The sequence below is a fragment of the Coccidioides immitis genome (assembly GCF_000149335.2).
Source record: "Coccidioides immitis RS genomic scaffold supercont3.1, whole genome shotgun sequence".
NCBI lineage: Eukaryota > Fungi > Ascomycota > Eurotiomycetes > Onygenales > Onygenaceae > Coccidioides > Coccidioides immitis.
In genome coordinates, this window is record NW_004504310.1 from 6,169,841 (window position 1) to 7,178,742 (window position 1,008,902).

Genomic DNA, 1,008,902 nt, shown 5'->3' on the forward strand with positions numbered 1-1,008,902 from the left:
GACAGTCTGTCAGCAGCTGTATGTTTTGTCCCAGGAACATGTTTAACAGTAAAGTTAAAGAGATGTATTCAAGCTATTCAATTAGTAATCAAAGCTTCTGGAACATCTGTAGCAGTCCTATTAAGTTGGGTGACAAGAGTTTTTGCATTGATTTTCAAGATAAAGAGTACTTTATAGATATGGTGTCAGAATTTCTTGAAGACTTTTAAAACAGCTCTGCATTCTCATTTGCCAGCATCATATATTTTCTCTGAATTATTCCATACTCTGAATTTGTATTGTGTAGAATGTTGAGCCTCTTATTGCTTCTAAATAATGCATTCTTCCCATTCTAATCTACTGGCATCAACAGCTACAGTGATAAGCAAAGGATCTTGTCCATAATTGATTGGAAGAACAATAGAGAATAAATATAACTTTTTCTTTAAAAGCATAAAGATGTCATTTTGCTCTTCAGTTCATGACCATATAATATTTTATTGAAGCAGATAATGTAAAGGTTTAGTTATCCAACTGTAATGCTTTATGAGTATTCAGAAATATCCAGCAAGCTCTAGAAATTCTCATAATTCTGTAATACTTGTAGAAGTAGGCTAATTTGCAATTTTAGCTATTTTAGTTTCCTCAGATCATCATCCATCATAATTACAGATCCATCCAATGACATTGACTCCAGACATGCAGAATTGAGATTTGGTGCTGGAGATTCTAGCTCCAGAGATTTTGACAAGCTATAGAATATAGTTCAGGTTCTGCAGATGATCATAAACAAATCTTCTTATTTCTGAAAGAACTTCAGTTTTATCTTTAACATATGATTTCTTTACTTCAAGATTATTCATAAAGGCTTGAGCAATCTCTGGAAAAACTTCTCATATAATTTTCATTATCCTGTGTTGGGCTTGAGCTGGTGAATTTGTTGCCTCTTGAACTAAAATTGTATGATAAAAGAGCTCAATAGAGGTTGCAATGGCTGTCATATTTCTGCTCTCTTCAGCTAATGAAAAATTATTGTATTCAGAGAACAAGTTGCATAGACTAGCCATAACAAGTTCACTAAAGTCTTCAGCATATTTGTTAATATTAGAAGAAATAAAAGCATCTTGAATAGTAACTTTGTTATACATATGTGCTGTATTGACTAAATGATATTTGCCTTTCTGTTTCTTTACAACTAGAAAATAGAGGTTAGTATATAAATTATGGCAAGACTCCAATATTTTAGCTTCTAACCTGTTCTGAATGATTTTAATTAACTTATCATGTAGAGCATGAGAAATTCAGTAAGTCTTAGTCTGCCAAGCTTCATGAGGCTCTGTCTTAATAACCTGCAGAGGCAAGCATTCAGGATGAATGCTATATAGATCTTTGAATGATCATGCCAATGCTTCTTCATATTTATAAAGAACTGATATGAAAAATTTCTTCTTTCAACTTGTTAGTTCAAATCCAATTTTGAGCTTCTTAATTCTCTTATTTGTTAGCTGTTCTCTAACAGGAAAAGGCACAATTCTAGATCTAATGTGGTTATCAAATTTACAATTAAATACAACATATTTCTTCTCAGAATAATACTTATCCAAACAAATATTCATTCAATTATCTAGATTTTTCAGTTTGCTTCCATCAAATTTTCCAGGTGCTAATAGTCTTATCTTATCAGCTTTCCACTTATAAGCAGTACACACTCTCCAGACTTCTGAAGAAGACAGCCTGATGTTCCAGCCACTATTAAAAATGTCAACTTGACACAATTTCTTTATAACAAAATTGTGATTTTTGTTCAGAGATGTGTAAATTAATTGAGCACTTCATGGAATAGGTTTTTAAATTAAGCTGGAATTAATATCTTATGTATAATGTTTACAGTGAGCCATAACACTGTCTGGATTAGGAAGTGGAGGACAGAAAATCCAAACTTCTAATGTAAAATTATTCTTGTTCTCTGATTGGTTCATTTAATTCACCAGCATGCTGGTTAATTTAATTAGGCTTAGCATGCTTTTGGATTCACCATCACTGGAACTATATTTCTTCTTATCACTATAGTTACCAATACTGATACTGCTGCCAACACTTCTGACTTCTCTATTCTTTTCAATCTCCTGACCTTCAACCTTCTCATTATTAATTCTTATATCTATTGTCTTCATCACATTTTCTTCATTCTCATCAGGCCTTGTATCCACAGGCACCTGCCTGATTAAATACCTGTTGAATTGTTTAAATAATTACTGTTTAATTTATCAGTTGTATATCTCATGTTGCTCAAGCTTGGCTTAAAGCCTTCAAAAACTAGACAACACATTCATTTTTCATTATAAATTTCACAGTTCACTTCTCTGTCATCTGAGGTGTTGCATCTCCAACAGACAGCAAATTGCCAAGATCTTTCAAGAATAAGTTACTGATTCTCTCTCTCAAATATAAGAAAAGGGGTATGAGTAATAATATCTTCAATCTGAACAGACACTTCATCACAAAATGTATAAAAAGAAGTGACTTCTCCTATTTGAATAATCATGGTCACTTGCAGCTTATTTTCTATCAGCAGATTCAACATTTCAGTATACTTTCAAGACAAGAAATTAATTTCTGAACCAGTATTAATCAACACCATTAATTCTTGTTGATTTATAGTGACTGGCACATATAATAAACACATTCCATATGCTGTTTTGGATTTTGGTACCATGAGCTTTAATGTAAGTCAACCAGAATTGATCTTTAGCTCAGACTGAACCAGTTCAGAGACTCCAATCTTTATATGGCTTTTGCTAGTACTGTTATTCCAATCTGATCCAAAGAACACTCAATAAAGCTTCAGCAATACACTTATAAGCTTCTTGACTGACACTTTGATCTTCTCATTGAGAATTCAACCCATTAATTCATTGGCATCTGTTGAATTGTGGATCTGAGAGAATAAACAATCTGTTGCAGAATATCTTGATCTTTGTTTCTTTATAGTCTTGTTCTGAATTTCAGGCTTCTTCTGATTAATCAGTTCAATGTCTTTCATGATATTATTATTGACACTAGCTTGATTATCCTGGTAGATAATAAATTATCCAGTATACTGAGTATGAGGTGTTGCAATCTTAGCTTTTTAACTGTTCTTAGCTTCTCCAACAGTTTCAACATTAACTGATGTTCTTTCTTCCAGTAGTTCATATTTCTTATCTGAATCAGATTCTTCATCAGATATTAGATATGCAAGTTGTTCTGCTTGAACCTTCACACTGGTTAAATTTGCTGAAGATATCTCTTCTTGCTGATTGGTCTTCTTTTTAGGGCTTGTCAACTCCAGAATTGCTCATTCATCCTCTTCTATAGATCATATAATATACATGTTTGGTATTCCAGGTTTAGGAGTGACAACTTGATAGTTTTGATCAGAAGAATCTATGTGCAAGTTCTCTTCATCATTAATATAACAGAATCCATTATTCACATCAGATTGGTATTTATAATACTGAGATTGACAGTGTTCAGATTTTCTACAGTAAAAGCATGAGGGACATGTTGAAATTTCTCCAATTCAAGCTTCTCCTCAGCCACTAGAACAATAGCTTGTCATCAGCAAATCATTTTGAGTTACATAAGGATTGACTAATTGTGGTTGGGTGTTCTCTTGTACTATTACAGAATTAGTAGTCACATTTGTTGTATAATTTAATATAGGTTTCAGAGGCCCTTCTCTCTGCAGTATATAGTACTGATCAGAATTCTCTTGTATCTGATTTGACTGTACTCTCATGACCAATGTTAAATTTATAAACTCATTAGTCATCTTTTCAATTGTAGCTTTAATATTGGTGCTCTCAGAGCTCTTGGCTTTAAATTTCAATTCAGATTCTTCAGTCTTCACAGAACTAGCTGTTTTCTTCAGAGCCTCAACTGTAGAGAGTTTGTTAGCTAATTAATATCACTCATCAAGCTTCTTTATTTTCTTCTGCTTTATTTTATCTTCTTCAAAGACCTTCTTATTTCCTTTATACTGGTTAATTAAATCCATGGTCACTTAAACAATCTTCCTAAAATCAATAGGTGATATATCATCTGAAAGATTGAGCTTTGCCTTGTCAATAATCTTATTCTGGAGCTTTTTAGACAGTCTTTGAAGGAACCAAGACATCTTAGTGAATTTATCAAGTCTTCCATTGACTTGTACTGTACTGATAATAGTAGTGTATTCTCAAATATAGATACAAATGTTGCTATCCCAAGCATGCAGTTTTTTTGTAATTGCTTAAAGATAATTCCAACAGTGAATCTTGTAAGTAATATTCTGATCATAAAATTCATGAATAATCTCTTTAGAGAATACTTTCTAATTATCTTTCTTGTAGTCTTCTAAGGTCTTCATCCATTCTCTAATTCATGTAACACAGTATCTAGCCAACCATTCAATAATGTTCTTAGAGTTAATTACCTCATGATTCTTGCACATTTGATAAAATCTTTCAATAAACAAGATAGCATCTCTGCCATCAAATCAAGATGCATTTGCCATGCCAGAGGAAGGTATAGAAATGTGAGAGTGAACCACAATTCTCCTGTTCTCATCTTGTGATATAGTTGTGTACAATCCTGTAGTACCTTCAATTATAGTTGATTCTGATCCTGACTTCTTGATTTCTTGATCTTTGGTCATGTCATACAGTATGTTCTGTTGTTCTTTAATGATTTAATATCTTTCCAAAAAATCTATTTATTGGGCAAGCTTTAGATAAGAGCCATTCAAATCTAAGCTCTCTAATCTTATTTCTAAACAAAAACCTGATTAGTACTGTATTTCTAGTTCATAAGATCTTATCTTGAAATAGTGTATTGCTTCATGTGTCTCAGAATTTGTTTTTCTTTCTTGGCAGCCACCAAATCACTGCATTATCATCTTCAGGTCTCAGCTTGGTCACCAAATGAAGTAGGGTACAATGGGATGCCTTGTCAAAATAGGTGAGTTGGTTGAGATGGTGAGAGTGCAAGAAGAATGAAAAATCACAACATAGTAAGGATGGTAATGGCTGAGTAGTAAGAACAGAGAAGCATGCCTTAACAGACACCTAAGCTCATAAGGAATAATAGTACTAAAGAGCCTGTACTAATACAGGCAGCTCTAATGAGAAACAGTGGCAAGCTTTATGAACAAGAGATCTTCATATTCTCTAACTAATAACCAAACTAGTAATAAAGAATGAGTGTGTAGAAAAGTACAAAGGTGCATGAAGGTATTGAGCAAGATGCAGAGGCTATGGGTGGTTTATATAGCTCAGAGATAGTAGCTGGAGGGGTTTTGTGCCTTGGACTGGAACAACCTTTGTTCTAATATGGTACCAGAATCCCCACTACAATATTCTCAGAAATGTGCAGCAAGTTGAGAGAAGGCATTGGTTGTATTAGTAACAAGACAAATTTATTGTCAAGCAAAGATTAGTAAATCAACTCAAGTATATCAAGACTGTTATCAAATTTTGTTATCTTTCTAAGAGTATTTGCAAATGTATCTGTTGATGCTAGATTATCAGTAATTGAGCTCTCATTAAAGATAGTGGGTAGAGCATTATTGTCTGGCTGAATCTTGAGATTGCAAACCAGCTCTTGAACCACAAGTTAAATTATATGAGCAAGACAGAATATTGTTCTACTCTCTGCATCTCAATCAGTTATCTTGTTTAACTGCTGCAATGCTGGCCTTAACTGATATATAAGATGTGCTTGCATGGTACTATTGTTTAACATATTGTTACTTGTAATTGCAAAAAGATTGCTCTCAAGTCTTCATACTGCTAGTGATTGTTGGAGAATCTCTATTATATTCTTGCCAGTATAAGCACTCTCTAAACTTTTAAAATCCAGTAAATGCTCACAGTACTCCCAATTCTTTGTAATATAATAACTATTAATTGCCATAAAGGCAAGATTATTGGGACTTGTCCAATTATTCACTGCCAGAGATATCTTGATTATTGGGTCATGGTTAAAGAGAAGATTTTGGAATAGCTAATTATATATATCATTCATGATCTGATATAATATTTCTCATGTGGATATCTGTAAAGCCATTGCAGAATTAAGCATGATTATTAATGTGTGGAATGCTGGATTCTCAATAGCATGAAATAAGAGATTCAAGAATATTAATGTTTGCACAAGCTGCCAGAGAAAATTATCTTAATTACATTCAGAAACAGGCAGATCTGAATCTGTTCAAGAATGCTTCAGAAACTGTTGCTAAGACATCAGAATTATTACTAAAATTTGTTACATTTGGAAAATTAGAATTCATGATCTATTATCATGTTAACCAGAGTATTACTCTGTCTGTCACCAGTTTTTGTACAATCTTTACTCATTAAATGCTTCTTCAGACCACTTGTACTGTTTTGAAAAAAGCTTGAATAACTAAGAAAGATTTGACAATGCTTGCAAATTATTTCTGAAGTACTCTTAGAATACTCTGCCATCTGATCAAATTTTGACTAAAAATCAGAATGATATTGCTTTGCCTTTCAGTTGAGATTATCATGCTTCTTATTATTAATCAACTGAGCAGCTTCAGTAGTCAACCATCAAGTAACAAATAACTTATAATGCAGCTTCTTCCACAATACAAATTGTTTTTTTCCATGTTAAACTATGATTAATTCTGAAGAAATCTCTGTAGATTTTGCTTGTTTGCTGGCTTCAGTTATTAGATTTTTCTTTTTTTTTTTTTTTTTTTTTACAATCAAATTGATTTTTCTCTAAGTTCTGCCTTAATCAAAAAAGTAACAAAATGTGGTCAGAGCTCACACAAAATTTGATAATCTTTAGATAATTAGTCTCATTTTATTCTGTAAGTACCAGCAATCAACTACAAAATCTTCTTCTTCTACAAAATGGAACATTCTTCTTCAGGAAAATAAAACATTTTGCTAATTTAATGGCACCCCATTCTCAAATTAATATGAAAAAAGAACTAAAAACCTAACTTTCTTCTCTAGATATTAATAATTTAATTATTCTCCATCTCATTGTCCTTCTCATCATTCTCATCAGAGAACACCACAATCTCAAAATCATCTTTCTTCATCTTCTCTGGAGCAGATGAGCTGTTGTTATCTTTATTCAGACTTTGTAATTAATTCAGAAATCCCTTCATCTTCTTCTCAATTCTCTCTCTTGATACACTGACTGCAGCAAGATAATTATAACTATAGATTATGATCTTGGCCTCAAGTCTGGCTATTATTTGGCAGAATCAGGCCTCCCTACATACAGTAATAGGATGCTGTGTCTGGCTTGTTTTGATCTAAATATGTCAGAACCATTATCAAATTTCATTACTTTTAGATTCTATCTTCTTTTTCTGTCAAGCTTCATTTTCAGTCTCTGTAGTCTCTTCTCAGTAATGCTTCTTCTCTTTCTCTCTCTTCTTTTACTGAGAGATCATAAGCTGATGCTTATGGTACTTCTTTAACTTGCTCTTGGCAAATCACTTGATTATTAACTCTTCAATAACTTTATCTTTAATTGTCTTGCAATCCTTCTCACTGCTATTCTGTCTGCAATGAATGTTAATATGATTTAATGCAAACTACTGAGAGTGCATACTACCCATGTTTTGCTTGAATTCTCTTTAGCATATTATAGTGTGCCTTGCAATCCATCTCTCCTGTCTTGAATATGTCTTTTTAATGATCTTTCAAGGTCTGGCAGTGCTTCTGTGCTGCATGGATCTTCTCTCTTATTGAATATTGTTTTGGCCCCATCTTCACAATTGTATGTGATGAGTTGAATTGCTAGCTACAGGATAATAGAATTATAGAGTGTATTAATCAAGTACTGTAGAATGGTTACTATACACATTGTTTACATTCTACAGGCATGTTGCTATAGGCAAGATCAATGTGTTGTTGCTATGCTGGCTACAGGATAATAACATCAGATCAGTCTCTCTTCTCTTCTCTTTCTCTTCCTCTTCTTCTTCTTTCTCTTCAGAGCTAATGTTGATGATTCCCCCTCTCTCCCCTTCCTCCCCCTCTCTACCATCTTTTTATTTACTGCACTTCAACATCTGTGTGTACAACAAACATATACTGTGACAAAATGGGTTGCATTAAGAGATGAGTGCTTGCAGAATACTGCTCTGGCACATATTATTTACTGATAAGATGTTAGTTTTCTCTGTGCATGTTCATTTTACACAGCTGGAGAGGAGCAGCACAAGACCACATTGAAAGAATGGGCCCTGAAGAAGAGCAATTAGTATAAAGCTAATAAAGATGTTGATCTGGCCAACTTTAACCAGAAGAATTTCTGCCTCTGTCCCCCTGTTCAAAATTGGAAGGCTGGCACTTGTATGTTAAAAAGTAACAATTTTTGGTAACAGTCTTGATGCTAATTGATGAAAATAGGTGCTATCAAGAAAATCCATCACTTTCAGAGCTCTACTGAACTAATCTTGCCAGTGGCCCTGTTCCAGCAATTGATTTGAGAAATTACTTTGTCCTGTCATCAAGAATATAAATATTGCTGGTAATGTACTGTCATTAAGTTACTTTAGAAGACAGTTAAAGCAATCTTGTGTGCTCTGTTTGAGTATAAGTTACTCTTAGCAATAGCATCAATAATTATACTAAGTAATATAGGCTCTATTATGACAATGGTGCACTATAAGTGTATTACAGTTAACACCAATAATATGAAGCTTGTTCTTAGCATCAGTGCCAAAATCAGATTGAACTATTTCAGCCTAATTGATGCACCTGATCATCCTACCCCTGCCATCACTACCCACTGCCTGCATGCTGCTCCCATCCTGTCAACTACTGCTGCTGCTGCTTCACCACCACCACCACTGTCCACCACCACCTCTCTGCCTCCCCCTGGCACCATCAGGGTCTTTGCCTGTCAAATAGCAGGTATTAGAGCCCCTGTCTGGTTCACAAAGCTGGTTCTGGAGGAGCAGGAGGAGGAGGAGAAGGAGAAGAAGAAGAAGAAGTAGAAGAAGGAGAAGAAGAAGGAGAAGAAGAATGATGATAATGATGAAGATGATGACAATAATGATGATGAAGATGATGACAATAATAATAATGAAGATGATGACAATAATGATTAACTTGCCATTTAGGCAGTTTCTGTTTGTTTACTGGCTTCAGCTATTAGTTAGTTTTAATACTTTATTTCTTTTAAGAATCAAATTGATTTTTCTATGGGTTCTGCCTTCATCAAAAAAGTAACAAAATTTGGTAACAGTCCACATAAAATTTGATCAGTTTGACTCTTCCCTATGAATTTGACACAATAGGACCAGGAATCCTGATCCCATTCCAGTCCTACTATGGATCCAGCCAGAATGAGAAATGGGAGTCTACCATCTCTGCTGAGATGGAATGTGGGACATAATTTTCTATTTGAGGATGGGACCAGGAAATAATTTCTGGAATAGGGATGGGAACAGAATCTCAAGCTCTTGAGTGGGATGAGACATGGAACTGAGATTTCATATTTGGGATTCCAGCTGTTTCTAAATTCAGGACCAGAACCAGGTTCAATGGAAAATGGAATTCTGTTCCAGTCCTGAATACCAGTCTAGTTAAGATTTATTCTGAGTTTCTTTTATAATATCTTGGTGCTGTAATAATTGCCTGTATTTCTCTGGACTGTAGTTATAATTCTGCCTCTGAAACTGTTACTGATTGGTAAATTATAGTCAGAAGATTAACTCTTTCTATATCTGTAACTTCTGACAGTATAATTTCAGATTCTTATTAATAAAGTTTTTGTTCAGAGAGCATGCTATCTGTAGCTGTAGTTCAATACTATCATAAATGTATTGAATAATGTGATCTTTGTCAGTTATACCAGCTTCATTCAGGAGGTTTATCTTTCATGTCAGAAATTTAATTATAGGAAGTTCATCTCTTATTAAAAAGTGTATCTTAGATAATTTGCTTTCTGAGTGACTGTTATTTTTAAAATATAATACTGTTGCTGTAACTGAAGTTTTCATTTATATATAGATATGTTCATTCTCTGTCTTGTCTATAAGATGAGAGCAGTATATTACTTAAGAGCATCTTCTTTCAAATATTATAGCAATACATGGAGAACAGCTTTCTTTAATTCAATAGCTACTATTTGTTCTATATAATAAATAAAAAATTGCACTCTAGTTTCTTTAGAATTGAAGAGCATGACTTTATTGAGTTTCAAGTAAGTTGTAGTTTCTTATTTGTTACAGCATGTGCTATAGTGCCACCATCTTGTATCACCCCTTCTATAAGAAGGTGAGTGAGATGGTCTAAGATGATACCAGTAATATGAATGATCATAGTCACTGTCTGATAAGTCTGATTTACTTGATAAAGATGGTTTCCCATTTTTATCTTATAACATATGTTCATGATTATAAGCTGATGATTGTGAATGAGATGAAGTTTGGTGATTATAAGTGAAGAAAGATCTTCTATTATTATTTCTGATTATCAAGAAAATGTTTCTGGTCTGTCTAGATTCAACTGTTTCATCACTATAAAAGAATGCATCTTGATGAGCTTCATGATATTGTTGAGAGAGATTCTCTTCACTCTCTTGAAAACAATCATGTAACTTTCTATTACTTGCTGACATGTTTGCTGATAAGTTAATCTGTAGAGCTCCTCTACTAACTTCAAGAGAGTTAAGATCTCATATGTTCAGAACAGAATAATGAAAACTCTCAAGAAAACTTATTATAGCTGTTAATTTATTCAAGTTAATATTATCAAGTAATAAAGTGTTGCACTTTTTGCAAATGTAACAGAAGTTAGTTTGCATTTCAACAGAATTCTTCTCAGAAGAAAGAGATATTTATTTTAAAAATATGATGTATCTCTCATTCTGTTGTTGTGGACCCTGTTGGAACTATTCAATCTATTGTTTGAAGAATCTAACTTCAGTATATAACTTTCTATCTGAGTTTGTGAAATCTTTTACTGCATTCAATAAAATCTTTCTCTATTAAGCACTTTCCAGTATATATACTACTTCTGCTCTACTGTAATTCTGTTCTGATAGAATATACTGCAAATATTGTAGATCATCTTCAGAAAAGATATTATAATATAATAGCACAAGAAATGTGTCTGTTGTAGTATGGATTCCGGTACCATATTAGGACAAAAGTTGTTCTGGTCTGAGGCACAAAACCCCTCCAGCTACTATCTCTGAGCTATATAAACCATCTATAGCCCCTGCATCTTGCTCAATATCTTCATGCACCTTTGTACTTTTCTACACACTCATTCTTTATTGCTAGTTTGGTTATTAGTTAGAGAATATGAAGATCTCTTGTTTATGAAGCTTACTACTATTTCTTATTAGAGCTGCCTGTATTAGTACAGGCTCTTTAGTACTATTATTTCTTATAAGCTTAGATGTCTGTTAAGGCATGCTTCTCTGTTCTTACTACTTGGCCATTACCATTCTTACTATATTGTGATTTTTCATCCTTCTTGCACTCTCACCATCTCAACTAACTTGTCTACTTTGATGAGGCATTCCATCATACTCCACTTCATTTGGTAACCAAGCTGAGACCTGAAGATGATGATGTGGTGATTTGGTGGCTGTCAAGAAAGAAAAATAAATTCTGAGACACATGAAGCAATACACTATTTCAAGGTAAGATCTTATGGACTAGAAATACAGTACTAATCAGGTTTTTGTTTAGAAATAAGATTAGGGAGCTTAGATTTGAATGGCTCTTATCTAAAGCTTGCCTGATAAATAGATTTTTTGGAAAGATATTAAATCATTAAGAAACAACAGAATATACTGTATGATATGACTAAAGATCAAGAAATCAAGAAATCAGAATCAGAATCAACTATAGTTGAAGGTACTACAGAATTGTATGTGACTATGTTACAAGATGAGGACAGAAGAATTGTGGTTCACTCTTACATTTCTATGCCTTCCTCTGGTATGGCAAATGCATCTTGGTTTGATGGCAGAGATGCTATCTTGTTTATTGAAAGATTTTATCAAATGTGCAAGAATCATGGGGTAATTGACTCTAAGAACATTATTGAATGGTTGACTAGATACTGTATTATATGGATTGGAGAATGAATGAAGACCTTAGAAGACTACAAGAAAGATAATTGAGAAGTATTCTCTAAAGAGATTATTTATAAATTTTGTAATCAGAACATTACTTATAAGATTTACTGTCAGAATTATCTTTAAGTAATTATAAAGAAACTGCATGCTTAGAATAGCAACATTCACATCTATATTTGAGAATACACTACTATTGCCAGTACAGTACAAGCCAATGAAAGACTTGATGAATTCACTAAGATGTCTTGGTTTCTTCAGAGGCTGCCTGAGAAGCTCTGAAATAAGATTATTGACAAGACAAAGCTCAATCTTTCAGATGATATGTCATCTATTGATTTTAGAAAGGTTGTTTGAGTGATCATGGATTTGATTGACCAGTATGAAGAGAATAAGAAGATCTTTGAAGAAGATAAAATGAAGCAGAAGAAAATGAAGAAGCTTGATAAGTGATATTAATTAGCTAATAAACTCTCTACAGTTGAGGCTTTGAAGAAAACAGCTAGTTCTGTAAAGACTGAAGAATCTGAATTGAAATTTAAAGTCAAGAGCTCTGAGAGCATCAATATTAAAGCTATAATTGAAAAGATGACCAATAAGTTTACAAATTTGATATTGGCCATGAGAGTACAGTCAAATCAGATATAAGAGAATTCTGATCAGTACTATATGCTGCAGAGAGAAGGGCCTCTGAAACCCATATCAAATTATACAACAAATGTGACTACTAATTCTGTAATAATACAAGAGAACACCCAACCACAATTAGTTAATTCTTATGTGACTTGAAATGGTTTGCTGATGACAAGCTATTGTTCTAGTAACTGAGGAGAAGCTTGAACTGGAGGAATTTCAACATGTCTCTCATACTTTTACTGTGGAAAATCTAGACACTATCAATCTCAGTATTATAAATACTAATCTGATGCAAATAACAGGTTCTGTCATATTAATAATAAAGAGAACTTGTGCATGGGTTTCTCTGATTAAAACTATTGAGTTGTCACTTCTAAACCTGGAATACTGAACATGTATATTGTATAATCTATAGAAGAGGATGAATAAGTGATTCTGAAGTTGACAAGCTCTAAAAAGAAGACTAATCAGCAAGAAGAGATATCTCCAGCAAATTCAACTAGTGTGAAGGTTCAAGCAGGATAACTTGCATATCTAATATCTGATGAAGAATCTGATTCAGATAAGAAATATAAATCACTGGAAGAAAGAATATCAGTCAATGTTAAAACTATTGAAGAAGCTAAGAACAGTCAAAAAGCTAAGATTGCAACATCTCATACTCAGTATACTGGACAATTTATTACCTACTGGAATAATCAAGCTAGTGTTGATAATAATATCATGGAAAATGTTGAACTGATTAATCAGAAGAAGTCTGAAATTCAAAACAAGACTGTAGAGAAATAAAGATCAAGATATTCTGCAACAGATTGTTTATTCTCTCAGATCTGTAATTCAACAGATGCCAATGAATTAATAGGTTGAATTCTCAATGAGAAGATTGAAGTGTCAGTCAAGAAGCTTATAGATGTATTGCTGAAGCTTTATTAAGTATTCTTTAAATCAGGTTGGAATAACAGTACTAGCAAAAGCCATGCAAAGATTGAAGTCTCTGAACTGGTTCAGCCTGAGCTAAAGATTAATTCTGGTTGACTTATATTGAAGTCCATGGTACCAAAATTCAAAACAGTATATGGAATGCATTTGTTATATGCATCAGTCACTATAAATTAACAAGAATTAATGATATTAATTGATACTGGTTCAGAAATTAATTTGTTGTCTCAGAAGTATGCTGAAATATTGAATCTGCTAATGAAAAATAAGCTGTAAGTGACTATAGTTGTTCAAATAGGAGAAGTTGCTTCTTTTTATATGTTTTGTGATGAAGTGTCTGTTCAGATTAAAGATATTATTATTTATACTTCTTTTCTTATATTTGAGGGAGGGGATCAGCAACTTATTCTTGAAAGATCTTGACAATTTGCTGTCTGTTGAAAATGCAACATCTCAGATGATGGAGAAGTGAACTGTAAAATTTATAATAAGAAATGAATGTGTTGTCTAGTTTTTGAAGGCTTTAAGCCAAGCTTGAGCAATATAAGATATGTAACTAATAAATTGAACAGTAATCATTTAAATGATTCAATAAGTATTTAATCAGGCAGGTGCCTGTAAATACAAGGCCTGATGAGAATGAAGAAAATGTGATGAAGATGATAGATATAAGAATTAATAATAAGAAGATTAAAGGTCAGAAGGTTGAAAAGAATAGAGAAGTCAGAAGTGTTGGCAGCAGTACTGGTGTTAGTAACTACAGTAATAAGGAGAAACATAGTTCCAGTAATGGTGAATTCAAAAGTGTGCTAAGTCTAATTAGATTGACCAGCATGCTGGTGAATCAAATGGACCAATCAGAGAACAAGAATAATTTTGCATTAGAAGTTCAGATTTTCTGTTCTCTGCTTTCTGATCTGGATAGTATTATGGCTCACTGCAAACATTACACATGTGATATTAATTCCAGCTTAATTTGAAAACCTATTCTATAAAGTACTTAATCAATTTATGTATCTCTGAACAAAAATCATGATTTTGTCATGAAGAAATTGTGTCAAGTTGACATTTTTAATAGTGGCTGGAACATTAGACTGTCTTCTTCAGAAGTCTGGAGAGTGTGCACTGCTTATAAGTAAAAAGCTGATAAGATAAGATTATTAGCACCTGGAAAATCTGATGGAAGCAAACTGGAAGATCTAGATAATTGAGTGAATGTTTGTTTGAATAAGTATTATTCTGAGAAGAAATGTGTTATGTTTAATTGTAAATTTGATGATCACATTAGATCTAGAATTACATCTTTTCCTGTTGGAGAATGGCTAACAAATAAGAGAATTGAGAAGCTTAAAATTGGATTTGAACTAACAAGTCAGAAGAAGAAATTTTTCATATCAGTTCTTTATAAATGTGAAGAGGTGTTGGTGTAGTTATTCAAAGATCTATATAGCATTCATTCTGAATGCTTGCCTCTGCAGGTTATTAAGACAGAGTCTCATGAAGCTTGGCAGACTAAGACTTACCAAATTTCTTGTGCTCTACATGATAAGCTAATTAAAATCATTCAGAACAGATTAGAAGCTAAAATATTGAAGTCTTGCCATGATTCATATACTAATTTCTATTTTCTGGTTGCAAAGAAACAGAAAGGTGAATATTGTTTAGTTGATGCAGTACATATGTATAACAAAGTTACTATTTGAGATGCTTTTATTCCTTCTAATGTTGATGAATATGCTGAAGACTTTGGTGAACTTGTTATAGTTAGCTTATGTGACTTGTTCTCTGAATATGATAATTTTCCATTAGCTGAAGAGAGCAGAAATATAACAGTCATTGCAATCTCTATTAAGCTCTTTTGCCATACAACTTTAGTTCAAGAGGCAATGAATTCACCAGCTCAAGCTCAATGTAAAATAATGAAGATTATATGAGAAGTTTTTCCAGAGATTGCTTGAGCCTTTATGAATGATCTTGAAGTAAAGAGATCATATATCAAAAATGAAACTGAAGTTCTTCCAGAAATAAGAAGATTTATTTATAATCATCTGCAGAACCTGAACTATATTCTATAGCTTGTTGAAATCTCTAAAGCTAGAATCTCTGGCACCAAATCTTAATTCTGCATGTCTGGAGTCAATATTGTTGGATGAATCTGTAATTATAATGGATAATAATCTGAGAAAACTAAGATAGCTAAAATTGCAAATTGGCCTACTTCTATAAGTGTTACAGAATTACAAGAATTTCTAGAGCTTGCTGGATATTTCTGAATATTTATAGAGCATTACAGTTGAATAACTGAATCTTTATATTATCTGCTTTAATAAAATGTTATATGGTCATGGACTGAAGAGCAAAATAATATCTTTATACTTTTGAAGAAAAAGTTATATTTATTCTCTATTATTCTTCCAATCAATTATGGACAAGATTCTTTGCTTATTACTGTGGCTGTTGATGCCAGTAAATTAGAATGAGGAGAATGCATTATTCAGAAGCAATAAGAGGCTTGACATTCTGCATGATATGAATCTGAAGTATGAAATAATTCAGAGAAAACATATAATGCTGGCAAATGAGAATGCAGAGCTGTTTTGAAAGTCTTCAAGAAATTCTGACATTATATCTATGGAGTATTCTTTATCTTGAAAATCAATGCAAAAACTCTTGTCATCTAACTTAATAGAACTGCTACAGATGTTCCAGAAGCTTTGATTACTAATTAAATAGCTTGAATATACCTCTTTGACTTTACTATTAAACATGTTCCTGAGATAAAACACACAGCTGCTGATAAATTATCTTGCTGAGAACTAGATACTGGAGAACAATCTGAATCTGAAGAAGATGAAGATCTGTTTGCCTTTATAAATTCTATAAGAGTTTTAGCTGGCTGAGCTCTTAATAGTGAAGACCTTAGAATACTGGACTCTACATATTCAGAAGAATCAGAGAAAATTGCATGATATCTAACCATTTTATCAAAACCATTGAATATGGAAGAAAAGAAGTACACAAGATTCTGAAAGAAAGCAATTAAATATGTGGTGGAGGCTGATCAACTATTTAGATGAGTGGAATCTGGTGTATCTTTAAGATGTGTTGTGGACAATAAAGAACAATATAAACAAATTTTACACATGATGCATGACAAATTTAGCTATAAAGAGCAAGAGGGAACATACTCTATCTTATAAGCTTGATACTGGTGGTCAGGAATGTATAAAGATGTATCTGCTTATGTGAAGTACTGTTCTTAATATCAACAAAGAGATTCACAAAGATTAAGTGAAGAGCTTTATCCTATCTGAGCTTCTATTTATTAGAAGAAAGTTAGAGTGAATATCAAACACATGTCTTTCTGTTGAGGATGAAATTATTTGATTGTTGCAAGATATAACTTTACTAGATAAGTAGAAGCTAGAGCATTGAAGAAGGCAACAGCTGAAGCTGTAGCCAAATTTCTTTATAAGAATATCATCTGTTGATGGGGCCTGCCTGCCAAATTTGTTATGAATGGAGAACCAGAGAATAAGAATGTTATGAAGACCTTACTGAAGAAATTCAACATCAAATACATTGTTATTTTGTTCTATAATTCTTCTGTAAATAGTATGGTGGAAGTTGGTCATAAGTCTTTGACTGATGGATTAGCTAAAGCTATCAATAATACTGGAAGAAATTAAATTAAACATCTTTCTGTAATTCTGATGGCAGATTGAATGATGACTAAGACTAGTACTGATATCTTTTCTTATAGATTGCTAATAAACCAGGAGACAGTTCTTTCAGTTGAACTTGAGATTTCTACTTGACAAACAATTTCATGATGAAATATCTGAATGACTGAAGATCTTCTTCTGATGTGTGTACACCAAATTAAATGATGAGATGAGAATATTCTGAAAGCAGCACATCATCAGCTCTGAATGTACACTAAAAATAAGAAATACTTTGATGATATCTATAATATTTGAACCAACTCTCTTCAATCTGGAGATCTTGTCTTGCTTCACAATATCAAAAAAGAACAGAATATATCTAGAAACAACACTCTGTACTTTTAATAACTAGAACTCTATAGAATTAAGTCTGCCAATCAAGAACTAGATTCCTATCATCTTGAAGAGTTAGATGACACTGAAATTAAAGAATCTATTGCAGGAAGCAGATTAAAGAAGTATCTTATAAGATCTGAAATAAAGCAGCTCAGTAATAGTTCAGCAGATTCAGATAAAGAGATGAAGAATGTTTCTCAAAGATATGCTACAAGAAGTCAGTCTAATATTTTCTCTAGCAGTTTCTTGAATGTTAGCTTCTTGAATAGAGGGAATGATCAAGATCAGAGTGAGAGCAAAAATAAAAATAATCAAGAAGAAATGAAGTAAATATAATTATTAACTGTTATATCAGATGACTGGAGCTTTGCTATTGTTATATCTCTACAAGATGTATAATTTGTTGTGTTTTATTTGCAAAAGTGAAGTTTTTGCTTGCTCTTTTGAAAGATTTCTTTTATTTGTCTGCAAAGTAAAGTTTTTGCTTGCTTATTTGGGAAGTTTCTCTTTCTTTATTATTTGCAGAAGTCTTTACTTTTTCTGAATTTTTTAAAAGATATTTAAAGACTGATTTTTCTTTTCTGAAGCTTCTACTGTCTTTTACACTCAAGCTTGATTCTTTTTACAGATTTAATATTTTTAACACTTCTTCTTGCCTTCTATTTTGTTATTCTGACATTTACAATTCTTTTTGGATCACTAATATTCTTCAAAATAGCTGGATAAAGTAACTTGCCTCCTCTAGCCTCTGCATCTGAAAATCAAGACCTGGTTGTTATCAGAGACAGTGGAGTCAATCTGGATGGCTATTTCTTCAATAACCTAACAGCAGCTATGAAATACATTGATAATCAAGCTCTGCACTATTGCTATAGCCTACAGATCAAGCTAATGAACATACTGATGCAAGTGACTGATGTAGTTACTGACTTAGTAGCTCATTTCTATTGATATATTGAAAGATCTAGAGCTTGGCAACATGTTACACATGCTAATTTTGAAGCTGATTTCCATAATGCTCAAAAGATTACCCTGAATGTTAAATGATGTTGCATTAATATGCAAAAGATCAAGAATAGACTTGTTGCTACATGAGATATTGACAGGATTAATATTATATGATTAAAAGTGAAGAGCCTGTAGGCAGCACAAAAGCTTTGCTATACTCTAAATATCTACAAGAATTGGAATAAGTTTACCAATAATATTAACAGTGCAGTGCTCTGAAGACTAGATACTACAGAAGCTGAATATTGCTGGAGCTTAGCTATATTGCCAGATGATTATACTATAGCTAACAAAGAAGTTGACTGTATATGTGAACTTTCTTCAAGAGATGCTCTATACTGATGGGGCCTTATCATTGGTAACTATAGTCTTCTACAGCTGTTGGCTCTTCTACAGTTATCTAGCTCCCAATGTTCAATTCAGAATATTACTAGAAGTCCTCCCACTGCAAGCAGTCTCTGAGATCTACTGGAAGAACTGTAGTCTTCAAGATTATCAAGAGATGTTTTAATGAGTGGAATGTCTATGCCACATAGCCACAATGTGTTGGGAGCCTCTATACATAGCACAATATTAATTAGATTGTGTGGATTTGAAACTGGCCAATTACAGCTGTCATTTGAATTTATCAGCATACTGACTAATTTATTCAGTCAATCAGAAGCTCTGAAGCACTGCAGTAAAAGAATTGTAGTCATGTTAGCACATCAAACTCTTCAAGACTTAGATAACAATGACAAGTCTGTTATTTCTTCTGAAAGTGATGAAGAGATATCTTGACATGAGTATAAAGAATCTGTTATAACAGTATGCTCTGATACTTGCTGTTGCTGTAAATTTGAACAGCAACTCCTGTAAAAGATAAAGAGTATTAAAATATGTTTAGAATTGGAGCTTATTTGCATTCTGGAGCAATTAGAAAAGGCATTTAGTGATAAGAAAGCTGATATCTATCTATACTATAATCATGCAAAACTAATAGCTTTAAAACTCAGGTTGCAGACTCACACACTTAATAGAGAGAAGCTTCTTAACTGTTTGACTCACATTTATAGAAATTATTGCAACATTAACTTAGTTAAGACTAATGACAGCATCTACTTCTGGTTCTGTTTGACAAATAGACTAGCTAGAGCTGAAGATGCTTTAAACATTTATAAATTCAAACATCAGTTAATTATTTCTCTGATTGCAAACATGAGAATGTTTGACTTTAACTGATATGTGTGGATTACTGGAGTTAACAAGTTCACCACCAGCAATCTTCAGAAGAAATGAAAGACCACTGAGTCTGTTATTATTCTTCAGCTAATATACTGATGGAATGATAAGTTACAAGATGCTACTACCACAGTACTCACTTGAGTTAATAATGAATACAATATATACTACTATTGTTAGTGAATGATGAGAGGTTGCAATAATTATGAATGATTGAGAATAATATATTACAGTATTGACCAACAACTCATGCATCAGAACTCTGTATACTATCTATAGTATATGCTGACAAGACCTGATCATGCTTGGAAATTAATCTTCTATTCATATTATGCCAAGTATGCTAAGCCAGGAAATAAAACTGGATTTTGCTATATTGATGTTAATGTTCCAGATGCTATTACTACTGGAAGGGATGTTAACATGATACAAGAATTCTTGATCTTAACAGCAGAAGAGTCCAGTGACTGCACAGAAATCTTGTCAGAAATGCATAATCATCTAGAGAATTAGTGAAGACTAGTTAAAGAATGAGACTTATTCACTAATGACTATATTTACTGCATTAAGAATACAATATATATCAAAGATGATGAAAGAAAATTTAATATTAGATGGACTGACATTATTTGCAAACCTGATAATATCTGAATTACAAGCTCTCTGCTGTCTCATAGAGCTCATGGTTCATGCAAAAAGGTCTGGTGTACTATGCTACCCTGATATGTGGCAATCCAGGAGAACCATGAACATCTTGAAGTTAATAAAGCTGGTATCTGGTTACAGCTCTCTGCTGTATATAAAGATCTAGTTTCAGAATCATTATCACCTTCTGGCTATTCAAACTGTTATGCATCAGTTTCATATTAATTCTCTACTGCTATTCAATTGCAAGGCTTAGAAGCTATATTAGATGCCTTGATAGGCTAAATTAGATGGGACAACTCTATAGTGATTGAGAAGCTTGATACTCTCTTTGAACTAGAAGAGAAGAAGGCTCAGAACTTCATTAATAACTAATATCTAAAGATCACATGAATTGCTTTGGATGCCATTGTCAAGATATATCAAATTGAAAAGAAAGCTTTTAGTAACAAATTCTATTAGCATTGTGTGCATAATAACATTAATCCAGCATTAGTTCAGTCTTCTTCTTCTTCTGAGAACTTGATGAAAGAAGAGAATTATAGTGATTACTATTAGAAATTACTGCTGTCACTTTCTTTATTCTTATTTTCTATCTCTTTTCTTATCAGATTGTTACTAATTCTTAGTCTCTTATTTTCTTTACTAAATTGTCTTTGTTTTGTTTCATATATTGCCTGTTGTCAGGGAATGCTAATATTGAAAGCCAGAAGAAAATGTAATGAGAATTCTGATACTATATTAGAACAAAGATTGTTCTGGTCTGAGGCATAAAACTTCTCCAGCTACTATCTCTGAGCTATATAAATCATCTATAGCATCTGCATCTTGCTTAATATCTTTATACATCTTTGTACTTTTCTATACACTCATTCTTTATTGCTAGTTTGATTATTAGTTAGAGAATATGAAGATCTCTTATTTATAAAGCTTGCTACTGTTTCTTATTAGAGCTGTCTGTATTAGTACAGGCTCTTTAGTATTATTATTTCTTATAAGCTTAGGTGTCTGTTAAGGCATGCTTCTCTGTTCTTACTACTCAGCCATTACCATTCTTACTATGTTGTGATTTTTCATCCTTCTTGTGCTCTCACCATCTCAACCAACTTGCCTACTTTGACAAGGCATCCCATCATACCCCACTTCACTGTCTTTTATAAGATCTTGATGTATCTGAACTTGATATTCTTCTTTAATGTCTCTGGTGTTTCTTCAGAAGAGTTTTCTGTCAAGAGTTTTTCAGCAGAAGATTCTGTCAGAGTATCCATATTTTAGAGTTATAAAGAAGAGTTTTGAATGGAAGAAATAAAAGATTATCAAGATTGAATGATCCAGATCAAAGTACTGCAGAATCAGGTTCTTGAAGAGAATACTCTTTAAGAAGGCCTTTTAAAGTTATCTCAGAAATTTTTTGAGAAATAAGTGTCAAGATGAGAAGAGGATGGTGAGTCAACTGAGATGGGATAACTTTATTTGCTGGTGTAATGTAAGATATAGAATGTTGTTCAAATTTCCTGATTTAGAAGAGGGCTTGTTCTATCCTCAATTATCTGTAGTAGTATTTGCCAGCAATGCTGTTGAAACCTAGCTGTGGTGTGATTTCAAACAGGTGATAGGCTGTGGTATTGTTACCACAACAGAACAGTTCTTCTTTGAATGAAACCAAAGGACATGCTACCAAATGTTATGCTTCTTGAAGATCATGATATTCAGATGAGATCTTGGATCTCAGCTAAGCTATAGCTACAACTGGCTGACTAATACAAATACTTCAGACGGAAGGCGTAGCGTAACAGTACCGGTTGTTGCTGTTCATGGACGTACTGGCAAGCGTCTAATGAAACAGAGTTTGGAGAGAGCTGTGCGACACTGCTGGTAGTACTGGCCATGGAGGAGGGCGATGGGCAGCAAGCCTGTCGATAGTTGCAATGAGTTGACCGACTCGAAGCGAAGTCACTGTGATGTATGGTCAGCTACTTACCGGATCGGGTGGAATAGGGATTAAAACACACATCAGGCGGCCAAGAATAGGTGCGGCTTTCTCACACAGGCTGCTCCTCGACGAAAGTATTTAAAGACTTGCAAAGAATCTAACAACGTATTCCTGATCTCCTCGTTTTCAGCATTATTTTCCGAGCCCGTCCAGATGACTTAGCACAATGGCAGCGTGGAATGCATGGAAGCTGGCCAGGCCAGCTGTGTACCACTTATATGGTGCAAAAGCAGGAGACTCGGATAGAGTCTTCTGGATTGCTGAGAGACCTTTGGCAGAATCAAGCAGCGGTTACGCGACACACGTGTTGCACTGTTGGTTTCTCCTGATAGATACCGGTTCAGTGCCGGAGGATGAAGCAGTAGGAAGAGTTGATTAGAATAGCCGAAAAGAATATTCATATGCGCTACATGGTGATTTGGAAGTGGTTGGACATTCGAATGGGAAAAATTTCTCATTCTCCACGCGTCTTGCTGCACCTCGATTTCCTGGTCAAGTTTCGCTATAACGCTCAGAGAAAGGTTGTTGAAGTCCGAATATTTCACTGCATATCCTACAGGCGATATCATACGAGACGAAATTTAAAGAGGAGACACGTCATCTGCGTAGATCCTGAAGGAAATGGCACAGGCCTATCGTCGACAAGATCACTATCGTTGGCCTCTACCGGTAGACGAACGTCCTGGCTGAATTTCTGCTGATCAAGGTTCCCGGACGACATTTTTTCTGTCATGTATAGTATCACTAACGCACCCGAACAGCGACGGCGTTTTTCAGCTTCAACAGTACAAGCCTAAAATGATCGGATCTAGATGGCATCCTATGGCAATAGCAACGTGATGGCTTACTCCAAGAAGCACCCAGCATCGCTGACTGTTGTGTGTTAGTGCATATATTAAGAGCACCAGAGCTTGGAGACTATGTAAAGTGCCGTCACATCACTTCGTCTGCCGCTAGACATTGCACCGCGGCCGTTCTATAGCGAGCTGACACTACTCTGATGTTGGCAGCAGCAGTGGCTTCCCTGCTGATATCGAGAAGTAGAGGATCATTTTCGTCAAGACCATTTACTGCAATCGATAAAACCACAAATAGAAGTGCCAGCCAGGATAACAATGCTGAGCTAGCATCTTCCTGGAAACAAAAGTACTCTGTTTCAAATGAAGGATCATGAAGAACATGGAAAAGCTACATCATGGTAAGTAAAGATAAAGGTATCCTGCCGTCAAAGAATGGAACTTACAGGGGAGAAAACTTGAAAATATGTGTTTTTTAAAAGATCACAATACTTCCGAGGAGGTAGGTGTGCTATAAGCTCGCTGAGAGTTGCAGATATCTTCCAGTTGAATGGAAATCCACAACGCTTCTCTTGAGTGGTCATACTCAAATCTTCAAAATATGCTTTCACTGATCCTTGGGCCACAGGATGAGTCGGCTGCTCTACCGTGCCTAAGCTATCACATCCCGATCAACCGAATTCTTTTTGCGTGCCCAGTATAACTTTTTCTAATAGCAAACACATCTCGCTCGCCGGATCGAGGAAGAACTCCCACGTCATGTAATGGTGCAGGCTGCCCATAAGCTATAAATGGCGTCGCCAGCCTCGACCACTCTGTCCATTGCTGCGTTGGAAGAGAATGATAAGATTCGGATTGTTGAAGTCGTAAAATCCAATTGTCCCCCCATGTGAACCACTAGTACTCCGTATAGGCAAAATTTGTCGGAGGGCGTTCCATGTTGACCAAGTTGAAAAGTTGTGCTTTTGTCCATAAACCCCTGTCAAGTGGGAGAGGTGAAATTTTGAAAGTGGCCATCGCAATACACTTATACGCATTTGGAGAGAGTGAACATGGTGTTTGGCAATACTACTTGTTAGCCTTGTCACGGATTTTACATCTCTCTCTGCGCGAGCTGGCGGGAGACGGCCTTCCGTACTAACTTAGGGCGGAAATTGTGTGGATACGGTGCGAGAGTTTGTGGCTATGATTCTTGCGACTATCGCACCTGAGAATAACAGGCGAAAATAATGCTTCTTGTCCGGAAAAGCTGCCCGGTCAGAGTCCTCTGACTTGGTTAACATTCTTGTGATAAAGATCACAGAGTTAACTTTGGTCAGGTTCTCTGCCATCTCCGTTCCCTGAGATCCCGGTACTGTTTGGCGGTTGATGAAATACAGAACCTCGCACAAGTTAATGAATGTCAAGCATTTAGAACAGCAATATTTTTAATGTATAATCATAGAGAGCAGTGTACTGGTTAGGTTGCAACAATTTGCAATCAGGCTCTCTACCAACTACTAGTGTGTTAGCCAGGAACTGGAGAGACTTGATAGAGAAGACAACTTTAAATCATTCAAAGTGATCTAACAGGGCAGATAACTGACAAACTCTGTCGCTGCACGAAGGTGAAGTCATCTACTATTAGTAAAACTAACGCTAACCTGAAGCCTAACACATGTGGTGTCGCCATTGAAATAACTGAGTTATTGGAAGGGGGGTTTTGGGTGGTGAAAACCTGATTGAGGACATCGGTATTCTGCAGGATCATGACAAGTTCGATGTGACCTTCATAAACGGACGAGTACTCCATACACAAAGCTGGGATAAAAGAGCACGGCGAGGTCGCTTTTTCAGTGCTAAAGTGGGGCAATTTTCGAAAGTCAAGATGAGTATGAAGAAAAATTACAGAGAGCCAGTGCCGAAATTTCTTCGCTTACTCTGCTTTTGGGCCTCAAGTAGATATTCTGCAAGACAGAAATCCTGAGGATAAACTACTCCGTAGCGGAGAGATGGAGGGATTGGGGTACTCTCTGCATTCATGTAGATAATGACCTTTCCGCGCACTCAAGCAATATCATCTCACACAAAGCGTATCAGGGGTAGGATGCCGGGTTTCCGTATTTTGTCCATCGGAACAGGTCATAGCGCCCATCGCTGTACCCTGTGTAGTGGTCCCCAAGATCAATACACACAAGAAGGGCCCCGATGTGTTTCAAATGATGCTCATGACTTCCATTCCTATAACCAGTCATTTGCCCTAATTACAGAGCTTCCGCCGCCATGCCTTGAAAACAAGAAATAAAACGGAAATGAAAAGCGACATGACATGACCATGATAATTTCGATTTATCAAGAAGGAAAGGCTTAGAAGACGAGAGCAGCACCCTTTGTTTTCTTATCACCACTGTTGAGTTGAAGACGATAAATTAGCAATCTCTCTGCCAAAAGGGGCCGGGGTATTCCACGATAACTTGGCCAATAGCCAGGGATACGTACCCCAATTCGAAGTGCTTGCATCGCTTCAAAGCGAGCTGTGCCTTCGTCTTGCACACGGTGCACTCCAATCGCAAAACGACTTTCTTGGTGGTCTTCGCCTTCTTTCTGAACACAGGCTTGGTCTGACCACCATAACCGCTCTGCTTGCGGTCGTAACGACGCTTACCCTGAGCGAACAGGGAGGCCTAGAAATATTGAAAAGGGGGTTTTAGTAACCGTCTCGTCATATCCTAGTAGAGTTTCTTTCCACACGAATCACGTCTCCGTAGAATGCGACATCCTCACCTTTCCAGCCTTGTATTGGGTGACTCTGTGCTGGGTGTGTTTCTTGCATTGCTTGGACTTGCAGTATGTCCGGCGGGTTTTTGGAATGTTGACCTAAATCGAATGCGCCAAAAAGTCAGCCACCATGCCTATCACCCATGTATAAACCCTTATGTTTCTCATTTTGATCGATCCGGAATGTCCAGTAAAATATCAAATCGGAATGTTGTGAACGGGGCTGTAATATCGTATACCCAGATGGGCAAGGCGATGGGACGCATCGAATCGTGAATTTAGTGTGCTGCCCGCAAAATTTCGTGAATAGCTCCGGATCATCCTCTGCAATCGCAAATAATCATTGTTGTATCGAAATTTTGGCAATCGGAGGAAAAAATCTGGCCATATCGGCTCCGTTCACACGCTTCCCACTTCCCTAATCTTCCCAAACTCCAAATGCGCGCCCGCTTGAAGGTGGTTCGATGTCGATGGAGCTTCAGTCGATGTCCGCATCTCCCCGCGGCACGCCGGACTCCGTCTCTTCAAAAAAAGATTTCGAACTCCAAGTAGCAAAGAAAAGGCTATCTTACCATTTTGACTGATTTGGCCGGATCACAAGCTTGGTGTCGTCGTTGTCGTCTCGGTCGTTGAATCACGCAGTGCGGAGGTTGAAGTGTGCGTTCCCTTCGCTTATGGAATTTCCACACCGCACTAACCGCATTCGGCAATCACCACTGCGCCAATCCTCCACTTCAACTTTCACTCTGATAATTTTCCCCAACGACCACACTCATGCCTGCGTGGTTGAATGCTTCTGAATTTGTCATTGCAAGAATAAATTTATAGTCTCTACTCAAGGCTATAGGACTCAGCCAATTCGAGTTCATCTCGATGGTTAAATATTTACTCCCTTCAATTCTCACATCCTTATCCGCAATCTCTTCCAACTCATCAATATGGAGTCCTCGTCACAACCTTTCAAAAGGCGGAGACCCTAGAGGCTATATGCTTATCGTGGAGACACAGTATCATCGCATTGCAGATTGAAACCGGGGCATAATGAAGATTTTACCGTGTGAATTAGGTGATTCAGCTACCACATGTCGAGCACTGGCAACTTGGCACCAACCATTACGGAGTACAGCCGTGAAGATTTGGTGCCGTTGTGTCAATCTATTACAGCTATGCGGCCTCAGAGCAGACCGGATAGAGCCTTCCCAACCCAAAGTCTGTAGTTGATTTCTTGCCGTTCTCTGAAGCTCGATGGGCCAACTTTCGTCGACATATCCTACACAGAGAGCCAACAGCAGGTGATACGCTCCTGATTTGTGTCTTTGGGTATTTTGCCAGAGATTTGCGAAAAGGGAGAAGATAGAACTTCAGGCAATGGAACCTTTCATCATCGCACGAAAAATGTCAATCTTGAGCGATTATTTAAGGTACTAGGAATATGTATCATACTCTGGTTATCTTTTCTCAAGTTGTATTGTCGCAGCTAGAGTCAGATTTTCACCTCAGTGTACAGAGTAGATATTTTACAAAATGTGACACCGTCGCGATTTTGTTGATGTGCTCTGTACCCTGTAATTTCCTCGCGTTATCTACAAAGTATAGCTAGAAAATGACAAAAATTGTTCTGAATGCTGTGTATTTGGCATTTGCCTTCTTCAAGAGAATACTCTTTAAGTAATATTTTTATTCCTATTTACCATTTGCATGGATAATGACACGCTCGGTTTTCGTCCCAGGTTTTTGTCTTCCTACCAAGTAGTGCTTAATAACACCCCACCTACTGCGCAATGTGCGTGCTGTGCCGCAAGGTTGAGTTGGGACCCCGCCAAGTTGAACCCCGTCGACACCACCACATTGCGTCAGAAGACAGCATATTCATTTTCTGTCCTTTGTTTTCTTCCGGTCCTCTCTAAGCCAGTATCTGCATCTTGCAGCATTATTCTGTTTCATCGCTCTTCCAGAATTAAAGCAACCAATAAAAAAAACCCCCAAGCGCCGCAAAGATGCTCATCAAGTAAGGGCTTCGGTTCCCGCATTCCGACCAAGGGAGATGAAAACATGGAGAACTGATTTCACTTCTTTCACTCCGACAGGGTCCGAACACTCACAGGCAAAGAGATTGAGCTCGACATTGAGCCGGACTACAAGGTATGTAGTCTGCCTCTTTAATCCTTCCCGGCCTTCCTGCCTTGCCCTGCCCTGCAAGGCTACAGCCGACGCGCTTCCTTTCCACCGGTGGAAAGGCAATGAGACTATTCCTTGATAACCGACAAATTCCTCACATACACACAGGTCTCCCGTATCAAGGAGCGCGTGGAAGAGAAAGAAGGAATTCCACCAGTCCAGCAGCGCTTGATCTTTGGTGGAAAACAGATGTACGTGGACCATTCCGATCCTACCTCCTGGGCATTTTCTCGCTTCCACTCTTCTCTCCTCCTCCTCCCTTCCCCCTCCCTTTTTCCTTTTTTTTTTTTTTTTTTTTTTTTTTTGCCGCAGGGGACGCTTTCACAGAACTATCTTTTTGAGAAGACCATATCGTTCTAACTTCTATACTCTCTCTCCAACAGGGCAGACGATAAGACTGCGCAGGATTATAACCTTGAAGGCGGAGCGACACTTCATCTCGTCCTCGCACTCCGCGGAGGAAAATAAATATCGGAGATCCGCCAACAGGCAGAGAAAAGGATGCATGCAGGTAAACGCTTTGGCCGACCGCATCGGTCGAAAGGGAGCATTTGATAGTCGGGCTTTTGTCCGCATGCATAACCCGGGTCGGAGACGTTCTCGTGTCCGGGGCAGCCCGGCTGGGAGAAGACGACCACAAGCCGCGCAGTTTCTTTTCTTTCCTTTTTTTTTTTCTTTTTTTTTTTTTTTTTTTTTTTTTTTTTTTTTCCCCATGATGTTAACTTTGGGCGACATGCATCTGCCGGAAGGCCGATTCCCACCGTGATTTTGGAGCGTAGGCGTACTCGGACATATGTTAAAACATTCTTGACCCTTCGTCTTTTGCCCGCTTCTCTTTTGTTCATTATAGCTGGCGAATTGTTGGGAGAGCTCTAATATTGCCTTTTGTATTGGAGTACATTGATTACAGGTCTTTCGCCGCTTATTTGTCTTTAGATATACAGGTGATGCATGGGAGTTACTAGCAGCTCTCGTCGCCCTTCAGCAAATACACTGTCTGAATCGAAGCGTTAAGTAGGTATAGAGAAGTTGGACATCATATCAGCTTTGCTTTTCATTCACCACCGGATAAAATAATAATATGCAAGAAGGCAATATTGTACACCAAAACCAAGCAAAACAGCTGAAACCTCAAAAACTTTTCCATCGTGTTGCTAAAACAACTCATTCGAAACGACTCATAAGCGCTTTAAAAGCTTAGGTTCACGTCGAAGAACTCCCTATTGGACCGTAGAATTCTCTGTCCATCAAAAGGGGAAAGGAGCAACGGGATAAGTGTTCCGAAAGTTCTAGTGCTTTAGAACGAATCCGGAGGTAAACCTCGTCAAACGCCAGCCAGCCAGTTGAAACCGTCATTCCCAACTACTTCGAAAGTAAAGAAAACGCCGTCCGTAAATGCAGTAAAAAGGACAATGCCGCCATGATTGTCATAATCGCATGAAGCGTGTCCTGGGTATCGCGACTGTCGAAAGGAGAGCAACCGCAAACGCCGAAGCCTGTACGCCCAAATCCTTTAATAATATTGACAAACGAAGATAATGGAACGAGATCCGCCCTATATCTTAAGGAGGTGCGGGCTGTCCAGCCGCCTATGAGATGCGCTGCTTCTTCACCCTGCTTCTCTCTGGCACAGCATCCGATCCGGCCAAACCGGAATCGAGAAGACGCTTCGAAGAGGCCGACTGGCGAGCTGGGCCCGTCAGCATCTGTGCTGGCAGAGGGCCTGCCCGTCTTTTCGGAATGAGAAGAGGATTAGGTGGTGGTCGCCGTCTAGGTGGTCCGACAGCCTTGGGAGGGGTCAGTGGCTTTGCATCTGGCTGAGGAGTCGCGGTCGAAGAGCTGGCATTTTGCTTCGGCGTTTCAAGACGGGGCGGCTTCGCCGTAGCGGGTCTGGGCTGTGGTACTCCGGAAAGGGTCAATTTTGGCTCGGTAAGGGGCAACCCTGGAGGCTTGGCTGTGATGGTCTGCGGGCGCCCCAAACCGGAAGAATTTGGCCGCGTTAGGGAACTCGCTGGCCGTTGCGAGCTGGTGCTCGATTCCTTTATCCGCTTCGGAGGAGATGCGCGTGCCGCCGGCACCTTTCGATCAGTGTTTCGTTGAGCAAGTCGTTGCTCATACTTGTAATCTTCGACGAACGAGATCGGAGCCTTCTTGATCGCCGACGCCCGTTTGTTTAACTGGTGCGTCGGGATGCAAAGTCGCTTGTTTCGCTTGGCAACGGGCAACGTCGACTTTTTAGGCTTGGTTGTCGTGGGCAGCTTTGGCTTCTCGAACGTCCACCGCGAGGTCTGGGAATACGGCGTAAGACCCTTGTCGTTCTGTGTACGAGCCCGGACGAACACCGGCTGCAGGCCGCCCATCTGGCGATCGTAGTTGGCATACTTCTGCAAGCTGGTTGGTTTTTCTTGCGGAAGGCCCAGCTTCCGGGCGTTGACCACTTTGGGCGAATGCTTGGCCTTCTCGGAACGAAGACCATTCATGGCCTGCTTGATCCGTTCAGCTTGCAGCTCGAGCTCCCTCAAGGCCTGCTGCCGCAGAGAGCGGTAGAAGTTGAACCAGCTTTCCGGGTTTTCGGGAAGCTTGACATCCCTCCAGAACGGGATGTCGCGCTTGATAAACTCGATCCAAATCTCGCCTGTATATTCCTTGAGCTGAGGCGAGTTTGTCTCGAGGGCATGCTGTGATTATTAGAATTAGTCCAGCTGTCATTTGAGGAGGATTTAGAAAGACCATAAAAAGGAAAGGTAAGTGAGACTAAGAGTAACGTACCAACTGCCTTGGGTTCTCGACCTTCAGAAGGATAGGTCGAACGAGCCCATATGGCGCATCGCCAACGTCGTCGATGGCTTTTATAAAAGGCTGTTAGACCAAGTCTCTTTTTTAAAAAAAAAAATAAAAATAAAAATAAAAAAAAAACGATATAAGACTCAGGGGAACCAAACTCACCTTTGGCCTGCTTCACACAGGCTCTGCGAGCCATGTGGAGGAGCGACGGAACAACCATCTTAGCAGAAACCGGCTTCCTTTAAAAAGTGGCTACTAAAACAGGAGTGAATGATACTCAGCGGGGTCGAGGCTTCGGGATCAGTCAGGCAAAGTGAGTTTGACAGCGGAAGATGGAGGCATATGATGGCAGAGTGAGAGTGGCAAGTGAAAGAAGAAAAGGGGAGAAAGAAAAAGAGAGAGAAAGAAGGGGAGAGAAGATATACACTTGTGAATGCATGAGCCCAGATGCCATCAGGGCACATTGACTCCATTCACCGTGAATATCAGTATTACTATTGAGATGTCGAGACGCAGGCAGAACCCGCCCTTGACGGAGCTCGCCAGCCTGCCGTCGCTCACCGCCCGCCGAGTTCTCGACACTCATTGGCTGCAGCTAACCAGCAACCGCTCCCGTCACGTGAAGCTCATGCTGACTCACCCCCCTACGGAGTACTCCGTGCGCCGAATGTGCCGCAAAGGTTACGCGGGAGAACAAAGAAGGCTACGCGACCGCACTGAAAATCCTCTCGGGGAAAAGTGAAGGACTCCAAGATCGAGGAAGGTAGTGAAATTTATACTATGGATTCTTCCGCGCAGTGGGGTGGCCAGCCAAATGTCAGGCTGTCAAGCTTTATGCAACCCCCACATTCTATGTACCACCCTTTGAAGCTGGCGAAGCTCTTCGGAGTTGCCAAGACTGCTCCGGAAAATCCAAACTCGACCTCATGTCTCGAAGCATGCACCGAGCAATTTTTCCAGACTCCGTGCTCCGAGCAGGAGACGAAAAGCCTAGTTATCCCACAAACCAGTGGCTGCTGGTGAACCTCACTGTCAGAACCACAGTTTTACCTAGTTAGCTAATATTGGTTTAAGCTCCCTCCTCGCGAACCCCGCTCTATGTCGCACAGTCGAGCAAAATCACACCCTGCTGTCCCTATGCTGAGAGCCTGCGTACAGAATTAACAGGGGCAGATCAGTCGTTCTAACCCACCTCCTCCTCGATATTTATCCTGGGTCTCTCACAATCGTAGATCTCTGCAGTTAGCTTTGATTTAGCTGTCTGTTGATATCCAAGTTGATCATTGCACAGCCTGTGGTAACTAGGCCATACTGACGGCGAATTTTGCTCCTGGCACGTGTTGTCCAGTCTGTCATATCGGTTATTTAGCTAGTTACTGGGGAATCTGGATGTCCCTGTTCTGAGTTAGCGCAAGAGGCTCGTCGTTCTGTCCTCATCCTCACCTCTCCTTATTGTCTTTCGCCCCCTACCTCACCAATCCCAATCATCCTGTCTTCCCACCAGTTGCCTGCCTTCCCAAAACATAATCAATTCAGTCAAGTTTACATGATGGCTCAATTCGTTCTGTCTTGACTGGGTGTATGTGACCTGATGCTGAAATTCTTTTGGGGAGGTGGGGGCGGCGCCTCCCTCCATTGCACTCTTTTCAGTTTCTTTGTCTTTCCTCAACCCCTTCGCAGTGCAGACATAGAACATAATAAGAATGCTCATCCCACCAAAGGTTCCTTGGTTGCTTGGCTTGAGTGCCCAGGGCGAAGCGAGAAGCACAGTTAATTAGAACACAGTCAATGTGTTAAACCAGCCACCAAGTCGTAAACTCATTATAGGCCCCAAGTTTGTGGAGCCATCTGCCTTCACATCAACCTCCTCCAAGTCTCGAAGAATGTTCTCTATATATTCACCTGCGCCGCTAAGGTTCATAATGATTGCGATAGCATGATGGACACCAAGGAGCCGAGCAGACGGCGGATCGATGGTCCGGCTGGGACTGAGGGTCAGTTCGCGAATGACTGGAAACAACGGATCACGCAGAAAGGGACTTTGTTCTGTTGAATTAACTCTATATATTGATATGATCCACCCACTGGTTCGAAATATATCCGGAATTCACCAAACAACTGATGGTAGCCATGTGTCAAAGTGAGAGCATTCAAAGGGCTATCAATCTTCGTGCCATCAATGAGATGAACAATGCCAGGGTCGAACAGATCCAGAATCTGGAGTGTGTTCTTCTTGGAGTCGCTCTACAGAGCTGTGTCAGAACAGGAGAGGGAAGAGGTATATTCCAGATCAGACATACCAAGTCAATATCTCCCGAACCAAGCGATGTCAAAGAATGCGGCAGAATGTGAGCAACTTCCAGATATTGAAAATAGTCGCTCGATTCAATTTTCAATGGAATTCCGTCATCATCCTTGCAATGTCTGGCTCTGACTGCAACAATTGAGTTAATAATTGTTTCCAACAATAAAAAAAAGTTAAATCATCAACATACGTGGAGGAAGAAAGTCTCAACAATATACTCTGCGAATTTCTCAATAGCGCCCTTGATGCTGTTCTTCCGATTCGGATCCCAGGAAGCAAAATCGTCAAAGAAGGATAAGGCGATCATAATGTCCGAGTCAATCAAGTTTTCCGCTCCCGAGCATAAGTTTTCATAGAGGTACAAGAAAAAGAACAGTAGAAACGCATCTTTGGATGCAACATGTTCAAACGTTGCCTGGATAAGTTGCTGCAGGCTTGTAGCCTTTCTGTCTTGTTAGTTCGCGGCCATAATGTTGGATCAGGACATCAATGAGAGTCGTCGCTGTTTCACGTTGTTGGGCTGTTAATGAAAAAGGTTGCGAGAAATCCAATACCCCTTCTAAGGATGCTTGATGCTTACGCTTACGCTTATGCTCGGGCATTATCAATAATATTGATATAAGACAGTAAAGACAAGTGTGATGGAGAAAGGAAGGCCACCACAGTTTGCATTAATACACATGTCAACTTATGGTGGACGTGCCTGGTTTATTAATTGACTCCCAACTGTATGCCATAACATACTATGTATCCACTCCATACGCTAGTTTATCTTGGCATACGGAGTGCAGGTCGAAACAAAAATAAGTCAGAATTGTCAATCTAATTTTGTAAGCTCCTCAAACCTAGAATTACTTTGGTCTCGGAACGAGCTTGCATGCAGTCTTTGAACAAACATTCAGGTTAAGACCTGAGGAAGTACATACTTTTTCAGGTAAAAGACAGCCCGATTCTGCTCATTTTGTGCTGAGGCTGCTGGGAGATTATGTAAACCAACATGGAGCATTAACTAATCGTTTTTCAACTGCAAATGAAGATTTGAGAACGTCATGACCAGGTTCTAGCTTCCAGTAAGACAGAATAATTGTTGAACCAGCAATTGACTGCCCCTTTTTCTCTTTTCTTTCTCTTTCTCCTTATTTTTCTGGTCAACCCCTTGCTGGTTGACTGTGCTTATCTCGTTTGGCGGGTACATCGTGTATTCCGTCCGCTCAAACTGGGATACAAAGCCGTCGAGGGGCTATCATATACTTGCTTGTCATCATTTTGATAATCGTACCGCGCTTCAAGCGGGGTAATATAGTATTTTTTGCGCTACTTGCTGCTTATGTATGATACGGAAACTACGGCGCTGCTCCCTACGCACTCCCAGTCCTACAAGCACCCTTCTGTAGAACGCAGCGGCAGAGTATGCGAAATGGGGAAAGCAGACCACGATGTCGAGGGCCGCAGGGTCACCGCCGAAATTGGCGGGGAGGCACAAATTGCTACGGTTGCAGAGACGAGCATGGACTTTAGAACCGCTATCAAGCTTTACCCGAAAGCAGCTGCATGGTCGTTGTTCTTTTCCCTGGGAGTGATAATGACTGGCTTCGATCCCCAGATCATGGGTAACTTATATGGAGTCCCAAAATTTCAGGAGGACTTTGGGTATATTTTCAAAGGAAAATGGATAATCTCTGCCGCCTGGCAATCTGGTCTTAGGTTCGTGACTGGTGGAATCGGCCCTAGTTCAAATACAATCATTGATGGTCGTCTAGCATGGGAAGCCCGGTTGGTCAAGTCGTGGGTGCTTAAGCGGCAAGTTATCCAATGGAGTGGTTTGGGCGGAAGTCGACGTTCTTGGTTCGTTGGAGTGGTTATTCAAATGCCGCGGCTGTCACTCGCTAATCACATTGGGAATATACCTAGACTTGCGTGATCCTCACTGCGGGATGCGTCTTTATCCAGTTTTATGCTCGTTCTCTCCCTGTGTTGCTGGTGGGCGAGCTGCTCGGTGGTCTCATCCTCGGCTGTTATGCGGTCATTGCTCCAGCATACGCTTCTGAAGTTTGCCCGGTCGCTTTACGAGGTGTGTTGACCGCGTACATAAACTTATGTTTTGTCATCGGCCAGTTTATCGCGAATGGCATAGCTGCCGCCACCCATGGACTAGATTCGCATTGGGCCTATAGTATTCCGTTCTCCATGCAGTGGATTTGGCCAGCGATTATCCTTTCGGCTATTTTCTTCGCTCCTGAAAGTCCCTGGTGGCTGGTGAGGAAAGGAAGACTTGACAACGCTGAGATGTCACTTCGGCGGCTAGCATCCCCAAGGGTGGACGTCAAGGCGACCTTGGTAAGCAAAATATGATGCAATGATGCCCCTAGCTGGCATACTGTTAACGGCTCCTGATAGGCAATGATCATTGAAACTGATCGGCTGGAGCAGGAGATGGAGGCAGGCACTACATACCGGGATTGCTTTAGGAAGATCAATCTTAGGCGGACTGAAATTGCTATCGGCGTTTATACTATCCAAGTCTTTAGCGGAATATATCTCATCGGTTTCTCGACTTATTTCTTCACTTGTAAGTCTTCGCTTTCGTCTAGAAACGACCTCGGAGACGTTTGCCTAACATGCCACAGTGGCTGGCCTGTCAACAGATAATGCATTTAACATGGGCGTAAGGACATTATTCTTGTTTAACCGGGGAGAAATATTGCTAATCGCAGATTTAGATCGGGTTCCTTGGTGTTGGATTCGTAGGGACATGTCTATCGTGGGTGCTGCTCTCATATGTTGGTCGAAGAACAATCTACCGCAACGGCTTGGGGGTAATGGCTATTATTCTGTTTATCATTGGCATTCTGGACTGTACCCCCAACTACCTTGATCGACCTGGCGTGATTTGGGCGCAATCGTCGATGATGCTGGTCTGGAATTTCACTTACAATCTATCCGTCGGGCCCATCTGCTTCGTGATCCTATGTGAATGCTCGGCGACGAAGGTTCGTTCCAAAACCATTGCCATCGCTACGGCTATCCAGGCGATTTTTGGAATTGTCATGACTGTTGCCATTCCACATATGATCAATCTGGACGCGGGAAATATGCGAGGGAAGTTGGGATTTTTCTTTGGAGTAAGACTACTACCCTGTGATTTTCGCCGCTGCATATAGCCCAGTGCTAACTCATGCACAAGGGTTTATCTATAATTTGCCTCCTGTGGACATGGTTTAGGGTACCAGAAACGAAAGGTAGAACATACGAAGAGCTTGACATTATGTTTGAGCGCAACGTACCAACTCACCAATTTAAGGATTATAAAGTCATATAATCTATTAAGAATATTCAGTGGTTTGACTCAGGCCTCTTTGATGCACGTCTTGCAATCCAGGCCACCCTTTCAGATGTTTTATCATCCACATTAGTTTAATTGTGGGGGAAGCATTGTGTTTCCCACCATACGTACAGCACTCTAGTAGTTATGCAAAACTTCCCAGTCCATCTAACGTACTCTGCTCATCTCCCGTACCTACATCGGCATCCTCCTCATCTCCTCCAAACTCCAATACTTGCTCATCTCCTCCGCCCCCAACTCCCTCACCTCCTCGTCCAAATGCCTCCACAACACATCCCCAAACCCATCCATAACCGCCTTCAGCTCCTCTAACCTCAATTCCCTCTCCCTACCCTTACACTCCTCTAAGTACACATTCAACTTCTCCAAACCCGCATGAATCTGCCTATGCTGGTCGATAAGCCCCACGCCCTTCCGGAACGCGGGCATGCGCTGTGCAAGGTGGGGAAATATGGACTGCTCTTCTATAGCGTGGTGAACCTCGAGATGGGCGCAGAGATCTAGGCCGATAGTGAGGAATTTGTGGATGGAGAGATGTTTGGGGCGACGTTTTGAGGTACAGGCGTTGTAGAGGATGGTCCAGGATTGGCGGAAGTTATTGTGCTGTTGGGATTCAGGTGGCACGTTTTAGGGTGAATACGAATATATATAGTACGGAGTAGCTGGCTAGGAAAGAAATGCGTACGTACGAACAAATCCATGCGCTCCGCGAGGCGGTTGTAAATACGAAAATCCGCCGGGGATAATTTGGAAGAAGATTGAACGCCCTCCGGGGTGGGCGTCGAATTGGACATTGTAATTCAAGTTTCCGTTGTACTCTTCTGGTCCACTCAAAATCATATTATTACTTATAATAATATACATTCTCCATTGCAGCAGTACTTCATATATATTCCAGAAAACTTCATCACCATCCTTCAGCTTCTCCCTGCAGCCCCAAGCGATTCAAGCACTACCCCACTTGGTGGGTTAACGAACTTAATTGGAAAAAAGGCCGAAATCCGAGATTTGTAAGCTTCGGACTTATCGAGTTATTAACTAGTTATTAAGTATTGATTGCATATCGCGCACAACCTTCATGGTGGAATACATGCAGAACAAAGGAATGATTAATTACATATTGGCTGGCAGAAAAAGACAATTAGTCCAAACCTCTCCCGGAGGAAAAGGAGAGATTCAAATGATAATAATAACAAAGGAGAATATTCGTCCACAAGCAGGAGAGTAAAATAAAGCACAGGGTATCTGAAGACTGTAATCATATCGGACAAAGTCGATCAAAACATAAACATCGAAGGAAAAATGATAAAGATAGACGGTTAATGAGTGTTAACTTGGACTACTGTGCCGGTTTGGTTTTGACATTGCTGGCTTGTTGTCCATTTGGCATCTGGACCATCCAACTTGGCGGGGAGATACCAGTTTGGTCATGAATGGTAGAGAATAATGGAGGCAAGCTTTGCATAAGGTTGCGGATTGGAGCGGTGGAGTCTTGCGAGCCTTCGCCAGAGCCTAAATGGACGCGGTTAGAAGCAATGCACGAGGCGTTTGAGGAACACGGCATACCGGTATTCCAGACAGTGATCTTTGGTTCCATGCCATGAACTGCCTTTGCATTGGCGTTTGCAAGCTTCTCGTACGTATTGTTCTGGATCATCATGTACTGGAGGAGGCCTTGTGGTCCGCCGAAGGCGTTAGCCATTGCACTGTAGGCCTTGGCCATCTCCATCAGACCCTCTGCCTCCTTTTTCTTTGTGATAAAGGCTGCTTCTGCTGCCTTTGTCTCCCGATAGTCTGTGCACACATTAGCAGCTTACTTTTCGTGATAGAAATGACCGAACTTACATCGTGCATCAGCCTCCATGTTACACTTGTACAACTGTGCGTCTGCATCCTTTGTCTGCGTATAGAAGCTGGCGTCGGCATTTTGCTGTGCAGATTCTCTAGCGACCTTGCTCTTCGTGACCTCCGTGGCTCTCAGCCTCTCCAGCTCCGTCTCCGCACGTTTCGTCTCAACTTGTTTCTGCAGCTCGGCATCCTTCACCTCAGACTGACGCTGCGCGGCAATCTTCTTAAGCCGAATGTCCATATCAAGCTCCGTCTGGCGGTTGGTGAGCTGTGCATCTGCCTGTGCCTTTTCGCTTCGACGCTTGGTCTCCAAAACTGCCGTCTCTGCGTCGATCTTGGAAATTTCCTGTTTGGTTTTGCCCCTCTTCTCAGCTTCTCCGATTTCACCCCTCATCCGGGCTTCTGCGACATCGATCTTTGCTTGGTTGAGTGCACCTTCATGAGCTTTCCTACTGAGGTATGTGAAGTATTCGCTTCCGGGAGCGTCCTGGAGCTCTTTGACGTTGGCATTGTAGCTGTACGCTCTTGTTTAGTGCTATGACACGCAAGAAAGGAAGAAACGGAAACCAGCTTACATCCGCAGACCAAACTGATCCAATTCGTTCTGAACATTGTCAATGACGTGCTGTTTGAAGACCTGTCTCTCCTTGAAGATCTCCTCCATGGTCATACTGGAAACGATGACACGGGTCTCGCCCTCAATGATGCCTTTGACAATGTCCTGCACATGATTGCCTTCGGTTCGCGTAACTCTGCTCGGAACGTCTGCATCTCCGGAGAGGAGAAGAGCATACTTCTTGAGGGCTTCAGTGTTGTTATCAGGTCCAATGGTGAAGACTGCTGGCAGAGAGAACTGGAGCTTCTCGATCGTCATTGCTTGCAGATTGAGGGAGAAGTCAAAGGGAGAGATTGAAATCCGTCGGCACTGGGAACTATTTAGCATTACAAGCATGGCCCAAAAGACAAGCTACCGCACCTTCTGCCATGGCAGCACGAAGGCTGTCTTCTTGATGAGTACATCCTTCACCCCACCCCCGGTGATAACCAGGTATTCATGGGGCTCCGAAACGTTGTAGCTATTGCTGTGTCAGTAAATCACGGTCATGGCCGAGGATTGCATGGAAGACTGACAGCATTGTTGCGATATGATCTTAGGAGATTGAGTGAGTTCAGGGTTAAAAAGCGACTGTAGTTTGCAAGATGCTGAAGGCGAACCAGAAGCAACTTCAAGTGATGTCAACCAGCAGGAACGAAAGGGCTATCGCTGCTGCTTTATACCCGACGCGCAGCACGATCTCGACGAAAAATCACCGGAGGTGTTCCAATCTATTGAGCAATTTCTTGCATTTGACAAGGCACACCAAAACGGTCTACAGGGGTTGAAATAACAGCAAGGCGCCGGGGGTGGGGTCCTCCGCGTTGGTCGAACTGTCATGGGACAACGATTGATCCACTATGGTGCCTAGGCTGTCTTTGCATGGAACTAGAAGTTAATTAACTTGATAACTGACTCCAACTCAACCCCAGACTTCTGGGAGGCGACGAGACGCCCAATTGGCCGTGTCCACGGAGCATTCTACCGCCAATCGACCCGACACGAAGAGAAGATAGGTGCCTTCGTGGCCAACGTCGTCCTCGCTTTACGGAGCTTGGGGTCGGTCTCGGCTATTTTAGCCGTGACGTGCATTCACTATCTGCACCTGGCACGCTGGAGGAAGCTCAGTCGTTGCCGGATGCCCTCATCATTGCAAGTAACCTTCGTGACGGAATGACCTTTCCACCATTCCCAACTTGCATCATGGAGTCTATGGATAGGGCGAAGGATCGCAGCACTCGGCTAATCAGCGGCCGGCTATCTCCGAGGGCGACTTTGAGAGCAAGACTGGCATCATGCTGGGACCTCTCCGCTCCTCCATCGATTTATTCCGCGTCTTCCACACGGGAGAGTCCGGCATCGCGCGCGCTTCAGAGTTCAAGGGGCTGAGCGGCGCCAAGCCTGCAAGCGGGCAGTGACTTGGTTGAGCCGCAGTGGCCGGCCCAAAGGGGACTAGCGTGCAACAGCCGCTGCAACACTGCCCTTCGTGTCCGTCCGGCGGGCGTCGTGATAGGTCTGTCAGCCTTGCAGCGCGCCGTCTCCTCGATGCCGACTTCCGTGACTTCACGAGACCCGTGGTCACCAGCCCCGCGATCCAAGGACTGGGACGATGCCACTTGATCCTTTCCCTTTCACGATCCTCCAAACGGAGTAAACAACCCTTGTGCATTTGCATGTCCTGCCCCGAGAACAGGGCGGCACTTGAGGCATTTTTGACAGTGCCCTCCCTTCAGGCTTAACGATTTAATATCTCCTCTGAAGGACACAGTCGCAGAATCAACACGTCTATTTTTGCCGAATCGGCAGATTCAGGCAATAGTTTCAGCCTTTCCTCTCGCATATTTTGTGAGATCTTCCGTCATGGGTCATATACCAGACGATCCAGCTCCGTCATACGAAGAGTCAGTGTCCTCCAGGCCGTTCAGCGGGACCGACAGCAAACATGCGCCGGACTTTCAACCTGCAATGCCTCTTGCTGCTCAACTTGCCAACACTCGGACTCGGCGCATCAACGCGATCCTTGAGACATACGTTGATCCGCTGCTCATATCACAAGGCGTGGCAGGGCTCTACAAGACAATATTCATCCTTGTACCGTCTACGGTCTCCAGTCTCCAAGATGCCGTCAGTAACGCCTACACTCAACCACCAGAGCCCCAGGTCGTCGGCTTCCCCGCCAACGAAGTGGTCAAACTCATTCGATTGAAAGGTGAAGAATATGCTATGGAGTTTTGGCGACAGCCAGCGGTCGTCGCAGAGCTGGAATCCTCGATGAAGGCAAGACTTGTGTCTTCGGGGCACAGACTGTTCGAGCCGAGCGACGTTCCGGCGGTGAACCCGGAGCCCTCTCCCAAGGTTCAGGAAACAAGGAAGGTGGGGTTTTGGGGGAAAATAAGGGGAAGGGGGGTTAATGACGACGAGATAGAGGACCGAAAGCTTGGTTGGCGGGCCGAGGAGCCACAGGCTGAAGGCTCTCCGGGAAGGATTCCTACCGGCCTGGTCAAGGTTTCTGTGCAATGGAAAGAGATTGCATTGCGGATTGCAAATGACATGGGCCTCTATGAGAGTAAGCGGGGTCCTGCTTTGTGTATCGTCGTTGAAGTAGGGACGTAGTACGAGCGATGACCTCAATTGAGGTGTCCCATCCCATGGGTCCGTGTGTAGCCCTTTCCATGGAGCAATGAAAGAGACTTCCCAGCACCTTCACGGTCCGATTTGTCTTTTTGGCTTTCATTCCAAGCATTTCAACGTTCCGGCTCCTGGCCCCATTGGACCCCAGGTCACGTGAAATTCTAACTTTCTTCGAAGGTTTTCTATGGTGGGATGTTTGGAAGCGTTTCGACCGAGGGGTAACAGCCGCGAGAGTGTTGACATTAGCGAGAGTGCCTTGGGTGTTTTACATTGTATATTAAGGTAAGCTTTAATATATTGAGTTATTGAAACGTTTTCAAGTGTCCTTCTGTTGGTTACACCGGTTTTGCGCCTTGGAAGATGGGGCGATGCAGCTGAGTCTCATAATTCGAAGCCATATAAATGTTGTTTCTATTTCATACCCTTGGAGCTATGGCTCTTGTACGATGCGGATGACAGAATGGCTGTTAAGTGCATTTTCCCCCCTTCATCGAAGCGGGGCCGTTCCCAAGGATTGTCTGCTGTGCATCCCATTCTTCAACGCAGGTCTCTTCTTCACCTAGACATGTATCTGACCACGTTGAACTCCAGCGCACAGTGGCAAATAATTCCCTAATATATCCTATACTCTATTCAAGTTCAACTGCAATAGCCTGGGTCTAGAGGAATTATACACACGAAAATAAAAAGCGAAAATGCCTGCAGCCCCCGGCGGTACACAGACATCACGCCTCCATCCTATATTGAAAGCAGTCTCGTCGCTCAATCGACTTGTGGCAGACGAGGCCTCGTACCACGCTGAGCTGCAAGAGCGCCATGAACAGATCTTGAAAAGAGAGAAGCTTCTTGAAACGCTTAAGGAGGACCCCGAAGAAGAAGGGAATTCACTGTGGATGCTGAAGCAGGAGGTAACTTTTCCTTCTTTCCGTTGACTTTCTGGACGATCATTAAATGTAGCTTCTACCCTGAGAGATAGACTTTGCTGACTTTGATTTATTCAATTAGCGTATGGCATATGATGAAACTAAGAGAATGTTACCTAAGATGGAGCAGCTGGTCCGAGAGGCCGTGGAGCGACTTGAGGGGCTGATGGTGAGTTCTTCTTTTTCAAGCATACATCGACGAAGGCTCGATATACCTTGGCATTAATCACGTTATTTTCCAATACACAGCAAGAAGAAAGGGGAAAGGAGAATGATGCCAATGAGACAGCTCTCCATGAAGCAGCCGAAGCAATCCAAAAAGCGAAACAAGCAGTTCCAGCCCTGGCTGGGCCGAGAAGTGAGGCATGAAATCAAACATATTTCGAGTTTAATATGTACATGTTTGGATGCGATGGAGTTATGTCCCATCCAAGGTCCATCCTCTATGGCGAGGTTACGAATAAATGCATAAGATCTTTTAAATGGAAAGGAAGTGTGTTCTATTCTGAGATGATGCTAAGATATAGCTATCACTTCCATATTACTTGGATCTAACCCAAGGCCCGTGGATTCCACAATAGCAGGGGCATAGATGATGCGCCCACGAGATCTGAGACACATGCGTTATCTCTATTGCAAGCAGCACCCCCTCCGCTCTTACTTATAACCCTAGCCTTCATATTTCCAAGAACGAGGTCGTCGTAGTTCCATGGGCGCCGTGCTCGAGCCTTTACCACTCAAGTTTTTTGTATCTGAGGACGGGACTTTCCAATGAGCCCGAGTCAAGAAGCGTATCATAGATCCTTTTAGAATTAGCTGGCATGTTTTAATCAAAACATGGCTCCAGCTGTTTCTTTTGTCTGTCGTCTGTATTCTGTGAAACCTTGCGCCAAACTACGTGGTGTCCATTTTGTCTTCAAGTTTATCATCCGAAATTTCTTCTCCTTCCTCCAAATCATCCGCTGTCTTTGATGGAGATCGACCTTCAATTGCGGAGCTTTCTCCACGATTCCCGGATTCATCACCTGAAACTTCACCCTCGTCCTCCATATTCTCGTCCTCAGATTCTTTCCTATCATCAGTTCCAGAGATAGTAATTCCCTGACGGAGTGGAGTAATTCCAGGTGTCGCAGAGCTTTTCAATTTTTCGGGGTGAGGCTTTCCAGAGGCCGTAACAACATCCTCCATGGATTGGGATGGGGTTATGGTGTCCTGATCGGGACGTGGAGTACCGACCATGCTGACTCTTCCCTTAGATGCCACGTCCCCCTCGTCCCCTTCTTCTCCTTCTTCCATTCCTTCACGTCTTTCTACCTCTTCCTTCTCATCTCTAATCAAACGACGTAGATTCATTCCCTCCTCAACAATTCTCCCGAATTGCTCTCTGCGCTCCGCCCAGGTCTGAGCATATTCCCCACTTTCCTTTTCCAACTTCGCGATTTCGGCATTAAGCTTTTCCAAATTGGCTTGTTGATCCTCGCGGGGCCGTAGTAGCCTGTTTGATGTAATCTTCTCCGCAAGCTCGTCGTAAGTCTTTCGAAGTGCAAGCGTCTTTTGCGCTTCTTCCAACTGTTTTCTCAGCTCAGCCGTATTTTCCTTCACTTCCTGGGCAGTGGCTAAAATTCTAAGTTTTTCGGCGGCGTATCTTTCTCGCTCTTTTGCGTTGCTCGATAACAAAAACTGGATTCTCGCTATGCTGCCCTCGAAGGCAGCAAAGTCTAGTGTTACGTCCTCCTGGAATTGCCTCCAATCTTCCAAGAGCTTCTGTCTTTCTGCTTCATATCGTGCTAATGCGTCGTCGTCCGGGGATGTGGAATCTGGCGGTGGCGTGGGTAGGAATGCGGTCGGTGAGGAGATGAGATTGTTCGGGGTGAGAAGGCGTTTCGTAATTCTTTTAAAAGGCTTTTCTTCAACGTTTAATAGACGGGATTTGTGAAGAGAATCTAAAAGAACCTATACATTAGAGCATCCTTCGTGGGTAGTTTCTTTTGGGGCTGGGCAAGGTGTACCTTCATCAGCCTGATCGAGGAGGGCGTAAGAGTCCATGGTCGGGCTCTTTTACTATATTCTGCAAGATTGGTTAATTAAAAAGCCTGATGAAACCGGTATGGGTTGCTCAAGCACGCGAACAACTGTATGCTACTATTCCGATTGTCCTTGAAGCCGTATGATGTCTGCGCATCGGGAAACATCATCAATCATGCGTGAGAGCTGCAGATCGAGGTCTGCGCTAAAGCTAGATTTGGCTTAGTTAGCATCGGAAGCTCACTGCTTAGTAAGATAACTAACCGAAAATTGTTGTTCCAAACGACATGTTTAGGCGAACATCACCTGGTGCACCTCGCGACGCGCCGGATATCTTACTTGGAGAATTCTCGAATCTTTATCAACCTCCTCTTAAGACGCTCAGCTTTTCCCTCCCTACTATGAAAGGAACCTGTTTGCCTGGAGATCCCAATTCTCCCATGGTAACGTTGCCGGACATTCCGGCAATGGACAATACCCATGCAAGGAGTTTTCTTGTGCCGTGAAGCCATTGCTGGACTTGAAGGAAGCATAGCTTGAAGCCAACCGTGCTTGGCATTTTACTATGAGAAGCCCTGAGCTTCCTGGGTCTACCCAGCTACCATTCCGTGGAACAACTTCTACAACAGAGATATGGATACCTTCCTCCTGGTGGTTACTCTCCTACCCACTGTAAGGTAGAAGCTCTCTAGAATGGCGGTCGATCTACGCTGCTCACAATAATTAGTATGTCCAGTGGCCAGCTTGGACTTCAGAACCTAGCAAATTGCACTTGCACCTGAAGCCCAGCATAGTGAGTGGACCAATTTTCATGGTCGTTTCTTTTTCTGGGAAATGACCACAAGGAAAGACCAAAAAAAGGGAGAAAAAAAGGGAAAGTGTCTGCTCTGTTGTTCACCTGCGCGAGTTGCAGTGGATATCCATCACTTTTTCAAACAGACTATGCTGGAGTATTCACATGCGGTACATAGCGTAGTGCCTATGACACCCTCACATCTGTATATTAATTACTTCTCTTCCCATAATGAATCATACATTGACAAAGAAAGGAGAGTTTGATTTAACTTCATTTCAGGCTGCTACGACGTCAATACATTGAGGGCTCCTCAGCCGGAAGCCTATAGCTCACATTACTTGATTACATTCTAAATAACGGGGCGTCCGTCTCATTTCTCTCGTCCCATTTTCCTTTCATCCCAACTATCGTATATCTATGCCACTACTTCTTCGTCAGATTATAAATATTCCGTGCAGCCCCTGATGTCGGTGAGATATCCTGATACCGAAGGGTAAGTGACTTTTTCCTATCCAGCAAAAGAACGATATAATTGACGCGTCAGAAAGGATTCAGAAATCCGAGGTCGAAGCGCCCGCGATCAACCCTGCACATGAATCCAGCATGAATGAACCAAAAGGCGCTTCGGTTGATCCTGCTATTGGCTTAGATGAAAGCGGGTCTGAGGAAGCAGATATAGATACACCTACTCAAGGCGACTTGGATACTCTGAGAAGAGTTGCAGGTCCGTTGCCATGGTCTGCCTTCCTCGTTGCTGCCGTCGAATTGTGTGAGAGATTTGCATATTACGGAATCGCTGGGCCTTTTCAAGTAAAACCACCAAGGCTCCCTTGACTGAATTAATCACGCATCTGATGCCATCTTCTAGAACTACATTGAAAACCCGTACAGACCTGGCAGTCAAACTCCGGGTGCACTAGGTGAATCATATTCTCAGAAAGGCGTGCTTATTTTCTAACCAACGATTACAAGGGCTTGGCCAATCGGCGGCAACTGGATTGACGAGTTTCTTCCAGGTATGTCTACCAATCCTTTCTAGAATCTCAGTAATAACCGTGGCTTTAAATAGTTCTGGTGCTACGTTACTCCAACCCTTGGTGGCATAGTTGCGGACCAGTACCTGGGGAAATACAATACCATCGTTATCTCTGCAATTATTTACATAGTTGGATTGGCTATTTTAGTCTGCACTTCCTTGCCTGTGGCGATCACCCACAATGCAGCACTCGGTGGGCTCATCACAGCTATGATTGTCATCGGCCTTGGGACCGGAGGAATTAAATCGAATATTTCTCCTTTAATTGCAGAGCAAATCAAGGTTAACAAGCTCTCAGTTAAAACATTAAAATCGGGGGAACGGGTTATTGAAGACCCTGCACGGACTATTGAGCGCGTTTGTAAGTCCCCCGCTGCACCTCTTGACGAGCTGATCTTGACTATGTCATGCTAGATATGATTTTCTATTTGTGCATCAATATTGGTTCTCTTTCCCCTATCGCAACCACCGAATTGGAAAAGCATGTCGACTTCTGGGCTGCATACTTGCTGCCAGCGTGCGTATTCCTTATATCCTTTACAGTGGCCGTCATTGGAAGAAAGTATTATGTCGTCCGTCCACCAAAAGGTTCAGTCATTCCGCAAGCATTCAAAGTTATTTGGATCGGCCTAAGGAATAAAGGGAATCTGGACGCAGCAAAGCCCTCATATCAAGCTGCCTACGGACATGGACCCCATGGTATCCATTGGGATGACCGTTTCGTGGAGGAAATGAAACGTACCTTGGTTGGATGTAAAGTCTTCTTGTACGGAAACGCCTCTGGCTTGGTCATTTCCGTGATACTAACCAAAGATCAGGTATTATCCGATATACTGGGTTTGCTATCAACAGATGTTAAACAATTTCATCTCCCAAGCAGGCACCATGGAGCTTCATGGAATTCCGAATGATCTGATGCAAAACATCGATCCCTTGACTATCATTATTTTCATTCCCATTTGTGACCGGCTTCTATATCCATTCTTGCGCAAAATGGGTATCAATTCCCCAATGCCTCTGAAGACATTGAATCTTACTCTAACATAGACTAGGGGTTCCTTTTAAACCAGTAACTCGTATTACAACAGGCTTCATGCTGGCCTCCGCTTCTATGGTGTATGCTGCCATTGTCCAACATTTGATCTACAACCGGCCGCCTTGCTACAAATTTCCGAAAAATTGTCCAGCGAGCAACGACGGCGAGCTTGGCAATCGCATCCATGTTGCGATACAAACACCGGCTTACCTCTTTATCGGGTTGTCCGAGATTTTCGCAAGCATTACCGGGATCGAGTACGCTTTTACAAAAGCACCACTTTCAATGAAATCATTTGTTACGGCAGTATTCTTGTTGACCAGTGCGTTCGGCGCTGCGCTTGGCATGGCACTCTCTCCAACTGCTAAGCACCCAAACCTTGTTGTATGCTGTGGCTCATGCCTTCTAACAAGTGCTTTCTTGACTCTCAGCTAACGTATCTCTCCTAGTGGATGTATACCGGTTTAGCTGTCGCGTCTGCCACTGCAGGCGTCATCTTCTGGCTCCTCTACAGCCGATACAATGAGAAAGAGGAGGAATTGAATGCTCTTGAGGTGCCACAGGCGGAGGATGAGAAACCTGTTGCGGCAAACCAAATATCAATAACTGGCCGTGGGGGAACAAGGTCCTAAAATGATTAAGAAAATGAGGACCATTTCCTGTGATCTTAGGCATTTTAATTCATGTAAAGGATGGATTAACAACCTGGTATGCTGTGAGAGGTTTAGGGTTGATTTTCTCTTTTTCTTTTGTCAGATACTTATGATCCATCGGTTATTCACTGTGCGCAGAGTGTATTATACATCTCCACAAGGACGAACGAAGACTACTCACTTTTGTTCTTTTTGAAATCGCACACAGATTGCATTTGCTTTGGCTCACCCTCTGTTCACATTCCCCAGCAAACGATCCCTTGGCTGATGAATTCAATACATTTTTGTGTCAAAAGGCGAGGCGCTGTGGCAGCTGAGAGAAGAGTGCAGTTATTTTATGCCAAGAACACTAAAATATTGGAAAGTCCAAGTGAAGAGACAACATGTGTCTCAATTAAGCTGAATTTATTATTCTAGGAACTTTATGTCTGCTCTTTCAGTTTCGACTGAATGGGTGCTAGTTCAGCTGAGATCTCCAGATTTTGACAGAAGTCTAGGTTACCGAAGAGAAAGATAACGGCCAGCAAAACGGACTTGTTTCCGGCCTTGCGATGGCGTAAAAAAGTAAATGATTTCCGGTCATCGAGTGGACAAACGGGGTCACATATCTTCTCCCTTCCTAGTCGGGCTGCCGACTGATCCATGGCGCTATCGTGATCTCGGCGGTTCGTCACATTGGAGTTAACTGGCTATTATTAACGCCCCCGGTCCCTCAAGCAGTGAGCGAGTTGGGTGTGGTAGATCCACGTCGAACGTGTTCTTTAAGCGAATCATCCATGAGAAATGCCCAAGGTTTCGCAGACATTTTCCCTGGATACGGCTCCTTGTGTATCCAGGGCGCCTAAAAGTCCTCCCGCCAGAAATAACATTTGGATTGATCAGTCAAGAGATCTATCCTTTGTTAAAGAAGAAACCGACCACTTTTTTGGTCAAGGATGAACCCTTTTCCCTTAGTTCATGATCGTCCTCTCCTGAAGAGTAATAATCCATTCGTCTACCCTCGTCAAGGTCGACACGCCGCAGATCAACGCCAAACTTCCAATTTCTCTTGTAGATTTTCCAGCCAAGCATTGCCACCAGAGCAAGTGGTGCAGCCATGCATGTTTGAAAAAAGAATTCCACTCTGGATGTTGCGTGGATAGGCTGGTAGAATCAAATAAGGAAGTTCACGTGGTCAACCAAGGCTTCGAATGGGATTTAGAAGGGAGGTTGGACTTACAAATATTCCAAGATAAAGCGTAGCTACAATAGCGATTGTTGACAGGCCCATACCAATAATACTCCCAACGACCCCAAAAGGTGAACGATATGGAATATCCTCCTCATTCTTCCCTTGGAGCTTCCACGCTCGCCTGAATCTGATGTGGGTGAAACAGATACTTGTCGTCAAGAATAGACCGGACAATCCGCTCAGTGCCATCATCCACGTGAAGACAACTTCGCTAGATGCTGCTTCACTTATAAATGTTAGCATACCGAATGCAATCTGCAGTAGAATGCACCACACCGGCCGTCCTTTGCTGTCAATATATGCGAAAAACTTCGGCGCGTTTCCTGTGGCAGCCAAAGCTTGTAATGTACGTGTCGAGCCATACGAGCAAAGATTTGCAGCGCCAATGATAGAGAGCATAATCACAGCGTTGATAATGGACGGCAGCACTTTGATACCCGCAAGCTCGGCAGCAATGACAAACGGACTTGCTTTGATATTTCCTCCCTTCGCGCCAAGGAGCGCGGGACTGTCACTGGGAATATTTAAACTGACGAACAAGATATTAATAACGTAAAAGAAAACGATGCACCATAGCATCTGTTTGGTCGCCTTTGGTATAGATTTTCGGGGATTTACTGTCTCGGCAGCAGCTAATCCAATCATTTCGGTGCCTGTGTACGCGAATGCTGCAGTCACCAGTACCGATATAAAGCCTTTAGCACCATCGCGAAAAGCTCCTGGATCATGCCAATACCTTCCGCCGATGTACCCTCGATTATCAGTAGGCACACCGCCAACGTTGATGATGAGACCGACTATAATCAAACCAACACACGTTATGACCTTGACAAGAGCGAGGATATACTCGGCTGTGCGGATGTTAGTTAACAAACCCTCCCGGATCTAATATAAAACCCAGTTCTAAAACAGTAACAGACGGTGTTCTTACTCTCTCCATAGCCCTTGATGCCAAAGAATTGAACCACAGTCACCATTACTAGGAAAATAGCGGACCAGACTCCAACATTGATGTCCGATGTCCAAAAGGTGATCATCAGTCCCGCAGAAGTAAGTTCGATTGGAAGCATGATTAGCCAGGAAACCGCGTACTGCCACCCCATAGCAAATCCCCTCATCGGACGAAATGTTAGCATATAATATCCATCTATCGGAGAAAATATGACCTAGAACTAATCACTTACCACGCTGGATCAATAAAGCGGAATGCATATGTGTAAAACGCTCCATTTACGGGATATATCACCGCCAATTCCGCCAAGGCCTGTAAATTGCATAGCACCATAGCACCGGTGATTGCAAATCCCAGAAACTACATATGAGTGGTAGAATTATTAACGAGGAACTTGAACTGCTGATGGAACCCCTTTCTTGTTCGGATTGAAAAAACAATTGTACAAGGACCGTACCGTGCTCGCAGGCCCGCCGTTGCTCAATGCCTGTCCAGATCCAATAAACAAACCAGCGCCAATAGAGCCACCTAGGACACCTCCGTTTCAGCAAAAGGAAACTCTCGAGGACTCCTCCTACTTACCAATTCCGATCATCTGCAAATGCCTCTCGCGCAGTGCCCGAACCAATGAACCATTTCCCTTCTCGACATCTTCATCATGAGATGCTGATAGGTCCTCAGCGGAACTGTCAATTCTGGAATCGTCATTACTGGGACGAACAGCATGCTCTTCTAATCCCATCTTCTTCCTTTTAACGACAAAAATAAGGTTCTCACCAAAGAGAAAGTTCCAGAGTAGGCTTTGTCCTGCGATCCTGAAGCAACCAGATTAAACCGTATTCAGTGCTTTGGGTAATATATAGGCCAAACATTATCCACCACCATGGGGACATCAGCCCCAACACAGTGAAATAAAAAGTGCTGCTGAAAGTGAGAGGCCCCCCCCCCCCCCTTTTTCCCTTGCCGGGGGAGGATCCACATCCGTAACAAGGTGCGTCGTAGAGCTGGGCAGTGTACGGAGTACTCCGTACTGAAAATGAAAAGCAACGAGCATCGGATGGTGCCAATGAACCCCTAATATCACTCGTGATATGCCTAGGGCGGCATAGCTCTGTGCGGGATGGGTCCGACACATTCATAGCATGTTGAGTGACCAGTCCGCTCTATTATACCACAGACGCAGGACGTATCTCTTCTAGCATGGGGAGCTGGAACTCTGCCCGTGCTAGAATTTATATCAACCAAAAATCAACATTGCAGCAAACGATCCAGCAATATTGCAATCTCCTTTCAGGCAAGAACCTTTTCCCAAGCCTGTAAGATTGACATGGCACGCAGCAATAAAATACATAGTCTCGGTCGAAACCGATCAGCGATTTATGCCCAACTGAATCGATGGTGAAGCTAAGAGCTGCCAGTAGTGCCTAACTAACATTTTCACAACGCTCTTCATAAGTTGGCATCAAATGTTGGCGCTGGGATTTAGGGCTGACACGGATGGCTTAGCCTGTTTGGTCCAATTTTAGAACACGTAGCCAGCTCGTTTCTTGACCAGAAGGATTCGTGGCTTCAAGTAGCGCAGCTCTATAGAGTTGTTAAATGTTAGTTACATAATTGTTAGTTATGGCTTTGACACTTGTCTCCCGGCTCAACGGTTGGTCTCTTCGCTCAGCTGGAGGCTGACCGGAAGTAAACAGACAACTGTGCACGTTGGTGTCGGGTTTCAGAACTCACTAGTTAGTTAGTTATGCCCACTTCATTTGTCAACATTCCCTACACACACCAAAAAAAAAAAAAAGGAAAGAAAAAAAAAAGGAGAAGAGCTTCCTGTTCGGAGTAAAATGTTGTGATGACAAGTGATGACAAGTCCCCACCGACCGCGCCAGAGCCTACATAGTGTCCGTCCATATGTACTCGGTTTGGCACCCGTGCCTATTCTGAGTTTAGTTAACTAGTTAACTAGTTAGTTAGTTAGGGCTTTCAGATTGCGTATCGCGTGGTCCTCTTGATGTTGTTGCTGTCCCGCGGCTTCTCCGTCTGCAACCATATGAGAGCCTTCTTGCTCTCCCATTGTGCACGCACTTTTATTTGTCCCTTTCACACTCTTCGTGCTAATATCTATGGCTTATCCTAGTATCTTCTGTGGTCCTAGGGTGATGGAGACTATTCATACTCCCCGAGGATGTTTAGAGGTGAGCGGATCCACAGGAAGTGATCGAGTGCGTGCATGTTACTTGATCCAGGCGTGGCGGGAAAACCTGGCAAGTCGAGGGCGAAAAGCCGCACGTCAAGTCACCACTTCCGGCCTTGGACTTGCCGTCTGATCGATTTTAATACTAAATTCGCCGATTGATGTCCTGTGACTCCTGTTGGGCGCCAGCTGCTTGACTTATCTCATCCTTGTTCGCTCCTGTTTGCGCCGTTTGCCTGGGAGTTGTTCTGTCGTGACATATGATTGGCCTATTTCGCCGTGACATTTCCTGAGTGTGAGTTCGAGGCTTTGTGCAACTGAGATTGACTCACCTGAATGAAACATGGTGGATGCCATTGGAGAGCCGTTCGATTCCTATGCAAAGAGCGTCGGCATTGTTGGGGTCACCGAGCCCCGGAGGACCCAAACGTCCATCAATGTGTGGTCTCGGGAAAGGGGCTCAAGGGGCCAGAGCATCGAGCAGAGCAGCTGCTTGGATGATGGTAGGACGCCCAGTTGATGCATCTGTGGATGCAGATTAGTAGTTGTCTGTCTCCTGTTGCAAACCCAAGCACAATGCTAAAAGCTAGGAATAAGCCACTGAGGGGCAGGGAGGGTGACTTCGAGCTGCACCGCTGCCGTCCGGCCTGTGTCTTAAGATAGAAATGCAAATCTGGTCATCCCCAGCCATAACAGGATGAGGGGGATATTTCTCAGGCTGTACGGAGTATTCTCAGGTCGCCTTGCTTGTCTTGTTCCCGTGCCGAGGGGTGACTGCGAAGTACTGGGGTCGTGTACTCCGTACCCCAACGCAAAGTTGATTGTGATCACAGGTCGCTGGCATTCACGGAGGACATACGCAGGGGATACATCCCCTCATCAAAGTAATCTGTTGTCATATTGTAGCCTAGAGGTTCTAAGCTATCTTAATCGTACCTAAATGCATGTGCACATTCTTCTCGCAGACGCCTTGTAGAGCATCGTGGAGCAAATTTACCCCGCATTTTGAGCAGGATGGCAGCGAGATCGAGAGCAAGGTACTTTATGCGGGGGGAAATCTGTTCGACGATACCTCTGGGATACCCTGCTGCTTGGAGGAAGGGGGTATCGATGGGCGTAGGAGAAGGCAATCTGAGTCATGGTTTGATGATGAGGGGAAGCTGGGGGAGATCGTTGGCACTTCCCAAACCTCCAACGCTTCCCCCGCGTCCTCGCCCACAAAACAAGACGCACATCTCCGCCAGTCGAGCAAACAAGGACTGCGCGGATAGAAGTGGAGCATGCGGAGATCGACAGACAAAGACCAGACCCAGGGCGATGGGAAGTCTGGAGAAACAAAAAAGGTCGACCGTGCGCCGACATGCCAGGGCGAGCTTATTTAGGCTTCACGGAAGTACTCCGAGCATCGGGTGGAGATCTGCCCCTGTCCTGCTGGGGGAGAGCTTCTCTCCAGACTCTTCACTACCACGTGGCGCGAGGGAGCCTTGCTCCACAGCGCCGGGCAGCTGGGTAGGATGGATGTAGGTACGGAGGAGCTCGGCCATGGGTATGTAGGCGGAGCTACGAGGCAGCGCAGGGGCGGGTTCGACGATACAAAACCCAAATATGTAATTCATCATTTCCTGGCTACATGTTAACTACCAACTACCCCAAAATTTATTCAAGATAGTTAGGAATAGTCAACAGAAAAGAGCAGCAAAGTCGACAAAATCACACCTTTAAACCAGGCTACAAATGCATCATGTAACTAAACATAGTCGGGGGCAGGAGGCGCATCCATGCACCTCTACAATGTATACCAAAATCAGGATATCACGAACTTCCAAGGCGGGCAGGGTTTCAATACACCAAGGCATCAGAACATAATAGGCAAACACTCATGACATGACTTTTTGATCCCGGACCCTGCCCCTTCATCCCTGCGTGAAACCGGGCCATGACCTCAGAATGAAAATGCTAGTTAGTTGGGGAAACATATTATGAAAAATGGACATCAAAGAAAAAAATAAAAAATAAAAAAAAAGGCGTGAGAGAAAACAAATGGGCTGGGACCAAGAAACCAAGCAATGCCAAAAGAAAAAAAAAAAAAAAAAAAATTAAAGTTTCGAATCTCCATTCACTTCGTGCGCAGCAGAGCCTTCCTCTCTGTTTACATTCAGGCGGCCAATGGAAGAAAGGAGGAGGCCGACTTCCCTCTCCAGCGACTGGACTTCTCCATGGGGATTATACATCCGGGACTTGATCCAGGCATCCAGGTCGGAATCGGAGAACGTTCGGATACCAGTCTCGCGATCTACCTTGGCTTCTTGGGCTGCACGGATTACTCCTCGGGCAACCAAAACGCTAACCTCCCTGATCCTGGTAATGTCCGGATAAAGGAGTCCTTGTTCAATTTCTTCAGATGTCAGGGCCGTGGAAAGAGCCTGGGCGGAGGCGTATATCATGGTGTCGGTGATCTCTACGGCCTTTGAAAGGATGGTTCCCAGTCCGATGCCCGGGAAGACATACATGTTGTTACCTTGGCCAGGGTAGTGTGTCTTTGTCTCACCAGCGTGGTTTGTGTAGGAGAAAGGTTGGAATGGAGATCCGGACGCAAAGAGACAACGACCGTCGGTGTTGACAACGGCGGACTCGAAATTACATTCCGAGTTAGCAGAAGGGTTTGATAGAGGGAAGATGATTGGCTTCTTATTCCAATCGCTCATCTTCTTGAGGATCTGAGGTGTGAAGACTCCGCCAAGGGTGGACAATCCCATGAGCATGGTCGGCCTGACATAGTCGACGACTTCCTCCAAAGTCTTGTACTGTCTGCCGCCATTATCTGTTCTCGCAAAGTAAACTTTGTGTGCGGCAAGCTTGTCACCACGGTCAGCAGTCACAAGGCCCTTAGTATCGACAAGGTAGAAGCAGGCCCGAGCTTCATCCTCGGTCATTCCTTCGCGGACAAAGAAGTCAACGATCTGTTTGGCAACACCAACACCGGCGCTCCCCGCCCCCAAGAACACGGCTTTGTGATTCTGGGGAGGAATTCCAGACTTCTTCACTGCGTTCATCACACCGGCCAGAATGACTGCACCAGTACCCTGGATATCATCGTTGAAGCAGGTATAATTATGGCGATACCGCGCCAGGGCTGGGAATGGATTCTTGAAATCCTCAAACTGGATAACAATGCTAAAAGGCGGTTAGTTCTCGGTGCCCATGGACGGTCGGCGGACAAGTACTGACCCTGGCCATCTTTCCGTCAGAGCAGTCATCAACTCATCCAGGAACTCAAGTTCTTGTTCTGGAGTGACCTTCTCCCTCCGGCTCCCCATGTATAGAGGGTCTTCCCTCAGAGATTTATTGCTTGTGCCCAAGTCCAATGTGAGAGGAAGAGTGACCTCTGGCCGAATGCCGGCGCAGGCAGTATACAGAGCAAGCTTCCCAATTGGAATGCCCATGCCATTGATACCGAGGTCACCCAACCCCAGGATTCTTGAGCCATCGGTTATGCATGTGATCTCTACATTGGGCTGAGGCCAGTTCTGGATGACCCCAGCGATGTTGCCCCGATCCTCGTAGCTGATATACATGCCTGTCGGTGGGTGATTAGCATGTGATTTCCCCACAAATTGACGAAGTAAATGATGAAAGGCGTGTGTTACCTTCGGGCTGTTGATAAATCTCCGACCATTTCAGACAAGCTTCTCCAACCACGGGAGTGTAAATCAACGGTGTCAGCGCCTGGATCAAGTTAGCTGGTTAGTCCCGTTCGGTGCAGGAAGGATTGCTGGTTAACTTGCCTTCAAGTGGTCTACAACCAAACGGTAGAACAAGTGCACATTATTCTTTCTAATGGCGCTGAGATAGAGGAATTTATCTATTGCGGTTGACTTGAGTGCCAATTGTGTGAGACCTAGCCGATTGGACAGCACGATCAGCACAGAGTCCACCATCGGTTACTTTCTCTACCTTACGCACATCTCGTTTTCTGAACCTCGTAGCTATCAACGTGTGGAGGAGTGAGGCCGTATGTGCGAAGGTACTTGCGGATGTAGCCAGGGTTGGCTGTATCATAGTTCATCTCTCTGCAGCCCAAGGGAACGGTCAGCCTGATGTGTCAGACGAAACAGTGCGAGGGAGCGGGATACTCACGCAGGGCCAGTGGGGGGGTGGACAGCATGACGCTGCTGAAAGCGAGAGGGTGATTGACTCATAATGGCAAGTGTCGATGCCAACGGAATGAAGGATTGACGAGGGAGAGGACGTGCTAAAGGACTGGAATTCAACGCTGACAGATAGGCAGGAGAGCAAGGAGAGGGTCTTTTAAGAGGAGTAAAGGACAAGCGCATTGGGCTCCAAGGGAAAAGCTAGGGCAACCCTGAGGATCCACGCCCTTACATATGTGAAGCGAATTCGAAGGTGAAGGGAGGGGCGGCTACGGGTGGAAATGCTGGCTAGCCCCCGAAGAAGGGGATTCGAGGAAATTGCGCCGTCAGCCTGTGAGAGCTTCTGGCGGGCTGCAAATGGGTAAGACAGCTCCGATCGGGCGATATCGGGTTGGTCCAGCAAGGAGGGATGGGCGAAGTCACCAATTAACAGGCAGCATGTCTGGGGAAGTTTCTCGTGTGAGTTTTCGTGGGAAAAGGTTTTGGGATTCTGGTCTCCATGCGGAGAACCCGAAAGTCTGACGCACGAAAAAGAACTTGACTCATCGCTCCGCACAATTGCACCTTGAACCCGATGAATCCTATAAAGTCAGAGCCTGTCTCCCTGCCTCCTCCCAGCCCAGTTTCAGCCATGCCTCAGAAACCTCGGTTGAAGGCGTGCGCTGTATCTTTATTCTCGGCCCAAACTTTTCATACCCTGTTCATCTACGACATCCATTTACCCAAAGCAATTTCATTTCATCATCATTCACTCATACATCCGGGCGAAGCAATCCCCTAGTATTACCGCTCCTGGTGATCCTTTTGTTCCTGTTTTAGCTCGATTTCCATACATAATCCCCATTGATCTTCAACGATAATAACAGCAGGCATTATTATGGAAGTAAAAAAAGGACATCCAACGCAACAAGGCTCTTTCAGACCCAACCTCTGATGTCGAGCTTCCCTGCGACCTCTCCCCTGCACGAACTAGGTCCCCATCCAGTTAGCTCTCCGTCTTGCTACCCCAGCGGCCAAGCCGCGATGGGATACCACACCAATGAGCGGGTACTAATGCATCAGAAAGGAGCCTAAGAACTTTACTTTTTCTGCCCAGTGGCTGGCATCTCGTGTGGACGTCAGGGTACAGGGGGGCCAAGGACGCCGCCCTCTGCCGGTCGTCGAGTTTGAGCATCGCCGACGAATGATATGGGTGATGTCCAGAGTGTCGGGAAATGGTTGGGCCCCCAACAAGACGTGTCATTCTGTGGGAAATTCCTTGATATGTTTCTCCCAGCAATTCTATGTGTTCTGCACCCGTCATCTGCACGGATTCCGGAGTCGTTTAGCTACTCGCAACGGAGTGTCGCCATGCTGCGCGTTAGACGGAGTTTATATTGCTCCGAATGCAAAGGCGAGTCTTATGCATGCATCAAAACAATGGTTACTCCCGTCGGAGTGCAGAGTACGACATCGTTATCGACAGAGAGTGATTTTTCGCGACAACGCTGGTTGAAAAGATGAAACAAATGCCACCTGTCCTTTCTTCTCGTCTATCACTTTTTATTTTTATTTTTATTTTTATTTTTTTTTTTCTCTCTCTCCCTTCCCCTGCCAATTATTAATCCCGCGTTACAATTTCCCCCAGCTAGAGGTTCTCGGATGCGAGGGATCGTCGGGCTAAGAGCAGATCTGACACGCGGTCCAGGCACTGCAAGTCTTTATGCACTGGGGTTCCTATGCGCTTCGCTGACTTCCAACCCGGATTTCGGGCAAAATTGACCCCCAACAAGGCAAGTTTCCAAGTATGCTACCAGTTCGGAGGCCTTAACCAACTTATATATTTTTGAGCCGGGCCACTCCCTCTCACAGTAACAGATAGAAGGACTTTGTGCATTCACCAATATGGATGGACATGCTCGGAATCGCTGCCCGGGTTCGGTCTCTCGATCCTTGTCCTTGTTACATTGTCACAAATAACTTCTACGACTCCGTACTCCGGACACAGGATCTGAGGCTTGTGGACAACGGTTGAACGCTGCCGGGGTTATCCAGTTGAGACTGCTGGATGCCCGGGAAAAAATTTATCCCGTTGATAAGGACAGTCCTCGTAGTCTATACTCCGTATGGACCCTCACCTTTTTCTCCATACGAAAACCCATCTCTGTGTTAGGGTATAAATAAAGTCTCCATTCGCATATTTGCTATGTAATATTTTTCGTGCTCGTGAAATATGTTAGAATAACGTCCTAGACCTGTCGAAGCACGCCATTTCGACACACAAGCGGCGATAATATGGAGTTAACCAACTAGGGCAGTCGGGCCGATCCTGAACTCTGATCTCATACTACGGTTTCATTGTCGCCGAACCGCAATTTCCTGGGTAAGGCCGAGGACCGTCATAATTATTTTCTCTCTTTTTGAAACCACACAACATTCGTACTGAGAATCATATCTTTGTCCGCACCACCACATCCAGCACCCAATATAGGTAGCATGAAATTTCTACTACAGCTGGAAGAGGTGTCTTGTAAAATTCCATCCTGCTGAGCCTAGAGACTAGCCAAGCCTGGGGAATATTAGCAACATGTAACCTAAACTGACCACTTCTTTAGCTCTGCTGTGACCATCTCTCTAACAGTAGGCACAAGATCTGTATGGCAATGAAATATCTATGTAATGCAAGATAAGTGAATGGTCTGAGGGAATTAAAGAAGCAATGAGGGACAGGGGACTGAGGGAACTGGAGGTGGATGAACTTTGTACTGAAGCCCTAAGCCTGGGAAGAGAGTTAGCCGCATTAGGTAGCACCCGTTCTGGAGCACCAGAATTGGATGCAGACACCAACTTAATGAGCAAATCAATCAATCAATCTCTTTTTGAAACCGCACTCTGTCCTGTCCATAATAGCACCTAAAAATTTCCCTCAGGCCCTCCGTCTCCAAACACCCCACTGGCAGTTTTAAAGAGTCACGCATCGCGAGAGTGGCGTGGCTTGTTGCTTGTGGCTGGGAAGTTCCAGAACCGTTCTGCCGGTCTTGGCATCGCGTTCCCTGTTTTTCCTGTTTGGGACTGGGCGCGTCATTCTCCGCACGAGGTTTGCTGTATAACGCCATTGTAAGCCTTCATCCAGCAATGTTGCTTCTCGTCATATGATTGAGGGTGAGGATCGTTGGGCCAACTCCTTGATGGTTTCGAGCTCAGACCTTCAATGCAGAAGAGGTCTAGCCCGGCTCTTGACACCAATTGCTCTAGCATAAGTTGAGAAAGTTTGTCATTCAATTGATTAAAGGATACTGGAAACTTATATTACATTGGTATTTGCTGATTTTTGACAATGATAGAGCCAGCTCACATTGCACACCATGCTCTCGTGTTGTAAACCCCGTAGACCTCGCCATGGCGAGACGGAGCCCCTTCTTCCACAGCATGAAAGCAATACCAGCCTGCAGCGGGACCTGCAGGAGAAATTGCACGGATACGAAATGCTTCGAGCAGTGTATTCCGGGTTCATGCCATCCTCTGCTCAGATCGTTTCACATCTTCGAGCCTTGCTTGTCTCGGATTTATTGAACCCGGATAACCCAACACTGAGCAGTTCAGGTCGACAGCTCGCCCAAGACTGCAGGGCATGGTTACGGGTCTTTATCCAGGTTTTACGTGACAAAAATGGGGATGATCAACTTCAAGAAGTTATTTGGAACCTCTCAAGGTCAAAAGTGTCCGTAGACACTGCTCGCCTTGCTGGGACTGCGTCGTCGGCCAAGGCGCAGGCAGATACTGCAGCCGGTATTTGATCTCACCCAGGCGGCGAGGTCTTCCGTTATCTTTGAACTATCATACTGACTATCGAACAGCATATGAAAGTCTGCGCACCATTACAAGTCTTTTGATGACAAATGCTGACTTCCGCCTCCTTGTTGGTGACCTGACGACGGTCTCTCGCCAGATATTTGCAGACACAGCCTCCTCTGTGTCCACTACCGCTGCTCATGTCTCTGAAGAAGTTGAGCCTTCAGAGCGACAAAAGAATGTAATCGGAGCAGATGGGTCTCAAGAGGAGCAACGGCCTACGGGTGACGATGTTGCTCAAGAAGCCGGACGAATTGCTGATACTGCCAAAAATGCAGTCAAACAAACTGGCCGGGACGCCGTTGACAGTATGAAGAGGAACTTAGCTGAAAAACAAAAAGAGTCTCTTTTGCATCGTATTAAACAAACAGTGGATAGTTTACGCAAAAGGGAAGATTATTCCAACTCCGCGGACACAATATCCCGAATAATCCAACATTATTCCATGATATATTACCGCGCCACAGGGTCGATGGCTATCGATATTGAAGAGAATATAGAAACTAACCCCGAATTCGCCAAAACGATGAGAAAACTCTGGTCATTTCTATCTTCTTTCGGTTGTCAGGAGGACTGGAGCCTCCTGGAACAAAAGTTTCAAAAGCTGATGGAAAATTATCAAGACGATGAAAGGTTTAAGGAAACTTTTGAAAATATCGGTTTCACCCTCTTTAGCCTACTAACTAACCCAGGATTTTACGATTCTGCTGACACCTCCATCGGCTCTCTTCGGGAAAAGCTCAAGGACGCGAGTACTGACTCTGATCAAAGCCTAGTCGATTTCTACGATCAGCTAAAACAGGCTTTCTATTCTGCTTCTCAAGATGAAAGCATTGCAAGACTTGTCGCCGCCACCAAAAAGGTAGCGGGCCATTTGGTGGCTGCTTTTCGTGAGGAGGGGTCCCGTCTGCCCGCTGATGCCCTGCATATTTTCTTGCCCCTTTTGATACGAGCCGTGCAACATATCCCAATTCCAAGACTAGAGATGTCTGTGCCAGAAATGGACCTCCTTCTCGAAAATGTTATTCTGGAGCCTGGCCACACTCTTCATTCTTCGTCTTTCCTTCCATATCGCATTCTTTTGACAACCACGAACAGTCTAGAACTACGAAAGACACACTCCAAGGAGACAACTTCGGACATGACCAACATCGTGAATGTAACGATGAATGGACTGAATATCAGCGCGCAAGAGTTTGGATATTGGGTCCGTGTTCACTCCCCTCCTTACATACCGTACTTTGGCGACGAGGGCATAGCTAGTTTTGCCCTTGACAAGCGCGGGATTGATATCTCCCTAGAGTTCGCAGTTGGCAGACAGCGGTTAGAGCAAGTTTTTGCTCTGCGTTCCGTCCGAGTTCATATCCATAAACTCGAATACACGATCCAGAAAAGCTCGTGGGCTTTTCTCTGGTGGATGATGAAACCGTTTGTCAAGCACATGGTTCGTCGCACAATAGAGAAGAAGATCGCCGAGCAAATTGTAGCCACCGCGCGGGCTGTCAATCGTGAGCTTGTTTTCATGCGCGAACGGCTGCGCGCAGCAAGAATCTCGGATCCAGATAACTTTGCGAACTTTGTAAGAGCTGTTTTGACAAGGATGACTCCTCAGTCTGATCCAGATGTATACACTAGGGTGGGAATTGATGCGCATCGCAAGGGTATCTTCAAGGATGTGTATACGCCAGCCAGTTTGATGAAGATCTGGCATGAAGAAGGGGAAAGAGCCGGGGAGATTGTCGACGCTGGAGATGAAAGCGGCGGTATTGGTCTGACGTGGAGGAATCGGATCTTCGACTATTCACCATCAAGACGTCATTCTCGCCAACCGAGCCAAACCTTTTAGCTTAATGTTTATTTCCTTCTGATTTCTTTATTCTTTGGTTAACGATTTCGGTTTCTCTCAAATTTAACTGAAAATGATGGGCACGAATTAATGAATTGGCTTTTTCTTCTATTGCGAATGATTTACCCCGTACATTAGTTAAATAATAAACCAGTTCAAATGACTGCTATCCACCTCCATGCCATGCATCAGAAAATCGAATGCCATCGGCTTTATCCACAGTGTCGGGATCCATCATGGTCGCAGGTGGGCTGATTGCCTCGGATCAAATATGATCCTCTCCGAATGTTCGGAGAGGAATAATATTAATCCATGATAGCGAGCTGGCCCCAGCTTATCGCAAAAGCTGCCACCTAGCAGTAATAAGGAATCATCATCGAGATCCGAATTGGAGAAGTGGCCAATTGTCCACTCCCTTATTTTTACACGCTATCTTCAGATTGGTCTTATAAAGCTCTTACATCATATTTGACCGTTACCTCTGTCACTCCCCTTAGGCTGCGAAATGTCCCTTACGTTGCGCTACCAGTAACGGGAAGCAACCGGTGATCCCACCAGAGAAACCTCGTCGCGAAGCGTGGTGTCTTGGAAGCTGAGATATCAAAGCGCCCCTTGACTTGATTCGGCGCTTTCCTCCCATTCACATATTACTTCATGATGCTCCCCTTACCACTTCTCCTAGGGCTATCACTTCTCTTCTTACTTCCGTTCACACTTTGCGCTGAAGACTACTACAAGGTTTTGGGAATAGATAAGTCAGCTTCAGAGCGAGATATAAAAAGAGCATATAGGACTCTAAGCAAGAAATACCACCCTGATAAGAATCCGTAAGTCTATAGCTCCAGTCCATTTGTCCTAGTCAAACCGCTTGATTTATCTTGAGGATAAGAAATAATTATATGGACGGTGCTTACCGTTTTTGTCTGTCAAATATATAGTGGGGATGAATCTGCCCATCAGAAATTTATGGACATAGCCGAAGCTTACGATGTACTGTCAACCGCTTCCACGCGAAAGATCTACGACAAGTATGGCCATGAGGGTCTGAAACAGCACAAAGAAGGCGGCGGTGCCCCCACTCATGACCCTTTTGATTTGTTCTCACGTTTCTTCGGCGGCGGAGGTCACTATGGACATTCGGGTCAGCGACGTGGCCCGGATATGGAAGTCCGGATGCATGTACCCCTGCAAACATTTTACAGTGGCAAAGAGGCCGAATTTCAAGTCGAAAAGCAACAAATTTGCGACACGTGTGAAGGTTCAGGGTCTGCAGATGGAAAAGTAGACACCTGCAGCAAGTGTGGCGGGCATGGAGTTGTGCTTCAGAAGCACATGTTAGCACCCGGCATATTTCAGCAGGTCCAGATGCACTGTGATAAGTGTGGTGGGAAGGGACAATCAATACGTAACCCGTGTCCTGTTTGCCAGGGCAAACGAGTAGTACGAAAACCAGTGACGCTAACGGCGACCATTGAACGCGGAATGGGCAAAGGATCGAAAATAGTTTTTGAGAACGAAGCGGATGAGAGTCCGGATTGGGTTGCCGGAGATTTAATACTCGTGTTGATGGAGAGTGAACCACAGCTTGGAGATGACGATGCGGAGAGGACAGATGGGACATTTTTCCGCCGGAAAGGCAAGGATTTGTTCTGGAAAGAGGTTCTCAGTCTCCGAGAGGCCTGGATGGGAGATTGGACTCGGAATTTAACCCATCTCGATGGGCATATTGTTCAACTTGGCCGAAAGCGAGGACAAGTAGTCCAGCCACTTTCTGTTGAGACAGTAAAGGGCGAAGGGATGCCAGTTTGGCACGAAGGCCATTTGCATGAGCATCATGGCGAAGATTTCGGAAACCTTTATGTGGAGTACACCGTCGTACTTCCAGATCAGATGGAGAAAGGGATGGAGAAAGATTTCTTTTCCCTATTCGAGAAGTGGAGAAAGAAACACGGAGTGGATTTGCAAAAGGATTCTGGCCGGCCTATTCCTCAAAGAGATGAATTGTAATAGTACATATTCCCGTTTCCTTGATCTTTCTTTTCTTCGCCTTCTACCGCGAACCGGCGTATTCTATATATCGGTGATACCTTACTGCTTCGTCCCGGTGCATCGCTTCCATACCTCCGAACCGTATACGATAGATTTCATTGTGACAGGCAGGGTACAATAGAGATGTTTCCAATACAAAGCGCATTCTGGATTTATACTAACCTGATGCTTAATTTTTCTTTCTTTTTGTCTCTTTCTCTTTTTTTTTCAAATCCACGCTTTTAATAGCCACTGTCAGTCATGAGGAGAATTATATTCAACAGAAATTGCATATGTGGACCTGTATAATACTTTGCTCACTCTACCTAATGGAAACGGCCATGAGGTACCACTCCCGTGCGCCAATCCTACGATTCCATTGCTAGAACCTTACACGCTTCCAAGAATTTGAATGATGCAGACGTTCATATGTTCTCCTATTCCCATCACGATAATATCCTTCTTTCTTGCACGTAGGAAAGGCAGGTTTAAGGGTGTCTCGGAATAGCACATGGTATGACACCAGGAAGAGCCACGATACTACACCAACAACTTCCAACATTGTATGTCCAGAATGCGTTCCAGATAGACTACCTCTGCGGTCGCTTCCAACCCACGAATATCGATTAGGCCAGGTACCTCAGTGCCGCTTTGCTCAGGGAGAAACTTTTGCCATTCAGAGGCTTGGTAACTACATACCCGCAAACCCCGACAGATGTGCAGAGAATTTTGCGGCGCCGGCTCACGGCTCTGTGGGTTCAGCGTGTCATATGTGGTTCGGAATTATGTTGATGTTATGTGCCATACTTTTGACGAGGTTGCCAGCGAGGTAGGCATTGACGGGAAGCAGGCGAAAAAAAATATAATATGCTTGAGACCTGCGGTTATTTAGCCCTGCCCAAGTTCGTGAATTGCGCCAATTGCATGAAATTTGGATACTCAGGTTGCAGTTGATTTTGATTATCCTGGTTGGAGGTACTCTGTAGATGATTTGGCTATTGAATGGCCTGCGTTTCATTGTGCGCTATTTTCCCTTCCCTTCTCGTTATTCGATCTCACTTTCTGTCTCTTCTTCCGCCCCCCTTTTCTTCGGTATTCTCGTTTAACTACTCCGTACCTCGAGTGTTTTATTCAGCATATAACCAAGTATGTCTACTCCACATTCGGCATCAAAAACGGCTTGGATAACTTTTATAATTCCTTCATCCGTTGATCATTCCTTAGTTCGGAGGAATCTAAGTTTCCACGGGAAGATGCAGCAAGCATCCAAGTCCGCTATCAGTACTCCGTATAGATAAATCCTATTAGCAACCTCTCAGCTCATACGGCCCTTTCATACCGTCGTGTCTTGTGATTCATCTTTCTGCATTGAAGCAGTAGACTACTTCATCGTGACATCCTCGGCGGTTTCTCAAGCCGGGGCCACCAAGGCAGAAAAGGAGGGAGATAAATATGATGGTAACCCCACTCCATTATAAGATATGAGCTCAATAACAATGAACCGGAGAAAGCAGGGCGCTCATTCGACGAACTTTTTTTGCAACTTGAGTTTTCGTGGCCGCGGGATCCAATCTTATCTTATCGGTTGCCTGCAGCGCCGTGGATCACGCTGTGGGGCGAACATTTCCAGAAAACTTTCCAAACATCCTGGCTAGCCCGTGGAGGTTGTCATCTTCCAACCTATTCCGCGCCTGACCGAATCATTGGCGAAAGGAGTGAACTACATACTCCGCGCTTGATGTCAACAAGATTCTAAACTTGTACTGTACCATGCCGGATACCGCAGGCTCGGGATAGGGGCCCAAGCTTTGTTGATAATAATTTAAAGCATAAGATGCAGCTTCCAAACACCACGCTGGTCAATATAATATACGGATAGAGTTTTTGCATATTCAGTCTTGAGGTTGATTAGAAAATATTCCAACAAAACTGCAGGGTGCCCCAACACAAGGCAATCCTGGGCGGGTGGAAAGGACAAAAGTGCTTGAACGGAGTACCTACAGCAAAGAGTCGAGGAACTGAAGAATTAAATGCTGTTCTAATATGTTTTTTATCGGCTTATTTGCCCTAGATATAGTTTTAATAATAAGCAAAGAGTATACGCTATATACAGCACACTGGTTGATCATCTGTTGCACAGACGCAGTGCTGAAACATGTTCTCGGTCCTCGACCAACCCTGGGAGATTGAATAAGCTGCCGTTCGCGGTAGTCGTCTGACCGCAGAAATGGACAGCCAAGGAAACATCAAACACCATTCCAAACCTCAAGAGAATATAATCCAACACTGAAAAGAAAAATTGCCACTATGCAAGGTAATGTATCGCTCAATAGACGTCCAAACGAGGCGAAATCTCGAATTAAAAAAAGTAGGAAGTCGGTAAAAGAGAAAAGAAAAATTTGGTCGGAAAATCGAATGCTAGCCACCCGTATAGGCCTCCCAAAACACCGAAGCAGCTCCGTTTTTCATCGCTGATAGGAGACTTGCAAGAGAAGAAGGATAGGGTAAATAGTAGCTTTTATTGTTCGCACCGCATGATGCGGCTTTTGCGTCGAGCTTTAAGTCGGTGCTCCGTGTCCATCAGTCGATTCTGCACCCATCTCCGCACCTCTTGGTCTGACTTGATATCGGAGCAGTTCAGTAGATCTGTCAGGGCCAGCTTGAGCTGGTAGTCGCTATCGTTTGATTTATTGATATCTTGCTCGAGCATTGAGGAGATTCTCGAGTCAATTGAGTCGGAGAAAAGGGATGAGGCTGGAGGGGTTGAGGCATATCGAGAGTTTGGATGAGGTCGAGAGTTGATGGCCGGCTGAGAGGGAGAGCTGCATCGTGTCGAGGGTTGTGTGAGCGAATGGCCCGTGCTTGTAAGTGGCCAGCGACTTTTTGAAGAGAGCATCGGGAGCATTGGATTATGATTTTGTTGGCTTCAGGTGACAGCTTCCGGGGATCTGAGAAGCATGTGGCTGGTCGTTCACTCAGGGGTAGTGCAAAAGTCGTCCCGGAGGTGTTTCGGACGTTGTGCAATTGAAGAGGATTTAAGAAGGGTATTGTGTTACTCGATGGGGAAAAAAAGGTAGCAATTGTGTGGGAGAGAAAGCAGCGATAAAAAAAGCAGCAAAGATGATGGGAAAGAAGGGGGATGATATTGAATTGAGGGCAGCTGGCCTGCGAATGATTTCCAGGAATCGCCCCCCTAATAGCGAGATAAGACGATCGGTTTGGCTTTCCAAGACACGATTAAGGTTGCGCAAGTCGAAGAAGGGCCCAGGCGCCGCTGGTGGAACCTTCATGACGTAAGAGAAAGCTGATCCTGTCCACCGCCGCCTCGACAGTCCTGTGCTCTGCTCTGGTTTCGACCATTTTCATCGCGTCGAAGCGTTTTTGCTTCTCGACCACGAACACGAGAGAGAATGAGGGGTAGCTAGGCCAACGTGGCATATTTCTTCCCCTCCACAGCATCCAAATACTCCGTATGCGACCGATAATCGCTTGCAGATGAGGTTTCTTCGAAACGTACGGAATCCTCCGTCATATCGACCACGGGCCCATTTCTGGGATCAAATCAAGTTCTCAGCGGCAGGTTTTCGTGATTCAACCTTGGCAGCAATTATTAGAGTCTCGATGGCAACCAAAAAGTGCTTATCAGTGAAATCGCCTCCATCCCGCCAATCCCAATAGTTTAAATCAGTCCACCCCTAGTTAAAGAGGCCCTAGTGCACTCAGTCCCACGGACTGGAAAAAAAATCCACCCCAGTGATGCTTGGGACAAGTGATGGGTGCGATGATGTCCGAATTCTGGAGGCCACTGGGAAAGGCGTGAGGGAAGCCTTTAACCGAAGTCAATGGATCACCCCATGGTTGTAACCTTTCCGATCCCGACGGTGGCGCTTCGTAGAAGACGTTGTGGCAAAAGGTGATTGCACGCAAAGATTCTAGACCTCGTTGGGTTCTGAAAGAGGCCGTTACCTCGAGAATTGCTCTTCTCACGACGCATCAAGGATTGTCTCCAATATCAGGGTTCTTTGCACTGCCGACCAGTCATGTCGTAGAAGTGTTCCCGGCCTTAATTTACGGCGGGATTTTGGCCACGAAATCGCTCGCAATTCAAGCCGCCAGCGGGTAGGACATGCCTGTAGAGGACACTTTTTATTCGATTTTGATAAAAGGGAACGGATGCTCTGACGTTTTGCGGGCTTTCGGACGTACAGCAATAAGTTATCCACCCCGCAATTTTGCCCCGTCAAGCGTCTTGACGCCGTTGCGGCGTTTGATCAGCATGACCCGCAATGTGGCCAGAATATACATGAACTCTTGTATTCGACTCGAACCGGTCTAGGATACAAGATTATTACCTGGGATGAGACGCTTCTGTACAGAGGAGTCCTCGTCATCTTCTGAATTCGGAATGCAAATTCCTTACCATCCTGCCCCGAAGCTTTGCCCCAGAATGACGTTAGTCCCTATTTACATGTTTGCAGAACCATTGCGGACAGAGGGATGTGGGCCGACTGTGCAACCGGATTTTTGAAAGCTATGAGTTCATGTCAATGGTTGGGGAATTGGTTGCAGCAAGTAACCCGAACAATGCTTACCCCGCCCTCCCTGCGTTGTGGAAAACAGGGCTTGCAGGGGAGGAAGGTCCTGAAGGCTTGCGCTTCATGAAAGACTAATAAAAATAAACAGCTCCACAATTTTTCGTGTCTCTGCATCGAGTTCCCTTGGCCGTTGTAGAAAAAGCAGAAAGCAATTGAAGACAAATGAGATTTGCTGCGGCTCCAAATTTAAAAGTTTATGATTTGGGGGGTAATTTGGGTGCCAAGAAAGACTAAACTAGCACCCAGTCGGTCCACTCACCGCCTTTGAACCTGGTGGCCGGCAGTATGCAAAAAATAACCATCGCCAGCCGTTCGTGTCGCACCACCAGCTCGACGGCCATCCCCTCCACGCCCGGCATATAGGAGTTTTTGAATACCTTTTCCAAAATGGTTCGTAAACTAAAGCATCACGAAAAGAAGTAAGTCACCTTTTCCAACACCCACACAGCACTCCAGAACAACTAACCCTTTTCGCAGACTCCTTCGCAAAGTCGATCTCTACACCTACAAATCCGATAACAACCACCGCGAAACCGCCGTTCGCCAACGCTATCACCTCCAAGGTCCCTTAGATTATAAGAAATACAATGCCCTCTGTGGCTCCCTGCGCCAACTGGCTCATAAACTCTCCGCCATAGACCCGGAGTCTTCCTTTCGCAAGGATATCGAGGCGCAGGTCCTAGAAAAGCTCTGGACGATGGGAATCCTAAAGCAAAATCGAGAGCAGGGGGCAGGGCTGAGTAAGGTTGAGAGAGAAGTTACTGTGAGCTCGTTCGCGAGAAGGAGGTTAGGTGTTGTTATGGCGAGGACGGGGATGGTGGAGAACGTGTCCACGGTGGGTGACCTTCATTCTTCCCCCTCTAGGACTCATCTATGAGAATGAATAGGACGAGACGCTAACTATTTCGTTCTTTTCTTTAATTAGGCCGTCAAATTCATTGAGCAGGGGCATGTGCGCGTTGGCACGGAAGTCGTCACCGATCCTGCATTCTTGGTCACGAGGAACATGGAGGACTATGTGACTTGGGTCGACTCGAGCAAGATAAAACGGAATATCATGAGCTATCGGGAGAAACTGGACGACTTTGATCTGTTATGATGACTTACGGTCTGCATTGTTACGAGTGTAATTTCTACGACCTAGCTGTGTTGATAGGCTTCCATCTGAAGCTTTCTTCCCTGGATATCGCCATACAGGGACAGTGGGACGGATTAGACCCGGTACACGGAATTATTGTTTATTTTTGGGATAGATAAATCTGAGCCTCGCTCGGTGGGCGTTTTGGGCGAAGCATTGAGCTGGTTTGGGATATACCATTTTATGCAGATTAATGTCATTTATTTGAACAGCGGTCATTCATATTGTCATTTGCTGTTATTTTATTTTATTTTTTTATCACTATATGATTTATATTCATTCATGGTGCCAATTCTGGCAACCAAATATGTGATTTCATATACGCTCACTTTCTCTGTCTTCTGAAAAGAGCCAAGGGAGAAACAGTGTGCGAACTCCAAAATATGCATCTCGTGCCAATATGGCTGTAAACATGCAACAAAACATTCCCCGGGCAGGGGTGGGTATGTAATGCAGTAATGAAAGATGCAGGAATACTGAATGGTAGATGGTCGGTTCCTGCGATAGTGCAACATAGAGGATAACATTGACATTTCCCAAACAAAAAGCCAGAAGACAACAACCGCTCTATGATAGTACTCAGCTTGGGGTATCTCATGGATATGAAAGACACACAAATCAAAAATGATTAAAACGATTAGAAAAGGGGCTATGCTTTTGAACTTCGTCGGAATCCGAAACAGTGCCGAGTTGCGGAATCGTCAGAATCATCGTCGCTCGTCAAAATTCTTGTTTTCGTGAAACCAGATTTGGCCTTCAATTCACTCTCAATCACCTGTGGACCCTGCCCTTCGTCGACGTCTTCATCGGGAATATCTATCCTGAACCGTCGCACACTGCCTTCGTACAGCTGCTTCCCACCTTTGGTTTCATCGAAAAATGGGATGCGCTGGCTCTTGCTTTGACACCACTTTGGAGCGAATCGTCGCCACATCCCACGTATCCCGCGACAGGAACGGTCAATCTTCTCGTATTCACGCCTGCGAGTCGATGAAGAGGTCCAATGCATCACAGTGGGAGGTATCACTTTGTAAGCCGGGACGATACCTGATGGCTGTGTGTCATCGGGCAGCTGGGGCGGAGGGACTGGGTCCCAGTGATGTAACTTCTCCATGTTTGGCGAAAGATCTTCCGACGATGCCGGTGATAATGGTGGTTGGTTGGAATGCAAAAGTGGAACGGAAGACGGCGATTCTGCTGAATTTCTCCTTGGAAGCCGCTGTCTTATCGTGGCATGGCCACGCTGCGTAGGTTCTGTAGAGGTACGAGTAGGCCGAGGTATCACGCTGTCCAGGAGATCGTTTGGCGGTTGGGATGTTGATTTTTGTGTGACACCGAAAGACTCAAACAACCGACAACTTTCGCGATGAAGCGCTACCAAGTCCCGTTCCTCTCTGTGGAGCTTGAAGCGGCGGTTTGATGAATGTGTTTTCGACGAATGGGGGTGGCGATGGCAGGCAGATTGGTTGCGACGTGACGCGGATCTCGAACCAGATACAGAAGACGATCTGGATGTGGTTGGTGTTTGGGTTCTCGGGCGATATTCTTTTGAAGAATCTGCGAGTTTTCGGCGAGACTTATGGTCGTTTTTTGGATCCTGCCCTGAAGGGGCCGGTAATTCATCGCCCGCAGAGGGGTTCTGGCTGGGTGGTTCAACCGGGCTCTGCATATCGTCCTGGTCGTGAACACACTCTCTAGAAAAGGCAAGCAGCGGACTAGGCATCTGAGAATCAGGAAAGGTCGGTGATCGAGGAGAGATGTTGGTCACCTCGAAGGCAGTATAAAAGGTCTTTGTGTCGGAGGCGAAGCTCAAGGGCGATGGGAGGGCGCCAGCTAGGAGGAGAGGCGAGACCGCGATATCCAGTTTGTGGTCTGTGGAAACATTGTACTGAAAGGCAGTTGGTAGGTATAGAGCTTTGGATTCAACTGGAGGGTCTCTTCTTGTTGAAGCAGAGCCATGATTAAGTTTGTCGTCCTCAGGGCATGTGAGCGCTGCCATGTCGTTTCATTGCGTGGTGAAGCGGCGAGTGCCTCTGGGAAACTGAAGGAAGTCACCAAACAACAAGTAGCCTGTGAAGGTGTCAGCAGGAGAGACATGTGATATTCTTCACTCTCAGAAGCAGGATAGACATACATCAAACTTAAAAGGCTATAGTTGACCTCAGGCACCCCTTTAAGAGAGAGACAGACCTGAGCTTGGAGGAGGGGGAGTTTTAGCATGTGAAGCGCGCAGAGGTCAGCCCAGCTTCACTCCAACCAACGTCACTGGCCCAGGAGCTAAACTGTCAAGCAGAGGGGGATCAAATGAATGGACAGTGCAAACAAAGCAGTCAATCAGGCTTTGCTTTTCTCCATGAAGATGCATGAACGCAGACTCCCAGTTGAAACGGAGGTTTGAGCACCCTTTGGCGCCTTGCTCCAGGGCAAATCGCGCAGTCCAGACAGAAAAAGAGATGAAGGACCCGGCGGCATGTTTGTTTTAAAAATAAAATCGAAAAAGCAGCGCCAGGAGCGGTGACCGCATTTTCGACAGGACAATGCTTCATGTTCGAGAGCGGGGTACTCCATCTGCCTGCGATGATTTGATGGGCTTCACCGGTTGGTCTGCTTGTTGTCAGCGAAAATCGCCCACGTTCTCGCCGGGACGAACAGAAACTCTTAGAGCCACATGACTCGCTGGCCAATCCTGGGCCTGCTGACAGCCACTGCATCGTGGGCCAGCACGGCCTGCGACGAATCACCCGGCGCGGAGCTGGTCCCGGCAGCGGATCTCTGGCATGGACGAGGGCGTGCGGAAATAGATCGCCCATTGCCGCCCAACGACGGGGCCCGAGCTGGCGCTAATCAACCTCTCCTTACGTGGACGGCAATGCAGGGGCAAAAAAAGAAAAATGCCCGGGCCGGGAGGGGTTGGCAGCCCGCATGTTCTTCCCGCTGTTGTTTGGGGCATCTCGACAAGTTAACTATGAGAACCCGACTGTGAATAATGTTCGTTTGGTCATCTCCAGGATGAGAATCAGTCAGCACCAGGACAGCAGTGCTCCTCATCAGCCAGGAGTGCCCGCACAGAAAACCAGTCTACAACTCATGTTCCGGAAGCCCATTCTCAGATCGCAAACACAAAATTCTATTATGCATTAGTGTCAAAGTTTGCTGCTTTGAAAGGTCTTTTTTTTTTTTTTTTTTTTGGACGGTTTGCAGTGACAAGCTCACACTCGAACCACGATCTTCTCGGGTCAACTTATTTTTGAGCTGAAGATATGAAGTCTGGTTCACAAAAATTGGGCTTCGACACTTTGCTGGATTCCATATTGAGTAGCACAACGCTGCTGCTGCGACAATATCTGGTGCCGCACTGCCGAAGGGTGATGATCCATGTACGGAAGAGAGTCCGACCCATCTTTGTTTTGCAAGCTTCAGGGCGCTTCCAGGCTGAGTATTTGGATCCCTCATGGACTTTGCTGAGCCCACCAAAGAGAAAGTCCCTGTGATTTTGAAGCATGGCAACTAGCTTTGGATTGTCTTTGGCGTCATCTGGATGCACTTGAATGTTGGAATCTCTATTCAGAGGGAACTCGGCAAATGAATTTATCGTAAGGGGCGAGTATGCAGTCGGTACTCCCATCATCGCAGATTCAACAATAGCAATTACAGATACGGCTGGGGGGGTCAGTTGCATCTCATTTACCCTGTACTGTGTCTCCATCAAATTTGAATGGCCCTGTCAGGCTTACAAGTATTGGCTCATACACTCGAGCTCCTGGCAAGACTTTACTATCCTTGTTGAAAGTCCAGACATGACAACAACTTAGCCAAATGAAGTGCTGTCGACAGACGCTGTTGTGCAAAAGAATCCAACCACTTATGCTCTTCAGAGGACATTCATCCATATCTTCTCTTCCAGTCAACTCTGAGGTGTGAAAACCCTAATTTGGAGTCCCACACTGCGTTCGTTGCTAGCATGAAAACAACTCCTGTTCAATTTAACAACGCACTGGTATTTCAGGATTAGCTGAACGGATTGAGACATCAAAAACCCTGATCCGTTTACACTCCCCAGATATGAAATATATTCTATTTGAACAATATAAACAACAGAGGACTGAGAGTGACTTTTTGTATTTGATGTTTATCCTCCACTATGTCTTGCTTACGGTAATTAATAATACAACTGTCTCTTCTGCTCGGTTACAGGGACATTGTAGTTGCACACATTCCCGTCTAGACCGCCACAAAGCGTCGTTCTGTGGAACTAAATACCCCCACGGCTCAAGGCCCACCGAGGGCGAGACTGTGAGCAACAGAGCGTGGACACAGACGTGATCTCGCAGCATACCATGGCTATTTGGCGAGCGGTCTCGGCGAGCCAGTCGGGCCTGGCTTTGGGACGAGCGAAGCCTTCCCGCAATCCCGGTCCCAGCTGCTGACACGATACCGCGCTGAAAAGCACTTTCCAACCCTTTCACGATGAACGATGGTTCGACTTGCTCAGAAAAAAGAGCGGCGCACGAACACAATGCATTCGCGTCATTTTGTTCGCATCAAGTTACTCTCTTCTTCGGATGCAGATCCGCTCCCGACGTATTACCCGAGCTCTTCTTGACCTCAGCGAGTCAGGCCCGGGACCTTACACAGAAGCAGCTATTTTATGATATCACGTTAATTGCTTCGTTGCTTCGCTGCCCAGATTGAGCGAAGAGAATTGGCTGAATTCGGCATCTTCGTCGAACACTATGCTTAAAGGAATGCATCATACCGTTGAGCACCATGATGCTCAGGTAGAGCGGGCCCTGTAACGTTTAGGCGCGTCTCCGTCTCCCAATCTAATCCAGAGGTCACCTTATCTTGCCTCACGCACTGTTTTCCGCGGGCTACCCGTCAATATTCTCTACCTATCGATTTATCACCTGGCTTACTTTATGGCGCGTTCTCAGTTTGAACTTATACCCTTGGAAGTTCTTTACAATGTTTGTGATTTTCTCGCTTCTGAATGCATACAAAGCTTGTTTAATTTGGCTCTTGCAAGCAGAGAATGTTGTTCTATAGCGGATCTGCGACGGTTCCGGAATATTCGCCTTGTTTTGTTGACCGGCGAGCGGCTGAGGGCGGACTTACAACGCTTGGACGACACTCTTAAGGAGAGAGGCAGCTTTCGCCATGTACGTCAACTTAAGCTCGAGCACGCTGCCTTCCGGACGCCACAGGCTGTTTTACCACTGGGTTTGGCGCCACCTGCACCAGAAAATCCCAACGACGTCGATGATAAGTTTTTTGATTTAGCATATCGTACCCCTGTTCCATCCTGACAACATGCCTGAAGGAGAAATTTAAGCAGAGGATGAAGCATGGGAGCCTCTCGCCGACTTTATTCGTCGGCTCCCTGGCCTTAAAAACTTAATATATGACTCCCCAAATAGGGTCCCAGCTGTTACACGTGTTGCACGAAACTTTACATGGGTGTAGGCTCCATATCCGCTCCTTTCGGCTCTTAGACTGTCATCGTACCGAGGAGGGCCAGCAGAATGTTATAGATCAATATGAGTTGACACTTGCTACCTCTCAATTCCTACAGCATTCTAGTGCGACCCTTTGTCCGTGCCCGCAACCACATGTGGATATATAACGAGCAAGTGCTGATGAAAATCATTGAGATGGCTCCAAAGTTGAAAACAGTAGGAATTCTACACTCCGCTGGGCAGCCTCTTAATAAGCCAGTGATCATAAGACCACCATGTTGTAACCGTTCTTTGGAGCATACGGACGTCCCTGGGCAGCCTGGGCATCTTCAAGTGTTAAGTTTCGACGGCAATATCGAGACCTCCCACTTGGACCTTGAATCTTGAATCTTGGAGCAAGGTTACCGCGTTCTCTGAGCTGCGCATCCTCAAAGTAGCGACAATTATTGACATAAGGTTGCTCGGATGGGCAAGACGTTGCGACTTTAGGTCTCTCAAATCGCTGCATCTACGTTTAGAGGCCGGCATTTGGGGTGATAATTGTCTCATGGATGAGAAAGCCAGCTTTCTCCTCCGGGCGCTCCCTTCACTGGATAGTATAAAATTGATGCGCTACTGTGGAGATATGTCGTTCCAAGAAATCTTGGAGCACGGGACCCTGCGTCGGCTTTGCATCCTGCCAGGCGCTGAAAGAGCGGTCAGGCCATTTGTCATGACCAGAGAGAAAATTGATAGCATTTTAGCATATTGTCCACGCATTGAAGACTTAACTGTGTCTATTCCGCGCACCAATGGGGATTTCCGGGAAGTGGAGATCCACCGAGCCCTTGCCCAGATGCCGCGGCTCAAAAAGCTCGAAATATTCTTTGACTGCTCAGGTTTCTATGACTGGCGCAAAGGGGGATCCTCTCTACAGCCAACTTCTCCGTTAGGCTACGCAGATATTCAAGATATTCTGATTAACGCTTCTATCTATGAACCTTTAATCTATTCTATATTTCGAACTATTATCGAAGCGAGCCCACGAGAGTTTCCTCCTCTCCAACGTTTGAAGGCAGTAATATTCGACTTCGGCAATTTGGGGGTAGAGTACACAGCCGACCTGGATGCTATCGTTCAATTCTTATTTCGCAAGTGGCAGTGTATCCAGGTCCAAGAGATGGTCATGACAACATTATCGTGAGAGAGCTTGGGGCGGTGGACAGGGTGTGGAGAGACAGGTTTCAACCGTTCCAACACCCTTTCTACGAGCAGGTATATCGAAGGATCTGGCCAGGTAGCACGATAAACTGGAAGGACGATTGGCATAGCGTTCCTCTTGAGTTATAGGAGGCTTCAATCATGCTATCAGAGATGTTATGTCATGATATTCTTATTGGTTTACAGATATGCACATATTAGTTCCTATAAGGTGATAAAGGTCTCGAGAGGCCCCTATCACAGCAATGGTATTCCCTCAGACTTGTTTTTCCTCCGCTCGTCCACCAGGTTGAAGGATGTCGTTTATATACTTGCTGCGAGAGATGTATGCGAGGAAAAGCTTCCGAAGCTGAAAGTTGTAATTAATTTATGTGCAACAGATATCACCAGAATCTCCTAAAATTATGTCCCTGGGGAAGCAATGCCTACAGCCCATTTTCACAGGACTCACAACACGTATATCAGTTCAGCGTTTTCTCTATCGGTGAGATCTAGCCATCTGTATTTTGTTGTTAAAAAAAGAAAAGGGAAAGGTCAGCTTTCGCGCTCTCCCCGTTTAATGACAATGTGATATCTCTAGGGAGTTACGTACTCTTGGTTCCGAAGTTTGACGTATCCTGGCTGAGCTCTGATCTGAGCTTTCTTTGCATTTTCCCGCCGATACCACCACAGGATAAAATACAAATCGAAGATACACAGGATCCAGCAGGTCAATATGGTGATTTTTGCCGGGACGTAGTCTGGTGCATGCTCTGGACGGAAGGTTTGGGGTCCTAGACGTGGGACCTCAATTAATATTTCGAAATCGTTTGGCTTTGTTTCCTTTCCTTTTGGGATTGACTAACCGATGATGTTTCCAGCACAATATCCCATAAGGAACAAGGCAGCAACAGTGGTCTTTTTGGTATAACCTGCCACATTGGACGAGATAATCGCTAGCATGCATACAAATGCGGTAGTGACAGACAGAGTGAGACTGTATCCAACCAGGCGTCCTGTGTTATTTGACTCAGGTAGAGCTATCATTAATATTACGCCGAGAATTCCTAAGTATAACCCTCCTGTTGCAACAATAAGTCGCTGCTTGAAATAGTGCGCTGCGACGGCGTTGATCATAAGCGTCAAGACTTGCACAGCTCCTCCGGGGGCACCGTAGAGCAGACTTTGCTCAGGTGTATAGCCAAAGCTCACAATCTAGAAAGATGTGAGACAAATTTTAAATAGTTGAGAATCATCTTTCTTCGGTAATACTCACCAGTTGGTTGAAAAAATTAGTGATTCCCCCTGTTCACAATCAGCGATCTTTTTTTTTAAGAAAAAGGAATTCTTGAACGGTATCAAAACCGCGTACCATTGGGAATCGAGGTGACAATCCCATAAAACACAATCGCCCAAGTTACCGGGTCTGTGAAGGCCTCTATGAGCTGATACATTTTGAATTGCTTGTTTCCAATCCCCTGCTGATTGACCCGGACTCGTTCAACGGCTAGTGTACGGTCCTCCTTGTCAAGCCATCTCGCATTCAGCTGGTTGTCAGGAACAAACCACCAAAATAATAATCCCATTGATACGGTCAAAAGTCCAGTGGAGATGAAAAGAGTTTTCCAAGGCGCGATGGTGCTTCCATGGATGCGTGATCCGACAGCGATACCATATGCGAGAACGGCCCCAAAGATCTGCGCCCAACCGTTGAAGGAGAACCAGAGATTCACTCTGATTGCCTGCTCAGGCTTGGTATACCACTATTGTTATATCAATAAATGCTTGATAGCAGGTAAAATGCCCTATCTACGCCGATGGTAGCCGTGTCACGCACCTGGGATGTGAGGAGCGCAAAACCGGGAGTCACTGCAGCTTCAAATACTCCAAGGAAAAACCGGAGAGCAACAGCGCCAGAAAAGTTTTCCACGGCAGCAAAGCATGTGAGCACCAAACCCCAGGCCACCATGCAAAAAGCTGAGTATTTTGCCAATGGCAGTCGTTGCAACAGTCGAGTGGTGGGCCATTCCCATGCCAAATAACCTTACCCCCCAGGTCTTGTCAAACAAAGTATCTTTGCGTATATTCCAGGATTCATATCATGATGAAAATTTGCATACCGAAGTAGAACATGCTCCCAAGCCATTGATAGTTGTCGCCAACAAGATGGATATCCTCTTTTAGCCCCATGACGCTCGCGTATGAGAGAGTTGTCTCTGTGATACGAAGTCAAAGAACCATCAGCGTTCGCAATGGCCATATGAAGAGGCATCCTAAATTCACCACCACATCACGTACTATCGAGGTAGTTCAGGCCATATATAACACACATCAGCGGCATAAGATGCCAATCGATGATCCTCAGCAGTCTCTTGTTCGTTTCTTCTGTCAAAACGAGTGGCTCGCCATCAGTGTCGGTAAAAGCTTTCATCGCCTCGTCCGCATCTCGCGCCGGCTTTACAACCGCAGCATCTGAGCATTCCTCGTTATTCTTCTCGATATCGTGTTTCTCGACATCACGATTCACTGCTGCCTCAACGGATACGGCTGCACCCGGCTTTTTGCTGTCGGTCGCCATCATGTATTGATTTCTTTCTCTTTTTTTTTTTTTTTTTTTTTTTTTTTTCCCTTTTCTTGGGCGTTAATTCCAATTGCGATCAACGCCGATTCTAAAGGGAAATGCGGGGTATATATAGTATGGAAAGGAGGACAGGGTGGTATCGTCTCACGGGTAGGATCGCTACTCCGCTTTGTTTACTGGCATAGCTAATCATCTTATTGGGCCACCTCTGTGCTCCTTGTGATGCACCTGAAGAATAGCTCTCTGTGTTTCTGGGGTATCTGCATCTCAATGAGTGCTTGACGCTGGGATTGTTAGGGGATCCCTGCTCTCAAGTGGAGATGTCAACTGGAACAGCTGCCATCCCCTCAACGAACTTGTTGAGGGAGCAGCCGTTGAAACGTGGAGAAAAAAGAACTTGGCGAATCGTGGCTCTTAGATTTCGCCGATCCAGGCAAATGTGCTAGGCCCGAGGTATTGATGCCATGCTGATAGAGCAACGCCATCCAGAACAGTCTGTCCCGTCTTCGTAGTGCTCGCACGGGATAGCTAGTCAAATTCCCGTTAGCAACCGAAAATTTCGCCTAAACAACCCTTCCAATCACGACAACAGCATTTCGGGAACAAAGGCCTAGTGATGTACAGAGAATATGGATGTTGGTTAGTTTTTGATATATGGCGTTGTGGGCTTTGTCTAGCCCCAATAACGGACAAGAGAGATAGTTCGGTAGATATTACCATTGCCCTTTGAGAATTAACTATGCCAGCGGTACCAACTTAGGGTAGAGTTGAATATTATACGAATAGTTAAGGGCATATCGAACACATAGATGAGGCTTGTATCAACATCAAGATGCTGATGGTGCCCCTATTCCGGCTCGTTCTGAAGCTGCGCGCCACATCCTGAGCAGGAAGCAAAAATCCTCTCTATTTTATCTGCCCACTCTTTTCAAATAAGCATCCCAGCCCGCTTTTTGATACCGCCTAGCGGCATCAACCGGGTCAGGAGCCGCATAGATCCCGCGTCCACTGATAATAAAGTCCGCACCGCCTCCAATGGCTGATTCAGGGGTCTGATACTGCTGTCCCAATGCATCACCCTTGGAAGCAAGGTTAACACCTGTCGTGAAGAGGACAAAATCCTCATCATCCGCCTTTCCAGCCGTTTCAACTCCTTCCAAGGACCTGCTGGCCACGAAGCCTAGGACAAAGCCCTTATACTTCCGCGCCAGCTCAACCGACAACTCAGTATACTGACCAGTAGCAAGACTACCCTTTGATGTCATCGTCGCCAAGATCAGGAGCCCTCTGTCTGAAGCATGGGGGAAGTCTGGTGCAGAAGCAACTTGCGCCAGGGCATCTATGATACCTGGGCCCGGAAGCACGGTTGCATTAACGATATGAGCCCATTCCGAAATGTGGAGTGCGCCCCCATGGTATTGTTTTTGCACTGTGTTGCCAATATCAACGAATTTCCGGTCCTCAAAGATCAGGAAGTTGTGCTTCTGGGAAAGGGATTGGAGTCCGGTTATGGTTTCGGCGGAGAAGTCGGCGAGGATATCGATGTGAGTTTTTAGAACGACCATGTAGGGGCCGAGTCCTGTCCAGTGAGTCCTACTTATCAGCATGCAGAGTTACGCACATTGATGAGGTGGGGGCGGGGCAAGTTGTCGAACGGGTTTGAAAACTGAGAAAGTGAGGGAGGATCAATAAGAATCATACTGTCAGCCAGGTCAAGGAGCTCCTTTGTAGTTGTGACATCGGCCGAGACCGCGACATTTGACTGTTTCTCGGTCGCAATCTGAAATAATCGTCGTGCAAGTGGATTGGGATGGTCGCGCGCACGGTCTTCGTACGGGACTTGTGATTTGGAGGCCATGTTGGCTGCAGACTGGATGAATAGAAATCAGCTGAGATTGATTTAACCCGGCGAGATGAATTGGCCTGCACGGAGTAGTCTAGCTGTTGTTCGTTTTGCTGTGCTTCAGTAGAGCGATATAACACCGACTTTTTCAGTGGTGGTTTGTTTTGCGTTGAGGTGCGAGGGTTGCGGGGAAGACTTCCAAAGGCCAGTCAATCGGCGACTTGCGAGCCTCTCTCCCGAGTTTGAACAAAGATCCCATCTTATTTCGAGTTGAACACTCTGCTATTATACCGTGCGGATAAAATACATTAATCGTTTGTGTTATGTAAATATATGACATCCTCAATTTGTCGGCAGGGGACAACCCTCCAACAATTCGGGCCCCTATTTCCTCAAAATCAAGTCATATCCTGGAAATCCCATCCCGAGAAAACTAATACCCCAGAGTGCGCCTTGGACAAACCAGAAGGGTATACCGATAATGCGTCCATTGCCCTTCTCTTTCCCTGAATATACATATCCGGCAAGGAACAGTACTCTGAGAGCGACCCACGTTGTTCCGAGGAGCGTTGCGAGACGCGGATGCTTAATACCGGCGACAAGAATGGATACCATGGTCTGGGACATGTTTTCGAGGTAATTGGCGTGTGCCCGTTGAGCACAATTGAATTTGTAGGCTGCAGGCTGTAGAAAGAGAATAGGGTTAGGTTTTGCTCTTGGTGTGAAGGGGATAAGAAATGTGATGGAGGCCGAGAGAAGGGATAATTACATTTTTTGCACATTGCTCTGCGGTTGCGTAGGCGTTAGGGTACTCGACGCCAGCAGGTCGACGAAGGCCTGTCGTGATAAAGCCGTGCACAAAGCCTAGGAAGGGAATTGCGCCGAGGGCGACAGCAGCCACGTTGCTGTGAACATTGGTTAGCAAATATTTAGATTCGCATGTTAGATTCGAGGCATTGCATATTTATTGGGCCATCTTAAAATGCGTGGATTCATAGGAAATACGTCTCGGTCATAAAGGGGCAACAACGAAATTTGAGGCATTAGAACTTGGAGGAGCAAAATACATACCCATAGTCGCTCGGGAGGGTGAATGTCAATGCCATTGTCAGTGTTTGGTTACTGAACAGTTCTCAGAGCTGGGGTTATGCGGGCTTTTAAAGCTGTTGGGGATGAAGAGAGATCTTCCTGGAGCTTGGGATCGGTCACCAACTTCAAAGAATGAGTTGTTCACGAATCATTAATGATGGAGGAGCTAGCGTAGTGAGTTACATTAAAGCTTCTTGGAGAGTGAGATGAGACGCTTTGAAATCAACACCTGTCCATTTCAGCTTATTCCCCTGCAATCCACCAGGCTGAGGCAACTACTATGTCATCTTATAGCTGCCTGGGCGCCTTCACTGCGCCTCGGGGATAAGATTCCATGGGTTATCTGTCTTGAAGTTTCCACTGTGCGGAGTCTGAAGTCAAGGGTGCTGGTTCAGCAAATGGAAAGCTTCGTAATCGTCTAGACGGGCTTTTGTGTTGTTCCGTTCGGCACAATTAACACAAGCTAACGCGCCCCGGAGCCGGTGAAGGCCGACGCGCGCGCAGGATTACCGATCTTCACATGGACTCAGCACCAGTGAGTATACAGGGTACTCCAGGATCTCTCTTCATGGAATAACTAATACAGCCGACATGCGACCAGCTCATTCGGTAATCTAATCTGCTTGAACTCATCTGCGACCTTTGCTTCATAGCATATCCAAGCCCACACAGAGTATAACTATCAGGGAGTACCCTCCGTAGTCACGGGGTTACGAATTATCATTATAAACCACCAAGTGAATTCCACCGTAAAAAGCAATGCACCAATTATTTAGCCGCTCTGCTAATACTGCCATACTTGGCTTGCCAGGCAAAGAAATACAGCAGCGCTGCCAGCGGCTGACCGACAAGACAGAAACTCAACCAAAAGAGAGCGTTGCCTAAAATCTTCCCCGTTTGACTGTTCATCTTTTCCAGCGGCAGAGTCACCGCTATAAGGGGAAGTTGAAACATCATACCCCCAAACGCGACACCTGTTGGTACGTCAGAGACGGTGGTAAGAAAACAAAATGAGAATGGGACGAAAGCAAGTGGTGACCTTACCAATTATGTTATGCGTGGGAATTCCCACTGCCAATTCGTGGAGTACTGCCGAAACGGTGAACACCATTACGCTGGCCGTAAAGGGACTCCAGCCTCGTCCGACAAGCGGTGAAAAAATGTGTCGCTTCATAAATTGATAGACAGGAATATTCCATGTTCGCCAGTACCTACCAACGCTAGGACTGTTCCACCAATCCGTATAGAACTCGCGATCACCAAATCTCATAACTTCCGCCAGCGCATTGAGGAATGATTGGAAGAGCGCATAGAATCCAGCAAGCCAGATCACAAGGGAAATTGTTGACAGCTTCATAACTCGTTCTGCAATGGACGCCCATTCTCGTAACGCGATCTTTTCGAGTGCATTCAATAGCGTCGGCGAGGCATACTGTGCAGATATGATCCACATAAACACGGAGAGTCCACAAAACTCGGCAACCCGTTTTGCAACGAAGTTCCATCGAATATAACTTGTTGTGGGATATACCGGCTGGTAGACAAGGGTGGGCGCCAGCCAGAAGTACGTCAGGTTTTTGATCGTAATGTTTTGTGGGTACGGGCAGCTATTATATATTTTTGGGAGATTGTTCTCCGGGGATGGATGCAGAAGAGCGTGGCGAAGGTCGCGATTTGTGAAGGCATACGAGCAATTCTTCAACATGACGACGATGGCATGGACCTCGCACAAAGTTCCAATGCCAGGGTGGTTGATGTAAAAATAGACAGCATAAGATGTCAGCGAGAGACACAGAGTGGCATTCACCGTGTGCGCGATAGCGATATATGACCATGCAAGTTGAGCGGCTGGTTGCTGCCGTGCCTCGCGGCCGTCAATCTTTTTCCTGAGACCAATTACTTCTTTCACTCGCTGCGCAGCGGCCAGCTCTATCAAATACGCAATGAAGAGATGACAGGGGACCAGCGAGAAGAGAAGGACTCCAAGTATGAGATCTTGTCTTCGATAATCGTGACAGCGCAGACAGATCAAAACTCCGTACTAGTGCTATCGTTAGTAAAGGCTTCGAGCAAGCTGGGGTCAAAACATCAAGCGGACCTTCATGAAATTTTCAATAACCAACCGTAGATTCATAACAACTACATGGGAGTCTGATCAGTGTCTTTCACGTGCATCGGGGAGCGGGGAGGGGGGGGATTTGAGGCTCACTCAGCACGATCACCATCAGATTCCGGAAACCAAAGAAGCTTGGTGAGGCATTTGACTCGCGGCTTAGGCATGATGGTCGTATTTCTGAGTGATAGGCAGCGACATGGCGATACTTGCTTCTTCGATTCGACCCGTGCGTCACTCTCTGTAGCCTTTTAGGGGATTCTTCTTCCGAGGTTGTTGGAGGCGTGGATAACGTGCTGCTCGTGCATGAAAGAGCTGAGGGAGTAGAAAGGGCTGAGAGGCCAGCCATATTCAATGTGAGCGGTGAATAATCAGAGAAAAACGAAAGAGACAGTGCAATGCGATGAGAAGATTTTCATTTCGCTCGGCTTCCAAGCATGTGGGCAAATAGAGCTGCAGCAGCTTGCAACCATCGCTGATAAGAGAGCGATCTTCAAGCAGAGTAACTAGATGTTGAAGATAAGTTGTGTTATGTGGTCATTATACGCCGACAGCTCGAATTCATTCCTAGCTCGAAATCAGGTCATCATGACTGTTTACCGGGAGGCGGAGCGACAGTTCCACGGGTGGAATTTGGGGTTTTGGAGGGGGAGTCCGAGCCAGCAAGGGGAGGTATTAATTTATGCTTTCTTGGTTCCATGCTGGATACGCTCGCGCTAACAAGAGTGGCGATCATTTTCGGCGTCAAGGTCGAGCTGATCAATCGATGTCCTTTGCATCTGAATTGAAACAGCGGGAAGTTTGACGTATATGGCGTCCAATCATCCAATGAAAGCGGGATAGTATTGTTAAATATTGCTCTGCCTTTGTCAATCGTTGAATTTCTTCACGTCCAATTTTTCTCATGAGAAGCATCATCAAACCGGACTCGCTTCTTCACCACCGCACATCTTCGCGATTTCGCACGGAGAACTGCACCCGGAATCAGAGATGGCATTTTACGATGAAGGCGCAACAGAAAGCTCGTTCATTCCCCGGCCGCTCGGACCGCGAAGACCAAGTCAGCACCCCAGCCGACCGTTAGGATTCTGAATCCCATGTACTAATCAACACCAGGACCTGTGACGGACTACGGCTCGTCGCTAGTACAATGGATGCGTGTGCGCCAACCGAAATACAAAGGAGGCCATCGGTTAGAATGGGAGCGACCGAGCGCGAGTTATACAGTGGATGTAAGCAGCTGTCCACGTTCCGAAGAGAGCTGGTTCAACTCTCAAGACGCTGACAGATACCTATTATTATAGATGCTCCCTCCTTTTGCCGCTATTCATTCTCCTGCAGACACAATTCCTGTACGGCACCTACATCAGTCGATCGGGAAGTCGAAGAAGCCAATTACGGTCGTGAGATGGACACCTGAGGGTCGACGATTATTGACTGGTGGACATACCGGAGAATTCATGCTATGGAACGGTACAGCTTTCAATTTTGAAACAGTGATGGACGTAAGATCCCTTGATTGAAAAGTGTCTGCGGCCGTGACACGTTCGGCTGATAGATTACAACCCACAGGCCCATTACGATCAATACCAAGCGGGAGTCACGTCGGCGGAATGGTCACATAGTCATGAATGGCTGATATCTGGTGGTCAAAAGGGCGACGTTAAATATTGGCGACCAAATTTTAACAACGTTGAGACCGTAGATGATGCCCACCACGATGCCGTCCGGGACTTGGCATGGTGTCCTAACGATACGAGGTTTCTTTCCGCCTCTGACGACACGACATTGAAGATCTTCGACTTTAACGCAAGAGCCTGCGAACTGGTATTAGCAGGTCATGGGTGGGATGTCAAATCCTGCGATTGGCATCCCACTAAAGGACTTCTCGTCTCGGGCTCGAAAGACCACCAGGTCAAGTTCTGGGACCCCAGGACAGGAAGATGTCTCACTACTCTCCATAGTCACAAAAATACAGTGACAACTACGAAATTTTCTCGAGTAAACAATAATCTCCTCGCCACGTCTTCGCGAGATCAGACCGGACGCATTTTTGATCTGCGAATGATGCGAGATATCTGCATTCTCCGAGGCCACGAGAAACCCATTTCTTCCCTGACCTGGCACCCTATCCACAGTACCCTTGTATCAACGGGAAGTGAGGACGGATCTTTATATCACTACCTATTGGATGAGCCCAATTTGCCAGCCGGACAGGTTCCCACCGTTGCACCATACGATACTACCGATCCCAGCAACACTCCTGCCCAAGTGATATTCCCGGCCCATCGCATACAGTTTGCCCACAGTTCTACCATCTGGTCACTCGATTGGCATCCTCTAGGCCACATCTTGGCATCTGGGTCCAAGGATAACTTTACCCGGTTTTGGTCTAGGACTCGGCCTGGCGAGACTACCTATCTGAAAGACAGATTTCACATTGGCGAAGAAGCGGCCGAAGCTCAAGGGACATGGAATCGTGGATTCGGTCGTCGGCAGATGCGAGAAGAAGAGGAGCAAGAAATTCAGGATGAGGCTGAGGGTTTGGTGGATCAAAAACGACCTGAATCGCTGTTACCCGGTATTCAGGGTATGCCGCCTCCAGATGGTCCCGGTCTACCGGGCTTGATTCCTGGAATTGGTGCTGTACATCCACCACCACCGCCGCTTCCCGTCGATATACCTTCATCCATGCCTCATATCGACCCCGGTCGCCTTGCTGCTCTGCTGTCTTCCGGCGCAATACCCCATCCTCCGCCACCTCAGCACCTCCTTCCTCAAAACCCGGGCCAGATGCCCTTCCCCATTCCGGGTATATCTGGACCATTCCCGCCTAATCCTAACTTTCCACCGTTCCCGAACCAAAAGTTTCCGCCACAGCCTGCGCATCAACAACCAAAATAGCACCATCATTTTGGTCGCGAATTGATCGGCCCAAGTGTGAGACTGCATAGACTGCATAGACTGCATAGACCTGAAATACAATGCATGGGATCCTAAAGATCAATCCCATTTATGCGGATATATTTTGAAAATCGCACGTCGGGGCTATGTGGAGGCGTTCAAGTGATACGGTGCTGCATTCGTGTAAAATATGCGGAGTTGGTTTCTGAGAAGGCCGGGTTTGGGGCTGGCGCATGTATGTTACGATACCAAAATGTGTTGAGCATTCATAATCACATCTTTGTAAAACCGATCTTTGCATTTGTAGCGGGTTTATGGCGCTAAAGTCCACCTTGTATGGAGAAACCGGATAAGATTAGAACTAAGGTGTTGATGCAGCCCCATATGAACGGTAGCCAGGTGATCATTTTGAGGTTCCCAGCCTCATAGACGGCTCCGATGCTGTAGGATCACGTTTCCGTTAGCCATTATAAATCCCGCTACCGTAAAATTTACGGCACGAGGATCAATCTATTCCTTACAGTAGCCCCACAACACTCCCTGCTAACAAACCCTCCAGACCAGCAATCAGAATATAAAAGACAGGTACCGCCCATATAACCTTCCAACTATGCCATTGTGTTATCACGACACATGCGGCTGCGGCGATATGAACACCGGAGTAGAGTATCAGTGTCCAGAAGAGCGTAAACCGCCACATATCGCCAGTAAACACCAGGTATTTGGCTTCATCGCGGGAGGGGCCGAGGGGAGTATAGAGAGAAGGAAACGGCGGAACGCTATAATCGCCCGGTACAAACATCGTCGCCAGGAGCTGCTGGGCTCTCCGTCCGCCGAGAAACGCGAACGTCGCTCAGGAGAACGGTCCAGAATTGGCAGGGAGAATAGGTTGGTTACGTCAAAAGATGATCACGTGATGCATCGTTCTGGACCTCGGCAGCTTTTGGCATCAACCTCCTGGCCGCCGATGTGCATGTCTGCGCTTTCGTCAGTTCAATGATCCCGCGAGCTGCCATAAGGATTACCGCTCTCCAGTTTCGATGGGACAGAAAGCTTGAAACAAAATTGCACGATGGGTACTGAGAGATCTCTCGCAACGCTCCTGCGATCCCTGCAGACTGCTTCCGTGCCTGAAGATGCGTACAGGTAATTTAAGCTCCCTCATCTTGTCTCATCACCCCGATACTGACATGAGCACACCAGATTATTACCGTCAGCAACCGGCCTCTTGTCCCTTCTTAAGAATCCCCTGAACGTATCGCTGTTGTCGTCGCAACTACTCTGCTGTCCGGCTTTGTGGGAAGGGCAGGTCGATCTCCAGACCTGTCGCAGACTGATTGGAGTCTTCAATAGCGCAGCGTTTACAATCGTACAACATGAATCGTCCAGTAACCCAAAACCACCATATCTCCAGCGGCGCGGGCTTGAGCGAGAAGAATGGTTGAAGGCCGTGGTCAACGGCGCAGATGACAAGTCCCCACGTTGGAGACACCTCCTGCTCATTGGCGGAGTGTTGCTGGGCTTCGAAGGCCAGAATCGCCAGAGTTTGTCGTTGCACTGGAGAAAGAAACTTGAATCGGCACTGATCAAGGGGCTACAACTTTCGTTGGCAGAGCTGGAAGAAAATCCGAAGGTAGCGGCACACGCCAGTGTCCTAGTCTTAAACTATACATTTGAGTTGCTGTCCGATTGGGAGCGAAGCCAGATCGATTACGATATCCTTCTTCCTATCCTATTTGACTCCGCCTTTTTCTCCGAAGAAGGTCTTAGCTCAGGATATTTTCTAGGCGCCATCGACCAGGACGTTCGCGAGATCGGTAATAAGAAGTTTGCCTGGGTCGAAAGTTCACCGACTTTCCGTCAGGTTAATACCATCCTATCGAGGCCGCTTATTACCTCTCTTGGTCCACTCTCCCGTTTGATAGCGCATTCTGTCGATAATGCCCGTAATCAGGCTCTAATCGCAGAATTGGTGGACCTTTTACTTGAATATTCTCGCACCGCTCTTGTCCAATGGCGTCAGAACAAGTTATCGGAGGTTGACATGTCAGAAGAGGCCGAATTCTTGGATGAAATCACCCTGAAATCAACACTGCCTACGCTATGGCGGCTCTTGAAAACCTCTTTGTTTTCTATGGTCATTGTGCTCCGAGCTGCCATGGGCAGAGTGCTAAACGACCCGGTGTTAGCCGCTGATAGATGTAAGACGTCTGCAATACTTCGTCTGTGCGGTGGCTAACAGATATAGATGCGCCTTACCTCGCCTCCAAAACTCTCCAAATTCTCCGAAATCTCTCTTTCATAACGGGCCGATTAGGGCATAACTCGTCTTCCCATCTCGTTTTTGTTAACCTCACCTCCCTTGACATCCTGTCACAATATCCCGCACTCGCACAAGAATTCTTAGAAAATATTCGACCCTCAGACAATGGTCAAATTCCGGCTCATCCAGTGGATAGGTGTCTGGATTTATTTTTCTTGAATACTGCCGAACATTTCACGCTGATCCTCACTCCGGATGTCAATGAACGTTTATTAGTATCTGCAGCGCTGCCTTATCTCGCAGCTGGCGGCAATAACAACCTCCTAGAGATCTTCGAAGCTGCTCACAGCGTCGTTCTAGCCGTCCTTGCGGCGCCAAAAAGCGCCGATATGGCAGCTAAACATCTTCCATACTATGTTGATACCCTGTTTAATGTGCGTACTGATTCTTTACAATTTATGTTCATTTTTGATAACCAATTTGAACAGGTTTTCCCTCAGAACCTCTCTGTGAGACAATTCAGACTTGCATTTAAAACAATCCTTCAGATCACCGCCCCTCCTTCACCATTAGCAAATAGCCAACCCTTACTCCCGTCAATCCTTCTGCAGCTTCTCTACGACAGGGCATTAACTGCCCCAACGACTCCTCTCCCTCACCCAACTTCCGCAGTTGATTCCACACCCACCGAGGAACCCCTTCTCTCCGAACAAGCGGTTCTTACACTAACTATAATTGACTGCTTATGCTACCTTCGGGTTGACACACTAGAAGAATGGCTTAATCTCGCTGCCCATTTGATAAGCCAAATTGAAGACCGTACCATGCGAAGCACGTGTCAAGAAAGGCTTTGGGACGCGCTGAGCAGTGGGGAGATGGATGTTGAGAGGGCCTACTTTTGCGTTACGTGGTGGAGTACGAGAGGAGGGAGAGAGAAGGTACTTTTTGGAGCAGAGGAAGATGTCCAAGTTCCATATATGAGCGGAGCCCTAGGCACTGGGGAGCCTGAACCAAGGGAAAGCAAGCTGTGAGATCGAAATAATCTAATGTGGATCGATTATTTGTATTTATTATGCCCAAGATACCAAGAAAGGGATATGACCAAACTTTTGCTCCTTGCTAAGTAGCTTTCACTTCCTTGATAAAGCCATTTGTCGATGATCTTTAGATAACTTTTCGGCCATCGGTTTGGCTGCATATCTGGGAAACTCCAGCCATATGGCCTGTCTCCTCAGGTTGAACCAAAGCGCACTTTCGCTCGCCTAGCCTCGATAAAGCCACAGACGAAAGGCCGGATAGGAGCCATGGTATGGGGATAAATCATGCTGCCATTCCTCGACGTCCGCTTTATTTCCAAGGTATTCTCGCAGCGGATGTAGTATGTCTATTTTCTCGTTTAGGGATCCAGCAATCCCCAAAGATTCCGAACTCCCGAACATTTCCTCTTCTCGCTGGCGCGATCGTCTGGCAGAGACTCATTGTCTTGTCGCCGTCCCGATTTTCGGAGTCCTGAACGTTGCCATTTGCCTGACGTTTCCGAAGTGTGCTTAGAGTCAATGCTCGGATTGTCATTTTCTTTTGGTTTACATCGTTCTGCGGATTCCCCTGAACTTTCGTTGGCGAAACCATGTCGACCATCTGTCGGCGGTGGGCCTAGAACGAGCGCTGGGTATTCTTCTAGAAGGTGTTGATGCTTGGAGCATGGATATGGATCCACGATGTCTGGATACATGTCGAGATTGGGGCAGCGCGATAGAATGTCGACGACGAAAATGGAGTTTCGAACTTGAACAAATCGGGAGTCTGCAGCTGGATATGAAGGACATGGTGGGACTTGGAAGGTGCTGCAGAGGTAAATGTAGTCTGTTTGGCATCTGCAGATTTTGTGGAGGTGCTTGCGAATGTGGCACATTGGTGGTTAAGTAGAGAATAGGGCGAATGCGTAAGAAGATAGCTGAATCAGGCAGGCCAAAAGATAGAGATGCAGGGAATTGATATGCTTAATGGCTGATAAGAATAATCATCAAAGAAAGTTGCTGTGGGGGTAGAAGAGGAGACTATCCATGAGAAGGAAGTTATATCATGGAGAGCCATAGTGTTTCCTGATATAAAAAGGTGCTGGAGTCATATGGTTGGGCAATTGATGATTACGTCGTCAAGAACACTGAAGAGGTAATGTAGTCACGAAGCGCTTAGGAAACTAGGGGAACAAAGGCTGATATAGATGGATGAATCCATGATTGCGTTGATTTGCAGCCATGTACACCCCATCACCCCCCAGTGAGAAAACAAGCTTGGAGAGGAGCGAAACATATATGATAAACAGAGTCAACAGGGAAGGAATATCTCTGATATGGAATCACCTCCTTTCTAGACTCTGTGGGTTTAGTTGGTTCCAAAAATATGAACATAGAACTTAATTTGTTCTTGCCAGACGAACATGACCGTAAACAGAGTCAATATGAGAATCAGTACGAAGATGAAATAAGTCAGCGTATGCCTGGAATTCCAACCCAGGTTTTGCTTCGATACTCAACGTATTCTTTACCAAAGAACTCGATTAATAGCATCTCCTCCTCTACATCGGGCAAGTAGTCAGCATTCTTTCCTCTGGCCATAATCATGGATGAAAGCGTACTTCGAATCCGAGAAGAAAAGAACTCCCAGAGCACAGCGGCATAACCTAGAAAGCATACCGCATTTCCCAACACCAATTGCGTCCCCAAACCCCACCAGAAGAATCCGAAGTAGCTTGGATGGCGGAAAATGCTGTAAATCCCTTCCTTCACCAAGCTATGCTCCTCCCTGCGATGATGCTGAATAGTATGAGTGAAACTAACGCCTGCCTGTGCCATCGCCAATGACCGAACAATTTGGCCAACTACCATCAACACCAGTCCCACCAACACCTGATATTTTATGCCACCAAATATCGCAGCGGTCCATTCAAAATAACCGTCGGGGAGGAATAGATGAGCAAGCAGGCACTCTGCAACTGCAGACCCATGGGCGATATTATAGGCGGCTCCGTTTTGAGTCAAGAGAAAAGCGGTGACCGTTGCGAACAAGTTGTTATAACGGGCAGTGATATAGTATTCAAGAAAGTGGAATAGGGCCAACGATGTGACGAAGAAAGGAACGCGCCATAATGGATTGGAAAATGTGTAAAGTAACACGGTGAGGACGACACAGGTGCCTGCAGCCTGGCCAAGGAGAAACGAACGAATGGAGATACCGGAGAGGGACTTTTCTCCGCCTGGAAGATATGCGGGGTCGATAACTCGAGACTTAGTTGAACCATTCGCGGTCGGGCGGTATGGTCGGTAATCCGGACGGGGTTGCCCGTCAAGCCCTGGTGTGGGAAACTCATCCAATGGAGAAAATCTAGAAGGAAAAGACGCTACTGAGTCCATTGTGAATCGTTGTTGTATGTTCAATTGGCCCTGTTGGCTGATAAGTTGAAAACACTCCAGAAGCAAGAGTGAACGAACAGCAGTGAGGCTGTCAGCAAACCAGATATAAACATGTAGTCTACATTCAGACAAAGAAAGGGGGCAAATGCTCCCCACTGGCAAATATTTCAGAGAATTTTGGCATGATAGCTTGACACAAAGAAAGGATAAATTAGAGAACAATATGCTATTGTTGTCTCCTGGCAACAAAATGAAGCTGTCTGAACGCAGTGCCGCGACGAGCAAATTTAAGGTTTGGCGGCCGAATTTGGCTTAGCGGGATGAACCCCACATGGACGGGAAATTAGTCAGCCGGATTGATGATGTGAGGCTGAGCGGCATCGCAAGCAGCCGCAATCTCTCGCCAGGTCGCAACCAGTGCGAGGAAGTCCAGAAGAGGCGGGTCGATTCGTCATGGCTGAGAAACAGGGCTTATCTGAAAAGGACAAGATGCTCCGGGGTGAGCTGTACCATGCTTTCACCCCGGATCTAGAGGCGGAGAGGGCGCGATGTAAAAGCGCTTGTGATAGATTCAACAATGCCGGCGATGTATCTCGACGACGACGGGTGCAGCTTTGGAGAGAGTGAGTAGTTTTACAGCCAAAGGCTATTAATATGTTCTTTGCAGTATCCTACCATTCTGTATGCGATAAGAGCCTATTATCTCAATCTCTCTCTTTTTTCCCTTCGTTTTCCATCATGGTTTACGTTATCCCCGAGTCTCGATCTGACTGGTATCAGAAATACTGACTAGTGTAGCATCGTCCAAGATGAACGCCCCATGCCACCTCCGGCGGAAGATCCTGTAGCTGACGATCGGCTCTTCGAAGATGATCCTTGGGTCGAGGCTCCCATTCGGACGGATTATGGGTACAACGTGAAGCTTGGAAAGGGTGTCTTTGTCAACTTCAATTGCGTGATCATCGACACCTGCCCGATAACAATTGGGGCTAGAACGCTGTTAGGGCCCTGCGTAAACCTCTATAGTGGAACTCACCCCCTGGACCCGGCACTCAGGAATGGAACGAAAGGGCCAGAGCTAGGAAGTGAAATCCATATCGGGGAAGATTGCTGGATCGGAGGTAATGTGGTCATTTTGCCCGGAGTCACCATTGGAAAAGGGGTGACAATTGGGGCTGGCAGTGTTGTTACTAAGGTATGTCCTGTTTTTAGCATCGCCGTCCGGATATGCTGCTCCGATACTCATAACTATAGGACATCCCGCCATTTCACGTTGCAGCTGGAAATCCTGCAAGAATTCTCCGCCGTATAGAAACCGCGATGGCGGACGCCCAAGAATAGTGCTGTCGTATCTTGAGGATGGGCATCATATATCAAGAACCAACCTTGTACATGTGTTAGAAAATTTTGATGTTCTTCAGCAGTGGAGTAGATATCGCATACCATGCCGGAAAAATCCACTGCGGGTACATTTTGCCGAACATACTCTACTAGAATTGAGGCAGAAGAGCATTGAGCGACACCAACAATGCATACTCTGGGAACACCCACAGCTGCGGACAACTGTGTCTCTGAGCCTTTCGGTAGGCACACCAGCCTAATTTTCTGCTCAGGGGGTAGCGTCTGGGATGCGGATGCAACGAGAGAAGACAAAGGGGCAAGGAGGCTGACAGGTAAAATGGAACGGCAGACAAACACAGCAACAAGCTTGCTTGGTTTTCCGGCTTGCTTGCGGTCTATTTTCTCAGTTGCCATTTCAGAAAGAGATTCGTTTATAGCAGCAGATGGGACTTTGCACATTGTTTCAAGGGCTCGAGCTGTAGAATTGAAGCCCACCGTAAGGTGCTTTGATATGTCCGGTGGGATGGGCGTCACAGAAGCCCTGGTCTGGATTCCCAGGGACGAGCTCCTCTTGCGCTTCCGCTTCTTCCAGCGGCGACCCCGTGAGGGGTTAATTTCATGCCGATGTTCACCCACAGGGGTAAGCAACCTGAGACAAGTCAGCCCCTGATGTTCGCACCTTGCTGTGTCCAGAACAGCACGTTTTCATTTGGCGGAGTGATTCAATGCAAGTCTTTTCTGGGTGTATGATGTGGATGATAGGGAATGGGCACGCATCATCCCGGTTCCATACCGACAAAGCAGGTCTAAGATAACTGCTTGGTGCTTTTGGGGTATATCTGGTCTGTAAGATATTAGCTGGATAGAGCAAAGATGGGATACATTTAAAGTGGGCTAGCTACTCCGTACATAGAGGTTGAAACCATTTTCGCTAATTGCTAGTTGAAAAGCTGTTTGGTGTTGGCTGAGAGGGAAGAGTTTCGCAGCACGGATTTGGCAGCTCAGAAAGCAAATTAATATCTCCGGGCGATGATTGGCCGACAGTTAACCCCACAAAAATACTCACGCGTGTACGACGGCCGCCCACGGCAGTGAAATGGGAGTAAAAACAAATCCCTCAAAATGTCAGAAATCGTCTATCTGTGTTCAGTCTGGCCATAATGGAACATCAGTCAGCTGTGATTTTAAACACCCAAGACTTGTGCATGTTCCCGCAAACAGTCCCTTGAAACCTGGAATGCATACTGTGTATATTGACCTCCAAGCACCATTAGCTTCGTCTAACTACTCGTCTTTGTCCATGTGAAGTAAATATTTCCTGGCACTCATACAACTATCAGCTACTCAACAAGATCCTTGGGGTCTTGAGCAAACATTTGCCCACATCTGGAAATGCCAAGAGCAGGTTTTGCATGAAGAAAGGCAGAGTCGGAGGATTGCCCGTCCAGCTCTTTCAGCAAGGGTCGGAAAACCGTGCCCAGGGTCCTGGACCCAGGATCCAAGACGGCTCCATAATACAGCAGAGACAACAGAGTTGGCTGGGCCTTATATGAACTGAAAATACAAAGATACATACACTGCTGTTCTATGGGGTGCTGGCACAATACAGGAGAAATGCCCTCTTCTCACATCAAAGGGCAGGTGCACTTTGTACTCTGTACAGAGTACTGTGGGGCAGCCAGTCCAGTTTGGCTCCGTGTTGCGGAAGCATTGTACGGAGTACACACAGGTAGTTATGTAGGGACGATGGCGTGGATAGAGCGTTTACTATTTACCTCTGCCTGGGCGCGCTGCTCAGCAATGCTGCATGGGCTGAGCATGATTTGTTTTCAGCCAGTCATATCGGGAGTGTTCTGGCCCCATGGAGGAGTTAAAAGCAATGTCTCTATGTCTCCATCTGCATCTTGATAATTACAGCTCTGAGCCAGCGTCAAAAAGAAAGGCTGCAATCACCGTAATTACAGTACAGTAACGGGCCGAAATATTACAGCTGACTGGCTGCCCGCCGACCAACCAGGCAGCAGAGCAGCAGGAAGCTCCCACGAGGTTCAGCCAATCAGCGTGCTTCCTCCGATAAACGGATAGCAGCCTGTTCGTCGGTCAACCGTCCAACAACCACCGCTGCTGCTCGCTGCCGTTCCTCTCAAGTGACAAGGCTCGGCACAGCATCAAGACATGCCAGTCCCAGACACCGTCAAGCTGCATTCATGTTCACATTAGCTTGAAGATCTCTCCCCCCTGCTGTCTGTCCCTTTTCCGGTCTGGTTTTCTCTTCTGTGCGTGCTGAGTTCGTGATCAGCATTTGGATTCCCGTGGGAACCCAAGTGCCTTCAATCCAACTCTGGTCCTTGTTGACTTCTTTCACCCCCACCATTCCAATAACCTCACTTGTTTTCCGGATGCCTGGATGACGCGTTAGGCTGCTCATTCGGCACGACTTCCCTCCTTCAGATATTTGCTGCGACGGACGGTTCTTCTGACGGCCGATTCCACTCGTGCCCCCAAGCCCCGTGTCCCTTGGCCTCGGAACATTTCGTTTTCTGGATACGCTGGATAACGACCGTGGGTGGAAGATGCCATGGTAGCTTGCCCGCTAGATGTATCTAGCTGCTCACAGCTTGCTGCCTCCAAAGAAGTCGACCCTCCGTTGTCTCCAAACGAACTCATGGAAGATTCAGACCCGCGCTCTACCCGGAAACGACCTCGTCTTGACAGTGGGAACGATTCACTTGAATCCATGGCGATGTCCACCCACAGTCCCGTTGGCGGGGATGACGATCGGCCCAGTCAATCCAACTCGAACCCTTCTGCTCCTCTTCCTCCCACCTCGCGCCCTTCCACGCCAGAGTTCCCGTCTCCTCACCGCCCGGCCAGCAGGGTGACAATTAACATGAAATCTCCTGTCCTGTCTAACCCACAAGGCACGGTGTCTGACGAGCTCTCAATAATCCCGAGCGCCGAAGCACAAGGTCACGATCCTTCGTCTCCACAACGCCATCCCTCTCCTGACGTACCAACCCAGAATAACAAGGCGATCTCAATAACTTCGTCCCCTTCACCGACTCAAAGCGTGAAAATCGAAGTGGCCGAACTGGAGGATATAGATCAGTCCCCAAGCACGTCGAACTGGAGATCACTCGGGGACGCTCTCCAGGCGCCTTCTATGGTAGAAGAGGTGGTGCAAATTCAGGAACAATTTTCTCCTATCGAATCATTTCCTCGTGTTCGACAGAGTTTTGACAATCGAGAAGTAATAGATGACATCCGGAACGTCATTGAAAAGGGTAAGTGGTTCGCTTCTGATCAGCCACCCAGTTTATGAACCCCTTACTAACCGAATTCGGTGCCCCATTCATAGGCCATCTGCGCGCTACACCCTTTTTCGTAGCCGTCAAGCAGTGGTTCGATCAATGCGTCAACAACCTAGATCAGATAACTTACGAGACGTTTGTCGAAGATCGTGATTTCTGGGAGGAAATTCCAGCCGTAGTGGAAGGTCTAGTGCGACGGGAGTAAGACTACCTCCAGAAATTAAGTATTTGCCTTGGGTTAACACCTTGGTAGGGCGGAACTTCTCCCTGATGAAGGGGACGGCCCATGGCAGTGTTTGCATGGGTTCTGCGTCTCCTATGCAGAACTCGCCCTCCACATCGTACAGTTGGACAACATACTCCTGCGAAGCTATACACCGGAGCCCAACCGTCGCTTGGACTTGCTTTCGAGGACATACTGGAACCCTCTAGGTTGGATTCTTCAAGCCAAGCACATTCCATTTTACAAGACAATGGAGAATGAGTACGGTCTAGAGGTTGCAACCCTCCTGGCTCAAATAAATGAGTCTATCTGTCGGCCAGAGATGAACACACTTCAGGTCATCGCCGAGTTTGCCAAGTTAATATTGGAAGTGCTTCCCCATCAGCCAATACAGGCACCCAATTTTGCCAATGCTCTATCCGTCATCCACAACATTGTTGAATCCGGATGTGAAGCCAAAAAATTTGTGGCGGATGAAGCATTGTTCAAGCCATCGACATTCGTGGAGATCATTAGCCAGGCTTACGAATTCTTTCGTTCTATTGATGTCACGTACCAGGCACTTATCTCCAAGAAAGCAGCATGGGTTGCCGGTGACATCAGTGACACCATCCTTCGTGCAATCAGCTGTACCTACTCTAACATCTGTGCGTTTGACCACCAATTAGGTATTCAGATCGCCCAGGATCTTGAAATTATATACCCCGAGGGCACCACACCTAGAGATTTCGCCCAGATTATCCATTTTGGCTGGAAGTTCAAGGTCCTCAAAAAGTACATCACAGATGGAAGGATGGAGTTACGTGTCCTGGGGGTAGATACAATGCAACAAGATCTTGTCAACGTCTGGAAAACCAATATCAATGGCAATCCAGCGGGAGTTGATTATCCAATTACAAGGTATCTTGTGAATTTTATCAAGGACAATAAAATAGTCGACTACATTGTCGGGGTTGATTCACATCCTCAGCTGATTTCTCGAAGCGGGAATATTGTGGGATTTCTTCTTGTTACCGGCACGTACACGGACCAAGACACCGACATCATTTGGAAAACAGTAACCGAGAGCCATGATCCACGCACTGTTTCCGAGGTTCTGTCGATGTTAACTCGTACATTTAGCATGCATTCCCAGGGCTCTTCCTCTCTCCTTTATTTATGCACGAAACTGATCGAATTACCCTTGAACCGATTTGACGCAAGAATGATAGATTATTGCGAGCAACTCTTGAGCACCTTTAGAATGAGGTATGGGGATAGGGGAAGGAACACTCCCGACTACACGCCTGTAGATGTTGTGCCCCTGCGACTGTGCGTCCGTTTGATTCGAGAGATTACTTCTGTTCAGGAAATTTCCCCGGAACAAAAGTCTCACCTTCAGAGATTCGCCAGTCGGCATCTCTTTCTTCTGATCGAACACGGAATTAACGATCGTGACAAGATGGAGCTATTTGAACAGTGCATTCAGGATATTTCTGAGATGAATGAATTCACTGTCGGAAGCATAAACGCTCTAGTTGCTTTGATTTCGCCATTTGATACCCAGGACATTCGTCGGCTAGCATTAGAATTTGATTTTACCAGCTTGATTATTGAAGAGCTTGCCCATGCTCTTAATTCTGATCCTTCGGGTTTCAGTGAACCGGAATTGAGCCCTGATTTGACCCCTCGAATTCAACTCCTTCAGCGAATTGTGGAGAAAGTGCCAGAAACCGTCAGTGCAGATTTAGCTGATAAGTTGTGGGATAGCCTTTTCTCTTCAAAAAAAATCGGCGATCAAAATCGAAGCTTCGCCTGGGACATATTATCGAGGTGTGCATCCCGCTGTGGGAAAAAGAATCCGTTCCTGGAACGATGCATGAATGAATATCTTCCCCGCATTTTGCCAGACGACTTCACCGCGGATATTCTCTCCTTTGCAGAACAAGCCGTCAGTTACGACATTCGATTTCACGAGGGCCCAGTCCTTGAAGAGCACGAAGTCATAGCTGTGCCTGGGATGGATCGTATTTGGCATATCATTCTCACCGCACCATCGGTTGATATTGGAATTAGAGCTATCAATTTTGCTATCGAGATTTACCTCGACCATCCGCTAATACGCAAAGCCCCAAGATCGGCAGCGGAGGTGACACACGTGTCCCTGGTTGATCGCTGTGTTGATCAGCTTAGAGAAGCTGCTAACAAGCTCAAGACTTTCACCGACGGACCTGCTAGTGGAGAAGATGAAGCTATGGTGATTGTTCCGTCCTCAGATGAGTCGCGGATGGAGGAGCTGAAGTTCAGTCGTTCTCTACTCTTCTTAAAGCAGCTGCTCCACGGCTTACGGACCAGGCCCCAGTATACTCCCCCCCAAAGCAGTCCACCAATATTACCGCTCAGGAATGAGGAGATGAAAGGAGAAATAATTCAAATTTCATATCAGGCATTCAATGGAAACTCGCAAACGCAGATCCGTACTCTTCGCACCGGAGATCTTGCAACCTTGTCCGAATTATCGCAGCGCATCGCTCGTCTAACTGGATTCTCGAAGTTTACTTTGATTACTGGCGGACGATTCCTTGATCTAGTAGGAAACGGTAATCGCACTTTGCGTGACCTGAAACTTCCATCGACGGGACTGCTTATTGTTAGGAAAAATTTCGATGCACTTGAAGGCTCGTTTGGCGGCAGGAGGCAATCTTTGACTCTAGTTGACTCAGAAGTGCTGAAACATTTCAACGATCTCTATGAGTTCTTGAACCTGGATGAAAGATTATCGAAAGAAGTACGACCTGAACACTTACTTTTCAAGTGGATGGCTGGCTAACAACAATACTAGATATTTGACTTTTTGATTCTTTTCCCGCCGCAGCAACGAGTTCGAGAGTTCGTGCGGTCCGCGGACACTCCGGAATCTGAGATGTTTCCTCTAGACAGGCCGTATAAGCTTCTCTACTCTATCAGCTCCCTGATGGTATGCGTCAGGGAAGAAGCATTGGAAGTAAGATATATCTCCTTCCTGACAAACACAAGCAAATATAGTAACACACGAACCAGGCCAATCCTGACCAAGAATTCATTAGCCGCACTATCAAAAATTTGGCTACCTTTTTGCTCCACCCTGAGATGTCCGAATCTTTGGGTAGCAGCCTAGTGAAGCTGACATTCGCTTGTAATTTTGTTGACTGCTTATTAGCAGCACTGACAGGTATTCCTACGACATCTGTTTCGTAGATGATCATTACTGCTGACACAGTTCCCCTTAGCAAAATCAACCGCCGACAACTCCGAACCCTTTTTTGATGACCCTTCGGGACTGGTTACCTGCCTTCTGAAATTTGTGTTTCTCGGAAAAACCACTTCTCAGCTCCCACTCGCCGAATTTCCACTTCAAAAATTGATATCAAATTCATTTGCTGCCCTATTAGAAGCTTCAATGCATGATAAAAGGGTTTGGGAAATATTCAAACAGAATACCGACATGGATGATATCGTGTTGACTCTCCTGCTACGTGATCCCAGACCTGCTGTTCGCCAAGACATTGCAGGGATCATTTTTGCCCTATGCGGCATGTCACCTTCGCAAAAGCAGTCATCAAAGGCTTCTCCGAAGGAACTAGGACTCTCTGAAAAGCTAGAAACAACCACCGGGATTGATATTGTGGGGACTCTGTGGAAATCTCTCACTTCGTTGATTCCCCGGAGTATCGAATTTCCTCGGACTGGTCAGCAATTCTTTGAGGTCGCTTTGGTTGTTTTTCAGACGGTAGGAAGCTTGTCACCCGAGGACTTAGTTTTCGGTGATTATCTGAAGCAGTGGGGAAATGTTCTTCTTTGCCATCGAAGTCATGAGGTGAGTTGACCTTCAATGCCCCCCTTTTTGGCTCACGATTAATATGTTCTAGTTTGTCGGGCGGGAACCTATGGACTGCATTGTTTTAGGATTTGCACACCTCTTGAAAAAGTGCATGGAGCTTTCGCAGCCAAAGAGCATCATAGCAGACACCAGGTAGCCTTGTGTTAGGCCTATCCCAATCTATTATTCCCTACTAACTATGAACTAGAGATCTCATGGACCAGCTCTTCGCGACCTATTTATTTCCTGATTTGTCAGAGCAAATCGATACCGAGGTCATTGAGCCAGCTATACCAGTGATGCACACGGAAACTCGCCAGGAGATTTACAATGTATTACTTTTGCTTTGCGAAGACGAAACGAACTGTGAGCAGATGCTCGAGATTTTGGAAGATGTAATCCCACGAGGTTAGCTACATATACATTCGAACACCGGTACTATGGCTGTGCTTACTTTGGCAGTAGATTATACCTATGATCCGAGTTGGGTCTTCGATCGTTACAAAACAATCCGATCGCCCGAAGGATATGCCGGGTTGAGGAATTTATCCAACACTTGTTACCTCAACTCCCTATTTACCCAACTGTTCATGAATATCGACTTCCGCAAATTCATGCTGCAGGTTCCAGCGGAGGAGACAGATCCAAACCAGAGACTTTTAGTAGAAACGAAAAGGCTTTTCGCGTACATGCAAAACACATGGCAGAAAAGTGTAGACACGCTTCCTACGGTAGAAGCTATTCGGACGTTCGAAAATGAAATGATCGATATAACTATTCAAATGGACGTCGACGAGTTCTATAACCTTTTATTTGACAGATGGGAAGGCCAGATCCAGTCAACGGAAGACAAGAAAGCATTTCGCTCTTTCTATGGTGGTCAACTAGTCCAGCAGATCAAATCAAAGGAATGTGAACACATCTCGGAACGGGTGGAGCCGTTTTCTGCAATTCAGTGCGACATCAAGGGTAAAAGTGGCTTGGAAGATAGTCTGCGGGCTTACGTGGAAGGAGAGATGATGCAAGGAGGTAAATCTTGTTTCCTCAGTATTGAAGCTTGTTTCAACCAGCTGACTCGACGTGGCCAGATAACAAGTACTCATGCACATCATGTAACCGACACGTTGATGCTGTTAAAAGGTACAGTTTTTTGCGCTCAAGGGGCGAATCAAGCTAACGGTTGATAGGGCGTGTTTGAAAGATATTCCGGACAATCTAATCTTTCACCTGAAGAGGTTTGATTTCGATGTCAGCTCTATGATGAGAAGCAAAATCAATGACGAGTTTCATTTCCCGGAACGCATTGATATGGCCCCGTTCAAGGTTGAACATCTTAGCAATGCGGATGCACCTGTGGAAGCCGATATTTTCGAGCTCGTTGGTGTTTTAGTTCATAGTGGTACAGCAGAGTCTGGCCACTATTATTCCTACATCAAGGAACGCCCAAGCCGCAATTTTGGCTCGTGGGTGGAGTTCAATGATGCCGACGTCAGCAGATTTGATCCTTCCAAAATCCCAGACCTGTGCTTTGGAGGCATAAATGATCCCTATCACGGACCGAACTTAGGCCCAGTTCGCTTCAATAAAGTTTGGAACGCGTACATGCTTTTCTACCAACGCGTATCCAGCATGGAGGTTGCCCAGTCCGAGTACAAGCTGTCTTTGACTGACACCCCAGTTACTATACCTCTCCCTCTGGAGCTTGGCAATCATATCGCCATGGAGAACGAATTATTCCTTCGGGCCTACTGTCTTCTAGATCCTAATCATACTCGCTTCATACTTGGCCTTGTCCAGCTGTGCAGAAAGGCTGTCCTTTCAGGGGGCGCGAAAAATTCGAAACTCCAAAAGGCGGCAGTCTACGTTGCTCTAGACGCATTGGATCAGCTTGTGTCGAGAACAAAGGAGGCACCAGCCTTGGAACAGCTGTTCGCCGAACTCGACCTAGCCACCGAGGAAAATCCCTATGCCGCGTTCTGGGTTCTTGAATGGACGGCGAATCGCCGGTTTGGAATTCGAAACCTCCTTCTAAAGTGCCCAAATACCGTCATTCGTGCCGGATTTTCCGCGTTGCTAATATCCTCCCTGGCTCGTCTGAAGGATCGGTTAGCTGACCCAACTCTGGAACCAGTCAGGGCGACGCGCTACTCTCAGGAATACACAATCTTACTCGAAAATATTCTAACAAACCTTCATCATCTGTGGAGTGGAATCCACCTGTATTACCGAGCGTGGGATGACTACTTTGAACTCATCTTGAGCATTGCCAAGTTTGGTGAATTTGAGGTTGAAGTAATTCTGGACCATGGATTCATGCTAAAGTGCCTGGAGATAATCTGGCTGGACAAAGAGGATAGTAAGAAACTGAAATGCCACTATTCAAACTACTTTCGGCTGATCGAAAAAGGGCGAAAATTTTCACTGTTCAAGCTCATGGAGTTGCTCTATCTCCTTTTCAATTATATTGACTGGAGCCTTCCTCCATCAGCTGAGATGCAACAACGGACAAACCAAAACGGAAAATTTTCTATGTCAGTAGACGAAGCTGACTTGATCTGTCCTCTTGGGCGGCACAAAGAATTGGCTATTGTGAGGAAAATTATTGAGCAGCAGGCGAACCCAGCCGTGACCAGGCAGATTCTCAGGCTTCTTGTCGAGTTGCCTTCTCCCAATGTGCTCCTGGACAGCGTCTACAAGGCTATAGAGGAAGGACTAGCGTCTGAACCTTCAGCGCTCATCGTGCCATTCCTTGAAGCAACACTGGTGTTCTGTGAATTTGCGCCAGATGCCGAAAGAATTCTAGGGCTTGTGGATTTCGCTATTAAAAGCGTCGAGACTCTTGATGATGCTGGTGCGGAATTTATCGGGTTCTTACGAGGACTTCTAGAAATACAAAATAATAAGATCGGACAGGATGACGCCTGGTTCTGGTGTCTTGTGCTTGAACGCACTCCAGAATGGGGTCCTTGCCTTCTCCTATTTGAGGATCAGGCGGTTCGAACTGGTGCATACGAGTTCCTGCAACAACTCATATTTTCAAAGGAAGACGAAGAGTTGCCAGAACCGCATCGTCAGTATTACCAGAAAATTGGTAGAGGACTTGCACAAGCTTGTCTTGAGAAGTTACAGGCTTTGTATCTTGGAGGAGTATCGTCTCCACTGACTATCAATGCTCGATTGCTCGAAGCTATCACTCTTGTGGTCAATCATTGCACGGAAACGTACTTCGATGAGAACGAGAACGAGGAAGACTTGGAATTTCTTCAGCAGGCATCGAGTAAGATCTTTCTCCGTTTGAAAACACTGAAGTCGTTTAGCTAAACAAACCTGACATAGGCATCCTCGCATCAGTTGGACAGATGACAGTGGATGTACCCGAAGAGTTTATATCTGGTACGTATTGATATTTTTTTTTTTTTTTAAGTGATTTCTCTGCCCAGTGGTTAACGCGCGTTGTTCCCTTCTCTGTCAGGATCTGACTTCCCTTCAGATGCGTGGGAGGATAATTCAATGATGGGAAGCGACTCTGACATTGGATTTGCCGGCTCACCATGAACACAAATTGGCATTGGCATTCCTTTTCTCTCTTCGATTCATTACAGCGCAAGAACGTGGGATTCCCTGACAAAACGGACACCGGCGTTTATATTGAAAGGATTCGCTCATAGACATTTTACTGGAGCAGAATAGAAAGCTTCAAAGGAGAACCGGGTTTTATATGGACAAAAAGTTGGCAATGGATTTATTACAGGATGATGATTATTCTTTGATGCGGGAGTCCATTTTCGTCTACCGATCCTACGATGACACGAAGGGAGCGCAATGAAAGCATTTGCACGGCGTTTTTTTGTTTCCTATTCTCCGAAGAAAGATATTTCAATTGAAGATTTGCCGCCTCGGAATTTTCTGGACCTTGGGGCGCCTTTTACTTACAGAAATAGCGTTCTCTCCATCAATATGGTTTTACAGGTGTGGGAAATCAATTGAAAACGACTGTGCACTTGACATTTCAGAATTCTTTCATGACTATTAGCTATCAATTTCTTCACCTTTGCTTTCTTCTTTGCCCTTGAGTTTGGGAGGGTGAGGCCTGGTCATTTAACTTTTTCCTCCACCTCTGTGGTGTTTTTCCTGTTGGAGAGATCAACATGCTGTGTCCATTTGTTTGTGGTTGGGACAGCACTTTTTCATAGTCACTTTGTAGGCAGGTGTATGTGGGCGTCGAAATCGACTCTCCCAGCAATCAATCAGCCACGCAAAGATTCATTATGTTCCCCTTTTGTTCACCCTTTTCCTTTCATTTTTCGGTCAGGACGTTAGGCGGAGAGTTGCGACATGTTATCATACATGTTGATGTTAATATGGTGTGCATGTATGTACAAAAGTACAGTTCTTGATAGAATGTATAGTACTCTTTGTACAGTACAAGGAATGCTGGGTTTCCCCGATACATATCAATACGTACATGGCATTGAGATTGGGGCATAAGGCCGCCGGCATTCAGGGAGTTTGAGATGTCATCTAGTATCATTGTCGAGCAGTCTGCTCTGCTAGATCTTTTCTTTTCTTTTCTTACCCCTAAGGATATTAGGTGAGTGGAAACTATTTAAAGATTGGAATGCATTCATCTATTGTCATTGCTTGCGTTGGTGCTTCAACTTAACATGGCGTCCCGAACATATTCGCTGCAGATTACCGACTAAAATGGTTTTAGTCTTCCCTTACCCCAGAACGCCCATAATATGATCACGAAGTATGAAATAACAGCATCCTTTCCAAGGTCTAAAAGCTTTGTCATACATTATTCGATTCTTTTCTTTCTTTTGCATCAAATATCCTCCCAGAGAAAAAGGGGGGTCGTTAAAAAGTCGACTGTAGTTGACATTGGAGCGTCAGGTGTGGTTATCGAGAGTAAAAGCCCAGGCGTATTTTTGTTATTAATTGGTATGTCGACGGCTTAAATTATGGCTCATAGCTTCAATCCTCGCGTCTTCCTCGACGATGCGTTTCTCGCCAGGCAGGATAATCTATGAATTAATTAGATTTAAATTTTGACGCCCAAGCTCCCGCAGAAAGCCGAAAAAACTTACAGCACGATCCACTTCATATGGCAGGCCACGATGCTTCCCACGAATCATCATGGCGCATATTACCAATTTGCCAACGATGCCAAATTTTCCTGTCAACCCAGTATTTACGTCTGGGTGACCAAGACTGAGGCCGACGTTTCCGCTGGGGTGAGTTGTTAGATATTGCTAGGGTTCATGAGGCCGGAAGGGAATGAACACATACTAGGCAGAAATTACTTCGAAGAAGATGGAAAACATATTGAATCCCTTTCAACAAAAAGGGTTTGTTAGTCCTCTTGAGCTTCCAGAGTTGAGTTATGAGGGAAATTTTCACTCACAGGATTATTCGGATCGGCTATTTTACTGCCCTCGGCGATGGCGAGCACAAAAACACCTAAGAAGACATACCACAAGTCGAAGGCCAGCTGCATTTTGATATGGACACCCAGATAAGACGTCCGCTTCATCTCCACTAGTTCTTCTGTAGAATCGAATATGCCGAGGGATGATTCTTCGTATGTATTGGTTCTAAGGGTTAGTTATTAGTTAGTCGATATTACTGTAAACCAGAGGCAGTGAGATTATGCTTACCCTCTGACACTGAGAGCAATTGGAAATACGGAAATGTACATCATTACTGAGATAAACTAGTTAGAACCTGCATTCGAAATAATACGTGATGGGGCCGCTTACCCATCAAGCTGAACTGAGCAGCAGGATGAACATTTGCAACGGCGAAGCTAGAGGTTCCTGTAGTGCGTGCAGACGCAGTTTGAAACAGTGCAGCACAGAATCGATGCCATCCGGATTGAATTGCGGTGACCTCCGGGTAATGGAGATCCAGGATTAAGAACAAGATGACGTCGAAGCCATTGATCAAAACCAAGCTGCCAAATAGCAACCAAGTCACCTTGCTTGGGAAGAGGACGGTGTAGCAACGTCTAGGATGGTCCAGCAAAAAGTTCAGCGGTTCTTTAATCGAAGAACCTTCGGGAGTAAGTTTGAAGGCTATCCAGATGATCAACCGCAGCATGCATGGGTACGCAGTATTCCCAACATAGATCAAAAAGGTCATCCACAGCATTGGGAAAGTAGAGTCCCGAAAGCTGATCATGGAGTCTGGAGTGAGAGTGAATCCGAGGTTATTGAATGTTGTCATGGACGAATAAAACGCCCTTGAAGTTTTGATTAGAGACCATTGGTGGTGAGAAGGTAGAACGCAATTTCTTACCACCAGGTAGGATTGACTGCACACTCCCCACGGACGTAATCCCGGTATTTTGGATTGGAGTTCCATATCCATGCAATGAGGCCTATGGCCCCAATGATGTGCCCAATGACATAGTAACCTGGGATAGAATATTTAGCATGGTGACACGGATGGAGGATTTGCCAGCGCATGCGGCAAGGGCCGTGGTACTCACCGCCGGCAATTTTCAGCAGCAATCTCAAGCTGCGATATTCAATGCCGCCAAGCTCCTCCTTTTGATCCTCAGTCAACCCCAAAAATTTGGAATTTCTTCCTACCGTGGGGTTATAAGAGAGATACGGCAATGCTTGAGTGGCGGCACCTCTGGACGAAACCCTGTTCATTGGGCCTCTGGACCTGGACCTCGATCTACTTCTGGAGGAACCTCCAATGATGAAAGCGGATGAGGCAGCATGTTCAAAGGAAGCAGCATGAGAAAGCAGTCTTTCCATGGCAGGGAGCTTTCGATAGGCGTCAGAAGGGCCGGCACCAAATGGATCATCGATGCTCTTTGTCATATCAGCTAATGGGATCAGGTCAGCGTTTAATAATTTTTCGCCTCAGGTTGTGAGGAGGAACATGATAAAACCCACCATCGTCCTCATCATCAACCTCCTGCACCTTGTAGCCTGGTTAAAGCGGGTTAGTTTGAAATTGCGTTACTTGAAAGGATATTGCAGTAGCTACCCTTCTCAAACTCCCGTGGGCCAGGGATCCTGAGTGCCTTCCCACGGTTCGGCTTATCGAAGGTGTCAGAGGAGAAGGTGATGTGGCCAGGCTGTACGGGCGGTCTTTCAGCGTTGTTGTTCTCGGACGACGGACTCTGATCCTCTGCCGTTGGAGAGTCCGATGACTCGTCCCTCTTGGCAGCTGGCCTCTGCCGTAGATTGACCATATCGGCCTCCTCATGAGCAGGGTCGGGACGCAGGACTCTGATGTTGTGCGGGTAGGCTGTGTCGTCGCTGCTCTGAGCTTTTGGGCTCACCGAGAGCAGTTGAGCACGAGAACGCTCTGAGGACGGCAGCCGTGACAATTGTACTATCTTTCAATCAGTATCTATAGATATGCATATATGTAGTATGCATGAAAGGCCAGGCAAGGACAAGGAATTGGGACAAGTTGGGGAGGAGTACCGATGTCCTTGAACTTCTTCTCGAACCAGTGCAGACGGACGTAGACGACGACGACGTTGACGAAGCACATGTTGCCCAGCATCGGGAGGAACCAGACAGTGATCTGCTGGTAGAGCCTCATCTCCTTGAGGTCGACGCTGCCACACATGATGATGTCAGGCCACGAGCCACACATGCGCAAAAACCAGCCACAGCAGCGGGAGCCGCAATATCAAAATATCATCAAAACGCATCAAAACGAAGACGAAGAAGAAGAAACGCACGTGTTAAGGCCCGTGACGGTGGAGCCACTGACGGCCTGGAAGAAGGCATCAATCCCCCTCATATTCTTGATCGGATAGAGGATGATGGTGCCGACGATGCTGAGCGCGAGTATATAGACATCTGGCTTTTGCGATTCCCAATCAGGACCCTGTCTCCGGAGGCAGCCGGGTGAAACGGGGGGCTTTCATGTAGCGCACTCACAGTGTATCCGGATGAAGTTGAGATGAGGCATACGCAATGTTGGGTACCACATCTTGACGACCGCACCCACAATACAGCCTCTTCAGACCGGAGAGATCTGGACCCGAGTTGAGGTTTTAATATGGTGAGTGAGGGCTAAAGAAAGATGAAAGAAACCTCGACGATCAACTTTCCAGTGGAAATAAATGTCAGAGATCCAAGCCGGACATAGTGAAGATGGCGAGGGAAGAAATGAATTCCAAAGCAAAGCAGTGCGGCCTGGAAAAGAGAGGGAGGCAAGGGGGGAAAAAAAAGTATATAAAATATTAATAAAATGGAACGAGGAGGGGCGAGGTATTTAGCAGGACGGCAAGGCCGTGAAATACGGGATTAAAATAAAGAGGAAGAGACGAATAATTCAAAAAATAATAAAAATAAAAAATAAAAAATAATCATATGCTTCAGCTCTGTGAGCCATTCCAAGGTCTTGCCATTCAAATACGATCGGTTACAGAGGCTGTATGTCCCTGTTCGCGGTGCTATCCTGACCAGCTGCGTTGGTGACAAGCGTCCGTCCACTCTCCTTGGCCGCTCTCCCCCTGTCCCCTGCGCACGAAACCCGTGGTTTTGTTTTTAGTCTTTTTTCTTTTTTCTTTTCTTTTTTTTTTGTTTTCCCGCCAAGACGCGAAAAATACCGGGCGTCGCTACAAGTGCTCGAAGGTTTGCTGGGAAAGTTTCGAGCGGTTCACGACGACCTCACCCTGGCTAGCTTTGAAGCTGCAGGCTAGGGCTGTTACAGCCACACCTTGCAAGCGGACGATGGCGTGGATGCCCACCCTCCCCAAGGTATGATACTCTACCGTACATCCAGCACATCCCTACATACATATGTACTCCGTCCACCGTACGGAGTACAGACCCTGACGATCTGGTTCCGCTCTGTAGATGAGCCCATCTGCCGGCGCTTCTGGCTGTATCTGCAGTCTCCCAGCGCCGCCAATGGCAGCTCTGTCGAGTACCACATGGTGGTACGGAGTCCCTTGTCTGCATCAAAGGAATCCAGGACGACAAGCAGCGTTCGGGGGTTCGGAAACTCCCACTTTTTTCGTTGGCGGCTGTTCCTTTTGGTTTTCTGTCCCCGAAAAGCTTGACTCGCGATTCACGCCATGCATTGGCGCATCAGCAATTAACCTTGTCACATCCGTTGGTGGTTGACTTCACTAGCGCCATGGTTCCTCTCTTCCCCATCAACAAAATCCCTCACCGCGGCAAGAAGAGGGAGAAAAAAAAAAAAAAAAAAAGGCAGAGAGCTCCCACTTGTGGCCTCCCAACCCTCCACTCCCGTCGCAGACCAATCTTCCGCCGGCCCTATTTTGGTCTTTCCCACGTTATGCCGACGCTCAGACCAAGACACCGTGGCATCCATCCCCGCCCCTTGTTCCACAGACAGCATCCATCTCGGGTGACGGCCTGTGGCTGTTGGACAGCCTGGATCCCGGCCCCCGCCGTGATTTAATACTGATTTTCTTTTTCCTTCTTTCTTTCACTTCTTTCTTCCTTTTGTAATTTTTTTTTTTTTTTTTTTTTTTTTTTTTTTATATTCCAGGGATGATGGAGCCCAGCAGGTGACTAGGCTGGTGATGTTCCAATCTCAACGGAGTGTTTCTGCGCCGCCTCGCAGGTTAATAGTCACTCCAACAGAGATCCCAACCGTAGCGGAGCCATCTCCGCTTTCGCTAGATATGGGACGTAACTACGGGTCGCAACTAGGTATCCAACCTCCTAGCGAATCACTCCAACTTGAGGCCCGGCTGCGGGCTCCATCACTTGGAATTTCAGCCTTCCATAACATGATTCGACACAAAATATCATCCCATTTGAAAACGCCATCTCTAAGCAGCGGCCAGCTGCTGGTATGTGCGTTGCGGATGTACGGTACACGCAGTGCCTTTTAGCTGGCCATTTGCCGCCTTATATTCAGGGTGCCACATATGGGATACACGTCGTGCAAGAGTCTCTAGGATCATTGGAAGCTTCTGATGACGCTGACCCGGGCCGCTACGAGCTCTTTTCCTTCAAGCCATCATTTTCGTGACCCGCCAGCGAGGGCAAACGTTAAGAAAATCCTTGTTGGCACGAGGCTCTTGCATCAAAAGCAATTATTTAAGGTTACTCTTCCGCCTTCCCTTTGGAGTTTGGGCCCGATTTATGATGATCTCTATCACGGAGCATGAACCACCATCTCTGACCAGTGCCCTGCCTTCAAGGAATTATGGATATGAGTGGGAGCGTTCTCCGCAACAAAAACTAAGCAGTGGACAGCTAACGTCCATACTTCAGCACATGTCGGTGCTGCTAACAATCCTCTAGGCTTCTTGAGTCGCGCATCTAACACACGTCAAGGAACGCTCCAAGAGAATAGGAGTGACTACAGTGTATGACCGGTTTCCATGGACTAGGGTGTTCTTCCTGGCGACCTTGCCCACCCGCGGAATCATCTCCTAGGAGGCCATGCCCTCCTTTGTCTAGTCCAATTCAAAAGTATCGAGATACTTCGCGCTGTTGGGAGTAACTCAAGCCCACCTCCCAACCACGATGGATCGGGCAGGGATTATCCAAGAAGAGCTCACCCTGTGCCTTGGGTCATTCAGGGCACTCCAATCCCAAAATGGGGAAAAACAAAAAAGCAAAAGAAACCAGCCTGTCCGTACCCGGTAATTCTGATTCCATTTGCATCAATTACGTGTCTGCGCTGCTCCCCTAGGGTTCCAATCGGTCGTAGAGACGTTTAGCTGCGATAAGGAACTAAATAATTTCCGGCACGATGGCACCAATCATGCCGTGCTGTATGTATGGGCGACGGCGTGCAGATGTGCAGATATTCCAAATCCGCCCACCATGTTCAATTCCCCGGAGAACCTTACTATCCATGTGATAATTCAGGCTTTATCGGTTTCCCACTCACCTGAAACAAGCCTCGTAACAATAGCACTCATTCGGGAATGGCACCCCAAGAGCTCATTTTGGTCGCTTGACCGTCTTATCAACGGGAACCCCGCAAGGCTCGAGACATAGGTCAGGGACGGTACTCGCTCCTCGATATACATATGTAGACGGACAACCGTGCAAAAAGCGTCATAAATTCCGCTTTGTCCAAGGATCTACATTTGCCACTGGCCAGCTGTCGACATTGCCAACCAACCATCGGTAACCCGCAGCTCATCGGCTCGAAATGCCCATGACGTGTGAAGTGAGCGGGGAACGAAACTGAAACGCCAAAGCATGATTTTCCCACTTAACCAACTCCTCCGTAGCCTGGAGAGAAAATACTTTTCGTCTTCGCTCCTTTTGAATGCTCGCGAACCCGATCGATCGACCCGAGGAGGCTGTGCATCTCCACCTCGCTGGGATCCAGTCCCATGATGTTAGTATTGTATTTTATTTTATTTTATTTTTTTTTTCTCACGCGTATCTCGCAAGACGCGAAACTAGCTTGGGGATAAGAAAGGAAAGGGAAGGAAAGAAAGCTGATTCGAGGGAAGGGAGGAGAATCTTCAGGCAGATTTGGCTCCATGTGCTGGGCGGAGAATATGTATGTCACTACGGAGTAGAGAACTCGGCCAATAGCTTGGATGACGCGATCCAACCGGCTGTCAGGTGCGTCATTTTGGGAGTAGGGAGACGTGATGGCCGAAAGAGAACAGCTCCCTTTTTTCCTTTTTTTTTTTTTTTTTTTTTTTTTTCTTTCTTTTTTGTTTGGCTGGGTTTGACAGTCGTTGGGTAGCTGAGCGAAGTTGTTCCGGGCTGACTCCCTAATAATAAACAATAATAATAATTCTTCCTCTGAGTCGGGAGTAGTTGCACGGCATAATTCCACGGACGTTGCATGGAAGTCTCGGGAAGTCCGATGGTTGCGCGAACAAAAAAAAAGGCGGAGGGCAAAAAATAGTACTATCTCTAGCGAGTAATCTGGAAACAGTACAACAACAAGGCAAGATGGCCGAGCGGTTAAGGCGTTGCACTCAAGCTGCCAAGCTTAGCCACCTCAGGTGGTTAGCATTGCAATGGGGAAACCCGCGGGAGTTCGAATCTCCCTCTTGTCAACATCAAAAAATTATCTTTTTTACGTTTGTCAATTTCTTTCTTTTTTCTCCGCCCAATCACCACCTGATCACTTCTGCATTGGATAAATGGTCTTTGAAACATACACACCACGTAATTTCGAAGACCAGAGCGGTGTGGGAGATCTGTCTTTGTGGCGAAAAACTTACACCGTCCGATCCTCATGGTACAACACCATGCGCATCCGTGACTCATCTGGTGGAAAAGCAAAAAAGCTGATACGAAACCTTAGGATGGTGGGTGACATTGGAGGCGTCATGGGGAGAAATGAGAAGAAAAGCGGACGGTTCACTCCGTGGCCATACCCTTCTTCTTGCACACGTCAAATTTATCCCGATAATCTGGTCTAGATAATTTACAAATACCAATCCTACCAGTCCAGAAGAGGTGTCTCAATGCATCTATGTAGCCATCCATAAACCAGCCCAAATCCACAAACTCTCGAAAACGAAAACTAGGGAAATGAAAACCGATGGAAGATGAATTCAATCAACATACCTAAAAGCTCCCCTCCATACCATTAAGCCCCCGTTGCTGCTCATCGCGATGCAAGAAAACTCCGAAATTTGACTTTTCGACCAATTCAGCACGCTGACCTACAATAGAGTAGAAGCCAGCCAGGCTTTCCCCCTAACTAAGGCGGGAATAATCTCGGGAATAAAAGCAAAACACCCATATTGCCGTGCCAGGAATGGAAATTTTATTTGTCGCACAGGATTACAAAAGCCGAGTCACCTCTAAACATCCTCGAATTCGTCCTCTTCTTCGTCGGATTCCTCCTTTTTAACCTCTGGTTCAAGCTTGATTTTTTTGGCCGCTGGCCCTTCGTCGCCCGGCGTGATAGGCGTGGGCGCGTTGGTCTGAGGCGCACTGCTTCCAGAGTCTGACTCTAACTCTCTCTTCAAGGAGCCATTGACGGATGGCGCTTTGGTCGCATCGGCCTGGTTTGCAGGCGTACCGACAGCGCTCGGTGTGATCTCCACATCTTCAAATTCGTCTTCTTCCTCATCGGATTCCTCTTCGCTCACATCCTCCTGGGCTTCTCTCTCCTTCTCGCGTGCCATCTCCGCATAATATGCGGCAACGCTGTCGTCTAGACTGTCGATATCTGGTTTCTGCTCCTCCTTAACTTCGGGCTTGATGTCCACCTCAGGCTTGATGCTCACACCATTAGGCTCTGTTTTAACCTGGGGAAGTCGGACAACCGTGCTGACAGTGGACTGCGTATGCCAAATAGGAAGAGCGTTCTGTTTTTCAAGTGCTGCTTTCCTAGCTGCTTCTCTGGCCTGCTCTTCTGCACTTTTTTCGGCAGTCGAGGTAAGCGAAACCTCAAGAGTCGATGCGTCGGTCTTGGAAACCCCTCTCACTGCAGATTGCTTCGATACAACCACGCCAGGCCTGGATGGATTTGTATATTGATTTCGAATCACATCAACCTTGTGATCCCAGGCCGTATCGAAATCATTTGGGGGCACCTCGACAGAGTCAATCTGTTTCAGGAGTTTCAGCATGGGATCCAGTTGTGCCATAAGCTTGCTGTTCTTTTCATGTCCGGTGCGATCAGCCGCGCCGCCACCCTCGACTTCATCCGCTCGCGAAAGCAAGTACCCACATCGTTGACATTCAAATCCGTCCAGGCCAACGTGGCTGAGAACCTCGAGCTGGGTCCATTCCGCTTGACACCGCAGACAGATGTACTCCTTCCTCTCTGCGCTCGGTGTGTATTGAGTTTTTATTGTCGAAGTAAGGCGGGATACGCGGTATTTGATGGCATCAATGACGGGATGAAGAGGGATATAATAGTATTCGCGGTTCACGGGGCGCGTTTGGCCCTCGCGGAGCTCAGGGCGTGAGTGGCTAGTCAAGACGGATATTAGGTCAGCTCTCGTAGCATAGTAGCCAAATGCAAACAGCTGCGCTCATACACTGCGATAAGGCGGTCCTCGCGTAAACGGCCACAGAGCTTCCGAAGATCCTTCTGCTGCATCCCTAGGAGGAGCGCTAGATCCTCCGCATGGAGGCTATGAGGCACATTAGCTGGGGAACCAAGTGAAGCATTTTGCAAGAATGCATTGGCCCATACACTGAGTGTATGAAAAGAGCATCGATCACCAGGATGTGACGGGTCTCGTAGAACGCGCGAGCTACGATCCGAATGAGACTCCTTGCAAGATCCATTATCACGGTGAGCTGTGGCTATAGCAGGCAGGGTGAGGATGGCGCGAAGTCGGCAAAGCACGTAGTCATACGTTCGAAGAAGCTGTTCGCATGGCGGGAACGGTGGCGCTCCCTCCTAGCAGCGGTAAGCTGATAGTGAGGGGGAGAAGACGTTAAAGTGACCGTTTCGCCGGTTTCTAGGGCCCAGTCAGTGATGATGCAACGAACTGGCAGCCACCCTTCGCGGACGTTGACGGAAGAATCGAAACTTGCGTGAACGGCGAATCGGTTGAGGCTCTTCCACAACCGCCGATATCGCTGACTAAGCAGTATGCCGCAGCCAAAATTTCGGTGGATGACTTTTGACTGGGAGTTCAGACCACCAAGACGACGGTGACAATCGAGAAGTCAAGGTCTGCAAATGAACGTCTGCGCAGTCCCAGCTTCACCATGGATGCGCCTACTTCAGTTCCCGCTGTGCCGGCTTCCCAGGACCAGTCAACGCAGGGCTCTCCGTCCACCCTTCCCACCACTGCTCCAGACACTCCGTCTCCCTCGATATCAGACAACCCTAAGCCCCAATCTGACTCAACAACGACTGGAGAAGATCGCAGGAATAAACGAAAGGATCTGGGAAGGAAGGCTTGGAGGTACCGCTCTCACGCGAACAGTCTCCAGAGTCTCTGCAGCTAACTAATCCAGCCGCCAACCTTTAGATAGGAGACGGCGAAACGAAGAGCAAGCCGCCAAGCGCCGAAAGGCTGAAGATGGAGAGGATATACCGATATACGCGACCCAGTTTTCGAAAGAAGACATTGAGGCGGATAAGCGACGACCAAAGCGGAAGGTTGCCGTGCTGCTTGGATACTCGGGTACTGGCTATCATGGAATGCAAATGTAATGTCATCGGCTGGTTAAGGATTGATTGGATAATGTCCTCTAACGAGGTTGCTTGGTAGGAGCGCAAAAGAAAAGACGATCGAAGGCGAAATATTTCCAGCTTTGGTTGCTGCCGGCGCGATCTCCAAGGCCAACGCGATGGACCCGAAGAAGTCATCTTTCGTCCGATGTGCAAGAACGGATAAAGGCGTGCATGCTGCAGGCAATGTGATTTCTTTAAAGCTGATAATCGAAGACCCCGACCTGGTAAATAAGGTCAACAACATTCTCAGCCCGCAAATTCGGATATGGGGTATCGAGCCGACCAACAAGGGGTTCAGCTGTTACCAATTCTGCGACTCAAGGATATACGAATATCTAATACCGACCCATTGCTTTTTACCCCCTCACCCGAGTACCTTTCTAGCAAAGAAATTGCTAGAAGCGGCAGAGAAAGAAGGAGACATTGGAGACTACAAAAAGCGACAAGAAGAAGTGCTCTCTTACTGGGAAGATGTCGATCACGAATATATCAGGCCGATTCTGAGTACCCTCCCGGAATCTACACGATTAAAGGTTCAGGAATCCCTCTGTATTAAGGATCGCAGCCAGAGTATTCAGAATGCCGAAGGAAAAGAGGAATTGGACTGTTCATCAGACATCAATGCTGTCAAAGACGAAAAGGAAGGGGGAAATTTGACTCCTGGAAACAGTGACTCTGAGGATCAGAAGATCAATGAAGTCATCAAAACCGTTCGGGCGGCCTACTTCAAAGCGAAAAAAGCCTATCGGATTCATCCTGCTCGCCTAGCTCGCGTCCAAGAAGTGCTCGACTTGTACATTGGCACGCGAAATTTCCACAACTACACTATCCAAAAAACATTTCGGGATGCCTCCGCCAGAAGGGTCATCAAATCGTTTAATATATCGAAAGATCCCATCATCATAGATGGCACAGAATGGCTCAGTCTCAAGGTGCACGGCCAGAGTTTCATGATGCATCAAATTAGAAAAATGGTTGCGATGGCGGCGCTGGTCGTGCGGTGCGGCACCGATCCGCAGCGAATAACACAGAGCTATGGACCACAGAAGATACCCATTCCCAAGGCGCCTGGGCTTGGTCTCCTTCTCGAGCGGCCTATCTTTGATACGTACAACAAGAAAGCGACCAACGAACTAGACAAAAACCCGATCGAATTCGGCAAATACGAAAAAGAAATAGAGGAGTTCAAGAATAGAGAGATATACCAACGGATTTTTCGCGAGGAGGAGGAAACCAATGCGTGAGTTTGTCTCCTTTCTTGGCTGGCCCAAGCCCATGCTCCTTTCTATCACCAATCTAATCAATTTGTATGCAGGTTTGGAAACTTTTTCAATCATATCGACACCTTCCGCGAAGACTCTTTTCTGTATGTGACATCTTCCGGAATACCAGCGGCGCCAGAGGGTGCGACGCCTTCCACCACGGAAACTGGCAAAGACAAGGAGGCTTTGGCTGAAGTTGAATCCGAATCTGAGGATGAGGTCGTAAATGGCGGCGAAGAAGGAGGATGAAGGGTATGACACTTTCTCGTCGTCTCCTTTCCTCTCATGATCATTAAATGTATATAATTAAAATGCTTGCAATCGATCTTAAGCCCAGAATAGCATGTTTGTTGCAAATCTCTTCTCATTCCATCTCCTGACCTATGGTGCCGAAACTCTACCTCAAGCACCAACATACCCTACCAGTCCCAGCGAAGTTATTGGTTCGGCTTGCAGATACACACATCCAAATACGATAATATTGCGCGCTGGTGGAAAAATTCCAATTTTCTTTATTTCTTTATTCAGAAGGAAAACAAGCCAACTACAAACAAAAGGGATAGATCAATTGATAGGTTCACTGCATTAATGAGGAATTCAAAAAAAACAAAAAAGCTCCGGGGAGCGTTGGGTGAGATTTAGATCCGAACCATAAAAAACACTGCTAGCTTAAGTCAAAGTTCAGTCAGTTAATCTTCTTAATCTCGTCTCAAATTCATCTCGACATTCGAAAGTCCGATTTTCATCCAGGCTGGCGAGCACAAAACATGCTTTGGCTAAGGGACGGAAAGATTCGAGTAACAAATTGTCAAAACTAACAACTTCGCAGAACAGAGGGGAATACCATAGGGAAAAAAAGAAAAAGAATGCAAAGGAAAAAAAAAAAAAAGGAACAGACATGTACGGGGTAATCGGGGTCAAGTCATTAGGTGCATGGCGCACAGCGCAAAGCAAAATTCGAAAAAACAATCACAAAGAGAGCCAGGGTAACATGGATATGACTGGAAAGAAAAAAGAAGGCCAGGTTTCATACAGCGAGAGAAGACGAAGAGTCACGAAATTGATACGTGGAACAAATGCGCGGGAAGATTAGAAAATAAGCGACCGGGCCTTCTGCCTTCTCGCATCATCCCAACTAATGTTAGGCTGGGATTGGTGATGCTTATGTCGAGGCTTCGGCGGAGGTGCCATGGGAGGTCGCGACGAGTGCGGGTGAGCGGTATCCTTGGCAGGAGTTGGCGGAGCCGGGGGCATTGGATTGCGAGCACTCATCGGCCGCTCGCTTGAAGGCATATCCCGCTGGGGCTGCTTGGGCTTCACGCTTCGTTCTCGTCGCAACACGAGTTCCGTCCACGCCTTGACTTGGCCATTTCCTGCGGAATATCCTTTGCCGACTGTCTCTCCAAGGACCCCCATCCAACCTTCCTTTTCAACTCGACTATCGGCATAGAAGTCAATAACCTCACCATTCCCGAAGCGAATGCGGAATCCCTCCTCGACAAACATATAACCTTCTTCCTCTTCGGCAAAGGCAGACTTGCGTCGCCCGCCACCTTTAGCGGAGGTCTCCCTTTGAGTCAAGATTGAGCGATCGTCAATCAATTTGGACGCTTTTGCGAGGTTGATTGTAGCCCGTGGCTGCCGAGTGGTCTCATGATACGCAGTCAACTTGGAGCCTTGGAGTTTGAAGTAGCGCCGACGCCAGTACTATGAAGGGGAATCATGTCAGAAAAGTCAGAATACGCTGCAGGGCGTTGCGAGATGGAATACAAACCGGACAATCTCCGCCCTGTTGCGACAGGAATCCCTCCCAACTCCTCATCGCCGAGTTATCAGCGTCTCTCATCTCACGGATACAAGCATTCATGCTCTTTGGCATGTCATCGTCTGTCGCGCCTTTAGGTTTTGGCACATATAGGAGTTGAAGTTCCAGATTTCCAACCATGTATGGGGGCCGCCGTTGGACCCCTGGGGCCATTGTATTTCGTTTGCTTTTAGAATTACTGGTGGTAACCGGGACCTCATCGACGGCCCATTCATTGAAACATGCAACGTCCACTGTTAATGGCCGCCCAAAAGCATGTTGTTCATAATCGCCCAGACACACATATGCGCGGGCAAAGCTACCATCGCTGGCAACCAAGTTTCGAACCTTAGCCCAGGGATCAGGTGCGGAGTGGATCTCCTCTTCGGCCTTCTGCTTGAGCTGCTGGGCTTCCATCTGCTGGCGCAGCTCCATTTCCCTACGCTTCTTGGGGGTTGCAAAGACGCGACTGAATGCGGAGGTTTTCTGGGGCTTTTGTGCTTTTGGTGGTGAAGGTGGAACAACTTTTGGCTTGGGCTTAAGTAGTTCTGGTTTGATCTGAAGGGTCAACTGGAACTCCAGCTCATTCATCACGACCAGTTCGAACTCTTGGCCAATGGGCGCGGATTTTCCCAATTCGAGCCACGAAGTCGTCACACAGTGAAGTCCATTGTCGAGTGTCAATGAGAAAAATGATCGTTCCCCTGCTATGGGTGTTAAATGCGGCTCATTAGTCGTCAAAACCAACGAAATCTACTTACCTCTAGGAAGAGGAAGATCTAGATCTTTAACCCCGACGACTTTCACGAAAAGACGACCTCTGTCTTTTCCATCTTCCATATCGTCTGCTTGTCCGTTGACATCGGTTTCATCAACCGAGCCTAATCCATCTTTCACAACACTCTCTTGACCTGGCAAAGGTGGAACTGATTCCGTTTTCTTCTTAGTGGCGCCCGCAAGTTTAATGCTCTGGCGCCGCGCCTTTGGATTCCAGGGCTCTGTTGTCCATGTCTGCTGGCTTGCCTTTCGTGGTGTACTACCTACGTGCGGTGCACCTGCTGTGGATTTGGCGTTCGCTTCATCGCCATGGCTGGTCGCAACGATCACTTTCGTGTTTTGTCTCATGAGATAACCTCTCTGTTTCGTTATTTTTCTGTCAGCTTTATTGTCCACTTGTGTCTCAAGGGTGGAAGAGCCATGTCCTTCCGCAGCGCCTGCACGCGGCATGGGTTGACCGGAGTTTTGGAAGTCCTTATAGAGAGGGATCTGAGAGAGGGAGAGTTCAAACGCAACCTTTTGAGCTTCAATGACACGATCAAATTCTTCGTCAAGTCCGAATCCCAAACCTTCATCGCTATCGCCGACAGGAATATCGAGTTTCACGAGCGAGGGCTGTCGTTTCCCGGCTCCTGGGATGCCATTAAATGCCGGAAGGTCAGATTTTACGGAACCAAGCGTCAGTTCTGATGCCGTGCTGGGTCGATTGCCGGTCGCATTCTCCGAGATCGACGGTATTCTTGGTCCCTGTCCGCTCACTTTTCGCCGAACTGCTGCCATAGATTCCGCGTCTGCTGGAGTCAGTGAAGGTCTGGTCTTAAGGCCAGCGCCAGGTGCTTTAACTGTGGCAAGAGGACCCGGAATGACTGCAGCAGGCTCTTCTGGCGCATCTTCCGAAACACGGTGCCTGATGACGGATTCCGGGGTGCCAGGACAATCTTTGTCTCCGTCATTCTCTTCGGCTGATTGTTCAGTGTTTTGGTCCGGTGTCTCCGGCCTGTGAAGAGAGTCGCGAATAGCTGCCATGTCAAGAGGAGGTGGGGCATCATCGGAGTTTTCAATCGGAGGAGTGGACCTATCTACGTAAGAAAGCAGGTCCAACTCAAACTGGTGTTCATCGTCAGGAGTTTGTGACCTAGATGGTGAGCACTGTTGGCTGTCATCAGCAGGGGTTTCCTGTGTAATATGCATTGGAACAGGAGTGGATTGCCGTTCAGCGTCTTCAAATTGCTCGATACGCGAATCGTCCTCTTTTGAAGTCCGCGAGTAGTGACTCTCATCATCATAATCACCATGCGTGCCCTGGTCATGCCCATCATGTGTGCTATCATCACCGTCTTGCTCCGGGTCATATTCCGGAATATCGTAAAGATCAATTTCGTCCTGTTCTTCCTCCTTGACTGAAGCGTGATCTTCAACCACATCATCGCTTTCAAGAGATGGAATAGGCACATCAGGATCCAGGGGGAGTGGACGATGTGGGCTGGAATCGCCGATTGAAGAGATTCCGCTAACATCGTCACTGAAATTCTCTTCTCTCTTCAGATTGCGGAGGATAGATTCTCTGGAAATTCGCGGAGTTGGGCATGGCTCGGAAGACATGCTAAGCTCGCTGACGATGCTATCATCCGGCTTTCCATCGGTTCTTTCGGGGGTTTTGTCCTTGTTCAGTGCACGCCGCATTCGTCTCTCACGCTGGGTTTCGGCTTCGGAAGCTTGATGGTCGTGTTCCTGGGTCATCATCAAACGAAGCCTATCTTCCAGTGACAGGGAGCCTGTACCCAGACCGCTAAGGTCATCTTTGCTGCAGGAAGCTGGGCGGAGAGGTGCTGGCCGAGAGACACTGCTCGCTCTTTCCAACGTCGCAGTGAGCCGTCTATGGTGATCCGGGCTCCTTTGTAGATTGGCCAAAGGAAGAGGCGGAAGTGGACGACATTCTCCGTTAGAATCCATAGACTCAATTTGAGACCGGAAAGAACTGGAAGCGCTAGAAGACGGCGGACGAGCCTCGGGGTCTGGAGTGTCAAAGTCTGGGCTGAATGGATCATACTCATTTTGAGACATCTCGTCGTTAGTATCATCCGGGCTGTCATAGCGCCATTGATCAGGCAGCATCACGGGAGTCTTGTCGGTATCTTCGAGACTCGCATCGAAGCTATCGTCGTGGAGAGAAAAACTAGCATCGAAACTTTCCTCGTTCTCTGTTGATTCATAGCTCCCTTCGCGTGAACTCGATGCGATTGACGAAGGAACGGGAGTAGTCATCTCATATTCATTAATCTGGGGAGGCGCCGCGTCGAAGGTGACACTCTTGGTCTGACGATGAAAGCTACGGCCCTCTCCAAACGACTTGTCAATGGCGGTTGATTCATCGTCAGACCATATTTCGCTGTGAGGATCAAACGACCTGCCGCTATAGCGTCCATTTTTATTCAGAGAAGATTTTGGAGGAGACGGAGGCTGTGGCCTTGAAGGTGACCCTTGGCTTGTAGACGGGTTATTACTTTGCTGCGCTGGGCGCGGAGTTGCAGCTTCTTGGGAAGCGTTCGTCTCCGCCTCGTGAGTAGTGGTGGTGAGGGTGGTGGTCTTGCATGCAGCGCTCTGAGAAGGCAGTTGGCGCCTTGCATCGGTTGGAGCGGTATTGGTGGCAATGTTGTGGTTACGCTGCTGGCTCAAGGGCCGCCCACTGGCCAAAGGACGCTCGAGTACTTTAACATGAGCGGGATCATACTCCCCCTTCTGCTCGCGAGCGAACATGCTACTGTTTTTCACGCGTGAAGCTTTTTTCAGATTTTCAATTGACGACCTTTTGGCCGACGACGCTGGAGACGACCCATCATATGGGCTTCTGTTTTCAAAATTGACGCGATATGGGGATGCGGGATCCCGACCCTGCCAGAACAGTCGCGGAGAAGTGGACGTGTTCATGGGAGAAGAGTCAAATGGTGATGAGTCCCCGCTCGCGAATCCCTTTGGACGCGTGAGCTTACAGAAGATTTTCCAAGTCCAACTGATCAATTGAGCATACCTTGGTTCCAGGAGAGTTTCGCCGCGGTGCGACGGGACTAATCTCAGAGAGCGGGCGCTGACCGCTGGCCATGGTGTGAACCAGCTGAAAGAAGTCAGACAATGGCAATGTTCAGGCTAAGACATGTTAGCTGGTTCCAATACGATAGAACTCCTGCTCCGGGGAGGGGGGTTGTTGTTGTTGGAGGGGCAAACAGGGCATCGTCACCAACGTACTTTGAAACCAATATGAGATTTTACTGATCAATTGCATGCACAAATCACCAGAACGATGATTGGATTGGGCAGTGATCGTTGCGCGACCTGAACGCTTCGAGGATTGGGCTGAAAGAAAGACCAAGACAGAGCAACGAAGAAGAAGAAGAAGAAGAAGCAAGAAAGTGGACACGGGCAGGGGGAGTGAATGAAAGGAGTGGAAACAATGACAACAAATGGAAGAGATGACTGACGTAGCGTCACACTGAATGCAGCGATAGGAGACGAGGGGAAGAAAAAAAAGAAATTGGAAGAAAGCGGATAACGAGAAGGACGAGAAGAGAGAAGTGAGGCGACGAGGAGGAGGAGGAGGAGGAGGAGGAAGAGGAGCGGAGAGAAGAGGGATGGATCGGGGGGAGAGGAGAGCGACGCGGTGGTGGTGCTGGTTGTTTTCCTTCTTATTCCTCGTGTTATTGTCTTATTATTATTGTTGTTGTTGTTGTTCGAGCCGGGAGTCGAGGTCTGATAAACACAGAGTCTCGCGGGAATGTCTCAGCTCTTCCAGCGCCGCCCGCCACCATCATCGCCCGTCAATGTTGACATTGGCATCCTTGCAGTGTGGGTGCTGCTCGTTGGCACGGCAACTCCGCCAACTTTCGAGCTGCCCCGGAGCCTTGGCGTGAAAATCTTCAAGGCATCGTCGCCGTCATCCACCCAACCGCAAAGCTTCCCCAGCACACGCCCGTTTCCAGACCGCGTGCTGCCAGCCTACCATGACCTCATTCTCCCACCTCTCCCGGCTGCGCATGTCCGCCTTTCTTCCCCATGTCTGTCTCCAGTGCCGGCTGAAGACTGTATCCTCGCTGCCTGCACAGTCTTCGGCGTCTTCGCTGTTGCAGGCAGTCAGACACGCATCCTCCGCCCGACCGCGACGTCGCACACCCTCTCGCATGACCCTCTCGCCCAATGTCGCCCAGTCCACTGTGAAATACGGCGAAAAGCGAAAGTCGGTCCGGCATCAGAACGGTCCCTTCGGCGGGATGAACCAGCGCCGTGCGAACCTGCGAGACCGCCAGCGACCGCGATCCCAGGCCGAGCTCAAGAGAACGTCGTTCAAAAAGGACAAGGATGGCTCTGAGAAGAAGCAGCCGGAGCTCTTCAAAGCGCTGAAGATGCAGACAGCCCTTTCGTCCGTGTCGTACGGTCGTAGAACCTCCATCAAGTCCAAGATCTCGAACATCACCAGCTTCGACCAATTCGATCTGCTGCCTTCCGTCCGCCAGTCCGTCTACGACAGCGCCCTGCCCGGTCTGGAATATGTCACGCCAACGCCCATTCAACGATTGGCCATACCCGCGATTCTCAGACAGGGCTCTGCTACCCCCAAACCCGAGGAAGGCCAGGAGGACATGCCGCGATTCGACCAGTATCTCCTGGCTGCCGAGACTGGCTCGGGGAAGACTTTGGCTTACCTGCTTCCGGTCGTGGATGCCATAAAACGTACGGAGGCTAAGGATAAGGAGGAAGAAGAACGAATGGCAAAGGAAGAACTGGAGAAGGAACAAGAACAAGCGAAGGAGAAAAACCAAAACCTGTTTGAGTTGGAATCGCCTGGAGAAGAAGAAGAGCCCATAAATGCTCCGAAGAGTGTGGTCAAACCGAAAGCCATAATCCTCGTCCCCACGTCCGAGCTCGTTGAGCAGATTGGCCGGATCGTAAAGCAGCTTGCCCACACCGTAAAATATCGATCCGCGCTCCTCGCTTCCAATTACACTCCACGGAAAATCAGAAAGACCCTCTTCAATCCCAACGGCCTCGACATCCTCGTTACCACCCCTTATCTCGTGGCCTCGATTGCTGAAGCCAATCCCTACATCTTCAGCCGCGTCACCCATCTCGTCGTGGACGAGGCCGACTCCCTTTTCGATAAATCCTTCTCTCCAAAGACCAACACCATCATTGACAGGACAGCTCCGACTCTTAAGCAGCTCATCCTCTGCTCCGCTACCATTCCACGTTCCCTCGATAATCGCCTTCGTGAACGATTTCCACAGATCCGAAGACTCGTAACCCCTAACCTTCACGCGATCCCCCGAAGGGTCCAGCTTGGTGTAGTGGATATTGACAAGGAACCGTATCGCGGTAGGAGACATTTGGCCTGCGCAGACGCCATCTGGTCCATTGGAAGGTCGGGGAACCCTTACGACGCCGACGTTGGTTACCAAGTCACCGGCCAAAAGGAGCCAAAATCCATAATTGTCTTTGTCAACGAACGAGAAACCGCAGCCGAAGTCGCCGAGTTCTTGGTAACTAAGGGCATCAACGCTGTCTCCCTTACCCGGGACACTTCGGAGAAGCGCCAGGCCCAAATCCTAGCCGAATTTACAACTGAAAAAAATCCGCCGCAACCAGAAGATTACAAAATGTTGAAAGGGAATCGATCTGACGATGATTCAGTTCCCTTTGTCAACGTCAGGCCAGGCAATGAGAGGTCCAATCGCCTGTCCAACACGAAGGTCCTCGTTGTGACCGATCTTGGTTCTCGCGGTATTGACACCGTTGCTGTTAAGACGGTCATCCTCTACGATGTCCCTCATTCGACTATCGACTTCATTCACCGCCTCGGCCGCCTTGGCCGAATGGGTAGGCGAGGTCGCGGTATTGTTTTGGTCGGCAAGAAAGACCGAAAGGACGTGGTCAGAGAAGTCAGGGAGGCCATGTACCGGGGCCAGGCCTTGATATAAGCTGGCGAATCACCACCGATCTACGATGCATATATATCACTAACATTCTGTTATTCCCTTCGTCCTGTATTACTATTTACTATAGATGGATGTAAAACTGCATGCCTGGTGTTTGGAGCACTGGTATTGACTGTATTTATAGATCTTGGATATCTAGCGGCTACAAATTGGGTTTACTGGTGGGAAGAAGTTGGAACGGAGTCAAGCGGTTTAAAAGAACATGACAATTTGATATACATAATACTTATATTTCCTAACCCACATTTTTAAGGCTAAGCGGAAGAAAATGCATGCTTTCACTTTGGATACTCTGGGGCGGAGATCAAGTGTCTATTCCAAAGAGGAAAAAAAAGCAAGGTTTTTGTTTGCCCTAGATCTAGGATTCCAGGTGTGACAAGCTTTCTCACTTAAGTGCATGATTTGATTTTTCAATAATTTGCTTGCAGCCTTTTGCTACCATTCTCGCCTGATGGCATTCGTTTCGTTTGGGCAACAGGGGCAATCCTTCCGCCGAGCAAACACGTCATTGAGCAAGCAGCGTAACTCGACTGCCCACGCCTCATCCGACTTATGAAGATGGACAATGCAATCATCTACAAGATTGTTAAAAGCCCGTCGGTGCCTTCTATCTGACACGGTCTCAGCGTGCATCTTGGGCCAGAGAAAAATTGGCGATATCCACTCCCTGCGCCGTTAGAATATGGGAAATATAATCTCTTGCATAGCGGAACTATCACAGGATGATGATCGCGGGTCTACAAGGAGCCACTGTAGCTGCTACAGCTGCAGACATCGGTCAAGACACCGGCGTCGCCGCAGATTGAGGGAGAACGGAAGCTGGAGACGGCGTCGTGACGACAGTCTCCTTGATAGCCTGGTGACTTCCGTGGCTGACTTCTTCAAGGCAGAGACAGAGCATACTAAAGCGCGAACCGAGCAAAGGAAAGCCAGAAGGAAAGAAAAGGAGCCAGAGCCAGCACAACCCTCTGTTGTTCCTCGTCATCTTCAAGCCCAGCAAGCGCCTCAGCTTCCACAACAATTTCCGCCTGCTCCTGCAGCGGCGGCGGCCGCGGCAGCACCGGCACAAATGATACAAGAAATGTATCAGCCTGCTGTTGCTGCAGGGGCACTGAGGGACAATATAGCATATCCAAACGCTTTTGCCATGGGTATTGGCAGCGGCGGGGCTGGTCTGATGGGCGGTAATGGTAAGTGTTACACCAAATTTGCACGCCGGTCGACGGTCGAGATACTAATCGAAACGCAAGGCAATCCGAATCGATTCGTCCCTGCAGCCCAGACGGCTTTCTCCCATCCGTGCATTGATGATCAAAATGAGGATACTTCCCCCTTGCGTCGCCATGGGCGTTACCTCAATCCTGACAGCTTTCATACCGCAAGGGAATTTTATCATATAGCACATTCACCAGGGCCTTCAGGGCGCAGGCGGAAGGGGAAAAGAGTAAAACGGTGAGTCTATCGTGTAGCATCGGTATGCTCCCTGCTTACTTTGGTTGCTCGTTTAGAAATGAAGCGCCGCCCGAGAGTGAAGAAAGTGAGTGGCCGCCTGGAGAGAAGGGATGGAGACTCCGAGCCAGGCAACCGATGAGGAGACCGGACGTGGGAGAGAATCTGTCAAGGTCTCCTGGAGTCGACCATCCTCCTCCACAGATACCTCCGCTCCACGGGGCTGCACGTAGAGAGCCAATGTAGCACACAAGATGCATGAAGGCTTTTAGGGAGAAATGATCAGTGAAAGGTGGGATGGGTGGCATATACTTCGGTCACATTCTGTGCCCGGGTAAGCTGTTGCTGTTATTTGTTTTTTTCTTTTCTTTCTTTCTTCCTTTTTTTTTTTTTTTTTCGGCTTTTTGTTTTTTTTTGGGGGGATACTCTTTGTCAAAGCAAGGCCCGCAAACAATTCAGGCACTGTAAAAGTTCATATTAAGTGTTATACACAAGTAGACAGCCGCAGCGCGTCAATTGTAGAGGCAAACAATCATCAAACCACTTACAAGTAGATATAGTTCCTAGAGCCAACAGTTTGACTGAAGTACAAAAATCCTGCTTGGACAAATCAGCAAGTAAATACCTGATTCCTTCTTCATCAAGCCCAGAAAAAATCACAACGTGTTCACACATACAAATCTTCCTTGCCAATACTGCGCTTTCTCGCTAAGGCCTGTTGGACCGTCCCACGACCGAAAACAATGCCATTCCTCACTGATGGTCCAAGTTCCGGGACGATCTCCACTTCCCCCGTGAGACCACACGCGAAACCCCTCAAGCGCATCGGCCGCACACCTCCAGAATTCTGGTCCAACAGAGATTGGGTGGAATCGCGCCGCCAGCGCTTCCTGCGTGAGCAGGCTCTCCAAAGAGCGAGCAAACAAGGACTCTCCGAAGCCAGCGTCAGGATAGAATTTCCAGAGGGCAGATACTGGCCTTACACCCCAAAATTTGATCAGGGGTTTGTGGACCATGTGTTGGATAATAGGTGGCGGAGATATGTTGACCAGTCTGCATGTGAGCAGCTTCAGGCCGCTGGGTATGAAGTGGGAATCGATGAGTATGGTAGGATAGTATATTGGCTGCCTCCGCCTCATGTGGTTTTTTGGGAGTAAGAAGGCAAGGAAGGACAGGAACTCTCAGCACCTTGGAAACAAAGGCTGATTCTATATTGCCATCGACGAATATGACCTAAGCCCAAAGTCGCACAAAGCATTCAATTCCGAATAAAGGTCCCATATATTCATACAAAATAGGCCGATTCACCATGTTCCCCCAAAGGATTTTTGCAGTTGCAAAAATCTAAATGCACAAAAAGATGCAAAATATTGGGTAATTCAATGGTCAAGAACCAGGTTATGTAGAAGTCTAGCAGCGGATTTTACTGCAATCATATTGCTAGACGTAAAGAACTCCTCGCACGCCTCAGTGACCTTGTAAGTCGTCTTTCGTCGCCGAACTCGCTTGCATCCGTTTCTGTCTTGTTCTCAGAAACGTCCGGCGTCGGACTGGTTGCATGGCTGACACCACGGCCTCGGCGCTGAACACGCGCTTCATCTTCCGTCCTCAAGAACCGGTGGATAGTGCGATGATCCATCACACGCTCCTCAGTATCATTCCGACCTTCCCTGTCGGTTTTAGGCCAACGATAGCCATATAGCTTGGAATGTCGTTCGCATCGTGGACATTCTTTCCGAGTGAGATAGGCGTCTCCTTGGACAAACCAAGCATTACACGTCTGGCAATCCACCCAGCGGTCATACCGCTGTGCAAGGAGCTTTGGAGTTTTCGTATAATCGCCCGGCGTTCGCGCTTTTGGGGCTTCATGTTCAATAGTGGGGATAATGCTACTTTTTCGTTTCCTCTTCTTCTTCTTAACAGGCTCTCGCTTGACAGCTGTCATTTCACGGTCATTGATTTCCCACGATGCAGAGAGGTCTGATAAGTCCGATTCATCATTATCTCGGATAATGTCTTGAACGTGTAAACCATGATCTCCCGAAATGGTCTTGGGGGCGGTTTCAGATGAGGCCCTGGGTTGCTGCTCCACTGTAGGTTCAGTTTTTACCTGCACATTTGAATCGCTGATCGATGTGGCTGATGTTGACCTCGTGGAAGTAGGTGCCTCGTCATCCGGACATAAACTGCAGGAAGTTTGGTCGCTCGAAGACGAGGCTGAGATGAAATTCGAATGGGGTTTCTGAAAGTGTCGTAGGTCAGATTTACCGGCCAACGAAGCGAAGTGACTTCTCAACGCACGTAAGCCGCCGTTAACCGTGATCAAAGGCTCAGCAATAGGGTCAGGGCTGCTTGGAGGGGAAATTTCTAGTCGTAGATTTAATATGTTTTCGAACTTAGGCCTTTTTGAAGGCATATCTTCTGACGGGTGTGAAGGAGATTCGGGAGGGCTTTTTCTCTTCTCGGAGCCTGAGGAACTTTTCTCCTGGTGTTCAGTTGTTTCTGGTGTGGAGGCACGACTATCGTGTTCCGGCGGGCCACCTGGGGACCATCCATTGCTCAGGGAAAGTTCGCAAGTATGGCAGAGGCATTCGCAATTATCTACCCCGAAGTAATTTTCCCCGTATGATACAGTAATCTCTTCGCCGATGGATATGTCCCTAATGGCCACGATTTCCATGCCTTCTGAGCCCTTTGTAACCAGCCGAGCGTTGGGATTGCAGTCATGATTCGAGAATCTCGCTGGTCCAAGGAAAAGCGATGGTGTCTTTTTCCTACTTGACATGACAATACTGAAATCTCGCCTTGTCAGGTCGAGGGTCTTTTCCTCCTCAGGGGTAATTGCGACGAGGGTCCCCGAAAGATGCTTAATAGTGTCACCAGTGCGTATAAATTTCCTGGCTGACAGCGCAGCCTCATGGGTAGTGATGGTGTAGCGGTTCGTAGTCGTGACTTCGAAAGGGCAGTCGGGGAGGTAAATTGCAATATATTTTCGAAGGTGGCGACGGAACCATTCCTTCTCCTTGTCAGATTTGAGCGTCTCAACATATTTTCTGAGGCCCGAGAGATTCAGCAATGACTTTTCCGCCTTTATCACGTCTTTGGCGACGATAACGTCGTGCAGCAATATCGAGGTGACATCGTCCTCCACAACCCCCCGAACGGCAAAGTATTTGGGTCGGTTCTTACGAATCTTGGTCCAGAAAAACGCCTACATAATCAGCTGTCAGAGCGAATTACTGTGTTACGGGGCAAGAGTCTCACGCGATCGACCAACGCGTCGGTGACAATGTCATCGTAAGCCGCAAGCTGAGCAAGGGTCAACTTTCCTTTCTGCTTTGGCGGTGGAGTAGGTGCCATTAGGGTAAAAGGAATGCAAAGAGTGCCAATGAATATCTATCCATGAATTGAGCATGTAAATGGCAACTATAGTTCTATAGAGGCTCGAAAAAACATATGGAAAGGAGGTCTGGGAAGGCAAGCTAAAGCGGGAAGAAACACCATGCGCCGAACACAAATAGAGGATGTTACAGATCAAGGAAGACGATTAAGCTCCAGAAGAGCTCAATCATTGTAGAGGGCGCACGCATGCGAACAAGCAGCGGTGTTGTCCTCATCCAATAACCCAAGAATGGTGCGCTCTGCTCCTGTACCTCGACGGGCGCGAAAAAGGGCGCTGCTCGACACGGAGACGGGAAGCGCTTTTGAGTTCGGCGTAACATTATGTCAGCAGCCAGCCACGGAACACGGCGAATGTAATTGTCCGTTGTTCGATCCTCCAATTGACGCTCTTCGCAAAGCTCCGAATTTGACGACGGCGAGCTGCAAACACGAGGTTTATCCGCAGTGCATGATGCTATCAAGATGAGTATACAGATCAAGGCAAGTAACGTGTGCTTCCAATGCTATGTTCCGGTGGGTCCCATACTCACATGCCCTTTACAGACGCTATTAAACTGTATCGACAATTCCGGTGCCGCCGTTGTCGAGTGCGCCGCCGTCCTGAAGAAGAAAGGAGCAGCGACAATCGGTTAGTCCTACATCTGATCGACTGGAATACCCACCGGATACCTAACCTCTTCCTTGCGATAGGTGACCGGATCATCGTCGTAGTGCAAAAGCAGCGTAACTTTGGATCGGAGGCCAGCGGTGCCAGCACGGCCATCGCAAACAAAGTCCGTCGCGGAGATGTCAGACACGCCGTTGTTGTGAGAGCAAGGCAAAATATACAAAGACCGGATGGTAGTTGCATCAAGTTTGATGACAATGCATGCGTCCTTATCAACAAGTCTGGGGACCCGATCGGGACGAGATTGAACGGTGAGCTGGTCTCTTCCACATGCCGATTACACTTCACAACGCTGCTAATACCATGACATAGGAGTTGTTGGAGCGGAACTACGGAACAAAAAATGGTCGAAAATATTATCTTTGGCACCAATGCATGTGTAAAATACCGCGGCGCACATTTATGGGATATTAGAATTCTTTTCAATGTATTTTTAGTCCGGGGAATGTAGCATCGTCATGACCATTTATATACCCATCCATTTCAAAACCAAAACTCCTATCCAAAACGCCAATATATGTCGATCGAAAAAGAAAAGTCCGTCTTGTCGCTTTGAGCGTCATCGATAAAATCATCATGTGAACACCTTTCCGCATGCACAGCAAACGTAGTACAATTTCTATGGACCAAGAGATCGTATTAGATGACCTGACACGTAGACCATAACTGTTTGGGGCTATCAAAGGTATCTCACCATTCCTGTCTCCGCTGACCGTTGTTGTGACTGAAAGAACACCGCCTCGTTCTCTCCGCAGCTTGGGCAAAGTCTATTTGACCTCGGCAGCTATCGAAAAGGCGTAATCATTAGCAACAGTGCCCTTTTATAGTGATAGGGGCATGTTTGAAGTGGGATCATCATCATCATCATCATCATCATTATTATTCTTCTTCTTCTTCTCCGTCCTCTTCTTGGTCAAAAAGCAGGAAAGTCTGGTTGAGGAGGCTTATGTGATAGGTGGAGCTGGCAGATTGTTCGGGCTGCTTATGGGCAATCTGCTCTCCGCAGATGAGTGCAGAAAGGGATACCAACCGTAGGATCAGATCCAACATCCTGAGTCACACCGGCTGTGTCGCCTACTTGGCTGTTGAGTTTGTTCTGGTAAACGCAGTGAGAGGTGGCGGGTTCGCCGACATGGCAAGTGCGGCAGGAAAACATCAATGTATTCGTGGCACGATCTTCTTTGGGGTAAAGAAGGTTGGAGCTAAGAGGATAAAAAGGTCAGTGGATGGCGCGCGACCATATAGCGAGGGACGAATTTCTTACCATTCGCGACAGAAGCGGAAATGAATCTGGTCGACGCCTTGAGACTGGTCTCCACCAGTGGTAGACGAGGGAGAAGCGGACATTGTGGCTGGTGGGGTTCCGATGCGAAGATGCAGTGGAGGGGGCTATAGGAAGCTAGAGGATGTCAAAAGAGAAATCAAACTGTGCTCTGTATTAGTAGGACTCTGACGCGATCCTGGAGACTGAAGGAGTGAGAGACTAGAAGCGTGATGGATTGCTTGGGGGGGGGGGGGAAGCCGCTTGGCTGGATGCGGACAAGCGCGGTGCACGGTCCCCTCAGCCCTACCTACTCACCTTTGGAGCAGCCAACGTTCACTGACGGTCACCTGTCCATCCTCAGGAGCACAAGCACCCTCCCGTTCGCCCTAGAGAAGAGATAGAGATAGCAGTGAATGAGATAGGGAGCACAGCAGAGATACCCCATTCACGCAGCTGAGGATAATAGAAGCCGGTCACTACATAAATAGTTGCTGAACATTCCCTTCTCTCAATTGCTGGCCAACAATTGCCTACCGTTTGTTGACAGTAGAAACCATGGTGAGTTCCTGATGATTTACCTGCGGGAGTCCGCTCCCTAGGTCGATCAAAAGGACTGTATTGGTGACTGTTCATAGGCAGAGTCGGGGCTTCCTCCAGGATGGGAAGTTCGTCATTCCAATTCGAAGAAGTTGCCCTACTACTTCAACCCACATACTAAGGAATCGCGCTGGGAGCCTCCTGCTGATACCGACACGGAGAAGCTGAAGGTGTACATGGCCACGTATCACAGTGGCCCGCCAGATCGCTACACAGGCTCCAGCCAAAAAGAGGGCCAAATCAGGGCAAGCCATCTGCTCATTAAGCACCGAGACAGCCGCAGGCCGACCAGCTGGAGAGAGGCGAACATCACGCGTTCCAAGGAGGAGGCGATTGAAATTCTCAATGGCCATTTGCAGCGCATTATGTCTGGAGAGGCGACCCTCGGGAACATTGCGATGACTGAATCGGATTGCAGCAGCGCACGGAAGAAGGGAGACCTGTCAGTGACGCATTGTCCTTCTGCCGTAATATATGCTTACCATGACACAGTGGATTCTTTGGCCGTGGAGTTATGCAAAAGGAATTCGAAGATGCATCATTTGCTCTCAAACCGGGGCAGATCAGTGGAATTGTGGAAACACAGTCTGGAGTCCATCTTATTGAAAGGTATGTATATCAAGGATTTGTTGCTGCACAATAGAGTCCACTGACCTGGAACAATAAGGATTGAATGAATCAATGAGTCTACTTCACATGTATCTAGGATGCTATACCAATTCAGAACATTGTTTGGTCCTCATATGCCCCTAGTGTCCGATGTCTTTCGGCCTATTCCAAATCCAGTGTTTTCAAAACGTTATGCTAGCATCAAAATCGTCGCAGAAACCAACCCCCTCTATTCATTGTGTTTTCCCTCCTGTTTCATGCTGTTGCTTTATCTCTATATCCCACAAACAAAAATTGAAATATCTGTTGTTAGGCATAATCCTGGTTTACTCTTCAATCTGTGGTCTTAATATCCCCCCTTAGGACACCATAGACCTACTCTGAAGAGGGGTTTGACCATGGCTGAAGAAGAGAACCACAGCCTCCCTGTAAGTTATTCCTCTCTCCCTCCGTCGTGCCATGTTTATGGTCTTCGGCTCAATTTTCTTCAGATGGCTGGAGTCGCGAACAGCCCAAGCGGCAACCAGATGCAACCAGGAAATAGTGGAGAGCTCTCTGCGCCTCTTGTTTCGGGTGGAAATGGGATGTCTCCGGGGCCTCAGATCGGTGATAATATGCAACGGGATGACTTACCCATTCCAGATCTCGGCACTGAAACTTTTTTGAATATGAGCGACCAAGAGTTTCTCGCTATGTTCGAGAGCTTCAATAATACCGGGTACCAAGCAAATCCGAACCCCATTGCGGAGCTTCCAGCTGCCAATATCGATCCCCCCTCCCAGCCAAATATTGGGTTTATACCTCAAGCCCCCACTCCCGCCCAGGGCAATCCGAATGAAATGCCGGGCCAACATACAAGCGTTCCACTTACTGGGAACTTTATCCGAGCAAACGCCCCATTGGGCCCGGCACAGACAGGTATTCCACCACACACAAGCATCCAAGCCATTGATGCGCAAGCCAAAGCTATGGTCAACACCATGGCGTACATTCGGGTCCACAGTTTGACTGGATGGGACTTTCTACGCCAGCAGCACAACCGATCACTGCGGTTCTATGCGGGATGCCTCAAGAAACCTGCTCAAGAAGGGAAAAGAGACTGGGAACGCTACCTGGAGGAGATGCGGCTGACGTATAACATGTTGAGAGACTACCAGATGCAAGCGTATAAATCGATCTGTGGATCGTTGAAAATCTGGCTCCGTTATTACTCTACCATCCTCCAGACTGACACCCTTGAAGGTTGCACCAAAGAGTTTCGCGATTATGCAGAGCTCCAACAGCAAATTGTCGAATATCGCTTCCCTGAATGGCATGATCATCCGGCGCTGGACTTCTTGCGCAGAGACGCTCAGAGACATGCCGCGTAGTCTTTGATTCGTGAGAAGTTGGCGGTAAGTTCCTCGCGTGTTGCTACTTCCCGTGATTCTTTCGAATGCTAAGTTAATGGTACGGTAGGATCCTAAGCATACTATTGAAAACGCAAGGATCCCGCTGAGTGAGCTGGTATCGGATACAGCCTGGATTTCCTTTCTTGGGAGTATGAACGGGCGGAAGGTATTCTGCGGTCTTTTTCATAATAAAAGTTCTCTTTTAGTTTTAGTTCTTGAATCCAATGTCGACTCATATTCCTTTAGCTCCTTTGTGATTCCATGGGATGTTGCCGCGAACTAGCATGCTGCAGGTGTTTTCCTGCAGAATGGTTTCTGCTCTGTCCCTTCTCGAGGTTATTAGCACATCACTTTCTAGTGAGCTACAAAGCAAGGCTAGGCCCTGTTACCAAAGCGGGTTTTCCTCGTGATTCTCGAAGTGCTATCATTGTTTACCTCTACTTGTTTGTGTTTGTATTGAAACACGTTCTACATTTCAGGACGCAGTAAATCCTGACGATTGTCGCACGTCGACAACGTGCTCCTTTGGCTCTTGCTTTCCTCCTGTAAAGCAAAAGCGAGAGAAAGGGCAGACATTCCCTCAAACCTTTCTCCTTCCCTTGCATACATCCTCATTTCCAAGCGTCAACAAAAATGCATCACAATCAAGTATACACTGCGCCCTTGGGTTCGACCTCAGCACCTGTCGTCAGCGGATCCTCCCTCCCCCAGCACCTTTCGTTCGTCATACCCCTCGAGATCCGCTGTGCTTTCAGTCAAGCTTATCACGCTGCGGAAAAGGCCCACGACCAGTTCAGAAAACTCCACAAAAACATCAAGAACCGTTTATATCTGCTCTGTCCTACGGATAACGCCATCCGCTTTCAAGAACACTGTTCCGCAATCAACCGTTTACAGGCCTGGGGGAGAGATGGCATCGAGTACTCACGCAGGTTTGAGATCGGACAAACGCTCGCTCCCGCAGCTAAGATTCCTTCTTTTACCTTGAAGTTCCACGTCGAAGAGAGCGCCTACAAGGCGTATCAGGAGCGTCACCAGACCACAAGAGACGCTTTCTTCAGGGGTGCGTTGGCGTATTGGAAGGAGTGCAAACGTCACTGCGAGCTGCTGCTGCATCGTTCCACGATATCTGTAATGGATAAAGAGATGTGCTGGGACTGGTGGCGGAAGTTCCTCGCAGAAGTCACGAAGTGGGAGGCGAGGGTGGATGATTTGGTCGTGCCCGACTGGCCTATCGTGCTGGAGGAGTTGACGTCGTTGGTGGAGGAACGGGCCGATTTGGAGGACGAATTTCTCTGAGCGGACAAAAATCTGAACGCCTCAAAGGTCGTCTAGAAAAGGAGAAAATGGCTGGAGTTGGGCGCGTGCAACCCCTGGTCTTTGGCTTTTTGCGGTAATTTTGGAGTTTATTACAACATTGGGATCTTGAAAACAATACTTGGAAGAAAAGCCGTTAGAAATAGGCTGGAATCTGGCAACAGTGGACTATTCCAGGTGACAGAATAATGAAATTAGGAGAGGAATAATGGAAGGCATTCAAAGTTTGTCCATGGTGATGTTGGATTAAAAATAAGTGGTGGAATACCAGGCCAAAGCAAAATTTTTCCTATGTTCAATTGATACAGATACAGTAGTGTTTTCAGTAAGAACAGATGCTGAGTGTCATCACAGAACATATAGGCAGGGAATCTCAGCCCTGTTCACTTAAAGCTGGCCCATGGTGTCTTGACATTATACTTGCCGTGAAGGCGGCCATTCTGTAATCCATGACACCAACGCACTCAATCAGAGGGTATACGGATGCGGGACAGGCTCTGTGCAAGGTCCAAATGGCACGCATATGCAACTGACCAATCAAAGGGATAAGTAGGTGGTTATGTCGGTAAGGAGGACAAACTTGAAATTCTAGGGCACAGAAGACTCAGAGCTCGGGCATGCTGGTGCTCAACCGTTCCAGTCGTGATGTTATAGCGTCAATGACAGCAGCTCTAGATTGTATCACCCTATTAGTCACAATAAATGACAGGAGGAGCTGGGGCAACATACTCTCTTTCAACCATATTCATCGCATCTGCAACTTTCGCCTTCTGTAGTCGTGGCGGAACATGCAATGGACTTGAACGCGCGTCGATACGGGTGGGGGTAGCTTCATTGGAATTATCGGAAGACCGTTTCGATTCAGATACAAGTTCCTTAGCCAAAGATTTCGCCTATAACCAACACTATCAGTAAAAGGGCCGGAATAATATCATCAACATAGCGGCTTCATACGGTTTTGAGTCTTTCAAGCAATTCGGTTCTTTCATCGCCATCAGCTCCTCCGAGTGATTCTGTTAGTGTATCGACCTCTCGAATCCAACCCTTTTCTTTATCACTTATTGGCCGACCGCCAGCCCTCAATAGTTTGCTCCGAAGAGAGTTATATCGCAAGATTAACTCTTTTTGCTTGGACTGAACGGCGGCCATCCTCGAATCAAGAGCTTCTTCGCGGCCAGCTATGTCAGGTCGTTGGACTCGCCGAACAGTTCCCCGAGAGACATCATTTATTCTTTCTGCAATATCCACCAGCTGGCACAATTGATCGCGCATCTCTCCTTGCAATCGCTCGCATCTTCGGAAAAGATCTGAAGCGGCTTTTTCGAGAGCGTGAGTATATGCACTGAGGATCCTATGAGCACTGGTTATGACATCGAGAGTTGATGGCGACAAGCGAATGGGATCTTTCAAGGCATGTCTGCGACCATGGGGTACATGATCGTTGATAAACGTCTCTAACGGGGTGATAGAGTAAAGAACCGAAGGGACTTGGTACGGCGCACGTTGAGGGATACCCATGTAAGCCTGATGAATGTTGATATCCGGTTCAACGGGGATGAGATCTTGGGCGCTTTCCAAATCTCCGGTTGCTGCCGATTCCAGAACCAAAGCAGAAACCTGAGACGGGGCATAGGTGAGTAGCATATAACCTAAATCGAAATCGTACATCACCGAGCTGTTCGTGAGGTGCTCATGACTGTCATCTCTAGACTCTGGAAGTTGAATAAGCTGTTCTCGTTCAGCAATGACACCGTCACAGATAATATTGATGCGGAAGGATGATCCGGTTGTATCTTCGGATTGTAACTCTGGCTCAATTCGCTGCGCCCAAGAGGACAGGGAGATAAACGTAACACTGTTAGCAGTAGTCACAAAGAAATTATACCTTGATACGGCATCTCCTGCGAATGTAGGCCAAGAGTTGGCCTGATAATACTTTTCTCTTACAGTCTCTAAGGACTCAAGCAGCAAGAGCTCTGAAGCTTCCGACACGGGCATGGTGAAGGTTCCCTGGCCCTTTCTCGGGAGCCATTGCCCCTCAATTCCATCCATTTCAAGAGCTATATGAACCATGCCCTTTTCGGTCGCGAGGCAAATAATGGTCCCTGATATTCCCTCTTGTTTATTCTCACCAAGGAGATCTCCATCATCTTCACCTGCTAAGAGGTCTTCGGTTTCCGACTTAGCAGCGATCACAAAGATATCCGTTATATCAAGATCATCCGGCTCCTCCTCGATGCTGAACTGAAATGGGCCTTGAAGCCTTGGTATAGGGCTGGGTTTTGTTGGCCGAGATCGGATTTCCGAAAATCCGGACTCATCTGCTAGTGATATCGGGTCTTGACTGTCGATATCTTGGAGCCATGTATACTGCTGTTCAACAGCTTTCCGTTCATCATCATCCTTAGACATATCCTCTTGTGCAGCTGCCAATTTATGGACTATTGATGCAGTTAAGCATGGAATAGCCAGCGACGGAGAGCGCCACTTCGACGGTAGAAGAGGGCAAAGCGCATAGACATCTCCCTGTCTCATTGATATCCACAGTGTCATTGGTGCCCACGCATTTTCGTCATCGTACCCGTGACCACCAAAACATGCTGATGCGGCTTCCATGTCAAATATGTCGGCAGAAAATCCTTTGTTCTGACCAAACCCTGAGGGTGCGAAATCTTCTTCGGAAGACGTCCCATCAACTAGCTTTTTCAAATCGATAGCAAGAGCAGGGCGATCAAAGGACCAGTGGTCTCTCCGGTCAACCTCCCAAACGCGGACGGCGGAGTCTGCAGTGACTGTAATGATACATCCTCCATAGCTATCATACACTCCCAAAGGGTGCCAAAGTGCGCAAATGACTGGGGATTCAGGGATGACATGCGTGGCAGGGCCAAGCTGGTATGTCCTCAGCCGTAGAGGGGAGAAATCCGGGCCTGACAGGTGAGACGAGTCTGGTAAAATGGCAACATGGATGGTATGGGCCGTAAGGATGGCGAGGAAAGCTCCATTCGGTGAAATGACGAGTTGTCGTATTTGTCCATATATCGGCGCAGTAAGAACCTAGGGAAGTTAGGGACAATTATTAACACTCCAGAACAAGCCTAACACACCCTGTAGTGCGACGAGCTGTCTGCGAAACTCGTCCCGTCATCGCCCGTGTCTGTCACAGCTCCCTTTCCATTTAAGCCGCCATTTTTAGGTATTCTTATAGAACCAGAGAACGAACTTCCTCCATCCGTAGATCCAAAGCCTGTCTCTTTTCTCTTTTGCCTCACTCTTTCCTGCCACTGGTCTTTTAGCAGGGAAAGATTTGCCCATCGAATCTGATTATCCACCACGGCGAATACTTCAGTGCCCCTCCGCGCTAAGATTTTGATCGGTCCAAAGTACGACTCGGTATCTCTCTCGGCATACTTGTTCGAATTCGAGCTCGAGAAGAATGTAGCGCCTGGGGAGGGCCTGGACAGCCAGGCAGGCGCGTAGTCTACTACTCGCGGCATCGTGGGCCGGCTTAGAAAATTGCGAAAGGATTGTCAGTGTCGGTATTTCGTCCAAAGCGAAAAGAATTGTAGTTAATTCAGGTTCGCTGATATCAAGATCATGACAATAAGAAAATATGGCTCTGCCGTTTCATGTTGTTAATCCCCCGTTCGGAGCTTGAAGTTGGTTGCTTTTTCTGCGGAGCACGTCGTAACTGCTCAAGCTTGGGTTGAGGCCACACGCGCCAAGCCAAGAGCTCTCACGAACGAAAACACCAGCTTTGACTTACGCAGAGACAAACATCCAAATGTTGCCCCCTCAATCGTCATTGTCGATGGAGCAAAGAAAGATGAGGACGACTGTCGAGAGGCTGGATAAACCCAGCACGTATTATTTGGGAAAGGCAAGTATTCAATGCGACCCTATACGTTCTCGCGCCAACTGCTAACTTGCCGCCGGATAGAATAAGAGACGAAAACTGGGTCAAGGTCGGGAGGAGCCTGACGAGAAGATTGAAGCCGAGGACCCTTTAAAGGATGCCACTACTCTTTACGTTGGGAATTTGTGCGTATACATGATAAGCGTTTACACTGAAAGGAGAAGCCTGACCTCCTATTCTTGTAGATCCTTTTACACGACTGAAGAACAAATTCACGAACTTTTCGCCAAGTAAGATCAGACCTGCGACTTCAAAAGTGATGAAAGAGGTACTGATGCCTGGTGAGCAGATGCGGCGAGATCAAGCGACTAGTGATGGGCCTTGACCGATTCGCAAAAACTCCATGCGGCTTCTGCTTTGTTGAATATTACACGCATCAGGATGCCCTCGACTGCATGAAATACATTGGAGGCACAAAGTTGGATGAAAGAATAATCAGAACTGATTTGGACCCTGGATTTCAGGAAGGAAGACAATATGGGTATGCCCTTTCGACCAGAGACCTGGAAGATCATTGCGCTTACAGTTTCAAACAGTCGGGGTAAGTCTGGCGGCCAAGTGAGAGACGAATACAGAGACGAATACGACCCTGGCCGCGGGGGATACGGTCGTGCAATCGCAGAAGAGAGACGCCGGGAGGAAGAACAATATGGAAGAGGCAGGTAGGCTGTGTGGGTTTCCAGGGTTACTGGCGCAAAAACGGCGTAAGACACAAACAAATACGGGTTACAATTCATAATTCAACCAAATTCTATCTGATGTCCAAACACAGTGTACAGGAAAAAAAAAAAAAAATTCTATATCCGTTTAAAGATTCTATCGACAAACCAGTGTTAGGTTTGAGCCTCCATAATGCGAGTCTGTTCCACAGCATTCTTCACTTGCCGAAGCCACCACATATGGATTCGCGGATCTTCTGTCAACTCGGGGTGAAAACTTGTACCAAACACGTTTCCCTGCCTAACAGCCACGATATCGCCAGCGTCCGAGTCAGTCGTGACATCCACACCGCGGTCCGCCAATCTGGCCGCTCTTCCAGGGAGTTTTGCAAGCACATCCACATGGTCGCTCATAGCTCCCTGCGCTACAACACTCTCTGGATGGCGCGACGGCGCAATTACTGTCCCGTCCTTTCTCTGCTTTTCAGCTTGTATAGAGTCGCCGCAGGTAAGGATCTTCTCCACCACTGGTGCTCGAATAAATACGCCCTGGAACGGTTGCGGCAGCTCGATATCATCCAGAGAAGAGAGGAAGGGCAAATCAAGGCTAGCCTGGAAACTCTCCGTTTGACGACCGAAATGGTTTCTGTTCACACGTACATCGAGTCCTCCGATAAGTTCCTGGCCACCTTGCTTCGTTCTATTTGCCGACTCAGCCAAAAGGATCAACCCAGCACAGGTTCCCCACGTTGGCTTTCGGCGAATTCTGCCAACGGCCTATTAGTTTCAATTGAAGAGGCTGGATGTTACGATTTGTTCTTCCCACGTACTTAACAAATTCCCGCAGCGGTTCTAGCAGGTTTGACCGCGCAGCTACCAGTGCAATGGCAGTGCTCTCGCCACCAGGGATAATCAGGGCATCACAGCTCTCGAGCTGCGACGGAGTTCGAACTTCAACGAAATTCCATGATTGAGGTACACTTGCTGCCAATCTCTTCGCGGCTTCCTGGAGCAACTTCAGATGTTCAATGAAAGCGCCTTGAAGGGCGAGAACCCCAACTGTAATAGTCATTGCATGATCCCCTTGGTGTGTGAGTCGACGGTGTGCTCGGCGCTTTCTCGACGCGGGACTTAGAAGATGCTGCGCCAATAACCGCTGTCGGATTTATGTCGGGCCGTAACATTAGATTTCTATCACGTGGTAGCTAGTTAGTTCCAAAGGCGGGGCTTAAATTTAAGGTTATCTATCAACTGATAAGATGCTGTCAAACCACCGACCGGTGATAGCGGATGCGTTTTCGTTTCGCAGTCGAGGGCGCGTGGCCGCGAGAACAGGAATGGCATCCTCTGCGGAGGAAACCAAAGAGCCATGCTTGTCCCGTGGACTGACACGATGGTACATGGACATGCGAGGTCTCTCAGCCAGCACCTCGTCTCTTCCACTACTCTTCACTCTCCAGCCGGATGACCAGGAGGCGGTGAAGAGGTTCTATCATCTGGCGGATAGGCACATGTCCCTTGCATCATGCTTGCTTAAATATCTCTTCATTCATCGCACATGTCACGTCCCGTGGAGTAGGATAGTTATCAGTCGAACTCCTGCACCCCACAAAAGACCATGCTATATCCCATTACCCTCCGCGGATGGCGGTGAGAACAAGCTACCTATTCTCAATGTGGAATTCAATGTCAGCCATCAGGCTTCGCTTGTAGCATTGGCCGGCTATATTATCCCCGGAGGCTCTCCAACCAGTGCTGCCTCCGCTACGAATACACAATCCATACCATCGCCCACTGAAACGCCTGCCACACCACAAGTCGGCATCGATATAACGTGTACAGACGAACGCGCCAGGCGCGGCAAAAGTTCAATCCCAACAACTGAAGTAGATCTATGCTCCTTCATAGACATCTACGCTGAAGTCTTCTCCCCCCGAGAAATAGAGATCATGAAATCTAACCCGACTTCGCAACATTCACAAGCTGCTGTGCCTCTTAGCCTTGAGGGATCGATTCAATACCGTCTGCGCCGCTTCTACACTTACTGGGCGCTGAAAGAAGCATACATAAAAATGACTGGCGAAGCACTGCTCGCACCATGGCTGCGGCAATTAGAGTTCGTCAACGTCAATCCGCCGGAGCCGGCGATGGACGGGGAACGGCCGGCATGGGGCTCACCTCGGACGGATGTGCAAGTGTGGATGTATGGGCAAAAAGTGGAAAATGTGAGGATCGAGACCGTTTCTTTTGGGAAAGAGTATGTGGTTGCGACGGCGACCAGAGGGCCGGGACTTGGCACTGGTCTCGCCACATGGGGTGATTTTAGGTCTATTGATATTGACGCCGACGTTGCTCCGTGTGCTTTGGGTAAATGCCAATGCCCCAAATGAAGGGGTTTTCGGGTTATATTGGATGGGTGGATTGTATGAAGTTTTGAGATTGATATCACTCAATCTACATCTATCTGTGAAGTACATACAAATACATATTACCCGGCATCTGCATGTTATCTCCAAATTATGTAGCTATGCGTATGCATGCAACCTTCAAGCCGAGATTAAGAACGGGTCATCCACGTCCTGATAAACTTTGGACTGACGTTCACGAGATAGGTGGTGCTCTAAATTTAGAACCATAAAGGGGATATGAAAACATATAATGGTATTAAACACAGGTGTTGGGAAGGGGAGAAGAGAGAGCAAAAAAAAAAAAAAAAAAAAAAAAACCAAAGCGCCGATGCCATGCGAAAGTCGTCTATTATATTCACGTCACTTGTCTTCAGCTCTCCATTTTGGTATCAAGCGAGTCATCGAGTCGTCCACGTCGTGTCCTTTCTATAGTGTAGAAGCAGGGGGTCGAGGTAACTGGCCGTGGCGCGTTGCCCCGTGCGAGTCGGATAGAACACCGCCGTGTTCGATTAAAAGGTAAACTTCTATAGCAGATATCGAATATTTATATTTCGACGGCGCTGGACTGGCCGGCGTGCGGCTGGGCGGGTTTGAATGCTGTTCCGTTCGCTAGTGCCTCCCTTGACTTGTGCATTTCCATAAGAGTCTCGAGCATAGATTCTCTAGTTTTCACTGCGAGGTCGTCGACATCAGCGGTAGTCAGGCTTTTAGTGCTAATGGGCGGGAGCACTAGTTCGATCATGTTAGTTCGGCAAATCTAGTGCAGTCTTGGAGACGAATGCACCAACCTTTGATCTTGATGTCACCAGCATCAAACCTCAGCTTCTTGATATTCAACACATGCGAGTAATTCTCCACTACAATCGGCACGATATCGACGCCTGCCTGCACCGCCAGATGGAAAGCTCCCTTTTTAAACGGCAACAAGCACGGTTCCGACGAATAACTCCTCGTTCCCTCCGGAAAGATGAACACGCTCTGCCTCTGCTTCCGCATCTGCTCCGCCGCACCGTCAAACGCCTTCAGCGCCGTCTGCCGATTCGCACGATCGATAAACACCGTTCCGGAGAGCGCCATGAACCATCCTAAGAAGGGCACGTTCCTCAGGGACTTCTTCGCCGTCACGCTGCAGTAAGGAGGAAACACGGCGCCGAGCATCAACACATCCAACTCCGTCTGGTGGTTCCCGATAAACACAGCAGGCCGCGTGGACAGATGCTGCTTTCCTTCCACAATGTCAAAGTACGTCCCTGTGGTCAACCACATCACCCATTTGAAACTGCGGGCCACGGCCCACTGCGAAACCTGGCCATAGCCGGCTACCCTGAGGACTATCGATGCGAAGACTCCGTATGTTGCGCAGACGAGTAAGGAGGCGTACGCGGCGAGGCAGCGAGCGAAGAAGCCGGCCCGTGGGGCCTTGATGGAGAGGCCGAAGAGGCCGACGGTGAGAGCGACGTAGGACGTCAGTCCGGAGACGACATATGAAAGAATGGACATCCTTTTTTCTTTTTCTTTTTTTTTTTTAAAAAAAATTTTTTTTTAGCTGCGATCGGAGTGAACCAATCGCCAGGAGAGAGACTCGAGGCTGGGAAAGGGGAAAACTACTCCGTTGAGTGGCCGGAGCGAGGTTTGGGGGTTCCCGAAAAAAAAATTTTGGGGTGAATTTTCCTCCCCAAGCCGTGGCGTGCCAAATGTTGAGAGACGACGTCGGAACGGCTCATGAAGCGATTAAGGAAAAATATGATTCTGTCCCCTTCCTACATTCTCTCACGGCATGGTACCTTTGTTGGCGAATATAATTCTACGCCCGTCCAACTTCGAGGATAATATATTTGTTAATTGTAGCCTGCTTGCAATCTCGGCCTGCAGCCCATCTGACCTCTCCAGAACTCATGATCAGTCCAAAGACGACCACCTCGGCACATGGGCATTTTCCCCGAAGCTTGCAAAACAGGATCTAAACCATCACCGTGTATTTCTTGCAGACCACCTGCATGGTGACTTTGAGATTTACCCCGGCTCAATTAATGATAAGTGGGTATAGTCAAGTGATAGATACAGCACATTCTTTTAGGATCCAGGACACCCAAAGCCCCAGCGCCTCCGGAGCAAAGGTCGAGGAAGCACCGGGTCAAAATGATGAAATAAAATACTATAGAAGGGTCACGACGCTCATGAAAAGAGAAAACGCTGCAGAAACTAGCTCTCACCAGAAGCTGTCGAAAAAAAGTTTCAACGCCTGTCCCCAAGGGCTCCAACCACATGCTCATGCTCAATGTCACCTTATTTCCAACGCCAATGCATAGACAAAAAATGGCTGTTTGCACAATCGAGCCCCGTGATAGCCGTCGGCCGCGATCCGCCATCGGAAGCAAGTCGCCGGATTTGTGTAAAGGAAAGAAACGGAGGGGATGGGGCAACGACGGTATCGAACGGACTAGATTGGGTTGTAGGAATGAGTCCTAGCTCATATCATCATCGAAATCATCGGGGCTATCCAACGACTCCATGGCATCTTTGATAAACTGGGCGGCCTAAAGCCAACGGTTAGTTTCAAAGTCTTCTTCATAGACACTTCAACGCTTCTGGATACCTTTGGATCCAAGTTCAAGGCAGTTGTGAAATGCTTAATCGCATTGCTTTTATCATGCATCATTTTGTAGAACTTGCCGAGAAGATAATGGACATTAGGCTCATCGGGTGCAATATCCTTCAAGATTTTTAATTCTGCGTGAGCGTGTTTGACTTCATGAAGTTTCAACAGAGTCCGAGCCTTGCGCAACCGTGGAACAACCGCCTGTGGTGACAGAGTGCAGCCTCGAGCATACTGCAGCAACGCGCCCTTCTGGTTTCCCATCCGTTCCAACACTAGGCCAATACAGCAGATTAGCACGACATTAGTTGGATTGATGTTCGACGCCGTTCGATAATGCTGCTCTGCAAACTTGAATTTGCCCATCTTTTCATAGACCTTGCCCAATCCATACCAGGCATTATAATGCCTGTTGTCAGCGCCAATCGCATGCCGATAAGCATCCATCGCTTTGTCGTGCTCTTCATTGGAAAGATACTCATGTCCTTGCAAAGTAAAGGCGTACGCAAACCGTGGGTCAACCTGCGTGGCACGCTGAAAACACTTCAGGGCTTGGTCGTGGTCACCTTCCAGAGAAAACGAATTTCCTATCGCGCACCATGCCTGTGGCGATAGCCGATCAACTTCCATGAGCTCATGCGCGAGGTATGCTAGTTCAACGGCATTTTTGAGATGCCAGAGGACCGTTGAATAGACCTCCATATCCTCCAAACTGTGTGGTGCAATGGTCCGAACTCGAATGAAGTATTTCTCCGCTTCGCCGTATTGCGCTTGCTCATAATATGCACGTCCAAGTTGTGACAGGACCCACGGCGTTTCTCTCTGGCTTTGAGGTAAGGAACTAAAAATTTGGATAGCTTCCTGGCATCGATAATTCGACAACATGTTGAAACCAGTAGCAAGCTTCGAGAATAGTTCTAGAATCCAGCCTATAGCCTCAATCTCTTTTGATTTGTCGGGAGGCGAAGCCTTACTCTGATTACCATGGGCGCTTTCCTTCCTGTCGATATCCATAGGCTCTGTGACCGCTTTACGGCTACCGCTAGCAACTCTCGTCGTAGTTGAACCGGAAGCACTTCGAGTTTTTACACCGGTGGACTTGACCTTTTTAATATCGCGGCCTTCCTTTGTTCCGAGACCACTCGCCGAAGCAGAAATCTTACTTGCACTTGGGCGAATTTGGTTGAATAATCGGACACTCCTTCGCTGCGGGGCCCCGGGCTCGGTTAATTGCGTAGATGAACTCGGTGCGATGTGTCCAGATACTGTTCTCTTACGCTCGGAAACGAGGGGTACCGGGGCTTCTCGAGTAGAAACCCCTTCTTCGGCTTCAGCACGAGAGCGAGTTTTCATTCTCGAGACAGTGGATTTCATCTTGGGAGGTGGATCAAGGTCGAGGCCCAGGACCTGCATGGACCGCTGCTTCCGTGCCGGCGCAAGTGGCGGTTCCCCAAAAGATTCAGATCCCATTCCCCCACCCCCATTGGTTCGGAAGTCGTCAGAATCGCTTTGAGCAATAGGCGTTTCCATGCCTTCGCTGCCTGAGATGACATTCATGGAGTTTCCGTTCAACTTTTCCCACAGCGCAGAGCTTCCGGTTGTTTCCGCCCGAGGATTGAGAGAAATAAACGGATCAACGTTGTTATTCGAATGCGGCTGTACCTGCAGCGGACCAGTTGCTGGTAAATCTTTATCAAAAGACGCAAGATTCTCAGCTGATGGAGAAGCCGTTAAAACGGCTATCATCTCCGGCGTCATTTTATAAATATTGGGAATTCGAACGCTTGCTCCTGCCGGAAAGAATCAAATTAACACGATCCTTAAACGATATGGTCAGGGAGCCATCTCACCTGCTTCGCAGAGGCCAAGAAAAGCGTCCCAAAGAAAAGGATTTAATTTCAGGGCTTCGACGTAGCAATCTACAGCCTTATGTATATCTTTGTGAGCTTTCCACAGCCGTCCCTGGAGACACTGAACCGCGGCGGCGTCGGGTAGATGCTGGCGACGACTTTCACTGTGTTTATCTAGTTGCGATGATAGTCAGCATTGGCTATACAAATACAAAGGAAAGAGTTCTTCCACGAAATTCTTTCTAAAAAGGAAACGACTTTATGTGCGACCCACTCCAATTATTCCTTGAAATCCAGTGTGGCCTGCTGCGCTCCAAAGCTGTGATTCCTTCGATATACTTTCCAAGGTCAAGGCATGCTTGGGCGTATATGTATGAGCATCCAAGATGTGTACCTCTGGAGCCAGAATTCCTGCTGACTTCCCACGCTGCTTTTGACTGGCCGGCTAGAAGGTGACAAAGGGATAGTAAGTAGGCCGCTTCCGAAGATCTCGGTTCGAATGCATGTAGGCGGCCAGCGACAAAAAGGGCGTTTCGAATAAGGTTGTTGTCAAGGTGATAGTAGACCAATTGCCGTAGCTGGTTGGAGATATGGGGTGCTGAAGGGGGCATGGTTGCAAGTTGGAGGAGACGGCGGTGTCTAGGAGGCACGGCGATATCTAGGTAAATGGAAGGTCTGCAGGAGAGAGTAGATAGCCGTAAGAAGGTGCTAGGGATGATAGCGAGGAGACGTGAGAGGCGAGGAGGGCGCCGGATGCTTCAGCGTTAAAGCGCAGTCCACAGTTGAGGGGTTGTTGAATGGAACCGTGCACGGGACGGGCTGCTCATGGAAAAAAAAAGGGAAGTCCCAGAACACTGCAGATCAGATCGAAAACGAAACTGATAACTAGATCTTGAAGGTTGTGGGTACCTGTCAGATCTGTCACGGAAGTTATCGCGCGGTTCGTCACCTGGCAGCTGACCAGACTCGGGGGTGGCAGGACATGACGAGGAAAATAATTGGTTGAACAATGAGCAATGACCGCAGCTGCTCAAGCGGAAGTGAATGGAACTGATGAAAGGTATCTCAGTGAGATCTGAATACTGTGGATAATGCTTGGGTCAAGAGAGCGGACAAGGCAGCCTTGAGCGAGATGGCGAGAGAGAGAGAGAGAGAGCGCAGGCAAGCAGAATGTTTTGGTTTGGTGGTTGTGGTGTGGCTGGTGCCTTTGGGGCTTGGTCGTGGAGGGCAACTAAGTCCTTGACCAGCAAGCAACTCGAGTCTGTCCTCTCTCTATATCCATCTCCCCTTTTGCGTGCGTGTCTCTATGTTTATCTCTCTCTGTGCATGTCTTGTCTCTCTGTCTGTGTGCCTATCTATGTGTCTGTTTCTGTCTTCCCCCGGGAGTGCTGAAAGCTTACTACACCTAAACTAGGTACGCTCCACAGAGCATTTCGCTCATACGTCCTGGTCCTTTGGGGACTTCTTATGGGAATGCTTTCAAGAGGGATACACAGCGAAGCCTGATGGTTAATCGCCGCTGAATGAATGCCAGCCCTTTACGGCTGAGAAGAAAGCCATCTGTGCTTTCGTCTTTTGGCATTTGGCCCTTTGTCCGTCACCATTTCCACAGCATACATACATAAAGACACGAATGGATTCAGACGGATGCGGGCATTCTCTTTGAATGCGCCAATAACATGGCTGCCATCCTCAGAACAACATGCCTGGTGCGGGGCCTCCGGAATGGCTGCTCGCTGCCAGTTGGCCGCGCCACGGTTCGTCTTCCCTCAAGCTTTCGCAGTACCAGCTCCTACATGCATTTTTGCCAGTGGAGCTTCAGTATACGTACAGTATAACGGTTGCTACGAGCATGATACACCTACTTGGTTTTCAAGAAACTCAACAGGCCGACCAGTCCAGCTATTGCTAATGAGCTCGTCCCGGTAATCCGGTTATGACCCGTGACGAAGATGTTTGCGGACGACTGCAAAAAACTTAATTAGGAAGTTAACTAGGCGAGTCATCAATCCCGGAGGTGAGGTTATGAGCTTCCGGACTCCCGGGAATTGTTCCCCGTACGTGGTTTCCATTGAGTTTGCCCACTTCTGAAGATCTTCCGCGCATTCTCCGGCATCCTACGCGATTTCTGTCAAGCTTCGAGGATTATACATTCCTATGAACCGGACATACTTTTCAACCAGGCTCCCTTGATTCTCGACGACAATGGAAGTATCCTACCACGAATCCAACATCTATATCATTCGCTGCATACAGGAGTCCACCCCAGTCCCAGTGAATCCATAATTGTTAGTACTTGCTAAAGCAAACCTCAGCATACCTGCCATATACAACTTGTCCCTGTCAGCGTTGCTAGCAGCCCGAAACGTGTTGATGACTTCCTCCAGGCTTTAGGTTACGCACAGCACTAAAATAAGCTTAAGTTGTTTTAGAGTTTGCTCTCAGTGGTACTACTGTCTACATAATATCTCCCAACTCCACTCGCGAATCTCCGTCTCTTCTTTCTTTCTTGCAGTTTCTGGTTACGTGGATAGAGTTGTCTCTCTCATAGCCTCTATACGCTGCGATACGATACAGAATAACCCCTATGAAACTAACGATCTCACCATGGATGACTGTATTCTTTGCGGTGATTACTTCAATGACTTCAGACGACACCTCGACAAAACATGGTTGGATGAATTTCGTGCAGGTCAGTGAACCGAAGATGCTTTCCCTTGCCATGAAACCAGCCAACTCCCTACAGTCTACTGTGTCGACGAAGAGTGTCGAATTTCCGGAATTGGCCGTGACCACGGCTATCTTCAAGGCACAGTGCTCGTCCCTTTGGACGAAACCACAAGATGGACTGACCGCGGCGTGCTCTTCATCCGCGTCTCTATGATGAGGCGGCCCTGTCGAAATGTGGATCGTGCCCGGGGCTTTATTTTTCATGATTCCTGCTGGCGGCTCCTTAAAGAAGTTTACAATCAGGACCCGATCCCACTGAGGCGACTTCTGGAAGTTTGTAAGTCAGTGCCCGTTGATGACCACAATCGTTTACTGTGGTCCCATGAATACGGCAGAAGGGAGTATAATTACCAAATATGGGATCAAGTGCCTTATGATCCATACAACGTACCAGACGTTCAGCACATACTCAGCAAACCTCTACACCTCCCTCGGTTTCAACCTAGCAGGAAAGCGAAATGTGCCAGGAAAGAACATGGAAGAAAAGCAAATAATCCTACGAGTACAATGCCAGACCTGTCAAATGACTCACATGAGAAAAATTACTTCAAGAAACTCCCGTTTGAGATACTAGAAGAAATAGCCTCTTACCTGGAGGTAGCGGACTTTCTTCGTCTCCGTTCTGTTTCCAAACCTTTCTGCCCGATATTCTCCAGTCGCAGGTTTTGGAAGATCAGATTTTGGAACGAGCGTGGATTCATATTTGAGGCCCTTGACAGTACTATCAAACGTCGCCTTAACTGGCAAAGCTTATATTGGCATACCAACGGCCCAAAGCTCTCGCTAGCCCTATCCAACAGGAAAAGGGTTTGGACGCTAAACCAGATGCTGCAAGAGAAATTGGATTTGAGATGGATCGAGGACCCAAAGTTGTGCCACGATGATCCAGGTGATGTGAACTGGGAGTGGAGAGAAGTGCATGGGGAGATGATCGAGGAGAGCTTTCGAGAATTCTCCAACGGTTGTCGCCGCTTTCACAGGCGATGGGCTACTCTGCCTCCCAATGTTACAAAAATCGGTGTCTCAACTATTCATGATGGGAGGGAAAGCTACGTTACGGGCATGCAAGTTATATCAGAGGGAAGCCAACCTCTTCAAATCGGTTACATGAACCCCATATCAGCAAGGCAGGTCTTTGCAGAGATCACCTCTCTCGAAGGCTTTACTGTAGCTGTCGGACCTGGGGGAATCCAAGCAGTACAAATGATCATGGGTAACGACTGCCAATCTGGTTGGTTAGGGAGGCCTGATGAAGAGGCAGCAGTCACTCGCCGGCTGGCAGCCGGTGAGCCAATATCTGCTCTTGCTATGGGATTCGACGTAAGGAAATTGCTACTATTTGGTGCTCGCAAGTCTCATTACTTACTTTCGTCCTAGGGATACAAAATGGTTAGCCTAGCAGTTGGTAAAAATACACTAATGCCAAACACGCGGCCCTTTAGCGACGACTTACGGGAAACTGCGTTGTGGCACCGCAGGATTCCTGGCCCAAATCATCATCTGAGCTATGAGTCGTTTGTGGGGCGAGATCCAACTTTTGGTTATTCTCCCCTACACGTCGCTTTGTTTGGTGGGCCTGGGGGTTGTTATCTTCGCTCGTTGTTTGGGATTTCGGTGTCTTACGCCGACCACGGTATAATGGGTATCGACTTTTTACATCGTGATGGACATGTTCCTTACGAATGTTGGCGACTTGGCTATCACACCTTCGGATTGCAAAGGGGCTTTTATATTGATGGACGGAATGGGGAGCTTATTGAGAGCGTGGACATCGACACATTCCATTATCCTGACGAGGTAGTACACGGCATCTCCAGGCATGGAGTGGTGAAATCTCTTAGAGCAAGTTTCTTTTCTTCTTCGAAACCCCACCCCCCCTCGCCCTTTTTTTTTTAACCTTCCTGGGTTTACCTCTAAAATCTTTTGCAGATCTACACAAACCGTGGTAGGTCGTATAACTTTTCCCGTTGGCCGCGTTTTGGTCCTGGTACGAAAAAGCCGCGGGCGATATCTCGTGTGCAGAAGGTAAGAGCAGCACCAGGAGCCGTAATTACGGGATTTTACGCCGCCCATGTAAGATCATGAACCAAATAAGCCCTCCTCACCTTCTCCATATAACTATTTAGGCTAAGGATATGACAGGGTCTACCGGGATTCTCTGGGGACGCAGTCCTACATAACCTGGGGGTTATATCAGAGAGAATCTCAGGAAGATGATACATTTTCTTAAGGCATCAATGGAAATATCTGATGATAGTTAAGGTGCCAGGATGTGTTAGATACTGATGTCTCTAACTGCCCTGATAGTAAACAATGATGCATAGATGTACTACCTCTCTATCTCTGCTATCCCCATTTGGAAAAATCTAAGTTTCTGCCCGATGTGTTATAGTCTTTTTTTTTTTTTTTTTTCCAGATATTACTTCATTTGTTAATAATTACGATATATTTACTCCCAGTTAATGTCTAATACGAATGATCCTCAGATCTTTATTCACATATGTTTGCCCATTGCGGGGTGGGGACTGGTCAGGTCCCTGGGGAGGTGATGTACCGGAGCACGGCCATCAAGAGTCTTCACATTTGGGTGGTCGATTAATGCTTTGCGATTACGGCACAATGCCTTAAGCTGGGGAGGACGACTTCATATTCTCCGTTACCTAGATCCGCCCACGGTCAGTTCAGCCGTGTTCCGAAGACTGTAATCGATAGATGTACGCTCGGGTGTAAGCCTCGTGGCTCATGCTTCGAACCGATATATTGCTGAGCCAAACTCGGTTAACTAATGTCGTGCGAATCCCGCAGGAAAGTCACACTACTTGTTCAAGAGCCAGCTCGGCTTCTTCAGGTACCTTTTATTATCAAAGCACGCAAGCAAAAATAGCCACTATCAGCTAGTTTCTATAGAAGCAAGCATTCAGATGGAGGATGGTGGCACAGAACGAACTCGAAGTTATTCCCGGTGAATTACATTGTACTCACCTTGTCGGCATCAACGAGCTAGTTGGAGATGAGATCGTCATGGTTGTCAGTGACAGTCCCAAAATCGCGCTCGCCGATACAACTTTCGGGGTGCTATCCCTACAGGCATCATCTAGAGCTCCAAGCCAGGGGTTTTAAAGTGCGGGTTGAATCCAGAGATCGAGTATTCTGAACAATTCGAGGTTTTAATCAAATCGTAGATCTCCTCCAATTTTTACGTTTGTAATAAAACCTACATATATCTGCCCGTAGACAACCTGTGAGCGTATGCTCCTTGCAATTTCTCTTTCAAGGTCATTTTGACGTGCTGGTGAGGATGGATGAATGTTGCCTTCTGCGCGATGTGAAATTATATAAGCCTTCAGAGCTACTCCAACCTGACCCAACTCCCCAACCCCCGAAAAAGAATGGGCATCGACTTTAGCCGAGAGTCCAAAACCATTCATTGACAATGGCCCAGGTCCGGAAACTCCCAGAAAACCCCCTCATAGAAAGATTTTCTGACAAGCTCCCAGAAAGCTGCCAAAACCCTCGCTGCGAGGAACATCTCTCTCCTCCGCAAAACCCACCTAACCACCCTCTGTCTCCACGTCGTATTCCTCCTCCTGCACTTCCTCTTCAACCGGCCGCGTTCCCTCGTTCCCTATGCTATCTTTACACTCCCTACTCTCCTTATAGAATTCTACTTTGAACGCCTCGGCCGTCCGCGATACAGCCCTGGTGACAACTCGCTCCGATCTCCTGGCGAAGACCTCGATGCTTCCGGCCTAACTGAGTATCTTTGGGACGTTCTCTACTGGACGTGGGGATGTATGGGCGCTGTGTGCGTTTTCAGTGACAGGGCATGGTGGCTGTGGATCGTAGTCCCATTGTATTCTATGTGGTTGGCATATACGACCTTTATCGGTGTAAGGAAAGGATTTGCTGGCATGGGAATGGATGGCAATGAATCGGTCCCAGTGGCAGAGAGTAAAAGGCAGAAAAAGTTGGAAAAGAGGGGGCAACGCGTAAAGTACCGCTAGAAAACCTCTCACGAGCTCTGGCGGTGTGCAACCGTATCGGAGATCTGAGGTTGATCATATAGTTACAGTATCTACTCCGCACTATAGACATGTATTCTTGAAGACAAGTTTGATCCCGTTTTGACAATTAAGTGGTTTGCACTCAGCATCTGGATATTGTGTATGTACGTAAACGCATACCATCACAATGCAAACAATATTTTAGCCTTCCAATCCGAAATAAATCTTGAAGACACAAAAAGAAAAAAGAAAACACCGCTAAATCGAACTCTGATAGATAAAGACCGCCAGCTGGACCTTTCATCCAAAAGTGTATATAACTAAATGATCCACTGGATGTGGAAATTTCGCTTTCGTTTTGGTGGCTGTACGAATTTTGGAAGGCAGGCCTCCATTTTGGTCTCAGCCGGGTTTCTCAACCTTGATGAGCAAACTCCATCGATGATTCGGGCGTAGAGGCCACGAGGACTCCACATGCCGGACTGAAAAGCTCTTTCCGCCTTTTCGCTCATCGTTGGCAGTCGATTGGGCAAGCTTGTTAAGGTAGGATGAGGGTATATCAACCTGTATAACTTGAAGAGCTAGGTGTTGTGGATGACTCATTGACAATATCATGAAAGATTTCTTCCATAGGTTGATTTTGAGGTGGCGGTACCGATGAGCTAGGTATTTGGTCACTTGGAGGGTTTACCCCATGCCTTGTATTTTCCGTGGAAGTCTTCTCACTGCTGATTTCTGGGAGTGAGTCCGCGTCGACGACCGATGCTTCCATTGGTTGTTGATCCGCGACATCGATGATTACTGATGGATTGCCCGTTCCTTGCACCGATCTAGATGGCACGGTAATGGAAAGAGAGGCACCATCATCTTCAAAAACCACATCGTCATCGACAGGGTACTGATCCGCTGGTGTATCACGTTCATCCCTGCCGACGACTGCCGATTCGGGTTGCGCGGCTTCTTCGACGATGTTTGCGGTCGGCTGTGGTTTCAGAGAGGTAGTCATTGATGTAGCATCCAACCCTTCTGCCACCAGAGACTCGAGTGATGCCGTTGCATCTTGTGCTGATTTTGAGTATGCTTTGTTCACTTGTTCGTGTATAGCCTCGGGGTTGTTGGGGGAATTAGACGAGGCTACAACCTCGGCGGAATCACTGATATTTTCGACCTGGTCAAGAACACTAGATAATAGAGAGCTGGCTTCAGAGAGTAGGGTAGAATCTAGGTTTTGCGTCTCGATACGCTTGGCCTGCGAAATCTGGCTTAGAGATTCCGTTGCTCTGGATGACTCTTCACCGGTAACGTCGCTTACGGTTGAAGTTGCTAGAGAAGAAGTCTCAGTGGCTGTCGTAGACCTTGTCATGGCGCGGATTTTGGCGAGATCTATAATATCGGTCTGAAAATTGTCGCTGCTGTCCCCAGATTGAATCTTCCAGACTCCAACCTCTTTAATGGTGAGAAGCTCCTGAGCAGCCGATTTTGCAATAGCCATCCCTCGAGATAGGATGTCATCGCCAGTGGCTCTGGCTTCCAAGAAAGCTTCATGGTTCATGCCAACATCACTCACTTCACTCTGCCAATCTGTGAATTGCTTTTTGAGGGCGTGGAATTTGGCCCAATCCTTATAGGTTACTCCATCCATCCAAGCCCATCTCATCCCGATTTCCTGAAGACCTAGGTCACGAATGTTATCAAGAATTTCGAGAGCAGACCCAACAAGTGCTGTCACATGTTGAACGAGTCCGTTATCGTATTCGTCGAACCACATTCTTAATGAGTGGGCTTTTTCCCTGATAGCAAGTCCCGACGCCCTAACCACCTGTAACATGGTCTCCTGAGCTTCTTCCTCCTCTTTAGAGGTCGCATCTTCGGGTAAAGCGCGAACAATATGATTGATCTCAGTTTTGAGTTTTTCCACTTGCTGTTGTGATAAGGCTTCCAGCTCGGAGACAAGCCTTTCACCTGCATCCACAGCACCACTTTTCCCCATATTATCTACAATTTCTAGGACCTCTTTTTCCAACTCGTCGCAGCCCTTATCAGCAGCGAGCGCAAACTTCTCCTGCCATGCTCTTAAATCGCTGGTAATCTGCTCCTGAGCCTTTGCTCGTGTTGGGGATAGAGATGTCGTAGATGAAACTGCTGCCTCAGTCGTAGTGCTTGTTGTTTCCCAAATAGTGGATGCCTCGGCGGTTTTGCTCGATGAGAGAGCGCTCGCGGTGGAACTCAAGGTTTCAGCTAAGCTGTTAAAGAACGTGTGAGACCTCAATCCAAACAATTCTGAAAAGTGAATATATAGCAGGCAACAACACGAACCTTTCTTCTTCCTGCAGACGCTTCAACTTCCCACCTTCACGGTAGCTTGCGAGTTTTGCTGCGATCCTGAGCAACTGAGGTTCGACGTTTTCGAAATACAAGCTAGCCAACCGTGGTCGTAGCGTGCCATTAAGCAAAACAACGAGGCTAGACCAGACTCTGCGACTATAGGGAATCGCGGTGTCAATTAAGATTTTATGGACCGAAGTGGAAAGCCTGTCAATGATAGGTTTAGCTCGAACATATGTTGGCACTAGGTAGCCGTCCCGAAACTTGATCAGCTGTCTTGATATATTTCCGTATTGAGGCGCGATGATTTGTTTGATATGTCCAACCTGTGGCCCCACCGCGGAACTGTAAAGCTCAGCGACGGATGATTTGAAGGATCGTAGTTGCGGGGAAACAAGTATATCCCATTTCTCTTCAACAAACTGCAAGCCTTGCTCTACACGAGGAGAACCGTATGTGTAGTATGCGCTTGACGACACGCTCGCGACCGGGGCGTATATGTGGTCATGAAAAGTGTGCGCATAAGGCCGCACAACCTCAACGTATGGTTCCCCATAAATTTTGTAGTACGGAGCTACGTGGGGCTCCAACTGCGAGCGTACAATCAAGTATGGCTTGCATATTCGTGGAGAATGCTCGTCCAGTTCCTCCGGGTTCGTCGGACAACTGAAAAATGCAGTAAAGAACGAGTACCATATCGCTAACCTGATTCGTGACATAGTGTTAGCGTGCTCAACCAGCTGCTCGCTTGAAAGGCTAGAAGAGATTACCGAAGGATAATACTCAATGCTCTTCTTACAAATCCAACCCGCCTTTTTGACTGACGGGAAGGGCTCGGTCGACTCGTGCTGCTTGGCTGCTCTCCCTTGGTCACAATACCATTTTCTGAATCTGCCATCTTTTCAAGACAGCACCTGGAGCGTGCCAGACACTCCACAAACGACACGGCAAATTATACCAGTGGAAAAGACGATATATAATTAAACACGTGCAGACTGTGAAGTTTCCAAGTAAGCCTGGGATATGGGGAGGACTAAGGGGAAGGCCTGAAGAAAGCGTTCGCTTACCGGTGGTATCGAAAAATCTACAAAGAACAAATTGGCCTCAGAATAAGATGAGGCCAGCCAGTCACCCGCGCCATTCACAAAACAAACCAGTACTGCAAGGTGAGAATGCGATGGTTCTGTTGCATGCCGGGTTTCATCGCCTTGAGTTTTCGGTTGGAGCTTGAGCCCACAACGCACGCGGTGAGGTCATTTTGCTTGTGATCACGCGTCTCGTGCCTTGATTCGGCTAAATGGCTTCTCCGCATTCCGAGGGCTTGGCAACTTTTCAAGAACAATCCATTTACTACGGAGTACACGGCGTACTGTGATGCGGTTGCTTTATTTCGCCAATTATGAACCCGACTCTGGTAGAATAGCAACTCTCCAACCATTCGCCGTGTCAAAACTGACACAATTTGTACTTTCTCAGCCAATAGATGGCCGCCCTTGTCCCGTTCACTGAGTTCTTCCCATTGTCGTCCATGAACGCTGGCATTGAGGAATGTTTACTTACGATGGGCAACGTGTTCATGAGGTTTGGCCGTACAATACTGGATGTCGGGAGTCTAAGAAGGCAAGTAGAGTATATGGGCCGCTGCATTTACTCGCTCTTCAGCCTAGCCACCGGCATTGCTATCTTGTGAGTAAAGCAGAATCGAGGACAGGGCAGTTCCGGACCATTGAACCTAGGCCTTTATCTCCATATCGTTGTTTTGAGATAGCATTGCCACTTTATGAGCATAATAACGAAATGGCGCTCCACACAGCTTTCGAGAGTCAAGACGTGGTCAGTGGCACGTATTCTGAACCACTCGGGATGCGCCCTGGCCTCCACCAAGGCCATCGGTATGGGCTGTGGGTTGAACGGGGCATGACGCAGTCTTTGCACATAGCTCCTGAGCAGTTTAGCCACTAGAGCTGGAGTGTGGAGGAATTGTGTCGAGGATCTGGAGAAAATAGCCAGCAGCAGGGATGCTCTGGAGTCATCGTAGGAGCTTGCTCAGCTGCACTAGTCTAAATATAGTTAAGTGTAACAGCGGATCATCAATGCCCCGTCTCCGTGAGCACGATTACTAACCAATCACTATCCCCAGATGAGGCTTGGCGCGCGCCACCCAAAACGGGCCAACAGAATCCCCGCTGGCACTGCATCATGTGGCAAGAACCGGCTCCAGAGTCATTAAGCAGTTTTCAACTTCATCTTTTCCTTCCCTCCCTTCGTCAACCAGATCTGTAATTCCAGGCGCCGGTCAATGATTGAACTCTCATATTCTTGAACCTTTGGGTCGAATTCCAGTCTGAATCATACTTCACGACCGGAGATCATCAGAACGATGTTTGCCGCAAATCCTGGTAAGAAAGGGAGAGGTCCAGATGAAGCAGATACTTGTCGAATATGTCGAGGGGAGGGCTCGGAGGAAGAGGAGCTGTTCTATCCCTGCAAATGCAGCGGCAGCATCAAGTTTGTCCACCAGAGCTGCCTGATGGAGTGGCTCTCCCATTCCCAAAAGAAATACTGCGAGCTTTGCAAGACCCCGTTCCGCTTCACCAAGCTTTACGATCCAAATATGCCCCAGGATTTGCCCGCTCCAGTTTTCCTGAAGGAATTGATGGTGCATAGTCTCCGTTCGCTGCTCACCTGGTTGCGCTTTTTGCTCGTGGCCTTTGTCTGGCTTGGCTGGCTGCCTTGGTCTATGAGGGCGGTCTGGCGGGGACTCTTCTGGCTTGCCGATGGACGCTGGCCAACTTCTGAGAGCCTTCCTTCTACGACCTCTGCTGCGGCCAGTGAGACTTTAAGTAGCCTCGCTACCCAGGGCACGTCACCCGTTACAAATGTTTTCAGCACGACTTCTCCGGCGACCGCCCACAGTCTTCAATCAACCATTCCACAGTTCTTTTTCCCCGTGTCATCGGTATTGAACTTCACTGCAGGGGAACCTTTGATATATTCCATCGCCAAACGGCTCCTGGCCAATGCTGTCGTTCTTACTACTTCCGCCTCGACCTCTATGGATCCCGGAAACGTAACTACATCGGCAACGAGGCGTTTGCGACAGCCGTCATGGCTGTCTGATGTTGATTTCTTGAATAGCTTAACTCCATATCCAACCATAAACAATATATTAATCGATACTTTGGAAGGCCAATTGATCACCTTGCTCGTGGTGATCCTATTTATACACGTATTTCTAATACGGGAATGGGTCATACAACAGCAACCCGCCATAAATCTCGCTGAAGGCGAGCGGGAAGCCGCTGATCAGCTGCTTCGAGACAATAGGATTAACCCTGTTGTGGAACCGGAACCCGAGCAGAGAAACGAGGAAGAACTGGCACCCATTGAGATGCCAGTTATTGAACCAATTCAAGCTGGCCGCTTTGACGTTGAAGCGGATGATAGAGTCTCTACGACCGATATCCCATTTGATGCTGAAGAAAGTCTGCCAGTGGGAGGAAGTGCTTCCCCCAGACCCTTTATCGCCAATACGAGCACATCTTCGTTCCTCACATCAGAACCTGGCTCTTCTAGCGAACAAACAGGCAGAGAAGCTTCTATGACTGGTCCGGGCCTGGATTTCAATCGTTATGCTAACCATTCATGGAGCTTTGGGGTTGAAGGTTTGAATGAAACTCTATCGCCAGGCGAGCAAAGCTCAAATACTAGAGACAACGGGCGCAATTTCAGCCTGGGAGGGCCTGTGATTGATACTTTAGGTCAGATTCAACGCGAAGAACCTCATTTCCCTACCTTCCCAGCTACCACGTCGCACACAGGGAACGAGCTGAGGCCGTTCGAGGATGACGCCGGGTCCGCCAATCAACCCATTGAACGCTCTACGGGCATATCTCTAGGCGACTATGCCACTGCTCAGAACGAAAATTTATTTCCAGTACAATCCGCAGAACCCGAGGCTGTTGGCGGAGAAACTACGGGGCTACCGTTGATTCCTTCCCCAATTTTTGGAAATAATGATATCAATTTACCCGCAAATCGTTTCGATTTTCGACCAAACGTTGAGTTTCCCGAAATCCAGGCGAGTATTGACGAGTATTCCCGTTCTCTTCGTCTTCTAGAAACGGATGACGCGGAAGTCCGCGGGGCGTCGACTGCGGATCCCACTACCCCGATGCAAGCACCAGACACTAGTTCAGTACAGGCAACGGAATTGCAGAGGCAAGAGAGGCCAGCTGTTCCAGTCCATGCTCCGAGGAATCTGAAAGAGCGTGTGGTGGAATGGTTTTGGGGTGGTATCCCTGTTCAGCCAAGGCGACAGGATGAAGGGGGCGACGACGAGCGTATTGTTGAGGACCCAGCTCAAGAACAGCCGTTTGTTCCTGTCCGCCATGGCCAGCATATGCTGGATGCCAATGCAGCCCCTGACAATGAAGTCCCTAACCGTGCGGCGGCTCCGGCGAATGGAGGATTTGATAATGATGCCGATGCAGTGGATGATGCCGACGATCTGGAAGGTGTTATGGAGCTCATTGGAATGCATGGTGCAATTTTCGGCCTTCTTCAAAACGGGGTTTTCAGCGCTCTCCTTATTTCGTTTACCGTCACCGTGGGCATCTGGCTTCCGTACCTATGGGGTAAAATCGCTCTAGTCCTACTAACCAACCCTATACGGTTGTTCATCGGAATTCCTCTTGCAATCCTATCAATAATCGCCGATATTGCTGTCGACACCGTCATTGGAAGTTTTGCCTATCTGGTATACGTTGGAAATGTCTTAATAAGGGCTCTCTTGGGACAAATTGGGAAAGCTATCCCTCTCCTCGCGAAATTCTCAGCAAGTAATGCTGTTACTCACGCCTCGCTAAGTTTAATTGATGGAAGTGGCCAGCGTCTGAGGCGGATAATGACGACTTTCTTCACCTTCCGCGATTCCGATGTTCCGATGTTTTCCGTCCTTGCCCATCAAGCTTTGCGAATACATCAGGCTCGGCTTACTGCTGTCTATAAGTTCCTCTTCCACATTGTTAAAACGGTGACTTACGATGCTCCTCTGCATATCCTTCGGCAAGACAGCAGTGAATCGCTGCTTCAACGGCTTTCTCATGTGAATTCCATGAAAACTCTAACTTTCGTTACAAGCACGTTGAAGGATTTTGTACGGGTGGTCTATTCCATCTTGAAGTATGGAGATTTGTCGAGCTTGAATACTTCCGTGAATTATGCCCTGCCCGCAAATATGGACTCTGATCTAGCCTACTGGGATACCAAGGATAGGATCATTGCCATTTTCGTCGGCTATTGTTTCGCATCGCTTGTTGGCTTATCCTATCTTCGCCTCTCGGCGTATTTCTCTGGAGAACAACGCGGCCCAAGAGTAAATGGTGCCGTGGCTGAAGTCCTTCACCAGGCTGGCGGAGTCATGAAGGTCATTCTGATTATTGGGATTGAAATGATCGTGTTTCCACTTTACTGTGGTATCCTGCTTGACATCGCCCTCATGCCACTCTTTGAAAATGCCACATTTGGGACAAGATTCGCATTTGCTACAGAGTCTCCGCTTACTTCACTGTTCGTACATTGGTTCATCGGCACTTGCTACATGTTTCACTTTGCGCTCTTCGTGTCTATGTGCAGAAAGATCATGCGCAATGGTGTTCTCTGTAAGTTCACCTATCCCCTGTTAACTCCCTTTTCGTAGCCTTGCCTAACACGAACTTTCAGACTTCATTCGGGATCCTGATGACCCGACATTCCACCCTGTACGCGATGTCCTCGAGCGCAACGTGTCAACACAGCTCCGAAAGATCGGGTTTAGCGCCCTAGTGTATGGGGCGCTTGTGATCATTTGCATGGGTGGCGTAGTATGGGGGTTGTCTTCGGCTCTCAATGGAGTACTGCCATTACATTGGTCATCTAATGAACCAGTGCTCGAATTCCCAGTGGATTTGCTTTTATATAACCTCGTTATGCCACTTGCCATTCGGTCCATCAAACCGTCGGATATCCTGCATAATATGTACGAATGGTGGTTCCAAAAATGCGCACGTCTTCTAAGATTAACAGACTTCCTTTTTGGGCAGAGACAACTGGATGAGGAAGGGTATTATATTAGCAAGACATGGAAGCAAAAGTTATTGGAAGGGAGAGCGTATTTTTCACAGCCAACCGACAACGAGGAGCCGACGGCAAAGCAAGTGCAAGATGAAAGGAATTTTGTGCGTGATGGCAAGTTTGTCCGCGCTCCAGCATCCGACCAGGTTCGAATACCCAAAGGAACGCAAGTATTCCTCGAAGTTAATGAGAACAACGAACGGATCGATGGTAAACCCGACCACGATGATGGCTTGCATGGCAAGACCAACGAAATGTTTACGAGAGTTTATGTGCCTCCTAGATTCAGGACTAGAATTACTGCCTTCATTTTCTTGATATGGGTGTTCGCCGCTACAACGGGTGTGTGTGTCACGATTATACCGTTAGTTATTGGGCGGAGAATGGTCTCGATCCTGTTTCCAGAAAATGTTCCGATCAATGATCTCTATGCCTTTTCAGCTGGGCTATATTGTGTTGGTGGAATTGTCTACGGCCTATATCATTGCCGTCATTGGGCTATCCCTCTACGCAACCAGGCCATTCAGCTGTTTTATTCACCGAAGAATTTCCTCAGCAAAGCGTTCAAAACGATGTCATATGTCTTCCACCTAGGATACGTTTTCGGAGCGTTCCTCTTCCTGATCCCGTCCTTGTTTGCGATTATTACGGAACTTTATTTCCTCGTTCCACTCCATACATATCTCAATCGCGAGGGAACTCATATCATCCATTTTGTTCAGGATTGGACTCTTGGTGTTTTGTATATGCGGATGATGGCACGCCTGATTCTGCGTAACGAAACATCACGGCCTGCCATGGCTCTTAAGGCGGTTATCCGAAACGGCTGGCTCCATCCTGACATCAAATTTGCCACCAGGGCATTTATAATACCCGCAGCTCTGGTCACTTTCGTGGCAGTACTGACTCCTCTTTTGATTGGGTTCATATTGAATGGGACGGTCTTTAGAGCAGATTCCGCATTGGTACACTCTCAAGTCTACCGATATTCATACCCAGGATTTCTCTCCTTCGTTCTTCTATGCTGGGGATCGCATCTTCTCCGTCGCCAGATTAATGTCTGGCGCATGAGCATTAGAGACGATGTTTATTTGATTGGCGAGCGATTGCATAATTTCGGGGAAAAGAGAGCGAGGGATGTTGGTGCTGCCAGGCGCATGATCAACCCTGCATGATACGTAGACGCTTCTTTCTTACTTTATTTCAGAGATCATAGCATGTATATACCAGAAGACTTTAGCATTCAAATTTTTTTCTTTTCTCCCTTCTTTCGCGCCGACACTGGTGATGAGCAAGAGTTGAGTTGATGCTCTTCGTTGTTTGCTCTGTTTGCTTCATGTGGCTTCTCATGTGGCTCAGCGGCGATCCTGTGGCTGGTGCTAGTGACACGTGCTGAAATTAGGCTAAACCTCAATTGGGTTGCCCCACCTTCTAGGCTGACGGATATCTGTGGTCTCTGATTGGCCGGCACCCTGGCAGCCGCAGTGGCTTGTTGGTGGGATCGCGATCTCCGGTGGCACAGGGTCCAGGCAGCCTTGATTCTTCGTTTCTTCTTCAAGGGCAGGAAACGACCAGATTCTTTTCGCGCCTTTCATCTGTCATTTGTAGGATAGTATTTCGGTTCGATGAGCTGATCTCACGATGTCGGTTCTTCGGGGTGGTTCGTTCTTCCAAAGACGGCTTACAAAGCTGTATACTGATACCAAATCATCGTGCGAAAGCGTCTCTACTGCCGCAAGGCCAAATGACGACCCGGAACTGATATCCCTTAATCGAAGTTTCCGGACGCAAAAGGACCGATTGTTGGCCTGGGGTCTTGATTGGAGCGATGCCAGCGCTGCGCAGCCCAACGACATTGATGAGGCGCTGGCCGAAGCTGGCTTCAGCGATGTTGTCGCCAGCATCATGTCATCCATTCAGGGACTTTTGAATGAGGCTGAGAGGCTGCAGCAACCTGATATTCCGAAATCCTCTCCGGATGGGCTGACGACTGGCGTGGTCAAGACAACGTGGACAGATAATGAAATATCGAGATCAAAAGCGCTGTTGGACGAGCTGACTTCGCACATTGATACCCTCTATGACTTATCCCGATCACGGAGGAATATGACCATGAGCATCTCATCGAATACACAGTCGCAGATGCAGAGCCCTCATTCTCCATATTCGCTTCGGCCCGAGAAGTCAACGTCAAAAAGGCCACTGTTGTATCCAGTCTCTCTTGGTTCTAAGATATATCCCGAGAAGCACAGCCATCTAGCAAAAAGAGACATCAAAGGTGGCTCTCACTTTTCTAGCAGCACAGAGCGATTTGCTATGAGCTCTTTGAATCTTCATGTCGACACCTCGGCTCATGACCACACCTTCCTCGCTGATGAAGCACTTCTACCTTTCTTATCCTCCACAAAAGAATATTACATTAATCGCAAAGCCCTGTACCTTTCCAGTGATGGAGCCACCCACGCTCCCAATCCGCCACCTTATGAACCTGTTGCAGCTTCAGCAAATTCTCGAGTAACAGGGCAGTTGCACACGTCCGCTATACCAGCTCCATTGGCCGAAGGCGTGAATGCCCTTTCGGTTCCGATCTTAGTCGAATTTTCGCCGATACTAATGGAAATGCAGAACTCTCCAGTTCTACCGAAAAAGCAAAGATTGGACCACCTCAGTCAAACCCTGAAACGACTGGTCGAAAATGCCAGGGTCTCTCACCTCGGATTGCTCAAGTTCCTGGGTTACTTCGTCGACATGGCACATTCTCGCTATGCATTTGTCTATCAGATGCCAACAGACATTCCTTCCCTACCAAGGCAGCCGTCTTATCCAATACAACCCAAGCCTCTTGTCGCACTCTTACTCTCCGGTATCGACCCCCAGGATACTCTTGTTCCAAATCTTGAAATACGATTCCGATTAGCATATAGCCTCGTTTTAGCCGTTCTACATATGCGAAGTCAGAATCTCATCCATGGAAATCTCAACAGCAACAATATCTTGATATTTCCTGGTGTGGAAGTGTCTAACACAGGCGCTGTGGACAGCTTCCCCGCAGACTTCCGTCATCCTTACTTAACATCTCCAGCTTTATTTGACAGTGAAGACAAGAATTCTCCTCCCGAACCTCTTTCGTCGAGCATGTATCGGCACCCAGACGATCGACGAATAATTACCGACCAATCCGCATGGGCGTACGACCTTTACAGCCTCGGACTGGTCCTACTTGAGATTGGTCTATGGACTCCCATTAGCAGACTATGGAAGATGAAGTACACAAACGCAATGTTTAAGTCAAGGATCGAAAATGTGTACATAAAGAAGCTCGGGGCTAAATGCGGAGGAGCGTACCTGCAAACGGTCCAACTCTGTCTCGATGCACCCAATTTCCATCTCTCGACATCTCCTATGGAGGACCTAAGTCTCCGAATTCCTCAGACGTATCATTACCCATGGAACGAGCCGAGCAAGGCCAATGAGTGGGATACTTTCTCGAAGAATTTTCTTTATACGGTCGGGAAAGTAACCTTCCGATGTTGTAGCCTTGATATCGTTGCACCACCTCCTGACACCGATCTCGAGGAGTCTCTTCCGCCGCCATTGAGCCTTGATCTTGACGCTTCATCATTCCAAGAAGTTAAGCCACAGGATTTGGGCATTCCCACCGTTGAACCTGTTGTTCCAATTAACATTGGGGATGATACTGCACCTTTAACGGATCGATTTGGCTCACACATAAATTCCGACAATACTGAAAGAAGGGTTCGAAAGCGAACCCTTAAAAAATGGTCAAACCTTGAGATACCCGATGATAATCTCCAGGCCTGGAACAAGATACTCATGCCAAAGCTGAGCAAGTTACTCCAGAAAATCCTAAAAGATTCGAATGAACCCTGCAGTGTTAGCTTGATGATCGCTGGCGAATCCGCAGAAACAGCCAAAACAACTATCTGCGTCACCTGCACGAGCGTTCGCAGAGTTAAGGCCGCACTCAAGAAGTATTTTGAGTATGATCGCGAAAACTGGGACTTGATTGTCATCAGGGGGGATATAAACCGATCAAAAGTACCTAGAAGACGTCGCAAGAAAGCTAAAAGCTCAAAGACAGCAGAAAAGGCTCCTATGGATTTGAATCCGCATTACCAACAAAGACCTATATGCGGTGCCTCGATAGGGGCATTCCGTTCGGACGAACATTTGCCACCGGTTTCGTATGGCGGCGCGATTCTCGTGGATGGTCTGCCTTACGGGATGACCGTCCACCATATGCTTGATAGCCCTTGCGACGACGATGAAGAGTACGAAGATAATGGCTGTCCTCCCCGGTCTTCTGGCAATTATACGCCGCATACGGAGATGCAAGATCAAGACTTTGCTTACTCTTGGTGTGATGATGTCCCACCGCAAGCGCTCTACCCCTTCGAAATTTCCGACAGCGAGGGCGCTGATGACCAATCTATTGCCCATAGTATCGATGAAACATATGATGACTATTGGCTGTCTGATGGTTATTCAAGCGACGAAGCAGAAGACGTCGGGGATTTCGATATTGATGACGATACAGCATCGATCGGAGACACTGAAGGGGTCGACCCTCAAGATGAGCCTCGGATTATAGTCACGCAACCAGCCCTTGATGACGTGGAAGACGGCTTCTTTCCTAATCCTGAGGATCGAGACGACGAGCACCTTGCATCACACTCACTGGGTTATGTCCATGCCTCCTCTGGACTTCGGAGGACAACACGGGATGGAATCAAGCATGAAGTCGATTGGGCGCTTATTAAAATCGATTCTGACCGTTTGGACGCTACCAATGTAGTCCCCTTTACGCCTAGTGCGTCGTCTTCGTCACATCCACATTCAGCAAATATTGGACCTTCCAACAGCGCCGATCAACCTCCACAGCATCAGTTCCAAAACCTCACAAAAGTAGCCAGACTCGATGAGTTGGGTGGCTTGTATGTACAGTGCTGTGGAAGGACGAGTGGCTTTCAGAGCGGGCGTATTTCCAAGGCAATGACACTTGTCAGATTGCCTGGCCGTCAATCATTTTCTTTGAGCTTTTGCGTTGACGGCAATTTTGGAGGTAAACAAACCTCGCTATCCTTCTTTTCCTAAAAAAAAAATTTCCTTTAATCACTTGCTAATGGTATCGCATTCCCTCCAGTTCCCGGCGATTCTGGTGCATGGGTATTCAACCAAAACGGCCAAGTATGCGGACACGTGCTCGCATGGTCCGAAAAGAGTCGAACGGCATACATCGCACCTATGGAAATCCTCCTCGACGATATCGCACGCACGCTCGGTGCAAACAGCGTGGCACTTCCGGGTAGCGAAGAAGAATTAGCCTGGCACGGCGCCATGGCCGCTGCGACTTCTCCTTATGTCAATGTCGCCGCTGCAACGACGAAACATAGCCTGAGTGTGGTTAAAGACCAGCTACCTCTAGATCTTCGGAGGCTGAATCTTGATCATCTCGACGAGCCCTCACTCGCTCGACAGACCTCCGGACAACCCACTGCTCCCGGCGGTAGGAACGCGGCAAGTTCTACTGCTACTTCTGCCATGAAAGATGTTCCCGTGTCTGGTGCAACCACGTATAGAGGTATCAATGCTTTGATATCCCATCCACGAACTATGGAACACCAACTTGCTTGATTTATGATAATGCCTGTGACGATGCTATTGAAACTTTGTTTCCTGCTGTTTATACTTATTTTTGGAAGCACTAGCTGAATGATATGTATGATTGCACTGTTTTTATAAACGAAATAGTGAATTACCATGCTGTTAACTTCCACTATCTAGAATTTTCCAACCGCTGACATTCTACTTTGATGTGGAGTATATAGGAGTCATTTGTAATTCATGTGCCTTCTCTCTCCCTCATTTATCAACATTCAAACATTTAATTAATACAGGAAAAAGAACAAGTCTATATTCAAACATACTAGACATAAGAAGTGAGAATTTAAAGACCTTGCGGAAAAAAAAGAAATAGACAAGATGGAAGCAAACAATCCGAACCGCCAAACCACGTGTTAAACAAGGTGAAAGCAATCAAAAATAAAAAATAAAAAATAAAAATACCGAGCAACCATGAATGCTCAGCAGATCCCGGAACCCCATTCCCAAAAAAATAAAAACAAAAGCGACATTAATGATTAAGAGCTGCTCAAGTATTTCAAAACGGATTCTTTCTCCTCGAGTGGCAGCATGCTCAACACCTGCTGCACTCCCTTCAGACCACCCTCCTTGTCGCCCATCAATAACTGTGCAACCTGCATTGCAACACTATTGGTCTTCATGGATTCAACCTTCTCGTATAAGACCTTCTTGTTCTCCTCGTACCAAAGAGCAACCTTGCGGTCCTCATCCTCGAATTCCTTGTCTAGTAAGCCAGTCCAAGACCTGAGCATGAGAAGATTCTTCTCACGCAGAGTTGGCTTCGCTGGCCCGGGTGAGGAGGTAGGAGACGGGCTTCTCGACGATTCTGGGCTTCCAACTTGGGATTCAGCACTGACAGATGCCATACGCTTGAGAATGAGTTCCTCGCTGAGACGGCGACGGAGACGCCAATAGAAAAATCGTCGCGCGTTCTTCCACTGAAGCGGTTTGCGGATGGTTCCCTTCGCCTCCATGCGACCGGCACGATCGTGTAGATCGGCAAACTGGAGAGCAATTTGAAGATAAACCGGAAGGAGTTGGTTTTCACGCTCAGTCATCTTGTTCTTGATTTCGGATAATTGTTCGGCACTCAGTGACGCGTCCTGAAACGACCGCCTAAGTTCTCCATAAATCGGGTCGAGACGAGCCATGGTTTCTAGCTGTTTCTCGCGACGATACTTGATGCCGACGATACCCTCAGGTTCGAGGACACCACCACGCGATTCTTCATCGGCGTACATCTCCATTTGATCAGGGTTGATGGTAGGATCGATAACGACCTGAATAAACCAGTTAACACATTGTCCCAAGCATAAAAGGCGATCGCACTTACCCATGAGCCACCACGAAGTTCGCCAAATGGTGGGATATAAACGAAGATAGGCTGCTCATACTTTACAAGAGCATCGACAATGTAGGAACCGTATTTCAAGACCTCGTTGTACATGTCGCGCTGGCCACCAGAGAAACCACGCCAGTTGGCCAGGATCATGACTGGAAGTTGTTCACCGAAGTTAAAGTCCTTCAAAGCTTGAGCAGTCTTGAAAGCGGAGTTGGGGTACCACACGCCGCCAGCTTCAGTTGTGACCATTTCCATAGAATCCGGATTAGCAGGATCCGCCGGAGTAATATTATCCACGGAACGAGTTTCGACAGCAATGACACCCATTGGAATTCCACCAAGTCTCGCACGGCCGACCACCACTGTCCTAGCCCAGCCTCCGAGAGTTTCTTGGAACGTGCCCTTGTCGAAGAGACCGGAGAGATAGCCTTCTTCGTCCTCCTTACCACCAATGAGCCATCGCACATCATACGTTTGTTTAGGTGGGTAGTAGGTAATGTCACGATCCCATGGATCCGAGCTTGGTCGAATTGGAATTGGCGAGCCCTTGCGATCAGGAATGAAGGACATCCACTGGACAATCTTCTGGACACCTTCAAAATCGTCGTTGGCGGTCATATGAGAAACGCCATTCTTGTACATAATTTGCGTCCCACCAAGTTGCAGATTGGACGTATAGACTTCTCGACCAAGAAGTTTATTGATGGCAGGAGCACCTGTTAGAATAATGGGTTGTCCTTCAACCTGGATAGCACGGTTACCGAGACGAACGAGATAAGCACCGATACCAACGGAGCGGCAAGTCACGAGAGTGATCGTGAAAATATCTTCGTAGGCTCTCGATGTAGCTCCGGCGATAAGACCAGAACCTCTCAGGCACTCGACACCCAACCCATCCTTGGCGCCGATGATAGTTGTAATCTTGTATCTATCTTCACCGTCTTCATGGACAAGTTCGGTGATGACATCTTTCGACTTTCGCTCATCCAGCTTCTTCTTAACTTCTGGAGTCAGGTAGAGATACTTGAAGCCAGCCTCCGGCTTCTTGGGATCGTTCCAAGCAACAGAGAAGAGTGGCATCAATTCTTCCGCCATGCCGATACGAGCACCCGAGTTGGCAGACAGGTAAATTCGCGGAACACCTAATTTCCTAGCGAGTTCAGTACATTTGTGGAAGAATTTATCTTCCAATGGTCCGAACGAGCCAATTTGATAGGTGATATCGTTGGCAACAACGATGAAGCGCCTGCCATGAGGATATTCCGGAGTTCTGGCTGTGACGATCCACCCAACCATACCATGGGTATTGGTTCCGGGCTCTCGTGACACTTCAACCAAGTTATCAGAATCGTCGAGGACAAGCTCACTGTAATCAATACAACCACCCTGGGGAGGTCGTTTTTCAGCAAGGCTGGGCTGGCTGGCTATAGCGTCGATCCAGGCATTCTGGAAAGCTTGTCTGAACAGTTCTGGGAAATCATAGACGTATTGCGTTCCCATCAGATGAGCTTTGTAACGTTTAGGCTGAAGCCACTCTTTTGTGGGGTATGGCGTCGTGACCGGCCGAAGGTGCATAGATCCAACCTTGGTGGTACCACCAATGCTGTGAAACACCCACTCTCCCTTCTCCGATTTTCTTTCCACGTACATCTCAACTTGGATGATATAGCCGGATGTATTCGTAATCACTACACGGAGAGGATATGCCATGCCAGTGGTAGGGTCAGTACAGAGAATTCGAATTTCTGCTCCGGTTACGCGCAGGCGCCAAAGTCGCCGGCCGAAGCGCTCCAAGAAACCTGCAAGAGCTTGTTCCACATCCGATGGCTGCAGTTGGAAGACAGGGGTGAAGTTAATGAAAATGTGGTTCAAGTCGGAGTTATTGTTCCCAATGATCTCCAGGGCATCCAAAATGTCGTTCATGAGGTTATCGGCTTCGGAGATCAGGTATTCAGCAGTGGGGATATCATCGCGTAAACGGCCTGGTCGTACGACAGCACGGGTGAAGTAACGCTTGTCAGCGGTGGCCTCTTTGGCAGGTCCTTTACCGATTGCTTCATAAACATGGATATTCCTGTTTTCGGTAAACACAGGACTGATGTTGAATTTGGACAGTCGGCCGAGTTCTAGCTGGAAAGCCAATGCAGGTTCGCTGTGGCGAATGCTTTCATCTTCGTCGTATGCAGGGCCCCTGAAGGTGAAGTATCCGGGGTAGGTCCCGTCGCCATGCCCACAGACGAATGTTATTCTGCGGACGCAACGAGACTGCAGATCATCCTTGAAGTCAGACACAATCTTGCTGAGACGGGCAGCAACTTCCTTGTCGTCTAGTCCTTCCATGTCGCGAATAGCGATGTTACAAACTCCAACCAGTTCGTCATTTTCGGGGCGTGGCTGAGGTTTTCTCTTGGCAGCTAGCTCGAGGGCGTTGTTGGAGCCCGGCCTCTGGACACGGTCGGCACGAGGGAATACCTCTAGAGCTCGAGAGAGTACCTCTTCGATCTCATCGAAGTACTGGGCAGGAATGAGCACACCTTTTCGCACCGGCTCATTTGCACCCTTATTGACCAAATACGACATATCGCTTATGGAACTGATTTTCTTAAACGGATTGTTTTCTGTCGTTGGGGTGCTCGGAACAGAGGGGTTTGAAAGTGCGGTATTCATCCCGAACTCTGCCTGAGGTACCTTTCGCAGAACGAAATCCCAAGAAATGAAGAATGGAATCTCCTGGTCATTATGATATTGAACGCCTTGGAGGTCGTAAGCTCGGTAAGCCCGACGAACGTAGACCTCCAAAGCAGCCAACGATACCCACTGGTCCTGGTGGCCAAAGAACAGAGGAAGGACATCAAAAACGGTATACTTTGAGTCGACAACTTCCTTAAGGACATCGAGATCTGGTTCCCTGTGGTCCCATCCTGTTTCTCCGTACTTCGACTGAACGACGGAAGATCGTAGGATGTGCTCCATCTGAGCCATACGCTCTTCCAACGACGGTAGAGCACATTGAATGAGAAGTTCGCGTGCTTTGAGTGCAACCTTGGAACAAGGCCTTGATTCAAGTTCCGCCAATTTTTTCAATATCGGTTTCAAATATTTCCCAACATTTGGCGTAGTCGGTTTGTTTGGCCGGTATGTCTCAAGAATTGCCAATACCAAGTTATTCTTTCCGCCAACTTTGGTGTGGGAGATAACGGTTTGAATTACATTCATAATGTCATCCTTGTGTTCATCTCGAAGCTTCAGGATCGCGTCTTCATCACGGATGTTTCTCTGGGCGAAGAGGTGTTCCACATTCCAATATTGCTCCAACAGGGCAGCGATCACATTGTACTCATGAGCTCTCAAGCCTTCAGTGTAGTCCTGGATTACTTGAACCAGAGGAGCAAGCGTAGCCTTGAGGATCTCAACATCGGCAGGAGCCACGTTTTCATCCAAGAAGCGAGTGAAGGTCTTCATCAACTGGGCAGCAGGGAAGTCGGCCTTTCGGGCCTTGGACTTTTCGATAACCTGAGTAAGCTGCGCGTCAAGTTTTTGCGGCATCCGGGAATGAAGAGCGGAAACATGCGCGTTCCATTCACCATATGGCAAATCCGGGTCTCTCAGCACCTCGACCAACTCTGCAAGCGTACCAGACATGATCACCTGGTTATCGAAGCCGAGAAGGATGTCTTGCAAGATATTGTGAAGAAGCCGGAATCTCTGCGGAGGTTTGCTGCCTACGACTTGAGGAAGACCCATATCTGGCATCTGCCCGAGGAATGGCTGTGCATGTTTCACCTTGGATGGATCATCCAATGTGAGGATTCCGAGAATATCACCAGCCTGCAAGGTAGCACCAGGCTGTTTGATGAATTGGACAACGCCATCTTCTTGCGCAACCAAGGGCATGTACAACTTCATAACCTCGATTCCAGCAAAGACTTCACCGGATTTGACATGCGCCCCATTTTCTACCGTATAATGCACCAGCTTACCTGGGCTGGGGGTTCTAAGCTGTGTGGGATCATTTTCTTGTTCCAGGAGACAAGTTTTGCCATCGACACTTAAGCGTGTAGCAGCAGCTTCGTCTTTCCAGTACACGTTGTGACTTCGCCCATTCAACAAAACAAGCAAACCCCCGTCGGCAAGAGCACGGACGCCAACCAAGCATTTTGATCCGTTGATAAATAGATGATAGCTGTCTAAGCTTGCTCTAGTTGCGGTAAACTTGTATCGGACGTCTTCGTAGATAAAATCGATCGTGAATACAGTCTTTAGGACATCTTTCGAAGGAACTTGACCCTTTTCGAGACCCTTTTTGTACTCTGCAATGCAGGCTTCACTCGCGACATGGGCTTTGGTCACAGCTCCACAAATAACAGCAATCACGGAGTCCGGGCGCTCAGCTGTTAGCTTCTTAGTGATAAGTTCATCAAGCCAGCCAGTAGTAATTGTGTTATCTTCAAAGGCAGGCGTTTCCAGGAGTTTGATTAAATACTCGACGGTCGTTCTAAAGTCACCACGAATGCTCAGTTCCTTCAAGGCCATAACCATATGTTTCCTTGACGCGGATCGATTTTCTCCATAGGCAAAAATGTGGCCGAATTGGGAATCAGAGAAGTTATGAATTCCACCAGAAGTTCCAACGGAAAAATAACCCCATACGTTAGAGCTGCTTCGGAAGTTGAGCTCGTGCATCGTACCACTGGACGGCTTAAAGCCTTCGCCAGGATCCTCAGAAGTAATACGACAGGCCGTTGTGTGTCCCTTTGGCTGAGGACGCCGCTGAGCCTTGAGACTTTCCTCATTCGAGAAATCAAAATCGATCTCGGAACTGGTATTGACATCGACACCATAGAGAAGGCGAATATCTCTGATACGGTGTAAGGGAATACCCATGGCAATTTGAAGCTGAGCAGCTGGCAAATTAACACCAGTGACCATCTCAGTGGTTGGATGTTCGACTTGGAGACGAGGGTTTAGCTCTAGGAAGTAGAACTTGTCATCGGCATGGGAATACAAGTATTCCACAGTACCAGTCGAGACATATCCGACGAGTTTGCCGAGTCTCACGGCGGCGCGTTCCATCGCCTGGAAAGTAGAAGATTTCGCAATCGTGACAGGTGCCTCTTCGATGATCTTTTGGTGACGGCGCTGGACGGAGCAGTCTCTTCCGAAAAGGGAAATATTATTTCCATACTGATCGGCCAGCAATTGGACCTCTAGATGCCTGGCATTCCCAGCAAGTTTCATGATAAAAATGGGCGAACCGGGAATTTCACTGGCAGCGGCGTTGTAGAGATTGACGAAATCCTCCTCCCTTTCCACTTTGCGAATACCTTTTCCGCCGCCACCTTCGGACGCTTTAACCATCACTGGAAAGCCGATAGCTCTGGCTTTTTCTAAGCCTTCCTGAGGAGAATGTGTGCATCCTCGATCGTAGATGTCATCTTCGACGGTAACAATGCCATTGTCGTCAATCGTAACCTCGTCAACTCCCGAACCGGACCATGGAATGCACGGGACTCCGGCATGTTGTGCAACGATGGTAGAAGAGATCTTGTCACCAAGGGATCTCATGGCTGATCCTGGCGGGCCAATGAAGATAATCTTCTTAGGAGAGGCGGCTAACGATTCTGGCAGTTTTGGATTTTCCGAAGCATGTCCCCTGCAAGAAAAAAAAAAGAAAAGAAAAAAAGAAGGCTATTAGGAATCTAGAGCTGCGTGCTTTGGTGATCGGTCAAGCTTACCAGCCGGCCCAGACTGCATGAACTCCTGTTCTCTCCGCAACATCGACAATGAGCTCGACATTAGCAAAGTTGTTGTTATTGGTACCTCCGGGAACCTATTTCACTACCGTTAACCTTCCAAGTTCATGGCTCATCATTTCGTGTGTGTAGATTCAAGTGTCCGCATACTTCCACATATCTATCGGCCATGCGGATATAGTCCGCATTCGCCTGAAGGTCCTCCGGGGTTGCCATCACTGTGAATTGAATTGCGCGTTCATCACCGAATGTGTCATAGGCCCATTTCCGGACCGATCTGATCTCCTTGACGGCAGCAATGCCGTTGTTTGCAATCAAGACCTAGAAAAGCACAGAGGGCAGTTAGAGAGAAGGGTCCATGGCACTCAAAAGTGTAAATATGTATTTTTGCCAGAGAGTGCCAATCGCATCAATCCAAGAAAAGGCCAGAGTTTGCTTCAACAAGTGCAACTTACTGAGGTAATGACGGAGTGACCATCGTGCTGAGCAACAAAGTCCTTGACAGCCCCCGGTGGCGCTACCTCTAAGCTGTTACCGCCGATGAAATGTGATGGGATATTATGCTTTGCAGCATATGAGCTGCCATGACCGTTCGTGATCTCAGGCATGGTGATTAATATATCGCGGACGCAGGTTGGGAAATCGTGATCGTGTTAAAAGGAGAATAAAAGAGACACCGCCAGTATGCCCCGAAACCCGACAGCGCAATCAGCAGCGTATCAAAGCGTCCCAAAGTTCGAATCGAAGAATGAATTTTTGTTTCTAAACGGCTGCCGGATCGAAAGAAAATTATCCACCAAATCAGCACCACAATTCCCGGCCGGTCGTGGTGGTCATGAAGGAGACACGGATTATGAGATTGGCGAGTTTGAGAGGAGTGAAGAGATGGGCCAAAGTTTCCTCCCGCAAAAGAACGGGTGACAAGCAGAAGAGGAGAAGGGGGATGATGAGGATGATGCTTAGAGGAGGAGGGCGATTGATGCGAAGAAGCAAAAAAGAGAAAAAAAAAAAGAAGAGAGAGATAGGATGGGAAGAGGAACAGAGCGGAGAGAGGAGAGAGTTGGTGATCGGTAGTCGAGGGCAGCAAGCGAAGCTTCTTTGGGGGAAGGTTCAGCGCAGGAGAAAATGTACCCCGTACCTGGCAAGGCCTGTAATTAACACCCAGACGTCGGCGGAATGACCGAAGCCAATACCTTGCAAAACGAACCCGTAAGCAAATGGGCCCGTCTCGTTGGCTCGCTGTACAGTTTACGTCATTCGTCTCCCGGCGAGCTCTCAGCGGTACTGTAACGGTGATACGGCATTACAAGCTCCGGTCACAACGGTTCAACAAAATGTTAATGTTGGCGCAGCTTGGGGACAAGCAAGGACTTCGGAGTAACTCAAACTCCTTGCTGTTGGAAATCAGCGACTCTCCGGGGATATATTATTAACGAACAGGCTCTGCAGGGTCTGCGGAGAGAGCATTAATTGGAAGGCAGCTCTGCTCTTCCTGTCTTCACTCCACTCCTCTGGCCGTCCTTCTACAGCGAGATCAGGCCTCACCACAAGCCCCAGCAGGTAACATCTATGTAACTACTCTGCACGGTGTGTATGTACTCTGTAGGAATCTTGCCGAGTCAATCACTCCGGAGGACGTCGTACCGGCATCATCATCATCGTCGCTGATCAACGCATCCCACTACCAACATCGAGACATGACTGGCAGAGCCATTTTTGTCTTGTCAAAGCCCCTCGCCAAAGCCTTCCAACCCAACCCTTTTTCACCAAAAATTTCCAGCCCTATCCAACCTTGTTGGGGTAGGATCCCCCCTAAGAAAAAAAAATTACGGAGTCCGTCCATGCCCATAAACCACACGAATTTCGCAAGCCGTCCTCCCGTCCGGAGCACTCCCGCCTCATTATCATAATAATCTTTTTTTTTTTTTGGTGGTTATTTTACTTTAATTTTCTGATTCGCTTTCTTTCCGCCCCAGCAAGTCGCTCAGCGGATCCACCGGACGCCAAGCCAGCGCGGGTGGGGGCGCCTTCCCCCCCAACAAAACCCCTCGCTGCGGAAGTTTCGCGTTTTGAGTGAATTTCAGCCTTAACCCGATGCGGCCTAGCGCCAGGTTCGGACGTGCCTGCCGAAAATCTACCAAGCCTCGAAGTCGGCGCCACGGTTTTAGTCATTCACCGCCACAGATCAGAATTAGTTAATAAAAAAAAAAAAAAGAAGGGAAGCTCGCGGGAGCGGCCGGCTTTGTTGGCGTACTCCGTAATGTCCATAGTATTAAAATATGCTAAGGGACAGGGGGACAAGGGTGCTTGGTTCTCCCGGGCCGCAGGGCGGTCAGGTGGTTCTCGAACTGTTCGGAGTTTTGCTGGATTCGACTCTCGGGGAGCGAAAGGCCACTCGACTTAAGCTTAACTTAGCTACGGAACACTCATGTACGTGTTATATATATATATATATATATAGGTTCAAGGTTGCTGGAGGCGGCACACTTTTATTTTTAATTAATTAATTAATTAATTAATTTTTTTGTTTTCTTTTTTTTCCCTCCTTCTTCATTAAGATCACACACCATCTTTGAGTTACTATCAAACCTAAGATACATTTATTCATTCTCGCGAGCTTGAAATGGGAACCCGGGAGGCTAGATCCCTGAGAACCTTCCAGACCGTTTGAGGCGCCAGAAAGGGTTCCTCCCGGCGTGGACATTGCCGCCTCATCTTCGGCACCATTCTTCTTTCACTCTAGATCCATCATTTTGAATTCCCATCAAGACTGCTCGGAGGTATGTATGTAGTATTACTTCACGGCGAGGAGGTAATAAAACGAAAAAAAAGTATTAACTAATGCAAAATGAAAATATTGTGTAAACGAGCGAATAAGAAGCAAACAACAGCGATGTACACACTGGCAAGGGTTCAAGCTTTGGTACAAATGAAAGAAGCGAAGGAATAGAAACCTGCAACACAGGCAAAGAAGGTAATGTATGTTAGGTGGTTGCCAGGATTCGTCCGGGTGGTTTGAGCGAGATTATCAAAAGCAGAATGAGGGAGGGAGGGAAAAAAAAAAAAAAAAAAAAAAGGAAGCAAACAAAAACAAAGGCCCTCCCGATCTCCAGTGCGAACAAGGACTCCGTTGTTAAAACTCCCAGTAAAGCAGTCTGCAATAATCCAGAAGATCACGGCCTAGATAATGGGCAGGGATTGGTGGTCTTCATATCAACATATTACGGAGGTGCATTTAGTGGCCCCTGGGGGCAGGGGGGGGGGGAAAAGGGGGGGGAAGAGGATAATCAGGATATATGCCAGCCGTAAAATATCATAGCGCCGTGAGCAATGGTCCAGAATCAAAAAAAAGAAGAAAAAACAGAAAAAAAAAAGATATAAAGCACACTGTAGAGCGAACGTGAACGTTACAAAGCAAAAAAAACAACCCTAAAAGCTAGTATGTCTCTCCTAATGCACTGGCTTCATTTCTCCGCTCCGGTGGTAGCATTTCACCTTCTCGGCGGTCTAAACTCGAGCTGATACGCCGTCCATGAGATATACCGGACACACTTGATCCCCCGCTCTGCCTCTTTCTATGGCTGGCCGGCGTAGGGATGCTTGTTGGTGGGAACTCTCGTCCGTTGACCCCGCTAGGTCGGGGAGTGGGGGTCGTGATGTTCGCATCGTCCTCGTCTATGTATGACATGTTGGTTGAAGGGTTGTAGTTGCTCAGCGACGACCTCGGCCGTCTACCGTCTGATTCTGTGGGGGGAGTCTGCGAAGTTATCGGCGGTCTGGTGAAGCTTTGGCGGCTTTCGGACCGACGAAAGGGGATAGGGCCAGAGCCCTGGCTGGCTGAATAGCGGCTAGACGCGCTAGTGCGACTGCTCGGCCGGCTATCAGCATTACGGGATCGAGATGGCGTTGGTTGTGGCAGGCCAAATGAGCCCCGACTGGCGCGAGATGGTGTAGCATCGCTGTTCCGGGAGCCAGCAAGGCCGCTGCTCACACGCTTCCTTGCATTTCTCATTGTGACAGTGGAAGGAAGATATGTTTGACCCAGTATTGTGCTCGTCCTCGGAGATACCTTTGGGGGTGTACCAGTGGGTGCGGGCAGCCTTGACCTGGCTGAATGGACCCTTTCCTCTAGTTTTTGCATCTTGCCGATGAGACCACGTATCTGGTACAGCGAGCCAGACTTAGGCATCGCATTATTAGATGAGGGAGGGTTTGTGCTCGACCGCCGATAATATAAAGTCGGCGTGTTCTGTTTATTTGTCAGAGGCACTGGGGGCCCGCGGGAGTGTCGCGGGGGTCGTGACTGTGGAGAAGGTTTCTGAAACGACTTCAGCTCCGAAATGGACGTCCTTGGTCGAGAGAGCGTTGGAGTAGCCGGCACCTTGCGCACGTCGTTGGACCTTTCGGAGCAAGGCGGCGAAGGCGGGGTGACGGCGTCGGAATTTACAGAGGACACGGACTTTGCCGGTGGGGTTGCAATAGAAGGAGAGGACGTGGAGGTCGCGGTCGGTGAGCGCTCTGCATCTTCGAGAGGATGTAGAATGGAGATGCTTGAGGAGATTGAAAAATCCCTGCCCCTCCTCTTGAAGCCCTCCGCCTTGCGAAGCTTCTCCTGAACGATGTGAGTTTCGACTTTCAGATCGGACAGTTCATCACGAAGGCGTTGGTTCTCAATGCGCAACGATTCACGTTCCTGCTCTCCATTCTTAATCTCTTCTTCCAAAAGCACTCCTCGTTCTATCGCCACGTTGTACTTTGATTCAAGGTCCTCGAGGGAAGATGTGGTATGACGAGCCTGGCGTTCGAAGTCATCATTTGCAACCTCGATATCACGCAGTTTCAGTTGAAGTGATCGATTCGATTCGCGGAGGGTGGTTATCTCTTTCTGGAGCGTGTTTTGCGCCGAGTTTGCCTCCGACTTGGCCTGCTTGTACTTTGTCTGTCGTAGTCAAAGCGTCAGTAGACTGGTGGAAGGCGATGTGGCCCGGCCACTTCACGCAAAATACAGTATGCTGTCGGTTTGAGATCGGTGGATCTAACCTTCCATTCCTCCACTTCGTATCCTAAGCTTTCCACCTTCTCCTTTAACTTCCTTTCCCGTTTCTCGGACGCTTCGATATCTTTCTCAAGCTCGGTCTCCAGTTCTCGACTGGAAGCTTGGAATTCGGTCAACTCCAGTTCTAACTGTTCATACTGAGCTTTGTAGTAGGCAATGGCTTCGTCGGAAGACGTGAAATTGTTTGGTGGTGAGGAGGGCGTTGCGTTAGGCATCGCGATCGCTGGGATGCCGCTTTGCCAGAAGTGAGCTGAAGAGAGCAACGAATGCTCAGCGATGACGAGTGAAGAATGAACGTTAAAACGATGGGCTGACCCGGTTGTCGGGTGCTTTGGGCGGCTAACTCCGATATCTCGCTACTTGCCGGTTGCGATAGGAACCCCAAGTTGTGATAAATAGGAGATGAAACAGCTGATGAGAGGAGGAGGAGGATGCGCCCCGTAATTACCCTGATGGCATCGAGCACGCTGCGATTCCTCTCGAAATCTAGCTTGGCCCTCCTGCCACGGGTAACAAGGCGCTGTGAAGCTGACTTACCTATCCTGCTGGGCTATTGCGGGACCATCGTTTGTTTGTTGTCGGGCAGTTCGAGGTCGAGCGTCATCATGGGTCGGTCAGGCATGATGTTTGGGGTCCTCCGCCGGCACCCAATCACATGTGATTATGTAACAACACATCCATGACATCGAGGCTAGCCCGGATGCGGCTAGCGCAGTTGCTGTTGCCGGGTCACCTGATGCCCATCTACGTTGAGCGCGGAAAAGTGACGTGCACATTACGAGCAGCCTATCGTCGTGACAGCAGTCCATCCGCATCCGACCATCAAACCCCTACCAAGCCAGCTGAACCCGCTCTGGTAAGCCTTCTATTTCCACGCTTTGGATACCCGCAGTGCGTTGCCGCAGCTTCACTCCACACTTGGAGCCTCTAGGGTCCCCGTTTGCTCTGCATGATGTCCCCCCTTCCCCTTTGTCTGAACACGGCTCTCCTATGGCCACGCACGACTCCATCTTAGTGCCATCCAACCCTGAATCACCGCCTCAAGCACTCTTGTTTGGAATTTATTCACATCATGCTAACAAGGCTCAGTGGAAGCCTCCAGTTGATCCCGGCATGGCCGGCAGCAGCGCCATGGCAGATACAACCGACTTGAGCTTGGATGCTCCTAGCGACCTCCAGGACATCCCCGACATCTCAATGGACTTACTTCCGCCACCGGAAGGTACATATCCCGACCGGGCTACTTTGTTAGCGTCTGTTCAAGCTCATGGAAAGGCGCACGGATACAACGTAGTGGTCAAGTCCTCGAGCACTCCAACGGAGAAGAAGCCAGGCCGCACGGCAAAGGTGTGGCTGCGATGTGATCGTGGTGGTCAATACAGACCCCGGAATGGCCTCACTGAGGAGACCCGAAAACGGAAAAGAACGTCTCGCCTTATGGACTGTCCATTCATGATGGTTGCTGCAGGAAATCCGGGAATATGGACGCTCACGGTTTTGAACCCAACCCACAACCACGGCCCGGTGACCGAGAAACCCCGACCAGCTCCTCAGACCAGGGTCAAGAAAGGTCAAGTCAGCTCGGTTCCTTATGATTGGCCACACGATGCGACCTTTACTCCATTCACAACGGCCCTGGTTCTCATTGATATGCAGCGAGATTGTAGGTCTAAATCAGCCCACATCATCCAGAACTGTACTGATATCTCCGCCTCTCTACCCATTGTTAGTTTGTTCGCCTGGAGGTTATATGGAATTCCAGGGTTATGATGTCAGTGGAGCCCAGATTCTTGTTCCCAAATTACAACGGCTTTTGCATGCATTCCGAAATGCTGGATTTCCGGTTTATCATACACGTGAAGGTATACTTCTCCAAGCCCCCCATTTATCGTTGATCCATGTTACTAAGTATATACAGGTCATCGAAGTGATCTCTCCACCCTCTCAACCCGAGAGAGCTTCCGGTCTCGTAACAATCCCTCAGGTCTTGGAATAGGTGCAGATGGCCCTCTTGGTAGGTTTTTGATTCGCGGGGAACCAGGGCATGATATCATTCCAGAGCTGTACCCTATTCTAGGCGAACCAGTGATAGATAAACCTGGCCGTGGGGCTTTTTCACATACCGATTTTGAACTACTTTTACGAAACAAAGGCATAAGGAATCTTATTCTTACTGGCCTAATGACGGACGTGGCCGTCTCAACCACAATGAGAGAGGCTAGTGATCGTGGGTTTGACTGTCTTCTTTTGGAGGATGGAACTATGGCACACGACCCAGGCTCCCATGTAGCTGTGTGCGAATCGATCAAGAAAGAGGGTGGTGTCTTTGGCGCCACTGGCAAGCTGGACGATATCGTTCGCGCTGTGGAAAACTTCAGAACCACTACTGTCAAAAGGCTTGCTCCACAAATGACCGCGGTAGCGTGAAATTCTCGCTCCTCGTGCCGCCATTACACAGAGAGCATCCATCCAACCTCTTTGGAATGGGATAATTCTTTGATACGAGATTACGAAGGCATTCAATGGTTCAAAGCAGCCAGTTATATTTTGCTGTTTCTTTTGGGTTGGATGAGGGCTTTCTGCTTTGTAAATTATGCATCACTTGTTTCCGCTGGTATTATTTTACAACGATTTAGGACTGTCTAGGTGTACTCCGTACATTATGGCCGTATCAGATGCAATTGCTCTGGCAATTCAATTCTTTCTCGATGTGGGGAACTGGGGTATCACGATCTGCAAAGTATCGATGGGACACAAAAAGATTCTTTCCGGTCCATGCTGTAAAAAGCCCAGGAAACCAAATCAACAGACCTGTATCTCAGAAATAAAAGCAACATCCCAGCCGTCTTAACTCCTCTACCGTACCAACGGAGTTCAGGATGAGAAATAACCACCAGAAGACTCCTTACACCAAAGCTCTATACGAGAAACACGCTGAATGGACAGAAATCTATAACCACTTCTTCCCCGCCGCGAGCACCTTACTTCGAAATACGGGGCTCTTGATTTCCATTCCCCTTCGATAAAACGGATTCATAATTGTCTTCACCCAGTTTTCATACACTTCATTCATAAACTGTCGTACCGCTTCCTCCGTCTGCGGGGACGTGGGATTGTTTGCTATAGACGAGGATGACGCACGTGTGCTTGCGACGAGCGTTGAAGAAGGCGAAGGTTGGAGAGGCTGATGGAGAAGGAGGAATCGCACTCCGGTGCCAGTCATAAAAGCGGAAACGTAGGCTGATGCCGGTGGGTAGGTATCGATATGCTTTAGGTACCTATCTGAGATTAAGCGCCGTGGTCGGGTCGGTTTGGGAAGCAAGCGGGAACATACATGGCTCCATTAGTCCACTGGACTTCTTCCACAATGTCCAGACTAGCGTGCACGATGAATTGGTTCATATATCTTGAGGTATCAGGGAATCGGAACCTGGGGACTCCATCTCCGCCACCCTTGGAGGTGCCGAAAGCTTGACTGAAAAGCGGCGAGTCGCTTGGTGATAAAATAGTGAAATAATAAGACATGCTGGCTTGAATCCCGTAGCGCAGGCTCAAATGCTTCCCAGCTCTCCGCGTTTTCTAGCAGCACTTCTCGTCATCATTAGATCGCATTTCGTCGCGTTCATCAAGGCGGCGGCCCGCACAGGGTTGGGTCACGTGATATTACCGCAAGCTCGCGACTCGCCGATCCATCCATCCTACGAAGGGCGCACGTCTGCCCATTTAGCAGTCACTGCCTTGAGGTTCCCGAGGACTCAAGTCGACTAGCAAGAAATAGATGAAGCCTATCACACCATAATTTGAGCCATCCCCTGGAGATAATGGCACCGCCAACCCTTTCATATGGCCTTAATTTGGCCTCCAAGAAGTCGCAGCCCGCCACCTCCGCAGGCTCGTCCACATCCAAGAAACGCAAAAAGACCATCTTTGATTCGGATTCCGATAGCGATACGGGACCTACAGAAGACACAAATGGTGAAGAAATTACTACTCTAGGTGGCCTTACTTCTGCGGATCCAGAGCCGCCATCCAAAAAGCAACAGAACGCACCCCCGAGGAAAGCCTTTTCTGGAAACGCAGATGGCAAGCAGAAGGACTATACAAATCTCTCAGCCCTGCATAGCAGCAATAAGCACTCCCAAACGGCCGCCTCTATTGATCCTAGCATTTACGACTATGACGACATTTACGACTCCATCCATTCCAATCGTAAGAAAATCTCAGCCTCCGCGACTACATCTTCCGGACCTAAGTACATGACGTCTTTGCTACGTAGTGCCGAAGTGCGCAAGCGCGACCAGCTTCGCGCTCGAGATAAGCTGTTAACTCGCGAGCGCGACGCCGAGGGTGATGAATATGCGGATAAAGAGAAGTTTGTGACGGCAGCATACAAAGCGCAGCAGGAAGAAGTGAGACGGATTGAAGCCGAGGAGGCCGCCAGAGAGAAAGAAGAGGAGGAAAGGAGGAAAAAGGGCCTGGGAATGATGGGGTTCTATAAAGACATGCTAGAAAGGGATGGAAGAAGACACGAGGAGGCGGTTAAAGCTGCTGAGGAAGCAGCTAGCAAAAAGCAAGCAAGGAGAGAAGATGAAAATGAAGAGCAGCAGGAAGAAAAGTCTGCTGCCCAGATTGCCGCGGAGTTGAATGCTCGTGGCGCACACATCGTGGTTAATGACGAAGGAGAAGTCGTTGATAAACGTCAGCTTCTCTCCGCTGGGTTGAACGTTGCTCCGAAAGCGAAGGCAAAGACAACTCCAGCTTCATTTGCAGTGGAGTCGCGTGCAAGAGATATTCGATCTGATCGTTTTAGTGCTGCTGCATCTGCCCGCTCACAGCAGCGCGAACGCCAGACAGAAATGATTGCCGCACAATTAGAAGAGAGAATGCGTAAGGAGAAGCAGGAAGAAGAGGCTCGACTGAAGGAACTGGCCGAGAAGAATAAGAGCAAGAAGACGGCGAGCGATGTAATGAGTGCGAAGGAACGGTATCTCGCCCGAAAGAGGGAAAGAGAAAAAGAGAAGGAGCAAGAAAAAGGAAAATAGGCAAATGCAGGAATTGTCGGGTCCGCCTGTTGTAGTCTATTTCAGTTGGCTTTTGAGCGGGGGTTGGAGTTAGGGGCAACTTGCGATTTGGATCTATTTCATTTCATAATGATATCAGAGTCTAAAACCACTTATCCTTGTCAAGGAAATAAACGCTTTTTAAAGGCCATATATAGATATATGTCGCTCGTCATCATAATCATCATAATAATATCGTGAGGGGAAAAGTGTAGAGAACAAAACCGAAACGGATATGCAAAATTGGGATCAGATGAGCAAGGTTCGCAATGAATCGCCCAGGCACCGCGTATTTCATGAAACCAGTGACCAGCACCAGACGATAAAGGCCACCGGTGGCGTACATCATCGGCAAGGATTTCAAGCCGTCAATGCAAAACTAAGGCCGAGAATTCCCATTCCAGCAATCGCAAACCCAATGCACAAATTTGGATTGTGTGATAGTACCAACCCCTCGGAAAATAATTGCAGAGAAACGTTCGTCATTACACCGGCAGTCGCGGCAAACATACCCCCATAGACTGCCCAAGATGCACCATTCGGGTCTTCTATGTCTCCTGGCACGGGTCCGTTTGCTCTCCGTGCGCCCCAAACCCACAGCGCAGCTAGTCCAGCGCCAGCCGGCTGGCTTACGCCACCTAAGAGGCTAGACCAAACCACGGCCTTTAATCTTGATTTTAGGGCGAGATAGAGTGGCAATGCCATCGCAAATCCTTCAGTAATGTTGTGAATAAAAAGCGCGATAAAAACTGACCAGCCGAGTGTAGGGTTTGTGTGGTTGGTTGCATAGGTGATAAAACCTTCAGGAAGTTTGTGTAATGCTATGGCAAGTGAGGTCTGCAGCCCAATGGATAAAAAGGCATTTTGGGGAACATGGTGATGATGTTCTTTTGAAGGAGGGGGCAAAGGCGAATATGCTGTCGTGGAGTCGAAAGCCGGGGTTCCTTGGTCAGTTCGAAGAACATCGTCATGGCCGGGAGAATGTTGAAGCGGTTCGCCGCTCATCATATCGGTTGTATGAGATGAGTGAATACTACGTGCTTCGTCGACTACGCCTTTGTCAACATCTGGCTGCATAGCGACTGATTCGGCAACTATTTCCGGCATTCGAGAGTTCTCCGGGGGTAGGGGCCCAGAGGAACTGCGATAGCGGAGAGCGTCAGGCCGGCCAGGAACCCCAGCAGCCTCTTGATCCCTGTGTTGCGTGATTGTCATACACTCTTGGCCACAAGCTTGAGAAAAACCGTAGCACGGACCAGTATTGTCGCATGCAGCTTTCCGAACACCAACTAAGCCACTAATTGGGCCCGACAAGATAGACCTGATAAAAGATGCATGGGGCTTTGTAGGTTCAGCATGTGGCACTGGCTGATGAGCAGGGGTAGTCGCCGAACTTGTGTTCTCGGATGCTGTTATCAGCGGCGTACGCTCTGTGGCAGGTTGGTCAGGGATGACAGAGGTTCCATTTGCTGGTCTAGGGACGTTGTCAATCTTTCCATCTTCTTCATGAGTGTGGGCACAGGCAACCACATGAGAAGGTATATGGCTGTGAATCCAGCCAGACACGATTTTGATCACAATAACCCCGAGGAGAAACAGCCCTATTAACATGAATGCAGCCATGCCGGAGGAATAGCCTGCGCGGATAAGGTACTCTTTTGACGTCGGTAACATGCTGAAGAGCGAAGTGAATAACTATGCGTCTCATTAGTCTCATGCTGCAAGCATTACCCATGTTTGACACATGCGCACCAGAACACCTGCACTCAAGCTCATAGATGATGAGAGAAATACATCGCTATCCGAGATCTGAAAATTCCTCTTCCCAAACCAATTTCGAGCAACGATGTCCACGCATATGATGGTTGACCCCAGTACGCAGGCTAAAGTTGCATTTTATTAGCGAATGCAGGAAGAAAAAACAGAGGCGGCGATCAAACATACCGACACCACTAACACAGCTCATAACCCATCCCCGGGTGTCATTATCGAGCCCCATCCTGCTGGAGGGACGGCTTCAAGTGTCGTTAACGGTCAACGGTGTAGACGACGTGAACTCAGAAAGGACGAAAGGTAGATTTTTCAGGTTGTGTGGGCTTTCAAAGCCTGGTAATTGAGACCAAATTATTCCCTAAGGGGTCTCACTCGAATGATAGGCAGAAACAAAACCGTTCTGCTGAGCGAGGAGCTGACAGCCGTGAGAAGACGGCTAACGTCGCATCGCAAGCTTCAGGTTCTGCAGACTCGCCTGCTTTTTGCTGCTGACCAACGGAGCCCGAAGGATTACATCACCCGGCGCGCGGTAACTAATGGTCACGTGGTTCACATGGTGACACAGCTCCCGATGAGGACTAGCGTGCCCTCAAGGTACCCACAGCGATAAGCCGCAATCTTATCTCCGGATGTGCTTACTTAATCGACCATGATTGGTCAGAGCTCTGGTCCCAATTTCCGGCATCTGATTGGCTGAAAATGCACCGCCGCCGTCGAACGCGCAGGAAAAACAAATCATCTTTCGTCGTCTCGCTGCATGGGGGGGATTGCGTGCTGGTGTTGAGAGACAGGGAGGTCAGCTCAGCAACCAGAGACAGTAAGCCATTTCCAGGATCTTGACTGTGCTTCACGGCCCGTGGTTCAATCCGGGATTCATTGTTTGGATTACTAGCCGGGGCGCTCGACTCAAACCATGTCCAAAGCAACATTCGCAATCATCGCCGCAGCGGGTGCTGCCACCGGTGCTGGCGTCACTGCACTTGTCTACTCAGCCAAGGCTTCCCGTCAGCAGCCGCCGGTATCGCCTGCTCTACCGTCACCAGCCAAACCTCCGGTACCCTCACCGAAACCTGCGGTTATCCCACATCCATCCACTCCGCAGATACCGACCCGATTCCCAGCGCCCGTTGATCCAACCGGCCTCCTCCAGTACGGATTCCCCGGTCCAATTGCCGACACCATAAACAGTGCCCCCCTGGCAAGCGCATATGACCGCCGCACACGCAACCCATCATGGGTGGCCGAGCACATCACGCCCGAGTCTCTCAAGCTCAACAACGCCGACCGCAAACACAGCGTCTTCTACGAAGACCAAAGCATCCCCGCCGCATTTCGCGCCAAGTTGAGCGATTACTTCCGCTCCGGGTACGATCGTGGACACCAGGTTCCCGCCGCAGATGCAAAATGGAGCCAGGATGCCATGGACGCGACATTTGCTCTGACGAATATGTGCCCGCAGGTTGGGGAGGGCTTCAACCGCGACTACTGGGCGCATTTCGAGGAATTTTGCCGAGGATTGACGAAGAAATACCCTTCTGTGCGTATCGTCACTGGCCCGTTGTATCTACCGAAGAAGGATCCAACCGATGGAAAGTGGAAAGTCACCTACGAAGTTATCGGAAATCCACCAAATGTTGCCGTTCCAACACACTTTTATAAAGTTATATTCGCGGAAGATGGAAAAGAAGGAGGGAAGGTTAGCCTGGGTGCCTTTGTGATGCCAAACGCGCGCATCCCAAATGAGAAGAACCTGTCCGATTTCGAAGTTCCCTTGGAGGCTGTAGAGCGTGCCAGCGGCTTGGAGTTCACATCAAAGCTTGCTGCAGACCGGAAGAAGAGGTTATGTCAGGAAGTGAAGTGTGAGATCATGGTGAGAGAGTTCGCGAAGGCAACTAACAGAAAGGCATTGCCATCGCCTTGACATATCTTATGAACGAGTTTTTTCCGCACCGTTCTGGGGAATCTTTTTTTTTATTATTAAGAGGTTGGACTTAGATTATTTGTGTATGATACAGCATGTTCATGGGTATATAGGCAGCATGATGTGATTGTCTTTTGATCAAATGACGTACAGAGTATGATCATTAACATTGAAAAGCTGTCCCGGCCTTTTTCGCAAGATTCGCTCCTCCGCCCGCAAAGCCGGTACCCTCGCTACATATTGCGACCAACCCGGGTCGTATCTTCTCCTTATCTTTGTCCTTCTTACCATCTTTTTTAGACTTTCTCTCAGTGATATCTGTCTCACAGACATAGCAAAGCATCCGTCCATGACGCTCAGTTTCTTCAGGGTCCTGCGCGTGAGGATCTGGATCTTTATGGGGCGTCATAAATTTTTCTACACAGGGTTTGCAGATTACATGCCCACACGGTTTCGTTACTGGACTTGTGAGCAGTGTTGTTCATCGTATTCTTTCTGCTGCGGGTGGGAACTTACACATCGCTTTGACACCGTTTTTCAAAGCCCGTTTACAAGACGGGCAAACCCTTATCATTTCTCCTGACTGGTCATCTTTTACTTCTGAGAAGTTTACCGAGACTAGATATTTCAAGGAATAACCATGTTTGTTTGTAGGCGTAGAAGCGGGACAAATGGGGCTCAATTTCGCAGGTTTGGCATCATTCGCACCGTTCTCAGTAGATGGCGTCAACGACGGGATCCAGAAAGAAGGCATCTGCGGCTTCGCAGACTCGCTCTAAAGAAAACATTGCCGTTAGCCCGAATTGAACGTAGAAGATAGATGGGACGGCGAAAAGGTGTCATGCCCTCTCCCGTTGAATCTCCTTCCGTATTCTTTCCCTCTCCTCCCTGGCAATCCTCTTCATCTCCATCTCATCCAGCTCAAACCCCTTTCTCTTCTTCCTCGCCAGCTCTTCACCGCTATTCGGACTTCCCTCGCCCTCACGTGTACGGTCTTGGTCCTGTTCTCGGTTTGAAAACTTCCTCTTCCGATCCTCCAACCCCATGCTTATCATTTCAAACTCCTTTAACTCTCTCTCCCTCGCTTCCTGCGCCAGTCTCTCATCATTTTCCTCTTTTTCTTGCTGCTCCAGCTCCCGCTCCTTCTCTAGTCGCTTAATTTCTTTTCTTTGCGCTAAAAGGTCGTTCACAGCGCATTCCCGACAGAATATATCGCCGTTAGTGGCACATGCAACGACCGGAGAGCGGGCGGGGAGAAGACATAGTCTACAGGAGGAAAAGGGCAGGAAGGATTCACGCGATAGTCTTGTACTCTGGGATCCCCAAGTGGAACGGAGGAGAGACCTTTCATACGAGGTGAAATGGGGAAGAGATGTGTTGCGTTTAGAGTGTGCCATTGCAAGGATGTTAGTGATCAAAAATGCCGCCAGGGGAGGGCCGGATGTGAGGATAACAATGTTCCGCACAGATAACTAATAATATTCAAGATGAGACGCGCGCGGAGTCTCGCTAACATGATGTGTTGAGATCGCCCCGGCCGTCGCTGGGATGCGCAAAACCAGAGTGGCTGACTAAACAAAAGGGTGCCCCAAGCTAGTTAACTAAATGCCAATCACGACGCGTCCTGGCCAACTTATCACCACCACCATCCATCGTCAATCCCAATCATTCCATCAATGCGTCGCTCTCCGGGTGTCCGGCTCACCATATTCTGCCACATGTCCCTGAAATTCGACCACCAGAACTTGAAGTACCAGTTCACGTTGATGTATTTTCACCTTTTGCCTCCCTTGGATCTTCTGCCCTTCTTCCCTCTGCCATTGCCATTGCCTTTCCCCTTCCCATTGTCCTGATGAAGCCGAGTTTCATCGTGTTCTTTCTTCTCCACAGCTAGGGCCTGTAAAAGCTCTTGAAAGCCGTCCGTTTCGTTTGCCTTCTTTGTGTTCTTTTTTTGTTTTAATAGCCCCGGCGACTCTGGATCTTTAGCGTTCTTCTTTGGTCTCTCGATATCGCACAGCCGAAGGTATTCGTCATCGCCAGCTCCCAACATGAATGCAATCTTATTCCCGTCCATGTTCTGTGTAATGATGAGCTTCTCTGCTTCATCTTTTGTTGATAAACCCCTTTTTGAATCACTGCTGTCCGCAAATTCTGCCACGTTTGCCTCAACTTGCGCCAATTTCCACAGATCTGGCCCGTCACATCCTTGGATCATATAGAAACCCGTGCGCGCTGCATTCAAGAACATTGCAGCGCGCCCTGCATCTGAATGATACGCACATATTCTTGCGCAATGTGCCAAGACCTCACAATACCGTCGATCAAACAACTTGTGGCCAGAGAGCTTCTGCAGAAGCTGAGACGCAGCTCTGAGTGCTCTTGCTGGCTGGGCCTTAGCCACAGCCGGGGAAAACACGACAGGAGCCAGTTCATTCACAAGGAGAAAGTCTGCGTCAAGTTCTCGGTCTTGAGACTCGCAGTATTCGCAAGCACATTCAAACCCGAAATGCTCTTTCATGTGTTGCTTTCTTTCAGTGGTGTCCAAATGGATCTCGTCGTATGCCACAGTAATTTCCTCACCCCGGCTTATTTCTCTGCATGCACGTATATTCAAAAACGTCGATTTTACCCCTTCGGTGTTCGCCTCAATAAGCGTTTGTTGGGCATTCGGGACACAAGAATGATTAATTTTTGAGGACCAATGACCGAGGACTCGGACCTTTTGACCGGAAGGAAGAGTGCATGGAATGCAATTTTTCTCGAAATATGCGCCGAACTTCCCCCATTTCTCTTCCGAATCTTTCTTGAGCGTGAAGAAAAAGTGGGTGAAGTTAGGACAATTGACTTCCTTTATTTTCTCCGCCAGCATCTTGTTATAGTCTTTGATTGAACCACCCATGGACTCTAGGGTGTCTTGCACAACCATGACTGGTTCATGAGTAATGATCTGGCAACGGGGCATCTCCATCATTGCGGCTAGTCCTGTTCCTTGCTTTTTGAATTCTGCAGCTGTCCACCCTATGCCCGGACTGGCAAGCAGACGGATAAGAGGAGTGGCATTCTCGCGGAGAAAAGGCGAAGGAGTACTCCCCTGCGCATAGGCATCAGCATCTTATCCCAGGATCCTCTTTTCTGCATAAAGCCTGGCTTTAGTGTCTCATAGAATATTGCACTACTCACAACTTTAATTACGCATTTCAGGAAAGTGTTGAAATCGGGCAGTCCGTCATCTTCTGGGGTCTGATGTTTGACTTTGCCGCTTCTAGCATTGCAAGGGGCAATCCCTAATGAATCCTGGTCCGCTGATTCCGGAATCATCTCTGAAGAAAAGTCTGCGGCGTCGTCCCCGGGGGAGTTCTTTAAGGTCGCTTTCTCTTGCGAGCACCGATGCTGTGCCAACTCCTGCGAATCAGCTGCCACGGCCTCATGAGCGGGTGGCGTAGAGTCTAGGGATTCCGGCGTAGCAGTATTTAGAGAGGAGTTTTCCTCAGGAGGGCCCATGTTGCAGATGCTGACGCCGGGTATGAAGCTATATGTATTTATCAAGAGGTCCCCTGTTGTCAGCCATTTCTTATGTCACGGCTTTTTATCTTGTCGGATCTCTGGATTCATACCAGGCAGCGGCTTTATGATATGCTTACCTACAAAAACCAGCAATTCGAACTGGCAGAGCAGGGTGGGCAGCCGGGATTCAGCTGTAGGAAGAATAGAGAAAAGAGTGGCAGAAGACTAAAGCGACGCGAAAGCGAAATATTCACTCGCGCTTTCTGTTGTTTTGATTCAGCTCTTGCTCACGTGAATCTAGCGTATTGCCCTTTTGGGTATCAGGAAGGTTCGCTTAGCTGCTGTGAATGGAAAACGCCGTATCAAGACACTGTGCACACTTCACATTGGGCCCCAACAGCTATGTCTTCTTCTTTTTTTTTACTTTTCTTTTCGCCTTGCAGATAAGATACTAAAGAGACTTTATGGGTTTTCATGGCTATTACAATTGTTTACAATGTGATGAAAAAACAACCTGCAAGACCTATTTTTGGTTTCAACAAGCTGATCGGGGAAATATTGGGGTGTGCAGCAATTCAAGGTTGACAACACACACAATGACAGGAAAATTGGAGGGCCATAGCAAAAGCAGTCCAGGGACAGGGCTCAATGATAAAGTAATATGCGGGCCAGTGTAGGTTTAACCCAGGCTTTTCATAGGCAAAAACTGAATATGAGTACAGAATGGTGGTAGAAGACTTGTACAAAGGTTTGGGTGCAGTCGGAGAGAGGGGTCAACGCAATTCAAGGCAGCGAATAACAGCAAAAGCAGTGGGTGGGAATCAGGCAGTCATAATCATCGTGAGAAAGGTTGGAAGAGGAAAGGGATAAGGAGAAATAATGAAAGCAATACTATGCTTCAATGGTCTATTCCGAGGCAATGCGATCCGACAGGAGAGAAGAATCGTCAATATTCGGTTCAGGCTCTGTGGGAGTCAAATCCTTCTTTCCTGGTGGTTGATCTATCGAGGTTTGCTCTTTAGCGGTCAGGGACCGAAGCACTCCGTCAACCGACTCATGGGGAGGCTCTTCTTCTTCTTCGATAATAACAGCAGAATCTGCGTCAATTGTCACAGAATTTTCATTGTTGAGATGGGGACTGGTCTCTGGGAGAGACTCCCCGGGAGAACCGAGCCCGGTAGCTTTCTCTTGAGCCCTGTCCAGCTGCCGCAAACTCTTGGCCGTAGTCGTGCTGACAGATCTTAGAGAGTAAGCCTGTCTGCCGCTCATACTTTCAGAGCTGACAAGATCAAGCCCCAGCATTTCGGAAGCGCGAGAGTCTTCAGTATGGGTTGGTCTGCGTTGCTTGAGGCGTTGTTCAGGGGACATGTTTTCCCATTCTGAACCAAAAGTAACAACTGAGGCCTTTTTCCCGTGAACAGTGAAGCTTCCAGCACCACGCGCTAAGGTTTCTGTTTCAGCAGCATCATTCCCGTCGTCCGCTGCAGAAACGGTTGTACCGGAATCTTTACCCTTTTTGCTTCGCTGATGATGGGGAATAAAATGGCCATCACGAAGCGTGCGATGTAGGCTCCTTCGAATCTTACTTCGACCTTCACCAAGCGCTGGTTCTACCCGACCATCGTTATTTGCGGTGTTGGGTTCATCTGTTGCGTCAGCGGATGCAGACATTTGCAAAAATAGCTCATTGGATAGAATACCGGCTTCCCGAAGGAGACGCTCTTCTTCCGTGTCAATTACACTCGATGTTGGGGTTTTCTGCGCCAACGACTGTTTTGCAGATCCGTTCGACTCCAATTTGTTGATAGAGCTTGTCGTTGAGGCCTGAGGTGGTAGGAGAGTTTCCCCAAATGATTTTATTGAATCAAGAGCGGCATCATCTTTACTCCCATCAATTAACGGCCTTCCTAGCGATGCCGTTGTTTCTGGCGAAGAAAGAGAATTTGGCAATCCTGGTCTCTTAACGGTGGTTGATATGCTCTCTATCAATTGATCGGGTAGGTTGAATTCCTTCGACGGCGTTGGGGAACGAGAACGAGCTCGCTTGGAAGATCGGTTGCTTTTTGGAGACGTAGGGGCAAGGCTTGGTGCTGATTCTGACAATATTTGATGTTCCCGGCTTGAAAAGGAGCATATCTCGTTTCTGCCCGGGGAGCTGCTGGGAACTTTCTTTACAGATGGTAAATGCTTCTCCTCTTCCGCTAAGTCAAGCGCCAGCACATCTCTGTGACATCTTGCCCGCCAAATGTCTAACCGAACCCATTTGATATTAGCTGCAATTCGCCCAGCCGCCAAAACAACGTTGTCTCTGGCACGTGGGTGAATAGGCGTCAGAATTTGGAGGTGTCGAGCATTTTGCAAAAGATCGTCCAGTTGTTTCTGAGTTACAGCGAGTTTCTCGTCCGCTTCTTGCACCTTTCTAGAAACGAGTTCGCGACGCGCAGCAAAGATCTCTTCTGCAAGGCAGGGGTCCATTCTTCTGGTATTGGCGGCAGCTGAGTCTAAGATGGTGGGAGTCTCCGATGTGTCTGACGTTACTGAGTCTGCCCTAGTGGATTTGTGAGGCAAATGGCCTTCATAATTCGCTCCAATCATTCCCCTCATACGAACAGCCGTTGTTCTGAAAGCAGCCGCATAATTGATGGTCGCTATCCAATCATTCAAGTCGGTATCGCTATTAGCTAAAAGGACCTCCTCAAATCCTCCGTGTTGAACAAATAAAAACGCATGCTTATGCCGTTTATAGCTGGCGTCCAGCAGTGCCACAGCATTCGCAGTAGACACGATCGAATCTGGTTTAAAATCGCTGACGGGAGGTTTGAAAGTCACAGGGTGGCGGCGCCCACCAGTTTGCCTCGATTCATATTGAGAGATCAATGACTTGACCCACTGAACGTCCTTGAAAAAATAGAGCTGCGAACCAGTGAGAACAGCCCCCCATTCCTGCCACGGAGATCTGGTTTTCTTCTTTTTCTGATCTTTCCTCCACAAAAGTCCAACCTTGGCTACCCGAATATCTACAAGGCCAGGTTGTGATTCGGCGGGATTCGCGATGGAGGATTGTGTCAGAAAAGCATCCGGACGGGATCTTTCCGAGACTATCTGCAGGACACATGGCTTATAAAAGGCCCGGTGAAGGTCGTTCATATTTGGCGAGGGGCCAGCTCCTGAAACACTGTACACATCTTCCAAATCCATTACATCCTTGAGATTCGGTCTAAGACTGCCAAGTTTGCCTTCGAGGATCAAAGCATAGGGATCGACGGGGTCTCTGGACGATCTTGATAGATGGTCAGTGCTCGCGGTCTTGAATAATGGGCTTCGTGCCTTGGGCGCCAGCCGTCGTACACCCAGATTAACTTCATCCTCCACGTGGATAAAAGGGGTGTAGCAGATATTGTCATAGAAGCATTGAAGGATCTCTTCCGCTAAGCCTTCGCCTCTTGTGTTACGAACGTAATCCTGCTTCTGCATTTTCCTTTTGTTGTTTTTGTTGAAGACGTCGGTATGAAGGATCAGCAACGAGAACGCGATGAAATAAGCTTGATCTAAAATGACACGCATTAGTCGGGAGCTCGAATCCGGAAAAGGGACAAATATTGACTTACCAGGAGATGCAAAAATTCCAGGGTTGCATTCGTGATATCGCTCGGCAAAGCTTTGGAGTACGCGGTCGATCTGCTGGGTTTCCTTCGGCAGTTCAGCCTCCATAAGCAATTTTCGAATTGACATGTCCATCGCATCGCCAAAGAATGCAAAACCGCGAATATATTTCCTCAATGTTGCCTTATAGAAATCGTCTCCTGATTGTGAGAGAATCGTGGCAATAGCTGCACGGTGAACCGCACCTTCGAGTCGCGTAAGGTAGGTTGCGGGCGTGTCATCTGGTTCTCGGGGTGGACAGCTAGCTACTTCTCTTGCGAGTGAGAAAGAATTTGGCTTAGATGGCATTGATTGAGGGGTTCCTGGAACTTCACCAGCCGCATATCCCTCTATATTGTGTCGAGATCTTGAAGGGTTAAACAAGTCACTAAAGCTCTTTCGCGGGCCGGTAAACGTTGATGTGCCACTAGATGGAACAAGTTCGGAAGACAACTGACGAGTATCATCCTGGATATCGGCAAGAGAGCCTATTGTGGATGATCTTCCCCTAAAATTGGGTCTGTTTGAGACTGAAGATCTCCTTGAATGGGCGGATGTCGTGGAGTTATTGCAAAAGGTATTCGGCTCAACAGGCCCACGTCCGACAGATGAGCGGGAAGGGGAAGGAAGGGGCGAAAGATGTTCCCGATCTTGATCCGCGGAAGATATTGCGCGCGGCTGCTGATCGTGCATGAAGGTTTGCCCAGGGAGATTTTTCATAAGAGAAGGAAATAATAGGCTGTGTCGATTCTTCCTAAGAAGGCGGAGGAACGAGGATGTGCTCGAAGAGGCGTCGGTTCTAGATGCGGAATTGTAAACGCCATGGTCTCCCGAACTAGCCTCAGACCTTGACGATTCTGAGAACCTTGCTGCAGGAAACAAGCTTTGATGCGACCCATCTTGCCAGCGAGGAGGGCCACTACGTAAAGAAGTCGTTGAAAGCCTTCCTTGAGGTTCTTCAAAGCTAATATGGGAGGCCCTGACACTTGCCGGAGCAGTGGCAGATACCGGTATTTGAGGGTTGGAATTTTTGGGCAGGATGGCGGAATTGACATCTACTGACTTGATCTTTTCATGAGGCGCCTTTGGATGGGACATTTTGAAGATGCTTTTGCGTTTGGCGGCTTGATCTAGGTCATCCGTTGTCGGGGACGTGGTGATTATTTTCGGCGCTGGTCACAAGCCATTAGCCATGAAACTCACCGATACATTTCGGGGACCAAATCAACTCACGCTGGGCACTTTCAGGAATCGGTGGAATGGGCGGGGCCTCTGCTTCTTGGTAGGATGCCGACAGCTGGGGGTCAGAAGCATGCCGGAATCTTAGCAGGCTGAATCTGTTTCGTTTGGTATTCTGGGCTCGAAGGAGACGATCCGCCAGTCGTGTGGAATCTCGCCCTCCATTATCGAATGATGTGGAAGGCACTTTCTGGGCAAACGTTAACGATTCAGATCCCCGTGAACCGATCTTGTCTCGAGAATGAGCCGTGCGGGAAGCATGATCCAGTCGGCCTGGATCTGTTCTCTGTGGCTTTTGGGAACCATCTTTCTGCCCAACGCCACTCATCTTCAATCCTTTCCACGGCATTATGTAGCAAACCTCTCGCAGGTGACGATGCTCATTGTCATTTGCTCAGATTCGATGGTTCATAATCTGGCCACTTATCGCTGCAGCAAACTCGTTATGTGCCAATTCGACGTTTTGGAAGGTATTCGAATCCGCAGGGAGGGTAACAAAACGCGTACGATCAGTAGTGACAGTGTCCCAAGATCAAAATGAAGGACCAGTCGGCGGCGGAATAGCTGTATTGCATTCTAGAAATGTGAAGAAGCGCAGTCAGCAAACACTCCACTTTAAAGGAGCAGAGAGGTATCCACCATCTCCAGAGAGACTAACAATAGCAGCCAATGCTCAGAACAACAGTTGAATGCACAGATGTTGATAGACAAAGGATTTGGGAAGCTGAAGGAGTGGAAAAGGTGGAGGTGATGTGAACTCACCGTGGGATTCCAACAAACAATCCCACCGTGAAACTTGACGACTAAGCAGCTCTCTTCCAGGCGCGACAGCAGAGATTCGCAGATTGGTCCCTTTTGTCAAGAAGTTCACAACAAGCGACTGTGATTGTTGCCGGGCGGCCTTCCAGTCTCACACTGTCAAGTCCGCAATGGGTCTGATTGGCCTCCTTTCTCTCGAGATGGGCTGGACTTGGGAGACCCGCTAGAAGTCGCCAGTCGAAAGTCAAAAGGTCGGGCTGCAGGGCTGAGAATTGTGCTTGCTGGCATCAACGTTCTATAATCCGAAACCCAGTCGATTTACAGACACAGGTGCATAAACCTGGGATGCAGCCCGAATGTCAAAAGACCAAACACACCGTCCTCATGTCAAGCAGCGGCGGAACGGCGCAACGGGTGGCTATGGAATCGGTGCGGGTTCCAGGGGACATCCCAACTCTGAATTCCGAGCCCAAAAAACAAACATATGTTTAACTGTATCTAGCAGTTCTTCATCCAAGATCCATCCAAAAAGCTATTTTTTTTCTTTTTCCTTTTTCTTTTTTTTTTTCAAGTTACAATCAAATACGAATGGGAGACGCAAACTCTGAACAGTGGTTAGGGAATGGTGCAGTGTCGATCAGTCCAAGCAAGCGCCTCAGGAAGATAGTTATGAGTTAATTTGCCTGGTGGAGTGCACGGGTTGGATCCCAGGGTCGAGGCATGATGATTTGATGGCCAACAGACTCAAAAGGAATAATAAAGGCTTCATGAATGTGCAGGAGTCTCACGTCCCAACTCTGGAGTATTCTGTAACTACACCCTGCCAATCAAGATGGGATACTCATTCAAGCCTCGCCTAACTTAACGGTCAAGCAGGCCAAGTCGGCGCTGAATCACCGCCACCTCTTTGCTCTTGAGTTGGTTACTCCATATTAAACGACTTGCTTTTGTCGCATGTTCCCCAAGGCACCCACTTTTGGTCTGGCCACTGCACTGCAATTCACTGCATGTCATAATTAACTTTGTTTTGCTTTGATGATGAGGAATATCTAGAGAAGCTTGAAGAATGCATATACTGCAAGTGATCACAGGTGCTACACTAGTGTCTGTCCTCTTTGTCTCCGCCATCCCGTCCTCCACCAGCGAATTCCTCCCTTCCACGGCTGAGCAGAACTCCGCAGTTCTTCATTCTCAAGGCCGGTCTCCGCCCAGGTTATGGACCAGGCTGCGTGATTCAATCATAGAGTCTATTTGGCGAGTACCAAGCCGGCAGCACAATCCCTCCAGGATCCCATCATCGCTTTCGATCCCACGGGCGCCATCTTCAATCCGCGCGCGCTATGGCGACGATGTCGTACTCCGATTCACTATCCGATCCCAAAACGATGTCCAGGCTCTCATAGAGGCGTCGAATATCCTATTCCTCGACATATGGGCATCGACAAACGAGTGGGTGGATATTAGACTGGCAAAGGATGTGGTGAGTTACCTCCCGATTCTCCACGGAAAGCCTATCGTTTTCCTAACCAACAATATGACCTGTTCAGGTTTCATCCCTCTTAGGATTACTTCCCAGCTCCCTAAGAACAGCTCATGTCCCTATCATCCATGATCTGGCCCAAGCGGTCTACGAGTCTTATCCTCAGCCTGTCTCTTCCGTCCCAAACCCACACCACGCTTTTTCGCCTTCAGTCCAACAATCTTCTGAGACTCAGAATATATTCTTTCAAGACTACCAGCCGCTTTCCGTTATCATACCTTGGATGCGTCTGCTGGCGTCTATGTTCTCCACCCATGTTCGACTGGTAAATCTGGGCACCTCGTTTGAAGGCCGCGAAATTGTTGGCTTTTGTATTGGTGTCCGCCCTGCAAATGCAGATCTTCCCACTGAACGCCGCAAGACTATCGTGATCACTGGTGGCTCACATGCCAGAGAGTGGATTGGCGTTTCTACTGTAAACTATGTCGCCTATTCTCTCATCACAGGCTACGGCAAGTCTCGGGCTATCACCAAACTAGTCGAAGAGTTCGACTGGGTGCTAATACCGACGATGAATCCCGACGGCTATGTCTATACCTGGGAAACGGACCGGCTCTGGCGGAAAAATCGACAAGAAAACAATCTGCAGTTTTGCCCGGGGGTCGATCTCGACCGTACCTGGGGCTATGAATGGGACGGTAGCGACAGCAGAAGCAACCCCTGCTCCGAGGATTTTGCAGGAGATGGTCCATTTGGTGGCAGAGAGTCAAATGTGATCGCACAGTGGGCGCTGAACGAAACCAATCACCACAATGTTACGTTTGTGGGCTTCCTTGATCTACACTCATACTCTCAGCAAATACTCTATCCCTATTCTTACTCATGCACCAACATTCCCCCAACGCTGGAGAACCTCGAAGAATTGGCCATTGGTATCGCAAAGGCCATTCGACTTACCGACCATGAACATTACGACGTGAGTTCCGCCTGCGAAAGCTCCGTTAGTTCTCACAAAAAACGCAGGGGTGCCGCCCTGAGGAGCATGCAAAGTGCTGGAGGAAGCGCCCTAGACTGGTTTTACCATGATCTTCATGTCCGATATGCCTATCAGCTTAAGCTTCGGGACAAGGGAGGCTATGGCTTCTTGTTGCCCAAAAAAAACATTGTTCCCACCGGAAAAGAAGTTTATAATGCTGTTCTAGTTTTTGGGCAGTTTCTACTCGGGAGAGGTGCCCAAGATGTGGACTGGGAAGGGGATTTTCAGTTCCCTGCCCAGTCTCGCCCTAACGTTCCCGAAAAGGAATATCGAGGCCCGGACGAAGAGTACGACATTTCCAATCAGTTAGAAGACGATGATAATGAGAACGATACTTTGTTGGCGTTTCGTACACAGAAAGTTTGATTTACCCCCTTTTTATTGATCCCGAAACTTCCCACCTACCCATCTGCGCAGCGAAATACCCAGAAATACGACGTTTTAAGAACTTTTAATTTGTTCTGTACATGATGCCCCTCTGCTTCTTTACGACCTGTTGTATATTTTATGCCCCATTTTCCATTTATCCACGTTGGTTCCTTATAATTATGGACGGGATTCAGCGTATTCATTCTTTAGGGAACAAATTTACGACAAGCCCTGGATACCAGGCGAGATGATGACCTTAGGTTTGAGCGAAAGAAAATGCTAGTAATGCCTTGTAATGCGAGATAGATCCTTTATACTAGTGCCCACGGCCTCCAGTCTACTTCGTGAGTGATATTACCGAACCTGATTACACAACATGCTGCCATGAGGCTCTTATCATCCTTGAGTCTGATATCAAGATAAGCTTAATTAGACTAATCCTACGACGTCATCCAAGGCCCTTAATCTCTCCGCCAAGCATAATTCCAACACAAAATACTCGCCGCAGTCCCTTAGCTTTCATGGCGCCCTGGACGGATTATTGTGAGATTGCACACGAGCCGACGATTTTTTATCGCCGGGGGAGACGTCTCGACGCCGAATATCGCGGAGCACCCCCGCCTCGTCGAGCAACAGTTTTTATGGAACGTGGTCCTCTCTCCGCTCATACTCGTTCGCTGGAGCCCCTCAGTGGCCAACCAGCCCAATCGACCCAATTCGTTGTTCCAGGATGCAGGAATGAAGCAATCGCTTATTTATATTTGCCTGCTCTTACTCAGTGCCCGTGCCCCGCCAACCTTGGCACCAGTAACCCGATCAGACTCGTTAGAGAAATTCCGTCACAATATACCCCGCTCATTCATCTGGTTCAAGCGGAATTGAGCATGGGCCGTACCCAGCTCGAGCAATATGATTTGTGAGACATATCTTTTTCCGCTCCTCTTTGCTCCACGGCCACCGAATCCAGAGCAAAAGCAAATATCTTTTATGACTTGGTTGCCAAAAGCCCGTTCTCCGTGTGTTACCAGGGACTCAAAGATCGATAGGCCGCGTGGGAGAGAGATGAGGGGTTCCAATCGCAACGAAAGGAGAAAATAAATATCAATATTTTCAAATTAACTAGCCCATTCCACTCAAATAATAGTTTGTGGAAAGTTGGAATAGCCCTCTTGCGGGATGGATTGGTGCAGGGACCGAGCGCCGCGTCCTTCCGCCGAGCCCCACCATTCGCTATTGGTCGACTTGGTCGTTCTGCTTACCGAAAGCTTCGGAATGTTCTGCGCAGACTGGCGGCGAAATCGAGCATCCCTGGCTAGTTCGAGGCGATTGAGGAATCTAAAGGAAGATCCTTGTGATCACGCGAGAGGTGCTACTTACTACTAATCGAGGACTTGAGCCTGTCGCAAAATAGATGTCACTATTAGTTGAAAATCTATAGACATGGTACAACGACCACCCTTGATAGGCCGATCGTTATAGTATGGTATCTGCGGAGCACAACAAAAGTAATTTATCCCTTCCTGAGCAGTTCGGAGTAGAAAATTTGGTCACGAAACCAGCGTTATTCAGACGTTGAACTTATATAAATTGCGAGAGTACAACTAAACCTAGATATTTATCCAGTTGTCCAGCCGAGTTAGATGAAGGCCCGATTGGTTGATTTGGGCGTCATTGACCGGAGTCTGGGATCATGGTTCCCGAGAAACATCGAATGAACTCAAAAGCTGCATATGCGTGGGTAGTGGGGTTCCATCGCGGCAGGTATATAGAGTTGGGTTCCGCCCAGTTGTGTGAATGCCCTTAAGAGAGTTGGAATAGTTTCTCGCAAGCTGTAAGGGGGATAGCACTGGAAGGAGCTAACAACCCAGGTCGGTCACATAGTTTAAATCAGACAGTTACATGCGGTTCAATCACTATGGCAGATCTCTCTGTACCTCTCAATCCACACAACGAGATGCATTCGCCTCAAGCTTTCAGCAGCTTCCTCAAAAAGATGGGTAAATCACACAGTCGGGTCCCGGTGCTGAGGAGAATCCCACTGCCAGCCATTGGGATCATTCTTTTGATTGCGGTTGTGAATATCCTGGTTTGGATCGCAGCAGGTGTTGTTTTAGTACGTTCTCACTTCCTTTCCTCCACTTTTGAATGGCATTGGTAACTAGGGATTCTGGCGTCAATCGGTTATATGCGTGTATGTATTTACATACATACAAACAAATGCATAAGGAGGAGGTATGTTGATCTGGTAGGTGGGGGTTTGACTCCTTCCACCAGCTAGATATAACCTCTGCTTCATCTTAGATTATAGTACGTGCACATATAGGACGCCGCGATTCCATAGTCTGCCTGCCTTTCGGGTTAAGTGATGATTTGACTTGTCATGGTCAAAATGTCTAAATCTTCCAACATTAGCTGAAAGATCATTTTGCTAACAGACCAAATTAGCATTTCAATCCGTAAGTATTTCACAGACGATTAGCATATCACAAAATGAAGGCTTCAACACACACCCTATTTCAGCACCTGGCTTGGCTGATAAGAGGATCCCGTGAATCGACCACTAGATCTTTGGTATCAACAGCAGTATTGTCGTACACCCTGGGTCTAAGACATGCTCTTGACGCGGATCATATATCAGTACGTGCATAGGCGTCCGGTAACCATCCCCTGAAACTATTTCGGGGGACAACTGCGCTGAAACTATCATACCAATCCAGGCCATTGATCTCATGACCCGCCGGCTCTTAGCTACAGGCCAACGGGCAGTAACTGTGGGAACCTTTTTCTCTCTCGGCCATTCAACGTAAGCAAAACTGGCCCCTTTCCCGATCAAGCTGATCGCAAGTCCATCGATTGTCCCATCAGTGGCTAAGATATGGTATAGGATCGTTATAATAACTTCTATTGTCGTAGCTGCCACCGCAGCAGCCGTGTCCTCTAAATTTGATGCGTATGGCAAGGTTGGAGGGATCATTGGAAGCTCAGTCAGCTCCGCATTCCTCATACTTCTAGGAATCATGAATGCCTATATTCTGTATAAATTAATCCAGCAGATAAAAAAGGCCCTAAAAAACAAGCAAGGAGCGGAAGAGATTTGGAAAATTGAGGGAGGCGGGGTCTTGTTCAGAGTTTTGAAGGCGATGTTCAAGTTAATTAACCGGTATATCGAATCATTCCTCTTTGCCGAGACGAATTGCTAACAAAATGGATATCAGCCCATGGAAGATGTATCCTTTGGGAGTTCTTTTCGGTCTTGGTTTCGACACCTCTTCCGAAATTGCGTTGCTTGGTATATCTTCAGTCCAGGCAGCTAAAGGAACGAGCATCTGGGTCATTTTGATATTTCCTATCTTGTTCACAGGTGAGCCTGCCCCTGCACCCAAAAAGGAGTTTGCTAGCTGGGGATCACACTTAACTGAGTTTTTTAGCTGGGATGTGTCTCATTGACACCATCGATGGTGCCCTAATGCTGTCTTTATACATTCAACCAGCAACGCACTTCCTTCCCTCCTCTTCTCCGTCCTCCCCATCCTCAGCTCCCGTTCCAGGAACCACTGCGGGGCCACAAGCGATTTCCCGCAGTCCCCGGGATCCGATCGCGTTCCTTTACTACTCCATCGTATTGACGTGTTTGACTGTCGTTGTCGCCGTAGTAATCGGAGTCCTCCAGCTTTTAACACTCATTCTCAATGCTGCAGAACCAGAGGGGAGATTCTGGGACGGCGTGGAAACTGCCGGGGAGTATTATGATGTTATAGGTGGTGCAATTTGTGGATGCTTTATCATTATTGGTGGTATTAGTGTGTTGGTGTATCCAAATTGGCGGCAGTGGGCGGCTAGGAAATACGCGACCCACGATGGCCCTGATGAGATTATCGACGATGTTGAACGCGGAGGTGGGTCTACCCCGCCATCCCAAACCCGTTCTGATATCACCAAGGATGGCACCGTCATATAATACAAAGAGTCACGAGCCAAATAATAAGTGAGGATCCGTGGCCGTGCTATGGATATACTTCCGAGATATCGCGTGGACTCAGGTGAAATGACTCGTTGAACACTTCATTTTGCCTGCTTGACAACGGACAATTCTCAAGACTCGAACAAGAAATACCTGGATCAATTCGTTGCTTAAATGATGAGTAGCATCATCTGAATACTGGAGCACTTTATTGGATTTTCCAGTCAGATCTAGCCAGGGATGATTAACAGACGAGGGATGGTTCTATAGAAGAGGATAAATACAAGTTGGAGAATGAACCTCCTGAACATATCATCGAAAAGAACACGAAGGTGAACTCAATTGGTATTGACTAGTTGAATGATCTGATAAGAATACACATGAAACTTTTTATATCCTGTCAAATGATTAACTTTGTATTCTCTAAACATGTGTTACCGTCCCCTTGGCCAGTTTTCCAATTTACTTGGATGTGGAACATTATGCCTGGTCGGTGGAAAGCACACTTTCTTCTCTGTGTTCTTTAAGTTGAGTCACAAAATCCTTGGCCCAAGGCAATACCCGCCCCATGCTTTCAAAAAAACGCAGGATGAGTCTCTATTAATGTTTCATCTGCCGTATCCACAGCAGCAATTGCACTATCAATTGCTTCAAAAACGCCCTTGACTTGTTCATATAAGGATGATGCCGTCCTTTGGGCAAACGCTTCCAGTGATCTTTGAACTTCCTGATCGATAGAGTCGAATATGCCTGTATTCTTAACCTGATTATGGATACGGCATTGCGAGCGAACGTGTACACCAGATCCTAAAACAGGAAAATAGAGTCAAGATTTTGCTCAGACGTGGAGGATTGATAGGAAAAATACCTCTATCTCGTGCACAAATCCGGTAAGCAGGAGTCATGTTTTTAGTAATAAGCGATATGGCATGGCCACCAGTAGCATCCCGTTTCAGGGACCTAAGTGTTGTCAAGGGATTTTGTTAGAAGTCCGAGTGCTCATGAAATTAAACCACGAGTTATGATACCTTAGCGAGTTCATATACGCGAGTTGAGCCTCTTGTATGATCCGCTCGATGTCATATTTCCAATATATAAAGCTGGATAATAGGGACCGCGGTAGCCTTAGCAGCTATAGAATTACGACAATAGTCAGTACTGACATGATCTATTGTTGAATTTATCGAAGCCAACAAACCTCGAGCATTTTCCTTAAGGCCGTCAAGGGCAGAGCTTAGCACGTCAAACCACTTGTCAAAACTATTATTTGCCCTTTCATCCAAAGTTTCCCATGCAACCGCGGTATTACTTGTCATACCGGAAATGAGTTCTGTATTCCAGCACCTATCCTTTTGTGTTCTAGTAGAATTGGTGCCATAATGCTTACACCACGAAATGTAGGAACCTGCGCTTTCCATCAGTTTGAACTACAAGGAATGTTGCTGGGAGACCTGAATACCGTGATGCCACTAAGTGTGAAGTTAGCAAGGATTCCGCGCCAGACGGGCAAGGGATAGCCCATTACTTACACTGTCCCATTCCTCGCAAGCAGCGTTGGCTGCAGCCTGTATTGCTTCTCTATTTCGTCCTTCACAAGTCAGTGGCATATTATGTATCTTCTTGAGATTCGCAAGGTGGACTCACTGTAAGAGGTCCTTAGGGAGGCTTGACCCAAATGATGCTGCTCATCCGTCCAGTTCTGCTTTAGTGAGTCGAGTTTCTATGCTCAATTAGTCAAATCAACTTGGCCCCTGGGGCTCCAAATAACAAACCTCAAATAAATCCCTTATTGAAACTCGATTCAACAAAGGTTCAAGTTGGCTTCTCGCATGGGTACCAGAATCATACCACACTTCTAGAGAGTTAACAAGAGATGGCAGTGAAATGTTCAGAAAATTGCAACCGGTCGCGTATAACGATGCTGCCGGAATAGAATGGCAGAATCGTCTCAATGTCGGTATACCGCTCAGTTTAACTTGCTTTTCATTGAAAGGCCTTTGATAATGACCCATGTCAACGCAAAAGACCTCAAACTCCACGTCAGGGAACCGTTCCCTGAGTCTAACTGCAACGGAAGAATTTCTCGCATTAACAAACAGTGCTAAGTGACTACGGAATCATTAGAACTGCAGTAACAAAGTCGTGGGTACTTTGGCAGAATAGTACTCAATATCGTTTCCGGTCAAACATTATTAAGACCTTCATTCACAATGCCTGACTCGCGAAGAAGCTCTGCAATAATTTGAGCAACCTCAGTTCCATTTCTCAACTTGGTTTGAAATTCCGCGTTGAAGTACGACTGATTCTCTTGAAGAGTCTCCTGTTCGATAGGGTATCGATAGTCGGTTTGTGGCCGGTGAAAATCGTCCCCGTGTGGGCTTCCGCGAGGCAAAGTAGGGTGTGTCGTCCGGTTCGAGGATGAATTATATCCTCCATTGATATTCATTTGCGCAATGCCATCGACTACGGATATGTGGCTAATAGAACTTCGGATAGAGGGCGCGGAACCAGATGCCGCATTGCGAGGTGCAGGATTGAATAATTCGGAAATTGTGATGCCGCCAGAGACGGACGTCGGGCTGCTGGTTCGTGCTGAAGCCGATGAAGATGATTGTCTCATTGAGTTGGGATGAATTTCATTTAACGCTCTAAAGGGGGCTGCTGCTGATCTGGATAGTTCCGATGGTGTCCTGCTAGACACACTCGCCGGAAGAGCGACATTACGAGGGGCCGCTGTTGATCTGGATAGTTCAGACGGTGTCCTGCTAGACACACTCGGTGGAAGGGGAACATTACGAGGGGACAAGGCAAATGTGAAGTCAGTATGTTCGAACCGGGATGGCTCCCACGATGTGGCATTTTGAGAACTTGTTCCTGAGGTTTGCGACCTAGGGTCTAACCTAAACATGCTCTGTGCCAGTGTAGTGGTCTGACTCGCATCGTTTTGGCGAGCAGGACTAAGGCTAACGTTTGATGATTCATTAGAGCGCCTCGAGGAAGGCCGTGTGGATTCCCGATCCGAAGAGTTCTGGTGAAACAGGCCTGATAGGGTGGACTTTGGGCGACGTTCTGATGACCGCGACGGCGTTGCAGGGTCAAAGATGAAAACACCGCTGTTGGAGCTTGTCGAAGATGATCCGAATGGTGGGGTGTCCATTCCAAGAGTTTCGCTGATATGGGCGGGATGGTAAAGGAATAGCAAAGGGGTCGACCAAAGATTCAATATTTATACATCCAATACGGAGTAAACATGACTGGCAAAAAACTATGGATCTGGGTATTGTTGGATCAAGCGAGCCACAAGGAAGTTAAATGCGGAACCTGCCCAAGGTTTATATAAAACCCTCCTGGGAATTGAGGGGTGCAAGCGCCAAAATAAGCCAGTTGAGCGTTTCTATTCTTCCCTGCAAGCCGCCGCATGCCCTAAAAAGGCCTTTGCTAGCTTCATATTTTTGGTGGCTGGATTCGCAGTAGTAGGTTCATAGGGCATAGTATCATCGTCCCAATATGAATATTACCCAATCTCAAATATACCCATTCAGTTCGGTGTTTCAACACTGTTAAGATAAGGACGTATGGGTTCTGATCATTGACCAGTTTGTGAACTGACTTCGTGTCGAATTTTGCTAAGCGCTGCCTACAAAATACGCTCTGATATCCTGCTGCTGCTGATTTTCAAGCCTCCGAACCCCTAATCTTCTCTCATAACGATTTAACTGTTGAATTAGCTCTGTATCTCCCTTATCCTGCTGCTCTTCATACAAGCGAAGCCTTTTCACCATGTCAAGGGCCTCGGTGGTGCTGATTTGCGGATCAGCTTCCATATTTATAGTCTCTTCCTCATCCTCAGGCTCCTCTGGCTCCAGCTGCTCAATTATCTGGCGCTCGAGGTCTTCAGAAGAGTCCTCCACTACTTCCTCCGCGGGATTGAGGAAGTTTTCAATTTTCATTGGGTTTTGAATACCAGAGACCATGCAGAGCCGTTGGAAATCATTGGAGATCTGTATACTTGAAAGATCTTTGGGCAGAACAGCTGTCTTCTTGAACAAGGCTCTCTGGAAGCAGTGTTGAATAGTGGCAGGCGCCATATCGATATCCCAAGCCTGTATTCCCCAGCGTAGGGCCTTCAACACGTTCATTGTAGTAAGAGGATCACGGTTCGACTTGTATTCTTCAAGCATATAGGTAATCCACTGCCGTTTCCAGTGGCACTTCCAAGAATATATAATCCCTTGATCTAGTGGCTGATATTTGCTCGTTGCATTTCGTGGAAGCCAAATAATCAGTGTATTCTGTAGGGGATAAAGGCTCTTATTGATATTTTCAACTGCCAGTCCATGAGCAGAGAAATTATCCATTAAAAGCACTACTTGACGGCCAGTCATTTTGGAATCAAACCATCTTAGCCATTCCTCCATGAGAATGCCCGTCATCCAGGCCCTCTTGTTGTGCCTCCATTTGAGATTGAGATTCTCAATATTGATGCCTGCGGCACGGAAAGCATGCGGTTGTTGAGCCTTTCCAATAAACCATATAGGTAATCTCTCAGATCCATCAGAATTGCAGCATAAATGGGCAGTAATCCGTGCCTTTTCCTTCTTTCGGCCAGGAAGAGAGCGAGTAGAGAGTCCTCGACCAGGAACCATCTTCCAAAGGAGTCCAGTCTCATCACAGTTGAATATATCCCTGGCATTGTAATGCTGAAGAACCATTCCTATATTCTTCATCTCTTGCTCTGCATCAATAGCACTTCCTGCCTCTCCATGGTATATATGATTCTTAATCGATCGTCGGTTTTGAAATCCATTAAGCCAGCCATTGCTGAATGCAGGCATCTCGCGGTCCTTATATACTGACAGAATCTTCCAAAAGAGAGTGTAATCGATGTCTCTGCCTGTTGAATCCACATATATAATGCTGTTTCAAGCTCTGGCCAGTGTTCACGACGGTAGCGCTTCTGGTTTGATGTACGGTTGACAGGCCAGTCAAGGTGTCCGTATTGTTTAGAAGGGATCTCGGAGACTGAAGATAAAAATCTTTTGCATATATAAGGGCCTCAACCCACTGCTTCAAGGCCTTGTTGGGGAGGGAAGGAATCGAAGTATCTTAAGTTAACGGGTTACCAACAAGGTCATGTGACCAAAGCTGCTGTCCATACCGGAAAAATGAGCTTTTCGGGCAACCGTCGGAAAACGTTTATCCGACGCGACCCGTTGAACCACGGGTCGCAAGCTTGAAACCGTAGATCAACCATATATTTACAATGCACGTATAAAGGGTCCGAAACGTATAGAATTCGGAACGTATATATTTTTAAACTTGAGGGTTTTGAACCCGATTCGGAAGCTTTTCAATTACTAGGAACTAACTAAGTATTACAAACCACCCGCACAACCCGAATCGTAATGAATTTTTTTTTTTTTTTTTTTTTTAAATTTGAGCCTCCCCGGTTGGAGTCTCTGGTTCGGGGACAGGGCGTAAAACCAGCGCAGAAGAATCGTCAGGGCGAGCCCATTCGGGCCGCTTGATCGTACTTTCGAGCAAATCGGCTCCACTGCCTCCAGTTGGAGACAGGCCCGACGCAGAGATATTCGGCTGCGACTGAACGAAGGGAGAAGGCGTGATCGGAGTGGGGGAGGGGGGGGGAGGAGCGGACGCAGCAGAGGGCAGGGCAGCAGCAAATCGGCCTATCTTGGCTGCTGATTCATAGACGGTTTCTTCTGCCTTTCGCTTTTTCTGTCATCAAATATCAAAGTCAGTTCAATTCATCCCGACATTGCATCAAGTATACTGACCGCAGAAGGTAAACAATTGGACTTTAAGTCCTGGCGGATGTCGGCCAAGGTCCTTTCAATATTCTATATATATAACTACATTAGCATGAGTTGAATGTATGATATCCAATCAGTTCAACCTACCTTGACAGAGCGGAATGTATGCTCCGCAAGCTCTTTTTGTTCGGCTTGGATGGACACGAGCTTTTCCAACGCTGCCAAAGTGGCAGCACCAACTTCAGCGTTGAAGGGGGGGGGAGGGGGGGATTCGTCAGTTCGGACCGACGGGGGTGCCATTTTGGCAAGCAATTCACTGAGACCAGCGGCCTGTTCCGCCATACTGGCTTTCAATTCCTCTCGGAGCGTCGCGTTCTTAAGCCTGAGGAAATCGTCATGGTCAGACAGCAATGCTGCCACTTCCTTCTGCAGCTCTGAAGGGACAGGAGCACAGGCTTTTTTATCTCCTGCACAATTGGTGCAGGCCTTCGCGGTTCCTTGCTTGCGGGAACAAGGCTTTTCGATGTGCGCCGTATACACAAACGTCAAACAGCGGCCACAGAGTGTATCGCCCATCATAGCGGGCTCTTCTTTGACAGCCGAGGGCTTTCGCCCTGGCTTCTTCTTTGTGGACATCGGGGAGTGCTCGTCCTGAGCTGCTGCCAATTTACGCGTTTGCGGAGCCATTTTTTGCTATTTCTGCATATATTGTCCTTCAGTTTGCTGCAGTTCCTTATTTCATTCTGAAATCCACCACTTACCTCGATATTGGAATAGGGGGAGAGGGGCGACGAGAAATATAATGAGCTCAAGAGGAGGAAAGAAAGAAAAGAAGAGAAGAAGAGAGAGATTTTGTGTGGGAAGAGATTATTATATCTAGCGTGTCCGCTTGATTGTTTTGGATTTCCTAATCGGGACGTGTCTATTTATACATTACTAAGTGCTAACTCATTTTGCTTAGAGCTCCTACGGCCGATTACGGTGAACGATAAAGAGATATATATTGAATATAGCGAAATTCGGCTCTTGCAAGCATTGATATAACAGAGCATTGCATTGAAGTCTAGATATCAAACCCCGAAATCTATTTTGAAGCACAAACTAACAGCCAATTTTGACCCGAGAAGGCACCTTTTCATGTATTCAACTAGAATCTGCGTCTCTTTCGGGGCATGCGACCAGTTGCGGCTGGCGCGGGTCTCTTTGAACAGGCAGGCCGATTTGTCGCAGTCTCAAAATAATCCTCCGTGATGTCCTGCAAAGGATTCCGATTCTCCTTGTCTGAATCGTCATTCTCTGGCTCCCGCGGAGCTTGCACTGCCTGAGCCGGACGTGAATCGGGTTCCCTGGGCGGCATACTAGATGTCAACTGGACCGCATCCAGAATTCCTGGCAAAGTCTCAACATGGACAGCCTTTGGCTTCCTTGGTCGGACCTTCCGTCGGGCGAAGTCGTCCGAATTGACATCTCTCAGTCCTGGTTTCTGTGTCAAGCAGTCCCAGAGCTTGAGTACAGAATCCCAGGTGTAGGTCAACGGGGTGGATGCGTCCCGTTTCGGACTGTTGTCATCAAGATACAGCTTCACGTATGCTGCTAAATTTGCATACACCTCTATTGCCATAACTGTCAGAGCAGAAATCATGGCAATTAAGATTTACCATTGACTTACGTTCAAAATACCATTTCCCTTGTGGAGCTGACTTCTCAAAATCGACACACGGCTTGACCCAGTAAAAGACTTCACAGAATTGGTCCCACTTGAACAATCGGGCAAAATAGCTGATCAGCTTTTGTCGATCGGTTATTTCATGGAGTCCGAAATCGGGATTCTCAGTCAAGCTGAGTTCAATACATTCCCTGACATGATCCTGCAAATGAGGTCAGTTTATACCATAACTAGGAGTTTAGGGACGTTGTTCCGACCTTCAAGCTACTCAAGGTCTTACATTTCCAACCTTTACAGAGGTCCGACATGCGCCTGGAAAGTTCACAAAAATATGAGTCGTTCCCGGCTTCCCAGTCCTCAAGGCTCAGCACCTCCTGGATGGTATCGGGAATCGGGTCAGTATTTAATGTCGATATATAGGCCCATCGCACCCGATTTCGTATCTCGTGCTCCACCACTCGAACCCGCTTTTCAATCTCTGTATGATCAGAGAACGCTTCAGTTCGGGTACTTGTATTCGAACTGAATGATGCCCCTTGAGCCTTTGGCATGTTGTGCGATTGGGCCCATGGGAAGGTGCGAGCTGTCCTTTTTGGCGCTGGCGTGCTCTGTGTCTCCGACATTTTGGCTATCGGATTGCCGTTGAGAATGAATGAGAGTGAATGCTTGAATTTCGGAGGGGTTCGCTATCTATTATATAGTTGACTTGGAGCGCATTCGACTGCCCAAGTTGCTATTCAGATCTGTATCCATATTCCCCTACATTCTAAAATTCAACGCCGCTAAGTGATTGATTTCTTTGAAATAGGCCGATCACCCAGGAGGATGCAGATCATCGCTGACCTTGCATCCCTTAGGGCCAATTACAGGTCTAGGTGATCGGGATATTACAGTTGGTCTGCGGCACAGTTGGCACATTTTGCGGCTGCTCTAACATTCAACTTTGCTATAATACGTCCGATTCCCCAATCGAACAGCAATTTTCTTTCTAATTCCTACATACTTTGTCCCAAAGCAATTCCGCAGCAACCCTCACTGTTCCTGCAACTTGAAACTCAACCACTGCGGAAACCGGCGTATAAACCTCAAGCAAACATGCGAGGTCCGAGGTACTTGAGGCGCATAGAGGATTATATGTTTTGGAGAAGGCGACTTCATTTGCCATTCCCAGCCTCACAGTTTCGAAGGCGCAGACAGCCTGCCCATTTGTTGCGGGAATCGCAAGATTGCAATCGCGTTTTACCTTCAGTGGAACCCGACATTCAGCCGAACAATCAAACTGAGGAGTCAGGGTTGAGTGTAAGACCTTGGATCCTCTGTCAGCCTGCATCATTCTAATCACTGTGTACAGGATGCAGCAAGTCTTTCAGATGCCTCTGATGCTCCGCCCGACGCTCTATCCGACACTCATTCTGAACCAGAAGACATCAGGGTGCAGGAGATTATACAAGAAGCAGTGGCAGCTCTACCCATGGGATCAGTTGATAACAATGAATCACAACAGTATGAAGAGCCCGAATCCGAACCCTGGTTACAGACTATGTTACATCCAGTGCACCCGGTTGGCAATGGAGATTCCGATTTTCATTCACAACTAGAGGATTCATTGGGCGACCAGCCAGCTGAGACCTACATCCCGACTACAATGAATGACCCGTCGGAGGTCCTAGTCCATGCGCGTGCGGAGCCTGATGAAATGCTGGACCACTTCACGCTCGCTTTAGGATTATGGTGCGAAAAATCGGGAATATCTCGCCGACACTACGAGGCACTGCGGGAAGTCTTACAGATTCCCGAAGACATCGGTGCACTGAGATCTCTACCATTGGGGCTGAGCACGTTGAAGAAGAAATGCAGAGCTCAATTCCCTATGCTTCCCATCCGACGGGCATCCATACCGGCTGTTCCATTGAAAATGCCAACTCTTTCGCCTGCCGAGAAGCGACTAATACAGACATCTCTTACATCTAATTTATTCTTTCAGGATCCTGTGGCTCTTTTGTCATTACTGGCAAGGTCTCCTGTATTTCGCAAGAAGATACATATTGGTATGGCCGACCTAGTTGACAACCCGACCGAATTGTGGCAATCATGGAGCTGGGGGAGCTCCATTAGATGTTCGTCGGGTGACTTTGCATGGTATCCTGACGGGACACCAGTCTTTCCTTCCGATTTTGTTCGTTTCAGGTGCAACAATGCTGCATGTAAGTGCACTTGGAATGAACAAGAAATCCATATCGGAAGGATTCAATTTGTGGGTCGGGACCGGAGACTGGCCTGCACAAAACCCGGTGAAATTGTTCTTATTGTCCAGTACACTATTACTGCCAGCAGCTTTGATAAAAGAATCCATTCGCTGAGACCTCCGCTTTGCCCGAACGAGCTGCTCTTACTGGAAGACCAGGAAACTCACATCATACATGAAGACAACATTCTAGCCCGACTGGATGTCCATCTTGACTACACCTTTGACGGATCGGGTAGCTACAAACCCTCAGAAACAAATGGGTTCTTTGTACGGCGAGTGATGAATACAATTCGCCACACATCATCTGTACAAGAGCTCCGACTTAGCACTCCGCTCCGGGGTGAACTGGAAATCGCGGCATACGGGAGGGATATGCTGATCAAGATGCTCTGCCCAGGCGACCCTATCAAGAGGACTATATCCATTCCCTTCCTGCTGTTCATTGACGGATTCGGTCTATATCGGAACATGTACCGAAATATAACTGGCTTCTATATGATCCCTGCAGGACTTAATGATTCCGAAAGAAGACGACGAAACAATGTATATACAATTGCTCTCGGGCCTCATGCTACAAATTTTCCCGATGTTGTGGAGGCGTTGGCTCCCGGTTTACAAGCAGTTGAAAGAGGATTTGACATTGTGGTAACTGGTGAAGGAACTGTCAGGGTCATTGCTCCTTGTATTGCTTACCTTGGTGACATGCCGCAGCAAAATGACAATGCTGGAATCAAACGCCCTACTGCAACAGTCTCCTGTCGGAGCTGTACTGTCTCCGATGCGGAGAGGTTCAATATGAATTTCGACTTGGTGAAACACGGCCGATACCATTACCAGCTACTCAATTTGCGGGCCGAAATTGAGGCGAAGCGGACTGTTCGCGAGCGAGAAGCACTGTGGAAGACCCATGGATTGGCCAAGGAAAGTCCCCCAGTTTTGAAGATCTGCCCGGCACTGAATCTGGTGACATTTTTCCCCTCTGACCCCTGTCATAGTGAATTTTCGGGCCTGTCCAAAATTGCGCATACATTATTGATATCACATATATTGACACCTGAGGGGCAGAAGGAATACTGCCAAACCCTACAGAGGTTTCCATTTCGGAGACGCTGGGCCCGACTGCAGTCCCCAATTACCCATCTGGAGTCCTACCAAATCCAGGAACACGCCCGAGCTTCAATTGTGATCCCAATTATACTCCGCTTTGCCCTAAAGCCTGACTGGATTCAGACTGTTGTTCAGCAGGCTCTCTATAACTCCTTTGGTGAACAGTCAATTGATCCCGACATTCCGTGTTTGTTGCTTGCTAAAACCTTTGGTGCTATTGCAAGAAGCAATTCACTATTGACTTCTCAGACATCTGTCGGGTACAATGAACTTAAAAGTGTGGTTGCCAACGCCCGAACTATGCTTCAGAAAGTGATAGATGCTACTGTCATGGCTGCCGAGGCACCACGGTCGGCTAGCCGGGCAGTATGGATGCTGAGATCACGGCAGAATTCACCAGTGTTCAATCGGATTGTGACACCCCCGACGGAGGACATTTCGATCAACACTGTCAGTATTGCCCCGAAAGCAGGTAAGATGTTACATGCTTTGAAACACCGACCAAACATGCATATCGGGGTGCACTATGCCGACCAGGCAAAGGAGTATGCTGTGCCAAATAACTGCAATGTACTGATCGGGGAGGATAAACACCGTGAATACAAAGCATTTGTGCAGCGAACCAACAAGCGTGATGTTGAAAAGGTTTTACTGATTCATGAGAGCTTCAAACGCACTATATCCTTGGTTCTTGATGGGGCTCTTATGGAATCGGAACCCTATATCAGCAGCCAGATGAAGCAACTTCATCGCGAATGTCCGATTCTCATGCAAGACCTCGTGCGATCGGAACACAATGAGCAACAAGATGATGATGAGAATGCCGACGAAGCCGATGATTCATATGCTACCACCCCCTTCCATACCTTAATCAATGCCTACTGCCGACTACCAGCTAGCCGCAAAGTCATGGAATTGCTTGGTTTACAAAGCGCGCGGCTTTCCGAACTACCAATTACGCATTCCTTTTTGCAAAAGCTCCGACTTTCATACAGCAGTGATTGGGCATATCAACATATGCTTGGCGGAGGTTCGACCCCAATCCGATTGTTTCAAAAGCTGACCTTTACATTCAATGGAGATGCGCATCGCACTACATTGAAACTCGATGATCTGGTTGAGTATACTCGTGCGTCGGGCACCAAGATCGGGCAAATAAGGTGCATATTCACCCACAACCAGGGCAGCTGCTGGAGGGTTTTTTTTGCCATGTTCTCTGCTCATGAAATTCGGCGCGAGAGGGTACTGGATTTGCCGATTTTGCAGGTGAATCGGGATGAGATTCATATAATCGGCCTACCTGCAATCCGCAAACCAAGCCTTTACACAATACCTGTCAGCAAAGATTCCGAAAGGCTCGAACTGGATTCTGCTCTGCCGACTACCTTTCTCAACTGCACTTGGAGCGTTTCCTTTTTATAGGTGGATCGGGCGGTTTGATGTATGTAGTATTGCGCATTAGTTGAAATCTCTCCAGTGTCTGCTGGGGTAACTATACTATAATGGTTTCTATACTATAATGGTTTCTATACTATAATGGTTTCTATACTATAATGGTTTCTATACTATAATGGTTTCTATACTATAATGGTTTCTATACTATAAACATTTATAAACCCGAAAAGGTATCCCGAACGTTCCTAGATATATTCGTTGATCAGGGGTTTGAACGTTTCCCGATTTCTACGTTGAGGATCGGAAGCTACGTTTCCGAATTCGGAACGTATATATTTTTAAACTTCCAAACAACCGTGGATTCGGATAAACGTATATTCCGACGTAAACGTATCGGGACTAGTGGATCTACGGTTTACAAATCCTCCCCATTTCTGCTATGGGTTTTTATTTATCCGCGCCGAGTCTTATCTCTTATCTGATTACTGATCATCGTCATCAGGCCCTGGCGGCGATGATGTTGGAGGTATGGAGAGGCCTGGTCTCCTTTGCTTGCTCTCTTTCTTCCCCTTTCCCTTTTTTCTTATCGACCTTCAACTTGTATATAGCTTTCGGGTTGTCTTAATTCATTTTACTTTCGGTTTTTCTTCTGTCCTTCATCGATAAGCCGCCTCATTCGAGTCGCGACTGAGAGTAACCTACTCCCTATGATCTCCAAATTCGAGACGCCGGGATTATCTCGTGCGACTGGACACCCACACGTCATGCAATGAGGGTGATCATAATACACCTTAACTCTCAAAATGAAAAGTCCAAATCGTGATATCCCTAGGCTCTCTTCTCTGGAGGCGGTCACAATTGATCTCAAACCGTGTCCATCGATATTTGTCTTGCCGACGCATCTCACCCTTGAAGAATTACATGGAGTGGAGGAGACCCTGACAGCCTGTGGTGCTCTTGTGACCTATGACATTAGGGAGGCAGGCTTGGTGCTTGGGAAGCTCTCTCAAAAAAAGCGCGCTGCCCTAGAACTTCGTGCAAGGGGTCTATGGACCGAGGAGATCTCTCATCCGGCTGAAACTCCCTGTACCCCCCCGGTGAAAAGGCGTCGCCTTAATAGCCCTGCAGGCACGGTTTCACCAGTGAAAGAACCTCAAACTATTGATCTAGATTCAGTGTCTGAGTTCGAAGGGTCCGATAGACTGGATACTCCGAAGAAAAGTCATAAAAAGGTATTAAAGCCACCGGCAACTCCAGCTGCTTTGGCTCCAGCATCAATTGATCCTCCGCTATCTCCACCTCACGACAACGATATACGGGTGTTGAGGCTGGAATGGCTACGTGAATCACTGGCAGCGAGGCACTCCTTGCCCATGAAACCATATACCGTTTATTATGCAAGCAAGCAACCGCGGCCCGATACCACTAGCTATACCACATCCCCTTTGGGACTGGGTTTGGAATGTGACACCGTCCATTCCACGCCTCAAACTCCTTCTCGAAAAAGTGATGGAGATTCCCTAGGGATCCTCGAACGAGCGAGGGCAGATGCAGCGACAGTCCCCCGGCCTCTCCAAGTTCCGTCCGTGAAATCTCAACGGGCAAGGTTAAACCATGGAAGCAGGCCAAGCCAGAAGCTACGCCCGAAGCTATACCGAAAATCAACGTCCGAACATGAAGGAGCTACTCCTCTCCCTCCCGCTCCAGATTGGGTTCGTGACAATGTGCTGTATGCATGCCTTCGGTCTGCCCCTCTCCACCCACCCAACGAAGGATTCATCAATCAGCTTCTCAAGATCAAGAGAATCCGAGAGCTCACTTTGGATGAGATTGGGGTGCGAGCCTACAGTACATCTATAGCGGCGATTGCTGCGTATCCTTACCCTCTTCAAACACCCGAAGAAGTCCTGACTATCCCCGGATGTGAGACAAGGATAGCAAATTGGTTTGCAGAATGGAAGCAGAGTCCTGATGGAATACTGGAAGCAGCGAACCAGCTTGATACCGATCCTGTGTATTCCACCTTGAACATGTTTTACAACATATGGGGAGTCGGTACAAAGTCAGCCCGGGATTTCTACTACCACAGAAATTGGCGCGACCTTGATGATGTCGTTGAACATGGCTGGGATAGTTTGTCTCGGGTTCAACAGATCGGAGTTAAATATTACGATGAATTTATGGAGGGTATCCCACGAGCAGAAGTCGAATCCATCTCGCGTGTTGTGCTTGAGCATGCTCGCAGAGCGAGACCAGGTTCTGATTTTGACGAGAAAGGCATCGAATGCATTATTGTCGGTGGTTACCGAAGAGGCAAAGAACGGAGTGGAGATGTAGATATCATTCTCAGCCATCGCGACGAAGGTGTCACGCACAACCTTGTTTACGATGTGGTATCTAGTCTCGAGGAAGACGGTTGGATCACCCATACCCTCGCATTACATCTTACCAACACCCAGCGCGATCAGCAACCGTTACCGTACCGCGGTGAAACTGCAAGAGGGAAGCACCATTTCGACACGCTTGATAAAGCCCTGGTTGTATGGCAGGATCCACACTTCGATTCATCAGCAGCTTCCGAGTCGATGTCAGAAGAGCATGAGACAATAGCCCAACCCAGCTCCGACGAACAGGACGATAAAATCGACCTCAGCGATAAAAGCACTTCTGAAACTCCGTCACAAGAGCCGGCTATTACCAGAAAAAGGAACCCAAACCTCCATCGACGCGTTGACATTATCATCTCGCCGTGGCGGAGTGTTGGGTGCGCAGTGCTCGGCTGGTCCGGTGACACAACATTCGAAAGAGATTTGCGTCGATATGCCAAGAAAGCCTATAATTGGAAATTTGATTCAAGCGGCATTCGAGCACGGGAGGGTAGTGGAGGACGTGTGATCGACTTGGAGAGTAAGGGGGAAACCTGGGAGGAGAGGGAGCGATTGGTTATGGAAGGATTGGGGGTAGGATGGAGGCCCCCGGAAGAAAGGTGTACACGATGATTATGGTTATTGAATTTCAGGAACGAGGTAACGAATATCCATCTATCGGAGGAAGAACTGGTTTCTTTCCTCCCATATTTCAAAATCTGCGATGCAAGAGCTCTTTTTATGACAACTCATGAGACTTGAAAAGTGAAATAGTTTATTATGATAACGATTCCTTCCCCAAAGATAGGGGATCTTACATATGTTTCTTAAGAAAATTACTCCTGATATCAAATAACATCCATCTACAATTAAACGTCCCGAGGGTCAGTGCAAACGTAACCAGAGTCGGCGTTGTCCATCGGTATAAGCTGACTCATTGTTGGTTAAAGTATGGATTCGGCCATAAAGAAATAAGTCCATATATCTTACAGTCGGTCAAGATAGAAAAAGTACACCAAATCATATAAACAACCAAAAGGAGCATTTACTGGAGCACAACCATGCCTTAAGGGACTCCTTGGGCAAGATGCTCGCCTAGAGAAGAGAAGGAAATGCCATCCTAATCAATATAGAACGATGACAATAATAAATCAAAAGGTATAAATACAAAGCACAAGAAGCTTAGGCAGTAAAGGTTTAGAAAAATAATCATCAGATCAAGAACGCCTGCTACAACCGTGACACAAACCATATATATTCCCAAAGTATTAAGCCAGGAACAAGACACAAAGCACATGAACCTAAATCATTGGTCTTGAACTCGCCATCTCACCATATTGTCCTCGACCTCTCGTCGTATCATACGCATTAACAACTCTCATCTGCCCGCCTTCATCGGCCTGGCTGAAAGCATATCCACGCTGCTTGCGCATTCGCTGGACCTGCCTGACCTTGCGGATCGCTTTCTGGAATTGTTCCATGCGTGGCCGGTAGTCTTGGACGTTGTACTTCTGGATCTCTTGTACATGATGATAGCTTTGCGGGTAGTACATCCGTTTTGCATATTTCCAGGCGAAGTCACGAAGAAGGCAGATCGCAGGCAGAACGATTGCCATGAGCCAGAACGTAGGCAAGGGAAACAGATGAGGAATTATACCTCGGTACTCGGTGGAGAATCCGGCGCCGATATTTGGTGCAGCGTAAGCGTATGCAGGTATGAATCCCATCCAGATGAGGAAAGATCCGGGGATGGCGAGCACCGTATATTTGGTCCAGATGTTGGTAACGAGGGCAGCTTTCCCGAGAACAGTGGCAAGAACAGCGGTATACAAAGCTGTACCCCAAACCCAATGCCCCGCAACCGTTCCATCTTTGGTTGGCAGGTCGTAAAGGAAGATTGCTTGCGAAAGGAAATAGGCGATCAGAGAGTGGTAGAAACCATTTCCAACCCAAGAAAAGAAACTGTGCATCTTGAAGAAAACGCCCTTCTGTCCGAGATGGTAGAGTTGTGGATATCGGTCAAGCAGCCTTGCGGAAATGAACTGGTCGAAAATGCCCATCGCGAAAGGTGGCAGGACGGTGAAAAAGACATTATAAAAGGAAAGAGTCCATGATTCGTATATGACTTGGCCAGAAAAAGAGTTTTGGAACGAATACTGGAAGAAGTTAGAAGGATGTATGGAACGAGAAAGATGCTCTTGATACATACCCAAAACTGTGTCATGTATAGCGCAATATTTTTATAGAACGAGTAGAGAATCACTTTGCTAATCCGTTGATAACTCCATGCACCGTGAACCAATAGTAATTTCCGAAGGAAGCGAAATTGAGCGATTGAAACGTCAGCACTTCGCGCTGCTTGAAGGCCTTCAACACCACTTATTCCAACACCGACGTGGGCGGCTTGGATCATAGAGACATCGTTCGCGCCATCCCCAATTGCAAGGAGGAGTGATTTGAGGTGTCGCTTGACAAGCTTAACAACCAGTGCCTTCTGCAAAGGTGACACTCGACTATACGAGTATTAACATATGAAAGTGCTTGATCAATCAGTGAAAACAGAACATACCAACAAATAACTGCCTTGCACTGAACAGCAAGGTCCAAGAAAAGCTTCTCCATATCCCTTTCCAAAGCAAATGTCAACGACTTCCCATCAATAACAAGTGCAAGAGTTTCTATGTCTGAGCCAGTTTGACTTTGTACTGCCTGCAGTTTCTTTGACAGACTCTCGCGCGTCCCTTCTGCATTCTCTTCATTAATGATCAATAAAGTCATATCTTCTGAAATTAGCTTGCAGCTCATGCCAATGTTAATAGCTGTTTCCTGTCGATCCCCAGTCAACACCCAGATCTTGATCCCTGCCTGCTGAAGTGTGTGGATCGTGTCCGGAACACCGTCCTGCAGCCGATCCTCAATGGCGGTGGCACCAAGAAGATAAAAGTCCTTCTCGATGAGTTCAGCTGCTTTGTCAAGTTCTTCCGCTCTGTTCCCACTGACGGTCGTGGCAGCTTTATCGAAGATCTGCCACCACTGTTGGAACTCTTCCTCAGGAATTTCTCTCATGGCAAGACACAATGTTCGCAGCCCTTCCGATGCGTATTCTTCCAAGTGCTGAAGAGTGACATCCACAATTGGGTTGTTTGAGTGAAGCCGCTCGAGAATCACTGTGTCGGCACCTTTGCAGTATATTCTAATTTTTCCGTCGGGGCATCTGAAAATCGTTGACATACGCTTTCTTGTTGAGTTAAACTCACAAACGGCGAGCAATTCGTACTCTTCTTCCTCTCCATTGGCGGAGATTATCACGGACCGAGGTTTTCTATTCGTAAATTGATAACCGAGCAGAACTGCCCCTTCAACCAACGCTCCTTCATCGGGAGACGCGGCCTGGTACTTGATTTCGCCTGGTTTTTCATCTTTGCGTTCAGGAATAACTGTGTGGCACGTAGAAAGTAGAGTTAAAAATTGTTTGATAGCATCTCGAGTTTGGTGCGATTCCAGATTCTGTCTCAATCTCTTGAAATCGTACATAGCCGTATCAGAATCATCGTCATCGGTTGCTCTCCGGTCTTCGGGAACCACTTCTGCGTATTGAATGCCACTAATAGAACACTGTTTGAACTCCATCATATTGCAGGTTAGAGTGCCAGTTTTATCTGAGAAAATATACTCAATTTGTCCCAACTCTTCCACGAGAGAAGAGGTCCGGCAGGTAGCAGGAGTGTCCGTTTTGTCGTAGTAGATATCGAGGTCGGAGTTGATCAAGAAGGCGTGACAGTATTTCACGATTTCTATCGTGACGAAGAGGGAGATAGGTACCAAGTTGGAGTAGAGAACCCAGTAGGTAAAGATATCCGAGAAGAATTGGGCGGCAGCATTGACGTTTCCATAGTCCAGGTAAGAGAGGTTTTTTGAAGCCGTAATTCGAACAATCAAATCTCCAATGGAACTAATTAGACTGAGAGCGATGAGGATGGCAACAAGCATCAAAATCTGCAAATTTACCATACGCTCTACAGCGGTTCTTTTGATCGGGGTTGCAGTTGCATTGCGCATGAGCTTTGTTTCATGACCCGTGAACACTACCACGCCGTGGATCCAAGGAGTATTGCGTAGCGTTGCTCCACGAAGAAGCAACTGATCGGGAGCAAGTGGAAGTTCTTTCTCTCCACCACCAGAATGCATGGTTAATGTGGCCTCGTAGGTATATAAGCTGCTATTGGGTTGTTCGGATTTCACTCGACCAGCCAGTCTACTAAGTTGACCTGGGCTGACAAGGTCAGAGGTTTCAGGTATTGCTTGCTTGACTTTCAGGTTTGTTTCTCCATCTAGATTAGCCGTCTCGATGTAACACAGGCCTTCCGGTTCCGAACTTGCGAGAAGTACAAGATCTGCGGGGAACGGCTCCTCCGATTCAACTCTGAGGATGTCGCCCACGGAAACATCAATCCATCTGGTTTCTTCAAAGCCGGCCCCACGAAGGACTCTTGTTTTCGAATAATTAAGAGATTTATCAGAATTTTTGCGTTTAAAGTCTTCTATCAGTTCTTTAATAGCTGAAACAAGAAGGACAATTATGAGAGGGCCAATTGTGGTGTAGCGATTGGTCGGCGAAATGTTGGGTATCTGCTGGAGGGCAGCGGTGAACAAGAAGAAAAGGTTGGCGTATTTCGAAAATTGTTCGAAGAGGAATTTCGGAAGAAATGTAAAGACATTGTATTTGGCGGTCGAGATGTGATTGTCTACGTACTTGTTGGCTTGGTTTGCAGGGGAGTTGTTGAGGTAGATGACACGGGGTCCGAGCGTCGCAGGATCTGGCTTTCTTCGTCCGAAACCGAATTTGAAATCGCCAGCGCTGCGTCTCTTTGATTTTGGTCTTGGTTCACCTTCTGTTCCGACCGTATCTGCCCTTGCTCGCGCCCCGGCTTCAGTCAAAGGCAGGTCCATTTCAGAATATTTAGGCGCCATCCCAAGCATAGTTTTCGCTCTCCCCACAAGCCCTCCTCCCAAGGTAAGGATACTATTGCGATCTCTTGCCCGTGCATCTCGGATCGGGAGGTGGTCTCCATCCAGGTCGGCCTCGGGGTAATACCCTCTCTCATCGTCAAAGTCGTCTATATCGGAATATCGTTGATAGTTGTGCAGGTCCGATGTCTGGGAGTAGGTACGAGTAGCTGGGCCCCCGCCATAGAATTGGCTACTCGCCGATGGTGGCTGTAGGCCATCTTGATGGGGGACATTGGACGACGCACCGGCCCTTGTGGACGGATGCCTGCCGCCAACAAATTCATCGTAAGAGACTGACGCGCGTGGAGACGGAAGATCAGAATCGTCGATGTCATAACGTTCAAGGAGATGGTCATCATTCACGGGAGCGCGCTGTCCGGAACCGTATACCGGAGTGTCATCGAGCTGGAGAAGATCATTGTTGCCGGCAGCGGATGGATGGCCTCCGGGTGGCCTACCGCTGGTCATATCTCCGTGGGTTGCAACGGGATTACCGCGATACCGTTATGGTTGAAATATGTCGCAGCATGGAAGGCAGGAGTAAAAAGGGAAGAGAAGGGGATCGATGCGAGTAGGGCCCTGCTATCCGTGAAATTAGACAGTCACTGTCCTTCTCGGCGGCGTGCGTTGTGCGGCTTCGTTGGGGTCTGGGCAGGTTATCGGGGGGAAAACTGCGCACGAAAACGGTTGCCGGAGTAAAATCCTCAAGTGTGGGTATCGTTACGAATATTTCTGCCTCCGATGTTATAAAGAAATTCAGCGGCCTGTTTGAAGAGATGTGTTCTGCAGATGAATGCGGTTCCATACAGCCACAGCTCGGAAGATGGTTGATGCTCACGCCCTTGAAACGCTGGCTGAATCCAACCACGCTGACTGGCTCCAAGCTCGCAGCCCACCCCTTTCGGTTCAGTCTGTCAGCGGCGACGATGGCATCGCCCGCTCCGTGCTTCAACGAACATCTCAAAGGTGAATATCGTAAATAATCTTGATGCGAGAATCGGATTACAGTTCTCCTGTATGCTCTACTCTATACGTAATACAAAAATTTACACACAGACAGGCCTTATTTGGCGGGTTTCATATTTTTTTTTTTTTGTTGGACCTTTTTTGGTTTTCTTTTTCTTCTTTTTTTCCCCCCCCCTAGAGATGAGTTACACGTAAGACTGCAAATCCACCGCTGCTCAGCCACCCTGTCGCTCTCATCTTCATCTCTCTCAGGCTGAGCCCGTCCTCCCGCAAACATTTAAGTGCGGAAGTGGATGGCATTCCGGCCTTGGCGACCCTCTGTGGCCTATGGGGCATAGTAGAAGCAAACTGTCGACTCGGCAAGCCTTCCCCTTCGGAGAGCAACCCTTTATCCAGCCCCTGCTCCTATTTTCAGCTGCATCAAAGCTTCTATCGATGCTCCCTGCGGGGGGCGATTCTGCATTGCAAGTCGCCCAAGCTTTACGCGCTCTGTGAATATGGTATCCCGATCTTAGTTGGATGATCCGGCAAGCCGGTCATCTCTCATTCGCTGCGCTCGACTCAGCACGCAGTCCTTTTTGATCCCGCTTCTTCGAATCCTCCCCTAACCTCTTTTGAACAAGGGCGTTCAGATCTCTGACCTTCGCCAAAGCGGCCGTGGAGCAAGCAACCATGTTTAGGGGGTCTGCAGGTGTTCCTTCAGCTTTCGTGTAGAGGGCTATTTCGCCCGTTTTGTCCAAGGCGATAATGACAGCACCCTCGCTAACAGCCTCCTCGCTTGAAGTTGCATCCATGAGCGTGATTTTGCCTTCATCATACAGGTTGAAGGTTATGGATAATGGCACCTTCGTGAGATTAAGAGGCACCGGCACTTTCTCTTCGGGAGAATAAACAGTTACCTTCCCATCACTAACGGTCGACTCAGGGATGCGGAAATGGAGAAGACCAGCCATGATGGCAAGGCAGCAAATGTCGACCAAGCCGCCATCGGCGTCAACGATGTGAACATCCGCTCGGACGTTCCAGCAGCTTAGACCCTTCGCTATGCACAATGATTCTGTGTCCAGAGCATTCGATCGACGCACAATTTTGTCTAGCGTACGGGAGAGTTGCGTCTCCAAGTCCGATTGTCTAAAAAGAGAAAAAAAGCTACCGTTAGAATACGCTGCCAGAGCAAACGAAATCCAATCGAAAGTTGGAATAAAACCCTCGGGTATTTATACCGCCCTGTCTCGAATCCCGGGAGAGCCATATCATTCAGTTCAATAGACACAGTAAAAATGCCATCGCTGTCTCGCTCGGGGCGGGGTGCTGTCACTTCGGCGGATATGCGAACAATTACACTATACAAAACCTAGGGATCAGCAATGCAAGCTATATTGAAAGACGTCGGCATCCAACAGGCAAATTAATTGAGATAGTAATCACTCACGTCGTCCTCCCGAGCTGGACCTTCACGTGCCCATACTCGTCGCCAAAGGTAAGGTTGAGGGGACGAAATTGATCCAAGGCTCGACCGTCAAGGCGCACATTGTTATGCAAGGCCTCAAGAATAAATGAGCGTTCGTTTGCCGAGAGCTCTGTATCCCTGGCCATCGTTCAGTTAAAGCTCACTCGCCCGCATTTGCGACTGGAGAGCGGGAGACACGCAGATCACCATCAAGTACTACCTACTAGGGCCGTCACGAGAAACAACGGGAAAACGTTATTGCGGTGATCATAATTTTTCCAATACCCGTTTTTCATTCTGCTCCGGGACCTGTTCTGTAATGAGCTAGACTACAAAGAGACTAGTGTACAGAACAAAGGGCTCGGGCGCCAATTTTTCCGACATGCTCCTGAGGTCATGATGGAGGATATATATATATATATACTCTGTATACTCCGTACTCTGTATATATGAGGACTCGTATGCTTGTCATATGCTAAGCTACCTAAAGGGCAATTTCGTCTACCTAGGAGGTAATCTATACGAATCACGTGAGCGATTAGTTCCAGTACGGAGTATATTTATTCCGAAACTCGGCGCAGCTGTGACCTCAAGCCGCGTCAAAAGAAAGCAAACCAAACTGCACTTCTCTACGTATTGAACAGGATAGCGACATTGTCTTAATCTAATGCAGTGTCAGTTCTCGACTCAGCCAGGAACTCACAATGACAACAGGTGTGTATTTCTACTTAATCCTTGATAGCCTTGGCACGAATCTCGCTAACACTTTGGCAGCACATCGACCAACATTTGACCCTGTAAGCCAGATATGCGGCACTGCTCTTGCGATTCAAGGCACTTACATTATGGCAGGCCCGGGGAAAAGAAGCACTACGAGGACCCGCCTATCATCAACGACTCCTTCCGGCACATACTCACCTGAAAGTTCGGTGAGTGACCGTGAATAAGGGTTTGGAAGCTATTCCTACTGACGCTGATCACAGGAAACCAGGACAAGGCGGCGATGCGGATACCGAAGTTCGCGATCTTAGAGCAGAGCTTTTGAAGGCGGAAGCGGCCCATTTTGCGAAAAAGGCTGGTATCCCAGAAAACAAGGCCCCAGCTCCGTCGATAGACGCACAGACCCCAAAACACCTTCTAGAAAATGGCTCGGATAGTGGAGATCCTATAGCAGCCGAAGATTTTGAAGCAAAACGCCGTAGGATATTAGAGGAGACTCGGGATATTGATGCGGACTCGGATGCCGATGAGAGCGAGAGCAGTGAAGAGGATAGGTTCGTCATTCCCGGAAGCCGTTCAGGGTCGTCTATCCTGACAGTTTGACAGTGATGATGAAGAGGATGAAACAGCAGAGTTAATGAGGGAGTTGGAGAAGATCAAGCGAGAAAGGGCTGAGCAAAAGGAGAAAGAGGTTTGCCCCGCTAAGCCCTGAATGCTTTTGGAATGTTTCTCCTAACCTGGTACAGGAACAGGAAAAGGCGGCAAAAGAACAGGAGCAGCGCGAATACGATATTGCAAGGGGAAATCCCTTGCTAAACCCCCAAGATTTCAATGTGAAAAGGCGCTGGGATGATGATGTCGTTTTCAAGAATCAGGCGCGAGGCACAGAAAACAAAGGACAAAAGGAGTTTGTTAACGTATGTACCGGCCCGTCACCTCTAGAACTAACAAAGCTAATATGAAGCTCTAGGATTTACTACGATCCGACTTCCATAAACGGTTTATGGTGTGTTCTGATACCGCTCTTCATTCTCGATTTCCGTGCGTGCTGACTCGTCTAAAACTAGTCTAAATATGTTAGATAAAATCGCCACACCCAAAGTACTTCCAACTCCCTGAATACCTCCATGGACCTGCGACACTCGCAACTCCAAGCAAGCATGTTGTATTTCTAGTGTATAGGTTGTCTTGGGGCAAATAGTGGACGAATTCATGTGGCGTCGCACAGCCACCAATGCAGCCATCCCCTGAATGAATGTGGCGAATATCCCCAAACTAGTGGCTTTCGGGTGGAACCAGCCACATGTATCCGCCGGGATCACTCCAGCAAAATCGTTGCATTTTCGACGAAGTGGGCCAAAAAATGACCCCGGCCTTTCTAGTTTAGCGAGGAGCTTTACGGAGTACGTTTCATGCATTTCGATCTGGATCTGGATGTTCAGCGGGGCAATCTTTGGTTGACTGCGGGGTTACGACGGAAGAATCAACGTCATCCATTGGCTGCCGACGCAGAACAACCTTTGGCACTGTGATGTGCAGTGAATCAAGACATACATAGAGGGCGATGGGCCACATAGTCCCAGTATTTGCCTAGTTATATTTGGAATTGGGTTTCGTTCTTGCCCAGATGGGGGGTTGATGCTCAGCTGCGCCATAATATTCCATAGATCGGTCATACAGGGGGCATGCGTGTGGTGTCGGGAGCAGAGGGGATTGGCGCCCACTATTTCATCAGGTCTCAACAGCTTCGTCACGATGCTGAACGGGACATAAAAGCGGGTGCTTTCCCTTCTGTTCCCTCATTCTCTTTCCCTAGTGATCCGTCATACTATCTCGATTGCATTTCTCAATTGGAACCCATTTTTTAAATTAAATTCCCGGCTACCGCTTAACCCAGCTTGATTTCTTGCTGTTTTGTAAATCATGTCTTACAACGATAAGGGCAACTATGTATCCAATCCCCTATACACGTGCTCCGATTTTCGCATTTTAACCTCAATATTCTAGGGTCGGAGCACCAGCGGCTATGGAGGCAATGACAGTTCATATGCCGTGAGACCCCTTCATATTCGCTTACGATTCCTCAAGCCCCGTGCAATTGAGTATTTTTGAACAGGCTTTATGATCCCTACTAATGATATATGGATAGTCTTCCCGTCGTGATGACGACTACGGTGTAAGTCGGCTAAGCTTCCCCAAAGCAATATTTCATCTATATCTCTAATACGATATCTCTGCGTCCAGTCTTCCGGCCGCGGAAGCTCCCACGGGGTAAGTTTTAGAGTGCTGGCGAGTTCCCAACGGGTCTGACCTGGCTAGGGCTCTCGTGGAGATGGTACCTATGGGTCCAGCAGGAGAGACGACGACGACAATTCATATTCAAACTCCGGCCGTGCTGGAATGAGCGGAAGCTACGGATCTAGCAACAAACGTGATGATGATTCCTACGACTCATCACGGCGTGATGACAATGATACGTACGGATCCTCTGGCCGTACCAGCGGGAACAATTCCTATGGTTCTAAAACGAGAAATGATGACACCTACGGATCGTCTGGCCGAACTGGTGGCTCTGATTCCTATGGATCCGGTCGACGTGACAATAATAAGTCCTATGGATCATCTGGATATTCTGGAAGCGACAATTACGGCTCTAACAAGAAGCACGACAATGATACATATGGATCTTCAGGCCGCACTGGTGGCGATAATACGTACTCCTCGAACCGTCATGATAACGGCTCCTACGGGTCTAATAATCGCGACAAGGACACGTCCTACGTCTCGTCTGGCTATGGGTCTAGCAAGAAAGATAGTGATGATTCATATGGTTCTAGCAAACGTGACAAGGACTCCTATGGTTCATCTGGCTATGGGTCTAGCAAGAAAGATAGTGATGATACACATGGTTCCAGCAAACGTGACAATGACAAGGACTCCTATGGTTCATCCGGCTATGGGTCTAGTAAACGCGGCAATGATACACACGGATCGTCCGGATATTCGGGAAGCACTTCCTACAGCTCTAGCAAGAGAGATGACAACGATTCCTACGGCAGACGCGATAATGATTCTTCATACGGGTCATCTGGGTACGGCTCCGGCAAGAAGGATGATAATCCTTACGGATCTAGCAAACGCGATAATGATACGTATGGGTCATCCGGATATTCAGGAAGTACCAGCTATGGTTCCGGCAAAAAAGATGATAACAACACCTATGGCTCCTCGGGCTATTCCGGGAATACTAGCTATGGATCTAGCAAGAGAGATGATTCATACGGGTCTAACACCCGTGACAATAAGTACAGCTCGTCAGGCTATGGGAGCGGGCACCGTGACGATGACAGGAACGGTATGTTCCCCTTAAGCAGTTAAACTAAACATTGGCTAATCGACATGTGGAAAGTGTAGAGTCCATGACAAGCAAGATCCTGCACAAAGTGGGTGATGTGATTGTAGACAAGATCAGTGACAGGATTGAAGGAAAGGGGAAATGAGCTTTTATGGTCGACAAGCTGTATTCTGGATATAATATTTTAGTATCCCAAAGACAATGAATTCCGCGTCATACCAGCTTCATGTCATACTTGCATTAGAATAACCCCTTGACCTCTATAAGGGGCTATGCCAGTCCGGATGTGGTCCTGATTAGTAACGGTCATAGCGATCAAACAATGCAAACACGTGGGTGTATTGGGCGTGCATCAAATGAAGTACATCATCCCGAACAATGGAAAAACGGCTCAGAGTCCTGAATACTCTAGCCCTTCAATTGGCCTCAAAATGGATCCGCAGCAGCCGACATCCAAAGCATTCCAAAGTGTGTTTTACAATGGAATACCGCGCATACGATGTGCTAATTAACACCAACCTAACAGACCGTATAAACGCGGACATCGCCCAACTTCTCCAGCGATTCGAAAATATCATGGCTGCTGCCACGGTACGGTCCAGGGGCTTTCTTTCGCGTACAGTCCTTCCCAGTGGAGCTAACTTGTCTCTAGGTGAATAATCCCAGCCATACAGCCTCGGCCATAGAAACATATCAGCTTGACGTGGAATCAACTTCTCTTGTCCGTACCCTCGAGCCCGTCCTGCCTTGCTTTACCTTATAGCCTTCCTTCGATTGTGAGCTAAATCGTTTCTTTCAATTCTAGGTCCGCGCTGTGGAGGACATCTTGGCCTTGACCAGAACCATGAAAGAACTATGGCTTTTCGGAAAATTGGATATGTTGGGCGAAGATGAGAGGGATGTAAGGAGGAGGGAGCAGCTAGACAAGGATGTGGAAATGGTGAAGAAAGCCATTGATGAACGGCTGCTGAAGTTTCTTTCACAGTGACTTTCAAGCATTTAGCCAAGCATGGAGGGATTGGTATTACTCGGCGTTTTTTGGGAAGTTTCGGGACTGGCTTGTTTTGTGAAACGGCTCCAAATGGCGGCATATTTATTCGGAGTTGGTGGAGACAGCTTTCTCGAGATACCCAGGTTTTCAGGCGATGTAAAATACCAGAATTTCTATTCTATAACTAATTTGATATTCAAAAGGCATCATGGAGTCGTGTTACAAGAGACAATGTTCAGCTCAAGCATCGTAGCTGGGTTTGGGTCGCGAGACGCGTCTTCCCACCACACACTTCAAACTCAAAGCGTACAACTCGGTGCTTACAGGTAAATCTGCCCCCTGAATTCTTAGTACACGATTTGATTAAGCAGTAGACGGACGAGTAGCGTTTTCCTTTCATCAAGGCCATCATCGCGGGCTTTACCATGTCTCCCCATTGCCCCTCAGCATTCGCGAACTCCGCAAAACTACCGCCGCTTACGCTTGTCGTCGCAACAACACCAGTCACCTCCCATACAAACCCCAGTATTTCTCGCCTTGGAATCGGGAATTGTGGAACACTTCCATGGCCTCGCATAAAGTCTGACATGAGCTTTTTTGCACGCATAACGACGCGCCCGCCTGCCGCAGCCCAACCCCAGCTCCATACCCCTAACGCCCTAAATGCGGTGATAATGGGAAGGAAAACATATGATTCCCTCCCTAGCAGATTTCGACCACTTCCGAAACGGTTGAATGTTATTATAACGCGCGACGAGTCGGGAATGGTATGCGAGCGGGCGGCAGCAGAGTGGAAGGCTGCGAGAAAAAGAGAGTGGGAAAAAGCGCAGGAGAAGAAAGATGAATTTAGGACAGAGTCCAAGAGCTGTTCGTCTATGGAGAAAAATGATTCAATCGAGGAATTGGAGAAGGAGACCCCTGATGTCCTTGTGTCTAATGGTATCGGATCTGCTCTTCTCGCCCTACGAGATAGCTTCAACCCGTTTTCCCAGAATGGTCGACGAAGAAGTCTCGGGAACGTCCTTGTGATTGGCGGCGCCGAGATATACGCATCCTCTTTAAATCTAGATCCCACTGGCCTAGGTTGCAAAATGAGGATCGTCATGACAGATGTCCGTCGGCCTACTTCGGAAGCCGAGAAAAACGATCCGTCACGATCCAGCAATGGCTTTGAATGCGATACTTTCTTTCCGATTGATAACCTAGATGGAAACGATGAGTGGAGACGGGCTTCTGCGGCCGAAGTATCAGAGTGGGTTGGCGAAGCGGTTCCAGAAGGCTGGGTATGGGATCAAGACATTGCTCTTCGCTTCCTCGGGTATGAGCGAAGGTGAGAGTAGGTAGTGGCAAATACACGCGTGCTTGATCTACTTCTCACATATCTCTAACATTTATTGCTGGGATGGAGTGAACTACCGCAGCACGCACTTTACCATGAGCTTTTGGGCAGAGCATCAGTGAGTTACAGTTAACACCGGGCGGAAAACTGAGTCACTTGGCGCCAAACAATATTTCCTTCCCTCATTAGGGGCAATATAGTCTCCTTACAAGCCAGCTCTTATGACTTAGCTAGCGCTTATATATATCCTTGCCTATTCTTGCTTTATTTTACTTACTTCTCTCATACCATGTTCATCTGATAGAGAAAATGAACCAGGCATCGATCGGTTTGTGCACTTACCAATATGAACAGTTTTGAGGCTGACTGAAGACTGAAACACAGCCTCTCTCTCGTCAGGAACTCCCTTGGGAAAGGGTATGGTTTGCAATGCAGAGTATATTACTGATATTTTCACCGTCAAGGTGTATATTTTATGATCCCTAGCAATGCGCACACTACTATATATATAAGTTCAAGGAAACACAGAGTATGTTATCAGGTCACATGTGGGATAAACGGGCTTCCAGTTTATCTCTTCTGATACCCTCTTTTCCTTTTCACAAAGTAGGCATGTACTTATTTCTACATCTATTAAAGAATGTATTTTCTATTAAAAAGGAATGGTCAATGACTCAATGAGCAATGTATCACCTATAAGAGCCATTCCGCACAACCAGCATGCTCAAGGGATAGCTCCGCAGCCTGCTTTATTCCAGCCTCACAATTACAAAGCTATCCTAAATATGACCACAGGGTTCTGTCCCCTGATGGTGAGGGGAGGCGCCTCCAATGCATCAATCATTTGGGGGAGCCTTTTTTTCCAAGCATTTTAAACAAATTTCCACTGCGGGACACTAGGATCAGGAGATGTTCTCTTTCTTTCTTTCTTTCTTTTTTTTTCTCCCATCCCTTTTTCCTCGCGGTGCTGCCTGTAAATGAGATGCTAACTCAGCGACCCTGTTTTGTGAATTTTTATTTCTCACAATGTCAAGTGAAATATCAACACTCAGCATAGATGGAGCTAACATATAATGTTATGACTCCTAGTAGATTTTATCTACTTCACAAGACCGATAAAGTCTCAGACCAAGTCGTAAAGGTATCTATAAGGCCACTATCTTGCCATGCTCGCCCTGTATCTGTATGTAAACCAAGAAAAAAAAAAAAGGAATGAACAGAGAAGCTATAACAGTAATCTCTAGGTGCCCATAAGGATATCAGACAAAGGCGCCAGCTATCCAGCTTAGCATTCTAGAAAAGAACCACACCAAAAGGGAAAACAAGGACTTCTGGTGCGGACCAAAACATATCAACAGGAAATATTATTGACAAAAGAACATCCAAAGCCAGGTACTTGCACTCGCTCGCTCTCTTTCTGCGAACACGCGTTTTACCTCTGACAGGGCTACCAAGCAGCTCATGCTTCTTCGGACTTGTGGGTTTCTTTCATAAATTTCACGAACCATTTTTTGTGAACCAGGCCAGCATATTTTCCGTCACGGAGTACACACATGTATCGTAGGCCTAGTTTCACAAAGCATTGATGAACAAGGTTGATCGGGGAATGAACATCCAGTGCCACAGGGGACTAAAATGAGATTAGCTGTTGTACCAAGAGAAATCGAGTTCATCGACATAGGAGAAAATAGTGGGGCATACCGGGTCAATGTAAGGCGTAAAATCCGTCGGTTCGAGTCCCTCCTGCTCTTCGACACTGCTCCAGCCAGCCCATGTTGAGTGCATTGACATCAAGCACATCGCATCTTCTGTTTCTAGTTTATCAAGCGCGAATTCAAGCTCGGGGGCAGGGATAAACCCGACAAGAATGCTATCACGTAGGATAGGAAGACCACTATCCAACTCCCCACCACGGAGGAGGATATCAAGTTTTGTACGAAGCTCCGAGGCAGGAACGAGAGGAGACTCGGTAATATCAATAATACGGGATTTTCGAACAGAAGGCACGATTTCACCGAGTTCGGCGTCGGTAATCGGATTTAGGTTGTTATCGAGGTAGGGATAAGAGTTCATGTCCGTTAGGAGGTCCTAAACTTGCGGTTAGGGAATCTGGGAAGCCATTGTTTAATCGTTGGACTTACGTAGATACTCAGAGGCTCCATTGCGTTCGCCGTCCATTTCGCACATAAAATCGCAAGAGAGAACGGAAGTACGTGATCAAGGCTACCGGTTAATTCAAACAAAATCACAACTAGGGTCACAGACAGTCTAGTCACGCCGCACATCGTGGAACCCGCTGCAATAAGGGCATATACTCCAGGGTTAACGCACGCTAGAGGGCCTCGAGAGCTTGGGCAGCTTCCAAAAAGGAAGAAATTCGGATAGTGAACAACAAAATATTGGGCAATGTGGCCCACGATCCTGCCCATCATCCCTCCGACAACCATTGACGGTACATAGATACCAGCTGGTACCTTAATGCCAAACGTCACAATCGTAAGGAAGGCCTTGATAACAAAGGCGATAATAAGGTAGCGAATTACTTGTGGGATTTCTTCCTTCGTCGGACATAACCCTGTATTGCTTGCCTGGGCGTAATCGCAGGGACTTGCGAGTTCGAAAAGGAGCTCAGATACTGCCAATTTCGTATATCGGTTCCACCAACTCATAATACCGGTTAATAACGCGACTAGAATTACTTCCAGCATTGGCCATCGCTTGATAGCTGGAATCTTTCGAAATGACTGAGCCCAAATTTTTGATGCTTTGATAAAGAGCGCTCCGGCAGCTCCACCAAGCGCACCAAGAATCATAAACAATGCAACTTCAAATATTTCCCAGTCTGAGACGTAGTGTACTTGAAACAATACAATCTTTCCGGTACCGTATGGGTTTAAAAATTTTAGGGAGAGGGCGGCAACCTGCAGCATGTAAGCGTTAAGGACCATGATGTGTGTCTGGAGCTTGGTTTAAATTGAACCTACAATACAGCAGAAAAAAGTTCGAAAAAGGGTCTTAGGAGGGAAATAATAGCTAGAAGTAGAACAAGTTAGCACACTCGAACATGTTCATGCTTTTGAAGATCACATACCTAACTTCCTCCAAACTGAATAGAACGCCTCCAATTGGAGCTCCAAAAGCAACACCAACACCGCTGGCGGCACTCGCGCTCAAAACTTCACGCCGTTTGCCGTCATTATGCTGATACTTTGAAAATATGCGACAACAAATATTGCCAATAGCAGTGGCAATATGCACATAAGGACCTTCCTTGCCAACACTCAAACCAGATGCAACGCTAAGAACCAGGGCTAGAGTCTTTATGATTAATGTTTTCATTCCAAGATAACCATGAATAACAAAGCCACTAAGAATGACTTTGACCTCTGCAACTCCACTGCCTGCCGCGGAATAGTAGACCATTGGCGGTGCAGATTCTTCAAAATCGGTTACGCTAGCATCTGAGCCAGCTTTGCCGTCATTTCGGCTGAAAACATACTCTGAAGAACCAGCTCCTCCTGCAGCCAAATCTTCGTCAAGTGTGGAGAGCGAAATTGAAGATGGAACAACTGTCTTGGTGAGAAGAGTAAGAAGGCAGGATGCAGTAGCCAGAATAACAGCCCAGGCGACGAAGGCAAGAAAGTCTACCCAAGCCTTGTCTGCTTTTGGAAGCCGGAATATATCGGCCCACGTACTCCAAGATGAGCAGTCATCTTCGCCAAGACAGCAGTGATGCTTACTGGAGAACCAGTTGTCTGTGCAAAAGCCTTCCTTCAGGTCATATAGAGCCCTTTCGGTCACATCCACGAAGTATGCAAAACAAGCGGTCACGATACCAATGACAGCGACAAGAATCCATCCTTGGGCACCGTCCAGCCAAGCCAAAAATCGACCACGGATATCCCTTCGGCTTCTCAGCTCGCGGAGACGTATTCCGTCGGCGATGGTATCATGGACCCAGTCAGTGGACGTAAACTGATCGTACCAAACCCGATTGTCTGAAAATCGGGTCTCCTCCTGTGAAAGAGGGCTGTTGGACCATTCAACCGCACCATTAGGGCCAAATTTTGTAGCTTGAGAGTTTGCACGGCTATGATTTTTGGACATCCGAACACTTCCAGCCGCACTGTTATGCCTGAAGAAAGCATCCGGCCGCGTCGAAGACGGTATCGTGGTATAGGAGCGTTGTGTATGATCGCCACCTAGGAGGCTCGATCTCTCGCCCATGTCCTGTGAGCGTCTCGAGGGTCGACCTAATCCGGTGAACTGAATGCCGTGGCCACGTCGAAGGGTCGATGGCGACGGAGGGGAAGTTACGGGTAGGAGGGCTGAGGATTCGTCGTCCACATCGTCGTTTATCCGACGTTCGGCCAGCGACCGCGAAGGTGAAGAAGTTGAACGCGCCATTTCAAAACTCAGAGCCTAAACATGATCCTCTTCAGGTGCACGCCACCTATGTCAATATTAGTTAGCACTCTAGGGAAAGCTGCGACGCGCTGAAGCTTATATCAGATGAGAAGCGACTGTGACTAACGGGGGCTGGACAGAAGACCCATTAAGGCGTGTCTCGTGCCCAGCTAAGATTGCCGGGAAAATGACGATCACAAGGTGCAATAAAGAGGGTCAGCTTTGAGGTTTCAAAGTTAGCTGCAGGCATATCCTGCAAATGGACAGCTGTTGGCAGGTTTGGGAATATAATGTGCTATTAAGAGGGTGTGGACGGTAAGAGACATACTCACTCTGATTGACATCTAACCGTCCAACGCCAACAGTCGAGTATGCTGGAGAATCAGCTCACGGAGAAGCTGCAGTGAGGAGGCGAACAGGGGTTGGCGACGGTGAATATATCATCTGATGCCTCAACGCCAGTGCCTTGCTTCCGAGACCCTCGACTTTGCTTGGCGTGGAGACAATTCGCAGAACCGACAGGCCCAACCCCTACCACCACCACCACCACCACCGCCGCCACAAGAACAATGACGGCCAGCCACCACCGGTGATGTCCTTGGGTCCCGATTATTGGTATCGGCTGCCACCTCAGCTTGACTATGATCTATATAATTCAATAGGAATGCCATGCCTATCTCCGTTGACTGATTCTTTTTCCTCGGAGGTCTTTGCTTTGTTTACTTTCCAGCCAGGCAGCAGGCTTGCACAAAGTGCTTAATTATGCAGTTCAAATTTCAAGCTTGAAGAAGAACAAACACCGATACTCCAGTCGCACAGCAGGTGAACCTGTTCAAACAGCAGATTCATGTTGGGTGGAGGATGAATTAAATGGTCACTTCTAACAAACTAAATGTTGAGGCAAATAAACAACAACAAACACCATCCAATGGTGCCTTTGCGAAACTTAGCTGCAACCATATCAAGTGCCACCCATAACCCCCGTCAATGGACCCCCTCCCGAAAAAACAAAAAAAAAAAAAAAGGAAAGGAAAAAGGAAAAAGAAAAAGGATAACCAAGATTCTGGATCAAAGATTTAAAGGTACGCACTCTGTGAAGGGTTCATGTTTCGAGCCATCCAAGCAGTCTAGGCACTGCCAACCATGATAGAGGATATATTTCGGCGCCGAAGGGTGTTATATCTCCTTCAGCTCTTCGGCCCGGACGGAGCACGGAGGTGTTGAACTCTTAACTGTATTTTACTCCTCTTGGCGCACTTTGGTTTCCGGAGAGCATAAGCTCCTCGTTCCAAAATTTTGCCAAGGAGCATTTCTCGTGCTTCATGGCGCCGGTGTAGGTCTTTTTTTCCTATGACCGCGAGCCTTCTGAGGGCTGTTTACTCCTCACACACTTTGGAAAAGTCATCGATTGCATCTCCCTGCTCTCACTCCAGCTATCAGCCATCAGATTGTGATCTGGTCCAGGGCCGTCGTGCCACAGCAGCGCGCCCCGGCGCCGCGACGTGCTTTTCAACATGGCCCTGGAGGTGATGATGTCATGAGGGATGCCCGACTAGCCTGTTCCGTGTTAAGCGGTAATCTTCGGTGCTGATTTCCGTATTCTTGGCACGGGATCGCCCCGACAAACATCATCCTTTTCTTTCCACGGATGGCAAACAGCATCATCCTGTTTGCTGGTCCTTTTGGAAGCACTATCATGCTCAGTATTGATTCGAGTGCTGGGCAGCAGAGGTCTGGATTTTTGCTTGAATGGCATATAGATCGTCATAAAGGACCGTAAAGCCTCGGGCGGAGCGAACATAAATGTTTGGCTCTCCACCCCACAATTTCTTCGAGTCGAAACTCGCACCATATTCAAGTTAATTTCCCGGTTAGGAACAATGTCCACGGACCGCTCTCTGGTCGGCGCTGCTGCTCCGTGTCCAATGTCCATCACTTTCGATCAGTTCATTATTTTCGGGGATTCCATCACTCAGGGAGCCTCGTCTCAGGAGAAAGGCTTTACGTTTCAGCCGGCTCTTCAAGATGGTATGCCGCCCCTCACGGATCGCTACGAAGACAATACCCTTTTGAACCAAGCAATGCCTTTGAAGATGGAGAACTCAAATGCTCTCTTGAAATGCAGTGTATATAAGGCGCCTCGATGTCATCAACCGTGGATTTAGGTACCCATAATCCACCTGGAAACCTCAAAAGCGTCTTTTCCCACTCTGACAAAACCAGCGGATACACATCCCCGCAGGGCTTGACTGCCTTAGGCCAGTTTTTCCCGCCAGTTGAGAAAGACAAAGTCCGGCTTATGGTATCTGCATGCCCTCTTATGGTTGCATTTCTCCGGCGCCAGAGCATATCTGACCTTACCGCGTAGAGTATCTTCTTCGGCGCAAACGACGCAGTTTTGCCCCCCTATGACCAACATGTTCCACTGGAAAAGTACCAGCAATGCTTGAGGGGTATTATCACTCATAAAGCGGTGAATGCGCAGAAAACCAAGCTCCTTTTGCTTACGCCGCCACCAGTAAACGAATATCAACTTGAATCCTATGGTCGTGAAAGTGGTTATTCAACCCTCACGAGAAAGGCGCAAGTCACCAAACTGTACGCGGATGCCTGTCGTGAAGTAGGAAAATCGTTGGATACCCCCGTGGTAGATATCTGGTCTGCCTTTATGAAAGAGGCTGGTTGGACCGAAGGCGAACCATTGGCCGGGTCGAAGGATGCGCCGCCCAACAAGAAACTTGCCGAGTTGTTGTGTGATGGTAAGCAAAGCCCTACCCTGTGTTTACGCCAAATGACCTACAGCCTGGCCCCATCCCCTAACCCGGACACCCGCTAAAATGCTCGGTAGGGCTTCATTTCACCTCGGAAGGCTACAAAGTCATGTATGCTGAAACCATGAAAGTAATACGGGAAGAGTATCCAGAAGAAGCGCCAGAGAAGCTACCGATCCTCTTCCCACCGCGGCTCGAAGCCCCCTGGAGTTGATAGTTAGCGAACGGTTTTTACCTGAACTTTCTCCCATGACCTCTTAGTGGCATACTATTGCATGAATTAAGGACCCCGTAGTTATGATGCTACTTGATATAAAGGGCTTGTAATAGTTATATAGCTCAAGGAGCCGCTCCGGGGGTTAATTGTTGATGCCGCGTAATAATAGCTAGGCAATCTGTCACGCCTTTCATGTCGCGCAGCAGCGAAGATAAACGCCCGTTTTCATCCAAAGTGACCCCAAGCTGCCATAGAGAGGCAGTGATAATTGAGCCAAAACCGTGTCCTTGCATAGATAAGCTAGATCCAAGCCCGCTGCCTCTCCGGTAGCCCACGCTCTGTCACTGGCTTCGGTCAGGACGGGCCAGGAAGCGCCCTAGGGAGGAAAAAAGAATTTCTCCGAGAGGTTGCACGACATCGAGCGGGTTGTTCTGGAAGCCAAGCCCACAAAGCCAAAACCCACGCATGCGCTAAGCCCAACCAGGCTCAATTCTCCATCTTCCGATCGATCTCAAGGTTGGATTTGTGCCATCTTTATTTAGCCAATCTGGAGGGAGAGAGGTTGCCAGAAAATAACATCATCATCATCATCTTCATCATCATCATCATTCCCATCAACAAATTCTCAAGAGGCAGAAACACCTCCAGGCTACTAAGTTCCTCCTTCAACTTCCGCCGCCGACTTCCCTTCTTTCATCACCTTTTCAAGCTCTCTCAGTAACTAAATCCGCCACCACACCACATCCACAGTCTGCTTTCACGCCAGAGTTGGATGAAACACTCTGTGTTAAAGTTCTCACCCTTAACAAGCTCTTTATCATCTCTCTGGATCAACCTGGTGAAATTTTAGCGACCCAGCCCATCTCCACGCTTTCAACCTATCCCTTTCAAGCCATCCTGTCAAAGAAAGCTACCCTCAACCACACGGCCATTTTCTTCGTCACAAAAGAACAGCATCATCCTTCCTGACAGCTCAGCCTGCTCTTAAAATAAGGCTTATTCTGCTCCCAGGCTACCTCCATACTGAGACAAGTTTCACCCCTCCTCTTTCGGTCCTATATCTACAGTCTACCTCAGCCTTTTTTCCATCACTTCATCCGTCTCGGCAAACCAGAACACGACTAACAAAGTCACTCGGTCGCTATCATCCTGTCTCTGGCTAGAAGAGGATTTATCTTTATTTCGATCTAAATTAGCCCCCTTCCCCGACGTTACAAGCCTGAATTTACATGGTACATCTGATCTTGCGAGGTGGGGAGCAACGGGTTGTTTATAAATCCAGATTCAGCCTGGGTGGGCGGGGGCCTTCAGGCCATCTCGCGAAACTCGGTGCGAAGCTGTGAGACTGGCAAGGAGTGGAAAAGACGTCTAGTACCTGGTTATTACCAGGTCTACGGATACAGCTACTAGCTCTTCTGGTCTTTTCGCAGCTGTCGCGTTTGAGGGGGGGCATCCCGGATGCTTGAGGCAGTGCAATCTTTCTCATAGATAAGCCTCTTGTCCTCGAAAGTCCTTCTTGGTGTGCCAACAAGCTGGTTATGGATGCGCAGTATCCTTTCGCGTCGAGAGAAGATATCTGGCGCGTCCACGAGGAAATCAAGGATCTCTACGCCACCCAGCTAGAGCACGGAGAACGGATCGCAAAATTAGAGCGCCGCAGGGACGATGATGCCCGCATGAAAAGTCTTTGGGGCCCATTTTCTCCTTTTCCTTCTACTGTTAGCAATCCCCCGGTTCAAGGTAAGTTGGCCCTAGCCACGGTCAACATAAAAACCTTTCTAACTGCGGATGCTTCTCTGGCAGAATCCACATATAACTCACCATCCGAGCCGTTCAAAGGATTCGACCAAGGGCATCAGCATAACCCGGCGAACAATCTGATCCTAGAAAACGAGGAGGACACGAGGCGAGGTGCTTCAAGAGCGAATAGTGTGCGGTTCGACGAAAGCTCCATGCACGGGTATTATAACCACGCCAACCGATCCGCTTCCGAACTTGCTCCCATGAGAACCGGAAGTGGATTGGGAGGTCACCCACTTACCGAGCGCTCGCTTTCCCATCGGTCAGACGGCAATAAGAGTTCCTCTGGACAGTCGCATCGCACATTCAGCCTAGGCTATGATAATGCTCGAGCGGATGGGTCCACAACAGGAACAACCATGACCCCGCCTCCTGGACTTTTCATATTGGGCCCCGTTCCTTGCATTATCCGATGCTGGCTTACGACCCACTTCTCGAACGACTCCTTGCTATATGCTGCGATTTGTAGTGGATCGCACTCTTCTGCAATCAGTCAGCGTATGATCCAGAAACTGGCGCTCGAAGGGGACATCGCAGATAAAGATGGTGCGCGGTGTATCAAGCTGCCTGTATATTTCCCAGAGGCGAGTATTTGCCAGTCGTCCTCCCGCGCTGGAAGCCCTGCTCCACACCTCCCGGCCATTACAGTCCAGTTCATGGTTCGTGAGGCACGCCCAGACGATGACAAGACTATCCAAATTTTCATCGGCAGCGATGTTTTGCGCCTCCATAATGCGGACATCTTGTTCTCTCGAGACAAACTGCTTATTGTAGACGATGAACGAAATAGGATTTCTGTGCCGCTCGTCCGTCCTGAAAGCCAGGAGGTGTTTAAAACTTTATCAACCGTCCCGCAATCGCATCTTTCACCTGTTTGCGAAACTAATGGTGATGGAGGTGGCAACCACGCCGTCGGCTACGAAAATGGTGATACAGGGATGACAAGCAAGCCGAGCCAGTTCAATCTGCCGCTTCGAACATCGACTGACTCCATTATTTCCCAATCAAGGCGCTCTGCTCATTTTGCGGATAATCAGGACGACCATGGTCCCGATGAAGTGCACACGAAATCTACCGCGGATGAGAAAGCTCCGGAAAAGTCTTCAAAGGCTGAAGGCACCGGCGTCTGGGGACCTTGGAGACGTGATCAGCCGGTCAACAAAAGCGAGCCAAGTCCCTATTTGGCTACCTATCAGCGGAATGTCCGAACACGGAATATGAAGGTGCTGAAACCATCTAAACCACTTTCATCATCACGCCAAGTTTCTGGTGGCACTGGGTCGTCCGGTGGAGAACCATCGTCCAGCGGTTCTCTAGATGGCGGTAGCAAGGCTGCGAATGGCGATTTAAGGCCTGAAAACCCGTGGAATAGAGCTCGCAGTTCGAATCCCGTTGGTGGTGCCTCTGCGTTTGGCTGGCTCAATTCCGGCCAGGGAAAGCCGGCTGCCAGTGGTTCTGACTGATCAATTGGTGGCATCGTCATCATCACAACATCGCAAGAGCAACCAGAGCAGAGAAAGGTTTAAATGACCGCCCTTGCTCTGAGCTCAGAGCCACATTGTCCCTGCCCTGATTGAACTTGAATGCGCCTGAGATGGCTGTTCATTTGGAAGTATTCTGCGATTGCTCATGAATTTTGATGCTTTTTTGTGGCTGAAGGACGTGTTTGTTTGCTGGCGTATGAATGCTTCACCTCTCGCTGAAAGATGCCAGAGAGTGCACGGTATCATGTGATGGAACCATTATGCTGTAGCTAGTTTTCATACTGTCAAGCCTGATGAACAAGAACCAACAAGGCCTAATGAATTGATAACTAAATGAAATAGAAATATGCAAGATTTTCCCGGCACAGGATTTTTTTTTTTTTTTTTTTTTTTTTTTTTTTTTTTCCTTTGCTGTTTTCCAGCGTGTCATGTTTGATCATGATGGCGTGGGCAACCGTTGCAAACAGAGCAAACAACCCCTTTCCGCTTCCCCACACCACGCTCTGCCGTTTCCCCGCTTTCTCCAAGTCTCTTCATGCCTAGGCTGTTTGGCTCGGAGGTTGCACACCGGATATAAAGCACAACTTCGCCGTCGGCGTTTGCATCCTATCCAGACAACACTTAAATCTTGCTTTGTTATTATTTTGGCTGTAATATGCTACTTGGAAGAATACCTTTGGCTCCAGCATCCTCGTTGTTCTCTACCACCAGCAGAAGCCAAGTTCAGATTAGGCGATTGAATTCAATTGCACATAAAGCAATGGCAACTTCAAAGAATACCCGGATCAGTCAGTGCTTCCTTTCTCTCATTTAGTGCTGTCAATCGAAGAAAAACACATCCCTTTGCCATGAAGATGTTTCAAAAACTGGTGCTAACCTGGGTTTTGCAGAGAATCCGGCTCTGTTGTATGTATTATCCACCTAGTGCCAACTGCGCTATTCGATATATCCCGAGGGATCCGTACGCCCGCTTAGATGACCATCTGACGAAAAATGTTAAATTACAGTGTCTGCGATATCCAGGAACGTTTCAGGCCAATTATCTATGAGTTCCCGAAGATGTGGGTGCCCATTTGTTCCCCCTTCATGTCCAACCCTGCCGCCGTACCAAGCCAAATCCAACCAAGACGGAATCCAAACCTAATCAGCTCACCGCAACTCCAGGGTATCTACCTCCCTCAAAATCCTCCGAGCCTGCAAACCACTTGGCATCCCCATCTACGTAACCACCCAGAACCGCGCCCGTCTGGGCAACACAGTGTCCGAATTCGCACCCTACCTCGACCCTTCCAACCCCAATCTCCGCGCCGATTTCGACAAGACCTTATTTTCGATGGTGATTCCGGAGATCAAGGCTCTGCTGCCCAATACCGCTGCCACAGGAGGTAACCAGGAGCCTCTCGATGTCATCCTGATTGGAATCGAGTCGCACGTTTGCGTCACGCAGACAGCCTTGGATCTATTGGCGCTAGGCCATAGGGTGTATTTGGTTTGGGATGCTGTGAGCAGCTGCAATGCTGAGGAGAGGAATGTGGCGATGGCGCGACTGAGAGATGCTGGGGCAATTGTGACGACGAGTGAGAGTATTTTGTTTGAGGTTATGGCGGATGCGAAGGTCCAAGGATTCAAGGAGGTCAGTGGGCTGGTAAAAGAGACTGGTGAGGACACGAAAAAGGCACTGGGGGCCTTTTGCGCAAAGATTTAAAGAATTTTCGGCTACAGTGGACTTCGACGGCTATTCGGATGCTAGGAGGCAGAATTATTACGTATTTTATATAAGCTGATAACATCTATCCTTTCTGGACGTTTTGGGCAAGTCATTGACGCTCGTCTAGGGACCATGTTATAGATTTGCTATTTTTAAAATTTCTATTTTCTTTTTCTTTTTTCTTTTCTTTTCTTTTTTTTTTTTAAGTGTGTTCTGATTCATATCAACTTCTAGCCTTACAGCCAGACCACATGAATCCACAGGGCCAAAAACGGCAAGGCTTGATGCCACTGTGCTTCGTTCAAGTTGAAGACGCAGCGCCATCGGATTCAGCAGTAAACATTGTGATCTGTGCGCGCTGTTTAATCCAGTTATTTTCTGGACTAGCCTTCGTATCTTCACGGAGAGCATATAATTCATCGAGAAATGCGGGCATAAAGGTACCAGGGCCGCGAACGTATTCCTTCAGAGCAGCATTTTCTGCCGCTATTTCGAACATGAGGACACCAGCGAGAACCGCGAGCAACTTGTCAGTGCGCTCTACGGCAAGGAAGGCCGCTGCAACCAGACCAATGACACAGCCCGTCTAGAATATGTTAGATTGCGTAGAGTTTTGAGGGGAAAGGGGATATGGGTGGGCGCTTACGCCGGTGATTTGGCCGAGATAACGGTGGCCATTCTTAATTGCAACTGTGCGTATGCCGTCGCTTAGGAAGTCAACAGGCCCCGTCATGAGAACGATGTTTCCTGTGAATTATTCATTAGCACCATCTGGGACCGGCCCATGGCCCTTTACCAGGGATCATTCAAGGAGGAGTAAGCACGAAGGTGTGGAACGTAGGATCGAGCGTAGAGCGACCAATACATGGTCTAGAACAAGCCTGGGATTATACAGCGGAGTAAGGGGAATTCGCGACTTACTCTCTCTGGTAGCAAGGTCCCTGACCATTGTGACTTTCTCTTGTAAACTAAGGGTACTTGGCCCACTATCAACGCCGATCTGTCGGGCAGAAGACTGCCCGTATATCACCTTGATCTCGCTTTCGTTACCCTTGATGAGATCGAAATATCCTCCCGCCATGAGCGTCCTAATCGCGTTTTGTCGGACCTCGGTGGCACCGCCTCCAACTGGGTCAAAGACTACGGGACTGCCACGTTGGTTGTACGCCTGCACTGCCTGGATATAGTTGTTGAGACTATCGGCATTGAGGGTGCCCATATTGATTAGCAAGGAGCCGCCAGCTTTCGACAGATCGGTGGCCTCGGGCCCGTAGGGTGACATAATTGGAGAAGCACCACTAAGGATGTTAGAACACCTAGTATTCGAGGAGAGGCTAGGGACGTGTGGAAAAAGCTATCATATCTTACATCTGCAATGACACGTTAGCCGCAAAGTTTGCGACTACATAGTTGATCATGCTATGGACCAAAGGCATGCGGACTGCAACTTTGTGCGCCACGCTGATGGCGTTGTTTAGTAGATAGGAAAATTCGTCTTCGCGAGGGTCTGGCGGGATAGTTGCGAAGGAAGGGCTTTTGGTGATGGCCCGTGCAAGAAGAGCAGCGGCTTTGTAAGGATCTTCAGCTGCCACGATGGCACTGACAATGGCGACGCCATCCAAGCCCTTCGTGGCTGCTGCAGATTGATAAATGACCCTCTGCGTATTGCTTAGGTTGATGCCACCGATGGCAACAGTACCGACTTTCTGCGGAAGAGTCGCAAGAAAGTCTAAAATCTGCCTAACACCAGCAGTCCCAATGATTGATTTGGTGTTGGTTTTACTAGAATGATCAGCGTTGATGCGACATAAGACACCAATATCAAGAGACGCACGTCGGGGTTGCAAATACGGTCCCAATGCCAAGATAGTTGGCCCGTTTTTCGACAGCAATCCTTGCCTCCTCAACAGAGGATACAGTCGCACCTATGAAGCAATTCTTTGGGAGCAGCTTACGCGCTGTTTCAATATCTGCGAAATGCATAAGTATCGTATAATGTTGTGAGGCGTTGGGGGCCATACCCATGTCATCCTGCCCGAGATGGACTCCCTCGGCACCCACAGCCAGCGCCACATCAACTCGATCATTGATTACCAGAGGGACACCGTGGGCTTTAGTTATGGTGTGTAGCCTCGAGGCAGTCTCAATGAGCACACCTGTATCAGCATGTTTGTCTCTATATTGCACAATTGTTACACCTATCTCCAAAGGTGAAACGTGAGTGCTCTCCCTTGAGAAGCAAAACCTTGTTCATTGCATTTCTTACCGCCTTGGATTGCCTGCTCCACAACAGTGCATAGATCCCTATCACCCAAAATATTTGGGGTAGAATCAGTGACAAGATACAAGGAGAGATCGATGGGCATCCTTTCTGGTGTTAATGAGCTCCAGTAAGGAAGGTCTTAGAGATATGAAAGTGGCCTAGTTTGGTGGAAAGGGGGGGAAGAAGTAAAAGTAACACCAGTCAAGTAACACCAGCTAAGAAAAATTCTGAAAGACCACTAGATAGAAAATAGAGCTGACGAGTCAGCAAATCTCACGACATCAACCAACCAGGTGCACATGCTCATGGGGAAAAAAAACGCGCCTTGACCATAGAGCATACAGGGAAGAGGTTCCACAGCTATCAAACCAGGCTAGCAATTGCACATACCTGGATAAGTGTTTAGATATATTATATACACGACAACTGAAGACTATTTTATACAAGCTACCCTTTGTAGTGGGCACTCAAAGCGTTTCGGCAGCAAAGCCGAGAGCCACTGTTAATGCAACTCTCAGGAAGAGTCAGAAAAGGTACAATTCAATTCCGCCAGAAAAGATAAAATTGAACATATAGGATCCAACTTCTCCCTGCTGCAAGGCAATAAATAGGTTTAAGGAAACATCACTGGACGCACGAACCTGAGAAGAAACACGCAGTTTCCGAGGAACTAAGACCTCTGATGAAGCTGTGTGTATAAAAGAATATGGGAAGATAAGGAGAAAATTAGCAGAGATGGGCGCAGAGAGTCCATCCAATTGCACAGGGTCAGACCAAGTACGGAGCGTGTATCCAAGCAGAATCTCAGCGACACACCTCAACGTCGTCAAAGTCGCCCCTCCCGCACTGTCGAGTTCTCGGCTTTTCGGGCCGGCTTGGCCTGATTAGATAAGACCTGATCTCATCTCCGAAGTATCTCCGACATAGTAGCCACGTGTCATCCACGTGAGAATTTTTTGACTTCGGATTTAATTTCTTCCGAAGATTGAAAATTTCTTCCATTCGTTTCGATACCGTTAGCCCTGGTCACGCCCGCCGTATTAAAAATAGTTTACACGACGAGTTCGACGACATTCGCTATTTTCTCTTTTTCCCTCCTCCCATCAAACCGCTCTTGGTCCCCAATTCCATCGAAATCCCCATCGAACAAGGCCCTTGTTTCGATTGAATTTATCCCGCAAAGCGACCGCATTTAATTGATTTTGGTCTCCCGTCCGGAAGCCATCACCTTTTTGCCATTCCGGGTTCAGTTCCAGCCCACCAAACCCTCGCAGCGAAACCGTCTGGCTTCCTTCAACTCCCAGAGCCGCCGAGCATATTCGAGCGACTGTCTATGTATTCGCCCTACGTCAACGCTTTTGAACACCACCTGCCGCTCAAGCTGCAACCTTTTCGCCCTGTGCGAAAACCTTGTAGTTACCATTCCAGATCCTGTGGTTGAGATCTGCTTTCCACGTCGCCCGTGAACCCTCTTCTCATCAGAAAGGGAAATTATATCGTCTCCCACATCTCAGACCATCTGCAAGCTTCACTACGCATGTCTTGTAGTAGCAACCGCAGCTTTCATTCTCTCCGCGTTCCTTGCTCCTTGCGTCCGCAGCCAATAGCTTTTTAAGACTTATCTATCCCCCACTCATTCACCATGGCTACCGTCAATATCCGTCGGGTAAGGCCCCTTGTGTCCTTGCCCCTTTCGATCTCGATACCTTTACTGACAACGTAATTGTCGTGCAGGATGTTTCCGATCCCTTCTATCGTTATAAAATGGAGCGCCTCCAGGCTAAAATCGAAGGCAAAGGAAACGGTATCAAGACCGTCGTTGTCAATCTCAATTCCGTTGCCCAGGCGCTTGGCCGTCCTCCTGCATGTAGGTCACCCCTTCGACATGTGATATTGGAATACTATTGTAGCAATTCTAACACTCACTAGATTTGATCAAGTACTTCGGTTTCGAACTTGGTGCACAGGCTAATCCAAAACCAACTGATGATCGTTGGATCATTAACGGCGCTCACGATGCCGGCAAACTTCAAGATTACCTAGACGGATTCATTTCCAAGTTTGTCCTGTGCAAGAAATGCAAGAACCCTGAAACCAATGTTGTAATCAAGGACCCACGTATCCTCTTGGATTGCAAAGCCTGTGGTGAACGCTCCGAGGTCGATAGCCGCCTCAAACTCAGTTCATTCGTTCTGAAGAACCAGCCAAGAAAGGGAAAGAAAGACAAGTCAACGAAGAAAACCCGACGCGAAAGGAACAAGGAAAAAGCTGACAACGGAGAGAATGGAGAAAATGGAGAGACAAACGGCAGTCCGGGAGACAGCCCTTCTGAAGGGGACGAAAATGGTGACGTGGCGGCGGAAGCCCATAGTGATGACGAGTTTACCCGTCGAATCAATGCTGAAGCCAAGGAAATTGAACAAGACAACGAGATCGATGACGATGAGTGGGCTGTTGATGTCTCTGAGGAAGCTGTCAAGGCACGTGCAAAAGAGCTTCCGGACGATCTTAAGCGCTCGCTCGTTTTTGACGATGAGGATGAAGGCGAGGGCGAAAATGGCGCTGCCAGTGCTTATGATCAGCTCGGCAGCTGGATTGTCAGCGAGGCCGAACAATCCGAGAAAGGAGTTTCTGGTGTCAGCGATGTCGACATCTACATGAAGGCCAAGGAACTCGGCATTGAGTCAAAGCACAAAACCCTCGCAGTCCTGGCTCAGACAATCTTTGACGAAAAAATTGTCAAGCAGATCCCGTCTCGAGCTGGAATGCTCAAGAAGGTATACCTCCAACCCACCCAACCTTATGCCCACTCATTGTTACTAATTCAAACCCTAGATGATCACATCCGAGCGCCACATGAAAGCTTTCCTTGGTGGCACTGAACGTTTCGTTGGAAAAGAGCGCCCCGAGCTCATTCCACAAATCTCAGCCATCCTCCTTGGTTACTACCAGGAAGATCTTGTATCCGAGGACATTCTCAAGAACTGGGGATCCAAAGCCAGCAAGAAATATGTCGACCTGCCTACCAGCAAGAAGGTCCGTAAGGCCGCAGAGAAGTTCCTGGAATGGCTTGAGACTGCTGAAAGCGAGGATGAAAGCGACGAAGAGTAAGCGTGATGTAGCATGTACCGGATGTCTCCTTTCCCACGACCTTGCTACCGCCGCTTGACCGACCGCTCTGCGCTTCTTTTTGTTGATCATGCCTGTTACTTCGGGGTAGTTGTTGGTTCTTTTTGCATTAATATGCCAACGTGTTATTGTTCACTCATTAGTGGTTACATATGCTTTGTTGGATTCAAGAATATCTTTACATAGGACTAAATTGAAATATCTCCGCTTCTATGAAAACCACTGGTCTCCTTACGAGTTTTCCTTTATTTGCTTGTATCAACTACTTCATTCCAGAACCTACTTTAAGCCTGATTGTTGACATGAAGGCCAAGGTCTTGTTAATTCCTTTGTGCCAGGAATCAAGAGATACTCGCTTTCTTTGATACCCCAACACATAGAATGGTGGATCATTATCAAACAAATTCCCATTAACTGATGCCTTAAAACGCCACCTCAGCGAATCGCAGCTGGCTAACCTCTCTGCTCCCGCGAGGTGAAGAGTCGAGTATCTTCACCAATTTAGCCTCCATCTTCCTCCTCGCCACATCAAAATCCGCTTCCTTGCCACCATTCACATTCTTAGCCCGCCCACGTACAAATATGAACCAAGCCAGGTCTGCGTTCCAGGTATCCATCGCTCGAATAGTCGCGTCGATGTCGACTTCGCTCGACGAGCTATCCGTCACTTGCGTCTTGTCCGCAGGAGAGGGTCGACTCAGGTCCTGCCAGGAATGCGTGAAGTAGTAGTTAGGGTAAAAGAAGGAGATCCATGTACCCAGGCACTGGCAGATTTCATCGCCAATGTCTAGTGGTAAACGGGTGTGCGAGAGAATGGTGGTGAAGAGGGAGGATAGAGCGCTCCAGATGTTGTGGTGCGGGGTGAAAGATTTGCTGGTGAAATGCGGGAGTGGTGGAGGAGGGAGTGATTGTGCGGAACCGGTTGTAGGTTTAGGTGCTGAAAGGGATGTTGACTGGTTGGAAGAATGTGTTTCCGTTATGCTTAGATGCCCCATTTGGGAGATTGTTTTCGTGGCATCGAGCTCCGGTGCCTGAGACTGGTTTAGGAGCCGCTGACGTTGCTGGTATCTTTCAAAGGCCAGCTCGGCGTCGTGCTTAACCCGCTCCCAACACCTGAGATATATTTGTTTCCATTTTGGAAATTCGTGTTCTATTCGGGATGACATAAAATCTCCCGCCCCCTCACACATCGCAGCGACAGTCTTGCAAGAGGCGACAATGACATAAGTTTGTTCTTGGAGGTTCATTTCATTAGTGCCGCCTGAGGTCCGTGGATTCGGAGTTGCCAAAGATGTAGAAGTATCGGAGGCCAGGATAGGCGGTAAACTGATCCGGACACAGACGGAGGGCCAGATATCGTTTATCAGGGGTAGAAAGCTATTCTCATCAGGCGCAAGGACAGCCATAGCACGAGACAGAATACTTAAAAGGGAACGTCGCAAGTGCGGAGATGGCGACGAAAGATGTGGCGGGATGGATTTTAAAATACTCAGGAGGAGGTTATGAGGTTTGCTAAGAGTCTTACTGTCATCCTCGGGCTTAGGCGGCTGGTCATCGACAGCTTCGTTTTCTTCACCTGCATGTTCGCTGTAGCGGCTTCTTTTCCAGGGACGCGTGGGATGAGATTCAATAGCCTCGAGCTCCTGAGCTTCATGGGAGTCGTGTTCAGCACGTCTTTCTCGGAGTCTCTTAATTTCAGATGCCACATCGGAAACTGTCCGGATTTTGTGCGGGTGTTTCCCATGTGTTCTCAGTTCCGTTTGTGTGCTACTCGTAATACGAAGACTATCCGGCGATTTGGCACTTTCATCGACAATTGTCCCCAGCACTTCAAAAAGAAGCTCGACCAGCTTAGGGTAGCCGTGAAAAGCGTCAAGAATAGAGAATATTGAGCCAATCAAATCATCCAAATAAGGTATCAAGCGTGCACCGCAAAGCCTGATCATCATAAGTAAAACTTGCGGTGCCTGGTGTGAAATGTCGAAAGTATTAAACTTCATTCCAACTGAGTTGATCAGATAATCGACATTGTCGACAAGCATCGTGCTTGTGTCGGAGTATTCGCATGCATCTGCCATTATGTTAAGACATGTCATGGCATGATTTTGTAGGCTAGGATTGCTTGAGCCCATTAATTGAAGTACCGGGTATAATATATCAATTAGCTCAGGTCGAAAAGACTCGCCGAGTTGCTGCGCCTGGAGAGCCACAGCTTCTAATGCAAGCGCCGGAATGCGCCATTCTTCTGGGTTGGCAGTGGGAAGCTCGACAAGAATCGGTAAAGAGATGGAGTAAAGCTCCTCAATTAGGCCTGCCTGCGAACTTGATAAAGTTGGAGCATCCAGGTTTAGCATATCACTCAAAGACACGGTATTTGCTGCTCTATTTCTCAAAAGCGACAATGTGAGCCAGAATGGCGCCACTGCTGAGACGTCAGACGAACTGTAAAGTCTATCCATCATTGATCTCGTCAAGGAGAGCGACGTGTCCATATGGCTGAGTCTTTTTATCATACAATTTAGCTCCGAAAGCGTGCCTTTCTGGCTTCTATGGTCAACGAGAACGGGTGGAAATAATTGAGACTTGGCGGCAGCTCCTAAGGCAAGTTCAAGACTCGGATTTGAAGTAGAAGGTAATTGTTGCGGGCTTTTCGAAGATGACTGAATAGCCGCAGCAACACTCTCGCATAAAGTAGTTGCCATCGTTTCATCTAGGATTTCCGAATTTGTGTCGGTTTCTGTCGCCGCCTGGAACGCGACGGAGATATGTCTGATAGCCCGTTGTTTAACAAGGTCATCGTTTGACTGCATGACCCTGGGTAGTGCAATGATCCACGTATGCAAGCTTGATTTCAGGTTGTTTGTAACGGATTCGGAAGAAAGCACCAGCTGCTTTAGAGAATTATACGCGTCACCTCCGTCTTCGGGTTCGGCGAGCGCTATAACGGTTTCGACCATCATCGGAAGCGCATCTGAGAGAGAAGTTGGACATCTTTCAATAACCATAAGGCACAGCTCCAGTAGAGACCGACGAACAGGCAATTTCTCATGAGTTCTGAGGGGTATTATATTGGCCAGTGCCAATTTGACCTGTGAAGCTGTAGCTTTGAGCCATGAATCATCGAGAGCCATCCCGTTAGACTCACTCTGCTTCGCAGGCTTCTTCCCTGAAGTCTGGGCAGATGAAATAGCCCCATCATTTAGAACAGAATCCAAAATGACAATTAAGATATTCAAACAGCAGCTAAGCAACTTGAAGGACCGACGAGTCTGGGTCGTGGGTCGCAAAGCCTTGGTCAGTGTCGAGACTGTTCTAGGTAAGAGACTGGCGAGGACAACTCGATCTGTGATGCGAGACTGAAGCAATTGTAGCGCATTTGCAGCAGACATTTGCACGGCATCCGAGGGACCTTCCAGAATTCCTTCGAGCAAGACATAAATAGCCTGATCGACTATCGTGGCCGTGCCGACCTCGTTGAATATCGTGGACGTGGCAGCTCCTCCCTGAAGCACGCCGCAGAGGGCCCCTATACAGTCATATGCCGCCACAGTCAATTCTTCGGACTGGGGCCTAGTTGATGATTGAGCTTGATTCTGGGCCGGTACCCCTCCAGCCAAGATAGTCATTAGGATCATCAACTGCTTTCCCATCGGAGCTGACAGCTTTTGGCGCCATCCTTTCTCGATTAGAAGCTGCAGAGACTTTACAGCCAATTCAACACATCTAACAGAGAGCCGTTGAGTCTGATTAAAGATTTGAGAGAGTGGAAAAAATGCATATTCGGCAAGCTTTTCGTCTAGCCAGTCTTTGTTGGCCGCTTGTGTTAAGACTCTGTGGACCTCTTCTAAAGCCTTGAGAACATCTCCGGGACGTGCAAGGTTGCCCCTAAACCTTAGAGAAACAGAACTGAGCTCAACACAGGGGGGACGAAGCTTCAGAGGCAGTTAGTAAATTTTCGCAAACCCAGAGGAGATATGTTCCATGAGCACACAACCTTTTGGAAAGCTTCGTGTCGCGCACTATCCATCTTGGGGGCCAATCAATAGACAAGATATAACCTCAGGAGGTCTTCCATACAACCAGGCTGAGGGACCTAGCAATTTCATTGCTTGTTCATTATCTGTTTTCTTCTTCTGCTAAATATTACATATCATCACCGGCTGATATCGTCACGCATTGCTTGGCTTGGGTGGCTCTCAGCGCTCAAGCCACACTTGAGCCGCATTCGGACGCTAGACCGCCTTTGGTTAGCTACCACGGGATGAGTGGCTGAGCACGCTCGTCGACGAAAGCAGTCAATCCGAGCGCCTGATTGGTTGCCCACCTCGACATCACTTCAACTGGTCTCCTCCAGCAGTTGACACAGCGAAATTCACTCCTGAGCTGTTCAAGAGAAGCAAGCAGGAACTTGGCTCAGCTTATGTCTTGTTTCCAGTTCCCGCCAGCGTGAGATAGTTAATATCAGTCGGATGCTGCCCTTTATCCATTTGAGACCAACACTGTGATACCCAAGTTATTTGTGTGGCCCTCCTTTGGTTCCGAGTCTGAGACGGGTGCTTTCGGCTCTTGAAAAGGAGCCCTAGAAGACATGGTTCTTATGTCCTGTCTTTCTTTATCAACACCTTGGGCCCTGTCTCCAAGATGTATCTCTCTCAAGATGAAGATCCCAATCTTATCTACCAGATGAGCCATGCTCGATAGGCCGCCGACTGCCTTGGACATTTCGTATGCATGAGCGAGGCGTAAACCCCACCTTCTGTCGGTATTCTTTTGTAGGCATACTAGGAATATTCCCGCTATCTCTATGACTCGCCTCCGAATGGAATTGGAACTGTGCCAGGTCTGAGTAAGCCGTGTGTATCTCAATTTCTCCACGCAGCCTATAACAGGGATTTCACTGTCTCTCGAGATGCCCTACGTTAAGCGCGTCCTTTTCGGGATTACACACCCACCAACTTCCCAGAGGAGAATATAAGGATGCTATCTGGAAAGAGCAGTCCCCCCGCTATGTCCTGCTCTGTATGGCTTCTTCCCACTTTTGGTCAAAAATCCAGCTGTGATTTCCAGTTCTGGCGGGAAGATCAACAAGGGACAGCGTTATCTCGCTACTTTGGGAAGCATCAGGCTGCTTGCTGGCTCACCCTCCTTTCCTATTGCAGCAAGCGAAAAGCTCATCAAGTGATGTTTGGGAGTTCCTGAAAAGGAAACCACTGTTGTTCACGTGCTGCACGGCGGGAGGCCCCATATAAAACCATTCCCGTTGCCTCTCTCTCTCGCCTCCTTTTCTTCTTCTCTTCTACCCTTCATTGTTTTTCCCTTGTGCGCGACCTCCTCTTAACAGCTCCTCACTTCACATAGTGCTGTCAGTCTGACTACCACACTCATTCGGTTCTCTGAATAGCCCACTTGCTCCACTCAGCAATCAACAATCACTAGGTTTAGATTCACTTCCTTCAAACATGAAGCTTTCTGCTGTGGTCTCGGCAACATTCTTCACTGCCACTATGCTGGCCCAGGATATTGAGCCCATTCTCAATCTTCCAGCATGCCCTGTAAGTTTTGTGTTGTTTTATCAATGCTCCAGATCGCTATCTCAAATCTGTACCAAATACTGACAAATTTCCCTTCTAGAGAAGCTGCATTTGGTCTGCCTTAAGCAGAGCAGGAGAGTTTGGCTGTGGCCCTACTGATGCCAAGTGCCTCTGTCGCAGCACTGCGTACCAAAACGAAATCGAAAGCTGCGCTACCTCCAAATGCAGTGCTGGCGAAACCGACCTTATGCGCAAAGTGGGTAGAGAGTACTGTGAGCAGGCTGGTATGTCGGCAATATTTTGTCAACTCTTGGCTGTTACATAGAAACTGAAATCTTACCTTAGGTGCCCCGTTGCCCCCTGCGTCCGAGATCTCACTCCTGTCGTCTACTGGCCATCAGTTCCCTCGTTCCATTTCCACCAGTGACATCGATAACCCTTGTCCAAGTGGCACTCGTCCCAATTATCCAAAGTGTCCGTTTCCTACCGACAGCTCGTTTACTGTTATCGGTCCAACTGTTACCTTTGCTCCCCGCCAAAACTATTCCGCTCCAAACAGAGCCACTACCGAATCGTCGCAACCACCAACAGGCAAAGAAATTCCCGTTGGTTGTATTCCGCCCACAATTGGCATCGAACCGCCGAAAAACACATCCTCTGCCGGAACTGGATCTGCTGCACCAATTGCAACACCTACGTCAATCATTCCCATCAACACCCCTACTTCAAGCATTGTTCTGCCTACCGTGATTAAAGGTTCAATTCCCAGCGGACCAAACTCAGCTTCATCTACTACTTCCAATGTTGAATCTGGCGAGCCCACCTTTACTCTTCCCGTCGAGACGTCCCCGGTCTTAGCTTCTTCGAACGCTGAACCAGAAAAACCTACTTCTACAATTAAAGTATACCAACCACCAGCCTCCGGCGTGACCGGGATAGACCAAAATGAGCCTACTTACCCCACCGGCGGACAAACCATTGCACCTCCCTTCGCTGGCAATGCTATCAATGCCCGTGCACACGTGTATGCTGTTGTCGCTCCTCTCTTCGCCGCCTTGCTCTAGTTGAACACTGCCATATCGCCAGTTGTGTGGGCCGCATATGCCAAAGTCTTTCTAGATTCCATATCCAACCGAGGAAAACAGGTTGTCTTTTACTGAAACATTCAATACGGGTCAGGTTTAAGAGAGAATATGCAGTAATTTCAGATAGTCCATCACTTTCTTTTTATTTATGTTTTCTTATTATTAAGGAAAATTTAAAAAAATAAATAAATAAATAAATAGGTAAAATAAAATAAAATTTAAAATAAAAATCAGAGGAGAAAATACAATTAACTATTCCAGCAGGACATATTAAATTAGATGCAAAATACAAGTAGATCTCGCAAGACAAATCCTTTTAGCAACCCTTACTCGTTCAAAAAAATGCAATCACCCAGTAAGGATATGTCCCTGGAATATTCACCCAGGAAACTTTTGGAATATGGACACCCAACATGCTCATGGAACACGGAACTCTAGTCGAGGAGCCTAGGTGAAGTAACCCCCTAATTATACATTCTATTCCCCTCAAATCCAAGTGAATAGCAAGCACAGTGGACAAGGCCTGTGGTGTACAGTTTAAAAAGATATACTGCCTACTCCGTCAACAGTGTCGCGAACGGTCCTAATCGTTCTTGAATGATAAGATGGAAGTGTCGAGACCAAAGGCGGCCTCGCCCATACAGCATACCAGCCATCCAGTGATTGCAAACATGCATAGGCGTGTGGGATCAATAAATCAGCGGATATTTTTGTCCAGCCTTCAGTGTCGTTCTTGCCTCCTTCATAGTCGCAAACCTCCGTTCTTTGGATCCACGACGGAGCATGGATCATATTTACATACGCAGTGTGCCAAAGATCCGGCTCCGGTGGACGCGGGGCCAGGTTAACCACGCTGTTGAGACTTTCTGCACCCACGTGCACGCAACACAGATATCTGGGCGTGATTCCCAGCATGCTTCCTGGCTGCATCTCAGGTTCGCCTGCATGCATCAGTTGCTCGTGTTTGGCCTCTTCACTCTCAACCCAGTTCAAAAACATGTCTCCCACTGTGCCAACATTGGCGCCATCTAGTTTCTCTTTGTCCTCAATAACGGTCCATTCCAATTTATCTTCCAAATCAAGGGAATCTTCCCTCTTCAGGTGGCCATGAGTACGTTCCTTCAGAATTGATAGCAAGGTTTCCCACGCCGCATCATCCTCGTAGGTGCAGCGGTATATGACAAATCCCCACTTAGTATGCTTCTTCCGATCGAGAAGATGACGGATCTGTTTCGAAGATGAGTTGAGAATATGCCGCTCCCCGCTCAGCACTATTCCTCGGCGCTGAATGTATGTATACGGCTTAAATCTAGTCACTCGGGGGACCCTGTATGGCTTGACCAAAGCAGCAATGCGACACGTGAAGTGAGTGGAGCGAACGCCATAGGGAATGAATTTTTGGATGATCATGAAAAGATGAACAAGCTGCTTATCAAAGAAAGAGAAGAATAATGGTCAGGATTGAATCAAAGTGATTGCAACCAGGAAACAAGAATGATCTCGAAAGCACTCCGCTGTCTATCGCCGTCAATTGACGACCTTATTTGGGCTCTTGACTTGATATTCAGTCCATGTTAGAGTTCATTAAAGGGTTAAAGTTCCACCGAACTCCGAAAATTCGTACTGCCACGTGACGTAATTGGCCGGAACGCGACGAAGAGCCGCAGAGACGCGGGTTCCGACGACGGCGCGTGGCTGCTGCCTTCAACCCCGGCTGCCTGTCGCAATCTTCAGGGCCTGCAGAATCCCTTGGACGCCAGTATAAATTGATTGATCGCAATTGAGCTGAGCGAACAACTGGAGATTCCTTGTGTCGACACCGGCCGGCGACTCAGTTTACTGTCTGTGATTATTGATCTCAACGCGCCATCCTTGATTTTTCGAGTCGGTCCCGAGAAATCCTCCAATCTGCGCAACACAGAACAATGCACAACGTCGCATAATTTTATTTTCGACTCTTTTTCATAGAGTATCTCCCCACAAACCAATGCGGTTGTCGCGTTTTTGTCTGACGCGGAGCAAGACAACCTTAGCGCCCTTAATTTACAGACAACCCACGTCGATCCGGTTCTCTTGCTCAGTATCCTCATACTTTGTTATCCAACGCAGGGGATATAGCTTGATCACAACAAATATGGCGCAGAAGAGCGGGAGAAAGCAGACTACTTTAGGGTATTTTATTTTATTTTATTTTCTTCTATTTTTTTTTTTTGGAGTTGATGGTCAAGTCCAATTTTCCGTGGAGACGCATTTGATATTGGATCTATACCTTATGGAACGATTTTTATTGATTACCTATACTAATGTAATACTATGTTTGTGTTATAGGAAGTTCTTTGGCGGAAACGCAGCCTCGCTCCCCGAAGCAAAAACCCAGTCTACACTCTCTTTTTCATCTGAAGCTGGAAGCGCGAAATCTGAGACAAAACCGGCCAAAGATCTCCAAGATAATGAAGACGATGATGTTGATATGGAAGATTCAAGTCGCGATATTCCTACTAAGACTGGTCCCGTAACGCCAACGAAAAACGGAACCGTTTGTTCAAGGCCAGCTTCTCCTGGGGCTCCCAGAGTAGATTCAGATGAAGAAATTAAATCCGAGAGTGCGAGGAGTGAAAGCGCGTCGCCAAGCGCAAGAAAGCTTAAGCGACAGAAGGATTCAGTGGTTGAAGAGAGTGATGGAAATGAGAGCGAACCTGTCACCAAAAGGCGAAGAGGGCCAACGAAACCGAAAACAGAGAGCTCTACATCGAAGCCTGCCGCTGGAAGAAAAAACACAAAGGCCTCGCCAAGGGGTAAAACCAATGATAAAGGCGCTACCAGCACACCCAACAAGCAACTGGAGAATAATGAATCAGCAGTCGGAAATGCAGAGTCCTCAGAATCTGACCAGGACGATCTATTGTCAGAAAGTAGCTCAGAGGAGCTGGATATCAAACCTGAAAAAGAGGAAAAGAAGAAAAACACCGCATCAAAACAAAGACAGAAGGTTCAGGCAACCTTGAAAAGCAGCGCAAATGATCCATATCCAGATTGGAAAGCTGGTGACCCTGTTCCCTATGCCGCCTTGTGCACTACATTTTCCCTCGTTGAAATGACCACCAAAAGATTGGCTATTCTAGCCCATTGCTCTCTATTTCTTCGTCAAGTCTTACGATTGACTCCTGAGGATTTACTTCCAACAGTCCAGCTTATGATCAATAAGCTAGCTGCGGATTACGCCGGTATCGAGCTCGGAATCGGCGAGTCCTTGATCATGAAAGCCATCGGCGAATCCACCGGGCGTAGTCTTGCCGTCATCAAAGCTGACCAGCATGAGATCGGGGATCTGGGCCTTGTCGCGGCCAAGAGTCGATCAAATCAGCCCACTATGTTCAAACCAAAACCATTGACCGTGCGAGGAGTCCATGAGAGTCTCTTGGCAATTGCTAAGATGCAAGGACACGGATCCCAGGAGAAGAAAGTTGGAGGTATTAAAAAGCTCCTTTCTTCAGCTGATTCCGCTACGGCTGGAAAGGGCTCAAAAGGGATTGACATCACAAAAAATAAAGGCGGTCCGAGTGAGGCCAAGTATATTGTCCGATTTTTAGAGGGCAAGCTGCGGCTAGGTCTTGCTGATAAAACCGTCCTCGTGGCTCTAGCTCATGCCATGGTAGCGCATGAAACTTTGTCAAAGGGCAACAAGACACCCAGCGCTGAACAGCTAGCAAAAGGAGAAGCTATTCTTAAGCAAGTATATAGGTAAGCAGCATTGCTTCCGAAAGCCGTTTACATTCTCTGACATGGATTGTTTTCAGCGAATTACCATCTTATGAAGTGATTATCCCCGCCATGCTAGAGCATGGAATATTTAACCTTCAGGAGAATTGCAAGCTGCAGCCGGGGGTTCCATTAAAGCCCATGTTAGCAAAACCCACAAAATCCATTTCTGAAGTCCTCGACCGCTTTGAAGGAAAAGACTTTACCTGCGAATACAAATACGACGGTGAAAGAGCTCAGATTCACTACGTGTCACAAGATGCAATCAAGGATTATACTGCCACAGCTGGAACCTTACAAAAGGATGGCAAAGGTCTTTGTGCTATATTTTCCCGTAACTCCGAGGATCTATCTAAGAAGTATCCAGATGTTCTTGATAAGCTGGAATCGTGGGTCCAGCCAGGAACCAAGAGCTTTGTCCTGGACTGCGAGACTGTCGCATGGGATCTCGAGAACAAGAAGGTCTTGCCATTCCAGCAACTCATGACACGCAAGAGAAAGGACGTGAAAGCCGAAGACATAAAAGTCCGCGTTTGCATATTCGCGTTCGATATCCTGTTCTTGAATGGAGCTGTAAGCGATTCCTTACTACCCCGTAGTGTGTGCTGATATGAGTGTTAATGTATGCTTCTTTTAGCCTACTGTGAAAATGACATTCCGGGAACGGCGTGCTCTTTTGCATGAAACATTTGTCCCAACCGAAGGGGAGTTTGCTTTCGCACAATATGGAAACACGAGTAATGTGGAAGAGATCCAAACTCTCTTAGACGAGAGTGTGAAGTCTTCTTGCGAAGGTTTGATGGTAAAGATGCTAGATACCGAAGAAAGTGGCTATGAACCTAGTAAGCGGAGTCGCAATTGGCTCAAGGTAAATTCGTCTTCATAAGGTAGCAAGGAATATTTGTCGACTAACCGTATGGTAGGTCAAAAAGGACTATCTTGCTGGTATTGGCGACTCGCTCGACCTTGTTGTCATCGGCGCCTACTTTGGCAAGGGTAAACGTACTTCGGTCTACGGAGCTTTTCTCCTCGCTGCGTACAACCCTAGCACTGAAAATTACGAGACAATATGCAATATCGGTACAGGCTTCTCTGATGCCCTATTGGACGAACTTCACAAATCTCTCAGTCCCCTCGCCATATCCCAACCAAAACCGTTCTACTCGCATTCTTCCGTCCCCAAGGACCAGCCAGATGTCTGGTTCGAACCTCGCCTAGTATGGGAGGTCAAGGCGGCGGACTTAACCATCAGTCCCCGATATAGGTGTGCGAGTGACGAAGTGATGGGGATGGCGGGTGCGGATGGAAAGGGGGTCTCGCTACGGTTTCCAAGGTATATCAAAGCAAGAGATGATAAAAAGCCAGACCAGGCGAGCACGACTAGGATGGTAGCGGAGATGTATCGAAAGCAAGAGAGTGTGACAAAAGAGGACAAGGGCAAGGGAGTGGACGATGACTGGGAGTACTAGGTTGCGCTCGTTCTCCCTGACAATCTTCTGTTTTAAATGTTGGATATCCTCGCCGGGGCTATTGTATGATTGGATGGAATGTTGGGTTCACACATTATTCCAGGAATACAGATGAATATGGTTTGCGGCGATGATGAATGTGGCTACACGTGTATATTTTGGGAGTTGGTTAGACACTCCGCTCCCGTCTCTGAAGAAGTATGTGGAAACCATCCCCTATAACGCCAGTTAAAATAGAACAGCAGCACAAAATATTCATCATGGGTAAAACTATTCCCTCTCCATCAAGTACCAGAGGCAAAAAGGGGAAAAGGGCCTCTTAGGACAACTACCCACTGAAACTACCCTCCATGCAGAGCTAGTAAAGCTAAAAGTGTCCTGATATATGAACAAAAAACAACACCAGAGGAAGCCGAAATAGAATGCTCAATAGCGCACATACACCAAGGCAAGTTCAGCAATAATGTACACGGTGAAGGTCAAAAGGCATAGAAAAGGTTAGAGAAAAAGTGGGACATGAGAAGGCAAGGACTCGAGCGAGTTCTGGGAAGTGATGCCAATGAGACCTAACCACTGGTTAATATTATGATTTTCTTGTGTGGAGCCTAGGCGATACAGAGAAAAGGTCATGCAAAAACTAAGGCATGATGATTTATTCCTCATACTTCCTCTTCACTCCATTGACACTTGGATGAGGAACGCCGTTTGGTTTCCTCCTGGCCGCCTCTTCATCGGCCTGTCGCTTTTTCCACGCAGTTTTGATTGCCGGCGCCACTCGAATCAAATCTTCCTCCGTCACCCGGTCCTCGATACTCTCAAGGACCTTCTCCACAGTAGAGATATGATTCGCATCAGTTTTATCTTCGCGGAATCGGAGGAAACGCCAGCGGCCATGCTCGTCACGGTAGCACTCGACAATCGTATCGTCGAGAGGTTTCTGTAGAGCTTTGAGTTCGTCCCATTCGGACTCTTCAAGGTGCATGAGGCCGAAATGACGGTAATCGTTTTGTCTGTAGAAGACGAAGAGATGACATATCGGGATAGCATCGTAATCCGGATATGCTTCCGTTACCCCTGCGGATTCATCTTCAGAGTCCGGTTCTACCATCGGAAATTCCAGTCGCATGCGAAAATCAATGCTGTTTTCCTCCGGAGGCTTCCACTTTAAAATATGCTCGTCCGTTCCAATCTTATATGGAGTGCCTCGACACGTAAATATCAGCCCATCGTTTCCGTGAATCTTCTTGACTTTTGGTATAATGTCCCGGAACATCATCTCAATGCCATAGCTGAACTGTGTCGACTTGTCCTCAACGGCAAACGCCCGGTGCTGCCTTTCCTCCGGAAACTTCTTATACATTGCATTGTACGGCTTCAATACCTTCTCCTTAAAATATGCCAGTCTCTTATCCAGCGTGCGATGCATCAAACTCGTGCCATCCAGCACCAAACAATCAAAGACGTAGAACTTCAGCTGCTCCGTCCCGTCCTCGTATATATCATTCACCAACTCCCCATCCACAATTGTATCCACATGAAAGCTCTGAAACGACTCATCGTCCGGCATAGGAAAGTGTAAGCCCGGAACGTAACGATAGTCGTTCTTCCGATCGATCAAGTAGTGTATTTCGGGCGTGTCTGAATCCGGGTCTCCTCGCGCAAAGTACATAAGACACCGTATGCCGTCCGTCTTCTCGCAGACATAGTAGTCTTGTTTTTGTAGCTCTAGGAGGTGCCGCGACGAGAAACTGACGGGTTGTGCGCCGGGGAAATTAAGAGAGGAACGGCCGAGGAGGTGTGCGACTTCACGACGGAATTGGTCTGCAAGCTCGGGTTCTGCCTTTATGCCCACCGAGTCGAGGTCGGGGACCGTGTTGGCCATGGTGGCTTTTCGCAGGACCCCGCAAAATTTCTCTCGAGTTGATTGCACAGATGCAAACTCGCCGTGCTTCTTATTAGATTCGCGAGGGTCGAGCGCAGGAGAATAGCGACCGCTCAGGTCTCCGGTTCCGGCCAGAAAAGGTTCGACACAATGGGTTACGAAGCGTGTAGCGAAGCCAGAGAGTAGTCGAAGTGAAATGGAATAAAGGAATCCGCAAGCTATTAACTTTGATCGAGAACTCGTTGCTGTGGAATTAGGGTGGCTTTCGATTCCAAGTCAAGGAGAGGTGATAAACGTGGTCCTGGATTGTGTATTTTAGTGCCTCAGGCCGCAATTCTTAAGCACATGGCGCCGCTCGCTTTTATCAATCTTCAAGCAAATGAAGCACTGTCATGCTGCACACGATGAATTTTAACTTGTAAGATATCGCAATTTACAGTCATCAGATTAAATTAAAGGGTATCTCGTTATATCGTACAGGAACATTCACCCTACCCCGTCCAAACGCCTTATCCACCAAAGAAACCTCCCAAATGTTGCCAATTCCCACGCGAGAATGGAAGAAAAACAAAATTGATGCATGAAGACTACAGTTCAAACGCCGCTCACGATGTACCGGTGGCCATGACCTTTTTCGAGGCCACAGTTGCTTGGCTCATTCGGTTCTGAGAAGGTTGCTGGGGAAGTGAAGGTTTCTTTGAAGAGTCTGACGGCTGCGCAGGCCCATCCACAGCATTGCCAAAGGTAGGAGAAGTAAGAGATGTTAGCTCGGGCTGAAAGAGACCTCTGCCCTGAAAGCTACTCTCGACTGGGGAGAAGAGACTGCCACTTCCCAGCACCTGGGAAAGCATCTCCTTCATCCGGACAAGATGATACTTCTTCCTTGTCGGAATGAGCGGATGTGTCACCAACGGCTGAGGCCGTGATCGTGCAAGCCCAGCCATCACGGCATCCTTCTCTTCATCCGAATCGATGGGTCCATTTCCATCCAGGTCATCGTGGACCGGAGCATTCGCATCGATGGCAGCCTCTATTATAGAGTAAACATCACGTATTATTTCGAGCCCGACAAAGACAATGAATTGCAACTTACTTTGCTGCCGTGCTTGATTTTTTTTCTGGTACGCTTGTAGTAACATATCGTATGGTAGAGAGCGGCCTGGGACAGCTCTCTTTGCACCCATAGAATGGCTTTTGCAAGTTAATGATCGTGCACATTGGCCTCCATTCGGCAATACGACGCCGCATTGTTTCTCTACGTCAACCGGGCCTTTTGGCTTAGGCACCTTTGGCTTTGGCTCATCTTTCTTCTTTTTCTTCTTAGGCTCCTTATCGTCATCGTCAACCTTTCGCTTCTTTCCTTTCTTCGGGCCATCGTCTCCAGCGCTTTTCTTGGCGCTCTTTTGTCCCTTCATGGCACCCTCGCCGTCGTCTTCGTTTCCTTCTTTATCGGCCTTCTCTTTGGCCCGGTTCGCATCCCTTGCCTCCTTCTTCTTCCGTGCCTTTTCCTGCTTTGCTCGCAAACAACCGCGGATGTGTTCGGCAGCAGTCTGCTTCAAAACTGGTCTTTTGCAATGCTTGCATATGACTGTCTCCAGCTGCGTTTCTCGCGGCTTACCCGTCGGAAACGACGCCATTGTCTTCTCATCCATGACAGGGAGAATAGGGGAGGAACCCCCGGACTCTGCGTTGGAAGGTTCGGGATCCCTAGTTCCTATAAGGTTAAAACCCGCCCAATGGTCAGTTCTCCTAGTTGAAACAGGCACTGGAAATGCGTCATGATCCTGGGTAATCATGGGCATTTCAGGAGGGGAAAACACACCTTTCACAGCTTTAGCAACAGCCTTTTTAAATTTGATCTTCGTAGGCCTTTGATCATTTTCGCTGAATTTGTATCCGGAGGCATCAACGAAACTGGCTCCTGAGCTCGATGCCACCGATGAGGCTGTCGACCCGAGGAACAGTGGGGCATGGTGTTAGCCTTTTGCTCGCTCGGCGAACATGGAATGGAAGAGGCCAGGCCGAGCGGAAGCAGAAACCGCACGGTCGGGCGATATGGGTGATGAGAAACAACTCACCTCTCACTGTGCCGCCATTTGACGCCATCTTGATGAGAATCCCGGAGCCAGAGCCTGATACTGGCAGACATCTCGTGTTCAAAGATTTGACGAGATGACCACAGCGGTTCTTGGCGCGTGCCGCAACAAGGATGACTAAGCATAAATGCTTCTCCGGCTTTACCACTATTCCGTATGCTGCGCGAAGTATGTACGGAGTACTGGACATACTGGCGAGACTGTTTTGCTTAGTCATTGAGCTTAGTCAGTCATCCAAGGCGATCGGCGATGTTTACGTCCTCTGGAAGAGCAGACAGAGTATGCTGTCCCATGCCACAGATCATGACACTTTTTATACGATCTTCCACTGCGAGTTCACTATGCCAGATTTCCCAATTCAGTAAGCCCCAGCTTATCCTTGCTGATAAATTCATCACCAGGATCTACAAAACCTCAATTTGGCTCTCGAATCACAAGCGAAAAAGCGAATCTAGCAGCGACGCTCGACTGAGCTCGACTCCTTTCACTACAAACCTCAATTGCTAGCCTAGGACATGCTCCCAGGTTACACGAGCACTATCAGAAGACCACTCTCGTCGTCTATATTCTTCTTCCATTCCTTTCTCTCATCGAGCGAGGCATATGCCTACGAGAATGTATCATGTATCACATATTATAGTTACATACACACATATCACCAAAGATAAGGTTACTGAGAAATTTTCACCGGTGAACAGCCTATTCTAACCACCGAATCCTGCCAATTCCCTACTTTGCGTCCGTACTGAACCGGTAGCCACTACGCTCGGCGTTTAGACTGGCGCATCAAATAAGCATGCATCATGGTGACAGCATCGAAGGAGCATATCAACGAGGAACACCACTGATTAACCATGGCCTGTCAGTACTTCTAAAAGGATATAAGCCCAAAGAAGAAGTCGTCAATAGATAAAAGAGACGGTATCAAAGGTGTACCGCGCAGTACCCAACCGTTAATTCAATGAGGTCTTCGGTACTAGTGGTGACTCGGGTTCATTTTTGTTTGACAGATTTGGACAATTTGGGGGCCTCTACTTTGGTGGTTCGACTTATGGGACTGGTTTTTTCACTGGCATTGAGAAAATAATCAATGCTAACAAGAAGCTCACAAATGCGCCTGAGGTTGAATTTATGCTCTAGTCATTACAGTTGCAGTATTTGCTGGTGGACCAGCTCTCAAGGTATAGTTGTCCGACTAAGGCAGTCTCATACATGAATATTTACAGAATCACTCCTATCGGGCCTACTCTGTAACTATCTGAACAGGAACACTAATCCACGAGTTACAACATCGATTTTGAACTACATTTTTCGAGATCGAATAGGATTAAAACTTGCGAGAGTGATGAACAACATGCTCGGCAGATCGGGTATATTGTCTTGGGTCGCGTAAAATCTTCCATTATATTTTGGCGTCATGATTGCGTAAAAATGCTAAATATCATAATCTAAGGGCGTTATTTTGTTTGCATTTGCTCAAAGTACTTTTCCCATCCTATTTCCCGCATCTTAACTCCTTTTACGTCCAGATTCTCATCTTTTGCGGCTTTTGCGTATTCTGCCACCTTCTGTCGTAAGGTTTCATCGTAACATCCTAGTATGCGAACAGCCAGCAAGGCCGCATTCACACTGTTGTTGATTCCCACAGTTGCAACCGGGACACCTATATTTAAGAAGAAACATGTAAGTAAAGGGGTTCCCTCTATGCGAACAATTGGGGTTTACGAACCTCGAGGCATTTGCACAATACTATATAGACTATCAACCCCATCAAGGGCGCTTCCTTTCACTGGCACGCCAATAACTGGAAGCGACGTATGTGCCGCCGCCATTCCAGGCAGATGTGCAGCTCCACCGGCAGCAGCGATTATGACCTTGATACCGCGCGATGCCGCTGTAGAAGCGTACTCGGCCATATAATCAGGAGTCCGGTGGGCAGAAGTTATATCTACCTCTGGCTTGACGCCAAAATATTCTTCCAGGAGTCTCAGACCAGGAACCAGGGTCTTTAAATCGCTATCTGAACCCATTACAACTCCGATTGTTGGCCGAGGATTGCTTGCAACCTTGGCCTCAACTCCCATGCCACCTGTCCGATCAATAAGAGGCTGCATCAACTCCTCGGCTTCACGCATTGTAGGAGCGGTAACTGTGACATGCCCCATCTTGCGTCCCAGCCTGCCTGGGCCCTTTCCATACAGGTGGACGCTTGCATTTGGGATAGACAATGCGTACTCAGCATCCTCAAGGTGAGCATCCGGCGTAGATCCGCCTAAGATATTCAACATAATTGCAGGTTGACGCAGTTGGAGACTTTTAGGGGGGATCGGAAGATCTAAAATGGCGCGCAAATGGGTATCAAATTGTGACAGTGGGCATGCTTCGATAGTGTAATGTCCAGAATTGTGGATGCGGCTGGCAAGCTCGCAGAGCAGGATAGAGTTATCTTCTAGGAGAAACATTTCGACTCCAAAGACTCCCTTGCCATCAAAGGCAGCGACTGCATCTCTGGCCAGCTTCTGTGCCTTTTTGTTGATCTCGTCTGAAACATTTCTTGCAGGAGCATAGACTAGTTTGCATATCGAGTTCTCTTGGACCGTCTCAACAGTAGGATAGGACAAGACGCTGTCCTTGGTTTTGACTACCATAACTGCCAATTCCTATTTGTCGGAAATAAGAATCGAACTGCACCCAGCTGGGAGAACATTACATACCATTACGAATTTCGCCCATTTCTCTGCATAAAGAGGTCGGCCCTTTAGCGCTTCCAGCGCCGCCGGTATATCTTCTTCGGTCTTTACCGCATAATTGCCTAAAATACATCTTCAGATTGAATTCCCAATAGATAACAAAGAGATACAATAGCATCGCATCCTCACCTCTACCATCGTACGCCCCAGTCTTCGACTTCAACATCAAAGGAAACCCAAGCTCCTGTCCAATCGCACTCAGTTCCTCAGCTGTACCGTCCTTCAGCTCACGATACTCCGCCTGCGGAATTCCAAACTTCGCCAAGTGCTGCTTCTGCGCAAATTTATCCTGAATAATTCTGATGCTCTTCCAGCTGGGCTGCACATCAACCAAAGACTCAACCTCCTCCAGAGCATGCGTATCAACATGCTCGATTTCGGCTGTCAAGACATCGCTATTCGCCGCGAGTCTGCGTACAGATTCGCGGTTCATAAAAGAGCCAGTTATGTGATCATCATGAGCACTGATTTGCTTCGCGGGGGCTTTGTCCGCGTCTAAAATATTCATTTGGATGTTGAGTCGATTGGCCGACTCCATCAACATTCTCCCCAGCTGGCCACCCCCAAGAACGCCCACTCGTTTTGAGCACGCCATTTTTCTTATATAACAAAAAAAAGAAAAGGCCAATAATTGATTTAAGCCTGAGAGTTCAAGTCGAAAGCGCTCGTTCGCCGAGAGGAACTTTTGGAGATTGAAAATCCACGCCCGGACTTTAATATCACGTGATAAATTTTTTTTTCCTTTTTTTTTTTTAAACTACGGGCTACGACAGGGACCAATTTGGTCGCGAGAATCGTGCAACTACTGGCGATATCTCGCGAAGCATAGACTACTATTCGTCCCTCCAAACCCAAAACTGTTTGTCAGGACGACATCCACTTCTCTACCCTGTGCCACATTCGGCACGTAATTGCAGTCAAACTCCTCTGTTGTGTTTTCAAGGTTGATGGTTGGTGGAAGTATTCCCTATGACCTTTTTGAGCAACGACATCTCGGAGTTTAGGGTCATAGGATAGTGATGCCTTACCTCGTAGATTGTTAGGACGGAGAAGACTGCTTCTATAGCACCAGCTCCTCCCAGCAAATGTCCTATGGCACCCTTTGTGCTACTGATGTTGATATCCGAAGGCCTTTCTTTTCCTTCAGAGCCAAGAAGGAGCGTCTTAATAGCGGCGTTTTCCGCAGCATCTCCGATGACAGTGGAAGTACCATGCGCGTTAATGTAGTCAACCTTGCTCGGCGGTAATGCGGCATTTTTCAATGCACGTTGCATGGCCAGTAAAGCACCTTTACCGTTCTCCTTGGGCGCTGTCATGTGGTATGCGTCCGCCGAGCAGCCGTAACCCTTTAATTCCGCATAAATACGTGCTCCACGGGATGTGGCGTGTTCTAATTCCTATATAAAGTCCGAGATATGCGTTAGTAAAAGCAGGCCTCTTGCTCACTGCGAAAATCGGTCGATGGTACCTCCAGGATCACGACAGCGGCACCTTCACCGACAACAAATCCTTGGCGATCTCTATCAAACGGACGAGAGGATTTTTTAGGCTGATCGTTAAAATCCGTAGCAAGACTCCGGCACCGTGCGAATCCTCCGATTGCAAGTGGGTGGATGCAGGATTCGGCTCCACCCGCAACCATTACATCGGCATCACCATGTGCAATGAAACGAGCAGCATCTCCGATGGAATGGGCACCGGTAGTACATGCGGTCGTTGCTGCATGATTCGGTCCCTATCCTTAGAGATTTAGAATCCATTTCTAAAATAAAAGAGTATAGTCAATACCATGAAGCCATATTTCATTGAAATATGTCCAGCGCCCAAGTTAATTAGTAACTTGGGAACAAACAACGGCGAGATCTTTCTGTATCCCTATAATCCATGATATGAGAAAAGCTCTACCTCCACCGGCTCAAAGATTGCGAGTGGACGAGGTACCTTTTTATCACGTAGCCCGTTATCATAGGCAACGGATGAGTTATAAATTTCTTCGAAATTCCCTATTCCAGATCCCAAGCATACACCCTATCCCATATATCAGCAATCTATAGCGTAAATTGAGGATTTCGAAATGAAGGTATGGTGGACCTACCGTCATTTCCATTGCTTCCTGGGTCCCGGGTTTCCACCCTGCATCATTGAGCGCTTCCTCTGTTGCTGCTAATGCGTATTGTGCAAACAGAGCGGTTTTTCTTTCTTCCTACCATCAATCTCTGTCAATATCAGATCTTCTTAGCATCAACGGCGCCAAGCAACAATGCTTACAGCTCCTCAGACACAGAGAAACCTACATCGCGAGTCACCCATTCAGATGCTCTCCAGCCGCCAAGCTCCTTGGGGCCCTGCGGCACAACGGCCGCAATCTGACATGGTACTTCTGTAAATCCGGGATGTCTATGTTTCACAGATACAATACCACAGTGGCCCTCCACGAGACGCCCCCATGTGTGACGGATACCTAATGTTTTTATAAGTTAATCAACACGCGCCATGACGATGAATTGCAATACTCCCATACCAGTTCCCAAGGGAGTGACGGCGCCCAGCCCCGTAACTACCACTCGGCGCATTACTCAACCTTGGCCCATGGGGACAGTGAGAAGCTCGGGCAATTCAGTATGGTAACACCCGGCGATGTCTCAAAAAATGAATCCTAATTGCCCCAGTGCTGTTAAAAACTGCTGGACGTCGAGATCCTGTCGTCATTTTACAAGACAGCTCTATGCGCTACCTAAGGTTCTCAGTCGTTCTCGGAAATTTGGATTGTCCGTTTTCGCATCGGCTCAATGCAATCTCCAGCTCAATACTGTGATCACCGCTCGGTCGCCCCAAACGCGTTCACGAGGAGCGAAAATGCTGATCCGTGACTCATGTTCGGAGGGTTTTGTCTTCCCTCGGGAAAAATAGTCACTGGGCAAATTTGAAATTAACCGCGATGGGTGCGACTTCAAAAGCTTGAGTTCCGCTCTTTCAAAAGGCCTCCTCGCCCCAGCCTCTACGCTTTTCTATTTTGGCTCAGCTTGATGAATAAAAAGAGGTTGAGAAGGAGGCAACCGACGAGGATGATGCGTTTTTCATACTGGCAGGGACTCCTCCTGGGGCTATTAATCTGTTGGAAGCCCGTCGCTGGCCATCAGGACCACCAGCATGGCGAGCAGGCGCCAATTAATGAAAAGGACCTGCTCAAGAAATGGGGGCAGGAAGTAAGCTATCCCTCATGGCTTGTTTCCATGGACTTCTCGCATATAGCCTGCGTTCATAACTTATATGCCTTGGAAAAATTTATTTTGCTGCAGTGAGCCGCGATGCATTGACAGATATAAACTTACAGTGGGCGTTCTCGGGCATTTCCACCTTTGCGCACCTCAAACATGTTAAATGCCTTCTGGAGCCAGACGAACTCTATGACATTGCAATCATCGGAGCGCCATTTGACACAGCGGTCACATACAGACCCGGTGCGCGATTTGGCCCTCGGGCCATTCGCGCTGCCAGCAGTCGCCAAGTGCCGGGATTGGCATACAACACCCGCGCAGGGATAAACCCCTATCTCAGCTGGGCCCGAATCCTGGACTGTGGTGACATCCCCGTCGTTCCATTCGACAACGCTATTGCCGAATCGCAAATGTACGAAGCCTTCCTCGAGCTTGGTAGCCGACCAACGCCAAAGAATGGCAAACCCAAACTCATCACCTTAGGAGGTGATCACAGCATCGCGCTTCCAGCGCTTCGCGCCTTGTACAAGATTTATAACAAGCCGATTACGGTGGTGCATTTCGACGCCCACCTCGACACATGGAATACACTCCGGTACTCGGAGGTGTGGACTTCTGAGCAATCCCGCTTCACTCACGGCAGTTTTTTTTACACTGCTAGTCTTGAAGGGCTTATTTCCAATACTAGTTCCGTGCACGCGGGACTCCGAACTCGTCTGACGGGTACTGACGATGGCGACTACACCAATCAGGGTCCGGAACAAGGCTTCATGCGAATTCACGCTGACGACATTGATGATATCGGCGTAAAGGGGGTGATTGACGCAATCATCTCTCGTGTCGGTCTCTTGCCCGACGAGCCTGTATATTTGAGCCTCGATATTGACGTCCTCGACCCCAGCATCGCGCCAGGGACAGGGACGCCCGAACCGGGGGGTTGGACGACGCGAGAATTGATTAGAATCCTCCGCGGGATTGAGAAGCTGAACCTTGTTGGAGCAGACATCGTGGAAGTATCACCCACTTACGACGGACATGGAGAAGGAACAGCTCTCGCAGCGGCTCAAATGGTCTATGAGTTACTGGCCAGCATGGTAAAGTTGGAACTTAAAGAAGAAGCCGGTGGGTGGTATGGCAAGAAGAGTCAGAAATCTCGCGACGAGCTGTGATATAAGTTTTGGAAGTGGAATTGTTGTAGCTTTAGCCATATCAGCATAATTGATTTCAAATAAGAATCTACATGTATCAATTGTTAACATTAAATTATAGTTACCCAAACTCGACAAAAAATAGCCAATAAATATCTTTATGGGAAGCACTTCCCGAGATGACTGTGCTAACATTTAGACAGAGGTAATGGCTGACTAGAAGTCCAAACAACTGTCAGAGATAAAGAGCAGCACTTTATGTTTCCACAGCAGCAGAGTGATGAAGGGCTTGAAATTATAGCGTAACTTTAACAGACAGGCATAGGAACCAAGATAAATATGGAGTTTAAATAAAACTATACAAGGGAGAAGGAATGTATTTGCAATGTGTCTTCTGGATTTCCCCCATGTACATAAGTCTCCTCAACCATCAAATCCAAGCATTAGGTTAAGACGCAAGAAACAAGGTGGGAATCAATTAAAATAAAATAGGATTCATCAATCTGTCTTAAAGACCTGTGATCTGCCTGATTCAGCACAACACTCAAAGTAAAACAGACATGTGGACACAGGAGTACAGAGATGACTATGACAAGGGTAAAAAACAAAGACACAATTCCATCCCTTCAATGATTCGCCATTTCACACGCCTTCCTGAAACCCCTCATAATGCCATCATCATATTGTCATCTTGTTTGCAGACATAACAAAACGCGTTTGTCCAGTTCAATCCAGATTAAGAGGGCATGCTCGACGGCGCAATAAACAGCGGATAAGCTAATCTAGAAGTATCTGGAAGGATAATTGGGAGGACGACTAGACTTTGCCTCAACGCCGTTGAAAAAAAATGTAAAAAGAGCTTTACAGAATCTTGCAAACGCGAGACTTCTTGCGGGTGCTTGGGGGCTCAAGGGCAGCAACGATGGCCTAGTTGAAAACTGATCAGTACACAACATCTGACGCGCGAATAGCATGTAGCTCACCTCATCGAAGACGTCCTTGAGCTTGTACTGAGTGAGTGCAGAGCATTCGACGTATTTGACCGCTCCAAGTTCCCTTGCCATGCGCTCTCCGTCTTCTTTGCGAACGGGAGCCATCTTCTGTTTTGAGAGTTTCTCACGAACAGCAGGGTCATCGCGTAAGTCGGTTTGGGTACCAACAATCAAGCAAGGGACCCCGGGACAGTGATGACGGACTTCCGGAAACCATTTCTCGCGGACGTTCTCGAATGACGCAGGAGAAGTCACGGAGAAACAAACGAGGAAGACATCGGTTTGGGGATAGGAGAGCGGACGAAGACGATCATAATCCTCCTGGCCCGCAGTATCGAAAAGGCCGAGAGTATACGGTTCGTCTCCAATCCTGTAGCAGTAGGTTGGCGCTGTGTCAGCTAGCTTTTTTAAAAACTCTTGCATGATCTCCAGAAGAGGTAGAGGGACAAGAATCTGGCTTCAAAAACACAAAGGACCTTTGGAGTCTAAGGAGAAAGGATATGTATAAACAAAAGACGCGCAACTCACATCACAGTCACTGCATAATTATCGAAAACAGTGGGAACATATTCAGAAGGAAACTTGTTTGTAGTATATGAGATCAACAGACACGTCTTTCCGACAGCTCCGTCCCCAACGACAACACATCTATTATGTTCCCGAAGCATGGTTAGTTCGGTGCACCTGAACACAGATTTATCTTATGACATCGGGGTAGCACGATGTATTCATCTTGCCGAGCAAAGCACACTTACTTGATAGTAGCAACAACCATTTTCGAAGCTTGCTAACACAACAGTTGAAAAACTGCGGTTACTTATGTGCTGAGGCACAGATGTTTCAGGGGTAGGGAGTATGTCAGGATGCAGTAATGAATCGAGAGGATGTTGGAGCTCAAGAGGCGAAGACGAACGGGTGAAGAGAGGAGAGGAAGGGAGCAGGCGAGGAGAGGAGGGCAAGAAATAGCGGGGAGTTTGTGAGGGAAAGTTCCGTCAGGGCAAACCTCAGTTGCTAACGGTGACACAGCGAAAAAGTGAGGGTGAATTGAGTGAGTAAGGCAGAACCGGAGGAGGATAAAAGTGAGAGTGAGAGAGACCTAGAACGCTGAGCTACAACTGTTAACCAATAGCCCACACAACAGGCCGTGCTGCTTCTCTGATTCCTGAGCTCCAAGGCCAAGCTGAAGAGAGAAGTTGGGATCGAAAAGAAACAAAACAAGATTGACCCTGGGTGGTGTGCAGACTCACTTGGATGGTGGAGGTGAAGGAGAGGACGGAAGGGCGACGACGAGACGGATTGCGCTGCAGAACGCGCCCACAAGGACTTGGGAAGACCCTTGCGAGGCTTGTCTGCTGAAAGAGAAGCAGGTATTGGACAAAACCGATTGGACAAGGCGACGCTCACAGTGGTGGCTGGAGAAGTGATTGATGACGGGGTTGGAGGATTGACGTTTCAAAGAATGGAGGTGGTTGTTGAGCAAATGGGCAGCGATGCCAAAAGGGGGGGAAGTCGACACCTCAAATCGCCCCGGATGCCACCAAGCAAAGATCTTGAGAGCAAGCAGCGATGAAATACGGGCGGCAATGGAGATGTTCTACTTTGCTCTGCACACAATGATACGAGAATTGCCAGTGCCTTTTCTATCCGCTGTGACGTCCCTTGCGCCCTTCTCGCTGCCGTATTTCACCCGCGCAGTTTCTGATCTGTCTGAAGAAGACTGGCCTGCAGAAATCTTTATCTAACTTCGGCTCTAGTCTAGTCCACGGACGCTGGAGATGTAACGGTTTTTAGCCATTCGCTTGGTTCGACGACCCTGAAGCTACAAGCACCAAAAGCTCGGCCAGCGCCTTGCAGAAGGTATTGCGAGGTATCACCCCGATCACGATGATCGGCAACCATGCCTCTATCCCAAATGTATTCTAGGCTGAAACGAAGACCAGCGAACAGCTTCACCTTCTTTTCGACTAGTTAAGAGTGGATCATGATCCCTTTTCTCTTCAAACAGTGACAGTCGCCGGATCCCCAAAAAGAAAAGGAAAAAAAAGAAAAATCCGAGGCTAGTTACTGTCTTGCTTGCTTCCCTTCTGAGCCGAGCTCAATCCACGAACGACAGCCTCACTGCTGCCAACAAACCCGCCAGCAACGTGTTGTCTCATGAGCAGAAGAGCAGCGTAAGCCGAGCTTATAACACAGCCAAGTAACTCCGCAGGATCTCCTCCACCCCCTAATTCATTGGGGTTCAGAGGTTAGACAAGGAGATCCATGCTTAGCACCAGTGTCTACGGAGTATCCTCCGTCCAAAGTCCCAAAACCGACTATTGAACTCCCTAAATAGCCGCTGCTGACTAGTTATATGGGACGGGTTAACTCCTCCATTTCCAGGATAGACGTCCCCTTTCAGCAAAGAGGAAGATACCAAATAACAAGCGACCGTTCTGAGCCAGACCCATTTCCCCGCGCACACACAGGAATTCTGTGCTGCAACCTGTACATGATGTATGTAAGCACGCATACATATACTTAGTTAATGCTATTCAATCACTCCGTACACCTCTCAGCTTGGGCGGAAGGCTTATGTGCCTTCTGGAAGAAAGAATGCCATTGAGAAACTAACGCACGGGATTCAACAACCCATCTCAGCTGCGGAGTTGCGATGCATTGTGTGACGTCGCATCCTGCCATCGACACAATACGAGAAGCGACTATCAACTATCATAACCCATATATATTCTCAAAAACATTCCAGCATCGCTAGCGCAGTTGATTTAATGCGAGAAGCAAAGCTAACTCTGGCATCCTTCTCAGAATCCAGTTCACCCAAGAAGCTCTTCAAAAACCCCCTTCAATATTTGACTACATGAATATTTCAAGCTCCTCCTCTGCGTCCAAGAAAACAAATACCAACCCAGCTGTTTGGATCCCGAATTTAATTGCGCAACACACCAACGGGCCATTGTGTCGCTTTGAAAACAATACCAAACTGCGCACGACTTGGCCAATGCCCAGCGAAGAACTGAGCACAGAACCATCCGGTTCTTCGATGTTGCGGCCCAATTGTCACACACAGTATGAGCCACGCATCGTTGCAGGATAGCATACGGCAGAAGGGTATACATGCTATTCCTACATCGACAAATATCAAAACCTGGGTCTATTTCATCCTGTGATTGAATTCCCGGCATGCGACCAGAGACAGTTGTAAGGAGGAGAAGATAACTTCATTGGTGGCGAAGGTGGATGATTTACTAGCAAAAGAATGACTTCACCAAGCCTCGCTCGTAAGGCTCTAGGCAGAAGGAATATTAAGCTGAGTTGGATCATCAGGCTCGTCGCGATATTCCGGGAAGGCTGGGCTTAAAACATGAGTGGTATCGTGGCATATCTCACGTTTTGTTCGAGACTTTAGAATTCCTGTAAAATCTACAGTGAAATTTATCGCTAAGGTAAAGAAAAGACGCTAATATGCCACTGAGTATCAACCTACACAGCCAACACGGCTGGCTTATGAGCCGCTCCTCAGAAACAGGGCCTAAACGTCAAAAACGGTCTCTGCAACCTCTTCCAACACTTCGTCCCACTCTTTATCGGACCTTCGGGTATACTCAATTGTTGCCAGACCCGTAACAATAACCATATCCAAATTTGCGATCACATTGGCGTCCTGAACCAGCAATATAAACTGATCCATCTGACGCGAAAGTAGGGAGGACCGCTTCTCATATCGAGCGATCACGCGTTTGTGCTGATCTACTAGCTTCTGGCTGCTCGTGAAGATACTATCGCCTCCTTTCCATTGCATCCTTCCCAGCGGTGAGTCAAATTTGCGTCCACCAGCAAGCAGATCAGAGCGCTTCATTGTCATTTCCATTGGCTGGGGACCGGAGTATAAGGAAATGCCAATCTTGGAGGAAAGACCGTGGAACGAAACAGTACTAACAACTGTGCCGCTGTTGGATCCGCCGAAAGGGACTTGAACTGGCGGATGTGCGCAGGGTGGAGATGGAGATGGGTAGTGACATGCTGGAGCAGCCATCTGTTGGTACGGACAACGGTGTCGAATAAGTGTCATATGTGGCTTCGCTTTTTGTGACGTTTCTACCGTATAAAGACGTGTGGTTGAGTCGGAGTCGAGAATGGTATATACCACACCCGATGCCGGCTGCGATTTCGTTATATAGAAGACTCGCCCTGGATCCATGGTGGATAAGCAAAGAGAAAAACTAGGGAAACTAGAGAGAAATTTGGAGCAGCGTATTCAGCAATGAGACCGATAATTCAAGGGAGATATTTGATCTCGCTGCAAGTCCATCGTGGCCAGAAAGGAGTCATTTCAGGGCGAAGCGGCCCTGTTATGAAGGTTGGCATCTTCTGGCCTTGTACACGGGGTCCTCCATGTATTACCCGCTTCAGGTATTAAGATCGCAGGTAGCTGAACGTGTCTCGTAGATAGGTGACGTGCTGGACACAGCCTGGCTATCACTGTGGTCCAAGGTTCACTGCCTGGAGATGGGGATGGAAGTGGATGACTCCAGAAAAGGTTTCTCCAGAAAATACCCCGATGCGGTTAGTTCCCGCGGACCAGGCTAAATGCCGTTTGCAGCCAAGCCGTGCTTCGTGTTCCGTCAGAAACAATTGAAAGCCACACGAGCTGAGATCGAAGGAGAGTTTGGGTGAGATGATGATGGGAGCAGAAGGAAGTGGCATGGCCATCTTGTTAAATAACCAATTCGAGCCATTTCTTCAGAAAAAGGTTTGGAGACGTTTTGGAACGACCTCCCAGCGAAGTACATACGGACTTGAAGACTTTCAATATGAGAAAGCTATTCTATCGTGGGAGAGGAGAAGCGAGGCTCGGCCATGCCACCTGCATCAACAGCAGACTTGAATCGCTCGCTATTCGTTGGTGTCCACGGATCCCTGGTTGCTGACTTTCTACTGGATGAAGTTCCCAAATCCTTGCAGCTCTGGGGCAAGCATTTGGCACCCACACGGGCCGGCCTGTCCATGAGACGTTCGCGGCCGTTGAAGCTTGAGGAGAAAGCTTCAGTCCTTCGACGCTTAAAATCTACTCCGTAGATGAGGTGTTCTCGCACTTCGCTTTTCGTGTTGAATCTACGACCCGTGGAGACTCCTATACCCGCCCTTCAGTATGGCATTTGTGACGCTGTTCACAGCCCTTTCCCTCCCCAAATGGCAGCTTCTTGCGCTCGGCCTTGGTATCTGGGTTGCTCTTGATATATGTCGGGGTATTTTTCGCGTGGTGACTTCTCCATTTCCTGGGCCCAGAATCGCCAAGTTCACTCGATGGTGGATGCGGTGGAAGCAGTGGAAAGGTAACCAGAAATGAGGACCTTTATGCACTCGGGTTAATAAATTGGACGCAGGAAATGACAAGCACGAAATTCTCTTATTGCATCGAAAATATGGCCCAACCGTGCAGCTGGGCCCTCGTGAAGTTTCCTTCTGTCATGCTGATGCCCTGCCGCAGATCTACTCGGGTCCACGAGGACTTGACGCTGGTGAATCTTTGCTCGCTTTTCAAAATTATGCTTCAGAAAACGTCGTAACAACGCTGGATGCGGATCTCCATGCCGTCCGCAGAAAGATGGTCGTTGGTTTGTATACTGGACCTGCGGTTGCCGCTCCGGCTTTTCAAGCTGGGTTTAAGATATATATAGAACAATTTATGCGGATAATAGAGGAGAGGGCTGTTGCCGCGCCCTGCAGGACCGTTGATGTTTCTTCCTGGCTGAGGTGGTTGGTGGCCGATATCATCATTCACCACATCTACGGGGAAAAGGACCATCCTAATATGTTGACAAACGAGGAATCGAGGAAGATTTATAAAGGACTGCTGATTACCACTGCGGATATATTATGCCAACCGTTTGTAACGTTTCTGGGGTGGTTTCCACGTTAGCACATTCTTTCCTGCTTGAAACCATAAGTGACCATATTAACGATTTGACAGGCATTTCCACGCTATTTCAAAGGCTTTTTGGACCAGATGAAATAGGAACTTTTGGGATGAAACGGGTCGAAGCAGTTCTCTCCGCCAATTCAGAGACAAAGGAACCCTCGATCACTCACCTTCAGCATCTCACGTCCACCCTCAAAAAGAACGGCCCATCACGTGTCCTTCCAGGTAAAAACTTCATCGCAAGTGACTGTCTTGACCATTTCATTGCTGGTAAGTGATGGGCCATGGCTAGTCCCAGTGTTAATTCCCAGGAATTGATTTTTCAACAAGGATACTTCGCTCCTGGCGATTTGCTCGCCGCATTGATGTGGGAACTCTCCGCTCCTGAAAACAGGATATACCAAGATAAACTCCGGCATGAGCTCCATGATGCTGGAATCTTACCAGGGAAATATCCTGATCCTTCGCTCGTCCAAAGACTGCCATACCTGGATTGTGTACTACGTGAAGTGCTTCGACTCCATCTTCCTCTTCCATTTGGCTTGCCTCGAACAGTGAAGCAAGGTCAGAACGTTGTGGTTTTGGGAACAAAAATCCCAGCTGGGGTATGTGGAAATTTTCGTCAAACAAGTCCATACTCCACCCGATCTAATAGCATATCAAACAGACAACGATACACTCCCAAGGTTATTGTCTTCATCGCGACCCAGGCGCTTTTCAGGAACCAGAAAGATGGAATCCAGAACGTTGGAACATTCCAATCACGTCTCCAAAATATCGAGAGATGCAGCGGATGTTCTGGCCGTTCGGCTCCGGAGCGAGAATGTGTTCGGGGAAAAAGTAAGTTTTCGATATCATCCAACTCAGAAAATTATATCCAAATCGAATCGAGATTGAGATTGGAAATGCCCTGAATTCTTTATTTATCTAACTCCTTTCTTCCTCGAATAGCGTTGCATGGGCGGAGCTGCGCCTGATTACAGCTAGAGTGTATAGCACGTACCAGACGGCGTTGGATGAGGTCTTTGTTGATAAGGATGGGGCTCTGCTTCCAGAAGAGAAGAGAAAGGCCTATTTCCCGTTCAGAATAACATTGCCCATTCGGTTTCTCAAGATTTAGATAGTCCTGTCGCGATTTTCTGGTCCTCGAATCAATCATTAACTTCTGTGGTGCTGTATAACAATGTGTTAGGTCAACGTGTAGCGGACGATAGGCATCTTCACTCCAATTGGCTAGGTCAAATATAATTGTTCATTTTTCCAAAGCATCCCCTTCAATTGAGACCCAAGGGGGCATGTTGCCCAAAGCCTGTTAAATGTTGTGTATGTACAGATACATATGATCTACAAAAGGGTCAAAAGGCGAGGGAAAGGCAGGGAATAACACTGGGATCCCGAAGTAAGACATTTGTCTATTTCCCAGAAAAATCTTATAGCGGAAATGAGAAACTTCAGCCATATCCTATGCTGGTGGTGGTAAAACGGAAAGATCGAAATATGCATGAAGGGTATCTCGCCATCATATGCAGAAAACGAGGGACATAAAAAAGCTGTCGGTATATGCTAAAACAAAGTTCGTTTCTATATGAATCTCGGAAGGAAAATGTTTGCTCCTTTGAAAGATCCAGGTCCATGGCTTGTGCAATACGTTCGTTTGCACCTGTTGGGGCCTTGCGGAGAACGATGCTGAGGGGTCGAATGAGAAAAGAGAGGGTAGTTTATATCTCTAAGGTCGAGAGTTCGACCTGGATGATCGAGAACTGGTTCTGGCTATAAAATCATCTTCCACATCACCGTGGCCGATGACTTTCCCTTTGACTTTTTGAGCCATCTATCACGTCTAGGTTAGCACAAGTGAGAAATAAACATACATCAGCTTGGTATACACGACAATACGTACTGTGTCTAGGTGGTAATCCTTCATCAACAAGCTCAATGGTATCAGCGGAATGGTTACACAAACCGCAATCGTCAGCAGCGTCCCCATTGTTTCTTCATATGCCCTATTAATAGCGATCCGTGTTGGGGATCCTAAGGGATACGAGAGTGCCTCGGTCAACTTTCCAAAGATCTCATCCGCCTGCTCCCGGCTTTCTGGAGGTAGGTAGTTCCGTAACCGTTTCGGGACAGAGCTTGTCCACACCGCGCCTGAAATCGCCGAGCCGACAGCACCCCCCATCTCAAGTGCTGTTAGGAACATTGCTGTGGCAGCTGCAACTTCCTGATGACTTGCTGATGCCTGAACACCCAGCTGTACAGGAACATTCACTAGTCCACCTCCGAGGCCAACAATGGTCTGGATAACAAGTGTTTTGAGGACACTGCTACCTTCTTTGTGGGACAGGAGCATTAAGATCAGCCCCCCAATGTAGACGAAACAGCCACCCGTGACAAAGGAGCGGTATCTCCCAGTATATTTAATGAAGAATGAGACTACCACGGCAGCAATGGTGGATGTGAATGAAAAGGTCTGTGTCACGCGGCCAGCGGTGACGACAGATTGGCCTTGTACGACTTGGAGATAGGAATAAAGATACGGTTGGATGGATAAGTAGAACGCCACTTATCGAATGTCAGTAAAAGGGGGGCATCCTGGATGAGAAGGGGTGGGTTATCGTCCTTACTAAAGTAGAAGAATGCGAATGCGCAGCCTGCCAGGGCCGTTCTCTGCTTGAGAAGTTTTAGGGAGAGCAGCGGGTGCGGTGCTAGCCTTTTCGACGTCTCCCAGAAAGGAAGAGCAACTAGGCAAATGCACCCTACCACAATCATCGCGATGATACTTCCGTTTTGCCACGTATCTTTTGCATTCGACGCCAGCGTCAATGGTACCAGAATGAGGATGAGCGCAGCTGACAGCAATATCAAGCCAAACAGATCCAACTCGTACCAAGTACTCCGGAGCAAACTCCTTAGACCTTTGCCTTTCCAAGGCTTGGGCTGCAGTAGCTGCAGCTTCTGTGCTTTTCTCTGATTGAGCCACAAGGTCAAGGCCAAAGGCAGGAAGGCCAAGGGCAAAATAACCACCCACATTCCATAGCCCCAGCGCCAGGTCAAATTCTGGAGTATAGCTGAAGCTACCATTGGCCCGACCCACACAGTAATGAGGAAAGGTAAATCGGGAAGGTTGGCAAATAGTGCTCGGTTGAGTAGATCGCTGCTATCGGCGATAAACACCTGTTGCAGTATTTGCAAGCCTGTTGAACCAGCAGAGTAAAATATCTGCGCCGAGGCATAGGTCTGCACATTCTTCGAGGCGGCCATTTGGATGTAACCGAGGACATAAATAAAAACACCGATACAAAACGCTTCAAACCGACCAAATACATCCGCGATCTTCGCCATGGGCGGCTTTATGACAGCTATTGAAAAAGTGTTAGGGACAGGTACTCAAAGGAAAGTGGAAAGAAACTCGTCCGGCTTACCATTAGTTACATTTTGAACAACCAAGACCGTAGATATTAAAGAATGTTTGCTAAAGGAACTTGTTGCATAAGGTGATAAAGACATCACCGTCTGCCCCTCGAGCGAGGTAGAGAATGCCATCAAAAAAATTCTAAAACCCATTAGCCCATGACACACACCCACAAAACCACCATGGACAGGCCGTAGAAAAATCCTCGAAAAAAAGAAAGTCTCACCCAAGATATGCTATTATCAATGATTTCTGCGTCCACGTTCTGCTAATAGCCTCGATTTTCCGGACACCATCCTGGACGTCCGTACTGATGGACGTCGACGAGCTAATAATCTCTTCAAATATAGGATCATTCTCACCAAGTTCCCTCGGTTCCACAAAAAGCAGGCCTTCACTTTCGTTATTTCCCTCAGTTCTCTCGTCGGACTCGAATGCCCCATATGTTGGAGGGCTCGAAGGCCCCCTGGGACGACTCATGACTCCCAGCAACCCAAGACCCCTTATTTGGTGTGACTATCAATCGTCAAAGGCCACGTTATAGCCGGGATAGGGCGACAGAGGTTCATCAACAATATAGAATATTCCGTTTCCCAGCAGGACGTTCGATCGGTAGCAGCCGGGCTTTGGAAAACACTGAGAATCACGCCGCACACGAGCAAGGCAGAGTATGTCTGGAACTGTAAACGCCTCCGATTGTGCGCCAAAAAGTACAGCCAGCCAACGGGCCGCTGAAGGTCTGCGAGACGGCTGGTGGCTGCCGGTCCACAAAGTTTTGCCGATCCGCAGGAATCGGATGAGAGAGAGAGACGCCCGTTGGGTTAAAAATGCTTCGTGACACGTACTCTGTCGAACGCAAGACAAGGAAAATAAATAAGAAGAACTAAAATATAGCCCCGCTAGTGCCTTAAGTGCCCCTTAAAAAAAAAAAAAAAAAAGCAAATCCCAAAAAAAGTCGTGAATGTCCGTTGATTGATCGTGTTCATGGAAAAAGTTAGCCAATGGGATATCCGCGGGTGAAGGGAGCTGGACTCAAAGGGTCGAAAGGAGAAATAAGGCGATCCAAACCCTGCCAACCCTCGCTGGCATTAAATTGGTTTAATAAAAGCCCAGCTTATCGTAGATGCGGAGAACAGACCACCAGGACGACCGCAGGCAGAGCCAGCAGACGCAGTCATGAATCGAACGGGTGATGGAGGGGGCGGAAACGGCCGGGTGGAGGCCACGGCTGCTTGGCGAGATGATCTGATATGATAAGATTAAACTGACTGGTTAGGCCACCCAAACGCTCGCCAACCCAGCGTGGGCTCGCAGCTACAGTATGATTGGGTGAAACGAGGCCCGCTAGGCTACTTACGGTATGGCATCTCGCGCGTTTCCCCGTGACCAGCTCTAAACCTCCCTGGGCGAAACTTCGGCCAAGCTCGGATCTGATAATGCCTGGTGATCCGATCAGCTGCGGCGTCCGACGGCGAGTCGCCGCTGCGAGTCACCCGAACCCTGCACGGAGTACTCCGTACATATTTGCTTAATCAGTTGCCTCGTATCGTTTCAACATGGCGCAGAAAGGTCGCCCTCAACCCGAAAACCTACGTACATTTAAACATTTAACTAGCATAGTACTCCGTAGCTCGCGCGGGATTTACTAACTTAGTTAACTAAACTGTGTGTACGGCTTGCGAGATGTGGTCACTTTGGTTATGTACATTCAAGCTCAAAGTCCCGAAATACCACGTCTAACTCCCCGCCTTCTTTCGCTGGTCGGCACGCATACACTCCAGCCAAAGCCTTGACATCCTCTTCCTCAGCGAAAGCCCATGTAATCTCTCTCACCGGTACCATGATCTCCTCCCCTTCCCTCTTCTCAACCACGTAAACCCACAACGCACCCTTCTGCCTCACCATTTCAATCGTCACCCCGCCTCCGCCATCCGATATCGGCGCAAGGCTCCAGTCAGCCCAGTTATCCTTCGCTACCGTACTCACGTACGGCCTCCCACTGACGAACTCAATCCCCGTCTTGATCCATTTTCGGGCCTTGTGCTCCATCATCAAGACCAGTCCGCCCTGGTCGTAGAGCGTGGACCAGTCAGCACTGACGTGAACACGGGCTCTCTGGAAGCGGCTCAATGCTATCGCCCTGGTGATCGTGGGTGCATTTGACCGGACTGTCGAGGGTGGTTTGGACCAGAGGTCAGTGCCTGGGGCGGCTTTCAGGGTGAAGCCGTTCTTGAGATCGGCTTCGGTGGGGGGTTGCTGGGAGGTGTTTTCACTCCGGAGATTGAGACTGGACATGGCGCTGTGACGATGAGCCACAAAACTATGATAACTGGTATATTGCAGTGTCTTTAAATGATTGATGAGTTGTTTGATAAACGCATTGATTCAGGTTGGCGTGGAATAATCAATAGAACAAGTGTGGAGTGATGACCAAGTTCAGCCGGCAACTTTCTAGACACGTACATGCGGACAGCAACCAGCAACTAGCAAGGTTGTATTCCCGAGAGTCCGAGTTCCCGAAGAACTCGAAATCCGACTCTTTCAGCTATTGGTTCTCTCAAGTTGAACCGAACTTCGTTGCCACAAAACGATGCTCAAGTGTAACCCCAACGCACGCGATAATGGAAACCCAGCTCCAATGGTAAGAGATACCCCTTTGAACGTTATAAGCGGGCGGCGTTATCCCATCTTCGTAAATCGGAGTGTATATCCGGTGACAACTTGGCATTGGGACGGGAATGTAAACCCTGGCGAGCCGGCGGTATCTTCTAACTGCTTCTGCATTGTCCTTAAGGTCAAACTTGCTGGCCCATGGTCGGAAGATAGTGCCCATATGTCAAATTTTGCCCTGCCATTCCTCAGGGATCGATTGATAAGATGAATTTTATCTCCGGAACTCTCTGAATAGGAACCCTTTTAGCCGTGACAAAATATAGGATATCAGTTTGGTGAACTTAAAACTACCTGGAAGACGATGCATCGGGGACAACGTAGAGGAAGAGAGAGTGGAGTTTCGAATACCAAGAGCATTACGTCCAAATTATTGTATTAATACAGATTAAGAAAGCACACTATTATTTATATAAACTGCGGACTCCCGCAACTTTTCAGCTGTCCTCGTTGGAACTCATGCATCCCTGTCAAGACTCTGAGCTTGACACATCTCGTAATACCGCCCCTTTTGCCGCAAGAGTTCTTGATGAGTTCCTCGTTCCACAATTCTACCGGCGTCCAGCACAAATATCGCGTCACAGTCTTGTACAGTGCTAAGACGATGAGCAACGGCAATAGTCGTCCTTCCCTTTTTTGCAGTTTCCAATGCAGCTTGGACGACCCGTTCGCTCTCAGTGTCCAACGCACTGGTAGCCTCGTCCAAGAACAAGAAGTCAGGATTTCGCAGAAGCGCCCGTGCAACAGCAAGGCGCTGTCTTTGACCTCCGCTGAAAGTGAGACCACGCGAGCCTGATTCCGTGTTATAGCCTTCAGGCAGAGATTGGATGAAGTCATGAATGTTCGCATCCTTACAGGCCTTGACAATGTCGTCGTCTGAGACTGTTGTCGAGTGGATTCCAAGTGTGACGTTTTCTCGGATAGAACCCTGGTAGAGCGTCGTCTCCTGAGAGACCAAGCTCGCGCTCTCTCGATATTCGTTGACGTCGATTGCAGAAATCGATTTTCCGTTTATGAGAATTTCACCGGAGGAGATATCGTAGAATCGTTCCAGCAACGCGATGATGGTGGTTTTACCGCATCCCGAAGCGCCCACGAGACCGACGTTTTGCCCACGATAGATCTTGAAGTTGATCTTTCGGAGTACCGGATGATCTGGTCGGCTTGGGTAATGGAATGAGACGTTTTTAAATTCAATCGCAACGTCTTTCTCACCGCCCGGGAGAGGTTCTCCCTTCGAGCCGTTAATCGGAGCAACTTGTTGTCGGAGGTGCAAAATATGATTTGCAGCTGAGTGCGCCTTTGTCGTATCTAATAGCACGTGTTAGCGAAGAGAATTCCCCCTGAGCCCAGCAGCACAGGGAATAACCTACTCAAGGTGAACCCAAACAGAAAACCCGCTGCTTGCCCACCAAAAATCACGGCTACAAACACGACGAAGAACGTCTCGGCATCGTACTCGTTGAATGTCAGGAGCCGCCCACCATACCAAAAAGCGAGCGCCATCGCTGCCAAGTCAATACTTTCGGAAAGACCGAAAAATATCATACTAATCATAGTATGCTTGTAGGATCTCGAAACAGGGCCCTTCAAACGCTCCGCATAGCTGTCATAGACCTTCGATTCTAGCGTCAAGGATGAAACGGTGCGGATGGCCCCAACCGCTTCGGACGCAAACCGCGCACTCTCGAGATACAGTTTTGCGTTCTTATCCTGACTCTTCATTTCCATACGCATACGGGTAAACCCAGCCATAAAAAGCGCCGGGAGACATCCGAAGAGAGCAACAAGGGCCAATTTCCATTGAGTGACGAGGGCAAGAATTGTGCAAGAGACGAGATTCACAATGACAATCAAGATCAATCCGATATTTGAGGAAATCAAGTCCTGCAGAGCCTGCGGGTCCGTCGACAATCTTGCAGTCAGGCTTCCGGATGAATTATCCGGATTATCGAAGAAAGCGATATCCTGCGATAACATGGCACCAAAGTATTCACTGCGATAGAACCGCGATACGCGGAAGGCCGCAACAGTCAAGAAGAAACCAACGGAGCCGTACGAAAACAACACCCCCAGCGCAAGGACGAAAAACATCAGAGCCCAAAAGCTCACCCGGTCAGCGAGCTCGTCCTCTGGCAGCTGGAAAATTGTCACGATTTTTGAAAAGAGAACAGCTTGTGCCGGGAAAGCACCGCCTCCGCAGACAGACGCAACTCCGCCGAACAGAAAATAGACCCAGTGACGGCGCTGCTCGTAGAAGATTTTGGCCAAGCATCGGAAAAGGGACATTTTACGAGAGACATCGACTTCTTCTGGTACTTCCTCGGTGGGGAGATTGCTGCGAACCGATTTTGTCGTCGCGACCTTTTCTAGCTCGCCTGGTTGTACATCTTGCGAGTCGTTTTCAGTCTCCGAGGAACTTTCGTCGGCCACTGTGGAAAGGCTTTGAGCATTGACGAGGTTCCAATATGCGCCATGCGCTTCCAGAAGCTCATCATGAGTCCCTTGCTCGACAACCTGACCTTTATTCAGAACGACAATGTTGTCTGCTTTTTTAACCGTTGAGAGCTTATGTGCTATCAACACGGTGGTACGCGTCCGTGAGACTCTATCCAGCGCGGCCTGAACGACGGCTTCGGCTCGGGGATCGAGCGCAGAGGTGGCTTCGTCAAGGAGAAGGATTTGAGGATTGGAAATGATACTGCGAGCAATGGCAACTCTTTGCCTCTGACCTCCACTCAAAAGGCTCCCCCGCTCACCAACCACGGTGTCGTAGCCCTTGGGAAAGGTCTGGATAAATTCGTCTGCATTTGCCTCAATGCACGCTTCCCGGACCAGTTCCCTTTTCCTCTCTTCATCATAACCGTCCATTTCTGTCCCATGAAGACCGTGCACGATATTGTTATAGATGGTGTCGTTGAAAAGAATCGGTTCCTAGCACGCGTTAGCTAGCAGGTATATGATTTGAAGTGGTTTTCGTTAAATTGCGCCTTTTACCTGCTGGACCAACCCAATCTGGCTCCTCAACCATCTCACGTTCAAATCCTTTATCTCCTGTCCATCAAGCTGAACTGAGCCCTCAGCAGGATCATACCAACGTTCCAAGAGCCCGACGATCGTGCTTTTCCCACTACCGCTAGCCCCGACCAGTGCTGTGACTTTCCGGGCAGGGATATTGAGGGTGACCTTGTTCAAAACTTGAATGGTGGGTCTTGCAGGATAAAAAAAAGACACTCCTGACAGTTGAATTTCCCCCTTGACTTCTTCCGGTTTTAACCCTTCAGTGCTCATGGAATCGATACCAGGGGTTCTGGCGATCATATCGAGAACATCATTGGCGGCTGCTCCAGCTTTCGTGAAATCGCCTATGGTAGGAGAAATCATAGTGAGAGCGGAGGTGCCAAGGGCGACGGCAAAGATAACGCTATTCAAGAAGTTAGAGATGAAGAGCGCTCCTTGTGCGTGGGGGTCGGACATACGTGAGAATTTCTCCGCCCGATCCGATCTGCCCCTTCGTGACGAGTTTAACACCATACCAAAAGGCAAGTGAATAGGCGCAGTACATGATGAAGAATTCAGAGCTGTATTGGACACCCAATATGGGGCCCTTTTTCACCCCAAACTTCTTCGCTGAGTCCAGATGCTCGTCATATTTCTTCCGCAGTTTACCTCCAGCACCAAAGGCGACGACGACCCGGATACTGCTCAGAGTCTCTTCGACGAGGCCACCTGCCTTTGAATAAATATCCAAGACTTTTGCTTCTATTTTCGTGTCTAGCACAACCGTGATTCCAACGAGGGTAACGGCAGTAGGAATGGAGGTAGCAACCGGCAACGTAAGTCTCCAGCTTCTGGTGAACGCTACGACGAACGCGGCGATGAGCATGGCGAAACCTTGAACTGCGGTTCCCACTTTTTCCGATAGACCATTCTGAATGAGATTCGCATTGTTGGATATGCGAGTGGCGACGGACCCTGGGGTGTACGTGTCGAAGTACGCCATATCCTGCCTGAGGATCGCTTTGATATACTCCAAGCGGAGACGGCGCACACCACGAACGGCGGTGATTGTGAAGCAAGTGGTGTGGATGTACACCGTCTAGAACCGTTTTATTAAAGACAAACTCAGCCTGAAGACAAAACGACGTGGGGAGTAAACATACGGCAAGCTTTCCAATGAAAAGATAGACAAGATACAAGCTGGCAGCAACGTTAGCCAGAAAGATCATTAAAAAGGGTTGAGACGGCGAGGGGTTACAAACGCATTTTTTGCGATTGCTTTCCTGAGTTGCTCGGGGGTTGAAACCCCTCTCCCGTAATCATTGAATTCATCGACGAATGCGCCAAAAACAATGGTCATTAAGGGAAGAGCCTAGATTCCGCCAGGTCAGAGGGTTTATGAAGCTCTTCTTCGCATTGCGCCTGGGAAGCTTTGACATACGGTTCCCGACGCGATCGCGGCGAAAAACCCACAGATCCGAAGAACAACATCGACTGGAGCACACCATTTCCAGAGTTTCTACAGCACTTTATCTTTAGCTAGATACATTGAAAGGTCGTGCATTGCATGAAAATTTACCAAGTAAGCACCGAACCCGCCCGAGGTTTCGTCTTTGTCCTTCTCCTCTCCGGTCTTTTCCACGTCGATTACCGCATCGTCCTTTGCATCGACGGTCTTTGGGGCGACTTCGGTCATTTGCTTCTCTCCATGGTCTGAAATTTTCTCCACATCCACAGATGCTGGATGTGCTGGCTCGACGGAGCTCATCACCAGAAGGCGACAGTTGAAGGGAAACTTTCGAGATTCGGGAGGTAGGCCTATATTGGGTCTAGAAAAGGACAATACAAAGACACCCGAATAAAATAATTAAAAAAAAAATAAACAAATAAAATAAAATAAAATAAATAAATAAATAAACAAGAACTGCACACAGCCCCTTTCAGGTGAAAGGCGGATGATCTAAACTACACCCAAGAAACTAACTACATAAAAAAAAAAAAGTCGATTGAAGATTGAATGAAGAAGAATCATTCTTATACATGCCAGGAGGAGGCAAGCCCCGGGGGGTATCTCTAAGGAAACTGGGGGTTAGGCAGAAACTTTTGATCATCGTCACGGCCTTTTCGTGCGTAGTCCCGACCAGCAGGCCTTGGGGCCATGGATGGATGGCGATGGATGCGGGTTTGACCGTTTGCAAGATCGCTACCGGCTCGGTTGCGGACTTGGATAATAGCAGCAACCTCGAGCCGCTTGGCATCGCCAAGACAAGTCGGATTCCGCGAAGGAGCAGTCCACACGCCGCTTTTAGTTTGTCTCTCCTCTAAGCGGCGACTTGGCGCGCGCTCCAGGTGAATTGTACATACTGTAGGTCGCATATACGTTGTTCCGGCCGTGGTGATCTAAAGCGGCATCGGAAGGCAAAACGGTTAGCGTTGCTGAACACGGAAAGCGCTCGTGACGCCGCTTGGCTGGCCAATCACAGCGCCGGGCCCGCAATCATGTTTACTCATCGTTGCTCACCGTTTCAGCCACCGGCGGAACCCGCGGGCACCGGGCGAAGGAGTCCTCAGCGGCCGGCGAAGGATAGCGACCAGACAAGTCTTGTACAGACCGCCAGGGGTAAGGGAACTCTGAAGAACGAGGGAGATACCGAAAGGTCACGGCGACATACGGGGTGACTCTTTTCGCGTGGTCACGCTGCAGGGTTTCCCGTTGTGACGAAAAGCTCAGGCAGAGCCCCCCGCCAATCGTAGGCGACCCCGGCCGGGCGTCTCCGCGCCTCCGAGAAGCCCTTGGAAGACGAACCGCCCCCCAACAAAGCTTGTTGTCAACGCGTCAGAGAAACGACACCCTCCAGAAAATTCCTCCACACACACACAACAGGGCTGCTGCTCAGGAAGATGCTCAGCGTCCCCTTTCCTCCAGGCTTGGCAGAGGATCCCGGAACTCCCTCCGCGCTGTGATGCCTCCGAGACTACTTCATCCAGATGAGTACGAGCTGGTCTCTCGCTCGTCCTTCGATTCGCGGGACAGCTTCGACCTCGACGAGGCGGACCCCGAATCCCGCGCCCTAGCCAGCCCGAGCTATCCCAAACAGAGTCTGTCTCTCCTCCAGCGCCTCTGGGCATCTCTTCCTCCCGCCATCCGTCCCCCTCGCCGCTTTCTCCTCCGGAATCGCTCAAGTCGACCTGCCTGGAAGGGCTCCACAAGGCCGTCTTGCTCGTATCGCCCCAGCGCGTGTCGTCGCCTGTTCTTCGTCGCCTATATTCTCAGCGGCATCGTAGCTGTTCTCGTCCTGCTCACCGCGATCATCAGTCCTTCCTACACACACAGACCGGCCCATTACGATGCTCTTCGGCAGGCAATTCGAGACTCGAACGAGCCCGGCAGGGGCAATCCACGCAACGAAAAGGTTTTCATAGCGGCGAGCATATATGATCGGGATGGTAGCCTTGCTCGCGGACAATGGGGCAGGAACGTCCTTGATCTGATCGAGCTTCTGGGGCCGGATAACACCTACTTGAGTGTTTTTGAAAATGATTCTGGTGATGTATCAGCGGCCGCCCTCCAGGATCTTGAGCAGAAGGTTCCGTGCAACCGATCGATGGTGTACGAACCGCACCTGGACCTCAAGAATATACCGCGTGTAACGCTGCCAGGCGGCTCGGAACGCCTAAAGCGGATCGCCTTTCTCTCCGAAGTGCGCAACCGTGCCCTTCAACCCCTCGACGACCCCGATCGAGAGAGATTCGACAAGCTGTTATACATCAATGATGTCTTTTTCGACCCCATAGATGCCGTTCAACTACTTTTCGCGACTAACGTAGACAAGGACGGGAAGTCGCAGTATCGCGCTGCGTGCGCTGTGGACTTTATCAACGCCTTTAAGTTTTATGACACATTTGCCGCCCGAGATCTCGAAGGATACTCGACCGGCATTCCCTTCTATCCTTGGTTCTCAGACGCTGGAGAAGGCCAGAGTCGGCACGACGTTCTACACCAGCGCGATGCTGTCCGAGTCAGAAGCTGTTGGGGTGGTATAGTTGCCTTTGACGCCTCTCTTTTCCAGGCCTCGGCATCGCTAGAGACCTCACACGGCGATAGGCGGCACCACCAGTCGCTTACGCCACGAGCATTTCACCCCGCTCGCTTCAGAGCGGAGCCAGACCAATACTGGGATGCGTCGGAATGCTGTCTGATCAATGCTGATATTCAGATTCCACCTCACAAATCCAAAGAACCTATTGACACGGGAATTTATATGAACCCTTACATTCGAGTGGCTTATGATACATCCACACTCTCCTGGCTTGGTCTCACGAGGAGATTCGAACGGCTTTATTCGCTGCCTCATAACATCCTGAACCACCTCGTTGGCATGCCGTGGTACAACCCGCGACGAGAAGAGCGAGCAGGCCAACGAGTTGAACAGACCGTTTGGTCCCCTGAGAAGGGATCTTACGAGACAGTGACTCGAGTTGCAGGCACTGGCGGATTCTGTGGACGCCGTGCTTTGCAGGTGATGATACCCAACCCAAAAAAGGGCCACAAGAACTGGGAGATGCTCCCAGTTCCACCCGAGTAAAATGATTCTTACGATTTTTCTGTTTTAATAACACCGGGATTCTCTGGCTAGAAGTTTTGGCGTCCTGGGTTTCTATGGAGTCTGGCTGTCTACGTACGGTGATACCATCACAGCACCTTTTGACGTTTCCTTGAGGGCTCCTACCTCTGCGGAAGAGGTGGGGCCAGTGACTGGAGCTTGTTCAGGGGCATATTCTTTTGATATATGGCCAATTTTTTTTGTCTTCTTGATATATATATATTTCAATGTCTGCTATTTGAAAGTGATATAGACTGCGCCGGGTGTGTGTGATACACATACTTGAGGTTATACAATACACTTGCTGTTCAGATCCTACATTCCAGATGCTTCCGGCATACATTCACAACATTCACAATTGTAAACTTGTGTCATCTCCTCTTCATGATAGCCAGTACAGCCTATCGAACAAAAACGGCGTGAATTCATTGTTTCACGCCCAGCCACCATCTGGTGTTGACTGCACGGATATCTCCATGATAAGTGAGTCTTTTCTACTCTTGGTGCCTATTTGAACAAAAAAAAATTTTTTTTCTCTCTTGGTTCCAGTCACTCTAGAACCCATTTCAGCTGCTCGCTTTTTGTAAGGCTAGTCACAGCTGTTGCAAGGATACTTAAATCTCTTCTTCCTTTCGCTCACATCTCCTTTCCTTTCTCATTCTCCTCATCCACATATTTTGATTTATGACTCACCTTGTTCTTCAGTTCCCTTGAACCAAATCCATTATCACTTTTCCATTATCGCTGTTCACCTTGAGTGCATTCTTGTTGGCGCACCAGTTTGATCGTCCGTAAACAATTAAGGCTCAGTTACCCCCCCATTTCATCATGGCGCAGGCAAAGAAAACCCCTTCCCCCTCGTGTGCTACCTCTCCTTCTCCATCTCGTTCACAGAATGGAGACCAGCCACGGACTCCTCCCAATAAGAAGGGGAAGGCAGTCGTGAACTCTTCTCCTGAGAGCCAGGGGTCCTCCAAATCCCCTCAGCGGCAGAGGGCATCTCCCAAAAAGAAAAAGAAGAAGGTTGGTTCTATGCTTGTCGTCTGAGTCTCATGTTTATCCTGCTGTTCCGAAAGACCACCAATGCTAATAACAATCTTCAGACCGCACGGTCCGCGCCGCAAGAGATTGAGACTGAACCAACGAAAGGGATTGAAGCGGTCGTTGGACCGAAGAAGTCCGTTAGCCCGGCTTCGCGGAAGCATGGAGAGGCCTCCCAGGCCAAAAGGGCAAAGGGTGCAGCAAGCCCCGGAAGAGCCCCAGGGGCCCAAGTGCCGACCACTTCGCCTGCATCTGCCACACCGCAGAGCAGCAAGTCTTCCTCTTCCTTGACAGAGGAAGAGCTTGACAAGATCTACCCTGGCGCGAAGAAGGACAGGGAATCTGAGGCGTCCAAGGTCGGGCGTATCCTCTTCGAAGCCTTCGACGAGGTTGGGAAGACTGGAGGATCACGAGGCCTGGAAGCGAGTCGTTGGGCTCCCGGTGCATCGGAGTCCTCTTCTCCCTCCGCAGACGAAAAAGATCGAACCAAAAACAGGCAACGCAAGAAGAGTCGCTCGCGTGGCAGAAGCAAGAAGAAAGTTTTTTCCAAGAGCTCTCCTTCTCCATCAAACGATACCCCCTCCCATGCGAACAACAAACTGCCCGCTAAGAGCGCGAAGATCATGGCTCCAGCACACACAGTTGCTCCGATTCTGGACACCCCGGAGTCAAAGGCAACAGAGAAGGACGCGGCACATGTGGCTCAGGTTCTTTTTGACGCATTCGACGAACTTAGCAAAGACTCCCCGCGCCCCGGCCTTGAGGCCAGCCGATGGGCCATCATCCCTACAGGGAAAACTCCCGTTCGAAAGGAAAGCAAGCCTGTGAACAAAACCCCAGCCGTCAGTAAGGATGAACAGACTGTGAAGAAAGTGGTGTCTACGAATGTTACCAATCTCAACAACACATCGGCCTTCATGGCTGCAGTTCGAGGTCGCTCCACCCAAGCTGCCAAAGGCGCATCTGAATCCGTTGGAAATAGTAAGTGTCTTCCCGACTATGTCTCTTCGATGGCATGTCCTGACGGGTTTTCAGTGGTTTCTGCAAGTAAACCAGAAGCTCCTTTGGAGGTTCAGCTTCAAAAGTCTCCAGAGCATAAATCTGATGTTGCAAGCCAAAGCCCAACTTCAGTTAAAAAAACGCTCCTCACCTCAACTAACTCCCCAGCCCCCGTTACGTCTTCGAAAGGTCCGACGACAGGTAAAGAAGACCGTGAACACCTTAGCTTCTCCAGCAGTGGGGCAACTCCGTCACCAAGATCAAGACCACGTAAGAATCTACGTTTCAAAAAGGCTATCAATCAATAGTTACTGTTCTAATATGACTTGTTCACCTAGGTGTTGAGCTTCGACGCGTTATCCTGTCTCCAATCCCAGAATCCTTCGCATCCCCAAGCAAGGTCTTTTCACTCATTCATGGCGGTCGTATCGAATCCGTAAGATATTTCCCGCAGTCAAAGTCTGCACATGTTCTTTTCTGTGATCCTGCAGCTTGCCAGAGGTACTACGACAAGTATCCGAATGGAATCGAGGTCAACGTGAGTGGCCGCAAGGCTATAATTTTTGTGGACTGGCATAAGGAGGTGGACATTGTTAGCTCCCGCCTTAGAGAATCCTTGCGCCTGGGGGCTACGCGTGTCGTACGTGCTGTCGGTGCCGATTTGGCTCTGAACATGAAGGAGCTGGCGGATCTCCCCGAGAGACTGAATTTCAAATTGGAAAAGGTCATTGATGTGTTTGATGCTTCAAGCGTGAGTTATATTTGGTTGTTTTCTAGTGGTTTTACCCTCATTCGTCTTGATATCCAGCCCTTGGTGCGTCTCTTCAAAGGCACTTGCTAATGGGACATGTAGAGAGTTCGAGCCGTCACATTCCGTCTCTCCTCTATTGAAAATGCTGTCCGCCTGCGCTCCTATCTAATCCGCCAGGATGACTGGCAGCAAGCAAATGTGCAGTTTGGTGTTGACCCGTGAGTCCCTCACCAAGGTTTCCTTCCTGACGATACATCCTGTTATCTTCTCGCTTTCCTAGGCTAACTTCTCGACGCCGTTTGAAAAATTTTAGTTGCGAACTCGCAAGAGGAATCCACTGGGACTAAGGCTGTTCTCTCGACTTGCTTGAGAGCTGGGCTCTTGAGGGCTCGCTCGGCAATGGACGATCGATGATAAGTCTCAATTATGAAGGACGGTTGTCATGTTTTCAACGATTTCATCTCCCTTTCAGTATTCATAAGGTTATCTAAATTGTCGATCTGGGACCAGGAAAACAAATTGCTATTTTGAGGATGATTTGCTTTGTGGACAGGCGATAAAGAGACAATGGTGTTTGAACTGGCTGGCATCTGGAATTGGCAAATTGGTTGGAGGAAATATCATAGAATTTGCAAGCTTTGATTTTTCTGTTTTCTCCTTAAAACATTTGCTGGCTGTTGTTATTAGCTTCACATGAATTAATTATTATTATCTCTGTTCTTTAAGATCTGAATTTCTCCAGATGACCTTTGCCTCCCGCCGCAATAGTAGGGGATGAGGGGTGCATGAGGGGGGCAACCAACACTTTGCCCGGGCGTCGCCCAATATCAAATCACGCATCCCTTTTCCACACAACGCCCCCTTCGTTTTTCCATCTTTCCACTTATCGGGCGTTACAGCTGATCGACTAGTCTCTTCCCAACATTAACAACCAAGGGTCAGTAGTATGTTTCTTCTAGCCGTTTAGTATGTACGTACATACGTATCATCATTCTGCCATAAACCAACGCGACTTGCTCGAAGCGCCCGTCGCCGAGTTCGACTGGGATGTACAAATTGTCGGGAGAGATGGTCGCCTTGAACTTCCTAACCTCTCACTGGCTCTAACTGCACCTGTGCGTTGTCTCTGATTTTTCTACCTGGTCATGCTGCCCCTCCGCACGTACATAGAGCACATATACTGTACATACATATGGGGGCCATCCCAGCAGGAGGGTAACGTTTCAGCAGCCCGAGCAAGGAGTGCCACCAGGTAATATTCCGACGGCGATGGCGTCGATTCCTGATAAACCCGGTCATCGTTCTTCGCAAGATTCGCCCAGCCACGAAACGCCTCGGCTCTAAACTCTTTACCACCTGCTCCGTACTTTGGTTGGATACCTCTGGAGACCTTCGAGCTTGGTTTATCCTTGCCCTGCAGGTTTTCCAACTTTCCCGGGCCCAGTCTCATCACGCAGTTAGGTATGTTCAACTCGCCATCATTGCTTTATTATAGCCCCCTTGACCATTTGGAAGACCTACTAACTACGGGGTCACATTTTGAGCTCAGGTTTCAACCGAATTTGCCTTGGTAATAATTTGGTAATCAGACGCCCTGGTTCCGTTGAGAGCGCGGCTGGACATGGAGCCCGATATTTCAGCAAGTTGATGCCGTTGGTCAGGTTCTTTGACATATCAATTTAACCCACTCGGTCGGAATCCAACTTCAAGGGGGGGAAAAAGCCACATAGAAAGCGGGAAGGACACTCCGTATGATATTCCATTAAAAACACACCACTCATTTCCTCCGGAAATCAGCCGGGATTTCTTTTTCTAATGTATATAATTAAGTACCATACTAGGTAAGGATCGAGAGAGGAATAGCACGAGTGAGATAGCTTGTCGACACTCCAACCTGATGGATGCGCGCTCGGTTGATCCAATGGGAATAGATTTGACGGCTCGGCCACTTACTAACTCCTCGTTGTGCAACTCAGAACGCCCGAGGTGGGACAGGATACATCGTTGCACGTCGACTAGTCGAGATACCAGTCATAATCCCTGGATGAACGGTGGTCAGATCATTGGGGGCGAACCTATACCGAGAAATAGATTTCACAGAGGAGGCGAAGAGCTCATAAGATCCTGGAAGGTGAACACTCGTTTTCGAACGACACGGAGTCCAACATCAACGGTGGAGCAATTTAGTCCTTGAGGCTCTTGCATAAATCTGAAGAGACCCGCATGTTCAGGAGAGGCATGAGATCCGGACGAATCCTAAGAGCTCGCCAAGTTTTGACCTTGAAAAGGATGACTTGAGTGGAATGAGTTGCCGAAACGATTTACGATCTCTCCGAAAATAGGGAACAATGGGGGGGAGGAGGAGGTACGGAGTATATGGTAAGGCCTCCTTGCAGGAGCACAGGGACTGGTGCGTCTGGCATGGAAGACTGTGATCCAGTGGATTTGATGGAGTGAGGACACATGACACAGACAAGTGAGGAATGCGTCGCCGCTCGATAACCATGGACTTTTCGATTCCATGCACGATACGGAGGAAATGGTAGATCGACTAGCGAGCGAGGAAAAAGGAATATTCCTTGTCTGTTCACAAGGAAACAGGAGCATAGGAAAGTCTGCGGAATTTGCGGCGCGATGAGGGAGAAAAGAAGCGGCAAACAGGATCAGGGAAAATTCTTGGACAAGGAAAAGAGATGGAAGAAATCGGCCAATAAAGAAAGTCTACGTTATATCAGCGAGTTCGAACGGTCCGGGTATCCCCATGAGACTTCCGTAGTCCGAGCGGGACCTAACGGGGCGAACTGGAGAAGAAAGATTAGCATTTTGGATGGATCGCTTCCTTCACGGGAGACGTGAATCGCAAATTTTTGATCCACTCCATCAGGGTCCAGAACCAGCGAGTAGATGACTAGTTTTTCCACGGAAGCTGCATGAAGCACATATATAAGTGCATGTATTTGACAAATCCTTGATCTGCATGCGGAGCTAAGATACGAGACGCATCTCGACCGCCAGTCCTGACGAACGAGTCAGAGTGGAGAGATGCGTTCTGGAAAAGGAAGAGCGCTTGCTGGGGCTGAGATAGCGGGGATTGGACGACAGGCGCGTTGACATTCTTCACTCACGACGGCAAACAGACTTGGCAGGGCAAAAGGCAGGGGCTGTATGGCGCTGTGGATGTGCCATCTAAATTCGATTTGCATGGACTCCCCGGTGCGGCATCCACCCTTGAATTGCTTGGCCCTTGTCGATAAACGGCCACGTATTGAGAGGCACTGAAAGGGTGGGTGGGAGTCAAACGGAGAGGAGAAGCGTGACGGAATGCACACCCTTGGCCTATTGGGTTAGGTTTCGGGGACAGCCGCAGACTAGGTGTCTTGGTGTGTCAGCTCCGGAGGAGATGATTGATGCTCGAGGCGAAGAGTGCATGGAGGAGACTCGGAGACCGGATGATCGCTGGTCAGTGCTCAGACGGCGAGTGCAGCGTGCTCAGCAGAAGGAGTGCCTCTCTCACTTGTTTTCCTTCTCGCGGCATCTTCCTCTTCCGCGAGTCATGAAATGCAAGACAAGACATATTTGCGGCGCAGCATCAATGGCAGGATGATACGTGACCCTCAGCCGTCGCTTGTTTCAGCCGCGGATGAGATGATCACAACGGCGGTGATGACAATAGTACTCCGTATGTCATTACCACATTTCTTACAGAGGCTGCACGCGTTTGTTTTTGGGACATGGTGTCTGTAACTTACAGACAGACCCTGCCAAGCCAGAAATACGCCGTACAGATGCACTGCACCGAATTCGTCGGCGGCCTTGCCGTTCGACGACCAGCAACAGGAAGAAGGCAACCTAGCTTATGCAGGTAAACAAAGAGAGAAATCTGAATGGGGCAACAGCCGCCCAGGGAGCGTTGATCTGCCAATGAAAGGCCCCGGGAAAAGTCACATGACCATTCTGCGCTGCGGGCTCCCCAGGATTTTGCACATTGTGTCACAAGCCAGAATTCTCGCCAGGTAACGTTCATGACTGAGGGCGGTAACCGTATGTATGTACGGAGTACAGGACATCTTAGCTATACAATACGGCATGGGTATGCTTTCTGTAAAGTTACCTGCGTACGTGCGCCGCACGACGACGCGCACCAGTCAGAGTGCCCAGGAGCACTCCCGGTCTCGACAGCCGTTGACAGGCATCTCGAGCAGGTCATATGGCAGCGATCGAAGGTGAAGCGATATTTCCACGGTGCATCGCAACGATCGACCGCAAGCCATCTGGAAACTTTAGATAGCGAATATCACTTTCTTCTAGCGGACTTCGATTCCGTCTCTGATTTCTCCGGCCATCTCGCTTCACGAGCCACAGGAGCAGCCCCCCCCCCCCCCCCCCCCCACCACCACCAACGAGAAAGCTCAAGGGTTTCTTCAGGCTACTAGTCGCGCGGCAGACGGGCCCTCAACCTAAGTTGCTCCCCTAGCGTCGTTGCTCTCTCTCCTCAAGCCCCCCGGCGCGCCTTTGAAACAGCGCAACGTAACCTTCGCCGTGTATCCACTTGGGGTTGGCGTAGCGGCCATCTTGACTGGCCCGACGGTCCCGGCACCACGGTTCGCCCCAGCAAGCGGCACGAGCTATCTGCAGGGAATATCCGGCCTATCACAGCCCGTCTTTGCACCTCCCCTCACGTTGGCTCTTCGACGTGTCTTCTCCAGCGGCTCAACGTAGCGAGGGGGCGAGGCGCTTCCTCTGCCTCGCGGGCGGTTTTCATATGGATATCGGAGCACAGATGCTGAAACCGGGTTGCACTGCGTGAAAGAGATCATTGCTGGCAGTGTTTCTGCCTCCAGTCCCACCATCCCTGGCCATTCCTCTTTTTCGTCCGACGAGCCCAGCCCGCAAATCCTCTCGGCTGCCTTTTTTTTTTTTTTTTTAAGTTAATTCGCGTTCATTAAACTATCCCCTCTTCCCTGCTGACACTTGTTTAACTAGTTCAATTTCCGTCCACAGCGCAATCTTCTCGCGGCCACGGGTAGGCCTGGCCCGCGCATTTCCTTACCAGCCCCTTCTTCCAGATCGCCGATATTTCCGATGCATTCAGCAGCATTTAGAAGTTAACTCACCTTGCATCTTCCCTGTAATTTCTTGCAGCCTGCAAACCCGTGCCTTTCCAACACATAACTTTTGATCTGATTTGAAGCTCGCGGTTCTTCAAGGAAATCCAACTGGTTTCAGGTAATCGTCTCGACAGGGATCCTTCGCTTTTGCCACAATGTACTCCGTATCGCTTTAAGTGGTCCACATCCATGAAGACTTTCTTCTTTTTCTTTTCTTTGCTCTCCTGCGGTAAGTGTGACGTGATGGAAAAGCCAAACTTTTTTCTTTTTTTCTTTTTTTTTTTTTTTTTAACGTGCTAAATATGTCTCTGCAGGCTCTTCCATGGTCGTACATTCTGATTGTATGACAAAAGGTCACCCTCCCGGTGACATCATTCCCTTGCGCAAAGTGGCCATGGCAATTCGGGTCTTCGCATATCAGGGTTGGGCAAAGAGGTAAGGGAATCCTTCATCGCTCCTGACCCCGGCAGTCCTAGGTTGTATCAAATAGTTCGATTAGCAATGAGCCCGTTCTTCTCTCCGTTCTGAATGCTACCTTGTTCCCAAACTGTTGGGTCTCTCTTCTATCTACCCGTCGTAATTGCATTCTCGAAGCACTGCGATTGAATTTTCATTCTGTTGGCTGATAGGCAGCAAACGACAGCCGACTCCCAGTCGCGCTTCTCGAACTTATCTGGTCAGCATTTCCAGTTCCAGATTACCAATCCGTGGTTAGCTCCTCCAGGAGACATAACTAGTTATATTTAATTATTAATCGAGGTAAGGCGTAACTAGTAACATACGTTTCGTAGTTTGCTCGCTTGACATAACGATACCTGGAACAAAGGAACTTTCAACAAGCCTCAGGGGCCCTTAAAGGGCTGACGCGATCTGTCCGCATGCAGAGGAGCCCATGAAACTGACAAGATCTACCCCATACGCAGTGCACACGATATGTATGGAATGAAGTCCAACACCCTACTCTGTACGCACGTATATACATCGCTTGTGACCAAGGCCCACCATCATTGTCGCCGTGGGGGCCACCATCTCCTAAGTCACCGCAACAGACTACCTGAAAAAGACCCAACGGTCGCCTATCCTCGCACCACATACCGAGTACTCCGTGCCTATCAAAAAACCGCTTAGCCCAATGATTCCTTGCAACTTTCATTTTTACATAATAATACTCCATTCGGCCTAACCCTTCTGTTGCAGTCGAAAATAATCGGTGGTGAGGGCAAGTAAATATGTACTAACTGGGCAACAGACCTACAAAGCGCGATGCTCTCAGCGTTGAGGGGCTCTGGCCTAGGCAAATTTACGCATTTGAACTCCCTTATCTGGTCTCCACAAGCCGCATCGGGCTGTGGGGTCGGAACAAACCCACAGTCTGAAGCCTGCAAGGGTTACGCGGACAAGAGGATGGATCGGTGATATGCAACTTGATCAGAGAGCATGGAAAGCGATATTCCTGAGGTGGAGGTCGCATAACAATGGACGCCTCCGGAGTTCAAGACAGGAAGTCCTAAAATTAAGACTAAACATGGGTGAAAGGGAAGGCCTGCGTGCAAGTCTACATGGGGGCTCCCCCTATATCTGACCAGTTACCGGAGTACCCCGTAGAGACATTCGAGATATGAGAATTCTCGATTCCGATGGCATATGTACACTCATAATGCAAATTGTGGGTTGCATCAGGCCACCAGGGCCGGCCACATTCCGCGTCTACTCCTACTACTACTACTACTCCAGAGGCGTCCGACCCAAAGGTACGGGTCCTCGTTGCGATTTCCTGGCGGCACAGCCCTCATCAACCAGTTTTTCGAGACGGATAACCCACTCATTTTTGCAGTCCTGGATAGAAAAGCCTTGACTTGCGCTGAGCTTGAGCTGAAGGAAGCCATTTTTGCATGAGTCCATTCATATATTTATGAGGTGCTCTTACATTATGTACTCCTTCTCCATCCGGTTTCAACTCTTCACGGACTGTAGATGCAATGTTCGACTCTTTCCGGCTTTTGAAGAGTGAGTGCTCGTCATTCCTCAGGGATAGGGATCCTTTTCCAACCCAGAACTCGCCGCACAAATCACAAAGCATGAAATTCGGTGAGTAATTGCCAAACTAGCCAATCGCCAGCTAGCGATGTTCAGACTTGGCACCATTTTACAAATGCGACGCAAAATTAAAAATAGCCCATTGAGACCTCCGTTCCGCTTGTATGTACTCGGTATGTCCACTCTTTACGGAGTACGGAGACACTGTATGAATATGTATGTACTCCGTATACATATGTACTCCGTATGGAGGCACATGCATACAGAAATGTAATTACATACGGTATGGACTACTCCGTACATCTCTTAGAACACATGTGTCCAAGAGGTCGTACTCACGTTGAGATGCTGTGCCTCGACTTGGCGGAAACCCTGACGCTTTAATCATATGACGTTTGCAATGGGGCTTTGATATTGAGTTGCCATCAACTCCATACCTGCGTTGCCAAATCTACCTTCGAGGGTGAGGTTTGAGTTAACTGGCCATTGGAATCCCTGTGAGGCACGCGTCAGGAGACTCTCTACCGATGGAGAACCCCGTACGGTGCGCAGGGCATGTGTACACACAGTAACAAATACATCGAGGCCCGGCGCGGCAATAGGGAACGGAGATTTGCCCAACCCGGCTGTTACGCGGTCTTTAGGGGAGGGGGGCCCGCTCACACTTTTCATCTTCAGAGATCACATCCCAGCCGCCCGCTTGTCCGCTCTTTGTGCACTGACCTTTGGCCACGAACCGGTTCTTATCCGCACTCGCACCAGCCGTTCCCATGCATGACTAAGCAAAGCTATTTAACCCTAATCGAACGCCATTCCAAATTTCCCCTCCAATCCCTACGAACAGCGATTTCTTCAAGTTCCACTTCTTAGCAAACAACCCTTGACGGAACTTCATCCTCGTGCTCCATCCACAGTCAGCAGCAATCAGGTTGGCCCAACAGGTAAAGCGGCTGCGGCGCGATTTCTGATTTGCCCGGAGAACAAACACCAGTTTATCCAGCAATAGCCTGGCTAAATCCACACGCACCATCTCGCCGTCAAAAAATAATACACCAGTTAGTTACTTCATTCTCTGTTGTGTTTACTGCATACGGAGTCATCACAATAAACCTCTCCTCTGCCTGATTATTTTTCTACCGCCCCATGGTTTTACGTGTATTAGTACGATTTCGGATCAGGCCGAAAGAAGGCGAGCCTACGCCCAAACCTCAAGTCTCAACCACAGGCAACACTCGACCACTCAAGAGGATCTGGTAGTTAATGAACCCAATTAAGTTTCTCAAACGCGTCCTCCCAAGGATGATGATGCGGGTCACCATCACTTGTTGAAGGAACTTGTTTTTTGTTTTTTCTTTCTGTTTCCAGTGTAAAATCGCTCATTCTCGATGAAAGAATAATGGCCAGGTTGGGTTGGAATGTTACCCCTGTTTCTGGGTCTTTTTGTCACTCACTAACCGATTAGCTCCAACCAGTGAAAAGGAATTTGGGAAGCATAATCATGCCTTTTTTAGGCCCGCGGCTTTTTTAGCCAACAGGATCCATTTGTCAGAATTTGGGGCTGGACCACTGGGTCTCTTCTCTGGCTTGTTACTTGTCAGATCCCCAGAAACGCTGCAGAACATGTATGCAGCTGTGAGAAAAGCGCTGCCCCGAGGATAAGAGGGGAGAATGAACGGCGTGGGAAGAATGCGCTGATGCGCCCCAAAAAAAAGCCTCATGCGACACCTGTCGATATATATGATGATTTTATATATATCCTCCTGCAGAAACCGTTCCTTCGACGGAGCATCCGCGGAGAATTTTAGTTCCTTTTGCTTTTTTAATTGTGATTTGTCTTTTACATTTGCTCCCACAATGCCATGCACATTTTTGGTTTCTTTCTACTTCCTTTTCCAGCCGTCCCTGAGTTTGCTCCTTTGAACTTGTCGGTACCAGATTACCGGGCGATGGTTACGAAACTTCGCTTGCCGTGCCATCTCGGATATATATGATTCGATGCATATGCGGCTGGGGTTCGGCGTCTGCTATGCGTGGGAAGAAAGGTAACTCTATCTTACCGGAACATCATAATCCTTATCCGATTTCCCTTGTCTCGCTCATCCGCTCTCCGGTTTCCTGCTCTTCATCGATATCTGACGCCTGCCCTATGCGACATCTTCTTTTTCAATTCCCCCTGTCCTGGTCCTGGTTGGCCCCTACTTTGCTTATCCCTACTAAATCAATAACTACTGGGGGCATCCTATCCAGAATCGACTTTCGGTAATACTAGCTCCCTTGATCCCCTGTCCCCTTCCCCGGCAAAAGATGTAGCCCCAATTTGGCTGCGTGGTTTTCTTTACGGAGAGCCTCTGTGTATTCATGGATACTTATTGTACCCTTCTGGTTTCCTGCAGTGCTATTATTCTGATTTTCCAGACAGCTGGGACGCTGTCCTAACTCCATATATGTGCATATAATGCAAATGATACAAGAACAGCCTATGCGCGCACCTCGTTGATTTTTTTTTATTTTTATTTTTATTTTTTTAATTTTTTCTTGCTTTTGCATTTCCTAGCCCATACAGTTGTTCGCTCGAAGTTGGAGATATATTTGACTGACTCTAAATATTCTTAAGGCAACGATTTCGCCCTATAAAGCCTACAGAGCTCTGTCTTACGATTGTGTCCAGCTAGAATCCGTGGTTGAGTTGCAAAAGCTTGATCAAATCATCCCTCCTACCTTAGATTTCACAGCATCCAGTGGATCCCGGTTGGATGGGTCGTCCTGACGAACGTGAATCTCTGTGCTCCCGATAACCGTCTTTTTATACTCAGAGTCGGACTCGGTTCTGCGACTTTGCGATCCGTTTTTGCTGCCCAATCGCTCTTAATGCTGGGTAGATTGCTTCGAATTGGAGCCTCGTTCAACTTGACAGATTGATGTTTTGAATTTTGTTTTTGTTATCGCAGTCTCCGATAGATTTCGTCGAAATTTTGATACTATCACGAGAGTGATTCTTTGGCAAAGCCTTAGAAAACTTTTTCTTCCGCGATCCGTCATTCTTGAACCCGCGACAGTCACGCAAAACCTCTATTCAACATCGTCAGTTCGTGAAGGATTCCAAGTGCATTGTGCTGTGAAAGTTGTGTGTTTAGGCTTCACTTGACGCCTCAGGAAATATGCCGTCCAGCAGACACGATGTGCCCGCTCTTCAGACACCGGGGGAGTTTGGTTCGTCGAGGATTAAAATCGACAACCTGTTGAACCCGAACACCGATGGCGAACCCTTTCCGAGACATTTGTCCGGGTCATGGCAGGGAACATATCACCATTACCATCATCATCACCACCACCACCATCCCGATCGCTATCCACAAACTACTAGCAGTCCTCCACCACTTCAGCTCCCTCCGTTTAAATCAATACCATACCCCAAAAGTAACCTGTCTCCCATAGACACCCGCCCCGACAGATCGGTCCAACGCTCTGGATCTGCCAGTTCTTCACCATCACCGTACCGAAGGGACCGATTTCCTTCTGTGTCAAGTGGCTCCTCTACAATCGTCGAGCGGCGTCGTCCACCGCGGCCAAAATACGAAGAAGAAGAGATGTATTTTATCTGGTATCACCGTGTCGATTTGAATCAGGAATGGAAACAAGTCCGGGAAAGCTTTAATGCCCAGTTTCCTAACCGGCAAAGGAACGGATTTCAGGGAATTCAGTGCAAATACTATCGGTTTATCAAGGAGAAGAAATGCCCTACGCTACGAGAGCAGCGAAGAATAAGAAATGGAGACGGTGGCGGTACTAAGCATGGACCCAATGATGACTCCCCCGCGTATGGGGTTATTCGATGGTGCCGTGTTTGGTTTCCTTGGATGAAAGAACCCCCTCCCCCAGGGCACGAATGAACGGGCCCTTTGAGTAAGGAAGGCGGTCTATTTTCTTCTGTTCTATAGCGTTTATCGAGCTTGTCGATAATTATGAGGTTACGAATGAACGGCCTGCTGCAGCATCCCTATTGTTGGTAAGTCACTTGAGAATTGCGTTGAATGACGGTATTGTTCCCCTTTTACAAATCGCTGGCCCATTATCGACCCAACTTTCCTTTGAGCGCAACCGAAAAGGCAAAGAAACAAAGAAACCAACTTGCTAACATTTGCTTCTGACGCAGTTTATGTTCCTGCATGGATTTCATGCAAATATTAACTTTGACGACTTCAAATTTTCGCACCCGAATAATCGGCCCCATCTGTCTGAATTTTGCAGCGCTCTATCCCATGGGTTTTCGTTTCTTTCGATCTTCTGTCCACTTCTTTCGGGCGTGGGTGCTGGCCTACCCACAGGAATCTCGACTCCTTCTCCCTTTCTTACATTGAATGTGTTAGAACCTTCGTCCAGGGTATCTGGAAGCCCTTGCAAATTTATACCAATGATGCAATCAAAGGTCTCTGTGGATATCGGGACAGTGAGTGGGATATGTTATTAAAGGGCGGCTATCTACTACTTTGGCGTTTTTTTGGGACTATAGCTGGGAGGCTGGCTGCTATTTATCGCCGTTCGCTTTTCGGCGTGGTGTTTTACTCTTGTCTGGTTTGGCATTCCCCTATCAGTGATCATAATGCTAGTGCCGCGAGGCTTTGCTTTCTTATTATCTGCCCACCTTGTCCTGGATGAAATATCTCTTCTGATATAGATTTTACCCCTTTAATCGCGGAGTCTTTCTGGGCAGAAAGTTCCCCTTTTTTTTAAAAAAAAAAGACGGGCAAGTACACTCCCCACATGAATTTTGCTATTAGAATGGCGCTGCGCGTGGTCTCCTGCCTTAACTACATACTCAGTTTCAGACCCTACAAGTTGCCTAGCTCAGGGGGGTTTGAAGCATGTTGCTTCCGATGAAGACGATAGCCTGGCTCCTCGACATACAAGCCACTTCCAAAGGAGTTTCCAAGCATGTGACGATATAGTTCACAGTATGGAAAGCCCCTGTTGAAGAATGCTGTTCACGAACAAGGCTATCTGGGCATATGCCTATTCCTAACTTACCCCTCGGCTTGCAACTTTCTTTTGGTGAAAATACCTTTTCGCTCATTGGGAATCCCCAAACCATACATTGGCTGTTTCAACTGGATATTCCACGGCCTACTACGGTAGTCTCCGCTAAGTACCGGCGAGGATGCTGAGGATCTCAAATGGTAACTGCGGTTGTGAATGATGTCACACATCACAGTCGTGGAGGGTACACGACTGGCAGCCTAGTATCGATCCACGGAAACTCATGCCTCAGAGTGATATTGGATTCCCCATCATTTGAACCCATCTGCCTCTTTATATGTGTTGGATATCCGCGGGAAGATTCTCCATCTATATGAATTAAGCGAAGCTTTGCGTTGGACCGCTAGACTGTGATTGAACGTTCACAGGGGGTTCTAGAGACATAGCGCACAAGGACAGGGGTCCGCATGTGCGTGTATGAAGCAGGATCCAAGGATTTAGAAGCGAGTCCTGCGTTGGGAGCCGTGCTTGGGAAACGAGAGAGTATATTCTCGGATCTGGCAGTTAACGCCAAGGAGCTTTCGATGAAGGCGCTTCTTACAATGTGGCTATGGACACTCAGGGGATAAAAGCTCGGCCCCAACCAGCCGCACCTGCAACGTGTCTCTATGACATCAATCATGAGACCATCCTGAATTAGATTGTTGGAGATCCAACAGGTAGATGCAGCGACAGCCAGCCCTGAGGCAATGTACTGTGACATATGGAGAGATCTGCCTCGATGATCGGATGGGACCATGCCGAGTGTAACGATGATGGCCGGGTAGACCGTTGTTCTCTACATCATGTATCGATTACTCCCACGGATTCGTGCAGCGGTATCTGCGGCTGAACATGGAGAGCAGGGCAATGACGATGAGGGTGGTGAGACAACAGTCTACGTCCACTCCCAGACTGTTGAACGGAATCTGTCTGGATATCCCAACAGCTATCGCAAAAGGCCATTTGGGGCGTACCGCCTTTAGATAACGTGGTCAGTGGGAAAAGTTATTCTCTTCCGTGGCTCATGCAGGTGAACATTTGGTGGTCCACTGAATGCAACATTCGGCAGCCGATGACGGTCGTCTGCTTCACTTGCTCCTGGCTCTTGAGGGAACACGGGTCAGCTTGGCCTCAAGCCGCGTACGAGAGCGAGTGCATCTCCATCAAAACAATCATTCCATCGGTGGGCTGAGCTGAAAACAAAAACAATGGCGCGCCTGGACGAAGTTGACACTGTGTCATTATCATATCAGGCACCATCTTTCGTCTCCGCGGGGAAGAAGTGCAATTAGTCACAGAGCCTCGCGCTCGGCTCATTGCTAAGCCGCATCCCGGAACTCTAAGTGTTTTAAATTCCCGCTCAGCTTGTTACTCGCCAACAGGAACTGACGATGGTATGAGTGCGGACCACTATTCGGACCATTCGCTTGGCGCTGGGCTCCCTATGGCGGAGCGGAGTAGGGGTTGGGAAGTGTTGAAGAAGCCATTGAATTTCTAAGCCAACATTGCTTAGAAATGCGTTACAAAGTCCTCCAAATCACTTTCCGGGATCGAGATGTGAACGCGAATCCCGCGGGTTCCGATCTGTCGTCTCTCGAGTCAATGCCGTATCCTCTTCCTTCTCAGAGCCGCATGGCAACTTGCCAGGGATGAAAACTGGCATCATTGAGAACCAGCATTGAAGTTATAAGAGTCGCCGCTGGTCCTGCCGGATCTTGCAATAACTCATCAATCACTACACAAACATTGTTCAATCAATCGTTCGGCTTTCCCACTTCAAATCACAAGTACTCAGCCCAAAAGTTGGCACAAACCAAATAGCTCACAAGAAATATGTCGCTCAAACCATTCAAAATTTATGGCACTCTCCTGGGCCCCAACCCTTTCAAAGTTGCCACCGTTCTCTCGGAACTCTCTCTCCCTTACGAAGTCGTCCAAGTGGCCCGTGAAGATATCAAAGGCGAGGCCTTCACTGCTTTGAACCCCAATGGTCGTCTCCCAGCCCTTGTGGACCCCAACAAGGATGATTTTACCATTTGGGAATCTGGCGCCATCGTCAACTACCTCATCACCGAATACGACACCGAACACAAACTGAGTTTCCCTGTCGGCACCAAAGAGTACCACCTAACCCAGCAATGGCTCCATTTCCAAATGTCCGGCCAGGGTCCCTACTACGGACAGTGGTTCTGGTTCAAGAATTACCATTCTGAGCAATTGCCGAGCGCGGTCGAACGCTATGCGAACGAGGTGAGACGAGTGACCGTCGTGTTGGACAAGTGGCTTGAAAACAAGCAGTTTTTGGTTGGCGACAAATACACCTTCGCAGACCTTGCCTTTTTTCCCTGGCAGATGTTGGTACCATCTCTGACAGGGGTGGATATTGAAAAAGAGGCTCCGAACGTGCATCGGTGGATGGAAAATATGAAAAATAGACCGGCTGTCGCGAAGGTAATCGAAGAACAAAAGGCTTCCAAGTGGAATTAGTGCTTTAATTCTCGGAAAAAGAGAAATGGATATATGGTAAATTGATGTGGTAGGAAAGAATTGAGGCATTATGCTTTAACCTACTCCGTGTACGGAGTATCCTGCATGTATTTAGGCTGCTACAAAATATGCCAGCCTTCGAACACTCTATCGTTTCGCATCCATAGGTCTCTATATTGAATCACGTGATGAGCGGGGAGGAATTCCGCTCCGCTCTAGTTTACCGCCGAAGTACTCCGTACCCCGTAAATTTGTAACTACTTGCCAGCTAATAACCATAACGGGCTCCGGAAGCAACGAGCAGTCTCAATTCCACCATGGCACCTTAAAACGCACCTTGAAAATACAAAGGAATATGAGTCTCTTAAAAGTTCCGACTTCTTGTTGACATTATCATTTGTTTTTCGGTTAAGGCAGCAACCGTGATCCCCATGTAGAATAATGCTCCACCCATAACGCTAAGCCTGTTGCTTGGTAAAAAATATTAGAGCTCAAAGCCAAGATATATAAAACCTCAAAGCCCCTATAACCAGATCCACCGACACTAAACCGTACTTTTTGCCACCGACTTCCATACAAATTCTCACTCTCTCCATGCAAGTCTCTCCTCATCGTCCGACGAAGCCTCCCCGGAACTAGTATATGACGTCGGTTTGAACCCATATTCATTAACCTCATCATTTATGTCGAATTGCTCATAATCGGATCCATAATTGCGATATTTGTTATACGCTGCGTTCACATCGTCGAATTCATCTTCAAGGTCGAGGTCTTCGTCGGGATATTCGTTCGCGGGGTTATCTTCGGCTGTAGATTGAGAGGAAAATCAGTACTTGACAACAAGTTATAGCCTAAGTAATATTACGAAGCTCACCATTCGAATCTTCATCCTCCGTATTCCAATCTTTATCTTCTTCATCGTCTTCAGCAACCGCGTCCCAGTAATGCACATCTTTGTCTGAAATAACGACGACACCAATGTCTGCCGGCACGTTTTCATATCCTACATACCAATCGCCGTTTTGGAATTGGGCAAATTTTGGGTCATCAGCGAGCTCTTGAAGAGAGCGTCGAATGAAAATGTCATATACATAATCAGACTCATCATCTTTCTCGTTTTTGGCTCGAATCACATGTTCTTCGAGGGCGTTTTTCATGGAGGATATATCCTCTAGTCCGATTCCGAAGGTAGAAGGTTCATTAATGGTCAAGGAGGTTTCGCCAGACTCGTCTACTCCATCAAATTGACCTAATCCATGTCCACGACCATCGCGCTTGTTTTGCTGTTGCTTAGGGACACGTGGTCGATACTTGAGAACGGGCTTGGTTGCGGGCAGATAAAGCTTAGATTGTTCGGGAGTCGCAGCGGGTTTGATAGGCTCTCCAAAGGCCAGCTCCAGAGTGGCGTGTTCCAGCTCCTCTGCAAGCTGAGCAGAGTCATAATCCCAGGTAGCTGGGTCGTCTTTAATCGAAGTGCCAGTTTTCCCTTTCCGATCATAAGTCTCACGATCAGTATAACGATGTGCATTGGCTTTCTCTTTCCACCTCCTTTCAGCCTCATTAACGACGCGACGTTTTCTTGGACTAATCGTAGGTGATTGGGCGTCTACCATTTCAACTTCTCTTTTTACGTCTTCTGCCTTGATATCGGTAGTAGATCCGATGTCGCCGATCTGTGCTGCGAGTTCGCTTAGCCCCCTAACAATATCGCCTTTTTGTTCCACGACCACAGCATGTCTTGGCCCTTTCTTTTTCTGCACTCCCCCTCCAACCTTATGAAGCACAAGGTCATCTGCCACCGGCGCTGCTATGTGAAACTTGCGCACCGTAGAATTCACTGAAGATTTTGTCACCGTCGACGGCAATGGCCGTGGCGGAAGCTTCATCGAAGTTGACCGTGCATGTGGCTTTACGGGAACAGCCATCCCTCTCGTGCTAGCTTTCTGTTTCGCAGCCTCAGCCACCTTGCGCAACTCCTCCCCGGTCCTAACGACCGGCACACTCGGGCCATTGATAGCAGCTCTCATGCTATCAGAATCCGCAGTGCTTTTAATTGCCTCTTGGGCGCCAGCATGGCCTGACATGTCACGGACATAAACTCCATCTTGATTTAGGACAACGCGTTGAAACACAAAGTCCGTAAAACGTCTCTTTGTCTCGCGTGTCTGAGATTGAATATCTGTAAACAAGGACGGGGGCCATCACAGATGAAACGATTAGTCCTTAACCATACCCAGAAAATACGAACTCTTCAGTAGAGCTGGCAATAGGAAGCAAGAGGAGGAATGAAAAAAAAAAAAAAAAAAAAAAAAAAAAAAAAAAAAAAATTGAAGGGTACTCCTGTAAAGCTATGCATAATTTCCATGGTCAACAATGCATGTGTTATACCTCCTATACACAATTCCAACGAAAGAAAACAAGGGCGAACCCAGGAACAAACAAGAACCCGTTCCCATCGGACACACACATCAGGAAATACTGGTATAGAACTCGGGGGCGCAGAATATAAACGAAAGCAAGGGATATTCACACATACACAGAGTCTCCACAGGCTCTTCTTCCCTGCGGCGCTTGATGCGAATCTGCTCCGGGGGCAACGCCATCAGGTCAGACAAAAGCGAATGACTTTGCGTCTTTAAGAGTGACTACGGTAACCCTCGACGTCTGCAGGTGTGTGAAGAATGGTTTAACACCAAAGGAGTCTCGCTGACTGTCCTAGTCTCGAGAGGTGCTGTTGCCGCCACAACGGTTTGCTTTGGATTATCTTCGGCTGGCGGCTTTACGAGCTAGGTGACCACGTGACTATATCGACCAGCTGGAGCCAAAAGACGGAACTATATACTCTGTACGGAGTATATATATCATATATCGTGTTCTACGAGAGTCTGAAAATGGTCTGGAATGGCAAAAAATAGTGATACTGTAGCGAGAATAGGGTTTGTTATATTAATATGGGTATTTGCGTCTATGTAACCAGGCTCCCTTTCTCCTCGACCACCCGAGTCACTCACAAACCCTCCTCCCAATATGCACCATTGTCATCGGACCATATTGTTTCTTTTCCAAAAGACTATTGCGCAATGAAAACACGGCTTTAGAAAGAGATTTTGGCAAGCAGATTATTAAAATAGTGTCAAAAATGGCATCACATAAAAAAAAAAAAAAGGGAATTGTCAATAAGATGAGAACACTAAATCAAGAAGCGATAATAATAATTTAAAAAAAAAAAAAAATGAAATGAAAAGAAATGAAAATCAAGCCAAAAGCGGTGTAGATAGAAGATCAAAAAAAAAAAAAAAAAAAAGGATGAACGGCGGCAAGAAATGCGGAAGGACATATTGCCATATAATCCAGGATATTTGCATCTTTGTGTTCTATCTTCATGTCAGATAACGACCGGTCCAGAACGATTGCACCCGCCGAGGACTAAATGGGTTAGCAAGACAAATTAAAAAATATATATAATATGTTCCCAGATAGTGCGAATTAAATGGCAAAGATGAGAAAAAAGGGGGGAAAGGCAAGTTTCCAAAACACGTACGATGATTATAACTAATACAAAAAGGGGAACGGGGGGGAAACGGGACAACAGGGGGAAGCACATATAAAAGTGGTGCAAAGGGGTAGAAAGCCGGAGAAGTAAAATGAGAAAGAAAATCAAAGCCGCTAAATAATACAATACGTCATAAATTATTTTGCTCTAATTTCTTCTTCGGCCCATCCTGGAAGCGAATTCTCATTAGAAATGGAGAGTCCGAATCCGTTATGATTTAGACCGCCTAACCCGCCAAAACCAGAGAAGCTGCCCTGTGGTTGATGGGCCATTCCGGAGCGACTCGATAGGTTGTGACTTTGTCCAAACGGCTCTTGTGAGAAAGATGGAAGGCTGACGGCCCGTGAGTGTTGGGCACGTGGAACGCTCAACGTGGCACCGCTGGAAGCATGATGCCCAGAGCTGGTCGCACCCGAACCGTTCAATAGCCCGTGGTTGGACGGCTTTTGTTGATGAAGGGAACTCTCCACGGAACTACTATTGTCACTGGCCCCGGTGCCATTGTATAAACCGGCTTGCTGGTGGGCGAAGCCTTGCTGTTGATGTGACGGCTGTTGCTGCTGCTGTTGGAGGGAGCCAAAGCCCATTGAACCGTTCAATCGGTTCTCCTGCTCCTGAGCTTGCTGCTGAGACACATGGTTAAGGTACATCGTCAGCGGGTTATTGGCGCCGGTGTTTAGGATGGAAGACGGGGTTGGAATTGCCTGCAATGGATGTCGGGTTTGCTGCCCATTTGCTCCTTGTGAGCCAGTCGAACCGGGAGCAGGAGATAGTGCAGGTCCGGTGGGGCTCGATTGTTGTCCACCTTGATTAAGAGAACTCTGAAGGCCTCCATTAAGAAGCGAGTTGTTTCCATCTGTCCGTGCTGGTTGGCCATTGTTGAGTTGGCGAGGAGGGTTGCCACATCGATCCTTGCCGAAATTGATCTTGAACCGCTTGTATTCCTCACGGCCGCGCATGCCTTCAATCGCCTTGATGGCATTCGCAATGTTGGTGAAGTTGACAAATGCACAACTCTTCTCTCTGAGAGCATTCACAAGTTCAATCTCCCCATAAGCCGAGAAGTCCTGCCGCAAGCGATCTTCAGTCCAAGATTCATCCAGGTTTCCAATGTAAACATTTCGAGAAGCGCCTCCGCTGACAGCGAGTGCAATCGCCGGCGGCAAAGCACCAGAATGCTTTCCCCACCCAATCTTGAGGCGTCTGTTATGGATCATCAGACCCTGCAAGTTGCTCAGCGCATAAAACGAAGCGGCAGATGTTGGATCAATAAACGTCACGAAGCAAATGTGCTTGTCGGGAATATATCTGATATGATGCAGCAAGCCTCCACGAACAACATTACAAATCTCTTCGATTGTTGTCTCAGGGTGGATATTCCCGAGATACACGGTTCGGTTTCCGAGATTGTTCACTCCACCTGCAGCAGTTGCAACTGCTGCTGCTGCAACTGATTGCTGAGCGAGAGCATTCGAAATCAGGTCTCTATCTGCAGAGTTCAACATATGTGCATAACCAGGGGCAATTCCTAGGTACTGAGCGGCATTCTGTTGCTGGGTCTTCGAAACATAGGCACATCGATCCTTGCCGTAGTAAACGCGCTTTGGAGGCTGCCAGTTCGGCTCCTGAGGTAGCTGGTTCACAGCCTTAATAGCATTGCTGATAGAAAGGAAATGAACGAAGCCGATCGATTTCTCACGAACAATCTTCACGGTATCAATGGGACCGAATTTGCCAAGTTCCTCACGGAGCTCTTCTTCGGTGACATCCTCAGAGAGATTCCCCAGATAAACGTTTCTCGACGCTCCTGATTGCTGAACTGCAAGTGCCACGGAGGTAGGGACTTGGGAAGGTTTGCCCCATCCAATTTTGATATCATTGCCCTTAATCGAGAGCTTTTTCAAGATCGCGTCCGAGTGGAAATGAGTCGCCGAGCTGCTATCCAAGAAAGAAATGAACGCGCAGTTCTTATCTGGCAAGAGTCGAACTGACTCAATTTGGCCACTTCGAACATGGCCCAGAATCTCCTCTGCGGTTGTCTCCGCTGGAAGGTTTCCAAGGTAGACAGTACGGCTTGTACCGGACAGAATGCCAGGCTGAAGCGACGGATTCGCGGTCCCGAAGGCATTTGCGAACCCAGGGAAGCCCCCGACAGGTGATTGCGGTCCTCCTAGCAATGGAGAGGGTCCCATTCCATCAGGCGAAACTAGATTTTGGTACAACTGCGGAGACAGAGGGTTATGCTGGGCCTGAGTAGGGCTATTGAGTTGATTCTGAGAGGTCTGTCCATGGGAGTTGCCGTTGGCCTGGGGGTATCCTTGGAAAGTCTGGAACTGGGGAGATGCAAAAGACGGGGTGCCTGTCTGGAAAGGGCTCCCCAGAAGCAGCTGTGATGGAAGTAACGGGGCAAAATTCATATCGAAGGCGTTGTTGGCACTGGTGATATCACCCGAGGTTTGCCCGGTCGTGCTTGTATTGATGGCGGGAATGTTGGCCCGACGGGAGTTCCGGTCGGCGAACGACAAATTACCGGCGTACGCACCGTGGGAAAAACCGGTAGAATCTGGGCCTGGGTTGGGTAGTTTGGAAACTGGCTGCATTAAGCGATTTCCCACGATAGAATTGGGCGCGTGTGCGACGTCCGACGTTTGCATTGCGAGCCAATGCCGGGAAAGGACAGGACTGCCCTGAATCGGGGAGAGAACCGCCGTCTTGAACGTCAACTTGAGCCCGGTAGCTGAGACCGGACCAGTTCAACGGAGGGCGGGTTTCAACACGGGTTCTGTGCCAAAAAGCAGACTGATGGGACTACGGAAGCCAAAAAGGTGTTAGAAACGGGTACATGGAACAGGAAACGAGACAGACAGTGTACTTCATGGTACACCAGAAACAGCTGTGATTCTTGGGCCTTCAGTCATTCTCAGAGAGGGGATTTTTCCGGTGCTGACCTAGGCTGACAGTCACGGGTGTGGTAATTCCGATAAGGAGAAGAGCAATTGCGCAAGGAATCACTTATTTCTGCGGGATTATATACCTGCTTCCTATAAATGTGCACGAGAGCTGTTTTCTAGCAGGCTTCTAGACAAGGCGCGCCCTGGAGCTATTCTTTGATAGGCGACAGGCGACGAGAGGACGGGTCCGAGCACAAAAGAGTGTCGTTGAAACGTCTTATGCAACGCGGCGGGGCAGGACAAACGGGTGTCGAGGTGATTCCAGTCAGGGGGGACGACGGATGAGGGCGAGAGAGGAGAACTGAGGGCAGCAAGGTGTGATATGGTATTACAGGGCGGAGAGGAGGGCAGGAATTGAATTAAATGAGTGGATTAGGAAAAGGAGGGAAGAAGGAGAAAGAAAGAAAAGTAAATAGATTGAAACGAGGGTGGAAAAGGAGAAAGGCGAAGGGATGCCGCAAGCAACAACTAATACTAATAATTAATTAACAACAGCCTGGAGGAAGTAATAATGGGAGAGAGTGAAAGAAAGAGAGAGAGAGAGAGAGAGAGAGAGAGAAAGCGAGAGAGGAAGAAGGAAAAAAAGAGCAGAGGAGGACGATCGAAAAGGGAGTTAAAGGGAGCAAAAAACCCAAGAGGTATGGAGAAGTAATTAATTACCGGGCCTGCTGTGCATGTACGGAGTGTGGGCGTATGTAACTTCAGACCCTGTAACCACAATACATGCATACATACGCCCCCTCGACGCACCGCAGCTGCGGAAGCCAAAACAACACAGCCGCATTCCCGAGCGCCTTTGACATTCGCCTCCTACAAACATGTTTGACTACCTGCTCAGCGGCCCTCATCCCACCCTCAGAAGGCCTTCTTCCTCCGTAGCGCCTCATTGTGTGCTGTCCGCCTGGGAGCTGCGTGGACGGTGACATAAAATACAGACCCCAGGTAACGTTTCTCACCCGCACAAATGGGTCAGGAGTCAGAGAAAAAAAGGCTGGCTTACGCTCCCATTGGCCGGCCTCGGCGGTCTCTTGGTTAATTTTGGGTAATTTCGATAGCTGCTAGTCCGTATCAGGTAAAGTAAGGGGTCGAATCCAGCACGCTAGGCTGTTCCGCGCTTAGCCTCTAAACCTTAAATGGATGGTTGCTCCAAGAAAACCTGCAAGAAACCTGTTCGGTACGAGACCGTTTTGATCACGCATCTAGAGCCATGTACCGCCGGTGTCGATCGTCGTTAATAGTTATGTAAGACCTCCAGGCGAAAATCCTCAGAATTTCCCAATCGAGAGAACGAAGATGAAGCGGATGAGACCTGGAAATGAGCGAACATCCGCTCGCCCAGGCGTCGAGGGGAACATGCCTGTGGACCTGCAGTCGGCCTCTCTGCAGTGATACCCTTCAGTCCATGATCAGCAGGTACCCGGATGCGGTTCCCGCCTTTCATCGACGAACGATGCGCAAAAGAGCCCCGAGAGCGATCCTTGTCTGCCCCAAGAAAGCCGGACACATGACCTCTGTGTAAGAACTATTTTCACTTAACTAGTCTCGCGTGGGGAACTCCTGCAGAAAACACACACATCCACTATTTCAGCCTGGTCGTCCAAATTTACCAACATTATCTGTAACTTACTGCGCCGTACTACGTTGACAGGGAAGAGCTTTTTACACTGGCGACTTGGCGCATTTCATTAGCTAGCCAGTTGTGAGTCGTCTTCCACACATGGCGGCCAGCACATCCGAAGAAGAATCTCGAGAACCCAATACGGAGTATTCCGTCGTAAACCATCTGTTTCGAGGCTGCACGCTCTGGGGTTTCAATCTGAGTCTTGCTTCTGCAGTCACCGTTTCATCTGATCTCTGCGCAACGTCGAAGACCCAGCGAAAGCCACCCGGCACGTGGCGTGTGGCGGTGCGTGTTCACTAGCCACACATGCCTCTCGTGCCAAGCAAGCAACGCCAGAGGTTGCAGTTACGGCGCTCCCTTTCAGCCATCACGATTTCACCACGGCGCCGTCTGCAAGTCGAATCCCCCAACCAACAGGATTCGGAAAATGAGCTGCTACCTTTTTTATATGGACTTCTCCTGAGCTGCGCTTTGTTGCGCCCCTTAGTTTTAACCACCCCTCACGCTCTCTCACACACACACACACACACACGTAATTGAGATTGCACTGATTCCTTCAGACAAGCACTCCATGGCTGACTCTCCGGAAACGAACGACGCCACAAGCTCCGATGGCGAGCCTATCGAGTATCTTGCTACTGCACGAGCAAGGCGGAGCACGGCGGGACAGCATATGAGCAGTTTGCTCGATGCAGAGGCCGACGATGACCTAGCACTACTTTTTGCGGAGGACGAGGAGGATGAAGAATTCACGTTCGGCGAGCAGGAAGAAGAAGGCGAAGATGACGGAGTGGTCGCGGACTATGCGGAAGATATGGATCTGGATTCCTCTTCCGATGAAGAGGACCAGGGCCCCGATGCAAAGGAAGATGAACTCGAAGGAGAAAGGGAGCTCGAGAAGCAAGCCAAAGCGGAACGATTGGCCAAGAAGCGAAAGGCGCAGGAATCGCTGCGGCTAACGGCATTACGCAAGAAGGTTAAAATAGACCCCAACCTGCCCTCTCGTTCGCTCACGACTCCTGCCCCGCGACAGAGGAAGAAATCCGAGAGAATATCTTGGCTGCCCACGCCGGAAGATGGGCCGACTCGGTCCTCCTCGCGTATGCAAACCGTACGAAATAAAGAGCTCACCCACGCTCGGTTGAAGGATAGCGAGCAAAGGCGCATACGACTAATAGCTACTATGGAAGAAGCTGCCAGGCGCAAGGAGAGCAAGAAGGCCAAACAGATGACGCAGGAAGAAAGACTAGCGGAGGCCGAAAAGACCGAACGTATAAACAGCAAGAGCTTGAATCGATGGGAGGAAATGGAGAAGAAGCGGAGCGAGGAACAACGGGCAAGGCTGGAGGCCCTGCAGAATCGTCGTCTGGAGGGTCCGGTGGTAACATGGTGGAGTGGAATAGCAAAGTGGATAGACGATAAGCTAGCTCAAGTGGGCGTCAGATCGTATACCCAAGCTGCTGAGAAGGAAGCGGGTCGAAAAAGGAAAAGCAACGATGTAACGCATCAAGGACCACCCAAGGCTGGCCAATCCAAGCCATCGAGGCAACAAGAACCCGACCTCAAAACAGAAAAAGCTCAATCTGAAATAGCAAACTCAGCAAAAACGGTCCATCCACCAGCGAATGAAGATGCGCCGAAAGACCCTAAGGACGAGCCGAAAGAACCTCCAGGTGAGGGTTCGGTGCTTTTGGATGGCATCCACCTCTACGCATCTATGACTGATGAGACACTTTCTGTGCCGGCTGATCAATCGTCAACCGCGCAATCAGCAAAGGTAGTAGCGGACGAGGGAGATCCAACACAGTCCACTCCAGGCCCTACGACCACCGCACGGTTATCCGAGGGAGCAGCACCGGCTCCAGAGCCTAAAGAGCAAGATACCCCGACGAAAGGTGCCATAAACCATCAGGCTTCTTCTGAGCAGCCAACTCCGTCAGTAATTCCAACAGGGGCCGCAAAACCACCATCAACCCAGGATGCGGCGTCGCTAGAACAACCTTCAGGACCCGTGCAACCACTTCCACCACCATTATCACCACCTTCAAATGTTTCTACCGAGAATCACGGCACCGATTCAACATCCACTGTACAGGCTGGCGTGAATGAAACACCACCCACTCAAGTAGCGCCCAAAATCGAAATTTCGTCGCGTAATTGCATTATTCTAGAAGACTTCGATGCCACCACACCCCAGGCACGAAGTCAATACAGTATCCTTTTCAACCCACGAAAGCCACAGAAACTACAAAGTTAGTCACCCTCCTTGCAACCTTTTGTCTTCCTGTTTTTATCAGAACCCAACCTTCCCCCCCCCCAAAAAAAAAAAAAAAAAAAAAAAAAGGAAAAAGAAAAAGAAAAAGAAGAAAAAGAAGAGAGAATCTTACTAACGAAAAAAACGCAGAACCTGCGCAAGAATATTGTCCCGTGACAGGCCGGCCGGCCCGGTACCGCGATCCTCAAACGGGCATAGGCTACGCGAACACCCAGGCGTACCGAGAAATCCGTCAGGTCCTTGGGGGTCGATACGCCTGGAGTGGCTTCCTGGGATGCTTTGTGGGCGAACTTGGAGGGGGCGCACGGGGCGTGCCAGAGCGTTTCTTGGCTCCAAACGTGCCGCCGCCACAGGAGATTCTGGGGCCGCCGCCACCCGTCAGCGGAGAGGGTATCACCGTCAAGTCATCCCCTACCGCTACTACGGCTGCTGCTACTCCTACTGAGTCCCAAGCAGGTTCGGGCGCGAGTGGTTGATGGTTCCTGTTTGCCAAATATTCTGCATATATAGGATGCGCCTTAATAATGGTTACAAGATTCCCATTTCAGACAATGTATGAATAATGATTTAATGAAAAATGCCCATGACACAAAGTATAACCCAAAACCAAAATATTTTGGAGGGAAGGGGGGGTTTGGATAGCAATACAGACCGCGGCGCAGGAACTGTTTGACCACCAACACCAACATGAGCCTTCACCTTCATATGAAGTTACATAACACGGCCGTGCACTGTTCTTTATCCCCCAGGGATGAGGGCTGCTGCTTGCTCGTTTGCTTGTTTTGAATTGGCTTCATGCTAGTGGCCCTTGTTTCAGGCTGTTTGTTACCATCCGGCCCAAACCCAGGTGAAACCCTTCCCAGGCGACGAGAACTCCAGCAAGCTGTGACGTGAGCGGGTGGACTCTCTTCACTTGGCATATCGAGTCGAGTCTGGCGGTCAAACAGCGTTGAACCTGAGGATGTTGATGCTGAGAGGTAGAGGTAGAGGTGGAGGTGGGGGAGTGTAAAAAGTTCTACTAGCACGCACTCCCGGATTCCGCCGTCAATAGAGGCTCACCTTTGCATGCAGCTTGCTGGGAATACCTGGGGGTAGTATGAAGCAGCAACAGGTTGCTCTCCATGATGCTTGTTCCATGGCTGCGTAGCTCTTCTTTTTTTTTTTTTTTTTTTTTTTTTTTTTTGGTCTAGGTGAAACTTCGGGCCAATCGGTTGTCAAAGAAACTTCGAGGCCGCTACATGCCTTCTTGCACACCGTCTCGAGGTGGTTAGTCCTTACTCAGATGACAGGCGGCCGAAGTGCATGTACATACAGACTTTCCGGAGTACATCCATGGGATATACAGGCATACTCCTGTTTACCAGTAGGCATGTGTCTCGTTGCGGAAGCCCGTCGTGCGGCACCCGTTCCAGTGCCTCGCCGCCTCGGAGTAACTCGATGGAGCTGCAAACGCGGAGTCTGTGGGGCGAAGATTGGCCGTTCGTGGTTGGTCCTGCTGCTCTTGCGGCTAACGACGGAAAGTTCAAACTAAACACGAGGCGGGCGAGCGAGCAAGTCGCCTGCAAAGTTGGACATCCTGGGAGCAGGCATAAAGATTGACATACGCACTCATCTGCATAAGGTTGAAAAAGACGGTCAACGCAGAGGATCGCAGCTAACGGGTCATAAAAATGGCGATAACATCGTCCTCGGCAGACCGATAGGGTTGGCTGGATTTTTTTCTCTTTTTTCTTTAATGTTCGAGTCACAGTTTAAGCTATCATTCCGATGGGGAACAGATAGGAAAGAGATTGCTCCTGAATTCGCCCGCAAATTCTCTATCTTTCGATTTCTTCGCCCTTTTTTCACGCCTATCGGGAGGGCTCCAGCCGAGGACTATCAGATTGATCGCTATCCTCTCTTTCCTCGTCCTTGTCGCCGAACGTGATGACACAGATTTCCCTCTCGGAGCATCATTGCGTCAAGGAAAAAAGAGTCGTTCGAGGATACATACCCCATATTTTATTTATATATATTTATATATATATAAATATATAATACTCTAGGCTATTATACTTGTTATTGCGGTTCCATCTTCGGAATATCTCCATGCAGGAATAATCTTATCATTACCCAAAACTCGCTGTCGATCCAGAAGCCAACCATGCCTTGTTCACCCCGTCTATAGTTGACCGAGCCTTTTTTTTCATATTTTTTTTATATAAATATATATATTTATTTTCTCTCTCTTTAATTAAAAAGGCAAACGACAGTTATCCGTTCGACAGATATTCACTGACGTTTCCTGGGGTCTCGAATGGTCGCGTGCCCATCCCACGTATTCCTCACAGCACCTGATAATAACTTCGCCGGGGTTACCTTGAGAAGAGCTCGATGCCACCGCCGCATAGTTTGATTCTTTCTCGCTGTTGACTCCATTTCTACTACTGTCGTTGCTGCTTTTCTGTTAGTTTTTTTGCCCCTTTTCCTTTTTCTTTTTCTTTTTCTTGCTTTTTTCTTTCTTTTCTTTTCCTTTTTTTTTTTCCTTTCCCGGTTGACCGCGATGTTGCTATGATTCCCCTTCGGGCTATTTGTTGCGGGGAGCGGATATTGCCGAGTGTATACCTGCTGGCCGGAGTCTGAGAGCAGCCAGAAGAGCAAGAGCCACTGTAAAAAAGTTACCTTGTGAGGGTACCTACCTACCTGGGTAGCCGGGAGGGAAGGAGAAGGAGAGAGCCGAAGAACCTGGGAGGAAATGGCAGCCAGCTTTATCCAGTTTTGGTATGTACAGCCTGTGTACAGCCCCTTCGCAGTTGCCTCCCAAAAAAAAAAAGGCAATTCGCCCCTTCCACAACTTTATATGTTTATTTACTACGGAGTACCTGCCCTACTTTTTAAATCTGCACGCCCTTTCCTGTTTCAGTTCCTTGCAACGCTGCAGAGTGTTTTGTTTATACCTGCCAGAGGGCTGACAAACATGATTTTCTCTCTCTCCTGTTAGCGCCACGTGCGAGCATCAGATCACCGTTCCAAACAATTCAATCCTCTACTGCAGCACCAGGTATGTATGCTGTCCCGGGCTATTTTTATACCATGTCTCTAGGCCACACACCCAACTTACCCAGCTGCCCGGAAACCATGGCTTACAGTACATCCTCTGTAGGTGCCGGAATACAGACTCTCTGAAGCCAATTTCACTTTCACTCCAAACTCTGTCGTCATTTACATACCCCAAATTAACCCCTCCTCGCCGGAGATCATCCTCCGCAGCAGCAACGATAACAACAACCGCAAAGACACCACCAACACCACCAACACCACCAACACCACCACCACCACCGCAAGCAATGAGAGCGATGGCCCAGACGCGAGAGCCTTTCTCCTTTCCATACTTTGAGACGCCGAAGCTCATCGTGGGCGACAAGCCAGTAACATACCTGGACGAAAAACCAAAGCTCGAAAAGCCCACCTTCCTCCCGCCCCGTCCCAGACGCACCATCGAGTCAACCGCCGCATACCGCTTCCTCCTCCAGTTCCGGCGTAGCCCGGCGCCGCAACCACACCCCGAGTCCGCCGGCCACAGCGGCATCAACCCGGTCGAAGAGAACAAAGAAAGAATCGTTTCGTCCCCCGACATCGTCATCAACGCCGGCCCCTCCCCGACCCTTACGGCTGTGAACAGCGAGTTTGGCGACGACGGCGACGAGAAGCAGTCCTCCAAAGAGTATGCTTCGTCTCCACCGTCTCTGAGCACTTCCACCGCGACGGAGACGGTCAGTGGATCGCTGGAGTTGAAGTGCTCGATGTCCGCGATGCGGAGGGGCATGGAAAATGGGGTGCAGTCCGGTATCTACCATGGCAAGTCCGCTTGATGCCTTGATCTTGGGCCTGGAATTCGGAGTGCCCAAGGTGCGGGACGGATTGTTCATTTCTTTCTGGGAAACCCCCCGGGTGTGAGAGAGAGAGAGAGAGAGAGAGAGAGAGAGAGAGAGAGAGAAGGAGAAACACAAAACAAAACAAAAAAAAAAAAAAAAAAAAAAAAAAAATCTAAATGAAGTGAAAAAAGGGATAATAGATATTATCGGGAGATAGGCATCTACTTGCTGCCCCTCCCCATCAGTGATACCTTGTTGGGAATTGTAACATTCCTCTAACCAATAGACTTAAAAGACATTCAACAATCTACCAGAAGGAATATTTGGCGAAGTGAGTTTGGTATTTTTGAAGCCATGTAAGTTCAGATTGTATTCTTTCTTTCTGATTCTAAAGGACGGAGAATATTTAATAAAGGGATTTCGATGTTCATGGGGTGCATCTTCCGGTGAAACGGGGGTAGAGGCAGCATTCTCTGACGGTGTATCGTCCGCACATCCAGGCCAGGAACCGTTCCACTCCAAGTCCGTATCCACCATGTGGAGATGTGCCATACCTAGAAGCAAAGGTAAAAAAAAAGAGAAGAGAATTAGTATACAGGACAGAACGATATCGTCGAAAGGGGAAGAAGAGAGCAGATAATGGAGGGAACTTACTTCCTCTGATCCGTGTACCAGTAATACGGGGTTGGATCCATCCCTCGGCTAGCATACGCCCCCATCAACTCATCCCAGTCCTCCATTCTCATACTTCCTCCTACAATCTCTCCCACGCCCGGCATCAGCACATCCACACTCTCCGTCACGCGTAGGTCCTCCGGGTCCTTCCTCATGTAGAACGCTTTGATTTCCACGGGGAAATGGGTCAGGAAGATCGTCTGGTTCATGGTGTCGGTCATCTTGCGCTCGGCCGCTTCGGCGATGTCGTCGCCAAACGTGTGTGGGTTGCCTTCTTCGTTAGGGATGTTGTGCTCGCGCAACCAGTCGATGGCCTCGGCGTACTTCATGCGTTTGAAGGGCCGGCTGGGCGGCTTGAAGTCTGGGTTGAGACTCTTGATGTACCCGGCGATCTGTGGGTCGGCGAGCACGAGGTCGAGGACCCGGCAGATGATGACTTCGAGGTGGTCGAGGAGGTCGTCGAAGGTGATGAAGTCCAGCTCGGCTTCAATGTGGGTGTATTCAGAGAGATGGCGGCGGGTGAGGGACTTTTCGGCACGGAAGGAAGGGCAGATGCAGAATACGTCGCCGAGGGAGGGGAGGCAGGTTTCGAGGTAGAGCTGCGAGGATTGGGTCAGATAGGCGGGTTCGCCGTAGTAGTCGAACGAGAAGAGCGTGGAGCCGCCTTCGACCTGGGTTTGGACCATGGCCGGCGGTGTCACTTCGAGCATGCGCTGCTCTTCGAAGGCTGAGCGGAAGGCACGAATAACGGCGGCACGGACTTTCATGACGGAGGAGGCGATCTCGCCACGGAGGACCAGGTGTCTGTTGTCGTAGAGGGTCTGGGGGTCGGCGTCGGGAGCCACACGGGTCGTGATGGCCTCCTTATCGCCAGCGGCACGACCGATGACCGTGAAGAAATCCGCATGGAGTTCCCGATTATCGGGAGCGTGCTGCTTTGGCGGAACAGCACACATCTCTCCGTGGACGGCAATGGAGGTTTCGAGGGTAAGGGTCATCGCATCGTATGTCTTGACGAGATCGCCGGTAAAGACACATTGTAAGAAGCCATATCCATCAGACAGCGTCACGAATATAACATCCTTCTGCGATCGCAGACGATGAACTCTCCCCAGCACACGAACCCTTGTGCCCGGCGTGTCACCGTCCCGCAGCTTCACCTTCGCGGGGTCTTTCTCATAGAGTCTAATCCTCACGGGCTTCGGCAGGGAAGCATCCTCTTTTATGACCACCTTCTTCGCAGCTTCGAGCACCAGCTGCCTCTTTTCCGCCTCCTCCTTCTGTCGAAGAGCCAATTCGTGCTCCTTGGCGGCTTTCTTCTTCCTTGCCTCGAACAGGTTGGTGGCTTTCTTCAGCGCGGACTTGGTGGCTGGCTTCCACTCAAGGCGGACGGACGGGTCGCCATCTTCGCCGACGGGGCCCGTCTCGGATTTCCGGGTGAGATACTGGATGTCCTCGGTGGATGGCGGGTGCTGGAGAAAGGCGTAGACGAGGGTCTTGTAAGGGGAGAGGTCGGTGCCGGCGGCGGATTCATCGTCCCTGCCTACGTCCTCGTCGATGTAGATAGTGTTGGGCGCTGACGGCGCCATATCGTTGAGATATTCTTGTCTTTTGCTCTGAACGGCTCAATTGAGACTTTCCACGATTCGCCAGGCACGGGTTGGAGGAAGTGCTTGTGTGATCGTTGATCGTGTCAATGAACTTTTTTTTTATTTTTTATGTTTTTTATTTTTTTTTGGTATTTTGAATTTTGGGTTCAACCCCGCCATTCACCCCCTATGACTGGACTGGGCGATAAGCAAGGGCCGCCTCTTATCGCTAGGGTCTGAGTCACAACGGGAAAACGGGCCAACTCGCGGCCGCTGTGCGCGATGATGTGAGTGCTACGATCTACTCCGTACCGGGCTGGTTTGACTACTACGTGATCGCCCTGCTTGGGCCTGTTTGTCCTAGGCAGTCGATCATCCGTCGCATGAAGAGATCCGAGGTGGACATTAACAGGTTAACTATGATAGCGAGGCCAGAGTTCCCTCCCGCATAGACAAAAGCGATTTTTGAAACGGGTCTCTCACCGCCCTTCGACAGCAAAGCAGATGAGCAAGGCGTCCGACTCTTTCAGACTGAAGATGCATCGTCTGGTATGCCAATTTCACCCAGGCATCCAACCACTGCAGTGCGCCGGTATCCTACCTGTGGAGAATGAAACGCCATCGAAGTCGAAAGAAAAGAGGCCCTGTCAGACCATTGACTTGGAGTCCTGGGCTAGTGTATCAGCATTGCGCAATCTCGGCATTCCAGCGCCGCCCAGCCCTTCTCTTTTTCTTTTTTTTTTCTTTTTTGGCTTTCTGTGGATGGCTTTCGAGCTCCTCTGGCGGTGCTGATTACCGCTCACTCTTTCATGCTCAGGATTCGAGACGGCTTGTCGGGAAAGAAAAGGGCGCTCTCGAGTCGAGAAGCCGAAGCCAAGTTTGCTGGAATCAAACTAGTTTCGTTCTTGTCAGTGTGAAAAAAATCTCGGGCGGGTCGAGGGCCGAAATTCAGTGGACAGGGGAGGAGGGGGGGAGGAAGAACATGCAGCGTGTTTTCCCTTTGGGTTAACCGGATATGCTGTTTTGACAGATCGCAGTCCAGGGCAAATACGAGGAGAGTCCAGAGCGGCAAAGCAGATCGTTGTTCTTTTTCTAGAAGAAAGGGAACCTTGAGATGGAAATGTGTAGTGCTTATTTTTGGAATTTGTTAGTCCAGGAACCTTCAGCTCTGGCCGCCCGTCGTGATTCGGTCAGGGCAGACAGAGCCGACCCCCTGATGGCAGGGAGACTAATAGTTCGCTGGGTTAGTGAGCGGATTGGCAGTTAACTAGCGCGGAGAGAGCGTCCCTTTTATCAAAGGATGAGGTCTGGTGGTGGATGTTTCAGGACGCAGAAAAGCGACTCTGCAACTGGGGGCTTGAATCCCGGCCTTTTAATAAACTAGCTTGCTGATAATAAGAAAGTTTCAAAAAAAGGACTCTTGTGCCCCAGAACCAGCAGAGACTCGAATGGTAATAATAATAACTAATCGTGTTAAGAGATCTGGGGAGACAGTGTGCGAGAGTAGAGAGACAGGACACGAGAAGAGCCAGTGAGTTGGTGAACTCAATCCGTGTTTCTTTGAACTTCATCGCCAGACCGTCTCGTCCCAATTTTCCCTCTCTCCTCTCTCCTCTCCTCTCCTCCTCCACCTCCGACGGACTGTCCTGAACTCGCAAACAGAACCAAGAGAAAAGGACTCCTCCACTAATCTGTTCCTCTCTTCATCTTCTCTTCTGCTTCTCTCTCTCTCTCTCTCTCTCTCTCTTTTTTTTTTTTTTTTTTTTTTTCTTTTCTCTTTTTATTCTTCCTTTTTTTTATTCTTCATCTTATCCTTCTATTCTCTCTCCCGCACAGTGAGTTTTTATTCGTCCCATATTTTCCCACCTCAAAAACCACACGCTGCTCTCCGAGTTTGAGCCGCCAGACCCCGATTGCCTTTAACCTCACGCATCTCCGTCTCTCGATGACACGCTGGTAATCGTCTCTTCATTTCTTCGCCTGGACCTGCGTGCCTTACTCGGCGACTCTCCTTACGATAGATCTTTTTAATTCTCGGATTCTCTTCTTCTGAAAGGGGCTCCGACCGTTTTCTCCTGTAAGCTTCAGACCAGCCACACCCCGTCCTGCCGCCCCCACGAACGCCCACCCGTGCCATCGCATTCTTCTTCTTCTTCTTCTTCTTCTTCCTCCTTTTGCCCCCCTTTTGTTGGCTGCATGGCTATTTTCCCTGTCTTCTCATCCTGTTGCGTGCCGTAGTGCATTTAGTGACGGTCTCGCTCACCCATTGCTCGCCGGGCTAGGCTGTCCGACCGTTGTTCTCTGGTTGCGACAAACTTTGGTCCCACGGATCCCCCGAAGCTAGTCACGGCGTCTGAAGCTCAAGCCTTGTCCCAACGGCCCAAATCCGCCTTCCAACTCGATCCTACGGCCAACATCGACACCGGTAATCATCTTTCAACCCTCTTTCAACGTGCGATCTCTCCATTCAAAGCCACGATCTGAGCCCTTCGTCTAATCTCTATACACTGCAGGAGGGCCCGGAAAGCTTTTTATTGACCTAATGGTGTTGTCAGTTACCTTTGGGCGCATCCGTCTTCGTCATCTTTCCCGTCTCTGAACCCATTTCTTTCTTCTCAGAGAGAAGCCATAGATTTAACGGACGAACGAAAATAAAGGAAAAAAAAAGGAAAGAATATCTTTTAATCTATAATGGCACCCTCCTCAAGACCGGACAGCCATCTTAATCTTAGCTACCTCCCGACGGGCCAGCCACGTTCGGGAACATCGACCGGAAGCTCGTCTCCCAGCGAACTACAGGCGCCAGGCTCGATGAAATCCGCATTTGGAGGATCAAATGGCCTAGTCAGCGCAGGTGGATCAATCGGAAGTGCGAGAAGGACGGCTGGCTCCCCTTCCCACGAACTCAGCGCTCGCATCTACTCCAAGCGGTAAGCATTTTTTTTTTTTTTTCTGTTTTTTCTTTTTTTTCTTTTTTTTCCCCCCTTTGATTACCGCCAAAAGTATAATTCTCGTCGCTGACGTATGTGCCTCGCTTCTTTTCTGCCTTTTCTGGTTCAGGGCAAGAGAGATCCAAGCTCAAGAAGGGGTGACTCCGAATATCTGGGGTCCTCCAACCAGCGGAAACTCAACACCTTTGCGAGAAAACATCCCCGAGTCCCCCGGTCAGGATGAATTTCCAGATTTAATCCCACTGCCAGAGACGAACATCCAGAGCCCAGCGCGACGCACACGGGCTGACACGGTTCCCTCTCGATTCTCTCCAGTCGGGCCTCTCAACGGCGTCAACGTCCAGTCGTCCATAAATTCCAAAACCTCTAGACCTACCCCATCGACCAGTCCCTTTCGTCCTCCTGGCCTAGAAACCCCAAGAACTTCGGCTCCGGGAAGCGGAGTCCTTCTATCTCGACTTCGAGCAGGGTCTATGCCACAGCGCACGACCGTCCTTGGAAACAGTAACCCCTTTGGCCCGTCTCTCTTCTCGACCAACTGGGCTTCGGGCCGTGACCGCGCTACTACTCTGACCAGCATCCGCTCCTCGGAAGGACCCACGTCTCCATCGCAGTCTTCCTTTTCGCGAGACGGCTTAGCCGACGCTGACGTGAAAACTTTAGATTATCTTGGCCTCGCAGAAACTCCACAACAGACAAGGGCGACCCTGGCGCGTCCTGCTGATATCATGATGCAGCAACAACAGCAGCACCAGCAGCAACAGCAGCACCAGCAACAACAACAACACCAAGCCCCCTCTTTGCCTCCGCTGCTTGCTGAGCTAACGATGCTGAACAGGGGTACGAACAGGTTCCGCTCATACTCGGTCAATGCAAAGGAAAAGTATGCCGAAGATGAAGAAGAGTTTGGGGCTCACTATTCGGGTATACCATCTGGAACCTTGACCCCTTCAGCTGCAGCCACAGCAGCTCAGTTGGCTGCAACTCAGGCTCAGATTCATCAGCATAACCTCGCTGTTCAAGCATTTGCAAACCAGGCGTCGGCAAGCCGGCCACGCGCTCGTACCGCCGGTGTGCTAGACACCCCACCTCAGCGATCGGCGATCCGTAACTACCTTGCGACTCCTTCCAGACTAGACAACAGTATTAGCGCCGCGGATTTACGAATTGCTGAAGCAGGGGAATATGACGAGTTGCAGGAAGCCGTCCAGATGATGCAACTAGGAGGCCTTGGGACAATGCGACCCGGCCAGGAAGTGGCCGAAGAAAACAATCTGGAAGGACCAACCCGGGCGCTTTGGATTGGGAGCATACCCGTCTCGACAACTGTTACATCTTTAGATGCTATTTTCAGCATGTATGGCAAAATTGAGTCGACTAGAGTGCTGACCCACAAAAATTGTGGATTCGTCAACTTCGAGCGCGTAGAGAGCGCGATCCAAGCCAAGTCGCTTTTGAATGGCAAGGAAATCTTTCCCGGTGCCGGCCCTGTCCGTATTGGTTATGCAAAGGTCCCGGTGACACCAGCTTCTGAGACTCCTGGTCACAGCGATTCTCAGTCGTCTCCAACACCAGATCCAAATGCTTCCGGCCAGCAAGGTGACGGTGCAGCAGGCTCTGGCAAGGAAGAAGGCCGTGTCGATTCTCCGAAGATCCCCGAGCTATCCAAATTGCTTCCAGAGATGGCCCAAATTGTAACAGAATTCGGTGCGTCAGAGAACGAATGCATGCATATCAGCCAGAATATCCAGAGAGCAATCAGCTATCAGTCTTTCAATGACGAGATTGCTCCAATCCCCGAGCCGAGCCAAACTCGAACTTTCGATGCTCCCAAACTCAGAGACATCCGAAAACGCATCGACAATGGAGCATGCAGTGTCCAAGAGATTGAGGAGACCGCTAAAGCCATGCTTCCTGAAATCGCAGAACTATCCTCAGATTACTTGGGTAATACTGTGGTGCAGAAGCTGTTTGAGTTCTGTTCTGAAGCCACCAAGGAAGAGATGCTCGTTCCGATCGCCCCTCATCTTGCAGAAATCGGCGTACATAAGAACGGCACCTGGGCTGCACAGAAGATTATAGATGTAGCGAAGACTCACACCCAAAAACAAATGATCGTCGAAAGCCTACGACCATACACTGTTCCACTATTCCTTGACCAGTACGGAAATTATGTCCTGCAATGCTGTCTTCGCTTCGGGCCGCCCTACAATGACTTCATTTTTGAGACGATGCTTAGTCGGATGTGGGAAATTGCACAGGGAAGATTCGGCGCAAGAGCGATGAGAGCGTGTCTAGAAAGCCACCATGCCACGAAGGACCAGCAACGAATGCTTGCGTCTGCCATCGCTCTTCATAGCGTCCAGTTGGCAACTAATGCCAATGGGGCTCTGCTGTTGACATGGTTCCTGGATACTTGCAATTTCCCTCATCGCCGCACTGTGCTCGCTCCTCGACTCGTTCCACACTTGGTGCACCTCTGTACGCACAAGGTAGCCTATCTGACTGTATTGAAAATTGTGAACCAAAGGAATGAGCCAGAAGCGAGAGAGATTATCCTGAAAGCATTATTCTTCAGCTCAGGAGATGAAACTCTAGAGAACATCCTCAAGGACCAGGTATCCGGTGCGACATTGATATTTAAGGTTCTCACCACACCTTTCTTCGAAGAGAGCATGCGTGCTGAAGTGGTAAAAACCGTGGCGAAAGTCCTCACGAAGCTAAAAACTTCGCCAAGCCAAGGATATAAGCGCCTGATGGACGAAGTTGGACTTTCTTCACGAAATGGACCATCGCGGGATACTCATCACGGTAGGGATCACGGAAATGGCCAAGAAAAGAACCAAGGAAGACAGCCTCCCAGGCAGCCCGCCGCAAATGTTCCACCTCAGCCCGAAAGGCAATACAGCGGACAGTTCCCGCCCAATATACCTCCTCAATCTTTCAACTCTCCATCCAACATGGCCCGATCCGTTTCATCAGACCACAACCTTCTTCCCTTCGATCCCTACTCGCTCGGTGGAATAAACACTCAGGTTCCACTTGGTAACTTCAATGCCATGAATGCCCCCGGTTTTAGTGCCGACCCTGTCAACTCTCTTAACCCACAAGTGCAATACCAAAATTTCCTGGCTGCTCAATCCCGTGGAATGTCTCCACAGGGAGCATTCTACTCGGGAATGCCAACGAACGGTTTTGGTGGTTATCCAACAAACGCTCCTTCGATAGATGCATTCCGTACCATGCAAACCCACAGTTCTCCGATTCCCGGACCACCGGCGCAGCTTAGCACCAATCCGATGATGCAGCAGCCTGCATTTGCTGCACCTTCGCAATTCAGCCCTATCACAACTCCGGTTATGGGTGCTGGCCAGCTGTATGGCTACCCACAACCTTTCTATCAGCAGCCCCAGCCTTCGCAGGGGTCTGCTCCCGGTGGCCGCCGAGGACGGGTAAGTTTATCTTTTGTCTTGTAATCGGCTGAGATCATTGACTAATTGACATATAGAGATAAAGCATAGTCCTCTATTTGGAATATTCGACCGGTGTCTATTTGTCTGAGATCTGCTTCCTATTTTCCCCCCTTCTTAAGGTGGTCACAATTCCTTTGCCTTTTTTTTATCACTGAAAGGGAGGAAGGGAATGAAAGCGAAGGGCTCTAAACAGAACAAAAAGTATCTAAACCAGCCATATTCTTTTTCTTCTTCACCTTGTTTTATGAACTTGTTTACTTCCTCCTGATGCTTCCTTTATCCTACAGGGGATTCTTGACACCACCTGGAGTTTTGAAAGCGTGGGATATTGCATACAAGCCATATGTGCTAGCACATGGTCGTGCATAACTTGCAGGTCATCCAGCAAGTAAACAAACCCAGGACCATTAGAACACACATGTCATGCAGCACATACCTGGACTTTTCTTTAATTCAGTTTTACTTCTGCCACCGGCGGGCACGGAACCATCCTTAACGCTACCTTGCTTTTTTGGACCTCATTCTCTTCACTTGTTTGACCTGGTGTGTTTCTACTTTTGGTCAAAAAGCAATCAGGCCTCTCTAAACTATTTGAAGATTTCAAATTTGTGTGAATCTCATATCTGCTTCCCTCCACTTTCCTTTCATTTCTGCTTCTGTTTTATTCATCTTTTGTTCTTGTCAAATGTATGTATGTATGCATGTGTATGTGTTTGCTTTGTGATCCCTCTTACCTATGCTATTTTCCTTTTTTTACCCCCTCCCTCAAATCAGTCCATCAAGGGCAGTTTGCATTTAAAGAAAAAACCGGATAAATTATATTATTGTCTATTTGATTGCATACTTTTCGCTTATGGCGTCGTACTACTTAGGGTATGGTAGGGACTTTGTTGTTTCATGTCATATGCTGATTATGGTTTGTTTTATATTCAAGGGTTGATAGTGCGCAGTTACTTTGTATCTTTTTGAAACTGAATGAAAGGCTGGGAGTATCAATACCAAGTTCATCTGAATTCAATAAGGGGGGAGATAATTATGGGTTATATGCAACTGAGTAGTCTCGATTTGGCTATGTTTGCACCTATTTGCACCAACTAGTTGTTTGTATTGTTTGCATCACACATCTAGCTCCATGATGTCGGATGTAAGAATATGATGTGAGAACAAAATCATCGTTATCGGCTCTACGCTTTAGTGGATATAGCAATATCGATATGAATGAAAGCTTGAGTTTGATCAATTCCAATCTTCCTACATTGCCATCTGGTGAAAATGGCATGCTCTTTACCTGCAAAGGGCGGGAGCCCTTCAGCCATCCTCTATTGTAACGAGGATCACACTGTATATCTAATAGACATTCCGGCTTCTATTAGTCTGGCCCAGCAAGAATCCAGGTACACTGGAGATGATTCAAAGGAGATAGGCACGCCGTCAATTTTCTCTTGTCCACCATTGGAACATCCTTATTCGAGCCCTTCAACTGAACCAAAGGGCACGAAAGCAATGCTCAGAGTGATGGAGCGCATTCCGGCTGTTGAACTGGAATATCGTAACAAATTGGCGGACCTCGTTAATGACGCGTTACGGGAACTACGTGCTAATCATGACACTCAAGGATGGTGCCTCCCGCGAGCGATGCGGCCTGGCTACCTGCAGGACATTTCTGGGAAGAAACAGGACCAAGATCGTCAAGTTGGAGAGCCAAACTTGGGCAAATTGTATGCGTTAAAGGGGTTTAGTTTGAGTGATGGACGTCAGAGCACCCGGGAAGATGCCTCATTCTCTGAGGATGTACCCCCGTTAATATTATCGCCTGGCTTGAATATAATTCCCACCTTGAACTCTATTCGGAGCATGACCGTGAAGAATACATCTTCTGCTCCTGCGCTTTTACGCATTCGAAATGCACAGCAGACATCCAGCGCCACCAACCTGCGGGGCCAGGGGAAGTCGACTGTCGAACCGGCAGGTTTGATAACGTTCACAATCCCACCAAAGGCAGCTTTTTGTCTTACACACATGTCAACTCAACCAGTCTCCTTTCCCAGCCTTCTTTCATTCCTTCCATCGGACAGAAAATTTGACTTCGTCATCATGGACCCTCCTTGGCCCAACCGCTCTGTTAGCCGTTCGGCTCACTACGAGACAATACCAACATTCTCTGTTCTTCAAAGGCTGATAAACCGGATTTTAAAAGCCCAACTCGACCCCTCGGGAGGGATTGCCGCGATCTGGACGACAAATAACCATAAATCTCGCTCTGCTGCTCGTCAAGCGCTCAAGGCAGCCCAGCTGCAACCCTTTGAGGAATGGGTTTGGATCAAGACGACGACCAGTGGTTACCCAGTTTCGCCTGTTCGTGCGCTGTGGAGACTGCCGTACGAGGTGTTGGTTCTAGGGAGGCAACGCCTGCCCAGTAGTGATGGGAAACTGAATCATATACTGAGACGGAGAGTCATCGCCGCTGTGCCAGATGTTCACTCTCGGAAACCGAATCTCAAGGAAATGGTAGAGCAACTTTTCTTCACTTCGCGGGATGCGGATGGTGAGCAAAGATATATGAAAGAGTACAATGCTCTCGAGGTCTTTGCTAGAAATCTTACGGCGGGTTGGTGGTCCTGTGGTGATGAGGTGCTGCGATTCAATTGGGATGGGTGGTGGACGAATGCCGGAGCCACTGAGCCTGTTTAGAATGGAACAATGTTTTCGGCGTTGGTGGTGTGGATGATAGGATGCTAGATACCCATAGGTTTCCTGAAACATCGTTTCAATCGAGAAAATCCCCGTAATAGTACGTGGTATAACTAATCCTTTTGATAATACATAGCTATCCGCATCATTTCCATAGCCAAATAGGACCAGGGTGGTTAATCAAAACCATAGTATTTGCAAAGCACACAATTAGTCAAATGCCGGTCCCAGACTGACAAGACTGAACCTCAAATCACCCGCACCACCAGCCGCCTCCGACTCCAAAAACTTTCTCACCCCAGCTTTCAAGGCCTTCTCACTCAACATGTCCTCTCCCTCCTGTAACATTCCCCTATCCAACGGACCTTTTCTCCGCCCATCCAACTCCCACAATCGACCATCATCACCTTTTACAAAACACACAAAGTGTAAATCCACATTCGCATCCGCCTGGGGGGCCTCCGTATCCCCCCTCTTCGCAGCATCCGCATGCGCACTCTCCAACGCAGAGCTCTCATACAACAAATCTGCCCTCTTGATCGGATCCAACGGCTCTGCATCGCGCAGGAGCGTTTCAAGATCAGATCCCTGAGTGACGTTTTTTCGCGGTTCGCCGTTGGAGACTGCGTGCAGGAGGCCGATGAGACCGCATGCGTTGCGGATAGTTTGTTTGAACCACGTCACGGGTTCGTTGGGGCCCGAGCCAGTATATTCGGATTTGGAGGAGTCTTCGGCTATGCGCGCGGATTCATAGGCGGGAGAGATGGGGAAGACGAGGAGTAGCGCGTGGGAGGGACGGGGGACGAAAGCGATAAGCTCTGGGTCGTCGATGCTAAAAACGTCGGCGAAACCGAGAGCGGGGGAGAGACCGAGTTGGTGGACGAGGTGGGACATCACCTCCGGGTTGTTTTCTGGTGTTATTTTTTTAAGGATTAGCAAGGTGTTTCCGTCGGATTTGGTCTTGTTCCTCCTGAAGGGCAGATGTGATATGGGCGCGGGACGAGTTGTGGAGGACTTTACCGAGGGGTACGAATGCTTTGGTAGAGTCTGGATTGTCTGCCATTTTTGTAGGAATAACAATCAAAGATTCTATAGATTATCTGCCACGCTAGACCTTTCTCTAGGGTTTCTTCGGCTTGTTGTTGATGTTCTGACAGCTCCCGGAGGCAGCACTTTGATGAGAATTTATTTATCGCGGGGAGCATGCGTCATAGTGCAAACTCAGCACACTCGTCCCCGCATCCAAGGCCGCTCCAGGCATACTCGCCCACTAACGTCGAGTGCAATTGTTTCTCATTCTATGAAATGGTATCTCTATAAAACAAAGAGTTCACTTGAATCACTTAAAGACTGGTGGTATTAGAGGCGATGCGGTGTCAATGCCCAGAACTCGGCGTTTCGCCTCGCTTCAAAGGCCCAAAGATGCTCGTCCATAGCTCGCTCGATTCTCCAAGGAAAAAAGAGACGGGCACGTCTGCCATGCTTGCGTCTGCATCTCCTGCCATTGCATCTAATTGAGAAATCAGGTTTTCTAACCCAAAAGCCTTCCCTGTCGACTGGGTGGTTCCGGCTTCAAGCATGACATTCACAACATGAATGTGTAAGTGATAGTAAGTCGGGTGGTCTATACGAGGCTCGCAAGGTTAGATTAAGAATCTAAGGAGAAGTAGCCTTCGGCCAGTAAGCTGAAGAGGATAGGCATCGCGCCACTTACAATGAATGTAAAGCTTGAGCTGATCGGTGTCAAGCTCAGGGTACACTTTAACAACTGCCTCGAGAAGCTTCTGGCGCATTTGCTTCAACCAAACGACATGAGATTTTCTCAAGTCTCTCATGCTCCAGATATCTCTCCTCTCTACTAGAGCCAGCAAGCGTAATGTGCCAATAGTCTTCCTGTCCCAGTTAAGATCGGGTAAAAGTAGGAATCCCTCTTCAGGATCGGATTCCCGGTGAAGCACATCTTCCTGCTCCTTGCGTCCTTCAATGATGTTGAAGACCCAGTTCAGGCGACCGTTGCCCCGTTTCTCCTGCATATAGGGCCTAACATATTTTTGATATATTTCCGGGGTCTCCGTGACCATCCGAACGTTCTGGGCAGAGTATTTTAGAACGTGTTGCTCGGTACAAGGCCATATCAGGTTAAGCTTGAGGTCTGGTGGATTGACGTGGTTTTGGCCTGAAGAGGCCATATACCAGCGGTAAATGTCGTTCGCGCCCAGGTTTGTGACATTGCCCAATGCCGCATGGAACGCCTTGAGGGAGCCGATATCTGCAACGAAAGCTGCTCTCTCGATGATCAGGACGCCAGGCTGGTCATCAATAGAGCCTAAAATTGAAATCCGGCGGTCATTTTGGTCTGTTGGATATCAGATTCATGGTCAGCGTGCCATTTTATCATGTAGCTACGGGAGGAGACGTCGCGGGGCCTTCTGCTGGTAGTTTGGTGCACCATCCCGCGTCTCTAAAAGACATTGCACAGACGTGCAGCGCCTCTTTTTGCTAACCTTGATTGAGGAGTCTTTCGATCCTGAACCTTGGAACCAAGCTTTCAGCCTCAGATTTGCCTGACATTTTTCCTTCTGTCCCTAAACGGTCTTCTTGACCTGCTACCCAGCGTCTCGAAGTGACGGAAAGCCTTGGCTGGGGTGCTGACTAACTAACTAGTTAGTTAGTTACCTATGGGCAACCAGCGGATATCTATCATCTGCTGCAGGGTGAAACTACACAAAGCGTTTTCCCTGGCTGCTTGCAATTACAAATACGTTCAACGCAGAAGAATCGCTTGGATATGTTTGATGAAAGTCAACATGATTACATGTCCAATGGTGGAGCTCCGTGTCGCTGAGTAAGAAAAAAAAAAAAAAAAAAAGGAAAAAAAAAAAAAAAGAGAGACGAAGAGAAAGTAGTGCTTCCGCGCCTTCGATGCTTTTGAATTTATGGCTCTCCTTAGGGTCAATCGCGTTCACATTGATGAATTTGCTTCTCCGCAGGTTTAATTTCAACCGAAACCTCCGAACTACCATTCATCCATGGCAAATATGCCCTCTGAGGCAGAAGTCCTCCGTGGTTCCCCGGGGGGCGAATTTTTTTAATGGCCGGCCGTGGATACATGCTCTGATAACCCAAGCCGATTCATCGAAGAGCACGGCGCCGCCAAGGAGAGTGGGGAAGCCTAAAATGGAGGTCGAGTTCGGCCCGCCCACAGAGGAGTTCCTTAACCAACAGAAAGGAAAAAAGTGAGCCCTCGAATAAGGTTCTTCGTCGACCAGAAGCCACCAGCACGTGTCTCTCTGCGTGTCGGCTACTGGGCATGGTGGCATTGCAATTCTCGCCGGCCATTTCCAGGGATGGCTGTGTACCAGGAATCACCCCACGCCGCATTTCCATTCCTTGCAGACGATTTCGCCAAATGGAAAATTATCCAGGGGGTGATCTCCTTTCCACACGCCTATGTATATACACACATCCTTACGGATTACAAGGGGTGACGTCCGGTTTTGGGTGAGTGTAGTCCGTACCAGGTACAGAATAAGCTTATTCGAGCTATCCGGATCAACACCGGCCATGTGAAACTATGAATTGTGATTGGTCAGTTAACAAAAAAAAGTCCAGGTACCGCACTAAATCTGATCAGCGCGAGCTGAGTAATGGGGTAGTCAACCAATAATACCAGCTCGTTTCATGTGATTTGTGCCCAGCCAAAGTATTTTGAGTTCTCCCAATTCAAATACAAATACAATTCGAATACAGCTCGGTAATTGACACAAAGCTGGTCACTGGTGCATCCTTGTGCAATGGAGAGAACCAACGGGCACATGAACACGCCCCAATCTGTCGGTTTCCAGAGCCCGGCAGGAAACTCTTGAGAGAGATCCGACGGCAGAACCGCTTCTGTCGCCGGCTGGCCATCTGCTCACCAAGCTGGGGCTGCCTGCTGCCAATCTTCCACGTGCCGTTGGAGCATGGCCTTCGCAAGGGCGATCATTGGCCATTTTGGGCTCTGGAGAACAATGTGGAGGGAATCTTCTTTTTTGGCTCGCGGCCTTTCGTATGTACACAATCACCTGTATGGCGTCTGCGCGAACGGTCCCGCCTGGACACGATCTCGGTCAGGATCCATGGATACCCGGCATTGGTTGCACTCCCGCGAATAGTCAGATACGAAACAGTTTTAAAGAGAGCTGAATTCCTGCCACCTGAGTCTATCCTCGTCTTCATATTTCAAAAGAGGCATCCCGTCTCCTTGACTCGCGAGCAGGTCGGCTCTGCTGCTGTCGTCGTAACCATGAAGCTTTCGTTGGTTGCGGGTATTGCCCTTTTCTCCGCATCCGGCCTAACTCAGACATTCCAACGTCTGGGTGGCTGTCCTGGCCTGGGTTGCATCTTCCCACCGGACCAGTACGAATGTCCACCGCCTGTCTCCTCTAAAAGAGCTGCTGATGTCTGATGGATTTGTGATAGGGCCGAATTCCTCCCCGGGCAGTATTTCGATATTCGACTGGAGGTCCACTCCCCTGTCAACGGCTCCGAGGCGCGTGCTGGGGAACCTGACCCGAACTTCACCTTCACCGTCGCCCGCAAACGTCGCGGAAGCAAACCCAAAAAGGCTACAGATTTTTTCAAGGTCAAGGAACCAGAGCTAGAGACCTGGAACTTCTCCTGGTACGAAGGTAAGTCATTTTGAAGGTCAATTTGCTGTGACTTTTCTGTGGACGAACCCCCTGCTCACATTGTGCCCCGTAGATCTTTTCGCCAAAGATGCAAAGAAGCCCTCGCTAGTTCGCGTTGCCTCGAAAGTGTATCGTAGAGTTGCCTTGTACCAACCTGGAGAATACGAAGCTACTTTAACCTACTACAATGGCATGAAGACCACTGCTACTTGGACAGTGAAAGATCTGTCCATATTCAGGAGGGCCAAGAATGTGGTCCTGTTCATTGGCGATGGAATGACCACGAACATGATCACCGCTGCACGCCTGATTGCCCACCGCTCCGTGAATGGAAAGTATCAGACAACAATGCAGATGGATAAATTCCCAGTGCTGGGCCACCAGATGACTCACTCCATGGACTCCTTCATCACGGACTCCGCCAATTCTGCCACAGCTCTGTACACCGGCCATAAGACCACGGTGAATGCGCTGGGTGTCTATGTTGATTCGTCGAAAGATCCGTTTGATGATCCAAAGGTCGAGACTATTGCGGAAATCTTCCATAGAATATATCCTGACGCTGGTGTCGGTATCGTGTCCACTGCACATTTATGTAAGTCATATCTTTTCCCGGATAGTGAAGGTATTTTGCTAAGCTTGGCTCTTTAGCCGATGCTACACCTGCGGCACTGGCTGCTCATACTCGCGATCGAGGCCAATACGAACATGTGATTGACTCTTACTACCAAGGGTTAACCAATTACTCTTGGACAGAATGGGATGGGCCTGATGTTCTCTTTGGTGGTGGTGCCGAAAATTTCCTGTCTGGAAAGAGTTCATACAAAGGCCAGGATTACTACAAGCTCTTTAAAGAGCGTGGATACAGCGTCAGCTGGAACGCTACTTCCCTTGCCCAAGCTCCTAACAACACTAAGGCTCTAGGTGTGTTCTCGGTTGGTGTCATGGCGAAATGGCTCGATCGGAATGTGTACAGGAACAATCTGCTCAATCAACATAATCATCCTGATGGCTCTGACAAGGATGCCACTGACCAGCCCGGATTGAAGGAAATGACTCTTAAGGCAATCGATATCCTGCATAACCGCTCACGCAAAGGCAAGAAGGGCTGGTTCCTCATGTCCGAAGCCGCCAGTATTGATAAACAGATGCATGCTCTGGACTACGATCGCGCCCTTGGAGAACTCCTCGAACTCGACGACACCATCAAGGCGACTGTCAATAAACTCCGTGCCCTCGGCGAACTTGACGACACTCTTATCATCGTCACTGCTGACCATGGGCATGGCTTTGATGTCATGGGTTCTGTTGACACCAAATACCTGAATGAGAAGGAAACCGATCGCGAGAAACGCAACGCCGTTGGAACATACTTCAACTCTGGATTGTCGCAGTATACTGAGCAGAGCGATGCGTCTCTCCACTACACCGAGGGCGTACATTTCCCCGCCCAGTGGGATCCGCGATACACCCTCTATCAAGGCGTCACTGCCAATCCAGACCGTCGGGAAAACTTCCAGGTCCATAAGGATGGTCCAAGAGTACCTGCCATTGAGCTCCCGAAGGGTTCGGATGATTATTATGTGAACTATAAAGATGCTGTTTCTGGTTTCGTTACCAATGGAACTTTGCCTGTGGCCGATGGTCAGGGCGTTCATTCCTTGACTGACGTGCCAGTCTTCGCGATGGGACCGTGCCAGGAGAAATTTGGAGGTATATTGTCCATTCTGCCCCCTGGAGTATTGTGTTTATTTTCCTCCAAGATTTGCTGACCGGTACCTATGAAAACAGGCGTCTATAATTCCGTTGATATCTTCTTCCGCATGGCTGAATGTCTTGGTCTAGGGCGACCAAGACGCTATGGCCAATGAATTGACCCGCTCTTTCCGTCAGGATTAATATATATATCCTAAACTTAAATTATAATGTCGTTGTATTTATATAGACACTGGAGTTGATTATTATCCTAGATTGAAATAGGGTATCATTCCTAGTCCACGGGTTATACGCTCATCTCGTGTTTTAGGATGTTTTCTCCGAATCTATTGGATTCATATCCGAATGCATCTACAAATCGTAAAGGAAGCGGAGTGATTAATCGTTAGGCATAAGATCATTGGAAAGGATCACTTGAGATTGAGTAAAACGACGTACCGCTTCAGCAAACCGTATCCACTCGCCTATCCCCTTCACGAAAACATCATCCGTAGAGGGTACTTTGTCATGATCCCAGACAATAAGATTCGAAAATGTTCCCTGGGCTTCAAGAATTGTTGGAGAAGGTTGAACATCATCATCATCTTCGTCAACATCGTTACCATCGTTATCGCTGTCATTATTGGTGTTTCTGTTGCATTCGGGGTTGTCAGGTCTCGACGAGCCGCGCGAGGTATCTTTCTTAGGTTGCTTTAGAGTCATTTCTGTTGGAGAGGCGACGACTCCTGGATTTCTAGTGTTAATACTTGATGGGGCCATGCCCGTCTGTGCTTCCAAAGCAAGCCCGGAGCTATCGACATACCATGATACCCTTCTGGAAGTGCAATTCGCCGGCCGCGAAGTTTCCGACCACGAAAATATGTAGTTGCTAGTTCTGGGAGAATAGTGATTTAGCCGACATCATTCGCCCAGGCTTGTTTTTATCGTCAGGGGCGCAGACTTTTGTCCTATAGAGCCCGTCTTCCAAAGTATTATATGCCCGACTTATATGGTCATAGACACGTATTCACAAGGACAAGGGCCACACAAAGGCCTCTCAGAGAATAATAGAAAGTGCCTACCTGGATTGTCTGCATCCGTTATTGGGCTCCAATGCCTTTGAGAGACCTCCGTAGGACCGTCGTGATGGATTTTGCAGGGGAGGATATTTGGCTGGGCGGCAGGGAGAGGAGTTTTGGATTCGCCTGATGGTCTTAGGACAAACATCCTTTTGGTCTGATACTCGCAAGGGCTTATTGTCCGCTTCTTTAACGGTCCTGATGCTGGTTTTGTTTAGAGAAACTAGGGTTACTCGCTTGGATATTTCTCGCGTGGTGCGTTTTTTTGCAGGGAGGTTTAGAAGCTAAGAGACGAGTTTTTACAAAAGACATATCATGAGCATCAGTGTCCTTCTATTTGATGAATGTACGGAGCACTCTCGGATGGTATTAGTTTAAATGAGATCTATTAACTGGAAATTGTCTGTCTGATTTATGTTCGTCGGTTCGCGACGCGTTGGACGCGTGCGCTGGCTAAAGTGAATTTATTATGTAATCGGTCTAGCCTACGGGCGCGATGTGCAATCGGACTGTATCGCGTTTTCTCGCTCGATACTCCGTAGATGCACTTGCAAAGAGGAGGGTTTGAGATTTGTAAATGCCGATCACCGTTTCTTTCGCTTCTTCTTTGGTTTCTTCTTCGTTTTCGGGCTACCAGCCCCATCCTTATCAGCATCCTTCCGCACACGGACAGGCCATCTCTTCGCGTTCTCCCTCTCAAACGATTCCTTATCCCTCTGAAACAGCAGCATTGTTGCCCTAGCATCTTCAACACTTGAGTGAGCTGCCCCTTGTATTTGAAGCCCCAACAATTCAGCCGCCAATATCTTCAGTCGCGGTTTAGCACCCCCGGCGATTTTTCGGTACGGAGGATGTAAACTTGTATCACGGATATCATGTTTTGGGTGGCTCAGAAGCAGGGCGTTTAGGTCATTTTTCACGGCGTGGCCTATCAAAATACGACCATCCAGTAAACTCGCGACATCTTTCTGTACTTCTTCAAAACTTCTAGCGTGCTCCATGCTCTCCGGTGTGATTCCGCTAACTTTCGAGCGCCAATCTGTTACCTCCTCTTTGGTTCGGACGAAGGAATCATAGACTTGATCTCCAGCGAAATTGACTATGCTCACACGTGCAAGCGCGGATTCGCGGTCTGGATCTGGCCCGACCCCCACCATTTCGCAGTCGATGGCTATGTATTTTCCTGCTTCAGCACTGCTGATGGTTAGCATCACGGATGTCGAAGTCAGGCTGCTGTGATAAAGGGACTGAGGGGCTTACGTAGCTGACAGCCCTTCATTAATACGCTCACGGCCAATGTCGTTCCCTGTCAACTGTATTGTAGGTTCCTTGGTCTTCGCATCTCCGTCGACTGCAAGCTTCTCCACGGCATCAGCGACTTCCGCAGTAACACTGGACATCTTTCGCTTCTTAAACACCCGCTCCCGCTTTTCTATACTGGTATTTGTGTGTGTATGTCGGGAAGATGACTGCCTTCTCCGCTTCACTCCATTCTGCCGGACTTGTTCGCTGGCGCTGCGTTTCGAGACCGTTGAGGTGCTGCTTTTCTTCAGGGTCGACTGGAGCTTCTTCCAGTTGCTAGATAGATCTTTTAGATCCATTTTCGCATATCTGTCACAATTCCATGGTCGGTCTGCTCCTGCAGCACTTCCAGCGGGTGTGTCATATTCCTCTTCTGCGGAGGGAGGTTTGCGAAATGCGTTTTCCGCAGATGCAAACGGTGCAAACCTTGTCTTCGACGGAATTTTGTAAGTCCGAAAAATTGAGGAGGTGATGGAGGACTCCTAGGCTAGTCGCGTTGAACGTCAGATGGATTTCTACATCGATATCGGCAAGTTACGGGCTACCTTAGACTCCAACAGAGAATAAACAAATTGGGAATTCATTGACTAAATTATTTAGCGACCTAGAGATCATTGCACTCAAGCTTCCGTAGCGCCCAGCACTAGATTTTGAAGTCTTTGTGAGACCATTTTTCGGTGTACGTTCTCTTTGCCTTTTTGGGCTGGGAGACCGGTTTCCGGGTTTCGAGTTTTCCTTGTACAAGCAAATTCCGAAAGCGATCACCTAGCAGATTTCCTTCTGGCTTCAGAAGCCGAAGAGAATCCTGTAGTTCATCGGGAAGCACTATTTCAAGGGGTTTTTCAGGAACTCTGCGAGTGCGATTAGCATGATACGAAGGACATAAAACTGGCCTAGAGCAACTTACAGATGTTTACCGCCAAATGACCTCTTCCGCAAAACCCGGTCATCCCCTTCTTCTGAGGACTCAGCTTCCTTCTCTTTCAACTTCCGGGCTTCCTCATTCTCTTTCACAGCGTTCAAAATAGCTTTGATTTGAGACGCTTGCTCTTCTCTCTTCTTCATCTTCGCTTCCCACTTTGCCTTTCTTTCTGCCTCTTTCCTCCGTTTTATCTTATTTCTTTGGGCCTTCGTTTTCCTCTCAGGTCGCTTTTTCTTCAACCCCTCAGGGGCCTCATACTCGCTTTCGAATCCCTCCCACGCACTCTCATCGTCAGATTTAGCCTCGTCGTTTTCGTTTTTGGCTGCTTCAATTCGCGTCTGTCTCTCTTGCTCCGCTTTTTCTTCTTGTAAGCGTTGCTTTTCCGCTTCTACCTCCTTGTTCCCTTCTTCTGTCAAGAGCTTGTCCCAATCTTCGAAGGTGGGGTTGTAGCTTATTCCGGCATCGGGTGTTTTCACAGAAGGTATTGGTTTGCCGTTAGCTGCGAGTGAGATCGGTGGGCGCTTTAGTGTTGCAGGCGCAACTTTCGGCTTTGTTTTTGGGATGAAATCGAGATTGTCCTCGGGTGTAGGTGCGCTTGGGTTGTCTTCCCACGGGTCGTAGGAAGCACCTTGTTGGACATCTTGATTTAGCACGTTTGCCTCTGCGGCGACCTTTTTGAGTCGTAGCCATTCTTCCTTGGTCACCCAGTCCCTTCTCGTTCGCTTGCTTTTAGGTTCGACTATTCCATCCGTGACTTTGGGATTTGGGCGTTTCCGGCTATCGACAGCATTGATAGCAGAGCGTAGGCCTAGAATCTCATCGGCTTTTAGCGGTCTTGATGCTTTCGGAGGCCTTTTTGCTATCTCGTTTGACCCGAGCTTATCGATTGTGAATAGGTCCCCTGAAGGCTTTTCTGCGAGAACACCGCTATAAAAAGGCTTAGGATCAGCTGCAATCCATAGACAACTTCCAGCGACGCTCAGAGCGACCTACCCTTGAATTTCTTCCTCCCGAAGCAGTCGAAGCCCCTCCTGGACCTCCGACACGTCCACATTCTTCCTCCAAGCCTTTTTACCCTTTCTCGAGGGTTGATTGTATTGGTGTGGCGCTTCAATATTGGTCGCCATGTTTGTTATTTAATCCACCGTCTTGCTGCCCTGCTCAGTTGTGCTGCAGCTCCTTTTCTTTTTCCTTTCTTTCTTTCTTTTCTTTCTTTTTTTTTTTTTCAGTTCGGTATTCTGTACGGAGTACTCCGTATCATCACCCGCAATTTTTTGTTCACTAGTTGACTTGGGCGAAGGCTGTGAGTGGTGCGTGGCGATTGCTGCCAAGACACCCAGAAGATAAAACACACGCCAGCTTCCCATCTCCCTTCACGCGATGCCCAAATCGACCTCATCAAGCCATACAGCTCTCCCCGACATACGTCGAAAGCCATCAAGATGCCTGTCGTCAAGGGAGGCGTTTGGTATGTGTGCTCGTCCCTTGCTGTTGACTGCTGCGTGGCCTGTACGGTTTACTGACATTCCTTGGTGCCATAGGACTAACATCGAGGATGAGATCGTCAAAGTCGCGGTCTCCAAGTATGGATTGAACCAGTGGGCTCGAGTATCGTCACTTCTTGCGCGCAAGACGCCGAAGCAGTGCAAAGCTCGTTGGTCGGAATGGCTGGACCCCGCTATTCGCAAAGTCGAGTGGTCGAAGGAGGAAGATGAGAAATTACTTCATCTGGCAAAATTGATGCCCACCCAATGGAGAACGATAGCGCCCATTGTCGGAAGAACTGCTACGCAATGTCTGGAGAGATATCAGAAACTCTTGGACGAAGCGGAGGCTAGAGAATCTGATGAGCTAGGTTTGGGTGGCCCTGCTGGCGGCGAAACTGCAGCTCCCAGCGCCGATGATGTTAGAAGACTACGGTACGTTGCAATCCAATCATTTCCCCGTATTACGCCCTGCCAATGGCGCTGACTGGATATGTAGACCAGGAGAACTAGATCCTGATCCGGAATCCAAGCCGGCTCGACCCGACACCATCGACCTTGATGAAGATGAAAAGGAAATGCTTAGCGAGGCTCGTGCCCGCCTTGCCAACACTCAAGGCAAGAAAGCGAAACGCAAAGCTAGAGAGCGACAGTTGGAAGAATCACGACGTTTGGCCGTTCTACAGAAGCGACGAGAACTTAAAAATGCCGGAATCAATATCAAGGTTGTTACGACGAAAAAGGGGCAGATGGATTATAACGCAGACATTCCGTTCGAGAAAAAGCCCGCACCTGGTTTTTACAATACCACTGAGGAGCAGGCACGAAATGAACGACAAAGGGAGATGTTCGACCCAAGAAAACAGCAGCTAGCGAATAAGAGAAAAGGAGACCAAGACGAAGAACAAGACAAAAAACGGCAGAAGAACGACAAAACTGGATCGTCTGCTGCTTTTGCAGCGGCTGCAAAAGCCGGTCAGATGCAGCGTATCCGGGAAGCAGAACAAAGCAGCAAGCGCCGGGCGCTAGTCCTCCCTTCACCTCAGGTTAGCGAGGGCGAGCTAGAGGAGATTGTGAAAATGGGTATGGCCGGGGAGAGGGCCAGTCGAATGGCCGGAGATGATGATAATGAAGGGACACGAGGTCTTATCGCCAATTATTCGAGTATTATTGGTGGTACCCCGATTCGAACACCAAGGGCTCCTCCCGAGGAAGATCGAATAGCAAATGAGATCCGAAACATTAAGGCTCTGACTGAGACACAGTCATCTCTCCTCGGTGGAGAGAACGCACCTCTTCTTGAAGGCGGCGGTTCCACTGGATTTGAAGGCATTGCACCACGAAAGCACCAGATGGTCACGCCAAATCCCATGGCAACTCCTTTCCGTCAGGGTGGCGCTGGTACTATCGGAGGTACTCCTCTGCAGGCAGGTCCGGGGGCCACTCCCTTACGCACGCCCCGGGATAATTTCATGATTAATAAAGACACTGGTCTCCCTGTGGCGAGTACTCCAAAAGAGATGAAGATCCAGGAAAACTTTATACGGAGGCAACTCCGCCAGCAACTTGGTTCACTTCCTAAACCGAAGGAGACGGAATGGGAACTTGAAGAATTGCCGTCAGAGCAACCAGAACCGATCATGACGGATACTCTTAGTGAAGAGGATGCCGCTGAGCGGGACAAGAGGAATAAAGCCGCCGCTGAAGAAGCGGCGAAGGAGAAATTCAAGCGCCAGACGCAAGTTTATCAACGTGGCCTTCCTCGACCACGGACACTAGACATCGCAGCCTTGATGAAACAAGTTGAAGAAGTTGAAGATCCAGTAAAGCAAATGGTTGCACGGGAGATGGCGATCATTATTGCGCACGATGCACACAAGTTCCCATTGCAGGGTATGCATATTGAGGGCAAAGCACCTAAGCGTCAGCTCTTTAGTAACGACCTTTTGGCCAAAGCTAGAGAGGACATTGCTGCCGAGGTATCATCGGAAGTGTTGCAGCAGTGGCAGAATAACTTTGACAGTTCGTGGGCGTCTCTACACGAGTGCCCATCCGCGCTTCCGGGACTTTCAATCTACACGGATGAGGACGACTTTGCGAAACAGGAAAAGGATATGACTGCGGCATTTGACAGGGTGCAGAATGCCTTGATAGAAACTGCTGAACAGGGTAATAAATTAGAGAAAAAAGTTGCGCTGCACTACGGTGGATATCAGGCCAGGGCGAAGACATTGAGAAATAAGATCTTGGAAGCAAATGAGGCGCTGCAGAAGGCTAAGTTTGATCTAGATTCATTCAGGACGCTGCAGATTGCAGAGGAGTCCGCTGTTCGGGGGCGGGTGGAGAGCCTTCGTGAGGAAGTCACTTTTGTTTCCAGACGGGAGCGCGAAGCTCAAGAGGTATACAGGCAGCGCAAGGAGGAGTTGGATTCTCTTGAAGCTGGCAGTATTAATGGGTGGCATTAACTATAGGCGTGTATAACAACAGAGTATTCGGGATGCAACCATGATTATACATATGCAATTGGGCGTGCTTACTCTCAGCAGGTAGCAAAATGTATTCTAGGAGTGACTATAATCAGAAATACTATTGTTTGGTACCTAACGAGCCTTTTTTTGTGATTCCGCGCGGCAAGTGGTGAAGCAATGGTACAATCCAGCGGATGATGCCGTCTCAGTTGGTGAGTGGCAATGAGAAGTCAAAAACCCAACCGCCAACCAGCAGCACGCAAAGGAAAATCAAAAAAGTCCTCACGAAGTTCCATCCACAGAAGAGCCAAAAAAAATCCATCACAAAATCCACTTTAACAGCATCTTCCATCTCAGATTTTGTTGGTTTTACGTAGAAATCAGCCTGACAAATATCATGGGCGTCAGAGATCCCTCGCAAGAGGCACCCAGCACGCCAGATCCTGTTGAAAGGAGCCTCGCCACCTTGAATACGCTAAGGTAACTTCTCTCCCCCCTCCTCAAATAGGGACTTGCTGGTTACCTGGAATTATCATCGTCCTTTACTGATTCTCTTGGCCCAGGATCGGTGTTAAGGCGTTTGTCGAAAAGGTGAGGAGAATCTTTTCGCTGCGGTTGACCGTCAGCCCAGCACCGCTTCACGTGACATCTACTGGGCTCGCTGGCGCTAACTGGTTGGTTTTGCCAGGATGGCGACTATCGGAAAGCAGAGATCCTGTCCATGAGACAGCGGAAAGATGGGCCCGCCTTCTAGTATGTACTCCGCTGCCCTGTTGATCTTCTGCGAGATACTGACCATGACGACAGCGTACATTATGTCGACTTCAACAAGCGTCTTGACGGTTCGTATAGAATACATATATCTCGAAGCTGGCTGCTTGTGCAATCTTTATCACTGACTATGAGTTGCAGAATGGATCCCTGCATCGCGGATTGACTTAACGAAAGAAGTAGAATGGCCTCTGCCCGAGAAACCAGAGAAGAAGAAAGTTAGCGGCGCCGCCGCAACAAAAGCTCAGCCCAAGAATTCACTGAAGCGGGCAAGACAAGCAAGTCGAGATGTATCTTCAACTCCAGATCTTTTAGCAGGAAAGAACCTCAATATCAGTAAACAATCCAAGCTGTCCAAGGCCAGTAGTGGCAAGGAAAACGGTGAAGATGGTACTCCGATAAGTATTCCCCAGCTGCCCAGCGAAGGCGTCTCTGCTGGAGGTACTCCTCAACTGGAGGTGGACTCTGAAGATGTGGAGATGGTTGATGTTGCCGAAGCTGAAGCGAAGGCAGCAATCAGGGAAGAGGCAGAAAAAGCCGCCGAGGAAGCTGTTCGGCAAGAGGAAATCGAGAAGCTGAGGACGGGTGGGAGCATGACACAGAACCCCACGGAAATCCATCGTGTGCGAAACCTGAATCGAATCCAGATGGGAAAATATGAAATAGAGCCGTGGTACTTTTCACCGTATCCGACTTCCTTCAGCGACGCGGACATGGTCTACATCGATGAATTCTGTCTCAGTTATTTCGATGATCAACGTGCTTTTGAAAGACACCGATCTAAATGTACTCTCGTCCATCCACCAGGCAACGAGATTTATCGGGATGATTATGTATCTTTTTTTGAAGTGGATGGCCGTCGACAGCGAACATGGTGTCGAAACTTGTGCTTGCTGAGCAAGTTATTCCTGGACCACAAGACCCTCTACTATGATGTTGATCCTTTTCTTTTCTACTGCATGACTACACGCGATGCCCAGGGCTGCCACCTCGTCGGATATTTCTCCAAGGAGAAAGAATCAGCCGAGGGCTACAATGTGGCATGTATCCTTACGCTTCCACAGTATCAGCGTCGTGGATACGGTCGACTGCTCATTGCATTTAGTTACGAGCTTAGCAAACGGGAAGGCAAATTAGGCTCTCCTGAGAAACCACTGAGTGACCTGGGCCTACTCGGCTACCGGCAATACTGGAGAGAAACGCTGGTTGAACTTCTCCTGGAACCCGGTCGGGATGCCATTAGCGAGAGTGAATTGGCAAGTTTAAGTGGCATGACAGAGAAGGATGTTCATGAGACCTTGGTGGTACTAAACCTCCTCAAATACAATGTAAGTGCTACCATACATTCGCAAACCGATCTCTCACAACCCAGATCTTATGCTGATACTCTACGCAGAAAGGAAACTGGATAATTGTCCTCACCGATGCAATCATCGAGCAACGTAACAAGCGTTTAGCAAAAGAACAGGCCAAGGGATCCCGAAAAATCGATTCCTCGCGTCTTCAGTGGAAACCACCAGTTTTCACTGCCTCAAGCCGGACGTGGAATTGGTAGAATTCCCCGACTTTGATGAATCTACGATATTCGTTACGAGTTTTCTTCTCTATGATCCTGTTTTTTACTCTGCGTCATTTTCTTATAGCGATGGATGTCGATGGATGTCCTTTGAAATATGCATTGCGCTGGCGCTAAGCTCCTTTAATACCCAACATCATACCTTTTGGTCTTTTTGGATTCTTCTTCTCAAGCGCTGTAACATATTAGTCTTTCAAATTATGGACCTCCAATAATAGTTATTCCAAAATTGCGACATTTTCCAATCACTGTCGAAGCCCATCAATTGGCAAGGAATATGCAGTAATTATAAATGATTTCAACTATCAAGCAGCTAATACACTGGAGCAATTGCATTCATTTCTTCATGACAGCAAAATAAAACCAAGGGCCTTCTGATATCAATCAATCCATCAATCCCATTGGAGTCCCAAAAGGTGACTGGCATTACAAGACATCCACGTAGAACGCAATTGTGCAACTGATAGCAGGAAGTTGTTGATAATATCACAGACCCCAGCGTCAGCTTTGTCGTCAGGAAGCCGCCCAGCTGGCGGTGAGCACAATAACGCCCACACAATGCAGAATAACTTGGAACGGATAATGATTACAGTTGGTAATAGGAGGTTTGATATGGAAAGCATGGAGTAATCACCAGCTGTAAAACTCGTAGAAACTTAACACAATTGTGCCGAGTTCAAGAGTGAATACATAGCGACTGTTGGAAGGATTGCATGTTCGGAGACAATTGGTAAGACATAAGGATACAGGGCGCGAGGGGAAAAGAAAGAAGGTATACGAGAATCAGTTAAAGCGCCAAACCATGAGACCGTGGCCAACGATTTCCCGCGAAAGACTTGCTGCTCTTCATTAGATATGGAGAAGACATTAACCAAGTCAGTGTGATAAACTTAGATTTAGGATCGAATAATTCCAGCTGGGGGATACGCTCTTCAAACTGCAGTACCAGCCACTCGGGATGCCCAATTTCCATGCCCAGAATGCGATCGCGAGGGTCCAGAGGTGGGAGATGACATCTTTTTTGGAGGTTGAGATGTATGGTACGGCCCAGAACTTGGCCCAGAACCTTCTCGCGATTTCGCACCTCTGCGATGTTTGAAATTATGTGAACGATGGCGTGTCTGATTGTTTCCGCCGCTGACACCACCCTTGCCGGGCATTGTGAGAGTCTTTAAGATTTCAGTCCCTGGCAAGTGAATAATGATAGTGACACCACCAGGGTTGTTCCGGTCGGGTGAACTAAAAATGTAAGGCTCAATACTCTGAACTTGGACAGGTCTTTGGAACCGTGAACGGAGGCGTTGATGGGAAGGAGGCAATGCTGGCTGCCAAGCTGCTTTGGGTGCCATATGTGGGACTTTTACAACCGGCAGAGATCCGGCCTCGCGATCCTCAAAGATAGCCTCCTCGTCTTCTACTTCCTTTGATGCTACTTTACCCGCGTCCCGAGTTGATTCAACATCGTCAAATTGAGGCAGCGATACAGACGCCGATAAGGTGTCCGGCAGAACTTCAAGCGGCTCTTTCGTTGCCGATGCAACAGCGAGAACAGTCCTTTTCGCATGCGGAGGCTGTGAGGTCTTTTTGCCAAATAATCCATTGAAACGATCTTGCCAAGTTGCAGTGCTAGCGATCGGTTGAGAACCACGAGGAGGAGGTGGACCAGAGGCAACCATGGAGGCAAATGTTGCAGGAGGAGCAGCTGGAGGAGGTGAACTGCGCGGTGGAAGCCTCACTCGTGGTTTCGGAGCCGGTAAATGCACCAGTGGTCGTGGAGAGTCAGTAGTAAATGCGGGATGGCTTGATACCTCCTCAGGAGGCGGTGGAGAGGGGCTACGAGGCTCAACATTATCTCGATCCGAAGGTCGTTTGGTTTGGTCGGATCCATGGGGAAAGAAACGGGAACCCCGGGCGGTTGTCCCAACCTTGGCGTTCGGATCTGAGAAGGGTAGGCCATCAATGGGTTCGAGACCGGGTAGAGGGGAAAGAGGTGCTGACTTTTCGGTTGTCTTATTGACTGAGACGACGTTACGCTGACCAGCCTCATCGGTTTTTACTTGTCGCCAAGTTTCATCGAATGTGACCTGTAATGCCGGCTTGACTCCGGATCTGGCTTCTTCCTCGCGCCGAGCCTGGAGCTCCCGGTGGAATCGCTCGTTTTCTTCTAGCTCGGCTTTTCTCGCGGCTAGATGGAAATTATTCCAAGGAGCAGTTTCTTCGGAACGTCGAGGAAATTGGTTTTGTTGCCATCTTTGGCCCTGGGAATATGTATTAGGAGGCGCAATAGGCCCAGGGCGAGAAATCGGTTTCAGGCTGTCAGCACCAGCTAAACGGCCGGGGCGCTGTTCTGGGGAGGGCAAAGGAGACAATGAAGAACCATTATCAGCTATGCTCTTCGGAACTCCATGTAAATGTTGATTAGTACGTTCGGAAGCATTGATTCTTTCCGCACTGTGCTGCGGCGGGCCGATGGGAGGTTGATCGGACAGCATAAGGGGACCATGAGACGAGATGTCCCTTGAGGGGAATCCAGCGAGGTTTTTATCAAAGGTGCCGTTGCCCAACGCTTTATCGTTATTTGGCGGTCCCCACAGGCTCCCAACAGAGGGGTGAGCACCAATTTTCGTACCAGACCATGACGAATAAGAACTAGTTGCTGGCATCGGCCCTTTCCATGTTAAATTTCGGTCACCGGATGCGTCTTGCTGGGACTCTGGCATCTGAACCGCCGACATTTCAGTCGACGAATGAACACCATTGATGGAAGGGGGCATGGAGGTTCTAGCTGCTTCAAACTTGGATTCTCGGGGAGATGATATCTGGTGGCTTTGAGGACCGGTAATGCCTGTCTTGACATCAGGCCTCTCACCTGATGGAACCAATTTCTTCACTGGCTCAGGAGGATGAACCTTCATCATTCCATACTGTTTGGGCTCCCCGCTCGGCTCGGGAAGTGGAGGTTTTGGTGGCGATGGAGCTACAGTGGTTTGTTTGGCAGATTCTAACGCAGACGTAGAGTCTTTCTTTTCCGATGGAGGTGGGCCCATAGCTTCAAGCTTCAATCTGATCCGCTCTTGTTTTGCGGCCTCTTCTTTGGCTTCCTCTTCTAGTCTGCGCTGCCTTGCCATCTCTCGCTTCTCACGCATGATGCGCTGTTGCATTGCGATAGGATCTTCCATAGGAGGCATCTGCGAAAGGGGAGAATCTGTCGCAAGTGGATGGACAATGCCACCATGAGAGGCCGGCGGAGTATAATGAGATGAGGAAGCATGATTTGGCATGCCCTGGACTGGTGGACGCGACGGAGAAGCCCCCCTTGCAATATACGAACCCTTCTGATATTGCCTGCGAGGAGATGTAGATCGCTCATTTTGTTGTGACCCTCGGCGTGGTTGAGGAAGATCGTGGGGTTTATGACTGAGGTCTGGCTTGCTCATGGACAATCGTCGGCCCATAACTCCACTTCCTCCGCTAACGTTAGATGATGCACGACGGCGACTCCACGAAGTATTCTCTTGCGAGGTACTAGATCGGTTTGTCTGGAAAGCAGGTGAAGGCTCTGCGGGTCCAGACTGCTCATTATGATTTGGCCTCTGAAGCAAAGATGAGGGACGGAAGTGAGCTTCGTTCCTGTACTGCCCTCGGCGCATTTCTGATACAGGTTCATATCGTCCAGACTGAGAGTTATAGAGTTCCCGAGGCGCGGCTGATTGGGTATCTCTCCAAGACCGGTTGAAATCATCGGCTGCAATCTCCTTAGCTGCGACCGGCAGAGGTGGTGTGGGCTCTACACCACTGCGTTCGCCATGGAAGAAACGGGAATGCCGGTGTGGTTGGGTTGGGGGGTTGACGGTAACGGGGACTTTGTCAATGGGAGGCAAGGGAGCCCAAGGAGACTTAGCCGGAGGCACTAGACCTTTGGGGATAGCGCTATCTTTGTCATTGGTTCCCTTGGTTGAATCGCTGCCCGATCTGGCTTGTTGCTTGTCTGCGTTCGCTCCAAGTTTAAGTATCGTCGCGTTCGGACCAAGAGAGTTAGGTGGTTTCGAAGCTAGAACTTTGGCATCCCCACGTCCTATGAGTTTCTTGTCTGGTAGTGTTGTCTGTTGGGTTGTGTCTTGGGTTTCGCCTTTCGTCTGAGTTGGGGTAGGGTTGGTTTCGGTTTGGGTCAAATTAATCTTAGTGCCATCATTCCATTCTATCGTTTCTGGAGCCCAGTCGTCCTCGTCATCATCAATATCGGCCCACTTGGCTTCCTTGCCATCGCCATCGGCCTGAATGCGGGAAGTCATATGAATGCCATACTGCTGCTTTAGCTCTTCGTCCGTAAGGTGCTTCGTAGGGGGCGGCTGGACGGCTAGATTGTCTCTAATTAATCCCATTATTGCAGTATAACAAAGGTGTTTGACATCTTACGTCGGTTTTTATTCCACACCTGGTTGGGATCGGGTGCGCCGGATCCACTCCTCCCACTGCCAGCTAGAGCCCGCGGCGTTGAGTCGCGCATGCTACTTGTTGACTTGGCAACTAGACGGGGTCTTGATGTCTGCTGGGCAGGCGCAGACGAAGTATTTGAGGCGGAAAAGGGAGCTGCGGATGTTTTAGCCAGATAGCTTCGAATTTCGGAAGCAGCTAGAAGGGCCAGGAAGGGCTTACCTTGCTCAGCAGTATATTTAGATGCCGCGGCCATATTTGGTGATTTCGATATAGAGAATTTTGCAAAGGATACCGGCTTGAAAGATGCGGGTCGTTTAACAGAGCTTGTACGGGAGTGTTGGGTACTATCTTTCGATGATGATCGTATGTCACTTCGACTGGCGTCTGTATCGGAACCTCCGCTTCCATCCCCAAGGTGATTGAGAGATGTCCCGTAATCCCCTATGGGAGACTCGATGCCATTCGCTTCTAATTTTTTCGTACTTGTCGCTAAGTCATCTTGTGTGGTTATGCCTATCGAGAGCGTGTTCTGGGGCCGTAGTCAGTGACATCATCGCGATTATCCACACAAGAGTTCGAAAGGACTCACAGTATCATATGCTGGTGGAATGCGCTCGTCGGGGTGGTGAGTACTCTGCATACTTTTCCCATCCGGCTTGTCCTGCGATGCCGTAGTTATATCTTGCCGTCTCTGATGCTTGCTATCAAGAGTTTGAACATCCACCCCATCCCCTCCGGTCGTGAATTTGTCGGGTTTGCTCGCAGGAACGTCGGAAGGCGATAGGTCGCCGCCCGACCGGGTTTGGTTTACCACATCGTGGCTACTCTGCTCTGCCATAACAATGTTCTATGGCTGGAAAGATGAGCTGGTTAGTCTGAGAAAGGTGTGCCCAAACTATCGAACATGTAGATTCGAAGAAAGACTCAAGATTACGATCGGGAGCACGATAACATGTGAGACTGGGACGTACTTCTGATTAGCAACTGAATCCCGCCACGATGGAGCACCTAGATGAGTCCAATCGGCCTTAAACTGAGGCCGTTGCGAGTGCAGGAGCTGGAAGTTAGAGTGGCCAGACAACTAAGGTCAGCAATAAAGGAGCTGCCAAAGTATATAACGGAGGTAAAACTGTTCTCAACAGCCCGGTAAGTCTGTCCGGTGTGTTAAAGAGAGTCGCAGAGAAGAGAAAGATGAGAGAGTTAAGGTTGGTTGAAGGAGCAGACGTGTGGCCAAGCTATCATGTCTCGATTCGGCTAGCGGCAAATCCATCACCACTTGTTGCCAGGCTCACCTGATATTGTAGCCAGTCACAGGCGCTTGCTCAGCCCAAACAATCAAGTTGAATTCTGAGTTAACGGATGTTCCCTGACAGTGAGCAACTAACTGAATTTTACTTTCTTATCTTTTATTTTAGTTTTTTCCTTTCTCTTGGTTTCATTTTGGAGATCATAAGTCAGGTCTGACTACACCAGAGCCTAGACTTCCGGTCCTGGTATGTACTTGTTACTGCGCAATGACACCTCAAAACTGATTCATTTCTATAATATATGTACACATTTCCACCATTCATCTAGAATGCTCGGCGTGCCAAGCTTAGTGGGCATTGTTTTTGTGGTGACCTAGAAAACTGCTTAGCAAGAATGCGAGCGACCGGTAGAAGAAGGGAGAACATACGAAGATGTGTAATGTATTGAATGCTGTAGCCCAAAAGTGTCATTCCCACAATGATGTGTATAAGGGCTATTGGAATGATTAGTTAGCCTCATATTCATATCCAGGACGGGAAAGATAGCACTCAGATTATGGCCAGAGGTGTTTAACGTACGTTTTGCGGTGGGCTTCTTGCCAAAATGCTTAGCCTGGTAGCGCTCAAAGAAACCAGACGGTTTCACTGCAGGAGCCGGTCCTCGAGGAAGTTTTGCGTAGAAATTGCCTACACGCTCCATACGGGCGGCATCTTTTGCAGCACCGATTGCCTTCGATGAACGTTAGTGAGAAAAGGCAAGATGGTGCGGCCTCCACGCCAGTATTAAGTTACACGACGGTCGGCAAAGGGAACTGAGTGCGGGGACGTACGGAGGGAGATGCAATCTACTTGACAATTAGCAATCCTGGGTTTTCGGCTTGCAATGAGTGGCTCTCTTTACCTTGGGGGGGATGAGGGTGGAAATCCCTCGGCGAACGATGTAACTCATTGTGAAAAACCTAACAAAATTTCAAGCTGTTAACATCGGACAAAGATTGTGTCAAACTGGGATGTGGCATACCTGGCAACGCTGCGACAATTGAACCAAAATGATGTCTTCTTCAGAGGTCGGTCGACTGGCATTCAGTGTTGAACTGGGCGTTTATCGGAACAAAGATGCGTGGAGGCATTTTCGCGCTAACCACATTTGGATCGTCATCTCCAGAGCGTTCCGGAACATCACAATTGGATGTGCCATCTGCTTGAATACTCTTCTCTTGTTCTTCGCATTGACACAATTGTCAAAAATGTCCTTGTTACGGCCGGGGAGAATAAATATCAATGCGGGCTGCGCGCGGGCTGCGAGGCTGGCATATCCGGTCAATGCCCGCTTTGTCAGTTCTTCCGCACCTCGCCAGCTTGATGAGAAGGCCCCCAAGACCAGCCCTGAGGACGCCCCGACGGACGTGTCCAGAGGTGGCTCCATGATCCGGAGGGAGTCTCCTTCAGAAGCTATGGCCCGTCACCAACCTGATTATAACGCAACCGTTGACCAAGCTACCTCGTAAGAAACCCCCCGAGACTGAGCTCTACCTCTGACAGCTAAGCCGACAAATTAGTTTATTTTCCCCCGTTCCCAAACGTGTGATGGATGGCAGTGAGCCCGGTGATATTGTTGCCGCTGCTGTGCTATCAGGTGCTCCTACGGACCTTCAGGCTCGAACTGTTAGGTATGGAAACTCTTACCTTCCCTTCTGCGCACGTTCTAACACAAAGTAGGATCTATCGGCCCGCCAAACCCGCTACGCAATCTGGCACCTGGCATGATCATCACTGGAGAATGGACTGGGATGTCCTGTCAAAGGGTCATCGGTGGGAGAATCCATTGATGGGGTGGCAATCATCTGCAGACGCGATGCAGGGAACCCACATAAACTTCAAATCGAAGGAAGACGCAATTCGTTTCGCCGAAAAACAAGGGTATGAATATTATGTCCAAGAACCGAATGAGCGAGCTTTCCACCCTAAGGCATATGCGAATAACTTTTTGCATGTGCCTAAGAAGCTCAAGCACATCAGAACCAAATAAGATGTTAGATAGCAATTGCGCGCCATGTCTATGTACAATTTTACCGTTTCCACACGTTTTCCCCCTGAATCGCCGTTATCGCCCTCTACAGTGGCATTACTCTGGCTTATCTCGCTTTTTTATCTACAAATCTAACACGCCTCGTTTGCGTCCCTTCAGATTCTCAAAACGGGGTATCCTCGTGATGCCGAGGCAAATATTTTATGTCAAGTTCCTACCTCAATCAGTATATTCATTCTATTCGTAAAGAATATATTCTTTTCCTTCGACTAACTTATCCAATGTTACTTTTGCCCAGCGGATCAGCGTGCTCCGCCGTTCCGCCACTCCCATACCAAATGCCAAGACATAACTAAAGTCATCGTGTCTTATCAGATCCGCTCCTCTTTTTTTTTATCGCCAAAAAATGCCCCTCTTGATCCTGCGAACTCCGGGGCGCAATCTTTTTCCAACACACCGAGACATTCATTACTTTTCTTTCACTCGGATCAAATATGGCATCAACTATTGCTGACAATGCCGATAATAATGGCAACTCTAAAGATTCTGTTCAATATTTGCGAAAAGTGCTCACTTCCGAGTCATCCCCACTAGCACAACGCTTCCGCGCCCTATTTTCACTGAAACATCTCGCTTCATCGAAACCTCCCACGGAGGAGACTCTTCCAGCTATCGAAGCAATCGCTGCTGCGTTTTCCTCGCCATCGGCGTTGCTCAAGCATGAGCTTGCATACTGCCTTGGACAAACTAGAAACCTGGACACCGTCCCACATCTCCGCAAGGTTCTAGAGGATACACAGGAAGATGCAATGTGCCGGCATGAAGCAGCAGAAGCTCTGGGCGCGCTAGGGGATGCTGGGAGCTTGGCTATTCTCCAGCGCCTCAGAGATGATGAATCGGAGGAGGAAGTAGTCCGAGAAACGTGTGATATCGCAGTCGATAGAATACTATGGGAAACGTCCAAAGACAGTAAATCCGAAAAATTAAAGCAAAGGTAAATGGGACCTTGAAGAATTTAATTTCATCTTCTAACTCCACTCCAGTGATTTTACATCCATCGACCCTGCACCTCCTCTTCCACTCTCCTCTGCCGAACAATCCATTCCCGAACTTAAACAGATTCTCCTCGACGCAAGTCTCCCACTTTTTAAAAGATATCGGGCTATGTTTGCCTTGCGGGACATGTGCTCCCCCCCGGATCTGCCCACAGCAGTTCCGGCGATCGAAGCACTGGCCGAAGGTTTCAAGGATCGTTCCGCGCTCTTCAGACACGAAATCGCGTTTGTGTTCGGCCAACTTTCTCACCCCGCCAGTATCCCCAGTCTTGTAGCTACGTTGAGCGATAAGAATGAAGTCGGCATGGTCCGCCATGAGGCTGCTGAGGCGCTTGGGAGTCTGGGTGCTGAGGATGGAGTGGAAGAAACGTTAAAACGCTTCGTCAATGATCCGGAGACAGTGGTGAGGGACAGTATTATTGTTGCGCTCGATATGGCGGAATATGAGAAAAGTGGAGAGCAAGAGTACATCTTGGAGCAACCGGTTGCGGCATAGATCAGTCAAAGTTTGCACTGCTAGGCTGTCGTTCCAATCCTATTACCTAGTATCGCCTGACATTGTGTATATAGAGCTGAGATTTCAATTGTTTGTACTGAATCTGTAATGGAAATAACTGTTAGCACCTTGAAGGATTTCTTTTGTGAATATAGGATAAGCATGCCAAATGAAACTTACTTATACCCGCACTCGCATGAGTAAAAGACAGTAGTTCCCTCATCAGCACTACGAAGTTGCAATGTGTAAAATGTCATTTCTGGACGCCCACACTGGTCACAGGTATGTGCGATGACAGCATCTTTTTTCTTGTCTTCCGCAGTCAATGTTCGGACGGCAGATCTTTTGGACCTAAGTGCAGAAGGGAATGCCTCTGGTTTAGATTCTGAAATGATAGTTTTGGAGGCAATGTCTAATGAATATCCAAGAGATCAGTTGGTGATTGAACAAAGTCGGGATCATACCAGCTATCAAAGGCACAAGTGAGAGGAAAGTGAGGCCCTACCTCGATTTTTCGTTCCACATATGTCGCAAACAAGAATTGTATTTTCATCTCCAGTGGATTCATTGAGGAGATTGCCACAATCAACACAGAAAATCAATGACCCAATTGCAGACATATTGATAAAAAGAAATGGTTAGTGGTGAGAATGTCAGAGCAGAAAAGACTCCCCTATCTAAGCTTCAAAAAAACTGTTCATGCAAAACTAGGCGGTGAAATCAATGTGGTGGATCGACTGCGCCAAAATGCGGCAAAAAAAAGGTGTCAAGGTAGATCACGTAAAACCATCAGACTAGTGAGCGTGCCTGGCCGAGCTACCTGCGGACATCCATACTTGACATGAAATAACCGCCAACCATGAAGCTGGCAACCATCAAACCACAATTATGAGAGCGGCATGCATCTCTTTGATATCCAGAGAGTCATGCCTACGATAATATTGTCCGCCTTTCCTTTTTCACTCCTTGATAGTACACGGCGCCTGTGAATTCTGCCGTCATGCAGCAACAACGCCAGCCGGGGCTGGCAGTGGTCATCCAGGGCAATGGCACAAGCTCTCGTGCATCCCAGCGGCTTCCCCGCCCGCTCTCTGTGGATGAAGCATTACAATACTCTCCTATGACCAGCGCCCCGGTGTTTGGACTTGGTATGAGAATCTCGTGGATGCTCTTTTTCCTACGCTGGTGAAGCTTTTACTTACTTGCTCAGACTCAATAATGCGCCCGGATGTTGGCCAACCTTCTCTTTCAGGATGGCCCCGCCCTTACGATAGTCAGGTCGCTGGAAGGATCACTGATAGTCTAGACAACGAGACACAAGCCAGCTCTGGATTGGGAGAGTCGACTCGTCTTGAAACTGCTCGCGAGTACCTACAACAGCTCTTGAGGCAGGACAACCTAACAGATTTGTGCGTCGCACATCTTGTCATTTTGTTAATTATTCTGTTAACAATTGGTCTAGCAACTTCAAGGTTCCTCCCTCCCTTCGTTCCGACTCTTCTCCTCAGAAGAATGGTGAATCTTTGAGCCGCAGTCAATTAGGTCCCTTTGCAAAGTTGATATTGGATTCCACGGATGCAACTTTTCACTGTGAGTTATCACAAATTTTTTTGCACTTTGAAGGCATATTTCTCATCTTTGAATTTTATAGATTCAACTCCGACTACTACAAACTCCGAAAAACATCACCAATCCTCAAACACGCTTCCCACTCCTCTCTCGTCGTCGAAACCGCCATATTCTGCCAATAAAGAAGACCAAATGCGCCAGCAGTTGGAGAAACTGATGAAACCCATGGTTATAATCCCTGGTTTAGCTCCATCGTCTAACATAGAGGACTTTAAATATGTCTCGGGTGAGGGATCGGCTAAGCGCAGGAAACTGGACTCTAATAATGAGGAGAAACAGGACCCTTTGCCCCTCAGAGACCAAAAGGAACTATCAGATACCGCCTTGGTTAAACTCCAAAGTCTCCTGCATGAAATATTCGAGGCAGAAGAGCAGCTGCTTCCAGATGCACCTCTAGACGCCCAGGCGGGCGGCAAGTTCTTTAAATTCCCAAATACCATTGGGGATCTTGGTCCAATAATGTCATCCGAAACTCACGAAGTACTCTCCAAAGCGCTTCAAAAGGTGTCAGATTATCGGCGTCTCGGCGATATTCCGACTGAATACATAAAACACATTCAAAGGCTTTGCGAAGCACCTATTATGGCAGTTCAGTCCGCAGATTTCAAGTTAGAAAGTCCACCATCAGATACTGATATAGAAAGGTGGATTACACAGTTGGAAGATGTGCAGAACGCACTGCTAGCAATAATAACACTACTTCAGACGATGCCAGGAAATCAAAGTACGAAGGATCTATGCCCTGAAGACTTAATTCACGCTATTCCGACAGCGCTGGGCCAGGTTTTTGATCATTGTATCATTCCTGTTGTTGAATGCAGATCCAGTGGCAAGGATTCCACGCATTTCCATGTCTTTTCTGCACAGAAGCAAGTCATATCGAACGTAATACACCAAACGAAGAGAGTATTATCGCGACTTGCCGTGTTTCTTTCAAATGTCGACCTCGCAGAAGGGCCTATTACTGCGATAGAATTTCTTGCCGCAAGGCTCATATTCGTGGAAAATGCCCCCAACGATAAAGAGTCCGCCATAGGAGTTCAGAAGTACGAGGCTTCAAGGCGTGCTGCTATGGATGTACTCGCAAAAATCTTTGCAAAGTATCCCGAGCAACGTCCTTTTATACTCGATGAGATTTTGGTGTCCCTAGAAAAACTGCCGTCAAACAGGCAAAGCGCGAGGCAATTCAAACTCATTGATGGAAAAAGTATTCAGCTCCTTTCTGCATTGGTGATCCAGCTTGTCCAGACGACTGCCCTTCAACAAACTTCGTCGCGGTTAACAGTGGCGAAAGGCTCTTTGCAAAAGGCAACAAACTCGCTCGATGAATCAGATGAGGAGGATGAAGAGGACTCTAATAATGGAAGTGAGAGGAAGACATCACCAATAAAACAGCTCTCTAACCAGGTTGAGCTACTGTATGACAACGCTATCCATAGTGCACAATACGTGACGAAATTCATCGTTCAGCGGGCGATGACATCCACAAAGTCAGGAGATCAGCCTTATCGAAATCTCTTAGATATTTTCACCGAAGACCTGATAAGTGTGCTAGGCTCCACTGACTGGCCTGGCGCGGAGTTAATCCTAAGGGTTCTCGCATCGCAGATGATTACCATCGCGGACCACGACAAAAGTTCAGCGAATGCAAAAAATATGTCCCTTGAGTTACTTGGATGGATGGGTTCTGCAATCTCTGACCTGACCTCCACAGCACAGCACTTGAGCAATACCCTTGAAGATGGACACACTGACCTAACAGATCATCTCCGCAATTTATTCCATGATTATTCGAATCGCGCTCTCCACATCCAGGACATAGTATCTTTAGATGGGCCTTATCGAATGACTCTTGAATATCTGGAGGAGGGGGACCTTGGTAGCTGGCAACTTTCTAGTGCCCGAGGTTACCTCATAGCGCAGTGGGCAAAACTGGTTTGCAGCGGGTATGAGGATTCAGCTCAGGGCGGTTCAACGAAAAATCCGCAAGGGGCTGGTAAACTAGCCAAAGCCTTGAGTCATATACTTTCCAACCCAAAATGGCTCGAATCTAATAGGTATGTAAGGGCCCTTGCGAGACATATTTCACTTTCTGACTTGCCCTGTGTTAGCGCGTTTGACCGTATCTCGACTCAGCAAGCTCGGTTTGCCTATCTTATCATAGTCCTGAGTAGTGGTTTCTGCAAAGGATTCGACACAATTGTCAAAGTGCTTCTCAATTCAATAACGAGCGATCAGGCTAAAGTGAGAAGTAGAAGTTTAAAGAGCGTCATCCACATGCTTGAACGAGATCCTAGCCTGCTTGACCGGGACGGATCGGTGATATCCTTGATTCTCAGATGTGCAACCGACTCATCGCCTATGGTTCGCGACTCCGCTCTAAGTCTAATTGCGAAATGCATGTTCCTGAAACCAGGCCTTGAGGAGAATTGTTGCCGTGCAATTTTAGCTTGTTCATCTGACCCAACTGTTGGCGTTAGAAAGCGTGCTATTGGGTTGATGAAAGATGTCTATATTCAGACGTCTAATCAAGAACTAAAGCTCACCATCATCGAGCAGTTACTGCTAAGAGTAACCGATTACGAAAGCAGCGTGGCTGTTCAAGCGAGTCAAGCTCTAGAGGAGATTTGGTTTTCGCCATTGCATTCGTCTTTCACCGAATCAACGCAAGGCACTCCACAATCGAAAGTTTCGTTGAAAAACCTGATGAATCTTATTGTTGGGTCGGTGCGAAGGAACGAGGGTGTCATAGCAACGTTCGAAGCTTTTGTGAAGGATGAACTTTCCGCTGAAGCAAAATCCGCCTCGTTGAATTTTAATGTCTGCAAGGCTGTGGTTGCTGCCATGTTCGATCGTATCATACACGATTCGGACAAGACAGACAAACGAACGCTACAGTCACTGCTACAATCCATTACTGTCTTCGCGAGGGCGAATGCCAAGCTGTTCACCCCTGATCAGCTCGAAACTCTTCACCCCTATATTGGCCATCTCTCAAATGCTGACGATCTCATGTTATTCCGATCTGTCGTTGTCATTTACCGATGCGTCTTACCATATTTATCGACGTCTCATAACACTTTACTTAAAGACATCCAGAATGACCTTTTCAAGAGCGTGTCGAAGTTGGCGAGGACAGAGCTTAATGAAGTAATGGCATGTCTTTGGACGATCAACGGTGTTCTACAAAACACTGAACGCTTGGTGAAACTTACGATTTCTGTTCTAAAGGGTATCAACCAAGCCGTAAGTGCCAAAGTAGATCCCTCTACCAGCGCCGATGTACTCGGACGAGTCAGGAGCTATATACGGATTGCCGGCTGTGTCGGAAAACATTGTGATTTGGAGTCATTCCTGGCCTTTTTCTCACAGTCGTTTCCTCACATGAAGGCAACGTCGGTGTCTGGTTTAATGGTCGACTTTATATCGCCGTTCGCGTCGTCTAAATATCCTCACGAATTAAGGGTCATGGCGCTCGAGAGTTTGGGAGCCATTTGTGAAACATGGCCGGCCCAGTATAGCCGGGAACCAGCGAAGATTGCATTCACCTCTGTGTTCGAAGAAGACAGCCCAGATTTGCAAAACATTGTCTTGAAAGGGTTTTTGGCATTTTTCTCTATTCACGAGGGAAAATCGGAGAAGTTAATCCAAACTAAAGATACCAACGGTGAGAGCGAGGGTTCTACGCGTCTTGGCGGTTCTTTGAAGGCTAGCGAAAACGACGGCGCAGCAGCATTGATTGCTCAACACTTCTTACAGCAAATGCTTCATGCGGCTCTATCAAAAGAAGATTCCCATGCCTTAACTGCAATCGAATTGATCGCTAGTATAAATCGGCAGGGTCTCATCCATCCGAAGGAGTGTGCTGGGGTTCTTGTTGCTTTAGAAACCTCCACCAATGCCAGCATTGCCAACGTCGCTTTTGAAACGCATAAGATGCTTCACCAGCAACATGAGTCAATGTTCGACCGAGAGTATATGCGGGCCGTTCAAGATGCTTTCTACTACCAGCGAGATGTGGTCGGCGACCCGACCGGAGCTTCGACGCGCCCATTCTCAGCTAAACTGGCAGCCCTATTCGAGATCATTAAGATAAGTAACAGCAAATATCAAAAGAAGTTTTTGACGAATCTCTGTTCGAAGGTTGATTTTCAGCCCCGCGCACTTGACGTAGCCGGGAGTCCACCGGAACATATGTTGCTAGCAAGGTTTGTATGCCAAAATCTGGCCTACTTCGAGTACGCACAGATAGGAGAGCTCCTTGCCACTGTTGCATGCATGGAACGCATCGTTGCGTCAACTGGCACCACTGTGGCTCATGCTATCGAAACAGATATATTTCCCGTGAAAATTGATTGCCCAAACGAACAAATGCAAGTAGACGGGGCTGCGGCAGATCAAGCACCACATTCAGTGGACCCCAACTCATTGAAGCAGCTAGCCACCGCAGCAGCAACCTTATCGATGCTCTGGGAGACTCGGACATACCTTCGCCGTCTTTATGGCGTTGGCTTCCATTCAATGCCGAAAGAAAGTAAAGCAAGTGCAAAAGATCTAAATAAGAGCCTAACGAAAGTGCAAGGCATCGGGGGTGATCGATTGTGGGATGCGATATCGAAGACGATGGCTTCTCTGGAAAATACCGAGGGAATGACAAGGGTCTGTCGAGAGTTTGCGACTTTGATGTCGATTGACGACGAATTGAGAGTTGCCGCTGATGATGACCGGGATGGCAATGACTCTGCAGCAGACTTTGGCAACATGAGCGCAATGTTGGGTGCTACCAATGGTTCCAGACCAAGCAAGCGCAGAAGTTCAGTTTCAAGCGGCAATGCGCCGAAGCGGCCGAGACAAAAGGGTCGACCCAAAAACACGAAAAAGAGAGGCAGCACTGATTCAGAACAAGATGGTGACTTTGACTAGTAACGAAGCATACATGGCGTTGAACATAAACCGGCAATATGGAGATTGGGACAATTAATTATATTTCTTGCGAATATGGATGGCCTGATGGCGTGAGGATATGGCAGTCTACTTTAGGAGGACGGATGGGCTTTCGATCCTTGACATGAAACATTTGAAATGGCTCTTATGCTCTCGTATGTGTTTTGGGGCAATCTTTTGGCATATTTTATAGCAAGCATATTTATGTGGCAACAATATAGATCTGTATCATACTTCTATACCTTTGGGCAACGTATTGCTCTATCCAACAACCCGGTGACACGCTTCCCCTGAAGTGACCGCGGATCTGCCGAGAGATGCCAAGCCGATCGTCGATGTGACTTGGCAGAGCTTGTGCTGGGACGCCACCAACGGGGCAGCCACCACCCCTGAATCCACGTGACATCTTGCTCCATTATGACATCGTCGGGCATTTACGGCGACGAGGCGGTCGAGAGGTTGGGAATGACCTCACGGAGTCGCGCGGCAGGGAGCTCCAGCTCTCTTCATCTCATCAGGTCAATGGGTTAGCTGAAGGAGTCAATCTTTTCGTCTTGTCTTGCTCTCCCTCTTTTGGCAATCCATGTTTCCTGCTCGAGTATCATGCTCGCTCCGCCGCTGAGAGGCCGACTTGGCCGACCTCAAATAACAAGCGTGACAAGAGCTTGTCATTCTACTCGAGTCAATGGCGTGTCACCACTGTCCAATCCTTTGATCGGTACTTCAAATCTTTCGTTATATATTCCCCGTCCATCTAATCTTGTTCCGCGGCCCCGCGGGGTGCGATGTTCCCCAGCAAGCCTTACCCCTTTCGCGCCAGCACGCCATGCGTCAACCGGACCTTCGTCGACAAAAGGAGATATAAAGCCGCGTGGTAGAGCTAGGAAAATTATATTCAGTGTTTTCGCATTTAGTGGCATGTTCGCGCTATTCAGCGCCGGTCTTGTTGTTGCATTTTTCATCTATGATGCCTCTACGTACGCCAACGAACCAGTCGTTGAGGATATTCCGGTTTCGGAAATGGCATTGAACCCGAGACGGGGCGGGCCGAAGAGTCTGCCTATTGCGGATGTTTTGATTGATGACAGTGATTCAGATGATAAAGAAGCTCAAAAGGATAAACCCAAGCTTGTTATTTTGGGGACTGGGTGGGGCAGTGTTGCTCTATTGAAGTCGTTGAATCCTGGAGATTACCATGTCACGGTGGTATCTCCGACTAACTACTTTCTTTTCACTCCGATGTTGCCATCGGCTACTGTCGGTACACTGGGGCTTCGATCTTTGGTTGAACCTATTCGTTTAATTGTACAGCGTGTTCGAGGTCATTTTCTGCGGGCAGAAGCAGTTGACTTGGATTTTGGGGAGAAGCTTGTGGAAGTGTCGCAAGTGGACTGCAATGGCGTAAGGCAAAATTTCTATCTTCCCTATGACAAACTGGTTATAGGAGTTGGTAAGAGCCCGATTTTCTCTCTCTCTCTCTCTCTTTTTTCTCCGTGGTCTGATGCTTTCATCAAGGTTCCACTACAAATCCGCACGGAGTGAAAGGACTTGAACATTGCAACTTTTTGAAATCGATAGACGATGCGCGGCAAATAAAAAACAAGATTCTCCACAATCTGGAATTGGCCTGCTTGCCGACTACCAGTGATGCGGAAAGGAAACGACTTCTGTCTTTTGTGATTTGCGGCGGCGGTCCAACCGGTGTTGAATTTGCCGCAGAGTTGTTTGATATGCTGAACGAAGATTTGTTCCGGTCGTTTCCCAAAATATTGAGAAACGAGATCTCCGTGCATCTAATCCAGAGCAGGAGCCATATCCTAAACACCTATGATGAAACTGTTTCACTCTATGCAGAGGTATGAGAATGTGACTTGTCTAGGTGCCGTTTCTGTGAAAAAATTCGACTAACACCAACCTCAGCGACGATTTGCCCATGACCAAGTGGAGGTTCTGACAAATTCAAGAGTGAAAGAGGTGCGGCCCGATAGGATCCTTTTTACCCAAATGGAAAACGGCAAACCAGTCACAAAAGAGATCCCCATGGGATTCTGTTTATGGTCAACCGGAGTTTGTAAGAGTCTCTTCTTCATGCTTTATCTAGCCTTTTTCGCTGATCTTCCTTTCAAGCCCAAACCGAATTTTGTCAGAAGATTTCCAAGAAGCTCAAAGGCCAGAATAACCGTCACGCTCTCGAAACTGACACTCACCTCCGACTCCTTGGTGCTCCCGCAGGTGATGTGTATGCCATCGGAGACTGCTCAACCGTCCAGAACAAAGTAGCAGATCACCTAGTAAGCTTCTTGCGCACCGTTGCCTGGGAGAAAGGCAGGGACCCGGAGAAAGTCCACCTTACCTTCAAAGAATGGCGTGATGTAGCCTCACGTGTGAAGAAGCGGTTCCCACAGGCTTCCAATCACCTCAGAAGACTGGACCGATTATTCGAGCAGTACGACAAGGACCGAAGTGGCACCCTCGACTTCGACGAACTTCACGAACTCCTCTCACAAATAGACACGAAGCTCACTTCCCTTCCCGCTACAGCCCAGCGAGCAAATCAGCAGGGTCAGTACCTGGGTCGAAAATTCAATAAGATGGCTTCTGTTTCACCAGACCTCAAGGCCAATGAGACTGATTATGCGACCCTGGATGAATCCGTGTACCGGGCGTTTGAATACAAGCATCTTGGGAGTCTGGCGTACATCGGCAATGCGGCTGTGTTTGATATTAACGGGTTGAGTTGGGGAGGTGGACTGCTGGCGGTGTATTTATGGCGCAGTATTTATTTTGCTCAAAGCGTGAGTTTGAGGACGAGAGTGATGTTGTCAATGGATTGGGCAAAGAGGGCGATGTTTGGAAGAGATATGATGAATTTCTAAATATACCCTGATTTGAATCTTTTGTTTGTTGCCTACTTTTGACTGTTTCGCTCTTTTCCAGTCTCAGGCCTGAGGTTTCTACACAATGTGACTTCAATAATATTTTAGGTCAAAATTCAGATTGAAGTAGCTACATAATTCAGTAATATAAATAAGTGTGAGTCAGCAAATCCAGAGCTCAAGGCAATTTGAAGACATCCCAACTCAGGTTAAGCCAATGCTTCCCATCCGGTACCGGGAAAAGACAAGCTCCCAAACACCTCGCTAATAAGACAACCAAGTACCCTAATGATCATTAAAAAGATCAACAGCAGTGCAATGCACCCTTTACAATGCGAATGAATGGGGTATCATATGTTCAATCATGAAATCATAGGGTCCACATCCGCCTGTTCTTGCATGACGACATCATCTCCATTATGCTGAGAAGCATCTGAAGCATTATTGGCTTTCCGGGTATCTCCGTCGAGTCCGATATCAAGTTTATCGGGAACATCCTTTTTCATTTGGCGGGCCTTTTGTTCTGCCCAGGCTCGTAGTTTCACCAAGTTTCGAAGCCTAGCTTCACGTTTGGCACCTTGATTGTGCAAGATAGCTTCATTAACACGATTTGCAATTGTTTTTCGTAGCTCTGGATCCAGCAATGCAGCCAATGATGGAGAGAGACTTTCAGCTGGGAAAATTAGTAGGGACAATGTCTTCTCTAGGTCCTCAAGAAATTGAGGATTGGTCGGGGCCCGCGGGGCTAGTTGCGATGTTGCGAAGTCAAGTGCGAGGGAGATGTCACCATTAGGAGTCGATGTACAAGTCCGTATCAGCTCGATCAGTTGCAACTGAAGGAGTGCGAAGTGAAGCGAAGAATTACAGTCTAAAATCTAACCGAAGGGTTAATACAGGCATACGGGAATCGAAGAATTCAAAATCACGTGGATCAAAAGTAGTGCAAGTCATACTGAGGACTGAAGATGAGTTTTTTTCATCAACACCATGAAGGTATATGAGTGGTGCATGAAACTGATTTAATCATTGCAATAAAGGATGGGCAAATGTAAGCGAATGTGACATACCTGAGGGTTAAGTTCATTGATCTTCTCGATTGCCGACTGTATGTCCCCGGAATAGATAGCATTCCGAATATCTACTCGCTCCTGCATAGATTCTATGTCTGCTTGAGGTTGGATATTGGCCTCGACCGCAAATTTCTTTGCCGCTAAGGGATATCCATTTGTAACGAGATAGTCCATAATCAGGAAATTGATATCACTGCCACGAACCATCAGTAAAGGTCGTTCAAAACGAACTAAGTGAAAGCTATAAACTTGAGAATAGAGTTCAGAAAATACGAGATATTAAAGGTTCTCCTCAATGATTTGTTCAGAGAGATTCCCATTTGATTGAATTGCATACATCATGTGTGGCAAGAAAAGAATGGATTAGGAGGGAAGCACACTCACCTTTTGGATGACTTCACCTCCTCCACCTTCCTTTCGAACCGGTGCCAGGTAGGCGTGGTGGTGGAAGGTGTTGGAGACATCTGCGGGATGACCGATTAGCAACCTGTAAGAGTCATTGGCCGGCACGCAGGCGCGGACACGTACAATGTTAGTAGAAGCCATTCTTAAAAGTCTAAGGGGAATGAAAAGAAAGGCCGTGTTGTAAGATATATCCTGTTGGCAGCGGTGGGTGGGATGCCATAAGGACAAGAAGCAGGATTTGTCGAAGAGAAAAAAGAGGAGAAAGAGAGGAAGAAGAGAAGTCGGGTGGAAGTTGAAATTCACGCTTTCGGCTAGCGCCGTTTGCCTGGGGCTTGGTCACATCATGTGATCCGGGGCACACTCACATGACCGCCGCCCAGGCCTAAACTGGGTGGCTGGTTTGCTGTCCCGCAAGCTCTGGTCGTTCACTCTACTCCGCATGTTTGAGAAGTATCGATGCTCGTCTGAGCATATCGTATATATAGTTCCGTCCTTTCCCCTCAAGCACACGGTAACTATGAAGCTGGCCTAGCGAACTTATCATCTTGGACTATTCCGGCCGTGCCAAACTCACGGATGTATGGTACTCCTTAGTCACATACATCTCGTAGGTACCCGGCGGATAGTTCTTCTTGGATACTGTATTCAAGGATGGCAGAGACAAAATCGCGGTGCTCTCGACCATGGGAGGACATGAGCATCATAGGCATTGCCGGGAGCTCAGGATCTGGAAAGTCGTCCGTCGCTGCGGAAATCATCAAGTCCCTGAATCTTCCCGGAGCGGTCATACTGGTCATGGTAGATGATCTCTTGCCCTAAACCGTCGTCCCTTTCTCCATGAGATTCCCTGACGAGAAAGGACGGCAAAAGGACCACTTCTACAAAAGCCTTACCCCCGAGCAGAACGCTATCGCCCACCAGGATGAATACGATTTCGACTCTCCCGATGCCATCGATTTTGACGTCTTGGTACAGACTCTTCAAAATTTGAAGCAAGGGTATTGATATAACCGGCTCCTCGTCTAGCCAAGTCGAGCTGCTACTGACAGCGACAAAAGTCTCAAAGTCGAAATCCCCATTTACTCTTTCACAAAGCACCAGCGAGAGGAAGCAACAGTCTCCCTTTACCCACCCCGGGTGCTTATTTTGGAAGGAATTCTAGCCTTTACAGACCCAAGAATAGTGGATATGTTGGATATTAAGGCACGTGGCGCCCTTTGCCACGCTTTAATAGCAGATTCTGACCTTTTTGGTTGCGCGCCAGATCTTTGTGGAAGCGGATATGGATGTCTGCCTTGGGAGAAGGAGTGAGCAGCCAGACAGGTCACCTTCATGGCCGAACATGGTAACTGATTGATACGCAATTTAATAGTTGCGCGAGACGTTCGAGAAAGGGGCCGGACACTTGAAAGCGTACTTAAACAGTGGTTCAAGTTTGTTAAACCGTCGTACAACCGGTTTGTGGAGCCCCAGAGGCAGATTTCAGGTACCAGACGAGCCAGATGCCGTGATTAGAGCCTTAACTGATGTCAACGAAGACATAATTGTCCCCCGAGGAATAGAGAACAAAACAGCTATTGGTATGAGGAGTCCCCGCATTGTGCTACTATAACGGAGTTAATAGCTCTAGATATGGTTGTCAAACATATCCATCGCATTATAACCGGAGCCGCGCAGCGCCACAACCCCGAAACGAGGCCGAATTACCAACGTCGGCTGTCCCACTAAATGGTTAAGTCTTGCTTTTTGTTGCAAAATCTGGGTTAGATAACGGATTTCCAATACCCTGTTCTGGCTCAAAACGTGTAACCGTTTTAAGACGGCAGTCTTTTGCTGGGACGACTCCGTATTTGGCTGTTCCGCTCTCATTTCACAAGAAGGACCACGATAGTGCCGCTTTATGGCCGGTTCTGCCAAATTGACTGCCAGTCGTCTTGAGTCCTATGTTACTTGTTGAGCGTGGCGAGAGAGGAGTAGGAGGAACTAGACTTAGAGCAAGGTGGACACGCCCACGATTTGGCAGACTGGTTTCGACATTCCGTACGGTCAACTGTGTTTTACTAAATAGAGGAAGCCATATTCACCTTTTAGAGAATCATTTCTTTTTTCGCATTGCCGTAGCTACATACATACCGCGCATAATGTGCATTAACGTCCTTATCCTCCTTGTCCTCCTCGCCCAGACTTATCTGATGGTGGGTGGAGATAAGCACGGCGATAAGCGCACGGACCATCTGTATGTCCAGCAGAATTTGTACAGAGCGGCTTCGAGAAAGAAAACCGCAGGCGTAGATGCCAACATTCGATCGAATATCCAGTTCACTCGAAGGGCGTTTTTTACATAGCTACATACTTTTATGAACATCAAATTATTATTTCCAAAGTTTGATAATTTTGAACTAAATCCCTAAGCGACTCCCACAATGCCGGAGTCCAGTGCAATGAAAAAGTCGCCCAAGAGGCGCAAAACGAGTTCTAACGATAAAGCTGATAAAGATGTCATCAGTACGTTGTTCCACATACCTGCGGGTTAATATTCTATAGGGATTTACTAACAACGGTCCGCTGATTTTAGCCGATCCTCGTTTCGCCAATATCCAGTCGGATCCTCGATATCGACTTCCGAGCAAGAAACATACACGTGTAAAAATCGACAAGCGCTTCGCGCATATGTTCCATGATAAAGACTTTTCAAGAAATGCAGCAGTTGATCGTTATGGGAGGAAATTACGCCGGGATGATACGAAGAAGCAGTTGGAAAAATTCTACAGATTGGATAAGGACGACGTCGAAGGACAGATTAGTGCGGATGATGACGAGGAAGTTCAGAAGGAGCTGCTTCGAGTTGAAAAGGAGGACTATGACCCTGCCAGAGATGGAGGGTTTTCGGAATCGTCGTCTTCAGAAGAGAGCTCGAGCGATGAGGAGAGTGAGGCGGAGTTGCAAGACGAGGCGGCGGAGTCGGGACAACTTGATAGCCAAACAGGGGATATTCCATTGGGAGAGATCACGGACAGGATTGCGGTGGTGAATTTGGATTGGGATCATATCCGTGCGGAAGATCTGATGGCAGTGTTCTCGAGTTTCCTCCCCACTGGCGGGAAGATTCTGAATGTGGCCGTTTATCCGAGTGAATTTGGGAAAGAGAGGATGGAAAGAGAGGAGATGGAAGGCCCACCGAAGGAGGTATTCGCGAAAAGGGATGCCGAGGTGGATAGCGATGTGGAAGCAGGCGACGATGAAGAGGAGGAAGAGAAAATCAAACAGGCCATTTTGAAAGAAGACGAAGGGCAAGATTTTGATTCTACACAACTGCGGAAGTATCAGCTGGAAAGACTTCGGTACTTTTACGCCGTCCTAACATGCTCGTCGAAGGATGCTGCGAAGCATATTTACGACACAGTCGACGGCACAGAGTATATGAGCAGCGCGAATTTTTTTGACCTAAGATTTGTGCCCGAATCCACAGATTTTGCCGAAGATGTTCCAAGGGATGAATGCAACAGAATACCAGACGGTTACAAGCCCAACGAATTTGTAACAGACGCCCTACAGCACAGCAAAGTAAAGCTTACGTGGGACACAGATGACAAAGCGAGAAAAGACGCACAAGCGAGAGCATTTAAAGGAGGCAAAAAGGAAATTGATGAAAATGACTTGAAGGCTTATTTGGGTAGCGACAGCTCTGATAGTGAGGAGGAACACGTTGAAGTAGTCGATAGCACCGAGGCCGCTGGTGCCAGCACGAAACTAAGTAAAAAGGAGGCCGAACGGGCCAGAATCCGGGCCTTACTCGGACTGAGTAATGATGCGCCAAGCAAGGCAAAGGAAAAGGGGCCTGTTGGCGATATGGAAGTCACGTTTGCTGCTGGATTAACGGCGGCTCCAGCTCGAGACTCTGTCTTTGAAAATGAGCCTGAAAAGGAAGAGACTACGAGAGAGAAATACATCAGGAAAGAAAGGGAGAGAAAACAGCGACGAAAGGCCAAGCTAAAAGCTGCTAAGTCGGGGACAGTTCCTGAGATTGACGCTGACAAGCCTACAGCGGAATCCAAGGAGGAAGAAGATCTCGGGTTTGACGACCCATTCTTCACTGCCCCTGAGTTAGATTCGGCCAAAGTGGCTGCAAAGAGGAAGGAAGAGAAACGGAAACAACGGCAGCAGCGTGAAGCTGATGGAGCTGCTTCAGCCGCTCAACGTGCGGAGCTAGAACTTTTGATGATGGACGACAAAACCTCCACAATAAAGCATTTCGACATGAATGAAATTGAGAAAGCTCAAAAACGCGCGAAGAAAGCAGGCAAGCATAGGAAAGGAAAGAAAGACGAAGCCACGATGCCAGTTGACGATTTCAAGGTTGACGTTAAAGATCCAAGGTTCCAGCGTATTTACGAGAGTCATGAATACGCTATTGATCCTACCAACCCTCGTTTCAGGCAGACTGATGGCATGAAGGCATTGTTGGAAGAAGGCCGGAAACGCCGACGGCATCTGGCCCATGATGAGCCTGACGGAGATGCTGTAGAGCCAATAAAGAAGAAGAAAAGGGGCAAGACTGCGGGCCCGGACAGGATGCCTGAAACAGAAGATCTGAGCAAACTTGTTGAACAAGTCAAAGCAAAAGCTAAAATGGTCTGAATTTCAGTGATAATATTTATGATACCTACTGTGCTAATACTCCGAATGGAATATCTGTTGACTATCAGTTACTGTTAACTTGGAGCTCTGTAGTTATAAAACTCCCAGTACTAACTGTGCTACCTTCTGTAGCTCAGAAAGTCATGCACGCAAAATAAATCCATGATGCATTTAGTATTTTTGCGAAACCAGATGAACAGGTAATACATATCCAATTTTGTGATCGGATAGAACAAAGGTTCCAACCCAGCCAAATTTGAATAAGAATCAAAATCATCAAGAATCTGTGTCTCGGGTCCCTGTTGGATTTGACTTCAAATGGACTGTGATGCGTCGAAGGCAAAGCGCTCAACCAATCAGATCGCGCATCCAATTTTTGCCTCGAACTCCCATGCTCAAAGCATCAAAAATTCCGCCGAAATTGCAAAATCAATCGTTCGCGGGGAAAATGGCCGATTCACATGAGATCGAGCCTCAAGCGAAAAGGAGAAAAATTTTCAATGAATCTTCCAGTGGAATCACGCAGCCCGTCGCGATAGCTTCGTCCCATCAACTTCGAAGTCTTCTTGTATTCCAACAGAGCGTCTCGCAAGAAGTGAAGCAAGGTGCGTAGCTACCGCTCAACAGAAATTTCGCACCCCATTAATCAAAAGCTAATACGGGTATAGGTATCCGGACTTTTAAGGACTTTCTTACTTCAATTGGCAGTGAAGAAGATGAAAAAGCCAAAGCAAAAAAGCTGCAGATCCTCAAAAGTTATTGCGACTCGCAAGTTGTAAAGGATGCCGAGGGCAAGCCAGCGGCCTGCTTTCTTGACCTTTTACAAACATGGGCCTTTGCAGAGAGTAATAACGAGGAGTCTCTCCTGTCTTTGATACCCTCCGTACTTGCCCTTTTCTTGAAAACCGTCTCTGGACAGCTCAGTTTTAGGGATTTTGGGCTGGCGCTGTGCAAGTTTTTATTGCAAAAAGACCAACTAAAATTGTTCAATCGAGGGCTTACCGCGAGTAAATCCAAGGAGCATTTGATCTCGCCGTGTTTACGACTACTTACGGAGGTCGTGAGCTTTGATGGAGGCGCTATCGCCAGGGTTGTCTATGCAAGCCGATATATCACGTTTAAACGCCTCGATATATTTCTCAGTGGCCGTAAATCGAATATTGAGGAGGAGCCAGAAGACCATCGGAAACCCTCTCTTCGACGCATAGCGCAACGTTACCTCCTGGCAAACTTCAAGTTTCAAGGCGCAAGCGCCAAGGAGGAGCTCGTCAGCCAGGGAAAACTTATCAAAGCCTTCCTGGAAGAGATTCGCAAAGATGCACGCGACATTGTTATTGATATTATTAAGACTATCGACAAGCATATTGTAAGCGATGCTGAACTTCCACGCAATTCCAAGAGCCGTTTCCTCAATCGCAGCAATTTGGAAAGGTTGGTCACACTATATGGATACGAAAAAGACTCCACTGAACCCACCATCAAGAACGAATCTGTCTCCGATGAAATTCACAAGTTTATGTTGTCCATTTGTACGTCCCAGGAAAAGGGAGTCTTGCTGCCAGAAACCGGATGGTATCCGTTCGGGAGTACTCCAAATGTGCTCCCGCCGGAAGATACTGGATGTATTTCTCTTGGCCTTGATTCGCCAGTTTATTTCGACAAATATAAAGAGTCAGTACCCGTTCGGAACGGAAATCTCTCTTCTTTGGTCCAATTTCTTCGACCAGAATCCGACACTTTACAGATGGAACTGCTTTTGAAGATATTCAGAGCAGCACCCGAACTCGTCTATGAGTTTTTCTCCAAACGAACCATGTTCACATCGGACCCCAAACCCACCCCCAGCTGGCTTGGAGAGTCCGCATTCCTGTTTTCGTCCGTCCAGCTACCGGTACCAGCGCAATGCGGGTGGAAAGGGGTGTCACCGCCGGTGATACCGCCTCCCATCTCTATTGTCATCGAAAGTATAATACCTCGACCGCTTACGCAAAAAATATTGACGCGGTGTATAAATCAGAACGCCGACGTGGTTACCTTATTTGCCATTAGAATCACAACGCTTGCATTGCGAAAGCTTCAGGCGGTGTTGAAGTTGTTTGAATGCTCAAGGGATGTTGGCCAGGATCTATGGAGTGATGCAGCTGCCAAACTAGTGGCGGAGTTTTGTAGAAGATGTCCTGCAATGAAAGACGCGATTGCTGCGTTTCGACAGACCCCAAAAGACAATATACAGCAACAGGATGCAGTGCTAGAGCTGCTGTCAATGTTTTATCAAGTCATCCCGGCGATCGCCTTGAAGGAAAAGTTCGACGTATCTCTAACGTTGGTCGATGTCCTGAAGCAGTTGGACAACTCTGAGCTCTCTGGTTATGATAAGCAACTGCTGTTTAGTCAATTACAGAGCCTTTTAATCATTGCCCAAGAATCCCCGACGATGCGTTGGTGGCAGAAGCCCGGTATGTCTCCACAACATACTCTTTTTCCAAGGTAACTTCATACTAACTTCGTCCTAGGGTCCTTGGAATTTTCCGCATTTACATCCGTTTTGAAAGTAGTTGCAAGTGCACCGGACAACTCTCCCCTTGAAGAAATTAAGCCTCTTCTTCAAGATATATTGGTTCACAATTCGGTCTTAGCAGATAGAGAGTCTTTTAGCGCCTTAACTCAAGGGCTAACGGTCTCGGCTCCAGAGGATTTCAAGGCCCAACTTGATTTCATTGATAATTGTGTTACGAGACTTGTCAAAAAGCCAGTACTTTATCTGGACCAGGGACAGTCTCTATTGGGAAGCGGTTCGCAGAAACTTAGTTTACTTGCTACTACGGTTAATGAACAGTGGTCGTTCGTGGTCAAAGCTGGGAATAGGGATAGTGAAGTGGCAGTTGCAGGCTGGATTGCCCAGCTTCTTGGGTCACTGAAGAACGCAGGCGAAGAGGAGAATGCATTGGCCAGACTCCGGGATGCCATGATGGAAGCAACTGAGACAAAGAAAAGCCGATCGCTGCTGAAAAAGGCTCTCAAAAGTCGAGAGAAAATGTCTTCAGATAAGCATGAGAAAAGAACGACTAGGAGTATTACGCCGCAAGTTTCAACCAGTGAAAAGATCCAAGTATCACTTCCGGATATATTTGGCAAATGTCCTGTCGAAGACGAATCACACCCCGGACTTCATCGCTGGGAGAAAGATGATCTAGAATTGGCACTGGATCAAGGCTATGTTGGGGAGTTGATATTATGCCTCTGTTCGGAGCATGAGGAGATTCGACGACAGGCCATTATTGCTATTTCGCGGTTTATGGCCAGGCTTCAAGTGAGTATAAAACGAGAGCCTGCTATAATGATATTAATATTCGTTCTAGGAATCTACTTATTCGGAACGTCAGACGATGTACGTTCTAATGGGAGAGTTGCTGGAGACTGCTAAAGAGAACGGAGTCGAAAACACGTTGCCCTATATTGCTGGCGAGCTTGGTGCCCGATTACTGGAAGCACTAATGGACCCGTTGCACAAGCTTTATGGCAAGGCAAATACGTTCTTAAACAAGGGACCTCTCTGGGAAATTGCAAAAGTCCCGTCTTACTGGATTGATAAGATCCTTTTGCACGAATCGGAATACGACGACAGTCATTACGAGGAAGTTAGTTGGCTGTTGGACCTGTTTGTTAACGGTCTTAGATCAAAGAAGGTGAGTAGTAATAGAACCCTGTAAGGAATCGAGGATGTTGATAGTGGCCATAGGACTTGGATATCTACCGCCGTGCTAGTGTTTTCGAACGTCTGCTTTCCCTATACAGTTCACCGAACCTCTCGGAAAGCTTACGGAAGAAGATACTACATTTGGTCTTTCGCGCCTGCGAGGTTGGCGGTAATACCACTCTGTTAACTCGCGCTGCGGCGATCAGCTGGATCCAAAGTCAAACTCCGGCAAGTGTCTCCCAAAGACAGATCTTGCAGGCGCTTGCAAGAGAGCTCTACGATGGCTGTGATCATGAGTGGATTGATCGCTGGAGTGGCTTAGCTTTGCCAAAGACAATAGCTCAGATATCGGGATAGAAGCTTCATGTTTTATACTAGTTAGAGCCGACACATCTTTTCTGGAGAAAAATGTAAAAATGTAGTGTATCCAAAGCAGTATCATGAGCATCCATTCGAACCACAGGATGACATATCTTACTCACAACTCAATAACTATGTCTCGCACATTGTTGCGGGCTTCCTCCATTGTCTTCCCTCTGCCTGGCCCTGTCACTGTGGCTGTTTCTCTGGTAGTGTGCGTAGCCAAAATGCGGTTGTTGCGGCGATCTCCTGGTGGTGGATGGCGGGTTTTGGTGGCCCAGAAAAATTCTAAAATCGCCTCCATCAGTTTCCCTTCACATCCCCCCAATGCTCCCTTGCCCAATGACACCTTATCGCCTCCCCGGTTAACAAACAGTTAGAAAGCAAAAGATACCTCAATTTTCCCTCACTTTGAACTCTGTGCTCCAACTCTAACTATCGAAGCTCGAATACACCCGCTCTTGCTGCCCAGGAATAGTGCTGCCGCCGCCGCTGGCCATCCTTGCTCCCGCAACTCCTCCCAACCGCCCATCTTCCCAACCTCATTCTTGCACTCCACTTCTACCAAAGCAAATCCTCTACTCTCATCGAATCCTAGTTGAATATCCGAAGCCTACTGTCGCGTGATTACATTCCCTTTCAGCTTGATTGTGCCATGAGGCCCAATTAGACAGTACCCACGTACCACACGAGCCCATGGCTATCATTCGATACCAGCCCGAGGAGCTTTTACGCCTTCGCGAATCCCCTTTAGTGATCAAGCCGGATAATTTACCACCTATAGAAGAATGGATGGGGTAGGTTCACGATTTTTGGGTCTTTTCTATTGTAGGTCTAATCGCTAACTGGAGATATTGTTGCTCCAATAGCCCTATCCCAGACCCCACCGCTCAGAAGAAAAACCCCCGAGATCCAACAAATCAATTGGAGTCGGCCAATAATCAGCGGCGCCCGAGTTTTTTTGAGTCGCGCCATATCTCACGCACCTCTAATTCAGGTGATACTCCATATAGTTTTCTGAGACAACCAGGCTTGTTGTGTACTGACTGATTTCCTTCAGAAGATCTCGTCCTTGGTCCCCCCAAAACTTCATTTGCCTCTGCCACCAGGGGCTTTGGAAAATCAATTGATGCTACCGACAGATCTTTCAAGAACAACGACCACGATGATACGAAACAAGACCGTTTTGGAGGTTTCCGTGACAAATTCTTCAAGGACAGAGAATATGGAGACAGGGATAAAGATCCGGATAGAAGAGATAACCGAACCAACCTTACTAATGGCCGTCGGATGAACCGAGATGATCGAGAAGATTGGAATAGTAGACCACGACGAAATTTTGGACTGGAAGAAGATCGTGACAGAAGACCTAGACGAAGTGGCGATGGAGATCGCTGGGATGGTAGAGACTCAAAAGAGCATCGCGACCAGCAAGACGGAGGCGAACGTGTGAATCGGGATAGGGACCAGGGAAGATTCCCTGGTCGTCGTGATACGCCTGCTAGACAGAGACATGATCAATTCTGGCACCGTGATGGTGAGTCACAGGATACAGGCGAGCCGGAGGAAGATAAAACACCGATTCGGAACCGCGAATGGCGCCGAGGTTTACATGGCCCAGACCGCGATTGGAATCGGCCCGTTAAGCAAGAACAGGACCCTGAATGGATGGATTCCACCGCTCGTTCTGACACCAAAGAGGCACACACTCAGGAGGATTTCCAGCGATGGAAAGAGAGGATGAAGGCCGGCGCTGCTCAGGTTTCTGGTGATACGAAGAAAGAGGTTGAGCCCGAACCTCCTAAGCAAGAGCCAAAGACAGTCGAAACCAAGCGAGTCGATGGCGAGATGTTTAGCAGCCTTGACCCATCCTTTCAAACTGACGCTGGCCTGGACAACTTTTTCGGACTTTTTGGAGGGCACAAAGCCACGCAGGATTCTCCACTTGAGAATTTAGCACCCGAAAGCAAGAAAGAAACTCCTAAGCCGGTAAAATCTTCGAGATTCGCTGGATTTTTTAACACTCAGAATGAAGCCAAAGAGGCTGAACCCCCGCAGTCAGGTACACCACGACCAGCTTCTACGGATGCAGACCAGGAAGGGTTTCAACGTATTCTTCAAATGCTTGGGGGTAATAAATCGAGAAATGCCACCCCTCAAGTTGAGGAACCAAACCAACCCCGTCCACCGCTCATGCAAATTCCTCAGTCTGACTTTGCAAAGGCACCGCCACCGGCCACATATCCTCTACGAGAGACGTTCAATCGCCAGGAATATATGAATTTCCAAGATCAGGCCCCACGAGACAAGGCACCGCCAGGATTGGAGAATCTACTTGCGCAGAAAGCTCCTAAGGAGAATAACGCTCATGGCCGCGATACCGAATTCTTGCTGCGTCTTATGCAACAGTCAAAGCTATCCACACAAACACCAACCGGCCAAAATCCCCCTTCTTCGCAAGGCCCTGCAGGACGGGGTTTAATCGACTTGCTGGCTGGAAACCAGGGTGTGCAAGTCCAGAAAAATCCGGTCTACATAGACGATCCAGCAATTGCAAATTTCCGCCAGTCTAACGCAAATGATCCACGGAATCAGCTTCGTCGGCGACCTACTGGCGGACCAACTGGATATTTTGACGAAATGCCCTATCCTGGGGCTACAAGCGGAAATCACACTCCCAGCAACCCGCCTGGGCTCCGCCCTCAAGGCCCACCGCAGCAACCCATGAATATCCAGCGACCTCCTGGCCTTGAGCACGTTAATCCCAATAACTGGCCAAACCAGCAGATTCCACAGCAATCAAACCAAATGATGCTGCCTCCGGGCCTTCCCGCTCCACAAACGCGGAATATAAATGCAAACTTCTCTCCTGCACATCCAATGCCTTTACCAGCAGGGATGACGCCATCGGCGGAACGCCCACAATTTCAGCGGGGAGCTAGTGCAAACGGCCCGACTGGTTTCGCCCCGCCGCCTGGGATAATGCCTCCTCCAGGTTATTTGAACATGAACGCTCCTCCACCATCAGGCTTTCCACTCATGCCACATTCCGTAGAGGCGATGATGAACTTATCCCATGGACACCCTGGCCATTATGGAGCAGGTCCACAGCAAGGTCCTCATCAGCCATCGTCGCGCCAGTTGCTTGAGATGTTTACGCAGCATGGTGGCAACCCAGGAGACGGAAATGTTGGCGCCCGTAGTGGCGCAGGAATGATGGGTCCAGCAGGTCCTTACCGCTAGGAAACATAACACCAGATACGTAGTCATAGACCAAGATGGTGTGCCCAATCTTGCTCTTTGACCAACGTATCTCATCACATTCGGAAACTGCCAGCTTGGTTGACTCAATATACCCTATTTGTCTATCTGCAATAAGCCTATGTTTGTACCAACCGGAGTTCATCTTTTTTGTTATTTTTTACTGTTTTGGGACGGGGCGTCTGGAAGGTTATTGGAATTGGCCCGTGATCTGATATTTCTGTTTCTGTTACGACTTGAATATCCTTTTAGCTTCTCAGCTATGTTGTTGTATAGCATGTCCTTTGCTTTACACCTGCTACTCCCTCCATGCTTTCTTGCTCGCCTCTCATACTTGGCGATTGATGCCCCTTGGGATGATGGTTTCAGGTTTGTTCCGTGTCTTGTATTCTGCAACGGGTGGGATAAGATGCATTTTTTATATTCTTTCTTCTATTTCTCTGCTTTCTGTACTGTTTGTTGTTTTGTCAATGTTTTTTGGTACATGATGATATCTCGCCTTACGTACATGAGCTATGTAATGTACATAGGTTATTGCAGACTAGACACTTCGGGGTATATTCACTGAGAAATGCAGTTGAACCATTGTTGATGATTCTGGGATCGATTAAAGCATATTCTTGCCAGTTGGGACTGAGAGTGATGGTAAACTATGGATTACACGGTTGATAGAAAACTGATATATGTGAAGTAGGTAGTGCGACTCCATATATCATACAAAATAAGCTCAAATTGAACCCGTGTGTAGAATACTTCCAAAAACTCCGCTCTATGCATCAAGGGCAACCAGGGTTGCCAGCCAGGTCATGTAACGTGAAGCATGGTTAACCCCAAGTGCCACCACCACCACCTCTTCCCTGTCGTCTTTGAGCAGATAATCGCCAGTCATCCTCGCCAGCAAAACGGTTATGGAGTGGCTGGATACGTTCTGCCTTCTTCCGTTTAGATAGGCGGTCAGTTGGAGCGACTTTGAAGAACGTCGGTGCTGCTTCGACGAGCCACTGCGAATAAAAATGTTAGTAACATCCGCTTTTAGAGTGAAATAGGAAATCTGTGCCTACCTTCGGCTCAATCGCAGTTGTACAATGCATGTATTCTTTCGTTGTCAGCACCAGTGTATGGAAAATAACGTGTTCCGCTGCCTTCCCAAACAACGACGAGCTGGGATGCATGTATACCGGCGTTCCTTCGATCAGAGTCTTGTAGCCCTCTTGCGGATCCTTGCGCGCGGAATTCCTGAAGAATCCCGAACATAACGCTTTGCGAACTTTGATCGTGTTCCTTCCGCACGATACAATCTTATGATGGTATCTCTCCATGATACTAACTAGTTGCTGGCGAACGTCCTGTGCACGCCGCATTTGCCGAGCTTGAATGAAGTTTTCAAAGCACCAAGGGTTACTGTACCGGGAATTTTTCCAGGCGTTATAGACATTGAGAAGAGTAAGGTGATCGCCATGCGGATCGTGGAATTTGGACTTTTTTTGGTCGGCCTGTTGCTGCTTTTCTTTGGGACGATAGAAAACATTCTGGACGGAAAGCATAGCTACGATACTTAGAACCTCGTCGGAGCAACCCATATCGACTGATGCGATGAGAACTTTTGCGAGAGCTGGTTCCATGGGGAAGTCTGCCATTTTCCTGCCAAGTCGGGTCAAAAGGCCTTCGTCATCAAGGGCCGAAAGGGCGTATAGTTCTTCAAGAGCTGTAAGCATAGTATTTGTTGGCGGCGGGTCCATGAAGTCGAAGTGAAGTAAATCATTAATTCCCATAGCTTTTAGCATCAGGATAGTATGAGATAGGTTTTGGCGTTGAATTTCGGGGATGGAAGTTGGTAACATTTCGGACTGGAATGCAGCCTCCGTGTATAGACGAAAACATTTACCAGGGCCAGTTCTTCCAGCACGACCTGCTCGTTGCTTGGCCTGTGCCTGAGAGATTGGAGTCACGACAAGTGAGTCCATGCCTAATTTTGGATCATAAGCGTTCTGCTTCACAAAACCAGGGTCAATAACATAGTAAATGTGGTCTATAGTAATGGATGTTTCGGCGATATTCGTCGCAATAACCACTTTCCTGCTTCCTGGAGGTGCTGGATCGAAGATCCTACTCTGCATCTCGCTGGGAAGAGCAGAATAGACGGGAAGAATAATTAATTCCGGGACATTTGGGCCAAGAGATTTCATTCTCTCGTACAAAATTTCGCAGCTCGTGTCAATTTCTTCCTGACCAGTTAGAAAGAGTAAAATGTCGCCTTCTGGCTCCGTGAGGTGAATTTGCATCACTGTGACAAGTGCAGCATCCAGATAATCTGTTTCCGGTTCGCGAGAATACATGATCTCAACAGGAAACGTCCGGCCTGGTATTGTAAAAATGGGGCACCCGTTGAAATATTCAGAGAACTTCTCAGCATCGAGGGTTGCGGATGTAACGATTAGCTTTAAATCCGGTCTTCGTTTAATAGTCTTTTTCAGAAGCCCAAAAAGAACATCTGTAGCAATTGTTCTCTCGTGTGCTTCGTCAAGCATGATAACGGAGTACTTTTTCAAGTCCGGATCCAAAAGAATCTCTCTCTGAAGGATGCCGTCTGTCATATATTTGATCTTAGTATCTGGGCTCGAGCAATCCTCAAAGCGAATAGTGTATCCAACTTCCTGGCCCAGTCGGCAACCAACCTCTTCCGCAACACGTTTCGCAACAGAAACGGCAGCGACTCGACGAGGCTGCGTACATCCGATCATACCATCATTTGCAAACCCAGCTTCGGCAAGATATTGGGTGACTTGAGTAGTTTTTCCTGAGCCAGTATCACCGACCACAATCAAGAGCTGATTCTTGTGGACGGCCTCTAGCAGTTGTTTGCGGAACTTGAAAACTGGAAGACTCTCTCTTTGCTGTTTGATTGTCAAGTTCGTTCTCTTTCCGTAAGAAACGTCTTTACTTTGGGTAACTCGTTTCCATTCGGGAATTGCATCCGTTTTCTGTGCGGTCCGCAACTCGGAGGCAAATTTTCTTTGGTCCGGCGCAATCATGGGGTCTTGCCATTGTGCATTTAAATCAACGTGGGAGGCTTGTTCTGCAGCCTTATCCTGTGCCTCCTGTTGGCGAAGTTCCCGTCTTTCTTTTGCAAGGTTTGTCCCAGCCATTGCAGCTCGGTTCAGCGAGCCATCAGGTGCCCTGACAACACGGATAGGTGATAACTCCAGCGATTGCTTGGTTTGTCCAGCTAAAAATGGCGGTTCTTCATCCTTAACTTCAATGTCCACATCCTCCTCTTCTTCAAAATCACCTTCTCCCCTAAGTGTGGCGTGATATTCTTCGTCAATATCGGGATAATCTGCAGCCGAAACGGCACCAGAAGCAATGAGTTGCTTAATCTCCCATCTTTCAGGCGAGTTTAAGCGCTTTTTATTCCTCAGCGGCTTCCCGTCGTCATCATCCTCTATTACATGTACGTTAGAGCTTAAATTACCATAGCGATCATCAGCTCCAGTTCCATCGAGTCTTTCCATATTTGCACCGGAGGCGATACGTCTCTGAGGAACAAGATCTCTCCCTGTCACTTGATCGACTTCTTTCATAGACAAGCCGATACGGGGCCCTTGTATAGACACGACTTTGACTTTGACGGGCTGTGCTCGCGACACCAGATCAGACGGATGATTGACCCTAGCACCATCTTGCATTGCAGAAACATGAACAAGTCCATCGACCTTCCCTCTAACACCCTGTAGATTGACAAAGGCCCCAAAATCCTTTATACCGGTAACTCGTCCATCGTACACCTTGTAAAGGATCGGCCGTTCGTCAAGTTCGGGTGTAGGAGGTCTGCGGAAATAGTCATCATCATCACGGCCTCTCCGGCCTCTTCGATCCTTATAGTCGTCTCTGTATCTGTCATTCCTTCCTCCATACTTTGTCCCTGACCGTTCGTGGGCCAAATCTTCGTCTCTCCTGTAGCGCCGTTCACCGCTGCGTGATCTAGATCTGGAACGGTACTTTTCTCGGCGCCGCGTTCCTCGATCATAGTCATCACTACTTGGGCTCCTGCTCCGCTTCCTACTCTTAGCTCCATCCCCTTTGCCCCTGGCTTTCGCGGCCAGACCTTCAAGCATCGCAAAGGTATCGTCTAGGACGTCTGCACCGGCATCGTTTCTCAAAATTTCTCCTGGCTTCGTATAATCATCATCTTCCCATTGGGGTGCCTTATCCGGCATCGCCAACCCTTTAAACACCTTTGCCTTCATCTCAATATCATTTATCTTCGCACCGTTGCCGTTTTCCCGCTCGGAGGAGTGTTTGTCCGTCGCATTCTGCTTCGGCTTGTACTTCGGGTGCATGGCCAGCACCAAGCGATCGATACTCTCCATCAAGCTCTGCGGGAATTCCGCCCCCATGCCCTCGAGTGAGCCCTTGAACTCCTTGAATGATCCGCCACATTTTAGATGCTGGTCGATTACGAACTCGGCGAGGGTCTTGTCGTTGATTCCTAAATGGTTTTGGAGCTCGGTTGTCACTCTGGAAACCAGAGACAGAAGCTCCAGCGACTGAAGGTCGTCCATTGTCGCTCCACGAGTTAACCAAGCGAGCTGTAGGAGGCCGTCGCCGGTCTTGTCGGGTCCTCTCGCCTCGCGGCTCTCTCAAGGCGAACGGAACATTGTTGTGGCGGATTCCGGAATGCTTACCTAAGCTTAGTTACGTAACTTAACTAACGTAATTCCCAAGCGAGCCGATCACCCAAGCGAACCGATCACCATTTCAAAATTCCACTCAATTAAAGAACTCTTCCACTTCAATGCACAATTATGCCACCAATTTGCAATAAAAATTCTTCGAATTCAATTGAGAGAGAGGGAAGACTTGAACTTGTGATAAAATCTATTAAAAATCAAGAAATTACCTCTATTTGTGAAGCTGCTAGGGTCTATAATATTCTCTACACTACACTCTATGACTGGCTAAAAGGATGAGCTCCACGGGTGAATTTATGTGCAAATTCACACAAATTATCTCCTGCTGAAGAAGATAGGCTAGTTGAATGGGTGCTGGACCAAGCTAAATGAGGAATTCTCCTCTGGCCTGCATTGGTTGAAGATACAGCTAATTATCTTCTTACTATATGGGATTCCACTACCTCCACCAACCCCTCCCTATATGTTGGCAAGAACTGGGTGTCAAATCTAGTGGCATGCCATCTGGAGCTCCAAAGCTGCTATTCCAGATGCTATAATCATGACTGTGCTAAGTGTGAAGATCAGCAGGTTATAAAGGATTGGTTTAAGATCTTGGGGGATACAATTGCTGAGCATGGGATTCTGCCAGAGAATATATACAACTTTGATGAGACTGGCTTTGCTATGGGACTCTGCACCACTACTAAGATTATTACTAGTAGTGAGTGCTATGGCAGAGCAAAGCTTCTACAGCCTGACAATTGTGAGTGGGTGACTGTGATTGAAGCAGTGAATGCTTCAGGATGAACTCTATCCTCCTACATCATTTTCAAAGATCAGAACTTGTTGGAAGGGTGGTTTGAAGGCCTTCCAGAAGGCTGGAGGCTAGATACTAGTTCAAATGGCTGGACTACTGATGAAATAGGTCTTAAATGGCTTCAACAGGTCTTTATTCCTGTGGCAAATCTATACAGAGTTGGTAGTTCTATTCTTCTTATCTTGGACAGGCACAGCAGTTATCTTACCCTGGAATTTGATTAAATTTGCAAGAATAATGCTATAATATGTCTTTGTATGCCATCTCATTCCTTTCATCTTCTGCAGCCACTAGATGTGAGTGTTTTCTTAGTTTTAAAGCAAGCATATGGAGATCTAGTTCAGTAGTGAATGTAGCTTGGATTTAATGTCATTCAGAAGACAGATTTTCTAGATGCTTACCCTACAGCATGCACTGCAGTCTTCAAACCTCAGACTATTCAAAATGGCTTCAAGGCAGCTGGAATAGTGCTCTTTCAATCTGACTATGTCCTCCAGCAGCTAGATATTCAACTACAGACTTCTATCCCCCCATGCAGCTCTAGCAATTCAACCATGTTCTGGGTGCTTCAAACATCTAGTAATTCTTGGCAATTACACTGGCAGGTGAATAAGATCAAGGGCTTAGTGGAGGGTCAGCCTCAAGGCTTTGTGGAAGGTTTTGACCAAATTATCAAGGCCTGTGAATACAGAATGATCAGTGCCACAATTATGAAGAAGTAATACCAGGATATATTCAACACAAATGAGATAGAGAAGCAAAAATACAAGAGATCTAGATGCTGAATTCAACAAGAAGTAGAAGGTTTAACTAGAGAAGAGGTTGAAAGTCTTCTAGATTCATCTACAGTATCTACAGAGCCTGCAGCACCTGTTGAACCAGCAGTTATTCAATTCTGCAATTCTCCACCATCTGAGCCTGCTCCATGCTGACAAGCTCCACAATGCTGTAGCAATTGTGGCACTCTTGGGCATACAAGATTAAGATGTTCTCAATCAAGTGTAATTTAATTGAATTTAATTGAGTGTTGTTGTGTTGAGATAATTTGAATTCAAAACTAACTAGTTGGGATTAGGCTGGTATTTGGGACCAGGACAGGATCCCATTTCCCATTGAATCTGGTTCCTGTCCCAAATTTAGAAACAGCTGGGATCCCAAATATGAAATCTCAGTCCCATGTCCCATTCCACTCAAGAGCTTGAGGTCCTGTTCCCATCCCTATTCCAGAAATTATTTCCCAGTCCCATTCTCAAATAGAAAATTATGTCCCACATTCCATTCCAGCAGAGATGGTAGACTCCCATTTCCTATCCTGGCTGGGTCTATAGTGGGACCAGAATGGGACCAGGATTCCTGGTCCCATCATGTCAAATTTATAGAGAAGAGTCAAACTGATCAAATTTTGTGTGGACCATTACCAAATTTTGTTACTTTTTTGATGAAGGTGGAACCCATAGAAAAATCAATTTGATTGTCAAAAGAAACAAAGTATTAAAACTAACTAATAACTGAAGCCAGCAAACAAACAGAAACTGTCTAAATGACAAGTTAATCATTATCATTATTATCTTTATCATCATCATCATTTTTCTTCTCTCTCTTCTTCTTCTCCTTCTTCTTCTCCTTCTGCTTCTTCAGAACTGGCTTTGTGAACCAGACAGAGGCTCTAATATTTATTATTTGACAGGCAGAGACTCTGACAGCACCAGAGGGAGGCAGAAAGATGGCAGTAGTAGTTAGCAGAACAGAAACAGCATACAAATGGCAGATGATAGCAGCAGGAGCAGGATAATCAGATGCATCAATTAGACTGAAATAGTTCAATCTGATTTTAGTACTGATGCCAAGAACAAGCTTTATATCATTAGTATTAACTGTAACACACTTACAGTGCACCATTGCCATAACAGAGCCTATATTACTCAGTATAATTATTGGTGCTATTACTAAGAGTAACTTATACTCAAACAGAGCATATAAAATTGCTTCAGCTGCCTTCTGAAGTAACTTAATAGCAGTATGTTGCTAGTAATATTTATGTTCTTGGTGACAGAACAAAGTAATTTCCTGAATCAATTACTGAAATGGGGCCACCAGCAAGATTAGCTTGATAGAGCTCTGAAAGTGGCAGATTTTCTTGATGATATCTATTTTCACCAATTAGCATCAAGATCATTACCAAAAATCATTACTTTTTGACATATAAGTGCTGGCCTTTCAATTTTGAACAGGGGAGTGGAGGTGGAAATTCTCCTGGTTAAAGTTGGCCAGATCAACATCTTTATTAGCTTTATGCTAATTACTCTTCTTCAGAGCTCATTCTTTCAATACAGTCTTGTGCCACTTCTCTCCAGCTGTATGAAATGAACATGCACAGAGAAAACTAACATCTTGTCAGTAAACAATGTGTGCCAGAGCAGTATTCTGCAAGCACTCATCTCTTAACACAACCCATTTTGTTACAGTATATGTTTGTTGTATGTGTGGATGTCAAAGTACAGTAAATAAAAAGATGGTGGAGGAGAAAGAAGAGAGAAGGGAAAGAATCATTAATATTAGTTCTGAAGAAAAAGAAGAAAAAGAGAAAGAGAAAGAGAAGAGAAGAGAGACTGATCTGATATTATTATTCTGTAGCCAGCATAGTAACAACATGTTGATCTTGCCCATAGCAATATGTCTGTAGAATGTAAACAATATATATAGTAACCATTCTACAGTACTTGATTAATACACTCTATAATTCCATTATTCTGTAGTCAGCATAGCAATAATATGTTGAGCTTGCCCATAGCAATGTGCCTGTAGAATGTAAACAATATATATAGTAATTATTCTATGCAAGTACTTGATTAATATACTCTATAATCTCATTATTCTGTAGCCAGCAATTCAACTCATCACATACAATTATGAAGATGAAGCCAAAACAATATTCAATAAAAGAGAAGACCTGTGTGGCATGGAAGCACTGCCAGATCTTGAAAGATTATCAAAAAGATATATTCAAGACAGAAGAGATGGATTGCAAGGCATATCATAACATGCTAAAGAGAATCTGAGCAAAACATGAGTGATATGCACTCTTAGTAGTTTATGTTAAATCATATTGACATCCATTGCAGGCAGAATAGCAGTGAGAAGAATTGCAAGATAATTGAAGATAAAGCCATTAAAGAGTTGATGATCAAGTGATTTGCCAAGAGCAAGTCAAAGAAGTATCATAAGCACCAGCTTATGGTCTCTCAGCAAAAGAAGAGGGAGAAAGAGAAGAAGCATTGTCAAGAAGAGACTACAGAGACTGAGAATGAAGCTCAGTAGAAAAAGAAGATAGAATCTAAAAGTAATGAAATTTGGTAACAGTTCTAATATATTTAGATTAAAACAAGCCAGGTGCAGCATTCTATTGCTGCATGTAGGGAGACCTGATTCTGCTAAATAATAGCCAGGCTTGAGATCAAGATTATGGCTCATGATTATGATTGTCTTGCTGCAGTCAGTATATCAAGAGAGAGAGTTGAGAAGAAGATAAGAAGATTCCTGGGCCAATTACAGGGTCTGAGTGAAGACAACAACAGCTCATCTGCTTCAGAGAAGATGAAGAAAGATGATTTTGAGATTGTGATATTCTCTGATAAGAATGATGAGGAGAATAATAAGATGGAGGATGATTGAATTATTAATATCTAGGAGAGAAAGTTAGGTTTTTAGTTCTTTTTTCATATTAATTTGAGAATGGGGTGCCATTAAATTGGCAAAATGTTTTATTTTCCTGAAGAAGAATGTTCCATTTTGTAGAAGAAGAAGATTTTATAGTTAGTTACTGTACTTACAAAGTAAAATGAGGCTAACTATCTAGAGATTATCAAATTTTATGTGAGCTCTGACTATATTTTGTTACTTTTTTGACTAAGACAGAACTTAGAGAAAAATCAATTTGATTGTGAAAAAAAAAAAAAAAAAAAGAAAAATCTAATGACTGAAGTCAGCAAACAAGCAAAATCTACAGAGGTTTCTTCAGAATTAACTATAGTTTAACATGGAAAAAAACAATTTATATTGTGGAAGAAGCTGCATTATAAGTTGTTTGTTACTTGATGGTTGACTACTGAAGCTGCTCAGTTAATTAATAATAAGAAGTGTGGTGATCTTAACTAGAAGGCAAAGCAATATCATTCTGATTTTTGGTCAAAATTTGATCAGATGGCAGAGCATTCTAAGAGTACTCCAGAAGTAATTTGCAAGCATTGCCAAATCTTTCTCAGCTATTCAAGCTTTTCTCAAAACAGTACAAGTAATCTGAAGAAGCATTTAATAAGCAAAGATTGTACAAAAACTAATAATGGACAGAATAACACTCTGATTAACATGATGATAGATTATGGATTCTAATTTCTCAAATGTAATGAATTTTAGTAACAGTTCTAGTGTCTTAGCAACAGTTTCTAAAGTGTTCTTGAACAGATTCAGATCTGCCTGTTTCTGAATGTAATCAAGACAATTTTCTTCAGCAGCTTGTGCAAACATTAATATTCTTGAATCTCTCATTTTGTACTATTGAGAATCCAGCATTCTGCATATTAATAATCATGCTTAACTCTGTAATGGCTTTACAGATATTCACATGAGAAATATTATATCAGATCATGAATAATATGTACAATCAGCTATTCTGAAATCTTCTCTTTAATCATAATCCAACAACCAAGATATCTCTGGCAGTAAATAATTGAACAAGTCCCAATAATCTTGTCTTTATGGCAATTAATGGTTATTATATTACAAAGAATTAAAAGTATCATGAGCATTTACTGAATTTTGAAAGTTTAGAGAGTGCTTATACTGACAAGAATATGACAGAGATTCTCTAACAATCACTAGCAGCATAAAGACTTGAGAGTAATCTTCTTGCAATTACAAGTAACAATACATCAAATAATAGTACCATGTGAGCACATCTTATACATCAGTTGAGGCCAGCATTGCAGCAGTTGAACAAGACAACTAATTGAGATGCAGAAAGTGAAACAATACTCTATCTTGCTTATATAATTTAACTTGTGGTTCAAGAGCTGGTTTGCAATCTCAAGATTCAGCCAGACAATAATACTCTATTCACTATCTTTAATAAGAGCTCAATTACTAATGATCTAGCATCAACAGACACATTTGTAAATACTCTTAGAAAGATAATGAAATTTAATAATAGTCTTGATATACTTGAGTTGATTTACTAATCTTTGCTTGACAATAGATTCATCTTGTTGCCAATGCAACCAATATCTTCTCTTAACTTACTGCACATTTCTGAGAATATTAACAAGAGAACCAGTGCAAGATGATTCAAGATGTTTGCACAAGATGGAATTCTATCTATAAGATGTGTATTTGTATCTTGTTGCTTCAACAAGCTGTGAACTCATGAATCCAGAACTTATCATCAAAATACCAAAGACTTCACTTATTAGATCATAACTGGAAGCAGCTAGAGTATATGATTGGACTGTTACAGTCATTCAGTCAATTTACCAAGATACTGTTCAAAACAACAGACCCAATAATTTATCTGGTATGGGCAACATACAATCATCTTTTCCAGCATTTAGAAAGAGAGAAGAACAAGATCCAATAGTTAACAACAAGAGAGAACATTCAAGAAGCTATCAAAGCTGTCAACTTGAAATTCCAGAAATACTATAGTGATACTGAGTATTTAAAGAGTGAGCTGCTAGCTGTAGCTGCTGCCCTTCATCCATTATGCTGCATGAGAGTATATGATTCAGAGAATTGGACCAGTGATGAGTGTAAAACATACCAACAATATATTTTGAGGTTTTACAAAAAGTATTATGAGAAATATGAACAGTCAAGAGAAGTAATACTTGATGTGAATGATGTATATTTGTTATAAGTATTATTCTGATTTCTTCTCTGCTAACTTCTCTAGAATATTAAGTAAATGATTTTTAAGAGACCCCATTAAAGACAAGCAAATTTCCAAAATGAAATGGAGTAATATTTAAATAATGAGAATTTGATATCATCTTGAGCTCTAATTCTGGAACAGTAGAGAATGCTAGAGCCTGATTTTCCAACTGTTGCTCAGATGACAAGAAACATTCTGGCTATATCTTTAACAGAAATTGAAGTAGAACAGGTTTTTAATGTTGCTTGAAATACATATTATTATTGATGATTGCAGCTTCATGCATCTACAATCAAGAAGATTATACTGCTTAAACATGAAGATAAGATGCATATGCTGAATAAAGCACTTATATTGCATGAGAAGTTAACCAAGAAAGTCATTCAAGACAATCAAGATAATCAAGATACCTCAGAGATTGTACAGAAAGAGATTGCAAGCCTGCTAAATTCACTACTTAATTCAGATGAGGAACAGAAAATATGTTAATGTTATCAATAGATAGACTCAAGTAGCTAATAACTTGCAATATAATTCAATTATACAAAGAGCATTATCAAATTTCAGTACTTTTCCAAAGTTGAATAAATTAATAAAATTATGTTAGAACTGTTACCAAATTTCATTACTTTTTGATAATACAAATGGGACTGGAGTTTCTGATCCCATTCTACACTTTACTGGTTCTGTCCCATATACAATATTGAAATTCCAGTCCTATTTCATTTTGTCATGTCAGGTTCTGGGCCTGTTCTACTAGCTAGATTTTGATTCCAGTCCCAATCCCATTCCAATTCCAGTTCCCACAGAACTGTCCCAATATGCTGTTAAACAACCTGATCTCATCCCATTAAGCTGAGCTTCAACCTGATCCCATTCTCAGGATGGGAATTGGGATGGGAATCTGGAACTAGGACAGGAAATCCTGGAACCAGATACCACTCTAGTTGGGATACAGTGGTTTTGGTGATTGGTTTACTTGGGTAATCAGCTTGCTTGGAAATTATGTTAACTAGTGGTTAGATGGGGGGGGTTTAGTGTGGGTGATCATCCAGGTTGCTGCCTGGTTACTGCCAAGCCGCCAAATAACCTGTTTGGACCAGGGAGGGTGGAAGGTATATTATATAATCAGTACAGCATGATCAAGATCACCAATTCAGCTTCATCTCAATCCATTCTGTATTGTACAGGAGCTTCTGCTTCTGATGAATCTACATTAATTGATATACTCTCTGCAACATTAGACAGTATGGCTACTCCAACTCTGAACAGCCAGTCTGTTCTGATGGTGGAGATGGAGGCATGTGTATGGCATGCACTTGATAGTGCCCTGGATGCCCAGCCAAAGAAGACCTGGATGCAGTATGAGTTACATCAGGAGAAGTGAAGGGTAGATATCTGTATTATATGCATTCTCTTGTTGATTCTTGCTCTCTTCTGTCCTGTTCTCATACCATACAAGGCATCTGCATTGGTCTGGCTGACACTCTCTGGCTTCTACTTGCTAGCATTTCTGCTGGACAAAGGGCTTTCAGGATTAGAGTGGTATCCAGTTCTGGGATTTCCTGTCCTGGTCCCAGATTCCTGTCCCAATTCCTGTTCCAAGGATGGGATCAGATTGAAGCTCAGCTTAATGGAATGGGACCAGGTTGTTTAACAGCATATTGGGACAGTTCCATAGGAACTGAAATTGGGATGGAATTGAGACCAGGATCAAAATCTAGCTAGTAGAATGGGCCCGGGACCTGACATGACAAAATAAGATAGAACCAGGATTTCAATATTATATATAGAATGGAACCAGTAAAGTGTAGAATGGGATCAGAAACTCCAGTTCCATTTATGTTGTCAAAAAGTAACAAAATTTGATAACAGTCCTAACATAATTTTATTAATTTATTCAACTTTGGAAAAGTACTGAAATTTGGTAATGCTCTTTGCATAATTGAATTATATCACAAGCTATTAGCTACTTGAGTCTATCTATTGATAACATTGATATATTTCCTGTTTCTCATCTGAATTAAGTAGTGGATTTAGCAGGCTTGCAATCTCTTCCTGTATAATCTCTGGAGTATCTTGATCATCTTGATTATCTTGAATGACTTTCTTGACTAACTTCTCATGTAATATGAGTGCTTTATCCAGCATATACATCTTATCTTCATGTTTAAGCAGCATGATCTTCTTGATTGTAGATGCATGGAGCTGCAATCATCAATAATAACATGTATTCTGAGCAATATTGAAAATCTGTTCTACCCCAACCTCTGTTAAAGATATAGCCAGAATATCTCTTGCCATCTGAGCAACAGTTGAAAAATCAGGCTCTAGCATTCTCCACTGTTCCAGAATTGAAGCTTGAGGTGATATCAAATTCTTGTTATTTAAATATTGCTTCATTTCATTTTGGAAATTTGCTTGTCTTTAATAAAGTCTCTCAAAAATCATTTGCTTAATATTCTAGAGAAGTTAGCAGAGAAGAAATCAGAATAATACTTATAACAAACATACATCATTCACATCAAGTATTACTTCTCTTGGCTGTTCATATTTCTCATAATACTTTTTGTAAAATCTCAAAATATATTGTTGGTATATTTCATGCTCATTACTGGTCTAATCCTCTGAATCATATGCTCTCATGTGGCATGATAGATGGAGAACAGCAGCTACAGCTAGCAGCTCACTCTTTAGATGCTCAGTATCACTATAGTATTTCTGAAATTTTAAGTTAGCAGCTTTGATAGCTTTTTGAATGTTCTCTCTTGTTATCAACTGTTGGATCTTGTCCTTCTCTCTTTCTAAATACTGGAAAAGATGATTGTATGTTGTCTATATCAGATGAATTGTTGGGCCTGTTGTTTTGGACAGTATCTTGGTAAATCAACTGAATGGCTGCAACAGTTCAATTATATACTCTAGCTGCTTCCAGTCATGATCCAATAAGTAAAGTCTTTGGTATTTTGGTGATGAGTTCTGGATTCATAAGTTCACAGCTTGTCAAAGCAACAAGACATGAATACACATCTTATAGATGGAATTCCATCTTGTGTGAACATCTTGGATCATCTTGTGCTGATTCTTTTGTTGATATTCTTGGAAATGTGCAGTAAGTTGGGGGAAGATATTAGTTGCATTGACAACAAGACAAATCTATTGTCAAGCAAAAATTAGTAAATCAACTCAAGTATATCAAGACCATTACCAAATTTCATTATCTTTCTAAGAGTATTTGTAAATGTGTCTGTTGATGCTAGATCATCAGTAATTGAGCTCTTATTAAAGATAGTGGATAGAGCATTATTGTCTGGCTGAATCTTGAGATTGCAAACCAGCTCTTGAACCACAAGTTAAATCACATAAGCAAGACAGAATATTGTTTCACTCTCTGTATTTCAATCAGTTGTCTTGTTCAACTGCTGCAATGCTGGCCTTAACTGATGTGTAAGATGTGCTTGTATGGTACTATTATTTGATACATTATTACTTGTAATTGCAAGAAGATTGCTCTCAAGTCTTCATGCTGCTAGTGATTATTGAAGAATCTCTGTCATATTCTTGCCAGTATAAGCACTCTCTAAACTTTCAAAATCCAGTAAATGCTTACAGTACTTCCAATCCTTTGTAATGTAATAATCATTAATTACTATAAAGGCAAGGTTATTGAGACTTGTTCAATTATTTACTGCCAGAGATATCTTGATTGTTGGATCATGATTAAAGAGAAGATTTTAAAATAGCTGATTGTACATATCATTTATAATCTGATATAATATTTCTCATGTGGGTATCTGTAAAGCCATTGCAGGGTTAAGCATGATTATTAATATGTGGAATGCTGGATTCTCAATAGTATGAAATGAGAGATTCAAGAATATTAATATTTGCACAAGCTGCTGGAGAAAATTATCTTGATTGCATTCAGGAACAGGCAGATCTGAATCTGTTTGAGAATGCTTTGGAAACTATTGCTAAGACACCAGAACCATTACTAAAATTTATTACATTTGGAAAATTAGAATTCATAATCTATTATCATGTTAACCAGAGTGTTATCCTGTCTGTCACCAGTTTTTATATAATCTTTGCTTGTTAAATGCTTCTTCAGACCACTTGTACTGTTTTGAGAAAAGCTTGAATGACTGAGAAAGATTTGGCAATGCTTGCAAATCACTTCTGAAGTGCTCTTAGAATGCTCTGCCACCTGATCAAATTTTAACCAAAAATCAGAATGGTGTTGCTTTGCCTTCCAGTTGGGGTCACCATGCTTCTTATTATTAATCAACTAAGCAGCTTCAGTAGTCAATTATCAAGTAACAAACAACTTATAATACAGCTTCTTTCACAATACAAATTATTTTTTTCCATATTAAACTATAATCAATTCTGAAGAAATCTCTGTAGATTTTGCTTGTTTACTGGCTTCAGCTATTAGATTTTTCTTTTTTTTTTTTTTTTTTTCACAATTAAATTGATTTTTCTCTAAGTTCTGTCTTAGTCAAAAAAGTAATAAAATGTGGTCAGAGCCCACACAAAATTTGATAATCTCTAGATAGTTAGTCTCATTTTATTCTGTAAGTACAGCAATCAACTATAAAATCTTCTTCTTCTACAAAATAGAACATTCTTCTTCAGGAAAATAAAACATTTTGCCAATTTAATAGCACCCCATTCTCAAATTAATATGAAAAAAGAACTAAAAATCTAACTTTCTTCTCTAGATATTAATAATCCAATCATCCTCTGTCTCATTGTTCTTCTCATCATTCTCATCAGAGAATACTACAACCTCAAAATCATCTTTCTTTATCTTCTCTGAGGCAGGTGAACTGTTGTTGTCTTCACTCAGATTCTGTAATTAGTTCAGAAATCCTCTTATCTTCTTCTCAACCCTCTCTCTTAATACACTAACTGCAGCAAGATAATCATGACCATGGGCCATGATCTTGGCCTCAAGCCTGACTATCATTTGGCAGAATCAGGCCTCTCTACATACAGCAATAGGATGCTGCACCTGGCTTGTTTTGATCTAAATATGTCAGAACTGTTACCAAATTTTATTACTTTTAAATTCTATCTTCTTTTTCTGCCAAGCTTTATTCTCAGTCTCTGTGGCCTCTTCTTAGTGATGCTTCTTCTCTTCCTCTCTCTTCTTTTGCTGAGAGACCATGAGCTGATGCTTATAATACTTCTTTAACTTGCTCTTGACAAATCACTTGACCATCAACTCTTTAATAGCTTTATCTTCAATTGTCTTGCAATTCTTCTTACTGCTATTCTGTCTGTAATGGATGTCAATATAATTCAACACAAACTACTGAGAATGCATACCACTTATATTTTGCTTGAATCTTCTTTAGTATATTATGGTGTATCTTGCAATCCACCTCTTCTGCCTTGAATATATCTTTTTGATGATCTTTCAAGATCTGATGGTGCTTCTGTGCCATACAGATCTTCTCTCTTATTGAATATTGTTTTGGCCCCATCTTCATGATTGTATGTGATGAGTTGAATTGCTGGCTACAGAATAATAAGATTATAGAGTATATTAATCAAGTACTTGTATAGAATAATTACTATACACATTGTTTATATTCTACAGGCATGTTGCTATAGGCAAGCTTAACATGTTGTTGCTATACTGGCTACAGAATAATGAGATTATAGAGTGTATTAACCAAGTACTGTAGAATGGTTACTATACACATTGTTTACATTCTACAGGCATGTTACTATAGACAAGATCAACACATTGTTGCTATACTAGCTACAGAATAATAACATCAGGTCAGTCTCTTTTCTCTTCTCTTTCTCTTCCTCTTCTTCTTTTTTCTCTTCAGAGCTAATATTGACAATTTCTTCTTTCTCTCTTTCTTTTCCCCATCATCTTTTTATTTACTGCACTTCAACATTCATATATACAACAAACATATACTGCAACAAAATGGATCACATTAAGAGATGAGTGCTTGCAGAATACTGCTCTGGTGTACATTATTTACTGACAAGATGTTAGTTTTCCCTGTGCATGTTCATTTCACACAGCTGGAAAGAAGCAGCACAAGACTGTATTAAAAGAATGGGCTCTGAAGAAGAGCAATTGACATAAAGTCAATAAAGATGTTAATCTGGCTAACTTTGACCAGAAGAATCTCTGCTCCTATCTCTCCATTCAAAATTGGAAGGCTGGCACTCATATATCAAAAAGTAACAATTTTTGGTAACAGTCTTGATGCTAATTGATAAAAATAGATGCCATCAAGAAAATCTGCCACTTTCAGAGCTCTACTGAGCTAATCTTGCCAGTAACCCTGTTCCAGTAATTAGTTCAGGAAATTACTTTGTTCTGTCATCAAGAACATGAATATTGCTGGTAATATACTATTATTGAGTCACTTCAGAAGACAGCTGAAGTAATCTTGTGTGCTCTGTTTGAGTATAAGTTACTCTTAGTAATGGCATTAACAATTATACTAAGTAATATAGGCTCTGTTATGGTAATGGCATACTGTAAGCACATTACAGTCAATACTGATGATATAAAGCTCATTCTTGACATCAGTGCTAAAATCAGATTGAACTATTTCAGTCCAATTGATGTATCTGATTGCTCTGCCTCTGCTGCCACCACCTGCCACCTGCATGCTGTCTCCACCTCATCAACTACCACTGCCATCTTTCTGCCTTCCCCTGGCACCATCAGGGTCTCTGTCTGTCAAATAACAGATATTAGAGCCCCTGTCTGGTTCACAAAGCCAGTTCTGGAGAAGCAAAAGGAGAAGAAGAAGGAGAAGAAGAAGAAGAAGAAGAAAAACAATGATAATGATGAAGATAATAATAATAATGATTAACTTGTCATTTAGACAGTTTCTGTTTGTTTGCTAGCTTCAGCTATTAGTTAGTTTTAATACTTTGTTTCTTTTGATAATCAAATTGATTTTTCTATGGGTTCCACCTTCATTAAAAAAGTAACAAAATTTGATAACAGTCCACACAAAATTTGATTAGTTTGACTCTTCCCTATAAATTTGACACAATGGGACCAGGAATCCTGGTCCCATTCCAGTCCCACTATGAATCTGGCTGGAATGGGAAATGGAAGTCTACCATTTCTGCTGGAATGGAATATGGGACATAATTTTCTATTTGAGGATGGGACCAGGAAATAATTTCTGGAATAGGGATGGGAACAGAATCTCAAGCTCTTGAGTGGAATGGGACATGGGACTGAGATTTCATATTTGAGATCCCAGCTGTTTCTAAATTCAGGATGGGGACCAGGTTCAATGGGAAATGGGATCCTGTCCCAGTCCCAAATACCAGCCTATTCAGAATGAAGAGCTGGTGACAGAGCAGAAGCTGCTCTGGTTCCTGTCTGAATGTATGGTTGATTGTTCAGCCAAAAGATTCTGCCATTCCTGTGACTGTACAAATGAGAATGTGTAAGGATTTGCCCGCGAACCTCTTACATGGATGAACAACACCTGTGAGGGCCCAGGGCCTAGGCTTGTGAGCTGTTGGGAGTACATGTGTTCTTGTGAGGCACTAAGTCATGTGCTCGCAAGCACACATAAAAGGCTGCCACTGCATGAACCTCTTGTTGAGAGCCAGTGGCAATCTTGTCTAGAAGTCATATATAGCTGTCAATACCAGATCTTTTATCTTGTGTACTCTTTTCTACATACAATTCCTCCTATAGATTCATTATCATGCTGATCCACATGTATGATTCTCACATTTTGCCACTCTTCTTTGGTGACATCTGACAATAGTATTAACATGAAGAAGCCAACCTCCTGAAGCTTGCAAACCTGGAACACCAGCAGAAAACCTACCTGAAGAACAAACCCAAGTTTGCAAGGAGATGACAAACCTTGAAACCACCTCAGCTCTCTTAATCATGAATGAAACCAAAACTAGCATTGTGACTTCAGAGAGAGAGTCTATCTTAGCATCAAGAGATGAAATTCAACAACTTCACAAGAAAACCAAACTACTAAAGAGAATGGCAAAATGGCAAGAAAAGTTGAATACTCTTCAGGCCACTCAAAAGCACTCACAAAGTGAATCTCTTGATATGGCCATCTTCAACCCAACACCTGCAAAGTGTCTGTCAGTCTTGAGATCACCACAACACACAAAGCTCTATCAGACTGGCTCCTATACAAAATATTAGTGGTTCATCTCCAGCATTGAATCCACTTGCGACACAAGCAAATTGAATGATGAGAAAACCCTCATGTATGCTCTCACAGAACTTGATTACATTGAAAAAGATCTCTGGAAGATTTATCACAAAAACAATCTATTGAAGAATAACTGGAATAGTCTCAAGAAATTTCTACACACAAGACTAGAAGATCCAGCAAACTACATGTGAAACTCTTGATGAGCAATCTTCAATCTTCACAAGAGTTTGAATGAAACTGATCAAGTCTATCATTAATGATTTCTAGAGCTTGCAACAGAAATTGGTGAAGAATTTGAAAGCTTTGAAAAAATGAAGAAGAACCTATATATAGGGAACTTGAATGAGCCCATGCAAGCTAAACTGAATGAACAGCTGGAAATACCAGATGATATTAATGAGATAGTAGCACTGACTATCCAACTTCAACCAAGTGTGACAGCAGCTCTTGAAAAGAATGCCTTGCACACAAAGTCTACTAATTCAGTTAGAAGTGCTTGCAGAGATATAAAGACTGATGACTCAAGGCCACAAACAGATAAGAGAAATCAATTCCAGAGACCTGCTCAGAAGATGGAGAAAGATCTTACCAAGAATCACAAAGCTTTAAGAAAAGAAGAGAAGTGCTTTGAGTGTAGTCAAAAGAGGCACCTCACAAAAGACTGTCTCAAGAAGAAGAGTAGCAAATAGAAAATTGGGGAGCTGCAAGTAAATAGAATTAATATAATGAAGTTGTCCAAGAAAAGTCTTCTTGCTCTCTCCCCCATTGTTCTAGGTGTGTGAAGCCCAACTGACAGAAGTATCACCTGGTCAGCACTAATAGACTCTGGTTATCAATCTCTAGTGATTAGCTGGCAATTGGCCACAAAGCTAGTGCTAGAGGTGCACAAGATGCCTATAGAGATTGAAACTGCTATAGATTATGAGAATGTCATTCTTGTGGAAGGGATTGTGAATATATTCTTTGAAGCCTGTGACTCTCAGGAAAACTGGCAGTTGTTCCATGAACAAGTGATGGTCACAAACATAAAAGATGAGATGCTAGTGAAGCAGGGTATAATGGAATGCCTTGTCAAAGTAGGCAAGTTGGTTGAGATGGTGAGAGCACAAGAAGAATGAAAAATCACAACATAGTAAGGATGGTAATGGCCAAGTAGTAAGAACAGAGAAGCATGCCTTAACAGATGCCTAAGCTCATAAGGAATAATAGTACTAAAGAGCCTGTACTAATACAGGCAGCTCTAATAAGGAACAGTGGCAAGCTTCATGAACAAGAGATCTTCATATTCTCTAACTAATAACCAAACTAGCAATAAAGAATGAGTGTGTGGAAAAGTACAAAGATGTGTGAAGATATTGAGTGAGATGCAGAGGCTATGGGTGGTTTATATAGCTTAGAGATAGTAGCTGGGGAGGTTTTGTGCCTTGGACTGGAACAATCTTTGTTCTAATATGGTACTGGAATCCCCACTACATTTCCTTCTGGCTTTTACTGTTAGCATCCTCTGACAACAGGCAACATATGAAACAAAACAAAGACAATTTAGTAAAGAAAATAAGAGGCTAAGAATTAGTAACAATCTGGTAAGAAAAGAGATAGAAAATAAGAATAAAGAGAGTGACAGCAGCAATCTCTAATAGTGATTACCATGATTCTCTTCTTCCACCAAGTTCTCAGGAGGAGGGGAAGGCTGAACTGATGCTGGATCAATGTTGTTGTGCACACAATGCCAATAGGATTTGTTACTAAAAGCTTTCTTTTCAATTTGGTATGTCTTGACAATAGCATCCAAAGCAATTCATGTGGCCTTTAGATGCCAGTTATTAATGAAGTTCTGAGCCTTCTTCTCTTCTGGTCCAAAGAGGATATCAAGCTTCTCAATCACCATAGAGTTGTCCCACCTAATTTGGCCTATCAAGGCATCTGATATAGCTCCTAAGCCTTGCAATTAAATAGCAGTAGAGAATCAATATGGAACTAATGTGTAACAGTTTGAATAGCTGAAAGATGATGATGGCCCTGAAACTAGATCTCTATGTGCAGTGGAGAGCTGTAACCAGGTACCAGCTTCATTGACTTCAAGATGTTCATGGTCCTTCTGAATTGCCACATACCAGGGTAGCATAGTATGCTGGACCTTTTTGCATGGACTGTAAGCTCCATGGGGCAGCAGAGGGCTTGTAATTTGGACATCACCAGATTTGCAAATGATGTTGATCCATCTAATACCAAATTTTCTTTTGTTGTCTTTGATATACATTGTATTCTTAATATGGTGAACATAGCTATTGGTGGATAAGCCTCATTCTTCAACTAGTCTCCACCAATTCTCTAGATAGTTATACATTCCTGACAAGATTTCTGTGCAGTTGCTGGGCTCTTCTGCTGTTAAGATCAAGAATCCTTGTATCATGTTAACACCCCTTCCAGTAGTAATAGCATCTGGAATGTTGATATTAATATGGTGAAATCCAGTTTTATCCCCTGGCTTAGCATACTTGGTGTAATATGGATAGAAGATTAATTTTCAAGCATGGTTGGATCTTGTCAGCATGTACCATAGATAGTATACAGGGTCCTGGCACATGAGTTGTTGGCTGATACTGTAGTACATTGTTCTCAACCATCTGTAATTGTTGTGACCTCCCATCATTTGCTGATGATGGTAGTACATATTGTATTCACCATTGACTCAAGTGAGTACTGTAGTGATGGTGTCTTGTAACCTATTGTTCCACCAGTGCATTAGCTGAAAAATAATGACAGATTCAGTAGTCTCCCATTTCTTCTGAAGATTGCTGGTGGTGAACTTGTTAACTCCAGTAATCTGTGTGTATTGGTTAAAGTTGAATGTTCTCATGTTTGCAACCAGAGAGATAATTGGCTGATGTTTGAATTTGTAAATGTCTAAAGCATCTTCAGCTCTAGCTGGTCTATTTGCCAAATGGAACCAGAGGTAGATGCTGTCATTAATCTTGACTGAGCCAATATTGTGATGATTTCTATGAATGTGAGCCAAATGATTGAGAAGCTCCTCCCTATTAAGTGTGCAAGTCTGCAACCTGAGTTTTGAAGCTATTAGTTTTGCATGGTTATAGTATAGGTAGATATCAGCTTTCTTATTGCTAAATGCCTTTTCTAATTGCTCCAGAATGTGAATAAGCTCTAATTCTGAACACATTTTAATACTCTTTATCTTTTGCAGAAGTTGCTGTTCAAATCCATGGCAACAGCAAGTACCAGAGTGTACTGTCATGACAGATTCTTTATGCTTGTGTTGAGGTATCTCTTCATCACTTTTAGGAGAAATAATGGACTCATTATTATTGCCTAAGCCTTGGAGGGTTTGGTGTGCTGATATGGCTGCAATTCTTTCACTGCAGCACTTTGGAGCTTCTGATTAGCTGGATGGATTGGCCAGTGTGCTGGTGAATCCAAATGGCAGCTGTGATTGGCCAGTTTCAAATCCACACAATCTAATTGACATTGTGCTATGTATAGAGGCTCCCAACATGTTGTGGTTATGTGGCATAGACATTCCACTCATTGGAATATCTCTTGGTGATCTTGAAGACTGCAGTCCTTCCAGTAGACCTCAGGGGCTGCTTGCAGTGGGAGGGCTCCTAGTGATATTTTGAATTGAATGTTGGGAGCTAGATGACTGTGGAAGAGCCAATGGCTGTAGAAGACTGTAGTTGCCAATGGTAAGGTCCTGTTAGCATAGAGCATCTCTTGAAGAAAGTTTGCATACACAGTCAACTTCTTTGTTGACTGTAGTATAATTGCCTGGCAATATAGCTAAGCTCTGGTAATGTCCAGCCTCTGTAGTATCTAGTCTTTGGAGCACTATGCTGTTAATATTATTGGTGAACTTATCCCAATTCTTGTAGACATTTAGATTATGGTGAAGCTTTTGTGCTGTCTACAGGCTCTCCACTTTTAACCATATGGCATCAATTCTGTCAATACCCCATGTAGCAACAAGTCTATCCTTGATCTTTTGCATATCAATGTGATGTTGTTCAACATTCAGGATAATCTTTTGAGCATCATGGAAATTGGCTTTGAAATTAGCATGTGTAATGTGTTGCCAAGCTCTGGATCTTTCAACATATTAATAGAAATGGGCCACTAAGTTAGTAACCATGTCAGTCACTCACATCAGTGTGTTCATTAGCTTGATCTGTAGGCTGTAGTGATGGTGCAGAGCTTGGTTATTGATGTATTCCATAGCTGCTGTTAGATTATTAAAGAAATGGCCATTCAGGTTGACTCCACTGTCTCTGGTAATGACCAGGCCTTGATTTTCAGGTGCAGGGGCTAGAGGAGGCAAGTTGCTTTGTCCAGCCATTTTGAAGGATATCAGTAATCCAAAAAGAATTGCAAATGTCAGAATAACAAAATAGAAGACAAGAAGAAGTGTTAAAAATGTTGAATCTGTGAAAAGAATCAAGCTTGAATATAAAAAACAGTAGAAGCTTCAGAAAAGAAAAATCAGTCTTTAAATATCTTCTGAAAAATTCAGAAAAAGTGAAGGCTTCTGCAAATAACAAAGAAAGAGAAACTTCTCAAATCAGCAAGCAAAAACTTCACTTTGCAGGCAAATAAAAGAAACCTCCCAAAAGAGCAAGCAAAAACTTCACTTTGCAGGCAAATAAAAGAAATCTTCCAAAAGAGCAAGCAAAAACTTCACTTTTGCAAACAAAACACAACAAATTAAACATCTTGTGGAGATATAACAACAGCAAAGCTCCAGTCATCTGGTATAATAGTTGATAATTGTGTTTGCTCCATTTCTTCTTGGTCATTTTCATTTTTGCTCTCACTCTGACCTTGATCATCCCCCCTATCCAAGGAGCTAACATCTGAGAAACTGCTAGAGAGAATATTAGACTGGCTTCTTGTGGCATATTTTTGAGAAACATTCTCCATCTCTTTATCTGAATCTGCTAGACTATCACTAAGCTGCTCCATTCCAGATCTCATAAGGTACTTCTTTAATCTGCTTCCTGCAATAGATTCTTTGATTTCAGTGCTGTCTAACTCTTCAAGATGATAGAAACCTAGTTCTTGATTGGCAGACTTAACTCTATAGGGTTCTAGTCATCAAAAGTGCAGAGTGTTGTTCCTAGACATATTTTGTTCTTCTTTAATATTGTGAAGCAAGACAAGGTCTCCAGATTGAAGAGGATTGGTCCAAATATTATGGATATCATCAAAGTATTTCTTATTCTTAGTGTGCATTTGGAGCTGATGATGTGCTGCTTTCAGAATATTCTCATCTCATTGTTCAATTTGGCATGCACACATCAGAAGAAGGTCTTCAGTTGTTTGGACATTTTATTATAGAATTGTTTGCCAAGTGGGAATCTCAAGTTCAACTGGAAGAACTGCCTCCTGGCCCATTAGCAATCTATAAGAGAAGATACCAGTACTAGCCTTAGTTGTCATTCAATCTGTCATCAGAATTGCAGGAAGATGTTTAATCTAATCTCTTCCAGTACCATTGGTGGCTTTAGCTAATCCATCAGCCAAAGACTTATGACCAACTTCCACCATACCATTTGCAGGAGGATTATAGAGTGAAATAACAATGTGTTTGATGTTGAATTTCTTCAGTAAGGTCTCCACAACATTCTTATTCTCTGGTCCTCCATCCATAACAAATTTGGCAGGCAGGCCCCATCAACAGATGATATTCTCATAAAGAAATTTGGCTACAGCTTCAGCTGTTGCCTTCTTCAATGCTCTAGCTTCCACTCATCCAGTGAAGTCACATCTTGCAACAACCAAATAATTTTGTCCTCAACAGGAAGGCATGTGTTTGATATCTACCCCAACTTTTTCCCAACAGATAGAAGCCCAGGTAGAATGAAGCTCTTCACTTAATCTTTGCAAATCTTTTTGTTGACATTGAGAACAGTGCTTCACATAAGCAGACACATCTTTATACATCTCTGACCACCAGTATCAAGCTTGTAAGATAGAGTATGTTCCCTCTCACTCTTTATGGCCAAATTTGTCATGCATCATGTGTAAAATTTGTTTGCATTGTTCTTTGTTGTCCATGACATGTCTTAGAGGTACACCAGATTCTGCTTGTCTAAATAGTTGATTGGCCTCCACCACATATTTAATTGCTTTCTTTTGGAATCTTGTGTACTCTTTTCCTTCCATGCCCAATGGTTTTGATAGGGTGGTTAGGTATTGTGCAATTTTCTCTGATTCTTCTGAATATGTGGAGTCCAGTATTCTAAGGTCTTCATTATTGAGAGCTTGGCCAGCTAAAACTCTTATAGGGTTCATAAAGGCAAACAGATCTTCATCTTCTTCAGATTCAGATTGTTCTCCAGTATCTAGTTCTTGGTGAGACAGTCTGTCAGCAGCTGTGTGTTTTGTCCCAGGAACATGTTTAACAGTAAAGTCAAAGAGGTGTATTCAAGCTATTCAATTAGTAACCAAAGCTTCTGGAACATCTGTAGCAGTCCTATTAAGTTGGGTGACAAGAGTTTTTGCATTGATTTCCAAGGTAAAGGGTACTTTATAGATATGGTGTTGGAATTTCTTGAAGACTTTCAAAACAGCTCTGCATTCTTGTTTGCCAGCATCATATGTTTTCTCTGAATCATTTCATACTCTGGATTTGTATTGTGTGGGATGTCAAGCCCCTTGTTGCTCCTGAATAATGCATTCTCCCCATTCTAATTCACTGGCATCAACAGCCACAGTGATAAGCAAAGGATCTTGTCCATAATTGATTGGAAGAATGATAGGGAATGAACATAACTTTTCCTTTAAAAGCATAAAGACATCATTTTGCTCTTCAGTCCATGACCATATAACATTTTGTTGAAGCAGATAATGTAAAGGTTTAGTTATTCAACTGTAATGCTCTATGAGTATTCAGAAATATCCAGCAAGCTCTAGAAATCCTCATAATTCTGTAATGCTTGTAGGAGTAGGCCAATTTGCAATTTTAGCCATCTTAGTTTTCTCAGATTGTTGTCTGTCATAGTTGCAGATCCATCCAACAATGTTAACTCCAGACATGCAGAATTGAGATTTGACATCAGAGATTCTAGCTTCAGAGATTTTGACAAGCCATAGAACATAGTCCAGATTCTGCAGATGGTCATAAACAAATCTTCTTATTCCTGGAAGAACTTCAGTTTCATCTTTGATACACAATCTCTTTACCCCAAGATCATCTATAAAGGCTCAAGCAATCTCTGGAAAAACTTCTCATATAATCTTCATTATCCCACATTGGGCTTGAGCTGGCAAATTTGTTGCCCCTTGGACTAAAGTTATATGGTGAAAGAGCCCAATAGGGGTTGCAATGGCTGTCATATCCCTGCTCTCTTCAGCTAATGGAAAATTATCATATTCAGAGAACAAGTCATATAGACTAGCCATAACAAGTCTGCTGAAGTCTTCAGTATATTTGTTAACATTAGAAGAAATAAAAGCATCTCAAATAGTAACTTTATTGTACATATGTGCTGTGTTGACTAAATGATATTTGCCTTTCTGTTTCTTTGCAACCAGAAAATAGGGGTTGGTATATGAACCATGGCAAGACTCCAATGTTTTAGCTTCTAACCTGTCCTGAATGATTTTAATTAGCTTATCATGTAGAGCACAAGAAATTCAGTAAGTCTTAGTCTGCCAAGCTTTATGAGACTCTGTCTTAATAACCTGTGGAGGCAAGCATTCAGAATAAACACCATATAGGTCTTTGAATGACCACACCAACACCTCTTCATGTTTATAAAGAACTGATATGAAAAATTCCTTCTCCTGACTTGTTAGTTCAAATCCAATTTTGAGCTTCTCAATTCTCTCATTTGTTAGCTGTTCTCCAACAGGAAAAGATGTAATTCTAGGCCTAATGTGGTCATCAAATTTATAATTAAACACAACACATTTCTTCTCAGGGTAATACTTATTGAAACAAACATCCACTCAATTATCTAGACCTTCTGGTTTGCTTCCATCAGATTTTCCAGGTGCTAATGATCTTATCTTATCAGCTTTCTGCTTATAAGCAGTGCACACTCTCCAGACTTCTGAAGAAGGCAGCCTGATGTTCCAGCCACTATTGAAAATGTCAACTTGATGTGATTTCTTCATGACAAAATCATGATTTTTATTCAGAGATGCATAAATTGATTGAGCACTTCATGGAATAGGTTTTTGAATTAAGCTGGAATTAATATCATGTGTGTAATGTTCACAGTGAGCTGTAACACTGTCTGGATTGGGAAGCAGAGGACAGAAAATCTGAACTTCTGATGCAAAATTATTCTTGTCCTCTGATTGATTCATTTGATTCACCAGCATGCTGGTTAATCCAATTAGGCTTAGTGTGCTTTTGGATTCACCATTGCTGGAACTATGTTTCTTCTTATTGCTGTAGCCATCAACACTGGTACTGCTGTCAATGCTTCTGACTTCTCTATTCTTTTCAACCTCCTGATCTTCAATCTTCTTATCATTAATTCTTATACCCATTGTCTTTGTTGCATTTTCTTTATTCTCATCAGGCCTTGTATCCACAGGCACCTGCCTGATTAAATATCCATTGAATCATTTAAATGATTGCTGTTTGATTTATCAGTTGCATACCTCATGTTGCTCAAGCTTGGCTTAAAGTCTTCAAAAACTAGACAACATGTTCATTTCTCATTATAAATTTTACAGTTCACTTCTCTATCATCTGAGGTGTTGCATTCCCAACAGACAGTAAATTGTCAAGGTCTTTCAAGAATAAGTTGCTGATCCCCTCCCTCAAATATAAGAAAAGGGGTATAGGTAATAATGTCTCCAATCTGAACAGGCACTTCATCACAAAACACATAAAAAGAAGCAACTTCTCCTGTTTGAACAACCATAGTTACTCACAGCTTATTTTCCATCAGCAGATTTAACATTTCAGTGTACTTCTGAGACAACAAATTGATTTCTGAACCAGTATCAATCAACACCATTAATTCTTGTTAGTTTATAGTGACTGGTGCATATAATAAATACATTCCATATGCTCTTTTGGATTTTGGTACCATGGGCTTTAATGTAAGTCAACTGGAATTGATCTTTAGCTCAGGCTGAACCAGTTTGGAGACTCCAACCTTTGCATGACTTTTGCTAGTACTGTTATTCCAACCTGATCCAAAGAACACTTGATGAAGCTTTGGTGATACATCTATAAGCTTCTTGACTGACACTTCAACCTTCCCATTGAGAATTCAACTCATTAATTTATTGGCATCTGTTGAATTGTGGATCTGAGAGAATAAATGATCTGTTGCAGAATATCTTGATCTTTATTTCTCCACAGTCTTGTTCTGAATTTCAGGCTTCTTCTGATTGATTGGTTCAATGTCTTCCATGATATTATCATTAACACTAGCTTGATTATCCTGGTAGGTAATAAATTGTCCAGTATGCTGAGTATGGGGTGTTGCAATCTTAGCTTTTTGACTGTTCTTAGCTTCTCCAACAGTTCCAATATTAACTGATGTTCTTTCTTCCAGTGGTTCATATTCCTTATCTGAATCAGATTCTCCATCAGACATTAGATATGCAAGTTGTTCTGCTTGGACCTTCATACTGGTTGAATTTGCTGGAGGTGTCTCTTCTTGCTGATTGGTTTTCTTTTTAGAGCTTGTTAACTCTGGAATTGCCCATTCATCCTCTCTTATAGACTGTACAATATACATGTTTGGTATTCCAGGTTTAGGAGTGACAACTTGATAGTTTTGACCAGGGGAACTCATGCACAAGTTCCCTTCATCATCAATATAACAGAACCTGTTATTCACATTGGATTGGTATTCATAACACTGAGATTGACAGTATCCAGGTTTTCCACAGTAAAAGCATGAGAAACATGTCAAAATTTCTCCAGTTTGAGCTCCTCCTCAGCCACTAGAACAATAGCTTGTCATTAGTGAACCATTTCAAGCCACATAAGGATTAACTAATTGTGGTTGGGTGTTCTCTTGTACTGTTGCAGAATTAGTAGTCACATTTGTTGTATAATTTGGTATGGGTTTCAGAGGCCCTTCCCTCTGCAGCATATAGTACTGATTGGAATTCTCTTGTATCTGATTTGACTGTACTCTCATGGCTAATGCCAAATTTGTAAACTTATTGATCATCTTTTCAATTGCAGCTTCAATATTGGTGCTCTCAGAGCTCTTGGCTTTGAATTTCAATTCAGATTCTTCAGTCTTCACAGAACTAGCTGTTTTCTTTGGAGTCTTAACTATAGGGGGTTTGTTAGCTAATTAATATCACTCACCAAGCTTTTCCATTTCCTTCTGCTTCATTTCATCTTCTTCAAAGATCTTCTTATTCCCTTCATACTGGTTGATTAAATCCATGGTTACTTGAACAACCTTCCTAAAATCAATAGATGACATATTGTCTGAAAGATTGAGCTTTGCCTTGTCAATAATCTTATTCCAGAGCTTCTCAGACAGCCTCTGAAAAAACCAAGACATCTTAGTGAATTCATCAAGCCTTCCATTGGCTTGTACTGTACTGGTGATAGTAGTGTATTCTTGAACATAGGCACAAATATTACTATCCCAAGCACATGGTTTCTTTGTAATTGCTTGAAGATAATTCTGATGGTGAATCTTGTAAGTAATGTCCTGATCACAAAATTCATGAATAATCTCTTTAGAGAATACTTCCCAATTATCTTTCTTGTAGCCTTCTAAGGTCTTCATCCATTCTCCAATCCATGTAACACAGTACCTAGCTAACTGTTTGATAATGTTCTTAGAGTCAATTACCCCATGATCCTTGCACATTTGATAAAACCTTTCAATAAACAAGGTAGCATCTCTGCCATCAAATCAAGGTGCATTTGCCATGCCAGAGGAAGGTATAGAAATGTGGGAGTGAACCACAATTCTCCTGTTCTCACCTTGTGACATAGTCATGTATGATCCTGTAGTACCTTCAACCATAGTTGATTCTGATCCTGATTTCTTGATTTCTTGATCTTTAGTCATGTCACACAGTATGTTCTGTTGTTTCTCAATGATTCAATATCTTTCCAAAAAAAACCTATTTATCAGGCAAGCTTTAGATAAGAGCCATTCAAATCTAAGCTCCCTAACCTTGTTCCTAAACAAAAACCTGATTAGTACTGTATTCCTAGTCCATAAGATCTTACCTTGAAATAGTGTATTGCTTCATGTGTCTCAGAATTTGTTTTTCTTTCTTGGCAGCCACCAAATCACTACATCATCATCTTCAGGTCTCAGCTTGGTCACCAAATGAAGCAGGATATGATGGAATGCCTCATCAAAGTAGGTGAGTTGGTTAAGATGGTGAGAGCACAAGAAGGATGAAAAATCACAACATAGTAAGGATGGTAATGGCTGAGTAGTAAGAACAGAGAAGCATGCCTTAACAGACACCTAAGCTCATAAGAAATAATAGTACTAAAGAGCCTGTACTAACACAGGCAGCTCTAATAAGAAACAGTAGCAAGCTTTATGAACAAGAGATCTTCATATTCTCTAACTAATAACCAAACTAGCAATAAAGAATGAGTGTGTGGAAAAGTACAAAGGTGCGCAAAGGTATTGAGCAAGATGCAGGGGCTATGGGTGGTTTATATAGCTCAGAGATAGTAGCTGGGGGGGTTTTGCGCCTCGGACCAGAACAACCTTTGTCCTAATATGGTACTGGAATCCCCACTACACTAGTGGATTTGAGCTGGCTGCAGCAATACAATCTCAAGATGTATTTCAGAGAACTAAGGCTAGAGTTCCAAACTGTGTGTTGTGATCTGCTTGTGAAGGTTAAACCAGTTAACCTCTTGAAGCTAGTGGAGAGAGAGAAGCCCATCTACATGATGACTCTCCACAAATCAGAACAGGTGATGACAGTGGATCTAGATCTCCAGATACCAGAAGCCTACCACAAACTTGTGGAAGTGTTTAGCAACAAGAGGGCTTGGGAGCTGCCACTACACCACAAAGATGATTTGGCTATAGATCTTAAGCCAGGGAAGCAGTCAGGATTTGGAAGAACATACAGACTTTTGCAAGCTGAACAAGAGGCTCTTTGTGAATATCTGAGCAGTATGTTAACTCATGGGTTCATCCACTCTTCTAGATTATCTACAGGAGCACTCATTCTGTTCATATTCAAGAAGAACAGCAGACTAAGAATGTGTGTGAACTATCATAATCTGAATTCAAAAACAGTCAAGAATAGATATTCTCTACCACTGATTGAAGATGTGTTGTATAAGCTCACAGAAGCTGCAATATTCACTCAGTTGAATGTCAAGAATGTCTACCATAGATTGAGGATTTGTGAAGAGGATGAGTGGAAGACTGCATTTCAGACTCCATAGAAGCTATTTAAGTACTTGATAGTGTCTTTTGGACTTACAAATGCACCAGCAGTCTTCCAATCATATATTATGAAGGCACTTAGCAAATATCTGGATGTGTTTGCAGTGGCCTATCTTGATGATGTGGTCATGTACTTGACTCACAAGAAAGACCATGAGGAGCATGTGAAATTGATACTTAAGGCACTCAAGAATGCAGGTTTTTATTGCAAGCTGGTGAAGTGCAAGTTCAATACTTGTGAGATTGACTACCTTGGGTATGTCATAACACCAGAGAGTGTTCTTATGGAGAAGAGCTGTATGGACACTATTCTTGACTGGCCAGAGCCAACCAGTAAGAAAGAGATCCAGGTCTTTTTAGAATTCACAAACTTTTACAGATACTTCATCCCAAGATTCTCTAAGATAGCCTGCAGTCTGACTGCTCTCCTAAAGAGAGAAGAAGCAAAGCTAAGCAGACACATGTGAAGAGAGATGAGAAGAGAGGCTAACACTTTCATAACTGAGAAAGGTTGTGAAGCCTTTATAGATCTAAAAAGAGCATTCATGGAAGCTGTTATGCTTCACTATTTTGATATGGAACAGAAGACCAGACTGAAAACAGATGCATCTGGCTTCATGATATATAATATTCTATTACAGCTGGCAAAGGATGGCATTTGGGTTTCAGTTGGGTTTTATTTACAGAAGATGCAACCTGCAGAGATGAACTATGATATTCATGATCAAGAACTGCTTGTGATTGTGAAGTTATTTAGATATTAATGCTGCTGGTTGAAAGACTTGCAAACATCAGTTCAAGTTCTCACAGATCATGATAGCTTGCATTATTTCCAGACTGCTCAAGACCTCTTGCAAAGACAGGTCTGCTGGACACAAAGACTGACAGTCTTTTGGTTTACAGTTGACTATATGAAAGGAATCAAGAATCCAGCAGATGGACTCTCACAAAGATCTGATTATGCCAAGAAGACTGGTCTAGATGATACAGAGAGTTGTGAGACTGCAAATCAACTGAAAGTGATGCTCACAAAGGAGCAAGAGATTACAGAAAAGTTGGAACTGACAGTCTAAGTTTCTCTCAATCAGAGAGAAGAGAGAGAAGATGAGAATGTGTAACTCATCTCTGTAAAGCTTCAGATTGCAACCAAGAAACTACTCACAAAGATTGTCTTGAAAGGCATGTGCAAAGTGAAGAAGATTACAATACAGATTCAGAAGGCCAAAGATCTGATTTATGAGAATAATTCTTATGAGAAGGGCAGCTTCAATCTGTTGACATCATTGCCAAATCTACTGCAAAGTGATAACTATACAGTCAAGGTCCATAAAGGCATTAAGATGGGCATGAAGAAATTTACAACATGAAAAGAGGAGAAGGACATTCTCTATAGAAATGATCACATATATATTTCTCAGAATGAGGCCTTGTAAATAGAGCTGATCAGGCATCATCATGATCTACCTCTTGCAGAATATTTTGCTACAGCAAGAATATACAAGCTTATAGCTCACAAATACTTTTGGCCAAGAATAAGAGAACTGGTGAAGAAGTATTGCAAAGTCTGTAAGATCTGCCAGAACTCAAGAAGGGTTTACAGGAAATCTTAAGAAGAACTATCACTCTTACCTATTTTAAATTGCTCTTGGAGATCTATTAGCATGAATGTTATTACAGATCTTTCTGTGAGCCTGAATTTTGAGAAGGTGCAGTTTGACTGTATTCTGGTTGTAGTGAACTGACTTACAAAGATGACTCACTTTATCTCTACAACAAAGAAGCTGATATTAGAGAAATTAGCTCATCTTTTTGTTTGCAAGATAGTGAGATTACATGAATTACCTGTAAGTATAGTAACAGATCAAGAATCTCTGTTCACAAGTGAATTTTGAGGTGATTTGACTTACATCTTGAAGATCACAAGAGCAATAAGTACAGCATTCTACTCACAAACTGACAGTCAAACTAAGAGACTGAATAGTGTGCTAGAGCAGTATCTGTAAAGCTATGTCAGTTATAATCAAGATGACTGAATGATGTGATTGCCAATGACAGAGTTCACATACAATAACTTACAGCAGGCCTTCATACAGAAATTATCTTTTCAGCTGATATATAAGTTGAATCTGTAAACAGATCTGTTGAATCTTGAGAAGTATAGCTATGTGTGCAAGAATTTAAAGAATCAGGCAGAGACAATGAGATTGCTCTGCAAGAAGACTAAGAAATTGCTTGTGAAGGCACAAGTCTATCAGAAGAAGTATTATGACCAGAAGCACATCATGAAGACTTTTCAGATGGGAGACAAGATGTGGCTTGATCTTCACAATATCAAGACTGTGCAGCCTAACAAAAAATTAGATTTGTTGAGACATGGGTCTTGTAGAATTATGAAGAAGATAGGCTCACAAGTCTACAGACTGGAGCTGCCTCCAGGTCTGCAAACTCATGACATTTTTCATGTATTTCTGCTCTGTAAGCACAAGACCCATGAAGAAATTAATAGCTCATCTTATTACAAAGTTTGTGAGGCAGACAAGAATGAAAAGAAGTATCAGGTCTGCAAGATAATTAACTCAAAAAGAGAGAGTCACAAGCTGTAGTACAGAGTACATTGGAAAGATTATGATGACAAGAAGAACAAGACATGAGTGCCTGCAAGCAATGTCTGTTCACTGAGAAAGCTACTCCAATAATTTTATAGTAGAAACCTGGACAAGCCTGGTTTATGAAAGAGATGGATGAAGGTAGTAGAGCTAGAAAATGAGTTAGAGAGAGAAAAGATATAATCTGAACTGAATCAAATTGACCTCAAAAGAAGAAAAAACTAAGCTAAGAACTATATAAGAGCCTCTAGCTTTCTTCTGTAAAGATCTGTAACAACTATCTATAATTTTACTGCTGGAAAGAGCAAGCAAGATGCCCACAGTATAGGCAGTTATTATATTTTTGACTCAAGCCTGCAGAGATGCACTCTGCAAAGACTATATTACTATAGTCTTGCTAAGCTCTCTTGCAGGCAGAGCACTCTTGTTCTGATGGTGGCTGGACTCCAGCTCAAATCACAAGAATACTTTTACAGAGCTGGATATAGATAGCCAACTAGTTTAAATTATTCAAACCAGCAATAAGTACAGGCCTTTGAATAGGCTCACAACATCATGCTCTTTCACAGACAGACAAAGCTTGTGCCCCAGTATGGGGTAGAAGACCTGGAAGAATCACCAGATTAATCCACAAAGCATCAGTAAAAGTAGTGGCTGGCAGCATTTGGGTGAAGATGATCTGGAACCACCATTGTCAGTCTTACAGAGAGAGTGCTGAACAATTCCAGGCACTCTATAGAACTACAGCATCCACAAATTCTGCTGGAGCAGGAAGAACAGCAACAACAATCTAGAGAGAGTTAGCCACAAACTGAAATGTAATAGAGAATACTCACATTTTCAGCCAGGGCCAGCACAATAATTACAGAGAGGGAAGGCAGAGCAGCAGAACTCTAACTCCATCAGCATGTAAATCAAATGTCAGCTTGTGAGAAGCACTTACAGCTTGAGCTGACAGAGAGAGAGCAGTAACAACTGATGAAGAAGAGAGAGAGAGAGAAGTAACAACACTCTAGAATTATCAGTTACAAACTCTTTTCAAGTTCTCAAGACTACTCATTAAAGATCCAACTTCTTCTATAAAGGGGAGGGTGGAGGTCCTTCTGAGAGAGAAGAGTAGCAATAACTTGTGAGAGAGAGAGAAAGAAGACTGTAAATCTGCAGAAACTTTTAGCAAGCATTAACTTCTCTGCAAACTAAACTTCATGTGAAGACAAAACTTCATAACCATGTAAAGTAAAGACACAATCAAGAGTGAACTCACTAACTTATAGCTGTAAGGTTAAGCACACAGAACATCTGGATAAAGCCATTTTTGATTCTTCTGATTATTAGAGATCTCCCACAAGCCTGCCTCCCATGTGAAGCAGTGCTTGAAGGGTTCACTTATCTTGATAATGATAATATAGACTAGAGAAAGAAGAGAAGAAAAGAAGAGAAAGAGAAAGCAAGAGAAAGCTCTCTCTTAAGCTAGTGCTTATTATCTAATAGTAACATGAAGCTAGTGAGAACAATAGAGACTCTCTACATATTATTGTGTTATTGAGCTCTGTTGTGTTGTTATGTTGTGTTGTGTTATTAGAGTTGTGTTGATATTATATCTCTAGTGAGGCTGTACTCTTTTTCTTATGAGGAAATTTTTATTTTTCTCAAGAGGTTTTATTTTTCTACTCATGAAGATTTTTAATGAGACAGCTGCCTTGAGAGACCAAGACTTACAAGAGAAGAAAATCTGTAAGAATTTGCTTATGAATCTCTTACATGAACAAACAACACCTGCAAGAGCTCAGAACCTGGGCTTGCAAGCTGTTGAGAGTACATGTGTTCTTGTGAGACACTAAGTCATGTGCTCATAAGCACACATAAAAGACCACCACTGCACAAATCTCTTGTTGGAAGCCAGTGGTAATCTTGTCTAGAAGTTGTACATAGCTGTCAATACCAGATCTTTTACCTCATGTACTCTTTTCTACATACAATTTCTCCTATAGATTCATTGTCACGCTGATCCACATGTATGATCCTCACAGAATGGAGAGTCTGTTGTGTAAATTCTGGGCCAATCATTCATCAAGGCCTACAAGACTGTAATTGTCAATCTCTGAAGCTATTAATGGAGCTGTTGTACAAATCCTCACCTCCATCCAGTTGGCTAGGCTGTCTGGGCCCTGCTTGAAACCCATTCAAGATAGGAGCATGAACACAAGAAGACAGAGTTTGTAAATTGTGGTGCAGGAACCCTGCTGAATGAATATCATAAGAAGAATATTATATAGCTGATTGAGTACTGCTGGCAGAGCTGGTCAGAGTTCAAAAAAGACCAGTCAGTAGAGCCACATCTTTATACTGCAGTGAACTTTCTAATAAGCTACAGCATGCTTCTCTACAGTAAATCTCACTGTATGGCACAGCTGGCTGATCTCTTCACTCTGGAGCTGACAAATAAAGACTCAACCTCTTGCTTCCCCATAATTTTAATCATAGAAAATGGCAAGACTAACCAGATGGACCAGATTGAGTATGCTACAGTGATGTGCTATTGCAATCTCTTGCTCTGCATCATGGCACAGACAGTCTTTTATCTCTTCTACTAATGAAATATTGTACAAGAGCTATCACTCCAGTTTCACAACTGCCAGGACTGGTACCAGCTGCACCTGATCAAGAGAGATGATGTGAGAAAGCCTCTGTTGTATGAGATTCAGCTGGACTAGATTTGATACATCTACAGTGGAACAGGACTTTCTAGCCTGAAGAAGACCCATGCTGGATAAGCTGCTGGAGCCAGACATGCAAAGCAGATTGAAGTCAGTAAGAGTCAGATCTGCCATGCTAGAAGATGAAACAGTAATGCTTTCAGCCAGTACTATCTGACTAATATTTTCAGAAAGTTTATACAGACTATAACTGACTTTAACTCCTGCACATCTGGGAACTTCTATCTGCTGTGGGTCAGAATGCCTGTGCTTGAGTTACTGGAGCATGCTGTCTGGCCCTGAATTAATAACTGGATGCAGTAATTTAAGTTATATAATATTCAGAACTTCAACTCCTGTCTCCAGAAGCCAGAGCTGAGAAGATTTTCAGATCAGAGTAATTCTTGAGATCAGCTCAGAGGATCTTCTGCTATACAACTGAATAGAAATGATCTAGCTGCTCAAGAGTTTCTATATCTGCTTTATCATCTCTATACAGTTCTTCTGCAGGACTCTGTCATTCTTCAGTCTCTCTTTTTCAGCTATTCTCTGTGGACCAGCTCTGTATTCATGAGAGAGAACTATTATCAGTTTGCAGAGGCAGTCTGAGTAGCCAACATTTATAAAGAGAAGCTGTATAAAATGCAGCTGCAGCAGACAGTACTTATAATGACAGATCAGCTGCACATTATACAGCAGAATCTAGATATGGCCTGTAGTTATTTATATACTGCTCTGGAAACAGAACTGCAAAAAATTAATAATCAGTTAGAAGTACTGATCAGTGGACAGGTTTCTTTTCTTATATAAGTATTTCCTGCTGATTAAAGAATGATGACAGCAGCTGCTGTCTTTGAAGATAAAGATAAAGAGAGAGATAGTGATTCTATAGCATTCAGAGAAGCACAAGCTTCAGTCTATTTATTAGAGATAGCTTCAGCCTCTGCTAGTGTTTCTGTTCCAGTCACATACCAGCTTTCTTGTACAATTATTATAGTTTCAGATTTATGGCAGGAATGAACAGTTGATCTGAAGAGTGGCTCTTCAGTACAGAATCTAGATGTCTTGTATAAAGTAAAATAGCAGCCAGGTGGCATAGAGAGAATGTTCTACAGCAGAAGAAAGATGATTATTAATTATATTAACAGACAGAGACAGAGAAGTGCCAGTAGCAGTGCTGCTGTAGAGAAACTAGAGCTTGTATGATAGTATGAGAAGCTCAGTTTGAACAGACTATCCAGAATACTGTAAGTAAAAAAGAAACTGCTCTGATTCTTATTATGGCAAACCCTGTCCATCATATCCAGCACAGCCTGTTGTATAATAGGAAGATAAAGAAGAAGAGATGCTGAATACATAATAATAGTTTGCTTAGCTTTACTTCTTAGAGCTACTGGTTCTGAATACTGTATAGAAGTGCAAATCATGTTCAGATGCTGTATACAGGGCCTGTATAACTAGGCAAGAGCAGTTGAGAAAAATTTCAAAGAAAAGAAAGAAAGCAGATAAGTCAGAAAAGAAAGTTCATGCATATCTAGTTTAAGATAATAGAATTGCTCTGAGAGTCATTCTCTGGCTTCTCAGACTTCTTAATCTTATACAGAAAGACTGATGGTGAATCTCCAGAGTGAAATAGAAGAGAATTAGTTTCAACATGAATGGAATTATTTGCTGTTCCACTCTCAAGAAGAAGAATTGAGTGGACAGAAGACAGTTTCAGACTAGTTCTGCTATCTAATGTATGTGAGTGGCCAGCAGCTCTGTATGAACTTGGTCCTCTGTTATTATATCTTACTGCAGATTCTGGCCTGCCATGCAGAGAGCAGTAAGATATATAGTCTGACCATTTGCAGTTCCTGCATGCATCTCTAAAGTGACTGTATACATGATAGCATAATAAGAATAGAGCTATGGGCTCCATCTCTGTGCATCTGTTGCAGATACTGCTCTAGTGCAAAGTTCTCTCACATGACTGGATCAGAATTGCATTAACATATGACTGATGGTGCATGTTAATCTGGTAGAAGAAGATTTGTCTGAGAACAAACTTCACATTTCTTTCTGATTGAGCAAGCAGTTACTGTAACTGAAAGAAGTAAATATACAGAACCAGCTGATTCTGTTTAATAAAGAGACAGAGTGGTTGATTATTAGTTTGGGCCTGGGCAGCAGCTTCAGCAAGATTCTGCTCCATCTGGTCAGAATAAAAGGAGGTCCATTGAACAAGCACTCTATATCAACAAGTCAATGTCTTCTTCTCATATTCCACCAATATACAGAGCTGTACAGACATTTTCTTTCTCAGATTTGTGGGGAGAAGAGAGGAAAGAGGCAAGCAGAGATCTTAGCAGTGGAGAATATTATAGTAACATGAAATTATGAAATTATTCTGTAAGTCAGTCAGCTTACTATTATATGATTGATGAATGATAGCTGATGCATAATCTACAGAAAGACTCATGAGAGAAGCAAAGCAATAATGATAATAAAGACTCTGATGAACAGACTTAGAGTAAAAAAAAGAGAGAAGAGGAGAGAAGAGAAGAGAAGAGAAGAAAGAAAGAAAAAGAAAATCTGTTGTCAAGATGATGCTTAATCTACTATTTACTGATTCTGATACTATCTGTCATACAGTGTATCAGTATAATGTATATAAACAAACTGAGCATCAGGACAGCATTACAGCTGCATCAGATGCTGGTGCTGAGCAGCACTGCTATACACACACTCTGTCCTGTATAGAATAGAGAATAGTATAATTATACTATGTAGGCATCTAGCTATCTACAGAACCTATATTTGCCTGCTCTACAGGATCTTCTCTGAGATCCCCAGCTGCTGACCTGAGCTATCACAGATGGTTGATTGGTTGTCTGGTGGGTGCATCCTGATACTGCTGTTCCAGCTGTACAGTGCTGTCTGAAAGACCTCTGTAATAAAGAACTCTCACTGGTTTAAATGGCTGACTCAGCACCACCCTCTGTACCAGCTAGTATGCAACTGCCAAGATAACTGTACAATGCCAACCCCTCAGAAAACCTGGTTATTTTTGCGGTCTTGCTGACTAACCCCCTGTCTAACCAGGTTACATGGGGCGCCTGGGTAGTAACCCGCCGCAACCTGCCACCCAGCTAACTAGTTAACTAGTTAACTACGGAGTAGTTACAGCACTCTGCTGGCCGCTCAGAAGTTTACGTATGTGGGAGACTAGAATGGACGGAAAATACAAGGGCGATTGTGATAACGACAGAGCAAGGAATGCGGAGGACAGAGTCACAAAATTATACAAAACTTGAGTTTGGAAAGGAGGTGCATTTGTGTCTATAAATACATATATAAAAGAAAATCTATATGCTTCTCTCCGCACAGGACGCGATTATCTGCGACGACGGAAGTGTACATACCAGCCCACTACCCACTCTGGGGATCGCTTTCGGGTCATGGTATTGCTGGGTGGTGCCCATGTATGTTTCGTGATCAACTTCGATACTTTTGAGCTCTAAGCGAGCCTAGAGGGACCACATGCGCGAGAAGCCGGTCCGATCGGACCAGCCAGTTTCCCATTAAGGGGACGCTCAAGATCAGGTATATAAAATTTCTAACCCTCCAGAAATAATGAAGCTTGCTGCGTCCTTCACTGGCGTCATCCGGCGATACCAGCCGGGGGAATGTGACCGGCCGGTTTCAATTAATTTGCGTTACTAGAATCCCGAGGTCTGATCCATTTGGGCCAAAGGTTCAAACCGCGTAAGCCACCATAGCTTACAGAACAGCCCGGAGATGGCGTTCAAGCAGCCACTCCTACTTTTTGGGGTTGAATTTCAACATCGTGGGAAGGATCAAAATCAACTTCCTGTATTTCTTCCGCTTCTTCGAGCAGGCCCTTCTTTAATAATGCGGCCTGTTTCCTAAGTATAGCGGACTTGGTTAACTTGGAATTGGCGGAGAATTCGGTCAAAGCCCTGTCCATCTTCATTTCCACAAGCTCCTTGACATGGGTAGCAAGAGTCCTATCAGTGAATATGCCACCTATTCTGAAGCTTAACCAAAGGTAGAGGACAAGCGAACGGTGAAGTGATTCCAAGGATCGTAAGTAATTCTTATTGCCAGATACAGGGACATCCAGGATCTCAAGGTGCAATTCCGGAATGTCGAGGAGCGCTCCGCTCTTGTGTTGTGCAACACAGGTTGCGAATGCCTTGAGGGTTAAGGCACTTGTCGGATCTGCCGTCGAAGTGGGAGCGGATAGAAAGACGAGTTTATCCGTAACACTGAGTCCGGGAACGTCATCCAGGATTTCTTGTACGTCAGAACTGTGTAAATCACACATAAAGAAGCGTGGATGCGTCTGAGAAACATTCCACAATCGCTGCAAGAGGTATCTAAACGGCGTATCTGAAGGGAAATGATCCGTAAAGGCAGTTATCATAGAATCTTGAGGAAGAATACCCGCTGCGTTGATTGGCTCTGCCTCCGCGCGCAGGCACTTCTGGATATGCGGAAGATCGACATCCTCAAGGCATGTCACAAATCCGACATTTTGATCTTCCTCAGAGCGCTTTGACGGTTTGCTTTTGTCCATGGCATCGGCTACACTTCGATAACGACCGGCCCTGCCACCAATCTGTTTGACCTGAGATACTGATAATCGTTCCAGACCAACTGGACTTCTCTTGATGACCGATTCAAAAATGATTCGCTTACAGCTTCTATCGATACCAGTTTAGCAATGAAAGCCCAAAGATGGAAGGTTAAAAGAGCAACTTACAGATTAAGGCCCATACCGATCGCATCACTAGCGACCAGGAAATCATAGTCATTATCAGGGTTATTGAACAAGTCCGCCTGCTGCGACCGAATTTCCGCAGGTAAACCCCCATAAACTATGGCGGCTCTTCGCCCAGTTGCCTTTTCAATTTCTTGCTTGAGGGCATGGATACCCAAGCGAGAAAATGCCACAACACAGTCTCCTTTCTGAAGCTTTTGAAGATTCCCTTTTAGGCTCTTCGTCATCGGGATCAATGGGTTCAAGCGCTTATAATTATGGATTTCCAGCTTATCTCCCGTCAAAGCAGCAAGTTCTCGGATCAAAGGCACTACTCGTTCTTCCCCACAGAGATGGATTTCCTTCGCTGGAGCGCCCAACAGCGCTCTGGTCCACGCCCAACCTCGTTGACGATCACCAATCATTTGAATTTCGTCAATAACAGCGACATCGACCTCTAGTCCCAACGGGGCCATTTCAACTGTGTTACTATAGAGGGTTGGAGGAGTGCCTTCGGGAACTTTTACTTCGTCGCCCGTTATAAGACCGCAAGAGATGCCCTTTGCATTAAACCGAGAATAGACTTCATGAGCGAGAAGTCGCAATGGTCCAGCATAAAACCCGCTTTTTGCTTCTTCTAGTCTTTTCAAGGCGTGATATGTCTTTCCCGAGTTTGTAGGCCCAACATGAAGATGTATCGTGCGCTGGAGAGCCCGGGCCGCTGGGTACCATTCCGCCGGGAACCTGTAGTCGGCCAGAGCCTTCTGTTCTTTAATGCGTGAAGAGAACTTGATATCGTATTCATAATTCCGATACTCTTCTTCCAAAACCGAGGCCAGCTTGGCTTCTCCAACCCTTATAAAGGCCTCGTGTAATCTTTGACTCAAAGCAAGATTGGGCGATTGGTTCCCTGACTGCGTGCAGGCGGCCGTCACCACGTCTTGAAACTCCTTCCAAGTACTTTTGCCCTCGTTAGACTTCACTTTTCGTTCTAAATCCTGTAATATCCTCTCTAGCACGACTGCGAACTGATCTCTTCGAACAGCATTATTTCTGGCATTTCTCTTCTTCTGCTCTGGGGGAAGCCGAAGACTCTGGAGCAAATAGTTAGAACCACAAAATGTATAAGCGGCAAAGTTTATAAATTATTCCTACCGTCTGTTTCCAAGCAAGTTTAGACTTGCTAGACTTGGGTTTTCCCCTTTCCAAGGGCCTGCTGGTACTAAGGGAGCGGGTGAACTGTCGCGGGACGACACACTGTCGAAAGAGACAAATCAGGCACGGTGTCTGTGACCCTCTCCACGGTTGCATGAGCATGGTGTGGGTGGATTCGGCGCTGATTCAAGATTGAGATGGAAGGCGGACGGTCTCGTCGCATTGAGTGCTCTCAGTTTGAGCGCAGAAGGAATTGGAATGTTTTCAATGAGAACATGTATACCACGAACGCCTCGCAAGCACAATATACAGTAAAAGAAGCCCAAGAGAGAAATTTCCAGTCTTCACATAGAAGATGTTGGACGAAGCTCCGAGTTGGAATTCTCAAAAGGCGACTCAGGTCGAATATAGTATTGCGGATCAACGATAACCCTGTCCGGTGGCGGAAGAAAAGTTGTTCCCGCTACCTGCTGATATAATCGCACCAGCCGCCGGGGCTAGTCCCCTCCGAGCCTAGCGCGGGCCGGCTGGCTGGCGGGCGGGAGGTTGCGTTATGTCACAGAGCGAGACCGTAATCTCGCGGGCTGTGCCGACGGCGCGAGGTGAAGCGATTCAGGGCACCGTCGCCGGCGTCACTTCTGTCACGGGTGCAAACTGCTGTTCTATATATCGCTCTACCTGCCTTCAACCAAAAGCAGCCCGCTCCATCCCTTACCGATCCTGTCGAGCCTCCAGCGCCTCGTAACTGCGGTTCTCATTCTCATGACCGATTCCCTGCCAAGATGGACTCCTCCTTGATTGAGGTCCAGCGGAAAAGTATCGTGTACCCCTTTTCTAAGAATGCACTGGATATAGCTAATTCGACGCCTAGTTATCCTGGACACTGTTCGATATACCGCTGAGCGAGAAGTTAGCTCTCGTGCCTCCCCGCCCTACATTTGAACAGCTGCTGATTGGTTTCAAGTGGAAAGTGCTCGTCGTTGATGCATTGAGCAAAAAGTTAATAGATAATGCCGTTAAAGAAGATGACATCCTCAACGCCAACGTTACAAGTAAGTCACATTGGTTGACGAGTGTTGTTGTTCGGTGGAGATCGGAGCTGACACCATCTCAAGATATTGAGCAGATCGAGCACCGGCGCCCTATGAACCAAGAGACGGATGCGGTTTATTTTCTCTCACCATTGCCGCACATCGTAGACTGTCTTATAGCGGACTTGCAACGTCGGCGATATAGGAGAGCCTTTCTAGTCTGGACTGCTAGTGAGTCCTCCGTGGTCAAACCCCCTGAAACATTCTCCTGACATACTCGACAGGGCTTGATCCCCAATTACGAAGCAGAATCAACGGCTTGAGCATGGCACGCGACCTGATCGCTGATTTCCGTATCGTCAACATTAACTACTTTCCTAGAGAATCGCATCTTGTAATTTTCCGCGATCCTTGGAGCTTTCCCACCCTCTTCCATCCGGCATGCAACAATCTCGTCCGAGGTCACCTTGAGGATCTCGCCCAAAGGGTGCGTTTACAAATGGACACATTCCTTAGATTTTCACTAATAAAGATAGATCGTTTCCGTATGCGTATCACTTGGCGAATATCCCGTAATTCGATACTACCGGCCCAAGGCGCCGACACACGAAGCTAGTGTTCTATGCTCCCACCTAGCACGTTTTGTCCAGGATGAGCTGGATGCTTACGCCAAATCGCGCGAAGACTTTCCAACAGCGTCGAGACAACGGGGTCTGCTTTATATAGTTGACCGAACCTTGGATCTTGTCGCTCCGCTAGTCCACGAATTCACGTATCAGGCCATGGCTCATGATCTCCTTCCAATCAAAGAAGGAGAAAAGGTTACTTATGAAACAACCATTAATGCCGGAGAGCCAAATCAGGAAACCAAGGAATTGGAGATCTCAGAAAATGATAGTATCTGGGTAGAGAGTCGGCATTTGCACATGAAAGACCTCCTCGGGAAGCTAGTGGATGATTTCAACCAATTCAGAGCGAAAAACCCTCAGTTTGCTGACAAGTATGTCATGCTCTTCGCTCTATTTCTGTACTGGTCGTTGCTAATTACAGTTCAATAGTGATTCGTCTGCAAATGTGAACACCATCAGAGACATGTTGGCCGGACTGTCAAAGTTTCAAGAAGGGAAGAATTCATATACGCTGCACCTTAACATGGCCGAAGAGTGCATGCAACTATTTCAGGACCGCAACCTACCGGAGCTTGCGTCTGTTGAACAGGTATGATCGCCGGCGCCAATTTACTTCGCGACTCCACCTAACATGCTACAGTCACTTGGTACTGGGTTAGACGAAGATTACCGAAAGCCTAAAAATCTTGCCGACCAACTTGTTCGCCTTCTGGATGACGAGCGTGTTCGGCCTCCCGATCGGTTACGACTAATAGTCCTTTACCTCTTATATCGAGGCGGCCTTCTCGGCGGTGATATCAAAAAGCTACTCGCTCACTCACAGCTGCCACCCCAGGATGGGGAAGTCATCTACAATTTTGATTTATTAGGGGCACGGGTTGAAAAACCACTCAGCGATACTAAGCCACCCAATCAGCCACTATTTGCCCGAAAGCCGCCTGCTCAGATTAACGAAGATGACACGAGCTTATCAAGATTCGAACCTAACTTGAAGTTGATGTTACAAGAACAAATACGGGGCACTTTGGATACTTCAGTGTTTCCATCAACCCGCCCTCACGCGGATGGGGACGATGTCATAAGTCAAGATAACGTTTCTCAAGCTTCTCTTAGGAGCGCAAAACCTACCTGGGCTCGAATCCGTCCTTCAGCGGCGGAACCTCGTCAAAAAATCATTGTTTTCATGGCTGGTGGAGCCACGTACTCCGAAGCTCGCTCCTGCTACGAACTATCCCAGAATCACAACAAAGATATATACCTCGTCACATCACACATGCTTACTCCTGGCCTCTTCCTACGCCAAGTTGGCGATCTAAGTGTTGACAAGCGACGGCTTAACCTCCCCGCCGACCAACCGAAACCTCAGGCCCCTCGACATCTATTTGAGAGAGAGCCGTCGCCCAAACCACAGGTGCAGCCGCAGCCGCAGCCACTGACAGCGTCGAAGTCTCTAGCACCTCCCACTTCTGGCCTTGCTGCTATGACAATGAGTTCCCAGGACGACCCGCGAAGAGTAAAATCCCTAGGTGAATCTGCTCCGCCCCGACCACAACCCATGTTGTCAAAAAGCGAACAGAAGCTTAGCAAAAAGGACAAGGACAAGAAGGATAAAGAGAAGAAGAAACGTTTCTTCAAATAGAGCTTTGATTATTATGACCTATGATGTTAGGCATATGTTACACTACCCCCTTTTAGCAGCCTTGAAAGTCTGTATGGCGTTTATTTTGTCACTTTATGGCTCTTTTACTTCTGATGCATTTTGAAAGCAGTCATTTCCTTCTTTTTTTTTTTTTTTTTTTTTTTTTTTTTTTTGCAACAGAGTAGTATGGCGCACTGGGATGGGTTTTCTCTTGCCAGCCTATTATCAGGGGTTAGACCAAATTTCCTAAGTTGCATTGCATTTATATGATAGAGACAGCGAATTCCAGTACCCATCTGGAATTGATTATCAATTCTTGGGGTTGCTATGCTCAACAGCATGCCACCTTTTTGCTCAAAGTAGACTGGTCAAGTTAACCTATGCATCTCCAAATAAACCAAATGGGGTATCATAAACGACAAAGAAGCAAGATGACAAAGGCTCGTCAACCTCTACCTAAGTACTTCTCCAGGTCCTCTGATCCATAGAACATCTCTCTTAGTCTCTCTGCTTTCTTCTTCCCTTCCTCTTCTCTGTTCCGGACCTGCTTCGCATTCAATTTCGCAGCCGCTCTCTGCCTCTCCCTCTCCTTCTTCTCCGCATCGCTCATTCTCTTGACGTCCAAACCCAGGCCCGCCGTATCATGCTTCACCTGTGGGAGAATTGGCACCCGGATACCGCCACCTGTTGGGCCCAGACCAGTTCGAGAGTCCGGGTTCCAGCCGTAGGAAGCGAGGTATTTGTATCCACGGCGCGTACGGTCAACAGCGGAGGGTGGATGGGAGTGTGGAAGGCTGGCCTGATGGACGAGGGAGGATTCATGTGGATGAGGCGGGTATTGCGCATCTGAGGAGCTGGGAGGCGGTTGTGATAGAGGCAGGTTGCAAATGTCGCATGTTACAAGTGCAGTGTCTTCTTGGAGTCTCTCTTCGGGCGAAGAATCTGCTTGCTTGGCGGCGTCGATGGTGGTCGCGGAGGTTGAGGCGGGGGACGGGGAGGGGTTTGCGGACTTAGATAGGACTATGGAGAGGTACTTATCACCTATTGAAGGTGGTGTTGGCTCTGAGACAGCGGCTTCGGGGCCTGGCGTGGAAGATGTAGTTGCGGGTGCGGAGAGTGGATGGCCATCTGTCGTGGCGAGGCGCGTTTCGCTGGATGGGACGAATGGCACTCGCTTTCTTTTGATTCCAGCACCGAAGACGCGCTGATCCTCCAAGGGGAGGAAATAATCTTCATCGTCATAGGGCATTGTGCAATGTTGTCTCCTTGAGCACTATAGTGATAAATGGAGCGTGAAGCATGGAGCTCTTTTTCGGAGTGGCGAGCGGACGCCAGCTCATTTCCCGCGACGTCATGCTGGGGCTCCTTGAAGTTCCTGAACCACGAAGCACTGCAGGTCGACTCCATCCACTCCCTGGCGAACGACGAAAGATACGAGGATAACTATAGGAGCTTCTTGAAAGAGCTTGGCAGATTGGTGCTCCGGATTTGGGGAAATACGTACCATGCCTCTCCCGATCATCTCACACACCTTCAGCAATGGCCTCTCGTCCATCCCCTACGCATATCCCATTGCCAAAACGGCATCAGGGATTGCCGCCATTGCGCTGCTCAAACGATACTTTGGCGGTGCTATAAACCAGTCCGAGCGTACTATGCATTCTAAAGTAATTATGATTACGGTACGTGCCTATTTTCGCGCGCTCTTCTGCAGTCGGCCCACTCGTTGACACTTCTCCCCAGGGCGGCACTTCAGGCGTGGGAGCATCGATTGTTCATGAACTTGCTTCTCGCGGTGCCCAAATAATTATCCTTACGCAACATTCGCCCAGTGACCCTTTCGTTGTGGACTATATCGAGGACGTCCGCAACAGCACCAACAACTCGCTCGTATACGCCGAACAAGTTGATCTTTCCTCCCTTCATTCCGTCCGGCGCTTCGCTACGAAGTGGATAGATAATACACCCCCACGACGGCTAGATATGGTTATTCTATGCGGAAACACCTTAACTCCACCGTGCTCTCCGGAGTTGCAAAATACGTCCGATAGACTAAACAGAGAGTGGCAGGTGAACTACCTAGCCAATTTTCATTTACTAAGTATATTAAGCCCTGCACTGCGCGCTCAGCCGCCAGATCGGGATGTAAGAGTCATATTTGCGACCTGTTCGAGTTACATCAGGGCGGAGTTGGACTTTGAAACGCTGGAAGCCAGAACATCGGAAGCAACGCAGGGTTCAAGCACATCCAAAGCAAAGTCAAGCGTCAAAGGAACAATAAGGAGCGGGTCTAAATCCAGCAGCAGCATGTATGCTACATCTAAACTCGCCCTCTTGATATTCGCGCGGTCATACCAAGCTCATCTGGCCAACTACGACAACTCCAATCGGACCAAAAAGCAAGCGGCCCGTCCTACCAATTCGCGCGTGCTCGTGGTGGACCCGGGATTTTCGAGAACGCCGGGAACGAGGCGCTGGCTCACCGGCGGATCTCTCCTGGGGCTATTATTCTACCTTCTTACATGGCCAATATGGTGGCTTATTCTCAAATCACCCCAACAGGGAGCACAAAGCTTTCTTCTAGCAGCGATGGAAGCTGGGCTGAGCGCGGTGGGCGAGACGGACGAAGACAGACAAAGGCGAATAGTGGGTATTCAAGGAGGCAGGTTGATAAAGGAATGTAAGCAGCGGGAAGTTCTGAGAAAAGAGGTGATGGATGATAAAATTGCCGAGAAGTTATGGAAGTTTAGTCAAGAGCAGATTGAAAAAACTGAGAAAGCGAGTGCCCTTCGGAGAGCGATCGAGAAGGGGGAAAAGCAAGAGGAGGCGAAGAAGAAACAGAAGCCTGTCAGAGGTAAAAAGGAGGGATGAAAAATCTGGCAATGGGGTGATTTTATTATTTACGTGTTTCGTGCTGCCGATATCCATTCACTAGCCTTGATGGCGTCGGAATCGGGGACTTTCTTGAGTCAGCAAGATAACCTAGACGGTAAGGAGGAAAGAAAATAATTGCATCTTAATCCACAAGACAGAATAGAAGACCTATTCTATTTTGTCGGTACAAACATACATATCGATTGCACTATCTCCCTACAAACACGGCAATCTATAATCAATCAATATAGAACGAGAACATCACCGGACGAACTATACTTCCGGAGAGAACAAAAGAGCATTATTTCCCCCCAGTACCAACCCAAATCGATTGCTTTTGCTTATTATTCGCCGTTATATTTACCCTTCCCTTGAAACTGTATATCACAATAAATTCAAATGCCGGCCCCTTAATTTTGTTTTAGCTTGGCGAGAAATTCCTCTGGTGGTGACTGTCGATATCCCTGGGGATTGTTCTTTGTCCACCGCCAAAGGTCTTCGCAGGCTTGCTCGAGAGTTCGTGTGGCCTTCCATCCCAATTCACGATTCGCACGAGACGGGTTCCCGGTTAGATCCAGAACATCACCATCGCGACGGGCAACGACCTCATATGGCAAGTCGCGGCCAACAGCTTTGCTAAAAGCCTTGATAATGTCGAAGACGGTGCTGCCTTTGCCGGTGCCCAGGTTCCAAGCGCGGACGCCGGGACGGTTGTCGCGGAGATAGTTGAGGGCTTCCAGGTGGCCATTTGCAAGATCAAGGATATGAATGTAGTCACGGATAGCGGTGCCGTCATGAGAAGCGTAATCTGGTATTTTCGTCGTCAGAATCGCTGGCTGTATACTCCCACGTTACAATTGCTTCTGGCGACTTACCATCTCCAAACACAAGGAGCTTTTCTCGTTTCCCCGTAGCTACTTGTGCAAGCAGTGGAAGCAGGTTGTACGGCACGCCCTGTGGATCCTCGCCCATGATTGCGCTCGGGTGAGCACCTGCAGGGTTAAAATAGCGCAGCAGAGCCGCGTTCCACTTTTCAGCATCTTCTGCATTTCCAGCCTTAATCGCATTGGTGCGCTGCGAGCTGATAACATCTGTAATCGCAGTCTCAGCGATAACCTTTGTATTTCCATAAGGATTAGTTGGACCCAAGGGGCACTCTTCAGGTATGGGAATCATATTCTCGAAACGTGTCGCGTCACCGTAGACGGTTGCAGAACTCGAGAAGACGATATTCGTCACATTATGACGGACCATTGAGCGTAATAGGCACAGTGTTCCGTAGACATTAGTATTGTAGTAATCTAAAGGCCTCTCGACGGATTCTCCCACTGCCTGTACTCAAGTTAGGACCGGGGAAGATCAACGTCATAGAATACATCTATAATCACCTTTAGAGCAGCAAAATGAATCACGCTGTCAATGCTAGGATTCTCATCAAATAGCCTGTCAAAAGCAGCTTCGTCGGTGACGTCTAACTTGAAGAAACCGGGGCGTTTGCCACAGATCAGTTCAATACGATTGAGCACCTCGTCTGAAGAATTATATAGACTGTCGGCAATTACGACACTATATCCTGCCTCAAGAAGCGCGAGAGACGTGAAGGACCCTATATAGCCCATCCCACTAATAATAATGCGAACAGGAAAGCAAAGTGACGTTAGCGGCTTACTACCCCGCAATTGCACGGGCTGGCGCAACGGACGACAGTGGGAGCAGCGCCAGAGCCAGCTTGGACGTACCCGGTAACAAGAACATTGCCCTTCGCCATGATTGCGACCTTGACTGGTCCTGCAGCTGAGAACGGCCTCGGATACGCTGTACGCTGGGGCTTGCTGGTTCAGCTTCGTGCCAATAAGGTGGGGCAGAGACTGGAGAAATGGAGTTTGGGGTAAAAGTGTAAGACCGTCCGCTAAACCAGCGCTGCGATCTGGAGATCTGCGAAAATACTAAACAAGGAGGATAACGAACGCGCGTGAAGATTTTAAGGATACGGTGGAAGAAGAGAGAGTCGGGGTTGTGGGAATTTGGTCTCGGGTCACCAGTTATGACAACGCGTCATTGTGCGGATAAAGATCGACATGGTACTTGGTTGGGAGCCAGCTAGTTTGACTTCATCGCTGCAAAATTTAACTATTAACTTCCCGTCCCTCCGTACAGCTATGGGAACCAACAATCCGATGCTTTCACCAGAGCGGCCCAAGGTTACAGGCACATCAAGCATCGCTCGGATGCATCTCTTCCGAGATCCCAGGCGGCCTTCTTTGCATAGGGCTGATTTAGCTTACCACCTTTTAACTAGGTTGGCTAGCCTACCCCCGCAAAAGCTCCGCACTTCCAGGAGAAATTGCACCGGGCTGGCTTTCTCGAGAACTTCACTCGGGTGGACGTGCATTCGTGTAGCTAAATCTGGGGGGTTGTGATAAACTAATACATAGAAGTCACCTTCGGGGTGTGTACAGGGCCGGCATCTCGCTCACCCACATGGGTTGATGTCTTTCGGCTTCCTGTACCATCCAGTTCGCCCAATCTCTTCTCTGGAGAAAGACATTCCACTTTCCATCTCCCACCCAGCCCGCCTCTGCCATCCCGCCATCTTCCGAAGAACTCCCCAGCACTGGCACTCTGTACAGTGTCCAGTCCAACCCCTGACCTTCCTCCTTGAAGACTTTTTCGATCCCAAAGATTTCCAGCTGTGCCCTTCGTGCCACCACGAAAATCACGCTATACGCAAGGAGCCGAGACAATGCAAAGGAATCGCGCTCATCGTAGCAGCTGATTGTGCCCATGGCAAGAATACGGCGCACATTGTGCCTCCTCATCAATTTGAGAATCAGGCGGTAACCGTTTGCTAGTTCATTCCTAGGACAAAATGGCCCATTCGGACCAAGCGATGACAAAATTGCATCTTGGTCTTCGATTGCTTCGGAAAGGGTCTCTTCATTGGACAGACTGCCTTCAATGATCTTCATCATTGCTATTAGCACGCGAGAGCGCTATATATAGTAACCCAAGGAGTGCGGTTTATAGTGTGGGATACCTTCACTTTGTGAGAGTTTCTAATATCTTCGGGAACACGGTGTTGATCTCTAACATGTAGCGTCACATCGTGGCCGTGCTCAATGGCCTTTCGAGCTGTCCACGCTCCCACTTTCCCAGTGGCTCCAAGTATGAGCAACTTCATATGCGAAAGCAGGTAGTAAAGAACAGAAAAAGTATTAGACAATAATAGAATCCAGCATTCACTTGAATACGTCGAATTAAGAGGAAAGCAACAGGCGCATGAACTGTTCATTCACCAATTGCTCTTTGCATCGAGGAATCCGGATTCAGTATCCGGCCACCAGGGATGTTAAACTGTGATCAAGTATATACTGGAAGTGGTAGAAAGAGTAACGCAATCGCTGGGTGATTGCGATCAGCACAGAAATGAAAATACCATAGCGGGAGAGAAGGAGAAAGGAAGTCAGCTGCTAGTAAGTGTTGCGAAGTTGCAAGATGCAAAGACTCAATGCCCTATTCAACTAAAACCCAACAACCGAAGCCGTGCAATCGATCGCGAGGATGTGAAGTGCTGCTCCGGTTGTGTTTTGAAGTTTGGCTCCTGACGTCCACCTGAAGTTGCCACTGGGACGTTGCTTTTCCGCTTCCGAACCGAACCGTCGGGCACAACCGAGAAAACTGGGAAGTTTGGCGAAGACTTAAAAAAGGGGATAATAATAAAGGGAGAATAAGGAGCAGGTTGAGGGTGCACATGAGATTATCCAAGGCAATGCAATTTACACTTATTGCACTGGAAGGTATGTAGTTATCTTCTTCCCAGGTTAGATAAAAATCTGCAAATCCGACTCGTATGATACCAACTTGCCCCCCTGGCCCCCTGAAAATATGATAACTAGCAACATTTTGTGAGAAAATGAAAACACAATAAAACAGGGTACGCTTGAACACGCTATGCAGGGCAGGAAAAAAAAAAAATTAAGATATTAAGAAACACAAAGCAAATCAATTCCCTAGTTTCAATTCCATAAACATGTATTTTGATCATCGTCACGTTGGCTGCATTTTATATATCAGATCACCAATGCAATGAGGAAATAATAGATTGCAACATTTCAACACTTCACAGTATACATAGTGGAGATAAAGTGATGGAAAAGTCTCATCCTAGAAGTTCCACATCAAGTCCAAGAGCGCGCATGAACAAGTTAACATTACCAAGTCGTTGACTGGCCATGTCCGCTGGTAGTGTTTTGCTCTGAGCGACTGTCTCCATAACTCGGTCCCTGACAAGAGGGGGATGTTAGATCCGCATTCCTTCTCCAAAGCATATTTGTGGGTATAATGGAGAAAGAAAACTTACTTGACCGCAATAACCAACCGTTGCTGTTGCTCTGGGCTTGCTCCAATGCCAACAGCGGCGAGAAACTGCCACACATACATATCATCTCCGCTATTAATAGTTCCTGGGAAAATGCTGCCGAGAATCGGTTCTAGCCGGTCAAACAGCTGATTATAAAGATCTGTCCATTGTTTCCATTCCTCATCGTCCACTGCGCCAGCTTCCTTTACCAACTCCGCACGACTTAACAGCATAGTCAAGATGCCGAGGCCTATCCGTGTCTTAGATACCGCCTGGACGTTCGTCCGGAAGATGACGAGACCGACAAGCCCAATGATGAATTTGAGAGGAGCTTCGGTGACGTAACCCAATAGACTCGGCATAACGGCTTGCGAAAACAAATCAATCTCCTCGCGGACAGGTCCAGGGGGCTGGGTTTCCCCGGGCTGTAACTGTGCTCGCTGGACGACGTCTAGCGAATCTAAATGAACGATTATCATAGTGAGAATGGTGACTCGTTGCTCCTGGTCTATATGGCGGAATATTCGAGGGATCGCCTTTTTGCCCTTAGGATAAGACAGGAACGCAATAAAAGGATGGGTCGTTGTAGAACCGGGGAATATAGGTTCGTGGACTTTCATATCAGTCCATAACTTTCGATTGAGAGCATCCATCTTCTGTCTCCATTCAAGATGCTTCTGCACAGCTTCTGCATCTTCAGCGTCGGGTGGTGGAGGCATTTTTCGTTCGTGATCCTCCATTCTCATCAATGTATCGTATGCATTTTCGATGTTATTTAAGATAGACTTGCGGTCACTCGGACTAAGCCCGGTTTGAGCTCCTTTCTTGACATTGGCTGGCTTATGACCATCCGCGCTATCGGGGCGTTTGATATTGAGGAGTGTCCTTGGGGTTTTGGCATTGCTGAATGAAATTTTCCCTAAACTACCTTCAATTATCAGTTGCTTGTTTTTTGGGCGCAGTTTCGCAGCTTCAACAGCACGCTGAACTTGCTGCTGCATGCGTTGCATGTGATTGTCAGCGTTCTGATACTGCCTTCGGCCCATATGGCCCCCCGAGCGGCTACCGGTTTGGAAAAGATAGGTCTGGGCAAAATGACCGAGAGGCTGTCTTGGGTGCTGTCGGGGTGCACCGCGAATTTGGCTATACACTTGATAATAAAAGTCTTCTGACAGTAGGGAATCGGTATCTGTCTCTCCCGTATTTCCTGTTGCCGACACTAGCTGCTGTAGCTGTATCCGGGTAATAAAGTTTTTATCTTGCGGGGTCATCAAGCCATTTCCTTTCGAGAGAAGGTGAATTTTATGATTTCGCTTGGCACGTTTCGCATCCTCTGCCAAAAGTGCCCTGCGATGTTCTTCGGAAAGCTGCGCGAACTGTGGGTGCATTGCGGCGATTGAAGGTAGCTGCGGCCCTGTAGTTGCCGATGGCGCGGCGTGTGGATAATGACCTTGAATTTGTAGCCCAGAGTGTCTCTGAGGAATGCTTGGCATACGATTCTGATGCTGTAGGGCTTGGATTGACATATTCTGCCTTGGTTTCTGTTCAGGGAAAGGCCGTGGAGGCTGGCGCTGAAAACCTTGCGGCGGTGGGTACTGCTGGTGTTGGTTTAACGGAGGAAAATCTTTTTGTTGAAGTTGAGGGAATGTGTCGGGCTGGGGGAAGGGCTGTTCGGGGAATCTTAGATTAGAAAGTGCTCCTTGCGGGATGGTCGCGGGGAACTGCTGAGACGGCGGAGGAGCAGTAGCTTCGGTTGCATGCTGCGGTCGTTGTGATTGCGCGCGCATCTGTGCTTCAACTTCTTCCAAGCTCATCATCTTTTTGGATGGAGCAGCCGGTTTTGGCTGTTCTGTCTTTACTTTTTGTGTAATTCCTGTTCCCCAGACACTGGATTTCGCTTGGATCTCAGGGATATACCCGGGGTCCTGGTATGGCTCATAGCCTGTCCTTTTCGGTTTCGGGGCTGCATCGGGCGAAACGGAGGGTTGGGGTTGTTCGTTTTGGTGCTTCAGGTTGTAAAGCACTTGCTCTTCACCCAAAATGTTGGTCATCTGAGCCGTTTGGCCGAAGAAGTCAAAGTCTTTCCCCACAGGTTTATCCTCATTCCCCGCCGCCTCTCCGAAAGTGTCTTCGTTAAAGGCATCTTGGGCATCGTCGAGCCGGTCTCCCAACCCGTCGTAGGTGTCCTCAAAGTCAATTCTAAAATAAGGTCAGCATTCAAATGTATAGCGTTTAAACACTAAAAAAAAGAAACAGAAACCGCACGCGTCATCGCCATCGGTGAATCCATGCGCTGTGGCACGAGCAACTTCGGAGAAAGGATCAGGGGCCTCAAAAATACCCCTCGACTCCCGTGCGGGAGGACGATCGTTAGGAAGCGTGGTATCAAAGCCAAAGAACGACATGACAGCTGCGGTGTGCGAACCGAGGGTGAGAAAGGAGTGCGGAGGGGGGAGATGAAGGTGAATGCGATGCTGCAAGTTCGAATGTATAATGATAATAACCGGCTGCATAACAAACTCTTTCCTAAAGAAGACTGCCTGCCAAGCCCACTCCCCAGCTGCTTATATAATCTGACGATTATGCGAGTGGGATACGGTGGGAAATAAAGACCTGAAGTGCTGTTACAGCCGCCGTACGACTCGATACACCTTTCCTGTCCATCTGGCGGCGAAAATTACGCAGTATCGCGTACAAAGGAGGTAACTCAGTGCCTTAGTTCTTGGCCCCTTTGTCAAGCCGGTGGGCGATGTTGCTTACATGCAATTCGACCATTTGGCATCGAAGTTTCATCACAAGTGTTCTTCGGATGTTTTAGCTAGCCAGCAACCTCTTCCGGCGTGCTTTCGTTTTGCTCTCGGGTCCGGGGGCCTCAAGGTGATATGAAATACATCGCATTTATGTGATCTCGTTGACATTACCCCCATATGCCACATTGCTTTGTCGTTCATTCACCCGTTTACCAACCGCCTCCAACACTGACGCATTAATAAAGACTCCCTTAAGCGGAGAGATTTTTTGTTTATTCCACTGGCTGCCTTTGCATATTTTGTGCTTGATATCAGTTTTCTTATCTTTCATTTGTGCTGGCGAAGTAATCATGATGTCCGGGAAGTACATACGCTACATACTCTTTGCAGTGCTGGTGAGCAATTATTCTATCAAAACTAACGTATTCCCGACAACACATTGCTAATTGCTTTACAGGGCATTGCAATCCTCCACTTCATTGCCTCATCTTCCCTACCTAGGCCTAGTATTCCTGCTGCTCTCACTAAAACGAATCCGAAACAAAATGAGAGCCCCCCAACACAGCCTGGAAACGTCGGCCCGCAAGCCACCACTGCTGGTGGCGTTACAAAAATGCAAACGGTTTCGTTGTCCCAACCGACAGAAGCAGCACTCCCTCCCACTGGAAACACTACTTCTGGCCCCAAGTCTGACAGAGAATCTGGAAAATCAGACCGTGTCAGCGCAACTTTCGTGTCTTTGGTGAGAGACTCGGATCTTTGGGAAATGGTGAAATCTATTCGACAAGTCGAAGATCGCTTTAACAGGAACTACCACTACGACTGGGTTTTCTTGAATGATGGGGACTTTAGCGAAAACTTCAAGACCGTCACCTCCGCTTTGGTATCTGGGAAAGCTTACTATGGCAAAATTCCAGAGGAGCATTGGTCTTTCCCAGAGTGGATTGATCAAAACAAAGCTGCTGAAGCTCGTAAAGAGATGGAGGAGAAGAAAGTTATTTACGGTGGCTCCATCAGCTACAGACACATGTGCCGTTACGAATCGGGCTTCTTTTTCAGACATGAACTCATGCTCAATTACGATTACTACTGGCGTGTTGAGCCCAGTGTCAAATACTTCTGCGACATTGATTTCGATGCATTCAAATTCATGAAGGATAACAAAAAGAAGTACAGTTTCGTTTTGAGTCTCCACGAATACAGAGAAACGGTTGCAACTCTTTGGGACAGTGTTAAAAAGTTTATGGAGAAACACCCTGAACATATCGTTCAGGGTAATAACCTGGAATTCGTGTCCGAGGATGGAGGTAAAACATACAACATGTGCCATTTCGTATGTGCTAATTCTTCGTCCTAAAGATCGAGTGTATGAATTGGCTGACAACTTCCAGTGGTCGAATTTCGAGATCGGTGATTTGAACTGGCTACGCTCGAAGGCATATCTGGATTATTTCGATGTCCTTGACAAGGATGGGGGTTTTTTCTACGAAAGATGGGGCGATGCACCAGTACATTCCATTGCAGCATCTATTCTGCTCAAAAAGGAAGAAGTTCATTTCTTCGATCAAATCGGCTATTATCACGTCCCCTTCACACACTGTCCGACTGGCGAGCAGAGAAGAACGGAGTGGAAGTGTGCTTGCAACCCTGGGGATAATTTTGACTGGAAAGGTCACTCATGTATGTCTAACTCTAAAATTTCAATCTCTCACACGGTCTGAATGCTAATTGTGTTGTTACAGGCACTACTCGGTTTTTCGACCTCCTCAAGTTGCAAAAACCCGAAGGTTATGAGAATGAGACCTGACTAGCAACCCCAATCTGGCCTAAAATTGTCGTCGGTGTTCTCATCTTCATCGCTTTCGTGTTGGGTATCATCTCCCGATTTCCACTACTCCGAACTGGCCCTCTATCTGTCTTGCACAGGCTAGGAGTCTGTAAGTTCTGAATACTGGTTTGTACCAATTGGATAGCCCCTCCTGTTTTCTTGACCCATTTACAGCGCGTTTGGATTCGTTCTTGTTTTCGTTCTGGTGTGTCTTTGTTTTTCTCTTCTTTTTAGCTTGTGCCATTTCCTATAAATATCCTGTACAGATAACGAACTTGGGACGAGGGAATTTCTCGGCATGTATGATGCATACTTGAATCTGGAGGATCCTTGTGGGGTTCTAGGAGTTAGGTGAATACGTATCTGCTGATAATACATGTTATAAAAGAAATAAATGGAACACTCTAGCCCCTAGGGATTGGTGTGTGTTGCGCAAAATTGGAATGACTGATGTATATAAATCCTAAAATTCGAAACCCGCCAACTAGCCAGACTTCGGCTTCTTCGTTCCATATTTTGATCTGCTGGTTATGCGGCCACCAACACCGCTCTATTTCAAATGGTCAGTAATTGGACACTTGGAGGTCAGTAGAGGCGAGGGAAATTTCACATACAAGATCTAAAGCTCCACGGACAACATGATATCTCACACCAGGGCAATCTTGTGCTCTCCCCCCCCGAACTAAAACCACGCTATGCTGTTGGATATTATGTCCTAAACGTCGAAGGAAATTGCAGTGTTAGCGCCGGCTTTCTCTCTCACCTATGAAAGGGAACATGTAAAGGATTCAGGGAAAAGGTACCTTCGCCGGGAATATATGCAGTCACCACTCTACCACTGCTCAATCTAATTCTTGCAATCTTTCGTTCTCCGGAATTGGGCTTCTTGGGTTTCGTGATACCCGTTTTGAGACACACGCCTTTCATTTCCGGGCGGTTGACAAGGGCCGGGGAGCGCGGCTTGCGCGCTTGTTGCTCCTTGCGACATCCGCGTCGGACTTGATTGTATGTTGCCTGTGGGCGGGATGTGCTGGAGAAGTGTGCGATCTGGGTTTTTTGGTGGAGCAGCGTGGCCAGTGGAGAGCTACTCTTGCAGGCGCGGAGTTGGAGAGCAGGGTGGACGGGTTTTGAGGCAATGGAGGGGAATTGGCGGTGGACGAGGTGCCGCAGGAGGCGGATCGTAAATGTGGAAGGAGTAGTGGGCATGATGACGGTTGTTGGCGGAAGAGGAGAGGAGGAGAGCTGCTGATTGCGAAGTTATCGCGCGCAGCTCATCGGCGACGATATGCAAATGCTTCAAATCGCTGGAAATTCTATACCACGTGATTTCCGAAAACCAAATTGCGTAGTTGGTTGGTTTGGTCGGCCGAAGGAGCTTGACGTGTGGCTGATTGCCTTGAAGCTCGACCACGACGACGGCGAGTGCAGGGCGTTCATTCTTACGGTTCTCTGGTGAAGATACCAACATAATTGATTGTTTGCTGGGCAGAAAATTTCCCCTCTATACTCGAATAGTTCGCTCACTTCCTTTCCACCCAATCCACTTATCACCCTTAACCACGACCCTGCAACGATGGTATGTCTCACCTGGGGATCCTTCTGTCACCAGCTCGCCTTATTGATTCCTATAAGAAGACTAACCCATTCACAGTCTCTCCGAATCGTGCCTCCCGCTAAACACGCCACTCAAACATCCAACACCACAAAGCACGGCGCCACTCCTCACCTGCACAACGGTGCTCCATCAGCTCCCGGTGTCCCAGACACACTTCGCGCGTCCCTCACCGCCCCAGTTCCTACATCTGGCCTCCAAGCCCCTTCCTCAACACATCCACTCGAGGCGCGGTTACTCCAGTGGCGCCAGACGCAAAATGCGCTAAAGATGGAGTCTCTTCGACGGATATACGGCATTGCCGAGCCGGTGCGACGGGGTATGGAGATGAAGATTGTGCAAGAGGGACAGTGGAAACCTGCAGCCTTGGGCAGAAGCAATGAAAGTAGTATACATGAGGATATCCTGGCTCTCGGAGGAAGGGAGACAGAGGTTACGTGGGAAGATGTATTCCATGGTATGTTGAGTGGCTCTACTGTCAGGGCAGTGGTCCTGCGTGTCTCTAGTTTATATGCTATCGAAAGGAACTCTCTTGGGGAAACTTTGCTGATTTCTTCTCCTTTTTTGGCAGCCGATGATCTCCGCGAACCCCCCAACTTTCATGATGAGATGGAACAACGACTAAAGATGAAATGGTGATAATGACTGCTAGTTGTCTCTTGTTTTACTGTCCTCGGACCTGGGTTTCTTGCTATGCAGCGTCTTCGATGCGTTTTAGATGAAGGATTCATGTAGCGTTATGTATAATTAGAAATACATAACTAAATACGTTGAGATTCTTGAACCCGTCTCCTTAATTCTCGAGGATTCAACCTACAGTGAAGAATGCTTTGCCGTACCCAAGATTCACTAGTATCTATTGTCCAGCTCTCGAATTGTGTCCAACCGTTCGGCGTTGCATTCAGACGCTGAACCCTGGTCATGCGAATTCTGCTTTTAACTGATAATATTTACAGAATTATCTAGTGCTCTAAACACAAATTGCATTGCTACATTCCTTATTTATTCCATACCTATTTCCCTATGCTATGAATCCATTCTAAACAATCAGCCGCCTCCATAATCCACTACAGTACAGTTTCTGGGGGAGCATATAATGCTGTTTTTTATCAACCTTAAAGAACACTCTTTTTCTCACGCGCAGGATGCCATGCAACTGCCTCTTCATGCCGTAACAGTATGTTAAGTTCAGCTTGCCCAATTTTGGGAGAGTGCAACTACAGCCGTTCCGGCTTACATATTTAGTCCGATTGCGGGAACCACAGTTGTATGGTATCTTCATGTCATAAATTCGCCTCTATAGTTAACAAGAATGGGGTCATGCAAGAGGAAACATTGGCGAAAAAGGAGAAAATGCAATGGATCCTAACATGCTCATGTGCAATGGCAACGGGCTGACGGGTGGGGATGATATAAAATAAGAAACTGGAAAAAAATAAAAATAAAAGTAAAAATAAAAGTAAAAATAAAAAAAAAGGGAGTAATGCTGTGGCAAACAAAATAATTTGCCATCAAAGGGCAGCTTAACAATGCTGAACCAGAAGGATCGTTAAGGTATCGTGGATGTAAGGCCCTGTACTCCGTTGGGAACCATACCAACCAGAGCCTCGAAACGCAGAAAAGCGGGGAAAACACCATGAGATTTGAACCAATGAGCACCAGCAGACCCGTTGCCAGTAAAAATGGCCAGACTTCCGTTCTGTACAGATATTGTTGGTCGGGGAGGCGAGTGAGAAAGACTCGCTATGCATTAGGGAAACGCGGACAATCGAAGACAGGTATAGGAGATTACGATGATGTGAGTGAAAATGGCTTGTGTGTGTAAGGATAAAAAAGTGAATGGCACCTGGCGTAGTCTCGCATCCGTGCAGACCATTTGTGGAGTACGGAAACATATGCAATCCAGGATGAATTGGTAAAAGGGCAAGCCAGACGCGGAGCCGCCATGAAGACACCATCTCCGCGCACTTCCATAGGCCTTTTCAGTAGGCTCGGCTTCACAAAATGATGCAGCGACACGAAGGGCTTCGGTCGCCATCCTCGCGGTCACGGTGATAATGGCCCTTGGGAGCTTTGGCATCTTCCTCGTCGACGATATCCTGGGGCTTCACGGTCATATGGACAACATTGGGAGCATCTCGATTGAATTTAGAATCTATCACGTAATTCAAGTATTAGCAAAAATGCGAAATGGAGAGAACGCTGCCATGAGAGCATGAGAGGAGTCACTCACCCGATAAGGGCGCCTTGTCGTCAAGGAGTTTGCCAAAGGATATTAGGCGAATTAAACTTGGAGAAGATGGTCGAGGCTCCCATTCTGCAGAACAAGCGATGTCAATCACTGTAATCTCGTGGTGAAGCCATAAAGCGAGTCCTTACCTGATCTCCACTCCCTCCATATCAATTCCTTCAGGGTATAAACACTCATGGCGAACGGGTCATTATCGGGAACGTTGACTTCACGTTTGCGCAAATATCTCCCATCAATTTTAAACGGATGTCTGGCGCCAGTCGTCAGGAGCAGAGTGATCACCAATGGAATGCCAGCATCTTCGGATTCTTTAGGGGATGGGCTGGGGAGATCTGACGAAGGGCCTATCGCAGGGCTCAGCGGCTTTGGTTCTGAAGACTCGGAGTTCAGCTGGGCCTCTGGCGAGAAGGTCTGCGGTTGTTGAGGAGTATCTGAAGTCTGTTGGGGCTGCTCCGAGGGCGAGGTCGAGGTCGGAGACATGGTGACGATGGCTAGGCTCTCCGAGTTGGAGGCGGACAAGGGAGGCGGGATGCCGGAGTGCTCTGCTGGCGGAGGAGTCGAGGATGGTGGTGTTAATGGCTCTGTCTCGCTTCGTACATCCAGTTGATTTGTTGAGGGGACAGTCTGGGCTTCATCTATAGGCGAAGAAGACACCAGTGGTTGTGAAGAAGCTGTATTTCCAGATTCTGGCTGTGTGGTTGGGCAATTTGATTCATGGCTGGAACCAAGGTCTGGCTCCTCAGCGGTGTTTGGTGCCATTGTTCCAAGTTCCTAGCCGGTTTCATAAAATATAATAGGTGCCCGTTTGGCCTGTGAGACCGCAACAGAGTTAAATGTTTACTAACAGATAAAGAACAGCAGCCACAAAAAGAACAGGCAAAGAGGTGTTGGACATGAGATAGCTGGCTGCTACTCCTGTACAGTGGAACTTCCGAGTGGTCGTGACGATGGCGGAGGAGCGGTTCACCCTTGCAGCGAGCCGGTTTCCCCTTGGAGTTGGCTGTCTGGGGTAGGGACGCGCGCCGAGCGGCCATCGCTGGGCTCTCAGCCACGCCCAAGCCTCCACCTCTGTCGAGCGCACCACGACTCGCCTGCCTGCTGCCATCGTCGCCGCTTCACGTTCTCTGGCAGCCCAACTCCACCGATTGACTACAGTCCCCAGAGCCTTCAAGCCATCGAAGACAGGAGTGTATGTACGATACCCATCTACCCCTCATTCATTAACCCCTGGTCTGATCCGAAGGCCTCTCCTGGGCGACACAGACAGTTACACCAAGAACGCCAAGCACCCATGAATGCAGGAGCTGCTGGGCGCCAAAAGCCGCCATCGATCCGCAAAAGGTTTGAAGGCCAACTCATCCGAATCCGAGTCCCAGTGAGGAGCTACAGGGAGTTTCTAAAGGGATCTGGCTGCATTTCATCATTGCATCACCTCTCATCTTCATGGTACGGGCCTGCATTTTGTCCAACCCATGATGCTACCTTCTTGTCATCATGCTTCAAACGGATGTTCCCCTCTCCTATCCGTGTGAAGTAGCTGTCGTCATTCTTTCAGGCTTCGCATTTAATTTCTGAGCAGCACTCTCCATTTGCAAAGAGAGTGACAATCTCCATGACAGTTTTCTGGAGCTTGTTCTGCTCCATTTGATAATTATCCATAGGGAATATCATATTATCAGGCAGGCGTGGATATGTCCATCCTCAATCTCGCCTGCTGACAGAACTACCTTGTCAACTTAGCAGCCACCCTTAACTGCATCCTTCCTTAAACCCTTTGATTACTCTGCACACTCCTGTTGAATGCAGCATTGCAGATCCCTACTGAGCAATGCATTCTTTGTCAGACAAAGAAAACCTTCTGGTAACTAACACACCATGTGGCTACATCCTGACTTTAGCATGGCTTAAACTGATCAGATTGTCAGTTTTAACAGTTTCCTTCTCATGTTCTTTAGCATGAGCCATTATGTCTGGATGGCCACTTTAGGCTTTAGTTCAGACCATATCTAACCAAGATCCAGGTCATTTAATCTGAGACTGACTTTACCTCTGCTATTCTGTTTGCTCTAAATCTATCTAAATCCTTTTGTTCGGACCGCCTGTGTCCTATTCGGGTGAAGGTTATTTTTCATTCAATATCCGATTTGGACCTGTCGACTTTGGCCAGTCTGGGAGAGAACAGCCCAGGCTGTGGCTTTATTACATGCAGAGCTCAATAGAAATGATCCTGACAGACTCACAGGAATTCTACCCAATTCCAGTTGAAAGCCATAACAATATCAACTGGGCAAGGTACCCAAGCGGACCGCGAGAGGTGATGATGGCGGGATCTGCTTTATTGCAAACGCCATTTCTCATATGTTACTCACCCCCCAAACCATGCTTGTGGTTGACAATGAAGCATGTGTAAGGTGGTTGTCCTTAGAACAAGAGACTGATCACAATCTTGACTGGAGTTCAACAGTAAATACTGAGCAACCAAGGGGTCAGAAGCAGTCTCATCCGCTCGGCAACTTGTGGAGCCAGCTTATGTACCCAGTGGAGTGCTTGGCATGGACCGTGCACGAGCTTAACCTCAACCCTTCTCCGAGTCTGCATCGTACAGTATGCTCCCAAAGTCGATGCCACTAGCTGGCTCAAGGCCCCGTTGGTGAAGCTTTCAGCTAAATCTATAGCATCAATCACCTAAATACACTCTACTCTGTATGTCCGGCTGTGATCTACTGGCCCTAGGGCTGTGTTTTGACAACATATCATGCAGCTTAAAATAATTGCTAAATGCTCAGTTCTTTGAGGACACCCAAATCAAGGGCAAACCGCTGGTCTAATGGGAGACACAAGCCGAAATGAGCAGATTGTGGTAATACAGGGGCCTATAGCTTGACAGTCGAAGCATTGATGTCAAAGTAATCATCTTATACTAGACACATGTCCGTGCCTTTAACATTGATAGATATACTAGCTTTCAACATCTGATTTGTTTATCTTTCTGGATGCTCCGCAATGGGACAACAGGACGAATAAATCTCTCGCAAAAGTAGAAGCTTGGGGTATCTCGCTGGACTATGTGAATTCACTACTCTACAGGCAGCATTTAGTGTTACGTTTTTCTCCCAAACAGTGGATGCAACAACCTTGCACACTCCTCACATCATATCCAACCACTATAACGCACCGCCAGCTCATTTTTCAAACCCTCAGATCCGTAGCCAACACCGAGCAATCGTACTTTGCCAATTTTCCCACCAAAATCATCTTGCACTGAGCTTTTCCAGCCATCTGCCAGGTCGTGGATTGCATCCATGACGGCAGGATCATCCTTTACCAGAAGCATGAGTGCATCATATCCGCCCGCGCCGGGAACAACGCCACCAATGACCCCGTCAATTTTCGAAAAGGCATTCAATAATTCTGTCTGCACCTCAGGTTCAATGGGAACCCCGCATTCCTTCGTCATGGACTTGATCCACATCCTAGTGCGAGTGATCAAGTTGCTGAGCTCATCATAATTCTGGACTACATTGCGGTTTTGTGCCAATCGCTTGAGCTCGAGGCGAAGCTTTTCATTGTTCCGCTGTAGCCCCGTCCAGAGCAGCTCTGCGTCCCCGCGGTTCTGTTCCCGCCACTCCAGCACCTTTTTAACCATGCCGGGGGTCTGCGAACCGCAGTCGACGTCGCAAAGGATCATTTGGAGCCCCCTTGGCAGTTTAAATCCAAAGTCTACACACTCTGTGTCCCAAGGCTTTTCGGTATTGAGGTCTTCAACAACTGTAAATAGGCGCTGTTCAAACTGCGGGGAGCCAACCTCGCCCAGGTCGCTGAGAACAGATGGTGAGAAACGACGGTAAAGACAAGATCCGTACACGGCTGCCGCAATGTCAAATCCAGAGCCTACTTTACCTTGGGCGGCACAGTGAGCAGCTTGAGCCAGGTTATGTAGTTTATCCCGGACTGAGGGGAGTTCTTCGGGTTGCACGGTACGGTGGATAACAATAGCAGACACCAGAGCCGTGACAAGAGCAGCCGAGGAGCCTAGACCCGTTTTGTGTGCTTCCTGCAGTTTCACTCCAAAATTCACGAAGCGACCTCCCCTGTTTGGTATGGAAGATGTTGCAGTTTCCGAATAGTAATCGTTATCCGCAAGGATGGTAACGGATAGGGAACCGAAATGTTTCGACGCAGCGACATAGCTCACATATGTCAAAGCGTAATTCAAAGAGGTCTCGACGAAGGGGTTTTGGGGACTACACACATCAATAATTGCGCTAAACCGGTGAGCCGTCTCGGTAATAACGCAAATGCTTACCCGTCATTGACTTGCTGAACTTTGACTCCTCCGCCGCTCTCGACTCTCTGGATCCGATATTCCCATACTGCATCAATGAACTGCGGCGACTTCACAATAATCATTTCTTCCGACTGCTCCTCATGTTCTTTCCCTTTGGCTACGTCCCCTTCCATGCCATCTATGGGTGTATCGCCATCGGCGTGGACATTTAACCCTCCCTTTGGCGATTCACCTGCGCTGGCAGATGTTCTTCTTCCCCCTTTCCCCATCGGCAACTGTTGTACAATAACATGGATCCTTGCATTCAGAGCTAATACAGTGCCGGTATAGTTGCGATCCAGCACCAAGTATCCCCCTGTCAGAAGCACCTTTCCAGGCGCCGAGACGGCCGTTTCTACGGGTGGTTCATGCGGCATCGCGTCAAATTTCTGCTCTTGTATCCCACCTAACTTGTCTTATTGACATTCGAGTGTGTTAGAAGCCGTTTACGAAGAGGTGCCAGCGGGAGGGCGTAGCGGTGCCGGGGGAATTTGTGCGATGCGTCTATGCTCGAAACAGGATACTGGACGCCGTGAGTTTCAGTTTGCAATGGTATTGCAATTATCTGAATGGCTGTTGGAAAGGGATACTTACACGTGGGAATGAGGCGATATATTGTTGGTATGTTGACGCTATTCTTGGTCTGCGCTTGAATTAAGGGGAAAAGAGGGGCAGGGGAGAGGAAGAGGTGAGAGATCAGCGGACCGGATCACAGTTTTCAAAGAGACGCTGAATCCATAGCTTCTCTTGCAGCTCGAGCTCAAGAAGCTGAAATGATATTAGTTAGACCGTTTTAGACGTCCGAATCGGCAAACACCGTGTGGCTTCGAGGCTGAATGTTTGACAGTCTACTCCGTACATAACTTCTGGCGCCCGCGTCGCAAACCTAAAATTTACGTATTTTATCGCCGCTACTCCGTACTTCGTATCACTGAATTTTGGCATTTGTGAATCCATGAAGGTCAAACCTTTAGCAGGTCAACAAACAGTAATAGCAGACAGTCGGTTTTGAAATTTTCAAGCTTTCAGCACTTAAATTGAGCTGAGCGAATGCATGACTTGCTAACAAGTTCATGTATGGTTTTGAGGAATCCTTCTACGGATCCCCTGTTGTAATATGGTTGTTTGAATTCCAGTCCTGTTTCGCGCTGCGCTTTTCAAGCCGTTCCTTTGAGATGACTAATATGATTAAGGATGCGGTCAAAAGGCTCGCGCAGCCTTTCCTATCCTGTGTACGGAGTACAAATGCACAATACTTGAATGGCAATCTTATCTTAATGTTCAGTTGGCCAGATTGGGAGGGCGTCTGATCTAGCTTGGGTATGGCGGGCGCTGTACCCCGTAGTACTTGTACATACATACAAGCAAATCGGCCAAGTGCGGTAAGACATAGATGGTGAGTAATGGATTTGATGCAACCCGGGTCAACTGTGTTGCGACCTTGCATCAAGCGATCCGAGGGTTAAAGAAGGTTGTTTCTTCGTCGCGAAAGTTAAAAAGCAAAAAGTAGAATTAACCACGTGATAAAACCACTTTACGCGTCGGGCTCGGCATATTAATGTTCCGAGGGTACGCGTCGCGTCTCTTATCCTCACGTGAAGTTTTCGGGTTATCAGCTTCTCTCTGGGCAACACACGACGGCGTCGGGATGGGATTGAATCTTTCCTTGCTAAGCGTGTTTGTCGTTCCTTTCTGAATCGTGCCTTGATCCTTGTCATTATCCATCTGTGCTCCCACCGTCGCCATGTCGAGTCTCCTTGATACCATTCTGCAGTCAGAATCTGGCCCTCCCCAAGGCGCAAGAAGGGGAATCGTACCGCAATCAGATGCTCCTCCGAGTTCACGCCCCAATCTCCCATCAGAAAGCAATGCACAGATGAGTGAAGCTCCTGAGTTTGCAGACGATCAAGTTGTTGGCCCGGGGGGTTCCATTCCCCGCCGACCCCGACATCCCATGTATGGTAGGGGCCCGCCCACATTCCGCGATGTTGCCGGAGAGAAGGTTCAACAGGCTTTCGAGGAGCTGTTGGAGACACATATGGAGGATCCTATGTCTTCTGGTGCTCCTCCCTCGTCTGAAATGCTAAGTGATAAATACTACGTTTCTCAGATACATGGAATGGCGAAGCTTCAGCTGTCCACTCTCTATGTCGATTTCACCCATTTGACGTCTTTACCGAACCAAGTCCTGGCTGACGCCATCGCTAATCAATATTACCGATTCCATCCTTATTTGACGAAAGCTTTGCACAACTTAATCGCGAAATATGAACCTCAATATTTTAGAGAACATCGACAACTTGGGAGCCACTCATCACAAGCGAGCACATCCGCCATGGCTGTAGACAGCAGCGAACCTGACCCCCTCTCGGAGAAAACTAGATATCAGCAAACAGACAAGGTCTTTTCTTTGGCCTTTTATAACCTTCCTCTTGTCTCAAGGTTACGTCAACTGCGGACTGCACAGATTGGAAAGTTGCTTTCAATATCCGGCACAGTCACAAGAACGTCGGAAGTTCGGCCAGAGCTTGCGATGGGGACATTTATTTGTGAAAGTTGCAATACACCATGTCCAGATATTGAACAAAGCTTCAAATATACGGAACCTGCACTTTGCCCGAACCCCACATGTGGTAATCGCGTTGGCTGGCGCCTAGATATTCGCCGAAGCACATTTATTGATTGGCAAAAGGTCAAATTGCAAGAGTCTTCCCACGAGATTCCTACTGGAAGTATGCCGCGTACTATGGATGTGATTTTACGCGGAGAAATGGTGGATCGAGCAAAGGCAGGAGAAAGATGCATTTTCACTGGTACACTCATTGTTATTCCTGATGTCAATCAACTGGGATTGCCTGGAATTCGCCCAGAAGCATCAAGGGACTATGGCAATACGCGTGGTGGTGATGTTGGCGGAAGTGGAGTTACGGGTCTTAAATCACTTGGAGTTCGAGACCTTACATACCGGCTGGCATTTCTAGCGTGCATGGTGACTCCTGACTTGACTACTCCAGGTCAGCCCACAAGTCAAAGTCTTACTGGGCACTCTCAAAATATCCTTGCTTCGTTAAATCAGGTCGACCTGCCCGAAGAAGTTGAAGATATGGCCCAAGAACGACTGCTCCAAACATTTACCCCTAAGGAGGTCGAGGAGCTGAAAGAGCTCGTTCATACGAAATACATATATTCGAAACTAGTGGATTCCATTGCACCTATGATTTATGGTCACCGATCAATTAAGAAAGGTTTACTCTTACAATTGGTTGGCGGTGTTACGAAGAAAACAGTTGAAGAAGGTATGCAGCTTCGTGGTGATATAAATATTTGTATCGTGGGCGACCCGTCGACAAGTAAGAGTCAGTTCTTAAAGTGAGTACAAGGCCACTGAATTGGGTTTCTAAGTCCCGTTTGCTAAATGTTTGGCTTAGATATATATGTTCTCTGCATCCTCGAGCGGTCTACACCAGCGGAAAGGCGTCTTCTGCTGCTGGTTTAACTGCTTCCGTGGTAAAAGACCCGGAAACCGGTGAATTCACTATCGAAGCAGGTGCCTTGATGCTTGCGGTATGTGTTCAATCCTTTAATCCTAAAACTTCTGGTGACGTACTAATAACTATATCTAGAATGGTGGAGGCATCTGTGCCATTGATGAGTTCGATAAGATGGATATTAGCGACCAAGTCGCAATCCACGAAGCCATGGAACAACAGACGATTTCCATTGCAAAAGCGGGTATTCATACCACTCTCAATGCCCGAGCAAGTATTCTTGCTGCCGCGAATCCAGTCGGTGGCAGATATAACCCCAAAGCCACCCTCCGTGCCAACCTCAACTTCAGCGCTCCTATTATGAGTCGATTCGATCTCTTTTTCGTTATTCGTGATGACCCTAATGAAGCCGTGGATAGAAACTTGGCTGAACACATCGTTAACGTTCATATGAACCGTGACGAAGCAGTGGAACCTGAGATCCCAACTGAAATGTTGCAACGATACATTAGGTTCGCCCGTACGTTCAGACCGGTGTTCACACCCGAAGCTAAAGAATTAGTGGTGGAGAAGTATATGGAGCTTCGCAATGACGATGCGCAAGGAGGCATTGGAAGAAGCAGCTACCGTATTACTGTGCGTCAACTGGAAAGTTTGATCCGATTGTCGGAAGCGGTGGCCAAAGCAAACTGTGTCGAAGAAGTAGTGCCTCATTTCGTCCTAGAGGCTTACAATCTTCTTCGACAGAGCATAGTTACTGTTGAGAAAGATGATATTGAAGTCGACGGTGAAGTGACAACTGGAAATCAAGACCATGAGATGTTTGATGGCGATAATGAACAGCGTGATCATGAAGGAGATACCGCAATGGGCACTACAGAAGATGTAATGAATGCCGATTCCGCTGCGCAACAGCAACAATCCCAGAAAACTAAAATTACGTACGATAAGTACATGAAGATTCTCAACCTCTTGGTCCGACGGATAAACGAAGATGAAGCAAATATAGGCGAAGGTGTGGAGGAAGAGGATCTGAAACTCTGGTATTTGGAGCAAATTGAATCGGAATTGAATAGTGAAGACGATGTTGAGAGAGAGAGATCATTGGCGACGAAGGTGCTCAAACGGATGGTGAAGGTATGCGAAACCCCAAATGTTCTTAACGATTTGCATTGGTGAACATGTCTAACTTGCGTCTCTGTATTTAGGATAATATCCTCATGCAAATTCGGGGAGAAGGCCTTGTGGATGCAAGCAATAGCATGCAGGACAACACCCAAGATCGAGTTGTCTATGTTTTGCATCCCAACTGCGCCGTGGAGGAGATGTGATATAATTTTGGCCAGGAGCTTTTAATGACTCTCACACTTCCATTGCATTATTTTCTTGCTAAGCTCCATTAAACTCCATCCAAGCCAATTCAAACGCCAGGCAACAAAACAAACGCTCTAAGAATCCATAGCAACCAGCCCAATCATAGGGAATTATGACGGGGTATATCAAAGGGGCATGAAGGGTATGAAAGCGGCATAACGTCAAAGGGAAGTTAAGGGTGCTTTGTGCCCATACACATGCAGACCAAATAGCCTCTATCATCAGGCTTCGTCGTCCGATATAAAAGCGAATCCATCCTCCGCATCATCATCCTCGACCACTCCAAAGATTTTCAAAATATCTTCAAGTGAGTCCCTGGAAGACTACCTGTCAGCAAAGCAGCTCTAGGCACAGGGATTTTGTGCACGACTAGATCCCACCTAAATGCGAGCGCGTCCAGGCCCATCGTCTTCTCAATATTGCTCGATTTTGCATTTTGGATGAGCTGGATTCGGTCATCAATACTGTTTTTGACTGTGATCCGAACTATTTCCACTTCCTTCTTCTGTCCATATCTAAATAGGCGGCAAAAAGCCTTGTAGGAAGAATGTAATTAGTAGGCGGGATTACAAGCTAATGTAGGGCTGTCTTAGTAACTTCGTACCTGCTGCTCCATCGCTTCGTTCCACCACAAATCAATCAGTATGCATTTCTCTGCCATTGTCAGGCTCAAGCCTGTTCCTCCCGCTTTGAGAGAAGATATCAGTACACGGATTGAGGGATCAGTGCGGAACTCCTCAATTTCCCTGTGTCTCTCTGAAGGCGGCACATTTCCAGTAAGCTTGCGGGTGGTTGTCAGCCCAGCACTCATAAAATTTTGGAAGGGGATATATGAGATTTATACCGTTGTATGCCCCCAGCCTTCAACGACACACATGGAGCTGAGAATTTCCACCATTCCAAGGAACTGGGTGAAAATAGTGACCTTTGTCTCAGGATCATTTGCGAGCCAGGCAGCGACACAAGATCGAACAGATGTCAATTTGGCGCTAGGCATCAGATGTCCAGCAAGGCTAGTCCAGTTCTTGCTGCCCATTTCCTCGGGTTTCTCTTTGCTTCCAGCCCTGTTAGTAGAAGACTGATCGTCGCATGGATCTTCGCCTTCCATAATGCTGTGATAGAGGGCCGGAATTGCATCACAGAATGTGAACTCATGAACTTCTAAACTGCATGAGCACTTGACTCTGTTTCTATCTCTCGAGACGATGGTAATACAAGCATGGCAATAAATATGCATGCAAGATGCGATGTAGGCAATGTACGGTGATGACTTGCATCGTGCACATTTCTTCACGTCAGCGCTACAATCTGCACTATTCAGCAGAGTTCTATATCTGTCGAGGATATCCTCCTGCGATAAAGTCCTCGGGTTTGCTACCGCATTTTTAGCTCCCAACACGTCATCAAGAGTTGGTAGAGGCTGTTTCGAGAGAAGATTATCAAAGAGATGGATAATCTTGAGATCATCGGCCTGGGCATCGTCTCCAACATACGAGCGTAGCTCTTTCATCACGTTGTCTGTTAATATATCTTGCAGCACTTTCTGAGACAGGAGCAAATGGCTTGTGAACATGCGAAGCTTGAGAAGCAGCGGCCATTTTCCATTGTGGGTTTGAGACAAACAAAACTGATCATCATCACCGACTAAGGTAATTAGGGTTCGAAATTGCATATAGCTGTTGTGGTTACATATACTTACGGATGTAGGAGCTCATCATAAACTTGATGATTTCCCGGTACAGAAATTTCTCCACGCGGCTGAATTGTACGGTGATCGTACTTTCATCTATATCGGGAAGCTTCAGAACGGGAAGGCCGAAAAGAGTCTGTTCGTGGGTTCGACGCAACATATAACCTCGCAAGAGATTGGAAAGCCGGGCGTGATTAACTTGGCCATTCTTGGAACTTCATGGTTAGCTAGATAAAAGCGCTGGGAGATATTGTCGTTACCGGGCAATAATTTTTGCAAAACCTTTCAAAATTCCCAGTCTGGGGAATTTTGAGAAACTCGAAGTAGGGAAAAAATTCTAGAACATTGCTGTGCATTTATTAGCGCTTAAAAGCCACAACGCATCTGTATTTAGAGTAGATAAGAAAAATAGCCTCCAGGAGTAATTACTTGTGGACAGGGGTCCCGGTAATAATCCATCGGAATCGCCCTGAGAGCATGCGCACAGCCAAACTTGTTTTCGATGCATGATTCTTAATTTCGTGTGCCTCTATGTTGCGCCTTAAGTGAGTATAACTAAGAGGCAGACTTGGAAACCGAACTCTCACCGTCCAAAATTATTCGATGGAAGTTAGTTCGGTGGAGCACACCGCAAGTTTCATAAAATAATTTACGCCATGTAGCTTGATTTCCACTTTCTTTGGCTTTATTCCGGGGAAACTCAAGCTCGGGATACGACTTGCGGACTTCAGAGTACGTGGTGACACTATAGTTGTCAGCTTGGCGAGATATCAAAAAGAAATCATAGATACTTGCATAACACCAATCTTATCAAGGCAATAAGTGAAGACATCATCAGGAAGCTTTGTTGTCGCGTGATGTTGGACAACACCGCCCAAAACGTTAGGCTTGCAATGCTCGTGTAGTTGACTCATCCTGCCAGAGTTAATTTGCAGGTTATTTAAGCTGACTATGTAGATTGAGAAGGTTACCAGTGGTTTACTAAATGTGGCGGAACAACAATCAATGTGGTTTTTGCGTTATCGTCTGGGCCTGGTCTGCCATCCACCATATTGGCTTGTGCAGGTTAGTGGTTAGTCTCACACAGCAAAAGTGTGTTCGTACCAATTGCTTGTATTGTTTTCCCAAACCCCATCTCATCACACAGGAAACCACCAAAAGGAGCCACTGGGGAATTCTCACGATCTCGCTGCATGCATATTAGCTTTGTTCAGCCCTCAAGATTTGATAGGGAAATGAGAGAATTACCATGAAGGCTACTCCCAAAAGCTTAAAACGGATTAGCATTCTGAACACATGAAACCACACACAGATTCACTCACCTGGTAATGAAATAAACTTGTCTTCATATCTGAATGAAGCCAGCTGCCATTTCCGTCTGCCTTGGGTTTCCTTGTAAATTTGATAATAGCAGACATAATAGCATTTCTATCAGTGCTAACGACTTTTGGATCCGCTTGTGGGATATTGGCAATAAGCTCCTTCATTGCTTTATCCTTTGCCTTCGCAGAAAATGAGGGAATCCCTGGTTTAGCCGCATTTGCCTTTGCAGCTTTGACAATACCTGATGAAAACAAACCATGCAAATTCATGTCGACGACCTCCCCCTTTCGGTTTTGTCTCGATTTCTTAGGTTGCTGTTTGCCGTGCTTATTTTGACGGGACGATTTCCCTTTATGGACGCCTTTGCCGCTAGTTTTCTAAAAACGGTCAATAATACTGCTATCCGCAGCGGATTATCAGCAATATGAAGAAAGACACACCCTTTTAACAAGACTCTGTCGAAAGGCTTCAAACCCGGAAGCCGCAGTTTGTCTCTTAACCTTGGCGTCGATCTTGTTTCCGGCCGTTATCTGCTTTCCTTTGCCCCGTTGCTTTGCCTCGCTTTTTGCGCGTCCCGCAGTGGACTTAGTTGCGGTTCCTTTATCATCATCTGAGCAAAAGAGCTGATACTTGGTGTTGCCTAAGCTTAGTTCGCTAGCGGAAAAGGAACCCAACGGAGGGCCAGCATCTGAGGGCGCATAACCCGGTTCTTCTTCACGCTTTTCTTTCTGGCTCTTGAGCCTCTTCAGCCGTTTAAGCTCCTCATTCTGGGCCTTCTGAAATTGCACCTTCTCCAGTAGGCTAGGGTTTTTTTTAGCTTCAAACTCTGATTTTATTTTCTCAAATCTGTTGACGTGTCAGAGGATAATTGCCACACATGAAGGTATCACGTACGCTTCATTTCTCTCTGAGAGATCATCGTAGTATTCATCGTCAAAAGTAAAATTGAGGGAGTCATGCTCAGTCGTGGAAATCAGCTGCTCCGTCCCAGCCGCAGCGTCCCCAGTCGCCTCAACCGTAGATGAAGCCTTGCCCATAGCACTCATCCTCTCCTGAGGCTGTGAATGAGTTTGTGCAATAGTCTCCTGTATTCCATGGTTATCGTAAATAGCAGTGTTAGCTTCAGCATCATTGTTCAGCTGCAAAGCGAGGCCTTGCTCCGTATTCCCAACTTCTGGGAGCATAAGAGCTTCTTCCAAAGTAGATGCCTCGGTTTCAGGTTCCAATTCTATATGTGAGGGATCCGGTTGCTGTTCCATCATGGAGGTCGAATTTTTGCCCATAAACGCAAATGGATCGGACTTCTGCAACACAAAAAAGGAACTTGAAATTGATGAGGTGAATGGGTGAAGAGGAAATTGGAATGCCCCTGGATATCAAAATTGAAAGAGCAAGCTGTTTATAAATAGAGAAAATCTGACGCTAGGCGACAATGACGAAGCAAAAGTTGAGCAAAGATAACACGACTAGGGAAGAAGGGTGCTATCAATCTGATCGCTGTCAAGCAAGCAACCAGCTGAGCAGAAGATCTCTATAGGATATTAAAGGAATCAGCAAAAGGCAACCTTGATCACAGGTATAGAATGAGCAGATATCAACTGTGATCAAGGTGCAAAGTGAAATGGAAAAAGAAACAAAATCGATGTTTGCAAGGTAGAAAGGAAGTGAGGGCTTGAAGAAAGAAAAGGAGCTCCAAGCTTTAAAATTGTCTTGAAAGCAATATATGCCTTCAATTTGGAGAGGAAAAACCAGCACACTTTGCGAAGCGCTGACTTGCAGAACTACAATCAATGGTTAACAGGTTGTGCAGAAAAGACAACAGCTGCGCCTGAAATTCAGCGGCTGTATTAGAGCAGTGAGGGTGCCTCTGATAATCCCTGGGAGTAAAGCATCAATGGAAGTGATGGCTAGGTGAGACAGGCCTCTGGAAAGCGTTGTCACTTTCTGCTGAGAAGTACGGAGTAGAGGATGCCATGGTTAACTAAACAAAGGGATGAAGTTAGTTATTAAGAATAGGGCTGAGAATAGCATGTGATCCAGGCAAAACTCTATTTAGGCCAAGACCCGTCCACTCAGGATCAAACTCACGTGATTATGAGCCGAGGTTAAGGTGCATTACATAATGATGAGGCTTGCGCCTGCTGCTCACCGCCTCTTGGCCGAGAAACATGCCGGGCACGATCATCCTCAACCATCCCTCCGCTCCACCACTGCACTGCATCTCTCCAATTCAAGTGTCCTCTGGATATTTGTCGCTGGAGGTTGCGATTATCCTCTATCCTCGTCTTTAAGCATTTCTCACCTCTTTCTAACCCCCATCTACTATTATTGTGATTAACATGGTGATACTGTCACGAGGCGATGTGTGTTTGTATGCGATTGCTGTGACGCCATATTAACATTCTTGCACACAGACGGGCTCCTTGAGTGAAGCTGAATGATGCATCCTTCCATGTCCATAGACAATGGGTTTGCTCTGTTTATCCATTATTAGGAACCCCTGTCTTTATACCATTCAGCTCTACTAGCACTGTTACTGCTGTTCCTGCAGAGCTAGTAAAATGCTGGGCAGGCTCTTAAACACGGCAGCTTCGGCTTTCAACTCTAATCCTCATTCTCCGCGTAATCCTACCCAGCTTGAATCTGTTACAGAAGAAGAGCACACTTCCGGTCTCCTGTTCCCCGATGTCAGTGTCCTCCAACGCTCGCGAACTCATACATACCCACTCCAGATCAGCGCCCTCTCTCCAAATGCCGCTGCTGCCAGCAGTTTTGATGATAAAGGTGGTTTGGACCTAGATGAGACGAAGGATTTTCGGATCATTATTGCTCAAAATGCAATGGGAGATCGTGACGAACCCTGCGTTCTGCTTGATACTTTGAACCTTTTAGGAGCAGAAACACCGTCCCGATCTTCTCAGGGATCGCCGCTCGCAGAAACGCCTCGTGGGAGACATTCTCGGACTTCGAGCTCATCGCAAAACGGACGAAGACATGCGGTACATGGTTCACAGTCGTCCATTCCAGATCTAATCCCAAACCCACCCTTCACTGACTCGAGAACCCGTGATGTTGGTAATATGAGCGTGTTTCTGCGTGCCCGGAACCGAAGATCTACTTTCTCCACCACAACCGGCGAGGATTACCACCAGAACCGCCTTTCTGGTGATAGCGGTGACTCCGGCCTCTTGAACTGTATATTTGGAAGCAGCGCCTTTAGTTATCGTGCGTCATCTACCAAAATGCACATAGTCCCTGCTGGTGGAGAATCTCCATACGAAATCGGAAACCGTTCAGTTCAGCGCCGACCACATCACCAACGAGCGGAGACCTTTAGTTCCCCATCGAAGCCCAAAGGCCTATCTCGTGAGCTTAGCGTCGCAGACCAGGGTTCTTCATCCGCAACAAAGATAACTGTACTGGTCACCCGGATGTTTAGCGTCAATCTTCCCGAGGCGCAGGGCCTGACTGCCGAACCTCCCGAGCCTCAACTTTCGTCGTTTGCTAAGCTATTCTCTTATAATGATTCGGCTCATTACAAGAAACGAAAGATAAAAGAGAAGAAAACCCCAATGTATGCCGTTGCCATCGCCGTGCAACTTCCAGTGGCTATTCGAAACCATGGACGGCAATACAGCCCCTGTGGGCAAGATACCCTGAAGCCTCCAGGGTTGATATCAACGTCTCTAGATTCTGACAAACGATGGCATTTTGCTTCTGAAGATGGTTCAACATACTTATCTGCGGCTTCAAATCTAGATGAAAGAATTGATACGCTTGTTGACTATTGGGACATCATCACTCGCATGCTTTCACATCTTGAGAAGGTGGCGAGCAAAGAGATCCTTTCGCTTCTCAAAGAGGCCGACCTACTCACAATTCAGCGGCCCAAGCCCATTAAACAGCCACCAAATATGCAGCGGACGAATCAAACTATGATCCACTTGCCTCCCAATAGCCTTGCGGGTAACGTAGCTCTCCAGCAGGAAACTTTACGCGCGATTCACCGAGTCTCTTTAGCTCTCAAAATCCCACGTGTTGTGACAGGGCAAAGTCGATGGGGTGTTTGGAGGGATGAAGCCCGATGGATCGCTAAATTTCTAAGTGAGAAAGAGCATAATTTTTTCTTCCTAGTCTTAATTACAGCATTCCTCGGGAACCATACCGATTGGCTTGGTTCACTTGGACCTGAATGGCACAAACGACGCCATATCTTGCACCAAAGAGCGCAGCAAGATAGCGAACTCAGCATTCCAAATAGAACCGTTATCATATCGCCTTGTAAAATGACGGCAAGGCGATTGATATTCGTTCTTTCTGCATTTTTGCCAGCTCAACAACGGCCAGATACTTTATCGTCACCTCTACGCCCAAGCACTTCTGCTTCCCTGCGCCAAACTTCTCAGAGCCCCCCCAATCCCCAGTTTTTCCGACGAGAATCGCTTCGTCGAACACTTAATAGGCGAGCTAGAACTCGTAATTTTGTCGACGAACAGGAGAATTTTAAGAGATCCGCAAGTGTTTCATCGAATGAAACAACCAATGCCCTCGCCGACGACCTCGAATTTATGAGTATCTCAGCTCGTCAAATTCGCCGAGACTCTGATGTTCGGTCTGTTAAAACCGCTAGCCTTCCGATTCCTGCTAATAGCATGAGTATGCGGAAAAGCAGCACGGCCATTGCTGCTCCTGCTGTACCTGGTACAGCTACACCCGTACCGCACTTTGCCTCTCAACGTGGGCCCCGACAAAGGGGTACCACTGCCGGGCAGTCTGAGAACGTCAGCGCAGCATCCGCTAATTTAATGCAAACTCTCCGACGGAGCGAAAGCTCAAATGCTGGTTCTACCGGCAGTGATTATCCCACCCCTAGTAGATGGGGAAGTTTGCTCTCCAATTTTTGGAGTTCTCGGGAAACGTCATCAACGGCTAAAACTGATGCTCCTCCATCTCTTCGGCGAGACGAGACGGATTCCTCGATCTCACCTTCTCAAACCGCCAATTCCCCCGTTTCAACTCTGGTAAAGATGGCGGGAGAAACTGACAATGACTCTTCTGGAAATATCGGATCAGGCGATAATTCAGATTTGCCTGGAACGTCTATTCCCCACACGGATTCAACAGAAGTCACCACGGAACTGTCTCCGGAAGAGCAAGATATTTGCGATGAGACGCCTGCATCTCCAGTGAAGCTGTGCGTAGAGGCAAGTGATGGCGTTGTGGATGTTGAGGTACCTTTACCTGGTTTTCTATCTCTTTCTTCCTCAAATGATTCGACTATGGCCTCCCCGCGTAAAACTCGCACCTCAATCACCAGTATTGATGGCGGGGCCTCGTTTCAGACCGACAATTATCCTTGCCCAACTACTCAAAGGGATTATGAAAGGCTTAATCTCAACGTTGCGGGTTGGCTTAGTCGTTATCACGAGGACTTTGTTCTTCAAGCAGTACGACCGTATCCGACATTAGAAGCCGATGTCAGACGTTCCATGTCTGCAGAACCAACACCAACTCACCTTCTTGCTACAATGACTACAGTCCTTAATGCTTCGGGCTGTTCCGAAAAGTGGGTAGATATCTGTTCAACGTTAATTGCAGACACCACTTCATCAACTGTGAAGCGGCTTAGATTACGTCGAAAGATATCTAGCACAAAGTCTGGCTCGGGCCCCCTTAGTCCTACGATCACGTCGTCTGGACGCAAGACCTCGTTTTCTGCACCCTCTTCTGCATCAGATCCGGGCATGTCAAGCCCTATTGAAACGCGTTTTATCGAAGAAGAGTTCATTGAAGAGCCTGTGATGGACCTTGACGGCACCCTTGTCGACGCTGTCGAGCGTGTGTTGGCACAATCCGGTCCCCCTTCTGCCAATCATTCTAGAACTGCGTCTCCTAATCGTGGCCGCAGAGGAAGACCCGGTCCAAGTCAGCTGGGTGACAGACAGACTCACGACGCGAGCAATACAAGCGAGGTTCCCACTTTCGAGGTTCCCCGGAATGAATGTCGTAGAATGGTTCTTGGCGCCCTAGAGGAAGTCGTACGGAGTGTGGCTGCCGAGTATCGCCGAGAAGAGTCGAGCACAAAGCTTGATAACGCGGATATTAAAGGCTCTTCTCGAACGGCTAGAAAGGGGATCGGCACCATTGCTGATAACACTTTGAGAGAGGGCATCCGTAGATGGTTGATGGATATTGAAGAAACGTGTTGATATCGACCTCTCGTCCCCACTCCGGCAATCTGATCTTCCTCGTCGCTACTCCAGCTTTCCTTCGGCAACACCTACGTTCCCTCTTTCACACCTAGCAGACTCTGGACATTTTTCCCTTTATTTTTTTTGAGGTTTTACCATTTGATACCCGGTTATAACTTGGTCGTTTTTCTTTCCCCTTTCCCAGATCATGTTCACCACGCCTTTACTTAATTATTCACATATGCCCTGCTGGGAGCCCTCTTGCGATCCATTTCAAGTCGACCAATTTTACTTTAAATTTTTTAATTATCAATGTTGATAAGTGAGCATGCCTTCTCCTGTCAGTAGCATTCTCGCCCGCGTGCAACGTTATTGCCTCGTCGGTCATTATTCGGCGTTTCCGCAATCTAGCTGAATCGTCACTGGAAAGCTTTTACTTTGAAATCTATGTGACAGATCTGGCGGCCTTTTAGCTTTCTTTTTTCTCATATCGTCGGTTTCTACATACGATTCGCCCGTCACTGTGAATATTTTTAAACGTTAATTTTCGGGACGTTTCGCTCTGCAGCGCATTCTCCCACGCTTGTTTCTAGCCTGGGTGTTTAGTTTGGGTCCCCGTTTCTCCATATTCCTGCTTAGCAGGGTTGGTATAGTTTTAGTGCGTTGGCGAGGACATATCGATCATAGCGTGGCATATCATACATGGCATTAGGTGGGCCTGGATGGTTGCATGAATGTGGACTATTTAAATGTTATTCCACGAAATTTCATTTTACTTAAGGCAGTGCCGTAAATTTCTCTTCGAAAACCATAATCCCGTCCATATATCCTAGTATAACGCCAGCAAATTCCCCTGAGCGTATCAAGAAAACTCCATTCCCCCAAGTTATCTTAGCTGCCAGAACAAACGGATAGCATGACGTGTGGGAATGACAACATCCACAAATCCAAAGTTCTCTCGCTACACGCCATCATTTTACTATTGCACACAACATTTTAAATCATCAATCTCTCAACCTTCTGCTTGATATTCCGAATCTGCGCCGACAGATCGCTAGCTTCGTTGCTGGTGATGCTGGCGGCGATAACGGCACGGCTTACACCGCATGCTCGGCCCAAAGCGACTAAAATCACAAGTAAAGTCAGAGAAACCGGGCTCGTCCAAGGGAGCAGAGCATATCGTACCTTTGCTAGGGACATAGACATAGGGGGTATTCTTATCTTCGCAAAGTAGGGGAAGATGGAGGAGGATAGCAAGCGGGGAGGTATCAGCAGCCAGAATGATCAACTCCGATGTTCCGCGGTTGAGAGTCTTGGTGGCTATTTTTATATCCGTTAGCTTGCTTCCAAAAATTAATGTATTTCTGAGTCGGTTGCAACCGGCCGGGGGGAAATAATTAAAGAGTCTGAAAGGCATACCTTCGTTAGCTCCCTTCTTCAACTGACGATAGTGAGATGCTTGCTGGACAAGATCGAGGAGTTCAGTGGACAGAGCTTCATCGGCGATAGGCCAAGCTGTGTACTTGCAAATATGCGGAATCGCATCGCAGACGTTAGTCAAAATTGCTATCGAGAGCTATCAAGAAGTCCCTGATAGAGTTCGGGCGAGGAACGGCTTGGGAAAAAGGAAAAGGGCCATACCTGCTGATTGTTCATTCGCCATGTTGAGATAATCCTTGAAGGATGCGTCGCAATGAGCAGAGCTATGGCCGGGTTGGAGAGCGGATGGAAAGATTCGAGATGCTTGAAGCTGTGTCTTGCTGGATGTGCTGCAGAGGAAATTTTGCTCGCCAAGGTTAAATCACGTGATAGGTTTGGTATTTCTTACATCAGCATTTCGGGTGCCTGACGTCTTTCAACTTGTAAGTCTGGTCAACATCACCAGCGCGGAGACGATATCTCTCCGGTCGATGTCACTGTGAGGGGTCTCGAGAATTTTTCTTCATGGCAAGTGTGCCGATGACCTGCTTGTTGAGGTGTGTCAAGTCATCGATGGTCTTTTTCGGAATCCTTCAGCATCTGCCCTCCGCGAATACACGGACAACGCCCGACTTGTCCGTTGAGTAGTTGACTACAGGCCAATTGGCGTGAATCGCAATTGAACTTTAATTCTTTTGCTCCTTCAGACAGTTAAGGTTGTTCTAGTATCTGATTTCAAAGTGTCTGGACTCGATGTTCCCCTGAACAGTGGAGTGAAATCGACGATGATACCCAAGCCATGGTAGCGCAAGGAGTACAGTGTACTCCGTACTGGCTCATATTCGTCGGTGAAAGCATATCATTTTCTTCAATGGCAATATGCATTGCTGATCATTTCGATTTCACCTGCAACACCATGATCTACAAATCCAGAAGCTTGAAGAAACCCTCCTAGCAATGACCAGAACATTAGACTCTGGCTCTGTGCTTTTTTGTTTCATAGACGCTATTAAGAGGGCAGCATTCAAAATAGGCCCAGTACTCCGTATGGGCTTCCTGGTTTTAGAATTGCCCAAGTCAGTGACGTGCAGCCTCGGGCGATCCGAGCGTACTTCCCTTCCCCCGCCCCTTTCCCCAGTGTTTATCGCAAGTGCCTTTCACTTCCCAGGAGCCGTCAGGTCCCCGCCGACAGTTTCCTTTCCGTAGTTGGGAATTGATACCAGGTAAAAGCCAACCGGATTCTAACAGGTGGCAACCGTCTAATTTTCGTCGAGCTGCAGGATGTGAATGGGGTTCCAATAGACAGTATCAGGCTGGCACATGATGCGAAATGATATTCGTGGATAAGCCCTGGGGTGTCACTGGAATTCGGCTGCCAACGTTCACTTTCGGCCCAAATCAAGTCATTGCAATGCTTTGGACAAATTCTCAACTTGAGAATTAATGCTTTACCTCCTATCCACGTCTATTATTCCCTAATTTGGGGCTGTGGAGGTCTTTTAGGATTACCTGAATATGGTTTCAATGTCGCATCTGCGTTCCACTCTCCCAAATCAATCCAACACGCTGGATTGAGACCAGAGCAGTGCCCAAAGGAAAGGAACACCTTAGACGTATAACCGCGTCTCGCAATAAGTTACTTAGGAAAGGGAAAATGTAAGTCCATCGAGCGCCACCTGTCCTCCCGACCTTTCTCCCGCCCCAGTCCCTTGCTGCGCTCCTTGTTAACGAGGAATAAGATATCAGTTATGCGTTGCACTCTAGATCGTGAGTCTTCCCACACCATGAGCACGGAACGTCTGGCGACTTTCGAGAACAAGGCTTGCTGTGAGGCCGGCCCGTTCCAATACCCCGTAGCTACAGGGACAAATGCATGCAGGTGCATGTAATGTTTTATATTTCATGTTACTTTGAGCAATTACGCATGCACCTAGTCAAAGATCTTTTCTCTCGGGCTCTGCCGCATGGGTGGAAGCACTTTAACGGGAAACAGCAACTGCCTTGATAACCTGGTCAGATCTTCAATATGCGCACTCGCCCCTCTGTTTCATACCCGAGTTCTTCGTTCTAGTGGACCCCGGCGCAGCCCTTTCAATGGCTTATTATGCGGTTTCCACTTCAGCCACAAACACCCCTCCAACGAAGTTAATGGGGTCTTCGATCAATCCGAAAGACGAATATCCAGAACGCCAGCCAACCTGGTCGTAATTACCCGGCATAGAAGAATGCCCCTGTTCACTTGCAGCCCTCATAACAGATAACCTTGCAACGGGATTGGACAATAAACCCCGGCCTAGGGCCGGGGTTCAGAAGCAGGGAACACGCGGAGGATATGACACCCTTGCCCTTTGGACCAAACTAAACGACTTGGCTGTCAACGCTTGGCTTCTTGAGTAACACTTCTCTTCTTTGTTCGGACCGGAATTGTCGTTTAGACCCGGTCGGTGCCTGGCCGGTATCCGTCGACAAGAGGAGAAAATTGAAAGAAAGGGGAGTAATGCAGTGCGCCACGGCAAACCGTGGAGTCTTTGCCGATGCCTTAGCCGGGAAGACTGGTCAATGATTGTATGGGGTATCCAGACAGGTTTCTGATGCGAAGCTGGTAGTTCGAGCAGGGGCGGGACAATTAACGGCCCCGAGAACGGAGTATCTATTTTTCCCAGCCGCTGTTCAGCTTGGCTGAATCCACGGATTTAACCCCAAACCTGGAGGCAGGGTACTGGCAAAAAAGCACGAAGCGACCAGGATGGGCGGCGAAGTTTCATACTCGCGGGAGCTCTTGCGGTTCTCCCATACACACGGTTCACACACAACGCTGAGCTCCGTACGCGCATCGTAGGGTCGGGAGCTGGGTAGGATTGGCATTTGCGTTGTGGAATTTGACGCGGCTACGTACACATATACGCCTACCTTGTAACCTTCACTTTGCAGTGCATCCCGAAATTTCACCGCGCTTGCATCGGGAATCGGTTCTAATCATGCATGCATCACCGTCGTGATTGATCTCTTGAGAACTGCAGTTGATTTCCAAGCGAGATGGAGTCGAGGAGACCCTCATACCTAGCCCTTAGTGACTTTCCTCGTGTATTCCCAACTTCTCTGGGCTATAGAGTGGTGACGTGGTTACATACATATGGAGCTAATTGGCTGACTAGTTTGGGAGACGAGATCGATCGTGACGGATCAATGATCAACTTCGCCGCACGGCGCCACGCCAACGGCCAACAGAAAAAGCAAAACGATGCGAGAGTGTGTCGTTACATTCTTACGCAGACGGGTGTGTAGATATGCTTGTTCCAAAAAAAAAAAAAAAAACCGAATTTGTCTCCGAGTTCTCGTGTCCCATCATGTCGTCCTGGCCGACTACCGGTTTTTTTGTGCCTATGTAGCATCCGTTCATGATAGCGCAAGAAAATCCGTCATCTTCAATTCCACTCCCCCCCGGGGGGGCGGAAACCCAACAACCGGAAGGGAGGGTCGAGGGACAATCCAAGTCGTAAAAGAAACCCCGACCAACTCTTAAGTCAACCTCTCGCTGTTGGATCTGAAAAACAATATTAATATACGTAGTGCTTAGTCCAATAAGACACTGAACATCCCCGATCATTTGGAGCTAAGAAGCAAGGGAAATGCAACAAGCGTTTCGTTGATCTTGCGGTGTACGCCTAACTAGGGACAAACATTCTGGGGTTAAGGCTTGTCTGGCTTTGCCCATCGAGTTGGAACGGGTGATTTGTCATGATAAAGAAGGTGGTTAAAGTAATAAAGGTACCGGATACTAACACACATAGGAATATACATGGGATATTCCATACGTCGGTATCCTTAGCTAAGTATGGTCAAGCTTGGAAAAAGTAGGGAAGAGGACCAAGATCCCGCGCAGTAGTTTGTTGTTGGTTATGGCGTGTTATGTTTGGGTGATAGCATTACTGATGGTGATGGTTCCCTTGGATTCGACACACCGGTTCAGCTGCGAGGTTACATGTCCTTTTCCCGCGTAGCGCCCGTCGAGAATGAAATTTTCCTTTTTTTGTTTTTTTTTTTTTTAAATCGTGTTTCTCTTTCTCTCGCGTCCCGACGCAATCAATCTCTCTCGTCGTATCGCCATAACAAAAAAGAGGGAGGACGGCGGCCATGTGTGGGATTTTATACCTTGCTATGAACAGGGAAGAGAAATGTAGGGCATGGAACTACGCCGTAGTCAGTTAGTTCGTTAACCTCTTCATCTCGGCTCGCTTCTGGCGAAATCGGGCCGGCTGTTTAGACTTGAAAAAGACGACAGCGAAGCTGGTTATCAAGCCGAGAATCGAACGTCGCATCGTATTGCAAAAATATATTTTAGTATGTGCTTGAGCTGGTTTTGGCGGCCCCGAAACCCGGTGCATCATCCCCGCGGTCAAGACTGGTTGGATAAGTAAATAAAATGCTATTTATAATTTATACATGGGAGTTCTGCGGTCTGGGCGCCGGTTCGCTCTCTTTCTTTCTTTCTTTCTTTCTTTCGTCTTCGCTAGACAACGCGTGTTCACCAATGTATAGGATACACAGATGCTTGGAAGAAGCGGACCGCGAAGGCGAAGAGCGAAGCGGACCCGAGAATCAGTAACAGCAGTTAACTTTCCCAGGTCTCTCGCATCCAACTATCGCGTGGTTCGCAAGGATCAGAAGGTCATGACCCATGTAGGAGTCGCAGGTGATGGGAGGGGGGGAGTTTAGCAGGAAAAGAATACCAAGAAAGCAAAAGTTTGCCCAGCCATGGCCATGCATGAATACGCAGGAAAGAAAAATAAATAAATAAATAAAATAAAAAAAAAAAAAAAGCATAAAATGAAAGAAAAAAAAGAGCAGTCTGGTTGCCATCAAACCATGGGTCGCTGGCCAAACGAAAGTATTGCTAGCAATCCTGACGAATAGACGGGAACAGGCCATTGAGCCCCGTATGCCAGTTGAGATCAAAACGCGATAAACGACAAGACAAGCCCATATCTCTCGTGAACGGAGGGGGGAGAGACGGCCTCGAGACAGGCAATAAAACCAATTTATCAAGGTCTCCCAGACCAACCAGACAAACGGGGCGTTGCGAAGAGATCCGAAGTCCCCGATTTAGGCGAAAAAGCAAAAAAAAAAACAAAAAAAAAAAAAAAGAAAAGAAAAGGCCTTCTTGGTTCGTATGTCAAGAAGCAAGGTAGCAATTTTTAAGCAACAAGTCCTCAGAAAACCCTGTTCTTAGCACACACTGAGCCAACATGACAAGGGGGAGAAGGCCAGAAAGCATTTGTCTTCTGAGCTCTTGAATTGTTCTTCTGTTTTTTTTTTTTTTTGGCTTCTCGCATTCAATTCTTATTCGTTCTATCGACTGGCAGGCCGCCTTCTTTTCAATCCTGGACCCCAAGGAGCAGTGAGAAACCTCATGCACTCGGCCCCAAGTAACCTTGGCAGCAGAGTCGAAGCGAAGCTTGGAAAAGAGAGAGAGAGAGACAGGAAGATAGAGCTCCAAAACACACACACATCCCCCCCTGCACTTCTTATTTTCCAATCTGTCCTTAGATTCATTCTCTCTGCAGCGGGAAGCTTTGGCGTGCGATAGAAAGAAAAGCCGTTGAACCATATCGGCCCGGCCCAGCACAGGCTCGTTAAAGCATAAAAATAATCATAAAACGAGAAAAAAAAAATGGGAAATTAACTCAAAAAGATCCAGGAAATCCTCCTCGGTGCACTCCTTAGACGCCGACGGTCGGATAAGCAAATCAGAGGAAAATCGCAGGAAACGAAAACGTGCAAGCTCTCTCTCTCTCTCTTTTTTTTCTTCCCCCCCTTCCGGCCCCTCTTGGGTTTATTTTGGGTTTTTTTCGGTTAGTTGGTACCAGGTTTTTTTGCGGCGGTCCCATTCAACCGCTAGCCGGGGGCCTCCGATCGGAAATGCTTCCCACAAGCAGTTCCGATCGGTTGTGAACCTTGAGTCTCTTTACAGCTCACGAACTCAAGACACAACACGTACGTTTTAGTAGTTACGTTTATCGGTGCTCCGTGGTTAGCGAGGGTGGACCGACGGGGGGGAACCCTGCACCATAACGAAGGGGACGATAAGGAAAAGGGTCCCCACCGACGGCGTTCTTTAAAGCCGGGGATAAAAAGGAGAGAAAGTGAGTGAGAATAGGACCTGCATGGAGCAAATGTCGGAGCTGAGACGACATTATACCGGAGTGGGAAGAATGGCCGGCATGAGCTTGTTCCGTTTCTTTGACGATCCAGGTGCTTTGCAGCTCGATATATTTAACAACAATTGAATTACGAATCTGCTCCTTCGGCTACTCGCGTTCAAACCCGACCCGAGAAAGCAGAGACGTTCGAAGCGGCAAAGCACGGTGGTGATCAGATCCGTCTTGTCCTGAGAACCGGAGCTGGGTCTATGTACTAACAGTGAAACACCATTCATATAACAATGCCAGCATTTAAATAATGGGAATATTGGTCGTTGTCGTCATCGTCGTCAATCTTTTTTTTTTATTCTATTTTATTTATTTTACTGTTTAATTTCCACCCTCACAAAGAGCAGGCCGGACTGGAATGACTATCATTCTCCCGTTTTCTACTACGTAATGGTTTAGCTGGGGAGCGTTCTGGGTGTTCGTAATCCTTCTGGGCAGAATCCCTGAAGACAACTGAAAGCAAACCTGATAGTATTACGGCGGCGGGCGGGGGGTGGGCTTTGTTTGGTTAGAGGGCGGAGGTGATGTGCTGCAAATCAGCCAGCTCCCAAGATCGTCCAACCCGGTTGCGAAACTGGCCAGCCGATCGGGAGGGCGGGGGAGAGAGAGAGAGCGCCACGACAAGATGATTGCGGTCCCGAGAGAGGGTAGAGTATGTATGTACGGAGTAGTTAACGGAGTACATAACAACATGATAAGGACTGGGATTGTGCTACATACTCTCGTCGCCTGGCATAGTATTTTACCGAGAGCTTAAAAAGAAAGAAGGCCAGTTATATCGTTGGACGGACCAGGCAGGCTGGCTGGCTTGGAGTGGTTTAATGTCCGAAGCGCGGTCAGGCCGGGTAACAAGTACTCCGTAGTTGGGCCTTTTTTTTTTTTTTATATTTTTTTTTAAAAAAAAAGGACACTCGACAAAAGGTGCTGACAAGGGGTTCCGGCTTGGCGACGGAGCGCTACGGGAATATTTCGCGGCGAAGAGGAGGAGGAGGAGAGCGAATGGACGACGGACTCGCCACGGAAGACGACGCTCAGCGCGATGCCATGATTCAGGAGACGGCGCGGCGACTCCTCGACGAGTCGTACGATCACCCATCACCAGATTCATGCCGATTTATCAAAATACTAATTCTAAAATTATAAAATTAAATTACAAGAAGAAGAAGGCTCCGGAGAATTAATTTCTTCAGTGCGACGACAAGAGAAGTGAAAGGAGATACATTGTAGCAGCGACATGAAGCCTGGCCTGCATGGGATGCGAGGATGTCTTCGCCATCGGCAACTGTGCGACTTTGCAGCCAGGCAGATCGACGGTTGGACTATTGGAAGATCGCCTCTCGTTTCTTTTTCCCCGCGTCGGTCTGCTCGGGTTCGACGCTGCTTGGTTCACGGTAAATCAGAAGCGCTATCTCGGCAGTGCGCTGGGTTTTGGCTTTTTTCTTTTTTTCTTTTTCTTTGGACCTGTTAGTTAGCGCACCCTTTTTTTCCTTTTGCCTTTCTGTGCTATGTAGGCTCGCCCTCCCGGAACGGCTGGGGAGAATGGCGAAGGAAGTGATTTTCAGGACAAATTCGTCATCGCTGGATTGCATTTATTTCAATGCGTTCCGATTTGATCTTCCTGCACACTCGACTCGATCATTGGCTTGCTCTTTTTTCTTTTCTTTTCTTTTCTTTTCTTTTTCTTTTTTGTGATGCTGGTCCTGTTCTTCATTTTACATTAGTAACTACACATGTTATTTCTTTTTATTTTTATTTTTATTTAAATTGTATTTGCTTTTCCTGAATAACCTTGGGAGCATCCATCGCAGCTCAAGCAACGGTGGCAGCGCCGCACGGAAGCCCGATCGAGATCAAGAGACACGGGATCGAGTGCTCTCTTCACCGATTCCTCCGAGCATCCATAGACTTTTTTTCTTTTTTTTCTTTTTTTTTTCTTTTTTTTTTCTTTAGATTATTTTCTTTTTATTTGCTTTTTCACTCCGTCTGTGTGAAGAGAACCCTGTGGTCGTGTTTGATCTGCTCATTAGCGGGCTGAATTGCTTCTCTCGGCAAATCCTCCGTACAGTAGCTGGTTTTAATCAATGCCAGACCAAAAAGAAAAAAAAAAGAAAGAAAAGGCAAAAAAAAACTAACTGCTGACTCCTACGTATACGTACATCCATACATACTCCATACTCCATACTCCGTACATGCGCGGCCCATTATCCCCTGAGCGAGGGACCACAGGACAGGGCCCATTGATTATCCTCAACAGAGGGTTTGGTTCTCCGCCCCGGCATGCGAATTGGCCGGAGAGCAGACAGCGCCATTTGGTCTCTCTTCGGGTTCGGTTTTCTTTTTTTTTTTTTTTTTCGCCCCACAGCCGGCCGCTCCATGTCCCCGACCTGTCCCCGACCAGATGCAAGCTCTGCTCTCCCTCTCTTGTCTGTCTCTTTCTTCTCCCCCTCTCTCTCTCTCTGTGTCTGTGTGTGTGTGTGTGTGTGTGTGTGTGTGTGTGTGTATGTGTGTATGTCTCGCGGTCATCAATCACCAATAAGACGGGTAGACGGCCCATCCGTACAAGCACAGGCGAAACAAATCATGATGGGAAGACCCGTCGGTACCCCAAGGCCGACAGAACCGCTCCTTTGTCCCTCGGTTCTCCGTAGTTTTTTAGTTGAGATAGTGAACCCAAGAAAATAGAAAAATCTTAAAAAATAATCGTAAGAGAGAGAGAGAGGGAGAGAGAGAGAGGTCCAGCCAATCGAGCCAGTTTGCACAAGCCGCTTCCGCCGAAACCCTCTTTTCCCGTGCGCCGTTCTCGTCCTGCTTCTCGGCCTGGGTGGGAAAGGAAAAAAAAACGCCCCAACGAGTCTTGCTGCGGGCTGCTTTCTCCCCACCCTGGCCTGACGCGGGTACCGAACTCCAGGCCATAATTACCCGTCCGGAGTTGGGCTGGGGTTCGCGAGCTTGTGTCTATCCACTCACTCTCCCTCTCTCGCTGGCTGGCCGGCCGGTTCCCTCTGATCCTTTTTTATTTCAAACCGTGTGCAGGCATTCTCCGGTCTCTCTCTTCCCCCCCTCCCTTCCCCCCATACGTCCGTTGTACATACATACATCCATACATGCCAGACGAAGCAAGAGACAAGAGAGAGAGAGACAGAGAGAGAAATAATAATAAATTCGATAGTTCCAAATACGACCCTGCAAATCCTCCGAACCCGGTCAGCTCCTTGTCGTCAAGGGGGGTCTTCATTGGGTCATCGTCCTGGAGAGAAAAGAAAGAATACATAAGGAAAATAAAATAAATAAAATAAAATAAAAGAAAGAGAGAATCAATCACACGAATAAAAGAAGAGATAAAAAAAAAAAAAAGAAAAACATAAAACCGGCGAACATCCTCGATCTCGACGATAATAGCGCCCGCCCGCAACCAAGCTCGATCCCAACCGGCTTGCTTTAGTTTTCGCCCGCCAGTTGATCCCGAGGCCCCCGAACACGCCATGTGCACGGCTGGTCAGCAAGGCCCAGCGACTCCGGAGCATTAGTTGGTTAGGGGAACAGCCCATATCTATCCAGTCGAGACTCACGCGCAGACGGGAACCTCCCCCTGTGTGCGCACACTTCTCTCTCGCATCTTCCCGGCCTTTCTGTCCCTCGCTGGCCTCTCCCGCCTTTGTTGTGCTCATCTTCTTCATCTTCTCACCCTTCTGCTGCCCTTATTCTTTTCCCCCAACCCTCCTCCCATCTCCTCTCTTTCTCACAACTTCCATACATACTTCACCTGTTCTGGTGAGATCCTGCATACGCGGAGCAAGAGTGAGAAAGACAAGAAAAGAACAAAAGCAAACATACAAAAGCAAACAGCAAAGAAAGAAAAGAAAAAAGAAAAAAAAAAAAGGAAAAAAGGAATAACACCCGGCGTGGAATGGGCCTCCCTTTGTTGCAGCATCTCCGGATCCCTTGTTGAAGCTCTAAACAGCACTGCTTCGGCAATTCCTCACGGCCTGCGCGACTTTTTCTACTGTCCGTCCGCGCGCATCCTGCTGATCTTGCCATAATTAACCATCCTTTTTTTTTTTTTTTGTCTTTGCTTTTCTTGTCTTTTCTTTTTTTTGGTTTGTCTCTCTCCGCCCCGAGTCTCCCGCTTTTTCCTTGCCGAATACCTACTCTCCCCTTTATAATACATCTTTCGCCCTGCCACCTCCCGTTACAACGCTACGGTCCCGAGAAAGAAGAAAGATCTCATCTTATTCCCCGCGCCTGTTTTGTTTTTGTTTTGTTTTTTTTTTTTTTTTTTCCCTTCTTTTCCCTTTTCCTCTCTTTGTTACACAGGCAGAGTCGTGAAGTGAGCTCGAACAAGAGAAGACAAAAAGGAAACGAAAAAAAAAAAAAAAAAAAAAAAAAAAGGGGAACGACAAGCAAACGGCGTCTCGGAGTCGACCGAACGAAAACCGTTCAACGACCAGCTATTACCAGAGAGAGGGCGATCTCGACGGAGAGTACCACCCGGACCCGAAAGAAAGGAAAAAAAAGCCCTATTCCTTCGCAATAAAAGCGAAAAAGAAATGCCTGCCGTGGCGTAACCTGGAGGAATTTCATACTTAATCCGAAGCAGAGGCGGAAAGTCGAAGAAGAAGCAGAAGACGAGGAGGATCAGGAGCAAGACGCGCTGATATAGATCCTATTCCTGGCCTCTTAATTCGACCTTCTTTTCCCTTTCTCTCCTCCTTTTCTTTTCTTCTCCTTTTTGATTGTTAGAACCCCATCCTGACCCGGAAAAGGTCTGTTAAATCCATCACCGTGGAGAAGAAAAAGGATCAGCCCGCATTGAAGATGCGCTCGAGCATTGCTTGCTCCCGCTGCAGGCGGAGCAAGATCAAATGCGTCAATGCGGGTATCGACACCACCTGCCGCGCCTGCGAGTCCTCGGGCAGAGAGTGCGTCTATCCCACACCTGCAATCGGCACCGCCAGCGCCGCTGCTGCCAAGCGAGACCTTGCCGCAATGGCTGATGGAGAGGAGCGGAACGGCGACTGGGAGAGCCCAAAGCGGCAGCGCCCGAGAAAGACGGCACATTCGGCAGCCTCCGGTGCAAGAGACGCTCACAGGGGGACGAACAGCCACCAGGCCGTCCTCGACCCTACCCTTCTCACTGTCAAAGTCTGGGAGAGCCTGTTCGATCTGTTCCAGCTTCATTTCTCTGCGACCCTGCCGTTCTTACACCCCACTACGTTCCTCTCTCAGATTCGGCAGTTTTCCACCAATCCCGCGCAAACTGATACGGCCAGCCGACAGTCGCAGAGTCCAGCACCTCGAGCGGAGCTGTCGCCTTTGGTCCTTCTGGGAGTGTTGACTCTGACTGCCCGTTTTCATCCGCAGTTGATTCAACACCATTCACCCTCATCTACCGCCCACCCATCAAACCCTCTCGTAGCTTCCGAATCCTACGCCAACGCCCTACGCGCCCGCTTGGTCGCAGGCGACGGAGGCGACCTCGCATCCGCAGACATCCATCGCGTCCAGGCCTTCCTGATGCTAGGTCTGCACGAATGGGGCATGTGCCGCGGCACAAACGCATGGATCTACGTCGGGATGGCGATCCGACTAGCCCAGGCAATGGGACTCTCCTTCGAAACCGAAAACGACCGCTTCTCGCGTCGCAGCTCCCTCCACTCGAACCTCGACCAGAAGGATCAGAATTCAGACGACATCATCGAGCAGGAGACCAGGCGACGCACGTTCTGGAGCTGCTTTGTCATGGACCGGTGTCTCAGCGGTGGCAAGTTTCGCCCGAGGATGGTCAAGGTGCGAGATGTCGGCATCCAGCTCCCGAGCGACAATGCGTTTGCGTTCGGTGAGCGCGTGCGAACGTCGCGCCTGGGTGAGAATGCTGGTAATCGCCGATCGCAGAGCTTCGAGCCCCGAGTGATGCCGGGCCTGCGTCAGAACGTGGGATTATCCGACGATCTGAAGCTCCGAGCTAACGGATCGATCCTGAGCGACCCGAAGCAGTGGTCGAACGCCAGTCATCGCAGCGACGGAGTTGAGAATGGAATTGATCGCTGGGAAGTCGGCGCTGAAGAATGTGTTCTGAGCAGACTAATACGCATCATTCGTGTTTGGGGAAGTATTGCGAAATGGTCGTGTGCCGGTGGACGAAGGTCAGTTAGCACACTGTTGCCCCCTTCTTCCCCCTCCTTTTTTTTTTTTTTAATTTTTTTTAATTTTTTTTTATTTTTCACTTTTTATTTTTATTTTTATTTTTATTTTTATTTTAATATTCTTTTCCGTTTCTGTGTAACCAGCTAAAAGGCGTTATTTTCCACAGAATTGACCAGTACCCTCCGTGGCATCCCGATTCGCAGTTTAATCGGCTGAAAGAACTCCTGATCGAGTTCCAAGAGGGCCTGCCGCGAAACCTGCAGTACAGCGCACGAAACACCGATACCCACATCATGTACAAGAACACGCTGGCGCCGTATTCGCTTATGCATATCATTTACTTTCTGTCGGTCATTGTGCTACATCGGTCCTATGTACCGTTTTTGCCTCTGCGCGGCATGGATCCGCAGGGACCGATGGACGAGCCTTCGTTCCCCGCCGAGGGCTTCCGGAGAGACATCACTCGGGAGGTCTTTCGAGCCTCTCGACATATGATCGAGCTTGTCAAGACCTGTTATGAGCGCGGCGTTTTGATGGAGACTCCCCTGGTTGGATTTGCCGTCTACAATGCTGCTTCCATGGGCGTTTACGCGGCTCACTTTAACCATATGGACCAGGAAGGTTACATCTGCTCGAAACCTAGCTCGACCGATGTCATGCCTGGTCTGGGCGGCCAGGGACAAGCGGAGATCCGCAGGGCCGTTGAGATCCTTGGGAGTATGAGGTCGCGACTTCCAATGGCCGTTGGCTGGTTCCGCACTATCAACAGGCTGCATACGTTCTTTGTCAAAGCCAGGCGAGACTACAAGCGTACGGTGCGGAGCCGGGAAAGTTTGACACCGAGTGGAGAGCTGCCCTTTGGTGGTAATCCTGATGAATTGAAGCTCTTGGAGAAGATCTTCACAGATATGGGCGTTGCAGAGGATCAGACTCCCGACTCGAATGGCCTCAGCGACGAGCCGGTCGCGCCTCATGTCAATGGGACCGACCATACTAATGGCAGTGATGCTGGAAGCAATCATGTCAGGAGCGAATCTGGTGATGCAGCAGAGGCCAACGGCGACAGCACCACGCGACGAGAGACCTGGGTTCCTGTCAACAGTGCCGCTCACGAGTCAAACCGAGAGACAGAAAGACTCGATTCCACCATCCTTCGCCCGATCGAAAGCGATCGATGGGCAAATCTCCCAGGACCCCCTGCACCACCTTCATACAGTCTCCCATCTATCCATCAGCATAACCTAGCACCGCCACCCTCCAGCACTCCACAATCGCTCTCCTCTTCGACAGTATACTCCTCTTCACCATCTTATCTTCCGTCTGCAAATAACCGTCTCCAACCACTCCAGCCCTGGCCCACCGCCCGTCAACCTCCGCCTCCTCCATACTCGCAATCCCTTCCTGCTCTGAATGCGGCCGCACAGCAAAACTTCCCCATGCCTCCCCTCGCCACCACACAACCACCGCCGCCTCCTCCTCATCTTCCCTTGCAGCTCCACCAGCATCACCCACGTCTTACTCCACCACGCCTCCTTGACGGTGCAGCGTCGCGCATAATGTCTCCAGTACCTCCCGACCCCGGAACGAGCACCGTGTGGACGAGCAGCCTAGGCGGAGACGACGTGATTGCATTTGTGGAAGGTGAAGGCTTAGAGAAGTGGGCAACAAGCAGTGCTACGCCGCACGTTGGAGTGCAGGGCGGATGGTTGGCGACGATCTGGGATGGGTACGGGCATTAAAAGGCTCTCACACACACCCTCCTCGTTCTTCCTGTGCGTATCTGCCGAGCTCTTGCTCATCTGTTTTTAATTCCTGCATGTGTGCTATTGAGGTCGTGGCTGGGTTACCTTTATGTATTTGTACTTTTCTTTTCTTTTTTGGTATCTGGTGTTCTGCGGGAATCTGTTTCATTATGCTATGGGTTCTACATCAAGGTGGGATGGGGGCTAAGGGATGTGTGGGCGTACGTTTTACCCCGACGACGAAAAAGGTCGCATCATGTTACATTGTTCTATGCTACATACACATACGCATCTGGGAGCTGGGATATAAGATTTTCTGTTTGGTCCCTTGTGTTGCTTCCCGCTCTGTTTTGTTTTGAGGATGGACGGGGTTAATGGGATGGGAATTGGCTGGGAGGGAATGGAAAGGAACGGTAACGGGACATGGGAAACGGGCATTACGCTTATCATCATCATCATCATCATTATTATTATTAGTATTTGCTTGTTTGATGTATTCCAGATCGAATTGTTTTCGAGTTTTCTTGAGAGCCCTTTTTCCCACTTCCTTTTTCTCTTCTATGCCTGCGGCTTTAATTATCCGAGGATTCGTGTATGCTTATAATACTTCTTTCAGTTCGTGTCTTTTTTTTTCTGCGAGTGTTTTAATCAACCAATTGATGGAAGGTTTTAATTTTTATCCTAGAAATGGATGCGTCCTATCTCCGATGCCTTCGTTCTAACTTCTCCCGTTTTCTCAGATTCCTAGGCATCGTCATCGTCAGCTCGCAAACGGAGATATCAACAAACAAACATCGACATTCACGGGTCGTCGAACTCTCAACTCCGGCCTCACGTTTTCATATGAAAGCTTCAGAGCCTAGCGTCTCCACCTCGGGGCAAAAAAGAAATGAAAATCAAATACATAAATCAAAAAGACATGCGCACACGCAAACCCCCTTGGCCCTTTGAAAAATCACACACGCGAGCTTGCTGAGGTCCGCGGCATGAGCCACTTTTCTGCACGGGAGTGGTGGCTGTGATACCGAGTGCTGCGTTAAGCCGATGCAGCTTAATTAGTGCTCACCCCCTCCGTCGGACATGACTAGGTGAGAGTTACATTTGGGGGCGCATCGAGTTTGAAACAAACATCGCCCGTGGTGGTGTTTTCTCCCGTCAAACATGCTATGTCGAGACAACAAAACAAAAAACAGGGAACGCAGGTCGATTCTCCATAAAAAGACCTGTTTGCTTGAGAGCTAGAGAAGGGTTATATATCATGGCTCTCATGTGCAGTTCTTGTTGACTTGGAGCTTGGAAGGAGTACCTTCAGCATGGAACCTTCGCTGATCGACAGCTAGCTAGTTCACCCGCTCTCCACTTCCCAGCGCACAATGTATCATGTGGCAAGTTAGCCTGTGAGTTACATTACACAGTTAGTTACGCAGGTGGCTTCTCAAGTTGCTGGACAGCATCCTGGTCCTATCAGTCTCATGAGCCTCCCCAGATGCCCTCCCTGCCTTTGGAGAGGCACCAGGCCACATGAGCCCATATCAAAATCGGCGCTCCAAACGCACATCTCTACTTTCAGGTCGATATACACCCCACAAGCGGGTATAGCACCCATCGCGATTATACTGGTTGGGACATAAGAGCTTCTATCTTGCAGCCAGCGGCCCTCTCAACTCTACTTTGCATCGGTGGTGTGATTGAGATCGAAGTCCTCCTCGCTCGATGCAACCGTAAGATTCATGCGATCCACTTAGGTTGTTGTGGCCTCGCTCCAGGATGTTCACTGCTTCGGACTGCGCAAACTGACAGTCCCGCCCACATAGTCCCCAGTCAATGCTCTGGGCAAAGCACGATATAACGCGTCCTGGAGAAAGGATCATTGGACATGACGGGCGTTCACCCCTGCCTTTGGGCCTCGCAGGCTCGTACAGATCGCGAAATCGAAAGCAATTCAAGGCAGACAGCATCAACCCGAAACAATATTCCAGAAAATGTGCGGCTCAACCGGGGTACGCCGAGAATTTGATCAGTAAACATGCAAAGAATTTGAGTACTGTGATTGGCCTCCCAAGAAAAGAGAACCGCAGATCTTGTACTTAAAATTGCGTAACATTCAAGAAATTCCCGAGCCACCACATTGGCTGAAGACATGGCAGCTCTGCAGCAGGCATCTACCAAATATCGAAGCACAGACGAATGGTCTAGGCTTCTGGATCCGCCCCGACGATGAAAGAAACTGTGGCAGTGAAGGAGAAGTCACATCAGGCTGGTGGATTGAGGAGTTTGGACCACAAAGCCTGACTCATGACCGGATGCGAGAAAGGTACAGGAGAACAAGGACATCCTGGATGGAAAAACGGAGAGAATATGGACAAAGAGAGGCCGATACTGGTGCCAATGCGCAGCGACAAGGGCTGTGGCCAATGCGTAAGAATTGTTTTTATACCCAATCATCAGCTGAGATTGAACAGAATCGGGATGCATATCCCCTCCAGGATACGGTCAATTTCAGCTGAGCTTGCAAAGCGCTAAACAGGACTCTGATCAGATTGGCAAGGTCGCTATTCAATATGGAGTAATGATGACCAGGTTTCTACTTCGTATACTCGTGTCTGACACCAATGAATTTGTTGAGCTTCAGCGCGGAGAGGAAGACAGAGAATTCCAAATCCAAATTTGGAATTCCGGACCACTTCTCTAAACCGCAAAGCAGGGTATAAATACAGCGAAGAATCCTTCATGATATCTCTCTGTTCAAACTCAACATCGCTATCGATACCATCAAGACATTCTCACAAGGTCACTTTCAAAGAGCCCCTTATCCATATTTTTTTTTTTCCTTCTAAATCTGAAAACCAGCCATCATGAAGCTCCTTGCAATCGTTTCTCTCCTGGCGACCGTCGTTCCTTTGCAAGTTCTGGCCGAGACCACCTGCTGGCATAACTCGGACTGTAATGAGAGATGGGTCGGATACACCTGCTCCTGTGCCAATGCACGCGTCAAATTCATCAATGCCATGAAGAGTCAGGGTATCAACTGCTGGACCGGCCCTGGTTTTGGCGTCGGCTGTGACAATGACTGTGGTGGCAAGTGTGACTGCGGCCGCAACCACCACTGGGAGGGTAGCTGCTAAATGTCAAGTGAGTCCCGTCCTGTTTCTGTTTGGATCTTTTGACTCATATAACTGACGTGTATAAACCGTAGCGGCTGCGATAATCAGTCCGGTCGTGGTCATGGATGCCCCCGACACGAAGCAAATGTGGGTATAAGGGCGTCCGATTTATTTTGCTGGGGTTCAATGTAATTGGTGCTAATCCCCATCATAGGTTAACACGAAATTTTTTGTCGCCCTTTCAACGTTGACTTTTCCGCAGAGACAGCTAGGGATAGATGGAATCTCGAATGACCAACCCACTGTCGAGCTCGGTTTCCATTCATGGCGCATGGTCCGCGAGTATTGGAAAGGCTCTTATCTGAGATATGACCTTAGAAAAAGCCCTTCGCTCACTGATAAGATGAAATGTTTTACCCCAGATCTGATGCTATGAAGGAGGGCAGTGGCCAGTCCCATCATTCCTGGTTGTATGGCCTGTTAGTAGTTGAGTTCAGATCTTCAGTCTATAGTGAATTTCAATCTTTGGTGCAGAGTAGTTTCTCAACAATAACATGTGCTTCAAACAAGTGAGGTCTTTGTGGAGTAACCGTGTTGAAAGATGCTTCACAGACTGGCGTTTCAAAAGACTAGCTAGCCTATTAGTTAACTAGTTACTTAACTAAGTATGCGCGGAAGCTTGAACAAGAACTTATACCATTCAAGTGCTCTCTCTCAGTTGCTTGATTGTAAGAAGTCCCAAACCAAGCTGAGAGCAAAAACCTCTGCATTGGATCAAAGAAGATCTGAGCTGAAGACTAACTTCATGTAGACTAGCATCTCAACATCATCTTCTAGGCAGAAATCTCTATGTAAATACAAAAATCCAACAAATTCTTGAAGATTGAAGCTGGTTCAACAAGCAAGGTTAGAAGATAAACTAGCAGCAAGATAGCCAGCCGGAAAAGAACAAGAACAGTAATCATGAAGGTTCCATCAGTTGACAGGACTTAGAGAACTTCTTGTTACGATCGGCATTTTCTCCAACTTAGCCCCCTTTCTTTTGCTCTGCTAGTTAACTAAGCAATGTAACTAGTCAGGCTCCCCAGATTTCACACAAATATCTGACCCTCTTCATCTTATGTTTTTTACATACCTATATCTTCCACAAAGAGCTCACTCATTTGCCAATATCAATTTTTTCATTTGAATATCCAAGTATCGCTAGTCTTCCTGATTATAACGGAGAAGGAATCAAAACTCAGAGATTGGAAGACTTGAAGGGTGACTTCTGGTCTGAGGAACAGAATGGCAGCAGCTTGGCATAGTGGCAGAGTATGTTGAAAAAAGCATTGAGATCCCGGAGAAGACTAGGGCCAATTGCTGGCAGTAACGGTGCAATCAGATCTACAAGGAATTTTGACGTGCACATGATCTTGATCATGCTATCAGGAGGGATAGAAGGACGGAAAGAGAGATCCGCTTCAGTGCAGAGACATTCAGCCAACAGAAATAGGTGTAGTCGGAGGAGTCCTGGTCAACAGCGAGGATGGGAACCCCAAGCTGTCCTCCTGAACCGCATTGCTCTCATCTGGTGTTCATACCTAAATATTCTACTGCCCTTAGCCTGACTGGCTCGAGCAGTCACAATTCCCGACTGAAGTTACTGGCATGTGAAGCGATTGCTCTTTGCTGAATGAAGGTGCTAGCTACCTGTTATGTGCCCTAATGTTTTTCGAATTTTGATACACTGAAATTATCTCATACGCATCTCGATCCTCTCCATAATCTTTTGCCGGAAACGTGTGTTTGAGGTTGCGGAAATGACATAGTCAGCGCCCTCTTTTGGAGCCATTGATTTGATCCATACGGATGCGACACTTGAGATGCTGCCAGTTCAAGAATGAAAATGCATGATATACACAGACACTGTTATAAAGGCGGGTATCTTCACATGAAAGGTAGATATTTATACATCTACAGAGTTAAAAAAATGCTGAAACTGTCATAACTAGATCAAGGAGATTCGACAAATGAACATAAAGAAAATCAGGAAGCACCGGATCCGGTTCGTTCGGACTTTGCAGGGTAAAACCTATGAAGAACTCAGTTTGGTTTGATCGAAAGGTTGGCGCTAGGAGAACAGCTTACCATGCAGCCACAGAAATAATAAGATATAATGTCATTAGTAGCATTCCTTCCAACCAGTGAGACTTGCCATCTTGAATGAGGTAGTTTACCTGTTGAAACATCTGATCAGCTTATTGATGGCGAAACCGAGAAAAGGTAGATCATCATACCAGAAGGACAGCGACGAACAGGACGGCAATCTGGAATCCATCGAAATACAATGACTAAACACGTTGGTTAGTTTGCTAAAACTATGTCGCCCGTAATATGAAGAAGTCACCATATCATCCTTGCCTGCAGAGCAGAATTAGCTTTTGAAAATGAGATATATAAGGCGAAAAACGTACCTGCAATCCATCCGATCACAACAATCAGTGGAAGAACCAACAGCGCAATCTGCATACTCGATCCGACGGCAACACCAATAGACAAGTCCATTTTATCCTTCATGGCAACGGTAATAGCAGTGGCATGTTCTGCGGCGTTGCCCACGATAGGTAGGAGAATCAGTCCAACAAATGTTTCGGAGATATGCCCGCGAGTCGTTATTACATCTATGGAAGAGACCTGTTTCACAAAAAAAGTAAATACTTTGTCTTCTTCTGTAGTACAAAATATTCGTACGTACCAACGCTTCAGCGCAGACTCCTACCAACGCTGTGGACGCAGCGAGCGTAAATAGGGCGACGAAGAAATGGAGTTCTGGTTCTTCTTGGTCTTCATCATCTGGAACTTGAATCGGTACGCTCTGCGCATTGTGCCCGCCCATACTCGCTGAAATGCCAGCTCCTATCTGGGCGATTCCCTTGATGGCATCTCCACTCTCAACTTTCCCTCTCCGTTTCTCAACCTTTTCGCTGGGCTTGTTGTACATCTCCGTGTGGGATTTTAGCTGAAAGAAAAGGTAGCAGCCGTACACAAATAGCAGGATGATGCTTGTTCCTAGATCATTTTAGCTGGGTCTTCAATAAAGCTTCTCTGTGATAACGGATGGTCCTACCTCTCGACAAGGGTGCGATTCCAGTTTCACCAGCTGTAAATAGCTTATTAGCAAACAAACTCGTATTAGCAACCATCAAGGCTCATACCTTCGGACCATGTATGAAATGCAGTTGGAATGATCAGACTCCCAACCGCGAGAGCAAGCAAACTGGCAGCAGTTTGGGCGACCGTCATATTGAAATTCTGCTCAATGCGATTGATTCCTCCGAGAAAGAATGACATACCCATCACCAAGAGTAGATTGGATAACATACTCCCAATGAGAGAGGTTTTCACGATAACGATCTCATTTTTGAACAGCGCCAGGATTGACACAATTAACTCCACGGCGTTTCTGCAGGCGATTAGAAAGAACCGTAATAGACTGAGCATTTCTGCTTCTACTTACCCGAAGGTGGCATTGAGAAGGCCGCCGACGGTCTCGCCAGTCCTTTGACAGAATTAGCATTAGTTTATGTTTGCGACAGCCCAAAAAAAAAAAAAAAAAATTATACCTCATGGCGATTTCCTCTGTTCCATAACCTAACAGTGCGGCAAGTGGTCTAAATTGCTGTTAGCAATGGGAGCGTCCTTGGCCCGGATATTCGAATCATACATGATTGCAACAAAATTGACCACAAATACTGCGATTGGGTCAACGTGGATATAATGTAGGATGACTATTCTGGGTTAACCCATGCTTCCAAACATCTTGCTGATTGTTGAGCAAGCCATACTTCCCACCGGCACAGCCAGTAACAAGACATTAATCCAAGAGTTGAACAAAGTGGCTCTCAGTTGACCAACAAATGTGTACTTCTGTTTGTCTTCCTTACCACCAAGCGCCTCCGGGTCCTCAATTATCGCGTCGTCGAGATTGGCATTCTCCGCGTGCTTCGGAGTGGTTCTCCGTCTGATAGACTGATCGCTCAAGGAAGCGGCGTCTATTTCCGGCCGCCTTAGGGGAACGAGGCTATTAACCGATTCTCCGACAGGGGGCAACCCAAAGGCTCCATCTGTCCCAACAGATGAAGGCAAGGGCATAGAATCTGTGCCCTCAGCTCGTTGGATGCCACCGGCCATAGCCTCTCCCTTGCGATGTTCTTCCATTGATATAGCATCGAATTCCGGTCTCGCCGCCACGGTGGTCGTTCTACGTGTATGTGACCGGGTTCTGAATTTCTTGAAGGGATTTCGAGTAGGCGGTTCACCATCTTCGTCGTACCAGGCGAGATTCCTGGCTCGTCGGCGGTATATATCTGGGGCATACTTTAGCCAATAACCGAGAATTCGTCACTGTGGGCGAACACTCACGCATCTTCTTGTCAGCTTTTCTTCTGCCGAAATTGAACCTGGAGGGAAAACCAAGACAATGAGGATCTCTGATCTCTAATTGTTAACAGTAGGCTAAATGAAGAAAGAGTAAAACAAAAAGTGATCAGATAATGGACTGGTTATGATCATTATCCGAGAGAGTGAAAACAAGCACACAATATAGTCGTTCAGGCAATGGATGCGAGAGCCTGTTTTGAAATTCTGAATCAAAAGCTCCAGGGTGCTGGTGTGGCTTCGGGCTGTGATGACATCGGGAAAATACGACTGGTTTAATTAGCTTGTTTGAAGCCAGGGCTGTGTCGCGGCCACTGATAGTTCACCTCCCCCAGGTAGATTCATCAAAAGCTGCTCCTTGTTTGAGCAAAGGACAGGGGTATCTGTATATCTGTCCCTTCGTCGTTGATTTACGCTAACCGGAACCCCACCGCATTGGTTGTTCTGCGGTCATGGGTCCCACCCCTTTTGTGTAGGGTGGGAATAGTGTGACAGCACATTGCCCTCACGCATTAGGATTGGCCTGTTGAAGTAGCGAAAGAAGCGGTCGAATCGGTGCCCAGCAGATACATGTCAAGCACAGACACGTCGGACAGTTGGAGACATCAAAGTTTCACAAGCAGACTCAAGCATCAAGCTTCTCTTGGTGAAGGCTTGACCAGCTCGTGTGGCATCTTGGCGCCAGGGCTTCAGCCACCAGAAATGTACTTGGCAGCCGCTCAGCCATTTACCGTTTGCGTTTGATGAAGGAAGAAATACCTTAGCCCAGTGTTCTATTTGCAGCACTGGGCATAGTTATTCTCCAAATCAAAAAGAAGATGAGTTGCCAGTCAATTTACGAACAATTAATTCTGTAGAAGATGGATCATCTGCTGGAATGCTCTCGATCTCGACTCCTCATGACATGGCAAGCCACTAATCGGAGCCGCCACAAGCCACAATTGGCCGGGGGGCTGTGGCTGTGGCTTGAACACTCTTAACACAAGCCACAACTGCACTGTGCTTATATAACAAGGTTCACAAATTCATTTGTCTTGTTTGTAACATCACGTGATATTGCCTGAGCTCCCCTTTCGTCGCATGCTGAGCATCATAAACTCACTTCAACCACCTTGACGGCCAGCTTGCTCACCATCTTACTCTCCAGGAGAGCTATTTTTCGCAGCAATGTGAGGTTGATGAGGAACATGTTTCAGTGACACCTGTTGGATATGTTGCATCTTTGAACATCTACCTCGGCAATGCTTCAGTCTGGAGGCATCAAAGGCCCGCAGCGCAAGCAGTTCCAACCGGCTAGCGCTGAAGCACGCTCCATGCGGGCAACCATTGCTAGTTTGCAGGATTCGAAAGTTGATTCTGCTAGACCTGATTCCCCTCAATATTCACCCAAGAGCCCGAGCAAACGGTCATGCACGCTATGGGTCCATGATGAAACCTTCTCCCGGGAAGAAGTCCTCTGCAACCTTCAGGCGCTACCTGATTTTGGGTTGAACGTGGGGTATTTGGTAGAAGTCTCGGTCGCGCAAGGAGATCACCTAGGATCGCAGCTGAAGCCTGAAGCCGGCAGCAGGTATCTTCAAGATGAAGGCAGCTTCACATCGCCTCGGTGGCCCATTGGGGCCGGAGGTAGTGCCTCGAGATCTACATTCGGCGGTGATGCCAAGCTTCGGAGCCGGAAAACACCTGGAAAGTTCCTGTTTATCGTCAAGCCGTTTCCCCCGGAGGTTAGAGCCAAGCATCCCAATCTCCAAGTATCAGTTGCAAATCACGTCGCGAATGCCTTTGGCTTCAAGAATCGATCTCAAATCCACCTCACTGTTAGGAAGCGAGCGCAGTGTTCAGCGTCCCATGTGGAACTCATATTTCGTGACCAGTTCCTGCTTCGCTCCGATATGTGGAGATTGACAATGTCGGAACTTGTTGACCGTCCAATATATAAAGGTCAGAAGATCCTCTTCATGGGAAGCATTAAGGCCACAGTGAAATCGGTTTATATCAGTGGCAACAAGACCCTATCCGCTTACTTCTCGCCTAATACTATCCCCATATTTCGAAGCGAATCAGCTCGGTTCGTTCTCTTCATCCAAATGTCCAAGGAGATGTGGGACTTCGACTCGGAGGGCACTGGTGATATTTTGTTCAGTCGTGTCATCAACAGCCTGATGCCCGAGCTTTTTAAGCGATGGGCAAATATTGATGCTCATCATTTGGTGACGATCGTGCTCTTTACCAGAGTACAGTATGACTTTGCAACTCCGACGTCGGGACCCGCCACCCTCAATAGCAGCTTTTTAAACCGCGGTCCAGATGGTTCGGCGCCGAAAACCCAGGATTTCTATCGTGTCGTCGTCAACGATATGCCGAGTGGACAGTGGACTACTATATTAGACTCTCTCAAGAAGGAATTTCGCACATTCCTACGAGATGTCTCAATCCCACCACCCTATTTTCCTGATACTCCAATAGCAGCGGAAGATATCCCGAGATTCACAGAATCACATCCTCCTAAGATTGCTGGGCGGCCAACCTCAGCTCTACGGGGTAACATCCTGGAGGCAATTCACGTTGCTTCGTCTTACCTTGCTTTCGAGCATATCGGCCGTGACCTGGTAAGAACAGGAACCTCAATCGTCATTATAACACCTGGAACGGGCGTGTTTGAGGTCCCTTTCAAAATCCTATCCCTGACCTCCGATGTCCTTACCAGTCGGGCCATCGGCATAGATCTCATTTGTCTCAGCCCTATGCCACTCCATTCCGTACCTCTTTTCAAATACAAACTACCTCGTGATACCTCTTGTCGACCGGGGAGCTCCATTTCGTCGCGCCTTGCTCCTTATGAACATCGTCGAATGTCAGCGACCTTCTCGACAGCTCACATGTCCCCTCTTGATAGACCAGGCACCGCATTATCTGACCAGGCGCTGCAGGGTATCGGCAGTTCTCCCCAAGAAGAGGAATGGGGATATGGTATTCCACATTGGGTCGATATCTCGTACTGGGATCCTAAACTAGACCGTGCTAGCCGGGCAGCCGCTAAGAAAAAAACTACAATGTCCCCTGTGATAGCGACCATTGCGAAAAATTCGCAGCTGTTCGTGCCAAAAGTGCGGATGTACGAAATACAAATGATGGGGGTAATGGAGAGCGAGCAGTCAAACATATCCATCCCTCATATGTCTTCGACCTCATCCCGCACTCAAAAACGCCCCGGTACCTTGGCTTCCCTCGCTGCATCCATTGGGAATAGCCCATCACCAGATTCATCATACAGGTCCCAAGCAGGTGACGGCTTTCGGCCAAAATCCTTTATGTATAATATAAAGGACTCAAAGAAGAGTATGCTGCCGCCTGATGCAAAAGAACGGACCAACTTGGTGGAATGGATGGACTCTTACGATCAGTCGATTTTCCATCTGCATCCCAAACAAAAGCGACCTCGTAGGCGCTCCAAGGCAAAGCAAGCTGCCGAGACCGAAACCAGCAGGCCTTCCCAGCACGAAACGCCAAAACTAAGATCAAGTATGGATCTAGGGCAGCCTGATAATCGCCACCTATCTCCTTTTGGTCAACCTCACTTACAATTAAGATACGAAAGAATAGAGGAGGAGTCACTCGTTACACCCCGACGGATCACTCAACCGCCCACCCAAACAAATATGAAATCAATCATGAAGCCGAAACCGAAGCTGCCTATTCCACGAATCTCTCGGTCTATCAGCTTTGCCCTGCGGGGACTTGGTTCTGCTCCTCCTAGGGCGCACGCAAGCACTGAAGTCAAAACTGAACATGCCCAGGCTCTCCCAACCTCGGGTGGAAGGACACCGGAAGACCCTGCATCAGAAGCATCAAATACAGTCACTCCCAGGCAGAATTCTCCTCTTAATTCGGGCGCAGCTACTCCTAAGCCCGAACGGTCTGAAGCTGACGCACCAAGTAACGTCGAAGCAATGACGCCATCCAAACCGATTTTGATCAGAGCCATCCGAAGGACTGGGGAGGATGGTAGCGTAGAGCCCCTGCCTCTAGAAGGGTCCTTCTCCACCCAAGGGACGGAGCCCCGTCATGATCTATTGCAGCATCACGACAGCCAGGGAGCTTTTCCTGTAAAGAGAACGGGGCGAAGGCTGGATCTACTGAGCAGTGGTGATCCCACCTCCCCTCCTACTGTCTCGGCGACGGATGCACTCTCTCCGTGGGTAAGCCCCATCAACCCCTGGAACCCACCGAAGCTGGCGCCCTCACGCTCAAGTTGGTACGGACGCTGGCAGCATGTATATCCGAGAATTCCAAAAACGACTTCTGTGAAGTGGAAGAGCCTGAAGTCGCCTGCATCGTTGCCAATAACGGCTGAAGAGCTACCCACAGAATCCGAATTAACATCAAACTTTCTCCAAACTCCCTATCGAGTTTATCAAAACGACGAGGCTGACGCTGAGGTGCCGAAGACGAGAGAAATGCTCTTGCGTGATATGATTTCTTTGAGGTTGTCGCACGGGTTTCAGATAGTAGTAGGTAAGAAGGTCGAGGAGCAATCGACGGGCTATTCGAATATTTTTGACACCAACGCACTGTCTAAGGATGGCACAACGGTTTTTATGGCGAGAGGAAATGTGATCCACAGACTTGTGTGCGTTGAAGGGGAGATTGAAGTTACAAAGTTTACTCGCAGACCGTTGAATGGTTTCCCAACTGACGAGCTGAATGATGCTTCAATAAGCTACAGCCCTGCTGTTAAAACCATTTTGAGTGCTCAGTACTGCAAGAACACCATATCCTTGGGGGCTCCACCGGAAGAGTACAACTGGAACTCTGCGGACGCGTTTCTCGCTGGCCATAGAGACCATATCACCAACTCCATCAGGCAGCTCCGGTTTTGGCGAACAAGATTTGTTTTGATACCGGTTCAGGTACCCTTAGCTGCAAGACGGCATATCTCTTCATTCCACGAAGATAATGAAGAGGAAATCCACCTACTTGGAATTTATAAATTGACTCAGATGTGGCAACGCCACAGGTATATACCCCCAGAGGAAAGACAATTTCAGAGTGCCGCACGTAAAAGCAAAGATCAGAACCCACTCAACATCATTTATCAAACGAGTGATCCCTCGGTGGTGGTTGCTGCCGAGCTTGACAGGCTATTGCTGGAAGACCCTGGACTGGACAATGCTCCTGCCCAGCTGCTACCTGATTCGGAGTTGCTCCAGAGATACAACATCACCCTCGCCTTCTTGGCACAAAAGATACAGGGTGAAAAGGGAGTAAGGATGATGGACAGGAGATGGCATTGGCGCCTTCACTACAACTGCTTCGTTGGCATGGAATTCACAACATGGCTACTGCAAAATTTCCGTGATATCGATACTCGAGAGGAAGCTGTTGAGTTTGGAAATGACCTGATGACGCATGGATTGTTCCATCACGTTCAGCGGAGGCACAATTTTAGGGATGGCAATTACTTCTACCAGATCGCGGACGAATACAGAGTGGTTCGCCCAGAGTCGAGAGGCGGGTGGTTTCAGCCACGCAAGGTGGACAAATCAAACCCAAATACGCCGATGGGTGAGGCCATGAAAGACTCAGCGTCAAGCATCCGCGCCAGAGCAGAAAAAAGTATCGATGAGACAGGGAGCAAACTTGACATCCCAGGATCTTCGAAACCCAGTCGGCCCAAGCCTTCCATTTCTCTGGCAAAATCCTTGAAATACGATGTCGATCCGCGCAAACGGTCGGATAGGCCTGAAGTGATTGATCTCCACTATGATAGGATTCATAATCCGGAGAATTGTTTTCACATTGAACTGAGCTGGATGAATGCCACGCCCAAGCTTGTGGAGGACGCCATCATGTCCTGGGTTGGAACCGCGGAGAAGTATGGACTGAAGCTGGTCGAGCTGCCGATATCTGAAGCATCTTCCATCGTGGAAAGACAAGTGTTCAGGCGACCGTATCCTATCAAGTTGAAGGTCGACCCACCGCCGACGCCTGTATCGACGTATCTCACCGCAACGTCTTTTACTTCTCAAGCTGTGCCGGATCACCATTTTTACCAGAAGGCCATCCTGAAGAAGTTTGATTTCGTGCTGGACTTTGAGGCCAAGAGTGCGTTCCCGGCGAACGTAGACGTGTGCTATAGCTGGGGGAAGCCCGACTATCAATTCCCTCAGTACGTGCACCGCACCGGAGCGGTGCTGGCCCAGATCACGGACGAAGGGCATTTCCTCCTCCTCGCAAACCGATTTCACAACAGTCACAACCCCGTCAGCCTCAAGGACTCGAACAAGTTCGACCGTTCCTCGGAATATTTCCCGCGCCCACGTGCAGCGACATTCGACCCGCTCGACCGCCGCTCGCCCCTCCTGTCACCTGTGGCTCGCCCCACCCCCGGCACAGACAGCAGCATCCCCTCCGCCTCCCCACCGTACATCTCGGCAAGCGACGCCTCCCAGAACTCGTACCGCGTAACGGACCAGATCAAAGACAGCATGCGCGCCTTCTGCTCCGACGCAGAGCAGCTCGAGGCGTTCTTTGCGGAGATGGCCATGGCCAAGGGCAAGACTGCTACTACTGCCGGCCCGGCATCCCTGTCGTCGGTGAAGCTCAGTCCGACCACGCCGGCGACGGTGGATTCGTCGATCCCGTCGCTAGAGCTGCCGGCGAGCGTGGTCGCGAGGAATCTACATCTGCCTCAGCCGGTGGCTTTGGCAGCAGCGCAGGCTTCGGCGGAAACACCGCAGGTTGCGGGGTCCATTGATGCTGTGATGAGGAGTACGAGTGTGTCCAGCCCGCGGAACGGTGCTTTTAGGCATTGAAGGTTGGAGGAAACTTTTTTAATTTGGAGAGATTTGGATGTTTTCATATAGGATGATGCAATTAGGTGAATTGCTTGGTATTAGATTGATAAAAAAAGGAAAAAAAAGAAAAGAAAAGAAAAACAAGGCTGTGACGACGTTTCACAGTCTTATTTCATTTTATTTTTATTTTTTTATGTCGATCCAAAAGGTGAATGCTGGTTGGTCTACGGAGTCCTCCATAAAAGTTTGGAAAAAACGGGAGAGAAGGGATCTCACTGATACAGGGGACCATGATTTTTTTTGTCCATCTCCTTGGATTTTACTTTTTTTTTAAGCAGCTTGAGAGGGCAGTCCAATGGTATTTTGGCGAATGTAATAATAGCACAGAATCAGCAGAAGAAGAATGTGAAAAGCCCTACGGAGTACTCGGCTGTTGCTGAATCCTACACGTTCTGTTCTGGTCTGGATTACTACTTTGAAGTCGGCGATTCGATGGGGCTTCCAGAAGAAGCTCCACCACGGCGGAGTCGGCGACCAGCTGTCGGAGCACGATGACGTCTTGCTCCCATTTCCGGGGTAACTTCTGGGCGAGTGACCTCACAGCCATTATGTACGGAGCATCAGTGTAGTGTGGTCCATTCAGTGTGAGGTTAAAAAAAAAAAGAAAAGGAAAAGAAAAAAAGGATCTCGATGTTGACATGTGAAGCCAGTCAAGTCTCCCTGTTTTCTGACGCTTGCCCGGGTTCGAAGCAGTTCTCCTGGGCAGTCTGGATCGCTGTGTGTGTGGCCTGATACTCCTCAGTCGACGCGTCAACGCTCGGGAGATTTTCACACGCGATTCTTTCCGCTCTGGATGCTACGACGACGAAATTCGACAAAAGCTCTTACTAAATCATGACGCTGATGAACGGGGTTGTGTAATTGCAGGAATGGAGTAGAAAACCTTGGTGGCTCGTATTGGGGCTGTTTCTGCGCCGGGAGAGCGTTCCGGGGCCGATAATTTCTCGGAATCGGCAGTGAGTCACGCCCCCGGGATTGGGCCAAGCCGCCTCCTCAACCCGCCGATGGAGCCCGAGCTTCCCCCGGAACTGGCCCATCACCACGCAGCAGCAAGGGCCCTCCCCTGAAACCCCCCTTTCCCCCTGGGACAGCGAGAGTGCAGGAGAGCTACATGTGTACGATGTACTGTGTACTGCATACAGACAATGCTTTATTTCGATTGGCATCGAGGAGCATAACGAGCGTGCAGGAAGGGGTGGTGGTGCTGGTGGTGGTTGGGGGTCCTGCAGAGCGACAAAGAGAACTGCACCTGGAGCCAGCAGCAGATCGTACGATCGCGAAAAAAAAGCAATAAAACGAAAAAGTACGGAGTATTAAAAAAAAAAATAACGAGCAGAAAAAAAAGTGAAAAGCTGAACGGCGGGCGGCGGAAAGGCACAGCCAGTCACGAGGCTGCGTTTCAATACGGGAGGCCCCCGGTGGCTTGGGTGCAGCGGGCCAATCAGCGGGCTGCTATTCCCCGAATGCGGTATGGCGGCCGTAACGGGTTTCGCGCGGGCTGGAAATTTTCGCTCGAAGTCGATTCGGAGCGCCGCAGCTCGACGGCCGATTTTCATTGTTGCAGCTATTAATTGATTTCATATTTTTTTTATAATTTTTATCTCTTGACTTCTTCTTCTTCTTCTTCTTTTTCCTTCTTTCTCTCCACTAGACCAAGACGACTTTCTTTGAAGTGACATCTCGCTCCTCAAACACAGAACTCTCCTCTCTTGATTTTCTTCAGGGAGAATTTAAAAAGGAGAGTTGTTCGAGAGGTTGTGCCTCTCTCCCTCTTTCGCAGTGTTACTCGGATCAATCACGAAACAGATCAAAAACTATCCAACCGTCCACCACTCGACCGCCAGACAGAGCCAGCGCTGTCTCAAGCCCTCTTTTTTCCCCTTAATCCCACCCCCTACAAACCTTTCTTAGCCATTGTGTGCGCGTTCATTGACGGCTAAGGGTCGTCAGATGAACCTGCGATTTCAGAACTCCCCGAGTGCAGATGTGAGAAAACCCCCCCCCCCAAACCCAAAGCACATTTTCTCTTGCTACCACAGTCCAGTACCATGAGCTGACCGCCGCCCGCGTATGTGTGTGCATTGTAGAATCTCCTCTTCAATCTGGAGAGGAATCCAATTAGATAAATGGTTTTTAAGCCATTTACCCACCTCGCGCGTCAAACCTTCTCCAAGACCTTCGCCCATGGCTACGCTCAATCCGTAGTTGCGGCCTCTCAGTCCTCCTATGCATCCTCCGCCACCTCCTTAAACCAGATCACCTCCGTTCCCGGAAAGTTCACTCGCACTGCCCAGCTCCAGAGTGCTTTCCAGAATGCCTCCGGCTCCTCCTCGAGCGCCGGCGCAAAGGCCGGCCATGCAGCCTCCAACTACGCCTCCGCTGATTCCGGCCTAGCGGCCTACTTTGCAGCATGGCAGCTGGCGCAGCAGACCGGCGAAGACGGGGACTGGAAACAGTACCAGTTTACCCGGAGAATCGGCTGGAAGGCTGGTGCCAAGGAATCCAAGGAAGAGGAGAGCAAGCCCGAGAGGGAGTCGGCGGACGAACAGGATAGCGCTTCCTTGTCCCACTCCAGTCTGAATGACGGTCGAAGCGTGAGAAGCGTCGAAAGCGCCCCCGTCGACAAGGACGTCAGCGCCAGGGTCGACGAGGCCGTTGCTCGCGAGATCCAACAGATCCAGGAAGCAGCGGAATTGACCGACTCGGCTTCCGTGGTTGATTCTGCTGAGCTCCTCGAATCCAAGGAGGCTACCAGCGCCGAGATCACCCCCGTAACTTCGGTCGAGGATGTTGCCCCTTCGCCCAAGGCTCCAAGAACCCCAAGGACCCCGGTCCGAGCCTTGAGATCCACACAGGCCACGAACGAGGAGTCTAACCGAATCGTCGAACTCGCCGCTGCCAGATCCTTCTCCCAAGTCCCCATCGCTTTCGAGAAGCTGCTGAAAGATGGCGTGGTCCCGAGTATCGGGGCATATAACGCTCTCCTGCAGGCAGCCATTCACCTGCATTCCGACGTCTACCACGCCGTTCCCAAGGCCCTCGACATCTACTCCGACATGATCCGTCGGAATGTGATGCCAAACGAACAGACGTACCAGACACTGGTCCGTCTTCTATCTACCCGTGCCCTGGACTGCCAGCACATGGTCCAAAATCTCGAACAAGCGCGAATTCGCTACGGAGGCATGGACGAACCTGGAAAGTCCCTCTTCCGATCAAGCGAGGTGGAGCATGAACTCTTGACTGAGGATCATTCTCTCTCCATCGCTCTGAAACTGTTTACGCTGGCCACTTCGCGCCACCACGGCATCGTCTTTTCGCTCGACATCTACCGCAGTCTCCTGACCGCGTGTGCGATGAAGGGCGAGGTTGACAAGATGATACAGATTTTCGCCCACATGGAGAAAAACAAGGTTGCTCCACATGCTGCTATGTTTCCCCCGATGATCGACGCCTTTGCTGCAGGCGGCGATCTGAAGAGCGCCGTTGAATGTTACAACGAATACAGGACCTTGGCCATCGCGGATGACAGCGGAGTCTTCGGTGTTGTCGACAGAAAAGACGGCGAAGTTTATGCCGCTGTGGTCAAAGCTTACATGAACTGCGGTAAAACCGATGGCGCTCTTCGATTTTTCGACAAGATCAGAACCTCCTTTGACGGAGTCGAGAACCGGGAGCAGAGACTCAAGGTTGTAGAAGATGTGGTCGTGAAGGACGGCATGGTTCAGCACTCCATCAAGGCCGGCAATTTCGTTGAGGCCCTCAAGACTGCTCAGAACCGTCTTGGTGGAGAATCTCTACGATCCGCCGTTTTGAAAATCTGCGAGAGCGCAGCGGATGCGGGGGAGTCTGCCGTTGCTTCCGAAGCGTACGATCTTTTGTCTGCTGAGAAACCCGGCAGCGGCAGCAGCAGCGAAACCCCTGTCGTTGCCATGATGGCCATGCATATCCGACAGGGAGATCTTGTCTCGGCCAAATCCCAGTGGGCTATATTAGCTTCCAATGATCACGTCAACGCGGATCTCATTCAGCCGACGGCCATGTATGCCGTTGCACTTCTTCGGAGTGGTCAAACTGATGAAGGCCTCTCCCAAGCCCGCAACATGTTCGCCAAGATTAGGAATGCCTCTCCCAATAAACAAGGCCAACTCCGTGAAGAAATCGATGAGGCCATTGACCTCTTCGGTCGCGTCCTCATGCAATCGTCGCCTGTTCTTTCAGCTCATGCCGCCATGACTCTGATCTGGGCTATGGTCGAGAATGGTGGGCTGGTATCGCCGGTTGCAGAGCACGCCATCGCCAGCCTCGGCCCCATGGAGATCTCCCAGCTCAGCGTCCATGATCTCAACCTCGCTCTTCAGGTCCAGGCAGGCATGCTCATCAATGGATCCCCGCTTTTTGACGCGGCGCATCCTGCCCGTTTCGCCCACATGCTTGAGCTGGCCATGTCCACTGGGCTGCCGTTCAATCACCACACGAAGCAGCTCTTAGACCAAGGCGTCTCGAAGGTCAGCGTTGGTCGTCCAGAGCTGTTGCGCAAATGGCAGCATTTCACACAGGGCTCCGCTAAACCGACATTTGTGTCGCCGCGGTATTCACCCACCCAAAAGGTCTCCCCTGCCGTGAAGCCCACTCACCCTGAGGATTCATTTGATCCCTATGCTCATTCAACTGATTTCCGTGGTTCTTCCATGATTGCCGAAGAGCTTGAGAACACCCGTGGACGACCGGAAGATCATCTCAACACTGCAATGATCAAGTTCAGAAATATGCGTCGTATTGGCAGACATCCTCGATATATCACCTATGCCAAGCTCATCACCGCTGCTGCCAAGTGCGGACGTATGAATCTTGTCCACGAGATTTTGGGAATGGCTAGACATGATGTTCCTCTAATTCCACAGTACGGTGCGGTCAAGTACGGCTGGACCTCCATCCTCGATGCGATGGTCGCAGCCAGCCTAACTGCTGGAGAACGCGGTCTTGCTGCCAAATACCACCAAGAACTATTGAACATGGGCGCCGCACCTTCGGCGAACACTTTTGGTCTCTACATCACCACCTTGAAGGAGTCGACGAAAACATTCGACGAGGCAACGGAAGCCGTAAAAATCTTCCACCGGGCCATGTCTGAGGGAGTTGAACCCACGTCGTTTTTGTACAACGCGTTGATCGGGAAACTCGGTAAGGCTCGTCGCATCGATGACTGCCTTCTCTACTTTGCGGAGATGCGCGCCAATGGTGTCCGTCCGACAAGTGTCACGTATGGCACGATAGTCAACGCACTCTGCAGGGTCAGCGATGAACGTTTTGCTGAGGAGATGTTCGACGAGATGGAGTCGATGCCGAACTACAAGCCGCGACCGGCGCCTTATAATTCGCTCATCCAATACTTCCTCAATACAAAGCGTGATCGATCGAAGGTCCTGGCTTACTACGAACGGATGAAGTCAAAGAACATCGAACCAACGATGCATACGTACAAACTTCTCATCGATGCCTATGCTTCATTGGAGCCTGTTAATATGGAGGCTGCAGAGGGTGTCCTTGAGACCATCCGGTCCACTGGCCAGCAACCCGAAGGTGTGCACTTCGCGTCTTTGGTTCACGCCAAGGGATGCGTATTGCATGACATGGAAGGTGCCCGCAAAGTTTTCGACTCCGCGCTATCCAGCCGTGCCGTCAGGCCACAGGCATGTCTCTACCAGGCCCTCTTCGAAGCCATGGTCGCCAACCACAAGGTCACCGATACCCCCGCCCTTCTCGAGAGTATGACGAAGGCGGGTGTTGAAATGACACCGTACATCGCCAACACTCTGATTCACGGCTGGGCCACCGAGGGTAACGTCAACAACGCCAAGTCCGTGTACGAGAGTATCGGTATACAGAAGCGCGAACCCAGCACCTACGAAGCGATGACTCGGGCATTCTTAGCTGCCGAAGACCGCCAGAGTGCGTCTGCTGTTGTTCAGGAGATGCTCTCCCGCGGATATCCATCTGCTGTCGCCAGTAAAGTGGTCGAGCTCGTCAGCGGCGGCAACCCACCTACACCCGTCGGTGCATGATTGGAACTGGCTCTACTGGTGTTTTTTCGGTCTCTACTGGAATGCGTCACTGTGGTTTGATTCGATATACCCTCCAGATTTCGCATAGACACTTTCAAATCGTGTTTTTGACCTACCTTTTTTTTTAAGAAAAAAAGAAAGGAAGGATAAAGATTTTATATATTTTTTTTCTTTCGAAAAAGATATCCGGGTTCATTTTTGATTCAACCCACAGCTTCTTTTCATTTCCTTTCCAGTGAGAGATATACGTGCATTTTTCTTCTTTTCTTTTTCTTTGTCTAAAAAAAATTTTAAGATTGTTTTTTGCAGCATTCGGTACATAATCCATAGCGGATGGCGTTAACTTGGATGAAGATATCTTACTTTTTTTGGTTTTATTATTTTCTCCTATGTTATTCGGCGGACTGGGTTCAAATTTCCAACATGGCTTGAGGACTTTGGCTTTTTCTTTTTTTTGCTATTCTATAGACACATCTCTACTCTCTTCTGGATCGAGGTACGAATGGGCTCATGATGTATTACCTTTTTTTGTTATGACGTTCATGTATCCTGGATCTTGGAAGGCTATATAATTGTGGCAAGGCGGCGATAGATATGCTGTCCTTGCTACGCTGGATATAGGAAGAAGAAGAAAATATGACATGGAAATATGTGTGAATCATGGGGTCCCCTGTAGGCAATTGTCAATTCTGTTTGTTGATAAAAATGTAATAGTACTCCGTTCCATGGGCTGATTTTCGGAACCGCTGAAAAAAGACTTCGTGGAAGGCCGGAAAACAAAACCAACGCAGGTATCAGGCCATTTTGCCTTTGTGTCATCTCCACGCCCATAACACTCTCTTTGGAGGCGTCTCGAAATTCTATGGTATTTTGCCTGCCGAGGATCGCCGAAGCGACGGTGGTTCCCGCGTACCATCGGCCGTTTGGGTTGCGCTTCGGCACCTTCGAATATCTGAGCCACCCGCCTCCATCGGCGTTACGACGACACGCTCGACCTGCTTTTCTTTCAGTGAAATTTGACAGATCATTGTTCTTCATGGTGCCATAGAATTAGTGAATGATATCTCCTCCATCTTCCATTCGCAAAAGGACTTGGCGCCTGGTCTCTCAATTGTCTCTTCTTCTACGAAAAAGCACCAAAGCTATGACTCGCGATAGCCCTCCGTCCGCGGGGGAGCATGCCGGCCATGACCACCACGAAACACACCCGCACCACCACCCAAAGAGGTTGATCTGTATGTCATTTTTTCAACTCTTGCCTAATATCCTCCTATAAATAAATCGCTGCTTCAAAGCCCCAATTGACCAACCCATCCCTAGTTGCACCCGGCGACATCCAAGCGCCCCTCTCCTCCCCCGCGGCCCCCACCATCACCACCGCAACACCACGCAGCACAATCGACCCCCAAACCGCAAAATATCATTCTGCCTCTCCCTTACCGCCTCACCTACCGGTCATCGACGATCCCACCCGCTCCGGAGCCTCAACTCCATCCACCAATGCCGCCGTCGTCTCCCGCGCCGCCCGCGCCCATCAATTCCTCACCAACCCACCCCTGACTTTCTCCCAGATCCATCCTACCAATCCGCTACATCAGTTCCACACCTGGTTCCGGGATGCTAGATTAGCGCCATCCTCCGCACCGGAGACGTGCACGCTGGCTACTGCGAGTATGCCTTCGGGCCGTGTGAGTGCTAGGATTGTATACCTGAAAGAGCTTGATGAGCGGGGGTGGGTTGTGTATAGTAACTGGGGCAGTCGGGCGGGAAAGGGAGGGCAGGTGTTTGGTACGGAGACGGGGATCGATGTTAATGGTAGGGAAGAAGAAGAAGAAGTAGGGGAGGAAGGGAGTGTGATTCCTGACGATGGGCAGGGAAAGCTGGAGGGCAATCGATGGGCGGCGTTGACGTTTAATTGGCCCAGTGTGGAGAGGCAGGTTAGGGTTGAAGGGCTGATTGAAATGTTGAGCCGCGAGGAGAGCGAGACGTATTGGCGGGTTAGGGAGAGAGGGAGCCAGATTGGGGCGTGGGCGAGTCAGCAGAGTAAAGTGTTGTGGTCGACGGAGCCGAGGGATATGGAGGGTGTGGATGCTGTTCCTGGGGCTGCTAGCCGCCTTAAGGATATTAATTCTCAATCGGGAGAAGAGGATGATGGACGCTCTGTGCTGGAGAATCGGGTGAAAGAGATGGAGAAGAGGTTTGCGGATACCGAAGAGATTCCTCTCCCGCCGTTCTGGGGAGGGGTCAGGCTTGTGCCTGAGTCAGTGGAGTTCTGGCAGGGGAGGAAAAGTCGACTGCATGACCGCTTTCGGTACGTGAGGGTGCACGGGGAGAACGAGCATCTGGGAGAAGGTGACGAAAAGACGTTTAGATGGCGAATTCAGAGACTGTCGCCGTAGTGATGGCGGTCATGACGACGATGAGGATGAAGATGATAGACTTGGCTACGCGACATCTGCTCCTTCGGAGTACGACATCGAAAAAGTACGATTTTAGACGACCTCTCATATATATATATTATAGCTTCAACGTTGTTTCTCGAAATAATTCCAGTCGCATATCGCGTTGCTCCGGCGGTGTTTTTTTTTTTTTTGACGTTGACCCGGAAGTTGCGCTGAGCCCCGAACTCGCTCGCTGGCGACTTAAAAGTCTTGGCGTGCGGAACTCCGGGTGCCAAGACCGGGTCGGGCTGACGGCGGCGCTGAGCGAGCCAAGTCCAGTCGTTGTGACGCACGCATAATCTGTCGCGCAGACGGACAATGAAACCAGCATGGTGCGGCAACGTCAAAGGCACACGTTGAATTGTGAGCAGCAAGCAGCTCAGGAGAAAACCGGTTCAGGGTGCGGAACTGGTATGTTGTTTTAAGCAATGCTCAATTCATCCATCTCCATGTGCCCTGGGCTATGAGATACCTTCTCTTACTACCAAAAACGCGTCGTGAGGCAGTGACAAAATCACCAAACAGGGATACACTGCTAACTGTAGTTTTCCCGTGTGTGACCGTCCCTCGGAAGCACAGGCCAGAAGAATTATCCTCCAACGAGGGAAAAGGAGTCCCAGCCGGCGAAATCAGATGAGAAAAGCATGGCCGCCATGTCGCAAAAGTGGCTAGTGCTCGCCCTTTCCAGCGGAACTTTTGCTGCTCTAAATGGGGTCTTCGCAAAGTTGTAAGTGTAATCTATTATCCATACACCAAAAATCAGACATTCGTAAATAGAGAACTAGGAATGTCAGATATCCTCTCACCTGAAGTTTTCAATGCCGCTAACGCTGCGACAAGGACAACTACCCAGCTCACAACCGACATATCACAGGGAATATCACGCTTTCTGTCTTTCTCAGCATCAATGGATATTGCTGTAGAGTATATTGTCCGAGCTGTATGCAATATCCCATCTGCCTTTCGTCGACATATACCTGGAATTCCCAGAGCCATCTCTGCTTGATATTCCTATTGGATGACCTCTCTAACACCTATGCTTCAGTTCTTCTTCGCCCTGAATATTCTTTCAAATATAACAATGTGGGCTCTCTTCACTCGCGCCTTGACTGCCGCCAGCTCCTCAACACAGGTCACCATCACAAATACCACAGCTAACTTCCTCGTCACCGCCATTCTGGGTATGGTAGTTTTCCGGGAACGAGTGGCGCCGTTGTGGTGGCTTGGTGCAACCATCATGGCGACGGGATGTATCATTGTCGGACTGAGGGATGAAAAGGGAACGCCAAAAGATGGCAATGCGGTTGAGGACGAATTGGGAGGACGTAGGGGTGGCAGTTCGGATGATTTGATCGAGTTCCGAGACGAGGACTCCTCGCGACGAGAGTGAGATTCAATCCCGTATGAAATCTTATCTATTCGAACCAAAGAGCAAAGAAATGTACAGTAGATACATGACATACCCTGTAAGACAAGGTGTCTTGATAGACTTATTGGATCTATTCTCTATCAACATCAAAATTATCGTCACATCCTTCTCCAAAACTACTTTCTTCACCTTCCATCCTCCTATTCCTCCAATTCAACAATCCCATCGAATGTATCGACATCTTCCGTTCCATCGATAATATCGAATGAATTGTCTCTCGGTCTCCTACTCCCATCCTCAAACCTTTCTGAACGTCCACCACGTCTCCTCCAAGACGCAACCTTCCCAACGACCCATTGGATAATTTCCCACACCTTTTGCTCCACGAGCCCCTCCTCCTTCCCCCCATTTGCGGCAAGTCGATCGCTACTTGTCGCATTTGCATCCGCAAGCTCCTGATGTTCCACTTTAAACTGGTACTTCAAACAATCCTTCACCGTGACGAGTCCGGATAATCGACCACGATGTTCAACGAGGATCATACGCGGACCCATCTTTTTAAATATTTCCATCACGGTTTCGAGGGCAAGACGCGGATGCACGGTTATTGGCGCAACGTCAACGTATGAACTGAAATCGATCGAGCGGACTCCGGAGGGTGTAGCTATGTCGTCAAACGTTTGAGGTGGTAGATGCTCCTCAACAGGCCGAGAGGAGGAAGGTGTGGCTATGGAAGAATCAAAGTATCGACCCGAAGATTGCGACAGGTTAGATGTCGATAAAGACGTGGAGGACGTGGTTTGAAATGAGCTGGGTTGAGGGACGAATCGACATTTCGCCTCTGGCGAGAAGAGACGATCTTCTCTTTTAGCTCGATTGATGGCGTACTGAAATTCTGTGCGACCGATAAATCCCACCAACGTACGCGATGTCAGGTCTTCCACGATGGGGAAGCCTTGGAACTTGTTGTTTTCGAGTAGCCTCTCTGCTTTTCTGACGGGGAAATCAGTTGCAGGTAGGACAACGGGTTTATTGGTCATGGCATGAGAAACTGGAACATTAAAGATGTGTTCCTCTTTGCTGTCGAGGAAAGGAAACCCGTTAAACCAAATCATACGATCTGCAATGCCACCTCTCCCAAAACGATCGCTGACGGCCTTCGTCACTCCAACAACAATCTAGTCATGTGTTTTAGTACGGATCGTACATTATTGTGTTCAACGGCAAGCTTACCATGGTAGGAAGAATATAAGTCAAGGCGCCCGTCAATTCAAACATGATGACCGTAACAGAAATTGTTAAGTGCATAATACCACTCAACGCTGCGCCGGCACCCAGGAACGCATACGTTCCCGGGGTTATGCACGGGACATCTGGCTCGCACGCGGCGAAGAATTTTGAGTGTGGGAACGATTCTTGTAGGGCTTGGACGAGTATTCCGACCATTCGCCCAAATGACGCCCCGATTGCCATCGATGGTACGAAAATGCCCGCTGGAACCTTGCATCCATATGATATGATCACAAAAAGAACCCGTAATACCGTTGCCATAAAGAGTGAGAACACCATCGACCACCGACGGGTAGCCCTAAGAATGTCAGTCTTAGAAATAATATCGGAATATCTTGAGTAAAGAGCGTCCTCACTGGCAGATCCCATTATAATCATGTTTTCCTTCACATTCACGGAATAGTATTTCCATCATTTCAGTCATCGTGATTCTCATGAACATGTTAGGATAGCAAACAAGAGCCGTCAGACCAGCCAGCACTGTGGCCTCGATAATTGGATGGCGCGAGAGATGCTTCTTCCTGAACGCCTGCGCCCGTAGATTCCACTTCATAACAAATGCACCGTACAATCCTCCAAAAACGCCGAGTATCACAAAGAAAATAAGTTCAAAGAAGTGCCAAGTCCTCTCATATTTAACTTGGAACATAACCAATTGACCTGTTCTGAACGGGTTCATGGCCTGGAAGTAAGTTAGCATCAAAGATATCCGCGTTGGAAGGCTGGCTCGGCGATGGTACGTACCGCCAGAACACCGGTTGCCACTAAGGCGCAAAAATAACTCCTCCACAGCGTCTTCAGGGGAAAATGAGATGCCATTTCCTATGATCATAAGAATGACTTCTCCACACCACAGGAAGGCGCGCATCATACCTCCAATGAAAATAGAACGCCGCCTATGGGGCTTCCAAAGGCGACTGCTACACCGGCTGCAGACGTAGCCGTTAGGATTTCCCGGGTCTTAGCCGCATGCCTCTTATACTTGCTGAACCACCGAGAAATCACGTTTCCTGTGCATACGGCGATGTGGACGCTAGGTCCTTCTTTTCCAACTGAAAGGCCAGCGGCGATAGCCAAAGGCAGACCAATGGATTTGATCAACAATGTTCTCACCCCAAGAAATCCTTTCATGATAAATCCTGCAATGATAACCTTGATTTCTGATATTCCGGAACCGGCGGCGTAAGGGGCAATCGCGTCGACCAAAACTGCGCCGGAGGAGGCAAACAAGACCTAAGAGCACATAAGGATGACAGCCATGCAAAGAGTCAAAGAGACCTTACAGCAAAGACGAAGTAAACAACGTAATTTATAGGCGGTAGCGTGCTCCATCTTTTCCATTCCGGACACTCTGCAAATAGTCTCAGTTAGATGGAGTCGCGGCAAAAGGTCCACTTAATCACACATACTTCCATTCTCTGCCTCCCAGCAGCAGAATGCTTCATTCAAATAGAATGCCGTAGTGCAGTATCCCAGCTTGACATCCGCCAACCATTCCGTCACAATATTCAGGAATCCGGCATTCAAGCCAATGGCCGCTCCGACAATAGTCACAACCAGCCAGGCCTGACCGGCATCATAAGCTTCGCTAACTTTCCGCCTCCAGCCAAACGCACCCTCTTTGTCCCAAAATCGAGCTCCTTGTTTCCTCCGCGCGCGCCGTCGGGCCTGTTCATGTACCGCATCCTGCACCCAATCGATTGTCGTAAAGTCCTCATATCTCTTGATCTCGCTGATTTCTTCGGTTATCGTAGGATTCTGCGAATGAGGTTCTCCCGCCACAGGCGTGACAGGCGTGATAGGTGTATTGGGTTCATGCTCGACCGTTGAGAGGAAAGAAAGGCCTGAGTGACGCTTGGCGGGGATTGAATGGGAGGAGGGGCGGCGGCGTGGAGCGGAATGGGAGGATATGTTGGGGTTCATCACACCGACGGAATGTGCATTCACTTTACCATCCTGCGGCGGCAGCTCACATTATTTGGTTCTTGGATATCGATTGTCACCGTGTCAAGCTCGCGTCGGTGATATTTGGGGTCGCCCTGCCCAGCCGCTTCTGGTGGAGGAACGCCGTCGGGGTGGTTGGGTAATGCGCAACCGTTGGTATTTAGCGCGGCTTGACGGCTGCAGACGATAAATTGTTATAGAAGTACCGTAATCGAGGCCTGCGCCGGGTCAAAGTCGTAAGAAGCTGTCAAAGATATACCGGTTGCCTGCGGAGTAAGCCATGCTGTCCATCGGCGAAGACGGAGAGGTTCGCGGCCAATCATCGAGATGTCGAAACTTAACCTTCTCAGCTCTCCAGATTTCCCAGTTACTTTTTGCCAGCCTTCGCAACGCCGTCCAATATCCTAGCTAGATTGCCACTTACAAGTTCGCTTCATTTACAACTAGAAAACTGAGCTCACGCCGTCCATGGGCTAAGTCCATAACGAAACGCGTCCTAAATGCCTTACAACACCGCCGCGATCCCTCCACGCAAGGAGGCGAGTGGGCGAACTGCCCTGCCCTGTATGCTTGCTTGCTTGCTTGATTCCATCACAGTTCGCTTGGGTATGGAATTTTTAAGGCTGACAACCTGTGCGACAATAAATAGTGACCAGGATCAAGAAGATCATCCACCTTGATGAAGATATTGCACAATGTTCTAACAATGCAGCCTTTCTAATCGCGGTCGCTACGGTATATCCAAGCTGCCTTTTTGTTGAGCGAGATGGAGCCTTGAGTTGGGTTTGCTGATTGGGACACTCCGCTTACAGGAGATGTTTATCCGTTACCTTGCAGAACAGAGCTATAACGTCGTGAAGTCCGAACGAAAGCCACGGAAAACTATACAGTATAAGGACCTTGGTATGGCTTTCCTTACCCCTGGGGGTCGACACCGTGTTGGAATTCCAAACAGAGCTCTTTATGCTAATCTACTATGCTTTTTTTTCCCTCCCCTCGCAGCAACTGCCGTTTCTCGAATCGATAATCTGGAGTTCCTCTCCGACGTCATCCCGAAAACTACGACGTACAAACAATTCAAGGAAAAGAGAGCGCGGGAGGCAGCTAAAGAGTCCGAGAGACCCAAAGGTCAGCGTACATTGAATAGGAAAGGATTGGCTGCGAGTGGCGAATCGGTGACGTCTCGCGAGGAGTCGATGGTGAACCTGGACGCGAACGGAGCACAGTCTTCGCCTCGCCCGCCAATGGTCATACACTCTTCACGGACACGCAGCGCACTTGTAAATGAGGAGCCTGCGGATGAGGAACCCGTCGATAAGGATGTCAACATGAGCGGTTGAGGATTTCATCACGGCTGGGTTTGCTTGTACCCGGAATTCGCTAAGGGCCGGGCCGTTTCCGCGGCAGCGACACCTCTGCCATTCCAAAATCGAGGCAGCATTCTGGCGGATAACGATAGGTTTAACGCGCATAATAGATGGGCGATTGTTTGCAGGTTCGGAGATGAGGAGTTTGGAGCATGCTATCATACCTACATTGCAGTTTTTAAGGCTGGGTTCTACACAAAAACAGTCAGGTGAATCGATTGATGTGTGTGGTTCGAAGCCACTGACAGTCTTGCCCAACCGTAGACCCCCCAGAGACGTCCCCCTGTAGGCCCGTCATCAGCCCTGACAGAGTTCGAAGTGCATCTCGCAGCATCTCGCACCGTCTCTTAGGATTCCGTAGTTCTCTGCTCTCTTCGAAGCGCGTGAAGCCGGCTGTTTCTTGGTGGAGAAGGCGGCCAGCCAATCAGCGTGCCCGGGATTCCGGACTTTCACGAATTCGCAACATCAACATTTCAACCTCGCAATTCTCTCTCGCTCAGACACCGTCAGTCCACCCCCACACGCCGTTTGGGTTCCTGCTCAATTGTGTTCCTCTTCTCCCCTCTTCCTTTGGCCATCGTTTCATCCGCCATGCCTCCTCTCGCCGCTTCCTCTGCCTCGTCGCTCGTCCGGGCCTGCGCCCGGCAAAACCTTGCTCTCCCACGCACACTTTCCGTGACGGCCTCCTCCCAGCAGCTCCGAGCCAAATCTACAGCGGAAGCCGCGCCGACCTCGTCCTTCGACAGTCCCTTTGGTCGCAGCAAGGAGAGTGCTTCGTCCCTGAAGATCCCCAGCTTCAAGAAATACGCCAGCCCTCGCAATGCCACAACGAACAAAGTCTTCTCGTATTTCGTCGCTGGAAGTATGGGTTTAGTCAGTGCCGTCGGAGCAAAGGCTACTGTGCAGGGTACGTTTATCCCGGATGTTTGACGTCGATTTTGGGCCTCTTTATCGCCTCTTTTATATGGATCTTGGCGTCGTTGTTTTTCAGGGAATCAACGGATAGTCGGGAAACAGGGCGCATTCCATTCCAGATACTGATCAATTGCGCTCTTTCAGACTTCCTCGTTAATATGTCCGCCTCTGCCGACGTTCTCGCTCAAGCTAAGGTCGAAATCTCTCTCGCGTCCATTCCCGAGGGCAAAAACGTACGTCTTTCCCTTCCGATTATGATTCATATCAAATTGGGCGATTCTGACCGATGTCGCTGTCATTTGGTTGGTTTAACAGGTTATCATCAAATGGCGAGGAAAGCCAGTTTTCATCCGTCACCGAACCGCCAGCGAAATCGCTGAAGCTGAGAGCACAAACTGGGAAAGCCTTCGAGACCCTCAGCCAGATTCGGATCGTGTGAAGAAACCGGAGTGGCTCGTTATGTTGGGTATGTGAAATCTGTCCCTGCCCTGCCCACTTGATTCCAACTTCTTCGCAAATGAATCCACGCTCAATTGTTTTTGTATAGGTGTCTGCACCCATCTTGGTTGTGTGCCCATCGGTGAAGCCGGTGAATTCGGCGGTTGGTTCTGCCCATGCCACGGTTCCCACTACGATATCTCCGGCCGTATCAGAAAAGGTCCCGCGCCACTTAACCTCGAGGTTCCTCAATACGACTTCCCATCGGAAGACACCCTTGTCATCGGTTAAGCCTCTTGAACATCAAGTGAGAGGAGCGACGGCTACGGGAGCGGAGAGTGCGGGATACGCAGGGAGGGGCTTATTCGTCTTATACCTGTAGAACTAATTCCGCGGTCGGTTAAAGGGAGTTGATAGTGGAAAGAAGGAATTATCATCTTTGGATTTCGTATAGAGAAAAAGCGGGAGACTTTGACATCGCCTCCCACAAGATTACCTTGGGTTTTTTCCTTTTTTAGAGAAACCTGACTCTGTTCATATATGTATTTTGTTCCCCTCGCGCTCTACAGGTCTTGATATTATTTCCTTTTGTACCACCAGAAAATATACACAACTCCCTCTTTCCTTTCTTTCTGGTAAAATGCGATAATAGACGCTAAGACTCATAGGTGATCAAGAAGAAAAGAGAACTCTTCCCACGACTCCTGCTGAAGTCTCCGCGTTCACAAACTTCTTTTGGATAACCTTTTAAGTACTCCGTATAATGGGGAGTAATTCGAACGTAGAGGAACCTATGAAAAATGCACATCTACTCTGTACTCCGTAGCTAGAATACAATCCAGTGCAAACGCCGCTCAATATCAAGTAATTACATCGTCAGTAACCAAGGAAAAAAACATGTCTATATACAAATCTAATCACACGCTATTTTTTTCTATACAAAACTTACATATCGATGGATATATCTCTCCTCTTTCCCTCCCATTTGCCCGTCAACCAGCTCTGTTTTCAGCATCATGTACATATTGATACATATAGTAGATTTCTTTTCTTTATTTTACCGCGGCCTAAAAATGGCAATCAGCACACCCATGACAGCCGCGCCGGCGGCTGCGCTTTCTAGGGCAACTGTCGTCAGGTCTCGTTGGGAAAGAGTTACGCGTCGCTCGCTGAATAGATCCCGGAATGTTTGTTGCCAGGAATCGGGGGATAAAGAGGCCTCTGGTGGTAGGATCGTGGTAAGAGGAGGTTCGACGATCGGTTCGGGTTCAGGTTCAGGTTCAGGTTCAGGCTCGATCTCAGGTTGTATGGGTAATCCGGGCTGCATTTCTTGGGAAGACAAATCGGACGGTGCTGCGGATGTGAAAGTGGGTATATTTTCGCCCTGATCCTCGGACGCTAGCTCTTCGGTGAGCCGCTGGGTTTGAACGGCTGGGGGAGTGACCTCGACGGCCGGTTTGCCCTCCAATTCCGCGTGCTCCTTTTGAGCTCCGTTCTCTTTCTCTATGGCCTCCATAACTTTCTCTTCGAAACCCTTGACCAGCCTCTTTCTCCTCCACGGCTCGACAGCGACTTGAAAGATCAAAAACAGCAACACATTGACTCCCATAAGGCCCCAAGTTCCCCATGTGCTCATCCGTCGAATCTTATCAGACCAAATCTGCTCTTCGTGGTACCGGGAAAGTATGCTCTTGCTCAACAGGCCAGCTGCTTCTTCTGCTTCACGCTCAGCAGCCATGAGAGCATCCTGGGCTTCTGTTTCAGCCCTCTCGTTGGCGTGGTCAGAGCGATATAGTGATGTGAATCGTTCGAGGTCAGTTGGGGTCCAAGCGTGTTTGCGTTGGAGAAGTTCGTTTACTTCACGTTGAGAAGCAGAGCGACGGTTTATTGCGGCTGAGTATGCATCCTTGGCTTCTCGAACTCGGGTGCGCGTTTGTCGGACATGTTCCTCTGTCAGATAATTGGTTGTCAGTGTTATTCAGCTGTAGTTAGAGGCGAAAGAAAGAAAAGAAAACGTTGAGGAGCAATGAAACCAAACGAACAACGTACCTTGTGCTACTATATTCTTCTTTAAAGCCTCAATTGCAGAATAGCCAGTCAAGTCGTTCAAGTGTCTATTAGCAATGAAAATATTTGACTGTAGATTGTCCATCAATTGGGAGAATTGTTTCGAGAGATGCGACCGACGACTTTCCCAATGAGAGGGCAGACTTCCTCCTGTTTCGGCTTCGCTGTCTTCTTTTCTTGATTCTGGGCCATCTTTAGACTCCTCTGCTTGGCTTTTATCCGACGATTTCAACGCAGAGCTGCTATCCGGAGAGGAAGTTTGGTCCCGCTTCGCGTCGGTCGAACTCGTCGGGTTTCCGCCCTCTAGACTGCCACCCTCTTTATTCTCCTTTCCAGAGCCTCCTCCATCCCCTTGCACAGAGTAAAATCTCGTTTGAGCACGGAATTGGCAACGTAGGCATATCGAAGCATCAACGTATCCGAGCCGTGACCGCTGCCGAGGAGGAGCAAGCTTTACCACAAACGATGTGGTCGAAACATGATTGGGCGATGTTGATTTCGCGAAACCGGCTCCTGTCCGGAGAGAGTGTCTGAATAGGAGCGGGAGAGTATGCATGACTGGATTTGGGCAGAGGTGGCCGTCATGAAGACAGCTTCATGTGTGGGTGTTGGGGTTGTGTGTTGTTGATGTGCGGGCGTCTTTTGTTACGGGAATACTTTTTGCAACGGCCAGCTTGCTCCGTCCACCGCCCAACAGGTGCTCCGCACAAATGGAGTTGAGGCTCCACCGCAATGAACTTTTCAGTCCGTGGGATAAGCTCAATATCTTGCTCGTCTTTTTACCGGGTATGTTTGACTTTATATTTTACGTCGATAAATCGCGTTTGCTATGCCGTGGCGCGGCGGGCCCAGAGCCATCTTCCTTGCTTGGGACGAATCTCCATTCGCAGTCTAACTGCGTGCAGAGATCAAATCCTTGATGCGAGAAGAACTCAATTGCAGATAGGTATACATATACGCTCGCAGTATCACTTTAATTCCAAGGAATAACCAGCCAAACCCCACCATAAGAACAGCGGAAATGACAGTAATTATTACACAGTCTTGAGGCCTAACACAAGGCAGAAGAATAAAGCCAGGGATTGCGCCAAGATAAACACCATGACAGAATCGCTAACTATAGCTTTACTAAGGCAAGAGAGAAACGCTGAAAGCTAGATCGTGCAGGACGATTATGACTGCTTTAGCACCATCAGAGTGGGCCGGGGAACGCCACAAACCGCTTTATGGATATCGATGCAATCCATGAGCACCATTCAGTTTCGCTGTCTGAACAGTATCAAAGATGATAAAAAAAAAGCAGCTCAAGATTGGATCTTGTAATCCCCCTTCACAGCTTCAGCATAGGTTGGAGGGGGCCTTGATTCATCATGTGGTCTGGAACTGCTGCCTTGCCCAGAGCTTTCTCCGCGGGCAGGTTCATTTTGCTGAGAAGGATGTTGTGGAGGCACTGGTGGCGCTGGTTTGGTAGATGGAGGTGGTACTCCGGGCGCGCTCTCTTGAGTTGCTCCGTAAGACCGTTGGGGTGAGATGTGGTTGTGAGGGGAACGGTTGTTGTCCAGGTGCTGATGGGCGACATAGTAATATGTAACGCTCCCATTCTCAGGGTCGTGATGCGTGCCAGATCCAACGATGGGCTGATAGCCGTCTGGATACTCGTCATAGGGCTCTGGGTATTTGAGAATTATGTACCATGCATGCAGGAGACCTGGCACGTATCCTAGGCAGCACAGAGCGATATTGATGATAGAATCGGCGGAGCATATTCCGACTTTAATCCATACTATTATAGGCGTTAGATGCTGTATTTGAAGGAACATATGGATAAAACGCCTTGGATGTTGCGAGAAGTCAAAACAGCGCGGTGTCTCACCTGCAACTGGGGGAAACAAGACAGCAAGGAGCCCGAGGAACAGGTCGGGGGAGCACATGGTGATGCAATGAAGAATCTTAATTTGTGAAAATTGTCAGGCCAATATATATGCGGTACTCAATGCTGGTGGTATCGGGACATGATGCTGTTGTCTCTGCTCGTCGATTCGATTCACGGTAGCCTTAGGGCTGAGCGAGGAACATTTGGCCGGATCGATCATGACGTTGGCTTGGTGCGACGCGGGTTGGCGGGGAACAGTGGCTTCGTCAGCATCACGTGGGATACGCTCCCCGCTAACCCCATCCGGACAAGTTAGCGGTTCTCCATCCTTGGATATGACAGACTTGAAAGCTGCTTTGCGTTGACGGCGAGCAGTTGATGGCTTTGGGTTCGCCATCGCCAAGAGGCTTATAGCGCGAGGATATCATGTCGAAAGCGCAGCGCAGCTCTGCCCCGCGCACGGCTCTTCCTCCGATCAGGAAATTCGTTAACAACATACCGATTTCAATCTTCAACCGAAGCAAGCAACAGGGGCCGTTAGATTGAGATTTTCTTTTCCCTTTTTTTAAAGGCCCATAAGCAACTCATTGATGGGAGTTTCTTTTAAGGCCATTAAACACATCGGCAAGGTCACAGTGATGCGGGACTTGTACTCTGATTCATGAAAGGTCCCAATGCACACACATATGCTCTCTCAAATGAATGCTTGCGAAGAACATGTGGAATGCTAGCTTGTTGGTCTGCTAAGTTAGTCACAGCCCTTGTTATACACATGTCAGGGAAAGAGGAACAGAAGAGAGTTGATGTAACAGTGATAGTGAAATCTGTTTTCCCAGGTGTCTATCACTCAGGACAGTCTGTGAATCATCTAAGGTGTAACCGACAACCTGTTAACAATTTTAGTTGACTGGGTAAGTTTCTCCTTTGGGGGGGATGATGGGCATTGCTCAGTGGAACACTATGGATGGAACGGAAACACCAAAGCATTGGGTGTCGACTCTTCCTCTTTTTTGCCTCGTAGTTTTGGGCAACCCATTGCGGAATGGATGTACCGGATGCCCGAGATCTGATGCGATGGAGAAGCTTGCAAACCACATCGAAATCGGGGTTGTCGATGTGATTTGCACCCGTTTTGCGCCAAGCACGCAACGTCGTGGCCAGTGACAGGCGCCCACTAACTAATTTCAGGGGACCTCGGCGTGTCACCTGCGTCTGCAGCATCCGTGGTTCAACGCTGGGTGATAATCTTAGCGGTTCCATACTCAGAAAAGTATGGAGAATGTAAACATGGAGAGACCAGATGAAACGTCAAGGCGTCCGGAGAAAGTCTTGCAGCAGAAAGATCCCTTTTTTTTTCTTTTCTTTTTCCTTTTTTTTTTTTAACCTCTCTCCCGAGGATTCGTCCAAAAGCCACTGCCAGGCTAGCAGTGGTGGTTAGTATCGTAGGGCGGAAAAGGACAATCCCCACACGGAATGGCAGGTTACGGCACGATACAGGGTAAATTCCTACGGTAATCTATTTTGATGAATCACCGCCTCCCTCCTGCTGTTGCTCGCCCGTCGCACGCCTCTCGTCTCCTCCTCTCTCTCTCCCCTGCTCGACTTGCGGTTTCTTCGTCTCCCCGACACCTTCTCCTCGTCGCCCTTGTCCAGCCTGTTCTCGTCAGGCATCCACTCGTTCGGATTGACTCCTCTTACTTTTCTTCTTAATCCTGGTGTGTCTTCGCCTTATTTTGCATTCCCATCACTTTTGTCTCTCGTTTTCTTTATTCGACCAACTTCGGTTTCGCGATCTGTCAGGGGCACAGAACCTTACAGTCACAACAAAGCAAACAACACCCAATAATAAAGGATAATGGTAAACTGAAGGATCCGCCATCCAACTTCTAATGAAGACCTGCGTCACAATTTAACTCAGCTTGTCACCTACCCGACTACGTTTCGAGAAAGGGAAAGGCTTCGCACCGTCTTCTTTTTCTTTTTTTTCTTCACGCCCTTGAGGGCCTTCTGCACCTCGAGCTCGGACCATGGCAGAGAACTGCATTTCGCTCAAAGACTCAACAACATGCCCTGCATTCGCCAGTGCCTCCGTCTCTACCAGACAGGACATTGTGGATCAATTGTACGCCTTGCGCCTCTCTCTCTCTCTCTCTCTCTCTCTCTCTCTCTCTCTCGCTCGCTCCCTCTGAACGACGCGCAGTCGTAGCTAACGTGCTGAAAATTTTCACAGTCCCTTCCTCGAATTCGTTTCCTCTGTCAAAGACTTCGACAAAGAGCTGCAGAATTACGTGCATCATGACTATGTCAAGCGAAAGTATGTTCTTGAAGACTTGGCGAAACTCTTTTTTTCGAAGACTGACTCTGTGACTCCTCTGCACAGATATCAAGACCTTCTGGGCTGTTCCAACGTCAAGCTTACAAACACGAGTTCTCTCTATGCCCGATATACCACTAGTGTCATTTGCAACGGAATAGTTCAAAGCTCAAGGGAGATTTGCAATGTTTCACCGGACGATTCGCGACCGCTTTGTGCTGACACATGTGTTCGTCCTTCGCATGCTCAATTTGGGATAAACACTGGCTAATCTATGGCAGGCATTATCGGCTACGAGCGAAGAACTAGTTGCGGTCAACCCAGATTTATGTGGCACCCCAAAGTCGAACTTTATGGACCAAATCCGCTCTGATTTTACCATATGCGCAAATCCCGCAGACTCTCTGACCGGAAAATGTATCTCTGGGAGCGAAAACGAACCGGCTGAATGTGGCTACGGCCCCAATTTGCTTGGACTTTGCGGGTTCTGTGCGGAAAGCTCACCGAATGCAACCGATTCATGTTGTGTTGCTGCAGACGCTACAAATCGATGCCGTGGCCTAGAACTGCCGACAGTGCCCTCTTTACCTCCACTCTTCCCGTCGTCCACTTCAAGTTCTAACCCGTCAGCTAGCGCGGGTGCTGGCACCGGACTCTCTGGTGGAACAATTGCAGGTATTGTCGTTGGATCTGTAGCCGGTATTGCCTTGTTGGGTGCATTGGCGGTATTTTTGTTCATATTCCTCCGCCGGAGACGTGACCGGAACAGCAGTATATTCAACCAACCATCACCTCCACGAAAGGGGACGAGTTCGATGCAATATGCCCCTGGAAACATGGCTCAGGGCCATGGCTTTGACGTTCTACCAGGAGGGCGCGTTGCCCGAATGTCTGCTTTACAAAACAACGACGATTCTCCACGTGGCACCGCTGCCATGAAATACGATTCATCGGATTCCGAAGCTTTTGCTAGCCCCGCCAGTGGCACCAGAAGACGACCTCCGGTTACTGGTAGAAGAAACGGTTCATTATCCAGCGCATCTGCTCTCGCTGGTGACGGTGATACAACGTCTCCAAAATCTGGGAGCGGCGCACAATTCTCATCTCCAGAGGGCGTCGCTAGCGGCCAATCGGAACAGCTTCCTTATTTCAGAGACTATTACTCGCAAGATGACATTCACCCCAACGACAAGGTAGCCGTGCTGTGGGCTTATCAACCTCGTGCAGCTGATGAATTCGAGCTCGAACGAGGCGATATGCTTAAAGTCGTCGGCATCTGGGACGATGGATGGGCTACCGGTATTCGTCTTAATGAAACTGTCGAAGACTATGATGGCAAACACAAAGCACAGCGCGACAGTGGTGTTTCTAACGGTACTGATAGACGGGGGTCATCCCCGGCTCCCACTGGTGAAATTAAGGCCTTTCCGGTAAGCTAACTTCGAAAAATTATCTAAGTACACCTTTACTAACGCCGTTTCTAGCTTGTCTGCGTTTGTCTACCCGAACACTGGAGAAAGACGATCGAAGGAGATCCCCAGACGAGATCGAGCATGGACAGCCAGTAATGTGATGTCCTCCTATCTCTTTCTCTTGGTTCAATGTCGTCATGTCTTCACGAATGTGTGGTATTGTGTGTTTCCATCGGCGTTTTCGCGAAATCGGTCGAAGCTTGAGTGTCTCTAGAAGACGTTGGTCTCAATCAGCTTTCTTTTCTTCCGTTTTTATAGGATATTCCCTCCATATACATCGAGATTAGGTGTACGGTCGAGCCCCGGTTGAGGTTTCCCTTCCCCCCCAAATTTCATATTTCCACACCCATTGTCTTTCCCAAAATTTTCCTACATTCTTGCCTGTTGGCGCTCTCCAGGTAGCCATTGTTGTGTCTGTTAGGACCGCTGGCCCAATTTGTGTTCCATATGAGCCTAGATTCTCTTACTCTTCATTCTCCGCTGGTCGCCCTATCGCTGCTAACAGTGATATTTTTTTCACAGCCATTTGTGATTCTCTTCTTGAGCACTTATTTTGTCAGGTTCTGTAATTTTATCCCAGATATGTACGTACCTAGTTATACCCAATATTGATCTGTGGAACACTTGATTGTATATGTTCTCAATCTCTCTGTCAACCACATGGACGGAAGATTTAAAAATGCCCTGTAGTACTGCATACACTTCATTTGAAAATTTATCCGTACATTTTCCTCCGTACAGCTGTGAACATTACTTGTGTGCATATCACAAGGTCGCATTCATCAGATCCCGGTTCTGTGCGAAATTTCATGTATTCAGATTTCATGGTTGGTTAGTTACTAGGGCTTCAGCGCGTTCCAACCTTGAAAAGAAGAACCAACCAGCATCTATGCTGCACCAAGAGCTTGGGACTCGATTTGTCTTAAGAGTTGAGATTTATATAATTAGCTTCGATGGTATGTCTAGGTATTTAAAACTTCATTGTCTGCTATCAGGTTTAAATGTTGAGATTTACATCCTCTTGGTTCCTGTCGCAACCTGACCATCAGTAAGTTCACGCGCCGATCTTGGTGTTAATCTCAAACGAACTCCAGACTCACACCACAGTCCGAAGCGAATCGTGGAATCCACGTTGGAGTCTTTTCTTTCGTTGTTACTCTGGTCATCCCAACTCTCCTTTACACCACTCTTCCCTTTACCTGTTTTATATCCTTGAGTTTAATGTCTCTCCAGGCTGCAGCGCAGATCAAGGCACCTGCAAGAAGACACACGCTCGTGATGAGCATGTAGCGTTGAGCATCACCATATGCTCTACTAATTCCGTCTCGGATGGCCGTTCCAGGCTTATATGACAGCTGTGTGATAATCGAGGCATAAATGCGGCTTACATCTGTTCCCGGGGGAAGATGTTTGTGGAGTGCGGCCGGGAACTGACTGGTCCAGATAGCTGTGGACACGGTTCCTCCCACGGCACCGCCGATGCTCGAGAATAAGTTGAGGATCGCGATTATGACGGCAATGTGTTGGTGGTCTGAGGGCGCCATCATGGCCATCTCGCCTGTGATGACGCACGTACCGCCGGCGAAGGCAACGAAGATCTGCGTCATGACGATGTATCCGATGTTTACGCCTGGCTGGCGGAAGTGAATCATGAGGCCGACGCCAAGCATCATCAAAGGCACCGCGAAATAGACCGCAAGCCATTTAAATCTACCGGTCCAGCGGATTAGGACACCGACCACCAGTGCCCACAGACAAGAGCCCACACGATAAATGTTGCTAACATAAGTTGCATTGGTGATGTCCAGCTCCCACACCACCTGCAACATCGAGAAGAAATACCCGCCCCAGACCGCACCACAGAAGAAGACAAAGAAGAAATAGACGGCTGCGAAGAAAACAGTACGGTCCATAAGAAGGTTAAAGGGGATAAATGTCACCCTGGCGAGATATTTTTCATAAATTGTGAAAAATATCAGCAGAAGGCCGCCAAAAATGATCATGCAAATAATCATGGGGGCCTTCCACTTCTCTGCCTGAAAAGACCAGAGACTAAATGGCAAGAGGAACAGCGCCATACCGCTAGCCAAGATAATGACTCCAACAAGATCGACGTCAATGGCGTATTTCTTGATATTTTGGAGGTTCAATTTCCGACCGGAGCCTGGGGTGGATACTATCCCAGCCTTCTTTGCTTTACGGTGATTCAAAAGGAAAATGAGGCACAGAGGCGAGACAACCACGGGAACCACGATGCTGAATATACCGAAGCCCCAGCGCCAGCCGGCCACCTCGATAATACTTTTGGATATCGGCCCGCCGACCCAGGTGGTTGCAACGTAGGGTGAGGTAGCGAACGCGAGCATCAGCGAACGGTTCTTCAGGGAGGAGGTGTCGGCGATAAAAACGGTCATACAATAGCTGACTCCCTGAGATCTAGCACGAAGAATGAGCGACCGTTTGCCAAAGGGCTCATGATGATGAACTCACCCCACGGCGGAAAAGACTTGCGCAGCAGCATACGTCTGGACGTTTTTGCATGCTGCCATCATGATGTACCCGATAACCCAAATGAAGAGAGTGAGAGCCAACCCTTGGGGTCTGCCCCATGTGTCCAATATTTTGGCTAGAGGGATTTTACTCAGCCCTCCGATGATGCTCGACATGACGGTAGTCGCCGCCGTCAATGAATGGAGTGAAAAGGAGCTGGTCACATAGGGGTTCAGGGAGCGTAAAACGACTTCTTGCATCGAGGTGACGAAATAGATGAGCCAAATGCTAATTGAAGTGTTAGGAGCTTTGATCTTTCACGATTCGTCCTTATCTTTGCGGTTCTCGCAGATAAACACTCACTTCACATATGCTGCAATTAGATGCCACTTTGTCCACACTGATGTGGCAGCCTCCATGTTACGCACACCATCTTGAACCTCCTTCGAGACATCCTCCGCTTCAGTGGGACTTCTGATGCCGTCACTATTATCATTCTCACGGTCGGAAGCTTCGATGTCTGGTTGGTATTTCTCTGTGCCAGCTTCAGCTGCTCTGTTACTTCCGCCGAAGGGGCTCCTCATCCTCAATGATCAATAGGCTTCAATCAATTGAAAGCAAGATATTGAAGACACTCTCTCGACGAAGGACGATGAAAAGTAATGCAGGGAGATAAAATTCAAGAGGTTGAAATGATTTTTCTTTCATATCATACAAGAGCCAGTGGGACACCGATCATCGGCCGAGCCAGCTAGATTCTTGAAGAGCAGAAGGCCAAAATTTTTTCTCGCCATGGATACTGGAACTATTGTCTTGAACCTGAGCCGGAACCCCCACGCATCGTCCGATGGGAGGGACCTCGTTGCCGGCCATCCAACTGGAAAACAAGCAGTCCCGGATAATTATCTTATCTGATCCAATGCGCGGGATAGCTCGGTTAAAATTATCTGATCCGACCTAGCCAATGCGGTTGGTCGAATCAACCCTGGTGGTCGGCGGCCTGGAGCCACTATTCCTTATTGGGCTAGGTCGATCAAAACCCGACAAACTCCTGTCAATCAGCGAGGGAGAACGCGAGAGGCCATGTGACGGACCCGCGATCAGATAACTTTAATACTACCGTTCTTCGGACTTCGACAGTCCACACAATCGGAAGTGCCGCTTGCATCCGATTATTCGCCTGTTAAACTTGCACAGTTAGACGAAATCGAAGAGAAACCATGTGAGGGAAATATTCTGTCCGATAAGAAGCCGTAATTCCCTGTTTGGAAAAAGGGAAAATGACGTTGAAAAATGACGTTCAAAAATGACAGCCGAGGGCATGGCTCTGGCGCCAGAACCGGGCATGGGAAATTCTTGGCTCTCGTGGGCGGAGAAGGCCGTTCGGTTCCGTGTTTCCTTTCTCCTTGCTTGAAACCCAATTTTTCCGAGACAACGAGGAAAGTTCCCCGGTATATATCCAGCGGTCATTTCCCTTTTCCTTAGCGCTGCGTTGGCTATATCGAGAAGCACATTTGATCCAAGTGGCGGATTCTACCTCTGGAAAATATTTGTCTATTTTCCCCATAGATTCATTAATAACACCTTTCTATCAAGATGAAATTAGGCGCTATGTTTGCTAACTTTCTGTTTGCCTTGTCGGCATTTGCTCAGGATATTACCTCCATGCCTCAGTGCGCGGTATGAAATCCCACTTGGCCTCTTTCTGCCCTCTATTCTCGTCTTCCCTGAGCTTGTAATAGGCGTTGCCCATCACTAATTGCTAACTTTTATTCTGGTTGACAGCAATCACCCGTCCTAGAAGCTATTTCTTCCTCGAAGTGCGGCCTGACTGATGTGAAGTGCATCTGCACTGACAAAGACTTTGTTTCTGGCTTACTGGAGAAGATTCCAAAAGTTTGCAGCCCAGAGGACTTTGCTGGTATGTCTCGTACAATTCCATTGAGTTATAGAGGCTGCTCACTGACGCGAAATTCTTTTACAGCTGCTACTAAGGTTGCTGTTCAGCTCTGCGATGCCTATGGAGCATCTCTCTCATTGCCAGCTTCTGTTACCACATCTGCTTCTTCGGGTTCTTCTTCTGCTACGGCTACTGCGACCGGATCGACGGCGTCTCCAAACCCAGATAATTCGGGATCCTCCTCTGGGTCATCGGCCAATCCGCCTGCTGCCACGTTTACTGACGCTGCGGTTATGAACAAAGCTAGTTTGAAACTCGCAGGCCTTATAGCAGTTGCTGGCGCGCTGGCTTTGTGACTAGAGATGTGGTAGTGTCCAGGTCTTAAATATATATTGGGTCTTGGAATGGAGGGAAGATAGATAATATATATGTACTCCGTATATACGCATCATACAACGCTATCCAATTCCTGGACAAGGCTGTCTCAACATCATGTATTATACTGTATACAGGTTTACCTTGAAAAGTGCGAAATCAATGGTTTGGTTAACAAGCCCTAGTTTATCAAACTTTACTTGAGGTTGCTCACCTCCTATTGAAAAGATACTACGTGGCGCAACAGGATGGATCACGTAGAGCGAACTACCCAAGCCTTGCTATGAAGTGATTCCATTCTCAAATGTAGCGACTAAATTCGTCTTCGAGATCTCAATCGGAGATATAGCTTCACTATTTCACCTCAGGTGGCTTAGGCACTTCATTCGAGCATAACAGTGAGGCACAATGAGCCTCGTTTGGGTCGTGTTTCGTATCGGAAGCGAGAGTCAGGACCAGCCTTCGAGGATGAGAGGCGAAGCGAGAATTCGAGACCGGTTATTGAACTTTCAGGTTCATGTTATGCATATAGCTCGGAACTTTTCGAAGACCAAAATACTAGGGTAAATTTCGGCAGTCGACGACTCGAAAGATGATTCATACTATGGAATGGCGTAACAAATTATTAGGCCTAATCTATAGCCCACCAGCCTTCCCAATAAGAATATGGGATTTGAATGGCTCTGTCTTCCCTTCGAGCATATTTCCAGTGTCCTTTGGGGTTATGTCGTTATAAACCAATATCTTATTCCAGAATTGCTTCGCTCTTCGGCATTCTCTGCGCTTGATGTGCTTTTAACAGACTATTGGCTGTGTATACACGCTCTGCTGGCCTTTTCAAGTGCTGCGTTATCGTCAAAAGAAGCGGCGCGTACTCAGAATCGGAGTCAGAAAACGTTCGAGCAATTCAGCATCAACGATTGGGAACCATTGACAGGCCATGCAGTATCTGTGCTCCAGCTACAGTACAGTGCGATGAGATATGCGCCCTTAATCACAATGAGTTTATTTTGTACTTACTACGTAAAGATTCCATCCAGAGGCCATACGATTAAGATTGCCCGCCATTGAAAGAACTAGCCTGGGCCGGCAGAAGGTAAAGTGCAAGCAACATGGGCCAGCAGGTTTGAAAAGACCAAAAAGCACAGCAACCACATGGTGGCGAAGAAAAATTAAGATGTTAACCGCGATGTAACTATGAGGAGGGAACAGAGAAGCTTAAAATGGAACGTTGATAAAAAATAAAAAGAAGCTGTTTGGGTGCTTTAGTATTTACAGCTCCATGGTTAATCAAACACCTCCGTGGCCTGACGCCACAGGACTGTATTTCCCTTGTTTTTTCCCCTTTCCCCTTTTGCCAAAGTTTGCAAAAGGACTTTTCTGTAGCATATTTAGACAAGGCGTGACAGGACCTTTCGATATTTTTATCTGAATCCAAAGGGGAGTCAACTGCTGATGATAGCTTGCAATAAGGTGTAGGAAAAAGGCCATAGACTTAGAACTGCGCTCTCTTATCTCTAAAGTATACCGGAGGTAGTGACCAGGGGTAGACCCGTCGAAAAGATATCCGCGGGCAATAAACGACCTGAGGTAGCAGATGACTGGAACAACCTCACACTACTCCGTACAGAGTACCCATAAAAAGTTTTGAAATAACTCCACAACTACGCTTAAATAAGTAAGCTTAAATCAGTGCCATAGTTATTACAGGCCAGGCTACCGGCTACCGCCCAATACCCGGAATTCATGGCCAATAGTAGGTGCAAGTCAGAAGATACTCACTCTGAATAGGCTGTTCAGGTACAAGGAGCAAAGCAGGACCCTCCTCTGCGTCGCGATCAGGAAAATGGAAGATAAGAAGAACTATGACAGCAGGCTCCGAGAGGCTTTTAGATTGGAGTTTAGCCTAGCCCCCAAGAATGAGAATAGTAAAGCAAGCAACCCATAGGCCTCAGAATTCCAGTGGTGGCCAAAGAGACTCTGCTGGCTCTAGAACCACTCGGGTTGGGTCTCATCCATACCATACCGAAAGCGTATATTGAAGAAGAATAGTTTATTTTCCAAACACAAGCTGGTTGCCTGCTGAATCGGCGGCCATCCTCTCGAGTGTCTTGTCGTCTGGGTCCTTAATGAACTTGCGATCATGCGGGACCATTGGATCCAAGCCATACATGTGGCAGTTGATTTCGGGCCCAGCAATCCCCCACTCGCGATAATGAATCTCAGGCATGAACTTGGTGGGCTCCTCATCGTCATTGATTTGATACGCGTCTTCGAGGTCTATTATGTAGCTGCAGGATACACGGAAGATAAGCAATGATAGAAAGAACAGCATGGATGGCAATGTCTAGTTATTTCACGTACCATTTTTTATTCTCAGGGTCCCACATCAGATTGCGACGATCAGGGTCATTATGCATGAACCTGAAGGCGTAGAACTCGCTGGCAGTATGACGGTCTTTGTTAACCCGGAATCACTTCAGCACAAGACCAGGAAGGTATACCGGATTGACTTGGCAAATGCTAACCGGACCTGATCCCGCTCGGACATGGGCAAATCAGCAAAATTAACCAAGTTGCGCCCTGGCAATCTTTCCATCACAAGAATGAAAAGGAAGCCACCAGGAAGAGGATCACCCTTCTTTTGAGTGAAAAGTGTATAGTCTAGCAGCTTTGGGATACAGGTGCAACCAAGTTCTGTGAGTGTACGATGGTTATAATATTCAAATGCAAGACGAGAGCTGCTGCGTTGAGGTTTGGTTGATGAAGGGTTTTCAGGATCATCAGGAATCCTAGGTACACATGCTAAAGTTAGAAGAAATAGTCAGCTGTAGAAAGGTAAGAAAGAAACATACTGCAGTCTGATCTTTGCAATGCCCTGAACTCCTGGACTGGGCCCTTCAACCTGAGTTGCAACACATGTACCACATGTCTCTGTTATATAGGTCTTATAGATATCATCATCCCCATAAGTCTCGCGCTCTGTAAAGACCGGGCCGAGTTTCCATAGGATCTTTGAGCAAGAACTCTTGAAATATGGGATGTCTCGCACCCAGTAGGATGATCTATTGCGGTATAGGTCATAAAGGTCATCCTTCAACTCGCTGAGATCCATTGTGGACTCTTGTGTGAATGTAGCACTGTGACGAGTCTGCTGCCTTCTTGTTGCTGGCAAAGCATCATTTTGGTTAGCCGACGACAAGGGAAGGACTTACCACCAAGATCAACACCGATAACTAACTAACAGGTATGGGTTTTCAGCAGCCAGGACACGGAGCACGGAGCAGTCAGCGTAATATCAAAGCTGTTGGATAACTAATCCAACTAGCACCCTACTCACGTGACCCATGTTGATCTCGGCGAACCTCTCGAGTCTAGTCCTCCACCTCGCAGTTCCACCTTGAGATCAAAACCGCGTTGAATGCAAGCTGGGTTGTTTGGACTAGGCGGGGCAATATTTTGGCTGAATCAAGGAGCAGTTTCTAGCAGTGCTTGATGATGGTCATACATACCAGGAAGATAGGCAAAATACCAGTCGTAGTCAGGCTAGAAGGGGTGAATTAGTATTAATAGTATGTAGAAGAGGTTCTGAAGAAACCGAAGTTATGTTTTAATTAACAGCTGACCCGCGTGCAGCTAGGTATCATTGGCGAGAGCAATCATGCAGAACGCCATGGCAGCAAGTTTGGTTGTGCATGAGATAAGTACACAGACAGGGCGCATGCTGATCCAAATTTTAGGAAAATGCACCCCAAAACAGACCCGAGAAATGACCATAGCAATCAAAACAGCAGCAGAGTGAAACTTTGTTTGAGCTTCAAAGTTGAACCCTGACAATTTCAAAAAAAAAAAAAAAAAAAAAAAAGGTAAAGTATGAGTGAACCAGCTCAAACACACAGGCGGAACGGCGGCGACAAGAAGGAATATTTTGAATAACTCCATGAATAAAGGCCTTCAAGATCTCCAAAACATATTGGAAAAATTCCCCCCAGCCTCATGGTCTCGATCGGACGGGATGGCAGGGATACTGAACAAGAGATCACCACGCGCAGTTGGAGCGGAGTCACCAATCCCACTCAATCGGCTTCCCATTACCACGCCACTTCGGTGTTAGTTGGTGAACGAGTTTGCTCAAAGCGGTTCCAGTCGAGACACCGAGAAAAAGAAAAGACTGCGAATACCGCTTGTGGTGACGAGTGGCTACCACCCGTCCCACTGACAACGAGCAACGCGCCAGCTTTGGACTGAGCGCAGCACGCCAACTGCACGGACACAATTGCATGCTCGTTTAAGCTCTCGAGATCCAATCAGAAGAGCTCCAGCCGTTCGTTCGATTGCTTGATTTGGCAATTGGTTGGCTGAAGCAGGGATTCTCACGATCGGATCTGGCATTCGTCAACAGGCTGCATTCCGCCCATCCTCCTTGAAACTCACGACGGCAAATCCCAAGGTTCATTACGTCCGTTTGTATGTACTTGTCTGTTCTTGGGCATAGGACCTTTCGATGTGCGATCTTATAATGGGACACCTGAGGTTCGCCAAGATCGCAAACCGAGATTCACATCGAAAGCTCTGGTAATATTGAAGTATGCTGTTGGAGTGAAGCGGGTCAATCGGACTTTTAACTCTGCATGCGAGAGCCTGCTGAAAGCATTAGTTCTCCGCAGAGTCATCATACTCTTGACCCTGCCTTCGATACATCCTTTCCATCGACTCGGGATTTCTCGCAAACGATAAAATTTTTCAGCAAATCCCGAGACTGCTTGACACATGGCTCGACAGTTCACAAAGACGTTGATATCTATACTATATTTATAGCTTCGATCTGATCGTTCATCGAAGAAAGATCAGGATTATAATCTCACCGTAGCTATTTCTCTCCCCTTGTCCATCCTCTTTCCGAGTAGATCCTTACCACCATGTCAGGTAATCAGTTCATTTTCAGCGAACCGCACCCTTCGAGCTACAGCTGACAGTACCATCGCAGGAGCAGGAGAAGGCCCTTCATGGGCGAAGCGGCGGATAGCTCCCGCTCGGCCAGTGTCGGATGCGGCGCTGCCACACGAGAGAATTTCTTCTCTGCCTTCCCAACGCACTTTTTTCTTTGTCGACGCTAAATCGTCTAGCAAAGGGAAACGTGCACATGTGATGAAACATCACATTCAAGAGAAAAAGAGGGAGCAGAGAAGATTACTTTCTCAGGCCGTGAACGGGCAAGGAGTTGGTCGACCTCGAAGCCTGCCTTGGAGGAGAAGTGAGACATCGCAGGTCGCTGCAGACTCGAATGTAGTTTCTTTGAGCCGAATTGCCCCCGTCCTGGTATGTCTCAAGTGATTCCAATATAAAAACCTCCGGGTTAGGGTGTCAACTGCTAAGGCGATATAGTAGAATGACGACATGTCTAGCACGAATAAAGAACCTGCGACAGAGATATATCCAGCCCTTAATCAGACGTATTGCTCGCTTTGCAACCAAATAAGCTTGAGAACGTCAAGATTGGATCCCTTTGGTACTCTACCCATGGAGCTCACGGATGAGTCTCAACAGCTGGCAGATTGCTGGACGACGAAACTTGCGTACTGGTCTGGCCAAAACAACCACATGAAAATCGCTGCTTTTCGACAAGCGATGCTCAGTCCGATGACCTTTTATGTGACAATTCTTACTTACTGTGCCAGATTTCGAGCTCACGCTTCGGGATTAAAAGAGACGCCCCAGTCTATCCAATATACGTCAACGGCAGAACGCTCTCTTCTGCGATATATCCAAGCCGCAAGCGACCCGTATGACGAGAATATCGTCATGGCCTTTGCTGCGTTATCGCTCCAAGAGGAGAGATACGGGAGCAAAGAAAGGGCCGCGGAACATATGAATCAAGCGATGGTGCGGTTAAGGCCTCGTGCGGCAGATTATCCTTTCCAAAACGTATTTGTTCATTATGTGCGTTATACCATGTCTCCGTGCGGCGTGGTCCGGGACGCTGTAGAAGCTTCTCAGTTATCATCCTTTCTACGCATTGCGCAATCTGCGGCCCAAGATTATCACTTTATTTACCAGGCCCCTCTCAGAAGGACCGCATTCCAGTTCTCCACGCCTCTTCATCTGCTACTCTCCTCGGGGCCGCATCCGAGTCCTGTGCCGAAGGAAGAACGAAAATGGGTCGTCAATTGCGGCGCAGTGCACGATCTCTGTCGTGTCGCGTCACTGATATATATCACCTCGTCCATACTTGACTATCGTCTCTCGCCGCACAAGTGTAACCTCTTTCTTGAGGAACTGTTGCTGAAGATTAGCCAGCACAATCTCGACCGCTGGGCATCTACAGAGTCGCTTTTATGGATGCTTCTTGAGGATCCTTCAAACGTGGACTTGAAAGACCCGCGGCGTGCCTGGGTTGTGGGGGACATAATGGGAATCGTTCAAAGGCTGCCGGCGCAGCTGAAGTATCAGTTCAGTGAACTTTTACTCCGATTTTTGATGCTGAGGCCGCCGGATCTTGAGATATCCCTGGATAAATTTGAAGTAGCCCTATGGCAGCATGTCAATTCGCAGTTGGTTGTCGACTGCCACGAGTGAGCCTCATGCATAGTTATATTTCGAGTCGCGTCCGCCTGTCTCCTGCTATGTGGAAACTCGATGTTCCTTTCGGTCTCGAGGCGCAACTATAATGTAGCATTGCGACAGAGTAATTTTCCTCCTAATGCTTGAGTATTTGTTGATTTCTTTTCTTTTGGCTTCATTTTCATTTTCTCCAGCGTTCTTAGTGAATCTGAATAGCCTTTTTGATTGCAGTATAGAAATCTCCTCTGTATGTACTGCGGATACATACCTCGTAGATGTGTGAACTGGATTACCTTCCATATCATAAACATCCGCGTACAGTCAACCATATAGGCAGAAATGTCATTAATTCCATAAAGCCATACGTCCGGTTATTGTCCTAGAAGGCCCGTATCCAAGCTTAATAGCGCGGTATAGAGCGAGAAAGAGCGTGGCCTGTCCAGCAACCGGGCAAGGCTTATCGTCACCTAATATCGCTATGGTTTTCTATAACGAGCCATAGACGCATGAGTGCAACGCTAAAGAAAGAGAAAAAGAGGTTATTGTAGACATGCCTGGTATCATATAGGCATTTCCCGGGAAGGCGTGAAATTATTGTTGTAACATTCCCTTAACCCTATATGGTAATTGGATGACTGGCCGATATCAATTTCCTCCAGCTTTCGACATAATAAGATCATAAAACCAACACCAGGGAGAGGTGATGGAGACAAAATAAAAACAATGGCGAAATCTCTAGATTCTGTAGAAACTTTTTCAACAAAAGGTAGAAGCACAACCAATCAAAACTAACAAGGTAGACTGGAATGGCAAAAAGGTTCCCGGTGAGCCCAAACCCAGTGGTACGTCCTTTCGCCGCGCGGGAACCCGGGTTTCGTGAACCTTCTGCTCTCGTTTATTGGGGGTTCTTCAGGCGTTGGCTTGGTAGATTGCAGTACCACTCGGCCACAGGCCCTGGGTTCGTCACATGCTCTCTTGCTCCTGACGGGTATTATGTTCATTCTTCAATGCGTTACTGTTGAAGAGCTTATTTGGAGAGCATAGCCAAGGCATCAGGTGTCACTGGTGAAAAGGAAAAGCTGATTCAACAACCTTGATAAAATGTTGACGATATGCCTTGAGATTGAATGTTTGAGGGGCATGTGTTTCACCTAACTAGTTTGATTATTGCTTGGTCCTGGAGATTATATACCGATTATCAGGGGCCATGGATTATAGAAAGGGCCAATGGCCTATGAGAGAATCCGGAACGCTCGCACTTTGTTGTTTAAATTGATAATTGAAGTTTATATCAAGCATTTCCAATGAGATATCAACGTCAATATCAACATGACAGCATTGCTCAAACGCACAAACTTCTAGGTGTCCATTGAAATCACAAATTCACACTCTCAGGATTTTTGATTGATTTTCCCAAGGGGGCCAAAGGAAATCCAGGCCAAGTCTCTTCATTACTTAGCAGGTAACTTCTATCATAGCGGTGACGAATATGGATGGAAGCGGTGTCTACTTCCCCGCGCGCCTGGTTGATCGCTGCGAGCCCATACATAGCCTTTTAGCGGCCACGCTAACGAACGAGTGAAGGTCCCTGCTTGCATGGGTGGAGGATGTGGCAAAGAACTGGATTGGAGCAACGAATGTTGAATTGTCATTCCCTGGTTCGTTGTCAAAGCGTGCATTTCCCAGTGTCAGGGGTACTCCGGACGGAGCCCTTGCGGGGGATGGTTACGTATTCTTCTACGGAGTACTCCGTACTGTCGAGGTCGATGTGGTGAATATACATATGAAAGCTGCGTAGCAAACACTCCCTACTGGGGCCCTGCGTGAGCTGCGTGTGGGCGGCGTGCGAGGATCGCCCAAGAGCAAGAAATCAGGGCACGACGTGATGCGAGGAAATTTGGCGATCGAATTAAGGTTCCTTCAGCCAGCCAGCAAATCTCCGCAAGATCGGCCAATAGGGACGCGGATCTCAGACCCCGTGATTTCGCGGTGGGGATCGCATCGACGGAAGAACAATGATCCGGTCAATCAGCATGTCGCAGCCAAGCCACATGGCCCCACCCGCTGCCGAAAACAGACATGGCTTGTCTTACTAAGCAGGTGTGGCGGGACCTGGATCCGTGGCTTGCTTGGCGGGGAAGCTTCCCATGAGCCAGCGACTGGCACCAGCGCAACACACCACGCTTAATATCGATCGCCCGGCCTTTTGCTCCTTTCAATCACCTCCTCGCACGCGGCGCTGCGCTTGTCTTCTTGTCCCTCGTTTGCTTCTCTTTTTTATTGTTGCCCAGTCACTCCCTCTCTTGTTTCCTTTTCTCTTTTCCTTTCTCTGCTGCCCGTGATTTTGCTCGTAACAGGAGGCCAACTCCTCCTTGTTTACCCTATATCAGGGCCCTATCACTTTTTTCTTTTTTCTCTTTGACAGGCGTGTGCTGGCTGTTGAGCAACCATGGACACCTTTGTCCAGTTCGCCAAACGGGCGGTATGTTCATTGCCTCTCATGAATACCCCTTTTTGTCTTCCTGTTCATGTACTCCATACGGAGTACAGAACTCTTGCTGACCGTATCTCGTTCCAATGCCTAGGACGATGAAGACCCCCAGAACGCCTCCAATTCGGCATCGGGTCTTGTCTCCACCCTGCTTCCGACCCTCGTCATCTCAGGTGCGATGCTCCTGCTCTTCGTAATCCTGCGCCGCAGCGAACGGAGGCAGTATGCTCCCAGAACCTACATTGGCGCTCTGCGTGAGCAGGAACGCACTCCCGCTCCCGAACCTGGCTTTTTCGGCTGGATCCTGTCCATGCTGAAGCTGCCAGATACCTATGTGCTCCGCCATCACTCAATGGATGCTTATCTGCTTCTGCGCTACCTAAAGATTGCCACCACCATCTGCCTTGTTGGCTGCTTCATCACCTGGCCCGTCCTCTTCCCCGTCAATGCAACTGGCGGAGGTGGGAAGGTGCAGTTGGATATTTTGTCCTTTGGCAATGTCACGGGCAATCTAAGCCGATACTACGCCCATACATTCATCGCCTGGATTTTCATTTGTATGTTTTACAAAAGTCATGCCGGTCCAAGTAGTGGAGATGATCGATAAGCTGACAAACCTTATAGCTTTCGTTTTCTTCATGGTTACCCGCGAAAACATTTACTTCATCAATCTACGCCAAGCTTACTTCTTCTCTCCTCTCTATTCTGGGCGTATCTCTTCTAAGACTGTTCTTTTCACGGCTGTGCCCGATGAATATCTTGACGAGGCCCGAATCAGGAAGATGTACGGAGAGGACAAGGTCAAGAACGTTTGGCTTGTTCCGAACATCGACCAACTTCTGGAAAAGGTTGAAGAGCGCGACGGCGCTGCCTTCAAGCTCGAGGGTGCTGAGACTAAACTAATCAAACTTGCAACCGCTGCCCGCGTTAAGGCCACAAAAGGGCAACAAAGCGACGAAGAAGGACAGCAAACCAATCTCGCCTTTGGATCTGATGAAACAGACGGAGAATCGGGCTCAGTTGCAGCTAAATGGATAAAGCCTTCTGAAAGACCCACTCACAGACTCAAGCCGATCATTGGCAAGAAGGTTGACACCATCAATTGGGCTCGCGGAGAGATTGAGCGTCTCAATCCTGAAATTGAATCTCTTCAGGAGAAGCTTCGTGCCGGTGAAGCCGAACATATCTCCTCAGTTTTCGTTGAGTTTTACACGCAAAATGACGCACAGGCTGCATATCAAATGCGTATGTCCCTCCTTTTTACTTTTTATTCCTCTGCATTTGCCGCGCATGAAATCAATGTTAATCTGCGTTAATAGTGGCGCATCATCAGCCGCTGCACATGGCCCCACGCTACATTGGTTTGAACCCTGAGGACATTATCTGGTCAAACTTGCGCATCAAATGGTGGGAGCTTATCATTCGAAATGCTGCTACTATCGCCGCTGTTGTCGCATTGATTATTTTCTGGGCAATTCCTGTTGCCGTCGTCGGTGCTATCTCCAACATCAACTTTCTCACTAACAAAGTGCCGTTCCTTGCCTTTATCAAGGACTGCCCTCCGGTAATTCTCGGTGTTATCACAGCGCTTCTCCCTTCCATTCTTTTGGCTGTTCTCATGGCTCTACTGCCTATTGTACTCCGACGTAAGTGATCGCCTTATCCCTCTGACATATTGAATCGTGAACTGACCTTTCTTAGTCCTAGCAAGACTCGGAGGCGTGCCAACCGCCGCAGCCGTCGAGTTGCGAACCCAAAATTTCTATTTCGGTTTCCAAGTTGTCCAGGTCTTCTTGGTCACAACCATTGCCTCAGCGGCATCCAGTGCTGTGACTAAAATTATTCAAAAGCCACAGGAAGCTGCTTCCTTGCTCGCCGAGAACATTCCTAAGGCTTCTAATTTTTACATTGCGTATTTTATCCTGCAGGGCTTGACATTCAGTTCTGGTGCTCTCTTGCAAATCGCAGGCCTTGTTATCTCGAAGATCCTGGGAACACTCTTGGATAATACCCCCCGAAAGATGTACAAGAGATGGTCGACCCTGGCTGGTATGGGCTGGGGAACCGTGTTCCCTGTACTTACTAACCTTTGCGTTATTGGTATGGAATTATTGACGGCGCATTACTGTTCTATATTTGCTAACCGATTTGTAGCTATTACGTATTCCGCTATCGCACCTCTGGTGATGGGCTTCGCTACTATCGGGCTGTACCTCTTCTACCTCGCGTACAGATACAACATGCTTTATGTGACGAACGCCAACATCGATACCAAAGGCATGGTCTATCCTCGAGCACTGCAACATACGACCGTTGGTTGCTATCTCTTGATCGTTTGTCTCATTGGTCTATTTGCTATTGGAACTGCATCCGATCGTCGTGCCTTGGGTCCAATGATCCTGATGATCATCTTTGGTGTCTTCACAGTCATATATCACTATTCGTTGATCCAGGCCGTGACGCCTTTGCTAAACTATCTGCCGAAGAACTTGGAAACCGAGGACGACGGACCTCTATCTCCTCAGCCTAGTCATCAAGAAGCCGGTCCAAGCGACGCCGAAAAGGGAATGTCGAACGGCACCGCCGAACCACCGATGCCGAAGGTCAACCCCATCGTCAAGTTTTTCCAGCCCCAAATATATGCCAACTATCAGACCCTGCGTAAACTGGTTCCTCACGATTTCGCCGATACGACTTACCCACCTGAAATTGAGAAAAATGCTTATTACCATCCATCCATTGGGTCGACACCACCGCTACTCTGGATTCCCCGGGATGCTGGTGGCATCAGCAAACAAGAAGTGGCGCATTCATCGAGGGTTATCCCAATCACTGATGAAGATGCCTTCATTGATGACAATGGTAAGATTTCATGGAATGAAGAGAAAGGTGTCCCACCAATCTACAAAGAGAAAATTTACTACTAAACCCAAAGTGAACGCTTTTCTCGGGATTTCTATCTGTTAATGTTCTTAAATTTCGGGAATTCTCATAAATATGAGGCAAAAGGAAAAGGGAGTGGGCGGCATGTACATATCACTCCAGGATTGATTCTCTCAGAGGCCTTTTTGTGAAGATGGTGTTTGGATGTCAGGTTTTGGTTCACTGATACCCCCAATTTTTTTTTCTCGAGAGAGAAACAAACACTGTGACTGCAAAATTCACGTACTGTCAAGTTAATATTTATGAGGTTTAATAAGTAATAATGAATGTGAGGCTCGCCTCTTTCGTTTCTTGGATATCACGGGATCGCTATCCGTCCTCGCCTCACTTTTCCGCTCAGTATTTAAAGAATCTCTCTACCAACTACTGGCCATCCAACTTTCAACATGAAATGGGTTGACCTGGTTGGTATGGAGTGAGAGCCAGGCGAAATGCAAGGTAAGCATCTCAATTCGATCAATTCCTTGAAGAAGAATCTATTCTAACTAAGGGGCAGAAAGGGGCAATATGGAGTCCCATAATAATCCCAAGCGCCGGGAGCAAAAACAAGGGTATCAAGCTTTCATTTAAAGCAAAGTAAAGGGCATTAAAAAAAAAAAAGGTCCCCGCCATCTCCGCAAGAGACCAGACCGCCTACGGAGTACTCCGTAGAGACTCCATCTTACCGAGCCATAGCGCCGAGCAGAACCCAAAATAAAGGGGGAGAAAGCCATGGAGGCTAAAAAGAAAGCGTCCGTCCTTAAAGCCAAGACTCCATACGAGCGTGTCCTCATCCCGAAGCTCTCTATTCTTCGCCTGCGCTTTGCTGTTGCTGTCGTTATGCATCGCTCTCCGTGCGAGTAAGGGAGCTCGAATTGCCATGTTCCCGCCAGGCTTGGGTGTTGTTGGCGGTGAGAATGACTATGTTCTCCGCTTCGGTGACCGTGTTGTCTTTTACCGTAAAAGGGTCAGACATCGAGGTATCAGCGAAGTCGAAGGGGGCGTTCTCCTTGTATCACTTGCTGGTGAGTCCCAGAAAAGATTGGCCTGTGCGGACTAGAGCTAGTGGAAGGCTGCGATCCTGATAAATGGTGAATGGCCTTGAGGAGTTGGGGCGATCGCGGGGTGGAACCGTCCATGCCACAGAGGACCGGTAGGGGGATTCGTACGTGGTTCATAGGGCACCGGTTATGGACAGCTCCGTCTCCATCGCTGTCTCCGCGAGGTTAGGGGAAGTTGAAGCCTCGTTAAGGATGACTTCATAACGTCAGATTGTTGAAGAAATGGCCATCGAGGTTAACGGCATTGGAATACGTTGATGCTCAGGAAAGCAATCGTCGCTATGGCCTACAGGCGGAATTGATGAATACCTTACATAGGGTTACTGACGTTGTTAATGACCTAGTTGCTCACTTTATCGATATGTCGAACGATCCAAAGACTAGCAACATGTTTCACATGCGAACTTCAAAGCTGATTTCCATGATGCGCGCAAGGTTACCATGGATGTGGAGCGCAAGCATCTTTGCTGTCAATCAGAACAGTAATATGAGCTTGTGCAGCCTGACAGATCTCTGTAACAGCAATCTTAATGATGATGCTTATTTATCCATATGCATTGATGAGCTTGACTTTAATGCATGGCTTGACATCCTCTCTGATTACATTGGATTTGACAGGCAAAGACACCATATTGTGGTCAACCTAACGTTGAACTACAGAAGATAAAGGATAAGCTTGTTGCTGTATGGGGAATAGATAGGATTGACGCTATTTGGTAACGGGTGGGGAGAGGAGATCCTGGGCCTTCTCCCTTATCGCCTGGCGAGTTTGTCGCAGTATCTTGGTTGGCTCCTTGTGGGTGAGGAAATTGGAAAAGAGCGATGGCTCCGTGTTTGCCAGCAACATAGCTGTTTGCTGGGTGGTTGTTTTCTGGCTGGTATTGATCGTCATGCTCATTTTCCTTTGTGATATATTTAGTGGCATTCTCACATTGAGAGCTACTAATATCGGGATCCTGACATCGCACAGGTCAGTCAGGAGGCAAAGACGATCAAGGCTTCATGGCAGCGCACCTCAAAGACGTCAAAGTCCTAGTTGGCATTGTTCACTGGATTTGCTCTTTCTGTCATTGCGCGCTGGACCTACTTATCGAAGCATATGGGTTAGCAAAGAGGCAATTTGCGGCACAACAACAGCGGATGAACCTCTTACTTGTTCCTCAATATCTTGGGCAAGTTCAGATTCTACAGGGTCGATCAGAGCAGCCCCTCGGGCCTGTTGACGCGTGATTAACGTCAACATCGCCTTCCCTTTGGCCGGAGGTCGTACTTGACCTACCAAGGGGAAGAAAATGAAATGACTACTTATGCGGGGCAACCAAAAATTCCACGCATGGACTCGGCGGGCAGGATGTGTCAAAGTGAAGGTGCTGTGGTGGTCATCATCACCATCATATCCAGAGCTCTGGTCGAAGTTGTAGCTCGAATCAGACTTGGTATCGTCATTATCTTCATACTCGAGGGCACCGATGTCCATGTTGCTTGGGCTGCTAGTAGCTTCGTCGAGCCAACGGTGGAAGTGGCTGTTCCCAGCATCTTGGCTCATTGTAAATGGGAATACCAAGGGAAGGAGGATGGACTGTGATCTTGATGTGAGGTTACATCTTGAATGCTACAACATGGATGAGTTGTTGGAGATTGCTCGGGAGGAAGATGAACCTGAACAGGACCAGGACATGAATGACCCTGAAGGACAGACTCTTCCGCAAGTCGAAGAACCCAACAGCCCAGCGACCAACCGAGTCACCCCGACCACGAGGAAGGCGTCCGGCGGGAAAAGAGCGGGACGCCTGGGCAGATATGCCCTATCAGGGCTAGCTGCTCTTATGCTGTCGGCATCAAGAATGCTGTGAATGTGTCAGGAGAGGGTAGAAAGTCTAGGATACTAGATGTAGATAGCAAAGCCGAGAGAGAAACTGCACGCACAGGAATTGGATGCGGCGAGAAGGTGTGTAAGGAGCGTTGGAGCAAAAAAAGCTTTCTGCAGTTGGGACGGAAGACATTACATGGCATTTCAGATATAGGTGCTGCTTAGATAGAAGCAAAATGTTGACTATCAATGACTTGATAATAGTGCTTTTCACCAAAATTCCGTGCTCTGCTTTCTTGTAGTGTACTGCAGATTGGTGATATGAGAGGCAGCATCCACCAAGGATGGACGGCCATGATATTCAGACTTGAACAGAAGAGTAGCCTACAACCGAGCAACGTGCTTGCGAAATAAGAGCAAGGCCAGAAGAGAACAGTTTCTGCCACAATGCGAAAGAGCGTACTATCTTGGAAGTGCAAGAAGCATCCATTGGATCAATGGTAACTAATGGCTGGGTAACTCTATCAGCCATTGAAGAAAAACATATTCCTTTAACAGGATTGTACCAAATGAACAGTGAGGATGTGGTGATCCCAAAGCTGGAATCACGAGCTTCATCGGGACGAGAATATAGAATAAAAATGAAACAGGAACTCCGTAGCGGAATTGGTTTTTGAACACGCATATAACGAGGCTGGAAGACAATTAGATCCCTAACGTCAGCCATGATGACCACCAGGTGAAAACACAACTGGATAATGGCAGACCAAAATGCATTTGCTTAATTCTCGGGAAGGCGTACTCCAAAGGTCCATAAGAGAAATGCAGATTCAAAATTCGGAGTTTGGCATTTCAAGGCTGTAACTCCTTGTCTACTAGCACAAGTCTGCCATCGCCATCGCATATAGGGTACTTTTACATCGTAAGTAAATAGTCCAAACTATACAAGCCATATGCTGATGCACGGAAGTGCCGATGTTGGCTGTATAGATACCGAAAAAGTTTATGCCAGAAACACAATGTCCTCCTCCGTACGCGGACAGGAGGCAATACTTCGCACAGGTAGCGATTCAAGGGGCAGAAAATGACTCAGTTGACAATTGTATCCGGAAACGACAAAATCTTCAACAGCTTGACGTTATCCATTTTCAAAGCTGACGCCACTGATGAAAGGAGCTTCGATAACCGGTGTAGCGGGAACTATTCCCAGTCCGGCCAAAAAGGTTGCTGAGAGCTACCATTGGCTTGAGCTCTCATATTCAGCTTTTTCTCGAGCCCATGGAACCAGCTGCGGACTTGGCTCTCCGTTGAAAGAATGAATGGTTGCGGAGCTCCTTTGTCGCGGTAGGGAGGGGAGAGCTGTGAGCTACCTGGATCTGGAGCTTGCGAGGTCTGGATGGATGTGAATATCTGCAGTGCTCGTCGCTTGGCGGTTGCATCTGGCGTCATCGAATTCATCGCGGGAAAATTCGCTTTCTGGCGGAGGAGGAAGCGTCGGAGAGCAAGACGATGGGCAGATGACCCTTACAGCCGTCTTGCATCCAGCCCTCTGCAGCTGAGATTGCAGAAGCTGAAGTTGGCAGAGCTGGCGCAGGTCGCTGCTCCAGGGGGCGAGAAGGCGGGTTGTCATGTACCCTGTATCGATGTACGTACTATGTATTTAAGCTGTATGGTGTATTAATTACACAACCACCATACGTACACGTTTGATTACAATACAGTTCAGTAATATAGCACCCAGTCACGTTGCAGAAAGCCCGGGCGCCGGCGGCCAGACCGTCTAAAGGCGGAAGTGTCTTTTTCCCCGCAAAAGTGATCTGTCTCGCGCTGAATCTTGAGTGGGCGTGGGCAAATTCAAATTCCACCGGCCCAATGCTTAATGCCAACCTAATTTCTCCCAAAAAGCCCAACGAGGCGTGCTCTAAACACGCTTCGCACACAGGTCACTCCTCGTCAGCAGGTGGCGGGGGAGAAGGGGGGAGCCTTCAGCCAAGTATGTATCATGTCGATGAAGTCCGCAGTCACGATGCAGCGGATGTAGGAGACGGTCTTCCGAGGAAAAAGAACAGCCCACACGGCCCTTGGGAGAATTTCGAGTAGCCGAGAAGAAGCACGCCATGCATTCAACCGGACGGCGTTCGGATCTTCCTTCTAGAAAGCTTGGCGCCTCCGAAGAGGATTTCAGAGTCAATAAGATGCCGCTGGGCAGACAATTTTCCAAGATCATGCACCTGCGGCCAATCGGGCGCCCGAGCCTCTTCGTTGACTCAAGAGACAACATCGAGAGAAGCATGGCGACTCGCATCGTCAAAGCTCCTGTGGCATCCCTCCCGGACCACGCCCATCCGCCCAATGGCTAGATGATCTGCCATGAACTATTAAAGTCTGGGAACCAGGTTCAGGAGGTCAAGAAAGAGTTCGATCTCGCCTTAAGCCCCAAGTCCCAGATTGCCTGATTTCCCAAGATACAAACAGCTCCCGATCTAATTTTGAAACAAAAAAGAAAGAAAGAAAGGAAGATTGACCCGATCACACAATGTTACCTCTCTCTTTTCCTCGCAAAAGATGGGACAGTGCTCAGGAGTCACATGACAGCCGACTGGTGCCTCAGTGCCAATCAAGGGCAGCCTCCATCGGGCCCCCCGCCAACCGATCATAGTAGTGAGTGGACCAAAACCGCCTCCACAGAATGACAGAGAAGGCCGAAGTCGAAAAGCCTTTTCGTTGGCTGCAGATCATCAGTTGGCATCCGAATCAAAATCTTGAGGCCAAAGAGGGCCTGGCCTTGTTCGTCCCCATTCCTCTCCCGAATTTTGATTGCTCCAGATCCTGCACGACATCGCATCCTCTGGCCGGCCCCATTTCTCCGTTGTCCGGACGGAGGACTCCGTAAAACGCTCTCAAGTTTCAACTCCCCCGCGAGCCTGAGCAGCTGGGCTTTCTCATTCGCACACGTTATGCCCACCCCAGGGAGCAAACTGCAATATTTACCCCGTAAAGGTACTCCTGGACATCCAAAGGGGAGAAGATCTGATGACCCATATCGACTTGATGAGTCGCATCTCAAATTTGGTTTTCATTTATTTTTCTTTTTTTTTTCGTTTTTTCTCTTAATTTTTAATTTTTAATTTTTTTTTATTTTTACCCATTCTCTTCTTTGCTTTTTCTGCGAAGCTCCTCGGAAGGATCCGGGCGACATGTACAACATGTGGACAAGGCCACCAGTTCGCGGGCGTCGAACTTGAAACCGAAATTGAAATTACCGCTGCCTGCTGCGTGCGATCCCACACAGGTTGTCCCTCTCGCAGCAGCAGGACATCCATACTACCTGCTAGTACGAGGTGTGTATGTAATGATACTCCGTGCTCCGTACAGCCCCGTCTTTCCGTGTCTTGGCGCTCCGTTGACCCTTGCCCAGAAACGGTATAAGCCGCAGGCGGGGAGCGGATTCCGCGACGGGTGCGCTAAGTGGACCGGGGTTGCCTCTCCACCGTCTTGGCCCACATCCCGGGCCCTGCTCGCAACCGTAAACCCGCTTGTAAAACCGGTGTCATGAATCGCCAATCTTAACATAACTCACATATGAATGTTCTCCGAACGACTGCGAATTGGGAGGTCAAAAATTGTCTTGTACCCTCCTGGAGAGCGTTCTCTCTGTAATTATCAGCCGATCTGCGCCTAGGCGGGGACAGGATCGGCAAAACGGTCGCGAGTCCACACAACCGTCCCCGGCTTACCATTTCAAGTATTCTCACTTTCGTTGTATACAAAGTATCTTCGGCGCAATGGTGCAACGACTCAGCGTGATAAACATCTCGATTTGTCACCGAATGTACGGAGTACTCTGTGATAATTTTGGTATCGTCCACCATTTCAGAACCTAGCCGTCGAAAGGCGAGAACAAGAGTTTCCGTCCCACGGCGGTATCCAGCTTTCCGGGTAAGCCGACATTGATGAGAAGATCAGGGGGAGGCCCTCACTCTCGCTTCCCCTGCCTCCTGTCGTATAAATCCTTCCATGAATTTTCTCAGCAAATTCGACTTATCATCAAAATATATTAAAAGAAGGCAGGGTTACCCTCCTTTTTGAGTCCTTGGGGGATCTGATCTGATCTAGCCTAGAAACGCCGCGAGAGAAAAAAAAAAAAAAAAAAAAAAAAAATTCTGACAGGTGCAATTCGAAAACAAGCGACCGTGCCGCGGGATGCTTGATAGCAATCGAACAAATGGGGATAAAAAAAGCGATTGGGAACGAGGGGAGTTTCTCAAATTCCGTTCCAAAACAAGCATTGTCCTTGTTACGTCAGGGGGGGAAGAACAGCAACAAAGAGCAACAACTCAGCAAAGAAAAATAAAATAAAATAAGATCTTGGATAATCGTGGTATTTCCAAGGAAGTGTTCCAAATTACCCTAACAAGGCGAAATTCTTGTGAGCTTCGCAACGAAGGTAAAAAAAAGGGCACGCTCGAGGAAGTTGTTGGGAAGTATTCATACGGAGTACATACTTTCGTAATAAGGACTCTTGGACTTCAATGAACTCACACGAATCACATTGTTCATAGCGTGGCTCGTGCTTTGGACGAGGTTAGGAGACATTCCCGCCATGTGCGCTTGCCGTGTCTCGCTCTCTTGGGTGGCTGGCGGAAATCAAAGTGTATGCACTCCGTATGGTCTCACTGTTTTCTTTTTTTCCCCCCTTCCAGGCATCGTGCTTCTTTTGGATTGCTTCCCAGGGGGAGGGTTACGAGAAGATCTGTTGAACACCCCAATTCTCACTCGTCTTTCAGCAAAGGTGAAACATGGATGAAGAAATCTTTCGCGATCAAAAAATTGTCAATCTTAGATCATCGAAGACCAGCTCTGCTCCCCCCTTGCATTTTCCTTTTTCGGTTGTGAACAATATCTGTCCATTGAGCGTTGAGACTAAAAAGACCAGGGGGGTAGAGCGGGGGTGGTTGGCTCAATTTTTGTTGTGCGAGGGCAAAAAATGTGCCTTGTCTGACACTGTATCCACTCCAAGCCCTGTCGGACACTTCATCGTCCCAAACAAATGTAAATGAGATGCGCATGTTTTCCATTGTCTCATACAAAGCCTGTGAAATAAGGCCCGGATGAGATTGTAAACTCTAAAAGAGGTCCTTTCAGGTGGTAGATTCACCGGTCTCTTATTATGAAACTGGGTGCGAATACTCCGTACTCAGGAATCAAAAGCCCAGGATAAATATAGCAATCACAACAGAGACTGTATTATGAGCAGGAAGTCGCTAGACCAAAATATCATATCATGAACGCCATGCAAGCCCAAAATTTAGTCAACGCTATCATCAGCAGGAGACCAAGTGCGGTTGAAAGATCCGACACTCCCTGTTTGTATATGCCAACATGAAGGAACAAACAAAATAAAAAGGAACGAAAGTTTCGGGGTGAAGAAATGAGCGAGAATGGGTCAATATGCCAAAAAAAAAGAAAAAGTAAAAAAAAAAAAAAAAAAAAAAAGCCTGAGCAAATGTATCCGGGGATATCAAGAAAGTTTTTTATATATCAAAAACTCTGCCGGCCGTAAAACTTTCAGAATATGCCAAACGATATTTTTATCTTCAATCATCTTCTCAACCTGGATGATCGGAATGCCGTAATGTCGATGGATATAGAAGAATTATCGGATGCATCATCAACCTCTATAGCAGTCGGTGGTCCATCCGCGCCCTTTCCGTCCTTTTCAATCTTTTGCTCTGCTGGCAGCAGTTCGGCTTCGCGTTGATTTTCTCCCTCCTTGGCCATTGCTTCCGCCTCCGCCTCTGCTTCTTCAATCTTGACCGCCTCCGACGATCGCTCGACCTCGACCTTTGCCACGTCAAGAGCCAGGTCGAGTTTCTCTTTAGTTCTACTCAACTCGAACGAACAATCGCCGTTCCGTAGGAACTGGTGCGCAGCCGTCTCACACAAGGCCTGCGCAGACTCCAAGTGAATATCGGCAACATCGAACGGTGACTCCTTTCCTGCGGATTTGTTAAAGCTCCTGGTGCTTCTGAAAATGGGCTTCATTCCGTCATCGGACGAGAAGCCTGGTTGCACCGATTTCCGCCCAAACCCGGACTTCATCATGTAGCTCATCCTGCTTTTCCGTATTTGATTTCTCGCCCCACCGATCTCGCGTACTAGTTTCTCCAGGACCGCCTGGGAATGACAATCGTAGTGGATGAGGAACTGATGGCGAGGTCTGATCGCCCGCTCCGTTTCTTGATCAGAGGGGCCGCTGGCGTCTTCGCCCGTGCGGCGCTTCCGATTAATATTATTATTAACATCTCCGCCGGACTGCTTTAATATCTTCATACGGGTAAGGGGCTCCAAGCACGGATCGTGTGGATCGGACGGCACGCGGGCTTTGCACCCCGACTCTTCTTCATCCTCGGGCCTGTGGGTGTGGAGGGAGCTGCCTTTCCGTCTTCGCGGCCGTTTCTCCGTGACTGAGTACTTGATGTAGTCGCACTTGAATTCTTCCTGCTTTGCGGCGGTGTGGACGGCGAGCTCGGAGACTCGAGAGATCCAGGAGGGAATCTTGTCCGAGAGCAAGGAAAAGCAATTGAGCGACTCCGCGCTGTGGGAACTCATCACGGCTGGGTTCCACACAAGGGTATCTCTTGCCCAACAGGCGGCGGTATTCTGATTTTGTGTCGTGTGTCTCGTTAAGTCATCAATTTTTTGGCCGTTGGGAGGCGAGTTGGTTGGTGGGGAGGGTTGAGTTTCGGAGTGGTGTGGAGAGCAGGTAGTAGTTAAGAGTTAAGAGGGACTAATCAAATGGGGACAAAAACAATTCCAAGACAAAACTCGAAAAAAAAGCTATAGATGTGAAGCGAGCATTTCCATTCGAGAGAGAGAGAGCAACGAAACTTGTGGGGGGGAGGAAGAGGAGAGGAGAGTAGAAGAGGAGGGTCTTTGTTCTGCTGAGGAGATGATATGTCTGTCTGCCTGAGCCCGAGAGGCAAGCAAGGGTCGAGATGGCAATTGACGGACGGGAGAGAACATTTAGAAGGCGGACGAGACGCAGGAAACGTAGCGGGCGGATTGGCCCACTTGAACAAATACGAACGGAAAGTTACCCAGGCTGCGTCACGTGGTGCGCTAAAATGCCTTCCCCGATAGCGTGCAGCGAAAAGTTACACGCCGTTACGCAGCCGTTTCGCGTACGGTATTACAGCCCGTCCTGTCACGAGCTTGCCGGCGCCGCGCTGCTCGTCCAGCGCTGCTGCTACTGCTAAGCCCTTCTTCACCGTGTTGAGACTTGTCACTGGGCGCCGTGGGAGGGGGGAGGAGGCAAGCTTACAGTCGGGATACAACATCGAAGGGAGCTCTCTGCAGGCATATCCTGCACGACCAAGCGGTGAAGCCCAGAAGCACATGCACAAGCGTGGAGAAATGGGATTGAGACAAGCACCGAGCGATTAATGGTCATGACCTTGGACATATGTAGTAATAAGCATGTAATAAATTAGAGCAAGGATCCAGCGATTTCCCAATGCATCAAAATGCCACCCTCCTGATTTACCTGGTAACTCGTAAAACGAACAAGAATTCCGCCCTTTGTTGACCACTCCCCCCGTCTGTAAAACAAGGCCAGTACAGCCGCCACAGCCAATCATACTTTGTTTCCTCCGTGCAGTCGATCCTTCTCCGAGCCGCTGATACCTGTCCTGGCACCGTACCGAGTACTGACAAATAAAACCAACCTGAAAAGCCGCCAAACCAGTTTAAAAAAAAAAAAAAAAAAACCAAAAAAACATCGAAACCGGCCAAAAACCAGCCCAAGACCGTCCCTGAACGTCGCCAAACAACAGTCATCTGGGGGCTCTGAAAACAATCCCAACCGCACTGAACAACACTCGTCCCCCCGCGAGCCTCTTAAACAAGCCTGTTGTTATTGGGCCGGGGGGAGTGTGCACCGGAGTACACCTCCGACCAACAGACCCAACCCGTGCAGACCCTAAACTCAGCTGCGGAGGGACCTCGTTCCGTGACCAGAAAAGGGGGGGGGGAAATAGGGGAGGAAATATTAAGAGGCAGCAGAGGCCAAATCACCAAAGATTGCATCCAGTTCGCATAAGCTCCCTGGGCAATCTGGGATATCGGCGCTCGTGCTTCCTCGGACTTAACTTGATAGGTGGGCACCGCATCCGCCGTTTTTCGATTGTCTGGCTTATGAACCGCTCAGCTTGCCCTTCGATTGCTCGTAGAGCCATCCGTTCATATGCCGTGTGACGGCGTCGTAGGCCGCAGTCGCCTCTGCCATCTTGGCTTCAGCAACCTCCACCAACCGCTCCATCTCCCTGCGGTAGACAGTCTCGACTGACTGTCTGATTGCCCACTGCATGCTCTGCTCCGCAGAGCCGCAGTGCTCGGTCGCAGCCTCCTTAGTGGAGGTCTTGGAGACGGTGGCTATTCAGTATTGATTAGTATGGGCCTTGGAAAGTTTTTTTTTTTTTTTTTTTTTTTTTTTTTTTTCTCTTTTCTAAAACAAAAACCAATGCTGAATATATTAACATACCCGGCTTGTTGGCCTCCGAACTTGAGGACGGGTCCTCCGACTCTGCGTCCTCTGGGATGGGTGCCTCTACCCGGACCCGCTTGCGTCGGCGGTCAGCCACAGCAGCTGGAGACATGACACGTTAGTCTCTATATAATCTGAAGCTGATGTCCAATGGAACCATGTTCCGGAGTGTACTTACGGTCGTCAGCGTCTACGACGCGACGGTGCTGACACCTCTTCCGCTTCTGTCGACACGAGTCGCAGACTCGCGTCAGTTTCTTGCCCGGCTCGAGAGGTGTCGGTGGCTGGAATCGCCGCTGCTGTTATGTTAGCATTGAGGGCTCTCTTTGATTTTCTTCCTGAAGGAAAAGAAAATTTTCTCCCCTGTGAAATTTGGCATACCTTCGTTCCGCGGGATCCCTCCTTTGGAAAGGTGTTAGCTTCTATGTTTTAAATGGGGTCAAGGGGATCCATCTTGTTTACCTTCATCTCCTTTGCCACCTGGTAGCACTCTTCACAGGTGGGAGAGTTATAAAGAACTTTCGTCGGTGGTCTCGTCCAGCATCGGGCGCAGAGGTTTGGCTCCTCTGAATCACTCGACTCACCAAGCCCTTGCGAGCGGGAGTCAAGCTCCAGGGGCACCTCCTCCTTGCCTTCCGCCTTGGAGCCCACCGACTCCCCACTGTCGGAGGCGGCGGCGTCGTCGTCTTCCTCATCGATGGCCATTTTGTCGGCCTTTGCTTGCCGCGCATCACCCTCTGGCTTAGGCCTAGTAGGGTGGAGCTTGGCTTTGCATGGCAAGCAAAGACCGCTGGCCGCGTTGATTTTTGCACGGGAGCAGAATTTGCCGCAGTACGAGCAGCGACTGACCATCTCGTCGGCTTCGGAGTCACTGTAATCCCACATTGTTTGGCTTTTATTCTTTTTCTTCTCTTTTATTTAAAGGGAACAGGTATAAAGGGAAAAAATGAAGCCGCGGGGGGGGGGGGGGGAGTCTACCTTGCGGCAAAGACTGACGATCTTGACGAAAAACAGCAGCAGAAAAACTGCGAAGAGACGCGGTAAAAAGGAGGTACGAAAGTACCACAAGCCCTCGTCAACAACGAGTGAAAGGCGTTTCGTGCTGTCTCACCTCCCAGGATTAACCTCAGTCAAAGAATATTTTCTGCAGAAAGCGAAATGCAGAGCTTGCAAAGCTTACCTGAACGGGGAATGAGAATGCAAGAAGGCGGATGTCAAGCAGTGAGCTTGAGACAAAGCACAATGGGCTTGTCAAAGAAATTGAAGAAGGAAACGGAGGAAGAGAGAAGTGGCTGTGACAGCAATGAGATATCCTCTTGAGGAATGGAAGCTCGACAACTTCTTTCTCAGGGCAGTCAATTGAATGCCTGATAAAGGGCTGATGAGAAGCTCTGGAGCAAGGAGATGGTGAGTTTAAGACCTTTCGCTTGAAGAGATGGTGGGTTGTAAAGAAGAAAGTGAGCTGGAAGGAGGGAAGTGATTTTGGAAAAAGAGAGCAGAGCGGATTTTTCAGTTCAAGTGTTCCTGGGGAGGTTTGTTTACGCGGCAGGTAATCCTCTGTGCGTGAATGGCTGTTGCTATGTGCAGGAGGAACACATTGAAAAGAGGAACTTTCCGGCGCCTGAATTTTTTTTTTTCCCTCCCTATCAGTACTAACAATACGCTGTTACAGAGATCACAATGCCAGAAATGATGGGAAGTTGCTTATGCATAGCTCTATCATTATACAATGGCGCCAGGGATAACTCTCCCCATGGATAAACACATTGATATCCCATCATCAAAACCGCCAGTAGCAAGATCTTAGGGAGGGATATGCTTTGCCTCACGTTACATTTATAGACTCCCTAAAAACACCCCCTCATGGCCATAACTCTTCCATTTTCCACTCCATTCCCTGGCCATTGCCCCTGCTCAGCAATAACCACCTCGTCCTTTTTGCAGCTTCAGGGTTAGAGAGATCAACCATCTCGACTTCCTCCGGACGAATGACGACGACGCGGAAATTACTTCTTGCTACTGGGTCGTAAAGGTCGTACACCCTCTGGCCCTGCTTAAGATCCGGGTTTTGTACATTATTGGCCTTGGGGGTTCCTGGCGGCGGGTTCTTGAAAGTACCTTTTGCTCATATGTCATTAAGTTTCTTTTTCCTCTAGTTGTCACAGAACACTGGGAATCATCCATGTTTGGGAACAAAGCGCCGGTATAGAGTACAGCGATGAGCGGGGTGACTTCCGGCCAAAAGAATTCAGAGTCACAGAGATGTACAAGTATAACTGAAGGAAGTACAATGCAATAATAAACACTGACAGCTCCCAGACTGGACAAAATTCCGGACGCGGAAGAAGACAGCTGCAATGGGCATTGTTTCTAGACGGATACCTACCTCTCATCAAAGGGCTCAAATTCGCAAACTGGGCCGTAATCTCCTTTTCCCAACTCCAGCTTGACGCTCTTTCATCTGAGTAGCCTTCGCGAAGTCGCATACCGCGCTTGATCTCCTCCCGAGCCATTTTCTCGGTTTCATCCTCTTGGCTCCCACCGATAATGAACGCCTGGCCCTTCACCCTCCATTGGGTTGAAGACTGTTTAAACCAGAAAACGCCCTCAACGTATCCTCCGGGCCCACCATTGGGGTCCATGAGGTCGCCGACTTTGGTCATCCTCACGTCGGTGGTGAATGTGAACATGTCACTCTCAAATACCGCATCATTGACAACCTTATCTAGGTTGCGGCCAAAATTGCAGGGGTCCTTGTCATGTCCTTCAATGCCATCATTCTCGTAATCAATGGCAGCTCCGGTAGCAAAGCTGTCATTAGGCTGCGTTATAGCCTTGGAAGAGGTAGTCTTATGGCACTTCTTCATCTCATCCATTGCGCAGCTGTGAAGGAACATGTCTGCCCAAAAGTTGCGAAACATGCACGTCCGCACCCGTGGATATGCCTTCCTTGTGAGGGGATCGAGATGAACGGTGGACAAGGAGAATTCAGCCGGCATCCCTTTGGGGCAATTTGCCTGGAATAAGGGACGCCAGGGTGCCGGACGCGGCAGAGGTTCTTTACTTTCTAGGGTCATTGTAGAGTAAAAGTGAAACAAAACATTATGCACTCTGTGGCAAGCACTGACGGGTGAAGAAAGTGAATGATACATGAGCACTCCGATCGGCCTTCTGCCGTTGAAGTTGTTTTTCATCTTAACGAGATCATCCCGAGGAACCCCCACAACCTGCGCCAAGGCCCCGTCGCCCGAGCCTATTTCAACCTCAAATCTTCCTGCTACGACCTCACACCTGGGGAATGGAGTTACTCTCTCCCATTATCATCGCAAAAGCCGGACAGGTCAGAGCAGCAAGTCAACTTCGGGCTCTCTGTTCAGGCGCTTCGGAGATGCAGTTTATCTCTAAATTATCACTTTGGTGCACCAACCCGTCCGTGACTTGTCCGTGACGCCTCAAACTCATCACCAATATGCCTTGAGCTCCAGTCTCTTCTCCATTGGGATTGGCTACATCATGAGCTATGTTCTAGGATTATCGCTAGCACATATTATCCAACCGTTACCAGAATTTTTATCATATGAACTGTCTCAAAGGGTGCCTACTGTGTATGCCACTGAAGTTTTACCAGGATATTTTCTTCGTTTACGGCAACTTGAATGGCATCATGAGTGCGCTATTAGAAATTGTTCCGCCACAGCCACTATTCAGGCAACTATTCAGGCAACTATTCAGGCAACTACTCGGTATCATTCCGAAAAAAGTGACGAGTTTCAGGCGTTGAAGACGATTGTCGACTTCGCAGCCTGGGGAAGGTCAAGGTACACCAGTTTGACAAGGCGATGTGGCCGTGTTGCGACTATAGATCGAGTCAGATAGGCATCATTCGTTGAATGTCCAAAGAAACCAGTGGCTGGTGCAAAGTTGATGTGACTAAGGCCCCTGTTTCGGGTGGATTTGATGTGGTGGCAGACAAGTGTTCCGATTAGCCGCCAGATTGACAAAATAAACCCTACCGCGAAAACAACGACAGGGGCACGCAAAAAGAACTACAGAGAATCGATTTTTTTGACCCGAATTCTCAGTGCCCTGTGAAGAACCATTCTTCGCCTTTATGGGCTGTGTTGTCCCCACGTGAGTCTGTTTTTCGCCTGCCTCTTTTCTGAAATCAGGTCGGGTTGCATGTTCATGTTTTCTAGTGCAAGAACTTTGCATCCATCAACCTATGTTTCAAATGGTCCGGTTATAATTTCCGGGAAAGAGAGTGTTTCCCGCGCCAACGTGGTGTATATTCGTTAAATAGCCACTATTGCGACTGAGCCGGGGTAATCAGCCTTGAAAGTCTTCTAGGCAACCTCTCGCACAGAGTTTATTGCCAACGCATTTTACTCTCCATATGGCATTTAAGCATTTATAATATTGTTGATTGGATTACCGTGGACTATACGTGACATGCTCTTGCCTTTGCTCCCTCCTATGCACAGCGGCACAGACTGATAAGAAATTAACTTGGGCAAAATTTCTTTTCAAGTGCCACTATGTTTCCTTTTGGTATGATGCTTTGTTCTTTACATTTACAGTTTGGCCAATTCCACTTACACAGGTGGCTCTAATGAAATCGATTGCCCCGGTCGATTATGGTGGATAGGTCAACGCTGTGGCTTAGGCTGACCACATCGTTTTTGCGGCACATATTCCTGCCTATGTCAACTTTCCAGGCTATATAACGCGTGGCGTGTTGGTTGATATTTTGGAATGGGTCTCATGGCGCGTATCGCATCTGGCGGCCAATATTGCACCACTGGATATATAAGCCGCTGAAATTGCTTCGAATGAGTTTCCTTTTAAACACTGACATTGCAATTACGCATTATACATTCTTTATAACCTCTATTTTGAAGTATTCCGCTGCTTCAATACCTGAGCGACATTCTTGATATATAGGAGTCTAATATTCTCTATCTACTGATCCTCGTTCTCAACATGTCTAGCCCTCTTCTCTCCGACACTATCATGTTCCTCACCGCGGAAAGTGCCAGAGCACATGAAGCCATAACACACCCAGCCAATGCCAACGGCCTAGTATCGGGCCTCGATGAATTTGGCCGCACATATGTTGTTCTCCGCCTCAGCCTCGATTGCCTTCCCAAAAACGTCGTCAAGGGCTTTGTTTTTGGGGCACGTAGTGACAGTGACATCATTCTTCCCTCAACTGACCATCGCTTTTCTCTTAATTTCGATCCTTTAAATGGCAAACCTGTCTTTCAAAACAGATCTTCACGCTCCCTTTGGGCTGGCCGCAAAAAGCTGTCTTCTTATTATGATACCGCGGATACGGAGGATGAGTTGAGGATTAGTCTTGAAGGATTTGAATTCACGGTCCATATCCCTGATCGTGAACTATTCGAAGACTTACGAATCCAAATTACGGGAATTCTTGACATCCAGGTGGGAGGGATCTGCCAGGGACTTCCACTCCCGCTACCAGCCCAGGGCCCACCGCACCATGCGCACTGAGCCATTGGTTCCAGAAACTGAAGCGCAAAGAGAACTTGGGAGCGGATGTCACCGCCCTCCCAACGCCACCGATCCATCGAGGCGGCGCCGGGCGTGCGGCGTGCCGACATGGACTGCAGAAGACTTTTATGCAGAGGAAATCTCCGTTAGCACCTATTTTCATTGGTATTCCAGGCTGGAATAGCTGTTTCTCGGGCTGAGTTGTATGATAATGCAATTGTATGTGTACATTTAAAGGTAGTCAAAGAACGATGAAATGGAAGATTCAGTGATCGTTGATTCGAAGGCCGATATTTGTAAAGGCGGTTCCGGGAGGCGCCAAGGAGCTAGTTCACGTGATTTCAGTTTAAGGCGGGCTATCAGATCGTTGGCTCTCGTAGCTTGATATTATTTCGTAAACCATTGAGAAGCCTCCAGCTACTCCCGCATTAATGATACCTTTAATCATATCGGGTAATCTTTAGTTTATAAGCGGTATTTACTTGAAAATCAAACGACAATGCGTCTCACTGCGGAGTTGATTCAAAACTCCCTTTCCTATCTCAATCCTTTGAAAGAGCGAGAGCTCGACCTCCGAGGTGCGTATGGCAAAGTCTGAAAAGGACAGATACTACGCTTTGAGAAATGAGCACCGTTGATACCATGGTTTTTCTTGGGAGTGGATTTTAGGCCATAAGATTCCTGTTATTGAGAATCTAGGTGTTGCGCGGGTACGATGCCTCTTCCTATGTCCATCAGAGCAGTCGGAAATACATGGGCTGACTCATTTTCTTTTACCGATTGTTTTCGCGGATAGGAACAAGATGCAATTGATTTTACGGACAATGATATATCTTCCATTTCAAATTTTCCATATTCTCCCCGCCTACGAACGTTACTCCTAGCGCGAAATCGAGTCTCGCATATTCAGCCTTCAATCGCGCAGTCCATACCGAACCTCACGACTCTTGTCCTTACTGCGAATAATATAGGAGAATTAGCAGATCTAGATCCATTAAAGAATTTAACAAGATTGACGCATTTGACTGTTCTGGAAAACCCCGTGACTAGAAAAGAGGTAAGCAACATGCGTCTTTCTGGGAATGCTCCTCTTTCTCGGTCCTGATTTCTTTCATATTAATTACTGAGGACAAATAAAGCACTACCGGTACTGGGTTATCTGGCTCCTTCCCTCCGTCCGTTTCCTCGACTACCAAAAAGTCAAAGACGCCGAACGCGCCAAAGCCGCTGAACTATTTGGCTCGCAGAGCCAGCCATCCTCTCTTGCCTCTAAGATCATGGGCATAAAATCACGCACATTCGATGTCTCCGCAGCCATCACGACGGGCACGGAACGTGGCTATTCCCCGTCTCAAGTTAGCGAGAAGCCAGTACGCGTCAAGTTGACAGAAAAGGAGCGCAAGAGGGTAGAGAAGATGATCCGCGAGGCAAAGAGTTTGCAGGAGATCGCGAGGCTGGAGAGGGAATTAAACGAAGGACGGATACCCAAGGGAGCGATGGACGATGAGGATGTGGAAATGACGATGTAATTTGCAGAAGGTTTTTCCCCTAGAATGCTTCTTTACCGTGGGTTTGTTGAGGGTACCTTTTTTTCTTTCCCCAAAAGATGCTGGCGGAGTTCCGGCTCTTGTGAATTGTCCTCTTGGCTAGGTGCTGTACTGAGCGAGGACTTCAATTACGGAATAATATGCAAGGCGACCTTTTGATATGCGCTCAGATGGCGAACGAAAATAGATCAAGTCCGTTGTATCTCATATCTTCCATAGTGAGCACATGCGGGTTGTAAAATACGATGGAAACGCAAGTACAGTGGATATTTTTAAGCAGAATTATACATATGTACAGGGTATGTAATGCACCTATAGTAAAGGTTGACTCTTAATCATGCCTTGGGAGTCGGATGAAAGCAGAATATATCGACTTTTACAAGTGATGAATGCAGGTTGATTGATGACGGTCCCTCCCTTTTTTTGGTCCAATTAATCCACAATGCCGGCCATTGGGATAATAGCCCACCTCAACCCAGTTGCCCGAACGCCAACATAATACAGATAATACGATGGAGGATCTCCTCACTCCTGGCAACGCCTTTTCCACCTTGATCAACACCATCCATTAGGAAATGAGCTGTTATATATTCAGTAGAGGGCTTTTATGCCTCACGGGACTCGACGTTCTCGATTTCCGTCCATTCAGAGTTGGGCCAAGAGTAAGGGGGGATAGTCGATCTCGACTCTCGGTCCGAATAACTAAACCCGTTCGATCAACATGACTGTGGATGGCACCCATCTCCAACGCAGACCCTATACTGTGAGTGGAAGCATTATCAAGGGCGTATTTCTGCATGGAATGATGATGGTGTTGAGAATTTCCCCAGCTCGGGGCAGATTTCGACGGGTGGAGCGCAGATGTGGGAGAATGGTCAGATTCATCCGTGTCTGCTCCACCAAGTTCGAAATCACGAGCTCCTTCTTCGAGAACACGTTCATATCCCGAAGTTCCAGCTCGTCGAAGAAATGGGATCTTCCCACCAAACAAGCCTCTTCGTTTGTATGGACTTCCGCGACCCCTTGATAAGCCCAGTTTTCGATAAATACGCGATCTGCGCTCGCGACCACATAGGAAGAAAAGAGCAATTAAAACAATTAACATAAAAAGAAGAATTCCCGGAATTCGGCGAGGAGAGTCGCCGTCGAAGAGAGAATCGTGCCAGTGCTCGCTAGTTGCGTTTGTTTGAGAGCCTTGAGGCGGCTGTGGCGTGAGTATGGGGACATGTGGCGATGCAGGATACTGGAAATCATCGGGAATGCCGGGCACGTTACTGCCAAAGCCAACCGGCAGGGCATCCTCAGCAGGGGGCATCTGTGACGAAGCATAAAGTACGGCCTTGCCGAGGGTCCAGCTGACTTCTGTGGAGTCAATACTATTGATAGCTTGGAAAGGATCCAGATATCCCTTTTGCTTTCCATGCTTCAAAACCTCCTTGGTCCCATTGCTTGCTGAGCCTTGCGTGTTCTCAATCCCTACTCGCGGGATGCCAATACCATCATGAAGAATGTTTATTATCCATGCAGCTTTAAAGCAAACTTCGTACGCTTTTTCTTCGTTGACCTTTTTGCCCCATTTTTTGGCAGAAACTCCCATTTTTATCTCGGTCCAACTCGTGCTGCAGAATTCCTTCACACGCGTTTGGTAGGTATTGAAGTCATATGCTTTGTCTTTGTGCGCCATTTCGAATATTTCGTGCGTTGTGTGCCAATACTCGCTGATTCCGACAAAGTGGTTGACGTCGAAATCGATAGCCGGAACGTGGACTCCATTGAGCAAACACGGTTGATCATCACAGGGCACGTCCTTGGCTAGTAGTGGTATCGTTCGTTGTAAACATTCATCAAATTTCCCAGTTCCAATAAGATAAGGATCCTGTCCCGGGACCAGGGAGCGATCTGGAAGAATGGTACCATCAATAGTTGCAATAAGCTTCTCAGGAAGACAAGGATCAGGGCGTTCTCGACCGCTGGAAGCGGTGACCTCCAGCAGATCCTGAACGTAACGATGTCTTGCTTCTCGAACGCCAAATCCAAGCCACGACGTTACGAAGACTTTGTACTCCTTAGGCTGTCCGGAGATTGTCCTCAGACGTAATAACGTTAAGTCGTTTGCGTGTTTCCGTGCTTCGGTAGCATTTGGGGCAAAGGCAAGCTGTGCCGATGCACCACCCATGTCCAAAAACCCGTAGGTGTGGTGATTCTTTCCATGACTGTGCTTTTCCGGTTCGTCGAAACCGCCCAACAGGTAATTCGTCGCAATCCACCCATATAGACCCTCTGTTTTCCCATCGATAACCTTTACATGGGCACTACAATCCGGTAAAGACAGGCTTGTATTCTCGCGTATGTAAGAACAGATACTCGTGAGGATATGTCTTTGTTCCCGCTTGGATAACAATCTCATACCAGCTGTCGCGAGGAGAAACACGGGTGTCCGTTGGATGGCATCAGAGGGAATAACGTTGCGCACATGGTCAAACAGAGGTTTCAAGTGTTCAGGACCGAGGCGCTCCGGATTCTGGGCGAACGATGAAACGCCTGTGCTGGTCAGTACACCAGGAGCTTGTGCGTTGAAGTGGCTACACCCGTACCAGGCTTAATCTTTTTCGTCCAAGTATTGCGAGTGCTGATATCGGGCAGCTGATCGATGTTCTTGAATTTCGCGCTTGGACGCGTCACGACGGGATCCTGCCAGCGATAAATATGTGCACGAGTCCCCTGCAGCTATATGTTAGGCCACCCCTCCATTGTTCAAGAAATATTCCGATGCTCCAGTCAAACAAAAGTGGGCAAGACGTACGGACGAGCCAGCGTCCAGGATCACGGCATAGCTCCCTGTTAAGAGCAGAAAAAGTTCTATTAGCACACTGCCACTGTCGAAAGATCATCAGCTGCAGGACTTACATTTCCCCATCGGTAGACTAGTAACGCCTTAAATGCATGACAGACCCCCCGCGAGACCACAAAGCCAGTTCATGAACCACTTATTCACAACTTGCGTAGTCTTTGGCCCCCGGAGAGCGAAGAAGCTATACTTCGGACGGCAACGGACAACACGTTCTGCAGGAAACGAGCGGCGAGAATGAGAGAAGCAAGAGGAAAACCTATATCGCAGAAGAAAAAAGAAACAAAAAATTATAGACTGATATAATACAATTGACGGAGAAAGGAGACGATGATGACGACAAAAAAAAAAAAAGGGCAAGCCAGGCGCAGCGTTATCGCGAGGCTTGGAACGAGCAAAGCAAGCATCTTACACACAGTACGTTTTGCTGGGCGTAATGGATTACGTGTACCGGGCACGCTGACTGGCTCGCCGCGGAGAGATTAGCAGTTCTGGCCAATAGACGGCTGCTATTTGGGGCCCGTGCAGAGACTAAAACGGGTAGTTACCAGGGGGTTCGGGCTGGGCGTTACGGTGGCCGGTATCGAGCTCGTATTTGATTCGCGACGCCCGCAGCGATCTGAGACATTCGCTTAGTCACACGGTGCAACCCTCCAGCGTCATCGAACTGCGACATCGACAGACGATCGGCCAGCCAGCGGGCCAGCGGGCAGGCGGGCGTCGAGGCCAGGCAGGATCCTGCGCATTGTCTCAGCGGGAAGGGCCGCAGGCCGTGTGGCGTGCAGCCAAAAATTCGCTGCAATTGCCGGAAGATACCCCGCTGCCATAACGCCATGATGCAGGGAGCGAGTTCCACGGCGGATATGGTTCCTTTTTCTGCCCGGCAAGACTGCCATTCTTGAGTCGGCTCCTTGGGCCTGGAGCCATGGGCCAGATGCGAGATTCCGCGAAGGATGGATGACCTTTATACCTTATTACTCTGTGACAATGTATGCATTGGATCATTCGACCTTGAATTAGTGGTATCAACGCCTCTATCAGAGTGAAAGATAAAGAACTATTTAAGATCGCACGCCTATCTCCAAGTTCTAAGGAGGATCCTATCCGCAAGAAAGATTCCTTGATGCTCCTAACCTATGCCCTCCTACAATCGGTTAGCATTCAACTCGACCTGGTCCATTCCCGTCAAGGATTCCTCATGGCCTCAATATTCTGTTCCGTCCCTGGCTCTAAAGCTACCCACACTTGTCGGTTACCGTGCACATCGAATCGTTCCACGCGCGGGATGATCTTCCAGCCATTGAGGATATGGGCGATTGGGGCATCAAGTAGCACCACGGAGTTGGCCCTATAGAGTCCAGGTGGTGATGTATATGCCTCCTCGGTGTCGTTATGGGGAAAGAAGGTTCTATACTCATCGTCTTCAACGAGTTTAAGCTGAAGCGGTGTTGGAAGCGGTAGAATACGTGCGGTATTTTGGCCATAGACCGGGAAAACAGCCGATTCCTCTTCCGCAAAGTGGGAAACGCGCCCTTCAGCGACCTCGAGAAGGGTGTACTTGAGCTTGTATCTTCCTGGAACATTGAAGGACAGGTTTGAGAAGATGAAATAGCTATCGCGGACGTCATCTAGGCCTTTGAGCCGCTGGAACGGTACGATTGTCGTTCCGCTCATATGGTCAGTGAGGGGACCCGTGCCGTCCGGGAGGTGGAGAGTGCAGTGCACAAACAAGTGGCCGTCTTGCGGGTAAACCAGCTTGAGAGGATTCTTGAACTTGACGATGGGAAATCGCTGGAGGAGAACCGGCTCTCCATCTTCGCCAATAAATGCGCAGACTGGATTTTGTATGACTTCCAAACCGAAGTCTGCAATACCCAGAATTCCGGGGCTACCTCGGGTTGGCCTGATGTATGTAAGTGCAGCCAGAGGGCTGGCAGAGATGGGCACTCCTCGAGTGCCCATTTAGATCGAATACGAATTCGGACGTTTCCAGTCGTTGAGGCAACGAAGATTCGAAGCGGGCCTCGGGCTTGAGTCTGATACCCTTGGAGGATGCGAGCAAAGGCGCGTGTAAGGGGTTTCCTGGCGGATTGACAGATGAACAAGTATCGAGGCTAGAGCCAGAAGCATAAGGGCACAATTGAAGTAGAGATAAGGGCAAAACATAGGGGGGAGTGAGCATCAAAGGCAAATGATGTAAGGGAAGCGTAAAAAGATGGAATGCAGGTGATTTAAGGAACTTTGCTTGAGGCTTGGAGTGAAGGTGTGCCTTTGCTCTAGTTTACTCTGGAAAGGATGAGCACAAGTTGTTTAAAGAAAGAATGGAAAGGCTCCTTTGAATGAAAAGGAAATAGAGGGCAAAGATAGAAGATCGCTTCAAGCAAGGCGCATGGCCCATTGTGTGCTTCGCATCTCAGCAGGTGGTTAAGCGCAAATGATGCTGCTAAGACATTTTTTAAAGAATGGCAACATATATATGCACATGAGAAAGCCTGGATCAGGTAGTTGAAGAACAAAATTTTCAAAGGTGATATGTCTCTTTTTTAAGATTCTAAAGCAAGAAGTTTAAGAATATTCTTAAAATTTAAAATAGTATCTTACTCAGAGTCTCTAAAGAGATAGGAAATAATAATAAAAAATACAGTAACTATATTTTTAGTTAATAGTATAAAAAGAAATAGATTTATTTCTTGCCGGTAGGAAATGGCCCAATGCATAGATATATTACAAAAAGCCATCTAGGATCACAGGCTCTATAGCTGGAAAAAAATTGGGGGGTATAAATAGTAAATACATCAGAGCATAAGAGCAAATGACTCTTCTCACTCACAGTTTTGATGGTGTCTCGATTGCTTTCCGTCTCATCTTGGTTGTGGATAACTTCACGTCATCTTCTGGAGTCCCTGAGCTTGGAAGCTCTGCTTTCCGGAATAATACTTGTCCTACTGCATCGCTCATGGTCAAGACACGGGAAGAGACGGTCGCCCCGTCTCGTCTGTTTTTCCTAAAGGGGGAATGGTAGGTAAGATTTGGCGTCTAGCAAGTTGGGGATCAAAGTTCGACATACCCTTCGCGCCGCGACTGGGCGATCAAATCTGTAAAATCCCAAAGCCTTCCGCGAGGTAGTAGTTTCCCAGTTTCAGGGTCCCTTTCCGGCATCCAATTGGGGGCAATCCGCAGGGTTGCAGCGGTACCGGACTCCTTGCTTCTGGCGACAATTATGATCCCCTCCTCTTCGAATCTCTGATAAGCGTTCTTGAGTGTCTCTTTGTTCACGGCTTCGAAGTACGATAGATCTCCTTGGTGATAAAGCGTTTTGCCCAGCTATGTCGCGAAGCGGTCAATAATGCCCAAAACCACTGCAAGAGATGTGGCGTATACGCATTACTTACCAGCTGAGCATTGTCTTGTGCTTTCTTTAGATCGACCCAGAAGGTCTGTGGGTTGGATAATGGTGGCGTGAGTCCTAGAAGGGAGACTGCTCCAAGCCAGCAGGCTTCGATAAAGGGCCAGACGAGGAAGCAGTAAAAGTCATAGTTCTCCCGTCCGCACTGCCGTTCTTGGTCGCTTAATTCAATCACCGTGGGAACATTTGTCGAATTACGGGTCACTTTAATCACGTTATCACGTTCCAAGCCGTGGAGAGTCTTCTCAAGATTTGTAGTCAATCCTTCTGGAGGAAATATAAATTCACCACGAAAGATCTAAGAAACGGATTAGCACAAGATATAGCGAAGGACGGGCCTGGTGATAGAAACCTGTGATAAAAATGAAACCTGAGAGAGCAATTCATCGTATGAAATTCGTTGGTTTGCTGGTCCGCCACCTTGCTTCACACGCGTATACATCGCAGCAGAGACCAAAGCTTCGGTGATGAAGAGATGTATCGTCATGTTGCGGTAAAACGAGAGCTGAAACCTGTCCACAGCGTAAAAGGTGGGCTCCGCAAGTCCGCCTACTTCACCAACTAGTTTTGGACCTAGGTCCTCAAGAGCACGATCCACCACATGTTCGGTTGCAGCTCGATAAAAATGCGCGACTCGTCCGCCTTTGGCTCTCACACGCTCACAAAGCCAGTCAACACGGCGAACTAGCTCAGCTTTTCCAACCCCACGGCCTCGGAGAGTTAAAAGGACGGTACCAACTAAGGCTGTAGGCATGATTACTGAAACATCATTGATTTGTGAAAGAACTCGATATCCAAGCGTTCTGAGAATGCGCCCTCTTTCGGCAGGATCAACAAGACTGATACTGCTGGGGTTCTTGTTGAGCCTCGTCAATTGTTCCGTTATGAATTGTTTTAAGCTCCAAGGCTCGTGGAAACGGACGTCAACGCGCCCCAACTTCAGGGACAATACCGATGACGAGGACAAGAAGTCCTTCAAGTTTTCTTTTTGCTTTGGCTGGCCAAGAAGCTCGCTGATATAGGACCTGATTAAATGTCAGTACTCCATGTGTCCGCAAAACTAACCCATCCCTGACAGGCTTCTCACTCTGTTTCTATGACTTTGTCGTACTGCGTGCTGACCGGGCATATTATGGCGTCGTCTACTCGACCTGAAGAGACACTGTCCAATAAAAAGCTCAAAATACCGTATTTTGGTGGCAAGAGCTTTCCTGTTCTTGACCGGCCACCTTCTACAAAGCATTCAAAATTGTAGCCATTGCTGAGAAGGGTATCGACATAAGCTTGAACCAGAGTATGATATAAGGGATCGTTTCCAAAACTGCGTCGAATCCACATTGCACCTATTGGCGGTTAGCAGTTATGCAATTGTATTATTCACAGAGGTTCTATCCTCCAACATACCGGCGTGCTGCAGAAATGGTCCTAGAAGAGGAATGTTGAGGTTGTCTCCTGCCACAACAACGGGGAGCGCAATTCCAAGGCGGTAGCAAATAATCTGGAGCGAGACATAGTCGACATGAGATTTATGGCAAGGAAGGAAGATGATAGATTTCTTTTTCTCTGCTGCTTCTTTGGCCACTGCTCTTAGACGGAGGACTTCTTCGCTAGAAACATGGATTCCTGCAAATCTATAGCTAAGTATCAAGTATAAACGCAAAAGTAGCTGAACCGAGAAAAATCCATGAAGGTCTTACCTTGGTGATAAGCTCTTGTGAGGAGCTGGGTACAGAGATAGTAAGCGCCTCGGATGAAGGTCTTACTCTCCATCTTGCAAATCATATTATCAATCATAGTATCCACCACCTCGCGCAAATTGGCTATAATCTCATTTTTCCGACGTAGGCTTTTGTCGCCGTTGTTATTGGATGGCCCGTTCAGCAGCCCATCTTTCTCTTCCACTTTTGTCCTCAGCTCAGCCAGCTCGGCAATTTTTCCCTGAAGCAACGGGTGGTGCAGAACTTCAGATTTTACCTTCTCCGTAAAGCCAGAATAGAAAATTGGCTGGCCAACAAAATCATCATATGCGCGCCATCCTGTACCAGACACAAACAAGCTGATCTCTCGTAGAAACTCGAATGGGTTCTGTCGAAAGCGGCCCATTTGCTGTACTAGACGCCGTTCTGTGATACCGCCATCTTCGACCTTGGCGCCGGCAGTGAAGCCGGTAGGCTGGATTCGGACTTTATCTCCGACGATCTCGAGATCGGGCGCGAAGCTGGTTGGGTTCTCCGCTGGCTTTGTGGAAGGCATTGCGATTTAAGGAGAGCGTTAACTATATGCGTAAATGTAGGGTGTGGGTTGCGGTTATTGGCAAAGCAATAGGGGAATCAGCGTCTGTGTGAAGGGCTCGCTGTGACAGTCCATAATCCCGGTTCCCCGACGACAAATCTCTCACAGCTTTGCATCCAACCCAAGAAGAATATGCCAACACGAAACGGAGTGACCAATTCACCAGATCACCGTTTGTCCCAACAAGCGCAGGAATTAAGATCCTCCATCTCCGATAAGGTTTCCAACCTCGGCAGTACTCCCCGGTCGCGGGTCCACTCAGCGCAATTCCGACAGCCGGCCGATTTGGCTAGAGAGGCCCCTTTCAGGGCTACATTGGATGTGCATGGAGGGTTCTCCGTATCTCTACTAGTTTCGAGGATTAAAACACGGAATACAGGCATGCGGCGACAACTTCCTACTGGTTTGGCCTACCTCTGGAGTTGGATGGAGGGGTAACTAAAAGCTTGGTATGGGGTATTTCCCTCGCATTGCTCCGTATCATGAAGCCAGCTGAATCGGCCATCCCTGGGTCCGGACAGCCCATGTCTGCTGTCGAAGCTGGAAGCAAACCCCATATTCGCGCCATCACTTCATCTACAGCGTACAAAGCATCAGGTTTGTATTCCATCGCATGAAATCTTCGAAGGTGACATCGTTGGGTTGTGATCTATGCTTAGTTCACTGAATAACACGCTAGTCCTAGTACGGGATGGTGCCTGCTCGGGAGTTCCGCCCAAGGATGACGGCAACGCAGCAGACACCATCACAATCAGCCTCGCTTGTTGAAAAAAAGCACTTCCAATTGACTCAAGATGTAGACTCAGACCTCTTGTTTATATCTGCGTATTATCCCCTGTGCTGTATAATATACCCGCTCTTATTTCCAATGATTGGGAAATTCGCAATTGTTTCCACAGGGTCTACAGTTCGCGTCTGTTTGTTGGATATTTCAAAGCCATGTCCCGTTGGGTGAGATCGTTCTCATGTAAGGTCTTGATCGACTGTCTCAGTGATATAGCGCTAACTTGCTGCATCAAGCCCTCCCTTATAGGCTCTCCAGCGGGACAAATGCTGGTTCTCCAGGTTTCGAAATCTTCCGGGATGTCCTACCCCTCCGCGAATACCGGAGAAACCTCCTCCTTTCGAAGAAAACAGTCGGATTGGTTCCTACGATGGGCGCCCTGCACGAAGGGCACCTTTCCCTAATCCGACAAGCGGCTAGAGAGAATACAGATGTCGTCGTTAGTATTTATGTCAACCCCACACAGTTTGGAGTCAATGAAGACCTGGAAAGCTATCCGCGGACGTGGGCAGAGGATATCCAAAGGCTCCAGGAGTTGGACCGCGAACTTTCCCTCGCTGGAGCCAAAGACCAATCTGCAGCTCCTCCGGGACGTATTAGTGCCGTTTTCGCGCCAACGACGAAAGTCATGTACCCAACCCTTCCGCCAACGTCTGAAATAAACGGAAACGGATCGTTTGTTACCATTACGCCTCTGGCCAGTTTGCTCGAAGGAGCATCCCGTCCCGTGTTCTTCCGTGGAGTCGCAACCGTTTGTATGAAACTGTTCAACATAGTCACGCCGGAACGCGTTTACTTTGGCCAGAAAGATGTGCAGCAAACGGTGGTGATCAGGCGCATGGTTAAAGACCTCTACGTGAACACGGAAGTGAAGATTGGGCCCACTGTTCGTGAACCCGATGGGCTTGCCCTTAGCTCCCGGAATGTCTACCTGGGCTCCCGACGACGAAAGGTTGGCCTCGTCCTTTCGGCCGCCTTGCGACAGGCTGAGAGAGCGTATTCTTCCGGTAAACACTCTAGGGAAGATATTCTCAGAGCTGCGCGCAGGATTTCAGATGCTATTTCCAAGGAACAGGAAAACCTTCAACCGTTTCAACGAGCAAGATTTGAAGTGGACTACATTTCCCTTGCGCACCCCGAATCGCTCGAAGAGCTGGATGCGGTCGATAGCTCGAAGGGAGCGGTGTTGAGTGGCGCAATTAAAATGTACCCTCTCGAAGATCCGCAACCCGGGGAGGACTGCGGACTGGGTGAAGGCACTGTTCCAGTGAGGCTAATTGATAACATAATTCTTCCGCCGAAGCCTTGACTTGTTCAGTGGTTTGGTGAATCTTTTGGATTCTAATTCTCTGTTGAGATCAACTCCAATATACCCTCGCCACATATAAAGGACATTTACGATTGAATTATATACTTTACAACGGAAGACACTGTACATACACGTTGATTATGACAAGCAAGATCCTATATACAGTACGGAGTAGGAGTACATATGCAGTAACATGTCACTGGCTTGGCGCTCCATTTAAGCAGCCAATGGATCGCGTCCATTGAAACAAGCTTAAATATATGTAAACCAATCGTATTCCGACAAAAATTGGCCAATCAGCTATTCTCAAAGCTCAAGTTATATTTTCTTCCGAATATCTCAGTATCAATTTTATCAACGACCAGGCGACGGATATCTCGATATTAGTGGTGGTGAAGCAGTTCAAAGAGGGCACAGACGACCTTGGTTATCACCATGGCCGAAGATGGCATGCTTCTCAACTTCAGCCTAGACGACAGCGTCATCAAGCCCCAGCAGCGCTTCAAAGGCGGGACATGGAAGGATCGTCTGGTCGCGAAAAAAATCGCCGTCAAGCGACAGAATAAATCTCGACACAGCGCAGAGACAGGAGCTGTCAACAGCAATAATCCGCAGAATCCTAATAAAATCAATGTTCCTACGGGCCAGCGACCGGCGAAGAGACAGAGGATCGATGGTGGAGATTTCAAACCCACGACCAAGTCGAGTGCTGGAGGCGGTGGGGTGGGAAACGACGAACAGACTGATCGCAAGTCATATGGCGATAGACAAGTTATTTCTTCGCTGTTTACGTATAATCCTACCGCGAAGACGGTCGCGAGCACGGATGGCGCGACGCACGATGAAGATACCACTGAGCCAGCGAAGCCTTCGAATGCGCCTCTCGTCGATGGAATCGACACGTTTACGTCCCTTGGGCTATCCCCAAGTTTAGCGACACATCTGCTAACAAAACTTAATTTAAAAACCCCGACGGCTATCCAGAAAAGTTCGATAACGCAGCTACTCAAGGAAGAATGCGATGCGTTCGTACAAGCGCAGACTGGTTCTGGAAAGACGTTAGCGTACCTTTTGCCGATCGTTGAACGGCTGATGAGGATATCGAGCCATAACAAGGGAAAGAAGGATAGCGAGGGAAATACTGTCCACAGAGATTCGGGGCTATTCGCCATAGTGCTGGCTCCAACGAGAGAACTGTGCAAGCAGATCTCCGTAGTCTTGGATGGATTACTTCGGTGTGCACACTGGATCGTGGCGGGAACTGTTATTGGAGGAGAAAAGAAGAAATCTGAAAAAGCACGGTTACGGAAGGGATTGAATATTCTGGTTGCTACGCCCGGCCGATTGGCGGATCATCTGGAGAATACAAAGGTTCTTGATGTTAGCAATGTGCGATGGCTTGTGCTTGATGAAGGCGATAGGCTCATGGATTTGGGGTTTGAAGAAGAGATCCAGGGAATTATTAAGAAGCTGGATGAAAGGCGGAGACCGTCCAAGATTCCAGACCTCCCGGCCAAGAGGACGACGATTTTATGCTCGGCCACGCTGAAGATGAATGTGCAACGTTTGGGAGAGATTAGTTTGAAAGAGGCAATCCATATAAAGGCAGATCCTGCTGATGAAGATGATGAGCAGAAAGACGGCTCAAAGCAGCCCGAATTCTCTGCGCCTGCACAACTGAAGCAGTCGTACGCAGTTGTGGCGGCGAAGCTTCGATTAGTGACACTTACGGCCCTGTTGAAGCGGACATTTGCACGCAAAGGATCAGTCATGAAAGCGATTATTTTCGTTTCTTGCGCAGACTCTGTGGATTTTCATTTCGAGGTTTTCACTCGACGTGAAAGTAGTGAAGAATTACCCGATGCTGATGATGAAAATGCGCCCAGTTCTTCAAATGTTCATGGTAGCATTGCTACGGCGTCTGCATTCTCTAATCCTTCGAATAATGTTATACTACATAAACTCCACGGCTCGCTTCCACAACACGTTCGAACAGCAACCCTTTCAGCTTTCGCAAAGCAAAAAGACGCATCCGTTCTCATCTGTACAGATGTCGCAGCCCGTGGTCTCGACTTACCGAATGTTGATTTCGTTATCGAGTATGATCCGGCATTTTGCTCGGATGATCATCTTCACCGTATCGGTCGTACGGCACGATTAGGCCGCGATGGTCGAGCACTGATTTTCCTCCTCCCTGGCAATGAGGAAGGGTACGTTGACATATTGAAAGGCAGCTATCGCGAAGGTAGTAGCAATTCTGTGACGAGAAACGAAGTGAACGAAATCCTTAAACGAGGCTTTGGTGGGAACAGTGAAGCCATTAGCAAAGGTTGGGAAGATAAAGCTACCGACTGGCAGCTTGATATTGAGCGCTGGGCTCTCGAGGATTCAACCATTTTGGAAATGGCCAGACGCGCTTATCAGTCTCATATCCGGGCGTATGCGACGCATATCGCTGCTGAACGGCACATGTTCAATATCAAAGACTTACACTTGGGTCACTTAGCGAAGAGTTTTGCGCTACGCGACAGGCCAGCCAAAATCAATGTTCCGGGCTTACGGCCAGGTAATGAGGACACGAAAAAGTCCTTCAAGGCGGATCGTAAACTTGCTTCGGGCGAGAAGAGAAAGATGTCAGCAAGGGAGGACAGCTCCTCAACTACGGATGCTGCTGAAGCGAGGAAAAAGATGCAGCAGAAACTAAAGGAACACATGGCCGGAGCGAGCGAGTTTAATATTGCTTGATCCGACTTCTGAAAAGTGATATTGTTGGATGGAGTTGCTTTGTAGGGTCTGCTCAATAGATATCCCATAATGATATTTTTCCGTCTTTTGAGCCCACGGCAATCCAATGTGTAAGCTGTGCTTTTCGACTGCGTTGTTGATTGATAGCTATAAGGGACCGCGGCTGGTTTCTTTGGATTAAAGTAGAGCTCTCCGGCTTTTCTTCGGCTGGTTCCGTTGGTAGGTGAGTGGTCGGCTCGTCGGCTTCAATTTCAGCAAGCGCAATGGCGTAGCAACCTTCTCGATGCCATTTCAACACGGCTAATTCCTTTATACTTTTGCACGAGTAAACTCGCGCACGACCATCCCATCCACTAGTAACGAGTATTTTTTCATCAGACCGTATTTTCAGTCCCTGTTGGCCTGCGTGTTTGGTATTCACGATTCTTAATGGCACCTGGTCCCCAGATTTCACATCATCGCTTCTCAGAGGAAGCGGGTGCCTCACAATCATCGCATCCGCTGAAGACGTGAAGAAATGGCTTTTATGCATCGGAGAGACGTCTAGCGAGAGAATGGGTTGTTGATGTGCACGGTGCAGATATATTCTTTCCCAATTCCATGTTGACGCATCATCCATGTCTTCTATGACAATAGGCCCTCGTTGCATATGAACCATAGCTTGGCCATCTTCGTACCCGGATACCACGTATAAGTCACCAGCCGAGGAAAAGAATATCTCCAGCGCCATCACCATACCCGTGTTAACCGACTTGTCTGCGTATATTATGCATATCCGCTTCTGTGAAGGTAGATGAAAGATATCAATTCCGCCGGTATTCATGGCGTTGGGTACAGCAATGAACATTTCAGAGGACACCTTGGGCATGCAGCTCCCAGGCAAAGCGTCCACAGAGCTGACTTGCTCCAAACAGGAACCCTCGAGATTTGGCTCATAGCTCAAAGAAGGCTTGAAGCAAATAGAAAAGCCACAGAAATTCAATGCGTTCACCGTGATCGAATAGATCAACCAAGGCTCCTTCATATTTTTAGGGGTAGAATTTTCTTCGATAGGCAATCTTTTATCGAGAAGCTCTTCCTCTTTTGTGTTTAACCTCCATACACGGAGAGCATTGTCTCTCCCATGGCTATTCAGAATTCATTAATAATAACCAGATGTAAAACTTGGCTGGAGAACCATACGTAAACACCCTCATCTCCGACGAGTCACTAGCAGCTTGCTCATTCGCATCACATAAATGACCGCCATCGGCGGCAAATTTGACCCCTTTGACATTTAAAATGGACCCCTCATGGGCCTTCCAGGTTGCAACGGGTCGCTTGGTAGTCATATTCCAGACGATAGCCCATCCGTCCGCGTCGCCAGAAACAAGCCTTGTATTTTGGTTGTAGAAGTGCAGGGCATGAACGGGGGCTGCATGGCCACGAAGAACATACACCGGGGTCGCCGGAGGATGCATCGTAGACTGTAAATCTGAAGAAGCCATCTTGAAGAGACAACGGCAGGGCCGTCGATGTGAACGAGGAAAACAAAGACCTCGCTGTGGAGCAACTACGGGCTATGGAATACAATACCAGAGTGAACGAGTTGCGGTTGCTTGGCTGCTTACTTAAGAGCCATTTTTGAAGTAACTAACTAGTTAACTAACTATCTGCAATTGTTCTCCGCGCTCCCGGATATGCAACGAAGTACGGAGTACTCCGTATGGAATGCTTATTTTAATGTAGCATTCAATCAGTTGATCACTCAAGGCAGGTTGATGTCCATGCATGTCACCACTTTACGTATGTTATTATATTAGAATGCTCCCCGGAAACAATAAACAGTACGACACAAAATAATTCTAGCATGCATATTGACCAAAATATGCGAGCTAGACCAAAGAAACCTAAAATATGAGTAGGCTTCGATCAAACTGCAGTTGTGGTATATACACAGGCAATATCATGGAAAAGAGCCAAGCGTATCTGCAAGCGGAAAAATGATCCTGAACGCGTATGCGCAGCAACAAGGATGAGCGGGCTATTAGCAAGACTGTATATACATTAAGATCCGTTTATCAGGCCGCTCAAAATGCATGACAAGGAGGCACAACAGAAGATTCGTCCTCAATCGAGCCTTCGCGCTGTGAATGAAGCCTTTGGGGGGTACCTTACTTTCCCCGAATCACTCTCAGTAGGAACCATAGTGGTAGTTGTTCAAATGATTATTATGCGGAGCAACGTAATGATTTTGATACGGGTGGTTGTCGAACGAAAAGTCTGCGGTTGCCATAAGTGGGTTGACGATGCCCTGTGGCATCCTGGGTCTTGATGGAGGCGCGCTTGGCAATGCGGAATTCAGCAAAGAGGACCCGAGGTCTGTAGAAGGCCCAGCTGCTGCCATCTGCGGATGCTGACTTTGATGCGGCGACATATGTGAGGTGGCGCTATTCCAACCCCATTTCTCGATAAGTTCATGCTGTAGAAAGCCAACTTGCCATCCTGTCTCCTTGATGATTTTATCCAAAATGGCAATCACTTCCTCTTGAGCCTCTCTTCCAACAACACATTCCGCTGCAATAGCTAGGCATCGAATTGAGACGCTGGCAACACCCCTAAACAGTAGTCAGAATCCACAGCTATGGATAGACAGTAAATATCAGCTCACCTGTCTTTCACATGTGCTACAATGCCACAAATATCATGCGCATGACTATGCTGCATGGACAGCATCTCATCTGAATATTCTGACTCCGTAGGATGCACTTTTGCCAAGAGGCAACAAGCAGTATGGTAGAATAGGCGGCCAACAACAGCGGAGCGTTTGATGAGCCTAAACTATTATCAGCACATAATGCTTTCAGAAGAAAGACTCGACAAGTATCGATCAAGTACCCACCAAACTTCGGGGAATGATGACTTCGAGTTTGTTTCCCATGGATGTAAATAACCCAGCGGCATCATAGATCTCGGGGCACATCTTGCCCACTCATCACACCAAGCTCGCAGCGCGTTCCACTCCTCACAACGCTGGTTTAACCTGGGATCATGGGAACTTCGATCAAGCCCTTGGTACGCCATGGTGGCTCGATAATTTGCGATTTTCGCACATATATATAACATTCGATGGGTCCAAAACTCCTCATCGCCCGCGATGCTCCCTTGATTCAGGCTCATGTTCATATCGATATCCCATGTATCCGGATCCCAGGCCATTTTCCAGTTGAAGTGGAGGCAACTCAGCAGTTCCATGCCAACATTCAACCAGAAACATGCGCCGCCAATACCAGTTGTTTTGGCATTCCAGCGGCATTCCTTGATCAACGCACGAGCACCAGCGATATGATTCATTCTCTGCATGGCCTTTTCACACATAACTTCATAAACATTAAGGACCACTGCTGTGGTTGCACACAGCACCGTATCACGATTCGGATCTTGTAAACAGGTTAAGAGATCTCTAGTCGAAATGTTGTAATAATATAGCGCCTTCTCTTCACCGAATGAAGGATTGACTAGAAATAAATGTCGTGCACCGCAAGCCAGGAGAGCATTTAAGAGCATTGGTTCCCCAAGTGCGTGGAAAGGAAGAATTTGGGTAAACTATTCTAGTCAGTCGAATGACAAAACCCTTGTTCACGAAGAGAGCTCACATACGTGTTTTCCAGGATCCATGGAATCCATCCAAAGTCCTACTTCCTCCACGTACACCTGCATAAGTAATACCTCCTCTGCGGTATTCAAGTAGGGTCGAAGTTCATTCGCTGGAGCCAAGGGATGTTTTGGGGCATCAAAAGGAGAACGAGCCATCGCGTGTTCCGTATATGCAGAATCTGGGGCCGGTGCTTGAGGCGTGCCATGGAATATTGGCTCCGCTGTAATGTCTGGCTGCGGATGCTCCGCAAATGGAGTCAGTAATGACGCACTTGTCGGTCCTGGGTGTGGCGTTGCCATTGCTTGTGTCTCACGATAGGCATACACGGGGCCAGCTCGCCGACTCGGGGTCTCCTTTTTTAATGAAGGATACCTCTCGTAGCCGCCTAGGTACTCCGATGCTATCTCGCGAGATTCATCATGGAAGTTTACCTGCCAATCATGGCTGGAGGGCACGGCATATGGGGGTGCGGCAACCTGAGTGTCGATGAAATTTAGACGAACTCCACGCTTGCACAGTCTATCCGACTTCTGGCAGTTCTGGCAACGAGGAAGAGTTTCATCGCATTTGAGATGCCGCTCTCTGCATGTTAGACAACCGGTCCTGACACGCTTAGATTTGGGTGCATCCGGCCGTGTTGCTGGCCCAGCGCCCCGCCCCGCGGCGGCGGCTCCAGCAACAGTGCTGCCAACGGCACTTTGTTGCTTCACAGTAGCGTTCTGTGATGGATTCGAATCCAGCTTCGCTGCTATCTGATATGCTCCTCCATTTCCAGAATAGTCAGGTATCGCTGATACAGAAGGTGAAGCGGCGAGATTTAAAGGAATATCGAAGTCATTCTGCGGGAGCAGGTGTCCGCCAACGGTTGATGACATTGATATCGCGTAATATACTGTTGTCCATAAAATTATAGCCCAGGATTCGAGGCAGCAGGCGAAACTATTCCCTCGAAGCGCAACTTTGCGCCCGATGTCATGAAAAGAGTTCCCCTTTCACCTCCACATCTATCGCAGTATTCACTGCCCGATGCTTTTACCCCGTGACGTAACACGTAGCGCGCTTTTGGGTACCATGGGATATGCCAAGTGAGAGCAAGAAAGGGCAGATTCGGCGAGTGAGGGTCTATGTAGGATTGTTGTTGTTCGCTTGCAGGGATCTGTTAAATATCGCGCCGGGGACTGTCCGCAGTCTGTAGGGATCTATACGGGACGGTTTGCAAATGAATCTCGGCGTTGTTGAAATTCGATCGCGCGCGTCGAAGGCAGGTGGTTCTCGGAATGACGGTGAGCTGCACAAAGATATTCCATTTAGAAGATGCGCGCTAAACAAGGAGCCGTGGAGCACCAGGAACAGGGAAGGGCTGACACAAGGAGCGCAGGCTCAACCGATGGGATAATGACGGGGACTAAAGGCGTGAATATATATCTTGCTTACCACGGAGGGTTGGAGGAAAAGCTTTCGATGTCAATCACGTCTCGATCTGGCGAGGTGTTCGTCCCGATGGATTGGTTCGTGGCACCAAGACAGACGATCGTGAACGGGATGCCGAAAAGGGGTGGCTCTGGTTCTGAGCAAGACTCAACGGATGCTGATCGGAATTAAATATCACAGATTAACAGAGGTCCCCGGAACCGTTAGGGCTTTCAATGGAGGGGCTGGTTATGGGGTAGGGAGTCTGTACCCTCCAAGGTGCTTGGGGTGGAACATTCAGGTCTGTCTGTTTGGCCGGCTGACAGCCGGGGTGCTCGAGGAAACCCTGGGGGTCAAGGAACATGAATTGGCAATACGATTGACTTGTTTTGAAAGAGCATCGATCAAGCCCGATGAAGACACTATTGCTATTATTTTGATACGGCTGTCCCTGAATAAGTTTAGTCTACATTAATTTTGTGTTTCATCCGGACATTTTGAGACGGATGCCTCCTCTTTTGGCGGGTCCACTGACAACAATCGAAGCCCGAAAATATGAATCAATAATCTATCCAGAGGAAGGTTATGCATGAAAGCCTGCACCTAATGTGAAGAATATACCCTCCGGTCGTGTATGCCCCTCCCAAATTGTACATAGAAACCGTCTGTCTCAACAAAGAATACCCGGAAGTGAAAAGGAGTCGATGAGAACCCGGCTGCTACCTTCGGCGTAAACGAGGCAGCCTGACGGGCGCAACTAAAAGAAAGACCAATGCTGAAGAAACGATGCTTGAGAGGAAAGTGATACGCAAAGCACGTTCGTACGCCTCAATAACTATAGTAGAGAATGTGTTATTAGCACTTCCTCTCACGTATTCAAAGTTTTTGGCTACTTGCCTTGATACTGATGGATTGGATCCAGCTCAGATATAGCGGCAACAGATCTTCGGACTCGTTGAATAATCTCTGCCTTATCGTCCCCCGTAACTGAGAGGTTGAGGTACACACGAAGCGAGTTCTGAAGGACCCAACTGCTTATAGCCACCCCCATAACTGACCCTAGGTTGCGGAACAAACCAAGCGTCGTTGTAACCACTGCCTGTTCCCCCTGCTCGCTGACAGCCAGTACGGATAACATTGTCGCGGGGAATGCAAAGCCCTGTCCAAAGGACGCTGGACTAACCGATAGCATCCCTATCCAGCCTGGCGCATCTCTACGTAGCATGCTCATAGAGCACGTGCCGTAGATTAGACATATGCTTCCAAGAATAAGAGGAGGTTTTAGTCGGCGAGTCTTTGTCATGAGGAGTCCAGTAAATACGCTGCTTATCATGAGCATGAGTGACGCTCCGACGAGGCGAAAACCTGCGTTAGTGGGCGACTCCAATTTTACCGCCTGGAAGTACAGAGGAGCGTTAAATAGGACCGTGTTAATCGTGATATTTGCGCAAAAGTTGCCGAGGATCAAGTTCGCACGCGGGAAACTGGAGAGCAAAGGCAACGGCATCACGGGCCGCTTTGCCTCGCGCTCAACCTTGATAAAAAGAGCAACAATCGCACCAAATGCTGCCAAAGAGCATATAACCAGTGGATGATCCCAAGATAAGACATTTCCTCCCAGGTTGATGCCAAGCATCAAAGCAGTCACACCGGTAACCAACAGAAACGACCCCTTTAGATCGATTGACTTGATGGCCTGCATTAAAGAAAAGCCTTCTTGATATGCTAATTGTGGTCCGAGGGATTGGGGGGTAGTGAAGTACGCCGCTACTAGATAGATAAAAATGAAGGGCAGTTGGATGCCAAACGCCGCTCTCCAGCCAAGTTTGTCTGCCAAGAGTCCACCGAAAGCCAGGCCAAGGGATGAGCCCGTTCCATACGCAAGATTGATATACGACTGATATATTCCTCTATATTCAACGTAGATCAGATCAGAGCTCATTATCATCCCAAGGGAGGCAACAGCCCCGGCTCCCAGACCACAGCAAACTCTTGCGGCTATAAAGCTTCCGATACTTTGAGCTAGCGCGCACCAAGCCGTTGTGATGAAGAACACGAAGATCGCGAATAGATAAACCGGTCGTCGACCGAAAGTATCGGAGACCCGGCCGAAGAGGGGCTGGAAAGCTGTGCATGTTAAGAGGAACCCCGTCGATAACCATGAGGCCGAATTCGAGGAATTAAAATATGACGTAACCACAGGGTGTATGGAGCCCATCAGAGTGGAATCGAAGAATGCGATTATATACGAAAATAGAATACCGGTGAAGATAACCCAGAATTGGGCAGGGCTGACATTGATGAAATGGTGCGATCCCTTGGGCGTTGTTTGTTTGGCAGCCTCAGAAGCTCCATCTCTAGGAGGTACGGGAGGGAATCCAGGCTCAGTTTCACCGCCGTGGGGAACTGACTGAACGTTGGCGAGGTCCCGGTCCAAGGACTCCTCGTCGATATCGTCAGGGATATCCGGAACACTGGCAGTGCCATTGTGAAGTAACGGCGTCGACTCAGTGACTCTCCGAGGCGAAGACATGACGGCCGGCTGCAGCAATCAAACGTGATAATGTCCCACCCTACTCTGTACGGAGTACTCCGTCCACAATGCGATCACCCGCCTTCCAGAACGCTTCTCTATAGGCCACTCTTGTGCCAGTTCATATACCCAGGAGTAGCGAAATTAAGGTCAATTCCCGTCACCATGTGGCAGGATATACTCCGTATCACCTGAGGAATTAACTATCGAAGTCAGCCTCAGCGTACATTTGTGGAATGGCCGGGGCGGCAATCTGTGATATTGTAATGGTACGAATACCTGGAAACCATACCTGCATCGAAAATAGGACAGTGAAGCCCGCGCTTGCCGTACACAGCGAAAAATGATTGGCGGCTCCCCGATTCACCCAATTGTCATGAATTGAGTCCTGAACCCGTCCATGACGACTAGTCGCGGCGAGCCGCGTTCAACCAGCGTGCGATTTAAGTTGGGCTTGGCGCGATAAGGGCGGTGATTGCGAGCAAAATCCGGGGTCATGTGGATCGGCATTAGTCATTCTGCCGCCCCGTTTGCCGGTCGCCAGGGCGGTGAGCTGCCGGTCCCGATGGCTCAAAATGGCATAGCGGGCGGTCTCGGCCAATCAAGCATCCCGGGCCAATCGGCCGGTTGCTCTGCCGCCCACCGCCGCACGTCGCCAGGCAATAGGAAACAAGGGATGTGGTGGAGATGAACCTTTCTTCCCAACGCCCGACACTGTGACTCGGCAGAATCGCTCTGACTCCATACCTTGTCTACGCTTCTATCATGAAAAGCACGTTCAAGAGCGCCCCTCTCTCTGCTACACATCCTCGTTGCCATCGACTGCCCCCTTGACCGAGACCTACATACTGTTGCAGACGCCATATCCAACTGCAACGTCCTTGCGAAGCAGCCATGAGAGTACCACTTCGGATTGCCGTGCTCGAATGCGACGAGCCCTTGACCAACACCAAGGCCAAATATGGTGGCTACGGTGGTGTATTTGAAGCCTTGTTACGTGCCTCGGCGACAGCTCTGGACGTACCCTACAAAATCAACCCCGATTCTGATCTGCAGATCTCGAAATGGGATATTGTGAACAAGAGTGATACATACCCGAAATTAGAGGATATCGATGCGGTACTGATCACCGGCGCAAGTATGTCCATTCCCCATCGCCCCGGTACATATACATATATATATCCGTGTATCACTTACCCTTTGTTCGTTATTACAGGATATAATTCATATGATGATACGCCCTGGATCCTCAAACTTGTCGAATTTACAAAGAAAATAGCTGCTCAAGACCGTGTCCGCTTGATCGGCGTGTGCTTCGGACACCAGATCCTTGGACGGGCTCTAGGTGCCAAGGTCGGCCCTAATGACGCCGGATGGGAGGTGGCTGTCCATGATGTCGACCTCACAGAGCAAGGAAAGAAACTACTTGGCCTAGAGAAATTGGTATGTCTCCGATGTCCTGTTGGACTAGTTGTGAAAGAGAGGTGGGGTTCTAATATATTTGCCGAAATGTGCAGCGCCTCCAGCAAATGCACCGCGATATAGTGCATCACTATCCACCGGACGTTATCCCACTTGGATCCTCACCTCGATGTGAAGTGCAAGGAATGTACTCTCCGCGCAAGTTCATCACAGTCCAAGGTCATCCTGAATTTACCGAAGAGATCGTGATAGAACTACTCCATACCCGGAAATATATGGGTGCGTTCCCGCCAGGCATTTATGAAGAAGGTATGGACTCGGTCGCAAAAGAGAACGATGGCCTCGCCGTTGGGAAGTCTTTTCTTAAGTTCCTGCTCGAAGACTGAAAGCTCAACTTTGAGAATCAATGGATGATACAGCGGGATAGAGTCCCAAACAGATGCCGTGAATAGACCTTATTGGCTCCTGGGGGGTTTTTATATACATAATTTAGTTTACAGACATGATTCTTGAAACGATAGAGTACAACATCTCTATAATATGCAGACACAAATTTTTCTTTCCTGGAGCATCTCCACTGAGAGCATATGGCTGCGGCAACATCAGCAGCAGTGGTACCTCGACCAAATCGCGATCAACAGATAGGTTTCGCTAAAGCTGCAGACAGGGCCGTGTAGTATCACATGGTCGTGTTCTGCCTCATGACTCCACTCCAATCTTTTATTCTACCACGGTATCTCCAAGATTTCTTGTAAAACGACTTTTTGCTCCCATCATTTCTAGTACCAAAGGGATATCTCTTTTCACACACTCCCTTCTCTTTCCAAAAAGCCCGGATCGGACTCTATTCTCCTCTCAAATTTCGACCACCAGTCCCTGAAGCTCTTCAACGGCACCATCTCTTCCCGCCCGTCTGACGTCGCAAAGCTTGAAAGGAAATTGAACGCGTTCCCAATTATCCTTTGAGCAAGCAGCTTCGTTGATATATTCGGTCTCTGAAACATATCACCCCTCCTGACAAGCTCCGTAGATGCCGATTGAGCCTTCAATGTAGCTAGTTTGGAAGCCACGGCCTGTGCAGGTTCAATGGATATGCCTAGGGTAACGGTCATATTGATATTGGGTGATGGTGGAGATCCCGCGTCAAGCATTTCATCTTCCTCTTCGGCTTCCGTGCGTTGGCGAACGGGGTCATTGACTTTGAATATCGCAGAGGGTTTTTCGTTGGCAATTGCGCCGAGAAAGCGGAAATCCTGCGGATTGGGGTTTGGATTCGCTCCTGTGGAGAATTGGATATATACAGCTGCTGCAGCGTCGGCGGGAAGTGTGATGCCGGGGAGAAGAAAGACGACAATGTGCGAGAACTTGGGCCATGCGGGGAAGGTAAATACGAAATTTGTCGCGGGGGAACTAGGATCTGCTTGGATGGGGGTGGGATTCGTGAGGCACGGCCGGCTAGGTAAGACAACGGAAAACATCTTGGGCTAGGCTGCTAGTCAGTCAGCCCTTGAGCTGGGTTGAAGGAGCTTTCGTGTGTTCTTGAACTTTCCAGCGGCTCGGGGGCGGCGGGCAACCTGTAGAATGCGGGGTTAGTACGCTGTTAGATTAGCGTTGTGTCGATTGAGCATCCATTACTTTGCGGTGCAAAGGGTTAGATCCAATATAAAAGCACGATCCTATAAGCTATAGTCGAAAAACCGCAGGCTCTGTGCGATTGCGTGGAAACAAATGGAGCTCGGAGGAACTGGGCAGCTGTTGTTGACTTGGCCGGCCCCAGCGAATTCCGCCCGAACCTTGTAAGTCACGTGAGAAATGTGAATTTCGGTTAGTAATCAAGATTACGGAGGAGTCGGTGCTGATTAGCGAGGTCCCCGCAAAACGAACCAGCGAAACAGAAAAGGGGGAAGGGGGGGGGTTTGGCGAGCCATGAAGGGAAGAAGTGAAGGCGGAATCCGAGCTCCGAGGCCAGCAGCTGTCGACTAGAATTAAGTGAGGGGATTCAGATATGAGCAAGTCCTACCTTGACCTGGTCAACGAGTGTGATAGGTATGTGATGTCCTCTTTGGATTTGGAGGATAGAAGCAACTGTTGACACACGGGACGCAGGTTCCCCTATTACCACGATGACCCTGTATTTTACGAGCAATATATAACCAACTATCACACATTCAAAATCTCTGGCTGCAGTGCGGGACTGGGGTATATCCCCAATTTTGTAGTTGACAAGTTCCCTTGGCCAAAGGATCTCTGGGAAATAAACCGCGAGACGCGCACAGTGACACTCCTGGCTCTCCATGATGCCGCTGCGGAACAACGGACCGACCTTCTTGCTCGCACATTAGCCGCTGCCGTCAAAGAAGACACTTTTCAGGTCCTCCGAGGCTGGCGCAATGAGTTATACCCCATTTATGGGCCGGGCAAGAAATTGCTAGGCAGCATTGAGCGCTCCGGCAGCAATCTTTTTGGAATCCTGACTTATGGAGTGCATATGACGGTCTATGTGAACGACGAGAATGGTATTAGAATTTGGGTTGCTCGAAGATCAAAGACAAAGCAAACGTATCCCGGAATGTTGGATAACACCGTTGGCGGGGGGATCAGCACTGGCGAACAACCATTCGAAAGTTTGGTCCGCGAGGCCATAGAAGAAGCTTCCTTGCCCGAAGATCTAGTCAGGGCCAATACAAAAGCTGTTGGATGCGTTACATATACATATATACGAGATGCGCGCGCGGGCGGTGAAACGGGGCTTCTCCAACCGGAATGTGAATACGTCTATGATTTGGAAGTCGATTCGAGCGTCGTTCCAAAGCCGTGCGATACCGAAGTGGAAGGCTTTTACCTGTGGACTGTTGACGAAGTGAAGGCTGCATTGGCCAATGGGGAATTCAAGCCCAACTGCTCTGTTGTGCTTATAGACTTCTTCATCAGGCATAACATCATAACACAGGAGAATGAGAAGGATTATCTGGAGATACAAGCCAGGATCCATCGCCGTCATGAGGTCCCCACCCTTTGACGCGTCTCTTGGATAACATCCCTGTTTTTATTTATTTAGACAAACACAGTGATTCCTTAAAGACTTTAGAACCTAACCAGATAGAACGCCGGCGCTAAATGCAAATCCGAGAGTATTTCCTCTTAAGCTTTTTATTTCGTTTGTTGTTCCGTATTATCCCGTACTACCGCATTAACCTGACCGTGGTATTATCGGGTTTAAAAGGTCAAAGCTGTTCGAGCTTATTTCTTTATCAAGAGGTAAACGTAGTCGATTCTCAACGGGTTGAGCTTCTTGTATGGTCCATCCAGATACAGAAGTAATCCGCCAAATGAAACAAAGACAGCCCTGGTTCACCGAGAACATATTAGCTTTTGGTTTCATAACCTTGAACACTCGATCTACCAGCCTGTATGCAATAATCAGGCCAAATGGGGAATGCTCACATGTTCCCCGCCGTGCTACTGTCTTCAAATCGATAGACTTTCCCATAGCACACGTAGTCATAGTCATTTGCCAATGTTGTCTCGCCCATACCTACGTCTCTCCAAACAGCTCGCCCTCCGGCACCTTCATCTTTACCGTCTAGCGCTAATGTGGATGCGAGAGCGAGTGAAAGAGATTCACCAGGCGCGCAACGATAGAGCTCAGAGTTTACGTCAAGAGTGAAGGTGGTTAGCTGATCTGTGGACGTACAGCTGATACGAGAGACGCGATCGTATTTTTGAGCGTTAATTGACGTGATAGTGAAGGTGTCTTCGAAGAGGATCGGGTCAGACATGTCTGCGGTAGAGGGTACGGCGGGGAGGCTCAGGCGGAATGGAAGCTTCTTTTCGTTATTGCTTCTATTAAAACAGGTGGATTGAACACCAGAGTATAGTGAGTGGGGGGATGTAACTTGCTTTATCAAAAAGGACCCTTCAAACGGTGAGTTCATACAAGCCGAGAAAGGATTTCGGGGTCGAAAGCTTCTGCGAGTAGAATTCTTAGTGCTGCCTTAACTTAACTAAGAAGCACCGGTGATAGTCACTAAAACGGCGTGAGTTATCATCAGAAATGGATTAGTAGCTTCCTGCGCCACAAATGTGGCTTGAACACATTGTCAGCAGCTATGTGCGGCTCCCGCATTCTCTAATAGCTCCGTCCAGACCAATTCTCACAAATATAGCCATGTCATTCCGCAAGCGGAACATAGGGCTTTCGACCGGAACACAGCGCACGGCTGGTCCCCATGGTCCCACGAAAGATGTAGCTCAACATCCGGTTCTTGGCCTCCGCCCGTCGCCTGTGGATGGTCGACAAACCACCTCTACTGGCACCCCCACCTTGGACAACTTGCTTGCAGGACACGCCGGACTCGCCCTCGGGTCCTCTCTGCTAGTTGAAGAGAGCGGTACTACGGATTTCGCTGGCGCATTGTTGAGGTATTATGCGGCGGAAGGGATAGTTCAAGAGCATCAACTCCATGTGGTGGGGTTTGATCCGCAATGGGCAGCAACCCTTCCTGGTCTGGTTGGGGCAGCAGAGGCCGCAGATGAAAAGCCCAGAGAAAAAGGTGAAAAGATGAAAATTGCATGGAGATATGAAAAGTTGGGGGATTTCGGCGCAGGGATAACTCCGTCGAGAGGTACGTTTATAGAAGAATCCGTGCAAACTTGACGACCTACATAATCTAATGCGTTACACACAGCACCCACTGCCGTTGCAGACAAAAGCGATCCTTCGGCTGCACCCCAAGCCGTACCTGCAGTATTTTGCCACGCGTTCGACCTGACAAAACGCCTAACGCATCCCGGAATGTCGTCCGTAAATTTTATACCGCTCTCCCCTCCAACTCTCCAAAGCTCCCCGCTTGCATCAGTTGGTCAAAGGCTATCTCAAGCGATATCGAGTTCTCCCCCACATACAATCCACAGAGTAATCATCCCGTCACTCCTTTCTCCCGCTCTCTATCCGCCCCAAGCTAGTAAGCCAGAATGTGTCCTACAGTTCCTACATTCAATTCGGGCGCTGTTATCCACACACTCTAATCGCATGACGGTGATGATAACTCTGCCACTTTCTCTTTATCCACGGTCATCCGGCCTTGTGCGTTGGATCGAACTTCTAACCGATGGCGTCATCGAGCTCGCTCCCTTCCCCCATTCGGCGCATTCAAATCCATCTACCACGTCGGGTGCCGCCACTGCGCAGGAAGAGCCTCCACAGGGGATGCTAAAAATCCACCGGCTACCGGTCTTCCACGAACGAGGCGGCGGAGGTGACAAGAACATGGGTGAGGATTGGGCCTTTACTTTCAGCAGAAGGAAGTTCACAATCAAGCCGTTTTCACTACCCCCCGTAGACGGGGATAATGAAGCACAGCAAGGCGCTCCTTCATCCGGGAAAAGCAAAGCAGACCTCGAATTCTGAATTCTATTTCGGTCCCCTACCAAATCTATCGCACATGGTCATCTTCATAGTCCTCCGCCTCACGAGTCAATTCTTCCAGTTCAATCTGCTCAGATAGGGCGGCGCCGCTATTTGTCATTGTTCGTAGATAGTTACGATCATACACCCCGGTTTGAGACCCGCCACGAGAGTTCGTGATTCGGATTCCGAAGAGAGTCCGCAAGGAAACGGTGAAGATGCCAATTGCTGTCATGGCGTTAGTAATGGATGACACGGCGCAGGAAGCCAATAACTCAATTTCATACCGCCGAGTAAGAAAAAGGAACACAGTAAAAGCCACAGGATAGCCATTTTCGCTTGTGAGGGAAGGGATCTGTGATTCTCCTCTCGCAGCACTCTGCGAAGCGGTCACATAATTACCTCTACGTTGGTTAAGAGCGTTTCTGGTCTTGGCGGGGATGGGCCTGGTCACGTGTTAAGTCCATATGTGGGCCAAAAAAAATTCCCACACAAACAGCGCGCTCTGTCAACTCCCATCTCATCACTCCGACGATAGTCCAAAGACTCCCATCAGGGGCCCCAACATGATAAGCCTGTCGGGCGCAGATGTCTTATTAGTGGTAAGATCATACCCTTCTTTACAATTGTTTCAGTACAATGATTATTCCAAATACATAATCTGTCAATCCCCTGAAGTCCTTAGGGACCTACGTGATTGAGAAACGTATCTCTTTTATATGATTTTGTTGCATTCATTGCCTGCTGTTTCTGCCCGACGCCCTAATCACTGATGCTAATCAGTTACTTCTAGGTAGCATTAACCAGCCCTAGACCCCAATAGTGCCCGTCATGGTCAACACACCAGTGCTCCCGATTCCCATTTCCTTCATATCGGGCCATTATTTTCTCTTCTCAACTGATGCAGTCACCTATCTACGCCGAGAACACAATATTTGCGGCGTTCTCATTGGGACTCTGCCTCAGATTCCGCAGCAGAATATCTTCCTGGGTTTACCATTAGAGCTTATGCCGGAAGAGGCTAGGCTCTTGGTTGAGAAAAAGATTGCTTATATTGTGGATGATGCACAAGTGCACAATCAAGGAATGAAGACTCTGGCTGATGAAGATCGGCGACGTCATCTTGAGAGCTTGGAGCAACACGGACGGCGAGCAGCTTTAGTCCAATCAAGCAAAAAAGAACATCTAAAAGAAAAAGCACTGAAGCAATCCAAAAAATCGAAATCTCAGACCTCAGATGCAGCAAAAGCGTCGCAAGATGGACAGGGACAGTCAGAAGACCTGCTTTTTAGTTCTGTAGACGACCGTACTAATGACCCCATCCAATCCAGTTCAGCCGTTACTTCAGGAGCCGTATTTGGTGTCACTCCTGCTGACTCTCTCGCTCTCTTTCCCAAACCTCCACCCTTAGGTGGGAATTCTCTGCCAAAGGTCCCTTCATCATATCCTTTATACGCCCATTTGCATTCCAAAGGATATTTCTTGTCTCCCGGTCTCCGTTTTGGTTGCCAGTACATGGCTTACCCGGGTGATCCGCTTCGATTCCACTCCCATTTCCTAGTTTCCGCCTCTGAGTGGGATGAGGAGATAAATTTAATGGACTTGGTTGTTGGAGGTCGTCTAGGAACCGGTGTAAAGAAGGGATATCTTATCGGCGGAGAAATTCCGTCCGATGAGCAAGGAAAAGGAACCGATGAAAGGACTGTGAGGACGTTTAGTTTGGAATGGGCTGGAATGTAAAGAATTCCGTTGGCTTGGTGATCCAACCCCCCCTTTCCGGTCCGGGCTCCCCACAATGTACAGTAGATTTACGACCTGGGCCAACTTATGCAATATCCAGGAAGAGTGTTTCACTCCATCTTGCATAAATTCCTGCTTGAACTCTTACCTGTCAAGATAGACACTCACCATTAATTAATTACATTGACCTCTTACGAACTAGCTATGTCTTTGGAGGTTGGGGTTTGAAAACAGATCCATATTTGTAGGATAAGAACATTTCTGTACACATGTTTCGAGTCATATGCTAATAGGGCGTCCAATCGCTGGAGGATATAGAAGATGAAATCTACAGTCACTCAGGAGTTCGCGATGATTCGCGATGATAAGAAGCGGGATGAGCTTCTAAAAGCAATCAGTGGCAGCTCGCATTTTTCCTACTCTTCAGTAGAGAACGCCGTATAACCTTAGTCTCAGTTTATCATTCGCGGGTCGGACGACAGTCAAAAAAAAGAAAAGAAAAAGATGACTTGATCTAACTAGAATACAGCTAACCGGTTTATCCAGCCATCAATCGTAATCTCATTTATATCGCCCAAATGGTTGACCCATCTGCTTCCGCTGTCACCTGTTCCAAGTCTCAAAGAGTCTGCTCTATATATTTAGCAGCGCCACTGAGTTTAAGGATAAGTGAGATGGCATGATGAATGCTGAGAAACTGAGGAGAAGGCAGGTCAATCATATGGTTGAGACTGAGTGACAGGGTGTGAGTGACAGGAAAGAAAGCGTTGCTTAAAAAACTGCCCTCAGTAGAATGAATCCTATATTCATAGGCTCTGCCTGTAGGCTCAAAATATATCTGGAATTTGCCAAAGAGCTGGTGGTTATCAAGCATTAGTGTGAGAGCATTCAATGGGCTGTTGATCTTTGGGCCATGAATGAGGTAGATGATGCCAGAGTTGAACATGTCCAGAATCCAGAGTACATTCTTCTTTGACTTGATCTTAAGACCAGTTAGTGAAGCCCTAGATGTGGCAGGGTTTATGCATACCAAATCTTTATCCCCAGAAGCAACCTTTGTTAGGCAATGAGACAGTATATGAGTGACTTCCAGATACTGGAAGTTATTATATTGCTCTGTTTCAAGAAGCTTTCTGTCATCATCTGTACAATTTTGTCCCTCACAAGATGCCTTCTAGCTTCCATTATATCAAATTTCCCAAGTCACAACACATTGATGTTGATCACAGACAAGGCAGTTGTGTCTCAAGACAGATATGCACTGTTTTGTGCCAGTGGGGGTTGATGCTTGTATTGTGGATAATGAGATGGGTGTTGATTGTGGTGTCTTGACAGATGAGACTCTAACTGAATTGCTTGAGTTAGAAAGTGATTGCAGGTAGAAGACATCATGAACACACATGGAAGAAAGAACTGAATAACCATGTAGTCTGCAAACTCTTCAAGAGCACCCATCACAATGCTTTGCACAGTCAGCTCCCAAGAACTGAAATCCTCAAAGTATGATAAAGCCAATGTAATGTTAGATGTAACACAAGCCAAATTCTCATGCAGGAATGTGAAGAAAAGAGTTAAGAATGAGTCTTTTGAAGAGATATAGTCAAGCATGGCGTGTATCAATTTTGCAGGCTTGTAACCCCTTTCTGTTGCTCGTTCGAGGCCATAGTCCTTGATGAATATATCAAGGAGACTCCTCGCAGAATCAAATTGCTGTGGAGTCAGCGAGAAGGGTGCTGAACATCCAAAACTCTCTCAAGAGAAGACAGGTGCCTGTGCGACGACATTATTGCTTGGATAGGCAGAGGTTCGAAGCTTGATCCTCCACGTGGTGTGTTATGCTCACCACCGAAAAACTACATCCCACATCAACCAAGGATGCCTGCGAAGTTGTTGTGGGATGACCAGAAACTCGAGGGGGAGAATCTCCTATTCATAGGGAAAGGGTGGCTTCATGATGCTAAACACGATGCCCATAGTGGAACCCAACAGGAGACGTAATATAGACCAATCAATTCCCGGGGCAGGTCGCCACAATGCATTATCAACCCAAATTTTTTCAGAAAGGTCTTTCATAGATAATTGAGGTTCTTCCATTTGAACTTCTTATTTGCTCGGTCCGCAGGGCGATTCTCGAACTGACTTCCATGAAGCTCGAATACTAAATCTTTTAGAGTCTCGGGTGCCTGAGATTGTTCATCCTCTACAAACGGTCCGGTAGGTACTGGAATTTTGAACCTGAAGACCGTATGCTCCTTTGGTATTGCTATAAATGCAGACTATCAGTATCATTGCAATCCCCATAGAATGCAGATAGCGGTGTAGAAAAACTTACTCTTCATTTCATTTTTTTCCGTGACAAGCACAAACGCGAATTTCGAATCCCGAACCACGATGCCTCTGACGCCTACCCGACTAACGCAGCGGCTCCTAACGACTCGAAGCTCTGCACCATGAAAATCCGCACTTGCTAGCTTGGCGCCGTGTGCCAAAGCAGTGATAATCTGTCCCGTATTCGCGCCTTTATTCGTGGGTTTCTTCAAATCCAGAATCTCCCACATGTATTCCACCCATAAGTCATTCAATTTTTTAAAGATGTCGTATTTGATTTCTTCTTTTGGTAAATCATGGACACCGAGAGCTCTCTTCTCTCGCGCCGTAAGCGGTTTGGGTTTCTGCCTGCGTAGAAAGTACCCTTTCTTCCGTAGACGATGTAGACGTCTCCGTTCCCGGTTATCCGCTGGAGTAGGCGAGGTAGGTCGCAGATAAAGGGGTTTGGTTTTCACCTTCTCGGCGAATAGCTGCTCCGCTGTGTCTGGGGAATGGGCGCGGGAGAGAAGCCGGTGAGCGGCGTGAGATTGGACTTGGTTGGAAGATGACCGTGGCGTCCCCATGCTGATGTATGTAACTTGGTCTTGCTTCTAAGGTCGAATATTTTTCAGGATCAAGAGCGTGGAATAGGTTGCCAGCAGATTCGAGACGACCGTCCTGATTTTCTCGCGATGACTTCAAGCCGTCAAAGCGCGCTAAGACTTTAAGCTCAACGCAAGCCATCCCGTGTTCTCGAGACGGACTTCAATCTGCCAAATCCCCTCGGCATCTTCACATTTCCCCGCGTTTGGTAGATTCTCCTCCCAGATTCAACTATATTCGAATATAAAGCCGTCGAGACCCGTGTCCATCATGTTTTCCCAAATGATCTGGAGCATTCTTCAGGAACAAACATCGGTACACCGGTATTCTCAACCACAGAGACAAGAAAGCCACCATGCCCTCCCTCGAAAACTTCCCTGATATCCCTCCATTCCCAGATGACATCGTCACTGCCCCTCTGTTTCGTCTCTCTCTCGAAAAGCTTCTAAATCATGACAATGATGAAGTAAAGAGGTTCTGCACTGCATGTGAGGACCTGGGATTCTTCTACCTCGATTTCCGCGGCACCACGCAAGGAGATGCGATCCTTGCCCAGGCAGATGAGCTGTTTGGCGTCGGCGAGCGCCTCTTTGAGCTAGACCTTGAGGAGAAGAAGAAATACGATTTCGGCAAAAAGAATTCGTATTTTGGTTACAAAGCTACTGGCTCGAATGTCGTCGACAGGGACGGGAATCGTGACCGCAATGAGTTCTATAATGTTCGTCCTAGCCCATTGTCATAAACCGCGATAAGGAGGTAAGAATATTTTGCGCAGCGATGCTAAAATATATCAAACGTAGGTCTCAAAGGACGACATTCTTGACGTCGCCGACCACTGGCCTGCCCCTGAGCTACTCCACGAGTCCCGCCCGTTGCTCAAATCTTTCATGACCAGTGCTCATTCCACCATCACTCTTATCCTCAACCTCCTAAATGAGCATCTGCAGCTCCCAGCATCAACACTGGCAAACATGCACCGTCTAGGCCATGCTACTGGCGATCAGGTGCGCTTCATCAAGGCACCACCACAGCCAGTAGATGATCGCCGGGTGGCGCTAGGGCAACATACTGATTTCGGCAGCGTGACTATTCTCTTCAACCGTGTTGGTGGCTTGCAGATTCTTCCACCGGGAAAGGATTCAGAGTGGTGCTACGTTCGGCCACTTCCTGGACACGCCATTATCAACCTGGGCGATGCCATGGTTAAGTTCACCAATGGATTGTTAAGATCCAATATACACCGAGTTATGTCTCCGCCTGGCGCTCAAGCGGATATTACTCGCTACAGCCTCGTCTATTTCTCTCGCCCAGAGGAAGATGTGCCTTTGAAACGACTAGAGGGCAGTCCCCGGATTCCGCCTCTTCCAAAGGGAGTAGTGGAAGAGGATATCAAAAGTAAGGATTGGATCATCCGACGAGGGCTAGGCAATCGAGTCGACTTGCACAAGCAGATTGACTACGAGAAGAGTAGGGGAACTGAACTGCAGAGTCAACGACTTGATGCGTAGATTTATTTCCATTTTTGATCTTCTGCACCGGAAATCTTTCTAGCTCTTGGTTTTTGTCCGTGTAGTTCTGTCTAACTACATGGAATAAATACATAAATTCAAGAAAGATTTTTCAGACCTTCCTTGTCTCAATGTTCCCTTTTTCTTCCCCCCTTCCGGGGCCCCCCATTTTATGGCTCCTGATCCGTCGGACATCCTCCTACTCCCTTAGCCCGCAAACTCTCTAGAATCATCTACCGAATCTGAAAGCTAGTCTCCCACCCAAGACACCCTACCAAGTCCGAGAAATATCTTTGTTTCTCACAGGTCGTTAGGGTTCACATACTATCAATCAAGGCAAAAGCTTGCTCATCGGTAAGCCTTACATCCAACTCTTGTGTATCAACTGGCTCAAGCGGAGGGCAATGAATTCCACTGGGGTATTCATACTTCTTCAACCTCAGTCCAGAGCTGGGGTCTCCGTTCAACATTGATTGAAACCACCGGTCGTCCTCGCCACAAACTTCCCGGCAAGCCCTTTTAAAGTCGGTGCGAATCACAGATTCGTCCCGGACCATGTCCTCGTACAATGACCGACGTGGCTCTATGAAAAATTCAACTAAGTCTTCGATGTCCCATGAGAATAGCCCCTCTTGCAATTTGTCCCGCGATTGCCGCATAAGTTTGAACGCCCGCTGTCTTTTCCATACCCTATACGAGTGCTCGTACAACGACCGCTTGCATATCCCCGACTCCGCCCAGCGTCGATGTGGCCGTGGATTCTCCGTGTTGGTCTGTGAGATAATAACGTTATCTTCGCGCGAGCTCCGCTTGACAAAATTCCTGTAGAGATAGTACTCCCTCGCCAGTCTTCGAAAGTCGGGCCGTTTCCCGGACTGTACTGTTTCAATGACATTGTCGACGACCCCTCTGATCACCATTTTTTCGCCATAATCTTGAAGCGGCATAGCGATAATTTCCTTGTCTTCTGCTGCAATGGCACGAAGTCTAGGCCATAGGGCACGAAAGAGTTTGTGGTCATGAGCAGGGCCTATGTCGATAGATGGATGGCCGCCGCTGCTTTCATAGTCAAAGACGAAGCCCGGAAGTGGCCCATGTGCCTCGTCATGCTCCATGCTGACCAGCTCTGTCAAATAGTCAGAAACAATTGTATTATCATCCCGGAGTTTTGCTGGACGACGAAAGGTCTCAAAACCAAATCTTGCCCGTTGAAAGCTGGCCTCGTACATGGCGATCGTGAAGAGCGCTTTCATCAGACTTTCTTGCTTCCGCGGGATTCTTTCCTGAATCTTGGCGGGATCATTCCAGTGTGCAGCGACGTATCCCGAAGGACGGTCTTTGGTCGTGAATACTTTATCCGCATAGAAACGAGCATAGATGGAATCCAGGTCATCCGAAATTTCGAGGATCTTTCGTGACTTTGTACCCGGATGCCGTGGTGTAAGGATGCTGCCACCGTTCTCAACTAAGACGTTCATTCCATGCTGAAGAGCTGCAATACGGATCTGAACTCGTTCATTGTCCATGCGATGGTTGCCGGACAATTGGAGACCAAATGGGCTCTCTTCTCTAGTTTTTCCCCTCGGAAAAGGGATAACGAAAGGCCCATGCTCGACACGCTGCTGCTCGGCAACGGTGGAATTGTTAGACATTCCAAAATTGAACGCCATTTTTTAATTCTTTTTCAAGATGCCAATTCTCGACTATCGATTAGACTTCGTTAGAGTGTCCTATAAAGATGTTAACTTCTCCTTATATAAATAACCAAGCATCAGATTAGCTACTCACAAGGTCAACTTTCCACTCTAGAGATATCTTCTCCTAATTCTTAACTACTGCGCTTATATGCTCTTCAATCCTGCCTGCAGGCTTTGACAATCTCTCCAACTTCGCTCGAAACGGCGCAGGAGTCGAGCTCCAGTCTCAACTCTCTGACGACTTTTTTCCAGAAACGGAGCAAGATGCTGAAAGATAAGGATGCAAATTGCTTAGAACAGAGTACCCGAATGCGATATCTTCGCTAGCAAAAGAAATAGTACGCTCTCAAGGAAGAAAAGAAAGACGCTCGCTCTCTCCATCCAGGAAAAGTTCTCCTTGGGGGAGGAACATTTTCAAAATCAGCCAAAGCCTCCTCTCCCCACCCCAATGGGACTCAATGGCATATTGGACGACGTAGTTAACGAGAAGGATAGAATAACCATAAACAGGTATTCAACCATATTGCGTATTAGTTTTGGGGGGTGGGTTTGGTATTGTCGTCTATTGTTGTGTTGCAACACCAGTTTACCAGATTCGGTAAACTTGAATGTCGATGAGATGACAAAACGAGTCATGCGCTGGAGGTTGCCGTTTCATGGAAAACCTTTTGGCTGGGTGGCAAGGTGGCAAGGTTCGAGTGGAATAGGATGAAACAACGGGATTCTCTTTGTCTGCTAGGAATCGTGCGGAAGACTCCGGTCTTGCGAGAGCTGCCTGGTATGAGTCGAGCTTCACATGTGCCTGTGGAAAATTCACTAGGATACCATCAGTAATACGGAGTACGTCTTGCCAGTTCATCTCATGTTCAACCAGATCTACACTGTACCCACCGTAGGATTCTCCTCCCTCGTGGCAAGGCGGCCCCAGCTTATCTAGTTAAATGGTCACGAAGAAAAGACACCACGACAAACCAGCTCATGAAAATCTTGACCAAGCAACTATGTAATTAATAGTTAACCCCAGAGATTCCCGAGAATACAATCCCGTAAACCCTGAAATCATGCGGAGCAATATATTTGCAGTATTCCGGCCAGGCATGCCAATTACGGTCAGCAAAGAGGGCCAGAAACATCGAAAAGCCAACGGCTGAAGGCCTAAAAATATAGATATACACGGAGTATATATCAAGATAACTTTGTTGTATTGGTCGCAAACACGCCCAATATCTATACATACAGCTCAAAGCAGTATATATCCCGGGGTAACCAAGAAGGAAAAAGAGTATCCTCAATTATGTCTCTTACAAGAAAAGCAAGGAGTTAAACAAAAAAGGTATTATACCAAAGTCACATGTTAAGACAATTTGTTACTCTGAATCATATTTAAATCAATCCAAACCAAGCAGCTCCAACAGCCAAACCGGCCATGAGTGCGCTCAGAGCGCCGTTTCCTTGGGCTGGAGCAGCAGCGCCAGTGAAAGTAGGGGCGGGAGAATCGCTACCCGTAGTCTGGGGAGGACCGTCGGTGGTGCTTGGGGGAATCAGGGTGGCGGTTGCTGCAAAGATGAAGTGTTAAGAGAAAAAGCAGAATTATCGGATAGGGGACGGGACTCCATACGGATTGAGTCATCGCCAGTGCCAGATGGGGCCGGGGACTCGTCGTCCTCATCATGGCCGGGAATATCAACGTCACCCATCACGTTCAATGTACCACCATTGATGCTTGTTGGTCGGTGGCTGGCTGGAGCCTCAGCAGCTCTGCTCTTGAAGGCATCGATGTTTTGGTCGCCCTCGGAGCTATATCATTTACAAGATTTAGCAAAGCGTTGACGAATCCGAGATGGACAATGACAACGAGCAAAAGGAAAAGAATTTTGAGTAACAGAGAAGTCGAATTAGAACTGACGGCGATCAGGGAAACTCACGGTGGGTTAATCACTCCAACCATTCCATTCTGGCAGTGTCTCCGGTAACTGCAGTAGATCCATTTGGGGTCTGTGTCCTCGATGGGAATCGTGAAGACGGCAGAGCCTTGAGTACCCTCCGGGAGGTTGATGGTGCCAGACCAGAATGCGTTGTCCGCTGGCTGGCAAGCGTTGTCGAATTCTCCCAGAGTAACATCATGAGAGCCTCTGGTGAAGTAGAAGGCGACTTCGTCTCCAGGTTCCGCACGGATGACGTCTGGGTCGAAGTTCAAGCCACCGTTGGCGACCTTGACCTTAATCGTCCTGGCGGTGGCAGCACCGCTGGCGAGAGCGAGGGAGAGAAGGTGAATAGCCTTGGTCATGTTGCGTCGATCTTGGCAGCCGAGGCTTCAATTCTTTAATTGTGTATGATTGAGAGGATTTGAGGGATAAATCCAAGCAAACAAGAAGGATTTCGAGGGCGAGTGGAGAGACTGGGTGCACGCCGGTCCACCTCTTCCTGATTTATAGGTTTCTTGAAGAGGTACGAGGCCGAGGACACTGCCACATAGACCAGGCCGCAATTTCAGAGTTTTGATACCTTGCCCTGTACTCCGTACTCCGTAACCAGGGAGCTGATGGGTGCATCGTTCTGCCGTCCAAGGTCACACAAGCCACACGGCTTAAATCTGGTTTGTCGCAGAGCGCTGTCATTGGCGCAGGGCATAGTAAGGAGAGCTAACCTTTCGGGTTCCTTGCCCTGCAACCTGGTCAGCGAGGAACCGTGAACGAGATTTCGAGTATCGCATTTCATAGGATCGACAACTAGTCGCGCACAAGGTTCAGATTGAAGGTTAGATCCTGTTTCATCGCCCTTAAGATAGGCGGCTCAAGCATTCTTCAACTCGCTACGAAGGAAATTAGCAGATTGGAACGTCCAAACAGACTCTGAAACTCTTCCAGCGACGAAAATGTCAAGTAGGTATACATATGCTTCATCTTCGCTTAAAACCGAGCCTCTTTGCATGGAATTTAATAGACTACATCGCAGGTACGGAGGAGCAGTAGATGTTTGTCGATAAACTTCATTAGCTACTCGTCGAGCTAAAATAGGGCTGAATTGCATAAAGCTGTCAAAAGCCATGATATTCAAATCATGTACTCCGTAGCTATTGACTATGAAATAGTTAGCTGAAGATTTAGAGCTGATGCCTGGAGTAACTAGCAGCGCGTGTTCTGCGATTGACCATGCCAGGGCCCTGTCCGCTAGATATCACCAGGCAGAGAGAGGTGAAACCTTTTGAGAGTGCGTCGACCCGGGAAATCCTCAGATTTGCAGATTTGAAGACAATAACTAGCACACCGGATATACTCGGCATGCACGCTTTTCGGTTTCGGAGACTCTGGGCCGGGAAGAACCTGGTCAGGCTACACGGCGCTAATCCCCAACAAGAGATTAGTGGAGCGTTCCAGCCAACCAGGTGCGTTCGAGCCGGGTTCTCCGCGTGTAGATCTATTTTGGGTAGTATTCGCTTGGGTGAAAGGTTTGCAGATTGAAAGGTGGACGGCCAGGGTACATGGTACCCCGGATTCTTCTATCGATATCCTCAGCAGCCGCTGTCCACGTACGTCGTCTGCTCGTGTTCCTGCATCCAGCAGCTCATTCGCAGCGCCTGCTCCCCCTTATCTGGTCCTCACCACGTCGACTCTTGTACGCCGGATACTCTGTGCTGTCCATTCTCACATCTCAGCCTTGTTAGCCCAAGAACAGTGATTGTCCCTAATTGGGTCTTGGCTGAACCGGAGCCCATGTACGAAGGGCATGGGTGAAATGGCTTCTACTTTGTACCCTGGTTTCGGCGACCTAAGGGGGGCGTTTTGAATACGCAATTTGGGTGCGTCCAGGGCGCCTGCTATCGTAAAACGTGCCTGATCGACCCTCCAATGTCGCTTTGCATCGGTAATTTATTATTGAGTCATTTGAATTGTCAGACCGCTGCGGAGGCATCAAATTGAGTTAACTATGTCGGCGGCCCAATCCTCGTTAATAAAACCCCAAGAGACAGAGGAGGCCGCGCTGGTGAGGAAAAAAAAAATTTTGAACCAATCTTCAGAACCAGCCACTGCGGCTAAAGATGAAGGTTCTCACGCAACTCGTGCGAGAACAAATCCAGACTCCAGATCATTGGATAGCCGGCTGCGACCCATGTCATACTTGCAACCGTGCAACATGGTGATTCATTATTGGGACTCCAACTTCGACAGATGGAGACCATCCAGGTATATTCCCGATATGACCATGGCGTGGCTGGTGGGATTGGATGCACAGAAACTGGTGGCTTGAAGATAGGATCCTACCTCAAACACCAGCGCAATATTAGAAACGTCGTGGTAGGGGAGAAGTGACCACCAACGTGTGGGAGAGAGGACTGGATGCATTGTTGAGAGGCAGAAGATCGTACGGTTGCAAGCAGTAACATCCCCGTCTCTTGCATACATACAACTTCATCGACTGTCGGACCATATTCTGTTTTCTGGGCACAGAATGATTCACAGAATATCCCCTGCGAGACCACGGATTGTGAGAGACGCCAATTTATGAGAGTTTGTTTCGAAGTTTGTTTCGACTTTGTTTCGGCTTTCCCGGTCTCGTTTAGAAGAAGCAGGTCGCACTCTCCAGGTCAAGATCACTCGCTCAGGCATGACAGATAGACATATCGGCTTCACATCAAGAACAGTTGGATAAATAGCTCACCGCTTCATATCAGCTACGCATCAATCGATCTGTGGCAGCAGGGTTAGTTACAATTATCACCAGTGTGAAACGGAAAACTCGAAGGGACTCTCAAAAAAAAAAAAAAAAAAAAAAAGGAAAGAAAAGAAAAAAACTCTGCTCCAGACATGAAGTAAGACCAGTCACCAGAGAGACTGGACAACATTGGACTGAAGCACGGAGTAGTTTTCTATCTCTGGAACCGATCTGGGAATTGGGGAGGGCCGGAATATCACCTCTGGACAGTCACAAAAGCTAGAACATAAAGAGGACATCCTCCACGGAGATACTTTGAAACCGGGTTGCATCTTGAAGATTGATGTACTCCGTAGATATACTCTGTACATAAATATATCGATATCAAGTGCGTGGTTGGAAGAGGTAAACCTGGACCTGTCGAAGGCGAGATTTGCGAGCTGCGAAAGACGCTTCCGCTGGACGGTACCGTGCTGGTACTGCGAACGTGTATTCTGGTTACATACATAACATACATACAAAACACGTAAGGACATTTCACCACGTCGTATTAATATTTTCCTGTTTACTCCGTAAGTTTTCTTTTCTTTTTCTTTTTTTTTTTTTTTTTTTTTTTTTTTTTATTTATTTTATTGTTCATGCAAAATGAGCGGAGCCCTGGGGTTCTTGGCGGTCTTCTGCTTCCGGACAGCTGCATCCCATCGAGTCTCACCGTGCAGCACGCGGCATCACGTCCTGCGCAGAGGACAGGGCCAGGTTTGCCACCATCTTCACACCAAATCCCGAATGTTACTGAAGAGGACATTTTCTTCTCATCATTGGAAAACGCCAGTGACGCACAAGCGGTGGCACAGGGCAAACAAGAGGCATCCTTGCCGCACAGGCGTTCCCAGCACCCAGGTTTTCAGCTAAACACCAAACTTCTCCCAAATGCTCGAGGTCGGTGTCAGGCCTGGGGGCTGGTCTGGGGCTAAAATCATGCAGGACAAGCCTGCAACCAAATCCCGCCCCCTCCCGTTACAGCGCCCATCCCCGCTTCTTCCCAGCGCGAAGGACTTGGCCAGCCCGCGCAACGATCCGATTAGCTACCACCACCTCGGGACTGTTTTCCAAACACTGTTTGTCCTGGGAATCCAGGATGTGGATGTTCGAGGTTTTGGAGAGACGGGGCGTGGGTGAAGCGTCACGGCATTTTCCCCAACCACCTGTTTTTTCCTCGCCAATTCTAGGTGCAATAAATTCGTCTCTCAAAAGAACAGTTCTTGGGATTTGATATGTGTCTTTTTGCCCGCAGGAACAAACTGGCTGATGGGCCACCATTTGCACCAACCAGGCTCTCGGGAAGTGCAGGGACGGTACATCGTGATGACAGCAACAAGGGAGTCAACCCGGGATACGGAGTGTATCCTCTTGCAAAACCCAGCCCCCCAGACAGCATTTTTGGTTGGAGAGCGACTTCCCTCTCCCTCTTTTTTTTTTTTTTTTTTTTTTTTAAGCGAAATTTTCTAAATTGATTTATTTTTCCATTCGCCTTACATATGATTGGACCATCTGAAAGATACACTTATGAACTTTTGAGGATGCAGTGGTACCTGCCTTCATGTTAGATTTGCATCCAAGTCCTCATCATTTCTCAAGCTGTCATCCTGCTTGCGTAGATCCAGCGGCTTGGGGCTTTGAAGGCATTATCACAATCACTTAAAGAATATAGAGCATTCAGCACGTTCGCGACCAATGAGTACCCTCCCCCCCGGGGCGACCGTGGGATATTGTTTGCTTGCAGTTGGCAAAAGGTCTGATACATGTGTTACTCTGAATTGAAATGGCTTTGTCACTTGATAAATCTATCAGAAGAAATCAAGCTCTTCCCAGCTCCCGCATCTCAGGATTTGAGATCCCAGCATCTTTGGGTTAATGGCGTTCTAACAGCTGATCGGTGTCACAAGAAATTTTCTTTTCTTCTTTTGCACCTTCCTCTGGCCATGCCTGGGAGGTGGATTGCAACAACTAGTCACCCTTCGGGTGAATCTCGGAGCTTGATGCAGAGGGGACTTCTTGAACTAGCAGGCCATGCATGTGCGGGATCCATGGCTGAGTTACCGTGCCTTAATTATCGGTAATGCTATCTATATCTAGAAAGGTGCGACACATGAAAAGCAGGATCTGTCGTATATCTGTGACATCTATGCGCAGTCCGCGCGTTCATACAACTCACTTCAAACGGCGTTGTGAGACGAAGAAACCAGAGACATGGCCTTGGAAATGTAGAGCTCACACTGTTGCAGAGGAAAAGTGATATCAAGGTTCCTCTCCATAAGGCTGATCGAGAAAAGCCGGTTTTGTTTGTCGGGCTTTCGAGAACGACCCCGAAGCGCGATCTCTCATTTAGGTTTCGGCCCCACAAGCTCGTCCAGTTATCTGCACTCCACGGACAGCGGGTGATCCATGGAGCGGGACTTTGACATTGCCGAGGCTCTCAGCGCTTAGAGAGATTGACACAGCCGGAATGATTTTCGGAGTTGGGGGGCGTTGTGACACCCCCCCTGCGGTACGTTACGTTGCTACGGAGTACGCAGTAGTGAAGTAAAAGATCGTGCACGTTGTGCTTGACCAATTTCAGTGATTTCGTTAATGACGGGAGATCTTCAATTTTCAAAAGATGTAGTTTTTAGCGCTATGGACTCCGACGATGAAAATAAACGATGGGTCAATCGCAGCTATGTTTCTTGGTCTCGCTCGTCGATCGACTCTCTGTTGAGCACTGCTTTGCAATGCACCCGTTTCGCACGGCGCACGGAGTCCCCCCGGAATTTGGCGATGATCTTCGGAGTCCCTGGCTCCTGAGCAAGCTTCAGAATTTACTGGACACTGTGCGTAGACGGAGTATAGGCATGGAACTGGCTGCGTGCGATGAATGCAGGAGCCCTGAGAGAATACTCCAAGGTACAGATCCAGGCGCTTCCCGCCCTTGTCCAATTCTAAACATGGCGCCGTTTGTATTCCGTGGTGAACTCCGAGCACGGAGTAAATTCAGGGAATATTCAGGGTTCTCACGTTTCGTCCCTTTTGCCGCGCACGGCTCCCGGCCTTAAGCCTCCATTCACTCACGACTGCCGTGCTCCCCCAGGAGGTGGGGGCGCAATTCTTCAAAGCTTGTTCGAGCTGCGGGTTGCTTTAATCTCTGGGATGTGGCAGTTTTCGTGGTGTTCTGTGTCGGGCTGACTCGTCCAACGGGGGGCGCCTTTGAGGGTGCATGGTGCAGGCATACGTAGTTACTGTACATACATGACACGGCGTCGCGGAAGAAAACAAATTGCATTAGGCGAAGCGAGCTAACCAGTGTAGAGGAGCGGTGCGCTCACGGGGGAGGTGTTTTTTCTCCCTTTGTCCATTAACTTGTCGTTCCTTGCGCACATGTCTACGCCGTCGCTCACTCAACCAGAGGATTAGCAGGAGGAGTGAAGAAGCCTTCGTGTTCTCATCGTAGAGAGGGGGGCTCAACGAGCTCCAAGCCCGTACTCTGATGGAACTGCTTCAAACCCCGGGTGACAATGGGGCCAGGTACTCCGTACATGCGTACATCTTGAACGGAAAAACCACTTTGAGTCCACATTGCTCGAGAAGCGCGCGGGGACGGGAGCACCTAGCCAGGTCTTCACCCTTAACCGCCAGACCCTTCGGAGTACATGCATACGGGATATGCATGCATGTCTACGGAGTACGCCTATAACAAACAATAGAAAGCTTAAAATTTCCCTGGAGAACAGGCGGTCAATTGCGCCTCCTTTTCTTCTCATTTCATCGCCCAGCCAGCACTCCCCAAAGGGGCAAATCCGTCCGGCACGGTTTGGAATCATCCAAGCTCCAAGCGAGAAACCCCCAAATGTCGGTCGACTTGTCTCATTTCAACGTGGACCAAGGGTTCTCAAGCCTTCGCTTCACGGCTCAGGAAGGTGGAATTACAATGGGGGGAGGGGGTTGCTTCGGACGCAGATTGCGATACATACATACCCCCTGTCTTGAAGCATGGAGCAACGTCCTTCTCTTTTGATGATCCACAAAGTGGCATGATATGTTCTGCTGCTTCTTCTGCCCTGACCTTGTGTCCATATGAGCTTGAAGAACCTAGGATGATAGTCATATGTATGTATCGCTATGTATACCATGTCCAGATAGGGAGAGCTTTGTGCATGGATTTTTTTTTTTTCTTTTTTTTTTTTTTTACTACCAATTGAAAACACAACTGGCATCGATTCCTCAGATCACAGAATTGTTAAAAAAAAAAAAAAAAAAAAAAAAAAAAAAAAAAAAAAAAAAAGAAAGAAAAAGGAATCGCACGACCCGCCCAATCCCGGACAGCGGCCATGCTTCGGTCCAGTTCGTCCGATTGGATTCCCACGAACATGAACCCCCAGCAGTTTTGAACGTGGCATGGGCAGCTTCGACAAGACTGAGAGCTGCGCGTTTATCAGCCAGAAGCAAAAAAGAGACCAGAAAGGTCGTCATCTCCTGTCTCCCCCCCATGGGAGAAGGTTAATGACTACATCGCCCGCTCTGAAATCATCTTCCAAGACATTAAGAAACTTTCGGGCGCAAATCAACATCAAAGAACGGAGTGTTCAATATGATTTCACACCTAGCAGTAAGCTTATAGACCCTGGACTTCCGGAAAGGCAAAAAAGAAACAAAAATTTGAAAAAGCAAAACGGAAAACAAGAAAAAAGTAAAAATCATTACAAAAAAACCCGCTTTCGCCCCCCACTCACACCTCCCTCCCCTGCTGCTTTGTGCACACAAAGTCGCATTTCTCAGGACAACCTGTCAAGGGTCAGAGCAGGGAAAAGGCCCCTCTCTCATGAAATCCGTGCAATCAGGAGCCCATCCAGCCCCAATTTATGTCGAAGTCAAAAGGATTGCCCGCCGTTTTGAATGGCTACGCTTCATAATTGATCATCTCATATACTCCGTATAGTCCTCCGTAGTACGGGAGGATGTATGGATGTCTGGGTCGAGAACACAGACCAGGGCTACCGGGGGAAGGGATGCCGCCAGGGATTTTTTTTGTCTTGAGTCAGTTGGAGGGATGTGCATACTTAGGCATGAGTAGCTGGCGTGGTTTCTCCGGTACTTCTTCTCTACACTTCCGATACACCAAAATCGAAGAGCAGAGGAGTTTGTTACACGTGGACGCATATGTGCCTACATAATGCACGGAAGTCTATCCAGGGTGGTAGTATGAAGGATGGACGGGGCAAGCGGCGAGTGCAGAGGCAATCGGCAGGGATCCAGCCTTTGCGCGTCGAACGATAATGGAACATCGGACCATTCTGCAGGGCTTTCCGAAGGAACGAAAAATGGAACAATTCAGGGTCTCGCCGCTTTGCTTGTCTGTTTCCATCTAATGACATAGGTAATACTGCCGTTTTTTTGATGATCACATAGAGGTCGAATGACCATAGGTAGAAGAAGTTAAAGGGAAGTGGGACGGGTCTGAGGTCTCATTTTTGTTTTTCCCCCGCCTCCGTTCTGCTCTGTTTCTCCCTGATTTATTTGTAAGGATTGAATTCATCTGATCAAAACTCCAAAAACCAAGCTGCAAATCTTTGGTATCTGTATGCATATAAATGGAGTAGGAAGAGATTATAAAAAGAGAAAAAAAAAGAAAATGAGAGAGGGGGAGGGGGGCAAAAAAGGGGAACAGGCCGGGATGATGGAGGGTGTTTTGCTCTAGAAACAAGGCGTCGAGTCGGATGGGGCGCAACATGGTATTCGTCGTGTTTACCAGGTAGACAGCCGGAATGAATGGTTTTCTTTTTTTTTTTTTTTTTTTGGCGGTAACGCTCACCCAAAATGATATTGAGTGAGGGAGTAGAAACGAAGAACGCACTCAGAGCCGTTAGATCATCAAAATTCGTGGAGCGAGGGAAGTGTGGTGCTTGGGGGGATTGTTGGGGGGGGTGAAGGGGTGAGGGGATCAAACAGTATTAAGGGAACAGGGACAATCAAAACCAAAAAAGGGGTAATCATCATAAGCCAGACATGAGATGGGAAATCAGCAGTGCTACTAGGATACATCAAGTGCCGCTAATCTCTCTTCCACACGCCTCAGGAGTTCCGGATCAGGCTCAGGCTTGATCTTTTTAGGACTTTAGAGAAAAGAGAAGTTAGCTGAGATTCGCCTCGTAATAACGGGTGGAAAATACGTACGGATCGCGAGTACAGTCCTGACAACGCCCATGTTCACATTGAGGACAGATTTTCTCGCCGCTTGGGAACACAGCCGAGCAGGAATGACAGGTCCATCGTACTCTGCGCCTAGGCTTTCGCCATACTCGTTCCGGCGGTTCATACGGTGGTTCGGCATCACCTGGATAGCCATCGGGATACTTGTGTTTCTTGGCTCTGTAGCAGACCAGTCAGTTAGGATATAATCCTCCATAAAAAAAAAAAAAAAAAAAAAAAAAAGAAAAAGGGGCACACGTACGGATCACGGGGACATTTCTTGCAGCGGATGTGGTGGCAGTTTTGACATTCGGTCGCACTTCCGATGAAAAGCGTAGAGCACATGTGGCAGGTTCTCCGGACGCGTTGCATGATAGGTTTGCGAACAAGGTCTTGACCACCGGTCCGAGATGGAATCGTCAAGACGAACTTCTTCTCCTTGGGTTGGATCTCTTCGATCTTCTCCACCTCCCGAGCCTTGCCCTTTGCCTCACATTCCTCCTTTGACTTGGCCGGAGGGTAGCGGAAACACTTCTTGCAGCGAATGTGACTGCAGCCGACGCAGACCTTCTCGGGACCGAACGTGGTTAGACAACGGTGGCAATTCCGTCGGACCCTCATACGGATTGGCTTCTCGACCCGGTCGACATTCTCCTTCGCGGATCGTGGAGTTACCCATTCGCCAGGCTCCAGGGTCAACCCGTACTTGGCGAAGAGGGCACGAGCTTTCTCCTCCCGCATGGAGCTCCACCTGTTGGTCTTCTCCTGAGCACTCATCGGTTCCGTCTTCTTGGTTACGGTGGTGACAGTCGCAGACGCTTTGGCACTGCTCATAGTAGAGAACGTCAGCCTTGTCAATTCCCTATCATTCGATGTGCAGATCCGAGAACATTGCAAAACTACTTACGTAGGGGAAGAGGTAGACGCCTTTGCCTTGCTTGAATCACCGGTGATATCGGCAAAGCTGGAGATAGAATTCCTGTTCGAACGAGTGCCACCTTTGAGAACGGTCTTCATGCGTTTCATGTATTTGGAGATGCCGTCCTCCTTGGAGCCTGCCGGTTTGGCAGAAGTTGCAGATTCCGACATCTTTTGACGAACAGACGCAGGTAGTATTTATCCTCCCTATTCCGATGTGCCGGTAAGATGCAGGACGAGGGTGGACAGAGCCAGTTCGAGTTGCGCACCGACAGACGGATTCGGTCGAGCCAGTTTGAGGGAAGACCCCTGCGTTATTTTCTGTCTGACAAAAGCGATGTGCAGATGAGGGGCGGCCAATGAAGTGAGTGTGCGTGGTAGAACTGCCCGTCGCGGTCGAGAGATGTGCGGAAGCCCGATTCCGTGGTGTTGGGATAGGGTAGCAGGACGAAATCGAAATCCCGGACACACAGCTCTCTTCCCGTCTAGAAAATATGGGGAAGAGGGCAGCTTCTTTCGTTTTTAATTTATTATTATTATTTTCTTTGTCTTTTTTGGTTATGTATCGACGCTGTGACACTCCCGCAGAGTGCGTTTTGTCGGGACTCGCAGGTCGTGCAGGCCAAAAATTTCGTGAAACTGGGAGTCCGGGGGTGATTGGTCCACGTCCACAGCCAGACTCGCAACCGCCCAGGGTAGGATTTGGGGGGAGGAGGGGGGGGTTCAAGCAGAACGATCGGGATCGCGTTCGTAATATATGCTATATATGCGGCGGGTAGATATCCAGTTAATGCACGAGGTCCATCTCGCAAGTCGGGATGCGGCGGACGGAGGAGGTCGACAGGGAGCGGCGAGAACAACACGCACAATGCAGCGACGAAGAGCCACACGCACGCACACACACAGAGAGAGAGAGAGACAAAGAGACGAAGACGCAGAGAGAGAGGAGAGAGCGAAAGCAGATGGAGAAGAGAGAAAAGCGAAAAAAGAGGAGAAAAAGGCAGCTAGGGCCGAATCGGTTTCGCAATACGCAGACAATACGGCCCAGCGCAGACGCGGCGATCTCATTCGCGGGGGGAAACAGGCGGCGGGCGGGGCTTGGAGACCCGGCGGTGCGCGGTGGGCCGGCGTGGGCCAGTCACAGCCCGCCGCCTGGGCCGGGGATGCGGGAAGGGACGAGAGCTTCCACGCCGGCTGCGGGCCTGTCATACGGCTCCGTTACAGCTGCGTTTTAACCCGCCCTGCTGCTGCTGCTGCTGCTTGTTGCCCTGCCCTCTCTGCCCGCTGCCCTTAGCGAGGCCCGCCCTTCCCCGGCCATTGGATCCCAACGACTCTTGCTGGCTGCCAAACCGATGTTTGTATGTAACGTGTGTACGTATGAATGTATGGATGTACCCACGGAGTACACGTTTTCTGGCGTGCGTGATGGGCGAACTTTAAAAAAAAACACCAAAAAGACGGACTGCCCGCGAACTGGTGAGCCTGTTGCACCTTAAGGATGCCGCCAACCACCTGCTACCGTTCCCTTTTCGCTCTGCATTAGTCGACCCAGACACCCGTCTCGGGCAACGACCTCTCACTCTCTCAGTCTCTATCTGCGAAATCATCGTGTTCCTCTATGTCTCGTAAGTCCAAAGGAGAGAGAAATCGGAGTCAAGTCCATAGCTGTCAGCAGTAGATCGCACCCGAGGACATGGATTTCCCCGGATTCCAGCGAAGCGTGACGATTTCCAGAAGAACAAAAAAAGATAAAAAGAAAAATAAAAAGGACTGTGAAACTGGAGTGAAATATTCATGACTCAGGTTGAAATCACAGCCAATGGATAAAATACCACGTCATGCGATTTCGGTTATGACAGTGGTATCACTTTATATCTTTCGGTATTAATACGTCTTGAAACGATATTGTGGGAAAAATTCTACGAAAAAGATTGGGAAAAAAATAAAAAGAAAAAAGAAAGAAAAATTGAGGGCTGTCAGCGGCGTCCGTGGTTCGCCTGGTGAGCTGTCCCTTTTCAACCAACTCGGCCTTTGAACCACGGATGCAGCCTTTCGCAGCTGTCTGCATTTCCAACCGAGCCAGACATACAAAGTCTGGTAACTCCTCCGTATGAGAGCCAGGCCTCTGTCGTTGGGGATTTCCGCCACCACGGTTGGCCGTTGACCCAGGATCCTGGAGCCCCGACAGCAGAAATCTCTGGCCCACCTGCTGAGACACGTTCCACAAATGTCGTCAGTGTCAAGAACAAAAATTTTTTAAAAAAAAAGCAACAACAACAACGACAACATGAGTATAAAAAAGCAACGGGCTTGATCTGAAGCGTGATGCTCCACGGTAGGGCTTTTTCGAAGCACCTGCACCCAATGGCCAACACCCGAGGATTACGGAGCCGGATCCGTTGACAAAACGCCTGCGTTTGGGAAGTGGCAAATCAAACGTCTCGACGCAGCCCGTACGCATCTCCAATTCGTCCCTCTGGATGCAGAGACCTTTGACCCAAAATTGAGCCGAAACAATGGAGGCCTGAATCAGCAGCGGTCCGGCTCTTCCCTGTCCCTCGACTGGCGATGCTGATTGACACTCACGGCCGAGCCCGCTGAAGGGTTGCTGAGTGGGTGGGACCTACGGAACAAACTTGGTCCATCAGAACCAGGCCAGCGGGAAGCAGAAAAAGTGATCCGACAACCAGAAATTTCGCACAGTGCGCTCCCGAAACTTACCACTAACTCAGTTAAAAGTTCTCCACGAGCCCACTTCGTGGCCCGCTTTTCACAAAGCAGCGATCACCTTGTTTGATGTCCTCCCCGTCACCGCTCTTCCTAGCACCATCTCAGTTTTAGATTTGTCTACAGTCAGTTTGCGAGCAGAATCGTCGACGTGGAATGCTGAATGGGCTGCAAGCTGGGGAGACGATTGCCATGGTGCGGCAACTGTCGCCTGGATGCCCGGGAAGCGGTAAATCCGCTTGAAAGACCGGCCCAAAAATCGCCCGCGTCGCCGCACGCTTGCGAAAAAAGGATCGCGTGGAAATAAACTCGGAGTGATTATCCAGCAGCCGAGATTGTCGCAAGCGAAATTCGCGTGGATACGAAGCCGCCATACCCAATCACAAGGGCAAGCAAGCGATGTGGTTGGCCGGACTGATGGCCAAGGGGGGGAAAAAAAAAATTTAAAAAAAAAAATCGAGCTGGAGCTAAGATGATTGGCCAAGACACGCTTGTCTCCTTCTAGAAGGCCATTATCAAAGGCGGACTTTCAACCCCTGAGCGCTGGGGCGGCGAGATGTCATGGATCGGGGACTCATGTATCGAGAATGCCTCTTGAGGAACTTGACCAAACTCAGCCCTCTCGGGAGACCGCCTGGTTCGGCTCTTGCAACGTTGTGAAAGGACGCTTGATCGAGACTGTTTTGAAGTTTAAATCCCCTTGGAATCCTCCGTGTTTCGATTCCCTCTGGATGATTTCGTATTTTCAGTATCATGGCCTTCCTGAGGACAACCAGCCCACCGATCCTCGTGTGGCTTGTGCAACGGACCATTTTTATTTTATTTTTTTTTAATTTAGTTTCTCGCGTGGCCAGGAATTTGATCACCGGTGCTTTCCGGCATCCATCAAGATATGATGATAAATCTGACACTGCCGCCGTCTCTTCTGTCCCCGAGCCCGTTATTTGGTCCGGAGCTTTGCCCGTGCCCTTTTGTGTTGAAAAATTTCTATCCTGTCACCGATGCACCACTTCTTAATGGCGGATCAAAAGGGATCTATGGAGACACGCGGAAGGGTTCGCTTATCTTGCAGCTCTGCCATCCGCAACTCGCTTGATGTAAGCGATTCCAGAGATAGGAATATACCCGAAGGAAGAACGGCTCTTCCACTCGGATTCAAATCCACTTGCAAGCAGGGAAGTATTCTGTATGGCCATAACACCGATCATATAACCTGGACCTTTCAGCCCTTCTTCTATGTCGGGACCAATTTGTTGTTGATTTACAAACGCTCCGGATGAAGTTGTTCATCCTTCCGCCATGGGTCCAAAGCATTTTATTCCTTCGAATGGAATATCCTTATCCACACTCGGTCTAGGATGATCGTTAGGATCGATGGTTTTGCACGTACTGAGCTTCTGATCCTTTTCTGGCCTCGGTTTCTGCCGAGGATATGCTGCATGCTCGCCTCTGAAATAAGACCTGACTCAGGACGATCCAGCTATTTCAAATGAGCCTTGAACTAATGACACGGGCTTACTTCTGCTTCTGTTACTCCGTACTTTCTTTTTTTTTTCTTTTTTCTCCTTTCCTCGGGGTCTGCAGAGAATAATATTACGGGCTTTGATTATCAAAATCCGGTGGCGAAAGCTTTGTCCAGCTTGAAGGGCTCATTGAAATGAGGTGCCATGAGCTCATTCCGGCATCGTGGTGTCTTGGCTTGCGAAAAGATACCTTACGGATGTCCTACGGGTGTCTTGAAGCGGTCCGGCAAGCCTCAGCATCCCAACTTCCTACTGTTGCTGGGTTTACTGCACTCAACATCGGGCTCTGAAACGGTTTAGAGCAAGTCTTAGCCGTGGCCCATCCGATATCCTTGTATATCTGCCCTCACATCAAACCAGAGTGATGTTATTTTGAGAGATGTGGCGTTCTGCAACAGAGCTGAACTAACGATCTAACTATCCCTCTTTCATTGAATATTAAATACCTGCAAAATGGAATCCTCCCAAACGCCGTATGTTATCCTTTCGGATGACCCTCAATCGAGCTCCTGAACAAGTCTGATCCTTTCAATATATGTACCATACCCTATGCTTCTCCGAGAAGTTTCTCCTTAATGTCTGCCACTTCAGACTCCCCTTCGACTTCGATAACCTTATTAACCTCTGCCGTATTCCTCATTAGTTCCACTGCTCCGGCGTAGCTCATGCGCGAAGCAGGGTTGCAGTTTTCGGGCAGGTAATAGATGAGCACGTAGGGAACAGAGAGACGTCCGGATGGCTGTTGTATTCGGCGCAGGCATTAGCTATATAATCACCAAAAAAGAAATGAGGGTTAGGGGGAAGAACAAAAATAGATAAGAAATCCTCGTTATTTCACTTTGCTCATACCAATGTGAGGGGGTAACTGAGCAGGATAAACCGCGGCGAAGAGTCCGGCAGCTCGTCCGCTACATCCTCCATGTTGGAATATACCTGGTCATCGACGGGTCGGATCTCTTGGCTTTTCGAATCTATCATGTCTGTCGCGGGTGAAGCGGACAGAGGTGGAAGCGTGTTGGCGGGTCATCATTTTCATTGGAAAGAAGTGGAAGGAGATTTGACGGATAGGAGGGGGAGGTTAAGTACAAATAATGGCCTGTGGATCCTTCGCTCTCGATGTACCTAGGCGAAATTTGCGCAGCTTCTCCCGGGTCTCGGGGGAGAAAGTGTAGAGCCTTGTGTCAGACTGTTGATATTGGTCGCGACCTGTTAGCTTCCATCGTGAGATCGATGAGGGAGCGGGACGCAAGTTCCCCACCATAGTGCTGTTGGAACGGGACTCGAGTGCAGTATGTAGTTCCTATCTACTATGTTTTGCAGTTGAATATTGGTGAGCCCTCGGAAGTGCTGAAAGACTGTCTGTCGTTGACCTGATGAACGGTCTCTCTGATAAAGGCAGTCCAGGCGCGCAGGAGGTGTGGGGGGTGAAGTCATCTCCGGTCGGCTCAACCTGTCTGCCCCTCCCGATATATTTTTTTGTTTTTCAACAAAGCGATCTACCGGCTATATCTCTGCACCGTTGCCGGTTACATTCCTTTATTCCCCACGCAAAACCCGATGTTTAGTCGCATCGCTCAGTTGACAAGACATCTCTCTCGGCCATTCTCTATATCTCCAATTTGTCCCCCTGCTCCCATCCTGAGCCCGATTTCCACCTTGCGCACAATGACATCATCCGAACGGACCGCGCTGGAGAACAGCAAGCGGGCAATCGGGACGGCGGCGTGCTTGATTATCGGAGACGAGGTTCTCGGCGGCAAGGTAGGCAGGCCCTCTAGCATCCGTGTTTATGGTGGCCATTCCCAGAAAAAGCCGTGACCGTTGGCTGACGGACTTCCATTAATGACGCCTCTCGCACATCTTGTGTCGGGAGAGCAAACGTGAAATGATTTTAGACCGTTGATACCAATTCCTCCCTTTTCGCAAAGTACTGCTTCTCCATTGGCGTGCAGCTGAAGCGCGTTGAGGTCATTGCCGACGACGAAGATGAGATCATCGAAGCCGTGAGGCGGATGAGCAACAGATATGACCTTGTCGTGACAAGTGGAGGAATCGGACCAACGTACATTAAACCACCCATTCTTAGTTCTCCGTATATCGTTCGATGCTGATGATGGCAATCTATGCAACTCAAAGGCACGACGACATCACCTACCAGTCCATAGCCAAAGCATTCAATCTTAACCTCAAATTTCATGAAGAAGCCTTCAACCGCATGAGACGCTTGTCAAAACCACAACAGGCCAAGCCAGACTTCGATTGGGACACCCCGTCCCCCGCTCTAACTGCGCGACTACGCATGGTCCACCTTCCCACCGACGAGACCCGGCCTATATCTGAACAAGCCCTCTTTGTCGACGACGAGCTCTGGGTCCCCGTGTCCGTGGTCAATGGCAACATCTACATCCTCCCGGGTGTCCCGTCTCTATTTGAGAGATTGCTCACCCGTCTAAGGCCCATCCTTCTACCAAAACTCATTGACCCCGAGGGAAAAGGAATTCACCGGCTCATGTTCGCTACACCGCTGTACGAGAGCACGATTGCGCCGTATTTGACCGACTTGGCTGCTAGAGTGGAGCCTAGAGGGATTAAAGTAGGCAGTTACCCGAGGTGGGGGAAGAAGAGGAATACGGTGACGTTGGTCGGCACGGATTTGGAGTATATGGAGAGTTTGGTGGATGAGGTTGAGAAAAACGTGCAGGGACGGAGGGTGTCCAGGGAGGACGAGGATGATCCAGTTGATGAGCCGGAAGAGCAAAAATAGGTATAAGGTCGTGGATTCTGTATGCATATTTATATATAGAGGGTCAATACTGAGCGATCGATCTTTAGTATCTAATGCACTAAAATGATATCAGGTTGGTACGAGGATGGCTGTTTACTAGCAGGGAAGTCAAATCAGACTGCCTAGTAATCCCTCCGCTCGACTGTCACAAGAAATATAAAATGGCCCCCTCGTCACTCGTCCGTGTGGGGGTAGGCAGGCTTCCATGGAAGTTGCAAGCTCCGGTTGCTGCACTGGACAAGTGACCCCATATACTAGATGCGCCTAACCTGTGACACGAAATGGACAGAATATGTCTCCGATCTGGTTATAGGAGGATTGTCCCGGATTGGAAATTACGGGGCCTGATGGACCTGAGCCGGCCGGAAGCGATGCAAGGTGCTTGATCCTGACCAAACTGAGATGGGAATACTCGACAGGAAAACAAGGTTAGATGGAATTATCTAGTTCTAGACGGGTTTGCTGGGTTGGAACTGGGGGGGTTGTAGGCTGCTGCTGAAACGCAGGGAGATCCTCCGTAGTTCACGATCAATTCCATTCGAACACAAAAAGCCCTCAGCACAAATCACAGGCGAAGGAAACCAAGCGGAGGCAAAGAGACATTTGAGACGCAAAATGGACAAGAACTAATAGAGTTAGAATCGCTGCAAGAAGTACATTTTACATTGGGACCGTTTTTTCCAACTCGATTCCGTGCACAGTATTTTCACATAATGAGTAAAATAGTAGAGAGACAAGTAAATGTGCTTTACCAGAAGGCATGGCAGCCGGTAGAGGAATATCCCACATACGTCAAGAACCCTGCCAGCCCAGAAGTTGCAGCGAGGCTTCAAAAACGAGATATAAGATCCCGGCGAAAATAAATCAACTGATTAAAATGATCGTGAGTGTGTGTGGAAGGAAAGGACAAGTCGGATATAAAAGGGGAATAATACTCACAGCGAAAAAGGGAGTAAATGCAGGAATTGGAAGAAATAAAAAGAGAAAATAAAAAGGGCAGAAGAAACGGGCACATTGAGAGGGGAAAGGGGGTAGGACATGAGATTAAAAGGAGTTGTTAATATGTAGAATAGAAGGAGATCCTTGGAAAAATAAGCACAGACCAGCGAACGATATCTCTGAGTATGAAGGTTCCACAAATCCAGGGAATTGTAGCCAGGTATCACAAATGAAAATCGAATAGCCTGAAGGGGAAAAAAGAAAAACAAAACAGACGTAGCAAAGTATTGAGTGGAAAGAAAAGTCCTTCGACCGGTTGCAGGTAGTCTCGGCACCAAAGCATCACAGAATTCCAGCTAGTGCAGAGAGCGGTTTGAGGGCGACTGCACGTACTGCAAGGACCTTAAAAGCGTGAATCTCAGTCATGACATCCTCGTTCATTTGAAAAAGAATCGCAAGGGCCGGCTCCGGTCATGTTTCTATCGTCGTGAAAGCAGTTCCGCGGTTGAAACTTCTCTTCTCTTCTCTTCTTTTTATTCCTTTTTTTTTCTTCGCCTGTGAATTTTCATTTACATGATAACGCATTTTCCACAGCAACCGCTGCTCTCACCGCGATCGTCTACTTCCATTTTGCCTTCTGGAGATCGGGAGCCGTAGCCACCACCTCCAGAGGAGTATGATGACATTTCCTTGTTGTAGCGTCGGATTTCGCGAACGATATCATAGAAGGCATCTTCAACGTTGGTACGGGATTTTGCGGAGGTCTCGATGAACTTGCATCCGAATTCGCGCGCCAGTGCTTCGCCCTCTATTGTTTTTGCGGCGATGGTGTTAGCGAGAGCAAAAGAAAGATTTGTGCGAAATAGAGAGATCCTCTGCTAGCCACCTGATCTATCGCACGTTGGGCAGATAATCCCTACCTTGTTTGGAAACAATGCGCTCCTTTTCTAGATCACACTTGTTGCCGACGACAATCATAGGGAAATAGTCCTTGTCCTTGACGCGAAGTATTTGTTGCTGGTAGGTCATTATTTCTTCAAATGACTGCCTGGAGGTAATCGAGTAGACCAGCAGGAACCCTTCGCCGGTTCGCATGTACTGTTCTCTCATTGCTGAATACTCCTCTTGGCCCGCGGTATCGAGGACGTCTAATAACGCGACCTCATCATCAATGACACATTGCTTGCGGTATGAGTCTGTAGTCGCAGGTGAGCAACATCAGTATCTGCCGCAGGACACATGATATATTCGAGGAGCGACTTGCCTTCAATTGTCGGGTCATATTCGTCAATGAAGTGGCTCTGGATTAGCTGGATGGTCAAGCATGATTTGCCAACACCTCCTCCACCAACCACCACCAGCTTGTATTCACGGAGAAACTAAAGGTGGTATTGTAGGATTAGATCGATGGCCCTTTCATTGAGATTGCACAAAGAGGGCCATGGTGACGCATCACATGTCGGTGCGTGGCTCACCTTTGAGGTTGAAGACATGATATGCTTTCTCTCGGCGCGTGACAGGCGTGCAGTTCGGTGAAGAGAGTGAAAAAGGAGACCGGAGCGAACAGTTCAGCTGCCGAGACAACCAGCAGTCAGGTTATGACACAAGAGAATGTCAATTGTTGCGCTCAGGCAAGCTCTAGAGGGTTGTTGGATGGGGTCGGGAAGAGGTGATAGTGAGCGAGCAGGTTGGGGGGAGCGAGAAAGCGAGTCGAGAGTGACGGCTTGGCCCCCGTCCACTTCACCACCCAAAACTACCTCCAACCTACATCTGTATGGCGCTAGAAACCCACGCTCGGACAGGGTCAGGGGTTGGAAAATTGGGACTCTGGTGGAAGAAAGAGGCGATCTTGTTTAAAAAACCTCTCTGTCTCTCTTCCTTCTTTTCTCTTGATCTACAATCCTCCGACACGCCTCTCCAACGCCCGAGATTTCCTAACTGTCTGTCGACACACCATTTCCAATTTTACGTTCTCGGCTTACTTGCTCAAACGAGGGGAGATCTGGAGGCGGGGACGGCAGAGGGGATTTCAAGCCGGATCGATCTGTACTGTAGTTTCGCCTGCCGTTCGAGTTTGAATCGCTCCCCAGCGGACTCTACGACAATAATTCATATCTTTGGCAGTGCTAAGCGTAATGGAGGGCGGCGATTATTACTGCATCCGGGATGGAGCGCTGTTGGGCATTGTAGCAGAAGGGGATAGGGGCGGGGGCAGCCAGAGTGACCTTGTTCGCTCCACACGCTGCTAGTTAGCCGCCAGGCCAGGAGCTTTTGCATCCCTTTCGGCTCTTGAGGTCTCGAGGCCTGCTGAGCCGAAATCTGGTAGGAGTTTTATATTTTCTCCGCCTAAACCCTAGAGTCGGTTAAGAGAACACTTCAATTCAACACAACTTAACCCTTTTTTTCCGGTTCCAACATGGTTACAAGAGGCTGGGAGAAAGTTGCTTCGGGACTATCATTCTTATCGCACCCCCTTTTTTTTTTGGTACTCATCAGATCCAATCGAATGCTCAAGTTTCCCCCAGCCATCCACACACGTCGTTGTGTGGCTGTCAAAATGAGGTTTCGGCTCTCTTGCCCAGATGCATGTGCAATCATTGTGTCTCTTTTTTTCAATATTAGTGGGCGATATAATCATGGATCCGGAAGGCTTGATTCTGGAGCTATTTTTAAAGGTGCATCCTTTTGGCGTTGGAGAGGTTGTGATTCGCTCCGTCCGATGGGTTCGACGGACGATGCGGTTGGATGCGTCGCCGGCTCACCACATTACCTCCATCCAATGAGGAAGTATGGACAATATGTCCTCCGTAAGTTATCTCGACTCCATGGTCACTTGTTGAAATTGACGTACATCTCTATTTTCCGAGGTGATATTGGCGCAATTAGGTTAAGATGAACCCCTTTGATGGGCAAGACCTCGTGCCTCGCTAACGGTCGCTGTCTGCTTCGCGCGATTCAATTGGAACATGCAACCTCCATCCATGAGGGGAAGCATGCGATTTGAGCGCTGAACCACTCAGCATCAATCCCAAGAGCAATGTACCACCCCCGTTTTTCGGGCTGAAAGTTCACTTGCTCACTCTGGAGATTTCCCGAAGCCAAAGGGATCGCAAGAAGCAAAAGGATATTCCAGCCCTGAATCTTGCAGCGACCGTGCTGGGATCATTACCGATCCATGCCTGTTCTGATGCAGATTTTCCTGAAAATTCCCGCTGAAGTAACCCCCCTGACAAGGTTTCTGTCGTGAGAGGATGCCCCCCGGGGCGGAAGGAAAACAGAATTTGACTCGGCGTCTTCGGGCAGGAATATCTTCAAGTCAGCACGAAAACAGCACCTGTCGCTCGCATGACAATATTTTCCGGTCTGGCCTTGTGATGGAGGGAGTACTACTCCATACTCTATCAACAAATTCTACAAACTGACCCTCCGACTGAGCAGATGTAGTACGCGCCGGATGCTCAGAGATGTACGGAATATGAAGGTACACCCTGACGTCTAAACCTGTATGCTGGACGCTGGATAGCCATCGATACCCGTTGCTTGAGCGCAATCAGATGGGGGGTATCACCAACCAGGGACCCCGGTTTCGGGGAAGATTCTGTCAAGAAAGACGATCGCCACAGAAATGCAGGCATACATATGAAGTACGGAGTACACTGTATAACTTTGCAAATCACCTAATTAAGCGCTTCATCTGTCGCTGAATTAAGATCAGCCTTACAGCGAGTGCCGTATACCCCGGAGGTACGGGATATAGAGTACTTTGTTAAGAGCGATTCAAGCCAACACCACCTAAACCTAGCTTACTGTTTGTGGAGTGAATCCCGTTCCCAGTATAAATATCGCTTGACAACGACCGTTCTCCTAAATATGGCAGCGATTCCCCCATGCTCGAATTTCTGGAAATCTCAAATCGACCTACACTGCATACGAAGATAGTCACCTGATCCCAACATGTCTCCATTCATTTTGCAGTTAAATTGCGCCAACCTTTGGGGCGTTTCTGCGCTCTGCCTTCCCTTCTTTCTTACTCCCCTCGCCCCTCTTTTTCGGGCCGTCTTGTCAGGATTCAACCCAAGTTCCATCCTGAAACAACCCTGACGAATGTCTCTGGGTCCCTGGCACTGTGTCTCACAGTCTCGACTGCAACTAACAAACTCACTAACTGCTAGTCATGCATGTGCCATGTTGCTTGGGCCGCGAGCTAGTATGCGGGGAATGTCTGATTTTCCGGTGACGTCGCGCCATGGCCGCTTTCCACCCCCGGTTGGCCGCTTGCCGTTGATGACGGTGACGGAAAGCGTCAGTCCGTGCCCAGTGGGAAACCCTGGATGATATCACGCTCGATGCGGAGGGCTTATGGACGTACGCCAGGGAAAATACGGGGAGATTGAGACTACGTGCTAGAAGATGTTGGAGTTTGTGTTTCCATTCCCCCGCCGCGGTGGACAGCTAAAAGCTGGCAAGGAATAATGGATAAGAAAGGAAGGAAAAAGAAAAAGGCTGTCTTCTTGTTCTACTGGAGTCTAAGGATTCTAGACCTATTTGCATCATGGATGGCCTTCCTTTCTATGTGTTTCGGGTGGTTCAAACAACAAGCCCGCTCCTCAGACCATATACAAGGGAGGGGCAAGGACTAGGCGTGCTCGGAAATGTTTTATCTTCTATGAGCGGCGGTGCAAGGCGGTTGGGGAGCCCTATCATTTGCAGGGTGAGTTTAACTATCTTCCACGCGTGTGTTCGCTAAGGCGGGCTCTGCTTCACTGGTCAAACATACCTGGTGTTGTGGGTAGATGAGTGTGTCCGCAATGACCACATTCTCCGGCCGCCCAGCGGTGAAGACGACAACCTCGGCGATGTCATCTGGCGTGAGGGGGTCGCATCCACTGCCCAGCACAAGATTAGCCATAGAAGAGACGGCTGGGGTGAAAAAAGCAAGGAATGAATGAACTTACGCATAAACGGCATCAGCCTTAGATTTGTCACCGTAGAATCGAACGACAGAGAATTCCTAGAGATGTTTGTTTAGTTACCAAAATAACACATACCCATGGATTCCGTATATGTATATACTTACAGTCTCCACCTGGCCAGGGTCAATCTCGATAACTCTGATTCTTGTTGCTATGAGCTCCTTCCGAAGAGCATCCGTGAAACTGCGGACCGCAGCCTTTGTTGCGCAATAAATGCTGCCTCCGGGATACGCTTCTCGGCCAGCAATACTTCCGATGTTGATGATATCTCCTCGACCGCCATTGGGACGCTCCTTGAAAATTGGTAATATGGCCTGAGTCATGTTTATCAATCCGGTAACGTTCGTGTCGAACATTATCTTGATATCCTCAGTGTCGATCTCGGGAGCTTTCGCAACACCTCTGACAAGGCCTCTATTTCATCCATAAGCATACCGGAACGGATAAATTGACGATTGAGGAATCCGGGGCATTTCGAACTCACGCATTGTTCACCAACACATCAATATCGCGGAACTCAGCAGGCAACGAGTCTACGAATCTCTCGATCTCCTCGGGCTTGCTCACATCCAATTGATACGGCAAAACTTGTACACCTTCGCCAACTTCGGCCTTAATGTCTTGGGCAAGCTGTTTCAACGAATCGACCCTTCGCGCGGTGACGATCAGCTTCAGATTCTTGGGCGATGTACGGGCGAATTCCAACGCGGTGCTTTTCCCAATTCCGGACGAAGCGCCCGTCACTAGGATTGTCTTGCCCTCAAGGCGCTTTCCCATGGCTGTAGCCATTGTGCTTCTGGCGTACGTCTGCTGGATGATTGGACGGTCCTTGTAATGTAGTACCGGTCGTAACTCTGGAAAATGGGTCGGCTTTCGGGAGATAATTGGATGACGCGTGAAAGTCCGGAGAGTTTGAATGCAGGGACGGAAATGGTGCATAAGGACGAGCGATTGATGGTACGCTGCGGCGGGCGATGGCAGGAAGGGGAATCAGGTCCTTGAAGGTTGCAGGGCGGGAGGATGCCGGGGCTCGTCACTTGCGGGCGGGATGGGGAGAGACTGGGGCCTCATCAGCTTTGCTATCTGAGTTAACTAGTTAGCTTTTCCCCGCGCTGGAGGCTTTAGTTACCCCCGGCGTTAACTCCGAGTGCCGATCTTAACCACCGCCGACGCTGCGCTGTCTCGCTGTTCTCTTTCACAACCCCCATGCATATCAAGCAAATCACTCCAACGCAAAGTCAATATTTTTTAGTTTTAAGCAAAAGAATTGTTTCTCAGAACTTAACCTATATATTCCTTACTTCTAAGCTCATACTACTCAGGCTTGAATTGCAAAGGCCCATGGAGAGTGCTGCCCAGACACGAGCAGCCAAAGCAACACTGAAGCGATGATCATTCGTATGCTGGCTACAGAAAGCCATCGTTGCAGCTAGCTCAAAAGAATGTGTGATGTTTTTGGTTCATTTGCCATTTGTTTTCGGCCGGATTCCTGTCACTACCAGAACATACCACTCATGCTGGCTTTTTAGTCCCCAACCCAGCATCATGAAGGGTTGCGCTCAGGAAATGAATAGCAACGAGAATGCGACTTTGCCTTGTGTTTGGAAATGCTTGTAGCGCGGACTCTCTTTTCTTGTTTGATTCACTCAGGCTTGTTTCACCCCCACTTCAACATCTCCTATGTCTTTTTGTTTGCTTGCCCTCTCACCAGCCTTTCATATCTGACCAAGGCTTGCCCCTGCTGTTAACAATGTTTGCGATGTCCAAAGGACTCCATATCCCGCCATATCCCATGTGAATGGTGATGCGGGATGGATTGATGCTCGCCTCACGCCTTGTTGGCGTGTGTGTGTATCACTACTTCCAGGCCATTCACCGACTTGGGGAGTCATACATTCCCTCCTTATGCTAAAAGTGATTGCACATGTTCTGGCAATGAATACTATGAATGAAAACAATCAAATTCTGGTATTTTAGCTTAATGCAGCTGCCCTGTGACTGCTCCTGTCAAGTTTCAAGGAATGTTTGTCACTGAATCCGGCGTGAAGACTCTCAAATCGGCAGCATAAAGAGCCGTTGTCGGGCGATACGACAATGGGGCCTTTGCTTTCAAATCTTCCACCTCCCTATATTTGTCTGTCGACCACAAGCAAAGCCAGCCTTTTTATCTTCAGCCTGGACTCTTTATAGGACTATTTCATTGTCTCCATTTCATCCAGCGCAACTCAACAAGGAGGTAAGGTCCGCTCTCGGGCTACTTTCTCTTAGACATCCAAAAGCCTATTGCAGACTTGAACGAGTGTCTCTTTGTGAGTTGGCATATTCGTTTCCACTCATCCGGTTTTCCTCTCTCGATCCTCCCTTTGTTGCCTCGACTCGCGCTTAAAGCTACTTAAACCTCGACATTCCCGCACCGAATTATGCCAACCAGCAGCTTCCTCCGTTGGGAGCAGTTCATCCTTCAAGTACTGGAGAACCATGTCAATTCCTCTCCCCGGTATCTTCCTCCTGGCCCTTTTTGCTCAATGGACTACCCGACAAGATTAAGGCAGTGTGGGCGCGGAAGCCAGCTCTATCATTGTGCTATTACGCCTGAAAATCCGGGTCCCGCTTATACCATCGAGGCTATGCTTTGGGATTATAGCGGACGGCTCATGCTCTGCAACGCCACGTTTGTTGTTCCATCAAGAGAACCAACCTCAAGCATCTATGACTTTTGTGCGGAGCGACTGGGAGACTCGGTCTACATGGTTCGACGTGCCCTTCAACCTTCGAACTCCTCGCTAGAAATGCCAAGAGTTCCATCTTCCGATTACGAATCCAAAGTTAAATGTAGTCGCTCCGATGTCGATATACTTTTTGATATCGAGTACTTTAAGAAAAAAACCGACGACTTCGGACGTGACGAAAGCCAATATGATCTCGGTCTCTTTGCCGTTCGCCCTCTTGATAAGAATGCGACAGCCCCGCATGATGCCTACCCAGGAAACCTTACAGAAGACGCTGAGTTGTCAAAGCTTCTTAAACCGGAACCTTTTGATTGGAGCGATTGCGACGATGAAGTGTTGCGGACGGACAATCCAGGCCACATCCCGTGTAATGGCCGCGAAATCACCGGAAACAAAGACCGTTCGTCTGAAGAAACGCCTGGCCAATCCATGAAAAGTGCAGGCAATGCGACTTTAGAGGAGTCTTGCTTGGAGAGCGTTACACGTTCCACGACAACTAAATCGGATCCTGGAAGCTCCGTGCTACCTCAGGCTGATATTATTCGATCGGAGCCGTTGATTGTTGAAACAACGAAACGCTATGATATCGAGACGGAATCAAATGACTCGCAAGAGGGGCCGCGTTGTGCAGACGCAGATGGTAACTTTCCATTTACGCATTGCCTGATCGATCATGAATGCCTGCAAGACTTGCTTTCGATCGCCCATTTCGAAAAATCATGGCAAGGGTGGTGGATGGACAACCGACCTCACGTGCACCATTTCAACTGGCTCGGGGAACCGATCTCAGAACGCAGCTTTACTCCTCCTGAAGTATCGCTATTCGTCATCCTCACCCCTCCAAAACCTTGGCTGAATAGCACATCGAGAGTGGGAACAATCCTCAGGCAGGCGATGAAATTTGTCGACCCAGTCCTGTACGATGGCGAGTGGGGCGATCTCGCTCGCTATCGGGGCCATGATTTGCTAAGGGCTATTACGGGGCGTGTCTTCCAATTTTACACGGCAGAGGGGGCTTGGTTGCAAGATAAGTACGGTTGGGACGACCGTGTGCCGTGTTATGATCCAGCGGATCCGATAATGTACCTGGCCGAGCCGTGGCTGCCAGTAAACGGTTGGATGGCAACACTTTTCTGCCCTACGAGGCATGAATATGTTTCGGAGTCGAGCAGGCACATGGACGCAACTAAATGGATGCGGCGGAGGTTTCCACGTCCTTCCCAGCGCTCGCCGCTCAGTGGTTGCGTCATGATGGAAGGGTAAACGGACACTTTGATGGATCTGTTCTGCATTGGGGGAGAACGGAAGCTTGCTTCTCGATATATTTCCTAGCAAAAATCCATCTTTCATGTTCATCTTGTCCGAATACTTTGAAGTTTGGTGACGATGTGGGGAGAGAGGGCTCCTTACTTTAAGACGATTCTCCCCATGGAGGAAACTGTACGGTCTTGCTGTTGGGGTTTTCAGTTACACTCGCCTCTGATCCTTCTGGGCTGTGTGGTTTTAGCCTTGTCCCAACGGATCCTATGGTGGGCTCACCGACCTCAAGTTTCCAGGCGTGACCATAGATAATCCGCCCAAGCTCCGAGCGCCAGATCCGTCTTGGAGTCCTTAGTGCCTTAGAGGCCTTGGATGCTGGTTCTATAGCAGCGACCTATTGCGAACCTACGGAGGGTGTTTCTACCAGGAGGATTCAGGCTCCGGAGAATCGGTCAAAGCTAAACAGCGGTGGTGCACCGCATCTGTCTCTGTCCGGTCTGCGTTCCCACCATGGCATTCTAATGGTGACGCTTGGTTTTACCCTATCGAGGGGGGCAACCGCAACAGTCCTGACACGTGTGAACGGCGAATATGATATGTATTATCATCATCAACGGATGATGGGCGGAAGAGATAACTATGGATGGCTTAGAACCATGTATCATGCCTCGACGACTTGAGACATTTTGTGTCAACAAGAATGCAGCATAGCCCGTCGCTATATGCCACCAGGATGGCAACATTTGCCGAATTACTGCCGGGTGCTGGGAAGCTGTTGCATTGTGGTCCGGCTTCCGCGGTTCTAGGGAGTGGTGGTGACTGAACCTAGACCTTACAAGAACTCGGGCAATCAGTGAATAGAAGTGGACGTCCACCCTTTGTCAATCGGACATGCTAGTCGCCTTGTCCTAAGATCCCGTTTTCGAGCATGGAGAGGGATCAGCGATCCTTTTTTTCCCTTCATACTCGAAGCGTGCACAGTTGTTGACCCAAGTCTCAGCCCACACCGTTGGAGTGGTTTAACCCGTTGTTGACCCCACCAGCGAATTGAAGCGCGAGCCCTGTTCCAGAAACGTTGGAAATCTGAGATATTCAGCGAATGAGTTTGCATGGAACTGAATGAAGCGCCATCATAATTTCTGTCTAAGGTATCTGGCCTACCTTGAAGTTTCTGATCTAGCTTTCGGTGTGGATTGCTTCCTGGACTATACCACAGCGAACAAGGCCTGGGGGACATCACTCGACTTTCGCGACACAGCTTCTGTTTCACAATTCCAGGGCCAAGGTATTTGACCTACCTTGAAGTTTCTGGTCTAGCTTTCGGTGTGGATTGCTTCCTGGACTATACCACAGCGAACATGTGGGGGACGTTGGTTGGGGCCTGAGACACAGTTTCTTCTGCTCTGGGAAATACGTCTACCTAAACTTCTTGAATAACAGCGCCTTGATCTACTCTTCTCCTTGTACATACATGTACCGTGATTCGGCTGGAGACCTTGGATTTTGCTTTCGATCTGGAGAATATACATGATTTTCTCGAGTTCATATCCTCCAGAGCATAAGCTCGAGGCTTACCTTTGCCGCGGATGTTTGTTGATCTAGATCATCTTCAAGATATTAGTGCTGGGTCTGTCTGTCTGTCCATGATGAGCGGAAAGGTATATGAATTCTCTTGGATTCTTTCACCCTGGCGACAACCGGCCGGAGCTTTACCGGCTGTGTCTCGAGTTCCAGGAGCTTGGCTGTCCCCACTTATGTCTCTTGCCGTTACTTGCGGATATGCATATGACTATTCGGCGCATCGTCAACGACTTTTCAGACGCGATAGGTTCGTTTTGGGCTTGTTGCTACCGATGGTGCCCAGGGCCTCATGGGCACGCAATTTCAAGTGTGAGTTTTTCGCTGCTACCTTGCGCTTTTCGGGAGGTTCTCCGAAAGGGATACTCTCGCGGTTCTTTTCCCGTTCAGCACATCGTGCGGTCTGTTTCGGCTGCCCTTCGGATAGCTTCGCGTCCTGGCGAAGCTGGAAGTTCACTGTGTTTTGCGGGGTTCCTTGTGAAACGGATATTTCACGTCCTGGCCGAGAGCGTGATCTCGGGCGCTCCGAATGCCATGCGAACCCATCCTGTTCCCATTCGTGTCATCGATCCTAAGCGGTGCATGGCTTGTCAGTGTGGGTCCCTATTCTTATCGTCTTGCTGCGCAGGAATGCTCTCTGCCGCAGCGGGTTTTCACGCCTCCTAAACAGTTTGACTGGAGGGATTATTTTCTCGGCTTGTTGCATCCCTGTTGCTTTCATTATTCGGCAGCGGTGCCTAGGTCCGGGCATCGGAAAAATCCACATCTTTTTGACCATGGACGTGGGACTGCCGTGCTATCGTGCACATGGACTCCGCGAATCTTCCATTACTGTGGGCGGGATATCCGTTGGCCCACGGTTTGTCATTGGTTGAAAGCACAAAGGCGGCGACGTACTTTCTTCTCGCCCTGCAAAAACAGGGCCTGCTCTGTGGGAGGTTATGGACGATCGGCAGAATTCTCTCCTTTAGTGTCAGTGCGGATATATCTCCGCCCCTTAGTTCGTTCCTTTGGATACAAGCACCGCGACCTATGCTCTCTCTGCGAGATGGCAACGCCAAAATTTCCCTTCCTATGTCAACATCCGACCTCACAAATGTGCTTTCATGGCGGCAGACACTTTTTTGTGGGGGGGCTGTGGACGATCTGCTCCTGGCTGGTGAAGTAACGCAGGCTTAGATCGGGGGCTGTGGGGTCCCCCCGAATGTGGCTGGGCCTGGGCGGAGAAGCGGGCATATCTAGGTTCGCTTGCCCGTGTGAAAGAAGCTAACTGTGCGGGAGAATTTGCCGACGGAGATTGTGCACGAATATCTGTCAGCGCCCTAGGAGAATCTATCATCGGAATCTCCTGAATATCAAGGTTAATGGCATCTTCGGTTGCCTTGGATCCGGAGACACGTTTGCTAAGGAGGATATTTAGAAATCTCTTGGAGTTCAACCTCTGCACAGTATTTGTCTTCCCATCCTTTCATCTCTCGCTCGACGCGCCGGTTCAGACCGATTTTCGCAAGAGGGCACCTCGCATGCCTTCCAGCATGCTCAAGCTTCTGCAGTTTGGTAGCACATTTGTCGTTGGCCAAAAATGCTTCCTTATCTGCTGACCTGATGTGCGGGCCAAATCGAAGGCAATCTGGTTGGCCCAGGGGTGGGACACTTCAAAAGTTTCCGTGATGTCTTCCGGGGCACATCTTTTGGGGAAATGGTTCAACTTGGGGTACTTCTGGGAGAGTTAGAAATTGCGCTGCGGTTTGTTATTTGCGACTGAGAGCACCACTACATATGTTTGTTCTCTAATCATGGCCTTGTTGTTTTATTGTCTGGTCTGGCACGAATGCATTTTGACAACAGAGCTCGGGTCGGTGGAGAATAGACACAAATGATGAATTGATAACTAACTTACACTTTAAATACAAGAAACAAACCATACTTATCTTTTGTCCCCCTTTTGTAGCTCATCCATCAACAGAAGTTCTTCTGATGGAAGAGTAGCTTCGTTGTACCAGCGTGTGGATGCGGGAGTCTTGTTGTTCGCCCCGCTGACAGCTCAGCCACAAACGGCAGCTTGTCTAGTTAATCTAATCTTATCATGACTGGATCTTGATCTTGAGTGCCATATCCTGTATCCCACGCAGATTGGAAGCTTTTTAATTTATGATAATCAGGATACAAATTAACATCAAATCCAGATTAAGGATGGATTTTTTGAATGATTAAGCCACTCAATGAGAAGGTTAAAGGACTGAGACTCTTCTGCAACTCGCAGACCAAAGGGATTACAACCAGACTACTTTGCAGCTTGAAAAGGAAAAGGGGGGAAATAAAAAGAGAACACCGTAAAGAAAAACAGATTATGATTGAAAAATTCAAGCCAATGCATCATGGCATCCCGCTATCCATCCCTTTCCCTAAAACCGATACATATAAGGACAATCCGGGCAAACAATTTGAAGCAAGTAATATCACAAACTCCCAAACAAGCACCGAACGACCGTGCTGAACGAATCACGGCTCCAAGGCAGCAAGCTCCCTTTCTTTGGCACGGAGAGCTTCACGCATGTTCTCGGCTTCTCGCTGTAATTGAGCTCTTCGTTCCGCTTTGAGCATTTCGTCCGAAAGAGCTGTAGGTCCAACAACGGCGGCTGATGGCTGAAGTGAACCAGTACAACCGGACCCAGAAGGGGACAATGAGGCAGGTGCATGTGAAGGGGAAAACGACGGAGAGGGATGCGCCTGTGATCTGGAGCCGTTGGAATTGAGAGATGGGTCAATAGATGAACCTTCGTAAGTCTTTTCTGCGTGGTTAAGCAAGGAAGAAATTGAGCTTAAGCGGCCAGGATGAGAAAGGGAAGACGCGGCTGAGGGGTTGATTGGGGGGAGGTGAGCAGATGCTGGGATGTCGGAGTTGTTGGGAAGAGCGTTGGCCTGTGTATCTGATGCATTTGCTTCTTCATGCGAACGCTTTTTTGGAGTCGCACTTGAAGTTAAATGCTCGCTTGGGACGACTCGATCACCGTTGAATAGACCCCCTGGTGGTGGTCCATGGTGGGGAAGAGAAGTCGATTTCGAGTTGTATCCGGTGAAGTCGATGGCCGGAGGAGCGGAGTGATTTGACGGGTATGTTGTTTGCATGTGAGGAGATAGCTGCCCATTGGCATTCACGATGAAGGGGCTGGTTTGTTCTCCATGCGAGTATCTCCGGGTATCGAGTTGGTGTGAGGCGAGGGAAGCGGGTGGCAACTCGGGGGAGACTGAAGAATCGTTGGAAGAACCTGCTGTGGGAGACCTATCCCTCAGGGCTGGAACAACGCGTTTTCTTCTTTTAATAATTGATTTCTTCATGGCTACCGGTCGAGCGCAGCCATGCAACCTGAAGTAGAGCCCTTCAACAACCGAATTTCGACGTTAGCCATAAATTTCATTGAAAAGTAAGGAAACCTAGACATACCGCAAGCATTGCAAATAGGATGACCCTGATCATCTCGCCTCCACAATGGAGTTACTGTAGTACCGCAGTTTTGGCATGCAGTTGGTAGTCCTCCATCTTGATTAGGGACATCTAACAGATCGTTCGTTTCGTGGCTCATATTTCTAGGCTGATTTATGGCTTGAGGAGAAACTCCTGCAGCGTGTCTCACGGGGGCAGGTCGGGAAGACGATTTATAAACACGGTTATTATATGCTGGACAGCCATCACAACCAACAGCACCACCCGTTCCGTTGCAACTGCCACCACCCGGACATGTCCCAACTGAAGCCGATTCATCGTTCGTTGCATTCGACTGGCGACCGGAACAACCGCCAGTGGCGCTGGGAGATATGCTGGTCCGTGCGTTGATATTTTGCTGTGTACTTGGTCCAGTCATGGCAGATGAACGATTGCGATTCGTGGGGCGATCAGCATTTCTGGCTTTCAGATATAGGCCACAGGCATTGCATATTGTAGAACCGTTGGGCGCTCTGCGCCAAAGAGGAGTTCTTTTCGTTCCGCAGTTGCTATATCAGGCTTTGTTAGTGGAAGGAAAGGCTACACAGCAAATCATGGACTAGGGACTTAGCCACGTACACGCACGAATGGCCGAGGAAAACCTGTTCTTTGCCACGGGACTTTGGCGACTGGCGTGATGCATTGGGCCGATTTTCGTCGTTTGATTCCATCGGCATCTGATTCTCTCTTCCAGGACTTGCCCTATTCTGGGGGTTTTCGGTATCAGATAGATTCAGCATCTCGCCGCCATCTGATCTTACTCCAGCCCCTGAAGAGCTAGGATCCGCAGCCTGATCCCTTGCTCCACGGGCAGAAGATACAAGTTGATGCGCGGCATCAAGATCTTCAGCGGATGGGTGGCGCATCATGCTGTTTGTTGACGGCGGAACACCCCTAACGATATCCATAGATACGTCGAAAACCACGGGTCGGCCTGACAGAAACAACCACTATAGTCTGCAAAATCTTCCCTCCCGGGTCAACTGTCGATGACAAACTGAGTTGTCTAAGGTGGTACGATCGTTTCTCAAATTTATTCGGCGCCCAAGCGTGTCTTTTAGCTGGATAGGAGGCCGATAGGATGATATTCGACCGGGACAAATGAGATGTAATAGGAAGGTCTCGAATAATCCGATTCCGGGGGCCGAATTATCTTCGATGGCTTCACACGAGGATGATCGTAATCAGATCTTCGCCAGGCAACCGTATACGATGTTCACGATGGAATGCTCGAGGTATGAATGCGCACAACGCAGCAGACGGCAGAGAATAGGAAGGGTAACGCGCTTAAGTTATCTGATGTGATGGTGAGGTTGAGGTAAAAGTTGTTGTAGCACCGAGTTGCGATGGATGAGATAGGCTAGAGCTGTTGCGGCGGTGGCCTCCGGAGATAAGCCAGCTGCAGGACGAGGACGGAAATTCCCAACGCAAAAGGACTAAGGATGCTGCGACAACGGTTAGGCAGAATGCATCAAGTTTGGATGAATCAAAGAAGGAGGACAAATTTTTGGAAGAGCGAGGATGGAGTTGTGACAAAAGGAGGAGTTTATGTTCGGAGGCGTAACGAGCCGCGACGTACTTCGTACGGAGCAATGCAATGCAGGACGTGAGACTTCAAGTTATTGCTTCCAAGAAAAGCCCAACCGAACCGAGCTGTAACCCGGAAGGAATTCGACAAAACTTCTTATTCGCGGAAAAAGTGGTTGTAGTTGGTGAAGATAGGTTGGGTGAGGAGCTCTTGTGATCTGGCTGACGATCAGATATGGGAGTGGCCTGACAGACGGGCAGGCCAAGGCGAAATAATATCTGATGAAGTATGCTTATGGTAGCACAGCAGGGTTAAATAATCATTTACTTTCTGACAACATCCAAATCCCGTCCCAGTTTCCCCAGCACGGCTTTGTCCTGCGCAATGTGAACGAATCGCTGTTGAGCAAATTATTCGATGTGGTCAAGGGATCAGATATGGATCTCCATTGTCGATTATCTTATCTCTTGGGCTTTTCCCACCGCTGGATTATCGCGCAACTGTAATAGCCGGAAAATGGGACATTAACCCTCTCTCTATTTAACGCGTATGGCTTTTGGAAAGAGCTGGATTCTCTTGCAAAGATCTCGTCGTCCCAGTTGCTTCAACCTCACCGTCTTCTGGATTGGCGCGGCGACGCGGCTGAATGGCGAGGGCGCAATCTGATAAGTTTCGGTCTGATGAAAAATAGACTTTCGCCGTCGACGTCAATCCGCCTCCAGGGTGCTAAACCTTATCAGGCTAGAAAATATGGGTCAAGATGAGAGATTAGCATTGTGGCTTTTCTCATTCGCCAGCTCCTCCTGGTCAGCCGTGTCAGCAGCACTGGCTACGTTCCTACTGGGGGGATGCAGGGCTGCGGGCCCCTTTAGTCAGTAACTGTGCGTGGGTTCCGGGGCTGGCACAACACTGAGGACGAGGCGCGCGTGGACACAACAAATAAGTATATTTTGAAATCGTTTTTAAAGTACAGTGTGGAAAAGATAGCATTCATCAGCCGAAGATGGACGTTATCAGCTTATCTTAAAGGCTAATTAAAAGAAAAGAGGGCATGAAGGCCAAAGTATCATTTGTGTTGCCACAAATGGAGGAGTGCAACGGGGCATGTGAAGGACGTGACCTCCCAGTCCAAGCCCACCTCGTCGGTAATCGGATCGTGCAAAGGTTCATTGCCACCTTCAAAACATGCATGATAAAGGCGACCCATGCTGGGGTTCGCTAATTTCACGGCCGTCGAATGCCATTGAACCAGTAGCCGGGGGAGAATCGTGGTGTTAACAGATTATTATGGGTTTAGATCTGCTCCGCACCCCATGCAGGTTCTGCCTCTCGCATGTTCTGAGGAGGTTCAATTGAGGGGATGTACTCAAGCGCCACATAGGCCACGCCCACAATTCCAACGATCGAGCCAGCGATGATGCGCAAAACGTGGTGCTCTAGGATAATGCAGCCAACAAAGATGTAGACTAGACACTCCAGTAAGAAAATACTCCAGTGCCCACCCCGTTTTTGAAGTTGAAGACTTACAGATTCCTCTTCCGATAAACGAGAACATGAAGGAGGTGTGTCTAGTGATCTGCGTTGGGACATTCGGGACGAGTTCGAGGGCACCGGTGGCTGTGATCGGAGTTAGCATTTGCCATGAATGTTTGTACTGCAGGGTTAATCCGCATACCTAACCCGAATAGAATAACGTAAATGCCGATGATTATATTCCGGCTATGGCATCTGTGTTAGCGGAGCACTCAGTGAACCGAGGAGGTCTCCAGTTATAGTACCCCGGAACCCCAGCAGTCTGCAACACTTACAATTTGGGATCAGCGAAGAATTGCGAAATCCCGCCGAGCACCATAATAACACCAATGGCCAAGTTGACCAAGCGACTAGAACGCAGTTTATCAGCATAAATGCCTTTAAACATTGTCTTCCCAGCGAAATGAACCTCCTAGGCCATTCGTCTAGGTATACGGAGTAGTCCGCCGAAGATGGTAGTTCCACATACAAAATATTTGAGTAGTCCATCTTGTTTTATATGTCCGACGTTTTATATCCAAAGAATTGGTAAATTCCGATTCCGATGACAGTGGGTGAAGTTATTGTTTACTTTTCGTTTCGTCAGTTTTCAGAGCTCCCTTCGGATAGCCGCGCGCAATTGACACTTGAAGTTTAACTGGTAAAGGTATTTGAAACGATGTGAGCGGTCGGGATTAAGTCTGGTAAAAAGGGTGGCTGGTCAGCGATCAGAGCTTTGGTAGCGCCTCCTGGCAATGATAAAACAGGCACTCAACGCGGTCACACATACTATCAACACATGAAGTTCCAAAAGAAGAGCTTAGTTAAGGAGAATGATTCAATGCTGCAGATAAGAATTTGACAACAAAGAAGCAGAACGAAGTCTTCAAATTCAGCTGCCTGGCCGAGGGATCGTCGTCAACCTGGCTGGGGAGCTCTGATGCGATGACTAATTGCAGCTAGCGTGGTGGTTGACGTATGGTCACGTGCCTCCAAAGGCAGTCTGCTTGCTCAGAAGTGCGATGCCTTCAGCCTTCGACGATTGCTGCTGGACATACATCTGGACTGCACTGCCATCCATCCGTACAAAAAGACCTGAAAGTGGACGTTTCTGTGACCTACAAACCAACGAACGCCAACATTCGGAATCCTGAGACACGTTGGAACTTCAATCGCCCCGAGCCCTGACTAACTCCTTTTCTCTACTTCCCACTTTCATGCACTGTATACCCTGCTTCTTCCTTCTCCAGCCTTATTTTCGTTAATGCCCTCGCTAACATACACATTTGTTTCGGATCCCTTCCCACAGCTTCATAAATGGCTTCTACATCCTTCCCGATCCCAATATGATCCGCCGTCACCAAGCTTCTTTCGGCAATAAACGGTGCCACTTCCGGCCAGAAGGACTGAATCGAGGACAGGAAAATATCAACAGCGACATCACCGATGCCTTTAATATGCTTGATAGCAGTCCTGATTTCCGCGCGAGAGCCGGCAGTTTGTTTGTAGAGATTATTCAAATCTCCATCTATGCGTGGCCAATAAAAAAGGAGTAAATGAGCAAATCGCATCATGCGTTGGCCATTCATCTCTTTACAGCAAGATTAACAGGCGTAGCAGGGAAAGTTACGTACTGTACTTATCCATCGCCCATTCCGCCAATTCGCCTAGCTCCGATGACGTTTTCTTATAGTAATGGCGATAACCCCCTTCGATCAACACATCGCTCCGCTCGTCCCAAGAACTATTTTTCAATACATTGATATCTTCATACCCATGTTTGAGTAGTTCCTTGAGCGTCTCGTCCGCTGTCTTGTGCGAAATTGGCGCCGCCTTGAGCAGGGCTTCGAAGAGGAGTGCTAGCACTGTTGCCGAGCTCGAACTAAGGGGAAAGCTAAATCCGATTTCTTGGAGAGGAAAGCTCCCTTGCTCCGTCAAGAGTTGTTGGATGTCCTTGCGTGCGGCTTCTGAGAGCGGCTTTGTGGCCTCTAGTCGCCCTGAGTAAAATCAGCATTTTTGATCAGAGATCTCATATGCCCCTCAATACAACTAACTAAGGGGTTTAGTAGATTGTAACACCCCCACACATACTCTCTGCCTCTGGAATTTCATGCTTCTTAGTTCTCTTTTTCGGCTTTTGCATGTGCTTTTTTTCTGCTACAAGCTCCTTCGGTGGCACGTGCTCCTCTGCCTTGACTTGCTTCTGAGCAGAACTGGCCTCTGCACGTTCCTGAGCACGCGTTCGCACCATAATGATTCAATTTAATAGAGATTCAGGGTGCTTTGATCTGAAAGGTGGATTAGACAGAATCACAAGGCTAGCATAAGGGTCGTAGATGTTATCCTGCTTTGCCGGCGCAGTGACGTAATGAATGACCTTGTTGATTGATGCCAATGATTGGTGGGCCGGTTGAAGAGGTTGTCTGTTTATTCAGCGACCTACGGAGTAGACCTGCAGACAAAACTTGTTTCTAGTACTCCCGTACGAAGTATTATTTCATTCAATGCAAATATCACCTGAGGTTGCTGTCTTCTCACCCCCAGGCGCTGACGGTACATACAATTCTAGCTTGGGTATCATGAAAATTTTCTCCTGTCTCCTTATTTAAAGATTCAGTCAACAGATATCATAGACTCAAGGACCTCTATCGTCATAACCTCATAGATCTAATATGCAGAATCACCTTTCCCTTCATGCAGATATTGAGAGATTTTTTTTTTTTTTTTTCCGGGCACAGCAGACCGGAAATGAGAAAACGGCAACATATCAAGTCACAGACAGGGATTAAACAGCTTAGGAGCTAGGACTTCCGTTCTCCATATGATAATCGGGGTTTGCGTGGTCCTTGTTATACACTGTTGGATGAGGTTTCTCACCAACAACACTCGCATTGCGAGCGCGATGTTCGTCTGTCTCATCGTAGTTGATGAGGAGCTCACCATTCTTGCCAAAGCGACGAGGTGTCTCTCTGGCAACACGAACGACTGAGAAAATAGAGTCTGTGTTGCGGAAAATAGTATCCATCTCTTCCAGAGAGCGATATGCGGTTTCGGGATAGAAGAAGTAGACTACCGGCACGATGAATGCATTACTATAGCGGGACATATTAGTACGGCATACTTTCCTGAGGTTTGTTAGCGAGGGCAGTATCGGCTTACATGACAGCAAAGATAATATAGGTCTTATATTTGATGGAACTGAACGAGACTGGTGTAATCATGACAACCATAAAGTTGAATGCCCAGTTGGCTGATGTGGCAAGGGCATTGGCAGGAGCACGAATACGGAGAGGTACCTGAGGACAAACGTCAGTTTAAGTCGACTTCCTGGGAAAAAAGAAGAACGGGAAAATTGGTCAAACTTACGATTTCGGCAGGATACAGCCATGTCATTCCCAGCCAGCCAATAGCGAAGAAAGTGTTGAAAACAAACAGGAAAACAGCTGCAACTATACCGGGTTTTGTCTGTCCCTCAAAGCTGGTAGAGAGAGCCAGAACGACCATAGAGAGGGACATGCCAACAGCACCAAAAAGCATGAGTCCACGTCGACCGACTCTTTCCACTATGAAGACCGGGATCCAAGAGGCAATGAAATATTCCGTTCCATTGCAAGCTGCCAAAATACGTGACAAGAATCCGCTAAGACCAATGCTGCCTTCGTAGATAGCAGCCGCATAGTATGTGATTAGATTGATACCAGAGATTTGCTGGAACATCTGGTTAACGTAGGCGAGCACGACACGGTGCAAGTGGCGGTCTTTGTTACAAAGGAAGAGGTCTTTGAATCCACCTTTTGCCATTTCGAGAACAGTATCCTTGATCGCACTGAACTCGCTATGGATGAACGGGTCATCGGTCGGAAGGTCGCTTAGAGCCCCTAAAACGCGAAGTGCTTCGTCTTCTTTGCCCTTGAGAATCAACCACCGAGGCGATTCCGGTAATCCCAGGACCGATGCCATGATAATCAAAGCGAATACGATCTGGAAAGCGATAGGGAATCTCCATGACACGGTGCTTGGCTCAAGGAAAGAAAAACCAAAGTCTAGCCAATAACTGAGACAAATTCCACCCGTAATCAGGGCACCTTCTACCATGACCAACTGGCCACGGCGGTGGGATTTCGAGCATTCCGATTGCCACGTTGGGACGGTGGACGTATTCAACCCGTTTCCAAGACCCGTGATGATACGACCAACGATGAGATGAGAGAGTTGGAAGGCGGAGCATTGCAGCGCAGCACCAACAACCATAATAGCGGAACCGAGGAATATCGTCTTGCGTCGTCCGAGCAAATCTCCAACCCAAATACAGGCAATGGCTCCCAAGAAACATCCCACATTGTAAGACGCGATGGAAATACCTGCGGCGATGCATTAGACAACATCAGCAACGCTAGCATGACAAAACCAGATATAATCACCTTGGATTGTTGCTCTATGGTTCTTCTCGCTAGGCGAAAGTCCAACTTGACCCTCCCTTGTTGTATCAATCTCGGGGAAAGTCTGCGCGAACGACGGAAGAGTCAACAGACCTCCCATAACACCTCTAAAATCATATTATCAACATGAGACCCGGTTATCCGGGAATAGATAGGTCATACTGATCATAACCAAAGAGCCTGTTTCTCGAAATTAGCTAGTTAGCATTGTTGACTGAATTATTGACATGACATACAAAAAGTCCAAGCCAGCAATCACACCGATCGCGACGTTGAGTTTCGTTCCACGAAACCCAAAGTAAGGTGCTCCGGCCATGGTACAAGCATGGGACGTTGATTTTTTTTCGCAGAAACAGTCAATGCTCCTCGGTAGCAAAATACATGAAAAATAGAAATGACAGAGTAGGACTGGCTTCCAGAGCTGGCGAGTCACTCAATAGTACCACCGTAGCAGTCAGCCAGCTGGAGAGGTACGTAACACAAAACTGACAAAAAAGAAACGATGCGAAAAGCTGGAGCTGTGGAGGGTTTTATCACCATCCCATCTTCCCCCAGAATTTTTGAGTCTCTCTCCCATCCTTTCTTCAAAAGATGACAGCATAGGTACCCGCACCCACGAGTTTGGCGTCTCGGTGTCTGGCTCATCCTATTACATACCCATGCAATCTCCACACCAGCCGCCGGTATGCTGTTTTTTGACTCCACGATTCCTGTATCCTTTAGACCCCATCTTCCAACCTAGCGAAATGATGGGAGGAAGAAAGTTATTCTATGGAGATTAAATATGGAGAATCGTGGCTAGTGTCATCCGGGGAGAGCCATGCATGTGAAATCTCGCCTGTCTTGGATGTACCGCGAGCACATGTTGGATATTTAGGGCGGTCTGTCTTTCAAGGTGGTGAACTGATCTTCTAGAATGTTGTGGTCCCTGTGGATCATTCGCCCACCATAACCGCCTACGGAGTGGGGAGTAGTGGGCTAGGAAAGTTGGTTCGGCGCGTATGCTCCGTAGCGCTGTCGGGATGGCGTTTGAGACCGTGGAGCACTTGGTGTGCATTCCCCTCCTGCCGATGATCGTCACTCAGCTTTTCCCCTCGGGGCAATGCCGAGACATGAAAATTTTCTGGCAATCTTGTTCCTGAAAAATGGCGGCGAGTGGGTCGGACAACGCCGTTAGGAAATTTCATATAAAGCTAAACTCTGCTCTCATTTGTCGCTCACTATGAGGGGAAGTGGCTGCGAGAGGCAGCTACGAGAAATCGAAAATGGGCGCGAGAAGTCGAATCCATGCTCCGCAGTCGGCAAGCACATGTAACTTACTAGTGGAGGCAGGCTCCAAATGGCGGAGCCAGAGTATGGGTCCACAAACATCGATCATCGTTTGGGTGCAGCGCATATAAGACGGATGTACAGAATATGCGTCGGCGCTGGCGAACGAGAGAGCATTGCACTTGAGGGATCTGCAGCTTTTGTGATTCAAACTCGTTGTAACTCTGTCCTCGCCCAGCTAGCTTAGCTCTTCCAGCGCATCTGCAGAAACGCAAACAGAGATTCGCACCTCGAATGCCCCTGCAAGAGCTCGTTCCGTCGTCATCGCGGCGCGGAGCCGTGTCTTCTGCGGCGGATTTAAGATTTCCGCCCTGACCCGCGGAGCCAAAGCTTAAACCGCATCAAGTCATCCGGGAATGCCCGAATTGGGAATTCCGTGTGCCAAGACACACACGTTTAAACCACTTCTGGCAAAGCACTCTGTGACGTCTGCCTTTCTTTCTTTTCATTTTTTTCATTTTTTTTTTTTTTTTTTTGTGGCTCGGAATTGCGTTATCCGATGGGTTTTCCAGAGCAACTCGGATCGATCTTCCGCGAGCGATCTTAGTCGATGTGATGCCATCTTCGACGTGAAAATGTTTCCACTTCGATCTCACCGCGTCCGGATGGCCTGACCAGGGGAAGTCATTTGGTCGAGAGGCTTTTTTGGTTGCCTGCTCCCTACGGAGTACTCCGGACAGGAATCCTTATTGGGCCACCTCCCCCGTCTGCCGGGTGACTGGGAGACGGGGACCAGTTCGCAAGGTTATCGAGCACTTTAGCAGCAAATAGCCGTATTACGTATTAAGGCCGTTACTTAGACCTATCATTGTATTGATTAACTATCTGGGTGTAGGATTCGCCATAAAAGGTTTATCTTCTTCCTTTTTCGCATCTCTTTTTTTCCTTTTTTTTTTTTTTTTTTTTTTTTTTTTTTTGTTTCTTTGAGTTTTCAGATGCGATCAGTTAACAAGAGATATCCCAGAGTAAGAGTCCATTTGAAGTTCCTTTTGTCCTTCCCTTGCCAAAAAAAAGATCCAGAATGCGTCTCCATAGCTCAGAGCGTTTTTCAGATCCGGAAGATACTTAACACGCCATGGAAAGCTGGTGTTTTTGCAAGGTCCAGCCAAAATGGGAATTGCATATTTACCAACCAGCGCCGCCGTCGGTTGGGCTTTCATACCAGTTTCCTGCGGATTGAGCTGTGGTTTCCTTCCGGCCACGTGTTTGATCGTGGTGATTCTTGCTGCCATAGCCTGCTCCATAGAATCCACCATAGCTATCTGCATTGTCACTGTCAGCACCTTCAGCTGGTTTGTTACAGCGTCTGAACGTGTGGCCCACTGGAGAGTGTTAGTTTCACAAGCCAAAATGTATCCGGGTCGCTTTTCAATACTTACTCTCCTTGCAATTGGTACACTGGACCTTGGACCAGTCCTTCTCCTCGGGGCAGTCGCGACTCATGTGGCCGGCTGATAGAGGTGTTAGTTTGAGAATACAGCAGCGCCTCGTTTCTTGAGATAGATCTCACTCTTCTCGCAGTTACGACAAGTAACGTTATCCATGTTTCGAGGCTTGTCACATTCCTTGGACATATGACCCTCTTCTCTATACGGCATGTCAGCCATATCGTTCTGAAGGAGTCACTTTTGGGTATACTTGCCCGCAATTGCGACAAGCTCTGCTGTTGACACCTTTCTCAGGGCAATCTTTGGCGAAGTGGCCGACTGCATACGTATTGCACTTTTAGCAGACCTTTAAACGTTTGAAGCGGAGAATACGTACCTTGCTGGCATTTCTTACATTCTACGCCCTCAGCGGAGCGTGGCTCAGGACATTGCTTGGCGTGATGGTCAGGGTTCCTTTCTATTGTTAGTCGCGTGCGATAATACTGCAAGATATCACGGTCTCACCCGCAGTTCCGACAGCCAGATTTGTCAATCCTGGGCTGGATACAGTCGCGAGCTCGATGGCCTATTTCTTTGCAAATGACACACTTGACCTCAACTCTTTCAACTGTAGCAGGTTCCTGCTTGCAACCACGGCGGGTATGACCTATTTCTGTTGCAGGATATTTAGGACTGCTGATTCTCTCTCTTAATTTCTTCCAAAAGCAGACATACCTCCACAATTGTCACACTTGGGGACTTGGCGATCCATGGGAAAGCCGGCATCGGCAAGGCGCTTGATATTCTCCTCTGGGGAACGTGGCCAGCGCGACTTGAGATTCGCACGATGGGGCTTTTCGCTAAAATAAAACCCGACAACGTATTTGCAATTTAATTTGCCTTGAAGATTCACCGAAATGAGGGTGTCCCCAATTTCCCTTTCCTTGAAGAAGTGTCAGTCTAGAAATGAAGGTGAAGGAATTCTCAAGGGCCTACCAGCCCAATAAGGTAGATCTTGAAGTTGTCTGCGCGAAACCTTTTCTCAATTTCGTCAAATGTTGCCAACGGAACAGCCTTGGAATAGATCTTAAGGGCCTTGCAACAATGTTAGCTTGAGCCCTGTGGATGTTCGGGAAACGATCCTTACTTCACGGAAATCTTCCAAGTCTCTTTCATCGCTCGCCTTCTTAAGGATTGCCCAAGCTTCCTCAGGCATTTTGTCTGGAATGTCATGCTGATCAAACTTGCGGTTTTCGGTACAATCCTTTGTTTTGTGGCCTTTTTCAGCGAGAAATGACTACGTTAGTCGTGGTTTTCCCCTTTCAAGTGGGATGCATACCTTCGCCTTTGCAGTTTTTGCAAACGTCTGGGGCCTTGTCCGGACATTCGAAAGCCGGATGCCCTTCCGCCTGGCAAATGCGGCAAGTTCCCTTGAAAACGCGCGGGTTTGGGCATTCCGCCTTGTTGTGGCTATTCTTCAATTAGAGAACTGATGGTCCTAATAGTTGCACCAGCTTACCCTTCTTCACCACAGTTGAAACAAGCACCAGACGCTTTGCGAGGCTCGGGACACTCGCGTGAAAAATGCCCGGGCTGTCCACAGCTTTAATAGAAAACGTTAGATGAGACTCAATTCGGGCATGAATACCCGACTTACTTGTGACAGGCATCATTATTGTTGGTCTTTCCGCCCTCCCCAACACTGCCGGGGATTTCTTCGCGGTATCCAGTGTCGTCACCAAAGCCACCTTCGTTCCAATTGCCGTCGGCACCACCGCCGTTCCAGTTATCGGCTGCGGCATATGTTTATATCAGTAAATATTTTTACTTCTTTCCAAGGAAACTTATATATTTGGGATTGATGCCCTCCCAGCACCGTTGCTGAAGAGAGAAATTGAAGGAAATTGTGGGATTCCATTTATTTGAAAGAACCAGAAATGAAATTCGAGACTTACTAGTGTTGTTCCAATTTCCAGACATGTTGATGGATGTTTGTTCACGTGTCTTAGCAAGTTCTCAGATTCAAAGATATGCCACTGCTCCTAGTTCAGACGGAATGTGAGCAGATGTCAGAGTTTGAAACAACATTGGTCGGCATGTCTGGCCTTCAGTGGGGTCAAAAAACCAGAGGTGATGCCACGGCCCAAGAGGGCCTTCTCAAGCTTTCAAGGTTGAAATTTCAGGCAAAAAAGGTCAGAATATATACTTACTTGGAGTGCCTCCAAGACCAGTGCCCTGAGCAGAACTAATTGCTCCTCCCAGAAAGCTGTTTGTGGCTGTAAATGTCAATATCTGGAAGATGAGAAAGTTGAGACGAGGAGGAGTGAGGAAGAAAGAAAGAAGGATTTATGGTGACAAAAGAGCTGAAGTAAACGCTGCAGGTCTCCTCTCCCACTTTACCACATTTGGCAATGTTGTGTATTTTTCGTCTTTTATTTAGTTTGGTTCTTTCGTCTCAATACGGTGATTGCTTCTCACTGTTTGTCCTGTATATTCACTCTATTAAGGGAATCTATGATGATTGTTGAAGCCCTTGCATGCCTTGTTCCCCCTATACCGCGGCTTCTTGCATGAAAATGCGGAATTTTGAACTATGAATTGCTGGATCTATGCATCTTTCACGACACATCTTTCTAGGTTACCATCCAGGATTTATATTGCTCGCAGGATGATGGCGCAATCCGCTTGTCCAGAGTCCTAAATGCACTTTAATGCCAAGGGGATCTTCCCAAGAAAAGAGAGCATGTGTCAATAGCACTACCTAATGCCTGGGCGCCTATTGGGGTTAAAGTCGTATATACAGAGAGGAGACGAACCTAACGATCAGGGACTGCGGCCGCGCAGTCGGCAAATCATAACCGAATATTCATCCTTAGAATCAAAAGAAGAAAAAAAGGTAGAAAAAAAAAAAAAAAAAAAAGAAAAGCGACAACAAGCATGGATCCCACTGACTCCAAACAGCGCCGATATAGCTCCACCATCCCGCTCCTGCCTATTCACCCTCTAAGTGCCATTATCAATGAGGCAAGTTTCAATGCGATGCCATAGCCGAATAGCCTGAAACCTGTTGCATGACCCATAGATATAGCCCATCGGGACCCCGCGATGGCGTTTTGGGAACGACCAATGCTAGATTTGTCATACGCTTCGAGCGCTGATTCTAGCGATTGAGCTCGACAGAGCTGCTCTGCAAGATCCCAGCCGTCAAGCAATGCCATATTCGCGCCGTTTCCTGCAAAGGGACTCATGGCATGGTTGCTATCGCCTATGAATATCACAGGCACGTCCGTACAATGCGAGTGCTGGAATGGTTGTTTATCCATTGCGTTGAAAAGTCGGAGGGTTGATGGGTCGGTAGCTCGTACCAGGGTTTGGAATGGCTCTGTGAATGAGGTTCCTCGATCTAGCACCTCCTGGATTAGGTTGTCTAGTTGTTCCTTCGGCATGGGAGGATTTATCCTTTCTCGTGGTTCTGGAGCCATATAGCTCAGGCTCCAAACCGCGCTCGACGAGTCAATCGGAGACACGAATAAGCCCACACCGTTCTTCCCACCAAGGACTAGCCCCCAGTCTCTATTTACCGGTGGAGGAACCTGTCCTTCAGGAAATCTGGCCGTGCCAATGATCATGACTGCACCAGCATAGGAGAGTTTATCATCTGGTCTAAGACATTCTCGAATCTTGCTATTCGCTCCATCGCAGGCAATGACCAAGTCACATACATCTGTTTTGCCGTCATTCAGATGAAGTTGGACTTTTCCATCAACTTTCTCGACTTTGACGCACTGCGTTGACCAACGGATATCTGTGCTATTGCTTTCAAGCACACTATCCAGCAGGACGCGGCGCAAAGAGTCCCTCGCGATTCGCATTCCTAGCTCAACTTGATTGGCGTCAGACTTTGGCCTGCCAACTTCGAGGAGCCGATTCCAATCCGGATCCCATACACCAAAAGACCCACGCTCTTCAGGCCGCTGCGATCCCGTAAGCGAGGCGTTTAGCGCATGGTCCAAAAGGCCCATTTTCTCCAAAGCTTGCATTCCGCCAGATAGCGCATCACCACGAATAGAAATGGAATAGCCCTCACGCCCCACGGCATCCTGAGCGTCTCGCTCGTATATGATAATTTCGGGGAATGGCTGGCCCTGAGGCCACTGTTTCTGCAGCGACTTGACAAAGGCAAGACATGAGATTCCAGCACCTACCACAGCAACTTTCTTGCCTGAAAGCAGGAGTGGAGGTGGTGTTGATTGAGGTTCCATTTTTGTATTTCGGGTCAAGCCTAAACTTCTGTACGATTGTCGAGTCTTGGTGTTCGATGCTCAAAGACCGTGTGTTCAAAACTGTATGGAGTTAAGTCTGACTGGGCATGGCTAACAAGGGAGTGATGTGCTCTCTTGTATGATGTTAATTTATTGTGTTGCCTACTCTGTACAGAGGAGCTAGGAATCATGAATCATCTGAAGTAATCACCAGGGCGTTGGTTAACTTCGTGTTTCCGTCCAATCGATTGATCCAAATAATAAATTCCAGGTTCAGAACGCCCAATCACAACCAACTGAGTTTCGAGTGAGTTTAACAATCCTCAATAGCCGGTTCCAGCATTCGCCCCCAACTGGTGCCTGAACCTTGCTGTCTCCCACGCTTATACCCTTCAAGCAGCTTGTGGATCAGGTGGTACTTGTGCTGGTGCTTCAACACGTTGCTCCCTATGGCCCCCAGACGTCAGGACACAAGTTTGGGGGACACAGCTTACATAACTAACTAGTTAAGTAACCTCCCTGGAGCTTGGGCTCCTCCACTTGCTGCACTGTGCAAACAAGCAGCTTGAACACTGGGCTGACCTGTTGCAAAGCCCACTCTTCCTCGCATCCAAAGCACAGAACCCAAGAGGTCACTAGTTAGCGATGGGCTATCCTACCGATACTCCTCCTCCCCTTGTGAGGTTCGTCCTTCTGGACTTTCCGGCCCCCCATGTACTTCTGGTCACAATGAACCTGGAGAAACAGATGAACTCCCTCCCAGTTGACGGGGTATGGGAGATGGACCGTGTCTGGAAGTGGTTTGATGAAGAACCGCAATTGTAAGGGTTCATCACATACAGATTTTTAATGCTCGTAAGTTTCGACTGGTATGCTGATGGCTTCTATAGACGTGTTGCCATTATTACGGGTGCTGGCAAAAAGGCCTTTTGTGCCGGAATGGATCTCAAGGGTGCGACCGAGCAATCCACTCGGGTTTTTTAACACTAAACTGACTTAGGTGATTAGAGCGCCAATCTGGCTTCGAGCAAGGCGATCTAAGTATCCCGGGTCAAAACTTATATCCTCCCAACGGCTTTGCGGGGATGACCCGGCGCGTGGGCAAGAAGCCAATTATCGCCGCTTGCAATGGTCATGCTCACGGAGGTGGATTTGAAATTATTCTCAACAGTGACATCGTCATTGCATCCTCTAACGCGGATTTTCGACTACCCGACGTCCTTCGCGGAACTGCAGCTCTCGAGGGAGCATTTCCACGACTATGTCGGAATTTTACGTTACAGAGAGCCATGTGGCTAGCGTTAACCGCACATAAATTAACAGCCCAGGAAGCTCTGGATTGGGGTTTGGTTCAGAAGGTTGTGCCAATTGAAGAATTAATCACTGAAACTGTCAAGGTAGCAAAATTGATTGCAAGTATGAGTCCTGATAGCGTTATCGTGAGTCGGGCAGGTATAAGACAGGCATGGGAGACCAGCAGTGTCGAACAAGCTGCACGCTTGACCGTGGAGAGATATGGCAGCGCGTTGTTCGCTGGAGAAAATGCTAATGAAGGGATGCTAGCCTTTAAGGAGAGAAGAGCTCCGAATTGGCTTCCTTCAAAGCTTTAAGCCGATCGTGAATGACACCCAAGCTACATGTAGACTACATTCTTAAGTAACTGTACTCCGTCGATGCGTCAAGGATATCTCCATTTGACGAGCTTCTTCAATATTTCACAAGAAGGACAGTGAAAGACAGGGAAACCCAAGGCCCCAAGACTTTTTTGGCTGGCGCAAAATAATTTAACTTTGCCAGCCGAGGTCCAGGGGTTGATGCGGAGAATATCATCCCCAGAGAACTTAAGTAGCTCGCAGGCTGCAAATTGCAACATCGGTACTCGGCTCATTTCCAAGTATTTGCTATCCAACGCTTGCAGCCCTAAGATACCGTGGGAACCTGACGGAGTATTCCATGAGACAACGGTTACACGGCATTAACCGTGGATACCACATAACGTGTTTACATTCCATCATTAGGATTAAGATACCCATTGATTGACGAGTTTGATATTTGTATTGGGGTTCCCAGCTATTGATTTGAGCTATCAAGATCTCTATTTCATTGTTAGAAGAACACTAATTGCTGCTCTACCCTTGAACACTATGCCTGCCCTAGCCCCATTTGCTGAACCTCTATGGTACTATCGCGACTCATCGCCATACTACGATGAGTCCCATAGGAAACTCCGTCAATTCGTGCGCGAATATGTGGAGAATGATCTGATGCCGTATGCTGAGGAGTGGGAGCGAAGTGGCCAAGTTCCTCCTGAAGTACGTGTTTAAACCTACAAGCGAGCGGACAGGAGGAACTGGGATGGAACTACACATATCGCTGATGAAAAATTGCAACCTTCTAACTTACCTTCTGAAATTCAGGCTGTTCAAAAATATGTGGACAATGGTTTCGCTATAATCAAGCCCACAAAACGGGAATACATGGGAGGGATGACCATGCCCGCTGGCATCGATCCAGAAAAATGGGACGTCTTTCACAATCTTGTGGTCAATGACGAGTTGGCGAGGTATGTATCCACCGTTATCTTTTTATACCAGCAAACGCTTTTGTTTAAATTGACTTGAAATATAGAGTCGGGTTTTCTGGCGTGCTTTGGGGCATGAATGGCGGGAACGGCATAGGCTGCCCTCCAATCATGAATTTCGGAACTGAGCAACAGAGGCTCGAGTATCTACCAAAGGTTGCTCGAGGGGAGATCCGCTTTTGCCTAGGAATCACTGAACCAGACGGTACGTATCTGCGTCTCCGAGTGTCTTTAATTATCTTTTCACACTAATTTGGAACCACAGCCGGGTCCGACGTCTCTGGGATCAAAACCACGGCCAAACGAGTCGGCAACAAGTATATCGTCAATGGAGCAAAGAAATGGATCACCAACGCCATTTTTGCCGACTATTGCACGGCAGCCGTTAGGACCGGAGGACCAGGCCGTAATGGCATTTCTCTACTCATTATACCACTGAAATCCAAAGGTGTCACTCGACGAAGAATGTACAACTCTGGAGTGAACGCCAGTGGCTCAACTTTCCTTGAATTCGATGACGTGGAAGTGCCTGCAGAGAATCTTATTGGAAAGGAAAACCAAGGCTTTAAATACATCATGTCAAGTACGCGACCCTTACATCCAGCCTTGCACTAACATCTTTATATTCAAAGCTGATGGGACGTAGACTTTAACCCTGAACGTCTCGGGATGGCGAGCTCCTGCATCCGTCTCTCCCGCGTTTGCGTCGAAGATGCTTACAATTACGCGATCACTCGGGAAACATTCGGCAAACCGCTCATTTACAATCAGATCATCCGGGCTAAATTCAGCAAATTCGGCCAACTTATTGAACCATGTCAAGCGTTTTTGGAGCAGCTAGCCTACACCATCCAGCTAAACGCCAAAACCGGTAGGGAGATCGACGTTGGAGGTATGACGGCCCTCCTGAAAGTAATGAGTACCCGCTGTCTGGAGAAGGTCTGCCGCGAGGCCCAGCAGATCCTGGGTGGTGCAGGGTATAACAAGGCAGGCAAAGGAGCGAGAATCGAGGCGATTAGCCGTGACGTAAGAGTATTCGTCGTGGGCGGTGGAAGCGAGGAGATCCTGAGGGATTTGGCCGTGAGACAGGAGATAAAATTCATGGCAGAAGCCCAACGTGCCAAACTGTGAAATATCAGCTGTCAATCAGGACGGATCGTAGGTTCCTGCTTGGTCACTTGAAACAATATCAATGAGCTTCAAACAAGTAAAAGTACATTAATCCGTATAGTTCCCCAGAAAGATATCCAGGTTAAAAGTCGCAGTAAACTTTGCTATAAACTCCAGACGCCTCGCCGGACCGATGAAAAACAGCCTGGGAAAGTAAAGTCATAGAAGGGAAATGACTATATCGTTTGCACAGAGAAAGGTTCACCGCACTATCCGGCCTGTTTTGTTTGTCTCATCTAAGCTCCGATGCTTCGGCAGGCTTGACAATATTTCCTGGGAACTATCTGAATAACCTTCCAAACACACCACGCGTAAGATTGCTCGTAATGCCGCCAGATAAAGCACTACTCGCGAACGTTGAAGCTTGACTGAAGCGATCACATCGAGAAAACGCCAAGGTATTCGTAACAGTTAAAATAAGTGCAATGCCTAGTGATAGATTAGATCTGAACATGACTGAACGGAATATTATGGAAGTGTTGCACGGTTCAACTCACCAACTAAGCTCAGCCAGATTACGCTTTGAAGCCTGATGATTGCCAGGATCGCCAGCCCAATCCACAATGCTGGGGTTGCGTACAGACTAAGCCAGAAAAATCGCTTATCTGTAGCATTGATGGTGCGGGTATTCGGGTCGGAGCTCTCAAAGACCCAGTTGGAATCACCGGTTGAGGTATTTACTTCGTTCCACCATCGAAGGCCAACTAGCCGGCGACCAGCAATATTTTTGAGGTAATAGAAATCGGCTGAAAGGAGCAGGAGGGTGAGTATGAAGACGAGAACACTAGTAGACCTGTGTGTTAGCAATGATGCATGGCTGCGGGGACTGGAGCTGATTGTAGAAGAGACACACAAGTCACTGATGAAGAGGACGCCAAATAGGTACATCAACAGACTCCCTGGTGAGCAGGACAAAAATTAGCATGTCTTTACGCTTCAAGAGCTAAATTAATCGCAATCTTCTCGGGGTGGATGTGGTTCTGGCTTTCAACGCAACAATGAACACACCTATTCTAAAACCTAGGAAGAACAAGAGGGTGATGGGGTGCGCACTGAGGCGCCAGTTGAGGTCGCCAGTTCGCTGTTGATCCATGGCCAAGATCAAGCCTGGTTATCTCTCTGGAAAGCTCTCGCGAAACGCCAGAGTTGGACGGTTGTTCGAGCGGCCAAGTAATCCAACGTCAGCTACCTCGAGAGGACGCGCCAAGCTTTGGCGGAGGGAGAAACGATGCTCCGCTCCGTGGTCGTGCCGCGGAAGCAACGCCGATGCCGAGCGGAGCGGGCGTTGCGCAAGCTTGTTTTCTGTCGAATGGTGCCGTTGTGCTTCACAGGTTCTGCTCCATGCCAATTCCTTCTTTTAAGGATTTACTTATCTACTAAGTGTTTGAAATTGACTACAATTTTGAATCTGTTCAGTAGAGGAGCATAATTAGCACCTATGGCTGTAACCAACACCCTCCGCCGCGCACTCCTCTATGGTACGCCGCATCGGATTCCGCAGTTTCCCACAATTATGGTGGAAATGGAATTTAAATGAACTGACTCAAGAGTGAAAAGTGCCCGGTTCAAGCAAACGCATGCTGGATCGAGCCGCAACTATGACCGTTGATTGTGCCGCATTCGACCTTGAGGACAGTGTAACTATTTCTCATAAAGATGAAGCTCGTGAACTGGTTAGACGTACGCTTGACCATCCAAAGCCCCATTCAATCCACGAAACAGCAGTCCGAATCAACTCAGTTGGAAGTGGTTTGGCAGAGAAAGACCTAACCTCGATGGTACGCAACTCCCAAAGACACTGGACGTGAGCGGTTTGGATCTTCTGTTGCGCATGGAAACCCAAGGCTTAATCATAACGAATGTGTTATAGCTGGACTCTCCATATCTCACCACAATCGTGGTGCCGAAAGTCGACTCTGCTTCCGACCTTCGTTTTGTCCACGACATGGTAAAGCACAGCATATCCACCACCAAGTCATTCGCCACGTCCTCTTCCCCGCGCCAACCGATCTCCATTCTCGCTTTAATTGAAAGCGCAAAATCAATAACCAATCTTTCTGAAATTTGCACCGCAACGCCTCTGCTATCAGGCCTCATCTTTGCCGCTGAAGACTTCGCCCTTGACCTAAGCATAACCCGAACACCATCCCTCACAGAATTCCTATACGCGCGGTCCGCCATAGTAACTGCCGCCCGTGCGCATAATATTCCGTCCGTGATTGATCTAGTTTGCACAACTTATGCCCGGAACCCTGATACTGATTCGGAGGCATCCTCCATCCTCAAGCAAGAAGCCCAGGACGGTAAGAGGCTTGGATTTAACGGGAAGCAATGTATTCATCCCTCACAGGTCGCGCCTGTGCAAGCGGTATTTAGTCCCGAGCCGAAGGAGCTTGTGTGGGCGGTTCGAGTATCTATTGCAGATGAGAAGGCCGCACGGCAAGGCAGGGGAGCCTGGACTCTGGATGGGAAAATGATCGATGCTCCTGTGGTGGGGAAGGCCAAAGCGATTGTGAGGAAAGCCGAACAATGTGGTATGAATGTTAAGGATCTGATTAGAGAGTGGCATGACCAAGAGCCTGAGTAGATTAGATCTTTGGTCCCTTAAATGCTGTCAATCACTCGCCCTGGGTGCTTGTACCCAGAGCCCTGTCACTCGGGGTTATTTACTAACCAATATGTACCAGTACACGGCAAGCCAGAATGCTTAGAGATATGGATGCGCACAGTTTTGTTCCCCCCAGATGATTTAACTCCAAAACAATCGAGGGCTTCACAAGGCTTTACATGTTGCATTAGCTAACATAGATGCAAAAGGGTAATGTATGTATAATTCATTCTTTCTAGCTATAAACCATAACCAAATATGTATTCTGAGCATTATAGCTCCAAACATCCTATCAACTGAACTGAAAACCTAAAAGAGCCTTCCAGCCATAGATCAAATATAGCCCGTCATGAGGGACGTGACACCCGTATGGTAACTCGATCATTACCAGCCTCGACCCTATTCGAAGCAGTCCGTAAATCCCAAATTCTACCACGTCTAGGCTATAAAAGACCATGGAAACTGGAGACGAACCAAGCCCGAGCATCACAATAGCCCAATGGCCGGTTTTCGTCTATTGCTTCAAGGCCCAAAAGGTCATGGCAAGTGGCGGTAATCAAACTGAGGCAAAGACACCTCTCTAGCCACGCGGGGCTATGGCACATATTGTCGAGTTCCATAGCCTTGTTAACAGCTACTTCTTCCCGGAATCGTCTCGCTTCAAAAGCTGTATCTTGCCCATCGTAAGTGTTGGTGTCGAGTTCCCGGCTTTATTGTCAGCTTCATCATCCTGGGCTGTATTCTTATCTTCTTCCGGGACACTTTTTCCATTGGTCTTTGTAATATGCCCACTCTTCTCACTACTTGTTGGATCAATGCCTAGAACGCCGCCGACGTATCCACCTCGCTCGCTGGGTACATTGAATTCACAGTAGACGTATTCCCAATCGTTCAACCAGTTTTTGACAGCTTTACCAATTTTGTCCTTGCCATTTCTGCTGTGATGGCCAGTGCCCGTGATGGCGTATAGCAGCTTACGATCCAGTTTTGCGTTTTCTTTAAGAATACTCTCCAGGTACTCGATTGCCTCGCCTGGATGAAGGCCATGTAGATCGACATAGATTTCGTCATCGGTGTTACTATCTGAATTCTTGCTACGGCCCTCATAAAGGTGGCGAGCAGCCTCACGGTAACAACGTCTCATTGCCTCATTCTCAGCTTGGCCACGAAGTGAGAGGGCTTTCGCAGCCCGCGCATCGTTACGATTCCAAGCTTGGGCGGCACTGTAATCGTATTAGAAGCGGAAGACTAATTGGCATTGAACGACGGCAAAACATTCGTTTAGACCTACCTTTGGAGAAACTTGTTTCTAACGTTACCATGAGTAATCGCGTCTGTGCGACACTTGAGATACTGGGGGTTTGCGCGAGGACCGGATTCGAGCCATGGTAAATGCTTTGGTGTCGGAATGGATTGGGCAGCTGCGCTGTTCTCGCGGCCGGTATTGACTGGCTTCGCAATCTTGGGAGTTCCTTTGCGTTGGTTCGAGGATGGAGACATTCGAACTGCGTCCGTTAGCGAGCTTGAAGAACCTTCCTTATTTCCGCTAGTTTCGCGATTGTGGTTATGACCGCCTCGCTTGCCGTGGTGCTTTTTCCCAGATGCCTTAGGGTTAAGGGAGGAGAGAGTGGGAAAGGCCTCGGGGTCATCGACTGATAAAGCAGAACCGCCAGAGTCGCGTTGCTGGTGTCGACTTGTAGGCCTAGAATGTGGGCGTGACGATTGATTAAGAAGCATATTCCTATTTCTGATGTTTGAGGGAGAATTTCCGCGGTGATGTTGATTCACGCCGTACACGAACTGGGTGGAATGCTTTTGGGGATAAAACGTCGACCATTGGTCGGCCATCGCGGGCTGTAAGGCTGGAAAGGCCTCATAGTTATCTTGAGGATAGAACATTTGCTGTGGCTGGGTGGATGGGCTGCCATATCCGGCGCTGCTATCACTTATATTGAGATTCCCTACCAAGGCGGATGGGTCGTGAGAGAAAGGACAAACGTCTCCCGCAAGACAGTTTCCCATCAGCCAGTATCTAGAGGCTTGTTAGGTATTTAGTTTTGAAAGTACCGATCGATTTTCACTTACTTGCAAATATGGTTGGTCAAGTCATGACTAAATCGACAATCTGCTCGAAGGCATTGACCAGTAGATAACCAGTACTTGCAGACAACCGGACTTCGAGCCTGGCCCGACGGGGTCAACGGCCGCGTCTGTTCCACAGCCATAGATTTACCGACTAAAATTCTACCTTCATTGTTTGCTGTAGTGTTACCGTGTGCGTCTTGTTCCGTCAGGGCGGCTATCGTCGCTCCAAGGTCATATCCATTGGCCGCCAGGGCCGCCTCGATCTCGTCGTTGGACCTCCGGTCACCCAGAACCGATCTTAAGATATCGTAGGGGCTCATGTCAGCGGGCGCAATCCACTCTGGGGCCGCACCGCTCAAAACAGTGGACGATGCGGTGCTCCTGGCATCGTCGTTCACTAGCCAATCGACATTATCACTCCCGAGATCGCCATATTCCGGTATAGAAGTGCGCTCGGCAAACTCGTAGGCGTTAAGGTTCGGACTGTGAGGGATCGGCTGCGCAAAAGCCAAGCGGGGTGACGGGCGCGGCGAGGTAAAGGGGGAGGCAGTCAATGACCTGGGCGCACGAGGAAAGCCGCCACGAGGAACCGGAAACCCTGAAGGAACCGCGGGGCTATTGGAGGGAGACGAAAGAGGAGTGGACGAACGGGTTATCTGCCACGGCGCTGGAGAGGAGCGGCGGATGACAGTATGACGAAGCGGGGGAGGGGAGGCCTCGCCCTTCAGAGAGTTCCGATGGCGCCATAAAACGTCCAGAACAGCATTTTCCAGAATTGACCCCGTCAATGCAGCCTTGTCGCGGAGGAACTCTTCCACTTTTTCGACCTTCTCTTCTTCGTCGACCTCGGCGTTGTTGAGGATGGGCAGGCATGATTCGAAGACCTCCTCTGAAACCATGATTGTGGCACGAGTGCAATTATTAGACTGACTGGAAGGAGGTGGCTAATGAAGACAGCTGGCTATTGATTGTGATGAACAGCTGTTGCGCATGATGAAATATGAACCCGCAGCACCGAAGGAGAACTAGAAGGAGTGAATGAGATAAGGGTGAATTAAAGGTTCCGTGAAGATGACCGAAGTATAACCAGCTTCAACTTACATGGTGATTACAAAACACAGTAAAAAGGAGTGACAAAAAAGTATGGGAGTTAGCAAGAATATGAGGAGGAAACAGGCCAAACAGTGATGCTACCAGTTGCCTGACACCATCTGCAGCATCTTCAGCAATGTGAAGCTGAAGAGTCGATCGGTCTGGGGGGTGAAGATGGCTGTTGTCTCCTGGGTGGGTGGTCCGGGGCGGTAACAGTATCGTTAGATCGCTGAGTACCCAGTGAGACAAGTGGTGTAATATTTGTATTCTATCTGTCATGATTACAATGACGACAAGCCAAAACGGCGTGACAGGTGGTTCTTCAACCCTAATTTAATTAACACCACCACCAGAAGAGTGAATACCAGCCTATTCATCATGTTTTCTATCTATCGGCTGATACGGGGCTTTGTACCTCTGCCAACAAATCCAAGGTCTCGGTGCTTCCAGGGAATAATTCGAAGATGCGCGATCTGAACTCGACAACTTTGGCATGGTGAGCGCTCCTTGGCCAGAGCTGAATGGTGCAGCCTTGGCCCCGCCTAGGCTCGCAGCTGAGACGAGCCCGGTCGAACTACGGCGTAGTCAGCAAGGCATCGACATCAGGATCCAAAAATAGACATAGACCTGAACTGGACGTCAATCACTGCATTCAAATAACAGTAAAAGGAACACTCCTCCCAGACTGTTTAATTACTTCCGGAGGATTCCCTTTTCTGGGCTTGCTGATGAATCTGGAGCATCGGGCTCTTTTACACCTTCCGCCAATTCTAACGACGGGCCCACGGGCACCGAATCGTGGAAACCATCGAGACAACGTGTGATTCTCAGGCAGACATCTGGTTTATGAAAGGGGGGAAAAAAAACAATATTAACTGCCTCAGCTACACTCAATCTATCCGGACATCGATATCCTAAAAAGAGCAAGAGACAGAGCTATACGATCACAGAATCCCGCCCCAAGCACAACACCCCAGCATCCACCGGATCACTTTGCAATGACAACCAACAGCAATATATCTTCAGATGGACTTCTCCCGACATCGCCTCTAATCCGAGATCACCCCAACTCCCCCAGTTCAGGGTCAGCGCACCCACCATGGAGCCGGCCACGCGCTAGTCTAAGCCGTGGAAGACGGGCCTCACCTTCCTTTTCCCTCTCGGCCTCCATTAGCACCCGCGACAGAGTTATCAACCGTATAGAGAGAACTTGGGGTAGGATATCCAAAATATGGATCACGTTGACGATATGGCAAAAGATTGCGGCGGTGATCGCCTCGCTGCTACTAAGTGCACTTGGGGTCGGCTTCATGATACTCTCGGGACATATTTTCATCTGGTTGGAACCGGTAGCGGCGGATTTTGAGAAGTCTGCGCTGGTATATTTTATAGTTTGGCTCTGCACCTTTATAGTGTCATTTCCACCTCTAATCGGCTGGTCGGCCGTTGGAACAGTGTCTGGATTCATCTTCGGTGTCTGGAAAGGGTACGTTGTGCTACTACGCCTCTGTGATGTTTTGAATACGACACTGACATACTTTTTTCTCAAGTTGGGCGATATATGCTGCTGGAACTGTTGTTGGGTCGACATGCTCCTTTATGCTATCCCGGACAGTCCTTTCCAAGTTCGTACACCGCCTGGTGCAGCATGACAAGCGCTTTGCAGCTCTTGCATTGACGTTGAAGTATGATGGGCTCAAACTTCTTTGCATGATACGTTTATGCCCATTGCCTTACTCGATATGCAATGGAGCCATTTCGACTTTCCCAACTGTGCACCCGCTCATGTATGGACTAGCCACGGCCATCATAACACCAAAACTTTTGGTGTCCGCATTCATCGGAAGTCGGCTACGAATTCTTGCACAGAGTGGGGAAGAGATGAGTGCTGGCACAAAGGCGGTTAATATTATTAGCATCGTCGTTGGTGTTTGTGTTGGCATATTTACAGGATGGTACATATACAAACGGTACGTCAGGGCTACACTATTCCCCACCGAGGCATACCTCGCCTGACAACGTTTATTTAGCACCCTCGCCCGTGCCGCCGAACTGGAAGCCGAGGAACGAGCCATTGCTGCTCAGGCAACTACCGACTCTTCACAACTTCCTGCACCCGGCTCCTTCGTCGACAATCCTGACGAGTTCGGACGCGACGAAGAAGAGGGATTGGGCTTTGGCAACGGTATAACTGATGACATAGACAATGATAACACAGCAATAGATACGACCGCTTACCGCGACGAATTTACAGACAATGATTCCGACGTTTTTGGGGCCGGGGATGGGTATGACGGGGCCCAGGAAACGTATAGTTTACATCGGCATATATGATGCATGTATGGCTGTGCTTTGGCTTCGGCTATATATCGGCGTATAGAATTGCTTCTATGGAGTGGTTTAGAATACATAAATACTTCGGCTGGTGGCTTGGTTAACAACGGGTCTGGCATTATTTGACCCCCTGGCTCGGATACTAATTACTACCTAGCGGGGCCTTGACAAAAGGTCAAGTATCTCGACTTGTGGTGTCCAAGAGCCTGGTCGCAACTTGTATGGCATTCTTCAGCCAGAACACCCCGAATACCATGGAGTACACATAGGATACATGTCTGGGTCATATCTGCCAATCAGTTCACTTTTGGCTCTTGAGGTGTTGCTGCTGACTGTAAAAATATCGCAGCGTGAAACGGAATCCAGGAGGGTTCTACGAAAATACTTTCAATTATGGTTTCTGTTTTGTAAGATATTAGCCGCGTAAGGGCAAAGAAAAACAAAAGTGGGTGAGTTACGCTCTAGAACTAACCGAATATCCAGGCTAGAATCATGGGCAACCAGATTGGAAATGTTGTCCATGATACGGAGTACACACCGGCAATAGGAGCATCGTCGGGGAAGAGTCGCACATATGTTCGAATTATCGCCTCATGTAGCTCTTTTCATAACACATTGAACGAATTTCGCCATGGCGGTGCAGCGAAGCGCGTAAGAGTGCAGCATCGCGATGAGGATCTTAATGTCTAAAAACGGTGAGGCCAGAATGTATTTATCTCACAATTGTTAGCAATACCACCGCCGGGGAGATTGGTAACGAGGGCTTGGAGAACCCTTGAACTGTTTGTAAGTCAGCACCTCGTAAAGTTGTTGGAGATGTCTTGTCCTGGAAACTGGAGTTGTGCATGGGGTTATCTCGGGCGTGGCTTTGCCATCCCACGATGGGTATGAAGACGTGGGCCGTCGGCCTGTCAGCCCCGTCTGGAACAACTGATATGTTCCAAATCGTCTTCCAGAAGCCTATAAACACGGCCTTGGTGTGATTCAACGCTTCAGAGCATCCCGTGCCCCTCCGATGTATCGCTAGAAAGTCTCAGTTTTGTTGCAATCGAGGGTTGACGTTGAGAGAACGACGTCAGTCTGAAATGTACGCCGGGCGACGGGGTGCCGAGTCAGGCGGCGACGGGGGGAAGACACCTCGAAGTTACATCCTTCACAGGTGGATGATGTACTCCCACAGCGGCCGGTGGATTTCTATCATCCCGCTCGATGTCATTGAATGTGATTGTCTGAAGAGTTGCTGAACCCCAGAGTCGAAACTTCGTACTATTCACTTAACAAGCTGTTTTCCCATTCATGTGTGGACGTTGCCCACCGAAGACTGTGTAAGCGCATGTGTGAACTCCACAACCCCCATTCCTCCATGTAAGATGCAACATAGATACAATTTACAATATCCATAATCTTAAGGATAGTGCAGTTCTGACTTTTCTGTCCAGTTATTACGAGAAATCACCTACTTCCAACATATCGAACGTCTGTCCACACTCCGTGGTTCTACATCTCCACTAGATCACTGGTAGTCGCCGAATTGGACCCCCCCCTGTCTATAAAAATGGCAGGATTTATCGTGCTTTGATATTGCAATTGACATCAAAGACAAGCTCGACAGGGCGAAGGATCTTTGACAATTAGTCGCCAGCGACCTTGCCTCTGACGGGTGGGTTGGACATGCTAAGATTCATACCCGTTGGAATCTCGCTACCTCACCATAGTCACTATGGACGGAAGCGCATCGATCAATGCTGAGAGCTCTTCGGAGACAGTCAAGAGCGTGGAGTCCGAGATTCCGCCGACGAAGACCAAGTCAAGTATCGAGGTGGACGGTGGCGTGTCCGGAAGTCGTGACTTGCCAGCTCCGGTTGCTTTGACAAAAACAGCAACTTCCGAGTCAGAAGATGGGAAAATGGGTATTTTAACTTCGAATGACGGTTTTTACGGCGATGATAGGAAGAACGAAGTCGGCTCCAACCAGCTCACAGACATGTTTCCGCTCTCGACATCATATCCCGAGGACGATAGTTCTCAAGGTTCGAGTGAGCTCTGTAAAGAGCTGGGACGGTTTAGTGAAAGCCACGACACTCCAAATGGTTCTACGACTTCGGCGTCTTTGATATCGCCATTCTCTACAGAAAAGTCGATTACTCCTAGTGCTCAATTAAACCAAACATTAACCACTCCACCTGCTTCAGCCCCTGTCTCTGCTCCGCCGTCCTCTCGTAAAAAGCAACAACAACCTCCGCTTTCCTCTCACACTGAAGCCCGTCCGAGGTCATCCATACCCACGCGGATGGCTCCAACACTCTATGCTGAACAGTGCATCGCTGCAGCCTACGCCTCTCGACTCAACCCGTATGCGCTCCATAAAGACGAACAAGAGATATTGCAAGATCCGTTATGCCACCTTCATGTGACTACGTATCTCAACATCCGAAATGGCATTCTTCGACTGTGGACACGAAATCCCATGCTCAAGGTTACCGAAGAAGAGGCCCTTGGCTGTGCAAAGGACCGGCGATGGATGAACCTTGCTTCGGTTGCTTACGACTGGCTTGTGCGCAATGGCTATATCAACTTTGGATGTGTTAGCATCTCGAAAAATCCGTGTCCCACCAAACGAAGACGCAGGAGGGAGGGACCGACAATAGTCGTCATTGGTGCAGGGATGGCCGGACTGGGGTGTGCTAGACAGCTAGAGAGCCTATTTCAACACTACGATGGCGACACGGCGCCCGCGAAAGTTATCGTACTAGAAGGTAGAAAACGCATTGGCGGCCGTATATACTCTCATCCTCTACAATCTTTAAAACCGGGCACATTAGTACCTAATTTACGGCCGACAGCGGAAATGGGCGCCCAAATTATTGTCGGGTTTGAAAACGGTAACCCTTTGGACCCCATCATTCGCGCGCAGCTGGCACTTCATTGTCACCTTCTACGAGATATTTCAACGATCTACGATACCGATGGCTCCCCGGTAGATGAGGTTCATGATTCATTGGTTGAGAAGTTATATAACGATATTCTCAACCGCTGCGGAATTTATCGCCATAAAGCGGTTATAAACAAGACCGCTGAAGGAGACCGAGAGCTAATGCATTCTGCGCGAGATTGCCTTCTGGATGATGGCATCACGATCAGACAATACGAGGATGCTGCTGCGTCAGGGACTGTAGATTTGCTGTTACCAGCTAAACGACTCCGACGGGGGGTTGGGCACAGAGCAGCAGAGATTGGACCTACTGTGATTTCTGAACCGGTGGTGGCCCCACAAATATCCCATGTGGAACCCGCCAATGGTATGCCTGCTGCTCTAACATGTCAAGCCATGGGATGGAACTTACGTGAAGGTGCTTCGAATGCGGATACACTCCTGTTGGACGAAGTTGCTGGGGCCACAAAGACACAAACGCTAGGTGCGGTTATGGACGAAGCAATCCGCCAGTGCCACAAATGGCTGCCGTTAACTCCAAAAGACATGAGATTGCTAAACTGGCACTATGCAAATCTAGAATATGCCAACGCTGCAAACCTCGGGAAGCTCAGTCTAGCTGGGTGGGATCAAGATATGGGTAACGAATTTGAAGGTGAACACGCGCAGGTTATTGGAGGATACCAACAAGTCCCACGGGGCTTATGGTCACATCCCTCGAAGCTCGATGTTCGCCCCAACAAAGTGGTCACAAAGATCTCGTACAAAGTCAATGGTTCCCCCAATGGCAAAGCGCGTATCTACCTTGACGACGGAGAAGTTATAACTGCCGACAAGGTCGTGCTTACAGCTCCTTTGGGCGTGTTGAAAAGTAAGTCCATCACATTTTCGCCTCCTCTGCCGGCATGGAAGACTGGTGCTATTGATCGCCTGGGCTTCGGGACTATGAACAAGGTCATACTTGTGTTCGAGAAGCCATTCTGGGATGTGGAAAGGGATATGATTGGACTTTTACGGGAGCCGGCGGTTCCCGAAAGCTTGTCCCAAGCCGATTACGCTTCCAGTCGGGGCAGATTCTATTTATTTTGGAACTGCATGAAGACCAGCGGGTTGCCTATGCTCATAGCTCTGATGGCAGGCGATTCAGCCCATCATGCAGAAGCTCTCCCTGACTCTGAGATTTTGCACGAGGTCACATCTCAACTTCGAAATATTTTCAAGGGTACCGCAGTACCCGACCCCTTGGAGACCATCATCACACGGTGGGGCCAAGATAGGTTTTCTCGTGGCAGTTATTCTTATGTCGCTGCAGAATCCTTACCTGGAGATTATGATCTGATGGCTAGATCTATCGGAAACTTATATTTTGCTGGCGAAGCGACATGCGGCACTCACCCTGCTACTGTACACGGTGCTTATCTATCCGGACTCCGTGTGGCGAAGGAGGTCCTCGAATCGGTAATCGGACCAATTAAAGTGCCCACGCCCCTTGTAGTATCAAAAACCAAAACACCGTCAACCCTTACTCCTGTCACGCCTCCAGCGGCCGCTCCGGAGCAAACAATGATAAATCCAAAGAAACGAAAGGGACCCCAATCAAGCCCGGTGGACCATCCAAACTCTACAGAGCGACCGGCAGCTACGCCATCTGGCCAGGGCAGGCCTGTCTATGAAATGGCGTTCGTTGAAGAATATCGTAGAGCTATATCCCGGGCCATTCAAGCAGAACTGGGCGATCCAGAGAAGCAACCACGGAAAGAACCGATAAATCCGTTCTTGCTATTTCAAAAAGACTATTGGTTCGTCTGCAAAGCTCGATGCGATGAGGTCCGTCGTCGCAGCACAGGCAATCCCGCCGCCAAAACTCCCCGTGATGAAGTCCGGCAAGCACTTGGGCAGATGTGGCGTGAGGCATCAGAGGAGGTAAGGCGGCGGTACCTCGACCAAATCGAGATCAACCGTAAGATCAACAACGAGAAGATGTCCAAATGGAAAGAACGAATTACGGTATGGGAGAGACACTCCGCTGAGATCAAAGATCGATGGTGCGCAGCAAACCCGTATAGTAAGTTCGTGAAAGAGATGGATAGCCAGAAGGTTGCCAATGCCAAGGTGAGGACATATAAATTAAACTAGGATCGACTAAGATGTTATTCAAGTTCCTCCCCCCCAAAAAAAAAATTCAAGTTTTTCGTGTTATTGTGATATTTGCATGGTTGTGGACGGCTTGCATTGGTGGACTAGCTTTAGCGATTATCCTTCTTTTCGGTTGACTGGTGCTACAGATGTGGGTGCATTGGGCTTTGCTGGTCGGCTGCGTTTTCAGGGCAGGGATGATGTTTCATAGAGGTTGCTCTGTTATATCCTTTCCCATATTTGGCCTCTTTTCTCTGTGGAAGAGTTCACTCGATGTTGGAACCTTCGACTCTTCTATATTGATATTGAATTTTCTCCTGCTGGCTCGTGGGCTACTTGCCATATGAGGAAAAATCATGAGTCCTGACATCGAATTTCTATTCATTTCTGTTCATAGTTCAATTATGTACTCGGTACGGAGTACTTCGCAAGACTCACTTCATCTCTGCACTAATTAGCCGGCGAGCAGGTAGAGCTTGAGCTTGGCGGCTGAAAGCGCATACAAAGTTAGAAACTACTATATATGATGGTAGCTTCGAAGAATTACTCCTCTAAACTTGTTAAACATCACAATAAATTAGATATGGAAATTGAAGTAACACAAGCTTCAGCGGCTCATTTGAACTTGCTAAAATTAATTCTGAATATATCTATACAAGGTGGAAGTTTGGTCTTCCGACTCTGACCTCCCTCCTCTCTGGGTCAAATCCTTTCCATCTTTCCTTGGAAAACCTTGACGCCTTCTTTCTGCGGCACCCAGCCATAATCGTCTTTCGCATATACCTCGATTGTTGTGTTCCAGGGTTTCTGATCCTTATCCAACGAGCCAAGTGCCACTACAATGACATCGTCTGCCCTCGGTGACTCAACGAATAGTGTAGAACCGCAGTTGGAGCAGAATTTGCGCCACAGCGGACTTCCGGACTCTGTATCCCTATCTTCGTATGTTTTAAGGTCGGAGGGCGAGGAAGCTGTGAGGGTCATTTGCTGTTGGAAGAATACTGTTAGCAATTAGAGGCATAATGTACAATGTTGGCGCCATTAGTTTGTTCTGCCTCGGTGACTTTGCAAACGGAGCAACCTGTCTTCATGGTTGAAGCTCTGCGGGCTAGATCTCTCCTTGTTGTGCTCACCTTCTTGGAAAACCACCCTGTGCACCAGAATGCTGAACCGCTAGTTTTCTTGCAGTTGAGACAGTGGCAGAGTGAGGCATTGCTTGGCTCGCCAGTGAGCTGGTATTTAACATGGCCGCAGAGACAAGACCCGCTTCGGACAATGTCATGGGAAGGATGTAAGGATTGTTCCGCCATACGTACGGAGTAGAGCCTATATCATGTAAAACCAGGGAGAGATAAACTGGGAATCCAATAACAAAGCATCAACACAACTTGCAATACCAAACACCTGTTGCGTGTCTGATCCAAACCTTCCTGGAAAGGCCCATGGCTTTAAATGCTTCTCAATGTCCGGCGTCACCGTTTGAGGACAAGCTGAATGATGAGCAACCGCATGACACATACAGGATAGTTTGGGTCTGAATAATGGATGTGACGTTAACCACTCTGTATGCAGCCAGATTGATAATTGTCGGACTTTACTCCACACTTAAGGTAATGCTCTGTTTCGGCCCCAGGTGCCAGCTCAAACCCGAGACAAACTTCTAGGTGCTTCTTTGCTGCTTCTGGCGGACGGAAGCGGGTTGGAAGCTGGAGAGAGAGAGAGAGAGCTGAATTTGTTGGCTAGCCACATGCGGCCTAGTTAGTCAGTCAGACTGCTTGGCACAAACCTTCACTGCCACCAACCACTTCAGCCTCAGCTTTCAGCTTCACATCCAAATAGGAAAAAAGCACTCAGGAGAATGCAGTACCTTGCTTGTGCTACATGACAAGAGCAATTGCCATGAATTTTGAAGGCTTCCAACTCAGACATCTTCTTTGCCTGGCCTGAAGGCAAAAAGGAAAGGATATCCCTCCTTAGACATTGGTTGATCAAGGCACCTGGAAAAAGATCACAACTTTTTATTCAATTGAGAGAATAAACTCCCCTGGTTGAAGTACATACAAAAACTTTTCAAAAGCATCCCCAATCAAGATAAGAATTTGCCCGAAGGCCTTTTCCTACATTCCAATGCTTGATATCCTTCCTTGTTTTCTGGGGTTCTGGCATCAGCATTAGCAATTGGTCAAGGGGGAATGTTGAGGGTGGTGCTGTGTGGCCTTACCGCCTCTTCAGTTCTGTCCTTCCCTGATACCAAGTATCTCACGCTCAGCATTTCTGCAGTCTTTCTTATGAATTGGCCAGTGGTGGGCCTGGCATTCAATCGAACAGTACCTTAACAAATAACCCCTTTTGTCAGCTTTTATATTCAGAAGACTCCAAGGGGCCAACGCAAGGGACTTGACTTACTGGATCATCTTGCATCGAGTACACTGCTTAAGATTGTGGATGAATCCACACACTTCACAGCAAGGACCATCAGGAATAGCAACCCTTGGGAATCGCTCTCTAAAAATTTGGTCGACCAACATAACGGCTTTTCGGTCGCACGGCCCAAGAGTACGACAAATCGGAATCGCATAGACAAGCCACTTACGCATGTCCATGAGACGTGGCATGCCCGACATGTAAAGGTGCTTTGAGATCTCACCGCAGAACTGGCAATCCCAGACCTGCGAGTTCAAGACGACGTTGTGGTATCTGTCACGGATTCCTGCAAAATAGCGACCCGCGGGTTCCCAGCGGATGTTGGAGGACTCGAGTCTGCGCCCGATCATATCACGCGGGATATAATCGAAGAAGTTGAATTCACGCCCGTTGCCACCGTTGACGCCGGGGTGCTCAGGAGCACATGTGATGCTGATGATGATTCGCACCCAACTAAGAAAACGTGCTGGCATGCGGTTTACGTCCTGTCCCGCCGAAGCAGCCTGATTCTCTACCAGCATTTGGTTTGATGGTGCCCCAGGAGGTTGATTAGCTGTCAGGTCAACAACAGCATGAGAAACGCGTCGGGGAAAAGCATCCATTTTTGTTTTGGACTTTTTGTTCTAAACGGATGCTTTCAAGTATGAGTGCCTGAAGAAGAATGATGATGGATGCACAACCAGGTCCGTGAAGCACAGCAATAGAGAAAGCAGACGAAGAGCAAAAGAACAAGAGGACCTGGGGGCATTTATCTTTCTAGGATGTAAGATGTTTGTGCGAGAGGGTTGTGTTCCCATATCAGGAAGCCCTCGCGGCATATCCCGTGATTTGGCTACAGATGGCGCTAGTACTGGTTTAGTATCCTGTTGACAATATATATAGCCTTGCACACCCTTTTCGCTGTGTCTGTTGATATCTGTTGATAAGGGAACACTGGTCTTTTGAAGATATGGGCGTTGGGTCCTCTATGATATGTCCTAGATTGCCGTTCCTTTATATCCACAGCGAACGTGGATGTGCCCCTGAAAGGTGACTGCATACAGATATAAATTCACCTCAGGCCTTTACATACATCTTGACATGAAATAACACCTTCCTCAGTGATATTTCCCTATCCCCTTGCATGCCGTGAAGCAATCCAATGCGAGAGCCATTTTATCCACCCCTTCTTGTTCATCTTTTGCACTCCTGGAGATATGAGCAACTTGCGTCCTTTTACCGTTTGCTGGTTCATGCTCATATCCAACCGGCCCCAAATCTGGGGCTAATTTAGTCTGATTTTATCCAGTCAAAGCAAAGCAAAAAGGAAGCTGGCGATTCCCAGATCGTCGAGGGCGCGGGGATATAATGCACGCTGTCCTGCAGTCCAGCAACGAAATATGAGTAGTTGAGGAACTGCGCCTTTAATGCTAATTACTCACAAGTGTGCAGAGACTACAAATATCCGTAGCAGCTCTAAATATTCCCTCCAGACGGATAGGCGCATCAAAGCTCATCACAACGGAAAGGAAAAATTGATCTTGCACCCCGTCATCCGGTATCAAGGCCCGAAAGGAGAGTAAAAGGGCAATATGTAATATGTACTGCAAGGACTTGCTACCATCTATTGTAGAATCCATCTAAAAACAAAATATCTACTTGAACCAACGCAAAGCTAAGGATGCCCCAGATCTCTAACAAAAAAACAACCATGGCAGGGTAAGTCTTAAAGTCTCCTTCATCTTAAATTGACAAAGAAAGAAATTCTATGTTGTTAATGGATTCGAAAATGACACGGTAAAATCTACAGCAAGGGGTTGGATTTATACTCCAATGAAGCAGGGGGGTTCTCTTCGAGTTCCTTCTCTGCCTGTGTCGCAGATTGTTGTATCGTATTTGCTGGTTGTTCGACGTCACCTAATTCAGCGATATACTTCTCGGCCTCGAGCGCAGCGATACAACCAGACCCTGTAGATAAAAGGGTTATGTAAGTAAGTTGCACCCAGCCTCCTGTGGGTAATCAAAAGGATACTCACCTGCACTGGTGATAGCTTGTCTATATCTCTTATCTTGTACATCTCCCGCTGCAAAGACACCCTCGACACTTGTGTAACTAGTTCCTGGCTTGGTGGCAATATAGCCGTCTGAATCGGTCTCAACCTGGCCCTTTATCAATCCGGTGGCAGGCTCGTGTCCAACAGCGTAGAAGAGTCCATTAGCAGGAACAACCTCCTCATTACCAGTGACCACGTTCTTGATCTTCAAATGGGTCATCAAGCCCCTTGGCTGCGGCTCGCCCTGGACTTCAACGGCCACGGTGTTGAACTTCACTTCAACCTTTGGATGATTCAGTAATCTGGTAGCCATGGTCTTGCTAGCTCGTAATTTGTCCCGGCGTACAAGCACAGTCACGCTGCTGCCGTATTTTGTCAAGAACATCGCCTCTTCAGCGGCAGAATCTCCTCCACCGATCACAAACAGTGGCTTGTTTCGGAAAATTGGCACCGCACCGTCGCACACAGCACACGCGCTGATTCCGTTCTGCCAGTACTTGTCTTCACCGGGCAAATCCAACCGACGCGCATTAGCACCAGTGGCAATGATCAAAGCATCCGCGGTATGTGCGGGAGCATCATCGGGTCCATCGGACCATTCTTTCCACAGCTTAAACGGGCGGCTAGAGAGGTCCACACGCGAAATAGTCTCTGTGATGATCTCTGTTCCGAAGCGAATCGACTGCTCGCGCATCTTGGTCATGAGCTCGGTGCCTCCGACACCGGCGGGAAAACCGGGGAAGTTCTCGACGTCGGTGGTGGTGGTCAGTTGGCCACCTGCAGCGGTGCCGTTGGCAAGCATGCCCTCGTACATGACAGGCTTGAGCTCTGCGCGCGAGAGGTAGATAGCGGCCGTGTGGGCGGCGGGGCCGGAGCCGATGACTGTCGCGGGAACAAGCAATCAGCGCTCAGATCTATACCGAAGAGGGGGACAGTAGCGAACCGCGAAAACGCAGGGTTGGTTGGAGGGGCATAGGTACTCACTGATGACTTTGGAGTGCGCCATTCTGCTCTGGAGATTTGCCTTGACGCTCACGGGCGCCGAGGGCTGCAGCGATATACTTGCCGGTCCTGACGGTGTTGTTCGGTGTTGCAATGTGGCCGCAGCAGCAACAGAGAGCCCGACGCTAGAGCGGACGGGGGAGAAGACGCGGCGGCGGAAGATTGAGGAAAACAGCTTGAAGGTGTTGGCGGGGACGAGGAAGCAAAAAAGGTTTATGTGAGAGAATTTGGTTTTATATGCGAAAGCGAGGGTAGGGTCTGGATTGTTCTGGCGATGCTCCAGGGTTGGGCTGGGACTTGAAGCTTACAAATTCACCAGGCAAGAGATTACCGCAGCTGGGCTCCGTAAAGCAAATTTGACGTTTCGTGAGGCGATGGGGATGGCACTGTTCGATGCAGATGCTACAGTAGCTTGAGCCTGGGCGGTGATGCCGTCGATCGATGGCGAAGATCGTCTCCACAATTGAATCATTTCCCTGACAAAACTCTATCACGGCGCCAATGCAAAACCGACTTCGCTGTCCAGGGGTATACTCGTACATACATGCACACAGAGCAACTATTAATTACTGGGATTTGAAATTGTGACACTGGATCATCACATTCAACAGAAAGGGAACGCAAGAGGGGAAAAAAAAAAAAGAAAAGAAAAGAGAGAAAAAGAGAGGTCAATTCCGGCGGTCCAGCCTCACAAGAAAAGATTTTAAAACAAAACTGTAGAACCTCGCTGGTTGATTCTCAGCGGAGTTTCAGAAGATTCCAAACCTTTTTTTCTTCGGCCGGTACGCTTCCACGCCACCGTATCCCTGTCCCACGCCTTCAGGGGATGAGAATTGACCCTGTTTCTCCTGCGCCGGCGGGGTATATGGCCTCTCGGCACCCTGGTTGGTGTGATCATCGTACTCTCCATCGCTGTTATCCTCGTGTTGCGTTGTTTCTGGCTTCTTTCGTCTGAGCATCCACCACCGTCTCTTCTGGAGAGGGATGCTAGGCTCAAACTCGCCGTTAAATGATAATGCAGGTACGAGGACCCTGTACGGCGTCGTGATGCCAGCAGGATCACTCGGACTTACTTCGCAGTTCAACGTGATATCCAATCCACCCTCAAGGTTAATGAAATGATGCGTGTCATTTCCTCGTTTGAGTGCTTGCTTGATCTGCTTTGCGCTTAAATCAGTACGTCGTCGGATGAAATCCCCGGGCTCGGGTTCTCTTCCGTCGGCTTGCTGGGAAGGATGAGCCTGTCCCTGCTGTGATGGGCTATCTCGCGCCTCCAAGGGTTGCGAGTCATCGTAGCTCATGCTGCGCTGAGTGTATTCCGCTGGTTCATATCTCGATGGTGGCGGTCCGCGAGCTGAAAACCGGCGAGAGAGAGAAAACGACCTCCCCAAACCTCGGCCCTCCCCGCGACTAAGTGACAACGATCTAGCAAGGTTCCCCACCCTGGGGGGTTCCGGGGTGCTTGGCTCTGAAGGTGTGTCAATTGGCGTTGAACCTATGTATGAAAGGCAGTAATTAGTATCGATTTTTGTAGTTCTACGTCAAAACCCTCCTTTCACTTCGCCTGACAGTTATTGCCACGACATACCTGGAGCGTATTCCCGGATGCAACACCAGTTCCTTCTTGGCAGGAGACGCTTATTATTTCTGGGCTTGCCGTCAACGTCGTGGGTGAATATCGGTCTCATGTCCTCCATTGTTTTCGTATCCACGGCATGAACCTTGTTTCGCCGATTAAGTGCGTCACTCATCATTTGTGGCAGGGGTGCATTGACAATCGGTGAAGAGACCACGTTTGGCATATATCTGTAATCCTGATCCTTCGGAATCTCTAGCTTCGGGTCCGTGTAGAACTGGCCCATTGCCGCCAAATTCGCGTCGCCTCTGTGTCCAAAACAGTCAGGTTTTGTTTCCGAAAAGAAAAATGAGAAAAGAAAGGAAGATGAAAAATGCCATGTTCATACCCCAGAATGGTAATTCGGACGGATTTCTCTGCCGCGAGTTCTTGAAGGTCCTCGATCAACCACCTCCGTTCAAGCTTATGCAATTTTGCGGTCCAATGGTCATCCAAGTGTTCTGCACCGCTCCCGACTTTAGTCTCTGAGCTCCCGAACAATCCAACTTTGCTCAGCGATCGGACAGGATCCATGACCTTGCTCGTTACGTTTTCAAGCCATGCCTAAGGCCGCGTTAGGCCGCTTATTCAGAGTGCACGGAGCTTACACGTACCATTCTTGGATAGGCGACGGGAATTGAAATGAGCACGAGAAGATGCTTCGTTTCTCCCTTTATGATCTCTTCGTGACAGCGATTCCAAATCAAATCATACGTGTCGTCGCTCAAGATATCGTATCGCTGAAAATTTGTTAGCAATGACCAAAACAGATCAGCAAGGGAGACGGTCTTACGGTCCGTTCAGTTCGGCAGTCTACCGCCAAAAGTGCCGCCCGCCTACCCAAGTGTACAAAAATACTTCGACTTTTCTGTTCAATAAAGGGACCCGGAGCGGGACCCATTATCCAACTTGGTTCGTTCAACTGCGTCTCTTCCGGAACGCTCTGGTGCTGGAAAAGCATGTAATACTTGAACGCAATATTTCCCAATCCCGAAAATACTGGTGAGGTCATAAGTTCATCCGAATAAGATCCGAATCCGCTAATTATATCATGATCGTCCCACATGTTAACCATCGGTATCTGGGCACTTGCCATGCTAAACAGACCCTGAGAAAACCATCGCAGGTAGTTGTCCAAATAAAACTCCTCGAGTTCGGCCTTGATATCTAGATTGAACGGGTGCTGGTATTTTTCATATTTGACTTTTATATCCAGCCAGTTTTGAAAGTGTTCGGTCTCGAAGGCTACAGCATCATTGTATATCTGAGATCCACCGCCGATCATGACGTGGAATGGCCGTGTCTGGTGGACGTTGAGAGCATCCCGCCATAACGGATCGGGTCCGCTAAATTTATCAGTGTCAACGGACGCCCCGAAGCAATTGCCGCTGTGGAACATGATGTTCATCATCTGCCCTTTCGCTGGAACCCAAAAACCCTGAGCAGAACCTTGGTTGATACGGTAGGCGATGTGCTCTTGTTTGCTTCCGAGCTCGATCTGAATGTTGAACCGCCAGAAAGTCACGTCTCTTGCTGAGTCGGCGTAAAGTCGGAATCCAGGGATCTCTTTGTATCTTCCAACGGATTCCCCGTCTAGGTCTCCGACTCTCGCATCAGGCGATTTACCGACCCGGTTGCTGGTGCTGTAGTCCAAGGGGCTGGGTGACTCTTCAAAAAGGCCGTCTTCATTTTCAACAAAACAGAGGTCCTTTGCCTCTTCGACGTGGTCCACAGGTTTGACATAGAGTAGCTTTCCGTTTCTCGAGAGCTTTGTGAGCCCTGCAATCGGATCAACGTATTCTGGCGCAAGCTCCCCGTGTTCAGGGCGAATTTCGGTGGGTGGTGGAGGTAACAAATCTCGAGGCTGAGAAAAAATGCGAAGCGTTGGCGGAATATCATATGAAGACGCAGAGTCCTTGGTAGCAATCATGATGCTTCCTCTCCAAATTTCTCTCTCAACGGGCCCGGTACGACCGTCAATTCGCTCCCGTTTTATACCGGTGAATCGAAGTAGCGGTCCGCACTTTAGGTATAGAGGTGGTTCAAACGGAGTGTTTTCTATACAATTCAAAGGAATTTAGTTCATATAGGATAAAGAATTATAGGTTGCAAATATTTTGATTAAAGTGCTGAACTCACTCTTTATTTTGGGAGAAGGCCGGGGTATATTCTGGGATACAGATTGATTTCTCTTGCGTCTCCCTGAGTCCCCCCTTCCTTCCCACCAGGCCTTTCCGTCAAGGCTTTGAAGTTTGAAGTCATCCCCTAGCAAAAAGCCCACTGTTGCGTTTCTCCATTCATCAAGCGGCGGCGGAGTCGGAGGAGGAACAGCAAACGTAACAGAAACTCGCTTCTGTTTATTTTCACTCTTTTTCAGTCCTGTTATGGAGTCCAGGTCGTCCGATTGGGCCTCATTGCTGGCATTGGCATACCCTTGGCCCACTGAATCATCGTTAGTCGCCCGTAGCCCATCCACGGGCTTATTGATGTGTGAAGCCTGGTCTTTGGGGTCCGGCGAGCTTAGCGCCAGAGCTTCATCGTACGATTTCGTTCTACTAGCGTTGAAAGCTAGGTTTGTATTGGCAGGATATTCTGTCGCAGGCTGTTCTCTAAGTTCCCGAAGAATAGGCTTTTGAAGTTTTCGGCTGTTGCTCCTCTGTACAGGCGCGGCCGGTGTAAATGAAGAAGGATTTGCATGTGGATGCTGCCATGAGCGTCTGTCCTCAAGGTAACCCCGGTTTTTGAACTGATTTACAGACGGTTGTGCTACTCTCTGCTGTGGAGCCGACTCGTCCTCGTTGGCCGCAGCCATGAATTGATATGCTCCTCCATCGAGGGAAAATTCAGGATCTTGATCCGGCCTAGCACGCACTTGATCAACCATCTCGGACGCCATAGGTTCCCTCAATCCTTCTGATTCCAGTGGCTGATAATCGAATCCTTCACGATCAGTTGAAAACCGACCAGGTGAGGGTTTCGTTGATTCTATCACAGCACTTTGCTGTAGCCGTTCTCGTTGTTTAGTGCTTAGACTTCTTGTCAGCCCAGCTTCCTCGAGGGTCGACGGCTGCTGGGACATAGTATCTGTAGTCTGGCTATTCTCCTTCAGTCTCGGACTCGGACGCACGTCCTGGCTAATGCGACGATTCTGACGCCCGGCTTTGGCCTCTCTCAGCAGCATCTCCGCTTCTTCCACCCTCGCGCGTTTTTCTTCCTTGCTGATATCCTTCAATGTGACCTCCAATTTCTGCAAGGGAGATCGGGCGGGCGCCCAGTCGCGATCACGCCGTCGTTTATCATCTTTCTTTGGAACGGCGTCTGGGTTTGATTGGGCCACAGGGGAAGGCGGTTCGCTAGGCTGTGATTGCGGTATAGAACGTGGAGCGGGAGGAGATTGGTATATACTGCTCGCTGTATTTTGGACCGACGACGATCTAGAATTTGGATTTGCGGGGGAAGTCCCTATCGACGTAGTACCGTGAACAGGCTCCGTTGGACTTGAACGAGGCGGCTCTGGAAGCCTGCGCTCAGGTGGGAGATTCCTCGCACGCTCCGCGAAAGACCTAACTACTCCAACACGGGTTGACTGTTCTGGGCCATGTGAACGCCGAAATGAGTTTCCACGTATAATAGGAGCTTCATGAGTCGATGGCAGGGCGCATTGGTCGTCATACTCTGAATCGAATGGCGGTTCGGTAGATTTGGTGTAAAATTTCCCGTTCGCAGGGATCTGCGTGTTCGAAGCGGATCTGGATCGCGTAGTTGTTGCTCGTCGCTGGGCCGACGACATCGTTGTGCTTTCTCACAGAATGTCAATCGGGTATATCAAGGGCTGTCAGATAGTGTATGTGTATAGCCACTTCGTGTGTCGGTGAAGTTTCAAGAAATGGGTGAGCGTCGGCTGCCTTTGGTAGATTGTCGAACAGGACTCCGTGCTGGAATCAATCCCGCTGGATGGGAGGTGGCTGAGCCCAAGATCGATCCGTCAGAGAGGATCACTGGACGAGTCAAGATGAATGCAGCAAATTTACCTTACATTCTGATAGTAGCCAGCAACTGCATGCGCGGTGTGCACGGAGACAAGTGAAAGTCGCAGCGGTTGATCGAGCTGTGTGTCGTCTGGCTCCGATTGGGCCTTTGCGTCACCGCGCCCGATAAGGATTTTCGCAGCGATAAGAGGTTCTTTGTATGGGAGCAACTTCAGCGACCACTCCAGGGGACGCTTTTCAGAGAGAAAGGGCAGTGCCTGAGGACTTCAAGCACCAGGAGTTCAAGCATGACCTGTTCTGCAGAAAAGTTTGTCTTTACTCCAGACCGTCGAGGTGCTGACGGCGAGGTGCATGTGCCCTTTGTTGGGTGGCTGGGCACGCGAAAGCCAATTGCACGGCATCGTGCCCAATCCCATCACTTTCGTTCTCCGTCTTCACCGCTGGCATCTTTACGAAACGGTTGCTGCTCTCTTCCGAAGCGCAAAGAGCGAGGGCTTGCAGAAACCGTTGCCAGCACAAGCATCCAAAATTTAATAAATATAAGATAGGGTTTAACTACTGTGGCCCATGGTTTGATCAACTTCCCGCAACCCAAACCTTCGCAGCCCTCCGCACGGCACGCCCTGGCAGCTCCCAGATGACGTCCTATATTTCCAAAATGCATCTTCACCCCTTAAAAGCTTACTGGGCACTGGTTCTGAGATACCAGGACCCTTTGTTACTCGGAACTACGGAGTAGCTTAGGAGGAATTAATTCCCCTGAAGCAGTGGTCACCCAAGGCCGTTTCTCCAACGTGCCGCAGAAATGACAGTCCGCTACGGAGGAGTACTCGAGAAGCTGATATAGGAAGCTTTCGCGTGGTGCGGTGATAGTTGACTGGTCCGGGCCGTCTCTCTACAAACGTCGATCCATTCTTGCTCCTCGTCAAACTCATCGCTATTGCTCGACCGCTGGGATAAAGAAAAGGGAGGCGTCGCCCTTCCGTAGTAGACAGAAAGTTAACTCCCCCGGACGGCTTCACGACACTGGTTGATACCCTGCTTCGGGTGTTGTCATGCTCCCTCGAAGAGTTGAAACTCTGGCTGTTTCCTCTGCTCGACTCTATTGACATCCCCAGACAGGTGCCTCCCGATGCAGCTTGATCGCCCCAAACGGTTCTCGGAGCAGAATAAAGCTTGTCTCCCTCTCAGTTTGTGCTTGTCCTATTGCTTGGGTGAGCCAAAACCGGCGGATGTGTGTCGAGTTTTGTGGTAGACAGGATCAACTGTGGCTGAGTTCGACGATTTAATATTTTTCTAGACCTTCACCCGCTTGTATGATCGGAGTTTGTCATCCCTAAACCCCTTGATACCCGTAGAGTTATCCGTAGAGTTATCCGGCACTTGATCCTTCAAGCATTAATATCTAGAGTCGTCATCCTGTACGGCCCGTCCCTTTAGTAGCAAACCACGCTTGTTTGGCATGTGCACGCCTGGGGTTCCGAAGAGCAATGCTGAGGGCGCCTCGTTGCTTCAGCACCTACGGAGTACCAGTGTCCTCTTAATACACTCCCACAAGGTCTCAGACAGTCTCCAATGTGAAACCGATGATGAATGCGCAAGCGACTTCGACTCTAACATTGGCCTTCCTTAGCAAAAGAAACTCTGACCCCGGACAAAAACCTAAAAGGCTGACCATTTGCAACTTCAGCCGGCCGCTCCGAGATGGTCGAGAATCTCAGCCACGCAAGCCATCACAACTGCGTTTCTCGAACGGAAGACTCTTTTTTAAATGTACGTGTGGAGTACATACGTAGGCTCAATCACGTATGTCGCTGTAGTCCACGAGTGCCAGCTTCTGGGGGCGTCTTTGGCGCTCGCAGGAAAGCCGATAAAACATTGAAACGGAACCCTAACTGCGCCATTCTGCATGGGTTGATCCGCGAAGGAAGCAAATATCCTAGCGCAGACACCATCAGCCGGCATCCTTCCAGTCACCAGTACTCCAAATTTCGTCCCTCAACTGAGCTTGGCGAAAGTCTTGCTCCATAACCAGTCCTGTGAAGGTCACACCTGTTCAAAGCCACATGTTAAGAAAACCCCCTCGGTTTTGAATCCCCAGGCAAAGCAATTAAGGAGAGCAGGAAGTCCAATGCTTTTATCAGGTTAATATTGATTTCTCGCTTCGTGGCTTCTTTCCCAGCAGATGCGACGCTCACATTGTTGCTCTCTGTTGTTAATGTGTTGCTGATTGACGACGTTGTCTTGTGTTGCGTTTTTCCCTTTGGACAGCTTGCAAGTTTGCAAGGTCCTCGCAAACCGTTGCACGACTGAAAATAGTTTACGTTTGCCCGTTGCCACCACGCGGGCTTCTCCACGGGACATTTGGTTCCTGGCCTCCGTTGGCGAATAGATTTAACATTCCGGAGAAAAAAACCTTTTCGATTTCAAGAAGCGCCGAATAAGAAAGCCATTTGTCATTGGAAATTTTCTTTTTTGTCTTTTTCTCTCCTTATCGCCTCTCGAACACCTCGTCTTTCTCGTTCATGGCAAGCCGGACTTGCGTGACCTCTTCCGTTTCAAATAACCGGTGGCCTGCTCGACGTCGATAGCGACCGACGTGGTCGCTAAACGCTCATAAATTCTATTTCCTTTTGAACAATGAGGTTAATAAGCGTCTTTGCGTTCGCTTCCGTGTTCTATTCCCTTTCCTCCGCCAGTCTTTACACTCGCGATTACGATGCTCGAGATTACGTTGCCCTCCACCTCCGTCCCTCGTTATCCCCGAATCGAGTTGCTCAGCTGCTAGGCGCCAGGCATGAAGGGCGCATAGGAGAGTTACAAGACCACCATACTTTCTCTTTCCCGAAAGGCCAGGGTGGGGACCTAGACAGTTTACTGGATGATTTACAGCGAAGGAGAAGAAGAAGAAGATACTTAGAACTAGAAGGGACACAGCTAGACAAAAGTCAAGATGACGATGAATTAAATGGCATCCTCTACTCGGAGAAGCTGATACCGAGACAGCGGCTACACAAACGCATACCTCCTCCTCCTCCTCCTCCTCCTCCTCCTCCTCCTCCTCCTCCTCCGCCGTCGTCTAAGCAGAGATATAAGCGTTTTCCGCAATCTCAGGGCGAAATCTCGGCGATAGCGAGACAGCGAGAGCTCGCGGACAAGCTATCGATCAGCGATCCGATCTTCGTCGACCAGTGGCACTTGTTTAACACCGAGCAGCCTGGCCATGATTTAAACGTGACGGGCCTGTGGCTTGAAGGGATCACCGGAAATGGAACGGTGACCGCGATCGTGGACGACGGCTTGGACATGTACAGCCACGATCTCAAGGATAACTACTTTGCAGAAGGCTCGTATGATTTTAACGATAAAGGAAAAGAGCCAAGGCCGCGCCTCGTCGATGACAAGCATGGCACTCGCTGCGCTGGAGAAGTTGCTGCCGTGAAGAACGATATTTGCGGTGTTGGCGTAGCGTATAACGGAAAAGTGGCGGGCATCCGGATCTTGTCGAAGCCCGTCACGGATGAGGATGAAGCAGCGGCTATCAACTATGGATTTCAAAAGAACCAGATTTATTCCTGCTCCTGGGGACCGGTGGATAACGGTGCGACCATGGATGCCCCTGGTCTTCTCATTCGTCGCGCGATGGTCCATGGAATCCAGCAGGGACGAGGCGGTAAGGGATCAATATTCGTGTTCGCTGCAGGAAACGGTGCTGCCAGCGGTGATAACTGCAACTTCGACGGGTACACCAACAGTATCTACAGTATAACTGTGGGAGCAATCGACCGCGAAGACAAACACCCTTACTACTCGGAGTCCTGTTCCGCCCAGTTGGTCGTGACGTATAGCAGCGGTGGCACCGATGCCATTTCCACGACGGATGTCGGATTGGACACGTGCTCCAATAGACACGGTGGTACCTCGGCTGCCGGACCTCTTGTGGTCGGAGTTGTAGCTCTCGCTCTCGACGTGCGCCCGGACCTTACCTGGAGAGATATCCAGTATCTAATTGTCGAAACCGCAATCCCCGTCAACCTCGAAGAACCTGGGTGGCAGACCACTGCAATTGGGAAAAAGTTTAGTCACGATTTCGGATATGGAAAGGTTGACGCATATTCCCTGGTCCAATTAGCAAAGAATTGGGAACTGGTCAAGCCGCAGGCTTGGTTGCACTCTCCCTGGCTAAAGGTCCACCATGACATTCCTCAAGGCTCCAAGGGACTGGCGAGCTCGTTTGAGATTACAGAGGAGTTGTTGAAAAAGAACAACCTGGAGCGTGTTGAACATGTGACGGTGACTATGAATGTCAATCACACGCGTCGCGGCGACTTGAGCGTCGAGCTCAAGAGCCCAAGTGGTGTCATCAGTTACCTCAGCACGACAAGGAGCGGAGATTTTGAAAAGAAAGGATATGTCGACTGGACATTCATGTCTGTTGCTCACTGGTAAGCTCGAAGACCTTTTCCGGGACATGCGAAATTGAGTCGACGCTGATATGATATCTCTTGTAGGGGTGAAACCGGCAAAGGAAAATGGACAGTCATTGTCAAAGATACCGAAGTCAACGAATATTCTGGACGATTCCTCGACTGGCAGCTCTCACTGTGGGGCGAAGCCATTGACGGCAAGATCCAGGAGCTTCATCCCTTGCCGGATGTCCATGACCACGAGCACGACACCAGCGAGCCTGCGTCACAGATCGAGACGACCACTCTATCTGCCACCGGGACAACCAAACCCACAGCGACGGAGAAACCGACCAATCACATCGACCGGCCCATCAACGCTAAGCCTAGCAGCCCAACAACCGCGCTGTCGCCAACAGGCACAGCTTCGTCCAGCCCAGGAGCAGCGGCTGCCACACCGAGCAGCTCCGCGCATGCCGACAATTTCCTACCGTCGCCGTTCCCCACGTTTGGCGTCTCGAAACGGACGCAAATCTGGATCTACGGCTCCATCGCTCTGATTTTCATCTTCTGCGTTACGCTGGGAGTCTACTTCCTTATCCAGCGACAGAAGCGTCGCCGGAACAATCCTCATGACGACTACGAATTTGAGATGGTAGCTGAGGATGAAGAAGGATATCCTCTGAACGGAGCAGGGGCCGGAGTGCCGATGGGCAAGAAGCAGCCGCAGAGACGGCGTCGTGGAGGGGAATTGTACGATGCATTCGCTGGGGAGAGCGACGAGGAGATTTTCAGCGATAGTGAGGATGGCGAGAAGCCATACTACGACGACGATGATGGAGAAGATGACGATGGCAATGGGGATGACGCTGCAAGGGGACGAGAGCACGACGATGATGCTCCCAAGTGGAGTGAGAAGCCGAGGGGAGGTGGAGAATAAGGTGCGCGTTCGCGATTCGGCGTTAGGATACCACTTTTGCTGTCTTTTTGTTCCATGTAGCTTTCTGTCTGCGAGATTTTCCTTTTTTTTTTTTCCCTCCTTTGGTACCGCTTGTTGGTTTGAATAGTGTCTCTTCCAACCACACGTCCTCTTGCGAGAATATTAATAGTTCCACTGTATAGATCTTTTTTTTTTATTTTTTCACTTGGGCGTGCAAGAAAGCAGTGCAAGTTTGCTGGGTGTTTGATTCAATAACTACATAGACCACTCCATGCAATTTGTGCTGTGCTCCATAGACATACATGCACTACATACTTCGTCCGTAGCTACACTCGCAGCTAGAAAAAAAAAAAAAATAGCTCAAAGAAAGGGGGAAAACGGCTCCCTCAACGCTCAACAAGCACATGACTGGCCTACTCTCCCGCCGACGTGGGCCAGACGGTGGCCAGACAAGCGGCCACCTGAGAGTCCTGGAATCCCAGACTGCCTGACTCCCAGGCACGCCTCTTCCAAGGCTTCGAAAGTTGGCAGCCCCTCGCACATGACCGCGTGGCAAATCAGGTGGGCAAAACCCTCCTTTGCCCCCCCACCGCCTGGACACCCGGATGTCGGCAGCATGTTCTTCCACCGCTCCTTGTGCGACCTCAAGCTCGTCTCTCACTGGTCCAGCAGCATGCCCTGGGCGAATCCAGGCCGTTCGCGCCACATCGTTTGCGCCTCCCGGTGAACTGTGGCCCCGCCACTCGACCGAGGGTAAGCGCAGGTGATGCTATTTACGGCAGCACACGTGAGGATTCAACGAAGGTGCAGAAGAAACGGCCCATAAAAAAAATAAAGTACGGAGTATGGGGTACGGGGTATACTGAGTCCAAAGTCCAGTCCAGAGGATGATGATGATGATGATGATGGGGAATGTGGAAACCAAATTCTTACATAGGCTAGTACTTACGCCCTGGGTTTGAAATCTCAGCATCTGTATATGTATTTGTCTGCCACTGCGCTGGTATGGCAGACCATTACGCCCTGTTTTGTCTGGAAGAGCCGTAGCCTAAGCCCTGAGTTTGCAGCAAAGAAATTGGCCCACCCCAGCCACCGCCCATCACCCTTAACCACTCTTCTCCCCAGAGCACTTAACCTCCCTAGCCCTGACCCTCAATCCCAGTCCGCAGCCCACCCACCCTATTAAGGCCTAAGCATAGTGCACAGAGCATTGAGGTAACCCGGTATAAATCACTCTGAGCAGCAGGTCGAGTGCTTAAACCTTTACCATACAAAACAAGAAAATATTATAATAATGATAATAATAATAATAAAACAAGGTGCAATAATCAGCGATGCTTGGGTATATCAGGCTACGTGCCATAGCAGCAGTATTTCCACCAGAGCAGTTGCAGCTCGGCAACTTGACGATCAGCGATGTATTTCCTAACTGACCCTGAATGCGGAGCACGGTCAGCATAATTTGACATTTCTTCGTGGCCTAAGAAATAGAGAAGCAGACAATATACAGCGCCAAAGGTGCAAACATCATTGCTATGGCACAAGGCTTTGAACTAAACCGATATTAAGGTATGAGATTTTGCCTCTTTAAGACTTTGTCGAATACCGGGTAAAACCATTCAATAGTGGAGTACTCCGTAGAAAATGCTGGACATCGCGATGAGAAGCTCTATGCCGAGTTAGTAACTGAGTGAGTCATGCTCGATTTGCCGCATAAGCATAACAGGCGGTAGGGGATGAAGGATGGTTTTAGATTCTTCAAGCAGGACGGAAGATGATCTATACATATATTGTACATATATGCGTGCTTATGATTGTCATGGGAGGAAAAGATGTCGTCCGTAAATGCACTTGGTCGAATATGAGCTGAGCTGAGGGGAAATTGAAGAGTAACGGTCGAAGGCTGGAGGAAAGTTCGCTGCTTGTGGCCTGATGATGATTGAGATTGACTTCTGGAAGGTCCCTCCCCTAAACTATGGCAGCAAACAATATCCAAACTCGGTTTAACTAACATGCATCGGTTCTGCAGTAACTTGCCAAGGGAGCCCGTTCCAACTGGACTCGGGGTGACTGGGCAAATGACGGTGCTGGATTATTGTGAAACCGCTGGGTCGATTTTTTTTCCTTTCTGGCGGCGGGTCCACGGTGGGGTTGAGCCCGGGGTTGCTGTTACGTAGGAGGAATTGCGACAGAGTTGGCCGGCATTGAACGATGGGATCATGGGACTGCTTCTGCGGCGGGTCCTCTGCGTCTCTCACTCGCTTTTTGGGTTTGTTGACTCTGTACTCGATCTGGACGGCAAGCTGTCGAAAGTGTATATATAGAGGCGGTGGGATCGGCCGTCGACGTGTTTGAAATCACAAGCATCATTTCTCGCTAACGTTGTACATATACATATGCACATACAAACAAAACCGCAGTCACTCTCATCCCTTTGAATCCAGCTCATAGTTTGACCGCACTTTTCTACCTACCTATTCCAATATAACAGTCCTCCATAATCCTCGATTATCCGTGGCAAGAGACAGCAACAACAAATCTCTCCACCAATCCTCCTCGCACATCTCCCCGCAAACACCTCCGTATACACCAACAAACACCATACCCAAAATGGCCAGAATAGAACGCTCCGTCGAACCCTCCAACCAACCAATCCCCATCATGCTCCGCATCAATGCCCTCAGCTCAACACCAATCCTCCTCGACTCAAACGCTACATATCCCAGCCTCCTCAACCAGATCCAAAAGGAGGTCTACACCAGAGCACCCGAAATTGCCGACGGATATGCCTTCGACGGTCTGTACGTTGAATGGGATCGGAGCTCTGGCACCGGCCTGACATTCCCGCCCAGCTCGTCGTTGGACAGAGATAATCTAGCCGCAACACTCGCCCTGCTGAGGACCAGGCTGGGCCGCGATGTAATCTGCCTGAAGGTCAGGGTGGCCAGTCCGGACGTGAAGCTGCAGCTTGCTTGATTGGTTCTCGCTTTTTTTTTTTTTTTTTTTGCATTGTGTCCTGCCGATTGGAGCGGTCTTGTTTTGTTTCTCCATCGGTTTCATTTGAATGTTGGAGTTCAATTTTTTGAAAAGGTAAAAAAAAAAGGAGAAAAGTCGGAAAAGGATATTTAGCCTTACTCCAGCAGTACGGAGTATTTGACGAATTCAGTTTCGACTACGGAGTACGGAGTACCCACTTTTACTTTTATTATCTCCCGCAACGTCACGATAACTGTTTGTCGATTCGCGGAAAGCGTCATTTTGGAGGAATGATGATGGACAGGACGGGGTATTTAGGGGAATTGATGTTTTATGAGCGCAATATTTAATACCTTTTAATCAATCTCTTTTCGATGCGGCTTCGCGGTAAATCGATATATCGGTAGCCCCCTCTACCTGGTAGCACCAAGCAAAAACGTTGGAAGGACAGCAGAAGCAAAAAAGCAAAGTTCTATTGCTCATTCACACACTGTCTATGGCCACAACTCAGCTTTCTGCAGTGTGTCGTTCATCAGGTACAAGGCAGCTCATCGAACCTAGGCGTGGCACGGAGAACATGGGATAAAACCTGAACATATACTCTGCTACCTGGTCCCCCAACTTTCTGGCTGCGTGGGCGGCAAATAAGGCCTTAAAAATTGTGTCTGCAGTTATCCACACGGGGAATTCATAGCCAGAAACTTAGGTCCAATAGAGAACATAGCAATTATATTCTCATCAAGGTCAAAGTGTTCAAGGAGATGGGACATAATAGATTGCTGGAAAATGTTTACCTTGGTCTCTGTAATCCCTGGGATGAATTGCTTCTGTGGGGGTTTTTTTTCAGCCAAAGTGACGCACTCCGACCGACACCACGTGAATTCCCGCATTAGGTCATCAACCTTGACAGCTTGCCCTGGCGCCTCACCTACTCTCATTTTCTCTTGGGATTGCCATATTACCGCCCGATGAAGAGAATCCATTCTGAGAACTGTTGTTTCTGCCTGAGGCCTTTGCTATACTGAGCTGCTCTTGGTTGATTCTTCACAAGTTGTGACCGCCAAGTCTTATTGCAAGTTGCCCGCATCCTCCATAGATTGCTTCTGCGGCTGCTTTGTCACAGAGGGGAGAGCAGGAGAGTCAACAATTGTGCAATGGATCATAATGATTTCGATGCTGTGTCATGGAGGAATGACACAGAGAGTGAAGCTTCCGGACCTGCGGCCATACACACTGATACCGAAGACACCGAACCATCTACCCATGATGTCAACGGCAAGCGGCGGATGAGCTCGGCGGCCGACGAGCAGCCTCAACTCGCACATGAAGGTATTGAAGAACTCGCAGGCCTTGATGGAATCCTAGATTGCACAGTGAGCTCGCCATTAAAAGAGAATGATGGCACAAAAGACGCTTTTATCTCCTACCTCATTACTACCCATGTTAGTCCTCCCCATGCCTCTGAACCTCCGTTTTCCCAGTAGATGAGTGCAAAGTTTCTAACACTATCTATCTGTGACGACCTTTTGGAGTAGACCGATTTTAAATCCTTCCAACAACCTGATTTCACCGTCCGCCGACGCTTCACAGACTTCTACTACCTCTACAAGACACTCTACCGGGAATATCCAGCATGTGCTGTACCTCCTCTGCCAGACAAACACAAGATGGAATATGTTCGCGGGGATAGATTTGGTCCCGATTTTACGCATCGGCGAGCTTGGTCCCTGCATCGCTTTATCAAAAGACTTACATTACACCCCGTCCTCCGCCGCGCACCTGTTTTCGTCGTCTTCCTTGAATCGCCAGACTGGAATGCGCACATGAGGATGCGGCCATCGCGAGCTTCTACCAGTGGATCGGACGGTGGGCCCACGGGAATCTTTGATAATTTCGCAGACACGTTTGTCAATGCATTCACCAAAGTTCATAAGCCCGATAAGAGATTCATCGAAGTTAAAGAGAAAGCGGACAAGCTCGATGAAGATTTAAACCATGTTGAAAAGGTGGTTGCTAGAGTGGCTAGACGGGAGAGTGATTTAGAAGTCGATTACAGTGAGCTTGCGATGCAGTTCCGCAAGCTTGTACCGTTAGAACCCGATATTGAAGTTCCGTTGCAAATATTCGCTGCCTCCATCGAAGAGACCGCACGAGGAATCAAGTCCTTGAAGGACCATACCGATCAGAATTATCTTGGAAGCCTTCGCGACATGGAAGCATATATTATCTCATTGAAGACGCTGCTTAAGACCCGAGAACAAAAACAACTTGATTTCGAAGCCCTCGTTGACTATCGCAACAAGGCTGTGTCAGACCGTGATAACTTGGCTAATAACCCCTCATCATATTATGCGACCAATCCCCTGACAAGCAATCCCGCCTCCTTCATCCGTTCAAAGATGGAAGACATGAGAGGTGTCGACCATGAGCAATCCCGTCGAGAACGTGTACGCAAGTTAGAGCTTCGCATCGATGAGTTGACTCGTGAAGTTGAAAGCTCGAAAACGACATCTGAGATGTTTGACGAGGAAGTTGTTCGAGAGATCGCTGATTTCGAGCGCATCAAAGCCATCGAGTTCCGGGATACTCTGGGCGCGATGGCACAGCAGCATGTAGAGTTTTATCAAGGAGTGCTTGCGACTTGGGAAAGGTTCATTGTCGAGATGGAAGATGGCGAGGATAATGGCGAGGAAAGCCGAAGACCGATGAACGAAGTGTCATGAGCTTGATGTAGCTGAAGATGATAATGGAGTCGCTTATTATTTTGTATGATTCACAAATTGAGCTGTGGAGTTTATTTCTGCGCATGGGCAGCTTGTTTCTCTGTTCTGACTGGTAGTCATCTGCAATGAGGATGATAATGACAATAAATTTCTTGAAATTTAAATGCTACTATGAATGGCCCTTTGGATATCACTATCTGTTTCGTTCTGATGAATTGCCCGACGGCCACAACGTTGGCTCCATTGGTATGCTTTTCAAACCTGAGCTCCGGCCCGCCTGAAAGTGGAGTGGTTTGATAGTTAAATGGAAAAGCTTCTGGACAAACCAACATTCACTTCAATCTACTACGCACCAACTCCACCATGAGGCTGCTTCTACGTCCAAACCTCTCTTCGTATGTTTGCTCGTCCTGTCGACGAGGCCTTCTCCAGAAGAAGAGGTTTGCCTCTACTTCTACTACACCCCAAGTCCCGGAAATCTATGACATCGTCTGCGTTGGAGGCGGGCCGGCCGGGCTCGCCCTCTTAGCAGCTTTGAGTAAGACCGCATGATGCCGTCCAATTGCTTTTCCTATTAAATCGTGTTGGGATATGTATATAGCTAACCGAATAACTTAAAAACAACCAGGATGCTCCCCTCTCACCTCGAAGCTCAAAGTCGCACTCGTCGAAAGCCAAGATGTCAGCAAAGCAAAAGATTGGAAGCTCGGTTCTGGTCAGTTCTCCAACCGCGTGAGTAGTTTGACGCCTTCGTCGGTGTCCTTTCTTCAGAATATCGGAGCGTGGGAGCATGTCGACACCTCCCGCGTACAGCCGTACCAGGAGATGGAGGTGTGGGACGGAGTGACCGGGTCGCGGATCTCGTTCGATTGGTCGTCGAATTTGCTTCCGGGCGGTGCTTCTCAGACGATTGCGACGATGACGGAAAATGCAAACTTGGTTAGGGGTTTACTTTCGCGGATTGAGTCGCTGGGTGGGGAGGGCTTGTCTATCTTTTCATCGACGACTGTTGCTTCGATTGAGAACGGGGTGGATCATGCAGATGGCCCTGATCTGTCCGCGTGGCCGGTGCTTTCGCTCTCGCCAACTTCCGCGAATGAGAAACAGGCTGAGCTGCCGAAGATTGCTGCACGGTTGTTGGTTGGGGCGGACGGTATTAATAGCCCTGTTCGATCGTTCGCCGGTATATCTACGGATGGTTGGGACTACAATCGGCACGGTGTTGTGGCTACTCTGGAGCTATCCGCTTCCGATTCTTCTGCTCCAAGACCAGTTACAGCCTATCAGCGATTTCTCCCCGGTATTGGTGGTCCAATTGCTCTGCTCCCGCTTCCTGGTGACTTCGCTACGCTGGTCTGGTCAACCACGATTCAAAATGCGGCATACCTAAAATCTCTCACTCCAGAGGCGTTCACGTCAATGGTGAACGCTGCGTTCCGGCTGTCGATGACGGACTTGAAATACATGCTCACACTTAAGTCCTCATCGTCAGATACATCAAATCAACACGGCGAAGAACTATCCTGGCGCCTAAACCACACCCCAACTGCATCTTTTGCTCCTCCTATGGTGGGTGGTGTTCATCCGCGAACCATCGCTTCATTCCCACTCCGACACCGCCACGCATCCACATATATCTCACCACGAATCGCCCTCGTCGGAGACGCTGCACACGTTATTCATCCTCTCGGTGGACTGGGGCTGAACCTAGGCATTGCCGATGTTGCTTCTCTGCATAGCACGATTGAATATTCCATGCAACACGGCATGGATATCGGTGACCTGCTAAGTCTGGAGCGGTATGCTGCAGACCGATGGATTCCCAATGCGAAGATCGGCGCTGGGTGCGATTTTCTTCATAAGCTGTATAATGTTCCTGGGAACGGACCCGTGGCGTGGGCCAGGGGATTCGGCCTGGATACGGTGAACCGAATACCTCTCGTGAAGGACTTCTTGATGAAACTGGCATCTGGCGCCTGAGGTACGCTTGTATGTGTGTGGTTAGTATGTACATTCCATGTATCTTCTTCGATATATGTATTATATTACCTAGCCTATTTGGCACAAACATTGCAAAATCAAAAAAATTTCTTACGCTGTATCTACGGCCGTATTGTTGGGCATGAACATGCTTCATTCATCAACGTGTTCATAGATTGTCTTAAGTGATTGAATACATCATCAACCTTGATTCTGATACCTACTACTGGGACAGAAGCACTACAACAGAGTTGCTGTGATTGGAAGTCTTTTCTGGTCTTAGAGTGATCGCTGGCCGATCAGAGAGCATTGGATCAAAAGTGCAATAGCACCGCTATCTTGCTCTAGTCTATACTCCAAGGATTGCATATCAGTTTTAAAGCATAAACTTCCCTCTGTGGACCATGACGAAAGCCCCGAAACATTAGAATTGAAGCCACGGATTATCCGTAAGTCTATCCTTAAAAAAAAAATAAAAATATAAAAATAAACCCACTTGTAATGTGTTCCTGCTCCAACATCTCCCGGACAATAAACGCTAGATGCCCAGATAGTTCAAAGAGATGCATTGTTTTGCAGCATTCCCTTTTCATGAAACTTCCAAACCTTCCACCTGCTTCACTACAGCCTCTTCATTAATATCCCCATTCACTTTGGCGTTCCTTCTTTCGAGCCTGGTCTTGACTTCCGTCGGAAGCGCCGCTATTTTAACAAGTACGCCATCTTTCTCCGGATGGCCCTCCGGCAGACCCATCTCTTTGATTCGGCCCTCGCCAGCTGCAAGCTCGTCTTCGCCAAGAATGACAGCGAAGGGAACGCTGCCAGATTCAGCAGCTTTGAATTGTTGAGGAAGCTTTGGCTTGACTTTGTAGGAGAACTCGGCCTGTAGAAAATCTGGTAAGCCAAAGTATGTCCAAAGTAAGAAAAGGGTTTTCTTAATGATCTTCTTACCTTAATGCCAGCGTCCCATAGCATCCTGCAAATATCCATTCTCTCCTTTAACAAGCCAGTGAATCCTTTTCCTCCGAAAGCCATAACGTAAACGTCCACCTCACTGCTTCTGAGAGCCTCACTCTTTTCACGCTCCATACGAGCCTTTGTGATGGAGAATATTCGGTCAACACCGAATGAAATGCCAACACAGGGTATTTGAGCCTTGCTCGAGAACATGCCGACTAACTCGTCGTAACGACCTCCTGCTGCAACGCTACCAACGCCTACAGATGGATCATTCGATCGATCTTCGTCAGCATCTACCTTGGTCTTTTCTCTTTTCCCTGAGCGTTGTATTTTTTGCGCTTCTGGCGCCGAAGATGTGGTAGCAGGAGCAGATCCTTCTGTGACAACTTCATAAATGACACCAGTATAATAATCCAGCCCTCGTGCCAGACTCATATCGAATGATATCTTGTCCAAAATGTTAAAGGCTTGGAGATAATCCATGAGTAGCCCCATCTCCTCTAGCCCAGTCTTCGCAGACGAATTCCCCACGAGCATTTCGTCAGACTTCAACGAGTCTAGTAGCTCTCTGCCTCCTTTTCTAACAACATATGTCTCAATCTTGTCAGCCACTGCCGGATCCAGTCCCTTCTCATCAACCATTTCCTTGCGCACATCGGCCCAGGGGAGCTTATCCAATTTGTCCACCGCGCTGGAGATAGTCCTTATCTTCTCTTTCGGCACGCCACAAACCTCGAACACTCCGTCAAGAATCTTGCGATGATTGATCTTAATCAGGTAGTTCCCTTTCCATCCCAAGTCCTCGAACACCTCCGATATGATCCGCAAAATCTCCGCATCAGGAACCATAGCATCAAAATTCGCGCCTGCAATGTCAAAATCGCACTGATAAAACTCTCTCATACGGCCCTTGGTCATCGCGGGTTGGTCACGCCGATACACCTTGGCGATATGGTATCGTTTTATACTGCGCACGTCCGGATTCATCGCCAGCCATCGCGCGAAGGGAACCGTCAGATCGTACCGAAGAGAGCACAGCTCCCCGCCCTGATCCTGTAGGTCATAGATCAACTTCGAGTCCTCGCCATACTTGCCCGCCAGTATCTCGCGCAGCTCGAAGACGGGGGTGTCCAGCGCGGTGCCGCCGTGACGCTTGAAGACGTTGGTGATGGTAGAGAAAATGCGGTCGCGGAGGAGGGCATCAGGACCAGCCCAGTCCTTCGTGCCCTTGGGGGTCTTGAGGTTGAATGTCACTTTATCTTTCGGCATTTTGTCGTCGGCGCTTTTGGTGTGGTAGGACGGCGAAAGAAATTGGTTGCGAGGTCGGAAAGTGGGGTGGTTGGAGGGAGGGACAGACGCGAGCGAGGCGGCCGGAGTGGTCGTGGTGGCTGCGGGGATAAAATTTCGCAACGGATTGGGCACCGGTGTGGTTCCTCGAGGCCACGGAAGTCTCGAGATCAGGGCCTTCATCCAAAAAGCATTTGTTGAGAGAGGTGAAAAAGGGAAAATCGCGAATTCACTCTCTTACAGCTACCTTTCTATTACTACCCTCAATGTATGAACCTACTCTTTGAGTCACCAGCATTTTTCTCGGAAGAATAGATGATCCGGTGTCCATTGAAGGGCCTGCCAACTCGGTGAATCCTCAGCTATTTTATCACCACTGAAAAAGCTATAAAACACAGCAACAATCCAAAATATAAGATACCAATCCTTGCAAATGTGGACAGAATATAGCCACCCAGCCATGGTTTGTTCTTTTACCTGTCCAGGGAAAATGAACCCGAATAGATTGTTGTCTATCTACGACACCGCTTTCCACCAGCGACCGCGACGTGTATATATATAAGAATTGAGCCACACGGCCGTAGAGCAATTATTGCGTCAAAAGCCTCCAATACTGGATGCATCAAAGCTCACCTATTTTGAACTGCTCCTCATAGTCCATGAATCATGACCTTCGTGGCCGGTGCACTACCACTCTTTCCCTCCTGATTTGATCTTGCCCGTCCCCATCAGGGCTCCAAGAACGACCGCCACGACCACAACCACGACTAAGACAATCATTCCTATGCACGCAGAACTGTTTCCGAGCCATACCCACTCATCGTCTCTGCCTTGTGTTCCAAAGCGTGCGGCTCGGTAGCCCACTTCACCTCTCGATGGGCCGCCCAGGTTGATCGGTGCCATTTCGATATCACCACCACGGGATCGCCGATGTCCTGGTGCGACTGGTGCTGGGCGACGTGGAAAGCTTGACATGGCTGCTGAGAAAGCTGTATATGGCGATGTCTGCTGGTATATATACTATGGAGCAATCAGGCCCACGTTTTTTTGGAACCGGTCTGTGAAGCAGTTACGTTGCAGGGCGAATTTTGGCCTCCCTTCGATTGTTTTTCGTATTTAGATGTTGATTCGAGTGGTTGTTTGCGACTTGCTGGACGCGGGTGATAGAAGATTGTATGGTATTTGGGAGGGAGCAGGAGGCAATTATATAGTTAACAAATGAGGTGATGCCTCCATCGCTTGGGATCGCAGTGACAACTGCGGGCATGGACAAAGCCCTCCCAGCCAGTATAGTAAATTGTTTGCAACATGATCGCCACCTATATATTGAAAGTCCAGTTCACTGTATGGTTATTGGGCTGTGACTGGGCCGGAGAGTATGAAAGAAATGTATAGCAGTTAGGGATGGGGTTTGAATAAATATAGCGGTATCCAGTTCGCTATCATGATTGCCTTTTCATTCGGATCAAGGATGCTTTCATGATAGGGCAGTCCATAGCAAATCAATTTTATTTGCTTGTTAATTTTCGATGCATCACTTTGGAAGAAAAATGGCACAAATAAGAACAACTCCTGCTTCATAGAAGCTCAAGCAAAAGGCATGCCTTGAGGATTTAGTTCCCACAGAGAATTCTCTGCGAAATTTTGCAAATAGGGAAATTTGTGTTTGTCAAGCCAGCTCATAGTAATAACAATCTAAAAGTTCAGCTTTATTCCATAGAACGACCCTTGGACCTGAAGCAAAGCATTAAAGAGCATTTCAGATGGGTACCAAAAAGTGGCTTGCGAACCAAAATATAGATGGATTTCAAAAAGAATGCATAACTAAACAGGAGGTACCCTGTACTCTGTAGCCATGCTTGTTACCACTCAAGCCTTTTTTTTTTTTTTTTTTCCAGCTTGTGATATACACATATCATGTGGATTATGAACGAAGAGTGTGTAGATAACTGTGCAGGTGATGCCAACAGCTGTTGCCCGTCGATCAATGTGGCGGTGATGCTAATTTTCGACAGGCATACCCCCTGTTTGTTCCACGTATCTGGGACAGATGATCGATTCAGTGGTGGGTAACTAACTACCAGCAAATCCCTGCTGTGATTCACCTTTCTGTCGCTTCCCTTAACCACGGTTAGTCGGCTGAATACTTAGGCATAAGGTATTAATGCGTCCCTCCGCTACGAATACCAATCGCTTCCTCGTCTATCAGTAGACACTGTAACCATAATGGATACACCCGATTTCCATACCGGTGAGGCAACTCACTGCGACAAACCTGCCAGCTCAAACACAACCAAGCCAAGAAAAGCCCTTCTTAATCAACTCATCACACTCTCGGCCGCACAAGCAGAGGAGGAGGACATGCGGGTGGTGCTACAATACGCCCAGAAAAGAAGCAAATTCTATGGTCAATTTTACCGCCGACGGGAGGAGATCCAGCAGCTAGTAGCCTTCCATTGTGGGTTGACAGATCCTAGCTCGGTACGAGTGCCGGAACTGTTCAATGGAACAGAACTTGTATGACCACATGGAACCTTTAACATGTGCATTCCCATATGCATCGACAGTGCTCGATCCGATGATGCTGGAAGACCGCTACCATCCAAGTTAGGATTTCGCGTGCCTCTACCATATAAGCTTGGTGAGGAACCATTCCCAGGGAACGTTGAGGAGAAGGTGCGGTCTGAGGCTGCAACATATATCTGGATTGGTGAAAACTGCCCGGATGTGCCAATCCCAGCACTACGAGGGTTTGGACTACCTGGTGGCCTTACTGTCAGTCTAAATATGCTCCTCCATTCTATCAAGGATACCATTGACTGATAGCGACAGTATAGTTCAGTGAACCCAGATCTGTTCCATTCTGGCAGAGGATCAAGTCTTTCATCTGGAGCTTCGCCCGTCGTTTGTACTACGGCTCGGGTTCTCATGCTAGTGGATATGTTCCATGCAAAAGAAGAGAGATCCTGGATCATGGCTATCTTTTGATGGATTGGATTGAGAATGATGATCTGCAAATGCTGTCTACCAAATTCTCCAAGCCACACACGGTTATGCAGGTCGAGAACTTTTATCGAGGCATGTCACAAATTATGATTTCCATGGCTAGAGTCTCACAACCTCGAATCGGCTCCTGGACCATTGATAAGAGGGGTCAGATCACTCTGACCAATCGCCCCATGCTCTGCCATCTTCACCAGTTAGAGAACTGGTCAATTCCGAGTGATATTCCACGGAGCAGGACCTACACGAGTGCTGATAGTTTCTATCTTGATTTGCTTGCTGGTCATGATAACCGTCTGCGGTACCAGGGAAACGCTACAACATCCGAGATCGATGCACGTGGACAGGCGACTGACCTTGTGCTTATGAGGGCACTGCTCCATCAATTCACCAATCGGCACCTTCGTGATGGTCCCTTCATCATGCAGTTAACCGACATGCATGATAGCAACATCCTGGTGGACAAGGACTGGAACATCAAATATGTCATTGATCTTGAATGGGCATGTTCTCTCCCGTTGGATGCCCTTCTGCCGCCGTTTTGGTTAACTGGAAAGACAGTTGATCGTCTGCACGGGGATGAGTATACTCGTTTCAAGGCTCAATACAGCAAGTTTGTGGAGATATTCGAGCAAGAAGAGAGGAGTACAGTGCTACATCAGGATGGGAATTTCTACTCCCGGGGGGCAACCATGAGGACGGCTCTAGAAGACGGTCGATATTGGTATTTGAATGCTCTGCAGTCCCCGAAGGGTCTGTTCAACCTCTTCCGGAGGCATCTTCAAGCACAGTTCGATGAGGTGTCTGGCAATGTACTCTGCGCAGGAGTATCCCCATTCTGGACACCAGGAATGACTTCATTCGTACAGTCAAAGCTGGATAACCATACACAGTATCTCCAAGAGCTTGTTGGTGTTTTTACTAGTGAAAAGAGCGGTAGACCATACTAGAAAGGTGAGTGGATGAACAATAAACATGATCCTGTATGATTTTCTGTTGCTCTCATGGCCGTTCCCCCATTTTATCCCGCGCAGAACGTCCACTGCTGCTCAGCTGTTGGGCTGCTTCAGGGTTTGCTGTCATTGAAGTGACAAATCTCTCAGCTATCCTTTCCTCCAGTGGTGCAGGTGGACTCCCATGTACCAGGGCAGATTCTGTCCTTGCTATGTCCCCCGCAACCCTACCAGCAGTATCGCTCGTTGAAGAACCATAGGCTAATGAAACCACGCTAATTTGCACAACAGGGACGGACGAGGGGATAGTTAAATGGCCCTTCAAAGAGAATCATGAGAAACAAGCGTGGGGTTTCCCCATACAAGGAAAGACTATGGAAAATTGCTCACACAAGCCACTGAGGATCAACTTCAAACACACGAGAACACCTTGATGCTATGCTGATTTGCTTCATGCGAGGGAGAACCCAAATTGAAGGGCAAGTCCGATAAATATAGAAGCTTGAGAACACATGGTTAACTAAACAAAGATTAAGGCAAGAGTCCGGTTTCAACCAAGAACCTTGGCGAGAGCCAGAGGGCAAAGTGAGGAAGCCTCAGGACACATGGCACAAAAGGGCCGCTAACGGGAGTGGAAGTGGTGTGAACTGTGTGCTGCTGCACCGCACCGCACCTGGAGCGGCAAACGGCCGGATGTAAAGTAGACTTGTCGAAGAAGAATTATTCGGGGCAAAAGACCTGGGGAGCTGGATGTAGGAGATAGGACATAGGACATCAGAAAGAGCTCAGGTGAGGCCAGGTGAGGCCAGGTGAGGCCAGGTGAGTGGTTGGAGTGATGGAGGTGAAGGGCGAAAAATACAGATGATCTTGCGAATGTGCAAGGGCTGGTAATAGGCTGGAAAAGCGGCGAGGGGCGCTAGGCTGCATAACTAACTATGGGGGCGGCCGTATCTGTCTCCAGAGGCAATCGTCCCAATCCCAAGCCACAGCACAGGGTTTGAAAGCAGGGGTGGGGAAACCTCAGCGAGTGTGGGGCTTGACGGCTGGCTCCATTCTGGTCCCAGCAAAGCCGATGGATGCTCCATATTTTTGGTGATGCCCGTCAGCTTTCACCCGAGAGCACCGTTGTTGGGATGCGCAGTATGTTTAGCCGGGACGCATCTGGGACTAGCCGGGTTCAACCAAACGAAGCGAGGCGGCCTCATATTTCCCGCGCCTCCCGTGCGACGCAGCATATCTGGTGTTTAATGTGGATGCCGAAAATGTCATGTACATACGCAGTTGTACATGCTCGCGGCCAACGTCCGACCCATTCGAAGCCGAACGAGTCAAATATGGCACTCTAGGTATATTACTTTATATGTCCTCCATACGGATACTCCGTATGCATTATATACTCCCCTCCATTATCGGGCTGGTTAATGCGGGGAACAATTCTCCGTCCTAGGAAGTCTTTAACAAGGCACCATGCTAAGATGCTTCTAAGGTTTATCCCCGCGAATCTGTAGAGCTTAAGCAGGCTGTCATACCCATGGCATCGTCATTGCTTAGCAGGTACAATTATGGGACGTTTCTTAACTACTGCACTATAACTCCAGAAGGGCCTGATTATGTTGGGAACTTAAGCAGTATCCGTGCTTTTCCGGAGTAAGAGATAAAATAAGCGTGGCCTGAAAGCTTGTCTACAGGATACTTTTTCCTCCTTCTGTATCTATGACACCTGCTCTCTCTCGAGTGTTTCGTTTTTCGGAGGCAGACAGATGGAACGGATAAACCGAAGACGGCTCCTAGGGCTTCTCTACATTTGGCTTCCACGGTAACAAGCGGGACTGTGGCTGTCGAGCTTGTTGATTTAACCGTTCATATCGGAAAGGGTAGCTATTAACTTGACGGCAACTGTCGATGAGGACGCACTGGCCCGTGGGAGGGCTATCCCGGCCTATCCGCAAGGAGTGTGCTCAACACAGTGTCACACTCATTGCAATTTCGTCCAACCCCCTTGGCTAGCATGCTACCGCCCAGCTCAATATGTAAGTGTGACAAGGAAATCCGGCCAGGTGAACTGCTGGGTTGTCGCGTGGCCAAGGAGGGTGTGGGGAGAGCCGGCGATTTTCTGTGGATGGGGCGGTCAACAACCAGATGTACAGGATACTCCGTTAAGTGCACTCTCGCTAGTTAATGGACTTAAAGCCGCTTACTTATTTAATCACGGGAAAATGAATTAGTTAACTCCCTCCCATGCCCTCAAGAGAGTATCGGTGCAACCGGCAACACGAAATCGGAGGAAGCCACCTGACCTGGATCCTGTAGTGCTTAAGATGCTGAAGGTAAGAGGAAAGCCCTCTTGTCTTTCAAGATCCTCAGGTTTGTCCCTCCATCGCCCTTACGTGGTTGAGGCCAGAACCTACGAGCGGCGTTGCCTTCACCAAGGAACCCACAAAGCCCCGGCGCCCGGTTTCTCGCTAGGCGTAAGTAGCCCCGATTAGTTAGTTACTCCGTACCGAATTATCTAAGCCCTTAGCGCGAGTGCGCCTGAGAGGGCCGGGTTCAGTGCGGCGGACGGGAGAAGGTCCTTGAACTCCAAACACGATGTCTCAAGGCCTTCTCCCGGCTTCCATCGCTGCCGAGAAATGAATTGCTTTTTTAGGGATGCTCGACGCCCAATGAGCTACATTCCCGTTCTTGGCTGATGCTGCGCCATTCAGGGAGAAGAGCGACGCTTGATCCAACAAAAACACGACAGCGACATTCCGTGAATATTATGTTGTAACCATGGAGTAGTTAAACCATCTACCAAATCCCCAAGCATCCGTAAATCCCGTAACTGCTAACTAGTAACTAGAGTGACCCAGCCAGGGAGGATGCTTGCATGCTATGCTCTCGAAATAACTTGAAAAAAAAAAGGAAAAGAAAAGAAAACGCCATCATATTATCGCGTTGTCCTAAACCTTTGCGGCCGTAGATCTAGCCGTGGCTCTCCGCCTGATTCAGGACAATTATCCCGCCGGAACCTTTTTTCTCATCGCATCTCGGCCTGGTACCGTCTGAACCGCCATCCAAGCACAGAGTAACTCCAGAGTAGGTAACTTACTTGGGGGAGTTCCAATCTGCCACTAAAAATTAACCTAAAAGACAAACATCCCTCCAACCAAAAAAGATCCCGAACTGAATCTCCATACTGGCCCCCGTTACGAAAAAAGCGCGACGCTGGGTTGCGACCCTCGCCAGATTCCTACTCCTCCATCCTTGCCTGCTTTAGCCGTGCACGCTCCCTTTTTCCCTCGATCTCTCCACCTTGGCGACAATCTCCCTCCGCCGTTTTCTTAACACCCATTCCGCCAGCCTATTACTCCCTGACCTGTGCGACGAAACTCCAAGGCACGATTTGATCTTCCCTCCGTGGCCAGTGGAGTCGAACTTGCGGTTGCGCGATAAGCACTTCGTTATCACCTGTAACCCGTCCCGTATCAGCCCCGACAGTGCCTCTCGACGCCCGTTTATTCCGCTTTCGCTGGCTCCTTCACGATCGTCTCACTTTCCTGACTGCTACCTAACCTCGAGCACCGCCTAAAGGCCTGCGTCTTCATATTCGAGCCATATATAAAAAACAGCCCTCTCCGTTGCTGCCTTGACAGGCGGGTCGAGGTCCGCCGCAGCGCGGCGACCCGTGATTTGAGTGATTGGAGAGTATTCCGCTGATTCAAAATGGCTATCCTGCTGGGAAAATTCCGAGGCAACTCTGTGAGTTACCTGATTCATCTTCCCTTTTGATCCCTGTGCAGAGAGGTGTTACACACCTCTTGCCCAATCGTCTAGAATTACACTCACCCTTTGTGTTGACTGCATATCCGATTCTAACGCACGCACTAGGCGTCCGGGAATGGCTCCCAGTCTTCAGCACCCGCCAAAAGGGATCCTGTGCCTCCTCCTTTAACGCCTCTGCAGAAAATGCTGCTGGACGCCGGGCCCGTGCGGGATGATGGGAGCGATAAGTTTTTTGGCATGGAGAACGTAAGACTTCCATCGCTTCCGCTGCCAGAGGTCGACGGTGCTAACGGTGGGCAGGCGCAATTCGGCAACACTTGGTTTGTCCCCTGTCTTTACTCCCGGGCTTGCTAATCCAATTCAGTCACTGACCCCCTATCTCATTAGCTACTGTAATTCTATCCTCCAATGTCTTTATTATTCCGTTCCTTTTCGAGAGTCCGTCATCAATTACCCTCGACGCTCACCCCCAGACGTCCTTCAGAATGCTCTTAGAAATAATCTACGGTATCCCGACCCAAGCGTCCCCCTTGACGAGCTCCTTAAGCCAAAACCACCGCCTACTACCCCTGGAAAGCCTAGTAATTCGCCTCTCCAAGTACAGAAGCCCGAGGACAAGAATTCAGCGGAATACAAGAAGAAGGTGGCTTTACACACGTTGCCATTGCTGGAGACGACGGACAATTCTGCGAGTTATGGGATGAAAGAGTCACTTTTCACCTCTCTAAAGGATCTGTTTGAAGCCGTCATTGCCAGCCCCGAACGAGTCGGCGTGATTCGTCCTTATCATTTTCTGGAGATCCTGCGGCGAGAACATGAAATGTTCAGAACGACCATGCACCAGGATGCCCACGAATTCCTTAACTTGCTGCTCAACCAAGTTGTATCCAATGTTGAGGACGACGCCGTCCTGCTGTCGGATGCCGACGAGCAATCGGATAACAGCGAGGAAACATCCGAGGGAACATCCGAAGAAACGGCCACCGACGGCTCTGTTTCAACTCTCCCATCCAATGGCGTAAAATCATCGCGAAACACTCGATGGGTCCATCAGTTGTTTGAAGGTACGCTAACCTCAGAAACTCAATGCCTCACGTGCGAAACGGTTTCGCAACGAGACGAAGTGTTTTTGGATTTATCAGTCGATCTCGAAGAGCACTCCTCGGTGACTGCATGTCTACGAAAATTTTCCGAAGAGGAAGTCCTTTGTGAACGCAATAAGTTCCACTGCGACAACTGTGGCGGCCTACAAGAGGCGGAGAGAAGAATGAAGATTAAACGCTTGCCCAAAATTTTAGCACTCCATCTTAAGAGGTTTAAATATTCTGAAGATCTAGACCGACTGCAAAAGCTATTTCATAGGGTGACTTATCCTTATTATCTACGTTTGTTCAACACCACCGATGATGCCGAGGACCCAGATCGTCTCTACGAACTCTATGCCGTAGTGGTCCATATCGGCGGTGGGCCATACCACGGACATTATGTTGCTATTATTAAAACCGAGGATAGAGGCTGGCTTCTCTTCGACGACGAGATGGTAGAGCCTGTCGACAAGAGTTTCGTTCAAAATTTCTTTGGAGATCGTCCTACCCTAACTTCTGCGTACATACTTTTCTATCAAGAAACGACCGACGAAGCGATGCAGCAGGAATTAGCAAAGGAGAACGCAGCTAGTGCTCGAGATACTCCGGAAACAAAAGATGGTGTTGCTCCGTTGGTGAAACCGAACGGTCATCCCGTTCGTCCCATGAAGCTTGACCGAAGTCAGACTGCTACGGATGCAGTACCAACCCTGGATAGCGCCCATCTCTCACCTATCAAGCCGACGCCCACTGCTCCCTCGCAACTACCCCGCAGCTCTGAAGAGCCGAGCTCTTCGCCCCCATCTAATGGGCTATCAAGACCCTCTCTTTCATCTCTCATTCCCAAGGTGGACTTACATATAAAACGGCAGCGGACAAAAAATGACAAAGAACAAGTGAAGGAGGAAAGAGATCGAAAGGCAGCAGAAAAGGAGCAAGCGAAACTTGATAAACAAAAGGCTAAACGACAAGAATTTCAGAGAAAGCAAGACGAGAAGCGGGAACAGGCCTATATCAAAGCTGCAATGGAGGAAAGTAAAATCACAAAGGCCGAAGAGGATCGCCGTAACGGCGTTAAAGGCGACAAGGAGAGCGGATTCTTTGGCCTTAACAAAATTAAGCTCAGAAACAGGAGTGCGAGCCAGTCAAAGCTTTTTCTTAGGGCAAAGGAGAACGACGTCCCGGATCTTCCGCCACTGCCCCCTCCCAATAGCTTGCCAGAATCGGCCACCGACGTGTCATCACGAGTGCCTCCATCCAATGAGTCGACCGACGATGACAAGGCCGACTCTGCAAATGCTACCGCTGTGTCCCTCCAGGAACAACAACCTCTGGCCTCTCATGTTGAGGCTTTGCCGCCTATCCCAACAAGCGACACGCCAGACTCTCGGGAAACGCCTCAGACGCCGGCTACCCCGAAAAAGACGCGTTTCAATATACGAAAAAGATCCTTCAATGTATTCTAAATTATACATTTGCTGTTTTTTTCCTTTTTTCTTTTTTTTTTTTTTTTTTTTTTTTTTTTTTTTTTTTTTTTTTTTTTTTTTTCCCCTTTCGACTGCCATGGCCATCATTTCTTATCATTTTCCTTCATGTGGGCGAGAAATAAATCTGTTAGAACCTTACTAACTCACTTGTTCATGCTTACACCTCCGCTACTGGGTTTGTGACTTGTATATAGATCCACTTTATGTTTTTTTTCTCAGCCTGAGTTTCTCACTCTTCTTCTGGCAAAAAGAAGAACAAGAGGAATCGCGATGGCTATTTGCTTTTTCCTTGGTGTGTTTAATTCGGAGTCCCGGTGTGCATATGGAAAACACCTCTTCCATTTTCTTCAATTTTATATTCTTGCAATGTATTGACTGCTGGGCTACCCGATTTATCTCCTATTTGTTTATCGGAAGGAAAACAAAAAATTAATGTGGAAAAAGAGCATCTAGGAGCGCATGAATTGTGTATGATGTGAATACAGCCTCTATTTGTCTCCTATTTTCATTGTGCCGACTCTTGGGCCTGTCCAACCCCTTTGTCGATGCATGTCTGTATGCGCTTCTTCTGGCGATATTCTCTAACCCCCTGACATGGGTTTGGATCGGGAAAATGCCTGGTGTATAATCTTAATTACATCGCTGTCTCGAGCCTTTTCTTTTCTTTTTTTTTTTTTTTTTTGATCTTGGTTTCTATCAAAATTCTCCTTTTAAGCTCGAGCTATTTCTTCTTTTCTTCTTCTACTTCTTTGAATATATTTGCAGCTGTTTACCCTATACTGAGGCTAGGTGGTAATATAGCTTTGGATATGTGGCGCACTCTTTGGGTGTAGCTTTTGTCTTGGCTAAATGAGGATGAGGCATGTCTGATGCATTCTATGATAATTAAATATAATTGCATCAGTTACAAGAAGAACTTAGAAGCCTTTGTGTGCAGCAACAACATGTTGTTAGACTGTCTGGAGAGATCCCACTTTGGTTACCAAGTTCTTGTTTCTGATATATTCCACCCCTCTGTGCACACCCCCTTCCGGCATTCAAAGCCCGGTGCTCCCATACATCAAGAGTTGTTATCTATACATAATGTCAATGCCACCATGGAATCAACGCCGTCATGTAATGCCCCATAGACAAGCTTGACATTAACGCCCAAGGCAGCTTTCATGCCAAAAGCTGAAACAACTGCGAAAAAGATAAAAGAAGAGAAAAGAACCCAGTTCATATTCTATGGTATTGAAGAGTTGTGGCCCAAATAAATCATCCCGGGAAAATAAAAGAGAAAGGTTCTCTTTTACCCCAATATAATCTCGTATAGAATTATCACGGTGTTAATAGCGATCAGGGGAACTGATGCGGTTGAAAACGAGTTAGCTCTGAATGCTTTTTAAGATATCTCTTCCACGTGTTACCTCCTTCCTCGTAGAAGGGCTACACGGAGGTGTGTAACGCATGGACGATAAAACAGCGAAAGCAATAGATTGGCAAAAGACGGTGACACGTACTTCTCATAACCGTTCGAACACTGGCGATCAGATTCACGGACTTGGCTTTGATGCTGGAGTCATCGTGCGTGGCGCCGAAGCCTGGGTCGGATTGAGTACGACCCCAGCCGACTATGGGTTGCGAAGAGAAATCTGTCAGTTTCTTGTTCTGCAGTTATATGGATTTTGCGAGTGGGCTGCTGGAAGCGGAGCGCAAAGGTGGAAGACGGCTAAGGAGAAACAAGGGATGGAGTTGATATACTTCTGGCAAGGAACCGGTCTTCGGAGAGGACGGCGATAGCGTTGATAATTAGGACGACGACTAGAGAGGGATATTTGGTTAGCTCTGCGTGTGGGAATAGTTGGCGTATGGCCCGGAGCTGTTGAACAATACCGTAAAGAAGCTTGCCAAATACGAAGAAGAACATTTTGGTTTTTCTTGATCTGTATGCGCAAATCTATCGAAAATACATTTGGAAACGTAAATCGAGCTTTGGCGCTCTTGGTGAATTATGGGTGTGGATTTGCGCTGGTCGTGGTTAGGCCGGGGATAGGACAGAGTGGAAGACGGAGGAGGTGAGCTGCTGGAGAGTGGAGAGCTTGTCCTGGCCACGAGAGAACAACGCCCGGAGTAGAGCTCCGATCAAACGACCGCAACGAAGGGTGTCCCGCGAATGGGCAGCAAGACATGAATAATGGTTAGGCTCATTGGTGAGTAGAATGTATAAATGCTTTCTTCTGATAACTTGCGCTGACACTGCCGCAGAGCTCCTGCTGCTCGTCTCTATCCCCTTCCTCATCTACCTCCACCTCGTCCTATCACCATACACCAAGGTGGAGGAGTCATTCAACATCCAGGCTGCCCACGACATTCTAAGATATGGAATTCCATCAAAGAATATCGCTAACGAGTTCCGCGAAAACTATGATCACTTCACATTCCCGGGTGCTGTACCGCGGACGTTCGTGGGAGCTCTACTACTCGCTGGAGTTGCGCGACCGTTGATATGGTTAAGGGCCGGGCTCCAGATTCAAATCCTAGGTGTGAGACCCTAATATTCACTGGGAATACATCTTTGCGATTCTGTTCAAGGAACTGTTGCTGATTTGACAAAGTGAGAGCAATCCTGGGTACATTCAACGCCCTTTCGTTGGTATCTTACGCCCGGGCAGTCAAAAAAGCCTTCGGCAAAGAAACTGGCATGTGGTACATCTTTTTCCAAGCCAGTCAATTTCATGTGATATACTATGCATCTCGGACTCTTCCGAATATGTTTGCATTTGGCATCAGTGAGCTCTTTCTATCCGATCATATTGCCTTTGCATGGGGTTAACAGCGGCCTTACGCAGCTACTCTGGCTTTGCGGTTCCTTCTTCCTGATACGGATGCAACTCCTGGGAGCTCTAGCAGAAGGTATCGGCTTTGTCTCTATCTCCTTACTGTAGCGGGTATCGTTTTCCGCTCAGAGATAGCCTTGCTTTTGAGCACCATCACTATTTATCACTGGTTGCAAGGAAACATAAGCATCCGCTATGAAATTATTCCCGCTGGTTTATCTGGCGCTTTAATTGCATTGCTCGTTTCGATTCCCATTGATTCCTTCTTCTGGCAAAAATTTCCTCTCTGGCCCGAACTCTCAGCGTTCTTATATAACGTGGTCTCCGGGAAGGCATCTGACTGGGGAGTCCATCCATGGCATTTCTACTTTACCAGCGCCATTCCTCGGTTGCTTCTCAACCCCTTAACCTACCTTATCTCAATTCCCCTATCATGTATCGTTCCAGCCAGGCAGCGTGCTGCCCTCTCACTCCTCACACCATCCCTTGCATACATCGCCCTGTACAGCCTCCAGCCCCACAAAGAATGGCGATTTATCATATACACCATTCCGCCCCTTACCACGGCAGCCGCTCTCGGAGCATCATATATCTGGACTCACCGTACCAAATCTCTGCTCTACCGTTTTGGTTCTATCTCTCTCATTCTTTCCACTCTCGCTGCCTTTTCGATTTCCACATTTATCCTCCTCCCCGTCTCCATGGCCAACTATCCAGGCGCTCTCGCACTTAACAAGCTGCACGACCAAGCCCACGGCTCGAAGCCAGTGATAGCAGTGCATCTTGACACACTAGCGTGTCAAACGGGGGTAACTCACTTCCTCGAAAAACCACCACCCAAAAGTCCATTGCTCGTCCTCCCCGGTTCACCGGATGGAAATGCCCCGACACTGCGTTCTGGAGCGACGCGCTGGAAGTACGATAAGACGGAAGATGAAAGCGTGAAGGGATCCGCTATCTTTTGGGATAGACTGGATTATGCATTGGTTGAGGACCCCGGTCAAATTAAGGGCAGAGGGAAATGGGTGGTTTTGGAAGAGGTTAAAGGGTTTGGTGGGATTAGATTATTGAAGCCTGGACAAGGGGAAAGATTGGGGCGGGTAGAGATGGTAATTCTGAAGAAGGTATTTGGAGATGCTGGTGTGAGTGTATGGGAGTGGATTCAGCGGAATGCAAGAGGCCATCTTACGCGTGGGTGGTGGGCGGAAATTAAGATGGTGCCAAAAATTAAGATCATGAAGCAGGTTAGATATTCAAGTATGTAGAGCCTGGTAGCGATAGTAGCGGGTTTGGACTTGGTCGATATATATCTATATATAGATTCCGGTGTATTTTAGGCATTGAGGCGTAAAACTCGATTTAAACAATTGCATATCATCATTTGGATGTATTAAACCGCAGAAAGGGGTATTAACATGCGCAAAGGTAGCTATTTAACAAGTCAAAAAAAAAAATTGAAGCTATATGTCCTCCGATCTGGTAATGGAGAAAGTAAGAGTTCTGACTAGGACTATTTTCCCATAACGTCCAACCTCCTCTCCAGGTCTCTAATCCACGGGCTCATAACTTCCACATTGCTTTTCATCGCCGCTTCGCTTTCTTTCACCCTCTCTTCCATAGCCTTTAACCCTTCTCTCCACTGCTCAATCTCCTTCCTCATTTCCACCTGACTCTGCTCCAAGGTGTCCAAATCCTCACTAGCCTGTGCCGCACCAGCATGAATCGCCCGCAACGAGCGCAATCTCTCTAGAACACTGGGTAGTAGTGGATGCAGCGATGTTATTGTCGGCAAAGTGGTATAAAGAGCTTGTATCTTCGCTGCCTGCTCACTGGCCGCAGCCTCTGTTTCGGTCGGGGTGGCCTGTGCAGCTGCAGCGGGCACTTCGGGCGGTTCGTCGGTCGTTGCTGCCGCGATGCGTGCCGCTAGGACGGCGCGGGCGGCCTCTGTAGCGCGTCGGCGGGCTGCAGTGAGCGCTTCGGCATCGGCGGTGAGTTTGCGGATTCGAGTGGTTAGGGCTTCGAGGTGAGGCGTTGTGAGGGTGGTGGGGATGGCTGCAGGGCCGTTGGATGGAGATCCGGTTAAAGTGCTCGTGAGGGTGGAGAGCTGGGAGGAGAGATGGGTTAGGGTCGGCAGAATTGGCTGAAGGTCAGATTCAGATGGATCGTCGGGGGATAATGGGACGGGCGTTTGGGATAGTCCGAGGGCGGCCTCGAGTAGTCGGAGTCTAGCGTCGAAAGATGCGGCGTTTGACAAAAGTGTGGAGGGTATTCTGGCCGGTTGAGAGACGGAGGATTCAGCCTCTTTTAGTTGACTTTCAGGTCCGGGAAACTGGATTGTGGTAGACAGTCTCCTCATCAATGCCGCCTCTGAGGAGAATGACGTTTGCTGTTCCCCCTTGGAGGATGCGTATAGTTTATCCAGAGACCGGGTCAGTTCCAGAATGCCGTCTTCTGTAACTTGAATCTCCGATTCGTCCGTTTGTTCACTCCGTTGTGTCTTCCGGTTGGAAAGCTCATCCTTCAATTCCTCTGCTTCTCTGCGTAATCTTGCCAGTTTCCCCTCCAATGATTCCTCTTCATCGTCGCTAATATCTGCCAAGATTTCTGTTCCATCATCCCGTGTCCGCCTTGAGCGTTTAATAGTCCGATATGATTTCCTCTTAGATGCAACACTATCTGAGAAATCTACATCTCTTGCATCCACCTTCACGGGCTCGAATTGTGAGCGGGCATGATCGGGTTGCAAGCGTTGCCGGTCAATTCCTGGGGTAGATGTCTCTTCCTGGAAAGGTGAGGATGATCGAACGGTAGCAGTCTAGAGACAATTATTTGTCAGTTTATGAACGTTGTGAAATCTTCCTTTTTAGAGAGGAATATATCTCACGGGGAGCGTGGAAGCATCGGTGAGCTCGGGGGTTTCATAGATGTCCGGCGCGAGGTCCTTGGGGAGTGGTGCACGTCAGTCTTCTCCTCTCAAATGGGATCCAACAAAGGCAGTCTCACAAGGTCAGGAAGACCGGCATACTTCTTGTTAAAGGCCATCGCTAACTGTCCTGTTTTACGAACTCTCAGCGATGCACTGGCTGCGCTCGTTTCTATCGCCCGTCATTCGAAAGCGGACTCGCCGCAACCCTCACGTGGGAGTAAACATGCATTAGTCAGCAAGTGATACAAGTCATTTACCGTAATCAACTAGGTGTGACTTGTAAATTAGGCTAGTGGATGGCCGTAATTTGTACCGTTCTGACAGGAAGAGTGAGGGAGCGAGCGAGTTAGCTGGCGAGGGACTTCGTAGGGCTTCAAAGCACACTGCGGCAGTTGATGGATCGCGTGAGGATGGATACCAGAATAGCCAGATACGGCGTCTATTGGAGATTAAATGCGGAGGCCAAGGCCCGTATTGTCTCGAACAACAAGGCAGCTTTGCCCAATCCAGCAGACTCCGCCAGATAAGGGTGCTAAGCTAAAGTGAGAGCCACCGACCATTCAAGAATCTACGTTGTGAAGTCGGCCACAGTGGTCTTGACCCTGGCCCTGGCTGTACCTTCGCCTGCAACAACCCGTCCATCCGACGAGAGTTTGGAATCTAAGAACTTTTACTTTTGAAAGCCCACCTAGCAGATAGCACCATCTGGCATCAAGATTGCTCTACAGACATGCTATCGTCAAACATCAAGGAAGAGGGCAGTGAAAGTCAATTCCCGGACTGAAGGCTGGTCGAAGACGTACATACAAAGCTACATCAACAGTCTGGAACTCGCCAATTGATCTTAAAGACAGCTAAGCCACCTGCCGAGCCCTCCTCTGATTCCGGGGAGATAAATCTTCTACAAGTTTTGATAGCGAGACATCGCTCAGGAACCGAACGGTTCTTCCTCGTTGTTGGACCCAGAAGCCATTGATCCTCTTGCAGCCTTGTTCCATGGATCCCTGGCCGCCTCCTGACGATGAAAATTTGCGCACTACCAACCAAAAAGGCCAGCGAAAGATAGCTCGATGTATCCATCCGACGATGGTCGCCGTGGTCCCAAATCAAAAAGCATGTGCTTGTGGTGGGCTGCATCTTGGCGCCGTTTTGCAGCATAAATAAATTCACCCACATGATTGCAGGCATCGCCAACGGTCACTCCGAGGCTCACGTTGATCTCAAGGACCAACCCCACAGCTTCGTCCATCGCGTTTTGGGAATCGTGTATATTAAAAGGGCGACATCCATCAACCGTGTCTCCTTTCCAGTTATTCTCTCCGTTTTCCCTCTCTCCTCTCACCGTCAGACTTAATAGAGTGTTTGTTTCCTGTCGTGTCCTCGATATTCACATACCCCTCCAGCGTTCACCCTCTTACGTAGTTCCCACCCCACCAAAAAGATACTGAAAATGGCCGCTCCCGCTGAAATCACCATCCAGGACCTCAATGGTCGCTTTTGCATGGTAGGCCCATGGCTGTATTCTGGTTGATTGGCTTGCTAGTTCCTTTTATATACCCAGCCGTTGCAACCAGCTCTTTCTTCGGGATTTCTAACGGCTCCCAGGACAAAACCGTCTCAAATGATGCTGATCCAATTCTATCACTCGTAAGCCTGCCCTTCCACCCAGGTGCAAAACCCTTGGAAATCCGGAAACAAAAACAGCACAAAAATAAGAAGGAATTAAAAAAATACCTAACACTATTTCCACAGCAAGGGATCTCCTGGTTGACCCGCAAGGCCATCGGTATCGCGACCATTACCCTTCATGTCAAGGAGTACAAGGACGATGACGGTACTGTCCACATCGATATCGCCCAGACTCTCACCGGTGGCATTTCCGGCACCACCGAGCACCGCACCCTCAACTGGGACGAGAACGAACACTCCGACCACATCTTCGGCACCGTCAAGGGCCGGTCCCGCTTCGTGCGAGGTGCTGCCGGCGCAGACGGCAAGATTCGCCCAGCCGTCGAAGTGCAGACAAAGGCTGGAAACGAAAAGGATCAAGAGGCCGTCGCCCGGTTCTTGAGTGGAGAGATCCTGGCGGATGGATCCGCGACTGAAGGATTCGTGGCCGGTGAGGGAGAGGACTACTGGGTGCACAGCTGGGTGGAGAGCGTGAACGATGGCTGGACCGCAGAGCAGGTAGGCTGCCGCAACACAATCCTTTTTTTTTTTTTTTTTTTCCCCAAGATTGCACTTTTGAGCCTGTCGTTCTTCTAACCTGGTATTCCTTCTAATGACAGATTTGGGGTTTCGAAAACATCAACGGCGTGAGAAAATATACTCGCCGCGTCGTGGCTGAGAAGAAGGGCAAGGTCATCAAGGCCAGATTGGTCTACGACTTCCTTGGCCGCGAGGCATAAGCAGGCCCTTCCTTTATATAACTACCTGGATTTTTTGGATCGTCCCTTACATGATTCAAATTGGGTTTCTTCCACCGGAAATATCCCCGCCGGCGACAAATGCCCTTCCCCACTTTTCCATGTGGGAATTTTGTTTTAAGCTAACTATCCTCTTGGATTACATCTTCTGCATCTACCCCAATGCGCCGCATATACTAGGCGATAGAGGAACTGGTACCGGTTTTTCTTTTTTCGGTTAGCTGTCTGATGAAAGACATATTTTCTTTTAGAGTATAAACAATATAAACAACTTTTCTTTGCTTGTTCACATACTCTCCAGTGGCTTGGGCAGTTTCAATAAAATATACAATTGTCAACGACTACAGACTTGAGTCATTATTTTAATATCTTATGTCTTCTCCCAGCCAGTGCCGTGTGATTCGAGATTGTGCAGCAGAAAGAGCGGAAAGGCATCACAATGCTCTTTGGCCAACATTTCGCTAGCTGTCCACTTGGGCGGGCCCGGCTGTTCATACACGCAATAGTTGCTAATATGTTGTTAATAGCTCACACTGTTGGTGGATGATCATTTCATTTGCGACGAACGCATCCAAAGAGTGAGTTCAAGCAGCACGTCCAGTTGCGCAACCACCACCCATTATGAGTTCCGTTTTTCGCAGCTTCGGTGGCCCGTTCCCGACACCACAGGGACTCCGATGGGGACTCCATTTGACGATCGCCACCATGGAGGTTTTTCAAAAATCAGCCCCAACCGAATTTCTGCTGTAGGCATCGCCCTTTTGATGCCATTGGAGAGAGAAACAGCAGTGTACTCCGTATATAGCTGGAGGTTCTATCGCCCCATTGTACTCTGTAGCTCTTGTCTGATCATCTCCCGCTCACGATAAGGCATCGGCCTGTCTGTCGTGGAAGGTTGGGAGGTGTATCTGGAGAATAGAGGGGAAAAAAAAAATAAAAAATAAAAAAAATGGAGGGACCTCCGTGGTCGAGATAAGAATAATATTCCTTCACGCCGAAAAAAGCACACTTCAAGCTGGCTGGAGAACCTGTGCCCGGACCGACGGCCTCCCAACAGGCCCTCTAACTGCTGCACTCTCGCCGGCAGAAAGGGGGGAAAGTCGCCGACAGCGGCCGGGCAGGGGGAAGAGCGGGGAAAGCATCGATTCCCCAAGGGCTTCCCCACAGCGCGAACCGGCCGAGCGGCAGACGCCAAGCCGCGCTCTGATTGCTCAGCTAAGCCGCCTCAAACCGCTTATCCGAGGAAGAACGCGAACCCGCCACTAGACGGCCAGCTGCCCTGCGCACGATAAGAGAAGCATCGCCTGGAGCAACAGCTGGCTTTATTTTCGCCTGCTGCAGACTTCTCTCTCTCTCCCCTCTCTTCTCCTCATCGCCTGCAAGCTATCAGGTAGCAATCTCCTCATCTTCCATCTCAGCTTGCTGTTGTGCTCCTGTGCTTCCTTTTGCTGCCACTCTGCATCACCATGGCCGCGCGTCGAGCCGTCTCCCGCACCATCCCCACCCTCTCTTCTCGCACTCTTAGCTCTCCCCGCAGCTCTCTTTCTTACCTCTCATCTCGCACCACCTCTTCTTCTCAAGCTCTCAGACCAATGGCTGCCGCTCGCAGACTACATGCCACGGCTCAGCAGCTGATGCCGGCCGCCACTACCTCTGCTGCCTCTACGGCCACTGAGTATCCCACCACCCACGAGAGGATCGCCTCCCCGATCGACACCTGCAATTTCATCGACAACAAGTTTGTCCCATCAAAAGCCACCCAATGGATCGATCTACACGATCCCGCCACCAACAATCTCGTCACCCGTGTTCCCCAGAGCACGAGCGAGGAGATGAAGGCCGCCGTCGAGAGCGCCCAGAAGGCTTTCCCCGCCTGGAGAACCACCAGCATCATGGCCAGACAGCAGATCATGTTCAAATATGTCAACTTGATCCGCGCCAACTGGGACCGCTTGGCCGCCAGCATCACTTTGGAGCAGGGCAAGACCTTCGCTGATGCCAAAGGTGACGTTCTTCGTGGACTGCAGGTCGCGGAGACTGCCTGTGGAATCACAACGCAGATGACCGGCGAGCTGCTCGAGGTCGCCAAGGATATGGAAACGAGAACTTACCGTGAGCCATTGGGTGTTGTGGCTGCCATCTGCCCCTTCAGTAAGTGACAGGCCCCCTCTCTACGCCGTTTTGTATATGTACGAGATCGGACATCGCATCTAACCTTGTTCGTCGCAGACTTCCCTGCTATGATTCCTCTCTGGTGCATTCCAATTGCCACCATGACCGGAAACACCCTGATCTTGAAGCCCTCTGAGCGTGATCCCGGTGCTGCAATGATCCTCGTCGAGTTAGCCAAGGAGGCTGGCTTCCCCGATGGTGTCATCAACGTCATCCACGGTGCTGCCAAGGCCGTCGACTTCATCCTTGATGAGCCCGCCATCAAGGCCATCAGCTTCGTCGGCAGCAACCGCGCTGGAGAATACATCTACACCCGCGGTTCCGCCAACGGAAAGCGTGTCCAGGCTAACTTGGGTGCTAAGAACCATGCCGCCGTGCTTCCCGACTGCAACAAGAACCATGCTCTCAACGCCATCGTTGGGGCTGCGTTCGGTGCTGCCGGCCAGCGCTGCATGGCCCTCTCTACTCTCGTCATGGTCGGAGAAACCAAGGAATGGCTGCCAGAGATTGCTGAGCGCGCTAAGGCCCTCAATGTGAACGGTGGATTCGAGGAGGGTGCCGATCTCGGCCCAGTCATCACCCCTGCGAGCAAGCAGCGCATTGAAGAAATCATCGCCAGTGCCGAGAAGGAAGGCGCTAAGATCCTGCTCGATGGACGCGGCTACAAGCCTGCCAAGTATCCCAATGGCAATTGGGTATGTATTATCCTACTGCAACGTTCCTCGATCCTCTGTTTTCGCGTGGATTTCCCCAGATTGGCTAATAGTTATTGTCTTTTAGGTCGGCCCAACCATCATCACCGGCGTCAAGCCACACATGACATGCTACCGCGAAGAGATCTTTGGCCCCGTTCTCGTCTGCCTTGAGGTCGACACCGTTGACGAGGCTATTGCTCTCATCAATGCCAACGAGTATGGAAATGGTGCTGCTGTCTTCACCCGCTCGGGTCCCACTGCCACCCGCTTCCAGCACGAGCTTGAGGCCGGCCAGCTCGGAATCAATGTGTAAGTCACCATCCATTCCCAGAGTTTTGAAAAATGCAATCCTCAGGCTAACGACGCTGCCTTTTTTTTCCCCTTACAGTCCAATCCCAGTTCCTCTCCCAATGTTCTCTTTCACCGGAAACAAGAAGAGTATCGCCGGTGGCGGTGCCAACACCTTCTACGGAAAGCCCGGATTGAACTTCTACACCCAGCTTAAGACTGTGACCAGCTTGTGGAGAAGTGAGGATGCAATTAACACAAAAGCAAGCGTGGTTATGCCGACACACCAATAAGCTGGCAATGCTTTAGCTAGTGATGGGTCTAATTTGATGGTTTTTTCTCGTTTTTTACTCTTTTTTTTTTAAGTGGAGTTTTTTTTTTGTGCTTTGATGATGTTTCAGTATGCCAGTGCTTTTTGTGCCCTAGACAAGCGCGCCCATGAAATTTTGGAATACCTCTTTAAGTTGAGTGAACCCCACCACTGTATGTACAATACATACTCCGTACTTACTGCATGTCTTTCTATTTGAAGAAAAAATGGGGACTTTTAAAAATTAAAATATCATCAATTACAGAGTACCAGAGATTCAGTTGTCTCTTAATGCCCGTCTTACCCAGTCACCTAGGTCATGGTTTAACCCCAATCCCCCTCCCCGCCCTACTTGACAAGGGGCATTGATAAAGAAAAAAAGATCAACATACAAGTTTGCCTCTATCCAACCAAAATCACGTAGACCTCCTCCTGATCTTAGAGAAAAGTAACGTACTCTATACTCTGTAGGTGCTGTCTGGTTTATATTAGAAATTATGAATGTATTTAATACAGAAGACACCAAAGCAAGGTCGCAAGGCCGAAACGGCAACTTGTAATAGTCTGTAAAGGACATACAAATTCCAACCTCCAGGGGTACGCTTCGAGAGAAATGGGAAAATCGCTATCAGATTGAAGCAAAAAATAAGAGAAAAAAAAAAAGGTTAAAACTATTACTCTGCACCGTAATTTCGACTCCATGATAGTCATACAAGTTCCCATAAGGCAATTTGTCAAATGGCCCGAGCTAAGACCTCCCCACGAACCATGCAAAGGAAAAGCCTTTCTCGATTATAATACCAATTGGCACATGCGCCATACTTCCATCCTCGATCGTATAATACCTACGTAAAGTTGTTCCCCAAGATGAGGCCAGCCATGCACTTTTTTTCCCGGGAAGTATTTTCAAATCCGCTGCTATATATGAACGCGCAGCGTCGCCTTTTCGCGCTTGATTCACTCACTAGACTTTGATCGTTTCGTGGCACCGGCCTTAACGTTTTCAGCTCCGGTACTCACAGCTTCCGCAGCCTTTTCCTTGGCCTTCTCTTTTCCCTTTCCAGCGTCCTTCTTAGCCGGAGCGGGTGCAGGGCTGCTAAGACCAATAGCGCCGAAGACAACGAGGATCAACGTGATGAGGAGAGCGGCCAAACCACCGGCAACTTCAGGAACGGCCTTGACAGCCTCAACTGGATTATCTTTTGCCATGAGGATGAATTGATCGACTTTGCTGCGGATGTATTTGACTGGGTCATCCTTGAAGTTGAGACCAGAATCAGTAGAGGGTTCATCCTTGGGCTTAGCGGCTTCTTCCTCGGCAACCTCGATGGGGTGCTTGATATCGAATGTTTCGGCCTTAAGCTTCTTCGCGTCTTCGATGGAGTGACCAATGTAAATGTTGTCAAAGAGGATATCATTTTGCATGGTCCAGATTTCGAAGCCAATCTAGTACCAGGTTCGTCAGCCACTCTCTCTCTCTCTGTGTGTGTGTGTGTGTGTGTGTGATATTAGAAAAACGGGATTAACTTACAGCACCCATTGGCTCAAAGTTAGCGGGCTTCTTATCCTCGAAGAAGTCCGGATTGGCGATTTTGCGGGGAGACCATGGGCCCTTGTACGCTGGGTTGTCGATCAAAGGTGCAGTCCATTTGCCCTTATAATCAGGGTTTCTCTTCATGGGAGGCTCCCACTTTCCACAGCCAGAGGCTTCCTCGCACTTGGGATTTGGAACGGTTGGAGCGACCCAGTCACCATCTTCTTCGTCATCCCAGTCCTCGGGCTTTTGAGCCTCTGGATCGGGGATCGAGCTTGGCTCATCGTCCAGCCAGTCATCAGGTTTCTTAGCCTCGGTATCAACAATTTCAAAAGGAGCGTCTTCATCCCAGTCCTCCGGTTTCTTGGCCTCTGGATCTGGGATCTTGGCCTCATCGACCCAATCGGCCGGCTTTTTGTCGTTTGGATCATCAATCTCCTTTGGAGGGTTGACAGGAGGCTGGAAGTCTTCAAGGAGAGTCCCATTCTTGACAGCCTCACCATTGATTTGAATTTGGAATGTCTGGTCTGGCTTGACGATAAGGGTGTAGAGGGTGGAGAGTTTGGAAATGCGAGCAGTCGGAGCATTGTTAAGATGCTTCTCTTCATATTCACCGGTCTTTGGGTTCTTGTGCTTGAAGATAAAATGAACCTATAGTGGTGTCAGCAGTTGTCCTGCTTGTGGAGGAACATAGTCAACAGCAAGAAAACATACCTTGTTAGTGGCTCCGCACTTGTCAGGTCCAAACATGATAACATAAGGAGAAGCATTAGAGAACTCTTCAGCATGAAGCTTCTTGTTGTCCTGGAGTAGCTTCATATACGCGCCACCGCAAACCAAGGAGTCTATTCCGATGTGCGCGTCAGTCCGTGACCTCCAGCCCAAATGCTATTCTGGCATCAACAACTTACTCTGAAGCTTGACCTCGTACTGAACGACAAGAGTCTTGCCCTTGTTATCAATTTTTTGAGGGAACTTGGCGGAGATGGCATGGTGAGCGGCAGCATTCTTCACCACCAATCCCTTGTCGCCATCAATGCCCTTGAAGACGGTTGGTTCTTCGACGGCCCATTCTCCGACGTATGCCCACTCCTCTTCCGATTTAGAGTCCTCTTTCTTCGCGTGGGAAGGGGTCCATCGTGTTTGCCAATCGTCTGTGAATTGTTCCAAGAAGGGAGCTTTCAATGTGGTAGGCTGCATGGGGAGGCGTCAGAATCCTCAACGGAGCTCCAAGCTGCGGTGCCGAGCAAGTGCTTACCGTGAATGTTGGCCTACTGATAGAAGTGGCAGTTGGCTCTTCCTTTGTGGCCTCGCTCTCAGCATGGACTTGGCCAAGCAGAGCTATGTAGGAGAGGATCAGCGAGGCGGTGCGGGCGTTGAGACGCATTGTGAATGTAGATCCTCGGAGAGGACACCGGATTGGGGTGCAAGCACAATGAGAGAGAGGAGAATAGATGTGTGCTTCGAGCTCAAGAAGAGAGCAGAGACGAAGTGGGAGCGCGGTGGTGAAAGGAAGCGGTGGGAGTGAAATATAAGTCGATGGCGGCGGGCAGCAGCTTGGTCAATCGGCGCGCTGTGAAAGGTGGCCTCTTTCCCTCGCCGGGCCAGGGTCTTATCTCCACGATCACACTAATCCGAGCTAGTCCCGCACTAGTCCCGCACTAGTAACACTAGCGGTCTTACTTTTGGAGACAAACCACGATCTTCCCTTACGGAGGATACAGAGTACTCCATGCATTCTATATAAACATCTCTGGTTGTCGATAGAAGCGAGCGAAATATTTAGTTCTCTGACACAGCTCACTATGGAGATCCAAGTCATTGATGCCAATAAAAGCCGCGTTTGCACCCAGAAACATCCCCTTTTGCATTGTTAATGAAGCTGCATTGAACTACAACAATGTTCCCCGTGTCCTCAATGTATGTCAACTCCTGAGAGCTATACACGCTGGATACTGATGGCAGAAAGTTCCTTGAAATTTGTGTTCCCGAACACAACCTTTCCGCTGCAGCATCCCAGATTGCTTCATATACCGACATCTTTCGACGGTTTCCGTGGCCGGAAGAAGCTCATCGCAACCTCTATACAGACTACAAAAAGCTTTATCCCCGGTTCCAGGCCTTCATTGAAGGGCGCAACCTCGGGGTGATAGTGTTCCCAGATACATTTTACCACCTCGACCCGCTTCAAGACAATATTGTTCAGATCGAGGCGTATTCTGCAGGCCGGATCAGGTTCAGCCGGGCAGTTTGATTATTCAATAGACTTGAACGCTCTTGCAGCTATCCCTGTGCCCCGCCTTGCAACTCTCCTGCAAGGGTCAGCTCAGAGATACCTTGAATCAAATGAGTATGCCGTGGGACAAGGATGGTGTACCTCAGATCAGCAATTTTCTGTAGAGCCATCTCCCATCCGGTTGCTTTTCAATATATGTCTGATCTCCATTTGGAAGTTGGCCAGCGCTACGAAACTTTCATCATCCCAAGGGCGGCACCTTATTTGGTTCTTGCTGGAGACATTGGATGCCTACATAACTATGCGGGGTATATGTGGCATTCCTAGCTTCGCAATGCGCTCAATTTGACCGTGTTTTCCTGGTCCTTGGCAACCATGAGTTCTACGGGATCTCTCGAGAAGATGGTCTCAAAGCTGCAAACGCACTTGAAGTTGAGCCGCAGCTGCTTGGCAAACTCTCTGTTCTGAATCAGAGCCGAGTTGACATCAACAGAAGAGTGACAATCATAGGCTGCACCTTGTGGTCCTATATTCCAAAGGAATACCAGCTGTGGGTTAGGATGAAGGTGGCTGATCTCAGCAGAATCAATGACTGGACAGTTGAGAACCATAATACTGAACATCTTCAAGATGTACAGTGGTTGCAACAGGAGATTCATAATATTTCTCTTGAAGAAGATAGGCGTGACTTGATCATTGTCACGCATCACGCCCCAAGTGCCACGAAAACTGTTGACCCCAAACATAAATCAAATCCTTGGGGATCTGCATTTTGCTCGGATCTGCTCGAGTCCCAAGTCAAATCTTGGCGAGGTTCCAAGATAATTCACCACTGGATCTTTGGGCATACACATTGGAATACAAAATTCCGACAGCATGGTATGATTATAAGCAGCAACCAGCTAGGATATGACTCCCGAGGTAGTCGAGCACCGAGATTTTTCAACTACTGGTTCCCTCAATCTGGGCAGGATTTTGTTATCACAAAGACTGCTAAAGTGTAATCATCTACGTGAACAATAAGAACCTTACTCCAGGTTTAGGTTGCTCAATGATGCCAATTTGGGCATTATAAGAAGGCGGGCTTATCCAGGTTCCCTCATCGGATTGTATCCCCTGCGCCTGGGACACATTCAATTTGAATTCGAGAAAATAGCCCAGCGAGCTGAGGATACCTCCTCACCACTTTGCTAACATCCCTAAGGCTGAATTTGCCGGCGTGTGGTCGAAGACTTTGCCCATACAAATTTATAAGATGCTCCAGATCTGCAACATCCGACACTTTATGTCGATCTGCCGCGGCGTGGAGCTTGCCCTTGAAAATTGAGACTACATCAAGAAGCTGAACGTGATTGCCATTCATCAGTACAGTTTGAGTATCAATAGCTTGCATCCCTTGATTTGCATTTTCAGTGTTTACTGGGGGTGTTGTCGACCCTAGAGCCATTACCAAAGTGCTCCAATTCCCGAGATGGCGATGGTTACCTATGAATATCTCAACAAGAAGAGGTTTCTTTAAGTGATCATCTCAGAAGAAAGGGGCGTAGTCTTCTCGCATGTTCGGGATTCTGGTCCGACCCTCTTGTCTTGCCATCAGCGGCAAAAGGTCATCCTTTCAAATTGCCACCATCAAATCAATATCCTTGGTAGCTCGATTGCCGCTGAGTGCGTTGACTCCCCAGCCTCCAAAAATACCATGTTTGATTCCATTCTCAGAGAGTATTTTAGAGATCGAGACTGCTGCTCACGAGAGCTTTTCTTGAGGATCACTCATGGCACTATTTAATGCAATATGTCAGGGCAAAATTGTTGAACAGGACGAATACTACCGTGAAAGAGGGGGAAATATCAATCTATCTATATTCAAACATTACTCGTGGGCGGCGGTTCCGGGGGAAGGGCTGAGGTGCACTTCCCTCTGCCTTCCACACCTGGCGGCCGACAAGATCAACTCGCGTCGCTCTTGTCCGCTTTAAGAGGAGGATGGGCCGGAGGTGCAACTCCGGCAAGACATGGTAGAGACTGAGTACCGGTGTGGGCATATCCATCTTCTTGTGATAATACTTTACGCATCAGAGAACAAAAATAAGATGTGCGCCCAATAGTGTAGCTAAGTAAAGACATGATGGCTTCTTTTATCTGTTTTGAATGTGCATCTCAAGGGAAACACGACCCAACCGGCTCCCCGTATGGACCAGGCAGAAGTGGATGAGAAAATCCATAATCCTATGGCCGGGTACACAGGCCCTGCCCTGTTTTGAGCAAGTGTGATTTCAATTGTTGATCTCCAGCTCCAGATGCCACCACACAGAATGCCAGTTTCATCACCTAAATGTCCTTCGTCCGGTGGCCTGTTGATGATCTTCTTTGATGTCGAGTCCTGCTTTGTGACGCAGAGCCTCAACGCTTTACCACACTTACAGTTTTGTGACCCGGTAATTACAGGCCTGACACAGCGCTATGCCGCATCCGGAAAGGCTCGCCGGTTGCCAGTGCAGCAGCACCGGACGCTGATTGGCCGCTGAGCTGCGCGATCGAATCCGCCGGAATTTTGCACTTGGAGGGGTTCTTCGTTTGAATGCTGGCCTGAGAAGTTATGCTTTGGCGGATATCTCCCTGGCCTTGCTGGATCTGAACCGCGAGCCGGTATTTAATTGCGAATTGGACCTGATTCCTCTTCCATTGGGGCAGGGCACTACTTCTAGCCCGCTGTTTCTGCTCATTGAGGACAGGCGGGGCTACGAAACTTGACAAAATGACGGCAGAAAACAATGACCAGCTTGTTAAGTCTTCAGATCCAGAGCACCCTGCAAATCTGATCCCGGAGCTTTGCAAGAAGTTCTACACGTTAGGATGGGTCACCGGGACGGGAGGTGGTGTGAGTATTTGGCATGAACGAGAACGCCTGCCATGAGTTCGAAAGCTGATCTAAGCGCTGCTCTGATAACTAGACCTCCATAAGGCGGGGTGACCATATCTTTATAGCTCCCTCCGGAGTCCAAAAGGAAATGATCAAATCTGAAGATATCTTCGTCCTCTCATATCCCACCCCGAAATATCCTCCGTCTGCACGACAGTATATTCGCAAGCCACGGGAGTTGAAGCCTTCGGCCTGCACTCCACTATTTTTGGCCGCGTTCGACAGGGGCGCAGGTTGCTCCATCCACACGCACTCACAGTGGGCTGTCCTGGTGACACTTTTAGTGGAAAGGGAGAAGGGCAAAAATGGCTGTTTCGAGATCAACAACATTGAACAGATCAAGGGAATTCCCAAGGGCAAAGGCAAAGGAATGCTGGGCTATTTTGACACCCTTCGGATACCGATCATTGAAAACACGGCTTTTGAGGAGGACTTGACTGAGAGCTTGGAGCAAGCTATGGATGAATATCCAGATACATATGCGGTGCTTGTTCGTCGACACGGAATGTATGTGGTCAATCCATGAACTCAGAGGGAAAGGAGCTAACCAGATTGAACAGATATGTATGGGGAGATACTCCCGCAAAGGCAAAGACCCAGTGCGAGAGCTTGGACTATCTTTTCCAGCTAGCTGTTGAAATGCATAAACTTGGTATCCCATGGATTCAATGATCAAGGGGGATAATCCTGAAACTGCAACGACTTTTTGGGCTTGCTGACAAAATACCACTAATGTTTGAGAAGCTGTGTTCCAAAATAACTTGATACCAACATTAACAGTATCAATTATCATAGTAATCTGCATCTGAAAATTTGGAAATCAACCAAAATTCCATTCTTGTAGAGGTTTTGAGGCAGCCTGCTTCATATGTGTTTTGTGCTGGCAAAAAAGTAGCTTTGTAAAAGGCGGTCACAGCCGTCAATATCGCGCACGAGCCAAACACTACCTGGTTACATAACCCAGACCTCCGCAGGCACTCCCTCTCCTCTGTATCACAGGTCATATTTCCAATACCATTCAGCTGGCAGCGCGTCTCGGTACTTATTTAAGCTTTATTGTCGCTGCTGAAGCTTCTCTGTAAATTAACAGGCACATTCCCGTTTCACATTTGCCCCCTTTCAGGATGGATTTGGAGGGAGGTGATTCGCCGTGGGGCGGTACGTCAGGCATCCGGGACGCTCGCCGCCGGTATCATTTGAACTAGTATCTGACTGCTCTCCTTGTAGATGTTCCTTCGCAATCCAAGTCGCCTAACAACGATGGATCTGGTATGCTATGGCCTAATCTTCCCGCGCCAGTGTTCTCCGATTGACTCCGGCAAGCAGGCAAACAGAATGACGCCCCCTCGGAAGTGGCGCTCACAAGTCCTCGATCTCCGCCTGGAAGAGGAATCCGGACCCCAAGGAAGTTTGGCCCTCAAGTGACCAGACTTGAAGCTGTCGACGGTTCGAGTGACCCCCTCGGCCCGCTAGGCGACAAGTCGTTTCCTCCAATCTCGGAACAGGGTCCTGTCCCGCCACAGAAAGAGCCATTTCCCGCCCGCAATGCCCGTCCTACCTCATCCACATCCCAATCGTCTAGTATTGCTGGACTTATGGAATCAGTGGATTTGGAGGATGAAAGCGAAACGCGACCTAGGATGAGACCCCCGCCGCCTGTTCAACCAACATCTAGCAGCGACGATGCGCCAAAAAAGCAAATCCAGTCGAGCATGACCGTTGAACAAGCTGCAAAGCCATCATTTTATATCACAGTTGGTGATCCTCATAAAGTCGGAGATCTCACGAGCAGTCACATTGTCTATCAAGTCAGAACAAAGGTCTGTTCACTTTCCATCACATTGTGGCGGGAAGCTCACACGCCCCATTTAGACAACCTCGAAAGCATATGTACGGCCTGAATTTACAGTTACAAGGCGATACCGTGATTTTCTGTGGCTATATAACTCCTTGCATAACAACAATCCCGGAATTGTCGTTCCGCCACCTCCAGAGAAACAGGCAGTTGGTCGGTTTGAATCCAATTTTGTCGAATCCCGAAGGGCCGCGTTGGAGCGTATGTTGAATAAAATTGCCGCACACCCAGTACTTCAACATGACGCCGATCTGAAGATCTTTTTGGAAAGCGACACATTCAACCTGGACGTGAAAAATAAGGAGAATCGGGAGCCAGATCTGGGCCAAAGCAAGGGAATGTTTAGTTCTTTCGGTCTATCAGTCGGTGGAGGAAGCAAGTTCATAGAACATGATGACGTGAGTCACTCCACGTTGATTTGATAGTGTTTACTGACTCTGTAGGTAGTGGTTCCACGACAGAAAAATATACCTTGAGGCTCTTGAAAATCAACTAAAGGGCTTAATGAAAGCGGTAGATACGGTCGTGCAACAGCGCAAAGGGCTTGCAGAGGCGGCCAGTGATTTTGCAGTGTCTCTACACTCCCTTGCCGGTGTTGAATTGTCCCCAGCTCTTTCGGGCCCGTTAGAACGACTTTCCGAAGTCCAACTTCGAATAAGAGAACTCCACGAACGTCAAGCCCAGCAAGATGTTCTAACATTAGGAATTACAATTGATGAATACATCCGGCTCATAGGCAGTGTAAAGACGGCCTTTAATCAACGACAGAAATCGTTTCAGAGTTGGCACTCTGCTGAATCGGACCTGCAGAAAAGGAGAAATGCACAGGACAAGCTGCTCCGTCAAGGGAAATCTCAGCAGGACAGATTGAACCAAGCGAACGCGGACGTGGTTGAAGCCGAGAGAAAAGTACATCAAGCGAGGTTATTATTTGAGGATATGGGAAAATTAATGCGAAATGAGTTGGAACGGTTTGAAAGGGAGAAAGTAGAAGACTTCAAGTCTGGCGTTGAGACATTTTTGGAGAGCGCTGTTGAAGCACAAAAAGAGGTATGGAAACTTATCTGCCTTCTTCTATTCTTATACGGTCATCTAGGGCCGCGACTGACTAAGTGCATAGTTGATCGAGTTATGGGAGACATTCTTTTTGCAACTTGATGCAGATGACGAGACTAATCCATTTTATAACCCAGCTCAGACGCCAACATCTCAGCCCCAGCATGAACGAACTGAGAGTGGATCTGTTTCACAGAGCACAGAGCCAACCTCAGCTCAAGAAGAGGCGTAAATTCTAGTTGTATGATATCCTATCTTGGTCGAGCAAATCAGCAGATTATTTTCATCATGATGCACCTGATACCTTGCTCATGCTTCTGGGTACGGTGCTCGGAGGGTCTATTTGTTGGCGCATCACTTCATCTTTCACTCAACGGGATAATAATATCCTACTGAATTCAGATAGTATTCTATAGGGTCCTCAAATGTGTTTTCTATTTGTACAGGTAAAAATGATATTTTCGAGTATGCTCGTAGAAAAGCTCCATCGAATCTATTATGAAAAAGGCAGCAAGCAGCATCACATAAAATCCCGGCTCCATATTCGTACAATCCAACCGTTCGCCGAAGAACAAAATAAGCTTTTCGCGTCTCCGTCCTCATTCTCGCAAATGAGTATAGACCGACCGACTCAAACCCAATCAAGCGTCTCGTCACTTTTTCGTAGGCCTGGATTGTGCATCCTCCTGCCCAAACGAACTAATCAAATCCAACAGATTATCATCTTCATCTTCCATCTCTTCCATAGCGGCGTTCTCTGCTGCATCCTTCCCAGGCTGGAGCTTCTCGCCGGCAGCCGCTGCATCCGAAGAAACTGTATTGGCCGCATCCCACCCTCTTCCGAACCTATTTCTGAACGCTCTGAGCCGGCCGGCCTCGTCTTCTTCGATATTGAGTAGTTTTTCGCTGGACGGGTTCCAGAGCGGCGCATTGCGTGTGTCGCGTGTGGAACGGTAAACTGCTTGTGGAGAGGTGGTGCGGTGGGTATATGTGCTCCCGTCGGAAAGAGTTATGAGCTGGGTGAACGTGTAGGGCCGTTTAGGGCGCCGGAGGAGCGTTGCGTGTCTGCATTGTGAGCAGATGTACGTGGTTGTGGTCGAAGAGAGTTTCGTGGTGCCGATTCGTTGGAGGGGGAGGTGCATTGACATCTCGACGATAGGATGGTTTGAACAGTTTAGAATCGACGGCTGTCTTTCGCTTTTCCACCGCTTTTAGATGAATTGATTTGGTACTCGGTGAGAATTGGAGTGAAGGAAGCATGCAGAGGGTTGAGACTGAAAGTTTGATATCGAAGATTAGATAAGCAGGATTTTCCAACTTCGCCGGCAGCCCGTCCCAGAAGAAACTGTTTACTCACTCAACGTCAGATGCGCAATGGCGATGTTGTTTAATAAATGTTGGAAAGATTAGCCTGAAAGATGAATGAGTATCAGACGTTAATGTCTAAGATTAATTTTGCAGGAAGATGCCCTTGGTTCGCCCCTCGAGACTAGCTTGGTCTCTGAGGATTTCTACACTGCTCTTCCAAGCCCGGAACTCCCAGGTGTCCGAAACCACGGCTCTCCCTCCACAACTTCAGTTGCGACGGTATTCTGGGCGTATGCTAAGGACCATTGTGTCGAAGCATGTCGCAAGCATCACCGATGTTGTTCGCCCGGTCCTACCTCCGGGTATAGCCTCACTACCCAAAGAAGTCGAGAAGTTCACGAGAATCCTCGCACCGGCGCAGAGTCGGGAAGCACAATATGTTCCTCAGAGAAACATCTCCAAGCAGAATACTGAGGCCCCAGAAGACGACATATCTACAGAACCATACTCCCCCGCCGTCACTGACACGGATATTCAGACCCAGGTTCGCAAACTCATGCGCCTGGTTCCCCACCCAGTCGCAATTATAACATCTACCCACCCAAATTCGCGCGCTGAATCCGCGTTTCGTGGCATGACAGTATCATCTTTTAATACTGTGACGCTATACCCAGAACCAGTCGTCTCTTTCAACGTGAAAGTCCCCTCCGAAACATACGATGCGATCCGCTTGTCGAAACGATTTCTCGTACATCTCTTATCCTCGAACGCAGCCACCGCAAACCTTGCAAGGGAGTTTTCAAGGGGTCATGAGAATGTTTTGTTAGAAGATAAGAAGCATACATTTCGGTTTACTTCACCTGCTCCGTTAGATCGACTTCCAGCCATTGACCAAGGAGAACCGCCACGACTCGTTATTCACCAGGGAAAACTAGATAATTCGAGTTTTCCTAGGAGTGATGTGAGGCCTGATTTTCCGTTCATACTCGAATGTAAATACTATCCCTCAAGCGCACAAGTTGGAGATCATGTGATTGTTTTGGGGACCGTTGTGAAGCTGTATGGCGACGAGCCGCAGAACCAGATGCAGGAGCCGGATACTACACACTCGGCGGACGAGCTATGTCTTACCTACGCAGATACTCGGTTTTGGAAAATGGGCAAAACTATAAATCCTCTCTCAAAAGTGAACCGCTCAGTCACGAAATCATGACCCAAGGATTGGGCTCCGTGTTCATTCCCTCTCAAGCCTCACTTCCCGCCGTCAGGGGCTATCTGGCCGGTCCAGCTCGCCGAAACTTGATCATAGAATACCCGGAAAAGTTACTATTTTCTAGACCTAAACCCCCAAATAGCCTGGGTGAAGGCTCCTCGCATGGTTTGACACCTTGATCACGTATGTACGATAGACTATTGCGTTTCAATCGCTGTATTAAATAAATATTAAAACATACAAATGTTTTCTTCAATCTATTTTCCAAAATCCGCTACAACATATTCATCATTTTGCTTTGAAAACCCGGCACTATCACCCATGATGTTAAGGTAACCTTCGTAAGAATGATCGCCCTGTACGAAGCACGGAGGATGGAATACTTGACGAGCAAACCCAAGGCGGGATATTGGCTCATGTGATACGAAATTTAGATTTGCGGCAAGCGATTTACAGTTTGATTTGCATAGCTAGCTATTTGCAGAAAAGGAACAGAGGGTCTGAACAGAAGCAAGGATATTTGCCAGAGCCTTGAAAGACCTAATAGACTACTTTTCCTTTTGCCATCCACATCAGCTCCAGACAGACTTTCCCAGAGCAGGATGAGGACTACCAGTACTACTACTTCCGCTCGCACTACCACTGCTTCGGCTAACATCAGGATCAGCACCGTCGCCTGCAAACATTGAAGTGCTGTATTCCACCTGTGATAGGGAGGCGGAGGGATTTGACATGGAGCGATCGCGGTAACGACCCTGCTCTGACGCTAAGACTGAAGGCTTGTTGGCAAGAGGAGACGATGGGTAGTAGTGAGGCTCCGAAAATACCCCCGGCAACGATGTCTGTATGATTGGAGACATTGATGACCGATGTGCGAGGCTTGATCTTTCAGCAGAGGAATGCATCGGAAAGGCCATTCCAAAGTTCGATTTGCTCCCAGAAGCCATCGTACTCATTGAATTGTTACTAGCGTTCATGTCCATCAGTGGTCGCTGTGTCCCAGGTAGCTCGCCTTCGGGAGTAAGTGGGCCAGAATTCAAATAGAGCTGTTGCTGGTAGGCTTGTTCAATCGCTGTGGCTTGTTGCCAGAGCTGGGTGGTGCGCACTTGATACTCTTCAAGAGAACGAGTGATATTTGTTAGCTGTTCCTGAAAGCCTTCTTCGATTCTCGCAACTTCTTGCTCTTTGGCTAACTGCTCGGCAGCACGACGTTCACGCTCATTCAAACCCTGTTTGTTAGCATTTGTAATACGTTCATATTGCTCAGAAAGCCGGTTCCGGCGATTTTGAAGGCGCTCCCGTTTTTGTATAATGTTGGCTAGCTCCGTTTCAGCCGAAGACACTTTACTCCCCATGGTAGACTTTGCGACATGCAATTCCTCTTTCAAGGAGTTCAGCCTTTCAGTCTCTAGCTCAAAGGCACTTTTGCGTGCTTTCCAATCCTGCAGCTCTTCCTCTGGTATTTTCTCGAGGTTGACCAGTTGAAGTTCAAGGACCGCCGTTGCCTCCTCTGTTTGACGGATATTGCGTTCCAATTGTAGGGAACGTTGCTTTTGCCTGCTTTCATCTCCACCACTGTTGAGGCGATGGGTAAAATTGTCGAGGTCTTTTCTGATCTTGGATACCTGAAGTTTGTGGTCATTCCTTGATCTTTTCAGCTTAGCCCGTCGCTCATTCAGCTTAGCCTCAGCATTAACAATTGAATTCTTTATGGTGGTCGTCGGAGATGATGGTCGCAAAGACTGGCGAGGAGAGGGAGAGATAGATGGGGTGGTGGAAGCTGTGTCAAATGTCAGGTTTCCGTATGGAACAAATGTAGAAATGAACCTACCTTGATCTGTGTCTGAAGTAACGGGCGTTTTCACACTCATAACGCAGATCTCCTCATCGGTATCATAGCGGATGAAGCTGCATGTATACGCGCAATCAGGTGCCAATCCAGCTATTTCCCCTCTCCAATGAACTAATGAAGGTTCATCAGAATTATCTGCTATTCTCGAGAGGCTGACCGGTGCCCAGTGGGCTCCATTAACGCAAACATAGAACGGATGTGATTCGGCATCAGAGACACTACCATCATACGTTCCACCTATCATAGGATCTTCCTCAACAGTAAAATCGCTTGCCGCAAATTTAATCGAACAGCTATCAACATGAGTAATCCAAATCAAACCGGTTCCTGGTGGTGTCCTGTCGAGATCGTCTTCGGTCACAGGGAAACTCGGCGAGTACCAACTTCCATGCCTCGATCGGTCATACTCACGAGTTACGGTCAATTTTGTGCTTGCTAACGCGGCCCAAAACGGCTGTATTCGTCTCGCTTCATTCGCTTGACGCCTTCTTTTTTTCGCACTTGAAACCCGATCTCGACCCTCCTTTGATATGGAACCAGGTATAGATAAAACATCCGAACCAACAACTGAAGGTAGCGGGGTACCGGACTCAAGAACAGAAGAATCAACGTTGCTGCCAGCAGAGTTCTCAGCGTCTTGTCGTTTTCCGGTTTTGGCTCGAGGTTGCGACCGATTTTTAGCCATAGACCGTCTCGCCATGGCTGTTCCTGCTTGGGCCAGGATATGAACAGCGAGGAGACTTCTCACCCAGCTCGGAGGCGAGGGAGTCTCCATTCGTCTAAATTCGGTTGGGATCAAATTTGAATACTTTTCCAAGGTATCGCTTGACATAATGTTTGCCGAGATGAGATGTCCGAAAACAAAATCTTGTATGCCTTCGCTGCGAAGCAAATGCACCACCAAAAGGATAGTAACACAAAATGCGTTGACACCCCCCGTATTCCCTGAACTCCCGGCACCCAGAGCAATGGCGACTTGAACATGGGCGAGGTCGATGGCGAAATTCCGAGCCCAGTTCCACATAAAGAGGCCCCAGACCAGTAGACAAAACGCATCCATCGCGATCATTGTTCCGAGAGAAGGTGTACCGGCAGGGCCTTGGAAGATATCGAAATTCGACGTGAGTGGACCGGTCGATACGCCCGCTGGCAGCATGAAAGTCATCGACGCGTAGAGAAATTGGACCAAGGTAAGCACGATAGGCGGGAGTTGAAGGAGGAAGATGAGAATCGCGATCGTATCGGCCATCGGGCAAGCTTTGAGGATTGTGGAGGCGAGGTGAAACGGATTGACGGATTTACCTGCGTATGGCTTTTTGACGTTCGACGTCGAGCCGATTGTTTTCTCCAACCGGCGAGACGCCTGGTCTTCAACTCTGGTGTCTGACATCGCGCCGTTCGACGAATACGCGTGACCGTTGGGCAGGACCTGCTCGCCCTTCCCGTGCCCGTTGACCTGAACCTGCCCATTGGACTCCATTCTCTGTCCCTCCACGTCCCCATTCGGCTTGTTACTCGCGGTCGAGGGCAATGCTGGTTGCTGCTGCGGTCCGGAGGTGTTGCGAGGAGTGAGGGCAGGCAAGTCCGATCGGTGCTGGCCGTTTGGTGTTCCATTCAGATGGCCATTCGACTTCTGTTTTGCAACCTTTTTCCCGGAGAAGGCATGGCTATTCTCGTGGCGGTTACCGTGGTGATTCTTCCTTGCCGCTCCTCCTGGTCGTGTCATGGACAAGAGAGCCGGTTTTCAACGTCCAAATCCACTTGGCAGCCGATGGCCAAGGAATGGACGACTGGGGGGAGGAGAGTGCGGAGCTCGAAGGAGGCGGTTGGAATGTACAGATGGAGGTGAAAGTAAAGGGGAGGGGGAAAATAATGATACTGCGTCGCCAGACCCAGGCAAAGAACAGCTAGGCCATGGGTTGTCGGTGTCAGGGCTGATGTTGTCAATCGTTGCTTTTTCTCACCAACTTCAGACTTTCAATCGAAGTTTCAGAGTGACCTTAGGTAAGCAGCCGCCGTGGCAGACGGCAAACGTCAGCCCTGGTGTAAAGTGCCGTACCGAAGTCAGTACTCCGTACGGAGTTACGGAGTATACTCTCTGTAATATACACCGACTGTTCTGGTGTGACATAACGATACGGAACACACTTCCGGCCATCGCATTTCCCCCTAGCCCATGCGGCATGGAGCTCTATGGATCCGCTCTGCCCAAAGGGTCTCCAGCTAGCGAGTCCAAAAGTATGTACTCCGTACTCCGTATGCAAATGCCCGAATTGCAGTGGGTAGCCTTCGGGGAGCGACATCTCCTGGAGACTTGACACAAATTGAGGGTGTCAAGTGAACGCATATCAATACGAGATCTTCTGCAGATCCTTGCGGCTCCTCAATTCCTCCTCCGTACAATGCGCCTATCAGAGTGTGTCTGTCCTCTGTTCGGAGCGCACTCCATACTAAGCATGTTTCCATACATCAGATAAGTCTCTCCTGAATTCTGTACCGGACGGTAAGCAGGGGGGATAAATTGTGAAATGGTTTGTTGGGAGAGGCTGACCAAAATTTGGCCATGGAATACGGTGCACTCCGTGCAGATACCATGAGAAGGAATTGAACGCAGGCTGTGAAATTTCTAGAAACATACAGTCTGTTCATCGGCCTTATGCCTATTCAGGGATTGTTTGGCCCATTTTAGGGACGGAAGATGCGCATTGCTACGATATCCTTGAAAGTAAGGATACACACGGAACCGGTCCATGGGCAAACCCTAAGGGAGCAGCAAACTGTGTCCGTTAATCAGACTTACTCCAACCATTCAATCAATCGGGTTTAACATAACTACCACAAGGTCAGGCTCCATTGGGCGCCAACGGGTGGAAGCACAGCAGGTCTCTCGGACGGCGAGTAGGACAACCGGACAATACATATGTATGTGCGTATGTCGAGACTTGGGCGTATCCCGATGAATGTTGTACTCGGTGACCTCCCGTTGTTACTCCTGCACGAATAACTACAGAGGGACTAGATGCTGCCTTGATCGCCTTCTCCCCCAGCACTCCGACACAGTGCGCTCATAGCGTTCGAGTCATAAAGACCACTGCCCCTCAAGCCATCTCAATATATGCTCAATCGATAAGCTCGGAGGAAACGCGGGGCATTCATGCATATTGGCGGTCTGTCCAGGAAGTGGAGAGTGCGTTGTTCAGAGGACAGGGATTCAAAGCGATTGTTAACGTGAACCTATCACGTCATGACTTGCTGCAAACGGTCACAGATCTTCCGTGAGAACTCGAGTCTCGAAGGGCAGAACCAACTACATACATACGTGGGCTCGCTCAACACACCCATAAGTACTCCGTACAGAGCCCCCCATATTCATCTCCAGGCATGATCGATGAGCGGCACAGTGTTCGGTGACGAAATGCGGGTAAAACGGAACACAGAGCTTGACGTTTGGTATAGAAATTACGGTAACTTACTGTGTACTGCGTATTTTGGAAGGTTCCGGGTCGGCGCTTCCACGTGACAGCTCTCCAAAAAAATTGCTTGTTCTGCCACGACGACGCCTGGACCAAGTCTCGGTTTGATGAAATCGTGAATGCTGCAGAAAACTTTAACTTGATCCCTTTTCTTGATGCCTGCATTCCTGCATGAGGAACGTTGAACATCCTGGAACATCGGGCAACAAGACTCCCAGGGTCACTCGACCAGGGCGTGGCTTCCGCCGTCTTCAGTCCGGCACAGAAGAACCTCCCTCTTACTTTGCAGCCTCTCAGCCAGATGTCCAAGATTTTCACACAGAAGGGCGCGAAAACCGAGACCTGGTCCGTCCCCGCTCTGAAGCTCGAGGGAAGGTTTGCCGGTCGATCAATTCCTTGCACTTCACACCGCCAAGACGGTAAAATTCATCTTGATGGGCCCAATCCAAATAAGTTACGGGCGGCGTGTTTCTATTTTCCAGGGTCTGTTAGCTGTATTGATGTTGTAATTCCGCGTGAGGCATCAAAAGGAGCTTGTTGGCGGTAGCTCCGCACGGCCGTTGGTTTCTGCCAGAGAAATGCTTGACACTCTTGTGTTGAACCCGGGTTTGAAAGCAAACAGCGAACAGGGATGTAATTTCCTGGGGGCCATGGCAGCGGGGAGAATATCGGAACCTGGGGAATTGCGGTCACATGCCCGTTTACCAGGAACAAATTCTGCAAGCCATCCATTGTCCAGTACTCGAACTCTGAGCTCAACACCGCCCTATCCATCCCTGTTGCCGGGGAGAAAAATGCTCGGGGGTAACTCCGTGTTGAAGTCGCACATGGGAATAAACTTAATTGTGCTCTAACTATATAATTTAGGAACGCCATAGAAATTTCCCATTGTGGTGTTCCCGGGTCAGTTCACCGAATCCCGACCAGTCGAGGCTCTGACTAGAAGCCGAGAGCAGAGAGCGTGCAGTCTATTTCCCTGCCGCAGAGCCCACATCCTCAGTGGCATCTATGCTCGATCCCGACTTGCCTTTTCTAGAGTTCTTAGCTTCATCTCAATTTCCTGAATCTTGTGTCTATTGACCCTCTTCGCTTCCTGCTGAAGCTCCCAGGTGTGTCTGAACTGATCTATCATATAATTAGGGAGCTCAGAAACCTTGCGCCCAACTCTATAGTCGTAAAGGACAACATCTTCGTGGCACCGTGCCGCCGCCCGCTGTTTTGCTTCGGAGAGGATGAGTACGTCAAAAATCAAACCGGGGTAAGCGTTAGGATTCGGCGAACTAGGCGACGGCGGTGCGTGGACTAGCTTATGATATACGCAAATTTTATCAGGGTATGTCATCGGCTGCAATATAGTCAACCGTTAGCCGATACACGCAGCAAGGCCTTGGAAGGAACGTCTCCAAGAATGGGGCTACTGACAAATTTGTAATCAATTTTGATACTCTTGAGAATCAACCCAATACCCGTGGATCCGATCAACTCCAGCCACTGCTTCTTGTGTGCGGGATCATGGTAGGTAGCGAAATTGCGCGTCCAATTGACTCGGGCCGTTTCTGCGTATCGAACGTACATCACATTGTTCACATGCCCTGCAAACGGAGAGAAGCTGCGGTATTAGGGCGAGAGGCTTGCGAATAGTGTTATGGACGAAGACTGGAAAGCAGCAAACCTACCCTTTATCAAAACGGTTAGCTTCAAGAATTGAACAATAAGCGCTAGAGGAGCGAATTCGCAACCTCAACACGGGGTCGAGCTTCCCTTTGAAGGGGGGGGATTGGGAACTTACCATGACATCCTACCATGCGCCCACCATCAATTGAGCCAAGTCAGCAATATCACAACCGAAACTACAAGGTATAGCGGGTAATATCTATACCATCTCTCCCCAGACAACGTTATGCCGGAATAACCCTCGCCTATCCTCCCCAGTGAGAAAGCCTTCGCTGCCTGCAACAAGCTCCCGCCAATCTCGGGTTACCTCTTTCAAAATGTCACCTGCAGCACGTACTTGCTCAGGTTGCAGCCCGAACTGCAAGCACTTCCCCAGCCGCTTCTTCGTTGCAGAAAGCCATTTCGAGTCAAGTTTATAACTCTCGGGAGAAGTCGAGGCACTAGAACGGGGTGACGGTTGCGCTGCTTGGCCAGAGCTCAGGCAGCTCGTTGTGGAAATAGATCGGGTGGAATAGGTACGTGGTAGAAGGCATAGTCTTAAACGAATAAATCGACTTCGCGTCATGTAGCTGGAAACCATCTTCCCTTGACCCGCTGCTCCTTCAATTGGGCCTGGGGAAGAACAATGGCTCCTGGCATCCGCCAAAGTAGATAAAGCCCTCGCCGGTGGCTGTTGAAAGGCGCAACTCATCGGCCCTCGGCGTACGGGGTCGGTCACGTGACCATGTCGTCATCTCGCTGCCGACGGTTTCGGCTTGCACGACCGAAAGGGCGAGACGCCAATTCCGCAACTCGAAAGACCAAGCTCAATACATCCTAGGCTCTCTGGGGTAGTTAACAGATATGCTTGGGGGAAGGCGTTAATTGCAGGGGAGGAGATTCAGAGCGAGCAAAGCTTCATTCCTCGAAAGGAACCCTGCCGCCAAGCCCATTTGCGGCAAACTATTTCGACTCAGCCAGCATTCTCGACCACCAGGACACCCGAACATATGCCGTCATCTTTCTTTCGTCCGCCTCAATTATCCATCCACCTCTGAAAATAAGCCATGCTAGACTAGGTAAACACACTTGTGAAAATGGACAAGACTCTTCGCTACCGGGTCATCCGGATCTACAAAGGTAAGTCGTTCCTCGCAGAATGTCCCCATACCATCCACGCCCAAGTGTTATAAGAGTGGTTCTAACACTCCCTTTGGACCATAGAACTCTTATATCTAGGCCGCAACTACCCACTTGGCTATCAGTTCTTCCGCGATCGACTTCACCGTGCGTTCTCGAGTCAGGCCCATTTGAAGGACGAGGACCAAATTCGAAGTGGGATACAGAGAGCGGAGTTCGTGAAGAAAGGTGTGCCAAAATTAGATTATACCCTCTGCGTATTTGTAATAATCTTTCACGGGTTATTTTCGCAATGGTCTGACAATTCCGGGAATATGGCCACCAGAGATCGAAGCATTGTGAGTAACAGCCTCCAATTCACTACTCTTGACTTTCTCCCCTTTTCTTCTTTCGTCCGAAACGAAATATATGTTTGGCAAAGTATCAAGTTGCCTCGAGTACCTTGATATATTTACACGAATCGAACCTCATAAGCTACACAGAAGAGTGCCTCAGCAATTGATCACACTGCCTAATTATCCTGCATTCCCATTTTCTTGTTATTCTCAACCCCCGTTTCGCGACCAGCGACCAGCAGCCAGATGAAACGCCTTGCTAAAAGCAATATACCACAGATATTACCTGAGACGCTATCGTTATCTTAAAAACCATTATACCAACTCCTAAAAATCCGAAATCAGCCGTCGACGCCCACGGAAGCAGTAGGAAAAGTGGTATATAAAATTTGATGATCGTGAATATGGGGGGAATTGCGGAGCGGCAGGCAAATGTTCATGTCTTAAAACTTTAGTGCAGGGCTGTTCAATCATCGCTTCTGTCCCCACCAAGCGCCGACTTCCAAACACTCTCCGCTCGCGACTCCATCTTTCTGCAACAGATCCTGCGTCATACCCGCCCACCACCGATCCCATTCAGCTTTGCCTTTTTCGCTTGCTTCCATCAGTATAGGCTCCATACTCTCAATCATCTGGACAACATTTAATAGTGCGGTGTGACGCAAGGTCAATTGGTCTTCCGTTAAATGCTTCCGTGGAGTCGTTCCTCCGTTTGACGTGTGTTCCCATTTCACCTCACCGAGAGGTATAGCGATCCTACGGCTATCGACACTCTGGAAAGACTCCGACTCAGAAGTGAAGGACAAATTGATCGTGGCGCACGGCATGGGCGTAAGTTTGCGTAGTTCAAATGCTTTTTCTGCCCAGGAGTTATAGTCGCGCAAATAGGGGTTTTGGGCATCCGCAAACGGCGTAGCGGGGAAGATGGTATATGTGCCTGTCGCATCGGCCTGTTCTTGGTCCCGCTCAGACAAACCAGGCGCTGCGGGGGGATCAGGAAGCAGTGACCTGAATATGAAATCTGACTCCCATACTTCGAGGACACCTCCCGGTCTCAAAACCCGAAGTGGTTCTGCGAGTGGAACAGCCTGCAGATCTGGACCGGTGGGAGCGACGCCTGCGTCCTTGATAAAAACAAAATCAAAATATCCATCTGGAAAAGGCAGCTTGGGTTTTCGTAGATCGTGGCGCTTAAATTGCCAATTTACACTTTGCTTCTGTAAATCCGGCGCGATGTTTATTATATCAATTCCCGTGAAGGAAATATTCGAATGTCCCCTTTTCGCAAAATACTCGTGACAGGCGTTCGACCACAATGCAGATCCACATGCGATCTCGAGTACCCGTTTCGGAGGATCCTCGTTAAAGTGAGGAGAACAAAACGGCGCGCCAAAGACGTGCATCAGCATTAGCGATCGCAGCGATTGGCGATGTATTTCCGCAAGGTCGCAAGGGAGTGGATACGGATTGTCTGGGTCCCGGAGATACGTTCGACCATTGTGACTGATCAAGGGATAAGTTGTGTAGTCTGTAGAGGACGAGGAGGTGGAGGATGAGGAAGCAATGGTCATACTGGAGAGGTTATAGTATTCATGTTGTTTGGAGTCGCTCGCGAAAGACGTTGGAGGGATGTAGAGGTAAGATAATCCGGCGGGTCCAGCCATATTCTTGTCATTCGTAAGGATTTTCGTAGGATCACCTTTTTCCGGGCGGAGTGGTCTTTTGCGGAGTCTTCCGTACCTAGTTCTCTTGACCTATTTTCTTGAGTCGTTTAATAATAAAAATTGGTTCTGAACTCCACTTCCATGAAAGAATAGGGATGCTTCTAGGATCTATCCCGTCCAGTCCCCTGTTTTCGATAGCTACCTCGTAGTTAGGTCAGGGGCGCGATGGTGCTGCGAAGACAAGGCAGAACGGAAACTGGTTATGAGGGAGTCGAAATATGCTAAAGTACACAAATTATATGATCAGGATAATGTGTTGATAGGAGCTGACGGCCAGCATGAAGATCACATCTTACGAAGGGTCGAGGTTGTTTTAAAAGCGATGTCCTCGAGCAGGCTGGCTGGCCTTCAGGAGAGTCTAATACTGCGGGGCAATTACAAGCGTGAAACCAACCCGTATCATTATCTTCTCGAGTCGTCTAGGCTTTCCGGAGATCTCTGGGCGCCATGAGTAGCCGTCAAATGGCCTCGTGGCGCTGGCTCAGCATACATAGTTCTTGTCGAGAGCTTCTTGCTAAATGTTCCAGCTTACTGTGCACACGGACGCCTATGATAGGATGAGCTGAACCCCCGCGTTTTGACGCCTCCCACCTTTCGGGACTGAAGTGGCACGAAGGCAAAAAGGTTCGTTGCCGAAGATCGAGTTACACAAAAGAGTGAAGAAGTTACTTTAGGTGTGGTCGGCTTTTCTCCAGAAAGCCGGCAATTGGGTGTTCAGAGGCATTCTGGAAAACTTTTCATCTGCAACTCAAGCTTCTGGTGCCTTTTGCCCCTGCATTTCACGCCAATGGAACGGCGTTGGCTCTCGGGCTTCAGGAGCAGCGATTGGTCGCATCTAAAGTGACGCCCAGCGGCTCCAATATTACGTGGGAAGCATCTTCCAATTATTATCCTCCGCCCAGGGCGTGCTCTTGTATGATATCAAGGACATTTTCTTTTGAAAACGCGTGGGATAGTCCCGAAGAGAAATAATTTTCCCATCCTGGTGGTGTTGCGTTTCAGGTATGGAGATAACCCTGCTGGCTAGAAGAGCTTGGCCAGCAACCACTCAACTCCATCCATGTGAAGTGATTCCCCGGATTAAAAATCGCCGATTCGAACCAGACTTGGCTGGCCAATGCCAATCTCGTATCGCTCCTCCTCAAGACTGAGCCAGCCTCCTCAACGCCAGCAGTGTTAGCCGGGCGCAAAATAACGTCTGACCAAAAAGAAGGCTCAATCGAAATATGATGGCTGCGTGGTTGTCGCCAATGCATACAGTACATAGTGCGCTTTGTTAATTCGGCTAAACCTTGCCTCGATGGAGGTATCTCAGGGGTGAAAGAGGAGCCTAAGAAGCCGACAGAACACATAGACCCAGCAGTTACTCCTGCCCACGGAGTCAGGGGCCTCACCACAACTGAGCCGACCAGATTCTAGGAATCATAAGTTAACCCTGTGAGAGTGCTTGGGTCAATCATCAGTAGTGTTTCGATCTCTAGACGGCCCAAAACCCTTTTTGTAAAAGTGGCCAGGCGGCAAGGGTTCGCCGCGTCGAAGAAGAAATGTTGAAGCAGACTGAATGGGCGCAGCGCCAAACCGGAACCCTGAGCGTCATCAAAAAAGCTTGTGGCAGCAGCACCAACAAGTGGTGGGTTACTCAAAAATCGTAACGCGAGAGGATGCAGTCATCTCAAGGTATAACAAGAGAAGACGAGAAAACCAGACGACGACGCCCTGTGTTGACCTGACGGCGACGCGGCTCTCTGGGCGCCCCGAATCTGGAATATCACATGACCCTCGCTGCTCGATTTGGACCCCAACATCACGTGATATTCAAGGTTCTCCCGCCCGGATTGCAAACTGCTTCCTGACCGGTTGAGGGCAGTCAAAGGGACCCAGTTGATCAATGAACAGCTTCTCCCCATCTGAACGTCAATAGTTTACTTCTTTGCAACGTGGTATCACCCCATCACCCGCCATTCACGCAATCTCCCTCGAGAACAAAGACTCATTGCTTCATAGCTGACGCTCCCTTGTCACCTTTGGCGCTACTCCCCGACAACGATCCCCCTCTCTGGCTGGTTAATGAAAACAGATTTGGTGAATACAGTGTTGGCTTGAATAGAACAATTTCGCTACGTGCGTTAATCAGGCCTGGCTGCACGTCCCCTCAGGAAAAGGTTCCTCTGCAGGACCTGATGTTGAAGAAACGAAGAGACCAAGTCCGTCTGTTAGCTCCTCTACCGCCAACCACCGACTCGACCCCCCAACGCTTTCTCAAGATCTCCCGCTTGACCCTCCCCGAAATACACCCCCGGTCTCATCTGCCTCGTTAAATGGCAGATGGTACCTACCGGTTCCAGCAGCCTGGGGCCGGGCAGTTTTACTTTCAAACTCAGCAGCACAATCATCACCCCGCTCACCAACGACACCTCATTCGAAACGGAACAAGCTCTCCGACTGGGAGACTAAAGTTCAACAATACCGATACTCCTTCTCCTTCGCGCTCTCCTCCCCTAAATCAATCTCCTAGTCACAATTCGTACACGATGTACTCCCAGGGCCACCAGGGTCAGCCCGTCATGATGAATGGGCAGTCCCATCAACGGTTTGGAATGCCGATGCCGAAGTTCCAACACCCTACTCACCACCCGCATCACGCACAACAACCCCATCATCCTCATTCTCAATCAACTCAGAACTTAGCTCACCAGCACAATTTCTCCGGTGGAGCATTGTCCAACGCCGCCCAGCACTTCACCCCGGCCCACCTGCAAAATGGCACAACGTCCAATGTTGAGGACGAGATTGAAGAGCCGATGAATGAACATTGGCAGCAGCAGCTGCAGCTCGCGGCCGAGTCAAGACAAGCGAGTTCACCGCACTACTATGCGCGAGCAGTTGCACAGCAAACTAAGGGCCTTCAATTATCATCCAACCAAGCTGATCCCAACGAGAACGGCACAGAAGAGCGGAATCGGGCCACAGCAGTGAAAGATCATCGCCGGCAAGATTGGGTTGCTCTTGACTTCGGTGGACAAGGCCTTCGTGCACTGTCAAATGGCCTTTTTCACTATAGCTTTCTCGACAAGCTCTATCTGAACCATAACAAATTGAAGTCCCTCCCCTCAAGCATTGGGGAATTGAAGAATCTAACGCATTTGGACATTTCCAGCAATGAGTTGACGGAAATCCCGGAGGAAATTGGTATGCTCACGAACCTCAAGAAGCTCCTTCTTTTCGACAACAGCCTACAGACTCTTCCGTTTGAGTTGGGTTATCTTTACCAGCTGGACACCCTCGGAATTGAAGGCAATCCACTAGCGGATGTCCTGAAGTCCCGTATTATGCAAGAAGGCACAAAGTCGCTCATCAAATATCTCAAAGAGGAAATGCCCGGTAAGTAGATTTTCTTCGCAGACTATCGAAAATCTGTATTGTAGCTAATTGTAGAATAGTTCATTTACCTCCTTCGAACCGTGATTGGCTTATTCTCGATGAGACTGGCAAGAATTCTGCTAATGGAGGCAATGACAATAAATTCACTGCTCTAACGTACAACACCCTGTGCGATAGATATGCCACAAACCAACAATACGGATATGCGCCATCACGAGCATTGGCATGGGAATTTCGACGCGATCTCTTGCTGAACGAGATTAGAGGGCATGATGCCGATATCGTATGCTTGCAAGAGATCGACCAGGGCAGCTATCATGGTTTTTTCCGCGAGCAGCTTGCATACAATGATTATAAGGGTGTATATTGGCCCAAGGGGCGAGCTCAAGGTATGCCAGAAGAGGAGGCTAAGCTGGTTGACGGTTGTGCAACATTCTTCAAGGGCAGCAAATACATTCTTCTTGAAAAGAATATGATCCATTTTGGACAGACCGCCGTCCGGAGACCAGATGCAAAAGGACAGGACGATATTTACAACCGATTATGGCAGAAGGACAATATCGCCGTCATTGTCTTCCTGGAGAATAGGCTTACAGGGGAGCGCCTGATTGTTGTCAACGCCCACATTTACTGGGATCCGGCTTATAAAGACGTTAAGCTAATTCAAGTTGCCATTATGATGGAAGAGGTAACTCAGCTGGCAGAGAAATACGTGAAGATCCCTCCATGCACCGATAAAACGGCATTTAGATTCTCTGAGCCTGAAGACGGAAAAGAAAGTCAAGGGACATCAACGCCCGTGGAACCTGCTCCTTCGGTAGAATATTCCAGTGCTTCCCAAATTCCTATCCTTGTTTGTGGTGACTTCAACTCTTGCCCAGGATCAGCCGTTTATAATCTTCTGGCTCACGGCCGTATGGCTGAGGAGCACCCGGATCTTGAACAGCGGTTATACGGAAACCTGAGTCGCATGGGAATGTCTCATCCATTCACGTTGAAGTCGGCATACTCGACAATTGGGGAGCTGAGCTTCACCAATTACACTCCCGGATTTACAGATGTGATCGATTATATCTGGTACTCTTCCAATACTCTCCAAGTAACTGCCTTACTTGGCGAAGTCGACAAGGAATATCTGAAGAGAGTCCCCGGATTTCCGAACTATCATTTCCCCAGCGACCACCTGGCACTCATGGCGGAATTCTCAGTGAAAAGCAAGAAGAATAAACCCGTCGAGGCAGACTTCGGACCACAACGGGAGAAGACGATGTGATGAGCTTCCTAGATTTTATTAGTAGCTGCCGACGGGCTGATGACCCCGCGTCTTATTTCGGAATCTTTACGTATGGGGTCCTGCTTGGGATTTGGTTTGCTATTTTCTCCCACCTCATAGTTTATTGCATTTTTCCTATTGCTCTTTCTGTTTTCTTTTTTGATGTTGTTACACTGTATTGCACGCATCTTGTCACTCGGGTGTGTTCTTGGAAACTTCCTCGATGGCGTGGTATTCTTCTCTTATTGCGTTATGTGGACTCCTTACCCCTGATTTCTATCCTGTTCTTTCATTTACCGTAGTCTCTCTCGCTGCAAGGGCTGCTGAGCGGTGTTATGGTTAAGTTGCCGGGGCTGGATCTGAGGAGCAATGAGAGGTTTTCCCTAACTCTTTGATGTAGTTTCGTTTGCTGGGTTTGGTGCCGTCGAGAAATTAGCTTTATTTACTTTTTGTCAACGAATGGGGTTTAAACGTTTTGATCTTCAGGGTCCGTATTATTACGGAGTATATGCATGAGGCTACGAAAGCCGCGGGTGACAGCTTTTGATCAATTTTTCCCAACTAACTGGGAGAGGTTTGACTGCCTTGAGAGTGTGTGGCAGCAGTGGCCGTGGGAATTACGGATTTAGATAGTTTGGCAGGTCGAGGACATCGAAAATGTCCTCGCTTCGATCAATTTTGCTAGTCATGGATGCCTATATTTTATGAAAGACCTTTCGCCTTCTCCTAGGATGGAGGGAGGCGTCATAATCGATTCAGCTGCTAACCCTCGACTCCTCGACCAATCTGCAATGGGCCGACTCGTGACAGCAGATCTTTGGGGAAGTAGGCGACAGGCCATGGATATTGGTCGAGGTTCTGTGCGCTTGTTCTCTTCACAGCGAAAGCGCATATCACTAATGGTAGCAGGTAGAAACGTGCACGAGTATTTGACCACCAGTGGGACAAATGAAGTAGCATGGATAAAGACTCATGCATCACCGTGAATGAGCTATTACCGGTCACTCACCGAAACTAAAAATCCCGAGGAAGCACTCTCTCTGCTATCGCAGTATCTGGATGCGGTCAAGTTTCTGGCTCTCACAGACACCGAAAGTAGCGGTAACGTCCTCTCGTATCTAGATCTCTACTTTGATAATGTCTTCGTCAACCCTGAAACACATCAAATCACTCGGATTGCTGATTGGCAAGGTGTTACCGTTGCTCTGCTGTTTTTCCATACGGATGTCCCCACAGTGTTTCGATATGATGGTTATGTTCGAAAAAGATGGGTGGTCGCTTGTCGCCCTGAAAATTTCAAGATCTCGATGATAAAGAGAACGAAAGAGTCAACAAGGCAACAAAGGCTAAATTATGCACAAATACTACCAGGCTCAGATATGCAAACAGGCTCCTTCATTGGTCAGTGCTTGCACAGCGAGATATACTAATGACACGCAAACCAGCCTAGCTGTTGATCGGAACATGGGAGAGCAAAGGCCTCTTATCCCTTCGTCAGGTAATGATCGCCATTGCGGAGCGCTGGAGTAAAATCTGTCTCGACACTAATATATAGCGCCCCGTGAGCCTCTCGGAACAGGAACTCGAATTGCATCGTAAAGAGGAAGAGAATATGGACAGCGTGGGTCAAATGCTCAAAGTCCTTCGAGATGAGGGAATGTTATCCGCTGATGGCATGTTCCACCTCCGAGATTACGATGTTGCGGTGGAAAATGTTAAGAAATTCAGAAGGGCTTTTATCGGTTTGACAAAGGATGATGAGGAGAGACACCGTGTTTCGAGGCTCTGGCCATATCAGGCTGACGGCTAGTCACGGAGTAGCAAAACGAGAAGAGCACGGAAGAGTCAACGGCATATCTGCTTGGGGCACTATCAGGCACTCCCTATGCTTGTGGCTCGGACCAACGGCATTCTCGTCCGGACTGGCGTCCCGGTGTCCTGTGTGTTGATGCATCCATCCTCGTCGATCCACGTGTGGGGCGCGATTTCGCGTGGAGCACAAGTTTTAAGCATAACCAAGAAATTCTCACGCTAACCTAAAATGGAATGGTCATTTCTTGGCATTCGACCGCTGCTTTCGCCTGCAGAACTTTGCACCCTGGCTGTTCGTGATCCACGGTAGCATTATTGTTGTTGATAGCGGCTTTCTGCACCTTCGCGTAAAGCTACCCCGTTCCGCGGCGGATTTCAAGTCAGCTACGAAAAATTTTTCTCGTACTGTGCATATCTCGAAGCCAGAATGAGTAGCAAGGGTATCACAGGTGACTTGAAGGACAGAGCGCACGTCCCAATGGACGAGATATCTCGTCGGAAACCGCCCAATTAACCCATTATCGTATCTTCAGAATATGCTATTGATTCTTGCTCTTGGTTGGGCTCCTGGCTCCGTGTATTCCGCTGGTACACCTCCAACGGCTTTCCGAACCAGCCCTTTCAGCGAACTTTGCGATTCGAGTCCCGTTCTGCTATTGAAAGCGTGTCAACAATCATTTCGCCAATGAGGGTCGGCATCTCGAGCCTTACGGTGCGCTATGAGGTATACGGAGTACTATGGCTGGGATGACGCGAATATCCTCTGGGCTGCCTAATTCTATGACCTTGCATTCCCACCGATAGCCCGCGATCAACATAGCGTGCTCGTAATTTCCTCTTGTTATGTTTCATTTGATTTGTTTCTTCTTAGCCTTGTTAGTTATATGGTATAATATAACTCTGCCTTTTTGTTTTTTTTAACTTGTATTCTGTTCTTTTTTTTATTTATCTTTTTTATCTTTTTTTCTCGGCGGATTCGGCGCATCCCTGAATCAGATAAAGTCCGTTTTGAGCATCTGCCATGCTGAATAGTTTCTTCCCCTGGAATTGGCTATGGCAGTTTTCGTGTGGCGCAAGTCAGATGCGCATTGTGAACAGAAAGCTGAAACGTCTGAAGAAGGAGACATTGGAATTTGTCACGTCAATGACGTTGTGGAGAGGAAGAAAGAATCACGAGCGACCACTGACACGGCCAGCGATGCGTCTTTGTCGGTAATCACCACTTTCAAAGGCCCGGCGGAGCTATTCCCGGATGATTGCCAAAATACATCTGAGGAGAATAAGATGGCTAAGGGCAAGATTGCTGTTATAATGACAGCTCTTTGCGTGAGTATCTTTCCATTGCAGCCATCGTCTAATACATAGAGGCTAACAAGCATTCAGCTTGCCACTTTCCTAGCTGCCCTTGATATGGTGAGATTGACTCGAAGACTCTATGAATTACAGCTGGTGGACGAGCCATTGATAAAAGGATCTGTCAGACGATTATTACCACTATCCTACCCACAATATCTAGGGCATTTCGCACGTCTGAGGCAAATTATACGTGGGTTGGCTCGGCATACTTGCTTGCTGCTGCCTGTACGTTGAAACGGAGCCGAGCACATCAACCAATTGTACTTTGCTGACAGCCTATTTAGCGGCAACGCCGATCTGGGGAAAGGTCAGCGATATTTTCGGAAGAAAGCCAGTTCTATTGGCGGCGAACGTGGTTTTCCTAATTGGTTCACTTCTCTGCGCCATCAGCATTAACATCAGAATGCTGATAGGGGGGCGATGCGTCCAGGGCGTTGGAGGTGGCGGCCTTCTTGCGTTGGTTAACATCAGTATCGGCGATTTATTCAGCATGCGGTACGACTTCCTGGTACTATCTCCGATATTCATGTCCTGACATGTCGAATAGGTCCCGCGGCGTATATTTTGGTATAATTGGGATGGTATGGGCCGTTGCAGGAGCCGTTGGACCGGTGGTTGGTGGAATTATGACACAATTTGTCACTTGGCGGTGGTGTTTCTATATTAATCGTACGGTAAACTCGAATCGATAATAACACCGGCCACCACTAACTGAAAATAGTTCCTGTCGACGGCATCGCCTTTGTTATTATATTTTTCTTTTTTGAGGTCCACACTCCAAAGACACCGTTGTTTGCTGGGCTTAGAGCTATAGACTGGTTAGGCTCATTGACCATTGTCGGAGGCACCGTCATGTTTCTCCTTGGACTTGAATATGGAGGAGTTTGGCTCCCATGGGCCTCCGTTCCCGTCGTATGCTTGATAGCTTTCGGCATTGGCACCCTTGGCCTCTTCTTGCTCATCCAATGGAAGCTCGCATATTATCCGATCATACCTTTATGGCTATTTTCTTCTCGCTCTACGGTTGCAGCATACGGGATGATTTTCGCCCAAGGATTTGTCTATACTGGAGGGTCTTATTTCCTTCCCCTCTATTTTCAGGTCGTTCTTGGAGCGACTCCTCTACAGTCCGGCATCTATCTCTTTCCCTTTGTCATTTCTGTCGCCTTGGTCGCTGCCATCAGCGGATACCTAATCAGGAAAACTGGCCTCTTTCTTCCACCCATATGGGCTGGTATGGCAACACTAGTACTCGGTGTTGGTCTCTACATCGATCTACCAGCGCACACGTCCTGGGCTCGTATTATTACGTATCAGCTTGTTGCTGGGATTGGCGTTGGCCCAAACTTCCAAGCACCACTGATCGCACTGCAAAGTCATCTGAGACCTACCGACAGCGCCACCGCAACTGCGACTGCCGGCTTTGTTCGAAATATGGCAAATAGCGTTTCCGTCGTATTGGGAGGAGTGATTTTCCAGAATCAAACGAGAGCTAATATCAGAAGCTTGGGCTCCATTTTATCTCCTGAGACTGCGGACATGCTACAGGGTCGTTCTGGTAGCGCTTCGACGGATTTTGTGAAAACTCTTCCAAACAAGGAGAAAATACCAGTATTGAATGCATATAATCAGAGCCTGAGAGTGATGTGGATATTTTACACTTCGATGGCAGCGATCGGATTGTGTGTAAGTCTGCTCATCCGTCGGCAGAACTTGGATATAGAGCATGAGATTACCAAGACTGGATTGGAGATACAAGAGAGGGAAAGGCAAGAAAGATTACGAAGAGAAAAGATGAAGCCAAAGCGAAAGCGAACTACAGATAAAGAAGGTCTGGAAAATTGATGTGGGCTGGTCACCGCGTAGTCAAAGCGCACAAGAGTCGGAGTCAGGCGTTGACATTCGGAGATTTTTGCATACACGACGGAGTTGTTCGTTCACAAACCATCTGCATACCGATGCGATTTTGTATATAGAACAAAGGTATCGGTCATTGCAAATGGTTTAATCATTGGCTCATCCTGGGCATGGGAGTAATGTACTGTACTATAACTGCTCCTTATAATGGCTAGCAGCTTTTGCGCGAAGGCTCATAGATGCATTCTCTAGGCTCGAGGGACAATTGCTATAAAAATTTGGGTGCACTTGCAAAATATTAGAAATACAAGACATACATTCAAGAGCCTGGCGGGCGTCTCACATTGGTTAAGTTATACTCTACGAGCATGTGAATGGCTTCCAAGGCCCGACTTCCCGATGACCTTCAACCCACATCCACACCAACTATCATCCAGTCCTTTTTACTTATTCCCAGCGAGCCCCTCTATCTCAATATCCTTTTAACGGGTTAAGTCAACTATGACAATGGCAACCAAAACTGAAGAAGGCTGGCACACTCTCCCGGACGGGTTGAAAGTGTACACCAAAACATGGAAGGTGAGTGACTCAACCCCATAGCTAGGCATTTGGAATGATTACATTCACATGGAATTTGAGATCCCTTTGACCCATGATTCACTACCTGCTTTAATCTCCTATGCTGCAAGGACCAAGGCTGACTAGTGGGGCAATTGTCCAGCCTGATGCTCCTCCCAAGGCGGTCATTGTCTTTCTGCACGGCTTCAGTGACCACTGTATGCTCCATTGAACTTGGGCCGGTTAGGTTTATGATGCTTAGACATGGCTCTATAGGCAATGCGTACTATGACTTTTTTCCTGGCTTAGCCAAACATGGGATTGAAGTGCGAGCATTTGACCAGCGGTGAGTACGCCTCTATGGCATTCGAATGTATTCAAATGTCTCAGAGAGATTGTGAATGAAATGAACCTCTCCTAACATTAGGTTGCAGGGGTTGGGGGCGCTCTGTACCAGATGCAGCATCTCGGGGTCTCACGGGCGATACTACACTCGTCATCGCGGATATCCACTCTGTTTTATCAAGCGTGTATCACTCGTTGCAAGGACAAGGGAATGCCGAAGCTCCAGTGGATTTGAAGGCGCCGCATATTTTCCTGATGGGACATAGTATGGGTGGTGGAGAGGTCCTTTACTACATGCTGAATTCTACTTCCTTTCCTCCGTGGATCCGGGGAGTCTTAGCATATTCCCCGCTCGTGGGCTTACACCCAAGCAGCCGCCCTTACAAACTTACGGTGGCATTGGGAAGACTAGTTGCAAAATTGAGGCCCAGCCACCAGCTTTACAAGCCCCTCGATCCATCTCTAATGTGCCGTGATCCACGAGTTTGCGAAGAATGGAAGCAAGATCCTCTCTGCCACGATACGGGCACCCTGGAAGGGATTGCAGGAATGCTGGACCGAGCCGCCTGGTTGGATCAGCTCCAACATCTGCCGAAAGATATACTGCAAAAAGCGCATTCAAAGTCTCCACCACTTTGGGTTGGTCACGGAACTGCCGACCAAATAAACGAGTTTGAAGCTACTAAACATTTCGCGGAGGCTGTCGCTGTCCCCGATAAGACTTTCAAGGCATATGAAGGTGCTTACCACAAACTACATGCTGAACCCGAGGGAATAAAGGAAGCGCTCGTCAAAGATGTAGCCGAGTGGGTCCTGGCGCGTAGCGATAATGTTACCCAAGCAGATTCAAGGTCAGATGAAGAACGCCCTGGTTCGAGGGCAAAATTGTGAGAGCAGCCTCCCCGCGCACCTTCAGCCGACGAGATAGCGGGATTGGGCTAGCTGGTATCTAATTTTTCCTTCTACTGCTCGTTGATTCTTCTCCATAATCCTACAAAACCTCCTCCAACAATACGTTCTCCAACTTTCGGCCTGCAAACTAGGACTGGGTCACCCGCCTGTGGTTCTCCAGCCAGCGCGCTAGTATAAACATCTTGGGGTTTACTTTCAGATACTTCTCCAGACGACTCCTCTCCGTTTTCGCCTCCTGTTGGTTGTTCCGCTTCTTTGGTCTTGACTGGACGGGACCGTCGTACTGCCATCCTAATATCCCATAGCCTTCCGCTGCTGATACCAGTACCGAGCTCCACGGCCTTTTCCAAAACCAACGGTAGTCGTTTATCATTGATTATCTTCACACAGTCGCCTATTTGTGTCACATTCGGCATGAACACGGCCAAAACACCGTCCACTTTGAGGATTGGTGAAACATGGGGTATGCGTAGGTGTGCCGACGGCATATCAAGGATGGCATATGAAAGGAATGGTTCCAACGTTCCTGAAAATAGCGATCTGCTGCGACGTCGAGTCTGTTCTTCGATCCAGTTTTCTACACTGGCAACGTAGAAATCGATGTTCCCGGCATACATTCCGCGTCTAAAGGCACGAATAATCTTTTCAGCATGGGCCGAATGCTTCGCAGAGATTTCTACCGTGTGTATGATAGCTCGGCGTCCAGAGCGCCAAGAGTCCCATGCTTCTTGGTTCAAGGAGCTTTCGTCTGATATTTGTTGTCCTTCCCTTTTTGAACTTTTTGTTTCTTCCCCACTGGAGTTTTCCGGGATAGTTTTCAGCTGAGAATGGGCGGGAATTGGGGGCGGACAGGTATTGGCACCATTTATTGCACGGGAAAGATGGAGCGTCAGCGATCCATGACCAGTTCCCGCTTCCAAAATTTCTACCGGTTGGTCTGGTTCGCGTTGGTCCGAAGGCACGGATGTATGAATGTCTAAAAGAGACACGATAAGATTGGCATCTGCAGGATAAACCTACTGATCGCAAATTAGTTTAATGCGCTCCGCTTTTCTCATTCCAAAACTTCTGGAAACGCAACAGTGTCACATACTGGAGTCACTAGTCGTGGGCTCAGGGTGGCATATTCATCGAGCGTAGGGAAGGTAATTCGATAAGAAGGTCCTGGGTGAATCAAAAAACAAACGGTGAGCCAAGCGATACGCCATGCACTTGGGACAATCCTAGATACCTTTTTGTGCCTTCACAAGATCTCGAGGTCTTCTACCAATGATATCATTGTGCTGGATAACTCCGCGACTGACCCCCGTCTGCTTGTTCCGCCCAAGGGGCTTAGTCAATAATGGATTCCTCCCATTGATTATCACTACATCGCCTTCTTGGAACTTCGAGAAATTCGTATCTATCGACCCTCCATATGAGCTTGGTATTTTTGACCGTGTTAGAAAACGGCGCAGATTAGAGAGGAATTTAGACATTCAATGACGTGGATATACGATCGCGAATTCCTGGAATTAAACAATAGACCGGAGCGACGGGAATATAGGAGGGTACAGAGAGTCCAACAATAGCGACTGAGCTCCGCAGCCAACCAATGCTTTGTTCAAAGAAGCTCTCCTTGGGGGTGAGAAAGCTCACCGTGCTTCAAAGAAGGTTCTTTCGTCCAGCGTATCGGCGGATAGTATTTCCGCTGAGTCTGGCCAGCTCGCTCAACTTTAATCCGCAGCTCAGATGAACAACTGCCAACTGTACCCGACGACGGGGTGTTTGCAAGTAGCGTTTACCGTGAGGCTGTCACGGGTTCGCTATAATTATTCAGAGCGGGCTTTTTGTTGTTAAGTTTCCCTTTTTGACTGTACTTTTTATGCTTCCATCCATTTCCCCACCTCATGAAGACTGCTTGCACAATGTGCAGAGCTGCGGCGTTGAGTCTCCCATTCTTCCGTAACACAAGCAAGAGATAGCCTTGGGGTTGCTGCTTTGGTTGTACTCCCAAGACGGAATTGTGTGGCCAGGATGAACCGCAGAATCGTATGTGTTATTCGTCGCCTTTTATCTTCTAAAAAAAAAAAAAAAAAAAAAAAAAAAAATTAACACCTATCGGGTCCAGTTACGAACGATTTCAAATCTCGGAGCGCTTGTCGTGGTAGTCTTACTTTTCATTCTCATCCTCGATAGCCATGTCTCCGTTATACCTTCCCGCTTACAACAGTATTTACCTATCCATCACCAAGGCCTCGTTATCACGGATATCACGATAGCTACCTGCTCCACGCTTAATCTATTTTCAACCTGCAGATTGGACCCGAATATTTGGTATCGCGTGGAAAAGGATCTTTACTTGAATACCGGATGGACGTCCAAAGCGTATCTACATGTCCAGAGGAAGAAGGAGGAGGAGCTGCTGCCGGGTGATAAGATCGTTGTGGATTTGAAAATGGGTCGACTTGATCCCGGAGCTGGAGTTGATAAGAAATGGGAACCCAGGCCGGGGGGAATCTGGCTTCTGAAATCGTCGCACCACACCAGCGATTCGAAGCTGATTACGGCGGTCGATGTGCTCTTTGGCGCTGACGCCGTGGACCCACGCCCGAACTGGGAAATAAAGGATACCCCCCTGCTCTTGGATACGCATACCGAGCCGCGTTTAACTGTCAGAAGAGGGGCAAGTGCAAACATCGATATGCCCGTCCCGAGGATACGGAAAGATGGTAAATTTAAAATCATGCAAGTGTCGGATTTACACCTGGCCACAGGGTTTGGCGTTTGTCGGGACCCTGTTCCCGAGCTTCGTGATGGAGAGAAATGCGAAGCTGATCCCCGAACCCTTGAATTTGTGGGTAAGCTGCTTGATGAGGAGAAGCCAGACTTGGTGGTGTTGAGTGGCGATCAGATCAATGGTGACACTGCTCCCGACGCTCAGACTGCAACCTACAAGTTTGCCGACCTCTTCATAAAACGCAAGATTCCCTATGCAGCCATCTTTGGGAATCATGATGATGAGGGGAACCTTGATAGAACCGCTCTTATGACCCTCATGCAGAATCTTCCTTATTCTCTCTCCAAGCCCGGTCCTGTCGATGTGGACGGCGTTGGCAACTATGTCGTTGAGATTCTCGGCCACAGTTCATCCCATTCTGCGCTGAGTCTTTACATGCTTGACACCCATAAATATTCCCCTGATGAACGGCAGTATCCCGGTTACGATTGGTTAAAGCCAAGTCAGATAAGCTGGTTCAAGAATACTGCGCAAAGTCTCAAAAAGGACCACCAGGCATACACCCACATTCATATGAATTTGGCATTTATTCATATTCCGCTTCCTGAGTACAGAAACGTCAAAGGCTCTTATCATGGAAATTGGCTTGAGGCTCCGACGGCGCCGAGGTTTAATTCTGGGTTCAAAGACGCTTTGATAGAGGAGAATGTTGTTCTTGTATCATGTGGACAGTGAGTTGATTTCAATTATCCCATACTGATTCTTTTTCTGCCCTGGATTACTGACTTCCTTGTTCCAGTGACCATGCAAACGACTATTGCATGCTTGAAAAGAATGCAAAGGACCTGCCAGCGTTGTGGATGTGCTACGCCGGCGGTTCTGGTTTCGGTGGATATGGCGGATACGGTGGATATATCCGTCGAGTTCGACTTTTTGACATTGACATGAATAGAGCTCGAATTGTATCTTATAAACGCCTCGAATCTGGAAATACTGAGGAAAGAGTGGATGAGATGATGCTTGTCGATGGTGGGAAAGTGGTCCCTCCTCAAGCTATTTGAATACAACTTCTACTGTGTAATGTATGTACGGCTAGAGGCGAGGCGTTGGTTTATTGGTGTAAGTAGCCGTCTCGGATAATGTCCACTGTCTTATACCCTCGTTGGTTGTATGGCTCCTAATTCATTATTGGTTAGTTTTGCCAGTGTACGGAGTATATATACGGAGTTTGATTCGCTTTCTTTTTATATATGAGCCGGTGCTCTATCACCAACATAACCCTTCTTTGATTCATTGATAGTGTACTATACACGATGTTGTTCATTTAATGAACATGATTTCCATTTAGTACCATTTCTAATTTTGAAAAGCCTCCCTAAGATATTGAAGTCTTAACATCCCATCTACGCGATACGTTCCCTTCTTGTATTTTCAGACCAGTACATCCCATAAAACCCCTATTACCGTTCTATCACCACCACTTCTCATAGAACACTCTTCTGTCTCCTACGATCTCTTTTAGAACCTCGACGAACTCATCCGTCATTCGTGGCGGCCCGCATACGTTGCATATAGTTTTCGCACGCTCAACTCTATTGCTACCAATAAGATCCTGCAAATCAGCCGCTATGATGCGGCGATTATAAACTGATATGTCACCACGCAACTCGGCCTCTAATTCGCCGGCACTGGTGCCTCTGTGGGAAGAAAGGTTTGTGAGATACAATCTCACATCAAGGGGTTGGAAACAAACGCCTGTTTTCTGCTCCTGTTGTTGCTTTTGCTCTACATGAACTATCTCTCTGAGACGTGGAAGGAAGAGGATCTGGTTGAGCAGATTCTGAGCCTTTGATGTGCCTGAGTTTGACGAAAGCGTTGATGCTGAAGGGATTCTGGTAGCATAGAGAAGGTGAACCTCTGTGGACGGGTGTAGGCCCGAGCGGGTATTATGGATGTGCGAGATCATGGACATGAGAGGGCTTGAGTGATTTGTTAGATCTATCACCTTTGAGCATGCCAATGGTCAAAACCAAATGTGGCGCAGAAAGATCTTGCGCCTTAGAAGGAATAGGGCGTAGCGATAGCATGACTCTTGCATGTGCAAGGAAGATTTACATAGGGAAAAATAAGAGACACATACTTGATACCCACTCCGCCTGCCACAAAGATAATTTTGCGAATCTCCGCGAGCGGAATCCCGCTCTCCGCCGTGGGAGGCGGCCAGATGAATGACCCGCCCACTCTTACTTGCACCTCAGCGCCAAGAACCTCGTTTTCAGGCCGCCACAGCCATGCCGCTGCGGGGTTGGACGGGGAGGCTTGCACAGCGAGCTCGATATACGGCTCGCTCGAGGATTCGGGGCTTGCCTCCCGCGGAGTAGATGTTATCGTGAAGCCTCCAGCATCACGAAGCGTAGGGATATGCACGTCTAGCCACTGGCCGGGAAGGAAAGTAAACAATTTCGATGGGATTGAAGGGATAGAGCCATGCTAAAGTATTCGAATTAGTTGCGTGTACAGGTCTTGACAGAGGTGCAAGCACCACGTCAAAAGTTGAGAATTCTATTTGTAGGCTTGGACATGTCGGGTGCTCTCACATTGTTTGAATTATCGATATTTTCCGGTGGAACGGTGAATCTGAGAAGTCGAATGGTTGGATTAACGAGCTCGATATGTGACAGCCGCACCGGGTATAACGCGTTTTGGCGGGGCTCCGCTGATGTACGGATTTCGTGAGGAACACCGGACTTGTTCGGTGGACCTGCGGATGTATGGGTAGACATCATAGGGATGGATTGCCTACTGCCCCTGATGTGCATGCAACCTAGTGCCTTCGTGAGTGATTGGGGGAAATGGCAACAGCTCACGAGCCAGTGGTAGCGGCCTGACAGCATTAGGGATAATAGGACTTTTTATGATGATTGACGGGAGTTCACATAGAGATAAACATAGAGAAGACCACACAACCGATCTTGTGTCTACACAGTCAGAGTACCAAAGGGAGTTTGACTAATCGCTCTATACGAAGTAACTGGGGTGAGACTTATCTCGGCCGCATCGTCAAAATCAATTTGAGGCGTGAATACCCGCAAGGGAGTGTATTTCTTGAGGCTGGTAGTAACACCCAGGCTTAGGATGTAGGGTACCTATGTAGAATCTACGCCTATTTATGTAGGATGGCCGAGCAACGGCGAAAGCAATCATTTCACAAACGAATTAGCGACCCCTAGAACATCCGGGTACATATAGTAGGCGACATGCCAGAGGGTATGGAATGGTTTACCAACGCAAAGAAGAGGAATAGCACCCACATTACCCCGCCTCTTCGCACTAGTTTTAACAGCAAGCGCTGTGAGTAGCAAAGCAGTTTGAAATGATCATGGATACACGGGCCTTCAGACCATGGCATTGCCCTACGAGTAGGTGGTGAATACATGGTGCAAACAGGAGAAGACGGTGGGGGTCATATGTTTTGCGCAGTTATCCGGCCGGATTGATGACTGTATCGTCTTGGGCGGCATCTTCATCAACAGTTTTCGCTAGGTCCCTTTCCTCTTCCTCTTCCTGCGGTTCATCCCCAGAGTCATACACATCTCCTAAAAGCTCGATAAACGCGTCCGGGTTCTCGGGCAAATTGTCAAGCGAGAAACTCCTAATCAGAGTAGGAACCGGATCATTTGCTCCCCCGACATCCTCGAATCGCTTGCTGCCGGAATTTGCCTTTAAAGAGCCGCCTCCAAACACCTCAAAAACGGCTGTATCAAGATCAATGCAATAAGCCCACTCGCAGAACAGGGAGTCATTGGCGAATTCCAAATCCAGAGAAACCGGGACGGGCTTGTCGGCAGTGGCTTGGGCAGCAATTTCCAAGATACCAGCACCAGCAAGGCGGGAAAGAGAAGGGTAGAGGCTGTCGATTCCTGAACCCCCCGTCATCATCATCATGTTCATGGAGGAGGTGGTAACTCCGGCATTTTTTCTGGCTCTGAGGCCCTCATCAACTTTTCGATGGATTTCATTGAGCTCTTGGTCGCTGATGGCTTTGACATGTTCGAGTCCAGCTTTGAGCCGCTCGATGTTCCCCTTGACAGATATGAACCGTAGGATATCAGCTCCCTGACCTTCGGGATAGCCATCGAACTGGGTATACTGGGCGATGACGAAGCGGCCCTTGTACCAGACGCAGATCAGGCTTCGGGTACCCATCGGAACGCGAAGAGGCAGAAATAAGCACAAGTGGGGCGTCCAGCAACAGAAATGATAGATAACTAGGACAAGCAAGACAAGCTGGTGAACCGAGGTTGGAGCTTTGTTGTTGAGCTTGGAGTTTAACGGCGTTTTGTGGGGTTTGGCGTCGCGTCGTGTCGCGTCGACTCTCGTAGGTTGAGCGAAGCTAACCGAAATCTACACGCTAATCCTAGAAAGGTTAGATTGGCGCAGACACGATAAACGGATGCAAACCAGGCAAACACGTCAAACACCTTTCGGCGATGAGTGCTAATGGGACAAAAAATACCTCCACCCAACATCCGGGAGCATCCTGCTCTCTTCCGTGCGGCGTAGGGTCCCCTGCGATCATCCTATAAATGGTGGCATGACCTCCTCAACTTACTTTGTTCCCGTTGCTGAAGAGCGAGTGGCGTCTCCTAGCCGGTTTCATGATCTGTTGCTTTGTACTCCGTACAGAGCAGAGACTTTGGTCGCCCAATCTGCAGGGAGAAACCCGGAAAACCTCTGTGGAACAGCGTACTCCGCACGGAGTAGCTCTGCGGAACTCAGGATAGCAGGACATATTCCAATCAAGGATACATACAGAGTGGATGGAGGTGATATACAGGTGGAGACAAGTTAACAGAAGACAGCAGCTAACAATAGGTCCAAAATTGCAGCATCAAGATCACAAAAAGCCTTTTTGTTTCTCCTTTCCAAACTGTGTTAGGGAGGCAACCAAATTCCCAAAGGAAAAGCAATTTGACTTCACATCATAAACAAAGTCCTTTCAAAGGATATTTGAAGAAAAAGGATTGAGCATCTTAGCTATATCTTTTAAGGCCGTGACCAATCAACTGCTAGGCTTCCAATCATTGTTTGTTTCTCCATAAAGTTCATGAATCCGTCGGTTACTGTTGTGGTGGTGGCACTCCCTATCGGGATCCAGAGGAATGGGATTTTGTCCTTATAATAACCAAGTTCCTTAGTGCATCCTTTGCCTTTGGTGCCAAACTGTTCAAAAGCAAATTTACACCATTTGTCATAGGCCTCATCCGCTCCCTCCTTATCTTGGAGGAGTGCCTCGCCCTGTGGTGAAATAGCAAGTGCCAATGTGAGCACAACTTTCTTATTCCGGTAAAACCAAGAAGCCTCTTTGGTGACGGCATCAGATAAGGTCTCGCTGAGTGTGGTTGCACCTTTATCGAGCACATCCTTTTTCATCTTATCACACCACTTCCCGGCTTCAGAACGGAACGGTCCAGCTTCCTTGAAATTTTTTGGAATCTCTTCCTCGCCACACTCGGCTTTGAACGTAAGGGATTTTCCAAGGATATCGATACTGAGACTGCGGGAGATTAGGCCACGGTCGACACTTCGTTTCCCATGCTCCATACCCTCGCATTCAAAAATAGAACTCGCATTTGTGACTTTCTCCTTCGGAAAATTGGGATGTTTCTTCTTCATGCACTTCATGAAGTTGGACTCGACCCAATGTGTTTGCGGGTTTTTGTCGTCGCGAAGAGGGACCGAGGCTCTATCAGCATGTCGCTTCGGCCGCTCTTCACCCACGCATGCTTTGATAACTGCATTATCCGTGGCATCTTCGTCCGGAAAGCCGGGGGACTTATGCTTCATGCATTTGATGAACTCTTTCCCATCTGGAATCTCAGTGCCGTCGTGGAGTGTTAATTCAGCGTGTGGAGCCGGAACAGCCTGAACCAAGCAGACAAGAAGGGCGATTATGACTGCGGTGCGCACGAATGCAGCATTGAGGTAAATCATTTCTCTTAAGATTATGGAAGCGAGAGGAGGAGAGTGGGGGTGAGTTTGGGGTTATAAGAAAGGATAAGGTAAAATTAGAAAAGGGAGAGTCTAGGAGGAATCGATTGATATATTTCTGGGGCTTTTGGATCTCTGAAAACACTTGCAGCTTGTGGCCTCGAAGGGGATTTATGTATCCTGTTCTGCTTCACATGCTCTGACTGAGCACATTTGCCGCTTGATTGCGGTGCCGCTCTATAAGAAGAAAACTAACTGCTCATCAAGCCTGAACAGCGGTGCCCTTCCTACATCGTACTGAATTTGGTTGGGAATTTGACAATGACCTAACAAAGCAGATCAGGTTGCATAGAAACCCAACGGGCATGTGCTGCTCCACATAGAATGACCAACCCCTGCTCAAGCCCACATGGCGTTGATGATATCTTTGGCTATTTATATCAAAATGGACTTCACATGATCCCGGACTATAGGGAGATTGTCGGAGTGCATTGGCATTGGTTTCTGACGGAGGAGGGTGGTGTAGTTAACACCAACCAGCGGAGAGCCTTGAAGATTAGGGGTACGAGCCACCAACTATTTTATGCATTAGTTAGCCATTGAAAATCTCTGCTATATCTTAAACAAGGGTAGATGCAAAACAGCTGTAGTATGGGGAAATGTGGTAACCGGTGTTTAATAATCTGGCTGCATGATCCGCGGTTGGAGTCCCTTTATTTTTGGTGGAGATATGAGTAGAAAGCATTAAGAAGAATCAGATAATAGGTCTTGAAGACCAAGCTGAAAGGAAGATGACGGCCACGTTTCAATTATCACATCTGTCAGTTAATACCCCAAAGCATTCTTGAAAGTCCACTTGGGCCTTTTGCTATTTATCTCATTCTGGGACAGTAGACCACGTCTTTCCTTTCTCATGCAAGCAGGCCAGTCTTCGTACATTGAAGCTGGATATCTTAGAGACGGCCTAAGATGGTCAGTTAAGCATCTTCAGCTTTTGCATAAAGAGTCAGCGTACCTGATATTGCAAATTAAGGCACAGTTACTATAAGTGGAGGGGTACCAGATCAAAATGGCTGCTTCAGATATGGTCTGTTCGCTGAAACTTGGCTCTCAGAGTCAGATGAATGTATATAATTTTATGTGTGTGATTCCATAGGAGGCTGTCACTCTCGGACTCACATGGCCGACAGTCCGAGTGATATTTGTATTATCCTTGAGCCATTGGTGAAATACTCAGAAGATCTTAGCTGGCCATGGGATTGTCTAGACAAAGCAGGCTGGGATTTGTGGCCCCCATGGAATAGTATTAACTTGTTCCAAACCTAGCAGCAGGGTGGAATGGGACTTGCAGGCCATTGGAAGAATTGGAAAGTAGGGAGATTCGCAGAAAAGAATATGAAAAAATGGGAAATCTATCATCACCAAAATTGTGCAGAGGGATTGAATGGCTTGGGCTGTGTCAGTTGCTCTCCCATCCCCGAAGTTACAGCCCTTTGAGAGAGAAGGATTCCGAACTATGGATAAATAGCCAAGTCGAAAGTGTACTCGCTATATTTTTATACCAAAATCCAAGCTTTTCAACCGGTTTAAACCCCCATCTTAACAAACTTATACAGTAACACTAACACATTACGAGTATGGGGTATTCATCGGTCAATGTTTCCGAGGCCGTTGACGCAAAGGCAAGCTTTGGGCTTGACTACCAAATAATTTGTGATCATGCTACATACAATTCGACAAAGAGGGAAAAATATTTGCGTGTGAACTTAAGGTCAGTAAAGCAGCCTGTCTCCTGCGCTACTTTGTGCCTCATACGGACGTAGCATTTTGGGATATTCCAAATCATCTCTTGATTATTCGAGGCACACACACTTTTGCAAAGCACTGAAATTGAACTGGAGATTGGGCATCTGGGTGGTGCTGGAAGAGTCCTGCATTCTTCATCAATGATTCAAAGACACTTTTCCATCTGCCTCAATTTCTGGTGATGATGAACACATGGAAGGTTCGGCAAATGGCATGATGACCACAACCTTTTGACTGCGGATCGACTGGTTAACCAGTGGGTTATTGGATGGGTCGTGCTAAGATGGTTGCCGCCGGGCTTCGCCCTTGAACAGCGAGTGAGATGCTTTCGCTGCAGTCGCTTGGTTTAGTGTGTGATGAACATGCAGCGACAGCCCCTGTTTCCTGCTGTTTATTGGTTGGCGGGAATCTGTGCATCACCTCAACCCTTGCTCGCAGAACCGCTCCCCAGTCCCACAAGCCCAGCGAGTGCGGCGATGATGCTTGAACCAACCAAGAGAAGCAGCCATCCCGGCCGTGAGGAGACCTCCTCCGACCTGCGCGCTTACGGATATCTGTCAAGCCATGACATTTCGTTGCCCCCATCAAGCAGGAGGAGTCTGAAGTTAACTCTTGATTTGCTATCGTATCGCATGTCCTTTTAACGGCTGGCAACCCGCCCAGGAATCTCATTTCCTAGCCAGCTGGCCTGGCGTGAAGACTTCCACCAACGCTGACAGTTCGCAACCGAATCTGGTTCGTCTGGGCTCTCGTCAGCGTAGCTGTCGATTCCTCAGCGAACTCGCCCTTTCGCCCGTCATGGGGAAGATAATGTGGTATTTGCCGCGAAAATATATTTCTCCGCTCGCATTCAAGATCCTGATCGCTGTTGAGCTGCCGTTCACCGTGGCAGTCCTGGCTCTGTTCGGAATCGCGTCTCCAAATCTATATCGGACAAAACTCTGGCAAGATGGCGCTGATAACGGCTTCAATAGTTCCCCGGATGAATTGGTTTACAGATATGCGAACTATGAGCCGTATACAGTTCCTCGGCCCTGGACCCAGTTGTATGAGCGCTTTTCTTCAGCTTCAGCTCCTTCTGTCCCCTGTTCCTATGAATACTCTACGAACGATCCTAACCTCTCTTCCATAGTATTACCAGTTTCAATCTTGTGATATCGGTATTAAGCATGTTTTTCCTGCTAGTCAAAACACCAATGTTTGTTCTACACGTCTTCTATCCACCACTATCCGTTCTCGTCCATACTATTTTGATAGTGCTCTACTGTGTATCCGCAGCATGGCAGGGTGGGAAAGACACGAGCGACCCAGAGCATCTTCAGTCCGGTCCTCCGTGGTATATCACCAAGAACTGCAACGTCGCATCACATCGGAATAACATCGGATATTGCAAACAGGCAAAGTCTGGATTTGCTTGCACTATTATCTTGATGTGAACTCTCCCCTAACCGCCACTTACAAGGCCTTTTTTTTTTTTCTTTTTTTCTTTTTTTCTTCTTGCGCTAGTTGGTTTTCCGGTCTAATACATTCGCAGCGTTATTTTCCTTGCTCAATTCGTCCTTGCGGTAATATCGTGCCTTCCAACGGAAGAAACCCGAGAAAGACAGCGCGAAAAACGAGAGAAGCTAGAAACCCTCGCGGAACTCAAGTCCCTCAAATCGCCGTGCTATCCAAACTTTTACCAAGGCGAAAATGGCCTACAGCCAATCACTCCACGCACAATGGCTTTCAATCAGCTGGGAGGTGCAAATGACCTTCCGTTGCGCGGTGATACCACGAGTTCATCCGTGACAACGTTGGAAGCTGCTAAGCCGGCACAGCCGATGATGTACTTTCCACCGCCGCCGAAGAAGGCTGCGGGCAAGGGGAAGGTTTCTTACGCTTAGCCGGAGGCCAGTACTTTGGCTGGGGTGGCCCCGGTTCTTTCGTCAACTCCTTGCAATACCTGAAATCTGCAAGATTTATTAACAACTCGACGGTTGGATTTTCTTTTTATGTTGTTTCGGATATTATACGGCGCTGTTGTGCGCTATGATTTTGATACCTGGTTTCTTGCTATTTTGATAATTGGATTGGGCTTGATATCCCCTTCGAGGTGCACATGGGCGAATTTCCGGTAAAGAGAACGAAGATGTAACCATGTAGACGGACAAAGTACCAGAGAAAATTTAAACCAAAGCTCTTATATACATTTTAATCTACTCCGTATAAGTCAACAAGACTGCCGTCCTGTTATACACATTTCAAGAAGAAACTAGAACATCATTATGTAGAATTGCTCAAATCTGATGACTTTCAGTGTTCTACAGTGATTATTTAGCGTTGGAAAAAAATGCATGGCAAAAAGACATAAATGTATGGCGGGTATATATTACTTCATTCAAACCGTAATAGATACAAAATGCCCCAAAAAATTGCAAGAAACACAGTTAAAAGAAAAGAGAGCGGGAAACAGCCATCTAATTAATCGGCTCCACGCTTTGCAGAGGCACGTAGCCCTCTTCTTCGGTTCGTATTTTCTTTCGGCTCATCATACTCGCAGTCGTTCGCGCAATCCACCCCATACTCTGTGTTAATATTCCAGTCTCACGGGATGCAAACGGACTCTTCCGCCACCAGTCACCAACTCCATGACGGCCGCCTCCCGTCGCGCCGATCTTGCCCAATTCAACCTCCCTCTCCAGCCTGTCTACATCCAGCCATTGTGGTCGTTTCCATAGCTTTAGAAGCAAGCTACTCACAACAACGCTCACGCTGGAAGCTGCCATTGCAGCACCAGCAGCCATAGGATGTAAAGATATTCCTCCAAATGGGAGGAATATTCCCATTGCGAAAGGAAGCCCAATGGCATTGTACATACAGGCCCAGATGAGATTGAGCTTTATCCGTGTGAAGATTGATTTGGCAAGACATAGACTCGCGGGCACGGAGAGCAGATCATCGGGTCTCATAATAACAACATCGGCGGCTTCCATGGCGACGTCTGTGCCGGAGGAGAGTGCAATACCGATGGAAGCCGTTGCTAAGGCGGGAGAATCGTTGATTCCGTCGCCAACCATGGCGACGGAAATTCCTGACACGGTTTGGAGCTCCGCAATGATTGCCTGTTTTTCGGGTGGGGTGACTGAGGCGTGGATCGACTCTGTGGGAATGCCGACAGCATTGGCCACGGCCACAGCGGTAGAGTAAGTGTCTCCAGTGACCAGCGATGTTGTAAGCCCCATTCGATGAAGCGCTGCAACCGTCGCCTTCGCCGTAAGTTTTAGAGAATCCTGAAGCGAAATTGTGCCTGCGTATTGATTGTCGATGGCGATATGTACCCGAGTTGTCCCATTCAATACATCGTACTGGGAACTATGCACCCCGGACTTAGCGGGCGTGGGGTCCTGGCTGTCTGGATCGGCTGAAGCGGGTACTCGGATATCCTTTGACCGAAGAAACACTGCATTTCCAACAATGACGCGATATTTGGTTCGTTCTACGCCAGACGCCGACTCGACGATGGCTGATACTCCCTTCCCAACAGTGGCCTGAAACTCAACCACCGAACCGTCCAGAGGATCATCGTTCGAGATTCCGTTTTCGGATTTGGCGGCAGACACGATGGTTTTGCCAATAGGATGTTCACTGGTCATCTCTGTAAGTCCGACAAGCAACCACCACAGACGCCGACGCCACTCATTGGATGCCCAAAGCGGTTCAACTTTCACATCAGCAACTGTTGTTTTGCCTGTTGTCAATGTACCGGTTTTGTCAAACACGACGTGTTGTATTTTCGTTGCTGCTTCTAGTGCTGCACCACCTTTGACGAGGATGCCGTGTTCGGCTCCGACACCCGTTCCAACCATGACAGCAGTAGGTGTGCTAAGTCCGAGAGCGCACGGACATGCGAACACTATCACAGATATACACAGTTTAAGGCAAACCATTACAGTTCCACCACTACTTTCCCGAAGGAATATCTCGGGTGGCTTGGGCAGAATGTGACTGAGAATCATCCATCCAAAAAAGGTAACCAACCCAAGAGTTAAGATAGTGGGAACGAAATATCCAGCGACTATATCGGCCATACGCTGAATTGGGGCTCGGCTTGTCTGTGCATTTTGCACGAGGTTGACGATTTGGCTTAGCTGTGTATCTTTACCAGCCCTAACAACGCGGAAATCAACCCATCCAGTGCCGTTGACGGTACCTGCTATAACTTGACTTCCTCGTATCTTGCGGATCGGGTTGGCCTCGCCGGTAACCATGCTCTCATCGACATAGCTCTCGCCGCGAATAACAATGCCGTCTGCCGCAATCTTGTCGCCCGGACGAAGACAAACAACATCACCAACTTGGATCAGCTCGGTGGGAATGGATTTCATATTCGTATTTTTCACAGAGACCGAGATTGTATTTTTCTCTTCAGCCGCATCACCCACAGCATGGGATGGCTCAGCCGCTTTCTCGGCAGCGATGGGATCGTCATAAATAGTAGCCATGGATGGGGTGAGAGACATTAACCGGGATAATGCGCGAGAAGTCTGCCCTTTGGCTCGGTTTTCCAGCCAACGACCCAATGTGATAAAAGTGATAAGCATCGTACTGGTCTCAAACACGACGTTTGGCCGGGAGTGCGGCATACAAGTCATAGAGACCAACATGGCCAAGATGCTGAATGAGAACGCTAGACTCGTGCTCAGCATCACCAGGACATCCATAGTAGGAGAGCGATGCTTCAAAGCTTTGAATGACGATCGGTAAAAACGCATGCCCACGCCGAATTGGACGGGTATAGTCAAGAGTAGACAGACGATGTCGCCCAAAAATAACCCATGGATGATTTCGAATCTTCCAAAATCAAGAGCTGGAAGATACATTGGTATTAACATGCTGATTAGCATTACCGGGACCGCAAATGAGAATGATACCCAAAAAGCTTTGCGCCATTCCTGAATTTCTTTCGTTTTTGCGAGTGATTCCAGCTGAGCGTCGTTGTCTTCCGATTCAGCGAGCAAGGCGTTATAGCCACCGCTCTCGACTATTTCCACCAAAGCTCTGATGCCGATTCTAGACGGCTGGTAGGCGATTGTCGCGCGAGAATTCGATAGCTTCACATCCGCAGCTAGTACTCCCGTTGTGTTACGAAGCCGAGTTTCCAGAGATGTAGCCGAGGCTGCATCGGTCAGACCATAAATGCTGAAATTGAGAGAGGCGGAAGTACGATTCAAAAATGACGAGTTCACCTCCGATGACAGAACCCGTGCATCGAAACCGGCGTCTTCGATAAGCTCAACAACTTTTGACGCGGGAAGAACCGACGGTTCGTGGAGCACAACCCCGCGCTCGGCCAAAAGGCTGATGTTGAAACTAAGTAAGCCTGGCTGGTCTTTCAAAGCGTTTTCAACGGCCGATGTACATGCTCCGCATGTCATCCCTTCGATCGCGATTGTAGTATTTATCTGTGCCGATTGATCCTTTGAGGAGGGCTCGTTACTTGTCGTGCTAATACCAATGGTAGCACTAGGGCTTTCCAGGTTCGCAACAGTGGCCTCAAATCCACGGTCCTCAATAATTTCTGCGATCTGTTGGGGTGTGATTTGGGCGGCATCATGCCTGACAACAGCCCGTTCCGAAAGTAGCGAAACAGTGACTTCAAAAATACCACTAACACCTGTTAACCCAGATTCAATAGCGGATGTGCACGAGCTACATGTCATCCCCTTAACGGTGAGAGTCGTGGTCGAAGCTGTGACTCCAGAAATAGAAGTATTCGAGGGCATATCTAGGTTATCGTCAACGGCTTTCGAGTACTCCGTTGTCAAAACCTCTGCATCGAAACCGCGATCTTCGATTATCTCTTTCACTCTCTCTGGAGGCAAGACTGCTGAATCGTGTTCTACCACCGCTCTCCCTATCACAAGACTGACAGAAACTTTCTTTGCGCCGTCAACATCTTTAAACGCAGACTCGAGAGCGGACGTGCAGGCGCTGCACGTCATACCGTCAACTTTCAGTGTTGTGACAGCCATCGCAACGTTCGACGGGGGTTTTGAGAGCGGTGGACTAGTCGGATGAACCGGAAGGAGGGTAGAGCGAGAGCGTGATCCCATTGTTGTCATTCGGCAAAAGCAAACTCATAACATCAATAGCGCCTGGATAGATATGCGCGCAAGGATGAATAAGAGAGGTGCCCCCAGTTCGTACTGGTTTTCTCAAAACTAATGCCGGTTCTCTGAGTTGGTATTCTCGGTTTGAGGCTCCTAGGGAGGGACGGGGATGACAGCCTTCGGAGAAATTATAGGGTTGATAAGATCTCGCACATCGCAACGAGCGAAAAAAGAAGGCCAGCTCCTGAAGAAGAAAAGAATGGGAGGGGTTATTAGAGAAAGTGTTATAGTAAACCGAAGCGGCCGAGAATTGGTGGAGGGATCGTGCGGTCAATGTGACGTTAACTCTTTCAACTCTTCCCTCTGCAGGGTTAAGTAGCCAACGCTCAGCTGAAACCCCGGGAGGCAATGCTGATTCGGCGGCGCAACCTGCAACCGGATAAAACTCTGTCAAAACAGCTGTTTCAACACCAGCGTGCCGTTTTGCGGTTCGTGGAAGAGGCGGAAAGCTGACAAAAATAACAGCGAGGCCGTCCGATTCGTCCGGCGCATCGCCGCAGGTACTCCGATGCGGAGGGAAAAGACGTTAGTGTAGGTGCGGGATAGCGTGCCGATCCGCTTATATAACTAGGTAACTAAGGCGTGATGCAAGGTCAGCAAACACCAACAGATCATCGTCATCGTCGCGGAGCGAATGGTGCTATCAACAGTGCTTACAGGAAGACAGCAGCACGTTCAGGGCTCCGGTCGGGTAGAGGCCTAGTGGGTGCCGTTCCGTTGCCTCTTTGGCGATAGCCTTGGATCTTTTCTATTGCTAACAAGCTCGACAGTTGATTGCTCCCTCTCGTACCCGTATTCACCCAAACATCACTATCAAGTCTATCACCACCAGCTGGGGCGGGGAGTATCTCGGCCACCCCGGTTTGCAGACATGGAGCAAATACACAACAGGGCTCTTGAAGCTATCCAGCCATTCATTCATATTGCGACCTCCAACCAATCACCTTCACCCCTCTTTTTGGCAACCCTCATCACCAATGCCACATCCGCCCCGAGCACCTTCATCTTCGCAGAGCTCTTGGATACTCCCGCTATACAATCACTTAGGTCTCCTGAAACGCCCGAAAAATATCGATCCTCCCTGACGCTGCTAGAGATATTTGCTTGGGGAACATGGCAGGAATACAAATGTGAGTTCTTTCGCCTGAAAGACCTCCCGCAGTTGGCTTAAACACGAGCTGATCATTACCTACAGCAACTCCCAACCTACCCACTCTAAACACGGCACAAATTCAGAAACTTCGTCTTCTTTCGCTCCTCACCCTCGCAGAGACACACAATCCCCTCACTTACTCAATAGTCATGGAATCCCTCTCCCTTTCCACGCCTGCCGAACTTGAAACCCTTGTTAGAGAAGCCATCTATTTATCCCTGATATCCGCCCGCCTCTCCCCAACCACCTCCCCACCGATCATCAAAGTCAACTCCATCGCCCCCCTTCGCGACGTTCGCCCTCAAACCGTAAACACAATGATATCAATCCTCACCGAATGGCAGGGCCGTTGTCAAGATGTCATTGGCGGAATTGAAGCTGAGATCGCCAAGATACTCGCCGATGCGGAAAGAAGACATGTACAGGCCCAAATCCATGCCCACCGTGTTGAGCGCAGTCTCAATGGCTGGGAGGGCGACGACGACGGGAGTGCTGGGGGCAATGACGTCGGTGGTGCTGGCTCAAAACGATCTTTTCGTCCGTCGAAAGACGGATCCGGTAAAGGTGGACGCAAGTTTGGATTTGGCGGCGGGAACAAGCGCTTTAACGCAGCAAGCGATTTTGGGCAGCGGAACGGTCCTCCTGGTAGGGTGGGTTCGGAGATGGATGTTGATGAGGGCATCGATGGCGATGATTCAGGGCCTTTAATGAGGAATGTGAAGAGAACGTCGGGGGTCCAAGGTAGACCATAGGATAACTAATGAGCTGCATTGGCTATACGCTGTGATGAGAAGGCCTTTCTAACGCTTAATCAAACACAGTTATTAGACCGAGACAAATGAGGTTCAATACAAAAACATGAGCGTTCATGCAACATTATTGCTATTGTACTGTACTTAGTGTAGCCACGTTGGCGTCTACAAGGCTTGCTGAACACGCCCAGAACTGTCCCTCAAAGTAATAAACATGTTTAAGAGAGCCAAAGGGAAAGCACTCTTAAAGGGGGGTATCTTGGGTGTGTAAAATTGAAATGAAAGGGGATTAAGGCCATAGAAATATCGTAAAGCAGGAATCACGAGACAGAACAAAACCTCAAGCAATATAAGAACACCATACACCAATGCTAGCAGCACCCGAATCCTGGTTACCTCCATTTTGCAGCTGTCAAAGAAAATCAATAGGAATATTGAGGGGATATGCTGAAAGGGAATTTATCAGGCATCATGGGAAGTCCACAGGCTAAAGCCTTGTCCCAGGGACAAAAATGAACAGAACGCACAGTGCGACAGCAATGAAGGTGGCGAATGCAAGAGACACAAAAGCTCTTTTGAGGAGCAATGAGCGAATGTATGGTTCGCGAACTGATGTCCAATTCATAAATGTATATTCGCTGAAGCCGATAAATGCAAGGATTGGATCCATCCTGTATTGATAGGATGCCAGGAAATAGGCCCCCACGATGAAAGGTAGAATTACCTGGGACATGCACAATTAGCAACATGTATTTCCGAAGAAAAATAGTTAAGGAGTGTTGTTTATACCCAGCATCGTACGTGTCGTGGCTGATCCGTCAGCACAACATAAAATGCACCCCAAAACCCTCCCCCCAAGCTTGTCAAGGCGAGGACAAGCCGGGCTAGGATGCTTGGTGGCACAAGATTTCCTAGCGCTTTCGCCTGTAAGAACCCAGGGAAAGCATCTCTTTCCATTGCTTGAAAGACATAGTCTTTTGCAGTATCAAAAACCTCTGGGTCATCTCTCCCCTCCTGTTCAATCATGTGCACAATATCCCCAACAATGGTATCTGGAAGAACAACCTCCCGTTCCGATCCCGGGAGGAGGTATGTATACAGAATTCTCACAGCGCTTGCCCGAATATCAGATCGTGCGACCGTGTGTCCCGGTGAGCCGTTCGAATTATTGTGATGTTGTTGTGGGAACATATCACTCACGCGTCGCGGTCGATCAACAGAAGAAAATCGACGCCCTGACCGGCCGGAGTCCATGCTGCTTCGAGCAGAGTACATAGATGGTCGTCCTTCGGACCTCAGGAACGCTGACAATCTCTGATCGTTATCATGGCCAAGACCGTCAAATGGGTAACCAGGTCCCGAAGGTCCAGCACCGTTGGGTGCGAGACCCGGCGACTCAGAGTCCAATTTTTCTGGTTCAGGAGTCTCAAGGAGCACGGAGCGACGCAGTTCGCGGACATAGTGGCGACATAGGGACATATGTTGAGATACATCAAGCCTAACACAAGGTCAGTCCGCCAATTCCATCAACATTTTGGGCGAAAATGAGAAACTCACCAAAAATCTAGATAATCCACGGAACATTGTTGATCTCTCATGTAAATGTAAAACGAGAAGAGGTCAACAGGGGCCAACGTTCTTCGACTAAGGACTTCAAGAAGCGTAGGGAGTCGGTTGCGATGTTCTTCTTCCTGGATTGACGACGAGGACGCCATTTTATCGTGGTGAAACGACGCTGGGTAATTCTGAAGACGATTATATCCTAAAGAACGTGTATGCTCCAATTTAGGATGCAGCAAAAGTAAAAGACCGGGTCAAGAAGTCGGATTCAGCCCCCAATCTCTCGGTGACGGGTTAGGTACGCTTCCGACCGCTCATGTCAACCGCGATATAATCAAGGAAAAAGAGCAGATTAGTCACAATACTAATCGAAAGAAGTACTCTTGCTAATATTCAAAAAGAGACGACCCGAAAGAATGGTCAAACTGTTGCGAGACGGCAGTGAAACGGGGGCTTCGAAAGGGATGGAGATTCGGAGAGGGTCGTTGCTGGGCGCTGGGCCGCAATTCGTCGACTTGTTTAATCACTGTACACATTCGCGACATTGTTATTCCGACGCCGAAAATACTGCTGACGGGAAAAGGAGAAACTGTGCGGGAACTGTGGCATTGCCTTTGAGGTTTGACAAGATTACATTGTTATCCATGTAAATATGTGGGTGGGTTACAATTGTTACTCATAGCATGCACCAATATACCACCAATTGCAAAATGAAGAAGAAGTCCTTCCGTTCCAACGCCCCCCAGAATCCCTTCCAGGACTCCAAACTCACCCGCTGTGAAAATCATTAAAACCACAAAACCAGCACTCACTGCAAAAACATAAAATAACCCTTGTGTTATTCTGCTGAGTGCAGTCTCCAGACTGGGTCAATGACCCTCGGCCAGATGCTAGGAGGACAGGCAGGATCAGCAAATGCCAAAAAACCGAAAAGCAGTTCAAAGCCGATCGCAGAGCACTTACCGACCACTCTGGGATATTTTTTATCTGCTGCCACATAAATTTTTCCAGTTTGTTCGCGCTCTTGGCATAAGGTGTATTCTCGTTATTATAACGCCGGCAGTTATCGAAAATCAACATAGCGTCCTTAATGAAATCTTGTGGAGCAGGGTACAGATCCTTTTCATGTTTCTCTTCCATGGTTGACAGATCCATCGGCTCCTTGATCACTTCATAGTAGTCGGGGACTTCGTCCCGATTCACCGGCTGTGCGAAGGGCCAAGCTGCGCTGTGATTCTGCATATCGTTGAGTAGATGTAAAAGTTGATTGTAATTAGGGCCATGTCGTGGCTGGCGGGCCAGCTCATCCATATCAGGAGACCATCCAGACTCTTTTATGGCAGGAATGCTGAGAGGGTCAATCTCGCAGACCCCGTTTCTCCACTCCTTGGGTGGAGCGTGGATAATATGGGACTTGCTAAAGGCCCGGATTTTGGCGTGAACAGCCTCCTTTTGCTTTAAAAGCATGCGACCAGATTCGAGATACCGGATTTTTGGGATCATGGTGCACTGCATGATGGTGCCGCCTTCGTAATCCTTGATATAACCCATCCAAATTGACTTGTCCAAGCTGATCTCTTTTGTGAAACCTTGCTTCTTGAAGTATCCGATGGCATAATTATCGGCGTATGTTAGGAAATGCATCACCTCAGAAGTAGCTTTCACGTAGTCCTGCCCGGTCATGCTTAGTCTTGATTAGCATGAAAGATTAAGGGGAAACGATTACCTTCAGGTGAGACATTAAGTGAGCACCATAACCTTTGACTTGTTGGTCGGAAGATATGGCGCAAAACACAATCTCTGCAAACCTTCGCCCTTTGAAGGGCCGATATGTAATCCCTCTGCACACAATCAGTGGGGGGTCCCCCGATAACTCTAGGAAGCGGAGCGGCTGCGTACCCAACTACCTCCAATGGGTGTTTAACAATAGCCATGGATAAATGGGTCCTATCGTATACCAGTCGCGCAATATAGTCTTTCGGCATCTTCGGCAACTGCTTCTGGAATATACACTTGAGACCTGTGAGGATGATGAAGCTCTCTCTGGACCCGTCGTTGTTAACCACGCGGAACTCTATATCACCGCGTCGTTCTTCCAGCACTGCCGGCTGCACCGGAGGTTCCATCAGCAATATTTCAACATAAACGCGGTATGTTCCCGCTCCCCTTACCTTCTCGGCGAATGGGACGATCTTGAGCGTGGGCTTGCTGGCGGAGTCATCCTGCGAGTTAGAGTTAGAAATGGGCACACAACTTTGAGAACTATCACAATTCCAACCTTAATCTCAGAGCCTGGGGACTCAGTCCGGGCCTTTTTGACCTTTTGCTTCGAATCTGGCGTGCTCGGCTCGTCGGTCGCCTTGCGCTTGCTACCTGCGCGGGTCAGTACCGCCATGATGCCGGTGCAGTCGGCAGAAAGAATAGCTTACGGTCAGCCGTAATCGGCGCCATGGCGCATAACCATGCATACAAACTTTCCAGAAGCGGGAGGGCGCAAGTCGCGACGTCCTAAACCAATCTGTACGTCGCGGTTTCCTGAAAGGGTAAGTATGATGTCGCTGTCGGAGTCGGTAAATAGTTTATCCTCGCCCGTCGGACATAAGTAAATCCGGACAGCTCTTCCGTGGCAGTCCACCATATCGGGATTTCGTTGGTCCGAAAAACCCTTACATTTCTGAGATCTCACAGTAACCTAATTAGGAATCATGCAAGAACCATAATCCAAATAGAGAACTGTTGGAGCACTGTAGGATTCCTATTACCTTTCTGAGAATACTTCCTTTTGGGAAATGAGCTCAGTTCTAGAACATAACTGAAATTTGAACCATGAGATTGGGGGTTTTATTTCAAATTGAAAGAACCTTTTCTTAATTTTGAAAACTAGATAACTACTGTAGTGATACAATTCCTGCTGCTTTATAGATTATCCTGACTGAAAAATCAGTTTTGGAAATCTTCACTGCTAACATCAGAAGTAACATTTGCATCAGCTTTTTCAGTATTCTTATTTTCAGCACTCTTCTCATTAGCATTCTTGTTGTTGATATTCTTGTTGGTATTGTTCTTGTCAGCATTCTTGTTGTCAGCATTCTTGTTGTCAGCATTGTTCTTTTTGGCATCCTTCTCATTAGCATTGGGATTTTTGACTGCTGGTGTGCTTGGCTTTGCAGAAATGATGGTTTATGTCAGAGTCACATTATGAGAAGAAGATGCACTCTTTGGTGCCATACTTTGTTGCTCTGTCAGAGTAAACAGTCAGTATATTTTGGGAAATGTTATTTGCACACATACTGATTGAAAACAGAGAAAATTGAAGACTCCTGATCAGAGTCAGGGTTTCAGAAACAGTTTGTGGCAGTGAGAAGCTTAAGCAGGTTCTTTTTGCTTCAGAATTGGAAGCACTATTAAAGAAACATTTTAACTAATTTACTCTCATTAGATTTCTTTTCTAATTTAATTCTAAGAGAATATCTTACAGCATGAGAAGAAAGAAAGTTATTTGCAGGTGGAGCTGAGTGAGTGACAAGAGCTGCATAAAGATCTGAATCAATAAGTTGTGGCATATTCTTTTAAAAGTTAGAATCTTTATCTTAAAGATGAGAAGTGAAGTGAACTTACATTAAGAGCATTCTTTATGTCAGAGACTGCAATAAAGTTTGTCTCTTGAATTTTCTGAATTTCTTTCAAGATTGTGGAAATCTCTTGAAGAGCTTTAACAACTTTGCCATTTAATGTGTCTGGCTTATCATTAACAGAAGGAGTCTCTTTTGATATATTTGTAAGAACAGTTTTTAACTCTTTATTGATAGCTTGAGTAAAAGTAACAACATTCACTTTATGAGCATTTTTGATGACAGTATTTATTGTATTTGCCCATTTGAAGTATGCACTTTGCAACTCAAGAATCTGATTAATTATTATCTCAGAAAAGTTACAGCAATACTTCTTGTCTTGTGAGCAGTTTGAGCAAGCATTGCCAGAGCTCTGAACATTATTACAGGATTTTTCAAGATTTTTTGGGGTCATATATGCTGTAATGCATTATTAACAGAAGACTGATAGCCCATCTAAAGCTTTATCTTTTGGTTTATGGCCTGGCTTGTTCTCTTTTAGAGTTTCACACATGTTTATCATTTTGATGTGTTTTTCTGCAAAATGCATCAGCTTTTGCTAATCTCATATATCTCAGATCACCTACCTCTGTAAATTGAAGTATATTAATGAATTCAAAAAGAAATACTAATGAAAGAGAGAAAGAGGGGATGGGGAAATAAAGATTAGAAAGACTTGAAAAGAGAGAGAGAGAGAGAGAGAGAAGAGAAAGAGAAGAAGTTATGGAAGAGGTTGTTTATATACACAAGAGCTGTCCCAATTAGATAGGGCTTTGTTGACATGTGCTCTACTAGATGTGTTGATTTTTATATTACTTACACAACCCCAACAAGCAATCCTCCAGTGGATTTTTAGCAGGAATTCTTGAAAAGTTGATTCCTACTATACAGCTGCTTTGCCTGTTGGATTATTGTGAGAATTATTGCAGCTTCAGTGCTGCTCAGGTTTGGATTCTATATTATATATATATACATGCTAATCAATGTGCAGATGCTTCAAGAGAGCTTGACATTACTGATTTAGCATTTTATGGTTCACTCTTTTGATGGAGTCTCATCTGAAAATTGAATCTTTGTAAGAATTGTCAACTTATCAGCTCCAGAAGCTGAAGCTCTTGTCTTCTTCTTGATTTTCTTTTTTTTTTTCACAAAGTTCTCTTTGTTGACATTCTCATATTACAGATGTTGTCCCATATAGTTTCAAAATTTGAGAATTTCCTGCCATGTCCTGATGGCTTTCTTCTTGCAGCCTGATTTCTTTATAAGATTATCATGCAGTTTGACCTGCACCACCAAATTGGTGTATATCTTTAAATCAAGATCAGTAATGCTCATTATCTTATATTTGTCTTTAATTCTGACATATGCTTGATATACCATTGCTCTAATTACTTTGATTTCTTATAATCAATAATTAGCTCTGTCCAGAAGAAAATCTCAAAGAATTTTTTGAAGTCAAAGTGCTTTGCAAAATATGTAAAGAGTTTGTCAGAATCCTGGTAACAGTACATGCTAATATTGGAATTATTCTTGTAATTAATCTTCTTTACATTCTTGACATGCTTCTGCTAGCAGTTGGTAAAAGATCTCTCAATATTATAGGGCAGCATACTAACACTCATCTTTCTTAATATTTTATATTTCCAGCTCTTTAAAAACTTCAGAACAGACACTCTTGCTGAACTGAAGATATATGAGTCTTCATTATTTATTTTATATACTTTCTCTATAATTTCAGAAAGTTTTTTCTTGCTAAATGTTGTGAGATACATTTACTTCACTTGCCATTTCAGGGCCTTCTCTTTTAGCTAATTCTCTCTCTTATATTCTTTTGCATCAGAGTACTAAACTCTTTGCTTGTGCTTCTTGCTTCTTTTCTCATTCTCTTTGTCTTTTTTGGAATTCTAATCTTGTATATCTGTCTTCTGTGTATCTGCATTGGTTCCCACAGCAGCAATGTCATTAAAGTTGCTCACATTGAATTTATTGAAAAAGAAAGCTTTATTATTTATGTTGGAGAATTTAACTCCAAAACTCTTGTAGAATTTTGGATATACTATAATCTATATTAATTGCAAGCTTCCTGACTCCAGCATGAAAGCAGTTATTTCTGACTCTATATTCTATCAGTAATTTCCCCCACATTTTCTGTTGACAGATAACAGATAATCTTTGCTTTCTGAAAGAGTAATTAAAGATACTTCACTTCAAGATCATTCCACACATTTCTTTTACAACTTCATACAATCAATAATAGTCTTGTTATTGAAATGTCACATTCAAATCTTCAAAAAGTCAAGAAAATTACACTCTGAGATTCAAATTCAAGCAATAATGCTTCAATTACTAGTAAACAACAGATTCAGAGTCAAGCAAGTAAAGAGAGCATTTGTTAGTCAATTAAACATGAAAGCAGTGCCCACCTGACATCACTACAGTCAGAACAGCTGGAGGATTTGGCATCAATTTCTGATGATGATGAATTTAATCTTATAGTGTGAAAAATTATTTATCAGAATTGTTAAATGCTGAGGCTAATATTGCATAGTCTATATTAGATACTGGTAATGGCAATGCTGGCCCAGCATATATCAACAATAACAATTAATTACATGAAATATTGAAAGATGCTGCAGCTGATGTAGAATTATCATGCCTAGAAAACAAAATTCCAGTTGAAGAAGATTCAGAAATTAATAAAGATTCAGAGACAATGAATACTCAAGTAACAATGCTAATTCTTGAGAATGAATCATTGAAAGCTATTCTACACTCATGGGCCAAAGCATATAATCAAATGAATCAATTTCTAATGTCTCTTATATTATGATGTGAGCATACAGGCATATCCTGACAGCAATATCAATTACTGAGAGAAATTCTCCAGAACCTGACAGATATTAAGCTATTGAAACTTATGTCTACTGAACTATCAACATTAAAGAAGAGATGCCAGTCACAATTTCCAATACTATCTATCTGCCAAAAACTGCTGTCTGTCATCCTAAAGAAAATGCTGATATTATCAGATATGGACAAAAAACTTGCTCAAGTGATATTGCATACAAACATGTATTTTCAGAATCTCATTGCATTAATATCCACACTTGTGAAATTGCTGATTTTCCAGAAGAAACTGCATATAGAAATGACTGAATTGGTTAATAATTCAAGAGAGTTATGGTAATCTTGAAGCTGGAGAAGCTCCATTAAATACTTCTTGAGTGAATTTGCATATTACCATAATGGCAAGCCTATATTTCTCTCCAACTTTGTTCTCTATTAATGCCACAATACTGACTGCCCCTGCAATAAAGATCTAATAAATCATAACCATTTGGGGAGAGTCCAATTTGTTGATTGGAATAAAAGATCAAATCCAATTGCTGAAAATGCAATCACTTTCTGAATTCAACCAGTATACTGATTCATGCTGATATTTTATGGCAGGAAATTATCCCATTTGAATCTACAGCACCACCCAAATAAAGTTCTTGCTCTTGAAAGCCAAGAAACATTTGTTTTGGCAGACAATATTCTTTTCTGAGTTGACATATACCTGGACTATAAATTCAATATGGAGAATTCAGGATATGAGCTTCTGAATGCCCAATATTTCATGTGACAAGTACTAACTTTGAAATCAGGAACACTGGAAGCTCAACCACTTAATATGAGCACTCCACTACATGGTGAGCTAGAAATAGCAGCATATGATAGAAAGGTATTAAAGCAAATGTTTTCTGATGATAAAAAGATTATATCTCTTCCCTACCAACTTTTCATTAATGGATTTGGCCTATACCAGAACATGTATCAAAGTCTTATGGGTGTCTACATGATACCTGCCAGCATGAAAGCTACTGAAAGAGCCAAGTATAACAATATTTATACAATTACTTTCAGACCACATGAAACCAATTTTCCCAATGTGATTAAAGTCTTGAAGCCCAGTCTAGCATTGCTTGACAAGAGCATTAATGTGAATATTTCTAGCAAGAAAGTCACTAGAGTTATTTTCTCTTGTCTCTATTTTCTTGAAGATATGCTGCAACAGAATGCTAATACTGGAATAAAAGAGTCTACAGCAATATATTCTTGTTGGAGCTGCATGATTTTGAAAAATCAGTAATATAACATGAATTTTGATATTATTGCTGAAGAATGCTATCATTTTCAGATTCTGTGGCAGAGAGAAAAAATCAACTCTACAGAAACTCAAGCTTTAAAGTAAAGTCTCTGCAAGAAATATGGAATGGCTGAAGAGCAGACAGCATTGCTTAAAATATGCTTATCTCTTAATTTGGTGATCTTCTTTCCTTCTGATCTATATTACAGTGAATTTTCAGGAATATCAAAACTGGCACACTATTTATTGGTTTTGGTGATTCTTACATCTCATGATTAAAAAGAATACTGTAAATTGCTTCAGAGGTTTCCATTCTGTTAAAGATGGGCCCATCTTCAATCTCTGCTTACCCATTTGGAATTCTATTAATTACAGAAGCACATGTGAGCATCTATTATAATTCTGCTTCTTCTCTGATGCTACATGATCCAGAAATGGATAAATCCAGCAGTATAATAAATAATGCCTGTAACATTTAAAGATTACTCTAAAAGATTAATAAAGAATTTAATTGTTTGAATTTATGCTGGAATTACATGCAGCAATTCTGTTCTAATATTTCAATCACCAGCTCAATTTGTCTCTGTAGAATTATGAGAGATCATCACAACAGTCTGACAGAATCTATAAAGTTTAATTAATGCTGCTGCATCAGCTGTTAAGACTACTCATTCAGCAGATACTTGAGCAGAATCTAGAGCAGCTTTCATAACCAGTGCAAGATCATCTCCTGTTCCAATTGAGCTCCTGGCACTTGATTTGTATGCCAAAGAGACAGGTGTCCCAATTGCAGAAAATTTCAATTTAAAAAAGAAGACAAAGACAATTTGAAGCTTTAAAAACCACTCAAATATGCATGTCAGCATACATTATTCAGCACAAGCAAATGAATATGCAATTCCAAATAATTGCAATGTTCTTATTGGAGAGGACAAGCATTAAAAATACAAGAAGCTGGTTCAGAGAACAAACAAGCAAGATGTTGAAAAGATTCTGTTAATACAAGAGAGCTTCAGATATATACTGCTTCTACTACTTGAAGAAGCATTTATTAATAATGAGTCATTCTTGATTCAGTACATCTCTAACCTCTATAAGTACTGTCTGACTCTTTTTACAGACTTACTCCAACTGAATACCAATCTGTATAAAGATAAATTTGAGACACTGGATGCTGAAGATAAAGATATTACTGGTGAGTATTCTCTGAATCTCTGGGCACAACAATCTGCAGGAAAAATGGTGCCAGTACTAGATATCCTGAATGCACAGCTATTCATATTACTAAATCTCCACTCATTTTTGCAGAAACTCCAAAATGCATATAAGCAAGATTGGAATAAGCTGTCTGTAATGGAACCAGGCTCAATCACAATATGGTTCTATAAGAATATTACTTTCTCACTTGGAGATCAGTAAATCAAACTAATGGTTAATGATTTGATTGAGTATATGTATGAAACCAGCTCCACCATCAGACAAATTACCAGTATTTTTATTCATAAATTGCATACAAATGAAAGGGTATTCTTTTTGGTGATTCTGGCATTGGAAATGATAAGAGATTGGGTTTTAGATCTACTAATTGTGCAGGTAGATCTAGAGGGCAGCAACTACACTATTATTGGACTTCCTGCAATTAAAAAGCCAAGTCTTTATGCTGTATCAATTAGTGAGGTGTTGGATGCCAGCAGCAATCTGGTTTTCAGTGATTGTGATTCTGAAACCTTTCTACTATGCACCTGGGATGTTTTATTTCTCTGAGATTTGCCTGCTTTGTACATATTTGATCAAGGACTAGAAATGGATGGTGTCTAGAACTAGGATTGTAGTAGTTAATTCCTGACAGTGTTCCAACTGGGTTTCTACTGATGTTCTCAGCAACTCTGAGAACATTCCTGCCATTCCAAAATCATTCTACAGCAATCAGGAATGTTTCTCAGGCAGGGGAATCTTTAAAAATGAGAACCATTTCCTATTTGGGAATGGTAAACATGTCATTCCTGCTGCAGGAACCTTTCAGGCGCTGTTTATGGTGGGTTCATTGGGGTTCCACAGTTTTTCGGGCCTACAAAATTCCGATATGGCATCCGAAGTGAACACCTGGCGAAGGCCAATCTTGTCCAGAGCAACCATTGAAGCGTGCTCTCCGCGCAACTGAAGAAAGGCATACTATCATATAATCTGCTTGGAAATCATCACTTTGTCTCTCCGAATACCAATTGTGACTTTTGGGCAATCTTTTGTCTTGCACTCCGGACCTTTTTTGCATTGATATACGCCCCGAAGCTCGTACAAATGTCTCTTGAAGACGCGTGGGTTGCTGCGGCCGCGAACCCTTTCTATCCACTTGTTTCGAAGGATAATCAGTTCTTCGTTGCATCTACCCTTTTATTGGCAGGTTAGAATGCCCAGCTACTCCAAATATCTAGCCTGCAGTTTGCTAAATGGTTCTCATAGCTCTTGTTCTCACCGGGCTTTTCGGCTTAAGTATGTCCTAGTACCAGGGATATGCGGTTCCCCTACTAATTGCGCCAGATCGATCTCTTCTGAGTATCCCCCTATACGGTGTGCCTGCTTCGCTCGCGTTTGGGTCAGTATTACCTCCCCTGAATGTTCGGAACAGCACGATTCTAACCCATACAGGTTCGGGGCTGTCTTCATGATTTGCGCAGTCGGGGTTTACGTATAAGCCTACTCGCCGTTTCCCTTCATATTTGGCTTGATAACAAATCCGGGTCGCGATCGCGTATAGGACGCGTTCGATTTCCTCTTCCTTTTCGCAAAGAAACGGCTGGTCCCTCTCTCCTTGCGTATTTAACGATTTAGCTTTCACCGCAATGGACACCAATGACGCACCAATCTTTTCTGCCGTTTCCAATTTCACCCATCATCTCTACCTTATAGTACGATGCATTGGCTTTGCCTCGAAAGCCGCAATTCAAATCACCCCACAAGGCATACGCTTCTCTGCCGAAGATGGGAGGGTCATGCAAGGTCTCGCGTTTCTGGATAAAACGCTGTTCGCCAATTATGTTTTTAATCCTGTACCTAGCGACAATGGTGTGGCTACCGATACAGACCTTGTCGAGGAGGAATTAGATACTGCAGCATATCCACGATTTCTAATTTCGCTTACTGCTCTAATTGAGACTCTTCAGATCTTCGGGTTGAGCGATGCTCCTCATCACTCTAACCCGATATCAAACCCGATAACTGGCCCAGCATCTAACGCTTTCTCCGCACCGGCTTTGCTTCTCAACCGTACCTGCACCATAAGCTACCTGAGACCTGGATCTCCATTGTGCATTACCCTTAGCGAAGCTGGCGTTACTACGACATGTGAATTGACAACTTACGAGCCTGATAATCCGGAATTTGAGTCTTCAGAAGATGTTGATATTCCCCTTCAACGAGATGCCATCCTGTTCAAGATTATCATGCGCTCTCTTTGGTTGCACAATGCTATTATGGAACTAGATTCTACCAACCCGTCCGTCTTGACGATAACCGCTTCTCCGAAGAAGGCCCCCTATTTTGCACTTTCTGCCTCTGGTGGCCCATTCGGCGAATCAACTGTTGAATTCTCAATTGACAAAGAATCGGATGCTCTCGCTGATCCCTCATACAAGTCCCTGAATGATAATGGAAGTTCCAGGCAGCCAAAACGAGGCAAGCTGGCTCCTTCGGTAGCAGAGACATTTCTAGTTCATCCGCCTTCGTCAAGAGCCAGGGTGCGTCAGAGCTACCGGTTTGCGCTTGTCCGAAAAGCACTGCGTGCTATGGCCGCAGCGAGCAAAGTTAGTATTCGTGGGGATAGTCAAGGTGTGTTGAGTATTCAGTTTATGATTGAACTTGGAGAAGTGGTCTCGGAGCCCGATGGGTCAACCAAGACACAGCAGGTACCAGGTACTCTCGACAATGTCAGCTTCGTGGATTTTAGGTTTGTTCCATTGGTTGATGATGAAGCGAACGATGGTGAAGGAGGCGAATTAGGAGAATAAAGTCACGGAGGCTTTTATTTTGGCACATCTAGCAAATGTATGGCCCACCTGCTGCATTAATACATGTGTATATTTTATCCTTGTACGGAGTAGAGTTCGTGTATTCCATTAACTATATGACTGGCTATCAATCTTCAACCACTCTATGTCTGGGCTCTAGAAAACATGTTATCATGACTTAACTACTCAAATCATCAACTTAACTTTGAGGCATTTTGGATTTTAGCAATATAAAAATTTGTCATCATGAACAACTAACTAGTTAACATGTTCGCCGCCATTGAGCTATCGTAACTATTCCATAAAATTCCACCAAAATGCAAACCCAGGCCAGGGAGTTTCAATATTCCTCAATAAAACCATCAAAAATGCTGTAAGCCTGACCTTTACAAAACCTAGAACAGAAAAAGATTAGCCTGTATCATGCAACAGGGTAGTGAAGAATTCTCACCTCAGCAATAGATTGCCTCTCGATAATCGATTTCTGCTTGTCGCTTCTCGATACCCGATAATAATAATCACTGAAATCGCCACATTGCATATGTCTTAGGAACTCCTCATCGTGTGTGATAACAATAAGCTGAAAGTTCGCCTGCTGCTGTCTAGTCCGAATGATATCATGCAGTGACTCCGCCAGAGACCGAATGTTGTCTCGGTCAAGGTTGGTCGTGGGCTCGTCCAGCGCAATCAAGCCGCAATTCACGCCAAAACATTCTGCCAGGGCGAGGCGGATGATAATACTAGCAAGCACTTTTTGGCCCGCACTACAGCGACCTCGCATGTCCATTTCGGCATCTTGCTTGACCATGACGACGCGATAATTATATGAACGGTTGCCCTTAGCGTTCTCATTATCAGACCGAATGAGAATCGTGTCAACGTCCGTGCCTCGGTAAGTTTTTTGCCAGAGTTCCTCGATGATGCGGTTAATCTCCTCCATCTTTAAGCTGTGGTATTTCATGATAGCTTTGTCTAAAGCACCGCCATATCGTCCAAGGTCTTCCACCGCAGCCTTCGTGGTTTCCACTTTAATATGGGCTTCCTTGAATTTAAATGCTGCATCTTTGTAGTCTGTGTTCCAATCCGCGAGTAGCTGCAAGAGCTGGTTATCCTTCGACTTCATTTCGCCCATCTTGCTGGCTTGTGTCGCAGAAAGGAAGTTATATTCTCGTGTCCGGCGGTCTGATTCCTCTTTGAATCGAGCGCGGTCGACTTCAGCATTTTGTGCCTCCAATCGCGCTATTTCTGCCCTAACTTCCCCTAACGCTCTCATTTCCCGTCTATATCGAAGATTATCCGAATATTGCCGTTTTGTGTTTTCACTATCCTGCAATCGAGCCGAAACAGCATTGAGCTGTCTCGTAAGCGATCCCTGCTCCGCTTCCAATTGCTCAATTTCCTTTGTGATATTCTCTACCTCACGTTTACTTCTTTCCAGTTGACGTGGGCCTCCCCTATCATTGTAGGAAACAATATCCTCACTTGCAAGATCAAGTTGGTGCAAACTATCGCTCAGACTAGATACTTCTTGTTGAAGCTCTCTCTCCCTTTGCTCTGCACGAGCATTAATATCGTCAAACTTGGCTTGCGCCTTCGAAACCTCTGGGACAAGGCTTTCTATATCATGGTCTGCCTTCTCAATGCTCTCGCGCTGCTTTGTATTGAGATTGCGATACTCTTCCAATCGAGCTTCAATCGACGCCTTCTTATCCAGCTGGAATCTGGCGTTATCGAGCTCGCTACGTACGTCACGGAGTTGAAGCTCCAATTCAGTGATTTCGGTTCTCGACTGGTCCCGTTCGTTTGTGATTTTCGCTATGGCTCTCTTCAACTCACGACATCCTTCTCCAATTGTTGCGATCATGTCTTGAATTTCTTCCAACGTTCGCGAGCTTCCCGGCTGTTGCTGCTTAGTAGAGAGATCTTGGATCTGAACTTTGAGGGTTTTGATTTCACCCTCATACTTCGCAATAGTGGCAACGGTTTTCGATAAAGATTCAATATCCCTTTTCGATTCGCCTTTCTCACTGACAATCGCATCATGATCCTCCACCTTTACCAGTAATTCTTCTCGTTCCAATTCAAGCCGACTTATTTCCTTCTCTGCTTCAGGGATAGTTGTATTAGAGAGACGAACCCAGGTATCGTAATACGTCTGCGCGTTCCTGGCAATCTCAAGGTCTTCTTCCAACTGCACAACATTCTCATCTTCGGCGTTCATCGTTGCCTTCTTCAGAAGATTTTCAAGCTTCAGGCTGAAATCATGGAATTCTTTTTCCGTTTTGAAACCTCTTCCACAAGTCCGACAGACTTTTTTCTGTCTTGCTGCTTCAAGACACTTGCCCAAATACTCCCCTAAGCCTGCGTACTGGTCAACATCTTTTTTTGCCATTTCGAGGGACGATTGCTTCTGCTTGACAACGTCGGGATATTCTTCTGGTTCATCATCGATGGCTTCGCGAATCCTCTGAACACAGTCGTCCAATTCTTGCTTGTGCTGCTGGAGGGACTTGCGTGCGTTTTTCATTGTCACTTCAATGTACTCCAATTCTTTGCTTGCCCCGTCTCTGTCACGCTGGGCCTTGGTCAAAGAAACAGTGGCTTCATTCAAAACCGACTGGAATTCTTGTTCGATATTCGAAGGGTTCCATGCTTGGCTTATGAGCTGGGATATCCTGTCACCGTGGGCGCTTGCCATCGTTTCCAGGCTGCGCTCCCTATCTTTAAGCTCCTTTTTGAGGTGATCCAGGCGGGCAAGGTCTCCTGCCTTTTTAGTTCCCTCAATCAATTCCGCGTTTAATAAAGAGCTTTCCTCTTCTAACGAGCGAAGCTCTGCGTTCTTGGTCTGAAGATCCTTTTCCCACGAAGCAGTCTTCGCTTTGTCCTTTGCTTGCTGCAGACGCCCTTCGGTTTCCTCTATTCGTGACTCTAAAATTGCTAGCTTCCCTTCGTCTATCTCTATTTCGTTGAGGCGATGCTGGTAAGAATCGGCTTCTTTATCATTTTGAGATATTTGATTCCTAGCCGCATTCTTCCCCTCCTGAAGGGCCGACTTTCGCTGACTTAGCCGATTCAGCAGGCTTTGCACTTCGCGTAATTCCACTTGGGCCTCTCGCTTTGCTCTGTCGAGAGTTTGATTCCGGTCCCTAGAAAGTTTCTGCAGCCTCTGCATAAATTCATTGATTTCCATCTCATCAAGATCGCCTTCAAACCCACGTAAATTATTTTGTCGGGCGATATCCCTGATCAACTTGCCACGTCTTTCCACTTGCCTTTCAAACTGAGCTTTGTCATTCTCATGCTTCCCATATTCAGCCTGTTTGAGGCCCAATTGATGCCGATTCCGCTCTATATTCTCTTTTAAGTCCACATACTTCTCTTTCAGGGACTCTTCTTGCTCTCGATACTCTGCCTGCCGAGACCCGAACTGCTCTAATGTGGATTCAAGCCACTCCTCAGACTCATCTACCTCCACAAGATGCTGCTTCAGATTGTCGATGCTAGTTTGGATACTTTTTACTTCGATGCGTTTTCCCTCCAACGCACCCAGAATCTCAGCGTAGCTTTCGGACTCTTTCCAAGCCTTGTCAGCAAGATCTGCAGCCTTTTTCATTTCTTTGGACAGTTCATGGCTCTCCGCTCGAAGTGCTTCGATCTCTTCTTGAAGTTGAATGGACCTCTTCTCCGCCTACGAAGAGTCAGTACCCATAGCGTAATTCCATCGCAGATCATGCCTTACCCTATCAGCTTTGTCCTTATCCTCCTTCGCATACTGTTCCATAATTTTATACTTAGCCAATTCCTCATTCTGTTTTTTCCTCAAAGCCTTAATATTATCAATCGCCTTGGTGTATTTTTGCGCCTCGAAAATTTCGTCAAATTTTTTCTTTAGTACAGACGGCTCGCTCAGGGGCCACAAACTCTCATCCTGATGGCAAAAAATCACATTGTCAAGAATTGCCCTAGAAACGCCTAGATATTGGGGCATAATCTGGTCTAACTCGGCAACTCGAGAGGATATAGAAGTCCGCTCGCCCTCTTTCGTCATCAGCAACTGCCCTTCTAGCGTTTTCTGTTGCCTCGTCGTTTTCTTCACCGTGAGCTGTAAACTGCGGGTGACTACCATCCGTGCGCCGGACGTAGACTTGAATGCCAGTTTCACTTGGGCCAAAACTTCTTTTTCGTGACATAACTATTTAAAATATATCTCAGTATAAAGGATCTCCCGGGATTTGCGAAATTCTACCTTCGGGTCATGAATAAAAGCGCCGCCTTTGCTATTAGGTGGAAGTTCTCCCGTTGTTGCATATTTGAGGCATTCGATAATTGTCTATACATGGAGTTAACGACCCGTCCCTTACATTGTCCCTATTAACCCCACATACAGTCTTTCCTGATCCATTGTATCCAACAATCAATGTTAATGGGGTATGGAACTGAATCGTTTCGCTGCGCGTGTTATCGAACGAGCGAACGCTAGGTAAAGCAAACAAGTTAGCAGACGGGCTACCGATATTGGGCCTGTATCGTCACAAGTCCATGCCACAAACCCGAGTATTGAAAGCTTGTCGATCTTCGCTAAAGCGGAGATTAGTGGATGCGATGGGAATCGATGCGACTGCGAAACTTACACCTAAAGAACGGCGAGTTAGTCGAGAGTTAAATTTGACGAAGAGATACACTTACATCTTTGCAGTTCAGTTACCACGAGCTCGATCACCCAGAAAACAAAGAAGTCATAGCTCTAGCGCAGAAGCCGTCGTGTTAACTGGCATGAGGTCTGTTGCCTTCGCGCGGAGACGCGGATGGATCACGCTGTCATGTGACATCACCTCCAACTATCCCATTTAATGAATCTCAACATCAGGGCAGAAACACTGTTGAAGGATGTATATTTAGAAGACATAAATCTTCTACTTTCGACCTTAAAAATTAAACCTACTAACCAGCCTGATTGCCCATGCACATTCGTTACTCCAGATACTCCGTACCACTCCACCCTCCAGCTAGCTATGACAAAACAAAAACAAAAACATACTAGAAAACAGGAGCCAACGCCGAGTATACATGACACACTTGCAATGAATGCAGAAACCGGTTTGCCAATTCATCTCATTTACTTAGTAATGTCATGAGCTGTCTCATCGGTATTATTCTCGGCACGACCTCCTGCCTGAGGTTCAGCCGTATTTGCTTCACTGGAGGTTGTATCATTTGGAGTATCATTTTGGGTCATTGAACTGGGAGGGATATCATCGACAACAATCTCTCCATCACCATCTTCTTCAAGGCCAGTAGATGGATCTTCCTTGCCTTCACTTTCTTCAGAAGTTGCTTGAGAGTCTTGCGCCACCGTGGCTTCCGGTTCGTCTATTGTGAGAGTCATCTGCACGTCTTTTCCATCTTGTAGTCCCATGTCCTCCACGCCTATAGTAGAAGGCCCGCGAGCATGCGGAATCATTTCATCTTCAGGAACCTCTTGAATTCCCGTGATGTTGGGTCCTTCTGTCTCCGGGGATAAGTACTGTTCCTGAGAACTAGGCTCGCTTGGGGCAGAGGTACCCGCGCCTATCGAATCGTCACTAGAACTCGGCTGGGTAAGAACATCCTCGCTGGCGGGAGGTGAGGTGGGATTGCTAAGCCACGGGATTGGAGTAAGGAGCGCACCGCCCAAGGATTCGTCGCTTCCCAAAGAACTGTCATTGAATAGAGAAAAACTTGTCGTCGTGCCGTTAACTCCATTCGCAAGTGCGCTGTCGATTATTACACCAGGGGGAACAGCAACCGGAAGTGGAAATATATCCGCTCCGCTAGATACCGATACTACTCTGTCTACGGCCCGAAGGTAGGCAGGGAGTGTTCGGTAGTGCCGCGAAGGCCGCAGAAGGAGTTCCGCAAGGCGCTGGATTGTATGTGGTGGTTTCGAGGAAAAACTTTGTCTTAGAGTTGATTCAATTGAAGAAAGTAGGAATTGGAGGGGAGGGGGTAAGTCGGTTTCCGAAGGGCTGGACTGGGACTGCGAATCAGGAATCCGCATGCTAGTGGCAGGAGGGGAGAAAGGAGGAACCGGTGGCCGACGAGGCGGCGACTGAAACTGTGAAGGGGGTGCATTTTCTTTGTTGCTGTTTGATTGTGAACTTGGGTCTTGCGACGCGTAGGTGGAATGAATGGGAATCGTTGTAATCGTCTCGAAAGAATTGGAGCGGAATCTTGGAATCGGGAACTCATGGCGGATAATCTAGAGCGAAATATCAGTAATTTGAGTCCGCTTCTGATATATGAGGTCCATACATGGTGTAATTGATCAAGGAAAAGTTCTAGGAGGCCAGGCCATTTCTCGCTTCAGAACGCGGCGGGTCAGCAAGAACCGGGGATGTCTCAAGGGTTTAGGCCGTACTAATCCATTGTGCCATCTTTTGCGACAGCCTCAAGCACTTCCACATCTGCATCTGAAACGAGTGTCAGTCCACTTTATCAAGTTCATCCGAAAATTGAAGTTCGGTATGGCAACCCAGCACTCGTGTAAGCTAGCCTTGCAACCCGCAGGAACGTCATGAGTGCAAGAGTAGCTAATACTTGTACAGTTAGAATAAAAGAAACTTAAGGAATACCCACCTGAAAGCATTGTTTAGTTGTCTTTCCACTTGGATATGAACCGGCAAGTCAGAGGTTGCGACGAGCTGGCGCCTTAGTGTAATAACTGTGGTGCGTCGGCCGGGGTGGTCGCAAGAATCACCTGACGCTAGTTAAGTAATCGACTTCTGGCCGCAATGGCTAGGGGACAAAAGGCGGACTAAAAGCAGAACATTCAATAGGCCCTTGCTTCCTCCAAGAGCAAAGGAACACATGCACCATCTTAGGGAGTATAATAGTGAGAATTCCAGACCCAGAGGAAATATCCTACCAAATATGATGCTGATTGGGAGCTAAACTTGTGTTGAAGTGACTGTGATGCTGTGAACGCTCGGATTTATCTAGCTCTTTCACTTTCAAATATGCACTTGAGCACAGGGTAAAATATGGATTTACTTCCTTGAAAACTGGGGAAATACATATTATCGTTACTTTGAATAAATTGGTCTTGTCTTCTAGCTAATGCAATCTGCAAAGTCAGAGAAAAATGTAATGCATGGCAAGCTGTTGAATGGAGGAAGAAGTACAGAGTCGATGCCCCAAGACGACTCTCAGACATATTAGAGAACTGCTGAGCGCTAGCCTCCAAATTCTGCGCTCCAATAGGAACATCCTTTGCCTTTCTGGTACCGAGCCCAGGGAGGGACTAATATCAGGAAAAAGAGAGCTGGAAAATTTAGTCCTTAGGCTTCGAATGAAACCAATCCCCCTCCAAATACTAAAGAAGGACGAATAAATAGGACCCATCATGATCAATTATTATTTAATACCGAATGGGATGTTTCCAGCTGCATATGTGCCATCCCCGTTTGGGATGGTGATAGCTCGAGGGCCTCTGTAGAACTCCCATTTCCATAACGCTCATCAAGTCTTTGAATACTATCCGGTACGTATCTCGATCCATTCCTTGGCTAGCCGTTCTACCGGACATGTTCTGGTAAGGTCTGAATCCCAGTTTTGGAAAGTACTTTTGCACCAACGGGCGAAGGACGGGTATTGATGGGGATATCATCGCTAGATTTATTTCGACGGCACACATAAGCCAAACATTATATCCCTCCCCTGGATAACTTCGTCAACAAGCGATTGAAGACAGGAATTGTATGACGTTTCACTCACACGGAACATCGTATGTAAGGAGAATTGCCCTGTAAATTTCAGCTGTTTTGACAGCAGAAGCAATGCAGGCGCTGCATGGCATGATGTTAGTATCTGGCGACGATTGGGTAAGGAAGGTTAACATATTGAAAAGGGGTCACATACGTCAACCCCAAGCTCATCAAAAACATCAACACAATTCTCTCCTGAACAGGAAGATGAAGACCCTATAAAATCCGCATCGGCAGCACGGTACCGAAAGATCGAGAACAGATTTGTGACTCAAAGGAAAAGAATTTCCCAAACTCATCAATGCAGACTGAGGTGAGCTTTGTATCCCAATACTCCCAGAAGGGCCTCAAAAAAAAAAAAAAGACAAGAAAAGAAAAGGAACAAAGTTTGAGAAATCGAGGATATCAAAATCTGCGAGCTTCATTTCCGGAGTGAGCCCTGGTGTATTTACAAGCAATTGAAAAACAGAGCGATCAGATATGCTGGATATTGGTTGTTAGCATTTGAAAGGGCACGTATCGTTAGGGACCGATGATGAAACACACGTAGCCACCAAGATATCATAGTACCGATTAGAAACCACGTTGTGACCCTATATCCTCTTGTCGTAAAGAATTGAAGATAAGACACCAAAATTGATGTCCGTATGAGGTTCATAAGGAAGATATAAGCAACCTGATTGACCCAACTTGCCTGTTAGAACACACTTCGGTTAGTATGCAGCATTTACGTATGCTTTCCAGTAGTGATAGACTCACAAGCCTAGATGGACTGTACCATTCTTTTTTATTTATCCCAGATGTGGATTCCTAAAAGCAAAGTTCAGCGCATATTTTTAAGAAAATAACGATAAATCAAGCAACTTCTCAAGACTAACTCCATCCATATTTGGTGGAATCGATGCACAGGATTGTGGTGCCAATCAAAACGGGGTAGGAAGCAGATTTCTATTCAGCAAGGATAGCATCAATGCCCCAGGGAATTCATATAGTATGCGAGGTTGATCATCACTTGGAACCTGCGACGAAAGAAGGGATGAATTTCATGTATGAAGACTACTAACCAACGCAGCAATCATAAGCCAATCATCCCAGCCAGCCTATCGTATCATCCAGAATCGCACCTACATGCGGAGAGAGACGATAATCAGCGATAAGACAAGAAACCCGATTCCGATGATGGCCAACTGAGGGCCTCGAAACTCGGGATTGACATAATTTGGTTCTGGCCAGGAAGCAATGACTTCTGGAGGTGGGTTCCGCATCCAGGTAGCTTTTCATCCCATCTCAGGCGCTGTTTTCTTTGAATCACACTGAGCGAGGAAGACAAGACGCGAGGATGGGAACGAGGCATATTTCAAATTCAGATGTAGAAGTTCATAGACCCTTCGTCTGAAATATACGAGGAGACTAAGAACCTCCAGGTAAGCTAAAACCTGGGGAAACCAGCCAGGGTACGCAATAGCAGCTATATTTCATTGCAGCCAAAGCGGAGGCTACAGAGTCCAACTGTAGCTCGATTATTCCTTGCGGCACGATCCAGTAGCGGGTCCATGCTATCCATTGACAGACGTTGGCAAATATGGACGGGGAGAAGGGTTACCAGCATGTTGGGACCTGTCGCTCTCCTCTGTACTCCGCATGAAGTACCCTTTTTTCCTTTTTTCCCCTTTTTTTTTTTTTTTTTTTTTTTTTTTTTTTTTTTTGCAAAGCTAGTGGACAGGGTAAGAAATGGCTTCTCCTCCAATTGCTCAGCTGGTTACTGAGCTGACCCTTTGATTCTTGAGCCTTAAGCTACCGGATCGAGCTTAGGCGATAATAGCCAGAGCCTCCCTTGTTAGCCTCTCAAGACATTGTCCATCAGCTTCTGCAACATCATGACGGGCACTGTATTATACCCCATAGATATATCGAGATATTTGGTTTCCAGACCACTTGTAACGCTGAGGTCAGTCGAGCCGGTTTTCTAGCTTGTCTTCTGCTGCCGATCCTGCACATCCGATCTTAAGAGCGCTGCGGAGTAGAGTGCATGGATTCTCCACTCCTTTCTTTGCCGCTGCTACGCCTTCCGTCTGTTATGGTCTCTCCACTTTGTACATAACAGGCGAGAAATTAGCCGGTCCAAACTTAAAGCCCAATGGGGCGATATTTTTGTGTCCACATGGTAAACCTGAGCTTAAGCAATATCAAGACGGAAGATTCATTGTTCTCCATAGCAAGAGGTAATAGTATCCTATCAGAAAGGACGAGTTTTTCACCGTAGAGACGGCTCCTGATAGCTGAAAATCTCACGTCGGCTCCGTTCTCTAACGGCTTCGTAGTGAAGATAAGACGAATATCTGGTATTCTGGGGAGGAATTATTGATATACCAGTTTGGAGCGTTTGCTTGCCCTATTCGACATTCTCTCCCAAGGTTGATACATGAGTGAGTGGCTTCGACCCGAGCAGTAGTATTGCCAATTAAACCTACCAGAGTCCGTTGTCATTTACAACAGACTACAAAGTTAAACAGGCAACATCTTGATTATCTATTCCTGGGTTAGCTGGTTTCGCAAAGGGAGACCAAGATGAAAAGAATGTCCTAAAAAAAAGACCTTAGAGTGTGGTAGGAGATTGCTCATGATACGTGCAACTTTAACTTGTGAATCTTGTATTCACCCACCATCTTCCCTACAGGAGGAGTGGAAAATGCAGAAAGAAACCATCTACAGAACATCTAGCCATAAATAATGGTTATCTGTCGAGACACTAGTCTCCATGTAGTTAGCCTTCAACTTCTTAGCTCGGAGCCTCGGATCTTCATTGATCTGAAGTTTCTGAGCTTGACAGATTCAGGAGTGTTAATCAGACCAGAACTGCTGGGTTGACTCTGATTTGACTTCTGGATTGGAGTCACGACTCACCACAGTCTAAGCTTTTGACATGTTTTAAAAGAGAAATAGTAAATAAGATCTAGTAGAATACTTTTACAGAGTACTCCGTAGAATATGTAAATATAGTAAGTAAAATTAAACAGGCAGTGGAGCTGTAAGTTGCTCATAATCTGTGAATGTGGTGTGATTATTAAACAGAAGTCAAACAACTTGTTGCCCAACCAATCCTCGCGTCTCAGACTACGGAGTACACTTTCCACACATAAAAGTGAAGGACTCAGGGTGCATTTAAGTTAAGACTTGGACCTGCATCCTTAAGTTGTCTTTGCAATGCTTATACTCCGTAGTCAGTGAAACCTCCCCATTTTCCATTGAGCCTGCGCCAGAAGATTTTTGATCAAAAAGAGAACCCCTAGTTTTTCTTATTACCCGCCTTACGGATGTGTACATGTTAATATGAAAATGATCATTCCTTACCCGAACATCAGCTGGTCGCAATGGGATAACAAATGCATATTATCCAATAGTGAGTCAACCTCTGATTCCTCGGCTTAATGCTGGTGGGAGCAATTGCATGAAAACAATGCCCCCAGTCCGTCTCGAAAGCGCCAGTCTGGAGATGCTGTTCATCGCCCAGAACTCGGTTCAGGCTATTCGCTTGGCTCTCCTATGCTGAGCCGGCATCGGCTTCACAAATGTGCCAAAAGATGCCTTGCAATGTTAGTTGACAAGCGAATTGTTTCAAAGACAAACCGGCTGGGTACTCCGTACCTTGGTTCGTGGTCAAGTTTTGCCAAAAGCCTAAGAATCATGCCCGCCAAAACTGATAGGCCCTACTCCGCAACAGAGTATGGCTAGTAATCAATGCAACAAACTTGCGTTCTTTTTGTTAGCTAGCCGGAGGGGAACAATCAAGATTGTATGTATTAGTAGATACATACGTGCCCACCTACATCCATAGGTACAGAGGATGAAGTACAATATCAAACATATATGATGTACTCCATAGACCTTGGGGATATGTTTGACCCCATTGATCCTGACACTCGGTACGGATTATATGGCAATGGTGCCCCCTATCCACAGCCAATTTGCACATTCTGCGAGAATTGAGCTTCAGGAATTGCATGCAAGAGTGATTTTAATTATACTCAAAGTTGTGTGTCTTTACGAGCAGTTAAGCTCACTAGCTGCCAATGGTTTCAATTCCATTATACACAATATGAACAACCAGATAGATGTCTCCATGAACTTTTTAACATTCACTCTAACTTCCCTAAAGTGTGTTCTACTGTTGCTCGCCAAATATGACACTGATGAAATCAATAGAAGTGTCCCACATTCTGACAAACCTTAACATTGTGCCTAATTGCTGTTATTGAGCAAGACAGCAAGAGCATATGCTGCTGCGAATGAAGATGCAGTTACTAATGGTGAACATATCCTCTGATGATGTGAAGTGATGCTACCATGATTTGTATCCAAGTTATTCATGTGACACTTTTTCCGGGCGAAAGGCCGTGCGATATCTCATGGTCTTATTACACCTGACCCATTTGCGACATTTGGCAACACTAGACTTCCAACCCGAGGACACAAGTCTCTGGAAATTGATCCCATCTTGTTGCGTCCAAGAGTTCCGACTGTGCCATAAAAATAAATATAAGAGTCGGGTCCTCCGCCAATACTGGGGTCCTCCTCCATTAACACCGATGCTGTTTATTCATAGTGTTCTGACATTGTACTTAGGCTAGCAGTAAAAGATTCAATCTAGCTATACCCATAAGCCCATCCTAGGCAGCCAGTGAGCATTAGGTGGATATGGGCCAATACACAATAGCAGAACCAACAGGTCAACCATATGAGTATGGAGGGAGATCCAAGGAATGGACGTGCACCACAGCTGGACTTCTCCTAGGGAGATAAATGAAGAACGGATTGGAAGTGTAAGTTGCATAAAAGATCTATGGGCTCTACCATACAATCATTGTATCGTCTCAGGCTTTTGATAGCCCACGGCGAGATGCAGGCGATCCAACATAGAGCTGACGTATGGAAACTGGCCAGATCTCTGAATGGATCGACCAGCAATCGAGGTAATTTTCTTGGGGTAACCATACATAGGACCTTATCTCAGTCTCTTTGGAGCCTGGGCATTTTATTCTCTCTCTGCTCGAATATAAAGTCGAACCATGGGGAAGAAGGCTCAAGGTTATCACCTTAAATCCCTCGGTTCGACATAACACCGACCCCGTATGCGCACCTCAAGCTGCAGATAGAATCTTAATCGCACTGACATTCCGTCTTCTTCGTCCAAGCGAAAGTAGCGAGGTTAGACAATGATGGAACCTTATCAGAGTGTTACACCACGTGGCGCCCTGTGTTATCTCCTTGGAGCAAGGCCCCACATCCGGAGTGTCAGGCTGTCAGCAAACTCCGCGATGTGGATCGCTTGGGTTTGAAAACATTCAAGTCGTCAGACAAACCTCGAAGTTGACTGTGATAACTGGAATACATAGCAAGGACAAAACCAAATGTTTGGTGTTTCCTTTCCCCCTATCAATCAACAAAAGATTATATCATATGGATAGAAGATTTCCTAGGACATAGGATGGGGACATACAGGGACGTGTGAAGTGCGGGTCAACAAAAATCCAAATAGTCATTACCTTTTGAGTCACCGGTTTCACACATGTGCTGTATGCACATTATACTGTACGGAGTACATGCATAACATGTACCAGCTTCATTGAGCTCCAATAGCAGTTTCTTTGAATCTCTCTGAGACATAGGTTCACATCTTGAATGTTTGCACAAAGTGCAAAGAAAGATTGGAAAGCGACAAACGGCTCCCTTGTTCCTGACCCAAAGGGTCACGATGGCCAGGATTCCCACCCAGGTGCCCCCATATAGCTCAAGGATGTACTCCATTAGCTGGTTACATTGAAAAACAGCAGAGATGCACCAGACCCATTCAATCCTACCATACATGACTTCACGTGCATAGGAACCATGATCAGTCATATATAATGAGCTTGACATACTTGAAGAAAAAAGGTGCGCGTTCTGGTGTTGTGGTTCTTTTTTTTTTTTTTGGATCAGAGGACTGCATATTGGCGTGGTCTAAGGAGAAAACCACCTGTGAACTGATAAACTTTGGTAGTTCTTCAGTCTAGCCGCACATCTCGGCTGTTTATCCATGTCGCAAACCAGGATCAGACATGGATTTCGGGCTCCTGAATCTCCCCCGGCACATCCAGTTTCTTCAAGGAAGGAAAAATTAAAGAAAAGAAAAAAAAAAAATTGAACTGCCAAATCGAACCAGAAGGCAGTGAGCTTCTTTCCTTTTGTTTCCCTGGCGTCAATAATGGTCTGAAGGGAAGGGATCAGCTCACTGTATGACATGAGATCAGTGACAAGGATGATACCCCGCTCAGAACATGTGAATGCATGATTGGGTTCCGGAACAGGGACAAAGAGAATAATCCAAGAAGATATGATTTTCAAGAAGCGATGGCTCAGTGGGCAGGCGTGTAACTTTAATCGCTTGAATGGCGAGTCGAGCGGCGGGGGTGCTCACCATCCCACGCCGCACTTCAATGTTCATGAAGGGGACTGATGCATGCCATCCCGCTGAGGGATTTGGTTCCGCAGCCGATGAGTATCTGTGTCGATCGGCTGTGTAAGGCAACCGGGGGTTGAAAAGAAATAGATGACCTGGTGAGCCTTGAGCGGAGCGCTGGTCGGACATAACAATTCCTGGTCGGAATAAAGGGATGGTCAACCCGTCATCGACAACTGTCTCGACGGCAGTCCGTTCCACAGTCATCGCAGGTTTTCGTCAAGAAAAGTTGGCATCCGTGAATGTAACTAATGCAAGTGCCACCATCGTATGTGTCTCCCATATGCAGTCTTGGTGGTCGGGTGCGGTTGGCCCGAAACTCTAACGAAGGCCCAGGAACCCGGGCGTCTCGCCATAGCAAACAAAAGCTTCCTTGGTGATTGGAGGAGACACCGGTCAATCCGCCTGGAAATGGGCAGGTCAAGAGCGCCATACCGGCAAAGTGCACACACGAGGTGCGAATGAGCCGTATTTATGGACGTTTCGACATGTCGCCGTCCATGAAACTTGTTGCGTTTGGGAGGTGACATCACAAACCAACGGCGTTTGCCCACAATACGACGAGGATGGGATTCCGCGGTGTTAGTACCACCTCGCCCCACATCTTGCTCGCAGGGAAGATCTCTTTGTACCATTTTTTCGACCATATCCCCGATTGTTTTTTGTCAGTCTTCTCGCTGGGGTGGCGAGCGCAGACTCCGTATTGTTTTGTACAGGAAGTTTCGCCCTAAAAAGTCGAGGGAAAATGGTGTCCGGGGCTGAACGACGCGTTTGGTGCCTGTGCAACGTCGAGTATTTGAGGCGGCTGACTGGGTGGATGGCGGACGAACGAAGATTTCAACGGAGGCCGGGAAGCCCTGCCAACTCACGGTCCGCTCACTGGTGCCCCATCGTAATCCGCCGGATCACGATCATGCTGGTGTCGGTCCTCTGTATCGAAGCAAGACCATTCCCGTACGTGTACATATCCGGTTCAGTTGCATTCAACAATTAATTTACTTATTTATTTTAATTTTTTTCTTTTTTTTTTTTTTTTTTTTTTTTTTTTTTTTTTTTTTGGGACAATACAGAGGTCTACTCCATGCATTGGCTGAAACAGCGTAGATTCAAACCTTTCGCGGCCGATGCTGATGGGGCCAAAAGGAAGAAGAGGCAGAAGAAAAAGGAGGAAAAGGAGCAGGACAAGAATAGCACCTCTCACAGGCTGCCTGGTTCAAGCCACAGGACGGCGAGGGAGCCACTGACGGCCGGGTCCCCTTGGGCGGTTGAGCAGCCCGGGGAGATCGGCCGTTCAGGGTTCAAAAACCCTTGCTGCTGGGGCGACAACTGAAGCAGCTGCTGAGACAGCGCTTGAAATCACCGCCATCCAACCGATTCTTGACATTTCCTCCGTCTTCTTTCTCTCGTCTCTTTCCTTTTTTTCCGTTTTATGGGAACGGAAGAAGTACCACTTGGATGGTCGAAACTCTGGGCGTGTCTGCGCCAGGCAGTGTATCCAATCGCTGCGAGCATCTCACAACAGCCAACGGTGTTTTGGCACCGCTAACTCTAACCATATTACCAATCCAACCAGGGTGTAGAATTATGGGCCCCAAACATGACAATGGCGGGCCATCTGGAAGGACGGTCGCGCCCAAGGCTTAAGTGTCAACCGTGGGCACGAAGTTGTATTTATCCGCAACCGGATCCTGTCGTGCCCCCCCACCTCTCCCTCTGACAAACGCTGGACGGGAGGAGAAGACGCACGCGATAAGTTGAGGAGAGTCAAGGCGTCAACATGAAATCATTTGTCCTCACACCAGAAGATCCTTCGGAAGCTAATGATTAATTACCCCAGACCATCATTTTCGCCGCCTCCTCTTTCGGTTCTCCGAACCTGAGCAGTGCCTTTTTGTGGTTCCCTTGGTTTTCGCCCACGAGGAGGGTCTGGGGCGACCCTGCTGCTGGGCCGTGGATGCAAGGTCAATGCTCAGCTCCGCGCGGCACTTCGCTGGAAAAACCACAGCCAGCTGGCTGTCTGACGGGTGAACCCAACAGCGTATTTCCTCAGGTAGATCTGGTAGTTACATGCAGTAGTAATTATAGTGAACTGTTGACTTCCTGCGAGAACTTCGTTAATACAAGGTTCAGACCCTGGCAAAATTAATTAGTGCATGAATCAATAATAGCAATACCCGGAGTTTGGGTCATCCTGACCATCAAACATTCCTCAGCCTGCAATCACAGCTCCCTTTCTTCCCCCATTCAACCTCACCATGACACGCTCTTTACCATGATCATTGTCTCCCTCCGCCAGCCTCCCTTGTTCCTCTAGACTACGACCATCCTTTGGCAATGAAGGTGTTCCCATTGTCGTCCACTCTTTCCTGTAGCCTCTGCCCTCGCTCGCTCGCTCGCTGCAGCTCTCTGCAACCCTCTCCCTCCCTCGCATAATCCACCCAACGTCCCAGTTCCATTTTACGTCCCAGCCAACGCTTCGTCCCTATATACACCTTGCCTTCTGCTCCAAGAATGGCTCCTCTTGATATTCCTGAGGGAGGCCTCACCCTTCTCCGGACTGAAGGCTCCGGGGAGCCCTCAGCTGACTCTCCCAGAAATCCCGCTCAGATCATGCGTTTGAATCTCGCCCAGAGCACTCTCGACGACCTTATTGACAGCCTTCGCAAGGACCAGAATGCTCGACTCCGCCTAGGGAAACACCCGTCCCTCCATTTCGGCTCTCGCTCCCAGCCCTTCTACTCCTATCCTGAGAATACTCGCTCGGAGCTCTATGTTTCCCCTCCCGACGCCAAGGATAGTCTCTATTTCTCTGGTGTCTTGAGCCATAGCCTGGAGGTTCAGAGGGCTAGAGAAGCCACCGCAGGCACCGATGAGGCCCTGCTTACCCTTGAGCAGAGGCTCAGCGCCTTCCGGCAGGGCAAGGAGTCGAAGAGGACTCCCATGATCACGACCGACCAAATGAGGGCCCTGGGTGCCGGGGATAACCGTACAGCAACCGGCAGAGAAGCGGCAAGCCTAGCTCGCATGTCGACAAGCAAGGCAGATATGGAGAAAGAACGATTCTTTACGAACACTGCTAGCCGATCCTCTCCAGCTAGTCCCGCTTTTCTTGCGTCTCGGTCTCCCGCTATTACTCCAACATCCGTCCCGACGACACAGAACAAAGATAAGATTAGGTTGGAGGCTCTGCGTGTCCCCTTGCTTCATCTACTCGCCGTACGGCCGGTGTCCGTTAAGTTCCTCGCCCAGAAAACACGTTCTTCTCAAGAAGATTGCTTGACCCTTGTACGCAAATATGGCACGGAGAACCGACTAAACAGGGAAAAGTATGACCTTAAAGATAAAGCCTACAAGGATTTGGACGTTTGGAAGTTTCCATACCCGTCGGAAGATGACCGTCAAGACGCGATTGACAATGCCATCTCCGCATTTGACAGAATGAGGGTCTCTAAACAGGACAAATTATGGCAAACGCTTCTTCCAAAACACGAAAGAGGGAAAGGCAAAGTTCTCTCTCGGTTAAACCTCCATACAGGCCCGCCACCTAAGAGCGTCACGCCGCGGATCCATATCTCTCCATCAGACGAGCCTTCCAAAGAGGGATACGGTACCGGAAATGAATCCGAACCTTGTCCCAATACATCAAGCAGCACTCCAGCTATCAGCAAGAAGGCAGACGCCTCTGGGCTGAAAAAGCGACCCGGTGCTATACCTAAACGCGCGCCCGCCCCTAAGCCAAAAAACTCGACCATTACTGGCAAAGTGACGAAGAAGACTGATAAAGCCACAGAGAAAAAAGCAGCTTCGAAACCAGATGCTAAATTCAAATCGGCTGAGTTTGTGGTTGATTCTGACGAAGATGCCGAAATGGCTGATTCAAGTATCACACAATCGTCCAAAGCTGCCGACGCTCAAAGAAGCTCTCCCGATTCTCAGCCAAGCGAGCGATCCACATCGATAAAATCGCCAGCCCCGGCTAAAGATAAGAAGCCGTCTCAGCCGAAGTCTCGTCCATCAAAGACAGTTTCATCTTCTAGCACTGCATCACGTCCAGCGAATAATAGGTCTCCCCAGAAACCTTCCCCGTTAGGCTCCTCACCTCCCACAAATGCATCGGATATCGAGAAAACGGGAAAATCTTCCAGCACAAATCAGTCATCCAGCTCATCTTCTCCTCTCATCCACCATCTTCCAAGGCAAAGGGCTGGATCCGCGACGAAGGTACCGGTGCTCGGGCAACCCAAACATGTGCAGAAGGCCCCGGCGGTGTCTAAGCCCCTAAAGCGAAAGGCCGAGGATGAAGAAAAAACGCCACGTACCGGCGCTCGCGGTCTTCCTGTGGGACTTGGCATCACACATGCCGACACTCGAATCTCTCAGCATAAGAGGCGACGACCATCCACTGTATCCAGTGAAGAGAGTACTTCGGGCAATTCAACGCCGCCCATGAGCGTGACCATACTGCGTCAGAGATTGAGGGAAAAAGCGCGACAGTTCAAGCATGGCTATGAAAAATACCGCAAGTTGCATGAGGAGTTAACTAATCACGCATCTCCTCCAGAGAGTCAATTGATCAAGCTACAGCAGCAGCATATGCGATTGCAGAAAATGAAGCAGGAGATTTGGGACGAGGATCGTCAGCTGAGATCGCGATGATAGGCCATTTCGAGTTTGGCATTTGCTTCGCATTTTAGAACGTGGCTGCTACTGAAGATTGGTTTCTATGCTATTCTGGCCACGAAATCTCAGAAATTGTTTGTAGCACTTTTCATATGTTTATCTACTGGGAAGGATATCTTTTGAAAGACGGATAATTGATGCCCTCAATTCTCTAAAAACTATCATCATGACGATTCATCGAACCCATGCTGCGTATTTTGCTTGACGGATTACTTGTTTCACCTAACATGAATAAATAGACAAACAGGACGGAGGAGTTAATACAATATACAATGCCGATAATTGTCGATTGAGGCCATGATCAAGTAGTGACATTGATGGCAGTGGCAGATTAGTGACATGCCGTGGTTACATGCCGATAAGAAGAAGTGGTGCTTGCTGGGAGCCCGGTCCTCGCACCCTTGGAAGATGCAACAAGACGGGCCATACCAAATGGAAGGCTACATGTACCACCCCGAGAGTGTGCCGGGCGGCGGTGAGTGGGCGCCGGAGCTGCCAAGACCTGGATGAAGTGTGCCAAGACACTCTCGACCGGATGAGCTCAGCATGAAGTTGGAGCTTCGCCAACACCAGAATGAGGCCAGACGCTTCGGCACAAGCGAAATGTCTTGCCCCTCCTAGCTTCACAGAGTGCGGTCGGAAAATACCTGGTGGTGAATGATGTGCTTTAACTGTTTGCTGATTCAATTATGTACTTCTACATGCACACCGCGCTTTTAACTACATAATTTAAAGACCTGTTCCCTCCCGCTTGAATTGTACAATGGTGTTCTCAAACTTAAACATATAGCATTCGAATCAAAAGGTACCTTGGGATACTCACTGCTGGGATCCGCTTCCTGTTCCTGGAAAGATAGGAACAGAGCTGGGTGCCTGTGTGTGAAACAATATCTCGTGTTGTGTGCCGCGACTGCTACGATACATACAAACACATTGCTGGGAGGATCAGACGATAAGAAGATAGCACCATGGCTCCCAAGGGAGGCCCTGGAACAGGCAAGAGAAATCCAACAGTGCTCGTAAGTGGATTCATGTTGGCTTTTGCTTCATGTCACTTGCAAGAGCATCAATTCTCAATCATTTTAACCATCGTTTCGCAGGTCACTGATTCCCGCGATCAACAATACCGACGCCGCTTCAATGCACCAGCAAATCCCGCCTCAAGATTTATTACCGTTGACAACGTGCTACAATATGCTTCTGATATGCCGTCCATGCATCAAAGACTCCCGCCCGGCCGGGTGCGGCCCCGAGCTTCAAGGATAGGAGGTCCAGCGGGCGTCGGAGCTAGTTCGTCTGCAGTGGGATCAGCGGGCGATGCACGACCAAGGTCAGCAGGACGCCTTGCCTCCTTACCACATCTCCCGCCGCGATCAACAAAGGTTAGCGAAAAGCTCGTGCTTTTACCCGAGACCGTGTTGGAAGAAGATGAAGATGAAGAGTTCCCGCCCTCTGCCAGAGAAGAGATGATCAGAGCAGGGGAGGGGGAAGCCGCTGAGGAGAGATTACGTCGCTTACAGGCCGAGCGAAGGTTGCGAAGTCGGGATTTCTCTGTGGACAATGAGCTTGGACCGCTGTTGGCAGAGGAAGAGGCGCTTATGCGTCGTCGAGTTGCGCCCGAGCAGGCGAAGAGTTATGCTGAACGGTTGCCGAAGGCGCGTCGGGCAGAGAGACTTCCTCGTGTTACGGCGTATTGTACGGCGCAGGGCTATAAAATGACCTCTACGGCGATGTTTGTGAAGGAATGCCATGGAGCGAGGACAAAGTTATATGACGATTGTTTGTATACGGCGTATCATCTACCTTTACTCCCTGGTAGGGATGGATATCGGATCAGGAGCAGCCCGATAATTAGAAGCGCGGAAGGAAAAGTTGTTCTAGACGAGGAGATTGCGAGAAATGAGCAGCGGGATTATCATGAGGAGTACTACGCTGAGCAGGATGAGCACTCCGTGAAGGACCACGGCGCCGAGAGAAACAGCAGATCGGACGGACAGGATCACGATCAAAAACCAGAGCACGAAGCGTATGGCCACTCTCCTGGTAGAGATCAACCCTACGACTACTATAAGGATGTAAGCGAGCAGGCTGAAGACCAATTTGCAGAAGGTTCGCCCACCGCCAAAGTGTCGAATATCCCACCAAATGCGCTTTCGTTTGCAGAAATGTTTGTTTTCAGCTATGGGGTCGTCGTGTTTTGGAATTTCTCAGAGAGACAGGAGATAGACGTCCTTGCCGACCTTGCCTTTGCATCAAGCAAAGACGGTATCCCGATCCCTCTCGCTACCAATCCACTTCCAGAAGAAGATTTTGAAACGGAAGAATTCCACTTCGAGTACTCAACTGAAATATCACGTCCTCGTGTTTACAATGATATGATCACGTTACGGAGCGGAGATCATATGATAAAACTAGCAATTAGCCATGGGATTGCGCAGAGTACCAAGTTGAGCTTCTTTGAAGAAGTTATGGCAAAACAGATGGCGGAAGCAAAAGATGTTCCGCGAAGGCTGGCTTTGACGGGACATCTAGGCATGAAGAGGGAGGAGGTCTTTCAGATCATGGGCAAGTTGTTTAAGAGTCGGGTTGAAGTGAATCTATGTAAGTGTCTCTGAGGGCATAGTGCCTATCGAACCACATACTTTCCATTTCTATGCTATTGATTGGAATCTAACCATTTACATACAGCTTCAAATATGCTCGATGTTCCCAATTTCTTCTGGGACAGTGAACCGACACTTCATCCGCTTTATATCGCTGTGCGAGAATACCTAGAAATAAAACCTCGCATTCAAGTATTGAACGAGCGATGTCGGGTATTCCTAGATCTAATTGAGATACTGTCTGATTCCATTGCCGACAACAAAATGTCAAGTAAGTATTGATTGGGCCTGCTCTTTCGCACTTCTTGCATTAGTTTCTCTATCACTGTTTATGTTGACCTCTCCCGCAGGACAAACGTGGATTATCATTGTCTTGATTTTCATCTCTATCATCGTCACGATATCCGAAGTTATTCTTCGTTTTGGAATCCTCTCCGCACGGCTTCCTTCGGGAGTCGCGAGCCCCACGAAGATGCTTTCTCAACCACACCAGCATGGAGCCAAAGGCCTATTATAAACTGGCGTGTTTTGCTTTTGGAATCAAGGTGTTTTTCTTCGTCTTTCGTGTTTCTTCATTTCCATAACAGTTTTGAGATGGAACATGTGACTACAGTAGCTGGGTATGCATATAGGATGGTGATAGCGTTTGCAAGTCTGTTTGAACTCTTCTTGGCCGTCGAATAGGCCCGAGTAGACGGGGGATGGCAGACTCCATCTCGCGATCTGAAGCTGCTTTGAATGCAAGTTGAAACAAGTTTTCAGGCGGCGATGTTCTGGCCCAGCAAGCGGGATTTGAAACATCCAGAGCGCTGGGCTCCTCCTCATTTACACTATCGACCTATATTTCTACCAAGTGGCTTTGTTAAGATAATGTACTAGGCAATTAAGGATCGCAGGCGCCCACCGAGGGATTCTGCAACATGGAAATACCCTGTAAAATGAGCGGAGAGAATATTATACCTGTGAAAAGTTGCTGTGGAATCTTGATGAGCACGGGGTGAGGCTATGATTACCCCATACCCACCCGGGTGGGCAGGGAACTGCGCAGAACGCAGCCTGTCCTGTGCGTATCGGATTCATGGCCGGTGCCTAGCTTCGAAATGTTCCGATAAAAAGGTAGGGAAAGGAGTCACTGACATGCTTTCGAGATGTTCAAATGCCATTTGAGACTTCTGGCTGAACTGGAAGGGGAGTGCGGAGTAAATAACTGCTCCCTCCATTTTCCATCATCCGCGCTTCCCATCACTTATTCCATTAGGGTCAGAGGTGTCGGTCTGCGGTATGCTCCACAGTCCATCTCCTGATTATTATTCTCCACTCTCTCTCTCTCTCTCTCTCTCTCTCTCCATTCGAACACATCATGTAGATGGACGCTTGCAGGTCGAAGAGTGGCACAACACCACGTTGCTGATTACCCCACAGAGCTAGGAAGTTTCAAGAAGAAACAGGAGAAGATAAAACATGCCCTGGGGGCGAATGAGGTACAGGTATCTCCCCGAAGGTTACTCCAAAAGAAAAAGTGTTGGGTTCCGACTGAGATTATGGCCATCCCCGTCTGGCACTAGTGAGTCGATGGGTTGAACTAACGTGTGAATCAATGCCACGTGCGGTGCGGTTGAAGCCTCTACTAGTGTCCGATCCGGCAGGTGACGCGGGCTCTCATTCAATTTCCCACTGCACGGTGGCGTCCAGAAAGAAGCTAGGAATGCAAAGCCCGGACATTCTCAGCTTCGCTGGTGGTCCTCCATGATTCTTCTGTTGACTTCGATGTACTTTTCCGTCGTCCATCACAGCAATCACTCTGCCAAGTTCCCTAGGTATGAGCCAATCGCGGAATAAATCCATCCGCCCTTTTTTGATGAAGTTAATTTAATTTTCTTTTCTTTTCTTTTCTTTTTTTTTCTTTTTCCTTGGGAGACGACATGGCGTATGTCCTCCGTCGATATGCTTTTTCAGCTCCGTAAGATTGACAAATCATCCAAGGCGTGGTTAGCGCAACTCCTTTTTGCGTTGAGTTTGACGAGAGACGCCTCTGACGGGGTGGTTTAAGTATTATTCTGCCGGCGCCTGGAAGGAAAGCAAAGGGCGAGGGAGAGCAATCCCCTAATGGCAGCTCCAGGCGAATGGAGGCGAATGGAATGATCATTGGTTACGTACTTGTTATGTACCTGAGAGTTTCGGAGTGCGACGCAGAGCGGAGCGGAGCGGCTAGCCGGACTGGATCGAGTTACGTACTCCGAAGTTACGTGAGGAGTCAGTTCTACAAATTGTCATCCCAAAGAGTATGATATGTTATGCAGTTCAGAATGGACTGTGTAGAAAAAGATTTTGGGTTGCTGGCCAGAGACGGGGGGAGCTGGGGAGGCATGGAGGCTGCGGCTAAGCGACTAATTGGCTTCGAGAGCCTGAAGCGGAGCGCATGATCGGTTTGATGTCCGGGGAGAAGCATTGAAGACTCGGTGGATTGGAGCGAAGGCGACAGATCATGCATCCCCCCTCCTCCTGGCTCCTCCTGGCCCGCCCCCCCCCCCAAAAACCCAACGAGCGATCGCGAGCAGGCCAGCAGCCCAAACCCTTCCAGAAAGATTCCAGAAGGCTTCTGGAAGTCTCAGGGGCTTCGGTGGAGGAGACCCACTGCCGTCGCGTGGACCCACCTTTCCCTCCCTTTTCTGTGCTGCGCTTTCCGGCGCTGGCGGCCTGACCCCTGGCCAGCCCACGGGGTCGAGCGACGCTGTTCGCCGGCTGCCCTCCCCCAGCGCGCGGCCACCATTCACTACAGTAGTTAGCGATGGGTTAGCGGTATGCAGTTACATAGTTATTGGGCCACAAGGGCGACGCTATGCGGTTCACCCACACTCGCCCCTTTTGAAATCTGTTGGACGGAGTCATTCTGACTCGCTTCTTTCTTTCCTACACTTTTCTTTTCTTTTTCCTTTTTTTTCTTTTTTTTCTTTTTTTTTTCTGCCTCCGTTCTAGGTCGTGTGACTCTTTACAGAATAATGGACGCTTAACGAGATTTTTCTTTCCTCCATTTTTTTTTATTTATTTTCCTCTTCTAGTTAGGACTAGCGATGGGTCAGGTTGGCTTGCTCCTTGTGCAGGGCCGAGCACTTTCAATCGTTGCCTAGAATCATCGGCTATGGAGTACGGAGCACATATGTTCTCCCCCTCCCGGACCTTGTCGACGTGAGTTGCTGTCAGCCTTTCCCCTGTTTATGCAAAAGGGCTCCCGCACATTCTAGAAGGGTAGAGGGGGCCCCGGGTGGGTTGGGGTTCCAGGGGAGCCGGCAGAAAGAGTCGGGGACCGATGGACGCACATGTCCCTCAATTTTACATGTATATGTGCGGAATACTCCGTTCTATGTTAGTTATGTGTCTCCCGTGGATGGTGGACATGACGGGAATACATAAATTCGAAGGTCACTCCAGCAGGGATACCCCTCTAAGCTCTGTGACGCTTGTGGACACTGTAAGGCTTTTTAGGAACAAACTCGTTGTCAAAGAAAGTTTTAAACCTGCAGGAACGATATCGACAGGAGCCACATCGTATGGACGTAGCGAATATTCTCCTGTCAGATGTGAATACATAAATGGAGCCACGCGTGTGGGATTTGCGCTTTGGATTTTTCTGGCCGTGTGGAGTCGAGAGGAAATCTTTAGTATTGTCTGTCGTCATGATCGTCGTCGAACGCTGCGTTTGTTCACGCGTGGCTTTTCAGGCGAGGCACCAGCTCAGCAGTCTCATGTACCGGGTAGCTCTCTCGCAAGAGGGCCAAGGACGCTAGGAACAAGGCTTTGCGGAACAGGAGATCTCGGGCTCCTTTTCCAAAGAATGTTTCCTCACAAAAAGGTATCACCAATCGCGATTGGTGAACTGACACTCTGTACTCCGTACTCCGTACATTATTCTTCACATGGTTTGTACGGAGTAACGTATGCATGTATATACGTGGTTTCTCTCAGGCGTCGACGAGGGCTTAGACTTGTACCGTACGCCCCGAGACAATGCTTTAGTTATATTATCCACTGATTTGTAATTAGGAGTCAAATGGGATGGCGAGGTGAATAAGCAACTTTTGCGCTTCGTGGCTGGACTTCGGAGATGTCGTTGAATTTACGCCCAAGCACGAGAGATGATCTGTAGCACTAATGTAAGTCTTCGCATGCCTACTATGCATTAGTCGATTATTTGGTATGGCATCCCTGGCGATGCTCTCTCTTTGTTCCCTCTTGATCCTGTTGGCCCTGTAGGTGGAGACAGCCTGTGGAGAGGATTACAGTGCGGTATCCATGCAGAGAAAATAAAATTGCAGTTGGAAGGGGCTGTGAAAAAGAAAAAGAAAAGTGGATGCTTATTAATTCTTCGCAGTTGGGCCACCGCTCTCTGTCAAGAGCTTGCTTGGACGGGGAGCAGCAGCAGGCGGACAAACGTGCGGAGTAAAAGGAGAGGGACGGTGCTTTATGAGAGGTCGAGATCAGCAAATTATTTCCTTTGCTTTTCAAACTTGCAAGGATCGCTTCTCGCACCTATGACAGACCAAGTGCCAAGAGCGCTAACAATTCGTCGATCGGGTTGGAAAATACGATTGGCCATTGATTTTGCACCCAAGCTCTCAGAGCCACAAATAAGGCCAAAAAGATGTCATTGCGCCCTGGCACCAGTGGTGTGTGATTATGTAGCAAGGAATGCAAGCCGCCGGTGGGAATCTCAAACAGTCGAAACACCGAATCGGTTTTAGTCGAAAGGAAGCAATAGAACAATCGCCTCCCCAAGGTGCCTTTGCTTTTTTGAATAAATTGATTTTGCTTCGGTCAAAATGCTCTGCGGTTGGCTGGATCACCGGCCCTTTTGAATAGCATTGATTGCCGAGTTAGAGTTGAGAGCGGGAATCAATGCGCTCGGTCGCACCGGTAACAAAGTTGGTCACGGTTTTTGATTTCGATTTGCCTCAAAGGACTGAGCTCGTTTCACCTTGCTGCATTGTATCATCTGTCACGGACCCTGCAGGTCATCCAAGAGACAGCCGTCCATGCGTCTGCACCTCTCCCTTTCGTGGAAGGGGGAAAAAGGGGGTGGAGTGTGGGTATGGATTGTTGACTGCTTTTGAACAAGCAGCGAAATAATTCGAGCCATCGCCCAAGGGCCGCCCGCTCGTCCGCTCGCCGGCCAGGTATGGTATTGAGACCCGGCGCTTGAAACCAGCAACGACGCGAGGCGTTATCGTGGCTTGAGGCAATGTTTGTGTGGTCGTCAGGCCGTGGGCCCGTAACCTTCGAAAACTGTTCGAGAAGTGGCCCTAGAAACTCGACTCCTGCTCGGCCTGGGAGTAGGGCCCCGGTTCCCTGTAAACTTAGCGTTCAGGTTAACTTAGTCCTGGGTGAGCAGTGATCATACCCATAACCACGATGATGCCCTGTAACTTTAGTTGGAAGAGGAAAAAAAAAAAAAGAAGACCAATAGCACAGGCAGCTTCCTTTGAAATTCAGCCTCTCTCCCTGCGTGATATATGTACTCCGTGTGAGGCGTCAACTGGGCCTTTTCTTTTCCCAGAGTCTGACCAGGAAGTATTTCCTATTATTTGTCCTTTTCCCTTCGTTCCATTGTGCCCTGTCCTTTTTCCGAGTTTCAATTGTCTGTTCTTTGCAGGCTTTGCATGCCTTAGGACAAGGATAATACTAGTAAGTAAGAAGTAACTTTCATCAGAGGAGTTTGGGCTACTGAGCGCAGAAAAGGTTCCTCGTTGTTGGTTTTGCCAAATGTGGTGATTTTCTAGAATTTCTTTCTCTTGTGCTGGTTTCATCATCCATCATTCTTTATTTTTTATTTTTATTTTTATTTTTTTTTTTCCCGCCCGTTCCCAAGCCATTATTCTTCTTCATCGCACTGTTCAGCGCATCCTCACTCACACCACATTCCTTCTAGACAGAATCCTGGCATTCTGTGATTGATATTGTCGACTGCTCCCAGAGGTTGGTCATCTCCTTTTTGCACGACTGTCCTGTGCTTCCGTACCCGAACGCCTTTTTGGTTTGATAACCGACGCCACTGCGAGCATGGCAACTTACTCCTCCCTCAACATAACCCTTCCGTCATCTTTGGCTGCTTTATCAAGCTCTTCTGCTTCTTTGCTCTCTTGTACATTGTTGTAAGAAGTGGTACAAGCTTGAAATTTGCATTTGGCTGAACACTCAATTCATGACTTGCATCATTCCCCCCGCACAACTTGGTCACCCACGAATCACACTGAAACCTGCGTGGAACCCTTCTTGCCACCGGAAGAGCTTGCTGACATTAGAGATTATGTACACAGAATTGCCCTTTAGCTCGAGGAGTCGCCTTCATTCCACCCTGTTTGCCTTCTTGAGAGCTGTGCTGCACCAAAAACGGAAGTCCGTCCCTGGCCTTGCATCCAAAACCCGAGGGAACAGGTCCCTGACAAACCCTGCTCTGTACCGCAAACAATCCGCTTGGGAGGCTAATGGGCTTGGGTGAATAAGTCGTTAGCTGCTGTGTCAGTTGGCTGGTGTAGGACGCTGTCACACCTTTGCGACAGTTTCTTTTTTGTCATCGCGCAGGTATCTCAGGACCGTTCCGCGTATATCTGCTGCAAAATCGATCAAGGATTGTACGCGTTCCCTCCACTGCCTCGGGACAATTCCTGTCTCCAATTTACGACGGCACAACGACCGGGTTCCAGCTGCAGCTAGCCGTTGTCGAGAATCCCACGGTTTCTCGCGTTCCGAAAACCGCTACTTGACTTGAACGTGTCTCTGCATTCGCAAAGGCGCCTCATTCCACCTGACGTCCTTCCTTTCCACTGTCGTGTATCCGTCTTGCTACCTGCTGTAGCCTTCTTCAGGATATCGCTTGCCCACATTTCTATCTTATCAACAAGGCGGTTTTAGATGCGATCTGACAACCTCTGTACCCCGCGCAACGCATCCTTCCGAACACTGTCCCATTGATTGACTGGATATCGAGCAGCTGGTTTCATTCTTCAGACTGATTTTTGCGCTGCCACGTGAGTGACACTGAAATCTTGATTGCTAATCTCCTTCCCAAGTGCTTTGTTGCGTCTTAGTTCCCATGCAACTCAAAGACTAGCATGCTGGATATCCTATGCGTTTCCTCTGCAGTTATCACATTTTATTTTGAACATGGGTTTTCAGTTTCCGGTTTTGTGCTGTCATGCCGATCTCTAAGCCCAACTTGCTTATTCCTAGTCTTGCTTGAAACATGTTCCTACCCTGCCGCTAACTCTTACTCGCCTAGAGAGACAGTTACTTTATATGCACCTGCTCGACCGCTCGGTGGAAGTCTGTTTTCATTGTAACATTTCTTGATCTTTGAGAGCTATTCCAAGATTTCATATTATCCCTAGTGAGCTAGACACCGTATCCAACTTGAAATCAATCCGTGCACGCGGTTTAAGTTGTGACTATGGATATTACTACGATCTTGAACAAAAATCGGTCAGCCGTTGCTGCAGCTGCTGAGGCCCAGTTACAACACCAACTAGCCCAGACCGCTCAGATCAAATCGCGATCGCCGTCAGAGCTGGGCTCAGAACATGATGCGCAGCAACCTGGCCGCCATTCTGAGCCTTATCATCCGGCTCACCAGCCCATCCAGCTGCCGACAATTTCCCAGTATCATTCACCGATACAAACAAATCACCACGCCTCCATGCTGCGGGGTGATTACGCACAGAATGGCCACGAAAATATGTTTCGAAACATGCCCACCAGCAACAGCAGCCCTGGAAGAGGAACCGGAGAGCCTGCTCCGAAGTCATTCCACTGTCAAACATGCAGCAAAGGTTTCGCACGACGTAGCGATTTAGCAAGGCATGGTAAGTATCGCGCTCCGCCCTCTTCAGCACCAATTTTAGTAACTGACTCCTATGATTAGAACGAATTCACAGTGGCATTCGGCCTCACGTGTGCGATTGGCCGGGTTGTGGAAAGCAATTCATCCAGCGTTCGGCATTAACAGTACACACTCGTGTACATACAGGAGAGAAGCCCCATATGTGCGACCGCTGTGGCAAGGTAATAACTCCTGAGCTGAAAACTCCAAATCACAGTCTACTAACTCCCAATCTAGCCATTTAGCGATTCTAGCTCGTTGGCTAGGCACAGGAGAATACATTCTGGGAAACGTCCATACAAATGTCCATATGCCAACTGTCAGAAAACTTTTACACGCCGCACAACTTTGACTCGACATCAAAATCACCACACTGGTACAATAGAAGAAGCTGCCGCCGAAACGGAAGCCAATCTGCGGCAGGGAAAGGTTGTTCGTCCAGATGGCGTTTATTCAGAGACAGCCTCTCCCCATGGCACAGCTTCGCCTGCACAAAGAAGTTCCGTCTCTCCGAGGCACGAACTACCTCCCCTACACTCACACCGGCAGATGGGCGATTATTTCATGGCAAGCAGCTCCCTGCCACCCCACTTGAGAGATTTTCAGCAAGCGAGTCCGCGTGCATCACCCTCCACTCCTTCTCCAACTCTCTCTACCTTCTCTGCCGCTCATCACCCCCGTCCATCCCTGACATCGCACCCTACAAGTTATGGCCCTCCACAACCTCTCGAACCTCCGCCGAATAGTGGGTCTAGGCCTGGCAGTGTGACGGGTAGTCCGCACATGACGACCGTAGGTTGGGCGTCGCCTTCTTTGAACAGCGTGCCGTCGCCTGGGTCGGTCTCCGCTCCTGAATATACATATCCTGAGCCGTCTGGACCTCCGTTCGCAGGGGGAATGCCTGCCCACATGTACTACCCCAATTCGACGATCCGACGGCCTCAGAGCACCGAACCAGAAAACTATGAGCTTAAACCGAAGGTGGAGGAGCCCTGGGCTACTCACGCCTGAAATGGATTACGTACAGTCCACTTTCGTACTTTGAAGCTTGCATTTATCTTGTTTAAAGATACCCGATCAAATTCCTCACCGCATTTCCACTTGACTTTCTCCTTTTCCATCCAGATTCCCTTGTTGCTCTCCATATCTCGTATTGCTTCATTCCCCCTTGTGCTCGAAGCATCCTCGGAGTATTGTTTTATGTACCGTTCTTCAGCCTTTTTCACCGTTTTTACATGCCATACTAACTTTTAATATCTCACCTCATTTATCCTTTATTATTATTATTATTATTATTTATGTTTTATTTCTTTTTTTTGGCATATTTCGATTTTATTTTTAACGCTTGGTTGAGGTCCTATGATCATATCGAAACATAGACTGGATAGGCGTCAGGCCTGGTGGGAATCGGGAGTGAATATTCGCCTTCTGTTCCTTTTTCTTTTCAACTGTTCTCTCCACCATCTCCATTCAAGGGGCATGCTTGCCAGCAGGTTTTTGGGGGATTGCCATGGCTTGGTTATTGACTTTTAAGACGAGACAATGTAGTTATGCGAAGGTTCACTTTCTTTTTTTTTGTTTTCCTTTTTGTGTTTGGTTTTTTAGACTTGTACCCTGTAGTGACTTTGATACCATTTTGATAACACTATTAATACCATTTAATATTGATCTTGATTGGATCTCAGGACTTGATTGGCGGTAAATGTGATCCCTATCGAGCGATGGAGATTTTGTTTCTATTGCTCGCTAAATATGCTTTCGCTTGTTCTATATATTATCATAGTATCCTTCACGACCTCGAGTACAAATATATGCTTGATAAGAAAGGAAAGTGTTACTTTTGTTTCAAATGATCACCTCAGCTTTTGTATACCCCAGAAATAATTTCCCCATTCTTCCGACCCTGGAACCAACTTCCATCCTATCCCAGGCAAATACACTGCCCCAACACATTTCCATTTGGTATCAAGATACCTCGGCGGCCCTCTAGTAGAAACACCAGACTCAAGCCCTTCCTCCTCCACTCTAACCGTCCTCGACCAGGTTCGTAGTTCGTCCACGTTCACGAATTTGCTCCATTCGTGTGTGCCGCGCGGAACAACGCCAATGGGCCAGGGGGCTTCGGCAAGGAGCTGATTTACGATGAATGAAGGCCACGTGCGGGCGATAGTGGAGCCGATGAGCCATCCGCCTGGTCGGACGAGGCGAAGGCAGTTTTCTATGAACTGGCGCGGAGAGGAGGTGGATGGGTCTACGTGTTCGAGGACTTCGAAGATAGTGACGATGTCGAAATCTGATGAGTTGGTGGTGGGGGGTGGTGGTGCGGAGGGCATTGTTGAGGACGATGACGGCGTAGAACGTGACACGAGGGACTCAAGTGTGGTGGTTTCGTATTTGAATTTTCCGGATTGGAGGTGTGAATGAAGAGTGGGATCTTTGCGGGCGTGGGAGAGGGCAATTTCAATCATGACTGGGGAAGGGTCAATGGCGAGGAGAGAGGAGGCGTTTGTCTGTGTGGAAAAGGTCGAGTAGCTGAGTGGGATTGTTCGCGCGAGAGATTCGGCAAATATTCCTCCGCCGCATCCAATATCTAGATATCTCAATCCAGGCTTCTCTACTTCCTCTTCTTGCCTGTCATTCTTTTCGGCAGAATCAGGTACTCCAGATTTTCCTTCTGAGAGACAGGAGGCTATAAATTCATGTCGCAAAGGATTCATCAAGTGCAGAATGCGCGATGGACCCAGAGGGTCCCACCAGCTACTGGCGAGAGATGCGAAATGAGTCAATTCATCGGATGATACAGACGATTGCGTAGTGGAATGATGGCGGAGGAACTGTGCTGTTGTGCGGCGGGGAGCGTGGCGGAGGAGCAAAGAGAGATTGCGCGCGGCCGCAGCGCGGAGGTCAGGCGTCATTTCGGTTAATGCCTCTGGAGGTATTGATTTCAACGAGCTGGGAAAGGGGCAACTGATAGCTTCCGAAGAATGAAGCCTTGCCGTTGAGCCTTTGCCGTGCTCGAAGATCCCCTGGCGGATGTAGCCATGGATCAATATTTATCCGATTCAAGGAGCGGCCCGCGGGCAGCACGACAAACAACGTTCTATCTTTGGCCGCGTCGCGCTCGATGGCCACAGCTGCGGACTTAACAGGTTAACTGGGCGATTTTTTTTTTTTTGGGGGGGGGGGGGGGGGGGGGGGGGAAGGTTGAGTTTCTGTCCTCTATTGAACTGTCGAAGGCGAAGTGTCTCCGCAGGCCTTGGATAATCGTGTCCAGAAATGCAGCATCCTGTGTGATACGTGATACTCCGTTCTCACAAGCAATCGAATGATAATTACACCGAATACTGACCGGAATCGCGGGTACATTTAACGGCCTAAGCACATAGGCTTATGGAAGCGTATCCCAGATATGAAGCTACTAAAGTGACCTGTCCAGACCAGGGTGTAGTTTTCACATTTCTGACCTAGTGAATGCTCGATGCCACCAACATTATCTACGCCACGGAGGGAGGGCAAAGACATGGCAACGGTCACTAGCACTCTAGAAATACGTCACATTGGAATTGCTGTGGTCGGAGAACTGAAATAATGCAGTGAAGGAAAGTCAAGGTGAGATCAGCCCAAGCGAGGTGTAAGAAGGGAACTACACAGAGTACTCCGTAAAGGGACTCGCAAGGCCGGATCCCCCGTGGCGGCGCGGGCGGCAAACTGTCCAAGGATCAACTAAGTCTCAAAGCTCGGAGCAGCAAATAGCAACCGGATGACGAGGACCTGAAGATTAAGGTGGAGATATCACCATCCTCCGTAATAAGATCGCAAAGACTGACTGGCCCTGCCACCTCCAGGCCTCGCAACCCCCGTATATGTACCGTACTTCGTACTTCGTACAGGTATGAAGTGCGACGGCATAGGCGTAGATCAATTCTGGTTCTGTAATTAGTGAAGCTGGCGAAGCCCGGATATAGGGCTATCCGGCTGGCGCCAGAACACAACAATTTTGAAGCCTGCTGAAAATCGCTGGAACCAATGAGTATGCCCAGCGCAGCAAGTACTGTTAGATATCAACATTAGTACAAATGGCTCTGTAGCACGTAGATTCAAATACCGAATGATATTTAATATGAAGCCCTCCCAGTGTTATATTCATTTGGTAGCTAAGGCATGTGTTCGCCATGGAGTCGCTTCCTTTCCCCTCTCCTACCGTCCAGTTGCTACCAACAGTGGTGATAATTGGCGTCTTGTCGATTTTCATCGGAAATCTTCTGCGTCAATTTGCGCCTCACCGTGGTGCTAAACCTCCTGTTGTATTCCACTGGGTGCCTTTCATTGGTAGTGCAATTAGTTATGGGCTTGATCCGTACCGGTTTTTCACTTCCTGTCGAGAGAAGGTTCGTGCGCCCTGCGTTTTACTCTCATTATAGCCCGACCTTTACCTGATGAGCCAGTCCCCGTGCTAGTACGGTGACATCTTCACCTTCGTCCTGCTAGGCCGCAAAGTCACTGTATATCTGGGGGTTAAAGGAAACGAGTTCATCCTAAACGGCAAGCTGCAGGACGTGAACGCTGAAGAAGTGTATTCACCTCTTACAACGCCAGTGTTTGGCTCAGACGTCATTTATGACTGCCCAAATCAAAAGCTTATGGAACAGAAAAAGGTTGATCACTCCCTTCTTCTTGCTGATATCTGAGCTCAATAGTTGACATAGGTTCCTAGTTCATCAAGTTTGGTCTCAGCAGTGAAGCTCTTGCTTCATACGTGCCCTTAATCCAACATGAAGTGGAGCAATATATCGCCTCATCCCCTCATTTCAAAGGCGAATCGGGGACGATGAATGTTCTTCAAGTCATGGCCGAAATTACCATTTTAACGGCGGCTCGGACGTTACAGGGTGAGGAAGTTCGTAGCAAGCTGGACAGCTCGTTTGCGAACTATTACCATGACTTGGATTCCGGGTTTACCCCAATCAACTTCTTGCTTCCATGGGCTCCATTGCCACATAATCGGAAGCGTGATGCAGCCCACAAGAAGATGCGCGACGTATATATGGATATCATCAAGAAACGTCGTATAAGTGGACAAGAACGTGGACATGATATGCTCTGGAATTTGATGGATAATTGCGTGTACAAGGATGGCACTGCTCTTCCAGATAAAGAAATCGCTCATTTAATGATCACACTTCTTATGGCTGGACAGCACACGTCATCCGCAATAAGCGCATGGGCAATTCTGCAGCTAGCCGCACACCCTGAGGTTATGGAAGGCCTATATCAAGAGCAGGTTCAGGTCTTCGGACCGTCTAAATCGATCACGTTAGGTGACATTGACCGGTTGAGCTTCAGTCAAATGGTCATAAAAGAAACATTGCGTCTGCATGCCCCAATCCACTCCATCATGCGAAAGGCCAAGAACACCATGGCCGTTCCGGGGACAAATCTAGTCATCCCGGAATCGCATATTTTGCTCTCGGCTCCCGGATTCACCGCACGCAGTGAAGATCACTTCAAGGATGCTGCAAAATGGAACCCTCACCGTTGGCTCAGCGTCATCGAACGATCAGAAGCCGACGAGAAGATTGATTACGGTTACGGAGTGACCATAAAGGGAACCAAGAGTCCATATCTCCCGTTTGGTGCAGGAAGGCATCGCTGCATCGGCGAAAAGTTCGCATACGTCAACCTTGGAGTGATCCTGGCCGTTATGGTACGGCATTTCAAGCTTCGAAATCCAGATAATCGGGTCGGTGTCCCTGCCACGGATTACAGGGTAAGGCCCCGTTTTCAATGCCTTATATGTCTGGGGTAATCAGATCAAAGGTCGGCTGACTTGTCGCAGAGTCTCTTGTCTCGTCCAATGGAGCCGTCATCGGTTCATTGGGAAAAGAGAAATTTCGTTTCAGAATAGCCTATATTAATAGTTATCATATGGATAATTAAACGATGTACGGAGTATCTGCATTTAGTTCATGTGCTTGATGGTTGATCAAAAAAAAAAAAGAAAAGAAAAGAAAAGAAAAGAAAAACGCACTATGACTTGCTGACTCATCTGACTCACAACAGCATCGATGATCAGATCAGAAGCGCAACCTCGCAATCCATGAAGCTCGGTCATAATTTAATACTGAGTAACTAATTGTCATTGACATTTAACGCGATAGCTAACTACATTCAAATTTAACTCTCGAAAACAAATAAATACCAAGATTCTATACGACACTACCAGCCTTTTTCAGGTCTCTTCACTCAGCCAAGCAAACATGCCACAATGCCGGAATCTTTAGACCTGCTCGGCGGGCCTGACGGTTTCGTTCTCAGTGTTCCGTCTCTGCATTTCCCTTCCGCTGATACTAGACCTAGAACTTATAAAACCACCAGCGCTCTTTTCGCTTCCTCTGGTTAAGGTCCTTGCAAAGGTGAAGAATCCCTGTCTCAGGCCGAGTTCGTGGCTTGGCCAGCGTCTTCTGAAGCCCGTGACAGTTGCGCCTCCATAGTCCTCGCCTGATGCGAACCAACCTGTCCGGCGCTTTACCAATTTCCATGCCTCAACGCCTAAAATGAAGACGAACACCGAACCAAATGCAAGACCCCATTCCCAAGAAATACCTTGATGCTTGAAGACTTGCGTATTCAGGCCTGGGATGTATACTGCTGGGAAGACAGATACTGCTCCGATGACAACAGCCCAGAACAGGAACTGGTTCTCCCAAACATCGCGAAAGAACGGAAAGGTCGTGGGTCGTTCGTCGCTAGTCACGCGCAGTGGATCGAGATTAAACATACTGTTCCGGAAGTGCTTGAATTCCCAAGCAGAAATTAGAATAAGCCATGTGAGCTCTGCAAAAACTGCTGCGCGGGCTCGGAATACAGTTGCGCAGGCATCGCTGGATGTACGGTTGCAGTCAACACCAAGTGATGCTTTACCATCGCCAACACCATAGATGATAATGACAAAGGTAAGCAAGGTACAAGCACCCATGATAACGCCGTATATGAGCATGTCAACGATGATTTGCCATGTGAACACACCCTTTTTTGTATCGTGTGGAGGACGGTGCATCACGGCTGCATCCGCCTTCTCGCGGCCGAGACCAAATGCAGGGAAGGACGAGGTCAGCATGTTGATCCAAAGGATTTGAAGGGGTGATAGCGGAAAGATAGAAATGTTGGTGTTGTCTTTGAACCCGAGACCGACGATGAGCAGAACAACCTCGCCAACATTCGATGTCAAAAGATGCAGGATAAACTTCTGAATGTTTTCAAACATCCGACGACCCTCTTCAATGGCGTTGACGATACTTGCAAAATTGTCGTCAGTCAGCACAATATCCGACGCAGATTTGGCCACATCTGAACCACCCATGCCCATCGCAATCCCGACATCGGCAGCCTGAAGGGAAGGCGCATCATTTACGCCATCACCAGTCATGGCACAGTATCGTTTTCGGCGATGAAGAGCAGCAATCATTCGCGTTTTCGTATCCGGCGCGCATCGAGCGATGACCAGTGGAAGGGCCGGCAGTGCATCAATCTCTTCATCAGTCATGCCGTCAAACTGGGCCGCTGTTTTAACAAGGGAAGCTGCTTCTTCAGCAGAAAGATTTCCTGTGTTGCGAGGGATAATTCCGACTTCCTTGGCGATAGCAGTTGCGGTTGATGGATGATCGCCAGTCAACATGTGGACACGAATACCGGCCATGGTACATTCTACACAGGAATTAGCATTTGAGCTCAGGATATGGAAAGGGGGACGAGATTGACAAACATACCTTTCACGGCATCCTTTGTTTCCAATCGCGGTGGATCGTACAAGCCGGCAAGGCCGAGAAGCGTCAAGTCACTTTCAATTTGATCCCGTGGAATTTCCATATGCGGCTCAAAGTTACTTGGTCCGGCTTTTCTTGCAATAGCCAAAACCCGCAGGCCTTGTTCCGCAAGGAAATCCATTTGGTTGAGTATCTTCTCTTTGGTCGTGGCATCCATGGGCTCTTCGTATTCACCAATTCCGACGGAGGTGCAAAGGTCCAAGATCCTCTCAACGGCTCCTTTGGTAAAGATTACTGTTTCTGGACCGTCACCACATCGGTAGATGACAGACATCCGTTTCACACTGCTGTCGAAGGGGTATTCAGCCAGTTGCTTCCAGCCTTTCTCCTTCTCAAGAGTTGGTTTTCCAAACGTGAATCGATGCGCAAACACTTGCAGCGCAATCTCCGTCGGATCGCCCATCGTTTGCCATTGATTCGATTCTTTATCAAAACGAAGGCTAGCCAAGTTGCATAATGCTGCGGATTCTAGAAACGCTTGTAACTCAGGAACAACGTCGGGAATGCTAGCCGCCTTCTCATCGTCATCTTCATCGCTCGTGCCATTCTTTTCGTTGCGCATCTCATCCTGTTTCCGTTTATCCCGCTCCTCTTTCTCGGGAGGAACGTTAAACTTTAGACCCGCAGTACTACGAAGACGGTCCTGCTCAGTGCGTTTGCGCTCTTGCTCTGCTTCGGCCTCCTGCTTTGATGCAGGTGGTTTGCTGATACTGATGGTTCCGCGGGTCGGGTTGTTGGCATCATTCGACTTATGCACCGTGTACATTCCGACACCCGGAATCCAGGCTTTTCGAGTAACCATTTGCCCTTGGGTTAAAGTTCCCGTCTTGTCAGAGCAAATATTCGTCACTCCGCCCAGAGCTTCTAGGGCACTGAGTTGACGCACTACGACTCTTCGTTTCCTCATCTGTGTCATACCAACAACCATCGTGATTGTTAAGACAGCGATTAACGACTCAGGGATAATAGCAATGCCTTGATAGTTAGCTAGAGCACAATCAATCCATATTACCAGGCTACTCACCTGTGGAAATGGCATAAATTGCAACTTCGTTCGTCACGTCAAACTCGTTAACGCCAAACACGATGATAGCGAGCAAAATAGCACACCCAAAGAGTGAGTAGGCCAGCTTGCTTAATTTGATCTGCAGCGGAGTGCCTTCAGTAAGGCCAAGAAACTTGCCGATTCCATCCCAGATACGCAAGGCGCCTCCTTTCACTGGCTGAAAAGTGCCATACTTTTTTCGAGACATTGAGCGACCGGGTTTGCGACGCTTTCCCTGCATAGACTGGGCAATTTTACCGATTTCGGTGTTCATTCCAGTGAAGACAATAATTCCGCGACCTCTCCCCTTTGTGACCGTCGAAGAGGAGTAAGCCATATTTAAACGATCACCGACACCGGTTGTGACTTCATCGCCGCTAGTGCTAAAGTCGACGTCCTTTGCGACTGGAATGGCTTCTCCGGTTAAAATCTTCTCATCACATTCTAGATTCATGGCTTCGAAGAGACGAATATCGGCGGGAACGGTGTCCCCCATTTTAATTTGAACGATGTCTCCGGGAACAACGTCTCCGGATGGAATAGTGATTTCATGACCATTTCTGATTACGGTTGCGGAGGGAGAAGAGAGAGAGCGGAGGGAGTCCATTTTCTTCTCCGCCTGGAATTCTTGATAAAAGCCAATAACCACGTTCGCCACGATGACGGCAGTGATAACTCCTCCTTCGACATAGTCTGAAACGCCGTAGGCGAGGGCCATTGCGAGGACGAGGACCTATTTCCGTCGCAAAGTTACTACAACTGTTTCCAAGGATATGATAACAGAGAATAGAAACAGAACTGTATACAGTCTAAACGGGAGCCCCTTGTGTTCTGGGAGCCTCGTTCAGAATTCGCTATAATGCGCGTCTCCATTGCACTGAATCTATCTGCCATGCTACATTCCCTCGCCTTAAAAAGCCCTCTGAACTAGAGAAGGCGAGGGATAAACATCACAGAGGGAAGATTGCTTCGAACCTCACCAATAGAAAACAAACTGTGACTGGACGGTATTTGAAAATTGGAATTAAACTGCATGGAATACTAGTGGGTTGAACTTACCAATATCATTGCATTTGAAACCTGCTTTCCAAGCAGGGTGTACCATTTGACGCCCCCTTCGCCCAGCAAGCGATTCGGGCCATATTTCTGTTGAAGTCCTTGAATCTTTGCATCGCCAGTCAGACCGGTTTCAAGGTTTGTCTGCAGATATTGAACAAGGATATCGACAGGAAGCAGAAACGGGTGTCGCTCATACTCCTGTTTTGCTGAGCCATCGTTGCTCCGGGAAGGCATAACGAAACTCAGGCCCAGTCTAGTCGTGTTATTTGATTCTCTCGGCAGTCGGATTTATATGGGTCAGTGTCAGGATTAGGTTTCCTTGGGAGTTTAGGTGGAATGGTAGGAAAGAACGTTTGCTGAGCCAGCGAGTGTCCTTATCCGTAGGAAGACGAAGAGGATGGAAAGAATGGTCCAAGGGGAGGGAAAGGGTTATGCAGTTTCCTTTGAGCCGAAGGATAGGGGGTTAATACACCCATTCGAGTGGTATTGGGCGCAAAATAGGTGACTCAGGTCTCAAAATAGCGACGCGGGACGGTAATGCGTTCGCCACCTATCATCCAAAACGGAATGTCTATGGACGAAGAACCCGAGCTCTCGCTATACCGTCCTATGGAGAGAAGGACTTGGTTGAGTTATCGTCAGGAAAAAGAAAAAGGATACGGAATATGCCAACTCTCTTATCAGAGAACGCTTGAGGCAGAATATGTGCCGAAGTGGACTGATCTGGGCAACAAATGAGTCAAGGTTTCAACGGGGAGGTACCTGGGATATATAAATTAACCACTCTCCGCATCGTTTAAGATTTTTCCTAGACAAAATATTCCATCATTTTGTCTTGGTCCGTCCCAAACGCTCGGCCCAAGAGTTAGCCAAGAACGCCATCACCTTCCCACCGGCCAAATAAAGGGCCACCTTCCTTTGTCCTTGCAGGCACCCGGGTTGGCCACCCATGGCGTCGCTTATGATCAATAAGGTTTTGCCAATGTTTATTCGTTGGGAGAACCTTCGTGAATTTTGGAACACCTGCGACCCTTGGCTGTTAGGAACCTTATAACGTATAAAAGATATCCTGATTGGAATGTTCTTTGAAGGTCCGCCTCGGTCGTCCCGTTTCTCCTGCCAACCCGGTGTTCGTAAAATCCATTCTACCTCTCCGTAGTATTCTCGCCAGCTCTTTGTCCTTCCTCAATGAAATTTCCAGATACTTCGTTGGTCTCACCACCCAACTTCGATTGTTTGAACAGGCCTCCCATGCACCTTGGAATTCCACCGCTTTCGGAAATATCTTGGCACTCCCACCTCGCTCCGTTAGTTCCGCCTTTCCTCCGAGGCCCGCTCCCCATTGGCTGATTACTTATCAACCACGTGATAGCCCCGCTTGCTGATCACCGCCCTCAGACCCACTCCGGTAATGCCGCCCAATCAGGCCGCGGGGTGGAGTGCAGGGCAACGTCATGAAAAGGCTGACGGGCATGGGGAGGAGAAGTCTCGGCCGTCGCCACACAGCGGAAGGCTTGGCGGAAATTCTTGGCGAATTCCGGGCCTTCCCACGAGGTCGGCAGGCAAAAAGCCTCAACACGCTACAATGGCGAAGGAATGTATTGTACGGAGTGCTCCGTGCTCCGTAGTTACGTAGGAAATAACATTCCGGAGTGATCTATGTGCTACGTACTCTGTACTCCGTACAAGCCATGTCTTCCAAACCATTTCGGCGCCTTCCCACGTCTTCCACCATCCCCGAGAACACCATGCAGGTGCTAAGAATCTCAAGCAATGTGAAGCGTGAGCCCAGTGCCTCAATTGGGCAGCTAGCGGGTGAATCGGTTTAACAATGACCTCAATTTGTTTCATCCCAGGACGCAGTTCTCCAAATTCAACAAATGGTGGCTCTCGTCCGTCCGTCAAGGTTCCGCCCACGTGCCCCCTTGCCATGCGTTACGTTGTAATTGCAGCCGGTCATAGCGCCCGCTCCTTTGAAACGCCAATGAGAAGCAGAGCTAGTCGGAACTCTATTCCAAAACTGGCGAGCGGGTGCGGAGTTGGAAAGTCGAGGCAGTCTCCGCGGACCAAGCCACTAAGGTAGGTACCAATGCATGTATGTATGCAATCCCATACAGTGTTTGCGGAGCACTCGATCAGCCTCAGAAAATCCGTGGCTAAAAGTTGAGAAGCATTCTCCGGACGCTGTCTTCAAAACCACTATCTCTCTCGATGGTGGTGGCTCAACTCCCTGCTCTGTACTCCCTAACGAAGGGAAATTTGTATGTTTTTTCTCCGATTTTCTTTCCCGACCCAACGCCACCTCCGCTCCCGCCCGTCGGGATTGCCACCGAAAATCGGCGCAGCTCGCAGCATAAATGTAGCTCAACAGTCCCGATCTCGCTTTTTTTTTCATGCGATGCTTTCCCATGTGGTCGACTGATTGGCGCTGAGTGAAACAAAGAGATTCTTCTGCGCAAGGGACGGTTGGTGTGATAGAAACCATACTGTGCAGGATCGACCCCACAATTCTACAGAAAACACCTTTCCATCCGTACGACTCACACTTCTTTGAGGGTGATCTCTAGCTTGAAGCTTGTTTACGAGCTTCTTGGGTTTAGGTTGGACGTCCTGGTTCTACAGTGGATTTTGCACGCATGCAGTGTAAGGCCTCGAACACTCCATATGGATATTTCGATTATTTTGGCCATTCAATTCTCGGATCATCGTAAGCAGATGATGTGTATGTATATTTTTCCTCCCGCAATACGGACGACATGCCATCGACTGCGCAGGAAGGGAGGTTTAGCTACCTAAAACGGAATTGGCTCACGTGCCAGATTGCTGACGCTGGCTGCACGTACGAACTGGGCCGTTTTCCGATTGGCCCAGTTAACGTTCCCGTCGACGTTCCGTCGCAGGCATAAATGGGTCAGATTGTGGATGATGGACCGCCCGAGACGACTATCATAGACCTTCCAGCCAGTCGGGCTTTGGCGGTCATATGCAGTGTCCAGCCAATGCTGGATGGTCGTCTCTCGCTAGACCTCACAAAACTTCGTCTTCACTCTCGTCTTCACTTTGCGTAAATCTCACTTCTTCCCTTTTCCTTTCTTTTTCTTTCCAGCCTTCGACGGCTCTGGTACGCTAACCGTGCCTTCGACAACATCCTCCCCCTGATCTTTCAGCTTTTCCGATCCACTGATGAAAAATGTGAGGTCACGATTCTGCTCAACGAGGTCCTCGTTGGCTGCCTTGAGTTTCTCGACTTCGGCGGTCAAGTAATCCACCCGTTCCATTAAGCTGGTATTGATCGTCTTCTCTTCCCGATATTCTTTCTCCATCTTGCGAGCCAAAGACTCAAACTTGTCTGCGCGTCGTTCAGCTCGGTCTTTCTCCTTTTCTAGAACCGGGACCGTCTCCTTTACAAGAGCGTCGTGGTCACATTGTAACGCCTCTAAGCGTTTGGCCAATTTTTCGGCAGCTTCTTGCGCCGCAAGGGCGGCCGCGCTAGCCTGTGATGCTTTATCCGCAGCGCGTTCAACTTTCTCTTCGAAATATGTACGCTGGCTTTCAAGTTGGCTCGTAAGGAGATGTGTATACTCCACACTCATATTCTCCCATTTTTCTCGGGGAACAGCATCGGCCCAGTCTGGCGGATCAAGGGCACTGTTGTCGGCGGCAGGCAATTCCAAGAGTTTTCCATCGGCCTTATTTTGAATGATTCGATGGACATAACCATCTCCAACGTAGTCCCAGACCCGTTGTGATGACAAGTCCATGGCAAAAGAATGAGAAGTCTCCTGAAAGTGAGCGAACGCATGTGCACCATCGTATCTTCCACATCCGATATTACCACATATCAAACAAATCCACAGGTTCTCCTCAGCATGACACACGCTACATTCTGCCGGTCCTTCGTCAAGGCCAAAATTGAAGGCACGCTTTCCTAAGTCTTCTTGTGTATATCGACACACAGGACAACCGCTACCTTTCCATTTCTGGAGACAGGTGCAATGGAATACGTGTTGGCAGATAATTGTAAGGAGCCCGCTAGTTTCATCCATGCGCTCAAGACAAACAGGGCATGTTGGCAGCTCAATTAGCGACGGCGTAGGCGGAGCAAGGGGTTTTATAGATAAAGAGGCGGTCGCTACGCTGCTGGCATAGGCCTGAGGGGTGAAGGGATCGTGGTTCGTGTCTGGGAATCGGCCTTCGGGTGACGTTGTGGGAGTCTGGATCTCGACATCTTTTACAAATACAACGTGGCACGTTTCGGGCTGTTAATGAGTCCAGGTGTTAGCGAAACTATTTAAATTCTCTCCTTTGGCAGCGGCTGTAATAACAAAAGTCTATAGATGAACCTACCTCTGTGCTATTGAATACCTTACCATTCCAATCCTTCTGCCACTCCCTCGCCTTGCGTCCACTTCGAAATTTCATTAACACCATATATCGATTCCGTCTTTCTGTTCGAATCATCCGGAAATGACTGACTTCGCTCTTTGTTTCTTGCCCAACCCAACCTATGAAATCCGGCGGTGACATGTACGAAGGAACGGCTAGAATACACAAAGTAGTGCAATCCTCTGCTGACAGAGATGGATCTGAACTTTCATTCCCAAAGGTACTCCCTTGGCTCTTTTTGATTCTTGGAGACGACACGCTCGTGTTCCGCGCTACCGAAGATCCTTTGAGAAAGTAAGGGTCATCATCGTTACCGCAGAGCTCTGGAGAAGGGTCCCCATCGCGATATAGGTGAACGATACCCCACACACTATTGGGGACCTTGTGATCAAGAGGTACATATTTCCCTTTTGTAGCGAGACCTCCAATTGCCCTTGACCCAATCCCTTTGGCTATCTGATTGTTGTCGGGGCCACTGCTTCGATCAGGCAGGTGAGCCTTCTCTAGAACCATATCGATGCCTTCAACAGATATGTTATCGACGCGTCTATCACAAGTCTGGCGCGCTAGAGACGTAAGGAAGGGAGGAGCAGGAGATGTTTCTTTGCCGCCGAATGTAGAATAGTTCACTGGCTCGTGTTCGACTTGCTGCAGATAATTGTGGGAGCGGGAAGGTTCCCCTGCAGGTAGACATTGACGGGGAGCGTTTGTGACTGAGCTGTTGTAGTCTTTTGCTGGATACAGCTCACTACTTTTTAAGTTCTGGTTAATCCTGGTTGGAGCTGGCCTGTTATTTGGGGCCTTTTTTTCGGAGTTGACTTGCTTTCTGGAGAAGGGATTCAAAGACTCGCAAATGGCCTCAACCGTAAGCAAGTTACTTGAAGAACTCTCAGAGAAAAGTTCCAGGCAAATGCGATAAAAATAGGAGGGCATATCGCCTGTCTGTCATGTCGTCGGCCTGCTCATTGAGCTTCGATGTCGGATGCAAAAGCAGCGAGCTTTATCAACGGGTTGTCCACGTGATCTTATCGGCCAGCCCTCACTTCTTACGTCATCAAACCGGCTTTCGCCGGCCAACTACTTACGGAATATGAAACATTGAAGAGCTACTTGAATAAAGAGGGCTTGATAACAGTCACCTGAGGATTTTGCTTCACACGTGGCCCAAGATGGCGTCGAAGCCATGGTGTGGCGATATTACATGAAAGATGAACCGTAGTGCACAAAAGTAGGATCCGAAGTATCAATCATATTGAGTCGTAGTTATCAAAATGAACGTCATTGCGACCATGAAAATGCAAGGTGGTTTAATCACCGACATGGGTGTATTACCGAAACGCCATACCGGTTGAATGCCCCTAGGTAAGAAAAGAAAGCGCCGACCCTTCGAAATAAAAGATAGATACGCCTAATTACCACCACGCAATCTCAAAACCAAATGCAGGGTGCTTTCCTTTTGGATGTTATAGTCGGAAAGCGTCCGTCCGTCTTCGAGTTGTTTTCCAGCGAAGATCAGTCGCTGCTGATCGGGTGGAATACCCTCTTTATCTTGGATCTTGGTCTTTACGTTATCAATGGTGTCCGACGACTCGACTTCTAAGGTGATAGTCTTGCCGGTTAATGTCTTCACGAAGATTTGCATACCACCACGCAGGCGAAGGACGAGATGTAGGGTAGATTCCTTTTGAATATTGTAATCCGAGAGCGTTCGGCCATCCTCAAGCTGTTTACCGGCAAAAATTAGACGTTGCTGATCTGGTGGAATTCCCTCTTTGTCTTGAATTTTTGTTTTCACGTTGTCAATCGTGTCGGAGGATTCAACTTCTAGCGTAATGGTCTTTCCGGTCAATGTTTTCACGAAAATCTGCATACCACCACGGAGGCGAAGGACAAGGTGGAGAGTAGACTCCTTTTGGATATTATAGTCGGAGAGAGTACGGCCGTCCTCGAGCTGCTTTCCAGCAAAGATCAAACGTTGCTGATCTGGGGGAATGCCCTCCTTATCCTGAATCTTAGTTTTCACATTATCGATGGTGTCGGAAGATTCAACCTCGAGAGTGATGGTCTTCCCGGTGAGGGTCTTGACGACTGATTAAAGAGTGTTAGAACCAACGATATACAAGCGAAAGATTTCTCCTAGTGGGGTTTTAAACTTACAGATTTGCATACCGCCACGGAGGCGAAGCACCAAGTGAAGGGTTGATTCCTTCTGGATATTGTAGTCTGAGAGGGTGCGGCCATCTTCAAGCTGTTTACCAGCGAAGATCAAGCGCTGCTGGTCGGGAGGGATGCCCTCCTTGTCCTGAATCTTTGTCTTGACATTGTCGATGGTATCGCTAGACTCCACCTCAAGGGTGATGGTCTTGCCGGTCAGAGTCTTGACGAAGATCTGCATGATGGCAGCCGACGGGAAGGTCTATATACGTATGTATTCTTCAACAAAAGGTGACGTGAACTGATATGGCAAAGGCTGTGATGAAGAAATGCTCGACGAGGAGGACGGCAGGATGAGGAGAGGAAGAAGGATGAAGAGAATGGTGAGGAGAGGCAGAGGGGGAGAGAAGGCGGAGGTTTAAGTAGGCCCGGCGGCGACAACTGGGGGTGGAAGTGAGGGGAGGCGAAGCCGCCAAGGTTAGTCAGTCACTCCCTGCCGCAGCTGCCTACGGTTTCAGCGGCTCCTTTCGCACAAGTGGTATTATATCCTGCCAATCATCTGCCGATAGGCGCGGCGCCGCCCTGGACCCACTTGCCTCACAAGGAGAATTGTGGAACCCTCCAGAACCATCCATGTTGTAAATTACGTATCCAATACAAAATCCGTGCAATCTCCGGAACTACGTAGTTCCTCTCCACCTCATGCTGGCTCACGACACGACGTCACTCGCAGCCAGCTTCAGCTTCAGCTCGCCGTCTGTTTTCTCTTGATCGCTGCCTAGAACCCGTCAACGCTCATAACCGATTCTTTTCGCTGTTGCTCTATAAAAGGTTCTCTGTGCTGCTCACCGACGGGTGAGAATAACGGAGAAAACCCGGTTCTTCGATTCCAAGCGCTGCGCCACCTCTTGCGACTACTGACCTTAAAAGTCACCGCTTGCTTATCCTGTGTCCAGTTGTGCATTTAATCAAATCGCTCAAAGAGGTTGTAGCTTCTTGGCGGATTTTTGTACTACTCTTCTCTCCAGACCCTATGGCTATTCCATGATGACTCAGGTCGCGGGATGGAAAACCTTTGAGGGCGAGTCATTTCGGTTTCAATGCCATAGATGTTGCCAACTATGCTCTCAACGTGATGAATACCCTCATATGAAGCTCTGGTATAATGCACAATGATGCTAGGGACCTGTTTTGTCCTTTTGAAGAACCGTTGAAGCGTCCTAGAGAGCAATGCTTTACAAAATCGGTACTCGACAAAGGCCTTACGCTTTCTTTCGTATGGCAAGCCAGCATTCCCTGCAATCCAGCATCGAGTTTCTCCAGATGATGAAAGCGGGCTCCTTAAGATTGATTGTAGCAATCCCCGCATGGAGTCTATCTGTGCAGCCGGGCCTGGATATTGCAAACCAGATATCTGGTAGTATGGATCATGGCCATTAGGACAGTGCCATTGCATCTACCTAAAAACATGAGACATACAATAGCCAGAGGCAGAAGGGTCCCGAATTCTATATGCACAAGAGAAGCCAGCATCAACACGGGGAATTGGGAAATTTCGGCTGACCTACATATTAACCCATAGTTACAGTTGATTGCTAGGTCACTTTGATTCAATCAGCGGCACTTTTAAGTGCCGAAAAATGCAACATTGGCTAACCAAAGCTATCTGGTGATAGCTCGCTAGATACGTCGAGCTCGGGTCAACATTGTTCTTGTGCGGACCGGTGATTTTAGTTCTCTCTCACACCAGCCGATATATTAACTGTGGGACTTTTTAACTTGATTGGAGCCATTTGGACCATGCAACTTGTCTCAGGCCCAACTCCTCAAAGTACGGCCGGTTATAATTTTTCAAACAGAATTCCTATAACGGTACTATTGCAGACCAGTTGTGTGATTGATGTACCCAAGGTATACTGTCGATAGCAATATATGAAGACGACGGCAATTATCGTCATGACACTGTCTGCATGTGTTTTAAAGCTTCAAGGTACAGCATATACATAGCCATTCGTTGGTAAAACGGTCCAATGATAGAGAATCTCAAAATTATCATTGAATATATTCTCATTTCTGGTATACTTGACCCTATATAAGAATATTCGAGCACAAAACCCCAAGTGAAATCGATCGCCCCGAGTATTTTCGTCCTCGCCTCAAACCCATACCTAAACCCTGCGCCTCTCACACACACACCCAACACACCCACCCACGCATACACACACCGACCGATCCAATGTAATAAAAAAAAAAAGAAAATAGCTCGACCCCATAGAGGTCGACAAGCTCAAGCCACCGAAATAAAATTGGCACAGGCAACAGGCATAGATAAGCATCAAGGCGAGGGTGGTGATCACCGGTGTAAGTGCGGGTCGGTTCCCCTCTGCTCGCTCGCGCGTCTTTCATCTTGAATGCATATGGCCACCAACAAAAGTGTGCGGTGCAAGAAAGAAAGAAGGAAAGAAAAAATGCAGATGATCGAATCGATATGCCGGGGCGGATCAAATGCCTGCTAGGGTGAACAAGTGATGCGTGTGTATCATGATCGATGCAATGCCCACATGCGATTGATGTAACGAGTAAAAAAGGGAAAGCCAAAAACGAAAGAAAGGAAAAACCTGCATCATGTCGCTGACCGAAGCAGTCCCATGAGAAAGCAAAAAAAAAAAAAAAAAAAAAAAAAAAAATTAGAGGAAAAAAGAGCCGGAAAAGCAGGATAAAAGCAACACTAAGCTCGAAGGACAAAAAAATTCAAAACAGTAAACAACATGGGGCGGGGTTTCTCGAAGGATATTCGAAACGAAACCGGTTTTAAACCCATCTTCTCTGAGGGCTCGCGGCATTGAGAAGCTCCCAAGCGAGTATGCTTTATTTGCTCGATCACAGACTGTTACAGATGTCGTGGTCATAAGATTCGTGGTCCTCGTTATCATTTGTTCCCTAGAACAAAACAAGAACAAAACATCAAAGTACATAACGACAAAAAGAGGTATATCCCGGCTCGGGAAACTCGCCATACCAAAGTAAAGAGAAAACGAAAAGATATAAAAAAGAGCGACGATAGTTGGATTAGTCAACAGCAAACTTGGACAAAAGCATTGTCGTTTCCTCGTTTCACATCGTTGAAGTAATATCAGTGTATTCGTGTCATTATCGGCCATGTGTTGTAGCCAAGTCATTATGCGCTTTGCTGTTCGTTCTTTTATTTTTTCTTCTTTCTTGTCAAATTAGGTGGCGTTGACGACATATTTTCACGTATTGGGACTCTGGTATTACATTGCATGAACAACTTCTCGAGTTGCTTGATTCGAGCGCAACACGAGTCTAGACAGGAATTTATTCGAAAGACAGTCGAAGTCATTACGGTCAAACATAGAGTTGGAACGGGTCCGGAGGTAAGATTCTGGACAAACGGTTCAGAAACAAGTTTCAGTCAGAGAAAAGAAAAGGCCATGGAGTTATAACTTACCGTGCTGGCGAACGTGTTCCCGGACTTCGGTCATAGCGTCGCAGACATCGGGATTGGAATTAAGGAGATGATGGTGCTCTTGGGAATTCCAGTCTGTGAACGCAGGTAGCTTCTGGGAGATCGCTTGGAAGAGCCCAACAATAACTCCGACGGGTGTTGTTTCCATATCCGTGCAAAACTTGTTCACAGCAACAGGATCCTGCATCGTTGTAAGTCAGTTTACCCGTGAACTCTCGATTGGGATAAAAAGCAAGGGAACTTACCGGAACACGATAATGGCAGTCGAACTGCATCTCCTCCCACACTGCTAATAATATCGAAGCAAGGATGAAAATCGTGGGCCAATTCTTAAGCTTCTCTCCGCTGTAGACGCTGGAGTACAAGGCAGACAGCTCTTCCAGAACGTCCTTTTGCAGGTCGCGCCACATATTGGCCATAGCGCACTTTATTTGGAAATTGATCATGACGGGAGCCATGACCTTGCCATTATACATCGACGTCTCGTCTTCAACCTTCCCAACAAAGTCTTCCAGTTCACCGAGACCTTCCACCATGGTAACATGCAAGGTGAGATTGTACGCTAGAATGAGCTTAAGAGCCTTACGGATAACTGGCATCTTGGTACGGAAGTAAAACCGGAATGCAGTCTTGAGCATCTGTGTTAGGAAAGGCGTTCCGCCAAAGTAATCATCGACAAATCTCTCGAAGCTACCGTTGCCATCGATATGTCTGTCGAGGTAATCCGAGAGTATCGCAGTGGATATTCCTTCCATTCCAGCAGAAAGTTTCGAGGTCTTCAGCTCGAAGCTGCTTGGATTCCGCTGCAAAGACTCCACCCAGTCGACGTTGAAGCATTCTTCGTCGCGGACATATACCTCTCGCGCCTTGACGGGAAGAACCTGTCCATAGCCGTGTGTGATGAACAAGGTTCGCTCGACGTCAGAAAACCCTGTGATGTTACCGACAGAGAAGCCAAGGGTCACATGGCGCTCGTAGTCAGCCTTCCAGTCCTTCATGAAGTAGCCGATCTCTTTGATATCAATACGCGTGCACGGAACCTGCCAGAGTCTCGCATGGGATGGCTTGCATCCTGCACATGGCTCACCCTTGTCGCACTACAAATAAAACGTGTCAATACGTGTTCATAATGTATCAAGACGGAGGGGCCTTACTGTTTTCTTCAGGAATTTGCATCGAAGACACGCTCTCAGCTTCCTTATCTCACTTGCTTGTTTTCTTTGATCCGGCTTCAAGGGACCTTTCCGCTTGCCAACACGCTTTTCTTTCTCAGGTTTGTTCGGATCAGTCTGTTTCCGAACCTTTGTGTCTGCATTCTTCGCGGCGATCGGGCTTTTGCGAGACGGCTTCCGGCTAGGTGGAGAGCCAGCGGCCTGTTTTGGCGACCGAGATAACGATGTGGCTCCTGACTTCTTGACGAGCATGGGTATCGGTCGAGTCATGGTAACAGGGCTTACGGCGGTCGGCGGCGATGAAGAAGCATGGGATGCGAGATCCGACGATACCCTGCGCTGAAACGACGCGTTGTACTCTGATTCTAGGGTGGATTCGGAGGAACTTGGCGAGTGCATGGCATGCGAGACCTCCACAAAGCTTCCAAAGGAACTCCTTGGATTATGATCCAGATCAGAATACGACGATTCAGAAAGGCTCCGGTTGTGTAGGGTCTGATTAGGGTTGATGAAAACATTTTGATCATGGTAGGGGTCCATGGAGCGCCGGTTATCGACCAACGTCCAGCTGTTGTCGCTGGTGGAGCTGGTCAGGGACCTCACCTCCAGATATGTGTCGGTCGGGGAGCTAGTATCTGGGAGGTGATGCGACTGAAACATGTCGGCAAGCCCATCGATTGGGGCAAAGGAGGCAAGATCGGGCTGAAAATCCTGCCAGGTATACGGTACGATATCGACTGGCGCAAGCGGGAGGTACGAGCCGCTGAGCAGGGAAGACTCCAGATGCTCGGTGACGGGCATGAGCTCCATTGGCGACGGCTGTAGATAGGCCGACGTAAACGGGGTCTCAGCAGCGGTTGGCTGTGTCGTGGCATATTGAAGGTGAGGTTGAACGGGCTGAAGTCCCCAGTCAGGAATCAAGGCGTGGTCATGAGCAGAGGCGGCGAGAGCAGCAGTGGGGTCGAAGGCATGACAGCTGGTCTGCAGCGGCGAGACGGGCCTCTTGATATCCGAGCGATGTTGCGACGAAGCCTGCTCGATTCCCATCGACGACCACGCTGGAGCTGATATGTATCTTCGCGGGTCGTAGTCGAGACCAATCAGCCCGTCAGCGGTCATTTTTACCTCAGCCATTGCCTAGAATGGCATTGGCAATTATGGTATATAATACCACAAGCGACTAGACCGAGAGGGAAGAAGCCAAAAAAAAAAATAAAAATAAAAAAGAATATACGACAGGAGAGTCGCGAGAAGCGAGGCCCAACGGCGATAGAACGGGGGCAGCTCAGCTGTGAAGGGCGAAACGGGTGAAGAATGGTCTCGCACACGACGAATGGTGAGACACGACTCAGGTCAGCTTGCGGGAGTACAGCTGAGAGAGCGTCAAGCCGACAAGTAGGAGAGAAGCGAGAAAGAGTGCGAGAGAGAGAGACACACACACAAGAGAGACAGAGAAGAGAGAGAGCGGGAGAGAGGGAGAAAGATGCGAGGGGAAAAGCGACGGGGACGTGTGCTTTACTTGAGGCGTGGGGAGACAAATGGGCGGTGAGCAACGGGCGTCTCTGGTTCGTCGGGAGCGGTGGGGGCGGCTAGGGAGAGCTCTGGGCGCCCGCTAACTCTGGAAACACGCCGAAATGGAGGCGCGGAGCACCCGAGCATTTAAGCTTGTCTCTGCGCCTAGCTGGATTCGCCCTTAGCCCAAAAGCCTCTCTGCGCGCGCGCGCGCGTGGTTCCCGTTGCGCTCGCCCGCCTCTTCACGCCGGTTTCAAGAACGCTGCTCCCTCGTCCGCGGCAGCGTGGAATTAGTTAGCTAACTAACTAACAAACCGATGTACATACTGCGTACCCTCTGAGTAAGTGAGTTTCCTCGCTTAGTTGTTACGAGTCACTCACCCAGAAGGGGAGAAAGACCCGCCAGCTGCTCCATCCTCCCACAGTCAACTCGGAGAAAAGAAAAAAAAAAAAAAAAGAAAGGTACAGGTTGCAAAATCCGCGATGAGGTCTCATACCACCTTGCAGGGCTCCTAATTGCCACGCCCGTCACTCGATTGGCCGCCCCTCCCCTCCCGTCGATTGCCTGACTCTTGCCAGCTCATCGGGATCAGATGGTGGGAGGCGCTGCTCTCATCCACATGAATCACCCCGTGCCAGTCGTCCAATTATCGCCGGACAGGATCACCGGGCCTGGACGGTTGGGTCCCTTGATTTCCCCGGGCTTGCGCGCATCGCCCTGGGAAGCAGAGGCGGGTGTGGAGAGGCTGGGGTTGCCGCGGAATTTGTTGAACCACGCACCCGGCCGGGCCAAGCGCCACGCACGGCATCACCTGACGCACCCAACAAGCTTCATCCCGAATGCCGTTATGGGGGGTTTGACGACACGGCCATTCGTGTTGGCCCTTGTCTTACTCCAACCCAGGTGTGATTCCACCAGCCTCTGCATGACTGGGGGGAGGGGGTGGCCTGTTGACGGAATACACCCGTACATCGTACATACATCCACAGGGCCAGGATGCGCAGGTGTTCCGGAGATGATGATCTGCGAGATCCTTTTTTGAAACCGAACCACAGATACAGATCTGGGAGGGGGAGGTCGTGAGTCCTCCCAGCCAAGTTGGTGCTTACCCGTCTTCGCACCCACCTCCAGCCTTGTACATACATACATACATATTACGGTGTGAGGTCAGAATGATCTCTTCTGGAATGGTCAAACGTCCAACCCCGCCATGCTCACTATTGAGACAAGCCCCATTCTCCAGGCTTCTCGTCCCGGCTCTCGACGCAGAAGAAGTCCATCCATACAGCAGCAATTCTCCGACCATCGTTAAGCCCCGTCCAATGGGAGAACCACGGAAGGATTCACAAGTCGTCAAACTTGGTCCAGGATATCATGTCCATCTCTCGTCCCGATGGATTACTCGCATGGTACCCCTCCGCCAATATTTGCCTTGAAGTTTTTTGTTTTACCATAGCGGTCAAGAGAGGAACGCAGAGATTTTCCAGCTTGGCATCGCGCGCGGCCTTGGAGTGGTGACGGCACTCTACATATGTATATCTATCCATGCATTACACCCTATGCATGACCTGCATCAAAGACAAAGATGGATCGGGCTGCCTTCTTGCTATGTATGTATTTTTCTAACAAGCGACTACGGAGTACATCATCAAAAACGGGCTCCGAATCTAACATTCCTTGTCCCTTTCGGCTGACGAAAGGAGTTAGGTCGGAGTTTTGGAACTTCGGACAATGAGATCGGTGGCTGGAACCCCTCCGTACAGTTTTCTTCGTCTCCCCGCCATTTCATGAATCGTCCCATTGGACAATGAAAGTCGTCCCTTGGGCCAAGATCCCTACACACCCCTCTTTTCAGGCCCCGTATCCTCAATCCCCGAACGGGAAATATGGAGACACCAAGACTCTCGTTTTGGATAGTTTCGGTTACCGCTTACCTGAGAGTATTCCTCTTCTGGTTTCAAGGCTCCTGACCATTGCCAAATCAAGACTTGCTTCTTGAAAGCCAGTGGATATGCGACGCTAACCTCTGCGGAGCTTGGTCAATGACGAGCATCCTGATTGGAGCAGTGAATACGGTGAAGCCGAGTCGATAGAAACAACCTGATACTCCAAGTCAAGAACCATTGTACCCGGCCCTTGTCGAGTCTCCCGGAGAGGCCGACGGGAAGGGGGGAAAATTTTTACATTGGACCTTGACAACCTTTGTTCTGTGGAAAATTCATCTCATAACAATCACAATTCTCCACAACAAAATACATCAAGATTGGGCATCATAGCATGTTCAGAACCAGACAATGGAAGATTGTTTTCTCGAAGGAATTATCAATTCACTCCACTTTTGTGCGACGTATTTTTCCTGGAAATTTCGAGAGCAAACGCAGCATGGCACCTGCATCACACTTGTCATACCCGATCGTACATACGTACGGAGTAGAGTAGTGGTCTCAACAGATATCCAAGACACTCATGTATTGACCGCCTTCTTCGAGACAAGCCAGAAAATTGGGCTTTTCATGCGCTATCGACCTGCATCGCTGTCTCATCATAACCCCGAGGCCGAAACCATGGCATCGCCATTCTAGTATCAAGGGATTCAAGGATTCAACCAAAGATCACCAAGGCTAACATGCCTCTTACAGCCGGCAATCAATCTCTGATCGAGGCTGACATAACACCCAACTCTGTGCGTTCCCAGAACATTAGCCGCTTACCAACTCTGACACAGCCACGGGTTGACGATTCGCAAATTGGATTGTGGGTGTATATCTGCTATATATACTCCGTATATGTATTCTTATTTCGGTTCATCGTCTTGCGCAGCTAATGTGGTTGTCTCCTATAAGACCATAAGCCCTTTCATCTCCTTGCGTTTTGGGTAGATTGCCAACAGTCAAATGCCTCCTACGTCGGCGGCAGACTGCAGATAGTACCCCTCCCAGAGCCGATTCTTTTCGAGAGCATCAGTTTGTTGGATTCAAATTGCAAACCCAACCAACTCCACCCAGCTAAACTCCCCCGCCTGCAAGCAAACGGAGCCTCGTAATCTGCGCGCATGGATACTGACGAAAACCAGCATCCTTGAGTTGGCTTCCCTAACTCGGGACTAAAACAGCAAGTGTAACCTGCTCCTTTGCAGCGGCCGACGCTAAGCTTCTCAGGATTTCGCGATGCACCCACCGGTCAGAGAGTGCGGCGTAGCATGTTGGACCCCCGGCCATGGAACTCGGTTCACCAGACATACCCCGAGCCCCAGAGATGAAGGAGTCTTCTAAGTTGTTCGAAGAAAGTCGGACGGAAAGCAGCTACCGTGAGCATGCTGATCTCCCTGGGCAATAAGATGAAGTTGCCCCCTGATAAAACTCGCAAGGTATCACATATAGGTATAATCGAAGGGGAGATATTGTTATCCCAATTAGCCGTCGATAACATCAGTGAGCTGATGAAATCGAAATCGATCAACGAAGCCCTTGAGCCATAAAACTCCCTGGTTAGTGCTCCTTCTCTCCCTGCCCTGTTGAAAGGCCGCGTTGCTAAAACCCAGCTGCATATCCATCCAGTTCTAACATCGAGAACGCGTTCGGGACCTGGATCAAACAGCGCCGAGTTCATCCTTCTGGCCATAGAAGTATGCACAAAGGTACAGGGCAGATCCAAGCTCCTGGCCTCCTGTTCGTTATTCGGAAACGGGTTTGATCAAAAGATCGGAAATATTTCCTAGCTATTTCTCATGCGAAGTTAGGACCAACTCCCTCTAATTTCTCTAGAGGAATGACATGTCCTACCGTAGGGAACAAAGTCAGTGATATGGCAATATATGAGAGATCGGGCAAGATCACATTCGACTAGGCACTATTAGCCATCCGTATATACCTGTTCGGGAGACTGGGAGTGCAGACTTACACCGCATTTTCTATGGATTGGATAATCAAATAGAAATGTTGGTACGTTGAATGCCAACGATAACAAAACCAAATTAAGCCGGCATTCTGGCTGTGTCCCCAACAACATTGTTACCTTCGAATACAATCATATATTAAATCAGATTGTCTGGCCTAAAGCATCTGGCTTAAGGTTGGTGGCCAGTGGAGATATCCATGGCGCAACGGTCGATCTATCGTTTTATAGATCTCAACCCCGAGTACGAAGCTCTTGCTGCTCTCAAGCCTCTTTCAGTATGTGAATGGCTCGCATAGTCATATAACCTGGAGAAGCTGAGTGTCCAATATATGTTAAACCAAGTACAGCCTGATGATCTGGAAATAACAGGCTTATACGGGCGTGTTGCGAACGTTGGGAGACGCTAGCGTCCTCGCAGAAGAGTATCTCGAGACACAAGCTGTTCGTGCCATCTACGATTGTGTCAAGCAACGGGATCCTGCGTTCAAGTTTGTCGAACCTTCTTCTGCTCCTCAAAATGATATGTCTTGGCTGAGTGGGTTGAGCAAATTGACTCTTGACTGCTGTTCCCCGATGCGGAGATGCTTGCCACACAAAACGTAGATGGGAAGGGCTGGAGTAACAAGGTAACGGACTCCGGACAGCCTCTATGGTTACATGCCAGTTGACTGCCCATCCGCGTCCGGTTTTTCATTAATTCCCTATTTTCCGGCAATCCATCAATTAATGCGAGACTGACTACGTGTCAGTTGTCAGCGTGTTAAGCATTCTGCTATCCTGGATGGGGCAGCTCATTCTCAGTGGGATTCTTCCTAGTGAGCGAAATAGAGATGACCAAATTACACAAGCTTGGCCCTGTGAAGAGTTGGCATGGTTTGCACGCTAGTTAGTGGTGCGCCTGTTTGCAACTGAGAGCGTGTACTCCGTAGTTTGCGATCACTTTATTGATGAGCACTTCAATTGGTGGGCATTGGGCGCTATAAGCTTAATTAATCCCTAAGTGAGAAAGACAGAAGAGATTCTTTAAGGTAAATGCATATTCATCGAGGGACAGGTGTTATTGTGGGGTTGAAGCTGTCTGGTTTCGGAAAATCTGCGCAAGAAACTCTCAAGACCGACCAAAACTAAGGTTCAGCAGCCATGTGAGAAACGATAACTACATACCATCAATCTTCAAAACAATAGCTTCAAAAGTATAGCTCGTGGCAGAACAAAGAAACTTTCAAGAACAATAGCAGTACAGAGTACAGAGTGATCTTTTCATATTCATTTGTCCTTTTTGAATAACTGGATGAGTGTCCTTGCATTTACATCTTAAATATTTGTTTCTTCCATGCATGGACATGTAAAGAAGACACGGCCATCTCGTCGACAAGTTCGCTTTCCAGCCATTAAACACCAAACCCGATCTAAAACATCTCCAAAGCCAAGCCAGCTGAACGGAGACGCTTCCGCACCATCTGTCCTGCATATTGACCCATCGTCTCCTCGACCTGATAAGATGGCCACTGGAGAACAACCCCCGCGACGAGGAGTCCCGGCTCTGTTTACGCAGTTCCCCGCCATCCGTGACGACCTGGATACGGAAACGTCGCGGGTACAGGAAGATACCGTCAAGCAGTGTTTGCCATTTCTAAAAGGCGTCGCCCAGTCGCTCTATGGTCCTTTCAACGAACATGGAATCCCTAGTCTCTATCGAGATGTTCATGTCGCCTATCTTTACGATGCTCTCGAGGAGTATCCGGGCAAATTTGTTGGACTTGATGCAAGCCGTCCGTGGATGATGTACTGGGCGCTGACCGGATTGTATCTCCTTGGAGAAGATGTTACGAGACTGAGGAAACGGTACGTCGTGCATCGAAGATATGAAAATACATGATTCTCCCTTTGACGCCGTGGAAGGGAGAAAGCATACTGGGCTTCTATCATGCATCATGCATTTTCCCCTCGATAATTCTTTTTTTTCTTTTTTTCGTTTTCAGGTCCTATTTTGCTAAGAACGAAACGTTGTACTACGTATTAGGGTGATATCAACTGCCGCGCCCATGCAAAATCCTACTGGTGGATTCGGCGGAGGGCATGGCCAAATGTCACACTGTGCCTCATCATATGCCGTTATTCTCAGTCTGGCTATGGTCGGGGGAGCTGAAGCCTTCAGCCTAGTGGACCGGGTGGCTTTGTAAGTTGTACTTCATGCAAGATTATTCTCACCTTTCCTGCATTTCCGAGGCTCATAGAGATATGCCAAAAGCTGGAAATGGCTAGGGCAATTGAAGCAACCAGACGGCGGATTTCAAGTGTGTCTTGGGGGCGAAGAGGATGTGCGGTAAGGCCAATCTTACCCGTCCTGGCATCTCCTTTTTCTCTCTCCATACTGATTAGCAGATAGAGGTGCATATTGTGTGATGGTAATGATAGCACTGCTGGATTTGCCAACTGAGTTACCACCTGATGCGCCCGCAAGGCAATTCGGATATGACACGTTTATGAGTGGATTGCCGGAATATCTGTCCAGATGTGAGAACGCAGCATCATTTCGCCTTACTCCGGGAACTAACACTATCTCCAGGTCAAACATTTGAAGGAGGGATTTCCGGCAGCCCTGGGACGGAGGCACACGGTGCCTACGCATTCTGCGCACTAGCATGCCTATGCATCCTGGGTAGTCCCGGCGAAATGATCAATAAGTTAGTGTTGAAGGTATATTTCAAAACGGAAACCAAAATACTGATCACATTTAGGCATCTGGATGTCCCTTTGTTAATCTCGTGGCTGTCTGCAAGGCAATATGCTCCCGAGGGCGGATTCGCGGGACGTACAAATAAATTGGTCGACGGCTGTTACAGCCATTGGGTCGGAGGCTGCTGGCCACTGATTCAGGCTGCCCTGAACGGCACGCAATCAAATGCCGATGCCCCACAGCCCCGATTCGGAAGCTTGTACAGCCGTGAGGGTCTGACCAGATATATTCTAGGCTGCTGCCAGTCCCCTCACGGAGGATTGCGGGATAAACCTGGCAAGTAAGTAGTGCACGGCTGGCATGTCATCTCCGGCTTTTGACAATGACTATCGTTAACATCTCCGCTCCAGACATGCCGATTCTTATCATACGTGTTACACCCTCGCAGGGCTAAGTAACACGCAGAGCTACCACTTTGAAACTGCCACTGGGTCCATAGCACGAGGGCCGTTTTCTTCGGCATTTTCATGGTCACATATCCCCTTAACATCAAAAACGGACATTGAGCCTGACGGAATCGTGTTTCACGAAAGAGATCGGCTCAAAGTTATCCACCCCCTCTTTGTTGTCCCTCATTCAGCCGCGGAAGGTATGAAATCCTGGTATGAGTCTAACCAGGTCCCAGAGCTTTGACGTTCTTAATATTCCAAAAAGCAGGCGAGTACGGAGTACCTCAGGAGGATATTAAGCTCATCCGCTAGGTGGCTCTTTGGAAATTTAAGGCTCCAAGAGGCAATATTCGGCTCTTTCATGGAGATATTTGCTTCGGATCTTTGGCGGATAGCCCCGGGGGCTCTTGGCGCATTAAGGCCAAAATTTTTTTTTTTTTTTCTCTCTCTCTCCGAGCTAAAAGCCGTAGCTAGAGTGGTTGGGGGCTGTTTTGTTTGCAGATACTGACAGCGATATCATAGCCAATACGACTAGTTTCGGTGTCGTGATCCTTGAGAACCGGAAATGGCGACTTTGTAAGGTTATCGTACTCCCTGCCTTGGTATCTACATATGTTTCAGGGGTAGGAACACAGAGCCGTGCATTGAACCAAGCAACATGATCCTCGAAGATCATTTCTATCATCGTGTCCATAGTGAAGATGGTTCGGTCTCGGAGGACGGAAGTGAGGTATTTTGTTTGATGTTTTCGATTTGCTCTGTTTCTTCAATTGTGGTCGCAATTCGCTCGTCTCATGAGCAAAAACGAGCGACCGTATTAACCGTTTTGGGGGTGCGTCGCATATGCTTCCCCACTGCCAACTCATCATTGCATCTGATGCCTGTCACAGCGCATGCTTGGTGTTGAAATTTCCCCGGATTTGTGGTCGACTCAGGCTGATGATCCTAGCAATGTTGACTGGAAGACCTGTCACTCACGCGTTTCCGGATTGTCTTGACATTGTGTGGGTATCCCACCCACATAAAGGCTATTCCTGAGGAAGCCATCTAGGAAATTCACACAAGATCAGTGAACCGACGGGTTGGTTCGTACGTGACAAGCCTTCGGGATGACCATTTGGCTATTTCGTATCAAGGAAGTTTAATTTCTACTTCGTCCAGAGTGAAAATAGGAATCAATCGCTCTACAGAGTATAGACTTGTTGATTAGAACTTTAGCAAACCTTGCTTCTCGTAGTTACGGTAAATATCCCGCCCGGTGTAATTAAAGAATTGATCGCTTATCCTCTTCGCGGTTTCATTGTAGGTTCGCCACTTCCAGTGCGGACGGCCCCATAAAGCAGTATTCCAAGCACAGATGCAGCTTCATGAACCCTGTCTCTCCGGTAAATAAGAGCTTTCCAGGTTATGAAGTAGGTTCAATTTGTATAATGAAGAAACATATCCGACTTCGATATTCAGAACGAAACGGTTAGCTCTGGGAGCACCAGGACCTACCATCCGCTTGAGTCACCGGAATAGCGCTTGGCGATAATGAAGTATGCTTGCCGCCACATTCCATTCTTCTTGCGCTACGCTGTTATTTGTCGTATTCCAAGGTGGGCGGCTGGTTGTTTGCGGCAAATACCAGCTGCTTCTCTGATGTTGCCTTCTGACGCACCTCCGCGAGTTTTACGGGTCCGGGGTCCTGCAAAAGTTTGGTAACGCAATCTCTTCCTGCGGCTTCTTATAATGGGTATGGTTGGTCCGCTGTCCGGGTAGATAAAGGGGGTTGGTTTGACATGGGCAAAAAGAAATGTAAACACCCCGAAGTATTCCATGTACCTACGGGTCGCATTATAGCCAAGGCCGGCAGGCCATCGCGGCTCAAATACGGTTCGTTGAGTGAATTGCAGTACTCAGAACTGTCCGGTGAGCGAGACAGTTGCAGTATCAAGGCAGTATGATCTCCATGTCACCCGGCTAACTCATGCATCTTGCCGCGCTGAATATCGAGGGTGACGTGCAGAAAGGAATGCATTGTCGTAATTCGGCCCAGGACATATCGCTGTCACTTCAACTTCATGGAACAGACAACGGTAGTCTGCTGTTTGGAAAACGGCTGAGCAAGTGCTGCTTAACCGCTCAATGAGTCAACAAAAGCAAAAAGAAATGAACGATGCAATGAATTGATCACGCTCCTAACGCCTAAATATGGCCGCACAAGACGACCCAGGAAGACCAACAATTGAGGTTCTGGGACTTGTTTCTTTCCGGTGGATGGATGATTGTAATAGTCGAAGCGAAAGAGTCAGTACTGCTCGCGGTGGGTTACGCAGCATGGGGGTAGAAGGCAAGGTTTGCATCCTGGATGGATAAGGTTAGTTGTATCGGGCCGACAAAATACCGAGTAATTGATTACATAACTAGGTTTTTCCCCAGACGGGTGCCGGGAAAGTCCAACCGAGCCGCCTGAACTTCAATTGACGCTTCCGGCCGTGTCTTTTGGGTCCTTTGCGGGTGAAGCGGTGACAGGTTGAAATCCACGAGGCATTGACATTCTCTTCGGTGTGAGGACGACAGTATTTTCTCCGGATGCTCCTCCGATCCATCATCCTCGATTCCTTGCAAGGGGGCTTCCTCGCGGCGACAAAGTCAAATAATAATCTAGGAAGCAAGTGGAGGGATCACAGACTTTATTCCCCGTATGAGGCGTTTGCCCGCTGCCAGAAACGGTCCAGGGTTTCATGAGGCCGAGCGCGGTTTGCGCAACTTTTAACACGCACAACGCCAATATAATGCATTAGCGGAGGTTAGAGTTGTACTGTCCGCTCCTCCCTCTCAGTTTGGCGTCAAATGTCCACCGCATACATATTTTGCGGGGTCTCTCCGTTTATCATGCCGCTCGCTGCTCTTAGTTGGTGTTATTTTACGCGCAGGCGTTTACCGACGGTAAGCCAGGTTGTCGCAGTTTTAGTTGCGGAAATTGTCATGTTTTCTGCAGCAAACAGGTGGGCCGATGGCCACTTGTTCAAGCGTCAGTCTACGACGCAAAGCCTGCCAATCTCCTGATTTCTCGATCGGCAGCATATTGACTCTTGATAGGCTAGCAAGGAGGTCCTCAGTATTCCAGCTTCTTTACTGGCGGGAAACCATGCCAACACATCAAAGGCAAAACAAGAGCTATTTCCACACAACCGAACAGAAAATGGCAATTTTTCCATTTTTCTTCCGTACTTACAGTTGGCGTTTGGAAGCCAAACCATATATCGAAACCATCGATGGAAGGTTGTCCTCACTGGGCCAGGGTTCCTTATTTTATCATTTTCATCCCCCACCACAGTCAACACCCTGAAGCATGCATTAAAACGCGCTTGCTTCGCTGTCTTTTCTCCCATGGAACACACGCATATTTCTTTCCAGATGACTATGGACGCCAAATCATAACCTTATCTGTTAATCTCCCATTGCTTCATAGAGCCTTTCGGTTCATTTAACAATTCACGAACTGCCTCATTGTTCTTGAACTCTTCATTGAAGCTTTTGAATGGTTGTGGCGTTGGGCATCAAGAACAACTTTCAGTCGTTTTAGTCACCCTCACATTAAGCCTCTTTACTTCCCGTTGGGTACCTTTGCAAGACGAGGCTGAAGACGATCATCGGGTATCAACGACAAGACAGTGTGCCTAAAAGATCCGACGGATCAGAAGATTCTCTCGACCAAGATGTACTACATCCTCTACCTGGCGAGTATGTTGCCCTATCTTCGAGTCCTTGCCCCTTTGGAGTAGTTTGCCTGCTTGCCATTCTTCTGTTGGCTATCAATTCATCCGGCTCAATTTGAGATTGTACCAAGACCCAATTTGGCGAATTGTTACCCATCCCATGCAATTTTGTGATCTCACAACGCTGAACGCGGTTCCCCAGTTAGTTTATGTGCTATCAATTTCAAACAAGCTTGCCAATGTGTTATGCCTCGAGGGTTGATCCTTGAGCTTTGATAATAATGCACCAAACTCGCTTTATCCTGGATATTTATGGTTCTTTCTGGGGCCGCCCTACCCGTGGATCTATGACGTTGCGCAGCCAATAACGTTGTTTGCTTTTTCCAACCACAGGCCTCTGCCGTCGTCGCCGCTGGCCGGAACCCCTTTACGAACCCTATGGTGGAACCTCAGGGTTCACGTGTGTAGTTCGCGTCAATAATCGCGAATACCAGACCGACACTTTCTGCGAGACAGAGATGCTTGCGCGTGAGAAGGCGGCTATGAGGGCATACCTTATCTGTCGCAACTTCTCCGTCAACGATGGAATGTACCCTGCCGGTCACGATCACGGAGGGATCGTACAGGGGATTCCAGTTGCCATTGGCACAGGTCGAAGGACTCGCTATAGCGACGCAGACTCGTCAATGAGTGATGGAAGCCGAAGTGGGGGAAGTAGTCCACAAAGCTGTGAAGCGGATCGGATTGGCGCAGATCGCCAGGGTTCTGTACCAACCAGAGCTCTTCACTTCGATCCTCGTACACTCTGACTCTTGCCTTTTCCCTATCCCGACGCGATATCGATGACTAGGGAGGTAAAAACCGACGAGAGGAGCGGCTAACGACACGAAAAACGAGACGATGTTTCTGATTTATGAGATGATGATCACGACTCTTTCTTTTTTTCCACCTGATCTTATTATTACTAGACGGGTTTTACAGGACTGTCTCGAATAACCCCTGGCCACGATCATGACTGAACGATTGATGACTTAACGCTTTCATAGAATTTAGTATCACTGTCTCCTCGCCGAGCTAAATTTCACGGACACTGCATTGGATTGCGTTTATATTATTTCTTTACATTCTTCTTAATTCTCTTTTCGAGTTTTGGTTCATGAGTGGCTTATGATCTATGATATGAAGACAGTCTGCCTTGAATAGGCAGCTTACAGTGTTGAATTACGTGCTTTCAACGCTGTTCATTGTATGGGTTGGAAACTTTGCTTTATATGCGATTGCCAGCGGAGTTTTGGTATTTGTCAAATGCATTGTTATGTGGTTCGTTAGATAGCAACCAACAGACCCTATATCCTGCTTGCGATCTCGAAGTGTTTGCCAACATGGCCATAAAGAATTCGAAATATCGTCATCTAATCTCCATGAGTACGGAGTAATTTCCGGTCCTTCAAAGCCTTTTATTGCAGTCGGTCCGCAGTGTAGCCGCAGAGGGAGTTTGGTTACTTGACAAACAGTGCAAACATCAGCCCGGTCCCACATGATCTACCAGGGAATCAAACCAACATTCACCACTACATGTCCTGGGCGCATGCTTCCACGCAACGTGTGTTCTATTTCTCACAAGGCATAACAAGAACCAGATTTGAAAGGTTGATATCTCCGTAAAAATTTGACTTTGACGCGGTTTGATGGATGCCTCAACACCTTGGCGCACTGGCCGTTAACGCTACGAGAAGCTCGCCATTCGCCTCCATAGAAAAAGCAGCTCAGACTCTGTTTGTGGCTGATGCCTCATTGGCTTTCTGAAGAATCGCACAGGAAGCTGAGTTTTGCCGATGAAGTGGTGATTCTTGACTGGAGCGGACATTATCTGGAGGCGAACGGCCATACCGTGAGGTTTTTACAATGTTGATCCGATGTGATTTTTCGGGAAAGCATTTGTGCTCTGGACGGTTACAAGACGAGAGTGCTCACCGGTTGAAAGGCACGCATTTTCCCATGCAGCAGGGTGTCGTATCAAGCTCCAGGGAGTTGATTGATACCTATTCAAAAACAGCTATTGGGACTTAAAACTTGTGTAAGATCGGATATCAAACGGGATACTCCGTACTTTCTGTTCTTTTTTTTTTAGTCTGAACATAAAAAACAAAGCAAGCAAAATAAATCTGAGGTCGGCGAAATTGTGGCATATCGAAGCGGATTTAATGAAAGGACAAAGAAAAAGCAAGCCCCCCTGGAAGCTCAAAAACAAGGTCAATATCCGTGAAATTCAAACACCATGGCTGCGCCGTTCGTGGTGACGTCTTTTTCAGCAAAATCACCATATCTCATGGCCAGGGCCACATGCTCAAGATATGCATAGGCAAACGCTCAGCGGGCGCCATTCCGTACAGGATCGTAATATCCCGTGGTCCTTGTTTGGGTTTCGGTTCCTGTGGTGGCACCTTTTGTCCCTTTCGATTGGCCTTGACCTGATGGGCAGAGTCAGATGTCAATTCAGAAGTGATGATCTACAGTGCAATATGGGGTGTATCACCTGAATTATTTCCGGAGCCATTGTCATCGTTTTTCCTTCGATTGCGATTATTGCGAATATCCCGTGAGCGGAAAACGCTGTACAACAACCACCCCGTTACCCAGTTGGGACCGTATTCACCTCGAGTGTCTCCGCGATCAAATAGGGGGCGAGTAACAGGCCCAGCGCGCCTCCATATCTCCATAATGCCCCATTGCTGTCGATCCGGTCGAATATGATGCCAGAAAAAGGGTGGCCTTATCTCTGGGTTGCTCCTCAAATTATCCAGCAGATTTGAATTGTCTTGGTTCATCTGGTTGTATACAGCAATGGCCTCATCCTAAGGATTTATCGGTTAAACTATCTATAAAGGGTCAGCATGGTGAATAGAATACTCACCCTCATTGCACGATACAATGGATCATGCTGGGGATTATTTGTGTCAAGACCCAGTGCGTGCATGAAGTCCTCCTTGGATACTCGTGGTCCTACCGGCACGGCCATGTTTTAATGGTTATTGTTTCAACGGATGGTTAAATGGCGCCAATGCATTAACTAAAGGGAGCCTGAGTATGCTGATGAATGATCAAGCGTGCAATGGAGATTCGCAACGACTCGAACTTTGAAGAATAATAATAATTACAATGGATTTATGCGGCCATATCCATACTTTATAAGCCGCTGCTTCGAGAGGGAAAAAAAAAAAAGGTTCGCTTTGATGGCAACCAGTTCTGCACCTTTCCTCGGCATACAACGTTCATTGCCTTTAGGTACACACTGAAAGAAAATTGGACGCAAGTTCCTCCTCTACTACCCTACCATAGCTCACAGGGAGATACGTCTGTACCGGGTACTTAATGCATCAGAGTACTATATGCAATTAGTCTCCGCCTGGCCCTTTAACCTTACAGCCAAGATGGGAAGCTCGGACAAGATCGCTGCCATAGCAAAATCTCTCAATCAGACGGCGAAGCTTCAAGGCCAAATGCAAGGGCGCCACATCGGTCCATAACCATACTCTCGGGTACTCTGGATAGGCTGAGAGAATAGCGAGCACTTATACCTATTTTTGCTTATTTGACTTCCTTCGTTGGAGGAAACAGGATCCATTGCGCTTAGATTTCCTGAAGACCATTAAAGACTGATGAATCATATCCACGACCAGATAGGACACCTCTAGTTGACGTCCAACTGAGCCGTTGTGGGAATCACACCTGTGCTACATCCAAATTTCCGGCAATGTTGTACTGCCACCTTTGAGAACGGCTCTGATAAATCTCCTGCCCATTCCGCCGATTCCCTTCAAATAGGAACGCCAGTTTCGTCCCAAGTGGCCAATGCCAACCCAACAAGGAATCCTCCAATCCACGGCAAGATGTGTCTTGGACGTTTCGGGAGAGACCTATGAAATAACGCAAGTATCTCCCTTTGCTTTTCTTTGGACCACCCTTAAAAAGTCGAATCTACGAAGGACTCCGTAAATAGGCTTGATATTCATCCCCCTTGAAATGATTTCTAGGGGTATTTTGTCAGGATCGCCGCCATTCATGCCGCCTGCCTATTTTCCGTCTAACAAGGACCCTTTTTTTTCCGCACGCAAACCGGGAAAATTTGCAACGCAACACTTGCAGATGGCTACTGCATGGTGTAGGGGCTCAGACTTGTGCTGCCGTGGCTAGTTCGGCACGATGGTCACATTTCTCTCCCCGTTCAGTCATCATGCATCAAGGCCAGCGATCTTACCTTGCCATCCGGACCATGCATCGGAACTAACACGGTGTCCGCGCGTTAATTGGCCCTGGTATTCGCATATTTCCTCGTATGGAACCTTTTCCAGGGTAACTCACTGGCTCTTCGGAATTTCTTCACCCTTTCATGCCCACCCTGCAAAATTTCGGGTTGACGAAATGATTGGCAATCGGCTACTCCAACATAGAGTCGGGTTCAAAGAACTCATTTTTTGATGCAGATTTGGAATCCGTCGACAAATTATTCGCTTTCATTCAAAGCCGGAATTCCGATACAATGGTTAAGTCTAATTGGACCCGAGATCGAATGCCCAATTCTCAAGAGGATGGAAATGGTGGGCACCTGTGGTTGGCATTCTTCATCCTCGTCTTCTGCCTCCGTTGCAGCAGTCTGATGATTGTTCGACCGGATCAGTAACGCCAATTTCAAAATTTTTGTGTTCCCTGTGGTGCGACCTGTCAAGCCCAGAATCGCTCTGCCATGAGCCAAAGCGAGGATTTGGTACTGTAAACGTAAGTCAACTCTGTGGGCAGCCAGGGCGTATTCGAATGTTACTGTAAGCGGTTCTGAAGACAAGGACCTGTCCCTGCTACGTACCCCTGCTTTCTCATTTCCTACTCTGAGATTCCCCCGCCCTTGCCCTGTTCCCGCCAAGTCTATTCCGGCAAGGGTGGGTTTATATTTATTCCGTGCCCCTGGATCAGGTCTCTTTGGTGTTGATGAACCCGGGTTGGCTTTCACCCTTTTTGCCCCACGTTTTCAAAGCGCTCGCAGATATCGAGTGCAGAGATTGTGGTTGTTTAAGTATATTTCAAACAACTATCCCGTATCTCCTAGGTAGTTACAATGCTCGCTTTTCAGCTCTCACCCTTTGCCTGCCTGCTTTTTCGTTTCACTACATAACCCGTCTATATGAACAGCATCTGCGCTTCTGCCCGTACCCGTCCCTCGACGGGTACTGGATATGTGGACGATTATATGTTGGGTTGTTTTACGTTGGTAGGGATCGAGGGTTGGTGAGCTTAGAAGCTCCGTTCCCGATTCTTTGCACGTCGTGTAACGGGGGATTTTGTGTACAGGACATTAGGATCCAGATGTTATGGACCTACGGAGTACTCCGTACATACCTATCTTATGCGTACCCCACTCGTTTTTAAACGTGAGCCAATGACCATTTCATCGAAAGAAGCTTCGAAACCTTTTTCTTTTTTTTTTTTTTTTTTTTTTTTTTTTTTATTGTATGACGATTTAAGCGGATTGTCCCTTTTTGCTGAATATGGATGAGAGGGAACGAACGGGAACAAACCGAAATGTTCCGTATATCCAATGCATCGCGGGTCCCTTTCCGGTTTCCGATCCACATTGATCCTCGTGGAACGGTGCTGTCTCGGTCCTGTTATCGTTCAGGGACGGCAAAGACGACGATAATATGGCTATCGACCAAGCTCTTGGAGCTATAATGTCAGTTGTATCAGCTGCCGACCCGTATTGTCAAACACGACTATGGCTGTCGTTTGTGCCTTGGAAGGGCTTTATCCGGTGCTTGAAAGGTCCCCATTGGGTTGGCTCTATTTTGAGAAGTATCTACGGAGTATGACAGTGCAATATCCTTAAATACACCAGGACCATGCTTTCAATCCCAAGAGGCTATTGAAGGAGAGAAAATTCAGCGAGCCTAGGCATTCTCCATATACATGCAAGAATTTGATGGTTATTGGCAAAAGCACTGAGGAGATTTGTATGAAGCAATCCCTTTTCATAAACAAGTTCCTCTTGTTCCTTGTTGGCCATGCCATCCTCCTTCATGCGTGTGAAGCTTCGACCGCCTGACTAACCATCATGGGTATATACAGTCTCTCGCAATCAAATCAATCAGCATATGGCATTCACCGTTCGCTTAGTTTTAGGCGCCCCTTTAGTATGGTTGCTTGTGATATATAAGAATCGAAAGTTTCTCTTTGCTGGCTCCTTTGATTCTCAATAAGTCCAAGGTGACAAAAAACCATGGCAAAGCAACCCAGCCTATGCTCCTTGTCCTTTGTTTATGCTTAAGCACGTTCGAGTTAGTTAACATTGTAACTAATTCCTGGGGGCTTCTCCAGTTCTTTCTAGTGTATTATCACTATCAGCCAAACACAAGCATCCCAGCCAAATGAGCTGGTGCCATTTGCTCCCTGCTTATGCTTTAGCAATCACTTAATACAGCCTCTTGGTATGCAAATGGATTTTTCTTCAACTGTTATCTTGGGCATCCCAGATAATTACCATACAATGTGATTGACCTAGTTTTCAAGTCGGACTGAACAGCCTGCGTGCGCATGCACTTGCTCACTATGGGACTTGACATTCGATATCCTATTCTCAATTCTCCGTGAGCTGCTCGCCAGCATTTCATAAGCATCTTTGCGACTGAAGATCGAGAATTTTAATTTCTGGCCCTACAATCCGCGACGATTCCAGTCTGGACTCTGGAACAAACATCAATTTATACAGATAACTCTTATATGATCCTACCAATTCAGAGTTTCAGCTTGATGTCAGACACTCAGTTAACGCAACACCAAGGTTGATGTGAAGGTGACGTGAACGCAATATAGAGGGACAGACAAACCACATTATTTGCTGAGATGGCAAAAAATTGATTAGGCCCACAGGGAGTCAGAGACATACTATACATAGTGGATAAAGTCATGCAGCAAAATAAGTCATTAACCAACCTTCTTGATAAGTTGATGTCTAGGTTCGGTTCCAGAATAATCTGGATATGACAGATGTGAAAGATAATGGCACGACTACAAAACAATGCTTTCAATGCAAAAGAACCTATATAGTATGTACAGCGCCTGCAGTCCTGATTTCAATGGAAGAGAGCCATCTTGACCTGGTTGGCAACACTGGCTCAAATTCTATCGCTCTGGGTAAAACGCTTCTACGAAGAGATGCTCTGAGTATATCAACCACATTATAGCACCTTTTTATTAAAGCAAAGACCCTTGCAACTTCATTCTCAGGTCCATCTTCGCTGCAGTGATAATTATCCTGCCAAAGTTGGATGGATCATCCCTCTTTATGAGAATGGCGGCGGCGGGCGCCCACCAAATTAGAATATATGTATGTTTAAACAGCTATTGTGTGCCCTTTAGCATAGGCTAACATACAACAAGATGTTATTTGTGAATATAATACTCCAGACAGACATACTGGGATGTTAGTATATAGTATCCCTGATTTTCCGCGTATTCATTCTTTGGCGAATGTGGGAATTATGTCAAATCCCAGCCAAAGTGTCGCATATTCACATTTTGGCGAGTCGCGACTATTTGCAATGATATAATATTTGACTTAAAAGTTGTGCAGGAAAGGTCTTATTATCATGCTTGATGTTTGATTTAATACCCATATTATACGGAGTACCACAGGGCCACAAACCACTATAAATTTACCAGCTGAGCCCCAACAACAGCATCAGCCCCAAAACAATAACCATATCTCATGACCAAAACAAGTGTTTTTGAGAAAATGTTCCCAATGGGTTACATTGCTGGCTACTTTTAAGCAGGGACTTCATGTGGAAGATTAAGACCTCAAATTTTCTGGTGATGATGTCTTTACAATAACAAACCCTTAAGACTGTGTGATGGGTATTATCAGGACAAGTCCGCCAACTACTTTGCTTGGCACAGCAAGGGCATCACAAGCGATATAGATAGATTCACAGTGGTAAACAATGATGGACCTCATCTTCTGGGATGAGCGAAGTGCCGTGCTATAAAGCGACGGAACTTGGAAGATTTAACCTGGTACATGGCCACCCGCACTAGTATCACTTTATTGAACAGCGTTCTAGCATTTGCCCGATGGTCCAGTTTGCTATCCCATCTTGTTTTCTGGATTGAATGTTATTCTTAAGACGTGATAATGTTCGCAGTAATTGGGTATCAACTATAGTGTACATTATAGCTATGTCTAATCATCACTGGTCTTTCTCTTGAACTTTGGTGCATGCCTTGGCTGACTTCCATAATTCCGGCGACTGGTCTGTTTCTTATCACGACTCATACTTGCACCGAGAGAAATATCTACTCTTGGTGGCGTAGGAAACCCAAAGCCCTTAGCGACTTTGACGAGATCGAGTTTGTTCACATCGAAGACGGAACGCAGTGAGTGTGATGCGTAAGCTTGAAGGTAGGATCTGTAGCCGTCTTTAGCGGACTATGCAAATTATCTCGTGTCAGCATTACGCGGCATATATTACGTGTAGATCTCATGGGTTGATACCTTGTTTAGGTAGTAATTCTGTCCGATCAGCTTCTCAAGTTGAGATTGTACGTTGACAATCTTTTTGGCTGGGAATTCGAACTCCACAACTGGAACACGGGCGTCTTTGAGGTGCTTGAGGAAGCCGACCTCCGAAGGCTGTAAGAACATCAAGCTGCGTCCCTTCCCATTAGCGCCACGCGCTGTGCGGCCCACACGGTGGATGTAGTCTCTGGGATCATCCGGCGGATCGAACTGGATGATCCAATCAACGGCCGGAATCTAGCTCGCAGGTTAGCACAGCGCTCTACCCCTTGATTGAGATGAGTGAGACTTACATCTAAGCCTCTGGCGGCAACATCAGTACAAATCAAAGTTCCTTGCTTCGCGTTACAGAACTCGAAAAATGTGTTTGTTCGCTTCTGCTGTTTTTGCTTTCCATGAAGATCAAGAACAGGGAGGTCGATGTAATTTAGGAGTTCAGCGTGGTATTTGACGCAGTTGCAACTGGAGAAGAAGACAATGATCTTCTTCTTGAGGTTTCTTTTGAGGAAGGAGAAAAGGAGGAGGAAGCGTTTATCAGAATCGCAGATGACATAACCCTGCTCTAGGCCCTCAACAGTGCTGTGCTCTTTGCGGTGATCGACGTTGATGTATAGCGGACCAGGTCGCAAGGAAATACGCGCAAGATCCTCAACCTTTGTCGTTTGGGTCGCGGAGAAGAGCATCGTCTGTCTGTCCTCAGAAGGAAGGATCTTTACAATTTGTCTCATTTCATCCTCGAACCCGACCTCCAGGATCCGATCTGCCTCGTCGATGACTAGGGCCTTTAGATTTTTGAACACAAATCCGTCGGTGTTCTGCAAGTGATCGAGCAGGCGTCCGGGTGTGGCAATGAGCAGATTTACTCCCTTTGTTAGCTTTTCTGCTTCTGCTCTTCGATTAGCACCACCGATAACAATGCCATATGTTTGCGAATGGTGTGCCATGAGTTCCCGTGCAACACCAAAAATTTGTAGTGCTAGTTCACGGGTTGGGGACACCACAATAACGCCAGTTCCTATAGCCACGAGAATTAGCCGAATTCCTCAATGAAGCAATTCATCAGACGAATCTTGGTATCCTACCATTCCTCGGTTTAAAGCGCAAAGCACTCAGCATTTCCACAGCGGGAATCAAAAATGACAGTGTCTTCCCCGAGCCTGTCTTTGCTGCTCCTAAAACGTCCCTGCCGGCCATCAAAGGCGGTATTCCCCTCCGCTGAATTTCGGTCATTGTCTCGAAACCCATTTCCTGTATCGCTTTCAGCGTTTTCTCCGAAAGGTTAAGCTCGGTAAATTTCTGAGGTTCATTTTCGGTCTGAGGCAAAGAAAGAGCATTCAAAGATGGTAATTCCGGTTGTTGTTCAGATTCCGATTTTTGCTCATCATCTTGTTCGACAGGAGGTTGGGACGCCTCGCTGTCCTCCTCGACGACTTCTTCAGGTTCATCGACAACATTCTCTGATACTCTGTCCTCCATGAGAGATGGATGCTCCGTCTTGCGCTTTTTCATCTCCTGTTTTTCGGCGGAAGCTTCTCCCTTCGAGGATAGTGTGGTTTTCACGAGCGATTTTGCGGCATTGGCACTTGTCAGGGCGGCGTTTCCGCTGCCCCCGTGCTTTCTCTTTCTCTTTTTGGAATGTTCTTTGGATGTCTCCATTGTAACGGGCATCTTTGTGGCATCCAAAGGAGTGCTTCGTTGTCTTTCGGCCTCGCTTTTGCTAGGAGTTTTGCGCTCAACAAAAAAGTTTTGCAACTCGAAGGTCACGTGCCGATAGCCCGATAAGCTTAAGCGCCTGACAAGCCTCACGATCCCCCCACGCCTGTGGCTTGCCTCTTCAACCGCCAGACGCATATCGGAGGGGCATGTCGACATGGCGGGATGCTCCATCCCTTTGACCGGAGCAGTACTCCGTACAGCTGCCATGGTTATGTATATAGTTTCAGATACCGGAGGGACCGGCCCGCCGTTCAGCCTAACTTATCGCTGGTTCTCAAGACCAGATGATGAAAGCAGTTCTACGTACGTATGGAGTAAGCAATCCCGAATACCAAGGACACAAAGTAAATAACTATGCTTGGGGTGTGGATTTGTTAGAATGGAGATTTGACCACATTTGGTGGACCGACCGCCGAGTGTCGGCATTCCTGCCACCCCGGTTTGACGCCGAATTTGCGATATTTACGGGTGGATTTGGCCGTGAACTCCGTACGGAGAGTGTACGTGTGTAGGTACTATACATTTGAGGCAGATTCGGGCACCGATGGAGCAAAAAACTTCTCTCTCGCTCAAGCGCACCCCGCCAAGAGCGTTCGTGGATAAAACAGAGGGTTCTCAAGGAATTTTTTTTGCAAATTATACGACGATGGACTTCCTGGAAGTGATGTTTGAAGAGCATGTGATCCCAATCCCCACGATGGAAAGGCCGTCGCGAACGCACCGAGGAGATCAACGGGACGTCACGGAGAAACAGTCTTTGACGGTGAAAAACCTTTTCCGTCTGAAGGATTCAGGTTTACGTGTCGCCTGTTCGTGGGCATCGGTATGAAATCATATCGCCCGCAGCAGGCGGCAAGGATTGGCACCTGTCTTATCACATATTCTAGCCTACACAGTCAGGAAACAGGACTCTAACCTGCGCGCACAGAGTAACCGGTAGAGTTTTCGCTCCCATCATGATCCAGGACCCCCGCGGGCACAGGTTCTGTAAGGGGGCGGACAGAGTGAGACTTTTATATGGCTGACACTCTTGGCTGAACGCGTGTGCTGGATGGATGGGCGGGCTGTGCAAAGTTACACACTAGTAATCCTAGAACCTGGCTGATGTAACGATCATGCATAAGTGGATGATTCAGCATTTTATCCACAGACTGTGTCCTCTGATTGGCCAGATTGGTCAAGTTGGCGGGTCAGTTACCCCTGGCGCGGCCGTACCGTGCGGTATGAGACAGCCAGGCCTTTGGGGCTTGCCCACCCCTGCGAACCTCGATCCAGCAACACCTCATCCTGCCTTCATCACACTCGCAAGTCCCATCGTCAACCGCCCCCGGCGTCTCCAACCTCCTCCGCTTGCTCATGCGCCCTCGCTTTACTCTCTCCGTCACCCAAAACATCCTGCTCCGTTGGTTTCTTGATCTCTGTTTCGACTGAGACCCGTTCTCAACTCTCCTCGCTCCGCTCTACACTCACATCTCACATCTCGCTCTCCTGAGGCACCACCGTTGCCATCCTTCAAACCTTTCAAATGGCCTAACCATCCACAGTTGATCTCGAGCTCGTCACTTTATACCTTTTTTCCAGTCACTCGTTTGTCTCACCTTCCGGAAGACGTCTATCCATTTCCCGAGCCAAAACTGTCGACGGTCAGAATCGATCGATTACCCTTACCCATCCACATCTCTACACATCCTCAACAATTTTCGTCACCCCCGGACTCAAAGTGCTGGCATTTACGATAGTTCATCTCCTCCTGTATTAGACCCGTTTTCGCACATGCTTGGAAACGCCGTGTACTATACCTACAAAAGCCATCCATCACCAAATCGATAAGATACACCCTCGACACACGATTCAGCCTTCAACCCCGTCGTCACAATGAGGCTGTTGTCGTTATTCTCGTTCTTCGTCGCCTTCCTTCCCTTCTCCCCTGGTGCCTTCGCCATAAAATTAATCGAATCGAAATCACTTGTTCCTTGCCAGGACAACTCTAATCTCACTGCCACCTTGTTCAATGTCCTTTTTACCCCGCATAACAACTCCTTGCTGGTCCATATGGTTGGCGTGTCGTCCATCTCAGGCAATGTGACAGCACAGGTGGAGTTGATTGCCTATGGATTCACGGCTCTGAAAGAGACCTTGAACCCTTGCGACCTCGATCTTGGCGGCCTGTGCCCAATGACCAAGGGCTCAATCGAGATCGAGACGAACTTCGTTAATCTTTCTCCCGATGTCGTCAGCAAAGTTCCAGGTAAATTTTTTCCCTGAAGTGTTTTGATCTTGCAATGGATAACTAACACTTAAACACAGGAGTCGCTTATGGCGTGCCTGACCTAGATCTTAAAGTACGAATTTATGTAAACTCCACGGCTGAGAAGAGAAGTATCGCGTGTGTTGAAGCTGCCCTGTCCAACGGAAAGACTGTCTACCACCGAACCGTAGCCTGGATTGTTGCTGTAATAGCAGGTTTGGGCTTGGTTGCGTCCGCCGTTACATCCGGTCTGGGGCATTCCAACACCGCTGCCCATGTCGCCGCCAATGCGCTTTCGCTCTTTGGCTTCTTCCAGGCACAGGCCATGATTGGGATGTCCAGTGTAAAGCTACCTCCAATTGTGCAGTCTTGGACGCAGAACTTCCAGTGGAGTATGGGTATTATCCGTGTTGGATTTATCCAGAGACTTGCGACATGGTATCAACGTGCAACCGGCGGAGAACCATCAACGATTCTGCAGTCGCTCTCAACCACATCAGTCCAGGTGCAGAAACGATCAGTTGAATATGTCCATCAGCTAATGGCTAAGGCTGCTAATGAGCTGATAAAACGCACTAACAGAGATGAGGGTGTTAGTGAGAACAGCGCGACAGTCAGTGTCCGAGGCATAGATCGAGTTGGATTCCGTGCTCGCATTGAGCGTACCAACATTTTCATGACAGGCCTGATCTTTTTTGTCGTGTTTGTCGCCTTGGTGATGGGCTGTGTTGCTGGATTCAAAGGCGCCTGCGAATTGCTTGCGAGATCCGGCAGAATGAAGAGCGACAAATTCCAGGACTTCCGGAACGGCTGGAGAATTGTGATGCGAGGCATCTTGTTCCGACTGGTCAGTAACAGCGGTCTCTGCATCGTAGAATAAGTATCCTGCTAACACTGCTTGGTTTAGACATTGATTGGCTTCCCTCAGATGTGCATTCTTTGCTTGTGGGAGATGACTCACAGGGATTCTGCTGCTGAAGTCGTTCTCGCTGTTGTGATGATCCTCGCCATGATCGCTTCATTGGGCTGGGCAGCATGGAAAGTTATTCGCCTTGCAAAGAAGTCAGTTCTTATGCACAAGAATCCTGCCTATATTCTCTATTCCGATCCCTCTGCGCTCAACAAATGGGGATTCCTCTACATACAATACCGGGCTACAGCATACTACTTTGTTGTTCCAGTTTTGATCTACATATTTGTCAAGGCTATGTTCATTGCCTTGACTCAGCCCGCCCCCACGGTGCAGGCTTTTGCGTTATTCTTTATCGAACTGGGAGTCCTTGTCGGGGTTTCCATTTTGCGACCTTGGATGGACAAGAAGACAAATATCTTTAACATTTCTATCGCTGCTGTTAACTTCTTTAATGTCCTTCTATTGCTTTTCTTCTCGGAAGTATTCAAGCAGCCAGTAAGTTCTTGAGCCCACTCTGAATGCCACCATTACTGACTATGTCTAGGGCCTTGTCACAGGTGTTATGGGTGTCGTGTTCTTCATTGCTAATGCTGTATTTGCCCTCATCCTGCTCTTACTTGTCCTTATCGCCTCTATTTACGCCATCGTATCCAAAAACCCGGATACCCGCTATCAACCCATGAGAGACGATCGTGGCTCCTTTATTAAATCTCAAACCCAACTTACTACCGAACTCGACGCCCTTGGTGCGACAGCAAGGGGCGAGGGGAAAAGGCCTTTCGATGACGATGTAGCGTCATTTTCGGGCCATTCCCAAACTCATTCTAGCTCCCTACATGATGGCGGGTCCGGTATCGCCGTATCGCAACACAGTGCACGGCAGGCACCTCACTCTCCAGTTGATACATCAGTCCCGCTCTTCCCAATGAGTGAAAACCACCACCAAGGTTTCTCTCCTTCTAACCCACCTGGTCAAGACAACCGTGGAGTGTACAACGATGGCGGGGACTTTTACGGACGAACACAAAACACATCCCCTGTCCCAAGAGGGTACGCAACATCGCCCTTCAACCGGAGTGGCTCTGTGAACTCCAATCCAAATAGTTACCGGATGCAGAATAGTGCGAGTCCGTGGCAGAGAGGTGCAGGCTATGAACACTAATTGAGCTGCTTTTTTCTTATGTTTATATCTCTCTTTGTCCTTCCCTTGTAAACAGATGCAGGAAAATAAATGCATGGGATTTTCTAAGTGTGTATGGAGTAATATGAAATTCTGTTGTCTCCGGCGGACTCGCCTTGATGTTCCTTTGGTTTGTGTTTCCCCCTTTGCCGCCTGTTTGTTCAGCCCAATTGCACAGCACTACGCATTTGTAGATGGTTAATATCTGGAGACCCTTTATTGCCCCCTGTCTTGTGTTTTCAGGGCGTTTTCGTGAGAATGAGAACTTTTCCCTTGCCGAGCATTATATTCACCTTCCTTTTTACCTTGCCTTTTTTTCATGTATCAATTATTCTTATTTTTTTTTTTTTTTAAAATTATGATGACCTTCTACTATTTCGTGTACTATCCTCTCGGGACGTCATCCAACTGGTGTGAGTCGTTGAAAGGTGTTACTCTTTTTTTTTTTTTTGCACTTCAATGTATCTATTTGAATTACAGCTTGGTAAATCTGTTTCCTTGTGATACTTGCTTATAGATAACTAATAATTGTACAATGTACAGTACAAATTTTTTTTTTTTTTTTTTTTTTTTTTTTTTTTTAAATAAATGTTGACCCTTAGAACATCTAGGTTTCTCGGTTCATGGCGAGAACTAGGGTATTATTCGCATTTTTGATATCTTATTCTCTTTTTATTTTGTTCGAGAATCGATCTACGCGGATATTGAGTGTTTCAAAAGAACGCTCAGAAAAAGGAGTCTTGTAATACATCCCATCCACACACCTTAAGAGCTGATTGTTTTGGAGAAAGGAGAAGAAGAGGAATGGCAACCGATAGAGGAAAAAAAATACAGAACAAGGAAGCCTGCCCAGTGTACACAAACAGCAGCGGGTAAACATGAAAACGGAAATAAAGAAGATCGTGGCTTGCCGTGGGAATTAGACTACTTCGACTCGCCCAACCTCGGCGGGGGACCAGCTGGCGGGCCACCGCTCGGTGGTGGTGGATATCCTTGCGCTCCGCCGGGAGGGGGTGGTGCTGAGCCGGATGAACTACTTGGTAGTGAGCTATGAGCCTGAGGCCCAGGACTTGGTCCACCCGGTGGGCCTCCGCCCATTTGCGGCGGAGGGAAGCCCGGTGCACCAGGTGGGGGGAATTGGAAGTTTGGTGGTGGAACAAATGAGCCGCCTGGCGGTGGGGGTGGGAACGGAAGATTGCCAGGGGGCGGAATCATACCGGGCATTGCAGGTGGAGGTGGGAACTCGCCTGAGCCAGAGGTGGGTGGTGGAGCGCCAGGGAAGGGAGGTGGTGGGAAGGGCATGCCTCGGCCGCCGGGGGCTATGAGAATGTCAACTATCAGTATGAATCCATCCCAGCAGCTTGTCAAAAGGAGAGAACGTACGTGGGGGCATCATGCCAGGTGGCGGGGCACCTGGGGCGCCAGGCATTCCAAACGGTGGTGGTATTGAGCCAGGACGACCTGAGACCGAAATTAGGATTATGAGACTGGACGTCAAGGGGACAGCTGATTTATCACGTACCTGGAAATCCAAAAGGAGGCGGAGGTAGTCCACCGGGTTGCTGGAGCATGGGATTGGCGGCAGCTTGGCCTTCTGCAGCGTAAGAGGATGTGATAGAGTCAATGACGGACTGGGCTTTTTCGTGGCCGATTTCTAGTTCAAAAGCCGTTAGCCGCCTGGGGGTCACGGCCCAGTTGCGCTTGATCGGAAAACTCACGCTGATAGTATTCGACCACGTTTCTTAAGTGATTTCGGCCCGCATTGTGAGCCTTCCGCACGCTCATCGAGTCATGGGTCAGGTAGACATCACAGTAGTCGCCTAAAATTGTAAAGCCACCAGGTTAGCGAATCAGAAATGTCATCGGCGCAATTCTCCCCGGATGCCGCTACGCGTTCCGACATGCGGGTGACTATCCGCAAACCGGATTTTGAGGCCGGAAAGCGGAAAAGGGAACCAAAACCTACAAAAGAGTGCATAGACAGTTAGCTAAATGCACGCTTTAATATTTGGCTTGCTGCAGAGATAGACTTATATTTTGGCATCTTGGTGGCCTGTCAGTCCCAGTGGGACACGCTACCTCTCTCTAGTAGCAGTTCAGTAGAACCGAAACTCCACAAGAGATCAAATCTGGCCTTCAGTAACCACGCTCTCTCCGGAACGTACCCTTGCGCTCCAAAACGCCTTGCCTTGTGTTGTCGCTCGACGTGACGTGGAGGCGGTTGCTTGACGAAAGCGATGGTTGTCAGTGGAGAGCGAGTGCGACGGCCCGAAGATGCAGGCTGGGGCTTGAAAGCAATTTTCGCGTGGTGTTTTTAGTGGTGCCTTATAGGAGACAATGCGTCGAAAACACTCGATGGCCTCGAGAGACTGCCCGCCGGACTTCGCTGCTCCCAGCAAAACCGATTAGAGCTACTGAATCCGGATTAGTGGCGAGAGATGAGATGGCGGCAGCGCGCGGCAGAATGGTAATGTTTGCATTGTTTGAAGCTATGCACACGTGATTCAGTATATTACCTAAGAAATCAGTCATTAACTAAAACAAACAGAGCAAACGACTGCGTTGCCGATTTCGCCATAGTGGGGCGGGCAGTGGGTACAAGACCCATTAACCGGAACATCACTTGACGGAGTTGACCATCGAAGCTCGAAGCTGTTGGGGGAGAAAGCTTCTTCGGGAGTCTGTGACTCTGTGAGCCAGCGGGGCTTAAGAATTGACCCTGAATATGCTGGTACTCTGGTGCTTTTTGAACTGCAGAAATTGAGCTTTCGACCAGGCCAGTCGACTCCATCCTACAAGGGAACCGACTGGAGCTTGAAAGCTTTTTCCCGTTAGGTCAGACAGAGGTACGGAGTACCAATTCCTGCATCCAAGTGGCAAGAACACCGCCTCTTCTTTCAGGGATGCTTAAAAACGATCCTTGCTAGTTGGGAGGGGGTTGGGGGATGCAGCTCATCCGACTGGGAACCGACCAAGTGGCCATACGACCAGTCCAGACTGGGCGAGAACGGGAGAAAAAAAAAAAAAAAAAAAGGCTCATTTGAGGGAGGTCTGCCAGGAGGCACGGGCACTCTGGAGTACCTCTGCAGCATGCGGGTGATGGATGACGATCCCCCTCGCCGGCCAGGCACTGGAAGCGGAAGCACGGATCGGTTGGGATGCTTTCTTCGCTGGCGTAATGGAGACCAGCGACCGGCCTGGGGACAGAGCTCTGTATTCCGTCCTGTTCTGGTGACAAGTTGACTGTTGCGAGCGCCTCTCCCCATTGGCTGGCGGCCCCGTTTCTGTTACGAAACAGAAATACGATTATGTCAGCCATACCCGTCACCTGATAAACAAGGTTTGGCGCTAAACCGGCGTGGGCGCCAATCCAGAATAGGCAATCCCCAACAGTCGGTGCCAGCGCTCGTCCGGCCCGACCAGTGACCACCCATCGCGACGTGTCGACAAATAGCCCATGGACACGGGGGAGACGTCACCCGGTGACCTGCTGATCAAACATTGGCAGGCCAAAGCGAGAGCAGCAGGGACCAGCATCGCGTCACCGTGTCTCTTGACTTGCGAATCGCAGAACTCTCCGTCCTGCGCTGCTTTAGACCGGGCTTGAGAGTCGTGGAACTGAGACCCCGTCCAATGACGAGGGGCGATGGCGTCAGGTCCAGTGCTTGCCGCGCCGTCAGGCGAGTGACTTGGGAGTTTCAAGCAAGGAAACCTGGCTTTCGGCGCTGTCTTTGCTGGAAAAGTAAGGTATCAAGGCACCGCCAGAACCGTACCTTGGCGGTTTGGCGCAATCCATGGATTTCGCTAGAATAGATCGAAGGCGTCACTCCCTATTTAGAATTTTTACCGCGAAATGGATGTATTAATACTCTCAGCACGCCAGGCGAGTGACATAGCCACCCAAGGTCAGACGAAGGAGTCATTCGATCTTCTACGGTATTTTGCGGGCTTTTCTCCACCAAGGTGATCCGCCCACTTTGAGCAACGGACCGTCTCAGTGTTCAGTCTAGGCCCTTCCTGTGCTCATGCATTATATTTAGAAAGATGACATCGCGCTAGGTTATATCTGGAACGTCCAGTCCATTGGAATTACCTTTTTGCTCCTCTTTTCTCGGACTCTATGGCCACGTGCAGGGGTTACATTGTTCCTTGTCATCTGCCTCGCTTGGAATTTATAGCATAGCTCCTCTCTTTTACCTCTTGCCTTTCACCTTCTCGTCAGTTGACACTTTGGAATTTGTTCCTTCACTGCCTTGGTTTAGACTCATATAAAAATATTGGAAGTTCGGGTCCTGCTTTTCGCATATTCCATCGACTTTCCCTCGCGAAATTCACGCCCATCCTCGAAAGCATGTCCCCATTCCGCTTCGTTGAACCTCTCCCCACGGCTTCTACCACCGGTCGAAGACAGGCCCTCTACGGTGCAAGAACCGCAGCTACCAATACTGCTGGCCTTCGTAGCGACGCTGCCAACAGTGGTTCCTCAAGACGCATATCCTCTTCGTGCCACAGACAAGGCTGTTCCAGCGCCAGAAACACACCTGCGTGCCACAGCAGTGAATTTGCCATTTTCAGCTTCGATGAGGAATTAGAATATGAACTCAGGCGCGAGAAAGAGGCAGCTCCGGTCTTTCACGTTGGAAGGAATGGCGACGCAAATATCTTTCGAGACAGTCAATCCAATTACACGAATAGCTGCAACTACAGCAGTAATTTCCCTCGAAAGCAAAGTACAACTTCTAGTATGTCGTCAAGCAATCAGTCCACGAACTTGGAGAAGACGACGTGGATGAAGAGGGATACCGGCTCGTGGCGATCGAGTTTCAATCACCTTCATTCATAACATATATCTCCATCTTTTCACCTACACTTTCTACTCTCGAGGTCCTTCGCCGATTCGATTGTCTCCCTAGACCTATTTCTTTCTAATACCTTTTTTACTATATCTTTTCTAACGACGGACACGAGATTTTACGAGCACGCATACTACTAAGTTGCAACACTTGACTGCATCTTCTTACACCACCTTTCCATCAACGCATCTTCATCCTCGCCCAACATCGTCTACACCAATCCTATGGCCTGCAACCTCTATTGTTTGAAATAAAAAAAGTGCTTGGGCTTCGGCTACTCCTGTCTCTCATCAGCATTTGGAATATGAATAGAGTAGCTCGTACGAGCTCATATGTAGGTTAATATCTTAAAAGCTGATTTAGGAGTCTAGAATAGCTAGACAAAAATGGAAGAAAAAAAAAAGAATTCTCAAAGCGTTGAATTTCCTTTGCATCCATGCCTGTTTAAGACCCGTCCACCGGGTGAGAGGCTTGCATCCGCGTCACACAAACTTGTGTCGGTTTGCGTATTCTTACCACTACAGCAACATTCAAGTTGAAATATAGCATATATCCTGTCACGAAGCAACTTTCGCTGAGTGTCGATTCCCCCTGGAATCCGGCGCCAGCTCCGGAATTGCTGATGTAGGCCTGTAGACAACCGTGCCAGACGACCAGGGTGAATTATCTCCATTGATTTGAGAATATAATCTTCTGGGTATCAAAAAGAAGCCAGGACCTGCCACCAATTACCAAATTCAAAAAAGGTATCGAAGGGAAAAGGAAAGCTTCAGAAGTATAAACATTTGCAGCACGTTGGGGAAATCGCTGGGTATTGTACATGAAGAAGTACGCAACAGGTATAAAGACACAAGAGATGCATGTTTATTCTATAAATCTGCATTCATCGGTGTTATGTGAATTTTTGATGGATTATATCGGGGTTCTCGTGCCAGTCGTCAATGCTCACCCACATCTATAAACTGGTTAGCAACGCTCGTTCCTTCATAGATAGCTGAAAGTATATGAAATGGCACATACTTTTCTAAACGTGCTCAGCCCCGCCAGGATACTGCCCCCGATCCACGTACTGTACTTCCTTTCCGGTGGAGCGAATATCTTGATCCGCATGTCTTTCACTGCCAGTCTTTGCACCTCGTGCAGTAATCTGTCTCCAAAGCCTTTGCAGAGTGTAGAACCGCCGGAGAGAACAATATTGGCGAAGAGGGATTTACGTAGGTCCATGTCTGTGCGATTGATTGCGTCGACGACGATTTGATGCACGCCGGGATACTCAAGTCCAATTATCTCGGGGTCGAAGAGAATTTCAGGCGCGCGGAATCGTTCAACGCCGACCTAGGAGGGTAAAACGCGGTCAGCGAGACACATCCGGGTCAAAGGCGTTATCAAATCAAGGAGGGATAGGTATACCTTCAATTTGTGTCCATCTGGCAAAACATATTCCTGTATCTTTGTATCCTGTTTCCCTACGCCCGTGGACCATTCCTTCTCCTCTTTCTTCGGATCCAAAGCCACATATGATGTCTTCTCCTTGATCATCCTCACCACCTCCTTCTCCGCACTCGTATGAAACACATAGCCACTCTTCCTCAGCAACAGTTGTAGATGCTCCGTGACATCTCTCCCGGCCACATCGATCCTCCGTATACTGCTTGGCATCGCAAAACCCTCATAAACCGGCACCGCGTGCGACACCCCATCCCCAGAATCCAGCACGATCCCGGTCGTCCGGCCAGACGCGTACAACGACAACACCGCCTGAATACTCGTATACAACGCCGGGATATTAAACTGCTCGAACAAAATCTGCGCCGCCGTGTCCCTATTCGCGCGCGGATTCAGCGGCGGCTCCGTCAGCAGCACGGGATGCTCTTCGCTGAGCGTCTTTAGCTCCCCCTCATACACCCACTGCCATATCTTCTCCATGTCGTCCCAATCTGTAACTATTCCATGCTCCAGCGGGTATCTGATCTTCAGGAGTCCGCGGAGTTCTTGAGCTCGTTGGCCGATAAACACGTCGCCTTCTAGCGCGCCGGCGAGGACTCGTGGGTGTTTTGGTCGTCCGACGAAGGAGGGGAAGTAGCATTTGGGGAGGTCTTCGCCCGCGAAACCAGCGCGTATAGTGCCGCTGCCATTGTCTAGGACTATGGGAGCGTTGTGGAGGGTTGCCTCGGCCATGATGGGGGATGTCGAGGAGGAAGTTGAGTGCGTTGAAGCTCGTGGTAGCGTTTATTTATGTACTCTGATGGAGCGCAAGGTTGGGATTTCAATGCTCGTGAGGCATAGACAGTGTCAGGCTATCCAGAATACTGTAAAATTATAGGTGAAAAACAAGTGATTATTATAAGAATTGAGGTAAAGACATGTGTGAAAGCGATTAGGTCTTTGTGGAGTGTTTGCAGCGGTGATCGGCTTGAGGAGCTTTTTTTGGTTTTCAGGAGTCCGATTCAAAACAGTGCGATGGATGAGCAACCTCTCCAGCCTTAAGGCACATGCTTTTCCACAAAATGACATTGCCTTTGTTTCTCATGTGCTACTTTTGTTCCAATTCAACCATTAATACTATATCTTCAGTCTGGATCCTCTATATACTTGCTGGGGTGGTCTCATCGTTTTAAAAGAGCCACGGTATTGCTGTGACACAGCCGGGCACGAGATGTCCCTCGCCAGGCACTAAGCCTTAGCGGTTTTGTTCCGAAGGCCTTTTCTTTGCCCCGAAAACCATATTTCAGTTTTTAATCACATAAATTTATTGAATAGAAAAGGAAGACCGTGCTTGCAGAAATATGAGTATCCTTTCAACAGAGGACAAAGCCGGGATCTGCAAACATATAGCTCCCTATTAAAATCTCAAAAAATAAAGTATATATACATAAGCCACGCATCCTTCAACGTCGGGACGGCCTGGAAATGCATGTAAGTAGAGCTCACATCAAGTCCTACCTATCTAGACTAGGATACGAAGCAATAGCAACAAAGCAGTGCCATACTATTGAGTCGTCAATGTAGCAGCTCTGGGCGTTTTAGATATTTGGATGTCGTGATATATATCCAGGGAGGCGTCTTAGTCGAGAAATCCTAGTTCATCTTCCATTACCCCGGCTAACCCTCTACCGAAGTTGCCTTCGGTGCTAGTGACCGGTGGCCAGGCATGGAGCTTAGTACGGAAATTTTCTGTCTCTGTAACCGTGGAGGCAAGAGATCTAGATACGCGTTAGCACCAACGCTTTATCCAGGATGATGACTAGCATTAGATGAAAATATACTTACCCTAATTTACCGTGCAAGACATACCCAACGGAAGATAGCTGGTGGGCGAGCTCAACCTGATGGTTGTGCAAGAGTTCGGGGTTCGGGACCACGACCAGTGGGACTCCAAAGCGCATTGCTTCTAGGATAGTCCCGGAGCCTTCAATCGGACAAATATTCGGATCAGTCGCCGGAATTTAGAACACGAAAAGGAAACAAGCAAGAAAGAGGACGATGAGGAGTTACCTGCATGGCTCACAATCATTCCTTCTTGTCTATGGAGTGCGGGATTAGCCTTGACGGCCATCATCTCCTGCTTCAAGCCGTCCACGTTGTAGTCGAAGCCTTCAATTGTCAGGCCAAATTTCTCCTTGAGATCCGGGCCGTTTTCCTGTAAGAACTCATCAAGGACCTGATAACCTAGCTGGCCAACCTGGAGGAGAAGATGGGTATATGCTTCCTTTCGCAGCGCGCCGAGGAAGAAAGGGCTCAAGACCTCCCGAAGAAGCGAGTTGAAGGAGGCCGTGGCCCCGACTGTCACAAAGCAGAGCTTCACCGGCGATCCAGGGTCACTGGAGGCGTATTTCGCAGGATCCATCTTCCACTTCTTCTGGTAGAGCATGTCTGTTACCTCGTTCATAGTCTCGGATAATGAAGAATGCTGTTGGATATAAAATAAGTAATACGGAGCTCGGGATGTATGAAGCAATGGACCAACGATGGCGGGCTTGTTGTAGCTAACTCCCGAGGTGATGATTACGGGTCCGGCGGCATAATGCAAAATGTCAGCAGAAGGGAGAGATGTAAATACACTCCATCTGCAGTGCAGTTGACACTGGAGTGCAATAACGGCCGTCAACTCCCGTCAGCTTGATGTCACCTCGATGCTGCGCAAGCGTGACAGACAAGCCGCATCTGCAGCCAACTAAATCGCTGAGTCAGCAGTTAATCGGATAAATGATTCGCCGAAGTACCGGGCTCAACGCAAAGGCCGGCAGGCGGAGCGAAAAGGCAGCAAACTCGAACACCGCAAAAGATCCCTCGAGCAGTGTTTGCTTGCCCAATTCGCCCAACAATGGCGTCAGTTGCGAGATCCCTGAGCCGGACGGCTTTATCTATCGCCAGGCAAACGACCTCCAGGCAGAAACCAACGAAGTGTCTCTGTCTGGTCCCGCAGCACTCCCGTCGTCCATTCTCCATCACGCCATTTCCTCTCAACCAGAAGCAGGAGGCTGGCCCCGACACGCCCGTGGCCTCTGCCGATTCAACGGACGACCAGGATGAAGAGTCGTTAGAACGCCGGCGACCAGGCGGAACAGCATCGGACAGCGCCCTTAATGCCCAAATGTTGCGGGACATCGATCGAGATGTCAATGAGATAGAGCGACAGATGCCGCTACATTTCGAAACGCCAAAGACGAAAATCGGTTTTTGGGGAGAAGACGAGGAAGATGAATGGTCCAGAACGGAGGATGATGATGACGACTTCAAAGACGATGCCATCACTTCAATGGCTCATGCCGAACTAGAGCAGCATCGCGAACTAAGAGAGTACGCCCGCATAATCGCGTGGGATATGCCTTCGCTAAGTGGTATGTGCAGTTCCATTCTTCTTCCGGTGTTCCGTCTTTATTTTAAGAAAAGCCATGCTCTAACTGCCAACCCTCACCTATAGCCCTCGCGAAACCTTTTTCCCTCCCTCCGCAAACCCACATTCTCCGCTTCCGCTACACCACCTACATGGGTGAGACTCACCCGGCCGAATCCAAAGTCGTCGTCGAACTCTGCTCCAAAGACCTCACGCCCACATACCTCACCGAGGATCAGCGCATCACCTTCCTCAAACTCGTCGGTCCCCGCTATAACCCAGACACAGACATCATCCGCATGTCCTGCGAAAAATTCCCTTCTCGCGCACAGAATAAGCGATATCTAGGTGACCTGGTGGAGAACCTGATCTCCGAGGCGAAAGAAGGCGATTCCTTTGCTGATATCCCGCTGGACTTGCGCCACCATACTTCGAAGAAGAAGCTGAGCTTCCCCACGTCGTGGGCTATGACGGAAGAAAGAAGGCGGGAACTGGAATCATTGAGAAATGAGAGATTGAAGATTGAGCGGAGCAGAACGAAGGTTGTAGATGGGAACGAGGTGGTTGTGGTCGCCGTTAAGTCCCTGCCAGCTTTGAGCCAGGCGAGTCCCCGTGGTGCGGCGGGTGCTGGTCGGAAGGAGGCCGTCTCTGTGAAAGCTGGACGGGGACGGGGCCCGCAGAAGTCTCGCTCTATATGGTAGCCAAAGTCCGCAATTCAATGTCAGGGTTCAATCAGGGTTCTGGATAAATGGGGATAGCTGGCATATCTATTCATTGTACTAGATTTTATTGGCAGGTGTTTACTCTTGTACTATATAGTCTGTTGGATCAATGTTCCAACATAGAAAATTCGAAAAGATACCAAATACGTATACTAACCAGTCTCGAAGCCTTACATTAGTGCACGCGATATTCCTAAGGACAAGGGAGAAAGAATATTTCAAAACAATTGCATTGCATTAACAAGACCACTATGGCTATTAATACATCAAAAGGAAGGATCTCAAATTTTTTAGGGAAGTTTTGGGGGGGAATAATAGATCTTCATCATCAGAATACAGAAACATCAAAGTACATAATTCAGGGTAAAAGCATACAAGAATAACAAAACCGACCTCAAGACAAGGCAAGGATGGAAACGTTGTTTCAAGGGGATCAGAATCATCTTGACTATTTGGGTTCGAGAATCGATCGCATGCCTGAATTGGGTCCATGGAGATGTCATTTTAGCCCCAGAACATATAAGCAAGACAGTATAATAACAACAACAACAACAACAACAACAACAGCAACAAAAGACAACTTGCAAGGAAAAAAGATGAAGGACAAAAAAATAACATCAGCTGGTCGAAGCATCAGTCTAGCGGGAATTGAAGGATGCACTAGTGGATTGCGCAAACACTGAAAGTCATCTGCAGCGTGGAAGGAATGAAATTGAAAGTCGACAGCATCAAGTATATAATCCAATGTAATGTGAGGCAAGATCCTCTGAGTGTCCAATACATGAATTATATTGCTTGCAGTCCAATTGAAGCCAATGGTTCTTTCATGATTTAGTTCTTTTTGTTTGCTCTGCAAGATTTTTATCAAAATGGATATAGGATTTGCACACGGCGTTCGGAATAAAGTGCATGCGTCATGGTCTGCCTTGCTTAGAGTCATCGCCGAAGGTGGACATTTCATAATGTAAGAATCGAGAGACTTGCTCGCAAGAGCTAACAAGTCGAACAACAAGTGGTTAAATTGCTGCACGCTGGGTTGGGGCGTCATCGTTCAGGTGCAAGTTGAATAAGTCGCAGTCTGCGTTGAATTCGAAGATACGACTGGTCATGCTAGCGGTGCGCTCACAATACAAATTTTCTGGGCTAGCCCTGGTGCGACCGTTTCCAATGCTGGAGCTGGCAGAACGAATAGAAGAGCCACATCCAGAAGAGCTGGTGGAGGAATAAGATCCGGGGTTTGCGCCAATATTGGGAGCCCGGTTACCATCAAGAGAAGAGGGCGATGCGGTTCCAAACCGGCTGAAAGCTTTTGCGACAATCTCATCGCTGGGGGGAAGTTTGGCAGCGATAATTCCATCTTGGCCATTCGAGGGCTTTGCGTCGTTGCGAGGCTGGTAAAGACGACGGGATTTCTGATGCTTCGTTTTTGATTGTTCCTGTTCTGCAATCAGATCCGTAAGTGGCTTCGGGGGCACGAAAGGCGACATTGGTAGTTCAGAAAAGTCAGCCTTTCCGCCGCGCAAGGTCCATGGAGATTTATTTGCTGGCTTCGACACCGGAGTTGCTGCGCCAGTCGGGTGGGGACTCATGCCATTGCTAGTGACTCCATTCAAAACAGCACCATTTTGAAGATAGCTACCAGTGAGCCACTGTGCATTCTTGCTTTCGGCAAGGCTCGCCATGGCGACGGGAGTACCAGAATAAATGTTATCGTGGTTGAAATAATTGCCAATTTTTCCCACAGTCTTGTTATCTTTGAAGGTAGGGGCAGCATCCATTACATGATAAGAGCTGAACCCGCCCTGGCCATGGAGCTCAAACTGATTCACAGGGCTGAAAATATCACTCAAAGTGCCTGATGGCGGTGCCGCACTTCCTTTGACAGTCTCTTCAGGCAAGGCTGGCATGTTGACTGCCGCGTGGGTCTTGTTGGCCCTTTGCAGAGAAAGATCAATTTGGTTTTCCTGTCTGTGCTCACCAGTGGTGACAACCTCACGTGGCAGATCATGGAGATTCTTGGGTGCTTCTATTGCCATACGCTCAAAGCACTGCTCTTTTTTGACACCATTGAAAAGGGCTTGCACATTGGAGCGATTTGCACGGGGTCGCGCGTTGTCAGCACCCACTGTGACACTCTTGATATTATGCTTCTCCCTGTACCAACGAGGGATGTCTCTGAGCCCAAGCTTCTCGAGAACAGCAGGGTCGCGAGGCATTTCATGTTTAAAGATACAGCCTAGAAAACTCTGTTAGATGTTTGCATTATCAGAGTCTATCAGAAATTCACTTGCCTTGCTGTTGATAGTCACACTCGCCATGGCGAAGCCAGAAAGAGCAGTATTCCTTCTTGGAGTTTCCTTTCTGCCGGGTGTTGGGATTCTGATCCAGCGTAAGCCATCTGCTTCACCCTTTCCACGAACAGTTTCAAGAGGCAAATCTTACATTCTTAGCAAGCTCCTTTCCGCTACGAGTCGCATTCTGCTCTCAACCAGGTAAGAATGTGGTCTAATAGTGCTGTTTTGCGAAGATGTTGTTCTTATACTTGCCTTGGGACCAGCTGGGAGAGCCTTGTTATCACCAACGATGACATTTGCATTTCCAGAGCCTTGAGTAAAGCAGTCGATGACATAGAACTGGCCGCGGTGATTTGCGCTGCCGAGACTGGTCATGCCCTGGGTGTCGTTTTGGCTCAACAAGCGAGGAACACCCCGAACTGACATGAGGGGAGGAAGCTCATCAACGGCAATAAGAGGGGTAAGGCTGCCATCCTGACGCGAGATGAAAAACCGTGGGCGAAGAGAAGCATCCATCCTCGCCGTTGAGTGGAGAGATGGACTGTACGAAATGTATTGGAGAGCAACGAAGCGTGAGATGAAAGCTAGATATCGAGTGCGTGAAGATTGAATACAGGAAGAAACGGGAAGAAAACTGGATGGTTTAGGCTGATGAGCAAGTAGAGGGTGCTAAGAAGGAGATGAAAAGAGAGCGTGAGGGAGGGAGGAAAATTCTACAGTGCGGGGTCTCAGAGAAGAACACAACCTGGAGGCTGGGAGAGGTGCTTTGATGGAAAAAGCTGGAACTTGCCGTGAGTGCTGTTGAGGGCCTAATCGTGAGGAGGATGGCCAGCACACAGTGTTCAGTTCGCGCTAGATTCGCCTATATGAGCAAAGTCGCGAGAACAACCATAAGTCAAAGATCAAAACAAGTACCAGGGTCTTTGTTAAAACACAAGGCAGTCACATTTAATAAAGATAAGCGCCCGCAAATCAATCTTCAGAAATTAAGCCTGGTATTGAACCCTGATAGAGTAGAATACCCTGTCTGCCGCAAGGGATATTAACCCGGTCAAGGTCTTTGGGGGAGAAAGAACCCCGTTCAAGAATCTCACTCTAGTTTAACATCATTTAAGCATTGACCCGTGTTTGCCCAAAGAACCGTTATCCACAAGCGTGGAAACAGTTTGCCTTCCACATGAGACAAGCATCTGTACCAATGCTGCCAGCCCAAGGACGCAACGCTCGGGAGCGTGCATACGCACCACGAATACAGCAAAGGCCGAAATGAAATGAGAAAAGGAGAGATTTCCAAAATTTCTAGACTTTCTGTATTATATAAAAATCTAGAACTCCACAAACTGGGTCGAACGGGTACAAGGACGAGTTTCATTCGGCCAAAGCATAGCGACCATCAACAAGCCGATGGTGGCTACAGATGAAAATGCAAGTGTCCTGATTCTTAGGATTATGGAATAATGTCATTATTGACAATACTCCTCACTGCTTTCTGGGTATCATCGAGCTGATTTCGGTGAAGCAGGCCGCTGACACAGAGGCCACTCCACGGCTGCCGGAAGCAGACTGTGAACGTAATACAGCACCACAAAGCTGGAAAGAGGTTGTGTTCTAGGAGATAAAAGACGCAAAGATATAATTCAAGCCTTGTTGTAGCCGATTTGCTGCCCGGCATTTGACACAAGACGCACCTTTGATTGAAACAGTTCAGTGTATTCTTGGCTGTTCATAGGTTGTGCTGTAGGCCAAAGCTGATCAAAGAGGACTCTGATCCGAGACAAACAGCTGGCACTGTCTATCTATTGCAGATATTTTGAATGTTTCATGTCTCTGCTGTTTGATTCCTGTTCCTGTCAGTCAAGCCACTGTGATCACTGTGATGAAGAGGTCGGAAGACGATCGGCTGGGGTCCAACGGGGCTACTGGCGCTCCCAGTCACGTGCTCTATCTACGCCGCCGCAAATCTGCTTGAACCACTGGACTTCCAACGTCCTCTCATTCTTCTTCATTTACTGGGGAACTGACACTAATATAACACACGCCAATGTCTTAGGGTATTATGCACATAGAAATTCAAATCCATAATGCAGTTGTTTAACAACCGGGAGAAAGAAATCAAGACCATGCCCATCTACACGAAAATTTCTGTCTATGAAACAACTCCACTATCCATAACCCACCCCCCCAAACACTGTGAAATGTATCATGCAAAGCAAAATGAACACCTACCCCGCTGCTTAAAGGTACAGCATAGCTGGGAACAACATCGATATGACAAATTGAAACTGGCAGATGGCATTTCTATCATCTGGGAGGAAAATAGGCTGGAGGGTGGTTTGGATTCAACGGTCCCTGGGCGGGAGGCCAAGGGTAGTAAGGCTGATGCCAATGAGCTGGACCAGGACCTGGCACTGGTGCTAGACGCGGTGGAGGAGCTAATACTGGAGGGATTGGTGGCGTAGGAGGATGATTCCAATGATTCGCGTTTGGATTCATCGTCGGATTATGCGGGGCTGCCGGGGCGCCTGCTCGGGCTGGCTTGTGCTTCTTACGGCGCACAAGGTCACCCCTGATTCCTCGTAGGTATTTGGTTGCCTCTTCAACCAAAGCTCTCTGCTCGGTACTCTCTTTCAAGGAGGAGAGCATGCTGGCAACCTGGACCTCGGAGTTCAGATGAGGGCATGTCCGTGAATGCCCAAAATGTGCGATGCCACAGAGTCCACAGTGTTCCACTCCAGCTTGCTTCAGACGACAATGACCCTGTGGGTGAATGGTATCGCAAGCGATACATCGCTCATGGTTCATTGTCATTGAGGTTCCATTAAGTGGAGCTTCCCCTGTTGTAGCTTCGAGATCTGGAACCTGAGCGCGTTTGTAGGGGCGGCCTGTGGTAAAATTAGTATTGTCTGGGGAATGCTGGCGATAATACGTTTTCAAGTAACATACCTAGGGCAGAATCACGGTTCTGAGGACTGACAATACGTTTCTTGGCACGTTCAGGAGATGCGAATGAGTCAGATCGGATACCATCATTATCCGAGTCCGCTTCGGTCCCAGTGAATTCCGTATCGCTGTCCTTTCCATCCTTTCGGAAAGGAGAGCTCGGTAGCGCGTAATCAACCGCCTGCCGCTTGCGCTTGCCTCGACCCAGTGTTTCCGCCTTCTCCAGGGCTTCTTGTTTCGCTATACGCTCGCGTTCTTTTAAGATCTTTTCCCAAACGGTGCTGTTCGGCGTCGAGTTTTCAGTCTGATCCAGCCGGTCTTCAAGGTTCGCAGAGTCATTTGTCCAAACTCTAGCGAAACTGAACTGAGATTCTGCTGATGAATCCTCGCCAGTTTTGGTATTCTCGACCTCACTGCGTTCTAGAAGCTTTTCAACGGACTCAGAGTCATATTGAACATCCTCTTGGTCATCATCATCGAACAACGCATCTGCACCATGACGGAGAATAGATTCTAAATCAAGCCCGTTATCGTCTTCCATGTCCATAAAACCAATTAAAGCTTGATCAAGGGCCATCTTTTTCCTTCCAATCTGAATGATTTTCTCCTCAGCAGTTCCTTTGGTCATAAGCTGAAAAACAAGCACTTTTCTGTGCTGACCGATTCTATGGGCCCGAGAAAGAGCTTGGATGTCCTGATGAGGATTAAAATCCGGATCCATAATGATAACCGTGTCGGCCGTCGCAAGATTAATGCCTACTCCGCCTGCTCTAGTGGATAGCATAAAGACGAAATAAGGTGAATTCGGCGCATTGAACTCATCGATCCGTTTCTGCTTCTGAAGCGAAGAGAGGGATCCGTCCAAACGCAAATGTAGAACCCCAAGGCCATCAAGGAAATCTTCAATGATATCAAGAAAGTCTAAGAACTGGCTAAAAAGAAGAACTCGGTGGCCGCGCTCTTGGAGCTTTGGAAGGAGGAGCTCTAAAAGTTGTAGCTTGGAAGAAGCCTCGACAAGATTGCGATATAAGAGCGTATCACTCACTCCCCTTTCTTCGATCGCCTTGCTGTATACAAATGGATGACACAAACACTTTCGAAGCTGGACGAGGATGTTATTTAAATTATGCCGCTCTGACTGTTTCAAACTCCTCCCGTCGGTCTTTTTGAAAATTGCTTTGATTAGCTGCGGATTTTTGGCGAGAATCGATTTGTATAGTTTTTTTTGGACAACCGTCATTGAAACCGGAATAATTATCTGCGCCATTGGCGGAAGGAAAGAAAGAACCTGGGCTTTCGTCCTCCTCTGGAAATATGGAAGGATCATTTTGTGAAGTTCACTGATGTTTTCCTTCGTCAGATTTTGATACTGGGCTTCAAGGGTTTCTGCATCCTTCGAAGGGTCGCAGAACTGGATGATGTTAAACAATTCACGAATATTGTTTTGTAAAGGTGTTCCTGTGAGAAGAAGCTTGAACGGGAAGTTGATCTTCGAGAGGGATTCATAAAGCTGGCTCTTATCGTTCTTCAATCTATGGCCCTCGTCCACTACTAACACCTGCCAGGGAACCGCTGCAAAAATTCTGCGAGCATGAGGATCGGCCATAGTTTCGTATGAAGTGATAACGATGTGGCATCTCAAATCTGCTTTACCGGCAGCGCCAGGGAACATTTCATAATCGTGGGCGAGTTTTCGTGCAGTTGAAAGGCCATAGTAAGTTACAACTCGTAAACTGGGAGCCCAGCGCCTGATCTCCGACCGCCAATTGGGAACTGTAGAGTTTGGGACGACGACAAGAAAGGGCCAGCAGTTATGATCTTGAATTAGAGCAGCAAAGAATGCAATAACCTGTATGGTCTTTCCTAAGCCCATTTCATCCGCCAAAATTGCGTTCCTTTGCCGAAACCATGATTCATAGATCCAATTAAGGCCTATCAATTGGTACTGCATAAGTTGGCCACCAGTCAAGATGACTGGTTGAGATGATTTTTTCCAATATTGCTCAAAATCCTTCGACCTAACATTGAGTAAATGCTTCTTCAACCCACCACGGTTCGGTGGCCGCACATAGTTGCCCTGCACCCATTCCCGATAGGCATCTTGGAAACTCCGCCATTGGTCAACGTTGTGGGATTCTGGAGGCTGTTCCCATACAGCTTCTTCATAAGTAAGGCCCTTGTATTTGGCATAAACCTCTTTTACTTCCGTGATACGAGCTAAATCGATTTCTCGGGTCCTATTCGAAACGACGTTTGAATAGCGCACGTCAAGAACGATGTCTATATGCAGGAACTCTTCGGGAATTGCATCCTCTGTAGTCATGCAGGGTCTTAGGTTCCTTGATGACTTATGGAACGCCTTTCGCATCGCGGCAGCAGTCACACCCCATACCCAAGATCCGGGCATCCACGTTGCCCTGAAATAAGACAGCTTCTGCCACTTCACAAGATATTCCTTCGACACTTCCGACAGCATGTCTGAAGTATAACCCGGCGTATAGGTGTTAAGATCCATAGGCCTCCACGCCACAAGCACTTCAATCTCTCCAGGGGCATTGTCGCAATCGTGGCATTCCCATCGTCGGGAGTGTTCGTTGAAGCGCCGGCTCTGTAATTCGAGATCGTCCTCATCACCCTCTCTATCATCATCACTATCGAAAATGACGCGCGCCGCGTTTCTTGATTTAGCAGGTAAGTGTGACATATGCCAGCATCGCTTGCAAGTCGCACAGCGAAACATCATATTCTCAACACTGTTCACTTGGTCTACGTCGACTGTGACGCTAGGATCAATCCCTCCATTTTCTTCGCGTTGTAGCTGCTCCTGTCGAGCAGTCAGTTGTGGCCGCAATGGCTTTGAGAAGAATCCGGGCTTGAGGCACTGGGAACAGCTTCCGAGATGTGGTGCAAGGCGGTCTTTTGCATGCGCCGTTCCAAGGCAAGCACGACATTGCAAGATAAAGTATCCGCTGTCCACCTTAGTTGCCAGGTGGAGCCGCTGTCCGCGAGGTCCAAGGCAAGCTTTGTGATATGAGCTGGTACAGCCTTGACAGTATACCAAAGGGTCTTGAGGAGAATCTCCATAGAAGCAAGTAGCGCAGGCAGGCTGGTGACGGAGCCGGAACAAATTGTCTTTGGGAAGAACTTCAAATATCTCCCGTGCCCCTGAATACTTGGAGCCAGACTGGGCAGCCTCAACTTCTGAGATATCGTCCTCCATCCGCTCCATCATTGGTCTTGTGCCACCAGTTCTGAGCCTTTGAGACGTGCGCACACCTTGTTTGGCAGGCCGCACTTCTTTCCTTGCACGCTGACTACGCCTTTTTCCAAAATTCACATCACCATTCAACTCGTCTGATTCGTCCTGTGACTCACTGAAAGAGCGATGTCGCCAGGTTTGTGAAGCGAGCCTCCGAGATCGGCGGATGGAAGGTGCTGAGGAAGGGTTATCGTTATCGAATTCAGATGAGGATGAAAATTGAGGTGGAGAAACAGATAATGCGTTATGGAGACGCTTGCGAAGACGCCTTGCTGGTCGTTGTTCTTCATCGGAAGAAAGGTTGAGGGTTTCTATATTTACAAAGCCTTGTTCTTGTGCTCGAAGTGTAGATTGTTTCAATCGTTGAGATCTTGTTCCTTTAAACAGTGACAGCGCCGCTGGGCCGTCACGAAGATCAAGGAGATCGCCGTAGGGTATCTGGTGGCGCGTCAGCAGTTTGAAATGAGGCGACAACAGCCAAACTAGCCTTTATAATATCACTGCTCTTCAGCTCAACCTGATAAGCATCGTCATTCGCTTTCGATACGATTCGGTCCACGCGCGAATGGCCCGGCAAAAGCAGGAACTCGTGCTCGTTATCTACTCTAGGAATAGAAACGCAAACCAGTCGATTTTCACTTTCGGGAGGTCGCTCCCGTCGTCGTTGATCAGCATTGACTGCGATAAACTGACTAAGAACACTGGCAGCTATATCGTCCGTCCGATCTTCGAGATCGCTTACCAACTCCTCGTCGCTTGAATCCATGTTGAACTCCTTGAACTGGAAGAAAAAGTCAAATGGTTAGTCCAATGGAAGTCCAAAACGGCCAAGGCGCGTCACAACTCTGCGTTGTCAGAAACGGCGTCTGCCGGCATTGTACGGAGCAGCTCGCACCAGCTTGATGGATGGTTGCGAGAGACGCGTCTGACGGGAGACGATATCGGCCTTCCTTTTTGGGCACGTTCGAGCTAGGTTAGTTAGTGTCGAAATATGTAATCAAAGCAATAAAGTTCCACGCCATGTCCAAATCTGGACTAGTGACCATTATCGATAACTAGGCTTAGTAAGCATTACCACGTGATGAATAGTTGGGATTCCATAAGGTTTCAAAAGTCTTTCTTTTTGCGCGGTCAAAGGACGGCGAGATGACCGTTGCAGACCATTCCCTTGTCTGACGCCGCTGGACAATGAGCTCGCTGTTGAAATGCCGATGTTTGTCCAGGGCCGCTCAAGGGTTCATTAAGAGAACCCCGCTCACTGTGCGCAATGGCGTTCGTCTCCTTTCTCTAAATTCGGCGATCTCCAATGGAATCCGCAGGGGCCGCTATGTCGATTCCTCACCTGAAGACAGGACTTGGTCCCGGTCCAAACCAGTGCCGCAGCAAGAGGAACGGAGAAGAAAGCCCCAACGGCGGGAATCACGGGGAAATTCTACACGGGGACGGGGGAGCTATGATTTGAGGCGCCAGGCCTCGCAGAAAAGGAGTCCCAAGAAGGGGCCCAACGGGACGGACGAGGACGTGCTCAACAAGCAGGTATCATTATTCACCAAGGTTTCACGCGTCCCTCCTCCAGCTATCCCGTATATGTCTGCTGTCTCCGAGTTTATATACGGCTTTCATCCAGTTAGGTCGGCTATACGCGCTGGCCGGCGCAAGATCTATGCCTTGTACCTCTGCGAAAGGCCTACGAATCAACTCTCCGGGTCCGGACTCAACAGCCTACAAAAACTGGCAGTTACAGCAGGCGCTAAAGTGAAGATTGTTTCTTCTGAATGGTCGCAAGCCCTCTCCCGGGTCTGCAAGGAGGTAAATCATCAAGGAATTGTTGCGGAAGTGTCTCCACTGCCAAAACTCCCTGCACTAAGCTATGAGCAGGTGGCTTCATTGCCAGTGACAAATTTTAATGTCAAGGTAGCGCCGCAGTCAAAAGAAGAGGCCGCGGTCAATGGCACAAGCGGTCTCATTCCGCTTACTTCATTACGGCAAAACTCCTACGACGATCATCGTACCCAACATAACCCACGATACCCTTTCACTCTTCTCCTTGATGGAATTGTGGATCCGCACAATCTAGGTGCCATTCTTAGAAGTGCGTACTACTTCGGTGCTGACGCTGTCGCATTCTCCTCGCGTAACTCAGCCCCATTATCCCCCGTGGTTATGAAATCCTCCTCCGGTGCCGCCGAACACATACCTCTAATCTCCATTCACGATACCGTTTCCTTTATAGATGCCTCGCGCCGCAATGGCTGGCGTTTCTTCGCTGCCGAACCTCCCGCATCAGTCGCGCCCGACAGCAAGAATAAAAATATCGTTTCATCCAAAAATCTACCAAACGAACTCCAAAACTATCCATGTGTCCTAATGCTCGGGAACGAGGGAGATGGTCTATCCAAAGAGCTGAAGTCTAAAGCCGATGCATCCGTGGTGGTTGATTGTCCACGAAAACATATTGTGGATGAGGTGGATAGTTTAAATGTTGCCGTTGCTTCTGGGATCCTATGCCAAGCATTCATGCGCGGATCAGGCGTACGCAGTCGAGCAAATGAGACAAGTTCTTTTCTCCCGATCCCTGGACCAGTGAGACAAGATTCCTGTATCCAAGAGGAAGCAAACGATGTCAAATTTACACCACGGGAGAAAAGGGATGCCGATGAGGAACGTATCTTTTGAATGACATCTGTCTATTCCCTTTGCGAGAATGTGGGGCAATTTTATCTAGTCATTTCCATGGCGTTTCAGGATACATGCATATTGAGCCTCTTTGTACTTTGTCTTGATGACTCTTTAAACAACACTGTGGTACAATTCATAGAGGGCGTTTTTGAAGCGATATCGACCTATTTTATTTCTTTCTTATCTTCATTCCTGTGGACTATACTGGAGTTGCAGAATGTATTACCTGTAAATATGATGGCTAGATGCCCACCAAGCGAGTGCTGTTGGCTTAAGGAAAGAAAGAGAGGAACACAACGAGAAATGCTAGGAGGGATAAGAAGTCCAACCGGCTTCTAACAGGTTGCGTGACATGAAAGGTTTTATGTACACCCGGAGAGTAGCACGGGTAGTCACCTCCATCAGATCCGACCCCGCCCCCTTGTAGGACGGCAATCGGCTATTGAAAACGGTCTCGTTTCTGAGGCATCCAATATCAGTATATATATACAGGCCACTACTCCTAATACTTCTTGTGCAGACGCCATAGAGCGCCAAGTCATTGTATATAATGTCAAAGATGGCCCTAGAAGGTAAAGAGGCTCCTCCCAATGAATGACACTTCCGGTTTGTATTCAATATCAAATAACAAAAAATGAATAAACAAACAAAAAGAAAATTGAAAATGAAATAACGCCTTGAATGTCTGTAACTCAAGACCTGCACCTATCCGAATCAAGAGCAAAATAACCTTTGACGCCTTCAACAACCTGAACCAAAGCCTATGTCAAGGTCTATTTTTTTCTACCTTTTGATTTGGTGGTGACTACAGTGGAAGAAACGCTTGCTGCTCTAGAGGTTGCAGTTGAGGTGGCCTTGCTTCCACCGGCTGATTTAACTGCTTTGAGTTTCTTGTTCTACATCAGAGAGATGCATTAGTTATCAGGACTTGCAGAAGGGAAGGAGGCTCATTTGGACTTACCACCGCCCCGTTCTTTGACCTTTTCTTTGCTGGGCCATTTACCTCGCCATTTTCCATATCATCGTCCCGGTCTCGTCCTCTTCCCTTACCGGCATGGCCATTGGGTACATTTCCATCCGCCTCGAATTCTTTAGCCACAGTATTCAACAGAGTTGTACATCTTCGGCTGATTTCGACTGGAGTGCGGCTCAAGAAGAACCAATCGAATCGGAAAAGAGGGCTTTCTCTTATTTCTTCCCGGATCTTCTCATGCAAGCCTTCGCCGTCAACACCGTGTTTATCAAGCATGACGAGCAAAAATCGATCCTCTTCTTCGGTGTATACCTTTTTGTTCGTAGTCGACACGTTGTAGTTGATCTTGAGTTGTTGGAGAGGCACGCGATATCGCTCCATCTTCTTGCGAAGTAGCTTGCGCTGGTGGTTCATTTTGCGCAGTTTTTCTTCACCTTGCTCAATGGAGCGCAAGTATTTGGGATAATCCTGGAGCTCCGTGTACCGCTTCCAGAAAACTTTGGCATATTCCTTGATTTCCTCAGGGATCTTACTGTCAACCTCAGTTGCAATGCCTTCGTAATCCGTCCTGCCAAACTTGGCGGATCCATTGACGAACTGTTGGAAATCACGACGGTTCCAAGTCGCAAACCCTTGCTCTGAGAGCCTTTCCTTTTCAGCCTTTTCTTCTTCCGTGAGAGGGTTTGCATTGTCAATTTCTTGCTGCTCAAGTTCACGCTCTGCTTCTCTGTCGCTCAAGTCCTCCTCTGTGCCTTCTGGAAGAACAGCTTTGTATCCGATCTCCTTGTGGAAATACGCGGTCTCTTTATCCTGGAGTTCCCGAAGTTTGGGTGGGAAAAATTGCCAATCGTGGACGGCAATCTGCTTTGGAGCTTTGGGAACCTTGGGCTTTGGGTCGGCTGTCCGTCCTCCAGTAGGTATTGTTTGCCGATAGTAGTTATCGATAGAATAGGATTGTTCCTTTCGTTCACGTTTCGCTGGGTTGATCCAATTGAGGCCAATGTCCTTCTTGCGATTGGTGAAATCTTCTCCATTCCATTCGTACGCATTATCGGAAGTAAACTTCTGCAAATCGTCGATACCGAGTTTTTCATATTTCTTGTTCAGTTCAGCTGTTCTTTCTTCACCCTTCTTCAGTATCCGGTCAATATCATCTTCCGAAATATCTTTCCCTCCGGCTAGGGTTCCAGTACCTCCCGAACTGTTGAAGACGCTTGCGGCACCGTGCTGGATCATACTAAGAAGTTCATCCTTCGAAGCCGCGTTTTTGGTTTGTTGCTGGGCCCGGCCTTGCTGAATGACAAGTTGGTCCAATCTCAGCTTTTGGGCTGCTCGCTCCAATACCTTTTCTTCAATAGCATTTTCGGTAACAAACCTGAAAACAACGACTTGTTTTGTTTGACCGATACGATGGGCTCTGTCCATGGCCTGTAGATCAGCTTGCGGGTTCCAGTCGCTATCGTAGAGGATGACGATGTCGGCAGAAGTAAGGTTGATTCCCAAGCCACCGGCTCTTGTTGTTAGTAGGAATATGAACTTATCGGATTCCGGCCGATTGTAGTCGTCGATTGCCGCGATGCGGTCTTCGTGAGCAGTTGAACCGTCTATCCGGCAGTATGCGTGCTCTCTAAAAACGCAGTAATCCTCCAAGATATCGAGTACGCGACTCATCTGGGAAAATATCAAAACTCTGCTGCCCTGGTTTTTTAACCGTTTCAAAAGTTTATCAAGAATAACCATTTTTCCGGCGTTGTCGACCAAATGTTCATCGGTGGTATAAGGCGGTCCCGGTTCCGCACCTTCGAAAAGATACGGGTGATTACAGCATTTACGAAGCTGCATCACAATGTTTAAGAGTCGAGTTTTCGATTCTCGCTTGCCCTGTGCGCCATTTACCGCATCGATATCCTTCTCGAGAATTTTCTGGTACCATTTGACCTGCATTTCTGACATGCCAATGTAGAGGTTAACCTCCTTCTTAGGAAGTAAGCTCTTCTCGACATCACTCTTGACTCGTCGCAACAAGAATGGCCGCAAAACTCGATGAAGTTGCTGAACCACAGTGTCTTGGTCGGCTTCTTGATTGGAGAACCATTGGTCAAACGCTTCTGAATCGCCAAAAACGTCGGGTAGTAAGAAGTTGAGCAAAGCCCAGAGTTCATGCAAATTGTTTTGCAGCGGGGTACCGGTGATCAGCAGTCGGTTTCGGGAGTTAAATAGGCGGATAATTTGAGCAAGAGACGACTCTTCGTTCTTAATACGATGAGCCTCGTCGACGATGATATACTCCCATGCGAACTTTTTGAGATGGGACTTCTCGCGAAGGACCATTTCATAGCTAGTGATGCATACGTCGAACTTTTCATCGATGAGGCGGTCGTTGATAAGCTGATGACGCTCTTCCTTGGCTCCTTGAAGGACAAGCACATTCACTTCCGGCGTCCATTTTGAAAACTCGCGGTTCCAGTTATCCAGGGTTGATTTAGGAACTGTGATCAGGTGGGGGCCAGTTATGCCACAAATGTGCCGTAAGTAACCTAAGAAGGAGATTGTCTGCAATGTTTTGCCGAGACCCATTTCGTCCGCTAGAATTCCTGATATACCGTTCTCATGCAACGAGATAAGCCAGTTCAGACCAGCAATCTGGTAATCCCGCATCTCACCACCTTTGATGAACGAGGGAGACTCCCGAAAGACCGTCTCCGCAGGCCCACCTTGTTTTTCATCTTTCAAAAGTTCCGCATCTTCTTCTTGTTCGGTTCTCCGACGACGTTCGCCGCTGGCGCCACCTTTACGGGTCGAACTTTTCTTCTTTTCTGTTTCCTGCTCATTTTGGCGGTCGATCTCGGCCATAATCTCCTTAATTCGCGGATTTGGGTTCGTGTCTATGAAGTGGCGAAATAAGTCGGTGAGCCCAAGCAGGTACCGAAACCTTCGAATGGAATCGTCTTCCTGTACGTAGAAAAAGGTTAGAATGCTCTATTCGACTTCAAGGCTTAGTCGCGCCCCGCAACTTGCCTTAGATTCGTCAAGACGTCCATGCTTCTTGCCCAGGACTGACTTGCGGAGTTGAAAAGCCTCTGATCTACGTTTTCGACCATCAATCGGCGCCAAATCACCGGCAACGCTGCTGGCAGTTGTATTTGGGTGAGTGTCCGAATCCTAAAGAATATTAGGTCGTCTGTCGCTTCAAGGGAGAGCAACGCACTCCCAAGCGGAGAGAAGATATCCTTACCGTGTAATCAGGCGTATCTTGGTAATCCTGCACGATTAAGCGTCAGAATTTGCCCAGAGAGACATGAACAGGAGCGCATCACGAGAAAAAGCGAGATTGGGTATACAATCGTATGGGGAACAAACATACCGTCATGGTCTGATCGGCGCGATCTTCTGCCGCATCTGTGGCCGGTTCTCCGTTGACATCGACCATGGGTGCGTCCACCTCCGAGGGGATCTCAACGTTGGGTGACGGGGCCATCCTGGCGTGAAAAGCCGCGCGGCGGAACTGGGCCTATCCGCCGGAGACCGAAGAAAACGCGTAAAGATGAGTGCCGGGGACCCGAGTAGAGCCAAGGATTGCAGGAGCAGGTTCAGCGTGCAAAGCCAGACTGGTCTTGGTTGCAGCAGCGCGTGGTGGGTGGAGGAGCATGGGAGGGTTGACGAGGAAGCGAGATGGCGAAAGGTTGGGGAGAGAAGTTGTGCTGGATTCCCTTCCTGGTCGAAGTGAAGCAAAACGCACCGCGCCGGGAAGACCGACTAAATTAGCTCATGTAAGCTTGAGCGGGCAAATCCTACGCGCTGATTGGCCACAGTTACCTGACTAAGCCCCGCCGCCGAAGTGGATCTGTATGTGGAACATCATTTCTCCGGATATGACTAAGCATACGGTGCCTGTAACGGCAAAACACGCCCGTTCCTGCGGAAACGGCGGCAGGTGGTAACGTAACTTACAGCAGCATTACTCCGTACATGACCAAGCCAAGTCAGCCAGCAGGCTGACTCGTCGGCCAAAGGCGAGTGACAGCGCAGGATTGCCGTCAGTTGTCAGCCAGCATTGTCTGACGTTCTGCGCTTTGGTCCGCTCTCTGCGATCTCGCCGCTGTCTGTCGTTCGCTTCAGCACTTCAGAGAGTACCCTGGGCCGTGTCTGTCCTTGCTTTTTAGTCAAAATCCTGTCGACGTCCAGACTTGGGAACCCCCCACTTTTCCTTTCCATTTTTCTTCACGCCCAGCAACATCAGCCCTTCAACTCTACCGGGCGTAAACACAGACTTGCATTCGAAGGAAGACCTCGACGGGAGCTGAACCGCTGGCCTTTGGTGCCAGCCAGCCCATCATGGATTCTATGCGGTCCCTCAACAGTTCCTTACCTTCATCATCATCATCATCACAACCCCCCGAAGTGCTACTTCAAGCTTTCAAAACCGCCGCCCTCTCTGTCACAAACCTCTACAAGAGCGCTGTTGCCGACCAAACACAGTCACGACACCTCGGCTATCAGGATGCCCTCGAAGACCTTCGAGCCTTTCTAGATCGAGAAGGAATTGGCCTCGGCGACGGCGAAGCCAACAAGGTTCGCAGCTGGATAGCAGACAGGATAGATGGCACAGGGGCCGCTGCAAATGACAGTGACGATGAACGAGTGGATTGCGAGAAGAGAAACCGAAGCACTTCGCCCAACACCGTGCGGAAAGACACCGCTGACGCTGCTCGCGCAAATCGACAATCCAGATCCGCGTCTCCACCCCGACCTGAACCTACAATCCAACCCCAGACATCGTCCACAAACGAATCCGCCACTTTCGCTCGCCCTCCGCTCTTCACCTTCACTGCCGGTCCACAATTCCCTGCTCCGCCGCAAGAGGACGTTGATATGCGGACGTCTGACGGTTCTGCCCCGACGCAGGCCGATTCCCAAGTCAGCCCTCCACACATAACCTCCCCTTCCGTCCGGCTCGAGGTCCTTCCTCGCGGGCCTCGTACCCCTCACCGAAGCAACTCCCGACACAATGGCCGCTCATCGACGAGAGATCCGGCGGCGACCATCGGATCGAAACGAAAATTCCACTTTGGCGACTTCTTCGATATTTCAAACATAGGGAATGGAAAGGATGTCTTTGGGGGAGGCAAGCGGGGCCGGTTCATATAGGCAAGCATTGCGATTTGTTTTCATGATAGATGAGAAGCATTGCTATATTGGTTGCCACTGATGATCTATACGCTTAAAGCATTCTGCGGAGTTCCCCCATTGTCCTTTTTTTTTTGGTAATATTATACTTTTTTTTTGTCGATGTGCATATAAGATGTCGCTGTAGATAGCTTTCCAACATGATACCCATGGTTCCTGCCAACACCGCCCTTCAAAAATTTGAACGCCAGACTCTCTATATGGAGAAATTGACTTTCGCTTCAGGGAGGATATCGAGAATTCCAGTCTTAATTCATAAATCGCCAAATTCCAAGTCCCACAAGAGTCGCCGATATCGACACCACTCCAAGCCGCCTCGAGCCCATCCTATACTTCGAACCGCTCTTCAAAATAGCCGCTTCTTGCTGTCGTAGATTTCTCATTCCCGTAACATAACTATAACCACCAAGGCCGGCAAATGCTGCACTGCCTATTTCCCAAAATCTGCCTTAGTTTTGTAGACCTAGGTCCGATTTCGTCGGAATTTTGACAAGCAACTCACCCATGAGACGACAGGCCAAACAATCATCTTCATATTTATCCTTATTAACCATATTTTCGATGTCTTTGGGGTTTATGTCCCATGGAGCATCATTGATGCGGCCCATCTCGGCCCGCCTGGGTAAGTTGCGACGAGCCGAATTTGTCGACTTTTCGAGGATTCACTGGTAGGGAGTACTCTAAAACAAAACAAAACAATCAGTTCATACAGTTTCCAAGCTACCTCACAGGTAAGGGAGCTTACCGGTTCCTAGGTGCGCGAAAAGTAGATTCTGTTCTTCGGTGGATCGCAGAATGAGGGCGTATGTAGGAAGAAGCTCTCCGACCAATCAAACGGGGCGAGCCTGCGATGACCTCAGACGAAACGGTCGATAACGAAGGCATTTCTCGCAATCACACCAACAAGTCTTCGGCGGAGCAACAACATGCACTCGCAAAGATGAGCAATACGATAGAAGCGCTATACATCTACGATGATCTCAAGTAAGTCGAGCCAAAGAAGCAACAATCGCACCAAGCTCATAGCTGCAATGTAGCACACCCATTCTCGAGCACATCTACCGATCCCGCCCGCCCTCCGCCAGAGCTCTCCTCCCACTCTACCTCGAGCATTCCGTTCCGCGACCGTCCGTGATATACCTTCCTAGTGCTAGCCCTCCCGTCTCTGTGTTCTCAATAGTCCACGCGAATCTTCTCTTTCTCGTACCCAGCAGCACCGAAACAGAACCCCTCCAAGTCCTCGAATTCCTCCACCGCGTCGTCGATGTCCTCGAAGACTTCGTCGGAGCACCGTTGCTGGCAACCAAAATTCAAAGTAACTACGATGTAGTGGGACAGTTATTGAGTGAGATGTGCGACGCGGGTGTGGTGTGCAGTACGGAGCCAAACGCATTACAGGAGGTAGTTGAAGTTCCTGGGTGGATGAACAAGTTCCTGAGCGGAGTGGGATTACCAGGGTGATACATGGCATTATTCTCCGAATTCGCGTTATATACGATGGCTAACCAGGGCTGTTATCGATCCAGTGCATCCCCGTCCCTTGGACCTTCGAACACGCTCAAAACCTCGTTAACAACCATGCCCGCAGCTAGCGGTTCTGCAGCCACGGGCCCCGCGATCCCCTGGCGTCGCCAGGGCGTCCGTCACACTTCAAATGAATTATACGTTGATATCATTGAATCTCTCCATGTTATAATTGCTCCATCAGGCCGTGCCATTTCCGCCATAGCGAACGGCACCATCGCCTTTAATTCCAAAATCTCCGGCGTCCCCAACCTCTTGCTCTCTCTAACCGCACCTGGAGGACAAAAGAGTTTGGCACATAAGCTTGAGCTACCTGTCTTCCATCCCTGCGTGCGATTAGCTCGATGGCGCGAGAGACCTGGAGACCTCAGTTTCGTACCGCCAGATGGACGATTCATTCTCGCAGGCTATGAGGTCAATCTACTCCCTGTAGACCCTGACCTGGACGAGCCGCCAACTCATATGGAGAAACTTTTCCTTCCAGCAACAGCCTCGTTGCAAAAGTCTCTTGGACCCAATGGGTTAGATTTCGAGATCCGACTCACTCTGAATACCTACTTTCCAGGTACAAACGCTTCATCACGGGGCGGCGGCGGGTCCAACCGCGGTTCGGGAACCTCAACACCCTCTTTCCTTGGAAATATTGGCGCTAGTAGCACGTCGTCGTCCCCGACTTTAGATGACGTGGTTGTGACCGTGCCAATACCACCTTCCGTCAGGTACATCACTGATATCCAAGCCAGCCGAGGAGACGCGACTTTCATGCCCGGCAACGAATTTTTAGAATGGCGCGTCCCCACCACCACTAGAGATGCGGGAAGCATCTCCGGCACGGCCGTCCTGCGATGTACGGTAGTCGGGCCTCTCGATACAGAAAACGCTGACAACAAGGAGGAATACGATGAGAACGACGACGGCACCCCAACTTCTTCCCAGATATCCCGGATCAACCCCCTCCAAGGCTACTATGACGAGGACATGCTCATGTCCCAAGCTAAATCCCAGGGACTCTACTCGCCTTCTTCGAGTCGCAATAAATCGGCTGCGTCAAAAACCGATAAGCCCCACCCTAACGCCCTTCTCATGCCGAATTCTGTATCTATCTCGTTTTCCGTGCGCGGATGGCTTCCGAGCGGGATCCGTGTAGATGGATTGGTCGTTGACCCGCGACGCAGCCGAGGGTTGGGAGAAGGCGTGAAGCCGTACAAGGGGGTGAAATATATCTGTGTCAGCCGGAAGGGAGTAGAGAGAAGGTGCTGATGATGATTCTGAAGGGCATGCTAGGCTGAGATTTAGAGAATCCAGCATTTAAGAGGCTGTGGCTTGGATATCATAGATACTAATAACCTGCATTGGGAATTAAAACAACGTTGACAAATGTGGTTTTAAAAACAAACAGGGAAATGAATATCATTTTTCAACCACCCACGACTAAAATGTTCACTAAGGTTATCAATACAATATACTGTGAAAACAAATAGATCACGTGTGCGAATGCCGAGTAAAGATCCTCTGATAGAATATCCCAAAAGGGCAAACAGGATTCAAAGAGAATTTATACAAAAATGATGGCCAGTTCCACTAGGTATCTCTGTCTCGAGTCCTCGTTCTAGTTGTCGCGATGCAATATGATAATACATCAATTCAGAGCTTTGACGCTCGCTTGGCATATTGCTGAAGACCATATGCAACTGTTTTCATCATTAGATAATGATAAATTAGATAAATTGGGTGTTCAATGTTCGGAGAAAAGTGAAATGAAATTTAAAAATCAGTAATTAAAAGGGAAAGAATTAGTATTCAGCCGTAGCGAGAAGAGATGAAGGGGATAGTATCCAACAAAGGCAGCCCAAAATGGAGCCGCTGAATATCAAAAAGCTTGACAAGGGGTATAGGTTTTAACAAAAGAAATATACAAGACAAGAAAAGAACGCAGATATCGACCAGAAGGTATCACAGTGCTTTATCTGCCGGCATTTTATCTGCGATAATCCAGGATATGTTGGCAAAAAGAATGCAAATGGATGTAAAAATCAGAAAACAGGGGGGTTTGCACTAGGGCATGCTCTTCAGGAGAAAGAAGAAAGGAAAAGTTGATGTACTAACCGAGAGCAGCTGCGGTACTTCTCGCAGCACCAGACTTAGTTGCTCCACCACCCAAGGTAACCATCCAAACCAACCAGCCTAACATGCCACGCTTCTCCCGGCCATTGCGGTCAAAATTTGGTCTCATGGCTCCAGCCCCCAAGAACTTGCTAAGCTTGCCAGAATATGGCGGATAGCGAATAGCCAAGACGCGTTCCACCCAACCTGGAGTAGTGGTGATCGAACGACGGTGGACGAATGCCTCAAAACTGCTGCGGCCATGATAGCAGCCAGTTCCGCTCTCGCCAACTCCGCCGAATGGCAATGTTGGAACGCTAATGTGCATGAACGCGTCATTTATGGAAGCTCCCCCAGAGCGAACAGCGGTAAGTACTAATGAGTTTGTGTTAGACTATCCTTAACTATGTGAAGCTTCACGGGGATTGAAACGTCCAAACGTACCTTTTCCAACCTCTTGCTTAGTTCCAAAGGGATAGAGACCCAACGGAGTACTGTCGATTTCATTTGCGATTTTAATGGCCTCATCCAAGTTTTCAACTGGTAGAATGGGAATGATTGGGCCGAAGCTTTCTTCAGTTAGCAGAGAATCCTCGACAGAGTCAACCTGGACTACAGTCGGCTCGATGAATTTCTCCGCTTCATCCATTGTACCTCCAAGCAATATCTTGCCTTTGCTGTTATCAATCATGGCTTTGACACGATGGAATGCGGCCTCGTTGATCATCCGAGAATAGTCTGGAGACGCCTTAAGACCCTGTGGATAGTATTCCTTCAAAGCCTTCGCAAACTCATCGACGAGTCTCGGCACGACCTCCTTGTCAGCGAGAATGTAGTTCTGCGACGTACAGACTTGACCAGCATTTAATGTTTTGCCCCACAGAAGACGTCGTGCAGCCAGCCTAAGGTCCGCGTTCTTGGTGATGAAAGCAGGGTTACGGCCGCCGAGTTCCAGGAGAACAGGCGTAAGATTGGGAGCGGCTGCTTGGGCGACAATACGACCCACTTTGCTGCTGCCAGTGAAGCAGATCTTATCCCACTTCTGTGAGAGCAAGGTCTTTGTCTCTTCAACTCCTCCTTGAGTCATGCATACAAAAGATGGATCGAAGGTAGCTTCGATGATATCCTGAATTACAGCGGCAGAGTTGGCCGCAGTTTCACTGGGCTTAATCATAACCGTGTTTCCAGCAGCGATAGCACCGATGACGGGACCAAGGGTAAGTAGAAACGGGAAATTGAATGCTCTAGGAACCATTTGTTAACTTCAAAAACTGGGTTATACCGTATGTGGCCATATTTCGAGGTTTTACGAACCCAATAATCAGCACACATCCCAACGGGTCCTTTCTGATTGTGGGCTTCATCAGCGAATAAGTCAGATCGATATCGGGCGCTTTCTCGTCCTTAGCCCATTTCGGTAAATTCTTGGTGCAGAAGATGATATCATTTTCCAACATAGTGATTTCTGTCAGGTACGATTCGTATTCGGCTTTTCTCAAGTCGCGGTGAAGCGCCTCTTTAATTGCATGTTCACGGTCCTTGATCCTGCAGTAAGATAAGGCCAGAATTAGCACTAGATCACAAGCCTGAAGAACGCAAAACTCCAAGGAAGAGTATAACACATACGCCCAATATAGTTTCCGGAGCTGCAAGATTCTAAAATCAATTGGTCTGGTCTTCTGCTGAAAGAAAGTCGTCCGGAGGCGCCTAACACGTTCTGGGATCTCATCCACAGGCGTGAACCGGAGCTCTGGAATATCAACAGCACCCATGATGAACTGATTGGGGTGGAGATGTTGGAGAAGAGCAGTGGGTAATTCGTCGTGAGATCAGCAACGCGCAACGGAGCTGTTAGTACTCCGTATTTAGAGTCTCATAAAAACTGTAGATGAATAACAGGTGTTTTTGTCAAGAATAATCAATGGTTATGGGATAGTACCATACACACTGATGGAGATAGTTAATGTGATATGCTGCTTCTTATATATCACTTTGCTGGGAAGAGGCGGAGCTGCTCCTTGTAGAAGTAAGTAGTCCATCATACTGACCGAGGCTCCCCGGCCCCCCACGTGAAAGTGTTTGCACTGTTTGCTTGATACAACGTCTCGGTTTTTAAAGAAATGCTGGCCAGCCCTTGCTCTAAGGAAAGCCCGTCCAAGCAGCAGGAATGCGATCTGCTTGACGTCGGTCCACATACTCTTCGCAAACAAGCAGATATCTGAGAAAACACCCCAGATCAAGAGCTTTTTACACTGCCTTCGGCACAAGCTGCATACTGTTGATCGTAGGTGGAGGCCACAAGGCGGTAAATACCTTAACTAAGGGGGTAATTTCTGACTAATTTATCCGATTCGGTTCAACTTAAAAGCCCGGCGGAAACGGAATAACCTTTCTTCCCCGTATAGCTTTGCTCCATGTCGCATGACAACTCCGGTCGCTCCGCCGCTGCGCAGCACAGCACCTCCCCATCGGCCATTGTCTTATCGAGATACACCCGAAACCCGTTCTTTTCCAGCACCCTGAGACTTGGCAGGTTCCTCTTATTCACAGTTGCAAACACCCTCTCCTTACCATCCCATCCCTCCCTCCTCTCCTCCTCGTCAGACACCCGTTTGCGCCTCGGGAATGTCCACCACATAGCCATGAGGCCAGCCAGCGCCTCTGACATGTACCCCATCCCCCAATATTCCTCGCCCACCCAATATCCAATATTCGGCACTGGATACACGGTGTTCATGCCCAGACATCCAATCACTTTCCCCGCAGGATTCTGTCCCAGCACTATCACAAATTGAAACATGAGTCCTACCGCAGCTGCAGGTTCCGTGAACGTCTTTCTATTCAGCCACTGGTACATCTCGTCACTGGACGTATACGGCGAACTAAATTGACCCCAGAAAAATTAGTTAACGAGTTTGATTAAACATCGATCCCTCAAGGGCGACGACAGGTAGCAACGTACAGCCACTCCGACTTTTTCGACCTTGCATCCCAAACTGCCTGTGCATCATCAAGTGTTACCGGCCGGAGACAAAGCCGTTCGGTTCGGATGGTCGGCAAAGACTCTTTTGGCGGGAGCATCACCAGAAACGGCTGCGGGGGAGCGCCGCCATTCACATATCGGGTATTTTCTTCGTCTATCTCGGGACGTAGTTTAATCATCGTAAGCAATGCGTATATTTGTTCCCACGACTGATGTATATTCTCACATTACTGCCTCCTGGACTGAGGGGCAAAAGGAAGGAAAGCACTTCTTGGAGCGCGCTGCTCTTATAATATATGAAGCTCGTGTTGCAGTTTCCGCCCAAGTTCATGAACGTTGCGTCATATCGTCATCGGCATTAAGAGTCCCCGTATTCGCAAAGTCGTCGTCTACTGAGTCTGAGATAAGTTGCATCCTTTTGGTGCTTACCGTTTCATTTTTTATTTTTATTTTTATTTTTATTTTTAACTTTTAATTTTTAATTTTTATTTTTTTTTTTGGGAGGGATGGAGGGCAGGGGGAAAGATTAGCACCTATCCCGATCCAAAGAATACGGTAACCTAATTCCCTTGCTAAATATAAGGCGTTCAAGCCATGATCCTAGGATTCCCAATGTTCAAGTGTGGCATGGCCTTGATACACACTCTATCAAAACCATTACGATATTAGCTACTAATCGCCTCCTTAGTCCCAATACCCAAATTTATATGAAAGGTCAAAAGGAGAGAGTACGGGTCCCAAAATATAACATCGTCGGCCCGGAATGGTAGAGGCCAAAGTAATGAGCCAAATTCATCCCATTTTCTCAGCACCGCGAAACCAATTCCTGTGCAGAATAAACCGAAGTGTTGGTCGTGGGATCGATCATATTTTCTCTAGGGAAGCGGAGAAAACGGGGGGGAGAAAGAAAAGAGGCGACAATTCAATCAGATCGCAAGCACATAGTTATTCAAGATAGTCGAAAAATACATTCCAAAAACAGTTCGAAAGCTGTGAAAATCGCAAGAAACGTTATCAATGCGGTGCAACGCCTTGATATGCATATAAAAATGGAGATAAAGAGATAAAAGAGAGACGGTGAAAGCCATCCATAAACAGACGCTAGACTGAAAGGAACATAAGCTTGTAGACGGTACGAGATTAGAACTGAGATAACAACATATCGGAGAAGAGAGCTCTTGACAATCACGTATACTTGGAAACTGTACGATAACTCAAATATTCAATGCCAGTTCAAGCCCGATTACCCTGACTCCGTGACCACGAACCTAGCCCACTAGAGGCTGGTGGAGGAGGAGGCATTTGCCCATTGGATGGAGGGCCAGTCCGTAGTGGCAGGCCGGCGGACTGTGGGGGATTTCTAGGCGATGGGTGACGAGGTGACGGAGCAGCCCGTGGCGACGTGAACGCCTGAGGTGAATTGGTATTGGAATGATGACCAGGCGTATATGGAGATCTTCTAGGCCACCCAGCCTGGCCATTTACTTGGGGTTGGCTATGGTTGTTGATATTGAGGTGCTCGAGGCCGAGAGTTGGAGAGGGGTTGCTTGCGCGAGGTGTTTGTTCGTCGCGTTGAATATATGGTTCATGCGAGTAATTCAAGGGAATTTCCCCAGAGGTAGGAGTTGGGTGGGAATGAGGATCCGGCTGCTGTTGAGATCTCGACTCAGATATGGAGTCTCTTGACCCGTCCCGGTTGATCGCTCGAGGGGCTGGTGGCGCCAGGTAGGACTTTCTATTGTGCCTGTCCATCATGCTAATGGCCCATTCTCGGAGGTTAACTGGAGTTCTCTTGGCAGCTTGGATGAAAGCATCGTGGTCCTTGCGTTGACGAGGTTAGCCATGCGAAAGTGGATAAATGGTGCATAGAGATCTTACAAAAAGTTCACGTGGAGTTGGCCGTTCTCCTGGTTTCTTAAGCAAACATTTAGCAACAAATTCGTCTAGAATCGCGGGGAAGGCATCGCTTTTTGGAAGCTTTGGGGCGGGCTCATGGACTATCTGTTGTAACAAGTCCAGAATGCCCATCGGGCCAGCACTAGCCCTGTCTCCAGCAGCTGTATCTGACGAGTCAAATGGGAAACGACCAACTGCTAGTTCCATAATCGTTAGTCCGGCGCTCCATACGTCGGATCGCACGGAGTAGGCCTCCCCCTGAATCCGCTCAGGGGCCATGTAGGTCGAAGTGCCAACGAATGTGTCCGCCACAGAGTTGACAGTTTCCGTTGCAACGCCAAAGTCGCAGAGTTTAATATGTCCTCTAGAATTAACGAGAACATTAGATGGCTTAATGTCTCTATGCATGATACGGTGTGCTTCGTATAGATAGACAAGGCCGGCGAAGATTGACTCCGCGATCTTTCCTAGAACATCAACCCGAACAGGTCCAAAATCTTTCGAAATGCGATCGAGAGAACTGTGATAGAGATGTCAGGCCCCAAACAAATGAATAGGTGTGCAACGCATAACCGGTTTTCAACATACCCACCATCCATGTACTCCATACACAGCACAATATCCCGAGCCTCGTTTGTGAACGCACCATAGAACGTAACGATATAAGGAGAGTCACAGTGACGGCCGACTTGCAGCTCCCTCAATATTTGCTTTCTGACCTTCTCTTTAGCATCAACCCGGATGATCTAGGACAGCAAGAATCGCGGATTAGCTCTGAGGAACAAGTCTACGGCAGTGGGCGAGAAAGGACGTACTTTTCTAGCCATGATTACTTTTGTGGAGGCATGCATCACTTTGCTAACTGTTCCTCCATTGCCAGCCCCAAGCTCCTTCAGGACCATTAGGTCTTCACTCCGCAGATCCAGTTGAAACTCCAATCCGATCTCAAGGGTGTCCGTGCGGTTGCTGTCAGTATTCCCAATCGCTCCGGGGATTTGTGCGTCCCCATCGGACGGTTTTGATCCCAGTTTCGATGCTGCGGCATTAAGTGCGAGACCTTTAACATTCTTCCGTTTTAGCGTTCGGGCTTTGAAGGCGTCCGCCATGGTGGTCTGTGGACGGGATATCGGGAAGAGGCACGCAGTGGGAAGGGAGAAGAATCGCCAAAGATATTTATTGAAAGTGAGTTATTGAGAGAATTTTTTCCTTTTTTTTTTTTTTTTTACTTTTGTTCCTTTCGAGGGCGAATTTTCCGGGAGAGTCCTATTTAGCGGAATATCGAAGATCGCCTGTGAGATTCCAGATCCGGACACCTGCGGGCTGAAATCGGGGGCGGGTGGACGATTTTCACAAATTTAGAAAAACTCTCGAGAACTTAGGCCATTCGTCGACCGGAAATAAGATTCCAGAAGGCTCGAGCATTGAACAAAAACTGGTCGTTGGCGGTCGACAACACGGCGAGCGAGTTTGGCATGGAGAGAGGGGTTGGACTGGACTGGTTATTGGACTGGGCTTCTGCAAGGTTCAGAGAATTTAGCACAAGGCGCTAACTACGGAGTAGTGAATGGCAATAATAATAGTTCACTTGAGCTAAAGCGTGTATTGAACCCATGCAGCGCCTAAATGCCAGGGATGCTCAAGTTGGCAATCCGGGTGGGTTCAGCGACGAAGTGAGAATCTGCCTGAGATTGGATAGAAATGTGAGACGAACAAATGGAGAAACGAGCAGGAAACAGGAGCCAACACTGGCTAAGGGAATGATTGGCAGCTCTAAGAAGAACAGAGTGACCAGACATCGACACATAAGTTAGTCACCCTCTACGTTCCATTTCGAGTTGGTTCTTTGCGATAATTGATGTACGTATGGGTTCCTGTTGGCTGTTCTTCCATGCCAATCCCATGGCCTGAAACCTCCCCTAAACCGTTGGACGCCCGAAAGTCAAACACGACCACGCGGTAGCTCATACTCTTTTACGAAGTACTCCGTATCATCCTCCATATTACTGCCATCGTCATACATTTGCCTTGTCATGTCTACGGAGCGTGCCAGTCAGCTTATTGGGCTCTTAAACTTTTTTGGCACAAGCAACATTCTTTGCCCACCAAACTATCATCCCCGACTTTTATCGTCGCATCCAGTGGCCGAAAAAGGCAACACTGCCGCGATCGCTCTAGGCCACGGGCTGCATCACGTGATAAATACCAAGACAATGTATTATGTAAGCACATATATGACTAAGCTGCGTATATATTCACGTGATTTAACTCGCCACAACAGGGGAGGAGCTAGGCCTGTTGAGGACTAGCTCGATTTCAGCGCTCACGACGCCGACTTGAGCTGATGGGCGGCCGCAAGGAGTGGACTATGGGAGGCAGGGAATTTTTTTTAACCCTCTTCCCCCATTCTCCCCGATCAAGCTCACTTTCTGTCGATTTCCTTTGCTTTCACTGCTTTCAGGGAGTGCGACACCCATTCTTGTTTGTTTGACTTGGTGGCGGCATTTAGACCCAACGCAATGAGCGCCGCCGAGCTTTTAGAGAATGAGGCCTTGTTGGACGATGAGGAAAATGATGAAGACTACGACGAGGAGACCGGTGAAGTAGCTAGAGGCACTGCTGATCGAAATGGCCACTATGACGATTCCAGTGAGGAGGAAGAAGACGAAGATGAAGACGCCGCTCGTGCTGTAAGCCTTATCAACTGAACATCATCCTCAGATAGAATAATCTCTAATGGCTCCAGGTCCGCGAGGGTTTCATTGTCGACGAAGACGAAGAAGAGGAAGAGAGGTCTGAAAGACGACGAGAAAAGAAAAAGCGACGCCGTGAAGAGCGTGCACTCGAGGATGAGGACCTGGACGAGGAAGATATCTATCTTATCGGGGAGAATAACCCGGACTTTGAACCTCCTGTTTCTTATGAGGTAAATGGCTCCTGCACAATGGAGATTGCTTTGCTTGTTCAACGTTCGCTGACGATACGCGTTTTCATCCCTACAGTCGAAATTTAAGCGGCTGAAGCGCGGGCATAAAGGTGATCGAGACCGTGCCGTGTCTCAGGGAATCAACGATATATTCAACTCCGACGAAGAGGAGGATGAGGTCGACCGATATCGGATGGGTGCCCGAGATAGAAGGGGGCTTCACGATGACCTCGATGATTTCATCGAAGAGGATGTGTTTTCCGACGAAGAGCGCGAGCGCATGCGGGAAGACGAAGAGATCGCTCGCCCAGTTAAAAAAGGAATCTCTGGACTTGCTGTTACAGAGGCGACTGGCCTCGATGAAGCTGCCCTCGAGGATATGCGTGCTGCTTTCGGTGATGGAACCGATTATCTCTTCGCCCTTGAAATGGAAGAAGATGAAGATGAAGAAGAACGTGGGGATGAAGAAAAGCCACTTGACCTAAAAGATGTTTTTGAGCCATCACAACTGGCTGAAAAGATGATGACGGAGGAAGACAACGAGATCCGCTTTACTGACGAACCCGAGCGCTACCAGATAGCAAGAAAGCCTTATAAGCACGTCATCCTGAGCGAAGAACAATTTAAGGAAGAAGCCATATGGATTTCAAATCTTATGTTACTGAAAAAGCGCCTGGAACCAGACTTACGCGAGCCATTCCAGAGAGCTATTGTCAAGGTCCTTGAATTTATGGTTACTGATGACTGGGAAGTGCCGTTCATCTTTCAACATCGCAAGGATTACTTGATTCATGCGGCAAAGGTTCCAATGTCCCCTAGCGCACCCAATCCCGATGGGCAGGACTACGTTATTAGAGCAGAGAAACTCTTAAACATGACTGATCTGTGGGATATCTTCGAGTATGACCTAAAGTTCCGCGCACTTGTTGACAAGAGGAACATCCTTCAGCGGACCTATGACAACCTTAAGAACGTCGCAAACGTCAAAGACGAAGTGTTTGAGCAGATGTTACCTGCTGTGGTGACCATGGAGGAACTTCAGGACCTCCAGGATTATATCTATTTTGAGTACTCATCCGAACTTAAAGATGTTGCGATGGTGAATGGAAATGGAGAGAATGGGGCCGTTCATCAACGCCGAAAAGCCGCGACCAAAACTTTCTATGAGCGTATCCGCAATAGCAAGGCTTACGGTCTTGTTCGTGCGTTCGGAATTACACCAGACGGATTTGCCCAAAACGCTATGAAGGAAGCAAAGAGACATCATATTGATGACCCCACTGAGCTACCCGAAGATATGGCGGACGGGCTCCTTGACACTCACTTTGCAAACGGTTTACACGCGCTCAAGGCTGCCAAGACAATGTTTGCAGAACAGTTGATAATGAGCCCAAAAGTAAGGAAGGAATTAAGACGAGCCTTCTATATGAATGGCGTTATCGATTGTTTCAGGACTGAAAAGGGCCTAAAAAAGATTGATGAACATCACCCTTATTACGAATTTAAGTATTTGCGAAATCAGCAACTGAGTGACATTGCACGCCGACCAGAACTATTCCTGCGCATGCTGAAAGCGGAAGAAGAAGGCTTGGTGGACGTCAACGTTCGGTTCCAAAATTTTGATAATTATAAGAAACGACTTTATCGTGATATCCAATCCGACAACTTCAGTGAAGTAGCCGATGCCTGGAACAAAGCGAGAAAGGAAGTGCTTGACATGGCACTTGCACGGCTCGACAAGATCATGAGTCGCGGAGTCAAGGAAAATATCAAGACTGAATGTGAGAACCACGTCGCTAAGGAATGCCGAGAAGCTTTCTCCTTACGACTCGATCAAGCTCCGTACAAGCCTAAAGGCATGATCCTTGGCACTATTCCCCGTGTCCTCACTTTATCAGCCGGTGCTGGTATCATTGGCAAAGACCCAATATACTGGGCGTGGGTTGAAGAGGATGGCCGAGTCTTGGAAAACGGCAAATTTACCGACCTCACTCTCGGTGATCCAGACCGCATGATTTCAGACGGTAGAGACGTGAACTCTCTCATAGATCTCGTCGAACGGCGCAAACCTGATGTGATTGGCATTTCCGGGATGTCTCCAGAAACCCGCAAACTTTACAAGCAACTCGCAGAGCTCATCGATGCAAAGAATCTCCGCAGCTCGCCATATACCAACGATAATGATGATGAAGTTAGCGATCCTCTCGAAGTAGTCATAGTGAACGACGAAGTGGCAAGACTGTATCATACCAGCGACAAGGCCAGATCAGAGCACCCCGGTCTTCACCCATTGACCATCTACTGCGTTTCTCTCGCCAAATATCTACAGAATCCAATGAAAGAGTACGCTTCGTTAGGACGGGACATAGTGTCTATTCAATTTAAACCAGGCCAGCAACTTATCTCTCAGGAGAAGCTCTTGAAGCAACTCGAAAGTGCTTTGGTTGATATGGTGAACTTATGTGGTGTGGATATCAATGAAGCTGTCAATGATCCGGCTACCGCTAACCTTCTCACTTATGTGAGCGGTCTCGGCCCTCGAAAGGCCTCCCAGTTGCTGAAAATCATCAACATGAACGGTGGTGTTGTGAATAACCGCATGGAGTTACTAGGAGTCAACGCGCAGTATCCTGCAATGGGCGTGAAAGTATGGAACAATTGTGCCAGTTTCCTCTACATCGACTACGACACGGCCGATCCCGACACTGATTATTTGGACAATACTCGTGTTCATCCAGAAGACTATGATATTGGTCGCAAGATGGCCGCCGATGCGCTCGAACTCGATGAAGAAGATATCAAAGCGGAGACAGATGAGAACGGGCCCGGCGCTATCGTTAGAAAGCTCGTTAAGGAGGATGCTCAAGAAAAAGTCAACGACCTTATTCTGGAAGAGTATGCCGAGCAACTCGAAAAGAATCTTAACCAGAGAAAACGCGCTACTCTTGAGACTATACGTGCTGAACTACAGCAGCCTTATGAGGAATTACGAAAGCAATTCGTCTTCCTTAGCACAGATGCCATCTTTACAATGTTTACCGGCGAGACTGCGGACACCTTGGCCGAAGGCATGGTTGTACCTGTCACTATCAAACGAATAACCGACGACCACATTGACGGCAAACTTGACTGTGGAGTTGATGTCCTCATACCCGAGATGGAGCTCACCGACCGATATGATATCCCCGTCCGAAGTCTATATTCCATTCACCAAACTGTCCCTGCGAAACTGCTCTACTTGAACCGCAAAGCTTTCATTGCCAACGCATCTCTCCGCGAAGACCAGGTCATTAGGCCGTATCGCCGCGAATTCGATCATATGCGCGATGAATGGGATGACAAGCAAGAGCACCAAGATCAAGAAGCAATGAAGGAGGAGACTAAGACGAGCACTCGTACACTCAGAGTTATTAAGCATCCGCTTTTCCGCCCATTCAATGGTCCTCAGGCTGAGGAATTCCTCGCTTCGCAAAGTCGTGGAGACGCAGTCATTCGACCTTCCTCTAAGGGCCCTGACCATCTCGCAGTAACATGGAAGGTGTCAGATGGAGTATACCAGCATATTGATGTGTTAGAACTTGACAAAGAAAACGAGTTCTCCGTCGGCAAAATTCTCAAAATTGGCGGGAAGTATTCGTACAGCGATCTCGACGAGTTGATTGTCAATCATGTCAAGGCCATGGCAAGAAAGGTGGATGATATGACAATCCATGAGAAATATCAGTCCGGCTCAAAAGAGGCTACAGGTGGGTATTTACATTTCGTTATTTATCCTCACGCTAACCGATTCCTCTTTATAGAACGTTGGTTAACAACATACACAACCGCCAACCCTACTCGTTCTGCCTACGCCTTTTGCATCGACCCCAAACACCCGGGCTACTTCCACCTGTGCTTCAAGGCGGGCCAAAATGCGTCAATGAACAGCTGGCCAGTAAAAGTGATTCCCCAGGGATACGAATTGCAACGGAACCCATATCCAGACATGATGGCGTTATGCAACGGATTCAAGACGATGTATGCGAATGTGTTGGCCGGAAAGAAGGGACGAAGATGAAAACCAGGACAGCTTTTTTGTTTTCTTACGTGTATTTCTATGGGGAAAAACTTCATGGTACTCGCTCGTCCTTTAGCTTCTTTCATAGGTGTTTAGGGTTTCGAAAGGATAGGAGCTACTTTCTTCTTCTCCCGGTTTTATGTCATGGATAAATCAATCGATAGTATAAGAATTGGGTTGATCATAATATTAGTGTGTTCAGACTGAAGACTTTAAGAGGTGTGTATATAAACATCATAGTCAATGTCCGTTGTGTTTTGGAACTTTTTGCACTCTGATGGCTGTAAGTAAAACAATGCAATAGTAATTCCATTCTCCTGAGCGAGTAGAAACCCTCCCAACATTTTTCTTCATGCATAAACTTATTAGATGCAAAAGCCCCTCTATCCAAAACGTCAAACACGAAATTTTCATAGCCTTCTCTCGCCAACCCAAACCGAATATCGCAAGCAAACTGACACAGAAGCCATAACTTAATCACCGAACCCACCAAAAAAGAGATTTTAACCGTGCAAGGTATCGTATAGCATTCCCATCTCTCCACCTCTACCACTCGACTCTCCCACTTTCCTTCGATCCTTCCCACGTCTTTGTCTTCCTTTCTCGGGGGCATCCATGGATAGCCCCGGTAGATACTCGACAATGGCTCTGCTCTTCGCGCGATAATGTTCAACAATGCCGCCTGCCAACAGCCTCTGCAGCGCAGCCATTCTGCACCATTTCCACCATCTGTTGAGATTTAAGGGTGCGAAGCGGTGGAATTTTAGCCCAGCACGGGTGCCGTAGGACTCGCTCTTCTCGTGGTCGATGGACTGTCTGAATCGCGGACCGTGACGCGGGTTTTCAATGGTCGTAAGGATAGCGTCAAAGTGCATGTGGAGGGTGCGCTTGGATTTCTTGCTAATGTGACGACCGGATATTTTGGCAAGGTCCTGGATCTTCCCTTCGATGGCAGGTGTGTTGTGATACGGCTTGTAGCGCTGTACGAGCAGCGCGCCGTTGTCGTCACGGTAATCATCCTGGGAGATATCATCGTGGGAGATCTGTAGATCATATTCTGACTCGTCGATTTCTTCGTCTTCTTCTTGGGGAGAGAAGCTTTTCTCGTAGAGGAGTGCGATGTTTTGCCCTGCTGCGGTTTGCACCTCAGGCTCGGTGCTGTCGAGCTGATCCGCAAAGGTCTCCATTGCGTCTTCGCTGAGATGTTCCAAGTCATCGACTCCGGTTGCAAGGAGGCCCCATTCCTGCAGAGCTGCCGTGACGATTTCCGGATCGTCTGGAGTTTCAATAAAGTGGCCGTCTGACATGATAATTTCCATCAAAAATTCCATCTCGTCCAACAATTCATCTTCGGATGCACCGCCGAAGAACGCAGATGCACCCAAACAGCGTATCGCAGCTGATTTGATCGCAAGAGACGAAGAGCCGGCTATCTTCCGTCGAACAACCGAGCCTGTCTTGTCGTACACGGCACCGCTCAACGTCGTTACCGCCGTAAGCGCTATCGCCTTCAACGCTAGAATTGTCTCCTTTTCTGTCGATTCCTGCTTGATACTTTGCAAGAAAGCCGTCAAAAGATTTCCCACATTGTGTTCCATCTCATCTGCCGCGTAGTGGCGCGCCAGAATGCGCCCGTAGGCGGCCAGATTTTCTTCTCGAGCCTGGAGTGAGTTGTGTTTCCGGTCAATAAGGTCGTTCACAACAGTAGCTAGGGGTCTGTCTTGTTTTATTCCGGCTTCAAAATCTTCGTACCCACGTTCGTCCCATGAAGCGGTACTAAAGAGTCACACACGTCAGTTGATGTCGATAAAAACACACACAAGGAACGAACACGGGTGCGGAGCATACCTCGGACAGGTTCCACTCTCGCTGCTCGTTTCATATTCATCATCCGACTGGTCTCTACTTGGACTGATAGATGCGTCTCGAGAAACAACCCGGGATTGGACACGGGATTGAACTCGAGAGATATCACGGGAAACATTACGAGACCCGTCTCGCGAAGCGTTCCGAGAAACGTCGCGGGAGTTCTGTCGAGAGGCAGATATAGCGGAGGGTGACGAATAAATCAGGGAAGTCAAACGATCGGCATCTCGCTTGGCCGATTTTCGAGAGACGGTCTTCTTGCTCTCGTGAGCACGACGATGGTCGAGCATGATGGCGAAGGCAGACGACTCGATCTCGTAGGTTTACCGAAGCTGGCTCTGAGGGCCGAAGGACGCTCGTTTTCAGTCAGGGGACCGAATGGAGGGAAAGAGGTGTATATAGACGAGATGCAGGCGCTATTCGATGCCAGAGCAGCGTTGTTCTCGTTTAGGATACAGGACGGGCTATCCGGGCGGGGGAGCAAATTCGTAGAGAAAGATCCGGTGCAAAAGATGAAGTGGTCTAAAGTCCATAAGGCTGAACATTCAGCACACTGAAGTCAAGAATTCGGCTGAGGAAGAGACGTACCTCAGAAAGAGCGGCAGCGTGGTCAATAGAATTGCAGTGAAGGAGGTGATGATGGGACGAAAAGGAAGCGGGCGAGGGGACTTAAAATAGTGTCGCTTATCGATAAAGGGGCGGATGGTGAAATTCGGTGACAAAACAATGAAGTAATCGGCGCGGCACGGCGCAGACGGGGTTGTTCGTGACGGTCACGGGCGAGAGTGGGTAATTTTCAGGGCTGGCGGGCCCCACGTGATCCAGCGGTCCCCCGCCAATGGTTAAGCTTAAACTGCCGAGAGCCCCAGCCGTGACGTCAGGCTCTGCGCCGCTAGCCGCTTCTAGAATAGCCGCAGAACTTCCCGGAGAAAGGTATGTATATAATATTTTAGCGTGTGAACCTATTGGTCAGAAAAACGCCATTAATACTGTAGTTTGTAATCTGATGCCAAGGCGCTAATTTTGCCTGGCGGCCGGACGAGGGGATAGTCTGGAGTACTCCGTGCAGCTGATGATGCTTTGTTTTGTTGTCGAATTCGGAATTTGAGAATAAGTCAATACCCGTCAATCAAGTGTGCCGGTCATGACGTCCAGACTCTTGCTGCCAGATGTTAGACAGCAAAACAGTCGGAATTGCCAAGCTTACTTTGGGCTGCCTTGCATCACGCGCTAACTAGCACACGGGACTGCTCGGGTTCACGCCCAACAACTCGACCATGTGGAAAGCACTTAAGAACTTGTCTGTTGGCATGTGCAATTCCGTTTCTTGCACACTCCCCTAGTTCTCGGGGAAAACGAGCAATCTGGTCTTGGCCCGTGCGTGGCTCCATTTTTTCTGCATGTCATGAATCATGATGATCGTTGAAACCTGGTCTGCTCTGACTGGCTCCTCGCGTCTGCATGAAACACTCTATCGGAGGACATGGCTTTTACAAAGACTGCGACAGGTCTCATTCTCATGTTGCGGATCCTCCTTCTCCATAGAGTTGCATTCCTGCTAACGGAGTACTCCGTACTTCAACGAGAAATGTATCATCTTCACTGTACTTCAACATTTCGAAAGATGGTATTTATGGGATCGACCCTGGAAAATAACAACTTGGTGCAGCTTGCCGTCCCGCCGAAAAATAGCTTCAACTTGTTCTCTCAACTCCTTGCTCAAATTCCTCACGTCCAATGGGTCTGCGAACGCACGCTCGACGCTCTTCATCTCGCGTTCCATAGCCTGGACATTTGCATCCCGAACGCAAGTGGCAAAGCTGCTGATGGTGGCTTTGTTGTTGCGGATCCAGAATGACTCCGGCCACACCGTGCCGAGTGAAATACCAAGTCTCTGCAGTTTTGAAAGTACCGACTGGCATGCTCCAATGTCCTCTGCCCCCGGTATATCCTGATCAAAGTCGGATTCGGATCCTTTGCATCCAACAAGAATCCCAATGATCCTGCTCTGACTCTCTGTGATGTAACCCAGAAACTCATCCCCAATACCCTGCCCTTGGATGGTCCGGTACATATCTGACTCCCGCTGAAGCAACTCCACAACACTTGGGAAGTATGCAAAGTACGCAACATGTGGAACAGAAATGGTTTTGCCGATAGCTCTGTCCTGATGGATATGAGGCATCGAGTAGAGGTGCCAGAGATTATCAAATATAAGATCTTCATCCTCATCAAGGTGAACGTACCTGGACTCCTGCAAATCTTGGATGTCAACCCTTTTTTGATGCCAGGTTCTCTCGATCCCCTTGAGCGGCGTTGTGCTGGTCGCACCCAGGCTGAACTTTCCCTGGCTCTTCCGGCTGGGCTGGAGGCTGCCCACGACCCAATTGCCCTTGGGGATGGCCTTGAAATCCAGATTCTCGCCTTTTGAATCGGGCCCACGGGGCGTGGGATCGTCTGCGTGAAGGTATTTGTAAGATCCGCTGGCTGTATAGATCCTATAAAAATAGCCAGGCTGTATTCCCGGGGGAGCTTTGAAGAATGTGCTGTTGACTTTGAAAGTTTCTTCGGGCATGATTAGCACTGGTTCTCACTGTGGCCTGATGATATGTGGTTAAGCGGTACCGGTAAGTCTGGGTGACTTTTCAAAGACGATATCGAGAACGATGCTAGTGTAGAAAAAGGAATCCTCCAGGAATGCCTATCAAGTCATATTTATACACCAAAGAAGCCGGTCATAACAGTGATACATAGAGAAATAATGGAGCTACCGATACATCTATGTATGGCATGACGGGTGAAGACGTATTGATAGATGGCAATATGAAGCTGGAATTACTTCACCCAGGCAATGCGGTATGCACCAGCAAGAGTGGCATTGAATATGGACAAATAAATCCATAGAGCCCCATACAGGGGGGAGATTTATTCCCTGAGCCAGGAGCAGGGATGTGACAACCCTAGTTTAAGGTTCGCCGAGCTTCACAGCACTGGCCTATGGGTAGTTAAAACTAGCTGGCAAAGAAGGAATAATTTTGACACTTCAATTTCATACGGTGCAAATATGCTGATCCATTTTGTGAGCACTCCGTGCAAATCTGTAATCACCCCAGCCCGAAGTCACCACCCAATTATACCAGCCATATACTCTTAAGTCAGCCGACGGGGATTCATATTCGGCTAAGTAACAGAGAAAAGAAAAGATTCCCTCAACTCCGGGTTAAGATATCTTTGGTAATTCAAATAGCCACTCCGCAGAACACAAATGCATAAGTTGCAATCCCATATTAGCATCCAAACAAACCACAGGTACTCTTCCCCCTTGCCTCTTGTTCTTTAATGATTCTGTCAATTTTCGTAAGGACCGTGCTACCCTTTAGCACCAGCGCCTCCAACTCTGCTGACTCCCACACCTTCTGCGCTATGTATACCTTGCTAGTCATCCATAACTTGTCGAAGATAGATTTTACTTCCACAGCATGCTCGATAAGCTCGTCCAGCACCCTTTCGGTTTTCAAATGAGAATCGACGGCCGTGCTGGACCCCGGAGAGGCTGCGGACGCCGATGCGAATTGGTGTATTAGCTTGTCGCGCTCTCTCTTGGTTTCTGCGAGCTGTGTTTCGAGGAGTTCGAGGCGCATGTGCGCTTCGCGTTCTTTGGCAACGAGGTTATCAGCGCGCAATTTTTCACCGGAATAGGCCTGTGCTCGGGATAAGATATATAGCCAGTCCTTCTCAGTTAGACCCTGTAGTCGGGCTTCAGAGAGGACATCGGGATGGCTGTGGGTGTGTGAGTCACAGTCGTTGTCATCCGTGTTTCCATTGGGTGGGACGGAGGCAGCAGTTGGAATGGGCTTTGGTGGGTTTGGCGCTGCGGTCGAGGACCTGCTGGATTGTGCTGCGGTTCGGTGTGTAGTAGAGGAAGAGCTTTGCTGACTGGTGCTATTTGACGAGGAAGGATTTGAGTGTGAATTCTCAGCAGGCCGACGGAGAACCATTCCGCTAGATAGTTGCTTCGGTGTCAAATTAGGAGTGGTGCTCGCCCGCTGCCATTTTTGCTATCAGCTGTCGTCTTGACATAGAGATTGGGGGACAACCAACGACCCACCGTAAGTTTTGGCGATCTAGAAGGTGACGAGACATCATATTTGTTTATACCGTTCTTGGAGTCGTCACAACCAGTGCGGCTTTTCTTGGATGGCTGATTATCATCCTCGTCGTCAGAACGCTCTTCCGAACGCTGGCGCTTCACGGCCGAAGAATTCTGTTCAACGGTCAATCGATACAGCGCAAATAGCTCCAAGGGGTAGCAATGCGTACAGACGGTCCTCCAAGTCGCGCATCTCTCATTTTCTATAGACGTACACGTAAGACAAGATCATCTATTCCGTTCACGCAAAACCAACATAAAACCTCTTTCGCATCTCCCAATGTCTTAATTGGGGAAACCATTTCTGCAAACAGTGGTTAGCGTAACCGGATGAGGATGTAAACGAGCCAAAACGTTTCTGCACCGTTCTGATTTGCTCCCAAGACAAGCTGGGGTTTTCTGTCTTTCGCTGATATATTCTTTCATCCAGGGCATCCGTCGATGGTGTTGAAGTCCCGATCGGAGGATGCGTCGGGGGGTTTTCGGTTTTGATTCTAGTTACTGAGGGCATTGTGACTGGCTGTTGTCAATTTACCTCATTTGAGGAGTTGAGGAGTGCTAATTGAACGGTTCAGCAGAAGTGAGATCGAGGGAGAAGAAGACGAAGCGGCATGCTTGCAACGACAAACTATGTAAAGTCGGAGCTCGCGTGTTCGGTGGAGGCAGTGAGTGGACGCGTTTCGCGCAGTCCAAACCCGCCGACCTGGCCCGGATGCGCCTTGGCGATCAATCCCCGTCCGGAGCCAACAATTACGTATATATTTATCTTGTTCGTTGTTCCAAGAGGAGATCGCCTTCATCTTGGGGAAAAGCGGGTTTATCTACGGAGTACTCCGTACTTGAATTGGGGTGAGCTATCAAAGTTGGTCTGAGTCGAGAAAACCTTTCCCCACCGGAAGTGCACTGCAACCCGAAAATGATCGGTTTTATCGGCCAGAAAAGCAGCAGTCCAATGTTCGAGGAGCCGGTCTTCTTGGGCACCGTCTCTTCCCCTGTAGGAACGTAATTAATTCTTCAGGTTGCTTGCAGGTAACTGGCAGCAGCACGGACTAGTTAATGTGGTGCGAATCAGCCAAGTCTGAGGGAGTCAGTCGCAATCAAATATCAAAAAGCCAGCTTTGATTTTTCCATACGCCACGGCATAAGCTACAGTAACCACGGACGAAGTAACACACAGTCAAGACTTTGACCTGTCCAGCACATCTATTTTGAGGCTACTTTTTGTACAGTGTAAGGGTGCACACAATGCTGTTGCCCAGTCTCTCACCATCTCAAGAAACCCCTGAAAGTAGCACACAAAAAGATCATTTCCGGCTTTAGTTATGCACAATTTTTTTTTTTCTTTGTCTTGTCATCACTGCCAATGTGTCAATCCCGTCAAGAGAGCGGCATTTTGGTTCTCCCTCAAAGCTCTAGACATGCTGGCGGTAATTCCAGCTCATGTTTCAGGGGACCTTAATGTTCACAATACTATCAACACACCACCTGCTAGCGTACTGGAAGAAGCCAGCCCTTTTGAGTCTCTCGAAATTATTACTGGGGCAGGACTTTGCGCTGTGTTCAGCAAAGCAAAATCACTCACCAGGAACCGCCATTGAAACACCCATGTCAGCTCCGCATTCGCGCAGGAAGTTGGCGCGAACCATATAATAATCAATCCCATTCTGAGTGATAATTAACTGCGACCAGCTTTTGTTCGCAGCAACATTATTGAAGTTGATACCCTGTGCTCCGTAATGTTTTGTGAACAGTGCGATCCTCGGGGCTTTTTCAACCAATGCCACAGCAGTTCAGGGGTTCAGCGAAGGTGGATCTCGGGGACACGGTGAAGTTACATTAACCATGAAACTTAGAGCTACGACATCAGCCAAATCCCCATCCGATTCCGCCATAAAGAACTGAGAAGTGCGGCCGGAAATGGCAACATGGGGGCTGGCAATCCCTGAAAATTCTATATATCTAATGGAGGGGACCTGCTTCGCTTCACCGTTCCTCAAGAGCTCTGTTCTCTTCGGCTCAGATGTGAAGTCGTCTCTCCATTCTCTTTATCTTCCCTGTCTCTCCAAGAAGAGTGAGCAGCTAATAAAATACTGTCATCATGCACTTGGCTTCTATCTTAACGTGCCTACTGGCAGCGACCGTCTCTGTCTCGGCAAGCCCAGGCAGTGAAAGAACCCAAAGACGGCCTTCTCTCGCGGTCCCGAGGTGCCCCAGAAAAGCCACAGCCTCGTTTGACAAGTCCGTCCCCGAAATGAAGGCCTTCCCCAACACCCAGGTCGACCTTTGCTGGGAGCCGACAGCATTCCAGTTCACCTTCAAGGCCTTCGATGAGACTAACTTCTACTTCGACCCCAAGCACCGCACAAACGATGACATCTGGAAATACGAGGTCATGGAAGCCTTCATCTACCACGGCACGAACGATCCACAGACCTACTTCGAGTTTGAAGTTAGTCCGAACAATGTCACCTACCAGAGTTTCGTATACAATCCGTCCAAGGTGCGTAAGGAGGGTGCGCCTTTTGATCACTTTTTTGTGAGCGACCCTGCTGCCGATGGATTCACGTCTATCACGACCCTGGACCGCAAGGCCCAGACTTGGGTGTCGGAAGTCAAAATTCCTCTGGCGTTGTTCAATGTCGATCGGCCTCGCCTTTCTCGATGGAGAATGAACTTCTTCCGCACCGTCACTTCTCCGGCCACCTATCCGAATCAGGAGCTGGGAGCGTGGAATTCACCCGACGTAGCCAGCTTCCACGTAACGCCCTTCTTTGGCGATGTTATTCTTGTTTAGGCGATCAGATAAAGTGTTTTGTGTGCAGCCCGTGGTGACGAAATGGTATGCTGCTGCAATCATCAGCATATTCTGATATTTAACGGAAACGCAGTGATTTTTCGCGATGCTGCATTAGGGCCAAGGATTGTGTCTCTCAGGATTGGATGCCTTTTTAACTTAGATAGCGCATACCTACTACACCTCGGAAAGGAAAATATATTTCTACGCCATTTCTCTTTTCCTCTGTCCTCACCTAGATCCTCCAAGCGGTATCGTTGAAATACAACATTGCATCTGATCTCTTCTTTTTGCTTTCCATCCATTATTCAAGAGGCCGCCCCGGCCTCAGACGCAGGTCCATTGGTTCAAGATAGGCCGTTGAAAGTCAAGCTTGCTGTCCAGAATAAACCTCGTTAATCCCGGCATACCAATAACCACTACTCCATAGATGTCCATATAAATCGGCGCTGGATCTGGTTAGACGGATCTCGTTCCTGTGGTTTTGGATGTCACCACTGACTGAGGACCAAGCTCTCAGCGAGCCGAGGACCATGGCTGATCGATCCGCGCGTCAAGAATCGACGTCACTGGCCAATGAACCGGCAGAGAGACGGCAAAATCGGCACTAAAGACCAGCGTCGTTCTCAGTGCCGTGAATAAGTTAAGAGTTCGGCGTTTACTCTATTTTTTCTATAGCCAGTTAAAGGAACTCTGGAGCGCACGGAGCCAAGCCATAAACCGATGTCGGAGAAGTCTATTTAACCGATTTTATACGCTAAAGTATACCGTAGTTGAATATGTAGTGTGTACAAGCGTAGAGAGGTTCCACCACGCGTATATATATGTATGTACATTCTATGAAGACATTCGTTATGGGCAAGATCTGCAAGAGGAGCGCCGTCACCCTTCGCTTAAGTTAACACGGCTCATCCAGAGCAATACCCACTTATTGCCCTCAACTTCTCCCCATAATGCCATAGACCCCACGGCGCGAAAATTCCCAAGGTAAGAGAAATAAATCCAAGCAGACTATTCCCCCATCCGAGTCCTAGTGTCTCGTACAGCTGGCTGCCAAATAGGGGAAATCCAAACCCTGCCATCGTTCTCAAAAATGCGACAGCACCAGTTGCACTAGCTGCATACCGAGGGTAGGAATCGACGACGTAAGACTGGACGCACTGAAACCCTATGATCAAGCCCATGGCGAATATAGCGCAGCCAATGTCTGGAATGATCCAGTGGGTGCGATAGTGAGTGCTCCACCCATATAGAAAAATACCGATAGGGACAAGAAGGCCGGCGGGAATCATGAGAGGAATGCGGAACTCTGGCTGCCCCGGGTGAGAATAACGCTTCTTAAGGGCACAGTACGCCTGGGTTTGGTTAATGGGGGAAAGATAATACGAAACTGGGGAGGACTTTACCCTATCGTTGAGAGGAGCACATATCTGTAATCCGATAACAAAACCGATTCCAAGGGAGATATAGTGCAAACTCGCTATTCCGAGGGAAAACTTATATGCTTGCTCCCATACAAGCGGGAACGTAGCCAAGCTGAAAAGACATGCAATTTTAGTCTTCCAATCTAGGAACAAGGGCAATGCAAAAACAGGAGAACACCTACACGAGATACATCAGCCCATAAAGGTACGCTCTGTAAAGCCCAAGAACCTGAATGGCTGGCTGCGTAAAGAGCATAATAAACGGCCTCGACAAGTTCTTGCGCAGAATTTGGAAAAGCGACCGGTCAGGAGTCTCCCATTTCGTGCGTAAATTTTCATTCCCCGTTTCCCGGCGCAGCTTTTTCGCTTTTGTCGCCAGAATCTTTGGTGCGTAAGTTTCACTAAGGAATATAAACGCCAATATCTGGACAACCGCATCAAATATCGATGTAGCCCAGAAAATCCAGCGCCATGAAGTGTGCTGTGCGATGTAGCCGGCGGCTAATAGACATGTTAGTTTTGCTATGCCCCATTTCGAGATGCACGGTAAGCCGTAGACTTTACCGATGGGACCGACAACCGGTCCGATGAACGGCGCAAAGCTATATATTGCAATAGCCTTGCCTCGCTCCTCTGCGCGCCAACAATCACTTAGCATACCGCCGTTCAGCTAGGTAGCAAAAGCCAACATTAATAATCTTCTTCGACGGCGGGTTCTCGGTCGGGTCATTTACCGTTTGAGGCGCACTCCCTCCCAGACCGCTCAAGAATCTAAATGCAAGAATCTGCTGCTTCGAACGTGAAATACCACAGAGAGTGTTGAATATTAGATACACCATATTCGCCGTCTGCAAAACGACCACACGGCCATAGATTTCGGATAGAGGACCTAGAAGGAACGGGCCAATCGCGTATGCAAGAAGGAAGATTGACATGACCAGAGCCTCCTCCATGGAACTAGAAATCTTGAATTCTTTTGCGATGGTTGGCAGTGCTGGCGCAAGCATGGTTGAAGAGAGCGGAGAAATAAAAGCAAAGGTGGCAATGATCCATGTACAGATCCATTTCTTCGATCGAGCCCAATTCAAGGGGTTTGCAGGGTCGTCTGGACCGTCCCAGGTGACCTGATGTTCCGACACTTAGCCATTCAACTCTTTCAAGACAAAAAAAAAAAAAAAAAAAAGAAAAGAAAAGAAAAAAAGAAAAGAGAAGGAGAAAGAAAGGCAGCCTGAGGGAAGTTACCAAATTCTCATCCTCTTTAGATTCTTCCTGGTCACTGCCTGTCTGCTCGCCATCTGATGGGTTCTTAATTGAACCCTGCTCGACTGCTGCATTCTTGTCCATGGGAGAAGATTCCCAGGGCTTCGGGTCCGGCTCTATGTCGCGCGAGAGCATTGTGCTTTTCGATGCGCGTGGTAATGATAATGATTAACCTTGATCAAAGCTAAACAAAGATAGGACAAAAAAGAACGAGAAATGGGAGACACAAAAAGGCTTCAAGGGTTGACAATTCTCCTTGTCGTATATCAAAATCATTGATATCCAAAAAAAAAAAGAAACGAACGGTGTGCTTTAGGGCATATACTCTATACAATGGACAAGATGCGCACAATTACGGGGCTCTAATTGCCGGCCGACAACTATGTATATATACATATATATATATAACACATATGCACCGCTGAGGAACGGTGCGACCGCATTCGACGACATTGCGGCATCGATTCTCCACTGCACTGCCGGCCGTCAACGATCGATGCGAGTGGCATCAGTCGCTGCATGGCCGTCGCCACGATACTACCCCAGCCACGATCAAATCTCAAAACACAATGGTCTAGGCGCCATGGCGAATAGAATCAAGGAGAACGGATCAAGCCGTTCAGAGTACATCGCCTCCGAAACAAAGCCAAGCATTTCTGAGCAAACGAAGATCGACACGTCATTGTCCTCTGAAGGATTATGCAGGCGCGGGTAGGGGAGGCTATCCTGTGCTATCCAGTGGTTGTGCTGTGTGGGGGGCGGTATGTATGTATGGGCAGCCTGCCAGGACCAGACCTGGTGGCCCTTGCGTGAGGCGCTGCCAATATGCCTAAATTGTCAATGTGACACGCGAGCAGATCGAGATTTAAGCTTAGTCATCATCGCGCTAGATCAATTTCGGAAGTTCGAGACGCGCCTGGCCTTTTCCTGTGACGCCTTCGACCGACCATCAAGGTGGATATATGCTCATACTACCTACGGTTCTCAACCCAGCAGTGCCGAGCTGCACACAACCCGGACGTTAATGCCATCGAAGTATCGGGAATGCGGCGTCACTGAATCTTCGAACTCATGACACGTCAACCGATCCGCCTCAAGCTGCGAATGGAGGCCGAAACGGGACCGTCTCTGGCAGGACCTCGCTTCAAGGATGTCCACAACGCTCCATGGATGGGCCTATCTGAGACCCTTGAGGTTCTTGGGCCCTGAACCGACAAACCGCCAGACTCCTTCCCTGGGTTAAAACAGAAATAGGAATCTAGAAACGCTGACCACAGTTGCATTTAACGCAGATCGTACAAGGCCACTCCCATTTGCCTCGCCTCAGACATTGCACTGTGGCTTTTCGACTGTTGTTCGTGATGCATTGGTTAAGCTTTCCGGCCGAGCGACCATATAAATTCACTCTCAAGATGTCATTAACGAAGAACTTCTGTTTGTCAGAGTGCTCTTATGATTAACGATACTCAAACAATTGGATTACCTTTGCTTTCTTTCCCTTCCTTTTTTTTTTTTCCCTGGTTTCAACTTCTCTCTTGTTCATACCTCTTTTGACGGATGCAAATATGAATATCCTTGTGGCACCAAGTGGTTTCAAAGAGAGCCTCGACCCTCATGGCGCCGCAGATTGTATCAAAGCCGGGATCTTGCGCGCCGTGCCAGATGCAAAGGTCCGAAAGGTACCACTGTTCGATGGAGGTGAAGGGTTTGCTCATGCTCTTGTGGCATCAACTGGTGGCGAGCACAAACGATTGAATGTCACCGGTCCAGTAATGGAAAAGGTGGACGCGTACTATGGGTTCCTCGGAGGCCGACAGCCACGAACCGCAGTAATAGAGATTGCTGAAGCCGCTGGACTCCGCTTGGTACCCAAAGACAGACGAAACCCAGCCAATACGACAACATACGGTGTGGGAGAACTGATAAACGCTGCGTTAAACGAAGGCGCAGACCGGATCCTCATCGGCTGCGGGGACTCTGGAACAAGCGACGGCGGGGTGGGCATGTGCCAAGCGCTTGGAGCACGGTTTTTTGACAAAGAAGGATACGAACTGCCTCCAGCCACCGGTGGAGGGGCGCTTGGTAATCTCGCCAGAATTGACCTCTCAGGAGTCCATCCTCGACTCAAGCAGGTGCGAGTCGATGTTCTCTGCAATTGGAAGAACGTACTGTGCGGGCCCAACGGCGTTGCAAGAGTCTATGGCCCGCAAAAGGGTGCGACAGCAGACCAAGTCGACCAGCTTTCCTTGGCATTGGAAACCTACGCAGCCATAGTAAAGCGCGCGATAGGAATAGACGTGGGCACAATACCTGGTGGGGGTGCTTCCGGTGGACTTGGGGCTGGCTTAGTGTTAATGGGGGCGACCTTGCGACCCAGGTTCGAGGCAATCATTGAATATTTTGGAATTGAAAAGTTGTTTGATGAATGCGACCTGATATTCACTGCCGAGGGTGGGATCGATTACCAAACTCCCCGGGGGAAAATACCAGGGGAAGTGGCACTCCGCGCAAAACGCCGTGGCCTTCCTGTGGTTGCTATTGCCGGAACGATCGGGACAGGTGCCGCGGTCAATTACGACGCAGGAATAGATGCTTTTACCAGCATTATCCAGGGTCCGACAAGCCTCGAGGATGCAGTGGCGCATGCCCCGAAGCTCCTGAGTGAGAGTGCCGAGTCCGCTATGCGGATGGTTATGATCGGACACCGGCTCGCGAAAGTGGACGACAAGCCGAAAGGACGCGATAGAGCCCTCCAGTGGATGTCTCAGGGGGGAGATAGCTTCCAACTGCAGATTCCAGGGCCTATCTTTAAATTCTTGCTGATCTTCATGTCATTCTATCTGCTTTTTTCACGGGCGTTATTCGCAGCAGAGCATTGAGAGCAAGGCGGCGTGGCCCACGAATGATGGATTTGGATAGATACCGGGGGGGAGGAACTCGGGGAGCTGCTTCCGTCAGATCTATGTATAGTAACAAAGATGTCCTCCGTGTATATATCGATGTATTCTTTTGATAGCGTTGTCGGCAAACCGAGACTTTCAAGACGTTGTTTGCGGTTCGCTCCCTTTTAGCGCTGTGCCAAGGCCCGGATCAACGGCCACATTGATTACATAACTAGTCATGTAACTACTCCAGCTTGGGTTAGTTTGTTTTGCCACGTGGTATGGATTCTCAGCGACTTGGAAAAAAGTCGCGGCAAACGGCGATGGTTGTCGTCCACGGCGGGAGGTGAATCGATGGAATCGAAACAGAAGACCCAACTCCAGCTTAAGATGCCAGCTTCAGGCTACGACGCTGAACCCCGGCTGATGCTGGCTGCATGATTCCAAATCCAAACCCGTGTTTGGGGTACCTTTGCCAACTCTGTTCCTGTGCTTGCAGAAGAACCCCCTGCACCGAATGGTCGCGTTCCTGAAGCTGTGACAACACTAGGATTTTCTCTCGTATCTGGGAGGTTACAAGAGTTTATTTCCTATAGCGATAAGATTAAGGACATTGAAGAACACATTTCTATTATTGGCACAATATGTACGGTGAGTTTGCTCGCTTTGAAGTGACTGGAGCCATCAGCTCGCAGCATAGCTCGAAGTTCCCTCTCAATATCATTCCAGGAGATTTCATATCCCGTGTTGCCAATTTTCGTTCACTCCCAATGAGTGATTAATCCCACGAAAGGGCTTCACATATGGACTGTGGAGTTCTAAGCACCGGTGGGTGTAGCAATACCCCTCTGCCCGGAGTGCAGTTCACATCATTTTGGCCTGAACTTTTCAAGGCTCTATCTCGGCATGGGCAATTTCTGACGGCGTTCTCATTCCCCTGCAATTTACAGTGTTACCTGACATACGAGCACTGAATTCAATACTGGTCGATGGCTCCGATGTGCCCCGGTCCTGAAATTTGCCCAACCTTGAATCGCTTTACCTTGGAACAGCCCAGCTGGACTTCTTGATCTAGTTTTGCCAGATTGATTTCCATTTTGTGGATATTTCGATATGAGAAATATAATGCAAAGCTCCGGCTATTACATCCATTCTCCATTGCTGTCTTCATTCTCAGGCGCAGGCTCAGGCGGCTTTTCAGATCCTATAGGGCACTTTCCTATTGTCATTGTTCAACGGCACTATTCCTTTAGACGAGATAGTCCTGGCAATACTTTGTGATCGATTTAGCGGGTTATATATGATTCGTCACTGGCTTCGCCGTTTGTATTATTTTTTTTTTTTTTTTTTTTTTTTTTTTTTTTTTTTTGGCCTATCAGGAGAACATGGCTTTGCCCTTCTAACATTTTTCCCGCAACTATCCATGGGCCATTTTGCTGGGGGCTGAGTACCTCCCTGATCAAAATTGAAGGTGTCAACAAGAATGGGACAGAGTGCAGATTGAGGATTTGGACGCAGCATAGGTCATTGGTCATCGGTCATCGGACAATCCTCTTTGCCAGATCAACAACAACTAATAGCGATATGGAAATGATTCCGTACTGTTTTGGATTTCAATTAGGCCTTGATAATTCTTTTCCTTACGCCTCGGAATGAGCGATAATTTTGATCGCAAAATGATTGAGGTGGAGGCACTGCATGGCCAGTAGCAGCTACATCTTGTGCAGTATTGGTGCGTTTTCGATCCTGATAGGCTAGTTGTGAGCCAAGTTGGCTGTGGATTCTGCAAAACCTGGATTGACTCTGTGACCATCGGAATGGTGGAACCTTACGCGCCCGGGGAGTTTTCCAACACAACATCCACATCCGAGCTGCGTTTTATGCAGAGAGACCTTGGACGCACCTTATGCATGACAGAGGATCAAAGATTAAGTATGTTAATCTTCCTTTGTATCACTAAACATCATCTGCTATTGCAAAGATCCCCAAAAAGATGTGGAGCGCAAAGGACGGACTACCGGTCGTACGACAATGATGACTTTCAAGGGGAGTTTAAACTCTCCGAATGGCGCGGATATGGCCATGTACTCAAACCCAATTCTTTCGAGACTCGGGCACGGCTACCTTCGTCAAACTTTCTACATAAATATTTAACTTAAATGCGGGAGCGGTCGCCCAAAGGCCTGTGTATTGCCAATTCTGCCTTCATACTTCTCTGCCATGAGCAACAATTCTGTCGCTTCCAAGGCTTCCGCTCATTCAGCCGAACATGATGACCGTCGTGGATCTCCCTCACAGACACGTACCGATCATCCAGAGGACGTTACGGGAGGTGACCGTCCAACCTACGAAGCTATAAGGACATTCTCTTCGTCTGATTCTGGGCCCGACAATGCCCAGCTTGCCTCCGCACTTTCACGGTCAGTCAGCCATCAAGGCGGCTACGGTGGGCAGGTGGAACGGCGTGACACCTTAGCGGGAATTGAGATCGGAGATCCAGTCTTAGATCCGACGAAGCCCGAGTTCGACTTCTACAAATGGGCGCGGATGTTCATGAAATTGATGGAAGATGATGGGATAAAGCGTCCGCGAACAGGGGTGACATGGAAGGATCTGAATGTTTCGGGTTCCGGGGCTGCTATGCACTACCAGAATACGGTTCTTTCCCCGATAATGGCGCCGTTTCGATTGCGAGAATACTTTGGCACGAAATCGGAGAAGTTGATATTACGGAAATTCAATGGTGTTCTGAAAGCAGGAGAAATGCTGATCGTGCTGGGACGACCAGGCAGTGGATGCTCCACATTCCTGAAGACCATTAGTGGGGAGCTACAAGGGCTTAAGAAGGGGGAAGGTTCCGTCGTTCATTACAATGGAGTACCCCAAGATATTTTTAACAAGGAGTTTCGCGGCGAGGCAACTTATAGTGCTGAAGATGAGAAACACTTCCCTCATTTAACTGTGGGCCAGACACTGGAGTTTGCCGCAGCGGCACGAACCCCATCACTCAGAGTCATGGGCGTTCCTAGGAAAGTATTCTCGCAACATATCACCAAAGTGGTGATGACCATTTATGGGCTGAGCCATACAAGGAATACCAAAGTCGGGGATGATTACGTCCGTGGTGTAAGTGGAGGAGAACGAAAACGAGTTAGCATTGCGGAGATATCACTTGCTGGGTCACAGGTTGTGTGCTGGGATAACTCGACCAGAGGCCTTGATGCAGCAACAGCGCTCGAATTCACTCGCGCCTTGAAAATAGGTTCCCATGTTGGAGGAATGACCCAGCTTCTTGCCATTTACCAAGCCAGTCAGGCCATATATGATCTTTTTGATAAAGCGATTGTACTATACGAAGGCCGACAGATTTATTTCGGTCCTGCAAAGACGGCGAAGAAGTATTTCGAAGATATGGGATGGTTCTGCCCGCAAAGACAGACGACAGGCGACTTCCTGACATCTGTTACCAATCCTCAAGAGCGAAGACCTAGGAAAGGTTTTGAAACCAAAGTCCCTCGAACAGCGCAGGAATTCGAACACTACTGGCTTCAATCCGAGACTTTCAAGCAATTGCAGGCAGAAATAGAAGAGAGCGATATAGACCATCCGGATTTGGGCGAAATTTTAGCTGAACAACGCGAAGCTCATCGTCAAGCGCAGGCGAAATATGTCCCGAAGAGGTCTCCTTATACCATCAGCATTTTTATGCAACTAAAGCTATGCATGAAACGCGCTTACCAGCGCATATGGGGTGATAAAGCCTCGACAATCGCCGTCATTATCAGCCAGGTTGTTATGTCGCTGATTATCGGGTCAATTTTCTTCGGGACTCCGAATACTACGAATAGCTTTTTCGCGAAAGGTTCAATATTGTTTTTTGCTATTCTTCTAAATGGCTTGATGTCCATTACCGAAATCAACGGGTTAGTACAATCCTGATACTGATCCTGAGCCAGAGACAACAGAAGCTAATGCCCTATAGGCTGTGTAAGACGTACCCATATTCCTCTTTATAAGTCTACTGACATGGGAACAGATGTTCAACGGCCAATTGTTGCGAAACATGTTGGTTTTGCTTTTTATCATGCCTACGCGGAGGCTCTGGCAGGTCTAGTCGCCGACATTCCTATCAAATTCATAATAGCTACAGTATTCAACATTATCCTCTACTTCCTGGGCGGATTAAGAAGGGAGCCGTCGCAATTCTTCATCTTTTTTCTTTTCACATTTATGACCATGCTGACCATGTCAGCCATTTTTCGCACACTTGCCGCTGCGACAAAGACTGTGTCTCAAGCGCTGGCGTTTGCCGGAGTCATGATTCTCGCCATTGTAATATACACAGGGTTTACGATCCAAAGATCTTATATGTGAGTGAATCCTGAGTACCAGGTTTTCGAGTCCTGTTACTAGCCGAATATCTGTGAGGGTATGGGGTTCTGACGTTGTTGCAGGCATCCTTGGTTTAAGTGGATCAGCTGGATTAATCCAGTTGCTTATGGTTTTGAGTCCATCCTTGTCAATGAAGTGCATGGTCAGCGATACCAGTGTGCCGTCCCAGTACCACCATATGGAACCGGGAATAACTTTGAATGTGCCGTTGCTGGTGCTATCCCTGGCGAACGAACTGTTTCCGGAGATAGCTGGGTCGAGTCAGCCTACGGCTACAGCTACGCGCACATCTGGAGAAATCTGGGGATCCTCTTTGGGTTCATGTTCTTCTTTTATGCCTTATATTTATTTGCCACTGAGTTTAACCTGTCAACTTTATCAGCTGCTGAATATCTCGTCTTCCAACGGGGGTATGTGCCCAAGCATCTTACCAATCACTATGATGAAGAAAAGGATGCCAGCGGGCTTCAGCAGGATATGAATATACGCCCAGAAGAGAGCCCTATCGAAGAAACTGTTCATGCCATTCCTCCCCAGAAGGACGTTTTCACTTGGAGAAATGTTGTATACGACATAAGCATTAAAGGCGAACCGCGACGGTTGCTGGACAATGTCTCTGGTTGGGTAAGACCTGGGACTCTGACCGCACTCATGGGTGTGTCGGGTGCAGGGAAAACCACTTTATTGGACGCGCTCGCGCAAAGAACCACCATGGGTGTCATCACTGGAGATATGCTTGTGAATGGCAAATCTTTGGATATGTCTTTCCAGCGAAAAACAGGGTATGTTCAACAGCAGGATTTGCATTTAGAGACAACCACCGTCCGCGAAGCGCTTCGGTTTTCCGCAATGTTGCGCCAACCAAAATCGGTTTCAAAGACAGAGAAATATGCATACGTGGAGGATGTTATTGATATGCTAAATATGCGAGACTTTAGTGAAGCCGTCGTTGGAAATCCGGGTGAAGGCCTCAATGTGGAGCAGCGTAAGCTTCTTACTATTGGTGTCGAACTGGCCGCTAAGCCGGCTCTTCTCTTATTTTTGGACGAACCCACCTCAGGTTTGGACTCGCAAAGCTCGTGGTCTATTATCACATTCCTACGAAAGCTGGCAGATAATGGGCAGGCGGTGCTGTCGACCATCCATCAACCTTCAGCAATCCTTTTCCAGCAATTCGATCGACTTCTATTCCTCGCAAAAGGTGGAAAGACAGTATATTTTGGTGACATCGGAGAAAATTCTCGGACTCTTCTTGATTACTTTGAGAGGAACGGTGCTGAGCCTTGCGGGTCAAACGACAACCCAGCAGAATATATGTTAGACGTCGTTGGGGCAGGTCCAAGCGGTAAATCAGAGCAGGACTGGCCGACTATATGGAATGAAAGCGAAGAGGCCCGAAGAGTTCAAGAGGAGATAGACCGTATAAATGCTGAGAAAGAGAAAGATGAATCTCTTCAAGAGCCAACAGAGACACCGCGCGAGTTCGCAATGCCTTTCACGTCCCAGGTATACTATGTCACTATCCGTGTTTTCCAGCAGTACTGGAGAACACCAACATATATTTGGGGGAAACTGCTCCTGGGTATCATGGCGGCAGTGTTTATGTGAGTGATTTTGCTTTCCAATGTTTAACTTGCCAGCTGCTAACATGCTCTAATAGCGGATTCTCTTTCTATATGCAAAACGCGTCAATAGCTGGTCTCCAAAATACCCTATTTGCCATTTTTATGCTTACCACAATCTTTAGCACGCTTGTCCAGCAAGTGAGTTTTCATCGCATCATGCGTATTTTCGTACATCTAACGCTTTTTGTAGATCATGCCACGGTTCGTAACCCAGCGCAGCCTCTTCGAAGTTCGTGAGCGCCCATCGCGTGCATATAGTTGGCAAGCGTTCCTCCTAGCGAACGTCATGGTTGAAATTCCTTACCAAATATTCCTCGGTGTCATCGTCTGGGCCGCTCTTTATTACCCCGTGTTTGGTGTCCATCAATCATCAGAACGCCAGGGGTTGTTTGTTATCTTTTCTGTCCAATTCTTCATTTTCGGCTCTACATTTGCTCAGATGGTCATTGCGGGGCTACCCGATGCCGAAACGGCCGGAAACATCGCCACAACGCTTTTCAGTTTGATGCTCACATTCAACGGTGTGCTTCAAAGTCCCAGGGCACTTCCCGGGTTTTGGGTTTTCATGTGGCGTGTTTCTCCGCTCACCTACACCGTTGGCGGCCTAGCTGCAACAGTTCTCCATGAACGCGTTGTCCGTTGCGCGGAAAATGAACTCGCCGTTTTTGATCCACCTGATGGGGCTACCTGCGGCCAATATCTTGAAAGATTTTTTGCTCTCGGTGCACCGGGCAGGCTTAACAATCCTTTCGCCACACAGGGATGTGAATACTGTCCATTATCTTCTGGTGATCAGTTCCTTGCTGAGTCTGAGATATTCTGGAATCAGCGGTGGCGGAACTTTGGCATCGGATGGGGATATATCGGGTTTAATGTGTTCGCAACGGTGGTTTTGTACTATCTGTTCCGAGTCAGGAAATCCTCTGGGAAAACTAGCCCCAAGAAATGGTTGAGTCTGGCGAAGTACTATGCGGTTACAATAGCATATTGGGTGAGGAGCATCTTTGTAAGGAGAAGAGAAAAGACACCGAGGGGAAAAGAGCATATTTGTGACAAAATTTACTGATTTCTTCACTCTGAGTGTTGGGTGTATGGTTTCAAATAGATGAGATACTGGAAGTGTACATTGTCGAGTTTTAAGTTTGCAAATAAAATCAATGTATTTCTATTAATGAACATGGGAAAGGAAATCATAATTTTGCCCGTTGCCCATCCCAGCCATCTCTCTTTACCGTAAATCCTCTATCCTTTCCGCTCCTCTCCTTCTCTCTCAACACTCTCCTCAAAATCTTTCCGCTTGGACTTTTTGGGACTGCATCCGTAAACTCGATCTCCTCCACCCATTTGAACCTCACTTTCCTCTCGCTTACATACTTCATCAATTTCTTGCCCATTTCCTCCGAAACACTGAGCCCATCTCTCAGGACAACATACGCTTTTGGCTTTTCGCTTGCATAGTCGTCCTTAACCCCCAATACTGCGCAATCCGCCACGTCCGGATGACCCAGGAGTAGATCCTCCAGTTCAGCGGGTGCAACGGCGATACCTTTGACCTTAATCATTTCCTTAATACGGTCAACGATACGAATAAGACCTTCTTCAGTCATGTAACCAATGTCACCTGTGTGAAGGAAACCGTCTGTATCAAACGCTTCAGCAGTAGCGGTGGGGTTACCGAGATATCCCATAGCGATTTGAGGCCCCTTGGCAATGATTTCACCGGGCTGGTTGTATCCAAGTTCTTTGCCGTTGTCGTCTATGATCTTGACTGTGGTGGAAGGTACGATGTCCCCGACTGTGTTCGCGTACTTGTAATCGTAGTATTTTGGCGAATGGCTTGTGATACATGAGCATGACTCGGTCATGCCATAGCCTTGTTTGAATCCGGACTGCGGGAATTTTTGCTGGAGGAGTTGGGTAATCTGTTCACTGAGTGGTGCTGCACCGCAGGAAATCCGTTTAACGCATGAAAGATCGTATTTGGATGCGATAGGGTCGTTAACAAGGCGAATCACAAGTGGTGGAACGAGGACAAGTTCACTGATCTGGTATTCAACAATGGTTTGGAGCATGAGCTCCATGTTGAACTGCGGCAGCATGATGAGCTCGTCATTGAAGAACATAGGGCAGTTCATAAATTTGACAAGGCCAGTGACTACGTCATTTGTCAGTCAGACTATTGTTTCAATTATGGTACACAGAGGATGAAACCTACTGTGGAAAAGGGGTAGGGCACCCATGACTGTTTTGCGACCTACAGGTGGAGTGATTGCTTTGAGTTGCATGCATTGTGCAATCACATTGTGGTGCGAAAGCATGACCTTCGGCTTCTTTAGCATTCAATTCATTTATTTGAACCCAAAGATGGTCATCCACATAGGGTGTAAACTTACAGCTTTTGGTAGCCCAGTAGTCCCGCTACTAAAGTTGAGAAAGCCACATAATTCCTTGTTCGTTCTTCCAACCGGAAGTTGAAAAGGTGGTGCCTGGCCATTTTCGCCGTAGCTTCTTCCAATATCTTGAAGTTGCTTGAAGGTGATGTAGCCTTGGACTTCTCCTTCGAGCAAGAAAATATGTTTCCGCGGGATACCAACTTTCTGGGCCGCAGCAGCAGCAACTTCAATAGACCCAGGGCTGGTCATCAAGAACTTTGCATCAGCCGTCTTCAGCGCATATGTCATTTCTTCAACGTTATATGCAGGCGAGGCGCCGGCCACCATACAACCTGCACGGTTCGAAATCAGCACAGTGCATTCAAGAGTAAAGGCTATTAGAGAATAGACTTGCCAACTCTTATGGTGGAATACATGGCCACTGGATACCAAATTGTATTCTGAGTAAAGAGCGCAATCGCCTGTCCCTCCCGCAAGCCATATTTCTTCACCAGCGCCGTACTCACATACGTTGCGCATTCTTTGACCTGGGCCCAGTTGACCCTCTCCTTTGTCACAGCATTCGTGTAACCCGCCATTTTCTCGGGCGAAAATCTATGAAGCGGAGATGTTTCCGGGCACTCGAAAAGCCAATGCCATACAGTAGTATCTGTCGGGGCTACACATGAAAAGCAGTATGTCAGCTCGTGACAACACATGACTCAAGCAATATAGAGTCGAAATAACCAAGTACGTTCCCTTACGATGAATTTCCGGATGCTTTGATTTGAACAACATCCTCCCTTCTTTGTTTGTCAGGGGTCGAGTATATTTCCTCTTCACAGTTATTAAAGCTGGTATCGGGTATCGCTATATCAGATGGTTCGGACCCAGTGCTCCAGATATTTAGAGGAGTGGGAACACGCCTCAGCTTTGAGTGAGTAGGCCTCCGCTCAAGTGATGTTTGGCCAATGGCCTTTCGGCAATTCCGCCGCGGCCCTCGGGACTTGCGGATCCCAAGATGCATTATGATCGAGCGAGCTGCCCTAAGGAAACGGCAAGAAGAGAAATAGTCTGCCTCATTTACATTTTCCGCTGGATGGTTAACTTCGTCGTAAAAGGCGCCGGTAAAGCGATGGCATTTGAGGGGGCTGCATCTGGTTACCCAGCTTGGGCCAGTGACAAGGGTTGCCAGACGGGAGTGACAGGAGCGGGAATCCCGACGCCGCGACCTCATCCTATTAATGCTCCAGTGGCGAGGTTATCAGTTGGTTAGCCCTGGCATCTCTGGCCTGGAGATATAAAGGCGTCGTTGCAGAGGTCTCATCGGTGTCGCTGCGCAGTCGTAGTCATCCAGCCGACTGTTTGGACGGTTTGCCTTGTTTGCCGTGTTTGCCTTGTTGCCGGCATTTTTTATCACCAACGCAGTGAAATACTATCCCACAAAAAGGGGTTCGATGGCTTTACCAAGGGATTCAGGGCATTAGGAGGCGATGCGTGCCAGAAAATTGAGAAGCCAACTGTTGAAAAAGAAAACCAAAATGAGGTCTTTTTTTTTTCCAGCACAATTTCCGCTCTATATCCAGATGGAGAGGTGAGCGAGAAGGAGAACACGGTGAACAAGAGGGCAGAGAAGCTTCTGCACCCGTTGGACCGGCCATGCCGAAGAAAGGGGCGACGAACCAGAAGAACAAGAGGAAACAGCGCAGGAAGGAGAGATACAAGGGCAACAAACCTGTGGTCACCAAATCAAGTCAGGATGAGCCACCACTGGAGGCTTACTGTTTCATTGAAGACGAGTCTGGGACTGCTCCTGACTATCCGATGGCTGTCTATTCGTTCGTCACGCATTGGATTTTACTTCGCTATCACCTGCAGGTTATATGGTGCCAGGTAACCCTACAAAGGTTTAAATAGCGTAACAGTGCGAAACGGGATATATTATTGATAGGGGAAAAGGCAGAAGACCATCGTTGTTAGGTCACACTAATGTGAAGGAGTCAAATCTCTACATAAAGTGGCCGGTCTTCCAGTGCTTTTTGCAATACCGTCAGTTTCCTCAGAAAATACTCCGTACACAAAAGCTCAACCGGCGTCTTCAAAAGCCCCTTTCGTCGTGACAGTAGTCGTGTGAGTAGCTAATCTCATTTACATCGAGCAGCTTGAAAAGGTTCAGCTGTTTGGAAGAACCGAGAGAAGTGACATGGAGAGCCCGACGCGAGGAGCGCGCCTAATGGCCTCCCGCGGCGGGATCGCCAAGAGAGGTTCGGAAGCGCGGGCCGAGAAAAAGCTTGGTATCGGGCGGGACACCCGCGGAACAGAGCCTTGGCGACCCGTACAATTCGGTCATTCCATTATTCTAGACTTCAGCACATGACATCCTCAAAATGCTTCCTTCAATTCTGTTGTCTGAGCTTCTTGTGCGCTCAGCCGTACTTAAAGCCACCTTGTTTAACCCAGCGAATTCTTATAGCGGAACCCTTTATGCGGCGTTTCGAACTGCACGCACTCCTTGAGACCCGATGAGCTAAGCTGATCTTCGGGGGGTGGAAAGGAGCTGCCTTATTCTCCATTAGGTACCCTGCTTTCCACTTCTGATGATTGTATGAACATCGAGATGACGCCACGCTAGTCCTTTGGGACCGCGTCCCGTAGTTAACCGTGAACGGGCGAAAACGGGGATGGTCGATAAGAAAATGTATACGCTGTACAGATCTCGTCCTTGGCTACATAAATGCATGAGAAACAAGACAGCTCAAAAATATACATAATATGACTTCGTTTCAAAACTCCTTTTTAGATCAATCATCATATTGGCTTGGTCACTGTGTCCGTCAAGTACTCTGAACACGGCCAATGATAAATTGACCCGTGATTGTCCAGTCAGGTCCAAGTCAAATTATTCAAAGTGCCAGGAACACTTCTAGCGGACGGGACGTTCGTCAACGCCGAAGCAGCATGGTTCACTAATCTTGGTGGACTGCAATGCCGGGGAAACTTCACCGAACGACAACCATTGTCCCAACGTCGTGCGCATCTAACCCCCGAATTGAGTTCACCACCACCGACGTTCGCAAAATAACGCTAGATGCATGGTCACGGGGTATGAAACGATTACGGTGATGATTTTGAATCCCAAAGCGCGACAAACCAGCTTAGGCCGAAGACTGGTAGTCCCCTCAAGTCTGAAGGCTCAATGGTGGTGATTCCATCCGGCGTCAAATCACCGGTCGGGGGTTCTCGAAACCGATACCGCTCTACGGAATAAAAGGACGAGCTCAATATAGCGGAGAGTGGAGAGTTTGTGGAGGAACATCCATGCCATAACCGATGGTGGATGTCGGCGCGGGCTAATTGTGGGGTGAATGGCGACTGGAGGCAGCAGCACATCGTTTTCGAAATTCCGCGGGCACTGGGCCGAACGCCAAGAGTCAAATCAGGAGAAAAGATCCAGGACTGATATAGGGATCGTCCTGGATGTAGTCACACGCTGCTCGAAGAGCTCTCTAAGCGCTAGCTGGCTCCAGTTTAAACTGGGGACCTTCGACAGCAGCATCATCTCGAAAAATTGATCAACATGCCATTATGATCCAGTATCCCAACCTTGTGTTTCGAACATCGCTTTCCCCTTCGATTGGCCTCCAATACTTTCTACCCAAAAGTTCTTTCGTCCAATTCATGACCGGAATTTCAACCGGGCGCCCACTTCCATTCTCATCCTCCAATAATTTCACAATCTCGTAGTAGTTCGGGTCGACGGTGACCTCACATTCCTTCAAACGACCGTCGAACCGCCTCACGAGCCCATCCAACGTGCCCAGCAACTCCGATCTCACCAATGCTGTGTGATTAGCGGTGAAATGTTCCCAATGTTCAAGGGCGCAGAGCATCCACCAAGAGCTGATGGCAATGTGAAATGTTCGTAAGTGGGGAAAGATCGACGGAATAAGCGCGATTGTCGATGTGAACCTGTCGAGGATAGGAATGTCGCGATAAGTGGCTACTGGGTAGAGAAGTTCGAGGGATTTGACGGATGAAAGGCAATTGGGAGGGAAAAGGCGTTCCATGTCAGAGAAAGAAGGGAAGTAATTCGGTTCGACGGAGAAGGTGTTGCTGGAGTAGAGGAACTGGATGGATTCAGAGTATCTATGGAGCAATCAGCTGGAGGCGAAGACGATTGGTGGATGAAAGAAGGGTTCGGATGAGAGAGAAAGAAAAGAAAGAAAGAAACATTCAAGCTACTCACGCTCTTCGACAGCACAAGAGCCACCCAAAAACCCGCAAACGCGCCGTCTGCGATTGTTCCGGCGTGAGACAGCTCCTATCCGCCGCTGTAGGGTGGGTCCTGCACCGATCATTCCCATAATAAGTCGGGCGATGACAAATTGTATGCCACCAGCCCTGCCTGTATGCCTTTGACTGTTCGCTGCCAAAATACCACACATGAACCCTCCCTCTTTCGAAGAGGTGGATGTATATCATCTCCCGGAGCTCAATCGGGAGTCGGAAAAAGCGGCTATAGCGGATAGCTCTCTCAGCGCCCCGTGCTTCGCTCGATGCCAAAGGTGAAACCATGTTTTTTCTTTTTTTTCCTTTTCTTTTTTTTCCGGCTCACGGAAGATATTGGGCCTAGCAGAGAAGTGAAGGTAGGGGCTACTGTTCACTCTTAAGGCTCTTCAGTCACCAGGGGTGAGCTTGATTCACGGCAAAACCCACCAGACAATTCACGAAGGTATTGCTGAGCAGAACAGTGAGCAGAAACAAGGCCCTTTCGCGAAAAAGAAAGAATTTTAATTGAGGATAGATGTGCTGCCCAGGGCGACTGGCGTGTTCGGCTTAGCACATCATGCGTTGACTCCGAGCCGAAACACGTAAAACGTAGAGTCCACGCCCAGGGGCAAGAAGGCGAATAGAGTCATCTTTGTCCCAACAGCCACAGATCTTTATTCTCAGGAGGACTTGCGCATACGAAAGCGCAGAGTTTCAAAGGGCCATTCACGCGACGTTTTCGGCGGTGTCGACATGCCTCACCGCCCCCGAAGGTACCCGGCCGTCGGTTGGTTGTTCTTCCGGTCCGCCGGCAGCGCGAGCCGATGACATCACACGGCAAGCCAACTCTCTCCAGCGGGCTGGGCTGCAGACAAGGACGACGGGATGCAAACGACCCCTGGCACCCAGGAGACCTCGTTGAATACTCCGTATTTGTTAAATAAATGGGCGTCCGGAAACCTGGCTGCTCTCCAGGGCAACATGAGTGTGGCTACGATGCTATGAACCGTATATAAAAGAGGACGTCAATCCACCAAAAAGTAAATTTGATTTCACATGTATGTGTACTCCAGACGGAGAATTAAACCGTATATTAAATGACAATATTGAAGAATTATCCAATCCATCGCTTAGCAACTGAGCTTGCCGCACTGGCCACAGGACTTTCTGTATCCATAGTCGCAGGTCTTGCCGGTGTGGCGGTTGCACTCATAGACGTGACCGTTCTTGCAGTGGTGGTTGATGGCCTCGTTGCCGCAGAACTGGCCTTGGCCTCCGATGCAGCGGCACTTGCTGGGGACGCAGGCTCTCTCGGCAAGCTGGGAAACGATATTAGCACGCCAGGTTACTCACAATCAGGGAAACGCCTTCAGCTTACAGGAGCAGGAGCGGCACCGTCGACGGCAGCGGCGAGGGCAGCCGGGACAAGAGCGACAGCAGCAAGGAGGGTAGTGTACTGCTTGACATGTTAGAGTTGACGAGCACAAAAGACGGAGAGACTGGTGTGTCGCTGGGTATGTTTACCTTCATGTTTGCGGTGTTGGTTTGGAAGATTAGGTTCTTCTGGTTCTTTTTGTTATTTGTTCTCGTAGTTCTCGTGATCTGTGAGATGGAAGGACAATCTTGAATCGAGGGCGGGAACCGTTATTTATATCTTTCTCAGCGCTCACCCAAACTCGCCTCGAGCTCATCAGAACCAGAAGATGCACATTCCAGCTGAAGTTGAGCTCGTGTTGAATGCAGATCAAGTCGGCCGGTCCCATGGCCCCACGCCACGGAGCAAACACGCTATAATTAGCAAATCACACGGAACTGGCATCGCCTGGGAGATGGAAATGGCAGCAACTCGTATTGCTATAGCCAATCAACCCAGCGGTGCGGAATCGAAAAAAGAAGTTTTCATAATCTGCTTGCATGGGATACGAGAGCCTCTCTTCTCCAGGAATGCATTGACTGGCAGAAATTTGCGAATGAACTGACAGACACTCGCAGCCTGGCGCTGTGATGTGCACACGACACGGCTGTGCATTAAGCTTTCAGCGCACCCAAACAGGAGAAGCGTCGCCCAGTGGTCAGTCGGGTATCAAGATACTCTGGAGGCTTGATCGCGTCCATTCTCACGGCGCCAGCTCTGCCGTGACAGGAAAAATGGCCCATAAAAACAGCTCTCCCCTGCCTGTTTCCCTGCCGATCCAGAGCGACCAGCGCAGCGATCGACACTGGATCAAAGCCTCCGAAAGTGTGAAACACAAAACAAGCCGTGCCTCGCCCGCATTGGGCTTAGTGTGCCCTGTTCCCCGCGTTTCCATGATTGGCTGGAGTGTGTTACATAATCAACAAATTTGAAATAAAAGGTGCAAACGGTGCAAACGCATTGCCCATCCTCATTTGAGCCGCGCTCCACAGCTGCACGCTAGTCAAACAGCGAGAGAAAAAGGGGAACGGCGAAAAGGCCTCCGATATGAACTCGCAAAGGAATCAGGATGCATTCCGTCCGTCTCGAAATTAATTAATTACACGCAGCAGCAAGGTCAAGGGCAAGGGCAGTAAGATCTTCTGCGTCCACCAGACGAGAATCAACTTTGCGGTCAAATCACGAATTACCTCTGAATAGCCTCGTCTCCCCTCACAAAGATAATATGCGAACAACGAGTGATAGTGCACGAATTATGGCTCACGAAGCCAGGATGCAGGGCGATAGAAAGCCGGTGTCACCTCCTCAGCGTCAGCCTGCAACTCTAATCTGAACTCATATCCGTGTCTTGGTCACCATCATCTTCGTATTCACTCCCTTCGTCTCCTCCAGTCTCGTCCTCTTCCGTATCCTCATCGATATCATCCACCCCTGCGACGCTCATTTCTTCCACACTGTGCTGTCCATTCTCATCTTGACACAGCGGCTCGGCCACATCCCGCTGCTGTCGTGTAACGGTATCGCTCCTTTTGGGTCTTTTCCAGAGCAACCTTGCTTTGTCCTTTCTGGCTTTTTCAGCCTTGCGCTTCATCTCTTCCGCTTGTTTCGCCGCGGCCTCTCTCTCATACATGTTCTGGAGCCGGTTAAGAGGCTCGATGTGGCGCTCGCAGAGCCTGCAGTCCTGGCACTCCTCCACTGCTGGTTCCAACGCTCCTTTCCTGACCCCAGCCATCCGCAGCGCGACCATGTTGTCGTACCCTTCGATGCAATCCCACATGGCTTCCAACAGCTCTTCAAACGGGAGCAGGATCTCCTCGCCTTTCACATCCCACTCGGGCAAAAGGATATTTCGCCAGTTGGGGTACATGTCTTCGTCTTCTTCGGTGTGCGAAATGACCTCTTCCCTAGTCATCTCGCACTCCCACAGCAGCTCTGGCTCGTGCCAACGCAAACATTGTAGGTGAACCTTGCACGTGAAGCGGCCGCTGAGGTAGTATTCCTTGCGTATGCAAAACGCCTGGATGGTCGCTGCCAATTGGCCGACGTTGTGTCTGTGCATGAAGGGAAGAGAGCTCCACAATTCCTGTTCCGGCGGGGGTGGCCTGTTCTCATCTGGCTCTTCACAGATTTCCACGACAACAAGAATTCTGCACTCGTTTTCGGCTCCGCAAACCAATCCTGCCGTATCCTGTCGCCACTTCTCCCTTGGCTCGTTAAACGCGATTTTGACCACGCAAAGGGGGGTGAGAGACCCGATGGGAAGAAGGCCGAGTTCAACGTCATGGAACGACCCATTGATAAACATCTCTAGTCAACGGTCCTGGTTAGTCGAGAGAATGGGGTATGTACTGCGAACGAGATGCCGCTTGATGCCTGACCTTCATCGACAACCAGGCTATAATCCATCAGCCAGTCACCCAGCTCAGACAGCCACTTGATAAAGACAGATCGAACCGCTTGATGCATGCGGTTTTCCCTCGCCGGACGGAGTACTCTTTGTGCCATTTCGCTGAAGTCGAGAAGACGCTGTTGCAGGCACTACACCGGCCAATCTCCAGGTGTGATCGACAGTTTCAAAGAAACAAGAAAGAACACAAGAAAGAAGAGAACTCCTTCAAGGTATGTTTGAAATATCACCAGGCAGACGGACGTGTTGCCGTGGAGGAACGTTAGTAAACAAAACATAGTCTGAGAACCCGTCATGGTCGTGGGTCACTCCTGGACCAATAACCACACAAACTCCAGTCTTGAGATTCCGGATAGTTCTTTCCAGGGCAATGAAGGAAATTTCCTTCCATCATTCTAGATCGGGAGGTGCACACACACACACACAAACAAACAAACAAACAAACACAAATGATGCTTCTGCTGCTGTGTCTCGAAGGAGCAGGCTTTCATGGCCAGCTTTTTGGCCTCAACTCAGTTTTGTGGTCTTGAGTAGGAGAAGAGATGTGTTTTATAAGGAGCCAGAATTACAGCTGAACAGACTCTTCATTATTGCCTTTGGGCACATACTTCTTCTTGTTGTCTAAAAAGCAGTTTTTTCTCCAGAAGCTTATAAGGTTGGAGACGCGGAAATATCTCCAACTACTTATACTGCTCGGTTGATGGAGGGAAGGGCTGACGAGGAATTAAAGGAGTGGATCTGCAGATTTCCCCGCCAGATCCGCACGCATCAACATGGATATGCAGTGTTTCCGACACCCCGCTGTCAACGATCCTGTCAGGTCTCTATTGTGGCAGTGCACGCCAATGTTGGATTTAAACCACCCGACATTTTGGCCGTCTTCAACCTGCCAAATCGCCAGTAGGCCCATCTGCAGATCTGACTTGCGTGTTCGTGTCGGCGAGTGGGACATAACAAGGGGATTTTTGCCTGCAGCGCTGTGACATTTCCGATGTCCTCGTTTAAGATTTCCTTGGGAGAGTATTGTGTGATCAACAAGGCGGTTCCCATCGGTCACAGGGGAATTTTCACGGGGAGCGAATTCGGAAAAATGACGAGATGCAGGAGATGATCCGAACGAAGGAACCAAGATGTGGAGGAGAGATAGAGACCGATGTCGCCATCCACCAGTATCCAATCACCCAAGCATGCTGCAGAGCTTCGTATCGGCCGGTTCTCTCTTTCCCTGCGACCCCATCTCGGCTTGTGGTCCGTGTGGTCCGTGATGAAGAGGGGGAACCCGCCCGAAAGCACACCCCGACGGCCACCCTCCGGCTCCTTCAGCGGGATCGTTGTGAGGGGAGGGCTGAGACCATCTTCTCCACTCGACCAGCATCGAAATCTCCGTCCGGAGGATGAGTTTCGTAGAAGCAAAATTTTTGATGTCAACCGGGGCGTTGAAACGGTACGGTAGGTCCTATTTACATATGCGAAGCTCCAATACACTTATTGCTGAACTTAAAACCCCCACCCTCGTGAGAAAAACGTGCCTGAAAGAGGCATTGCGAGGCGTAATAACATTTCCCCAGATAATATCGTGGAAACCCACATGATACAGCACATCCCCCAAATCTGCACATGCAACAACGCGGTCCTTTTTTCTTTTTCTTTTTTCTTTTTTTTTTTTTTTTTTTTTTTTGTCCGCTGGTCATCTTTGCTTTTGCACAGCACTGCATGAATGGACAAGGAGCTAGACATCTCACTGTTTAGAATGCGCCGATGACCCGCGGCGGGGTGGTACATCAGGCGGATGGAGCGATCGAACACTTCTGCACCAGAATCCCACGCTTTTGCCAATTCCCAACCTTGTGAAAACCCATCAACTAACTAATTAGGCCAGTTAGGGATCAGCCACACGCCTTCATCAGGTCATTTGGAAGGACTTGCGAGAGAGCTGGATTTCGAGTTGCCTGGAGGCCTTCTGACCAACCATTCAGCCATCAGTAACTATCCTGTCCGTCTACTCCCCTGTCTGTCTACTCCCGCTGGGCTACCCATAAAATTTAAAAAAAATTAAATTAAAAATTAAAAAAAAGGATAAAGAAGGCTGAAAGGTGGCTGAAAGGTGGCTTGAGCACGCCTCAAGTTCAAAGACAGCGCCATGTGGCGGGTGACCCCCTCCGTTGGGGTTGTACTGTAACCAAAACATGGCGGTAACTACGACTAACTCCGTAAGTTAATTTCGACCGCGTCTCTCTCGGCGGCGTACAGTACAGCTACTGTATGTAAAGGTGTTTTGGACAGCGTCTCATTTGCCTTCGTCGTCAAAACCACGTGCACAGGCACCTCGCAGCAACGTTTCAATGTCGCTTTACTTCCGGGCGGCGTCACAAACCAGGGTTCGCCTTGTTGCTTTGCTGCGTCGATGCCTCCGTCTGCTGTCAATGCTGCAGATCTCCCCACCCGGACCTGGCTCTCCCCTCTCAGCCAAAGTATGTATGAACGTCTTTGGTTTCTTCAGGCCTCGGCCGGTGGGTGCTTGAAGCGGTCCTCTGGCTCTTCTTCACTTTCACCTCCAGAGACGTCAAGGTTGCACCCTGTTCGTGCCCATGGTCCTGCGCGGCGTCGAGGACGCAGATTTACTCCAGCATTTGGGTCACAGTTCAGTCAAAGGGTTGATCGCCCTTGCGCTTCTTCTGGAACTGATGTTACATTGGCGCATCTAAAACATGTGATATCATCTCTCGACCAAAAAAATCTCAGCCAGCAATACCATCTCCATCCAGAGCCAGCATAAAATAAAATAAGGGACATCCCGGCGCCGTCGAGGATGGAGTTCTCCTGTGTCTACCAGCTGCATCTCCTATAGTGCTCATAATCCCTGCTGGACCCAGGCTCTACTCTCTCACTCACTCACTCTCTGTCTCTCTCTCTCTCTCTCTCTCACACACACACTCTCTCTCACACTCACACATCCTTCAGATCTTTCTTGACTTACACTCTGCGCGCGTCGTTCCACGGACGCTATGCTCCTCTTAAGTGCAATCGCCACCCTAGCGCTGCACGGCGCACTGTGCCTTGCCCGTCCCGCCGCGGCGAAAACCCAGAATGACTGTGCACCGGTTCATATCATGAGCGCACGTGGCAGCAACCAGCCGCCGGGCGAAGGACCAACTCTCGCTCCCCTCGTGGACGCTATCGTAGCCGATCACCCAGGCAGTACACGCGAGCCGATCGTCTGGCCCGCAGTTATATTCCCCTACGCTGAAAGCTCTCACAACGGGACCTTGGCCGTGACCGCCCAGCTTACTGCGTACGTGGAGCGATGCCCTAAATCGAAGATCGTGCTGCTGGGCTTCTCCCAGGGCTCCCATGTGATCGGAGACAGCCTCTGCGGTGGAGGAGGTCTGCTCGGGATCGGTCCCATCACCGACCCCATCTCAACGACTATCGGAGACCACGGTAAGTTACATATCCTCCCTCCCGGCATTACCTGGTTAAACGGGTCACCCGTTTACTTAACCTGAGTTTAGTATCCGCCATCGTTTGGCTCGGTGACCCGCGTCACCGAGGGAATGATACATACAATAGGGGCACCTCTGTGAGAGACGGGGTATGTATCACCAACATATATCTTCCTAATTATAAAAGATGATAGGGCTTTTGGCAGAAAAGAAGCTAATCTCTTTCTTTCTTTTTCTTTTCCTTTTCCCTTAATCAGATCTTCCCACGTCTGCAGTCACAGTCCTGCGAACACTACGCAGCCAACCTGCAGTCATACTGCGACACGCGGGATATCTTTTGCGACAGTGGAGACAGCCTCCAAGTGCATCGTGGATATATCCCCAAGTACCTCGAGGCCGCGAAGCAATTTGTCAACGAGAGGTTGAGGTAAATGCGCCAGCTAGCTGCCTTCACACGGACATGTATATAGTCACATTCAATTTTGCGATCCAGTCTCCCAGACTCTATATTCTGGGGAGATACGTGGGCCTTCAACCCCATAGATGTGCATAGTTTAAAGAGTGATAATAACTATCAGGGCTTATATACAGATTACTGTCTAAGCCAGCTCTGTTAGAGGAGCTCTCTGTCTGTGGCCTTGGTGGGTGTAGGCGATCGAAGCGGCATGATGAACTCCCCAAGGAGTGATTGTTCTTCGCGTGATGCAACCAAGGTTTGGTGAGGAGTTGGGTCAGATGACGTTTCTCAGAAAACGCTCATACTCCGTTGGAGGACCAAGAATGAGTCGTACAAGGCTACTACTACTACTACTACAAAGATACTAGTGTGTATATGAAGCTTCGGTACTGATTTTTTTTTTTTTTTTTTTTTTTTTTGCTCTGTTTGGTCATTCGCTGTTCCTTCACGTCGACATGGTACGATCATGATAGATTCCACCGAGCACACCTCAGGATCAGGTGCGTATACTCTGTACATGCCTCATTTTCACCTCACAAGCTCGATAGGTGTGATGTGAAAATATTGTCAGTCTTTCTGGAGGGGAAAAGGAGAGATGGAAATTCACAATATAGAAATGCAGCCTATAGTTATTACTGGGCACTTAGGCTGATATGGGCATGTGTGGAGGGAGTGGAGGAAGCCAGCCATAAGGAAGAATTGGCCCGTCCTTGATAGCATAAGCTATAAAATGGCCATTATGGAATAATTACTAGTAGATTATCCCACTGGCAATTTCCAAGTAGTAGGATTAAAATCATACATCAAGGATATAAGCACGCTAAAAAAAAGAGAAAAAAAAAAAAAGGAAAAAAAGAGAAGAAAAGAAAAGGAGAGAAAGGGAGAGAGGGAGAGAAATAAGGAACTTTTGGAAAAACGGAGTGCTATTCCAAGTAAGTGACTCGGGCCAGCGACGAAGTTCAACCAAGGCGCATTGCTTCCACCTGGGCGGCAAGGGCTCTCATTGTGGGAGATGTAGAGCATTCCAGGAGAAACCATCTCTCGATCAAGAATGGCATCGTAGAAAACAAGCCTCCCGCTCTCACAATGCGTTTGTACGCATTCGGCAGATAACACCCCACTAGCGGCTTGATGTCGTCCCTGTATCGTCTCGAGGTAGATCTCGGTATCCCACGTGGAAAACATAGATACCACAGTTGTGGATCCCAGGTCGTCATGTCCGGTTCCGGGAAAATCCAAGTGCTATCGCCCCCGAGCCTTGCCTGGGCCCTTTTTCGGCAATGATAATATAGGCACACCATGGTCTGGTGCGCCTCGTGGATGATATCCATGTCGAAGTTGTGGAGTCTGATGATCTCGGGATACGCGCTGACAATTCGAGCGACCTCACTTTCGAAGGGCGAATAGCCGCTCCGCCCCGGTAGGAACCAGTGGGCGAAAAAGTCTCGTCGCTGGACATCTGCAACCGGGCCGTGGATCCATTTCAGCAGTTCACAATGCATCCAGAAGTAGTCCTCGGCCATGCGGCCGTCAATGTCGGGCAAAGGGCGCCCCATCGCCCAGTTCATAGTTTCCCAGTCGAGTGCTCTGTTGTCGGTTAGGGGATCGTGCTTAATCTCGAGAGACAGGAGGTTTGGTAAGGCGCAAAAGGGCATCACGACGACGTCATGATCATAGCGACCGGTCGAACTGGCCCAGCACCACATTCCCCAATCGAAAAGCCCTCGTGGCTGTAGCCGAATCTCCAGCTTCTCAATTATGGATCCCATTCTCAGCAGGTCAGCCAGGATTCTGGCTTTCTGCCAGAGCGAGTAGAGTTGACACCCTTCGTGGTAGTTTGGCGCAGCGATGCTCACTACGACCTTGGGAATTTTGTGGAAAGGAACGTTGTAGAAACCACGATCTCTGATATCGGCCATGGTCTCTAGGTCCCATCGTGCCGGTTCCCAGACGGGGCGAGTGTTCCTAAAGCTCTTCTGCCTGTAGAAAAGGACCGTGAGTCCTGAATCTCTGAGAGTCTGCCTGGGGCTAAGGATGAATTCTAGGCGAGAGTGTAAAAAGAATATTTCCGAAATTTCGTTATAGAGATAACGAGTGGTGCGCAATATGCGAAGGTCAGTCTTTTCCGGATCGGCTCCGGCTGGGAGGAACTCCAGCCAGATCTGCTCTCGAATTTCATACGGAAGCCATGAAAGTAGGCCTAGTGCTTCAGCCGGAGGAATCATAGTGAAGACCGCAACGATTTTGAGCGGCTAAAGGAGACACAACATAGATAGAGAGAGAGAAAAGACAAGAGGAAGAAGCATAAGAAGGATGGTGGTGCCTATATACAAGCAGCCACCTCATCGTAACGGCCCGATGGAAGCACCGCATTGTCAGGATGGCCGACCGAATATTGAAGTGTGATCGCATTTTGACATCACGGCCCTTCGTTTTGGATATACAGTAGTTTGATGTGCCTAATCGCGGTATCCACTGGTTAGTCAGGTTCTATGTAGCCCAATCTCTCAAAGCTTATCGGGAAGAAACCATGGAAGGCCTTGTGCAATAAAAGCTTCTTAATATGTAGGTAATATGCATAGTTAGAGTTGCCAGTACAGAGGAGACATGGCTCGCAAGCAGCAGCGTTAACTTAGAACGCGAACGGGCCAGGTTGACGAAGGTTATTGATTCTTCATCGAAGACTTTCGCTGACTGAAAAAGAAACCATGACAACCCTGTGGTCGCTTGGCTCGTCATGCTGCCTCTTTGAAGACATCGGCGAACGGATCTCCGTCCGGTTCAGTGTTCCTCTCATATTCCAGTGGATTCGCAATTTCTATTCGCCTCTTCCTCACCGTAGACATGCTGGACGAACGCCAGCGTCATTGTCCAGCCCGGCCGTGACGCCCGACGACGTCCACAACTTGCCGTCCACCGTCCACCGCGCACGACGCTCCCACTTGACCCTGGGCCCCGAAGGAACGATTCTCTCCCACGACGCCTTGTTTGTCGTCGCTCTCTTCCCGTCCAGGACGCCTGCCTTGGCCGCTAGTCCTACGCCGGTGCAGATCGCCACGAGGTAGTCCAGCCGCGGGTACGCCTTGGCGATGAACGAGGAGGACGTCGAGGTCGACGAGCGCGTCGTCGTAGGTGTGCGTGGGCAGCACAGCGGGGAAAAAAAGAGGAGTCCTTGGGATTCATGGCCGGGGGTCTTGGGCTGCGACGTTATCGGCTCGAGGGTGTCGGAGAGCAGGTGGAGGACCAGTTCGTGGCGCCGCTGCAACACGTCGAGGAGCTGGAACGCCTGGAAGAGTATCATGCCGTGCTTTTTCGGCGGTGACTTTGCTCTCTCGCGATGGCCCCCTTTTTTAAGCGATCCGATCCTGTGTCGGTTCACCTCTTCCTTCTCGGGCGCGCAAACAAGCTGCTGTGCCATCTGGATGCTTGCTCACGAGAGAGTCCTTGAGCTTCACCGCTCCATGGCCGTCGATGCGAAGGGACGGAAGGGAGCTCACTCCTACCAACATCCCCAAGATTTCTTCGGATGTGAAGAACCAGTGGGGTCCCAATTAACTAGACGTTGTGGTCCCAGATATAACTAACTATTTAGTTAACTAACTGGCCCGCTCTCGGCGTCTTAGCTCTTTTTTACTTTTTTCACCAAACGCAAGTTTTCGGGTAGATTCCGCGGGTTGGCCGGCCGTTCCGTGGGAGCGAACGCCGTTGGCTGCATGGGCCGCCTTGCCGCGTTCGATGGCGCGGATTTGCGTGCATTTCGACCGTTTTCGAGAACAACAGGACATGGGTCGGCGCATACGAACACCCCCTCATTGCGGTGATTTGCGCGGATTTGCTCAAGAAAAAAAAGAGTTGCTAAATATATATTTATTTTTTGGGGTCGATCTACATAACTATATCTCCAGATAAACCTCTCTATGTCTCTATGTATGTCTTGGGTCTGTTTGTCCTGTTCACATCCATATTTACATCCACCCGCGTTGTCGTCGTTAATTCGTCAAATTCATGCTCACTGCCAGAGAGTCCAAAAGGGCTTGGTGATACCGAACCATACCCACTGGATAAACATAAACAAACCGGACTTGGGATATACTTCCTGGGCTGGCTTCTCTGCCACAGGCTGCTCCTTGCTGCTTATCGAAAAGTGTCCCCCGTTCGGCCCAGACACCCACGAGCCGCTAAACTGAGGGCTGTCAAAGCCGGCGTGCGCGATGTCTGCTCTGCCCACGTACATGTACTCGTCGCCATTGACCTTGATGATCGAATTATGCCACGGTGTTGGTAAGTGGAAGTCGTACGACGAGTGAGTCTCATGCCGCGTCTCTAGGGAACGGATCGACCGTATCATCGTCTTGGGGAAAAGATTGATACCGAACTTGGGTCCTCGGTTATCGTGACTGTACAAGGGTATCAGCTCTGGGGCAAAGAAGAAAGTAAATACAAAAAACAAAGGAAATGGCGCCATAAAACATACGCATGGATGGACAGTCGGACATAGTTGGGGAATAGCAGCTCGACTAGATTTGAGTATGCTTGATTCCGCTTCCCAACAGGTTAGTTATGCACTGCATTATTGAGGGAGACGTGTTTGGTTGGGGGGCTTACAAGGATCATTTCGGTCGCAACGCTACTGGAAAGCTTCTTTTGCTGTTTCGTGCTCAGCGAAGTGAGTGCCTTGTGGCTGCCGAGGTCACCCAGCATGAACCGCGAAAGACCCCTGTATAGCTGGAGTGCATGCGGTTCTTGGTCCTGTATGAGCTTGCGCAGGTAATCTCGATCCGGCTCACACATATCCGTCATCAGCTTCCGGCAAAGTTCTGCGTCGTCTGTGAGCACGGTTTCAACAGGGTGTGCCAAGGCCACCGTCTCCATCCATGCCGGCGACAATCGATCTGTCAAGTCGGGATCGGAGAGGAAGATGTCCTTCAATCCCATGAATCGAATGAACCCACGGCTCTTCTCATCGGGACATATCTCGTGATACATTTCCATTAGTTGATCCTTATACTCGTCCACTTTGATGTCGTCGACACCAACTGTTCACCAATCACGTTAGCTCTCTTTTTTCTCTTTCTCCCACACCCTACTCTACTTACTGCAGTCGGAAAATACATGGCCGTCACTGATAAGCCACAGAATAGCTCCCGGCTTGTAAATGGCAGAAACTGCTCTGAGGAACTCGAGCATCGTCACCAGGGCATAATACTCTGCTGCGTCAGGATACGTGCCCCCGACTTTCTGTGGGTTTGAAGACTTGCAGGGGAAGGCCGGCAAGCAGAAAATGACAGGCAGACCCTTGTCGACGAACCCATATACTCGGTTCAAAAAATACTCGCGCCCCCCACCAGAGCTCCACTGGTCATTGGGGGGCAAGTTCCTGAGTTTTGCGTCAAATAGATCGGATATCTGCACAGAGATGCGTCGTGCCTCGCAATTGGATTCCGATATGGCGTTGAACGGTGTGAATTCGGTGCGCAGCAGCAGGAATTCCTCAAACCATGTATGAAGATCTGCGTTTGTGGAGTTGTTTCCTTGCTCTGATGAAACATGTCCAAGGGTGAGGCCGTTACTTCTCTGGAGTTCTCGAATCTGTGTTGTTTGGCCCCCGGACTCCAGGCGTCCACCGTCGGAAAGGATAGGCAAGCCCAACTCGATTTTGAAGCAGTCGATCTGTCTGCCGGACGGTAGCTTTGTCGTCGTTCGGTCTGTGGTGCTTGCGGATAGTCCCTCCCATAGTTGTGGCCATGCCTGGCGAACCTCTTTGGAACCGTTGCCTTCAACCGCCAACAGTTTGCCATTCGAGTCACGCCAATATAGGGCGTACGTCGAATGGTATACTGAGCTTCCTTTGTTGAGAGTAGGCATTGTAGGATCTTCACAAAAAAAGAAAAAAAAGAAGATGGGTGTGTGTGTGTGTTGGGAGGATAAGGGTATTGTGTTCAAATGTTGGCAGTGCGCGTAATAACCAACCAACTTGTTGTTCTAGATGCAAAAAGGAGATGCAGATGAAGAGTCTGGAAAGGAGTGCTTGCGGTATCCTTTTGCAACGAAAAAAGGGATATGAAGCTTTGGGGACGGCCACGCGTTGACCTGGATGTGCTGTAGGGTATTAATCTGCTCAATTTAAAGCACCCCAGGGCCCTGGAGATATAACCACTGGAAACATCTCGTTCATGTTTCGGGATCTATTCTTGTACCGGCACCCAGGCCAAGGATCAACTGCTGCACCGGACCACAGCTCGATGGAGCCTGCTTCACAGCCTTCCGAAGGCTGCATGAAGCCAATCCTACCTCGTATTGGAGCCAGGTCTCCTTCAGATTCTTGTCGACACCGGGTTCGATACAATATTCAAGGCTATGCCTAGCTTTGCCCCGGTGTGTGGGGGTTTGTTGGTATTGGGACCGCCGGTGGCTGTGAGACTCCGTATCATTCATACAGGCTAACTCGCGGAAGGCTGATTAAGTTGGAGACCGACCCGTTGCCAGCCTTTCCATCCTCGTTTTTTCAGGCTATTTTCCCGTGTCCCAGATTCGAGATATTCTTATGGGAGCGGTTTGATTGACGTCGAACCCGGTGTTTGGAGAAGAGAGCATATTTGACATTCCTGTTGCACAGTCTCTCTCTCTCTCTATCTCCCCCTCGCTCTTTTTTCTCGCAGATCCTAAAAGCAGCACAAGCCGGGGCCACCCAACAACAAGAACCAAAAAAAAAAACAAAAAAACATGGCCGGGCTTCTCTCCTCTCTGTCATCCGTGACCCTGGTGGCGGTTGCAGCAATTACCGTCATTCTCTTCCTTGCTCTTGTGTACTTCTTCATTCCCCCTGCCAGTTTCCCCCGGAATATACCCGCTATACCCTTCTACTATGCGCTGCTGCCTCTGGTCAAGGACGGCGACCAGGAAGCGCTCTACCACACCTATCTGGAGCCGCTCTTCGAGCAACACGGAGCTGCAAAGATCTTCTTTGGCGGCCGGTGGAACATCCTTGTGCAGCGTCCATCCTACATTGCCGAGGTCTTCAAGTACGAAGACACCTATGCAAAGAGCGGAAACCAGAAGAAGATCCCGTACAGTGTGCTAGCAGAGTACACTGGCGACAACATCATCAGCTCCCACGGCGAAAATTGGAAACTTTACAGGTCGATCCTTCAGCCGCCCCTTCAACAGGATCAGGACCCCGGTCCGATTTGGCGGAACTCCCGGCTTCTGATCAGCCTGCTGTTGGAGGAGCAGAAGACATCCCCACATGGCTCCGTTCTGCTGCCTCAGCTCCTCCAACGGTTTACCCTAGCCAACTTGTCGGAAGGGCTTCTGGGGACAAGCTTCCAGGTAAGAAGGAGAAGAAAAAAAAAAAAAAAAAAAAAAAAAAAAACCAACAAAGAAAAAAACCAACCGAAAAAGTTCTAGACTTCTGCCCGACCCCTTTACGTGTCAAACCAGCGCCTAACCCTTTTTTGCATGCTTAGACTTTACAACAAAAGGATGCGGCTCTCCACAAATTTCAGATGATGCTCAAGCCTCTGATTTTCGATCCTGTCTTTTTGAATTTTCCATTCTTGGACCATTTTAACTTTCCCAGCCGCCAGAGAGCCCGCCGGCTGGCAAGACAGTTCGCCAATGAACTATGTCAAACGGTACAGCGGGGCCACCAACACGCCCATACGGACAAGTCAACTTCGAACGTTGGATGCAGTGTCATTGGGGCCTTTGAGCAGGGAATTCTTAGCGAGAAGCAGTTCAGGAACAACATGGTTAGTGTCTTTCTGGCCGGCCACGAGAATCCACAGCTGCTGCTCGTCTCGATGATGTTCCTGCTTGGTGAGCATCAGGTAAGCGAATCGATACGTGGTTGTCTTCTCGCCCGCGTTCCCCGTCTGCACACTGCGGTGACTGAGTTTTTTCATGATTATTATTTTATTTTTAGGAAATCCAGGAAAGAGTTCGCGAGGAGGTACTCTCGCTTGGCGAAGACGAGCTGCCGTATTCTGTTCTCCAATCGGCTCCGTTCTTGACGTCAGTCATATACGAGACCCTGCGGATGTATCCTCCGATCTCCCAGCTGATTAACCGTCGTACGACCAAGCCTGTTCTTCTGGGAGGCAAAATCCCTCTTCCGGCTGGCACGTACATCGGCTACAATGCGTATGCGACCAATCGAGACAAGCAATCCTGGGGCGCCGACGCCGATGAGTTCAAACCCGAGCGCTGGGGTCGCACAGTCGATGAGATCAATGTGACGTTCAGAAAAGCGAACGCCAAGGGAGCCTTCATCTCGTTTCACGGGGGTCGCAGGGCATGCCTTGGCCAGAAGTTTGCCATGTTTGAAGCCAGGATCGCAATGGCAGAGATACTGCGGTCGCTAAGGTGGAAGATCGATCCGACCTGGCCTCGTAGAATGACACCAGTGAGCGGCCTGAATCAAAATCATGATGCAATGGACGAGAACTAACACGAGCGTTCTACAGGCTGGCCCTCTTTACCCGAGAAACCTGCGGGTTGAAGTCGAGAAGATACGCCCAACGGTCGTAGCAGGACTGTAATCGTAGTTTGTTAATGCATAGTTATTTTTATCCATATCTCTGTACATACGACAGACGGACAAGGCTGTCGTCGTTCTGCACAACCAACCCAAATGCATATATGCGTCTTTCGATAGTCTTTGTGCCACATCAGCCCTGTAGAGAAGGCTAAGACATGGTGGCCTGCAGTTAACTTTGCCGGCGTTGCGCACACCAACTTTTAATCAACGAGTGGGATTCGCTGCATTTTTGCCTTTTTTTTTTTTTTTTTTCTTTCCAACACCAACCAGCCCCAGAGCTTCAGCCTTTCCTGTCGTTGTACATATGGACATGCGGAGTACAAACATCCATACTGCTCTGCAGATCCTCCACGCTACGGAGAACATCCTTGCTAGCGTGCTCAAGGTTCCGTCCGCAGACGGTCAGGGGTGCTGGTGCTCCATCTGCCGTATTTTGCGGCCTTTGTGCGCGCAAACCATGTTTTTGACACCTGCATCTTGACCGGCCCGTGACAATTTCGAGATGCGCAGATCCCACTCCAGCCCGGGAATAATACGATTCGAATTTCGCCCTTGGCCGCGGCCAAACCCCCTTGGCGATCCTGCTCGCAGGTGCGGTGGGAATCTTTTTTTTTTATTTTTTTTTTTTTTTTCCTTTGTTTTTTTGGGCAAAGGCTGGCCTGCCCTCCCGTGCACCGAGACGCACTCAGTTCGTATCCCGAGTGGAGAGAAAAAAGGGAACAGAAAAATTCTTATGTCCATGGTCGCCTGCGCAATGGGAACCGGGGCAGGGCAGGGATCATGGTGTTTTCCGGCCGCGGAAGAGAAACATGCTTTTTCCTTCTCATTTTCTCTCTGGTTCTCGATTATGCTCTTTGTCAGTTTTAGCGTTTTTGAGTTTTGTCTTTGCTCCGCCTTAGCGGATGCAAACCAGACAGGGCGCGGGTTACATTATGCACGAGAACTTCTATAGATAGCGTATTGCAAATACCTTTCGAGATCGTCTTTCCTCTTCGTTTTTGTTTTTTTTTTTCTTAATTTTTTTATTGAATCCCTGACGCGACGAAAGAAGGGGACGACAGACTCCCCTCGACTGTCTTTGCTTTGGTTTTGCCTGGGAAGTCCATGAATACTTCCCACCCTCGCTCTTCCGTCCTGATTTCAATCAGCGCTCGCACCAGCTGCATGAGCGCCAATCGTCCTGCCATCTGAGCTTTGCCTCCCCCCCCCCCCCCCCGGCGATCAGATCATCCGAGTGAGCGTCGAGCTACCTCAAAAACCATGGGCTCAACCACCACCGAAGAGGCAAAGTCTGTGCCGTCGGACGGTTCGACTCCCGCTTCTTTGTCTGCTCCTCCCAGTCCGCCTCCTCCCGCACCGTATTCTGCCTTCCCACCTGCACGAAAGCAGTTTATTCTTGCTATTGTCACCGCTGTCGGCTTCTTCGGTCCGCTCTGCGGCGCCGTATACCTGCCTTCCCTGGTCCTCTTCCAGGACGTATTCAATACGTCAGTCACGGTGATCAATGCATCCGTATCAGTGTACATGGCAGTGTTCGCCATCGCGGTTAGATAACACCCTTATTCCCCTCCCCCCTGTCACCCCCCGGTTGAAGACGCAGAGAGGGCGGCCTTTGCGAACGTGCGCTGACCCATGGCCATCCCCCACTCCAGCCGCTCTTCGGTGCTGCTGCCGCCGACTACGGAGGGCGCAAGACCGTGTATATGTTTGCCCTTGGGAGTTTCTTGATTGCGAATATCCTTCTTGCATCCCTCCCGGCGACCGTGGGGGGACTGTTCGTGCTCCGGATATTTCAGGCGTTCGGCTCGTGTATTGTCACCTCTGTAGGTGCAGGGACAGTTGCAGATATAATCGAGCCTGCGAAACGAGCTTCAGCTCTTGCCATCTTCCTGCTGGGCCCTCAACTAGGGCCTATCCTTGGTCCCTTGATCGGTGGCCAGTTTGCTACGGAATCACTATGGAGGTGGCTATTCGGCTTTCTCGGTCTGAACTCCCTTTTGAGTCATCGTTGTGCTGAGGTGGCGATCCGCTGACATCGTTCTTTTCTTGCAGCCCTCGCATGTGCTCCTCTGTACTTCCTGGTTATCTTCTTCCTCCCCGAAACCCTGCGATGCCTGGTCGGAAATGGTGAAATCTACGCCAAAAGTGGCTGGCTAACCATGCCACGCCTTCAGACAAAGTGCGTCGTGGATCAGCAACAGTTTCCCAGACCACCACGACCCACCGTAAAGACATTCATCCGCTTGCTGAGATACCCACCTCATTTTATTGTCTCTGTCAACGGGGCTCTGTCGTTCGCAGGACTCTATGCGATATACGTAACCTTCCCAGCGGTCTGGGAACAAGACTACGGGTATTCCAGCTCGGAGGTAGGATACCTGTATCTAGTCCCTGGTGCGCCCCCGGACCGTCGCTCTTGCTTAAGTTTATGGTTGACCGTGGACGTTGCTTACTGGGTGTGGTGATTAGGAATCTCACTTCTCATCGCTTCGGTATGCACCGGCCGATTTTCCGATTATCGCCGGGCCAAACTCCTCGCAGCAGCACGGCAATCCGGAAAGACTGTCGTACCTGAACAGCGTATCTCTCTCCAGATCTATGGCTTCATTATCACTGCCGCTGGGAAGGTCATGTACGGGTGGTTCACTCGCCATCACATCCATGCGAGCGCCGGGCTAGTTGGCTCCGGGATAGGTATGTTCAACACGTCGACATTCCTTCCCACCAATTTTTTTTTCTTTTTTCTTTTTTCTTTCTTTCTTTCTTTTTTTTTTTTTTAATAAATGAATGCTAAACCCATCTTTTCTACTGTAACAGCCGCCGTCGGCACAGCTATCGTGTTTGTCACAAGTACATCATTCCAGACGGAATGCGACCCTTCTCAAGCCGCCAGTCTGGTGGCGTTGGCGGGATTAGTCCGCAATATCGCCGCCGCCATTGCTGCAGTGATCGTAGAAAAGATTGTGGTTCAGATCGGGTATGGATGGTGTTTCACCGGACTCGCCGTTCTGGACGCCCTCTGTGTGGCGGGCGTTCTGGTGATCATCTGGAAGGGCCAGTTTTTCCGCGAGAGACGACAGAGAAGCATGGAGAACCGCACATGACGATACCGTTCACGCATCCACTAACTGGTTAAAAGGGTGCGTCGATTTTGATAGCCCCGGATTTTTGCATGTCCGAGGATGCACCACGCTCCCCGGAGATTTATATCCTAATCATTTTTCGGCCATCGAGGGGTCGAACAATCCTGGCATAATGGGAAACGGGTATAGAATATACGACGATAATGTAATATAGAACTGCATATATTCAATATTAGACGAAAATTCGCAAGTTTAATCTAGCCATTCCGGCTCATCGCTGCCTAGTTTCTTCGGCATCACATCCCAGCCTACCTCGCAGCCGTCGATTGAGCCGGGATACTTCACGGCTCTTAGGTCACCAAAGCCACTCTGCTTGGTCTCCCACAGATCCTCAGCCCAGCCAGTCTTCTGTCCTTGTTTTGGCCCCAGAGGATACTGCTGCGGCACTGGGTCTGCTACTTGGAATCCCGACGCGCCGTCGTACTGTCCAAGGGACTGGAGATACTTCATGACGCCGGCAAGAGAAACGTCAACCTTGTACGCACCAAATCCGTCGGAGACAAAATCCCGGTGGTATATAGCGGCGAGAATGCCCGAGGCAAAGAGATATCCTGCTCCGTGATCGAGAGCCTGGCAGGGAAGCACCCGCGCAGGCACACTGGGGACATTCTTTTCGCCGGGTGAGGTTGAAGCAGCGGCGAAGTGCTCTGCCTCGGAGACGTTCATGCCCGAACAGGTCTGCACCAGGGAGTCGAACCCTCTGAACGTCGCCCAGGGGTTATTCTGGTTGAGTTCGTCGTTGGGTTCCGCGTAGGCTGACAGATTTGCGTATACGATTCCCGGGTTCACGGCAGCGAGGTCTTTCGGTCCCAAGCCGTATTTCTCCAGGCTGCCCGGTCGATAGCTCTGAAGGAACACGTCTGCATCACGGACGAGGTCGAGGAGCTTCAGCCTATCCTCTTCCTGACGGAAATCTAGCTGGATACTCCTTTTGCCTCGACCCAGATCGATATCCAGAGCTGGTAGATCTGGCAGATGCGGCGCCGTAACCCACAGCACATCAGCACCGAGAGCAGCCAGCGTGCGTGCCGCGACAGGAGCAGCGATCACCCGGCTCAATTCCAGCACCCGCAGTCCCTGCAACGGCCTCCTTCCACCACCAACGGAGGAGCCCGTATATCTCCCAAAATGACCTCTAATCTCCAAATCTCCCCCTTCCTCCTCTTCAGGGACCGCATATCTCTTGACGCCGATAACCTTCTCGCTCACCGGCCACCCTTCCCACTCCTCCCCGGGCCCCCTCAGCTTGACCACCACCGCATCCCCGCCTAAAGCCACCCTCTCCAGCTCCTCAGCATCCCACCGGTCCCCGATCGCCCTCGCAACGTCTTCGCGGTTCACTTCCCCGCTATCAGATACAGGCACACCTAGTATGCTCGCCAGGGCACGCCGATGGTTGACGAATGAGCCATGGATCCTCACATAGCCCCCGTCGCGGGCGCGGTATAGCCCGGAGATAGCACCCCATGACGATGGTGGCGGGCGGGATGATAGAGTGTACACACGTTCGGAGACAAAGGAGAGGGCGGCGGCGCGCGCGGAGATGGTTACGGTGGGCACTTTACTGCTGCTATCGACATTAATGTTACTGCTGGAGGAGCTATTTTGTGTGTGGGAACGGGCGGAGTGGAGGAGTGCGGCGGCGAGCGTGGGCAGGGCGATGCAGGCCTGGGCGAGGTGGTCGAGTTTGTAGGAGGATGGAAGGAAGCGGTCGTTTGGAGGGCTTTCTGGCTGGAGAGATATGGATGAGAGGGCTGAGAGAGGGAGGTTGAGGGATTCCCAGAGAAGGCGGATGGTGGAGTGGGAGGTGAAAGAGGAGCGGTTGGGGAGAAAACGAGGCATTGTGGTTACTGAGTTGTCCGGAGAAAAAGAAATCAATTAGCTGGAGATAATACACTTCATCCTCACGCGGGTGGCATTCTAAGAAGGACAAAGAGCCATCGATTTACTATTCCGACCGGAACTGACGGGTGGTTTTGGTCTGATGGCTCGGGATTTGTCGGTTTATAGCCAACTACGGAATAAAACAAGGCGAGCAAGCAGGTGCCGATGCCGATGTTAATGCCGAGGCTTGAGGAGTGAACAAGAGGAAAGGGAAAAAAAAAAAAAAAAAAAAAAAAAAAGAAAAAAGGAAAGGTTTCATGATTCATTCAGTCGTAGCTATTAGTTAACCAGTTATGGTTTTAAAGCACGTTCGCAATTTACTTTGACCGTATCTCTCCATCTCTCAGCAGCCCGCGATCTCCTCCTCCTCCCTGCCGCCACAACCACACGCCCTCCGTCGCCCACGCCCGCGCACTTGCATGTCTGCCGATGCCACCGACGCCAGCTGACGCCGTTCTATCCGCATCCACCCCGCCACCGGCCTCGTTCAGCATCCCTGCCACCACCTTCTCGCGCTCAATAACGCTCCACAGCCCTTCTACGAGACTACTCCCTTTCTCCCCAAATTCACCCTTTCCCAGGCGGTACAGCAGGCGGCCGAGGACCTGCCAGGCCAGACAGCGCTGCGCCGGCACCGACGAGCGCGAGAGGATGGCGAGTTCGGGGACCGTGTATCCGGCTGCCTCGGGGTCTTTGGCGTGGTGATGGAGGCCGAGGGTGGTGGGGAGGGAGAGCGAGGTTTTGGGGGCTAGGAGGGCGCCGGAGAGTGAGAAGCGGAGGGATGCCGGGGCGAGAGACGTCGCGGTGCTGTCTGGGTGGTAGGCGGAGGTAGGTGCGTCGTCGGGGGAGGATGGCTTTAACCAGGAGAGGGAAGACGGGTCGTGGGGTGTGTCTGGAAAGTAATGGGTCTGTAGGTCGGCGAGGAATGACGGCGATGAGGGATCGAGGTCTGGCATGGGAGATCCCCGCGGGTGTGGAGGTCTGGGGAAGTGGATGGGGCCTAACGGGGGTTGGGAGGCGGGAAAGAGGTCCTTTGGCAGGTGGCCGGGTGGTATGTCGTCGACAGAGGTTGGTGCTTGGGGTGCGGATGCGGATGCGGAGCTGCTTTGTTGGTCTGATTCGGGGGGATTATCGAAGGAGACGGATCTTGACGGATTGTCGTCTTGGTGTCGGTCCTGTCTGTATTGTTCTCCTGTAGATTTGGAATTGGCATTCGCCTCGTTCCCTCCATCCTCGATGTTGGCTCTCTTCAGTAGGCGCTCGATGAGGGACGGAGAGAGGGCAGACATCAACTCGGCGCGTTCTCTTTCGATCTCAGCCGTAGACATCGAGGCCAGTCGCCGTCTGTTCTCCTCGTCGATGGACTTCTTTTCATCTTGGGGGACTGTCTGACGTGTAGACGGCGGAGTGGTGTTGTCTGAGGCTCTCTGGCGCTTGAAAGCGGAGGGTTTCGTTCGCTTTCGGTGCGAAGGGGAGCCGGTGCCGGTCGATGAAGCCAGCTGTGGAGGAGTGGGAGGGGTGGAGGAGTCGCGTTCCCTGATGTCGGCGACGAAATTGTGGAGGGCAGGGACGGGGTGTTGGCCATCATCGTCGTCGTCGTCGTCGGACAGGTCGATGGTGAACCTCTCACCGCGGACAGCCATGTTGAGAGGGCGTATATTTGCTGTCTCTCTCTCTTCCTTTCTCTCTCTTTTTTCCTCTCTCTCTTTTTTCGTCTCTCTCCCTCTTTTCTTCTCTCTCTCTCTTCGTGTTGTCTCCGACAGTCTGGTTCCGCGGCTTAAAACTCTAAAACGCCAGAATGACAGCAGCTAGATCCAAACAGGACTAGCGCTCATACCATGTGCGGGTGATTATGCGCTAAACCCGATCGGGACGCGAACCCATGTCGACGATCTACTGAAACCATCAGACGGAAAAAGGAAAGCCGTCAACAATTTCGTTTTCACTTCTCGGCGGCAGTGGGGGAGTTGGGCGTTTTTGGGGAGAGCTAGCTGCCCGGTGAACACGAGTGACGGGCAGAGGCAAGTGGTTGCCCACAGCTGAGCAGCCTCCTTCTGGGCCTCGGCACAGCTCAGCATGATGGTCGTGCATGGACTTGAATGGATGTATGTTTTTTGCAGGGGGGTTACGGCGACAAAACACCGGTGAAACGGCCACTCCAGCCATTTGACTATCAGACTTGCAGCTGCCGGGCTGTCACGGCGGTAAATTACCAGCGCGCAGCAGGTTCCGGCGGACTAAGCTGGGCGTGTACACGCCGTACTGACTGGCTGACTGACTGACTTGACGGACTTGACCTGACGGACTAACTCTGGGGGTGATGCTCGCCGGGCCTGCTTGAGCTTCTGCTGGCCGGAATGGCGCCTTGACTGCTCATTCGTTATTTGCTTCTTTAATCTCTCGTGCTCTCTTTTTCTCGTCTCTCGCTCGCTTGCTTTGCCTCGTGCCCTGCTTTTTTCCTTCTTCTTCTTCTTCTTCTTCTTCTCCTCCTCCTTCTTTTTTTCCTCTTTTTCCCTCTTTTTCCCTCTTTTCCCTCTTTTCCCTCTTTTCCCTCTTCTTCCTTTTCATCCCACCACCATCTTTATCCCACGGTCTCATCCCCCCTCTCCGTCTATCCGGCTTTGTGTCATCCTCCAGCTTTTTCTCCGCTTCTTTTCCGTCTTCTTCTCCTTCTTCTTCACTCTTCTTCTTCCTCTTCTTTATCTCTTCCGTCCACCTCTCTTGCTATAGCCCGTCCATCCTAGCCCATCAATTTAGTCTCTGCAACCTCCTTCTCAACCAGCTCATCTAGATTTCCACTTCTCGGCTTCCTTGCCACCCACAATTCCGTCTTCCCCTTTGATTTTCCAAAAACACCCCCCAAAATTCCACCCCAAATCCATCGCCAACAACACATCACCAAAAAGCCCCTTTCTGCCTTACCAATTATTTGTGAACTTCCAGCATCATCATCATCAACCACCATAAACCAACACCATCACCACCTGACCACTTTGAAACAGCGCCCACATCTCCGAATCCTGCATATTTTAAAATATTTTTTTCTTCTATCTATTTATTTATTTTAGCCTTCCGACTTCCCATTGACCGATCTGGAAATATTATGACCCCCGCGAAAGAAGAGACTCCAGCCCAGCATGATCTAGGAGAGCCTGCTGCCGCTGCTTCTGCCACCACTGCCCCTCCCACTGCCGCTGCCGCTGCTGCTGCTGCTGCTGCTGCCGCGTCGTCTCCGGAATCCCTCAGCTCGCTATCTGAATGCGAAAGCATCGCGCCACCCGCCCACTTCAGCACGCACATCGCCCCGACCTCGCACCCCGACGACAGCAGACCGTCGGAGCAGCCCCTCTCCTCCTCTCTCCCGAGCAAGACCGCCGCCACTCCCACTGCCGCTTCCACTGCAGCGATGACGACGACGACAAACGCGAGCAGCAAGAAGAAGGACGCACCAGCCACAAGTACAGACACGAGCCACATCCCCGACGGCCAGCACCAGCCACAGCAGTCCGCCAAGCCCAAGCGATCCCGAAAGAGGAAGGATGAGGATCCCGCCAAGGAGGGAGCTCACGTGAAGCCTCGCCGCCAGCGGAATGCCGCCGGCACAAAGGGCGGCGGAGCGAAGGCGGACAAGTCGGCGGGTGCCAATCCCTCCGCCGGCGCTGCAGCATCGTCCGCTGCACCCTCCACCACCACCACCTCCTCCCGCAAGAAGCAGAAGCTGGACCACCCGCCCCACGTGAAGCCCGCTCCCGCTCCCGCCCCGCGCCAGTCCAAGATCACCGACCTCGTAGATCCCTCCCCTGCTCCTCCACCTCAACATGTCTCCGCGCCGCAGTCTCCCCAACCTCAATCCCAACCTCAATCCCAATCCCAATCCCAATCCCAATCCCAATCGCAATCCCAATCCCAGCAGCAGCAGCAACAGTACCAACACCCCGCCGCTGCTCCTCCGCCTCCGCCGTCCAATGCCTCTCGTTCGACCTCTATCCTGAATACACAGAGTGGAAGCTATGAATCCAGTCCGCACTACCACTCCCTCCCGCCGCAGTCCACCTCCACATCATTCTCCGCACCGCCTCCGCCACCACAGCAGCAACAGCAACAGCAGCGCATTAGTGGCCAGCATTATGACCCCGTTCGCTCGTCGATCGAGAGCTACTCTCCTGCATCAGCTCCAGCCTCTACAACCCCGCCAATCGTCAGCGGTTCGTCTACAATGCAAAGGAGCAACACTTTCGGCACTCCACCTCCTCCACCCTCCAACACAACCCCTCCGCGCAACATGTTCCGTGCCAGCGCCTCTCCCGCTATCTCCAGCATCATTGACCCCCCTGAGCCCGTTGCCGCTCCTTCATCCTTCCCGTCCACGCCAGCAATGGTAGTCAACCCACAACAGAGCTCATCATCTCGACCCAGTAGTGACAAGCTGAAGCAGGCCGAACAACGCTCACAAGGCCCTGCGAGGCTTCAGGAGCTCGTTCCCATGGACATCGATAAAGAAGCCACGTCTACCTCGTCAACAATCCAAAGACCGCCAACTCCTACAAAGAAAGACAGACCCACAGGCAGTTCCAATGGCCCCGCATCTCGTGCGCAGTCGCCGAAACCATCCCGTTCGAAGGAAGCACCGCCTCTCCCGTCGGGCTCAGGCCTACTCACCAGCGCCGTATTCGGCCTCGACGTCAGCTCCTCCACACCCGCCGCGAAAACCGTACCCAACATCATCCTTCACGTTCCGTTAAAAGGCCAGAACAACGTGGTCATCAATTTTGCACGTCTGGCCGAAGAGCAATACGGCTTCGACGCCCTGCATCCCCGCATCGCGGCCCAGAGAGAGCGGCGGGCGCGCCTAGCCGCTGCGAGCGCCGTGCTGGAGAAGAACGAGAAGAACGCCAGAGGTGAAAGTGGAGCGGAGGACGATCTTAGTCTCGACGTGGATCGGGATAGTGACGTTGATGGGGACATCGTCATGTCCGGGATGGGGGGAGGCCCGACGAGCGATGCTGCTAAAGACGGGGCTGCGCCCGGCGAGGGAAAGAAGCGCCGTAGGAAGATGGAGGATTACGATCGAGATGATCCGTTCGTGGATGATAGCGAGCTGATCTGGGAAGAGCAGGCTGCGGCGTGCAAGGATGGGTTCTTTGTGTATAGTGGGCCGTTGGTGCCGGAGGGAGAGAAGCCCAGTGTTGAAAGGTTAGTTCTTCTTTGCCTTTTTTTTCATTTTTTTTTTCATTTTTCATTTTTTTTTTTTTTTTTTTTTTTTTGGTCTCTTGTTATACACTACTTTTGCTTTTGACGGGATACTAATATGTTTCTTTTCCTTTTTTTTGTGTGTTTACAGGGCCGATGGAACTGTGAAGCGCGGTCGTGGGCGCGCTGCGCGTACCACGGCAAGTGGAGAAGGCAAGACAACCACCTCCTCCCGGGCCAAGAAGGACAAGGACGCCGCTGCGAATAAAGATAAGGATTCCAAAGACAAGGATGGCGATGGAGAAGTGAAAGAGAAGCCCAAGGCCTCGCGTGCCGGTACGGGGACGACGAGAAAGCCGAGAATGACGAAGGCTGACAGGGCGCTGATGGAGAAGGAGAAAGCGGAGAGAGAGAAGATGGGCATGGGACTGGCTGGCAAGAACAGTGTTACTGCTGGTGGGAAATGAGCTTTTTGTGTGTGTGTGTGTGTGTGTGTGTGTGTGCACTTCAACAGGGTCCTGGTTTTGCACGTTGTATTGCTTAAGGATTGGGCGAGGAGTGCTGCATGGGAGCATTGCTGGGTTGATCTCTACGGAACCCCCTTTCTTTTTTTTTTCTTTTCTTTTCTTTTTAATTTTCCCACCGGTTAAGGAGTTCTGGGAGTTTTATCTGGAGGGATCGCTGCGACGTGTTTTGATTACTTTGACATGCGTGTTTGTTTGCATCTTTCTTCTTTGCTGGGTCTAGATGTTCCGAGTTCGAAGATGCTACTGGGGGGCTTTTGTTTTCCTGTTAAATTTTTATAGTCTCAACTATGCCTGAATAGGTTTTAGCCGTGCTGGAATTTTATCTTCCCTTCTTGATGGGGAAGAAAAAAGAATGTATGATAATAAATAATCAGCAAATATCCTCTATCCATTTGCAGCCTTGCCCATAAGTGGCCCCCGGTTGACCCCCAATTATGCGCCCTACTACCTTGTCTCCATTCCCACACAAAATAACCCTTCCCAGGAACCCCAGTCGTCGTGAAACATTCGTCAATATATATACTCCGTAAAACGATCGTATGGAGCCAGCCCATGCATATTCCTCTTTTTCTTTTGTATGTTCAATCATGATACGTCACGCTCAACACCTTGAACTTCGTCTTCTCTTCGCCAACACGCACACCCCCATCCTCATTAACGGATATATACCCGTCGTCTCGATCGTGGTACTTGATGTAATAACCCCTGCCCTTGTCCTCCCCTTCGCCGCGCACGAAATCGATATCTATGGCGACCGCGTCACGGCGTGGGACGAGCTTGCCCTCCTCGCCCAGCCAGACGCGTCGGTTGCCGCTAGATAGGAGATATGGAGGGTCCTGGTTGATGGCGGTAGTGTTGACGTCCGTGGAGGAGGTGGAATTGTTGTTGTAGTAGTGGAGGACCCAGCGGGCGTCAGAGTTGCGATATAAGCTGTTATAGTCGAGGTCAGGATCGGGATCGGAATCGGAATCGGGATCAGCATTGGTGGCGTCGGTGGTGGTGAGGTCGTCGGGGTTGGAGTGCAGGAGGAGGCGTGATTGTTCGGTGGTGGAAAAGACGAGGAAGCGGCCCTCGGTGAGGGTGCCGATGCATTCCTTGTAACCTTCTTCGACGAGGTCGGTGGGCATGCGATCGGGTTGAGAGTCGTAGGGCACCGGAGGGCGGGTCTCCGGGTAGAGGGATTCGCAGTACGCGCTGCCGTCCCAGTTTCCGGATTCATCGCGGTGGGGGAGTTCGGCTTTGGGGAGGTTAGGGAGGGAGAGGTTGGGCTGGAAGTATAGAGTTAGTTCGACGTGTCTGAGACAGATCCGGAATAGAATGGTTTGGGTACGTGCGTTTTCAAAATCAAATGCGTTGACGAGATTCGACATGTGTTCTCTTCGCCAGGGGACCACCTCGGGCGATTTGATGTTCTCGATGCCCTTGGCAGTGAGCCATTCTTCGATGAAGAGAATCTGTGAAGTGTGATCTGAGTGCTCGGTGAGGACTCGACCGCCACGGGTCCAGGGGGAGATGATGTAGAACGGCACGCGGAAGCCAGGACCGGTGAAAATTCTTCCAAAGACTCCCAAGTAGTCATCGATCCATTCTCCTGGCGTGTCTGTCGGCGAGTGGTATGGCGGAACGTGGTCGCCCCATCCACCAGATTCTACATAGGAGATCAGTGGGATCTCTCTTGGTGCCCCGGGACTGGAGACAGAAGGGACGTACCGTCAAAACTGATCATCAGCACGCTCTTACCGTACTTTGGGCTCTTGGTCACGGCCTCGACGACCTTCTCCTGCAGCCACGCACCATCCTTGGGCGAATACGGCGCATGCTCGGACAGCTCTCTCGGCCCTACGATAAAGCTGATCTGTGGCAATGTTCCCTTTGCGGCATCTTTGTAAAATTTGTCCAGCCCGAGAAAGGCCATGCCCTTGTCCGCCAAGGGTGTACCAGGCCGTGCATTCTGGTATTGCTCGAACCAAGCAAGGGGGTTATCGTCAAAGTTGTCTTCGCCCTGGTAGACTTGCCAGGATACTCCGGCGTCTTCGTAGAGCTCGAAGATGGTTTTCCATTTCAGGGGGTAGCAGTTTACATTGGGCTTTTCACAACCTGTGTTACATGCATGTTAGCTTCTCTGTGTGCGCGCGCGTGCTTATGCCTTTAAAGACACCCACCCGGAGTTTCGGTGTTGTCTAGATATACTCCTCCTTCGTCCGGGCTCTGTGGGCTGCCAGGAGCGTTGATGGAACCGCTCACCAGCATGACACGATTAGGGTTCGTTGACGTTATTTGTGATTGCTAACTGAGGATCAGACTCGGACCTCCCTACAATGAAAGAGAAATGACAGGCAACTTACTTGATACATATCTGCCACCGTCCATTCTTCGGCAAGAGCAAATTGAACCGGAATGTCATCCCTTTTCAGGTATCCCCAGCTCCATGGGGTGTTATCTGTCACCCACTGGTTGTTTAGCCCGTAGTTCAGGGCTGCTTGGTTTGCGCGGTAGCCGTTACTCCCGGCAGCCATACACTGGATGGCCTCAGACCAGTTTCCTCCGAGATATCCCAGATGCCATGGGAGGAGGGTCTTGGTATCGGTGGATTGATCGGAATCGACTTTCCTTTAAGGAGATCAGAACTCATTTCACAGAGGGACACGGTACAAAGACGAAAAGTCGAGTTGGGACGCGGAAGCACTGACTGGAACCAAACAGGCAAGCCGTCAGGGTTGACCTGGACATTTGGATCCTGGAACCCTCTCGTGCCCGCCATTGTTCCAAAGTACTGGGTTTCCATGGATGAATTAGTTAGCCGATCCCAGGGAAATTATTATATGTATGTATATTTTAAAAAAACGGCGGCAAGGGTTAAGAATACCGTATTCCATGATCGGTTTTCTTGCATGAAGATGATGACATGATCGACATCTTTCAGCGACCGGGCGGCCTCCTCGCGGCCGTCTGTGTCTTCCTCTGCCTCCCCCGGGTCGGTAAGGAACAAGGAGAGAGCGATCGCCAGGGCGATAAAGAGCTTCATGACGAGTAGATTAGCACCCAAGCTGTAAAACCTCCAATTTCAATAGAGAGAGGATTGGGCGCAAACGAAGGCGCGCGCGGGCGCCCCCAGGGGAAGAGATCACAACGTACGACGCTGAAATATATAAGCAGCTTCACCGGGGTCGTCCAGGGCCGGAGCTTGTCACGGAGCGACCTCGCATGCTGATTGTGCAGTACTCTTTGTTTCTCAGGATTATGGGATGTCATCCCAGTATGCCGACGAGTCGCACAGGCCTTATCTGCCGTGCTGGTCTGGATGGTGTCGGAAGAGGAGAGCGGGATTCTGGACCTGCAGACGACGAGGGACACAAGGATCACGGAAAGAACCAAGAGGACGGCGAAGAGGCAGAACGTGCGATCACCATTCTGGCAGCGGGAAAAGAGGACGAAGCAGTCCGGAAGAGCCATGACGGAGACCTGGGGCCCCGCGGGCACCTATATGAAGATCCACGGGGCGCAACGTCTGGAACCATGGAGCTCGAAAGAACGGTTTAAGCTCAGATCCATGACACTGATCGGCTCATCCCGCACATCCGTGGGGTTTCCCTGCTGGCAGCGAACCGGAGTGCGTGCGTGTAGTGATGGGCAGGTTGGCACGCACACACGTGTGGAAGCGAGGCTCGGCAGAGTTTCAAAGCCAGTCAGTGGACGAGTCGAAGAGCAAGACAGGGTTGGGTCTTGGGTTTCACAATTCGACCGAGAGCGACGCGCGGCAGCAGGCGTTCGCTCAGAGAGTTCTAGAGGGCTTTTTGCTGTGGAATTCAGACGCTTGTTGCGCTGGGTTGTTGTGGCGGCGTGGTGTTCCCCTGGTTTGATCGGCTGGTGTCTTTGTATTTCACTTCGCCTGGAAGTAACTAACTAGTTACACATCTACACGGGCCAGGACGCGAAGTCTCAGAGGCTGAGGTTGGGTCTTGTCTGACCAGGCTGTGCGATGGAGAGACCAGCGAGTCGCCGTCGCAAGCAGCGGTGGTCGCGACGAGAAGACGACGGCGACGACGACCACGGCGATAATGACGACGACAACAACAACAACAACAGCAGCAGCAAAAGCAAAAACAGGGACAGGCAGAAGAGGGGAGACAACGACAGCGGTGATGGCGATCACCAGCACCAGCAGCACACCGACGTCGCAGCGCTCCCTGCAAGAACAGAGCCGGCGACGGCGACGACGACGACGACGACGAACAGGACGGCGGCATCCTCGCTTCTGCCAATCATCCTGTGTTTGGCTGCAGTCTTGGTATTCTTGCGGCTTCTTGGGCCCTCTCGACCGCCCGCCGTTGCCGTCGAGCACGCTCAGAGCCATGGCCGCAGCCAGCGCTTCGAGCTGCACCCAGAGAGGCATATCTACCGCCCGCCGGCCACGCTCTCGCTGCACTGGACCGTCACCTCCGACTATCGCCGCCCCGATGGCGTCAAGAAGCGTCTCTATCTCGTCAACGGTGAGTCTTGTCTGCCCGTTTACTGCCCCCTTGGCGCTACCCTTGGCGGCCGTGGCTGTAGCGTCAATGCGACAGGGATGATGCCAGTCCAACCCAGAGAGCTCTCCCTGCTGGGCACGAAAAGTTAAGTTAGTTGCCAGGTTTGCTGACGGTTAACTCCGACAGGCGGCTTTCCCGGCCCAACAGTTGAAGCGCGTGCCGGTGACAGGCTCGTCATCAACGTCACCAACGGCCTCGCCAACGAGGGCCTCTCCATCCACTGGCATGGCCTACATATGCGAGGTGAGCTTATAAGCAACCCCCTCAGCCGTTAACTGAGCTGACGACGTACTCTGTGCCTGCTGACACGGCTTCATAAGATGCCAATTCCATGGATGGCGTTGCCGGCATCACCCAATGTCCCATCGAGCCCGGCGCCTCCTTTGTCTACGACTTCAAAGTCTCCGAAAACCAGACGGGGACCTTTTGGTATTTTACCTCGACGGCTTGGGCCTAGCTAGTTTTTTTTTTTTTTTGTTCGGGGATACTAATCTGTTTTGCCGGGGGGGGAAAAAACAAACAGGTACCATTCGCACTCTAACCTGCAGCGCGGAGATGGCTTGTACGGCGGGCTGATCATCCATCGACCGGCTGCTCCCGCCATTCGAGGCATGCGAAGTCGCCAAATCCATACGGACAGTGTGAGATATGGCTACGAGAAGGAACATCTCCTCCTGATCGGCGACTGGTACCATCGGCCCTCTGAAAAGGTGCTAGAATGGTATATGCGCCCAGGCTCTTACGGCAACGAGGTAATCTCAGGCCCGCCTAACACCGAAAAATGCGAGCGTACTGACCCCCTGGCCAGCCAGTCCCTGACTCCCTCTTGGTAAATGGTGCCGGCCATTTTAACTGCTCGATGGCTGTTCCTGCTCGTCCACTTGACTGTGTGACGAGGGGGTTGACGACCCCGGAGCTGCATTTGGACTCTGGAGTATCGCATAGACTCAGAATCGTCAATACTGGGTAATCCTCTTCCCTCAAGGGCCTCCTCGATACTAATTCATTACTGATATTTATTTCTGCAGTTCTCTCGCTGGCTTTACGCTACACTTCGCACATGGCATCGTTAGCGTCATCCAAGTTGATGGCGGTATCGATGTCGAGCCAACAAAGCGAAAGGCGAAATCTGCTGGCATATTATACCCCGGCCAACGTATGGATCTAGTCATCCAACCTTCACGGAGGCGGAAAGCCTCCTCTTTTACCGTGGAACTCGATCCTGAGTAAGTTTAAAAAGAGCGTTAGGAGGTTAACAGAGCTAACGTGCTCAGATGCTTTAATTACCCAAACCCAGCGCTCACTCGAGTGCAAACATTTCCAATGTTCGATATGTCAAAGGCAGGAACCCGCAGCCTCTTCAAATTAAACCCTTGGACATCAGCAGCAGACACACACATCGACCTCGCCCAAGTCACATCTACCAAAGCTTCAATATCTACCCTACCAGCCCAAGCAGATAAGACGTTCGTCGTGTACACCAAGATCTCGCGGATGGCCAGAAACGAAAATTCTCCCTTTGGGTACTTCAACCACACCTCCTGGCGACCACAAGCCAACCCGCCATATCCCCTGATCGCCCTCGACCGTGATAGCTGGGACGAAAACCAATTTTCTTTGTCCACTGGCAGCAAACCGGTCTGGATTGACTTTATCGTCAACAACCTCGATGAGGGTCCTCACCCGTTCCATCTCGTAAGCATTCCCGGCCACTAAGGTGTCCTTGTAGCTACGTATCTGAAAACTAATGAAAAGCTAGCACGGCCACACGTTTTTCATTCTCTCCCTTTTCGAATCCACCATCGGCTGGGGCTCGTACAACCCTCACCAACCACACCTCAATCCCTCGCCACACCCACCGTACGACTTCTCCAAGGCTCTGGAACGGGATACCGTGCAGATTCCGCGCAGGGGCCACGCAGTGTTGAGACTGAGGGCGGACAATCCCGGCGTGTGGCTGTTCCACTGCCATATCCTGTGGCACCTTGCGAGCGGGATGGCGATGTTACTCGAGGTTATGAATGAGAAGGGCGGAAATGGTATGACAGCGGGGATGGAAGCTTGTCGGTATGTTTACTGAGAGAGAAAGAGGGAGGAGAGGAGTTAACTGTGTGGGCGTATTTAACCATCATTCTTCATTTTGGGTTTGTTAATTGCTTGACGCCTGAAGATACCCGGTCTGTATGTATGTTCATGCTGTTTGTCCATCATCTTCTCTCTTCTTTTTTTTTTTTTTTTTTTTTTTTTTTTCGTTTTTCGTACGTTCATACCTGAAGAATTCTCATTAAACAAATGTTATTTTATGCTATCATGCATCATCCCGACCTGTGTTACTGTGTCGTCCACCCCGTGCTGCAATGCTGGCCTTGGACTCGTTCGAGCCCGTCAGTGTACCCAGTTTCAACCCAGGCCACCCGATTCAAAATGCTGAACATTCACACATAAATGATGCATTGCCGTATAAATTCGGGAGGGTAAACGTCTGATGCCCGAATGACCTCTCATTGTGATCCGGGCTGTATGCCCGTGCTTATATGCAAACTATTACTTCTTGCAGGACAGAAAACCAAAAGGCTCAGCCGCAGCGATATGTGACATAAAGCATATTTTCTTTGCGATGAAATTCTCATGATATCGATACACGTATATCTGCACCAGGTGGACAACAAACACCCCCCCCCCCCCCCCCCCCCAATACTCTTCGTTTTATGGACAAAAACGTGCCTCCAAATATCCATATTTTTCCCCGTCAGTAATTAAAAAAAAGGATATCACGGCATCCTCGAGTCAAATCCACCGCGAGGCTTATGTAGATCTCATGGGTATCACAGCCGCCTTGACACTCTCACACATTGCCCGATCTAACCTTTCCCAAGGACCCCTTCATCACCCGACTGAATGGCCCAAATTTTCCACTTAATATCCTCAATAACATCTTTCCGCAACCACAACCCTTTCTCCTCCCTATCTTCGTCATCCTCAGAACCCCCATCCTTCGCCTTTGCCGCCCTCTCTATGCCCTCCACCCACGCAAAGAGCAACCGTAACTGCCACAATCTATCCCTTATCACGTCAGCTCCAGCGCCCCTACCCGCTGCAGCAGCAATCATGTTTCGCACCGTCCTATCCAGTGCTAGCCTGGCCTCGACGACCGTAGGGCGAATCCATGAAGGTAGCACAATATCCTCTCTTCCCGGACTCGGCTTCAGTGGCTGATCAAATGGATTTGGGGGCAAAACCAACGTCTTCTCACTCATATCAAGATGCCGGAATGCTCCCAGGTTGAATATCCACTCCCATAGGTGGCGTACTGGAATCCTGACTTCGACAGTGGATTTACCGTGTGCATATAACGCCGGAGTGACCGGGTTCCCTGTTGCCCCCATTAATTTGGAAGAGGAAACGGGGACGTCTTGAAGTTCGCTCAATGCAGACATTGTGGCCGCGAATGCGGATTTTTCCGCATTGTAGGTAGTTCGGCGCTTCAGGTAGATAGATTGATTGCCGTGGCGGAATTTGTCGCGTAAGATCTCGTTGGTTGTAAAATCAAGAGTTAGGTTCCAGTAGTCAGGGCTCTGCACTTTAACACTGGCAATTGTTGCCAATTCTGGAAGAAGACAGGGTGCCATCGCTGTCGTTGTCTCGCCGGAGTTCAGCGTCAACGACACAGGAATTTGCATCGCGCGCCCTGTCTCGAGATCACGAGGAATCAAGCATCGGGGCTCAGCAGCTAAAACCCAGAGATGACGGAACGCTTGTAGGTGGCATTTATTATCTAGTACGGTAGTGGGAAACAATGGATAAAACGCACAAAGTAATGATGCGACGGCGAGATCGGACGTCCCCACCGTATACGTTCCTCCACCCAAGAATAGAACTCCTATGGCCATATGCGCTGCCATATGACTTCCATACGGGGTATCGGGGTCCACACGTCCATGTAGCGATCGCAAACGGCGGAAAACGGTGACATCGCCAGTTCCAGCCATAACAAGCGCCGCAGACAGAGCAACAGTGTCTTGGCAATTTCGGACGGAGTTTCGAGTTAACTTCGCGTCGTAGTTAATGGCTGGAAGACGACAGAGCCGAATAAATTGGTCGAGAAAAGCAACGAGGAGGTCCCGAGCTTCGGTGGATGCAGAACCAGCATATCGAAGGCCCACAGCGAAGCAGATGCCAGCGATGATGTTGAAAAGCGGCATGTCGTCGGTACTCAATCGACGGACTGTAATCAGACGAGATTTCCTCTGGTAAGATTTCGGTAGAGACTTTTGGACCCAGTCATGACTGGGCTTGATCGAATCCCACATGATCAAATGTCGGGCCAATGTTCGAAGTAAGAATATATCCGGGCGAACATAGTCAAACTGAGCGATCGTATCAGGTATATCGATCTGTTTTGCAAGAGACTTGTCATTTGACTTCATAGAGATAATTGCTAGCGCAACAGTAGCGCCTGCTGTGGCCTTGTCGAGGATATGTACCATATCGACCTTCTTCGTGCCAACAGCAAGCGCAAGGAGTCTCTCGATAATCCGCATGTCTCGAAGGCCTCCTAGATCTTTCCCTTTGGCTAGATTAATGAAACCGAGAGCGAGACCCGCCGCTAGGCGGTACCCTTCGTCCCTCAACATCTCTTGTGACATTGATGTGTCCTCTGGCTCCATATTCTCAATCTCTGAGAGCATGATTTCGCTCATACGGCGGTGTTGAGAGTTGCAGTACAGCAAACCAATTCCCATAATTCCGGTAGTTTGTGTCAACGGTGAAAGGTTCAATTCTGCAGCACCCAGTGGAAGCATTCTTGTGATGTGGACCGAAAGAAGACGCGTTATCAAGGTGTCCATCGTACCAAGATACGACGCGGAGAGACCCAAAAGAAGGCCAACCGACGTCATCGTGTGCTTAGGTGTCAGATATTTAAAAGCGACCCATTTTGCCAAATACTTGAGGTGGCCATTTAGACCTAACGCAAGTAAGAAGCCCGCGTGTCTATTTGTCAATTCACCGGGTTTATTGTATAGGACCCATGAAGTATCAATGCCCTTTGCAGCTTTAGATATGGCAAGACCGGTCGAAGCACCGTTATGAAAGAAAGCCCAGCAAACCTTTTCTTCGGTGAATGCTGTTCTTTCGGCGCTAATAGTAATATTTGATGGTTTGACGACGCATTGCAACGAGAACGATGGGATTGGAAGCTTTTCAGTTGAAAGAGGAACCCGACTGCTAAACGACATCAAACCGCGTCCACTTGGAATAGACAATGTTCGCAAAGTGACAAGCTGAACTAGCTCCTTTTGGGCTTCAAGCAAGTCGGCTTCAGACCAATCTGGTTCCTGTAGACATTCTGCAACTGGAGCTCTCGTTTGGTTCAGAATTTTGACGGCTTCGAAGTATCGCCTATCTTCACGGAAAATGAGCTTCGTAATCGAAAGTCTATCGGCCTCCGTAGAAGCTTCAAAGGAATTCACTCCACTACCATCGTAAACTGAGCAACCGATGTGATGCACGTCCCGCAAAGCATCGTGTGATTGTAGAACTTGTAACCGCGGCATCGTGGGGGTGAGATGCTCGTTTGTCATAGTCAAGGAAAGGTCATTTCTGTCGACCAACTTTAGTAGTGATGGTCCGCAGCGAGGAGTGGCAACGCCTCCACACCGAATTATCGCCTCATGCAATGGGGCGCTAATGCCGATCGGAAGAGTGTCAATAACAGAGGATGTTAGTCCCCATCGAAGCAGCAATGCTGTCTTTTCAACCGTCGATGATTGCAAGTTGATCTCCGAAAAAAACCCAGAGATCGCCAGAGTTCTAGGGGTAAGGCTTAATGCTTGTTCCCATATTTTCCCGCTGCCTTGCTTAGCACCAGAGCTTGAGACCATATCAATAAGGGTCATAAAACTAGACGGTTTATTCTGCAAGAAATTTTCCACGAACTGAAGCAGGGAAGGCGGGGGAAACGGCTCCTCGGGGACGTCAAGCCTCGATATCTGAGACTGTTCAAACAGCCAGCTCTCCATACTTGCACTTTCGGTACCATAGTACGCATGTTCTTCCCATGTCCATGAACTCCACCCTAACCAACCCCCAATCTGGGCTAGTACAGGCACCATAAGACCTAAATCGCAGTTCGATAAGTCAGAATCAATGGTCGACAGCTTTAGTTCCTCGCGAAACAAATGGAGAGCAACTAGTATTGCACCAAGCGCGGTCTTTCGTGTCCCAGGGTCTTGCGAAATAGCAGTGGGTAAATAGCCTTCAGCACCAGAAGCAGCTTCTCCTTGAGGGGATGATATAAATTCACGCGCGAGCGAGGCACATCGGAGGATATATCCATTCTTTCTTGAAGCTGCCCCGCATGTCAAGAAGAGGCTAGACTGGTGTTCGGACCGAAATACGTCGTCTTCACGGCGTTCTTGTTCCTCACGGATCCAACCCCAGGCTGGTGTCATCATCCAAGAAGGCCCTACACCGGAGGAACCGGATTGTCGTTCTAACATCGCGTCCCAGCTATCGAGATCAACAGAGCTCCCACTACTTGAACGTAACAATGTGCCTCTTTTTCGCTTTGGCTTTACAATAGGCTTCGAGAAATTGCCTTCGATAAAATAAACGGCCATGGAAAAGAGTGTGACAACAAAGGCTGTCCATTCTAGGTCATTTTCACCTTCGTTCCTCGCCCGTAACCATCTTAAGACTTCCCACCAGCAAACCAGGATCCCATCCCCAGCTTTTTCGGATTGTCGCAACGCGAATCTGCAAACCGAGAGTGCACGCTTGACCAGAGGATTCCGAGGTTCTAACTGAATCTGCAGTCTATGCCTTCTGTTTTGGCTATCAGTGATGTCTATCTTTCCGCGATTGCTAGGATGATCGAGGGCGCATAAATTGATATCGCTAGCATCGAGAACTCTCCTCAAACCTGCCTCCCGCGGGTGGAACGAAGAGCGTGCGAACGAGATTCCAGAAGGATCGTGTAATACCATACTGGACGGAAGGTCGATCTTTACAAGCGTGCTCCAAGGAGCTTGCAACGTCAACTCGCCCCGGCCATCCATAGTGGTCGACAGGACAATCATTCGAGAAATACTGCCATCAACGAGCTTGCGGCAGTCAATAACATTCGAGCCTTGTCGTACATCTTTGAGTTGGACAGTATGCAAGAGATTGCCTTGGGTGGCTTTAGCCTTTGATTTTTTCGAGCTCAGCGAAGATCGTTGGGCTCTCCGAACCTGTAAATTAAGCACTAGTAAATTTCTCGAGTGCCTGTTCAGGATGCAGACGGCTAAAGGGGTCGAATCAGGGTCGTTCTGAGAAGTTTCGTAGAAGGATGACAAGGTAAACACTTCAAATTTCCGGCCTTTTTCAAACGGTGGAATGCCCTGGACAGAGGAAAACCCGGAAGAATAACTGCCCACTTTCGACAGAATAACTTCCTTTGGCAGTCCGGATACACTTTCTCCGAGGCCCATGCTATCGAATCCCTCAAAATTGCCTCCCTTGGTCAATCCATCCAAAAATTTATCAACGGGAGCGTCGAGAAAACTGCTCGCAGCGCTGAACACGGAAGTATTCCCAGGAGGTAGCGAGCTTCTACGGCGGTAGCCAAGACTCGCGCGCGAGCTCCCAGCAAATGAGTCTCTCTTACGAGACAGTGAGATATTCGATTGGTTTCCTGTCACCAAATCTGAGAATGTGTTTCTATCATGATTTCCTCCCAAGTCACTCCGAGCCAGTAAAGAGCTAACTCTCCTCGATGCTTTCCACGAAACCCCAATATCACTAAAGTCATGACCTAGCTGCGAAGCCAGGTCTTCTGCGTCTTCCAGTCGAGTATCTGTATTTTGGTTATTCAGTGGGTGTGACACACTTCGCCCTTGGCTCAGCATACTAAAACTTTCTCTCAAAGCGTTTGACCCACGACCTCCGGGAGTGGTAGCCCCAGCAGCTACGTCAAAATAGGAACTCCTCCGTTTAGCAACCGTCCCGCTAGATGACCTTCTCTTTTGGCTATGGCGGATGGCAGAACCTTTGTCCCTTTGCTGAGCGGTCCATATAGTATAGACACCGGCTGTTTCATTGAGTGTTACCACCAATATTAGTGGGCCATTTACTTGCGCTGTAGAAGCGAGTTCTGGGAACTCATTTGTAGACGACACGTAGAGAATTTCCTCTGAAGCACTCAAAGCTTCAAGGGTTTTAGCAGCGCGGGCGTGTTGTGCGCCCGGAGACACCGCTACCAGTCCCATCTCGGAGTGCGGGTCTAAGAGAGAGAACGTTCTTGGCTGGGAAGCCTCTGGCTCCGGCTTCAAGTTCCACTTTGCCGGATGGGAGGGGGAAAGCGTTAATGAGAACCGAGCACTACTCCGCGCGGATTGAGTAAACGATCCCGACGTTCTTGGTCTTCCATGCAGCACCTGCGAGGAGACAAAGGAATTAGGAGGCACTAGCGGAACCGGCGGCGTATTGTCTTCAGAAGCCTTCCGTTGGAAGAGCAATCCGCAGGGTGTTGCCCAAACCGAGCCCACCTCAAACGGCAATGGAATCACATGGGTATCGCCAGAGAGGAAAAAGATGTGTATTTGTGATTGTAACACTACAACCAATGCTCTTGCAACCGGTCTCTTCACACTGCCCTCAACTATGGAGAGACCTGCAATCCCGTCGATGTTGAGCTTCTCTTCAATTGTTACCTGCTTTCCCTGTCTTCCACCCAAGCCACGCAGGTTACCGGTCCCCGACACAGGGCCTCGGGCTGTCGTACCGATGCCTGGGACATCCCCTGAGCCTTTCTTGGTGTCATTCGTCCTTTCGCCGTCGGGGAAATACGCGAAAAGCGCGTGGACGACCTTCTCGTTCTCAACATCGAATCCGAAAGACCGTACGACGACCCCTCCACGAGACCAAACGACACAATGGTCCGTTAAAAAGAGTTCTTCTTCAACAGGGGTGTTGTTCTCGTCTTCGTAATGGCAAGTCTTCCATATAAATCTGTCATCATCGGGGGTATGCTGCAAGATGATCGACTCTCCGACGAGATAGGGTATGGCTGAGGGTTCGTGGAGCCCGAGAGAGCGAATTGCGGCCATTATCGACGAATCTTCAATTCGGAGATCAACATGGCCTCTGTAGCTAGAATCACAATCATGTCCATCATTAGCAATTAGGAATTAACGCGGCATGGAGGGAGTGTCTGCTTGGGTGGAGGTGAGCTTGAGGTGAAAGTCACGTTGTTTGGAGCTTTGGACCGGAAAATCCTCCACCATTTTTCTACAATCATCTCTCTTGGGAGCTTTGCAAGAGAACAACAACACAGCTGGGGTCAATCACACCGCAACACCCTCCAGGAACACTGGCAGTTTCTCTGAGAACTTCTGTTCATCTTGACTAAAGAATTACCATGTTGTGAAAGAAAGGGCCACAAACGCCACTCGCCCACTCTCTATTTGAGTCACACGATGGAGGAGATCGAGTTTGATCCCCTTGTCCACTTGAGGGACGATGGCTTACAGTTAAGGTAAGGAAGCTCAATCTCTCTTAAGCTAGATAGCATGTTCACACTCCCGTTGAATAGCTACGAGTTCCCATATCGCGTCTACGATGCCAAAGTCTACCCTATCCAAGCTCCCAACGGTTCTACCGTAATAATATACGGACATGAAAATGGAGTACGCATTCTATGGAGAGGAGGCAGACGCATCAAACCCCATGAAGGAAATGGCGAGGATGCCAAAAAAGAGGAGTCTAAGGCGAAAGCCGGCAATGATGATGTTATTATGATAATAGACTCGGACGAAGAAGACGATCCTCCCGCTCAGCAGAAGGAGGCCGTTCCCACCGTCCAGTACGAGGAGGAAGAAGACGAAATTGATCCTAGACGGCCGTTCCAGAGCATCATCGAGTCATTTAACATACACTTGGGAGTGAAGGTCAGGAAGGTGTCCATTCCGAGCATTCTTCCCGACGCCATGCGGCCAGTGGATTCGGTGCCGCCGGTCTTGACGAGTATGATAGTTTTTACTGCAGCCTGCGCGGATTCTTCTATTCGACTCATTGCCGCGCCTCTTGCACCTCCTCCCGCCGACGGTCCCTATCTCTGGGACTTCCAGACCCTCACAATTCCAGCACAACACGTCCAGGTTGATCCTGCCATTATCACCATGACTTTGACCTGCGAAAAACCTGATATCCCTGCCGAGACACAGAGTAGGGCTCGCGGTAAACAGAGCACTCCATCCAAACCACCTGGGACCTGGAAACTACTCCTGGCTATCCATTCTATGGAAGCTTCCGGGAAACTGTCAATCTATCAGATCGCGATTGACAAGCAGCCAATCCAGGCACCATACCCATATAAGCTTTCAGCAGACGATCTCGTCCCAGTTCAGCAGATGTATCTTAAGTCGCCCGCGAAGTCCATCTCGTTTCACCCAAGCCAGTACCCTTCCGACCACCACACGCATTTGCTCGTCGCCTTTGAAAATGGGAAGTTGGAGCTCTACCAGCTTTTTCCCCCCGCGTCACGAGCATCGACTCTGTCGGAAAGGCGGAGGCCCACAGCGGCTACACGGCCAAAGCAAGTCCATGCGAAATGCTTTTTCACGTTATATACTAACTTTGACGAATCATCGGCAAACCTTATGGACCGAAAGAGAATAGTTGACGCGAAATGGGTTCTTGGCGGCAGAGCCATCATGGTCTTGACAACCGACGGTGAATGGGGATTATGGGATATGGAAATGTCTGGTCCCGATCGGCAGAATCCAACCACAGCGACCACCTTTTCTGCCTACCAACTAAGCACCTTTGCATTAAGAGGCCGAGTCACATCGCCCGAAGTCTCATCCAGATCCCACCCTACGAACTCCACGTCGACCGCCGGACAAAACAAAACTAAATTCGCACCTATGACTCCTTCCACGCGTCGCATTCGTGAGGAAGTCCTCTTTAAAGGCACTCCTCAACGCCCTGCTGTTTCTAGCCACTCCTACAGGGGTGCTATATCTGTCATCCCGGTCAGCCGTGGTTGGGATAAGCTTGCGGATGAATCAATACTACTATGGCACGGAGACAAGAACGTGCAAATTCCTAGTTTAATAACCCTCTGGAAGAGCAGCGTCCAGCCATCGGACGTCGTTCTCGAATCATCCAACAAGTACAAACCTGCCATAATCCAGGATATCAAGCTGCTTGGAGAGATGGAGAATGGAATTTGTTATATCCCATCTCACTTCCGATCGGCCGCCACAAAGGACCCACGATTGGAGATTTTGATCACAGCTGAGACCCGCCTTCTCATCCTAGCCTCTAAACTTCAAGCACCAGAAGACGCGAAAGAGGACGAGGAGATGCAAGACCAAAATGTTGCCAACGAACATGACCAGATGATGTTGCAACGAGGAGAATTAGACCTGGACGGAATGGATCGCGTATTGGCAAACATGGCGAATAATACACCAGGAACACGGCCAAATCTCTTACGAAGTTCGCAAAATGCCTTCTTTGCCTGAAAATGAGTTTCACCGGAGTTCGTGGAGCTATGGGTTGGAATCTGTGCAATGGTGGTCTTCTTGTGCACCGAACTCCTACTAATGACGAATTTCGTTAGAATTCAAACCGGATATGACTTTTGTCCTTTGCCATTTTCATACCATAACCCAACCTATCTCCCAGTCCTTGGAGAATGAAATTAAAATATAAAAAATTAACCATCAATGCCTTACTGACAAAACTACAATCCCAGATCCCTCCCAAAACTCCAACCCACCGACGTTACCATCTTCCTCGTGCCATCTAACAAAAACAATAAAAATAAAAAAGGAAATTCCTCGTTCGCGACGCAAGGTGGAGCACAAGGCGAGCTTCAATGCCTTGAAAATTCACCCTCCTCCCCCCCCAACCGACGCCACGGCGTCAGTAAGTTGCGGGAAGACGAGTGGGGAATTAAGCTCTGTATTCGACGCGATAAATCAAAAACAACCACCACGCCGCGTCCTTCCTTGGTCTGCGGTGTGGTTTTTCTTCGCCCTGTCTTCCACGCTCTCCGATGTCAGTCGGGAAAAATGTTTGGAAGGCGGAGTTGGAGGGAGACGGAGCCGGCCCCCCCCGCTCTTTTTACCTTGAGCTGTGTGAGGCTGGGTTCTAATTCACTTCCTTTTTGACGGGTTGGGCGAAGAATACATATCTTTCGGTTATTATATTTATAGTTTTGCGTAGACTTTTTTGTTTTGGGCGATATATTGTAAACGTAGTCCTCATCACAATGCATGTGTGTTTGGAACGCACAGAAGAAACCTCAATTCTCGATCTTTATGGCTCTGTATCTATCCCGTATCAATGCACCCGGCATGCTAGGTATGTCTGCTTATGTACAAATACATATTTCCGAGAAAGTGGACAAACGGCCTCCCATGCTTTAAGTAGCTAGGAAAACGGAGAGTAAAGAAAATAGTGAAAAGCTGGAAAGAGGGAGAGAGCGGGGAAAAAAAAAAGGGCGAGATGACAACGCTAACAATCAGGCAAAGCAACCTTTCAAAAAGAAATCAGCCAGAGCAGAACAGAGGACAGAAGACCGGGAGAGACAGAACCTGCACATTTCATACATCTCCATGAGCAGTGAATCCATCTCCTACCCCCCATAATTCCATATCATCATCACTTTTCAACCTGACTTCACCGCATCAGTAACACAAAGGGCAAAAAAGGGAACAGAAGCAATAGGGACAAGAAACGAAACAGAAAACAACAAATGAAAGACTCAGCAAGGGAGGAAGAAAACAGCAATTTATTCGCCAATAGTTGGCTGTGGGATATCAAATATCAAAAAAAAAAAAGGTCACACCACTGGCACGCTGTTCAGCGAATGTATACAATCTAAAAGACCTTCCAGACACACTGTTCAATGCTGAAAGAAGCAAACGGGGGAAGTAGAAAATGAGAGTGGCATATGGGAGTCCCCATGAAGGGAAAAAAACACAAAGCAATATGCAGCCGAGATCTTTCCCTCGCCCATCAGATCAATCCAGAATTCCATACATCATGACAGGGCTTAAGAAAATAAGGACCACCCGTCTAGAGGTGGATATCAAACAGGGCAGGAGACAAGGCGCTCGCATGAACTATAAGATCCAAACATCCTACGGCCATTCTTGCTGCTTGATTGCTCGAAAACACACACCTTTTGTTTTCTGTTTCTTTTGAAAACACTGGCAACCAATGCATACAATGTACGCTAAGAGGGGACGTGAAGACAAAGGGAAAATACAAATCAAAGATAGAGTCGTCAATGGTATGCGCAAATATAAAAGCTCCTGAACAGATATGAAATAGAAACAAAAGAAAGTTCGAAACCCTCTAGCCTGGATGCGCATAGCCGTTGAAGCATGCAGGTTAGGGGTTAGGTGTAATTCGGTGACGGAGATCCATATGATTCAGGAGGAAGCATTGGTAGATCTTTATCTCGTGATGACAAGCCATCTCTTAATACGGTCTTTCCCTTGTTGCGATGAGGAGAAGCATCGATTTTCGGTGGCGGCGGTGGTCGGTCAGGCGGAGGGCCAGGTGGCGTTAGAGCCGTACGGAACGTTCGTCGTCGCGGATCAGAGGTGAGTGTGTTCTCTGGAGCAAATTCCTGCAAGCGCCCGCTGTGGTTAATACCGCTCTTCCCGCTTCTATCGCCAGTGCTGCTTCCCTCTCCAACCTCTTCTACAACAGGAAGCTGAGTAGCCTGCGCAGTTGAGCCCAGCAGTTCACCATCGGTGGTCCGAATCGTAGTTAAAATACGATCTCGAGGCTCAGGCTGCTTTTCAAGAGACTTTGCAGATTTTACTGCTTCCTTCTCGGCTCTATCCATCGCCTTCTCAGCGGGGGACCGGACAGGAGCATCCATTTCTGATTCGCCTTGAGCTTCATCGTGGTAGCGCCGGGCTCTCTCAGCTTCTTCCCTTGATCTTGTTATGATTGAAATAAAGTTGATAAACCGTTCACCGTAGGCGACTGGAGGTATAGGCGAGATCTGATTCTTGTTATGAGAAAGGCCCTTCCAAAAGTGCTCCATCTTCTTGATCATGCCATACTATGTTCCCATGTAAAGTCAGTACCACAGACAACACAAACAAACATCCACAGTGACATCAAGGACTTACGTGGGTCAAACAGTCGATAACACCAAGGTAATATATCTCTTCCCCAGGATCTCCATTCTCATGCGTAGACTGAAGTCCGCCTTCATCCGAATAGAAAACACGATTTTTCCGCTCATCGAGTATTTCATCGGGCATCTTTGCCGTCGCCTGCTCGATTGGAACCGGCTTCTCTCGCTTGATGATTTCTCGCAACTCCCTCGCCTTTCGTGCACTTTCGAGCTTCGACGGGGTCCTTATTAGCCCATCCGACTGCTGCTGTTGCTGCTGCTGCTGCTGCTGCTGCTCCTGCTCCTCGATTATCTCCCCACCAGGCTGAAACACCTGTAACGTTTTATCTCGTAACTTCTCCTCATTTCCTTTCTCCACGTCATGAATCCCGACGAGCAACGAGTAGTCCATAATTTTTAAACGTTGGAGGAGGGCCACGTCTCTCCGTAGCTGTGCGAGAAACACATCTCGCTTCATCGGGCCCAATTCAAGATGGCGGTGTCTTCGTAGCCAGTTAAGGTCCTTCAGAGTCGCCCTCGGATTGCTCACCAGGTCCTCTTCTCGAAAATCTCTCCCAATTGTGGATCCCTTAAGATCGAACATTTGATGAATATCCCGATGCGGAGGAAACAGGTTATTCATAACGACGAAATGAATCTTCCGGCCATACGCCATCTTGACGCGATGCAGGCCGTAGAACTGTGAGATCAAGGTATTCGGGTTATTCTCGATATGTTGATAGTAATCACGGAGTATTCTCCGGAGCAGCTTATGTTCGGCGTGGTGGATAGTTTTGATGATATACTTGTAATCGCGAGAAAAGTAAAAGAAACTTCCACTCTTCCCAGGCGACCCCAGTTCGGATAATATATATTTGCTCGTGAGTGACATCAGGTAATCAGCCGGATCGAGTTGGAATTTTGCCCGCAAACGGCGAAACACCCACGGGGCATAGTCCTTAAACTTGAAATCATATTTGGCGGAAGGCGTCAATTCGTTACCAGTTCTATCGCCAGGTCAGCACCAACACTGTCACTAGGGAAGAAAGAGGGAAGGGGGAGGAACACACATATCAAAAGAAAACTTATGCTTAGCTTCAAAATCAGCATCCGTTAGCTCACGGTCCAGTTTGGCATTCGTCCTCGAAACCGTAAAGCGGATTCCTGTCAACATATTATACGCAGTGACATAGTTGACATGGTTCTGGTCCACTTTTGTTCCCACAATAACCCGATCTTCGTCCTCTTCGTCTCTCCTCTTCCGCTTGCTGGCTCTTCTGTGCTTGATCGCTTTCGTCCACCGTACAGCATCGTCATCTTGCGGAGAGCCCTCGTCAAGATAAAGATCTGACTGGATGGATCTTGGGGTCCGTCGCGCCAGGCTGAGGGATCCCCTTCGGAAACCGGAGGCGGAGGAAAATCGATCACTGGAGGTAAGATTATCGTCGGAAGGGCTGGGTGCAAGCGAGTCGCGGACACTCCTTCTTCCCGACGTCGTCCTTGGGACCTGCAGGGTATGTCGTTGGATGAGACGAGGGCTTCGTGGGCTAGGAGGCGAAGCCGAATTTTCAAAATCGGTCTGGAGCGTGGGTGGGGGGGATGCACGTCGGTTTGTTGTCTGCTGGAACGGGGCAAACCCGCCGTCGTTTTCGGCTACGGGGGTCGGAACTATGGAGGTCGGCGGGGTGTGTTCTGTCGATATCTCATCAGTCGACGAGCGATCGCCGTTCAACATGGGTTTAGGACTGGCTGGGGGAGGTAGAGCACATGTGCCGTTCGACAAAGCGGCGCTGTAGGGTCGGTCCACCTGAGCGTCGATCCCGTTTGCCAGTGAATGCCTCGCATGCTGTTGTTGTTGTTGATGATGAAGATGATGATGATGAGGATGATGAGGATGATGATGATCCTTATGGACCTCGCCACGGTCCCCCGCACCGAGTGAGAGCAAGCTTCCATTTCGTGAATGGGACCTCTCGCGCCCGTGTGAAGAGACGACGGACTTGTTCGTGTGAGGCAGTGACTGGAAGCTGGCCGTCTTGAGGTTCGTCATGAAGAACTCAGAGGATGTAGTATCAACGTGGCCATTCTCGCCATTAGCTTCACTGGCCCAGACAAAAGCATTACTCAGCGACGATCGATCGTGGGACTTCCGGGGCGTCGGGTTGAAGATTGGGGGAGGAGAGGTGGTCCGGGGGCGGAGTTGGGCTGAACTTTCTTGAGCGGTGGTGGTGAGGGCGGGCATGATGACGACGGCCTCTCCAAACAAGCACCCGCCTAACGTTGCTCACGATCAGAAAGCAAACCGGAGCACCCGATGTAGAGGAGCAAAAGGACTGATCCTGCGTGAGCCGTCTGTGTCACTCCTCTTTTTTTAACCCCCTTCTCAGCAGCCCGGGGTAAGCGATCCGGGGCTGTTGCAGAAGTCAAGAGCCTCACCTCCGGGACAGAGTGTAGGCAGGACAGGACCGAGGAGAGGTGCTTGACACCATAGTAGATGAGGTGGCTGAGATACGAGTGACCGTGAATAACAGGGGGGGAAAAGCAGGCAGAGGGTGTGAAAGAGAGGAAAAAAAAAAAAAAAGGGAAAAAGACGATACAGCCGATCGAAGGTGATGTGTGTCGCTGGCCGGGGGATGCCGACTGTTTGATTTTAGTCGCAGTTCCAACTCAATGCAAGGGTGAGGTTGACAGTCAGCCCAACTGGATCGAAAAGCTTCCCGGAGAGTACCGCCAAGCCACTAGGACGCGCACTAGTCGGAGGTCTCCAGCCACATTCGCTGCCCTTTGCTAATTCTAAAAACGGAACAAATCTCATTTCGCCTGCAACGCGTCCATTCAAGTTAGATACCACAGAGTCATCATAGAAAAAAAAAAATCCTTTTTTTTTTATTTATTTTTTTCCAATTTCTGACGGCAAAATGGCGAGAAAGAGTACAGTTCACTGACTAGCGAAGTTTTACAATTTCCATATTCACATAAATACCCAGAGCAAAGCAGCTGGGAGAGGCAACGGGGCCAAGGGACGCCAAGAAGCAAATTGGCGCTGATGGGGTTGCACAGCCTCGGAGCTGTGGCTTGTCGCGTGTGTGTTGTGCACATGCATAACTCGCGCCTTCCCGGAATGGATTCTTAAAAAAAAAACAACAAAAAAAAAGGAAAAAAAAAGGAGAGAGGGGGGTTGGACTTGGTGCCTGCCCAGAACGGAAACTAGCAAACTCGGTCACGGCAAGGCAAAAGGCAGGACCGGAAATAAGAAGGCGCAGACGCGACAATTTCGTTTTGCAAAGCAAACGGCGAGGAGAAAAGCAACGGCGTTGAAATGCATGTCTTGCCTTTCTCTCACTACTACTACTGCTGCTGCTCGTATGTACTCCGTAGACTCAAAAACGATAAAACATAGAAGCCATATTCCCAGTAATGAGGGGGGAAAAAAAGAGAAAAAAGGAACACATAACATCGAGAAAGAAAAAAAAAAGAGCAAAGCACTAATTGCACACAACCCATCCATCCTTAGACCCGCCTCGACGCCGTTTCATTTCCCATTTGACACGCGCACAAAAAGAAGAATCTCATCCCATACGGATACATCGTCGTTGGTTGGAAAACGATACTCGGTCCTATATAAAGGGTCGATGTGGTCGTGTCGTGAAAAGCCCGGGGTAAAATAAAACAATTGAAAAGAGTAAAGAAAGTGCAGGGACACCGAAGACGAACACCGTATGAGATTAACCAAAAAAGAAAAAAAAAAAGCAAGCTCAATCAAGCTCATGCTTCAGATTTCTTCGATGGCGTCTTCTTCTCTGTAACCTTCTTCTTTTTGGGTGTGGCCTTCTTCGTTGTCGCAGGCGCCGATTTGCCGGTGGACTTGGTCACACGTCCAGACTTCGTCCTGCCAATGACCTTGGGAGCATCAACCACTGCCGGAGCCTATTGGTGGGAGCGTTAGACAAGTTGCTAACGATCACCGGGTAAAGCAAAGAGGAACCTACAGCAGTTGGGGCTTTGCGCTGCTTGGCAACATTGGCCTTGGTCTTCGCCGCGGCGGTCTTCTTGGGAGCAGCTTTCTTGGTGGCCTTCTCGGGCTTCTCTGCTTTCTCTACCTTCTCTGCCTTCTCAGCAGCCTTTTTGGTGGTGGTGGTCTTCTTGGTGGCGGCTTTAGCAGCGGCAGGTTTCTATATGAAAAGCGTCAGTGGTGTAAATTCAGCAGGGAGAGACGGGAACGACCAAGTCATTTTTCATAACAAGACGCGTACCTTGGCGGGTTTGGCAGCTGGTTTGACGGTTTCTTTCTTCGCAAGCTTCACGGGACCGGAAGGGCCTATATGGGGACGCGTCAGTAAGGTTGGCCACACGCGACCCGTTCGTCGGCGACAACAGGAGTAAAACCCCACGGAAACGATTCATCGGAACAGCCAAGATTGAGATGCCAACAGGTGTAACAAATTAAAAAAAGAAAAAAAAAGATTTCGGGTCGATTTGGAGAGAGGTTGACATACCCTTTGGCTGCAGGAACTCGCCCTTCTCCACACCAGCCTTAAGGGCGCGGTTGAACTGGACATCAAAAGCACCCTGTGAGGCATAGCTGATGTTGTTGTTATTACGCACATATTTCTTAAGTGCTTGACGGCTGTAAATCAAGGAAGAAAAAGAAAGCAAGTCAGCAAGGTCCAGTCTTGATCATGAAACAAGGTTGTTGCGATGACACGTCACGGTCGGGGCCAGCGCCAGCGAAGCGCCGGCGAGAACGCGGTGAGGGGACAACCAAAACGGGACATACCTGCTTCCGGTGCGGTCCTTGAGCTGTAGAGGGAGCCCAGTTAGCAAGATACAAGCAAGAAAGAATGACGCGACACCGGGATGGTGATGGTCGTAGCTTGGGTGTGTGTGTGGGTGGTCATGGGACGACCGGACCCATCCGGCAGTCGTTCGCCCCAACACACAACAGGCGCGAAGCTGATCTACTCACACTGATGATGGCATCCTTGATCATATCTGTATCAAACGAATCAGCAAGAGCACGCGATCACGGCCATGCAGGCGAGTAGTCGATGAGAAGTGGCTGCGGTGGAGGATCAGTGGGAAAAAGGGACGATGGGAGGCAACTCCTACCTTTGTATGAAGCATGGGTGGCGGTCTTGGTGCCAGAGGCGGCAGCTTTCTTTGGAGGCATGGCGATGAATTGATTTCAGCGGACTGTTGAACGGCGTTGATGAGAGACTGCAGAACACGATTGAAAAGAGATAGAAACACGATGAGGGTGGTTGTGCGAGGCAATGTTGTTGTGGACGAGGAGGAAGTTGGCAAGGGAAAGGGTGTGGGCAGAGCGCGGCAGCGGGGCAAGGGGGCCCTCTTTATAGGGACGCCGGCGCTGCCCCAAGATCAACCACCCCCGGTTGCGCTCTCTGCTCTTTTCGCTAGCTGTTTTTATTTTTTTATTTTTTTATTTTTTTATTTTTTATTTTTTTTGGCGCGTTACCATCAGCAGGCCTGGCTGTTGTGTCATGTCTAAGCGAGGCCGTTCTGTCTTTTTTGGTTTTGTTCCCTCTGGGGCCAAGCAAAAGATCGCAACTCGGTTTTCGATCCCGGGGGCTCGCGATGCTGTTCCCGTTCCTGCTCGCATCGCCATCTCCGGCTGCTTCTGATCCCCAAACGTTCTTTCGAGAGAAACCGGTCACCTGCCACCATTCGTCTCTTTGGGTTTGACTCGCCGGCGCCAAGGTAAGACTCAATTAATCGGGTATGGTTTGGTGGCATGGCTGAGAGACGCATTGGCCGGAAACATCCCTTCTTCTCCGATGGTTCATGATGTTTGTGATGGAAAATGTATGTACGGAGTACGTTTTCGTCGACTTGATGGCGTTAAGAAGAAGAGCCTGCGATACTTGACTCATCTACTCTATTTAACTTGATTTCCACGATACGCTATCTCTTTTCAATACACAATCATCAATGGGTGAATAGCTATTCTGAATGTGATTTATTTTATTTTATTTGATATTTTTTTTTTTTTTTTGGACCCTCTCTGAATATCTGGTGTGGAGCTCCTGTGTTGTGCAGCCCCCCGTCGCGTCGGCCTTGAAATCACCTCCCAGAGGCTCAGTATCGCGATGGGGGGTTTTTCTGCCAGCAGGATCTTCCCTGAGATTTGAGGATCTGAAGAGGATAGCATTGTTCGTTTAGACTCCTCGTCACATTAAATCCCACTCCAAGCTTCCCTTCTCGTGAACTTAGCAGGATTCGAAGAGCTAGAAGCACGAAGACTCCTTTTTTGTCGCGACGAGGGAGACCCAGAACCTTCAAACCAAGCTTGCCGTTCGAGTGGTTGATCTAGAATGGCTCCCGCGTTTCTTGGCTGGCATCATCCACCCAAACCCACCCACGATCGTCATCGTCATGCTTATCAGAAAGCATCACCCCAAGTCGCCACGCCAGAGCATCGCGCCAAGACATGTCGCAAAATGTCAACCTGTCTTGATCCTCGCCGGGACTGCGGCATCGATGCACTGCTTTATGTGACATGTGGTCCGGGGATACTTCGAGAGACAAGTTCATTGCAGCATGCCCCTCTTCGGCTGGGTTGGCGCGGTGTATCGCCTGTTCTTGTCGTCAGGGACCCCGAAGGTGATCCCTGGATCGAAGGGAGTGAGATCAAGGGTCTGAGGAGAGTCTCCAGATGCAGTGGGGATACATTTTCACACTCATGGACTTAAAATGATACTTTCAAACAATTGATACATAATCCTTTGCGGATTTGCTCCCCTGATCTACCTCGTACATTACCCAGTTAGCTGTTAGACACTATGTAGTCACTAAATCTTGCTTGAAGATGACACTCTTTGAGTACGTTCAGCTAGTCACCAGGAGTTGTTCTGGTGACCTGGACAGAAAACCAGGAGTCTCATCTCTGTCTCAGTACATGTAAACTACAGCTTCGTCGCCAGCAGTCACTCCATCTGCTTTGTATCGCTCTCAACACTCCGATCAACCAAGCAAAAGTCGATTGTTGATGTCTATCTTACCCTCAGTAGGCGACAGCTATCTTTCCAGTAGACAGATAAGAACCATCGCACCCGATAGCAGAACTACCTGACTGATTAACTGCTCTACCGCCCGCGTACTCTTCCAAAACTCGCTGGGCAGCCTTTTTATCGTCAGTGCTCACTGCTTGACCCCATCCCCAGAGCGGGGGCCAAAGAAGAAGCATCACATGGGCAGCCCCGGTGCGGGCGGAAGGTTGCCTGCCTGAACAACATCACCCTTTCAAAACATCCTCAACGTCAAAGAAACCATCAACCATTTTTAAAATCCTGAGCATCAGACCACGCCTTTGTTCTATCTCTCTCTAACAAGATAGTTAGAGCGCGCATACAGCCTTGAAGAATCTCACAATGAATTATCTATAGCAGTTCACAGATTCTAGAAAGATTTGAAGCTCTTTCCCCAGTCTCCCTTTTCGTGGAAAGCCATCTCAGACGGTAAGGGGAAAGAAAGCAAAATGGAGCGTGAAGTTCGATCGGCCGTCAGGGCTGCTTTCAGCGACTTGCAAGATTCATATTTGAGACAGGAATTTAGGACCATCCATGGACGGCTTGCGAGGGCAGATGGACACTTTCTGGCCATCGACAGTCGATTTGTTGCGATGGATGCACGATTTCAGACTGTCGAGTAGCGACTTGACACACTATCCATGGAATTTTCAGGGTTTAAAGTAAGACTAGAAAATATGGAGATCATCAACAGCAACTAAAGAGTCCTACACCTTCGCCAACGAATTCTTTTCTTGCCGTCATACGACAAGTATACCGAACAACCCCTCCCAAAACCTGTAGAATTGCCCTCTTATCAAACATTACAATCTCGGGGGTGAAGTCATACGATTGGCTCAATCTCATAATTTTTCTGCCATCGCATCGAACCCATGAAATGCTGTCGTAGCCTTAGGTGGGCATCTCGGTGTAGATTGTGATGCGATTCATGACCGGGTGACGCGGCTTGAGTTCCAACAGCGGAAGAACCTAGGGGTCAAAAGATCTTTAGAAGGCAGCAACAGCCTCCGAAAGCAAGCCTTGAGGGCCTTGGGCAGCGGGTCAAAACCTGAGCAAGCGGAAGCCGAGAATCTGTCGCCAAGTAGCAGACACACTATCTTATGTTGGGAGCATCGTTCTGAGGTGCTCGACAACCTCTCTATTAGTAAAGAGCGTGTCCAGTAAGTAAGTATGCACCAGACAAAATCCCCCATTTTCAAGGGAATGTCAGCCCAGAGAGTTCGTCAAGAGATACTAATACCAGTGCATCACTAACCAAAAAAATACCCTTACCAGATTTAGAAGCTTGTTTGAAAGCAAGGTAGCACTCTATGGTGTCCGGGAGATTTGCCTTCGATAGTCCAGCCGGGAAAACCATTTTTCTTTCTCCATTCTCCATTCCAATAACTAAATACCCAGTGTTCAGTTTGCATGTTTGCCCTCTCCTTCTTCTCCAACCCTTATCTTGCAAGATATGCTGCATGACTTTTGACATCTTTGTTCTTTATTAACAGACAATGTCAGTACTACGTACAAAGAAACGGTATTTATCTTCCTCAAGCTCCTCGAGCTCGTTTGGTCTTCTGTGATCCAAACTCCATGTATTATTTCCGCAAAACTGCAACTGAAGACGGGGCTTATCTTGCCCCCCCCCCCGGAAGCAAAAGCAATCCCTAGCGGACCAGAAACACAAAAAGAGACCAAAATTCCCCCCCAACCCCAACCCCCAAGAAAAAATAAAAATAAAAAAATAAAAAATTCAACCAATATTAGATATTCTAAGTTGTTGCTCACCAGCCACTCCCCAATTCCTTGCTGTCTTTATTCAGGCTACTCCGTGGATCAGGCCAAATCAAGAGTCTTCATGGGAACATTAGACTCTAAAATATCGAATATCAGTAGTAATCTGATTTTAATACTTAAAATTCTGGAACTTTTTTGCTATATATCTGAAATATTTTATATATCTCTGAGATTTACTTCGTTCTCCGTGGCGGTGCCTGGACCTCTTTGTCAGACTGACAACCCAAATCTCATGTGTATAACAGTCCATCAACACCTTTAGTCTCCTTTCGCTTTTTAAAGACACTTACGGAGTGTAGCCGAACAACAATCGTTCCAACCAATTTCTTTCCCCTCCGGGTGAGCAGCTGTACTGTTCTGTCATCCGTTACAGCTCATGGATGACTCTATGATTGGCCCCTGGCTCTTGGAGCTTCCGATGGATGACCCAACGCGTAAATCAACATCTCACCCCATGGTGCGTCGTTTTTGTCCACCATACTGAGCCCATCAAATATACGGAATTCATCGCTGAAGGCACCGAAGAAATGGTCTTACAAGCCAAAATCGCTAGCCGTGAATATGCCTTGAATATCCTAGGTCCATTTCCCTTGCTTTCCCAGGAGATTGGCGTGACCATTTACGTCAATACAGGCAGATTGTTGGAAGTGCTGATCGGCCGTTGAGCTCCTACTGACCAGTATTTCCGATTGGTATCTAGTTTAAGCACTAGGAGTTCCGCGATTGGGCTTATAAGAGGACTTCGCTCTCAACGCGCCAACAGGCATACACACGTCCGATCGCTCACGAGAGCCGTGCCTTCGCTCGGCTAGATAGCATTGGCGAGAATGGCACCTGGGCTGTGAATTGCCACGGTTGGATGAAATTGTCTGATAAAGAATTCAAGCGTCTTCAAAAGTACAATTCCCTTACCCGCTCAAAGACTATATTCCAAACACCATTACCATCTCCGATGTTCCAGAGATACGACGCAAGATGATGGTCGCCCGAAAGGTTTCGTTCACCCTGAAGATGTGAAACCAGTGAATTTTTCGGGGTTCGTTTGTTGTTGGCCTGGGAAGGGCGAAGACCTACCCTTACCCGAAGCGATTCTGGTCCAATACACGGAGGAGAGCGTTCCTTGAAGGAATTTACAAGTCTGCAAGCGATTGTCAAATATCTGTGAGGAATGGAACAGTGATTCTGGGCTGAGGGAATGAGCAGCTGAAACTCAAGCTCCCGGAAATGATAAAATAGCACAAACCGGTAATAGAATACAACGCAAACCCAGCACAGCAGGTAAAAAAAGGTGTTCAATCTCTGCCGGATTATACATATACCTCCCTAGTGCCAGCCTCTGCTGCTGCTAGCGACGAAAGCCGAGGGTAGGAATCATGTCAGTGACCTGGATACATAGGGTTCAAGGGATACTGGCTTACTCAAGAAGTATGTAACATATATCAGGAGCCCCCGATCGCGCTAATATATCAGAATGACATACGGAGCAGTGGAAACAGACCTGAGATAAAAGCCATTAACAAAACGGATCCCTACCACTATAGCAACGGGCGCCCATGTCGACGTACGGCCAGCCGTACGGACAATAAATCCAAAGGGCAAACTCAGAAATAACAAGAAACAGTCGACAAGAAAAAGCATAGCGAAAAGAAGAAAAAGAACTATGAAAGGCAGAAAGCCCTCGTATGTTAACGTTCCTGCTGCTTCCTAAAACCCATAGCATATCCTGCGCTCCGCATGCTCTCATCGCTATCCTCTTCCCTTTCGTTATTAAATCGGCGCGGAACCCAAGTGACATACCCTCTGTCGCCGAGATTCGCGCGATGTCTTGCGGAGTTCTGGATAATTCAGAGCAGAACGCCTTCTGGAAACTGTCCTACCCTATTGTCCGTTCGAAACTGAAAACTGGTTTATTAGCCCATCCTAGGCAATGCCTGCGAAATCTTCTATATTTAGGGCGGAGCAGGCCAATCCGGGCGGCGTCGTCATTGCAATGGGCTGCTGGAAAATGGGGAAGATGTGACGCGTCGACGTTGAAAGGCCGCAATGTACCCGCTATTTGGCTTAGTCTTTGAGCGGAGACCCGGGGAAAGGTTGGCGATACTGGCTGTTTTCTGATATCTAAGGATCAAGATGTTGATAATCGCGCCTGAGGGATATCTCGCAGCCAGGGGCTCCAGCAAGCAGTCCCGCCATCATCACTATGCCTCACACATATTCCTCAAACACTTTACAAAGGAGTATATCAAGCGGGCTCAGCTCTTCATACTCCTGTGATTCACACCCTTCCAAGAATAGGAAACCTTAATCGCCGAATATTTCTCTCTTTATCAACTCCCAGGCGGTCAGAACACAACCATGGAGGCTTCCGCAACATATTAACATACAATCCAACCAGCAAGTAAAAACAAAACTCCAGAAAAGTAACAAGAGCAACACAGAGTCATCCTTGTTGATACAGTTCAAAATGGCCTTTAGTCAAGAATGCGCGATCAGGCCGGCGCATAGATCCTTCCAATCACCCTCGACCTTCTCTCAATCATCCTTCCCACTTCCATAGATCTCCCTCGACCATCTTTGACTGCCTTCCATTGGTTTCGACACACACTCGGCTACCTTTTGAGTCACCCAACCGCCGCCACTAGCACTTACCTCGCTCTGAAGGGTCAGCTGGTTTCAGTGACTTGGCTTCATATCTCTGTTCGAGCTCCGTGGACAGCAAAACCAAATTAGTTCTGAGCATTCATTATTTATATCATCGGTCATGCTGTCAAAAAAAGTCTGAGGAACATACAACAGCCGGGATTCGCTGGTGGTCACCCACCCAACTACTAGCCGGCCGGCAAGTAGCTTGAGTACGGCTGAGCGGACGGGAAGCCCTATTTTCTACTTCCTGTGGTCGTATGTACTTGCTGGAAGCCGGACTCTTCATTTGAATGAAATCTTGGAGAAATTAACTCGCCTAAAAAACTGCGCGCTTTTTTTTTTCCGAAGAGCTCGCGAAACAGGAAAAAAGAAAACGCTCAACAGCTAGTATTCGCTGATGATTGAGGACTAGTCAGCCCATGGTGATCTCTGAGCATAGCAGATGAGGGAGGCAGACAGGTAAGGGCTGGAACATATGAAGTGGTGGCCCAGGGTTGGCCCGAGGCCAGTAAGGAATATGCTGATTGGCACTGGGTATCGGGATGGAATCTGAAATCTCTCAATCTCAATTGAATTGGAAAGCCACTTTGTAGATTGGAATGGGAATAGGATTGCAAGCCCCAGAATGGGTTCTAGGTTCTGGGAAAATTCTGTCCTGTCCCGGCGACCAGGTACCAGCAATCAGTCTAGTCTCGATATCTGAGCAAAGGTGCTAAATACCTTTAACCACTTATCTGTGTTCTCTTTGAGTGTCTCGCTTCCGCTGTGGTGGCTGCCATGTGGGTAATGTAACATCTCCACTCTTGAGTTGTTTTCCCGCAATGGCATGTGGTGCTTTTTCCATTCAGTTAACTCTTGATGCCAGTGCTTCATTTTCTTATCTCTGTATCTCCTCTAGTGTTGCGTAGTACTGATGCGGTGTTGGTTTCCCAGTTTCAAAGCCGTTTCTCCGTCTTGGAAGCTTTATCGTGTTAAGTTCAGAGTTCAACTCATCCTCCAATTCTCTTATCTACTCCTGCATCAACTTCTCTCTCGGAGCCGGTGCAGTCATTATTCCATACCTCACACTCCCACCAGCAGCAGCCTCAGCTGTGTCGCCCACCATCTGGTAGGCAGGCACCTACCCTATTCCCCTCCATAGCAAAGCTTCTTTATACACTCTGCATGGTGTTCCCCAATGACCTAGACTGTGTATTGGCATTCTTCTGCGCTAAGACTGTCCATGGAAGGCAAAATCAGACTATAGTTTGTGGGAGGCGTAGGGGTCCCCACCAAAATTTGCTGATGATCAGGAAGTTAGTTTGGATTGGAGAGATTAACAAAAGCTGTGAGCTGAAACATATCTGAAATGAAACGGCTGTCAACCAGCCTTTTGTTGGGATGGTGTGAGGCCAAACATAAAAACAGCCACAATCAATCTTTGCGACGTGACGAGTGGGAGTATAACTTGTGCGATGCACATATAGGCCTGGTTGAATGATCTCTTTCCCTTAGGCTGTAGAAAGCCACAGAATGCAATGCGTCTTTTTTGTTTTTACTCTGTATGGAGTACGGAGTACAGCATATCTCTGTGCTTGAAAGCTAACCCCATCCAAATTCTAATACTTTCTTAGTACCAAGTTTTGCTTTCTCTTCGCATGTTGTCCAGGCTCTGTCTTAAGACTCAGTAACACTTGGAACATTGGAAACTCTAACAAATCATCAGCTATCTGCCAGACTTCAAAAAAAGAAACACTCCAGTGAACTCACTCTGCACTGAGATGCCACCGCCAACCCTTCCTTCTTTAGGGCAACCATGTAATCCAAGCTCTGATGTAGGTTGCTCGCCCATCCAGCTATATAAAGACCACTCACTTCTCCCTCCTCCCACTCCCATTCTCTCTTCTGAATATCTTTAAAACCTGCCTCAGAACTCCTGTCCCAGCAACCCAGCATCAGAAAAAAAAAGATGAAGCTACTTCCCTACCTTCTCTTGCTCCCCCTGGGGGCACTGGCAGCACAGGTCCATGCTGAAAGGGACACGGCGGACATTTCTCAAGCTGGTAAGTTAAGATACCTGTACTTTAAATCAAACAAAGCCCTGCCTTGGAATAGACAGAAATAAAATTAAATTTTTTTTTTGCTAACAATAAACCCTTCCTAACACAGATGTCGAAGATTCGAGTGTGAGCTCCAACCAGGAAGCACCACAACCACGTGGTCTTCACACCACTGCTTACTGCAATGGCGTAAAGAGTATGTGCATCCGATCCATTTTCTCCTCTTGTTGTCCTTAGCTTTATCCTTGAATTGAAGAACCCTCTTTGTAGAGTACTATATACTGACTAGTCTGGATTTGATGTTTATAAAGAGAGATGCCGCTCCTCCAGACAGTGTGGTAGAGGACAGGTAGTATATTGTGGCGCGAAGAAGCCTTGTGCCTGTGATCAGCAACGGGGTTCTCCAACATATGGATACTGCGTCTGTTAGAGGCCTTCAACAGGTTGATGCGGCTGGTCCTTAAAAAGGTCATGATATGTTGGCAGTGTATCTACTTGCAGACTATGAAGCACTGTAGCAGGGAATTCCGGAATCTCCGAACAAAGTTTGTTGTTCTGGCATGAGGCTCAACCCTCTCCTTTAACCAACTTATACAGCCTGCACTAGTCAATCTCTTCATCATCTTTAGTGATGTATTGATTAGTTTACTACCTTCATTATTAACTATACTATTGTGCTACCATGATCTCTTATAGCTGCCCGAGCGGCCTGTGCACTATGAGCTTCATTACTGTGGCTACCCCTAATTTGCTTTGATGTTCATTAGTCCCACAACTACCTAACTAACTAGTTATTGCTACTGCTTGGCTCACACTCTCTATACTCTCCATACCTTGAGCACTTCACCATACTCAACGAATCACCAAGCTAGACAAGGCACTACCTGATTCCTCGCTCTAGTACCCCGTGTAGCATTCAAAAGAGAAGGATTTTGAAAGTAGTTTTTATTCCTTTTTTTTTAAGTACGGAGTATGGTGTTAAAGCTTGTAAATCTAGATGAAATAGAGAGAGAATCTCATTGAACACCACTCTTAGGGATTTTGTATCTATTGCGAAGAGAAGGTAGGGATTGATAAGTGCTTGAACAATACAATCCTCGGCGATTTCAATGACAATGTCCTGGTCCACGCTACGCCTAATGGGCGAATAAGGAAATTGGGTTTCTCCTATGCGGTCTTAGAGAGACTTTCCCCCCAAGTGTCGGCGCAAAAGACTTGTGGGCATACAGCGGCGACACGTACCTATCACTTTCCCGTTCAACATCCACGGTAGGAATCTGTGGAAATATATGAGCCCGGGTATGGAACTGGCTATTGGATAAAGGAACGAAAAACCAAAAAAAAAAAACTTACCGGCAGCGTAGATAGCAAAAGTGTCAGCATTATTGATCGCCTGATCGGCAGGGAGTTTGGTGACATTGTCGTATCCATAGGCAAAGTCGTTAGTTCCTGGGGAGTAAACGTGGCGCATGTGGGTCATTTCATGGAGAAGAATGGATGTCTGATCGGTGGCATGGCATTCCGGAGAAGTAGGAGGGTAGGCCCAAAAGAAGCGAGGGCAGATTGTGATAAAGCTAATCCATGAGTCGGCGATTGCGTTGATTGTGCCTTTGCAGAAGTCATCTGAGCATGTGAGTCGGACAATACCCCCATCTATGATGCTGGTTTCGTTGGAGATAGCTCGGAATCGGCTGGCAACAGGTCGACGGGTTCGCAGATCAGTCTTCTTGAAAAATGTTTCGAAAGTGGCCAGGGAACCATTGGTCGCTGCTCGAGCACCAGCATCAGCATAATCAGTTGTACTTCTTAACAGAGCTGTAAGATTTTTCATCGCCGCTGGGGTGCAAGTATCCAAGTAGAATGAAGTTCGTTTGTCTAGGTTCCGTCTTCGCAAACCCCCGGCACTCTCAACTTTAGCAGCAAGCACACCATCTACGTCTATCTTGAGTTCATTAGAGCGATATTGAACCATCCCCGAAATGCTTGTACTGTCAGAGCGAGCTAGTAAAAAGACTCCCTCAGATAAGACTGTGACAGGGCCACCCGCTGATAGATCCACCGTCTCAGCGATGTCAAAGGTATTTTCTGCGAAGTCACCTGGATTCAAAGTGGCGAAGACGTCATCGGGTAAGTTTTGCATATCATGATGAGCAAGGAGTCCCTCAAATTCCATCTTCTTCCCTAGTAGCATGTCAGATATGTGTGGTATTAAAGCGTGTCACAATTCGTTACCTTCTTTATACACATCAACCCTGCGACATGGGAAAGAGTCGAGTACACTATTCAGCCTCAAAACAGATATTGCCTCGTCGCCTCTGTTGGTCACAACAGCTTTTACCATAGTGTTTCCAACAGCGCTAAGCTGAACGCTGACATTCGCGTCATCCTTCGATGCTTCACGAGCGGCGTGCGGGAACGCAGAGCTAGCCGCTGCAAGCAGGACGGCAACAATAGCCGTTGCAAACATGTTTAATAGAAAAGGACAGGTCAGAAAGCAGTAGGAGGTTTGCAGAACTAAGTGATGGAGAGCAACCTTTTGCGCAACAGAGATGATGCCGCGCTCAAGTTGCCCACCATACGGAATGAGCGTATATTTATACTTGTCAAGTACATGTCATAAAGGCGTCAAGGGGCTACCAAGGTAAAAATCACTCGGATAGCCGCTATTGAAGAACCACCAAATCTTCCGGAATGCGAGCGCAGGGTGAGATCCACATGCAAGTAGTACATGGGTCAGCGCATGGAGCACACAATGCCTCAAGAGAATGTCACTTCGTATTGTATCATCACTGAAATTCACATGCTTAATGACAGAGCGACCCGCAAATCAGGAACCAGAGAATAATGAGCAGATATTTTGATCTTTCACCTTCCTCAGGATCTCCAAGGATTTTCTGAGAACTTGGAGGACATGGAACCCAAAACAAATAAATAGAAAAATAAAGAAAGAAAAGGAAAGGAAAGAAAAGGCCTTGATGAGTGTTGCTTGTGAAGGCGAGTGTACCATGTAGCCGCGGGAAGAAACCCGGTCAAGGGTGTTTTTCCCAAGGAAAAACAGTGAAACCATATCTGAGGACCTTGTGGTTAGAACTTGGGTCTCTGGCAATATGGCAGATATTTCCCAAGCCTAGAGCCATGACACCCTAGAATGAATTGAAAATCCTCCCAGGAAATCGATGCTTGCTGGAATATTTCTCCGAAAAAAAAAATCCTGACGATCAGATCAAGAGACTAGGATGCCATGGAGCCAAGGAAACCTTATGGTGGCAAGAATCCAGAAGAGCAGATTGTTTCTAGTTCCGCCAACATTCTGCTCTCCATTTCTGTTCTATCATCCTTGTTCGTGAAGAGAATGCTTTGTTGATCTGAGATTTTGCAGACATTTCTCCTTCCAACTTGCGTGCCTAGCATTTTCGGAGCCTTTGAAAAGCAGACTCGTATTTGCCAGGATTCCAGTTCTCTTTCAGCAGATTGGATCCTATGCAAAGCAGCCAAGGATATTGACCGCAAGGTGCATCTTGAGTAGAATGCTTGAAAGGGCAGCAACAGCGGTACTGCAAACCACCAATCACTCTGACTATGCTCAGTAGACACTGCATGTGATCCCGCCATTCTCACAGGATCACTATATCTTCTAGAGTAGCCAGTGGAATAGCTGCAGACTCCTCCGCCAGTGATCTTGACAGACTGAAGCTGCTCAATGTTCATGCGATGACAACGCGGGATGTTGTGATTTCTGCAGGTGCAGCATCTACGCTAGCCACATCTGGCATGGCGTTTCTCTAACTAATTCTGGGTTAGGCCCACCCGATCGGGAAATGGGATCATCCGAGGTTCATCTCTGACTCGATCGACCATCCAATGATGGACGGGTTAGATATTGGAATTGACCTACTGGAGTTCAAGCTTCCCGTCGCCTCCCCAGATTTCGATCTTTGCGCCAGCAACCATACATTAAGAAAAGTATGTCACTATGATTGCCATGGCAAAACCGTTTCCGCGAGTGGTCTTTCGAGACTCAGAGCCTACCCGATCAAAGCTTACGGCAACGAAACAAGGGCAGAGCTATATTTTTTACCAGATCATGTGACCAGTTTTGGTCGCCATTTCCTCAGCAACAGGGCAGTGCTTTCTTTTGAAGCCGTCTGATTCTTATCACATCTTTCCATCTGCGGCTTACATTCTGCTTCAGCAGCAGCCAGTCTCTACCCGTGTGTGTCTGTCTTGGCGATCGGCCCAGAAGAGACCATATACCGAAGTGAGACGGGACTGGACGCCGCCTTCGAGATCAAAATTGACCCCGCAGATATGACTTTTGTCAAGTTGCTCCAAGGCTTCAGAAGTATCCTCAATATTTCAGGTCGATTACCGTGGGAAGCCACGCGTGCTGAAAGTTGTAAGGTGATCTTTCATTGCATGATTTCCAAGGCTCAGAACCTATACCCATTTCTGACTTTGAACTAGTTCCACAATACTGGAGATCCCGGATATGCCAGTGACCGCGTCCGTGACTTGAACCGCTCTCGCCCCGAGATTAGGGCCTATTGCAGGCTAAAACGCTTTGGTATATGTGACGGTGGCTATGTGCCAAATTTTTATGGGTTTATGCTAGAGGTAGACCCAGCAAACTTTGCACCTCACCTCAGCGCCTTTCAGCATGATAGTGGCCATCCAAGCGCGATCCTGATTGGGTACCTACCACATTCCACGCCGATGAACTGTGTCACCTATAGCAAAGAGCGTATGGACAAGGCAATCAAAGGCATCGAGCACATCCATTCAGCCTTTATTGAACACATTGATCCTTACACCAAGAACATCCTCATTGTTCCTGGGTCCGAGAGGGTTCTTTGGATTGATTTTGATGTTGCCATTACTTACCCAAACAGTACATTCATTGGAGAAAGGGAACGCTGCTGGATTAAGGAGGAAACTGAGTGTGTCAAAGGTTTCGGAGTGAAGCGCGCTCCTTTCTTTTTCTCGGAATTTCAGCATGTCTAACAAGCTTAACCGGCAGGCGATCAAAAGAAGGGTCTCCAGCCAAATACGAAATATTACTAGATACAATCCTTCTTGGCCAAAAGTTCCTCTTAACAGTCCCAACAGAATGGTCAAGCTTCCCGGCCCTTCCGCCTTCCACGGTATAAACGGCGCCACGAGCAGATTACCATTCCCATCTAGCCTTTTGATTGGTACCAACTCAGCATCAGTTAAGACAAAACTGTACCGCGCATCGTGTTGTTTCATGTAAAAATTGACTTGCAACAGGACCTGCTTATAATCCCGGCGATCTTCTTTGGATAATGCTGTTATCCAGCTGGACCCCCACTTCCAAGATACTTTCAGGTCGCCCGGGCAGCGGTTTGGTGAGCAATTATGCATGCTTCCTGCTTGGAAGCAATGTCTGGTCGAAAGTTGTCAATGATCTGCGCTGCGTCACCTATATCGACAGTGATAGGAGTAAGATCTAGGTTTGACTGGGGTCCAAGGTGCAGGGACCCAGCTCGCAGCGCACGACGCAACCGACTTTGGATATAAGTGGTGAACCGGACGGCAAACATCGCTTCGGTTTTGATGGGCTGTGGAGGGGAGGTCGGCATCGGCTCACTTGAAATCACAGCAGACTGAAGCAAGTTCCCGTAGCGTTGCAAGATATGGGCATGAGTAAACTCGGCCCAGTGGCCCACGCTGTTGATGTCCCTCCAAGAGTAACTGCTATTGGTGGTATTGGGTGTTTTGTTCGTCTCTTGAGTAGGAAGGCCCGGTGGGCCGACCGTCAGATAAGTCCAAAAGCATCTGAGTATTAGCCATGACTCTTGTTGCTCTGTTAACAAGGCCAGTCACCCAGAACCCAGGGGATAACACCATATTTACCAGCCAAACTCTTGTTCCAAATGCGGGGCAGCCCTTGATAACTGACCCCTCCTTGATTGGCATGCATGACGCTCAATGTGGGAGCTGAATTGGTCTGAGCTCACAGATATTGGGGTTCAAGGTAATTGGTGCAGCAATTCCGATTGCACGCTCTGATATCCAGTAGAATACTATCACCCCTCTTGTAAGGCGGAGAAAATTGCAGACTCATACGGCCTCTCGCAACAGGGGGTAGAATTTCGGTTGATTGCATTTTCGACAGAAATGCCAAAGGCGGAGGCTAATCGTTTGTTAATGTTGGTTACAATTAGTGAAAACCCTGAACTGCTATATCATACACGGTGAGAGAATTGAACCTGTCCTGTATAGTTTCCACTTCTGTCTCCTCAGACCGCCTTGCCTTTCTCCAATATATAGACGAGAGTTGATGGAGACTGTAGTCGTCTGTGTTGGGAAGATGTCCCAGGTTGGAAAAGAACTTTCTAACATCTTTATGCCATTGTTGCAGATGTTTCTGGTATGAGTTTGAGAGCTCAAGGTGGTTCAATGCAAGGAAGCCTCCAAGCCATTTATTCCGCTTTGTAATATTCTTCGAATTGACGTTGACGACTTTGAAGAGGGGCGCGAGAGAACTTCTTTCACCTTGCGAAAGAGCCTCATAGGACTCCAGGTTGCCCAATTCTGCACCGTGAAATTCACAGCAGATGCAGCAGATGGGAAGCCACAGCGTGATCCCTCAAGCCTCCAAAAAAAAGCAATATAAGCGAAAAGCCACGCTGGAACGCATATTGCGAGAATACAGCAGATTGTACTCCGTAAATGTAGCCCCTATAAATCTATTTCAGAGAAATGAGAGATCGAATTCGGATTTGAGAGAAAACTTTGAAAGAGGATCTCTGTTTATTTAAGTCTCTTCATGACTAGTCATTGCTATAAATACTCCACCCTCTCAGCACAGAACTCATCCACCAATCCACTGGCTCACCCTTACTTGTGCTGGAAATCACCTTGCTCACGAAGCACTCAACTTTGAAGCAGCACTGTTGAAAGGTGGCCATGTGAATTGGCTGAGCTTAACAAGTGGCTTAAGTATGGCTGAGCGGACGGGAAGCCCTGTTTTCCACTTCCTATGGTCATATGTGTTTGTTGTGCAAGCACTTGAAACTCCAGTTGAACTCTAATCCAACCTTATATGAACTTTGCATGTGCAGGTTCGGAGGTCCTGCAGCATGTGGGCTGGGTGCCAGGACACCAGCACGCCAGCACGCGTTGAGGTCAAGATGAGAGATGTATTCATTGAAGAGCATTTAAGGCCTGAACATATTCTTCCTTGGTTCAGGACAAGTCTTTGCGCTCCTCTTCCTTACTGTTGCTGTGGCCCTCCGCATTCTACCAGAGGATCCACAGCAAAAGGGGAACTTCAAAGAACAAAATCACACCAAGGCTCAGAGACCATGGGAGGTTTGCTGCTATATGGATAGTAGCTAGGGAAATGACGGCCTTGAGGGAGGGATGACAAACGGTAATTAGCTGCCAAAATCAACCGTTTTTGATTCGGGGGCATTTCCGGTGAGATGAGAGGTCCATTGGTTTGGACGGAGTCTGCCTGATCATGGTCATTCACCTTTGTGGCCCTTTTAGCTGATATCAATGTTGATATAATGCATAGTTACCAACAGTACAGAGTACTGAAACACAATATCGGCGTCACATGGAAGAAATGGACAGGCATGGCTTTTTCATGTGGCTGGGTACAAGTCGCGGTATCACCTGAATTGTTAGAGCCTGTTGATCAGCGGCGAGTAATCAACTGCGATGACTCTCAGGAGGACAGTATGGATATCAGTAACTAGTGTGTCCCTGTCTAAGTGGACATCAAATGCGCCAAGAAAGTTAAGTAGAATGGTCTATGGCTCTCCAGTTTCTCTGGATAAAGCGTAGAGGCGCTATCGCATTCGGCAAGCAAAAGTGAGATGAAATTTCCCTCGAAGCCAAGTCCACCTTGGGAGGAATATGAACTTATTATATTAAAACTGATCAAGTTTATGTCAAGTTCTGTTCGGCTGTTTTTGAACACCTTTCAATTAGCTTCTTTATGTGCTTTGCGACTTTCTTTTCTTTCTTCCCTTTTTCCTTTTCTCTCTTTTTTGACGAGGCAGGGCCGCTGGTAAGCAATTAGAGAGATGGAAGGCACATGGTGTCTATATTTTCGGTGAGCTCAGCATAAATTGGGGTTGCAAAATGCAAAAAACTCATTAGCGAGTCAGAGGTCGAACTTCAATAATACCCTACCCCTGATCACTTCGACGAAAGCCTAGGTCTGATTTTTCCTTCCCGTATTAGTGCGTTTAAAAAGTGGAGGAATATGAAAGGTCTTCTGAAGAGTGCCGGCATAGACCAGTTATGAGGCGATTTCAAGGTTTTGTAGGAGGATTTAACCGCATCCCACGAGGTGCTAAAAAAGATGACACCGTTCCAGAATCCTTGTAGTGCCACCGCGACGCCCGAAGCAAGCAATAGTGCGAAGCTAGGGCTGGCCGGGTGTGCGAATATGTATGTCCGATTTGACGTTGGGGGTATCTGTAAGTGAGATAAACAATGAGCCGTTTTCAACAAAGCCGAGAGGAAATAGCCCATACCCAGGTGACAAGTAAAGACAAGAAATATAGACTTGCGAGCTTGGCATAAGCTCTGGCTGCTTTCCTTTCGGTAAAGCCTCTTCGAGTCGTAGTTTCCTCTGACCCCGGCGTCTGTGCGCTCAATTGGCTTTCTAGGTCTGCCATAGCCCCAGTACTTGTGGGATGCGTCAAATTAGCTGCCCCAGGTAGTGACTCTAGATTGTCAGAACTTTCTTCGGGGGGCTCTTGCTGAGGTGCGTCGCCAGATCCTCCAGCAATTGTTGGTCTGCTAGACACCGAATTATTTGGAGAAACCGGTTCATGTTTGCTTGTGGCTCGGTTTTGAGTCTGCAGCGACATAGAACCGATTGAGAAGTCCACTGTGGGAGCTTGACTGTTAGGCGATGCTTGATTCGCAGGTTTTGACCCATGTAGGCGGGAAGGTTGAGTCTCAATTATCTGCTGTCCCCCAGACACAGGTTCCACGCGGTTGATGGAAGTGGATTGATCATCGCCAGGTGGCGGGTTTCCAGAGAGCTGCTCATCTAAAGCGTCGGGCGATGTGGCATCCAAGACGGGATAATTATATGCAGCGAAATTCTTAATCCCTCTTTCAATGATGTAGATCTTTATGCCGGCAGCAATATAAATACTAAGGATGACCACGAATGAGAACCAAATGGGACCAAAATATACGCTAAGGCGAAGTATGCCCCATTGATCGCTGATCCAGCACCAAGTCTGATGTCAAACACAAAAAGTAGTATTAGTGACGAGGCAAATCAATTTAGGAAAGGTCAACATACGATTGCATCGCCATAGATTCTCCCTCTGGATTCTGTGTTGATGAAAAGGAATACAAGCGCAGGGATAAACTGGAATCCGTAGCAGAAAAGAAAGTATTTCCATTCCAATTTTCGTAATTCTGGTATGGAATAGTGGCGGAATATAACCAGATAGACATTGATGGCGATACATAGATTCCAGAGAGCATCAGCTGATGTAAACCTGGTTTACTTTAGTGAGTCCATAGAGAGAATAGGATAGGGTTCGATTCTTAGCGCACCATTCAATGAAAAATGCCTGGAATTTGCAGAGTGAACTGGTAATCCCAGCCCTAGGTCCCGACCACGCTATCAACTCCGCCACGTGTGCTAGAAGGTTGCCCCATGTCGCATAGAAAATCAGTCGATTCAGTGGGGTGTGAAAGAGAGTGCTGAAGGCATAACTTGCAATCACAAGAAGACAAGCTAGCAGAGAAACAGACGCAGTAGCCCGGACTGCAGCTTGCAGCGAAAGCAGTTGGGATAGACTCAGAACATCACAGCTAGGATAGGGGCAGGCTGAGTTATCCATCAACGCAAAGTGTCACATTATACCAGGGATTGGAATGGCTGTCAGTTGTGAAATATGAAACTGAACCCTACAAGATTGTCTAGGCTCCTCAAGCAAATATGAGTGTGATTTTTCATGCTGTGACAGTCACAGCATTCACGCATATTGCCTCCGCCCAAAGGCAAATTCTTGTGATGATGAGAAGCAGCTTCAAAATTCTCACAACAAACTTTCATCATGTGACATAGAAACTATGGAGCTTTCAAAGCTTGCTGAAATCAAACTTCTTAAAGGCAACTTAATTGCCCTGCTGCCGGTCTGGCACTTCCAATGACAAACTAGCATAAGTAGCCAATTGAAGCTCATTATATTGGCGCACTGAGCTTTCAGAGATGCGATGTCAAGGCTTGGTGGGGCCATCAGGAAGAAGAGAAGGTGATAAACCAGGTAAACAAATATTCAAAATCTTTTGGAATCCAAGCTTACCAGCTACTGAGCAGATAAGTGGGTAATTTCAAGTAGAGGAAAGAAATCACGCACAGAATACATCTTGGTTGCAAAGGCCGTTCTATAATGCAAGCTTGAATAGAATGGCTCTTTTTTGCATATTGTTCTGCGAGTCTCCGGTTGCCACTGTGGCAAGCTGTGGCCTTTAATTCTGTTGCACTGGATGTGAATATATCTGTATTCTGTGCTCCATTCTGGATTGTGTATGTAGCTTTTAAGCAAGCTTTTTATTTGCTCGCAGCAGTATGAAGTTTGGAGCTCTCAAGTCTGATCAATGTCTGAAGTATTGGGGTATTTTGATGCTTGACAAGTGGACCTCAAGATGTGTGGGTCACATGAAGGAGCATTCAGCCTTGAATGAACCAACTACTTAGTTACTTAACTGTTAGTAGGGATAGTTGAATGAACCTTCTGGCTGTTTGGGGATTTCTAACAGATTACTCCAGAGTACTCTGTGCTCTTGTTATTAACTGTCCTCTGCAGAGAATTGAGTCCACTTCTTGGACTCACCTATTCAGGCTTTTCCATTTCTCTGGATTTCATGGACAGCACACTCTCTATTGGTCAAATAACCAGTTAACTAGTTAAGCATGTTGGCAGCCCAAGGGCTCATAACTTAATAGATACTAGGGATTTGAGGCGAGGTTATGGAACTAGTTTGGCTTTCTGTGGACTTGTATCAATCCATATAACCTATTCCACTGGCTGTGCAAGTTAGCTGACTTTGCTCGTCGTGCGAAATGGGTCTGATGGAGGATGTGTGGCCTCAGAATCAATGTTATCCGCACTATAGAGATGATACTGAAATGTCTTCAGAGTATAGGCTAGAACCGTACAGCCGCATTACGAATAGACGCAGAAAATGTAAAGAGCAGCAGTGTGTTTGCAAATTATGTGATTCTTTAGGATACGGTTCGGCAAACACAAGGAACCTCTCCGGAGCACCTCAAGGGAATCATTCCAAGGAGTAAAATATACCTCTCGTGCGATAGCTAGATAGACAAAAAATTCAAAACTCCCAAAACTCCCACCCATGATGAATATTACTACGAAGTGCCTTTCGGTCTCGATCTTGCTTCTCTTTTCGCCTTCGCATCCTCCTTTTTCTTCTTCTTAGCCGCTTCCAATTTCTCCTCGTGCTTTCTCTTCAAACTTGCCTTCTCCTCCTCCGTCTTCGCTACCGGCTTGAAAAAGCCTTCCAGCCGCGACTGCTGCGCCGTTTTCAAATTCTTCTGCAATCTTGCCGCTCCGCTACGTACCCGATCCTCACTAAAGCCCTTCCCTTCCACGAGGAATTTGACTAGCCCTTCCACATCAGGAGACTCCCACTTAAAGTCGCATTCTGGGTGATCCGCAGGGCGCACATCGGGTTCGAAAAAGAGATCACGGGCTTGCTCGTATGGCCAATCCTCCGGAATTGTATATTTCTTCTTGGGGTCGTTTTCCATGGCTTCGACTACCTTTTCTAGCGAGCCGTGGTCGCGGATCATTTTGAGTGCTGTGTTGGGCCCAACTTTGGGGATTGGGTCGACATAGTCACAGCCCAGAAGTATGCATAGGTCGACAAACTGTATAATTTAACCATGTCAGTGCTGCCTCCTCAAGTGGAAAACAAGTAAAAGATGTACCTGTTTCCGATCCATTCCCAACCCTTCCAAGACCCGCTCCAAGTGTATTTCCTGAATAGGCTCCTTCCTCTGCTCACTAAACGTGAGATGTCTCAACAAAATAGGCGAATCGAAACACAATGTATCCATATCCTCTGATGCAGCGGCATATACCTTCCCTGCCCTGGCCAAAACTGCGCACTGCGCCTCAGCCTCCGTAGGCGCGTCTATGTACGGTATCCCCATCAACTTCAACAGTTTCTTACACTCCTCGTTATGTTCCCTCGTCACCCTCACCGTGCGTCTCGAGAACTTCTCCACATCCTCCGCCGTGCCCGTCTCCTTCGCCTCCTCATGCTGCTCGGCAGCTTCTTGCTTACGCGCCATGCGCTTGGCCAATTCACCGGATTTAAGCTTAGGAGGAGCACCGTCGAAGACATACAGAGGTTTTATACCATTATCTACCATGCGTAGGGTTCGGTAGAAAAATCCCATCAGATGAGAGGTGGTTTCGCCGGACTCGTTCATGAGCTGCTGGCCGTCGGAGCGAACGGCTATGAGGAAGCTGTATATGCTCATGGAGCTATAATTGATCTATTAGAATCGGATCTGGTTGTAATAAGAGGGAAATGGGGATAGCGTACGCATCCTGATGTCGCGAAAAGGTATACGTTAGCGGATAGTTCAAGGGATACCAAGCTCAATGGGATGGAACATACTATAGCAACTTTCCTCCCAAAGTGATTCTTAATTTCACCGACTTTGATCGCGTCGGGCGCATTTTCAGATATTATCTGATATAGATCTATAGACGAGTCTCAGCACATCTCTTTAACTTGTCGTGTAGCTAGTAATTGAGTGGAAACGCACGCTTTATACCCATGGCTATGTAGTTAAATAGTGCTTCGGGGAAAAAAAAAAAAAGATATTAGATCCTGAAATATTGGAGCACTTGAATTTTGGTTGAGCAGTTCAAAACCCGCAGCTGGTATCGGGGCAAGCAATGACGCGAAGGCGCGTCGAGCTTCCCGCCAAGCGCGATCCAATTTTACCAAGTTTAGTTTAGCGTAATATGAAGGGACCATAACGGCAATCTAAAAATGCTGGAACTCACTGACATGACTCTCTGGAGTACGGCGCGGTCGTCTATGTTCTGAAGTTATTTCGGCTTCTACTCCAGATTGCTTTGCCACCTCAGCTTCCAGTTGAGGCACTGCATGGGATGCTATTGGATTCAAACAGGCCATTTCATGCTCATGTCGGCATTGCCATCTTTTGGAAAACGCCGCCCCGGGAGCCCAAAGGCGAGACGTATTGCCTACTTCCTGGGCTGCATGTCCTATTTACGATAAAGTAGAAGTTGCTGCCTCTTACGTTCATCTTCGGGCGTTGGCAAACCCCAAACTTCACTCTTTCGGTTTCCCGATCTAGACCGTCCTAGGCGGGGAAATTGCCGAGGCTCTACAGAGTATTGGACTCCGTACGTTCAAGTTTATTAACATGATCAGGCCAGTCCTCCCCATCTACTTGAAATTCATACCATAGAACCATTCATTAGCAATAAAAGCACTCTCCGGTATATTGGTGCTGTTTTCCAATACCAAAGTCAAGAAATATGAGTTATAACGGTGAAATCTTGCCTGGGCCAGCGCCGACACGGCTGCGGCAGATCGCCCTTGTTGCGCATGATATCGATCGCGCGGAGAGTTTACTGGTATGGAAGAAGCCAGCATGATCATCAAACGTCTAGACAATTAGCTTACTGAATGTTTCGGGAAAGACCTCCGTTCTCGGAACAGAGGTGATTTTTATTGATCCTGGAGTAGCGAAATGGGGCCTAAGAAACATCCTGGGTGAGCAAGACAAACACAACAATAGACGTTGCACTTCCCGGTTTGACGGGCATTATAAACTAACTACAAACCCAGTTGCTATTGGCGGCGACGTCATTGAGGTAAGATGTTCAGGTATAATATCAAGTGGCAACGCTCTGAGCTCATTGCAGGTCGTGTCACCGACAAAATCGGGCACAACTGCCGGCAGGCTTCTGTCCAAGAGGGGGGATGGGGGCTACATGATCATCATGCAGACCATGGATGCTGATTGGCGGCGTGCGTTCATCGAGTCGAAGGGCCTTGGTAAAGTCATCTTCAGTCATAGGTTGCCCGATAGTGTTTGTATTCAGTATCATCCAAAGCGCATAAAAGGTTAGAACGCAGCAGTGAGGTGGCCCCACCGATTGTAATGGGCATGGCTAACCATATTGCGCGAAGGCGGTATGATGCCTGAACTTGACTCCCACCGTGCAACGCCCGCAAACCCGGAGCCGCTGGCATCTCAGTTCTCGCAGTGGCATGCTTGCGGGTCGGACTATGCCTCCTACTCTGCCGGGATGAGGCGCTGCTCCCATCTTCATCTAGTCGGCATTCACTGCCGTCTAGAGCCTGGTGACTTGGATATAGAAGCCGCGTTAAATCAGTGGGAAGAGGTATTCGGCGTTCCGAGGACTCGCGAAAACTTGCAATTCACCAATGCCTGGATGAGCTTTGTTGAAGGTAAAGAAGGTGCAAGCGACGGTTTGGTATCAATCACCATCGCAGTTCAGGGGAAACAAAAACTAGATCGCATTTTTTCTGCGGCACGATCTTTTGACTTGCCACATGGAGATGGCTGGATAGATATGCTAGGTCTGAGATGGCACTTTGTCCTATCAAATGATGCCGCGAAACTGTAAATAGTGCCGCAACGGCAGATGAGATTCGGCCCGATATCAGAGGTTGGCTATGCGGAAATTGTGGCGGAATGCAAGATGAGTCCACCATTCAAGAATGATGGGCTCTCTGCCTGCCGTCCAACGAAGGTATCTTCAAATCAGGATCCTTGTTTCTACCGAACGTCTGCAGACAAAATACTCCCTGATCCACACCCCGTCTCAGTGGTGTCGGGCGAGGCCCACGACGCGTTAGCGTTACCGGCATATTACACCGAACCCAGAGGCTTAGATAATCCAGTAGCCGGCGCATGAGGCTACAAAAGTAGAGAATTCGGGGAATAGCAATGACTTCCACAAGGTATCAAAACTGTTCCATAGCATGAGAGTATGATTGGACATATCAACCACCAATTTCCTGTGAAAGGGGCTGTACTTCTGTGGTTCTCGGCGCTCTTTCAGGCATTGGACAATGATGTAATGGAATACCTCGACATTACACCGTGGTAATCAAAATTACCCGAAACCTACGGCAGTTCCGCGGGTAGGTAGATTCCGCACCGCACCGCATTTGCTGGCGATCTCCGACTCATTCTGCGCTTCGGGGTCATACCTCCTTTTTGGGTTGGTGCTTAGAGATATATATATATATGTGTGTGTGTTTTCCTGAAGCACCGTACTCGCTACCAAGGGGAAAAAGACAATCTCCACTCTCTTCTTCGTGAGCAATTCTTTCATTCAAGCTAACGCTTTGAAGCTCTATGCTGGACGGTCAACTGAGATTCAGGAAGTTAACGTTTCTACCCCCTCTCCTTTTAGGAATCTATTCCTTTTAGTCCTTCTTATCATCCACGATGAATACTTCACTACTGGGTCGCACTGCGCGTGGTGCTCTCAACGTAACCAAGGCCACATCCAGTAGCCTTAGCAGACGGTGTGCCTCTTCCTCCGCTGCCAGATTCGATTGGCAGGATCCGTTGAATGCCGCAAATCTCTATACCCCGGAAGAATTGGCCATTGCGGAGACAGCGAGACAGTACTGCCAGGAACGTTTGATGCCAAGGGTACTGGGTACGTACAGCTCTACCGCTTTTGAGGTTGGGACGAGTGCAGCTGATGTTGACCCCTCCTCCATACAGAGGCATATCGGAATGAAGACTACGACAAGACAATGCTACAAGAGATGGGAGAGCTGGGTTTGCTAGGAGCTACGATTGAGGGATATGGTTGCGCCGGTGTTAGCACCGTCGCCTCCGGGCTGATCACGAAGGAAGTGGAGCGTGTTGACTCTGGTTTCCGATCTGGCATGTCCGTGCAGAGCTCCCTGATAATGACTGGCATTCATGAATTCGGTACCAAAGAGCTAAAGGAGAAATATCTTCCCGGTCTCGCCAAGGGCAAGCTAATCGGCTGCTTTGGGCTTACTGAGCCTAATCATGGATCCGATCCCGGCTCTATGGAGACTGTCGCGAGATCGCATCCCACGAAGAAGGGATACTACTCCCTCACCGGCGCGAAGACCTGGATCACTAACTCCCCTATCTCCGATCTTTTCCTTGTCTGGGCTAAACTTGAGTCCACCGGTAAAATCAAGGGCTTCATCGTCCAGCGCGATCAATGCCCTCCTGGCACGCTGGAGACACCAGCTATCAAGAATAAAACGGCCCTCCGCGCCTCGATCACCGGCATGATCCAGCTCGACAACTGTCCCGTCCCAGAAGAAAACATGCTCCCCGATGTCGAAGGTCTCGTGGGTCCCTTTACATGTCTCAACAGCGCGAGATTGGGCATAGCGTTTGGAACTATGGGTGCGTTGGAAGACTGCATTGACCGAGCACGAACATATTCCCTTGAGAGGAAGCAATTCAAGGGTAATCCGCTGGCCAAGTACCAGCTGATTCAGAAGAAACTCGCCGACGCGGCCACCGATGCGGCTTATGGTACTCTAGCGGCCGTTCAGGTTGCGAGATTGAAGGATGAGGGCAAGTGCACGCCGGAGATGATTTCGATGATCAAGAGACAAAACTGCGACAGGGCGCTTGTGGGTGCCAGAACGTAAGCTGTGCCCCGTACTGTCCTGTGGCTCTTTCGTTGATCCGCCTGCAATGACTGGTTGAGTTAACTTCTTTGTTTAGTTTACAGGAGGTCTTTGGCGGTAACGCTGCTAGCGACGAGTACCACATCGGCCGCCACGTTGCCAACCTTTTTGTTGCGCAGACATACGAAGGGCAGAGTGATATCCACAGTAAGCCAGTTCCGCACCACTGAAATTGTCTTATAACCCTGGTTTTTCCCATACTAACTCGCCATGCTAGGTTTGATTCTCGGTAGAGCCATCACCGGCGTCCAGGCTTTCTGCTAGATTTAGGTTATTTTTTTTTTCCCAGTCCCTTCTGTACAAAACCGGTTTTGTTGCTTTGATTGTCGCAGCGGCGTGGAGTTACTTATATAGATTGTTAGATAAGCAAACCCTTTTGTGTAAGTTAACTAACTATCTTAAACTCACTAGTTTACAAGGTACACGAACAATGCATCATCACGCATGACAATGGCACAGCGACAGCTTTCCGGGTTGGCCACAAAGTATAGTTAGCTGTGGGCGCTTATGGAGCAAGGCACGAATCACGCTGTAATATAAATTAACACCCCGCTAGGATAGTCATCTATATTTAGTGATGCTTCCCTGAAATACAGGGCGCCCACACCACTCACTGATGACAGAGGATTGCTGCCGTCACCCGAAACGAATCATTTGACACTGAAAGAAGCGTTTCGCCTGGTTGGGATGCTTGTCTTCTGCCCAGTGTACAGGACATGTAAGATGGACGTAAGATTTGTGTATGTATTACACCCCCTTACGGAAGAAAAGACACCGTATCGGTACGTGCGGTACATACACCCATGGCCTTATCTTATCATTGCTGCTTAGTCAAGAGTGTGGCGATGCCCACGGCGCTTCTTCGGAACCACTTTTGTCCGGTCAAGGGCGAGTTTTCTTTACCGGCGGTTCGTGTAAGTACGGCAACGGCCCCGCGGCAGGCAGGGGATGACTCAGCGGTAATACAGGGCTGATACGGGCGTTTCGACTTCCACTTCTTTTCTTTTCTTTCGCACTCCGCCTCCCCGTCCGTCTTCCCATCTTCTTTGAATCACTTAGACTCCCTTAAACCTCAACATAAGCCCTTTGCTCCTCTGTGCAAATCACTACCACACGCTCCCCGGTAGGTATCCTCCACGCTGCCACTATTTAACCCTCCTCTCTACCCTCTGGAAACCCCAGCTTCTTTGGTGCGCTGCTAACCCGTCCCTCCTTCCAGGCCTCATCGCTGCATCTCTGCCAACCTGAAACAGACACACCACCCTACACTCCTCAAGATTTCCTTCCTCCCTCTCTCACACATCTCCTTCTCTTCACATACACACATCCTTCCTGATGGCTCTCAAGCGGATCAACAAGGAACTCTCAGATCTCGGCCGGTGAGTGACTCCCATTTTTTTCGTTGGGTGTGCCTTGGGCTGAATAACAACCCCACTTGCGGGGCATAACAAACGCCGGCCTCCCCTTGACCACCACGGGCTTGCCGCCCAAAGGCGCCATATACCGCCGTTTTTGCAAGACAGAAAGCTGACTAGCAATCCGCAGCGATCCTCCTTCATCCTGCTCCGCAGGCCCAGTTGGAGATGATCTGGTATGTTACCCGCCAAACCCCGTGTTTGTGTCGCGTGTCGGGAGCGTTTCAGCGTTGCGCACCGCAATATGCGATTCGGCATTGTTCGTTTATCGAGATTGTGAAAACTGACTCTGCTTTAGTTTCACTGGCAAGCTACTATCATGGGACCTGTGAGTTTCTCTTGAAAAAAAAATAGGCATGAGCAATATTAGTTCAGGCTATGGCACGACGATGCTTTTCCTGCTCTATGCCCAGCTCAGTGCGGCATATCAAGGGCTAACGGTTGTTTCCAACAGGGCGACAGTCCATACTCCGGCGGCGTCTTCTTTTTAGCTATCCATTTCCCTACCGATTATCCTTTCAAGCCGCCAAAGGTCAACTTCACCACCCGCATTTACCACCCTAACATCAACTCAAATGGAAGCATCTGCCTTGACATTCTGAGAGATCAGTGGAGTCCTGCTCTTACCATCTCTAAAGGTATAGCTTGTGGATCCGTGGATTCTTTTGCTCGCACCCTTCTAACGTGTACTAGTTCTGTTGTCCATCTGCTCTATGCTTACTGACCCTAACCCTGACGACCCCTTGGTTCCTGAGATTGCCCACGTGTACAAGACCGACCGTCCTAGATACGAGGCCACAGCTCGTGAATGGACACGGAAGTATGCTATTTGATAAGGTGAATGGTGATGGCGGAGTGGGGACGAGCCAAGCATGACAGCATGACTACCCTGTAACGGCATGTGGTGCATTTTCCTGGGTTTGATAAATAATGCGACGGGTGTATGAACTTGGGTGGTGGTGTTTTTGTGTGTTGCTGGCCAAAACTGCCCTTTTGGTATTCTCCGGCCAGCTCATTTTAGAACCGTCCATGCTCCGTATCTTCCTTTATTAACGAAATCCAAATATGACGAGCATTTTATGTTATGCATGCACACCACTTCCTACCGTACACTGCCTCGCGAGGATTCTTTTAACAAACCAGCATCGTGTACCACAAGTCCGAGTCTTTCGTGTGTCATTCTTGTCTTCGCCATGTTGTTCTCTTTAAATTTTCGACAACAGTTGAATTGACACTGTTCGAGTACCTTGTCTTCGCTGTCTCCGGTTGTGACTACTTGGGAACTTCTAGCATTTTTGACTTGATGCTGGTGAGACCATAGCACGCCGTGGGCTGCGTTTTCTTCCCTCCCTTTCTGCTTTTCTGGGTGGCTCGTTTTCTCTCTGTTATTCGGTCTTTTGCTGAACATGCATTCATTCCTCTTCAATGATATATCCATCTGCAATTTCTCTGTTTTGAGGAAGGTTTTTACTTTCCCCTTTTTCTGCTACATATAAGATATAAATAGTGACTACTTGAGTTAGATTGAGTTGCGAATGGAGATTTGTTGGCCTGTGCTGCTTATATATTCCTAAGAGGCATTTAGCTGCGCTTAAATATGTATTCTGATTTTATCCACTTGTTTCTCTGTACAGACTGGCCCAAAATATCTATGGTCTTCCCTCTATGCAGTGGGTTATAGCAGTGAACATGTCTAGCAAAGAAGAAAAGAGAAGCACAAAAATAATTTTGTCTGATTAAAAGAGGTTAGACGAAAGGAAGTGGAAAGGACTTATAAAGTCATACATTAGACGAGAAATGAGACAGGAAACCTGCAAACTCCCCGCAGAAGAACAGGAAGAAGACCTAAACCAGGTAGACAAAGAAACAAAGACACACCAAACAGATTGATGAAAAAGTCATGAGAACAGAAGCAAATAAGACAGGTAGCATAAAGCAAACCGCAGCACCATTCCTATGCAAAAACGTCGCTCTGCTTCACCCGTGGCATGCATCACAAACTCCCCATCTCAAAACATTCGCTCTTTTGCTCTTTCTTTCTCTCTCTCTATCGCTTACTGCGTCCACTCCTCCTCGACGTCGTTGAATATCCCGCGTTGCTCCCCACCTGACTAACACTATCACTCGGCTTAACCGGCTCATCGAACTTACTGCTCCGCAGAGTGTTGACGCTCGCCACCGAGCCCTTGCGCGACCCCGAACGCGATCGCCGCCTCGACGACGTTGATGGGGCATGTGAGCTCCTGCGCGACACACGGCTGGCGCCATCGGGAAGGATTGTGGGTAGGGTGACATGCGAGTCGACATCGACGTCGTCGAGGAAGATGGTGTTTGTGCCAGCGACGCTGGCGGGGAGGGGCACGTGGCGGGCCACGGAGCTGGCGTGCGAGTGGTGGCTGCTGCGTTTGCTGCGCGAGGTGGTGGAGGTGGAGATGGTGGTCACGGAGCCACTGGGGAGCGGGATGTTGCGGGCTGAGTGGGTGGCGGAGTAGACGGAGGCGGTGGGATGGCGCGATGTGGAGGAGGATTTGTCGTAGATGTCGTTGATGGTGATGATGGAGCGGGAGGAGTGGGAGTGATGCGAGGACGGTCGGGAGTGGGTTGACTTTGGTGGTTTGACTGTGGACGAGGAGACGACGCTGCTGTGGCCTGAGTAGCTGCTTCGTCGGTCTTCCTCGAAGCGTCGACGGGGACGCTCCGTGAAGCTGCTGATGAAAGTACTGGGATTCTTGTTGTAATAGGACATCTGGTCTTCGAAGTCTTCTGGCACTCCCTCGATGGCGCGGATGGGCATGTCGGCGTTGGATCCAGCGCTGTAAACTACGCTTCCACTCGAGGCGCGACGGATGTCAGGAGGGCCCTGGCTCTGGTTGCCACCAGCCAGGCTGGCGGCCTTGCTGAGCAGCTGCGTGCATTGCTCGAGCCCTTCAAAGATTGTGCTTGCACGGGGGTTCTTAGAATACATCGTATGGGCATACGCAGACATTCCATCATCCACGGACATTGCTCTCTGTGGCGCTGCCTCGATGGCCCTGTACTCTGTTGGTGCTTTCTCAGTCGAATAAGCGAGTGGCTCTTCGGTGTACTGTGGTGGAGCGGTCTCGGCTTGGGACTGCGATTCCCCCTTGACCATCGCATATGCGATTGCAGCTCCGGCTGCTGCACCGAGGAGCGTGCCCACGACAGCCTTAGCGCCGTTCAAGTTGTCGCCTGGTTTCGCCATGGTGGTCTGTGGTGGTGTCTGAGAAGATTGCTGGATCGATGGCTGCATTGAGGGCTGCATCGACGGCTGGTAAGCAGACTGGATTGACGGCTGTTTCACCGATGAAACAGCCGACCTCGCCTTTTGCTCGATTGTCGGCACGGTTCTCGCAGCGCTGACGGTGCTCCTCTGTGCAACGGATCCGACCTCCGATTTAGGAGCTCGGCTCTTGGACGACATGGCCCTGGAGACATACGATCCATTCTCAACCACGGTCAACGCTCGATCGTTCTCTCTGCTGTCTTGGCACCGATTGACGGCTTCAATGCTGTTTCCATCGAAATCAATCACCGCAGCGCTGAAGTAACCCTGTTCCGCATCTCGCAGACATGGTTCTCCATGGATCTTTCCTCCTGCTTTAAGCGCGGCGATGAAGAAAGCACTGACAGCTTCGCGGGATGGAGCTGGAAATGCAATGTGGGCAGCACCGGCCGGCACTCTTTTTTATTAAAAAAAAAACAGGTTCACATCAGCACTCCATACCAAGCTGTCAAAGATCGTAGTAGGGTAAGATTTGCGCGACTCACCCTGGTCTTTCCTCGGCGATCCAGAAGTCCGCTGGCTTTCCCGGCTCAGCGCCGAATCCAATGCTGTTCTCATGTCGGCCGATAAATTTATAGCCCAGAGGCTGCAGGCAGGAGAGGAAGAAGGACGTCGATTGAGGTAGGTTCGAGACCGTAAGCGTGAGATGTGAAACAGGCATGGTGGAACTGTTGTACACTGTCCGAGTAGGGCAAAAAGAAGAGAAAAAAAAAAAAAAAAAAGAAAGAAAAGAAATATGCGAACAGAGGCGGGGAGTTCGTCTAGATTAAGATTTTCGTGCGACGGCAGGCTTATGGGCCGGCTTGCGCTGTTTTATCCGCGGGAGGACGAGACAGTCGAGACAGGCTCACGAGAGACGGGTATGGGTAGCACAGACACTCGGAATGAATGGTCAAATTAAGCTATCCATCAAACGGATAGCAACGGACAAGCAAACAAGTTGAGGATAAAGACTAGATAATTTATAAGAAACGAGAATGTTTATGCTACTCTCCGAGCTCTCTTTCAAGGGTAGCAAGAGCCACGTCCGTACCCGACCGTGATACTCAAGTTAATGAAGCGTTTAAAAAAAAAAGGACAAATCCTTTTTAATATATGAAGAACGGAAATAAAAAAAAAAGGAAGAAAAATACAAGAGAACAAAGAGCATCGGGGAATCTGGCAGGAATTAAAAAGGGTCGCATCGAAATCGTGAAGCGGCCCGCGATGCTTGGACGGGAACAAATCACCGCCATTCCAGCCGAAAAACAGCATCACAGTTCGCTGGGTCCACGGGGCAAGAGACTGGCACCGGATGTACATACAGAAGCCTCGGGGGTGGCACTCTAGAGGGCCCGGCTTGGGGGGTCCAGCCCAGCACTCGGATCTTTGTCCCTCTTGGTGCCGCACATTGTTGGTCCAGCGAGGTACGTTGGATACCCAGCAGAAGCAACGACAGGGCAGTTGGCTCTGAGACAAAACGGTGGCAGGGTGGAAGTGGAGACAGAGAGAGAGAGAGAGAGAGAGAGAGAGAGAGAGTCAAAGCCAGAGGGTGAGAGCGTGTTGAAACACCGCATCACTTTCTGCTGGCTCTGATTCGAGGGCTGCCTGTCGATGCATGATGTGGTCGGGAGGCGGTCCTATGGGAGATCGTGCATTTCTTTCTAGGTTCCTGTGCAGCCAAAGAAGAGTGGGCAGACGAGGGAGATCCGTAACTCGCGCGTGCGAATCAGGGCGTGGGGCTGGCGGATCCATTCGTGCCTGATGGTGATTCCGAAATGCACGGCGAGGACAAGAAGAGAAGTGGGACTTTTGGGGAGCGCGCGAGAGAGAGCGAGAGCGTGTGAGCGAGAGAGTGAAGAGGGGAGTCCCGGTCGTGCTGTGCCGGCTTGACCGCTCGGCGAAATCGACCGGTGACGGACTGACTGGCCCCCAGCCATGCCATACCGCTCTGCTTGAACTGGCTCCCTCTCTGACGGAGAATCGATCGGAGACAAGCTCGTTAGTCAAGCTGACCATCAAGATCTCGCGGACGCGCAGCCCGTCCACTGCGACGCTGCGACGATGAGGCGAGCAGAACCCGAGCAAGGTCTTAGCGTGCAGCCACCGACACGCCAATAGAGGCCAATCGATGCCTTACCCTGTGTCTTCCCGAGTCAAAACGCAGCGAACAGGCCCCTGCAACCTGCATGAAGACGTGAAGATAACATTCGGAACCACGATGGATGTACAGTACATACTACATAATAACGCTGATTGCCCTTGCTCTTCCATGATCGACGCAAAGAGGAGGCGGCGGCGGCGAGAGTTGGCCGCCAAAGTGAAGCAAAACTCCCGGCCCGGCATTATGCCCAAAACGCAACCGAGTCCCAGCTCCATAGTTGGGTGCTCATGCATACGGACGCTGCTTGCTCAGACACCCCCCCCCGGCCCTCCCGGTTGTTCGCGAAATACATACGTGGAATCTCCGGAGAATATCGCAGCCCATCTGCAGCACATCTTGTTGGTTACGACTGACCACGATTTATACACATCCTCCTTGCAAACTGACACAGTAACTCCCTGTAATGATATCTACACAGCTCTGGCCTGCTCCCCTGTCGTCCTTAATTCTCCTCCGTTTAACCCGGCGACATATTCCCGAAAAGAAAACAATACTCAAAAATTTACACCTTAATCTCGAGGGTTGAAAATGGAGAGGTGGCAGTAAGTTGAAGTACTGTCCACCAAGAACCAAGTGCCGTGGAAGACTGAAGGCCAGGTCGAGCATGTTTTCTCGTTTAGTATTCTGAGGAAAAGCGAAGAGGACATCCTGTTAATGTGAAGAAAGAAAAGGAGGGAAAGAAAAATTATACATCCGAAGAAAGCCCGTACAGAAGATAGTATAAAGGACGACAGGGAAATATATTTTGCACGAACAAAATCCTCGCCTAGAGGCTGTTGAATCGCCCGTGTTTTGGTTGTAAAAACAGAACGAGACCCAAGCGGGAGTTTTGCCTCAGTGCAGGGAGAAATGAAAGTTGAAAAAAGAAAAGAAAAGAAAAAGAAGACCCCCAGAGTTAAACGAAATACAAATAGAGAATAAAATAGATATAGAGAGGGAGAAAAGAAAAAAAAAGAAAAAAAAGAAAAAAAAGAAAAAAGGGGGGTCCACGGCCGTTGTCGTCGCAGCATACGTTTGATTGCTTCGCCGTCATTGTCTGATTCCGCTGTGCTTCTGTCACGGTCGGGGGAAGGCCAGCCAGGAGAGATCTCAGGCCTTGATGTTATGATCGTGAGCCCGGTCTCGACGGTTTGTAAACTTTCTTTCTTTTTTTTTGTGTTATATACCTGACTTGGTCCCACTCGGCCTCATGGTTCCCATCCATACAAATTCCAGATGTAAAAAGATCCGGGTTGACAGGTGGTAGCATGGCGAGTTCGACGGGGGGGGAAAAGCACAAGAGTAGAAACCCGGCGAGCACGGATGTTGTCTTTTTTTTTGGTTTTTTTTCTCCTTTTTTTCTTTTGTTAATATATTGTCATCTTCTTTTCGGTCGTTAATTCTTAAGAGATTTCTTTTTTTTGGTGAGAACGGGCAAATCGGCTTCCGTCGTCTGTAATGATGAAAGCTGTGAAAACTGCTGCTGCTGTCGTTACCTCCGTAAGCGTCTATAGGTTAGAAAAGGAAAAAGCCCATACAAAGAGGCTTGTTCCATTGGGGTTGGTCTGCATTGGCCGACCTAATTCTCTCTTTTTAGTTTGTTTTCCCTTTTCCTTCATACAATGCCCCATGCATCTTCTGCCGCGTGGCAGAACTTGCTACACGCCACGCTGGCGCTAAGACTGAAGTTGCTGATACTGACAGCATCGTCTTTGAACGCATCTGCGAAGTCATCGCGGCCCTTGGCCATGGCGCCCACAAACACGCATATACTTTCCTTGGGCCCCAACGTTCTGATGTAATCATTGACCCGCACAACCGGCGCGTCGAAACTGAGCGTGACCTTGCGGCAGTTGGGCGGTAGATGGTCCGTGATCGGGTTCTTGATCACTTTCAACAGCTTCTCCTGCGAGTTTGTCGAGCGGATCGATAGCCGATGTAGCAGCTGGACCATCAAGCCGGCGAACCGCTTGAATGTGCGAGGAATGCGGACCGTGGGGCTGACTTCGATTAGGACGCCCTTTGCGGTGTGAATGTAGATCTGAAGCTTTCCCGCTTTGTTGATTGGAGAGTCAAGGAGAGTGAGAAGGCACTGTTGAAGTTTGAAAGCAAGGGAGGGCATTCTCCATAAGCATTCTGAGCTGAAAGTTGCAGCGAGATGGGAGGGGAAAAAACGAGAAAAAAAAAAAATAAAAATAAAAAAAAAGGGTAAAACGGCCGGGGGAAGATCAAAATGTGCACACCTGGTGGGTGATGTCCGGTCTGGCCTCGCTGATATCTCTACCCATCTTCCTCATTACACCGATATGCTCGTCGCTGTTGAGCAGCGAGTATTTCTCGTCCTTGCCGTTCATACCCTTTCCACCCGCCTTGTAGGTTTCGAGACTGGCGTTCGATAGGACAACAATCAGTCGCTTCGTGTCCTTATCGTGCGATGGAATAGGAACATGTTGCTCTGCGACGAGCTGTGGAAGCTCGGGAGGTGGGCAGGATTGGGTTCCTGGATCGTCGAGCGACATTCCGTGATTAGTACGTGTCCTTCGAGATGCAGAGAACTGACGATGACAAGCACTAAAGAGAAAAGGTAGTTCGTCTTGATGGGGTAGGGCAAAAAAAAAGAAAAAAAAAAGAGAAAAAAGGGAAACTTGGAGCAAAGGCGTTGAATAGAAAAAAAAAAAGAGAAAAAGATCTCTCTCCAAGGCTGAGAGCCGGACGTTCGCTGGTTAGTGGTCAAACTGAAACCTAACTGATCAACCGGCGGTGATGAGGGCAAAGCCCCAAGGCACAAGACATGGACGGAGAATATCTGAGCTGTCTGCGACGGCGCTGCACGTTCTAGCACAGGCTCCGGGATTCAAGCCTCGCAACAGGCTTGAAACAATTGCAGGAGCAGGCGGAAAGTAGCGAAAAACAGGGCTGGTTTTTACTTACTCGGTCGCTTTCTCTTCGCCAGGTCTGTGGACGCCATTGCGGGGAAGTGCCGGACGATTGGGATTGAGAAAAAGGGGAGAAACAAAAAAAGAGAAGAAGACGAATATGGGAGACTCGTCAAGAGACCGTGAGCGGGATCTTTTCAAGTTTTGGGAGGTTCGGGACAGGTTGGCAGAGGGGAAAGCGGAAGAAAAGAAAAGTCCCCGAGCACACTTTTAAAAAAAAGTCCGCGAAAACAGCGAATATTTTTAGACTTTCCTACGGGGGGGTACCAGAAGCCGGAACAGGGCGGGAGACAAGAGACCAAGTTCCCTGCTCTATTCTACAATTGATATAGCACTGTGAGCTGACGAGATGTCTGGCAAGTGTTATTTTTACGGCAATATTTGCAAAAAGGCGAGAGAGTCAGCCGCAAAAAAAAAAAAGAAAAAAAGAAAAAAAGAAAAAAGAAAAGAGGTCGAAAACCGTCGCATTGTATGACAGGTTTTGCTGCGAGCTGCGAATTTACACTGAGCTCTAAACAGCGACATGCTGACGCTGACAGTGCATCAGCAGGCAAGCCATTCCAGATCCTGGATAGCGTTTTTTTGTCTTCTCCTTCATTGCCTTCTTCAGCTTTCTTACCGTGGCTTTGAGACTCCAACAAAATTGCTGACACTAATTGTTGGTAAGAGCTTTTTTTTTTGGTTTGTTTGTAAGATGAAAAATCGCCAGCTGGGGACCCAACTCGCAGACTGGGAGGAAATAATAGAGATGGGAGCGCTCTGCAACTCTCACCGTTCTGCGCTCCCTGCTTCCAGCTGCCCACAAGATGACAGTGGCCATGTCAGCATAATCAGGAACCGTCACTGATCTTCTAAAAAAAAAAAAAGTTGGCAACACCCTTCTGCTAGAGTTGCAGACATCGCCATGCCAATGCCAATACTTCATGGCAAACCAGCAGAGCACCTCTAATCAGCTTTCCGGTACTTTGTATTCTGTAAGGATTGTTGTTAGCAAGCCCCGGTTGAACAACAGCAGCATAAATCCAACCATATTCAGTCACACGAGTTAACACCTAGTGTGTTGCAAGGTCTCATCCCAGTTGTTGGTTGCGGAAGGAAGTTTACCAAACCTAACCAACCAACCAACTCAGGTCCTTTAGCGCGCGGGTTTTTGCCCCTTGTAGGCAAGAATCTGTCTGACGAAGAGCGGCAGTCTTCTAATGCCAGGTACGCCCATTTGATGCACCCCCTCTCAAACTCTCTTCCCCCCAAAGAGTCTTTTGACGAAATCAGGGTAAAAGAAGAGTTGCCCCGCAGACAACTTCTCCAATTGGCGTCTAGGCTAAAGTGCCATAGATGGAGCTGATTACCGTGGTTAGCTTAGCGACTGGCCAGGCTGTTTGTAGCCAACGTTGTTATTCTCAAAACCCAACGGTTAATATTGTTGCTCAATGGCCTAGACTTTGTTGGATAAGGGAAGACGAAGTAGTGCATCGTACAGAGTAGCACTACATCACGGAGAGATGCCGCGCTTTCATATCCTGTTACTAACGGGATACACATAACATGGACTCAAGGTGCGGAACCCGGCAACCCAGACGTGGACACCGGGAATGATAGGAACGAGTGTCTGCATCTGATCTTGCCAGCACATCTCAAGTGGCAAGTCTTCCGTTTGGGGAATTGGGGATGAAAGTTGCGCGGCGAGCAAGTTTCGAGAATGGATGCAGGGATGTCAGCCACCTGACAGCTTCAAAGGCGAGGGGAAAAAAATCTCGTACAAACCAAATACTGTTTTTTTTATTGAAACAAATGGACATAGGGATATCATAGAAACGTGTGACACACTTTTTAAAAAATTCCAAGAGGATGGGGACAAATCGCAGGCCGTGAAATCAAGAAGATTCTCAAATCGCCTAGCATCTCCGCGCTTTTTTTTTTCTTTTCTTTTTTGCTCAATTTGGACCTGGCTTTGTGTCTGTTGTGCAGGGCAAGAAACGGGGTTCAAGTGGCTGGGGGTGTGCTCCCCGAAAGGCGACCGGAGTACGGAGTAACAAGGCCGGGAATAGCCAGCCCGTCCACATGATGATGCAAGGAGAGAAAACGAGGAACCTTTTTTTTCTTCCCTTGTCTCTCAAGTAAGCTCTATTGGGGGAGTGGATGATTTGGCCAACGAGCACCTTGGGTCTGGAGAAACAAAGTCCGAACTGGCATTCCCAGCCGGATGGGCCGCTCGAGCTGCGAGGGGGAGTCGAGGAGCGAAGAGTTGAATAATCATCATCGCTGTCGGGTTAGAGTTAGGTGCATGCAGCCTGGTCGAAGGTCGGGCTTGAGGGGATTGCTGGAAGGTTGTGATTAGCTGCGCTGGGCTGAGCAGAGAACTAAGGTTGCTGCTGCGACCTGGCGACGGCTTGGGAGGGAGACTCCACACACTCTCTCGCCCCAATGCTGAGACAAAGCATTCTCCCACGATCTGTAGGCATCCTTGCAGTTGGATTGAACACGGCCGTTAAAATAATCATAATCAGCAACAGATCATTGGTCTCACTCGCTCGCTAATAACCAACAGGCAAATCAGCGATCAGGCTGCCGTCTGCCTTGTCTCTCGCTCGCTCTCACACTCATCTCTCTTTCCCATCCCCGGGAAAAGAGTCAAGCGGAACATCGACTGCAGGCTGCCTTCAATTTGATGATAATCTTTCTTCCACCGTGTGACAGCAGATTGAGATCAACAGCAGGATCGCCAAACTCGCCCTTTTTTTTTTTGTTTTTTTGTCTGAGAGATTGTGCTGGTTGCCGTCGAAGTGCTCACTCGCCCTTGGCCCGAACGGGACTAGCTGGCGATCCCGCGCAATCGGCGACTGATAACAAAACACCCTCGACACTCGACACTCAACACTCGACGCTCCCTATTGAATCTACGCATCTTTTCTTTCCCACCCGCATCAACATCCCCGCATGGTTCTGGCACCTTGAGTCTATACACAGCACCCATGGTCAGCGTGCGAGATATGCCATATACCGTGACCAACTCATTCAAGAGGTAAACAAGCTCCCCTTCCCCCCTGGTCTGGAAAGCTTGCGACGCGCCCTGACACAGCACCACAAATAGGGGTCTCATGATGCGAACTTACAGCAAACCCATCCGCCAGTTCTGGGATGATGCCGCGCGTCCAGCCACGAAGAAAAGACGCGTCGACGCCGGAAAGGACCAGAACGAGAGCGAGAACAACCTTGAATGCGCGATACGCGAGTCATCGGCGGCCGTGCTCTCCAGTCCGTCGCGTCGCAACTCCGTGAGTTTCTCAGAGGACGTTCTCGATGACCTATCCACTCCGCCTTCATCGCCTCCGGCTCTACAGCTGACGCCTCCGCCGGCAAATACGCGAAAACCTACGTTTACCTTCCTCAAGCGGAAGAGGTCGACGCCCAGCGTTTCAGCTGGCGGAACACCCTTGGCAGAGGTGAACTCGAATAGCTTCCTGCCATCGTCGACTGATCCTCAGAAGAAAAAGCAGCGACAGCAGCAAAGTCACCAGCCACCGGTCTTGAAGCAGATGCAGCTCGACCTGGGCGGAGAAATTCGGAAGACCTGTTCCGGGTGTGGGATGGAGTACGTTCCGTCTAGCCCGGAGGATATGGCTTTGCACAAGAAGTTTCACGACATGAATTCGAACGGGATTGACCTTGGCAAGGCGTTTGTGCGCGCGAATGCGTCCAGGTGGGTATACGAGGCGGCGCGTTTTGACGAGGGATACGTGGTGATCATCGATCGCAAGAGCTCTCTACCGGCGAAGAATCAGGCAAAACGAGTGCTAGAGGTGGTCAACAAGGAGCTTTCTTCTCCGGAAATTGAGGATTCGATCCTGTGGAGCCAGATCGACACCCCGAAGCAGTTTAGGAAGAACGGCTCGAAGGAAGAGGTTGATCGGTTCAAGGTGTTTTTGCACATGAAGGACAGCAAATGCGTTGGGTTATGCTTGACTGAACGGATATGGGAGTCTCATCTTGTTAAGCGGGACGGGGAAAAGCCTGTCAAAGGATCTGGGGAGGGATTCGACGGCTCGTCAATCACCTTGAGTCAGGAGAAGCAGCCAGCTTCTG

The 1,008,902-nt window shown here is 48.0% G+C and overlaps 385 protein-coding genes and 2 non-coding genes across 391 annotated transcripts in view; 189 read left to right on the forward strand and 198 right to left on the reverse strand.

Moving 5' to 3' along the window:
- Positions 1–6,997: 6,997 nt before the first annotated feature.
- CIMG_12826 (uncharacterized protein) lies at positions 6,998–7,652 on the reverse strand (the record flags this gene model as incomplete). The annotated part of the gene is made up of 4 exons (XM_004445813.1): positions 6,998–7,094; positions 7,262–7,294; positions 7,482–7,547; positions 7,600–7,652. The coding sequence occupies 4 exons, from the start codon at positions 7,650–7,652 to the stop codon at positions 6,998–7,000; spliced, it is 249 nt and encodes an 82-aa protein (XP_004445870.1).
- A 995-nt stretch (positions 7,653–8,647) lies between these two features.
- CIMG_12827 (uncharacterized protein) lies at positions 8,648–8,989 on the forward strand (the record flags this gene model as incomplete). The annotated part of the gene is made up of 1 exon (XM_001247119.1): positions 8,648–8,989. One exon carries the CDS (start codon positions 8,648–8,650, stop codon positions 8,987–8,989), a length of 342 nt encoding a protein of 113 aa, XP_001247120.1.
- Positions 8,990–24,981: 15,992 nt separating this feature from the next.
- CIMG_00888 (60S ribosomal protein L42) lies at positions 24,982–26,776 on the reverse strand. The gene is made up of 4 exons (XM_001247116.2): positions 26,717–26,776; positions 26,151–26,243; positions 25,866–26,050; positions 24,982–25,773 (listed from the first exon to the last, which is right to left on the reverse strand). Exons 1-4 carry the CDS (start codon positions 26,717–26,719, stop codon positions 25,734–25,736), a joined length of 321 nt encoding a protein of 106 aa, XP_001247117.1. The 5' UTR covers positions 26,720–26,776; the 3' UTR covers positions 24,982–25,733.
- Positions 26,777–29,359: 2,583 nt separating this feature from the next.
- On the reverse strand, positions 29,360–31,566 carry CIMG_00886 (elongin-A). Its single transcript, XM_001247114.2, has 3 exons — positions 31,269–31,566; positions 31,092–31,168; positions 29,360–31,000 (listed from the first exon to the last, which is right to left on the reverse strand). The coding sequence occupies exons 1-3, from the start codon at positions 31,324–31,326 to the stop codon at positions 29,912–29,914; spliced, it is 1,224 nt and encodes a 407-aa protein (XP_001247115.1). The 5' UTR covers positions 31,327–31,566; the 3' UTR covers positions 29,360–29,911.
- Positions 31,567–34,738: 3,172 nt separating this feature from the next.
- Positions 34,739–36,730, forward strand: CIMG_00883 (sugar porter (SP) family MFS transporter; the record flags this gene model as incomplete). The annotated part of the gene is made up of 6 exons (XM_001247111.2): positions 34,739–35,269; positions 35,323–35,748; positions 35,809–35,980; positions 36,039–36,076; positions 36,132–36,533; positions 36,596–36,730. 6 exons carry the CDS (start codon positions 34,739–34,741, stop codon positions 36,728–36,730), a joined length of 1,704 nt encoding a protein of 567 aa, XP_001247112.2.
- A 3-nt stretch (positions 36,731–36,733) lies between these two features.
- Positions 36,734–37,639, reverse strand: CIMG_00882 (uncharacterized protein). The gene is made up of 2 exons (XM_001247110.2): positions 37,444–37,639; positions 36,734–37,357 (listed from the first exon to the last, which is right to left on the reverse strand). The coding sequence occupies exons 1-2, from the start codon at positions 37,546–37,548 to the stop codon at positions 36,929–36,931; spliced, it is 534 nt and encodes a 177-aa protein (XP_001247111.2). The 5' UTR covers positions 37,549–37,639; the 3' UTR covers positions 36,734–36,928.
- A 149-nt stretch (positions 37,640–37,788) lies between these two features.
- Positions 37,789–39,951, reverse strand: CIMG_00881 (flotillin domain-containing protein). Its single transcript, XM_001247109.2, has 6 exons — positions 39,734–39,951; positions 39,579–39,678; positions 39,178–39,527; positions 38,600–39,117; positions 38,321–38,548; positions 37,789–38,266 (listed from the first exon to the last, which is right to left on the reverse strand). The coding sequence occupies exons 1-6, from the start codon at positions 39,736–39,738 to the stop codon at positions 38,094–38,096; spliced, it is 1,374 nt and encodes a 457-aa protein (XP_001247110.1). The 5' UTR covers positions 39,739–39,951; the 3' UTR covers positions 37,789–38,093.
- Positions 39,952–40,707: 756 nt separating this feature from the next.
- CIMG_00880 (uncharacterized protein) lies at positions 40,708–42,139 on the forward strand. Its single transcript, XM_001247108.2, has one exon. It carries the CDS (start codon positions 41,058–41,060, stop codon positions 41,808–41,810), a length of 753 nt encoding a protein of 250 aa, XP_001247109.2. The 5' UTR covers positions 40,708–41,057; the 3' UTR covers positions 41,811–42,139.
- CIMG_00879 (uncharacterized protein) lies at positions 42,092–44,663 on the forward strand. Its single transcript, XM_001247107.2, has 4 exons — positions 42,092–42,110; positions 42,420–42,736; positions 42,834–42,920; positions 43,001–44,663. The coding sequence occupies exons 2-4, from the start codon at positions 42,524–42,526 to the stop codon at positions 43,118–43,120; spliced, it is 420 nt and encodes a 139-aa protein (XP_001247108.1). The 5' UTR covers positions 42,092–42,110; positions 42,420–42,523; the 3' UTR covers positions 43,121–44,663.
- CIMG_00878 (uncharacterized protein) lies at positions 43,228–44,904 on the reverse strand. Its single transcript, XM_001247106.2, has 2 exons — positions 44,761–44,904; positions 43,228–44,694 (listed from the first exon to the last, which is right to left on the reverse strand). Exons 1-2 carry the CDS (start codon positions 44,795–44,797, stop codon positions 43,646–43,648), a joined length of 1,086 nt encoding a protein of 361 aa, XP_001247107.1. The 5' UTR covers positions 44,798–44,904; the 3' UTR covers positions 43,228–43,645.
- A 1,132-nt stretch (positions 44,905–46,036) lies between these two features.
- CIMG_00877 (di/tri peptide transporter 2) lies at positions 46,037–48,276 on the forward strand (the record flags this gene model as incomplete). The annotated part of the gene is made up of 9 exons (XM_001247105.2): positions 46,037–46,065; positions 46,121–46,382; positions 46,441–46,492; positions 46,545–46,588; positions 46,642–46,969; positions 47,023–47,374; positions 47,427–47,605; positions 47,661–48,028; positions 48,094–48,276. 9 exons carry the CDS (start codon positions 46,037–46,039, stop codon positions 48,274–48,276), a joined length of 1,797 nt encoding a protein of 598 aa, XP_001247106.2.
- A 407-nt stretch (positions 48,277–48,683) lies between these two features.
- CIMG_00876 (amino acid permease) lies at positions 48,684–51,812 on the reverse strand. The gene is made up of 7 exons (XM_001247104.2): positions 51,063–51,812; positions 50,938–51,008; positions 50,713–50,840; positions 50,460–50,641; positions 49,517–50,379; positions 49,216–49,440; positions 48,684–49,138 (listed from the first exon to the last, which is right to left on the reverse strand). The coding sequence occupies exons 1-7, from the start codon at positions 51,220–51,222 to the stop codon at positions 49,010–49,012; spliced, it is 1,758 nt and encodes a 585-aa protein (XP_001247105.1). The 5' UTR covers positions 51,223–51,812; the 3' UTR covers positions 48,684–49,009.
- A 1,873-nt stretch (positions 51,813–53,685) lies between these two features.
- On the forward strand, positions 53,686–54,282 carry CIMG_12828 (uncharacterized protein; the record flags this gene model as incomplete). The annotated part of the gene is made up of 2 exons (XM_004445817.1): positions 53,686–54,180; positions 54,226–54,282. 2 exons carry the CDS (start codon positions 53,686–53,688, stop codon positions 54,280–54,282), a joined length of 552 nt encoding a protein of 183 aa, XP_004445874.1.
- A 22-nt stretch (positions 54,283–54,304) lies between these two features.
- On the reverse strand, positions 54,305–57,090 carry CIMG_00874 (NAD-dependent malic enzyme). The gene is made up of 6 exons (XM_001247102.2): positions 56,809–57,090; positions 56,635–56,741; positions 56,457–56,569; positions 56,319–56,397; positions 55,900–56,248; positions 54,305–55,845 (listed from the first exon to the last, which is right to left on the reverse strand). The coding sequence occupies exons 1-6, from the start codon at positions 57,003–57,005 to the stop codon at positions 54,768–54,770; spliced, it is 1,923 nt and encodes a 640-aa protein (XP_001247103.2). The 5' UTR covers positions 57,006–57,090; the 3' UTR covers positions 54,305–54,767.
- Positions 57,091–57,461: 371 nt separating this feature from the next.
- Positions 57,462–59,033, forward strand: CIMG_10630 (uncharacterized protein). Its single transcript, XM_012358842.1, has one exon. The coding sequence runs from the start codon at positions 58,011–58,013 to the stop codon at positions 58,323–58,325; it is 315 nt and encodes a 104-aa protein (XP_012214265.1). The 5' UTR covers positions 57,462–58,010; the 3' UTR covers positions 58,326–59,033.
- Positions 59,034–59,250: 217 nt separating this feature from the next.
- On the reverse strand, positions 59,251–59,917 carry CIMG_00873 (uncharacterized protein; the record flags this gene model as incomplete). The annotated part of the gene is made up of 3 exons (XM_001247101.1): positions 59,251–59,353; positions 59,406–59,473; positions 59,693–59,917. 3 exons carry the CDS (start codon positions 59,915–59,917, stop codon positions 59,251–59,253), a joined length of 396 nt encoding a protein of 131 aa, XP_001247102.1.
- Positions 59,918–59,961: 44 nt separating this feature from the next.
- Positions 59,962–62,666, forward strand: CIMG_00872 (uncharacterized protein). Its single transcript, XM_001247100.2, has 3 exons — positions 59,962–60,070; positions 60,146–60,590; positions 60,659–62,666. The coding sequence occupies exons 2-3, from the start codon at positions 60,167–60,169 to the stop codon at positions 62,497–62,499; spliced, it is 2,265 nt and encodes a 754-aa protein (XP_001247101.1). The 5' UTR covers positions 59,962–60,070; positions 60,146–60,166; the 3' UTR covers positions 62,500–62,666.
- Positions 62,667–62,886: 220 nt separating this feature from the next.
- CIMG_00871 (DnaJ domain-containing protein) lies at positions 62,887–64,707 on the forward strand. The gene is made up of 2 exons (XM_001247099.2): positions 62,887–63,326; positions 63,438–64,707. Exons 1-2 carry the CDS (start codon positions 63,154–63,156, stop codon positions 64,504–64,506), a joined length of 1,242 nt encoding a protein of 413 aa, XP_001247100.1. The 5' UTR covers positions 62,887–63,153; the 3' UTR covers positions 64,507–64,707.
- A 1,801-nt stretch (positions 64,708–66,508) lies between these two features.
- CIMG_00869 (uncharacterized protein) lies at positions 66,509–67,662 on the reverse strand. Its single transcript, XM_001247097.2, has one exon. The coding sequence runs from the start codon at positions 67,421–67,423 to the stop codon at positions 67,046–67,048; it is 378 nt and encodes a 125-aa protein (XP_001247098.2). The 5' UTR covers positions 67,424–67,662; the 3' UTR covers positions 66,509–67,045.
- Positions 67,663–68,957: 1,295 nt separating this feature from the next.
- CIMG_00867 (U3 small nucleolar ribonucleoprotein IMP3) lies at positions 68,958–70,449 on the forward strand. Its single transcript, XM_001247095.2, has 3 exons — positions 68,958–69,541; positions 69,600–69,957; positions 70,048–70,449. The coding sequence occupies exons 1-3, from the start codon at positions 69,510–69,512 to the stop codon at positions 70,219–70,221; spliced, it is 564 nt and encodes a 187-aa protein (XP_001247096.1). The 5' UTR covers positions 68,958–69,509; the 3' UTR covers positions 70,222–70,449.
- Positions 70,450–70,473: 24 nt separating this feature from the next.
- On the reverse strand, positions 70,474–72,663 carry CIMG_00866 (uncharacterized protein). The gene is made up of 2 exons (XM_001247094.2): positions 72,395–72,663; positions 70,474–72,330 (listed from the first exon to the last, which is right to left on the reverse strand). The coding sequence occupies exon 2, from the start codon at positions 72,257–72,259 to the stop codon at positions 70,910–70,912; it is 1,350 nt and encodes a 449-aa protein (XP_001247095.1). The 5' UTR covers positions 72,260–72,330; positions 72,395–72,663; the 3' UTR covers positions 70,474–70,909.
- Positions 72,664–74,512: 1,849 nt separating this feature from the next.
- CIMG_12829 (uncharacterized protein) lies at positions 74,513–75,419 on the reverse strand (the record flags this gene model as incomplete). Its single annotated transcript, XM_004445818.1, has 6 exons — positions 74,513–74,551; positions 74,597–74,699; positions 74,811–74,886; positions 75,017–75,050; positions 75,177–75,300; positions 75,376–75,419. The coding sequence occupies 6 exons, from the start codon at positions 75,417–75,419 to the stop codon at positions 74,513–74,515; spliced, it is 420 nt and encodes a 139-aa protein (XP_004445875.1).
- A 492-nt stretch (positions 75,420–75,911) lies between these two features.
- On the forward strand, positions 75,912–76,899 carry CIMG_00864 (uncharacterized protein; the record flags this gene model as incomplete). The annotated part of the gene is made up of 2 exons (XM_001247092.2): positions 75,912–75,996; positions 76,058–76,899. 2 exons carry the CDS (start codon positions 75,912–75,914, stop codon positions 76,897–76,899), a joined length of 927 nt encoding a protein of 308 aa, XP_001247093.2.
- Positions 76,900–77,140: 241 nt separating this feature from the next.
- CIMG_00863 (MFS allantoate transporter) lies at positions 77,141–79,506 on the reverse strand. Its single transcript, XM_001247091.2, has 8 exons — positions 79,194–79,506; positions 79,016–79,111; positions 78,733–78,938; positions 78,268–78,658; positions 78,172–78,200; positions 77,762–78,110; positions 77,509–77,689; positions 77,141–77,415 (listed from the first exon to the last, which is right to left on the reverse strand). Exons 1-8 carry the CDS (start codon positions 79,474–79,476, stop codon positions 77,364–77,366), a joined length of 1,587 nt encoding a protein of 528 aa, XP_001247092.1. The 5' UTR covers positions 79,477–79,506; the 3' UTR covers positions 77,141–77,363.
- A 667-nt stretch (positions 79,507–80,173) lies between these two features.
- CIMG_00862 (orotidine 5'-phosphate decarboxylase) lies at positions 80,174–81,466 on the reverse strand. Its single transcript, XM_001247090.2, has 2 exons — positions 81,178–81,466; positions 80,174–81,055 (listed from the first exon to the last, which is right to left on the reverse strand). Exons 1-2 carry the CDS (start codon positions 81,332–81,334, stop codon positions 80,388–80,390), a joined length of 825 nt encoding a protein of 274 aa, XP_001247091.1. The 5' UTR covers positions 81,335–81,466; the 3' UTR covers positions 80,174–80,387.
- A 97-nt stretch (positions 81,467–81,563) lies between these two features.
- CIMG_00861 (glutathione S-transferase) lies at positions 81,564–82,690 on the reverse strand. Its single transcript, XM_001247089.2, has 3 exons — positions 82,391–82,690; positions 82,089–82,224; positions 81,564–82,003 (listed from the first exon to the last, which is right to left on the reverse strand). Exons 1-3 carry the CDS (start codon positions 82,423–82,425, stop codon positions 81,704–81,706), a joined length of 471 nt encoding a protein of 156 aa, XP_001247090.1. The 5' UTR covers positions 82,426–82,690; the 3' UTR covers positions 81,564–81,703.
- A 165-nt stretch (positions 82,691–82,855) lies between these two features.
- Positions 82,856–85,153, reverse strand: CIMG_00860 (diacylglycerol O-acyltransferase). Its single transcript, XM_001247088.2, has 4 exons — positions 84,618–85,153; positions 84,507–84,547; positions 83,453–84,449; positions 82,856–83,382 (listed from the first exon to the last, which is right to left on the reverse strand). The coding sequence occupies exons 1-4, from the start codon at positions 84,868–84,870 to the stop codon at positions 83,177–83,179; spliced, it is 1,497 nt and encodes a 498-aa protein (XP_001247089.1). The 5' UTR covers positions 84,871–85,153; the 3' UTR covers positions 82,856–83,176.
- A 178-nt stretch (positions 85,154–85,331) lies between these two features.
- On the forward strand, positions 85,332–87,742 carry CIMG_00859 (polyadenylation factor subunit 2). Its single transcript, XM_001247087.2, has 4 exons — positions 85,332–85,581; positions 85,638–85,753; positions 85,826–86,026; positions 86,094–87,742. The coding sequence occupies exons 1-4, from the start codon at positions 85,512–85,514 to the stop codon at positions 87,423–87,425; spliced, it is 1,719 nt and encodes a 572-aa protein (XP_001247088.1). The 5' UTR covers positions 85,332–85,511; the 3' UTR covers positions 87,426–87,742.
- CIMG_10628 (uncharacterized protein) lies at positions 86,678–88,266 on the reverse strand. The gene is made up of 2 exons (XM_012358841.1): positions 87,947–88,266; positions 86,678–87,866 (listed from the first exon to the last, which is right to left on the reverse strand). The coding sequence occupies exons 1-2, from the start codon at positions 88,225–88,227 to the stop codon at positions 87,746–87,748; spliced, it is 402 nt and encodes a 133-aa protein (XP_012214264.1). The 5' UTR covers positions 88,228–88,266; the 3' UTR covers positions 86,678–87,745.
- Positions 88,267–88,497: 231 nt separating this feature from the next.
- On the forward strand, positions 88,498–90,719 carry CIMG_00857 (peroxisomal membrane protein Pex17; the record flags this gene model as incomplete). The annotated part of the gene is made up of 3 exons (XM_001247085.1): positions 88,498–88,571; positions 88,629–89,626; positions 89,674–90,719. The coding sequence occupies 3 exons, from the start codon at positions 88,498–88,500 to the stop codon at positions 90,717–90,719; spliced, it is 2,118 nt and encodes a 705-aa protein (XP_001247086.1).
- Positions 90,720–90,742: 23 nt separating this feature from the next.
- Positions 90,743–91,725, reverse strand: CIMG_00856 (uncharacterized protein). Its single transcript, XM_001247084.2, has one exon. The coding sequence runs from the start codon at positions 91,324–91,326 to the stop codon at positions 91,036–91,038; it is 291 nt and encodes a 96-aa protein (XP_001247085.1). The 5' UTR covers positions 91,327–91,725; the 3' UTR covers positions 90,743–91,035.
- Positions 91,726–91,897: 172 nt separating this feature from the next.
- CIMG_00855 (prenyl cysteine carboxyl methyltransferase Ste14) lies at positions 91,898–93,292 on the reverse strand. Its single transcript, XM_001247083.2, has 2 exons — positions 92,327–93,292; positions 91,898–92,266 (listed from the first exon to the last, which is right to left on the reverse strand). Exons 1-2 carry the CDS (start codon positions 93,099–93,101, stop codon positions 92,178–92,180), a joined length of 864 nt encoding a protein of 287 aa, XP_001247084.1. The 5' UTR covers positions 93,102–93,292; the 3' UTR covers positions 91,898–92,177.
- Positions 93,293–93,554: 262 nt separating this feature from the next.
- CIMG_00854 (acetyltransferase) lies at positions 93,555–94,960 on the forward strand (the record flags this gene model as incomplete). Its single annotated transcript, XM_001247082.2, has 3 exons — positions 93,555–93,724; positions 93,900–94,296; positions 94,356–94,960. The coding sequence occupies 3 exons, from the start codon at positions 93,555–93,557 to the stop codon at positions 94,440–94,442; spliced, it is 654 nt and encodes a 217-aa protein (XP_001247083.1). The 3' UTR covers positions 94,443–94,960.
- Positions 94,961–96,308: 1,348 nt separating this feature from the next.
- On the forward strand, positions 96,309–106,197 carry CIMG_00853. Of its 2 annotated transcripts, none has more exons than XM_004445820.1 (13): positions 96,309–97,726; positions 97,801–97,954; positions 98,007–100,743; positions 100,798–100,959; positions 101,016–101,166; positions 101,225–101,811; positions 101,864–101,967; positions 102,023–102,222; positions 102,280–102,843; positions 102,903–102,954; positions 103,002–105,091; positions 105,151–105,207; positions 105,287–106,197. In XM_004445820.1, exons 1-13 carry the CDS (start codon positions 97,021–97,023, stop codon positions 105,367–105,369), a joined length of 7,647 nt encoding a protein of 2,548 aa, XP_004445877.1. In that variant the 5' UTR covers positions 96,309–97,020; the 3' UTR covers positions 105,370–106,197. The 2 variants fall into 2 exon arrangements, with proteins under 2 accessions (XP_004445877.1, XP_004445878.1); XM_004445821.1 differs by having other exon boundaries at positions 105,305–106,197.
- Positions 106,198–106,486: 289 nt separating this feature from the next.
- On the reverse strand, positions 106,487–110,129 carry CIMG_00852 (trk family potassium uptake protein). The gene is made up of 13 exons (XM_001247080.2): positions 109,731–110,129; positions 109,529–109,649; positions 109,266–109,402; positions 108,820–109,170; positions 108,726–108,761; positions 108,308–108,655; positions 108,115–108,232; positions 107,577–108,058; positions 107,475–107,520; positions 107,222–107,411; positions 107,107–107,150; positions 106,905–107,046; positions 106,487–106,841 (listed from the first exon to the last, which is right to left on the reverse strand). Exons 1-13 carry the CDS (start codon positions 109,780–109,782, stop codon positions 106,752–106,754), a joined length of 2,157 nt encoding a protein of 718 aa, XP_001247081.1. The 5' UTR covers positions 109,783–110,129; the 3' UTR covers positions 106,487–106,751.
- A 399-nt stretch (positions 110,130–110,528) lies between these two features.
- CIMG_00850 (uncharacterized protein) lies at positions 110,529–111,804 on the forward strand (the record flags this gene model as incomplete). Its single annotated transcript, XM_001247078.2, has 4 exons — positions 110,529–110,555; positions 110,655–110,737; positions 111,316–111,622; positions 111,655–111,804. The coding sequence occupies 4 exons, from the start codon at positions 110,529–110,531 to the stop codon at positions 111,802–111,804; spliced, it is 567 nt and encodes a 188-aa protein (XP_001247079.2).
- A 1,895-nt stretch (positions 111,805–113,699) lies between these two features.
- CIMG_15032 lies at positions 113,700–113,812 on the forward strand. The gene has a single exon. It is a non-coding gene; the product is annotated as a tRNA-Leu (tRNA).
- A 276-nt stretch (positions 113,813–114,088) lies between these two features.
- CIMG_00849 (transcription factor TFIIE complex alpha subunit) lies at positions 114,089–116,232 on the reverse strand. The gene is made up of 3 exons (XM_001247077.2): positions 115,915–116,232; positions 115,757–115,852; positions 114,089–115,688 (listed from the first exon to the last, which is right to left on the reverse strand). Exons 1-3 carry the CDS (start codon positions 116,007–116,009, stop codon positions 114,569–114,571), a joined length of 1,311 nt encoding a protein of 436 aa, XP_001247078.1. The 5' UTR covers positions 116,010–116,232; the 3' UTR covers positions 114,089–114,568.
- Positions 116,233–116,403: 171 nt separating this feature from the next.
- Positions 116,404–118,531, forward strand: CIMG_00848 (tRNA pseudouridine(38-40) synthase). The gene is made up of 4 exons (XM_001247076.2): positions 116,404–116,638; positions 116,691–116,885; positions 116,948–118,150; positions 118,226–118,531. Exons 1-4 carry the CDS (start codon positions 116,439–116,441, stop codon positions 118,419–118,421), a joined length of 1,794 nt encoding a protein of 597 aa, XP_001247077.1. The 5' UTR covers positions 116,404–116,438; the 3' UTR covers positions 118,422–118,531.
- Positions 118,532–118,736: 205 nt separating this feature from the next.
- CIMG_00847 (GTP binding protein) lies at positions 118,737–124,174 on the reverse strand. The gene is made up of 5 exons (XM_001247075.2): positions 123,997–124,174; positions 123,782–123,897; positions 120,738–123,723; positions 119,947–120,680; positions 118,737–119,879 (listed from the first exon to the last, which is right to left on the reverse strand). The coding sequence occupies exons 2-5, from the start codon at positions 123,851–123,853 to the stop codon at positions 119,262–119,264; spliced, it is 4,410 nt and encodes a 1,469-aa protein (XP_001247076.2). The 5' UTR covers positions 123,854–123,897; positions 123,997–124,174; the 3' UTR covers positions 118,737–119,261.
- A 574-nt stretch (positions 124,175–124,748) lies between these two features.
- CIMG_12830 (ATP-dependent RNA helicase MRH4, mitochondrial) lies at positions 124,749–127,063 on the forward strand (the record flags this gene model as incomplete). The annotated part of the gene is made up of 1 exon (XM_001247074.2): positions 124,749–127,063. One exon carries the CDS (start codon positions 124,749–124,751, stop codon positions 126,717–126,719), a length of 1,971 nt encoding a protein of 656 aa, XP_001247075.1. The 3' UTR covers positions 126,720–127,063.
- A 356-nt stretch (positions 127,064–127,419) lies between these two features.
- Positions 127,420–128,655, forward strand: CIMG_12831 (uncharacterized protein; the record flags this gene model as incomplete). The annotated part of the gene is made up of 3 exons (XM_001247073.2): positions 127,420–127,927; positions 127,988–128,189; positions 128,246–128,655. The coding sequence occupies 3 exons, from the start codon at positions 127,420–127,422 to the stop codon at positions 128,430–128,432; spliced, it is 897 nt and encodes a 298-aa protein (XP_001247074.2). The 3' UTR covers positions 128,433–128,655.
- A 274-nt stretch (positions 128,656–128,929) lies between these two features.
- CIMG_00844 (uncharacterized protein) lies at positions 128,930–129,343 on the forward strand (the record flags this gene model as incomplete). The annotated part of the gene is made up of 1 exon (XM_001247072.1): positions 128,930–129,343. One exon carries the CDS (start codon positions 128,930–128,932, stop codon positions 129,341–129,343), a length of 414 nt encoding a protein of 137 aa, XP_001247073.1.
- A 30-nt stretch (positions 129,344–129,373) lies between these two features.
- CIMG_00843 (histone-lysine N-methyltransferase SET9) lies at positions 129,374–131,821 on the reverse strand. The gene is made up of 2 exons (XM_001247071.2): positions 131,451–131,821; positions 129,374–131,397 (listed from the first exon to the last, which is right to left on the reverse strand). Exons 1-2 carry the CDS (start codon positions 131,544–131,546, stop codon positions 129,619–129,621), a joined length of 1,875 nt encoding a protein of 624 aa, XP_001247072.1. The 5' UTR covers positions 131,547–131,821; the 3' UTR covers positions 129,374–129,618.
- Positions 131,822–132,050: 229 nt separating this feature from the next.
- Positions 132,051–132,638, forward strand: CIMG_00842 (mitochondrial 54S ribosomal protein YmL38/YmL34; the record flags this gene model as incomplete). Its single annotated transcript, XM_001247070.2, has 4 exons — positions 132,051–132,077; positions 132,132–132,216; positions 132,279–132,506; positions 132,568–132,638. 4 exons carry the CDS (start codon positions 132,051–132,053, stop codon positions 132,636–132,638), a joined length of 411 nt encoding a protein of 136 aa, XP_001247071.2.
- A 2-nt stretch (positions 132,639–132,640) lies between these two features.
- Positions 132,641–133,697, reverse strand: CIMG_00841 (DNA directed RNA polymerase II 15 kDa subunit). The gene is made up of 4 exons (XM_001247069.2): positions 133,520–133,697; positions 133,286–133,457; positions 132,950–133,039; positions 132,641–132,874 (listed from the first exon to the last, which is right to left on the reverse strand). Exons 1-4 carry the CDS (start codon positions 133,600–133,602, stop codon positions 132,830–132,832), a joined length of 390 nt encoding a protein of 129 aa, XP_001247070.2. The 5' UTR covers positions 133,603–133,697; the 3' UTR covers positions 132,641–132,829.
- A 176-nt stretch (positions 133,698–133,873) lies between these two features.
- On the forward strand, positions 133,874–135,013 carry CIMG_00840 (peptidyl-prolyl cis/trans isomerase). Its single transcript, XM_001247068.2, has 4 exons — positions 133,874–134,077; positions 134,155–134,558; positions 134,609–134,725; positions 134,784–135,013. The coding sequence occupies exons 1-4, from the start codon at positions 134,075–134,077 to the stop codon at positions 134,791–134,793; spliced, it is 534 nt and encodes a 177-aa protein (XP_001247069.1). The 5' UTR covers positions 133,874–134,074; the 3' UTR covers positions 134,794–135,013.
- Positions 135,014–135,123: 110 nt separating this feature from the next.
- CIMG_10625 (uncharacterized protein) lies at positions 135,124–136,095 on the forward strand (the record flags this gene model as incomplete). The annotated part of the gene is made up of 2 exons (XM_012358840.1): positions 135,124–135,153; positions 135,217–136,095. The coding sequence occupies 2 exons, from the start codon at positions 135,124–135,126 to the stop codon at positions 136,093–136,095; spliced, it is 909 nt and encodes a 302-aa protein (XP_012214263.1).
- A 654-nt stretch (positions 136,096–136,749) lies between these two features.
- CIMG_00839 (uncharacterized protein) lies at positions 136,750–137,415 on the forward strand (the record flags this gene model as incomplete). The annotated part of the gene is made up of 1 exon (XM_001247067.1): positions 136,750–137,415. One exon carries the CDS (start codon positions 136,750–136,752, stop codon positions 137,413–137,415), a length of 666 nt encoding a protein of 221 aa, XP_001247068.1.
- Positions 137,416–137,681: 266 nt separating this feature from the next.
- Positions 137,682–141,074, reverse strand: CIMG_00838 (uncharacterized protein). The gene is made up of 4 exons (XM_001247066.2): positions 140,541–141,074; positions 138,388–140,490; positions 138,163–138,326; positions 137,682–138,104 (listed from the first exon to the last, which is right to left on the reverse strand). The coding sequence occupies exons 1-4, from the start codon at positions 140,928–140,930 to the stop codon at positions 138,038–138,040; spliced, it is 2,724 nt and encodes a 907-aa protein (XP_001247067.2). The 5' UTR covers positions 140,931–141,074; the 3' UTR covers positions 137,682–138,037.
- Positions 141,075–141,214: 140 nt separating this feature from the next.
- CIMG_00837 (nuclear cap-binding protein subunit 2) lies at positions 141,215–142,774 on the forward strand. The gene is made up of 5 exons (XM_001247065.2): positions 141,215–141,313; positions 141,374–141,474; positions 141,535–141,579; positions 141,639–141,830; positions 141,886–142,774. The coding sequence occupies exons 1-5, from the start codon at positions 141,218–141,220 to the stop codon at positions 142,013–142,015; spliced, it is 564 nt and encodes a 187-aa protein (XP_001247066.1). The 5' UTR covers positions 141,215–141,217; the 3' UTR covers positions 142,016–142,774.
- On the reverse strand, positions 142,076–143,104 carry CIMG_00836 (pyridoxal 5'-phosphate synthase, glutaminase subunit Pdx2). Its single transcript, XM_001247064.2, has 2 exons — positions 142,839–143,104; positions 142,076–142,774 (listed from the first exon to the last, which is right to left on the reverse strand). The coding sequence occupies exons 1-2, from the start codon at positions 143,078–143,080 to the stop codon at positions 142,183–142,185; spliced, it is 834 nt and encodes a 277-aa protein (XP_001247065.1). The 5' UTR covers positions 143,081–143,104; the 3' UTR covers positions 142,076–142,182.
- A 163-nt stretch (positions 143,105–143,267) lies between these two features.
- CIMG_00835 (4'-phosphopantetheinyl transferase NpgA) lies at positions 143,268–144,398 on the forward strand (the record flags this gene model as incomplete). The annotated part of the gene is made up of 1 exon (XM_001247063.2): positions 143,268–144,398. The coding sequence occupies one exon, from the start codon at positions 143,268–143,270 to the stop codon at positions 144,396–144,398; it is 1,131 nt and encodes a 376-aa protein (XP_001247064.2).
- A 562-nt stretch (positions 144,399–144,960) lies between these two features.
- CIMG_00834 (1-acylglycerol-3-phosphate O-acyltransferase) lies at positions 144,961–145,916 on the reverse strand (the record flags this gene model as incomplete). Its single annotated transcript, XM_001247062.1, has 2 exons — positions 144,961–145,145; positions 145,205–145,916. 2 exons carry the CDS (start codon positions 145,914–145,916, stop codon positions 144,961–144,963), a joined length of 897 nt encoding a protein of 298 aa, XP_001247063.1.
- A 965-nt stretch (positions 145,917–146,881) lies between these two features.
- On the reverse strand, positions 146,882–149,964 carry CIMG_00833 (bimA protein; the record flags this gene model as incomplete). Its single annotated transcript, XM_001247061.2, has 4 exons — positions 149,137–149,964; positions 148,863–149,036; positions 147,013–148,802; positions 146,882–146,953 (listed from the first exon to the last, which is right to left on the reverse strand). Exons 1-4 carry the CDS (start codon positions 149,471–149,473, stop codon positions 146,882–146,884), a joined length of 2,373 nt encoding a protein of 790 aa, XP_001247062.2. The 5' UTR covers positions 149,474–149,964.
- A 600-nt stretch (positions 149,965–150,564) lies between these two features.
- On the forward strand, positions 150,565–151,148 carry CIMG_12832 (uncharacterized protein; the record flags this gene model as incomplete). The annotated part of the gene is made up of 3 exons (XM_004445824.1): positions 150,565–150,694; positions 150,860–150,879; positions 151,119–151,148. 3 exons carry the CDS (start codon positions 150,565–150,567, stop codon positions 151,146–151,148), a joined length of 180 nt encoding a protein of 59 aa, XP_004445881.1.
- A 321-nt stretch (positions 151,149–151,469) lies between these two features.
- Positions 151,470–153,541, forward strand: CIMG_12833 (uncharacterized protein; the record flags this gene model as incomplete). The annotated part of the gene is made up of 4 exons (XM_001247060.2): positions 151,470–151,554; positions 151,609–152,912; positions 152,970–153,438; positions 153,522–153,541. The coding sequence occupies 4 exons, from the start codon at positions 151,470–151,472 to the stop codon at positions 153,539–153,541; spliced, it is 1,878 nt and encodes a 625-aa protein (XP_001247061.2).
- Positions 153,542–155,025: 1,484 nt separating this feature from the next.
- On the forward strand, positions 155,026–155,596 carry CIMG_00831 (uncharacterized protein; the record flags this gene model as incomplete). The annotated part of the gene is made up of 2 exons (XM_001247059.2): positions 155,026–155,034; positions 155,066–155,596. The coding sequence occupies 2 exons, from the start codon at positions 155,026–155,028 to the stop codon at positions 155,594–155,596; spliced, it is 540 nt and encodes a 179-aa protein (XP_001247060.2).
- A 118-nt stretch (positions 155,597–155,714) lies between these two features.
- Positions 155,715–159,139, reverse strand: CIMG_00830 (uncharacterized protein). Its single transcript, XM_001247058.2, has 4 exons — positions 158,989–159,139; positions 158,692–158,916; positions 157,913–158,626; positions 155,715–157,839 (listed from the first exon to the last, which is right to left on the reverse strand). Exons 2-4 carry the CDS (start codon positions 158,817–158,819, stop codon positions 156,156–156,158), a joined length of 2,526 nt encoding a protein of 841 aa, XP_001247059.1. The 5' UTR covers positions 158,820–158,916; positions 158,989–159,139; the 3' UTR covers positions 155,715–156,155.
- A 265-nt stretch (positions 159,140–159,404) lies between these two features.
- CIMG_10624 (uncharacterized protein) lies at positions 159,405–159,883 on the forward strand (the record flags this gene model as incomplete). Its single annotated transcript, XM_012358839.1, has 2 exons — positions 159,405–159,607; positions 159,658–159,883. 2 exons carry the CDS (start codon positions 159,405–159,407, stop codon positions 159,881–159,883), a joined length of 429 nt encoding a protein of 142 aa, XP_012214262.1.
- A 296-nt stretch (positions 159,884–160,179) lies between these two features.
- CIMG_00829 (RING finger membrane protein) lies at positions 160,180–165,303 on the forward strand. The gene is made up of 2 exons (XM_001247057.2): positions 160,180–163,584; positions 163,646–165,303. Exons 1-2 carry the CDS (start codon positions 160,302–160,304, stop codon positions 165,208–165,210), a joined length of 4,848 nt encoding a protein of 1,615 aa, XP_001247058.1. The 5' UTR covers positions 160,180–160,301; the 3' UTR covers positions 165,211–165,303.
- Positions 165,304–165,603: 300 nt separating this feature from the next.
- Positions 165,604–170,935, forward strand: CIMG_00828 (uncharacterized protein). The gene is made up of 2 exons (XM_001247056.2): positions 165,604–169,118; positions 169,200–170,935. Exons 1-2 carry the CDS (start codon positions 165,677–165,679, stop codon positions 169,688–169,690), a joined length of 3,933 nt encoding a protein of 1,310 aa, XP_001247057.2. The 5' UTR covers positions 165,604–165,676; the 3' UTR covers positions 169,691–170,935.
- On the reverse strand, positions 169,218–177,811 carry CIMG_00827 (acetyl-CoA carboxylase). The gene is made up of 5 exons (XM_001247055.2): positions 177,250–177,811; positions 176,945–177,115; positions 176,777–176,871; positions 171,033–176,694; positions 169,218–170,979 (listed from the first exon to the last, which is right to left on the reverse strand). The coding sequence occupies exons 1-5, from the start codon at positions 177,400–177,402 to the stop codon at positions 170,197–170,199; spliced, it is 6,864 nt and encodes a 2,287-aa protein (XP_001247056.1). The 5' UTR covers positions 177,403–177,811; the 3' UTR covers positions 169,218–170,196.
- Positions 177,812–177,970: 159 nt separating this feature from the next.
- On the forward strand, positions 177,971–178,871 carry CIMG_10623 (uncharacterized protein; the record flags this gene model as incomplete). The annotated part of the gene is made up of 5 exons (XM_012358838.1): positions 177,971–178,003; positions 178,074–178,171; positions 178,244–178,354; positions 178,401–178,594; positions 178,771–178,871. 5 exons carry the CDS (start codon positions 177,971–177,973, stop codon positions 178,869–178,871), a joined length of 537 nt encoding a protein of 178 aa, XP_012214261.1.
- A 1,298-nt stretch (positions 178,872–180,169) lies between these two features.
- Positions 180,170–182,417, reverse strand: CIMG_00826 (nuclear distribution protein NudE). The gene is made up of 2 exons (XM_001247054.2): positions 181,835–182,417; positions 180,170–181,733 (listed from the first exon to the last, which is right to left on the reverse strand). Exons 1-2 carry the CDS (start codon positions 182,063–182,065, stop codon positions 180,231–180,233), a joined length of 1,734 nt encoding a protein of 577 aa, XP_001247055.1. The 5' UTR covers positions 182,066–182,417; the 3' UTR covers positions 180,170–180,230.
- A 169-nt stretch (positions 182,418–182,586) lies between these two features.
- CIMG_00825 (isochorismatase family hydrolase) lies at positions 182,587–184,510 on the forward strand (the record flags this gene model as incomplete). The annotated part of the gene is made up of 4 exons (XM_001247053.2): positions 182,587–182,706; positions 182,940–183,513; positions 183,581–183,712; positions 183,769–184,510. 4 exons carry the CDS (start codon positions 182,587–182,589, stop codon positions 184,275–184,277), a joined length of 1,335 nt encoding a protein of 444 aa, XP_001247054.2. The 3' UTR covers positions 184,278–184,510.
- A 30-nt stretch (positions 184,511–184,540) lies between these two features.
- CIMG_00824 (trafficking protein particle complex subunit 2/Sedlin) lies at positions 184,541–185,375 on the reverse strand (the record flags this gene model as incomplete). Its single annotated transcript, XM_001247052.2, has 2 exons — positions 184,541–185,128; positions 185,185–185,375. 2 exons carry the CDS (start codon positions 185,373–185,375, stop codon positions 184,801–184,803), a joined length of 519 nt encoding a protein of 172 aa, XP_001247053.1. The 3' UTR covers positions 184,541–184,800.
- Positions 185,376–185,594: 219 nt separating this feature from the next.
- Positions 185,595–187,023, forward strand: CIMG_00823 (uncharacterized protein). Its single transcript, XM_001247051.2, has one exon. The coding sequence runs from the start codon at positions 185,672–185,674 to the stop codon at positions 186,890–186,892; it is 1,221 nt and encodes a 406-aa protein (XP_001247052.1). The 5' UTR covers positions 185,595–185,671; the 3' UTR covers positions 186,893–187,023.
- Positions 187,024–187,032: 9 nt separating this feature from the next.
- CIMG_00822 (ZIP metal ion transporter) lies at positions 187,033–188,961 on the reverse strand. Its single transcript, XM_001247050.2, has 3 exons — positions 188,855–188,961; positions 188,663–188,793; positions 187,033–188,605 (listed from the first exon to the last, which is right to left on the reverse strand). Exons 1-3 carry the CDS (start codon positions 188,907–188,909, stop codon positions 187,271–187,273), a joined length of 1,521 nt encoding a protein of 506 aa, XP_001247051.1. The 5' UTR covers positions 188,910–188,961; the 3' UTR covers positions 187,033–187,270.
- A 488-nt stretch (positions 188,962–189,449) lies between these two features.
- CIMG_00821 (DNA/RNA non-specific nuclease) lies at positions 189,450–190,769 on the forward strand. The gene has a single exon (XM_001247049.2). It carries the CDS (start codon positions 189,597–189,599, stop codon positions 190,602–190,604), a length of 1,008 nt encoding a protein of 335 aa, XP_001247050.1. The 5' UTR covers positions 189,450–189,596; the 3' UTR covers positions 190,605–190,769.
- CIMG_00820 (RING finger domain-containing protein) lies at positions 190,648–192,020 on the reverse strand. Its single transcript, XM_001247048.2, has 3 exons — positions 191,450–192,020; positions 191,121–191,379; positions 190,648–191,063 (listed from the first exon to the last, which is right to left on the reverse strand). Exons 1-3 carry the CDS (start codon positions 191,999–192,001, stop codon positions 190,768–190,770), a joined length of 1,107 nt encoding a protein of 368 aa, XP_001247049.1. The 5' UTR covers positions 192,002–192,020; the 3' UTR covers positions 190,648–190,767.
- Positions 192,021–192,065: 45 nt separating this feature from the next.
- CIMG_00819 (uncharacterized protein) lies at positions 192,066–194,105 on the reverse strand (the record flags this gene model as incomplete). The annotated part of the gene is made up of 2 exons (XM_001247047.2): positions 192,066–193,695; positions 193,785–194,105. 2 exons carry the CDS (start codon positions 194,103–194,105, stop codon positions 192,379–192,381), a joined length of 1,638 nt encoding a protein of 545 aa, XP_001247048.1. The 3' UTR covers positions 192,066–192,378.
- Positions 194,106–194,552: 447 nt separating this feature from the next.
- On the reverse strand, positions 194,553–199,454 carry CIMG_00818 (guanyl-nucleotide exchange factor). The gene is made up of 3 exons (XM_001247046.2): positions 198,984–199,454; positions 197,717–198,922; positions 194,553–197,656 (listed from the first exon to the last, which is right to left on the reverse strand). Exons 1-3 carry the CDS (start codon positions 199,336–199,338, stop codon positions 195,015–195,017), a joined length of 4,203 nt encoding a protein of 1,400 aa, XP_001247047.2. The 5' UTR covers positions 199,339–199,454; the 3' UTR covers positions 194,553–195,014.
- Positions 199,455–200,498: 1,044 nt separating this feature from the next.
- Positions 200,499–202,948, forward strand: CIMG_00817 (zinc carboxypeptidase). Its single transcript, XM_001247045.2, has 2 exons — positions 200,499–201,228; positions 201,296–202,948. Exons 1-2 carry the CDS (start codon positions 200,815–200,817, stop codon positions 202,628–202,630), a joined length of 1,749 nt encoding a protein of 582 aa, XP_001247046.1. The 5' UTR covers positions 200,499–200,814; the 3' UTR covers positions 202,631–202,948.
- Positions 202,949–203,124: 176 nt separating this feature from the next.
- On the forward strand, positions 203,125–204,188 carry CIMG_00816 (uncharacterized protein). Its single transcript, XM_001247044.2, has one exon. It carries the CDS (start codon positions 203,155–203,157, stop codon positions 203,551–203,553), a length of 399 nt encoding a protein of 132 aa, XP_001247045.2. The 5' UTR covers positions 203,125–203,154; the 3' UTR covers positions 203,554–204,188.
- A 331-nt stretch (positions 204,189–204,519) lies between these two features.
- CIMG_00815 lies at positions 204,520–206,987 on the forward strand. 2 transcript variants are annotated; one of them, XM_004445826.1, is made up of 7 exons: positions 204,520–204,746; positions 205,079–205,089; positions 205,198–205,270; positions 205,351–205,436; positions 205,518–205,793; positions 205,849–205,994; positions 206,062–206,987. In XM_004445826.1, exons 1-7 carry the CDS (start codon positions 204,549–204,551, stop codon positions 206,589–206,591), a joined length of 1,320 nt encoding a protein of 439 aa, XP_004445883.1. In that variant the 5' UTR covers positions 204,520–204,548; the 3' UTR covers positions 206,592–206,987. The 2 variants fall into 2 exon arrangements, with proteins under 2 accessions (XP_004445883.1, XP_004445884.1); XM_004445827.1 differs by lacking the exon at positions 204,520–204,746 and adding an exon at positions 204,812–204,940.
- Positions 206,988–206,989: 2 nt separating this feature from the next.
- Positions 206,990–209,845, reverse strand: CIMG_00814 (uncharacterized protein). Its single transcript, XM_001247042.2, has 9 exons — positions 208,814–209,845; positions 208,367–208,703; positions 208,239–208,314; positions 208,124–208,182; positions 208,054–208,063; positions 207,789–207,999; positions 207,623–207,718; positions 207,463–207,554; positions 206,990–207,401 (listed from the first exon to the last, which is right to left on the reverse strand). The coding sequence occupies exons 1-9, from the start codon at positions 209,749–209,751 to the stop codon at positions 207,169–207,171; spliced, it is 2,052 nt and encodes a 683-aa protein (XP_001247043.2). The 5' UTR covers positions 209,752–209,845; the 3' UTR covers positions 206,990–207,168.
- Positions 209,846–212,024: 2,179 nt separating this feature from the next.
- CIMG_12834 (uncharacterized protein) lies at positions 212,025–213,052 on the reverse strand (the record flags this gene model as incomplete). Its single annotated transcript, XM_001247040.2, has 3 exons — positions 212,025–212,330; positions 212,390–212,452; positions 212,513–213,052. The coding sequence occupies 3 exons, from the start codon at positions 213,050–213,052 to the stop codon at positions 212,025–212,027; spliced, it is 909 nt and encodes a 302-aa protein (XP_001247041.1).
- A 6,532-nt stretch (positions 213,053–219,584) lies between these two features.
- On the forward strand, positions 219,585–221,957 carry CIMG_00809 (high-affinity nickel transporter; the record flags this gene model as incomplete). Its single annotated transcript, XM_001247037.2, has 1 exon — positions 219,585–221,957. The coding sequence occupies one exon, from the start codon at positions 219,585–219,587 to the stop codon at positions 221,778–221,780; it is 2,196 nt and encodes a 731-aa protein (XP_001247038.2). The 3' UTR covers positions 221,781–221,957.
- Positions 221,958–222,091: 134 nt separating this feature from the next.
- On the reverse strand, positions 222,092–226,960 carry CIMG_00808 (phospholipid-translocating P-type ATPase, flippase). Its single transcript, XM_001247036.2, has 3 exons — positions 223,717–226,960; positions 223,357–223,660; positions 222,092–223,303 (listed from the first exon to the last, which is right to left on the reverse strand). The coding sequence occupies exons 1-3, from the start codon at positions 226,623–226,625 to the stop codon at positions 222,449–222,451; spliced, it is 4,068 nt and encodes a 1,355-aa protein (XP_001247037.1). The 5' UTR covers positions 226,626–226,960; the 3' UTR covers positions 222,092–222,448.
- Positions 226,961–227,239: 279 nt separating this feature from the next.
- Positions 227,240–228,724, reverse strand: CIMG_00807 (exosome complex endonuclease 2/ribosomal RNA processing protein). Its single transcript, XM_001247035.2, has 3 exons — positions 228,556–228,724; positions 228,347–228,466; positions 227,240–228,254 (listed from the first exon to the last, which is right to left on the reverse strand). The coding sequence occupies exons 1-3, from the start codon at positions 228,717–228,719 to the stop codon at positions 227,660–227,662; spliced, it is 879 nt and encodes a 292-aa protein (XP_001247036.1). The 5' UTR covers positions 228,720–228,724; the 3' UTR covers positions 227,240–227,659.
- A 553-nt stretch (positions 228,725–229,277) lies between these two features.
- On the forward strand, positions 229,278–230,544 carry CIMG_00806 (pre-mRNA-splicing factor cwc15; the record flags this gene model as incomplete). Its single annotated transcript, XM_001247034.2, has 8 exons — positions 229,278–229,287; positions 229,348–229,370; positions 229,426–229,502; positions 229,557–229,847; positions 229,900–229,984; positions 230,040–230,210; positions 230,264–230,299; positions 230,476–230,544. The coding sequence occupies 8 exons, from the start codon at positions 229,278–229,280 to the stop codon at positions 230,542–230,544; spliced, it is 762 nt and encodes a 253-aa protein (XP_001247035.2).
- A 672-nt stretch (positions 230,545–231,216) lies between these two features.
- On the forward strand, positions 231,217–232,793 carry CIMG_00805 (uncharacterized protein; the record flags this gene model as incomplete). The annotated part of the gene is made up of 6 exons (XM_001247033.1): positions 231,217–231,243; positions 231,301–231,345; positions 231,443–231,469; positions 231,538–231,564; positions 231,613–232,648; positions 232,708–232,793. The coding sequence occupies 6 exons, from the start codon at positions 231,217–231,219 to the stop codon at positions 232,791–232,793; spliced, it is 1,248 nt and encodes a 415-aa protein (XP_001247034.1).
- Positions 232,794–233,079: 286 nt separating this feature from the next.
- Positions 233,080–233,636, forward strand: CIMG_00804 (uncharacterized protein; the record flags this gene model as incomplete). Its single annotated transcript, XM_001247032.1, has 4 exons — positions 233,080–233,116; positions 233,175–233,239; positions 233,301–233,369; positions 233,454–233,636. The coding sequence occupies 4 exons, from the start codon at positions 233,080–233,082 to the stop codon at positions 233,634–233,636; spliced, it is 354 nt and encodes a 117-aa protein (XP_001247033.1).
- A 102-nt stretch (positions 233,637–233,738) lies between these two features.
- On the forward strand, positions 233,739–235,523 carry CIMG_00803 (dihydrofolate reductase). Its single transcript, XM_001247031.2, has one exon. The coding sequence runs from the start codon at positions 234,065–234,067 to the stop codon at positions 234,971–234,973; it is 909 nt and encodes a 302-aa protein (XP_001247032.2). The 5' UTR covers positions 233,739–234,064; the 3' UTR covers positions 234,974–235,523.
- An 84-nt stretch (positions 235,524–235,607) lies between these two features.
- CIMG_00802 (voltage-gated chloride channel) lies at positions 235,608–239,765 on the reverse strand. The gene is made up of 7 exons (XM_001247030.2): positions 239,718–239,765; positions 239,513–239,605; positions 238,070–239,431; positions 237,963–238,011; positions 237,120–237,899; positions 236,680–237,066; positions 235,608–236,608 (listed from the first exon to the last, which is right to left on the reverse strand). Exons 3-7 carry the CDS (start codon positions 239,383–239,385, stop codon positions 236,438–236,440), a joined length of 2,703 nt encoding a protein of 900 aa, XP_001247031.1. The 5' UTR covers positions 239,386–239,431; positions 239,513–239,605; positions 239,718–239,765; the 3' UTR covers positions 235,608–236,437.
- Positions 239,766–241,118: 1,353 nt separating this feature from the next.
- Positions 241,119–242,582, forward strand: CIMG_00801 (GDSL Lipase/Acylhydrolase). The gene is made up of 5 exons (XM_001247029.2): positions 241,119–241,413; positions 241,511–241,550; positions 241,609–241,687; positions 241,754–242,144; positions 242,234–242,582. The coding sequence occupies exons 1-5, from the start codon at positions 241,266–241,268 to the stop codon at positions 242,368–242,370; spliced, it is 795 nt and encodes a 264-aa protein (XP_001247030.1). The 5' UTR covers positions 241,119–241,265; the 3' UTR covers positions 242,371–242,582.
- Positions 242,583–242,883: 301 nt separating this feature from the next.
- CIMG_00800 (uncharacterized protein) lies at positions 242,884–246,025 on the forward strand. The gene is made up of 2 exons (XM_001247028.2): positions 242,884–244,113; positions 244,177–246,025. The coding sequence occupies exons 1-2, from the start codon at positions 243,912–243,914 to the stop codon at positions 245,634–245,636; spliced, it is 1,662 nt and encodes a 553-aa protein (XP_001247029.1). The 5' UTR covers positions 242,884–243,911; the 3' UTR covers positions 245,637–246,025.
- A 69-nt stretch (positions 246,026–246,094) lies between these two features.
- CIMG_00799 (isochorismatase 1) lies at positions 246,095–247,551 on the forward strand. The gene is made up of 4 exons (XM_001247027.2): positions 246,095–246,445; positions 246,548–246,563; positions 246,665–246,718; positions 246,822–247,551. The coding sequence occupies exons 1-4, from the start codon at positions 246,313–246,315 to the stop codon at positions 247,360–247,362; spliced, it is 744 nt and encodes a 247-aa protein (XP_001247028.1). The 5' UTR covers positions 246,095–246,312; the 3' UTR covers positions 247,363–247,551.
- A 115-nt stretch (positions 247,552–247,666) lies between these two features.
- On the reverse strand, positions 247,667–250,400 carry CIMG_00798 (hydroxyethylthiazole kinase; the record flags this gene model as incomplete). The annotated part of the gene is made up of 9 exons (XM_001247026.2): positions 250,270–250,400; positions 250,019–250,127; positions 249,632–249,866; positions 249,387–249,563; positions 249,200–249,335; positions 248,734–249,147; positions 248,287–248,663; positions 248,012–248,112; positions 247,667–247,951 (listed from the first exon to the last, which is right to left on the reverse strand). Exons 3-9 carry the CDS (start codon positions 249,729–249,731, stop codon positions 247,667–247,669), a joined length of 1,590 nt encoding a protein of 529 aa, XP_001247027.2. The 5' UTR covers positions 249,732–249,866; positions 250,019–250,127; positions 250,270–250,400.
- A 286-nt stretch (positions 250,401–250,686) lies between these two features.
- On the forward strand, positions 250,687–252,973 carry CIMG_00797 (eukaryotic translation initiation factor 5). The gene is made up of 4 exons (XM_001247025.2): positions 250,687–251,294; positions 251,363–251,495; positions 251,558–252,405; positions 252,464–252,973. The coding sequence occupies exons 1-4, from the start codon at positions 251,271–251,273 to the stop codon at positions 252,737–252,739; spliced, it is 1,281 nt and encodes a 426-aa protein (XP_001247026.1). The 5' UTR covers positions 250,687–251,270; the 3' UTR covers positions 252,740–252,973.
- Positions 252,974–253,097: 124 nt separating this feature from the next.
- Positions 253,098–256,903, reverse strand: CIMG_00796 (HEAT repeat protein). Its single transcript, XM_001247024.2, has 2 exons — positions 256,752–256,903; positions 253,098–256,689 (listed from the first exon to the last, which is right to left on the reverse strand). Exons 1-2 carry the CDS (start codon positions 256,782–256,784, stop codon positions 253,180–253,182), a joined length of 3,543 nt encoding a protein of 1,180 aa, XP_001247025.2. The 5' UTR covers positions 256,785–256,903; the 3' UTR covers positions 253,098–253,179.
- A 1,313-nt stretch (positions 256,904–258,216) lies between these two features.
- Positions 258,217–259,522, forward strand: CIMG_00795 (uncharacterized protein; the record flags this gene model as incomplete). The annotated part of the gene is made up of 3 exons (XM_001247023.2): positions 258,217–258,309; positions 258,389–258,572; positions 258,634–259,522. 3 exons carry the CDS (start codon positions 258,217–258,219, stop codon positions 259,350–259,352), a joined length of 996 nt encoding a protein of 331 aa, XP_001247024.1. The 3' UTR covers positions 259,353–259,522.
- An 82-nt stretch (positions 259,523–259,604) lies between these two features.
- Positions 259,605–260,893, reverse strand: CIMG_00794 (uncharacterized protein). The gene has a single exon (XM_001247022.2). The coding sequence runs from the start codon at positions 260,781–260,783 to the stop codon at positions 259,911–259,913; it is 873 nt and encodes a 290-aa protein (XP_001247023.1). The 5' UTR covers positions 260,784–260,893; the 3' UTR covers positions 259,605–259,910.
- A 201-nt stretch (positions 260,894–261,094) lies between these two features.
- Positions 261,095–264,871, forward strand: CIMG_00793 (DNA ligase I, ATP-dependent (dnl1)). The gene is made up of 5 exons (XM_001247021.2): positions 261,095–261,545; positions 261,702–263,114; positions 263,171–263,705; positions 263,770–264,000; positions 264,056–264,871. The coding sequence occupies exons 1-5, from the start codon at positions 261,361–261,363 to the stop codon at positions 264,599–264,601; spliced, it is 2,910 nt and encodes a 969-aa protein (XP_001247022.2). The 5' UTR covers positions 261,095–261,360; the 3' UTR covers positions 264,602–264,871.
- Positions 264,740–266,739, reverse strand: CIMG_00792 (mRNA capping enzyme alpha subunit). The gene has a single exon (XM_001247020.2). It carries the CDS (start codon positions 266,481–266,483, stop codon positions 265,254–265,256), a length of 1,230 nt encoding a protein of 409 aa, XP_001247021.1. The 5' UTR covers positions 266,484–266,739; the 3' UTR covers positions 264,740–265,253.
- A 176-nt stretch (positions 266,740–266,915) lies between these two features.
- On the reverse strand, positions 266,916–268,618 carry CIMG_00791 (SAGA complex component). Its single transcript, XM_001247019.2, has 4 exons — positions 268,562–268,618; positions 268,306–268,428; positions 267,577–268,197; positions 266,916–267,513 (listed from the first exon to the last, which is right to left on the reverse strand). The coding sequence occupies exons 1-4, from the start codon at positions 268,587–268,589 to the stop codon at positions 267,089–267,091; spliced, it is 1,197 nt and encodes a 398-aa protein (XP_001247020.1). The 5' UTR covers positions 268,590–268,618; the 3' UTR covers positions 266,916–267,088.
- Positions 268,619–270,032: 1,414 nt separating this feature from the next.
- CIMG_00790 (phosphoribosylaminoimidazole carboxylase, ATPase subunit) lies at positions 270,033–271,984 on the reverse strand. The gene is made up of 4 exons (XM_001247018.2): positions 271,459–271,984; positions 271,294–271,391; positions 270,309–271,239; positions 270,033–270,242 (listed from the first exon to the last, which is right to left on the reverse strand). Exons 1-4 carry the CDS (start codon positions 271,922–271,924, stop codon positions 270,037–270,039), a joined length of 1,701 nt encoding a protein of 566 aa, XP_001247019.1. The 5' UTR covers positions 271,925–271,984; the 3' UTR covers positions 270,033–270,036.
- A 147-nt stretch (positions 271,985–272,131) lies between these two features.
- On the reverse strand, positions 272,132–274,029 carry CIMG_00789 (beta-ketoacyl-acyl-carrier-protein synthase II; the record flags this gene model as incomplete). The annotated part of the gene is made up of 8 exons (XM_001247017.2): positions 273,851–274,029; positions 273,624–273,790; positions 273,425–273,532; positions 273,271–273,357; positions 273,118–273,204; positions 272,798–273,064; positions 272,358–272,726; positions 272,132–272,296 (listed from the first exon to the last, which is right to left on the reverse strand). Exons 1-8 carry the CDS (start codon positions 273,900–273,902, stop codon positions 272,132–272,134), a joined length of 1,302 nt encoding a protein of 433 aa, XP_001247018.2. The 5' UTR covers positions 273,903–274,029.
- A 368-nt stretch (positions 274,030–274,397) lies between these two features.
- Positions 274,398–275,865, forward strand: CIMG_00787 (agmatinase; the record flags this gene model as incomplete). Its single annotated transcript, XM_001247015.2, has 2 exons — positions 274,398–274,535; positions 274,664–275,865. 2 exons carry the CDS (start codon positions 274,398–274,400, stop codon positions 275,714–275,716), a joined length of 1,191 nt encoding a protein of 396 aa, XP_001247016.2. The 3' UTR covers positions 275,717–275,865.
- A 304-nt stretch (positions 275,866–276,169) lies between these two features.
- On the reverse strand, positions 276,170–278,561 carry CIMG_00786 (cell division control protein 42). Its single transcript, XM_001247014.2, has 5 exons — positions 277,935–278,561; positions 277,443–277,791; positions 277,216–277,335; positions 276,679–277,057; positions 276,170–276,622 (listed from the first exon to the last, which is right to left on the reverse strand). Exons 2-5 carry the CDS (start codon positions 277,460–277,462, stop codon positions 276,557–276,559), a joined length of 585 nt encoding a protein of 194 aa, XP_001247015.1. The 5' UTR covers positions 277,463–277,791; positions 277,935–278,561; the 3' UTR covers positions 276,170–276,556.
- Positions 278,562–278,938: 377 nt separating this feature from the next.
- On the forward strand, positions 278,939–281,082 carry CIMG_12835 (uncharacterized protein). The gene is made up of 3 exons (XM_004445830.1): positions 278,939–279,183; positions 279,493–280,055; positions 280,176–281,082. The coding sequence occupies exons 1-2, from the start codon at positions 279,041–279,043 to the stop codon at positions 279,779–279,781; spliced, it is 432 nt and encodes a 143-aa protein (XP_004445887.1). The 5' UTR covers positions 278,939–279,040; the 3' UTR covers positions 279,782–280,055; positions 280,176–281,082.
- Positions 280,133–281,082, reverse strand: CIMG_00784 (uncharacterized protein). The gene has a single exon (XM_001247012.2). The coding sequence runs from the start codon at positions 280,883–280,885 to the stop codon at positions 280,217–280,219; it is 669 nt and encodes a 222-aa protein (XP_001247013.1). The 5' UTR covers positions 280,886–281,082; the 3' UTR covers positions 280,133–280,216.
- An 834-nt stretch (positions 281,083–281,916) lies between these two features.
- On the forward strand, positions 281,917–283,727 carry CIMG_00783 (uncharacterized protein; the record flags this gene model as incomplete). The annotated part of the gene is made up of 5 exons (XM_001247011.2): positions 281,917–282,602; positions 282,659–282,877; positions 282,938–283,212; positions 283,275–283,447; positions 283,559–283,727. The coding sequence occupies exons 1-5, from the start codon at positions 282,293–282,295 to the stop codon at positions 283,725–283,727; spliced, it is 1,146 nt and encodes a 381-aa protein (XP_001247012.2). The 5' UTR covers positions 281,917–282,292.
- Positions 283,728–283,832: 105 nt separating this feature from the next.
- On the reverse strand, positions 283,833–287,176 carry CIMG_00782 (siderophore iron transporter mirC). The gene is made up of 5 exons (XM_001247010.2): positions 286,246–287,176; positions 286,030–286,160; positions 285,232–285,966; positions 284,508–285,169; positions 283,833–284,438 (listed from the first exon to the last, which is right to left on the reverse strand). The coding sequence occupies exons 1-5, from the start codon at positions 286,497–286,499 to the stop codon at positions 284,334–284,336; spliced, it is 1,887 nt and encodes a 628-aa protein (XP_001247011.2). The 5' UTR covers positions 286,500–287,176; the 3' UTR covers positions 283,833–284,333.
- Positions 287,177–287,380: 204 nt separating this feature from the next.
- Positions 287,381–288,409, reverse strand: CIMG_00781 (uncharacterized protein). The gene has a single exon (XM_001247009.2). The coding sequence runs from the start codon at positions 288,312–288,314 to the stop codon at positions 287,718–287,720; it is 597 nt and encodes a 198-aa protein (XP_001247010.2). The 5' UTR covers positions 288,315–288,409; the 3' UTR covers positions 287,381–287,717.
- Positions 288,410–289,010: 601 nt separating this feature from the next.
- On the reverse strand, positions 289,011–293,657 carry CIMG_00780 (multidrug resistance protein). Its single transcript, XM_001247008.2, has 8 exons — positions 293,269–293,657; positions 293,131–293,208; positions 292,952–293,061; positions 292,853–292,889; positions 292,169–292,788; positions 291,687–292,113; positions 290,063–291,623; positions 289,011–290,000 (listed from the first exon to the last, which is right to left on the reverse strand). Exons 1-8 carry the CDS (start codon positions 293,455–293,457, stop codon positions 289,147–289,149), a joined length of 3,876 nt encoding a protein of 1,291 aa, XP_001247009.1. The 5' UTR covers positions 293,458–293,657; the 3' UTR covers positions 289,011–289,146.
- Positions 293,658–293,762: 105 nt separating this feature from the next.
- On the reverse strand, positions 293,763–294,200 carry CIMG_12836 (uncharacterized protein; the record flags this gene model as incomplete). The annotated part of the gene is made up of 2 exons (XM_001247007.1): positions 293,763–294,089; positions 294,171–294,200. 2 exons carry the CDS (start codon positions 294,198–294,200, stop codon positions 293,763–293,765), a joined length of 357 nt encoding a protein of 118 aa, XP_001247008.1.
- Positions 294,201–294,652: 452 nt separating this feature from the next.
- On the forward strand, positions 294,653–296,620 carry CIMG_00778 (uncharacterized protein; the record flags this gene model as incomplete). Its single annotated transcript, XM_001247006.2, has 1 exon — positions 294,653–296,620. The coding sequence occupies one exon, from the start codon at positions 294,653–294,655 to the stop codon at positions 296,273–296,275; it is 1,623 nt and encodes a 540-aa protein (XP_001247007.1). The 3' UTR covers positions 296,276–296,620.
- A 256-nt stretch (positions 296,621–296,876) lies between these two features.
- CIMG_00777 (uncharacterized protein) lies at positions 296,877–299,431 on the forward strand (the record flags this gene model as incomplete). Its single annotated transcript, XM_001247005.2, has 5 exons — positions 296,877–297,316; positions 297,397–298,603; positions 298,672–299,084; positions 299,187–299,302; positions 299,398–299,431. Exons 1-5 carry the CDS (start codon positions 297,122–297,124, stop codon positions 299,429–299,431), a joined length of 1,965 nt encoding a protein of 654 aa, XP_001247006.2. The 5' UTR covers positions 296,877–297,121.
- A 361-nt stretch (positions 299,432–299,792) lies between these two features.
- On the reverse strand, positions 299,793–300,534 carry CIMG_00776 (uncharacterized protein; the record flags this gene model as incomplete). The annotated part of the gene is made up of 2 exons (XM_001247004.2): positions 299,793–299,991; positions 300,275–300,534. The coding sequence occupies 2 exons, from the start codon at positions 300,532–300,534 to the stop codon at positions 299,793–299,795; spliced, it is 459 nt and encodes a 152-aa protein (XP_001247005.2).
- A 2,108-nt stretch (positions 300,535–302,642) lies between these two features.
- On the forward strand, positions 302,643–303,442 carry CIMG_10621 (uncharacterized protein; the record flags this gene model as incomplete). Its single annotated transcript, XM_012358837.1, has 2 exons — positions 302,643–302,763; positions 302,836–303,442. 2 exons carry the CDS (start codon positions 302,643–302,645, stop codon positions 303,099–303,101), a joined length of 387 nt encoding a protein of 128 aa, XP_012214260.1. The 3' UTR covers positions 303,102–303,442.
- A 99-nt stretch (positions 303,443–303,541) lies between these two features.
- Positions 303,542–303,901, reverse strand: CIMG_12837 (uncharacterized protein; the record flags this gene model as incomplete). The annotated part of the gene is made up of 2 exons (XM_004445833.1): positions 303,542–303,709; positions 303,764–303,901. 2 exons carry the CDS (start codon positions 303,899–303,901, stop codon positions 303,542–303,544), a joined length of 306 nt encoding a protein of 101 aa, XP_004445890.1.
- Positions 303,902–305,868: 1,967 nt separating this feature from the next.
- On the reverse strand, positions 305,869–306,078 carry CIMG_12838 (uncharacterized protein; the record flags this gene model as incomplete). The annotated part of the gene is made up of 1 exon (XM_001247002.2): positions 305,869–306,078. One exon carries the CDS (start codon positions 306,076–306,078, stop codon positions 305,869–305,871), a length of 210 nt encoding a protein of 69 aa, XP_001247003.2.
- A 2,346-nt stretch (positions 306,079–308,424) lies between these two features.
- Positions 308,425–310,859, forward strand: CIMG_00773 (uncharacterized protein). The gene is made up of 3 exons (XM_001247001.2): positions 308,425–308,488; positions 308,844–310,235; positions 310,383–310,859. Exon 2 carries the CDS (start codon positions 309,388–309,390, stop codon positions 310,117–310,119), a length of 732 nt encoding a protein of 243 aa, XP_001247002.1. The 5' UTR covers positions 308,425–308,488; positions 308,844–309,387; the 3' UTR covers positions 310,120–310,235; positions 310,383–310,859.
- Positions 310,860–312,048: 1,189 nt separating this feature from the next.
- Positions 312,049–312,898, forward strand: CIMG_00772 (uncharacterized protein; the record flags this gene model as incomplete). Its single annotated transcript, XM_001247000.2, has 3 exons — positions 312,049–312,127; positions 312,628–312,702; positions 312,759–312,898. The coding sequence occupies 3 exons, from the start codon at positions 312,049–312,051 to the stop codon at positions 312,896–312,898; spliced, it is 294 nt and encodes a 97-aa protein (XP_001247001.2).
- Positions 312,899–313,078: 180 nt separating this feature from the next.
- Positions 313,079–313,732, forward strand: CIMG_00771 (glutathione transferase; the record flags this gene model as incomplete). Its single annotated transcript, XM_001246999.1, has 1 exon — positions 313,079–313,732. One exon carries the CDS (start codon positions 313,079–313,081, stop codon positions 313,730–313,732), a length of 654 nt encoding a protein of 217 aa, XP_001247000.1.
- A 583-nt stretch (positions 313,733–314,315) lies between these two features.
- CIMG_00770 (uncharacterized protein) lies at positions 314,316–316,466 on the reverse strand (the record flags this gene model as incomplete). Its single annotated transcript, XM_001246998.2, has 3 exons — positions 316,269–316,466; positions 314,607–315,911; positions 314,316–314,539 (listed from the first exon to the last, which is right to left on the reverse strand). Exons 1-3 carry the CDS (start codon positions 316,333–316,335, stop codon positions 314,316–314,318), a joined length of 1,596 nt encoding a protein of 531 aa, XP_001246999.2. The 5' UTR covers positions 316,336–316,466.
- A 612-nt stretch (positions 316,467–317,078) lies between these two features.
- On the reverse strand, positions 317,079–320,760 carry CIMG_00769 (differentiation regulator). Its single transcript, XM_001246997.2, has 2 exons — positions 320,320–320,760; positions 317,079–320,093 (listed from the first exon to the last, which is right to left on the reverse strand). The coding sequence occupies exon 2, from the start codon at positions 319,937–319,939 to the stop codon at positions 317,423–317,425; it is 2,517 nt and encodes an 838-aa protein (XP_001246998.1). The 5' UTR covers positions 319,940–320,093; positions 320,320–320,760; the 3' UTR covers positions 317,079–317,422.
- A 1,668-nt stretch (positions 320,761–322,428) lies between these two features.
- CIMG_00768 (vacuolar protein sorting-associated protein 72) lies at positions 322,429–324,608 on the forward strand (the record flags this gene model as incomplete). Its single annotated transcript, XM_001246996.2, has 2 exons — positions 322,429–324,109; positions 324,262–324,608. The coding sequence occupies 2 exons, from the start codon at positions 322,429–322,431 to the stop codon at positions 324,606–324,608; spliced, it is 2,028 nt and encodes a 675-aa protein (XP_001246997.2).
- A 349-nt stretch (positions 324,609–324,957) lies between these two features.
- CIMG_12839 (uncharacterized protein) lies at positions 324,958–325,744 on the reverse strand (the record flags this gene model as incomplete). The annotated part of the gene is made up of 4 exons (XM_001246995.2): positions 324,958–325,015; positions 325,192–325,284; positions 325,484–325,639; positions 325,737–325,744. The coding sequence occupies 4 exons, from the start codon at positions 325,742–325,744 to the stop codon at positions 324,958–324,960; spliced, it is 315 nt and encodes a 104-aa protein (XP_001246996.2).
- A 621-nt stretch (positions 325,745–326,365) lies between these two features.
- On the reverse strand, positions 326,366–328,040 carry CIMG_12840 (uncharacterized protein; the record flags this gene model as incomplete). Its single annotated transcript, XM_001246994.2, has 5 exons — positions 326,366–326,575; positions 326,815–326,903; positions 327,069–327,105; positions 327,233–327,502; positions 327,630–328,040. 5 exons carry the CDS (start codon positions 328,038–328,040, stop codon positions 326,366–326,368), a joined length of 1,017 nt encoding a protein of 338 aa, XP_001246995.2.
- Positions 328,041–328,413: 373 nt separating this feature from the next.
- Positions 328,414–330,339, reverse strand: CIMG_00765 (asparagine-tRNA ligase; the record flags this gene model as incomplete). Its single annotated transcript, XM_001246993.2, has 2 exons — positions 328,641–330,339; positions 328,414–328,540 (listed from the first exon to the last, which is right to left on the reverse strand). The coding sequence occupies exons 1-2, from the start codon at positions 330,248–330,250 to the stop codon at positions 328,414–328,416; spliced, it is 1,737 nt and encodes a 578-aa protein (XP_001246994.1). The 5' UTR covers positions 330,251–330,339.
- A 521-nt stretch (positions 330,340–330,860) lies between these two features.
- On the forward strand, positions 330,861–331,259 carry CIMG_12841 (uncharacterized protein; the record flags this gene model as incomplete). Its single annotated transcript, XM_004445837.1, has 1 exon — positions 330,861–331,259. One exon carries the CDS (start codon positions 330,861–330,863, stop codon positions 331,257–331,259), a length of 399 nt encoding a protein of 132 aa, XP_004445894.1.
- Positions 331,260–332,702: 1,443 nt separating this feature from the next.
- CIMG_00764 (RNA binding protein Jsn1) lies at positions 332,703–337,676 on the forward strand. Its single transcript, XM_001246992.2, has 3 exons — positions 332,703–333,180; positions 333,311–336,653; positions 336,710–337,676. Exons 1-3 carry the CDS (start codon positions 332,942–332,944, stop codon positions 336,713–336,715), a joined length of 3,588 nt encoding a protein of 1,195 aa, XP_001246993.2. The 5' UTR covers positions 332,703–332,941; the 3' UTR covers positions 336,716–337,676.
- Positions 337,677–337,946: 270 nt separating this feature from the next.
- Positions 337,947–339,365, forward strand: CIMG_00763 (MT-A70 family protein; the record flags this gene model as incomplete). The annotated part of the gene is made up of 1 exon (XM_001246991.2): positions 337,947–339,365. One exon carries the CDS (start codon positions 337,947–337,949, stop codon positions 339,363–339,365), a length of 1,419 nt encoding a protein of 472 aa, XP_001246992.2.
- A 74-nt stretch (positions 339,366–339,439) lies between these two features.
- On the reverse strand, positions 339,440–340,525 carry CIMG_00762 (ubiquitin C-terminal hydrolase). Its single transcript, XM_001246990.2, has 2 exons — positions 340,386–340,525; positions 339,440–340,276 (listed from the first exon to the last, which is right to left on the reverse strand). The coding sequence occupies exons 1-2, from the start codon at positions 340,426–340,428 to the stop codon at positions 339,576–339,578; spliced, it is 744 nt and encodes a 247-aa protein (XP_001246991.1). The 5' UTR covers positions 340,429–340,525; the 3' UTR covers positions 339,440–339,575.
- Positions 340,526–340,641: 116 nt separating this feature from the next.
- CIMG_00761 (mRNA decapping hydrolase) lies at positions 340,642–342,049 on the reverse strand. Its single transcript, XM_001246989.2, has 3 exons — positions 341,870–342,049; positions 341,080–341,721; positions 340,642–340,989 (listed from the first exon to the last, which is right to left on the reverse strand). The coding sequence occupies exons 1-3, from the start codon at positions 341,934–341,936 to the stop codon at positions 340,742–340,744; spliced, it is 957 nt and encodes a 318-aa protein (XP_001246990.1). The 5' UTR covers positions 341,937–342,049; the 3' UTR covers positions 340,642–340,741.
- A 1,121-nt stretch (positions 342,050–343,170) lies between these two features.
- CIMG_00760 (extracellular phytase) lies at positions 343,171–345,926 on the forward strand. The gene is made up of 5 exons (XM_001246988.2): positions 343,171–343,763; positions 343,827–344,035; positions 344,109–344,630; positions 344,687–345,748; positions 345,827–345,926. Exons 1-5 carry the CDS (start codon positions 343,651–343,653, stop codon positions 345,904–345,906), a joined length of 1,986 nt encoding a protein of 661 aa, XP_001246989.1. The 5' UTR covers positions 343,171–343,650; the 3' UTR covers positions 345,907–345,926.
- A 4-nt stretch (positions 345,927–345,930) lies between these two features.
- CIMG_00759 (ribonuclease H2 subunit C) lies at positions 345,931–347,163 on the reverse strand. The gene is made up of 4 exons (XM_001246987.2): positions 346,813–347,163; positions 346,554–346,625; positions 346,190–346,476; positions 345,931–346,102 (listed from the first exon to the last, which is right to left on the reverse strand). The coding sequence occupies exons 1-4, from the start codon at positions 346,955–346,957 to the stop codon at positions 346,058–346,060; spliced, it is 549 nt and encodes a 182-aa protein (XP_001246988.1). The 5' UTR covers positions 346,958–347,163; the 3' UTR covers positions 345,931–346,057.
- Positions 347,164–347,173: 10 nt separating this feature from the next.
- CIMG_00758 (RNA exonuclease 4) lies at positions 347,174–348,473 on the reverse strand. The gene is made up of 2 exons (XM_001246986.2): positions 348,070–348,473; positions 347,174–348,003 (listed from the first exon to the last, which is right to left on the reverse strand). The coding sequence occupies exons 1-2, from the start codon at positions 348,408–348,410 to the stop codon at positions 347,394–347,396; spliced, it is 951 nt and encodes a 316-aa protein (XP_001246987.1). The 5' UTR covers positions 348,411–348,473; the 3' UTR covers positions 347,174–347,393.
- A 281-nt stretch (positions 348,474–348,754) lies between these two features.
- On the reverse strand, positions 348,755–350,237 carry CIMG_00757 (60S ribosome subunit biogenesis protein NOP53; the record flags this gene model as incomplete). Its single annotated transcript, XM_001246985.2, has 3 exons — positions 350,027–350,237; positions 349,019–349,960; positions 348,755–348,962 (listed from the first exon to the last, which is right to left on the reverse strand). Exons 1-3 carry the CDS (start codon positions 350,158–350,160, stop codon positions 348,755–348,757), a joined length of 1,284 nt encoding a protein of 427 aa, XP_001246986.1. The 5' UTR covers positions 350,161–350,237.
- Positions 350,238–350,444: 207 nt separating this feature from the next.
- Positions 350,445–353,121, forward strand: CIMG_00756 (pre-mRNA-splicing factor cef1). The gene is made up of 3 exons (XM_001246984.2): positions 350,445–350,501; positions 350,575–350,952; positions 351,017–353,121. Exons 1-3 carry the CDS (start codon positions 350,476–350,478, stop codon positions 352,980–352,982), a joined length of 2,370 nt encoding a protein of 789 aa, XP_001246985.1. The 5' UTR covers positions 350,445–350,475; the 3' UTR covers positions 352,983–353,121.
- Positions 353,122–353,286: 165 nt separating this feature from the next.
- CIMG_00755 (histone acetyltransferase esa1) lies at positions 353,287–355,332 on the forward strand. The gene is made up of 6 exons (XM_001246983.2): positions 353,287–353,465; positions 353,549–353,576; positions 353,674–353,738; positions 353,793–353,827; positions 353,898–355,084; positions 355,153–355,332. The coding sequence occupies exons 1-6, from the start codon at positions 353,383–353,385 to the stop codon at positions 355,309–355,311; spliced, it is 1,557 nt and encodes a 518-aa protein (XP_001246984.1). The 5' UTR covers positions 353,287–353,382; the 3' UTR covers positions 355,312–355,332.
- Positions 355,333–355,598: 266 nt separating this feature from the next.
- Positions 355,599–360,939, reverse strand: CIMG_00754 (uncharacterized protein). The gene is made up of 5 exons (XM_001246982.2): positions 360,741–360,939; positions 360,412–360,622; positions 359,989–360,282; positions 359,749–359,922; positions 355,599–359,689 (listed from the first exon to the last, which is right to left on the reverse strand). Exons 2-5 carry the CDS (start codon positions 360,605–360,607, stop codon positions 356,265–356,267), a joined length of 4,089 nt encoding a protein of 1,362 aa, XP_001246983.1. The 5' UTR covers positions 360,608–360,622; positions 360,741–360,939; the 3' UTR covers positions 355,599–356,264.
- Positions 360,940–361,284: 345 nt separating this feature from the next.
- CIMG_00753 (ATP synthase subunit F) lies at positions 361,285–362,099 on the reverse strand (the record flags this gene model as incomplete). Its single annotated transcript, XM_001246981.2, has 6 exons — positions 361,285–361,389; positions 361,445–361,510; positions 361,596–361,746; positions 361,847–361,861; positions 361,918–361,975; positions 362,038–362,099. 6 exons carry the CDS (start codon positions 362,097–362,099, stop codon positions 361,364–361,366), a joined length of 378 nt encoding a protein of 125 aa, XP_001246982.2. The 3' UTR covers positions 361,285–361,363.
- A 116-nt stretch (positions 362,100–362,215) lies between these two features.
- Positions 362,216–363,237, forward strand: CIMG_00752 (NADH-ubiquinone oxidoreductase 21 kDa subunit). Its single transcript, XM_001246980.2, has 3 exons — positions 362,216–362,520; positions 362,576–362,686; positions 362,736–363,237. Exons 1-3 carry the CDS (start codon positions 362,264–362,266, stop codon positions 363,043–363,045), a joined length of 678 nt encoding a protein of 225 aa, XP_001246981.1. The 5' UTR covers positions 362,216–362,263; the 3' UTR covers positions 363,046–363,237.
- A 220-nt stretch (positions 363,238–363,457) lies between these two features.
- On the forward strand, positions 363,458–364,730 carry CIMG_00751 (deoxyhypusine hydroxylase). Its single transcript, XM_001246979.2, has 2 exons — positions 363,458–364,039; positions 364,089–364,730. Exons 1-2 carry the CDS (start codon positions 363,540–363,542, stop codon positions 364,594–364,596), a joined length of 1,008 nt encoding a protein of 335 aa, XP_001246980.1. The 5' UTR covers positions 363,458–363,539; the 3' UTR covers positions 364,597–364,730.
- Positions 363,955–365,222, reverse strand: CIMG_00750 (DNA-directed RNA polymerase I polypeptide). The gene is made up of 3 exons (XM_001246978.2): positions 365,102–365,222; positions 364,777–365,008; positions 363,955–364,699 (listed from the first exon to the last, which is right to left on the reverse strand). The coding sequence occupies exons 1-3, from the start codon at positions 365,214–365,216 to the stop codon at positions 364,681–364,683; spliced, it is 366 nt and encodes a 121-aa protein (XP_001246979.2). The 5' UTR covers positions 365,217–365,222; the 3' UTR covers positions 363,955–364,680.
- A 212-nt stretch (positions 365,223–365,434) lies between these two features.
- CIMG_00749 (sister chromatid cohesion protein Mis4) lies at positions 365,435–371,419 on the forward strand. Its single transcript, XM_001246977.2, has 5 exons — positions 365,435–365,744; positions 365,807–366,005; positions 366,059–366,186; positions 366,248–368,282; positions 368,337–371,419. Exons 1-5 carry the CDS (start codon positions 365,597–365,599, stop codon positions 371,146–371,148), a joined length of 5,322 nt encoding a protein of 1,773 aa, XP_001246978.1. The 5' UTR covers positions 365,435–365,596; the 3' UTR covers positions 371,149–371,419.
- Positions 371,420–371,609: 190 nt separating this feature from the next.
- On the forward strand, positions 371,610–374,921 carry CIMG_00748 (NADH-ubiquinone oxidoreductase 64 kDa subunit). Its single transcript, XM_001246976.2, has 4 exons — positions 371,610–372,619; positions 372,685–373,025; positions 373,090–373,240; positions 373,297–374,921. The coding sequence occupies exons 1-4, from the start codon at positions 371,773–371,775 to the stop codon at positions 374,043–374,045; spliced, it is 2,088 nt and encodes a 695-aa protein (XP_001246977.2). The 5' UTR covers positions 371,610–371,772; the 3' UTR covers positions 374,046–374,921.
- Positions 373,288–375,722, reverse strand: CIMG_10616 (uncharacterized protein). The gene is made up of 4 exons (XM_012358836.1): positions 375,644–375,722; positions 375,500–375,579; positions 375,113–375,308; positions 373,288–374,920 (listed from the first exon to the last, which is right to left on the reverse strand). The coding sequence occupies exons 1-4, from the start codon at positions 375,659–375,661 to the stop codon at positions 374,408–374,410; spliced, it is 807 nt and encodes a 268-aa protein (XP_012214259.1). The 5' UTR covers positions 375,662–375,722; the 3' UTR covers positions 373,288–374,407.
- Positions 375,723–375,981: 259 nt separating this feature from the next.
- On the forward strand, positions 375,982–377,548 carry CIMG_00747 (uridine kinase). The gene is made up of 7 exons (XM_001246975.2): positions 375,982–376,318; positions 376,391–376,518; positions 376,579–376,723; positions 376,785–376,827; positions 376,893–377,006; positions 377,059–377,100; positions 377,151–377,548. Exons 1-7 carry the CDS (start codon positions 376,172–376,174, stop codon positions 377,246–377,248), a joined length of 717 nt encoding a protein of 238 aa, XP_001246976.1. The 5' UTR covers positions 375,982–376,171; the 3' UTR covers positions 377,249–377,548.
- A 395-nt stretch (positions 377,549–377,943) lies between these two features.
- CIMG_00746 (pre-rRNA processing protein Esf1) lies at positions 377,944–380,225 on the forward strand (the record flags this gene model as incomplete). Its single annotated transcript, XM_001246974.2, has 2 exons — positions 377,944–378,025; positions 378,096–380,225. 2 exons carry the CDS (start codon positions 377,944–377,946, stop codon positions 380,156–380,158), a joined length of 2,145 nt encoding a protein of 714 aa, XP_001246975.1. The 3' UTR covers positions 380,159–380,225.
- A 348-nt stretch (positions 380,226–380,573) lies between these two features.
- On the forward strand, positions 380,574–384,212 carry CIMG_00745 (ribosome biogenesis protein Urb1; the record flags this gene model as incomplete). The annotated part of the gene is made up of 5 exons (XM_001246973.2): positions 380,574–380,763; positions 380,827–382,614; positions 382,672–383,468; positions 383,518–383,844; positions 383,898–384,212. Exons 1-5 carry the CDS (start codon positions 380,607–380,609, stop codon positions 384,210–384,212), a joined length of 3,384 nt encoding a protein of 1,127 aa, XP_001246974.1. The 5' UTR covers positions 380,574–380,606.
- Positions 384,213–384,544: 332 nt separating this feature from the next.
- CIMG_00744 (uncharacterized protein) lies at positions 384,545–388,226 on the forward strand. Its single transcript, XM_001246972.2, has 3 exons — positions 384,545–385,012; positions 385,085–385,212; positions 385,276–388,226. The coding sequence occupies exons 1-3, from the start codon at positions 384,912–384,914 to the stop codon at positions 387,456–387,458; spliced, it is 2,412 nt and encodes an 803-aa protein (XP_001246973.1). The 5' UTR covers positions 384,545–384,911; the 3' UTR covers positions 387,459–388,226.
- CIMG_00743 (ATP-dependent RNA helicase DHX8) lies at positions 387,964–392,174 on the reverse strand. Its single transcript, XM_001246971.2, has 2 exons — positions 388,538–392,174; positions 387,964–388,477 (listed from the first exon to the last, which is right to left on the reverse strand). The coding sequence occupies exons 1-2, from the start codon at positions 392,036–392,038 to the stop codon at positions 388,301–388,303; spliced, it is 3,678 nt and encodes a 1,225-aa protein (XP_001246972.2). The 5' UTR covers positions 392,039–392,174; the 3' UTR covers positions 387,964–388,300.
- Positions 392,175–394,514: 2,340 nt separating this feature from the next.
- On the reverse strand, positions 394,515–395,286 carry CIMG_12842 (uncharacterized protein; the record flags this gene model as incomplete). The annotated part of the gene is made up of 3 exons (XM_001246969.1): positions 394,515–394,820; positions 395,047–395,113; positions 395,270–395,286. The coding sequence occupies 3 exons, from the start codon at positions 395,284–395,286 to the stop codon at positions 394,515–394,517; spliced, it is 390 nt and encodes a 129-aa protein (XP_001246970.1).
- A 1,023-nt stretch (positions 395,287–396,309) lies between these two features.
- Positions 396,310–396,638, forward strand: CIMG_12843 (uncharacterized protein; the record flags this gene model as incomplete). The annotated part of the gene is made up of 2 exons (XM_004445839.1): positions 396,310–396,319; positions 396,409–396,638. The coding sequence occupies 2 exons, from the start codon at positions 396,310–396,312 to the stop codon at positions 396,636–396,638; spliced, it is 240 nt and encodes a 79-aa protein (XP_004445896.1).
- A 3,500-nt stretch (positions 396,639–400,138) lies between these two features.
- On the forward strand, positions 400,139–400,617 carry CIMG_12844 (uncharacterized protein; the record flags this gene model as incomplete). The annotated part of the gene is made up of 2 exons (XM_001246967.1): positions 400,139–400,251; positions 400,398–400,617. 2 exons carry the CDS (start codon positions 400,139–400,141, stop codon positions 400,615–400,617), a joined length of 333 nt encoding a protein of 110 aa, XP_001246968.1.
- Positions 400,618–403,609: 2,992 nt separating this feature from the next.
- Positions 403,610–404,501, reverse strand: CIMG_12845 (uncharacterized protein; the record flags this gene model as incomplete). The annotated part of the gene is made up of 5 exons (XM_001246966.2): positions 403,610–403,744; positions 403,889–403,921; positions 404,114–404,174; positions 404,345–404,415; positions 404,478–404,501. The coding sequence occupies 5 exons, from the start codon at positions 404,499–404,501 to the stop codon at positions 403,610–403,612; spliced, it is 324 nt and encodes a 107-aa protein (XP_001246967.2).
- Positions 404,502–405,255: 754 nt separating this feature from the next.
- Positions 405,256–405,746, forward strand: CIMG_12846 (uncharacterized protein; the record flags this gene model as incomplete). Its single annotated transcript, XM_001246965.1, has 2 exons — positions 405,256–405,268; positions 405,382–405,746. The coding sequence occupies 2 exons, from the start codon at positions 405,256–405,258 to the stop codon at positions 405,744–405,746; spliced, it is 378 nt and encodes a 125-aa protein (XP_001246966.1).
- An 858-nt stretch (positions 405,747–406,604) lies between these two features.
- CIMG_12847 (uncharacterized protein) lies at positions 406,605–408,202 on the forward strand (the record flags this gene model as incomplete). The annotated part of the gene is made up of 4 exons (XM_001246964.2): positions 406,605–406,618; positions 406,684–407,003; positions 407,418–407,762; positions 407,928–408,202. 4 exons carry the CDS (start codon positions 406,605–406,607, stop codon positions 408,200–408,202), a joined length of 954 nt encoding a protein of 317 aa, XP_001246965.2.
- Positions 408,203–426,585: 18,383 nt separating this feature from the next.
- On the forward strand, positions 426,586–427,154 carry CIMG_12848 (uncharacterized protein; the record flags this gene model as incomplete). Its single annotated transcript, XM_001246954.2, has 2 exons — positions 426,586–426,597; positions 426,927–427,154. The coding sequence occupies 2 exons, from the start codon at positions 426,586–426,588 to the stop codon at positions 427,152–427,154; spliced, it is 240 nt and encodes a 79-aa protein (XP_001246955.2).
- A 910-nt stretch (positions 427,155–428,064) lies between these two features.
- CIMG_00725 (mitochondrial ATP-dependent RNA helicase Suv3) lies at positions 428,065–431,031 on the reverse strand. Its single transcript, XM_001246953.2, has 3 exons — positions 430,693–431,031; positions 429,541–430,631; positions 428,065–429,481 (listed from the first exon to the last, which is right to left on the reverse strand). The coding sequence occupies exons 1-3, from the start codon at positions 430,852–430,854 to the stop codon at positions 428,560–428,562; spliced, it is 2,175 nt and encodes a 724-aa protein (XP_001246954.1). The 5' UTR covers positions 430,855–431,031; the 3' UTR covers positions 428,065–428,559.
- Positions 431,032–431,382: 351 nt separating this feature from the next.
- On the forward strand, positions 431,383–434,141 carry CIMG_00724 (Sec1 family superfamily protein). Its single transcript, XM_001246952.2, has 8 exons — positions 431,383–431,508; positions 431,564–431,601; positions 431,657–431,744; positions 431,808–431,954; positions 432,008–432,210; positions 432,260–432,723; positions 432,782–432,941; positions 432,993–434,141. Exons 1-8 carry the CDS (start codon positions 431,475–431,477, stop codon positions 433,989–433,991), a joined length of 2,133 nt encoding a protein of 710 aa, XP_001246953.2. The 5' UTR covers positions 431,383–431,474; the 3' UTR covers positions 433,992–434,141.
- A 295-nt stretch (positions 434,142–434,436) lies between these two features.
- CIMG_00723 (G-patch domain-containing protein) lies at positions 434,437–435,240 on the reverse strand (the record flags this gene model as incomplete). Its single annotated transcript, XM_001246951.1, has 1 exon — positions 434,437–435,240. One exon carries the CDS (start codon positions 435,238–435,240, stop codon positions 434,437–434,439), a length of 804 nt encoding a protein of 267 aa, XP_001246952.1.
- A 189-nt stretch (positions 435,241–435,429) lies between these two features.
- CIMG_00722 (oxidoreductase) lies at positions 435,430–437,875 on the forward strand. The gene is made up of 3 exons (XM_001246950.2): positions 435,430–435,673; positions 435,735–437,671; positions 437,741–437,875. The coding sequence occupies exons 1-2, from the start codon at positions 435,497–435,499 to the stop codon at positions 436,860–436,862; spliced, it is 1,305 nt and encodes a 434-aa protein (XP_001246951.1). The 5' UTR covers positions 435,430–435,496; the 3' UTR covers positions 436,863–437,671; positions 437,741–437,875.
- On the reverse strand, positions 436,015–439,033 carry CIMG_00721 (UDP-glucose 4-epimerase). Its single transcript, XM_001246949.2, has 5 exons — positions 438,834–439,033; positions 438,605–438,680; positions 438,254–438,488; positions 437,741–438,197; positions 436,015–437,673 (listed from the first exon to the last, which is right to left on the reverse strand). Exons 2-5 carry the CDS (start codon positions 438,631–438,633, stop codon positions 437,276–437,278), a joined length of 1,119 nt encoding a protein of 372 aa, XP_001246950.1. The 5' UTR covers positions 438,634–438,680; positions 438,834–439,033; the 3' UTR covers positions 436,015–437,275.
- Positions 439,034–439,303: 270 nt separating this feature from the next.
- On the reverse strand, positions 439,304–440,046 carry CIMG_00720 (uncharacterized protein; the record flags this gene model as incomplete). Its single annotated transcript, XM_001246948.1, has 2 exons — positions 439,304–439,828; positions 439,903–440,046. 2 exons carry the CDS (start codon positions 440,044–440,046, stop codon positions 439,304–439,306), a joined length of 669 nt encoding a protein of 222 aa, XP_001246949.1.
- A 978-nt stretch (positions 440,047–441,024) lies between these two features.
- Positions 441,025–443,723, reverse strand: CIMG_00719 (topoisomerase II associated protein; the record flags this gene model as incomplete). Its single annotated transcript, XM_001246947.2, has 3 exons — positions 443,491–443,723; positions 441,226–443,424; positions 441,025–441,148 (listed from the first exon to the last, which is right to left on the reverse strand). Exons 1-3 carry the CDS (start codon positions 443,628–443,630, stop codon positions 441,025–441,027), a joined length of 2,463 nt encoding a protein of 820 aa, XP_001246948.1. The 5' UTR covers positions 443,631–443,723.
- A 282-nt stretch (positions 443,724–444,005) lies between these two features.
- CIMG_00718 (glycolipid 2-alpha-mannosyltransferase) lies at positions 444,006–446,216 on the forward strand. Its single transcript, XM_001246946.2, has 4 exons — positions 444,006–444,370; positions 444,433–445,308; positions 445,367–445,655; positions 445,718–446,216. Exons 1-4 carry the CDS (start codon positions 444,326–444,328, stop codon positions 445,780–445,782), a joined length of 1,275 nt encoding a protein of 424 aa, XP_001246947.1. The 5' UTR covers positions 444,006–444,325; the 3' UTR covers positions 445,783–446,216.
- CIMG_00717 (putative mitochondrial 37S ribosomal protein MRPS12) lies at positions 445,652–447,045 on the reverse strand. The gene is made up of 3 exons (XM_001246945.2): positions 446,607–447,045; positions 446,418–446,518; positions 445,652–446,353 (listed from the first exon to the last, which is right to left on the reverse strand). The coding sequence occupies exons 1-3, from the start codon at positions 447,007–447,009 to the stop codon at positions 446,288–446,290; spliced, it is 570 nt and encodes a 189-aa protein (XP_001246946.1). The 5' UTR covers positions 447,010–447,045; the 3' UTR covers positions 445,652–446,287.
- Positions 447,046–447,235: 190 nt separating this feature from the next.
- Positions 447,236–448,336, forward strand: CIMG_00716 (20S proteasome maturation protein Ump1). Its single transcript, XM_001246944.2, has 3 exons — positions 447,236–447,379; positions 447,455–447,872; positions 447,987–448,336. Exons 1-3 carry the CDS (start codon positions 447,377–447,379, stop codon positions 448,052–448,054), a joined length of 489 nt encoding a protein of 162 aa, XP_001246945.1. The 5' UTR covers positions 447,236–447,376; the 3' UTR covers positions 448,055–448,336.
- A 344-nt stretch (positions 448,337–448,680) lies between these two features.
- Positions 448,681–450,425, reverse strand: CIMG_00715 (uncharacterized protein; the record flags this gene model as incomplete). Its single annotated transcript, XM_001246943.2, has 3 exons — positions 448,681–449,570; positions 449,649–449,732; positions 449,795–450,425. The coding sequence occupies 3 exons, from the start codon at positions 450,423–450,425 to the stop codon at positions 449,413–449,415; spliced, it is 873 nt and encodes a 290-aa protein (XP_001246944.1). The 3' UTR covers positions 448,681–449,412.
- Positions 450,426–452,691: 2,266 nt separating this feature from the next.
- Positions 452,692–454,804, reverse strand: CIMG_00714 (phosphomevalonate kinase). The gene is made up of 3 exons (XM_001246942.2): positions 454,588–454,804; positions 453,973–454,516; positions 452,692–453,910 (listed from the first exon to the last, which is right to left on the reverse strand). Exons 2-3 carry the CDS (start codon positions 454,368–454,370, stop codon positions 452,818–452,820), a joined length of 1,491 nt encoding a protein of 496 aa, XP_001246943.2. The 5' UTR covers positions 454,371–454,516; positions 454,588–454,804; the 3' UTR covers positions 452,692–452,817.
- An 838-nt stretch (positions 454,805–455,642) lies between these two features.
- On the forward strand, positions 455,643–459,472 carry CIMG_00713 (DNA replication licensing factor Mcm6). The gene is made up of 4 exons (XM_001246941.2): positions 455,643–457,362; positions 457,422–457,557; positions 457,617–458,618; positions 458,690–459,472. The coding sequence occupies exons 1-4, from the start codon at positions 455,738–455,740 to the stop codon at positions 458,810–458,812; spliced, it is 2,886 nt and encodes a 961-aa protein (XP_001246942.1). The 5' UTR covers positions 455,643–455,737; the 3' UTR covers positions 458,813–459,472.
- Positions 459,077–463,151, reverse strand: CIMG_00712 (uncharacterized protein; the record flags this gene model as incomplete). Its single annotated transcript, XM_001246940.2, has 14 exons — positions 459,077–459,170; positions 459,236–459,390; positions 459,460–459,636; positions 459,700–460,499; positions 460,555–460,753; positions 460,806–460,893; positions 460,975–461,074; positions 461,133–461,290; positions 461,517–461,601; positions 461,650–461,734; positions 461,794–461,814; positions 461,868–462,245; positions 462,309–462,714; positions 462,763–463,151. The coding sequence occupies 14 exons, from the start codon at positions 463,149–463,151 to the stop codon at positions 459,077–459,079; spliced, it is 3,135 nt and encodes a 1,044-aa protein (XP_001246941.2).
- A 948-nt stretch (positions 463,152–464,099) lies between these two features.
- Positions 464,100–468,821, forward strand: CIMG_00711 (uncharacterized protein). The gene has a single exon (XM_001246939.2). It carries the CDS (start codon positions 464,430–464,432, stop codon positions 468,075–468,077), a length of 3,648 nt encoding a protein of 1,215 aa, XP_001246940.1. The 5' UTR covers positions 464,100–464,429; the 3' UTR covers positions 468,078–468,821.
- CIMG_00710 (small nucleolar ribonucleoprotein SNU13) lies at positions 468,725–469,803 on the reverse strand. Its single transcript, XM_001246938.2, has 4 exons — positions 469,701–469,803; positions 469,479–469,574; positions 469,245–469,379; positions 468,725–469,183 (listed from the first exon to the last, which is right to left on the reverse strand). The coding sequence occupies exons 1-4, from the start codon at positions 469,720–469,722 to the stop codon at positions 469,056–469,058; spliced, it is 381 nt and encodes a 126-aa protein (XP_001246939.2). The 5' UTR covers positions 469,723–469,803; the 3' UTR covers positions 468,725–469,055.
- Positions 469,804–476,312: 6,509 nt separating this feature from the next.
- Positions 476,313–476,868, forward strand: CIMG_00708 (uncharacterized protein; the record flags this gene model as incomplete). The annotated part of the gene is made up of 2 exons (XM_001246936.2): positions 476,313–476,339; positions 476,620–476,868. 2 exons carry the CDS (start codon positions 476,313–476,315, stop codon positions 476,866–476,868), a joined length of 276 nt encoding a protein of 91 aa, XP_001246937.2.
- Positions 476,869–480,502: 3,634 nt separating this feature from the next.
- Positions 480,503–483,570, forward strand: CIMG_00707 (C6 transcription factor; the record flags this gene model as incomplete). Its single annotated transcript, XM_001246935.1, has 2 exons — positions 480,503–481,830; positions 481,998–483,570. The coding sequence occupies 2 exons, from the start codon at positions 480,503–480,505 to the stop codon at positions 483,568–483,570; spliced, it is 2,901 nt and encodes a 966-aa protein (XP_001246936.1).
- A 1,383-nt stretch (positions 483,571–484,953) lies between these two features.
- CIMG_10613 (uncharacterized protein) lies at positions 484,954–486,265 on the forward strand (the record flags this gene model as incomplete). Its single annotated transcript, XM_012358835.1, has 5 exons — positions 484,954–484,970; positions 485,173–485,294; positions 485,486–485,573; positions 485,729–485,991; positions 486,060–486,265. 5 exons carry the CDS (start codon positions 484,954–484,956, stop codon positions 486,263–486,265), a joined length of 696 nt encoding a protein of 231 aa, XP_012214258.1.
- Positions 486,266–486,428: 163 nt separating this feature from the next.
- Positions 486,429–487,113, forward strand: CIMG_10612 (uncharacterized protein; the record flags this gene model as incomplete). Its single annotated transcript, XM_012358834.1, has 3 exons — positions 486,429–486,687; positions 486,770–486,828; positions 486,892–487,113. The coding sequence occupies 3 exons, from the start codon at positions 486,429–486,431 to the stop codon at positions 487,111–487,113; spliced, it is 540 nt and encodes a 179-aa protein (XP_012214257.1).
- Positions 487,114–488,705: 1,592 nt separating this feature from the next.
- CIMG_00705 (calcium/proton exchanger) lies at positions 488,706–491,651 on the reverse strand (the record flags this gene model as incomplete). Its single annotated transcript, XM_001246933.2, has 13 exons — positions 491,082–491,651; positions 490,505–491,026; positions 490,384–490,447; positions 490,283–490,330; positions 490,177–490,218; positions 489,875–490,122; positions 489,787–489,819; positions 489,415–489,728; positions 489,134–489,353; positions 489,067–489,080; positions 488,957–489,010; positions 488,808–488,896; positions 488,706–488,751 (listed from the first exon to the last, which is right to left on the reverse strand). The coding sequence occupies exons 1-13, from the start codon at positions 491,083–491,085 to the stop codon at positions 488,706–488,708; spliced, it is 1,698 nt and encodes a 565-aa protein (XP_001246934.2). The 5' UTR covers positions 491,086–491,651.
- A 276-nt stretch (positions 491,652–491,927) lies between these two features.
- On the forward strand, positions 491,928–498,079 carry CIMG_00704 (vacuolar membrane-associated protein IML1). Its single transcript, XM_001246932.2, has one exon. The coding sequence runs from the start codon at positions 492,338–492,340 to the stop codon at positions 497,909–497,911; it is 5,574 nt and encodes a 1,857-aa protein (XP_001246933.2). The 5' UTR covers positions 491,928–492,337; the 3' UTR covers positions 497,912–498,079.
- A 1,763-nt stretch (positions 498,080–499,842) lies between these two features.
- CIMG_00703 (pentatricopeptide repeat domain-containing protein) lies at positions 499,843–504,824 on the forward strand. Its single transcript, XM_001246931.2, has 2 exons — positions 499,843–499,939; positions 500,041–504,824. Exon 2 carries the CDS (start codon positions 500,080–500,082, stop codon positions 504,016–504,018), a length of 3,939 nt encoding a protein of 1,312 aa, XP_001246932.1. The 5' UTR covers positions 499,843–499,939; positions 500,041–500,079; the 3' UTR covers positions 504,019–504,824.
- Positions 504,825–505,075: 251 nt separating this feature from the next.
- Positions 505,076–506,417, forward strand: CIMG_00702 (pyridoxamine phosphate oxidase; the record flags this gene model as incomplete). The annotated part of the gene is made up of 2 exons (XM_001246930.2): positions 505,076–505,253; positions 505,339–506,417. The coding sequence occupies 2 exons, from the start codon at positions 505,076–505,078 to the stop codon at positions 506,415–506,417; spliced, it is 1,257 nt and encodes a 418-aa protein (XP_001246931.2).
- A 371-nt stretch (positions 506,418–506,788) lies between these two features.
- CIMG_10609 (uncharacterized protein) lies at positions 506,789–509,007 on the forward strand (the record flags this gene model as incomplete). The annotated part of the gene is made up of 4 exons (XM_012358833.1): positions 506,789–506,870; positions 507,039–507,186; positions 507,300–507,399; positions 507,505–509,007. 4 exons carry the CDS (start codon positions 506,789–506,791, stop codon positions 507,847–507,849), a joined length of 675 nt encoding a protein of 224 aa, XP_012214256.1. The 3' UTR covers positions 507,850–509,007.
- On the reverse strand, positions 507,857–511,041 carry CIMG_00701 (voltage-gated chloride channel; the record flags this gene model as incomplete). Its single annotated transcript, XM_001246929.2, has 7 exons — positions 507,857–509,006; positions 509,062–509,416; positions 509,475–509,800; positions 509,863–509,940; positions 509,992–510,351; positions 510,402–510,469; positions 510,528–511,041. 7 exons carry the CDS (start codon positions 511,039–511,041, stop codon positions 508,029–508,031), a joined length of 2,679 nt encoding a protein of 892 aa, XP_001246930.2. The 3' UTR covers positions 507,857–508,028.
- Positions 511,042–511,469: 428 nt separating this feature from the next.
- Positions 511,470–512,666, forward strand: CIMG_00700 (transcription factor). Its single transcript, XM_001246928.2, has 4 exons — positions 511,470–511,626; positions 511,712–511,797; positions 511,875–511,965; positions 512,065–512,666. The coding sequence occupies exons 1-4, from the start codon at positions 511,563–511,565 to the stop codon at positions 512,400–512,402; spliced, it is 579 nt and encodes a 192-aa protein (XP_001246929.2). The 5' UTR covers positions 511,470–511,562; the 3' UTR covers positions 512,403–512,666.
- A 262-nt stretch (positions 512,667–512,928) lies between these two features.
- On the forward strand, positions 512,929–514,406 carry CIMG_00699 (ubiquinol-cytochrome c reductase, iron-sulfur subunit). Its single transcript, XM_001246927.2, has 4 exons — positions 512,929–513,336; positions 513,489–513,577; positions 513,660–513,810; positions 513,892–514,406. The coding sequence occupies exons 1-4, from the start codon at positions 513,021–513,023 to the stop codon at positions 514,071–514,073; spliced, it is 738 nt and encodes a 245-aa protein (XP_001246928.1). The 5' UTR covers positions 512,929–513,020; the 3' UTR covers positions 514,074–514,406.
- A 159-nt stretch (positions 514,407–514,565) lies between these two features.
- On the reverse strand, positions 514,566–516,446 carry CIMG_00698 (mitochondrion biogenesis protein). Its single transcript, XM_001246926.2, has 2 exons — positions 515,832–516,446; positions 514,566–515,732 (listed from the first exon to the last, which is right to left on the reverse strand). Exons 1-2 carry the CDS (start codon positions 516,403–516,405, stop codon positions 514,840–514,842), a joined length of 1,467 nt encoding a protein of 488 aa, XP_001246927.2. The 5' UTR covers positions 516,406–516,446; the 3' UTR covers positions 514,566–514,839.
- A 179-nt stretch (positions 516,447–516,625) lies between these two features.
- Positions 516,626–517,924, reverse strand: CIMG_00697 (stress response RCI peptide). Its single transcript, XM_001246925.2, has 2 exons — positions 517,723–517,924; positions 516,626–517,632 (listed from the first exon to the last, which is right to left on the reverse strand). The coding sequence occupies exons 1-2, from the start codon at positions 517,778–517,780 to the stop codon at positions 517,154–517,156; spliced, it is 537 nt and encodes a 178-aa protein (XP_001246926.2). The 5' UTR covers positions 517,781–517,924; the 3' UTR covers positions 516,626–517,153.
- A 662-nt stretch (positions 517,925–518,586) lies between these two features.
- CIMG_10608 (uncharacterized protein) lies at positions 518,587–519,393 on the reverse strand (the record flags this gene model as incomplete). Its single annotated transcript, XM_012358832.1, has 4 exons — positions 518,587–518,609; positions 518,775–518,928; positions 519,107–519,143; positions 519,233–519,393. 4 exons carry the CDS (start codon positions 519,391–519,393, stop codon positions 518,587–518,589), a joined length of 375 nt encoding a protein of 124 aa, XP_012214255.1.
- Positions 519,341–522,098, forward strand: CIMG_00695 (SH3 domain-containing protein). The gene is made up of 5 exons (XM_001246923.2): positions 519,341–519,844; positions 519,953–520,036; positions 520,103–520,265; positions 520,318–521,466; positions 521,521–522,098. Exons 1-5 carry the CDS (start codon positions 519,750–519,752, stop codon positions 521,602–521,604), a joined length of 1,575 nt encoding a protein of 524 aa, XP_001246924.1. The 5' UTR covers positions 519,341–519,749; the 3' UTR covers positions 521,605–522,098.
- Positions 522,099–522,466: 368 nt separating this feature from the next.
- On the reverse strand, positions 522,467–525,600 carry CIMG_00694 (siderophore iron transporter). The gene is made up of 3 exons (XM_001246922.2): positions 524,362–525,600; positions 523,999–524,286; positions 522,467–523,944 (listed from the first exon to the last, which is right to left on the reverse strand). Exons 1-3 carry the CDS (start codon positions 524,580–524,582, stop codon positions 522,687–522,689), a joined length of 1,767 nt encoding a protein of 588 aa, XP_001246923.1. The 5' UTR covers positions 524,583–525,600; the 3' UTR covers positions 522,467–522,686.
- CIMG_00693 (uncharacterized protein) lies at positions 524,306–526,464 on the forward strand. Its single transcript, XM_001246921.2, has 3 exons — positions 524,306–525,678; positions 525,784–525,919; positions 525,983–526,464. Exons 1-3 carry the CDS (start codon positions 525,595–525,597, stop codon positions 526,252–526,254), a joined length of 492 nt encoding a protein of 163 aa, XP_001246922.1. The 5' UTR covers positions 524,306–525,594; the 3' UTR covers positions 526,255–526,464.
- A 445-nt stretch (positions 526,465–526,909) lies between these two features.
- Positions 526,910–527,341, reverse strand: CIMG_12849 (uncharacterized protein; the record flags this gene model as incomplete). Its single annotated transcript, XM_004445845.1, has 2 exons — positions 526,910–527,065; positions 527,294–527,341. 2 exons carry the CDS (start codon positions 527,339–527,341, stop codon positions 526,910–526,912), a joined length of 204 nt encoding a protein of 67 aa, XP_004445902.1.
- A 770-nt stretch (positions 527,342–528,111) lies between these two features.
- CIMG_00691 (uncharacterized protein) lies at positions 528,112–529,796 on the reverse strand. Its single transcript, XM_001246919.2, has 5 exons — positions 529,614–529,796; positions 529,129–529,513; positions 528,778–529,065; positions 528,638–528,715; positions 528,112–528,564 (listed from the first exon to the last, which is right to left on the reverse strand). Exons 2-5 carry the CDS (start codon positions 529,386–529,388, stop codon positions 528,327–528,329), a joined length of 864 nt encoding a protein of 287 aa, XP_001246920.2. The 5' UTR covers positions 529,389–529,513; positions 529,614–529,796; the 3' UTR covers positions 528,112–528,326.
- Positions 529,797–531,192: 1,396 nt separating this feature from the next.
- Positions 531,193–533,064, forward strand: CIMG_00690 (uncharacterized protein; the record flags this gene model as incomplete). Its single annotated transcript, XM_001246918.2, has 3 exons — positions 531,193–531,199; positions 531,261–531,592; positions 531,662–533,064. The coding sequence occupies 3 exons, from the start codon at positions 531,193–531,195 to the stop codon at positions 532,847–532,849; spliced, it is 1,527 nt and encodes a 508-aa protein (XP_001246919.2). The 3' UTR covers positions 532,850–533,064.
- A 2,129-nt stretch (positions 533,065–535,193) lies between these two features.
- CIMG_00689 (uncharacterized protein) lies at positions 535,194–538,566 on the forward strand. The gene is made up of 6 exons (XM_001246917.2): positions 535,194–535,316; positions 535,420–535,882; positions 535,950–536,570; positions 536,645–536,971; positions 537,027–537,425; positions 537,480–538,566. The coding sequence occupies exons 1-6, from the start codon at positions 535,284–535,286 to the stop codon at positions 538,250–538,252; spliced, it is 2,616 nt and encodes an 871-aa protein (XP_001246918.1). The 5' UTR covers positions 535,194–535,283; the 3' UTR covers positions 538,253–538,566.
- Positions 538,567–540,340: 1,774 nt separating this feature from the next.
- On the reverse strand, positions 540,341–540,854 carry CIMG_00688 (uncharacterized protein; the record flags this gene model as incomplete). The annotated part of the gene is made up of 2 exons (XM_001246916.2): positions 540,341–540,391; positions 540,462–540,854. 2 exons carry the CDS (start codon positions 540,852–540,854, stop codon positions 540,341–540,343), a joined length of 444 nt encoding a protein of 147 aa, XP_001246917.2.
- Positions 540,855–542,514: 1,660 nt separating this feature from the next.
- CIMG_00687 (uncharacterized protein) lies at positions 542,515–543,218 on the forward strand (the record flags this gene model as incomplete). The annotated part of the gene is made up of 2 exons (XM_001246915.1): positions 542,515–542,763; positions 542,853–543,218. The coding sequence occupies 2 exons, from the start codon at positions 542,515–542,517 to the stop codon at positions 543,216–543,218; spliced, it is 615 nt and encodes a 204-aa protein (XP_001246916.1).
- Positions 543,219–543,771: 553 nt separating this feature from the next.
- CIMG_00686 (uncharacterized protein) lies at positions 543,772–544,990 on the reverse strand (the record flags this gene model as incomplete). Its single annotated transcript, XM_001246914.2, has 5 exons — positions 543,772–544,096; positions 544,264–544,383; positions 544,492–544,632; positions 544,699–544,772; positions 544,856–544,990. 5 exons carry the CDS (start codon positions 544,988–544,990, stop codon positions 543,772–543,774), a joined length of 795 nt encoding a protein of 264 aa, XP_001246915.2.
- A 1,637-nt stretch (positions 544,991–546,627) lies between these two features.
- On the reverse strand, positions 546,628–548,088 carry CIMG_00685 (uncharacterized protein). Its single transcript, XM_001246913.2, has one exon. It carries the CDS (start codon positions 547,728–547,730, stop codon positions 546,720–546,722), a length of 1,011 nt encoding a protein of 336 aa, XP_001246914.1. The 5' UTR covers positions 547,731–548,088; the 3' UTR covers positions 546,628–546,719.
- Positions 548,089–548,116: 28 nt separating this feature from the next.
- CIMG_10605 (uncharacterized protein) lies at positions 548,117–548,564 on the forward strand (the record flags this gene model as incomplete). Its single annotated transcript, XM_012358831.1, has 2 exons — positions 548,117–548,235; positions 548,294–548,564. 2 exons carry the CDS (start codon positions 548,117–548,119, stop codon positions 548,562–548,564), a joined length of 390 nt encoding a protein of 129 aa, XP_012214254.1.
- Positions 548,565–549,312: 748 nt separating this feature from the next.
- CIMG_00684 (uncharacterized protein) lies at positions 549,313–550,548 on the reverse strand (the record flags this gene model as incomplete). The annotated part of the gene is made up of 5 exons (XM_001246912.2): positions 549,313–549,551; positions 549,661–549,765; positions 549,842–549,959; positions 550,045–550,065; positions 550,126–550,548. 5 exons carry the CDS (start codon positions 550,546–550,548, stop codon positions 549,313–549,315), a joined length of 906 nt encoding a protein of 301 aa, XP_001246913.2.
- Positions 550,549–551,524: 976 nt separating this feature from the next.
- On the reverse strand, positions 551,525–552,829 carry CIMG_00683 (uncharacterized protein; the record flags this gene model as incomplete). The annotated part of the gene is made up of 2 exons (XM_001246911.2): positions 552,050–552,829; positions 551,525–551,781 (listed from the first exon to the last, which is right to left on the reverse strand). Exons 1-2 carry the CDS (start codon positions 552,738–552,740, stop codon positions 551,525–551,527), a joined length of 948 nt encoding a protein of 315 aa, XP_001246912.1. The 5' UTR covers positions 552,741–552,829.
- A 165-nt stretch (positions 552,830–552,994) lies between these two features.
- Positions 552,995–554,054, forward strand: CIMG_00682 (uncharacterized protein). The gene is made up of 3 exons (XM_001246910.2): positions 552,995–553,371; positions 553,396–553,794; positions 553,860–554,054. The coding sequence occupies exons 1-2, from the start codon at positions 553,177–553,179 to the stop codon at positions 553,537–553,539; spliced, it is 339 nt and encodes a 112-aa protein (XP_001246911.2). The 5' UTR covers positions 552,995–553,176; the 3' UTR covers positions 553,540–553,794; positions 553,860–554,054.
- A 589-nt stretch (positions 554,055–554,643) lies between these two features.
- Positions 554,644–555,177, forward strand: CIMG_00681 (uncharacterized protein; the record flags this gene model as incomplete). The annotated part of the gene is made up of 1 exon (XM_001246909.1): positions 554,644–555,177. One exon carries the CDS (start codon positions 554,644–554,646, stop codon positions 555,175–555,177), a length of 534 nt encoding a protein of 177 aa, XP_001246910.1.
- Positions 555,178–555,587: 410 nt separating this feature from the next.
- On the forward strand, positions 555,588–556,987 carry CIMG_00680 (U2 small nuclear ribonucleoprotein A'). The gene is made up of 4 exons (XM_001246908.2): positions 555,588–555,755; positions 555,847–555,887; positions 555,974–556,234; positions 556,317–556,987. The coding sequence occupies exons 1-4, from the start codon at positions 555,677–555,679 to the stop codon at positions 556,704–556,706; spliced, it is 771 nt and encodes a 256-aa protein (XP_001246909.2). The 5' UTR covers positions 555,588–555,676; the 3' UTR covers positions 556,707–556,987.
- Positions 556,988–556,995: 8 nt separating this feature from the next.
- On the reverse strand, positions 556,996–559,845 carry CIMG_00679 (nucleoside diphosphatase). Its single transcript, XM_001246907.2, has 4 exons — positions 559,632–559,845; positions 559,528–559,562; positions 559,319–559,445; positions 556,996–559,265 (listed from the first exon to the last, which is right to left on the reverse strand). Exons 1-4 carry the CDS (start codon positions 559,639–559,641, stop codon positions 557,308–557,310), a joined length of 2,130 nt encoding a protein of 709 aa, XP_001246908.1. The 5' UTR covers positions 559,642–559,845; the 3' UTR covers positions 556,996–557,307.
- Positions 559,846–560,495: 650 nt separating this feature from the next.
- CIMG_00678 (uncharacterized protein) lies at positions 560,496–562,068 on the reverse strand. Its single transcript, XM_001246906.2, has one exon. It carries the CDS (start codon positions 561,532–561,534, stop codon positions 560,758–560,760), a length of 777 nt encoding a protein of 258 aa, XP_001246907.2. The 5' UTR covers positions 561,535–562,068; the 3' UTR covers positions 560,496–560,757.
- Positions 562,069–562,202: 134 nt separating this feature from the next.
- On the reverse strand, positions 562,203–565,314 carry CIMG_00677 (acyltransferase). Of its 3 annotated transcripts, XM_004445847.1 has the most exons (8): positions 564,953–565,223; positions 564,676–564,879; positions 564,383–564,601; positions 564,066–564,321; positions 563,331–564,003; positions 562,965–563,276; positions 562,640–562,896; positions 562,203–562,576 (listed from the first exon to the last, which is right to left on the reverse strand). In XM_004445847.1, exons 2-8 carry the CDS (start codon positions 564,770–564,772, stop codon positions 562,399–562,401), a joined length of 1,992 nt encoding a protein of 663 aa, XP_004445904.1. In that variant the 5' UTR covers positions 564,773–564,879; positions 564,953–565,223; the 3' UTR covers positions 562,203–562,398. The 3 variants fall into 3 exon arrangements, with proteins under 3 accessions (XP_004445904.1, XP_004445903.1, XP_004445905.1); XM_004445846.1 differs by having other exon boundaries at positions 564,676–565,314; XM_004445848.1 differs by having other exon boundaries at positions 562,205–562,576; positions 562,640–563,276; positions 564,676–565,314.
- A 730-nt stretch (positions 565,315–566,044) lies between these two features.
- CIMG_00675 (pantoate-beta-alanine ligase) lies at positions 566,045–567,557 on the forward strand. Its single transcript, XM_001246903.2, has 2 exons — positions 566,045–566,237; positions 566,291–567,557. Exons 1-2 carry the CDS (start codon positions 566,210–566,212, stop codon positions 567,361–567,363), a joined length of 1,101 nt encoding a protein of 366 aa, XP_001246904.1. The 5' UTR covers positions 566,045–566,209; the 3' UTR covers positions 567,364–567,557.
- Positions 567,558–567,737: 180 nt separating this feature from the next.
- Positions 567,738–570,108, forward strand: CIMG_00674 (ATP-dependent RNA helicase DBP7; the record flags this gene model as incomplete). The annotated part of the gene is made up of 1 exon (XM_001246902.2): positions 567,738–570,108. Exon 1 carries the CDS (start codon positions 567,799–567,801, stop codon positions 570,106–570,108), a length of 2,310 nt encoding a protein of 769 aa, XP_001246903.1. The 5' UTR covers positions 567,738–567,798.
- Positions 570,109–570,160: 52 nt separating this feature from the next.
- Positions 570,161–571,595, reverse strand: CIMG_00673 (WD repeat protein; the record flags this gene model as incomplete). Its single annotated transcript, XM_001246901.2, has 2 exons — positions 570,161–571,235; positions 571,291–571,595. 2 exons carry the CDS (start codon positions 571,593–571,595, stop codon positions 570,161–570,163), a joined length of 1,380 nt encoding a protein of 459 aa, XP_001246902.2.
- Positions 571,596–571,935: 340 nt separating this feature from the next.
- Positions 571,936–575,457, reverse strand: CIMG_00672 (C6 zinc finger domain-containing protein). The gene is made up of 5 exons (XM_001246900.2): positions 575,180–575,457; positions 573,748–575,033; positions 572,990–573,693; positions 572,759–572,923; positions 571,936–572,705 (listed from the first exon to the last, which is right to left on the reverse strand). Exons 2-5 carry the CDS (start codon positions 574,618–574,620, stop codon positions 572,282–572,284), a joined length of 2,166 nt encoding a protein of 721 aa, XP_001246901.2. The 5' UTR covers positions 574,621–575,033; positions 575,180–575,457; the 3' UTR covers positions 571,936–572,281.
- Positions 575,458–575,567: 110 nt separating this feature from the next.
- Positions 575,568–578,065, reverse strand: CIMG_00670 (MFS multidrug transporter). The gene is made up of 3 exons (XM_001246898.2): positions 577,981–578,065; positions 576,053–577,891; positions 575,568–575,990 (listed from the first exon to the last, which is right to left on the reverse strand). Exons 2-3 carry the CDS (start codon positions 577,686–577,688, stop codon positions 575,875–575,877), a joined length of 1,752 nt encoding a protein of 583 aa, XP_001246899.2. The 5' UTR covers positions 577,689–577,891; positions 577,981–578,065; the 3' UTR covers positions 575,568–575,874.
- A 352-nt stretch (positions 578,066–578,417) lies between these two features.
- Positions 578,418–579,515, forward strand: CIMG_00669 (GMP synthase). The gene is made up of 3 exons (XM_001246897.2): positions 578,418–578,826; positions 578,905–579,131; positions 579,206–579,515. Exons 1-3 carry the CDS (start codon positions 578,583–578,585, stop codon positions 579,494–579,496), a joined length of 762 nt encoding a protein of 253 aa, XP_001246898.2. The 5' UTR covers positions 578,418–578,582; the 3' UTR covers positions 579,497–579,515.
- Positions 579,516–579,526: 11 nt separating this feature from the next.
- Positions 579,527–580,821, reverse strand: CIMG_00668 (uncharacterized protein). The gene is made up of 2 exons (XM_001246896.2): positions 580,746–580,821; positions 579,527–580,684 (listed from the first exon to the last, which is right to left on the reverse strand). The coding sequence occupies exon 2, from the start codon at positions 580,586–580,588 to the stop codon at positions 579,914–579,916; it is 675 nt and encodes a 224-aa protein (XP_001246897.1). The 5' UTR covers positions 580,589–580,684; positions 580,746–580,821; the 3' UTR covers positions 579,527–579,913.
- Positions 580,822–581,009: 188 nt separating this feature from the next.
- CIMG_00667 (thiamine pyrophosphokinase) lies at positions 581,010–582,255 on the forward strand. The gene is made up of 2 exons (XM_001246895.2): positions 581,010–581,156; positions 581,217–582,255. Exons 1-2 carry the CDS (start codon positions 581,116–581,118, stop codon positions 582,127–582,129), a joined length of 954 nt encoding a protein of 317 aa, XP_001246896.1. The 5' UTR covers positions 581,010–581,115; the 3' UTR covers positions 582,130–582,255.
- On the reverse strand, positions 582,144–583,025 carry CIMG_00666 (DNA-directed RNA polymerase I). Its single transcript, XM_001246894.2, has 2 exons — positions 582,555–583,025; positions 582,144–582,456 (listed from the first exon to the last, which is right to left on the reverse strand). Exons 1-2 carry the CDS (start codon positions 582,887–582,889, stop codon positions 582,351–582,353), a joined length of 441 nt encoding a protein of 146 aa, XP_001246895.1. The 5' UTR covers positions 582,890–583,025; the 3' UTR covers positions 582,144–582,350.
- Positions 583,026–583,278: 253 nt separating this feature from the next.
- Positions 583,279–584,520, forward strand: CIMG_00665 (paxneb protein superfamily; the record flags this gene model as incomplete). The annotated part of the gene is made up of 2 exons (XM_001246893.1): positions 583,279–583,735; positions 583,799–584,520. The coding sequence occupies 2 exons, from the start codon at positions 583,279–583,281 to the stop codon at positions 584,518–584,520; spliced, it is 1,179 nt and encodes a 392-aa protein (XP_001246894.1).
- A 25-nt stretch (positions 584,521–584,545) lies between these two features.
- On the reverse strand, positions 584,546–585,085 carry CIMG_10604 (uncharacterized protein; the record flags this gene model as incomplete). Its single annotated transcript, XM_012358830.1, has 2 exons — positions 584,546–584,963; positions 585,045–585,085. 2 exons carry the CDS (start codon positions 585,083–585,085, stop codon positions 584,546–584,548), a joined length of 459 nt encoding a protein of 152 aa, XP_012214253.1.
- Positions 585,039–586,473, forward strand: CIMG_00664 (tRNA-intron endonuclease). Its single transcript, XM_001246892.2, has 2 exons — positions 585,039–585,119; positions 585,311–586,473. Exon 2 carries the CDS (start codon positions 585,349–585,351, stop codon positions 586,255–586,257), a length of 909 nt encoding a protein of 302 aa, XP_001246893.2. The 5' UTR covers positions 585,039–585,119; positions 585,311–585,348; the 3' UTR covers positions 586,258–586,473.
- A 1,394-nt stretch (positions 586,474–587,867) lies between these two features.
- On the reverse strand, positions 587,868–589,424 carry CIMG_00662 (ribonuclease P complex subunit Pop4). The gene is made up of 2 exons (XM_001246890.2): positions 588,590–589,424; positions 587,868–588,520 (listed from the first exon to the last, which is right to left on the reverse strand). Exons 1-2 carry the CDS (start codon positions 589,146–589,148, stop codon positions 588,327–588,329), a joined length of 753 nt encoding a protein of 250 aa, XP_001246891.1. The 5' UTR covers positions 589,149–589,424; the 3' UTR covers positions 587,868–588,326.
- On the forward strand, positions 589,405–590,793 carry CIMG_00661 (oxidoreductase). Its single transcript, XM_001246889.2, has 2 exons — positions 589,405–589,885; positions 589,968–590,793. The coding sequence occupies exons 1-2, from the start codon at positions 589,523–589,525 to the stop codon at positions 590,673–590,675; spliced, it is 1,071 nt and encodes a 356-aa protein (XP_001246890.1). The 5' UTR covers positions 589,405–589,522; the 3' UTR covers positions 590,676–590,793.
- On the reverse strand, positions 590,741–592,653 carry CIMG_00660 (uncharacterized protein). Its single transcript, XM_001246888.2, has 2 exons — positions 592,464–592,653; positions 590,741–592,405 (listed from the first exon to the last, which is right to left on the reverse strand). Exon 2 carries the CDS (start codon positions 592,343–592,345, stop codon positions 590,993–590,995), a length of 1,353 nt encoding a protein of 450 aa, XP_001246889.1. The 5' UTR covers positions 592,346–592,405; positions 592,464–592,653; the 3' UTR covers positions 590,741–590,992.
- A 947-nt stretch (positions 592,654–593,600) lies between these two features.
- Positions 593,601–595,585, reverse strand: CIMG_00659 (uncharacterized protein). Its single transcript, XM_001246887.2, has 3 exons — positions 594,298–595,585; positions 593,991–594,169; positions 593,601–593,928 (listed from the first exon to the last, which is right to left on the reverse strand). The coding sequence occupies exons 1-3, from the start codon at positions 594,657–594,659 to the stop codon at positions 593,756–593,758; spliced, it is 714 nt and encodes a 237-aa protein (XP_001246888.1). The 5' UTR covers positions 594,660–595,585; the 3' UTR covers positions 593,601–593,755.
- Positions 595,248–596,060, forward strand: CIMG_00657 (uncharacterized protein; the record flags this gene model as incomplete). Its single annotated transcript, XM_001246885.2, has 4 exons — positions 595,248–595,254; positions 595,502–595,757; positions 595,829–595,901; positions 596,037–596,060. The coding sequence occupies 4 exons, from the start codon at positions 595,248–595,250 to the stop codon at positions 596,058–596,060; spliced, it is 360 nt and encodes a 119-aa protein (XP_001246886.2).
- Positions 596,061–596,299: 239 nt separating this feature from the next.
- CIMG_12850 (uncharacterized protein) lies at positions 596,300–596,620 on the forward strand (the record flags this gene model as incomplete). Its single annotated transcript, XM_004445850.1, has 1 exon — positions 596,300–596,620. One exon carries the CDS (start codon positions 596,300–596,302, stop codon positions 596,618–596,620), a length of 321 nt encoding a protein of 106 aa, XP_004445907.1.
- A 1,043-nt stretch (positions 596,621–597,663) lies between these two features.
- On the forward strand, positions 597,664–597,999 carry CIMG_00656 (uncharacterized protein; the record flags this gene model as incomplete). The annotated part of the gene is made up of 1 exon (XM_001246884.1): positions 597,664–597,999. One exon carries the CDS (start codon positions 597,664–597,666, stop codon positions 597,997–597,999), a length of 336 nt encoding a protein of 111 aa, XP_001246885.1.
- Positions 598,000–602,593: 4,594 nt separating this feature from the next.
- CIMG_00654 (uncharacterized protein) lies at positions 602,594–605,063 on the reverse strand. Its single transcript, XM_001246882.2, has 4 exons — positions 604,155–605,063; positions 603,510–604,073; positions 603,233–603,427; positions 602,594–603,171 (listed from the first exon to the last, which is right to left on the reverse strand). Exons 1-4 carry the CDS (start codon positions 604,334–604,336, stop codon positions 603,090–603,092), a joined length of 1,023 nt encoding a protein of 340 aa, XP_001246883.1. The 5' UTR covers positions 604,337–605,063; the 3' UTR covers positions 602,594–603,089.
- CIMG_00653 (uncharacterized protein) lies at positions 605,034–605,459 on the forward strand (the record flags this gene model as incomplete). The annotated part of the gene is made up of 1 exon (XM_001246881.2): positions 605,034–605,459. One exon carries the CDS (start codon positions 605,034–605,036, stop codon positions 605,457–605,459), a length of 426 nt encoding a protein of 141 aa, XP_001246882.2.
- Positions 605,460–608,962: 3,503 nt separating this feature from the next.
- Positions 608,963–609,393, reverse strand: CIMG_00651 (GMF family protein; the record flags this gene model as incomplete). Its single annotated transcript, XM_001246879.2, has 2 exons — positions 608,963–609,154; positions 609,265–609,393. 2 exons carry the CDS (start codon positions 609,391–609,393, stop codon positions 608,963–608,965), a joined length of 321 nt encoding a protein of 106 aa, XP_001246880.2.
- Positions 609,394–609,916: 523 nt separating this feature from the next.
- Positions 609,917–611,282, forward strand: CIMG_00650 (molybdenum cofactor synthesis domain-containing protein). Its single transcript, XM_001246878.2, has 3 exons — positions 609,917–610,176; positions 610,311–610,477; positions 610,552–611,282. The coding sequence occupies exons 1-3, from the start codon at positions 609,973–609,975 to the stop codon at positions 611,177–611,179; spliced, it is 999 nt and encodes a 332-aa protein (XP_001246879.2). The 5' UTR covers positions 609,917–609,972; the 3' UTR covers positions 611,180–611,282.
- Positions 611,283–611,612: 330 nt separating this feature from the next.
- CIMG_00649 (Ras-like protein) lies at positions 611,613–613,790 on the reverse strand. Its single transcript, XM_001246877.2, has 4 exons — positions 613,615–613,790; positions 613,404–613,518; positions 613,060–613,335; positions 611,613–612,947 (listed from the first exon to the last, which is right to left on the reverse strand). Exons 1-4 carry the CDS (start codon positions 613,630–613,632, stop codon positions 612,709–612,711), a joined length of 648 nt encoding a protein of 215 aa, XP_001246878.1. The 5' UTR covers positions 613,633–613,790; the 3' UTR covers positions 611,613–612,708.
- Positions 613,791–614,562: 772 nt separating this feature from the next.
- On the forward strand, positions 614,563–615,838 carry CIMG_00648 (uncharacterized protein). The gene is made up of 3 exons (XM_001246876.2): positions 614,563–614,946; positions 615,026–615,178; positions 615,238–615,838. The coding sequence occupies exons 1-2, from the start codon at positions 614,646–614,648 to the stop codon at positions 615,028–615,030; spliced, it is 306 nt and encodes a 101-aa protein (XP_001246877.2). The 5' UTR covers positions 614,563–614,645; the 3' UTR covers positions 615,031–615,178; positions 615,238–615,838.
- Positions 615,839–616,627: 789 nt separating this feature from the next.
- On the reverse strand, positions 616,628–618,158 carry CIMG_00647 (oxidoreductase). The gene is made up of 5 exons (XM_001246875.2): positions 617,597–618,158; positions 617,217–617,526; positions 617,095–617,150; positions 616,917–617,025; positions 616,628–616,836 (listed from the first exon to the last, which is right to left on the reverse strand). The coding sequence occupies exons 1-5, from the start codon at positions 618,049–618,051 to the stop codon at positions 616,804–616,806; spliced, it is 963 nt and encodes a 320-aa protein (XP_001246876.2). The 5' UTR covers positions 618,052–618,158; the 3' UTR covers positions 616,628–616,803.
- A 1,402-nt stretch (positions 618,159–619,560) lies between these two features.
- On the forward strand, positions 619,561–621,513 carry CIMG_00646 (uncharacterized protein). Its single transcript, XM_001246874.2, has one exon. The coding sequence runs from the start codon at positions 619,638–619,640 to the stop codon at positions 621,102–621,104; it is 1,467 nt and encodes a 488-aa protein (XP_001246875.1). The 5' UTR covers positions 619,561–619,637; the 3' UTR covers positions 621,105–621,513.
- A 1,695-nt stretch (positions 621,514–623,208) lies between these two features.
- On the forward strand, positions 623,209–623,847 carry CIMG_10600 (uncharacterized protein; the record flags this gene model as incomplete). Its single annotated transcript, XM_012358829.1, has 1 exon — positions 623,209–623,847. The coding sequence occupies one exon, from the start codon at positions 623,209–623,211 to the stop codon at positions 623,845–623,847; it is 639 nt and encodes a 212-aa protein (XP_012214252.1).
- Positions 623,848–624,043: 196 nt separating this feature from the next.
- Positions 624,044–624,280, forward strand: CIMG_12851 (uncharacterized protein; the record flags this gene model as incomplete). The annotated part of the gene is made up of 1 exon (XM_001246872.1): positions 624,044–624,280. The coding sequence occupies one exon, from the start codon at positions 624,044–624,046 to the stop codon at positions 624,278–624,280; it is 237 nt and encodes a 78-aa protein (XP_001246873.1).
- A 672-nt stretch (positions 624,281–624,952) lies between these two features.
- On the reverse strand, positions 624,953–627,313 carry CIMG_00643 (SreP protein). Its single transcript, XM_001246871.2, has 3 exons — positions 626,743–627,313; positions 626,125–626,672; positions 624,953–626,059 (listed from the first exon to the last, which is right to left on the reverse strand). The coding sequence occupies exons 1-3, from the start codon at positions 627,069–627,071 to the stop codon at positions 625,182–625,184; spliced, it is 1,755 nt and encodes a 584-aa protein (XP_001246872.1). The 5' UTR covers positions 627,072–627,313; the 3' UTR covers positions 624,953–625,181.
- Positions 627,314–628,620: 1,307 nt separating this feature from the next.
- CIMG_00642 (COPI-coated vesicle protein) lies at positions 628,621–630,093 on the reverse strand. The gene is made up of 6 exons (XM_001246870.2): positions 629,994–630,093; positions 629,694–629,904; positions 629,500–629,574; positions 629,367–629,410; positions 629,219–629,308; positions 628,621–629,157 (listed from the first exon to the last, which is right to left on the reverse strand). The coding sequence occupies exons 2-6, from the start codon at positions 629,711–629,713 to the stop codon at positions 628,985–628,987; spliced, it is 402 nt and encodes a 133-aa protein (XP_001246871.1). The 5' UTR covers positions 629,714–629,904; positions 629,994–630,093; the 3' UTR covers positions 628,621–628,984.
- Positions 630,094–630,175: 82 nt separating this feature from the next.
- On the reverse strand, positions 630,176–631,509 carry CIMG_00641 (uncharacterized protein). Its single transcript, XM_001246869.2, has 3 exons — positions 631,295–631,509; positions 630,838–631,200; positions 630,176–630,731 (listed from the first exon to the last, which is right to left on the reverse strand). The coding sequence occupies exons 1-3, from the start codon at positions 631,452–631,454 to the stop codon at positions 630,406–630,408; spliced, it is 849 nt and encodes a 282-aa protein (XP_001246870.2). The 5' UTR covers positions 631,455–631,509; the 3' UTR covers positions 630,176–630,405.
- Positions 631,510–631,834: 325 nt separating this feature from the next.
- CIMG_00640 (sugar porter (SP) family MFS transporter) lies at positions 631,835–633,958 on the reverse strand (the record flags this gene model as incomplete). The annotated part of the gene is made up of 6 exons (XM_001246868.2): positions 631,835–632,295; positions 632,363–632,499; positions 632,570–633,564; positions 633,625–633,749; positions 633,805–633,822; positions 633,879–633,958. The coding sequence occupies 6 exons, from the start codon at positions 633,956–633,958 to the stop codon at positions 631,998–632,000; spliced, it is 1,653 nt and encodes a 550-aa protein (XP_001246869.2). The 3' UTR covers positions 631,835–631,997.
- CIMG_12852 (uncharacterized protein) lies at positions 633,830–635,144 on the reverse strand. Its single transcript, XM_001246867.2, has 2 exons — positions 634,963–635,144; positions 633,830–634,780 (listed from the first exon to the last, which is right to left on the reverse strand). The coding sequence occupies exon 2, from the start codon at positions 634,697–634,699 to the stop codon at positions 634,421–634,423; it is 279 nt and encodes a 92-aa protein (XP_001246868.2). The 5' UTR covers positions 634,700–634,780; positions 634,963–635,144; the 3' UTR covers positions 633,830–634,420.
- Positions 635,145–635,888: 744 nt separating this feature from the next.
- Positions 635,889–638,882, reverse strand: CIMG_00638 (zinc knuckle transcription factor). Its single transcript, XM_001246866.2, has 14 exons — positions 638,549–638,882; positions 638,294–638,380; positions 637,996–638,131; positions 637,858–637,941; positions 637,678–637,808; positions 637,486–637,616; positions 637,335–637,433; positions 637,074–637,281; positions 636,864–637,011; positions 636,736–636,812; positions 636,614–636,677; positions 636,482–636,558; positions 636,351–636,422; positions 635,889–636,293 (listed from the first exon to the last, which is right to left on the reverse strand). Exons 2-14 carry the CDS (start codon positions 638,316–638,318, stop codon positions 636,097–636,099), a joined length of 1,449 nt encoding a protein of 482 aa, XP_001246867.2. The 5' UTR covers positions 638,319–638,380; positions 638,549–638,882; the 3' UTR covers positions 635,889–636,096.
- Positions 638,883–639,170: 288 nt separating this feature from the next.
- CIMG_00637 (uncharacterized protein) lies at positions 639,171–640,780 on the reverse strand. Its single transcript, XM_001246865.2, has one exon. The coding sequence runs from the start codon at positions 640,598–640,600 to the stop codon at positions 639,335–639,337; it is 1,266 nt and encodes a 421-aa protein (XP_001246866.1). The 5' UTR covers positions 640,601–640,780; the 3' UTR covers positions 639,171–639,334.
- A 62-nt stretch (positions 640,781–640,842) lies between these two features.
- CIMG_00636 (enoyl-CoA hydratase/carnithine racemase) lies at positions 640,843–642,311 on the forward strand. The gene is made up of 5 exons (XM_001246864.2): positions 640,843–640,907; positions 640,998–641,105; positions 641,194–641,421; positions 641,491–641,552; positions 641,609–642,311. The coding sequence occupies exons 3-5, from the start codon at positions 641,246–641,248 to the stop codon at positions 642,208–642,210; spliced, it is 840 nt and encodes a 279-aa protein (XP_001246865.2). The 5' UTR covers positions 640,843–640,907; positions 640,998–641,105; positions 641,194–641,245; the 3' UTR covers positions 642,211–642,311.
- Positions 642,312–642,524: 213 nt separating this feature from the next.
- CIMG_00635 (acyl-CoA dehydrogenase) lies at positions 642,525–644,699 on the forward strand. Its single transcript, XM_001246863.2, has 5 exons — positions 642,525–642,912; positions 643,018–643,163; positions 643,229–643,386; positions 643,447–643,764; positions 643,828–644,699. Exons 1-5 carry the CDS (start codon positions 642,745–642,747, stop codon positions 644,310–644,312), a joined length of 1,275 nt encoding a protein of 424 aa, XP_001246864.1. The 5' UTR covers positions 642,525–642,744; the 3' UTR covers positions 644,313–644,699.
- Positions 643,711–645,498, reverse strand: CIMG_00634 (golgi apparatus membrane protein TVP23). The gene is made up of 4 exons (XM_001246862.2): positions 645,360–645,498; positions 645,205–645,250; positions 644,849–645,135; positions 643,711–644,780 (listed from the first exon to the last, which is right to left on the reverse strand). Exons 1-4 carry the CDS (start codon positions 645,442–645,444, stop codon positions 644,632–644,634), a joined length of 567 nt encoding a protein of 188 aa, XP_001246863.1. The 5' UTR covers positions 645,445–645,498; the 3' UTR covers positions 643,711–644,631.
- A 157-nt stretch (positions 645,499–645,655) lies between these two features.
- CIMG_00633 (citrate lyase beta subunit) lies at positions 645,656–647,097 on the forward strand. The gene is made up of 3 exons (XM_001246861.2): positions 645,656–645,829; positions 645,909–646,129; positions 646,222–647,097. The coding sequence occupies exons 1-3, from the start codon at positions 645,790–645,792 to the stop codon at positions 646,936–646,938; spliced, it is 978 nt and encodes a 325-aa protein (XP_001246862.1). The 5' UTR covers positions 645,656–645,789; the 3' UTR covers positions 646,939–647,097.
- Positions 647,098–647,160: 63 nt separating this feature from the next.
- On the reverse strand, positions 647,161–650,296 carry CIMG_00632 (CCCH zinc finger and SMR domain-containing protein). The gene is made up of 4 exons (XM_001246860.2): positions 650,146–650,296; positions 649,045–650,069; positions 648,251–648,991; positions 647,161–648,182 (listed from the first exon to the last, which is right to left on the reverse strand). The coding sequence occupies exons 2-4, from the start codon at positions 649,941–649,943 to the stop codon at positions 647,594–647,596; spliced, it is 2,229 nt and encodes a 742-aa protein (XP_001246861.1). The 5' UTR covers positions 649,944–650,069; positions 650,146–650,296; the 3' UTR covers positions 647,161–647,593.
- A 474-nt stretch (positions 650,297–650,770) lies between these two features.
- On the forward strand, positions 650,771–652,648 carry CIMG_00631 (golgi apparatus membrane protein tvp38). Its single transcript, XM_001246859.2, has 3 exons — positions 650,771–651,622; positions 651,687–652,106; positions 652,167–652,648. The coding sequence occupies exons 1-3, from the start codon at positions 651,135–651,137 to the stop codon at positions 652,468–652,470; spliced, it is 1,212 nt and encodes a 403-aa protein (XP_001246860.1). The 5' UTR covers positions 650,771–651,134; the 3' UTR covers positions 652,471–652,648.
- An 863-nt stretch (positions 652,649–653,511) lies between these two features.
- On the forward strand, positions 653,512–657,910 carry CIMG_00630 (lysine-specific histone demethylase Aof2). Its single transcript, XM_001246858.2, has 2 exons — positions 653,512–653,835; positions 653,910–657,910. The coding sequence occupies exon 2, from the start codon at positions 654,191–654,193 to the stop codon at positions 657,536–657,538; it is 3,348 nt and encodes a 1,115-aa protein (XP_001246859.2). The 5' UTR covers positions 653,512–653,835; positions 653,910–654,190; the 3' UTR covers positions 657,539–657,910.
- A 241-nt stretch (positions 657,911–658,151) lies between these two features.
- CIMG_00629 (uncharacterized protein) lies at positions 658,152–659,087 on the reverse strand. The gene is made up of 2 exons (XM_001246857.2): positions 658,672–659,087; positions 658,152–658,525 (listed from the first exon to the last, which is right to left on the reverse strand). Exons 1-2 carry the CDS (start codon positions 658,846–658,848, stop codon positions 658,241–658,243), a joined length of 462 nt encoding a protein of 153 aa, XP_001246858.2. The 5' UTR covers positions 658,849–659,087; the 3' UTR covers positions 658,152–658,240.
- Positions 659,088–659,678: 591 nt separating this feature from the next.
- Positions 659,679–661,034, reverse strand: CIMG_00628 (uncharacterized protein). Its single transcript, XM_001246856.2, has 3 exons — positions 659,945–661,034; positions 659,760–659,869; positions 659,679–659,697 (listed from the first exon to the last, which is right to left on the reverse strand). Exons 1-2 carry the CDS (start codon positions 660,562–660,564, stop codon positions 659,767–659,769), a joined length of 723 nt encoding a protein of 240 aa, XP_001246857.1. The 5' UTR covers positions 660,565–661,034; the 3' UTR covers positions 659,679–659,697; positions 659,760–659,766.
- A 180-nt stretch (positions 661,035–661,214) lies between these two features.
- On the reverse strand, positions 661,215–663,366 carry CIMG_00627 (thioredoxin reductase). The gene is made up of 3 exons (XM_001246855.2): positions 662,980–663,366; positions 661,978–662,877; positions 661,215–661,909 (listed from the first exon to the last, which is right to left on the reverse strand). The coding sequence occupies exons 1-3, from the start codon at positions 662,999–663,001 to the stop codon at positions 661,746–661,748; spliced, it is 1,086 nt and encodes a 361-aa protein (XP_001246856.1). The 5' UTR covers positions 663,002–663,366; the 3' UTR covers positions 661,215–661,745.
- Positions 663,367–663,746: 380 nt separating this feature from the next.
- Positions 663,747–668,402, reverse strand: CIMG_00626 (uncharacterized protein; the record flags this gene model as incomplete). Its single annotated transcript, XM_001246854.1, has 6 exons — positions 663,747–664,492; positions 664,586–664,881; positions 664,962–665,176; positions 665,227–665,352; positions 665,406–666,670; positions 666,752–668,402. 6 exons carry the CDS (start codon positions 668,400–668,402, stop codon positions 663,747–663,749), a joined length of 4,299 nt encoding a protein of 1,432 aa, XP_001246855.1.
- A 2,186-nt stretch (positions 668,403–670,588) lies between these two features.
- On the forward strand, positions 670,589–674,254 carry CIMG_00625 (kex protein). The gene is made up of 2 exons (XM_001246853.2): positions 670,589–673,046; positions 673,113–674,254. The coding sequence occupies exons 1-2, from the start codon at positions 671,242–671,244 to the stop codon at positions 673,945–673,947; spliced, it is 2,640 nt and encodes an 879-aa protein (XP_001246854.1). The 5' UTR covers positions 670,589–671,241; the 3' UTR covers positions 673,948–674,254.
- A 1,609-nt stretch (positions 674,255–675,863) lies between these two features.
- Positions 675,864–677,304, forward strand: CIMG_00624 (uncharacterized protein). Its single transcript, XM_001246852.2, has one exon. It carries the CDS (start codon positions 676,558–676,560, stop codon positions 676,921–676,923), a length of 366 nt encoding a protein of 121 aa, XP_001246853.1. The 5' UTR covers positions 675,864–676,557; the 3' UTR covers positions 676,924–677,304.
- Positions 677,305–677,889: 585 nt separating this feature from the next.
- On the forward strand, positions 677,890–679,828 carry CIMG_00623 (sorting nexin-4). Its single transcript, XM_001246851.2, has 2 exons — positions 677,890–678,365; positions 678,459–679,828. The coding sequence occupies exons 1-2, from the start codon at positions 678,078–678,080 to the stop codon at positions 679,644–679,646; spliced, it is 1,476 nt and encodes a 491-aa protein (XP_001246852.1). The 5' UTR covers positions 677,890–678,077; the 3' UTR covers positions 679,647–679,828.
- A 196-nt stretch (positions 679,829–680,024) lies between these two features.
- On the forward strand, positions 680,025–681,837 carry CIMG_00622 (UbiH/UbiF/VisC/COQ6 family ubiquinone biosynthesis hydroxylase). The gene is made up of 2 exons (XM_001246850.2): positions 680,025–680,184; positions 680,275–681,837. Exon 2 carries the CDS (start codon positions 680,472–680,474, stop codon positions 681,624–681,626), a length of 1,155 nt encoding a protein of 384 aa, XP_001246851.2. The 5' UTR covers positions 680,025–680,184; positions 680,275–680,471; the 3' UTR covers positions 681,627–681,837.
- An 88-nt stretch (positions 681,838–681,925) lies between these two features.
- On the reverse strand, positions 681,926–684,082 carry CIMG_00621 (histidyl-tRNA synthetase). Its single transcript, XM_001246849.2, has 2 exons — positions 682,578–684,082; positions 681,926–682,509 (listed from the first exon to the last, which is right to left on the reverse strand). The coding sequence occupies exons 1-2, from the start codon at positions 684,054–684,056 to the stop codon at positions 682,216–682,218; spliced, it is 1,773 nt and encodes a 590-aa protein (XP_001246850.1). The 5' UTR covers positions 684,057–684,082; the 3' UTR covers positions 681,926–682,215.
- A 349-nt stretch (positions 684,083–684,431) lies between these two features.
- CIMG_12853 (uncharacterized protein) lies at positions 684,432–685,591 on the reverse strand. Its single transcript, XM_004445854.1, has one exon. It carries the CDS (start codon positions 684,846–684,848, stop codon positions 684,561–684,563), a length of 288 nt encoding a protein of 95 aa, XP_004445911.1. The 5' UTR covers positions 684,849–685,591; the 3' UTR covers positions 684,432–684,560.
- A 508-nt stretch (positions 685,592–686,099) lies between these two features.
- On the forward strand, positions 686,100–687,826 carry CIMG_00620 (uncharacterized protein; the record flags this gene model as incomplete). The annotated part of the gene is made up of 3 exons (XM_001246848.2): positions 686,100–686,371; positions 686,441–686,648; positions 686,711–687,826. The coding sequence occupies 3 exons, from the start codon at positions 686,100–686,102 to the stop codon at positions 687,824–687,826; spliced, it is 1,596 nt and encodes a 531-aa protein (XP_001246849.2).
- A 3,286-nt stretch (positions 687,827–691,112) lies between these two features.
- Positions 691,113–694,145, forward strand: CIMG_00618 (ubiquitin carboxyl-terminal hydrolase 12; the record flags this gene model as incomplete). Its single annotated transcript, XM_001246846.2, has 4 exons — positions 691,113–691,570; positions 691,700–691,840; positions 691,895–691,914; positions 691,982–694,145. Exons 1-4 carry the CDS (start codon positions 691,535–691,537, stop codon positions 694,143–694,145), a joined length of 2,361 nt encoding a protein of 786 aa, XP_001246847.1. The 5' UTR covers positions 691,113–691,534.
- A 949-nt stretch (positions 694,146–695,094) lies between these two features.
- CIMG_10594 (uncharacterized protein) lies at positions 695,095–696,344 on the reverse strand. The gene is made up of 4 exons (XM_012358828.1): positions 696,042–696,344; positions 695,910–695,969; positions 695,669–695,779; positions 695,095–695,513 (listed from the first exon to the last, which is right to left on the reverse strand). Exons 1-4 carry the CDS (start codon positions 696,073–696,075, stop codon positions 695,458–695,460), a joined length of 261 nt encoding a protein of 86 aa, XP_012214251.1. The 5' UTR covers positions 696,076–696,344; the 3' UTR covers positions 695,095–695,457.
- Positions 696,281–699,740, forward strand: CIMG_00617 (alpha-1,6-mannosyltransferase subunit). The gene is made up of 4 exons (XM_001246845.2): positions 696,281–696,358; positions 696,414–696,689; positions 696,764–696,937; positions 696,998–699,740. The coding sequence occupies exons 1-4, from the start codon at positions 696,343–696,345 to the stop codon at positions 698,248–698,250; spliced, it is 1,719 nt and encodes a 572-aa protein (XP_001246846.2). The 5' UTR covers positions 696,281–696,342; the 3' UTR covers positions 698,251–699,740.
- CIMG_00616 (dynactin 2) lies at positions 697,230–700,181 on the reverse strand. The gene is made up of 3 exons (XM_001246844.2): positions 699,989–700,181; positions 699,870–699,926; positions 697,230–699,800 (listed from the first exon to the last, which is right to left on the reverse strand). Exons 1-3 carry the CDS (start codon positions 700,025–700,027, stop codon positions 698,496–698,498), a joined length of 1,401 nt encoding a protein of 466 aa, XP_001246845.1. The 5' UTR covers positions 700,028–700,181; the 3' UTR covers positions 697,230–698,495.
- A 725-nt stretch (positions 700,182–700,906) lies between these two features.
- Positions 700,907–702,626, forward strand: CIMG_00615 (uncharacterized protein). The gene is made up of 4 exons (XM_001246843.2): positions 700,907–701,415; positions 701,517–701,558; positions 701,664–702,098; positions 702,200–702,626. Exons 1-4 carry the CDS (start codon positions 701,362–701,364, stop codon positions 702,317–702,319), a joined length of 651 nt encoding a protein of 216 aa, XP_001246844.2. The 5' UTR covers positions 700,907–701,361; the 3' UTR covers positions 702,320–702,626.
- Positions 702,627–703,713: 1,087 nt separating this feature from the next.
- CIMG_00614 (methylmalonate-semialdehyde dehydrogenase (acylating)) lies at positions 703,714–706,048 on the forward strand. Its single transcript, XM_001246842.2, has 4 exons — positions 703,714–704,488; positions 704,567–705,204; positions 705,290–705,513; positions 705,593–706,048. Exons 1-4 carry the CDS (start codon positions 703,804–703,806, stop codon positions 705,783–705,785), a joined length of 1,740 nt encoding a protein of 579 aa, XP_001246843.1. The 5' UTR covers positions 703,714–703,803; the 3' UTR covers positions 705,786–706,048.
- A 137-nt stretch (positions 706,049–706,185) lies between these two features.
- Positions 706,186–708,900, reverse strand: CIMG_00613 (calnexin). The gene is made up of 5 exons (XM_001246841.2): positions 708,595–708,900; positions 708,248–708,530; positions 708,051–708,181; positions 707,334–707,987; positions 706,186–707,248 (listed from the first exon to the last, which is right to left on the reverse strand). Exons 1-5 carry the CDS (start codon positions 708,721–708,723, stop codon positions 706,760–706,762), a joined length of 1,686 nt encoding a protein of 561 aa, XP_001246842.1. The 5' UTR covers positions 708,724–708,900; the 3' UTR covers positions 706,186–706,759.
- Positions 708,901–709,160: 260 nt separating this feature from the next.
- On the forward strand, positions 709,161–709,590 carry CIMG_00612 (uncharacterized protein; the record flags this gene model as incomplete). Its single annotated transcript, XM_001246840.2, has 2 exons — positions 709,161–709,256; positions 709,306–709,590. The coding sequence occupies 2 exons, from the start codon at positions 709,161–709,163 to the stop codon at positions 709,588–709,590; spliced, it is 381 nt and encodes a 126-aa protein (XP_001246841.2).
- Positions 709,591–709,688: 98 nt separating this feature from the next.
- Positions 709,689–710,576, forward strand: CIMG_10591 (uncharacterized protein; the record flags this gene model as incomplete). Its single annotated transcript, XM_012358827.1, has 2 exons — positions 709,689–709,707; positions 709,900–710,576. The coding sequence occupies 2 exons, from the start codon at positions 709,689–709,691 to the stop codon at positions 710,574–710,576; spliced, it is 696 nt and encodes a 231-aa protein (XP_012214250.1).
- Positions 710,577–710,580: 4 nt separating this feature from the next.
- Positions 710,581–711,019, reverse strand: CIMG_00611 (uncharacterized protein; the record flags this gene model as incomplete). Its single annotated transcript, XM_001246839.2, has 2 exons — positions 710,581–710,694; positions 710,756–711,019. 2 exons carry the CDS (start codon positions 711,017–711,019, stop codon positions 710,581–710,583), a joined length of 378 nt encoding a protein of 125 aa, XP_001246840.2.
- A 1,151-nt stretch (positions 711,020–712,170) lies between these two features.
- CIMG_00610 (methylthioribulose-1-phosphate dehydratase) lies at positions 712,171–713,265 on the forward strand. The gene is made up of 3 exons (XM_001246838.2): positions 712,171–712,450; positions 712,524–712,999; positions 713,053–713,265. Exons 1-3 carry the CDS (start codon positions 712,328–712,330, stop codon positions 713,162–713,164), a joined length of 711 nt encoding a protein of 236 aa, XP_001246839.1. The 5' UTR covers positions 712,171–712,327; the 3' UTR covers positions 713,165–713,265.
- Positions 713,266–713,488: 223 nt separating this feature from the next.
- Positions 713,489–715,821, forward strand: CIMG_00609 (sorting nexin 3). The gene is made up of 6 exons (XM_001246837.2): positions 713,489–713,650; positions 713,720–713,761; positions 713,816–714,312; positions 714,365–714,745; positions 714,795–715,397; positions 715,468–715,821. The coding sequence occupies exons 1-6, from the start codon at positions 713,617–713,619 to the stop codon at positions 715,633–715,635; spliced, it is 1,725 nt and encodes a 574-aa protein (XP_001246838.2). The 5' UTR covers positions 713,489–713,616; the 3' UTR covers positions 715,636–715,821.
- CIMG_00608 (mitochondrial 54S ribosomal protein YmL36) lies at positions 715,728–716,638 on the reverse strand. The gene has a single exon (XM_001246836.2). It carries the CDS (start codon positions 716,549–716,551, stop codon positions 716,057–716,059), a length of 495 nt encoding a protein of 164 aa, XP_001246837.1. The 5' UTR covers positions 716,552–716,638; the 3' UTR covers positions 715,728–716,056.
- Positions 716,639–716,781: 143 nt separating this feature from the next.
- Positions 716,782–718,180, forward strand: CIMG_00607 (oxidoreductase). Its single transcript, XM_001246835.2, has one exon. The coding sequence runs from the start codon at positions 716,869–716,871 to the stop codon at positions 717,922–717,924; it is 1,056 nt and encodes a 351-aa protein (XP_001246836.1). The 5' UTR covers positions 716,782–716,868; the 3' UTR covers positions 717,925–718,180.
- Positions 718,181–718,337: 157 nt separating this feature from the next.
- On the reverse strand, positions 718,338–722,502 carry CIMG_00606 (ubiquitination network signaling protein). The gene is made up of 3 exons (XM_001246834.2): positions 722,415–722,502; positions 719,756–722,267; positions 718,338–719,704 (listed from the first exon to the last, which is right to left on the reverse strand). Exons 2-3 carry the CDS (start codon positions 721,500–721,502, stop codon positions 718,497–718,499), a joined length of 2,955 nt encoding a protein of 984 aa, XP_001246835.1. The 5' UTR covers positions 721,503–722,267; positions 722,415–722,502; the 3' UTR covers positions 718,338–718,496.
- A 1,568-nt stretch (positions 722,503–724,070) lies between these two features.
- On the reverse strand, positions 724,071–725,775 carry CIMG_00604 (uncharacterized protein). The gene is made up of 5 exons (XM_001246832.2): positions 725,129–725,775; positions 725,039–725,047; positions 724,926–724,944; positions 724,672–724,841; positions 724,071–724,594 (listed from the first exon to the last, which is right to left on the reverse strand). The coding sequence occupies exons 1-5, from the start codon at positions 725,612–725,614 to the stop codon at positions 724,256–724,258; spliced, it is 1,023 nt and encodes a 340-aa protein (XP_001246833.2). The 5' UTR covers positions 725,615–725,775; the 3' UTR covers positions 724,071–724,255.
- An 8-nt stretch (positions 725,776–725,783) lies between these two features.
- Positions 725,784–727,284, forward strand: CIMG_10589 (LYR family protein). Its single transcript, XM_012358826.1, has 4 exons — positions 725,784–726,042; positions 726,127–726,270; positions 726,368–726,380; positions 726,657–727,284. The coding sequence occupies exons 1-4, from the start codon at positions 726,000–726,002 to the stop codon at positions 726,706–726,708; spliced, it is 252 nt and encodes an 83-aa protein (XP_012214249.1). The 5' UTR covers positions 725,784–725,999; the 3' UTR covers positions 726,709–727,284.
- Positions 726,548–728,349, reverse strand: CIMG_00603 (SAM binding domain-containing protein containing protein). Its single transcript, XM_001246831.2, has one exon. It carries the CDS (start codon positions 728,039–728,041, stop codon positions 726,848–726,850), a length of 1,194 nt encoding a protein of 397 aa, XP_001246832.1. The 5' UTR covers positions 728,042–728,349; the 3' UTR covers positions 726,548–726,847.
- A 1,967-nt stretch (positions 728,350–730,316) lies between these two features.
- CIMG_00602 (glucose-repressible alcohol dehydrogenase transcriptional effector) lies at positions 730,317–733,234 on the forward strand. The gene is made up of 2 exons (XM_001246830.2): positions 730,317–731,482; positions 731,542–733,234. Exons 1-2 carry the CDS (start codon positions 730,420–730,422, stop codon positions 732,753–732,755), a joined length of 2,277 nt encoding a protein of 758 aa, XP_001246831.2. The 5' UTR covers positions 730,317–730,419; the 3' UTR covers positions 732,756–733,234.
- Positions 733,235–733,741: 507 nt separating this feature from the next.
- CIMG_00601 (uncharacterized protein) lies at positions 733,742–734,565 on the forward strand (the record flags this gene model as incomplete). The annotated part of the gene is made up of 3 exons (XM_001246829.2): positions 733,742–734,156; positions 734,234–734,253; positions 734,311–734,565. The coding sequence occupies 3 exons, from the start codon at positions 733,742–733,744 to the stop codon at positions 734,563–734,565; spliced, it is 690 nt and encodes a 229-aa protein (XP_001246830.2).
- Positions 734,566–735,620: 1,055 nt separating this feature from the next.
- CIMG_00600 (drug:H+ antiporter-2) lies at positions 735,621–737,937 on the forward strand (the record flags this gene model as incomplete). Its single annotated transcript, XM_001246828.2, has 6 exons — positions 735,621–735,893; positions 735,951–735,980; positions 736,049–736,148; positions 736,208–736,418; positions 736,471–736,592; positions 736,645–737,937. The coding sequence occupies 6 exons, from the start codon at positions 735,621–735,623 to the stop codon at positions 737,766–737,768; spliced, it is 1,860 nt and encodes a 619-aa protein (XP_001246829.2). The 3' UTR covers positions 737,769–737,937.
- A 281-nt stretch (positions 737,938–738,218) lies between these two features.
- On the forward strand, positions 738,219–740,660 carry CIMG_10588 (alpha/beta hydrolase). The gene is made up of 4 exons (XM_012358825.1): positions 738,219–738,359; positions 738,502–738,556; positions 738,615–738,684; positions 738,773–740,660. The coding sequence occupies exons 1-4, from the start codon at positions 738,282–738,284 to the stop codon at positions 739,572–739,574; spliced, it is 1,005 nt and encodes a 334-aa protein (XP_012214248.1). The 5' UTR covers positions 738,219–738,281; the 3' UTR covers positions 739,575–740,660.
- On the reverse strand, positions 738,849–741,155 carry CIMG_00599 (tRNA (adenine-N(1)-)-methyltransferase). Its single transcript, XM_001246827.2, has 3 exons — positions 740,827–741,155; positions 740,689–740,759; positions 738,849–740,611 (listed from the first exon to the last, which is right to left on the reverse strand). The coding sequence occupies exons 1-3, from the start codon at positions 741,071–741,073 to the stop codon at positions 739,646–739,648; spliced, it is 1,284 nt and encodes a 427-aa protein (XP_001246828.2). The 5' UTR covers positions 741,074–741,155; the 3' UTR covers positions 738,849–739,645.
- Positions 741,156–741,368: 213 nt separating this feature from the next.
- On the forward strand, positions 741,369–743,673 carry CIMG_00598 (phosphoesterase). The gene is made up of 4 exons (XM_001246826.2): positions 741,369–741,626; positions 741,706–743,045; positions 743,114–743,433; positions 743,511–743,673. The coding sequence occupies exons 1-3, from the start codon at positions 741,612–741,614 to the stop codon at positions 743,373–743,375; spliced, it is 1,617 nt and encodes a 538-aa protein (XP_001246827.2). The 5' UTR covers positions 741,369–741,611; the 3' UTR covers positions 743,376–743,433; positions 743,511–743,673.
- Positions 743,674–743,785: 112 nt separating this feature from the next.
- On the reverse strand, positions 743,786–745,100 carry CIMG_00597 (uncharacterized protein; the record flags this gene model as incomplete). Its single annotated transcript, XM_001246825.2, has 3 exons — positions 743,786–744,293; positions 744,455–744,804; positions 744,912–745,100. 3 exons carry the CDS (start codon positions 745,098–745,100, stop codon positions 743,786–743,788), a joined length of 1,047 nt encoding a protein of 348 aa, XP_001246826.2.
- Positions 745,101–745,487: 387 nt separating this feature from the next.
- On the reverse strand, positions 745,488–746,645 carry CIMG_00596 (uncharacterized protein). Its single transcript, XM_001246824.2, has one exon. It carries the CDS (start codon positions 746,518–746,520, stop codon positions 745,795–745,797), a length of 726 nt encoding a protein of 241 aa, XP_001246825.2. The 5' UTR covers positions 746,521–746,645; the 3' UTR covers positions 745,488–745,794.
- A 493-nt stretch (positions 746,646–747,138) lies between these two features.
- CIMG_00595 (uncharacterized protein) lies at positions 747,139–748,460 on the reverse strand. The gene has a single exon (XM_001246823.2). The coding sequence runs from the start codon at positions 748,306–748,308 to the stop codon at positions 747,361–747,363; it is 948 nt and encodes a 315-aa protein (XP_001246824.1). The 5' UTR covers positions 748,309–748,460; the 3' UTR covers positions 747,139–747,360.
- Positions 748,461–750,065: 1,605 nt separating this feature from the next.
- CIMG_00593 (uncharacterized protein) lies at positions 750,066–752,213 on the forward strand. Its single transcript, XM_001246821.2, has 4 exons — positions 750,066–750,076; positions 750,129–751,157; positions 751,244–751,543; positions 751,646–752,213. Exons 2-4 carry the CDS (start codon positions 750,910–750,912, stop codon positions 751,995–751,997), a joined length of 900 nt encoding a protein of 299 aa, XP_001246822.2. The 5' UTR covers positions 750,066–750,076; positions 750,129–750,909; the 3' UTR covers positions 751,998–752,213.
- A 246-nt stretch (positions 752,214–752,459) lies between these two features.
- CIMG_00592 (heavy metal translocating P-type ATPase) lies at positions 752,460–756,435 on the reverse strand. Its single transcript, XM_001246820.2, has one exon. The coding sequence runs from the start codon at positions 756,204–756,206 to the stop codon at positions 752,571–752,573; it is 3,636 nt and encodes a 1,211-aa protein (XP_001246821.1). The 5' UTR covers positions 756,207–756,435; the 3' UTR covers positions 752,460–752,570.
- A 497-nt stretch (positions 756,436–756,932) lies between these two features.
- On the forward strand, positions 756,933–758,273 carry CIMG_00591 (COP9 signalosome complex subunit 7a). Its single transcript, XM_001246819.2, has 2 exons — positions 756,933–757,393; positions 757,459–758,273. The coding sequence occupies exons 1-2, from the start codon at positions 757,135–757,137 to the stop codon at positions 758,166–758,168; spliced, it is 969 nt and encodes a 322-aa protein (XP_001246820.1). The 5' UTR covers positions 756,933–757,134; the 3' UTR covers positions 758,169–758,273.
- Positions 758,274–758,558: 285 nt separating this feature from the next.
- On the reverse strand, positions 758,559–760,180 carry CIMG_00590 (RGS domain-containing protein). The gene is made up of 3 exons (XM_001246818.2): positions 759,726–760,180; positions 758,958–759,666; positions 758,559–758,892 (listed from the first exon to the last, which is right to left on the reverse strand). Exons 1-3 carry the CDS (start codon positions 759,881–759,883, stop codon positions 758,656–758,658), a joined length of 1,104 nt encoding a protein of 367 aa, XP_001246819.1. The 5' UTR covers positions 759,884–760,180; the 3' UTR covers positions 758,559–758,655.
- A 417-nt stretch (positions 760,181–760,597) lies between these two features.
- On the reverse strand, positions 760,598–762,231 carry CIMG_00589 (histone acetyltransferase GCN5; the record flags this gene model as incomplete). Its single annotated transcript, XM_001246817.2, has 7 exons — positions 762,158–762,231; positions 762,007–762,101; positions 761,900–761,950; positions 761,628–761,836; positions 761,455–761,569; positions 760,692–761,399; positions 760,598–760,618 (listed from the first exon to the last, which is right to left on the reverse strand). Exons 1-7 carry the CDS (start codon positions 762,177–762,179, stop codon positions 760,598–760,600), a joined length of 1,221 nt encoding a protein of 406 aa, XP_001246818.2. The 5' UTR covers positions 762,180–762,231.
- Positions 762,232–762,668: 437 nt separating this feature from the next.
- CIMG_12854 (uncharacterized protein) lies at positions 762,669–763,754 on the reverse strand (the record flags this gene model as incomplete). Its single annotated transcript, XM_001246816.2, has 4 exons — positions 762,669–762,848; positions 762,924–762,967; positions 763,020–763,149; positions 763,347–763,754. 4 exons carry the CDS (start codon positions 763,752–763,754, stop codon positions 762,669–762,671), a joined length of 762 nt encoding a protein of 253 aa, XP_001246817.2.
- Positions 763,755–769,604: 5,850 nt separating this feature from the next.
- CIMG_12855 (DNA repair protein Rad1) lies at positions 769,605–770,602 on the forward strand. Its single transcript, XM_004445856.1, has 4 exons — positions 769,605–769,869; positions 769,929–769,958; positions 770,007–770,061; positions 770,115–770,602. Exons 1-4 carry the CDS (start codon positions 769,767–769,769, stop codon positions 770,158–770,160), a joined length of 234 nt encoding a protein of 77 aa, XP_004445913.1. The 5' UTR covers positions 769,605–769,766; the 3' UTR covers positions 770,161–770,602.
- CIMG_00586 (DNA repair protein Rad1) lies at positions 770,224–771,730 on the forward strand. The gene has a single exon (XM_001246814.2). It carries the CDS (start codon positions 770,309–770,311, stop codon positions 771,470–771,472), a length of 1,164 nt encoding a protein of 387 aa, XP_001246815.1. The 5' UTR covers positions 770,224–770,308; the 3' UTR covers positions 771,473–771,730.
- Positions 771,731–771,893: 163 nt separating this feature from the next.
- Positions 771,894–776,301, reverse strand: CIMG_12856 (rad50; the record flags this gene model as incomplete). The annotated part of the gene is made up of 7 exons (XM_004445857.1): positions 771,894–775,160; positions 775,212–775,664; positions 775,719–775,802; positions 775,858–775,948; positions 776,006–776,105; positions 776,159–776,216; positions 776,287–776,301. The coding sequence occupies 7 exons, from the start codon at positions 776,299–776,301 to the stop codon at positions 771,894–771,896; spliced, it is 4,068 nt and encodes a 1,355-aa protein (XP_004445914.1).
- Positions 776,302–776,361: 60 nt separating this feature from the next.
- Positions 776,362–778,154, reverse strand: CIMG_12857 (uncharacterized protein). Its single transcript, XM_004445858.1, has 4 exons — positions 778,088–778,154; positions 777,870–777,921; positions 777,764–777,812; positions 776,362–777,710 (listed from the first exon to the last, which is right to left on the reverse strand). Exons 1-4 carry the CDS (start codon positions 778,095–778,097, stop codon positions 776,589–776,591), a joined length of 1,233 nt encoding a protein of 410 aa, XP_004445915.1. The 5' UTR covers positions 778,098–778,154; the 3' UTR covers positions 776,362–776,588.
- Positions 778,155–778,868: 714 nt separating this feature from the next.
- CIMG_00583 (uncharacterized protein) lies at positions 778,869–780,101 on the reverse strand (the record flags this gene model as incomplete). Its single annotated transcript, XM_001246811.2, has 7 exons — positions 778,869–779,167; positions 779,225–779,295; positions 779,369–779,430; positions 779,598–779,626; positions 779,785–779,908; positions 779,974–780,024; positions 780,093–780,101. 7 exons carry the CDS (start codon positions 780,099–780,101, stop codon positions 778,869–778,871), a joined length of 645 nt encoding a protein of 214 aa, XP_001246812.2.
- A 990-nt stretch (positions 780,102–781,091) lies between these two features.
- On the forward strand, positions 781,092–781,758 carry CIMG_10585 (uncharacterized protein; the record flags this gene model as incomplete). The annotated part of the gene is made up of 4 exons (XM_012358824.1): positions 781,092–781,162; positions 781,239–781,436; positions 781,536–781,640; positions 781,728–781,758. The coding sequence occupies 4 exons, from the start codon at positions 781,092–781,094 to the stop codon at positions 781,756–781,758; spliced, it is 405 nt and encodes a 134-aa protein (XP_012214247.1).
- Positions 781,759–783,909: 2,151 nt separating this feature from the next.
- Positions 783,910–784,585, forward strand: CIMG_12858 (uncharacterized protein; the record flags this gene model as incomplete). The annotated part of the gene is made up of 4 exons (XM_001246810.2): positions 783,910–783,953; positions 784,007–784,034; positions 784,213–784,419; positions 784,511–784,585. The coding sequence occupies 4 exons, from the start codon at positions 783,910–783,912 to the stop codon at positions 784,583–784,585; spliced, it is 354 nt and encodes a 117-aa protein (XP_001246811.2).
- Positions 784,586–784,998: 413 nt separating this feature from the next.
- Positions 784,999–785,917, reverse strand: CIMG_10583 (uncharacterized protein; the record flags this gene model as incomplete). Its single annotated transcript, XM_012358823.1, has 1 exon — positions 784,999–785,917. One exon carries the CDS (start codon positions 785,915–785,917, stop codon positions 785,522–785,524), a length of 396 nt encoding a protein of 131 aa, XP_012214246.1. The 3' UTR covers positions 784,999–785,521.
- Positions 785,918–786,527: 610 nt separating this feature from the next.
- CIMG_00581 (uncharacterized protein) lies at positions 786,528–787,040 on the forward strand (the record flags this gene model as incomplete). Its single annotated transcript, XM_001246809.1, has 2 exons — positions 786,528–786,664; positions 786,854–787,040. The coding sequence occupies 2 exons, from the start codon at positions 786,528–786,530 to the stop codon at positions 787,038–787,040; spliced, it is 324 nt and encodes a 107-aa protein (XP_001246810.1).
- A 945-nt stretch (positions 787,041–787,985) lies between these two features.
- On the forward strand, positions 787,986–790,672 carry CIMG_00580 (RNA polymerase II elongation factor ELL). Its single transcript, XM_001246808.2, has one exon. It carries the CDS (start codon positions 788,222–788,224, stop codon positions 790,364–790,366), a length of 2,145 nt encoding a protein of 714 aa, XP_001246809.2. The 5' UTR covers positions 787,986–788,221; the 3' UTR covers positions 790,367–790,672.
- A 338-nt stretch (positions 790,673–791,010) lies between these two features.
- On the forward strand, positions 791,011–794,140 carry CIMG_00579 (YagE family protein). The gene is made up of 4 exons (XM_001246807.2): positions 791,011–791,409; positions 791,491–792,991; positions 793,079–793,264; positions 793,344–794,140. The coding sequence occupies exons 1-4, from the start codon at positions 791,359–791,361 to the stop codon at positions 793,508–793,510; spliced, it is 1,905 nt and encodes a 634-aa protein (XP_001246808.1). The 5' UTR covers positions 791,011–791,358; the 3' UTR covers positions 793,511–794,140.
- Positions 794,141–795,372: 1,232 nt separating this feature from the next.
- On the reverse strand, positions 795,373–795,882 carry CIMG_00578 (uncharacterized protein; the record flags this gene model as incomplete). Its single annotated transcript, XM_001246806.1, has 2 exons — positions 795,373–795,766; positions 795,848–795,882. 2 exons carry the CDS (start codon positions 795,880–795,882, stop codon positions 795,373–795,375), a joined length of 429 nt encoding a protein of 142 aa, XP_001246807.1.
- Positions 795,883–797,328: 1,446 nt separating this feature from the next.
- CIMG_00577 (uncharacterized protein) lies at positions 797,329–799,988 on the reverse strand (the record flags this gene model as incomplete). Its single annotated transcript, XM_001246805.2, has 7 exons — positions 797,329–798,336; positions 798,389–798,669; positions 798,897–798,992; positions 799,060–799,174; positions 799,373–799,469; positions 799,537–799,743; positions 799,923–799,988. The coding sequence occupies 6 exons, from the start codon at positions 799,986–799,988 to the stop codon at positions 798,477–798,479; spliced, it is 774 nt and encodes a 257-aa protein (XP_001246806.2). The 3' UTR covers positions 797,329–798,336; positions 798,389–798,476.
- A 446-nt stretch (positions 799,989–800,434) lies between these two features.
- On the forward strand, positions 800,435–802,542 carry CIMG_00576 (zinc finger protein 58; the record flags this gene model as incomplete). Its single annotated transcript, XM_001246804.2, has 3 exons — positions 800,435–800,846; positions 800,906–801,045; positions 801,101–802,542. 3 exons carry the CDS (start codon positions 800,435–800,437, stop codon positions 801,872–801,874), a joined length of 1,326 nt encoding a protein of 441 aa, XP_001246805.2. The 3' UTR covers positions 801,875–802,542.
- A 35-nt stretch (positions 802,543–802,577) lies between these two features.
- On the reverse strand, positions 802,578–803,778 carry CIMG_10579 (3-demethylubiquinone-9 3-methyltransferase; the record flags this gene model as incomplete). Its single annotated transcript, XM_012358822.1, has 1 exon — positions 802,578–803,778. The coding sequence occupies one exon, from the start codon at positions 803,776–803,778 to the stop codon at positions 802,717–802,719; it is 1,062 nt and encodes a 353-aa protein (XP_012214245.1). The 3' UTR covers positions 802,578–802,716.
- A 1,215-nt stretch (positions 803,779–804,993) lies between these two features.
- On the forward strand, positions 804,994–806,848 carry CIMG_00573 (cytochrome P450 51). The gene is made up of 4 exons (XM_001246801.2): positions 804,994–805,251; positions 805,321–805,518; positions 805,578–806,630; positions 806,700–806,848. Exons 1-4 carry the CDS (start codon positions 805,036–805,038, stop codon positions 806,766–806,768), a joined length of 1,536 nt encoding a protein of 511 aa, XP_001246802.1. The 5' UTR covers positions 804,994–805,035; the 3' UTR covers positions 806,769–806,848.
- A 109-nt stretch (positions 806,849–806,957) lies between these two features.
- CIMG_12859 (potassium/sodium efflux P-type ATPase, fungal-type) lies at positions 806,958–811,024 on the reverse strand (the record flags this gene model as incomplete). Its single annotated transcript, XM_004445860.1, has 4 exons — positions 806,958–808,567; positions 808,630–809,661; positions 809,711–810,464; positions 810,791–811,024. The coding sequence occupies 4 exons, from the start codon at positions 811,022–811,024 to the stop codon at positions 807,141–807,143; spliced, it is 3,447 nt and encodes a 1,148-aa protein (XP_004445917.1). The 3' UTR covers positions 806,958–807,140.
- A 591-nt stretch (positions 811,025–811,615) lies between these two features.
- CIMG_12860 (uncharacterized protein) lies at positions 811,616–812,133 on the reverse strand (the record flags this gene model as incomplete). Its single annotated transcript, XM_001246798.2, has 2 exons — positions 811,616–811,826; positions 811,940–812,133. The coding sequence occupies 2 exons, from the start codon at positions 812,131–812,133 to the stop codon at positions 811,616–811,618; spliced, it is 405 nt and encodes a 134-aa protein (XP_001246799.2).
- Positions 812,134–812,481: 348 nt separating this feature from the next.
- Positions 812,482–812,950, forward strand: CIMG_10578 (uncharacterized protein; the record flags this gene model as incomplete). The annotated part of the gene is made up of 3 exons (XM_012358821.1): positions 812,482–812,572; positions 812,647–812,869; positions 812,908–812,950. The coding sequence occupies 3 exons, from the start codon at positions 812,482–812,484 to the stop codon at positions 812,948–812,950; spliced, it is 357 nt and encodes a 118-aa protein (XP_012214244.1).
- A 504-nt stretch (positions 812,951–813,454) lies between these two features.
- On the reverse strand, positions 813,455–816,115 carry CIMG_00569 (RING and UBP finger domain-containing protein). Its single transcript, XM_001246797.2, has 2 exons — positions 815,138–816,115; positions 813,455–815,049 (listed from the first exon to the last, which is right to left on the reverse strand). The coding sequence occupies exons 1-2, from the start codon at positions 816,107–816,109 to the stop codon at positions 813,862–813,864; spliced, it is 2,160 nt and encodes a 719-aa protein (XP_001246798.2). The 5' UTR covers positions 816,110–816,115; the 3' UTR covers positions 813,455–813,861.
- A 168-nt stretch (positions 816,116–816,283) lies between these two features.
- Positions 816,284–817,704, reverse strand: CIMG_12861 (polyubiquitin). The gene is made up of 2 exons (XM_001246796.2): positions 817,334–817,704; positions 816,284–817,264 (listed from the first exon to the last, which is right to left on the reverse strand). The coding sequence occupies exons 1-2, from the start codon at positions 817,569–817,571 to the stop codon at positions 816,585–816,587; spliced, it is 918 nt and encodes a 305-aa protein (XP_001246797.1). The 5' UTR covers positions 817,572–817,704; the 3' UTR covers positions 816,284–816,584.
- A 2,493-nt stretch (positions 817,705–820,197) lies between these two features.
- Positions 820,198–823,123, reverse strand: CIMG_00566 (C6 zinc finger domain-containing protein; the record flags this gene model as incomplete). The annotated part of the gene is made up of 4 exons (XM_001246794.2): positions 820,198–820,733; positions 820,800–820,998; positions 821,063–821,914; positions 821,972–823,123. The coding sequence occupies 4 exons, from the start codon at positions 823,121–823,123 to the stop codon at positions 820,603–820,605; spliced, it is 2,334 nt and encodes a 777-aa protein (XP_001246795.2). The 3' UTR covers positions 820,198–820,602.
- Positions 823,124–824,126: 1,003 nt separating this feature from the next.
- CIMG_12862 (uncharacterized protein) lies at positions 824,127–824,808 on the reverse strand (the record flags this gene model as incomplete). Its single annotated transcript, XM_004445863.1, has 4 exons — positions 824,127–824,247; positions 824,323–824,423; positions 824,484–824,565; positions 824,612–824,808. 4 exons carry the CDS (start codon positions 824,806–824,808, stop codon positions 824,127–824,129), a joined length of 501 nt encoding a protein of 166 aa, XP_004445920.1.
- Positions 824,809–825,796: 988 nt separating this feature from the next.
- Positions 825,797–826,084, forward strand: CIMG_12863 (uncharacterized protein; the record flags this gene model as incomplete). The annotated part of the gene is made up of 1 exon (XM_004445864.1): positions 825,797–826,084. One exon carries the CDS (start codon positions 825,797–825,799, stop codon positions 826,082–826,084), a length of 288 nt encoding a protein of 95 aa, XP_004445921.1.
- Positions 826,085–827,596: 1,512 nt separating this feature from the next.
- On the forward strand, positions 827,597–828,002 carry CIMG_00564 (uncharacterized protein; the record flags this gene model as incomplete). Its single annotated transcript, XM_001246792.2, has 2 exons — positions 827,597–827,674; positions 827,769–828,002. 2 exons carry the CDS (start codon positions 827,597–827,599, stop codon positions 828,000–828,002), a joined length of 312 nt encoding a protein of 103 aa, XP_001246793.2.
- Positions 828,003–828,732: 730 nt separating this feature from the next.
- Positions 828,733–831,645, forward strand: CIMG_12864 (CaaX farnesyltransferase beta subunit; the record flags this gene model as incomplete). The annotated part of the gene is made up of 7 exons (XM_001246791.2): positions 828,733–829,244; positions 829,423–829,578; positions 829,651–829,725; positions 829,789–829,916; positions 829,969–830,086; positions 830,141–830,419; positions 830,490–831,645. 7 exons carry the CDS (start codon positions 828,733–828,735, stop codon positions 830,770–830,772), a joined length of 1,551 nt encoding a protein of 516 aa, XP_001246792.2. The 3' UTR covers positions 830,773–831,645.
- A 2,587-nt stretch (positions 831,646–834,232) lies between these two features.
- Positions 834,233–835,041, forward strand: CIMG_10574 (uncharacterized protein; the record flags this gene model as incomplete). The annotated part of the gene is made up of 2 exons (XM_012358820.1): positions 834,233–834,257; positions 834,626–835,041. The coding sequence occupies 2 exons, from the start codon at positions 834,233–834,235 to the stop codon at positions 835,039–835,041; spliced, it is 441 nt and encodes a 146-aa protein (XP_012214243.1).
- A 1,561-nt stretch (positions 835,042–836,602) lies between these two features.
- CIMG_00561 (uncharacterized protein) lies at positions 836,603–837,251 on the reverse strand (the record flags this gene model as incomplete). The annotated part of the gene is made up of 3 exons (XM_001246789.1): positions 836,603–836,703; positions 836,769–837,087; positions 837,147–837,251. The coding sequence occupies 3 exons, from the start codon at positions 837,249–837,251 to the stop codon at positions 836,603–836,605; spliced, it is 525 nt and encodes a 174-aa protein (XP_001246790.1).
- Positions 837,252–838,149: 898 nt separating this feature from the next.
- Positions 838,150–840,287, reverse strand: CIMG_12865 (uncharacterized protein; the record flags this gene model as incomplete). Its single annotated transcript, XM_001246788.2, has 9 exons — positions 838,150–838,305; positions 838,491–838,516; positions 838,595–838,669; positions 838,772–839,000; positions 839,094–839,238; positions 839,365–839,391; positions 839,492–839,601; positions 839,793–839,950; positions 840,191–840,287. 9 exons carry the CDS (start codon positions 840,285–840,287, stop codon positions 838,150–838,152), a joined length of 1,023 nt encoding a protein of 340 aa, XP_001246789.2.
- Positions 840,288–842,362: 2,075 nt separating this feature from the next.
- Positions 842,363–844,670, reverse strand: CIMG_00559 (ATP-dependent RNA helicase HAS1; the record flags this gene model as incomplete). The annotated part of the gene is made up of 4 exons (XM_001246787.2): positions 842,363–842,708; positions 842,775–843,035; positions 843,092–843,813; positions 843,881–844,670. 4 exons carry the CDS (start codon positions 844,668–844,670, stop codon positions 842,463–842,465), a joined length of 2,019 nt encoding a protein of 672 aa, XP_001246788.2. The 3' UTR covers positions 842,363–842,462.
- A 1,188-nt stretch (positions 844,671–845,858) lies between these two features.
- On the forward strand, positions 845,859–849,298 carry CIMG_00557 (uncharacterized protein). Its single transcript, XM_001246785.2, has 4 exons — positions 845,859–846,762; positions 846,822–847,609; positions 847,670–848,170; positions 848,220–849,298. The coding sequence occupies exons 1-4, from the start codon at positions 846,390–846,392 to the stop codon at positions 848,835–848,837; spliced, it is 2,280 nt and encodes a 759-aa protein (XP_001246786.1). The 5' UTR covers positions 845,859–846,389; the 3' UTR covers positions 848,838–849,298.
- A 177-nt stretch (positions 849,299–849,475) lies between these two features.
- CIMG_00556 (U1 small nuclear ribonucleoprotein C) lies at positions 849,476–851,278 on the reverse strand. Its single transcript, XM_001246784.2, has 6 exons — positions 850,890–851,278; positions 850,822–850,827; positions 850,574–850,675; positions 850,378–850,509; positions 850,239–850,316; positions 849,476–850,174 (listed from the first exon to the last, which is right to left on the reverse strand). The coding sequence occupies exons 1-6, from the start codon at positions 850,897–850,899 to the stop codon at positions 849,780–849,782; spliced, it is 723 nt and encodes a 240-aa protein (XP_001246785.2). The 5' UTR covers positions 850,900–851,278; the 3' UTR covers positions 849,476–849,779.
- A 925-nt stretch (positions 851,279–852,203) lies between these two features.
- Positions 852,204–852,651, reverse strand: CIMG_00554 (uncharacterized protein; the record flags this gene model as incomplete). Its single annotated transcript, XM_001246782.1, has 2 exons — positions 852,204–852,543; positions 852,629–852,651. The coding sequence occupies 2 exons, from the start codon at positions 852,649–852,651 to the stop codon at positions 852,204–852,206; spliced, it is 363 nt and encodes a 120-aa protein (XP_001246783.1).
- A 339-nt stretch (positions 852,652–852,990) lies between these two features.
- On the forward strand, positions 852,991–854,154 carry CIMG_00553 (uncharacterized protein). The gene is made up of 2 exons (XM_001246781.2): positions 852,991–853,072; positions 853,140–854,154. Exon 2 carries the CDS (start codon positions 853,207–853,209, stop codon positions 853,696–853,698), a length of 492 nt encoding a protein of 163 aa, XP_001246782.1. The 5' UTR covers positions 852,991–853,072; positions 853,140–853,206; the 3' UTR covers positions 853,699–854,154.
- CIMG_00552 (actin-like protein) lies at positions 854,070–856,084 on the reverse strand. The gene is made up of 3 exons (XM_001246780.2): positions 855,119–856,084; positions 854,729–855,043; positions 854,070–854,663 (listed from the first exon to the last, which is right to left on the reverse strand). Exons 1-3 carry the CDS (start codon positions 855,884–855,886, stop codon positions 854,601–854,603), a joined length of 1,146 nt encoding a protein of 381 aa, XP_001246781.1. The 5' UTR covers positions 855,887–856,084; the 3' UTR covers positions 854,070–854,600.
- Positions 856,085–856,529: 445 nt separating this feature from the next.
- CIMG_00551 (beta-1,4-N-acetylglucosaminyltransferase) lies at positions 856,530–857,836 on the reverse strand. Its single transcript, XM_001246779.2, has 3 exons — positions 857,204–857,836; positions 856,979–857,117; positions 856,530–856,911 (listed from the first exon to the last, which is right to left on the reverse strand). The coding sequence occupies exons 1-3, from the start codon at positions 857,595–857,597 to the stop codon at positions 856,773–856,775; spliced, it is 672 nt and encodes a 223-aa protein (XP_001246780.1). The 5' UTR covers positions 857,598–857,836; the 3' UTR covers positions 856,530–856,772.
- A 166-nt stretch (positions 857,837–858,002) lies between these two features.
- On the forward strand, positions 858,003–859,448 carry CIMG_00550 (37S ribosomal protein Rsm24). The gene is made up of 2 exons (XM_001246778.2): positions 858,003–858,549; positions 858,633–859,448. The coding sequence occupies exons 1-2, from the start codon at positions 858,033–858,035 to the stop codon at positions 859,244–859,246; spliced, it is 1,131 nt and encodes a 376-aa protein (XP_001246779.1). The 5' UTR covers positions 858,003–858,032; the 3' UTR covers positions 859,247–859,448.
- Positions 859,449–860,215: 767 nt separating this feature from the next.
- On the reverse strand, positions 860,216–862,077 carry CIMG_00549 (uncharacterized protein; the record flags this gene model as incomplete). Its single annotated transcript, XM_001246777.2, has 3 exons — positions 860,216–861,503; positions 861,555–861,646; positions 861,710–862,077. The coding sequence occupies 3 exons, from the start codon at positions 862,075–862,077 to the stop codon at positions 860,284–860,286; spliced, it is 1,680 nt and encodes a 559-aa protein (XP_001246778.1). The 3' UTR covers positions 860,216–860,283.
- A 1,460-nt stretch (positions 862,078–863,537) lies between these two features.
- Positions 863,538–868,526, reverse strand: CIMG_00548 (chromatin remodeling complex subunit; the record flags this gene model as incomplete). Its single annotated transcript, XM_001246776.2, has 3 exons — positions 863,538–864,443; positions 864,505–868,198; positions 868,278–868,526. 3 exons carry the CDS (start codon positions 868,524–868,526, stop codon positions 863,863–863,865), a joined length of 4,524 nt encoding a protein of 1,507 aa, XP_001246777.2. The 3' UTR covers positions 863,538–863,862.
- Positions 868,527–868,920: 394 nt separating this feature from the next.
- On the forward strand, positions 868,921–871,010 carry CIMG_00547 (RNA methyltransferase, TrmH family, group 3). Its single transcript, XM_001246775.2, has one exon. The coding sequence runs from the start codon at positions 868,949–868,951 to the stop codon at positions 870,434–870,436; it is 1,488 nt and encodes a 495-aa protein (XP_001246776.1). The 5' UTR covers positions 868,921–868,948; the 3' UTR covers positions 870,437–871,010.
- CIMG_00546 (chromatin remodelling complex ATPase chain ISW1) lies at positions 870,785–875,118 on the reverse strand. Its single transcript, XM_001246774.2, has 5 exons — positions 874,777–875,118; positions 874,648–874,674; positions 874,431–874,574; positions 871,401–874,364; positions 870,785–871,335 (listed from the first exon to the last, which is right to left on the reverse strand). Exons 1-5 carry the CDS (start codon positions 874,888–874,890, stop codon positions 871,213–871,215), a joined length of 3,372 nt encoding a protein of 1,123 aa, XP_001246775.2. The 5' UTR covers positions 874,891–875,118; the 3' UTR covers positions 870,785–871,212.
- Positions 875,119–875,493: 375 nt separating this feature from the next.
- CIMG_00545 (uncharacterized protein) lies at positions 875,494–876,762 on the forward strand. The gene has a single exon (XM_001246773.2). The coding sequence runs from the start codon at positions 875,748–875,750 to the stop codon at positions 876,558–876,560; it is 813 nt and encodes a 270-aa protein (XP_001246774.1). The 5' UTR covers positions 875,494–875,747; the 3' UTR covers positions 876,561–876,762.
- CIMG_10571 (uncharacterized protein) lies at positions 876,679–877,207 on the reverse strand (the record flags this gene model as incomplete). The annotated part of the gene is made up of 2 exons (XM_012358819.1): positions 876,679–877,029; positions 877,102–877,207. 2 exons carry the CDS (start codon positions 877,205–877,207, stop codon positions 876,848–876,850), a joined length of 288 nt encoding a protein of 95 aa, XP_012214242.1. The 3' UTR covers positions 876,679–876,847.
- Positions 877,208–877,449: 242 nt separating this feature from the next.
- CIMG_00544 (AP-3 adaptor complex subunit mu) lies at positions 877,450–879,546 on the forward strand (the record flags this gene model as incomplete). Its single annotated transcript, XM_001246772.2, has 3 exons — positions 877,450–877,583; positions 877,637–878,056; positions 878,126–879,546. 3 exons carry the CDS (start codon positions 877,450–877,452, stop codon positions 879,381–879,383), a joined length of 1,812 nt encoding a protein of 603 aa, XP_001246773.2. The 3' UTR covers positions 879,384–879,546.
- Positions 878,244–882,238, reverse strand: CIMG_00543 (aldehyde dehydrogenase). The gene is made up of 5 exons (XM_001246771.2): positions 881,853–882,238; positions 881,541–881,771; positions 880,671–881,470; positions 880,230–880,601; positions 878,244–879,814 (listed from the first exon to the last, which is right to left on the reverse strand). The coding sequence occupies exons 1-5, from the start codon at positions 881,996–881,998 to the stop codon at positions 879,768–879,770; spliced, it is 1,596 nt and encodes a 531-aa protein (XP_001246772.1). The 5' UTR covers positions 881,999–882,238; the 3' UTR covers positions 878,244–879,767.
- A 344-nt stretch (positions 882,239–882,582) lies between these two features.
- CIMG_00542 (N-acetyltransferase) lies at positions 882,583–883,509 on the reverse strand (the record flags this gene model as incomplete). The annotated part of the gene is made up of 2 exons (XM_001246770.2): positions 883,189–883,509; positions 882,583–883,108 (listed from the first exon to the last, which is right to left on the reverse strand). Exons 1-2 carry the CDS (start codon positions 883,386–883,388, stop codon positions 882,583–882,585), a joined length of 726 nt encoding a protein of 241 aa, XP_001246771.1. The 5' UTR covers positions 883,389–883,509.
- Positions 883,510–883,988: 479 nt separating this feature from the next.
- CIMG_00541 (STE/STE7/MEK1 protein kinase) lies at positions 883,989–886,312 on the reverse strand. Its single transcript, XM_001246769.2, has 4 exons — positions 885,921–886,312; positions 885,694–885,851; positions 885,088–885,625; positions 883,989–885,030 (listed from the first exon to the last, which is right to left on the reverse strand). The coding sequence occupies exons 1-4, from the start codon at positions 886,209–886,211 to the stop codon at positions 884,443–884,445; spliced, it is 1,575 nt and encodes a 524-aa protein (XP_001246770.1). The 5' UTR covers positions 886,212–886,312; the 3' UTR covers positions 883,989–884,442.
- Positions 886,313–887,524: 1,212 nt separating this feature from the next.
- CIMG_00540 (transcription elongation factor spt6) lies at positions 887,525–893,720 on the forward strand. Its single transcript, XM_001246768.2, has 4 exons — positions 887,525–887,792; positions 887,849–888,028; positions 888,105–891,774; positions 891,829–893,720. Exons 1-4 carry the CDS (start codon positions 887,622–887,624, stop codon positions 892,083–892,085), a joined length of 4,278 nt encoding a protein of 1,425 aa, XP_001246769.1. The 5' UTR covers positions 887,525–887,621; the 3' UTR covers positions 892,086–893,720.
- Positions 892,589–894,241, reverse strand: CIMG_00539 (IFRD domain-containing protein; the record flags this gene model as incomplete). Its single annotated transcript, XM_001246767.1, has 2 exons — positions 892,589–893,861; positions 893,934–894,241. 2 exons carry the CDS (start codon positions 894,239–894,241, stop codon positions 892,589–892,591), a joined length of 1,581 nt encoding a protein of 526 aa, XP_001246768.1.
- A 548-nt stretch (positions 894,242–894,789) lies between these two features.
- CIMG_12866 (uncharacterized protein) lies at positions 894,790–895,245 on the forward strand (the record flags this gene model as incomplete). The annotated part of the gene is made up of 3 exons (XM_004445868.1): positions 894,790–894,884; positions 895,067–895,122; positions 895,190–895,245. 3 exons carry the CDS (start codon positions 894,790–894,792, stop codon positions 895,243–895,245), a joined length of 207 nt encoding a protein of 68 aa, XP_004445925.1.
- Positions 895,246–895,560: 315 nt separating this feature from the next.
- On the reverse strand, positions 895,561–896,526 carry CIMG_00538 (uncharacterized protein; the record flags this gene model as incomplete). Its single annotated transcript, XM_001246766.1, has 1 exon — positions 895,561–896,526. The coding sequence occupies one exon, from the start codon at positions 896,524–896,526 to the stop codon at positions 895,561–895,563; it is 966 nt and encodes a 321-aa protein (XP_001246767.1).
- A 478-nt stretch (positions 896,527–897,004) lies between these two features.
- Positions 897,005–898,676, reverse strand: CIMG_10570 (uncharacterized protein). The gene is made up of 4 exons (XM_001246765.2): positions 898,466–898,676; positions 898,272–898,405; positions 898,060–898,215; positions 897,005–897,997 (listed from the first exon to the last, which is right to left on the reverse strand). Exons 2-4 carry the CDS (start codon positions 898,299–898,301, stop codon positions 897,239–897,241), a joined length of 945 nt encoding a protein of 314 aa, XP_001246766.2. The 5' UTR covers positions 898,302–898,405; positions 898,466–898,676; the 3' UTR covers positions 897,005–897,238.
- A 1,188-nt stretch (positions 898,677–899,864) lies between these two features.
- On the forward strand, positions 899,865–901,175 carry CIMG_00536 (uncharacterized protein). The gene has a single exon (XM_001246764.2). The coding sequence runs from the start codon at positions 900,200–900,202 to the stop codon at positions 900,893–900,895; it is 696 nt and encodes a 231-aa protein (XP_001246765.2). The 5' UTR covers positions 899,865–900,199; the 3' UTR covers positions 900,896–901,175.
- Positions 901,176–901,643: 468 nt separating this feature from the next.
- Positions 901,644–903,921, reverse strand: CIMG_00535 (multidrug resistance protein). The gene is made up of 6 exons (XM_001246763.2): positions 903,562–903,921; positions 903,054–903,443; positions 902,884–902,989; positions 902,502–902,820; positions 902,302–902,431; positions 901,644–902,250 (listed from the first exon to the last, which is right to left on the reverse strand). Exons 1-6 carry the CDS (start codon positions 903,712–903,714, stop codon positions 901,804–901,806), a joined length of 1,545 nt encoding a protein of 514 aa, XP_001246764.1. The 5' UTR covers positions 903,715–903,921; the 3' UTR covers positions 901,644–901,803.
- A 1,223-nt stretch (positions 903,922–905,144) lies between these two features.
- On the forward strand, positions 905,145–906,458 carry CIMG_00534 (glycerate kinase; the record flags this gene model as incomplete). The annotated part of the gene is made up of 1 exon (XM_001246762.1): positions 905,145–906,458. The coding sequence occupies one exon, from the start codon at positions 905,145–905,147 to the stop codon at positions 906,456–906,458; it is 1,314 nt and encodes a 437-aa protein (XP_001246763.1).
- A 2,179-nt stretch (positions 906,459–908,637) lies between these two features.
- Positions 908,638–914,483, forward strand: CIMG_00533 (ABC transporter). The gene is made up of 5 exons (XM_001246761.2): positions 908,638–910,384; positions 910,454–910,831; positions 910,916–912,457; positions 912,514–912,616; positions 912,669–914,483. Exons 1-5 carry the CDS (start codon positions 908,682–908,684, stop codon positions 913,542–913,544), a joined length of 4,602 nt encoding a protein of 1,533 aa, XP_001246762.2. The 5' UTR covers positions 908,638–908,681; the 3' UTR covers positions 913,545–914,483.
- CIMG_00532 (4-coumarate-CoA ligase 1) lies at positions 912,701–915,449 on the reverse strand (the record flags this gene model as incomplete). The annotated part of the gene is made up of 4 exons (XM_001246760.2): positions 912,701–914,633; positions 914,694–914,799; positions 914,872–915,292; positions 915,382–915,449. 4 exons carry the CDS (start codon positions 915,447–915,449, stop codon positions 913,669–913,671), a joined length of 1,560 nt encoding a protein of 519 aa, XP_001246761.2. The 3' UTR covers positions 912,701–913,668.
- A 942-nt stretch (positions 915,450–916,391) lies between these two features.
- Positions 916,392–916,767, forward strand: CIMG_00531 (uncharacterized protein; the record flags this gene model as incomplete). The annotated part of the gene is made up of 2 exons (XM_001246759.2): positions 916,392–916,396; positions 916,437–916,767. The coding sequence occupies 2 exons, from the start codon at positions 916,392–916,394 to the stop codon at positions 916,765–916,767; spliced, it is 336 nt and encodes a 111-aa protein (XP_001246760.2).
- An 834-nt stretch (positions 916,768–917,601) lies between these two features.
- On the reverse strand, positions 917,602–919,425 carry CIMG_00530 (uncharacterized protein; the record flags this gene model as incomplete). Its single annotated transcript, XM_001246758.2, has 2 exons — positions 917,602–918,996; positions 919,097–919,425. 2 exons carry the CDS (start codon positions 919,423–919,425, stop codon positions 918,423–918,425), a joined length of 903 nt encoding a protein of 300 aa, XP_001246759.2. The 3' UTR covers positions 917,602–918,422.
- A 730-nt stretch (positions 919,426–920,155) lies between these two features.
- CIMG_10567 (uncharacterized protein) lies at positions 920,156–921,304 on the reverse strand. The gene is made up of 3 exons (XM_012358818.1): positions 920,644–921,304; positions 920,498–920,575; positions 920,156–920,438 (listed from the first exon to the last, which is right to left on the reverse strand). The coding sequence occupies exons 1-3, from the start codon at positions 920,647–920,649 to the stop codon at positions 920,250–920,252; spliced, it is 273 nt and encodes a 90-aa protein (XP_012214241.1). The 5' UTR covers positions 920,650–921,304; the 3' UTR covers positions 920,156–920,249.
- A 553-nt stretch (positions 921,305–921,857) lies between these two features.
- On the reverse strand, positions 921,858–923,038 carry CIMG_00529 (uncharacterized protein; the record flags this gene model as incomplete). Its single annotated transcript, XM_001246757.1, has 2 exons — positions 921,858–922,840; positions 922,912–923,038. 2 exons carry the CDS (start codon positions 923,036–923,038, stop codon positions 921,858–921,860), a joined length of 1,110 nt encoding a protein of 369 aa, XP_001246758.1.
- Positions 923,039–923,475: 437 nt separating this feature from the next.
- On the forward strand, positions 923,476–924,657 carry CIMG_10566 (uncharacterized protein; the record flags this gene model as incomplete). The annotated part of the gene is made up of 2 exons (XM_001246755.2): positions 923,476–924,389; positions 924,648–924,657. Exons 1-2 carry the CDS (start codon positions 924,094–924,096, stop codon positions 924,655–924,657), a joined length of 306 nt encoding a protein of 101 aa, XP_001246756.2. The 5' UTR covers positions 923,476–924,093.
- A 1,288-nt stretch (positions 924,658–925,945) lies between these two features.
- CIMG_00526 (uncharacterized protein) lies at positions 925,946–926,814 on the forward strand (the record flags this gene model as incomplete). Its single annotated transcript, XM_001246754.2, has 3 exons — positions 925,946–926,381; positions 926,453–926,532; positions 926,641–926,814. The coding sequence occupies 3 exons, from the start codon at positions 925,946–925,948 to the stop codon at positions 926,812–926,814; spliced, it is 690 nt and encodes a 229-aa protein (XP_001246755.2).
- A 985-nt stretch (positions 926,815–927,799) lies between these two features.
- On the reverse strand, positions 927,800–929,065 carry CIMG_10564 (uncharacterized protein; the record flags this gene model as incomplete). Its single annotated transcript, XM_012358817.1, has 1 exon — positions 927,800–929,065. One exon carries the CDS (start codon positions 929,063–929,065, stop codon positions 927,800–927,802), a length of 1,266 nt encoding a protein of 421 aa, XP_012214240.1.
- Positions 929,066–929,575: 510 nt separating this feature from the next.
- On the reverse strand, positions 929,576–930,258 carry CIMG_10563 (intracellular protease/amidase; the record flags this gene model as incomplete). The annotated part of the gene is made up of 2 exons (XM_012358816.1): positions 929,576–929,668; positions 929,698–930,258. The coding sequence occupies 2 exons, from the start codon at positions 930,256–930,258 to the stop codon at positions 929,576–929,578; spliced, it is 654 nt and encodes a 217-aa protein (XP_012214239.1).
- A 434-nt stretch (positions 930,259–930,692) lies between these two features.
- CIMG_00524 (uncharacterized protein) lies at positions 930,693–933,000 on the reverse strand. The gene is made up of 4 exons (XM_001246752.2): positions 931,937–933,000; positions 931,446–931,876; positions 931,315–931,382; positions 930,693–931,237 (listed from the first exon to the last, which is right to left on the reverse strand). The coding sequence occupies exons 1-4, from the start codon at positions 932,703–932,705 to the stop codon at positions 930,850–930,852; spliced, it is 1,656 nt and encodes a 551-aa protein (XP_001246753.1). The 5' UTR covers positions 932,706–933,000; the 3' UTR covers positions 930,693–930,849.
- A 346-nt stretch (positions 933,001–933,346) lies between these two features.
- Positions 933,347–935,490, forward strand: CIMG_00523 (Dit2 protein). The gene is made up of 4 exons (XM_001246751.2): positions 933,347–934,169; positions 934,307–934,669; positions 934,765–935,244; positions 935,306–935,490. The coding sequence occupies exons 1-4, from the start codon at positions 933,564–933,566 to the stop codon at positions 935,378–935,380; spliced, it is 1,524 nt and encodes a 507-aa protein (XP_001246752.2). The 5' UTR covers positions 933,347–933,563; the 3' UTR covers positions 935,381–935,490.
- A 919-nt stretch (positions 935,491–936,409) lies between these two features.
- On the forward strand, positions 936,410–938,726 carry CIMG_00522 (dityrosine transporter A). The gene is made up of 5 exons (XM_001246750.2): positions 936,410–936,924; positions 937,032–937,362; positions 937,432–937,773; positions 937,849–938,073; positions 938,197–938,726. Exons 1-5 carry the CDS (start codon positions 936,640–936,642, stop codon positions 938,481–938,483), a joined length of 1,470 nt encoding a protein of 489 aa, XP_001246751.1. The 5' UTR covers positions 936,410–936,639; the 3' UTR covers positions 938,484–938,726.
- On the reverse strand, positions 938,667–940,434 carry CIMG_00521 (CAIB/BAIF family enzyme). Its single transcript, XM_001246749.2, has one exon. It carries the CDS (start codon positions 940,362–940,364, stop codon positions 938,715–938,717), a length of 1,650 nt encoding a protein of 549 aa, XP_001246750.2. The 5' UTR covers positions 940,365–940,434; the 3' UTR covers positions 938,667–938,714.
- A 218-nt stretch (positions 940,435–940,652) lies between these two features.
- Positions 940,653–942,049, reverse strand: CIMG_00520 (transcription factor Rba50; the record flags this gene model as incomplete). Its single annotated transcript, XM_001246748.2, has 1 exon — positions 940,653–942,049. One exon carries the CDS (start codon positions 942,047–942,049, stop codon positions 940,724–940,726), a length of 1,326 nt encoding a protein of 441 aa, XP_001246749.2. The 3' UTR covers positions 940,653–940,723.
- Positions 942,050–943,509: 1,460 nt separating this feature from the next.
- CIMG_00519 (uncharacterized protein) lies at positions 943,510–947,123 on the forward strand (the record flags this gene model as incomplete). The annotated part of the gene is made up of 2 exons (XM_001246747.2): positions 943,510–945,599; positions 945,748–947,123. The coding sequence occupies 2 exons, from the start codon at positions 943,510–943,512 to the stop codon at positions 946,061–946,063; spliced, it is 2,406 nt and encodes an 801-aa protein (XP_001246748.2). The 3' UTR covers positions 946,064–947,123.
- Positions 946,394–949,576, reverse strand: CIMG_00518 (phospholipase C; the record flags this gene model as incomplete). The annotated part of the gene is made up of 8 exons (XM_001246746.2): positions 946,394–947,391; positions 947,458–947,771; positions 947,834–948,220; positions 948,286–948,409; positions 948,469–948,733; positions 948,814–948,896; positions 948,990–949,142; positions 949,259–949,576. 8 exons carry the CDS (start codon positions 949,574–949,576, stop codon positions 946,705–946,707), a joined length of 2,331 nt encoding a protein of 776 aa, XP_001246747.2. The 3' UTR covers positions 946,394–946,704.
- Positions 949,577–949,715: 139 nt separating this feature from the next.
- On the forward strand, positions 949,716–952,732 carry CIMG_00517 (laccase IV; the record flags this gene model as incomplete). The annotated part of the gene is made up of 8 exons (XM_001246745.2): positions 949,716–950,613; positions 950,779–950,895; positions 950,973–951,081; positions 951,176–951,404; positions 951,461–951,618; positions 951,681–951,878; positions 951,927–952,347; positions 952,412–952,732. Exons 1-8 carry the CDS (start codon positions 950,103–950,105, stop codon positions 952,730–952,732), a joined length of 2,064 nt encoding a protein of 687 aa, XP_001246746.2. The 5' UTR covers positions 949,716–950,102.
- Positions 952,733–953,513: 781 nt separating this feature from the next.
- On the reverse strand, positions 953,514–959,827 carry CIMG_00516 (20S cyclosome subunit; the record flags this gene model as incomplete). Its single annotated transcript, XM_001246744.2, has 1 exon — positions 953,514–959,827. The coding sequence occupies exon 1, from the start codon at positions 959,739–959,741 to the stop codon at positions 953,514–953,516; it is 6,228 nt and encodes a 2,075-aa protein (XP_001246745.1). The 5' UTR covers positions 959,742–959,827.
- Positions 959,828–959,966: 139 nt separating this feature from the next.
- On the forward strand, positions 959,967–962,825 carry CIMG_00515 (uncharacterized protein). The gene is made up of 2 exons (XM_001246743.2): positions 959,967–960,169; positions 960,227–962,825. Exons 1-2 carry the CDS (start codon positions 960,111–960,113, stop codon positions 962,160–962,162), a joined length of 1,995 nt encoding a protein of 664 aa, XP_001246744.1. The 5' UTR covers positions 959,967–960,110; the 3' UTR covers positions 962,163–962,825.
- Positions 962,826–964,048: 1,223 nt separating this feature from the next.
- CIMG_00514 (phosphatidylinositol-4-phosphate 5-kinase its3) lies at positions 964,049–967,025 on the reverse strand (the record flags this gene model as incomplete). Its single annotated transcript, XM_001246742.1, has 3 exons — positions 964,049–964,726; positions 964,797–965,790; positions 965,854–967,025. 3 exons carry the CDS (start codon positions 967,023–967,025, stop codon positions 964,049–964,051), a joined length of 2,844 nt encoding a protein of 947 aa, XP_001246743.1.
- Positions 967,026–968,548: 1,523 nt separating this feature from the next.
- On the reverse strand, positions 968,549–969,953 carry CIMG_00513 (histone H1/5; the record flags this gene model as incomplete). Its single annotated transcript, XM_001246741.1, has 7 exons — positions 968,549–968,710; positions 968,773–968,955; positions 969,037–969,101; positions 969,280–969,410; positions 969,561–969,583; positions 969,750–969,775; positions 969,893–969,953. 7 exons carry the CDS (start codon positions 969,951–969,953, stop codon positions 968,549–968,551), a joined length of 651 nt encoding a protein of 216 aa, XP_001246742.1.
- A 1,162-nt stretch (positions 969,954–971,115) lies between these two features.
- On the forward strand, positions 971,116–971,493 carry CIMG_00512 (uncharacterized protein; the record flags this gene model as incomplete). Its single annotated transcript, XM_001246740.1, has 1 exon — positions 971,116–971,493. One exon carries the CDS (start codon positions 971,116–971,118, stop codon positions 971,491–971,493), a length of 378 nt encoding a protein of 125 aa, XP_001246741.1.
- A 1,429-nt stretch (positions 971,494–972,922) lies between these two features.
- On the reverse strand, positions 972,923–973,291 carry CIMG_12867 (uncharacterized protein; the record flags this gene model as incomplete). The annotated part of the gene is made up of 2 exons (XM_001246739.2): positions 972,923–972,967; positions 973,085–973,291. 2 exons carry the CDS (start codon positions 973,289–973,291, stop codon positions 972,923–972,925), a joined length of 252 nt encoding a protein of 83 aa, XP_001246740.2.
- Positions 973,292–974,033: 742 nt separating this feature from the next.
- On the forward strand, positions 974,034–974,590 carry CIMG_12868 (uncharacterized protein; the record flags this gene model as incomplete). Its single annotated transcript, XM_004445872.1, has 2 exons — positions 974,034–974,234; positions 974,324–974,590. 2 exons carry the CDS (start codon positions 974,034–974,036, stop codon positions 974,588–974,590), a joined length of 468 nt encoding a protein of 155 aa, XP_004445929.1.
- Positions 974,591–976,395: 1,805 nt separating this feature from the next.
- Positions 976,396–976,511, reverse strand: CIMG_15505. Its single transcript, XR_001099898.1, has one exon. It is a non-coding gene; the product is annotated as a 5S ribosomal RNA (ribosomal RNA).
- Positions 976,512–978,026: 1,515 nt separating this feature from the next.
- Positions 978,027–978,978, forward strand: CIMG_00509 (uncharacterized protein). The gene is made up of 3 exons (XM_001246737.2): positions 978,027–978,296; positions 978,403–978,489; positions 978,605–978,978. The coding sequence occupies exons 1-3, from the start codon at positions 978,203–978,205 to the stop codon at positions 978,721–978,723; spliced, it is 300 nt and encodes a 99-aa protein (XP_001246738.1). The 5' UTR covers positions 978,027–978,202; the 3' UTR covers positions 978,724–978,978.
- A 572-nt stretch (positions 978,979–979,550) lies between these two features.
- Positions 979,551–980,760, reverse strand: CIMG_00508 (metalloproteinase 4; the record flags this gene model as incomplete). The annotated part of the gene is made up of 3 exons (XM_001246736.2): positions 979,551–979,570; positions 979,647–980,474; positions 980,526–980,760. The coding sequence occupies 3 exons, from the start codon at positions 980,758–980,760 to the stop codon at positions 979,551–979,553; spliced, it is 1,083 nt and encodes a 360-aa protein (XP_001246737.2).
- A 1,493-nt stretch (positions 980,761–982,253) lies between these two features.
- On the forward strand, positions 982,254–984,078 carry CIMG_00507 (uncharacterized protein). Its single transcript, XM_001246735.2, has 2 exons — positions 982,254–982,694; positions 982,758–984,078. Exons 1-2 carry the CDS (start codon positions 982,602–982,604, stop codon positions 983,292–983,294), a joined length of 630 nt encoding a protein of 209 aa, XP_001246736.2. The 5' UTR covers positions 982,254–982,601; the 3' UTR covers positions 983,295–984,078.
- CIMG_00506 (uncharacterized protein) lies at positions 983,636–984,420 on the reverse strand (the record flags this gene model as incomplete). The annotated part of the gene is made up of 2 exons (XM_001246734.2): positions 983,636–984,089; positions 984,272–984,420. 2 exons carry the CDS (start codon positions 984,418–984,420, stop codon positions 983,636–983,638), a joined length of 603 nt encoding a protein of 200 aa, XP_001246735.2.
- Positions 984,421–986,257: 1,837 nt separating this feature from the next.
- On the reverse strand, positions 986,258–988,257 carry CIMG_00505 (uncharacterized protein). Its single transcript, XM_001246733.2, has 4 exons — positions 987,852–988,257; positions 987,592–987,793; positions 986,807–987,526; positions 986,258–986,747 (listed from the first exon to the last, which is right to left on the reverse strand). Exons 1-4 carry the CDS (start codon positions 988,139–988,141, stop codon positions 986,466–986,468), a joined length of 1,494 nt encoding a protein of 497 aa, XP_001246734.2. The 5' UTR covers positions 988,142–988,257; the 3' UTR covers positions 986,258–986,465.
- A 1,357-nt stretch (positions 988,258–989,614) lies between these two features.
- CIMG_00504 (flap endonuclease 1) lies at positions 989,615–991,197 on the reverse strand. Its single transcript, XM_001246732.2, has 5 exons — positions 991,105–991,197; positions 990,954–991,039; positions 990,879–990,883; positions 990,256–990,817; positions 989,615–990,195 (listed from the first exon to the last, which is right to left on the reverse strand). Exons 1-5 carry the CDS (start codon positions 991,115–991,117, stop codon positions 989,674–989,676), a joined length of 1,188 nt encoding a protein of 395 aa, XP_001246733.2. The 5' UTR covers positions 991,118–991,197; the 3' UTR covers positions 989,615–989,673.
- Positions 991,198–991,761: 564 nt separating this feature from the next.
- On the forward strand, positions 991,762–992,968 carry CIMG_00503 (uncharacterized protein; the record flags this gene model as incomplete). The annotated part of the gene is made up of 5 exons (XM_001246731.2): positions 991,762–991,948; positions 992,015–992,087; positions 992,163–992,188; positions 992,240–992,441; positions 992,508–992,968. Exons 1-5 carry the CDS (start codon positions 991,850–991,852, stop codon positions 992,966–992,968), a joined length of 861 nt encoding a protein of 286 aa, XP_001246732.1. The 5' UTR covers positions 991,762–991,849.
- Positions 992,969–993,559: 591 nt separating this feature from the next.
- Positions 993,560–995,455, forward strand: CIMG_00502 (glutaryl-CoA dehydrogenase). The gene is made up of 5 exons (XM_001246730.2): positions 993,560–993,665; positions 993,764–994,015; positions 994,084–994,999; positions 995,080–995,189; positions 995,260–995,455. Exons 2-5 carry the CDS (start codon positions 993,799–993,801, stop codon positions 995,304–995,306), a joined length of 1,290 nt encoding a protein of 429 aa, XP_001246731.1. The 5' UTR covers positions 993,560–993,665; positions 993,764–993,798; the 3' UTR covers positions 995,307–995,455.
- Positions 995,456–996,096: 641 nt separating this feature from the next.
- CIMG_00501 (ubiquitin-conjugating enzyme E2-16 kDa) lies at positions 996,097–998,013 on the forward strand. Its single transcript, XM_001246729.2, has 6 exons — positions 996,097–996,165; positions 996,262–996,421; positions 996,588–996,633; positions 996,756–996,785; positions 996,912–997,095; positions 997,151–998,013. The coding sequence occupies exons 2-6, from the start codon at positions 996,378–996,380 to the stop codon at positions 997,288–997,290; spliced, it is 444 nt and encodes a 147-aa protein (XP_001246730.1). The 5' UTR covers positions 996,097–996,165; positions 996,262–996,377; the 3' UTR covers positions 997,291–998,013.
- A 491-nt stretch (positions 998,014–998,504) lies between these two features.
- CIMG_00499 (glyoxalase) lies at positions 998,505–1,000,422 on the reverse strand (the record flags this gene model as incomplete). The annotated part of the gene is made up of 2 exons (XM_001246727.1): positions 998,505–1,000,158; positions 1,000,247–1,000,422. 2 exons carry the CDS (start codon positions 1,000,420–1,000,422, stop codon positions 998,505–998,507), a joined length of 1,830 nt encoding a protein of 609 aa, XP_001246728.1.
- Positions 1,000,423–1,001,279: 857 nt separating this feature from the next.
- On the reverse strand, positions 1,001,280–1,002,119 carry CIMG_00498 (uncharacterized protein; the record flags this gene model as incomplete). Its single annotated transcript, XM_001246726.1, has 2 exons — positions 1,001,280–1,001,796; positions 1,001,881–1,002,119. 2 exons carry the CDS (start codon positions 1,002,117–1,002,119, stop codon positions 1,001,280–1,001,282), a joined length of 756 nt encoding a protein of 251 aa, XP_001246727.1.
- Positions 1,002,120–1,002,265: 146 nt separating this feature from the next.
- CIMG_12869 (uncharacterized protein) lies at positions 1,002,266–1,002,914 on the reverse strand (the record flags this gene model as incomplete). The annotated part of the gene is made up of 1 exon (XM_004445873.1): positions 1,002,266–1,002,914. The coding sequence occupies one exon, from the start codon at positions 1,002,912–1,002,914 to the stop codon at positions 1,002,414–1,002,416; it is 501 nt and encodes a 166-aa protein (XP_004445930.1). The 3' UTR covers positions 1,002,266–1,002,413.
- Positions 1,002,915–1,003,498: 584 nt separating this feature from the next.
- CIMG_00497 (ribosomal RNA small subunit methyltransferase NEP1) lies at positions 1,003,499–1,004,851 on the reverse strand (the record flags this gene model as incomplete). The annotated part of the gene is made up of 3 exons (XM_001246725.1): positions 1,003,499–1,003,975; positions 1,004,127–1,004,383; positions 1,004,815–1,004,851. The coding sequence occupies 3 exons, from the start codon at positions 1,004,849–1,004,851 to the stop codon at positions 1,003,499–1,003,501; spliced, it is 771 nt and encodes a 256-aa protein (XP_001246726.1).
- A 1,878-nt stretch (positions 1,004,852–1,006,729) lies between these two features.
- The window catches only part of CIMG_00496 (sister chromatid cohesion acetyltransferase Eco1), a 2,720-nt gene continuing 547 nt past the window's right edge, over positions 1,006,730–1,008,902 (forward strand). The window contains exons 1-2 of the mRNA XM_001246724.2: positions 1,006,730–1,007,841; positions 1,007,911–1,008,902. The exon at positions 1,007,911–1,008,902 is cut by the window's right edge and continues 547 nt beyond it. Of these exons, the coding sequence (XP_001246725.1) occupies positions 1,007,792–1,007,841; positions 1,007,911–1,008,902 (1,042 nt within the window). The 5' untranslated portion in view covers positions 1,006,730–1,007,791. The remainder of the gene's footprint in view (positions 1,007,842–1,007,910) is intronic.

Coding starts and splice junctions, on each gene's coding strand:
- CIMG_00773 (XM_001247001.2), top strand. CDS start 309,388: ATGCCGTCCAGCAGACACGATGTGCCCGCTCTTCAGACACCGGGGGAG.
- CIMG_00797 (XM_001247025.2), top strand. CDS start 251,271: ATGGCTACCGTCAATATCCGTCGG. Junction 251,295..251,362: donor CTACCGTCAATATCCGTCGG/GTAAGGCCCCTT, acceptor ATTGTCGTGCAG/GATGTTTCCGATCCCTTCTA. Junction 252,406..252,463: donor GAGCTGGAATGCTCAAGAAG/GTATACCTCCAA, acceptor TTCAAACCCTAG/ATGATCACATCCGAGCGCCA.
- CIMG_00556 (XM_001246784.2), bottom strand. Junction 850,510..850,573: donor CGTGGTCGAATACTATCAGC/GTGAGTTTTCCG, acceptor CTTTTGAACTAG/AAATCGGCCACGAAAAAGCC. Junction 850,175..850,238: donor ACCTGGCATGATGCCCCCAC/GTACGTTCTCTC, acceptor ACATTCTCATAG/CCCCCGGCGGCCGAGGCATG.
- CIMG_00781 (XM_001247009.2), bottom strand. CDS start 288,314: ATGTCCAGTCTCAATCTCCGGAGTGAAAACACCTCCCAGCAACCCCCC.
- CIMG_00550 (XM_001246778.2), top strand. CDS start 858,033: ATGGCGTCAGTTGCGAGATCCCTGAGCCGGACGGCTTTATCTATCGCC. Junction 858,550..858,632: donor GGATATGCCTTCGCTAAGTG/GTATGTGCAGTT, acceptor CCTCACCTATAG/CCCTCGCGAAACCTTTTTCC.
- CIMG_00604 (XM_001246832.2), bottom strand. CDS start 725,614: ATGAGTTGCGCCTTTCAACAGCCACCGGCGAGGGCTTTATCTACTTTG. Junction 724,595..724,671: donor TCAAAATTGATTACAAATTT/GTCAGTAGCCCC, acceptor ACTATATTGCAG/CCGATGACATACCCTGATAA.
- CIMG_00721 (XM_001246949.2), bottom strand. CDS start 438,633: ATGGCGAAGGGCAATGTTCTTGTTACCGG. Junction 438,489..438,604: donor GGCAATGTTCTTGTTACCGG/GTACGTCCAAGC, acceptor CATTATTATTAG/TGGGATGGGCTATATAGGGT. Junction 438,198..438,253: donor TTCATTTTGCTGCTCTAAAG/GTGATTATAGAT, acceptor ACTTGAGTACAG/GCAGTGGGAGAATCCGTCGA.
- CIMG_00628 (XM_001246856.2), bottom strand. CDS start 660,564: ATGGATGCTTTTCCCCGACGCGTTTCTCATGCTGTTGTTGACCTGACA. Junction 659,870..659,944: donor ACTCGATGCAAGATGATCCA/GTAAGTCAAGTC, acceptor TTATTTGTTAAG/GTACTGTTCGATTGAATGCC.
- CIMG_00855 (XM_001247083.2), bottom strand. CDS start 93,101: ATGGACTCAGTAGCGTCTTTTCCTTCTAGATTTTCTCCATTGGATGAG. Junction 92,267..92,326: donor CTTTTCTTCTCGGATTCGAA/GTACGCTTTCAT, acceptor TGCCCGATGTAG/AGGAGGAGATGCTATTAATC.
- CIMG_00649 (XM_001246877.2), bottom strand. Junction 613,336..613,403: donor ATATGACCCGACAATTGAAG/GCAAGTCGCTCC, acceptor CTGCGACTACAG/ACTCATACCGCAAGCAATGT. Junction 612,948..613,059: donor GCGCATTGTTTCCAAACAAG/GTAGGGATTATC, acceptor CAAAAACAATAG/AGGGCGAAGCACTGGCGCGC.
- CIMG_00691 (XM_001246919.2), bottom strand. CDS start 529,388: ATGGATCTCAGCGAGTTGAAGGATGACCTTTATGACCTATACCGCAAT. Junction 529,066..529,128: donor ATTGCAAAGATCAGACTGCA/GTATGTTTCTTT, acceptor ATGTGTACCTAG/GATTCCTGATGATCCTGAAA. Junction 528,716..528,777: donor GCATTTGCCAAGTCAATCCG/GTATACCTTCCT, acceptor TCATACTGCCAG/CGAGTTCTACGCCTTCAGGT.
- CIMG_00762 (XM_001246990.2), bottom strand. CDS start 340,428: ATGGCAGACAATCCAGACTCTACCAAAGCATTCGTACCCCTCG. Junction 340,277..340,385: donor CAAAGCATTCGTACCCCTCG/GTAAAGTCCTCC, acceptor AAATAACACCAG/AAAACAACCCGGAGGTGATG.
- CIMG_00609 (XM_001246837.2), top strand. CDS start 713,617: ATGGATTTGGAGGGAGGTGATTCGCCGTGGGGCG. Junction 714,313..714,364: donor TCTATCAAGTCAGAACAAAG/GTCTGTTCACTT, acceptor CGCCCCATTTAG/ACAACCTCGAAAGCATATGT. Junction 714,746..714,794: donor AGTTCATAGAACATGATGAC/GTGAGTCACTCC, acceptor CTCTGTAGGTAG/TGGTTCCACGACAGAAAAAT.
- CIMG_00886 (XM_001247114.2), bottom strand. CDS start 31,326: ATGGTTGTTCCGTCGCTCCTCCACATGGCTCGCAGAGCCTGTGTGAAG. Junction 31,169..31,268: donor CTGTGTGAAGCAGGCCAAAG/GTGAGTTTGGTT, acceptor CTTTTATAAAAG/CCATCGACGACGTTGGCGAT. Junction 31,001..31,091: donor TCGAGAACCCAAGGCAGTTG/GTACGTTACTCT, acceptor TAATAATCACAG/CATGCCCTCGAGACAAACTC.
- CIMG_00654 (XM_001246882.2), bottom strand. CDS start 604,336: ATGTCGGAATCTGCAACTTCTGCCAAACCGGCAGGCTCCAAGGAGGAC. Junction 604,074..604,154: donor GCGTCTACCTCTTCCCCTAC/GTAAGTAGTTTT, acceptor TACTATGAGCAG/TGCCAAAGCGTCTGCGACTG. Junction 603,172..603,232: donor CAGGACTGTACTCGCGATCC/GTACGTATTTTC, acceptor TTTTCTCTAAAG/TCCTAAAAAGATCAAGCCTG.
- CIMG_00552 (XM_001246780.2), bottom strand. CDS start 855,886: ATGGCCGAGGCAACCCTCCACAACGCTCCCATAGTCCTAGACAATGGC. Junction 855,044..855,118: donor CAGATGGACACAAATTGAAG/GTATACCTATCC, acceptor TTACCCTCCTAG/GTCGGCGTTGAACGATTCCG. Junction 854,664..854,728: donor GGCTGAGCACGTTTAGAAAA/GTATGTGCCATT, acceptor ACCAGTTTATAG/ATGTGGGTGAGCATTGACGA.
- CIMG_00751 (XM_001246979.2), top strand. CDS start 363,540: ATGGCATCAACTATTGCTGACAATGCCGATAATAATGGCAACTCTAAA. Junction 364,040..364,088: donor TCCGAAAAATTAAAGCAAAG/GTAAATGGGACC, acceptor ACTCCACTCCAG/TGATTTTACATCCATCGACC.
- CIMG_00760 (XM_001246988.2), top strand. CDS start 343,651: ATGAAGCTTTCGTTGGTTGCGGGTATTGCCCTTTTCTCCGCATCCGGC. Junction 343,764..343,826: donor TGCATCTTCCCACCGGACCA/GTACGAATGTCC, acceptor GATTTGTGATAG/GGCCGAATTCCTCCCCGGGC. Junction 345,749..345,826: donor GTGCCAGGAGAAATTTGGAG/GTATATTGTCCA, acceptor CTATGAAAACAG/GCGTCTATAATTCCGTTGAT.
- CIMG_00796 (XM_001247024.2), bottom strand. CDS start 256,784: ATGGATAGTGCGCGACACGAAGCTTTCCAAAAG. Junction 256,690..256,751: donor GACACGAAGCTTTCCAAAAG/GTTGTGTGCTCA, acceptor CTGCCTCTGAAG/CTTCGTCCCCCCTGTGTTGA.
- CIMG_00790 (XM_001247018.2), bottom strand. CDS start 271,924: ATGGCGTGCTCAAAACGAGTGGGCGTTCTTGGGGGTGGCCAGCTGGGG. Junction 271,392..271,458: donor TGGGGCGTACGATGGTAGAG/GTGAGGATGCGA, acceptor GATGTATTTTAG/GCAATTATGCGGTAAAGACC. Junction 270,243..270,308: donor TATTGTGCAAATGCCTCGAG/GTTCGTAAACCC, acceptor TCTTAAATATAG/GTGTCCCGGTTGCAACTGTG.
- CIMG_00826 (XM_001247054.2), bottom strand. CDS start 182,065: ATGCCTAACGCAACGCCCTCCTCACCACCAAACAATTTCACGTCTTCC. Junction 181,734..181,834: donor ACGAAGTGGAGGAATGGAAG/GTTAGATCCACC, acceptor TGACTACGACAG/ACAAAGTACAAGCAGGCCAA.
- CIMG_00630 (XM_001246858.2), top strand. CDS start 654,191: ATGGACGGAAGCGCATCGATCAATGCTGAGAGCTCTTCGGAGACAGTC.
- CIMG_00718 (XM_001246946.2), top strand. CDS start 444,326: ATGATGTCCGGGAAGTACATACGCTACATACTCTTTGCAGTGCTG. Junction 445,309..445,366: donor CATACAACATGTGCCATTTC/GTATGTGCTAAT, acceptor GACAACTTCCAG/TGGTCGAATTTCGAGATCGG. Junction 445,656..445,717: donor TGACTGGAAAGGTCACTCAT/GTATGTCTAACT, acceptor GTGTTGTTACAG/GCACTACTCGGTTTTTCGAC.
- CIMG_00756 (XM_001246984.2), top strand. CDS start 350,476: ATGCCTGTCGTCAAGGGAGGCGTTTG. Junction 350,502..350,574: donor GTCGTCAAGGGAGGCGTTTG/GTATGTGTGCTC, acceptor TTGGTGCCATAG/GACTAACATCGAGGATGAGA. Junction 350,953..351,016: donor GATGATGTTAGAAGACTACG/GTACGTTGCAAT, acceptor CTGGATATGTAG/ACCAGGAGAACTAGATCCTG.
- CIMG_00816 (XM_001247044.2), top strand. CDS start 203,155: ATGGCGCCCTGGACGGATTATTGTGAGATTGCACACGAGCCGACGATT.
- CIMG_00502 (XM_001246730.2), top strand. CDS start 993,799: ATGAATACTTCACTACTGGGTCGCACTGCGCGTGGTGCTCTCAACGTA. Junction 994,016..994,083: donor TTTGATGCCAAGGGTACTGG/GTACGTACAGCT, acceptor TCCTCCATACAG/AGGCATATCGGAATGAAGAC. Junction 995,190..995,259: donor AGGGCAGAGTGATATCCACA/GTAAGCCAGTTC, acceptor TCGCCATGCTAG/GTTTGATTCTCGGTAGAGCC.
- CIMG_00704 (XM_001246932.2), top strand. CDS start 492,338: ATGCTTCAGTCTGGAGGCATCAAAGGCCCGCAGCGCAAGCAGTTCCAA.
- CIMG_00660 (XM_001246888.2), bottom strand. CDS start 592,345: ATGGCGTTCAATTTTGGAATGTCTAACAATTCCACCGTTGCCGAGCAG.
- CIMG_00545 (XM_001246773.2), top strand. CDS start 875,748: ATGGATTCTATGCGGTCCCTCAACAGTTCCTTACCTTCATCATCATCA.
- CIMG_00822 (XM_001247050.2), bottom strand. CDS start 188,909: ATGGGGCTCGATAATGACACCCGGGGATGGGTTATGAGCTGTGTTAGT. Junction 188,794..188,854: donor GAGCTGTGTTAGTGGTGTCG/GTATGTTTGATC, acceptor ATGCAACTTTAG/CCTGCGTACTGGGGTCAACC. Junction 188,606..188,662: donor GCTTGAGTGCAGGTGTTCTG/GTGCGCATGTGT, acceptor TGAGACGCATAG/TTATTCACTTCGCTCTTCAG.
- CIMG_00879 (XM_001247107.2), top strand. CDS start 42,524: ATGCCTGCAGCCCCCGGCGGTACACAGACATCACGCCTCCATCCTATA. Junction 42,737..42,833: donor TGTGGATGCTGAAGCAGGAG/GTAACTTTTCCT, acceptor TTATTCAATTAG/CGTATGGCATATGATGAAAC. Junction 42,921..43,000: donor AGCGACTTGAGGGGCTGATG/GTGAGTTCTTCT, acceptor TCCAATACACAG/CAAGAAGAAAGGGGAAAGGA.
- CIMG_00743 (XM_001246971.2), bottom strand. CDS start 392,038: ATGGACGACCTTCAGTCGCTGGAGCTTCTGTCTCTGGTTTCCAGAGTG. Junction 388,478..388,537: donor CAACTGCGATTGAGCCGAAG/GTAGGCACAGAT, acceptor TTTTATTCGCAG/TGGCTCGTCGAAGCAGCACC.
- CIMG_00815 (XM_004445826.1), top strand. CDS start 204,549: ATGGCAGATCTCTCTGTACCTCTCAATCCACACAACGAGATGCATTCG. Junction 205,271..205,350: donor TTGACGCGGATCATATATCA/GTACGTGCATAG, acceptor ATACCAATCCAG/GCCATTGATCTCATGACCCG. Junction 205,995..206,061: donor ATTTCCTATCTTGTTCACAG/GTGAGCCTGCCC, acceptor TGAGTTTTTTAG/CTGGGATGTGTCTCATTGAC.
- CIMG_00791 (XM_001247019.2), bottom strand. CDS start 268,589: ATGGCGTCAAATGGCGGCACAGTGAGAG. Junction 268,429..268,561: donor AAATGGCGGCACAGTGAGAG/GTGAGTTGTTTC, acceptor TCGGGTCGACAG/CCTCATCGGTGGCATCGAGC. Junction 267,514..267,576: donor AAATCAAGCACGGCAGCAAA/GTAAGTTGCAAT, acceptor ACTCTATAATAG/AGGCTGCCATCGATGCGAAT.
- CIMG_00636 (XM_001246864.2), top strand. CDS start 641,246: ATGGGCTATCCTACCGATACTCCTCCTCCCCTTGTGAGGTTCGTCCTT. Junction 641,422..641,490: donor TTTGATGAAGAACCGCAATT/GTAAGGGTTCAT, acceptor TGGCTTCTATAG/ACGTGTTGCCATTATTACGG. Junction 641,553..641,608: donor TGCCGGAATGGATCTCAAGG/GTGCGACCGAGC, acceptor TTAGGTGATTAG/AGCGCCAATCTGGCTTCGAG.
- CIMG_00650 (XM_001246878.2), top strand. CDS start 609,973: ATGTTTAGTCGCATCGCTCAGTTGACAAGACATCTCTCTCGGCCATTC. Junction 610,177..610,310: donor ACGAGGTTCTCGGCGGCAAG/GTAGGCAGGCCC, acceptor AAATGATTTTAG/ACCGTTGATACCAATTCCTC. Junction 610,478..610,551: donor AGTGGAGGAATCGGACCAAC/GTACATTAAACC, acceptor TGCAACTCAAAG/GCACGACGACATCACCTACC.
- CIMG_12853 (XM_004445854.1), bottom strand. CDS start 684,848: ATGTCAAGCTTTCCACGTCGCCCAGCACCAGTCGCACCAGGACATCGG.
- CIMG_00569 (XM_001246797.2), bottom strand. CDS start 816,109: ATGCCCTCCTATTTTTATCGCATTTGCCTGGAACTTTTCTCTGAGAGT. Junction 815,050..815,137: donor AGGTATTCAATAGCACAGAG/GTAGGTTCATCT, acceptor ACTCATTAACAG/CCCGAAACGTGCCACGTTGT.
- CIMG_00613 (XM_001246841.2), bottom strand. CDS start 708,723: ATGCGTCTCAACGCCCGCACCGCCTCGCTGATCCTCTCCTACATAGCT. Junction 708,531..708,594: donor TCAGTAGGCCAACATTCACG/GTAAGCACTTGC, acceptor CTCCCCATGCAG/CCTACCACATTGAAAGCTCC. Junction 708,182..708,247: donor GTACGAGGTCAAGCTTCAGA/GTAAGTTGTTGA, acceptor ACATCGGAATAG/ACTCCTTGGTTTGCGGTGGC.
- CIMG_00802 (XM_001247030.2), bottom strand. CDS start 239,385: ATGGCGCGTTCAACTTCTTCACCTTCGCGGTCGCTGGCCGAACGTCGG. Junction 238,012..238,069: donor TTCAGTTTGGAGGAAGTTAG/GTATGTGATCTT, acceptor TTCTACTTCTAG/CTATTATTTCCCTCCTAAGA. Junction 237,900..237,962: donor GAACTTTTTTCTGCTGTATT/GTAGGTTCAATT, acceptor TACATGCTGCAG/GTTGCCGCCCTCTCCCTAAA.
- CIMG_00606 (XM_001246834.2), bottom strand. CDS start 721,502: ATGACACGACCAGGAGGAGCGGCAAGGAAGAATCACCACGGTAACCGC. Junction 719,705..719,755: donor TACTTCAGACACAGATCAAG/GTAGGTTCATTT, acceptor CATTTGACACAG/CTTCCACCACCCCATCTATC.
- CIMG_00680 (XM_001246908.2), top strand. CDS start 555,677: ATGCGTCTCACTGCGGAGTTGATTCAAAACTCCCTTTCCTATCTCAAT. Junction 555,756..555,846: donor GCGAGAGCTCGACCTCCGAG/GTGCGTATGGCA, acceptor AGTGGATTTTAG/GCCATAAGATTCCTGTTATT. Junction 555,888..555,973: donor AGAATCTAGGTGTTGCGCGG/GTACGATGCCTC, acceptor TTTCGCGGATAG/GAACAAGATGCAATTGATTT.
- CIMG_00540 (XM_001246768.2), top strand. CDS start 887,622: ATGAGCGCCGCCGAGCTTTTAGAGAATGAGGCCTTGTTGGACGATGAG. Junction 888,029..888,104: donor AACCTCCTGTTTCTTATGAG/GTAAATGGCTCC, acceptor TCATCCCTACAG/TCGAAATTTAAGCGGCTGAA. Junction 891,775..891,828: donor CGGCTCAAAAGAGGCTACAG/GTGGGTATTTAC, acceptor TCCTCTTTATAG/AACGTTGGTTAACAACATAC.
- CIMG_00515 (XM_001246743.2), top strand. CDS start 960,111: ATGGAGGAGATCGAGTTTGATCCCCTTGTCCACTTGAGGGACGATGGC. Junction 960,170..960,226: donor GACGATGGCTTACAGTTAAG/GTAAGGAAGCTC, acceptor CCCGTTGAATAG/CTACGAGTTCCCATATCGCG.
- CIMG_12835 (XM_004445830.1), top strand. CDS start 279,041: ATGGGACGGGTTAACTCCTCCATTTCCAGGATAGACGTCCCCTTTCAG. Junction 279,184..279,492: donor TGCTGCAACCTGTACATGAT/GTATGTAAGCAC, acceptor CATCCTTCTCAG/AATCCAGTTCACCCAAGAAG.
- CIMG_10628 (XM_012358841.1), bottom strand. CDS start 88,227: ATGTTTGTACCGGGCGATTATAGCGTTCCGCCGTTTCCTTCTCTCTAT. Junction 87,867..87,946: donor GGGAGTGTTGTGGGGCTACT/GTAAGGAATAGA, acceptor GTGATCCTACAG/CATCGGAGCCGTCTATGAGG.
- CIMG_00607 (XM_001246835.2), top strand. CDS start 716,869: ATGCCCTTGGTTCGCCCCTCGAGACTAGCTTGGTCTCTGAGGATTTCT.
- CIMG_00603 (XM_001246831.2), bottom strand. CDS start 728,041: ATGGCTGGACCCGCCGGATTATCTTACCTCTACATCCCTCCAACGTCT.
- CIMG_00758 (XM_001246986.2), bottom strand. CDS start 348,410: ATGGATCTAAAAGATCTATCTAGCAACTGGAAGAAGCTCCAGTCGACC. Junction 348,004..348,069: donor AATGAAGGGCTGTCAGCTAC/GTAAGCCCCTCA, acceptor AACCATCAGCAG/TGCTGAAGCAGGAAAATACA.
- CIMG_00752 (XM_001246980.2), top strand. CDS start 362,264: ATGTCCTTGTTACGGCCGGGGAGAATAAATATCAATGCGGGCTGCGCG. Junction 362,521..362,575: donor ACCGTTGACCAAGCTACCTC/GTAAGAAACCCC, acceptor CCGACAAATTAG/TTTATTTTCCCCCGTTCCCA. Junction 362,687..362,735: donor CTTCAGGCTCGAACTGTTAG/GTATGGAAACTC, acceptor AACACAAAGTAG/GATCTATCGGCCCGCCAAAC.
- CIMG_00800 (XM_001247028.2), top strand. CDS start 243,912: ATGGATGCGCAGTATCCTTTCGCGTCGAGAGAAGATATCTGGCGCGTC. Junction 244,114..244,176: donor TAGCAATCCCCCGGTTCAAG/GTAAGTTGGCCC, acceptor CTTCTCTGGCAG/AATCCACATATAACTCACCA.
- CIMG_00818 (XM_001247046.2), bottom strand. CDS start 199,338: ATGCCGTGGAAAGGATTGAAGATGAGTGGCGTTGGGCAGAAAGATGGT. Junction 198,923..198,983: donor GATTCCTGAAAGTGCCCAGC/GTGAGTTGATTT, acceptor GCTTGTGACCAG/CGCCGAAAATAATCACCACG. Junction 197,657..197,716: donor TGGAATTTTTGCATCTCCTG/GTAAGTCAATAT, acceptor GTGTCATTTTAG/ATCAAGCTTATTTCATCGCG.
- CIMG_00551 (XM_001246779.2), bottom strand. CDS start 857,597: ATGAACGAGGTAACAGACATGCTCTACCAGAAGAAGTGGAAGATGGAT. Junction 857,118..857,203: donor AATGATTGTGAGCCATGCAG/GTAACTCCTCAT, acceptor GTCCGATTGAAG/GCTCCGGGACTATCCTAGAA. Junction 856,912..856,978: donor GTCTTGCACGGTAAATTAGG/GTAAGTATATTT, acceptor ACGCGTATCTAG/ATCTCTTGCCTCCACGGTTA.
- CIMG_00614 (XM_001246842.2), top strand. CDS start 703,804: ATGGCCGCGCGTCGAGCCGTCTCCCGCACCATCCCCACCCTCTCTTCT. Junction 704,489..704,566: donor GGCTGCCATCTGCCCCTTCA/GTAAGTGACAGG, acceptor TGTTCGTCGCAG/ACTTCCCTGCTATGATTCCT. Junction 705,205..705,289: donor AGTATCCCAATGGCAATTGG/GTATGTATTATC, acceptor ATTGTCTTTTAG/GTCGGCCCAACCATCATCAC.
- CIMG_00761 (XM_001246989.2), bottom strand. CDS start 341,936: ATGTCAGGCAAATCTGAGGCTGAAAGCTTGGTTCCAAGGTTCAGGATC. Junction 341,722..341,869: donor CGAAAGACTCCTCAATCAAG/GTTAGCAAAAAG, acceptor GATATCCAACAG/ACCAAAATGACCGCCGGATT. Junction 340,990..341,079: donor GCTCAAGCTTTACATTCATT/GTAAGTGGCGCG, acceptor AGCCTCGTATAG/ACCACCCGACTTACTATCAC.
- CIMG_00672 (XM_001246900.2), bottom strand. CDS start 574,620: ATGTCATCAACCGTTGGCGGACACCTGCTCCCGCAGAATGACTTCGAT. Junction 573,694..573,747: donor CCATGGATCCTGGAAAACAC/GTATGTGAGCTC, acceptor TGACTAGAATAG/TTTACCCAAATTCTTCCTTT. Junction 572,924..572,989: donor TCATCATTCCCCGAAGTTTG/GTGGGTACTTGA, acceptor ATAATAGTTTAG/GCTCATCAAACGCTCCGCTG.
- CIMG_00635 (XM_001246863.2), top strand. CDS start 642,745: ATGCCTGCCCTAGCCCCATTTGCTGAACCTCTATGGTACTATCGCGAC. Junction 643,387..643,446: donor AGGAATCACTGAACCAGACG/GTACGTATCTGC, acceptor TTGGAACCACAG/CCGGGTCCGACGTCTCTGGG. Junction 643,765..643,827: donor CTTTAAATACATCATGTCAA/GTACGCGACCCT, acceptor GATGGGACGTAG/ACTTTAACCCTGAACGTCTC.
- CIMG_00856 (XM_001247084.2), bottom strand. CDS start 91,326: ATGGTCGACATGGTTTCGCCAACGAAAGTTCAGGGGAATCCGCAGAAC.
- CIMG_00533 (XM_001246761.2), top strand. CDS start 908,682: ATGAGCAACAATTCTGTCGCTTCCAAGGCTTCCGCTCATTCAGCCGAA. Junction 910,385..910,453: donor TCCATTACCGAAATCAACGG/GTTAGTACAATC, acceptor AGGCTGTGTAAG/ACGTACCCATATTCCTCTTT. Junction 912,617..912,668: donor TTAGCACGCTTGTCCAGCAA/GTGAGTTTTCAT, acceptor CGCTTTTTGTAG/ATCATGCCACGGTTCGTAAC.
- CIMG_12861 (XM_001246796.2), bottom strand. CDS start 817,571: ATGCAGATCTTCGTCAAGACTCTGACCGGCAAGACCATCACCCTTGAG. Junction 817,265..817,333: donor CCGTGGCGGTATGCAAATCT/GTAAGTTTAAAA, acceptor CTCTTTAATCAG/TCGTCAAGACCCTCACCGGG.
- CIMG_00602 (XM_001246830.2), top strand. CDS start 730,420: ATGGCAGATGGTACCTACCGGTTCCAGCAGCCTGGGGCCGGGCAGTTT. Junction 731,483..731,541: donor TCTCAAAGAGGAAATGCCCG/GTAAGTAGATTT, acceptor ATTGTAGAATAG/TTCATTTACCTCCTTCGAAC.
- CIMG_00648 (XM_001246876.2), top strand. CDS start 614,646: ATGCTCAAGTTTCCCCCAGCCATCCACACACGTCGTTGTGTGGCTGTC.
- CIMG_00638 (XM_001246866.2), bottom strand. CDS start 638,318: ATGTCTGGAAATTGGAACAACACTA. Junction 637,617..637,677: donor CAAAAACTGCAAAGGCGAAG/GTATGCATCCCA, acceptor TCGCTGAAAAAG/GCCACAAAACAAAGGATTGT. Junction 636,423..636,481: donor TTGTCGTAACTGCGAGAAGA/GTGAGATCTATC, acceptor CACCTCTATCAG/CCGGCCACATGAGTCGCGAC.
- CIMG_00748 (XM_001246976.2), top strand. CDS start 371,773: ATGCTCGCTCCGCCGCTGAGAGGCCGACTTGGCCGACCTCAAATAACA. Junction 373,026..373,089: donor CTGTTTCACTCTATGCAGAG/GTATGAGAATGT, acceptor CACCAACCTCAG/CGACGATTTGCCCATGACCA. Junction 373,241..373,296: donor TTTATGGTCAACCGGAGTTT/GTAAGAGTCTCT, acceptor CTTCCTTTCAAG/CCCAAACCGAATTTTGTCAG.
- CIMG_00694 (XM_001246922.2), bottom strand. CDS start 524,582: ATGAGGAGCCCCTTCGGCGGAAGTAACAGAGCAGCTGAAGCTGGCACA. Junction 524,287..524,361: donor CTAATTGCAGCATATGTGAA/GTGAGTGTTTAT, acceptor CACTTCAATTAG/CATTTGGCTCATCTATTTCG. Junction 523,945..523,998: donor CAAGTCTTTTCCGCCGTGGG/GTGAGTTCATCA, acceptor TCTTCGTGCTAG/ATCTCAGGGAGTCAGCTATT.
- CIMG_00823 (XM_001247051.2), top strand. CDS start 185,672: ATGGCACCGCCAACCCTTTCATATGGCCTTAATTTGGCCTCCAAGAAG.
- CIMG_00667 (XM_001246895.2), top strand. CDS start 581,116: ATGAGCAAGTCCTACCTTGACCTGGTCAACGAGTGTGATAG. Junction 581,157..581,216: donor CTGGTCAACGAGTGTGATAG/GTATGTGATGTC, acceptor CACGGGACGCAG/GTTCCCCTATTACCACGATG.
- CIMG_00505 (XM_001246733.2), bottom strand. CDS start 988,141: ATGGATAACTCAGCCTGCCCCTATCCTAGCTGTGATGTTCTGAGTCTA. Junction 987,527..987,591: donor GAATCTATGGCGATGCAATC/GTATGTTGACCT, acceptor GTTTGACATCAG/ACTTGGTGCTGGATCAGCGA. Junction 986,748..986,806: donor TGTCTTTACTTGTCACCTGG/GTATGGGCTATT, acceptor TCTCACTTACAG/ATACCCCCAACGTCAAATCG.
- CIMG_00616 (XM_001246844.2), bottom strand. CDS start 700,027: ATGGCCTTTAACAAGAAGTATGCCGGTCTTCCTGACCTT. Junction 699,927..699,988: donor ATGCCGGTCTTCCTGACCTT/GTGAGACTGCCT, acceptor CCACTCCCCAAG/GACCTCGCGCCGGACATCTA. Junction 699,801..699,869: donor CCGATGCTTCCACGCTCCCC/GTGAGATATATT, acceptor AATTGTCTCTAG/ACTGCTACCGTTCGATCATC.
- CIMG_00669 (XM_001246897.2), top strand. CDS start 578,583: ATGAGAGTACCACTTCGGATTGCCGTGCTCGAATGCGACGAGCCCTTG. Junction 578,827..578,904: donor GGTACTGATCACCGGCGCAA/GTATGTCCATTC, acceptor TCGTTATTACAG/GATATAATTCATATGATGAT. Junction 579,132..579,205: donor TACTTGGCCTAGAGAAATTG/GTATGTCTCCGA, acceptor CGAAATGTGCAG/CGCCTCCAGCAAATGCACCG.
- CIMG_00689 (XM_001246917.2), top strand. CDS start 535,284: ATGGACACCTTTGTCCAGTTCGCCAAACGGGCG. Junction 536,571..536,644: donor ACAGGCTGCATATCAAATGC/GTATGTCCCTCC, acceptor CTGCGTTAATAG/TGGCGCATCATCAGCCGCTG. Junction 537,426..537,479: donor TACTAACCTTTGCGTTATTG/GTATGGAATTAT, acceptor ACCGATTTGTAG/CTATTACGTATTCCGCTATC.
- CIMG_00685 (XM_001246913.2), bottom strand. CDS start 547,730: ATGAGTTCCCACAGCGCGGAGTCGCTCAATTGCTTTTCCTTGCTCTCG.
- CIMG_00615 (XM_001246843.2), top strand. CDS start 701,362: ATGGCCGCTCCCGCTGAAATCACCATCCAGGACCTCAATGGTCGCTTT. Junction 701,559..701,663: donor CTGATCCAATTCTATCACTC/GTAAGCCTGCCC, acceptor CTATTTCCACAG/CAAGGGATCTCCTGGTTGAC. Junction 702,099..702,199: donor ATGGCTGGACCGCAGAGCAG/GTAGGCTGCCGC, acceptor TTCTAATGACAG/ATTTGGGGTTTCGAAAACAT.
- CIMG_00629 (XM_001246857.2), bottom strand. CDS start 658,848: ATGGCGGAACAATCCTTACATCCTTCCCATGACATTGTCCGAAGCGGG. Junction 658,526..658,671: donor CAGGGTGGTTTTCCAAGAAG/GTGAGCACAACA, acceptor TTCTTCCAACAG/CAAATGACCCTCACAGCTTC.
- CIMG_00871 (XM_001247099.2), top strand. CDS start 63,154: ATGATGCTCCCCTTACCACTTCTCCTAGGGCTATCACTTCTCTTCTTA. Junction 63,327..63,437: donor TACCACCCTGATAAGAATCC/GTAAGTCTATAG, acceptor TCAAATATATAG/TGGGGATGAATCTGCCCATC.
- CIMG_10567 (XM_012358818.1), bottom strand. Junction 920,439..920,497: donor ACGGTGCCGCTCCTGCTCCT/GTAAGCTGAAGG, acceptor ATCGTTTCCCAG/CTTGCCGAGAGAGCCTGCGT.
- CIMG_00595 (XM_001246823.2), bottom strand. CDS start 748,308: ATGATTTACCTCAATGCTGCATTCGTGCGCACCGCAGTCATAATCGCC.
- CIMG_00642 (XM_001246870.2), bottom strand. CDS start 629,713: ATGGACTACTCAAATATTTT. Junction 629,575..629,693: donor ATGGACTACTCAAATATTTT/GTATGTGGAACT, acceptor ACTGCGTTCTAG/TCGCTTGGTCAACTTGGCCA. Junction 629,411..629,499: donor TTCTTCGCTGATCCCAAATT/GTAAGTGTTGCA, acceptor CAGATGCCATAG/CCGGAATATAATCATCGGCA.
- CIMG_00599 (XM_001246827.2), bottom strand. CDS start 741,073: ATGTCTAAATTCCTCTCTAATCTGCGCCGTTTTCTAACACGGTCAAAA. Junction 740,760..740,826: donor TCTTGTGAAGGCACAAAAAG/GTATCTAGGATT, acceptor TGATTCACCCAG/GACCTTCTTATCGAATTACC. Junction 740,612..740,688: donor GCCCACGACTAGTGACTCCA/GTATGTGACACT, acceptor TGCGATCAGTAG/GTTTATCCTGCAGATGCCAA.
- CIMG_00830 (XM_001247058.2), bottom strand. CDS start 158,819: ATGGCAGATTCAGAAAATGGTATTGTGACCAAGGGAGAGCAGCCAAGC. Junction 158,627..158,691: donor GCATTGAGTATTATCCTTCG/GTAATCTCTTCT, acceptor GTCACGAATCAG/GTTAGCGATATGGTACTCGT. Junction 157,840..157,912: donor CGTCTGCAGGAAGAAGAAAG/GTTCGTGTTGTT, acceptor GTTCTTTAACAG/CTTAGCTGAAACCTTGAGTT.
- CIMG_00744 (XM_001246972.2), top strand. CDS start 384,912: ATGGCTATCATTCGATACCAGCCCGAGGAGCTTTTACGCCTTCGCGAA. Junction 385,013..385,084: donor CCTATAGAAGAATGGATGGG/GTAGGTTCACGA, acceptor TTGCTCCAATAG/CCCTATCCCAGACCCCACCG. Junction 385,213..385,275: donor CTCACGCACCTCTAATTCAG/GTGATACTCCAT, acceptor GATTTCCTTCAG/AAGATCTCGTCCTTGGTCCC.
- CIMG_00675 (XM_001246903.2), top strand. CDS start 566,210: ATGTCCCGTTGGGTGAGATCGTTCTCAT. Junction 566,238..566,290: donor TTGGGTGAGATCGTTCTCAT/GTAAGGTCTTGA, acceptor TGCTGCATCAAG/CCCTCCCTTATAGGCTCTCC.
- CIMG_00882 (XM_001247110.2), bottom strand. CDS start 37,548: ATGTCCAATTCGACGCCCACCCCGGAGGGCGTTCAATCTTCTTCCAAA. Junction 37,358..37,443: donor CGGAGCGCATGGATTTGTTC/GTACGTACGCAT, acceptor GAATCCCAACAG/CACAATAACTTCCGCCAATC.
- CIMG_00543 (XM_001246771.2), bottom strand. CDS start 881,998: ATGGGTGCTGTTGATATTCCAGAGCTCCGGTTCACGCCTGTGGATGAG. Junction 881,471..881,540: donor GGATGTGTGCTGATTATTGG/GTTCGTAAAACC, acceptor AATGGTTCCTAG/AGCATTCAATTTCCCGTTTC. Junction 879,815..880,229: donor AAGTACCGCAGCTGCTCTCG/GTTAGTACATCA, acceptor TGATGAAAACAG/TTGCATATGGTCTTCAGCAA.
- CIMG_00524 (XM_001246752.2), bottom strand. CDS start 932,705: ATGCCTACTCTCAACAAAGGAAGCTCAGTATACCATTCGACGTACGCC. Junction 931,877..931,936: donor CCATGTATTTTCCGACTGCA/GTAAGTAGAGTA, acceptor ATTGGTGAACAG/TTGGTGTCGACGACATCAAA. Junction 931,238..931,314: donor GTCCGACTGTCCATCCATGC/GTATGTTTTATG, acceptor ACCCTTGTACAG/TCACGATAACCGAGGACCCA.
- CIMG_00699 (XM_001246927.2), top strand. CDS start 513,021: ATGCCTCCTCTCGCCGCTTCCTCTGCCTCGTCGCTCGTCCGGGCCTGC. Junction 513,337..513,488: donor AGCAAAGGCTACTGTGCAGG/GTACGTTTATCC, acceptor GCGCTCTTTCAG/ACTTCCTCGTTAATATGTCC. Junction 513,578..513,659: donor CCATTCCCGAGGGCAAAAAC/GTACGTCTTTCC, acceptor TTGGTTTAACAG/GTTATCATCAAATGGCGAGG.
- CIMG_00878 (XM_001247106.2), bottom strand. CDS start 44,797: ATGGACTCTTACGCCCTCCTCGATCAGGCTGATGAAG. Junction 44,695..44,760: donor CCTCGATCAGGCTGATGAAG/GTACACCTTGCC, acceptor AGGTTCTTTTAG/ATTCTCTTCACAAATCCCGT.
- CIMG_00714 (XM_001246942.2), bottom strand. CDS start 454,370: ATGCCGCATGAACCACCCGTAGAAACGGCCGTCTCGGCGCCTGGAAAG. Junction 453,911..453,972: donor GTTCAGCAAGTCAATGACGG/GTAAGCATTTGC, acceptor TGATGTGTGTAG/TCCCCAAAACCCCTTCGTCG.
- CIMG_00646 (XM_001246874.2), top strand. CDS start 619,638: ATGGACTACCCGACAAGATTAAGGCAGTGTGGGCGCGGAAGCCAGCTC.
- CIMG_00623 (XM_001246851.2), top strand. CDS start 678,078: ATGGATCATAATGATTTCGATGCTGTGTCATGGAGGAATGACACAGAG. Junction 678,366..678,458: donor CCTACCTCATTACTACCCAT/GTTAGTCCTCCC, acceptor CTTTTGGAGTAG/ACCGATTTTAAATCCTTCCA.
- CIMG_00866 (XM_001247094.2), bottom strand. CDS start 72,259: ATGGCAGCGCTCACATGCCCTGAGGACGACAAACTTAATCATGGCTCT.
- CIMG_00697 (XM_001246925.2), bottom strand. CDS start 517,780: ATGTGCTCCCCCGACCTGTTCCTCGGGCTCCTTGCTGTCTTGTTTCCC. Junction 517,633..517,722: donor CTTGTTTCCCCCAGTTGCAG/GTGAGACACCGC, acceptor CGCCTATAATAG/TATGGATTAAAGTCGGAATA.
- CIMG_00670 (XM_001246898.2), bottom strand. CDS start 577,688: ATGTCTTCGCCTCGGAGAGTCACTGAGTCGACGCCGTTACTTCACAAT. Junction 575,991..576,052: donor TCCAATCCATCAGTATCAAG/GCAAGTAGCCAA, acceptor TCTCTACTATAG/TTATTGAGGCGTACGAACGT.
- CIMG_00838 (XM_001247066.2), bottom strand. CDS start 140,930: ATGCCGCGAGTAGTAGACTACGCGCCTGCCTGGCTGTCCAGGCCCTCC. Junction 140,491..140,540: donor ACAGCTCGTCGCACTACAGG/GTGTGTTAGGCT, acceptor TAACTTCCCTAG/GTTCTTACTGCGCCGATATA. Junction 138,327..138,387: donor TGCTTGAAAGACTCAAAACC/GTATGAAGCCGC, acceptor TGTTGGTTATAG/GCGAAATCTTTGGCTAAGGA.
- CIMG_00759 (XM_001246987.2), bottom strand. CDS start 346,957: ATGTTTGTCCTAAGACCATCAGGCGAATCCAAAACTCCTCTCCCTGCC. Junction 346,626..346,812: donor AACGGATGCAGACAATCCAG/GTAGGCACTTTC, acceptor CTATTCTCCCAG/AACTAGCAACTACATATTTT. Junction 346,477..346,553: donor ACTTCCAGAAGGGTATCATG/GTATGTCGATAG, acceptor CTAGAAATCCAG/GAGTCGTCGCCTCTCCAACA.
- CIMG_00803 (XM_001247031.2), top strand. CDS start 234,065: ATGTCTCCCCATTGCCCCTCAGCATTCGCGAACTCCGCAAAACTACCG.
- CIMG_00634 (XM_001246862.2), bottom strand. CDS start 645,444: ATGGATCAACAGCGAACTGGCGACCTCAACTGGCGCCTCAGTGCGCAC. Junction 645,251..645,359: donor CTTCCTAGGTTTTAGAATAG/GTGTGTTCATTG, acceptor CCTGCTCACCAG/GGAGTCTGTTGATGTACCTA. Junction 645,136..645,204: donor GTCCTCTTCATCAGTGACTT/GTGTGTCTCTTC, acceptor CAGGTCTACTAG/TGTTCTCGTCTTCATACTCA.
- CIMG_00703 (XM_001246931.2), top strand. CDS start 500,080: ATGGTTTTTAAGCCATTTACCCACCTCGCGCGTCAAACCTTCTCCAAG.
- CIMG_00750 (XM_001246978.2), bottom strand. CDS start 365,216: ATGTCTGCAATTGGGTCATTGATTTTCTGTGTTGATTGTGGCAATCTC. Junction 365,009..365,101: donor ATGTGGAACGAAAAATCGAG/GTAGGGCCTCAC, acceptor GATATTCATTAG/ACATTGCCTCCAAAACTATC.
- CIMG_00859 (XM_001247087.2), top strand. CDS start 85,512: ATGGCATTTTACGATGAAGGCGCAACAGAAAGCTCGTTCATTCCCCGG. Junction 85,754..85,825: donor GCGCGAGTTATACAGTGGAT/GTAAGCAGCTGT, acceptor CTATTATTATAG/ATGCTCCCTCCTTTTGCCGC. Junction 86,027..86,093: donor ATTTTGAAACAGTGATGGAC/GTAAGATCCCTT, acceptor TACAACCCACAG/GCCCATTACGATCAATACCA.
- CIMG_00717 (XM_001246945.2), bottom strand. CDS start 447,009: ATGCCCACTACTCCTTCCACATTTACGATCCGCCTCCTGCGGCACCTC. Junction 446,519..446,606: donor TGCATATATTCCCGGCGAAG/GTACCTTTTCCC, acceptor TTCGACGTTTAG/GACATAATATCCAACAGCAT. Junction 446,354..446,417: donor TCCGTGGAGCTTTAGATCTT/GTATGTGAAATT, acceptor CATTTGAAATAG/AGCGGTGTTGGTGGCCGCAT.
- CIMG_00679 (XM_001246907.2), bottom strand. Junction 559,446..559,527: donor TCCTGGACGCTGGCTCGTCC/GTACGTCTTGCC, acceptor ATATAGCTGCAG/GGGACTCGTGCACATATTTA. Junction 559,266..559,318: donor GACGAAAAAGATTAAGCCTG/GTACGGGTGTAG, acceptor TGACCAGCACAG/GCGTTTCATCGTTCGCCCAG.
- CIMG_00880 (XM_001247108.2), top strand. CDS start 41,058: ATGGGTCATATACCAGACGATCCAGCTCCGTCATACGAAGAGTCAGTG.
- CIMG_00535 (XM_001246763.2), bottom strand. CDS start 903,714: ATGCTCTCGCGCGACATAGAGCCGGACCCGAAGCCCTGGGAATCTTCT. Junction 903,444..903,561: donor CTAAAGAGGATGAGAATTTG/GTAACTTCCCTC, acceptor TCGGAACATCAG/GTCACCTGGGACGGTCCAGA. Junction 902,821..902,883: donor ACCGGTTGTCGGTCCCATCG/GTAAAGTCTACG, acceptor CATGTCTATTAG/CCGCCGGCTACATCGCACAG.
- CIMG_00631 (XM_001246859.2), top strand. CDS start 651,135: ATGACAACCAACAGCAATATATCTTCAGATGGACTTCTCCCGACATCG. Junction 651,623..651,686: donor ATCTTCGGTGTCTGGAAAGG/GTACGTTGTGCT, acceptor TTTTTTCTCAAG/TTGGGCGATATATGCTGCTG. Junction 652,107..652,166: donor GGATGGTACATATACAAACG/GTACGTCAGGGC, acceptor ACGTTTATTTAG/CACCCTCGCCCGTGCCGCCG.
- CIMG_00501 (XM_001246729.2), top strand. CDS start 996,378: ATGGCTCTCAAGCGGATCAACAAGGAACTCTCAGATCTCGGCCG. Junction 996,422..996,587: donor GAACTCTCAGATCTCGGCCG/GTGAGTGACTCC, acceptor AGCAATCCGCAG/CGATCCTCCTTCATCCTGCT. Junction 997,096..997,150: donor TGCTCTTACCATCTCTAAAG/GTATAGCTTGTG, acceptor AACGTGTACTAG/TTCTGTTGTCCATCTGCTCT.
- CIMG_00710 (XM_001246938.2), bottom strand. CDS start 469,722: ATGGCGAATGAACAATCAGCAG. Junction 469,575..469,700: donor GGCGAATGAACAATCAGCAG/GTATGGCCCTTT, acceptor GCAAGTACACAG/CTTGGCCTATCGCCGATGAA. Junction 469,184..469,244: donor TGTCTATGTCCCTAGCAAAG/GTACGATATGCT, acceptor TTGTGATTTTAG/TCGCTTTGGGCCGAGCATGC.
- CIMG_00755 (XM_001246983.2), top strand. CDS start 353,383: ATGGGCGTCAGAGATCCCTCGCAAGAGGCACCCAGCACGCCAGATCCT. Junction 353,577..353,673: donor TTAAGGCGTTTGTCGAAAAG/GTGAGGAGAATC, acceptor TGGTTTTGCCAG/GATGGCGACTATCGGAAAGC. Junction 353,739..353,792: donor AAAGATGGGCCCGCCTTCTA/GTATGTACTCCG, acceptor CCATGACGACAG/CGTACATTATGTCGACTTCA.
- CIMG_00821 (XM_001247049.2), top strand. CDS start 189,597: ATGTCCAAAGCAACATTCGCAATCATCGCCGCAGCGGGTGCTGCCACC.
- CIMG_00888 (XM_001247116.2), bottom strand. Junction 26,051..26,150: donor CCCAATACAAGGCTGGAAAG/GTGAGGATGTCG, acceptor CAATATTTCTAG/GCCTCCCTGTTCGCTCAGGG. Junction 25,774..25,865: donor TGCAAGCACTTCGAATTGGG/GTACGTATCCCT, acceptor TCAACTCAACAG/TGGTGATAAGAAAACAAAGG.
- CIMG_00849 (XM_001247077.2), bottom strand. CDS start 116,009: ATGGATCTTGCAAGGAGTCTCATTCGGATCGTAGCTCGCGCGTTCTAC. Junction 115,853..115,914: donor GCTCTTTTCATACACTCAGT/GTATGGGCCAAT, acceptor TGTGCCTCATAG/CCTCCATGCGGAGGATCTAG. Junction 115,689..115,756: donor GAGGACCGCCTTATCGCAGT/GTATGAGCGCAG, acceptor CGTCTTGACTAG/CCACTCACGCCCTGAGCTCC.
- CIMG_12852 (XM_001246867.2), bottom strand. CDS start 634,699: ATGCACACCAAGTGCTCCACGGTCTCAAACGCCATCCCGACAGCGCTA.
- CIMG_00624 (XM_001246852.2), top strand. CDS start 676,558: ATGGCCAGAATAGAACGCTCCGTCGAACCCTCCAACCAACCAATCCCC.
- CIMG_00792 (XM_001247020.2), bottom strand. CDS start 266,483: ATGGCCAACACGGTCCCCGACCTCGACTCGGTGGGCATAAAGGCAGAA.
- CIMG_00799 (XM_001247027.2), top strand. CDS start 246,313: ATGCTACTTGGAAGAATACCTTTGGCTCCAGCATCCTCGTTGTTCTCT. Junction 246,719..246,821: donor ATCTATGAGTTCCCGAAGAT/GTGGGTGCCCAT, acceptor CCGCAACTCCAG/GGTATCTACCTCCCTCAAAA.
- CIMG_00621 (XM_001246849.2), bottom strand. CDS start 684,056: ATGAAGGCCCTGATCTCGAGACTTCCGTGGCCTCGAGGAACCACACCG. Junction 682,510..682,577: donor TATGGGACGCTGGCATTAAG/GTAAGAAGATCA, acceptor GATTTTCTACAG/GCCGAGTTCTCCTACAAAGT.
- CIMG_00786 (XM_001247014.2), bottom strand. CDS start 277,462: ATGGTTGTTGCTACTATCAA. Junction 277,336..277,442: donor ATGGTTGTTGCTACTATCAA/GTAAGTGTGCTT, acceptor GGAACATAATAG/ATGTGTTGTCGTTGGGGACG. Junction 277,058..277,215: donor AATTATGCAGTGACTGTGAT/GTGAGTTGCGCG, acceptor CTACTGCTACAG/GATTGGAGACGAACCGTATA.
- CIMG_00598 (XM_001246826.2), top strand. Junction 743,046..743,113: donor GTTCTTGTATCATGTGGACA/GTGAGTTGATTT, acceptor TCCTTGTTCCAG/TGACCATGCAAACGACTATT.
- CIMG_00546 (XM_001246774.2), bottom strand. CDS start 874,890: ATGGCCCCGTCACCCAACGTTGAGATCCCCTCGGAGGTGGACGCACCC. Junction 874,575..874,647: donor AAGATACGCCTGATTACACG/GTAAGGATATCT, acceptor AATATTCTTTAG/GATTCGGACACTCACCCAAA. Junction 871,336..871,400: donor GGTCAAAGAACGGGGCGGTG/GTAAGTCCAAAT, acceptor TCTCTGATGTAG/AACAAGAAACTCAAAGCAGT.
- CIMG_00523 (XM_001246751.2), top strand. CDS start 933,564: ATGGCCGGGCTTCTCTCCTCTCTGTCATCCGTGACCCTGGTGGCGGTT. Junction 934,170..934,306: donor TTCTGGGGACAAGCTTCCAG/GTAAGAAGGAGA, acceptor TTGCATGCTTAG/ACTTTACAACAAAAGGATGC. Junction 934,670..934,764: donor TCCTGCTTGGTGAGCATCAG/GTAAGCGAATCG, acceptor TTTTATTTTTAG/GAAATCCAGGAAAGAGTTCG.
- CIMG_00840 (XM_001247068.2), top strand. Junction 134,559..134,608: donor GCACGGAAGAAGGGAGACCT/GTCAGTGACGCA, acceptor ACCATGACACAG/TGGATTCTTTGGCCGTGGAG.
- CIMG_00633 (XM_001246861.2), top strand. CDS start 645,790: ATGGCTGTAACCAACACCCTCCGCCGCGCACTCCTCTATG. Junction 645,830..645,908: donor CCGCCGCGCACTCCTCTATG/GTACGCCGCATC, acceptor AAGAGTGAAAAG/TGCCCGGTTCAAGCAAACGC. Junction 646,130..646,221: donor AGAAAGACCTAACCTCGATG/GTACGCAACTCC, acceptor AATGTGTTATAG/CTGGACTCTCCATATCTCAC.
- CIMG_00590 (XM_001246818.2), bottom strand. CDS start 759,883: ATGGCGTCCTCGTCGTCAATCCAGGAAGAAGAACATCGCAACCGACTC. Junction 759,667..759,725: donor GTGGATTATCTAGATTTTTG/GTGAGTTTCTCA, acceptor ACCTTGTGTTAG/GCTTGATGTATCTCAACATA. Junction 758,893..758,957: donor CACGACACGTACGATGCTGG/GTATAAACAACA, acceptor TGCATGTCCCAG/GTAATTCTACCTTTCATCGT.
- CIMG_00664 (XM_001246892.2), top strand. CDS start 585,349: ATGGTCAACACACCAGTGCTCCCGATTCCCATTTCCTTCATATCGGGC.
- CIMG_00780 (XM_001247008.2), bottom strand. CDS start 293,457: ATGAGCTCCGTCGAGCCAGCACATCCAGCATCTGTGGATGTGGAGAAA. Junction 293,062..293,130: donor CCGCGATCGCGTCGGGAACC/GTATGTCAAAGC, acceptor GGCGGAATCTAG/GCTCTTCCCTTAATGACCAT. Junction 292,890..292,951: donor AAAGCAATCGCAAAAAATGC/GTTTGTAACCCC, acceptor CGTTGCTGCCAG/CTTGTATCTTGTCTATCTTT.
- CIMG_00863 (XM_001247091.2), bottom strand. CDS start 79,476: ATGATGGCGACCGACAGCAAAAAGCCGGGTGCAGCCGTATCCGTTGAG. Junction 77,690..77,761: donor TTGTGCTGGAAACATCATCG/GTTAGTCAATCC, acceptor TCCCACGTCTAG/GACCCCAAACCTTCCGTCCA. Junction 77,416..77,508: donor GTCAAACTTCGGAACCAAGA/GTACGTAACTCC, acceptor AACAAAATACAG/ATGGCTAGATCTCACCGATA.
- CIMG_00521 (XM_001246749.2), bottom strand. CDS start 940,364: ATGCCTCGTTTTCTCCCCAACCGCTCCTCTTTCACCTCCCACTCCACC.
- CIMG_00769 (XM_001246997.2), bottom strand. CDS start 319,939: ATGCAAACGTCGGACGTCGCACACGCGCCCAATTCTATCGTGGGAAAT.
- CIMG_00860 (XM_001247088.2), bottom strand. CDS start 84,870: ATGGCTGGCCTCTCAGCCCTTTCTACTCCCTCAGCTCTTTCATGCACG. Junction 84,450..84,506: donor TTATTGAAAATTTCATGAAG/GTCCGCTTGATG, acceptor CGATAGCACTAG/TACGGAGTTTTGATCTGTCT. Junction 83,383..83,452: donor TCCCACGCATAACATAATTG/GTAAGGTCACCA, acceptor ACGTACCAACAG/GTGTCGCGTTTGGGGGTATG.
- CIMG_00617 (XM_001246845.2), top strand. Junction 696,690..696,763: donor GCTCCAGATTCAAATCCTAG/GTGTGAGACCCT, acceptor GATTTGACAAAG/TGAGAGCAATCCTGGGTACA. Junction 696,938..696,997: donor TATGTTTGCATTTGGCATCA/GTGAGCTCTTTC, acceptor GGCCTTACGCAG/CTACTCTGGCTTTGCGGTTC.
- CIMG_00876 (XM_001247104.2), bottom strand. CDS start 51,222: ATGGGATTAGAAGAGCATGCTGTTCGTCCCAGTAATGACGATTCCAGA. Junction 51,009..51,062: donor TTTGCAGATGATCGGAATTG/GTAAGTAGGAGG, acceptor GAGGTGTCCTAG/GTGGCTCTATTGGCGCTGGT. Junction 50,380..50,459: donor CATCAAGGGCTATGGAGAGA/GTAAGAACACCG, acceptor ACATCCGCACAG/CCGAGTATATCCTCGCTCTT.
- CIMG_00541 (XM_001246769.2), bottom strand. CDS start 886,211: ATGGCGGACGCCTTCAAAGCCCGAACGCTAAAACGGAAGAATGTTAAA. Junction 885,852..885,920: donor AAGTAATCATGGCTAGAAAA/GTACGTCCTTTC, acceptor TTGCTGTCCTAG/ATCATCCGGGTTGATGCTAA. Junction 885,626..885,693: donor ATGGAGTACATGGATGGTGG/GTATGTTGAAAA, acceptor TCTCTATCACAG/TTCTCTCGATCGCATTTCGA.
- CIMG_12857 (XM_004445858.1), bottom strand. Junction 777,813..777,869: donor AAAGATGGCACAATGGATTA/GTACGGCCTAAA, acceptor CGCGTTCTGAAG/CGAGAAATGGCCTGGCCTCC. Junction 777,711..777,763: donor TCCTTGATCAATTACACCAT/GTATGGACCTCA, acceptor ATTTCGCTCTAG/ATTATCCGCCATGAGTTCCC.
- CIMG_00641 (XM_001246869.2), bottom strand. CDS start 631,454: ATGGTGCGAACGCGTGCTCAGGAACGTGCAGAGGCCAGTTCTGCTCAG. Junction 631,201..631,294: donor TGAAATTCCAGAGGCAGAGA/GTATGTGTGGGG, acceptor GATTTTACTCAG/GGCGACTAGAGGCCACAAAG. Junction 630,732..630,837: donor ATGGGCGATGGATAAGTACA/GTACGTAACTTT, acceptor GGCCACGCATAG/ATGGAGATTTGAATAATCTC.
- CIMG_10616 (XM_012358836.1), bottom strand. Junction 375,309..375,499: donor GAGGTGAAGTCATCCAAAAG/GTGAGTGTGCTT, acceptor GGTTCGTGGCAG/TGATATCAATTTCCTGATTA. Junction 374,921..375,112: donor TCAATGAACTTAACCCTCAG/GTATGTCACATT, acceptor CCCTTCGGTTAG/ATTTTAGACTGTAATTCTTC.
- CIMG_00622 (XM_001246850.2), top strand. CDS start 680,472: ATGGAGGTGTGGGACGGAGTGACCGGGTCGCGGATCTCGTTCGATTGG.
- CIMG_00678 (XM_001246906.2), bottom strand. CDS start 561,534: ATGGGCACTCGAGGAGTGCCCATCTCTGCCAGCCCTCTGGCTGCACTT.
- CIMG_00698 (XM_001246926.2), bottom strand. CDS start 516,405: ATGCATACTCTCCCGCTCCTATTCAGACACTCTCTCCGGACAGGAGCC. Junction 515,733..515,831: donor GAAGAATATAGTAGCACAAG/GTACGTTGTTCG, acceptor ATTATCTGACAG/AGGAACATGTCCGACAAACG.
- CIMG_00504 (XM_001246732.2), bottom strand. Junction 990,196..990,255: donor TGGGAATGGATCGGAAACAG/GTACATCTTTTA, acceptor TAAATTATACAG/TTTGTCGACCTATGCATACT.
- CIMG_00747 (XM_001246975.2), top strand. CDS start 376,172: ATGGCAGAGACAAAATCGCGGTGCTCTCGACCATGGGAGGACATGAGC. Junction 376,319..376,390: donor GAGCGGTCATACTGGTCATG/GTAGATGATCTC, acceptor GGACGGCAAAAG/GACCACTTCTACAAAAGCCT. Junction 376,828..376,892: donor TGTCTGCCTTGGGAGAAGGA/GTGAGCAGCCAG, acceptor GCAATTTAATAG/TTGCGCGAGACGTTCGAGAA.
- CIMG_00695 (XM_001246923.2), top strand. CDS start 519,750: ATGGCAGAGAACTGCATTTCGCTCAAAGACTCAACAACATGCCCTGCA. Junction 520,266..520,317: donor CGCTTTGTGCTGACACATGT/GTTCGTCCTTCG, acceptor AATCTATGGCAG/GCATTATCGGCTACGAGCGA. Junction 521,467..521,520: donor GTGAAATTAAGGCCTTTCCG/GTAAGCTAACTT, acceptor CGCCGTTTCTAG/CTTGTCTGCGTTTGTCTACC.
- CIMG_00625 (XM_001246853.2), top strand. CDS start 671,242: ATGAGGTTAATAAGCGTCTTTGCGTTCGCTTCCGTGTTCTATTCCCTT. Junction 673,047..673,112: donor TTCATGTCTGTTGCTCACTG/GTAAGCTCGAAG, acceptor TATCTCTTGTAG/GGGTGAAACCGGCAAAGGAA.
- CIMG_00784 (XM_001247012.2), bottom strand. CDS start 280,885: ATGGATCCAGGGCGAGTCTTCTATATAACGAAATCGCAGCCGGCATCG.
- CIMG_00662 (XM_001246890.2), bottom strand. CDS start 589,148: ATGGGGACGCCACGGTCATCTTCCAACCAAGTCCAATCTCACGCCGCT. Junction 588,521..588,589: donor GGAAAAAAATGAAATGAAGA/GTAAGTTTTTCT, acceptor CTGCATTTATAG/CAATACCAAAGGAGCATACG.
- CIMG_00764 (XM_001246992.2), top strand. CDS start 332,942: ATGGCACCCTCCTCAAGACCGGACAGCCATCTTAATCTTAGCTACCTC. Junction 333,181..333,310: donor GCTCGCATCTACTCCAAGCG/GTAAGCATTTTT, acceptor TTTCTGGTTCAG/GGCAAGAGAGATCCAAGCTC.
- CIMG_00881 (XM_001247109.2), bottom strand. Junction 39,118..39,177: donor GATCAGTTTGGTCTGCGGAT/GTAAGCTGGTTT, acceptor AAGAGCGTACAG/CTACAATGCCAACGTCAAAG. Junction 38,267..38,320: donor GATCACTGTCTGGAATACCG/GTATGCCGTGTT, acceptor GCGTCCATTTAG/GCTCTGGCGAAGGCTCGCAA.
- CIMG_00711 (XM_001246939.2), top strand. CDS start 464,430: ATGCTGGGCAGGCTCTTAAACACGGCAGCTTCGGCTTTCAACTCTAAT.
- CIMG_00793 (XM_001247021.2), top strand. CDS start 261,361: ATGCGGTTGTCGCGTTTTTGTCTGACGCGGAGCAAGACAACCTTAGCG. Junction 263,115..263,170: donor ATTCTTAAGCAAGTATATAG/GTAAGCAGCATT, acceptor GATTGTTTTCAG/CGAATTACCATCTTATGAAG. Junction 263,706..263,769: donor TCCTGTTCTTGAATGGAGCT/GTAAGCGATTCC, acceptor TGCTTCTTTTAG/CCTACTGTGAAAATGACATT.
- CIMG_00807 (XM_001247035.2), bottom strand. CDS start 228,719: ATGGCCAGGGATACAGAGCTCTCGGCAAACGAACGCTCATTTATTCTT. Junction 228,467..228,555: donor GTCCAGCTCGGGAGGACGAC/GTGAGTGATTAC, acceptor GGTTTTGTATAG/TGTAATTGTTCGCATATCCG. Junction 228,255..228,346: donor CCGGGATTCGAGACAGGGCG/GTATAAATACCC, acceptor TTCTCTTTTTAG/ACAATCGGACTTGGAGACGC.
- CIMG_00861 (XM_001247089.2), bottom strand. CDS start 82,425: ATGGCATTGACATTCACCCTCCCGAGCGACTATGG. Junction 82,225..82,390: donor ACCCTCCCGAGCGACTATGG/GTATGTATTTTG, acceptor CAATGTTCACAG/CAACGTGGCTGCTGTCGCCC. Junction 82,004..82,088: donor CAGAGCAATGTGCAAAAAAT/GTAATTATCCCT, acceptor CTCTTTCTACAG/CCTGCAGCCTACAAATTCAA.
- CIMG_00547 (XM_001246775.2), top strand. CDS start 868,949: ATGAGCTCGCTGTTGAAATGCCGATGTTTGTCCAGGGCCGCTCAAGGG.
- CIMG_00874 (XM_001247102.2), bottom strand. CDS start 57,005: ATGCGCTTGTCCTTTACTCCTCTTAAAAGACCCTCTCCTTGCTCTCCT. Junction 56,398..56,456: donor TGGTTGTAGACCACTTGAAG/GCAAGTTAACCA, acceptor AACTTGATCCAG/GCGCTGACACCGTTGATTTA. Junction 55,846..55,899: donor CTGACGGAAAGATGGCCAGG/GTCAGTACTTGT, acceptor ACCGCCTTTTAG/CATTGTTATCCAGTTTGAGG.
- CIMG_00592 (XM_001246820.2), bottom strand. CDS start 756,206: ATGGGATCACGCTCTCGCTCTACCCTCCTTCCGGTTCATCCGACTAGT.
- CIMG_00659 (XM_001246887.2), bottom strand. CDS start 594,659: ATGACCAAGGCTATTCACCTTCTCTCCCTCGCTCTCGCCAGCGGTGCT. Junction 594,170..594,297: donor GTTGGAGTGATTAACCCACC/GTGAGTTTCCCT, acceptor TAAATGATATAG/CTCCGAGGGCGACCAAAACA. Junction 593,929..593,990: donor CACTGGCGATGACTCAATCC/GTATGGAGTCCC, acceptor TCATCTTTGCAG/CAACCGCCACCCTGATTCCC.
- CIMG_00782 (XM_001247010.2), bottom strand. CDS start 286,499: ATGAGTCGTCCCAGGGGGCCTTCGAGCCCTCCAACATATGGGGCATTC. Junction 286,161..286,245: donor TTGATAATAGCATATCTTGG/GTGAGACTTTCT, acceptor AATGGGTTTTAG/AATTTTTTTGATGGCATTCT. Junction 284,439..284,507: donor AGGATTACCACCTAGACACA/GTACGTATTGTC, acceptor TAGACGTGATAG/ATGGCTCAAAAAGTCAAAGG.
- CIMG_00794 (XM_001247022.2), bottom strand. CDS start 260,783: ATGATCATCCAAAAATTCATTCCCTATGGCGTTCGCTCCACTCACTTC.
- CIMG_00829 (XM_001247057.2), top strand. CDS start 160,302: ATGTTTGCCGCAAATCCTGGTAAGAAAGGGAGAGGTCCAGATGAAGCA. Junction 163,585..163,645: donor CATGCGCAATGGTGTTCTCT/GTAAGTTCACCT, acceptor ACGAACTTTCAG/ACTTCATTCGGGATCCTGAT.
- CIMG_00627 (XM_001246855.2), bottom strand. CDS start 663,001: ATGGCGCACTCCAAAGTCATCA. Junction 662,878..662,979: donor GGCGCACTCCAAAGTCATCA/GTGAGTACCTAT, acceptor TTCCCGCGACAG/TCATCGGCTCCGGCCCCGCC. Junction 661,910..661,977: donor ACAAGCTATCACCAGTGCAG/GTGAGTATCCTT, acceptor TTTTATCTACAG/GGTCTGGTTGTATCGCTGCG.
- CIMG_00847 (XM_001247075.2), bottom strand. CDS start 123,853: ATGGCCAGCGGTCAGCGCCCGCTCTCTGAGATTAGTCCCGTCGCACCG. Junction 123,724..123,781: donor GAAACTCTCCTGGAACCAAG/GTATGCTCAATT, acceptor ACGCGTCCAAAG/GGATTCGCGAGCGGGGACTC. Junction 119,880..119,946: donor AACAGGGCGGAGATTGTCCG/GTTTGTATTCCA, acceptor TCCCCTTCATAG/TACTGGCGTCGGCGCTACTT.
- CIMG_10570 (XM_001246765.2), bottom strand. CDS start 898,301: ATGAGAGATGCGCGACTTGGAGGACCGTCT. Junction 898,216..898,271: donor CGCGACTTGGAGGACCGTCT/GTACGCATTGCT, acceptor ACCGTTGAACAG/AATTCTTCGGCCGTGAAGCG. Junction 897,998..898,059: donor CTAGATCGCCAAAACTTACG/GTGGGTCGTTGG, acceptor CAAAAATGGCAG/CGGGCGAGCACCACTCCTAA.
- CIMG_00801 (XM_001247029.2), top strand. CDS start 241,266: ATGTCCACGGACCGCTCTCTGGTCGGCGCTGCTGCTCCGTGTCCAATG. Junction 241,551..241,608: donor GTCATCAACCGTGGATTTAG/GTACCCATAATC, acceptor TGACAAAACCAG/CGGATACACATCCCCGCAGG. Junction 242,145..242,233: donor TGCCGAGTTGTTGTGTGATG/GTAAGCAAAGCC, acceptor AATGCTCGGTAG/GGCTTCATTTCACCTCGGAA.
- CIMG_00716 (XM_001246944.2), top strand. Junction 447,873..447,986: donor GTGGGAAGATGTATTCCATG/GTATGTTGAGTG, acceptor CTTTTTTGGCAG/CCGATGATCTCCGCGAACCC.
- CIMG_00536 (XM_001246764.2), top strand. CDS start 900,200: ATGCACTTGGCTTCTATCTTAACGTGCCTACTGGCAGCGACCGTCTCT.
- CIMG_00580 (XM_001246808.2), top strand. CDS start 788,222: ATGGCTCCTCTTGATATTCCTGAGGGAGGCCTCACCCTTCTCCGGACT.
- CIMG_00661 (XM_001246889.2), top strand. CDS start 589,523: ATGCCCTCCCTCGAAAACTTCCCTGATATCCCTCCATTCCCAGATGAC. Junction 589,886..589,967: donor ACCGCAATGAGTTCTATAAT/GTTCGTCCTAGC, acceptor TATCAAACGTAG/GTCTCAAAGGACGACATTCT.
- CIMG_00867 (XM_001247095.2), top strand. CDS start 69,510: ATGGTTCGTAAACTAAAGCATCACGAAAAGAA. Junction 69,542..69,599: donor CTAAAGCATCACGAAAAGAA/GTAAGTCACCTT, acceptor CCCTTTTCGCAG/ACTCCTTCGCAAAGTCGATC. Junction 69,958..70,047: donor TGGTGGAGAACGTGTCCACG/GTGGGTGACCTT, acceptor TTCTTTAATTAG/GCCGTCAAATTCATTGAGCA.
- CIMG_00553 (XM_001246781.2), top strand. CDS start 853,207: ATGTCCCCATTCCGCTTCGTTGAACCTCTCCCCACGGCTTCTACCACC.
- CIMG_00677 (XM_004445846.1), bottom strand. CDS start 565,231: ATGCCTTCCACAAAGCCAGCGGAGAACCCAACCAGCTTCGCGCCCGAT. Junction 564,602..564,675: donor CACAAGAGCTTATCACCAAG/GTAAGACCTTCA, acceptor ATAGATTTGCAG/GAATCCATGTTTCTAGCGAA. Junction 563,277..563,330: donor AGGTTTCATTTTTATCACAG/GTTTCTATCACC, acceptor TCCGTTTCTTAG/ATCTTTCGTGGTGAATTTAT.
- CIMG_10594 (XM_012358828.1), bottom strand. CDS start 696,075: ATGTTCTTCTTCGTATTTGGCAAGCTTCTTTACG. Junction 695,780..695,909: donor AGACCGGTTCCTTGCCAGAA/GTATATCAACTC, acceptor CGCAACCCATAG/TCGGCTGGGGTCGTACTCAA. Junction 695,514..695,668: donor TGTTCGAACGGTTATGAGAA/GTACGTGTCACC, acceptor CAACCGCATCAG/TTCCCCTGATCGCTATTAAC.
- CIMG_00828 (XM_001247056.2), top strand. CDS start 165,677: ATGTCGGTTCTTCGGGGTGGTTCGTTCTTCCAAAGACGGCTTACAAAG. Junction 169,119..169,199: donor CGTTGACGGCAATTTTGGAG/GTAAACAAACCT, acceptor CATTCCCTCCAG/TTCCCGGCGATTCTGGTGCA.
- CIMG_00522 (XM_001246750.2), top strand. CDS start 936,640: ATGGGCTCAACCACCACCGAAGAGGCAAAGTCTGTGCCGTCGGACGGT. Junction 937,774..937,848: donor ATACCTGTATCTAGTCCCTG/GTGCGCCCCCGG, acceptor TGTGGTGATTAG/GAATCTCACTTCTCATCGCT. Junction 938,074..938,196: donor GCTAGTTGGCTCCGGGATAG/GTATGTTCAACA, acceptor CTACTGTAACAG/CCGCCGTCGGCACAGCTATC.
- CIMG_00632 (XM_001246860.2), bottom strand. CDS start 649,943: ATGGTTTCAGAGGAGGTCTTCGAATCATGCCTGCCCATCCTCAACAAC. Junction 648,992..649,044: donor TTGACCAACCATATTTGCAA/GTAAGTGAAAAT, acceptor ACAAGCCTCTAG/ATACTGGCTGATGGGAAACT. Junction 648,183..648,250: donor AGAAACAAGTTTCTCCAAAG/GTAGGTCTAAAC, acceptor ATACGATTACAG/TGCCGCCCAAGCTTGGAATC.
- CIMG_00713 (XM_001246941.2), top strand. CDS start 455,738: ATGTCGAGTCTCCTTGATACCATTCTGCAGTCAGAATCTGGCCCTCCC. Junction 457,558..457,616: donor CAGGTGCCTTGATGCTTGCG/GTATGTGTTCAA, acceptor AACTATATCTAG/AATGGTGGAGGCATCTGTGC. Junction 458,619..458,689: donor TGCTCAAACGGATGGTGAAG/GTATGCGAAACC, acceptor CTCTGTATTTAG/GATAATATCCTCATGCAAAT.
- CIMG_00862 (XM_001247090.2), bottom strand. CDS start 81,334: ATGGCCTCCAAATCACAAGTCCCGTACGAAGACCGTGCGCGCGACCAT. Junction 81,056..81,177: donor GCTCCTTGACCTGGCTGACA/GTATGATTCTTA, acceptor CTCACTGGACAG/GACTCGGCCCCTACATGGTC.
- CIMG_00841 (XM_001247069.2), bottom strand. CDS start 133,602: ATGTCCGCTTCTCCCTCGTCTACCACTGGTGGAGACCAGTCTCAAGGC. Junction 133,458..133,519: donor TTCCGCTTCTGTCGCGAATG/GTAAGAAATTCG, acceptor TTATCCTCTTAG/CTCCAACCTTCTTTACCCCA. Junction 133,040..133,285: donor ATGTTGGATCTGATCCTACG/GTTGGTATCCCT, acceptor CCTTTTCGATAG/CTGCCGAGGTCAAATAGACT.
- CIMG_00724 (XM_001246952.2), top strand. CDS start 431,475: ATGGACTCCTCCTTGATTGAGGTCCAGCGGAAAA. Junction 431,745..431,807: donor CCTCAACGCCAACGTTACAA/GTAAGTCACATT, acceptor CACCATCTCAAG/ATATTGAGCAGATCGAGCAC. Junction 431,955..432,007: donor CTTTCTAGTCTGGACTGCTA/GTGAGTCCTCCG, acceptor CATACTCGACAG/GGCTTGATCCCCAATTACGA.
- CIMG_10589 (XM_012358826.1), top strand. CDS start 726,000: ATGGACAAGACTCTTCGCTACCGGGTCATCCGGATCTACAAAG. Junction 726,043..726,126: donor GGTCATCCGGATCTACAAAG/GTAAGTCGTTCC, acceptor TTTGGACCATAG/AACTCTTATATCTAGGCCGC.
- CIMG_00827 (XM_001247055.2), bottom strand. CDS start 177,402: ATGCCTGAGATCACGAACGGTCATGGCAGCTCATATGCTGCAAAGCAT. Junction 177,116..177,249: donor GTCACTCCGTCATTACCTCA/GTAAGTTGCACT, acceptor GTGCTTTTCTAG/GTCTTGATTGCAAACAACGG. Junction 176,872..176,944: donor TGGCCGATAGATATGTGGAA/GTATGCGGACAC, acceptor GTAGTGAAATAG/GTTCCCGGAGGTACCAATAA.
- CIMG_00837 (XM_001247065.2), top strand. CDS start 141,218: ATGTTGCCCCCTCAATCGTCATTGTCGATGGAGCAAAGAAAGATGAGG. Junction 141,314..141,373: donor GCACGTATTATTTGGGAAAG/GCAAGTATTCAA, acceptor GCCGCCGGATAG/AATAAGAGACGAAAACTGGG. Junction 141,831..141,885: donor CAGGAAGGAAGACAATATGG/GTATGCCCTTTC, acceptor AGTTTCAAACAG/TCGGGGTAAGTCTGGCGGCC.
- CIMG_00848 (XM_001247076.2), top strand. CDS start 116,439: ATGGATGCGCCTACTTCAGTTCCCGCTGTGCCGGCTTCCCAGGACCAG. Junction 116,639..116,690: donor CTGGGAAGGAAGGCTTGGAG/GTACCGCTCTCA, acceptor TAACTAATCCAG/CCGCCAACCTTTAGATAGGA. Junction 118,151..118,225: donor GAGGAGGAGGAAACCAATGC/GTGAGTTTGTCT, acceptor ATTTGTATGCAG/GTTTGGAAACTTTTTCAATC.
- CIMG_12855 (XM_004445856.1), top strand. CDS start 769,767: ATGTCTCTTGAAGACGCGTGGGTTGCTGCGGCCGCGAACCCTTTCTAT. Junction 769,870..769,928: donor ATCTACCCTTTTATTGGCAG/GTTAGAATGCCC, acceptor TGGTTCTCATAG/CTCTTGTTCTCACCGGGCTT. Junction 769,959..770,006: donor CACCGGGCTTTTCGGCTTAA/GTATGTCCTAGT, acceptor TAATTGCGCCAG/ATCGATCTCTTCTGAGTATC.
- CIMG_00668 (XM_001246896.2), bottom strand. CDS start 580,588: ATGTTTTCCGTTGTCTTACCTAGCCGGCCGTGCCTCACGAATCCCACC.
- CIMG_00700 (XM_001246928.2), top strand. CDS start 511,563: ATGCCTTACAACACCGCCGCGATCCCTCCACGCAAGGAGGCGAGTGGG. Junction 511,798..511,874: donor TTCTAATCGCGGTCGCTACG/GTATATCCAAGC, acceptor CTCCGCTTACAG/GAGATGTTTATCCGTTACCT. Junction 511,966..512,064: donor TATACAGTATAAGGACCTTG/GTATGGCTTTCC, acceptor CTCCCCTCGCAG/CAACTGCCGTTTCTCGAATC.
- CIMG_00666 (XM_001246894.2), bottom strand. CDS start 582,889: ATGTCTGACCCGATCCTCTTCGAAGACACCTTCACTATCACGTCAATT. Junction 582,457..582,554: donor AGTAGCACGGCGGGGAACAT/GTGAGCATTCCC, acceptor TCGGTGAACCAG/GGCTGTCTTTGTTTCATTTG.
- CIMG_00610 (XM_001246838.2), top strand. CDS start 712,328: ATGACGGCAGAAAACAATGACCAGCTTGTTAAGTCTTCAGATCCAGAG. Junction 712,451..712,523: donor TCACCGGGACGGGAGGTGGT/GTGAGTATTTGG, acceptor TCTGATAACTAG/ACCTCCATAAGGCGGGGTGA. Junction 713,000..713,052: donor CTTGTTCGTCGACACGGAAT/GTATGTGGTCAA, acceptor CAGATTGAACAG/ATATGTATGGGGAGATACTC.
- CIMG_00557 (XM_001246785.2), top strand. CDS start 846,390: ATGAGGCTGTTGTCGTTATTCTCGTTCTTCGTCGCCTTCCTTCCCTTC. Junction 847,610..847,669: donor GAGGCATCTTGTTCCGACTG/GTCAGTAACAGC, acceptor TGCTTGGTTTAG/ACATTGATTGGCTTCCCTCA. Junction 848,171..848,219: donor CGGAAGTATTCAAGCAGCCA/GTAAGTTCTTGA, acceptor GACTATGTCTAG/GGCCTTGTCACAGGTGTTAT.
- CIMG_00586 (XM_001246814.2), top strand. CDS start 770,309: ATGGACACCAATGACGCACCAATCTTTTCTGCCGTTTCCAATTTCACC.
- CIMG_10630 (XM_012358842.1), top strand. CDS start 58,011: ATGGGTGATGTCCAGAGTGTCGGGAAATGGTTGGGCCCCCAACAAGAC.
- CIMG_00820 (XM_001247048.2), bottom strand. CDS start 192,001: ATGGCACACTCTAAACGCAACACATCTCTTCCCCATTTCACCTCGTAT. Junction 191,380..191,449: donor AGGAGATTCAACGGGAGAGG/GCATGACACCTT, acceptor TGTTTTCTTTAG/AGCGAGTCTGCGAAGCCGCA. Junction 191,064..191,120: donor AAACGGTGTCAAAGCGATGT/GTAAGTTCCCAC, acceptor TCACAAGTCCAG/TAACGAAACCGTGTGGGCAT.
- CIMG_00836 (XM_001247064.2), bottom strand. CDS start 143,080: ATGACTATTACAGTTGGGGTTCTCGCCCTTCAAGGCGCTTTCATTGAA. Junction 142,775..142,838: donor CCGCTGCGGGAATTTGTTAA/GTACGTGGGAAG, acceptor GGCCGTTGGCAG/AATTCGCCGAAAGCCAACGT.
- CIMG_00722 (XM_001246950.2), top strand. CDS start 435,497: ATGCCTCTCCCGATCATCTCACACACCTTCAGCAATGGCCTCTCGTCC. Junction 435,674..435,734: donor CTAAAGTAATTATGATTACG/GTACGTGCCTAT, acceptor ACTTCTCCCCAG/GGCGGCACTTCAGGCGTGGG.
- CIMG_00693 (XM_001246921.2), top strand. CDS start 525,595: ATGAAATTAGGCGCTATGTTTGCTAACTTTCTGTTTGCCTTGTCGGCA. Junction 525,679..525,783: donor CCTCCATGCCTCAGTGCGCG/GTATGAAATCCC, acceptor TCTGGTTGACAG/CAATCACCCGTCCTAGAAGC. Junction 525,920..525,982: donor CAGCCCAGAGGACTTTGCTG/GTATGTCTCGTA, acceptor ATTCTTTTACAG/CTGCTACTAAGGTTGCTGTT.
- CIMG_00647 (XM_001246875.2), bottom strand. CDS start 618,051: ATGCACCATTTCCGTCCCTGCATTCAAACTCTCCGGACTTTCACGCGT. Junction 617,151..617,216: donor ACCCTGGCCAGGTGGAGACT/GTAAGTATATAC, acceptor AAACATCTCTAG/GAATTCTCTGTCGTTCGATT. Junction 617,026..617,094: donor AAGGCTGATGCCGTTTATGC/GTAAGTTCATTC, acceptor TGTGCTGGGCAG/TGGATGCGACCCCCTCACGC.
- CIMG_00869 (XM_001247097.2), bottom strand. CDS start 67,423: ATGCTCTCTTCAAAAAGTCGCTGGCCACTTACAAGCACGGGCCATTCG.
- CIMG_00593 (XM_001246821.2), top strand. CDS start 750,910: ATGGGGAAGATAATGTGGTATTTGCCGCGAAAATATATTTCTCCGCTC. Junction 751,158..751,243: donor CCTCGGCCCTGGACCCAGTT/GTATGAGCGCTT, acceptor TCTCTTCCATAG/TATTACCAGTTTCAATCTTG. Junction 751,544..751,645: donor GCTTGCACTATTATCTTGAT/GTGAACTCTCCC, acceptor ATACATTCGCAG/CGTTATTTTCCTTGCTCAAT.
- CIMG_00643 (XM_001246871.2), bottom strand. CDS start 627,071: ATGGATATCGTTAGGGGTGTTCCGCCGTCAACAAACAGCATGATGCGC. Junction 626,673..626,742: donor TTCCTCGGCCATTCGTGCGT/GTACGTGGCTAA, acceptor AGCCTGATATAG/CAACTGCGGAACGAAAAGAA. Junction 626,060..626,124: donor TCCTATTTGCAATGCTTGCG/GTATGTCTAGGT, acceptor CGGTTGTTGAAG/GGCTCTACTTCAGGTTGCAT.
- CIMG_00725 (XM_001246953.2), bottom strand. CDS start 430,854: ATGCTCATGCAACCGTGGAGAGGGTCACAGACACCGTGCCTGATTTGT. Junction 430,632..430,692: donor AACTTGCTTGGAAACAGACG/GTAGGAATAATT, acceptor TATTTGCTCCAG/AGTCTTCGGCTTCCCCCAGA. Junction 429,482..429,540: donor ATCGGTATGGGCCTTAATCT/GTAAGTTGCTCT, acceptor TGGTATCGATAG/AAGCTGTAAGCGAATCATTT.
- CIMG_00509 (XM_001246737.2), top strand. CDS start 978,203: ATGAAGCTACTTCCCTACCTTCTCTTGCTCCCCCTGGGGGCACTGGCA. Junction 978,297..978,402: donor GGCGGACATTTCTCAAGCTG/GTAAGTTAAGAT, acceptor TTCCTAACACAG/ATGTCGAAGATTCGAGTGTG. Junction 978,490..978,604: donor TTACTGCAATGGCGTAAAGA/GTATGTGCATCC, acceptor ATGTTTATAAAG/AGAGATGCCGCTCCTCCAGA.
- CIMG_00754 (XM_001246982.2), bottom strand. CDS start 360,607: ATGGCAGAGCAGAGTAGCCACGATGTGGTAAACCAAACCCGGTCGGGC. Junction 359,923..359,988: donor TAAATATACTGCTGAGCAAG/GTAAGCCCTTCC, acceptor AAACATCCGCAG/CTCCCTTTTCCGCCTCAAAT. Junction 359,690..359,748: donor GGTGTGGAATAAAAACCGAC/GTAAGATGTCAA, acceptor GAGACAATCTAG/CCGTCCAGCCGCCCCCTACG.
- CIMG_00682 (XM_001246910.2), top strand. CDS start 553,177: ATGAGCTATGTTCTAGGATTATCGCTAGCACATATTATCCAACCGTTA. Junction 553,372..553,395: donor CCGCCACAGCCACTATTCAG/GCAACTATTCAG, acceptor GCAACTATTCAG/GCAACTACTCGGTATCATTC.
- CIMG_00808 (XM_001247036.2), bottom strand. CDS start 226,625: ATGACCAGCGGTAGGCCACCCGGAGGCCATCCATCCGCTGCCGGCAAC. Junction 223,661..223,716: donor TGCAAGGCAGTTATTTGTTG/GTATGTTCTGTT, acceptor ATACTCGTATAG/TCGAGTGTCACCTTTGCAGA. Junction 223,304..223,356: donor TATACATGACACAGTTTTGG/GTATGTATCAAG, acceptor AACTTCTTCCAG/TATTCGTTCCAAAACTCTTT.
- CIMG_00853 (XM_004445820.1), top strand. CDS start 97,021: ATGGTAGCTTGCCCGCTAGATGTATCTAGCTGCTCACAGCTTGCTGCC. Junction 100,960..101,015: donor TCAGGGAAGAAGCATTGGAA/GTAAGATATATC, acceptor CACACGAACCAG/GCCAATCCTGACCAAGAATT. Junction 102,955..103,001: donor CACGTTGATGCTGTTAAAAG/GTACAGTTTTTT, acceptor AACGGTTGATAG/GGCGTGTTTGAAAGATATTC.
- CIMG_00814 (XM_001247042.2), bottom strand. CDS start 209,751: ATGGACACCCCACCATTCGGATCATCTTCGACAAGCTCCAACAGCGGT. Junction 207,555..207,622: donor GCGTATATGAACTCGCTAAG/GTATCATAACTC, acceptor GACAACACTTAG/GTCCCTGAAACGGGATGCTA. Junction 207,402..207,462: donor GATTTGTGCACGAGATAGAG/GTATTTTTCCTA, acceptor TTCCTGTTTTAG/GATCTGGTGTACACGTTCGC.
- CIMG_00852 (XM_001247080.2), bottom strand. CDS start 109,782: ATGTGGTACCCAACATTGCGTATGCCTCATCTCAACTTCATCCGGATA. Junction 109,650..109,730: donor CAACTTCATCCGGATACACT/GTGAGTGCGCTA, acceptor CGCAAAAGCCAG/ATGTCTATATACTCGCGCTC. Junction 107,151..107,221: donor TAGCCGATCCGAATAATCCT/GTGAGTGAAAAT, acceptor TTTTGTTGAAAG/GGATTCAATATGTTTTCCAT.
- CIMG_00608 (XM_001246836.2), bottom strand. CDS start 716,551: ATGTCAATGCACCTCCCCCTCCAACGAATCGGCACCACGAAACTCTCT.
- CIMG_00591 (XM_001246819.2), top strand. CDS start 757,135: ATGGAGCAAATACACAACAGGGCTCTTGAAGCTATCCAGCCATTCATT. Junction 757,394..757,458: donor AACATGGCAGGAATACAAAT/GTGAGTTCTTTC, acceptor CATTACCTACAG/CAACTCCCAACCTACCCACT.
- CIMG_00637 (XM_001246865.2), bottom strand. CDS start 640,600: ATGGAACCTCAATCAACACCACCTCCACTCCTGCTTTCAGGCAAGAAA.
- CIMG_00507 (XM_001246735.2), top strand. CDS start 982,602: ATGACTTTTGTCAAGTTGCTCCAAGGCTTCAGAAGTATCCTCAATATT. Junction 982,695..982,757: donor CGCGTGCTGAAAGTTGTAAG/GTGATCTTTCAT, acceptor ACTTTGAACTAG/TTCCACAATACTGGAGATCC.
- CIMG_00579 (XM_001246807.2), top strand. CDS start 791,359: ATGGCTCCCAAGGGAGGCCCTGGAACAGGCAAGAGAAATCCAACAGTG. Junction 792,992..793,078: donor TCGGGTTGAAGTGAATCTAT/GTAAGTGTCTCT, acceptor ATTTACATACAG/CTTCAAATATGCTCGATGTT. Junction 793,265..793,343: donor TGCCGACAACAAAATGTCAA/GTAAGTATTGAT, acceptor CCTCTCCCGCAG/GACAAACGTGGATTATCATT.
- CIMG_00817 (XM_001247045.2), top strand. CDS start 200,815: ATGCATATACTGCAAGTGATCACAGGTGCTACACTAGTGTCTGTCCTC. Junction 201,229..201,295: donor TTAGACTGGCAAAGGATGTG/GTGAGTTACCTC, acceptor TGACCTGTTCAG/GTTTCATCCCTCTTAGGATT.
- CIMG_00596 (XM_001246824.2), bottom strand. CDS start 746,520: ATGGGTACCCGAAGCCTGATCTGCGTCTGGTACAAGGGCCGCTTCGTC.
- CIMG_10588 (XM_012358825.1), top strand. CDS start 738,282: ATGACAATGGCAACCAAAACTGAAGAAGGCTGGCACACTCTCCCGGAC. Junction 738,360..738,501: donor TGTACACCAAAACATGGAAG/GTGAGTGACTCA, acceptor GCAATTGTCCAG/CCTGATGCTCCTCCCAAGGC. Junction 738,557..738,614: donor GCACGGCTTCAGTGACCACT/GTATGCTCCATT, acceptor ATGGCTCTATAG/GCAATGCGTACTATGACTTT.
- CIMG_00843 (XM_001247071.2), bottom strand. CDS start 131,546: ATGGCACCTACTCCACCGCCAAAGCAGAAAGGAAAGTTGACCCTTGCT. Junction 131,398..131,450: donor CCGACGCGTTGGTCGATCGC/GTGAGACTCTTG, acceptor CTGATTATGTAG/GCGTTTTTCTGGACCAAGAT.
- CIMG_00573 (XM_001246801.2), top strand. CDS start 805,036: ATGGAGTCGCTTCCTTTCCCCTCTCCTACCGTCCAGTTGCTACCAACA. Junction 805,519..805,577: donor AGCTTATGGAACAGAAAAAG/GTTGATCACTCC, acceptor ATAGGTTCCTAG/TTCATCAAGTTTGGTCTCAG. Junction 806,631..806,699: donor TCCCTGCCACGGATTACAGG/GTAAGGCCCCGT, acceptor GACTTGTCGCAG/AGTCTCTTGTCTCGTCCAAT.
- CIMG_00749 (XM_001246977.2), top strand. CDS start 365,597: ATGCAGCAACAACGCCAGCCGGGGCTGGCAGTGGTCATCCAGGGCAAT. Junction 366,006..366,058: donor CAGGACAACCTAACAGATTT/GTGCGTCGCACA, acceptor CAATTGGTCTAG/CAACTTCAAGGTTCCTCCCT. Junction 366,187..366,247: donor CACGGATGCAACTTTTCACT/GTGAGTTATCAC, acceptor TGAATTTTATAG/ATTCAACTCCGACTACTACA.
- CIMG_00872 (XM_001247100.2), top strand. CDS start 60,167: ATGCTCTCGTGTTGTAAACCCCGTAGACCTCGCCATGGCGAGACGGAG. Junction 60,591..60,658: donor GCAGGCAGATACTGCAGCCG/GTATTTGATCTC, acceptor ACTATCGAACAG/CATATGAAAGTCTGCGCACC.